At 38.0% G+C, this 1,078,802-nt stretch overlaps 5 protein-coding genes and 1 long non-coding RNA gene across 17 annotated transcripts; 2 read left to right on the forward strand and 4 right to left on the reverse strand.

Moving 5' to 3' along the window:
• Positions 1 to 14,935: 14,935 nt before the first annotated feature.
• LOC116502226 lies at positions 14,936 to 22,246 on the reverse strand. Of its 2 annotated transcripts, XR_004254549.1 has the most exons (4): positions 21,832 to 22,246; positions 20,456 to 21,228; positions 17,668 to 19,545; positions 14,936 to 15,689 (listed from the first exon to the last, which is right to left on the reverse strand). It is a non-coding gene; the product is annotated as an uncharacterized LOC116502226 (long non-coding RNA). The 2 variants fall into 2 exon arrangements; XR_004254548.1 differs by having other exon boundaries at positions 17,668 to 21,228.
• Positions 22,247 to 22,710: 464 nt separating this feature from the next.
• MAGI2 (membrane associated guanylate kinase, WW and PDZ domain containing 2) lies at positions 22,711 to 793,755 on the forward strand. Of its 6 annotated transcripts, XM_032182540.1 has the most exons (22): positions 22,711 to 23,308; positions 253,802 to 253,918; positions 479,833 to 479,952; positions 528,921 to 529,136; positions 539,572 to 539,785; positions 552,003 to 552,082; positions 626,455 to 626,512; positions 634,049 to 634,170; positions 635,637 to 635,819; positions 671,043 to 671,678; positions 700,729 to 700,760; positions 705,928 to 706,117; positions 716,999 to 717,040; positions 722,413 to 722,504; positions 727,609 to 727,801; positions 730,929 to 731,177; positions 743,375 to 743,560; positions 746,320 to 746,545; positions 749,747 to 749,987; positions 751,676 to 751,819; positions 771,017 to 771,155; positions 791,826 to 793,755. In XM_032182540.1, exons 1-22 carry the CDS (start codon positions 23,008 to 23,010, stop codon positions 792,623 to 792,625), a joined length of 4,581 nt encoding a protein of 1,526 aa, XP_032038431.1. In that variant the 5' UTR covers positions 22,711 to 23,007; the 3' UTR covers positions 792,626 to 793,755. The 6 variants fall into 6 exon arrangements, with proteins under 6 accessions (XP_032038431.1, XP_032038388.1, XP_032038396.1 ...); XM_032182497.1 differs by lacking the exon at positions 716,999 to 717,040; XM_032182505.1 differs by lacking the exon at positions 716,999 to 717,040 and having other exon boundaries at positions 705,928 to 706,111.
• Positions 793,756 to 816,347: 22,592 nt separating this feature from the next.
• PHTF2 (putative homeodomain transcription factor 2) lies at positions 816,348 to 885,823 on the reverse strand. Of its 5 annotated transcripts, none has more exons than XM_032180894.1 (18): positions 885,676 to 885,823; positions 873,961 to 874,037; positions 859,275 to 859,331; positions 852,958 to 853,027; positions 850,527 to 850,685; positions 845,851 to 846,016; positions 845,044 to 845,208; positions 840,385 to 840,586; positions 838,501 to 838,659; positions 834,824 to 835,042; positions 832,925 to 833,053; positions 831,648 to 831,920; positions 830,476 to 830,607; positions 828,231 to 828,317; positions 827,072 to 827,227; positions 823,071 to 823,166; positions 819,446 to 819,571; positions 816,348 to 818,681 (listed from the first exon to the last, which is right to left on the reverse strand). In XM_032180894.1, exons 2-18 carry the CDS (start codon positions 874,003 to 874,005, stop codon positions 818,661 to 818,663), a joined length of 2,262 nt encoding a protein of 753 aa, XP_032036785.1. In that variant the 5' UTR covers positions 874,006 to 874,037; positions 885,676 to 885,823; the 3' UTR covers positions 816,348 to 818,660. The 5 variants fall into 5 exon arrangements, with proteins under 5 accessions (XP_032036785.1, XP_032036815.1, XP_032036806.1 ...); XM_032180924.1 differs by lacking the exon at positions 885,676 to 885,823 and adding an exon at positions 883,724 to 883,741; XM_032180915.1 differs by lacking the exon at positions 885,676 to 885,823 and adding an exon at positions 879,924 to 879,986.
• Positions 885,824 to 886,231: 408 nt separating this feature from the next.
• TMEM60 (transmembrane protein 60) lies at positions 886,232 to 891,789 on the forward strand. Of its 2 annotated transcripts, XR_004253964.1 has the most exons (4): positions 886,232 to 886,290; positions 889,847 to 890,427; positions 890,566 to 890,677; positions 891,446 to 891,789. XR_004253964.1 is itself a non-coding variant. In XM_032198365.1 (2 exons), the coding sequence occupies exon 2, from the start codon at positions 889,890 to 889,892 to the stop codon at positions 890,292 to 890,294; it is 405 nt and encodes a 134-aa protein (XP_032054256.1). In that variant the 5' UTR covers positions 886,232 to 886,290; positions 889,847 to 889,889; the 3' UTR covers positions 890,295 to 890,434. The 2 variants fall into 2 exon arrangements, 1 of the variants encoding a protein (XP_032054256.1); XM_032198365.1 differs by lacking the exons at positions 890,566 to 890,677; positions 891,446 to 891,789 and having other exon boundaries at positions 889,847 to 890,434.
• A 4,454-nt stretch (positions 891,790 to 896,243) lies between these two features.
• On the reverse strand, positions 896,244 to 948,178 carry RSBN1L (round spermatid basic protein 1 like). The gene is made up of 8 exons (XM_032190990.1): positions 947,492 to 948,178; positions 935,507 to 935,620; positions 923,415 to 924,058; positions 910,788 to 910,925; positions 910,467 to 910,609; positions 906,994 to 907,161; positions 900,685 to 900,793; positions 896,244 to 900,601 (listed from the first exon to the last, which is right to left on the reverse strand). The coding sequence occupies exons 1-8, from the start codon at positions 948,153 to 948,155 to the stop codon at positions 899,945 to 899,947; spliced, it is 2,637 nt and encodes an 878-aa protein (XP_032046881.1). The 5' UTR covers positions 948,156 to 948,178; the 3' UTR covers positions 896,244 to 899,944.
• Positions 948,179 to 968,293: 20,115 nt separating this feature from the next.
• PTPN12 (protein tyrosine phosphatase non-receptor type 12) lies at positions 968,294 to 1,044,962 on the reverse strand. Its single transcript, XM_032199771.1, is given in 23 exon segments — positions 968,294 to 969,609; positions 970,219 to 970,335; positions 971,668 to 971,698; positions 972,684 to 972,772; positions 973,979 to 974,056; positions 975,811 to 976,778; positions 985,305 to 985,390; positions 994,619 to 994,717; positions 994,799 to 994,876; positions 995,536 to 995,602; positions 996,932 to 997,074; positions 1,000,774 to 1,000,833; positions 1,004,736 to 1,004,807; positions 1,005,557 to 1,005,595; positions 1,006,392 to 1,006,487; positions 1,007,486 to 1,007,562; positions 1,011,083 to 1,011,191; positions 1,043,196 to 1,043,590; positions 1,043,593 to 1,043,782; positions 1,043,784 to 1,043,824; positions 1,043,827 to 1,043,869; positions 1,043,871 to 1,043,914; positions 1,044,869 to 1,044,962. Coding segments are annotated over 23 exon segments (3,078 nt in total). The 3' UTR covers positions 968,294 to 969,547.
• Between the last annotated feature and the right edge of the window lie 33,840 nt (positions 1,044,963 to 1,078,802).

Below are 1,078,802 nucleotides of genomic sequence, written 5' to 3' on the forward strand. Positions count from 1 at the left end.
GTTTCAGGAGTACCCCCCAGCTAGGAAAATGAGCTAATTCAGCCTCCAAATATCTATGTGAGTTACAAATGTTGGGATAACACTTCCCAGGCATTCTTTGTTACTGAGTGTTTTTATGCTGAGTTTCAAAGCTGCCCAATGCAAACATCAACCTTGTCACGTCTCTCTACAGAAATATCTACAAAGAGGAAGTGAATAATACAGTAACTACTCTAGTGACAAAATAGCGGGGAAAAATAGAAAAGATACTCAATAAAACACATATTTCCACCCACAACATTTTTAATTTGGTTATACTACCACAACAACTATTTTACCCTCCAGCAATGGATTTGCCAGTATTCTTATGGTATAATTTAGCTGAAAATGTGAAATGATATATATTCCATATGCTTCAGACAATGTTTAAGTATTTTGTATTTATTTTCTGCTTTGGTTTATTCAGCATATAAAAAGTTTTTTCTTTGTTTTTGTGTGTGTATTATTAAAATATATATTTTTTCAGACAAAATATTATTAGCTACGGGTCAAGAACAGATTTTCCATAATACTACTCAGTTTTTAATCTGTTCTGATTGGTAGATTAAAAAATATATTTGCTACCATAAAATTAAAGCTGTGCACAGAAGAACTGGCCCAAGATGAGTTGATTCAATTCAGAGGAGAGAACAAGAATCAATAAGGACCTAAATGTCTACTTAACCCATCAGGGAGCTGTGCAAATGTGACTCCAAAATAATTTGCCTCATGGTGGTGAAATTCAAAGCCTGTCTCAGGTGTGTGCATTTTAGCTGTTTTCACTGCCACAACAAGAAGATGAGTGCTCCCAAGAACTAAACACATGCAGCCTTTCTAACAGCTGTTGCCAGCTCTAAAGTGAGCACAAGCCCTCTGAATCAAGAGAGCAGGAAATGCAAGATGTAGTGGTCACTCCAGTGACTGTTCCACAGCTGTAGCATCCTTCTACCTATTCTCTGAATGGCCAGAGAAATACAAAAGATCCCTTTGGGAAGTATTTCTTTTTGCCTAATTTTTCCCGTGAATTACCTCTTAGAAATATGAAAGACATTATCATAATACAGCCAGCCAGTTCTCCATGTGTCATTCGTGATTTCTCCAGGGGCCTCAACTTCCTGCAATGAGAAGCCAATCCATTTGACATCAGCCTTGTTTTAGCATCAAATGTAATAAAGATGGTAAGCCTCAAGAGAAACTACTGAATTTTTCTGAAGAAGGTACGTAGCATAAAATGAGTAAAATGAAATTCTCCCCCAGTCAGGTGTACATACCAATGAATTCTCATGCTTCTGTTCTAGGCCAGCACGTAAGAGGATGAACAATCACGAATAGTTTTTAATTCTGAAAAGCATAATATTATGTGTTTTAAAGCAAATATGAAAAACAAACAAACATATTTCTGATCCTGTATTTTGGAGCTTTTGGAAGAAAAGCAAATCTAACTCCATTTTCTTAATGAATAGAAAAAGATGATGTTTCGCAGTAGGCAAGTCAGTGTGAGACATATAATGGGAATTTGTGGCTGCTTCAGCTCTGGAGTTAAAACTGGGATTATTGAAATCAAGTGATGAATGGTAAGTGATGCTTTATAGTATTTGCTCTAACCCATTTTGCTTGTAAGTAACTTTCATTGCAATTTGCTGGGAGAACAGCAGATCTGAATACTCTCAATTATAATTGTCAGCTTCAAGTAACTCAGGTGGGATCAACAACGCAATACTGGCTTCAAAACAGCCCACATGAGAAGGGAATCAGGCCCAGAAGTTACAAAACAGCTATATTAGAAGAGGGTTAGCTGTTTCCATAGAAATGGAATGGGAATATAGATTCAATCCCTTCAAATCAGAGCTCTGAATGAAGGAGGAGAAACCAAACTGTTTGCAAATGTGTCATGTCAGACAAATTTCTGGTGAAAGTACAGACTTGTCCATAATGCAAATGTAGCACTTATAAGGTTATGCAAAATGCAGGCCCCAGTGTCTCTGGGCTACCTTGCTCACTCTCGCTGTAGTGGGAAGGAGGAGGACTGAAAGGCAATTAGGGAACATTGATTATCTTGGTAGCTCAGTCCCTACACTTGGGTAATGCAGTTTAGGCTGTACTGATAGTTTACGTGTACAGGTGTCAGCAAGGACAACCCCCATACATCTCCTATCCCAGGGGTATCATTCCTCATGTAAACAGCAGGAGGACAAAGTGCCAGCAGGTGGCACTCCAGAATCCGCAGCATCCCCCTGTTCTTACTGCTCTGCAGGCAATCAGAGAGTGCTGATGTCCAGGGGAAGAGGCAGGGACGGCTCAGGGGCCCAGGACCCCAGAAGAAGGTGATATCCATAGAACTAAATTATCAGAAATGCTCCCAAGCAGAAATGTTTGTAGGATTTGGGCAATGACATCCCTTTTACAAGCATAACGTGCTGCCAGTGATGCCTGCAGTCTAGAAAGTCCTCCCTGTGCACTGCAGCATTTGGTGCCAGCAGCACTGCTGAGTGCGGCCACATGCCCTGGGCTGGGTTTCAAGACCAAAGGGAGAGCTCCTGGGTGTGCAAGCTGCCTGAGCAGAAATGGAGAAGAGTTAAGAGAATAAGCTGCAAATATGTAAGGGCAGGAAACAGCAGAAGAGAAACTACAGCAAGGAAAAACAGAAACTGTTTCCCTGCATCTGGGGAATGGTAATAATGCCTTGACAGTCTCAGCAGCAGCAGTTATTCAGCCTTTCATAAGTATCCACAGCTCTAACCCTTCTTATTCCATGTGCAGTGAAAAGAAATAGCAGGCACTTCTTTTGCAGCTAATCCTGATCTTGGGTTTTTCATTAGCTTGGGAGCGTGTTGGTGACTCCCACATCGCCAAGAATTTCCGTTTGTTTTCAGAAACCCTGCTTGCAGCATTCCTCTGAGAGATGCCTCGCCATTTGCACAGAGTAAACAAGCACATGCATGTGCGGCATTTTCTGAAAACCCTTTGCAGCAGTGAAAAGCAGACACTCCTCCACAAGCCCTTTTTTCTAAACATGAACTTTGACTTCTCTGGTTCTATCAGTAGATTTTAAAGGGTTTTATTTTTTCAATAAAAAAAAAAAAAAAAAAAAAAAAAGGAAAGAGGAAAACAGCAGAACAAGTAAACCATAGCTAAAACAATTCATGATGCTTCCTGTGAAAGGCAATTTTACACTAGGATTTATTCTTAATTTCCACTATATCATCTTATCCACTGTGGTTTCATATGGTCTTTTAATTATCTTTTTATTTTTTTTATTTATTTATTTATTTTTTTTTTTTTCACAACAGCAGGGTCCAGATCTTTATTTCCCTTTTCCAGTATTTGTTCCTCTGTGTCAACCTACAACAGAGCTGTAGACATTGGTACTCTTGGTCAGGAATTTACAATGTGCCTTTGTTCTTTATTAGGAATGGCTGATTTGGCAAGTTTGAAACTACTGATGGCAACAACAACAACAAAAAGGGGAAAAGTCTGATGCATTGCAAATATTAATTTCATTATTTTAAGTATGAAAACCCGGTATTTCACAGTTTTGATTTTTTTTTTTTGTCGTCAGTTTTTGTTTGTTTGTTTGTTCTTCAGATAAGAATTGTGTACAAGCTCCATGTTGATGTTTAGATCACTCTTAACGGTCCTGTGTTTTCTTTTCAGCTCAGCCAGTCATTATAACAATGGCCTAAATCATTGTTAGATTTAGAGATGTAATTTTAATGAATCCTAGAATCATTCAAGTTGGAAAAGACCTCCAAGATCATCTAGTCCAACCTTTAACATTGTACTAAATTCCACCACTATAGCGTGTTACTAAGTTCTAAATCTACGTGTTTCTTGAAGACCTCCAGGGATGGTGACTCAACCACTTCCCTGAGCAGCCTGTTCCAATGTTTTGCAAACCTTTCAGTGAAGAAATTTTTCCTAATACTACTAATACTTAAACCTCCCCTAGTGCAACTTAAGGCCTTTTCCTATTGTTTTATCACTTGGTGCTTGGGAGAAGGGATTGACCCCTATCTAACTACTGCCTCTTTTGAGGTAGTTGTAGAGCTTGATAAGGTATTCCCTCAAGCCTCCTTTTCTCCAGACTAAACATCCTCAGCTTCCTCAGCTGCTCTGTATAAGACTTGTTCTCTAGCCACATCACCAGCTTTGCTGCCCTTCTCTGGACACGCTCCAGCACCTCACTGTCCTTCTGATAGTGAGGGGCACAAACCCAAACACAGTACTTGAGGTGTGGCCTCACCAGAGCTGAGTACAGGGGGACAATCACTGCCCTGGTCCTGCTGGCTGCACTTTTCCTGATACAAGCGAGGATGCTGTTGGCCTTCTTGGTCACCTGAGCACACTGCTGGCTCATATTCAGCCAGATATTGACCAATACCCCCAGATCCCTTTCCTCTGGGCAGCTTCCCAGCCAATCTTCCCCCAGTCTGTAGCACTGCTTGGGGTTGTTGTGCCCCAAGTGCAGGACCAAGTGGACCCTTGGCCTTGTTGAACTTTATACAGTTGGCCTCAGCCCATCGGTGCAGCCTACCCAGATCCTCCTGTATAGCCTTCCTACAGTCAGACAGATTAATACTCCTACCCAACTTGGTGTTGTCTGCAAACTTAATAAGGATGCACTTGATCCCCTAAGCCAGATCCTTGTTAAAGATATTGAAGAGAACTGTCTCCCGTATCGGGCCCTGGCAGACACCACTCGTGACCAGTCTCCAGCTGGATTTAACTCAGTTCACCAGAACTCTTTGGGCCTGGCCACCCAGCCAGTTTTTAACCCAGTGAAGTGTACATCTGTCCACTCCTTGAGAAGCCAACTTCTTCAGGAGAATGCTGTGGGAAATGGTGTCAAAAGCCTTACTGAAGTTTAGGTAGACCATATCCACAGATCCTCATCCACTGAGTGCATCACCTTGTCATAGAAGGAGATCAGATTCATCAAAGACCTGTCTCTGATAAACCCATGCTGACTGGACCTGATCACCTGGTTGTCCTATAAGTGCTGCATGATGGAACTCAAGGTAGTCTGCTCCATGAGGGCTCCAAGAAGGCATTAAGTACTTCAGCCTCTTCCTCATTTCTTATCACTATGTTTCCTTCCACATCCAATAAAAGATGGAGATTCTCCTTAGTCCTTCTTTTCTTGTTTATGTATTTATAGAAAATATTTTTTATTGTCTTTAACAGCAATAGCCTGATTGAGCTCAAACAACTTTGGCTTTTCTAACTTCATCCCTGCATAACCTCATGACATTTTTGTAGTCCTCCTGAGCGGTCTTCCTCTTCATCCAAAGGTCATAAACCGTCTTTTCTTTTCCTGAGCTCTAGCCACAGTTCTCTGTTCAGCCAGGCCAGTCTTCCATGCCAGCTCATCTTTTGGCATGTAGTGGAAGCCTGTACCTTTAGGATTTCTTTCTTGAAGAGTGTTGAGCCTTCCTAGACTCCTTCACCCTTCAGGGCTGCCTCCTAAGGGACTCTGCCAATCAGTCCCCTTAATTGGCTGAAGCCTGCCCTCTGGAAGTCCAGGGTGGCAGTTTTGCCACCCCCACTCCTTACTTTTCCAAGAAACAAAATCTATACATTTGTGATCACTGTGCCCAAGGCAGCCGCCAACCTTCACATCACACCAAGTCCTTCTCTATTTATCAGCAAAAGGTCTAGTGGAGCACTGTCCTTAGATGGCTCACTCATCAGCTGTGTCAGGAAGTTATCTTCCACACAGTCTACAAACCTCTTAGACTGTTTCCTGTCTGCTGTATTGTATTTCCAGTAGACATACGGTAAGATGAAGTCCCCGATGAGAACAAGGATAGTGATCATGAGACTTCTTCCAGATGTTTGTAGAATATTTCATCTGCCTCTCTGTCCCAGCAGTCTGCTCACCAGGACATCTGCCTCATTAGCCTTCCCCCTATATCTTGCCCATGAACATTCAACTCCATCACTCCATTATTAATCTCAAGACAATCCAAACACTTCCTAACATGGAGGCTAACATGGTGGTGGCTGTCCCACCACCTCTCCTTACTAGCCTATCTCTTCTGAAGAGTTTGTAGCCATACATTGCAGCACTCCATTCATGCAAGCTGTCACAAGTTTTGGTGATAACAACTGTCCATAGCCCTCCTGCTGCACAGTGGCTTCCAGCTCCTCCCATTTGTAGGCCATCCTTCATGCAGTGATGTGGATGCACTTCAGTTGGATTAGCAATCCTGCTACCTTTTTGGAAAGAGAAGCCCTAATTCCTGGATAGCCATTACTGGGCACTTTGGATACTTTGGTGACTTTTACATGACTTTCATGTAAAAATTTCTATATTAAAGCAGGTGAATAGACCTAGAGCTCTCAAAAAACTACTTGGATGAGCTCCATGCAAAGAACTATAGTAGGCCATGATGCAGCTAAACATTTTATATCTACTTTTTCAATGCAATGTTTCATAGTGCAAATATGTTGGTTACTGTGTCATAAATACCTTATGATTCCTACTGACTTTGACAGATAAAAAGCAGGGAAGCAAATCCTATTTCTGAATCATGAATAGATAAATATATAGCTACATCAACATTTTATTTTTTTTTTTAAATGAATTACTTGAAAAGCCCACAGCATTTTTGAAACTAAGTGATTAATTCCTGAAAATTCTCACACATGTAGATACATAGATACAAAAAAATTAATCTGCTTGATTGTGTTTCCTTTAAGCAATTGTTCATTAAAATGATGTGTCATCCTGCCATGAGCAAAAATGGACTGACTTAAAAAAAAAAGAAAAAAAAAAAGTATTCTGCTTCACTGCAAAGCAATGTTGGAAAACTGAATATAATTTTCCCTCCTCTCCCATATTCATCCACACAGTTTTTGTTCAGTGAGGATTTCTTTTTTTGAGTCCTATGGTTTTAGACTTCCTCCGAACTTCCTTTGAAGAGTGCTCTGATCCCTCTGTGGAAGGGTTAGTTTTGTGTATGTGACATATAAAACTATCTGGAAAATATTTGAGGCTATTACTGAATTTGTTAGAACTCAACTGCTAGTCTAGCCAATAAGTTTAGGCAGAATATATTCATTCTTTCCTGTAGTAGAGCTCTTTTGAGTTCTACATCTAGCCCTAGCTGAAAGCCACGTGTCAAATTTTTCATGACCTCTTTCCTTCAATCAGCTCTAATAGCAAAGCACATCTAGCATTTGGTCCCCAAAATTAAAATAAATAAATAAAATATAAAAATGTCTGCCTCTTACCTTGCAGCAAATATTGTTTTTGTGATGCAGGAGTAACAAAAGAATCAAACCTTTTTTGCTGTCCACAGAGCTTTGAACCTTTTTCCATGTTAATGTTTTAAACACAAGACTGTTGGAAGTTCAGTCCTTGAATCTGTTCCACTTTGCATAGCATACAGAAAAAGGCACTTGACAGAAACAAAGAGAGATGATGTATGATATGATACATGACATATAAATTACAAACATAAAGGTGATTAATTCCTGCTGAGAAGTTACATAAATTTTAATCTTTCCTTGCTCCAAGTACTACTTAATATATGTAGTACAATACTGAATGGGTGCTCTTTATTTCAACATAGTGCCCTAATGAGGGGGCAAACTGTCATGCCTTTGAATACAAAAATGTGTTTACTCTTTGTTAAAAACAAAACAAAACAAAACCTACATCATGAGAAATTGATAAATTTTTGTACAGTATCATCAGTCTGAAAAACAAATTGATCCCAGTTTCTCACTTATCGAAAAAAAGACAAACTATGAGGTGTTGAGAAAAAATAGATATAAAATGAGATAAATGTCCTTTCTAACAAATTTAACAGGACATGAGGCATAAGAATGTCATAACAATTTTAATAATCATTTTGAATACATTTGTAGATTTCCTTCGTGGGCACCTAATTCTTTCTATACATCACACAGACATCTAATTATCAACATATAATTCATCTAATTTCTACATCTCCAAGTATGTAGCTTGTTTTTCGCAACACTGTAATGCTGTAATAAGTGTAACATATAATTTAAAGATGCTTCTCCAGGACTAGTATCATTCAATTATCTTCTGCTGGATATTTTAGAAAACAAGCTGATTAATTATAAACTTAACTGTGGACTTTTTACCCCACCTGATTAATCCTGTTTGAAAATTTTCTCAACAGACATTTCATATGCTATCTGCAGGATCTGGATTTGCTATAATATTTTACAAAGTATCTGGAGTTTAATCTTTTTGTTTGTTTGTTTTGTTTTGTTTTTCAATGAAGTTTTCATATTTCCATGAAAACCTGGTGCCCAAAATACTTTAAATGATATGTAGCTGATTTAGTTAGCTGCTCTACAGAAATGTAGCACTTGGAGTTTTGCCCACAGTACAGCAGAGTTTTATAGGTATTAAAAAAAAGCAGAATTTATATTTGTAAAGAAATACGTATTTGCCTTTTGCAACTACTAATGTCAATTTCTCTGAACATAACCTGTTAAACATACCATTAATTTTAAGATTCAGAGTTTGCACACAAACAAGGAGGCATATATATCCCTACTTAAACCACATATACATAAATATGCAGGGAAATAACACAATAAGAAAGGAATAGCATCTAGTAAGTGTACTTTTCAAAGCATTAACAACTGTTAAAGAAACCTATCTAGACTGCTACTACTGGTAGGTAGGTTGCCAGTCCTGCATTTGCAAAGCAGGTACAGTGTACGATTTTGGAGCTCCATTTTCCCACCAGTTTCTTCCAGGTGGATACAGCGACCCAGGAAGCCTGGGATGCTATGTCATGCTGAGTAGCCAGATCTAGCACTAAATTGTCACTCCTACCTTAATGCAGCCCTCAGCTTCTAAGCTAAAACAATGTCATTCATACACCAAATAATAATAATAATAATAATCATCATCATCATCATCATCATCCAAGGTACCCAATATAAATATTTTAAAATTTATTATACCTTTGTGGCCTGCCTATTTAAAAATATATATATATATATAAATATATATATATTTATATCATAGTATATACTAAAACATAGTACATACAACAAAAGTAGCCTCCTAGTCTTTTGAGCAAAACAACACAGAAATCATCTTTAAGGTACCAGGTGTTTAAGAACAAACAACGCAGAATACCTGCTGCATTTCAATACAGCAGGTCTGATCCCAAAACCAACTGAACTGATGCTCCCTGTGGTTGTAAGTATCCTGGAGAGTAAGAGGCAAATATTTGAAAAACAGAGGTGAAAGAAAATACTTGTCCTGCAATAACCAAATTATTTTTTATAAGTCTGTGAGTATTAAGAAAGGTTCCGTAGACATAATACACCTGTGAGTCTTCTGGAGACTCCCTGATTGAGCCCTGCCTCCCCATCACTATTTCTGTATGGGTCCTGGGATAGCTCACAATGCTGCAATTGTTCCCCAGGCAGACACCTTTTCCTACTGCGGGTGGGAAACCTCCTGGAAACCAGAGGGTTTCTGCCTCTCTGCTAATGCTCCTGAGACAGTTTTGGCTAAGCCATATGATTGAGGCTGGTGGTGGGACCCTCCTGATGAAATCTTCTGAGCAGAGGGATATCTTGCCACTCTGTCCTAACACCAGATCTTGAGAAAGGACTTAAAAGCCCACAGCCAGGTTAACTCCAAAATCTCTTGTTTGTTGCCAGCTTTGTTATTAGAAATAACAGAGCCTTGCCAGGTTGTTTGAGAGGAGTCTGACAGGGTTGACTTTGCTGAGCAGACACACTTGTTTTAACTGGGTAGGCAAGAAAGCTTCAGACACCAAAATACACCTATCCATTTATCCAGTAACACCTATCCATTTGAGCAGGAAGAATGAGTGCTCAGACTCTTATAGAAATGCCTCTGAATCTTCTGTGATCCAACTGATACAACACTTTGGAGAAGGCAGGAGACACATAGAAAGGAAAGCAGATCCATTCTCTAATGGTATTCTCAAGTATAAATCTGCATCTCTTTCTGTGTTCCATTAAAATCATCGCACCATATGTCACAATATGTATTTGATCATGCTTGCACGTACACATTTGTTAACAGATCTAGGAAATCATTAGGTATTATACTAACTTGTATTTAGACACAAAGTTAATCACTATTTTAAAATATTAGCTACATTGCTGTTTTCTCACTTCTGTGTATGTAGGTACTTGAAGTGCTCCCCTTAAGAAATAGAATGATTTCTAATTCACTATCAGAAGCTTTTTAGTATGACAGGTATATTAATATTTCTAACTTGGAAAAAAGTCAACAAGACTGTCATTCAAAGACATTTTAAAAATAATTTATATAATAATTTAAATAAATAATTTAAATAAATTTATATAATAATTTAAAAATAATTATCAGGGCCTCTGTAGATTTACATTTATTTGTTCCAAGAGGGGATTGTAAAGTGGCAGGAATCCTATGGCTGATGTATCTGATGAAATACACTATTTATAGGGAGAAAAAAAAATAGCAAAGGAAAAAAAAATAGGGAAAATTATATTTTGTGTAACATTTCTCTCAGGTTTCTGACTAAATACTGCATACTGTAGAGAGCAGTGTGTTTTAACTTCTATCAACTATTCCACAAATTACTTTTCTTCTGTCCTTCTATATAATTACATCTTGTTTGAATACAATATTGCATTTTAAAGATAATAACTGAATAACATAATAGTGAATGGTATTCTGCAAAGGGCAGTACACGGCATTCTGTCTAATTAATTCCTTCCCAAGAGTGTTGCTCACAGATTCAGAAATGTTTAAGTTTAATGTTTGAGCATCAGACTTGAATTGCTGTTCAAATAAAATGGAATAACAGACTTACAAGTCATTGAAGCAGTTGAAACTTCATTCATATTTGTAAAAAATATGACGTTAAGTGAACATAACAATAACACTAGAGAATGTAAATACAGAATTATTTTAGAGCCTATGTGAAAAAAATGAAGGAGAACCTGAGAAGTGTTTGTGGACTCTGTAGATAAATCATCTTTTAATTCATGTTGCACACCTCAAATAAAATCTCAAATTCTCTCTCATCTTGCTACTTAAAGGCCATAACAATTCCATCTTCTATGTCAAAGTAAGTATTTAGGGCACTGATCTTAGAAACACCTGTAGGAACTAATTTCATGAGTTATCCTCCTGAAAGATAGAAACTACTTATTTGCTGAAGCTTCAATGCATATTAAAATATGTGTGCATTCAGAATCTAAATCCATTTGTATTGTTTTTAAAGTGTCGCAAACTACACTAAAGTGTCGCCTGTTTTACAACAGGCTACAGCAATTATTAATATTTCTGGGAAAAAATAAAATAAAATCCCCAAACCAAATGTTCAACAAGGAAACAGACTTGAAAGAATGCAGGCTATTTTTTTTTCTTAATATTAACTATATGTTGATTTTAACTGAAGATTACCTTATCAATTAGATTAGAAAAGAAATTTAAGTTACAGGTTCATAGTTTATGTTTTAACTAAAATGAGTTGATCGGATTAATCTACCAATGCAACGAAGCTGTGATGATAACTGTCTAAATTCCTTTATTAATTTAGTCCAGTGTATTAGATAAACTAATCCCAGACTTTTTATTTGTTGACCCAAATAAGAACACTTAAGGAGGTTTATTTCTATTACAAGAAAACTGAGCTGCTCACTCAGGGATGGTGCTGCAATGTGTTCCTGTAGTTCCCTAAGATATAACGGTCAAGACAAGACTGCAGAGTACAATATTTGCCCTTCAGTCTTACAAGCACAGATAATTGTTGTGCTGTCTGTGTTGTGATGTCTAGAAGCATGGAATATTAAAAAAAAAAAAATCCAAGTCCTCCAAAGAGGTTTCAAATCTGGATCACAGCCAGACACAACATTGAGTGAAGTAAGCAGATGGAAGAATCAGGGCTAGGATAAGGAGCAAGTTTTTTTCCTGGTAAGTAGTAGTCACAGTGTAACACCTGCCTACTAGCGTCCTCTGATCACAGCAAAAAACTAAGTGTTAGTAGTAACAAACTCTGTCAGGCATCATGGTTTTCCAAAAAGGAGTAAGCATATAGAGACTGAGCACTGCTTGGATCACAATTTCTAGATTATTTTTTTTTAAGTCCCTGGTTCATAATAAAAATACAATATATTCTTTGTCTGATGAAAGTCAAATATTTGTAAGTTGCCTTCTAGAACTTCAGCAATATCCTAGAAAATCACCCACTTTTCAAACTAGTCTTGTAACTACGCAAAGACAAGACAAAGTAAAGGTAAACTGAGGGATGTACATCTACTCGTACAACAAAAAAATGAAGTTCAAAATAAATAACTAAGAATATAAATTCTTAATTAATTGCTTTTCATCCCAGTATTACTGCAAGTCCCTTAATATAAACATTGAATTTGTTATGATAATTAATTTTAACAGGCAACAAATCAGTTCAACAGAGTTAAACACTATCATATTTGCACCAAGAAGAGGCAATGGAAATGATTTTAGTAATTCTTTTGGGGCAGAATAGACTTGTTATTTCAAATAACAACACTTACTGAATTCATTCTCCTGAAATGTATAAAAACCAAACCAACTTTGAAAAGGTGCAATTTTGACCCATTTCTTATCAGTTTGGTTACTGTTGTCAAAGAGACAAGGTGACTTCTTATTCTTTTGCAGTGACTGAAAATGTGTTCTTCAGAAAATCTTTCTGTAATAAAAACATAATGAAAAATCTATTCCAATTCTTAGTTTGCTGTGTATTTTACTTTTGTTCTTGTTGTTGTTAATAAAGTGGCTAATTTCAGAAGATACTAATTTTAAAATGAATGAGAATTAATGAGAATTTGCCACAGGACAATCTAAAAGCAATGTCTTTCAGTATTTTTTCATACACAAGAAGGATTTAAAAAAATAAATTAAAAAAAAAATAAAAAAAAAAGATTACTTTTCCTTTGAAGACAATGCCAATACTGAGATGGATAAACTTAAGTAGGAGCCAAGCTACAACAGTGTTCAGACCTGCTTTAGAAAAATCAATGCATACACAAAATGTGTAGGTGGAAACCTGCATATGAAGAGCACCCAAGGGTTACTGAATATCAAAACTGAAGGAGTGATATCAGGAAAACACTGAAGTACTTGAGAAAACAATATCACTAAATGAGTATGTCAAACTTCTCATACCAGTAGCGCAGGGAAGCAGCTGCCAGTGCATTTTTTGAGAGCAAGATGAGAGGGCAGAAGATTTTTCATTGACATGTAAAAATGCACACATTTAAGTCAGACATTAAATGTGGGGCCCACTGAAAATTTGGTTTTACCTGAGACCTACCTCCTGCAAAGAAGTATAAAAATAATTCATTATTAGCTTATCTATGTAGGATGATGAAACAATTTAGCCTATTTCCTTCACTCCTTTCTGAAGTGTATCACAAAAGAGAAAAAAATCCCCTCAAATGAATAATTTGCAATTTTCTCTCATCACTGGGAGAGATCAGTTCCAATCTGAGACAAGCTGAACTAATACCAGTTGCACCCATTTACTACTCTAGGACTGCCAATATATTAAACCAGTTAATAAATTATTAATTCATTCAAGGCTCCTAGGTCTGTAAATTATGAAGAATATTAATCAAAGTTTGGAAGAAGTGTCTTAATATTGGTGATTTATTTTTAAATTGAATTGTATATTAACAGCCTGACCTTCAGGTCAAGAGGTGCTCGCAAGTCAATTTAACATGGAAGTCAATGGGACAATTGGCACGAAGAAGTGCTACTCAATCTAATGATTGCAGAACTGATCTCCATCCATAATAATATTGGCTTTATACAGCTTTATGACAAGGATGATGTGATTCAATGAGCAGAGTTAGGTGGTAGAACCACAGAGACTTATGTTCTGTTGCCTCTGCTCACACAGGATCACTGAGCTGGTGAGGCTGCACAAGACCTCTGGAGATTACCTAGTCCACCCAACCCTGCTCATAGAAGGATGCTCAGGACTGGTTTTGTAAAAACAAGCTAGGTTTTGAGTATCTTCAAAGACGAAAACTCTGAAACCTCTGTAAACAACCACTTCCAATGTTCAACCACCGTCAAATTCTTATATGTGCTTAGAAAGTCATCTTGGAGTGATGTGATCCTGCCAGCTTTTACCCATATTACCTGATATCTCTTTGGACTAGTGCTCGGAGAACGACCAAGTACATCATGGATAAAAGAAGTCCTATGAGAAATGCAAGCAATTATCAACCTGGAAGATCATTCAAGTCAAAGGCTGAAGGGAAAACAAGGCACATCCCAAATCAATATATAATAAGATGGTGTTTTAGGAAGCCCTTTGATTCTTTTAGAAGTTTTTTTTTTTTCTGATGACAATACTTTTTTTTTTCTTTTCTTCTCCACCCTATAAGGAAAGGAAAGGAAAGGAAAGGAAAGGAAAGGAAAGGAAAGGAAAGGAAAGGAAAGGAAAGGAAAGGAAAGGAAAGGAAAGGAAAGGAAAGGAAAGGAAAGGAAAGGAAAGGAAAGGAAAGGAAAGGAAAGGAAAGGAAAGGAAAGGAAAGGAAAGGAAAGGAAAGGAAAGGAAAGGAAAGGAAAGGAAAGGAAAGGAAAGGAAAGGAAAGGAAAGGAAAGGAAAGGAAAGGAAAGGAAAAAATCATTTCAAAATCTTAATATATCTTTATTTATCTGGTGGTATGTTCGTATTTATTTCACTACCTCTTTAATAACTTTGGGGTGAAAAACAATGGAGTAAGCAACATCAAGTCTCAGCAGGAGAGCTATGAATCAGAGGCACTGATTTATAAAACACTAACTGATAAGGACAAAAGAATAGGTCTTCAGAGACAGCAATAGAGACCCTGGCTATGACAAGAAAGAAGACCTGCAAATAAAGAATATCTATGAGAACAAAATATGATCATGGCATGAAGGTTATGAGAATTCAAACATTTAAGTTGAACAAAAACAAAATGCCTGCCCTCAAAAGAAGTATCTCAGATTAATTAAATAATCTACAGGAAATTTCCAGCATAAGTTAATTGCATATGCAATCTGTTTCTTTTTTCTAATGTATGTTTATAGCTACACAATGAGTTAGTAAGAACCATTTTCACTTTGAATAGTGATAAAAAATTCAACGCCTCTGCCATTCTAGTGAACACAGTATTTCTTTCATTTCTAGCTATCACATAACAAGGCAATGATAAAATACAATATCTTTTCCTCCCAGCACATGCAAATACATTTCCAAAGACAACATCAGACTCATTTGACTTTTGAAACTTTTTTGTCTGTTTTAATTCTCTATATGGTAACATAGATCTCTCAACTGTGCAGTAGGAGGTAAATGGTGCCTGTCTTGTTTCAGGAGGGTGAGGCAGACTTCTTCATAGTGCAACTGCTCATCTGAGTTTTCCCCAGGATAAACCAAGGTTCTGTGGTATTGCACCAGATACTCTTAGATACCATGGACTTGACTTACAATTTACAAGACAAAAATCTTGATTGAATCTTCTATCTTCAAATTAGATTAGATTAGATTTAGGTCATTGTATCAGCTGAAGACAGCCCTCTTTTTTCTTTTTTTTTTCTTCTAAAAAGTCATTTGAGAATGGCCATTCAGCATCAGTGGCCTGGCAACATAATGCAGTCCCATTCTGTGAGTTATTATTGTTGCAAATACCTGTGAAGAAATGTTTTTATAGAGTTAAATGTACAATAGTAGCATGACTGAACATGAAGCCATATTCTGAGAACAATGCCAAAACTGCACAATAATGTAATTCAGCCTCTTTGAATGCACTTTTGTTTAACATATCCCAATTCCATAGCAGAGCCTATCACATGCTTGTAATCACACATGCACCAATTCTAAAACAATGTAGGCAAAACTGAAAAAAATCTCAGTGATTATTCCTTATGAGGATGCTTTGCAAAGGTATGGTGTTTTGAATGCTTTTTTTGCCACATCAGCTGGAGATCACACTGGGTGTAGGGCAGGTGTAGGGTTATCAGTCTTTACATTAACCCTGGTATTCAATTTTTGGGGTACTTATATAGCACTCCAGAATGAACCTCTGAATTTGTCACTCACCTCAGTGTGACAAGACTTCTACCTCAATATATATCCATGACTAGATAGCCTTTCAACACAACCAGCTTCTGGAAGCAATCTGAATGTTTTTTGCAGCTGTGAAAAGCATCCATGGTAGGGGGTATGGACTAGTGGGATCCTGATCCTCAGCACCCTCTAACTGCCCACTTGGCAGGGGACACACTGTCCTTCCAGATGGAATGGGGCAGCACAATTCAGCAAATCTAATGAACTTAAAAGTTTGGTAGCATGATGGGAATGAGACATAACCCTCACCCAACTAAGTTCTACAAAGCTTTAGGCTTGCTAAGGTAAAGAAAGTTGAGAATTTGGCCTGTTCAATGCTTCAGTACTACTCACATTGCTAAACTGACCAAAGTGTAAGTCTTTTCTGCAAAGTTTTGTTCATGCTCATCTGCTAAGCAGTTACAAGCACTGGATGAAATTGTGCATGTATTGTTAGAGTTATTTTCTCTAAAATGCTTACTGCATCATGCTTTTCTTTTATGAAAATGTATCTACAAAATATGTAACCTTCTATAAATTTCCATATTGATCTCTGTGTGTAAATATGATACTCCTAACTTCAGAAGTATTTATTAACTTTCATGACAAAAAGCCTTTGCAATCAAATTAAGCACATGAATTTTGACATGGAAAGATGACTTCTGTAAGAGATGAGAGAGATGTGAAAATAAGGTTCTGAATGGACATGCTGTCACGGTTTTATGGGGAACATGAACAAAACATTCCTAGAATAATAAGCTTTCATTTTATCTTTCATAAGTTCATACAATATTCATCTTCTTTCCCAGCTACGTTGTGAGATCAATCTCAGCAGTACTGTTAGTTCATATGAAATGTAAAATGAAACTGATTATAGACATGAAAGAGGAAAGCCTCATTTCAGTCTAATCCAAAGGAAATGAAAATGCAAATAACAAGGAAAAATGAATTCACAGATTAGGTCTTTTGTAGTTTGTTAATCTAAGATATCATCTCAGACAGTTAAGTAAATTTTTACAGATATTTTAATTGTAAGATAAATCATTTAATACTAAATATTATAAAGGAAAATGGAGATAATGGAAATTCAAATTCAGTGCAAGATACAGGCTAATCAACATTATTCAGTGCAGTAACGCTTAGTGCTTTCCAGTGAGGCTTACCAGTTGGTATGGGGTAATTTAAGGTAGCCAAGCACACAAACTAGTGCCACAGTGATGGAGAGAGAAGTACTCATTCCAAACACATGCAGTTATCAGGCCACTTAATTTCATATTCTTCAGAATCCCTGCCACCCAGGCGCTGTGTGCTGCGAGGGTTTCAGCAGCAGTAATTCACAGTGTGAGCTGTGCATTTCTCACATTCACAGTAACAGACATTTGTACTTTTGCTATCTTTCTAGTGTCAGGCCAAATTTAAGGGATTATTTTCTGATAGGGTATTCTGTGCAGTTTTGTTTCTGTCTTCCACTGTCTCCTTTTGTGGGCGTTTACTGGAATGCAATTTAAATTTGTATTTTTGTAGAAAGAGACCATTGTTTACTTACTTTAATGGAACTTACCAAATTCATTTTGATAGCTCCTCTCCCAGAACTTGGTACTTGGGGAAGTTTTTTACCTCCAACAAGTTTTCTTTGTCTCACCTTAATCGACTCTTGAGCATCTAGCAAGACCAGCACAGGAAGTATATAGTATCAAGGTTTTTCAAGGAAAAAAAAAAATCACATTTAAATACCAATGCAAAGAAAATCAGGAAAGAACAAAATGTCTCCTGCAATCTTTTAAACTCATTGTAAACTATACTATGCAGATGAAGCCCTCTCTTTCATCTCTCCTTCCCTTCTGAAGGTTGCACTTATTTTTCAGTAGAGTCAAAGAGATGATTTCCTTCACTTCCAAAACTGATCAGATTTGACCTCTGCAAGAGCTATTGCCACAACAGAAATCCTCTAAGAGGTTGAGAATGTTGAGTATTTCCCATGACTTTCTATTCTAACCAGCTATGTGTTTTACAAAATTTTGAAGTCTAGAATTAAATAAATAAAAGTCTATTTTGAAGCAAAAATGGCTAAAACTATGGATGGTTTTGGCCTAATTTGTTTTTAATTCTTCTTTGGTTATGTAGCAAAACAAATAGGTGGGTTTTCCATGAACACACTCAAAACTTGAAGGACTTGGGGAAAGAAAAATTTTCACATAAAGAGTCTGATGTTTTAGCCTTTCTGAAACAAAAGTTCTCAGAATCTGAAACCAGAATTTGGAAAGAATTGTATTAGTAATGATACTATTGCAAAACAAGGCTCATAAAAGACATGAGTGGCAGTATTTAATAACATAATAAACTTTTTGTGACTTTTTGTTGAAATTTGCAACTGCAAAGATTAGGAATTTTCATTCTGTTATCCAAAGAAATAAAGGACTGGGGATCCTAAGAAGAACATTTAAAGCTCCCAGAAAAAGGAAGCTAAAGCAGCTAAGAGACTCTGGAGCTCTACCAATGGCAACATTAGCTATTGCAACTTTTTTTAGGCAACTAAGGCATTTTTTTTTCCTTTGAATTTGGATTTAAATTTCTGAATTATACCCAGGACCTAGATTAACTTATGTCCTGTGGTGGAGGTTATTTTTAGTGTCTACAAGCTTCATGTACGAATAGGGCCGTTGGGCAGTTGACATACTAAACAGAAAACAGTGAAAGGAAAGACGTATTATGCTTACTTTAAAATTGAAAAAATAAGAGATGGAAAAGTTAGCATCCAGTCACACAAGAAGTACGTGCCATAGAATTAAATTTTATATATTTTGTGTTCAAGTCCAACATTGTAAACACAATCACAAGATAAGAGAACTCTATTGCTGCATAAATAATTATAGGTAACAGATATATATATATATATCTCCCTTTGGCACATGTAATAAATCATTTTTCACCTGAGGAAATTCACTTATCTGAAAACAGGGCATACTTAAAACACAGGTAGAATTCAGTTTCATTTTTCTTCTGTCACCATAGCATTCGTGTAAGGATTGCTTTCCAGCTACAACATACATGTATTTACCAACGTCTCACACTTCAGCTTACTTACGGGTTCAGCTTTACTCCCCAAAGTCTAGTGACTTACAGGCTTCTGTGTTTACAGGCTCAGATTTAAAAGAATAATAAAAGGCGTTTGTGTTGTATTTGGTGGACGTGTTTCATTATATGCCATTGTTACTATTACCCATAGGAAATCCCTTGTATTTGACACTATTACATTCACACTTGGGACTGGCTCATGCCCTTCTGGGTTGAAACCCAATGGAAAGGACTAACAAAAAGATCCTGGAGAGTCACACAGCTATTTTCAGGCTCCTTAGGGGCCAAGAAGAAAATCTGAAAACTTGCCCACTCAGCCACATACTGGGATACTTGCTCTGACGGTGCAGCTACTGGTCTATAACTGTAAGACAAAATAAAGTTATCTGAGTGTAGCTGCTACAAAAGAACCTTATATAAGGTTTCATTTCATCACAATATATTTTAAAATCAAGATGAAAACAAACCATGCATTTCCATTACTGTCTTTACTACCCTAAGCCCTGAGAACATGAACCAGTGAAGATCTGATGGCAATACTTTATCCATATATAATATGGTTTTACCAGTTAAAAAAAAATAAAATAAAAAAAAATAAAAATACAGCTATTACAAGTATCTTAGTAGTCACAAACATAGTTCATGCAGCTTGATTTGTCTACAATATATTTGAAGAAGGAAATGCTCTGACTTGTAGGCCCTTTAAAACAGGATTTTGTGCCAACCAGTTATTTAGCACAGCATCTACCTAATACCTACTGTTAATGTCATCTGACTTGTACTGGTAATGAGCACTTAATAAATTCTTACCAATTAATTATTGGAGACCCCCAAGAAATAGGAAAATAACCCCCCACAGGATTCCATTCCCTCATATCTCAGAAATACTGCATCTATCAATGACACACTTCCTGACATATTTTTTTTAAAGTTGTATTTTTGGCAGATGTCCTAGAGTTGTACATATATTGTGATAAGCATGGAGTTTCTTAGAAATTTAATTTTAATGACCAGAAGCTGACAAGTGCAATACTATGCTAACATAATGGCTAGAAACTCTAAGTCACGAATCAGTGACCTCTTTGGTAGAGTAGGCTTTATTAGGTCAGAGGACTTGGCAAAGAAAAGACTAGGGAAACGTTTAGGAAACTGAAAGATATGGAGTTATGTCTTGTTATTCCTATTTGTACCCATTTGCTTTCTTCCCCACTTTTGCACTAAATAGCAAGACAAAATGCAAAGGTAGGCCTACAGAGAGAAACAAGTCTACTTACTCTCTTACTTTCTTTCCAAGTACCTTAGTCTCAGTCCCATCTCTTCTGACTTTTGTAAAACCAGACAACTTGCTCCTAGCAGCAGCAGGGTTCTCCTCAGAGAAGAATTCAGAAGAAGATACCATTGCTGTAATCTCTGTCCCCCTGTGAAAACCTCTCCGCACCTTCCCATTCCAAGTGCCTTCAGTTTCCTTCTCATCTTCAGCTGTCTGTCCTAGTGGATCTTGTATTTCTATGCGTACGTTCTACTTTTTTTTTCCCCTTTTAATCTCAGTTTTGTGAAGCCCCTGTCATACTGAGCTTTATGGCCAGGCCCATACAACAAAGCAGATGAAATGACTTGCAGAATACAGACGTTTGTAATTTCTCATTTATCTCTTTCCCTCTTCATATACCCCTTCCACTTGCACCTACCTCTGACTGGAGGACATTAAACAAGTTATTCTGGGAGAACATGAACCCAAGAATTCTGGTTTCCCACAGATTTATACTGAGATCCATAATGAACTGTAATTGAAACTTTTGTCATTACTGAGACATTTATGCAGTCTCTCATCCACATGAATCACTGTTTAATAAAAGGTAAGTTTGTGTTGCAGCCTTTGGGACATTTACAGGATCTCTCAGCTCTACTGGCTGACTATTTTCATGAAATAACTTAATTATATTTGAGATAGATTTGGTGGAAACTACCCAACAGCTTCAGAAGTTATTGGAGAAGTACAGGAGACACAGCCAAGCATGATCACATAAAGGACTGTTTCCATAGGAACCTAGAGTGAAAACAGAGACACAATTTGTGAAAAATTTCATTGCAGTCACTTTAATTGAAATTTCAAAAATATCTGATCAGCTTTAAATCACATGCTGCAACACATGACATTTCTCCTACATTCCCCCATTCTGTACCCAGTCTGCAGACCCTTGCTTTCATACGTTCATCACTCCTGTATTCTGCAGAAGCACAAACTACACTTCTCAAAGTCAGGAGGTTGCTCAGCCTGTATTTTGTCAATCTTCCCTTCAGATGGAAATTATTTTTTTTTCGGCAGTGCAAACTTCTCAGTAATACATGCCAACTGCTACACTCCACTGCTTGCACACGTGTTAGGCATATGACAGAACAAATTAAACAGAGAGCGCACAGGAGCAGCAGGTTACAGTATCACCTGCCTCCGAGTGCTTAGGCAGAGTGAAGCACTTGGGGTTGGAAATATCACTTCGGCAGCACAGGTTATTTGGGGTTTAAGGCCAAGCAGATGGCACCCTGAATGAAGGTGACCAGAACCTGTCGGGTGACAATACGTAGATTTTATAGAAAGCACACCACCACCACCCCTCTCTTCATTACATCCTCTTCAGTATTCATTGCTCACCTCAGCTGTGATACTAGCTTCCGTCTCTTGTGACCACAGTAACCTGCATTAAAAAACACGCCCATGTACAATAGAACAACTCAATAATCTGAACTGCGAGACCTCAGCACGGGAAACCACTGAGCGCTCTGTGTACATTCCTAACATCGACATCTTGGAAGTAAACGGCTGTCTGTTGTTTTTCTCTCCACTACTTGAAGCCTGTTACTGGATCCTTCCTTGTCACAAGCCAAGCTTCTGACCCGTCCACCCGTTCCACGCCATCCTTCTTCCTCAGGATCCCAGGCAGATATTACCCCATTTCCTAAACACCACCGGCCCGTGGCAACCTCACGGTGCCCAGGCAAGCAGGGCTCCGATGTCCCTGAACCCGGCCACTGCTGAGGGATATGGGGGAACCTCAAGGGGTGGGCATCTCCCCACCCCTGTGCTGCCCCTCACGGCCCCACGCAAGCTGGAGCCCTGCGGTTGAAGCCAGGCCGGGATGGGACCGTGTTTGAGGGCTGGAGGGAGGCACTGAAGGGGGCAACGGGAGACCCAAACCCAACTGAGGGGTGCGGCGCAGCTGCTGCCGGGCGCGGCCCCCTCAGCGCAGCCCCCGCCATTTTGTCCCCGGGCGCCCCCTCTCGGCCGGGGCCATGCGGTGGGGGAGCGGGGCGGCTGCGGGGCTCTGCGAGCTGCCTGCCGGCTGCCCGCCCGCCCCCCGGCCCCGGCCGCTCTCCGCCTTCTGCCGGCCGTGCCAGGCAGCCTCTCTCTCGGCCTTCACTACCGGGTCAGGCGAGGAGGGAGCGCTGAGGCAGCGCCCGCCTCGCTCCGGCACCGACACCCCTGCTCCTCCTCCTCCTCCTCCTCCTCCCCGCGGCCGTCCCCTCCTTCTCTCCCTCCCTCCCTGCTGCCAGTTTCTCTACAACTAGTACATCCACACACAGGGTCCCGGCCGCCGCGGCTGCCATGGATATCAGCTAAAGCGCCGGCAGCCGGACGGACAGGGCAGAGAGGCGCTCCCCGTCCCCGCTCCGTCGCCCCCCCGGGGCCGCGGCGCCCTCCTTGCCGCCCTCCTGCCCTTCCTTCCCTGCCGCCCCGAGCCTGCCCCACAGGAGCCCGGCGCCCACGGGGGAGGGAGGGAAGAGAGAAAGAGCAAGCGGAGAGGGAGTCGGGCAGAGCATCCCCACGGCAATGTCCAAGGGCTTGAAGAAGAAAAGCCACTGGACGAGCCGAGTCCACGAGATCGTGATCGTGAGGAACCCGGAGGGACAGCTGGGCTTCGAGCTGAAGGGGGGCGCCGAGAACGGGCAGTTCCCGTACCTGGGGGAGGTGAAGCCCGGCAAGGTGGCCTATGAGGGCGGCAGCAAGTTAGTGCCGGAGGAGCTGCTGCTGGAGGTGAACGAGACCCCCGTGGCCGGGCTCACCATCAGGGATGTGCTGGCCGTGATCAAGCACTGCAAGGACCCCATCCGGCTCAAGTGCGTCAAGCAAGGTAAAGCAGCGGCTCCCCCAGCCCCCCTCCTCGGGGGAGGGTGGGGGGGGCGGGTCTGGGGGGGAGCTTTTTTTTTTGGAGGGGGAAGCTTTGGGAGAGGGGAGCAACTTTGTTGCTGCTGCAGTTTGACTTTCCCCTTCCCCACCGCCGGGAGGGGGAGATGGAGGGGGTGCGAGCGGCGCTCCGCCGTGCCCGCAGCCGGGCGAATTAAATGTGCGTCAGTGACAGCGCTTCGCCATGCCGCCCAGGGGCTGGGGGTGGCCGCTCCTCCGGCGGCTCCTGCAGCTGCCCGGGGCCGAGGGCACGGCTCCCGAGCCGGGTTTTGTTCCCCCCACGGGGTGCAGGAGCTGACTGCGGGGGTCCCAGGGGGCTTCGAGGGGGGGTTATGGCACCGTGCGTCCCGTCCCTGGTGGAAGCGACCGCCTGTCGGTGGCCCAACCGCGATGGAAGCGGTCCTGGGGACCGGGGAGCTGGGGGAAAGTGGGAGGGAGAGGCAGGAGGAAACTTTCGGGGAGAGAGCTCTCCCTCCTCTCCGATTTTCTTCTTATTTATTTCCGAAGTGCTTGGATAGGTCCGTCCGTTTCCAGGAAAGTCCACGGGGAAGAGACGCCGCAGATGCTGTTTACGTGTTTGTTTCTTGCCTCTTCAAACTAAGCCGAGTTGGGGTAACTGCAAGCCAGTGCTCCGAGTCAGCCTTCTGCTGCCACAGCAGCATCCCTGAGCTCCGCTGGGATCCGAGGCTCTGTGTAGGTGCCCCTCAGGCAGGGATGGTGCAGCAGCTGCGAGTATGCCTTTTAGCCCTTCGCTAAGCTCAGCCTTCCAAAACTTGGGGATTTCTGTAGTGGGAAGGTTTTTGATGCCATTCATCGGAGGCGTGCGTGCTCCACAGCGATAGCTAGCAGCCTTTGCTTAGAGGACATGCAGGAGTGTTGCCGTGGCATAATTTTGTAATTTAGCTTCCTCGCTTTAATTGACAGTAGATTGTTTAAAGGACATTTGTGGTATTTCTGAATTCTTGAAAAAATATGCCAGTTATTAGTTTATCCAAAGAAGGCAGAATTGATAGAAGTGTTTGACTTTCAGGCCTTCAGAGTGTACTTTGTGATATATTCAATTATCTACATAAGGTCAAATCTCTAAAGATATGATCTATGATTTTTTTGTCTGTCCTTTTAGGTAAGCAGTGCAATATGTTGTAGATCATAGTCATGATAGTCAGAAGATGCAAGGAGACAGTAGTTCATGTGATAAGTGGAGATTAGAGAGCAGTATAATGAATTCTGCCTTGCAGTACAATGTCATACTCGAACTCCAGGAAACCTTCTCTGTAGTTGCCTCCCTGTATCAGTTTGAGCATGAGTGGTTTTACTGTAACTGGATTAAAAAGTGGCAGCACTGAAAGTGTCAAGAAGACAACAGTACATTGTCTGCCAAGTTATTCAAGTGCTTACTTTTTTGGTCTGCAGATATATGCTATAGATACTTCTCTATACTAATGCCAATTTCAGGTAACCTTCATATAATAATCAGACAGCCTCTGTCCTACCTCTTCAGTATTTTTCAAGTATTTCATCTGAAGTAAAAGCAATCAGCAGTGATTCATTAATATGTGTATCCTTACTACAGATATCTGTCATACATAAATTAGGGACATTAGTCAGGCTTTTAGTCTGTGGATTACTGCAGTTTTCTTGAATGAGATGTGGAGGATGAATTCTAAATTTCACCTAGGTTATGTATGTTAGGAGTTTCACTTCAGTACGTTATCATACCACACTTTTGATGTGAGTCCTCAAAGCACAGGCCAGATGACAGCATGTTTAGAAATGACAGTTCTGCATAGATTCTTAGAGGGAGAGAGACTTCCTGGTTGGAATGATTTTTCTTGTGCTCCAGCATCCTTTACTTTGCCAAAGGGAGAGGCCTTCTGGATCCAACTTCCTATGTTTAAAAAAAAGTCAATATTTTGTGCATTTTATCACCTGACTCACTCCTTCCTACTTCAGTATTATTCAGTCTAATCTCTGTACCTCTTTGTTAAAAAGCACAGACAGCAGACATCCACGTTACTCACTGTAATAAATTCCCCAACAGTACTTTGCAGCAGTATGTAGGAGAGAAAAAGCTGGGCAGTAAAATCATTATATGTTTTTGTAACGTTGTTCTGCTTTTAATTATAAAACACCTTTACTATGCCAGAACAAGGTTAATGACTCCATTATCGTTGTTTCCACATAATTTATCAATGATATCTCTGTAAATTAAAATAGTATGACCTTGAATGCACCATGTGACTGTAGCTGCTTCTTCAGGGCTGCCTAGAAATGAAGTCACAGAGAGAAATGTGGAGGTAGAGCACTACTATTTATACTGGGATGCTTAAGAGACTATGAGTGTTTCTCTTGTTTGAAAGTTTTGGTAATTCAGCAGTGAAATTTCATATGTAGATGAAATCAGGAACTGGCTAATTTAGTATACAGATATTAGGTTAGCTGTTTGGAATTATATAAAATAAAGGTCCTTTCTTGATTTTTCATTGTATTGTGTTTGATTAAAGACCACCATTTCTGATTTAATGAAATACTTTGTCTTTTATTGTGTCATGAGGTGAAATACTTTTAAAACAACTTCAGGAGGATGTTGCTGTTCTATGTGAGCTGAATATCTTGAGCTAAAAATGTTATCTTAGAAAAAACAGTCTTATAAAGTAAGAGTTGCTCTATATTGTCAGGATGTTTTTCAAACATCTTGAAAAACTAATTAGCAGTTCCACAATATGATTTTACGTAGGACTCCAGTAAGTATGATACCCAGTAAATAAGGAGTTAATTCAGGAAATCATTGCCTGGCTTTGTGTGGGGAGAAGACATTGTAGAAACCATTATTATTATTATTATTATTATTATTATTATTATTATTATTATTATTATTATTATTATTATTATCATTTAAGCCTAAAGCCTAGGTGTGAGAGTTCACAGACAAACTTTCTTTGGTGACTATTCTCTGTTTGTTTGTTTGTTTATTAATTTATTTATTTGTTGCAAGCTAGTGATTGTGCTACTGTTATGATTGTGCTACCGTTAGCAGAATCACAGAGATTCTCTTAAAACACATTGGGGGAAATCTTGGCTTAGATGAAAGTCAATGGCAAATAGAGGAGACAGGATTTTCTCTGCAAAATCCTTTTAAGTCCTTTTTTTTTTTTTTTTTTTTTTTTTTTTTTTTTTTTTTTTAATATTCCAGGGACAGAATTTAGTATTGCAGTTGATTGCTCAGGTATATTTGCAAGCGCTATGTATAACGAACTATTACGCACTCTGGTGAAGAACAGATTCTTACAGTTTCTGAAATAAGTACTTCTTCATTTCAAATGTGGTTGTTTTTACATGTGGAACATTTTCGATTAAGTACTATCTTCCCACAGATGCACAGATGCTTAGTTGTAAAACTAGTAATGTGTTAAGGAAAGACATCCTAATTTGGATAAGTAATCACACTAAGTGTCATGTGAGGAGCAATGTTGTCTCGAGTTCTACTCCCTGTTCATCAGTGCTGTCTCAGATCCGCAGTATCTTTCTCCAGGAATTCCCATCAGTAGGCAGAACAGGTCTATGATGTGCACAGTCTCCAATACAGCTTGCATAAATCGGGTTCTTTTTGTTTGTTTGTTTGTTTTTTGTTTTTTGTTTTTGTTTTTTTTGCATAGAATTATAAACTGCTCATCAGAATGCCAACAAATTGTCTGAAAACATGAATTTCAGAGCTCAGATTTTGTCCTGTAGCTGTTGCCTGACACACCTCTTCCTGAAGGAGAATGGTTTGGACATGCTAAGTAGCCAGGTGTTCTGACTAACTGAAGAGTTTAATTTACTTTTTGAAGTAGCTAACTAGTTGTATGACCATATGGAGCTACATGTTGAATTCAGTAGCGCTTACTCTTCATGTTGACTCTCTCTACTGTCTCTGATTTGATTCTAAATCTCCAAACTTTAAGCATCAACCCATAATACTTTAGCTTCTTATGCAAAAAAGGATTTAGTGCACATAATGCAGGGAATTAAAACCAGTTTTATTTTCTCAGTCTAATCATTTACTTAACGGTAAGCATATGCTAAAGTGTTTTGCCAACTGTAAATGGACTTAGGCATATTTGCAAGTGCTTTCTCAGTCAGGAGAAGATTTGGACCCTCATTAGGATTAGAGTGGCTGTGCTTAGGCAGACCACAGGTCCACTTTCCCCCACAGCCTATTTCTGGTAGTGGTGGCATTGGTTTCCAAGGAAGAGTGTCCCAGCACCCAGTGGTTTATGGCTAAGGGATTTAGTGATTAGTGAAAAAGGCCTTGTATCCTTTAAATATATATATATATATTTATTTTTAATTACTTCATCTGTGAATTTCACAATTAAAACCTAGCTTACAGTTAGCTTTCATTTTCTTAAGTCCCTGACATGCTTTACAACAGAGAACTATAGTAATACGTTGTTGTTACAAAGTTTTGCTCTGCATGTGTAAATAGCATGTAAGCTAGTTAAAACGTTAGTATGTTCTTACAGACCTTTTCATACATATTTTCATATGTTTAGTTATATTTTTAAGAAACTTACTCGTTTATTTAAGTTCACCAATAATTCTCTCCTATATTTATTAAAATACTCTGTGCATACAGATTGTCTTTTTGTGTGTTTTCTCTCCCTGGGTATCCATATATACGATCTTCTAAGATGTGAATGTTGTATAAAATTTTCCTCCCTAATATAAATAAAAATATTTTACAATAGTGATCTGCATGATTTTCCTGAACAAAAAGAATTCGTAAGTGTCTTGCAGAGAGAACAAATCCAAAGAATTATGAAAAACTGCATGGTTGCATTTCTGGTACAAAATGTAAAGATATTCTTTGAAAAAAAAAAAAAAAAAAGAAATGGACCAACTTCTGACCTATTCTTTTTCTAACTTGTGATCCTTAGGATTTAACTAGCTCTAGAAACTAAATTCAGACTTCTCTTTTTACCATTACTTTATGTCATTCTTATGCTTGTCCATCTTAATTTAAAGACCATTCAAAGTGACTTCTGACTCATGTAGCTAGTGATTTATTCTTCAGCTCCTCCAGAGAGATGGTGATGTTTCATGTCAGGAACTCTGTGTGTACACTGGCAATAGAATTACATTCATCAGTCTTTTCCCTTCTTTGAGAATTAATTGCAACTGTGCCATTAAAGGATGGGGCCATGACTTTATTAGTGCATCATTTCCTTGAAGAAATGAAATAATTAGAGTACTCTGCTTAGTTTTGTTGAGTCACATATACTTAAGTTCATCTCATACTCACACCTGTGCATCTGCTGATACTGTTGACATCAAACAAACGCACTGGTATGAGTGGGCAGAACTGCGTCTGACTGCCTGCTGTAACCCCACCTGCATTAATTCAGCATTTAAAGAAAGGCACAGACTCTGAGCTTGTGCTTTCAGAGCTCATGATTTTCTCCTTGTGCCTAACAGATGAGGAGCTCCTTTCATGGCAAGTGTTGATTAATTATTCAACTAAATTTTTTTTGTATAAAAGAAGTGTATACATGGAAAAAGTGCTCCTTCAGAAGGGATTTATATGAGGAGGTGGTCATAACTCTGATTTAGAAAGGGCAATGGAAATGAAAGTGCTGCTGGAAGCAGATGTTTCTTGTTCTTCTCTTCATCATAGTGGTATAAACAAATAAAAAGGGATTATTATTTATTTGTATTTGTATTTTTTTTTTCTGGAGAGTGCAAAGGCAAGGGTCTGAGGACAGAGTGCTATTCCTTGACTGCTAACATCGTGGAAAAAAGTTTTTTTCTTCCATATATATAATACATGCTTATAAATATAAAATAAAATATTATGTATATAAGTAAATATAAATATATATAAAAATAAGTATAAATAAATATAATTTTAGAATATATCATGTATATAAATATAAATATATATAATAATAGTAATAATAAATAAACATTAAGTTATTTAATAAGTAATATAAATATAGAATATAATATTATGTATATAAATAAAGATGTATTCATATACATCTACTTTTGAGAGCTGTAGGTAGGACTTTATATCAGTAGGTTGAAAATTCATAAGGCTTTGTGCAGTGTTCCTTTTAGGAAGTAATATTCTAATTACTATTATGGGCTTCAGTACTAATGTAGTGTATTCTTCATACATGTTTTGATGCATCTGTGTAAAATACAGTGAACCCACTTACTCTGGTGTACAGTATTGTACAATGTTCTGCAATAGCAAATGAAATCATCATAAACGTTGAAATGTGATTGAATGCTGCCTACCTAAGCAGGTGCAGTCTATTGTGCAGAATTTGAAGGTATTGATTTTAGTAGCAATGTGGCTATCTCCAGTTTTCATTGCTGAATGTCATTGCAATGCTGTCCTTAACTGAATTTTCTGAAATTACAAGGGCTGTGAGCCCAAGTCATCTTCCCATTTCTGGAATGCACAAAATGGCTCTGTTGTTACAGGATCTCTTCAACATACCTAATTAGTTCAAATCAGCATTCTTTCAACCCCATGGAAATCTACCCAGTAAGAAGATGCAAGTCTTTCTTGCAGGCCATTTGCGTTGCTCAGTCTAAGCTGAAGCTACCACAGTGGAAAGTGAAATGGCAGAGAAGCAAAAGGAAAGGAAGACAGTGAAGGGTTTTTAATGAAAAGGAAGTTGATCTATCATTCCTAAACTGTACAAAAAATCTAATTTGTAATTGATAATCTCTAAACCAGATTTTTCTTATGGTTTTAATGTGCTTGTAATGTTACCCTAAAGTCCTATTTATTCACACATCCTATCCATAATTTGGACTCTTCACTAGAAGCTTACTTGACAGAAGGCTGTAGTTTGTATATGTCTGCCATGTGTTTACCCTTTTTACAACATGTAAATGAATGACAAATGCATTATTTCTGAATTCTCAGTCAGTACATGCAGATTGGTTGGATCCAGACAGTTTCATCAAAAGTATGTTGTGTTCAACATGGCTCTGCCAGGTGTCTTCTCTTTCATATATATTTTATGATTATTAATATATGAGTAATGCCTTTTCATTCTGCTTATCAACTTCAGATGTTTCTCCTGGAGGTCTTTGGTTAGTTCCACAATATGTGAACTCAGGAAGAAAGGAAATAAAACAAGGTACAAAATGGAGAATGTAAAAGGTGGGAGAGAAAATCCCATGAGAAAAAATAAAAATAAAGAGGTTATTAAACTAAAATATTACTGTTTTAGAAGTCACATTTTGTCATATTTGAGACTACACAGTCCCAGGGAGATTCCAGCATTAAGAAATGAGCACAGGGCATATGCATTTCATAGAGCTCCCTTAATGCCTCAAAATCCATTGAAATCTGAAGCTAGGCTAAAGCTAGCCCTCCAAGATCGCTACAATTGACTCGTTCCAATGAATAATTACTGTTCCTTCTTCTTTAGCTGAAATCATGAGTTGTTCTTAATCCATCCATGTTCCTGTCTGAAGTTTTCACCAAGGTTGGGTGAAACAATGGTGCACCCTGAGAAATGGGAAAGAGAAACCCATGGCTGAAAGGAATACCCAAGATGACTTTCGTATTTGTGTGTCAGTCGGAGTCATAGAACAACCCAGGTAGGAAGAGGCCTCAAAAGATCATCAGATCCAACCTCTCATGGGGAAAAAAAAAAAAAAGTCTGGATGAGATTATCTAGCATCCTGTCCAATTGCATACCAGTTGCATGCTACCTTGGTATACCAGGTAGTGTTTAGTCCCCATTATGGCAGAGCTCCATGCAGGGTCCCTTGCTCTGAGGTGGCACCTTGTCCTCTCTGGCTCACCTTCTGCATCCCCACTCTGATACTAGCAAGATAATGATGCCATTGGCCTTCAGAAGTAGTGCATACCACCAACACTATGTTACTTCTGTTACCTCTGATCTAGGGAAGCAACCAAACAACTGGAAAATAACAGTAGGAAAGTGATGAGCAAAATTTTTGACACTGAATGCTAGCAAGTAAATTCTGTAGTTGTAGTAATGTAACATGGGTGTTTCAGAGTGGAAATCCTTCCTGGAAACAGGCACAAGTCATCTTTTATTACTCACCTATTTAATCTTCATAACTTTGTATATCACGTTTTCCTTGCATTTGTCAAAATAAAATGCAGGCTATCACTTGTTCTGTCTCATATTTTGTTTTTGCTAAAAAACAACAACCTTCCAGCTTTGTTTTGTTCATGTCAATCATGAGTTAATCTACATATTTCCTTGCAACTGATAAAATATATACTTTTTATAAGCCATACCTAACACGTGCTAAAATCTTGAAAAGGAACAAAATTAGGGCATCAATTCCATTTCAGGACATGATTTTCACTTGTAAGCTCTTACAGCACACACATTTTTTTTCTGTTTTCTTGATTTTAAATTCAGATTGAAAACTAAGGAAAGGGCCTATTCATACCCTATTCATGAGTTACATTGAGTATTATCTAATTTGTTACATTCATGTGGATAGTTCTTTAAGTAGTACTAAATGAAATGGCTGTATTAGTTTCTAATGTTTTCTTACTAAGTCCTTCTTTGTACTAAATCAGCATTAATAAATGTCTTGTAAGACTCTCATGCTTCCAAAATGGTACATTAGTATAAACAAGGATTAGACCTGATAGATTTTAATTCTCTGTGCTTCTATTTTTCTAAGAGCAGCTTTTATTGTTTCAAAGTACTGCAGAGGCCTGTTGCAAACTTCACCTCCTAGGGCACCTGTACGCTCCCATCGTTTGAGTTCAATCCTGGTGGAGTGGTAAAGGCAGCAGCTGTTTAACCCTTCAGGCAGCTTGGGGCAGGAGGTGAACACCTTTACAATGTAAACTGCCGCGGGCTGTGGCTAGGTAAAGAGTAATTACTTGCAGAGCCGCTACACTATTTTTCTGCAAAAACTCACCTTAAAACTCAGTTGTGCTAGGATACCAACCATGTACTTGACAGTATTAGGTGGTGTGCTGTGACTGCTGTTTGTTACGTTGACAATTCGTGTTTTACTGGTATTTCTGATTTTTCTTTCACTGTGGGTTTGTTTTATCTGACTGTTGTCTCTTTGTGTAAAGTCTGAAACCTTTTGGTGAGTGGAACTGCCTTTTTGTTATAGCAACTAGCGTGACAATTTCAAGTTGGGAGTCTAGTTTCTATGGCAATATAAGTAAGTATTCACGTTAAATTCAGAGTTGGCCATAATGACTTTCTTAGCAATAGTTACTGGGCATATTCTGTATCATTTTAACATAGGATCTGTACCTCTAATTGACAATATTTGGTCTTAGTGATATAAGCTGTGAAGCAGATAGAAGTCAAGCAATAGGATTAAGAGAAAATATCCAGTTATAACTAACATGGAGCTTCTGCTACTGGCAGCACTGGTCTGTTGTCTCCTGGTCTTTCTGATACAGCCATTGGTAGTGAAGGCTGTTCAAAAACCCTTAGCTGTGCTATATGCAGAGAATATGTTTCCTGAACGATTTAGTTGTTCTTTTTATCTGCTCCGTTTACTTGTGCAAGAACATTTCCCTCCCCATAAACTTCTAGAAGAATTACTGGAATTTCTGATAAGCCAGTAAAAAGCGCCTTTTCAACACTCATTCTATTTGGTCATTTTCCAGTGAAAATACCATAAAAGACTTAAGGAAAAGAATGCAGTAGAGCACTAGAGGTTTTGTTGGGAAAAATAAAGTAAAATCAAGATACTGGGTTTTCTTAATTAAAATTAAAAGTCAGTAATTAAAATACCAATTAAAAGGTCTTCTGGATTTGTATTTATACTGAGTTTTTATGTTGTGCCTGTGGTACGTATGTACTGAAGTACTCTTCAGAACAGATGAACCCATAAAATTAAAAAAGTCTCCTTTAAATATGTGTGAAATATTGTAGAGTTTTGTGTACAGTTAATCTGACTTGCAGAAGTGTAACAGCTGCTTTGCCTTGATAGGGATTGATGTTTGTGTATGTGTTTGAAGGGTAATAAAATTAATGTTTCTGAATAAAAAGTTGGAGAAATTGATATTTTTTTTTATTATTATTTTTTTTTCTCTTGGGAAATGTAGCAGAGACACAGGTCTGCTACATTTCCCAAGAAAAATGCACAGGTCTGGTAGGGTTCTGCTGGGTTAATATTAGGTAAATTTCTACTAAGCAGTAAGCAACTTCCTCACCAGTTGCTGTAGGACCTGGTTTCAGTGAACAGCAGAATTCCTCCCTTTGTGTCTGCATGTTGTGAGGAGAGTGCTCCTGGGAAAGTGATTTGCAGCTGAGACATTAAAACAGAAGTCTTCACATATATCTCTCTAGACACTAATATTATCCTTGTTATTAAACTCTATGAATAGCTTCCAGATTCTAAAAATCTTTTGCAAAATGAACTTATTCACATGTCCGCAACAGGGAGTTATCCACCTTGTCCCAACCACCTCAGTGAATTTCAGCATAGGGAAAAAAAGTGCATAACGCTTTATGCTGCATAACAGGAAATTGATGATTTTTACAATAGTAGTGACTGTATTTTCATCATGTGTGCTCCATTTTCATGGGTCTTACCTTATTTAAAGTCTGTCTAGCTTTTCAGAAAGAAAGGATCTATTTGAATATGTGTGGTTTACCAGTAGAATTGTCTCTATTTTTCCAATGTAGTTGGAAATTTAAGGAATTTATCCTTAAACAAAACACAACAAAACAAAACTAATCATTCAGAACGTTAATGTTATTATTAGTCTACCAAGAGAAAATAAATTAGATCTAACAGAGACAGGTACTGCAAGCTGGGAGTGTGAAACGGTCACTGCCCTTATAGAAGCTGATTGGACACAGCAGGCAGATAGGAGGAGGCAGAACCACACAGTGGTGAAATGACTTGCCAAAAATCTCAGATCAATCAAGAACAGAATGGAGAGCCGTGCAATGTAAGTAAAAAATCTATGCAAGCAGTGCTGCATCCAAGTAAGGGCACACAAGTCCAAACTTTGTGTAAGGCATAGAACTGCAAAAAAAAAAAAAACAACCCTCGTATTCACTGAGGATTTCTAGTGATTGCTTGACTAAAAAATATTGTAGGTCTTTATTTTAAATTACATGACAAATCCTCTGTAAACCAGAAGCTTTGTCAACAGCAAAGAAGCACAACCATGCAAAGGTTTGTACACTAGGGCAGGAATGTTGTCTCCTAACATAAAATGCAGTTCAGAAATATATTGGAAGTGGTGAAGTGTAGGAGATGAAAGTAATATAAATTTCTGTATTTTAATGAGATACTTATGTTTACATTGTTGATTAGACAGTTAGGTACGTCAACCACACTGTACAAATACATCCATTCAAATTCTTCTGGCCTGTTAAAGCCACTACCTAATGAGGGCAAATTAATAAAGGCAACTTAAAAATAGATTAATAGATTTGTGGCTGTTTTGTTTGTTTGTTTGTTTTGTTTTATTCTAAAAACCTCCTAATTTGTTTTGGAAATATGAGGAGTCCTAAAAATTGTTACCGCAGGCAAAGTTTGGTTTGCCAATTGATATGAACAAAACAGTCTTAAAAAAATCCAGTGAGTACCTCTCATTTTTAACAATTCTGGGAAACATCAGATAACCCTAGATGGATAGTGGCTTCCTTAAGAGCTCCAGTGTTGCCATCTTTTAACCCAAATTGTGTGGGATAATTGATAGAATCCCAGGTTTCGCCCAGCCTGCAGAAAATTAGGGTTATGGTTTAGAGATGTCAGATGACATCCCTGCCAATTACTGAAGAACTGCTGAGAAGTGAGACCGTCCTGATTTTATGAGGACATCTAGTCCTAGGCAGGGCTCCATTAAGACAATTCCAGTTGTGGTTACAACAAAGGTTGTACCTTCGTGGCTCTGTTCTTCTGTCCCTCTGTGGAGAGCTGCTGGTCTCTCATGCTTTCACCCCCTTTGCTTTGGCATTGGTTTCTCCTTTCTCACAGGAAACATTCATCCCTCCTGCTACCCGGGGAGAAGATGGAGTGAAGCAAAGGGTGGAGGGACTCCCCAACACTTCTCTGGTATGTGCTGGTGGAGTGCTTTTCACTGTTAAGTCTTCCCAAGTATGAGGAACCTCTAGAAGATCTCCATATCCTCCTATTTCAGTGGTAGGGGCCTCTGCAGAGTTAAAGAGATGATCAGGGAGAGGGCTGAGAAGGATTTTACCTTGTACGGGAAACTAGACAGGTCTTGCTGAATCCACCTTACCTTTTCAGGAGAAAGGAGTTACATAACATTAACAATTACATCAGCTGAGGTTCTGCAATCTTTATTTCCCTTTTATGCACCACAGTACTTCTAGGTCCGTTAAACAAAAGTGGCACAATCCAGTGCAGCACGTTATGGACACCTGAACTGATGAACAGGCTCCTTTTGGCAACCACATAGTACTGCTCGTTGGACAGCACCCTTCAGTGGGGAATACATTATGTAGCCAGTCTGTACAGACTTTGATCCTGGAGTTGGTCATAGGCATGCTATTGCCCTGCATTTGCATTATTAATTCATTTGTGCAGTCATTTGTAGGACTAAGTAACAAAGAAAACCTTGAGAAGCTGATGTCTCTGGCCTGAAAAATAGCAGCTGCTTTGCAGTGCATGGCAATAATACACAGCAATTTGGTACTGAAGATATTTAATGTGCTCTGCAGTCAATATTACTAGGGAATAGGTGAGATGAGATGGACTTTGGCCCAGGTACCAAAGTTAATAATTCATACTCCTATAAAGAAAAAAGCATGGCATTATCCCAGGTCCAAACTGTACTTGAGAGAATAACACTGAGATCCTTCTTCTCCCAAGACCATCATCAGCTCTTCATCATCCTCAACTCACCCAGCCCTTGGGCTGTGCATGCAATCCAAGTGTCCCTGGGGCAGCGGGTGACAATACCTGTGTTTGAAGGGAGCCGGGGTCATCTTGCCCTGTATTTTTCTTGTGTGTGTGTATGTGTGTGTCTGTCCACATGCCATCAGAAGGACAGGACAGAGAAATGGGAGTGCTCTTAATCTGGTTTGGAGACCATCCTGTGGAACAAGTCTGTGTAGTAATTTCCAGTGACCTTTGGCGTGGGACTACACTTGGGCAGGAGTTCCTCAACAAATATTTAAAGATTTCCCTTTTTCCTTTTTTTTTTTTTTTTTTCCCTAGCACAAAATGGAAGAACAAAACTTCAGAGCTCTTATTTTCTGACCAGTCTTTCTCAGTCTAGTTACATCTGTCTAACTTGAGAGCAAGTGCTCTCTGCAACACTGCTGGCCATGGGGAGCAAATACACAGAAAGAAGAGTGCTATCTACTCAATCACCAACTAGTGGCAGCTTTTAAGTTCCTGTTTGGAAGCCTTCCCAGCAAGAACTGACCACATCTCATCATGTTTATCTTCTAAGATCTGATGGATCACAGAACTAGTGTGGCATTGCTCTGAGTCAAAAGTTTATGCACATGTTTATTCATGTTTTTCTTGAAAATAGTGTTGTGTGTCAATGCTGAGAGGCAATTTCTGATCAAATCCAGGAACAGCCTAGGCTGTTTCTCTATAGCTTTTTTCTCTTTCTCTCTCCTTTTTTTTTTTTTTTTTTCCCTAGTCTGGCAGCTACAGATACTGCTGTCTCCTGAAAACAGCCTGCAGTTAAGGAGGGTGAACTTGCAAGGAATGATTTATACAGAAGTTTTTCAGAACGGCAACTGAATCGAGAAGGGGAAAAACACACACACACCAAAAACAGTAGAAAACAAACAAACTACAAGATGTTTCACCCAAGTCAAGGATCCCTTTTTATATTTTAGACTGTTATTTTTATATTTATCTGTTATGAAGAGCATATCAGTTAAATCTGCAGTAATTAGTTTCTAAATCAAGTTGGTAAATTTTATTATAAGGTATAGATAAGGTTGCTAGAAGGCAAGGGTGCATGGTAAATGTAGCTGGGCTAAATTTAAACAGCGTTTCTTCCAAACTCATGATCGGTGCATCCCTAAGAGTAGGAAATCAGGGAAGGGGGGCAGGAAACCTGCGTGGATGAGCAAGGAGCTCATCAATAAGATCAAAAGGAAGAGGAAGGTCTATGAAATGTGGAAAAAGGGCCTGTCCTCTTGGGAGGAGTATAGGAGTGTTGTCAGGGCCTGCAGGGGCGCAACAAGGAAGGCTAAAGCCCACCTAGAGATGAGGCTTGCAAAAGAGATAAAAGATAATAAGAAAGGTGGTTTTTTTTTTGTTTTTTTTTTTTTGTTTTAATATGTAAAGAGAAAAAAGAAGACTAGGGATAATGTGGGTCCCTTGATGAACAAGGTGGGTGTCCTGGTAACGGGAGACGCTGAAAAGGCGGAGATACTGAATGCTTTCTTTGCTTTAGTCTTTGCTTCAAGGGGACTCCTCAAACCTGGAGGGAGGAGAAAAAGTCTGGGAAGTGGAGATCTCCCCCCTTGTTGACAAGGGAGTGGTTAGGGAGTGTCTGAGTGGGCTCAATGCACACAAATCCATGGGTCCTGATGGGATGCATCCACGTGTGCTAAGGGAGTTGGCAGAGGTGATTGCCGAACCGCTCTCTATCATCTTTGAAAGGTCCTGGAGAATGGGTGAGGTGCCTGAAGACTGGAGGATAGCCAATGTCACTCTGGTCTTCAAGAAGGGCAAGAAGGAGGATCCGAGAAAATACAGTCTCACCTCTGTCCCTGGAGAGGTGTTGGAACAGCTTGTTCTGGATGCTGTCTCCGAGCAATTGGAAGAGAAGAAGGTTATGAGGAGTAGCCAGCATGGATTCACCAAGGGGAAGTTGTGCTCGACCAACCTCATTGCCTTCTATGATGGCATCACCAGCTGGGTAGATGAGGGGAGAGTGCTGGATGTCATCTACCTTGACTTTAACAAGGCTTTCAATACTGTCTCCCATGACATCCTACTAGCAAAGCTGAGAAAGTGTGGGATAGGAATAGAGGACAGTAAGGTGGGTTGAGAACCAGCTGACTGGCTGAGCTCAGAGAGTGGTGACTGGCAGTGTAGAGTCTGGCTGGAGACCTGTAACTAGCGGTATTCCCCAGGGGTTGGTGCTGGGTCCGGTCTTGTTCAACATCTTCATTGACGACCTTGATGAGGTAATAGTGTCTGCCCTCAGCAAGTATGCCGATGACACAAATCTGGAAGGAGTGGCTGACACGCCAGAAGGTTGTGCTGCCATTCAGTGAGACCTGGACCAGCTGGAGAGATGGGCAGGAAGAAACCAAATGAGGTTTAACATGAGCAAGTGTAGAGTCCTGCACTAAGGAAGGAACAACCTGAAGTATCAGTACAGGCTGGGGGATGACCTGCTGGAGAGGAGCTCTGAGGAGAAGGACCTGGGGGTCGACAGGTTTGCCATGAGCCAGCACTGTGCCCTTGTGGCCAAGAGGGCTAATGGGATCCTGGTGTGCATTAAAACGAGTGTGGCCAGCAGGTTAAGGGAGGTGATCCTCCCCCCCTACTCTGCCCTGGTCAGGCCTCACCTGGAGTACTGTGTCCAGTTCTGGGCTCCCTGCTACAAGAAAGACAGGGATCTCCTGGAAAGAGTCCAGCGGACGGCCACAAAGATGATACGGGGCCTGGAACATCTTCCCTATGAAGAAAGGCTGAGAGACCTGGGTCTGTTCAGCCTGGAGAAAAGAAGACTGAGAGGGGATCTCATCAATGTGTATAAATACCTGAGGTGTGGGAGACGGAGGGATTTGGCCAACCTCTTTTCAGTGGTTTGCAGGGACAGGACAAGGAGTAATGGTCACGAGATAGAGCACAGGAAGTTCTGCACCAACATGCAAAAGAACTTCTTCATGGTGAGAGTGACGGAGCATTGGAACAGGCTGCCCAGGGAGGTTGTGGAGTCTCCTTCTCTGGAGATATTTAAGGCCCGTCTGGACACCGACCTGGGCAGCCTGCTCTAAGGAACCTCTTTTGGCAGGGGGGTTGGACCCGATGATCTTTCAAGATCCCTTCCAACCCCTACAGTTCTGTGATTCTGTGGTTTTCTTCTGACCCCTTCTTTTCCTCTGCTGCTCTAACCTGCAAAGGTTGTTTGACTGCCCTGAATGCTTTGCATTTTGTGTGAAACATATCTTCAAAAGTAAAAGGGACCTGCAGCAGGGGGGATCGATCCATCTTTAATTTCAGTAAGGTATTTTACACATTTGGGACTCTGTATAAATGATATAGAGACTTTTACCCCTACATTTGGAAAATTAAATAGTCAATTTGCTTAACAATACTATAGATCATATAATTTCAGAATTTGGCTTTAAGGGGCAAGGAACTCTGCAGTTTTCCTGGAGTATAAATTGCAGGTGTTCTGTGGCTTTCAGGATAAGATGCACATTTAGTAATTCCTTAAAATGTATGAGCCAAATGGAGCTGCCCATGCTGAGCTGCACAGTGCCTGGCCCAGCTGGAAGTGGCTGTCAGCATCAGAAATGCTTCACATGCCTGCTGGAGGCTGCTCCTAGCCCCAGTAAGAGCAGCCTGTTTCCAGTGCCATCCGAACATAATGCAATAGCTTCTGACTGCTCCATCCCAGGGATAGTCATAACTACTTCCACCTGGGTTTTTTGTTAGTCAGCTTGAAGATCTTCCTTTCACTCATTTGCCTTTGAAAAAAAGTTCATCTGTTAACAATCAGCTAGGTGTCATGTTTGCTTGCAAAGCACCTGCAACAACACATAATTTCTGCTTCGCTTATGTCAAACAAGACAGCCAAGAATTTCATGCCCATGCTGATTTATGCTATTCTGGTTGGAATTACATTGGAAGTGCATTAATTTCATGTGTTCTGCTGCAGTTTGCTTTATTTTCATGTGCCAATATCAACTACTTGGGACAATTTTATATTAGCATTATCAAGTTCACAATATAGTGTGGAATATTTTGTGTTTCCTTTGTAGGAGAATTGCCAATGACTGTAGATCTTACATGTCCAAGTGTTAGAGCTGTGTTCTAAATCTTTACCATGGGGTTTGGACTACTGTACATGTTCACTGCCTGTGATTTGCGTCTGTCTTAGAACTGTTTAAGAAACAAGAGAATTTAATATTGTCTTGTTTTTCAGAAAGGTTGTGAAGTATTTTTTTTTAATTGATTATTATTATTATAAAGAAAAAGTTGTCTCACAAAGGAATGTGAGGAAAGAGGCAAAAGGAGCTAGGAATAGAAGGCAGTGCTGTGTATTTCCATCCAGTTGCCTAACAGGCTGCAAAGCTTTGTTAGCCTGTAGTACTGGTGCTGCTGCATGACAATTTCAACTACTGTTACAGCTTTTGAGATTACATATCCTAGTATAGGACTCTTCGGTTGTTTTCAAAATAGATCTGTAGCCTGTAATGGGGGAGGTGGGAAGCTCTCCTGAGAGCTGGAGACATCCTGCCTTGGGAGCCCTGACTGATGCACAAGAGATCTGTTACTGGCCCCAGCTCCAGCCTAGGAAATGGAAGAGGACTGGAGCTGGTCTCTTGCCCTGACTAAAGGAGGGGAAGATATGTTCCTCTCAGCCTGTGGGAGAAAGAAGGGACACTGCCCTCCCCACAGAGACGATTCCAGCCCCTTGCGCTGGTAGAGGCTGTGGGAGAAGAAAGGGAGTTACGCTCTTAGCCTTGGGACAGCTGCCTCCGCTCTTGCTGCACAGCCTCCAGACAGGAACTTTACTTTCCTCACATCTCTTCTTTCCACTGACATCCCTTCCAGTTGGATTGGCACCTAAAGAGGGAGACTCTGCCAGGGGCTTCATGCAGAGTATTGCAAAGAAGTGCTGCCCTGAGCTGGCTCTGTCACACATACCCCCTGCTGCTGGAGCCCAGTGCTGTCTGTGACTTAGCACTGAGTCAGCAGGCTTGCTGATCCAAAGGGCTTATGCGCTAATTAGCTCTTTGCTGTGCCTCTTCCTTCCCCTGCAAGGCTGCATGTCCCTCAGGCATTGCGAGTGGGGCAGAGGCCAGTGCTCTTGGCAAGCTCCTCAGTGGTGCCTTGCAAGCCACAATTGACATGCAGATATTGGTTGAAAAGTCTCATCTTAACAGCTTGTTAAAGCTGTTTGTTATCCTTCGTCACGTGATACAGTTCAGCTCAGCAAAGAAAATAAATGTACTTGATCTAATAAAATTTTATGTATCTCCCAATTTTTTTGTGAATCTGTATAACAAAAAACTTTGGAGAAACTGTGCTTGATACATAATGTTACCTTAAAGTAACATTAAAGAATTTCTAAATAAAAAAGAAAATCTCTCTTTTCATTAAATTTTATTAAACATGTTATGGATATAAAATGTCATCTTTTCACGGTTATTTTCTGATTTAGGGCATGCTTTCTTTCTTATATTAGTATAGACAGTTCAGTTTTGCTGTACTGTGTCAAAACAGACTCAAAGCAACTCTCAGTTTCCATGGGTTGGGTCCTTACTGGTATGTTCTCTTTAATAGCTTCCCAGTTCTCTTGAATATCTTTATTTCCAGATCTCTTGAATATCTTTGTCAGTGATCTGGACAAGGGGATCAAGTGGACCCTCAGTAAGTTTGCAGATGACACCAAGTTGGGCAGGAGGGTAGGAGGGCTCTGCAGAGGGATCTGGATAGGCTGGATCAATGGGCTGAGGCCAACTGTATGAGGTTCAACAGGGCCAAGGGCCAGGTCCTGCACATGGGACACAACAACCCCAAGCAGAGCTACAGGCTGGGGGAAGAGGGGCCGGGAAGCTGCCCGGAGGAAAGGGACTTGGGGTATTGGTTGATAGCCAGCTGACCATGAGCCAGCAATGTGCTCAGGTGGCCAAGAAGGCCAACAGCATCCTGGCTGGTATCAGGAATAGTGTGGCCAGCAGGACTAGGGCAGTGATTGTCCCCCCGGCTTTGGCAAAGCCACGCCTTGAGTACTGTGTTCAGCTTTGGGCCCCTCACTACAAGAAGAACATAGAGGTGCTAGAGTGTGTCTAGAGAAGGGCAACAAAGAAGGGTAATGAGTCTAGAGAACAAGTCTTTGAGGAACGGTTGAGGGAACTGGAGTTGTTTAGCCTGGAGAAAAGGAGTCTCAGGGGAGACCTCATCCCACTCTACAACTACCTCAAAGGAGGCTGTAGCGAGGTGGGGGTCGGTCTCTTCTCCCAAGCACCAAGTGATAAAACAAGAGGAAATGGCCTTAAGATATACCAGAGGAGGCTTAGTTTGGATATTAAGAAAACTTTCTTCACTGAAAAGTTTAAAAAACATTGGAATGGTCTGCCCAGGGAAGTGGTTGAGTCACCATCCCTGGAGGTCTTCAGAAGATGTGTAGATGTGGTGCTGAGGGTCATGGTTCAGTGGTAGACTTGGCAGTGCTAGGTTAAAATGCTAGGTTAAACTAGATGATCTTAGAGGTCTTTTCCAACCTGAATGATTCTATGATTCTATTTCAGAATACATTCACCATCAATAAGGAAAACTCTTCTGTATCACAGCCTTCACTCTTGTGATTTGAAAGAATTTACGTTCATAATTTCACTGCATTTCAAAGACATTTCACTGCACTTAGCTATTTTCAAGCTTCTACCCTGTGTTTTAAATATCTGTTTTGTTCTATAGCTCAAACACCAGAACACTGAATATATCAAATATTTTGCTGTTCCTATACCTGACACTTAATGGATGTAGAAAGAAAACAAACAAACAAACAAACAAACAACAACTCTTCCAGTTCTGAGGAGCTCAATATTGATACAGTCTTGTGGTGGCTTTAGTGTTGCAATGCAAAGGGAGGAAGGGTTGGAAGTATGCTGCATAAGCACTCCTTACCCTATGAAGACAGACAAGTACAATGCTTTTAGAAAGCTCATTGGTATGGTTATTTATATGCAGCTGTACATATAAAGGGGTCTGTATATTATGACAATAGAACAGAGGTTCATGAAATATCTTGTTTGATACAGCTCTGAGATATGCCAATGGTGATGTCAATGTCTTTAGTTGTCACTTGTTTTTAACAGAAAAACCTACAGGTAGTTTCAGTATTTTCAATTAGGTGTTTGAAATGTGCAGTGATGTAGATTTTAAGATATTTGACTAGATAAAGCAATGGGCAAGCATTCAGGATATCTGGAGCCTGTCTGGTTCTCTAGAAACCTTAAATAAATCTCAGTCCTTCTGCTGTAGTTCCCCACTGATAATAAAATTCCCAATGATAATAAAATCATACAGAGTATTAAACTAATAACATGCCTGTTCCTCAGAAACATGATCTGCGGGTAACTCCATTAATAACAGTGGTCCATTTGTCTTCAGTAGTGATAAGGGTCATATACTAATATGACTTAGAGACATATAATTGCTAATTATTCAATATTGGCCTGATCCTTGAAAGCTGAACTCTGACAGCTGAATCAGATCCTGTGTAAATGAAAGAAATTATTATTTTTTTTTTTTACTTGAATAGTGTATTTGTCTTGTTCATTTTCTCTCTATGTAACTGATTGGACAAAGGGAAAAAGTGTAGAAAGGAGCACCTGGGGAACTACAGATCGGTGAGCCTCACCTCTGTGCCTGGGAAGATCATGGAACAGATCTCCTGGAAGCAATGTCAAGGCACATGCAGGACAAGGAGGTGATCTGAGACAGCCAGCATGCCTTCACCAAGGGCAAACTGTACCTGACCAGTCTGGTGGCCTGCGATGGAGTGTCTGTGTCCGTTGTCAAGGGAAGACTGACTGATGTCATCTACCTGGACATCTGTAAGGTCTTTGACACAGTCCCACACAACATTCTTGTCTCTAAATTGGAGGGAGATTATTTGAACTCTCCTTATTCAGTGGATAAGGAGATAGCTGGATGGGCTCAGCCAGACAATTGCAGTCAATGGCTCCATGTCCAGGTGGAGGCTGGTGATGAGTGGTGTCCCTCAGGGGTCTGTCTTGGGACCGGTGCTATTTAATATCTTTATCAATGACATAGACAGTGGGATCGAGTGCACCCTCAGCAAGTTTGCAGAAGACACCCAGCTGAGTGGTACAGTTTGTTTTTTAGTTGAAAAGTGTCTTCTCTGCCATTGTTAGCTTTCCAGAGGGGTAGTTTCTCTTTGCTGGTTGTGGGAGGTAAGGAAGAGTCTCACAGAACACTGGTCCTTTCAGTGTGTGCTGAAGGTTTTATTTAAGCATTTATTTAATACCTATGGCCTAATGTTTGGACTCCGGGGCTGTTCCAGACAGTTTAATTCCTCACTTTCCAAGCAAACTGTAGTTGTAGAAGTTAATGTTTTTTGTGATTATCATCTTTGCACTAGATTTTTCTCCTGAGGGTATGTGAACATTTTGGAAGATATCTGACCAAAAATACACTTCCGTGTTACTTCATTATTATTCTTCTGCATGTCTCCCATTCTGTGATTTTTTCTATTTTATTTCTTTAGAAGGGATATGCTGTCTCCATTGTAGTGGGTAGTCTTGAAAAATAGATATTTAGCATGCCTTGATCTGTATTTTACATTTAGCAATAGAAAAGATCACTTATCTGAACAAATATAAGACATAAACAGGCTGAAATAGATTGTTTATGTTTGGAGATTTCTGTATACAGTTTGGGGACAAAATCTGCTGTCAGTTAAGATGGTGTAAACCCTGATTGAATCTGCTGTGGATTGCTCTGCATTCATGAACAAAATTGAAAACATAACACACCTCACTTTTTTTTTCTTTCTGTTGTTTGTTTGTTTTCTTTTGTATTTTAAGGTACTAGAGGATCTCATTACTCTATTTACAAAGGTAACATCTGAATTTACCAAAGATAGCTTTTTTAAAAAAAAAACATATTTTTGTTTATTTATCTCTCAGAAGCTAGGTGGAAAATAAGGTTTCAGTACTTGGTTAGGACACTGTTAGTTTCCTCAATGGATTTTACAGTCTGGGGGATCCCAGAGAGAGCTGTGGGACTGCTGGGCACTGTTGATCAGTAGGGGGTTGAGGCCAAAGCTTGTAATGTATTGACAATAAAGGCAACCAGACCTCAGTCACCATCACAACTGTCTTTTGTTCTCTAGGGTTCCAGTGTGCACACTGAATCGGTGGGATGATCAGTGATTCTGTTTTCTGCTGTCCTGTAGTGCCTGGTTTAGTGCACTTAAAAGAGCCATTTGACTTTCTGACCAGTTCATTGCATTCGGTACTGCCTAATTCCACTCAATTATACATGTACCTTCAAGGGAGGAAACATTGCATATTATTTCTTTCCTGTATACACTTGTAACAGTGTTTACATAAGGGGAAAGGGAGGTGGCTGTATATCGCAGAGATGCTAAAGGATCATTTCTAATCTTTATGGAAGAAACAAATAACAAGGATGATATGGATAGGAAGTGAGGGCTTTATATTTTTTTTCTCTGTATAGGTCTGCCATACTTCCCTCATAAATAATTGAGTGTATTCAGGTCTTTTTACCTTTTTTAAGCAAGTTGATTATCCAAGGGTAAATACTCCTGAGTAGCGGGGGGCTGGCGGGTACCTGTAATCCTCCATTCCCAGAGCACCAGGGTGAAGCATAGCACAAAGCAGCTCAGCTCTGGCCCGAAAAGTCACCTGGTGGCTTTTGTGGTGTGTATTTGGAATGAAATAGGAAAATATTGGTCCTGATGGTTGCTACATAGTGGTGGATACATCAGATATGAGAGATGTGCTGTGCTTTCTATATGTTATGCTATATAATATTATTTTATTTTACTGCTCTGATCCAGTCGGTAATAGTGTTTCTTTTGTTTGGCCATAAATGACACCGTATAAGCTCTATTTGCATTAGTATTCAGTTGAACAATGTAAAAGCAATGGGGAACAGAAGTAAAATTACCCTGCTAACTGCAATAAATAAATGGTAAGATTTTAATGCATAAGAATAAAACAGGGAAATATTGTTAAAGGCCTGTCAGAGTGTAATTTATTAGAAATCCAGGGTGGAATTCTGCAAGAAATTCAAGTTTCATCTGCAGAACTGTTGCCCAGAAGAATTTTCATTAACTTTTACAATCTTAAGGCAAAAAAAAAAAAAAGTTAAAAAAATAAATCCAAATCAGTTTTGAAGGATACTTTCTAGAGATTACATTTCAAATGAATTTCAAGGTTGAGAAAACAAAACCAAAGACTTGTTTTTGATGTTTTATGTCTTGGTTTTGATGTTTTTTTCCACTGGATGGTAAAAGAATAAATTAATCTCCCTTCCTCTACACTTCTATCTGACCACTGAGGCTAAAACTTACGTCACTTACATGGTTTAGTGATTTGCATGTTGTGAAGATGTTCTGTACAGACGGACAGCAGATTTGATCTCTTATTTGTGATGTACATGTGACTTAATCACTTTGGGTAGTCACTGGAACAGATAATCCCTGTGGAGCTTAAGAAGTGCTACAAAATCAGGGTATGATCTTGCAATCCTTGATTACTTGACTAAGGACCATGAGCTCTACTTTTAATGATTGGTGCTGAAAGGTAATGAAATTTTCAGGTGGACACTTTAGAAAACTTTACTTGGCAGCTTCATCTTCATGCACTCACAGACTTTGCTGGATATTGCCCAGAATGTGTATTTTAATATGGGATTATGAATGTGAAGGCTTTATTTTATTCTAACCTAAATATGTTTGTGATTAAATGTAAGAGTGTGGATCAACTGGTTTTAATTCCTAAATAGCTTAAAGGACAGTGGAGTGCAGCTCCTCCTTTAAAAGCAGAGGAGGTGTCTTCAGTGGTTTGAGTGAATGTCCTCTGCTTTTTTAAGCTTGTTTGCTGAGGAGGTATGGATTCAGGAAAGAGAAAAAGTTGTTACCCTGCTGGCTTCCAGCTGTTTGCTGGGAAGGTTGGAACAGCAGTACCCCTTAATGATTGAAATGTGGGCTTTTTCTCTTTTCTCTCTCTTTTTTTTTTTTTTTTTTTCCCTATCTGAGAATCGCTTACTAAAGGGCAATGCCTATTTTCTGTTTTGCAAAGTATAGCATAGTTTGTAGTATCTGTGATATTCAGAGGTTCACCAGCCCCAGAAATCTGGCAGCCCTCTGCAATTCCTTCTTTGAAAATCGTATGAACAGCAGGAAGGGGGACAGGGATGGACTAGCTGGTTTCTCTGCCTGCACACACGTTGGTCTATCAGTTCCTCTCAGTTCTTTGGTTACCTACCTGTTTTTTTGTCCTGTTCTTCCCAGTGCTGTGTCCCACCACCTTAGGAAAAAACATATCTCTAGTGCTGTTTTTGAGACCTATATTTATGTTGTAAATATTCTCTTACATTTGCAGAAATGGGGAAATTGGTGGAAGAGCATGCTGAAGCTCTGGAACAGTTTATGGAAAATAGTTCTTACTAGGACTTCAGCTGAGAACAAAGCATAGGCTACAGGCAAGTGGAGTTTCATGGATGTTGAGCCTTGATGAGAAAGTGTCATTTATGGTAGCAGATAGACAGTGACAGTGGTTTTTTTTTTTTTTTTTTTCTTTCCTGGCAGCTGTAGGTAAACTACAGTTTAATCTTGTTTGTTTTCTTATCTTTTGTGGTAGCAGTATTCAGAACTGTTTGGAGATCCTTCCTAATCTAATTATTGCAGAAATTCAAGTATCTGAACACAAATAAAGCAAGCTATACAGAATTTTTCTTGTCTTAGACTACTTAACAGCTTACATTTGAGGAATGATTTCAGCATCTCAGGTCTAGAATGAAATACTAATAATCAGTTCAGAATAATGCTTTCACTGGTTTTCAGTGAATAGCATCAGCCCGAGAAAATCAAAGCATCTGTGCCCTCTTCCCCATAGGAGCATGTGCAACCACTGTGCAGTAGTTCACATGCTAAAATACATATTGCCCAAACTGGTTGAGCAATTTTTAAAGTTGCCTTCATACATATTTATAGAGTGAATGAATTATTAGAGTGTCTGGCTTCTCTTTACACTTCATTGTTGAAATTTATGCCTATATGATCAGGTATCCATTACACTCTGCCATTTCGCTGCTCAGCCACTTTCCCAGAGGATAATTTATTTATTCTTTTTATCTGCTTGTTTATAAAAACTAGTTTGGAAAGGAATTTTACATAAGAGAAAATGAGGTTTTGGCTGCAGGGAGGAAATACGGAGCATAAGAGAATAGCTAGAAACCCTGCAGGCTAAGAGGATGCTGTGTTTCAATGGTGTTGTTACATCCTTCAGTGGTACATCAATACTATATTATGTCGGAAGCAACCCCTGCAGTTTCTCAGCCAGAGTGTCTTGTGAAGTCTCTGAGTCAGCAGATAATGGGACAAATTCGGGATTTGCAAGGGTCCTTAAAAGAGACTTTCTTCCTTTTTTTTTTTTTTTTTCTCTTTTTCTTTTCAAGTTACATTAAAAAACAGAGCTTCCTAATAACACTTTCTTGGCCTTTCTATATTTAATTCCTTTTATTCTTGTTCAAGTGCTATTTTCATTTGAGTCTTGTCTGTTTAGGTTTTTATACTATTCTCATCACTATTGTTTCTGAGTGCATTTGAGTAATATATAAAACGACATGACAAACATCTGTCACATGTTGCTCTTTCATCCTCTCCGCAGGGAAGAATCATGCCTGCAGCGCTATATATTTGTAAGATTTTTGTTGCTGGTTTTGTTTTTTTTCAATCTATATACATGTTGCTCTAAGTTTATGTTAGAGAAGGATGGCTCAAAAGAGAACTCTTTGTACTTGGGGTAGAAAGAGGTGAAGGTTTTGATTTATCATCTGAATGCCTCCCACGTAAATATGGAAGAAGGAGGCAGTACTCAGCCACTTGCTCTCTGCTTTCTAAACCTGCTGATATTTTTGTGGGTTTTGCAAGGCATACTAAGAGGTTATTGAGGGAAAGCTAAACCAAAGGAATTACTTTTGCCTTTGGCTCAGAATGTGGTGGAGTCAGCAGTCATCCTGGTTTGTGTTTGTGATCTGCTTCCAGCTCCTGCAAAACCTCATCTCTGGGACAAACCTCGCTCACTGCAGTGCTTCCCCTCACAAGTGACAGGCAGGGGATGTTTACAGATGTGATCAGACATCCTGAGCCCTGTGTCAAAGTACAAGCACTCACTGTGGTGGTGGCATGTTTTACAGGAATATCCAGGCAAGGAAATGGAGCTAATTGTGGTCTTCTGTATACTGTACAGAGTGACGTGTAGTAATATGACAGGCAGGAGATTGAAACAAATATTCTGACAATCAGAATTGTCTGGACATTGCTGTTATACTGATCAATTCATCAGGAGCCTAAGGCTGCAAAGTGCCCTTAACTGCCTGAGAGAGAGCACTAAAAGTGACTTCCCAGGCTCATAAGGAAGCTGGCTGCAAAAACTGCTCATTCGGTTCTGGCCAACTGCTCTTGATTAAGTCTTGGAAGGTCTGAAAATGGTTGCTTGCATCTGGGGTAAAGAAGCTGCTGGAGTGGACAATTTTTTTTTCTCCCCCTTTAAAAACGTACAAAAAATGTATGGTCTGCCTTTGTCAGAAGCAACTTTTTTTTTTTTTTTTTTTTTTTTCTGACCAATTACATGACTTTAGAGCTACACTTAAATTACTTTCTCATTTCCTTTGCATGTTTTTCCAGGTATCTGTACAAGATATATTGTAACAAGATTCATTTTTATGTCCAGAGTTGCAGAAGCACTGATTCTGGAGGTTTGAATTTATCAGCGAAAGTTCAGCTGAATCTGGCCTTTGTCAGATGACATTTTGGGGTGTGTGGGACTATTATCATCATACAACTGACCCCATGTCATATTTACTGTATAATTTTAATACACAGGTTTCATTTTCATAAAGGCCATAAGTTTGTCTTTTTTTTTTTTTTTTCCAGTTTGAATTTGTCTTTTAGAAGTATGTTCCAGCTTGATTTAAAGTTGTTAAGGGACAAGAAATTCATGATAGGTGAAGCGTTCCAAAGTTAATTATTGAAACTCTTAAAAAAATAAAAACAGAACACCTTCTTCATTTGGAGTGTGTTTCTAGCTTCAGCTTCAGTTCAGCTGCTGTCAAACTTGGTTAGGCATTCAAAATTAAAGAACTCCCTAGTATCAAAAATCTCCTCATGCATATATTCTGAGAAGATTACTTCTTAACCTCTGTGCAAGCTACACACCTGAACTTTGTTCAGTGCTATTTGTTTTCCAGATCTCCAGATGTTTCCTTAGCTCCTTTTGAACACTTCCTAATTTATCAACATCTGCTTAAAGCATAGACTCCAAAACCGAGCTCAGTACTTGAGTAATGATCTTATCAAGTTGGAATGCAATGCTAATAACACTTTTGAGTGTTGCTTGAATATTCATCTTGTTATCCATGCAGTGATCATCTTCACACCAGATCACAGGAGGAAAATGCCCTCCATTTTTTATCCACCACTTAGGATAATAATTGTGTAGCGAATTATTCTAAAGTACAGAGAATGATAGGATTTATGCCCAATTAGTCAGTAAATCTGCATGAGAAATGGAGCTGTGAACTGTTAAACTCCGGACCTCGTCTCATTACTTAGTGCTCCAGAATGTTCATGTATCATGTAAAGTTACTTTTAAAATCATGTTGTAAGTATTGCATGTAAAAGTAACTATTCTGACAAGTGCTGTGGGAAAAAAGGCAGAGGTCAAATATCTGACATTTCTTTACAGTGAAAACAAAATTCTGTATTAACAGGAGTCTGTCCTCATCCAAAAACTTTGAAAACAGAATTATGTCATGGTGAGCAGTGCCCTTTATTAGTAACCCCATCATTAGCCGTGACTTAAAAGTTTAAGGCAAAGGCAATTTTGTGAGCTGCAGTAGGAAAGGAGGACAAAGTGATGTTAGATTAAACAATTAATGAGACAACAATCTAAGGGGGATTCATAATCAGTTTCCCTGTCACAATTTTGAGACAGAAGCGAAGCAGTTAGCTCCCATAGTCTGCTCAAACTCTACAATTAGAAAAGAAAAAAAAAAAAGAAAAAAACAAAAGTCGAAGTCCATACTCTTCCCAAAAGGACAGGGTTGGTCTGGTCACAACCACTCAAGTGAGGGGAATACAGCTGTCAGACCACTTAGGAAATCTGTACTGTCATTCTTTCATTCAGCTGGTCAATGCTGAGACTTTCAGCCTCAGCAGGGTAAGATCAGCTATAGATGGACAAGGCAGGGTGCTTTGAGCTGCCCTTTTCCCTAGAAGAAGGCAACATGTCATGCCTGATTGTCTAGGACAGCTTTGCACAACTTAGAAGCATTTGGCAGGGTTTTTAGGCACCAGCACCTGGGAGATGGTGTGTGATTTGATCTGATACCTCTTCTGGATGACCAGCTGGGTGGTCAACAATGCAAAAAGTGGGTCCAGACTACCTTCCAGTGGCCAAATGCATCAAGATCAGGTAATACAGAAGGGACGTGAGGGAAGACATAAGTTCAGGGGATGAGTAGGTGGATCTGTCATTCACAGGGAGCAAGAATGAGCAGCTGAGAGGCATAAAGATAAGACTGAAGGGATGCAGGGGACAAAATGAGGTCAAATGAGAGGAGTACTGGGAAGAATATACGGAGGGAGACAGGTGGTAGTGGGGAGAGGGAAGATGTGAGGAATAAGCGAGATTTGCCAGGGGCAAAGAAGATACGTGGACAGAGAGGTGCCCTAGAGGGATGGGAAGGGGTCAGGTCACAGGGTGTGCTGGCAGGCGCTGGGAGCGTAAACCTCAGTGTTAAAATCTTGAATAACCTGCTTGTTTGGCTGGTTTGCACGCTGCTGCCGTTGGCTTCATTTGCATGGTTTATATACCAAAAGGATGTGGAAAAGTTATTTAATCTGCAAAACGCAATTTAAGAAGCAGACTACCCTAGGTGCTTAGGGCATGAAGAATGATACGGCATACAGGAATAAAGTGACTTATAAATAAGAGGAGTTTAGCAATGTTATTTCCATTTGTAAAGTTTTTTCTAGAGATCACGTCAGTACTACAAGTAACAACAATTTTAATGTTGTCTTATCATGGTAGTACTCTGCACATTTATTCTACCGAGTGAAGAGTAAACACAAGCAATAAATAACAAGGGCTTCAGATAGTGTTCGTTTCCTCTGACTCTTGAGATAAAATGCAAAATTGCCTCAGCAGAGTCCTGCTAGAGAGTGGGTGTTTGTTTTTATTTCCCTGCTTTCATCTGAAAGTGTAGTTTGGCAGTACTCTGTCTTTTTGTCTTGGGTTTGCTGATCCTTGAAAATGAAGCTTGCAGCCCTAAATTTACCATCTGCATTGTGAGGGCAGAGAGTGAGGAACTTGAGTGTGTGTGGTATGGGGTGGGAGATGCTGCTGGCGTCCTCAGGACACCCTCAAGGTGCTGAAACCTGCCCGGCGACTGCATGTTTGATGCAAGCGTACGGCCAAGAGGCAGAAGGCACTTCTTTACATAGGTGTTTGGGATACAGATGGTATGCTCTGTCTTTTGCAAGACACCTAAAGAAGGGTGCCATTTACATATAGAAGCGTGTGTGTGCGTATGCACCAGCCTGTGTTTGTAGCCCGGTGACTACAGATCCCTCAGCTAGGAAGTGGGAGGCCCAGGCTGTAAATTCTCTTCTCGCTGGTGAGATCTAATAAATACCTCATTTATTGCCTTCTACTTGATGCCCTCACTCTAGATGCCAGGCTAGCTTATACAGTAATAAAGCACCCTGCACAGTACTTTTGAAATTATATCAAGAAGTGAATACAGGCTGGTCAGCTTTTGCATGGTTTTTTTTTTTTTTGTTTGTTTGTTTGTTTGTTCGTTTTTCCTTTAATTTTGCCTTTAAAGAGTGAAGTCTTTGGAACTGAAATTGTCTTCTCTAGCTGCTTATCACGTACAGTGGGGATGTCATCCCAGCTGAGAGCATTTATTTCTGAACTACTTTTTTTGGGGGGGTAGTTTGTTCAACAAAAACCTGAAGTTAAATACTTGAGACCATCCAACCCACTATTATATACATATAAATCAGCAGAAGAAGAGTGCTTTACTAAATTGTGCATGGTAGGTGGTTGCACTTTTGAGATTTTGGGATAGGTCAGAATGTGTTGAACCTAATTTGTCTCGGATTATGTGGATAGAATTAACACTGTTTATGGGAAAGCTATCAGTTCCTGTATTATTATTTTGCAGTATATCCCCAATAAAATATATGTTATAATATGTTTAAGAAAAAGCTTCTCTAAAAATGTTAGCAATGGTTGCATGATTTAACTCTAATTAGTAAATATTTTTTTCTTTGCACAGTGGAAGTTAAAAAATTCAACAAACATTATTCCTTTGAGAAATGTCAGAATTACAGTTGGCTGCATTTCCCTCGTTCTGTGCCTTCCATGTGAACTGAGGTCATGCCACCATTCACTGTGGTGACTTGCTCCCTGATTTTGAGGTCAGATGAAGAGCGACGCAGAACCTTGCTTACTGGTGACCAAATGCATTAGTAATATTTCACATTCTTCTGTTCTTACATGAAGAGTCATTACTAAATGAAGATAGGATGAATCATAAGTGGGTATTTCATGTGGTCTGGCAGGAATGCTAGGGAGCTGGCTGGAGCGTTGAATTAGTTTTGGTCTGTGAATGAAACTAGTTTATGTTTCTGAATCCAGTAAATAATCAGTCTAGGGCCAGCACCTGACTCCTATTAGCATTCCATACCTGGATTAAGACTTTTAGGGGGCACGCTGAGCATGTTGTACATTTGCTGCTGCTGGGTTTTTATATAAGCAAAGCTCTAGAAATGGCACAAAAGCCACTCTCCATAGGGGACAGCCTCTGGCATGGCTGCTTTGTGAGCTTTTGGGGTAGAGAGGTCACTGCCATATTTCAACACAGTTGCACAGTTTACCAGGCCTGTGTAAATGATAAGCCTATAGCTAGTAATTAACTTCTTACTCCAAAATTGTAAGTACCTTTTAAACAACACATTATTCCCATGCTGCACAAAAAAAAAAAAATGTATTTGAGTAAATAAATGACATAAATTTTCTTCATTTTCAGCAACTGTGAGCTCTTTTGTAAGTCTGCCCTGTACTGGTTAGTGACAATGTGATGTCAAACTTTGGAATATAGTATCTTTCACTGCAGAAAATAAGCATAGAAGGAATTTTACACTTACAATTTCAGGAAAATTGAGGCTTACAGGAAAAAAAGTAATGTTTTGCACTGAAAACTGAAAACTAGTACATCAGTAATAGACTGGACACTGTGATTTAGGTCCAGTTTCACGCCTGCCTCTTTTTGTGGGTACCATAGCTTTTATATAAACTGAAATAGCTTAAATGCTGTGTTACAGTGTAGACCAAATTTACACCATACTGATTATAGTCTGTCTGCTTAGACAGTAAGCTGCTTAAGATACAGACTTTTTCTTCATAGAGCATCTACCAGTATCAGGTCTTGATCTCAGGGGATTTGGTGCAAGCAATGTGGTATATTCCATAATGATATGTGAATAGCAGCACTACTTAGTAAAACTCATTCCTTCCATGACACCATAAAATACTTTTTGCTGAATGTCTTCTATATATAGAACAGTGAAGTGTTTAAAAATGAGCTCAGAAATTGCCCTGTGTGGGTGTGGAGTGTCTCCATTTATTTTCTTTTCAACTGGAATGTACCTGGTTGGGTTAGTTCTTTTTTTTTCTTTTTTTTTTTTTTCTTTTTTTTTCCCCTTCTTTTTGTTTTCTACTCCTGTGACTGAATCTTTTTTGTTTCATAGCACATACTCATTTTAGAAAGTTAATATAACCTTTCAAACTTCCAACTTGTAATTCAGTAGTTTATTCTTGACTATATATCAGAAGTTACATAAATGGTAACAGTGGTAGGATGCTAAAAGGAATGGGTAATTATCTACACTGTTTCTAAAATGCTTTTTTTTTTTTTTTTTTCTAAATGGCTAATTTATTAACAGCACTTCAAAGCATTCTTTTTGAAAGAAAAAATACATTTTCTCGTCAAGACTGTCTCTAGTCAAGAATGTCTATCAGATTTAAATCTGGACAGGTATATCACTGAATCCAAAAAGTACACTCCTGATCTGAACACCCAGCATTTTAGTAAAGTCATGGAGCTTAAGGGCATGTATAACAACTGAGAACTGGGCCTTAGTTAAATATATATATATATATCCAAAATTTCTTTCTTACATACACTGAATTTCTGTGAAAGTTAGCGGTTGTTGTTTAGTTTTTAACACAACAATTTACTCAGATGTATATTTAAAATATTTTAATATATTTAAAATAATTAAAATAAGAATGACTGCATGGTTTGTTTAAAATCTATGGATGTTGTTTTAGATGTAAAAGCAACGAGGCAGATTAAAATAATTTATTTATGTTTAGGTACCCTTTGTGTTTTCTCCTTCAATGAATGAGTTTTAAATTGCATAATGTGTGTTTAAACAATCACAGCTGCATCATTTAGCACTTACAGGGAGTAAAAACTTCTCTTAGTGTTCTGTCCTAAAGAATGTATCTCACCCCTGAGTCTCTGGCCAGTGGCATCTGGTGCTGAGGCAACACATGGGAGATGTGGTAGAATTAAAACTGTGTTCTCACTCTCGTTATCTGTAGTGATTCCTTCAGCTCCTGTCCAAATGAAGAGGAGTTGCTTGGTAAACCAAGCAAAGTGTGTTTGTCTGTTTCTAGATATAGTTCCTAATAGTACTTTTTATTGTTATTTTGGAGTGTTGCAAGCTAACTTTGGAAACAGTTATCACAAGAAAATATATTTTTAAATACTTCTGAGAATTAATTAGGTCTTTCCACCTGATAGATTAAAAAAAACAAACAAACAAACAAAAAAAAAAAACTCTTAAAAAAGAACAAAACACATTAAATAAAGAAAGACCTAATGAATAAGTTTGATATATCAAGGGAGAGTTCAGGTTAAAGAAAAAGTCACAGGTGGCCTCCATGCCATTGGGCTGGTGCCTCTGAGAGGGAAGAGGCACAAATGGTGAAAGAGTTGGCATATGCTTTTTGTAGTAACAGAAGTTTGTGATTAGATGAAGTTACACTAACAGCAGGATTTTTTAGCCATGTTGTGGACACGTTAATTCTTCCTCAGGTTTGTTTTGTGTTTTGTTGTTGGTTTGTTTGTTTATTTTCCTAGCATGGAAAGCCAAAATGTGAAGTCTTCCTGTATATTTCAGTTTCTTCTTCTTTTTTCTTCTTGGAAATGAGAACAGCCTGGTACTTGGTAAAAGGAAAGTAAGCCAGTTTGGGAAGAAAAATACTCATTGCCTGCCTCCTTCAGATTCACCTCCCAGAGGGTCCCAAGAGTTCTTAATTTCTCAAAGCTTTATAGGGCTTGACAGCTTTTAGTCCCCTGTAGTGAAAGTCGTTTCAGTACGAAGCCATCCAACGAGGCATTGTGCTTGGGATTCAAGAAACAGGGGTTTCAATTCTATGAAGTCTGTAAAATATGAAGAAAATATTTAGCAATTCAAAGTAATGAAGGAGCAGCCAATTAGTTACTGCGTAAGCTGACTACGTGAATGGTGTCTGGAGAGCATTCCCACTGCTCTCCCTGCACCTGCCTTGCAGTAGTACTTAGGCATATATTTCTTGATTGCTGTAAAAATCCTCTTTTGGGCTCTGCTGAAAGTAGGATTCCAGTTGACCCAGACAGTTGATATATTTGGTATGATGGGTATTTTACTCTTACATAAACATGAATAGTGGAAAAAAAAATATGAGAAAATGAATGATACAAACAAACAAACAAAAATGCTAAAAATACACGAACTAAATGTAGCATGTGACCAATAGAATCCAGTTAAGAAAGAGTCCAGCTGTACAAAACAGAAGTGTCCCTTGTGACGAGAAATGAGATGAGCAATGCGTATTGGGTGTGCTACTGATTCAGAGAACAATCATTCTATTTTGGGCCTGTTGTGACCAACTATCATACATTACCTCTTGGGGAAGGCTATTACAGTACTACCCATTATTTCAGCTACACTTAACATTCTCCCAGCATTTGCGTGATAAATCTATTTCTAAAGGCTACAACGAGGCGGTAAATGTTCATTCAGCAACAAAGACAGCTGCAATTAACAATTTAAAAAATGTTGAAATAGAAGCAGAAGTTCACAAAAAACACTTTTGGATTCTGGCATTTCTATACAGGAATTCAAAAAGTATATAAGTGCTGCAGGGATGGGACGTGCCTCTGGTTTGGGTTCGATGGCTCTGTCTGTCCTCTGTAGACAGAAAGCTGTGGACATGCCTTTGAGACCCAAAAGGTCAGATTGTCCAAGTTCTCTGAGCCATTAGAAATCCCAGCTGGAGTGCCATGAGAGATCTCTGAGGACGAGTCAGCACCCTCCAGCATGACAGGCAGGCAGATTGACTGACCAAATTTGCCTGGAAGAGCCTGATTTTTATAAGGCTGTACAGAAAGACTGGTGTCATCAGCCCCCCTGCACCCTTATTGGTCTTGCTGGTCTTCAAGACCTCATTTGGCACACGTAACCCAGTGTCAACTGGTTCCAGAGGACACCTGTGTCTCTTCTTCATAAAGGAACAGCACACATGGCGGTATAACTTTGCCAAAGCCTCACTTATGTGATGAACTCACTGCCTGGGAGTATTCCAGCAGATTGGTCACTAATACTATGTTAAGGCAGAAAAGCTGAATAAAGTTACAGCTGCCCTTGCTCATGGATGGAACTGCTTTTGCTTTGAGTAAAAGGTTTTATCGACTCTCACTGTTTTTTTCCATTCAGTTCATGCTTATATATCAGGCTGTTGTTGGGTGAAGGACAACCGTTAGCTCTCTGGAAGATCTCACTGGAGAGGACAGAAGTGAAACATCTGGTTTAGGCCTTCTCTCACCTCTAGTAAACTTGCAGTACACTGAAAATTTGCTAGTCAAGATCATGCCACCATTGTGAGAGACTGACCTCACTCCAAGTCATTGTCAGATATTTCTTGGCACGGTCCTGATCCTGCAACAGGCACCGCTTCTGCCTGAAAGGCACCAGCATGTACTCTTTGTACTGGGACAGCCAGTCCTCCTCTTCCTCCTTCTGCCAGCAGGCTCCAGCTCAAGACAGACAGGACTCAGCTATTCGTCTTCAGACCATCACCATTTGAGACTTGGCTATGAACCCTCTGACTGAATTGTACACATCTGCCAACTGATGTGGAGGAGGGCATGTTCCAGGCACCCCGCCCAGATCCCGTAGAAAAAGGTTCTTCCTTTCTCCAAGTGGACAGCAAGCAAGATTTGGACATTGGTGAGTCTGTTTTGGGGTCTGTGTTTGGGAGAGGGAGGATGTATTGGGGTACCTCTGGATAATTTTAAAGAGAATACCTCTGAGGCTGTAATCATGTAAAGGAAAGCAAGGACAAGGACAAGCTCAGCTCAGAGAGCTGGGTCTTTTGCATGACTGGGACCTAGCACCTTTCAAGTTTCTTTGCTAAGATTAAGAGCAGGCTTTTCAGACTGTCTAGAAAAAAAAAAATAAAAAAATGTATGCTCAGCTATTGCTTATGCAACAATCTGACCCATCACTGATCAGGACAGTCATGCTAGGGTGACAGCCTTATCCTTTTCTTTCTTCACAGAGCTATTAGGCAAAGTGGATGGATTTTCCTGTGTCCTACTACCTCTCCAACAGAAGACCAGGCTGCAGAGGGCATGCCAACTGTGTACAGATCTCCTGGCTCCTGCAGGCCTGTACGGGTGCCACCAGACCATAGCAAAGCTCACTAAGAAGGAGGAAGAGCTGGAAGTGTAGCTGCAGGAGGACTGTGTACAGCAGAGGTTTGATGCATCCGAGAGCCTCTGAAGTAGAAGAAACTTGTGGTGCATGAGGAGTTCCTGGCACTTCTTTCTCCAGATACGAACGCTCCTCTGACATTTTCCTGGGAAACTCCATAACCTCCTATCACATGGAAACAGACAGTCATCACGCACCACTTCTAAGTGTTAATAGCATCTGATGTGATGGCTGGGTTTGTGAGCTTTTGTGTTCTCAAGCCTAGGAAGTCCACTCAATTGAGTGCATCAATGGGCGATACAGCTTTGCAGGGGGCACCTACAAACCTGTTGATACTGGTAGCGGGATGGTCATGGCCTTTGGTGGGACTGAAAGTCACAGTATTCTCTCTTTTGTTAATGTTTTTATTTTTATTGTCTTTGGCCTTGACATTTGCAGGAGAGGGTGCCCTGTCACAGTCTGGTAATTCTAATTAAGCTTGAATACTTTCTAATGTAATGAGGAATTGGGCAGACTCATGGGCCATTATTAGAAGGCAGAGAAGACTAGCAATCTTCATATCTTGCTTACTGCATTTCAACAGATACATACTGATTCTACACATACACTCTTTAGCAGGTTGCCCTTGAGAATGTGGAATATTTTTGTTCTCTTTCTCTCTGTAATGAGAAGAATAAAGCCCAAGGAGGTCCCTTTGGTTCATATAATTTGCCTGAACTTAGGGCTTCACTCACTAGGAGTGTCCAGTTTCCCAGACTTTGTAGCAGAATTGTGCCTGATCTGATCTGGTCCCAATAAACAAGGGTACCCTGTGTGAAACTTTGTGTGTGTGGGGCAATTCTGCTTGTGGGAGTATCTGCTGGATTCAACAAGAACAGCTGTCCTGTATTTAAATGTCTTCTCTTTTAGCTTATTAGTGTCCCACTGTGGTAGGTAATCCATGGAGTTAGATGTTGGTTGGCTTTCAGGTCTGTGCCTTGCCAGCGACTTTTCTATATAAGGGTAATACAGTTGCCTTGCACTTGTCAAACCGGAAAACAAATGTGATAATAAAGTATTTTTTGCACTAGACAGTATGTGCCTGTTCTCTGTACTGCGTGTCCTTTGGGATAACTCTTAGCTTTATATCTTCTTCAGCCATCCTAAGGAGTTTAAATGCCACTTGTCCAAGGGTTGGGAGCCAATTTGGGAATGAATGTTAGTTTCTTATAGAAAGGATCTCTGGGAAGAGACAAATGGGGAATTTGGCGTGGGCTGGGGGGACCTGACTCTTCAGCAAATCTGCTGTACTGAAGAAAGGCAAATGTTAGCAAATGTGTGACTGGTATTTTCTGGGCAAACGTGTGGACTTGGCAGGCATGTGGGACATTTGCTGCTGCTCCTTATGTAAAGTGCTGAGCAATTCCATAGTTCCCCACAACCCTGAGGGTGGAGCTCAAACAAAAATAAGTTATTTTCCTACATTAAAAAAAAATGTTCTCGATGAGGAGACAGAACTTTAGGCATTGGATATTTCTTCTAACAAAGCTATTTGCTGTCCATTTTCATGGCAGTTTGAGTAAAAGCAGTCTGTTGTCTCCAGGTCTTGTTCAGATAGTGATAGTCTGTCTCTGACTATATCAGAAAGACAAATGTGGAGAAACAGGAAGAACTGTTTAAAAGAACAAAAACAGTTTGAAAAGATTGGAAAAAGAAGCGAGACTGAAGTTGCAAAATAAAGCTGATGCATAATGCTAGCATAGGGAGATCTTGGTAGCAGACAGATGACTTTGCAGATCACCCTTGCTTTCAGGTGCTGTGTTAGTGGGGCTATGTCTGGGGCTGCTGCTGGGCAAGGAGTGCAGTACCTCTCTGCTCTCGTGTACTGGGAGTTGCTGTGCTGTGGCAGGAACAAGGTACCAGTGCGCCTCAGGAACTTTGTGCTGGAGCTCTGAACACACGTGAAAAGCACGTGCTTTTCCTTACAGCATCCATACACTACCATGCCGATTTCTGAAGCCTGAGAGTATGACGGGATTATAAATCTTATCATCATGATCATGAATTTCATCCAATGGTGCTGAAGGGGAATATATATCACATTTGGACCCTTGCTCGCTACTGTGTCTCCTGGCTTCTGCACAACTTCAGTGGGGACTGCAATCAGTACAGCAACAGCCTTGCAGGCCTGCTGGATTTGCCGACAGTGCAAGAGTTTAGAAATTCCTGAAATAAAACCAGTACTTGTCTGCAGTTTTCTGCTGGCCTGGCCCTCCTTGGAGCCTTTAGTTCCCTCTTGCTTCTTCTGAACCTTGCAAGTATTCCTCTGCATACTAATGCAGCAAACGTAGTATGAAGGCAGGAGGGCACGGACAGACGGACCTCTTCTTAGTGGATAATGTGGCAGTCTGTGAAACAGGTACTAAGAGAGCTGTGTGGAGGATGCTGAATTGTGGAATATCTAGGCAGAGGTGTCCCACCTTTGATGTGGTCCTGAGATGCAGGGCATAAGATCAGTAATGGGCACAAATGGGCAATTGCAACCTGCAACTCTCCCCTAAGGGCTTTGGGAGGTAGTACTTAACTGCATGGTGCAGGTTCAGGCAATTAGCCCCTGATTTCTTCTTGGACTCTTTAATACTTCAAGATTAGTAATGGTGGTACAAATTTTAAAGGACTAGGTGGATAGTAGGTTTTGTTACCTTTTCTGTGGCAAATTCCTTAAGGCAAAGTGATTTAGGCAAGATTGCAGGACCCAGCCCCACCTGTGTTTTGTGTGCTGAACAAAACATTCACCCCTCCTATTGAAGTTGCGCATGGTTCATACATCAAGGGGAAATAAATGAAACCCTGTGCTGCCCTAGGAGTGAGAAGAGAGTAGTGGATTCTGCTTTAGGGATTCAGTATGTAGCTTATAATCATGAGTCTTTGGGTTTTAAGAATAATCATGAGGTGCACGGGGCCAAAATGCAGCTTAGAAGATCTTCAGCTGGGAGAGGAGGGGAGAGGAATTTAACATTCTTAAAATGATCTGTTAGACCTAGCTCTTCCAGTTTCTGCTTGAATGCCTTAAACATTACTTTGTGTTAAATATTTAATACTTGCCTATATATTAAAGATGGGTAGCAGCCAAGTCTCCTCTTTCTCTGAATTAAAGCAGCTCTTGGCCTTTTAGCTGGACTGAACTTGGTACCTTTGCAGTCCAGCAGGCATCCTTAGAGCAAGCTAACAGACTAGATGCCTATAGGGAGTCTATAGATGCCTATAGGGATGCATATGAGTTTGAAATATTGCCAGCAGAAGCACTAACTAATTATGCTGATGTGGCATGGTGGCAACTTTAGATGTATGCAATCTAGAGACCTTAGAAGTTGTTTTAGTTTCTTGGTGTAAGCTAAGATGCCTGTGAGATCTCAGAAGGCTGTGCAACCAAGTAGAGTTTCCGTGGCATGTTCACTTGGATTAATTAAATTGCCTGTCTGTGAAGAGTGGGATGTAGGACTCCTGTGCTTGACAAAGGGAGTTTGAGGACAGACCATTAATAACTGTAGAGACGTTTATGCAGAGTGTTCCTTATCAATATCTTCTTAAATGTAAGTGGCCAAATACTTACTTGTTTTTTTATAGATTATAATAAAAATGTACTTGCATATTGGTAGGGGGCCAACTCTTGAGATCTTTGGGTGATATTGCGGTAGTATCAGACCATTTTTTTTTTCAGAAGAGAAGGAAAAAATTCTGGCCAAGTTAATATAAGATAATTATCACAAAAATGGAAAAAAAAGTCTTGGGCCTAAATATAGGAATGGTGGTATTTTACAGAGCTAATGACTGTTCCTTACATCTATTTTTTCTAATCAAAATCCAGACTCAAAAAAAAAAAAAAAAGAAGGCACAAAAACCAGTCCCTGGCACTAGTAAGTGCAAAGCAAAAGCTAAGCTGTAGGCTAAAACCCCTCTAATCCCATTGTAGTTAGTGATACAATAGTCTGGATCTCCCACATTTCTGTCGGTTTGTAAGTACTTTGTAAGTACCCTTTGGATGATACCTAAGCATTTTTTTTCAGATAATTTACCTGATAATTTGCTGGATAAATACTCTATGTCTGGAAAATTCCATACATGTTATTGTAGCCGCAACCATGAGGTATTAAGGACAAAGGAATTTTTAGTAGTTTGTAAGGTTATAAACTACAATTTAGTTTACAGAAGCATCACCAGACTCCATAAATCTGAATACTTAAAAGTGAAAAAGGTTTCCCCCTGTTTTAAATGCTTGAAGTAAACTCACCCTAGGCACCCTCAAGGCACAGCATGCGATGGGTACTGCCTCAGGTACTCTGTTATATTTATTTTTAAAACACATCCATAAAGAGCAGCATAGAAGATCCTTCATTTGTGCTAAAAATTAAAAGCTGTCCAAAGTCAAGACTCTTAGGAAATTTTACCTAAGGTGCACTCAAAGACGTTCTTCTATCACTTTAACATCTCACTGCGCAATGACCCTGATCCTGTCAGGTGCTGAGTGCCTTCATGTTCCTTTGCTGTCAGCATGAGAGGACTTACACATCTCAAGATCAGGCCTTCAGTCTTCGGTGTTAGCACACTTGTTCTGTCCCTGTGTGTGCAGTGGGATGGATTCTTGTATTAGTGCCAGAAAACGAAAACTGCAGGTGTCCTGGAAATACTCTTGATAGAGGCAGAAGGAGCTTTTGCTTTGCTTATAGGGTACAAAAAGCTTTAGAGCTTCTCTGGTATTTCCTTTTGAGATATCATACTAAGAATTACGTCTTTCTGTGACTTTCTCTGCTTACATTTTCTAGTTTGCAGCTGAGTCACTGGTGCTAGCTATGTCTTGAGAATGGAGATTCCTCCTGGTCCTCTGTGCAGGGCCTCTGCAGGTCTCTGCCTGCTAGCATGGCTGGTCCTGGTCAGCAGAGCCTCTACTCTCCTCCAGCAGGCAGTTTTTGCAGGTTGCAGGCTATCCATGCTCAGAAAGGGATTAAAGGTCTCGGTCACTGTATTGAGTCAATGTTCTTCGTGCTCGCCCATTCCAGATTTTTGTTGTAATATATCTTCCTTTTTGAAAGGCTGCTTCATAAGTATGGCAATTCCTATTACTAATTTAGTGACTTTAAACAAATACCAGGCAGCTACTGAGGGTTTTCTCCAGGGAGAACATACCAGAACACTGAAGAAGATAAATGGCATATTTTTTTTTTCCTCATTGGTGTTTTATTTTCTGAGTATTCCTGTGATTTTATATAATCACAGAGCCTGCACTAAATGTATTTTTGTAAAGTTTTAAGTTTTGTTTTTGAACCCATGACAAATATTCTTACTGGAAACAAGCAGTGCATCTGGACTGTAACTAGTAGTGCTTTCATGTGCCTTGAACTTGAACAAGAATGTTACTTGCATTAGTACATGTGTTTCGTGGCCTTTCGGAATTAAACAGAGAAAATAGCCTTTCGGAAAACCTTAATGCCCTTCCATATGCAGGCCGTGGGTTGTTGTGCACATGAGGTTTGATTTCTTCTCAGCTATGAGACTTCTTAATTCCTGGTATGTGTTCCTTTCATCTTCTTCTTTTTATAAGGAACAGCATGAAGTTTATATAAAGGGCACAGTTCATTAACTCATATTTGTATAAAACTCCCTGCACAGAGATTTTTTTTTTTTTATCTGAGCAATGCACGATGTACTTATAAGTCTGGAGCTTCTCTTGTTCAGTGGGAGAAGTTATAAATGTAATTGTTTGGTAATAGGAGAAATGATTGGTATATGAAATTGGTAATATTTGCTGGAAGGTCTGCTTGTGTCCTTAGAATAATAATATAGAAGATCTATAGATAGATATAGTCTAAGAATTACAGAATGTAAAACAGAGTAGTACTATCAGAAATGCTTTTTTAAAAAAATTTATTTTCTTATGCTGGACATGATTAGCTATACCTTATCTGGTGTATAAATTAAATTACAAAATAATAAACATCACTGTAGTTGTCTGAACTGTAAGGTTAAGGTGAAAACCTCAACTCAGGTTTACTTAATTTTAATTTGATTTATATCACCCCCTTTCTGTGTTAAGAGATTTGATTTCCTTAACCTTAAAGAACTGGCTGGAGTTCAGATACTAGGATCCAAAGTAACATCCAGTGCACCTAAAATCCTTTGAGGCTAAAACCCAGTAACCCAGACAGAAATCCAGCAAATTTACTTTCCACAACTGCACAACACAGTAAGCATCTCCTTTCCTAGCCTGAAAGCTTCCTGGTTTTCTGTTATGAGGAGATAAGCACTTACATTCTGCCTGGACTGTATTTGCAATTGGATTTAGGCAGGGAATCATTTGTACCTCAGCTGGGTCCCCTGAGAAAGCCCAGGCAGTTAGGAATGTAAATGTCTATTTTAGGCTGGATGACTGTCCCTCCTTCCATGCTCTCTAAACAGCATCCAAACCACGCAGCTCCTGTGACTTATAAGGGTAAGGGCTGTACCAAGGGTGATGCCATGGTAGATAGACATTTCTTCTAGAACTTCCCTAAAGAAAATTCTTGGTGGAGTGATATTGGCTGTAAAGGGAATCTCTCTCTCCTCTTGCTGGAAATCTTTCTCTCTCCATGCTGCTATTCGCAGAGGTTTCACCAGACATGAAATGAGAACAGTGTTGCCAGAGTCAGGATGAACATTAAGGCACATGTATTTAACCTTTGGGTTTGAATTCTCCTATTGAGGGGGGGGACAATGTGAAACAGAATTATTTATGCCTTTTTCCCCATTTTTCAGCAGTATCCCTTAGAATCTGAGCAAAATCAGAGCATGAGCAAACAGTACTGTAGCTCTCAAACCCTGGTTCACCACACCTCTTGCCCGTAAGAGTCATTGTGTTATAAAGCTTAGAAGAGATACTCTATGCCAAACATCTTTTCTTTTTTGACGTTTCCAGTATTGTGATTAATGATTAATCTCTGTGTACAATATACCACAATACCACATAATTCAGCTGAATTTTGCTGAATTTCATCCCCTGCAATATAAGTATTCAATTATTGCTGTGATTGTAAGCATTGAATCAGTTGCTTAAGTGTAAAAAATAAGCTACGGTGCTGCAGCGCTTTGATATGAGGAGTTGTGCTTCATCCGTATGAATGTAGAAAAAATCCCATCTATTAGTTAGGAACATAAAGCCCTTTAATTTATATTCAACATCAGATTTGTTATCAAATACCTCTCTTTCACAAGTCATGGAGAAGAAGGGTTCCGTCAGTCTGCTTGCAAATTTTCTTAATAAAAGTCGGTAACTCCAGCTCAGACTCTGGTGGCACATGTATGTAGTGTTAACTAAAACAGTAGGGATCTGGACCATTATTCCTTTGTTCAGTAGAAAATTTTAAAGATTTGATCCAGCTGAGCAATGTTCTTAAGCTGAGCACCCTTAACTTCCACAAACTTTAATGAAATTGAAACAGTGAATTAACTAGATTGACCTGGCATGTGTTAATCAAGATACCCCATAAGGCACTTAGAGTAAAACTGAGCAATGTTTGCGTGGTTAGACAACACTGTATAAGATGCTGCTTTAACTTTCAGCAGGAAAGTTATATACCTGGGGTAGTGCATGATGACTTTTTGCTTGATAGATGAGTAACTTGCAGAATGATGAAATAAGTGGTAGAAAAGGCTTTGATTTAAATCAGTTTTAGAAAACCTTTTTTTTTTTGATGAGCAACATGCATTATTTAGTTAATTGCTACTTTCGTCCTTTTTATAGATACTAATTATGGTAGTTTGAAAAGTGTATTGTAGAGAAATATATATCTTGTTCATCACTGCCATGTGCACTTTAGTATGGGAAGATGGGGACAAGTACTCCTATTTCGGTCAGAAGTTAATGTGATAGTTCTGTAGCTGTTGAAACAAAGTGATTTCCTTCTGAGAAAACCATGATCTGTACCAAGTCAATGAGAGCTGTGTAAGAGCTTTGACTCATGATTATGTAGCAAATAACTGCAGCACTTTAAGGTACTATCAACCCTGTAATAGAGATGTCAAAGGAAATACATATGCGCACGTCTTCAGTCATGCCAGTAAAAAGCTGACGTTGTAGCTCAAACCGGCCTTTATCAATGTAAGGCAGGTACCTGGACAGAAGCAGTGTTATAATTGAGTTGAATCAGCCCAGATGAGGTATGAAGAGAGCTAGGACATCTTTAGATTTTGGGTTTTGAAACTCCATCCCAGAAGAGGTTACAAAGCCCATCTAAATTTAGGAAAAAGACACACTTTTTTAAACAGAATAACACTCCTGTATGTGTTTGACAGTAATATATGTCCTAATGTACAGTCCAAGGAATAGAAAAGTGGGTTTATTTTCTAGATATCATACTGCTTTATAATTTTGTTCATTATTTATGCACATGCTTCATCAGTGAAAATGTGAGTTAGCATTTGCGTCATACAAGCTTTTCACATAGGCATGAACAGACATGGGTAGAAGTCTGTGCAGGCTCTGCCTTGCAGACTATCTCAGACCTGGGACTGCTCCCCTCATATTTCTGAAACTTTCTGGGGATTTTGGGTTTAGGCAGCAGCTCTGGAAGCAATGCCCATGGCTCTGTGTATGCCCAGGACTTCTTTCCAGCCAACCAACCTGCCAGGCAGGTACACAATGTGTGAGCCAGATGTGCTTGGAGCATAACATCACTAATGACCCCAAGATGCTCCAGAGTTAACACACAAGAGCTGCTCTTCGTGACTGCTCATTCACACCTGTATAGGCATAGTCAGGGACTATAAGTGGTAATACTCAGTTTTTGGATTACTTCCCTGAATTTTCCATTGGTTCCTAAGGAGTTAGAGCTGTACCTGCAATTGGCAAAGCAATTTGTCTCGTCAGATGCTTTGCTGAACCAGACAGCAGAATAATCTCTGACATATTTTTGTTGAGTTATGGTTTTTATGGGCAAAGAGATTATAAATTCTTAATAAAAGACGAATCATGTAAAAATGGAGATTACATTGTAGATAGTATGTCCAAAATTCTGCATGCTCAACAGTGATAAATTATACCATTTAACATATCAGGAACTCAGTGAAACAGTATTTTCAGAGCATGCCTGGAACTGGAAAATTCCATAAGTTAACAAAAACCTGTAGACACTGAATCTCTCAAAGTATAAAAGAATTTAAAATGAACATATTTTAAAGAAGAATGAGAGGGTATAGTGTTTTATGTATTTAGTCCATGTTTTCCCCATGAAACAAGTATTTCTGTGACTGAACAAGAAAATTATCTGATTATGGTCACTTCCATAATCCGTTTGATTTTTTTCATCATATAATATGTCAAGAGGAGATGCATTGCACCCATTGCTTCTAATGTTGGCAGGACTAGAAAGAGGACTGAATTTCACATGCTGAAGAATGCCACTTTGAGACTAAAATCGAGTCTAATGCCTTTCCACACACTAGAAAAGAGAGCAGAAACTACTGGTGGTGTTTCCCACACACTTTCTGGTTTTGTTGAGATCCTCTAGTGAAAGTCATGCTAGCTATAAAAAAGTGGTGACGTGGACTTAGCTATTTGCATCACAAGCAGCAGAATTTCTTTACAGTTCTTGTCATCTGTGCTAGATGTGCACCAGGTATTAAAAATTAAGCTAATCCTGCAGCTTAGTCTCCTGGGACTTTATATGTCTTTTTGGGAGTTACACAAAGGCGAAGGAAAGAGAAAAAAAAATAAATTGAAAACAACAAAACCAAAAAAGTAGCCTTGGCTGAGCAATCAGTTCCTCTTGGTGGAAGACAAGAGAAAACTTTTCAGTTTTCATTACCAAGATTGGAAGCAAAATCTTTGCAATAGCAGCTGGCAGTGAAGCCCACTGCTCTCAAGACTGCACTTTATCTTCATCAAAATTCTTGCAGGGAACACAAAGCTCCACAATTCTGCCATGCCCTCAAGACTCTGGAAGTTGAGGCTCCTTGCCTTTCACACTTTTCTCCATAAGACCTCACTCTGACAGGAACTCTTTACTCATTTTCTGGTGTCTGGTCAGTATTATGATCATGAAGCTGACTTCTTGCCTCTGAAACTTTGTCTAAAGATAGAATTTTACTTTCACCCCTATGTCATCATCAGTTCTCAGCATGCCTGAGAACAAACCCATTGCCACAAAACAAGAAGCTCCAAAAATTCCAGTAGTTGCATGACTTTTCTTCTGACCAGATGTTGCTATTTTGTCATCCACTGTTGTCACAGCACTCATTGGCGTAATCACAGTGTCACTGCAGCAGCAGTGCTGAACAAAAGGGTACCATGCAGGCATAAAGTTACTGTGGATCTTCCCAACTGTCATTGATGGCTCATCACTAAAACAGCACCTGTGGTTATCTAGTCTGATCAGCAGAAGTCAGCTGTCTTGTTATGTGCCTAGCCTCAGCTCTCATTCTTCATTCATCAACACTCCTTCCTAGACTCAACAGAGAGACATAGAGAAAATTGTACCAAAAAATTAATCTGGAAAACTCAAAAAGGAGATCGCAGAGCCTACAGTGAACAAACATAGTACACTCCATGACCTTGCTCTTTTTATGAAATCCAGCTCTGCCTCTCTCCCACTTGTGAGGTCTAAAAACACAACACAGGTCTGAGATGAGAGGAGATGAGATAGACAGATGAGATAGACTCATTACTAGTATGCAAACAAAGAAAGCTGTCCCAGAGCTTTGCTCTTTTCCCCATTTTCAACTTTCTTTCTAACATAGTAAATACCCAAGGGAATAATGATTAGAGACAGCCCACCTGGGTTAGCATGAGCAGGCATACAGAGTGACATTCTCCTTTAGACCTTGGTTTCAGCAACCCCTTTCTGTAAATGACAGAAGAAACTGAAGAAATAAAGAAAGCAGTTAAGATAGAAAAGATAGTTAAATTGTAGGTAAAATATGATAAAAAAGAATGGAATTAATTTTCTCACCATCTTTTCCCCTATAACTACAGTGCATTAAACTCTGACACACACACACACACACACACAAAAAAAAAAAAAAAAAAAAAAAAAAAAAAAAAAAAAAAGCTTTCCAAGTACCAGGGCACTCACTTCTTCTTATGAGGTGAATTAGAGAAGCAAGAAAGCAAGTAGCCTGCAGCAATTGTTTTCTGTGTTGTATGGTCAAATAGTTCAACAATAACAGCAATTGAGTTACTGTGCCAGTGCATACACTGCTCCTCCTGTCTTGGGCTTAGGAACTGACAGTGTGGAATTTGCTTTCCAACCTTCACACAACAGGTTTTGTTTCAGGGACTTTTTTTGTCTTGTATTTTTATTTTTATTACTATTTTTAAGCCTGAAAGGCTTCTTTTTAAACATTAAGACTTCATGATCTTGAGGGTCTTTTACAACCTAAAAGATTCTATGATTCTATGAACTTTTAAATCTTATTTATTTAATTATTCAACAGAAAACCACCAACAATATCTAGTCATGTTTCAGTGTTGAGTTTTCAGAGTATGAAGGTACTAGGAAAGGTTTTGCTCATGTATAAATAAATCACCTGTTTTATACAAATATTCTAACAAATTAATTTCAAATTAATGACATTGTTTTAATAAAAGCTTATATATGTATTTCTGTCTTCCCCATCTGTAGTGCAGTTTCTCTCCTATTTTATTTCTTCTATTAGCTATTGCTTGAATCTCATTCACATTTTATAAGAACAGAATGGTTCAACAGGCCAGATCAGGCCAGAATTAAGCCAGATCTGGACTCAGGATGAAATACAGTCACCTCATCTCTTGTAGAATCTTTATGCTCCCTGATACTTAGATCGTTGTTCTTCTTACCTTCCTTTAACAGTTGCTGGGTGAGGGAGACTGGCAACCCGTTGCTCCCTTACTTGGTCTGTGGCCATGGATAAGCGTTTACAGAGATTGAGCCCATTCGATATGCGGAAACTTTCTTTTCATCTTCATTGTTCTTCTAAATACACATTTGATATGAGAGCTCACGTTTATCTGAATAAGGGCAAGAAAAGCAAAACAAGACAAACAAACAAAAAAAAGCAACAAACACAACAAGAACGGTCTTTCAATGAGTGGGAGAATTCATAAAAACTGGTGTACCATGCAGTTTTCTCTTGTAATTCAATGACAACACATTTATTACCAAAGTTTTAAATAAAGCTACTTTCTTTTTGGTAGTCCAGATGTTTAGAATGGCTTTCATTCATGTATTTTTTCCTTGTTGCCTGATTATGTAGTTGAGCAGACTTAAAAATGTGGCATTAATTTGGATTATGTTTTGTATCTTGTGACAAAACCTTTCTGAAATACAGTAGCACAGAGAAATTCCACCTCCTTTAAATTTCATTAAAATTAATCAGTAGGCTCAAAAGTCTTGATGGATAGTTGGACAAGAAACATGCTTGCTTAGGCTTCATCTCATCAGTCAGGTGTATCGCAGAAAGAAGAGTTCATTCCTCTAATGGTCAGTTGAATCTACTCTAAATTAAGAAAGCATTAAATTTTCAGTTTTTAATGAAAATTTTGAACAGGTTGAGGTTTCCTGGTCATTGCTGTGCTCCTTGAACACAAACACACCAGAAAGTGGAAGCTGATTAAGCCAGCTTTACAGTGGATTGGTAGAAACCACATCGTCCTACTTCACCTCACCACTTAGTGGAACTTGGTAATAGTGAAAGGCTTAGGTCCGTGGGCTTGTGGTTCTCCTGCTTTTGAGACTACAGAAAGGAAAGAGAACTTCTGTGAGCTTCAATGTCTTTAATAAAAAATAAATAAATAAAAATTAATAAATATAATAGTAATTAATACTAATAACAATAACAATAACAATAACAATAATAATAAAGCAGGGAAGAGCAGGAAGAAATTCTGTTACTAGAACCATGGGTATATTCAAAGCCTGCAACTTTCTATGCTGTGTATCCCAAGTCCAGGGGCTTGCTTGGGGTTTTCCAAGGGAAATGTTGAAGGAATCTTCCAAAGTGCATGTGGATGCTAGTGCCAGAGGAAGAGAGTTTGGTTTGTAAATACCCATGGTATGGGCACCGGTAGGACACCGGTAGCAGCTGAAATCTAACCAATGCAAAAAGATGTGGTATCTCTATGGTTGCTGAACTCAACCTGGCTGGCATACTGTATTAATCTAGGTAAAAAGAAGTACTCTGGGAATTTCCATCAAAGAATCATTAAATCATAGAATCATAGAATATCCTGAATTGAAAGGGATTCACAGGGATCATCAAGTCCATCTCTTGGCTCCACACATGACCACTGAAAAATCAGACTGTGTCTGAGAGCATTGTCCAAAAGCTTCTTTAAGCATTTGGTGCTGTGACCACTGCCCTGGGGAGCCTCTTTCCATGCCTGACCACCTCTCAGTGAAGAACCTTTTCCTAACACACAGCCTGACCCTCCCTTGTCCCAGTTCCATGCCGTTCCCTCGGGTCCTATCACTGTCCCCATAGAGCAGAGCTCAGCGCCTGCCCCTCCGCTCCCCTCGTGAGGGAGCTGCAGGCCGCCATGAGGCCTCCCCTCAGTCTCCCCTACTCTGGGCTGAACACACCAAGGGACCTCAGCCGCTCCTCACACATCCTCCCCTCTAGACCTTTCACCATCTTTGTAGCCTTCTTCTGGATGTTCTCTCATTATAGGATGATTGCATTAACATAACCCATTTCAGCCCAGGGCTCTTCACGAGACTCAGAGAAGCATAGAAATGTAGGCATCACTAGGATAAAGAAAATCTTATGGCTACATGACAACACTATGCATAGTAGTAGGAAGGATGCAGAATTCACTGGAAATTCATACAATTCAAAACAAAATCATATAGATAGGAGGTGTGCTTCAATTTCCTTTTGCCATTTTATCTCCTGCTTTCAGTTTGCTCCCATGCAAGACATCAAATTCCAAAAATACCATCTTCTAGATTTGCCCTCATTTACATGATATTGACTTTTTAAATTTAGCTTTAACAGTGGCTTTTTTCAACAATATAGAATTTACTGTTCTTGATTTTAAGTTACATGAGGTTGTGAGTTGCTAAACTGATGGTATGCGTTTACTCTAAATTAAATCTGGTCCTGTGTTCATAAAATATTTGAAATTATTATAATAGTTGTTTGACCCTTTGATCTTTCAGTTTAAAAGCTCCATGAAAAGCCTGACTGCACTTCTGACACTTTCCTACTATAATACTGAATAACTGCAGTATTGTTCTGAATTTTAGGTGTTTTTACTGTTCACACTTTGCTAGTCATGCTTGATGTACTTAAGAAATGAAGTGGTAAACTTCTGCCTTGAGTTTTGGGGATTTGTGTAGAGAAATACAAATTTGCTCTTAAATTTTACTGGTAGAGACTATTTGGAATATGTAGAAAATAGAACACATGGTGCAGAACATAATTGCAAACAGCTGTGGGTGACTTCATTCTTTTTTATTTCTGATACTTACCTTACATTATTGGTTTTAACATGACCTGATGTCGTATGTTGTTATATACATGATATGACATATAAAATTAAAACCAGTTCCATTTTACATCTTGAACAACTGATAACAGTTTATGTAGAAAATAAAATTTAAAAGCAATGTAGCATGGCCTGTTTTGTGAGCATGATGTAAATTGTTTATGAATAAAAATCTTTACATTCTGGTTTCTTTCATCTTTTATTTTATGAAACTGAAGAATGAAAATAACTTTCTGTACTAGAAAGGATTTTTAAAGGTTGTTTCAATATGTGAAACATTTTCTAATTTGATAATAGATATCTTGAATTGTAATCTAAAAGAGCTTCATTGACCCAAAGAAATTTCAGATTGGATGCTTTATGAAATAGTCTGCATTATAAATTTTACACATCATTTAGAGATATGTGAAGAAATACAGAATCATCAAAATTTATCAATGGAATCTGGCCAACTAGATTGTGTCTGTCTTATCATGCATTGTATTTCTCAGCCTCTTCAGCTTAGTGACTTTTATTCAAAGCAAAGAATTTTCACACTCCTCTTCGATTTAGTATTAAAGTAAGAACAAAATGCTGAAATATTAATGGTAATAAACTTATGCAATTTATTAGTGTGTCTGTGTTTTGAAAAGCTAATGCTTAATATTCAGCCTTGGGTAAAAGCTTTTGGGAATAAGCTTTTCTATTCTTCATATTGGATTTAAATATCTAGCACCTTGCAGCCTCTCTTAATTACATTCATGAACCCATAGAGACTCCAGAAAACCTCCAAAGTTCATGAATTCTGTAGCAACTGTCCAGTATTTGCACAAAACAATATGCCACATAGAAGTATTAATTGATGAGATCTACATCTTTGCAACAGTCTGCATAAAGGGATGAAGAAACTGCCGGAAAGCTAGGCTGGTATCCAAAAAGAAGTCAATAGATTGTTCAGAAGAATTGCATCTTAATAAGGATAACTCAGTGAAAAGCAAAACTCTCTGTTTTATGAACAGTTTTTGAAAAAAAAAAAACAAAAACAACAAAAACAACAAACAAACAAACAAAAAAATAAACTAAACACACAAAAACAACAAACTATTTTAAAAATTAAAACTCAAAAAAAAAAAAACAACAAAAAAAAAAAACACAATCCAGCAGTTTACAAAATGACTGGGAGAAATGTGAAATGCTAAATTTTACACAAATTTTGCCATAATGTAAAAGGCCAGTCTTAAGATTGGTTTGATTCTGAAAGCTGAACATGAGCTTCAGATCTGGTTTGGTCCTCCTAGAGTGATCACTACTTTGTGTGCTGAGTAGTACAGGCAGTAAATCTGCAAAGAATAATGATGTACAAAAGATAAATAATTAGTTGGGACAAAGCACTTTGAGCTGATATTACCAGAAAGCCTACTGTTGAGAATTCAAATAAAATAATGAAGATCTAGTGCAATATAGCCTTTGTATGATTAAATGTCTGTGGAGAGACAAGAAAGATGAGAAAGGGAGGAAATGGTGACCAAGCAAGACAGAGGAAGAAGAGGTTCTTGTCAGTGAGTATTCAACTTCTTCTTGCAAGACAGAATTGCTATTGCCTCTGTAGATGGGAAAATTATTCAAGATCCAGAGGTGTTTCCCCACATATTGTGCACCACACTTGCTTCTGTCTTATAGTCAGCACTGGGCTGCAGTTTATTTTTCCTGCTCATGCCATTCAAAATACAAGAGCTGAGGCTCCAAATCTGCAAAAGGATTTGCATGAATAACAGTTTTCAAATTGATTATGTTTTTCAGAGGAAGTTCTAGGTAAGGAAAAATAATCTTCAGTTCCATTCTTCCATCTTCTCTCACTTTCCTGTGACATTTATGCGGTCCCTCTATGGAAAAGAACCACAAAGACAACTGCCTTTTCTCTGTTAATTGACACTGTACATTAATAATCCTTTAAAACGGAGGTTGCTCCTTCTTCCTTTTAAGCATGCTCCTGTTATCTGTATAGATTGTGAAATACGCAGATTATTGATAAGCACACAGGTAAATTTCCATCACTAAATATTCAAACTTTCATTCAAATATGAATAATCAGAACAGATAAATATTTCCTTACCTGGTTGCAGTGCAAGACAAAGATAGCTGGAATTACCCAAAATGAGGACAAAAAGAAGGAACTTTGCAATTTTGTGTGTCTGCTCAAATTACTAAGATGCAAAAACTCTTTAAAGGAAAATTATTTTTTTCTAGTTTAGGGTCAATAAATATGATCAAAAGAGACACTTTTCAAGTGATAAATCTTTAGAACTCAGCATAAACCTCAAAAAATGCAATTTATAATATTGGCTTCAACCATAATTTTCTTTCTTTATGTGCAAATCAGTCTAAGTTAATACATAATTCATATATGTCAGTAAATTTATTTATTTTGATGGCATGGAAAGATATTGTCTAAACAGAAAAGGATGTGAAAGCACAGCTACTCTGCAAGATTATAAGATAGGATTCATTATCTTCAAATGTATTCTGGATGTTGTCAATAGATGATTTAATATAATGCAGCTCCATTGCCAGTGTCACACAAACTGTAAAAGGCATTACCTAGCTAAAAGGCAGAGATGGCCTTATTTAGATCTCTACAGATTATCTAACCTCTGAAATGAAGGGAGAAAAAGCCCACAGACTTTAAAGCCTTTTTGAAGGACACTGTTTAAAACCATTAGTTTAAAGGTGAGAAATTCTTCCTTGGTCATGGGATTTTGTGATGATATATAAAGAGAATATCTTTATAATTTAAATTGGTACCAATTGTTATTATTTTCCCAGCAACGTTTTCAGCCTTTGTCATATAAACTCTTGCCTTCCTTGGTTCATAGTAGACTAATATCTGGGCCAGAAACATCAGCAAATCAAAGACAGATATCTAGATAGAAAAAGGTGATGTTATACATACTAACCAAACACTTAAAAAATAAAAATAAATAAATAAATAAAAACAAAACAAAACAAACAGCCCAAGTCACTGTTCAATGTATGTCACAGTACAACCAGAGGACATAAAAGATCAGCAATTGAGTCCTCATCCATTCCTAGGGCTGCAACCCCTGTAGTTAAACCCACAAACCTCAGACCTCCCAGCACACACTGGGTGATGTGGTAGAGAGATATTTAGCAAAGCACCTCATGTTAGATAGAAAGGAAATCCTGATTTTTAGAGTGTTGCCAACCTCTCCTCATTACCAAAGTATTATACTGATAGTCCTGTCTACATAAGGTAGAAATTAACCACTTAAGTTGTTTTGTAAAAGTATATGCTGATAGTTCAAGTCAGTTGGCACAAGGCAGCAAACTCTTTGGATGCCAGCTGAGGAAGAGGAAGTTTGTAGAGTGCTGTTATTTACTGAAGCACAAGAAGGGGTTATATATAAAATATATTTATATATCTATATGAATAAATAAATATATGACATTATTATAAATAAATACTATATATTATATATAAATATATATATACAGAGTTTCTAGGGAGAATTATAAATGCAGACAAATGGTCAGGTAAGCCACATCTTATGATAAAACTTGGCGTTATTACATAAATTTTAATGCTCCCCTAAATTGATGTTAACTTCTCAGATTTGTTTCATTGTTCTGTATGAAATATCTTGTATGATGTAAGGAACATTCAACTAACAGATGATAAGATCACAGGCTTTTCATTTGTAAGGCTACGTTTTTTTGTTATGGTCTATGTTATAGCTATGGTTATGTTATAAAAATGGTTATAGTTTTGAGATATTTTAATGCAGAGCTTTCAGAAGTTGCGGTGAGTTTTTTTGTTTGTTTGTTTTTGTTTTTGTTTTTTATGGAATTGTTTGCCCACAAAAGATGCAGTATCCAGAAACAGGTCAATTTCTTGCAAAGTGACAACTCATTGTATCCAGAAGTTGGTGTCTGAGCTGAAAATACAGAAGTCAACGTTATTTAAGGCTGTTTTGATCTCCATGACATTGTTGGCTGTAACTTCTTATCCCAGTAGTATTGTCATTGAGAGTACAGGAATGACCTGCTGGAGAATTTCCAAATAGACTTGTACTTGTGATTCATTATTCATTAAAGACAATCTATACAGCATTTTTAGGGTAGCCTAGTAAGGTGTGCTGCTTCATCCCTTGTTCTCTTTTCTGTTGATTAGAGACAGGGACTGAGTTTTGAGGGATAGAAGGGCAGCTTGTCTAAAAATGAAGGCTAGAATATGACTTAAAAAATGAAAGGACCTGTGTTAGAAAGAAATCTTAGTGGTACACAGAATGAGATTAAGAAAGAGAACACAAGCCAAACAGCTGGAGTCCTGTCCCCAGCACTCAGATGCTCACTTATTCCTGATCACCCCAATTTGACATCCAGGCAATGGCCAGGCAGTAAATCACAGACCCACACTGTACTTAATAACAAAAATCTCACACTGTCATCCACCCACACCAGCATCAAACAAGAATTGGAATTTACTAGAACTATTCCCCCATTCGCCCCTTTTTGAGAATGATTACAATTAGAAACCACAAGCAATGAGGACTGTAGTGAGTAAGGTTGTAACTCTCTTTGGGTTGCAGTAGACAGAGGCCAAGAGGAGATACCAAAATAGCATTTCTCACTGCCCTTGGATGAAGGGCAGAGCCCAAAGGTTATGTTGGCTTCCCCAGGGGAAGAAACCTAGGTGACTGAATTGGCAAGGACAGAGGACATTTCTTTAGGACAAATCTGACAAAACAAGCTGGTTTATTCACAATGATGATGATTATTGTGATGTGAAAGGGTAGTGAAAAAAATATTAGCTAACAGGTTATTAAAGGCAGCTGAAATAATAAAGTGAAAGAGATTGAAATGTATTTTCTACAATTGTTCTGGTGTCTGTGTTTTGTGCTTAATTATTCCCATAATAGACATTTTAGAAGACAGCTAAAGGACATTCCATCTCAAATACTAAGCTTCTCTCAGGCAAACAGATGCAATGGGGGATGGGAGTCAGCACTTTCTTCATTGTCCAAATTTTGAGATATTGAGATACTCAGTTTAATTTTGATGAATCATATACTCCAGTCCAGAGTGAAAAGTGCATAATTTTCATAGAAATATTTAAGTTTTGTGCTATGTAAGTAGTGAATGATGGTGCTGAATGTTGAATTTTAAATAATACAGATCTCTCTTTCTGAAATACATGGCATCTGTGACTTTCAGCAATTTAGTTACGCATGTACATAGTTTTATGTGTGTGGATACTCATTTATTTTAGCTTAAACTTTTAAGCTTTAAAGTTTTAATTTGTTTAATTACATTACTGAACCAGAGTTGAAAAAAAAATCATGAATTGGGTTCTCAGAGATACAATAGTATTAAATTAAAATTTGTAAATCACTTATTATGGCATCAGTCAATATCCATTGTTAATTTGTATTCTATTTACTGACAAGCCCAGGATAAAAGCCTTTGTGCCAGAAGTAGAACATACTTCGCTTTTGCAAAGTATTTGATATTCAATATTCTTGGTTTTTATTATTTATTTAGGCAAAAAAGCTCTTTTGATGTTGTTTCATCTGTAACTTTTAATAAACCACATAGAGGAGGGAAATAACTCTCTAGGGTCAGGTCTATAGCTAGTCAGAGCTTATTTAAGTCAGGGGAGTTACAAGAGAGATAGCTTTGGCACATAGTGTTTTAGTTAGCCAGAAACATATCTGATGGAAAACAACAACAACAACAAAAACACAGAACAACCCACACTTGAACAATACTGTGCCCTTTGAGGGTCAGTGTAATCCTGTCAGTATTTAAAATGGATTTCAGTACTGGTAATGTGACTGCACTTGGTTCTGCACCAGCTTCCTGGTTCAGTGAACAAAACTCAGAGTCTATGTCACTTTGAAGATAAAATAGACTCTCTCAGGACGTACTGTCAAAAGTCTGATGAGATAAAGTGCTGAAGCTTTGACTGTTTCTTTAGTTATGCTTTGACTTCAGAGTCCTTTGGGTTATTCTTTATTAATCTAAAGAAATCACACCTTCTGGCTATTTCACACTGTTTGAATTGCTAAACAAGCCTGACTGCTAGATTTCAAGTTCCAAGGGAGTCCTCTAGATCATATGAATGACCTCAGGCAGTATCTCTAATACCTGGAAGTGTTTACCAGATTTGGGTACTAGATGCGTAGTCAGTATTACACAGATTTATTATGGGACTTTCTGCGGATGCGGAAAAGTCACAGTAGCAATACTTTACCTTTTCAGGCTCAATCCTCAGTGCTTGGCTTATTCCTCAGTTCTCCATGCTCTTGATCTTAAATAGCTAGGTACTGAAAGTAATGACTCTTTCAAGTTCGCTATGGTCGTCGGTTTTCTTGGTTATGCAGACAGCATAGTCTGCTTCAGCTTCTCACATGGATACTCAAAAACCTACAGGTATGCCACTTTGAAGAGTCCTTCTTACAAAGAACAAGAAAGCATGACTTTTTTATTAGTTTCTTACTTTATGCCTAGCTCAATGAGGCGTTGATCTCAGTTGGCGTCTCAAAATGCCAACTGAATAATAATAGTAAATGCTAATGGTTTATGGAGTCTGGAGAACGTCTTGGAATTATTAGGGGAGATTTTTATTTACTTTATATCATCCTTTTGACTAAAAGCTGACAGAGCCAAGCATGAGGATGATCTTCTTCCTACTGAGTAGCTGTTGGGCTTTTTCACTTTTATTAGTCACTGATGTGCTTATTGAATGTTGAAGTTACTTAATGCTTTAGGAGGCAATGTGTTTTGTCTAAATCTATTCATTCTGGAAGGCAGAAGTTTCAATTTCCTTCTTTTTATACTACTCAGTGCAGAGTAAAAGCAGACTGGGGAAGAATTCAAGAGACTAGCAGTACCTATTCTCTTGAGATTAATTGTTTTCTCAGGTTAGAGACATTTGGCTCTGATTCCTTTACTTTAATTTTCTGTTTTTGTTTTAATATTTAAATTATACTGACTAATTCTGCTCTGATAATAGCTTCTCTGAAGATAGATGTTATTTGTTCCCCCTTTATTAGCAGTGATTCCTGATGTAAAACACTGTGGAGCATGAGAGATTTGTAACACAGTAGGTTATTCATTAACTGTTCCAGTAGAAGAACTTGGCAGAACCATTCCAATCTACTGATTATTTTATATTTTGAGTAAAATGAGTTTCATACTTCAGATAAATTCCTACCTGATCTGAGTATTTTTATCCTGTTATAAAAGAATTCCTAGGAACATCTTATTTAAATGCAATATTTATTTATAAGACCTGGAAAGAGCCTTCAATTCCTTCCATACATGTTCTGTAGCTTTGTTTCCATAAAGCCATTTTTCCTAGTCTTAGGTCATCCTGGTCCTTGACTGTGCTGTAGTGGACTCTCATCTGCTGCCTTGTCCTTTTGCTGCTTCTTCTGATCTGCAGAATCTCACGCCTCAAATGTTTGTTGTTTTACTAGCACTCTTAGTCCTGTTGGTCCTTATGGCTCAAGTGCTCCTGAGGAAGCATGCTAAGAATGAGAGTAGATTAGTCAGGAGGATGCAGAGAAATGGTGCAATTTTTCAAGATGTTAGTTTGTGCTCTCACAATCTGGCGCAAGTCACTCAAGTCAAACTGCAAACCAAAATGTCACAGCATAGAGCCTGAGATGTGCTAGAGAAGACCTAATTTAGTATGGACAGAATGAGAAGGCATTTGTGACATTATAGACCTTGGTGCATGGAGCCATCATGACACTTACACGTGATTTCAGATAGGATTGACAGGCAGCCTGCACTGAATCACATAGCCCCACAGGTATTCCTGGTGCCTAGGCTGACTTACGGTATACATGTGTACATCTTTGTAAGCACGATAGTAGTATAGAGGTATCATGAGGCTGCCAACAGTGTTCCGTAGAAACTATCACAAAATTGTGGGAAAAAGGCTGTTTAAGGGACAGCTCAGTTTTCTATAACAAGAACTAAACATTTTCATTGAAAAAATAAAGTAAAGGAAATGAAACTTTTTATTTTGGAAAAAAAAAAATCCAATTTGCTGCCTGAATGTCGTTAAATATATTTGTTTTTCTTGCTTCTATCTCCCCTCATTTGTCTCCCATCTCTCCTCATGCCATCTGTACCACTTATGACCCTCACCATTCCCTTATCATATTCTTCCTTCCAGTTTGTTTGCTCCTGTGACTGTACCAAATGCTTATCTCACTTTTTTTTTTTTTTTTATATGCTGTCTCCAGTCACAAAATAAATTTCCCTACCTGTGAAAGATTTACACTATCTCCTTTTTTTTTTTAGTTGTTTCTGAATAATCATTTTTTGCTGAAGATCTTCAGACTTACATCTGTGGTAATAAACACTATTTATTCTTTCATTTATTAGATTCTTATTGTCCCCCAGGTAATCCTGCTCTTTACCTTTCTTTTGCATTGTAAATTCCTTTTGTATTGGTTCTCCAAGAATTTATAGTGCATCTGTTACTGTGACTCTGTGCCGGGCTTTCTGTTAATGATATTTGAGCTGATTTGTTTAAATCTATGGCAGTGAACAACTGTATGACCTTCAAACGTGCTTTGAAATTGTGGAGCAAACTTTTAGGCTGATCAACAGCTTTCATGGGAATCATCAGAACGTTATGATACTATGGGTCATGTAAGGGAGGAGGATCCTTGTGGTATTTTTTACATGAAGCCTATCTATGTATTTTTTACATGAAGCCTTGATCAAAAAGAAGTTAATGGGTATTGTTCTGGAGAAGAAAGACTGCTTATGTAGATTCATTTTTATACAAGCATGAAAGGCTGCAAATATTTCCATAATAATAATGACATATAACATTTTATTTATTATGTTGCATCATACACTGTGCTCTCATTTTTTCCCTTCTTCTATTTGCCACATTTTTTCCCAAAGCAATAGAAAATAAAAAATAATAAATGCTAAAGCTCGGATGTTTTTCTTGTCAGACTTGAACCAGAGCCAAGAACGAAGGAAGCAATCTCGTTTCTGAATGATGTTCTGTAACCGAGGTGTTGGGAGTGATTATTTCAAATCACACTAAAAGAAACAAACAGAAACCCTCTAAATTTCTTTTATACTTGCAGTATTTCATGAAGCATAGGTAACAGTATTTCATGAAGCAGGTAAAAAAGGAACTACCACTGAGGAAGACATGTCTGTGGCTTATTTCATTTATTTCATGGCACTTTGGTACCTTTTTGAGAGCTCCATTTCTTTTCCACTATGGAAGATTTACTACTCAAAGTAGTCCACAAAGATGGCTTTTATATTAAAATCATATATTTTCATTTGTTAATACCAGAATTTTCTACCTTCCATTATTATTATATGCTCTTGATTTTTCAGAATTTGGTGAGAAAAAAAAAAACAAATCAACACATTTTAAAAATGATTATGATCATTTGTAAAGGAATGTTGTGGTCCAAATACTCTATTGCCTTTATTTTAATGGAATTATACCACAAGCAGAGAACTTTCCCTGTTTTTACTCGTGCCATTTTGAATGCTGCAGAAATGAATGCAGCAATTAAAGACATCCTACTTAAACAAGTGGTAGCCTTATTAATGCAGACTGGCTCTGTGTTATATATTGTCATGATCAATTACACTAAATTTTTGGACTTACAGACTCTTGACAGCCCTCCTAACTTCTCCATATTTAATCAGCATTTTGGGAAATACAATTCCATGTCTCAGTCACAATCCAGATATGACAGAATTGAGGGCTGTTAGCGGCTGAGAGAACATCAATTAGAGGGCAGAATGTACAGTCCTAGGACCCTGCTGTTATGTTGCTTTTCAAAGTATTCTTTAATTCAAGCAACAGTTTGGATCCAGAAATACTACAATCATTTTATGGAAAACAGGAACAGGGCCTTGGTCATAATATAGGATGTATTTACCAGTACTCCAGTGCAATATACAGTCTCTTACAGACAAAAAAGTTATTTCACAGTGAGTGTATGCAATACTGAAATTGCAAAAATATGCTTCTGATGCTAACATCTGATAACACCAATTACCATGTTTTATTATTATTCATATTTTACAATTGGAACTTGAAAATTGAGGTCATTAAATAAAACTTACATCTTCATTTCTCTAGGGTTAGAAACAAAAGGAATGATCCATCTGCCTAACCATAAGGGCCTGATGTTATTAGACACATGCTGGGGCATGCACAACATTTGCTCAGGGCTGGCAGAAATTATCTAAGACTTTCACAAGACCTTTTAGGCTGAAAGATGGAGATAGGAGGACTGCCCAGAATGATTACATGAGATATTTGTATTTACATTGGGGTGGGTTTCAGTCTGGAGGTTAAGAAAGCTGAGGGGATATCTACATATGAACCTGTGCATAGCATCCCATTCTAGCACTTGGAGATCTGGTCAGGAAAGCTCAATTCAGATGTCTACATGTAAGTGCACAGTGGAGTTGGAGATGACAGAATATACTGCCTGGTTTCCAGTTGCTATCTAGGAGCATGCAAATATCCCATGGCTCCACTGTAACGCCTGCCAGTCCAGCTGGATATACATAGAAAGTCTTTAATAGCGTTCAGATCTAATGCTTAAGCAACGAAGTTCCATCCAGTGAAGCCACCAGACTACTCAGCTACCAGGAAGAGTCCATCTAGATCTCTACTGACTAATTTGATTACATCATTATTGACTGTAAAAGGATTTTAGAGGCATAGAACTTGATTCAGTTGACCACACATAGGTAGCCGGGGCTATTGAGTTGCCTTGAAATATCTGAGACATCTAGGGTACTTGTGTGGATTTACACCCAATGCCTTCTAGAGTGTTAACTGAAGACCAGGTGAACTTACTGTAGCATGTGACACCTACATGTAAAACTTGGTCTTAGTTCATTTTAGGTGTCTTAATTAGTGAGCTGAATTCAATCCTTACTGTGCATCTCATTTAAACAGAACTTTTATCATTTAATTTTTTTTTTTTTCATTTTTCCTTAAAAAATTGAATAACCTTGACTAATGCTAGTTGTGCTGGTAGAAATATCTTCCCTCACAGTAAGTGCAAAGCTAACAATGTCTATGTCTTCTCTTCTTCATCCAGTATGAGTGTCTTCTGTTCTATGAATGAAAGGGCAAAAAAGTACCAGCCTCTGGCTGTTATCATAGATAAGCAAGCCAGCATAAATTGCCTTGATTGCAAACAACAGCAGACTGAGAAGCTGAATAGCTATAGCTACAACTTATTTTTTCCTCGTATGGTGTGAGGAAAAAATTTACCAAGCATTTCCTCTGCACGTTTTGCTGAAGACTGTTTTTTTTTTTTTCCCCAGAAGTGGACAGACAGTCCCCATATATTTTGCTAGGAAATACAAGGTTTTCGTTTGACCTTTAGAACTGGTCTGATTCAAATAGTATCTGAGATCACAAGAGTGCTACAAACCTTAACAACTTTAGGATAGGATAGGATAGGATAGGATAGGATAGAATAGAATAGAATAGAATAGAATAGAATAGAATAGAATAGAATAGAATAGAATAGAATAGAATAGAATAGAATAGAATAGAATAGGTTTGTTTTGGAAGGGACCCTTAAAGATCACCTAGTTCCACACACCCCCACCATGGGTGCGGACAACTTCCACTAGACCAGGTTGCCCAAAGCCCCATCCAGCCTGGTCTACCAGGTACTACCAGGGATGGAGCATCCACAGCTTCTCTGGGCAACCTGGTCCAGTGCCTCACCACCCTCAGAGTAAATAATTTCTTCCTTATATCTAAACTAAATCTGCCTTCTTTTAGTTTAAAGCCATTCCCCCTTGTCGTATCACTTCACCCCTGACAGAGTCTCTCCCCAGCTTTACTGTAGGTCCTCTTTAGGCACTGGAAGACCACTATAAGGTCTCCCTGGAACTTCCTCTTCTCCAGGCTGAACAACCCCAACTTCCCTGAAGAAGTTTTGATGTTGTATCAAGTGTTTGTATGAAACTATAGATGCCAATATGAGAATGGAATCCTTGTCTTACATGTTTAAATTCTCTTTGTGTGTAGCTTCATAACCACCACTGTGGTTCTTTAGAGGATAATAATACATTTCAGTGACAGTTTCATTTTGTATTTGTACGTTCGAGCTGCCATTGGAAACTTATGTCTACAAGGATTTCTTGACCTCATTACTGTCTCTAAAATACGTATATATATAAAGAATGCTTTGTAATTCTTGTCTAGAAATGTCCATTCACAAAGTCTTCTTTGGATCATTCTTCACAGTTACTCACTGTCACTTTTATTATATTTCTGTATTCATCTTCAACTGTTGCATAGCATCCCTTCTCTCTAACATATCCCTTTTCTCCTGCCTTTCTCCCAAATTCCAAAATGTAGGTGAATGCCCCTTCTCACTTGTTATCTTCACACCTTTACTTCTTTTGTCTTCCACTAAACTTCCCAGAATTTCAGTGAATTTACACTAGTTTATTCCTAGCATTCCAATAGTTTATTTAATATTTATTTAATATTTATAAATAATATATATTTTTATAAAAATTCATAATACAAATATTTATTTAATATTTATAAATACTATTTTATTTATTTAATAAATTAATTTAATATTTAAAAATAGTTCCAATAGTTTATTCCAATAGTTTATTCCTAATTATTTCTTTCCCTACCATCTTCATAAGGGAAGAAAGCAAAGCAAAGCATTTATCTGGAGGTTGTGCTTTGCCCCATGATCCTTGGAGAGGCAGCCTCTGGCCATACCACCGAGAGGGCTGGCTAAGCTAGGTGTTTAAATTTAACCTAGTCCTTGCTCTTCCTTTGATTTCCTATGTGGCTGGAGAAAAACATTAAGACAATCCATATGGCTGAGTTTTCCAGCTCTGAAATGAACAGAGTAATGAGCTCCCTCAAAAAGGTATTGGAAGTATTAATTAGTTAGTGGAACTCATGAACAGCTATTGCAGCTCTTACTGATTCCTCATAAATAGTAGAACAGGATTGTCCTCAGTGACTTACTAAGGATTTTGGATACACTTCAGCCAGAGGATTTTCTTAACTGTAAAAATTTAATAATTTGGAGTCCATTTAGACACCTTATATAAAACTCTGCCTTCAGCAGAGCCAGTTGGAGTTCTGCTCTGAGCATCATTGATGCCAGGTTCTCATCAATTCCCCTGTGAGCCAGGTGCAAAGCTAATATCTTTCTGTATCAATCTGTTGAAGAGAACTGCAGAGAGACTGCAGTGGTGTTGATAACTCTGTGTTGGAGAGCGGAAAGTTAGTGAACTATAAGAAATAATCCAAAAATACTTTAAACAATTGAGAAGCACAGAAAGGTGTGAGTGAGGAACTCCTCCTTCATTGACATCTACTGGAGACTTATCCAGCATGAATAAAGATTTGCATTCATTTTGGCAGACGTAATATGTCATGTGATGGTGCTCTTTTGACTCACAGTCAGCTGAAATAAAAATCTATGGCAGCTTTAATTGCTCAACACTACAATTGATAATTTAAATTCTGAGGTTTGTTCTAACAGTTTTAAAGTATGTGCTACTCTATGAGGACTTTGGATTTTAGCTGTGTGCAGTGTAGACTAATTCTCTCATAAAAAAAATAATCAAAATTCTTATGCTTTTAAATATTGGCAACTCTCCAGTAACAGTAATCATGATGTTCATTTATGCAACACCACAAACCTGATTTGAGGTTTTAATCATTTTAATTAAGGGTATTATTTCATCCTAAACTCACAAATAAGGTTATAATCGGGAAGTACAGTGTTGTCTTTGACATTGATATCACTATTGGGTTTGCGTTCGTATACACAATTTATCAAGCAAAAATATTTGCTGTTGATGGAGTTCTCTTTGTCTATGTTGTGTTTAAAGCTATGAAAGTTGCAGTTTGACTCTGAAAGGTGTTCCCAGTGAGCGTGCTGGGTGGCAACAAGGACAGTATCTGTGTCTGCATGGCCAAACCATGTTTAGTTAAGAGATGCTGTTTACCAAGAGGCTGCAGTTTCTACAAGCATTGTTTTCATTTGCTGAGAGATTGGGACTTCATAGTGCCTTTTCAAAGCTCGTTAGGTTTCTTTGCCTGAGTTCCCTCTGCCAGCTTTCACACAGGTACTAATTCTTTCCTGTTAGCCCTCACTTTAGCTATTGTGCTATAATAAATTGATTGTGTGTGATCGCAGTAAATACCCTACCCTAGGAATGAAATCTTAATCTCCCATTTCAGGTTGGTGGCCTTAAACTCCTTTGTGGTTTCTCCTCTTTTAGTGTGTCCTGCATTTTGCTTCTGCCCCAGTGCATCTTTCATTTGGTTGAGTGGACACCCACTGATCCATCTGTACTGTTATTACACATACTCCTGACTCCACAGTGTCAGACCGGCTGACTGCTTTAGCTTATCTTACTTATTCCTCATCCTTTGACCTGTTTGGCAGACTGTTAGTCCTACTTAGTTTGTTCTCCATTCCAACTCCAGTACCATTCAACACCTGGAACACCTTTTTTGCCTGCCCCCATCAAAGTTCAGACTGTTGACTTTGTCTTTCACTCCCTACTTATTTGGTAGTTGGATATGAATGCATACTTCTTGCTCTATAAGGTCTCCTGCATCACTTATCAGTCCCTGAGTACTGATGTGTTGTCTCATCTCTGTGTGGGCCTACAGCAGTGTCCATCTTAAGAGGCAGTTTTGGTTCTCCAGCTCATCCACCTTGGTGTTTATGGGATGACCAGTGTCAAAAAGATCAGATTGTGCTTAAAAAGACACAGACAACTTCACTAGGAGATTTAAGGGGAGAAACATTGCCAAAATAAATGCCTTACATCTTAGGAAAAATGTTTAAGGTAGGTCATGAATGATATTTATATTAACAGAGATAAGAGGGTTAGACCTGATGTGGACCATTATGTTGTGTGACCTGCTATACGTCACAAGCCAACTGTATTTTATCTAGCTTTCCCTGTCTGAATCCTAGTTTAAAAAGTAGACTTCCAAATATAGTATGATTTCATATCTCTTTTTATTGCAATCTCTAGCTATACTGATTTCCAGTAATAGACACTGGGAAGGATATAAACCCCCTTAGTATTTATCGTAGTTCATCGCTGTACACCTCTCTGTTTTCTGGAGAACTGAGAGTAAACCAAGGTAAATCTTTCCAGTGCTGCTACACATGCTTCAAAATAAGATACTGTGGAAGATTTTATCCAACTGTTTCATAGCCTGCTGTAGCTGTCTTTCTGTAAATAGATATTGGTAATAACAGGAAGACTTTACTCTGCCCAACACTAGGATTCACTAAATTATTTTAAATTTTCTGTCTTCACAGTGGTGCTGGGTAGCTAGGTAGCTGCCTAGCACTTGAAACCCAACTTAAAACTATCTTGCTGTCGTTCATGACTGCATCATTTGGTATCCTGAGATTTGGAGGGGTCTTTTAACAGAAATTCTTCCTGCATGTTGCATCAATTCCCAGACTGTATAAAATCTTCTGTTATGTCATATCTGATTTCTCTGATATTCAAGCCTGCAATTTTAATACTTTTATTTTCCTGCCCTGTCAAAACACTTTTATCTTGAAATCTCATGATATCCTCAGTACCTGGTGACTACAGCATATTGCAAATAAATTTGCTGTATACTTATTGCTTATTTATGAAACATATGCCCAGTGTTCGTCCAATACTCTGGCACACTTCACAGAAGGCAACGTGCAGCACCTGCTTTAGTTAAAGAAAGTGCTGCTGATTCTATCAGAGACCTATTAAGGATCCCTTTGCTGCACCAAACTCCACTGCTGAAGGGAAGAAAATAAATAAATTGAATAACTTTTATTGACAGCTCTGTTTCATTGATGAATGTCTGCCTAGCCACTATATTGTCCTCATTGAAATCCTTCCTCAGGATTTCCCAGTATGTTACCATGCATTCACAGCAGAGCTGCTAGCAAGTATTAGCAGCTTATGAAGCTAATCAAAAACTTCTCCTGCTGCACTCTTTTCACAATTATTTGTGGTTTACATTACTTCTTTCCTGTCACATATTTAATAAGATTGCAAAATCTGTGGGTTTAATCTTTTTCTTCTGAGTCCACAGCCCTTAATGCATATAGGTGCATCCATAATATAAGTAAATATTTTTAAATAAATTTCCATCTTGCTGCAAGAAAGAGATCTATCAGAGGGATGCTAATTTCATCAGGAAATATTTACCTATCCATCTCTTTGGGAGAGCAGGCTCTGTGCAAACGGATTTAGAATTTTTCCTCTACCTTGAGATGACGCACAGATCATCATCTGTCTGACAAATTCCCGTGGACCGGTGGAACTGGGACTCACTGTCTCTCCAGTTCTATTTAGGATCTTTTGCTAGTTTTATGGCCTAATTATCTCTTCTGTATTGGTCAAAAATAAAACAATTTGGCCTTTGATTTTCAGCTAGCAGATCTATTTTTTTTATTTTTTTTGGTATGATTTCTCCTCAGTATTGGTGTCTTTACCAATAAATTGGTAGAGAAAGAGGGCATTATTTAGAAAGCAAAATATTTGCATGTAAAAAAAAAAAAAAAAAAAAAAAGACGTTAACTCCCTGTGGGACACTCATGGTACTATATATGAGGAGCATAGAGCACAATGAAACATAATCTACAAAATGTTTACTATAAACTGACTGAAACTTGTGTTCCATTTTCTACTGGGTTAGCCAACATTTTTGGGAATGTGGTTAGAGATTTTTAAAGTGTCTTTTGCTGTTATTGTGCATTCTCTTTTACATTTTAAGTATTTGTTTAGCTTGTGATTTCTTATCTAAATCCTTTCCTAGCAGTATTTTCCTTACCACAAGACTAAATAGCCAGCTGTTAACCTGATCCCACAACACCCATTGTCTCCATTTGAATTTTCCATAAAGAGCAATCCCAAGATAACTGTTAAATCCACAATAATATTTTTCATTATTGCTTTGAAGTGTGATTGAATTAGATGTAATGGCCAAAGCTGGGGAGGTATCAGGGAAAAAGCTGTTTGAAAAGTCAAAGATTCTAATGTACAAATATGAAGGACAGAGAGTCTGCATTAATCAAACCTGCAAGGAGGAAATCCTAAGAATTAATGAGTAGCCAATTAGAGCAGTTTGTAAGACTAAATGCTGTATTATACCATTGATCCACACCTTAAACACTCATTGATTTTTTTACAAGGTGTTTCATCTGTGAAAGGATGGTTAAAGATAAAGCTTTTAGTGAAAATTAATTTAAAGAGGATAAATGAAGGTATAACCATGCTATCTCAAAGCATTTAAGAAGTTCTGTTTTTTGGGAACAAGTATGTTACATTGACATATGCCATGTCCAGAGCTGGGCTCTCCAGTACAAGAAGGACACAGATTTACTACAGCAAGTCCAGGGAAGAAACACTGAATATGGACTTGGAGCATCTCATTTGAGGAGAGTCTGAAAAAGATGGGGCTAATCAGTGTGATAAAGGGAAGAAGGCTCAGACTCTTCTCAGCGGTGCCCAGTGACACCAAAAGAAGAAGAGGCAATGGACACAATCTGAAAAGCAAGAAATTACTTTTAAACATTATAAAGAACACTTCTACTCTGAGGGTGGATTGACATCAGGACAGATGGACCAGACAGGTTATGGAGTCCCCATCCTTTGAGACACACAAAGCCCACCTGAACACAGCCTGAGCAACCTGCTCTGGCTAACTCTGCTCTGAGTACAGAGTTGGATTGGTGGTCTCCAGAAGTGCCCGCCAACCTCATCCATGCTGTGGTCGTTCACAATGGGCAGGTTTCTCTCTAACTTCTTCAAGGAAAGATTAATTTTATTGATATTCAGATTTGCATATGCTGCTAGCAAGAAACACTTTTTCCATGGTTCAGATCGGTAGATATTGTGCAAAGAAAAATGTCCTTGTTTTTCCCTAGACTAAGTAGTTCTGAATGACCATACATATTAGCAAAGAATACTGTTCAAAGGGAGGAAAACACCAAGAGTTTATTTAGAAAAGGAGAGTTGTTCTTGAAAGGACATGTAACATTGTTTCAGGTTAAACATCTGCAGAGTGATACCTTCATTATTCTGCCTAGGATCTCAAAGTTTTGAGCAAATATATCCAAACATTTTGAAGAAAGTATTTTTTATAATAATATTTTTAATATTTATTTTACAGTTGAGTAAATAGAGCCACGGAAAATGTAAGCAGATAGTGCATCAAAGCAGTGCCTTACACAGAAATAGAAACCTATCTAGCAGGTCAAATTTCTGACTCTGACATAAGATTCCACTGCATCAATTGCATACTGCATTGTGTTATATGATAGTTTTTGTAATGGAGAAATACTATTATAGTTAAAATTAATACGTTGCAGATTAAGTGACTTTGTAAAGAACAGGTTTGCTCTTGTTCTGTAAAACAACTGTTTTAGAAAGACCTAAGAAGGTGATGCCACATCTACAATTGAAATTCGTTAAGAGCCAAGATCCTGACTCTCACTAGTGCTTTTAAAAAGTGCACATTCTATGTCTAACAACCCACATTTCTTCAGGCTCACAGAAGAGTAACTGGAAAATAGCATGAAGAAAATGTTTGTATAAATATGAAGTTAGGCACAGCTGTTCTAAGAAAGCATGAAGCTAAAATAGTATAGGAAATGGAAGCAAGGAATTCTTTTATGTTTAAAATATAAGCCTACATGAGAAGAGATTAATGAGATTAAAGAGATTAATGAATTCATCTGAATATGAGCTATTTCCTTTTTTGGACCCAGTAGGTTACGGTTTCATGAATATTTGTCAAAGTTAATGTTGTGAAACTGAGCTGTTGCTTTTTCTTGGAGAATAAAACTTGTTGTCTTCCTTTGTATTACACATTCTCTTTTAAAAAATGAAGAGAATGCAATGATTAATACATATTCTCCTAAATCCTCAAAAATTTGATTCAGCTGTGGAACAAGAACATTTTGCTTCTTGTGAAAAAGTAATGAACTGTATAAATATAGGTATCGAAGCTTAAAGATGTCTGCAAATGATGAACAGCTCATCTCTTTGGAAACTTAATCTTTCTTTAGTTTCTTGACCTTCTGAGAAGAACCATCAGACTTTTCCTTATTTGCTCATACAATGTCACATTCATTATGGTGCTTATGGTGAGGGTGAAAGAAAAATGTCTTGTCCGGTTATGAGGTGACATACTTGGACATAACATAGCTGCTACTGCTGATTTTAAAAATAAATAAATACAAAAAAAAAAAAAAAAACTGATGGTTTCCCACAGTGAAACAATGAAGCAAAGGCACTATCATGCCTTTATGAAGGGCACTTTGCATATATATAAAAAACAATTATGATGATAAGTTTCTAAGTTCTAATTGCACAGATATATCCTTAATCTTGATTTGTAAGAAGACAGTATAATCATACATTAATTAAACTTGCAATTCTATTTTCATCTGAAATGTGTTTTATTCTCAAACAGATATTATTTTAAATTAACATCCTCCTTTTGGTCAAACTAATAGCAGATTTCCTGGAAAGGATAATTTGCCTTTCCATAAAGAGTTTCCAAACATGAAAGTCTGACCTCATGTACATATTAAGATTGTTCTCAATTTTTCTTGTCATTTATTAAAATCTAACACAAGGCGCTGAAAATACAATTCATTAAAAAAAAAAAGTACAAAACTGAGAACTTGAGAAATGCACATGACTTCAGTCTTTTCATATGATGATCATAACTTGTGACCACTTTAGCTATATTTAATTTGTATGTTGTGAATAATTTTGACCAGAAATGATATTGCAATGGCATTATTCATTAGGCAAAAATAAATGATTTTGTAAAAGGACTTATAACCACATGGTTGAATTAAACAGAGCATTTTAGTAAAGAGGTTCTGTGTAAAGCAGTATGAACCTTAATGTGTACATACTTGTATTCTAGTTGAAATTGGTATGAATTGAATTGGTACACAATAAGCATAGCTCTGAATACTTGATATATACATGCAAGTTGCAGGAATTGCATATCTTAAAATTGTATGTAGAGAGGCAAAAAATGTGAATCTATGCTAGTGTAGTATTTGAAACAATACAATTTGAAACAATACATGGCTTTGTTTGATTTTGTTGATGTGTTAGTTGTTATAAACACAAGAAATAAAATGTTTTAGATAACCATATATGGCAAAAGTGCCCATAACTGTTTCAGACTACGTTCTGTGGGACTGGTGGAGTTACTTCACTGCAGTAACTGAAGGTAGCATTGATCTAAACACAGCAGTTTGCCTGAGCATACTGCTAAATGTTCAAACACTTAAAATTGCAATTGTATGTGCTAATGCCCTGCAACATTCAAACACAAAGAACTGCATTAAATTCAGTGTTAGGACTGCATAGTGATGTCTTCTGGGTAGTCTTGAGCCATTTTTATAGGACATATACTTCAGTTTGGCATAAAATCTTATAATGTGGGATTTTAAACACTGGAAAAAAAAATCTGTAGCTGTTTCACTCAAAGGAAATTTTTCATTTGGTTTTCGTGGATTTTTTTTTTCTATAGATTTGTTTCACTTTGAAAAAAATTTAGTTATTAGATTATTATTATATTAATTAAGTATTTATTTACTTTAAAGAGTTAGTGCTTTTTTTTTTTTTTTTTTTTTTCTGAGGCAGAAAGATTCCAGCCTATGGAGATGTGGTGAATAGTCTCATGTGGTGTATTGATTGTTCTTGGTATACACAAGTTCTTTTTAAGAGATACTCTCATATCTTGTGAGATCTCAAAATATCCTTTTAATCCTCCTAGACTATCTTCTGAGGTCTCTCTCATCTGTTGAGATATTCAAAAGCCATCTGGACATAGTCCTGGGCAACGTGCTCTAGGCAGCCCTCCTTCAGCAGAGGGTTTGGACCAGATGACCTCCAGACGTCTCTTCCAACCTAAACAATTCTGTGATTCTGTGAGAGACATTTGTTTTTAAGCAAATAATGAGCTAACAGGGAGAATGTCAATTAACCGTGCTCATGGATGTATAGCTTTGTTCTCACATCATTACATTTTTATTTTTATTTTTGGCTATTGAACATTACCAGGCTTCCAGTACATGCTTTTTATTTATTTATTTTTGTGTGTGTATGTGTATGGATCTTTTAACAGTTTCATAATTAAAGTTCAGCACACATGTAATTATTTGTAAGGTAAGAGCCTAATAAATGATGTCTTAAAAGGATGTAGATGAAACTGATAGTACACTAGGCCCTTTGCACAACCCCCTCATATGCCTTTATGTTAGCATGAATCTTCTAAACCCAAATTATTTCCACCCTATTTGAATTCCCCTCTACAGAATGACATTGCTCCTTGGCTGTGGAACTAGCCAGAATCAAAGAATTTTGAGCACATCAGGGAATTCTGAACATGAACTGCTGGCCTCAGCATTTTATCACTGCTAAATTAGGATAATAATATTTTCTGTTTTCTCAGGCTACAGGAACTGACCTCAGAACTGTATTGGACTTGACTCTGCTGAACAGATGTTGTAATGAGATGATAAAAAATCTAATTTGTTCCATAGAGGAAAGGAGCAGAAAACTATTTTATTTACATGAAGGGCATAACTACATTAAAACAATTCAATGAAAACTACATATTTGAGAAAGTTATTACTGAATAAAGTTAGGGTTAGGGCTTATAAAATACTTACCTACAAGCTGGTATGTCCCTGGCTGCTATAGACATAATATCCCACTCAAAATGCTGCACTGAGAACTTCGTGCCTGTGGTGGTTCTGCTCGAGTGGGCAGCCGAGCTCCACCACAACCGCTCTCTCACTCCCCCTCCTCGAAGAGGAATGGGGAGAAAATATGATGAAAAGGGCTCAAAGGTTGAGATAAGGACAAGGAGATCGTACAATAATTATTGTAACGGGCAAAACAAACTTGGCATAGGGAGACAGTAAGATTTATTGCTTATTACTAACAAGCTAGAGAAGTGAGAAGCAAAGGAAAGAAACCAAAAGCACCTTCCCACCCATCCACCCTCTTCCAGCTCCTCCCCCTGAGTGGCGCAAGGGAACGGGGGAATGGGGGTTATGGTCAGTCTACTGTGCTTCTTCTCTGTTGCTCCTTCTCGGTCACTCTCGTCCCCTGTGCTGTGGGGTCCCACCCACGGGATACAGTCCTTGATGAACTGATCCAGCGTGGGCTTCCCACAGGCAGCAGCTCTTCCAGAACTGCTCCAGGTATTGGTCCGTACCACGGGGTCCATCCCTCAGGAGCAAACTGCTCCAACCTGGGTCCCCCACGGGCAGCAGCTCCTGCCAGGTCACCTGCTCCTGCGTGGTCTCTTCTCCACAGGCTACAGGTCCGGCCCGGAATCTGCTCCGGCAGGGGTCTTCCACAGGTGGCAGCCTCCGTCAGTGCAGGTCCACCTGCTCCACCATGGTCTCCTCCACGGGCTGCAGCGTGGAACCCTGCTCCACCGTGGTACTCCATGGGCTGCAGGGGGACATCCTGCTTCACCATGGTCCTCACCACAGGCCGTAGGGGACTTCTCCTCTGGCGCCTGGAGCACCTCTCCCCCTCCTTCTTCACTGACCTTGGCGCCTGCAAGGCCGTTCCTCACTCCTCTCACTCTTCCAGCTGCTGTATAGCATAGCGTTTTTTTCCGTCTTAAATATGCTCTCACAGAGGCGCAAAACAACATCATTTATTGGCTCAGCTCTGGTCAGCAGTGGGGCCCTTACCAAACATGGGGCAGCTTCTAGATCCTTCTCACAGAAGCCACCCCTATGGCCCCCTGATACCCAAACCTTGCCATGTAAACCCACTACAGTGCCTGAGCTCTAGGAAACTGAATGGGGAAAACTGGAAGCTTAATGCAGCAAACTTGAAAACTTAAGGCTGAGTGAGAAATGCTAGAGAGCAGCACAGGAAGGGTATCTGAACATCTGCCCCATGACAGGAGCTAATCTTTGTCCTTTGATCCAGCAGCAGGATGTCTATGGAGAGAGCAAAGTTTGGAGTCCTCTCCCTGTACCAACCTCTTCCAGACTTTCATTCTGTTTTTTCTGGAATAGTTGAACAGAACCTACTGCTGTCATTGCAAAGAAATAAGAGTAATATGATAGTACCTACTGTTTGTAGTGTACCATATACTACAAACACATGCCAGGAGGTAAGAGAGCTGACTTCTGCAGTTCCACGTCTCCCACATGAGAACTTCAACCACCAAGTGTCATGCTGGTGTGGGTGGGCAACCCCTCACACGTATCCTCTGCTTCAGACCAACAAACAGCACTGCAGGAATGGGACTGAACCACCTGGTGCCCAGCAGTGAGCTGTAGACATGGGGAAATTGTCCTGAGAGTAGCCACTGCAGGTCAGGAACTACCTTTTCTAGGTGATTTCCCTAATTAGTCAAATAGACCCTGTTCCTTCATCTTTTATCTTGCTGTACCCCCATGACTCTTCCTTCCCTGCCTGCCAAATAGCTCTGTTTCAACAGCACAAGGATATTTGTCCACCTAGGCTGGCTAGCTTCTGTGAGTGGATTCATGCTATCAATGTTTTATTTATTTATTTTGTAAATTCTAGGCAGAAAAATGTACACTATTTTAGCTTATCATGTGGCAAAAGCTGAATGTTTATATTAATAGATTCATGTACTGTTTACTTTTTGTTTGTATTATTCTGTTGATCCTTAAATGCAAAAAAAAAAAAAAAAAAAAAAAAATCATTATAAATATTTTAGATGTTTTTTACTTGTAAGTTCTTTTCCCACAGCTGGTGGTCTATTTTGCCAATTTGGGTTAAAAGAACATGATCATTTGGAAATCTAATCCATATTAAAAGCAGAGTTAAAAGAATAAATTACTACACCTGCTAATAACCCCCCTGCCAGTTTTCCTATTTCTTTTTAAGATCTTTTTTTCCCCTATCCTCTCTCACTGTGCCGGGGTTTGATCGTTCACTCATTGCTGTGAAAGGCAGCATCACCATCGACTTTGCTACATGTGGGCTTTAAAGCTGCACAGGAGTGAATGCAAGGTTCAGCATCGCATGACAGACTGCCTGGGGCTGCTGTGGGGCCACCCCCCATGCATCTTCATTCATGTACCACCACCGCAGAGGCTGTTCTTGGTAGAGGTTTGGCATTATGTTTAAATCAGCTTGCTCAGTCCCTCTGTGGCAGAGGAAATCTCAGGGCGGCTGATTTGACATGTGTCTTGTGCCCTCGGAGACCCTGGAAAGCAACTGAAGGAACTGACTGTTCCCAAAGGGCCCAGATATGCACAAAGTCAGAGGAGGAACAGAACTACACATAAATAAAGTAATAGCTTTTTGTGTATGTGGTATAGATCCTGGGTGCAGACCCTGAGTGCATCATCTTCCATGAGATAACTAGGATATTTGTGAAGTGAAAGCATTACCAGCAGATGGAAGTCTGCTATGTTCAGCACTCACAAAGCTCCCCATCAGTCTGTGACTCACCCACCCACCTGAGCCACAATGCCAGCGAGGTCAGCGCTTTGCTGTCTATATCTCAGACTAATTCCCCTCCTCATACGAGCCCATGGCATGCCTGCTCCACCCAGACCTGCAGTACCACTTCAACAACCTCTGGTCAGGTCTCTTCTCAGCTGTGTCTCTTCTAGGAGGCCCGAAGGAAATAAGGCCATGGATGACAAACTAACCTGGCAATTGGGCATAATCTGGGTAGCTAATAAAATCAGCTGGTTGCTTTATCATCAGTATAATGGTTTTCAGTTGATCACGTGTCAAAGTACCATCTCTTTAAACCTCTATTCTCTTCACACGTATGTATACATAAACCAGAGGTAACCAGACCTCCACTTAGCATTTTGGTGGTGGGGCAGAGGCTAAAACTTCCTGGCACTTGTTCACAACCCCAAGATACACAGCCACAGTGCACTCATTCAGCTGGTCATCTGGTTCAACATCTTGCAACAACCATTTCCAAATGCTTCACCAAAATGTGTTCCTGTCACTCATTATGCAATCTAGGCAACTACAAGCCTTAAAGGAGAAACTTCTTTTTAACTCCAGACATCGCAGCATCTCACTTTTCCATCAGACATCTTTTTCCTAGGCCAGAAGGATATTTTCATTTGTCACAAGCATACATTTTCCCGTTTCAATAATATAAAGTTCTTAACAAAATGACTTTCATATTTCTTCTGGATTGTCTCAGGCAGGAAATGTTTTGTATCTTCTGACAGTTAATCAGTAAAGCCCTGTTCTTGTGATGCATTAAAAAAAAAATAAAAAAATCTTCAGCCCTAAAGTAATGATTAATTTATGCAATATTTGAATGATTTTCATCAGTTAGTAGATATGATGATTTAATTTTCCTGTATAATGATTTCATCTTAGATATCTCACTTGCCAAAAGAGCTTGACTGATCTGATGTGAATACTGCTTTTTATTACAGTAAATCACTGTACAATTTTGTTACAACATTTTGCTACTTCCTTACTTCAATAGATGATTCAAAATAATTGCACTTTATTTTCATTTTGAAGTTTGGTTGTTTTAAATGAGTCATTGATGAAATTGTTAATTCCCTAAAGTAATTCAGAATCCAGGCTGCTAATTTTAATAGCCATCTGCTTCACTCTGAGCATAAGTGCCCGCTTCCATAGCGAGCAGCTCTGTCTGCCCAACGTAATTTTGTCTTTTCCCGTATGCATTTAACAGATGCGCTTCTGAAGATCTACAGGATCCTGCCTGCCTCGTTTAAACACCCATTCCTCTCCTTTGATTGTACTGTGTTTTTTCAGCACCTTGGGAGATTTCTTCAATCAGATTAGGTGCGGGCCACCTTCAGAGAAAATACAGGAAGACAGTAGCAAATGTTAGAGAAATGCATTTGGCATCCAATCTGCCCAGCCTTTTCAGAAGGGGCTAGGAGTGTGCCAGCAACCACCTTATCCATGTTAATAAGGGTGCTGTTCAGAATGTAGTGAACTATGGACTATGAAGAAACCCATGAAAAGGAACAAGGAAAAGAAAGCTAATTGTCAGTAATCTTAAAATCACTATGCAGGGCCCTGCATTTATGTATGAATTAAAATTCCAGTTTCAGTTCCCTGGTATGTTTTTGTGTATACAGCAATGCATACATCAGTTTGAGTCTTTGAGTCTGAGTCTTGAATCAAACTGATTCAAGAAGCAAAGACTGAAAGTCTAGATTTGCCCTTTTTCACCAATGCTGTGTGTCCAGAGTAATAGGTGAAGCCAGACTTCTTCCCATGTGCTTTCTCTTATGGCTTCATGACTTGTGTATAGCTGCTTGTGGTAGCTGCCCTGCTTCAGGATGTGCTCAGGATATCCCAGGAGTGGCTATTCAGGGAATATCTGGCAGCATAAAATGCTGTCACAGGTGACAAATATAGGAATGCCAGTATCATCAAATCATCATGTTCAGGTATACTTAGGTGACTAAATTTAAACACACAAGGAATTTTCAGGTTACCTGGTGGAATATCTAATGAATTCAGATTTTTCTGGAAAACAGAGTAGATCATCATCTAGAACTTCAAGAGGGCTTTATTGGCTTACCTCCCAGTTCTGATTTTCTCTTTAACAGAAATAGATTTTTGCAAGCAGCAGGGGATGTTTTAAGCTGGCCTTCTGAACTTGGCATATAGGAAGGCCAGGGGATAGCTGAAAAGAAGCCTAGGGGGTAATAATACATTGTCAGAGTTTGCAAACTACCTGCTTTCATTAGCACCTTAATATTGGGGGTAAAGTAGACACCCTACCTGATGGTTGGCCTTTCTGGGATCATCAATCTTGGGCAGGAGGCTGGTCAGTACGCCAGCTGCAGTTCACAGGTAGTTTCCTCTCTCAGTCATTATGTACAAAAGTGTAGAAAGCTAATTACTCAAGTCTGAGTTAGTGGAGCTTTAGCACTGTCTGGTTCTTCTGACCTTCTGTCTCTCCAGTGCAGGTTGATGCTAGGAAAGAAAGTAAGGACCTCTTGAAACTTGCTTGAGATGCTGTGAAGAGCATCAATTAATGTAGATCAAGATAGATGGATGAAAATGTGTTTGTGGTTGTCTGTGATAGAGCAGAGGAGGTTGTAGGGTGTTTTGTTGTGGGGACAGTAGTGCTGGAGTTAATTTCTGCATAATGGGATTCTAGGAAGGACTTTTAGGTCTGGAGAGTGTGGAAGCAATTAATTTGTATTTGGGAGGGGTGGGGGAACAGAGAAGATACAAAACTTGTGCTAGGAGGCACAATGTTATGGAAGGGTGTCTAATTTCATGCAAATTGATTTTTTTTATTTTCATCATTTTTTATTATTGTAGTCTGCTTGCAAATGAGATTACTGGCACTCAGTGCAGTGGAATTATATATGTGTTGCTCCTGGGGTAGGATCAAATGCTCAAACAGCCATATATACTTGGTGAAACATATGCAAGAGTTTCTAAGTTTGCCAAGAGTTTCTAAGCATTGTTCTGTTTAGGGAACCATTCATTGGAATGGGTAAGGTAATAAAAGCTGTCTTTGCAGAGTTAAAAATAGAACTACTATTTTGTTTCAGAACTACTGAAACAAAAAATCAGAAACAGCTTGAAGCTTAGCCAAAAAAAGAATATTCTCTTCTATATTATTGTCTTCTGTGGAAGAGAAAAGTTTTTTCCGTAGTAGTAAGAAGACTACTTGTTTTGGAGATGTATGCAATCTTCATCAAGAATAAATTAATTCTTGTATAGCTTATAGGTCAGTTTTTCCTAATTGGATTATGAACACATGTAAATTTAACTATTTTAAATAAATATTTGCAAGTAAGTTCAACTTCTTGCAAAGTTTTCAATAGTCTACAAAGTCAATCCTGAGGTGTAAATGCTGTAATCACTTTTTTTTTTTCCTCTTCTAATATTGAAAGTTTTGATCTGTAGATGTATTAAGTGGAAGTTGAGCCCTGTGTGGAGAGGCAGTACATCAAATCCTCCACTCAATATCTCATTCTGAAAATTATGTTTATAGAGACAAGCCACAGAAGTAAGTGAAGGGTCCAATTGTAGTTGAAGGAACATAACTTTGATTTATACATTAAAAAACTTTAACATAAGTTTTAATCCTTTTTAGGAATGGTACACCTTGGTGGGGGGAGCACAGGTCTACATTTTTCTACTTCTGTTTCTCTCATTTCTACTTGCTGCAGACTGCTTCTTAATTATTCACCTGAGATCATAATGCATATCAGCTGGGAACTGTTTAGACTTTCCTTCACCTGATAACTCTCCACGAGTGGCCCTAATTCCACTCATGATTCCCCTGATGCTTCACAGCCCAGGTATTTTTCTCTCTTTGTTAAGTTGCAGTAGCTGTGATAGTTCAAAGTCTGCCACCTTTCCAGTAAGTAAATTTGATCCTTGATTATTTAGACTATGGTCATCTTGGAGGTCCTCTTGGTTTTGGAAAAACATTCAAAGAGGACTGATGTCTGTTCTGGTCTGTGATGGGAAAGTAGCAGAAGGTATAAATTCCTTTTGACACCTCATATAGAGGTGTCACATACTTAGGGGGAAGCGCGATCATGAGTTTCTAATATCTAAACCCTGTGCATAACTCATTTTTTGAGGAAGACATTATATAATTGTTAATAGTTTAAGGTTTTTTTTATTTTTAATTTTTTGGTATGTCCACCATACTACATCTATTTATAACTCAGGTCACATTTGAACCACTTGAAGATTTGAAATGTCTGTTTTATATAACTGATCAGGAAAAACCTATGAATTCCTAAATACAGATTTTGATGCTGCCTGTCAGATTGATTTACCCTATACAGACTCCTCTGCATGCATCTCTCCATGATAGAGATACAATTGGAAAGGGATTGATCTCACTGAAGTCAGTGTCAGGGGATTGAGCTCTGAGCATGATTTTGGGATGTAGTTACTTTTTGCTAATAGCAGATGTTAATTTCTATGATTTTTCTTCTTCTTTCTTCAAGGCATTGTATTCTTAACTATATGCATTTTTTGCTTATGGATTGAGAAGACAGTTCTGTTATTGTGTTACGTAGTTGAGATGTGAGGAAACCCATCTCCTTTTCATGTAATGTATGCCAAAACAAAATTGGTGTACTTAAAGAAAGGAGACTTCTTCCTTGTTTTCTCTGTCTTTAAATGCTCTTAACTATCTTTATCTATTTGAGTTGAAGGTTCTTCAGAGAACTAAACATTTTTTACTTTGTATATCTATAGTAAAAGTCTCCTGATTTTTCGGAGGCCTACTACCATTACTATGCAACAAATAAAAATAATAATACTGCTAATAAAATCTTAATTGCATTGGTCCTCCTGCAAAACCTGTTCAATAGAGTATCTGCTCACTCTTAAATCTGTTGTTGTATGACATCTCATAAAGAATGGAGTGTGTTCTTGGGTACATCCTATAAATTATTGCTGTCCTTGTTGAATGTATAATACTCCTTGGTTGAGAAACTTAAAGTATGAAATATTGTTTAAATTCTTCCCACAATACATCAGTATTTGAAGAGTAGCATAAACTCCAATATCCCTGAATAACATTCTCTTGCTTCAATACAGCTTACAAGGAACACAGTATGATTTAAAGTAAATAAATAGAAATCTAATGTTTGCAACTTTATTTTTCCATAGTTAGTGATTTTAGTGTTTCTTAAGCCATAATTGCATCTAGTGCTACTGCTTTGCTGCTTCTATATTCTCCAACTTTTGATATGCAATGTTTGGTAAGGTCTTTCAATGGCAAATAAAGTTGCGAATCAAAGATATGTACTACTTAAATATATATGCTGATTATGTTCAATATAAAGCAATACAGAATTTGAGTAACTTAAGAATATAAACATGATAAAATTCAACTACCCTTAGAAAAGCCTGTTGGGAAGAAAAAAAAAAAGTGCTAGGTTTTATTAATTTAATCTATTTAATAAGTGTGTGTATGAAAAGGTAGAACTTGTTAAGTATTAATAAGGCAAGAGTACTTTTGACTGACTCATACACAAATATCCTGTAAATGCATATTAAATAAATATTTTTCTCAAACCTTAAAAGTGAGCTAGTAGCTAACTTGGAGTTCCTTGTGTTGACTTCAGTGTTTTCTTCAAAGCCATTTTATGCTCTTTCAGAAACTTACTGGTGTTGCTTGTATGCACTTAATATTGTCAATTGCAGGTAGTTCTTGTGTTGGAGAACTTGATACAACTTCTGGAATGCCTGTCCAGTACTGCAATCTTGAAGTTTTAACGAGAATAATGTGGATGTTTTTTTTTGTTGTTGTTTGTTTGTTCATTTTTTCCAGAACTAGTTGAAGTGAAGAACGTGACTTGGGGCTGGAATTAAATTGAATGGCAGGATTCCTCAGTACTCCATGAAGGCAGCCTGCAGTAGGTCTTTGAGACTTTGAGTCTCAAAGTTTTGAGTACGTGTTCAGAGTAGGTGTTTTACATACATATGCATAACTGAAGGTACATGTTTATGCTATTATCTGCAAATAGGTATAGATTTACATCTATTTAGTATCTGTGCACCAGAATTGGACTAACACTCAGCACTGAGACTCCACACATTTTTCTGGCACTGCTACCAGCATCCTGGAATCAATGTCCCAGTTACAAGGAGGCCAGTACTGATTATTTTAGCTATTAAGTTAGCTGTGAGCTCTGATAGGTGGCATATACTTACAGTACAGAAAGCACTTATAGGAAGCTATCATTTTCAGTAGATGGCAGGAATGTTCTGGAATTGAGCCATTGCATGCTGTATAATATGGGCTCTGAGGAGACTTCATTTGAAAGCTGGTATGTTTATACTTAATCAACCAACAGAAAGGTGAAAGAAGGAAGCAAAGCTCAGCTAGTTCCCAGTTTTATTCCATTGAACACATCTCCTTCCCAAGCCGTGTCTGCAGTCCTTGAATCAAGTAAACTTATGACTATACATTCTTCTAAGCAAAAACCGTGGGTTTAAGTCACTCTGAGGAGTTTCTGTTGTATATAACGTGAAGTAGCATATACAGCTGACAGAGAAATTGAATGTTTGTTCACTGAGCATTCAGCTGGGATATTTCTGTTTTGAATAGTTTATAAACCAGAAAGCACCAATTTAAAATTTTCAAGGAAGTGAAAAATTTCCTTATGTCCCAGTGTTTGCGTGTATAACACCGGTCTAGTTGTTGACTCTGAAGTATTGATTTAAAATGAAGCTGTTCTACTCCACAAACATATTTACCCAGGAGACCAAAGCATTGTTAATTCTATGAACTGGAATAATCTCATGAACTTCATTGTATTGCAATTTTTAGGGATAACTGGAACGTTCCTGTGTTTCTGAGAACTTTGGCAACCAGGTCAAACTGACTTTCTATTTATAATTTATTTTCACTTTTATATGGAACATGCTAGTAAAGGATTACATATTTTAATTAATTTTTTCTTATCTCACCGTCATTCATCTTGTTGGTTGGTTTGCTTTTCTGTATTCTCTGAATGTATCGTATGTTATTATGATTATGAAAAGGTAAGTAATTGTGTACCTTAGAAGCAATATAACATCTTACTATTCTGTTTTAAGTTGTGCCAAAGATGACAAATTAAACAACAGTTGTGCAGTGCTCATAACCGTACAGCAAATAAAACTTTAAAGATAAATAAAAGGCTTCTGTGGAATACATCAAACTGAATTTATTCCAGTCCCTTAGGAATAACAAAACTTGTTTCTGATCCTTTTAAATAAAGAACTAGAAAAGGGAAATATAAACAATACATTAAATAAGGACTCAATTCATGCTATAGATGCAATTAAATTATTTTGCTCATGAATTAGTTCAAATGAATGCATTAAACTATTTTTCCCACAATGAAAATTTTATAATACATTTTAAGAAAATATATTTAATACATGTATGCAACAGAAAATGGCTGCAAGAGACATTGTGATCTTCGTAGCTTTTTGTTCTGAAGCAATGATCTAATAACTAGGAAATATCTACTGAGTCTTCTGCGCAAACATTGCTACATATCTAACAAATCATTCAACTTGAAAAAAAGGTCTTCTAAATGTATTTATCTTTTCCAGTACCATTAGTCTGGAACACATCTTATGTTGTTTATAAGGTACCATGTACATTTGCAGCACTAAGAGACTTTTATTAGTAATTAGGTCAATAAAATTCCCATTTAAAATCCCTTTATGATCTATGTAAGTGACAAATTAACCCTCTGAAGAAACCACAAAGACTCATCAGACCAGTAATGCACATTCAAAGGAAATCTCTAAAATTAATCAGTAATATACCCTAATAGATAACATAGAAAGCACGCACAAATTACATTATCAAATAAATCTCAATAGTGTGTCTTTACTCAAAATAATCTAGACATCCACATTTATACTTGCCATGTGCCGTCCCTAGTTTTAAATTGTCAATTGTCTTGGTTGAACTTATTTTCACACATGGAGTTGCACTGTGCCATGTAAAACAGTTCAGTTGTTTTCCATATATATGCTTTAACATAAATGATGCTTAGCTATGTTGGAGAATACTTTTTATTCATAATTGTCTAAAAAAATGTTGTTTTGGAGGGTATTTTGATTTATTTATTTGTTTCTTTATTTTCTGCAGTGGATTTCTTAAGAACCTGTTGTGAAATCAGTTTATTCTCATGCATCACCTAGAACTTTTCTTTGTATCTAAAGAAATATTGTCTTTGTAGCTTGGCCAAGCATTGCCTTCCTCAGTGCTGTCATTGCAGCTCTCAGTGTTAATTCAGTGCTGTATCCTATGTAAGCATCTCTCCTTAATATTTCTCTTGCAAATGTCTCTTGCATCTTATTCCAATTCTCATGCAGTCCTCACCATTGTGGAAAACACTTCCCTTGCCCATGTTCAGGGAGTGAAAAAAGCAAAGAGTATTATTATTTTTTTCTTCTTTAAGCTAGCCATAGTCTTGCCTGTGATATCATGAAGGTCACGACATCATGACAGTGCTCAAATTGTTGTTTTCCATAGTAAAAACTCTGGGCTGTGTTCCTTTGTCAGTAGTTTTGTAGTATAAGTTACAGTACCACTCAGCGTTATTATGCTGTGCCCATTTAGAGGCAATGAGATTGTTGCTAGCTATGCTTCTTGTTTGCTGAGCTTAGTTTGTTTTGCTAGTTTTTATTTTCCTTGCTATTCTCCGATGTAAAGTTTCTAAAATATGCATGCATAATCATGATTTTCCTCCTGAGGCTTTACTGTTCCTTTTAAAGGTCTTAATGCTTGGGTCTGGCAAATATTCCTTCCTTTTCCTAATTTCTGCTTTATCATCTTTGGCAACTGGTATAGAGTGTTATCTGTGCTTGTCTTTATCATATCTCCATACGTAGTGGCATCATGTCTTGATTTGCTTTCCTTGTTGCCTTTGTGTATTTTATAACAAGATCTGTGTTTATTAGAGGGGCCCCAAGAATGTGTCACCTGAATTTCAGTCACTTGTTTTACCTGGAGGGGGAAAAAAGAATAGTAAACCAACATTTGATTATTCTGTGAGAAGACTGATGATCCCACAGCTTTACCTTGGATATAAGTATTTCACAAATCTTTCTTTTTTGTTAAGGTTTTAAGAAATGCGTACATTTCTGAGCATAGAATGGTGTAATCAACTATATTATTTCCACGCACTTTCTGTATGAATTTCAGGCCTCATGGGAATAGTTGTTAATGTTGGTTTGTTTATATCTTTGTCTTTCTATACACTGGATTTTTTTTTCCCTTCTCTTTGAATTTAGCTTTATTCTCCATGCAGGAAGCCAAAATACTCTAAGATAGTAACCAACTTGTCTTTCATTTCATTCTGAAAACAATCCTCAGTTAACTGTAAACACTCAACTGCTACAATGAGGTGACTTACAACAGCTTGCAATTAATACTTTTGTTATAAACAGAATAAAGGATGATTAAAAATAATATTTTTTATGTAAATATGTGACTATTTTCCACTGAAAAGGAGTGGGGAGGCAGCTCTTCAAGGTGAAGAAGATACCTAGTTGGGGCTGTGCAGCTGGATAGTTTGGTTGTGATAGAAGTACCTGGTTGAGCAGGATGTGCTTGGACAATCTGGGAGCAGACCTACGAGCACTGGCTGTGGCTTTACAGTCAGTAAGAAAGTCTGTGGATCTTGAAGACATTGTAGTTTGTGCTGTCACAAAGCTTCATTTGGAAGTGTGGAGTGTCCCACTCTTCTGCCCGTTCCTTCTACTTACTTTGGGTGTACTTTAATAAATGACCCCTTTGTGCTTTGAACCATTGCATGCTTGTGATTCAAACTTAGTAATGTGAGTGCCTGCGCACAAAAGCACACATTTCTTTCCATCACAGCTGCTTTACATATGTGGCTTTATGCAGTGGACACAATTTTTGATTTTTTTATTTGTTAACATGGTATTTAAATGAGGTTCTAACATGGTAAGAGCATATTATTAAGATGTTGCATGCATGCTACAACAGCTTGATTCCAGCTGCTATATTTCATTGTCGTGATCAACTAAAATGTTAGGGGATTTTTCTCTTTTTAAGTGTTGCATGCTTTTGGTAATTAAATGGAAAGAGAAAGCACTGCTCATGAAATGGAAAAGGGAGGGTGAAGTTCTTTATGACTGACAATTTCAAATAATTTGTATGTCAGCCTCACAGAGGAGAAAACAACCATGGTCTCTTAGAAGCCCACCTTTCTGTGAGTGTCTGGGGGAAGCATTCTTTATGTCTTTGAAAAGTAAAATAAAATGATTGCTGGACGATTGAGAGTATAGGGTATATCCCTTGCCTTACTGCCTTACTCAACTATACCTCGGGACCTGCTAAGTTTTATTTTAAAGTCGCTTATCCTTGCTTGTAATATTTGCAGAGAGACTGTTGTGTCACAGTTGTCATTCTTAGCCTCTGTCAAGTCAAAACACAGAGCCGACAATCTGCTCTACAACCTGTCAGCTGTCCAGGGTTTTCTCTGCTCATGCTGGCTGAACAGATTTTTTTGAGCCACTGTTTTATTTATTTATTTTTGTTGTTCTTTTTATTTTGCTGTAGTATTCCTCTTGATTTCTGCTGTTGCTTTCACTGGATTTTTTTTTTTTTTTTTGTAACTCAATGCACAAGTCTGGAGTTTGTGAGTCAGAATTCTTGCTAGTCTAAATGTCTGCAAAGTCTGAGAGGATTTGCAGTCACTCTGCATTTCATGGAGGATTGGGATGTGTGTGTTTTTCGTTTTACAAGTATCATATCAAGTATCTTCATGATGTGAAGAGAATTTTCATGATCAAAAGTGTGATTCTTTGGGGAAAAAAATCAGTTTCATCAAGGCAAATACTGCTAGTGCACTTGGGCAGGATTCTCCTCAAAGCTGGCTCTAGATCAAGTCCTAAATTAAAATTGTAGTAAAGCTAGGACTGATGCTGAGGCTTTGAAAACCTTTATAGTCATTATTAATAATTGCTCTAAAGAAAATTAATGGAAAATGATGGAAACATATTAATTGAAATTATCTATCTCTTTCTATACGAGTGTTTGGTTTGCTTTGTTCTTTTGAAATTTATTTTCATAGCTGTTGCATGGACCTGCTGTTTAGTTTCCTGTCCTCTGGCATTAGTCAGTCATGATACAGACTTTCTCAAAGGCTTGTGACAGACTGTGCACCCATTACTGTTAATTTCAAAGAAAACTGGTGAACAAACTCTGATTTTTGTATTTGTTGACTATTGAGAAGGTACTGAAAGCTGTGTGTTTTTCAAGTATACCATTAAGCCTTGAATGCATGAAAACATAGGTTAGTTCAGATTATTTCTTCTGATGTAAATTTGAAGCCTTGCACTCACTATGTGTTTGATATCTGAGGTGCTGGGAAGTCCTGGGATGCTTATGATCTCAGTGTCTTCATGACCTCTGTCCTAAGCTTTATTATTTACCACGAATCTTGCAAGGCTGTACCTTGTTTGTTGGGATCTGATTCGGTGAGGAACAGTCTTCAGTGGAACAGACCTTTTTCTGAAGAAAATAATAAAGTTTTGTAACTTTTTTGTTTTGCAGAAATATTGTGAAACAGTGCTAATAACAGTTTAGATTTAATACCTGGCTGTTTTTTATATAACCTCACTTTGCAATACATGTTAATCTACGACAATATGCGCTTGTTTTTAAGCAGGAAATATTTTGTTGTCTCACTGTTTTATTTTTAGCAGTAGGAGAATGTATTTATATTGGAATGTAACATTTACAGAAATTAAACTACAAGGATCTCATTCCCTACCCTTTTTCCATCGCCTTTTCCATGTTGTTTCCATGCTATTTACATACAAGTATCTCCACTTTCCATTATGACTGGTCAAGGGAGTCCTGAGCAACTCATTGTCCAAATTCCATCAGTTCTGTATAAATGCAGCCTTGTCCTTGTGTGAGGCCCTTCGTTCAATATAGGCTCTTGGAGATCCTCAGTCAATTGGTTTCCAATGAAGGGGATGTGGAAAATACTGCTCTGTTTTAAAACAGCTGAAGGAATTGGTGATCCTTTTCTCTCCCCTTCTCATGTAGTGATTTAGGGAGTGCTTCTTCAGTACTATTATTGCCGGCAGAAGAGATTTAAATACCTGCTTGACTGCGAAGTAGAGAGTGGGTTAAGAAAGGGGGAGAGGTGAAAAGACACTCCTATATATTTTGTTTGATGGGTTTCATTTGCCATAGATTTGTGCAACAGATTGAAGTAAAATGGAAATAGAAGAAAAAAAGATGGTGGTTATGTTGTTCACCTATGACCGTGAAGTTTTTGAGTCTAGTAGTTCCAGTAACTACTTTCGAATTTAAGTTCAAAAGGAGATTGCAAACTTGACCTTCTCATTTTCACCTGGGCACTATGCAGATGGACACAGATCTGCTGCTTTTCTACCTGGCCCAGCAGTTCCCAAAGCATGCCCACTCTGGAGGAGCACTAGCAACTCCAATTGAGGGAGCTCCTGGTCCAGACTTCTCTGTACTGCACTACTCTATACTGTACTTAAGGAATGCACGTAAATGCATTTGGGATTTGTGCCCCTCCAAATGAGGAAATCATAACATTTGAAGTTAGCTGTGTTACTTGCATGGGTAACACTCTGAGAAACTGCTGGCTAAAATCAGGCCAACTATCTATAATTTAAAATAATGGCCCCTGGACTTCCTTGAAAGAAGGCTTGCATGTCTTGCAGAGCAGATGCTGATGTATAAAAGCCGGGTATAGAAAAGGATGCCTAAAATTTGCTGAACAATATTAAAGTTGTGCCTCTGTCCTCTTCATGTTTGTATTAATTAAATTGCTCCCTGTTCAACCTGTTTTGTCTTTCCTTCATCCACTTCAGCCCCTGAGCATGCTAATACAAGTAGTTAATATAGATCTCATAGATTCTCTCTGTTGATGATTAGTTGAACTCAGAGTGACCAACTTTGGTTTAGATACCTGAATTTTAACTTTCTAGAGTTGAAAAGATGAGTCTTATCTTTTGATGCTAAAAGGAATTGTAAGAACGTAGCCAAATGCTTAAGTGTCTTGCAATAAGCAAATGGACATTTCTTTTTTACTTAGCAATGTTATTAATGATATTTTTACCCTTCTCAAGGTGTGAGCCTTATGTTGTGCTAGTTTAAAAACACTTCAAATTAACTATTAAATTTTGCTTTTCCAGGGGCCACTCGGCCAGAATTACCAACTACTATCTAAGGTACTGTTAGATCCCATAACTCTGAGTATACTCTTTTCTTTTTCTTTCTTTTTTTTTTTTTCTCTTAATCTAGCTTTTTACTATTTCCTGATCTGACTACTCATTATATATCTTACCTTAAGCAGCTTAACTAGATAATAAGTAAGGGATAGCTAGGGAAAAGAAATAAGCTGAACAGTTTCTTTCTGATAGATGACCCAATATAATATAGCTAATAGTGACGAGTGGGTTTCTTGGAAGGGTTTGATCAATAAAATTCCCCTGGATTTATGATCTTATCGTCTTCATCTCCTTACAGATTAACAGTTGCTGTTCTTGTAGGCTTGACTGACATTCGATTTATCAGATGAAACTTTCTGCTTTGCCCAATTGAGACTGTCACTATAATGCAACTGAAACTTTTAAGACACCAAATTGTAAGATAAGAGTCCTTTTGTTATTGGCAATGGGTGTGGTAAAGAAGCTTTTACACGGTGAGGTATCTTGTGGGGTAATTATCAAGTGTTCAGAGAAGCTGAGTTGCAGAAAGGAGCAGGATCTGCTTTATAGCATTGGGACAGACTAATTGTATTTAAAAAGAGAAATTGCTTGCAGCGTGTCCATTTTTTTTTTCTTTTTTTTTTTTTTTTTTTTTAGGAGAAAATATAGCTGTTGCTGTAGTCTCTTCCTATGATAGCTCAGAATGAATGTCACTACAGAGGATGAAGTTGCAAACTGATAAGAAGCAAGCAAAGAATGAGGTGCTTCTATAGAAGAGGGAATTTGTCTGCAGCAGCTGCTTTGGGGGTCCCAGTAGCCATCTCTAGTGACACAGGCGGGGTAGGTAGGCAGTCAAGGAAAGCTCCAGGAGAAAACTGCTCTCAGTGAAAGTGTTATGGTGCCATAAAAGCTCCTGGAGACTGCAAAGTAACTGAGGAAGAAACTTGCTGTTAAATGCTTGCCTCACAAAATCACTGAATGGTTGAGGTTGGAGGGAACCTTTCATCTCATACTTCTCTACTCTGCCTCTGTTTCCAGTTGCAACAGAATGTTGCACGTTATTTTATCATTACTTTTACCATTGCCCCCGGAACAACAAATCAATGAAAGAAATTCTGCAAATTGATGTGCCTTCCACCTCTTTTGAGCTGTGCCCAGCCTCTGAAGAATCTCACACACTTGACCTCCTTGTTGCAAAACTTTGCTTGAGCACCAGTTGTCCTAAAAGCTGCGCTTTTAAACACTAGGCTTAATTTTGAAGGTGTAACCTGTCTTCCTTTGGGAAGCAGTAAGGAAAATACATTCTGTCTTTGCAGTGACCTAGTCACTTGTTTATGCCTGTCTGTCAACTGACCACATGGCACTTCATTCTGAATAAGATACACTCATTTCAACTTAAATACTAACTGGCATTTAATATATACATACATATGTATGTACGTACATATCTAATTTATTTGAGGTCATGCAAATGATTTACTTCAAATCTTAACTTGTGTAGGAGTGCTCTCAGAGGAAATCTAGCATACCAAAGAAAACTGTTAAAAGGAGAAAAGCTCTCCTTGTAGACAGGTGAAGGATAAGGTTTGCCTATTTTGTTATCTAGAAGGATAGATCCATAGGCTAAAATAACCACAGTTAACACCAGGAAATATACCTGCTCATCATGGTGATCTTTTAGTTCATGACTAAAAAATAATAATAACAGTTCACTGTAAATGAAATTAACTGGTTGTTCTGCCAGACAGCTGTTGTTTCTTATTTTTTTCTAGTCCAATATTATGCCTTTATAGAATATAGCCTAATTTCTCATATATGCTAGTCATAAATATATTAACATGCAAACAATCCATGAAGGGTTATTCTGTGAGAGTTAGAGAAGTTTAATATGTATTGATACAAGATAATTGGAATGTAAATATTGTATCATCAAAGCTCAAGAGAACCTTTCTAGTGGCTTACTGACAATTACTCTCACTGGTCTCTTTCCTTAAATGGTATATATTTAACTTAATATTAATCTGCTGAGACCTGCATGTATCCTGATTATCTTCATAAATCCATCGCATCCTTTTCCTATAAATATTTTGAATTTTTATTGCTTTTACCTGGGAAGTACTGAAGATCAGATAAAATATATTTCATAAATTTGAAATAAACTCTTATTTTCCGAAGGAAAAAAATAAATTGACCTAGAGGAGCCTTTGGAAATAAAGTAATGACTGAAATAACATCTATACTATCAACAGCTAGGAATAAAAAAAGGCAGTAAATGGCTTTTGGGCTGGTCTAATAGTCATAGGAACCTCATATATGAGAGAGTGTGTTTTGAGTCTTGGTTTTCCGTCCTTATAGGTAGGATCAGCTTCAGTGAAAGTGTTATGTTCAGAAAGGATCCTGTTGCTCATGAAGTTACAGGCTTGCTTTGCATCTCTGCAAGCAGTCTCCAAAGTAAAAATAGATTGAAAATAATAGGAAAATGCAACCATTTGGATTAGTTAATGAGTAAACATAAAAATCAGATAATCAGTCAATCTTATTTAATAATGTACCTATTTGACTTTTGGCATATTGTGTCCGTGTTGTTCTAACTTTTTGTGTTAATGTGTTTGACTTTTTTTTTTTTTTGATCCAGGGATTGTGCTACACCGTACCTTTTATGCTGGAGGGAGGAGTTTCATACAGGGAGGAGTCCCATATGGCAGACATTTATTTTATTAATATTAATACTTTTCTGTTTTTTCAATTTGTTACTTGATGTCTTGATTCTTTAAAGTGTCCCACCTCTCTTTTAGAGCCTTTTTTTTTTTTTTTTTTTTTTCTAAATGATGACCTCCAGTAGGATTCGTGAATACAGAGACAATTTACAGAAACATTAGCATGGCAGTTGTAGATGGGGTTATCCAGCCAAAGAAGGCACACAGCCTTTGGGGTCACTAATGTTGTTTGAGGGGGAGCTTGGAGGATTTGTGGAAAATCCATTTGTGCTTGCACTGTAGCACTTGTGGCTGCTTTGAAGTCTGAAAGGCTGAAGTTATAACTCAGTGTGACTACATCAGCTGTCTCATCAAGTGTCTGTGACTGTTATTTCTTCCTGTTTAGCTTGTCTTAGGCACTGTATATTTTTGCAAAGTTATTTGATGCCACAGTATCTATACCATACACTGTCTGCACTGTGTCTCAAATTTCCTTTGTGTTCCTCTGAACTAACATTCCTTGTATAATCCACAGCACATATAACTTTAAACACATTTCTTCAATGTCTAGAAAGGCACTTTAAAACATTAAACTATTGTAGTGTATCCTGAACACCTTGTTTTGATGCAATCACTTTCCCTCTAGAACTTTATTTGCTCTACTGTTTTCTTCCAGTCTCCAAATTTTAGCATTCACGATGGAGTAAGTGTCTTTAGCCTTTTGGCCCACTAGAGCATCCTCATAAAATAGGATGAAGCCAAATGCTTACTTTTTGTTTCAGGTGTCATGAGTATTTGTTACTTAATTAGAGCCCCAGTTCTGTGGAACAACATTTACAACAGAAGCTACAGGTTGAATGTAAAAGTAGTAAGACATAAGAATGTAAAAAGGGTAAGTCCCCGTGATGGTGGGAAGAAATTAATAATGTGACAATGAAGTGCACCAAAAGGGTGAAAAATAGAAGACAAAATCCCAAACCATTCTTAAAGCCAGGCATGCAATTTTCAGTGTACCAGATGGTGTGGTGGAGCTGATGAGGTTTGTGTTCATACCACAATGTGGTATGAAGCTAATTATCATTATTACACATAAAATGTATTGCAATCTTGAAAACATTCCCTGGTAAGCATCCTACTCCTCTAGTTTTTCATAGCACTTGCACAGTAATAATTGGTTACTTTTGACAGGGTTAATGTTATGCCACATTTAGGGAAAATATTTTACTGATGGATAACCATCATTGGCCAAGTATATAATACAAGCTTGATTAAAAAATTCTGGAGCTTTAGGAGCACAAAATCTAAAATGTATTTCTTTTTCTGTATAAACAATGCAACTTTTCAAATAGCACCATCAAAATACTATGTTATATCATTTCTTATAAATATAAAATTAAGATTTTAATAAAAAAAAAAAACACATTGTATTGCACTGAAATAAACCCTTATTAATTTAACGTGACTCTCAATTAAAAATTTTTTTTTTTTTTAAATTCTAAAAATTTTTTTTTTTTTTTTGAGCAACTAATACTCCTCTGAAGAATTTTCAGAACTATACCATTCAGTTGATTAACACTGCTGAAGTCTAGAAAGGTGCAATGTGGAAATGTTGAAAGATACCCTGATCACATACTTCATTTTTTCCCTCCTTTTTTTATCATAGACATGAATATCAAGGAAGCGCTTCAAGGTGATGCTTAATACTAAGGTTATGCTAAGGTTTTTGTTCTTTTTGTTCTTTTTTCAGGTTGATGGCTAAGAATCGCAGAAGTTTCTTAATCGTTTTTATTTTTTATTAGTACTTGAAGTTATGTCAGTTTACTCTTTCGATGGAACTGGCAAACTTTCAGTGAACATCTTTGCAACATTAGCTTGATTTGCTGACATTAAAAGACAGTACATTTCCTCTCTGAACATCTAGGTTTTCTGTGTAGTGGAGGGATTTGAAGTTTATAGCATGGATACGCTTTTTTACTGCGCCTGTAAAAATCCACCCACATTTGGCAAAGTTGTAAACATTTGAAAAATTGCATTTCACTCATTCTTGGTCAAGTCTTATTAGTTTCTTTAGCTGCTGCATTTCCAAAAGATTACGTATGCATTGGATGTATGCCTCTCTCAGGCAGGATAGGACTTTGAAATTGCTGCTCTGAGTTGGACGGGTCAACCCAGTCCAACTAGGAGAACCGAGATCAATGAACTTGCTTATTCTGTCTTCTGGTTAGCATCCTGTTGATCTGTTAGCATGTCAATATGAATTAAACATTAAGGATTAAACCTCAGAAGAGAAAGGAAGTGGGCAGATGGATGAGAGTGTTTGTTAGGTAAGTTAATATGTAGCAAGACTGGGATGTTGGTGCAGTATCTGCTTGTGCTTGTGTGGATGACCAACTGGGAGCAGGACTGAGATAAGGATCACAGAAGGGAGTTCTAGCTGAAAAAAAGATGCCCCACTCCCCCCAGATAAAACTGTGGATCTATTTTAGGTACAGTTTTGTTTGAACATTGTTGCTGAGTGCTTTCGTGGCCTGTAGTGTCCTCTATAAGACACAAATTACTTTCACATGAATTTAGCACTCCTTCCCTGGGCATCCAGCAAGTACAGGTAGTCATCTGTCTTTCTCCTCTCTCTCTAAATATATGGGTTATTCTTGTGATAGTCCCCCTTGCCTCCCAGCACCCCAATAAAATGCTTTGTTCTGTTACCTTTCATCATCATCTTAGTATCTTCTCTCTCCCTGCATGTAAACATTTTGTTTTTCTCTAGTTTAGAAGGATGTTCATATACCTTACTAAGTTTGTGACATTTTCTCTCTTTCTATCTAACCCAGAAAGGAGGAGATAATTTGATGTCCCTTCCCTCCTCCTCTTATTTCAAATATTCTATGCATATAGAAGAAACAAATGAAAAATAAATGGTGTGTCAGCAGAACCTGAACCTGCAGAAATAACTCTGCAGGCTGACCCACTGTTTTGAAGCTGATTGACACAGCCCAGCATGATTGTTTGAAGTCGAAGCATAAGGAAGCAAAGCAAGCATTTAACAAATAGCTCCTTTGTTAGCTTAGGAAAGAAAACCATGTTGTGCCTTCAGGAAGTATGTGTTGCCCATTATGCATCACCATTATTGTCCTTTTGGCTCATGCTCAGCTTAGTAGGTCACCAGCCACAGGTAGCTTCTCTAACTCAAGGCAAAAGTTAACCTCCTTTCATTGCTGTTCTGAACGTAAGATAGATGGCATCTACCCTTTGCACAGGAGTTCAAGGTCTGAAGCAAGAATGCCTAGTTTTTAACTCTATCTTTCTTCCGAATGTCAGTAACTTTTTGGAAGGCAAAATAACCAAAGCATAGCGATTCCTGATTTCTGCACTAAACAATGACTTCTAAAGAAAAATAAGATGACATTGCAGCACTCCAGCAAAAGCTTTGTTGAATTGTGTATTTTCCCCCATTTTGTGATATAATTCATTTGTTTCAAAGAAAAGGGGAAAGAAAGAGCTATAAATTGCTGAACTTGGGTACAGGTTTTGATTTACTTTTCTTGATTTGCTTGTCTTGGCCAGGAAAAAGGTTTCAAACTATATTGCTTTCTATAGTTGCTTGTTATTTTTTCTGATTATATGTTCTTTACTTTTCTTTAGAAAAGTGGTTTCTTATAACTACAGCTGAGTTCTTCTGAGATGAATAGACTGTAAAATCAGTAAATAGCTAACAGAAAGGAGACCCAAGACAAAATGACTAGGCTTTTCCTTGTTCAGCTCTCAGAGTATAGGATGGAAGTCTGACCTCATGTTTAAAAGGAGTAGTTTAGGCCCAATCTGAATTCCACTGAGTGGAAAGTGTCACTATACCTTTAATGCTAAAAGAGTTGGGCCCTTTATTAGTAACTTTAATATACTACTGTCTCAAGTGGTTGCATTCTACTTCATTTTATGTTTGAATATGACTGCTTTGCTGCAAATGATCTGGTTATTGTGATTGCAGCAGCAGCAGGCAATTTCATAGAATCACAGAATCATAGAAGTTGGAAGAGACCCACAAGGATCATCGAGTCCAACTCCTATTCTCTCCAATTTCTTGGACAGATTACTATCATGAGGTATGGTGTGCAGGGTGGAAGGAAAGTTTATTGCCCACTTGAATTTCTTCAAGGATGAAGAGCTAGAAGTACAGAAGTTCAAAGAAGAACTGCATTTCTTAGTTCTAATGCATACTGCCTTGTTCCAGAAAATGTTTTTCCATGAATGATATATTTAAATGCTACAGCACCAAGGAATTGTCTCCAAAACAGGAGACAAGACAATGGCATCAGTGCTGGGCTATGGCAGACTGTCGTGCTGTGTCTCAGCACTGGACTTGGCTTGTTTTGCAGTACATCTGCAAAACAGTACAGCCACAGCTAACAAGTTATCTATAAATGTAGTGGATTTTTTCCCCCCTTTTTGTTCTGCCTCTTTCCTCCCATCCCCCTCAACCCCTCATTCCTTCCAGCAGGAAAGAAGGAGAAAATTGTTAGAGTACGCCATCCTAGCTTTTCTCATGATGTGTTGTTAGAATAAAGTGGGAATAGTTCCCAGTTCTATATCATAGAATCATTTAGGTTGGAAAAGACCTCTAAGATCATCTCGTCCTACCTTTAACCTAGTACTGCCAAGTCTACTACTAAACCATGTTCCGTGCAGCGTGTAGCCCTTATCTAAGTCGCTTTTTCCTTTGAGCTCTAGAGCTGAATTGTTGGAGCCAGATTAATTGTATCTGGGCATATTTCACATAATAGATGATGCCTTTCAGGCTTACTTCTCTCTCTCTCTCTTTCTCATTGCCATGTACCTACCAAGAGAAATACAGTAATGATTAGAAAATCAGAAAAAGACTGGTTGCTTTGTTTTACAAAAAGAAAAAAAAATCTAACATCTACTTAAAGTTTACTTTTTCTGCCATTTATATTTCAGCATATACAGATGCAATATTGTGAAATACTAAAATTATACAAATTATAATGCATTTTTTTCTGATTTCAATGCTGACATAGGAGAAGTGACACAGAACACCACAGATTTCTTAGTGTCGCCTTCTAAACGTTTAAGAAAACAGGTAATTTCACAAAGATGTTAGCTTTAAATTTTGTCAATACAGTCTCATAAATGTACTTAAAAATTGCTTTTAAGATGAAAATGTAATAAACTGTCATTTTTTACAGAGTGTGTCATTAACTAACCATGAACAATTTCTAAAACAATAGTTTTGCTGCTGAAGTTTAAATCTCCTCCTAAGGCTAAGTTGGAATATAAATTCTAAAATGGTTCAGAATAAGGACTAGTAAGTCAGAATTTATTTGCTTGGGATCAGAAAAGCTTTTTTATCTGTTGGAGGAAACAACCGTGGTCTGCCAGTGCCCTAGGAAATTGTCCACATGGTGGCAGTTCAGTGTGCCCAGAAGTGAGTGCTGTGAGGGCTTCAAGTCTGAGGCTCCTGTGCATATTTGGTTTTGGGAAACAAATGTGGGCTTGTAGATGAGAAAAGGCCACTCTTCCATCAGCTGCCAGCATAGTTAGCCTGCATTCACTGTGAAAAGTCTTGGTGTCTTTCAGCATACAGGTGGAACAAAAAGAACATCAAGACTGAGAACTTAATTAACCTGCTCCCCCAGAGCTGCAGGTGAAGTATATAAAAGAGAATGAAGGCCTTGTCCTCTTGCTTGTGCAGTGCTCTGGTAGGTGCCCCATCATAGCCACCATTGCTAACAGTTCCCCCTCTGCTCACGAGGAGAATGAACCTCTGCTTTTCAGCTAATTTAGGCTAGTTTTGTAGTTGTATTTCTATTATGGCCTTGCTCTGACATCTTGTGATCCTTAGGTGAACTTGTTTTAGCATTTAAATAATCACTTCTGGCTTGATTTTGGAAGTGGAGGATTGTTGGGAGGGGCTGGTATGTGTAATTTTTTAAATATATATATATTTTTTATTTAAACGCTAGCACTTATGTGAATTTATCATCAAAGCAAAAGTGCTGGGAAGGGATCTCATAATGGGAAAGCTTCCTTTCCCTTCTGCAGCCTCTACAGGGTCACATAATAACTTGTTTAGTTGAATGCTATTTTATGTTGACAAATATAGATGTATATATAAAAAAAAAAAAAAAAAGGGAAAACTAGCATAAAAGAGTTTAATTGTCACTATGGATGTGCTTTAATCTAGACAAATAAATTAATGAGCAAGTGATAAAAATGTTTCAACCAATTACTACTGCTGCTACTACTAATAGAGAAATCTACTTTTAATTACTTGAAGCTTGTGTGCTTTCTTAGAGCATAAGAAATGTCTTCTCTGTTGGGAACCTGTGACAGTATCACCATATGACATTACAGCCAGATTTCTTGAAGAATGCAATTTGCATATTGACTTTTCTTCAAAGGAGTTGAACAATCTGTATATAAAATGAATTCCAATTTCTGAGATGAAGGTAGTTTGCAAATAAGGAAATGGAGGTGGGCTGTGTCACAACATGGTAACTGCTTTCCTCTCACAATCTTGAGGCAATGCTTGTGACTTAGTTGCTCTTTGTTGTTGTTGTTGCTGTTTTATTTTTTTTATTTTTTTCCCACTTTTACTATTCCCAACTCAGTTGCTACTTTTCTGCTTTTAGCAAGACCTTATTGCTATAGGAGCTTAGCCGTCTCTGTCCAAGACCAAAACTGGTACCACACGAGGTTCTTGTTTGATACCACAAAGAGCCTGGTGATTAGAAATAGAAGGATAAGACATGCAGATTGCAAAATTGCTAATTTAGCATCAGTCCAAACCAACAGAGGATCTGCCAGGGTGTTAGGCACAAGAGGAGACAGCTGCTGCCTTTTTTGTGTTGAGCATTTAGTGAGCATACATTGGCAGGGTGAAAAAGAGCATTTCCTGGCCCCATCACCAAATGCTTTGTTTCTCTCATTTTCTTAGCAGTTTGCATGGGCTTAAATACTTACACATATATGTATATTTATGAATTAGTCACTTGAGGGTTGTTTAACTCCAAACTCTGTTTACTTCAGAGACGTGTAATTTCTGATTTCATTTGCTTGCTCTAATGGTGTGCATTCATTAAAAATATCCTGCAAGTTCCTTTATAGAGCAATGCTAATGAACTTCCTTATCAACCAACTATTCTAATGCTTCATTTCTGATCAATTTATTATTTCAAGCCAAAATGTATGTTATGTTTGCTTCCAGATAATCATAGACCAGAGACTAGACTGAATTTATTCCTTTGTTTCACTTACATGGGCTTGAATCTAATGTTTCCGAAGAGGAGAGCTAATGTTTGTATGCAGTGACTTTGCTGCAGCATATAATATTAGAGGGACTATAATAGTTTAGTGTTGATGTTTCCATTGACAATAAAATATGAAAACTCTCTGTAGGAATCAACATTAAGTTAGTACAATCACATATCACACTAATCAAAGTAAACAACATTATTATTAGTAGTATTTCCGCTAACAGCAATGAACAGTGTCATTTCAGGAAAAAAAGAAAAGCAGAGATTTGTGCGCACATACTCACACCACTTCCTATCCTCCCCCCCCCCCCCCCCCCCCCCCCCCCAAAATGTACTAGTGATTTGGTTGTAAGTAAAAGTATAAAAATAGAAGGCATCTAAGAAAGAGGATTTTTCCTCTGATGCTTTCCTTCCAATGCCTGAAGACCTGTTTTCTTCCAGCCCCTGGTAATGCGAAAAGAACATTGTTTTTTTGCTTGTTGGTTTGGCTTTTATAGTAACTGAACCAATACTCATTAGAACAGCCTGATAGTTGTATGACAAAACAAGATGTGTAAGAGTCCAGGAGGAGATAATAAGCCTATCTTTCATCATTTTATTAGTTTCAACTGTCCAGGCTGGCACTTGTTGTGGTAATGTATGCCAAACATTCGCGTTTATTTGTATGGCCCAGTAGCAATGCTGCATGGCTTTGTAACAGGTTGGTCGGTTACCTTTAGTGCACCTCCTTTGATAGTCTTTTCTGGCCCAGTTCTGTGTTTTGCTCAGTGGTTTCCTTTCCTACTGCGTACATACAGACATACAAAAAAAAATCAATTTTCTTTCAATTAAAAATAACCCTTTTGCATCACTGAAATATTTCATTTGCAACTCTATTCCATGTAGCATAAAAAATTGTCACTCTTTTAAATATTTTTTTTCCTTGGGGACTAGATTTCAAAACAACACAAGGGGGAAAAAAAATCTTTCCATTGTATTGTTTCATTTATAGTAGTCTGAACTCAAAAAAAAAAAAAAAAAAAAAAAAAAAAAAAAAAAAAAAGACATAAACAGAATAAATTCTCCAGCATATTTAATGTTGAGAAAATGTACTTGATAAAGATAGAAATCTCTTGGGACATAATATCCAAAAATTCATGTAAAGTGAGCAATTAGGACTCTTGCTTGGAAGAACTCTTTAAGATCTTCTTCTATCAGAAGTATGATCAGAAGAACTATCCTTAAGAAAAATGGTAAATTAAATAGCTTTATACTAAAAAAAGTATTTTCATCCCTAGTTGTTCAAAAATAGTAATTATTCATTTACAGCTCTTTATTATTATTATAGATTTGGATGATGGTTTTCATTTAAAATAAAATATTTGTGTAAATGAAAAATATAAATTGGTGAACAAGTGCTCTCTAGTGCAGATTAAAGGTCTGGTATCTGTTACAGCTCATGGCTATAAAGGCACCTGTACTAAATTTTGTAGACATTCCTGTAATCCTCTCCCATTATTACATTAGTACTAATATTTTTTTTCCAAATCAAGTGCCTTTTTGCCTTTAGGCTTCTACATAAGAGAGTGATCAATAGCATATTAAATACCGTCAAACACTGGGAATAAAGCACGTCCTTCAGTCTTTCCAGAATCAGAGCCAATAATAATAGCTTTCCAAATAGATACGTAGCATACAAAATTCATGAATGACACTTGCATTGTTTATACTACCCATAGTCATCTGTTCAGGTGCTGATGGTGCGGGCAAATAAACACTAATTAGGATAAAAGGAAGAAGGAAACAAGGAAAAATCTAAGGTTTTGGGATATATATACTTTGGAAATTAGATTTTCTGTCTATCCTTCCATCAAAAGATAAATTATAACTTTTGCTTAGTGATGTGCGCAAGCACCTTGTTGATTTGGGATTTTCTTTTTCTATTTTTCATTTTGCCAATTGAAAAAATTGTGATGGAGGCGGCCTTTATGGGAAATCTGATATAGCTTTTTGAAGAATCTTACAATATTGATCTTCAGTAAATTTGTGTTCTAGAGTTTTTGTTTTAATGTAGACCTTTCTCAGGTTTCAAAATACACATACATAGATAAATGCTATGTAAACTACTGGACAGATGCTTTCTTAAACTCTGTTTAAAACATTGAGAAAAGGGACTCTAGTAATGTATTACTCAATCACTCACCTCTTTTTTGAACTATGGATCTTAAATATGTACATAGGCATCTTTTCATCATTGCACCAGATGGGAGTAGCTTTGTCACTTAACAGAATCCAAATTGACTTGAGCAGATATTTCTCATTTATTTTAATGTGTTTCATTTCATGTCTCCAAGTGTTTTCATTTTTACCCCATTCGTGGGTCAGTTCCAAAATTCACATACTATAACCCTTCCTCTCCCCACCTCTACCAGAATGAGCAATTGTATTTTAGTTCTTATTCTCTCTAAGGAGCTGCTTCTGCCAGACTTGTGTTTGTTTTGTTTGCCTGCCAAACTCCAGCAAATGTCTTATGTGTTAAGGATGATGGGCCAGTCTCCACATGAATTCAGATGGTTCTTGTGTTGCTTTTTTTTAAGTTGTAGATTTTTCAGTCTGTATGGCATAGCAGATGAAATGATCTTCAACTAAAGAGTGAATTTAGTTCTGTATGTCCAGAATGGTAAAAGTTGAAATTATCTTTAAAGCCATCAGGAGAGCTGAGTACAGCATGGCTAAGTCTTTTGCTCATTCACGAAACAAATATCAGCTGTCCAGGAATTTGTTGTTTAAACATGGTATTTACAGCTAGTACACTTCAACAGCTCTTCACTGTGTTTACATAACCCTTTAAGGGCAAAACTGATGTTCACTCATATTCTTCTACGATCAGTTTAATCCTGGAACATGCCATGAAAGTTTGATTTTGGTAGTTCACTGCTGACATTTTTATGAAACTCTTCTGAGATCCAGATATTTATTTTACCACTGTGGATAATTGTCTAGGAAAATAAAATTAATTACATGCAAGGATGAAATGTTTTGGTGTCCCCCACCAAATATTTATCAATTCTGTTCCATTCCACAAACTAATAATGATGTGGATATTCAGTTTGTGATCTGAATATTACAATGTGTGGGGGATATTTTTCACATGACTGTTACCTCAGTCAAAACTGGGTTTGGGAGCACAAGTAGTGTTCTCCTCTGTCCTCCTAGTTGGTGACTGGGATCCAAGAAGGAGATGAAGGGATGAAGTGAACGATTGGCTGTGAGGATGGTGCCATGCTCAAGGTTTTAGATTCTACAGTCTTGGACACATTTTTGAGAGACTGGGCACACCTGACCAGATGGGGAGAGGATGTTCTGGACAGCATACTGGCTGGGCTTCTTATCAGAGCTTTAAACTGGATTCAGCGGCAGAAGGGGAGGTACTTCTGATTGATGGAAATGAACCTGGGAACATTGTCACTTTAGGAGGCAACAGGGAAATACTTGTGAATGGCCTCCAGAGGTCCCTTCCAACCTAAAGCATTCTGTGATAGCCTCCTAAGCAAGAATCATCAAAGAAGCATAGAATCATTTAGGTTGGAAAAGACCTGTAAGGTTGTCTAATCCAACCTTTAACCTAGCACTGCCAAGGCTACCATTAAACCATGTCACTGAGCTCTACATCTATGCATTCTTTGAACACTTCCAGGGAAGGTGACTTAACCACTTCCATGGGCAGCCTGTTCCAATGCTTCACAAACCTTTCAGTAAAGAAATTTTTCCTAATATCCAACCTAAATCTCCCCTGGTGCAATTTAAGGCCATTTCCTTTTGTTTTATCACTTGGTGTTTGGGAGAAGAGACCTACACCCACCTCGCTATAGCCACCTTTAATGTAGTTGTAGAGCACAATGAGGTCTCACCTGAACCTCCTTTTCTCCAGGCTAAACAACCTCAGCTCCCTCAGCTGCTCCTCATAAAACTTTCTCTCTAGACCCTTCACCAGCTTTGTTGCCCTTCTTTGGACCTTGATGTCCTTCTTGTAGTAATGTGGATGACCAGAAGCTAATATGGAAAACATCTGTGTTTAGACATGATACAAGACTGAGGTGATATAAAGATAAGACAAATACAAGATAAGGTGCAGTTATAAAATAATTAATGTGGAAGGATTTTACTGGCAGTGTGAGGGAAAAGAGGAAGACGGGGGGAAATGAAATAAATGGGAAAAGTACAATTCCAGGTACAGAAGGCTGCAAGAGGCATGGGCAGAAATAGTAATTGGAGAAAATAAGATAAAATGATGCAGAAGAAACAATTAATTTGCATTTTTCTCTTGAAGCTCTTTGTAAAGCAAAGGACAGCAACAGAGAAAAGGTGACTTGCATGCTGAGGGATTTGATAATGCGGTCAAAACAGGATGAGGCAAGCCAACAGAATTCTTTACAAATCAACTGTCTCTTCCACATTGCTGAATCCCTTTTCATGGGGAACCTTTACTGAATTCAGGGCTGTCTTTACAGTCCCAGTTAAAGTCAGTGACATTATCATTAAAAGCAGTTTAGTTTATAGTTCTTGTAAATTCATGATGTCCCCTATACATGGACCTGTGTTGAACTCAGTAGAGAGAACATTGTTCATCTGATAGTGGAATGTATTAAAAGGGGTTTCCCAACTGCCTTTTGTCATAGTCCCTGGTTAGTCATACCCTTAGAGGTCCTTGTGGGATCTTTGTGTGCCTGGATCAGTTACAAGGATTGGGACATGGTGAATGTTGTGACAGACACTCTCTTAAGACTCTGCTTTCACTATTACTGTTTCAGAAATTGACTCTGTGTAGGCTCTGAAGGATAGCAGAACAATTCCAAGAACATGCACTGTTATGCACATTTGGTTTTCCTCATTAAAGCTCTCAATCAGTGGTTGATGGGCCAGCCAACAGGGTCTTAAGGAACTCAAAGCATGGAATATGTTAAAATCTGTGGCAAAAGTTCCTCTGTCAGAAGTGTCTGGGAAGGACCTTGGGGACGTGTCATGTCCACTGTTAAGCCCACTTAACAACTAATATATACTATTTTCCATAATTAAGATATTCTGGGCTAGCTCCTTCTTATACTACTCCCTTTCATCTTACACCTTGCCTACTTTTTCAACAGTAAATTTAAGGAGAAAACCCTTGTTGTTAATCCTAGGCAATAAATAAACTAATAGTATAAACTACTCACCATCCTAGCTTTTTTTCTACCTCTGACATGCAAAGTCTTGATGTTACAACCTAATTTAACTTGCAAAAATGGCAGAGGAAGGAGAAAACAAAAAGACATAAAAACATTTCCTTCCTACCTAGTTTGTAGCCTCATAATTGTGAAGTGAAAGGAGGGGGGTGGCATTTGCAAATTACATGTGGATTTAGTGCTTTTGGATCACCTTCATTTTGGAGCATTTATCTTGATTTGTGTCTGCTCTGGTTCAAGTGAAAACAACTAGGAGAAAAAAAAACTTTGTGGATGACCTACATGACCTTATAACCTCTGGATTTGTGAATCTTTTGATCCCAACGTAAACATAATTGCTGCTTTTCTACCTTGAACATTTATAGCCATGAAATGAGACCAGGTAGGTCGTAGTGTTACCATTTTACTCTCAGTCCATAAATGTATAAATCATCCATTAGACAGTAAGCAGTGGAACATTTCACCCACTCTGCATCTCCAGAGAGTGATGATGATGTGCTAATTTAGGGCAAGAAGTATTTGAAACAGCTAGTTAGTGTATGGTAAGTACATGACTGGAAGTTTGTGTGTGATGCACTTCAAAGAATGAATTAAAAGCCCCCTGTTCTTTCCAGAGTTTTATTTTTATTTTTAAATAGAATAAGGAACAGTATAATGCTATAAAAGGGATATGTAGCAATGATAAACAAAGAAGGGCAGTTACAATATAAGGGGACAATGAGATTTTCCCTCTCAACAAATCTTAGGTATCTTGAATTATAGTTTTTTGTCTAAGTATCCTATTTATTGTTTTGGTATTGGTATTAGTATTAGACTCCCTGACAGACCTTTTGAACTCTGTTTTTTGATTTTCTTTTCTTTTCTTCATTATTATTATTTTATTTTAAACAGTTTTTATTAATCATTGCCTCTGAGACTTCCTTTCCAAAGACTTAAGTTTTGGACTACAAGAGTCATTTTTGTTTATGTAGGAGTAGAAGTGTGTAGAAACTGCCTTGTGGAGCTGTAATGCTCAATGGTGAGTATTTCTCAAGTACTTGCACCAGGGACGAAGCCAAAAAGCTGCAGATCTCTGACTTCTCTGGCACAAACTGAGGCCAGCGTTTTAAGGCTATCCAGAGTAACACTACAATAAAAATGGTGGCCTTCTGTTACTACTAGTAGACAATTCAAGTTGAAGAGAGGAAAATACACAAGATAAACAATGAGGGGGAAAGAGAAATCATACATCTGTATACAGTAACTTGAATGGGAGATTCTGTAAGGTCATTGAGGAGAGGGCAAGTGATCATGTTTGAAGCTGCAAGATGTCTTCATTACCATTTCCTTCATTAGGTAGGTAACTGGGAGTTTGCAGGGATTTTACTACCCTCTGTTACCAAACAATAGATAAAAAAAGATAAAGCCATGATTCTTCACTGTGTTCTGATTGCCTGTGGCAGTGTTTGCTCAAGTCTAATGAGTTGTTTGAAGAAATGTTAGAGTACGTGCAACGTCAGACCAAGAGGTTGAATAGCATCTATCCCTTCCTAAGACACACTGGAGTGTAATGGAAATCCATGGATTTGAAGCACACTTAAAACAGATGAGGAGCAAGATTAGTTTAAAGAGTACCCTTGAGTGGGACTAGGATTTCTGTGAACTACCAGAGAAACAGAAATAAGTCATCTGCAATTCATTTTGGCCGCATGATGCACAAGAGAGATGCTACAAATGGTATTATTTAGTAAACATGGTAGTTAGGTGCAAAGATGATAATAAAGACTATTTTTAAGTGCATCCTCTGAGCATACTACACAAAATTTATGACAGGATAGTACTCCTTAGTGACTATAGGAGACTGTAAAATATTCTTGCACAGTTTTGATCTCAAATAAAAAATATTTTAGTAGTGAGAAAAGGGAAAGTGTGCTTCATATGTCCTCCTTTGCTATTTTATTCTAAGATAGACTTTGCCAGGATGAAGAGATTAAAACTTGGCCGTAAAATAAATTTTGATCCCACCAGCAAATAAATCATTACATGGAGAGAATGCATTTTTTTGATATATATATATATATATATATATATATATATATTTTTTTTTTTTCAAGAAAAGAAAAAAAATCCAATTCACTTCCAAACTTGTAAACAGATGACACCATATCCACACAGACAGGTTTCAGGACACAGGGAAAGCAATCAGAAGTCACTGAACTGCATGTTTGAGGTAGACTTTTGCAGATGTGTCATGTAGAGAAAACCTTCTTTTGACATGCATATGTGGCCACACATATATGCATATATACATATAGATACAATTCGTAGCTTAAAGGTGTCCCACTTGATGTTGCAATTATGGGGAACATTCAGAGATATTAAATGCATAAGAGAAGAGAAGAAATGGGAAAGCCAACAAACAAAACCAACTCTATAATAATGACTACTTTCTGGAGTAGTCATGGAGTTGATAGATTTGATTTTCAAACTCTAATTCTTAAAAATGTAGTTTTGTTGGTTAGTGTGTGTCTTCCTTTTCCAAAAGGGAAAGCAATTTCTTTGTTGTTGTTGTTGCTGTTGTTTTTCCCCCGTCAGCTGGCTTACTGCCTTATACATGTATGTCATGGTAGAGGATATGAGAATCACCGTGACTTCTCTCCACTGATGGTGGGTGTGATTTCCCCCTAATAACCATGGGGAAACATTATATTTCTAAGAAACTGTCCTTTCATTGCATCCTCATCTGTAAAGGCTGGATTTATTGTTTGGCCTATTTCTCTACTATTCTATAACTGGGTTGGAATTGTTGTCACTGAAGGTTTAAAAAACCTGTGTGTCAGACAAGCAGAAAGAAGAGGAGAGTGGCAAAAGCTTTTTAATACTTCATCAAAAATTTATTTATTTGCTCTTAATAAATTCTAGTCAGGGAAACCAACTCCTGGTTGATATAAGAAGGGGGGGGGGGAAAAAAGACTTATCCAAAATTTCACTCTGCGCTTGTGAGCTGAGCTGCTCCTTGTCTGGGGTTCGTGTTGGCTTTGCAGGGAGGTTTTTCCCCCAATCTACATTATTTGAGCACATCGGGGTGATGGTCGGTTTGTTCGGGTCTGTCCCAGTTGAGCCACTTCGTCCCTCTGTCATCCTCTCTCTTTGCTGGCATGGCCCCAGAAGTACTGGGTGTTGACTGAGGTCTCCATCTGATGTTTCCAGGTGACTCTGTTGGGCAAAGAGAGCTTTTGTTCTTCTGCTTCCCCTGCTTGTCTGATTGCTATCGCTGTCCCTAATGTGCTGACAGCATGTACAGCTGCTCCCAGTAAAACACAAACACAAAATGTATGTACATACATAAAGGACTGAACACCCTGGTATTGTGTTCAAGTTCATAATTCCGCACAACCGAGGCACCAGCACAGCCTTGTGTGTCAAAGCCCTGTGGAGGGGGGACAAGTGTGCTGCAGGAGCTGAAGCATTAACGTTCAGCAGGTTCTTTTCTTCCTCCCAGAGGTGTTTCTGATTAACTTAAAGCTGTAACTCTGCTGCTGAGCTGTTCTTTTTTGATGAGTTAAGACCTACCAATATATAACCCTAAGTTATTTTGAAGAACTTGGCACATAAATGTAGAATTAATTTATTCTAATAACATTTTTTTACAGAAAATTATAAAACAATATTCTAAACAAGGTATTACTTTGTACTAGCCATACATAACAAGAAGTGATGAAGAAAGAAACAATTTTGTGGGGATAAACAGTTGTGATATTAGTTAATACTTTCTATTTGGCTAAGTATAAATTAAGTATAAATAAAGAAGGTTGTGTTTTTTGTGTGTGTGTGTGGTTTTTTTTTGTTTTTGTTTTTTAACCTACTACCATTTATGTTAATGCTCTCATAAGTTAGCAAAATAGTTCATTATCTGACTGCCTAGTGCTTCAGGAAATTTCTGTCTTTCTAAGTGTTTACTTTCATTTAAATGTTGATTGTGGGTGATGTGCATTTTCTTATAATAAGTTTTAAAAGGTTCAAACTGCTTTCCAAAACTAAAATATGCACGTGAGTTTTGTAATCAAGTGGAAGTGTCAGTCTCAGAGCATCGCTCTGTTCTCTACAATTCTAATCTTGCCTCTTCCAGGGACATTGGCTTGGCTGATGTTGCTTTCTGTAGATATAAACTAAGGCAGGCTGGAGGAGCAGAGCTGCTTCCAGAAAGAATGTGGATTTTTTTTTTTTTTATTTTGTGTGTGTGTGTGTGTTTAAGTGCTTTGTAATGAAATATTCATGCTTAATTTTATTAGAATTGTCATTAGGTCACATGCTTCTGGAGGGGTAGACTGCCAGGCATGACCGAGCTGTTGGATCTTCCTCAGTGTTGGTCCATTTTTCTTGTACAGATTTAATTGATTCCAGATTCCCTTTGTGCACTGCATGCAAATGTATTGTTAGGTTATAATCCTGAAGTCCAAATCAGATGTGGCTCCCACTGACTTGATGGGAAATCATTCCCAGCTAAGAGTTTTGGGACCTAACCAGCTGAATTTGTGGTGCTTTAGGGAAGCAGCAGCAGTATTATCTGCTTTCATATCAGAACTACTTATAAAGCATTAACATTTTCAATCTCTCTGTTAAGCAATATCAGCTCTTCAAGTTTTGGCTCCAGTTTTACTTCCTTCATACTTGTACAAAAATCCCTATGGATGGGGGAGGAGTAAGGCTCTGTGCAAACTGCCTTTGAGCCTTTTTCAGTTTTGCTCCACATTTCCCAAATCCTTCACATAGACACCCCTTCTTTTCTTTTATCATTTTCTTTTGAATTGTCTCATCCCCAGGAAGCCAGGCTGGAGCCAGGGAAGTGCATCTGGCTTGCAAAACAATTTACACAGAAGAAGGCTGTCATGAGCACCGGTCCTAAAAGCACAGTGCGTGGGAGTCAGCATGCTATGGGCTGATTATGCGGAGGAAGATTTGTCCGCTGGAGGTAGTGGACTTAAGGTAGTCAAAATGTATAATACTTTTGAATGCAAGGATAAGCTTAGTCACAGCTGAGATACCTCATGTCTTGATCTGGAAATTAAGAAGTGGCTTATATGCAAGCAGAAAATTCATATTCTGGCTTATTCCTTTCCAGAAGCCTGCAGAAATGCTAGAGATGAGCGAAAGACTATTGAATTCAATGAGAAGTGCTGAGAATGATTGAATCAATTCTTTGACTGATGTCAAATACAGATATGGCTTCTCACTGGTTAGGTTTGCCAGAAATCTGGCAAAAATATGACAATACATTTAGGGTGCTTCAGGACTGCATTAACTATACAGGAACACTAAAGCCTATTTAAAATGCTTATGTAAATCTTTTTAAGTGCTCATAGCTTCTTGCTTAAGTAAGAGCACAAGCTTGTCATTTAGATGATCACTCAAAGAAATTTCATTTAAATGCTGTACACAGCAAGGGCCTGAAATGGATTACTGAGTCTGAGTAGCTTTGACTGAGGTACGCTCTTATCGCCTGGCAAGTGAAGGTGTTGCAGTGGATAAAGTAATTTCAGATTTTTTTTTCTTTAACTATGGTAATAAATGGGATGCATAATGGATTTTGTTATTGTAATTTGTGTGCTTTCAGATTTAGTAATTTCCATGAAGAATTAATTCAGTGTCAGGACTAATGATACATTTAGTATGCGTTACAAGAGGATGAGAAGAACTACTGCTGCTGCTGGTGCTGCCTCAGTTTCAGACAGTTCCTCTAGGTGATTTGTGTAAAGCAGACAAAGCTCTGGCCTGCCTGTATGAATTCAGTAGTGGTTGAGAGCAGGAAAGAGTTAAGTGGTGTCAGAAGGTAACAGCAAAACCTTTGCCTGAAGGGCCAGGTCTAGAAGGAGATCTCAGATCTTAGCGGAGGAAGCTGGAGGCAAAAATGTCTTTTCTAGCTCCAGGGTAACTTGCTGCTGCAAATCTTGAAACCTGATGTTTGCATAAGAGCCCAGCTTACTGCCCAAACTTACAACCATGTGTCATACTAAACTGATACAAGTATCTAGGTCCCCTGAGGTAAAAGGGATGTTAAAGGATAAATGGGTGATGAGATCCACCCAGCCCAATTAAATGAAAGATTTTGACTGTGGAATGGAAGCTTGACCCTATCTAAGCAATTCTAGTGATTGGCTGTTAATTGCACTTGGCTTAGACCTAAGAATTTAAGCAAATTTCTATGAAATTAAATTTTAAGAAGTCTCCAAATTCCTGTGTAATTTTTGCACAGCTGTTGCCTGATTTGCCCCTTTTTGGAGGAGAGGACTGGAAAGGAGAGTAAAGAAGAAAGATTTTAATGTTATCAAGTTTTATGGTATGGGAAATAAAGGGTGCAACTATGTTGGGAAGAAAAAAAAAAAAAGCTTGAAATCAGTGAGATGAGAGGGAAACAAAGCAAGGAATGTTGGGAAGAGACCAAGACCACAAGCTCCACAGATATTCCACATCAGCAAATGTACTTTTTGTTCTTGGGTGACATTCCTGATGATGCCCTGAATTATATATTGGGAATAGAAAAGAAGGATTTTTCACATAAATGCAGATGACAGCAGCGTGTTAAAAATGAATTTGTAAATAAAGTGATGTTCACTTCTGCAGAGAGATATGGTGATAAGTATCTGTGACAGTACCAGGTGACCAAAGAGAAATAGTTGAAATGTGTAAATAATTGCAGGATTTCACTTCTTAGGCTCATATTTTTGATGTAGACAGCAGTAAGAAGATACTGATGTGCTCTCAAACATAACTGAGAGAGGTTGTGATCCTTTAGGGCTCTTGTGCATACACCTAACTTTAAACACATATTGTGATTTCTTAACAGGATTTTTCACATACTTAAACTTGTTAACACACTGTAATGTTAGAAATGAGATGCTCTATTTCCACTCATGCTTATGATTAGGTAAAGAGCACCAGGAAGAAACCAGCAATGTGTGTACCATCCCAAAAATCAGTTCAAGGACTAACGTTTAGTAAAGAGCGGTATCTCAGTTAGGAGACATAGTCTATGCTATGTAGTTCTGTGAGTGAGTGCATGCGCATATGTATATGTAACTTGGCAAAGAATAGGAAAAACTATATTTTAATATATATTAGATAGACCAGAGCTTTTTAGCTTGAACTGTTATGTAAAACTAACTGTAAAAAGAGAGCTAATGAGAACTTTTGCTAGTTTCTTCATTTTAGATGACTGTTGTTTTAACATTAAAAAATAAAATTAATAAAATTTAATTTTAAATTTTTCTTAATTGTAGATTTTGGCATAGTAGTTACCTTCTAAGAATAATAGTGTGATTTAAAATACATTAACTAACAAAACATGTAGAAAAAATATTTTTAAAAGTTGATTGGATTCTGAACTTTCTTTTTTTCCTTTCTTGGAGGGGGGAATGGTTAGGGGGCAAAAAGCAAATTTAGTAACTTTTGAATTGTTCGGTGAAAGTAAGGCAGAAGCTTCTGCCAAAGTCATTTAGAAATGAGAATTACAGTTCTATTATCATTACATTTACTTAAGAATAGCATCAAATTGATATTTTTGTACTTAAAATAATGACAGGACTGTCTGGGAACTTAAAAGTTCTTCTAGTTTCTCTCTTATGTCAATGCAGGATCAACTATACCTACATGCTTCCTGATAGATGCTTATCTGACTCTTTCTTAAAGATTTTCAGTAATGGAAATTCCATAGCCCCTGTAGCCATTCCGGTGCCTTCCTTATAACAGACGTGTTTTTTCCTTCTCTCTAGCCTGAATCTGCATTACTGCAGTTCAAGGTCATTTTGTAGATGAGGAGAAGAAATTATTTTACTTGTAGCAGCAATTTCTCTGTATTTTAAAGACTTACTATGATCCACCAATGTCTTGTGTTGATCAAACTCTTCATTCTTCCCTTGAACATTTAACCTAGGATTATAACCTAGGATTTAAAATACATTTAACCTAGGATTGTACTAAAATTGAGGATTTTACTAAATTGTACTAAAATTGTACTAAAATTTAACCTAGGATTGTACTAAAATTGAGAAATTTTAGTGTAATGAATATGTCTACACTTATAATGGAATTGGAGTATTGTACCTCTTAATTATAGGTCTTTTTTCAGCAGATACTTGTGATGCCACCAATGCTTGTCATGCTAGAATGGGAAGAACATAAAGTGCATAGAGTATTAAGAGATTTCAATCATAGGAAGGTAATGGACATATGATACTGATGTGTTCTTATACTGCATAAATACAATACTGTAGTGCTGTACTAGCAAGCTGCTATCAGATTTTTGTTGCAAATTCTGTGTGGTTTAATACTGGGATAAAGTAAAGATTCTAAGTTTCCTTTTTTTATTAATTTGGGCAATTATGTTATTAAACCAGTGGGAGAGATATAAATTATGTTTTGTTTACCTGCAGAATTGTAAGAAACATCTTTGGTGGTTGAAGGCGTGTCAAATTTAAGATTTAAGATTTCAGCAAGCAGATTATAATTCATTTTACAGTGCTTATGTGTTAGACAGACCTCTTCAGCTTTTGCTGATTTTATTTTTACTTAATTTATTTTTAAAATGCTGGAATTCTAAAAGCCTGAAAAATTCATCTTCTCTTTAATTCAGAGGAAGTTGCAGTTTGAAGTCAGATATCCTGAATTATACTGAATGTATGGAATTTGCATTCGTGCCTGGCTTTTTTTATTATTTTGTTTTTTTTTGATTTTCATCTGGGAGTAAAAGCAGAATGATCACAAAATTTATACTGTTGAAATGAGGGACCACAAATAGAGTATAAGATAGAAGCAGAAAGATTTCCAACGATGCATGAGGGGTTGTAAAAATGGAGACTTTTATTAGTTTGAAAGTCCAATTATATCAAAAACAAAAACAAGACAACAACAACAAAAGAATCCAGCCTGTTCCAAATGGAAAACATAATAACAGCAACATATTTGCTATCTGCCAAATGCAGGGTTAGGTGTAGCCATGAGCATGCCATGAAGTGTGTGTGTGGTCTGTTCCTATTTTCCAGCTACTCTGCAGATCACTGGCAACCAAAGCCACCCCCCTGCTCAGTTAACACCTGAAACACTAATCGATTACAGACTTTACATCAATACCTCTGATTATTCTTCAGATTCACTGCAAGTCACTCAGTGTTTAAAACATTCTCTTTCTGGGTGCAAGATGGATTTCTGCTAATTTAGTTCTAAGACCAGTACAGCTACAAGCAACTTCAGTGTATTCTCCCGACTGTAAGGTCAGTGTGTTAGAGCAGGCAGAAACACAAGTTCAATCATTTGTTGCACGTGGTTCCCATGCTGTCTTCATTCTCGCTGTTTTAAAATAAAGCGTTACAAGATATTTATGTATGAATTTATTTATTTATTGGTACAACTTCTACTTACTTTCCCCAGAAGGCATAGGCCAGTAGTAAACAGAAAACACTTGCAGTAACTTCTGGTCTTTGCAAGCTTTGAAAATCTCTTGAGCTTCACCACTGGTGCTTCAATTTATCTGTCATACTTCATTTTATGGTATGCTAGTAGCACTGACTATTCATAAATATATTTTTCTCTTCTCTCTGGGAGTGTCACATTCTTCACATGGAGACCAGGACTTGGTCATTCTTCCACCAATATAAACTTGTGGTCATCAGTTTGGGGTGGGAATGGGGATGGACATTAATTCCGTGTGTATATCGGAAGTTGTGGAGAAGGGAAAGTCATTGATCTGAGTTCTGTAAGTGCTTGCTGAACATATTCCTGAGATACAGGAAGGCAATTGATCTCTGAACTCAATAGGTCAGCAACTCATGCGGAGTGTAGGTCATGAGTGATGGTCTTTCTTTTTAGATTAGTGATGCTTTAAGCTATGCACAGGATTGTTTTATCATAGTTATGAAATAATTACTCACAGATCAGGTTCTTTTAACTGTTTGTCTGTGGACATTATCTTGGGGTCACTTGCAATTTTTTCTGTAATAATATATGAATGTAGTAATTGCAATTTTGACCCCAGTAAAATGAAAGAATTTGCTAAAGCAATCATGCATTTGCTAAATTAATCATACCTTTCTTGTCAGCAGTATGGAATTAAAGGTGGGATTCCTGTGACTGAATGTAGTCAACTAGAATACATCCTAGAGTGTTTGCATATCCTCACACAACATGAAAGGAACTTGTAGTGATCAGGTAAATATACAATCATCCACTCACGGTGGAAATTTTGTTGTTGTTTGAGAAGTAAAGCAATTTATCTTATATCTGACAACTAGAACTGAATTCTTGGTGTAATTGTTTTTTTTTTTTTTTTGTGTTATGTGCATATATATATTTAAAAATCTAATGCAACTGTGTTCATATAATAAGTTTAGGACTAAATAGCATACACACACCATACACAAAATTATGAACCTGTAGGTGAACATAAGGGGAATATAAAGCACAGGCCTAAGCACCAGCAGAGGTGCTGCCATAGATGAGTAGGTTCTGTACTGTAAATGTATATTCTGAGCTGAAACAGCTGTGAAACTTTTAAAATTAAGCTATGTAGTAAAAATCTATTCCTTGAAAACAAGAATGTTACTAACAGAAATCGTAGCTGTAAACTCACGGATTTTTAATACTTTACTTAAATTGCATGTTGCAGCTATCGAATTAATACTACTTCAGTAAAGTAATTAAAGCAGAAAATAACTATTTTGGCATTATATCAAACTCTAGTTTTCGGAAGTATCCCAAATACTTAACAATACTTAAATGAAGCACATGCTGATAATGTAAGTAACTTCCATAAGCAGATTTTTGTCATGGTGATTTATTAAAGAAACACATAGAACTTGGTCAGGAAAATATAACCATGGTTATTAAAAAAAATAAAATAAAAAATCCAAATCCTGTATTATCATGAATATAGGAATTGCTGGTGCCATCTACTGGAGGGAGAGTAGAGAGAACAAAGATGCAAGCCTAGCAGTGCCAATGAGCACTAGGAAATTATTCAGCTTGTTTTCTTCCTTAATATAAAACTGAAGAAAATTGTGATGGGAAGATCAGATTATTTTATCATGCTTCTGAGTGCTTACCAGTGAAAAAGTCTGAAAGGATTGAGACAATATCTGGAACTTGTTAGGCTCTTATGATGCCTCAAACTCTGTTTGTTAGAAAGGAAAGCAGGACTGGATGTGTGTAATTCGGCTATTTTAAGATTGGAGTTTGTCTCAATAGCTTTATCCTGTTTTTCTTTAGCTTTTAAGTCTTAACCCAATCAGCTCTTCAGCTTGAATAAACAAGCATTATTCATTTAATGTTAGGGTTGAAATCCCCAGACTAACACATGGTTAAAGAATGCTCTTTTTTTCACTTTGCAGGAAGATTTTTTTTTCTTTGGCTTCTAAGAAAGCGGATAAATGTTAGAATAGCTTGAACCAAGTCAACAACAATAACACAGATCAAACAGGATGACAGCAATAGAAATCATCATTCAAGTTTTTAAGAAAAAAATCAAAATAAAGAACAAAATCTCTCACCATAAGAAAGCACTGCTGCAGTTTAGGAAATTGAACTGCTTGGGTTGTTCAAGTGAGCTTGAAGCAAGTACAAAATGTTTCTGTCGGCGTGCATACAGCTCTCCCACTGAAGATCTCTTTCTCATTCATTTCTGGTTCTGGGGCTCTTTTTTTTAAAAAAAAAAAATAAATTATTATTTTTATTATTTCTTTTTCACTTTTAAGGCTGTACCTTGGTTTCACCGTTTCACTGAAATCAATAGCAAAAGTCTTGATTACTTCAGCCAAGGTAGGATTTCACCCACAGGTTACCCTGAAATATGAAACTTGCTCCCAGGCCCATCTCCTAGGCAGAACTGTGCTCCAGAACATAAGCTTTCATTCCCTTAAGGACTGTAAGTTTGTAACCTCTTAGGTGATTTTTCTTAATATGACCAGGACTTAGTTTAAAGTTCAGGGTTGAGGAGGTGACCACTCTGTCAGCAGCCAGACTGAAATAAAAATTCAAAGGTCTATTTTGTTTCTTTACCCTTCTGGGAGCTTGCCTATGAAACGTAATGGGAATTTAAACATCACTAGTAAAATAAATGTATCGTACAGGAATGCAGTAATGCATCATCAGGTTTATTTTATGAGGACTTTAAAGACTTTTCTTGATTTAGGGAAAAAAAATAATAATCTTGGGCTCTTATCATTCATGCATGTTTTAAATTCAGGACATTTATGAGATGCCAAGTGTCCTTCAGTGTATAGAGCAGTTCTAAGATATTCGATATAAGACCAAAGCTTCCCATATAAAATGAGTCATACCAGCTTCAGGTTATCTTGCTAAGGTAAGGAGCACTACTCTCCTCTTCCTTTTCCTTTTCCTGCTGCCTGTTGGAATGGGGAAGGGAATGGCTGTCCTAAACTCCCTGGTCAGCTGTTACCAACTCCTTGCCCATGCTTTGGAGGAGGCAGCGAAGCCCCCTGCAGTGCTGCAGCCACCAGGTCACAGACAGGCTTCCTCACATTGTCTCCTAGGGGAGTGAATCTGGAGCGTCCCAGCATCACGATGCTGGCAGTGACACAGGTGCTGGGCTTGCCTGCGAGCAGAAGCCTAGCATAGACACTGGCACACTTGCAACAAAACCTTCACAATCTAAATCCCCTCCTTCTGCCTGATCTGAAATAGCAGACAGATGGGCTCGCCCCCTTGTGTATTCGCTGTGACAACACTAGACATATCAGTGGACAGGATGGAGGGGATTTAGGCAGAAAGGCTCCTGCATATCAGGAGAGGAAAACACTGGGGAAAGGAAAACAGCTGCAGAGAGAGAAATCTGAAATTGCTTGAAAAACTTTTTCTCCAAAGGGGGAAAAAACAAAAACAAAACAACAAAAAAATGAAATTTAGGGTTCCTGTGTTTCGCTATGGATGATTTTTATTACCGTGCTTCATTTATTGCAGAAACTGGAAGGTATCAAGTGAATCAAGCATGAAGGTAGGAAGAGGAAGTAGTGTCTTTTGTTTAAAGCCGTTCAAGTGTTATTCTGAAGGACTGGACTATAACAATGTCTGTGCCAGCTTTACTATGTTAATCAACTTGCTTAAATCTGACTTTTCACAGAAAGGAAAAGATGGCATCTCAGTAGCAGGCATGCTGAGCACTCAGAACTTACACACCTTCAGTTCTTTGGACATACAAAGCCCAAGCAATGTGAAAATTCCAGATTGTTTTCCTTGCTAAGTAGGCTCCAAAATCACTAAATATGTGCTATTTTAAGCTCTTTCTGTCTTACAATTCTTTATCTCAAAAGTGAGGATAACAGCATTCCCTTCCTATAAGTTTCATCGTGAAGATAAACTAGTATTTATGATGTTAGATCAAGGAACACAAGAACAATTCCGTAGAAAAATTAACCATCTTTTCTACAGAACATGTCTGAATGAAGTGCACTAAACTAAAGCATATAGTCATGCACACCGAACACTGAGGAGAAAGCCAATAATTTTTAAGTATCCTTCATTGAATGAGTGTTGCTATCCATCTTTTGCATTAAAATGGGCAAAGGTCTTGCAGAAGAGTTCATATATGACCATACAGTTAAGAACAACGTCATGGTGCATACACACAGAAGGGTATCCATTAATTATAGCATTCCGTGAGTTTTTTAGTACGTGTATTAAGATAAATAGCTGAAATTGCTGTCAACTATTGTTTTAACCATATTCTGCCTCTTGCTTTTATAGCCTTATATACATTTAGCTTGTATGTATTCCATGTTGCAGCTCCATTCTGCACACTGTCTGTTATTAGTACATTCTGTCTGTTATACTAATGATGCTAGAGTATACATCAACGTATATAGACTGTGAAATTGCGCCTTAAAGACTTGAGGTAAACTTAGAAAAAAGAAAAAAAAATCTTATTCTAAATATGTTTTCCTTATCCAGGTAATTGATGATCAGAGATTGTTTGAGTCTGTGCCAGCAGTACAAATCACTGCATAGATGGCTCTCAGCTGTGAAATTGGTCAGCCCATCCAAGGTCTATGCTGTTTAAAGTATTATTAAATACATTTTCGCATGTGTGTAAAATCTGAATAACAGCATTGTGTAATCCTCCTGTTACTTTTCAAGGCTTTTCACAGACTGATTAACTTCCATTTAGGACTTAGATAATGCAGATAAAACTAATGGATTTATCCTTCTATTGTGTATGCTTTTATTTTTTAGTATACATTGCAACAAAAGCTTTTCTGTGCTGTACTTTTTTATTGTTGTTATTAGAATGCTGTTAGCATTAGCTATTGTTCAAGTATTTTAGTATTTGATTTATTCACCAACACTGTTGTAATGTTGTAGTGGTGTAAAGGCACAGCACAACTCTGTGTGAATGTGGAAGAAAGCTTCTAGGGAAGGACTTCTGCTTTGGTTGCTTTTTTTTTTTTTTTTTTTTTCTAGTTCACGCTTTAGGATTAGTTTATCTGTTGTCTGTTGCTGACAGAATTTTGCAAAGTACTTGTATATAAATCTGAACACTAGTGATTTGTGCTAGTATCTTCCATTCAAAGTGGATGGCTCCCAGCCTTGATAGAAGTGAAAAGCAATTTCTAACATATAACTCAATGATTTTATAGCATCTCTAAACCTGGATGGTGCAGGAGAAAGAGAAGTCTTTATGAAGGTTAAAACTTTGGCACAAATCCAGATCAAGTGCAGAGCAGAACAGTGAGATGCTGTTAAATTAGCAGTACAATTGAAGATGCAACTCATCAGCTGCTAATCTAATAGCACTGCTTTGACTCTCAGTGAAGTTCAAGTTTACTCTTTTTATCTTTTTTTTTTTTTTCTTTATATTTTGAAGGTTTTAGTTGTTTAGGATTTAACCACTCTATGTTGGTAAGGAAGAGCCTCAAACAAAGTCTTGTGCTTTGTTTTCATAATGAAGTATAAGGTAGAATTGGAAACTTCGTCATTTTTACCCTAATTTCATTGACAGTATTTTGCCAACAGGTAAACTAACCAAGGAAATTGCAGTAATGCAAATGAGTTTGCATTTTTTTTTTTTTACTACATTTAAAATATAACTTAATTATATTGTAACACTGGTAGAAAATCTATTCCAGATCCAGCCCATGCAAGTGGCAATATTGTAAATTTACTTACCTTCTCTTCCCGTTCTCAGAAAGTTTTTTAGCAGTCCCAGTAACTGTTCCTGGCTACAATATCTCTATAGCAGGCATTTGTCTGAAGTGTGAGAAGCACCTGGAGACAGACAGGTTTAAGTTATTATAGTAAATATGCATTTTTTTTTTTTAATTAAAAAAAAAAAAAAAGGAATTAAGCTAGCTGTAGGCAAAGTCAAAGAATGTGTCTTTTAAATGTACCTCTCTCAGATTATTTCTATTCTAGTCTTATTTGGGTGAAATAATTTAAAAATCAAATTGCCTAGGTTTGGTGTTTCATTTTAGAATATACAGTGTTTATTTTTAAGGCTCTGTGAATGAGTTTTATATTCCATCAGGGGATAAAACTCAATAACATTTCTGGATGCTTGATTGTTAGAGTCTTGAGTAGTATAGTTGCTTGTTTCTTGTTAAACAATTTTTCTTGCTCAGTCAGTAGAAATTATTTGTGCTTGGTAGGGTGGGGGAAGAGATCAATCTAAGCTTTACGGTCTTGTGGTGTTTTTAGTTTAGAGCAAAGTGATTTTAGATTTACATTGTACCCAAAGCCTTCCTGGGTGAGCTGCTCACTGTGGTGACCACTTTCCTCTGACTTGGCTCCTAGTGTATTTTCTAACAGGTGACACTGCCACAAGAAGATTTGTCATGTTTGGTGATAATTAACATCACTGGGAGAGGCTTAGCACAAAGCTTAAGATCAAAACGTTTCCTTGAGCTGATTTCTTTTTTCCTTTCTTAGGGTGGTGATGCCTGCAAATATGGGCTGTGGCAACCCTGGAGTTGAATGGGGGGTAGATTTTTGTGCTTTTCTAGATAATTAGAGGCCTTTAGTCTCCAGCAACTTTCATCAGCATTGATTTTCATTGGAAAAAAATTTGAAGGGAGTGGGAAAGCAGAAGAGACTGCATTACACTTGAGCTGAAATCGCAAACATATCAGAACAAAATGTGTTTGGTAGACCTGGTGTTTTATGTTTGTTTTCCTTCAAAGACCAGTCCACTGCTAGGTGGTTTTAGCAACTTCCAGTAGCAGAGTTTTAGTGATGAAACAGCAATGGTCTTGCCAGCACAGGGATATTTCTTGGGCAGCGTTTGAGGGCTCCTGCATAGTGCTCAGGTTTGTTTCTCCTCCTTCAGAACTGCCAACCTGCATTTTTAAAATAGAAGATGTAAATGAAGAAAGTAGATGAAAGATATCTCCTTTGGAGACCTCATTTAAAATATATATATATATATATATATATATAACTTTGAATGCAGAAGATGAAATTGAGCGTGTTAATCTTTTCTTAGACTGAAGGTTTTCTCCCTCTTCTCTGTCTGAATAGCAGGGGAGCTGTTACCACTGTCACCATCTGTGCTGCGGGTAAGAGGAGGAGGTGACACTGCGAGTAATTGTGTAGGTCTGGAAAATATTTTATTCAAATTTAATTAAAATACCTTTAGGAGTAAAGAACTGATTAACACTTGTTATTCTTTGATATTAACTACCTTCTTCATTTTAAAACTTTCTTTTTGAGTATCTTTTCCTGGAGTGTTGGTCTGGGCATCTTCTGCATTGCTGGTGAGTAATCATGTAGTCCATGTTGCAAGAAACTTTTAATATATTTTTTTTTTTTTTTTAAGTATGGATTAAGAATAATCAGTTACTGGAACTTTTTTTTTTTTTTTTTGAGGAATTATACTACTATATTTGGGACTACATATCAGACAAGACGCGTGTTCAATTAATTACTTGTGAGCTGCAGGTGGGTGTCAGGATCATACCCAGTGAGGGGAGTGGGGCTCAGACCCAGACAAGGGCATTGGGCACCTCTCTGGGGATGGGGGTGGGACACTGGCAGCAGTGGGGCTGTGAATAGCATCCTGTGGCCTTGCTGGGCAGGCAACGATGGCCCCATGGACTGGAGTAGGGTTGTGGGCAGGGTGGGGGAGTCCTGGAAGTGGGCAGGGGCATCAGGGCCTGTGAGTACACTCAGGCACTGGCATTTCTAAAGGGACATTTTCATTATTTCCGTGTTATATTTTCATATATTCCGTGTTAATGGAAATGTAACACGATAGGCAATGGTAATGCCCAATTGCTAGAAACGAGGCATTAAGTATGATTGGAAGTCCATTTATTTAGAAGTAAAGCAGAACACTTTATGATGAATGGAAGGCAGTGAATTGGTTTGTTTTTACTTGCAGAAAACATTTAAAATATACAGGAAAAAGAAAACCACAAGCCATCAGCTGTCCTAACACTTAAACACCATGAATCACAAAGCTTTAGATAAGTTTTAGAAATGGAGAGCTACTCTATACTGTACTCTGTACAGTATCATTTTATCCATTATGGAAATTATTGACAGTAAACATGCCTGCTGGCTTATGACTAAGCTCAGTGTTGTGGCTGCAGGCTCTTTTATCTGAAGCAATTACGGACTCTCATAACATAGTACAGTAACGTTTCAGAGAAGAGCAGGCTTTAGAAGATATCTAGATGAGCCATCTCATGTAGATATAGGACTGGAGTCTCTTTGGTAGCTCTGGCAACAACTGCATTGTATTTAACTGGAGGGGCTTTTGCTGATTGAGTAGCAGAGCGCACAGCTGGCTTCCTGCCGTGCTGAATTTAGGGCCTTTCCCAGGTTCCAGCACGGAGGCTCATGGGGCAGAGGTGCGCAGCAAGCTCCAAAGCATCACAGTCTCACAGATCAGGCCCTTAACTCAGAGAAGGAACCCTTAATGGAAGAATAAGTCTTGAGATCTCATCTCAGTAGGAATTCAGGCAGCAGCTTGGATTTGATAGATGTGCTCTTGCTGTCTCAGAAGAGTTAAGTGTAAGCCTATTTCCCTTCAATTTATCTTGCAACTGGAAGAATTTGTTATGGTGCCTTTTCAGGTATGAATGTTTACTTGCAAAAGGTTTAATTGCAACCTTTTAATAATTTCTGCTTGCTCCTTATACTGCATATGTCTTAATAGTATCATTTGAAGCTGTATGTAAGCCCTAGTTATTTTTTCTTTAATATTGTTTTGCTGAAGTAAAATAAAATCTTGTCCAATGTTTATTACACAGAACATGATATCAGACACCCTACACTCCCTCCTGAGGATCAGGAAAACAAACTGTAGTAGTGTCTGAAATCCTGGCTTGGCTGCCATCATTGTACTGCAAGGTAAAAATTGGCTGGGGGAATTTGATCTGTGCGATCAAGTTCTGCGCTCTGAGGAGCAAAGGGATCCCAGGGCACTTAATGGAAGTCTGCTCTGTGTCTCTCAGGTTGTCTAACAAAAGAACCCCATTCATAAATTACATTATTGTGCGAAATGTAAAACCAAAGTAGTGAAAGTAAATTGAATGGATAAAGAAAAGAAGTAATCTAATAATTCCAATATAATAATATCAACTGCAGATTTTAAAAGATGTCAAAGCTGTCTTTGCCAGTTATAAGTGTATTCCATATATACTTTGTCACTAACTTGAGTTACAAAGAGGGTAACTTTGTTATTGTTACTCTCTTATTGAAATCCTTCTTATCACCAGAGGGGTCTTCAAGCTCATCACCTCTGCATCTTCATTCAGTGCTCTCCAGATTATTCTAGGTGTCACTCTATGATGTGTCCTTTTTCATCTGCTTAGTCCTTTATCCCATCTCACTCCACTGCACTCTGTTGTGGCCCTAACCTGTCTATGCTATACTAAAAGCTGGCTGTTGATTCATTTCATTCTTTGTTGCCTCTTGCTGGCACACTGCACTGATGGGTATGACTTCCTTTTGAGGCCCGCTGGGAGTGGAGTTTAGGAATTGCATTGTTTGGCTAAAATATAATTGCAAAATGGTCAGTGATCTAAGACTTCACTGTGTGCTGTCCTTTTGCATTGTTAGCTCTGATACAGGGCTGTCCTACTGGCTGTGAATTCCTTTGGTCTTGCATTTCCCAGTACTTCATGAGCTCTAGCCCCATTTCTCCCTCACAGGGAAAATCATCAGTCAAGGCTGAGTTTGTCTTGTGAAATTGTTTGAGCTCTGTGTTCTTTGCCTCCAAATGAAGACAGTGTCAGCGGCCTGTGTACATGAATGGGCAGCCCTACGCAGGACCCAACCTGCCCCTTCAGCTCATGGGCCCAGGGAGACAACATCACCAGTGGCTGCCAGCTTACCTGCCCTCCCGGAGCAGCGGTGCTCTTGCAGCTCTCTGACAGCTGGACTCCCAAATAACTTCCTCTTGTTTTGATGCAAATGCCCCAAATGGCCTTGGCTTGCTCCTAGAGCTCTCAGAACTCACTCTGTTTGTCCTAGGAGATTTTATACCTCAACAGGAACCATATCAGATTATAAAACCTTGAAGAGAGTAGATAGTGGGTTGGACAGAAGGTCACTTCCATCTGCCTTCTCTGCCTAGTCCACTCCTTCTTCAAGGCCTTCTGGCCCCAACAGAATCCTTCAAGACAGGGATGTTTTGCTGCAGAGACCTCAGTATTATTGCTTAGAGCAGACCTATCAAAAGCTACCTATCATGGCCAGTGTGGGACCTATGAGCAGTGGTAGTTTTTTGTTTTGTTTTGTTTTCCAGAGGAATGTGTATCATGAGCAGGATGACTGACTCATACCTCCAGCCTTTGGTACAGATAGAAGGGTGAGCATTTCCAGTGTGGCAGTGGAAGGATCTCAGTTTGTGCACACAATTCTTTTCTGTTTGTTCATAACTGTAGCTTGTCAGTGTTCATTGTTGTAACACAAAGCAATTCTTGGGAAAGAGATAAGTTACTTGTTACAAGTTTTGGTAAATTAATTTGTTAATATCTTGTTATTCTAATGTTCTTTTAATGAGTTGGCACATAATGTTACATCATTCCCCTTACCTTTTTTTTTTTTTTTTTTTTTGGAACTGGAAATGTGATATTCATGAGATACCTTTAAAAACTTAACATGTAGAAATAATTATGGTAGATAGTAATGTGCTGTTCCTGTCTTTCATCTTACAAAGTTTAAACACTGAGGAGCACACTGACAAAACATTGATTGTGCTCCAGAAAGTACTACTTGAATGCTCTGTGCATTGACTACTGCATCCACATCTTATTTGTCACAGACTTAATTATACTTTTTTAAGTGGCTGTTCATGGAGCTTGTTTGCTGAGAGATAGCACTCTTTCACAGGATATTTTAGGTTTGTAAAGGTTGAAAGGGATATGAGCTGTGGGTCAAGAATTCCCTCATCTGCAAACTGTTTTGAAGTTTAGAGTCTGCTAGACAAAAATAGTATTACACTTTTTTTTCATGCCTTATTTCTATATTCTGTCTTGGACCCTGCTGGAGACAGGATCTTGGGTTAGATGGATCTTTGTAAGAGCACCTATACTGAGCCAAAGCACTTTTATATTATGCTATTCAGTATTCAGGGTAGGGGTATATGAGAGGTAAAATGATGTTCCCAATTCTGAGTAAGTTAAAGTTTTGTGTAAAATCATCTCACAGTGAAGCAAGCATTCTTTTCTATGATACTTGAATTCATTAAAGGTTAATAGTGTAGGATTTGTGGAAGCTTAGAGAGAATTCAAGTAGTATAAAAGTAGGACACATTTTGGCCTCAGAAGCAATTGAGAGGTAACTGTGGCAGTTGAACCACGGAGGTTCCTTTAGCTGCAGCTTGATGCATACAGTGCATGCTTTGCTTAATATTTGTATAAAATCTGTAATCTTAAGTAATGTGCTGTTCTTTGGTGCACTAAGATTTACTATTTCTTTAAAAGAAACAATTCAGTGTCCTTCATGGTTAGATTGATGTAATGTAAGCAGGGCCAGTAGAAAGGAAGGTATATCAGAACCATCAATCGCTGCCATTAGGAAAATGTTAATAAAGACTCTCTTCATGCTTGATAAACACTCAATGGATCAGCTCCAAAAGCTTTTCACTTAACATTTTTGACTAATAATTTAGATTACTCATCCAAGCCCGGCTCTTGCTTTTTGGTGATTTTTTTTTTTCCCCCTAACTTAATGATGGTGTTACTGATTTCAGATGGATTGGGGGATGGTAGGAGGAACAGAGGAAAAAGCAAAGGTGTGTCTACAATAAGTCATTCTTATTTCTGTGTCTGAGTAGCTTTTCATAGCCTGCAGGGTTGCTTTGGCCAGGAGAGAAACTAGACAATACTGGAGCTGATGGTCCAGATTCCTCTGCTTCCTTTCCCTAAAGGGATCATTGCCAGGTGGACAGCAAAGAGATACCTGTGTCCTTAGAGCTGCCTTTGTTATCATTTATTTGGTTGAGAAACTCAACTTTCTCACTGAAGCTTGAGCATGCAGTCCCTGAGTTCAGTGCTGCCTTCCTGCTTTACAACATGCTTCTTGGAAGGTCTGTCTTGATGTCCCTGCCTCAAAGGCAGCACTGATCAGAGGGTTTGGGTGTCGATTTTGAACTGTTTCCTGACCTACAGGTGCAACAAAGCAAATACAGAAGAAAAAAGTTCAATTTTTTGGAAAGCTGGAACATCAGGAAATGTCTGAGTTAGGTTTTGCTCATCTTTCCCCAGGAGGATTATTGGGGCAGATTCCCCAAAGTATATAAAAGGACGTATTGTCTCTTGGCACTTAATTTTCTTACTTGTGCAGTTCAGTAGTGATGGATAATCTTTTGGCCTTTATCTTCCCTACTGCGCTCCCAGTGAATTATGGAAAATAAAACAGAAAGAACAGGGCACACATCTAAGCTGATTCCTCAAGAAGTGTGTACTCAAAAAAATATATATTTTTTTCTTCTTCAGGGAGGAAAGCCACCTACCTATCTGAATTGGAAGAATAAGTGAGAACATTTATATATGAATAGTTATTCCTCCAGGTGCAATTTCAAGTACTGTGAATGTATACTTAAGAGGGCTACAGCTATAGCTTCCCCAGACAAGCTATAGCCACTTTTATTTGCTTGGGAAGCTGGAAGTAAGAGGGGAAAAAAAAAAAAAAAATTCTTGCCATTTATGAAAAACTAAAACAGCATTTGACCACTTCCACAAAGTACCAGCACCACTGTGAATTTCTGTACCTTTATGTCTGCACCAGTAGCACAGCTGATGCTGCAGAAGGCTACATTTTTTTTATTCCTGCTCCTCTCTTCCCATGGCTAGAGAGAGAAGCCCTGATACAAGAAAAGCAAATGGCCTCTTGGCTTACAACATATTTTCTACTCTGCTGCATTTCCCACATGCATACAGTCTTCTCCATCTTTTGTGAGGGTACAAAATTTGTCAATCCTAATTAAGGCTAGTGTCTGTACTGATAATACACATGACTGTCTGAAGAGGTTTCTTTTGTATTTTTTAAGTTGGAGGTGTCAGCTTGTTTTTGTTGTTTCTGTTGTTATTTCTAACCCAAGTGGAGTATGTTAACCCTTCATAGACTGTAAACGAAGGATGCAACTTCAGGTTCTGTATCTATGCATTAAGGGGAAAAAAAAAAAAAAAAAAAAAAAAGAAAGAAAGAAGAAAAAAAAAAAAAAACAAACTGTCGGCACCTGAATAACACCAAAGAATATGAAAGTCTGAAATGTCTTGCAACACTGTACCCTTGTGATCTAACACAGGTGCTTAGTTTATGATTTCTGCTCTTTAGAAACAACCAAAACCAAAACAAAAACATAAAACTAACAAAATAAATAAATAAATAAAACAAATAACAGAAACACTTTTTGCAGGAGTGAGATACGGTTGTGTATCTCATGTTATCATAATCTTCCACCTCCCTTCTTCCATTGCAGAGGCATATCTTTAAAAAAATATTACAAACACTGAAATCAGATGCTCTGTCAGACCCCTGACTCTTACACCAGAGCAGGAAATTTTGCAGAAATCTCAAAGGCTAACCAGAATCAACTGTAGTGTTGGTGTCGTGTAAGCATTTTCATTTTTATTTTCTATCAGAATCTATAGAAAGAGATATATGCTGAATAGCAAGTCTGAAGCAGTTCCTAAAGCACACCAAGAGAGAGTATCACTTTGCAAGTGGTTTCTGGAATAGCACCAGACCTCAGAGCAAACCGCATGGCTCCTTACCCACCATTCCCGGAGCTGGTCCTTGCAATTTTCCAGGAGCTTTCAGTCTGGGAACAGAAAGCTAACTACAGCTTCAGACAAAAGGAGGGAAAATGGCATCATCTAGATGGGGAAAACTTGTGGAGGTGTGCTTGAATCTTGCTAGCAAAGATGCCAGCAGAGCAGAAGCCATGTAATATCTATCATAACAATATAAGATTATAACATTGGAGGATATTGTAGTGCCTTTTGAATAAAACCACGAAAAGCAAACCAGAGTTCCACCTATAAATATCTGTAGAGGAGGTGCTGTTGTTAAATCACCACTCACTTTCCACATCTCCAGCAGCACACAGATGATTTTCTTAATTTAGGGCATCAGCTTTTCCTTGCCCAATACAAATAATTTTCATTTGATCTGAAAAGCATTTCCAACTAGACAAAGTTTTTTTCTTCTCTCATAAAAATATTAAAATTAGTGTTTAAGAAAAGAAGATGGAAATGTGTTCTGCTGATCATCATTCTCTCTACCCAGAGACAGAAAAAAATAATTATATACTCTTTTATGCAATATCATGATTTTTGATAAAAGCAGACCTAAGTATAATAACTGCTAAACTAGGAAGCCTTGGTGGATGATATAGCCTATTTTAGTAGAAGCGGATCTTGGAAGGATGTTAGCTGAAGATAGTCATTAAAGATGTGTGTGTCAGAAACAAAACTATAGCTCCTAGGGAAAACCATCTGTGAATCATAATTTCATTTACAAAGATGTTTCAGTGAATTGGTCTTCACATTAATTCTCTCCAGTAGTTCCTTCATACTACATTGTATTACCCTACTGGCAGAAGTCAAGATCCTAAATCTCATCTGTTTTTAAGGGATTCACCTCTTTAGTTGACAAATGATCCTTAGATAGGATCCAGTATCAGGAACAGTGAAATGAAGTAATTCAGGAACTGAGTATCTAACAGACAAGTTGCAATATGCACTGAATCTCAAAAGAAAAAAGCCACCGTCATCTATCACAAATACCTGTTTTGTTCCTGTTGTGGTAGCCATTGTGTCTGCTAGGGATTGCACAAAGAAATCAGAAGGCATCCAAGCTGCAGCTGAAAAAGATCATCAGCTTTCATGGACTAGGTAGCACTTCCATGGAGAGAACTCACACCAAGGCTTACAGGACCAATAGCATAGAAAGAAACCTGGCCCCTGAACATCCTTATTCACTGTAAGCCAACTTGATGTCCCCCTCTTTTTTTTTTTAATTTATTTTTTTTAATTATTTTTTAAGATGCTGCCAGTTATAAAACATGTTGTGGTCTCTTCAGGTTGCCAGACTCATCTCAACAGGTGATAAATGCCATCTCACAGATTGGAAAGGTTGCTGCTATATATCTTCACATAGTTCTTCAGAGCTATAAAATACGGGAAGGAAGAAGCAGCAGTAATATTCATGCCTTTTTTGCTGAGAAGGCTCTGGCTCTCCATACTGATTGGTATGAAAGCAGGATTTTCAACATACTTCTTTCTTCATTGGGGAGATTTAAGTTATCAAATCTGGCTCTCAGGTCATAGTGACTCAACATAGATACCTCAGTGAAACAGAAGTTGCTTTCATGCACTTTATAGTGAAGCTAACAAACATGGCTTATTCCCTAGTTGGAGTGAAAGCAGTAGCGTGAATATATTGCGCAGTATCTTTGTACTTGTATGCCTTGGTTCTGTTGCTCTATATTTTTTCTTATGCATTACATTCTTATGCATTTTTTCTTGCATTCATTAAAATTGTTACTTTAAATAGGCCTACGTTTAAGCTATTTAGAGAAGATAATCTGCTTGAAAGGTTAGTACAACCCATTGGAAACCCTTCTGGCAGTGTTGCCCCCTTGGATTTATAGCTGATGCATACTTTCTGGTTGGTCCTAAAGTACAGCATTGATTATTGTAATCATTTGTTGAGTTGGAAGCCTTCTTGGATGAGACCCAGAATGATGCTTGTACTTTAGAAAAGTCCTAACAGCCACAGCCATGAATTTCCTCAGTAAGTTTTATAAATATTTATTTTTCTTTTCAAGCACAAACATTAAGATCATCAGTGCTCTTGCAAAATAAAAGCGGGGAAATAACATCCTGTAAGGAGATCTGCTTGTTAGAATGGCATGGTGTTCAGAAAACATTAACGTGTGCCTTTGCCAAATTATTTATAACGGTCACCTAGTGCCAAATTTGAGCAGGGGTCTTCTTCAATGGCCAGAGGTAAATAAGAACACATAATTCTTAATTTTGAGCTGTCCGTATGTAAAGAATAATTATGCTTCACATACTGGAGATGATAATGCCTTGAAAATCCACTTGTGATGATTATCCTTATATCATTGTAGTAAAAAATAAGAAAACCATACTTTCTTGCAATTAACTTTTTTATCTTTTTACCTTTGATCTATCAAGATATGTTTGTTTGGTCAACCTTGAGAATATTTCCTGGTTTATAAATGTAAACTATTTTTCTCAGAAGATGCCACTGTAATGAAGTGGAGAGTTGGTTGTGCCTGTAATCTGTAATAAGAGACACTAAGGAAAAAACACCAACTAGGGATAATTCCTCTGTAATTTAGGAAAGCAGAATGAAGTTCTGGTTATAAAAGATGTATCAGTGAATTAAATTCCAGAGATGCTTAATACTAGTAGAAAAATGTGATAGTTGTTGTGATGGAAAGCTGTCATGCATTTTAAGGGATCTATGCACATTATTAAAGGACATTGAAAAAAAAAAAAAAGTAAAATATATGTAGTTTATGGTTGTGGTAGGGTAGCAGTCTTAGCTTGTTATATTGTGAAGCTGCAATTGCTGACAAAGATTTCTAAGCATAAAGTGTGTAGTACTGTGGATTTGCCAATATTATTTGCATGAGAAAAAACATGTTTTTCCCCCAGGGCTTCAGAGGTTTTCTGAAAATTCGGCACTTTTTGTGCTAAAATGTTAATGAGCATTAGTAGCTCATTTCCATTCATCTTCCCTGGGGAAATGAGAGTTTTGCAGTCACTCACTCTCTGAATGTGGGTAGCGAGATGCAGATGATAACTTCAAAATCAGTTGTCCAACTGATTTTGCTGTCCAAAACTGCCAGGTTTTGCAGAAAGATGTGTTTCCAGTAATTGTGATACTTCAGGGTTTGGGAAAAGGGGGAGTCCAATGCAAAGGTTTGGTTTGAACAATAATATTAGACGCTGGAGAAGGAGCTGATGTAAATATCCTGTGCTGGACTGGTTACATTTACCAATGCTTTTCTTGTTCTGGCTTCTGTAAATAAAATGCTAGTGAATTCAGAACAGAACACTAAACAAACCCCTTCAGCTTCTTCAGTTTTGTTTCTGTGTCTCATCTGGTTCCAGAAAAGCTCATACTTGCACAGGGAGCCACTAATAGAGCTGCAATGGACATAATGAAAGGTGTTTGCTGTTTTTTATGGAACAGATCTTTCTTTCCAGAGTTACTCCTACTATCTGTAGAATTCTCTAGCAGAAATATAAAATCTTATTTTAAAAAACATTTCTTTGATTTATAGCTCAGGTGATAAATGCAAGCCAAAAAGACACTTTTTACCTTTAAATTGTCTTTCAAAGACAATTAATACTTAAAAAGGTGTATTCACAGCATATTGAGATTCTTGATCCAGAGTGTGGATTCATAGGCTTAATCAGTTTCATTCTGTAGATTCATTTATAGGCTCATTCCACCCATACATACAAGTCCCCACAGACCAGACTGCCCCATACTCCATGTTCCTTTTTTCCCTTTCAACAAGAAAGAAATTCATAGCTACACCCCCCCCCAGCAAGAACATTTCTGGACTTCCCAGCTCTGACAGCCTATGAATTCTGTCTCTTGAGCTGACCTTCATCATAAGAATGAAGATGATCTGTCTGCCAGTATTTGTCTTAGTTCAAATGTCTTTTGTAGTAGTTTATAAATGCATGAGCCATTTATTATTCTTTCAGCTACTACCATATTCACATCCGTACCTCCCTTAATTGCAATGGATGCAGAAATATCTCTAATAGAATGAGCACCGCATTTTTCAGTGTCACTGCATTCTCATCCATCAAGAACTTTATCCATGAGCTAATTGTATTAACCTTGAGTGATTTTCCTAGTTCAGCAAAACACAAAAGAAAAAAAGCCTTCACCAATTCTGTCTCTGTTCTTTAAATATAGGAACAGCTCAAATATATAGGTAAATAAGCACAAGCGAAGCATTCATATATTGCTACCTAGATTTAGTTATTTAGTTTATTGGATTTTGATACTGATTTCTATTTCGTTAGACTGTGGTTTACAGTGGGGGGGGAAGTAAAAAAAAAAAAAAAAAAAAAAAAAAAGTATATTCTTCTGGGACTACTGTTGACCTCAACCTGCAATATATTTACAGAATCCATCATTAAACTCTTGCTAACAATGTTAAAGATGTTAAACAAGGGAACTTTTGAGGCATACATTTCCCTGATAATATACAAGGCTGGAAGTCCATATAGAATCATAAGATCATAGAATCATGCAATCATTAAGGTTGGAAAAATAAAGCAGTACAGTCTCCACCAGCTTCTGTTTCCCATTGAGTGTGTTTCTCAGAACAGAATCAATTACACTTCCAGCTCCAGCATTATCTGTCTACTTCAAATCTGCAAGAAATTTAGGAAAAAAGGTCACAAAACCTGCTGAGCATGAGATGAGTCATTGACTCTTCCTTGCATAAAAGATAGAAATGCATAATCTAGGGCACAGATTTGGAGGAAAGGATCAAAATTTCATACATATTTTTGGATGTGGTGGTAACATCTTTCTTATGATCCCAGAAGTATGTTGCCTTATGACCCAGGTCAACTTAGTCTGCTTTTGAAATGAAACAATCATTTGAAAGTATTCAATTCTTTTGCTGAACACTTTGCATGTATTTTTAAAGAGTTTCCTTTTTTCTTTTTTTTTTCCTTTTCTTTTCTTTTTTCTTTTTTTTTTTTTTTTTAAAGGAAATAATCAAGTAATTAACAGGACTTTTAGAACATTCTAAGCTATATTTGAAAGTTTTAGTTATTAATTTTATGCATTTGTGATATGTTTATGCCTGCAAAAATATGAACATATTAAGTCCATATCTTCACTGAACATAAGCAATAGAGCTTTTTTTCCACTGTTCCCATAAAAACAAACTAATTCAGCTTTGGCCTGCAAATCCATCAAGAACAGTACCAGAAGTGATTATCACACAGTATTATAGCTTACAGAAAGTAGTAAATACAAAAATCTTTACTCATGTGCATAGACATAGTAACACTTGCGTCACAACTCAGGACCATTTAACACCTGTGTTTTAACAGGAAAATCTTTCGGTATCTCTGTCATGCTATCAATGCTGCTGCTCATTAGACACAATTTGCAGACAACAGTAAAAATTCAGGTCTGTTGTAAGTGCCCAGATTTTGTACAATATACTTTATATATTATGTAATAGTAGTTTCCTATATTTATAGAGACACTATAAACACTTCTAGTGTTTTTCTTTGCAATTTCCCCCTTACATATATTCTACCATTGGCTTGGCTGGAGAAGATAGGTTTTACTCAAAATGTTTTTGATTTATTATTTACAGCTAGTGTGAATAAAGTAATACCTGGTATTTGCCATTTAAATAAGGCATTGAACCAAATAAATAATTGAATTAAAAAAGGAGAGTTATCTAGGCATCCATATTTTTTCAGTAATTTGTCTTCACAGTGACACTGTATATGTATTTCTTTTCTGCATGACAGTTGGTTAATCTGTTCCAACAGCGGCTTAATTTTATAAGCTAAGATATAGGGCTGAGAATCTATTAGGAAGTATTTCTTGTGAGGCACTTGCCTCAGGATAGTTTCTTATTTAAATGAAGAGCCCCCTAAAGCACAGCATCTACATTTATGTACCTAGGTGTGTTTGAAATATTAGGCCTGACTCTGCTACTAATCTGAGAAAGGCATAGAAATGAGATTGAAAATTAGCATGTGTCAAAGTGGTAATATAAGATTCTTGTTTTTCCTTTTTTCTCCTTTAAGTATATATATATATACACTTAAATATATATTTATACTTATACTTTATAACTTATATATAGATATATAAGAGGAATTTTCGAGTCTTTATTCTTTCCTGCATTTATTATATCTTTTCTCCTTTTAGGATAATCTTACTTTAGTGTATGAATTAAAAGTATGTCAAGTATTTGTAATATGCTATGATTTTGAAAGTTTGCCCTGCTTATGCTATTCTGTCTGAAAATAATCCTGGTTGAACAATCCCAGTTGAGCACTTGAAAGGAAGGGAGCCAGCAACCTCCCCTCTCATCATCTTTATCCTGAGTAGAGAAGTGAAATGAAGAGGTTAAAATAATGTTCAACTGTGTAAATGTCACACGAGCAAAGGGCGCAACAGCTGACAGATAGCACCGTGACACACTTGGTCCAGCTCCCAGCTGCATCTTGCATCCAACCAGAGCACCCCCAGCTTTGTAGCTTTGTGCAGGTACAAACTCAAGACATTTGGATAGGAAGAGTTGATGCATGTGCCAGGGAGGGATGAAATTATTTTGTATTCTGCAGATTTTGTTCTAACCTCCCTCGGTTGCAAGCATTTTTAGTATCTTTTTAGTGTCCAAAATGAGCTAGAAATGTGTTCATCCCATTCTAGGGGAGAAAAAAACCCAACCAAACAAAAAAACCTTCCAAATAAACGGGCTATTTATATATATATAAAATAATATATATATATATATTATTTTTTTTTCGTGTCATCTCTGCTAAATTATCAGGTAGCTGTGAAGCCTGCAAGACAACCAAAGCTCTGGTGGGCTAAGAGACAATGGTAGAGTGGGGTTGAAAAATGTGCGACACCTCCAAATGCTTCCCTTATGACTAATGAGCAAATCGTTTAGAGAAAGAAACTACTTGTGAAACATGATTTTTTCTATCAAAATATTTCCAATCAAGATAAAAATAAAACGTGGGGGAAAGATGAAAATGGGTGAAGGGAAATGTCTTCTGTTCATAACTTACCTACTAGGACTAAAATGTCCTTTCTTTAAAAATATCCTTGGTAGATCACCTCTAAGCCTATTTTTAGCCTATTTTTATTCATTTTTATTTTATGACAGATGACAGTTAAAAACCTATCTTATTTCCTAGTGCAACATTTTATTCCCTTTAAATTTGCTTTCTGGAATCTTAAAATGACACTGTTATTCCTAGTTCTGTCCTGGTGACATTTAAATAAAATTGAACAAAAACTGTGTATTATCTGAACAGAATCTACAAGGAAGGGCAGCCATAAGGAGAAGAGTGTTTGTATAAAGTTGTTTGAGCTATGATATCGCTTTGCATAGCAAAATGCAAATATTGCATTTAAAGAAGCCACAAAGACAGTAGAAAATGAAGAGAGCAGATGGGGGAAAGAAACAGCAAAGAAACTGAAAGACGGATTGTGCTGGGGCAAATGTGCCAAAAAGGATGAAAATATACAAAATGGAACAGCACGTGCAAAATAGGACAAGAAAAGAGAAAAGTGAATTAGAGATTAAAAGAACAATGAGAAAAAAAAAAAAAAAAGGAGTAAAACAGCAACAGGAAGATGAATATAACAGCATAAGATTTGAAAGAAAATGAAAATGAGCTTTAAGATGCTAAATAGGGAACTAAAACAATAAGAAAATAAAATCTGGAGTTAGGATTAACTGGTGTCTGACAGGTGACTTTTAAGAAATGTTGAACCTTGTATGTTTGCTTTCTCGAAGTGTTAATCTGGTGGCACTAATGTCACTTAAACTTGCAAAAAAAATGTTGCTTTCATGGAGTGCACCTCAAAATGCAACTTCCTGGACAAAAACAGAAATTTTCAGGTTTAAGAAATAAAGGCTAAAAGCAATTAGTGGAAATGCTCTTCAAAGTACTTACTGGAAAAAAAATCCTGTTGAAATGTTTTTTCTAGGATTATGTCCACTTGACTTTTTGAAATAGCCCCAGACTGGTTGTGTTCCCACAGCTTCCCTCAAGCAATTATTTCACAGTTTAAGAAAAGTGCACATCCATATGCTAATATTAAGCAACTCTTTCAGAGCTGCTCTTTGTCCCTTAGACAACCTTTTCCAAGTCTCTTCAGGAATTTTTTGTTCAGCTGAATTGTGTATGTTTGTAAAACAATCTTTTCAGCTATTTCTTTCACTTCCCAGGTCACCTTGCAGTGCTCTCTCTCTCTTTCTTTCTTTTTTTTTTTCTTTTTTTTTTTTTCTGGCCTGCCTGAAGTTTTTTCTTTTTTTTTTTTCTTTTTTTTTTTTTTTTTTTTTTTTTTTTTTCCACTACACTGCAAAGTTGGAAGGCTTGAATTCTATGTAGATGCTGTGGTGTGTTACTGCAGCACAACCAGTCACCATGTGTCTTTATCTGCATGCTCTCTACCTTCTGATCTTCAATGGGAACTCGTAATCAAGCATAGTAATCAATCATACGTGTGATCTAAGGCAATTGTTTTTCTTTGTTTGCTTGCTTTTCTTTCTTGTTTTTTCATTCTCTGGCACAATGGAGACATTCTCCCCCCTCCAGAAATGCATGCTCAGACACTCCTTTTTTTTCAGCAGTGTTGCCGAAATGGAGGACTCAGCCCCCAGTTTTATCTGTGTGGGCTTCCAGTGCTTGCAGCCAGATGACCAAGATGGTGAGCCTTCATAGTGAGCCCAGTGCTGCTCCGGTGCCTCCTCTGCTAGCTGGATGTGAGCAACAACCATGTTGCAGTCTGCCAGTGCATGTCCTAAATGCCGACACAAGGTGTATGCAGATGCAGCGGTGTCGGCAAGCCCTGGTGCTGGCAGTGCCTCATGCCATGGCAGATGAAGGCCACAGTGCCCTGATCCCCCAGGGCCTTGCAGCTCTTCAGCCCCATGCTTCCAGGCCGGAGCATCTGGTCACAAAGGCATAGGCCAGATGAAGAGCCTAATTAGGTAAATGAGTCAGGTTTTTCATTTATCTTTAACTGCAGCCCATATTGTTGAAGGGGTGAGGTCCCCTCCATGCCCAAAACTAGATGCAATTTGTGATGCTGAACTGCCATTACCTAATGACAGTAGTGTCCAGCATGTGTATCCTAGTCAGATATTGAAGTCTTCATCCAAGGAAGAGAAGCTGGCAGGTAGTTGAAGTAATCTACCACAAGTAAACAGGGATTGCTGGAAAGCAAACTTAATTTGTTGATCTCTATCAAATATTCTACTGAGAGCAGTGGATTAACTAAACCTTAGTGTAGCTTTACAATCACTTTTGTTCAGTGGGATCTCTTTATCTTGTCAAGTCCTGCACTGGACAAAAATCTCTCATAGTGGTTTTGGGTTTGGTGTGTATTTTCTTGAAAATCTCTCCTAATTCCAGTTCCAGTTTTTCAAGTACAGTTGCAGAAACACTCCTGCTCTTTTCAATGCGAGTTCAGCTTCAACTTTGCTGTAGTCTAAAAAGAGCCTAAATTACCACATCTATTGAATGAGGAATGCAAGTAGGTCGTTCCTACCTAAATAACCTAATTCTGGCTGTACTAAGCCCAGACTTAAGATCCATTCCTGTCCTCGACATTGGCTGCTGCAGGTGTTGAAGAAGATGTCTGAGGACAGAACAATCAGGTAGTGATAATTCTCCAGAACACCTTGACAGGTTTCAGCACATCACAACTCATAAATTTCATAAATTACAGGAGATGGCATGAAATTCAATAGCTGTCAATGGATTTTTTTTCCATAAATTTGTCTAGTCATTTTGTAAACGTAGGTGAAGATTGAGAGAGTCCTGTGGGAAGGAATAACATAGCTGAACCGCAAGATGTGTGCAGAAATATCTTGTGGTCAAATCTGTTATGCAATAGCATCTTTTGATACCCCTTGATCCTTGTATAGGAGGACAGTGAACATGTTCCATAACATTCCATATTTCTTAAGTTTCTTTCCTGTCCAATTCTAGTTTTCTCTTTTCCAGCTTCAGGTGTCCTGCTGTATATAGTCTTATGTCATCTTTGTCCTCTTCTCTAGTTTTTCCTATTTTGATTTATTTGAGTTTGAGTTACTCTACCTAGTGGACTCTGTATTCATTCCCCCAATACTTTTTAACATTTGATGTGTTTTGTTGTTGTTGTTGTTTTTTTTTTTTTGTTTGTTTGTTTGTTTTTTTCCTGTTTTCTAACTTCAAGATCTCATTCCTCAGTGGTGTTAACTATTTCAGAACCAACTATAGCATGCAATTTTTTATTCTCATGTATATCACTTCACATTCATTTATACTTTTTGATCTGCTTTACCACGCAGTGTTTTGAAGTTCTACATTTCAAATTGGCCTTTGTTTATACTCTAAAGGGTAGTTCATATTCTCCACAACCATTGCTACTTCACTGTTCATTCCCTCATTAAAGCCTCATGCAAATGTTGCTCAAGACTGTAGCTAAAACTTGACAGCTGTACAGGTAGAAGCTTTACCTTTCCCTATCAGTGACAGGCTGTTCCACCTGCCCTCCAATGAGAATTTATCTGGCTAAATGAGGCACAACAAAGACAAGAGGAGATACTGCAAAGGTAATTAGCTGGAGAAGTATTAAGATCAGAAAGTACAAAAGGGGTAGATAATGCAAACATTTGCTCTCCTTTTTCTGCTTTCAGACTCTAGAAACAGTTAATCAAACACACCTGTGTTGATACAATCCCTAAATATTTGATAATTTGACATACATCTACCAGGTGTGAAATTATTGTTCACGTCATACAGGGTTTGTTGTCTCTATTAATGAAATAGCACAAATGTGCTTTTCAAAGAAATTTTACAAGGAACTCTGCTGTTTACAGTGCACTCACTAAATAAACATTGTGTACTGGGAGGAATGGTTTCAAAAAAGAAACTGTCCATTTCCTTGGAAGCAGAATTTTTCACATGGCCATTTCCCATTCACAAAGAGAAACTGAATATTTTTAGCCCAGATAAGCACATAGCAAACACAAATGACAAAAATTCATATAATATGAATTTCAGTAGAGAAGTTTTTTACATCTCTGCAAGAATAAATTATAGAATATCTAATAACAATCACAATAACTTCTAGATGCATTATAAAAAAATCATGTTAAATAAAAAATACTGTCTATTGGAAAGTTAAGTTAAGACTCTGATATAGTGATATTAGATATGCTAATATTTCTGCTAGTTAGGTAACTGGCAGCAAGCAAAATACTTGCCTTCAAGTGTTTGATTTGAAGTGATATAGGAAAAGCCATGCGAGCCAACTGTAAACTGAATTTTATCCAGGCTTTAGCATTGTCCAGTTTTGCAGGAGGTGATGCTTCTGAACAGAACAGAGTTTCTACTGAGGGTTTGTGTATTGTGGGATGTGGATACAGATGGCATTTAGAGACTCAGCAACCAGTTTCTGTGTTCCTGGACCTTTGGAATGAGGCACTAGATTTAGGCAAGTATGTAGACATTCAGAAATATTAACCAGCCAACAACAGGGCTTTCTAAACATTTGTTCATCTTTCTCAACTGAAATAAAGACACAGGCATTTCTGTAAATCCCGAATGGACCTTCAGTTGATTCAGGTAGGGTATGATATTTTTGGAAGAGATGTGTTGTATTAGTCTTGCTGGTTGCAACATCCAGTGTATTTCCTCGTAATGTAGCTAGTTTTGATATCAAAGCATTTGGAGTGTTGGGGGGAACTGTTTGGCTAATTAAAAATATTCAGAAGTAGTGGTGCTCACTTCCCTAAAGGACTGGTAGGAAGATTATTTCTACTAAAGTAAAATAATCGTTTAAATCAATATTTACTTTAACAGTTAACATAGGAATTAATTGTCGGACATTTAATTGTTCACTTTCAGGGTCAGATGAAGTCCTGCTGCTTTCAAAAATATTCAGTAATATGTAATCTGCTTTAGTGGTAATTGTGTAGTTTGTGCTTATTTTTACAGTTTTGAATAACCTAAGATATATTTGGCCAAAAAACAAAGTGGTTTATAAATCATCCAAATTACCTATCTCCCTATCCCAAAGGAAGCCAAACACTATGATAACTTCATATATGCAAAGTTTAATGACTTATCTGACAAGTGAAGAACAGCCCATCATCAAGTATAGCAACTGTACTTTATGTATAATTTAAAATATTGTTATAATGGGAAAACAATATAGAAAATATTACAGCTGCACTGACAGTCTACTATTTTCTGTAAGTTTCTTTTTTGTTGTTGTTTATAATTTGTTTTCCTTTTATTCTCCTGAGATACGCAAAGACAGTTTAATCTGTAAAAGAATTGCTGGTAAGTTTAGGTAAAATAAAACTACCCAGGTCTCATTTTGGTGAAGACTTCCCATACATATATGTCACAAAACCTCAGGATCTAGCGGGTCAGGATCTCTTCTTGGTTAAATTATTCCAATAATCTTTTTCTGTCAAATTCAGGTTTTTCTGTTTAACATTGTTGCTCTCTTCTGTTAGAATCTGGACAGTCCTAATTCCTAAACTGCTCCAGTTACATTTTTGCCATTAGCAATAGTCTTAGGAATAAGAAAACGCAAAATACTGTGACAAGATTGATTACACAGTTTAATAACCTAAGAAAACTTTAGCAGTGATTTTGAAATAAAATTTTACTAATCCTGTGTGCTTGAACAGATGTAACAGTATTTGAACTCCTTAACCAGAGCACTAGTTTAGCTTCCACAGTGCAGAATTTAATAGCATTTGCTTGATGTTATTGTAGATTTTCCAGTATTTACTCATTCTTCAAAATGGCGTGTATCTATCTTATTCAGAGATGTCTTTTAAAATAATATGATATCTTCAGTTTTTAAGGGCCCAAATCCTGCCCAGGTTACAGCTACACCTTTTAAAACCAGAAGAATACAAATACCCAGTTTTTCTACATAAAACATAATCACCAGCCCATTTGCTAGGAGTTGCTTGGCAGTGACCAAGCATATTAACAGAATGTGCTCTTAAAACATAGGCTTTGCTCTGGGTGATGTGCAGCAAATGTACCCAATTCTACAGGTAGCTTTTAGCTCCCAGCAGCCAATTCCCAACTGTGCTGCTTCATGTGTCGACCATAAAATGAGTGTTGTCTTTCTGAAGCTTGAGTAAGCAGATTTGGATATTACAAAGGCTCCACTGAGTGTTTTAATTTGCATAGATTAGTCTTTCTCCTTTTTATTACATTGACTAATCAGGAGAATTTCTTAACCCAGAGGTTTATAACCTTGTATGATCATATTTAGGTACACAAATAAAACATTCTCTCATTTGCCTGATTGTTGCATGAAAACAGTGCTCTTAGCTAAAACAAGCTAAAACAATTTAACAATCCCTCTCTGCCTATTTTGTCTTCCATTTTCTCTCAAAGAACCCACTTGTCTAAATTCCCACTTCCTTTTGCCACTTCGTTATTTCAGTGAAATTTTTGATGGAGTGGACAATACAGGCAAATTTAAGGACGTTGCATCTAAAATAATCTGGCATGTTAGGTTTGTAAGATTTTCATAAAACTTAGTGGATAAACTTCCAACAGTGACTATTAACATCCAAAGACGAAGAAATGCCACTTGAAATTGCACGATTTTTTAATCTTGTTTGGTGAATGGCATTTTTGTCCAAATGGGGTTTTGTGGTGATAGAAATCATCTGTGAGTTGAACCTGAGCTCAGCAAATAATTAAGATGTTGCAAAAGCATAAACCGGCATTGACTGCCTGCTCCCAGTGCTATCATACCAAATTCACATAGTTTTCTCGTAAGTCATCTAGCCATCATTCCAAGCAGAGAGAAGAGCGAGCTGTCTTCATAAATGGATGAATGTGCACTCTGATTTATTCTGTTGATTCTGCAAAACCAGCTGCTTGAACTAAACCAGGGACAATGAACTCCAGGCCAGGTGTCCATCAGAGAGCAAAGGAAAAGGAATAACTTCAGACAGCTGAAAGGACGGGTAGAATTGTCATTGTACTTACCCCATCACAGAACTGCCTGACAGTCAACGTGAATTTTTTTTTTTTTTTTTTTCCCCTCTCACATATGTTTTGAACACCACCTTTTATTAAATAAATAAACAAAAAGCTAGTTTCTGATTTTCATGAGGGCTTGCTACAGTTGTTTCTCTGCTTTATCAACAGTCCTTATCTACCTGTTCCTAATGCATTTGACACATTCATGCCTTCTGAATTAAACTGTAGGATTATAGTACCCTGATTTGTTTCAAATCATCATGTATTTGGAATAACTGGAGTACACCATGGAACAGTTAACAGCCAAATGATTGCATCCTTTTTTTTATCCTTTTTTTTTTTTTTTTTCTTTTTTGGAGGGTTGGGGGAGTGAGGGGAATGAGGAGTGGGGGAAGGTTGATTTGGAGCAAAATGTGCATTTTACCAGACTACCATTTTTCACTTTGTGCATGTATTACCAATCACAGTGGATTTTCAGTTCTAAGTAGGGCATCTTGGAACTGCTGAAGAACAAATGCATGCATACATATTCTAGATGAGTGTGAAAGTGTCTTGCTGCACCATGCAAGGACACTCTTTAATGGCATTGTTAAGAATATTTTTCTGAAAATGTTTCCTAATAGCTATAGAGATCTGTTCTCTACCCTTAACTTCACTTACATTCAAATTCTTCTTGCTAGGGCTTGCATGGTATAGTGTCTGGTATTATTATTAATACTTATTCAAAATCTGTCATTATGAAAAGGTAAATGTATAATTTCGTATTCATAGCATATAACAAAAAAACAGCCTGTTTTTCTGATCTTTCTTTCTTTCTTTTTTTGGTATTGTACAAACCATCTGAGTTTGTCTGGAAAATTAATTCTGTACCACTTCTTGTCAAAATAGCAAGTTCAAATTTTAGCTTGGTATATATGAATTGTACTTTTCATTAATTTATTTTACTTCCTTTTTAGGGAAGCGATGTAGTGGTTTGTGCCTGGATTTGTTTTCTTTTAATTTTTTTAGCTTCCTTAGAGCATTGTCGGTTGTAGAGAACTGTGTAATGGTTAGGACACAATAGCACTTTCCTTTTATTTTTCACTATATTTAAGTGGTAGAGATGAGTACAGCAGTGCAGGGTGGGCACTTAACGCTGCATACAAATTCAGACCAATATTGCTAAGACAGTAATCTTTTAGAAGTTTGTTGAAAATTAGTCAACTGACCATCATTTTTTTTTTTTGGGTGTATCATCATTACGGTGAGTAAAGTCATTACCAAGAGAGCTTGCCTAGACTTGGAAGCTTCTTCACATATGAATTCTTGCAAGTCAGCTCCTTTAAATCACATGAACAAGAGCTGCAGAATCAAGCTCACAGTTTTCCGTTTCCTTTTTTTTTGTTGTATATTATAATCTGTATTATTACACCGTGAGAGGCAAATCAAAAAATCTAAGCCAACACCTCTTGGGAATGTCTTGAGCTGCTTATTTCAATTGTTTTGCATAAACCTGGTTTGCTAATTCTTATTCAGCATAAAGTACAGTTTAAATTGCCATAAGAAAATTTAGAGAGGACTATGGGAGGTATTTAACAGTCGTTGAATAGTGAATGTCTTCACCATTTACTGGATTTAAATGGAAGTAGTTTGAAATTTCATTGTACTCCAGTCATTTAACCACTAGCAAAAACATGATAGCCATGGCTGCCAAAGACATAGCTACGCTCATTTTATAAAATATGCCATCAAGCACTCTCTGTGATAGCTTTCTTTACGTTCACATTGAAAATTAATTTACAGTTGTCAAAAGAAATGATACAATCATCCAAACAAATGGCACAACTAGTAAATTAAGAGTTTGACTATGTTTTTTCGGTTAGTGATTTGAAAAAGTCATTTACTTATGATTCACTCGTGCAATTATGGGATGGCCTGTCAAACCACCTGCCTTAGAAAATGGCTCATTAAAATGTGGAGTTATGTCAAATGTATCTCAGTGAAATACCTTCCCAAATGTTTTCATTTCAGTCTGTCAGTTTCCAGTGTGCAAGAGAGATGTTTGCTACCTTCTGCTAGAAGCAATGTCTGATGGGTCTGGTTTTGGCAGGAGTACTTTTAATAATTTCAGACTGAACTTTCAGACCCTTCGCACTTTTGTCTGGCTTCACACAGACTGTCGTGAGTGAAGTCTTACAGATGGTTTTTGGGGTTCACTTTTTTTTTTAATCATAAACTTTAATCATGACTGTGAATAATTAAGAGCAGGATGTCAGACTAATTTTCCACTTAAAAGGTATGCCCAGTAATCATGCTGATCTCAGATGATAAAGAAGATTAATTACTGTACTCCTCTCAGGCTTCTGTTGGGTACTGCTAGAAGGAACGGCAAAAATATGCAGTAATTAATTGCTCTGTATATATTCCATTGCTAGCTCTCTTCCTCCTTTTAATACTTTGGAGTGCTATTATCTTTTCTGAAGTCTTTATGAACTCTTGTGAGTATTTAAGCACTTTTGAAAAATTACTTAACAAATATAATCTGAGTCACTTAAATCCATTATAGTCTTGTCTCCCCCCAGATTGTCTGCAACTAATAAATGACACACGAAAGAGAAGGAAAAAAACAAAAAGGCAAAGGCTATCAAGGCTATCAGTCTCTTTCCTCCACAGAGGATGTGGTATTTTATATGTGGCTGTGGTTGGGTAAAATTTTACTTGGAAATTTACATCCATAAGTAAATGTTAATATTGAAAACATCTGTAGTGCTTTAGTCTGTCATATTTTGGATAGTAAAACAGTTGCAAAACATACTCATAATTTTACACATCTAATTTTATTTGACTAGTTTTTTCCTGTTTCACATTAAAAACAAAAACAGAAAAAAAAAAAAACACCACCACCACCACCATACAACACTCTTTTAACAACAACACTATACAACACCAACACCATTCTAACACCTACAAATTATCAGCACATTTGAAAACAATATTTAATATTTTTAAGTACATCTCTCAAGAAGGAATGTAACAGTTTCAGTTGAACCACATAGAAATGGTGTAGGAAATGGAGAAGATGCTAAGAAATGGTGCAGAGAGGCAGAAAATAGCTGATATTTCAAGGCTGTCTCATGCAGAAGTGCCCAGGTGAACGACGAATGGCCACCGCTACTCTGGCGGTGTTCATGGAGCTGTAGAGCTGCATGGAGATGTGCTCCTTATACTGTAGTCTCTCCTTGCTTACATGACAAAAGCCCTGCCCAGCAACAATAGTGGCAGCTAATACAGAAAGTGCACTGACCTGACTGTGGTTCTTGGGATTTGTGTTAGGTAATTCTCCCTTGTCCTTGGGGCATTGCCCATGCATTTTGCAATTCTTGGTATTGATGTGCCACACTTTTACCTTCATTTTGTTAATAATGCAGTGGACTCCTTTGGATTTCATTCAAATATTTTTATTCATGAAAGTATAGAGTACTATTATTTATTAATTATTATAGTGTGGCAGATAAGCCATAACCAAAATTACGGCCCCATTATGCTAGGCAGTGATTCAGCACAAAAACAGAATGTTGTTCTGCCAAATAGTTTTATAGTTCTTGCTTTTCTGTTTTATAGAGGGGAGTTAAAGGCACAGCGTGAAGATATATCTTTTCCAATGTCACATGGGAAGACTGTGGCAGAATCTGGAATTTAAGACCTTATTAATCCTAGTCAGCTGCCTTAACCAGACCAGCATTTTCCTTCCTTGCAGTAGTTAATAATATTTACTTAAAGTGTAGCTAAGCTTTCTCCCTCAGTTGGTAAGAAACTATTAAACTGTAGTTTAATAATGCCGTAAATCTAAAACAATTAACATATTCACTGGAGCAAAGACTTTGTGGTTTGAATATTTAGGGGATGGAAATACTATTTATTTTTGGTTTAAACCAAAAATAAGTGTGCATGTTATGTGCAAATATTGTATTTGTTTGTTTTTTTGCTCTTCCCCTAAAGGAATGAACCAATTACTTCTCTGAAACAGAGCATAACTTACTGGAAGAGTTATATATATTAAGGAAAAAAATATCCAAAGTTAAAATTTGTATTTACAGTAAAAAAAAAAAAAAAAAAAAAAAAAAAAAAAAAAAAAAAAGCCCTCTGTGAATTAAAGAAATCTGAAATTAAAGTATAATATGTCAGGAAGAAAATTACAATAGAAATTTTCTGTGCTATAAATGATGCTGAAGCAGGGGCTATATAGACCTTTTAATTCTGTTAGGTTTCATGCACTTCTGAGATTATGGGATTTCCTAAATCCAGGTGTGGACATACCCTCCTGTAGGTTTCTGAAAAACAATTCTGGGGCAGTGCAGGGTGAGAAGAAGAAATCTAAGCAAAATATTTATGATGATGATTATGTAGAGGAGCAGGAATCATAGAATGGTTTGTGTTGAGTTCCAACCCCCTTAGATGAGGTTTCCCAGGGCCTTGTCCAACCTAGCTTTGAACACCTCCAGGGATGGGGCATCCATAACCTCTCTGGGGAACCTTTTTCAGTGCCTCACCTGTTATTCTTTGCATCCCTTGCCAAGCTCAGTTCCAGCTGTGCCTTGGCTTTCCTGATCCCATCCCCACACATCTGGACAACATCTCTGTACTCTTCCCAGGCCACATGGCCCTGCTTCCACTGTCTGTGCATTTCTTTCCTGTGCCACAGTTAGACCTACAGGTCCTAGTTCAACCATCTCATTTTTCTGCCCTCCCTGCCTGCTTTCTTACACAGAGGGATGGAGAGTTGTGCTTTGTGGAAAACATCCTTAAGGAGTTGGCAGCTCTGTTCAGCTCCTTTGTTTCTAAAGACAGTGTTTGAGGGGATCTCATCCACTAGGTCTTTAAACAGCTTGAAGTTTGCTCTTTGGAAGTTCAGGGTCCTGACTTTTCTCTTTGTCAGGCCTGTATTCCTTGAGATCACAAAGTCAACCAAGGTGTGGTCACTGCAGCCCAGATTGCCTCCAATCTTGACCTCCTTAAAGAGTTCATCTACAATGGTGATGCATAGAGTTCTCTCAGCCTGTCCTCAAAGGAGAGGTGCTTCAACCCCTTGAACATCCATCCTCTGAACAGGCCCTTCTCCAGACTTGTTCTAATACATCCATGTCCTTCTTGTGCTGGGAGCCCCAGAGCTGAACGCAGGGCTTCAGGTGGGCTCTCTCGAGAGCAGAGCAGAGGGTCATCTCTCTCGCCCTGCTGGCTGCGCTTCTTTTGATGCAGCCCAGAATCCAGTTGGCTTTCTGGTCTGCAAGCACACATTGCCAGCTCATGCTGAAGTCATCAACCAACAACCCCAGGTCCTTCTCCTCAGAGCTGCTCTCAATCCAGTCTCTGTTCAGCCTGTGTTTGACTTGGGATTGCCCCAATCCAGGTGCAGGACATTGCACTTGATGTGTTAAACTTCATGAGGTTCACATAGGCCCACCTTTCAAGTCTGTCCAGGTCCCTCTGGAAGCCTTTCAAGGTAGCTCTGGTACCTCACTGATGAGTTTTTGAATTAGTTGAGTGTGTCAGGGGGCCTGGTGGGCCAGGGGGGTTGGATGGTCAAGGGAGAATTAAGGGATAACTGTAGGGAAGTGGCTGACCTCCATGCAAGAAACAAGAAGGTTTTATAACTACAACTAGCACCTTGTGGTGATGGAATGAGGCAGAAGCTGGGCTTAAGAAGTCATCTAAATGCTAGTGGAAGTGAAAATTTATCACAGGACAAGACAAATTTGTATAGTCTGAGAAAGTCTGTTATGAAGCTGTGTCTTTGTAAGACTGCTTTCTAGTTCGATCTTTTAATAAAATGCTTTCTGATTGTGTAGTATGGTTTTTCATTCTCTTTTCTGTATAACTCCTGTTTCTAGACTCTATTGACAGAAATATATATATATATAATTAAGGTAATTAAGTTATATTATTGAAAAATACAACAGAGGAAGACGTCTAAATTAATCTTTCTTAATTTTGTCAGAAGGCATGAGTTCTTGGCAATCTGGAAAGCTAAGTCACTCTTTGGACAGTCTGGATAACTGTTCATATTAAGAAGATGAGCATTTTTTTTCTTTTGGAAATTTCTGTTTTTCAGTGAAAGCATTGAAATGGAAGGAGACCTGTACAGATTGCAGATTTCTTCCATGAAACTTGCCAAAATAAACATTTAAAGCACTTTTGAAGTAGGTCACAACATGCCTGATAAATATATTTTCTGGCAGAATTAAATCGGTTTATTTGTAATTAGTCAATTAATATAATAATTGATTACAATGACTCTTTGGAATGAGACATCAAGACATATGGATATATATAAGCTTTACATGATTATTTGACAATGGCTTCTAGTAAAAATATTATTTTAGTGGAAGACCTTTAGCCTCAAATGCATATACTATGATGTTTATGATTTTTTTTTTTTTTTTTTTTTTTTTTTTTTTTACTGTGAAACATAAAGCTTTGGTGTTGAATTTAAGAAATGAGTTCAGTGCAAGCTTTAAGGACAATTATAGAAAGGTAACAACAAACAAAACCAGGTTCTCTGTCTAACTTCCCTACAGGTTTTTTTTTCATGTTATAAAGTTTGCCTCTCCCTTAAATATTATTTCTAAAAATCTTGAAACCAAATTCACCTTTTTTTTTAGCTCCTAAATACCAATAAATTTCTTTGACTATAGTATGAGGGAGAAAATGCAGAGAATGAGAACCAGAGTTTATACAATAAAATTTATAACCAAACAATTATTTAGAATGCTTCATTTTTTTTCTTTCCTTTTTTTTTTTTTTTCCAGTGAAGTAAGTAAGATCTAGATGTTTATAGTTCACTACAAAATACAGTTTTTGATAACATTATATTAAAACAAAGGAGGTCCAAGTCTACCTCATCTATACTAGTGTAAAATCAAACTTTAAGCTTTTAGTTGCTTTGTTTGTACCTTACCAGCTATAAAATGTCTTCAAATAACATTTCTTTACATTTTCTTTTAATATATATTTTTAAAACTAAGTTTACAAAGATCTATGCCTGGACAAGCTGTTCACATGTAGGTTTTACATTTTCATGTGGAAAAAATGTTCTACTGAAGCAATGCAATGTCACTGAAAGTGCGTTTATTTGAAGAAATATAAAACATAGGTCTGGACCCTTACAAAAAAAAAATATCCTGTACTTCAGTTTTCCAAATGAGGTTTGACTTCTGGTTTGGTCAGTAGATATACCTTCATGATGCAAAGTCACCTGGGAAGCTTAACGCAAATCTTTTAATCAAAATCCAGTAAATATTAGGTCACCTTTTATATAAATAACACTACAGATTAGTTCAATGATTATATACTTCTGTATTCAATTTCATCTGTGTAGCTGTCTGAAACATGCACTGGAATTGTTTACATCAATAACCAGTTTGTACAAGTAATAAAGTTTTTGAGAGGATACTGTGCCTCATAAGTAAGAAGCCAGGACTTCAATATTGTTTTCTTATTTATAAGACAATTGGATAAATAAAACACTTGGGGGGAAAAAAATAATCCAGTTTTTAAATTGTCATTTCCCTATCAATGATTTTATAAATTCTACAGCAGTGATGGATTTTGATGTCTTCTACTCTGCTGGCTACCAGGATATGTTATAAGTTCTTCTTCCCTATCACCACCACTACCAGCAAATGAAGTTATTCTCCGAATCTAAAAAAAAATGAGGTGTAATAAATAAAATAAAAGTGCTGGAGATAGAGAATGACTAACCAGTTCAAATTGAATGTTGTAATTGAATTTTGTTATTTTTAGCACTTATTTGAATTAATATAGCATAGGTCAAATGGTTATGGTACTCACTGCTGTAAGCACAGAGAAACAGGAGTTCTATTAATCAGCAAAGGATGCTTGTTTATGAAAATGATGAATGATTTTATGTACAGCCAAATCCTTTTGCAGATACACAATTTTAAAATGAAAAGTTTTGTTCCATTGTACCCAAACTTGCAGTCTTTGCTTAACTAAAACTACTAGTGAAAACCATCTCTGAAGTCAGCGCAAGTTTTTACCTGGGTGTGGGCTGCAGGTTTCAGTCCATAATTATTAATATATTCCAAAATGACTGTCATTATAGCTCCATTATAGAAAGACTGTACACCATGGCTCTGATTCTAGATTAAATTAGGCATGAGGTCAATGAAGTTGCAGGTATTTAAAATATCCTACTGTTTCTGAGCTGGGAAGAATCAACCTGGAAATGATCCTTCTTGTTACTCAGTCGTGGCAGTACGTTTTATGTAAAATGGAAGGAAAGCATTAATGATCAAGGCCGAATGTCACTTTGATCTTGATTCATTGTCCACTGTCAGGTCTGTAATTTACCTTTAGGCCACAAGCTGCAGAACTGTATTATTAGTGAATTAAATCCTTGGAGATGAGAGGAATGTGCACACAGCATGAAGATAATCTTTCCAACTATGTCTCTGCACTCTGAAAGTTAAAGAGAGAAATGTTTGAATTTCAAAGCCACCTAGAGCATGTGGATGGAAAATTAATGGAAGAAATTCCATTAATTCCCTTGGCCACTTTGGGAACATCAGCCATTGTTTCTGTGAAAGCTGTTTTTCATCAGGAGATCAGTGGGTGTAATGCAAGTAATGACATCAGCTGAAAACTGCAGAATTTCATTATTCTGAAGTTATATATAAGCTGATATATGAAAGAATAGATAAACTTGTTATTTTGAAAAGGAAACATCCATGTAAAAACCTCTTATAATGCCTCTTGGATCCTGCTTTTTAAATAAACATGCCCTGTTTTATTTCCTGAACATTAATAAGTACAGGGACCATGTATTTAATAAAATACGAAGCAATGCATTCATTTTGCTTCATTCTGTAGTCTTATCCAATCTCAAGTTAAAATATGTTCTGACTCATACAGTCAAATATCTGACTACTTCATTAATAAAATGATCAAATCTTGTTCTGTGACAGCAGGTGGCAAATTAGTTTTAAACAATCCTGTTTTCTGAAAAAAAGTAATTAATTCTGTGCCTTTTTAAAAGGTTTTGTTTTAGGCTGTTGACATTCATGCTGCCTTCGTTACTTTTCAAACTTAATACTCAGTTAGTTGTAATTCATGACTGCTGGACTGCATGTTGCCACTTGTTTGGACAACTAGAACATAATATTTCTCAAGTAGATAGTCATTAAAAGGGATTTATCTATCCAATTTTTTTTTCCATATAGGACATAATAGACGTTAGAGTTGAATTAAAGGAAAATGCTTGTCATTTATATGTTTTTCATTCTGTTATTCCTCAAAATTATTTAATAATAATAAAATCTCTGAACTTGTATTAATCAGACTTCAGGTATGTATCCAGACCTTATCTGTAGAAGTAACATGCCTGATGAAAATTCAGATAAAGAATATAGCTGTGCTAAATTTTAATTAAAAATTCTCATTTATCAAAACTATGGATAAATACATATATTTACTTAAAAAAAATCAATATTTTTATTTTTATTTATATAAATTTATATTTCTCTGATCAAAGAACATTGCTTGCTAAAGTGAAGATAAAAGTCTGCAGGGCCAGAGTTACTTCCGATTTATTCCAGTCTAAGCCATCTTGAAATGAAATTCTTGAGTATGTTACTAGGAATTTAATCATTGTATGACCAACATTCAAGGAATAGCATATTACAAGAGTTTAGCAAAGTACAATGAGCAAAATTACAAAGCTTTACTATGTGTATTGTAATTTAGAAAATACTGATTGCTTCTAAGTACAAAAATACTTTTCATTAGGAAGAAATACTCACATTTTTGCCTGGAAAATTTACACCAAATATCATTTAAGAATTTTTAATGTCTGTAGGTAAGTGTAGTTGACACTGTTGGTGTTACGAAGAATTTTATGTTATGTGCTGCTGACCTCTATTGGCTTATTTCCACTTTATACTGATATTTTGACACTGCTCTTTTCTTCCTCTGGAAATTATGCATGTATGTTTGTTTTAATTTAGGCAGTTTTGTAGCAGGATGACAGACTGGAGCATATATGTAACTTGTCATGCACAAGTACACCCATTAAGTGACTTTCCAGTCTTGGGTAGGTCAATGGAAAAACCATTAACTTGAGGTAATGATTTGGTAGGAGCTTCCCATGTGTATGAATTTACAAATAAGTGTAAATGGCTTGTGGGGCCTTGGATATACTAAACTATAAAAATTAAAATAAATGCTGTAGTTGCAATCTTCCCCTGCCTCTGTTAGTCAAAATCTACTTTTGTTTAAAAAAGAATAATGTGGCAAATCATCAGCCTGTAACGCAGCCTAATTGGTTTTGAAACTGCAACATAAAATTTAAATTAGAAAAGATATTTAACTGTGCAAAATATTCTATTGATTCCCTCTTAGAAGTCAATGCCATAAAGTTATGTTCAGACTGTTTGCTATAATCAATTTTATGTCCATTCTTAATATCTTACACCATTTTCCTGGTGTTTGTACAGAGGTACATAATTTTATTTGCATTTGTAATAACACTGGTGTTGTGGAGCAATTCTTAGCCTAAAGTCACCTGCACTGGCAAATTCAGATGTTATTGAGTCATGGTTCTAGGTCATGCTGACCCCAACCCAAGATTTTTAGTAAGAATACTCTGCTAATGCCATTTGGTCTTCAGAAGAGAAGAATGTAATGTAGACTTATTTTCCAAGATTGCATTCTCAGAGACAGAGCCTATGGTTAGCTCTGAAAATATTATTACTATACCCTATGCTATGGGTAAAGTGATGCTCAATGTGCACTTTTTCCATAAAGCCATTGTTTGGGGTTATTTTTGAGAAATAGTTGCTTTAAAAATGACTGTTTAAAAGCATCATTAGGATTTTGCTGGTTAAGGTACTGCACTGGAATTTCATATCTTAATGACTAAATTGGCCTGAGAGAAGAGTTCAAGGAAATAAATGTCTAAGAAGTAGGCTTTACATCATGGCAGCCTGCTTAGAGATTATAGGAGCAGCCTGCAAGGTCATAATGATTCTCCGTTTGAACCTTCTTAAATCATGTGCACCAATATGAGTAAATACAAGAAGCAGGTTTTGACGGATACTTTAGGCTCAAAATTTGGAGTCAGGTCCAAAATACTTCATGATTTCCTTTAATTTTCTCCAGAGAAACATATAAAAACTGAGAGGCTGAATAGTAAGGTTTAGAGAATGCTTGGGGAGCTCTATATCCCCCCGGTTAAGTTATATAACAAATGAACAAAAAACAAACACATTTTTCTTCTGTCTTTTCTCTTTCAGAGAATGACCAGAAATGTTCTAACCCTTTGGTTTTCCTTCAGATCTAATTCCGTCCCATTAACATGTAGTCCTAAAGCAAGTGGGGACCTCTTTTCAAAAAGCAGAGAGTAAACTGCTATTCTGGCTGTTCCCTACCAAAACTTCTGTTGGGGAAAGAACATTTCAAAGGGCAGTTCCTTCAAAGCCAGCTCTTCTTAGACGAAGTGTGTTTCTAGAAAAACATTTCATAGTTCTTTGCTCTCCTAGCAATCATAACTTTGCTAGTGCTTATTTTATTAGGTCAAAAATTGCCCATTGCTGGAGTTAGCTGTGCCAAAAGTTTTTTCGGACTGTGAGTGCTCTTGCTAGATACTGAAGAGTTTTCACAGAATTTTCTAGGTTGGAAGAGACCTCAAGGTCATCGAGTCCAACCTCCAACCTAATGCTAACAGCCCTCCACTAAACCATATCACAGAATCACAGAATCACAGAATTTCCTAGGTTGGAAGAGACCTCAAGGTCATCGAGTCCAACCTCCAACCTAACGCTAACAGCCCTCCACTAAACCATATCCCTAAGCTCTACATCTAAACGTCTTTTGAAGACTTCCAGGGATGGTGACTCCACCACTTCCCTGGGCAGCCTGTTCCAGTGAAGGTTTTCCAGCCTTACTCTTAATGAAACTATAATGATCAGGATACTTACAGTCAAACCTAAGTTTTAGTATTTTGGCACATACCCAGTATAGTGAGGCAGCACAGATCTTGCTGAAGATGAGGTTGGAAGGTGGTTAGAGGTAGAATTAAGGGTCAGGAAAGAATCATATCCATGCAGCAAGTAGAGCCAGGAAGGAGGAATAACAGGGAAATTACAGGGAAAGCTTAAAAAAAAAAAAAAAAAAAAAAAAGAGAGAGAGAGAGAAAAAACAATGCTGAAAGACAGGCAGAGCTTAGATCTAGATTGACAGGAAGCTTGGGAGTAAAAATTGAGCAGCTCTTTAGCTCTGTGCTGGGCTGGCTGGCTTTGCTTTGGAAAACCAAACCCACAGCAAAGCTAAATTCATGAATCTCCAGTAGTCACTATAGGCACTTTGCAGTGTCTGCCTTTCTGGAGCTTTCAGGAAATTAGTTTGGAAAAGAAAATGACACAAGATCAGGTTAGGCTGCATTGTAACAGCCTCAGTGAGCGCAGCCTGGCATGGCTCCATTAGTGTTGACGGAGTGGTGCCACTAGAGAGGTGAGTCTGGCCCTCTTCTTTAATGGGCTGCATCCTCGACTAACTGGTATCTGATGGTTGAAATTTCCAGGGATTTCAAGTGATCTATTAAACTTTGAACTAAAAGCTAGTAAATCCCTATTCACCACACAACAATGGATGCAGCTAATCATTTTTTATCACTGCAGTAAGAATTGCCCTGTTTAATCTTACTTTATAATGCATTCCATGGCTGTGCTAACCATATGCTAAACATCTAAATACCATCTTTTCCGATTTTTTTTTTTTTCCATTTTTTATTTCATTAAAAATTTCAGGAGAAATTGAGTATTTTCCCTTGGAAATATTATAAAGCAAGAAAAAAAAAACAAAACAAAACAAAACAAAAAAACATTCTATTTCCTTTCCTGGTTAGAGTAATCAGCCTAGAAAAGCTTGAAATTCATAGAAAATGAAAGCCTGAAAGATTGTATTTTCAGCTCAGACTGGTTTATCTGATTCCCACAAGAATTTAACAAATTAGATTTCTCTGTGTGTCTGTGCGAGTGTACAGTTTCAGAATGATGATATAAGTACTCCTGTGTTGGTTTCAAAGTAAGATCAAACCCTCTACTGAAGAGCACCTAATAGGCTGGTACAGCTAATGTTGCAAGTGGGGAGAAATCTTGTTCTAAAAGGTGTTAATCATTTTATTATTATTATTATTTTTTATAGTATTTTCTTTGTGGAAAGGCCATGAGCATTGTGTACTGTTGAGAAACGTTATGATGTTGTTAATACTGTGATCATAGTTTATAGTTTTAGTAAGTTTTGTAGTTTTTCTTCAAGCTTACTATGTTCCCAAGTTCAGTGGTATCCTAGATGTTTAGAAAAAAATATTGTGGATGTTAAGTCTTTGGCAGGAGAGTTTCATATTTTAATATTGTATACAGTAGTGAGTGAACTGTGTTAATCAGCATTATCTCTCTCCTGCCTCAGTAGTAGCACCCAGCAAGAACATTCCTTAAGAAAAATGTCTTTTATAATGAATCTTTTATACATCTAATGCATATATTTATCCATTAAAAATATTTATAAAGAGGAATATGTAACTACTCTGAGATAGGCTTATAAAAAGAGGGACCAGCCAGCCCTTTGGCATGTGCAGTGAGTAACTGGCCTACTAGTGCGAGGGGGCAGAAAGCTCTTTGTGTTCTCCAGTACAGCTGCCAGGAGCAATGCAGTTCAAAGTACAGGCAGTTTAAGGAAAAGTCTGCTGAACTCTGCAGGATTCTGTCTTGCGCACAGGATTAAGTCTTAATGTCACATACTCTAAAGATAGACTCATAAAACATTAAGAATTTAGAAATTCTGTCCGTTCAGAAACCAAAGAAAAATCCAAGTGTCAAATAATGTAACTCACTCTCCTAAGCAGATTGCCATCTTTCAGTATAGCACTAGACAATTCTGATGCCTGTATGGTAAGATAGCTACATAGTTGCATGTTTTCTTCTTCAGATGGACTTGTAATTGGGACAGTTTGCTGCCAGCATGCCCATTGCACTGAGGGTACACCATACTGAAAGTGTCAGTGCTCTGTGTTTGTGCTCTGTGGCTATTTTCATGGTACTATGATGAAGGCTACAGTAGTCTAAAGTTTCTTGAAAAAGTACTATAGTTCCAGATACAGCTTTAATAGCCATTTGTTCTCACCACCTTCTGAGCTCATATGCCAGATGTTCAAGTGGTTCCTCCTCCTTTCTACTTCATCTGGTCATGGGTTATTAAGTAATGACAGGGGAACAGTGAGTGACATGTATAGAAAGCAGTTATATGTCATGTAAAGTGCTGTTGTCAGAAAAACATCCAGGTGTCTGGGTAAGAGCACATCTGAATTACTTTGTACCCTGCATATTTGTTCTTTTATTTGTCAGTGCCACCGAACTGAATTTGTGCATGTAAAATAATTGATAACACTTAGTCTGGTGGTCTGTTCTATAGGAGCTTAACATTTCATGTGACTGAAATTTTTCTACATTAACAATATTGGGAACCTTAAAGGAGAGACCTTGGAGCCACATGCAGTTTTCAAGCCACGTGAATCGGATGACCTGAGAGCATCTGCTTATGTCCATTCATCTTTCTAATGTATATGGAATTAACCCATATGGGCAGGATAAATTTCAATGTCCAAGAGATAAAAAAAGACCAAAATATTTTTAACAGTTGTTGAGTTGTTGGAAAAGTAGGCCTTTGACTGGGGATTTTATTTGGCATCCCAGATCAGGAAATGTAGCCAGCCCTATAGCCAACAATGAAGAAATGTCCATCCTTATATCCCTAATGTGAGCAAGACTGAGATGTTCTCCCTGTCTCATCCTAAAGATAGAAAGAGATCTGATAATGAATGAATAAATAAAGATAATTGCCTATTACTGTCTTATTTACTTGTGTATTCCTACCACTATTTGGATTTTACTGAGGAGTGAATTCCTGCTTTACAAATTTAAACTTTGGGTACATAAATCTACTTCACTGTAATTTTTACAGTTGTCTGATTCACATTGTATGTAACATAATCCAAACCAGTCACTATCTTGACTGTTGGTGATTAGAGTTGACAATTACTTGGAAAAGCTGGAAATCCAGAAAAAATTCTTGTGTGAAATTATAGGCAAAATCTGTAACTGAACAAAAAGCCATTGGAAAATAGCATGTTTGGGGATCATCTTCCCTGTCTAGCTGGAAATTACTGGATGTGTTGAATTTTCTGCTTAAGTGTTTCTTATAGTTTTGTTTGTATTTTCCACATTGCCTTCTATTAAAAAATCCTTCAGCTTGAAGAGCATATTCTTTTACAGACCTGTTTAAAAACAGAGTGAGTGTGCAGTAAGCTCTGCATTGACAAAAGCAGATAAAGATAACCCATGGTCCTATGTAAAAGTGATGAACCTCTTGGATGAATTCTTCTGTAAAAAGTCTGCTTGTTTTAACACATATGCAGTTTTAGCTAGGTAATACTGCTTAAGAAGATGTGTTGAGATGATAATGGTGGACAACGCTTCTAGCGGAAGCTTATAAAATATTATAAGCAATTCTCTAATGTTTTTATTATGCTATGATTTCATTCCTATTATTTTTGTTATGGCTGGCCAGAAGCTTTGTTGGAGATATTCTGTACAGTAAATTTCTGTCCTGAGAAAATGAAATATTTTGTATGAGTATGTGTAATCTTTAGAGGGGAAAAACAAAACAAAACAAAACAAAACAAAAAAAAGACCATCCTTTTTTGTTAAGCTTGAAATATTTTGGTTTGAAAAAAAAAAAAAAAGTCTTTGAAGGTTGAAGAGTTTTGACATGGTAAAAATAATAATTGTATAATTTGGGCTATTTTATAGTAAAGATTTATTTTGCATTGTAGAACTAAAAAAGCCTTTGAGCCTTACTGAAAAATGCCACTTCAGAAAGACCTTTTTTGTATTTTCAAATCAATTTTTCGCTCCTGTGATGGTATTGGAACATTGTGGTAATGGAAAGTTACATTCCTTACCTCTCATATTCTCAGGGATTATTCTCAGGGTCCTCTACTAAATCAGTGTGTGACCAAGTCTATTCCCTAATTTTTCCCCCCAAAAAGGATGATATTTTGGAGAGTTTTAGGATTTTATTGCAATGGTTGCTGCCTATTAATACCTGTTAGATAAACAGGAAATTCACTCAGTCACAATGGCATTGGGGAGCTAGGTGGAGCTTTTGCTGGAAAGGCACTTGTCCTTACTTTACTCCTTAAAGATGAAAGAGCTTTATGTGACTTGGTTCTGTATTTCATTGTTGTCACATTATAACTACAGTATAATCACAAAGAAATAAATCTTGAGAAGTGCAATAGCATAGTGAGCTCTTGATTGTTTGTCCCACTAGTCTTCTTCTATAGCAGCAGGCTGCAGTGCTTAGGTTTCAGGTGCTGCCCTGCTTAAGCTTCAAGTGATCAGAAAGGAACAGTAATGAAACTATTTCTAGAAATACTGAAGTTCTTCTTCTGCCTCATAAACATGTAGAAAATACTTATTTGAGGAATTCTTGTGTAGAAGGCAGAGAGAAAAGACATCCAGTATATCTGGGAGTTCTGACTTGGAAAACTCTGGTATGCTGTAGGATATTCATGTTTATATTATGGAAGGGCTCCTATGCATTAAGTTAAAAATTACTGTTGGGAAAAGTGTTATTCTCGCCTACAGTGCAACTAGATAAAGTTGTTTGCACATTCTACAAAACCGAGCAAATTCAGCTGAGGAAGAAGATAAGCTATGAATTACATTGAAAAGAATCTACAAATAACAATAACATTTTACTTTTTAGCAGTTTTCAGGCTTTTCTGTCTGAAAACTTTTGGGGTTCCTACCCCTAAATGTTATAAAGAGTTATACAGTGTTCTGTTGAATACACTGTGTATCACTAGAAATATTCTGCTATTGCTGTCTCATTCGAGCTGTGGGACGTGGAACTGCAGATCCTGAGGTACTGTGGTCAAGGCTGCCAGGGATGATTGCACCCAAACTGGGAACAGAAATCAGATCATGTGCTATTCAGTATATAGTACCAGTGCTGGCCATACAGATGATTTAGTCTCACAAACAGTCCCACAGAAAGTTGCCATAGTGCTTCAGTGTCCACTTGGTTGGTATTTCTATATTTTAATAAATTATTAGTGATGCTGTTAAATATTCACTGATGCTTCCTGTGACTTAGTTCTTGCTATGGTAGGTGTTTCTTAGATGTATGGGAGATTTTTAGATTTTTATTTTTATTTTGTTTTTTATTTTTTAAATCCTATCCAGGAACTGTATGTGATTTAGGGAAAAAATGAAAATGTGTTTTTATCACCATTTGATCACTTCAACAGTTATTTGCATACAGTTGTAGAAAAGTGGTTTTCACAAAGACCAGAACAGTTACACTGAAAGGCCGTCTATAAAGTGCTTATTCCTACAGGATTTCAGAATTTTATGTTAAGTTTTAAGATAAGAGTAGTTTTGCATATTTCCTTCAACAGGCCTTTCATCTAAAATAATAATAATGCTTAGCACTTTCCAGCTTCAAAGTGCCTTACAAATGATAATTCCACTACACCCCAATGATACAGTGAGAATTTTATTTGCCCAAGGCAATGAAGGGAGTTGCTGTCAGCCCTAAGATTAAAGTAAAAAGGAGAAGTGTGTGTATGGAGTAGAAAATTTTCAGGAAAACTTTTCAATTGTCCTTTATTTCTTGCAAGTTCCTTTGCCTTTTCCAAAGTGCACATTTTAATATTTAATTCTGAGAGCATTAGGGAAAAAAAAAAAAAAAAAAAAAAAAAAAAAAAAGAAGACTGAGAGAGATCTCAGGTGTGGATTTGTTCATGGACTTCTCTTTTTACAGCTCATTACACCCAGAGATTTGATGCTCTTCTACCAGAAATCAGTATTATGTCTTAGACAACCAGACTTAGGTAAATGCCTCTGTTGGGGAGGGGAAGGTGGGATCTAGTTCTTGAGATTATTTAATGTAGTAAAAACAATGTAATAATGCATGCCCTTTAATGAATAAATCAGGGCATAAAAGTTAGAAATGAAATGCAGTTAAATTGTCAGTGTCCTGAATCTTCCATTTTTGTTTGTATCTCCAGAGGGCAGCAAAGAGCTTCAGTTTAAAACTTCTGCAGCAGGTAAACTGCAATGTCTACTTCGGTTTTGATAATAGCTTTAAAACAACAACATGAAAACATTTTCAGAGCATTCTTTATTTTTTTGAGTCCAAGTATAATGACAGTTCTGTATGGGATAGCTTTCAGTTACAAAGTAGGATGGTCAGAATTAACAACCTGACCACAGGCAAAGGATGTTGCCAAATCAAGACAGAGTCTCATAATCACAAACTAAGCTCAGTTTATCAGTCTCAGTGCCTCCAGGGGATTTAGGATATTAGAAAATGGATTTTTATTAAACTTTTGGAAACCTATTCATCATCAGATCCATTGCCCTGAAAGAGCAGTCTGGATATGTATCCCAGACAGACTTAGCAGACAAACTGAAATTCACTTAATTCATTATTCTTTGAAAGGAATCTTGCTCCCCCATACACAGATATTCCAGGAGACTGTAGATACTGGCAAGGGTGAGGAATCTTTTGCAAAGTTTAGGAAGGAAGGTGGCCTATAGGATTCTTGGAATGAATATCCATAAAACATCCTGACATTAAAGAAACAGGGAAAAGAATCACAGAACGGTTTGGATTGGACAGGACCTTAAAAATCATCCAGTTCCAACCCTGTGCCATAAGATGTCCCTAGACCAGGTTGTCCAAAGCTCCATCCAACCTGGTTTTGAAAGCTTTCAGGGATGGGGCATCCAAAACTTCTCTGGGCAACCTGGTCCAGTGCCTCACAACCCTCAGAGTAAAGAACTTCTTCCTAATATCTGATCTAAGCCTACCCTCTTTCAGTTTACAGCCATTCCTATTATTACCCCTTGTCCTACTACTGTACCCCCGACAAAGAGTCCCGCCCCAGTTTTCCTGTAGGCCCCCTTTAGGTACTGAAAGACCTCTTTAAGGTCTCTCTGGAGCCTTCTCTTCTCCAGGCTGAACAACCCCAATTCCCTCAACCTGTCTTCATAGGAGAGGTACTCCAGCCGTCTGAATTATCCTCGTGGCCCTCTTCTGAACTTATTCTAATATGTCCATGGAACACCCAGAGCTGAACGCAGGGCTCAAGGTGGGGTCTCACAAGAGACCCTGGAGCAGAGCAGAGGGGTGCAGTCACCTTCCTCACCCTGCTGGCCATGCTTCTGTTGATGCAGCCCAGAATCCGGTTGGCTTTCTGGGCTGCAAGCACACATTGCTGGCTCATGTGGAGATTCTTGTCAACCAGCACCTCCAGGTCCTTCTCCTCAGGGTTGCTGAGAAGATCCACCCAGCCTGTGTTTGTGCTTGAGATTGCCCCAGCCCAGATGCAGGACCTTGCACTTGGCCTTGTTGAACTTCATGAGGTTCACACAGGCTCACCTCTCAGGCCTGTCCAGGTCCCTCTGGATGGCATTGCTTCCCTCCAGAATGTTGACTGCACCACACAGCTTGGTGTCATCAGCAAACTTGACGAGGGTGTACTTGATCCCACTGTCCATGTGACAAGATGTAAACTAGTGACACTCTCAATACCAGCCCCCAAGGAGCACCACTTGTCATTGATCTCCACCTGGACCATGGAACCATTGGCCACAAGAAGACAGGTATTAGTCCACTTTCCAGTGGACTCATTGCAGCTGATTCCTTTGGAGCAGAGATGTAAGAACATGATGATGTTACTGTGAAGTCCAGGCTCTTGGATCTGAACTTTCCCTCCTATTCTTCACTATTCTTACCTGCCTGGCTTAAGTCCAAATTTTGGTCCCAGTGAAGTTTGTGGGTATTTTACCAGTAATTTCACTAAGAGTAGCTTTTGAGATGAGCAGAAGCATCCTTACTGAATTTCCTATGTTCTTCTGTGTTTGTCTACGGTATTGTTGCTATATAATGTTCATAACCACCACTGATTACCTGCGTATACATTGTGTGATGTGAAACTATACCTGCCAGCCTGAAGTGAACCATAAGGTTAAACCGGTTGTATTTTCCTAATATTCTGGGACCAAAAAAGTGCTTTATTTTTACTGCAGTATGCCACTTATGTACTTCGATTCTTTGGAATAGGTGGAACAGGCTAAGTGCTGGCCCTGACCTCATCCATTGACTAGAATTGATCTCCATAACATCCCTCTTGAAAGTAGGAATTTATATCCTCCTCTTAGAGCTAGAAATCCACAGAGAAGGAATCACAGGAATCATATGTGTATAAAAAAAAAATAATAAAATTACTGAGCAGTTTCTGCTCAGTAACACCTAGTGACAGGACAAGAAGCACCAGACACAAATAGGAAAATCAGGAAAATCCATTTATACATAAGAAATACTTGGGGGGGGAATTGTACTTCAAATGTTATTTAGAAGTCCTGACAACAAATAAAACATGAACCATGTATGACAAAGATGTAAACAAATTGGGCATGATTTTTCTTGATTTCTTTGTTTTATAAATGTTGTGCCATTTTCACCAAGAAATAAAATACAGGTGATATCAAAATGTGAAAAATTAATGGCAGATAATCTTAACTGTACATTTCTGAAAGTCAATACATCAAGTTCTTACTTTGCCTTTCAAGCCTCGGTGGTGTTGTGTGAGAGCTTTTCTGATCATGAAGCGATATCAAAAATAATATTAATAATTGAAAAAGAAAAGGACAAACACAATAAAAACGATGAAAATAAAACTTGCATCTGTGATGAATGTTCAGAGAAAGTCTGGGAGAGAGGACCAAAGTGAATTCAGAAACAGCTACACTGTGCTGCTTGGCTCACATCAGAGAAATTTCTCAAGTCATTTTTTTGTGATCTCACCTTGTTAATCATTCTTAGATGTTGGTTTGATCATTTGCTAACAATCTGTAGAAAACATCTCTTTCCTACTGTTGGTAGCAGTGTTTTGAGTACTTGAAGACTGTTTGCTTGTACAATGTCCTCATTACTCATCTTATTTTTAGAGTAAACTATCCTGATTGTGGTTTGTTTGTCTGTTTTCCCCTATCCTTTTCATTTGCCTTATTGCTGCTGTGTGGACTCCTCCAGTGGCTGACATCTCTCTTAATGGACATCCACTAGTCATGCTTTCTGCAAGCCAGCAAAAAGACTGCTACAAGAATATAGAGTTGCATTTTTGAAGTAGAGAGAAAATTTTCAAAAAAGGATTTTCCTAAGGGCAGCTCCCTATCTAAGCCTTTTTAACTTGGAAGCTTTTCAAGTCTCTGAGATGCAAGTCAGACCCTGACTCCTGAAGTGCGTGTATTTATTTGGCAGTGAGGAAAAGCTATTCTTTCGAGTCCCTAAGGAGTTAATGTGCTGTGTCAGAATCTGACTGAAGTTGATCACAGCAGTCCAATTGTGATGGTTTACCTGGGCTGAATGGACAGAAAAGAGGTATATCCGATGCTATTCTCCTTGTAGGATGTTTGCCCTTTCTACAACAGCCTGAAACCATTGACTTATATTCAGCTAGTGGATGGTGGTTCCATGGCTTCTTTTGAATTATCAAATCAGTTGTTCCTCATCCTTGGAAGAATATCTAAGGTACCCTGTTCTTCATTCCTGTTCATTTTCCTGCTTATAGAGTCTTCTCTAAGCGATCGTATTGTATAGCACATTTCAGCACATTTTCTCTCACTTTTCTCTCTCTCTCTTTTTTTTTTTTTTAATAACTGTATTTCCAATTTGTCAAGATATAATTTTGCTCATCAGGACACTGGTGGCTCCTCACAGCTTGGTGTTTTCTGAAAATTTACTCTTGGTTCAGCTACGCAAGTCCTTGCTGCTTCCGACAGTTGCTATTTTTAGATAAGGAAGAAGAACAATGTTGAATGAAGAACAAACACCCGTCTCTAACTTTATGTGTATGGAAGTAGTACAGTGATGGAAAACATTTGCTATCCGTGTAGTTTTCCTTTCTTCTTCATCCACATTTCTTTCCTAAATACCTATAAAGCACCGCCACGGACCTTTTGTTTACATTTAAATCTATCACTGGATGTGTAGATTTCTACTTTGAAAGGTGGTGGGTGGATTCACAGTCATATAATAATATTTTTTTCACATGTTGTCTTGATCTGTACAGCCATGGTGTTGCTTGCTGGGAGAAGAGAAGGCGGGAGAGAAAAACTTCCAGTGAAGAACCCTCTGTGGTACCTGCAGAGGTGTGTCAGGTTTCTGCAGGGGAAGGGCATGAGAGAGGGGGTAAATCTGCTGCCTCCCTGACCAGCGAGGTCAGCTGGGTCTCATTAGCTCCTTTCCTAAGAGTAAAGGAATGAATAGAGAGGGAGAACTAGGTGAAGGATAGTGAGTCTTAAAAGGAATGTTCTTTAAACACCAACCTGGGAATTTAGGCTATGTGTTGTGTTGTTACTTTGAAAAAAAAAAAAAAAAAGAAGAGTCAGGAAATGAGTGGGTTAGGTTTGCTTAGTATTTTTACTTAGTATTCAGTATTTTTGTTTGTGCTGAAAGTGATGTTGATAATTTAGCTGCTTACAGTTCCCTATGTTTGCTTTATTTTGTTTGAAAATAGCTTGGATTTAATGAATTAGAACACCTGAAATATGTTTAAAATAAATCACTACAGAAAATCTGTATTAAGAAAATCAGCCCAAACCTTCCTGTATGCTCATTCTCACCATGCAGAAGAAAAATGAATTAAAGATATGGGGTCCCAGAAGAAAGAGATGCAGAGGCCCTAGAGAAATATAACATCATGTGCTCTGTATTTTGAATGAGTGATATTTTTCATGTGACCTTTAGACTCCCTTCAAAAATTGCTTTGAACCTTGTAAGCAGAAGAAGGAAAGAGTATGGCCAAACAATGGCTAAGGAACCACAGGGGAACAGACATTAATGTAATAAGCATTGCCTCAATCTCAGATTCTTTTTTTTTTTTTTCTTTTCAAACTGCCTTGTTTAATGCTGCATAAAGTACCATTAGCTCTCCCTCTAGGTTTCAGGAGTCCTACTTTGTAGGTGATGGATCTCAGGCATTGGTAAGTCATCAGGGACTGGTGAAAATGTAGGAAAGTTCAGAGGAAAGAATATGCCCTGAGGACACCATCAGAAAAAGCTAGTCCTTGGCTCTAAGTTTAGTACCAACAGATTTGGAAGTACCTGTGTTTCCTTGGTATTCAAATACATCTATAGAACCACTAGCTTGCCAGTGGTTCTGGGTGGTTCTGCATGTGGGTGCTTCCCATGATGTCTTGGCTACGTATTTTCTCCCTTGACAAGATTCCACAGATGTAGCAAGCCTACATATTAAAGTGTAATATTAAAATGAAAGAAAGCAGTCACCATAGCTTTTTCAGTGACTAATACTGTGTAAATAGTGTCATGGTACTGTTGGATTTATTTTTAATTATTAGACAAGCCTACGGATGTGCTGTCAGAGAGCAGTGATGGCCTGTCCATTGCTCATTTAGGCATAACAAAGGCTTTGACTTGGAGTGAGTTGTAATGCAGATAAAGTATTGTCTGAGTTTTTTTTCTGCTTTTAGCAGAAATGTAATCTAGAGCTGCAACAGAATTTAATACTAGGGCAGATCCTTGTGGAGTAGTAACTTCACTATACATTTCTCAGATTAGCCATAATCTTTTGCTTACCTCCTTCTTTTATTGTTTTTGTATGTTCTTGACCGATTAGGAAAATTTAACACTGCTCTGTCAGAGATGTTGCTGTCATTGGTCTATTTCCTCTTCTACTTTTTTTTTTTTTTTTAATTAAACTTAATTTTCTTCTGAGAAGTGTCTCTCATTATATTCACATCAGCACTGAGCCCAAGAAAATTTTAGGATTTTTTCCTTTATGGACTTGTTCACATTTTGTTATTCTAGGTTTTCAGGGGGGTTACATGTATGAAAATACTCTTAAAACAGAACTGGAATAAACCAAGGGGGAACAAGTAACTTACACAAAGCTTATGTTATTGTATTTACTTGCATACAGCATATCATCTTTTCTTATGCTCTTTTATTGTTCTGTTTTGTTTTATAAGCTCACTGCTCAGTCTTCTTCAGTATTGCTGCTTTTCAGATGTGCAGTAAGATGCTGATTATTTTTGCTGTTGCAGAGTCACTGCAACTATAAAACCAGATTTTTATTTCAAACTATTTTTTTGAAGGAAAGGAAATGATGATGCAGGAGTAGCTTATATTGAGCCAGATTTATATTTGGGGAAAGGAGTTAAAAGACAACATGAATAATTTTGCAAATTAGGAGGTCAGTAAATAGCCAAGACATGACATCTGGAGCAGGACTGCATTGCCTGAATATGGACACCTAGTGCCATTTTAGATGCCCTCAGGTTCTGAGATATCTGCAGAGAATATGTTGATATGGCCAGGAGCTAACGGACTGGAGACCTGTGTTGTTCTGGATGGGCAGCTTGGAGGCCAGGTGTCCAAGAATCACCTAAAGTAGTTCCAATGCTCTTATATATAAGATATATATGTGTGGATATATATATGATTGATATATATAGAGAATGGGAGACAATAGAAATCTGCCCAGTGCTCTAAGTTAACACAACAGTCTTGTATTGTAGGAGGTGAAGGTGAATCTCAGATTGTTTCCTGTCTTGTGCCTGTATGTTATATATAATGTCTAGGTGGTAGAACCACTTTGGGTGGACAGGAAGAGGTTACAGAGGAGAGAGATATGCAGAAATCTTTTACCAGTACCTTCTGAATCAATGTTAGTATCAATTTAGATGGTCCTGGGAATTCTGGATGGGAATACAACAAATTTTGGCATTCACTCTTTTCAGAGTGCCAGAATTTTCTCACAGTGCAAAGGAGATCCCCATGCAGCTGTTAAAATATTAGAATTTAAAATGTTAATGTGTTTAATTGCAGGAAGTTCAAAGAAGGTTGGAAAAGTCATGTACAACTTATTTTTCATTATTCATAGGCAGAGCCATCTAGCTCGTTGTTGCAGCCATTTTAGTGCATGTCAGCTCTAACCCCCATGAGAGAAGGCAGTTCTCATTTTGTACAGGAAAGGAATGGCAGAAAGGCTAAAATTTTATTGCTTAGAGATCAGGTGAAAAGAAGGATCTATTATTGGAGACTGTATATATATAGTAAGGGTATGTTCATAAAATTACAAGTGATCAAGATAGCTTCTGCCTCAACTGAGAACCCTGTGTCTTGGAAACACCTGCCACACATACATTTCTTGTCATCTGGAAATAAGTAGCAAGGTGCATTAGCTAATCTGCTTTCATGGCTAAAGGAAGATAGAGTATGTTATTTTAAACCTAAATGAAACCTTCCATTCACAGCTGTTTATAAATATATGTGCAGTGGGAGGAACTAACAGTCAATAGCTCATTTAATCACAGCCACTAGACTGTGCACTTCCAGACCTGGGAGACAAACAGGGATGCTGCTCTGCTTGGGGAGCTGATGAAGCCTGAGCAAGAGCCTGAAGTGCAATCCCAGCCAAATTCCTGTGGTGGTTTTACTCAGGTGGGCCGCCAAGCTCCACCACAACCGCTCTCTCACTCCCCCTCTCCTCAAAGAGGAAGGGGGAGAAAATACAACACAGAGAACTCGAGGTTTGAGATAAGAAAGGTTTAATTAAAGGGAAAGGGAATGGGAGGAAAAAAAAACAGAGACAAAAGAAGCAATCAGTCTGCGCGGAAGCACAGAGAGAGAGAAAATTATTCTCTACTTCCCATCAGCGAGCGGTGTTCAGCCACGTCCTGGGAAGCAGGGCCCCAAACGCGTAGTGGTTGTTCAGGAGGAACAGCCCCCTCCCCCACGAGAGCCCCCCCTTTTATTGCTGAGTGTGACATCAGGTGTTATGGAATATCCCTTTGGTTGGTTTAGGTCAGCTGCCCCAGCAATGTCCCCTCCCCATCACTTGCCCACCCCCAGTCTGCTGGCTCTTGGGGGCTTGGAAGGAGTCCTGATGCTGTGCCAGCACTATGCAGCAATAGACACAACACTGGAGTGATATCAGTGCTGTTCCAGCTACGAGTGCAGAGTACAGCACTGTGTGGGCTGCTGCAGGGAAAAGGTGACTCCAGCTCAGACAGACCCAACACAATTCCCCAACTACCAAAGATCTTCCATAGTCTTCAAGATCTAAGAAATCGCCAAGAGCTTTAGTAAAGATTTAAATTTTCAGCATTAGCAATGCAAATACCATGATGTGTTTTCAAGGTAGCCTAGAATGCAAAGATTTTTCACTAAGCTCAAAAAAAAAAAATAATGGAAATCAAAATACATTATCTAATAAAATGAATAATATGGTCTAACTGTCCATGTATATTATCCTTTAATTTTTTTCCCTTCTAGTCTCAAATCCATTTCCTAAACTACCTGATTCTGCTTTATCAAGTACTGAGAACTGGGAATTATACTAGTAAATATTTTAATTACCTGTGAGTGAGTAGATGAGGGCATATGTACTGGAGTTTGTTCTTGTGATGCAGTTGTCTTTTGTGTGATGATATTTTTGCAGTCTTTCTTCTCAGAAGTTGAAGAGGATTATCACAGATTTTTAAATACTTATTCAAGGGGCAATTTTGCAATAACAGGTTAGAAATAGACAGTTTCATGTGAAAAGTATGTGTGTGCCCTAATACTGACAACTCTATCCTTTTTTTCCCACTTAGTTTTGCTTCATTCAGAACTTAAGTAAGTCAAACACTTTTTAAAAGTCCATCATTTCATGATTTCTATTTAGATGAGAAAGTACTATTACTTATTGGCAGTAGCTAGAATATTTTTTATTACTGACTGCAGTTGTAGTGGAAGAAACTTGGCATCTATCCACAGGTTTTTATCTACAGCTATCTACAAGTTCCCTTCAATTCATAAAAGTGCTGGGAAAAAAAAAAAAAAAAAAAAAAAACACACAAAGAAAATATTCACAGAAATTTGCTCAAATGAAAGTAAAGCATGTATTTTGACCTCAGCCATGCTTTTATTGTGATAATGCCACATCAATATTCTAGTGCAAAAATTAAACACGGAGATGTGCCTTCACTCAAGTTCTGGTCTTTAAACTTATTAATTCTGAGAGAGAAAAAGCATCAACCCTGCTTTCCCATTACTCATCCCATTACCTAATCTAATGCAGAAGGTATGACCCTCTCTAGTTAACCTGCAGTGAGTTACATGCCAGGAATTGCCTGTAATTCATCAACCTAGGAGCATGTTTCCAACATGTAAGTTAAACAGGGACCTCTACAGCTCTTCTTGTTTGCATTAAATTTTAGGTAACATGAAAATCATAGACATTGCGTGTACAGATACAAAAAGATTTCAAATAAATAATGAAAATATTGTATTCTTTATCTCTTGCTGAAAGTTTTGCTGTTTTCTGAATGCTTAGCATGTTCTGTAAGAATTTGAAAATGCATTAGTGGAGCCCATCAGATGTTGACACGGATAATGTGATATATTCAAATATCAAATAAGCAAGCTGATATATTTTGTAAATATAAAACAAATCTTTGCTATTCCTCATTAAATAGTCAAATACTGGTGCTTCTAGCTGTGGACAAAGGGCTGCAGAAAAGAGAGCAAAATTCTTGCCTGCTTACCTTGAAATTAATTACAAATTAATTATATGCAAAATTAAGTACAGAAAGTCTTGGTTTCTCCCTCTCTTTCTCTTTTCCTTTCATTATTTTTAACATTATATTACACCTCCCTTTGCCCTGTAATCCCCTGAAACATTTCACAGTCCTGATTTTCACATTCCAGCTCTACAGTTTTCCTGTGCCCAGTCAGCTCTGTGTTGTTCATAATCTTTCCTGCTTTCACGCACATCTTTATCTCTCTACATCCCCTTATCTATTCCCTCCAAAATCTCCTTATCCTAGATCCAGAATATACCCTAACCTTACTCATGCTCCAATCTCCTTTCCCTTGCTTTGATGATGTGCATGTCTTTCAGTTGCCCAGTCCAACTTGTAGGTCAGATGTTTATCCCTTCTGATTGCTTTTTCTATGCTGCAGATGTTTCTGCCCCACTTTGGTACAACATGGTCAGAAAAGCTCAGTTAGTGAATATCTATTAGTATAGATTAGGATGTGAAAATACCTTGTTTTGCCCCTTTCTACTTATTCATCAAATTAATATGGTGTAAGTCATTGCAGGAAGCTGAAGAAAACTTCAAACTTGGCTCTATAAAACCTATGAAAAATTCTCATTATCTTTGCAGTAGCAGTTGGATCACATCCATTATTATTGTTATACCTTCATTAACTATCTGTAGACTATGAAAGTTCATAAGGACTCTAAAAGAATCTTCTAAGCCTAATCCCTTTAATGGGGACTATTTAATAGTCTGAAATCTCTGTGTCAGTACTAGCAGTAATATTCTTTGTTATGTAAAACACACCGTAGTTCTGTGAAGTGCCCTCAGCAAGACCCAGGACCTCCTGACTTGCTTCCACAGCTTGGAGATGTAACTTTACCTGGTACTGCAATAGTCGTTGCCTTTTACACTACATTAGTTCACAGGCATAAGTGACTATCTAACATGCATTGATGTGTGTCCTAGTCTTTTGGCTGTTTTCTTGCTTTACTGTACTAAGTACGAAGAATATTTTTGGGGATAGTGCTAAAACTACATATCTTACCTGAAAGAAAGATGGTGTTGAGCTGAAACAGTCAATTGGCAGGGACAGAACTCTGCCTTAGGTGAGGAAAAGTGTGCTGAGTTTATCAAATTTGAGTTTATCTTGAAATTAATTAACATAACAGAGTTGCAGATCTTTCATGTGAGACTGGATCCTGGACCATGTCCTGGCAGTAAAGAGCAGTACAAAGGTGCAGATGGAGTTGAAAGGTGCTGAGGCTTTGCCTTTCAGCCTCACTCCTCCCATGCCAGCCTTCTCAACACAGAAGTGGCACTGCCTGAGTGATGCTTGGGAAAAATGTTTTTTTCAAGCTGGATAGTAGGAATCTGTTCTCTTGGAGATGAGCAATTTAGTGCATGCACACACACACAGCACTTCCGATAAAAATAATATTGTTTAGATACTGAGTAGAATGTCTAAAAAAATCAGAAACTTTACTGATGTAGACACACAAACATCTCATGTCCTGGGATGCCTTTGTAAGTGAATTTTACTTCTCTTTTCCATCCTCTCCTTAGCTGTTTATTTGTGTTATTCCACATCTATTGCATTTTATCACAGTGAATTTCAGCAATAGAGGAATGATTGCCTTCCATTTACATATTGGTTTTCAGTTCAGTTATGAATGGAGCAGGACTGAAATGTGAAAATACTGGAGGAATACTAAAAAAACAAAGAGCAACAACAGCACTACTCCTGTGTGTAACAATACATGAAATACGTTGAGTTTGTGTTTCTTATTTTGACTGTTTTGATCAGAGAGGTGATTATTATGAAAAATATTCTTATCAATCCTAATAAACAAAAAGCATTGCATTTAGTCAGTTTTAGAAAGAAGAGGAAAATTTTGCATAGAATAGACCAGACATAACATGAAGATGTCACAAGTCAAGCTGATGCTTTAGACTCTTTTCTCAAAAACTGAAATTGAAGAGATTTTTTTAGATCACTGAGATTCAGTGAGTGATTCAGTGAAAGCTTTACTCAACAGCCTCTGAAAAGATATCAACAGAAATATGATTGGATTCGGGTAAGCCAAAACTGAGTTTGTACTTTTATTGCAAAGTTAGAGTGCTATGGGACTTCCTTATGATTTATTTATAGAGGAAGTTTCCTTTTTTAACATTCAGGAGAACTGAAATTTTACATACAGTCTTAGAAGTCCCAAAAGGATCAAATCGTCAATAGTCTAGTACAAGTCAGTTTTTTTTCTTTAGTATAAAAATGCTTATGACTCATAGTATGCATGAGGAAGAAAAGTATACAGGGAAGAAGAGCAAAGGCTAAGCTTCTCTTTTGCAGATGGGACAGTATTTGGAATAGGTGCTGAAAAAAGAACTTGCAAAATGTCTAAAGTGCTCATGGAAGGTATGGATGTTCTATTACACAAAATAAAAGAAAAATTCAAGTATGATAAGACAGTGAAGGGAATAAAGTAGTTTTTTTTTTTTTTTTTTCAGCCTAATTGATTTGGAAGGAGACAAGGCTGTTGTTTTGGAGTTGTTCTGCACAGAAGCAAAGGATCTGCCTCAACTCAAGATGGCAATAGACAAGGTTGCAGAAGAATAAGATAAGAGAGAACATTGAAAAAAGCAGTCAGCAAACAGGATAGGAATAATGATTTTCATATGATAGGGTATTCATTGATACAGATAAAAAAAAAAAAAAAAAAAAGTTATTCAACCTGATTATGAATCATCTGAAAAATGATTGTAAAACTTGCTGATGATAGTAAATTATTTCGTATGGCAAAGACAAAGGCCAACTGGAAAAGCTGAAGAAGTCATTCACAACACTGAATACTGGGGAAATCCAATGGCAGAGGATAGGATGTTCAGTATTGAAAAATGCAAAGTGTTACAGATGAGAGAGAAAAGCATTCCCTACTTTTGGCTCAGCATTTAGCACTGGGATAGTCTCATTCTGGTTTCTATGGTTTATAAAACATCCAGGATGCTTGATGCTTTTTTTTTTTTTTTCTTAATAATTTGGGATCTGAAATTACCAGCTGGTGGTTTTCCCTAAAAATAGTTTTACTATGAGCATAGTGTGTGTATTTCCTCTCACTGATTTTGTAAAGGTACATTACTAGTGGTACAAAATAGCTGTAATTTACTCTTGGATACTAGAACTACAGAAACACACACAAAAAAAAAAAAAAGATGAATGGGGTGTATACATACTGTGTAGACAGCTTTCCTTTTGTTGCTTTGGGCAACCATATAGTTAAGTGATAATGTTCCTGGAGATTGAGTCTGTGAAGCAATAAATGGCTTTTATAGTTGATTAAATGCTGAAGTGCAGCTGGAGCTACAAAAGCCATCTCAAGCAGTAAGTATGTTATTGCCATTATGGAAAGATAAAAGGAGAACATCATGGGAGTAGGAATCTTTAAAATTTGGAGGTTGGGGAAAGAACAGAAAGGATGATATTTTCATAAAAAATATTTGTAGGGTAGATGTAAACCAATACTGTTAGTCTATAACCTTTGCATTTGCAAATAAATCGAGATCCATAATATGTAATTAGACACTGTTAACATAATCTGTAAAATGTTAAAGACAAGGATGTGATGACACTTAAATCTGAGTTGGTTTGTATCTGAATTAGGCTCTGTATTTCTTGAAATAAGCGTTAAGAATGAAGACTAGTAGATTTTGCAGCAAGAGTAGTTTTGCACAATTTTCTTAAATTTGTGCTAGTTCCAAATTATGTTGGGTTTGGAAGCTAGCATGTTAATTTGTCTTTACAAGCTCTGGCCTCCTAGGACATCTCCTTCCTCCTGGCAAATGTATTTTATATCTACCAGTTGTTTGGAAGAGAAGGAACTGTGGAAAGAAAAGAGTAGAAGTGGGCCAAGATTTGACTTCTGACTTGAGTTAAGGAGACACAAGTCCTTCACAACAGAATTTATTCATTTCTGGTTCAAACCCACAGCAGAAATGAGGTTCCAGCTCTTTTTCCAAGAGGACATATACCAAACCTGTTCACTGTAATGAACAGAGGCTTCTTGTGTTGGTTCTGTATCTGGTAACCTAGTGATGGGGTGGTCGTTCCTGCTCTGTAGTCTTAGGCTTGAAGGAAAGAACAATAATGCATTACGCTAGCAGTTGAATGTCACGAAACAGTGTCCTTTACCTCAGATATCTGAAGTGATTCATTTCTCACCCTCTGATTCAAGTGGTACTGCATCGTAAGTAGTGTTGGAAATGATCAAAAGTGCTCAAAGTGTCTGAAATAAATTCTCCTAAGTAATTATGTAAAAACTACCTTCACTTTTGAGCAAGCTCTTCAGGGCTGTGCAGGCAAATACATCAACATATGAACTAAAAGGTGAGCATGCTTCCTTTGTCCCAGACCAGTCCAGTCACTGGAATTATTTTATCAAGAAAAGGACTTGGGTGAACACTGGACTACTAGGAATTTAAATTGTGGGCATGGAGTGGTAGCACCTGCAGGACTGATTTTATATAAGATTTACTCAGCCATGGCCTGATCTCAAACTCCATTTTGAAGGCCAAGCTTTCAACAATTACTATCCAGTGTGTGTCCCTAAACTCAAGACCTAAAGGTGAGCCAATGAACAAACATTGTGCTGAGCAGAGCTGCTTGTTCTTGGCTTCTGCATTGCCTGACATGCAGGGAGGTCTCCAGGGCTACAGCTCCTGAATCATACATTTAGATTAACAGATGTGTCTCTTTTCCACTTATTTTAGGAGTCATGAAAAATAGTACAGTCATGAGGGCCCAGTCTGTTCCCATTAAGTCAACAAAAGTTTTTTTTAATGCTTAAATGGAAGCAGACATGAGTCCAATACAAAAACACCCTGACACCAGAAAAACAAACTGAAAAAGCTCAACGTAACCAGGCTTGCCTTGGGTATTGTCCTTGCTGGGACATCTACAAGCAAATGTTTCCTGTAGACACCACAGATTTAGCTTTAACTACATAATTAAATTTATTTATTTTGAATAACTTTGGAAAACGGTTATTTTAATTAGGCCTTGTATATATATATATACCTGTAATGCATACAGTGGAGATAGGAACGTGTCTGTTCATGACAGCTATCTTTCTGTAATGTGATCCTGATGAATGAAAACTCCCAGGGACCAAAATGCCAGTCTTTACTCTGAACTACAGCTTGCTGCCTCTCTCTTTTTTTTTTTTTTTTTTAGCCATTTGTCTAATTTTTTGCCTTATTTCATTAAAGAATTTTGAATGTCACTGGAAGGAAATAAGTCTTTATAGTGCATTATCTTTTTATATATAAATGACAGTATTTATGCGCATGTTATTTTATTTTTCTTTCCTTAAAGTCACAGAAGAAAAAAACGTACCTGCACTTTCCTCATGTAAGTTGACTTCAGTCAGCCCTTGAACAGGTTATAGTTGTTAACTGGAACCTTTAACTGCAACAAATTATTATAGCAATATGGATTCAGTCAGGTGGGAAAGGTCTCAGGAGGACATCTGCTCAAAGCAGAAGTGACACTGAATTCCAAGCAGGTTGCTCAGAGATTTGTCCAAATGGGTCTTGGAAACCTCCAAGGATCTGGGACACCTGTTCCAGTGCTTAATTATCTTCATAGCAACTTTATTTTTACTTATACTCACTAGGGTCCCCTGTTTGAAGTCATGCCTGTCATCTTTTTCTTCTGTACTTCAGTGGAGAGCCTGGGTCTTGGCGACCCTTTTGTTAGGTATTGACAAGCTGCAGTAGTTACTCCTGCAGTAACTTTTCTAGGGTCTAAAAAACCTAGTCCCTTAGACTGACCTCATTGGCATGTGCTTATACAATTATGTATATTATGTCACACCTACAGAATCAGGAGCTGTAAAGCACATAATTAATTAATTATTTTATCTTTTTTTATTTTTTTTTATTTTTTTTTTCTGAAGTCAGATAATTTCTAGTATATTTATTACAAATTTGAATTTATTTTCAAAGTGGTAACTAAGAAATGGCTTGTAGCTATAAAACATTAGTCATGAAGAGTGTCTATCTGAAATTACACGAACCCATAATTATACTTTCTGTCAATAGAGTCCATTATAATTGTGTGCTTATCTCAAGAAATGCTGATGCATACTTTTATATTCTGTGTGCTTTAATCCTTAAATATCAAATCATATCTCTGTCTCGGGAACTGATATGTTACTTCACACTGCTTTCACACAGATGTATTAACGTAGGGCACATAGACACACATACTTTATGGAACAAGGCAAGAGTGTTGCACATCTGCCTTCTGGTACACACACCAAGATCTTCTCTTGCTTCATTTATGTTATGCCAATCCTATGGTCAGCTTCAGAGGCAGCAAGCCACATGCAAAGGTAGCCCACATAAGAAATTTTGCTTTTATTACTGGATAATTACCTCTATCACCTAAACGAGGCACAAAAGGTCTTGCATTTATTACTACATCACTTACAGAAATCTCAGGAGAAAGCCTTGTGGATTTTCATTTTCAAATAAATTGAGTGTGATGTCAAGTCAGTGTTCCAACGTGCATGAGTAAGATAGATCAGAGATTTCTCAATGGGCCTCATTTCTGTTCCATTTTTATAAGCTGCTGGGAGTTGATGAAATAATCGAGCTCATTCTGTGGGACCCTCTTCTGAGATTAAATTATATCTTTTTTTTTTTTTTTTTAAGTTACCAATGTGCGCAGGTATATGACTTTGATAGCTATACATGATATTTTTGTAATTGGTAAATGAAAGTGTGAACAAAGTCATTTACCTCTTTTCTTTTTTTATGGCTACTGTCCTGGTTTCAGCTGGGATAGAGCTAATTTTCTTCCTATTAACTGGTATGGTGCTGTGTTTTGTATTTAGGATGAGAGCAGTGCTGATAACACACTGAAGTTTTAGTATTGCAGAGCAATGCTCAAAGAGAGTCAAGGACTTTTCAGCTTCTTGTGCTATCCTGCCAGTGAGGTACGTGGGCGTGCACAAGGGGCTGGGAGAGGATAGAAGCAGGACAGGTGACCCAGACTGGCCAAAGGGAGGCTTCATACCATGTGGTGGCATGCTGGACAATAAAACTGGTGAGGGGAGTTGTCCAGGGGAGGGCTGCCACTGCTCAGGGTCTGGCATCAGGCAGCTGGTTGTGAGCAATTAATTGCATTGTGCCATCACTTGCTTTGTATATTCTATTATTATTATTATTAATTATCTTTTCATTTTCTGCCCTATTAAGCTGTCTTTATCTCAACCCATGAGTTGCCTTTCTTCTAATTCTCTCCCCCATCCCTCTGGGAGAGGGAGTGTGGGGATGGCTGTGTGTGTGGTGCTAAGCTGCCTGCCGGGTTAACCCCCAACAGTTAGCACATGAAGCAAGGTAGTGTTTTCACTTTTCAACAAATAACATTAAATGTACCTATTGTAACCCGCATTTCACTAGAGTTACTGTGGCTTGCAGGACTTCAAAAAACTCAAAGTTACAAAGTTTTTACATTTTATGAGGAGCTAAATTAAAACAAACAAACAAACAAAAAATAAATACACACACACACAAAAACAAACACCACTGATGATCATGCATTTTTGCTCCACAAAGTTAACATCTGATTCCTAGCAAAACAGAATTATCTGACTTTGTGTTTATGCCATGGAAGCAACTGTTAGGTAGGAGAAGCTGCTAGAGATGAATGGAAAGTAGTGAAAGATAAATGTGATTTTAAAAACCATCTGAAGGAGTAGGATCTTCCAGGTTCCCAATCCATGGAAACTGAAGATGATTGATAGGCAAATGAATGAGATATCCATAGTTACATGAAGTAGATGCAGATGTATTATAGGTAGGATGTAGGACTGAGGTGATTCAGGCTCTGTATGGTTCTAAGATGAAGGTGCATGTTTCTAAATAAACATAATTTGCATTTATGTAAGGAAGGGAAAAGTCTATGAAGTGCAGGTATATAGCACTTGATAGTCATGCATTAGATACAGCAAATAATTTTCCAACTTGATGCCAAGCATGAATCCTTGTTCTCCTCTATTTTTTTCCAGTGGTACTATGGTAGGTCTTTCTGTCATTAGCTGGCATATTGCTGTTTTGTAAACACAGATGTGTGCAGCAAGGAGTTTAATGGCAGTGAAAAAGGAGCAATATCTCACCTACTTTTGTCAATATTGTTATTATTCATTATTTTTACAGCCCCCAAAAGTGTGCTAGGTACTTGGAGGAGCTATTAGAGCAATTTAACACTTCTTGTAATCCTCCAATAACCAGAGGTTTTTTTTTACACATATATTTAGCTTTATGTAGATAATTTTACAAGATATTCTGTAAGCAATTAGCTAACAGCTCTGTCTCATCACCGTGTGTAGAGCCCTGCAGATTTTTCCTCCTTTCTTGTTCTCGCCATGTCACAAGGGAGTCTGTGACAATGTTTTTTATTGTCTTGGTGCTTTATACCTAAATGCAATAGTTGGTTTGCACTAATTGCAATGTAATTATAGACCCTGCTCATCTTGAGTCATGATTGTATGTATGAAACCAATAGACATACGTAGACAGACCAGCAAATGTCCACACATGTTCCTATGAGTCCATGCTCGAGCTCTACCTTGAGGGAGAATTTGTTTTAAAAGAGAACGAGGGTGCTTAGTTCATTTTTCTCAGAGTTAGCTGTGGTTCTTTTATAGCCAAGTCTCTACAACTGCATTTACATTTGGAGCTATGGCCAGTTAATTGCAATGGTTTGCAACCTGAAAAGATCTGTTGCATCATGGCGGATCACCTCTGTTTCATGTGTATTGCTGGTCAATGCTTTAGACATGGTCTAGGCAAATACGTGCACTTGCTGGATGACTGTGTACATCCCCGTTAGCATGAATGCAGAATATTTCTTGTCTACAGCACAGTTCAGAACTAGTTCTCACATATGGTACAATTCCATTCCATTCGGCTTTACCACCCAGTTAAATTTGATTTAGAATATGTAATATTTTGTTATATGTAGCAAGTAATTTTTATTTTCTTTCTATGTTTTTATGCCTGGAACATTCTGTCTTTTTTTTCTTATTCATAATTTTTGATAGAGCTTCACCATTAAATCAAATGAGAATGCTTTTATGTATAATATTGAATCGTGCATGGTTAAGTCTGAAGCCATCAAGAATGTGCAAATCAAATGGGCTGTGACCCTCACTTGTCATTCTTAAGCAAACCAGAACCACTTCATAATTATAGTTTAACTTTTTCTTTCACTTGCATTGACTATGAATGAACTGGAATGAAGAGCAAATGTTACTAGTTTTATTAAGAATGGAAGTTATATTGAAAATCCAAGTGGAGTGCTGGAAGCCCAGTTTGTTAGTCAGATTGGGAGTATTATATCTGACATTGCAGTAGCAAAACAGCATTAACTTTAAGTGCTGTTTTGAATAGACATGTACTCTTCCTATTTGTATGAGTTTTTAGAAGCAAGTATGTACTAGGAGCAAATAAATTTAAACTCTAAAGAATGTGCTTCTGTACTTAAAGGGTAGACAGAATTCATAAGCTATTGAAACCAGCCTATTAATTGGAGACAGTTCCATTGTCTAAAAATAAAAATAAAAATGGGGGATGGGTGGAGGTTCAGTGCTGATTCCATTTATGTGCTAAAATAAAATCAGTTTGATAGAAAATTGTTCAGGCAGCAGCTAAAGGCAGATTGAAAGTTGTTCTAGAAACAAGTGTGTGGTTTTGATTTTTTATTATTTTTTTAAATGAAGGTTTTTAATGGCAGGGGTGTTATATTAGTATTTTTAATTTAAGTTAGAGAAAGACTGTGTGTTTGTGAGTGGATGCATCCTCTTGGCATTCAACAGTATTTCTCTGGAGCAGGAATTACAGCAGCTTGTTTAAAAGATATGTGAGATCCTTTAACACTGTATATTGTGAATGTCCGGAGAGTACAAAGTTTCAGTATCTGTTCCTAATGATAAAGATATTTTACAGTACCCTTCATCCTGACACATCCCAGAGAGCCCTGCAGGTTGAAGCTCAGATCTGCATACCTACAGGTATTTCTTACAGCCACCTACTGACTTGCAGGTGAAATAGAAACTGCATATTATTACTTTGCAACAGCAGGAAGCTGCATCAGAGAGGAAGAGGGAAATCACTTTTTAAATTATGTGCCTGTCTTAAGGTTTGCTGAAGTATTCCTCTGTATTTTAATTTCTAAGTTCTCCTCAGGTCTATCAGACTTGCCTAAAAAATCCTGGGGATTGTTTAATACCTCTGTGTTCTACATGGTAGCACCTGTTTTTCCATTTTCCTGTTTATAGGAAACAAAAAAAGTTTAAAGGAAACTTGTGTTCTGACAAAACATATGTAACCAAAAGCTCTTTCAGAGCCTTCAGCAGTGAGCTCACTTCAAACAGAGCAGATAAGCAGGGTGATTGAAGTTAGAAAATGACCTGAGAATAACTGAATGAACATCGTAAATTCAGAAACTTCTTCTGCCAGCAGATAATTAGTTGATTTGTCCATAAAACCTTACTATGGGAATGGCAAGAGCTTTCACAGTGGTGTTAAGCAGCTGTGTAGCAGTTGCAAAGGCCCAAGAGCTGCAGGCAGCAGGTGGGCACTAAACCCCAGCCCCACTCCAGCCAGCTCCACACCCCACTGTGGGTAGGAAGGGTCTTGTTTCCACAAATTAGCAACAGTTGTGGGAATTTACTTCTGCCTTTGGAGGGCAAAGGTCTTGCCATAACACAACATCAGTAGTCTTCAGAGCAAATGCCTAGATTTTTGCCATTTTGTTTCTGTCAGAAATAGAGAAAATAATACTGTTGAAATCCATTAAATTGAATCCTTGAATTTAAAAGGTCTTGAGATTCATTTCATTATTGAAGCTTGCAGAATATTTTTTTTTTTTTTTTTTTTTTTTTTTTTTTTTTTTTTTCTGTTTAAACTGCCTGGACTTAGGAATTGTTTGATTGTTTGCACTTTCAAGTGTAAAGGTTGCCCTGGGTGATTTGAAACTTCAGGCATAAATTGATACATATTTATTGCTATAAAGATAATCTTCCAAACATGAATTGATGCAGCTTCGACTTCCTGAGGGTTCAGCACTTCTACTGTAGAAAACTTTCCCAATCTACAAAAGAAGGAAACTGCCTATACTTTGGCAAGATTTGTTATTGCTACCTGGAAGCCTGAAGGACGAAGTTGATGTGATGTGTGAGCATAAGTATGCGAATGTTCCAGGGGAAAAAACAGCATGTGGATAGTTGGTAGCTAGGAAATGCTTCTGAGCCTCAAATAATGCTTTAGTGGGAAAAATGTGCCCGACATCTTGTTCAGTAACCCAGTCTCTGTATACCTTCATTGGACTGATTAGTTGGAATTCCTCAACTGAGATGTTATCTAGGCTCATACATTTATTTGTTAACTTCATAACATAAAACGAAACAAACCAGACCGCTTAACTGAGGAAAAAACAAAACAAAACAAAACAACAACAAAAAACAACCAACCAACCAAACAAACAAACAAAAAAAAACACAAACAAACAACTATGAATCTACCATTCTAGTTACAGTTTTTCTTTGTCCTTGTTCTCTTGGTGATTCTTTGTAAACAGAGAGAGCAAAAATGGTGGGAAGATAACATAATTCATCTTCATAAATATAATTCCTGCCTTCCTGTTGGCCCAAGTCTCTGGAAGAGCAGTCTGGATACGCCAACTGTTACATGTAACATATATTTTATATTTTTCTTGAAACAACAATGGCAACGCAGACTTAAATATTAGCAATTTTAAGCACTATGGACTAAAGACTAAAGGAACAAAATCAGTACTAGTCTATACTGATAGTTCCTTTCACCTCTCCTTCTGGAGCTGCAACACAGGGCATACAAGGGCAAAGGTAGAGATAATGAATATGTTTTGAAGAAAAATTTAGGAAAAGAGGATCAAAGCATTAACGAGCAATTTTGTATTAAAAAGCAGATCCATTTAAAAAATTTCTTTTCTTTTTTTTTAGTCAGAAAAATATAGCAGCATTAGTCTAGACTAAAACCCTTTAATGTTTTTTGTGGATGAATACATTATTTTTGAATGAGAAAATCGATGCATTGTTGATGTGCTAGATAAGGATTTATGCACATAAAAATTGTTCTTGATGGATTAATTTTCAAGATAAAGGTGCCACTGTTTGGAATAGTATATGACATATTTTTGTAATGATTTCAAATGACTGAAATCACTGCTTTTGGGAAAAAAAAAATATATTTCCTGTGAGTACAAGTGTACAATGTGTTCTTTTCCTTTTTAGGAGTTAACCGTTACCTTCTATTACAGCATATTCACAGAACTGTGAGATGGTAGTCACATTTGTCACATGTGTGACAAAACTTAAGTTATATTTCAAAAGGAGTTTCTTGGCTTTTTGCATCTAAATGCTTTGTGAGAAACCCAAGGTGTATATCTTCCAAGCCTGTTATTATGTGTTATTGTCTATTCAGTGTCTCTGTTAATCCTGAAAAAAAAAATATATTTGTATTTGGGTAAGGATGTGATACACTGTTACTGAAGTGAATGGTGAGAGTCCATTAGATTTTAATGGACTTGGGGTCATGTTGGTAGTGAGAAAGTATATTCTGGAATTGATAGCCTTGTTGCCTCTTGGTCATTTCAATTTAAACTTTGGAATTGGAAAAGATGAATCATGTAAAACCCATTTATAATCAGAGATTGTATTTCATTGCAGTTATTGAGTACAACAGAAGTACACGTCCTAATTTCATCTCTCCCATCAAGGTTTACAAGCTGTTCCAGTTCTGAATAACTTACAGAAGTGAAAAAGCAACCAATTTCTTTTCTGTTCTTTTCCGATTTCTGTAATCCACTCCAATCCATTTTAAAAATGTGATTCTGGTGATGTGTGCTCAGCCGAAGTCCATGGGATCAGTCAACCTTCCTGTTGCTAGTAGATATCTCTTTATCTAATAAATTCAGGAAATTAACATTAATTATTCATAGTTTTTTTTTGTTAGATCAGATAGTGTCATTGCTTCTAAGTGACACAGTGTGATGTTGCTTTACCATATCTTTGTGTGTGTTGTGCGCATGTGCTGTGCAGAATCTTGACAAAAAAAGCAATTCAGTGCAGTGTCAGAACAGCTTACTGCCAACACGAGGCTGAAGTAAAAGAATTAGAAGAACTAGATGATTTGATTTTACTGAGATTACATCTTTTTAATACTTGTACAGCTTTGTCAAGATCTGTTACTAACCATCAGCAAGGATAAAGAAGCAAAAGTCTAGTGTTAAAAATATATATATACATGTAGGACATCTACATACTAGCTAACTTAAGAGTAAATTATTATGTTTGTTTATTGTGATGATATCCCTAATTAAAAAAAAAATAATATTGGGCTAAAGCTGTAGAAGACTTTTCTGCTGTTAATCAACTTCTTTGGCAAAGCTGCCTTCCTAATGGCATTGAACCATGTTCTTCCCAATAGAAACAAAATAATTCTAGTCAATTAATTGATTACAGGTTGAAGAAGTCTCATGAGATATTCACAGAGAAATCACGGAAGCTCAAATACTATTTCTATTATAGGTAATAACATGAAGTTAAGGCTATTCCCAGATCCTTGGAGCAAGTGCAATAATATGGTTCACATCTCTATTGCTGTTCTCTTTCCCGTCAGGCAGTGACAGTAGCTGTACTGCTAAGAACGTGATTGTCCTATCCCTTACACTATATCCACTTAAAAATCTCTTAGGTTTTGAGACATATGAAATTAACTCCGTGCTTTTTGGCTTCCAAAGATTGTCAAGTCAGTCACAGAAAACTTTGGAAGTATTATGTTTGCAAGCAGTTTAAGAATGGTTTATACAATTCCCTTTGAGACTTTTCAGTTGAATTTCCATTCCAGTTTACTTTGTAATCTATGTTGTTCCCAAGATGTTAGCCTCTGTTTAAATATCAGTGCTATGCATGTTTATTTGAATGTCACCATCAGCTGCATCTAATAATTTTTATGAATACTCTAAGTCATCACTGAGTACTTTATGAGTATGAGTCTCTGTACAAGACCCCCAAATAGTTAAACCAAATGAGCTTGATGTGGAAACTACACTTGGGCATGCTCTGGTTTTTGTACGTATAAATCAATGGCAAAAGAAAGCAACACTTGGAACACATATGTAAAGAGCTACAGCAGTCAGTGAGGTCTTCAAGGTGAGAATGACAAGCTTGAATTTCATATTATGCTAGAGAATGTAATGTGTTTTATGACTTCGGCTTCATTCCAGCAAAGTACTTAAAGCCAGAGTATTGTCCCATTATGTAAATCTATGTATAGGGATAGATATATTCCCTCTTGAATAGATGTGTAACTCATTAGCATTAATAGAATTTATGAGTTAGCAGTAAGGAACAAAGACAGATATTAGCTTGAACATCTGTTATTATTATTATTTTAAATAAAATCTGACCTTTGTCCTCTGGGGGGAAAAAATAGTCTATGTCAGACTTATTCTCAGGATATCTCTGAAATTAGATTGTTTTGTCATGCAGAACAGAACATGATATCACATACACAATTCAAGCTGGAGGTTGATCTAATCGATCAACATCGATCTAATATTAAAACCAAACAAAACAAAATCAGAATTATGAATTAAATAATTATCAAATTAAATTAATGAGAATTTAGAACAGCAGCCACAAGTATGCCTGTTTTGCAAGAATGGAAACCCAGTGATATTTTCCCTTCCACAGTGTATTTTAAGAAAGTATTCTCCAAAATTCTAAGTCATTGTTATGTAATTTATTACAACACCTTACAATTATTGGTGAAAGTTCAGAAGACTAATATCTAGAGATCCAAATAAGCTTGAGGAATGTAAATTTTGTAAGAATTTCTGCAAGGGATAAAATGAAAGGTTCTGCAGAGGTGCAAGAGAAAAGCAGGAGCCAAAACAGAATAAAGTGCTGAAGAAGTGAAATTGGAATAAGGCTGGAAGACTCTCAAACCTGGGGAAAGGATGCAGTGGGGGATGGGCAAGAAAAGGCCAGGGATGACGTGGCAAAATTGCATGCTGCTGATACGACAGGCTTAGTGCCAGCCTTGAAACCTCGATATGTTATTTCTGGCCACTACTTCATAAAGTAAAATATTCATCATCAGATGCTTCTCAGTAGTTTGGGTAAAACAGTATTTTTGTCTTAAGGCAGAACAAAAATAATAGTTTGCTCTGGCCCTGTGTGGTGTCGGACAATAGTAGAAGCACCTACTTTCTCCTTTCCTCTGCAGCTGTTGGTGGCAGTAATAGCAGCAAGGCCATCTCCTCAAGACCATGCCATTAAGGAAAGTTGGCAGCATGGAAACCTCTTACCAGGACAGTCTGCCTCTGTGGACATCTACTTATTTTACCTCTGCCTGAAATTGGCCCCGTGTTCCTCTCAGGGTGATAAATCCATGTAGAATGATTGCAGTCTCACTGCCAGTCACTACTCTTTGGCATGAGAAAACTATCTTAGTCTGGATTACCAACCCCAGAAAGGTACCATAAGAATTTTTATTTCTTTCTATTTATTTATTTATTTATTTATTTAAATTTAGAAAATTGCTTACAGTTGCTATCTTGTTCTTTCTTCCTAAGTGCTCCCCAAGCTCTTTTTTTTTTTTTATTTCTTTTTTTTTTTTTTTTTTTTTCCCCTCACAATATTCCTGTCTCAGAACACAGGATAAGTGGTGATCACCGAACCAGTAACTACTCAATATTTCTTTTTAACATCAGCCATATGGTAAGTCTGTGATCATTGCCTAACTCGGTCAGGGGCTTAAAGATGTAAAGCTTCTTATGCTTTTCTTAGACCAGCTGTTTCTACTGGGAGACTGAAGATCAAGCATCCACACTGCTGAATTTATCTAAAAAATCTTACTATGAAAATCTTAAAAAGGGGGCATTTAAAAAATCTGACCTCAAATATGTGTTGAGAATTCTTACCTAAATAAGATATCCAAGGCCAGACAGCAAATAACATTCCCTCTTTTCCCATCCTTCTTGCTGGTTTTCTCAAGTTTCTTAATCAGAGTATCAACCATCCATTTATTTTATTGTTTAACAAATTTCAGCAATATGTCAGAAAGGAAAACAAAAATATTTCATTTCCAGTTTTATTTTAAGCACAGTTCAAATGTTTCTGTAACAGCTGGTAGTAATGCAAGAAACATTTTCTGTCATACTTTTTTAAAACATACTTTCCATCACTATCACAAAAGCAGTAGCATTACAACTGAAACAATTAATTGTATGTGACACTACAATTACATGACAGATTTCTAGTAGTTTATGACTTTTCTGCAGAATTATAATCAGATATGTTTTAAAAGCACCTTATCAAATAACACTGTCTTGAAAGCTGTTCAGGAGTTGAATAAACTTCCTAGTAAAATAGTTTCTGGGAGTGGGGAGGAAAAGGGTTGATACTCAGGAAAAAAATAATTAAAAAGAATGTGTTTTTCTAATGCTCAGGATGGATTTGCACTGTGAATAGCACTGGCCTCTGCCACAAGAGCCATCCATGTGTGCATGTTGTGCGTCCCCACCAGAGCTGACCAGAGCCAAGCCTTGCCTTTGGCTTGCTCCAAAGCCATCCTATTAGCCAAGGCACTGATAGTGCTGATCTCATTCTCATGGGTGTGCCTCCTGCTATTGTATGTTGAAGCAATCAGATAGGCAGAAATTATGTTTCTTTGTAAGCCTTACACTTGATAGGAGGAGAGGAATTGGCTGAGAGTCTCTGAAGACATCTTCTAGAAATAACCTATCATCAAATGGGTGAAGCACTTCCTCATCTGTAGGATGATGGTTGCTTCAGCCTCTCCTTTCTGGCTGAGGGGCTGTGGTGGAAATAGAAGAGCTTAATTGCAAATCAAAAAGTCCTATTCTCAAGTATAAAACCACAATTAGGAGTTGGCAAATGGATTCTTCAAGACAAATGTTTAAGAAGCCATTCCTGCTGCAGAACCTACACAGAAGGAAGGAGTTTTGTGCCTCCTGGAAAATTAGAAGTTGCAACTCAATAAATAGAATCACGGTATCTAGATGAATGCAGCTACTCCTTATTCTGACTTTCCACAGTATCTCACAACACATGTTTCAATAACTGCTTGGCAAGTAGTGACTTTGGGAGCACTAATCTCACTGCCGAGTTGTTCAGAGTACCAGTGAATTGCTATTATAGTGTGTCAATGATTGTAGTTACTGCCCTTTTCCTTTCTGCCTCTGGGTTAAGAGACAGTTTCCCATGCTTTGTAATTATCGGCCAAACACCAAAGAATTAACACTGTCCATCTGACAGATTCTGTGATACTGTGTGATTGCTCCTGTGGAAGCAATAACCATTTGCTGACCTACAAGTTCTTGCAGAAGGCTTATATTATAACTCTGTTCAAACGCATTTAAGAAAACAAGAATTTGAGGAGATACTCTATGGGAAGATATAAGTAATGCTAAGATAGCATAGCTTGCACACTGATGTTTCAGAGCTTTAATTTCAGACAACAAGTGGCACAGTCATTGAGGCAATCAATTGAGAACGACAGAGAACATTTAGATAAAAATTTAGTCTATTGCATAAATCTGGGTGCAAGGGAAAAAGAAAAGGTGAGTTGACTAAAGAAAGGAAAGATTGCCTGTAGAAGAAAACTGAAATACAAACTGAGTAGTAATAAGAATCTTAGCAAATATCTGTTTGTAATGTGTAGTCATTTCAGTTTAGCACCATGAAGTCTGCAGGAGCTGGGCCTTTTCCATACTGAGGGCTTCAGGCCAGATCTAGTCTGCTGATTGTCAGCAAATGGTGAAAATGCTGTCAATTAGCAAAAATCACTCTCTGTCCTCTCACACCAAAATGGTGATAATGTGCCCTTTCATTGCTTGGCAGAGCTAGCAGGGAGGGAAGGCAGTCCTACCAATCAGGAACACTGCTTCATAAGCACTGAAGTAAAATCTGATCTGGATTATATCACTGTATCCACCAACTTCACTAGTAAGCATAGCTGAGAGCAGAAATTGTTCTATAAAAGTCAATCATAAAACTCAAAATAGAGGGAGGTATTAGGAGTTTGTTAAAGAGGAAAAAAATGCAAACAATTATGCCAGAAGCAAGTGCTTTACCGTATGTGCCTCTGCTCATCATGAATCTGTCTTCCAGTAATAACAATAGCCTTATGAAATTAAACTGTTTTAAGTCCAAAGATAATCCAAAGACTTGAAAATTCTGTTCACCTTTTGCTTTAAATTGTGGTAAATGGGAAGCAATTTTTCACAATCTTTTTCTCTTAAGTTTTCGGTTTGTTGAGCTCAACAATAAAAACTGACATCAGCAGCATAAAGTTTAAAGTAGTGAATTGATTTTTAAGCTTGGACAGCCAAAGGCAAAGTTTTCAGTGACATAAAACTGTTAAGCCAACGGGTTCTGAGTCTGAACACTACCATAGATCATTTGCACTTGTAGTGCAATATGTATAGGACAAATGCAGATCTTGGTAAATGCTTTGCCTTAAATCCGTGTTGCACAATTACATTAAAATCTCTCATAGGTACTTAGAAAAGCAGTATCTGAGAAAAGGGCCTGAATGGGAATTAATTCTCTGCATCTCTATAGGTCATTGTCAGTGAAAATGCCGTATGACTAGCAGGGAAAGCAATTGCTCTCAGACATTCAGTAGAGTCCTACGTTATCGAACACTGTGAGAAAAGACCCATCTGATTAAGTCATTCTGCTGCCTGCAAATGCCAGAAGCAGTACTGTCCTGTGGTCACATCTCTGGACTGGTGCTGCTTTTAATCCTAAGGTTCTGTGTGGCTCATTTCACCTTCTTTGCTGTCCTTCTTACCATTTTGTGAAGGTTGTAAACTTTTAAGAAATCAGGCTTTTTCTTACACAGGCATCTTATACCACATAGGATAATGCTACACTGATCTCACTTTCCACAGCAGCTGGTATTGTAGTAGTAGAGAATAATTATGCAGGTTGCACCTGCCTGTTTAGTGCACTGAAACCTAATAAAAATGTCCAAATATTTTGTTATTTGGAAATTGGCAAGACAATGCTTATTAATTTAATTTAACAGCAAAACCTGAAAGCACTGCTGATATTAGGAACTGTCTGGGACCTGTTGGGTGTACTTTGTGTCTGTGACTGCAGTGGTAATTTTAGGTTGCTGAGCAATATTTATTAAATTGTTCTTAATATTCCTGGCTGCCAATTTGTGTGTGTGATTAGAATTGCAATCCTTTGCATGTTTTTGGACATTTATATAATATAAAAGACTTCAGAGGAATAGACCTGGCCTTGAACAGCTGTTTTGTAGCATGCCTCTAATTGTGCATCTCCTTGCTTTAGCTCCAGGATGTGTTCTTCCTGCTGTTGCCAAAAATCTTGAGATGAGTTAGGGTTTTCCTGAGAGTGTTGATGATGTTTGCACTTATTCCACATTTGTACTAAATGGTGAACAATTTATCAGAGAATCATAGAATGTCTTGAGCTAGAAGGGAGCCACAGTTGGAAGGGATCATTGATTCCAGCTCCTGGCTCCACTCAGGACCACCCAAAAATCAGACCATGCATCTGAGAGCATTGTTCAAATGCTCCTTGAACTCCAGAAAGCTTGGTGCCTTGAGTTTGGACTGCTCCGTTTCAGAATGCATGAACCCTCCCTGTTACCAGTATATCAGTATATCAGTCAGTGCTCAAGGGCAGCAGACTGTGGAAGTAGCGGTTTAAGAGGTTATTATTAGTTTGGATGTAATGTTTCTTTGAGGGTTGAAAAGTAAAACAATGAAGGAGGTGTCTACAATTCTCTTGACATATTATTGACAAAGGTGGTAGAATTATTTCCTTTCTATATCTGATGTTTTCTGCATTTTTAATGGGTGGTTTGGGTTAGTGTTGGCATTCAGCAGTTGGCATTCATATAGATAGGAATTTTCATAAAATTGAGCTTCTGCTCCTTATTGGGATGAGACAAGTGAATGTACTTCTTGCAACTCTCCTTCAGAGGCTTTCTACCCTGGACTTCCTTTTAACCCTGAAGTTACTCTCACTATGTAGGTAAACCTACAAGGCCTCTCTTGACATAATAAAGTGTGAGAAGTCTAGTATAAAAATATATAAATATTACAAGTATAAAACAAGCTAAAGAAATTTTAAGTAGTTGGGAAAAAAAAAAAAAAAAAGAAAGCACCCAAAATAAAACCTGTTCTAGGAGTGGATCAGTGAAATTATGACCTTCTGATTCATGCATTAATTCCCCATTGAATATGCACATAGAGTGCAGGTATATATATATAAAGGAAATTGTTGCCAAATTAACCTTTTCTCCCAATTTCAGTTCTTGCAATCTAACCACAGTGTCTGCATAGCAACATATATAGTTCCACAGAACAGTTATTCAGCTGGAAGAAACATTAATCTTTAAGTATAAGATTGTTCAGTTTGCATCCTGTTACGGATTATTTAGTGCTTTTCATGTACTATAGCTCAAAGTGTTTTACTAAGCAATGAATTATAGTAGAGATGTGCTGTGAATGCAGAACTCACCAGAGCTACAGCTACAAATGCATTAAAGAGTTATTTTTTGAGTCTGAATGTTGTCACTTGCACCTATACAGATGATGGATAGGGATGAGTCCTTTGCAAAATAGTTGTTTGCTTTTATAGACTAACCAGAAAATATGAATCCAAGAGTAATATTTGCCAGCAGGAAAGCTGTCTTAGAGATAAAGGCTTTTTGCCATCCCATAAAGAACACAGCAGAATATGTATGAAAACTGCAACCAGGAAAAATATTAGTAAATATGAAGCAGTATTCTACTGTTTTATTAGTTTATTTATTTTTTATTTCACCAGCAGCTGAAAGCTCAAAAAATAATCAGACACGCATTTTCTTAGGAACTGTAGAAGTCTGTGACCAAAGACAATTCACAGAAGTCAAGGTAGACCACATCCCAAGCCTTTCCCTCATCCACTAAGCATGTCACTTTGTCATAGAAGGAGATCAGGTTTGTCAAGCAGGACCTGCCTTTCATAAACCCATGCTGACTGGGCCTGATCATTCTTCCCAGAAGAGCTTGCGGTCTGGATAGATAAAACAGGAAAAGGTTGGTGGTAGCAACTGAAAGATGAGGATTTATGTTTGAAAGCCATTGAGTTGCAGTTGTATAAAAAAAAAATAAATAAATAAATACCCAGAAACTGAATGACAAATGTATTTTTAGCTTTTCAGTCATGGGGTTATATTAATTTGCTTCATCATCCTTCACTGGAAAGTCAGGAGAGTTCTTGCATCCAGTGATACTTTCTTGGCTGCTCTGAGGTGACTTTATTCACCACTGTGACTTGACCTTTTTTGATCATTTGCCCACATCCTCAGTCATTTACAGATTGGAGTAGTTTGCACAAGCTCTTTGATATTTGAATCTTGAAGTTTCTTGTTCCCGATGCAGTACCTTAAACCCTCCTACCTTTCATGCAAATCCCTTGTCTATTGCTATATTTAATGAGGCATATAAGAAGATGAAGAGTCAGAGTGCAATTTGAAAAGATCAGAGAATGTTATATCTACTGTGCTGGTTTTCAAGCTTGTTTGCTCTAGGTCTCATCCTTCTGTAGCACAACAGTATGAAAGCAGCAGTCTATAACAGCGGGAATGAAAAAAAAAAAGGTGTCTTGAAAATTAAGGATGACAATACACTGAGTATCTTCAATCACTTGTTAAAGTATTATAACATTTGTTAATAGATCCCTTGGGCAAAGTATCTTCACCACTTGCTACTTGTACCGGCTATCACAGAAAGAAAATGAATCTGAAAATTGATTTAAATAAGAGGAACTGAAGAATCTATTAACTTATTTTTTTTTTCCTCGGCTTTCTGTTCTTTCTATGTTCTCTTTATTCAGTTGAGTTAGGAGGATCACCAAGATCAAGTTTTAATAATTTCAAGCACCAATATTTTTCTTATTGTAGAAGAGCAGAACCCCTTTTTTTTCTTTGTATCTCATGCTGATGTATATGCTATTGTAAAACAAGTACAATTTGATAAATAGAATAGTTTGATGTGATGTCTACAGCAGAAAAGTATGAGGTCTTTCCCTTTTTGAAGAGATGGATTTTGGTCTGGTTCACCTACTTCGAAAGTATCAGTCTTTAAAGACTCACTACAGGATGGTCCAGTGCCTTGTCTTTTGGACTGCAATGCTCAGATTTATTGTTTAAAGATGGATCTTGTTTTGTTTTGTCTAATTTTTACATCTATGAATAAAGGTCAAAGGATACATCTCCTTCATGCACTGAGTAAAGTTAGATTTTTCTGTCATTATTAGACTGTATTTCAGTCTCTCTACACGTAACTCTTGAGTTTGAAGCCTCATTTAAACAGACATTAAACTCTTTATTTAAGCTAGCTTTTGTATTTTAAGAAGTGGATAATCTAAACGTTGTGCTTTGAAACGTTGTGCTTAGGTCAGAGGTTGGACTCGATGATCTTGAGGTCTCTTCCAACCTAGAAATTCTGTGATTCTGTGATTCTGTGAAACACAGGAATGAATACTTCCAATGGATGAAACAGGCCAGACATATTTCTTTCAAAATCTTTTCAGTGTTATTGTCTACCACCAATGGAAGTCAACTGCAATGTCCTACATAATCTTCATGTAAAGTCATTTATATTTTTTTTTTTTTCCTGTGATTTTGTTTCTTTTCCTTTTTGGGTTTAGTAGCCTCCCTGTTCTTTGTTGTGGATTGATTTGTTCTTACTACAAGCATAATAGTGCATTATTATTAAAAAAAAAAATAAAAATAAAAATCAATGGCCTGTTAACATGAGGTCTTGCTCCAGTGTAAGAGGACTATTTTTTATAAGAGAAGATTGACTATAAGTTAAAATAACAAGATCTGTGTTCTGCCTCTTGCTCAGTAACAGCTTCTTCACTGCCCCTGAGTCACTTAAACTCTTTCTTCTCTGAAAATTGTGGGTAATAATGAATCGAATACTTCAGTATCTCATAGGGTGCTGGAAAACCAAACTTCTGTTGGATAATCCACAATGAGAAGGCAGTATAGCAAAGCAAAGATACATTACATTACTAGTCATATTTTGAAAGCAAATGTTATAACAAGTAGCATAAAAATTGCATCTGTTTCAGGGAAACGTACCTTCCAATTAGCTAATAACAAATAACATCCATTATATGCTGTCAGGAGGGAAGAAGAAAATTGTCAAATATATCATGCTTTGTCATGAACTTTTGAGTTCTTGATACATACAGACAGTGCTCCAGCTCTCAGACTGCTTTCGTGTCCCTCACTGGACCTGGTCCAGTATGTGAATGTCTGTCACATACAGTGGAGCCCCAGCCAGTGCGTACACCTGCATTCCAGCTGCAGCCTCAAGAGTGCTGAAAAAGCTACTACCTCTTCCATGCATATTATCTCTCTTTAAAAACAGTGAAGAAGCCTTAAACAGTTTTGGAGTGGAGCTATTTTAGTTTATCATTTTTTTGCCCTAGAGATCCTACACTGTGGGCAGGAATCCTTAGAGTTTTCTGTGTAGAAAACTCAGGGCAGGATTTGTTGCCATTAACTGTTATGGACCAGACTCTCTGTGGAGCAATTTTATTCATATTATTGTGGTTAGTGTTCAGTGTGCTGATGTATTGGTTGCCACAGTAATGAAAATGTCTGAGTATTCTCTGTTGCATAACTTTTATTATTGTCAAGAAGATTAGAGAACCAGCTAACACAGACAAGTCCATAGTCTGGCATGGCAGGGGGGATGGAGTGCTATCTAGCTCCACCTAGCATTTTTATAGGAAAAGTAGTTTGAGGGAAGTCACCTATAAAATAAATTAAATTGCTTGGCACTGATAAATACTATGGCAATTATGTAGAAGTGATAACAAATGGGAAATTGTAAAAGTTCATTTACTGAAATGCGTAAGTATTCTAACCAACAAAGTGATTAAGACCCCGTGTGTCATTACTGTAACGCGTCTCAGTGGTACAAAGCAGCAGGGTGATATTCCAGCATTAGATGTGCCTACACACACATTGAGTACTGCCTAATGAAATAAAGTCTATTTCTTTGCAACTTGTCAAGCAGCTACATAAAATGTGAAACTAATCTAACAAGTTATGTTTTCTTTTTGATCAGCCAGCACAGACGATTTTAAAATCTTCACATTTGTATAGGTAAGGCTGTATTCACCTCAGCTGTATGGATAAAATTCTTATTTCTCTGGTTATTTTGTAGCTTAGTAGAAAAGCTGTTTTCATGGAAGGGGCAGCAATCTGTTCTTAAAGTACATAAGCAATCTCTTATACTTGACTAACATTTAAAGCTGTCTTATGGAATCTGTTTCTTGCCTTGCTCTTAGCCATTTGAACTTTCCTGTTGTCAGTAAAATCTATAAAAAATGACAAGGAGATGCTGGTTTGTACACAAGTGAACTTTGAGCTCTTCTAAGACAGTGGTCACAAGCAAAACCTGAACATCTCTGAATCATTATTATTATTATTATTTCAGAAAGCAACAATGTTTGACCATTAAGTACACTTGATGTTTAGCTAATCCTGTAAGATTCCTAAAATGAATAATCATTCCTGCAGTACTGAAAAATTGCCCTAGTACAGTGTGGAAGACAGGGTGCTTCTTAAGTTTCATAATTTTCTACCCATCAGTATATTTTGGAGAGCAGACTGTTCGAATAGATCAGTTGTAGCTGCTGTTTGGCAGTACCTTACATATAAACAATGTTCAATGCTTCATCCATGGTAAGCATCCAAACTGTGGTTTCCAGATATAGAGACTGCTAAAACAGTCCTGAAGGTAAAAGCATGCTGAGTCCTGGCTTCACCTTTGAACCATGGTAGAGTGTTTTTCGTTATTCAATAGAATACAGAAGTGTGAATAAAATATTTTTTTGTTGTTTATCTGCATTTGTCTGTAATGTATTAACTGCATTTTTATATCATTTAAATGTAAAGCACTTTTTTGGAGATGACCTAGAATGAATTTTTTAATTATCCCCATGTTTACTTGATTAGATAGAATAACTAAGACATCAATCCAGGGAACAGGTTCTCTTTGAATGCCTGAAAGAGCATTGTATTGATGTTTTAGGTCAAATTAAAGACTTTCTTATATATTTGTAAGAAATTGCTATCAAGCTGCATGACATGTCCTCTGATTCTCAATAGTTTAGAAGGTGATATCCAGTAGTAAATATATTCAGAGACCTCAGGAGCTAGATATATAGAGTCATAGAATGGTTTGTGTTGGAAGGGACCTTAAAGATCCTCTAGTTCCACCCCCCTGCCATGGGCAGGGATGTCTCTCACTAGATCAAGCTACCTGACCTTTAACATTTTCATGGGGTGGGACATCCACAACTTCTGTAGGCAGTTTGTTCCAGTGTCTCACCACCCTCATAGTGAAGAATTTCTTCCTTATGTTTAATCTAAATTTACTCTCATGTAAAAACCATTACCCCTTGTCCTTACCCATTGTACAAGGGCACTCCATGCCCTTGTAAACAAATCTCTCTCCACCTTTATCATAAGCCCCCTTTAAATATTTGAAAGTTGTAATAAGGTTTCTCAGAAACCTTTCAGCCTTTTCTTCTCCAGGCTGAACATCCCCAGCTCTCTCAGCCTTTCTTCATAGGAGAGGTGCTCCATCTCTCTGATCATTTCTGTGACCAGAATAATACTGCCTTCCTGACTCTGTGGCATGCTTCATAGAAGCAGATGTCAGACTTCCTATTCTTTCAAGACTTTGTTTGGTATTTGGAATCCCTTTTATCTAAATGATCACACAACACAATAGTTAGTAGATGGTTTCGTCTTTAGAAACTACATACTGTTTTTACAAATGCGCAATCATTTTTGATAGGTAGGCTGTAGATGACTAAGATAGTGTTTAAATAGATAAAATAGTTTCTTAGGTATATTGAGTTTTATTTTTAATTTTTCAACACGTATAAAGCAGCACGGTTATGTTTAGAACAACTTAATTTAAGACTGAAGTAATGTATTCATATATATTCATCACATATCTTAAATGATTTTTTCCCTTCAAATATACAGAAAATCTTAATGTAAAACTCACATGTCTATTCAGCTGGTGTTAAAATCCCTGTTTAGTCTGAAGTGCCAGGATTTCACAATGAGCCTTACTGAGCCTTCCTTTCTGGCAGTGTCATCTGAGGATGCGGTTAACCTAGTGTCACTTTGAGTGCTCCTTGAGTGTTGCTAACAGGCACTGGCAGCATGCTTGCAGGATTTGATGCCTTCTGCCTTCACACCTAGACAAATGCTGCTAGTGTTTTGTGTAAAATGTTGAGCATGTACTATGAAAGAAAACCCTACAAATAATGGATCTTTCAAAGTCTTTCCCCTGTGTAATATTGTTTGTCCTTCAAAACATACTGCATGTTGTTAGTGCTTCTCTGGGTCTCGTGTTGCTCTGCTGTGCAGAGGGCTTCACAGGTGTAAAAGCTGATAGATATCGGAAAGTAGGTTGGTATTTTTGAAACAGGAGATATGCCAGTAGCAGGTAGCCTCAGTGAAATTTGGAAGATCCAACTGTATTTTACTAGAAGGAAAAAAAAAGCAAATATTTTATTCTATTGGTTGTCAGTTACCAGGCACTTATTAAAAGGCCAGCAAGGGTAAAGACAAGAACCTCCCATTCAAACAGATAAAAAAAAATTCTCTTTTAATTTGTTTTATATTATTAATTATCCTTTTAATATTTTGTGTTCATGATGAAGAAATAAAATGAATGGAATATTGCCATTCATAGCTCCTATTTTTTTCAAAATCAGATATTTTTTTTTTTTCATGTGTCATGTTACTTGCGATGACACTTGCAATCCTTGTAACCTTTGTGCGTCTTTTTCATCTTCTATCTAAAAGACGGTTTCTTGTTTCAAAGAAAAATTAGGCAGTCAGTTCTGAAAAGCATAAGCAAACACCAAACAGAACAAAACTCTTTCAAAGACCTGTGTTGGCACCCATGGAAAGTTGTGCAGCACAGATGACTAAGACAGTAAGGCTAGGAGAGAGATAATACAAAAAATATATGCAGAAGTTAAACCAGAAGTGATGTAGGATGATGAAAAAAATATTTAAGAATATATTTTTTTTCCCCTTCCTTTAATTCCTTTAAGGAAATTGCTTTAAGTGTTAATCCCAGTGTAGATCTGTAAACAAAAACTGCTTGTTCAGGTATTGTTCTACCTTATTAATTGTATATATACATACATACATATATATAATCAAGATAACTGATATTATTTCTATTGTGTAAGTGTTGTATCTAGTTTAAAATATAATACTTTATCAGGACTGACTCCCACCCATAGTTTGGTGTGATGGCTACGTCAGGCTGTGCAATCTCTTGTTCAGGTGTGAATATGTTATTGTATATGGGAAATTGTTAGTCCTGAGCAAGAAATGCAACAGGTTTGCTGCTTGCATACTAGCATCTTTGAATTTGGAAATGGATATATAATTCTGCCAGTCTTCATTGTAGTACTGTTTGCCCAGTACTACAGACTTTCGGAGGGCTGACTTTGAACTGCTCAGGACACTGGTTGGTGGAGTCCCTTGGGAGGCGGTTCTGAAGGGCAGAGGGGTCCAGGAAGGCTGGGCGCTCTTCAAGAGGGAAGTCTTAATGGCGCAGGAACGGTCTGTCCCCACGTGCCCAAAGACGAGCTGGCGGGGAAGAAGACCGGCCTGGCTCAACAGAGAATTGTGGCTTGATCTTAGGAGGAAAAAGAGGGTTTATAAGCTTTGGAAAAGTGGGCAGGCCACTAAGGAGGACTTTAAAGAAGTAGCGAGGCTGTGCAGGGACAAAATTAGGAAGGCCAAAGCTCATCTGGAGCTCAATCTGGCTACTGCCGTTAAAGATAACAAAAAACGTTTCTATAAATACATCAACACAAAAAGGAGGACTAAGGAGAATCTCCATCCTTTACTGGATGCGGGGGGAAACTTAGTTACAAGAGATGAGGAAAAGGCGGAGGTGCTCAATGCCTTCTTTGCCTCAGTCTTTAGCGGCAATACCGGATGTTCTCTGGATACTCAGTACCCTGAGCTGGTGGAAGGGGATGGGGAGCAGGATGTGGCCCTCATTATCCATGAAGAACTGGTTGGTGACCTGCTACGGCACTTAGATGTGCACAAGTCGATGGGGCCAGATGGGATCCACCCAAGGGTACTGAGGGAACTGGCAGAGGAGCTGGCCAAGCCACTGTCCATCATTTATCAACAGTCCTGGCTATCGGGGGAGGTCCCAATCGACTGGCGGCTAGCAAACGTGACGCCTATCTACAAGAAGGGCCGGAGGGCAGACCCAGGAAACTACAGGCCTGTCAGTTTGACCTCAGTGCCAGGAAAGCTCATGGAGCAGATCCTCCTGAGAGTCATCATGCAGCACTTGAAGGGGAAGCAGGCGATCAGGCCCAGTCAGCATGGCTTTATGAAAGGCAGGTCATGCCTGACGAACCTGATCTCCTTCTATGACAGAGTGACGCGCTGGGTGGATGAGGGAAAGGCTGTGGATGTGGTCTACCTTGACTTCAGCAAGGCTTTTGACACCGTCTCCCACAGCATTCTCCTCAAGAAACTGGCTGCTCTTGGCTTGGACTGGCGCACGCTTCGTTGGGTTAGAAACTGGCTGGATAGCCGGGCCCAAAGAGTCGTGGTGAATGGAGCCAAGTCCAGTTGGAGGCCAGTCACTAGTGGCGTCCCCCAGGGCTCGGTGCTGGGGCCGGTCCTCTTTAATATCTTCATCGATGATCTGGACGAGGGCATCGAGTGCACCCTCAGTAAGTTCGCAGATGACACCAAGTTAGGTGCGTGTGTCGATCTGCTTGAGGGTAGGAAAGCTCTGCAGGAGGACCTGGATAGGCTGCACCGATGGGCTGAGGTCAACTGCATGAAGTTTAACAAGGCCAAGTGCCGGGTCCTGCACCTAGGGCGCAATAACCCCAAGCAGAGCTATAGGCTGGGAGAGGAATGGTTGGAAAGCTGCCAGGCAGAGAAGGACCTGGGAGTGATGGTGGACAGTCGGCTGAATATGAGCCAGCAGTGTGCTCAGGTGGCCAAGAAGGCCAACGGCATCCTGGCTTGTATTAGGAACAGCGTGACCAGCAGGGCTAGGGAGGTGATCGTCCCCCTGTACTCAGCTCTGGTGAGGCCGCACCTTGAGTACTGTGTTCAGTTTTGGGCCCCTCGCTACAAGAAGGACATCGAGGTGCTTGAGCGGGTGCAGAGAAGGGCGACGAAGCTGGTGAGGGGCCTGGAGAACAAGTCCTACGAGGAGCGGCTGAGGGAGCTGGGCTTGTTCAGCCTGGAGAAGAGGAGGCTCAGGGGCGACCTTATCGCTCTTTTTAGGTACCTCAAGGGAGGCTGTAGCGAGGTGGGGGTTGGCCTGTTCTCCCACGTGCCTGGTGACAGGACGAGGGGGAATGGGTTTAAGTTGAGCCAGGGGAGTTTTAGGCTAGATGTTAGGAAGAACTTCTTCACTGAAAGGGTTGTGTGGCACTGGAACAGGCTGCCCAGGGAAGTGGTGGAGTCACCATCCCTGGAAGTCTTCAAAAGACGTTTAGATGTAGAGCTTAGGGATATGGTTTAGTGGAGGGCTGTTAGCGTTAGGTTGGAGGTTGGACTCGATGACCTTGAGGTCTCTTCCAACCTAGAAAATTCTGTGATTCTGTGATTCATTGCAACAAGAGCCTTTGCACAAAAGCAGTGAGAGCTGGTTAGATTGGAACAACTGGAAAGCTTGTCAACCTGAATGGGTGGCAGGCTTTAACAGTGGTCAGCAAGGGCCTGGCTTATAGATCCATTTTGTTTATAGATGTTATCTGATAACCCTTGTTATCAACAGCAGCTCAAGAGGATGTGCTGGTTGTTACTGTCCAAATTGTCAAAGCCCTGAGAAAGGACAAAATACACTCACAATTATCCTGACAAAGCAGATTCAGTTCAGAACACCTCAGGCGGAAGCCAGTTTCTGTTATGGACAAATATTTCATCATCAGGTATGCAGGTAGTCTGTTGTACTGCCACCTCTGTATTGATTTTGTGGTATTCTTTAATATCGGGTATGTCAGATTTGCTTTTGCACAGCTGTGTTTCTACACACAGTCATCACAAGCCCCAGTTTAAATATATGTGGACAGGATAAAATATCAAAATAATGGAACTGAACTGAACTATAAGAACAGACAAATTTTTCTGTTAAAAACAAGCAAGCAAGCAAGCAAACAAACAAAAACAACCTTTATGTTGTGAATTTATTTCCATGTTTACATCATTAATAAAGCAGTTAAAATCCTCCAAACTGAATTATTAAAGGTTTTTTATGGCCATGCTTAGACAATTTAAGCAAAACTTAACTGATGAAAAGATTTATTGAGCAAGACAGAACACTGGAACTATGATACACATATCCTTGCTAATTAAGTGATTTGGCTAGAAAATATTTATTTTTCTGTAGTAATGATAAAAACTTTATTTTTTATTTTTTATTTTTTTAACAGAAAATATACATTTCAGGAATGTCAGCAATACAATCCTCTTTTTTTTTTTTTTTTTTTTACCTCTCAGAAATGCTTATATATATATAAGCATTTTGTTTTTGTTGTATATATATATATACATTATATATATATATTTATATAAGCATTTTGTTTTTGTTGTATATATATATATATATATATATATATATATATATATACAACAAAAACAAAAAACAAACAAACAAAAAAACCACAACCTGTTCCTTTTAAACAAAACCAAATTGTTAAACAAAATTATAATTATGGTTCCAAAATCCCAGTAAAAAAAATCTTTGGTATTTGTACATTTCTAATAAAATATTTATTGTACCTCTCTAAAAGGGGGAAAAGAAAAAGTGTCAATAATAAATATTCATAAGAAATGCATATCTAAAAATGCATTAGAAAAACTCAGGTTAAAGACAGTAAAAGTAGTACCAATTTCTTCTCTCTCTTTCTCTTTTATTTATTTATTTATTTATTTTTTCTTTAAGCAAATAATGAGTTATGGTATATTCTAGAAACTGATCTTTGACTACATCCACTTCTGAAGTACTTCAGCTGTAAATTGGCTACATCTACCCAAAAATAACATTTTTCATAGGCACATGAAGACCTTTGCTTGACGTGATAGGAAAACAAAACCAAAACAAACAAACAAACAAAAACAACAAAAAAAGAGAGAGAATGGTAAGTGTTGCAAAGAAAATTAACTCAGTACTTTTCACCACCTCACAAAGAGTGTAAATGATCAAGAGGGTGTTCACATAAAAGCAATATAAATGATCATGGAGTTTCAAGAAAAATGTCATATGAATGAAAGATGAAAAATTCTGAAATTTATTTTTTTAGAATACAATTAATAATAAATGTATGTTGGGATTGAATACATGTATGTGAATAATGTGAAAAAAATATTTATTGATCTTCAGAATGTTTAATTTTAATTAATTTCAACATTTTTCAAAGGCTGTGAAGTTGTACACCTCAAGGGTTATACTCATCTCTACTTTTAGAAATAGATATTGATCAAATGTAGAGAGTAGATTACCCCATGTAAGTGTGATATGGTATTCTTACACCTTTTTCTGAAGCATCTGCTACAGTTAGGAATACAACAGATCCAACCACAAATCTGTGTAGACACAGTGTTGAATTTCCTTTTGTTTTTAATAAGCTCAGATAAATCACTGGCTCAATGCTGTGTCCAAACCAAAACTATCAATCTGTGAACAGCTTTCAGCATCTACACTTTTGCATCCTCTGCCTGTAAAAATAAATCTGTTCAGATAGATAATTTTAGTTTCAGTCTTCCTGTTTCATCTCTAAGGAATTCATCTTGCTGTCTTGGAACCTTACAGTTCCAAAGGAACCCATTAGAAACTAGCTGTATATTTATTTATTTATTAACTTACTTAATGACTTACCATCCACTGCATTGACTACAGCAATGGTCATGAGTGTTTTGAAGACTTTATTACTCTTCATATTAAATTCCTCAGCAGTGAGATCAGTGGGTATTTTCAATTTAACTTGTGTTGTAAAATGTCTTGCATGCTTTGTAGGAAATTATATAGTTGTTCTTTAAAACAATTTAAAAAAAAAAAAGAAACTCTCAAGTTTTCTCATTTTCAAGTTGACATTTTACCCTTGGTCACATGCTGGGACTAGATTGGCAAAAGCAAGTGAACAGTTAAGGTCCATCTATCCCAAGGAAGGTCATGGAACTTCTGGTCATGGCCCAGTCTTCAAGGGCTGTTTCCTAGAAAAAGAAAAAAAAAAAAAAAAAAAAAGCTATTCATGGCTTGGATGGATGTACTGTTCTCTGGGTAAGAAACTGACTGAGTGACCAGGCCCCAGAAGTTGTGGTGAATGGAGTTATATCCAGTTGGCAGCTGATCACAAGTGGTGCCCCCCCAGGGCTCAGTATCAGGGCCACTTCTCTTTAGTATCTTTTATAATGATATCTTAAGAAGATCTAGCCCCAGTACTGAGATCTGGATGAGACTATTGAGTGCACTTTCAGTAAGGTTGCAGATGACAGCAAGTTGGGCAGGAGTCTTGATATGCTCAAGGGTAGGAGGGCTCTGTAGAGGGATCTAGATAGGCTACACTGATGGGTCAAGGCCAACTGTGTGAAGTTCAACCAGGACAAGGGCCAGGTCCTGCACTTGGGGCACAACAACCCCACACAGTGTGACAGGCTGGGGGAAAAGAGGCTGGGAAGCTGCCCAGTGGAAAGAGACCTGGGGGTGTTTGTCGATAACCAGCTGAACATGAGCCAACAGTGTGCTCAGCTGGCCAAGAAGGCCAACAGTATCCTGGCTTATATTAAAAGTACTGTGGCCAGCAGGACTAGGGCAGTGATGTCTCCCTGTACTCAGCTCTTGTGAGGCTGAACCTCGAGTACTGTGTTCAGTTTGGGGCCCCTATCTACAAAAAGGACATTGAGGTGCTGAAGCATGTCCAGAGAAGGGCAATGAAAAACCACATGATGAGTTTAGAGAACAAGTGGTTGTGGAGTGGCTGAGGGATCTGGGATTTTTTTGCCTGGAGAAAAGAAGGCTCAGGGGAGACCTCATTGCTCTCTACAACTACCTTAGAGGAGGCTAGAGTGAGCTGGATGCCAGTCTCTTCTCCCAAGCAACAAGCAATAGAACAAGAGAAATAACCTCAGGCTGCATTGAGGAGGTTTAGGTTGGATATTAGGAAAAAAATTCTTGAGGACCTTAGAGGTCTTTTCCAACCTAAATAATTCAATGCTTCTACTGGACAGAAAATTGACTTTTCAGGCTTCCTATCCTTAGACACTTATGATTCCTATGATCCCACTTACATACATCATTTCTAAAGCGTTTTAGCTCCTCTCTGTGTCAGTGGAAACAGAGAAGGGCAATTCCAGGTTGAAACTCAGATTTTACTGATTTGCCTGTTGAACTTACCTCTTGCTTCTGTTGACCGTAGAGACAGATTGCAATAATTATGGTGCGATTCAGTTCACCTAATTTTAGATGTATTTGTACATTTGTAGAGTGTGGTTTATGTGACATACACTAAACAGCTGCTTTAGGATGAGATGAATCATGTCTTAAAATGTTCATTTCTCCCCAGTTACTGTGAGGGAAGTCTGTATAACTACCTCATAAGTAAATGTCTCCATTTTTTATGTGGGAGAATAATTAGACCATCAGCAATTCTGTGATGAGGGATTTATTCTAAATTCCTTTTGTAAAGGCTGCTCCACTTGGCCTAAACAATTAAGATCCACTAGCTAAAAGAAAGTACATTAATGAATGTTAACATCAAAAAGAAGAAGAATGTGGCTGTTGCAGTTAATTAGCTGTACAGCTGAGGAACACATGAGTTGCATCTTTTTTTTTCCCAGTAAATGCTGAAGAAAAGGTACAACAAGGACTGGAAGCCAGAGCTACCACCACAGCTAAATGCCCTAAAACTAAGCATTGCACTGAATCTGTCTTCTACCCAGTAAATATTTATGCAAAATAGAAGATAGGAAGGATTGGAAGTTACATGCTGCCCCTTGTAGAATACCCTTCAGGCTTGTGTTTGGTGTAGTTGGGCTGAGTATGCTTGTTGGAAATATAATAATTTAAAACTTTTCATTTCATACAATGCAAATGTGCTCTGTATGGAAAAGATGAGTTCATTTTCCACCTGAGAACAAGCAGCTGATGAACAGTGATTGATGGTATACAGTACAGCAGGGAATAAGTAGGAATCCCCTAACCAAAAATAGAATTTGGCCAGACACTGGAAATAATTCCTTACTTATTACATCTTGCTGGTTTGTGACCTTTAGTTAATCTGAATGAATGGACTAATGAAGTTGCACATCAGCTTTAAATGTCGTCACTATTTATTTATGTATTTATTTTTCTTTAACAATTGCCCCAGTTTTGGCTGGAATAGAGTTATTTTTCTTCCTTGTAGCTGGTGTGTTGCCATGTTTTGGATTTAGGATGAGAACAGTGCTGATAACACACCGATGTTTTAGCTGTTGCAGAGCAGTGCTTATACGGAGCCAAGGACTTTTCAGCTTCTTGTGCTGCCCTACCAGCGAGGAGGCTAGGCATGCACAAGGAGCTGGGAAGGGACAGAACCAGGACAGCTGATCCAGGTTGGCCCAAGGGAGGTTCCACACCATGTGGTGTCAAGGTGGACAATAAAAATGAGGGAACTGGCCAGGGAGGGCTGCTGCTGCTGGCTAGGCATCAATCAGCTGGTGGTGAACATTGTGCATCACTTGTCTTGTGTATTGTTTGTTTTTGTTGTTGTTTTGTTTTATTTGTTTGTTTGTTTTTCCTTTTTTTTTTTTTCTTATTAAACTATCTTCATTCCAGCCCACTTTTTTTTTTTTTATTATTATTATTATTATTAATTTTCTTCTCAAGTCTCTCCTCCATCCCACTGTGGGGGGAGTGAGCAAGCAGCTGTGTGATGCTGAGCTGTCTGCCAGGTTAAACAAACTACAACCAGTACGCCACATGAATGAGAGAGCATTCATACAGAGACATTCCTGTTGAATTTTGAATGGGATTTTTTATTGTAATAAAAATGTTCATGCTATTGTCACACAGGTCTTAAAGTAGATCCTTCCATGGGTGGAACAAACCAAACAACAATAAGGGAACCTAGGGATCAAAGGTAGCACTGAAGATGAAGCTAGAACTTTCAGATTCTTTCACAACTGAAAATGCAAATTTAAAGAGATATATTTTTATTTTTATTTACTAGTTTTTTGTTGTTGTTAAAAATGCAGAATTATGCTAATAATCTAATTTATTAATCTAATCATTAATCTAATTTATTTTCAAAAGGAATTTCAATTTATTATGCTTCAGAGTATGAAGTATATTTAGTAGGCATCAGTGCAATTTAGACAGATATTATGCTCAAAGTCAGTAAATCTTTGCTGCACTTTTCTTTGAATCATCTAAATTAGCAAGAGCCAAGTATTCAATGGACTAAGTGGACCCCAAGAAAACCCCCATTTTATTATTTCTGAAAAGAATTCTTTATTTTTGTTTTATTTTTTGTTTTATTTTTATTAAATAAACATGCAGTAGTATAAACCCTCAAAAAGAAAAAAAAAAAAAAGAAAGATTGCTCTTTAGAGTGCCTTTGTAGAACTTCTATTTAGAGCTTCTATTTAGATTCTATATATCTTAATATCTTATATAAAAATAAAACATAAATAAAATAGATTTCATCTAGACATGTTTGTAACTATGCTAATTTTCTCTTTTTAGCAGGAATCATTGTGATTATGTACAGTAAACAATAAACTAAAGCAGTAGATGCAGAGGTGTGAGAGATATGTTTGTATTTCTTGTTTGGGAATGTATTTGCCCACAGTAGATGCCCTATAACTTCTGAATGTACAAACTGCTTTAATTCTTGTTAAATGACAGTCTTGAGATCATTATGCTTTGTCCCAAGAGCACATCTTTGTCATTGTCCTGTTCAAAGGTCAAGGGCTGAGTCAGACCCACAGATAGCTCTCAGTAGATGAGCTGAATGATGAGTTTTGAAGCTTCAAGCTGCTCACATGGGAATGCTGCATGTCTACATCTGCGTGCATTGGTGAGACTGCAAGGGCTTTTCTGTCCTTAGCATGAGGCTCTCTGGCCTGGACACACAACTGTCAGCACACAGCACATGCTGAGCTTTATTCTCCCGAAGCCTCTTGATCTCACTTTGCATGATAGAACACAGAAAAATGGGTCTTCACATGTTGGCAGTAACTGTAGATTTCATAGATCTTTGTAGCCATAGTTTATATAGTTTACATATGATAACCGTAGCCATCACTGAGGCATCATATCATGCTAGGGAGAGTTATGAGAGATATGAAATTGTAACAAAAAAAAATTAATAATTTTTGATTGCTTAAGGACCTATTAGGGCAAACATTTAAGTATTCATAACACAAACCATATAACTTACTGAGCCATACTGAAAGACACCATTGGCTGTCCAGTGGGTTTTAACTATGCTCAGTTTTACTACCTTGTGGAAAAGTACTTTGTAGGACTCCCTCTTCTGCACTGCAGAAAAATTAATCTTTTTCACACTAAACATACTTTATTCCAATGAAAATTTAGAAAATATGAAGCTGATTTAATTTAATTCAAGCTAAGTGCCTCTGAATAATACAACTATACATTATTTGGATTGATCTGAACATTTGGTGTGTGCATGTAGTAGAGTAGTTTTAATTTATTTTTTCTGTCTAAATGCAATGACAAATTAGAGGACACGTGAGTCAACAGTGTGCAACAAGAGTATCCAGTTGTCAAATCAAATTTATCATTTGTGTTAGCAGAGTTGTTAAAGTACAAATAATTGGCTAACATTGGACTTCAGAGAATTGCATCAAAATCGTATTTACAAAACAGAGCAAAAATAAGCTGCCATTCTATTTTATTATAACATTATTTCCTCCAGTAGTGTAGTCTTATGTGAATTTCTGTGTTGGTGAGAATCCTTGTACACACTATTACTTTCTAAATGAGTCTATGAGTAACAAACAAAATACTGTACATGTGTTCAATCGTTTTAAAGCGTGCTTTTTCCAAGAGAAATACGGCTCTCTAAAATGTCTCTTGGGACTTCACAATAGCTCAGATACATTCATTCAAGATTGTGCTGTTGTTCAGGTTCCTGATACCAAGGCAATAGATAACAATAAATAATTAGAATAATAACAACAAAAAACATTTTTGTTTTTTGTAAACATTTTTTTGTAAAGAGATATTAAAATAGACCGAACCCACTATTTTGCACTGGAACACCTGCCATTTCTGGTCTGTGCAATAATTGTTGCTTCACCGTTTAAAAGTGGTTGTTCCCAGTATAGATGCAGATGTAAATCCAATCTGCTTCTGAGAAGACAGCAAAGAGCTGTTCCTGTGGTTGAAACCTCTTCTTGGACAAATTTTCTGTCACAGGCACGGCATCCTTGTAGAATTGCATGGCCCTTGGCGGTGGCTGGTAAAGGAGGAAATGGGAGGGTCTTTGCAACATCTGAACTGATTTCAGTTTATTAGCTGTAATACTCAGTCTTCAGAGTTGGCTCTTATTTTCACCCTTGAAGTGGTTTTACTCAGAGATGCAGATAAAACTGAAACTATCTCTTGAGAAAAACTAAAAGACTGACATCCAGAACTGTGAATAAACTACTTAGCCAATATCAGCTTTTTAAATTTTCTGAGCAGCTGCTTAGATCTACAGTAATTACATACCTCTACAAAAGACTGCTGCTTCAATATGTTGTAAGGGGGAGTCTAAATTCAGTTCATTTACCATCAATGGCTATTCCACAGCTGAAATACTAAGCCATCCCTTGTCTTTGTGTCTCTGTTTAATGTATAATTATGGCTTTGTAATTGCATTTTAAAACCACCTGGTTTTTAATTCTACGTGCTCCCTCTAGGTACATTTTCTTCATGAACAAGATGAATGAGGATTTTTATTCTAACATTTTTGCAAATAGGTCATGTTATTTGCTTTTAAGCTACAAAATTTGTTTTAAAAGATAAAAAAAAAATAAAATAATCCAAGATCAAGCATTAAAAATATCCAATTCAGAGGAAAGATAAAAAAAAAAAAATAAAATAATCCAAGATCAAGCATTAAAAATATCCAATTCAGAGGAAAGAAATCACAAATTCCAACTTTCAGATGGCAGCCCACACAGTGATTAAAAATCATGACTAAAAATCTCAGCTTGAAAATTATCTCTTTCTACACAATTTACTGTCACCAAGAAAATTTGCATAAAGTTTCTTAAGTCTTATAAAAACACTAGAATCAATCCTGACTTGATTGTTTCTGAAAATATCAGGGAAGGAGTCCTTTTGAGGGCTTCATTCTGCATTGCACATCTACAGACCCATAGGCAGTACCTGTATTTGCAGATTCTTATCACCTGCATACGCAACATCTGTGCAGTTCTGCTGAATTTAGTGGAATTGTTTCTTATAAAGAGTGGACAAAGTTGTTGTCCTGGATGCAAATGGCCCATTGTGTGAGTTTATGGATCTTTGTGCTAGAATTCAAATGAACCCTTTCTATGTCTGCACTAGCTTTTGAAGACAAAATATTATCAGCAGAAGATGTCTGCTGACAGTGCCTCTGAGGAGTGATGAATCCTCTTGAGTGGACCTTTCTTCCAGGATTAGTGATTGGTTCAAATTTGAGCAGGCAGCAGGATTAGGAACTTTGCTGCTATTATCAGTGATAAAACAATGGTGAGGAAAGTCTGTTGCTATTTTGTTTTGAGGCATTTAGTTGTGGAAATGGAGCACTGGAATGCAATTAGCCTGTTGGTGATGTGCTGGGGACAGGAGAAGGAAGGGGAGTAGCTCATAAGCAGCTGGTTGAAGATGAAGGACTTACAGATGCAACATGATAAGCAACTGAAAAATCTCAATGAGCCTGTCTTCCTTTTGCAAGAGCAAGCTTGATTAGACATGTTTAGAATCAGATTCAATAAAGGTTTTAAGTACTTGCAGGTTAAGAACAGTCTTGACAATTACGGCCACTGTTTCCGAGAGGGGAATCTGAAGACCACCATTGAGCAACCAAATTCTCTCTGTGGAAGGAGAGCTATTTCAAGCAGCCGTTGTTTTAATCTCTGAAATGTGACAGATGAAGTCACACTGGGTACACCTAATCAAGAGATTTTTCATTCTCTACCTAATTTCTAGACCCAAATGTGTTTTAGTTCGGATCTCAGGTTTCTCCTGCTCAGCCATGGCCACATTGGGCATGAACCCAATGTGTACATCTAAGAAATTTTCAAAGCATAAATCAAATGATTCCAAGGTTTAGGGTGTTGCTTTGCTTTGGAAATCTCAGTTTTACTTTTTTTTTTTTTTTTTTTTTTTTTTTTTTTTTTTTTGTGCCTGAAGGGTACCACACTGAACCATATTTCAATGCTTTTCATTGGACTGGGTTCAAAGCGTGTAATGTAGTTACCAAGGGAATAAGAACCAGTGCATAGTTCACTGAAGTTCTTCTGTAGTGTGGAATACAGTGTGAGTACAGTGCACTACTTACAAAAACGGATGACAGGAGAAAGGTCAAGTGATGTTAGCATGAATCAGCTAGACGTGGATATGATGTCCATATATTTAGTTTCCTTTACAGGAGTCTGTGTTTTAAGCATTAATGTGTTGTTTTACATTTTTCTGGCTGGCTGGCTCAGAAATTCCTGTTTTGGCAACTTAAGAAAGATCTTTTATTTGTTATTGTTTTGTTATTTTGCTTCAGAAATAAAGATTCTTTTTAATAAGGCATTCAGTTTAAGATGTTTCACAAGTCAGGTATGCTGTGAACGAAAGGATTATAATGTATCTAAACCACTGGACAATGTTATGCTGTGTGACCATAAATGGTTCAAATCTGAGGATAGGGCTTTTGTGAGAGTTTGACTATTCATAAAGTAGAAAGCAACAAATCAGCCAACCATTTTAGTAATCTTTCAACAAGTTATTTTCTCTGTACTGATACGTACAGTAATCTTAATAGGTCTTCCTGGTGCAACAGACCATGAACTGAAGTTCATAATATTAACTTGTACTGTGTCATCTAAATCACCATACTCCTGCCAGAAGCATAGTGCAAAAATAGTTTCGCAGTAAAAGACAAAGAATAATGGTTGAGTCATACATGGGTCACTACAGAAACATTTGAAAAAAAAAAAAAAAAGTGTTTCCAACTAATGGTTGCTGTGCAGGACCTCGATTTAAAGTCATTCTTTCTGTCAGAAACTTCTGTAGAAAAATAACAGGGTATAAGTTTTGCACAAATGTTAGAAGTTAAGGAACTGGAAAGATGACTTACTAGAATTCATGCATATTTTATTTCTTTTTATAGCTCACTTTCTGCTCCTCCAAAACAGCTTCAAATAGATTCTCCAGTGATCCATGAGTCTTTACTCTAAAGATGATTTTTTACATTGTTTTTGATAGGATAAAGTGCATCCATGTGTCTGCTTTATTCAGTGTTCTTAATGCACTCAGGAAAATGGCACTTCTGTTGACAGACATACTTTTTTTTTTTTTTTCTTAAAATTTCTTCTGATAAAACATTTGCTAGACTAATCCAGACAGATTTATGATCAAATTCTGATTTCGGTCACTCTGCTATGTAATATGGCACAGAGAGATTTAACATTTCAGTAGATGCCTGAAAAGAATGACTTCAAAGATCTCAGTTTCTGTGTCACTTCATCTCTGTTGTGTCCCAAGTTCTGAATCCTGTATGGAGTCAAACTGATATCCCCAGGACAACACAAGAAAAAACAAACAAACAAAAAAAACCACACATTCAGAGTGCAACAGCTTATTCATTTTCTATCTCTTATTCTAAAACCAAATTTAAAATGAATTTTTATGATATTTTGGCAAATTCTGGTTGATAGGTTGGTTAGGCACCTGTCCCATCATGAAATCTAATTAGGAATTATGCCTTTATTTTTTTTTTTTTTAAGAGAAAAAATCGATGTCTTGGAAGGAGTGGTGAGGCTTTTGGTAAAAGTATTGAAATAAGAAAAAATAAATTCACTGCTGTCAGTCTTTTGAGACACTTTGGTTTCTGAATACTCGTGTCACATTTTCCTTTGTTAGCTTCACATAAAAATCTCTATTTCTATTCTTTATTATTGCTCTTTCAAATCCCACTTCCCTGTCTGGACTTTATCCTGTCCTAAGGCATGTCTACAGCCATGTAGTGCAAACTCACCCTGCAGAACTGCACCTGTTCTCAGGCAGCAGAAGTGATATTACTGCCACACCTTCTGTTGGGCACATCAGCCTGGCTGAAAAGCAGAACTTGCAACACAAACACATCTTTGTGCTGTTGCAGCTGCATCTAGCTCAGGTCTGTTTGTACTCCATGGTGCACTACGGAGGTTCTGAGTGGAATTCTCTCATTTTAAGCAGGTTAAAATTAGACATGTTAGTCTTAGCCCCTCTATTGGCATTGGAAAGAAACAGTCTGTCCAAGACAGTCATTCTCCCACCTCTGACATCTATTTTAGTACTGCATGATTGTACCCATCTCACTGTGTTAACTGCACAAGAAGACCAAATGAGTAGTTCAGGCTGGATGTCTGACTCTCAGCAGATAGCTGAAGATGAATCAGATTTGCTCTATATTACCATTTAATTTATCCCCAGTAAGTGAAGAATGGAAGACCAGTGGGGCTGCAAAAGTCATGAATCCCTCAGCTTCAGTAGTTTCAATTTTAATTTCCCTTTTTCAGTATCTGTAGCATTTATTCCCTGACAATTCAAAATGATATCAGGTAGGCTTTTAAAAGAATAAAAACTAGAATAAATTGAAAGGAAGTAGTAGTGTATGGCAGTGCAAAAAGGAAGGGCAATAAAGACCAGAACCAATGGCACAGGTTGCCCAGAGAGGCTGTGGATTTCTTGGAGTTCTTCAGGAGCCACCTGGACTTGGCCCTGGGCAAGCAGCTCTAGGTGGACCTGTATGACCAGGGGTTGGAGCAGCTGGCCTCCATAGGGCCCTGCCAACCTCAGCCATTCTGTGATTCTGTGACTCCCATAAGAATTCTGAATAGAGCAGGTGGTGCCCTGCCCTATGGCACACAGCCAGGAGTCACCACTCTGCTTCTGTGGCCTGTTTGGTGTTTGTAACTTCAGGAGATTAGGCATGGGTATCTTCTTTTGCATTAAGAAATACATGCCTCCAGTTTCATAAATGTCCTAAAAGAATTTTGAAGGGAACCTGAAATGTATACCCTCAGAGATAACAGTGCTGGTGGTTTTTCACTATTAATAGAGAAGTGGAAAATGAGAGGGAACAGAAGTGGGGACAAAACCAAATGGCTAAGAAGTAGAATAAAAACAAATTGATTTAGTGACATAATGAATCTTCTCTGCAATTCTCATTCCCCTGTATTATATTCAGAATTAGGAAGATTGTGAGTTATAATGCAGTTTTACTTTGGAGAAGAGAGTATGGGGAGAACCAAACCAACTGACTGGAATTGTGCTAACAACCTAACATCTCTACTTTTATATAGTTGAATATATGTGATTGCAAAATGATTGGCTTAAAGACAACCAGAGATTGTATGTCTACAGGTATCGTAAAACTCTTATTACAAAGAATACCCAAGACTTTTGTGAGACTCATCAAAACATTTTAAAAAGTCTTTCTTTAGCGGCGCAACAATTTTCTTTTGTTAAAGTATAGCATGCTGCGGCTGAAATTTAGTAATGTGAAAACACCACAGAGATATTTGGCTGCAAAGATATTCATGTGCAAATCACAGTTTATGAAGCAGAGTAGCAGATTATCTGTGAAATGTGATTTTATTCATTTTCTGTAGGTATGTGTAGAATTAGAATTTCCAAACAGAGTAAATTTAGCATTTGCATGGTCCAGAATGCAACTTCATAAACATGCTGTTTTTACAAATTGCTTTTAAATGGTGGTTTCAAATGCAGAGGCTGGTGAATGATCTACTCAGATAGCACCTCAGCAGGAACTTATTAGACAGCCCAGGAGGTGCATACTAAAACTGATTTCATTCTATGGAGGGGAGGACAGCATTATTTTAATTGACCTTCAGCACATAAAATACAAATACTTTTTTTGACCATCTAACATAGTTCCAGAAACAAGGGAAAGGGAACAAGATTTTATTTTAAAAGTGCAAAAATGTACTTCACTAGGTATATAGCTTTCTGGTGCTTCTAACATTTTCAAGGTAGCCTTAATATCAAAATAAAGAACTATATTGGTCTTTTTATAGGCTTTTATCACTTGTTAGATGTTCAGTCTTGCAGAGAAAAGTCATTCATACTACTGAGAGATAAGGGAAGTTCCATTGATTTTCATCACATCTCTTCAACTTCTAATGCACTCTCCTGCAGTGGACACAGCGCCCATAACCAGCTTGGCACTGTCCCTGGAAACCTGGTTTGGACGATGGTTTTCAAAGACCAACATCAGCTACAGCGCTGCAATATGCAGTCTTATTTTTAAGAAGCTTACTACACATTCCACTGATGCTCTGTGTCTTCTGAGGAAAGGAAGTTGGAAAGGAATGTTTTGTTTCAAGAAAAGGATCTTCCAAATTTTTGTCTGAAGTAATATATGGTATTGTAATAAATGGAAGACCATTACTGAATAATGATACAACTTACAATCCAAACTGAGATTCAAAAAAGTGTCAATTCAGTTGATCAGCTTAGCAGTGTTTCAGATGTGGGGAGACACATTCTGTAATTTAGAGCATAGCCTAGGAAAAGCAAAGAAACCTTATTGTTAGTGTGTGCTAAGTGGATTGAAAACTAAGAATTGTTATACTAGATAATAAAAGATCTTCTGTGAGCATTGACTGCTGTATCTTCCTTTTTAGAGAGACTTTTTGAGGATCTGCAGAAAAACAGATATAAAAATTAAATTATGCTCTTATTTAGAAAAATTGCATGTTAAGTAGAATGTCTAATATAATTTTGTTAACCAGAGCAGTCTCTGTCTTCTACAGTATGACAAAAGGAATTCAGAAATTTCAACAAGCATCTTGTGTTCATTAAAATAATTTTCTCATTGTTTTGTTCTGCTCATCAGCAATACATATTTTCCTCTATAAGCATAGTAACTTTTGAGCTATCTACAGTTAGTGCTTTAGGGGGAAAAAATACTAACTGCAATAACATTTGCCTTAGCAAAAAGTGTCGTAAAAAGTATATCCCTAGAGTGTAAGAAGAATGTTAATGTTAGACAATTAAGCCTTCAGAACCGATGAAATGCCAGTTAAGGTTGAATGAATAGCATTAACTCTGTCCCTTGTGCACATATACATTCTGATATTACTTAATGATGTGATTGCTTACAGTTTATCACTTAATATTTTATAAAGCCACATATTTGTATTGTGCAGCTTTAGCTCTGTCTCTGTTATTATGTATGGCTAATGCTTGCAGAAATTTTAAAAATGAAAAGGAGCTGATTTTTTGTTGGATTTCCCATTATGTATCTAATTTAAGGTGAATATGAAGTGGAGTTTATTTTGCATCAGATTTATAAAAAAAAACCACCTTCATTATTTGGGGATTTTAGTACCTATAAACTTTAGACACAGGTGAAAATTATAAAAATATTTAAGTAGGTGAAAATGAGAAATTTTAGAGATTTTTGTGTAGTTTTACTACGTGAAAATCCAGTTTTCATATAGGATATAATGCACTAGATGTAATTCTTACTTGATTTTATTAATCTTTTTGTGTGTGTGTGTGTGTGTGTGTGTATGTGTGTGTGATGCTGAATTTTCCTAGGCCCAAATCAGCAAGAGTATTTAGACATCCACAACCTATTTTTGTGCCTGACTTTGAAATCACAGTAAATTTTTCATATATTTCCTGAGAGCATATTTTATAGTGGTCACCTGTGACAATGACCAGCGTAACCAATGGTGTTATAAATTATTTCCTACTTTGCTTTGTAATTGTTCAACATTTTCCTTTTGCTGAATAGTTGTCTTCCATTTTGTCTTTTTTTTGTGTCCTGTGACTGCCAGTTGGAAGAACATTACCATTGAAAGCCTTCTTGTTCTGATACTGAAATACTCTTAAATACACAATATTCTATCGGCAGTGTAAAAAACTAGGGGACTTTTCTGAAGAGCTGAGTGTTGATTTTAAATGGTCCTTGTAAAGAGACTTTAAACTTCCCCATTTCAGCTGTGGTGCAGTCATGGATGTTCTGTGTTGGTGAGTGAGTGGGGAGACTGTGTGCAGCTTCACTCAGTTGTTAGGTGTCATGTAGACAAATTAGGAATGAGCTGAAGGGAGAAGCTTCCAGGAGTTAAAATCAGAGTAAGTCTGTCCCTTTGGTTTTTTAGATTAACAATAACAGGAAAAAAAAAAAGAGAGGAGAGGAGAGGAGAGGAGAGGAGAGGAGAGGAGAGGAGAGGAGAGGAGAGGAGAGGAGAGGAGAGGAGAGGAGAGGAGAGGAGAGGAGAGGAGAGGAGAGGAGAGGAGAGGAGAGGAGAGGAGAGGAGAGGCTTTTGTTTTGTTTTGTTTTGTTTTGTTTTTTCTTTTTTTCTCATGTATCTATTTCAGGTATTTCACTGCTATAGAGAAATATACTCTATCCAAAGGACTAGAAACTGAAGTCAGAGACATTCAAATTAAAATTAAATTATGATGTTTTAAGAGTAAGGCCAAATGAACTGCCAAAGAAAGAGGGGGTTCTCCATCGTTAAGCCTGTAGATCTTTATAGAAAGTGCTGTAGCAAACATAAATTAATGGGGTCACTGGCTGAAATAGTATGTCCTGCAGCATGTGGGAGTCCAGACCAAATGATCTAATATTTTTGTCTGACTTTGAACATAAAGTATTAATATATGTAATTTTAAAATAAAACTGCATGCATTTGGCCAGCTTTGAAGAGGTGTATGGTCTTTCCAAACCTGCAACCATCAAATTAAAAATCTAGCATCTCAGTGTGGTGCTTTGCAATTCCCCACGTTATTTGTCTCATGTGCTTGGTTACATGTTTACAGACATACAAATTGCTCAGTGACATTTTTCTAACCCAATCATTGTTTAGGTAGCCCTTGGCAGCCTGGCTGCTTTGAATCTGAAACTCTGAATAAATTCTTTATTATATCTAGTATTTTTCAGTAATGTTTTTCTTTTTCATGGTGTAGCAATTGGCTGCTATCCCTAAATACAGCATTTTCCCCCTTGTGGTATTCTATTTTGGGCACAAATTAACATATGGATGAATAATAACAATAAAAAACTGAAAGTAGCAGTAGTATTGATTATCTCTTTGGGTCCTTGTTAAGTCTAAAGATAACCTTTATGTGTTGCCTGTAGAAGAAAAGTGAAAAACAAGAGGCCTAGCATACATTAGTATAGCATGAAAAGAAAGATTTGATGACAACAGGATAGACCCAGTTGCAATGACAAATGCAGTTTATATTATTATCAAAACAACTTTAATTTATTAATGGTAGTGATTTATTCCCAGCACAAATTAATCAAATTTTGTATAATCATTATAAACCAAATTCCTCTGAACTGTTATTGAAAAAGTTGTAAATGAAATTGGAACATGATTTAGTCACTGCTTTTATCAAAACACTCAGTGAAATGTCTATATACATTATACATGACATATTCACAGCTGTTGGATGGGGAGATGTAATCTGTGGTCACTGCAAAGTTTGTTCTTCACAGTTCAGAAAGTAAATGTGGTTGCATATGCATTAGCATTCATTCTGATCAGGAGTGTTCTTTTGAAGTAAATATCCCAATGGTCCCCACTTGGTCACATTTTAATTCACTCCATGGGTCAGTCTCACAGGATCTGGACTTGGTTCATTCTGGATGAGGCTCAACCAGGAAATGGCCAACGGTGTGTGATCACTCCACCCATGGGACTAGGCTAGTACAAGTACAAAGTAACTCACCTAAAGTCTGGATGTTGGGTCCTTAATTGTTTTGTTCTACCACTTTGCAACCATCACACTGCACTATTTGCTAATGTAGTAGATTCTTTAGGCATTCCCAAAATCATGCAGTATTAATTGATATTTTTCAGAGGTACTAAGGCAGTATCCTCATATGTTAGTTTTCCCTTTGTTTTTCCTTGACATACAGCATTCCCTTTATTGTTGAGACATCTGCAACTAAAAAAGCCAATAACTCTACAATGACTGCTACCTTTCTGAATTAGGGTATCTGCCAGCTATTCCTCAAAAACTGAGGAATTAGTATGTCTTCTATGTGTTCCTTACGAACAGAGACAGATCGTTTTTTCCTGGCACCTTTGGTCTTTTGCTGATTAGGAAGATACCTGTAGACTGTAGTACAGTATACACTAGTTTACTCAATTTTATTTGAAATTTTCTCTCCTCCATTTGTTTTATTAAAATACTAAATATCAGAGGCCTTTGTGGAATACCTCTGAATTCACCTCATGAATAAGATCATAGCTACAGCTGAAGTCTGTCTTGAAACATCCATCTAGTCTTTCTGATGATTTGTTCTAAGCTTCAACCAGCATCATGCATTTAGAAATTTCTTGATTTGCACTTCCCTCACCTTCTCAGTTAAAACAGGAGAGTTCCTCAGCCCTAGGCACTCCCTGTCAGGAGCTCACTGTTTTGATGTAGACAGGTAGTACTGAGTCTGATTTAAATTACTCAGGCTAGCTTACTGAGGTCATTAATACAAGCGTGAATGCATATTTTTTTCTTCAGGATTCTTCATGTACCTATATGTCCAACATGTTTCAGCTGAAGCCTAACTCTTTGCCAAACTTCTAATATATAAAAGGTCAATAGGTAGGACATGCTGTCTATTAATATTGATCCCCAGACCACATCATCTTTTCAGATGCCCACACAGTTTTTGAAGACTTCAAAAAGTGTAAGTCCAATACAGTCTTTCAGTTCTTTTATCATACAAATTAGTCTACTTTTCTTGTGGTATCAATTGGCAACTCAAGGAGCTTTCAGAAAGCAATCTTAACATTCAAAGTAGAAGTTTAGCATGTTTCTCTATGCAGTCTGGAGGAATTCCTGAAACAACAACTCTTTCTTAAAGTACAGGAATTGGTATATTTTATTTACTGCATTCACTATGTGTAGAAAATAATTGTTTCTCCCTGTGTTATGATCCCTCCTTTTCTATACTCCTAAAGCAACACAGAGGTTTGCAGAGTCCTTTAATCTAACCCTCTGGGTTCATCTCCACTGTCTCTGCTCTGACTCCTAGTACTCCAAAAACTGACTGCAGACCCCCTTTGGTATAAGCTTTATTAGAGCTTAATAGCATAGGATTACAATCCAACTTGTACCCTAGAATTGTTCTGCGTACAAGACACAAGTCCACCACTGTGTATTCCAGAAGGCCTCACAGTAGCATTTTACAATGTATAAAGGCAAAACAATTTAATCTGACTGCTGAAGTTCTTCTGATTCCTATCAGTCTTTACATGTGTAGAAGAGAATCGTGAGATGAACAGAAGTTTTTCTTCACCATTGCTACATAAGGATCCAACAGTCTGGCACTTCATTGTTTTACACTTTTATACTCCTTCGTTGACTGTAATCCTATAGAAACAGAAAACAGTAACTTTTTGATTAAGAACAATAAATCCATTATCTCCATTATCTCTGCATGCTGGTTTAATTGCTGGTTTAATACTATTGAGCTTTTTTTTTTTTTTTTTTTTTTTTTTTTTTTTTCAGGGATTTTCAGCAAATTGCTGTCATTTCTTATATGGTATTTTATATGATGTAGAGCTTATTTTTGGTTTATTGGGTCTGTAGCACTAAAAGAAGGAAGTGGAACTAGGAAAGTACAGACCTGATATTTTATGAGGTGTGAATCAAAATCTCAACAGAGATAGGTGGGTGAAATTATAGGTACATCCTCTTTGACAATATTCACATTTGAAATACCTTTATGGCTTTGTACCATATGCACACTGATATTGACCTTAACATCCACAGATAAAGATGGAAATGTGTAGCTATTAATCCACATCTCAGTAGCTTGCCAAATTCTTTATTGTCCCATGATTTTAGCCCACTAGTTTTCTGTTTTAATTAAGTAACAACAACTGTGAAAATGTAATAAATTCTGTATGAACAGCTGAGCATACTTCTTAACTCTAGACTGTATTGATTTCAGTCTAGTAGATCATAGCCATGGGGACAATGTGCCTGAAGGGTAAATAAAGTAAACCTAGAACTCTGTCATCTCATTTTTGTTCTCTGTTGTGACACCCTCCTGCTTCTGGGGATGCAGAGTGAGCAATTTTAGTCCAGCTGTAAACCTGTGTTCTGTGGCTCGGCATACTGGGGTATCACAGAAGTGCAGCAGCGGTCTCTTCCCCAGAGGTTGAGGGCATCGTTTCTCTGCAGGCAAAGTGCGTGATCTTGCTGCAGTACCCACCATCTGCCTGCCTGGAGCTCCTGGGAACAGGAGCATTTTATTTCTTTGTTGAAACGTATTATGTAAACCCACATATTTTGCACAGTGTAATTTTACACAATGTGCAGTGTTTCTTTTGGTCATTTGTATTTCCCAGCAGTGCTAATTAGATCAGCACAAGGGGACTCAGCTAACCAACTGAGACTGTCCCAGAATAAGCAGCTCCTTCACGCACTATGCAGCTGGTCCAGTGCTCAAAAACCAAGTGCTGTCTTTTATGCTAAAGTACTGTACACAAAAGTACCCTTGATTGCCTAAAGACATTTCTATATTTTCTGAGCTTAGCAACATACAGTAATTTGAAAGTGCTTATTGTCCTTCTTTTTTTTTTTTTTTTTTTTTTTTTTTTTTTTTTAATTTGAAAAATCAAACCTGGTTTTGTAGCTTTTTGAGAACAAGGTAATTTGAAACTACTTTGTCTTTGTGCACTGTGATTCTGCTATTGTTGACTGATACAGAGACATTAGTTCGTGCTGTCCATTATTCCTGCATACATATGGAAGAGAAGAATGGCATTGCTGTTTCATAGAAAACAGTGAGCAGTAAGTACAAAGAAATAATTTGCTTGGTCATCCACAAATCTCTCTGTTGTATCTTTGGTGTTTATTCTTTCTGTGTGTGTATGTGTGTGTTTTTCCTTGTATTTTATCCTGCTATCTTTTTCTCTACATATGAAAACAGGAGGTATTGTAGGAATTGTATTCTAAGTGAGTGAGTCAGAGGCAGTTAGAGAGGATGTCAGCCCTGCCCTATTGCAGGAGCTAGAGCATCCAGGATCTGGTGTCAGGTGTTTTATTTCTTCTTTTATCTTGCCAAAATGTTTGCCAGAGACAGATTGCTAAGCATAAAAGCCCAGAGCTTGATGCAGAACAGTATTTACTCTTAGCTGAAATGCCCTGTAGGAGGAGGAGTTTGGGCAAGTCCAGAAGAGCCCACGAGGATGATCAGAGGGCTGGAGCATCTCTCTTATGATAACAGGCTGAGAGAACTGGGGATGTTCAGCCTGGAGAAGAGAAGGCTGTGGGGAGAGCCTTCTCTTGCAGCCTTTCAGCACTTAAAGGGGCCTTATGAAAAAGATGGAAACAACAAATTTTTATTTGGGCAGATATTTATAGGACAAAGGGAAATGGTTTTAAACTAAAAGGGGAAACAGATTAGATGTTAGGAGTAAATTCCTCACTGTAAGTGTGATGAAGCACTGGAAGAGGTTGCCCAGAGAAGCTGAGGATGCCCCATCCTTGGAAGTGCCCAAGGCCAGGTTGGATGGAGCTTTGGGCAACCTGGTCTGGTAGGAGGTGTCCCTGACCACGGTAGGGGGTTGGAACTGATCTTTAAAGTACCTTCCAACCCAAACCACTCTATGATTCTATGAATATTGTAGGATTTAATTAATTTGTAAGTAAGAAAAATGTCAAAGAAAGTTGTAGTGGCATTCTGTAGCAAACCCAGTGCACGGTGTTATACAATACTAGTAAGGGCTCAACAACTTCATTTTAATTTTTCATATTGCAGTGTGACTCAGTGTTTTACTAAAACTTACACTGCTTTGATTGTACTTTTCCTGCACGTCTTTGAAACTTGACTGGTGCAATGGATTATGTTAGAAAATACTTTGATTGGGCTTTATATTAAGGTAACAGCATCTGTCAAGGTCTTGTGCTACAATAGCTAATAAGTTTGTCACAATAAAAAGATGCTTAACTGACAAATTAGTGCTTTTTGAACCTTCCTTCAAAACCACACAACCCCCTTGGCTTATTTGGATCTTTTCTTTCTTTCTCAAACTCAGACTTATTCTTTATGTCATTCTTGTAATTACTAGTATTTTAATTGTTAATTAATCTTGAAAGATTATTAATTGCGTTATAAGACTGCACAATGAATGGTGAGGCTTTAGATGTCTTCAAGAAAGAAAATAAGACTACCTGTGACTTGTTCTCCAGCCATTTTTAAAAGTGGATGCTTAGTTTGTAATAGATTATTATGGCTATATCTAGCTTTTTTTATATATATATATTAGTTTTGTAGTGAAATTACATACTATTTCCCATACATATATATATATATATATATATTAATATATAAAATTATTTTTTCCTGACAGTCCTCTATGTAATATTTAAGCATCCTGGATGCCTTAGGGGATTGGACACTCCAGGCAGGGAAAGAAAACTGCATTTTGGTTAAAGGCTCTAATTCACAAGCCAGTGTGAAATTAAAATCCTGAATAATATATAGCCTTAGAAATATGTATGCTGTACTTTTAACGGGATTAAAACTGCAGCTCTAAATACTATGTCCAGTGTTCCACTGCTTGTCTAGTTATTTCAAGATGGTATCACTATGGATTTCAAGCTGAAAGGTGCATCAAACAGAAATTAAACAGTGGGAACCATGTCAGTCAATTGTTCTGAGCACTTCCATGTGTATAAAGCAGGAGGACACCTTCTCAGCCTTATGATTATTTACATGTTTTATGTTGTCTTTATTTCTCATTACTGAAAAAATAGCTATAAAGCACCTCCCATTATAATCTTTTTAGTGTATTACTCTTGATATGAACGCCATGAAACTTGATTCAGGAAACCAGATTTCTGGGTGAAGGATACACATCTTATAACATGTATATGTTATCAGATATATATATATATATATATGTGCAATTCAGTTTCAGTGATTAACAATAATTTTTTGAACCCTGCTTTCAAAGTTCAGTTAATCTATTGCAAATTGAGTTTGCACTTTGTAAGTATCATGAGTATAAAATCTGCAAAATGGTGTTCTGCTATTTATGCAACAAGCTATTAGAAAACCAGGAAATAATGCATTATGACAGTGATTTTTCTCAGTACATTATGGTTCAGACTGAGATGCTGTAAAGGCTAAAAATCTGGGCACCTATGACTCAGATACTAACTTAAATCACACTTTTAAACTATTATTAGAACTCACAATTGTAACCTCTGTGAGCTTGCTTTCCTCATAAATTGTGTGTTACTGGGATTTACCCAGAGTAATCTTTCTCTTTTAAAAATGTCAGCACACCATTCACAGCCTATTAATATGGCAATATTATTTCCAGAAATAAGGAAAATAAGTCTCTATCTCAAGCAATTAAAATTATATAGCTATAATTTAAGTAGAATGTCTTTCATATAATTCAGGTCTGGCAAAACTATGCCACTATTCCAATCCAGTTTTTCATATTTTGTTCAAATAATTGTCAAACCTCGAAGTTCTACCAGAGAACAGAAGAACATTTGTGTCCCTAGTAGATGAACTGCCATCTTACTGCTGTATTCATAGAAAAGAGGAGTATTAACCAGAACAGTAACTTTTCCATTAAAGATGAAGAGCTGTCTGCTGGTAAAAGGAGATGGTTTTACCTGTCACAAAGAAAGAACAGGAAAATATTTCTCCATAGTAAGACAATCCTGGAACACATTCTTGTTCTACTTTTGCTTGAATAATGAAACCTGTAAAATATGATTCTGTGACATTCTTGATGAAGTAAGACCGATGATGTATCTGTGTAGCTCTCAGTACAGTTTTTTAGGAGGAAGCAGCCCAGAAAGGATCCGAGAGAGGACTGTAGAGGCTCTGGATTTGTAGAACAGATGTGGCTTTGGGTAGACATAAGCGTAGGTTCCTGAGAACCGTCTGAACATGTCTGCAAGTATTCTGAGCATTAGAGTTGCTCCTCCACCAGATGACATCAAGAGAGGCATCAGGGTTTCTCTGTTAGCTTACTTGCCTTTACAGCACTGAGAATTAAGCTGACACAATAAGGCATAATTTGTACCCAGTCAGAATGAATGAGCACACATATCACCATTATTATATATCAGAGATTAATGCTGCCTTTGAGCTTTTCCAGAGAAGTCAATTTGTAACTGTATTTTTCTAACAAGCATGTCGGTAAGCAGCACACAGAGAGAAGCATTTTGTTTGTTTGTTTTCCAAATATATGCATGTTTTAAGTTAATATTCTGGTATTGTTTGATTAAAAAAATAAAATTCTTACATCTTTATGACTTCTTGTTCCTTTGATTAACTTGTCTATCGGGCATTTGTGGCTAATGTGGATTTTCCTAGAATTCAAAACAGCTTCCTGGCAATATATCCAGCCCAAATAACAATATAAATGTTTTTTTTTCTGAAGCTAAAAGAAACCTTATTAGTCCTATTCAAATAGTTTTTGTATGCTATAGTCAATCTCTGGTTAAGCTTATTCTGTGAGTTTTCAGCTTTATGCGCCATCAATTTTCAGAGAAGTTTTGTCTATAGAAGAGTATCAGTAAGATGCTTTATTTCCCTACTACAACTTTTCTTGTTGCAGTCAATTCAGAGCTTTCTATCACTTTCTTTGGGATCTGTATTTGGGAGTTAGGTTGCATAACAGTGGTTGTAAAATGATTCAAGTCGCTTTGAGGTACCCTTTGTCCAAATAAAAATATATGACTGAGAGCTTCTGACTACCAGGTAGAAAGTAGGCACTGTTTGAAGAATTTTGTATATGTGTTCAAATTTCAAGACGAGAAGTGTATCCTGGGCTCTGACAAGCTGACAGTGTCATTTTTGACATTCTCACTTTGTAAGTAAATGCATAATCCCTTACAATGTAGTGTTTGTCAAAAACATCTGTAGAGATAATTATTTTCCTTGTAGTAAATCTTGTAGGAACAATTACAGCCTTTTAAATATCTCAGTAGCAATTAATGTTTATGTGTAAGTTATCAGTCAAATCAACAATATACTGGAGGCACCTACAAACATCTCTGTTCCATAATTAGGAAGTGTTGCTTTAGAGAATTTCAAAAACAGAGTAAATGGCAGTTCATTTCCAGACAGCCTTTGCAGAGAAGCAGTAGCAGCATTCTAACATTTTTTTAAACTCTGTTTATATACCTACTGACTAGAAAATGGAAGAAAAATCATTAGTCTTACGAAAGTAAATGCCCAAATGCCCAAACTGTCCTCTCAGTATCATGAATTATAATTTTATTTTTTTATTTTATTTTATTTTATTTTTTTTGCCAGCCAGTTATATCATGGTGTTTCCCAGATACTCCAGTCAAGAACTGCAAAGTACCTCTACATAGCAGAGCTACAAAATGGTTTTACTTTTTAAATGGCAGTTCTCTGAGGTTAAAGTCAATGTTGTATGCAGACTCTGAAAGATGCTGCAACTGGTTTTTAAACAATGGAAGCCTGTTTCTGTAGCCATGACTGGAGAGCTACTATTTTAATAAGAGCTGAAGGTCACCAATCTGAGACAAGGTACAAAATGTTGATGCTTTTGGCTCAGCTGACATAGTCTCCCACTGACATAGTCTCCCAGCATTGTGGAAGCCACGTTTTTGCTTCTGGCATAGTGCAAACTTACAGTTCAAGTCTTATATTTCAAATATTGGCTTAAGGTTAGCCACAAAACAAAGAAAGTAATTCCACACAAGATATACTTTCACATTATTCCAAGGGTCACTCTACCCCTGGCCTTCACCTGTTGCTGCTGTGGGGTGTCCCACTGATGTAGTCCTTACTCAGACTGCCCCAGTAGCACCTGCCTGAGGATGGGTGTCAGAGGGCATTGGACCAAACCCAGGTTGTCCTTAGGCAGTGACAATACTTCCATCCTCAGCAAGGCAGAAAGTTAAGTTAGGTCAGAGGGTATTAAAACCTCAGCTCGTCTCTTAGTCCAGGAAGAGCAGGAGGAGCACATCTCCTGCAGACATTAGGGAATTGCATACTTGTATATAGACATACATCCATATCTAAGTGCTAAGGGACATGTTGTAGAGAAAATTATTCATTGCTTGGCTAGATTTTATTGTTTTGTTAATACACTCTATATTCTGTACCATCCCTATTCAATTTGTCCTAGAAGGATATCAAATCCTTAAATGTGAAATGCTAGGAGGGGCTATAAAAGGTGAAATCTAAGGATGGAAATGTCGGGGGGGGGAGTTGGGGCACAGAATATATGTAAGTGATATATAATACAAAAGATCAATAAGAAAAGAAAAAAGTAATATCAATACAATAAAGAGAAAATGAAAGGCTACAAAATAGTAGGCTATTAAAAGAGAAGGCCATTTCCCAATTAATAAACTAAATCTCATTGTCTTTCATCATATATGATACATAGAGAGCCCCATGATCTATTATTTTCCAAAGTCTTTACTCTTTAGATTTACATAGATCTCCAGTAAAGGATCATGAAATTGAATTTATTGGTGTAGTTCCAAGTATGAAAGAAAATAATTTTCTTCCTGAGAAGTCTAATTTTCCTTTTAAAATTTCCACTTGTTTATTTTTCCCACTTTATCTTACTACATGTTTCACAGTGATGATAGCTTACGCCGATGCTTTGAGACTTGCCAGATAAGATGTCTCATGGCAGACTTGGCTGAAGGTAGTAGTGGAAGACAGCCACAGAGTTTAATGTAGGGGTAGAAAAGCTTTAAAGATTAAAATGTACAATCTTTAGCTAATGACTAGAATGTAATACATACTAAAGTGTTGTACTGTTTTCAGAATAGTGTTATAGAGGTTATATACTTTACCTGGAAACCTGAAGTAACTAACAGGGTTGAATATACAATGAGAAGTGAAGTACCAAAATTCATATTTATACTCCTCTGAGTACTAGGTAGGTTTGTTGAGAATATTTTCCTTTAAATAATAGGCTTAGCTGCAGGCTGCATTTTAATAACCAATCCTTATAAAATCCAATCCAGAGTTTTTGTTATTACTTTGGAATATTCATAATGATTTTATTTCTTTTGTTACTGTTAAAAAAAAATAATAAAACAAATCGTTTCATACTAGTTCTGAAATGTTATATGCACGACATCTTTATTGATCATGTACTCAGTAGGACATTTGTTTAAAATGTTTGTAGTACAAACACCAGCAATTCATGTGAACAGTGTTAATCATCAGTTCTCCTTTAATTAATACTTTCTTATGGATATTCTTTTGATGTTTATTGCTACAAAATATCATTCAACTAATGAAAAAATGTCTAGTGAGCATGTTTTATCTCTTGTTCACACACTTAGTTATGGGTTAGGTGGAGCTCTCAGGAGAAGAGGACATTACTCTTCTCCTGAGAGGACCATCTGGGGAAAAAGCTTTGAGAGAAGAGGAGATGTGACAGTTGATGGTTTTTTAAATTAAAAATATTTTCAATTACTTTAACAGTGAGAAGGCAGTAATGTTTTGGAGCCCTGGCTGACATGGACTTTCTCTCTGCTATGTACTGCCAGTCCCCCACCACTGCTGAAGGTTGCTTTGCTGCATTTAATTACAAACAAAACAACTAATCTTTTACTAATTATTATTATTTTTTTTTTTCTTATACAAGCCTCAAGTGGTGGGGGTCTGGAGAAAAGGACTGGAGGAGGAACCATAGGTCACTTCAGGTTAGGCCTTACATGCCAGATTGAAAACACCATAGAATTTTTTGTAGGTACATGGGTAAGATGTCACTGAATTGATGGAGAAGACTGAAAGAAGTTGCTGAAAGATGATTTCAGGTATTCTGAATTCTCGCTGGACCATTTCCAAAAATATTCAGAAATGAGCAATTAAGCCATATACACAGCTTTTTTATTCATGATGGTCTTGATTTTCTTTATAGAGCCGTGACAGGGTCACAAAAAATACTTCTTGCAGCCACTGTCATGGACTTTTTTATCTCTTCAGTAGAGAAAAGAACAAATAAACTAGATATTCCTGTTTAAAGTCCTTTAGGCTAATAAATACAGAAATCATTTGGGCTAATGATAATTAGTAATTTGGGCCAACGATTGAAAGGTCAGTTGGATCATCTGTGAATGAAAGAGAAGTTAGTCTGGCATGCACCAAACTATGTCTTTTACTGAACAGGTATAGAAAAAAGTCATCAGATGTCCAGGGAGGCACATCACAGTAGTAATCTAAAGTTCCAGATTACACCTGAATATGAGGGTTATTCGAGTCAGTTAGTCCTGCTCAAACTGGTGAAAGGCTATTAAGCCAGAGCTTTTGACCTGGCCAAATATAGGTGTCCCATATTTACAGTCAGAATTGGGAGCTTGTTGAAAATAAGGGGAGACATGGATTCATGCAAGTAGGGCTAAAGAAGAAGGGAGGTAGTTTATACTAAAAAAATTATGTTTGTACATTTTTGCAAGGTACATACCCTAAATAATTTCCTTTATTTTTCTCAGACACAGGTCATGTACAGTTGCTAATCTAGATATGAGAGGTTTACTTACTCATAGATTTTTCAAACCAGAAGTATTTATAGAACCCAGGGAAGCTGAAATATTTTCAAGGCAAATTATTCTTGGTTGAGATGTAATGACTATACTGTTTAAAACAAACAAACAAACAAACTAACAAAAAACAATGTAGCAGACCAGGTTTGGGGAGTTCACTAAAATGTTATGAGAAGAGATGAGAAGATGAGAAAACAGTAATAGGTGAATATTGTTGTGGAGTTATAACCATAAAAATTGTGTTAAGTATAAGAAATAAAATATTGAGAGGTGACATTGTGGGAACAACAAGAGGGATGTTCATGTTTTGCAAGCAGTCCATCACTGAAAAATAAAATACGAGAGTATACTCCATCTGAAGCATCCATGGTACACCAAATGGAAAGTTACAAACAAAACTAAACAAAACAAACTTCCTGCAATATTTAGGGCTAGAGAAAATTATAGCCCTCCTTACATTTATCTCTGTCATTTTCTCAGAAATGGTAATTACCTTCTTCAGTTTTGAATCTTTTAATGAGCTGTGAACTGTTCAATATCCTTTTGTATGCATGTTCTTTATTGTATTTCTTTTTCGATTGGGCTTTGCTGCTAAATTTTGAGAAGGCAAGGAAACTTGACATTAATATATTAAAACTATAAAAAGATATACTTTACTCATTAAATTCATGAGTAAAATATGCAAACAGAGCATTTTTCAGTTCAACCAAGTGGTATCTACTTTTATAAACTGTGGAGTCAAATTCATTCTTGGTTATGAGTTTGCCGTCATGATTGGTATCTGCACCTAAAATATACATTATGAAAGAAATCATTACTGGAAGTGTTTAATTCACATCCTATATTTCCTAGCTAGCAAAGCAATGGGATTCATTGGAGTGAATGAAACTGAAGCCTCAAGCCAGGAAAAAGAAAAAAACCACCCTGCATAGCTGCAAGCTGGTGAATGCTTGTTGCATAGTTATCAGCCTCCTCCTGTGGCAGCAGCCAAAGAACATTTTTAATTATGGTCTCTGGACTGGGTTTTTAAAGCTTGTGCTGTGTAATACCGCTGACATACAATGGTGCTTCCTTTCACTGTCACACACAGCGAGCAGGATGCAGCCTTTGTAAACTCCTTGTTTCTGGGCTCTTTCTTGTGAGCTGTTGTTGAGCTGCCTTAGGGCTGGTGGTATGGCACTATGGGCACCGGCAGCCTCTGAGCACCTCTCTGAGGGCCCACTGTGGGCCTCAGGGAATAACAGAAAAACACAGGTTGAGGTTCATGCCTGGACTTTTTCAACATCTCAGTGGTTTTAAATGTACTGTGAAAAGAGAAAATTGAAAATTGAAAGTTGAATTTTCCAGAAACCATGTCAGTCCTGGGTATCTGACACTTGTCTAAATGGATTGCAAATGGATTGCCCCACTAAATAGTGGAGTGGTGTTACTTTCTGCAAAAACAGTGACCGCTGTTTTCTGACTGCTTCTCTTTGTTCAAACTTATTGATAATGTCACTAAATTTCATTTTTCCTGTGAAAGTGAACCAACTAATATGATTTTCAGTCTGTTGTTTCAACGTTTTGAAGGACATAGTTCTATTATTTTTCCTCCTCCTGACATGTTATTTTTGATTTCTCTATTCTGTAACATGAGATCTAGTTCACTGCTGTTAAATCAAGGCTGTTTGGCATTCTTGTGAATCACTATAGTTTCTTAGGGCCCCAAACTACAGACGTTACATTTTCTTCTGCTTGTACTTTAAAAGGATCAGGCTGCTCAAAAGTTCCTGTCCAGCATTATAAATACCTGGAAAGCACATCTGGAGTCAAATCAGGTATTCTTTTGACAAGCATCTGGTAAAGTAACAAAGATTTTTAGGGAAGAAAAGCGTAAGAGTGACAACTGGGGGAATGAATTAAAAATATTTCATCTGCTGTTCAGGACTCTGGAGCTATTTTGTTTTTCATATTTTCCAATATTTCGTATTTTTTTCCAATTTTTCATATTTTTTAAAATTCATTGTTATACCAGATTCAACAAAAGGGTAGCTTATGCGTAAAGAACTGAAAAATGTCAATTAGGTGAGAAAACAATGAGTTTTGAAGAAAGAAATTTGTCAATAGTACACGTGCTGTCCGTAGTTAATCTGCTCTTTAAAATAGACTCTGCTCCTGGTGGAGTATATACCCAGATTAAGAGAATGATTGCATACATTTCACTTCTGCTACGAAGCTGGCAAGGTTTTTGTTTGTTTGATTGTTTGTTTTTCCTCTCCTGCATGATGTTCAAGTCTTACTCTTGTTACAAACTTTTGCATTTTAATGTGCGTGTAACCAAAACAAGGCTATAGACACCTCCTCTTGTAAATATAAGCTTTTATAATCCAGTTTGGAATAAGCATTTAGGCAAAAATATCAGGTGACTCTTTATGAAGTGCTTAGGAGGTTTTAGTGCATTTGTGCATTACACGGTGAAGTAAATATCTGTGTCTGAAACAAAATAAGAAATCACTTAGAGGGTCAGAAATCTATGTAGACTCCTAAACTTACCTATGTCATAAGTGGAATGATTCAGGTTTATGTCAGCGGGCAGGCTACAGCTGTTGTTCTTGAGCTGGCATTTTCTCAGGCTGCCAGAAAGCATCTGCATCACTGGGCATGTTCTGTATATTAGAGCAAGAAGAGCAAGAGCTGCAGGACCTTTACTCTCTGCAGCCGATCAGAAAGGACAGCAAAATCCAATCAGGAGCAGAATGCTTTCTGCAGCCTCCTCTAGCCTTCACCTCCACTGAAATCTTGTTAAAAACAGAGCAGGAGTAAGGATAGTCTGGTCTGCAAAGACAGCTCATTGCGAGAAAAAGTGTTAGGGATACCAAAGTAGTGGACTAAGTGGCTCAGCCTGGATCCTGGAACAACAGAGATCTGTATGAGGGTTCTCAGCATCTGGGAACCAGGCACACAGGTATTTCTTTGTGTCTATTATGAGTGCAGGATTATTATTATTATTATTTTGTATTTCTCTTTTTTTTTTTTCTTTTCTTTTCTTTTCTTTTCTTTTCTTTTCTTTTCTTTTGTTTTCTTTTCTTTTGTTTTCTTTTCTTTTCTTTTCTTTTCTTTCTTTTCTTTTTTTATTTTTTTATTTTATTTTATTATGAAAGTCTGCTGCTTTTTGCCTTGAGCTAAGGATGATGGAAATTATTTATAAGCTTTTTATAAACCTGGCACAAAAGATTTTGAAGTTATTGACAAAGAGCAACAATAATAAGATTATGGACTTGTAATTGAGAGATAAATAGGAATAGCTGCAAGGAGAAATATATTTTAATTTATAATCATTTGTGCTCTTCAGTGACTTTCAAATAATTTGGTGGGAATATTATTTGTTCCTTTTTACAGGAAAATCTTTAGAGAGTCCAAGTCAATAAGACATTTGGCAGGTGTTTCAATAGCAAATGCCATTTTAAAAAGTACTTTAAGGTTGAATTTATGAAGCAACAAGTTAGAGAGCTATCTGATTGCAATTTCTCATCTTGGCAATACATGTCAGAACTCAGTGTTGTAATGATTTCCCATACTTTTCTTATGTCAATATTTCAGAGAAGGAAGAAATGCAATTATTTATAGAATTTTTCCCATAATTATAAATATCATCCATACTCCAGGTTAGAAGAAATGGAGAGGAAATATATCATGAAATATTTATTAATCTTAGATTATACAAATATATATGCCTTTAACAGTGGACTGAGACACACCAGTCATTAGCTAAACAATACTTTAAGTTGTTTTCTTCTGAATTTATTGTAAAAATGGTAAATACTGGGTTTTAAACTCAATTTTTTTTTCCACATTTGTTTGCAGTGCTATCCTAAGATGTTATATTACTACTGACTCTTTTCAGTGGTAGAAATAAAATATGTACCCTTGTTTGCTATGGTGTCTTTTTCATATGTGAGCACTATTAGAAATAAATAGCACAAAAGATTTTATCATAATTTGTATGGTTATTAATTACAGTTAATAACTAGTTTAATTGCATTTTATTCTGGTTAGAGTTGTATTGAAATCACTGAACACTGCAGAGATATTTTAAACAACATTTTTTGGTTTACTAAATGGGTAGAAAATTGGTCCATGGTCACAGGGAACATAATACCTAATAATGTATTATACAGATACATATGGATGTTGTTATATAGTAATAATGTTACCAGTTTGTGCAGGAAAAAAATGACACCTCATCATGTATTTTCTGAACTGTACAGATTTAGCCAATTATCATTAGCTGTTTTTAACCTTTACAACAATCAGTACTAAATAATATTATACCAACTACCTGTCTTGACTAGAGAACTTTGTGCGTCTGTCATCTACCTTGACAGAAACATGAAGGAAAATGAGAGACTGAGACTTTACAAGTGATTCATTATTTTTTCAACACAATATACTTTTAAATCATCTTTTCATTTTTCTTGTCCTTGACAGGAGGCATCGTTGATAAGGACCTTCGTCACTACCTCAATTTACGGTTCCAGAAAGGTTCGGTGGACCATGAGCTCCAGCAGATCATAAGAGACAATCTCTACCTCCGCACAGTGCCATGTGAGTATGGTTGAGATGAACAAGTGTATTGTCTTAGTGGCAACAGACTGTCTGAATTAATGCTGCTGAGGCCATTTGCAAAGTGCTGAGAGGTGGACTGTAGATGAAGCAGTCTCCCTGTAAATAGATTAATGGCTTGGTTCGTGTCTTCTATGCTATCGCTGTGGAACTGAACAGTCTAATTCTGAATTTATTTCTGAAACTGCATGGTGTTTTCAAAGTTGGAGGTCTCATAAACGGTGACTGTAGAAGAATAATATTTTTCTTCTGCAGTTTTAGAAAGCACAAATTTAAAGAAAAAAAAAAAAAAAAAAAGGACTTTTCTGGGCTGGTTAAATTGATGTCCAACAGAGAGAGTTTGATCTGCATCGTATTTGACCATAATACTTTACTGAATAGTACTATGGGGTTTAGAATGCAAAAAGGCAACAGGGAAAAAAAAAAGTAGGAAATGTTGTAGTTGAAGTGCAGCAGGCATGGCTATGAAAGTTCAGAATGTGCATACGTGTTAGTTCTGTTGTTGTGTGAGTGAATTGTATCTATAAAATATACTGAAACTTCTAGCATCATATAGCTATTGAAAGTTTTCACCTATATCTGCAGTAGACATGACATTAAAGCAGAGTAATATAAGCCATGTCAGACCATCAGAGCCATGCCTTTCAGAACAGATCTACTTGGTGGACATTTGATATATCATTTGTGATGGAATGAAGTTCTGGAATTCTTCCCTCATAAAACAGTTGCTTGGTAGACTAAAATAAAATAAAATAAAATAAAATAAAATAAAATAAAATAAAATAAAATAAAATAAAATAAAATAAAATGGTGCTTCTGTTTAAAGCAGACCTATTCTGGCAAAGTAAAGGAGCACCTTTGAATTTGTAGGCAACTTCACAACATACTTCTGAATGCTACATTCTTTCATTACAGCAAAGAATGGAGCTTTAAAGTACCAAAAGAGAGGCTCACTTCTGTTTTCTTTTGAAAGCTGAAGACAGATAAATGCAATGTCTTAATTTGAAGGGTTCCATTCATCCCTGATTAGAAAGGAACATGGGCAAAAAAATAAAGAATGATTACCTGTAGATTACTTGTACAAAGAAAATCAAAAACATTATATCTCTGTGACATTTGTGGTGAATTAGGTTTGTCTGAAGGTGTTAAGAAACATCAGACCTGAAATGCAGAGGCAAGTACAAAGACATTTTGAGATTAAATTCCTCTTCTTAAGATGCCTGGGTGTTCATTAGCATAAGAGTATACTTACTGTAGTCCTGCCACACACTTCTTAATGCTGGAGATTCAGATTTAAAAAAAGGAAAAACCAACAATATTGCAAGTTTTGCACATGAGTAACAGATGTATATGGGCAGTAGGGCATGACACCCTGTTTGTTTGTTTGTTTATCTTAATCAAGGCAATAATAAAATGTTCTCATTGGTCAAGTGAAATACAGTACCAGCAGGAACAAATTTATCATTCAAACAGGAGCACTGCAACCACAAAGACCACAATTTGAAACTTATGAATGCTCCAGACTACCACTCCTTTCTGCTGTGATTTATTCATCTTCCGTGTCATCATATATATGGTTAGATTCTTGAATCATTATCATATTATATTTTGAGCAGTTTTAAGAAAGAACCAGATTTTCAAAAATTTTAGAGTGACGTGGATGGCAGCTTCAGAATCTTGAGGTAACATCCAATGTTCTTGGATGGAGTGGAAAAATCTTTTCGATAGGGGTGAAAGAATAAATAGTGCTCAGGAACAAATGACATACTGTCTTTGAAATTTTCTTGAAAATCCTATAGAAATGGCTGCATTCTGAGAAAAAGAAATTAACAAAAGAAGACAGGGTGATTTATGGCTTGCTAAAGCAGCTTCCATAATCAAGTGGGTGAAAAGGACACCCTCACACAGATACACAGATTGTAACCCATATTTCCCTTCAATCATTATTGAGAAGAATCTTTTTTTTAATGCAATTTTATTCTGTCTCCAACATTCCTGTTTCAGAGGGAAAATAATCAAAACTTTTCATTTTTTTTTTCCATATAAATTAACTAATTTCTGAATTGTGAACTTACTTTTCAAAGGTGCTGGTATTCAAAATTTTGTCCTTTGGGCAGTCTTTGTTTTTTGTCAGTCCTTTGTTTTGGAAGCTCTCTACATTGGGTGAGAGTACTGGTTCTGAACACTGTACTTAACAACTGGTTATGCAGCAGTAGTATTTACGTGACTATAACATTGCCCACAAGTTCACTGAATAATGAGGAGACTAACCACATGCTCGTTACAAATCTTGCATCAAATGTTGACACAGCAAAAGCAGCATTCAGTTGGTCAATTTCTTGTGCAGAAAAATATATAGAGGGCCAACTGCAGATAATGCAGCCTTTTATTTCCAATGACGAGGTTGTAACATAAACAGAACAAATCTGAAAAATAGGTGACAACCTTTTCCCTTTAAAAACACACCTACAATCTTTTCTCAGTTATTGAGGTATAATTGCCAGTGAAACCAGAAGAATGTTTGTAAGAGAGTCCTTGACCTTAAGTTTTTATTGTTCTTTGCTTTTTGTTAAGATTGACAGCACTGGCCCTAGCAATACAGTGGGCATGACCACTGATTGCTCAGCCATAGGCTTTCCAGGTCAGACTAAGACATCTTTCACTTACATAGAATGAATGTTTTCTGTGAAACTAGGAAGCAGAGAACCAAATCCATAGCTGTTTTAAATCAAGATAAGCCAAATATACTTAGATCAGGTAAAATTTACTACATAAGAATTTAAATTTTAAATTATATTTTACCCTGTGTGCATCAAAGGGTAGATGGGCAAGGAATGGAAGATATGGGAATAATGGATCAGTTCTGCCCTCTGGAACTGGCCCCTACGGATGGAATGAACTGCTTGGTTTTGTGTTCCTTGCCTTTCTCTATTTTTAGTATTGTGGTACTGCTTTCTACAAAATTAGAAATGACCATGTAACCCTAAGAGTCAAATAGTGCCTTCCATAAGTGGCTGCAGTTCACAGTGCCATATGAAATTGATTTTCACCGCATTGTCAACAAGAATTACACACATATATTCCAGGGCAGAACGTGCGATTGCATTTGCAGCAGTTGAGATGCAGCTGTTAACTAGCTCTGTCCCCAGAGCTGTGTGAACTGATGAAACTGATACATAAACAAGAAAATGAAGAAAAAGTTCTGTTAATTTGAAGCTGAGTTAGAAAAGCAATAAAGAGGCAAGGTCAAGAAACTGAAACTTTTTTTAAAGACACAGTATGACAAATAATATACAAGGAAATATGTACGCTTTAGAGGACAGACAGTGGTCTTCTGTCAAGGTAGAGCACTTGTTTTAATTCATGCAGGAGTGGACTTCTGGTTGAGAAAACAAAAATAATACAGATGAGAAGTATGATGAAGATCTCAGAGGAAAGGAAAAAAGATCTCAGAGTAAAGGAAAATAAAAGGCAGTTCTAGGAGAAAGAAAAGCTCACAGCTCTCTATATCCAAAAAAACTGACTGAAGTTTGTCTCATGCATTTTCTTCTCCCCTTTCAGTTGTATGGGTTTTAAGCATAGGTTTCATACCCTAAATTTATTCATAAGTTTTTTAGGAGCACTGACTACTGAGATGTACTACAATACAGAAAAATATTAATGGTAAGATGTGGTAGGTGTTAAATACAAGCAAGAAATATTTGAATTTCTGTCAAAATTTCACCAAGAGAAAGGCCACAAAACACATCTGTGAGTGTTACAGGCAGACAAGAATTTTGTCGTGCTGAACCTTGTGCTTGGTAGTACTGTAATTAAACTGCAATTGTTATGTCGGCAAGCACCTTTCTAGTCTTACTGAAAGAAGAGGATTCAAACTTCATGTCATAACAAGAATGAAACTTTTAGGATAATATGTGACAGGTAGGAAGGGTTGGTAGTGACCGTCATGGTCATTCCTGTCTCCTTTGATATGTCCTTCCAAGAAATTGCAAATTTCACTTTCTTAAGAGCTTGCAAAATAGCAGAGCTGTGGTTGAAAATAGTCTGTATGCTTCCCTCCCAGACAGGAAATATGAAATGATAGTGGAAGACATTCTGATTAAACAGCACTGTAAAAAGTCAAACAATTAAAAGGTGATTCGTATAAGTAAAAAATCATCTATTAATTTGAAGAGATTACCACTGATATATCCTCTGGGATATAACGTCAGAACAGTAATAATTGGAGTTGCTCAAAGGAAATACTCTATCCCACTGCACTGATTCACACCAGTGGAGGTTGCAGCCCAGGAGCTGGGCCATGTTTCAGAAGTGATAATAAAAAAAAAAAGAAAAGGAGGGGAGGGAGAGGAAATGAAGACATTTCCTTTCTAGTATTTACATTTAGAAAAACAGTGATGAAAATTTGAAAAAACTTGGTGTGCAGTGCTGGCTTATTGCACTGGATAACAGTATTACTATTAGCACAGAAGTCTTGTAGGAAGGATGGATTATATATTATTTTAAAAATTTGTCAGCTGTGTAGGAAAAATGGTTCAGTTTGTGACTCAGCCACATTCTGTCTGTGAGTGACCATGGGCAAGAAATACAGTCATTATGTGCTGCAGTTGAAATATGATATATGAAATATGATAATAATTCTTCCCTTTGCTTAGTCTGCCTATTGGCATTATGATTGCTCTCTGTTAGGTGAATATGGGCAACTCACTGAACTGCAAATTTGGAACCTATGAGCACAATAATATCCATCCTTTCTCCTGTGATTTCTTATTTTTATCTATCTTCTTTATATAAGTAGATTCTTAGGTCATTATTATATTACATTGTGAATGACTTTAAATAAGAGCCACATTTTCAAGCATGATTTTGTTCTATTCTGTTCTAATGTAATCTAGTCTATGTATAAATACATTTAACCTACATGCTGAAGTATTGTCTATGTACTATTTAAATGTTATACATTACAAAGCTCTTCTGTTTATTGTCTAGTCAGCTTCCCAGAAGATAAAGTGTATGCAGTGAAATATTTTGTTTTGGTTGGACTTGCTTTTGTGTGTCATATTTGGGAAAGGTAGTGCCATTAGTGTTTTTTTTTTGTTTTGTTTTGTTTTTTAGAGAGGTACTGAAGACAATAAAATTTGTTTCTACTTGGAACAGAAAGTGCTACAGGGTGATAAGGACACAGCCTTGGGGGAATTCATTCCACACTTTCAACCTTTGATAAAGCTTCTTCTCCACAACAATCATTGTCTTCCACTCTGGCAGAGAGGTTCATTGCATTAGGAGACTGAAGTCATTCATAGTCATGGGTAGAAATCAGTAGAAATAAGGAACCTCTGGTTTTGTATCTACTACAGTATGCTGAAGCTTTCCTCCCCTGCCCCTCTTCACTGGCACTGGACCTCATACATGTTATCATAGAACATTACTTTGAATGACTTCTAATACTTTTTGATTTTATATTAGTTACTATAGAAAGGAGCTAACAGTAATGGGTAAATATTGAAGGAAATCCCAATTGCATACCAGGGTTTTCATCTAAAGTTTCTGACTTCAGAGCAGATGAAAGAGTGGCACTAGTGAAGTGGGCAACAAACATGTATTGTGTGAGGGAACACACAATTCAGGAGCTGTGTTTGTAGTTCTGCTGCTCTAAATAAGGATGTGAGCTATATTTGACTGATCTATATTGACCTTTCAAATTTCATTTTTAAAATACTTTGTCTTCTAAAAAGCATATAGCCAAGAACAAAGGGAAATGTGTTAAACAGACTTGCTGGTGGTTTTGTATATTTCCTTATAAGTTACTTCAGTGTCAAAAGTATCTTTCAAGAGTGGAAATTCAGTGTACAGATTTGTTCTAAAAATAAAAATAAAAATTAGGAAGTCCAGATATTATCTGTTAAAAGATCTGCTACTTTGACATCATGTGGATCTATTCTTAGGATAAAATAACCTGTGCTTAGCACACCAGACTGACAAGAAATGCCCACATGACTGGAAATAATAGTACCTAACTTTAATGACTACTTTATTCTTTCAGACAAGTGTTAGCTATTGCTTAGTCTTGACTTTGATGGCTCAGAATAGAACACTGCAGAGCTCTAGGGAAATGTTCTTGTTGTGTATCTACCAGAACACACTGCCAAGGTGTATTTTATGCAGAATCATTGGTATATTCAGCCTTTTTTGTTTCTCAAGCAAAATTAAACCAAATCAGGTAATTACATAAGATGAGGGCCTCACTGTGCTATATGAAGTACAGCCACGGGTACCAGATGACTATGAAGAGGTCACTGCTTCAAATAACTGACAGCCTAAATAGAGGAGGCAAAGAACAGTTGACAGATACACCCACAGCACAGAAAGTGCCTGAACTGACTTCCACAAGATGGGGTATTTGTTAAACCCCATGGACCTTCCTTTCTTTTCCACTACTACATGTAACATCTTTCCCAATTACCACCTAGAAATGCACACAGTACACTGACCTGTTTCTCTAAAGACACAGGCAATGTATGATTGACTTATGTGTCATGTTTTGACTTTTCTGTGTGAATTTATCGCTGGTTTTGTCTGTTTCAGATCAGATGTTGTACTATAACAGTACTGCACTGCCTTGCAGCCAGCAGGCGTGAAGCATTGCTCTGGCTCAGACTGTGTTCAGGCTGTGGGCACTGCATTGTCATCAGTAGGAAGCATTGTTAGAAAAGAGACCCCCTCCCAAAAAAAAAAAAAAAAAAAAAAAAAAAAGTGTATATATAAAAATATACTGAATTATGATTTTATCTTAATTAAGATCTAGTGTAAACAGATGCCCAAACTTTATCTACAAATTGCATGGTTGCAATTGCATGAAAACAATGAACTTTTTGTTAGTCATGAAAGATAAAACACACATTATTTTTGTCACCTTTGCTCAGGAATTTCACAGTTCCACTTATTGTAGCCAGCAACTCTCAGCTATTCAGTGACTCATTCATCTGTTTTAAATACTTGCCTCAAAACAAGAGGTATCCAAATATATATATATATATATATATATATATATATATATATATATATATATATGAGAAGGAGATGGAGTGTGTCAGATGTAAGTGTAGTATGAAGTGAAAATAGATAAAATTTATTGCGTACTGATTAAGATACTATAGTTTGAATGTCCCATCAAAGTTTCTATGAAGACATTAGGATATTTGCATTGGCTGTACAGTTACAACAGCTTATGTTTCTCAGAGTTATTTGCACCCACATCACATTTGTAGGAAAATGACTGCTAATTCTGCCCTTCACTCCCATTCTTCCCATCCTTTCCTCCTTTTTTTTTTTTTCTTTCTTAAACAGCTTACTTTTCTCTCCCATTTTAAAAATAAAACTATCTGAAATCAGTAACTTTTGTGTACCATAGTGCCAATACAAATTATTTGTATAACAGGTAATCTAATGCGCTGTCAACTAAGGAGTTGATAATAATACCACAGAAGTCACTAGAAGATTTCAAAGAAAACAAGAAAATAAGTTCTGAAACTGCAAAACCTGACCATTTTAAAGCAGTTTTCCTACAAAAGAAAAACTTTTGTAGTTCTATTATGTTATTAGTTCCATTTAATTAGTTCCATTCTATTATATTATATTAGTTTCGTATATCTTCCTCAAGTGACGTTAACCAGCATAGGATTTAAAGACTAATGTTTCTGGCAAGCAGCTCAGGTTGCTAATCATATCTGTATGTAATTATTTTTGTTATATAACAGATATGTTATATATGTTGACATGTTGAATACTAGATAAGAAGTTTATTTACAGTATTTGTGCTGATTGCCCCAAAGAATCCACTTTTATTTTCGAGAAGCCTTTCTAGTGTTGCAAAATGAATTGTCCAATTCACATGATACAAAGGGATGAAGAATAGTGACAGTTTTAAAGGAATTTTGATGATAACACTAATCTTATTTATTATTTCAGAACTAGAGGGAAACTAGAGAGGCTATAGCATAAATCTGATAAAGTACCTTGTCCCTACAGAACAAGAAAAATAAATAATAGAAGAGTTCGCAATTAACTTATTTTGTGAGTACAAGTCATAGCTCTTGAATCGTCTAAAGCAGCTTGAAGTTCGGGCAGTCTAGATAGAGACAATACCTAAGATAGTAGGCTTTGCCAGCCTGAAGATGTTCTGAAGAGCTACTAGTGAACATTTTCCTGAAATAATAAAACTATGTTTGAAATTATGAGAATTCCTATTAGGATTTTTAAAAATCATGGTATTATTGAACATTAGCTACCTTAGCATTTCTAAACTTTTTTTTTTTTTTTTTTTTTTTTTATCTATTTGTTATTAAAAGATTTTAAAATATATACTCTAAATACATCTGGTTTATATTTTCGTGCCTCCAACTGCAGTCAAAAAGGTCAAAATATAAATTTTATTTTCCAAGAGAAGTTGAAGTACTTTATATAAAGGCAGAAGCATGTACCAGCTTTTACAAGTTTTGTGGTGAAGCAAGGGTAATGCTGCTCATTGGAGAATATTAGAAATTTTTGGACTGAAGTTGCCTTGAAGAGGTTCTTCAGTTTGGAACTCACATCTACATTGCAATAATTAGATTATATAAATGAGACGATTTTAAAGGTTTTTTGAATCTGAGATTTTTGTCATGCCTTTATAGAACAATGTACCACTCATATTTTCTTGGTCTTATGAAAAAAAGAAATAATTGCAAGCATTCTGTGCACAGTAAGCCAAGGTCAATATACTAGTGTCTCTAGCAGCACCGTGTTTTAGGTACAAAAATATCGTGGCTAGAATAAAGCCTTTTGGGGAAGAAAGAAATAGTGAAGATTGAAGAGGTGCTTTTTAACATCTGAAGAGTAAATAAAGCTTTGGTTTCACCTGTGGGCATGAGATTAATTTGTGATTTACTAGTGGAAAATGGTCATGAGGAAAACTCTTCCCTGCAATTGTTTTTATTTTACTGTACCCTGAGGGTACCACTGTCTTGTTTTTGTCCCATGTTGGTTTGAAACAACTTCATCTTTTTCATGTATCTCCAGATTTTGATTCCATCCAATGCACTTTTCCTTTTCTAGTCTATTACTGTTATTAACACATCAACCTCTTGACTAGCTATCAATCTAATATGGATTATTCAAATCATTCTGTCAAGTTTATTTCAATGATACTGAATAGGGAAATGTTCGTACTGTGGAGATGGCAGAAATATATATTGGTAAAAAATAAAAAAAAATAATCAGAGATTCCAGATTGCATTTCAAAAGTATCCCTGAAAGCAATGATATGGGTTTAAATGAAAAACAGTCTTATAGTTTCAGCTTTAAAATTCTTCTCTTGCAATTTTAAAATGTTGGTATGAACATTTAAATATAAAAGACTGTTGAAAGCAATGTTTTCCAGTTATAGTGATCTCTATTATTAAATGTCATAAAAATAAATTATGTGAATATTTTTATGAATGTATTTCATTTTTATTTTGTGGAAAGTAGTCATTAATACCAGCAACATATTTATAAGATATTTCCAAATTGTTCACAAAAATAGTAGATCACTTTATATGTAGGAAAGACTGAAATTTACTCTAGGTGGCTGATGGAGTAATTTCTACTCGTGTTCTAGTGGCATTTTGCTAAGGACAAAATGCACTCCACCACTCATTTCAAGTCATCTGTATTTTCTGATTCCTATTTTTGCTTTTGATTAACTGACAAGCTTTCTTCTTCAACTCATCTTGGTACTGGTATGAGTTCTTCAACTCATCTTAGTACTTACTTGACTGGATTCTTGACCTGTCTTTTGGCATTTGTTAATCATAATTTGTTAATTATATTTGTTAAACATAAAACATCATTTCTCTTCAAGCTTTAATTATAAAAAAAAAAACAAACCACATCCCTTTTGCAAAAATAGAATTCATCTTTTTTATTATTTTTTTTCTCTGCAGAAGAAGTTGTAGAGCACTGTCTGGAAAATATGATCACAGGTGTGTCAGGAATCACACACAGAGCTCTGTCCCGTTATGGTTTACTTACTTCATTGGGTACTAGCCCATCAGTTAATGACCTTCAGTTCTTTGAAAATTTTTTAAAATTTTTAATTTTTAAGTGGCATTCAATATGGCAATCTGACAAAATTTTCTTTCAGAAGTTGTCTTTACATAAGATCTCCTGTTAGCAGTAGCAGCATCTGTAAAAATCTCTTGTTACTTTAGAGTTGGCGTATTCTGCATTGGACTCATGACTTTGAGAGGTCCTTCCAAACTCAACCATTCTTTGAGTTGTATAATAGTCATCATTAAAAGCCTCTACATCAAATCCTCACTGATTCTGAGCCTGTGCAAGTTCTATTTGCTTCCATAACTGTGGAAAGTTATCAGCACTGCATACAGTGGATACTGGTGCAGCAGCTGTCTTCCCTTCACTTTTTTGGAAAACATATGCATTGAATAGTGAGGGCTCTGTCTTTTTCCATGAGAATCCTCTGTAATTCTCTGTGTAGCTGTTCTGTTGTGTGTAGTCTTGCATAATAAAAAAGCTTTTTCTCTTTTGCCCTGACAGGGAGGGAAAAATAGGGTGTCCCTGTACAGTGCAGTTATAGAGTTCTTGACATTCTGAGTTAACAGTTGCAATATACACAAGTTAGCACAACTTTGTTTAAAGACCCTCAGTCTGCCGTCATCACACAGCTTCTCCTGGTTGCCCTGTGTTTTGCTCATTTCTAGCTAATGAGACCCATCTGGCTGCATACATTTTTCCTGTCTGAATAGAAACAATTTATTTGCAAAAGATGGTAAAATCATTTAATGTGTATGAATAGAAGACATTTAAATTGTTATCGGCAGACTGGGGCTTCTCCAGTTATTTTGTAGCTTTTGTCAAAGAATTAATCCTGAACTAACGCACTTGGTTATCCCACGTCTGTGGAGTGTACATGTTTCATGTACATGTGTACATAATAGTGTACATCAGTACTTAATCGTATGTGAGTTAGTACATCAAATTCCTGTAGTAGCCATCACTACCAAAATACCACTGTGAAGAAGCTAATAAACTTGCAGCTAAAACATCTTCACAGTATTTACAGCTTATGGAGCTATATGAGTTTTCCTGGGTCTGAACAGAATGAAATAGAATGTAGCTGCTTAAACATCTAAAACTGCCATTGGTGCCTAAGCCATCATTCTTATTCATACTACAGTTACTTTATATTTCATAGTAATAAAGGACCTCAAGGTTAGATCCACAGAGAGACATAGATAGGTTTAGGTAGAGTTTTCGTACTTGTCTAGATCTGTGATCATTAAAATCCGTGCTCATTTGTCATCTAGCTTTATGGAGAGAGAAAATTCATAGCTGCTTACATTTTTGTTGGTACAAGTTCTTGTGTACCTGAAACATTGGTCTGGGCAGTCACATGAATATCCTATCTCTTGTCAGGATTTATTCTGTGAAGACAAATGCTCAAGTCCACCAAGGGGTACATTTTATAGGTGTTCGTGTAAAATGAACCAGACACTGTACAAAACCACAGAAGTCATTGCTTTTGTTTGAAAACATACCTAATGGAGACAGGAGACAAACACTTCACGTTGTTGACTCTGTGTTACTAAGCTCTGGCAGACCCTCTGCTCCCTAAGCTGGTGTTTTGGTATCTGACTCCAAGCCTCCATCCACTGGGCAGAAAAAAAGAAGGAAAAGAAGCTTTTGACTTGTATGTTTTACACAGGTTAGAGAAGTTGACTTACACCAAAGCTAATGCTTAGGTGATAGAGCACTGTAGTTTTATTCTATATCATAGACATGGCTCCTCCCCTAATATATCTCAAATTATATGTCTTCTAGATAATCTGGTGCAGCTACATTCTCAAGTGTAGGATAAAAACAAAACAAAACACACACACAAACACACACACACAAACAAACAAACAAAAAACAAAACAAAACAAAAAAAAACACACAAACATTTGTCTCCCTCTTTCTTTCCAAGTCCTGTGAGAACATGGTGAAATGTACAGCTGAGTGAGTCATTCTACTCTTCAGGTTTTCATTCAAGGAGTATTTGAGATAATACAGTGTTTTCTATTGTTTACCAAGGGCTATGGGACAGGATTTTTCCTGTGCCTTGTGTAGAATGAGGTTGGCTATAATTTTAATCTATAATGGCTATATTATTTTAGACTTCATCTTTCAGTGTACTTCAAAAATAATTATAGTTTCCTATAATGATTCAAAACTTGCCCTGGGTTAATAAGTCACTTTTATCTACAAGGCAAGTGCATCTGTACTTGTTTTGTGATTTGGGCACAAACTCCACTATCTAAATACACAGTTAAAATTGTACTGACTCAGAAACATCATAATTAGAGCCAGAAACAATTTAGTAATCTGGGTTTTAAAGCTGTCACAAAATAGTTATCATTCTGGTTTTGTACTTTTTAATGCCATGTCCTGGAAGAGAACGATGAATTTCAGAGAAAATTCTTGCTTTCATCATCTTTACAAAAAGAGAGTTTTTAATTACTCCTGTTTTTTCCTGTCATTATCCTCAATTTGCATCTCCTGCTTCTGACATGTCTGGTAGGATTTTGTAGAGATTACTATTTTTCAGACTCTTCAGAATCAGATACAAGTTTATTTCTGGCCTGAAACAGAGCTGCTTTGTCCAAACTGGAGAAAAGACAAAGAAAAGCTAGGATATCTGAGAGACTCAGCAGTGACCATACTTCCACTAGTCTCCATGTGTTCCAGAAGATATTTGAAGTCTACCAGGGACTGTGTTTCCAAGAGCCTTTTTTTTTTTTTTTCTTAATATCCAAGCTCTATGCTTTAAATAATTTATTTCTGTTAAGTAGTTCCTATTTTATTAAAATTCTTTTAAAAGTTCTGAAAAAAAAATAAAAGAAAAGAGAAGGTTTCTGCAAGATGCAATTATGCTGTCTCTTTTTGTCCCTCTTTTATTAGGTGTGGAAGACTTAAGCAACAATAATAAACATAAGAAAATGTTAGTTCTTGTATAATCCTCCATTAGCATCATAAAAGACAATTCTGAATAAAGATTAAAGGTTTGTTTTTTAAAAGAAAAGGTTACAGATTTATGTTCTCTCTTCTACAAAAGAAGGAACCTCAAAAGAAGAGGAGTGTAAAGGAAAATGGAAAAGATAAAGTAGAAGGGTTTGTTATAAAAACAAATTTCTTTACTACTTGAGCCTCATGTTTTTTGTCCATAAAACAGTGGAATGACCTGAAAGGCAGACATGTCATGGGGGAAAATGAAGTGCAGCTTTGTCCTTTTCCTTTAGCACAATACAGACCTTGGAAGTGACATTGTAATTTTTCAGTAAGGGCTTCATGCAGTGAGCAGTGTGCACATAGACCAACTCTTCATAAACTACAGCAATGATATATCTTCTTTTGGTAACTTTAGGTCAAGTGAATATAATAATGACTTTATTTAAAGATTCTACCTGAAATTCTAGAAATAAGGTTAAGATATTTTGTTTTGAAGTAACAACCATTACAGTGCTGCCTTTCAAGGTCATGGATAAAGCTCTGTAAAAAAGGTGTTAAACATTCATGTATGGCATATCTCACTTTCATCTTTAAAAAGCAAACCTGCCCTTATAAATTCCTTACATCTCATTAGTCACTGAAACCTTCTAATGGTATTTTTCACTGAGTTTGAAAACATAGAGAGGTTGGTGAGGGCATGCATTTAAATACATTGCAGGCAAAGGCCAGATCCTGTTCTTGTAGAAAGGCAAAGTCTTCATGACTTGGGTGAGAACTACCTGAGGCTCACAGCATTCCTGTTGTTATTTAAGGCACGTTATGACATGGACTGTAATGTAAAGTACCATAACCGGTCTTTTATTCTGCTTTTGAAATGTCTGTGCTCATAAACAGTTACCAGAAACTAGACAAAAGCTCATTTTTAAGAGAGAATTTTTGAAGAGATAGTAAGCTCTATGCAAAAACTCTATGTTATCTTCCCACTGAGCAAGCTGGGGTATGGCCATATAACTGTTCTCTAGGTACACAGCACAAGCAGACCACAAGGCAGCTGTCTGTGAAGCCATTTGGATGATGGAGGGAATATGTAGGTTTATCGGAAGATAAATTTGTACATGATTGTGTGTTTTACTGAAAATCTTCTAAATTTTTTTAATACTCAGTCTGCCAAATTGACAAGTTTTAAACTGAGTCTGACAAGTTTTAAACTGAGGACCACCAGGATATACTGTGCATGTATTTTTTTTTCAAAACAACAACAACATCTAAAAAGGCAGAATATTTTGTGTTCCATTTCATGAAGCTTTTGCAGAAATAATTACTGTTTTGTTTCCTTCCTTCCCCCATGAATGATCTTAAAAGGAGGGTGAAATGCTACCACCATAATGTGTTATAGGCATCAGAAAAAAAAAAAAATAATTAAAATTACTCGTGTGGAGATTTTATCCTATCAGGTAAGAACCTAAGTGAAGTTACATAGGAAATGTACAGAGGAACAGTCATAACTTGGAATGCTTTTTACTGCTCAAGTAAAATATTGTCATGAACTTTCATTGAGTTGAAGTGGGAATTAATTTAGTTCTCTGTGTCCCTGGTTGAATTTTATTAAATTACTACAAGCCTTAACATTCTCTGTCTTGTAAAATAACGCACCACTTTCCCAGACAATATAGCAATGTTTATAGCAGCTTAATTTTCTTTCATGAAGAGATTCCATGTAGCACCTCTAAAGATATGATCTGCAGAATGCTAACAATCCTTCAAAGTTAAAGCTTGAACAGATGAATGCGGTGAGGTCTGTTATACTCAAAGCACAAAGCACTCCTTGCAGATGGCCAGAACTAATAAAGGTTTAACAGTTATATAGAAATAAGAAAATCATGAGTAGTTATGAAAACCAGATTCTCAATCTGATTTTTCCAGAAATCAAATAAAAGGTTTCCAGATTTTCCGAGGTACCTATCACCCCATTGAACACAATTGCAATAGCAGTTACACTTAGCTCATGCAAGTGACCTGAGGAGCAGTACAGGAGGATCTGCAGTGCTCTGGTGCTGCTGCATCATTCCAGTCCACATTCTTCTGTTTCAGCATCATGGCACAAGGCTGAAAATCTCTTTTTTTCTTTTCATAGTAGGTGTTAAATATGTGCTTGTAGAAAGGGCTTCTAATTCAGTGTTGTAACAACAGAGAAGGAGGAGAGAAAGAGAATTTGCTAGGGAGAGAAAGGAATATTTAAAATGGGTTGCTTTCAATTTTGTTTCGTACTATGTGTATGGCATTTTGCAGAGCTGTCCTGCTCCCTGTGAGTGGCATACTGTCCCCTTTCAGACAGTATTGTGCAGAAATGCAGCATTTGACAAGCAGAGAAATGTGTCTCCGTACAATACTCTATGCACTGCTGTAGTCCCTCCCTTAATATCCTGAATGTCCTTTAGTACTCTAAAGGAATGCTGCAGAAGATGCTCGTGTGGAGTTCCTGGAACCACTGACAGAACAATTTCCTTGGCCAAAACAGGCTGGCCAGAAGCAACAGTGCACAGTCCTACCCCTTTCAAGGCAATGTCTGTGTCTGTGCTAGAAAAGACACATAGAAATGAATAGGCAGTAGTGACCCTGAAGACTGATGGCAAGGGATTTCTTTCCCTTCAACTTCACTTATAAAAACATACAAGATAGTTAAGTGTTTGTTTCCACTGCTCTATGAATCTCTCACAGAAGTGTACTTCCAAGCCTATTTTCCAATGACACGTGCTGCCAAGTTTGAGATGAGAAAACTGATTCTGTATGATATAGCCCAATTTTCACTTCTGGGAGCTGAAGAATATTGCATCAACTTGGCAAATATTATTCAACAGCTGTTATATTAAGACAACCGTAGTACTTTTAAAATACATCTCTTGGCACATATGTAGGTTTTTTATTTTGTTTTGGACTGTGTGGGATTATTTAAAAGATTGGGAGTCAGGGTTTGGGTTATTTTCTCATTATCTATTGTTAGATTCATGATTCTGGCCAGCTGCTGTGTTAAATCTGGGCTATATACTGCTCATCTGTCTGTGTCCATAAGAAGCTTGAGAAGAGGACAACAGCTACAGTCCTATAACATGGGAGGCTCTAGCAGTGAAGAGTTCAGCCTCACCTCCAGCCTCACATATGAGTTCTGAAATAGAGAAGGGACAAGAAGAATAGACTTATCAGAGGATACTCTGAAGGTATGGCCTCACTCATCAGAGCCATAAATAAATGTACGTTCATTTCCTGAAAGCAGCAGGAGCATGCTAAAAATGTTTGCTAAAAATTTTGTCTTGTTTTCCTTCCACAGAGGCTAGGATTTGCTTCTCTATATTTCATTCTATCCATGAATATAGTAATGCCGCAGCATTGTTGTTTATTGGATATAATGCTGCTGTTGTGTATTGTTCATACAGAACACTTGAATATTGGCCTAGGATTCTGCAAGATATTTCAGATGAACAATGCCATAAAACTAAAAGTACTTATTGTTAGAGCTGTTTGGTGCTTTGAGCAATAAGCCTATTTTACATAAATGCATAGAAAAGGAGTTGGCAAGTAAAGAAGCCACTTTTTAACTTAATTTTCTTTTCAGTTTCATCTGTTTTTCTTTTTTTTTTTTTTTTCTTCTTTATTGTATTATGCAAATAAAAATTCAGTGCATGACAGCTAAAGCATAATGCACCACAATGCTATTTATTTAAAAAAAAAAAAAAAAAAAAAAAAGGCTAAATTTCTTATTTATCCACTGGTATTTAAATCTACATAAATATCACATTAGGCATAATATATGTTGTTGCATATTCGTGCTGCTTGCAGATATTGTATTCATACATGTAGAGAAAACACTATGCACTCATGGAATGCTCATATGAAGGGATCCATCCTTGGTGATCCACACATGCAGCCTGTGAGATGAGGGTCTAAAGTCTGGACTCACAAGGACTTTGGCAAAACAGGAGACTTGAGATATATCAAAAGCTGTAACATACTGATTTAGTTGCCAATTTAGATCTGCAGCTAGAACTATTTTCATCCTCTTTTTGAACTTACTCTGTACTCTGAATTCTAAGTTTGAACTCTTAAGTGTTTCCATTATTCTAAATATATACCAGCAACCAATTGTCAGCTGATGTCAATCAATATAATTTCATTACTGTTGGGGAGCAGTGGAGAATAACACTGTCTCAAGCTTTAACCTTGTTCTTATAGCCAGGAAACATTGAGTTTCATCTCCAAATGAATACAGAATGCTAACAGCTCCCTTGATTTCACTGATATGGATACACAAACAGCTTTAATCATTGCTGAGCTAAATATGTTCCTGAAATATCAAAATAATTAAATTGGTAGTTTTGCAGCATTTTTCTATAGAGAATTGTAAACTGCTTTGTTCTTCAGAATTACAAAAGAAATTAGGTAAAAATATAATCGTAGAGTTGTAAAAGGTTGCAAATATGAAAAGCAGTAGCTTTATTGTTTTCTTTAAATAATATACTGCTACCATCAGTGAAAAAAAAGTCACAAAAAAACACTCAAATTTAAATTAAGAGAACTGTATTTGTTTATTTATTTTTATGTTTTTGAAAAAAATTACTTTTGGAATTTATTTTTTGAACAGAAGCTTAGTGAAGTGCTGATTGTCATAATCACTGCCTTTTCCAAGGTCATTTCTGTCACTTTCCCTATTTTTTTTTTTCTTAAATCATTGTAGTTTATTATAACTATTATAAATAACATGCCTGGCTGAAGCTTTGACAGAGGATCTAGCTACTCTTCCTGTTACAAATTTAAAAAAAAAAAAAAAAAAGTATATGCTTCCTGGTGCAAGCATATACTTCAGAGCCAAGTTCAGATGAACCAATCTCAGTAAAAAAACAGGGTGAAAGGCTGCAAATTTGTATCTTCTCATTTTCATGAATGTGATTTTGATTGGGACTATTTTATGCTGGATATGCATCTGTGAACAGAGACAGAGTAATAGGACCATGTCTAGGACTGTTCGCATAGGCATAAGGTATTCATTTCCTTGAAGGAAAGAAGAAAACAGTAGATATGGAAAGGAGAGGGTACATTTTTATGACAAGAGAAGGAAGATTGTATTATAGCTTATGATTCTTCTGAAGAAATCAGTGTAAAACCAAGATGTTTTGAGGATCAAACTATTCAATTCAATTCCTTTCACTAATGATTTTTAGACTAAGTATGACTTTGATAGAGAAGGAATTCAAGCTCTTCCAGAGATTTCACAACAGCACAAGCAGGGCCGAAATAAACAGTTTTGAGTGAGCCAGGGCAACAGTTTGGTAAGGAAGAGCTAACTAGGGTCAGGGGCATGTTTAGAGTGAATGGAAAAAGATGGAAAAGTTTTCAGTGACGAATGATGAGATGATGGAAAGGATATCCACTACTGGGATTTGATCATTTTCTGAGAGCTATATAAACATCCTTTTGATCAGTGGAAACACTGAATTATAATTTTAAGAACAAAGAGGACAGGAGAGGTAGAAAATATATTACTGCATGGATGTTAGAGTAAGCACAATGAATGTGACAGATCATAAAGTGCAGGAGAGAAAAGTGGGATGAGCAGTCCAAGGAGGATGGCTAATGGAATTGGCATGCAACTTGGCTGTGGATGACAGCAACAAGCAAACGGGGGGAGGAGGGAAGATGACACTGAATCATAGAATCATAGAACCATTAAGGTTGGAAAAGACCTCCAAGATCATCTGGTCCAACCATCCCCTTACTACCAATGACACTTACTGAAGGATCAGAAGGAGTAGGATAGAAACAAGGACAAAAACTTCAAAATAGAAAGAGCAGAGAAGGCAGCTGCCCAGACATGTTTGGGTATGTGACATGAGTTTCCTCTGGAATGTTTGGCTGGATGTGAACTAATGTGGTAGTCTGGGAGGTTGCAGCGGTACTGTAGGAGTCAGCCAGACTAAGTTACCATCTTCATCTGGCATATGAGTGTGGTGCCATATGAACTTCAATAAGCAGATTCTTGTCCAGACTACAGACAGGTTAGGTTTGTGCACTCATTTATGTAAATTTTCTGCATGGGAGCTGAGATTTAGAGGAAGCTGAGACAAGGCTCTAGGGGCTTGTGATCATGGGTTAAGAGATGGCAGAAGAGTGAATGGAGGAGGTGAACATAAGGATCTGAATGATAAATGAGAAAAAGAGGTTGTAATTTTTACAAGACTGATTGAAGTGGAAATCCTGTGGGAAAAATAAAGGACAGGATCATTAAAAATTGCATTGTAATACAAATACAAGAGGACATGAATTAAAACAACTGCTAAACTAAGACGTTTTCTAATTAATGAAGTTCTTCTGTCATAACTTACGGAGTACTGATAATCTTTTTTTTTTTCTGAAAGAAACAATATTAAATATATATATATATATATATATATATATATATATATTCCTTTCTTCCTGTTTATGGTGCTAGCAACACTAAACAATAACCTTGGAAAAAAATCAAATTCATTTTAATATAAAGTATCTATGACAAACAGTAAATATGAACCCTGAAACAATTTTTTAGTAGAAAACCCACTATCACTTAAAATATTATTATTATTATTACTTTAAATATCCTATCAGGGAGGCTTTCTGGACATAGATTTACTTTTTTTTTTTTTTTTTTTAAATATCTGATCTAACTTTAGTGAACAAGAAACAGTTTAGTCTCTTTTCAGTAATCCATGTTGAAAAATAGTACTGTAGATAAAACCATCTCCAGCTGGGCTATGGCACAAAAAGCATTTTAACTCACATAGTTAGTGATTCAGATATTAAGATCCTTTTTAATAAACGTCTACACAGTAGACAGTTTTATTGGAGAAAGTAACTGCTAAGAAAAATATGAAGTATTATTTCAATGGTGTGACATATATATGTGCAAGTAAGCTTCAAACATCTATTGTCAGATGTCTCATAGCTTTTCACTCAGTAAACACCAAGTAAGCTCCGAGTAAACATTCACTATTTTTATATATAGGACAAGAAAAATGTCATTCACTTCCACAAAGAAAGTTTGCCTTTCATTTTTTTTCCAGTTTATTTTCTTCTTTGATAATAAAAGATAAGTAGTATATGACTGAGTTAAACAGGAATAAAGCAAAGTCAGGTTGATGTTAGAATACTTTGAGAAATAAGCATATATAAATGTGCATATCTATATTGTTTACAGATTGAACAAATATGTTCATTCTGGAAAAGTAAGGAGATAGCCTAAGTCAGTTAATTTGGGAAGTTTCATGGCCAGGGGATTGGAGCTTCTGTAAAATGCAAATGTAAAACATCCAGAATTTCCTTCCAGGTATAAGAAAAAGAAAATCAGAGAAATATTAAATTTTTTACTATGATAAAAAAAAAAATTACTATGATAAAAAAAAATAGGAGTAGGTGAGGAGTCAGCAAGGTACAGAGAAGATATTTATCATCCAAGAAAGCCAGCTCTGTTCTAGATGTTGGAAGGTAAGTTTGAGAAAAAAATTGACTTCAAGCTGCACTTGGTGATAGAAGGAATTTCCTTCTAGCTATTTGTTTCTATAACATATGTGATTCAGCAATTCATCTTCAACTTTGTGTTTGCTTGCAACAGCCCCATTAACAGGATTGTTCTTGATATGAGGTTTAGTCTTAGTGACGTAGACCTTTCACATTTTGGCATATAAATATAGGGAATAAGGAAATAAGAAGCGTGTTTCATTAGTCAAGGGGAGGTAAGGATTATATAATATATATCCTTATATATAATATAAGGATATTTCAGATTAAAAGAGCTTTCAGTAATGTTCATTCAAAAAACAGATGTGAAGGCAGGTTAACTAATGAGAAAGTGTGCAAATCTGAAAAAGAATAAAGTGAAAATTATTGTATCTGACATAGAAGCCAAACTAAGAAGTTGTCTTGGGATGTAGAAGAGCAGATTATCTCCATATCAATATACCTGAAGAATTGAAATATGAAATTGCCAGTTTGATATCAAAGATGTTTAGTACATTTATAACATCACAAGTGATACTTCAAATAGTAAATATAGCTCATCTAAGGAGAAAGACAAACTCTCAGGAAGCAACAGATTTATTTGTCCATTCTAGAAAAAGCAAAACTAAAAAGTAATTTTGGAGTGGTGACAAAGCAAAGTCACAGCTTTGAGTGGAAAAAGAGATAAAAAACATCCAGACTTTCCCAAGGGGTTAAAAATGTCACACCAATGTGATATTTCTTTGATGGCATAATTGATTTTAGCAGCAGAGGAAATGCACTAAATCTAATCTATCTGTAATTCATTGCCATGTTTGGTATGGAGCAATGAAAAAGAGTAAAGCTGCTGTATAAAAATTGGTGAGACCTCGTGAAATTCTTTATACTGTTTTGTAAGCTCATGTTCAAGAAAGATGACGTAAATTGGACAAAGTGCTCTGAAAATTTACGAAGCTGCTCAGCAGAGCAAAATGCATGTCTTACTGAAATAACTTAATTACATTAGCAAAGTAAGGATTGATACATAAGACGAGTTATATTCACCCTCTGTAGACAGATTCAGGGAAAGAATACAAAAGTATGTAAAAAAAAAAAAAAAGATAAAAGAGGTTAAAGAAGTGGGTAAAAACTGAGTATGAATACATTAACACTGGAAATGAATGTAACTTTTGAAAATCTGATGTCTGGTAATTTTAATGGAGCAAAATGTATATACATATATTTTAAATTTACGGAAATGTCTATTTGTATTTTCCCAGTGATGTCAAGCTGCGCTTGGTGATAGAAGGAATTTCCTTCTAGCTATTTGTTTCTATAACATATGTGATTCAGCAATTCATCTTCAATTTTGTGTTTGCTTGCAACAGCCCCATTAACAGGATGAGGATTGTTCTTGATATAAGGTTTAGTCTTAGTTAGACTTATGTTTAGACTCAAGATTTAGCTTGAGTCTCATTGTGAAGTGCTAGTCAAGAAGTTATTTTAAAAAAGTTTTTGATTTAAAAGTACCTCAAATAAAATAAATATATAACAAAACTAATGAATGTAGTGGAGGGCATGTTGCAGAATGAGGGACATTTCATAAGAACAAACACCCTGTTTTTTCCCACATCAACTGTTTCTAATGAAGAATGACCTTTAGAGATTAAGACAAAAATTCACTGATCTAAATCTGAAGGGTCATTTGTTTAGTACAGTTTAGTAACAAGAAAAAAATGGGTGGGAACTCATCACAACTAAACTTTACCTAACTTTTCCCTAGTACCAGAGAAGAAATATGGTTTAACTGTACAAGTTAATTAAATGCTTGCTTTATTGTTGTTGTTGTTGTTGTTTTATGAGAAATGAGCTCTACAAAGAAGATAAAACAGAATGCATCTACTGTTTAATGTAGTCTCATCAGTATAGAAGTGCAGATAGAAGACCTACCCAAAGTACCAAGTCTGGAGGAGAGAGGCATTTTGCAAAACAGATTCTGTTAAAACAAATTTTGTACAGTAAAAAGTATGTGATTGCAATCATCAGATAAATTGCATAAGTAAGTATGCTCAGATCTCCCAAAGCATCATTTGTACAGATTGTCATTGCCAAAAAGGGAAATATCTCAATGCAATGATCCAGAAGGAGATATGTGCATGGATAGTTAATAACATGAGGCTTTTGTTTTGAAGAGCAACCTATTTACAAAGGACTCAAGAAAAAAACTAAAAAAATATTTAATTGGAAATCTGATGTTTCAGATGCAAAATAAATTAATAAATAAAATTACCAGGATTTAAAGTATTGCTTTTCTTCAGGAGTTACTGATAGGATGATTTTTATTTTACTTTATTTATTTTATTTTTAATGAATTTGAGGTCATTAAGCAAGAGTCATCCATGCATTGTATACAATCTAACATAATTACTTTTTTGACTTCAGGGAATGGCCACTAGTAAAACTTATTCATTTTCATCTCTATAATTCTGTTTCTGGTTATTGAAAATTAAAAGCCTTGTTTATTATATTTGTAAAACAACCATTTCTATATTGGTTACAGTTTCAACCATATTTATATAAGCTTCTTCTAACAAAAACACTAATTTGTGTCATTAGTACTTTGGGGATGACTATCTTGGCATAAAGTGGTTGTTAATCTCCTCTCTAAATGAAGAAAAAAAAAAAACTAAAACAACAACAACAACAACCAAACAAAAAAAAACAGTAAGAAAAGGGCTTGATAACAGAATCTATTCAGAAGAAATTTTACATTTTCTCTAATGAAAGTGTCAGCATAGCTTGTACATTTTCAAATGTGAATGTTAAACTTTTCTTCTAAATTTCTCTATCTTTGAATGGTAAGTTTTCAAAGTGTTGTTGCACCATGGATTTTACTAAGAAGACTAATCTAGAAAATCAGGAATGCCATATCAATTTATGCTATTGTCCTCATTTGAACTTACATATTGACAGACTTTTTTGTGTTTGTCTGACTTGAGAATTGTTCAATGATTACAGGACATTCTTAATAATAAAAAATAATGTCTTGATTTATGACAATCTTTCAAAGGAAAACATTCAAAAATACTTAAAATGCTATCTGGGGAGTATTTTAATTGGCTTTAAACTGTGTGTGTCTTTTGAATCGGCTCAGAAAGCTACTCAATGAGTTAGGCAGGAATTTTTGGACTAATTGGCTCAGTTACCACCCAGCAATGGCAGTGACAGCTTCTGTCATTACAGACCTCCATTTATGCAAAAAGAGAAGCATCCTTTTCCTTTCTATTTGCCAAGCTGGAACCCACGTCCCATTATCTTCTTCCTTCCCTTGCGTTCTTTTCCGTCTTCCTCATAGACCTCTCCTCATTCCTCATTCTGAGGTCAGTGTCAAAGGCCTTACTGAAGTCCAGGTAGATAATATCCACTGTTCTACCCTTGTCAACCAGTCCAGTCATTTCATCACAAAAGTCTTTTTTTCAAGTTGATCAAGAGTGACATTCTCTTTTTGTATTCATGCTGACTACTCCTGTTGATTTTCTTGTCATTCATATACCTGGAAATTTGCTCTTTCAAAGATTTACTGCTTCATCATCTTCCCAGGGATTGAGATGAGTCTGACTGGCCTCTAGATCCCTGGATTCTCCTTCTTGCCCTTCCTAAAGATAGGAGTGGCAATTACTTTCTTCCAGTCTTCAGACACTTCTCCCAGTCACTGTGATCAATCAAAGATTATTGAGAGTGGCCTTGCAATGACAAGAGCTCCCTCAGCTTTTGTGGGTACATCCCATCAGAGCCCATGGACTTGCATATGTTCAGTTTGTTCCAAGTATTCCCTGACCTGATCCTTTTCCACCAAGATTACATCTTTGCTCCAGCCTTTCCCCCTGGTCTCTGGGACCTGGAATTCTTAAAGGTCAGTCTTGCTGGTAAGGACTGAGGCAAAAAAGGTGTTCAGTTTCTCAGCTTTTTCACTGTTCTGGGTAACCAAGTCTGCTATTTCACTCAGCAGTGTCTCACTGTCAGATGTCTTGGGCACGATGAGGAATTTTCCTAGTCTTCCTTTTGTCATCTATGTACTTACAGAAGCCCTTATTGTTGGCTTCAACATCCCTTGCCAAGTTCAATTCCCTCTGGGCTTTGACTTTCCTTACCTCATTCATGCCTGCATGCTTGGATGATGTCTCTGTGTCCCTTCCACATCCACCCTTGCTTCCAACCTCTGTGTGCTTCCTTTTGGTTTTGGTTTTAGAGTTTGGCCAGGATCTCCTTGTTTATCCATACAAGCCTCCTCTCATAGAGGTCTGACTCCTATTTGTCGGGATGGACTGCTCTTAAGCTTGGAAGAGATGATTATTGAATGTTAACTAGCTTTCTTGGCACCCTCTGCCCTTCAGGGCTTTATCCCACAGGACACTTCCAATCAGATCTTTGAAGATGCCAAAGTCAGCTCACCTAAAGTGCAGTGTACTTTTGCTTTTTGTCCTCCTCTATACTCTGAGAATCCATCCATCCATCCATGTTGTGATCACTGCAGCTGAGGCTGCCCTTGACCTTCACATTTTTAACAAGTCCCATATTTGTTTTTTCTTCACTGGCTACACAGGCTAAATGAGCATTGTAGGCACATGTCCAGGTGGGATTTGATGAATCCCACCAATTGTCACTATTCTATTAATTCATCTCCATGCATTCATGGTACTAATTTCACTTTTGATAGGTAAATGTTCATCTTTACCTTCAGCAAGTATTTTAAATTACTTGGCTGTCAAAAAGCCCTTTGACAAAGGCAGTTCTGTCAAACATTAAAATCTTTTATCTACCAAATTATCAAGAAAGCTTAATTTGCTTGGAAGTATATATGGAAAACAAACAAACAAACAAAGCATTACAATTGATTCTTCTTCTGAACACTCTCTAAGGTGGATTTTGACAGACAAAAGAATATTTTCAGAAATGGGATCCCAGCAGTGCCCTACTTGTAGTGATGTTTGCATCCAACATTGTATAGAAGATCTTTTGTATATGTTATATAAGTAATCTTCAACTGACTCTAAATTAAATCTGAAGGGGCTAAAGGAAAACCTTTTGAAAAGGAACAGAACTTATACATATATATATATTAAAACAAAACAAACAAACAAACAAAAAACAAACCTAGACTGCCTTCAGCTTTACCAAATGCAGCCAAAGAGCAGATGGAGATGGAGCTATTTTGTGGCTCCTCAGCAGATGAAAAACTCACCACCACTCCCCCACCCAACAAAAAGGTGTGAAAACTGGAATGTGCTGTCATTGATTTTCCTGTTGCCCATTGACTCTTATTCCATGGAAAGTGAAACTCTACCTACAGTAGGAATTTATGGATTTTGTGAAATTCTGCAATAACATCCATGCAAACTCAGTGGATCAGACCTATCCCCTTAACTTATTTTACATTTTTTCATAGCTCCCAACACATGTAAAAATTACAAAGCTATGTTACATGTAAAGTTACAAAACTATAAAACTCAAAGTAAACTTTTTTAAGTCTGGATTTTCTGATGTGTGCCCTTTGCAGACATCCATTATGGAGCTCAGAACCATCTTATAGCTAAATGGGCATTGGCAAATTCACATGTGAGTAAAAAGCAGTTATCATCCTTGTACCATGAGGTAGAAATAAAGCTGGGGTAAATGAAGTGTTCTGTGGTATGAAAATGAAAGCTTGAAATTGCAAATATTTTTTGTATCAGTTCTGGTACTTTTTTGCCTTTCCTACTGAAGAGCTTAAGGATCTATCAAATGACATCCACCCAGCTGAATCTTTTTTTGTGTTCATGCAGTATGCGTAATAAGACTGACACTTATTACCAACGTATAAATATCAACATTGTTTGCCCAAATATGTAATTAATATAATTCTAATTTAGATCATGTGCATTGGCTGACTTACTGCTGCCATTTGCTTTAAGTAAAACGGAAGAATACTTGATATAATTTAAATAATCTAGCGTCATGTACAGCTTGATTTTTTTTGTTTGTTTGTTTAAGTGTTTGCCAGCCTGAATAATGACATGCTTTCTTTGGCATGTCATAATAATGCTGTGGTAGAATATGTATGTTATGATTATATGAGTTAGTAACCAAGGAAACAAAATTGATATTGTACCAGTGTCCTCCAGGACATGTATAATTAAGGGCCTGCCAGGTTTTCTGAAAAAGATCTCCGGTGTCTTGGGACTTAACAACATCCCTGTAAAATTTTGATGTACAGACTGAAATGTAAGAGGTGAGAGAGCAGGTACTACATCGAATATAATGTACTTGTCTTTGTCTACAACTTTGCCTTTGAGGATGTTCATCAGCAAACTATACATGCAGTTTTTGATATGTATTGATGCCTCTTCTGATGTCTTCTCAGTTGCTTAAGGGAGTAAATGCCTCAGAAATAAAGCCTTCATTTCAAATCCAAGCCAACAATTGCACTGAAATCAGTAGCTATTGAAGATATTGGGCAACTTCCAGCTGGATAAAATGATAGGATTAGAGTTCCTTTAAATATTGTTGCTAACATTGATACCTTTGTTCATCTCACCTAATCTTATGTGTAAACCCAGACCAATTTCAGATGTACCTAACTTGAATCTCAGTCATACGGCCACCTAGTCAAGATGTAATACAAAGGTACCTCATGTAGATCATAAAATCATAACATCATAGAAAGATTTGGGTTGGTAAAGATCTTAAAGATCATCTAATTTATGCCCCTGCCATGGGCAGGTGTGTCTTCCACTAGATCAGGTTGCCAAAAGCCCTATACAACTTTCAAGACCTCTAGAGGAAGATCCACTTGAGTACATGTGGCTAAACTGGACAGGAAGACCTTTAAAGGCACCTACCTCTTTCAACTCACTACACATCTAATTAATGTATTCAGGAAAACTGTTTCACTGAGTGTTCAAAATGAGGCAAAGCTGAGATGGCTAAAATAGTAAGAGGATCCTATGTATGTCTGCTGCAGGAAAAACCTGGTCAGTTCATGTAGTTTAAACCAAGTCAGGATTGAAGTAGTGTATTCATTTGTTAACAGCATGCAATTTTCTGGCAATCAGTGAAATATATACTCACAATCAGCCAACAAGAATCCTTTATGAGGTCCCAGACACACCCAGGTGTGTGTCCCCTTGTTCTTTGTGCCATACTGACACTGCCCTTGCTGGGTGCAGGTTCCCCACTGTGTCCGATGGGGAGACAGGTTGGGATGCTGCAGGACTTGGCGGTGACATACCCAATTTTGGCTTCTTTTGTTCACACCCTCAGGCCTGTCCACAACGTTACAAATTTCTGTGTTTCTTTCAAAGCTGATGCCTTCTTTAATTTGAAAGTATCTTGGTAACTTCCCATCACTGTTTAATCCAGCTAACAATCGCTTTCTTTTCTAACATGGTATTTGACAAAAACCAAATCAGGTGCATTTAAAAGCTATGGTTACCTAGGCCGTTTTGCCAAGGGTGGGCCATGCAAGCACCCTACAGATGCCATCTTATTCTCCCACGTTAAATGGAGACAGGAGCTGTGACAGGATGGGTCAGACATTAGGTGGTCTGAATAAACTCAGAAATTGAGTCTTGGCGGACAACAGAACCTTTGCCAATTCAATATCTGGACTCTAATTTTGAAGAGGACTAGGGTTGATTTCTACTTAATTATCTGACCCTCTGGGATTGATATCTGTGGTTCATCTTTTTGATTTGGGTGCAAGCCAGGAATGTACATATAATTTGCACATTTTTCATAGAAAATCTTCAAAGTTGTATATGACACACTGGATGCTTCTATTTCTACAGCACACGCAGTTCTGAAGTTTCGCTGTCATAGTTTTTTGGACTCTTGCAGTCTGATTAACAGTTGTCGTTGGGTTGTGTTGTTGTTGTTGCTTAGTTTTGCTTTTTCCTATAATAAAAAGAGTTCTACACTGTCAGTGCAGTTAAAATAATGACTTAGCACTCCCCTCAAATCAAGCAGGCCAATGATCTCTAGCACTTGACAGTTTCCTAGTATTTGTGATAATTTTAAAGAGCTCATACTGTAACTCAGAATTAGTTTCCTGGGAGCCACAAATAAAATATTGATGAAATATGCTCATAATAAAAAAATCTTAGAACGTCATTTTTCCTTGACTGTCAAACATGGCGATATGGTGATGTCCCTTAATCTATGTCACTGGGTAGAGTCAGTTGTAAAATAAATAAACAAATAAATAAATAGATAAAAATAATAATAAAAAAAATCAAGTACAATGTGAAACTTTTTTGGACCAGGGAATAAATTACTTGACATCTCATCCATCCACCAAATATGAAGGTGCAGAATGCAGCTTCAGACCACTGAAAAAGAAAGCAAAAAGTATCTAAAGGTGCTTCGTTGCTACAATAGAATCAAACCCTCTTTACTTTTCCTAATTTTTTCAATGATTGATAAGAACTGGAACATACAGATACTAAACATACCAGAGATTAGGTCACTGAGTTATAGACAACTTCCTGATGTATACAAAACACCCTTTCCTCTTCTGCGAGTGTGAGACAGGACTTTGATGCAAGCAAGTTTGTGATTTCTTCAAGAATATGTTAAAGATACATTATCATAGAGGCACGAGACAAATACATGAAACATTTGTGCATAAAACAAATACAATGGTCAAATTTCTTCCGTGGTGACACACATGAAAATTTTTCATACATTTCACAAGTAAGAAGTTCTATCATTTGGGGACTTTTTTTTTTTTTTTTTTTTTTTTTTTTTCCCCAAAATGGAGATAAATACATCTTTATATTCTGTAAAATAACCCATTTGTTTTTAAGGGTGTTTCAACAATATGGACTTCTTTCTGTTGGCTAAAGAGCTATGATGTGTTACGCATCAGAAATCAAAGACTATAGAGCAGTATCAAGGTCACTTCTAGCATACATCAGAGAACAACACAAAAACAAATGACTGTTATTGCCACACACTATACCATAAAGATGCAGGCACTTTATTATTTTTCCTGCAGCACACTCCCCAGTTACATGAAAATGATGTGGCACAGCACAAAAATCATTCTGGAAAAAAAAAAAATCTTTCCCAAGCTGTTGTCATGGCAAAGGAATCTATTGAGAATGCTTTTAATGCAATGATATTTTAGTGGACTTAAAAAAAAAAAAAAAAGTGAGTTAGAGCCAGCTAAAAACTAAAAAGTGTTTAAAAAGTGTTTGTGAGTGAATTACAACCTGGTGTTGTATTGTCTCTGTCTTCTCTCTTGTTCTTACATATTTTAGATTTTGTTTTTCATAATAACCTAATGCAAGGAGTATGGAAAGGTCTGATCTTTCTGCTTTGTGTATTTGTCAGAGATAATTGCTCAACAAGTTGTCGTGTAATAACAGTGAGGAAGGAATCACTCTGTTGTTACCCCTAGTCCTCATATAATGTGTGGAAAATGTCACCACACTGGGAGGCCTATTCTTTAGATCTCTGAACCAAAAAAGATGTAAAATTACCCTTTCTTGGAGTCTTTTATAGCACAAGTAAAGCGATCTCAAATTGCATCTGCTTATGAATTCAATTTAGGAGTAATTTTAAAATAATCTCTTTGGAAAAACTTAACAACATTCACTTTTCTCAGTAATTTTCACTGTTTCCAAGGAAGAAAATAAAAAGATGATTGGTCATTCATCTGTTCTATGTGGTGGCTGGCATCTGTGTGCCAGTGAGCACAGTTAAAGAATGCATTTACTCTATGAGTGCTCAGAATCAGTAATAACACTAATTAGTTTTCTCTTTTCCTGAAGAGAAATTTGAATAACCCGTCTTTGTGTTGTGGAAGAAAACAGTTCAAGATACAAAAACTAGAAATAGAAATTTGAAATATTTAGATTGGAAGTAAAGTTCAACCTCCTAGCAATGAGGGCAGTTTGCCACTGAAAACTTGCTCTTAGAATAACTGTGCAGAGTTCAAACCTATCATAAGTGAAGGCTTGCAGTCATAGAGTCATAGAATGCTTGAGGTTGGAAGGGACCTCTGGAGGTCATCTGTTCTAACGCTCATTAAGTTCAGAGCAGAACAACAATGATCAAATCATTAGAAATTGCTATGGTTTAAGTGGTGGTTAAGTATTAATTATTTTATTGCTATAAGCAAAATATTTATAGAAAAAAAAGGCATTAAATAATGTAAAGAAGGTAGCATTTTTAATTTGAATTAGAATCAGAGAATAAATAAATATTCCTGTCATAGTCAACTCTTTTTCTATATGTAATATAAATACATAATTTCAGTTTTCATTAATATTTATCCATCAGGTGGGAAAAAAAAAATAAATATGCTGCTACTCTGTCATTTTCTTTTCAGGACACTAAAGGAATGAAATGCAGAAAGCAACAGCTTTCATTTTAAAACCAAAAGTATCAACTTCTAGTTTAGAAGTATTGGGTACTATTTTCCTGATTTTTAATATTTAAGAACATGTAGCCCACCCCAAAGCAGAATGACGTCAGATTTCCCTGTTTTAATAAAAGTAGGAACAGTCAGAAATGTTCTACTTGTTAATTACTGGTGACTCCATTATTGATCTCTAAAGTAATTGAAAAAAAAAAAAAAAGTATTCTACTTTCTGCTCTGAACCTTAGCTGAAGTAGAACAGAATTCTTGGCAGAGAGAATTGGCAAAGTTGTAGGGCTTATTTGAATGAGGTGCTGGATTTTGAAAACAACTATGGTTTTTCTGTGTCAGAGAAAAATGTCTATGATATTTGCAACAAAGATAATCACCACAGAAGTGAAAAATATATATAAACTAAACAGGCAGCAGAGCAGTTTGAAGTTGAGTGAATGTTCAGTAAAAACAGTGAGATGATTGGTAAATGCTAAAGGAAACAAACAAACAAACATACATACATGCAAAATTAACTTTGATTGAGAGAAGACAATTTATAAATGTGACTCAGGCTTTATCTGAGATAACTGCATGTCAAACAGTTGTCCTATTCCTTGTGGTAAAATGGTACATCTTCTCTTGGGGTTCCTTCAGTGTGTCAGCTAGACTTGAAAAAAAGCAGGTAAGCTAAAATGGCCAGCAGTGGAAGATCATGATGAAATGAGCATTCCAGCAATGGCTGTAGCAAACAAACTGTGTGTGTGACATAAAATGAACACCAGGGACAGATTACATTGTAAAAGAGCAGTACTAAGCTGAGAGTCTCTTTATTGAAAAATAAATAAATAATTTCTTAGTACAAATGCCTATGCAGCTGTGCCTATGTGCATAAAAATCCCAAGTTAGAAGGGTACATCCTTCCTAGTACCCCATCAGCATACTCACCAAAGGAAAGCTAGCTACCTCACGTGTGGTGTTGCAGACAAGCAGAGAAGTGAATGAGTTGAACCATGAGTAGTTTGAGTTGGCCATGTCAGAGCATTTCCAAAGTAAACAAGCAATTCTGTCATGCCTTAGGTGACTTAGAAAGTCTGATTTCTAAATTAATATTGACTGAAAATACAGGCCCTGATCCACTACATAAAAATAATTGAGTATGAGGAATAATATCCATAAAATAATTAGCTTCTCTTTCTATGAATCACAGGGAGTACTTCCTATCTGTCACCTCATTTTTAGAAATTGGAATATCAAGGACATAGGAAAAAATAAAATTTATGCTAAAAGAAGAACTCAACATGGACTTCAGTTAATCATAGTGATAGAATTGTCACAAGTGTAACAACGCTTGTGCAAATGTTCAGAAAGGCAAGAACAGAAATGCAACATTGCAGAAAGGAAGACATTGTTTTGGGTAAGGGCACTATTCACATTCTATCAATTTCAGAGAACTTGAAGAAGGTTTAAGAACAGCTATACAAAATCATTTATCATTTTTAGTAGCTGCCCTTAGAAAAAAAAGTTGAATAAATCACTTGAAAGTTTTAAGATGTCTCATTGTCTGGAATGTTGATATCATTTTTATTGTTGCACTTCTGCAAAGTTGTAGCCTACTTGAACAAAAATTTGCAATGAAGTCTTTTGTTCATACTTTCCCACATTTCCACTTTCAAGGCTTTCTGGTCTTTTTGTTCTCCTCAACTGGTTTACCAAAACATATACAAGTTAGAAAAGTAAATGTTCATCTTCATCAAAAATAGCATGAAGCTGCAGTTAAGGGTTGCAGAAGCAGTGATTTTATCAGCAGAGAATCAGGAGCAATAGATGTGGGCATTCTGTGGTACACTGGGCAAGACAGTATTTTTCCAAAAATACACAGATCAACCCTTCAGTCTGCTCTCAGTGCCACCTTTTAGATGCCTTTTCCACACAGAAAGACATGGTATCCCTCAGAGAATGCTTTGCCTTTTTTTTTTTTTTTTTTTTTTTTTTGTGTGTGTGTGTGTGCTTGTGACATTTCTAGAGAGCTTTTAACAGCTCAAATTCTCCTTTCAGCTATCTCTGAGAAATGAAGCCTTACTCAGAAGTTCAATTACTGGTGCAGCACCTCTGTCTTTTCTTTTCTTTTTTCCAGTAATTCTTAAATAGCCCACAGAATGAAGCCTAAAAGCAATGCATACAAACAAAATTTGCTCCAACACTCTTTTTAGGAAAAAATTGTATAAAGCAACTGATTTTTGAAATTTTCCTGGCACATGGCGTTGTAGACTGTAATGCTTTTTGTGTTTTCCATTAAAAAGGTCTCATAAACTAAAGTATTGGAATTGCAAAAGTGTTCCTTTGATTACCCTGGTCAGACTTGGATGTGAGATTAACAGTTTCTCCATAGTAAAAGTGAATTGCAGTGCCTTGCACTTTTCTTGATAAAACATGTAAGAACTCTGATGCCAGCAGAGAGTTTGCATGTCTCAGGAATTTGTATCCATAGAGTAAAATAAGTAAATAAGTTATGCAGGAATAATTTATGCAAGAATAAAATTTCTGAGCAAATAATAATAATAATAATAAAAGTCTTCTACCAACCATATTTTTATTAAAGCCAATTGAGTGACTACAAGAATAACAGAGCATTTTTGAAAAATCTTAGTGGAAAATCTTGATTCCTGAAGTGAACCCTTCAATAATGTCACTTTTATTTGTTTTTAAAATGAATGGCTCCACTAGAAGAAGAAATGAACTGTGTCATTAAAAATGTTTTTCTATTAAATGTTTATTTTGGAGTTATACTGCAATCTGTTAAAAAGAGCAACCCTTCCAGAACTGTCAGAGTAGATCAAGTACGAATTTTAAAGATGATGAATATTTACTTAAGAGAAAATGGCCTTAGGAATTATTGCTAATTTTTATTTTTATTTTCACACTGTTCTGCTATATCTGGATAACCTTACAGCTACTCATTTCCTGTAGAACACATTGCTTCATGACTCCGGCAGTACCTTCTTGTAATTCATTCACAAAAACAGTTTATCTTCATTAATGCAAAAGAGTAAAGAACAGTGTTATTTTTAGAACAGTTAAAAAAATCTATTTGGTTAAAAATATTTGTGAATATTATGTCTTCAGAAGATTTGTTACAATTTTAATTTCTCTCCTTTTTCCTTTCTCTCTGTGTTGAATTTAATATTCTTAAAATTTAAGAATATTTTTAGCATCGCATCATATGATGTCTATATGTTTTCATTTTCCTGTACAAAGTAATATTTTGGGCATTTGAGAGGCCAGCTGAGACTACTGAATCACAGAAATTTTAGTTGGAAGTGACCTGCATAACCCAAGTTGCAGCCAAAACCAACTTTTACTACCTAAATTATAAAGTTTATGGAAGCTGTGAACTTGCTTAACTTGTCATCTAGTAACGATTAATGGTCTAATCAAGGTAACTAAGGTTGTCTGCTCTTCTCTGTCTCTCCTCTTGAATCTGTTTTTGCACACAGGTGCTTTTTCAAATATTGCTAAGATCATTTTAGTATTCCTGTAAAAAGCTGGGAAGAAAATCACAAAAACAATTAAATTGGAAAGTTAAAGACTCCAGTTTCTTGTTTGTTCTGAATGTTCTGCTTTCACTGGTGTCCTAGTCATCTAAACTTGGTATACAGAATTTATTTTGATACCGGGGCTTTGAAAAAATGGGCCTAAAGATTAAAACAAATTGTTAAGAGAAATGAAACTTTATTCTATGTATTTATTTTAATATATATTCTCCTGGTAATACTGAACACAGATGAAGTGTAATTACAGCTATAAAATAGCCATATAACAGTTTTGTATATGGGATTTGTTAAGTCTCAAGTAAAGTGCTACTGTGTCAAGGAGATTATGCATGTGTTTCCAGTGGATCTGGAAGACAGTTGTAAGCTGTTTTTTTAACATGAGCTGATACACATAAATAATGAAGTATAGCACCATCCACAGCTCAGAGCAGGATTGGAAATAGCCCTTAAACTTGTTAGCTTTTAACTATGTATCTGTCTTGTGTCTGGATCTGAGCTAATATTTCTCCACGGCATTGTGATGCTGCCTGGGCACACACCAGCACAGGCTAGTCAATACACATGTACTTTGCCTTCAGGTGAAGATTATATGGCTGCCCTAAGATGTATCTGAAAATATTATTTATGAAGTATCACAAAACGAAAACAAAACCAACTTATATTAAATTAGTACCATGAATCAAAGCTGGGTTTTGTTTGTTTGTTTATGTGCTTCTGTATATAATCGTAGTCTGTAGAGTGAAAATGCTAAATCTAAAAAGCTGTGAAACAAAATGTGCAAGATGATGAGAAGTCTCTGGGTAATTACCCAAGGCTTTGTCTTTTTTTTATTATTATTATTTTTTATTTTTCCCTATTGTCTCCATTTCAATTGTAATAACAAGACTCCTTATTTTACAAGAAGCTTTTTAACAAGGTTCCCAGTCCATCTCACATAGCGGGTACCTAGTTTGTCTCAACACATTTCTAATTACCTTCACTGAATTGAAGGGAACTGACTCACTGAAACTACCACCTTTCTTGGTCCATGAAACCACTTCAATAACAAGAAGGCATTTAGTGATAAAGATCTTTAAAAGAGCCTTAAGACTTACCAGTTACAAGTGACTCTTCCTGCTGGAAAGGCACTGTTCCTGGAAGCCAATAAGTCACTAATTATCTTGTAGTTCTTCACTTATGGTAAACAGTTTATTGTCTTGGCAATTGCCTGTTCTTTATTCCAAGTGAGATGTTATTTTCTTATAGTTTCGTATCAGCAGGCAGTGAAGATCACTTCAGAGAAATGAAGGGGAGCTTCTTACATAGGTCTTTGGATATAACACCTTTGATATAATGTCTTCACTCAGATCTTTTCTCTTCCCTCATCTTCACAACCTTAAGTAGGAAAACTGAGATCCTTTCCAAGCGATAATTTTATCTATGTCTCTGGACTTTCCACTGGGTTATTTCTATTTAGAGAGAATGTCTGTTTGATTGATAAGAGTTAGCAGCACACAATGGGAAGACTTTGCATCAAAAGAATACCATGATTTTTATTTATTTTTTTAATATATAAAGTGTGATTCCACTGATACATTTGTTGTGCAATGTTAACTTTCACTGTGTCAGTGACAAAGTCTAGCTTCTTGTTTTTCTCTGTTTGAGAGACTTACAAAAAGCTTATCTCCACTTGAGACAATAACTGGATCTGCAAGTGCCAGTCTTTCACAGAAAGTGTTGGTTTGGGTAAAACAACTGCGGATTTTGGCAAACACAAACATGAGTCCAATCCAAATAAACAGAAGAATCACAGATGTCAACTTCATCAAAGCTGATGTATCAGCATTCCACCTCAGGAAAAATTCATTCCTGTAGTAATAACAACTCAAATAAGTTCCCTTACAAGGAAGGATTTTGGTATTGAGTCCCACAGCCATCCCAAACCCTCCACCAAGGTTGCTGTGGGCAAGGTTGTTTGTGATCAAACAGCTCGGCACCAAGAATGACAGTTTGGATGTTGATATTCAGAAACTGTTTTTGTGGATAGAGCTGCCTTTTCAGCAGCTTCTCTGCCTGTAAAAAAAAACTTAACATAGCAGGATACCTGGGGGTGGGGGGTGGGAGGGTGCATTTTCATTTGGAGAAACAGCAATTTCAGTAATGAACATTTTTTTATCCCAATGCAAATCTAGATGACATAAGTAATAACCTGATAACAGTGAAATACAACCCAATGTTTTAAAGGGGAAATAAATGAAGAACCAATACAATGAGAAGATGGAGCTGTCCATTGGTGATTTCCTCCCATCTATGGGTGATAGACTGCTTAAAAATGTGCTAATTTATAGAGTGCTTGCACATTGCTTATGTGTTTGATGACTCCTTAACCACTTGAAATATATTTTACAATTTCAATGAGTTGAAATGCCTGGAAGCAAATAGTTTAAAGATCCATCTCTCTCTCCACTTCCTCTCAACCAACTTTCTCCCCACTACTATCCTACCTAACACATGCTGTGCATCCAAGCATAATTTCAATCAGCATAACATGCAAAAATCATTAAAAATTAATAGGGGAATGTTGTCCACAAATCTTATTTTTACTTAGCGCACTTGTTAGATATTTTCCTTAAGGATGAATCCTGATTCATTTTTGTTTGGTAATATGAAATCATAGAGTCAGTATGAGATTAATCTAAACAAGGCAAGTAAAACCCCGGGAATAACTCTTCCTTTCCCTGTAGTGAAATTCCATGAGAAAGTTTGGATAATACCTTTTATTTGTCCCTTCTGGCTGTTACACACACATACACACAAACACAAGCACACATGGACATGCTCATTCCAGGATCTTAGCCACCTCTGCAAAGAAGATGAAGATTATTTCCATGGACCATTGATAATTTTGTCATTCCTAAATTTAGATATGCTCCTTGTCTTGTCAAAATACTGCAACCTTGTAAGGCCCAGGACACAAGCACATGTACCTACCCCAAAATTTTTTATTTATTTTTTTAATGAGAAGGAGGCCCAAGAACAAAGAACCAATACCAATCTCCAGACTGGGTCAATGAGACATGAGTGGCTCACCATGGCGTGCATCTGTCCTTCAGCCTGTGAATAGGCAACTTGTGCTGCTTGGACTGTCCTTAACTCTATGGAACATTTTAGATGGAAAGCCTGCCTCCAGCATACCCTCACAAAAGTGAGGGCTTCTTTCATCTTCTCATTCTTTGTAATGAGGGATTTGAAGTCTTTGAGTAAAACTGAAAGGTCAATGGAAAAGTCCTTTTTATGACAGTAATTCTAGATTGTACAGAATCTTAAATCGAGCATCACACTTGGCATAACAGCTCAGTGCCACTAAAATTAACATCTGAGAAATGTATTCATGTTTCCAAAACAGTTAAGGATGAAGTTGTAATTTCTTTCCGCCTAGATCTAGGTCAAAAATGTCAGTGCCTATTAAAGAGGTGCAGCCTGTAAAATAAAATAAAATAAAATAAAATAAAATAAAATAAAATAAAATAAAACAAAACAAAAATAAAAAATACAGAGTGTGTTAACACTTTCCAGCGAGTCCATCACTTAAGCAGGAGAGAGATGCTCCCATCCATCATATACAGGCTATGAGCACATGTCAGAGAATTTAAGAAAATCAGTAAAGAGAAAACGCATGGTGAATGTTGCTATCCAAACAGACTTTGGGTATAATTTAATATTTCACTCTTTTTTTTTTTTTTTTTTTTTTTTTTTTTTTTTTTTTTTTCTGGAGAGAAATCAGTTTGAGTTCTTCATTCCAGACAATAGAATAAAAACAACTTTTAGCCTAAGGTTATTACTCATTATCATAATCTCCACAAGAACCTCCTCAGACGGACATGAGTGTACCTGGGGATCTTCAATCAGATTGAATGGATATTTTCTTCTTGTTAATTAAAGCTAGGAAGTTTGGTGTGAAACAGATTAGCAAAACCTGGTTGTTCTATGAAATGATAATGCAGCTCTTTATTAACACATCTCTATCTAATTGAAACCCAGTATATCTCTCATTATAATGGTTTTCTAGAAATGCATACTGAAAAATAATAGCTTTTTGAGGATTGTAAAGTATTTAATTTAGGAGATGGAAAGTCACACTGATACTGCAAAAATCTCCACCTGTTTGAATGGATCTATAAAATATTTATGTTTCCTACAACACTAAAAATTTAATTTAAATATTTTTTTTTCTGTGTATATTCAACATAGATTTTCCAGGAGGGGGAGGAATTTCAAAGCTGATGTAATCCCTTGTCACATAGCCACTGGCATCAAAGGCAAGGCGCATATGGGATGCCAAAAGTTTCAAGACTGGCTCCACTGCAGATCAGGAGCAAGTGTAATGAAGTTAGATGTTTGATGCAGACATTTAATGTAATTCAAATGTTCCAATGCTTAAATGTCTAGACTAATAAATCTGAATGCATACATAAGAAAACTCAGTTTACATGTGCCTCTCTCTTTTTTTTTTTTTTTTTTTTTTTTTTTTTTTGTGGTCCTTTTCTACTACTATCATATAAAGAAAACTTTAGCTTTAGGCAAGCTTCATTTGAGAAACCTAAGCATCAAGATGAATTAAGCATAAGGTATTTTAGTTTTAATGTTAAAATGAGTGTTTCCTTAGAGGACTGGGTACATTTAAAGCCACCTGTAAGGATAATCATATTGAACAAAATTAATTCAGCAGATAAAATTAACATTGGGTTATTTAATTCATATCATGCTCATCATGCTATACTAATGTTAAGGTTAAAAAATAAAAATAAATAATCACAGAATCAAAGAATTTCTAGGTTGGAAGAGACCTCAAGATCATCGAGTCCAACCTCTGACCTAAAAAAGATGTCTTGTATTTTGTCAGTGCAACTATAAAACCTTTTATGCCCTTCATTCTGCATGCTTTGGTATCAGGAACTTCCTACCATTGTCTTTTATACTGCAAAGCATATAGCACCTTTGTTTTTACTAATGTGAAACATACATTTACTACTGTGCTTTTGGAGGCCCAGGTCAGCAGTTTTACAGCGAAGACAGTTGTTTGATACTGTCACCTGGCTGCTTTCTTTCCACTTTTTCTGCTTGTTTAGCTAAAACATTGCATTTCTTACATTTACAACTGACAAGAGCAGAAATCCAAGGGTGTAGAATTATATTGTGCAAGAGCATATTGACCTCTTAATCGACAAAAATGTTCTGTTATGTTTTAAACCCGTTTCAGGGACATTTTAAAAAACAAATGAGTTTAAGAGGGTTAAAAGAGATTATTTCTTGCATTTTATAATGTACAGAAAATCTCAATAACTTCCACTTTCTAGACAAAAAGAAAAGGTTTAGAAATGGGGTATTCATTTTCTTTACAAATCAACTGGATTATTTGGTGTCATCATCTCAACAGCAAGTGGTTTGTATGCAAAATGAGATGGGTTTGCTAAAGTGGGTCCTGGCCTGGTTTTATCTTTCCAACCTTACATTTTCTTTTTACTTTATTCTCTGTTATCTCTATTTCACAATGTGTTTTAAACATACCAGCTACCTCTATGGTCTGTCAGCTCAGCTCATAAAGGACTACATTCTCAGGCCAGTCAGCTTTATTTTAATGCACTGAATATTCTGTTTTAGCACCTATTTAAAAACAAATAGTACATGAAACTGATTACTTTTAAGTATAATTTAATTTTGTGCAGGTTTACTGAACTGATATCACCAAAATAAATGAATCCTTAACAAACTAGTTAGGGGTCTGATATAGCAGAAGCTCTTGAATGGAGATTTAACAGCTGGGGAAGTTAACTGACTGATTTAACAGTCTGGGGCAAAATCCAAATTCATGCAACTCTATTAATCTCTCCTTTCTTTATTGGGATAGTAGAAAACACAGCCTTTGTTACTGTTTCCTAGCTGATAGGTAGTTTGTATGCAGTTCCTTCTCACCCCAGTTCCTCCATATAGATTCTTCACATCCTGTGAAGGATTTGAACATGAAAGTACCTAAGAACCTAAAATTGATATTCAAGCTCCCAGAGAACACAATTCTCAACTAGTGTAAGAAATAAAAGTTGAGCCTAGTTTAGACTTTGTTGCAGATTTTGGTGTTGTATGATAAGTTAGCATCATAATGAAATTAGAAAGGACCTTATGACTGCTTGTCATTTTACAATTTTCTGATGCTTAATATTCAGAGGATGGTATTTCTTTTGTAACTGTTGAATAAATGTATTTTTCCTGTGGATGTGGCAGTAGTTACCATATGACTAAGAAAATCATAAGCATGTTCATATATTTCTGTCCTGTGAACATTAAGGCACCAGGTGAAATTCCAACAATTTTTGTAACTCATCCACCATCTTCAGGCAAAATCAACTTTGATTCAGGAACAGCTGATTACTGCAAAGTTTGTGAATGGCATCTGGCTCACTCTTTATTTTGAGTTCCAAAAAAAACGTTTGTCACAGTATGTTCTGAACATGTCAAATTGCTACTAGAGATGAAAGAGATGAGTGATAACAGAGGATCTGAAACTTTAAACAGTAGCTGCAAAGTACCATGGCCAAGAAATTACTTTATTATGAGAATGCAATAAAGGTTTTGAGTAAGACTAGTTAAACTTGTAGACTTGTTTTAGGAAGCTAGGTTTTGAAGCCTCTTTTACCTCAATGAATTCTTATGCAATGACTGAAAACAATATAATTTTCTAAATTGGTGGCTAAGTAATCTACTGTGCAATCTGTATATCTTCAACTTTAAAGATGCTATTTCCATTTCAAAGCCTCAAATCTTCATGAGTCTTTCAGATTATGGAATCTTCCTAAATTTCTATTGTGGAATAAGTGTTTTCCCTATTTGCATATTCTTGTATGGAACACTGTAGTGCTAGCAAAAGGAGCAATATGTTCCTTCTAGGGCAATTGACTGGGGAAGTCTGTTGCCTTATTTATGTGGGTTGGTCTTCTGGTTCAATATGTCACCAAGAGAAAACTCTCATTTTTCAGTGCAAGGACTTCAAGTCCTTAAACAGAGTGAGTAAAAGTAAAGTAAAAGTTTACTTTGCAATGTGAACTCAGCAACAGCTTCAGTAACTCAGCCAGTAGAGGGAACTCCAATACAGTACATTGAATGTGACCTAGGATGGTAGAATAGAATAGCATCACAAATACAAAGACAATACAGAATGTAAAAATACATTAAGGTCACATATTATGTATAAAACAAAGTACTTACCCTATATGTCCTATTTATCATTTTGTGAGTTTGTAGCTGTTGGCTTATTTCATTTTCCTATCTCCTTTTTATGTCATGTGGTAACAATTCTTATAAAATGTCTGTCTAATTTAAGGGATGGTTTGCCAATAACAATTTCACAGTTCTAATAGACTGTGTATATTACAGATCACATACCATTTGGTCAACTATGTAAAATGTGGCCAGATTAAAAAATTAGAATGTTGAATTTGTTGTGAGTTGTGCAAAATGACACAATAACAGATAGTACTCCCTCTTTGCATGACTGGCACATGTTCTTTGGAGGACAGAGGAAGAGATTACAACCCTAGCACTTTCTAGTTACTGAAACAAAAGTGGTATAAGGCTACCTTTTTTTCTTATTTTTTTTTTTTTTTGACCTTTAGTGACATGAATATACTTTTAGTTGAGGTGTCAGTGTTTTATTGTTTTTAAGGTTAGATGCACTCACCCAGTCATCCTGTCATACACTTCTTTTTCTTCTCCTTAACAGACAAAATCTCTCCATGTAGGTTGATCACTAAACAGGTTTCTTAGAAAAAAAGTGTTTCTTGTCTCTTCTGAACTGATAGAAGTCAGCAAGTGAATGAAATATATGTAACATCTCTCCCTTGCAATTTTAACTCAAAATCCTTCTTGGATCTCTCTTCATCAAATAACCTTAATTCTGTTCCTACATTGCATTGAGACATTTTGTCATATCTACACATTGATGTGTTCTCTAAAAAAGATTAAAAAATGCAAAACTTTCTGGCATCTGACACCACTGATACTTTCTGATATCACTGAAGATTTTTTTAAAGCTTTTCCAGAATAAGTGTGCATAGGTTGGAGCATTCAACATGAAGATCTCACATGAAATTGGATTGAACAATATGATTTAAAAGATTTTTTCTTTTTTCCCTCATAAAGGACAAACTTCCTTACAGATATTATGTCTTAGTATTTCCATTGGCAGCATTTGAGATCCCATACACAGCTGTGAAACTGAACAAAAGTCAAACCCAGCATCTGTTGGAGACTTGGTAATTGCCTCGGCCATGACTACTGAAGCATTGTTGCCTTTTCTCTGCTTATACACATTTCTAAAATTAAAATTGCAGAAGGATTGGCATATTAGCTAATCCTCATTTCTCATGGAGTGCCATAAATTACTTTTTTAGACTGAATTCAACTCAGCTTTCCAATATAATTAGGCAGTAACTGTTTTTTGTTGTTGTTGTTGTTTTAGGAAATTGTTATGGGTTATTCAGAATCGGCTATTAATAAAGTAAGTTTCAGGGAATTAGGTTTATTTAAGCCTGATCTTTAATGACATTAAGTCTATGTGAAGTTATTCTTTGCTGTTTGAAGAACTAAGTAATGGAGAACAGGTTCTGAAGAACATTTGAACCAAATCAAGCATAGATGTGAAATGAAGTCTTACTCTTTATTCATATTTTTAGTGAGTTTGCATGAAGTAGATCTCTAGGAATTACTTTGAAACTAAGAGTACTTCTAATATCATTTTAAAATGTAGCACAAAACCTAGCACAATATGAAGTCATGCATTCCACAGGTCAATTCAGGACTTCCTGAAGATGCCTTAACTAAACCTGCCATATTTTCTACATGGGGACTCGACCATATCTGTTGATTTCCAGATATAGGAGAGAGCTGCAGTTATGGTTAATAACAACCATGCTATTAATATCCTCTGCTAAGTACTCTGCTATGCTGAAATGTAGTCAGCATGTCTCTAAGGCTCCAGGGTGTGTTCTAGTTCATAAGTTCCTTGTGTTTAGTGTTTGTAATTATCTGCCATAGAGTATCCTCATATTCGATGTATAGGAGCATCTAAATCCTTCTTTAAATATGCCATTTAGGAAGAAATTAAGGGAAGAAATAGATGGCTGAGCAAGCCTGGAGTTCATCAGAGTTCTGTAGTGGTCTCAAACTCAAGAATATCACTTAGGCTCCCAGCTTGATTACACTAATGCTAGATATTTAATTTAATGTATTACATGTCAAAATCAGGCATAAAATGTACATGATATGACCCTTCTTCAGCAAGTTTATGCAATGGTATATTACTTTGAGGATGGGTTTTCTATCCTTTGGTCATTTGGGATAGGAAAGCAGCATGGATTGTTTTGTTTAGAAAAAGTTTCAAAATAGAAACCTGTAAGTGCCTATCTATGCACCTAAGTAATTTTTATCTCCAGCTGCTGAAATACAAATGCTAAATGATAGTAGTTGTATAGCCTTGACACACTGTGTCTTATGTGTATTTACTTTGGTTGCTTGATTCCATATACTTTTTTTTCTTTCTTTGTTTTCTAATCTGTGTGTGCAGACAATTAACAACTGCCAAACATTTGCATTGTATCTTTTTGATCAAATAACCTTTATGTTGCATCAGGTTTGTTTCACATGTAAAAGGGTTCATCTAGTATTGAATTCAGTGCTTCCTTCAAGATGCTATGCACTATCATTCTAATTGATATTGACAGAGGTAAAAAGTACTATCTAGTGATCAGGAGTACAGGGGAAAAACAGAGCAGAAAAAGTATAAGAGCTTATTTTCATGAGTTTTTCATAAATGGAATGTTCTTTGTAGGAAGAGTTCTGTAATGATGCAAGATTGCTTGCATGGCCGTTGAATTTTTTGGAGAATATTCCCCTTTTGTTGCCATTTTCACCAACTGCATAGGAGGCTTTTACATTTTTTGTGGTAAACAGTTTTCTGTATATACACTGCAAGGTGTGTCAGTACAGACAGATTGACAGTCTGTGTATTAGTATTAGCTCCTGCTATTGCTGACATCTAAAATAGTTCTCATTTAGCATGTTAGCAATTGATTTGTATTGTTACTGTGTTACTCTAAGTGATAGAATGGATAATAATTTCATAAAGAATATATGGGGCACGTCATACAATATTAAAGGAAATGTGTAGAGGACTACATGTACAAGACAGGAAGATAATTTGATCTCTGTTATTTAGAACACATTTCCATGTAAGTAGGAATTAATGGTAAGCAACCAGGATGGTAAGAAACCATATATTTGATTTATGGATTTCTATTAATGATTTCACATAGTTGCTTACAGTTCAGCAAGCTTGTAGGTTCTCTGCTGCATATGGAACAGTTTTGATTCTTTATGTTGAAATGAGGATTGTTTTTTTATGGTTCCAGTGCAGACATATGTAACAGGTTATACACAAAAGGACAGAGACTGAAATAATAGATTTCTTTCTTTTTTTTTTTTTTTAATTACTTTTGTTAGTCACTAAAGCACAGATTAAATCCAATGTCTCAATCAACATTATAGTTTTATATTAAATATATTATTACTAACTGTAAGTCTTTTTTGTTTTCCACATTCATATTTATGACATATTCATTGGATGTTCTGTATCAGAAGATAACTAACATGACGAACAAAGAAGAGGTCCAGAATTCTTGCATTTCTGAAGTCCAAAATGAGGCAGAAACCAAGTACTTTTCTAGTACGATGTAAAAATGCTGACTGTAGTGCATGAATGCACCTTTCCTCATTTCCTGATTAAGTAATAGTTCCCAGCCATGTTTAATCTTCACTTCCTTCTATGAATACTCCCTTACACAAGTTGAGCCAGCAAGATGCACTAAAACTGCATGATAATTTTGTAGTGCTGATGCATACCTGCTAGAGTGGAAAATCTGGAATGCATATCTGCTTCTTACAAATCCTTAAATAAACAAAATTGATAGAGCCACCACTGCCCCATAGATATGTGGTCTAGGACTTTCACAAGTATCACTAATGGGAAATGCATTAGCATGATGTCCCAGAAATTATAGCTAATGTTAAGTGTATGTCTTTAACCTTTAATGTAAGCATTAAATATTTACATATATATTTGCTATAATATATATACTATATAATATATATATATATTATATATATATATTTGTTTTGTGAAATGGGATTACTCTCTTTAATAACAGATAAGAAAAAGTAAGCAATCCCTAACCTGTGCTAATTAGTTCAACCCAGAAGCATAAAGAGATGTATAAACTTCCTATACATAAAATAGAAGAAGAAAATCGGTATTTGATCAATAAACCATCAAAATCAAAGTGATGATTGTAGAAGTAACTATTATTCCATTTGCATTATCTCCTTACCAATCTGCTGGTTCCCAAATGTTTGCTTGGTGAAAGAAGAAGATAAATACACTAGAAAATTGAAAATTTCTGGAAATATATATAGGCAACAGTCATGTCTTTCCAAAAAAAAAAAACAAAAAAAACATAAAGGATTTAAAATTTTCATTTCTGAACTTAAATATTGATTTTATTAAGTTAAATTAACATAATGTGGATTTTTTCATTCAATTTTGAGGCCACTAAGCATGAGATCATGTACAGATTATACTGTATCTAACATGTTTCCCGGATATTTATATGATCTTATTTTCATGTTATCTGGGTACTTCACAAATTTTATTATGCAAATTTACAGTACCTTTGCAAGCAAGAAAATGTAGTTGGCCCTATTATTCAATTAGGAATTTAAATACACCATTAGGAAATGGATAAGAACATAATGGTTTGTGGGCTTAGCATGTTTCAAAGTTTTTTTTTTTTTTTTTGTTTGTTTTTTTTGTTTTTTTTTTTTAGTTTTTAGTTTTCTAGTATGTTTTGAATCAACTTTTAAATTTTTCTTTCAAATTCAGATAAAATAGAAACTCTTTCATAGGCAGCGTGTTTAGTCTAGCCAGATCTCTGTCTCTGACAAAGAACACGATTCCTTTCACATACCATTGTAAATGTATAATGAAAATGTTACATTTGAACTAGTTGGTAGACTCCTGTTGTAGTTCTCAGAGAGGTGTGGAGGGCATGAGTCATCTTGTCCTATTAATCTCCTATGTCCTATCTTCTCCTATGCAGGGAGTCTGGATAACTGGCTGAGATGTCTATAAAACAGGTTATTAGGGATAGTTAAGCTGAATCTTGCTCAAAGTAATTGGATAACTTGGCCAAGACCACAAAAAGTCAAAACGGGAAGCTACAGTATCTCCCCATTTCCAGGTCTGTGTCCTAACCACTAAAGCAGCCTGTCTGTCCATGACTTCAATTGCATTCTTATCTCCTGATCTTAATACCTGTCATAGTGAGGCCTTCAAGTAGAGTGAAATTCATCTCACTGAACTTCAGAAACTTCTGATGTGGCTACCAACACAAGTGCCAGTAACTTTAAGCTCCACTTATTATTTTAGATGCCCACATCCTCTAGAATGTGGAAAAATTAAGAAGTACTTATTCTATTGACTATCTGTGGAGATTAGAGGAGTATTTCAAAAGTGAATGTTGGCATGGTCCCATAATCAAACCATGTGAGCTTTTGTAACCATGAGTTCATTTAAGACAGATCAAATGAAAGTAACTGGGAAACCAGATATTTGGGAATATATATATATATGTCTTTATATATCGACAAAATTCAGAAAATGATTAAAGAGGAAACTCTTTCCATGAATATCCTTAATACTTACTGGAGATGCTGCTGTTTATGATTTGATCACATTCTTTATTCCTGAGAACAGAGGTAGCTGTGAGGAAGCATTTGTGTATGGATGTTACACACATCATGATATACTTACAAACTGCCCTTTTTTATTATACATCTATTGAATGTCACAGGTTCAATTCTTTATATAAGAATATATTTATATATTTATATATTTATATAAAATAAATAAATAAATAAAACCAACTTTGTTGAAGTAATTGACAACAGGACCTACATTCATGATGTAATGTTAAAAGTAGTAGAACATTGTGAACTCTTGGTAAGATTATCCTAATTTGTTTACTAAGAGTGGAATCTGTAGCACACACAATGTTTTCTACTTGGTGGAGTAGAAGTTTTTGTTTCATTTTGTGCTGTGTTGTTTGAAAGCAGGAGCTATGTAACTCTGATTGACAGGTAGATTTTATATTTTTCATGTTCCTGTCTATTCAGAGAATCTGCTGAAGGTGATGCCAGCTTTTTTGTGGTTCTATATATGATATGTGAAGTCTTGAGACGGTAGATGTTGTTGTATTTCATGAGGGCACTTAAGTCACCCGAAGTGATGAATCATGTGACCATGTAAGGAGCTCCTCATATAAGGCTTCTCATGTAAGGAGCCTCTGGTTTGCCAAGATTTACAGCTTAGTCTGGGTAAGTCTTATACAGTGACTCAAAGAATATGTGAATCAACTAGGAGATTTGGGTTTGAGTATCCTGTTAGTTCACCTGAGTCCTATAACGAGGAGAATTCCTTCTTTGTGTCCTGTTTCTATCCGTGAGTCTCATTCTAAGGTCTGAGGCCTAGAGTCTTTGCAATGTGACCATGTTTTTAAACTTCAGACTATCCCTTTCCCACCCTCACCTCCCACCCCCATGTATAGAGTCTAATGAAGACAACTTATCAGGATCCTTTATTTAAGAGAGAAAGGGTACAAGGCAGAAAATAATGGTAAGTGGAGTGATTTTCTGCACCTGGTGTTTGTGCTGAGTACTTATTAATCACAAGTACTCTTTGCCCTCTGAAGTCAGTGAAACCACTCAGCTGAGTAATAGTATAAACTTTCAGAAAAGCAGATCTCAACAGTACAGACAATATAATATATTCAGAATAAATTATAGTACCTATGAATAGAAATTAACAAGTATTGATCACAAGGAAATATAAAAACTAAAGGGAGAATTATATTAAAAACAACAGAATACTTAACATGGAAAGCTTTGTGATCAGGAATTAAGGTACATTAGTGAATTTTGACGATAAGTTTTGTGATTATGAAAATGAAATAAAAATGTGGAATTTGCAAACTACCCTTTAGCCTTCCGTATTCAAATCATTAAGGACCTCCCATGCTTCTTTCACTTACACTTTTTCACAGGTCACTTGCTGATGAAAACACTGAGAATACATGTGTGTCTAATCAATGTAGCTATCAGATTACTGTGCAATTGTAAACCAGTTTTATGTCTATCTTTTGAATCAAGATGCATGCATGTTGAGTGTATGTGAGAAAGGGTAGGGCAAAATCCAGAGCACATAGAAGCTCAGAGTTAAGGAATTGATAATGTAAATATATGAACACACAATAAATAAATAAATAAATAAGTAAATAAATAAATATAAATACAGATTGGTAGTTGCTAAATATGGTAACTATTATGTACTTGAATTAAGAACTTCAGTCAGTCCTGTTGTCTTAGGAAATCACCATGTTGAACAAGTGCTGAATATTGAGGATTTGAAGGAGTTAGAGTACTCCGTTTGCTGTACTGCAACACTAGTGAAGCTGCAGCAAACAAAAATTAATTTTTCCTATGTAACGTATGGACAAAGGCAAAAAAATAAAAATAAAAAGACATCATGATGTAAAAATGATTGCTCTTTGTATTTAAATCACTTTTTATATAATATGGTAGCCTGGTTGCTTTGATACTTCTTATATTGCATATACAATTTCTTGTGATGAATTTTGTCATTATTGAATAATTTTATCATAAACAACAAGATTGGTTTATAATTTAAAAAAAAAAAAAAAAAAAAGTTAAGAGAATTAAACTTGATCTGGAAGAGTGGAAGGGAGTACCCTTGCATTCCCTCTATGGAGGGCATGGCATGGGATCCTTATGCTTTTCCTAAAGGAGAAAAATGGGGCCTCATAGTAGTGAAAACAGGAGCAGCTCCAGGTTTTTTGTTGTTTCTATGGAAACAGAATCCCACTCCGTTTATGAGGCAGAGGAAATGCCTTATAATGCATGAATTAAGGGGACAAAGCCTTGCCTTGGGCAGAACAGGTGAGACAAAAAAAAAAAAAAATCATCATAAAAATCAAGACCTGCAAACCCAGCCACTGCAAAACCAGGGCTTAACAGAAACTCATCTGATCACTTTGCTAGTTAAATGGTGGAGAAAAAGAAAACATCAACTCCTACTTTAGGGAGGATGGATCGCTGCTATTACTCCAACAAGTGTTTCAGAGTTCCTAAATTGTCTTCTGTCTCACACTCAAAACTGCCACATGTGAACACTGAAAAATATTGTTTCACTTCCAGCTAAATGTGCTTTAATGGTTTCTAGACAGCCGTAAAGCAGTGTAGCAGGCATAATTCTTCAAACAGGATACAACATCTAGTGTGTTTCTTGATTATCCACCTCAATCTGATTCTCTACAGATTTCCAGTGCCTCACACTTTTGTGTAAGATATATTTCTAATAGAATACATTCATTTACCAGCTTGGATATCTTTATGCTACACTATGAGGATTTATCAGTTCCTGTCAGTCTGTATTTTATCAACCTACCTTTTTACATTTCTTTAACAATAAATGATTTTATTTCACGTTGGCCATTAACTTGGAGGTCACGTTTTATTTTCCCTTTTTTTTTTTTTTTTTTTCAAAACAGCAACTTCAGAAAGTTTGGCTGCAAGTCAGTGATTTAGTTAAGTGTTAAGCCCGAGTAATAAGGTACATGATTAAAATTATGGGATGTATACACTTCTTACAGAAAGTATTTTGTTTCTTAGAATTACTAGGACAAAAAAAAAAAAGGTATTCTAGCCTATGTGTACACCACAGGCATCACAGTCACACTGTCTTCACTGATACGTCACTTATAAATGATTTTACCTCCAGTGGTCCCTAAAAATCTATACTGGTAAAGTCACTGTGGGTATTTGATATTATATTTTAGTAGCTACAACTTTGCCGTAAATTAATAGTTTCAGGTGATATTGGAATGAATGCTCTTAAATAGTGTCTTCCTCAAACACATTACACAAAAGCATTTGTGCACATATGCTTGCTTAGTACATATGCTATGTACTATTCTAGTTAGTAATTCTGAGACAACTGTGCAAACTACAGTCCCTTTGATTGGTTGTTTGGCTTTCATTTGTATAGTGTATTTCTGCATCATAAGTGACTTGCTAAATCAGTGATTTTAGAGGCTTTTATGAATGAAGTCTGATGGGTTTATTTTCTGCAATAACTCCAAACAACACTTGGTTGTAATGTTTGGAAAGACTCGTGCATCTGACAATGAGTAGTAAACACAGAAGATGGCGAAGTAGCCAAAAGAATGAGGTTAGGATTAACACCGAGTTTTGTTTGTTTGTTTGTTTGTTTTTAATTATTATTATTATTTATTTTATTTTTATTCATTCGATCAAAGATATTTGTAAGAATCTCTCATGACAGTCCTTTTTCAAAGTTACCCAGTAATCCCAGAGGCGATGGCATTTTTATTAGGTTCAAATACAGTTATATTCAGGCTTCATTCAGGCTTTCTGACATTTTGGTAGTTAAATAGAAGAAACCTATAATTTTAGTCATCATTTTAGGGTCATGCAATTTTGAGAAAACAAGATTGGATAAAGAATTAGGTAGTACCTCTACACATTTTTGTTTCTCTCAGCCTTCTTCTTCAACTGACAGGTCTTCCTGATGCATGGTGAATACTCATTCAAAACCAAAATGAGGATTCATTTACTGTGGTGACAGAGAAATGTATTAATACTGACTGGGATACAAAAGACAAAAGGTTTGACAATAAAACATGAAAAAGGAAAAAATAAAATGGAAAATGTGTACTATTTTATGTTTGCTCTGATATTTCATTATTCTATTTGGTTCTGCATATTATTCAGTGGCAATTAAATCTTATGATTTATTTTTTTCTTGTTTTGTTTTGGGTGCTTTTTTGAACACCCATCATGTAATGCTGTGAGAGCTGTGAGAACGTGGCAAGCTGGAAAATATATAGGCTATAATTTACTCTCATATATTGCTACAAGACTATTAATTTTAAGAACTATTAGTTTGAAGGTGGGGTTCACAAGTGGAAGTAAAACCAGAATTTATCCCTTTTGTTGCTTTGTTAAATTACACGCCCAACTACCATTGGAGTTTTCCTTCCTGATGATGCTGTCTTCATTTTGAACTGCTGTTTTGACATTTGTAAAGTTTTAGCAAATGCTTCAGGAAAAGGTCAGTTTATAGTGACATTTTCCATTTTCAAAAACCTGTGGAGAGGACACTGAATACAGGTTTACACGATAAGCCATTGTGAATTTAAAAACGAGGCTTTTCTTACTGTTTTTTAGAACACTTGTTTTTCACAACCTAGTTTTGTTTTTAAAGAACCAAAACTTACTAGAAAGTTTTTTTCATGTCTTTTTTTTTTGTCTTGTGTTAGCTATAATATTTCTTGTTTATTTGTTTACTTATTTATTTGTGATACAAGAATAAAGTAATGAGAAAACCATAGGACTGGGGTATAAATACCACTGACTTAAAACCAAACGCACTGAAATAGCTCCTGCAAAGCATCCTCATGTATTCACCCCAGATTAACTGTGGCTGTATGTGCAAACATTTTTCCTAATCCTACCACTCAGTCATTTCCACCTGCCACCGTTCTCTAATGCTTTGAAATACACAAAAGCAATTTGAAATTGTCCAGTAACATGCATGAATACTTTCTAACACAGTAAGAACTTCTGTCATTGATAACATAGAGTAATTTTACTGTGTTGTCAATAAAGGTGATTTATAAATGAGAATATGTCACCAACCACCTTTTTTTTATGTTTTTAAAATAAAATTCCAATACATTCTCTCTGGCGTATTTTGAAAGAAAATGATGGTTCTTTGAAGAAGTTCTTTAAATGCTAAAAAAGAAATATTGCCCTTTTTCAAAAGTATAGATTTATAGAATGAAAAAATATACTGGGATATAAATTTTTGTCTGGATACCATGGTCCTGAGAGTTCTGTGCCTTCAGGTCTCCAGGACTTACGTGTATGCTGGTGCATGTATGCTGAACATAAAACTTATTCTATCAAAGTGAGGCCTACTGACTTTAAAAAATAAGTCTTTAGAGGAAAATTATAAGAAATTGTTTGATGTTTCCATGGACAAGATGATTCTTACAAAAGATACCATAGAAAAATGTGCCTAAATATATATATTTTAACTGTGCAATACACCATAAATGCTGTATGCTTAATGACTGAAGGAACTGGCCTTTAGTCATTATGTACGATCCACCTCTTCTATGTCAGTGTGACAGAATATGTAAACTGACCTTTTATTTGAATAAATTAAAATAGAAGTTCTGTTGAATTTTCAGGACTGTGTGTATGAAACTCATTAGAGCTGTCAAATTACCTGTATTCACTGAAACACTTTATGGGGCCAGATGATAAAAGTCCCATGAGCAAAATGGCTCCATTGAATTTAGACAAAAATACTACTCAGGACATCTCAAAGACACATATTTAGTTAAACATTATATAGCCATTCTACCATCAGGAAGCAGAAAGATCTGATTAGACATACTTGGTGAATTTGATGGATGAGGGAGATGAAAATGCCTACAGTGATATTCTTCATTACTTGAGAGCTAGCAGACATTCATGTGAATGTTCAGGTTTTTCTCACCTTTCTAGTTTTGTACTTCTATTATTTTAGAGTGTTGTTGTTTTTTGTTTGTTTGTTTGTTTGTTTGTTTTTCTTCGGCATCTTTTTAACATGTCCATATCGGTACACTCATAGAAAATGGCTTTGGTTCCACTAAGAGCAAATATATTACAAATTGTTTATCTCTGTCTTGGTTGACCTACTTTGTATCCCAGAAGTGTCACCAAATAAAATCTATGTTCATGTGTAGTTATTCAATGTAGTTATTAAACAGATGTGTTATAACTAGGCTGGAGAGAATAGACATACCAAACCTCTTCTGAGCTGCTGTACTATTCCTTTTGAAGACTTCACTTATGAAGAGATCATATTCATGGCAGAACACATCACCCTAAGGAGAAATAGTATAGGTATTTATTTCATTAATTGATGTTTTGCATTAAAGGGAATATATATTTAAAAGTCATTTATAACTTTGTGCCTGTTAGCTTTCAATAACGAAGATGTGGATTGAAAATTGCAAGAAAAGAGAAATTCAATTGATTTGCAGCATAGTATTCAAGCATGAACAGTATTTCCAATCTTGGATTTTGCATTTCTTCTTCTAACAAAAAATATAGTCATCCAACCCACAAGAACTTAAAAGATCTTTTCTTGAAATGTTAGCTACATTTACAAAAAGCATGATTTATAAGATTTGTGCTATTTTGACCTAACTTGATTTAAGATTTTTTCATGGGTTTCTCTTAGTAACCTCTTACACTATTATAATTTATTACCTTTCATGTTTTTGTATTTGAGCCAAATGAACATATTGCATGAAATATTTCTTTTCCTTACTAACTAAATAATTCCATTATATACATAAGAGCTTTTTTCTTCATTCTTCAGCTCACAGTAGTGAAACTTCCTAAAATTTTCAGTTTAAGATCTATCAATTAAAATCACTTCTTTCTCCCTCTTTCCCTCCCTCCCTCCCTCCCTCCCTCCCTTCCTTCTTTTTATTCTGTGTTGTTTCTTTGTGAAAATTCAGTAGCAATAAGAAACCTGCCAGCAGACCAATCACCTGTCTGACCAGTTCACTCAATCTAAGCAACAATCCATATTGTTTGTAATTGACTGTTGGTTATGCGGAGAATTTAAGGAGAATTTAATTTTATGTCTTTTATGGAAGAAGCTAACTGGATTTTTTTTACCTAAATTTCCAGTGCCAGAAGGTTTTAGGGTAGACTCAACACTCCCAAAGATATATTTAAGTAATGAAATACCGAATAATGAGAATGCACTTAAGTGTTGATTTAATTTTGCTATAGTGATTTAAAACGGTATCCCTACATAAATTTGTGTACCTGCTGAGGTTAGTGCATGAGTGCATTAAATCATTTTGCTCATGCATCAGACTGCTCTGATATCACTGAAAGTAACTACATGCATAGTTATATGTGTATATGTGTACTTTTGCCATCTCAGTTTAAGCCTTTAATTTTGAAAAACATTTTAATGAAATTTGTAAGACATTGAAACAAGATAGAGAGTTAATTGCACTTGTATTTTTAGGCCACTACTCTATTTTTTTTTTGACACCTAAAGATAGGTGTCAACTAGAGTTACTTGGAAAACGTTTTGAGTTTTCAATCATCTAAGAGAAATGCAGTTCCAGGACTGCAAATGTGCTTTGTTTAGTAAAACCTACATATTTAGAAGGTATGCAAACATTAACAGTAAGACTGAATCAAGGTTTAGAAAACCTAACACAAAATCCAAATAATCTGAATGAATTTAGCATAACTAAGAGAATTGTTGAGCTGATATTGCAAGTAAGTATTAAGAGAAGATGTACTTACTAAAGTAGTTTCTGATAGTAGAAACTTTTTACTTTAAGAAACAAAGAAATAACAACAGCCATAGCTGGGGACTGGACCTAGACAGACCCAAAGGCTAATGAGTGAGAGCAGATAGCTCACTCTGGCTAGCAGATTTCTCGGTTGGGTGGATTCCCTTTAGAATCTCTTACTGTGTTGAATAAATCTCTGTTTACTGTAATGAAAGTTAAGACACCTAGCATAGGTGTATTTAGGTTTCGTAATCTCAGATGGATTTTTGTTTTTCGTGTTTTTCTAAGAAATATTCCCCATTTACTCTGTGAAATCCTGTATGGGCTATTCTATTAATTTATCATACATAGTATACCACCTAAACTTTTGGATTCTTTTGTGTATGTCTGAGTGTGGTGTTATTAAGAAACACACATTTTTGAAGTTATGTTAAAGAAAGAAAAATCATACTTTATCATGCGGATAAGTACTGGGCCGTGCACTTCACTCAGAATGAGTGTGGAAACAGGTGCACTCATCATGCACTACACAGGACTGAGGATGCACAGGGTATCATTCAGGATTAGCTGGAGCTCCTGCATGTTGAATCATCAGGTGAAATGACATAACAGCCATATACTGGTCAGATATACCATTTAAAGTCCTTAATGATTGGGACACAATAACAGACTCTATAAGGCAATTACAATTGTTCAAAGTTGCTTCCCTGTTAGATGTCAACATCTAGAATACTCTTGAGTTAAGACACAAAGAATTTGTAAGAGCCTTCAATGTAAAACTTGTATCCTTCTTTTAAAAGGTAAAGGAAAAAATAAAGATAATAAAAGAAACTAATGTATTTATATATATTTTTGACTACAAAAATAATAACATTTGGTGTGAGAAACTGCAGTGCATTGCTTGATTTCAATATGCCAAGTAGTCACTGAGTTACTTATCTAAACATTTCACAGTACTTTAGAAATAACACTGCGTGTTCCTGCATGTTAATACAGTGACATGTCATTTTGGCTGTATCTGGACTAAACAAAATTTTATTTTCATTTAACTGATTTGAAGTGAATCTCAACATTTTTGCTTTTTTCTTTCTCTTGTTGTGCACTTACATTCTTTGCTGTATTACAAAATTAATATGTCCTCCCTCACTGTCACTGAAATAAAACTTTTATTGTTCTGTATAAAGTATGGATTATTCTAAAAAGTGAAAATCAGGAAAAAATGCATTAAATATGCTGTCTCCAAGGATTTAAAATATCTCAGAGGTAAATGAGTGCCAGATTTTACGGTTTGTTAAGAAGTGAACTTCTCTTCTTAAATTTCTGAATCACCTCTGTCTCTGAGATTTGTGATCACTTCCAATGTGTCACTGAAAGTTGGTAGTCCACTGCGACAGTGGTGGATATTTTTCTGCAGACCGTTTTCTTGGTCATTTTGTCATCTGTCACTATGTAAAGTACTTTGAGAAAAGCTGGATCTGAAAGGAACAACAAAAACAGAATAAAAGTTTTAAAAAAATAAAATCAATTCTGATCTGTGTAATTCTGTGCACACATTTTGTAGGATGGAAAATCTGTTGAAAGCATTGTAGAGAAGGTCAGACTAGATGATCACAATGGTTCCCTTGGGCCATAAAGAAATCTATGTCTAAATAACTAGCAGCAGTTTCTGTGAAGAAGTGGAAATATAAGGACAATTTTAGTACTGCAGAAGTATTACATGGTTTTTTTATTTCTAATAAAGTTAGAGAAATTGCCGCTCTCTTTTCACTTATGACATGTCATATGTATTAATCTCTTCAGATTTTGTTTATCCTGTTTTAGGAGAATAAGTGAATCATTTCATCAGTTTTGTGTTACTTCAGTATTTTCCCTCTCATTTGTAAAGAAAATAGAACCATTGTAATGCACTCTAATCATTTACATAACGTGTTTTTACAGCGGGAAGAAAAACATCCTCAAGCAATAACCTCTGTTGTTTACTGTGAAATTACTAGTATTTATTTAGGGTACAAAGTCTAGAAAAATAGTCAAAATTCTTTTCACAAGTTATTATGAAGAATATCAGAGGAAGATGGAAATTTAAGTGGATTAAAAATTTAGAAGTGGCAGGCCTATTTCTTGGCTGAAAATATGTTGGGCTCTCAGATGAGCCGTACACACTCAACTGCCAGGAGTATGGCTTTGCAAAAAGGAAGATGGATATATATATATTTAAATATTATTTCACAGTGTAGGCTTTGTTGAATTATTTTGTTATCAGAAAGCTTCTAGTACTGTTGCCTTAAAATAGACAATCTGATTAAAATCAAAGAATTCAACACTTCTTTTTCCCATTACAGCAATACTGGGTCTATTTTGAAAAGGGTTAAGATGCATTAACTTTTTAAGCCATCCAAAATGCACAGAAAACTTGTCATTTCCATGTCATTCTTTGTGTTTTCTGCAAGGATAACACAGGAAACTGAACTGAAGCTAAGAGCTTGTAACAGTATTGTCAATACTACTGTTGTTCTTCTGAAGAACGGTAACATAACCTGGACCTTGTAAATCCTTTAACTGCAATAAAACAACATAGTGGTGAGTCTAGGCATTATCCTAATTCGATGACGTTTCTTTAGTTTTAGTTTTTTGAGAGCAAAGCCTCAGCAGTTCATAAATACAGGTTCTTGCAAGCCTAAAACAGGTAAATGTTCCTTCTCACAGGTTTCAGTCCAGACATTGTTCCCAACCCTCAGATTGAGTTTCTTCCTGATGAACTCACTGAAACTGAAAGTCCAGGGTAACAAGTGATCATCCTTGCTGTTTCCTACCTTTTGGTAGTTATATGCACAGTGAGGAAGATGCAGAGAGTTTTTTGTTGTTGTTGTTTTTGCTTTTTCCCCCAAAGCTGGACAGACTACTGAGTAACCAGGAAGAATAGCTAATAATATTAAATGCAGTAACTTCTATGACTTGTATGACAGGGACATGTGGTGACACTCATAATGCCATATGATTACAATATTGTGTCTTTTAACCCACAGCACATCCAGGAGTCACTTCATGTGCTCTCTCAGCATACCATACGGTGGTTTAATAGGGCATAATAATACTGAAAAGCCATTTGGAGCAGTCATAAAGATTACCACAATCCACAATCCAAAACATAATTTTGCTGTAGAGCAGAAACTTAGACAAAAGGACCAACACTTCATAATGACAAGAAATACAAACAAACAAATAAATAAATAAATGTAAACAAAAGAGGAAAATCATCGTCATTACAATAATTATTTAAGAATTCAATATATCAAGCAAAGTCAAACAGATTTCTATTATTTCAATGTTTATCTGGCCACCTCGTCTGTATTTCCTGTTTGGGAGAGTATTCCTCATAATCTGACAGGAACTAAAGAAAAAAAGATAACAGAACTATCTTGTCAGCTTTGCCCACAGTTAGCAAACCTGTCTTTTACTATCAGAAAAGGTGAGATATTTCCCTTTAACTCTATGAAGATATGAATCAAAATTTTGAAGACTCATTTTTGGAGGTTTTGTGCATATGAAAAACTATATAGCCAACAAAAAAGTTCTTTGTGCATGTAGATGCTCAATTGGTAAAAAACGTATTTGTGGTCTCTGACTCTAAAATGGCACATGTCTGGAAAGAGGATCAGGACTCAGCATAATTTTGAAAATACTTTAAACTAATTTTCAATGACCTAATGCCAAGCTTTGCCAGTATTAAGGAGTGATGAGAAGACACATTCATATACAGTACATGTTGTAAAAGTCTTATTCCAGACATAATCTTGTTCAGTTACTGACAGTGCCTATCAAACAGGAATAAAAACTCATCTCCAATATATGTTTTTTCCTGTACTTCTGATTGTTCCTCAGAGCAGTTTTGAAGACTCGTAAGCCCATCGTCCTTTAGCCAAACAATAAGATAGCTTGATTTAAAAACAACAATCTTTCATGCTATTTACCTTTCTCATGCTCTGCACCCAGAGTAGTCTTGCAGGCTAGATTTTACACTAATAAAACCCAGTGGAAGGTATGATGGGGCACCATTAACCTTTAGAACATGAAAAGCTAAAACTCAAGGAATATATCTGAGCTGCCTTGTAGAGCTTTGAAACCACTGCCTTCATCCTTCACTTAAATTGCCTGAATTCATTTTTCAAGGCTGATAAACTGTCAAGTGAATTATGAGACATAGGCCTAGGATTAATTTATAGAAATGCTTCTTCAACAACACCGAGTAAATCCACTTTTCTTTGTTGAACATACTTGCTTCAACTTCCAGAACTATCTCACTTTTCCCAATTTCGTTCTGAATTTCAAATTCTTTTTTATACTTTCATTAAAAAAATAAAGATTTAGTAAACATTAATATGAGGGAAATTTTTCTATCACGTTTCCACTTCTCAAGATGCAGCAATACAGTAAAGATGGTCAAGTTTGCTTATTTATTTTTTTAATAAGGTTTAAAAGTCTGCCTTGCAATACTGTCAGCACTTCACCTGTCAAAGATGAGTTCAAAGGAATAATTCATCTTTTATCTTCCCCTATTCAATGGCTAGACAGATTGCAATTTATGCTTATCTGGCTAGCTGAGTTCAGAGGGAATTACAAGGAAATTCTGTATGAGTCAGTTACCTTTCACTGTTAAGTTCTGTCTGTTTATTTCCATACAAATTTGGTATATGAAATACAGAACTGGAAATAACTTTTTCTTTTTAATTAATTATTCTATACATGTTATAAACAAGAGGGAGACAATATCTCAAGCTGAGATATTTAGATTGTATTCATTGAAAACTGCTAACATGCATAAAAGCAATCAATCACTCTTACATTATGTTTACCTTTGCATAGATCTCAAATTGACATTGCTTTCATATTTAATTATTTTTATGACTGGACATTCAAAGGGATAATGATAACTAGAGTATAAGTTGTCTTACTGAGCAAAAATGTGTGAACATTACACTTGTTTGGAAAGATGGAAATGAATAAAAAATATTATTTATTATTTTGCATATATCACTGTAGTTTCTTAGCACTTTAACTTGGGTAAAATCTACTTACATTTCAATATTTATAGTATGTGCATGATTAGTTCTCAAATCCTGTTTCAACAAGATCCTTTTCATGGTAATGTTTGTAAAGACCTTGCATATATAGCAATTATATTCTAATATGTCCCCAGAGCATGCTTCCATTTCTTAGTACTATGTAAGTGTTTAAAAATCTAAAAATCCTTGAGGATGAACAGAGTTTACCAAGCCATCATGGACTGTAAAATGGACTGAGAGATAATACTTCTTGTTCAGAGATGATGTACTATACCTATCACCACATAACTAATGTTTAGAGCCTGTATTTTGGTCACTTTAACAAGAAAATTTTTGAGGTTTTGTTTGCTCGTTTGTTTTTACTGGCCTGCATAATTAGAATGGTAATGTGTTCATATTTCCAAAGTGTATTCTGAAACTTAATTCACTCAGTACCATAGACAATTAGCACTGTGCCATGATGTACCTAGGTCCTGATCTTTCAGAGAAAAACGTGAGAAAAATTTGGAAAGAGCAAACTCACTGCACACAGAGGAAGGGTGTGGAAGAAGATGGAGATGGTGAAAAGAGATTGTGGTTGCTTGACACCATGTATATCCCTATCGTGGAAATGGCAGGACTCTTACACAGTTCCCACTCCCAGCCACTTACACAGGGGTTATTGGTAGTCCTGAATTTCTTTCCTTCCTAACTGTCAACAAAACCCCATTATGTCCAAATTCAGAAGCCTTCAGACCTTATTATTGGGCATTGATAGATGTTTTCCACAGTCATAATACAAAGTTCTTAGCAACTAAATTATCCAAGTAAGCCACACAGTTGAACAAATGTGCAGCAGATCCCTCCAGCACAAAGCATTCTTGCTTTGCATAGTCATAGTCACAGCTGCAGTGAAAGGACTGTTTCTTCTCTAGGACTTTTGTTGCTTTCACTATATTATACAAGCTTAAACAGAATATAATAAGAAAGATGACCAAATTTAAGAGAACTAGGGCTAATCAAACATCCTCATTGTAACAATGCACTTCTTTTCTTCTAGTTACCAATGGAAGGTATATTGGAGTTATAAAGAATAAATTGATTGTTTTCTAATTAAGAAGAAAATGAGGAAAGAGGCTGGATATTTATTCCAGAATTATGGTTTACAATATTTAAAATGCATGACAAGCTACAGTCTTGCTTCCTAATTACTTAGTCCCTGTCACTTCTCATTAACATGTAAATCATGTTATAAACATAGTAAGGATGGAGTAAAATATGTCCTGAGGGGAGGGGGCATGCTGTAAAATTGCTTTGGGCAGTGTGGTGATGAGAGTGTTTCATTTGCAGCTCATCTGTATTCCACTCCCATGGGAAGCTGCATGTATGAGATTTAAAGCAATCATATTTTCTTTGTCCAAGGCTGGAGTGGTTGTTGCACTTAAACAAATCAAAATGCAGGTTTTAAATTATCTACAAGGAAATTAGCATAGAAAATCTACATTTATCAAAAAGAATGAAATACATTTATGGAGTAATTAGATAGATATATATATTAAAAAAAAAGGGGGGGTGGGGAGGAGGGAATCTGTTTATGATCTTGAGTGCTTGTCCTGAAAATAAGAACGTTGTGGTTTAGATGACATCTTGATTCATAGCTATCCATTAGAAAAAGACTTTGAGCACCAAAACACATAAAAAATGGATTATATGAAAATAAGACAACATTCAGAGCATACATTATTAAAAATGTTAATTAGTGAAGTTATTTGAAAACTGGAGGTAGGACTTCCATAAACTCACCTTTCAGTATTTGATCTCTACTATCTTGAAGAATAGTTGTTCTTCACTTCTTCATTTCAAAAAACATCAGCACTTTTTACTTCAAGACCTCGTGTTGAAACAGCATCAATGTCTATAATTTTATTGAGAAAATTAACTTACAGATATGACTCTGCTCATAATTTACTTACCTGCCACTGACTGATGAGTAGAGCAGAACTATAAAATTTTGTTGAACACCACACTCACCACAGCTGAGGATAAATGTATATTTAAAAAATAATTGTGGTGCATTTTTATCTGTCAACAACTATTTTTGAGTCATTTCTCTGAACAATAAAACTGAATTTGAAAATGTCACGGTATTCTTATGGACAAATTTAATGATGCTTCATGAATACAAATATTTTGGACAAAATATTATATAGGAATGACTGACTTATATGTATTTCATTTAGCATTTAGTATAGTCAGTTATATTATTTAGCTTTAAAAAATAAAATACAACAACAAAGAAAGTAGAGGTGAGCACTTGGCCTATTATATAGCTATTATAATTAGCTTACAGCAGAAAATCATATATATTATGCATATAAGATATTATTCTGTACTTTTTAACACTTTTCATATGAGTATGACAGTGTATTTAAAAAAGTGATATTGGCAAGTGATTAGTGGACAGCTGGGACTTTTGGCATGAAGGATGTGTATTTCACACATCTAGAGGTTATTGAAGCATTTAATATTGAGGAAAGGATGAATTTTCTATCTCATCTTGAGAGAGGGGAAACTTTATTTTATTATTTTATTTTATTTTTTATTTTATTTTATTTATTTTGTTTTATTTTGTTTTATTTTATTTTATTTTATTTTATTTTATTTTATTTTATTTTATTTTATTTTATTATTTTAATTTATTCTGGGGTGAATGATCATATCATTCCCTAGCTTCTGATGATTTTGACAGAAGCGAGTTTTCCTAGGTCATGCCGCATTATCTGCCATTACATCTATATCAAGGGAATATATGATCAGTTGTATTGTTCTGCTAAAATGACGCAACTGCTATAGTTACTAATAGTGAAAGTAAAATTATAAGTTTTCAGCTGTTTTCATTGAAATGAGTAGGACAGTTTGCTTGTTTCTGAGACGTTTGGTTTCAAGAAATTGGTTCTTTTAGGAAGAAGTTGTGTTTACATGTTGATGTTACCTTTGCAGTCAAAAAATCTGGAGATACATATTTTAGCAAATTAAAGTTACAATTCTGGATGCCACTTGTACAGCATAATTTTTTATGTAGATGGCAATTACACTACACTAACCTTTTCCTCAGCATGCCACATGGTTTACTGAACATAAGGGTCTAATAAACATAATGTACCTAACGGTCACAGTGACCATTAAACAAACTATAAGCTTAGTAAGGACAGACTAAAGAGATTTTAACAGCTGAGAATTAGGAAAACTAGGGTGAGAGAGGACTTTCAGCAAATGGAGACGGGAAAGGAATGTATGCAGGGGTGTGTACAGAAGCCAACTGAGTTTTCATCACATTTTTTAGTAAAATTCAGTGTTTAAAAAAAATAATATTGCAATAATTAGTTAATTTGAATGTTAGAAAGGTAATTTATCTTCAGTTAAAAGCATTTGCATGCAGACTTGCCTCAGCATACCAGGAGGTGTGAATTAATGCGGGGTCAGTCATTGTATTCCCAAAGGGGACTGAAACGTAGTCCACACCTCAGTCAAGATTTTGGCTGAAGGTTTGGAGTCTATAATTTAGCAGCAAACTTCTGATAATTTGGCATGGGCTTGTGTTTGAAATGAAATGATTTAAAGACACTGGTAGGTGTGTGTGCTTGGGTCATGCAAGAGGAAAAGTCTTTGCTGGCAGTGATAAACAGAGGAAGGAGATGGGAAATGACAAGTTCATTTTTCTCAATGGTTCTGTAAGGCAGCATCAAGGCAGGAGAGATAAGACTGCTAGGTGTCAGGATCCTGGCTACCAGGCAGCTTGGTGGCACTCACAGACCAGGTAGATCAGCAACCCCTGCACACCCCCAGCCCCCTCTGTGAGACTGTCAGGGAAGGGTCAATTCCTCTTCCCATCTGCATGGGCAGTGGGGCAGCAAATGCTGAAAGAGCTGCACGTCAGCACCTTTCTAAGCTTCCTGGGGGATCTGAGTGACAAGGGGCAATGCCACATATAGAAAGTTTTATAGACACTTTTGAGCAAGTGTCTGCCTTGGACTTTTGGAAGGGGAGTCCTGGCTTGCTCCTGGCTTGCTGTCTGGTTTTACCACCCATGAGTCTCTCAACTGTGCTTCAGCCAGTAAGAGGTTCCCAGGTAGGTCAGGTAGGCTGATAAAACTAGGTTATTACTTATTTCCTTATCAAAGTATTTATCTGCCTACCATCTTAACAGCATTTCTTCCCACCTTCTTTTGTTGGGTCTTAAAAGAGCCTGGCTTCAGGAATAAGTGCATCCCACTTCTCCCTGACTTTCCCTCACCAGGTTCTGTGAAAGCACTTTTTCTCCACAGATTATTACTGAGCCACTTGCAGGGTTCATCCCCAAGCTTGTCTGAGCATTCACAATTACCTGGGAAGCCTAATTCACCGAGGTATCAAAAGTCTTTTCTCTGAGGACACACAGCCTAACCCTGTAACTCTGGATGCACCAACCTGAATCTGAAGTTTGTCCAGTGGCATGTTCCTTGCAACTATGCAGGCTTACTCATTAAGAGTTTTACACAGGGCATTACGCACCAGCAGGAGTCTAGAAGCTGCTGGGAAAATATCCGAAAGGTGTTGAAAGGGTGAAAGTTGCCTTCAAAATAGAAAGGAGGGTTTGCAGGAGTTAGCAGAGACGTAAGAGATCTCTGCCGTGTGTCATGCATCAGGCAGGAAAATGTAGAGGGGAGAAAAAGATTATCACCCAATGCAACCTTCAGGGAACTGCAGTAAAGCAAGGGTGGGAAAAGACATGATCACAGGGTGTGGGTGGGTGTTACAGTGAATAGATCTTCAGTGGTGTTTACAAACACTAATTATTTCTGCCTCTCTACTTGTCTTCTGTTATCCATGGGTTGTTATTTATTTATTTTAAGTGCCAAAAAAAAAGGACCAAATTGTATAAGAAATGTCAGCAAAGGCTCTTAGTTTCAGTTAATGAGAACAAGAAAGGAAGAATTAAAGAAACAGAAAAATGGGCAGTCAAGAATATGTTCCTGTTAACTGAAGATTATGTGAAGCACAAAGCAGAAAATGAAAATTGAAATAGAAGGTGGGGAGGAGTTAGGTACTTTGTTTAAAATTTGTATTTGAATTCTGACCTGTTATTAAATTTTCTGAACCAGACAGAAAATTGAAGGCAGCCTGGGAACAGTGCTCGATGACAGTGACATTTCCTGACAGAGCAATTCTTTGCATATCAGTTGTACTAATTGTATTCAAACTGACAGCAACAGTTTAACCCATTCACCAGAGGAATCATCTTTCTGCAAGACCAGTGATCTGTGGTTTCTTTTAGATGTCAGTCTAGCCTTGTACTGTACATTTTAAAGGTACAATTAGGTTTAAATGTTTAGACTGGTATGATAAATATATCTCCACCTGAAGTGTTTTACAGCAGAATCTTAAAAAAGAAACAAACAAACAAGAACAAAAACTAACTAGTTTTCTCCTGCAGAAAAACTTAGAAAATTAAGGGGGTTTGCCCTTTTCAAAGCCAGGTTGAATGAAATCAGTTCTTGCCTAAGGCAGTTTTCTTTATTTGACTGTAAATGAAAATAATTTTGAGCATCAGAAAGTGTTTTGCCTCCACAAATACCCAGAGTGTATTGTACCATTAGAACAACTGAAATCCAACTGCCAGTGCTATTTTCCTCCAGTCTAAATGGGTTTATATTTTTTATATTAGAGGCAGGAGACCCTATCAGGCTGGAAGACGGGAACATCAGATGAAAATCAGTTAAATACATCCATTCATTGTAGAAATTATTCTGCCCATACAAAGCTTAATCGTGGGTGGAAATTGGGAGAGATGAAAATCCTGTATGACTGGCCAAGCTCAGAGGGTTGTAAGCTGTTTTAGATGCATATTCGGTTGTCCTTTGGAAACTGCCAAGCCTTATAAATGCTTTCCAGGCCTTTTTCTCTGCTCCTACAACACCACTAGCTGCTGCAAAAAATATTACCAGAATAAATCTGTAGAAATGACACCCTGCCATTGGACTGGGTTGTACTGAAGATGATGGGTGCATGAATAGACCTTTAATATAGTAGTTACTTAATACAGCTGTTGTATGGAAAACTCTGAGATACAGGATAGTTAGTTTACTGTTAAAAGATATGGGTTAAATTGCAAAAGGAGGTGAGAAGAAAAGAAGAGGGGAAGGTGTTGTTGGCACCCTCCAGGGATATGAAAGCATGTGCATTTCAACTTACAACTGTCTTCTCTCTGGTGCTATTGACCTGGATACTTGGATTGTGGATAGGTTATACATTCTATTATTAGGGACTGAATTATTCTTAGAAAAGACTGGGTAAAGAGAATGAGCAGAAAGTCTAAAAAGAATTCCAGGGGGGAGGAAGGGGGGGGGGGGGGGAATAAAAAAAATGAGTGAATAAGTGTAAGCTAAAGAAGAAAATGTATCTAGAGAAATCATAGAAAGAAGGAAAATATAGATGGAGAAAAATAATTAACAGAGTTTGGGTTTTACAGAAAATCAAAATATAAATGTTAGCTTAAAATATATATATATTTTCAGCACAGTGCAGAAAACTATGGTACTTGACATTGTCTATGTATTCAGGTTTCATGACCACTCTTGCAGAGCCATGCTATGAAGCTAGTGTTCACCTGGTAGTTCAGATACTATTACTATGCCGTAGATTTTTCTTTAGAAGGGGTTTGATCTCTCTTCCTTGAGCCCTTGAGAAATAAAAGCTGTAGAGCACTCTCAAAGCTTTTAGTGGAGAGAAGTCAAAATTTTCCTTGCTGAGAGCTGAGAGAAAACTTAAGCTAGGTGAACAAACACCATGACAGAGAATGAAAGTTTAACTGAAAATAATGGACTTGATCCAGTAAAAATTTCTCTTAATGGACCTTGCTTGCAGGTTTAACACTAACTTAATCAATGTATTTAACCAATGCATAAGGAAACTAAGCATTACAATTCAGAGTGCAATGTGTCAACTGCTTAACTTCTGTCTAAAAAATCCTCACAGATGTAAAAACAAATATGGTATTAAATGCATATATTCCCAATGCAATCCTAAAATGAAAAGACAGATCATTTGAACAGGTTTAATTTTATGTAACTTCAGTCCTCTTAAAGCAAGTTGTCTAATTTCATGCTAGTCACACAGGCTTCCTTTCCAGTAAATGGAATAAATAGGCATATCTGAAAGATAAATAATCTGGCCTACTTTAGGAGCTATTTTAGTATTATCTTTTGGAGGTGCTTGTTTCTCTTTGACAACAATGAAGAGAACCTACAGTGACTGGCTCAGAGTAATAGATTTAACTTTCAGACCCCTTCATTATGGCAAATCAATTCCATCCTTTGTTACATGAAGGAAGGTCAAAGTGTAAAATAGTGTTCTGCCAAGAAGTAGTATTTCGATTTTTCAGAAAACATAAGTTATTGCTTGTTAGTAATTCAAACATGGAGTATTTCAGAAATCATTTACTTTGTTCTGTCTTCATGTTCTATTCTTGTGGGTCTGTGCTTCAAAAACTGATTAGCAGAAATTTATGAAGAGTCTTAATATGATGTATTATTTTGAAAGTATGGAAGTATTTTGTGGAGACTTTATATTTCTGTATTTTATATACTCCACTGAGCAGCATAGTAAAGTTAAAAATATCTTCCAGTATAAATTTTTTAACAAACAAAAAGTTTTTACTTGTTTTTGAAAATTATATAAAAATAGAACAAATAATTCAAATGTAGAACAGCACATATGAGGGTAGCTTACTTTGATAGATAACTACAGATTGCTTGTTCTTTTCTTTTACCTGATGATTAGCTTTGAGTGCAAATACTAATCCCTAACCAGCAGTTTCCTATTAACTATCCTGAGGTTTTGTATCTGTGTCTGAGTTGTGTACTTCAGAGTACCAAACTATAGATGGTGTTGTGTTCATCTTCTGACCTTTTCCCAGTTTTATGTGGGAGAATTCTAGTATCTGGATAAAAATATGGTATTTCCATGAATATATATATATATACACATGTATACACAATGATCTATTTTCCTTTGAATGCTTGGATCTCTCTGTTGTGAAATGCTTATTGTCATTGGCCCAGTTGTTTTAAGTAAATATTTGGGGTTCCAGATGAGCAGATCTCTTCAGTTGGAAATGGCCTTTTTACAGACTGCCAATGCAGTGAACGGCATATACAGTTATGCCTTGAATACACGACTGCATGTACTTCAGTGTGGACTTTGAAGACCTGTTTTTATCACTTTAATGATAATCATAATTTTGCATTAGGATATTTATCTCATTTTGTATCATTGTGAAACTAGACATTCCTGCTAAACACTCTGTTTACTTTTTTTTTTTTTCTTTTCAGAATTTTGTTTTACTGTTTACTGTATGGACTTTAAAAATAGCAGAGCTACTTTTAGCAGAGCTACTGTAGTGTATCACTGTGATGTTAAAGCTGTCATGGACACGAAATAGCATCATAACATTTTGACTGAGTACAAGTGACTGTGCTGCAGCTTTGAGATTATAGTTTGCAAGCCAAGTGTCAGTAGAGGCAACTCATTAGCTACATGGTAAAAGACCATATAGTGGATTGCCAGTCACATAATGTTTAGCTTTATCCTCACAAGTGTTGTTTTCTGAGGAACATAGCTTTTCAGAAGGTTTCTTTTTAGGTAAGCAGCCATGTTTATTTTGGGTCCTCAGACTCCAGTCTCTTTCTGATTAAGACAACAACAAAATAACACTCTTATCTTTTCCAAAGTAAGTTAAACTTTCTCAAAGCAGGCTAGACCATGAGATGAACAACCTTCTTGGACAAATCTTCTCATTGTCTAAATATCATATATATATATATGGGAGTTGGTGTTCTCTTGTATCAGAGCCAGTGTAAGCAGAGTACCACATTTTAATGAGAAATCTTTGAGGACCAGAGGGAAGGTAAAAATGTTATGCCATTTACATGGGGATCTCCAAAGGTAAATGAGGAATCATGAGTGGCTGGCATAGCAATCAAGGATTTCCAGCACTTGTATTGGTACAACCTAAAATGCAGTTAAGGTGACAGTAATAGGAAAGAGTGAGAACCTGTTTTCAAAGGATGGCATATGCTTGTGAATTTATCCAAGCCTGGTTCCTTATTTGTGTATTAGTTGAGGTTAGGAGATGATGAACAGAGCAGCTCTCTGCTCTGACATTAAAATAAATAAATGAATAAATAAGTAAAATAATTATTGAATTCTCTCTTACTTATCAGAGAACAATACTACAGTAATAATGGATATTTAACTCTGAAAATGGTCATGATTTGTGTAGAACACCTGCAATTTCAGCTGTTTTGAACTTGTATTTAACTCTTGTTTCAGATGTGCTTTCAGATAGTATTTTCATCTGAGACTGCAATATTTAAACTAGATGTGTATATGGAGCATCTCACATAAGAGATCTGTTCATAAAGAACACATGAAGAACTTCAGTTTTCTGCACTCATTTAGAGCACTGATTAAGTGTGTACTTCTCAGCCTCTAATTGGACTGTACATGTCAGTCATCTGAGGAAAAGTCAATTGGGTCCAAAAAGGTGGCAGTCAGGAAGTTTCTTGAGAAGTTCTGATGGCTAAAAAGTGAATCTTTTTCTGTAAATCAACATCAGTTTTATATAACATTTCTTCCAGTTTTTATACTCAACTCTGAAAGCTACTGTGATTTCTTTCTTGCTAAGTCTATATCAGATATTTTGGTGATATTTCAACAAAGAGAGGTAGAAAGGTGACGCTGTTGCTCATGAAGTGAAAAGATCTAGTTTGAACCACCACAAGTCTCCTCTAGATTCAATGGGAGTTTGAATCATCTTAAAGACTTTTTTAAGTGATTGAGGAAAGAATGGTGAACCAAAACAATCTCCAATTCAGGGAAGAGTGATCTTATGTGTATTGCATGAAGTAGATGTACAAATATTTCCAGAGCTATTTGAACAGGGAGAAGCTGTCGCAAGATTTTCTCAGTCATACAGGAAGGAGGCTGAGGGGCTGAGGATTCTTTTTCTGAAATAAATCTGTCTTTTTAAGGAGATTCCAATAAGTCCATGAGAGCTTTACATATAGATCAGTTTAAATCAAATTAAAATTTGTCACAGCATACTAAATTTTGTGGGTTTTTTTTGAAGTGTTCTTAAGAAATAAATAATTGTTTAAAAAATTGAGATACAAAAAAGATAGTAATATTTTTCCTTATTTAGTCAATGTCTGTTTTATTTTTTTTTTCCTAAAAAAATTCAGCAAAACAAAAGCATGTGATTTTAACTTACTTTGTGTAATGAGATGATATTTTTGTTCTTGAATAGATGCTATTGCAAATCAAATGTGGGTATGAAAGTCAGATATTACAGTAACAAAACTATTACTCTTGAACACCGTCAGCTATAGAGTCTCACAAAATTTTGGCATGATGTTACGTGTGATGTATGTCATGTGTCTGAAATCTTAGCACAAAACATGAAATGAGTGAAGGATTAAATATACCAAACATGAAAGGATGTGCAACTGTGAGTCATCCTTCATGCTGGTCTGCTAAGGGTGTGAGATTATGGGATGAAGAACTCCTCCAGTATTTATTTTTTTTCTCCATCACCACCACCAATAGCTTTGAACATGCATAGTAAAGAAATACTGCTTATTTGTGTGAGAGAACTTGTCATTCATAGTCAGGAAGAATCTAGTCATATTCAAAGCACAGATTGTCAGTTCAATTTAGTTGGTGTGGAGTTTGTAATGGACTGTAGTAAAGACATTTTGTCATTAAATGCTGTTGTAGTTTTACCCTGGCAGGCAGCTAAGTACTAATACATCCTCGTTAATCACCATCCTTCATGCCATTAATACACCACCTGTGTATTAATACACATATATTCCCTTAGTCTGTGGACCATCCCTGTGAAATATCCATAAAATACCCACTGCCACAATGTAGATTCTATCTGTTGTGGTGTTGCTCAGGACAGGAGAGGTGGTGTGTTGCCTGGAGTTACTGGACACCAAAGCCATCTCAGATCAGGTCACTGCTGTACTTGCACTGCTTCCTGTGAGCTTTGTCTTTTATTGGTTGGAGTGTTTCCTGCTATAGCAATTCCTGTAACATGCAATTCATATCATGAGTTACAACAGTTCTAAGGCACATCCATCACAATCACCACCAAGCTATAGGACTTAACATTGCAATAAATGGCCTGGGTTGTGGTAAGAGGTTCCTGCTATAGTACTTCCTATAACATGCAACTCAAATCATGAGTTACAATAGTTTAAATGCACATTCATTGCAATATCCACCTCTTGTTCTTTTGGACCAGGCCCTAGGGATTAACACTGCAATGAACTCCTGCTCCTGCCCTCTTCCAGCCTGGACTTGTCCATTGGCCACAGTCCCTTAGAGGGGTACCTATTCTGACATGGCCTTATCCATCTATGGCCAGAGACACTTTGGCCATATGAGTTCCCACGTGGACTCATTCATTAGTCAGAGTCCCTCTCATTCAAGTTCACTCTGGAGTTCCAGCCTTGCCAGTTCCATGTTCCAGCATGGGAACAGCAACGATGCCATGGCCATCAGCCAGCCCTGGTGGATGGCTGTAGCTGTTATCAAAATGTTCCCAGGCACAGCAGCCACTAACAAACACAGGACTCTATTTAGCTGCCAATTAGCAGCTAAAAAGCTATAACATCTATAAATGTGGTCTAGCACCATCCAGACTCAAATCAAATCTGTCATGATCTTGAACCCTTCTGCCTCATGTTGGGTGCCAGAAAACTGTTGTGTTTTAACCCCAGTGGGATGCTCAGCACCATACAGCTGCACATTCTTCCCAGGTGGTATGGGGGAGAAAATCTGAAAGGTAAAAGCATGAGAACTCATAGCTGAGATAAAGACAGTTTACTTGGTAAGGTAAAAGCCACATGTACAAGCAAAGCAAAACAAGGAATTCATTCTCTGCTCCCCTTTGGCAGGCAGGTGTTCAGCCACTTCCAAGAAGGCAGGGTTCGTCATACATAATGGTTTCTTGAGAAGACAAACGTCATCACTCCGAACACCTCTCGCTTCCTCCTTCTTTACCCCAGTTTTTATTGTTGAGTATGATGTCATACAGTATGGACTATCTCTTTGGTTCTGGGTCCTGGCTGTGTCCCTGCCCAGCATCTTGTGCATGTCCAGCCTCCATGCTGGCAGGGCAGCAGAAGTAAAAAAGTAATTGCTCTGCAATAACTAAAAATATCAGTGTGCTGTTATCACCACTATTTTCATTAAAAATCCAAACCACAACATCACACAAGCCTCTATAAAGAAAATTAACTCTATCCCAACCAAAACCATGACAAATGGCCATAAAAGATTTATCCTGTCTATCAGTCAAAAATGATAAAATGTCTTTGCAGTGTTATGATTAAGATACTTAATATTGCGCTTAGTAATAATATCTGATATCTGGTTCTCAGATCTATTCTTGTACTCAGAAATTATTTTTGGATGTTTTGATGTATTTGTAGAACTGAATATAAGAAGAAGGATACCATTATAGAAAAAGGTGCAAAGCAGTAGAAAGATTAAGATATTTGTAGTATATTGCTTTAATCAACATTTCTGAATACGAAATGAAAGATAATAAAAATCGCACTTTCAGAAGACCAAACTGGCAAATATAAGTTTTTTATGATGTCTCTTATTACTGGAATGTCAATGAATGTCAATGATAATATATTGTATATATATATAATATATATACAATACTCCATACAAGAAAAAAGTTGCAATGATATGTCAGCAGTATATCAAAAGTAATCACAACTCCAGCAAACTGTGTTTTGACATATTAGGTGTTTTTTTTTTTTCTTTTTTTGAAGTTGTTGTTAGCTTCTGTGTATGTGTGTGTGTGCGCACTATAAACATCGGCAAACCATTAGCTCTATGGGAAAGAGAAAAAGAAAAAAACTGTTTCTGAGATGCTTTAAATTACAATGTATCCAAGTCAAATTAAATATTAATGGTCTAGATGTCTACTGGTATAACACATTTGCACAAACATGCATCAAAGTGTTTCCTAAATTATGAAGAACTTATGAAATCCTTTCATAATTCCTTATGAAGGAATTATGAAATCCTTTGGATTGTAGAAACTGAGATTACATCTGAAAGAAGAGGCATTCTGAACTGATTCACAAAAAGATTAAATTCTCTGAAAATGCACTAATAGAGGAACTTCATACAAGTAACTGTAAAATCAGCAAGGATGTAAAATAGTTTCTTTAAAATAATTCACAAAATTAGTGTGAGATAATTAAACAAAGAATAGGGAATTTAATTGTTTGGGGCAATTAAAAATTAGAGTGGATGTGACACTAGGGGGCCTATTCAAAAATCTTTGAAACCTTTTGAAGTCATCAGAAGTCTGTCCACTGAATTTTGGCAGTTTTTGAGTCAGCCATAGATTGTTGTACTTGAATAATTATTTGACATTGTTTTAATATGCATGCATATCTCTTGAAATTGTTTTCCATCTTCTGATTGATATATTTCTGAAGATGGGAGAGCATGAGGAGAGCTTGCATTTTATATGTTCTGGATTAAAATTAGTTGCAATATGAATAGAAAATAAAGCATATTTCCTACTTTTATGGTACAATATTTCCATATTTCTTTATATTTCTTTGTTTTAATAAAAGATGAACCTTGCTCTTTGCTAAATTTCAAGATCTTTCACTAACCAATGTACAAAAAAAATAAATAAAATACATTTTCCAAGCAGAAAATTACATCTAAAGAAAATTTAGTAACTGAATTTGTAGTCAATAAAAATCTAATTTCTCATTACCATTACTAATTAATCAGGTTGTGAAGAAGTGATGACTCCAGTATCGAACCTAACAGGAAGGAGCCATCCATTTTCACCCAAGTTTTCCATTAGGTATTTCAACACTTAGGAATAAAATTTTTAAAACACCTTAAAATGGATGAGTACATTCCATCAGACTTGCATATTCATAACTCAGTTTTTCTTTCAGCAAAGATCAGAAAAGTGTATGTAAAGTATTACTTCTGTTCTCGTAAGTCTTGCAAAACTGTGTATAGAATGTTTTGGGGTAGAAGACAGAAGATACAAGGGACCTTAAAGATCACCCAGTTCCAACCCCTCTGCCCTGGGAAGGGACACCTCCCACTAGACCAGGTTGCCCAAAGATCAGCCTGGCCTTGAACACTTCCAGGGATGGACTATCCTTGGCTTCTCTGGGCAACTTGCTCCAGTGTCTCACCACCCTCAGAGTAAAAAAAATTCTTCCTTATCTGAATCTACCCTATTTCATTCTAGACCATTACATCTTGTCCTATCACTACACCCCCTGACAACCTCTGTTGGGGAGTAACCCCAACACCCTCAGCCTGTCTTCATAGGAGAGGTGCTGCAGGCATCTGAATTATCCTCGTGGCCCTCCTCTGGACTCTTTCTAATAAGTCCAAGTTCTTCTTGTGCTGGGGACCCCAGGGCTGAATGCAGCACTCCAGGTGGAGTCTCACAAGAGCAGAGTAGAGGGGGAGAATCACCTCCCTCAACCTGCTGGCCATGCAGCTTTTGATGCATCCCAGGATATGGTTGTCTTTCTGGGCTGCAAGTGCATTATGCCAGCTCTTCATGAGCTCCTCATCCATCAGTACCCCAGGTCCTTCTCCTTAATCCATTCTCCTCCCAGCCTGTGTTTTTGCTTGGGAATGCCCAGGCCCAGATGCAGGACCTTGCACTTGGCTTTGTTGAGCTTCAGGAGATTTGCACAGGCCCACCTCTCAAGACTGTCCAGGTCCCTCTGGATTGCATCCCTTCCCTCAACCAACTGTGCCACACAGCTTCATATCATCAGCAGACTTGCTGAAGTTGCACTCAGTCCCACTGTCTGCATGTATGTCACCAACAAAGATGTTAAACAGAGCCAGTCCCAATATTGACTCCTGAGGAACACCACTTGGTACTGATCTCTACGTGGACATTGAGCTGTTGACCATAACTCTTTGAATGTAACCATCCAGCCAATTCCTTACCCACTGAGTGGTCCATCCATGAAATCCATGCCTCTCCAATTTAGAGACAAGGATATCATGGGGAACAGTGTCAAATGCTTTACACAAGTACAGGCAGATGACATCAGTTTCTCTTCCCCTATCCACCAATGCTGTAACCCCATTGTAGAAGCCCTCAAATCTGCCAGGTATGATCTGCCCTTAGCGAAGCCGTGTTGGCTGTCACCAGTCACTTCCTTATTTTCTATGTGCCTTAAGACAGTTTCCAGGAGAGTGTGCTGAGAATAAGGGTGCTTGAAGTCCCACACGAGAACCATTGCTTCTATGTTTCTATAGAGGGCCTCATCTGCTTGGCCTTTCTGATCAGGTGGCCTGTAGTAGACCACCGCTATAATGTCACCTGTTCCTGCCCTCCCTTTAATCCTAACCCATCAGCCCTCTGTTACCTCCCCATCCATACCCAGGCAGAGTTCCATGCCATCCAGCTGCTCATTGGCACAGAATGCAATAGAACCCTGGGAAACTGCTCTTGAAGGCCTCGATGTCCACCAGTGCTGGTCACTCTTTAAGCGATGCCTCCTAGAAGCACAAGATAAGGCAATTCCAAAATATCGCAAGTCAGGCAGGCGGGGCAGGAGGCCGGTGTGGCTGACCAGGAATGTTCTAATGGAGATTAGGCGGAAACAGAGAGTGTTTCACTACTGGAAGGAGGGCCAGGCGTCATGGAAAGAATACAGGGATGCTGTTCGTGTTTGTAGGGAGAAAGTTCGTGTGGCCAAAGCACAGCTAGAGTTGAAGCTGGCTGTGTCTGTGAGAGAAAATAAAAAGGGGTTTTTTAGATATCTAAATGGAAAAAGGAGAGCTAAAGAATACATAGGGCCGCTCCTTGATAGGGAAGGTCTCCTCACAGACGATGACAAAGGCAAAGCAGAGACGCTTAATGCCTTCTTTGCCTCTGTCTTCAATGCCGATGATGGGCTTTGGGACCCAGGGTGCCCTGAGCTGGAGGGCCGGGACGGTGGGGATGACAAACTCCCAACTGACCCTGAACGTGTGCGGGATTTGCTACTCCACCTGGATCCCTACAAGTCCATGGGTCCGGATGGGATTCATCCCCGGGTGCTGAAAGAGCTGGCGGATGTCATCGCGGAACCTCTTTCAATTATTTTTCAACGATCCTGGGAATTTGGAGAGGTCCTGGTAGACTGGAAGCTGGCAAATGTTGTGCCAATTTTCAAGAAGGGTCAGAAAGAAGACCCTAGCAATTACAGGCCTGTCAGTCTCACGTCAGTGCCTGGTAAAATCATGGAGAAGTTGGTTCTCGGACTTATTGAGGCGCACCTGGGGGACAAAGCAGTCATTGGTCCCAGCCAGCATGGGTTTGTGAAGGGTAGGTCCTGCCTAACTAACCTGATTTCCTTTTATGATAAGATCACCCGTATGGTGGACCAAGGGAAACCAGCTGATGTGATTTTTTTGGACTTCAGCAAGGCTTTTGACATGGTTTCCCATAGGATCCTACTGGACAAAATGTCCGCCATACAGCTAAATAAAAACATCATACGATGGGTGAGCAATTGGCTAACGGGCAGGGCCCAAAGTGTTATGGTAAATGGGGCTGTGTCAGGCTGGCGGGCGGTCACCAGTGAGGTCCCTCAAGGCTCCATTTTAGGGCCGGTACTTTTCAATATTTTTATAAACGATCTGGATGTAGGAATAGAGGGTATTTTGAGCAAGTTTGCTGATGACACCAAACTTGGAGGAGTTGTGGACTCAAATGAGGGCGTAAAGGCCTTACAGAGGGATCTGGACAGGTTGGAGAGCTGGGCGATCACCAACCGCATGAAGTTCAATAAGAGCAAGTGCCGGGTCCTGCACCTGGGACGGGGAAACCCTGGCTGCACGTACAGACTGGGCGATGAGACGCTGGAGAGCAGCCTAGAAGAGAGGGATCTGGGGGTCGTGGTAGACAGCAAGTTGAATATGAGCCAGCAGTGTGCCCTTGCAGCCAGGAGGGCCAATCGTGCCCTGGGGTGCATCAAGCACGGCATCGCTAGTAGGTCAAGGGAGGTGATTGTCCCGCTCTACTCTGCGCTGGTGCGGCCTCACCTCGAGTACTGTGTGCAGTTCTGGGCACCACAGTATAAAAAGGACATGAAACTGTTGGAAAGTGTCCAGAGGAGGGCTACGAAGATGGTGAAAGGCCTGGAGGGGAAGACGTACGAGGAACGGCTGAGGTCACTGGGCCTGTTCAGCCTGGAGAAGAGGAGGCTGAGGGGAGACCTCATCACAGTCTACAACTTCCTCGTAAGGGGGTGTCGAGAGGCAGGAGACCTTTTCTCCATTAACACTAGTGACAGGACCCGCGGGAACGGGGTTAAGCTGAGGCAGGGGAAATTAGGCTGGACGTCAGGAGGGGGTTCTTCACAGAGAGGGTGGTTGCACACTGGAACAGGCTCCCCAGGGAAGTGGTCACTGCACCGAGCCTGTCTGAATTTAAGAAGAGATTGGACTGTGAACTTAGGCACATGGTCTGAACTTTTGGGTAGACCTGTGCGGTGTCAAGAGTTGGACTTGATGATCCTTAAGGGTCCCTTCCAACTCAGGATATTCTATGATTCTATGATTCTATGAACCCTCCTCAGCTCTTCCTTCCTAAAGAGCCTGTATCCTTCCATTCCAACACTCCAGTCATGGGTGCCATCCCACCATGTCTCCATGATGCCAATGAGGTCATACTCCTGCAGGTGTACATACATCTAGTACATCTAGAGACTAGTTTATCTATTTTTAAGATAATTAAAAAGTTGACAATTTGGGATGCCTTATGTGTAACTCCAAGATCAGAGCTAAATTTATAGCTTAGCTTTGCTTATGATTATCATTTTTTTTTACACTTAAAGCCTAATATAAATAGATTTTGCTCAGGTGAAAATACCATTGATTTAACACGATCTGTTTCTTCTTTAACTAAAGTAACTATTCATGTTTAAGAGAAATGCAGTGAACGAATATATATCAGTCACTTAGAAAATCACGTAAACTCGCCAGTACACATAGTCACTTGGTATAGGAGGCACAACTTTTAAAGACAGCTTTCAGGTTAAAATGGCATTCTGAAAATGTATCTGCAAGAAGAAAAAAATGTACTTTAAAGTCGTCCAAGATCTGTATTATACAGTCACACTTCCCCACCACACACACACACCGAGTTATAAGGAAAAGGATCTTTTAGTTACTGAAGCTTGAGTGCATATTTAAAAGTGCCTGCAAATTTTCACTTTAAAAAAAGTTTAAGTTGGTCCATTGAAATTTACAATTTCTATTGTAAATAGAAAAAAGTGGTGTATTTACATTTCTAATACTTGAATGATTCATTCAGTGTCTTTCACTAAAGCAAAAACAGATAAACAAAGTAGTGGAGCTGAAAAGACAAGACAATGATGTTTTAAAAATATCTGTATGCATCATTAATTGTAACAGCAGAGTGTCTTCTGTTTGCATTTTATTATATCTGTATTTCTCAATGGGAAGTAAACAATAGCTTTTTTTTTCAAAGACTAATGATGTTTTGCCCGATAGTTTGATCTGTTTAATTAGCATGTTCCACAGACAAGGTATGAAGACAGAAAATACCCCACAAAACCACTATATTGAGCCTCTCTTTCAATTTCATTTCAGAACTATTGTCCTGAAGGTAGCCAGGAAAAAAAAAAAAAAGGCAACAATTTTCTGGCTTACTATCAAGACTAAATACAGAAAAAAAAAAGAAAAAAGTATTACTACCTGTGTCATTTGAGATCAACTAATTCAAATAATATTTTGGTGATTCCATATCTGCTTATGTTTTTAATACAGAGAATGAAATTAAAATGCTGATGCTGTTCTTTCAAAGACAGCTTAAAAATAAATCTTTCAGTATGTTAACAATGTGAAAAAGCAGTAGTGAACCTAGCATAACTCTGTAAGGGAGGCCAAGCACACAGTCCTGACAAAACTGGTTGAAAGTCATTCTGATCTTTTGTCTATAAACAACCCCCAGTGAATAGAATTTGACATCAAATTTTGTCAGTGTCTTGGTTTCTGTAAGAAAACCATTACAGGCTAGACAAAAATGACATTCTTTATAAAGAAAAACTTTAGGTCTGGATTCATTAGAAAAAGATACTATAGATATTGAATAATTTCTCCGTGGATTGGTTACATGGAGGGTGGCATTCATATAATATATGAATTTTGCAGAAAACCTTAGGACCAGCAGTCTGTAGATTGGCAGAATCTAGGCAGATTTTAGACAAGCGCATAACTGAGTACTGACTTCAAGGAGGGCATGGGAAATATCATCTTCTCTTTGACCATAATAGAAAAGATGACATGTTGATCAAGCTGGGTTTAATAGAAGATCTGTATGTAAAAACAAACTAGTCACCAACATTTTTTTCTAGAGTGAAAATCATCACTGCAATGTTTTTGAGTATCAGAAAAGCTACATCACAGAGTACTACTTTGTGCTTTTCCTGAATACTGTTAAATTAATTTGCTCTTTTGCTATGTGTTTGTAAGAAGGTTTGAATGAATCTTCAGATAATGTTCTGTGCATGTTAATAATAATTTCTGAGACCACATTTTCTTCTAGTATGTTGCAGTTCTCTAAAACAGTTCTCTAAAACAGTTGCAACTGTTCTACTGGAGAAAAAACAACCAAACAACCAAACAAAACTTTTCAAAGAAAACAAAAACAAGGAAAAATAATAACTTGGTAGCTGTTCTTGATATTAGAAAGGGGGTTTTACTTTTACCCAAGAGCTTCTTCAGCTCTATAGATATGGCTTATATAAAAATTTCTAAATTTATAGGACATTTTCTTCTCAAAGTACTGTAAATCACGATGACATTGTGGAGATAAGAACCTGATAAAGTCCAGTATGTTTTCTAAGGTCACACAGAAAGCTAGTGGAAGACTTAGGACTTGATCAGGAATCTTTGCTTATCTTTACCCAACAAAATTGATTTTACATTAATAAAATATAAAATATAATCCTATGAATATAGGAAAAAAAAATCATGCAATTTATGATTCTTATCTTATGAGATCTAAGCCTTTAATGATGTCCCAAAAATCCTCATTTCTCATAAAAAATCATGGAACTTCTGCATTGCATAAGATCAAGGTTAAAATAGTTTTCATGTACCTCTACCAGCTATTTAAAAGAATGAAAATATTAGACAAAGCTTTTTTACTGTTCATGGAATAGCAAATTTAAGTGTTGATTTTTCATAGGAAAGTTAGCGGCAGCAGAAGTATTAATGACTGGACATTTGAAAACTGATAGCTATTATATACAAAATTATAATCAGATTTAACAATCTATTTTGCTGTTAGCTGTCCAGGAATAGAAAATCCCTAACCTGAAAAGCTAATTTCTAAGACATATAATAAAATAATAATAATAATAATTATTATTATTATTATTAATAATAAGAGAGAGAGAGAGAGAGAGACTTAGAATATGACATGCAAGCAAATAAATGTACAGATGAATTATATATCAAATTTCCTTCCGGGACCTGCATCACTGAACATGAAAACCTGCTAATGTAATCTGAATGATTAGGCTATGTAACTCCCTGTGTTATTTCAAAATGTATTTTCTATAAGGAGATGCTATTTATATATAAAACAAATTGGATAACAAAATGTTTATGAACAGAGGCAGAAGGTTATTGACAATGTGAAATATATTTAATTATGTTTCTCTTAATCCATTTTAAAATATCACTAACTGCAAATATAAACATTTGTTTATTGTAACAAAAGTTTAAAATCAATTTTCTCAAACAAGGTAAACTTAAATTCCAATTTAACTCTACAGAAATATGAAGTAGGAAAGCAGAGAAATGGAAAAGAGTGGCATATGCAATACATTTTTCAGTCTTCTAACATTACCTGATGATGCTACAAGTGGTTTTATAATTTGTTTTCATATGATATTTATGCATAGGTTAATAATAATTTCAAATTATATTAAGCATTTATTTTTGTAATCTTCATTTATGATGGTCCACTGCCATTCACACATGAATATATAATTACTTCAATGAAGGAACTTCTGTATTAACTGGGAGATAATGGAGTATTTTGTGAGGCTGCAAAAATCAATATTAGTTCCAGTTGACATTTAAATAAACAGTCTTAATAAATAAGGTGAGTGAAATTTAGACAATTAACTCTATCAGAGAAGACTATACTGGAGCACATGTAATTGGTCAGATGTTGCTAAAATTCTCTCTCAGCAATGTAATGTTATGTGCACAAAGATATTCTTCTAACATTAAACATTATCTCACTGAAAATTAGTTGCTGATAAATTAGGTGCTGATGGGGAGCCAACAGAGTGCAGTCAACTGTGAGTGTGAAGATAGCACTATTTGCATTCCTTATTATTCATAAAGAATTACAGGACGCCCACACATCTGACATGATTAGAACGCATGAACAGTAGATTAAAAATCATAGTGTATTAAACATACAAAATGAAGTGGAAATGAAAATACATTTTCTCCAATATAAGAAAGTAATGTTTGTTCAGAATTTTCTAAGTGCTCTTTAAATTTCTGTGCCAGCAGTCTTTTCAGGCAAAAGAAAGCTTTACTTTTCTAACAGAATTTCTCTGCCTTTAGATTTCAATTGATGTCATTACCTAGGAATTATATCAGAGAGCATTTTGCAAACCTTAAGTCTCACTGGAGTGATAATTCACAACTGACAACTCAGAGGTGCTATTTTTCCCTGGACTGTTTTTTTCTTTTCTGGGATTATAACTTTAACTAGTCTTAATGTGAATTTCTAATATTGAAAGGTGAGGTTAACACATTACTCTTAAAGAGTGGTAGTATAGATATGAATACGTAGATTTTGTGGATCAAATGTAAATATACCTGCCTTTAAATAACTGCTTAAAATAACTGTTTATAATATTTGTTTAATGTTACAAAAAATAGAAGAAAAGAAATATAAGGTGCCTAGAAAAATACATCTGGAAGTTAGTGCAAGACTCACAAGGGTTAAAATGAGGCTGTTCATAACATCAGTGAACTTTGGATCAGATCTGTATTCCCAAAATCATGAAAGAAGTGTACTACTGCATTCGTTTAATTTTCAAATTTTGTGACAGTCTTAAGTTTCTCCTTTCTTTCTTTCTCTCCTTTCTATCTTGGCTTTTAAGCTGAAAGAAGCTCACTAACATTTTCTGACATAAATTTGATCAGCATATATATATATATATTTTTTTTTTTTTTTCCCTGTAATAATAAACTAACACTGTAATAAGCTCTGCAACTGTTTGCTTACACTCTAGTGGCCTCTCACACTGATACTTTCATTGATATACCTGAAGTCAGGAATAATTCCACCAAAATCACACTGATTGCATTCTTGCCTGTGCATGAGTAGATGCAATCAATCATGTGCTCACTCTGCCTGTGATCCTGACCACTGGTCAGTCTTGGTCCAGGTGGCAAGAAGCTATGTTAGAGTGCAGAGCCTGAGGCTGTATACCTTTGTCACAATTACACAGTTTCTGGATCAGAAGGTTATAGAAACAGTGATTTTGTTTGATTTGACAATTCATTTGTTTGATTTGACAATGTCTGTCATAGTCTTTCAACAGAATTTTTCAAAAAGTCTCCAGGAAGGGGAAGAGCAGGAGAGTAGAGAGCTTTGCAAATTACATCACAAGTTAGGTGCTGGCTTCTTAGAAAAGAGAACTTAGCTTCTGAGATACTTAATGAAAATTCATTATATAATTAGCATGGTATCAGAAGAAATCTGAAATTGGCAAATTAAAAATAAATAATATTCAGATAAATACTTGGATTATCTGTATACCTCACTGGACCTAAAGATATTGGAATTGTTCCTTTGTATACCAAGTATACCATTAATAACTCTGCTCAGTGCACAGCAGCTATCAAATAGACAATGTTGTTAAAGAAATCAAAAACAAGTACAAAATAATGTGGATAGTATTCAGTATCATCCTATCAGTTTAAATATCATGCACTGAATTTTAATCTCTTAATTTAAGGAAAGAAATAGAATTGGAAGAGAAAAATAAGTAGAAATAGAAGAGACATTGAAAGGCGTGAAGAGAACCTAAAAAGTCTGAAACTACCTTGTATACCAGGCAGATGTAATAAATTAGAAGTACTGGTAATGTAATCACGACCCCCTCTGTATCCTTTATCTTTACACCAAACAAAGAGAATAGTCGCTAAAATTGAAAATAGTCAATAAAATTGAATGACAAAGTGTTTAATTATTTTTCCCTTTCCTTTGCATAATGTTTAATTCAGTCAGTGAAAAATCAAAACTCAAAGAGCTTGACAGTATTTTAAGAATAAACAAGAGATACATGTGAATATGAAGAACACCCACAGCCGTATCAGTTAAAGCATATTCTTTTAGAAGGGATAAAACCCATTAGGTTTCTGAGTTTAGGTCAAACCATTAACTAATGCTTTTTTTTGCCTATGGGTTGATTGTTTTACAATTGTCAAACGAAGTATTCCTTTCACCTTCATTTGAAGTGTGGGGTGGTGGCCTCTGTCAAAAATGTGATACTGGATTAGATGGGTAATTGGTCTGATTTCTTACGACAACTCAAATAAATCTGGATAAAATCAAAGTAAAGGGGAAGAAAATCAAGTTCATACAATTCACTGGAGATGAAAGTAGCTGCCTAGCATGCCGTTCTTTCGGGTGTTAGGGGTTAATCCTTGCAAGTATTTCTGCTACACCTAAATAAACCTGAAGTGAGGATTTCTGGAGATTGTGCCCACTTGCAATCCATTGTAGAAATGGCTGTGTAAATGCAAGTACTGGAAAAGGAATAAGGCTATATAAGCATGGCCTTTTGCCTATACTAATGCACTCTTCTGTGCTGCAGGCCTCATTCACCCAGGCAAAATGCACCAGTAGGTATAGTGATGCTCATTCTGATATTTGAGACAGCTTATATTTGTCCAGTTAGACATACCATATTCTGCTGTATGTACTTATTCTTCTGGAACAAACATTCAGCATTGAGTTTGTCAGCCACTTAGACATTTTGGGTTTTTTTGGTCCATTAGGTTGGCAAAGGAGATAAAAATAGATGGAGCTACCTTTCAACATCTACATGATTACCAGATCTGTATAATGAAGTCATCAGTTCATTAGAGAAATAGCAGGAGCAATTCTTTTTATTCTGAAGGGTGCTTGAAAGAAAGAAGAGTCCTTTCCTTCCTTCTTGGCTTGCTTTTGTCTTTCAAGGAGAGTATGCACAAACAGCCCTGGGTTATATTTAACGAATGCAACAATAAACTTTTCTTCTGTGAATCTCTACTGCTTAACAAGTACATCAGGACACAGAGAACATTCTGTTTTTCATCCATGTTCTGTTGCTTTTTTGTGTCTGTTTTTGCACTGTTTTGGACAGCTGTGATCACTGGAAGGACAAAATGCTGATCACAAGATGAAGGGAAGCTTAGAGACAGAAAAAGAGACAATGCTTCTGGAATGAAAAGACCATATAGATTAAAAAAAAAAAAAAAAAAAAAAAAGGAAAATGCCAACATTCATTATTCTCAGAACAATGTGTCTCATACTCATATCTTTCTGTAATGACTAATATTGTGTGGATCCAGCAACACAGAATTTAGCACTCCTCTAGTGTTAGCTTTTGATAGAAGTAGATCACATACTTCAGCCCATTTCAAAAAGTCCCAGCAGAAATATGAGGCCAAACGGTCGTGACTACCCTCGATCTATAGCAGCAGCATTTAGAGCTCCTAACAGGTAGCTCCTAATCTCCAATGCTGGACAAGAGATCTTGAGCAAGTCATAAATTTCTGGTATACTTTTCTTTAGATAGCTGTACACTGGCCCTTGCCAACAGTTTACTTCTGGGGGCCATGGAGACATATGGGGCATCTTTGCCCTGTGTGTCATCTAAGCCATACAAGTCTTCCAGGATGTCAGACAGGGTCCACCGAATCAGCTATTCATTGCTCAGGTGACCAGCAACAGTCCTGGCTGACAAGTGAAAGCAAGAAACACATTAGATGAATTATGTTTTATTGAACAAATAGCTAGCTCTGATACTCAAGAGTAAATTTACCCTGGTGTAAATTTCATGCACTAGGCTTTCCATCATTTTTATATAATTTTTACTATTTGTTTGTTATCCTAGCACTTTATTTAGCTGCTCGTTATGTTATCTTTAGATAGACAGCATACCTACAGAGTAGAAAATGGTAAAGAATCCTCCAAACAAGAAGATTGTGGTGTTCTGCTTCACCTGGAATAAGATGTATCTTCCCTGGAATTATTTTCCCATATCCAAAATACCACCTATTCTCAGGAGAAATACATGTACTGATAGATATGGAATATATATATATATATATATCTCCCTACACACAGGTATTTTGGAGAGGAAAGGGACATGCTTTAGCCAGGAATCAAGATAATTTTTAGAGGTATCATGGGATTGCTTAATGCATTCATGGGCCAATGCCTTTATTTTTAGTATTATCTGACACCAGAGGCCTAGCGATAGAAACAAATCCTCCGGCTGGCTCTTCCATGTGGTTTCTGGATTTTTCTGAGAATCTGTAACCAGGAATTTAAATGGTCCAGGAAGCTGCCAAGCTTGTACAGGTGAAAGTGGCATATTTAAATGTCAAACACTGTGTGAACAACTAATTTCCATAATATGGTCCTTTCTCTTGCATGTTTAGTTGAGCAGAGTAGCCTTTTTCTCATTTTGTGGTCCCAGGTGTGAGAAGCAGCTGTTTGGCTGATCTTGCATGGATGACCAGCTGCACTGAGCACATATTCATGGAGGAAAAAATTGCAATGCAAAGGTGCACTACTTAACAGACCATTCTGTGTCTACTTTAGTATCATAACCTTCCCCATATAACAACTATACAGCCTCTACTTCTCACATGAATGAATACATCAAATGTACTGGTTCCAGAGTCCTCTACATGTCCTATGGCAGAGATGTTGCAAATATCTTCAGGTATCTCAACATTACACATCATGCACAGATATAATTACATACCTGTTTTATATATAGGTATATACATATGTTTTATATCTGGTTTATGCAAATTGATTTCTGTATATAACTGATAAATATCTGATATTTATGAATAGAAATTGTTTGACATATAACAGGAAGCTGCACCAGAATGCACTGAGATAATAATGTCTTACTCTGACAAGACTTACGTTTATCCAAAGCAAGTGAATTGTATTCAAGTATTCAGGTTTTAATAAGAAACCAAAAGCAAAAATGTTTGTGCCAATGTGGCCAATAAATGTTTTAAGTACATTATTTCAATACTACTAGAAAAAAAATAATCTATATAAATTTGTGCTTCTGAGTAGAAATTTTACTTACAGGTTAACCATCCATTTTTAAACTTATGCTAACATATATTTCTTGCTCTTTTAGGAAAAGATGAAATTACAGCAAATGCCAGATTCTTTTCTTGGTCACAAATGCTAATATTAAAGTTGACCGATTCACATTGCACAAATATTTTACACACATAGTTTTACACTATGAACAAATGGCCAAACCATTATGTAAAAAGTTTTATGTCACAGACAAGATTGACTAGTCTAGGATCAGGCTTAACAGTCATACAAACTGTCATCCTATGCAGTTTTGTGTGCTTACTTTATTAGGTATTTTGCAAAACAGAGGGACCTTCTCAATGATTAAATGCCTCAGTCACACAAAAACTGCATAGATTAGATAAGGAGGCTGGAGAATATGCTTTCATTATTTCTCTCCATAATCTGAGGTTTTAGGCTTAATTGTAGTATATGTGTCCGTTGCATTCATTCATGTGAAATAAAAACAGCAATGTTATATTTGTTTTTGTTTGTTGTCTTGTTTCACAGGATTACAAGAGTTAACAATTAAGTTAAGGATTACAAGAAAAAATGGTGCAGATAGATGATTCTCAATGAGACAAAATGTATCCAATGAGACCAAAAAAAAAAAAAGAAAAAAAAGAAAAAAAAGAATGGTGATGACAAGGTGACAAGGTTGAGCAAATGGTAAATTCATGATCTTATCCATGACTGAAACCCAAGTCTGGGAAGTGGTGCTAAGGAATCAAAGGGAATGCCATAGAAGCTGCACCAGCTACTTTATATGAAAACAAGAGTTTTTGACTAGAGAATGATATCAGTCAGCATTAATTTTCCTTTATTTTGCTCAGCCTATTGAAACTTTGAAATTTTACATTTATCTTATCTGTATTAGAGTTCTTTTAGGGCCCTGAACTTTGGCCATGTTCATAACGCAGTCAGTTGGAAAAAATTTTTGATTCATAACTCTTTTCCTTTCTTTGGGTATTCACATACCTTAATTTGGATTTATATATCTATATATGTATTTAAGAAGACTGAAGCCAGTAAGGTAAGTTGGTAAACAGCCTGCAAGTTTCTTTGCTTACATTAAACGTGGATATACTGAAAGCTAAAACCATCATTAGCACACAACTGAGGTTGAGGCACCATTGTGGAACCCTAAGCTCTAAGGAGTTATTCTCTTCAACGCCTTAGAGAAATTATATTAATAATTCTATTAATAATTCTTACCCTAGAAGAGTGTACCTTCTTTGGATGGATGGGATTTATTCGTTGTAGGCAACCTTTGTTACTGGCTGCTCATGGCTTGGACTGGCGTACGCTTCCTTGGGTTAAAAACTGGCTGGATAGCTGGGCCCAAAGAGTTGTGGTGAATGAAGTCAAATCCAGTTGGAGGCCAGTCACTAGTGGCGTTCCCCAGGGCTCGGTACTGGGGCCAGTCCTTTTTAATATCTTTACTGATAATCTGGAAGAGGGGATTGAGTGCACCATCAGTAAGTTTGCAGATGACACCAAGTTAGGTGCGTGTGTTGATCTGCTTGAGGGTAGGAAGGCTCTGCAGGAGGATCTGGAAAGGCTGGACCGATGGGCTGAGGCCAACTGTATGAAGTTCAACAAGGCCAAGTGCCGGGTCCTGCACCTGTGGCGCAACAACCCCAAGCAGATCTACAGTCTGGGAGATGAGTGGTTGGAAAGCTGCCTGGTGAAGAAGGACCTGGGAATATTGGTTGATAGTCGGCTGAATATGAGCCAGCGGTGTGCTCAGGTGGCCAAGAAGGCCAACAGCATCCTGGCTTGTATAAGAAGCAGTGTGGCCAGCAGGGCTAGGGAAGTGATTGTCCCCCTGTACTCGGCTCTGGTGAGGCCGCACCTCGAGTACTGTGTTCAGTTTTGGGCCCCTCACTACAAGAAGGACATGGAGGTGCTTGAGTGAGTCCAGAGAAGGGCGACAAAGCTGGTGAAGGGTCTGGAGAACAAGTCTTACAAGGAGCGGCTGAGGGAGCTGGGTTTGTTCAGCCTGGAGAAGAGGAGGCTCAGGGGTGACCTTATTGCTCTCTACAGGTACCTTAAAGAAGGGTGTAGCAAGGTGGGGGTTGGTCTATTCTCCCATGTGCCTGGTGACAGGATGAGGGGGAATGGGCTAAAGTTGCACCAGGGGTGTTTTAGGTTGGATATTAGAAAGAACTTCTTTACCGAAAGGGTTGTTAGGCATTGGAATGGGCTGCCCAGGGAAGTTGTTGAATCACCATCCCTGGAGGTCTTTAAAAGACATTTAGATGTTTGACAGTGATATGGTTTAGTGGAGGACTGTTAGTGTTAGGTCAGAGGTTGGACTCAATGATCTTGAAATCTCTTCCAACCTAGACGATTCTGTGATTCTTCCCGAATCATGAACATAGAGGCAAGTTTGGTTTGCCTTCAGGTCTCACAGAAAATGTCCCTGTGTGAAACATGGAGGAAATTATGTTAACAAAATTTGTCCTACATTCATGTATCATCTGGTCACAGAAAAAGAAAAACTGACTTGAAATGGTCTCTGTCCTGGGACTCTATTTCACAGACTTTATTTGGAGGTGGCAGTAGAGGTGAATTGTCATCTTCTACAGAGTTTCCATAGTTCTTACTACTTTCATCTAGTATTTTTTCATCTTTTATCTTTTTCTACATCCCTTGATTATAGAAGGAGGATATAATTTGAACAATTTTATTTCCAGTGGGCAATTATTATACCAGTATAATTGGTCCTGTACTTTTTTTCCAAGGCAAAGACAGAAAGGAGCACTTTACTTAATATTTCTTCATGAGCTCCACAGTTAGTATCCTACAAATAGGGCTGAGGGAAGAGCTTGGTCTTGCCAAAACCCACTACTCTGAGACTGCTTCTGTCCCTACTCTCTAATGTTGCGCTGTGACTGACCTCCACAAAGTCTTGTCACAGCTTCATGCAATCTCTAACTACTTTTAATTTTATAAGTAGGAAAAAGAAAGAGATTTAATGAAGCAAGTCACTAAAGGCAAAATTTTAAAATGCACAGCGGTTTATCCTGCAATGAATGCCAGTGCCTGACAAATAAAATTACAGCAGCAATAAAAGAGAAGTGTCCCAGTCTACAAAGCTAATGATATCTCTGGTAATTAAGATACAAAACTAGTGTAAGTGCTGTGGTTTCTAATGTATAGAAGAGCTGGTGGAGTGCTTTTGTCTGTTCTATTTTCTTTCTGAGTGAACAGATAATAGGTTCATGGTTTAAGTTGAAAATAAACTGTATTATAACATTAAGTCTTTAATTATTTGACCATTTGAAGTACAATTAAATATCTCTAAAACGTGGTTGTTAGTTTAGTTAGCATTCCCAAGTTTTAAATGAAAAACTGAATGATATTTTAAATGTAATTTACTTAAAACAAATCTTGCCATGAGCATTTACCAAAGTTAATCTCCACTTGTGCTTTTTATAAATCGGGAGAAACAGCTGGTTATAATCTCTCTTTTAAACCTGGATTTCTTCTAGAGGTCGTGAATAGATATCTTGTTGAATAGGTATTGTCTTGAGCTACAGTAATTTTTATTCAAAAGCGTGCTTGCTGTCATATGATTAAAAACAAACAAACAAACAAACAAAAAAGTGTAAAAATCTTCCTAAAGCTTTGAGATCACAGAATATATGTCAGTAATCTTATATTTACGTTCTATTTTCTGCAGATAGTCGTGCAGACTTTTCATTTGGAACTTTGAATGATCAACAGTCACTTTTGGTTAATTAACTCTCACATTTAAACAGTGAGGCCATCATTTTTCATCCAGTTTCTATTTATTCTGCATTGTCCATCTGGAGTCATAAAAGAAAGAGTAACAAAATGTTCTGAAATGTGTTCATGGGTATGTTTTTGTGAATTTGTATATTTTTGGCATAATAACCCATTTAGTTGTTACCTGATTATGGAAGAGGTATTCATCAGCATCTATTTGTAATCTGATTTTTTGCTGATCCCATTTTCTAGAGGGTTATATTTCAAACTGTGTATACAGCAAAGCTGTCTGGCAACAAAGTCTATGGAGCCAAGTAAGGATGTACTACTAGATAACCTGAACCTTTACTTTCTGCAATTTTTAGAACTCTTCTTGTTCTACTCTGCTATCATTCACACCCCACAAGTCAGTATAAAAGTTATTAGTCATTTAGTAAGTTAGTAAATTAGTCAGTTAGTAAAAATAAAACTTGTCTGATGATTGCTTTCTCTAAATACTTATGAATGTTCTAATATGAATAGAGAAATATATATGCTTACAAGAACTTCAGAGTTTGAGGGGTATACTGAAGGTCTATAAATAAATGTTTTACTTTTGAAGAGCACTGAACTAAATAACTACTGAAAGCTGAGGACTTTTTTTTTTTTTTTTAATGTATGATGCTGACCAGTTTCATATTTGATGGTTGAATTTCTTTGAATTCAGAAGCAAGAGGATATGATAATATTTTTTTCATTTAGACTGAATTACCCTACCTGTAATATAACTCCACTAAAGATAACAGAAATATGCCAAGAATGAATTTGACCCTACTACATCCAAAATTTAGCATTTAAATAGCTTCTGAGTTTGCATACAGAGACCTTAGTCAATTTAGTCCCATGCCAAATCTACATAGGATGAAAGAAAAAATATAAAGAATTTGAACTTGAAATCAGAATGCATAGTCAAATAAATTAATGCAATGTTTATTAAAATCTCTCTTTCAGGCTGAAGAAACTGGTTAAAATTTTACCCCTCCCTCCTCCATAAATAAGGTCCAAATAAGTTTGTCCTATCACTGAATCTTGAGTGGACAAGCATGAATAATGGAAAGCTTTCCAAAATTTGTCAAAGAAAACCCACAGCAGAAAGAACAGAACATATTCTCAGTGTAAGTGGTTCTAACAGTCACAAACAGGCACTCTAATGTGGTACCCACAGTTGTAGTCAACTTCTACTGCAATCTGTTCCTCACAACCACCTCTCTTTATTTTCGATTATTTTACGGCTTGAGACACCATCAGGAAAGTTGCTTTCCTTCTCTGCAGGAGCTGCCACAGTCTGTTTTGCCAGTGCTGTGAAGTGTAGTGTGGCTCAGAATCGCTGTGAAATTGAGAGAGTTCTGGGCAAAGGGAAGAAAAATAAAAGCAGATAGTCAGGAGGGCAGAAGGGAAAATGGAAAAAAATCACATGCACGTCAGATAGTATTTTGTTGGTTCTCTGGTAAAAATCAAAAAAACCTTGTGGCTGTGCTTGTGTAGATGTCCTAATAATCAGAGCTCACTAGCAAAGGGCAGAGCTTATGGACCACAACTGACTCACTGACCTTTGCCAAAAGATTACTGGATTGCTCCAGGAATCTTAAGTCCTTCTTATGAAGACTCAAAACATTAAAAAAAAAAAAAAATTAAAATTAAATTAAATTAAAAGAGAGAGAGAGAAAGGGGAGAGAAAAGGAGAGGGACATGAGTTTATTTTATTCATTTTTTAGCCTCATTTCTGATATCATTCTTTCAGTGCACAGATTTCTAATATTTATTCTGGTTTGTAAGTGAAGATCCTAACAGCCCTTGGATTTCATGGTCTGTTCTTAATGCTGATACTCACCCAGAGGTTTGTTGCCTTCTCATGCCCTTTCTATCAAAATTCCATCTTGCCTATTAGTGTAACACTTTATGAGTTTGCTACAACTGAGATTGCAACTGAGATAGATCTATAGGCCCTAGTTATGACAATAAGATACAGACACAGTGGATACTGAGAAGCTTTCCCATACAGCTCAGTGGCCATCCATCACTTTCATATCAGCTACTCACACAATTCTACTTTGGGGATTTTTGTTGCCAGATATTACCTGTTATGTCTATTTGAAAAGGACACAGAATGATACCCCATGGATCACTGGTGATTGGTTTTAGTGCTCAGGCTAAGAAATGCTGAGAAAAGCTTTGTTCATTTAAGACCTGTGGGTGTAAGGTTTGCCATTGTCTTAAATGAGCAGAGGAGCAGGCTGTGGGGTTATGAGGTACACAGGAACCTCCGAGCTGGCTCTAGTATCTGAAAATGTCCTATGCAGGGAAGCTGAGTGAGGACCCTTTTCATGTACCCATATGCTGCAATGAAGCCCTCTTTAAAGATACTCCCACAAGAGTGGTTCTTGGAAAGGATTTGGACACCCTTGTATCAGCCACTTCTAAGATCATTTGAACTTGACATCTGCTTTCTTTGGTTTATATGGTCAAGAACAGTATTCCTGCAGAGGTAAGACAACAAATAAGAAATATATCATTCAAACTGCCTTTACACTTTGAAGAGTCTTTGCTGACTTAGTGTGTGAAGAAAAATGAAAAAATAAAAAAAAATTTCCCCAATGGAATATATATGTATATATAAGTACATATGCAAATATATATATATATATACCCATGTGTTTACTTTTATTTGGCTTCTGGTGAATTTCTTCTTTTACTGTTGGATATTTTGACATAACTGCTACAGAAAGAGGTAAATAATGTCATTATTTATAGGAGTCCCAGAACAGACCACTTCTGCAGGTGGTCACATTTTTGCTTTTACATTTCCATGTATATGCCCTGAAATATTCCTGGAGCTGTATTCTTTTCTATTTTAAACTTTACCTGTAGTATTCTTTTATGTTATAAACTTTACCTATAAAATGCAAAGAGAGGTGAAAAGACCTGTTTAAGATGTGTTTACTGCATGTTCATTGTTTTTAATTGTGGTCATCAGCATTAGGTTGAATGGCTCAAAGTCTGCAGGCTTAGCAGAGCTTTTTCTTTGTAGCATTGTTTTTGTGGGAGGCAAGGATCACAGAACCCCACTTCCTGTGCATGGCTGTGTCTTTGTGTTCCCTCTAAAAACTTTTGAACTTATTGGTCTATTTGAACTCAAAGTGACAGAAGTAGAGGACACTAATTAATTAAATAATTAGATTTCCACAGATTTATAAATGTTTCAGTTGGACATCAAGGTCAATCAGTCACAAGACACTTTTACAGGAAATCATGTTTTATTAGTTCCAGTGATGTCAGAACTTACGGCTGACTTTCATAAATCATTCAATTACTTTGGTGCTAGAAAATACATAAACACACAAAATAGACTTAGGTGTTGATGCAATACATGACTTGAACAGTCCAGATTTTCAAAAATCTTTAAAGTAAATTCTGATGGTACTTTAGCACCCAGTAAAATGTTCATATCTAACAGGATTTTATGACTGAATACCTTGGGTAGTAAGTGGCTAAACAATTTTAGAAATTCATGTGTCTTTTTTGTATCTTTACAAGCATGTGTATGATTTTGAACTGTTGTAAGAACATTATTGTGCTTCTGTAAATGTGAGCATCTAATATGCCTTTTCAGTCTTAGTGACATGCTCATTTTGAGAATACATGAAAGGTATCCCTGAATATACAGTTGGACCCATAAACATAATTATGGGTCCAAATAACATAATAATTTAAACATAATTACATAATAACATAAACATAATTATGGGTCCAGTAACAATGCTTCAGGTTTCTCCATCAAGTATCTGGAAATATTTTTCTTTACTAAAATGCATTAAAGTGCATTAAAAGTGCTTAACAAATATGGTGCAGCGATCAACTAAATCTATCAATCCAAGATAGTTGCCTGGCTTTCCTAATGTTCAGCAGAAAGAGATAGGTGCTTCCAGAGGGTAATTCATCAATCCTAAGATAAGTTTTAAAGTGGAATGCATTGCCCTATGGAGGTTCCTGTCTCTTTTCGTAAGGCAGTCTGGATGATCAGCTTAGACTTGACATCTAGCATTTCTGTGGCTAAAATTAGATGAAATGAATCGCTCATCTACTCTGCAAATTGACATATCAATTTCTCTTGGACTCCATGTGAAGTAAAGTGTTTCTCCATGTAAAACAGGAAAGACCTAGCCCTTAATAGTCTTTTAAATTTTCTGTTGTGGTTTTGTGTTTTTTCTTCCTTTTTTTTTTTTTTTTCCCAAAATTAATTTCATCAATACAGTTTTGTCCTCATATTTTAAACATAAAAAAAATGAGGGTCACTATTCAAGATGAGTATTTAAGTATAGGTTCTGAATTCTTATCCTTTCGGTGCCTAAAGCAATTTCATATCTTCCTTAATCTGATTTGAAGCCCAAAGATTGATCTTGATCTTGCAAGTATTTTCCCTGCAGATTTCGCACTGCTTACACTGGAACTTTCATTAATTGAGAACTATTTGCCTTGACCAGTCTAATGTCATATTCATCGCAACCCAGAGTCTCTGAAGTATTTATCTTTATTGTTGATAGATAAGTGGTAGCAATTCTGTGTGAAAGTTGAGCTCAAAAGTCTTTGCAATGTGCTAGCTCAGGAATGTTAAAGGTTGAAAATTTTCTATGATGTCCACTACAAATTGATTCTGAAATTCTGCTTGGCAGAATTTAGTCCTATATCTAATTAATCAGTTATATTTTTCCTGAGGAGTTTGCGTTGTTCTCCTCTAACCAGTAATCACAAAGTAATGTGTCCTCTACTGTGTGTTTCATTGTCTCCATTCATCAGGTGCAGTCAGGCTTAAGAATTTGGAAGAAATTTGTTTAAAATAAAAAATATTAACTTTTCTTTTAAGACTATAAAAGATCCCTGTACCAATAAGTCTGCATACCCCATATATGCTTCTTCTAAATAAAGCTTCTCTTTCAGACTTTTCTTCTCACCTTACACACAAAGGCACACAAAGGACTAACTCTTGGCAGTTTCTGCTACATCATCTCTAAAATCAGAGAATAACCTGTTGTCTTCATTGTAGGCTTTTGATGTCCTATTACACCAATAACAATTCAGGCAAAGAGAGCTTCCAAGCTTGGCAAAGGCTGCATACTTCCCTCCTTCTGCTTCATTCTCCAGAAGTCTGTTAGAAGCATGAGGAAGGAGGTATGCAGCTCATCTACAACTGTGACAAGTATTCACAGCTGCCACCATGCCACATGGCAGGAGACCTGCAGCACCACACTTTCCAATGGTCAGAGCTACCCTTTTCTTCCCTGTACCATTTATCTTCTGCTCAGTGTCAGGGAATTTCCAAGAGCTAACACAAACAGTTTACTCCTAAGGCTGATATTTATGGAAGGCAGGACAGGAAGGGCCAGCTTCAGGTTCTGAAAGACAAGATTTCTGCTAAACAGGAGATAGGGTTTATTTGGTCTCAGAGGTATTGGTCTCAGCAGTATTTTGCAAACAATCAAAGTAGAAATAGTTTCCATATGTGACTGGAAATCTACCTTTCTGAAGAAATTTAAAGATAAACAGTTTTCACCCAATATTATTATTTATTTTTTACTATTATTTACTATTTACTATTTACTATTATTTACTATTATTTATTTTTTATTATTATTTTATTTTTTATTATTTATGTTTAAGAACTGAAATAAGTATTTTCCATTCTTAAAGTGTAAAACTATTATGAAAGTATATTTGTAACTATTACTAAACCACATTGGCTGAATTTAGTACAGAAAACAATGTTCATTTTCAGCATTTGCTTTTCCTTTTCTAAAAACTCTTCCAAAACCTACAGAGACCTTGCAGCTTTGAGAAAGTGAGTTTGATCCTGTTTCTTTTTTGTGAAACACCTAGATGCCCTGATGCTTTGGTCAGTCCAGCAAAGAATGGGACACAAATAGGAGAGTATGGGTACAGTCATTTTCAACTGAGGTCAGTGGAATTTCTGAGCACATTTACTCTGAAAATCATGGAAAATTACTGTAGAGATTGATGTTCAAGGCGGTAAATTGGGCAGAGGGAAATGTACTGTGGTACACTTCTACCTGCAGAGTTGTAGGAGCTGCTGATGTATAACATTACTGCTTATCAATCCCCAACAATTTTCATTCTAATAGCTCACATCACATTCTAAAATGTGCTTAAAGAGGACTAGCAGTCTAGAAATATAGCACACAGTTGTTTTATGACCAGTTAAAGAAGTTGCATATACCAAGAGAGTTGCAATACTGTCTACCAACTCTGCATTCAGAGTAGCCATTTCATTCCTTTGTATGATGCAGTATTGTTGAGAAATCAGTTACAAATAAACATTACTTTTGAAAAGATGGAGAAGGAGGACATTAACACATTCATTTAAATAAATAAATAAAAAAGCAAGCACAACTGACAAGGTTATTTTTTTCTTCACTGCTCGATGTGGTATAATAAATCATCCTTGATGTTTCCCCCACTTTATTATCAGTATCTGTGAACAAGCTTGAAGTAAGTTGATTCTTTATGAGCTATGACATTCATCTCAAAAACAAAACTAAAAATTCAATCTCCAGATGAAAAAAAAATAAAATCATTAGGGAAATATAGAACAGAATGTCTAAACATATGATTATATTGGATGAAGGAAAACCATGATTTGGCAATGAGGCATTTACTTTGTAGTTAGAATTAACTTGGTAATTATAAAGAGTAATGAATTTTGCAATTATTATTAATTTTTTATTTTTTTTTTAGAAACACATAGCTGTCCAAGGGAGTGGATTTAAAAACAACTGTGTTTTCAACATAAGGAAATAAAAAGTGCTAAACTCCAAACTACTAGCACAGAATTAAAGTATGCATATATAAACATACACATAAAACATAACTGTACCTCTGCAAGTCAGCTTAGTACTGAAAGCATAGTATATACTGGTGAAAGCTGAGACAGATGACTTGGGAGAAATATACAGACACTGTCCAAGCATGCAGATGGGGTCTAATGGGGTTAGAAAATCAAAGCCCACCTAGAGTTGAATCTCATGATGGATATAAAGGACAGCAAAAAGGCTTCTACAGGTATATCAGCAGCAGAAGGGGAATGTGGACTTGCTGGTAAATGGTGCAAAGGACCTGGTGGGAATGAATATAATTCTGGAAGCTGTTACTAAACATATTAAGGACACAAGGCTGAATGAGAATATTCACCATGGATTTATAAAGGTAAAATCATGCTTGGTCAACCTGGTAGGCTTTCTACTATGAAATGACTAGCTCAGTGAACTAGAAGAGAGCAGGACATGATGTTTATCTCAACTTAGCAGGACTTTCAACACACTCATGAATATCTTCATGAACTAACATAACTGAGGAAGTATGGGTACAAAAATGGGCAGTGGGATGGACTGAAAATTGGCTGAACTGCTAGTCTCAGAAGGTTGTGATAAACAGCACATTGTTCAGTCTTAGAATTAAATCTTTAATGTGCAGGGTAATAATGAATCAACAAAAACATCTCTCTTAGCACACCTTTATAGACATGCTGTTGCAATACAGAATTGACTTATTTTTCACGTAGGTTAAGCAATTAAGTTTAAGTTTAGGGTAGTCATACCTTAAGGAGTGCATGATCCTTTGTGCTGGTGTGAGGAGTTCTGTGACTGAGCAGTGAGTGTGTTTAGAAATCAGATCTGTCCCAGAATTATTCCTCCAAGTGTACCTTATTCACCTTTGGGGCAGAGAAGCATCCTGAGTTGTCATAATTAATAAAGGAAGAGAGGAAACAAAACCATAGCAAAAGGCCATACATTGACATAAACTGCTGCACCTCTCCCAATGTAATACTGTAGATGTAAATCAAAGAATAAAATTTCAGGAATGAGTCAGATATGTAGGCATAAGTATACAGCTGCAAATTAAAAGATATATATTTTTTTCCTGCTGAAAATATATCCCCAATTACCTTTCATTTATTTATAGAGTGATTACCTTTCACTGTAAAAATTACTTGACACCGTAGGATAATGTTGAAAGGAACAGCAGTTTAGGCAAAGTTATACTTCTCACATGGAAACAGGACTGCTTGGAAATGTTCCCATTAGAATAAATTTATGCATATCTGTTGTCAGTTTTACTGAGATGTGAAATATTCTCTTTGAAGTAGAATAACTAGATCTATATGTTAGATCTAACTAGATCTATTGGCCTTACCTGTAGCAGTGTATGCATTTTGTATGCGGCGTAAGAAGGACATAAAACTCTTAGAGAGTGTCCAAAAGAGAGTAACAAAGATGGTGAAACGTCTAGAGGAAGATATATAAAGAGGGTCTGAGGTCCCTTGGTTTGTTCAACCCAGAGCAGAGCAGGCTGAGTGGAGGCCTCATGGCAGCCTGCAGCTTCCTTTCTCATGAGCGGAGTGGAGGGGCAGGTGCTGAGCTCTGCTCTCTGGGGACAGCGATAGGACCCAAGAGAACAGCATAGAGCTGGGACAGGGGAGGATCAGGCTGCGTGTTAGGGAAAGGTTCTGCATCCAGAGGGTGGTCAAGCACTGGGACAGGCTCCCCAGGGCAGTGGGCATGGCACCGAGCTGCTGGAGTTCAAGAAGCCTTTGGACAACACTCTCAGACATAGGGTCTGATTTTTGTGTGGTCCTGTGCAAAGTCAGGAGTTGGACTTGAGGATCCCCACATACATATGAGGGAATCTACAGGAAAGCTAGGGAGGGACTCTTTGTCAGGGAGTGTAGTGGCAGGACAAGGGATAACGGCTTTAGGTTTAGATTAGATATAAGGAAGAAATTCTTTACTCTGAGGGTGGTGAGGCACTGGACCAGGTTGCCCAGTGAAGCTATGGATGCCCCATCCCTGGAGGCGTTCAAGGCCTGGTTAGATGGGGCTTGGGGCCAGGTGGTATAGTAGGAGGTGTCCCTGCCCATGGCAGGGGGGTTGGAACTAAGATATCTTTAAAGTCCCTTCCAACCCAAGCCATTCTATGATTCTATGATCCTTGTGGGTCCCTTCCCACTCAGGATATTCTATGATTCTATATTGTGTTACAAACGAGGTCAAAATATCGATGAATCTATATTGTGTTATAAATGAGGTCAAAATATATTATTATTTACTGTGTGATTAATTAGAATGGTAGGTAGGAGGAAAACCTTTAGTTCAGGCGAAGTTGTTTTGGTTTTCTTTCATTGACCAAAGTAATAATAATATTAAGGGGAAATGCTTTGGAATGAATATCTGATGTATAAGAGTTAATAATGCTATTCTGGGAGAGCAAATCTATTTATTTCCTTATCTGTCTTGTACCAGAGAAAAGTAAGTCACATGGAAAATGTTTTATAACCATAGCTAAGCTGTTCATAAGAACACTTTTCAGGAACAATGAAGTTTGTGAACAAAGTGAAACAAATCTTTGATGGAGGAGAGTGTTTTAGAGAAGTTAGGTATTACTTTTGCCTACAGTTTTTCAAAGTTTGTATTTTAGGAATTTCGATTATCAGATTTTTTAGAGAAATACACAAATCTTGAAGTATTAGAGTAAAACTGTAACAGCACAAAATCCACCATTTTTTTCATTTAAATGTGAACCTACTTAGGACAAGGCAGTGGTAAGGCAGTATTAGTGGGCTTAGCTATTGGTGACTTTCTTATCACCAAGAAATGCCTCTGGAGATATTTGAAAAGTAAGAAAATTTGGCATTTCTCTTTATTCAGTAATAACACTATATTGCCTATTACAACAGTTCCAAAGCACCAAAACTTTCAGTAAATTGATGTCACTAAAGAAAAAGTGTTTATCCCTGATACACTGTTTTCACACTATTATTGATGGCACTTTCAGATCAACAGTAATTAAAATAGATACTGGGTTTTCCTTTTTGTGTCCATCAGTGTGCTCAACAAATTACAACTATAGACTGTGTCAGTCTAAATGGAATTTGCCTTAAACCGAGTTGAGCACAACCAGCTTTGTGCTGTGTCCTAACCAGTGTTCTTGATCTAAGTGAGAGTCAGCTATTTTTATTTTTTTGCTTCTGCCTCTTACTGTCCTATAGATGCAGTAAGACTGTGACTGCTTTTGCAGGAGGTGGTGGCAGGATGTGTGGCATTTTGCATCCCAGACAGGCAGGTGATTTTTAATATCCTGTCCCAAAAGTTGACAGAATTGTCTTTTCCTTCTTTATGGACACCGTAAACCCTCTAATGATTTGAAAATGTGATACATAATGTTGCTTTCACAATCTTAATTTCTATCAGATAAACTCTTAAGTGGGGGAATTTACTTTATGATAATTTTAATAATTTAGTCACCAAATTCCCATCAGTTAGTAATACTATACTGATATCATAGTTGAACTAGTGATTCACCTTATCTCCCAAAGTATGAGTAGTTGGCCATTCTTATCACTACTTGCATTTGTTAACATACTCTGTATAACCTGTCCAGCTCTGTGTTTACAGAATGAAACATAATGATTTCTGCATCTCCTTTAGTCAGCTGTCTTGGAACAAAAATGAAATGAAGTATTCCCATCCTTTTCCTGTCCTTTCTGACCTTTTCTCAGGTTTGGTGTGTTCACTTTTGCTGAAGTAGTTTTCTATGAATAAGCAAACTTTTTTTTTTTTTTTTTTCTTTTCCTAAAAAATGATTGCATCTTCCAATGTAAATGCTTTGTTTTGCTCTCCAGAAAGCTGATGCATTTGCATCAAGTTTTACAAGGTAGTGTGTCAGCACTTGAAATAAGAAATACTGTACAACAAATTGTCCATACCAAAGTAATGCAGTTACAGTGTAATTAATGCTTCTTTCAGGGCTCTCCTGCCTTCATTAGAGCATACGAATATTTTCCATTCATAATTCTCTCCATGACAACTCATAAAATGAACAGTTTGTGCTCATTTTGTGCTAGTACTCGTTTTGCTTCTCAGTCATCCAAGACCATCTGCACATTCTTTTTACTCTAAAGATATATATTTCCATTTCAAATCAGCTTTCAGTTTGCTGAATATAGTAACCCAAATACTGTGCTTGAAGACTTTTTTAGATAAACTCAAATACTTCAATTTCTTCTAAAGTTCCTGCAGACTAGGTATTTCTTCTAACAATAGGCATATCTCTTGAGTATGAATAGACTTACCTATATTTGTTTATAGTTAAGGAAGCCCGCAATGATTTGTAGTTCACTTAAGCTGAATGTGGTTTAAAGCCCAGGTAGTATGTTTCAATTTGGAGGATGTTATTCATTGTAAATAAACTTTCTAAAAAATCCAGCAGAAATTGAGGCAAAAATGAACTCAGAGCTGACCTAAAAAAACCTAACTCTTGGCAAGTTATTATGACAAAAACACTTTTCAAAATTGTCTGACTTTTTCTTAGAAAAACTATCTCATGAGTTTGCTACATGTCCTTTCATCTAATAACAGAAAGAGACAATAGCGAGAACGCATCTTTTGCTCTGTTCCCCCCAACATATTTTTCTGTAGTTTTTATCTCTTCTTTCAAGACTACAGTATTTCTGCACTGTCTTTAGGAAAAGCTTATAGGATGGAGCATTTGTAAATAACTTCCATAAAAATAAGAATAGTCTATTACTTAAGTTCTGTACATTTTGTTGATTTCTTTTAAAATTTGACCAGATTTCCTCATCCAACCTTTGTCTTTATTATGTCCAGTGAATTGTTATTACTACTATACACTACAATTAAAAAGATAACTTCAATAACTCAGGGGTGGATACAGAGGAAGAAGGTGTAAGTCATGTAAAATCCCCTAAAAATGGAGCAATACATTTCAATCATAAACATCTGGAAAAATAAAATAAAGTCAGGGAACATGTACTATGCTGCTCCATTAGATCCAGGCCAGATTGCAATCTAGCTAGAGTGAGTTCACCTCCATTTTCAGGAACTGAGCACATTCTTTCACAAAGAAACAGCAACTAAGCACACGCCTTTGTCATTCTGCTTCTGTCCTGATCACTAAGAAACCCCTGCAAAGAGCCTGAAGTTGGGAAACATTAGTGCTGTACTTATACTTCCACAGGTAAAGATCTCTGAAAAACCTGCCTTCTGTTTTTGTACTTACAGAATCACACAGAATCACAGAATTTCTAGGTTGGAAGAGACCTCAAGATCATTGAGTCCAACCTCTGACCTAACACTAACAGTCCTCCACTAAACCATATCCCTAAGCTCTACATCTAAATGTCTTTTAAAGACCTCCAGGGATGGTGACTCCACCACTTCCCTGGACAGCCCATTCCAATGCCTAACAACCCTTTCATAGAATCATAGAATCATAGAATATCCTGAGTTGGAAGGGACCCTTAAGGATCATCAAGTCCAACTCTTGACACCGCACAGGTCTACCCAAAAGTTCAGACCATGTGCCTAAGTTCACAGTCCAATCTCTTCTTAAATTCAGACAGGCTCGGTGCAGTGACCACTTCCCTGGGGAGCCTGTTCCAGTGTGCAACCACCCTCTCTGTGAAGAACCCCCTCCTGACGTCCAGCCTAAATTTCCCCTGCCTCAGCTTAACCCCGTTCCCGCGGGTCCTGTCACTGGTGTTAATGGAGAAAAGGTCTCCTGCCTCTTGACACCCCCTTACGAGGAAGTTGTAGACTGTGATGAGGTCCCCCCTCAGCCTCCTCTTCTCCAGGCTGAACAGGCCCAGTACTTTACCCTTTCGGTAAAGTTCTTCCTAATATCCAACCTAAAACTCCCCTGGTGCAACTTTAGCCCATTCCCCCTCGTCCTGTCACCAGGCACATGGGAGAATAGACCAACCCCCACCTCGCTACAGCCTCCTTTAAGGTACCTGTAGAGAGCAATAAGGTCGCCCCTGAGCCTCCTCCTCTTCTCCAGGTCTGAACAAGCCCAGCTCCCTCAGCTGCTCCTCATAGGACTTGTTCTCCAGGACCTCTCACCAGCTTTGTCGCCCTTCTCTGGACTCACTCAAGCACCTCCATGTCCTTCTTGTAGTGAGGGGCCCAAAACTGAACACAGTACTCGAGGTGCGGCCTCACCAGAGCTGAGTACAGGGGGACGATCACTTCCCTAGCCCTGCTGGCCACACTTAGAAGTAGTGCAACCCACACAGACTAAAACTATTTAGATTTGAGAAAAACTATCAATAATCCATCTCGGTCTCTTATTAACTGCAACATCCAATGATGGTAATGGTTGTTAGCCTTACACTGTAAAGTAGTCAGGAATGGGAATAAATACTTTCTTTTGGCTAACAAGAATTGACATCTCAGCTTTCAACTTTTTCTGTATCATAACCACCTAAATCAGCCTCAAGTCTTATATAAAAATGTTTTTGCTCTTACATTTTGGAACCCAGAAAATTTAGAGTCTTTAAAATAGTTGAAGTACATAACTTGGAAATCCACAAAATCCAACAAAAATGAAGTGAAAGTTAATGGGAAGTAGCCCAACAAATGAATTGAAATATATACAAGTTACCTACAGATCTGTAAATTTTCCTCTATAGCCTATTTCACAAGCTGGTGTTTTGACCTGTCAAACTCAAACTTTGGGAAATGAGGTAATACAAAACTAACCTTAGCTCTTTCCTTCCTTATCAGAGGCCTGCTATATATATTTGGCATTCTATTTTGCAGACAATATAAAAGAATAATGGAAAAGCATTTTCACTTACTCCAAAGAAACACAGTATTATTTTTTTGCCCTTTACTCACTATATCTTTTTACCACTCTGTCCTGTCATATGCTGCTTTTGGAGATGGGCTGTAATGGATATTCCCATTGGCTTTTGCAAGCTTCAGAAGCAGAACTGAAGTGAGTTAAACTGAGCTGTAATATACTGTAATTCTTTATATTATGCCTTAAAGAAAGTTTAATTTTTCTGAATTAGTGCTCTGTAAGTCACTAATCCCTGCTAGTCAGAGTCTTAAATGTGCATTAAAAAGTTTTTCTTGTTTGTTTTTCAGAGAATGTAATTACTTAATGTAGGAGGGTATAAATTTACATCTGATTTCTGCCATATAGAGATACTGTTTGTAATATTGAAAACCTAACTAAACCACAGAATCCACCAACCCCATCCTCATTAAATAAATAAATAAATACTTTAGAACTGAATCAAATGATCAGTGAATCAAATGAACAATGCTTGCATGTGTACAAATGTTTACTATGTGACAAAGCCAAGAAGGGCTTTTTAAAGGATGCTTAGAAGATGTTCCTACCTCTTCAGTATTAGCAGCTGCAGAGAATATATGTATGTTTTGAAATATATAAAAAATTTCATGTTAAATGGCAAAATAATTTGCTAAACTATTTTTTCCTGATGGTAGTGTAAATGTTATAATTACATCTATTGTTTGAAATAGAAACAAGGGGCCAATCATAGTTTGTGTCTGTGCCATATAGTGATAAGCAGTCTAGCCTGTAACAGTATGAACAATGGACTTTTAGGTTTTGGTACATGCCCTTGACTATCTTCCAGACAAAAATAAAAATAAAAATAAAAATAAAAATAAAAATAAAAATAAAAATAAAAATAAAAATAAAAATAAAAATAAAAATAAAAATTAATCATGTCCTAAAGCTACAGATTATTACATTTGGGATAGAGTTGGATTCTCAGCAAAATTACAGCATTGTCTCATTTTATGTTTCGCATTTTCTAATGATGTGTAATTTACTATACAATGAGGGAAAAAAGCCTTTTTCTTTACACCTGCAATCCTGCAGATTTCATGTCTTTTCTTATTATTCAAAGAACTGTTGATACAGATGTTATGCTCATAAAAACTCACATGCATATAATGTTTCGTACAATGATCCCATGTACTTTGAGAGTGTAATTAAGCCCTGCAGCACAGTTAAATTGCACTCTTGTTTTATAAATGGGTAAACTGAGGCATTGGTGTCCTGACTTGCTCAAAGTCACACCAATTTAATGGCAAGTTTAGCAGAGGAAGCCAGAGGCTCTGACTGCCAACTGTTTGATGAGAACAGTAAGAATGTACAGCCTCCATTAACCCAGACTGACTTCAACTACAGCCATTTCTTTACAACTTTGTATTACAAATGTTTCACTTGCATTAAACTATAATGTTTGTTGACATTTATATTTCATCAGCTACCTCAGTTCCAAGCGGCTCTTTCAGAGGGTTCAACTTTCCTAAGCAACCTCATAAATCCCTTTTTATACACTCACATTTTTCCCTTATTTTTTTTCATTGAGTTTCTAACCTGCTCTACAAAACCTCATCGCTATGACCCTGCAGTGCACTAAGGACACTTTAAAATTCTTTTTCCTTTCCTGATGATTTGTTTCATTAGTGACATTCTTCAAATCAAATGTACCTAATCCATGGTTCAGTCTACTAACGGGAAATCGGTTCAGTGAACAGGGATTTATATAACAAAAGAAGTGCTCACTTAGGGAGTACTTTTAATACTTTGTTCATTGAAAAAAATGCTAACCTCCAGATTTTTCTGACTTTAATGCTCTGGTGTTTCAGTTTAGACTTAACTGTAAATGAAAGCCTTCAAAAGCCATATAATCCATCGATCTCATACTTGCTGAAGCACAAGTTTCATGGTACATGAACATTTTTCATTTCTTTATTTTATTTTATTTTATTTTTCTTCTGTAATTATATCAGTTGTGCTACTTCCAGGCATGCTTAATTCTGTTGTCTGTTCTGCTGTGCAATTCTTAACAAACATTCTTTACACAAATTCTTAACACAAATTTTGTGTTAGAGACTGTAATCCTTGCATCTGATTTTATTTATTTATTTATTTGTTTATTTATTGGGGGGGGGGGGGGGGGAGGGGGGGGAAGAGTGAATCCATATTTCAGCTATTGAGGTGGTGAGGCTTAAGTGTTGTTCTACTGTGGTTATGTAGAGAAACCCTCTCCTTACTAGATAGATCTTGTTTTACTATACACAGATTTTTATCTGTTTTCTGAGACAAGAATTTCCTGTATTTCTATGACAAGAATCAGTTTTTATTTCTCAAAGCTTTCCAGAGTGGGTATTGATATGCGAAATTACACTTGACTGCAGATAATTAGATTATCGCATCACCTCTCAAATTAGTTTAACTAACTGAACAATTCAGTGTTCCAGGGAAAGACCCAAATCTACTGTCACCACCATGAGTGTTAGCTTGACTGGCTTTCAAAACTGTTAATCCATTCTGTTAATCCAGGAAGCTGAACTTTAGGGTCAGGGATGAAAACAAACATTATTTTTATTTTTATTTTTATTTTTATTTTTATTTTTATTTTTATTTTTATTTTTATTTTTATTTATTTTTATTTTTATTTTTATTTTTATTTTTTTTATTATTTTTTTTATTATTATTATTCTAAAAGAACTCTGGAAATTTTGACTGAGCCTCAGGAATGATTGTGCCAATTTTTTCCTCAGGAAAGAATGATTCCACAGTGTTGTTATAATATATAGATCCTTACTGAATAATGTCATGTTTCTTATATTCTTTTATTTTTAAATCTAGTAAAATAACCTCTGCCCCAAAATGTAAATGGCATTGTGCAGTTCAGCTGAGGTTAAATTATTGATATCAATACATTTTACAATAGAGGTAGGCACCCTTATAAATGGTGATCAGATTTGAATGAAAATAGGGTTCTAAAGAAAGGAAACACAAAGAACTCATCCAAAATGTGAACCAGAACTACATAGCATGATTTTATAGTCTTAGTAGAGAGTTGAAAAAACTTTTTCCTTTTGATTTGTCCCACAGATTTTCCATTACAATTCACTGTGATATGAGTAGTCTTTTGAAAACTGTATCCACAGCATCATGAGACAGGTGTATATCTTCTACACAAAGATTCATCATTTTCAGAAGTGTCGTTACACTGCTTTCAGTCACTTCTCACAGCAATGATCTAGCTCATCACTCATCTCTGATGATTCTCTTCTTTCCCTCTGGGACACCTATCTCATGAAATGAGCTGCATAGATGACAGTTTTAACCATGTCCTAAATAAGAAAAAAGTTTCTACCAATGTGTCCTGCTTAACCTTCTGAAACACAGGACCGAAACAACCCAGCCAATCATTATCAAGTTTTAAAGTCAGAATACATTTTATCCATCTGTAGCCTGGTTTGAAAGCAATGAATTATCTACATTTCAATCATCTGTTTTACCTGTTGTTATGAGAAGATTGTAGTGTCTGATACAAATACTACTACTACCATTTGTAATACTACAAACACTACTCTACTAGTGGTTCTTGATATTGATATTTACATTGGTTGAGCACCTCTTTGCTATCTAAGAATATCTATAAAATAGAAAGTTTTGCTAGGACATGAAAAAGTTGACTAGCAGAAAAGGAATGACAAAAATTCAATGTAGCACCTGCAGTATATCCTGGTACTGATTATTAACTACCTTATTCCCAGTTTATTCCCAGTTTTAAAAAATATATATATACATATATATATTCTATATAAGATAATTGCTGCCTGCACCACCTCTGGAATCAAATGAGACTCATTTGCAAGACAAGAATACATCTCTTTTCTTGTAAATCCTTCAGAGAGCACAGGACCAACGGTCAAGATCTATAAACCAACCAAAGTTTCGGTCCTCATTTAGGGGAAGTCATAGAAAAGTTACTTTTGCCTTACTCTCTTGTTAAAATGAATCCAGCCCTTCTGGATAATATATTGGTGGAGTAGAAAGCCTGAATGTTTTGCCATAAAATATCCCATTTGTATTTTGTACTTATTAGGCTATAAGGATTTTCTTTAGCTACAATACTCAAAAGTTAGTGCTTAAAAATTATTTTGGTCAAATTTCATATCAGAAGGTAAGATAACATTCAGTACTGGAAAGGTTGAATAAATAATGAGATTTTGGTAGATGTAACCTTTGTTCATGAGAATTTTGTCTTCTCAGTGAGAATGGGTGCAGTGAGGTAAACTGTGATATTAGAAATCTTGACATATATGTCAAAAGTGGCTTTCTCTTCATGTGAAGAGGTGATCTACAGAATAATGAAAAATGTAATAGAAGAAAAAGAAAGATTAAGTACTTGGTGTTGAGTCTGACAACTGGATAAAGACCTGATTCTCTGGAAAATCCGCAGGTGCTACTACCTTCACTCTGAGGAGACCATAAACTGTATGCTTTGGGTGTCAGCTTATAACTGTACATCAGATAAAATTTTGACTGAAGGTATCATTAAAGATTCAGCTATTAGCATTTTTTCTGAGTTTTACAAATAGAAACTGCAGCTGTTTACCTGTATTTTAACATTTTCTAATGTTCCTATTGCATAGAATATAAAACTTAGAAAATATTAACCTTCTGTAGTTCTAGAGTTGGTATTCTCTATCAATACTAATTACTAATCATAACTTTTAGTTTTGGTAAGCAGAAAAGCAGATAAATAGTTACTTTTGTAATATGAAAAAAAATACATAACATTTTTTACAGAAGATCTTAGTATCTTGCATTAGCTTCATTTGCAGATAAACATGATCATGTTTGAATTCACAGATTTCCTTTAAAATCTTTATTGGTCAAGCTTCTTCCGCAAAAAGTGGTGTTCCTTCACTGTAAAATCTGTTTGGAAATGAAATCCACCATTTCTGGTGGAATATGGATAAGCTGTAATCCCCAAGACACTAAACACATTTGAGATGTTTATAGAGAAAACATTTTTATTTTCTGCTTGTTAGGAAAAAAAAAAAAAAAAAAAAAAAAAAAAAAAAGAGAGAGAGAGAGGAAGATATCAAATATTATTATTTATTGTAGCATCCTGTAATAGATTTGGCTTCGATATGATATTCACTCTCGGAGCCTATAGAGTGTGTGGCATTATTTGTTCTGCTTCAGAACTTTGAAGGTATGGAATTTCTGCAATAATAATGACATAACCAAAGCTACTGACCTAGTAATGGATGTGGCTTGCCTTCCTATTTCACTGTATAGATAAATAGGACCTGTCATTTTGAACCATTCTGAAATCTCTCCAAGACAGAGATTCTTCTGCTGCTCAACTCAACATGCTTTGTACAGTCTTATATCAACTTCCAACCTATAAACTTTGTCAACAGGCATTAGCTGGAATGAGACTGTTCTTCATCCACAGTTGCCATGTAATTTAGTGGCCTATACATAAGTCCAAAATGTGTTCTTCATGATCCAGATTAAGGATCATTCATTGCTGATGTTTGAATATGATTACATTTGTATGTGACTTTAGTGTCCTCCCTCTTGTCTATGGGATATGTTTCTCTTTGAGACTTTATTTATTTATATATTTATTTAAGACTTACGTGTCTTGATTTGAGACTATGTAGGCTTTATGCTTCAGACCTCATATTTCATAATGCCTGAATTTCCTACTGTGTAAATGCTATGACTAGAAGGGATTTCTGGCAGAAGTTGCCTTGGAGCCAGTATAAGCAGCTCTTCACAACATTTCAACAGTTTGACTGTGTTTTTATTTGAGGCCATTTTTTTGTGTGTGTGTGTCTGAATCTTCTGAAGTACACTACATGGATGTTTTATTTGTTGTGAAGAAAGAGGGGCTACCTCTGATTCCTAGTCTGATGGGAGGCCGTTGCTGAAGATGCGCTTCAAAATCCTTGCATTAGAGTGAACATACAAAAGCCACAGAGTTAAAAGAGAGATGTGAAATACATTTTCAAACACTTCCATCTTTTAAAAGAAAGACTGCTTCAATACTGCCCAAATCCACAAAATTAGTCTCTTATGAATCTGGTAGTTGAGCTCAAGAATGAGTTCTTTATTCATTCCTTTTCCATATCTCCCTTACACATTTGTACCTTCCCTCAGTTGCATGATAAAATTGTTTTAAATCGGCCTTTGTGTTCAGGCTTAGTAGAGGAGATCGAAGGGCACGCATGACATATGCATACATATGTTGCATATCATATTGATACCCTCCTCTCCTCCCTTCTTCCTTCCCCTTCACAATGTCATCACAAAAACTAATTTTCCATAAGAAACCAGTCTAAAAATTACACTGAGTTACACCAATGATTCTCTACTGACTTTTGGAAATCATTCTTGATTTATATCAGTCTGAGAGTTAATTAAACTCTGAGCCTTAATGAGATATTTTAGGTACAGATCCTGCAAGGGCATAGCATGTGGCATTGTACAGGTGAGCAGTTCCATTGAACAGACTGGGATTATTCACCTTGTGAATGCAGAATCAGGTATTTAGTTACAGTTTTGAACTTAAACTGGTCTTTTGAGTTTTAAAGGGAATCTGTATCATTCAACTGTGTTTAATATGTGAAAGAAGATTAGTAACTGCAACTGTATTGTTATACCTGTACTGAAAATTTTATGTGGTGGCAGTCAAAATCATTTCAGATTCAGAGTTATTGCAAAGTAAGTTTTGTAAAAATGGACAGTGTACAAGAATGCAATATATCTGACTCGGATATATATATTAAAACAACAAAGCTATAATTCATGAAGTAATACTTTTAGTGCATGTTCCGTGGTGGTTTCAGCCTTATGGGCAGCTGAACTCTACCACAACTGCTCTCTCACTCCCTCTCCTCAGAACAAGAGGGAGAGAAAATACAATGAAAAAGGGTTCAAAGATTGAAATGAGGACGCGGAAATCACTCACCAGAAGTGTCAAGGGCAAACAGACTCAGTGTAGGGAGATAAGTATAATTTATTGCCTTTTACTAGCAGACTAAAACAGTGAGAAACCAAAAGTAAACCAAAACACCTTCCCCCCATTCACCTCCTTCTAACTCCTCCACCTGAGCAATGCAGGGGCATGGGGAATCAAGGTTGTAGTCAGTCTATAACACTTTGTCATCTGCCACTTCTTCACGGTCACTCACTTCCCCTTCTCCAGCATGGGGTCCATCCCAAACTGCAGTCCTTCCCAAATTGATCATGAGGGGGCTTCCCGCAGACTGCAGTTCTTCAGGAATTGCTCCAATATGGGTCCACAGCATGGGGCCCATCTTTCAGGAACACTAGCATGGGTCATCCATGGGTGGCAGCTCCCACCAGATCAGCTGCTTCTGTGTGGGCTACTCTCCATGGGTTGCAACTCCAGACTGGATTCTGCTTCACCTTGGGCTCCTCCATGGGCATGGAGATCTGCTCTGCCATGGAACCCATGGGCTGCAGGGGGACAGCCTGCTCCAACAGGGCCCTCTCCACAGGCCATAGGGGAACTTCAGCTCTGACACCTGGAGCACTTCCTGCCCTCCTGCACTAACCTGGATGTCTGCAGGGCTGGTTCTCTCAAGTTTTCTCACTTCTCTCTCCTGGATTCTGTGGCACAGCAACTTTTCATTTTTTAAATATCCCAGAGGCCCAACCAGTGTTGCTCACTGGCTCGTCTCTGGCCAGCAGTGGGTCCCTTTCAGAGATAGCTGGAGTTGGCTCTGATCTGACATGGGGCAGCTGTTGGGCTCTGCTCACAGAGTCCACCCTTGCAGCCCCCTCACCTCACTACCAAAACCTTGCCACATAAACCAATGTAACGTTGTCAATGTAAAATACAAGACAGCCTTAAATAAATTAATAAAAGTCTTGCAGTAAGTTTGAAGGAGGAAAGGAAGAACATTTTGTTTCTGACAAGTGGGAATGTTGCTGCAACAGTAAGTGTCACTGTAAAAGAAAAAAAAGGGGGGGGGGATGAGAAAAGGAAGGATGGAGCAGCAATAAGAGACATACAGAAGAACAAAGGAAGATAATTCATGCAAACTAAAAGCACAAAGTGATTTTTTTTTTTTCTCTGTAGTCTAAGGGCTGCTCATGGGGAGATCAGCAGCCCAGGTGCTCTCGAGGTCCTGAACAGAGAAGAGGCATGAGCCTGAATGGGGACAGGAGGAAGCTGAGCAGTAAGAGTTGAATAAATTGGAGACTTATTCCTGAGACTTATTAAGGACCAAAATTCCTGAAGAAATGTAAATATTAGATTATTTTTTTATAGGAAGTTAAATCATACAATTATTTTATGTTACCTAATTATTTATTGAACTTGGTATTGCGTTTAGTACTTCTTGTGCAATTTCACTAAGGTTCTGTTGTGATTTAACCCAGCAGGCAGTTAAGCACTGCATAGCTGTTTGCTCACTTTCTGTCAGTGTGATGGGGGAGAGAATAAAGAAAAAAAAAAAAAAAAAGAGGTAAAACTTATGGAGGTAAAACTTATGGGTTGAGATAAAGACAGTTTAATAGGAAGAAAAGGAAGGAATAATAACAACAATAATAATAATGATAATAATAATATATACAAAGCAAGTGATGTGCACTGCAGTTGCTCACCACCCACTGACTGATGCCCAGCCTAGATAGTCCCCAAGCAACAGCTGCCCGCCCTTCCCCCAGGCCAACTCCCCCCAGCTTTATTATCCATCCTGACACCACATAGTATGGAACATCTATTTGGCAAATCTTGGTCACCTTTCCTGGTTTCTCCCAGCTTCTTGTGTACCCCCAGCCTCCTTGCTGGCAGAGCAGTAGAAGCTGAAAGTCCTTGGCTTTATGTGAGCACTGCTCTGCAACAACTAAAACATTAGGGTGTTATCAACATTATTTTACTCCTAAATCCAAAACATGGCAACCTACCAGCCACTATGAAGAAAATTAATGCTATCTCAGCTGAAACTAGGACAGGTTTTTATTGGGAATATGTTTCTGTGTGTTTTCGCATACGCATGCACAATATTTAGAAAAGACTTTGTTGTGTTCTGCTAACACAAGCTTTCCATTGTTGCATTCCTTGTGCATTAGATCTAATCAGTGATGTGCTTCCATTCCACTGTTCATACTGAGTTAATTCCCTCTTCCACTGGGCAAGCACACTGCAGAGTGTTTCATTTACTTGTCATGGTGAGATCAAGAAATCTATTGTTAATTATTATGGTTTCAATTCCCAACTCAGCTGCCTGTGTCAGTTGCGCCATTGTATGTGTGTGTTTGACTATTAATGACTAGATGGAATATTACTATGTACTTTATGAATGTGAAGTTTCTTTTAAGCAAACTCTTCCAGAAAGAAACACTAAAACTGGTACAAAAAAAAAAAAAAAAAAAAAAAAAAAAGTCTGACAGTTTCTAGCACAACTATCTAATAATTGATTGAAGTACAAATTTGAAATTATCTTTTATGTGTTCACATAGGAAATAATGTATATAATTCTTCAGACTTCTAAAATTTACACAACACATAAGTATTTAAAGAAATATACATGAATACAAAAATGGATTGAATCAATATTAACACTTTATCAATAGTAACACTTGCATGTTTCTATTAACTGTAAAGTGTTACTACACAGTTAAAATTCTGAAAAAAATCAAGAAAAGTGAAGTAAAATAATTAAAATATCTCATATTTCAAGTATTTCTATCATACTTCATGCTTACAAATAGATACAATCTTCTTTATGTTTTTGAATAATTTAATTATGGCTTTTTGTTTGTTAGTAGGAATTGCTGACTTAAACAAAAAAAAAAATCAAAGCAAAACAAAACAAAACAAAAATCAGAAGAATTTCAGCTTAAACTCTAGCCCGCAGAGCTCCCAGTAAGTCCCCACTGGGACTTTTTGTTTGGGGGTATGTATGGAAAATGTTTTCATTTTCCTGTCATATGACATGGAACAACAAAAAAAGTAATAACTTACAATTACTAATAACTTACAATTGTTTTGGTCTCTCCAGAACAATTACATGTATGTTTGAAATTTAAAATCAGCCATTTCTCAATAAATTCCTTCTTGGCTCCAGAAGAATAAAAGTTAGAATCCTTGATAAGTAAATGTAGGATTTACAATAGTAAATGTGGTACCATTCTGTATGTATTGTACTGTGGAGTTCTTTTTTTGTGCAAATACTATAGAACTTCCATTTTCTTTTGCAAATGTACTGTTGCATCCCCATATAAAGTACGTTCATTTTAAACAAGGTACTTTAAAATGTATATGCAAGTAGAATACCCAAATTAGTTTTGAACTCTTTCAAATGTTATTTTATTTTCTTATGGCATTTATTATTATTATTTTTAAAAAACACAGTGAACAAAAACTATTATAAATTAATAGAGGTCATGCTTACCAATTTTATTTTTTGCTGTTGTTGTTATTAGTATTCTGTAATCTGAATTTTGTAAGTAAAAATGTGAGAAGTGTTTTAAATGAATTTTGTATCATTTAGAAACTAGTGAGTGCTGAGGAAATATTCAAATTGACAATGATAAAATAACGGGGAAATCACAGTGCAGTAATATTGATGTTAGAAGAATCAGTTAATAAATGTGTTTGATATTTTATAATATTACTAGCAAATTTAATTTTTTTTCCTTCTGATTCATTTCTGTTAGTGGTAAGATCAGTTCTCTGGAAAATATTAAAAATGTTTGTTAATTTGTAATTTAGTACTTCTTAAATCAGAGTGAAATAATAATGGAACAAAACCACAGTCACATAATTGTTAATGTTGATACAACCACAGTGATTTTTATTTTTTTTTTAATTTACACCTTATCTGTCATTTAAAGAGGCAGATCAGTAAATGATTTTTCTCTACAATTTTTTAGAAATCAAACACTAAGGAAAGAACAAATGTATAAAAATATTATATTATATTTAAAATTATATTTCTTCAAAATATATTTTATGTAAAATGAGACTTGGAGACCTCTTTGACCAGTTTTAATCAATTTAAATAACTTGTTTTATGATGTACTAAATACTTTTAGGAAAAGCATTTGATGTCTTTGTAATGTTTTTATGATCTTGAATCACAGAATCACAGAATCACAGAATCACAGAATTTTCTAGGTTGGAAGAGACCTCAAGGTCATCGAGTCCAACCTCCAACCTAACGCTAACAGCCCTCCACTAAACCATATCCCTAAGCTCTACATCTAAACGTCTTTTGAAGACTTCCAGGGATGGTGACTCCACCACTTCCCTGGGCAGCCTGTTCCAGTGCCTCACAACCCTTTCAGTGAAGAAGTTCTTCCTAACATCTAGCCTAAAACTCCCCTGGCTCAACTTAAACCCATTCCCCCTCGTCCTGTCACCAGGCACGTGGGAGAACAGGCCAACCCCCACCTCGCTACAGCCTCCCTTGAGGTACCTAAAAAGAGCGATAAGGTCGCCCCTGAGCCTCCTCTTCTCCAGGCTGAAATCAGATTAAAATGAACTAGAAAACAGTCAGGAAAATGGGTTATTTTATTTTTGTTATTTGTTTCACGTACCTTAAATGGTGGAAATTATATATATATATCCTTGGGCATAGAATAGTTTTGCATAATTCATGAAATGACACCTTTTTCCATTTATAGGGAGGGAGACAATCAAAACATGGGCAAAATAACAGGTGCAACAGGACATTCCAGGACTAGTTTTGAATAAAGTAGGTCACATGCTGTAAACTCAGAGCAGGTAGAGCTTTAATTTTTGAAGACAGTGCCACATGTGTTGTGTGATTATGCTATTGTTTAATAAAAAGTCTGGCATCTTTGTACAGTACTTATTATCTGGGAAGGAGGGGAAGAGGTCCTGTAATAAACCTGTGCAGAATGAGTCAACCTAATGCCACTGGAAGAAGAGGTCCACAGTGAGCATATACCAGTAATTGACATCTTGTGGATACCCCCATTGTAATCCAATTAAACTTTATTGAATTCCAACACGGGAAAGCAGTAGGGGTACAAATCCTCACTACTGTGCTACCACAGGCCATCCTCCTTACAGGCACTGGAAACCAATTAAAAACTTACTTATCCCAAATAACACTTAATGAACTCATGGTCTAGAGAGGACTGTAATTACCTTCTTCTCATCATGGGCCTGTACATGCATTAGTACAATCTTAAGGAGAGAGAAACAGTTGAACTATCCCAATAAATTTAAATTAATATCCTCCAAAAATAAACTAGACTTTTTAATGATTTTCCATTACTACCCACCTGTTTCTGTCAAAGTTATTGAGATCGCGGTGCTTAGCAGTTAGATGGTGGTATTTGGTTAACTCTGAAATACGTTCATCACAATCAAAGAACTGGTAAGAGTTTTTGCAAACTTTAGGCTGAACATAACATTTTCTGCCTCCTAAGTCCTCTACAAACTGAAGGGGCCTATATGCAATATTTGTATAATGCAAGTCTTTTGCCATTTCATGGATGGAATTTGATGCATATGTAAAGACTGACAACAGCACTGCAGTCAGCTTAGATGCATTAATTATTTAATGCCGTTTAAAAAAAATAATATATATATATATATTTAGAGATATATAAGATTAAGAAATATATCCTATTACCATTTTTGAGATGGAAGGGGTTTGTGCAGACAAATTGTCTTTAACATACATATATACACATGCATATATGACTTGGATGTATATGTATGTATACATATACATACATATACATCAGGAATAAAACATTTCTATCCTCAGTCTGCCTTCAACACTTGTATGACACTTGCTCTAGGTTCTAATAAGAATATTGGTATTGAATTCCTTCTTCACAAAAAGACCTATGAGATTTTTTAGTGGTTACATGTAGTCCAAAACCTCATTTTTCTATTCTTAAGAGGTTTTCTGTTGCACTCTCTTCTGAAGCAACAAATCAAGTTCTGCTGTTGACATCAGTGTTGAAAGATGTTTATCCATTTGATTTCCATTTTGGTCATGCAATTTCTTTAAAAGCGTTCAAGAGCTGGTGTGACTCCTCTATCACTTGTTACAGTCTTTGTAGATTATTTTTCATAGACATAACGAAAAAACAGTGTGGACTTTCTAGCAGGCTGGGTGGTAGTGTATTTCCTCCTCAACTTGATGATTTTTCTTTTTATTTTATTTTAATTTAATTTAATTTTAAATCTTTAATCTGGTCTTTGAAGAGCAGAAAGTTCCCATGATCTGTTCCCGTGCCTTCCCATAAATTGACAAGACAATGCTGGGAGATCCAAAGGCTATTTGTATTAACCTTGCTCATCATCTCTCACTTGTTTATGTCTGTTTTAAAGTCAAAGATAATGACTAATTCTACAGAGAGGCCTGCTTTAAATGTTATCTCTAGCATGGGTCACAGCCCACACATGTCAAATGGCTTATTTATGTCACGGGAATAGGACCACATCTGTACCTCAGCCTTCTTTCTTTCTCATTCCTCTTTTCAACGTTCCTCCTCTGAGCACAAAGTACATCCCAAAAACAAATCTAATCTATTCCAAAATTGTTGACCTTTTTGATTAAAACTTTTAGTCTTTCTGAAGGTGCAAGTTACTTATAATACTGTCAGTGCTATTTTTTTAATGGTTTCCCTCAACTGTGTAAATTCTGTGTGTAACGTATATGCATTTGGATATTTTTACTCATCACTAATATTGACATTAAAGATAGTTTTATCTGCATTCACATTACTTTTGAAACATGAACTTGCAAATTCCAAATCTGAAAAGTAATGGAAAAGCAAAACATTCATGCTTGCTTACTGCGCAAAATTCAAAAAGACTTCTTAAATCACATCCCTTTTCATACTGATTGGATATAGTTTTATTTTTAAGCATGAACCTTTTACTTGCATATAAATGAAATGAAAAATTGCAGCCTGGTTCTATGGTTTCTTTTAAGAATAAAACCAGCCTTAAGGCTGATAAGTATTACGAATAAAACAGATAGAGTTTTTTTTTTTTTTCTTTTCTTTCTTTCTTTCTTTTTTTTTTTTTATGTTGATATGTGCATAATTTTACTGTTTTGAAATTAACATTGCAAATACTGAGAGTATTTCTGTAACAAAGTAGACCATTAATTTATTTTTGTCATGCCTCAATAATTTGATTATGTATGTGTTGTTCAAATTAAAGCTCTAATTTTTAAAATAATATAATTTAAAAACACTGATTTTGCCAGGATATTTTCAAATTCCTCTCAAGGGATTACAGAAGATAAACTTAATGATTAAGAAAATAATGTATTTACTTCTTGAGGAGCAAAATATCACTTTGTGCACTTACACTTTGATAAGTATTACTGCACGCTATTTCCAAAACATAATTATTGTCTCCATGCTTGAGATAGATTTTCATCCATATTTATTATATGGTTTCAGTTATTTATTTATACATGTATACATGTATATGTATATATGTATACATATATATTGTATATATACATGTATATGTATATATATTGTACGTATATATATACATATACATGTATACATGTATATCTATAAATCAATGTGTATATACATATACCCTTTAAGTGGAAGATAATCTTCCCACCTCTTCCAGTGTATTAGGCCTGTACTTATTACTCCATCAATATAGAAATTCAGAATTTCTTGTTCCTATCAATTTTTCTTGTTCCTATCAATGTCAGCCTAGACTTTAAAAGAGGCTTTATGAAAAGTCTAAAACCATTATCTTATTTCTTAGAAATTAAATGACAGTTTTTTGATAGCAATAAACTAAAATGCACATTAGTTGGGTGAACATAACAATTCATTTTTGAAAATCTGTAGTGTACTATTCTTCCAACATTTTTGGTGGTCATCATATGCATACCTATGATGTGATCATATGATGTGATCATATGAAGTCATCATGTTCAATGAGGGTTCTGTGCACAGAGTGGCTCTACTGCATGCTAGTTGTTGTTCACTTTAGTCTTGGAATTTTGTCCAGCAGCCCAGATGATTTGCACAGTATTGTAACTACTGGATGGCAGGAAAATAGCGTCTATTTGCCTTTCCAGCAGTAATGCTTCAAGCTTATTTATCTCCTCAAAATAGGTTTTATGTTATGTTGTAGCAATAAAAGACTATTGCTAATCTCTAAGTTAGAAAACATTAATATCCATGCAACTTTGTGTTATGAGTTCCAAAGAAATTTGAATGAGAACACTTCGTACTAGCCTTAACAGATGATTTTCTCGACTCTCTTCTATTTGACCCAGTCTAGCCAATATAGAATCATAGACTGGCTTGGGTTGGAAAGGACCTCGTAGATCATCTAGGCCCAACCCCCCTGCCATAGGCAAGGATATCACCCACTAGATCAGGTTGCTCAGGGCAATCTAGCTGGTCTTGAACACTCCAGGGGTGGGGCATCCACAACCTCTCTAGGCAACCAGAGCCTAACCACCCTCTGAAGAATTTCCTCCTAACCTCTAATATAAATCACTCCTCTTTTAGTTTAAAATCATTCCCCCTCATCCCTTCTTTCACTACTGCTCCTTCAGGAGAGTGAAATTAAAAATTTATTAATAGAGTAAATTTGGAGGACTCTGTAGATTCCCAAAATACTGCAGAATTCTGCTTACATCTAGAAACTTAGATGATAGATGTGGAATTGTCTGGTTCTTCTGGCTTCAGAGGGTTCTTCTGGTCTTCATTTTTAGGATCGGTAAAAAGGTGTTCAAGTGGTAAGTGACAAAGGCATTAAATGTTTTTCTATAAGGACATGCCTACCTTAGCAGTACAAGAATCCTAGTTCTAAAAATTTTTCAACATGCAGTCCAATGAAATCTCCAGAGCATTTTTTTGCACCCACTAGAAAGGCTGGTTTGGAAGAAGTTGAATTTTCACTTATGATAGTGTTGTAGATAATCCATAATATTTTGTATAGCACTTTTCCCTCAGTATCAAAAAAAAAAAAAAAAAAGAGAGAGAGAGAGAGAGAGAGAATTACCTTATATCATAAGAGTGATTGTATGGAAAACAAAAGTGGAAGTTTGTGTTCTGTGTATAGTGCCATATGGACTGAAGTGTGTTATATATACAGATCAGTTAATATGAGATGGGTAAATGGTCCTTTATTATATTACTGGAAACACTGGGAAGCATAGGAGATGTCTGTATTGGAAGATGGATGGATGGATGGATGGATGGATGGATGGATGGATGGATGGATGGATGGATGGATGGATGGATGGATGAGTAGGGTTTCTGGCTTTGAGGCTTTAAGAATATGGTCATAGGAGGGTGAGATCAGTTTTGTTCTAGAATAGGTGATGTATAATTTCTACGTATTTAAATTTTCTCAGAAAGACTGATTAAATATGAATACCTACTTTTACCCTTTGTGCCTAGTTTTGCAAGTGACTCCTGTTTCCTAAACATTTTGCAATGAATACAAGGGAGATACATTAGGTGAAATTCTAGTCTTATTAAACCTGATAGGAAATTATTAATGAAGACTAGGGTGAAAAAAACCAACAACAACAAAAAAAACAAAACACTATTCTATCGAGACTTATAATCTTTGCTTCTTATAAGATTTACTCAAAACATATTGTTTGCAAGTAAACCTAACTTTTGCAAAAATCTTTGGGTATTTCTGAAAACTTGGCAGCAACTAGGACTCTCACAGAATCTGGGTCTACAGTTTTATTCTTTCAAAATTTGGAGTCTAATCTCAAAAGCCCTGCAGAGTATTAAAAAAAAAAGCCCAGCTTTAACCAGGGTAACCCAGGGAATGGGACCATTGGATACCCTACAATTCATAAAGTCAGGTTTACACATAATGGATCTTATGTCAAAGATATTTGGAATTACAATGCAATAATATGAATGGAGAGCTAATAATTGTTTTCTGTTGGGTATGGTCCATTTGCTGTTGAGATATTAAATATGGCTTCAGCATAAATATTTAAATATTGCATTGTGAGAAAAATGGAATTGGGAAGAAGCTGTAAAGGGTCTTACAGAACCAGCATAGCATCTATTTTCCAATATAAGAATAATTATGGCTATTTAGGAATAACCCCTTAGTTTTAAATATTTAGGAGTCTCATGGTATACAAATCATGTATGATTATTCCCACCAGAAAGTTTAATTACATATCATTCCAGTATGCATGCTTTTGCGGGCTGCTGGAGGAGACCTGGAAAGCAAAAGCATGCCAAATGATCTCAGAGAGCTGCATTTTTCTCCCTGCTTTATAATGTAAACGGCTAGTTTGAAAACCACCGCGGCTCCATGCGCTCCATCCCCGCGCATCCCTCCTGGTTTTAGCGGGGAGATCACCTGACTGACCGCCACCTAACGATGCCCCCTTCGCTGAGGACCATCGGGAAGCGGTGGGGAGGGCCGGGGTAAGGGGTGGCTGCCGGGGCTGGGGTCCGCGGTGGTGCCGCCGGGGGTGGGGACAGGAGCGCCGGGAGTGCCGCTGCCTCAGCCCTGGAGAGGAGGGAAAACAAAAGAGCTCAGCTGCAGTTTTGTGTTGCCGACTCTGGCTTAAGCAGAAGATTCTAGACATTCGTGCCGAAAAAATCAAAGCACGGCTGAGACTCCAGCTACCGGGAAGATATTTTCTGCCCCCAGGATGGGCTGGATCGGTACAGGTGGTTTGCAGATCATGCGAAGACAGACGGGCTGAGAGCCATGGAAAGGTGGGATAAGACTCTGCCTCTCTTCCTTGCTTTTTCTTTTTTCCCCTCTCTCTCGGTTTGTAAAGCAGTGTAGCTGGGACCTGAGATGGGGTCAGTTAAAGAGATTAGATGGGTTTTAATCCCAGAAAACAAAATCAAAATCAGAGGCACTACCGTGTTCAGCCAGATGTTCAATCCAAACTTGGGCTGAGTCGGACTTGCTTTGCACGATTCTTGTGTTGCTTTTGATGTTGTCTTTGTGTGGAATAGTTCCTGTTTGAAACACCATGCTTTAAGACGAATCGTACGTTTCTTTTTCAAATCGTCAGATGACTGTTTGGCTGCTGTTAGGTTTTTGTCAGGGAAACTGCAAATGCAGGCTTTGATTATGATGTTTATGGAAATAAAAACAGCTGTTGACTTGGAATTTCCAGTGATGCTGGCATGGTTAGAAGTTGAGCTGTGATTGTTGTTGTACATTGTCTGAATTGTAACAATGAGTAGTTTAAGGAGAGCAAGTTTGAATGGTGTTTCTTTAGCAATTCCAAATGCATTTCACTCTCATGCTCTTATGCTTTTCAGTGAAAGCAGGAATGTGATTTTTTTGTTTGTTTGAACAAAAAGCCAATAGAATTTTCAAAAAGGGTGAAAGACAGAAACAAATGAACATTCCCATATAATTTTTGTATTTGCAAGGTTGCTACACCAACATGCCTTAATATCTAAAAGAAACACCAGCAATTTCTCCTTTCTCTTGCTGGGCAGATGCATTTCTTTTGTTCTTGAATATTTTCCCTGCCTTTTTAGAACAAAAGGAATTTCCTTTTTTTTTTTTTTTTTTTTTTTTTTTCCCTTTCATCTTTATTATTATTATTATTAATGGCAGCAAGAGAGTTATATACAAATTAGCAATTTTGCACAGGTTAATGCTCTGCTTCATTCTGAAGTAAACTGCCTTAAGGTATTAGGAAGAAAAGGGGTGGGCAAGCAGGGGGGAGGCTTGACCGATGTCCAAGAAATATTGTATTCAGATGGATTTAAGTCATATAGAGAAGCATACATTCATCTGTAGCTGGATTTCAGCTTTATGTCATGCAAAATCTGCAGACCATAGCAGGTGGATTCTTAGCAACCAATAAATCAGATTTGTAATGGGCCTTTAAAATTTGTCTGTGAGGGGTGACTGCCTGGGTCCCCTTTGGCCAAATTAAGATGCAATCTGACAGTACAGTAGCATCTGTGTGCTGACATTTTCTCATGAACCTAGTGAAAAATGGCTCCATATCTCTTCTTCAGTCCCCCAAAGACGGTTTCTGAATAGCCATGCATTTTTCCCCTGTATTGTTGTTTGTTCTAATCACCATTCTCACTGATAATGTCTGACTGGCTTGTTTTGCTTTGCTTGCTTTTAAATCTCTGTTTGAAAAGCTGAGGCACTGTCGCAGGCAGTGATTCTTTTACCTGAAATCAGAGCCTCATGCCAATACTACTGCTCACAAAAAATAAAATAAAATAAATAAATAATAATAATATATGTTTGTTGGAAATAAGTTGTATAAATGTTGCTAATAAAGCAGCTTCTGCCTGTACTGCTGGAATTAGGTAAGTGGGTTGGAAAACATGTGTCTTAGATAACGTGCCACCCACTATACAGGTTAAAAAAAAAAAAAAAAAAAAAAAAAAAAAAAAAAGCTTGAGAATAAATTCCTTAAAGGGCAGGAGTATACCTGTCAGTGCTAGTATTTGTTTATCCAAGGGAGAAGTTCACATTCAGATACTACAAGACAGAGTAGGGGAGGGAGGGGGGAGGCAGGCACCACTTTAATTGTACTACAAGTGTGCTTATTGGCAAGCATCTCGTATCAAATAGCCACTCAGCCTGACAACCCAGCTCTGCCTCCATGGTTCTCAGGAGAAGTTCCAGCTCAGGAAACCAGGAGTGGGAGATGCCTCTGTCTGTGCATGTGTGAGCAGGGGTGCGAGGAAGGGGCCAGCATTTCTCTACAGTGATATGTGCTGTGTAATTCACAGGGTGGCAGTGGAGGTAGTTCCAGAGAAAACCACTTTAACCATTCACTGAGACAAGGTGGCTCCATAGTGCAAAAGTAGGGCACATATGAGAGAAGGATGTCTGTGAGAAGTTGTGAGTAGTATGGATCCTCTCCAGAAAATGTGGCCAGTGCTATTTTTGTGACTGCTAAATAATGCCTATGGATGTTTTTGAAAAACCAGTGAATTTACTAAACTCCATACTTTCTCTCTGACTTAAGGTAATAGTTTCTCTTTTTTCAGAAAGAAAAGAATATTTTTAAAAGTTTCCTTCCTAGAAAGCAAATAGTATAAATGTGCCATTTACCCATTGCAAGAAGTATTACATTTTGGTTGGTACTTAGAGAGCATGTTGTGTGGAGCACTTATAAAAACTACAAGTGTTACTTGCCAAACTTGTTACAGTCTTTGTAGATTATTTTTCATAGACATAAATGCTTGGAGTTACAGTAGAAAATTCCACTACTGCTGGAGAAGAATGAAAATGGAACTTTAACACCACATGCAGATCCTATTATTGCTTTTGTAAAGGTAGATAATTTGACAGTAGTAAACAGTTTGCTTCATGGAAAGTGACACAATTGCACTGTGGGAATGTGAAAAAGAAAACAAACATCTTGCTAACCATCAGACAAGCAAGAATGTCAATGAGAGATATTCCAGATAAATGGAGTTGAAATAGTTTGAGTGACAGGAAGATTCCAGATGCCTAATACACGATGACCATATTTATAACAGAAGAGAATGCAGCTGCAGTTTTAGAAGCTAAAACAAATCAGACTGATTTCCAGATGTGTGTGTACATAATCAGAAACCATGGAAGTCTGATACTGAACAGGACCAAATTACATTTCAGATCTTACTGAGCACATTTCAAGAAACTGGTCTGAAGATTCACCAAAGGCAGAAAAGTTTCTAGGAGAAGGAAAATGAGCAAATGTAATCCAAATGAAACACACACATTCAACTAGTAGTATTGTCTATTGATTATATGATAATAACGTACAACATTATCTAAAGTGGGTTTTAACAATGAAAATCTGATTTAAGAAATGAAGCAAGACTTTTAACATTTATTCTCATTACTAAATGGAAAATACTCAAGGACCTTGCTTGCAAATCCTTTTTTTTTTCTTTTCCTCAGGATGAAGCACTGACAAATTGAACCTCTGTAAAAGGGGATGGGAAAAAAAAAAGGTAGAAATAAAATGATGGTGCTTTGGGAATTTCTTGATATCATTTTCTACACGCTGTGTAAAGATATGCTCTGGTTAAACATCAAGGACAGAGTTTTCTACTCGTGATGTAAATCAAAAATAACAAGAATGAAGTAGATTCATATATGCTAACATGAAATGAGAATCAGACCCAGAGCATTGAAGTTGGAGAAAATTTTATTTATGTTGAAGCAGTCCAAGTAGCGATTGTCAGTGTTCCAGCTGACAGACTCAGCAAACAGCCCACCTATTTCCCATTTCAGCAGCAAATGCCTGTATAGAAACCATCACACTCTCACTGCAAAATACATGTAAGCCTAAGAACGTTAAAGACCATATTCCTGGTTGCCTTCTTGCAATCACTTTAAATCAAGTTTTTTATAAATGATAGCAGTACAACAGAACTGGTTATAGCCCATAGAGTCAAGAAAAGAGTATGGTAAGCAGAATTTACTGTATCTGATTTATTTTTTTTTCCTTTTAATAAGGATTTCTCAGCTACTCCTCTGTCATTGCTTCCACATGTATATAGCACATTCCATAGCCATGTGTCTTCACCATTTCTGGCACTAGATAAATATTTCAGAAACAGATTCATCTTGTCACTGTTCTGGACTAAGATACTTTTTTTTTTTTTTTTTTTTTTTTTTCTCCTGACTATATTATACTGAAGGATAAAGAGGAAGCTGATTCTTGTGGTTGCCTTTGGTGTTGATATACAGAACATGTCCAAGTATTAGGAAGTGTCCACTGTTTTGTAGAAAATAAAATACCAACAGTAGGGTTCACTCAGAACTATGCTGGTCAGGCTTGTTCTTTCTCTGAGCACAGAAGGTCAGTTTGACTTATTCAGCTGAAGACAGAAATCCACCCTTGCCTGGAAGGATGCAAGATATTTTTAACCCAACTTCTTTTTCCTGTCACTATCCTGATATCTTTTTTTCCTCCTACTTTTTTCCTTACCACTCACAACGTTCTTTATTAATATAAATATTCTTTGATTTAACCCTGCCAACCATCCATAACTTCCTCCTCCTGTCTTGGCCCCACGCTCTTGAGACAATGAGATACACTTTCTGCCGCTTGCCCTTTCTCTGGTCAGGATGAAACCAGAGGAATTAGATACTGGATATGTAGGATGTCAAAAAAAAGGCGTATCCAGATGCCTATGAAACAAAATACTCTTGATCTCATCAGTATCCCCATAACAAAAAGGAAATGATTTTTCACCCCAGTACTAATCAAATCTGTGGTAAAGAACTTAGCTAATATTCCCATGGTTAGAAGTGCCAAAGGAAGCAGTGAGAGCTGGCAGCTTTCTCAGGACACTTTTATCATCTGAATATGTATATTGAATACATATATCATTACATGAATAGTTCTAAAGGACAGTGTGATTGATAAGGTTTAGAGCTTGGTTCCAGTGCCATGTTTCACTCAGGAGTAGAGACCTTTAGTAAAGAAAAGAAAGCTGATCCTGCAGCGGGGCTCAGGTTAAATACATTTTAGGTCCTTCTAAACAAAGAAAACAAGCAAATAGGATTGGCAGTGGGTGGTCATTGAACGTGACCAAATAAATAAATAAATAAATAAAAGAGAGGAAAGTGCCTGGGAAATATTCTTTAATCTGAAGGTATTAGGAGTTAAGTCTTTACAGCCATGACAATTCCCATTGACAGAAATGCTCATAAACCAGAGGTGACGGAATACAAATGGGCATGGATGTGGGAAGCATTACAATAGAAAGCACATCACAATAAAAGTTCTCTTTCTCAGTTATCCTTTCCTTTCCAGTCAAACAAATAAATTGCAGTGATGTACAGTGTGAAAAAAAATTATTGCAGCTAGAATGCTCCTCTGATGACTGAGATGACGTAAGTTATAAAAGTCTGTCCTAGATAATAGAAAGTGAACATTGCTTGAACTTAGTAAAGATTTAGGAACTGTTGGGGGCTGGATTTATTGGAGCATACTAATTGAATATGTATTGCTTCACTCTGGACTTGGCCACGAAGCTGGACATCTGCTGAGAAGCCTGCACCAACAGGAGCACATAGTTATGGCACTCCTGTGCTGTGCCTGCTCTCTGTCATCACTTTCAAGGTGCTGCAATTATGTTCCCTGTCTGTGGAAGTTATTGCCTATTACTGTGTGAACTACATGCTCTGATCAGGATTCAAAACTAAACTCAAGAAGCACATTTTGTGCAGCTTTCACACCAACAAAATAATGGTAGTGTTAATTTACAGTAGTAAATGCTCTTTGCCCCTTATATGGGGGAGCCTAAATAAAACTACATTGTTGTTGATACATAAAGCAATCAGATTCCAAGATTCCACAGTATATACATATATATACATATGTGTGTATGTGTGTGTGTGTGTGCGCGGTGTGTGTAGTTTCTTTTACTAAATAGTCACAGAGATTTGCCATGGTTCCTGAGTGTTTTACAAATTATGAGGATGAGACAGAGAAAGTCCACGACCATTTTTTATAAAGAGGTTTCTAAGTCCCTTCTATAGAGATAGTCAAGATCTCACAGTCCTTCCTAACAAGTTTTCTTAATTGTTCATTGCTCCTGAATTTATGTACCTGGACCCAGTTCTCACAATGACTCAGGAGGAAACAAAAGCTGGAATTTTCTACATCTCCTGCTTTTGTGTCCTCATCTACTTGAGCATTGCCTTCTGTGAGATTCACCACTTTCTGACTAGGAAAATGTAGTTTGCCTTTATCTCATCCTGTCCTCCCCTGAAGTTACTTGGAGGAAGTAAGATATGGTGGGTACCTTGTGCACTGTTCTGTTAGGATAAAGAATTTATGCTGTCTCGTTTTGTTTAGAAGAATGCTCCAAATAAAATTCTGTATGGTATAGTTGTGATAACACACAGGCAAGAAATAAATAAAAGGAGAGACAGCACCAGAAAATTTGCTGCTTTGGTATAGTCTGCTAGTTCAGCATAATTGATGCTAGTGTTCTTCCTTTGCCAAGACTCTTCATGATAGCTGCAACAGCCTGCTGTCTCCCAGAGCTTCCCTAAAAGCCATGATAAATTCTTGTTGCTACGTATCTACAGAAGATACGTGCAGACCTCCTTGATAGGGGACTAGTACAAGGTGACCAACTCTTGAACGAGTTCTTCTCCCATTCATTTCATTTTCCCACTTCCATTTAAATGGGAAAGTCCCATGTGCCCCCATGCTCTCTTACGGGACTGACCAAGACTTTAGGAAATACTGAGGTTCTTAGTTTCTCACGATCCACATCAAGGGACTGTGGCTATAATGATAGCTAGACACATCAATGCATCAGACTCACTGGCTCAGGCACAGTAGTTCATGAAGCTGGAAGGCAGTTTCTTGCTCTCCTACCACACAATATTTTTTATTGTACTGTGTTTTTGTAAATCAGTTCTGTGTACAAAACTATTGTGTATAAAGCACTGCAATAATATGTGATCACCCAGCCCAATCTGAAACTGAACAACAGTTACAAGAATTAATGTCAAAATACCTTAAATGCTTGATATGAAATTTGCTTCCTTAAGAGGAGTAACAACAGAGTATTTGAAAAATATCCTGCTAGTCACACTGGCCAGTAGAGGATGCTCTGGGAAAAGTAGAAGAGCTGGGACAGTATAGAGTAACATTTCCCTTTTTTATCTTCCAATTTCCAACATAATTTGCCAAGATACTGTGGTGTTTTTACAAGTGATATGACATTCATCATTTAAAGCATGATGTTTACATGGCAAAACAAATAAATGTCATTTCCAACGTTGGTCCTATGGATACATGCTTACTGATGTGTATGTAACTAGACCTTTGCCCTTAGTACAGGGTGACCCGGTCATGGAGGAAAATTGGTTTGCTGTGCTTTCACCTAAACTTACTGCTGCCTTGGTGATGAGTGTCGTACCTTCACATCAAGTTTGCCTGCCGTTGTTACAAATACTTTAAAACTTTGAAAGTTAAAAACTTTGAAAGCTTTGAGTTTTCACTGCCTCAGCATATAAATCTGAAAATTTTCTTCATTTATGATGAACACATTTTTCTGCATATGAATCATGGTCAGTAAAATACTGAAATTACCCTCCCCCCAACCTCCAGGAAATAAAATAAATAAATAAATAAATAAATAAATGAAAAATATCAAAATAAACCTCTAAGGGGAAATTATTATATGTGTGTATGTGTGTGTATATATATATATACATACATACATACATACACATACATAAGGTATTAAAATATTTGATGTAGAATACACTTCGTCTATGTGTAGTAGTGCTCCTTCAAGTCCTCTCTTCTCTGTTACAGGAACATTTATCCCTCATTTTTATAGACATGCCTCTCAAACACCAGTTCTTTTATGAGTGTGCATGTGAGTTGTCTATTTCTTCATCCTTAGTCGGGTTCTCCCATTCTTCTCCCATAGTGTGAGGAGTCATTGATACGAAATAGATAGATGTTGATAAACAAGTGATTTTTTGTCTTTAGTATAGTACAGTTGTCTCTAAAAGACAGCTCTCGTTTTTCCTTACAATAGCTGACCCTCTTTGAAATGGCTATCTTTGAGTCTTAGCTTGAACCCTCTATGCTGAAAGAGAGAATTGTCCATTGTCTACACAGGGTTGTGACCAGTGATCACTGAACCTGAGAGGTCAATGTGAGAGTGAACATTAAGCAAGCTGTGCGGGAATAGCAGAGAGGAAGAAGAAGTACAGAGAGTCTGAAGTAAAGCTCCAAGAAGGCAAAGAAATCCAAGAGTTTATAGAGAAACAGGGAAGACAACAAAAACAAAAGAGAACCGAGAAAGAAAAATTAAAATGAATGAAAGCAGAAACAGGAATACTCTTGTGCATCCTCAGGCTGTCATGGTAAAGAATTACAGGTTTTCCTTCACTTCACCATGGAAATAAAACAATTATCATGAAACTGTTCTATTTTATTCTTCGGAGAAATGAAAACAGCAGTTCCCTATCATGGGAAGTCTTGATATGGAGAACAGTTACTGTCTCTTACAAGCCCTTCTTTATGGTTACTGTTTCACTGAAATGCAAGAAAGCTGGCACCCAGGTGCCACCATGCTACCTTAACAGAAATGGACAGTTTTTGCCTTATGGGAGCTGAGAAGTAGGGGGACAAATGTCTTCAAAAGAAAACAAAAAATAATAATAATTGTGAGCTAGATAGTGTGCTTCAATCAACACATAGAACATTAAACCAGAGTTAGTCATCTTCCCCAGGCAGGAGAAGCTTTCAGGGCATGGAGTTCCTTCCCTTTAACCCCAGGCACTGTTCTTTGCCTATTGTGCTCATGCTGTTTCCTCTCAAATGTCCATGGCCAACCCCTGTGATTTCCCCTTTCCCAGAGAGACCCCGGGTTTAGCAGGTTGTACTAGGTTCCTCTCCAGCAAGGTTGTTTTGGGAAGGTTCTATGCCAGAGCACTTGCTATGGCAGGAGGCTTTGTGAAGGTTTTCAGAATCCTCATGAACCATCAGCTGTTGAGGAAGGAGAGTTTGGAATCCATCTGCTAATTTTCCTGGAAGGTTGAAGGTGGGGAGATCCAGCCTTTGTGGCCTCTACCTGGCATCCCTACTTGTGAAAAGGGGCAGAGAAGAAAAGGTAATGCAAAATGGAGCAAATGGTGGAATGTTCTGAGCAAATGCTTGGTTACCCCTGCTGTTTTGTGTCACATTATTATTTGAAAGTAAGAGGTAACAGTATGTTTTTTAGTAGGAAGTCACTGTGTAACACTTTGTCATTCATGTTCTTTGAAACTCAACCTGAATGTAACCTGCTTGAATAAAGCTTTAAAACTTTATCTTAAAGTCCCTGAAGAAGTGTCTGCACTCCTGAAACACAATGAAGCTTTATTACAAGCCAGATTCTGATCTTATGCACAATGCTGTAAATCTGTTATTACCGCTCAAAATTAGTGTTACTGTCCTAGCAGCAGAAGAGAGCAGGTTCACCCTTGATTCCAAGTGGAGGGATGAATTTGTTCTACCTAACTGGCATTATAAACTTCTCTGACATAGTGCTGGCATTTACTTTCATCTGGATGATTAGAATTAAGCACTGTCTTCCTTTTGCAATTATACTTAATTAAGTTAAATCATTCTGTTTTCAGCCTTCTGTTACACTGCAGAAAACTTACTTTAGATAAAACTCACCTTTTTATCTTACTTAAAAATTCTGTCCTCAGCAGTGTCTCCCAAAACATTCAAATGCATATTTAAAACACACAGAGCTAGTCAACTCTGTAATGGAGCTAGCAATTTTTCTTAGTTTTCATGGAATAACCTTCAGGATGGTGCAAGTTTTCCTATGAGTCCAGATTGAAATAAAGAGTATATTGTTGGGTTTGCAGAGGAGAGGTGCAGATGGTGGTCAGTGCAGAGTCACTGTTGGAGTTTATACTGATGTGACTGTTTATGATAGCAACAAGTATGACTTTAGGATGAGAAGAGCCTGTGCATCAGAAGGCTTGTAGTGCAGCTCTGAGGAACAGTTTCAGCCACCATAATGCAGAGGTGCCAACCCAGCTACATCTCACAGACACAGACAGCTTTGCAAAAAGCAGGGTGAAGGTGCATGAGGGAGATGAATAATTTTATTTGCTTAGACACGATCCGTCTGCACCTGTGCTGGTGTCAAACCAAGAAGATATTCCAGGAATATTATAATTCACAGGAATTCACAAAAAGTTTGTTTCTATTAATCATAATCCTTTCATCACCCTCCTATTTATTTATTTATTTTTATAGTAATTTCATCCACTATTTATTATGGAAGGTGCTCCCATTTTATTAGTCATTCACATACCATTAATTTTCCTCCTTCATTAATATGAGTATTAACTTGTTATTTATTACCTAAAGTACAATAGACCCTACAGGTCTTGATCAGTACCATTTATACATATTTCTAAGGAGAACTTCAGTGTCTGCCTCAAAGGGATGCAAATATGCAGTTCCACATTTGTCTTGTTCTGTAGCTGGTTTCAACTCTTTCAGAAATTCAGGATTCTTAACATAAAAGCAGATTTTTCAAGGATTATTTTTTAGGAGTATAAATAATGTAATATTAAAGCATGTAAAAAAACAAAACCACCCATAACAGAGAGATACTAAGAGTTTCATATACAAAATTATAGTTTTCAGCTTTTTTTTTATAAGGACCGAACCTGAAGACTTGCTGTATAAAAGTGACAAAAAATTAGATGGTTTGATAATTTCCCATTAATTAGAAACAAAACAGTTACCATGCATTGAAATGATCAGACTCCTAACATTGTATTAAAGATCACAATTAAAGATCACATTAAAAACATCTTCTTTTTAATTAAAATACCTGTACCATTTTACTGAAGTGTAGAAGATCTCTGGATCATTAAATTCAGTCCCCTTAAAATCACAGGCAAGTGTATCATATAATCTCTTGAATAAGCACATCAGTTTTGCTACACTAAATATATAGAACAGCAACTACATTCTCATCTGTTATCAATGATTTCATTGATCTCAGTGCTGTGCTCTATTCACCAATTAACTAAGCATATCACCTTCACTGACCTGAATACAGACACTCTGCAGAATAATCTCTCATCCAGCAGTAAGATTTTCTGCTTTATACTCTTCCACCTGTCTAGCTGCATCGTGATCATTTTTCTCTGTACTGAATTCTTTTCCTTTTTATTTGTTTCTTTAAAGTCATAGTCATGATATATGAACAGGTAATTTTTTAGATGAGTCTGTCAATACAGGGGAGAATCCTTTCCAATTGATGTTTAAAAAGTAAATTTAATTTAGTAATTATTTTCACAATACAAATGATTTAACTTTGGTTGTGCAAATGTACACCCAGTTTGTGTCAAACAGATCTAATTTGGTAATGCAAACAAATGTTGTCCTTGGTGCTTGAATGGAGGCATATACCACAGAAGACAGTAGGTTATTATCCAGGTTATTATCCTGTTAAAAATGCTTGATGGTGAAACTGATGTTACACCAAGTACTCTTTTGAACTCTTGATCTTGCTTGTGTCTGTGGTGCTGATGGATCAGTAAAACAACCTTTATGTATAAACATAATTGCTGCATTTACTGCAATCACTTTTCTGGATATATGACACTTCATTAAGTTTAGCCCCTTTAACTGTGATGTTTGCTGTGTTATTCATCAAGACTCACATGATTTTACCTTAAAAACAGCTATGCCACAACCCTTTGATCACATTACATTTTTTTTCCCCCAGTTTTGTGCTTCCACATTTCAAGATTAGCTTAGAATAATCTTCATGTGATCTTGATTGATCAAGACTTTTGTGAAAGGATTTTCTAATAAAATTAATACAGGCCATTCCTTCTATGCTATTTTGTTGTAGGGATCTCAAAAATCAGTAGTCTACAACTGTATTGAATGTTTCATGGGACTATTAAAACAGTCTCTTGAATACTGGAAAGCAGGACTGCAGAAGGATTTTTTGTTTATAGAGCACCCAATTTGTCTTATTAACAACCATTATTTGAACTCTTCCTGGAATTTATAAGATGGGGATCTTATAGGTAGTTTTCACCCTCCTTTCCCTTTCTCCCTCCCTCTCTCTCTCTCTCTCTCTCTTCCTTCCTTCCTTCCTTCCTTCCTGTTATAAATTAATATTTCCTGTCCTTAGAACTGCTTCTTGTGTCATAAATACTTGCATTGCATACGTGGTGTAGTTTTTGTTTTTTGAATATTTATTTCACCTGGTTCTTTAAAACAGAGAATTTTGGGCCACTGAGAGCTGCTGTGGCTCTGGGCTGTTACATCTCTAGACCCTTCTGTCAAGGAGAATTCAAGCCACTTGTCGGTTTACAGACAGCATTGCCTGCAGAGAAATTAGAGACTGAACTCGGTAGTGAAGTGGTAACTTTTCACTATATTCACAAGTGTCTCTCAATTCTGAAATGTCACTTTAGAAAGAGCCACATTCCCAATGCTTTGAGATGCTGTTTTTGAAGTGACAAGGGGAGAGTAACGGAAGGGAGAGCACACTAAAATCAGGTACAAAAGAAGCAAGAAATGGCCACATATGGAACACTGGGTGCTCTAGCTTTTCATAAAAGAGGCGAGTGATTTAGAGTTTATATATAAAAGCTGCTGTCAAGCTTTTATGGACACAGCACTGAAGACAATCAAAGTGAAAATCCATTTATTCCACATTTGGTTAGAAAAAACATTTAGTCTCCTGAAACATTTTATTTTTTTTTTTTTCCCACTACAAGATTCTGTAGTAAGACCTATGAATTTTTGACTAAGGGATGTAAAACGTATCACACTGACCAGCAAATTCTTAATGAGAGATATGTTTTCACATGAAAATACCAAAAAGGGTGCAATAGGATAAGCTCTACAAAAATGTCATTTTGGAAAACAGATGGAAGATTTCTGTATCTGACCTTAGAAACTTAAAACAACAAAGAGGTTTTAATACTGTTCACACTTGTAATGGGAACAAATAGGAGTGTATAGCATGCTTTTCATCCCATTTAGTTTAATGTTCATCAGACCAACATTTTGGCTCCTCCAAGAGACATATACCTTTGCCCAAATAATGTAAAATTGGCTGTGCACAGCCCTGCACAAGAGTTGTTCTCACACTATCAGATTGTATCCTCCAGGTTCAGCCAAACACTTATACTAGGAAAGATCAATGTTAAGGGGTCTCTCTGTGTGTTAGTGTTCACAGCATTAATGTCCCAGTAATGAATTTTTTATTACTTTTGGTCCACAGTAAAGGAATTTGATGAAATGACAAGAAACCAAAAGGCAACCATCCAAGGATTGTACATTTACGTTTATGAGAGCTCATTCAAAATTAACAGAAATGAAAGAGGTAGCAAATCATCCTAAGGAAAACATTAGGACCAGGGACACTTTTTATGGTAAATGGAGAAATAATGAAGAAAAATGTTGTGTGTTTATTTAGAAAATAACAAAGGGATTGACATATTAGGAAGCTGTGTAATTGCTAAAGGAAGGATATTATTATATTTTCTCATTAAACTGATGATGGTGTTAGCACAGAATCCACATCTGAAAAGAAAATGTTATTGTAATAGCAGAATATGGAAAGGTCAATAAGCAACTGGAGTAATGAGTAGAAACTGTTCCTGCTGTTGACAGGCATTTATAAACAAGCTGAAATCACAAAAAAATATCCCTAAAGATTAACATAGTAATTTAGAAATTACAAGGGAGGAGTGCAGTGGCTAGTGCTTTACACTATGCTAACTTTGTGTAATTGCCAAGCCTTTAATGGAGCAGTGTATTTGGGTTGCTCGACTGTAAGAAGTTGTGAACTGAAACAAGGTTGAATCCAAAAATTAAAAGGGTGGGAAACAACAGAAGTCACTGGGATGGCTCAGCTCATTGCTATTGTTGTGTTAGTTGGTAATTCTGCTCTCATTAAGATTCATGTTGCTAATGAAAAAGGCATACATTGAGAAAGACACTTTTAACTGTAATCTACATTAATGTAAAGCTTTCTGTGTTTATAATTTGAGAATGCTGACACAAGCTGAGAGCCATTCATAAAGCAAGTTTATTCTCCAAATACATCAAGTACAGAGTGCACAAAGGAGCTTACAGAAGGATGAATTATTTCTCAGAAAGACAAAAAAAAGGATTTCAGAATACATTATATTAGCCTAAAAAGATTTTGGTTTTCATCTAAATCTTTTTTATTTTTTCCTTTTTTTTTTTTTTTTTTTTCTCTTCTTAAATACTTACCTAAACCTTGTGACAGAAATTGTATAACTCTAGAGATATCTTTTTTTTTAAAAAAAAATACACTGGGAAACGTCCAAGGCTCAAACCTTTCATATAACCTTAGCTAGAGGTTTTACTTAAGGCTAAAGCCTCTCATGAAGTATTAAGGCTGCCACAGCTTTTCCCATTTCATTTCTTCAACCATGCAGTTGAAGAAATGAAAGTACTAATCCTTCTCAGCATGGCTTTTAGTTCCAGGCAGAACAGGAGTTCACGGAGCAGTTGGGCTATCAGATTGCGTCATGCCTGGAAGCCGCATCCTGCGTTGCCATGGCAAAGACATACAACAGTTTTCCGAGCTGTACCACCCAGGCAGAGCAGCAGTTCCCAATAGGTGCTACACACAGGTCTAGCAGGGCATCCGCGTTTTGAGCTTTTATAACTATGTCTGGTAGAGTTGGCTTGAGGAGTCTGTGCAGATGTGTTGAGTCCATCAGTAGAATCTGAGGTAGTATGTATTTATTACTTAGGCTCTGTATAACAACAAAACTCATTCACTTCCCATGCAAATAAATTGTGCTATCCTAAGTATATCCACCTAAACCTTAGGGATATTATTCCCCATATATATAAGGGAATTATACTGTTCTTAAGTATACTGTAGTATACTTTAGATCAGTATACATGTAAGGATACACATTATGTTTGTCATAATGGTTGTTCTGGGGTTGGTTTTGTGTTTTTGTTTGTTTGTTGTTTTTTTGTTTGTTTGTTTGATTTGGTTTGGTTTTGTTTGGTTTTGAAGCTGTTTGTGCAGTCTCCCTCAAAGATGTCACTTGTCTGGGTGCTAGTATGGGCTGAGCAAGCTGTGGCTTGGCTTTTTGGAGGGAAAGACAGCACTGGAGATTGGACTGAGATTGAGCTACATTCCGGGTTCGTATTGGTTTCTTTCTGATAATGGTTCAATGTGTAAGCATACCTAAATCACTGATGTCTTTTGCCCATAAAATACAGAGGTTGATAACAATGGCAGTCCTCCTATGTAGCAAGCTTAAAAATTAGGGGTGAGATGTAATATATGAATATATATATATATATTTTATTTTCAAAGTGACCAGTTTTTTATTAACAGTTATAAGAATTATACCTTCTAATAGATAAGATTTGTAGATTGTCTTACATAGAAAATAATGATCTAATTTTTAGGACTTGTTGATGGATATTCTAGTCACATCTTATTTTTGCATACAGTTTTCATGAGAATGCTGCCACTTCTATCAAGTGCCTAGCAAGTTCCATAAATAGCCATCTTTGGGAATGCAAGGGCAGGGAGAAGAGAGCTCACATATAATGAGATTCCACATATCAGTTTTCACATATCTTAGGTGTTGTTTTTTGTTTGTTTGTTTGTTTGTTTCTGTATTGGAAGTTATTGGAAAAGATGTATCACTGAAGAAATTGATTGCACTTCCCAAATATGTGCAGATTTGCTCTCCATTCATTTTTACTCAGGGTCTCTTTGCTTCATGCTAATTTGATGACAGAAACCATTCCTCTATAGGGAAGAAAAACCTTAAGTGTTGCAACTCTAAACTTGATCAAAGGCTTTTTTAAACATTGTGAGAATAATCAGTTCAACTTACAATCATCTCTCTTGTTGAGATGAGCACAGTGTTTTCAATTTAGGAGAATAAATGGTGCTGTTGGGTCTAGTACTTTATATAACTGCAGATTCCATGTATTTAAAAAACAGCACATCAAAGTGATTTAATGCATTAATTGCATAAAAGAAGAAACAAGTCAGTCTCTAAATTAAGGAAAGTTAATCAAGCTGGTAGATCTTGGAAATACAGAAGTATTCTCTTTGTATTTTACAAGATTCTTCTGAAACAGATTTTTTTTTCTTTGATTTAGCCTTGATTAAGTGTTTCAGGGGTAAAAATGCAATTATGACTAAATTCAATGTGTTGAAAATACCCAGAAGAGAACTTAAATCTAATTGATGTATCTGAATTCATATTCAAAGCAAGGAATTACCTAACATATGTTTCTAAAGCATTGCACCAGTGTTCATTTCCTTGCAGCATTTTGCTTCTTTCAAGATATTGACCTCAAAAATTTGAATCAAAATAACTAAATCCAATAACTCAAGTGTAGTGAAGGTTTTTCAAACTGTCTAATGTGTTCATACTTTGTAATGGATTAATGAATCAGAATTTTCTAGCACTCTTTCCTTAAGTTCAATTAACTTGTTTTGTGACCTTGGGGAAAGTCACTGTATGCCTTTAAGTATACATCAGTAACTTTCTTGAAAATGATACTTGTTCAGAGGTTGTTGGATTTTTCATTTTTTTAATGCATTGATGCTTATAGATGATATAGGAATACAGGGCACTAATGTTGTTAGTTTTACAATCTCTTTAAAACCAAAATCTCCAACTTATTTTTTATTTTTAATGTAGCATACTAATGTGTTGTTTTCTCTGCAATTATTAGGGTGCTGTTAATGCAGATGAGCCTAAAGAAGGACAAAGGTATCATTTTACTTTTCAGTCACCCAGCAAACAGATACCAACAGTAAGAAACCAGTGAGATAGTAACAAGTTTGTGACTTTTCACTTTAAGGGAAGGACATACTTTAGTCCTCTCATATGAAAAAAAGAATTATTTTTCCTTTTATTTATGAGTTGGAAGATGAACTTCTCTTGAAGCTGAGGAAGATTTAGGACTACACCAGATAAGCTGGCTTGTTTTATTGGCAGTACTCATTTGGTTTCTTCATGCTGTGCAAGCTGACATGATTAGGTTGTAAAAAGAGATGACAATACAATGAGAGATAGTTACAAAGAAAATTGGGGAAAATGTAGCCATTTTATTTTCCTCTAAAATGTAATTTAATTTTTCCAAACAGTGATAAAATACATATCTTTAAGATGGTAACTGGAGGTATGTGTATGTCCCATCTGGACATTTAACTTGACTGAGTGTCTACCAACTGCAGTGACATCATAATTGTATTGATTTTTGTTGAAAAATTTCAGCAAAGATAAATTATGTCACATGCTAAAATAGTTGGAAAGTGATACTTCCTTGCAGTTTTTTAATTTGTACCTATGGTCAAAACTCAGGTAGGGCTGAATTTTCTGTCCTATGGATTAACTGTGCAACAGTGAAGGCGACACTGAAATACTTCTTTGTAGAGCCAAATTGTGCCTAACAAGGTTTACCTTAGTTACAGTGCAGCATGAACCCCGTTAACCTCTTTCCAGTGCTGAACAAGTGGAGTTACTTCTGACCAGCACAAGGCTCAGCTGCTAACTTGCTGGTTTCCCACCTTCCCCTGTACTACCTTGACACGACCAGGAATTTGGTGATTTCAGCAACGATATGCCTATGACTAGGTTCAGCACCGCAGTGGGGTTCTGTAGGGCTTACTGAAATGGCTATGCACTGAAAGCACCATGTGCTGATGCCCAGTTCCCAGCTAGGTCAGGCTCTGTACTGCACTGGGAGACTGCTGGTGCATTCACTTGGTGCAAAGCCAGTGTGGAGGGGTTTATAGCTCCCTTCCATCCTCAGGTACAACATATATTCACCAGACACAAATGTCATGTTACTCTGCGATCTCAACTGATGCTACCAGTACACTATATATTTACAGGGGTCTTGTAAATATAGGTAGTTCGAAGGCAGTATACAAAAGAGAGCAAAGGCTCTAGGCACTTCCTTTGACATTATGAGTTGTGGATGAAGCCTTCCTTGATAAAATATTTTTTTCTGGGAGGTCTGTTTCTGTTCTCAGTTTAGCACTGAAAAACTGAAAATATGCTATTTTTTGACTCAGTGTTGGTATCAGTTTTTACACAAAGCTGTAAAGTGGAAAAGTTTAAGAATAATTTGAACAGTTATTTCTAACGAGCTTAATTAGAATTAGGTTAACTGAGGACAAATGCAGACTGTTAGACTTTGGAGTGACTGTTCCATTTAACCTCAGATCACTAGTCCATGATCCTTATTTCTATTAATGCAACTTCTCTTGATCCTGGGGCCATACTGCTAGGATGTCAGATATGAAAGATGTACACTGGTGTTTACTCTGCTTATCTTTGGGTTTATCGATGCCCTAAAAACTCCGTAAAAGAGAATACATGTGCATATACAATGCATTAGCAACTCCTTATTTGTCTCATTGCTTCAAATTCTGAGGGCTGCATCCTCAATATCTCAGACAAGGGTCAAATAAACAAGCACAAGCAGACCTAAATATGACATAACTGAGTATATTTTGAGGGATTAGCTTTGTTTGCACCACTGTTAGCTTCAGTAATTCAGCTTTTATTCTGGAAATACTTAAGTGAACTTTTCAGATGTTAGAGAGCCTTTCATCAGCATTACCAGTGACATGCATACATTTCTCAAAGGAAACACATTTTAGTTTGGGGCTTACTCAACACTTGAGAGAATAAAAGGGAAGTGTAGAAACTGTGAAATGTATTATATAGAGTGGCTGTTAATTTCTTATCTGATATAGTTGGAATTTAGTCAATAGAAATGCTACATGGCTGAGAAAAGTCTTTGAAGTATGGCTGTGATGAAAAGTAACCAAAAAAAATGAGCAGTATTAGAATATCCATGAACCCCAACACAATTATACATATTCTATTGGTTTCAGATGATGTACTTATCTTCTCAGTACCTGTTAACTTTATTGGCGTCTTTTATCAATATTACAATGACAACAGATGGTTCATATAGAGCAGGTTATGTCTTCTTTTTACGTAGAAGGATGCAAACGTATTTCAGGAACTTTAAAACAACACCACAGAAGTCAGAGCATCCCCCCTTGTGAACATCTTTTCCAACTTATTGTACCAGAGTGAATAGATGAACTGTTGACATATGCTTTCCCTTTAATTGTCTTAGACAGAAGTACTGTTTTGTACTTCAGAAAACAGATTGCAACAGAGAAAATACCTTTCTGTCCTCCTGGAAATCAGTGGTAAAACTCCACCTGATTTCTGTAGTGTCAGGGCTCACATACACCTGTGTGTGCCAAACAAGAAGCAGGACCAACAGAAGCTGGACCATCAGTTAATTTTAGCAATAACCAGAATAAATCATGTTTTGCATGTACCTAACATCTGTCATCCAGAAAACTGCACTGGATTTACGAATCAGGTACCAGGCATGGTTTACCCTCTGTGAGATATTTGAGTAGTAGTATTCAGCTACCTGCGTGAGAATAAACCAAGGTGTACTAGTATACAGAAATGATGAGCAAGCGGGTCAGGGACACAGCTGTATTACAGTCCCAGGTTTCTGCCCTCCCCAGTAAACATAAACTATTTTTTTTAATTTTTGCACAAGTCAAGAAAAACAACACATGCCAGCAAAAATGCTGTCTGTTTCCACTGATTTTCAAGCCAGCTGCTAATTGAGACATAACGGTACTGCTGTAATGCTGGTGTATATGACAGCTCACACCCATTTACTGTCTATTAGTGTTATTCTTCTCTCTTTAGAAACTAAATCTGGCATCACATTTTACAGCTTAGGAAAAGATCCTATGAGGAACAAAACACTAGGATACAGTTAGAAGTGCCTGGTCATTAATACCAGCTACCATCTCAGTTCTCAAAAGTGCTAGTATTAGTGTTTGACAGAAGCCTATTTGTTAAGGGAAGGAAAAGGTCTGTTTTAACAGAGAATGTCTTGGTAGGATGCCTATTAAAATAACAATTACAGTCCATAGAAACAGCAGTTCTGGAGGAACCCTGCAAATATTTTGTTTGTCTTCTATCTATCCTGTGCAAAATCTTTTGTGGATAATGATGTTTGGAGTTTATTAAGGGGATTCTTTCAAGGCTGACAGACCAGAAATTTGAACTTTCCTAAAAACAAACAAGCCAGCCCTACAATTTTTTCCCATATAAAAATATTATGGTAGCCAGCACTTCAAAGACTAGGCATTTTAAGATTGCAGCAAGCAGGGAATAGCTTGAAGCATTGTTCATAAGCCAGAGCATCCCTTCATTTCTAGGGATGCTGCTTCAAGTTGGTTAGTAATTTAGAATACATCCGTACTGCAGAGATAAGTCAACATATCACTTCAGAGCTGCCACTAGCTGAACATACACAACAATGCCTAGTCTCAGTGTGCTGACATGTGAAGCCTGGCTTCACTGCCTCATCAGTAGAGCAATGACAATATGCTGAGATCAACTTTTGCTGATCACCGTGTTGTGCTTCTCAATGCTCCCCCAAACTCCCAGGCTCACTTTGGGGTCTCTGATTGCTTATTCCTGGTTTCTGGTGGGTAAATTATCTTTAACTTTTATAAATGGTCAATAGTTTTGGGCCCTGCTCTGTGCTTGTAACATTTATATACTACTGTAAAACATTTCCATCCTGCAGCAGGCTGTCTGCAAGGCAGATCCAGCCCAGAGAACTAGGCTGGTCTCAGTGATTAAGATGCTTTTCTGCCCTCTGTTTCCTCTGTGAAGTCAGATAGTCCCATGCATGGGGAGCCACGCGAGGCCCTGCCTCAGTTTGCTGTGATCTGGAATTAATGTTTACGCCTGAGAGCATGTTTGTGGAGCTGTGGTGTAGGATTAGGAATCTTTAGGCTCCAGAGCAAAACCAAAACTTCCTAGGTATTTTGTCTCCAAAACTAGCTTGGAGAGGGGGGAGAGAGATTCTATATTTAAAAATCAATTTTGGAGATGAAAATTCACAATCAGCACTTCCCCTGGAATACATGTTTTCTATAGGAAGCTGAAATTTTGCCTGAAGCTCCTGTGCCTGACTCCAAGACACATCTGGAACAGATGGTGGCACTCACCACCAACCCTACCTGAGGCACAGCTGGTGCTTACTGCACACCCAGGAAGAGCTGTGCTCAATGTTGCAAAAAGCTGCTCAGGGAGTAAGAAACCACTAAGATTAGGGCGGGGGGGGGGGGGGGGGGGGGGGGGGGGGGGGGGGGGGGGGAATGAATAGGAGAGGCACATTTCTTAAAGGCAGGAGGGTCTAAGAGCATGGAAAGGTCAGTTCTGATTGTTTAGGGCCATCCTCTTTTTAAGCAGTGAAGGATGCTTCATGCTGGAAGGGAGGCTTTTGATGCAGTGTCGGTTTACATTCAGCCCTGGGAAGAAGGATTACCATTTCCTTTTCAGAAATGTGGAAACTAGGCCACCATCCCACTCATCTGCAGGCATGTGGAAACAGTGGGGGAAATTAAACTCTCAAGCAGTTCAAGTATTGTGGCTTTCACTGCTTCATGTGTGCAAGTCAGAGATGATAATATCCAAAGCAAGTGTTACCTCCAAAGTATTGGCTGCATTGGCTCCAGCAGACTGCAGTGAGACTTAAATCAGCACTAAACGGTAGCATTTTTACAGGTATTCAAACATTTAAAAGGGTCAAATGGCTGAAGAAATAGTTCTGTAGCCCTAGCAAAACCTTCCAGTAAATTTCTGAAAATCTTTGGGAGTTCAGCTGCTGCAGGCTGGTTAGATACTGGCCAAGGCACACTGGGCCATCAGCACCCCTTGTTTGTATGCTTTCAGTCTAGTTTTCCCTTCTCGCATCAGCAGCTCCAAGCTCAGCACTGCCCACCCTTGCTGCTTACAGGTACAATCTGTCCACAGGGTCCATCCTTGGGCTTTGCACCATTTTCAGCCCATGTTCCAGTCTTCACCCTGTGCTTCACAGCCTCACACACAGAGCACTCCCACAGGTGATGTAGATATCTTATGGCTGCACAAAAGGCTTCACACTCCAGGTTGTCTATTGATCATCATTTGTGAGCCCTGCAATTCCCACTATTGCTCTCTTGTGAATTGTTCCAAGCTACTCTGAGAAATTTGCTGCTTTTACTGCTCTCCCCACAAGTCACCACCTCCTTCTCAGGAACTGGCAGATGATTGAAACTGATATGAAATTTTTAAAGCATTGAAATAATATTTAGCACTCTAATTATGTTGTTGTAGGTGCTAATAATAATAATATAATATTGATCCACCAGATTTCAAGCTGGAAAACTCAGCAAGTCAGCAAGATTGGGAAATGCAAAATGATCTGTTCTCCTAACCTGTAATGAAATACTGATTTAAAAATGGTGATTGTGGAGCAATAGTGAATATTTCCACACAATCTGCCCTAGAAGAGAACTTTAAATAGCAAAATATGGATTTATAATTTATATACGGCAGGACTATGTACCTGAAAGTTGGAAAAAAATAATAAAAATTAAAAAAAAAAAGAAAAAAGAAAAGAAAAAAAAAAAGATATATAGAGATTAAAAGGAGAGCTGAAAGCAGTCCCATCCATTCTGGTCTGATGAAGTGCATGTAGGATAGTGGGATGAACTCTGGGGTGAGCACACAATATTGGAGAAATGTCTGAGGTCTGAATTGCTGCCTCCTTTACTGTATTTCTTTCTCTGGAGCCCGAGCTAGTGTTTAAATTAATTTATTTTCCTGTGGCTGCTCCTGTGGAATACATTAGCTATTCATAGACATTGAGATCTATTGGGCAGGAAGGGCACTGGGCGAGAGGAAATTTGCATTAGCCAGTGTGGCTGAGGGTTGATGTAAGCTCTTCCGCTGAGAATATGATTTTAATTAGTGAGGGACAAATTATTGAGGTTGAAAAACAGTATTCTTGCCATCATAGGTGCATCTCTTCCCTCTTTGAGACAGTTTGGGTGCTGGAGATCTCAGGAAAGTCAACACAAAAGGTACTTTGCAGATATAATGGATAGCTTAGCTCTGGGTTTCAGACATAGTCGCGAGGAAGAGAAGCTGGGAGACAAGATTCCCAAGAGGTCACACAGAAGGAAAGGCCACTGCATCCATGTTGTAACAGCAACATGGACATGAGGAAGAGGTGCTGAATGTCTGTGGGTCTGTGAAGAGCAGTATGCAGGGCATGTTATGTGAGTGCTCCTCACGTGGGGCATCTCCGTGATTGCCACTATTGGTCTTGTGGCCAAGCAGGTCTGGCTGCTTGCAGGTGAGTGCTCCCAGGCTTGTGGGTTCACTGCTGTAATGCTCTTTAATGGGTAAATGCCAACACAGTGCAGTAGATAAACATGTGCTACCTGTACTATTGACACAGAAGATCAGGCATTCATGCTTAAAGGATTACTTTCCTTGTTTGCTTACTTGCCCGACTACAGAAGGAAAAAAAGAAAAAAAAAAAAGAAAAAAAAAAAAAGAAGAAGAAGAAAAAAAGTGTAAGAGGTAAAGTGCTCATTTTGGAGGAATAACAGCAGTAATCAAAACTCAGTGAAGATATTGAACTGTTCAAATCTGTCAGAAACTAATCATTTCCTGTTGTTTTGGGCAGCGATTTGGGGAGGCAATCTATTCCCCCTTCTGGTTTCTTGTTCTTGAGAAGACTTATCCTTTTAGCAGAGAATTTGAGTGATGAAGCTTTTATAGTCTTCAAAAAGATCAGATGCAGATGCTGATAGCATCATAGGGGTGGCATCCTGAAGCTGGAGCTTCAGGATGGGCAGCATGTCTATTTAACAGAAAATCACACAGCCATCTGATGAGCTATAAAGTGTTCCCTCCAATTTCCTTTTCCTAGAACAGGGACCACAGTATGTAAAATCAAAGGGCTGTTTAGTGAGTTCATCAGAGACAAGCAATCCGCAGAAAGAGCAAAAGGCTTGCAAGGCTGGTTTTTAAACAGATTTAGGGTTTATTTGTCTGTATTTTCAAGGTCTAGTTTCTTCATGCCAGAGACTACATGCACACAAGCAGTTTTCCTCCCTTGTTGCCCTCTGTGTTTTGTTACTTCTGGCAGAGAGTTAAGTGGGATATGCAAAAATTCTACTAACGTGTTCTGGGAAGTGCTCACAAAGGTAGGATCCTTATACATGTACATTTCTCTGCACTGCTATAATAGGAAAACAGAGAAGACAATATGGCTGGGAAAAGCATGATGTGTACATAAACCACAGTCTAAAACATAACTGCTTGGTCAGATCTTTTAAGAGCAATGACTTCACCTTGGTGTCTCTGATAACAACATCCATCTCTGCATACAGCTTTCCACCTGTAAAAGAGAATGGGGTTGGGTGAATAACCTTTTTCCTCTTTTATACTAGGCACACAAGAACAAGTTTGAATTGGATAACTATAGAGCAAGCTCTGCAGCCCTGTAGGCTAGCATTAAATAGCATCATTTCAAAAATCCTACATCTTGTTGGTAAACATTTCAGAATTTAGCTTATCTTATTAGACAAAATGTTGCAAATGTCAGCCTGTGTGTGAGGCAACACCAACAAAAGTTTGGAGTACTTAATCTCTGAATTTTATTTTGGGTTCATATTTAACTAAGAAACTTGCTGAAATTGTTGCCTGTTCAAAAGGGGAGGGGGACAGATGGCTTCTGAAAAGTTGGTTGTTCTCCAGAAGTTTTGTTTCTATGCTAACTTTACAAATGTAGATAGGATTTTATAAATAGGTATGGTATGAAATGCAACATGGCCTGCGAAATTTAAGCAGCTCTTGAGTTAACCTCTGAAAGACTGATTTGGTTTAGCTAAACCCTGCCAAGTCAAGAGTTGATTTAAAGTCAATTACCAAGCCATATGTTGTCCTCTTCTTAACAAAAGCAGAAAGCTTTTTTTTATAGCAGCGCTCCTACACTCTCATATGCTCCTTCCCAGGAACGCAGCCCAGTCTCACACCCATGGCTGCTTCCCCTTTGGCTGTGCCCACCTCTGCTGCAGACCCCAGCATACTGGCCTGCCCTGCTGCTCTGCTCCCAAATCCATTTTGATGCCTGGCAGGTACTGCAGCCTCACATGCCTTTGGTTCCCTGGGCAAGATGCCATATGGGCCATTGCCCATATCCCAGGGAAAGGGGAGGTGGGAAGACAGGATCAGCAAAACCTGTGACCACTATGTGTAGCCATACGTCACAAGGTTGCAGGGTGCAGTTCAGGTACTAAGTGTTAAAAAGTCATGGTGATAATTGTGGGGGAAGGCAAATGGGCACATAATCTGTGAGCCAACAGCTGGCATTGATAATGCTGTGAGCTGAGCTCTAGGAACCACATATTAGTAGCAACAGTTAACAAGAGAAATGTCATGATAGTTTTGTTGATACTTTGTGTAGGGAACTTAAACTGGAGAAGTCTCAGGAACTGACAGGAAGAGTGTCTCATGCAAAGAATTCTTTCTTTATTTTGTATTATTTATTTATTTATTTATTTATTAACAAGAAACTATTTTGACCAGCTACCTGTAACCCAGGAATCTTGGTTGGAGATTTATTTTTCAAAATTCTTTTGACAATTGTTTTCTCCACAGTGTTAAAATAAATAAATAAATAAATAAATAAATAAATAAATAAGAATAATGTGGCATATGTCATTTCTGCCTTTAGGGATTCATTACAACTCTGCTAACTCTTCCTTCCACATATTCCTTCAGTGGTAAGACAGTTGCTGAGAAAGACAGTAGTGGGAATTATCCTCTCCAATTCTATACTTTCCTATTCTACTTCATCTATTCCCAACTCACACTAGTTGCAAGTCCATCCTTCCATTTTAGATGGCTGAGTATGGCAGCGCTCAGGTCACTGTCAGTAAACATTGTGTGGTCTTTTGCCAATGCAAAAGGTACTGTTGGTTTAAACTTAGAGAATAAATCCTGTAGGAAGCCTGTGCCATGACTACCAAAATGGGATTTGCAGTGAAGGAGCTGTTCAGTTGTCCTTGCAGAGCATGGGATGTAGCTTCAAGCTTTCTGAACACCTTCCTTGTAAATGTGCTTCTGGTAGCAAAGGGAAATGAGCTAGAGGCATATCACTCCCTTGAAGTGCCTCCAATTTGCTCCTGCAAAACTTAAGTGAAATCTCGTATTATAGGACACATAAGAATACACATTGATACATATTAACATGTAAATAACTTATAATGTCAGCTAAATATTTTAATCTAGTTATTGTTCTACATAGCTATGGTGTATTTTTAAATTTCTTGTCTTCTTTGAGAACTTTAGACAATCTTCAATATTATTGGTCCTAGTAATTTCAAAATCTAGTGCTTTCCAAAATATTTATATTTTTCAAAAACCATAAATTTTTTCTGTTTAAGAAGGTTTTTCCAATGAATCTTAAGATAGAAAAATGCGTTAAGTTAGAAAAATGCATTGTCTGGTCTATATGCTCTGGACAGAACATGAGAGATAGCTACATAGATATTTAAAGCTAGGAAGGACCATTCTGATCGTGTAGTCCAACGTTATGCATATCTCTAAGCACAGAATTTCACCTGATAATCCCTAAAGCAGAGGGAATTATTCTTCCTTACTATATTAGCAAACATTATTAGGCCTAAGAACCTCTGGTAGAATTTCTGCATATCTTTATGAAAGACTTTGCATCTCAATTTAAAGAAGATTTAAAGATGAGCCTTGCTTTCCTGGTGCCAGCCCATCACCCTGCTTCAGGCAATCGGGCAGAAGCGCAGCGCACATGGTAGCATAATTAGAAGAAAACGCAATGGTCTTTTTTCTTATCCACCACATCTTCAAGTAGAGGAACCTTTTCTGGAAGCTCAGAACCAGACAGAAATATATCCTCTTTTCTTTGTTTCTCTTGGCTGTTTCCTTTCTCTAAAACATCACTGATATGAAAAATCAATTTTGCTTTGTTGGCTGCATTTGAAATGCCCATTGTGCCATATCCCTCTTGCCCCTCCCTGCATGTCACTGTAAAAGCCCCTCCTCTTTTTTTCTCCACTGCTTCTCACAGTCTCTTCACACCCCCACCAAGAAAGGAAATATATTCAGGTGATGACAGGGTCCTCTGCCACTCTGCAGCCTTGCTGCTGTGCAGAGGACCGGACACAGGAACATTTTTCTGCACCACTGAGCACTGTGTTCAGCCACAGCTGGAGTGCCAGTGGGACTATGCAGTCCCCAGGGCCAGGCTGGAGGCACCTCACGTGCAGAGGTTTGCTTAGTGGCAGATGACGAGTCAACTAAGCTTCAGTGATGCTACATTAGACTTTGGGGCATTTAAAGTAAGGAGGCAAGGTGACACATAGTCATTCTTGGGGGAGGGGAGGAAATAATCTTTAAGTGATTCAGATTCACCAAATGGGTGAATTAGAAGTGGGACTGTAAAATGTCACTTTGTATGCCGCATGCAGGAAGCTGCCTCCTGCACTCCCATCCATTTTATAGTACAGTAATCCCATTGACTTTGCTGTATTTTTTTCTGATTTACACGTATCTGAGATAAACACAAAGCCCAGTGTCTTTCCAAGCCATCCATCTTTGTTTGTGGGGAACTACTTTTGAAAGAAACAGCTCAGCCATGCATAAGAGGAAGTCATAATCGAACTGTAAGATCTGCAGTGGCACATTGTGTTATTAGCTCCTGAGTAGTCTGTTTTATAGCACAAATGAAGTGGAACATACCATTTTTTCCAGCTTTAGAGAAACCATTTTTTAAAGCAGACCAAACTATGTCAATAATCTATGCTATTTGTTCTATTTTGCTCATATTTTGTCTGTGTACAAAAAGTTGTGCTGTCTTGGTATATTTTCTGTAGTGTACTTGAGCTGTGCCTGTTAAAATTGGAAAATACATTCTAAAGATATGAAAGACTGTGTTTCCAGAGGCCTTGGTGTTATTCTGTTCCTGAGTTTCTGGGGTAGATTATAGCCTTCATAGCAAGGTCTAAGTAGAGAGCCTTTTATACAGAAATCTGGTCTGAGACAATCACAGTTTCCTCCTTGGTGTGTTTCTTTTGTTTTTGTCTGCAAACATAGGAGTAAAATAAAATTATATATCCCATGTATATGCTACCCTAAACTGATACTGTCATAGGATACACTCAAGAATAATTATTTTCGAACTTTACACAGCAAGTGTACAAAGCCACACAAAAAGGTTATAATTACAATCACTTACTGTTCTTTATTGTGCTAGTGTACTTTGGGTTGTGATGAAGTAACGAGCTGAAAAAGACGTTATATATTATTTGATTTTAATTAAATAATGTTTCATACATTCATCCTTAGAAAAGATGATTCATTAAAAAAAAAATAATAAAATAAAGAAATACTCCAGCATCAACAAAGTGGTCTATAAAAAGCTTGAGATTTTATTTTTCTTTTTTTCAAAATTTAATCTTAAAGGGGATGATCTGCATGCTGTACATCAAAATTTTACAGTAATTTCAGGTTGCCCAGGGAAGCTGTGGGTGTCCCATCCCTGGAAGTATTCAAGGCCAGGCTTGATGGGGCTTTGGGCAACCTGTTCTAGTGCGAGGTGTCCCTGCCCATGGCAGGGGGTTTGGAACTACATGTTCCTTAAGGCCCCTTCCAATACAAACCATCCTATGATTCTCTGAGTCTGAGACTCTGAAGGTAATTATTTCATTCTATTGCATTAGAAAGCTGTAGTAATAATAGTGGTATCCACCTTCTGACTAATTGGTCTGTGTTATGGATTTAAAGATTGCGATGCTATATTATCAACTCAGTTTTCACAAAGTTATTTATTTCATCAAGAACCTTTAGAAATATCTATCACTTCTGGATTCTGCTTTGTATCTGTATTCTATTTGAAAATATATACAAATCTATACCCCAGAGAAACTCAGCAAACTTAAGCTCCAGATTGATATATGCAGCAGTGGGGTACAGCTCATGGTTCTGGATTACTGAAGATGTAAATTTGCATTGTATCCCTTTTTTTTCCTTGGAAATGTCCTATCTTTAAAAAAAAAAAAAGGGGGGGGGGGGAAGGGAAGGGAAGGGAAGGGAAGGGAAGGGAAGGGAAGGGAAGGGAAGGGAAGGGAAGGGAAGGGAAGGGAAGGGAAGGGAAGGGAAGGGAAGGGAAGGGAAGGGAAGGGAAGGGAAGGGAAGGGAAGGGAAGGGAAGGGAAGGGAAGGGAAGGGAAGGGAAGGGAAGGGAAGGGAAGGGAAGGGAAGGGAAGGGAAGAAACAAGTCAAAGTTAGCGTAATATTCTACTTTACAAAGGGACTATTCAATGAAAGATATTTCAAACTAAATATCAGTAGCCCTTCCTAAATAACCCCCTGATTTTTTGGAGTACTAAATTTCTTTAGATTCTGGAAAATGATCAGAATTTTTGACAATAAAGCACCAGACTAAGATGGCTTCCTTTATGTGATTACTTTTGAAAAAAATAAATATGGACATCAAATACAAATATTGGTTAGAGATACAGTACAGAGAATGTATCACTATTACTCCATTTTCTTTAGATCACTGGCTTTAGATCGGACCCTACATTTCTCGTCTTGTACAGCCTGACAGTGAGTTGTAATGTAAGACATTACAACATGTAATGTAATGTATAATAATAGATGCAAGAGTGGGTTTTCAATACTGCATGGATTTTTCAGAAAGTTATTGAGGTCACTAATTCCTTTCATGCAGGCTATGAATAGAAGTGCTTTTCCAACACTAACATAGAAGAAACATAGTCTGTGATCTGTTATCAATTCATAAACCTTTGTCTTGCAAAGTGACTGATAGTCTATTTAAAAAATTAAAAAAGTATGTACTGCAAGCAGAATCAGTCAGAGAGATTATAGGTATACTTCATAACAGTATTTTCTGTAAACTAAAAGCAATACTAATGGTTTCCTTGTTATAATTTCCAGATACAGGAATTGCAAAGCTATATGTTTTATTTTAAACATTATGCACACAAGGAGATGCCAATCAGAGTGCCTTTTAAAAATCAAAATCAGTGTGACTAGCAGAATATTGAAATTGATTCCCCTGACCTCTGATGGTACAGTGTCAGCCTGTACTTTATTAGTTTTTTGGTGTATCTAGTGCTGACCATATGTATTTGAGTGAGGTGCTACCACTGGGAATGCTGGAGGACAGACGTACGAATATGTGATTGTAGTATGTGTATAAAAATCAGTTTGGGAAGCATTTGATTGCCTGAAGGGACCAGAAGCAGTCTGACATGAGGATTGTCTGTAAGAACAAATGCCTGTCCCTCGTGGCCACTGGGACTGTTCCTGGAAGCAGAACAGCAAGACTTAGGAGAAGCAACTGGCAGGGTGCCAGTTTGACTCCTGCGTCTTGCTATGCACTGGCCATATTTAATGCCCTCTGCAGTCTTCAAGGAGAAGATGCATGACAGAAGTATTTTGTGTGATTTGGAGGTGATGACTGAATGAGCAGGGCATTCCAAAATAGAGTTATAGTTATAGGGCTAAGAAAAAGGTAATTCTTGTAAACCTAGGCAATATCTTTTCTTATCTCCTTGATTTCAGAGATTTCACTGGAAACTATCTTAGATAGAACAGAAAAAAAGACTAAAAATAAAAACATTAGCAAACATACATGTAATCTTTCTTCACATGATTCTGTATAGTATATTAAAGGTATGCTTTCATGCACAGGAGAGGCAATTGTCTCTCCTGTGCTGTCTGGTAGCAAGTTCTTGAAAAGTTCTTGAAAGCCCAAATATTAAAGTCACAATATATATTCACTGTATGTCATTTTGAATACTATTTTTAAAAGGTAATTCACAAATTTATATTATAAAGAAACCAACTGCAATTTACTCTTAACAGGAAGCAAATCTAAAATTCAGGAGTAATCTCAGAGATGCACGTATTATTTTGCTGCTTGTGTTCTGAATGCAGTCAAACTTCCTTTTTAGTGAGACACTAAAAATAGTCACGCCTGTAATGTATGTCATGAGTCAGAAATCAATAAGAATGTTCTGCAGGACAGTCTATTGATTTAATGCAATTAAAGTAAGACATCTATTTTGGACTTCTTGAGTGTGTGAAACAGGTAGCACTTTTGTCAATTGATTGTGTTTTGGATGTAGGTTTTGTTCAGTGCTAGTATTTTAGTATATATAAGGAGGCTAGTATATACAAGAAGGGTATTTTTCTTTTTGCATGATTGCTTGACAAAAAATATCTGGGTAAGCACAAGAAGTTAAGCACAAAATAAACGTGTTTGCTCAATATATTTTTTAAAGAGGATAACTATTAAATTCTTAGTTTAGAGTGAAATTCTTTAAAGTGCAAGGCATCAGTGACAAAAGTAGTATCTGTGGTAGTTTACAGAAAGTGTAAAACTGAAATCTGGTTTAACATAGATGAGTTTAACTGCATATGTACTAATCTTACTTCTTGTTTTGAAAAAAAAAAAAAAAAAAAAAAAAAAAAGTGAGAGGAGCCACTGACACCATGTGGAAATCTTGGAAAATGCCTTGTATAAAAATCATTTCCTTTCCAACTTGATAGTTTGCTATATCTCTTACTTTCTCATTCATCCATTGTTAATAGAACAGGGTGAAGAGGGAATGGTACTTCATAAGAATGCAGTCTTTTAAAAGTGGAAGTGGGCCTTTACTAAGGGCACAAAAGACCATGGAGTAGGGATGGCTGGGTTGGATTAAAAGAATTCAAGTCAACAAATCCCTACCCTCTGGTCAGTGGACCTTGGAATCATGAGGAGCCATTAACAACAGAATAGACTATGCTTTGAGGAAAAAAAAATGGGCAGAGAGTGTATCTGCATATATTATTGTTCTGATCATAGTACTGAACCTGTCTCTTTGTGAGTGTGGTCCCCATCTGTATGGCCAAAAGTCTGTAAATGGAGACAAAATATGATCCTTATCTTCTGGGGAGTGGGAAAAAACACTGGTATTATCTTCCTTTTTCTCAATATCTTTTTTTCTGTGTGAGGTATAAGGTTTCTGAGAATAAATCATCCTCCTCACCTAATTTGATGGCAATGTTTAGACCATCACAGTTATTTAGAACAGAATTTAGTTTTACCTCCAGAAAGAGAATCTTATCAGATGGCAACTGAACTAAAGGCAAGCTACAGGAGAAAAGGACACTCCTTCAGAACTAAGCCTCTTTTCACTAAATATTCCTGGAGATAAAAATGTCCCCAGTAATATATAAGGTGAGGTAAGATACACAGATGCACAGAGAAAATTACTCAGAGACATTGTTGGCTCTCAATAAACAGGTTTTGAAAGCACAGTAGCATAGACAACATTCTAAGGGTGCAGTGTCTCAATAAAAATGTCCACCATTGTTGTCATGATTAAACTTTAGTTCTTTCTCTTTCTGAAGGATACATGTATGTTTAACAGATTTATGTTATAGTATTCCTTTTCACGACAAAAACATTTCAGTGCATTTTTGAAAGATTTGTTGGGACATTCAAATCAGCCCCAAAACTAATAATGGCATTAAGTCTGAATTATTTGGTACTTTTTGTGCAATTTTTATTATATTCTGACGCTCTCTGATATATATGTTAGATTAATTTTTCTTATTTTCCTTGAACAAACTATGTAATTAATGAAATACTAAACTACTGCGAAGCAGCAAGGATGCCCACATACATGTTTATCCATTCTCATCATTTCCAATTTAATTTTCAATAACTTTGGTTCTTAAAGGGAAATCTATTTTTTACAGTACAGAGTTGCTTAAAAGGAAATGCAACTTAATAAAGGAACCTGTTGACTTTTCTGAAGATAAAAATAAATAACTAACTAAATAAAGTCATTTTGGTCAGCATTTCACAAGTAGGCCAGCAGAAGCTGGTGATAAGTTGTTGTACATTTATAATACAGAATCGCACATTCAGTAGTGCCACGCTGATGATCGCTTATGTGAGATGAGTGAACAGTCTATGTGAAACCCTAAGGCCTAATCAATTCCAAGTGATTTCAGTGCTTATTTCTATGCCACATACCTGCTGTTTATTTAATACAAGTTCTATCATTTTGTTAGTGCTCAGATGCCCATCACATCAAATCAGCTGAAGTAATCTCAATAAGCCTATGAATGAAAGAGCTGTGGTTTAAAATAGTATCTTGTTTTTGAGAGTGTTTTTTGTATGTTTGTTTTGTGTGCGTGTGTGTGTGTAACAGCAATGAAAGTTCTTATAAACTAGTGTTACAGTATTGTGAAGCTCATTCTATTTTCAGTGATCTTGTTTTGTTCCCATTTGGGCTCCAGTCCTCCAAACAGTGGGCATTTGTAAGGACACTTGCACCTCATCAGGTCCCTATTTAAAGACTTGAGAACCCCTCAAAGATCCACAAGTGTCCCCATTTGTGGACAACTGCAGAACCATAACTTTGTTGAACAAACCAAGGACTTAAATGAACAAGGTCATTCCACTGAGTTCTTCTTTTACAAATATTTTTTTAAGAAAATTCAACAACATTAGAATTTAAAAACTACAGAAACTTGAGAAAGAATCAAAGACATTGAGGAAGAGGTTAACATTGTTTTATTTCTTAGATAATAGCTGAGGCTGAAATTTCTGATGCATACAATTCTTTATAATTGTTTTGGTAAATCACTTATTCTACGTTCTGTATTTTTGGCAAGCTGCTTTTTTTTTCTACATTACAACCTATTTTTTATCTGACCTTCAAAATATTATAAACTTTTCATTTTTCCAGTAGGTTTTAATTTACATATTGTATTTAGAGCTCAGTTAAAACAAAAATTCAAGGTGAGCTGGCAAACTACTGCAGAAATTATTGAGTTATTGTGGTATTAGAAGTATTTCCTCTGCAACCTTTCCGTTATAAATATTCTGAAGACCTATATAAACATTACAGCTATCATTAAAGGACTCAGGCTGTTGTTGGCTATTGTCTGGCCAAATTTCCCAGGCAAGATCTACTTAGAGACTTAGTGCTTACTGCTCCTTTTTACTCTAACCAGTAAGGAGATACTTATCATTTTCCCTGGGGTATTTAGGGAACCTGGAATTTTCTTTTAGAAAGCAACTAGACAGGCACATTGAATCCTATGACTACAATCCTATGACTTCAAAGATAATTTTTTTTTGTAAATTTGATATTCAGTATTATGAAAAAATATAGGTTGGATTACTTTAGGATCCTAATTCCTATGTTATAAACTAAAATTTAAGGTACCCAGACATATATATTCAAGAAAGTAATATAGCCTCACCTATTAAAAAGAAACAAAACAAGCAACAACAACAAAACACGTCTTTTTCCTTTTACTAATTTAGTTGAAACACTGTGTTGTGACATAGTAAGTGACTTTATAAAGCCTTAGACAAGCAGTATGAAGGAGGTTCCACTTAACAACAACATTATTTCCATCTAAAAATAACTGATTAGATGGTAGGAATTACATAGGGTTGGGAGGACACTGACACTATTTGTGTCAGTTGCATGGGTTACAGTTAAAGGAAGATTCATAAAAGTTTGTATAAAAGACTGGATTATACAAATCAAGACATGATATGAATGGGATGGGATGGGATGGGATGGGATGGGATGGGATGGGATGGGATGGGATGGGATGGGATGGGATGGGATGGAATAGAATAGAATAGAATAGAATAGAATAGAATAGAATAGAATAGAATAGAATAGAATAGAATAGAATAGAATAGAATAGTTCAGTTGGAAGAGCCATTCAAAGATCATCTGGTCCAACTTCAGGGCTAACCAAAAGTTAAAGCATACATGTATTACTGAGGGCATTATCTAAATACCCAAATGCCTCTTGAACACATACATGCAATAGGCATCAACCATCTCTGCAGCAAGCGTGTTCCAGTGTTTGACCACCCTCACAGTAAAAAAAAAAAAAATTCCTAATATCCAGGCTGATCCTGTCCTGGTGCAGTTTTATGCCATTCCCTAACATCCTGTCATCTGTTATCAGGGAGAAGAGACTGGCACCTCTCTCTCCACTTCCTCTCCTTAGGAAGTTGCAGAGAGCAATGAATTAACCTCTCGGCCTCTGTTCTCCAAAGTAGACAACCTTAGTGTCTTCAGCCTCTGCTCACATTATATGTCTCCCAGACTTTATGCTAGCTTTGTTGCACTCTGGATGCATTCAAGTATCTTTACATCCATTTTATATAGCCAAAAACTGCACACAATATTCAAGGTGAGGCCACTCCAATGGTAAATACAGTGGGAGAAATGGCTCTTTTGACTGGCTGTCTATGCTGTGCTTAATGTACCTCAAAACGCTGTTTCCCTCTTGGCTGCCAGGGTACACTGCTATTTCATGCTGAGCCAGCACCCCCAAGATCCCTTTCTACTGAACTGATCTTCAGCCACTCATCTCCCAGTCCGTACCTGTGTCTGGCATTGCTCCATTACAGGTACAGAATCTGTCATTTTTCTTTGTTGAAATTCATGCTCTTGATGATTGTCCAATACTACAATCCACCTAGATCCCTCTGAAAAGCCTCTCATCATTCCAGACAGTCAACAGCATCTCCCAGTTGAGTACCATCAGCAAACTTGCTGAGGATGCCACTACTGCATCCAGACCATTGATAAAAATGTTGAGCAGAACTGGCCCTAGCACTGAGTCCTGGGGAACACCACTGATGCTGCCAGCCAAATGTAGCCCCATTCACTACAATCCTTTGAGCTCTGCCATTGAGCTAAATCATCAATCAGCATAGCATGAGCCTGTTTATCTTACAGTTGGACAATTTGACCAGGTTGCCTTGAGGGACAGAATCAAAGGCCTTGCTAAAATTCTCTTTCTCTGTGCCCACTTTCTCTGTTTCTCAATGGCCTTTCACCTTTCCAGAAAAACAAAACAAAACAAAACCAAAACCAAAACCAAAAACAAAACAAAACAAAACAAAAAAAAAAAAAAAAAACAAAAACAAAAAAAACACTTCCCCACATTCTCATTTCATACTCCAAGATCTGCTGTTCCCTTTTTCAGGTGTCAGTAAAGTAACACTTTTGTGTTTTCTTCCTCACGTTAGCCACTTTCATTGGACTGAAAAGGAAGTTTAGCTCCTTTAATTCCTTTAAGCCCACAGTTGCTCCACCAGGCACAATTTGACTCAATTTAGCTAATCGTGCCTGTAGGAGGTTTTCCCCCTTGATTTCTGTTTGGTTTGGGCACATGAATTTCCCAGACATCTTCCCTGGCTTTAGAGGATTGTGGGTTTTAACACGTTGTTTATGTCAGCTCTGATAGACCCCTGAAATACCACTTTCAAAAATGAACAGATATTTACTGTAACCCATGTAAGTTGTTAGAAACATTATTTGTGGAAAACATTGAGGAAGGAGATAGGTATTTATCGTGCTATTACCAAAGTTGGTCCTTGGTAATAAGTTTCTTCTCTTCTTTAAAAAGACAAAAAATAATTGCAAATAAAAGTAGAAAAATTGCAGTAGGAAAATATGCTCAGAAGGTTTCTCTGCACATCTGCTTTTACTAGTGACTGATCCTAATAATTAGGAGCAAACATACAGATCTATCTTTGTGCCTTGAGATATCCGTGTTTAACCAAGTATTAATTAATTAAAAATGAATGTGATTATTCATATTGACTTTCGGCAATATGTTCCTTAATGCACTGGTATCAAATGAGTAAAATCTGAATGGAATAGAATCTTTTAAGACTATTTTATTCTAATGAACTTAATTTTATTATTTTGAAATCACTAGTACTAAATATTGAAACATTGGAAAAAATGAGTTTAAACAATGACAAACCTCTGAAATCACAGCCCAGTTTAGTATTCCTACATACAGGCTGAGGTGTCTGAAAATGTAGGCTTATGTTTAAATACAGCCAAATCTATTATAACCTGATAAAAGCTTGCAACTCCTTTTTGCCAATCAGGCAGAATTAGTAGCAGCTTTTGAAAACGGTGATTTAAAGTAATAACAACAGGGAAGTACCTTTTCTTCATGGAATTATTTTAAGGCAGGCCATTGAATATGCAGTGAGACCTGAGCCCACTGGCATTTCTTCACATCAGTAGCTCAGTGGAGCTCAGTGGGATTACTCAAGAGTATAGTTTAAGCTGATCCAAGAGGGGTTGCAAGGAAGGGTTGTTTGCACCCTCCTGCCAGATTAGTGCATTCCCAGGTCATCTGGCAGCTGTTGTTTGATCCATAGCAGATACACCACTACATTTCTACTCTTCAGCAAACACTGCCAAGACCATGCTGGTTTTAACACAAGTTAGAATTGCAGAAATATACCTGCACAGACAACACTTGGTCTAAGAAAAAAGCTTTTCATTCAAATTTAACCCATCAAACACATTTTATCATATTTGAAATGACACTGTGAATTAATACAGGATAAGCACTTATGCTCATAGTGTCTTATGCTTTTGGTTTGGTATGGGGAGTCCTAGAGTCGGACTTTATTGTTGAACCTGTTTGGTTAGTCAGCAGTACCATACACATGAGACTTTTCTAGTTTGAAAGCCCAGGCAAAGCCACTGGTATGTTTTGTTTGCTTGTTTGTTTGTTTTTGTTGTTGCTGTTGTTTGATTTTTGTTCGTGGTGGTGGTGGTGGTTGGTTGGTTTGGTATTTGTTTTCATTTCTTGTAATGTTACTGATGTTTTCTGATAGCTGATGTAAACAAATTTGCACAGTAAGTAAAGAAATCTATAGAAGCTGTATTTATCTTATATTAAATTGAACTCCTGCTTATCCAATAGACTAGAATAATTGTAAGTCATTCCAGTCCATTGGATAAGTACATAATTATATATTTAAGAAAGAGATAAACATATACTAGAGGTATTAGTGAGGAAGAACTTTGGTAGCTGCAAATTGTTACAGATTCCTTTGGAGTACATCTAAAGTAGCTCAAGTTTTAATCAGAATTATGCATGTATCTCTGGTGTAGAGTGCTCTAATATTTACATTAAATGAGCAATAATGCTATTAAGGTAAATACTATATAGGAAATTATATTTAATTTCATAGTATGAACATATAGTGTCTCTTTACTTGTACTTATTATTAATTTTAGTGAGAATATATATGAATTCAATTATTCTTTTCCTTAAATATTTGTCAGAACCAGGTTTGAGATGCAACCTAAGGAGAGTTTGCTTAGGAAGTATGAAAAACAATTTTTTATCTCAAATTTCATTGCAACTCTGACAATTTTGAATATCTACACTTGAAAATAAGCTCTCTGTCCTCCCAATGCATGTTTATTACATAAAATAATGGGATTCAACTAGTCATATTCATTCTCAGTAAAGTTAATAGGACTTAGTCAAGTTACTAATTCTTGAATATGACACCCATGAAACATGAAATATGACAAAGTTAAAACAGACATTTCTGACCATACACGAGATATACTCATGAGCCATAAACTTGCAAATTCTTGTTCTCCTTCTGGATTCTTTCTCTGAGCTCTTAAAGCCGTTTGTGTTACCTACCATGACATGAAGTTGCTAGAATCTGAAATGAGATGAGTTAATGGCATTGCATTATTTCCTGATGACAAATTCATTAGCATATGTCACTGCTCTCACTTATAATTCAAGTCTCTGCTTGTTTGGAGCTCATTGCAAGGGAAAATCTGCAAGGTTTTATATTTCCATTTCTTTACAAATGTTTTATATGGCTTTTATGAAGTTGAGCAATGCATTCAAATGAAGGGCTAATTTGTGTGTTCTAGGGGCTACACAAAAATATGTTGTCTTAAGTTATTTAAAATCTTTGTCAACTGGAATGACCTACAGTATATAATTTGTATTTATTATATTAATTATGAATTGCATGGTTTTTTTTTGTTGTTGTTGTTGTTTGTTTGTTTGTTTTTCTACTAAAATAAAAAATGTAGATAACCTTTCTACACTCCCTTTTTGAACAATTCACTTTATAGTTCATTTCATTAATTAGGTATATGGAGTTAGGCTTTCACTGTGTTTTACTCTGGGTAAAAGAGTTGCAAGTGCAGAAAGGAGTCTTAGTTGTCCCTAGTTTTGCCAACGGTCCCAGGACAGGAGCTGAGGCAAGTGAACAGCACAGTATTCCCCAAGATGGGATGAACTGGATTCAGTTGGCCCTTCAGGGTGGTGTCGTTTACAGAAATGGCTGCTTAAACCCAAGGTAGCACTGAGATGTGAAGTAACACAGTAGTTGACAGGCACCTTAACCTGCTGGGTTTTAATTCTGTTCTTTACTCCATTAAGTCAATACAGTAGACATGAAAGACCTGTATTGAAAATTAGGAAAGAGAGATGTATTTGACTTTGGAGAGGCAAGGCCTCAACAGAGAGGGAGGACAGGAAAGTTGCTCAATGCCTAGTAGTTGGAAGAAAACAAAAGGAAGATAAAGTGGAAGAGATGAAGACAGAAATGGATGGATAATTGTCCTGAATGGAGACAGTAATGTAACACTGATCTTTTGAAACGAAGATTGGGAATTTGTAAACTACAGGTGGGAAATAAGTTATTATGGACAGAGAGTCAAAGACACATAACTGTCACAACTTGAGAACAGGGAATAATTGCCTTGTCAGAATATCAGTCAGTGAAATGACTATATAAACTGAAATTAATTTATAAAATAAACAGGTTGAATAACAGACAATAAAAACCGTAAACACAACAGTCTCTTCGTAACAAAATGCATATATTTATCTTTTAACTTAATATGGTCTGGGGTTTGCGAATAAAATAATAGGATCTGCATTTACCATATCAAGGTTTAAACATTTAGCTGATGCATTAGGTTAGATTCAATACCAAATTTAGGTAAATAATTGGCATTAATTGGCATGGATGTATTAGAATGAGTCCAGAGGATGAGGCCATGAAGATGATTAAAGGGCTGGAGCACTTCTCATATGAACACAGGCTGAGAGAGTTTGGGTTGTTCATCTTAGAGAAGAGAGGTTCCAGGAGAACTTACAACAGCCTTCCAGTGCCTAAAGGGGGCCTACAGAAATGCTGGGAAGGTACTCTTCCATGAAGTACCTAAACTCCTTAAAAGTATCCAAAATAAATAAAAGCCTTAGCAGGAAGAATTTGCCCTCCCAGCATGTGTACTTAATTTTTCCAAATACATTTCATCTTTCATAGAATCACAGAATGGCTTCGGTTGGAAAGGGTCTTAAAGATCATCTAGTTTTAACCCCCCCACCATAGGCAGGGATGCCACCCACTAGATTGGGTTACCCAGGGCCTCATCCAACCTGGTCTTGAACAGCTCCAGGGCTGGGGTACCCACAACATCTCAGGGCAACATGTTCCAGTGCCTCACCACCTTCCAAGTGAAGAATTTCCTAACATCTACTTTATATTATTTCCATTACCTTAATAAGATACAGCTGTTTTCCTAGAAAGCACATGCTCACTCAGCACCACAACTTTCGGCAGAAATAAGTTTCTAGTCATACAGACTAGAATTTCAGGATTTCACCATTAGTCATGTTAATTTTCCCTCAGTGCTTAATGGAGAAGAACAACAAGAGCCAGGTTTGAGTTATCTCCTGTAAGAGTCCCTCTGACATCTGCTATAGACAGAGCTGAAAATAACTAAAGTTAGGTGGGGTGAATTCAGGCCTAAATGGGAAATATACAACTGAAGCAAGTAAATTATTGTCTTCTTATTTCTTCATAAATATTCTCATTGTATGAACTTGTGGTTTGTTATATGAATTATTACAGTGTTTCCTATATAGTAAGATGTATTGTTAAAGCTATCTCCCCATCTATGTTAAATATAGTATCATAGAATCATAAAATCATTTATGTTGGAAAAGGCTCTTTAGATCATCAGTGCTAACTATCCACCTAACTACCAAGTCCACCACCAAGCCATGTCCCTAAACACCACATCCACATCTCTTAAATACCTCCAGGGATGGTAACTTCAACACCTCTCTGGGCAGACTGTTTCAGTGCCTAACCATGCTTTCCATGAAGAAATTCTTCCTGATATACAATCTATACCTCCCTTGGTGCAACATAAGGCCATTTCCTTGTGTCATAGTACTTGACACCTGAGAAAAGAGACTTGACGCAGTCCTTGCTGAAACCTCCTGTCAGACAGTTATAGTAATTGATGTAGTCTCCTTTCAGCCTCCTTTTCTCCAGACTAAACAGCCCCGGTTCTGTCTGCTGTTCCTCATAAGTCTTATTTTCTAGTCCCTTCACTGGCTTCATTGCCCCTCTCTGAACATGTTCCAGCAACTCAATATCTTGTAGTGAGGGGCTCAAAACCGAACACAGTAGAAGAGGTGCAGTCTCACCAGTGCTGAACACAGAGAAACAATCACTTCCCCAGTCCTGTTGTCCAAATTATTTCTGATTCAGACCAGGATGCCATTGACCTTCTTGGCAACATAGGCACACTCCCAGCTCATGTTCAGCTGGCTTTTGACTGACACCCTGAGGGCCTTTTCTGACTGTCAATTTTCTAGCCATGGTTCCCAAGCCCTATAACCCTGCATGGAGTTGTTATGACCCAAGTGCAGAGCCCAGCATTTAGCCTTGTTGAATGTCATGTGGTTGGTCTCAGCCTGTTGATCCAGCCTATCCAGATCCCTCTGTTGAACCTTCCTACCCTCAAGCAGATCAACACTCCCACCCAACTTTGTGTCATCTGCAAACTTACTGGGGGTGCACTTAATGCCCTCATCAATATCATCGATAAAGATATTATACAAAACTGTCTGCACAAGTGAGCTCTGGGGAACATCGCTTGTGACAAATTCACCGATTATATTTAATTAGATATAACATTAGATTTAACTCCATTCACAAATGACCTTTTGGCCAGGCCATCCAGCAACTTTTTTCCCAGCAACCAGTACATCCGTCCAAGCCATGAGCAGACAGTTTCTTCAGAAGGCTTTGGGAAAAAGTATGGGAAAAAGTATCAAATGCTTGTCCAAGTAAACAACTTCCACATCTTTTCCCTTGTCCACTAAGTGGGATGCCTTGTCATAGAAGAAGATAAAGTTAGTCAAAAAGGACCTGCCTTACATAAACCCATGATGACAGGATCTGATCACCTGGTTGTCCTGTATGTGCCATGTGATGACCTTCCCTGGCACTAAGGTCAGACTGACAGGCCTGTAGTTCCCCAGATCTTCCTTCCTGCCCATCTTGTAGATGGGGGTCACATTTGCTAACCCCCAGCCACCTGGGACTTCTCCATTACTGAGGACTGCTGGCAAATTAGTAAAAGTGGTTTGGCGAGCACCTCCACCAGCTCCTTCAAAACCCTGGGATGGATCCCATCCAGCCCCACAGATTTGTTTGTATTCAAGTGGTGTAGTAGGTTGCTAATCATTTCCCCTTGAATTATAAGGGTTTCATTTTGCTCTCTGTCTCTGTCATATCTACCTGCATAGAAGATATTCAGCTAATTTGGCCATCATCAGCTGCCAAATTCCAATTTATAGAGCTTTGAAATTTAGTACATGCAATTCAGGTTCTTTCCCTCCCTAGTAATGGCCTTCAGAAGGACAGAATACAACAGTGGTGACATGTCAGTCATTATTATTCACCCAGTGTTCCTTGCATTATTCTTTTTTGCTTTTCTTTTTCCCTCTAGTTCTCTGTCTCATTTTACAATAGTAACTGATGAGTACTCTCCATTATAAGGAACTGTGCCAATTTTTTTCAGGGCTGACCATGCAGTTGTTCAAATTAATTGGCAATTGTTAATGATCTGCCTTTTCTCAGTTGGGTTAAAGCAATCTGCACTGCTCAGGGTTATTTTATAGGGCAAACACAGCATCATAATTACAAGAGAAAGTACAAGAAATGCAGAATGGCATTAGATTGCAGACATAAAGAAGGGCAATTTTCTATGTAACCATTCTTATATCCCAAAGTGTTTAAAGCTCTCACTGTTTTATTTTGACCTTTGGACCATAGCTGAGGGATTTTTGTTTGTTCTTTAACTTGTTCTTTGTAGGTTAACTTGCCATTAAATTTACTACTGTGGTTTTCTTTTCATAAGTTCAAGGTATAAGCTGTTTAGAAATTAACTTGTTATTTAATATTCTATAGGTAGCAAGTGAGTAGTTAGATCACCAAAAAAGTGCATAAGGAAGAAAACCTTTACTGCCACCATTTTGTGTATGGGGAGTCCAAGGCAGAATGGTGGGATGACTTCGCTGCTGACCCAGCAGGACAGTATTTGGCCCAGCAAAAAACACTGTATCCATGTTTTCAAGCTAGATCCTCATACAGAGGACCTAGATAACATTTAACTTTCTTATTTTTCAAGATTTTTTGAAGAAATCTGGCATTCTTTTAATTCCATGTAAAAAAGGTTTAGGTACCCTCAGCACTGCATGGTGCTGAGCTCACTCCTCATTCACTAACTTTTGTAGCTGAGTGTTCAGCTTTTATTACTCCACCTGAATCCCTACAAGTCCATGGGTCCAGATGGGATTCATCCCCGGGTGCTGAAAGAGCTGGCGGACGTCATCGCGGAACCTCTTTCAATTATTTTTCAACGATCCTGGGAATTTGGAGAGGTCCCGGTAGACTGGAAGCTGGCAAATGTTGTGCCAATTTTCAAGAAGGGTCAGAAAGAAGACCCTAGCAATTACAGGCCTGTCAGTCTCACGTCAGTGCCTGGTAAAATCATGGAGAAGTTGGTTCTCGGACTTATTGAGGCGCACCTGGGGGACAAAGCAGTCATTGGTCCCAGCCAGCATGGGTTTGTGAAGGGTAGGTCCTGCCTAACTAACCTGATTTCCTTTTATGATAAGATCACCCGTATGGTGGACCAAGGGAAACCAGCTGATGTGATTTTTTTGGACTTCAGCAAGGCTTTTGACACGGTTTCCCATAGGATCCTACTGGACAAAATGTCCGCCATACAGCTAAATAAAAACATCATACGATGGGTGAGCAATTGGCTAACGGGCAGGGCCCAAAGGGTTATGGTAAATGGGGCTGTGTCAGGCTGGCGAGCGGTCACCAGTGGGGTCCCTCAAGGCTCCATTTTAGGGCCGGTACTTTTCAATATTTTTATAAACGATCTGGATGTAGGAATAGAGGGTATTTTGAGCAAGTTTGCTGATGACACCAAACTTGGAGGAGTTGTGGACTCAAATGAGGGTGTAAAGGCCTTACAGAGGGATCTGGACAGGTTGGAGAGCTGGGCGATCACCAACCGCATGAAGTTCAATAAGAGCAAGTGCCGGGTCCTGCACCTGGGACGGGGAAACCCTGGCTGCACGTACAGACTGGGCGATGAGACGCTGGAGAGCAGCCTAGAAGAGAGGGATCTGGGGGTCGTGGTAGACAGCAAGTTGAATATGAGCCAGCAGTGTGCCCTTGCAGCCAGGAGGGCCAATCGTGCCCTGGGGTGCATCAAGCACGGCATCGCTAGTAGGTCAAGGGAGGTGATTGTCCCGCTCTACTCTGCGCTGGTGCGGCCTCACCTCGAGTACTGTGTGCAGTTCTGGGCACCACAGTATAAAAAGGACATGAAACTGTTGGAAAGTGTCCAGAGGAGGGCTACGAAGATGGTGAAAGGCCTGGAGGGGAAGACGTACGAGGAACGGCTGAGGTCACTGGGCCTGTTCAGCCTGGAGAAGAGGAGGCTGAGGGGAGACCTCATCACAGTCTACAACTTCCTCGTAAGGGGGTGTCGAGAGGCAGGAGACCTTTTCTCCATTAACACTAGTGACAGGACCCGCGGGAACGGGGTTAAGCTGAGGCAGGGGAAATTTAGGCTGGACGTCAGGAGGGGGTTCTTCACAGAGAGGGTGGTTGCACACTGGAACAGGCTCCCCAGGGAAGTGGTCACTGCACCGAGCCTGTCTGAATTTAAGAAAAGATTGGACTGTGAACTTAGGCACATGGTCTGAACTTTTGGGTAGACCTGTGCGGTGTCAAGAGTTGGACTTGATGATCCTTAAGGGTCCCTTCCAACTCAGGATATTCTATGATTCTATGATTCTATTAGATGAAATCCTTTCTAATTGTAAATGCGGAATGAGTCAGCCTGTTCCAGTCATGATAAATGAACCTGATTAAACATTTTGTGTCAAATATAGCACAGTGGAAAGGAAAGTCAAGAGTAAGTGGATTGAGGGGCTGCATAATTACAACAAATGGTGCTCATTCACTTCAGGGAGGTAAAGCTGTGCAGCAACGTCAGCTCACTGAGGTCAGGAGAATTACAAAAATGTTATGAGCTCTCTTCTCCACTGGAAATCTGTCAGACAGTATGTGTATTTAGCTTTCTAGCCTCCAGATACCCTCTGAGATTTGTGTGTTTTTGCTGTACATGCCTCAAACTTTAAAGGTGAACTGAATGACTCCCAGTGACCTGCCCAGACCTCGACTGGAGTTTTCTGCTGGAACTGTCAATGAGGTGCTAATGCAGACTTCTGAGCAAAAGTCAGCTCAGACAGATAAATAAAAATGGAAATGTTTAATAACTGAAAGAAATAGAATCTGTTCTCTATAACTCCTTATTTACACTAAGTTTTAATTTGATTCTGAAATCTTAAATGTCTGATTTTATCAGGCAATTCTCAAAATTGTTATTAAAGCAAGCTTTCTTTTGTTTTGTTTTGCTTTTAGCTGATGAAATCCTTCTTACATTTCTGTCTGTGAATGGCTGTTTTGCAACATTTCTCTTGATTAAGAAAAGCACATTGTTTGCTTTTCAGCTTTCTGTTGTGCTCTAATATATACTGGCAAATAAAAGGAAGAGGAAAAGAAAGAATGGAAGAGTGTGTTTTATGGATTCTTAGATATTTAATAAGATTTTTCTGTTGCATAGACTAAAATTTATGGGGCTGTTGGAAAATATTTGCTACACAAGACTGGAATTTTGATTCTTCGCTGAAAGACTTTCCGGAATAACTACAATGCAAGTTTCAATATGCAATATATTTTTAGTATGGCCACCAGGGAAAAACTGCAAAGCTGGCAATTAGCATTTCCCATGTTTCAGATAAAATATCAATAGCACAAAAATCTGCAGTCCCACAAGAGCTCATCTATGAGCTTGACTTTGCATACACCATTAAAGTATTGAGGCTATGTAAGAGCTGTAGAATTAAGCAATTGTGTCAGGATTGTGCATGGGAGAAAGCAATGAATATTTGACCACCTCAGCTGTTTAGCCAACCTTAAAAATTTTCTTGACCTGACTGTTTGAGAAAATTTATGAAAAAAATCATAAATTCATTTGCATGATGGAGGAGAAAATGCAGTACATGCTGTGCTCTGTGACAGCATGATTTTCAGCAGGGCTTGTTTTAGAGAGCAGGTCCTGCTGCAGGGCAACCTCTCTACTAGCAGTGTCATCCTCTGGCGTTTTCTGCCTCTACAGCTTCACATCCCTTGTGCAGCTCATTGGCAGGTTGGTAGGATGCAGAAGGTGGGATCTCCTAGTAGAAGAGGGTCCACACAACTGTATGGCAAGCTTAGGAGGTGCCAAATGATTAGATGTGTCATAAATACTGCCTGTGTTTTGAAAGAACTGGAATATGAGTACAGCAATCATGTTTTTCTTCACTGATCAGTTCTCACCTTCCAATATCTTGATGGCTTATCTGAATACATTTAACCATAGATGCTATATGTGTCCAGTAAAACATGCAGTCTTATTTCTAAGGAAGCCAGGGTGCTTGTGTCTCTCCATGGTCACTCCAGAAATCAGTGGCAAACTTCTATTCCAAAGCACATATGTATTTCTCAGGACAAATACAAACTTCCTGTCAACATTTTTTATGAAAAATAGGAAATGGAAAATATGTCTCTGGTTTGTAACAAAAAATGTCTATTTTTTTTTTTTTTTAGTTCCTTATGTTTTGCATGTGGAGCTCTTGTGTTCTGTAAAAATGTCTCTTGTGATTTATTAAAATCTCACAAACTCAGTAAGCTTAGAACAAATAAGACTGAAGATGTAAGTTTGTACTTCAGAACTAATTCAGTCTTAAACTCTGTGAGAAACAATGTGACACAAAGACATGGAAAATGATTACTTTTAGAAGTATTCTATTTCTGTCTCCTGGTCACATTTTAAGGACACTTTCTAACTCAAGTACTTTTCAGTTCCATTTGCTATGTTATCCTTTGCCTAGAACAATAAGAATTATCTTCTATCTGTTGCAGTCTACTGTAATTCAAGACCCTGATCACTTTTCACATATGTTTCTCCCATGAATGTGGCTAGGCACGTCCGAGCTTTTCATCCCTCACCCCTTTTTTGGTTTCATCTCAGGTTAATTCCTTGCTGGATTTACATTCTCCAACAGGTGTGTATTACTGACAGGTTTACTGGTCATCATCTTCAGAATTGCTTAGGCCATGCTGTTATATTATGGTGCCATCTGGGGGGAGGGAGGGGGAAGGAAGAAGTAAAAAGGAAAGAAAAGTATATGTTGTAAAAGTCAAGTAACCATCATTCAAAGACAGATAAACCTTCCAGTTTATTGACAGGGGCTATTAATAGAATAATGATTATAAAATTAACAATCTGTAAAGGAGAACACAGAATGAGTTACAGAGGACAGGATTTATAAGTGGCAGAGAATGCACCAAGGAGTTTGATGCATAGCATAGAACATTATTCTGTAAACACATATAAGAAAGATTATCCAAAATTGAAGAGTAAGTCCTTAAAGCAAATCAAATACTTTAGCTTTGCTCCCACCAAGATTTTATTTTTTAGTTAATTGTCTTAGAAGGAATCATGCTCCTTGAATTTACTGAACAGGAGTTGCTGCAGATACTTTTGAAGAATAAAATTTAGTCCAAGAATTAGAAGGATTAGGTAGATCATTGTAACTATCCATAGAATGAGGATCTGAAATTAACCTCCAATAGAAAGATCAAGAATTTACTAGTTTCCATCTGAAGGCTTGATCAGTTGATGATCAGGATTATTTGGCATGGTGAACTCCAGCAGAAGGGAAATGGATTCCTTGACCTAAACAATTCCTCCTAGCCTTCCTTCTCTTCTGGTGGGAGCTGGTTTGCCTGAAGGCCCCTTTCTCTTGAATAAACACTTTACTCCTTGCATCAGGGAAGATTCAGTAAAACAATGTCTTTCTGCCTGTGGCTGCCTAAGAAAGCCTCCTTAGAGGTAATCACATTGGTGACATAAACCTTCAAGCTATAGTCACATTTTGGTGTAAAAACCCTTCTTCCTTCCCATAATAATATCTGTATCACTAAATCAAGAAAAGTCCACATTCATGACTGTGTTTTATCTCTCACTCATATACCACAACAGATGTTGGAAATCTCAAAATCATTCCTGGGTCTTCATGATGCTCTTTTGGGATAGAAAATTCTCAGTATCTTACAGTGAAGGTAATGAAACAAAGAGATTTTTCTGTGTAATACAATGTGCTGCCATTTGTCCTGGAAGCAAACAATTTTTGCACAGGAAAATATGCTCTGTAACTAAGAGCAACAGATCAGCTCTGTGCTCTATGGTAGCTACTTCCACAATAGTTCAATTCAGAGTTTAGGTGGCTTTGCAGTTCAATGTATTTTTATTTTTTATTTATATTATTTTTTCTGATAGACATACCTGGCAAGTCCACCTGTCTACAAAAACTAATATAGCTTCCACTAGTTCTTTTGAGTCCTCAAGCTACTGCCTCTTTTCAGATTTATACCTGTGCTTTGACTATATTGAGGCCATTTGGCAAACATATGCTCTGAAAGCAATGGTGAAGCTGCCAGGAATTACATGGCTTCCTTGATTAGTAAAAAAAATAGTAAAAAATAACCGAGACTTCAATCAGCTGTGATTGTCAACACCTCTCTCAGTGTTGGCAATCTACAAGCAGTGCTAAAACAGTCTGTAATCTGGCCCTGACTCAAGAAAATATCACTCTGAACTAGTAATCTTGCCAACAGATATCCTGTTTCAAATCTTTTTTACTTAAGTAATTGCCTTACGTTTACCCCCAGAACCTAAGAACCTTTTGAATATGTTTTAATTTCAGAGTGATGCATGTTCATTGAACAGCTAAGGACAGATATGCACACTTTTAGATATATCAGCAGAATACAACCTAATGTATCAAGAAGTGTTGTTTTTATGCTCTAAGGATTTAGAAAACAAAACTATATTGAGCTGGCTCTGTTTTCTCTTCTCAAACACACTGCAAATGTTGAGATTAGTGGTCGTTTCCTCTTACTAGGTATCCCAATTTTGGTGTCTGTTGACTCAATCAAATTATTTTGAAAAATTTCTGATATTGTTATAAAAATTTTACTTCTCTAAAATCAAAACAAACAAACAAATAAATAAATGTTATTCTTAGAGAAGAGAAATATTTTATTTATTTCTTTTTTTCCTTAAGTAGTTCTCACCTGCCACTTTGGAACTGTGCTTGTTTAACATTTTAGATATAAATATTCATATGAATATGTGTGTATATGTGTTTGTGTGTACTATGTGTGTGTCTAAAGGATATTCTTCTGTATCTCTGTATCAGATGATGCACATACATTCTGATAATTTTCCTCTTTTCTCCTTAGTTTTTACTCCCATCTACCTTCTTATCCTAACTAATCACAATTTATTCCAGCTCCTAACACTGGAATGGGCTTCATAGCAAGGTGGTTTATGCCCCATGCCAGTCAGTGTTCAAGAGGCATTTCTTCCCTTCCCTTCCCTTCCCTTCCCTTCCCTTCCCTTCCCTTCCCTTCCCTTCCCTTCCCTTCCCTTCCCTTCCCTTCCCTTCCCTTCCCTTCCCTTCCCTTCCCTTCCCTTCCCTTCCCTTCCCTTCCCTTCCCTTCCCTTCCCTTCCCTTCCCTTCCCTTCCCTTCCCTTCCCTTCCCTTCCCTTCCCTTCCCTTCCCTTCCCTTCCCTCCTAAAAAAAAACATTAAATCCAGTTCTGTCATCGTAATTAATATAACTCCTCACTCTCAATAGCCTGGTTTTCACTTCACTGACTTAAATATGATTATTTCTGACTACTCTTTTCAAAAACTGTAACATTCCTTCCGTCCTGGAATCTCTCCTTTGGGAAAGCATGGGGAGGGATGGCTTCATCTACCTCCTCTGCTGCCATGCTCTGATCTGCTGTTCTAATTTGAACAAGAAGACACCATAAAGATCTCTACACATTCATGATCATACTATAGGAACAATGAGATTTAAGCACATAGATCGTGGATTTTTATTAGAAGACTTGCTATCTGCTAAGACATGCTGAGGAAGTGAGGAATCTGAGTTCTGACCTTTTTTTTTTTTTTTTTTTCTCATTTAGCAAACATAAATTAAGATATTGTTATCCTTGCTTTCTGCCCACACCTTTGTTAAAGGTCATAGTTCCACCAGTAATAGAAGTAACGCAATGTTAATGCGCTGGTTCCTCAGCCACTGCTATTCACAGTCTTTGTCCTAAAGCACCCTCGGCAGATATTTATGTTAATGCCACTCTGGTTGGCAGTACCAGAGAAACGGGTATATATTTTATTTCTGACATGCCTATTTTGGGACTGTTAACTTCCCTGAAAGCATGAAGTGCAATATTGGTATCACTATCACCCCATGTCTGCTGTGTCCAAGATAAGCTCTCACACTGTGCTCGTTAAAAGATAAACATGGGGATAATGGGAAATTAAGTAGTTTTCATTTTGGCTTGAATGTTTTCATCCAGTTTCATTAGTCCTAGCAGGTGCTGGAAGACTGTGTTTTCATATAAAGGGTGCTTTCAGCATGTGTGACCACGTTGCCTTCGTATCATCAAAAAGATAGCATTACATCTTCATGATGCACAGTATAAATTTCTCCCAGATTTTTACTGTGACTTTCTTTTTTAATATGACCACTAAGTGATTTTATATGTAGACTGGGTGTTTTATATTTCATAGAGTCCTAGAATCATAGAATGGCTTGGGTTGGAAGGAACCTTAAAGATCACCCAGTTGCAGCCACCCTGGCATGGGCAGGGACACCTCCCACCAGACCTGGTTGCTCAAAGCCCCATACACCCTGGCCTTGAACACTTCCAGGGATGGGGCATCAGTGCTTCACCGCCCTCAAAGTAAATTTCTTGCTAAAGTCTATTTTAAATCTACCCTACCTTTTTATTTTTTATTTATTTATTTATTTATTTATTTAGTTAGTTAGTTAGTTAGTTTAAAGCCATTCCCCCTTGTCTTAACTTTGTACTCCCTGACAAAGAGTCACTTTGTTTTGTTTTGTTTTGTTTCATTCTTTTTGTTTTTCTTTGTTCACATCCAAATTGTACCAGTTAATTTTAACAGCCTGGTGTGTCACTGGCAGTGCTCTCCTTCATTACCTTGCCTGGTAAACTTGAATCACATGCTGAAGGTCTGGTGCTTCTTTGTTGCGTATGTGGGAACAACTTTAAATAAACACAAGTGCTGAAAGATTTCATGTAGCTCCTGTTTCCAGAGAAACCAATTTCCTGTTGTCTGGGCATGTTCAAAAAGGGTAGGTCAATTGTAAACTAAGCATAAACTTTACTGCGGCTTTGTGCTGAGTAAACAAATAAGAAAAAAAAAAGTTATGATTTAAAAGCTAATTGTGATAACAATGTCTTAAAGCAAATTCTTTTAACAATGATATTGGTGAATGGGTGAGATGGTTTCTCCAGGGATAAAAGCAGAAACTTATGGGAATGTTCTCATTTTTCTGAGTTTTTCAGTTTCTCTGATTAATTTTCTCCCTTCCTTTTTTTTCTTCTTTTCTTTTCTTTTCTTTTCTTTTCTTTTCTTTTCTTTTCTTTTCTTTTCTTTTCTTTTCTTTTCTTTTCTTTTCTTTTCTTTTCTTTTCTTTTCTTTTCTTTTCTTTTCTTTTCTTTTCTTTTCTTTTCTTTTCTTTTTTCCTTCTTTTCTCCTCTATTTGAGTCTTTTTCCTTGGTTAGTTGTTTTTTGTTTGGTTAGTTTTTTTTTTGTTTGTTTGTTTGTTTGATTTTTTTTCCCCCTCCTTCTCTCTCTCTTTTGTTAGTAGTGGAGTTTTTGTTTGATTTTGAGATATGCCTTGGGAATTTTCATGTTCATATATTGCTCATTTTTCCTTTCAACTTGGGAAGCAAAACATCTGAAAAGACTTTCATAGAATCATAGAATATCCTGAGTTGGAAGGGACCCTTAAGGATCATCAAGTCCAACTCTTGACACCGCACAGGTCTACCCAAAAGTTCAGACCATGTGCCTAAGTTCACAGTCCAATCTTTTCTTAAATTCAGACAGGCTCGGTGCAGTGACCACTTCCCTGGGGAGCCTGTTCCAGTGTGCAACCACCCTCTCTGTGAAGAACCCCCTCCTGACGTCCAGCCTAAATTTCCCCTGCCTCAGCTTAACCCCGTTCCCGCGGGTCCTGTCACTAGTGTTAATGGAGAAAAGGTCTCCTGCCTCTCGACACCCCCTTACGAGGAAGTTGTAGACTGTGATGAGGTCCCCCCTCAGCCTCCTCTTCTCCAGGCTGAACAGGCCCAGTGACCTCAGCCATTCCTCGTATGTCTTCCCCTCCAGGCCTTTCACCATCTTCGTAGCCCTCCTCTGGACACTTTCCAACAGTTTCATGTCCTTTTTATACTGTGGTGCCCAGAACTGCACACAGTACTCGAGGTGAGGCCGCACCAGCGCAGAGTAGAGCGGGACAATCACCTCCCTTGACCTACTAGCGATGCCGTGCTTGATGCACCCCAGGGCACGATTGGCCCTTCTGGCTGCAAGGGCACACTGCTGGCTCATATTCAACTTGCTGTCTACCACGACCCCCAGATCCCTCTCTTCTAGGCTGCTCTCCAGCGTCTCATCGCCCAGTCTGTACGTGCAGCCAGGGTTTCCCCGTCCCAGGTGCAGGACCCGGCACTTGCTCTTATTGAACTTCATGCGGTTGGTGATCGCCCAGCTCTCCAACCTGTCCAGATCCCTCTGCAAGGCCTTTACACCCTCATTTGAGTCCACAACTCCTCCAAGTTTGGTGTCATCAGCAAACTTGCTCAAAATACCCTCTATTCCTACATCCAGATCGTTTATAAAAATATTGAAAAGTACCGGCCCTAAAATGGAGCCTTGAGGGACCCCACTGGTGACCGCCCGCCAGCCTGACACAGCCCCATTTACCATAACCCTTTGGGCCCTGCCCGTTAGCCAATTGCTCACCCATCGTATGATGTTTTTATTTAGCTGTATGGCGGACATTTTGTCCAGTAGGATCCTATGGGAAACCGTGTCAAAAGCCTTGCTGAAGTCCAAAAAAATCACATCAGCTGGTTTCCCTTGGTCCACCATACGGGTGATCTTATCATAAAAGGAAATCAGGTTAGTTAGGCAGGACCTACCCTTCACAAACCTTCACTAACTTTGTTAGTATGTGTCTTTTCCTTGGGATTTAGATTTAGATTTATTAGCTTTATCATGCTTTATGTACTTATGAACATATAATAATAAACTAAAATAATCTCACTTAAGGTAGATGGCCTTGGAAAGGAAAAGTGGTAAAAGACTGCTGAGACTCCTCAGAAGAGATATGGGCAGCAAAAGTTAAGACAAATTTGTTAGTATTGTTTTAGTTTTTTATTGTAAGCCTGTTGTGCATTCTGCACAACATGGGGACTGTAAGTCATGCTGACTCACTTCTGTCCTCTTTTGGCCATGTTTATCCACTTGCACATTCCCATTACTATCCTGTTGGTTATCCTTTGTGATTCTCTTTTTTTTTTTCTTGATGGTGCATCTTGTATCTTTGTTCACTTTTTCAGATTTTGTTGTTTCCCGACATTGCACATTTTCATCTGGAAAAGTGGTTCCTTCATGTTTTGGATGTATTTGAGAACCTAGTTCAAGATTCCTGTGAATTTCACTGATGGCTTTAACTATGAAAGCCGCACAATTGATTTTGTTTTTCGCCTGGCATAATGGCTCCCTCATCTGTGGCTCGTGATGCTTAGGGAGCATCTGGACCACACAGACTTCACTTGCTTGAGCGTTCTGAACTGACAGACCAGCTCCTTGGTGACGTGGCCTTCTTACAGCATCTTGGTGATTTTTGATGGCCTTTTTTATGGCCTTGATTTTGGAAGCAGCAAAAGGCATTGTGCTTTTTGGTTGGCGCAACACTTCTTTCATCTGCACCCCTTGAAATGGTTGGTCCGGATAGCCTTTTTCACACTTCTTTTCTCTTCTGAAGCAGACAGTTTCTGTGCATCTGGGAAACTGGTAAGAGAAAATACACATGTTTAGAGACCAAAAACAAGGAAAGCCTTCAGCAGTATAGACAGAGATGCTGGCTGGTTAGGCTTAGTGCTGAATCAGAGTCATTCTGCTTCCAGATTCATACCCTGACTGATGGGAATTTCTCTGGTTTAGTTTACAGTAAGAGAAAGGTGTGTGCTTCCTGTGCCCTGAAGTTCTAGCATAGACACCTTTGTCATTTGAGCATCATACCACGCCAGCATAATTCCTCTGTTTCCTGATATAAAATGGTTGAGCTACAACTTCTAGCTAGGATTTTCAGAGATGGTGAAAACATGCTTTGTGTCCTTTAGTATTTCTGTGTCTTCTCCCACTTTCCTGTTGGAAGACGTCAAGGGGATGCGAGTTAGAAGCTACTGGTGGGAGACGGATAAGGTTTTAAGGGGACAGAAAGGATATGACGAGGCAGCTCATTGGAAGGGGGTGCTGTTCTGGCAGTAGTGTTCTCCAGATGCTCTAGGGTAATTTTCTGTGGCACTGAAGGTTGTGAATTGCGAATTGTGCGCTGCTTAGCTGGTAGTTCAGCACACCATCATGCTTGGCAGTATATTGCACTTTCCATGTGCTCTTGTCTCCTTGCAAAACAAGGTTATTTGGCATAGTTGCACATGCTTTCCTCATGTTTCCAACATCACTAGAATCACAAGCGGGATATTGTAGGAATCATTTTCAACTGCAGAACCTTCCTGCACTCAACTTCCTGCCACCCAGGGTCTCAAAGCAGCTCTTCAGCTCCTTCACAGGGATGGAGAAAGGCTCAATCTGGCAAGCACCACCCAGGAGCTCCTCCTTGACCACATCTGCCTTCCCGTCATCTGCTGGATCTTTCTCCACAGTGCTGCCATGGCTGCTTTTCACTGGTGCCAGGGACCATGGGGCTGGTGGGAGTTGGAGCTCCAGGCTGGGTCTCAGAGCACTTCCAGACTCCCATCTCTCCTTGAAGAGCTTCACAGAGCCCTTTTGCAGGGTCAAGATGGACAGCTCCATCATGCCCTGTCAATGCAATAGGTAGATGATGACATACATGTAGCTTGTAATTGAATGAATTGGATGAGCTTCTGTCTCCATTGTTGGGTTGTTTAGAGTTTTTGTTTGTTTCTTTTTTTCTTTTCTGTTCTTTGTTTTGAGACAAATATTTAACCAGGATTTGAGTTGTCTGCAGTATTTTACTGGGGAGGGAGAAGCACAGGAGAAGAGCTAGGTTTCTGCAATCCAAGGATATTCATGAAGGAAATTCTGTTGTGACATCTACACTTGTCAGCAATGAATTTGAATTTAGACCTAAAGTTGGCTTTAAGCCATATCCCTACCTGCTCACAGTCACTTAAATCACTACAGCTCGCTTATGGCAATTCATTCTTAAATAAAATACTTGATGAAGATTGCATGTCTGAAACTTAGTAATTTGAATTGCTTCCTTTATTTTCTTTAAAAAAAAAAAAAAAAAAAAAGTAAGAAAGTTGGGGGAATATGAAAGACCAAAGAGACTTGGAGTTGGGCTTCAATGTCTTTTAACATTTCACACCGCCTTTGCTGACTGCACTTTTTAACCTTTGCTGGCCACTTGTAATGTTATCTTTTTAAAATGAAGGGGAGAAGAGACAAACTATGTACATTATGAGAGAAGGACCAACGTGTTGCCCAGGAACGCTGTGTAGTGGGTTTACGTGGCAAGGTTTTGATAGCAGGGGGCCACATGGGTGGTTTCTGTGAGAAGGATCTAGAAGCTGCCCCCATGTAAATCATTCAAGCCAATGTGTTTTCCAAACCACTGTAGCCCAGCCCCCAGGACCCAGAGGAAGGGACAGCACAAAAAAAACATCTGAGCCCTTAGTTTATGGCCAAGCTAGGAAGGGAAACAGGGGGATGCAAGAGAGAGGACTGGAAGCCACTTCAGTTCTTCCATCTATCTGGTGACTAATTTTGACCAGCCACATTAGTAGGGGATCTCTTCTCCACTGTAGACTCCCTGAATGTGCACGTGAGAGCTAGCTGCATGCTTCTGATATCATCACTTGAAGAGCTTTCAGTTTCTTCTGCAGGCAAACAGAGCCTCAAGTATCTGCAGCATCTAGTTATTTATTTATTTATTCATTTACTGCCCCCTTCATTCCTATATATCACATGAACAGTATCAGGCTTCATGCTAGGCAACCTATGTCCAAAAAAATGCATGAACTTGTGTATTTGTAAGGAGCTAATCTTACCACTGGGCTCTTCTTAGTTGAGTTTTCCTCTCGTGACACTGTTGCACTCATTACATGCCTGTTTAAAGGAAGGCAAATTTAAACATTCTCTTACTCACTGGTCTCATCTGATTAATGGACATGAAGCTTGATATACAATTCACAATATACATCTAAGAAAATCCTCATCCTACCTTGTCTGTCACAGTCGTGCTTCCAAGAAGTGAAGACCACAGGAAGATGCACCACCTTTTAACCTACCTGTCTGCATTATGGACACACAATCAGTCTACAGTTGCCACGTTACCATCTCCATCTGTGGGCATATGGAAACCAAGACAACCAAGTCAGCATCCTGGCTTTTCTTACCCAAAAAGATTGGCCAGAGACACCCCGGGGCAGAATTTGTTGTTGGTGCAACTCTCCTAGAAAAAACTTGGTGTCCTTAGGGGCAATTTCTTGGGTGGACCGTTGCAGTAAATAATAAAAGCCCCCAAACAGAGAGAGCACTTGTTTTTTATTTTCATTCTCCATTACTTAGCTAATTTCAAATTCTCTCTTAGAGCTAACTGGCAGAAGCATTTGACCAGCTCTAGAATGCCATTCTTGGTTTTCTTTCATTTACAAAAGTTGGTGTTTTTGTTTGGTTGGTTGCTTTTAATATTTATGAGAAGCATCAAAATGTTGGGTAATTTACCTTTGGGGACATTCTCTCTTCCTGTAGTATGACAGAGTCTTCTGACTTTCAGGCTACAGCTCTTTGGCCAACAAAACTTTTGAAGGACTCTCTAATAGGCCAACCCATTCTTTCTAAATGGGAAATTAAGGGATAAATCCAATATGGACTTCTTTGGACCTTGAGAGAGAGAATCAGCAGGCAAAGTCATAAGTTTGTAGTTGCAATGCCATAACTGGAATACATAAAGCAACTCAGAGCTCAGCATCAGGTTGAAAGGTGATCCAGAAGAATGTGCTAATGTACCGTCTGTTGTGCATTTGCATTCAGCTGACAATTAATAAACATCCTTGGGAACAGGAGAAGAGGGCAGAAAGAGTTTTCCATTTGTTTCAACCAAAGCCCTGTTGTTTGAATTTAAGTAATTATTTCTGAGTTAGGTGTTGGAGTTCTGTAGATGTGCTGAGTTAGATGTACTACATTAATAATTGCTCCTGATTTAGCTGATGGGTTTCGGAATGGATTTCTGAGCAAGTGAAATAGAGCCATGAGAATGCTTAGGGGACTGGAGCATCGGTCTTATGAGGAAAAACTCAGGACTCTTTAGCCTAGAGAAGAGGAGATTGAGAGGAGATCTTATCAACCACTACAAACACCTGAGAGGACAATGTAAAGAGGATGGGGCCAAACTTTTCTCAGTGATGACCAGTGATAGAACAAAGGGTAATAGGTATAAATTGAACCACGGGAGGTTTCATCACTATATGAGGAAGAACTTCTTTACAGTTCAGGTGACAGAGCACTAGAACAGGCTGCCCAGAGAGGCTGTGGAGTCTATTCTTTGGAGGTATTCGAGCCCTGTCTGGATGCAATCCTATTTAACATGTTCTGGGTGATGCTGCTTGACCAGAGTGTTGGACTAGGTGATCTCTGGAGATCCTTTCTAACCACAACCATTCTGTGATTCTGTGATTCTGTAAAACGTCTGCATTTACTAGAGAGAACACTGTAACACATTTTCTTCTTTTCAAGACAGGAAGGTTGCAGATCCCTGGTTCCTGTCATTTTACTCTGACATAGGTGGACATTTCATCCTGTATAATGATCCCATGATAGCTTATATTAACAAAAGGGATGGAGTGTTCAAGGCCACATTTGAGTTGTACACTAAAACAGGACTGTTCACGCTCAACCTTTTCCCACCACTTCAAATGTCTCATTTCATCATAATGCTTCAGTGGGCCTGGTCTGTAGCAAAGGCCTTCTGGACTGTGTTGAAGGGAGAAATATCCCTGAAATATAAAGATACAGAAAGGTAAAATTGTTTGCTTGCAAACTGTTTGCTTGGGTTTTCTGTCTTTGGAAGTCAAAACATTTTGGCAAAACATTTTGGCTTGTGGGTCAAAAGCAGAGCAGTGACTTAAGAGTTGACAAAGAGACTGACTCGTGGATGGTAGAAGTACAGGTTTGTTTCCTTTCCCAGCAATGGGAAACCAATATGAGGCTTTCCCTTTCCAGTGTTTCTGACATTATTTGAGCTTAGATGTGGAATCTGTCTGCAATTACAGGATAGCACTGACTGAAAGTCCACGAGCAGTCATTGCAGAATCAAAGGGTGGATGAGGTTGGAAGGGACATCTGGAGGTCGTCTGGTCCACACCCCCTGCTCAAGCAGGGCCACCCAGCACATGTCCATGTCCATGCAGCTTCAGTCTTTCTGGGCAATCCGTGCCAGTGCTCCAACCCATTCTCGGCTTACAGAAATGAGCACATCTGACTTACCATCCCAGCCCAAACCAGAAGTGTTTTCAGTCTGATTCCAGTCTCAGCTAACTGTAAATCTGCCATGGTCAAAAAAGTAATAGATCATTTATACTGGTGTTAGTAAGATCAAACATCTGCCTTGAAGCCCTTATTTTTGCACAGTTGCCTTGCAGGGAAAGACATTGTGTTCTTTAAACAGCCAAAATATGGAACTGGGGAATTTTGCCAGTGGGAGAGGTAGGAAGTTAGCAGGGGTAGGGGAAGTTATTATTATTCAGAATGCAGTACAACAGTAATGTACCATGGGGATGTTTCTGCTGTTTTATATTAACAGTATCTGAAAAAGCAAATATTTCCTTCGTGATATAAAAATGTAGCATTAGCAACAGGTTTCAGATGCAGTATGACAGTATCGCTGAAAAAGCAAATATTCCACTGAGAAGGACAACTCACGAAAGAAAAGATTTAAGTTACTTTACCTAAACAAGACCTTATAAACTGTTTTCAAGTCACCTTTTATTACTATTGATTTTATGGAGGAAAAAAAAAAAAAAGAAAAAAAAAAAAAAGTTACAGACTGACCAAAGTGGCTTTAATATCTGAGGGTTTTGTTGTTGTTACTGTTTTGTTTTAAAATGAAAAATAGAATAGCTCTATTCAGGGAATTATATTGATTGTTAATCTGTTTTGATTGCTGGAATACATGACCTACCAATTATGAAATTGTTAATCTGATAATCGGTTACTTATTAGTACAGTCTTTCTTGTTAGAGTAATCTGGTGTCCTTAGTGACATTTACAAAGTACAAGGGAATGCACTGAAGACAAGTGTAACATTTATTACAAATATGAAGATTATTATATGCTAAATAATACTGATGTTTTATTTTACTTCTTGTAAGTAGCATCTGAGTCCTTGATGTTTTAAATATTTAGTAAATTCTCATCATTTTTTGAATATGATTGTTCTGTATTCAACAGCTTTATCAACACTAACTTACACAAAGGTATATTGTATTAGATGCATGTGTGTGTTTTTAATAATAGAAATATACTTTTCAGAGATATTTTAATAGATCATTCTAAGATTTTGTAATCAGCTTGTAACATTTTAATCTGTGCTCCTAAAGTAGTACTTTACAGACATTTTTGGCTTTCTGAAGTCTGTTTAAAGTAGATGTTATCCATATTTTATAGGCATGGATCCTTGCCAGGTCCACACAGTTAATCAGTCTTGTGTCTGATGACAAATAACATTTGCAATTCACACTGCAATGTTGAATGATGTGAACACATAGATACATTTTCCCCCTTAGTTTATACTGCATGAAACAATGCAAGATTGTGATTGTATTTCCTGCCTGAAAGCCTCCTAAAATAAACCTTAGCTGTCCCTAGAAATGTTCCTGAAAACCTGTCATTGTTTGCACTTCCTTATCATCCCTTATATTTAGATTCTGTACTTTACTTATTTAGATTCAATATTAAACCACTTCATGGCAAACTGTGTAACTGTACCCAAGCCTCTTTCAAGAAGCTGAAATATTAAATACAGTGATCGACACTGGTGCAGTACACACAGGATCTTTTACTGAAAGTGGGAAAAATGTGAACAGGAATCTTAGTCTCTGATGATCCTTCTTACAGGACTGGGGACTAGAGTGATAAGTCTGTATAGGAGTGTTACCTAGAAAATTTGGAAGTGTTAGACTAAATGTTTTCTGGCACATTATTCTTCAGGACTCCTTACTTCCTTGGAAGTTCCCATTCATTTTTCTACATTGTGAATCAAAAAAAAAAAAAAAGATTTTTTTTTGTTTTGTTTTGTTTTTCCCCTATTGTCCTGGAATTATGGGCAGGAGAACAGGTCCTAGCAAGGTACAGATACAGAGTAGAGGGCAATAGGTCTCCTGTCAGAAACTGAACTTCTTCCTGAATGGGCTGTTGTGAAGTGTTTTGCAAAAAAGATATCCCAATGTCTGGCACAAAGGTACTAAAGTTCACCTCTACCCTTCCTTAGGAAGTTCTTCTTGATGCCCTGCAGACAGAGCTGGAGGACATTAGAAGCAATGGGACCTTCCTTGATCTGTAAGGCTTGTGCTGCCTTACAGAAAACAATCTGGACAAAGATAATGTTCGTACTCTTTAAGATATCAGAGTTGAAATAGGATGTCATGATTATTTTCAGGAAGACTAACTGTTGTTGATAGACTATTTAAACAGCCTGGTTTGGAGGCAAATGCACAAGCACCTTTACCTCCTCCATAAGCTTCTTTCTCTGAACGGAAATATTCAATATATTTGTTATTTTTTTATACACTAAATTTTCAGAAGCACTACAACTGAGATCTAATATTTATTTTTCACTCTACTCAATATTAAGTCCAGTCCAGTTCAGGAAAGTCCTTACTTGTTAAGAAACAACTTCTAAAATATTTTTGAAGGACATGTGCAAAGAGTCAGGACAGCTGCTTGTTGAAAACAAGGATGTCTGGAGTCATGTTGTCTGGATGGCTCCCTTTCACACTGCATTGTGGGTCAATGAGATTGCTGAAACTGTACGGTATAGAAGGCTTTCTGAGCATAATAAAAGTGGCTTATTTGCAGTAACTATTTTCTCAAAAATACATTCATTAAAATGAAGTGGCTGAGTAAGACTGTGATTAAAAACATTAATTTAATATGCATGGTTATCACAGCCTACACTGTAAAACATTTAGTATAAGAATCTAGTGAAATGACACTTGACTATCAATAAAAATAAGATCAAAGTCTGTGTCACATGCTCACTCCTTCAGTCCAAATTAAGTTATCAGCACTTTCCTTAACAAACAGCAACCTTCACTGACTTTAGTGATCAATTAATAAGAAATCAATTATTTTGAGAAAAGAAAGAATAAAGTCAAATTAAATGTGAAGCCTTTGTAGACTTCTGTTGCATGAGACTTTGTAGCTGGAGTCTGTACCATTAATTACAATTTTATTTCTTTATAATATTGTTTTAAAAATATAATAATTTCAAAAGTTTTCTGTTTCCTTCTATGTCCTTCTGGTTTTAAATGTCTAAGTATATCAGAGTATTGTTATATCCATAATAGTCACCTGAAATGTCCATATATTTTAAGAGGTAATTCCTACCTTGTTTTAGGAGACAAAATGAGCATAGTCAGATAGACATAAATCAAGAAAATACAAACTTAACGTCATCTTATTTAGAGGGTGAGAGGCATAACATATGACTTAAAAACCAAATACTGTGACATATATTTATCTATATTATTGATGGACAAGATCTGTTGTGGATATTAAAATTAGTAACACTAAATGAGATCAGTAGGCATAAAAGGGCAAGGATGTGCAATAGCATGGTAGGTCAGTGAAATGTTAGGAAAAAAAAAGAGCAGAAGAGGATATGGTTCTGTACAAAACTATTGCTGGAAGTATAAGGAGAGGTCCTGTCTGGATTACATTATAGCTCTTGAGTAGGCTTTTCTGGTCAGGCTGAGACATAGAAAAGATTTGTCATATGTCAATGAGAAACATGAAAACTACTGAGAATTTGGTCACTATGGAACACTGCAGACTCCCACTTGTCTGTCCGTGCTAATAACAGTAAGTTCCAGTTACTCTGCTTTTGTCACCCAATAGTTGACAGCGCAACAAGAGCTGATTGTCTTGAGCTTATTTCAGAATTGATTACAGAAATAAATACAGAAAACAGACTGAATGTTCATGAGTTTATTCAGTTTAAATTAAATGGAAGGATAAACAAAAATAGGTCTTTAACTAAAGACTTTAATTTTGAAAAGGGAAGACTTAGAAAGACTAAGAAAACTAATTAGTGAAGTCAACTGAAATGAAGAGCTAGAGGATTTGAATATAGACAAGACTTGGAATGTAGAGGAGGCTGACCTCAAATGCATACAAGACCTTTGAACAAATTTTGAAAGAAAGAATAATTAGTTAAATGAGAAACGCACCATGGGTTGACTAAGGTTTATCATGCTAAGGTTATTTCTTTCCTTATGAGATGACTATTTTTCTGAAAAATAATTAAATAAATAAATAAATAAAGCAAATAGCTTTCTAAAAACAAAGAAAATTTAATTTGCCAGGATTTCAGAAAAGCAGTTAATATGGTGTCACATAAGAAATTATTAAGTAAACCTTAGAAAATGAGGATTAATAAAAGAAATGTGGGCTAGTGGACCATAAAAGACTCTAGCTAACAATAGCAGGCTTTGTTAAAAGGACACTATTGGCCTAAAAGGGATGTTTTTAATATAGCTAACAAGTATCATTATTCAGACAAATTGTGTTCAATATTTTCTTTAATGATGTTAGTGTAAAATACAGAAGATAGATGAATTTTTAGTTCAAATAGTGAATAGAATATCATAAAAGTGTATGAGTGAGATGGAACATAATATTATCTAATAAAAAATATAACATTGCTTTTGACTAAATATTTCTGGTATAATTGAGAAGCTCATCAGCTTGAAACATTAGAGGACAGAAAACAGCATGGACTAACTAAATTGGTGAGACCATGTCTGGAATTTTATGCACAATGGTGGTCATGAATATTTAAGAAGATAAATTTGAACTGTGTTAGGAACAGAGAAGGATATCCTCCTACAGAATGTGTTAGGAAACTATTTTTATGGGAAAAGAAAAAAAAAAAAAAGAAAAAAAAAAAAAAAAGAAACATCCTGAAACAAATAAAAATTGAAGTGTTGATAAATGATCACTTTGTTTCAAGGTGCAAACTCAAAGGTGGTAAAAGAGATACTTTACTGAAAGAGCAATCTTGGCAAAAGAGCAAATGGGAATAAATTGGCCATGAACAGATGTTGGCTGGAAATTGGAAGATGTGCCTTATTACTCAGAGGTGCTAGACCAGTGTTTCAGAGGATAGGGTAAGGTTAAAACCTGAATTTTATATAAAGCTGGAAGCCTTATGAAAGTGAACAGGATCTCAGTATCTACAAGAAGAGTGGATTGTATTCAATAACTCTTTCAGTCATCTCCTGCATTACATATACAAACAGAAATGCAGATAATCATTTTGCATCTTCGTTGAATACCTAGCTTTTTTTTTTTTTTTTTAACCTATATTTCTATAAACTTTACAAAGCAGAAACATTAAATTATTCCTACCAATATTTCTGCATAGTAGCTATATAATGTTCAAAGTAGTCTGTTAACATATCTGGCATACTGACATCCCTAGAGACAGGAATATATTGTTTTTAGTTTCCCAAAGACACAAAGAGTCTCATATTATATTATAACCTTGTGGCAAAATTAAACAAGAGGTCCACAAATCTTGGATCATAATTTTTCATTTTTCATTGAAAACCCTGAACTTTTTTTTTTTTCTTTTTTTTTTTTATGAAAAGGGTGTGGATGGTTAAGAAAAATATTGGCATAACCATATTTTCCTAAATAGAGATTCTTTGAAACCAGATTATGTTACTTCTATTCATTTTGTATGTTCTGTGGCAACATTATCCAAACATTATTCATTGTTATGCTCAGAAAGTAAGAGTACAAAGTTTATGGATAGGTAAGCAGGTGATGCTAATTCCAAATAGTAATAAAATTATAGGTATGTAAACCCAAGATAATCTCATTAAAGTCATAAACTTAGAAGGATATTGAAGACCAGATGGAAATCCAAATAGGAAAATCTATAATAGGACATAAGGATGCAAATTACCCAGAGCAGAGTTTTTCCACATTTAAATGTAGTTCCTTATGTCATAAAAAGATATATACATAAAATACAATCTGTTAAAGTACTTGTATTGAAATCAGAATTTCTAAATAGATGTACTTTGAATGCTTCCAAATTAATGAATATGTATGGAATTGTTACCTTTCATGCAAAGTTTCAATGGAAAATGTCAGACATCATATGATGTGTAGAATCAGAATTTCACTTTTAATATGTCTTTAGCTTTTCAGAGGTTTTGTACCTATGTACATGCATGAACATAAAAGTATGTTCACTGAACAGTTAATTCAATACAGAATATTAAAAGAACTTTGATGTAATTACAGATCAATAGGAGACTTCCTGTTTATGTCAGTAACCAATATTGTCCTTCTATTATTCTCTCTTGAGAGTAGTAGGTAGTAGAAAACAAACTGGAAGGATTTGAATTTGATGGGGGCAAAATTTGGTCAATGAAGTGTAGAAAGAACTTTCATCCTGGCTTTAGAGATCCATCTGTTCTCCTCTTAATTGCAGTATTAGAAAAAAACAAAAAACAAAAAAAAAAAAAAAAAAAAAAACCAACACACATCTACCCTGAAGTCCCTTTATCACTATCATAAGTCTTCTTTGAGTAGAGTAGAACAAAGTAGAGTAGGAAAGGATAGGATAGGATAGGATAGGATAGGATAGGATAGGATAGGATAGGATAGGATAGGATAGGATAGGATAGGATAGGATAGGATAGGATAGCCCAGTTGGAAAGGATATTCAAACATCACCTAGTCCAACTGCTTGAACTCTTCAGAGCTAACCACAAGTTAAATTATTAAGGATATTATCCCAATGCTTTTTGAACACTGATTGACATTGGGCATCAGCCACCTCTAGCAAGCCTGTTCCAACTTTTGACCACCCTCACAGTAAAGACATTTTTTCTAATATCCAGTCTGATCCTGCCCTGGTGCAGTTTTGTGCCATTCTCCTATATCCTGTGATGTGGGAGAATTACTCCCTGATTACCAGGGAGAAGAAACCATCACTTCCATCTCTGCTTCCCCTTCTCAGGCAGTTGTGCAAAACCATGACGTTGTCTCTCAGCTTTCTCTTCTCCAAAGTAGACAAACTTAAGCCTCTCCTCATAAGAATTATATATCTTAATATCTTAGTATCGTAGATTAGTATATCGAGATGTAATTAGTATCTTAGATTTCAGACTTGTGCCCTATGGCTTTGTTCACAGCTCCACTCCAACAGGCATAGTGTGTTTTTCATCTTTGCTGTGGAAAACATGCTTGGAGAAAGAACAGTGAAGACTGACAAAGCCTACTAGGCTACAGAAGTGGATTAGGATGTCTGCTGTAGGAACAAGTGTTTCCTCTGAATCAGTGTCTACCTCTATGTTCCCAATCAGAAAAGCATGCTTGTATCATTTATAGACCATATGTAGCAGTAAGGCACAGCCAGGTGTTTGAATGTAACCCTATGTATCATAAAAGAAACAATAAAAGAGCATATGCATTACCTCTCTTAAAGGCAGAGAACAAGGTGAAAGCAGAAATAAGCACCACAATGTGTTATTCACACACTGAATAGTATGTACAATGTTATTCTGTGGAGTACTCCAGGGGAGAAAACAAACATTGTTTCTATGTACTTTTGTTTTGTTTTCAAGAAAATATTGGCATCCAGCAATGCAGAGACAGTCTTTAGCAGCTATATTCTGCTAAATGCTATATTTAGCATTACTGAAAACTTGAACATTTAATAGTGGCTCAAGTTTTGGTAGTATGGAAACACTTGCTCTGACTTCCTTTCCTAGGCACACTGGCTAGCTCTGTCCTGGTGAGCATCAGCTCACCCTCAATAGCATTTTGCATATAGCATTGCAGCAAAAAGAATCTATGATTTAGGATAAAAATGTCAAGTGTAAATCTTTAGCCAGTTTTATGCTTCCTTTCCTTCTGCTGCATCTAAGTTACCTATTTTAAAGAAGTCTCCTATGGCAGTCTGGCACAAGGCAAAAAAGAGCAGCTGGCAATCCCTAACCATCAGAAAAATCCCCGTGGTCCTTCCAAATTAATTAATCCCAAGATATCCTTTAAATATGCTGCTTTATGCTAAGGTCAGCTTGGTTTTCGGTCAGCCTGCAAACCATGATAGCAAATAGCTGTCTTGAAAGAGCTTGTCTTACTGTTGTAATCTGATCTTGTTCCAGTTTTAGGCAGGTAAAAGTGGAGAGATGCTTCCAAGTGAAAAATAACTAGATTTCTCATAAAGTGAGTTAAAAAAAAAAAAAAAAAAAAAAAAAGTTTTTAAAAGGAGAAATTTAAACATTTCTCATAAAGTGAGTTTCAAAGAAGCTTGGAAACTTATTCAGAAACGTATTTCTTAATTGTTTGGGGACTGGAGAGGGGAATGAAGATTGCAGTGAGTATTTGTGATTACTAGGCAAATTTTTAAAAATACTTTTAAGTCTCATTTCATATTTTAAGGATGAAATTACAAACTACCTCTATTGCAAAGCTGATTGATAGTAGAAAGTGTGTATTTTAGACTAAACATGGCTCTCCTTCTTACAGTAGGATTGCTTTTAGAAAACAGTCAGCATGGGGCATGGAGAGCATTCAAAAATGAGCTGCCAGATTCTGACCTCACTGTTTTTTCTCCAGCACAAGCTCCAGTGGAGTTACCAGAAGTCAGTGGGGCTACTTGAAATTTACACCAGAGGATATAACTTTGGAAGCTAGCCGTTGCTTGAGTAGTATCTTCTGAAGCAATGTTTCTATTCTAGTTGCTTTCTGAAGCTGATGTTCTTGTGGTTGTGGGGATTAGAAGGCTACCCTAACTTTGCTTCAACTAAAATTTGTTTTCAAGCAAAAGTGGAATGCTAAGTAGTAATAATTCTTTGTCTGTTTTGGGGTTTCACATCCTTTTGTTAAGTCCAAAGCGATGTTGGATTCTGTTCCAAGACCTAAATATAGAAAGGGCTATTTCCAAATCAAAGAACGATGTACAGCAAAGCAGTTAAAACCAGGTTGCACCCTGGTTCTTCTGAAAGGGTTGTCTGGACTAAGCCAGTAATCTTTGCAAGTTGTTCATTCTAAGAGCTTTGTAATATTAATTTAATGAAATACAGTGAATAATTATAGATATATATATTTTACCCAGTTATTTCAATTGAATCTTTCTAAATGCTCATATATATATTTCCTCCAAGTTTAAAGATAAAGAGGATGCCAAATAATATTTCCTTCACCTAAAATCCTGTGAGTCAAGGAAACATGAAATAATCTTATTGGTCATTAAGATCAATACTTACATAATATTAGTAAAGGTCACTGATTTCCCTTGCAGAACAAAAATGAAGATTTTCAAATTTTGAACAGTAAAGTAAAAGGATTGTGTTTTTTGGTTTTGTTTGTTTGTTTGTTACCATTTTCATAATTTGTGAACTCTATTTTGTTAGTTATGATTGGTGGAGCCTGAGGAGAAGTCGAGTATTGTTGTTATAGTGTGAGGTCCCAAGTTAAGCAAAGTTTTCTTCTCTATGAAAGTGCCTCACTGATTTGGGTGCTGGTTCTCAGGTAAGAGAGTAGTGGGCCTGAGAGTAAGCTGTGAAAATTAGTCACTCTGCAGAACTCACAAGTGCATCTTTAACACTTACCTGTATGAATTCACACTCACATATACTCCACACTTGAAAACTCAGAAAATTATAGAGGCAAAACTGCCTGCTATGTAAGTGTTAAATTTCCCATGAAGGATTTAAGGATGTAAGTGAATACTTTAGACCAAGTGTCATGTATTTACAGAGTTTATCTTCTCTGAAAGCCACTGGTGAACAGTTCAGAACAGACAAGTAACCTCAGTGTGGAGTTTTAAAATCAGTGCTTAAATTCAGTTTCTTTAATCTTTATTTCTTTCTCTCTTTACCTTAAGATTCCATTTATAGCACATGTAGACAAAAGTATTATTTTTTCTTTTTAAAAAAGAAAGAAATCTGGGATAATTTAAACATTTGCTCTAGTTACTTGTAAGAGTATTTTTATAATATTAGATTCATCTGAATATTTTAATAGGATTCATGTTTGTTACTGTGCTTACTTGCTTTGTCACATAGTACTTTTTAATAACTGGCTGCATGGAAAGACACATCTAAACAAAGTTGATATTAAAATACATACCTAATTTTACTCTTCTGTATCCAGTTTGATGTGGTTATTTTGACATCCAACATGACCGGCTCATTGAAGTTGATATATAGAATAGGTCTTTCCACTCCTCCTGTCAGTTCCTTCCCCAGCTGAACTGAATAGTAACAAGATAAACTGAGCTTCTCAGACTTACATTCAAACTTTCTGTATGGTGGGATGTAGCAGAGCTATGAGTTCCTCATTTCCCCAAAATTAAATGAAATCATATATTTCTGGAAACACATGTACATATTTTTCGTTATACAGGGACTGTAGTGGTTCAGAAAAGCCTCCTCTTCTTTTAATAAAGTTTTTGATATTTCTCCCTATACAAGCTCTTTTTTTACTGAGGTCAAACTGAGGATGAACATAGGAACAATGATTCTTAGAATGCATTCTTTTAGTTTTACTTTCTTAAATGGTACTATATGTGGATCAGTAATTCTGTCTTTCTCCCTTCTCCAAATCACAGTGAGGTCTAATAAATGTGCAGATATTAGACCATTTAGAATGGCTGACCTTTAGCAGAGATTGTACTTTTCTGTGGTAATTAAGAGAACTGGATATTAAACTTAGTTTAAACCATATTCATGGAAATAAAATGCATTAATGTTTGAATTCATTCATGATGCAAGAGTGTGGTTGAGAATTCTGGTTGAATTTACTAGGAAGAAATAGATGTTGCTCATCAGTATTGAGCACAATGATGGCTTAAGCTTTTTTTTTTTTTTTTTTTTTTTTTTACTTTGCAACAGGCTCAGAACATAGTTTGTTCAGTTAGTGCATGCTTATGCAAGCCCTGCCAGGTGCCAGCTGTTAATTTCTTAGGATGTGCTAACTCCCCTGCTTGAAATCATGGAAGTGTAACCTGTCTTTTAAACTGCACACAGGTGTGTGTTTCTAGCCTTGTTACTCAAGAATAAGTGATTGTATTTCAGAAATAAGTAATAGAGATGAGGCTGCACCATCAACTCAGTTTTGAAAGTAAGTAGCGCAGCCAGTGGATCTATCCTAAAGCTATTCCTTCACCTGGACAGAAATAGCAAAAATTCTTAATTTTGCCATGGAATAAGAAAAAGTCATGAGAAAGCATTAAAAAGAGGTTAAAAAGTGTTTTGGTTTGGTTTGTGTGTGTGTTTCTTTGTTTGTTTTTAATGATTTATTGTTATTATTTAATAATCTGAAGTATTCAACATATCTGATACCTAAGAAAATTAAGACAGGGAGTGGTGAGGCTTGTCAGACCTACTTGTTGGATGAGCTGCTGGATCTTTTTCTGTGAGCAAGTTTATTTGCTCCAAATGGCCATAGACCCACACATTCATGGATTTGCAGACTAGAGGTGGTCATTTCAAACGTCTTCTGAGGCAAACCACATGACACAAACCCCAGACTTTCACTTTCAAATGGTTCTTGCTTGAACCTTTTTAATTCTTGAAGAATTACACCCTACTTTCAATGTCTCAAAGGCTTCATATGTAAGAAAACCTGTAATATAAAGTTCTCTCTCTCTACTCACGATTCTTGGTTGTTCCCTCTAAAAGCTCATTTAAACCTGCTGCATTTAAACCTTTTTGCCTGTTTCAGTTATAATAAATATACTAAGCAAATTCATCACCGAAATGCCGTTAGGGAATCAATGTAAAAGAGTTGCATTCCTTGCAGGAAAAAATGTTGAGAACAGTGTTGAAAAGACAGAAATTAATTAGGTGAATTAGGTGAGGTCAGCTGACTCACTTCATGTACTACCAGACTCTTTAAAGTTTTATTCAAACATTCTGAAATCAATATAAAGGAGATAAATGTTTGAAGGAAGTTCTGAGTTATTAGATGAGATGCTGAAGCAAGTCCTCACAAAGTTGCCACTTTTGAGGGACATTTACACTTGTTGTTCCACACAGGTTGGACTGGTCCTGCCTTGCAGTTGCCTTGTATGAGCATTTGGTTGAGCTTTCTCTCTCCCACAATAAATCTTTAAGAGCATTGTCCTTGCCAAGAGCTTGCCATCTCCAAGGCCACTCGGTAGCCAGGGAAGGTACTGTTGGAATGACACTGCACCAGGTGGCAGTGGCACCCAAATGCATGAATGCTCAGAGAAAGCTATGGATAGATCCAACACAGAAAATTAAGTGAGACAGGGAACTGTAAGAAGGGAGTAGATTCAACAGAGGTTCTCTGAGTCCTCTGTGATTTTCCTTTTGCAAACAGTAAGTTTTGAGAGAAAGTTTCCAATCTGTGATTTTCATGGGTTGAAGGTTTTAGTCTATAATTCCTGTTTTTCTCAGCCTGGATGAGTCAGGCTAAAATAGTACTACAGCTAAGATAGATAGCTCAGCTAAACCAATTAGTCTCAGTAATACTTGTTGAAGCTTTATGTGTTGGCATGTTGACTAAGAATTATTCATACTTGTGGCACACATAAGAGCTGTGTAACTTTCAGTCAACTTGTATTTCAAACTTCTTTCAAATAGGACCCTATAAAACATAAAAATGCTTTTTCAAGTAAGTGGTTAGAAACAAGTATAGTAAAAGGAAAAATTGATTATTTATTTATTTATTTATTTTTATGCAGACACACAAAGAAAGTGAAATAACCTTGAAAGGAAGAGAATGCTGTCCTTAGACCTTCTGTTAGCATAAACATAGAAACAGGAAAACCACATGAAGCTACAAATGGTCTTGGTTTTTTTTTTTTTTTTTTTTTTGTTTTGTTTTGTTTTGTTTTGTTTTGTTTTTTGGCATTTCTCACAGGCAAGTGTAAGTCTGTGAATAAAGGTACAGTGAACATTGGTAAAAATGGGTGGAAAGTACTTCCTTATTTTTTTTCTCTTTTTTTCCCTTTCCTCCTTCTCTCCTACCTCCCTGACTTTCTTTCTTTCCTCCTGTCGTCCTCTCCTTTCCCTTTTTCCTTTTTTTCCGTTCATCCAATTTTTTTCCTTTTTTCTCTCTTTCTTTCTTTTTCACCTGTTTAGTTATGGAAATAAATATTAATTTTTAATTTGAAACCATAACAACTTTTTATGAAATCACAAGGAATAAGTAAAAGGAAAAAAAGTGCCAAAATATTAACTGAAATATTGAGAAGATACTATTTCAAAGTTATGTTTGTATTTAGGAAAAACAAACTAACATATTTTAAGCAGGTATTAAACTAGCTAACAAACAAACAAACAAAAACAGTTATATGCCTGGAAAACAAAAAACATTTCACTTTGGGTCACATGAAGTGTTTTAGCCACACTATGTAAACATTGATTTATACAATATGTACATTTATATACACATTTTTTTCCACTTCATTCATAAGAAGTCAGTTCTTTGCACAGTTCTAATCAAAATTCTAGCTCTGTGCTTTCTTGCTCTATTTCCCATCTTTTCTTTCCATCCTCACAGAGCAAATACTAAGAGTTTGCTATAGGTCCATTTATATTTACATATTTTCATTGCTGGTTCACTATACTCTGTTATTTCTAAATGTAAAAAATCATTTCTAATCCAAAATCTGAAGGTCACTAATGTAAAAATTAGTCACTAATAAAAAGCTTATTTGTGTTCCATAAGAGATGAAACATAGTTGACTTCCGTAGCAGATAAACTGAATATAAATGCCTCATTAATCTTAGACATATTGAAGTAAGTACCCAATAATAGCTGACAATATAGAAAAATAGCCCTGGAAAGGAAGGCACATAAAAATTAGACAATGCTTATTATCATAAAGTGATGTTATGTATTCTACCGACTAAGTGTTATATGAGCACAATTCCAATATTTTGCTTAAAAACAATGGTTTTTTTTACAAAAGAAAAAAAAAAAAAAGTTTTACTGAGCAAATAATTTCATGTAAACAGTGAGATTTATTACAGAAGCTATACCAAAAGTTCTCCCAGAACAATGCTCAGCGCCTTATTAATTTTCAAAGAAAGAGGTGTTAGGTTATATATTCAAACAGAAAGTGTCCTTCCAGGACATGGTGTTTCTGCATCGTTGCCTTGTATTTTATTGTTGGCATCCCCAGGTTCTTCAGCAATGCACTGAAAATGCTCCAGGAAGCCTGAGCAGTTCTCACAGTCAAGCTGGACTCTAAGTAATGGCCTGACACAAAATTTGTGCCACCATCAAATGTGCAGAAAGCAGCCCCCTGTCTGATGGTAGGAATCTGCAGATGATTTAGTGTCCATTTCAGTGAACTGAACAAATCAATTGATCATGGTTTTGCATAATTGCATATAAGTTGGAGATGAAAACTTATCCATTACAGTTGTTAGTGTTATCTAGTGCAAGATAAATGGAAGTTTTCACATGAAAACTTGAGGATTTTGATATTTTCATTCATTATGTTTGGAATGAGAAGTCAAAGTTTAAGTTTGAGTTTTATTTGTGAATATTTCAATAAAATACGAAATGCTCAGTATTAAATAAATGAAATAACACATGAAAGTCAAAATGAATAATACAGACGAAACAGTAAAATCATAATGCTTCATTTCCACATATTTGTTGCAAATTTTAAAATTGACTTGTTCTGACAATGCACTTTGATTTTAATGAAGCTGTCTTTCCAGTTGAAGGATCTTCCTCTGTAATAATTAAGATCCTCTTAGTTTTCCAGCTAAATTACACTAGAGAGTTGCTTATTCTATCAAAGTGTTTCTTTTGAATGAAAGGAAACAAAAACAAGAGAAAAGAGAAGAAAAGAAAAGAGAAAAAAAGAAAAGAGAAGAGAAGAGAAGAGAAGAGAAGAGAAGAGAAGAGAAGAGAAGAGAAGAGAAGAGAAGAGAAGAGAAGAGAAGAGAAGAGAAGAGAAGAAAAGAAAAAAGAAAAGAAAAGAAAAGAAAAGAAAAGAAAAGAAAAGAAAAGAAAAGAAAAGAAAAGAAAAGAAAAGAAAAGAAAAGAAAAGAAAAGAAAAGAAAAGAAAAGAAAAGAAAAGAAAAGAAAAGAAAAGAAAAGAAAAGAAAATCAGTTTCAAAAAATCAAAAAAAGCTTCAAAAAGCTTTGTCTCTAAACTGGGATAAAAAAATCTTGGATGAAATCAAGACCACTTCTTAATGTCTCTCGATCAAAAAGCCCAAACCCGACAAGCTATTCTTATCCTGAAATTGAGAAAATATATATTTAAAAAAAAAATACTTTGGCCTCCTAAGTAAACAATAGCCTCTGCCTATCGCATCATCACATTGTGATTAGATTTATTACAGCTGCATGCTCTTGGTTTGAGTGAGTGAAATATGTGCTGTCGTTTTAATTGGCTTATGTGTCATGCTGAGTTCACCAATGCATTAGAGCCTGCATTGTCCTGGTGCTGAAGTATATGTTTCCTTTAAAAAGATGAGCCAGTCCAATGCAATCTTTCAGATATATTCCACTGCAATGAGTGGCAACATTTTCTAAATTAGATTGGAGACTTAAGCCATCAACAAAGTAACTATTACCTCCTGCATTTCCCCTCCCTCTCATCATATCTGAGAAATCCCTGTTGAAGTATGTCCTTTCAGTTCTGGTGCAAAACCTGCCCATCAAGAAGCACAAATTCTCCTTTTATTTCTGCCACAGGCTTCAGACTATTTCTGGCTACTCAAATAATGAATAACACCAGGCAGCTCATTTCATCTGTCTGTGTCTTTATATAGCAATTCTGTGAATAGAAGGAATAGTTCTTAACCCATCTTCAAGATTTCTGAATGAGGTCAGAAATGACCACCATGAGCATAATTTGCAATGAATGTTATGGATACTCAGAAATCACATATATAGCAATGTAAAATCACGTTTGCTCATAGTATAGATGTTCTTTCATGTCCCTCACATCCACCATATCAAGGTGGTTATGGAATTTGAATTCACATCTGAATGATCTGATTTTTGTTGTCTTTTCCATCTGCATACAATATGAGGTCTTTTCTAAAGTTATTGTGAAAACTGATCAAGTCTAAATAGGAATAAAACAGTCAAAAACAGTTAAAAGTGCAAGATTTAATGGAGACTGAAACCAACTGATGAATTGGATTATCATTTTTGAGTTATTACAGCCAAGTGAGGGGAAGGACTAGCAGAGATGAGAGATGTTCTTATTAATACCAGATGTACTCTGCATGTCTGTAAAGAGCTTTACAAACTTCTATTTGTATTACATTATCTGTTGAATTTTCCAAGTGGATAGTGAGAAGTAAATCATAAAAATAAAAGTATACATTCATATATCTATTTTTTTAAATTGTTAGTAACAAACAAATTTTTAGACAAATTCCTAGAAGAGATAATTGATGATAGTGGAAGCCCTGATTAATATAACAGATGCATTTTATTGTCTTGTTATCTTAGGAGAAGGGGATGACCATGTATTTCAATCATGTGACAGTAAATAGGAATAAATAAATAAATAGGAATAAATAAATACGTAGAATTCAGATATTTGTCTGAATATAGACTGATCCATGGTCTGACATCCTGTCTGGTCAGATGAGATAATCTGAATTGTCTTTGTCTGTCCTGTTGAGTTTGAGTTTCCCTTTGTTTGAAATCAGTAGACTTGCATGGATAGGAAAGTCCTGTCTGCACCCTCAGGATATCTATTATATGGGGAACTTCAGAACAAAACAAAAGTTAAGTCTTTCTCTTTCTGTGTTACCTTCTAATTTCAGAGCATCTCTTTATTTCTTCTCTTTTCTTTTTTTTTTTTTTTTTAGGAAGAGAGTTCAGTTTTGATGTTGATGTGCTCTAGACATAGCTTTGGCTGTGCTGCTGATTGCAGGATTTATAAAAATATATACTTGTGTGGAGCAGATGGTTTTAAGAACTTTCTTTTATTAAATATCTTAAGTCAATGAAATAACATGGAGTGATATTTATTCTACAGGCTATGTATAATATGTCCATAAAGTGAGCACTGAAATTAAATACAATAATGGGTATAACCTGTCAAAAGGTTATAACAGTATAATATTTTGTGTAGAACTGTTTTGGGTACTTTTTCTTTTCTTTCTGATTATTAGTGGTAGGATTAATTTTAAAATATACTTTAAAAAAAGTCTTGGTTCCTGATGGTTTCTAATTCCACTGTCTCTTTTGCAGGTGGCATAGAATGAGATTGTTTTCTTCCAAAAATATAAAAATTATTAAAAAAAATGTCCTACTGTTTGCTTTAGACAGAAACTCAATTATCATGTACAAAATTTGAATTGCTGTTACATAGTTTTGGACAAAGGGTAAATTATGTCTTAAATTAAAGAGAAATTGCATGCATTAACAGGACACATTTGCATCGTTGAGCTTTCTAATGCCAAGGAAATATTAGAAATTGTGTATTATAATCAAGTTGCATATGATGCAATCTACAGTGGCAAATTTTATTTTTGGTTATGTTGCTGAGTACTGCAAATGGCTTGGTCCTGAACTGTGGAAGTTATGTGGAAATTATGAGTAAAGGAACCCAAATCTGGCTATAGATAACAGCCATGAAAGAGTCCCACAGACTCTAGTCCCACAGAGTGAGCTGCTTAATGATTTTCTCCTTTTGCTCAAGAGGAATAATAGTATTTTCTTTCTGCTTCCATTTAAGATTTTACACCTAGGCACAGTAAGATGTCCTAAAGAAGTTGAGGGAGGGAGGGAGGGAGGGAGGAAGGAAATGTAGATGAATAGGGAAGAAAAGTGTGCTTGTACATGTATGTGAGAGCCAAAAGATGCACATGCACCTGCTTGGGAAGAAGAAGCAGATTTGAAGGTTTCTGTTGTCTTCTTTCCCTGTGTGATCCAGAAACACAGTCTGTAATTAGTGTAACCTAATCTTATCAGATATTTATGATTGTACATTTCACTGTAAAAAATTCAGGCCTGCCCTGAATCACAGTGAAAAGCAAAAGTTTTTGAAAGCACTGAGCAGTACCAGAGGAGGACTTGTTGCAATTGTTTGAAATATGAAATATAATTTATTTTTTAAAGAAAGCAGGATTCATGGAGTAGATAGATTTTACTGTTTTAAGCCATCTGAATTTGCATTAGTACTGGATTTGGACCTTTATATGTTATCATTTAGAAGTTGTCATAGCTCTTGGATTCTACTTAAAGGCCAAGAAATCTGAACTAGTGTGAGTAATATTAATACCTTGTGGTGGCTCTGTCAAGGAAGAAGCAATGGCAAAAATGATGCAGCTGAATATGTGCCTACTCATTTAATATTGATTCAGTAAATTTTATAAATATTTCTTTTTGTAGTATCATAGTAACCTTTACTAAGTGTGGTTATTCCACCATAATCTGTCAATGTTTTGCAATTATTCATCCCCTGAAGGCTGTGTATGAAATGCTGTGTACAGCTGTGTGTTTTGAAATGGGTGTGCTCTTTCAGTACAAAGAACTGTACTCATAGAGGTATGAACAAGTCTTTCTTCCATGCTGTTTCCCCATATGCTTCACAACTTAAAAATATAAAGCCATAAGAATTAAATAATAATAATAATAATAATAATAATAATAATAATAATAATAATAATAATAATAAAGCAGTAGGGGGAATTGAATAGAAATGGGATAAGAGAGCTAAGGGTATTTTCAGCAGTGATATCCAATCAAGTAGAAAGTTGATGAAGCAGAGATGTAACAAGAACCTAACACAGATAATACAGTCTGGAAGAATTTATTTACAGCAGTACTTAGAGAGGAATTTTGTATTTTGCCATTGCTTTAGTGAGTATATTTGCATAAGTATATTAGATATATAACATGAATATTTACAGGCATTTGTAATAGTCTGTGGATATCTACAGACTTCTCTCTCTTAAACATTACTTTATGCCAGCAAGTAGGCTTAAAGTAGTATTAGTAAGGGTTTTGCCAAAGTTGCACCTTTGGAGCATTTTCCTAAGTAGAAGTCAGTCAATGATCTGAGTCATAATAGAGAATGATAACGCTGTAAATACATGTAGCTAGTCTTGATATTATAATTTTCACTATGTCATCCTCATCTACTATCTGTAGCTTGAAAAGGCTATTTTGGACTCATCACATTGTGAGCAGAAGTAGAGAAAGTCAGTCTTAAATTTCTCATTTCCATGGGATAGGGACATAGATATATGGGATATATAGGATAGGGAACATAATATGATCCCTTCAGCAGAAGGTTGTGTGTGTGTGTTTGTCACAGAAAAGAGGTGGAGCCTTAAAGGTGTTGCTTTAAATATTGGAGCAATGACAGTAAATGTGATAGAATCGCTCTGCAGGAGAGAAGACTTTTTCCTCCTTACACCGTGCTCAAGAGCTCCATCCTCAGGAGTGTGAGTTATTCATGTCTCTAACCTGGACTACATAAAAAGGACTACATTTAAAACTCCTCTGTAGACAGGGAATCTGAAATCAGTCCTTCTTTTCATGAGTAGGTGGATTTTCAGAAATTATTTTCAGAGCAGTCAAAGTCTTTTAAAGTCTCAGGAAATATTTCTACATGGCCAATGCAGAGTACTTAAATGGAATTACCTTCAGGGGCACTCACGTATGTTCCAATTGATTGCATATTTTAAATCCAATCTGATGAAAGCAGACAATCATGTACACAGTAGCAAAAGTTCAGGAAAGGACAGCAGGATGTATGTCTTAAATAAAATTGAAAATAAAGAAAGAGTATTTTGTGTTACATACATATTTTTATAATAACCATATTTATTATATATTCATGTTCGTGTGCAGCTATATTGCAGACAAATAGTTTTGTCATATAAAACTTAGCTATAATATGCAATTTACAAAAATAGCTCTTTCACCGGATCATGTGTGGTTCAGCCAGATGATAATGAGTCAAAAATCCTGTATAGATCCTTGGAAAGGGTGATAGCAGTGGCAGTATTGTTCCAAATATTCACCTTAAATTACCCATGATGAATTAATATGCAACTGCAGAGATATCTGAGTTATAAAACGTATAATCCAAGTACTGAGATTTACTAAAAATGGTGTGGTGCTTTGTTCTGGTTGGTCTGCAAAAATCTGCCTGAGATTTTCACTAGAGTGAAAATACTCTTGTAAAAGAGTATTTCACCTTTTCACCTCTTGGCGTGTCATGTAGGGAATTGTTAGCCTCTCTCTGGTAGACTCTCTCATATTTATCTCCAATATGCATCTTTTTCTCTGCTGTCAAATCTCATGGTTAACTGAGCTCATTTTCTCTCCATGCAGATATTCTCAGTGAAAATAATCTGAAGCAAAATGTGTTGAGCATTGTCAGCCCCAATTTATTTCCATAATTAGACAGTAGGTGTCTTGATCTGTAACACATAGCATGAGCAGAGGGACTAAGACTACTTAAAAAGATAAATTTCTTAAATGTTGTGTGCAGGCTGGGCATCAAAGTATATGTAATTATATGTAAAATGTTTCTGGGTGTTTAAAATGGTGTTTAAATGGTCTTACTCATGAAGCCACAGCTCCTGTATTCAATCCAATTGTTTCTCTAACACTTCAGCATAACATTCAGACATCAAGAATGGTCTGCACTTTTCTATTATTAATTTTTTGCCTGAATCATTTTTCCATCCATCCTAACATTTTCATTCTCAGAAAATAAGTGCTGACTGAGTTAATGACTTTGTCATTGTTACTGACATGGTATAAAAATGAATAAAACCAGCATAGCATAGCGCAGCGTAGCATAACATAGCAGAGTCTTTCATAGGAGTTTTTAGATGTGAGGGTGGTTATGTTTTTAAATTTAACTGAAAGACTAACTCATGTGTGTTTACAGACAATACGATGTTAATCCTGGCAAAATGCCAAGCAAAAATACAAAGCATTTGAAGTTATGCTATATTGACAGATTAGCTCCTGAATCAGTGACTGTGGCATAGTGGCATAGAATAGTGACATAGAATAATTTATTTTCAAAATGAAACTTTTTCAATACAAATTTTAGAACTCCTGAGAATTTTATTTCACTTTTTATCTTGTTTCTCAGACACAGCTGAAATCTCCAGTGTTGCCTGCACATGGCCCTTTCAGTGAAGCATTCTGAGACTGAGTGGAAATAAGGACTGAATTATGCTTTTACCCACTAAAGTGCCTCCAAGTCAGGTTTGGCAAGAGAGCAAAAAGATGTCTCTGTTGCCATTTCCCATAATGTGCAAGTGGTATGAATAAACAGAAAACATCATTAGGGTCATCACATTTGTAACTGATTTACTAATGTACCTTAGGACGTCATTTAGGTTAGCAGCTTAGGTTAATGAGTGAAATATTGAACATATACTGGACATTCATGGGAGAGCTCATTCTAGTATTTGTTGGATGGACACAGAACATTTTTGTAGAGACAAAGCAAAAAGTCAATGAGAAGAGACAATGATTTTTCTTCTTATGCGAACTGTTGTTCCTCTCAATATCACATGTAAACAGAAAACACAAGACAATTTTCTGCTACAGCTTTAACTTCATTGTTCTACTATAGTTAAGAAAACATTGTATTTGAAACTTTCAGAACAGATTTATCCACAGGTATTAAAGAAGATAGAATGTTATGAGAAAACAATTAAAATAGGCAATGATTTCATATCACTTGTGTTGTGTATACACACACACTGCTTTCATTCCAGACCAAATTTTTTGTGTCAAACTTCACGGTAGATTGACTTTTTATGGCCACTTTTATGAACTCCTAACTGAAGACATTTGTGCTAACCCAATAGTTTTGTATTACACTGCAGTACTGTAAAAAATAACAAAATAACAAAATGTAATGCATTACCTGAAGTGAAATTTGAATTTTCATTTTTCTGCTAAAAACAAACAAAAAAAAAAGTATTAACAAGGTGGTTTTATTTTTTTATCACTTCTGGTACATTACTAACCAGTCTGAAATACTTCTGATGACATGACATATAGTATAATAGTACATTTTATTGTATGAAGGTGAAATGATTTCCCTTCATGCTGTGAGACAAATATAGAAGATCATATTGCAAATGGTGTAGAAAATTTATACAACAAGTAGCTCAAGTAGCTTTATGTTTTCTGAAGGAATGTATGCCAGGGGAAAAACTACTCTTGATAAGAAAAAGTCCAGCATATCAAGAAAGGGCAATGGGTAGTCAATTGTACTTCTAAACTTCTAAACAGTAAAAGAAATGTTTGTACTTCAGGAATAAAGTGATGATTTCCTGTTTATCTTCAAAATAAAAATAAAAATAAAAATAAAAATAATAAAAAAAAAAGCTTGTATTTTAACTAACATTCTATGACTTCTAGAGTGTACATATTTTAGGCAACAAATTCAAAATAGTAACTTAATTCTTCCATCAAATTCTGTGTTGCTGAGAACACAGGTACATCAATTCTCTGTATTTTATGTGAACTGCTGTCTGCACTGGGAATTCTGTTGTCAACTTTATATCTTTTTTTACTTTCTGCCTTTTTTTTAGTGCTTTGCTTGTAGTTTTATGCTGTTTAGTTTTCATTGTTTCTCTTAGCTGTTTGATTTACACTTTTTTTACATTTTTTCAGTTAAAAAAAAAAGTTACAAATGGGATCTATATGAAATAATTAGGAATCATTTTTATTCTAAGCTTTGATCCTCAGCCTATTTAGATAAGTAATTACTGTTTGTTTCTTCTGTTTGTTATGTTCATGTGGCAAAACAGTATGAAGTTAAATCACTATACAGCACCATGAGGAATGCAGCTGAAAACTGTTCTAAGTGAAATGGAAAGAAGGGCAAAAGGACGAGATTTTTCTTTTTCCAAGTAGGACTTAATTTCTAAGCAAAAGGGAAATACTACTTTTTCCAGTAGCCAATATGTAGATAATATTCCCTAAATAAATATGATATGATATTAAGTTTTGCAGGATCAGCCAAGTTATATTTAGTTTACCTGAATATAAAATGTCAGCACAAATGTCTCCTCCCAAAATAGCAGTACATAAGCATTAAAAAAAAAAAAAAAAAAAAAAAAAGTGAATTAGTGTCATTGAAAAGTGAAAAGTATCACTTCATATACTGGTGAGGGTTTTGCACCAAAACTGTTTCTTTTTAGAAATTTGTTGCAATGGACATAATAGTGTACAGTTCATTCAAAACCTTTTTAACAGAAATGCAGAACGTGCAACGATTTTTTACCTTCTTAAGTTTATCATCAAAGCATCTTGTTAAATAAGCTGCAGAATCAAGATATCCATGGAGAATAAAATGTTAATTTCAAACCTGTTAATTAAAGAAAAGTAAAAATTTGTTGCCACTGGGAAAATGTATGTCTCCTTCACATCTGTATCATCATGGCTTTATAACACAGCTTAAAGGAAATGGAGAAATAACATATCCTCTCTAGGGTTTTTTCAAGCTTTTCATGTGCTGTAGAGTCATCTGAAGTAAATGTGAATCCAGTCATTAATGTTCTTTGACAGTATAATATGTATATATACACAAGAAAAAAAATATATAAATATATAAGAAAAAGAAATAATAACATTCCACTAAACACATTTTTGCTAGCTCTGTATTCCCTGATCAACAAAACGGAATCATTATATGAGAGAAAGGGAGCTGGTTTTACAGGATGAGACTTTAAGAGATTTGTCTATGTCCTATTCCTAATTATGAGTATTGTGTATCATACCCTTGCATAGGAAAGCATATCTATACTTCTATGTACAACCTATTGTTTGTACATAGGTACAAACAATATTTACTGTTAATACCAATTAAAATGGATGAGTTCCTGCAGAGCTCCTTCAGGGCTTTACAAGAATGAAATAGTAAAGATCTTGGTCTTCTTTGTTAAAATAAATAAATAAATAAAAATTACTATGGTTGCTTCCATGTAACATATTTCAGTTTTTACTACTGCACTATATTTGTGACCAGAGGGCAAATAAACATTGTTTATCATAATATAACGGATAATTCTTTAATGTAGACTCATTTTGCCTCCTATTTTTCACTTTCAGTGATTGGCTTATTGTAAACTAATTATAAGATATTTCTGAGCTCCATTTTTTACATCAGATAACATGTTTTTTAATGTCTTCATGTTTGCTAACCATCTGGGGACAGGGAGTATGATAGACGTAAATGAGCACTCAGGATGGTCTCAAATGCTCAAGGTGTAGATAGTGAAAAGTCTGCTACACATCTTAGAGTTCTGTTAGACACTCTCAAGTGCCTAATTGTAAGGCTATAGGTATTCTCCTTCCTAAAAGTTTTCATTCTGAATTCAAAATCATTAAAAAAAAAAAAAAAATCTGAAGCAAAGCCTGGTGCTGCTAATGCATTTAAACTTCACTTGATTTAAACTTTACCAGGCACTTGATATTGACTAGCTGCATCTATTTTTTTGCACTAATAGACTTTATTGTCACAGGATCATCAAATACATAGTCTAGAAGGGACCTTTAAAAATCATCTGTTACAACACCCTACTCACAGCAGCACCAACTTCAAAGTTATACCCAAATTCAAATGTAGATCCTGTTGCTCAAGACTTTATCAAGTTGACTTTGAGTGTATACAAAGATATAATATTTTCTTGGCAACTGGTTCCAATGTTTGATTATTCCTAATGTGATTTTTTTTTCCTCTTAATAAGTTTAATGTTAGTATTTGCTATTGTTTAATTCTGTATATTTGGCATTATTGAGAGAGCCAAGGCTGAGGAAATTAGTTCTACAGTCATTCTTGGACAACTCTGGCAAAACCACTGTCTTAGCAGATCTAGTTTCAGAGAACCAGAGAATGCCAGAACCAGAATACTAGAGTACCAGAGAATGCCATTGATAGCAGTCTACTTACTCAGAATATTAAGGATTGGTCTCAACGTCTTGAACAATGGAAAATGAAAGGTTTTAATTTCTGGGTCCTGGTAAACTAGGATTGTTGCTTATATTCAAGATAGTCTTTCACTGGGCCAAGGAACTTGAAAGTACAAACAATAAGTACTCAAGATAGAGGTCATACATCTTCCATAGACTATAATTTATACCTTGGTGGATGGAGGTATCTATTCATATGGTTGGAAGCTGCTGCCTTTGTGTCAGTGTCATCTTTTTACATGACTGCTGAGAGCCAACTTGAGAAAGAGTAAAGATGCACTCAATACAAATGAGAATGTTAATAATTCATAGCTAAGTACATCACTAACTACGTGCTGAATTCATAGAGTTGGAAGTTCTACAGCCAGAGGGTATCATTATGTTCACCTTGTCTGACCTTCTGTGTTACATAAAAGATAGATTTCTTTAACCATTTTTAATAATTAAGGCCTATTCCTACAAAACAACAACAAAATCCTCTAGATACAGAGAATCTACCACATGGTAGTAATTCAAGTTATTGATTAGCTTCTATAAGAGAAACATACAACTCATTTTAGTCTCTAGTCCATAAAGGTTCAGCTTCCAGCTATTATATAGATCACTGTGCTAGACGCTTTATGAGGCACATAATTACTCGTTAAACTCAATGTTTGTTTTAAAAATATTTTATGAGACATCAGCCACTTTTCCATAATGTAAAATTTGAAATATTAATTAAATCCTTCCACTGTGTGATCCTAGAACATCCATGTCCTGTACCTACATCTGATTTCACTCATATTTATTATTCTACTTCACATTCTCTTGTTATCTATTTCTACTCTACTACTTTCTGTAGCAGATTTAACATATGACACATTCAGTTACTTCACATGTGTTTAATATGTTCCTATAATAGCACAAAATCTTCAGGGACTCTGCTATCATTTGGAGAAAGAGCATCCATAATTTTTTTTTTTTTCCTTTTTTTTTCTGATGTGTATAATATAACTCTATCAGGTTTTCCTATACCTATGTTGTCATTACCATAATGGAGAGAGCTAGTGGACATAAGTAACATTGATTGATGTTACCACCTTTGTAATATTTTGACTCAACTTTTTCAAGAAGAGCAGAAATAGTGGGATATTTATGGAAATTTTCAGTTTTTCTTTGGTAGGAAGGAAACTTCTAATTAGAATTTAAATTTCTAATGGCATAAATGTGGGTGAGACTGTCATCAAAAATCAACAAGTCTACAAAATTAGTAACAGATTGGAGAGGTCAGAGAACCAAAGAATCGTGGAATTGTAGAAACATAGAATCATTAAGGTTGGAAAAGACCTCCAAGATCTCAATGGTCCAACCATCGCCCTACTGCCAATGTCACCCACTAAAGCATGCCCATAAGCACCATGCTCAACCTTTCATTAAAATCCTTAGGGACAGTGACTCCACCACTTCCCTGGGCAACCCATTCCAATGCCTGACTGCTCTTTCTGAGAAGAAATGTCTCCTAATTTCCAACCTAAACCTCCACTGGCACAACTTGAAGCTATTATCTCTAGTCTTATCATTAGTTATCAATGAGAAGAGACCAAACCCCAGCTCCCCATAGCTTCCTTTCAGGTAGTTGTAGATAGCAATAACGTGTCCCTTGAGCCTCCTCCAGACTAAATAACCCCAGTTCCCTCTGCCACTCCTCATAGGACTTGTGTTTCAGGCCCTTCACCAGCTTCTTAGACCTTCTCCAGATATGTTCCATGGACTTGATGTCCTTGTACTGAGGGGCCCAAAACTGAGCACGGTACTTAAGGTGCGGCCTAACTAGAGCAGAATACAAGGGGACTACTGAAGGCACAACCACACTGCCATAAAGCCAGGCCTTGTGGGATGGTGCCATGTGGTGTGTTCAATGTTGTTTTGAATATTTGTTCTATATTCTTGTTTCTTCCTAATAAGGATACTTTTAAAAGAGTTTAGAGATCATTATATTGCACCTTTGATATTTTCTTTTAACTTTATCTTTGGAGAAATGTGTTTCATTTCATTTAATAAAATGTATTTATTTTTTTGGTGGCTATAGTATAAAAACAATTCCTTGTGCAATATTAATTCCTGTACCTTCATAATATTATTTCTGTTAAGCTTGCTGCTTCTGCCAAACACGGAATTATCTACATTTTTGGTAGAGGGCAATTTTATATATCTCATATTGTTCACAGATTTTTTTCTAAAATCAAACACAGAAAAACTTTACAAAAGAATCCATGAAGCAGGTTATATAGTGGCTTTTTTTTTTTTTTTTGATATTACTGAACTAATTCATTTACTGTGAATTCCTTAGTTTTATTGGATTATGATCTAGATAAAGTCTCAGTAAGATAGAGAGCATTATTTATTGCATACTTTTAGTCTGAAATTAATAGTAAAGTCTGAGGAAAATGTACCGTGTGATTTATGAGCTTGATTTCAGTAACCTGAAAAAAATTAAAGCCTCAAATTAACTTCTTGGCTGGTGTGAATCAATAGCATTATTTAGATTTATTCTCACTGTGGATATGATTGCATGTATTTAATCTCTTCATAAGTATATTCTTTCCTCTAGATATTTCGTCTAGATATATCCTCTAGATATAAAACCCCCACAGCCACAGTCTGGAATGTCAGGAATTATGGAACTGATTCCAGTGGGAGATTTGCATCAGATGAACCAATTTAACTTAGTCCTTTTTTGACTGGTAGCTGATCAAAAATCCAACAGACTATATTGAGCCTTTACTTTCTGAAATAGTGGCAGTCTGGGACAGTTTTAAAGAGCTGGGAGATGGGTCTGCATTAATTTTGAAAAATGAATAAATCACATAAAAAAATGTGAAAATGATACACAATTCAGATCATTAATAGATCATTTCAAATAGGAATATATGATACTCCCTCTAGTGACGAAAAAATAATTTCTAATTTTTTCATTTGAAATGCAGCATTAAGTCCATAAGATGATTTATTCAAAATGTTGTTGACTAGTAAAATTTGGAAGCAATCTTTTATATTCTGATGCTATATGGTTTTATTGCTTACATATTTTGAATACTATCTGAACAAGAAACTCAAATGTTTCTTTAGATGTACTTGAATGCAAGATTTCTGGACATGTATCATTATCATTAGTTCCATTTTCTGTGAAGACTCTGTGAATCACAGAACTTATCAGTGATGAATTAATTTTCCCTACTCAGTTAAAAATAAATTCATAAAAAAAGAACAACTGTTAGTTCAATAATAAATAGGCCTATTTTGTACTCATGTTTCTTATATCCTTATTTTTTTCTAAAATGACATTAAGATTCCATGTTTCTTATAGAAGCTAATACATAAGCAATATATATAGTGCAAAAATTAGATTCAGTGGGTATGTAAGGCTTATGCCTTATAAGCATAATCTTATAAGATTACTTCATTTATAATTATTATCTTTATTAGATGTAATTCAGTCAACCAGTATAATTTATATACTTACAAGACTCTTCTGGTTTAATAAAAATAAGTTTGCTCCCCTTGACAGCTTCATTCCTTAAACAAACTCTGTGTATTGAAATCTGTACTCTGCAAGCTTTCTTCTTGTGGAGTTCAGCCAACACAAAGTTTTCTTGTTGTGGCTATTGTTTTATTTTACTTTCAGAAAAACATTTACTATAGCTAAGTCAGAAAATGCCTCATAATTTTTATTCTTCATGGTCAACTGATTCTGAGACTAATATTCTTGGCTAGGTTTTCAAGACCTAATGAATTATTAGATTTAATGTTTCTTTATTCCAGAATCTTTTTATACTGGAATTCGAATTGCATTACTTGAAGAAAAAAATATTAAACCATAAAAAATTAAATATTAAAATTATTAAATTATTAACTATTTATTATTAAAATTATTAAAATATTAAAAATAAAATATTAAACCATAAAAATAAGAAATATATTTAATAAATTAATGGTCTTAGTGCTATATTGTGCAGATTAAAAATTAAAGTCACAGTTTGATGTGTGGTCTAGTTATTTAGACAGTGAAGTCTAAAGCTATTTTAATCAAATGGATTAACAAAGACATTCCACCAGTGGTAGACCCATGTTGTCCATTGGTTGATAATTTTGTCTACAGGATTTATTGAGCTCCTTGCCTATGGTAAACTAGTATTATAAAATGAGAGTTACAGTTGAAAATCTGGTAACCTGGAATACAAGGTAAATTACTTGAATCATATTCTGTATGAGCTGGTTCAACAGTTGTATACAAGTCCAGTTGTGTAGGAAGTCTGAGGCTTTTTGGTAACTGAGGAGAGTGGAGTAGGTCATGTCAGTTGTAAACTGAGTTTGTAATTCTGGTATGCCTGTTCTGTATATTCAGTGACATCCAATCTGCAGCTAACCTTCACCAGGGTTAGAAGGAATCATAGAATCATAGAGCCAGCCCTCTTGGGCAAGCTCAGTCTCCTGAATGCCATGAGTAAGGGCTTAGCCACAATGAAACACATCTTGGTGGATAGAAATCAAGCAGTGGGCAGGCAATGGGAAACCTATGAATGACCTCTCAAAATTTGTGTGAGTGTTTTTAGTACGGTTCAAAATGCAAACTCATTAACTTAGTCTTCAGAAATGGTTTTTAAAAACTGAATTTTTGTTTTTCTACTAAAAGAGTAAGTTCTTTTCCACGGTCAGATGTACCTGATGTTCTCTTGGTCTTTTACACTTCTCAGATGCTAGTTGCCAATTTAACAGCCACCTTGTAATATCTGACCATGTATTGATGTATAGTTCTTGAAGTAAGCAATGGGCAATAAATAGAAAAAAGAATACATATCTCCCAAGGGCAAACACGCAGTGTACAACTCTTCATGTGGGTTAACTCAAAACGATATGTCTTCTGAAGACATTTTGGTTTATTACATCAATTCTTATCCTAGTTAGAATTTACATTCAGATTTTAGAAGATAATTTACATTCTGGTTACTGGTTATTCTGTCTTTATATGCATATATATATTCAGATTCACATTCTGTTTATAGACAAAGCTTTCAGAGAATGGTCTGCTTGTTGGATTGGACACTGGGTGGAAAATTGACGGGTTTGTCAGTAGTATGGTTTTCAGCTGAGAGTGAGAGGCTTTCTCACCCTTTGCAACTCCAAAGATCATTTGGAACAAGGAAAATTGATTCAAGTTGTCATTCCTAAACCAGTGAACTAGTTGCAGCAATGATGTGTTTGAATCCATCTCATCCACAGCTAAATTACTCAAAATTACGAACTGTCCCCTGTTAGCACCTGGGCCATATTTTAGATCACTTTCCAAAAAAAGTGATATTTGGATAATTTGAGAAATCTCTTGACAGGTTTATTGATTATCTTTTGGGAGGAAAGACGAAGCCTTGGCTGGATTTGTCTAGTTAAAGCACCTTAACAGGGACTTGGTGCAAAAACACTTCAGCTGAGATTCATCTCATCTAACTTTAAGCACATATTGAAGGCTAATAAGTCAGGAGGCTACTGGCACTAAATACCTTTGGAAGTCAATAGGGAAGATAAAAGTGTCAATCTGACTAAAATCACCCTCCACTGAATACACAGAAAGCCTTGGTTGTTTGGTCCTATAGCACAGACCTGAACTGAATTGTGAAATGCTTGTGAAACTATGAGTGTATATTACTCATTCCTTTAACAAGCTTTACATTAGCTTGAACAGCAAAAGATTATTGTGTTGGTAAATAATAGCATAACAAATCTGCTGAAAATAACATTTTCTTTCTTTCTTTTTATTCTCCTTTTTTTTTTTTCCTTCTTAATTGGACAAAAAATAATAAGAATAAAAAAAGAATAAAAAATGTATTTAAAAAAGGACTTTTTTTTTTTTTTTTTTTTTTTTTTTTTAGGAGCTAGAAGAATAGCTGGAAAATCTGAAGGGCATGTAACACAGGAAAGTTTTCCTAATATTACTGTCAGCATTTTGATAAAAGCACACCTAATGAAAGAAGCAGAAAAGCTTAAGTGGAAGCTATAGAAGCAGTTTACAAGGATAATGGAATAAGCATTTCTCACAGATTCTCCACTAGTCTCTTTGTGTTTCTAAATGAGGATTTTCACTCTCATATGTGGAATCTGTATATAATTCTAAAATATTACCATTGAAAATTAGTTGAGTTTGCTGTTCTAGACAATTTTGAAAGGAAAATCGAGGTGTTTGATCTAGAATCATTTGAATCATTCACATGACTTGGACCATGCATACACACATATATATTTTAACAGAGTTTTTCCCAAACTGTAGATGACAATATTCCCTGAAAGCCCATGACAGTATGTTAAAAAGTAACAGCACAGTTTGAATCAGACCACCAGAGTTTCAACTATCTTGTGAGCAGGGATAAAGACATATGGTTTTGTTACTGTTGTAGAAAACTCTATTTTGTTACAGTTGTAGAAACTCTATTTCACCAAAGGTGAATATGAACACCTACAACTAGTTATTATAACTGGTTCTTATTCCCCCACCCTGGGGAAACTGAGCAGCTGTCAACAGTCTCAAGGGATCACAAGAAAAGAGATGAGACTATAAGGCTCATACCTCAGAAATAGTGATTTAAGTCTGCTAGGGCTACTAGATATAATGGGAGGAACAATACATAGTAAAAAAAATGAATTTATTTTATGATGATATTTTATTTTCAAGAGATGATTAGTGTGAAAAAGCAATAGCTATACAGTACATAGATATACAGAACTCATGAACAGGACTTTGAAGTAGTAGAAATGCTAAGAGGCTTAAAAGGAATGCTAAAGCATATATAAATTATAATAGAAGGAATATTCACATTCTCTGCTAGCTGGGGAGCTGGAATCATTGACCCACTCTCTTCAGGGAATTCAGTTTTTTGATATGAATTATTAGAGCTACAAATTCTTTAATAGTAATTAATTACATCTGAAAAAAATAAAAGTAATATAATTAGAAATGTTTCAGGCTGATATAGGTACTTTTAATTTCCTCTGTTATCCTCAGTAGCAACAGATGCCGGATCTTGCTATCTGGAGTTAAAATAAGTGTAATTAAGTCATCTCTAGTGACTACTCAATTGAATGTTCCAAGGTTGATTGTTACAACTCATCATATCAGAAAATGAAACCTTACTGTACATGAAAGGCAGCAATTTTAATTAGCCAACTAGAGTTACACTCACCAACGTTTCTTTCAGAACTACCAAATACAAGAAGAATATCAAGATCAAATCTTTCCAGTTGTCCTAAGCCTATCCCTATTCAGACATAATCTTCCACTTAACACTTACATTCCACTGGAAGAGGGAAATTGTCATTTACTTGGAGCAAGTAGTCTTCATGAAATTATGTTCACCAGAGCTATAGTTGTACCTCAGAATTAATTCCTGTAGGAGACAATAATAGCAGGGGCTTCCCTGCATTCGGAATTATATGTGGTATTTATTTCCTCACTTTCACTGCATTTGACTCCTTTGAAGTTAAATCTAAGCTTATTTTTTATATCTTCAGAAGAATTTACAGGGTCTTTAAAATTTCTTTAAATACTTAAAGATGTCTAAATCTGCAACAGGCGCTTTTATGTTTGTGAATATGTAATAAAATAATGACTCATGCATAAATAATTTATTTAACTTGTTGCTGAGGAATGTTTATTTACTTATTTGTTTATTTATTAATATAAGTTTAGCTGAGAATACTTTTCTTCCTAAAAACAAATGGGAAGATATCTGTTTCAAATAGTTTTTTATTGTTTTTGTCATCTTTGTCTTTTTTTTTTTTTTTTTTTTTTTTAATGAGAAGGCATTTTTATTTGTGGAGGGTGGATAATTTAATATAAAAACTAAGATGGTTTCAAAAAAATACACTTCTTTTCTCAGTAGCAGAGTGGAAGTATTCCATGACATTTTCATTTATGTGACAGAAGGAGAATGGTTTTTCTATACCACTGTTTTAAACTGGATTTTTGAGAACAACAACAAAATCAAAAGTTGTGTTTCCCTGCATAACTACATAAATTCATAGTTCAGTCTAAACTTTATTGCCTTTGAGAAATAGTGGATGGAGAAGAACAACAGAAATTTTTTTTACCAAGGAATCCACAAATTATTGTGAATATCCTACTTTTGCTGTTTGTACTGGAATGTAAGAGGAGGAAAGAGGAAAGATGCTATCTATTGTTTTAGAAAGATGCAAGAAAACATGTGCTTGTTATGTGAAGGTGCAGGAGAGGTACAGCACTTCATAGCCTGTGACTTTCATGTGAGAAACATGCTTCTGCATGGACAGAGCAACACTGCTGTGGGAAGGAGCCTCACAACATGAATCCTTCTGCTCAAAGCATTCCTGCAGAATGTTGTGGCATTCTGTAATAAGACATCTTGTCTAGCATTGATGGGATCCCTACTGAGGGAATACAATTGCCTGTGTCTCTTCTCAGCTTCTGCTCTGATGTCTGGATAGCAGTTGGCCACCAGGGATTTCAGCTGTGAATCTGCTGGTGGTGTAGCACACAGTATTGCACAGCCAATCATTCACTTCTTTGAACTCTGTTCATTCAATGTGAGTGCAGCAGTATCTACTATTACATACAAGGGGGTTTTGTCACCAAACCAAGACTTAGGCCAGCTGCCTCGTGAATGGTGCATAGATTAAGCTGCATATATCAGCTCAGGGGCAAAAGGACTAAAACTGTTAAAACAAACTATGGACTGGAAGACAGAGAAAACAAAGGGAATGCAAGTCTCTTCTACCAGAGATCATCTTTGTAGTTTTCCAAAGTACTTCTTGATTCAGCATAAGACACAAACTCTAGATTGTCTTGTGCCATCATGCCTTGTTGGATAGATATTGTTCAGAGATACAACAGGAAACAGCAGTGAAAACTATGATGGGAGAATTTTAGACTGGTGTTGAAGACAGCTCCATTTTAAACACTGATTTTTACTTATTTTTTCAGAATAAATTCCTTTCAGATTTCTGTGTCATCTGCCTCAATCAGTAAATAACTCTTAAAATACTGTAACTGTTTCATACTATTGATTCATTAATTAACCATTATTACTGACATAAACTTCCAAAACAACTGAAGTGAGTTTGGGTTAGGAACATCTGTGGGTGGTTTCTAGGGAAGCCTTTTCCTCAATCCCAATTTTAATGCCTCTAAAAGCAAGACTGTAGATCTCTAAAATGCATTTATAAATATTTTGAGAGATTTAGCTAAACACTTCACAAATCCTTTTATAAATATCTATTTTATAAATATCTATTAAATAGATATTATACAGTATGACTAGCTCTGTAAAGTTTGAATAAAATATTTAGAATTAATATCACCTTTTTTTTTTAGTTCAGAAGTTATTGCTGGCTTTGAAGAACCTTTCAAGGGACACTGTAGTCTGTGTATGATTTACACAGGTACTTCAGTTCTCAGTAGCAACATGTATGAGCTGCCCAAGAAAAGTCATCTACAACAGTTTATTCATAATGTTAATAAAATCAAGTGGTATAAAAACAGGTTCTGTTGCCGATAATGGAAGTGTTGCCCCTTATTCCAGCTCTGGTATGTTTCCAGGATTTCTGAAAGTACAGCAGAATAATATGTGGTATGAACAGATATTTTGCTGTCGAAGTTCAACAAACTAACCCAAATCTCACTTAATAATATTTAAATTGGATGCTCCAATCACTTGGACCTTTAGTAGGTATGAAATAATTGCTAGCCCTGGGCAAAAATTCATCTATAATAGATGACTATTTAGCAGGCCCACTCATGTCTATTGTCTACTATGCAGGTAATTCTTTAAATACATCATCCTTTCTTAAAAGGTTATGAAAATATGACATTTCCCAAAAAAAAAAAAAAAAAAAAAAAAAAAAAGTTCTGTTCCTCCAAAGACCTCAAGAAACTATGTTCTAATTAAGCTTTCCTAGTAGTACAAAGTATTTTGCATGTAATTAAGTGTGTCTTCATTTTATTAGTAAGATCAAAAGTAAGATCTCATTATCCTAAGACTGTTATAAATCTGAAGGAGTATATGGAAACACAGATATGCATGCACACATGATTCTCTCATCAAAATGCCCTAATCCATGGCTTGATTTTTCAGATTGTTCTCTTTTGCACATATATTCACTTTCATGTAAAACCAGTTATTTATAGTTGGACTGAAGGTATGTGTGGGTGTAAATAAGTTTGTGCAACAGGAGTCAAAGCCTAAACTTCCAAAATCTTGAAGCTTTTTTGTCATGTTTTATTGTATAGCATTACCTGAAAGAGTGGAAATCCATAAAAGAGCAACAGTAAGTACATAAAAATATATATAAAAATAATGGTCAACTTTATTTTTTTCATTGTTGATAACTAATTATTGCTTTAAAACAAACAAACAAGCAAAAGAAAACAACAACATGCAACCAAATATGGGGCAATAATGTGTAATGCAGAATGTCTCATAACTGATTTTTCTTTTTTTCATCTTTTTCACTTTTTAAGCATCACATTCTTTCAGGAACCTATCTAACTTTTGTACTGTCCATAATTTGCCAGTTTTATATTTTCAAGGAATTATGCAGAAAATATTTTAAGTGTTTATGAAATCTGCATTACAACAACAGATTTTCTGATTGTTTTTACAAGTATCTTCTGTAATATTCCATGCTTAATTTTACAAGAATATGTTCTTGATACTGTAAAAGAGATGTTTTATTTGCTCAAAGTTGCTGCTATGTACCTTGTATAGGTGGGCTTAATACTGGGTCAGAGTACTTCTTGAAAGAATACCCTGCAGACTTAATGAGGAATTCACTCACAGCAGAAAAGTGACCCATTCAAATCATGATTACTAGGCAATGAGGTACATGCCTTTATAGAGGGAATGTATATAGACTGTCATATCAGCGTCTGATACAGGTTGATAACATCATGAAAATGCAATGGTCAGATCCTCACACAGTGTAATATGCAGCTCTGGATATGTCGCTATTTATTTCAAATAAAAGTCATCCTTTATCTGTCTCAGCCTATAGCTCTTCTGCTAAGATTCCTCCTTCTCCATGTGTCTTGCTGGTTCCAGTGACCCTCTTATAATTCTTTATTAGCTCTACAGATTCATAATTAAAAAAATAATAATTAACTTCCCTGCCACCAACAGCACTCATGATCAAGAACTACTGTCATTCACATATCCTGATTTTACTTGCTGGTCAACTCCAAAATGACTTAATAAATGATACTGGGGCTCTTCTTAAGTGCATTTTACAGTGTCAGTCATGTTGCACACAAAAGCAAACAACAACAACAAAAATACACCACCACCACCACCAACAACAAAAAAGTCAAAAGAATATAAAAAACATTGTTAATCCCAAGGTATGCTAGAAACTGTTAACAATTCGGGTAGTTTTTATTTTGTTTAAGAGCGTTTTGGTTTTGTTGTGTTTTTTGTTGTTTCTGTTGTTGTTCTTTTTGTTCTTGCTCTTGTTCTTTTTTGTTTGTTTGCTTTTGTGATCCAAATCCATTGCCAATGCACTAGAAGTTCTCCAACTAACTTCAGTAGACAAGGGACTGAGGCATCTATTTCTTATATTATTTCCACTATTATCATTGTTACTATCATTGTGTACTGATGATCCACATGGAAAGGAAAACCTCCTTTTTAAATCAAACATCTATTAATGAAAGTATTCTGTCCATAAGTGCTTATTCCCTTCTCCTTTAGCTTGGGTCAAAAAACCTTTGAAATGATAGTAAAAAAAAAAAAAAAAAAAAAAAAAAAAAAAATTCTTCCTAACAGTGGCTGATTTTTCTCTCCATGTACAGACATGTACATGTACATGTACATAATGCTACAGACTCACAACTCAGCAAGAGCTAAATGCCTGGTCTTGCTTCATTGTAGAACATTTAGCCCCTTCACTAACGTGTTTGAATTGATAAACCTGAAGATATTATTCACAATAAAAGGTGTCAATATCCTCTTTATTAATGCAATTTGAAACCATTACCCCTCAAAAATATTTTCAGGAATGTGGAATTCAGTTTCTGCAATTATTATCCTAGAGGTGCATTGGAAATTGCTGGTATACCACACTTAGAAGGATGAAAACCTTTTCTCTTTATGATCTGTATCAAGAAGGGGTTTATGGCATTGTGTTTTATGTTGTTAGGAGAAGTATCATAAGCACTTGGAAACACTTTCTGCCTTCTAAATCAGTTTACTTGAAAATGATGTTTGCTGTGCTCTTCAGCTGGGAATTCTGTAGATCAAGACAAATGTGGTGTTTTCTTTGCTTAATTCAGTTAGTAATTTGACAAGATAGGTATAATTTCCCATACATTTTAGTTCCTCACAATAATAGTATCCCTGAGTATTTTGGCAAATGAACAAAGATGCTAATTAAACATTGTTGAAATTTTCTAAGGCAAAGTGTATACAAGGTCATATCAAGGGCTCAGCTGAAGTTTATTAAAGATTAGCAGTCTGTTTCTGCAGGAGGGATCCCTCCAGCTATTGTAATGTATGACAGCCTGGCATAGCGATTTCTCTGGAAACAACAAGCTGTTGTACACACAACAGAACAGAATCTGTTTTACAGAACAAATTTTAAGTAGAATGTCTTAGAAAGTGCTTGATATATTAAAGATTTTCTTGTCTTTATATTTTGTTATATTTGTAGCAAATACACACAATAGCGTTTTATTTTTCACTATACATTTGGAAAATGAATTTAGGAGTTGGTCATGCAAAAAGGGCTAGTTTATTATTCTGTACCTCATTTACACTGTAAAGCCTTGTGGCAAAGACATACCTCTGCTTTTTTACTTACCCCTTTCAATAGGAACTAATCTGTAACTCCTAATGCAAATACAGCAAAATAACAGTGAAGGTGTCTGGATAGAAGTGTGACATATTTGCCCTTAACTTGCAATGAAAAAGGGTTAGTATAAATATTTATAATGTACGTAGAAGCCCACAGCATTGAAAACCTCATAAGATTTGTGAGTAGGTAAAGGACCTACTTTTATTTCTGGAACAACCAGAAGGAACTGGTAGGAACTAAAGGAACTACCTTTATTTCTGCTCTCTTGCCCATGATATAGACTATAAATGAACACTAGTGTGATATCGTCCTTGTAATGGTGTCAATGAGTATAAGATATGGATTATTTACTGTGGAAGGATGAAGGATACATCTTGATAATATGTCTCTGGTACTGAGGACAGAGACACCTTCTCATCTTTACTGTCATAGTTCTGGTGATTTTAACTTGTACATTTAATTTTTAATCTAGTCTGTACTCCTATACTGAAACATAAATAAATTTGGTTCTTTTCTTAATACACAAAAGTACATGGACTTAACGATAAAAGCATCATTGAGAGAGAACCTTTCCTGCTTTTGAAAGTAGCAGGGTTAGACAGAGACTGTGAAGACTCAATGATTTTAAAGAGCAGAAATATTTGGGGAAGTCAATCTGAACATCTTGTTCTTACATAAGATCTAAGAAATATCATACACTTGTAAGCATACACTTGGATACTGAGATTAAAAATAAAGAAAAGAGGCATATTGCTTAGTTGTTTTCCTGTCTGTGGAGTCTGGTGTGGAGCTTTCTAACACTGGAGTCCTTCCAGAGTTAGTAATTCTAAAATACTTTTACTAATAATGGAAATTTGGATTGAACACTATATGAATTGACCGTTTTTCCAATCTGCATTAGCAATCAACATTAAAATTCCATGTTAAATGTTCCCCAATTTATTGTTCCCCAAGCTCGTATAAGCAAGATTTCAATTGTTATTAAATTAACACACTCCCTTTCTTATTCATTATAAAGGTTTCTTATCTGTCTAAATTTATACCCTCAGCTGCCTAACATTCAGCTGAGGGTATACTCATGTATAAATGCACTTCCAATATAAAGTTACATATAAAAATGTACTTCCAAATGTTATTCATGTAACTGACACCTTATTCCTCTCTAGAAAGACAGCACCATCATATAACACTGATAACATACAACACTGAGCTCAGAATGCCTGCACTGAAGTGTGATCATTCACAATACTTGTCCTGTATCACAGAAGAACAAACTGATATCCATAACTCTACATATAACTTTGCCTGCAAAACTTTAGGCTTTTGGATTTTCTGTACCTTGCTGTGCCAGCTGAAGTGATTTGCTTTAGATCGTGTCTTATAATTCAGTTTAAGTCTTCCAAGCATAGGCAGATCTCTTTGCCATTGCATAAATTTTGTCTGTCAAGCTGTGAAAGTTTTTAAAAATTAGAAAGTTCGGAACTTTCTTTTTTTTTTCTTTTTTTTTGACTAAATTAATGAAATTATAAACTATCCTGGACTGGTTAGAGATAAACAGTTTAAAAATTAAAATAAGAAGTTTAAAGCTGCTTTTAATTGAACATTTTTATAGCCAAGGTCTCTCTTGGACTGTTCATCCTGATCTGACCCAGTCTTCTCTCACCACCAGTCTTAAGTGAAATTTATGTTTGAACAGTTGTAGGAGGAGTCAGTGTCAGAATAGTCTTTTCAGGCTTGCAGACAGACAAGCTCATAAAAGCTTGTCAAGGACAAAAACAAGTCAAGGGTAGTCAGAATCATTACAGATAGTGTAGAACAAGCTCCTGCAATTTCTAAGGTACCTCCACACCATCAGGCAACTCATACCAGTCATGGTTACTTGCAAGTTATTCTTTGTGTGTCTTCTGTTCAACAGCAATGACAGATTGCATTTGTCATAAATATGCACAGTGCAAATATGCCTTGCTGGTTTTGATCCTTAAAGATCTAAAACTATCACGTTCTTTCGTTTTGGAATTCAAAGATTATTTTTTTCCTATGTTACCATAGTAACAAAATGGTAACTGGGTTCCTATGTTCATTTTACATTAATAAAAAGCTAAACATTATAAGCAGTAGGAACTATGTCATGTTAAGCCTTGATTCTGTATAGTAAGAGCTGCTGTGATTCTGTAAAAATATAAGGTTTGGAATTCGTCTTCTTTTAATTCTTGAATTACTGTAGTTTTTAGGCCTGCTTATCTGTCCGTGTGACTGTAGTTAATGGCAAAATCTATTAAGAACAGAGACTCTAGTTTAAAAGAAAGGAAAAATATAAATTGCCTGTGATCTACAAGATTCTTATATGACTTCAATGTTTGGATCTTGATGGATATTTAAGATTCTCCAGTAACTGCCTCTAAATCTGTTAACTTGTGCATTGTAAAACCTATGGGGTTTACAGAAAGGTGTAAAGAAGGCAGAAGTATTAATAGCCGCAACTCAGTTCCTCCAGGGTAAAGGAGTAAAAGAAGTGATAACTATTGATTACTCCATTAGCCAGGGAGCTTTAACCATTTGCAAGATCTCAGGTCCTCCAGGCTGAGGGAATGAGAACTGCTACAGGAGGAAAATGGAATTCAGTAAGATTTTATCAAGGGCAATAAAGTTCTGTCAGGAATGGGAAGTGCTCTACCTGGGTTAAGAGTCACCCTGAACATGTGCAGCTAGTGAACATGGTTTGCTCTTGCCTCTGTTTTTCGGAGGTGATTGATATCTTGTAGGATATGACTCAGTTTACAACACCATACAGAGCTCTCCTAGAGCAGACTCCCTAAGGATTATAAGAAAAGAGGGTGGAACATTTCATGTTACCATCTGAGTGAGAATATTGTCTCCTGGCATTGTAGAATAGATATAGAAGGTACATGTAGAAATTGCAAGAATTTTTCTAGAAAATGTTCTTTTCCTTGCAAATATCCATTGTGTAATTTGCCCATTTCCATTCAACCTTCATGAGGAAGGATCCTCATTTCTGTGCTGGGATTCCTAGTGAAACTATGGGGCACAAGTGAAATGTAGAAAGGAAAACATCAGAATCACCATTAATTATTTAGTCTTCTATGAAAATCAGTGGGAAACTGAGATTTATGGAGACTGAATTAACAAGCTGCTGTGTATAGCACACTAATGATAGTAAAATGAAGTTCATTAGTTCTTTTTGTTTGTTTGTTTGTTTTTGTTTTACAACAAAATCTATTAGTTTCATCTTGAAATAGAATAGGAACTTCTTGAAATTTCAGTGTTATAGAACTAGATAATGATTGCATCAGATGTTCTAAATAGAAGGTGTCTTATGGCTACCTAACATGTGGGGATCAGTGGTGTATAATCAGAATGGAGAACAGAGTAGAGTTACGCCGTGTGTTAAGGATACAGAATTAACCTGTAATTGGAAAATGCATTTCAGCTGAAAGATAGCAGCTTAGACAGAACACTCAATTCATAATGCAGGGCACATGCAAACATTCTCATACATGTACCATATCTGAAAGACTATGACAAGTCACATGAGGGCAGAAAGGTCCACTCTCTAGATCTCAATTGAAGAGAGAGTTTCAGAATCTGAAAGCTACTCCATTACACTGTTCTGGAATAACTGAGACATATTGGTTACAATAAGAAAGTTAAGTCTACGTGAGTTGGCCAAAGGTAGAGACTGAAGTAGGGAACTGCAGGGATAACTGCATCTGTTGCTGGACCTGCTATGAGACTGCAGTCATCCTTATGGAATAAGGTTGTTGAATATATAGGTATATAAAAATAAATAAATAAATAAATAAATAAATAAATAAATAAATAAAATGCTGTGTATTAATATATTCTATCATAGAATCACTGAGAATTTGAATTGACAGGTAGCTCAGTAGGTCATCTGGTCTAACTTTCCACTCAGAACAGGAATTACCTCCTGTTGTGGTTTAGCCCCAGCAGGCAGCTCAGCACCATACAGCAGCTTGCTCACTCTCCCCAGGTGCGACAGAGGAGAGAACTGAAAAAGTAAAAGAGTGAGAGCTCGTGGGTTGGGACAAAGACAGTTCACTAGGTAAGGCAAAAGACAAGTACAAGCAAAGCAAACAAGGAATTGATTCATTCCTTCCCATTGGCAAACAGGCGTTCAACCAATTCCAGGAAAGCGGGGTTTACCACGTGTAATGGTTTCTTGGGAAGACAAATGCCATCACCCTGAACATCTCCCCCTTCCTCCTTCTTTTTCCCAGCTTTTATTGCTGATCATGACACCACATGGTATGGAATCTCTCTTTGGTCAGTCTGGGTCACCTGCCCTGCTGTGTCCCCTCCCAGCTCCTTGTGTACCCCCAGCCTCCTCACAGGCAGAGCAGCATGAAAAGCAGAGAAGTCCTTGTCTCTGTGTAAGCACTGTTCTGCAGCAACTAAAAATGCTGGTGTGTTATCAACACTATTTTCATCAAAAATCCAAAACACAGCCTTGTCTGTGAGCCTCTACAAAGAAAATTAACTCTGTCTCAGCCAAAACCATGACACGTGGAATATTGTGTCCAGTTCTGGGCTCCTCAGTTTGAGAAAGACAGGGAACTGCTTGAGAGAGTTCAGCACAGAGCCACGAAGATTATTAACAGAGTGGAGCATCTCCCTTACGAGGAAAGGCTGAGGGAGCTGGGTCTCATTAGCTTGGAGAAGAGGAGACTGAGGGGTGACATTATTAATGTTTATAAATATGTAAAGAGTGAGTATCAGGAGGACAGAGCTAGGCTCTTATCAGTTACATCTAATGACAGGACAAAGGGCAAGGGGTACATATAGTCAAAATCAGACTTAAATATGAGACAAAACTTTTTCACAGTGAGGGTGACGGAGAACTGGAACAGGCTGCCCAGGGGGTTGTGGAGTCTCCTCTGGAGACATTAAAAACCCACCTGGATGTGTTCCTCTGTGATCTGATTTAGGTGTTCCTGCTCTGGCAGGGGGATTGCACTAGATAATCTTTCAGGGTCCCTTCAAATCCCTAACATTCTGTGATTCTGTGACAACTCCATATTTTGTGTAATTTGTAATTTTGTCTGATTCCTCAATAATTGTTAAACTATTGGTAATCCTAAATTGGCCATTAAAACTATTGAAGAAACAGTGAGAGGTATTTGTCTAATATGCCAGCTTCTTCCCAGTGCCACATCTAGGAACAAAACAGCCTTCATTTGCTAAAGTTTGCATATCTCTTGTGTTTTATGACAAAGTTGTCTTTCCTGTCAATAGACATTGGGAGTGAAATATTTCTCGGGAGACAGAATGCAAATCAAACATCTGATGCCTGGGCTGTTATTAGAGCTCCTGGGATCTCAGGGGCTTGCCAGGATCCCTGTGCTTCTGCAAAGTTATCAGAAGAGGCTGGATATCTTTGAGGATGCTGCTGCATCCCCAGTGGTTAGATATTCCATATGGAGTAAATTCAGTATATGTATGGACACTGTGAGTGTTTCAGTGCTGTAATCATACCCTTCCAGAAATTCTATAGTAATTATCCTATCTAACCCATTTCTACAGATATGAATTTCCCAGAGATAAACTGACAAATAAGATTTTTACTTCAAATGTTATAATGAAAAGGAAATTGAAATCAGACTAATGAAGGAATGAGGGAAAATGTCTTATAGATTTATCAAAACATATTCCTGATATTGACTACTAAAATATTTTCTTCTTGGGTCTTTGATATAGACAATCTGGCTGCTTTTGGGGAGCAGTGCCTACAATGAGCAGTTCAGATAACACAACTAAAGCACCATCATGTCTTTATGTCTCCACTGACAACAAGGAGTTTAGACAACACTGCAGTGCTTCACCAAAGCGAAGCACCAGCCAGCATTAATCACCAGGAGCACAGGAGTCCTGTCACTGTCAGTGAGAAAAAATGGCACTTTTAATGTGCTGTTCATCGCACGGAAATCTCCATTAGATCTAGATGAAGAGTGGAATTCAGTATGAGATTGAGACCTACATCTTGGGGATTAATTCAGTTGCTTAAACACAGGATCCTAGTAGTAAGCGAAGTGCCCTAGAGTTCTTGGTTCCCGGTTTCCGTTCCAGAAGGATGTGGGTGTCATATATGTCTTTGTGTTTCTACAGCCTTAGTGTAGACATCTGAGATATCTCAGGCACAAAAAGAGACCTATGTATAGACAAATAAATTGAGCTCCTAGCAGATAGGCAGCTGAATAGCTCTCTTGCTTCTACCATTGATAAGATCTCTGTTGACTTCAATAGTTCATGCACATGAAACAACTGTAGACAACTACACTTTCTTACTCTTACAAATAATCTCACCAAAAAATGGCTCTTTGGGTTTAAATTCATGTGCCTGAATAATATGCATCAAAAAGTAGATGAAATACAAGAAGGACATCGAGGTGCTTGAGCTAGTCCAGAGAAGGGCGATGAAGCTGGTGAGGGGCCTGGAGAACAAATCCTACGAGGAGCAGCTGAGGGAGCTGGGGTTGTTCAGCCTGGAGAAAAGGAGGCTCAGGGGCGACCTTATTGCTCTCTACAGGTACCTTAAAGAAGGCTGTAGCGAGGTGGGGGTTGGTCTGTTCTCCCATGTGCCTGGTGACAGGACGAGGGGGAATGGGCTTAAGTTGTGCCAGGGGAGTTTTAGGTTGGATATTAGGAAGAACTTCTTTACCAAAAGGGTTGTTAGACATTGGAACAGGCTGCCCAGGGAAGTGGTGGAGTCACCATCCCTGGAAATCTTTAAAAGACGTTTAGATGTAGAGCTTAGGGATATGGTTTAGTGGAGGACTGTTAGTGTTAGGTCAGAGGTTGGACTCAATGATCTTGAGGTCTCTTCCAACCTAGAAATTCTGTGATTCTGTGAAATAGATTCTGACCGGAACAGACGCCTGAGTCACTAATGTATAATATGAGAGTCAGAATACAGTGTTTAATATTAACTGGATTAATAACTAACGAAGAGACACCGTCTTTTGCAAAACATTGTGATGTTATACTTCTGTTCAGGAAATGGAAGACTTAGTTCCTATCTGCTTCCCAGTGGCAACAATCCTGAAAACAAACCCTACAAGTGTGATGCAATCACTATAGTATAGGAAAGAATTGATTAATATGTTTCAAACACTATGAAGCTGAGGAGGACCTCAAAGTCTCCCATCTCCAAATGGAGTTTTGAGTTGTATTATTGGTTTCAGTCAAAATAAGGATAGGCTAGTCACAAAATAAATACATAAATAAATAAATAAATAAATGGGCAGTTAGGAAATCAGATGAAATTCATATTCTTTCTTGCTAACATCTCAACTTCTCCTAGCTAAGACTGAGTCACTTCTCACCATGTATGAAATATTTTCTGTCGGCATTTATAGAACTCTGTCATCCAGAGATGACAATAGAGGCAATAACTAAATTTAAGTACCTCTGTAAGTTGACAGCACAGTTAGCAGGTGATCTCAGTCTCTTAAGCCTATCCATTTATCAAGTCCACTTAAGGAACCAAAACAAGCAATATGAACATGACCCTTATACATTTACTTACAGATATATTACTTTGTGTACTAAATAAATCTTTAGAAGAGCATGGAATGGATTATTTGTAGACAACACTTTGAAACTACAGAAAATGCACATTAAAAATCCTGTTACCTTTGAATTCCTAGTCTTTGTAGCAATGCAAAAGGAATAGCAATATGATACATTTTCATTAGTAAGAATAAATGATCTGGGTTCAAAGAGTGTTTTGCTCAGCCTTTCGCATACATCTCATATACTTCTGTAGTCTTCAACGGATGTAACTCTATGGTTTTGAAAGACATTTTGAAGAAGAGGATGTGCTACATTTTGTGTTGTTTACAGAGTTTTCTTTATAAATTGTCCAAAACTTTCAAAAAGATCGATCTACATTCAGGTCATGTATTTGACAGTGTACCTTTCTTATTACTAATAGGCACCACAAGGCCACATAAGGAGGGGGAAGTCCCTGGTGTGGACTATATTTTCATCACTGTTGAAGATTTTATGGAATTGGAGAAAAGTGGTGCTCTCTTAGAAAGTGGAACATATGAAGGTAAGAAACTTCTACTGCTAAATCTCTCATCTTTCCATTATGTGTTTTTTTTTTTGTTTGTGTTTTTTTTTTTTTTTTTTTTTTTTTTTTTCTCATTTGATGGGGACATCCCATCATAAATGTGTCATTTCTACTGATACCAGAAATTTGTGAAAAGCCATATGGCAATTATGAAAATATTTTCATATGTGAAATTTAAATTTAGATGGGTGCATTATAATTTTAGTATATTATACAAGTTAAGAGAAACAAGATAATACATTGATTACAGTTATAGGAAAGAAATACTATTTCTTTATGGCAAATACCCAAGGAAATTTCCACAAATTTTAAGTTATCAACTCCATTTCTAACATAGGAAAAACAAATTCTTAAACAAATCAGCTATAAAGCTGACAATTCTTTGCATGTGTTACCTTGCAAATACCAATGTATATCAGAGTTTGAAACAGCACTATTTAAGTAAAACAGTAACAATTTTCTGTCATCTCTTATGAGCTTTGTATAGTTATTGGAAAGATAATTTTGATAATTTTGTAATATGACAGAGCTGTCCTAATGACAAAAAATACCTGCACGTGGAGCAAAGAACAAGAAACTTTGTGCAGGGAAAGATTCCCAGAAGAACTGTTTCACCTGATTCAAATCTTTCACAAAACATAGCTGTTCTGAAAGTGAAACTACCATGGCATGGCATTTTTTAAAAACCAGAACTGTTACAGTATTTAAACCTCATGCTTCTTAGAAATATATTAGTATTTAAGGTAACTGAATAGTGGATGTATCCTTTTACTGTACTCTCCAATTTTGAAAGCAAAATGGCAGTGAACACCCTTTTTATAAAAAAAGATGACCTATACATATGAGAATACCTATGTGAGTAGAACCACTTACAGGAAACAGACACATATTTTTACCTTGCAGCAGAAAAACAATGAAGACGTTTTGTCCTGACTTTGTCCCTGTCAAAGAAAGCATCTGAAGATAAATAAGCTATTCAGCCCAAAGAAAATCATTAGCTGTGTTATAAATAGCAGAAAAGAAGATAATCCTTTCTCACCTAATCAGCAGAAAGTACCCACTGGAAAGTAAATAAAATTTCATAAAGAGTTATATCAATACAGAAATTGTAACAAATATTTTCATTAATGAAGGTCAAACAAAGGAAAATATATTTTCTTTTCCTTTCCTACTTTTTTCCCACTGACTGACACCAAATAGTAGAAGTTATAAATATTAATAGAAGTACACCACCACAATTTTATGTTTTTCTGACGTGCATTAAGTAACGAACCTTTCTGGAAGAACCTTTTTGTTGAAGCTAACTTAAGCGTAGTCTGTCTTTGCTTGACCACGTAATTTCATTAGTTTGTAGCAAGTCTGTAGAGATTGAACTGCTAGGTTAAATTAATTCACAGTGCTCTTCTGTCCCTCGAGGGATACTGAGAGGTGTCTTTTAATACCAGCTATCAGAGCTGAGTGGACAGCAAGGTGAAATACTGGTTGAGGAAGTCTGTATACTTCCTTAGGCTGGCTGGGGACCTAGCTGAAGACAGGGCCAAAGTCATGGCTATACAATGTCTATCATATCATTCTCTGATCACTGATGACAAGTTCACTGAAGTCAGGGAGTCAGAAACTAAAGGAAAACCAAAATAAGCTCAACTGACAAATTTCTGCATAAATTCTTTCTTTGATTCCTATGTGTCAAAGTCAGAATATGTGCACTATGCCAAATAATATGTATTATATTAACTATGTATTACAATAATATATATATATATAACTTCTTAGAAAATATTCATAGTTCATAGATGCAATTTCTCCTTTTCCCATAGAGATGTCTGGCCAGGACCTTATTAAGTTACATCCCCCCATTTGCCTGATTAATTCCTCATGACTGTAGTACATTCCTCAGGGAAGTATTTTGCTGTTCGTTCAGTCACAAGTTTGCATTGTCTTCAGTGATTAAGTGTATTGTTGGCAGTCATACCAACCAGAGCAAAGAAAATTCCTCCCACCAAAAGAAGATGATTTTTGAGTCCTTCCATAGATTAGCAACTTATGTGAATGTGCCTGTTCTTGGAGCTTAGTTTCTTCTCGGAGGCTCAGGGGCGACCTTATCGCTCTTTATAAGTACATTAAAGGAGGCTGTAGTGAGGTGGGGGTTGGTCTGTTCTCTCACATGGCCTGGTTGACAGGACGAGGGGGAATGGGCTAAAGTTGGCACCAGGGGAGTTTTAGGTTGGATATTAGGAGAACTTCTTTACCAAAAGGGTTGTTAGACTTGGAATGTCCAGGGAAGTGGTGGAGTCACATCCCTGGAAATCTTTAAAAGACGTTTAGATGTAGAGCTTAGGGATATGGTTTAGTGGGGATTGTTAGCGTTAGGTAGAGGTTGGACTCGATGATCTTGAGGTCTCTTCCAACCTAGACAATTCTGTGATTCTGTGATTTCTCATTAAATTGAGATGAAATAAATAAATCAGACTGTGTGTAGTTTTTCACCAGTTAGCAACTACTACAGATGATTCAGTTCATTTACCTTCAACTGTATGAATTCTAAAGAGAATCAGAAATAACCATGTAACCTAGAGGAGAAAGCCAAGTGGTTTACCTGACACTGACTTTTTGTATGGTGACCTATGGTATTTAGTATTTTTAGGAGGCAGGATGTTTTCTCATACAAATGAAAAGACCAGTTACCAATCAAATTTTTTTTTTTTTTTTCCTAGTGCATGCTAATAACAGTTGCAATTGCAACCTGAACCTGGTATAATTCAAAGGCAAAAACAGTTTATATTCTCAGGGAAGAATATTTCTGTACTTCTGACTTCTCAAACACTTAAAAAAAAAAAATCTTCTGTTTACTTATTTACTTGTTTGTTTGTTTTTAAATAGATTTTAATTTATAAAAGTTTCAGATTTAAAAAATAGGATGCTCTATATCCTCTTCACTACATAGACTTTGAATATGCCTTTCTTTGTCACTTTTATGAGAAATGTAAATGACTTTACTGAAAGGGTTGTTCTTTACCGAAAGGGTTGTTAGACATTGGAACAGGCTGCCCAGAGAAGTGGTGGAGTCACCATCCCTGGAAGTCTTTAAAAGACGTTTAGACGTAGAGCTTAGGGATATGGTTTAGTGGGGACTGTTAGCGTTAGGTCAGAGGTTGGACTCGATGATCTTGAGGTCTCTTCCAACCTAGAAATTCTGTGATTCTGTGATTTCTCATTAAATTGAGATGAAATAAATAAATCAGACTGTGTGTAGTTTTTCACCAGTTAGCAACTACTACAGATGATTCAGTTCATTCTGTGATTCTGTGATTCTGTGACTGCAGGATTCCAAAGTGTTGTAGAAAAGCAGCAATAAGTTCATGATAAAGACTAAACAAAATTCAATTTTACCCATCTTGTAAATATTTTCATTTAATTTTAGTAGGGACAAACCCATGACTATTTCTGTCTTTTCTACATGTATTTATGGCTTTTTGAGCAACTGCTGGAAACACCAAGCCATCTTTATAGACATGAATTCTTTCAAGCATACTTAAAGTAATAGACAGTTGTTGCATGTTTTGCAGCTTGCCTGTGGTAAAGCTCCATGGCAATCTGAGTGATATTATTCAATGCAGAATGAGATAAAAAATAAATAATACAAGGTTCTCTTCCATTCTCAGTCAAATTAGCAGTCCAAGTCACATTAACTTTAGTGAGATTGCCATTAAGTTCTAATTTTGTATTTAAATTTCAGTGAATTTCACCAATACCTTGCTGTTGGGAGCAGCGAATGTTTGCCTGAAGAAATACAAAGTAAATTATTTGTAGTGTGTATATTTGTGTTTTACCATTGTCTTTTACCACTTCTCCAGTAGAAAGGTTGGCTCAGTATAATGTCATCTCTCTGATATGTCAAAACTTGTGTAGAGACTTATTTACTTCATGGATCACTGACTTCATAGGCTGTTCCCATTTCCTTATTGGATCAGCAAAATTTCTTAGTCAGTGCAGCATATCAGTAGACAGAAAATGTTCTTGAAATGTATACTGCATAAGAATGGCAGTGTTCATAAACAGAATGTAACAGATTCAATATTACTCTGAAACCTAGATATGCTAAGGCAAATGATTGAAGATTATTATGAAACATCATTACAAAGTATTTATAATGTAAGAGTTGAAGAGCTATGCATACTAGGGGTAGAATCGCCTTTTAAAAGGAACGTATAGAGTAGTGGTACCAGAAATAACAATAATTTTTTAGTGTATATACACTTTGAGAAAAAAGAAATTTGTTTGGTGATAACCTGTAAGGACATATATACATTGCAAAAACACAAATGTAAAAGAGATTTTAGTCATGTGGAACACTATAAGAAATGCATACCTAGAAAAGTTTGTTCATATCTGCTAAAGATGTGGAAAAAAATATGAAAATAAATGAATTTAACCAGTACATCAATGAATAATGTACCAAGAAGTTCTCTCTAATGAATTGTTATTTACTTCAGAAAACTTCCATAACAGTTGTTTTAGCAAAGTCACAATATTTACTCCTAATATAAGAATAGTCCTTAATTTTATCCAATGAAAAGCAATCATTTTAGCTATTGTACCATTAATTCCACCCCAAATTCACTTTTAATCATTACTTTGTGTTGGTTTTTTTTTTTTTTTTTTTTTTTTTTTTTTTGGAATTATATCAAATTCTTTCACTGGTTAAAATTCAAAGCTTGTTGAAGCTATTTACCTACTTACATGGTCATGGACTTCCCTTGGACCCATTGTAGTCTATGGTAATATTCCAACTGGTTCACATGAAGACAGAATTTTCCATATTTTTTGACTAATGGAGTATTATTTGGCAGAAGGCTGCGAAACGTTAGCTGCATTTTTCTTATTATCACAGGTATCTTTTTTTAATAAGTTCTTAAAGAAACAAATCAACAAAGGGTGAGTACATCTTGTTGGTAAAAACTTAATATTCTGTATTTCTTGTTTATTTGAGGTTTAAAAACTTTCAGTTGTTTTAGAAACATTTTCAGAGGGTCAGCTTCCTATTTTTAATTGTGTCACTATTATTGTGCTGTAATGGAAATTGACTGTGGGTCTTTCCAGTGACTGTCTTCCCACAAACTGGCACGTAATTGACACACCAAGGTGCTCTGATTCTGTCACCTGACAGGTGCAGAGTCCTCCTAAAAAAAGGAGACATGAAATTCTGGACAGACTTTCATTCACCAACATCTTCCAAGCCAAATTTAACCTGAGCAGAGACCAAGTCAGGTTTTAAACCTTCTGTTCAATAAATGCTTGTCAATAAACATCTAATTTATGATCTGCAAATTTAAAGTATGACTTAAGGACTGCTTCACATGGACATAGAGTTATTAATTACTGCATTGTGGTGACAATGGCTTTACCATTTGTATTTGATTCCAGTGGTTTTAATTCCATCTTCCATGTAAGAAATTATAGAAAATTCAAAATCCATCCCCCCCCCCCCAGCATGCACCTCATGAGCAGCACATCCTGAGCACTCTACAGCAAAGGGATACAAAGGAAATTAATGAAAATTAGGATAATAAATTACTACCCTCCTAAGACCTTAATATCTTGGTTAATGAGATGTTCTGATATAAAATGGTAAACAAAGGGATTGAGGGTAAAGATGTGTAAAGACAAAAATAGAAGCAGTTTTTCAAAAGACATGTATTTACCAGCAGAAAGTATTTTCAAGGGCATAGAGGAATACAATGAGATACTTTAGAGTAAAGATTACATTCCTGCTACAAGAGCCTCTCAGAGTGGTAGATCTGTTATCCATATGATGCCCTCTTCTCACTATCATATTCAGAGAACCTGTAAATCTGTTTATATCACCATTCACCATTCAGGTTACATGAGAGAGAGAAAAAAAAATAAAATCATAGAATCATAAAATCATAGAATCATAGAGTGGTTTCAGTTGAAAGGGACATTAAAGATCACCCAGTTCCACACACACACACACCATGGGCAGGGTCACCTCCCATGAGACCAGGTTGCTCAAAGCCCCATCCAGCCTGGCCTTGAACACTTCTAGGGATGAGGCATCCACAGCTGCTATGGACAACCTGCTCCAGTGCCTCACCACCCTCACAGTGAATAATTTCTTCTTTATATCTAATCTAAATCTAACCCCTTCTAGTTTTAAAAATCTTAAATATAGTCTGTAGCTTCATGATCTGATAGAATTCTTGTACCTGTTTTATGTAAGTAAGATTTTATGCACCTTGTTGTTTTTCCCCCTTACACTTGAAGCAGCAGAGGGAACTGAATCTCATTTAATCTTATCATTAAATATATAATGCAAAACACTATTGACTATTTTCATTTAAAAAATAGTTGGAAGCATAGCCCTCAAAAATATAAAATCTCAGAAGCCTGAAAATGTAATGCCAGTGAGTATATCAGCATTTATAAAGAATCTTTTCTAATTTTGTTAATATATTTTAAGGCATCAGATTTACTTCTTTTAATCAAACAAACAAAACACAAGAAAGATACACACAAAAAAGTTTCATGTAAGTATTTTGCCATTTTCCCAAATGAAGTAGCAAAGAAATAGAATTGGAATAAGTATATATTTTTTATTAAAAAAAAAAAAAGATTTTAAATATTATTCTATTACAATATAAAGGTCAACTTGCATAGCTTCTGCAGTGCCTTTTTAAACTTTCTGAAATGTAGGATTAGTGTGACAGCATGCATACTTCTATTCTGTTTGAAATTGGAAGCTGAATAAATGCTCATTATTTTAATAATTGGTATTCCCAGTGTGTGGTTACTTCTATTTTAGGAAATAAGGCTTCTGTCTTAGCTAACATCCACAGACAGGAACACCAGTGGCATTAAAATACTAACTGTTTAGCAAGCAATACTGCTTGCCTCCTGCTGCCCTGGCTGTCAGGTGAGGGCAGTGGTCCTGACATGGTATTCTCATTCCTGACACTTGGGTTCTTCTTCAGCAAGGCTTACAGTTAGAGGGTTCCTACCCCCATCTCTGTCTCACAGCAAGTCACCATCTCACCATAGCAGACTGGTGCACTGCAACTGAGCAGTGGGTAGGCTTACAGATTGTCAAGACTGTAAGCTATATCAGTACGCAAATATTCTTCCAGAAGCATGTGGTCAGTCTGGAACTACAACACAAGAACACACACAATAGGAAAAGATGACATCTAGATGCTCATCATAATTTAACATGAAAAAGTGGCACCTGGGCAATATGTGTCAGTATAGGTCAAACATATTCCCACAGGTATCTAGGAAATTGAAGTTTGACATGACTATTCTTATGCATGAAACTAGAAGAGTATCTTTCTGCTCACATGCCCTGTCCACTGGATGGTTTTACCAAGGATGACCATGGACAGACTTGATCTGTGCTCATATTAAGTAGGTTGTGATCGGGATGCACATGACTGGGCTATGATGAAGTCAGTCACTAGACTGAATTCCCTGGGTAGCCTTCCAGACATCTCTGCTGCCTGATTCAGGGCTTTAGATTGCCAGAGCAACATTTCTGACTATCCCAGGATTCAGGCTGGCGCTCTACCTGAGGCAGTGTTCATCGCTGCTTTCAATTAGTTGTATTAGGCACGAGGTTAGAGACTAGCCACTGTCACACATGGCTTGGTAGACCACATATTTCTGCTGGATAATTCTGCATAGCTCAGCAGAAGTGTGTGTGGATGTTCAATTCACCTAAATTATTTTGTGTGAAGATTCTACGTCCACCACAAAGAGCAACTTATTGTCAGCTCAGGGTCACTTTATGTCACATCAGTTGGTAATGTCCTAAGGAAATCAGTTGCCTGTAGGTTCCCTGGGCATACAACACTTTTCTTTGCTCATGTGTGTTTCCACGATATAGGGCAGGACCAGGTGCCAAAGAGCAGCTTTAGTATGCGTCAGTGAGCTTCAAAAAGCCTTTCTACACAAGCAGGTCCAGTGAAACCACTAGCAATGTACTTTATTTTATATCAAAACTATATCAGCACCAAGGGGATCTCAGCATCAGAGAAATCAATAAGTGACCTTAGCCTTCATCCTTTTTTTCTGAGCTGGGTAGACCGTAACTTAGCTCAGCCCAAGACATGCCCTATTTTTTAAAATTCTGTGCAGTCACTACCAGAAATGTATTAACAAACTGAAGTGTCCAGGAAAAAGTAATACAAATTACCAGGAAGACTATAGGGAATAAATTTAGAGAACTCATCAGATAGAGCTTTGTTGGGTAATGATTGAGAAGCTCAGAGAATTTAAAATGTGTGAGCCCCATGGATGTATAAAGATAATTCAAAGTTGGTCAAATAAGTAACCAGCACTAATGTAATGTATCTGGAAAAGATGAACATTTCAATTTAATATTTGGAACAAATTTTCTCATAATGATGTGATTTAAAAGTTAGAATAATCTCCAGAGGTGGAGATCCAAATTTCATCTCTTAGAAAAGTTAAAAGTAGCTAGGAGAAATATTTTTGCATTAGTTAGAGGGATTAATTAAAGCCTGTTCTATAGTATTGTCTGCTTTGGTACAGTATTTATTAATGCTGTGTGTGTGACACATCAGGTTTCAACTTTTTTTTTTTTCCCTTATGAAACAGGGCACAGCCAGTTAATGTGTGCATTTCCTATACCTTTCTGAATGTATCTGAACACTGAACAACTGAACTTTGCAGTATGTGTTGTGCTGCTATAGTTTAAATAAAGATTGTATTTAAAAAACAAAACAAAACAAAACAAAACAAAAAATAACTGTACAGTCTGAGCTATTAGACTATATAGCACATGCTCTCCCTCACTTGATCACCTACCACCTTGGTCAGGACACCTACATTATTCCCAGTCTCCCTTTCTCTGCTGCTGTACCTGTAGAACCCTTTCCTGTTATCTTTGATGTTCTTCATCAATTCTATCTCTAGCCATTTATTGGCATTCTTAATTCTGTCCTGTGTATTCAGGAAATTCTTCCCTATTTCTCCTTGGATGCCTGTCCATGTTTCTGCCTCCCTGACACAGATGTGATAAGGAGTTCCCTGGGAACAAAAGTGACTGTTAGACTCCTCCCTTGTTTATACAACGTTCTATAAATCCAACATAAGACTTTGTATGCTAGCAAGGATTGTGTTGTATCTTCTGTATTTCTATACTTTAACGAGAAACTACTTTGCAGCAGGAAAAATCCTGTTTATGATCCTGGGATGGGTAGTGTGTTTTTGAAATCTGTTTTTTATTACTCCATTTCAACTGCAAGGTGTTCTAGGACTTTGCAGTACTTCATGCAACCATGTTCATGGCTGCTATGGTGGATTCCACATAGGTGAACAAAAGTGTGCATCTTGTTGCCTGCCAGGACAAAACAAAGGAATAGGCTGTTTCTTATCAAGATATAAGTGGCTGAGGAAGGCCAGAATTTGTATGGTTAATTGAAAAGAAGGATTCAGCTACACAAAGTACAAACTGATACAACTTTTTCTGCAATACAGTTACATTACTTCCCAAGTGAGCTAATTAAAAAAAAGATAAAAGCCCAACAAAAAGCAAGCACTAAAAGCAGTGTTTGTGTTTCAAAGTGAAGCAGTTTCTGATTAAAAACAGAAACATAAAAATAAATATATTAAAAACAAACAAACAAAACATTTCCTGTATATGGAAATCCATATATTGTGTTTACATTGTTTTCAAATATAATTATTCTGTTTTACTTTATGTAAATAAAATAATCAAGAGGCTTTTGCATGTTTTTATGTTTATTTATTTATTTGTTTATTTATTTTGGCCACTGGAAGACTCCCCTTGTCTCCTTGTATTTCCAGTAAAAGCAGTGGAGACTGGGTCAAAAATCAAGTACAGATATGCTGGTAGGGAATAAAACATAACAGTCCAGTTGATGGTTGACATCTAAAGTTATTTCACATCATGCAGATAGAAAAAGTTAGTCTGATTATAGAATAATCTTTAAAAGATTCTACTGATGCAGAAAAGTCCTAGAATAGCCTAAGGAAAAAGCAATGTACATTGAAAATGGTGCATGAGAAAAGGTACCTCAGTGTCTGCAAACTGACAGGCTTTTCAGAATTTAGATTTCTCTCTCCAGACTCTTTTAACCATAAGTCTAATCTCCCTTAGTCATCATCAGGAAGAGATAGGGTGTGACTTAGCCATGACCTCAACGTGTTGGTGTCTGACCTAGTTTAGACCACTCTCAAGACTGCTGAAGATAGAGGAATGCAAAGACAAATATTTTGCTATGATCTTGGTTCACCCCCAAGTTACACGACATAGGTAGGATTCTACACAAATATTGAGGGTGACTGTAGCCTAATGACACAGTTCTTCTGTGTTCTGTGTTGTTGAATGTGGTCCCCTAAAAACACAAATGTTATAGGAGCTTTAAATGAAAAAATCAAACTGACCTTATTTCTTGTTGCTATGTATATTTACATGGTGTCAGGGAGCTCCAGGCATAAACCAGGAGCCACTGGCTAGGTGCTGTAAAAGCAAAGGGAAAAGGACAGCCTTTCCCTCAGGAATTTACATTTGCAGTGTAAGATGAAGGACAATAGATGAAAGTAGTTGGTAGGGGAAACACAAAAAGGAAAAACAAACAAACAAATAAAAATACTGTAACAGAATGTCAAGCAGTGGGTCTCCATGGACCAGCAATGCGATGTATGTGAAACAAGTATGAAATCATAAGATCGGTGATGTCATAGTGTGGATATTAGTTCTTCTTTAGGGCATGTTAGGAGCAGTGGGTAGGTACAAAGGGATTTTGTACCCTTGCTACCTGGTGCTAGCAAGAACAAGGAAAAAGGAAGTGATAACTTGAGCGAGGAGTCATGCAGGTGGGATGGCAAAGCCAGTGTAGAAAATTAGTATGGAAGGGAGGAGGAATGAAAAAAAAAAAAAAAAAAAAAAAAAAAAAAAAGGGTGCTGAATGTCTCTTAGTTTGTGTTGTGTGTTAGTATGTGAGTGCAGTGTCCCCTCATTCTAAGGAAGTGGAAAACACGTCACTGGTAAGATCTGGAAATGGTGTAGCTCACAGTTGCCTTCTTGCCCAGATTAACAGTGAATATATTATATTAGGGTACTGGTATACAAATGGAAAACTGAATGATTTTACAACTTAAAGATTTACTTGGACAGTGAGTTCCCACCTAAAAATCTTTAAAACACAGCTTCTGGTATGGAACAATGGTTGTCAGCATTTTTAACACACTCTTGTTGAAGAGAATTATATTCAGTCTGGTTTCTAAAAATCCCCAAAGAGTTATTCTAAAGCAAGCTAGTCGGCTATTTTATATTGTAGTAGGCTACGTAGGCTGCTTACTATCACAAATATCCTATTAATGGTTTTCTATGATAAGACTATGAAAGACTTTTATATAGAGGCAAGGTAGAAGGTGCAAGTACTTCCTCCTTCCTTAACCAGTATGTGCAAGGCCTATCAGAAACCCCATGGCACAGGACACAGGCTGTGAAGCAGATCCTGCACCACCATCACATCAATAAAGAAAAGTTATCCACTTGTTCCAGATGGACAAGGAGTGTGCCAAGGAGCTGACAAGGAACATCTTCCTCACTAAACTGACACTTGGGATATCTCAGACAGAAGTTTGCTTTTATGATTTAGACCTAACCAAAAGCTGCTGGCTGATCATACCTTGATAACCAAGACTGCTTTGAGAAAAAATCTGTCTAACTTCTCTCCACAAATTTTGATTGCAACTAGTTCTGTTGGTAATCCTTAGCACACGTTTTGTTAGCATATTTTCCCAGCCATATTGGAAAACTACTTTGTTTAGCACAGAAACTCCACATCTAAAATAGATAAATAAATAAATAAAACCTCCTGTAGACTGGTGAAATTTTTGTTATGTTTGGAAAACTTCAATCCTGCCTGAGACAGAATGAAAATCTCTTGATCAATGAAAATTCAAATTAAAACTCTGACTGATTCTACAGTAAAAATATGAAAGGGGACAGATGGTATGAAGACATGAGCATGATTATACATTCAGAGGTGAAATTTAGCTGGAAAGAGAAAAGACACAAATCAAAATTATGGAAATGAAGGAATTCCCTTTACAACGCTGTTTAACAAATCCCCTTCATAACCTCACCTGGCAATATTTGGGCTGAGACAATCCCAAGCACAAATACAGGCTGGGCAGAGAATGGATTTTTGAGCAGCCCTGAGGAGAAGGACTTGGGGGTGTTGGTTAATGAGAAGTTCAATATGAGCTGGCACTTTGTACTTGTAGTCCAGAAAGTCAACCGTGTCCTGGGCTGCATCAAAAACAGTGTGGCAAGCAGGGCAAGGGAGGTGATTGTCCCCCTCAGCTCTGCTCTCCTACCATGAGACCCCATCTGGAGCACTACATTCAGCTCTGGGTCCCCCAGCACAAGAAGGACAGGGATGATTAGAATGAGTCCAGAGGAGGGCAAAAAAGATGATCAAAGGTCTGGAGCACCTTTATGAAGAATGGCTTGAGAGAGTCAGGGTTGTTCAGCCTGGAGAAGAGAGGGCTTCAGGGAGACTGTATAGCAGCATTCCAGAAGGGCCCACATGAAAGCTGGGGAGGGACTCTTTGTCATGGAGTGCAGTGATAGGACAAGGAGTAATGAGTTATACTGAAAGAGGGTAGATTTATATTAGTTATAAGGAAGAAATTCCTTATTTTGAGGTGGTTAGGCACTGGAAGACATTGCCCAGAGAAGCTGTGGATACCCCATCCCTGTAGGTGTTCAAGGCCAGGTTGGATGGAGCTTTGAGCAACCTGAAGTAGTGGAATGTGTCCCTGCACATGACAGAAGATTGGAACTATATGATCTTTAAAGTCCTTTCCAAACCAAACCATTCTATGATTCTATGATTAATATCCTTGCAGTAGTAGTGCCCATCCTTTGCTACTTCGTGAATCCCTATATTGAGGGACTACCAGCAATATCAAAGAAGGATTTTCTAGATAACACAAGACCCTAGAGATAAGGACAGTACAGTTGGTTGATTAGGAGAAAGCAAAGGTATTGTTTTGCTATCCATAGGAGGGATGAGGTTGTTAACTTTTCCTTACTGGTACTGTTCTTAAGGGAGCATGAACTTCTAATAGGAATAGAGTCAACAGGAGGTGCTTTGTGTCACGAGAAAGCAAAGCTGACTAGTAACCTCAGTAACCCTCTTTCCTTACTCTTTTATACAAGCTTAGAGAACCAAGGAGTGGGATTTTTTAGAGGTTGTGATCTGAGGAGTTGATATTATCTTCTGAGTTGATGATTAGGCTGAATCAGCTGGAGTAGAGCTTGCATCTGCAGTCTTCTGGGTTAGGCAGTCTCTGCTTAAATTCCATATGCTTTTTAGTTTGGTTAATTATGAGTAATTTATTGCATCCTAAACTGATTTTGACTCTTGGCACTAGTGATTTTGCCTGTGAAAATCACATGGGGGAAAAGAGAAATCACTCCAGGCATAATAAAATTAAAGGGCAAGGTCTGAGGCAAATCATTCAGGTTTTTGAATGTTTCATCAGCTCCTCATCTTATGTTTCTAGAGTGAATGCTTGGAGTATTTACCTTAATGGTACAGGGCTTATGCAAAGCCTGTTTTTAATGTAGTGTCTTCTAACAGTGAAAGTGAGTATGAGCTCAAGACATCATTTTATTGAAGTGTGGCACTCTGATCAGATGGGCAAGATTCAGAAGAAACTGACATTACATAGACAGTAATATTTTTCAGAAAACAGGCTTTTGCACTCAGAAAATATATTGGTATTACAGAATGATATATAAAAACTGGATTTTTTGTTGTTTTAATTACAAGTTAGAGTTTCCACAGCTTTCATTGCTGCCAAAACTTGTCAGGTTGTCAGTAAGATCTTTATTTGTAAAAGAGTTTGGACAAAGTGTAGTGATATATTTTTATAGTGGTCTTTGTACAGTTGAACTGCAATTTAAAGAATAATTACTTTCCTTCACAGCTTTATCTCATTCTTGCAACCCTTCATATTGAGGGTGCTCAGTATTACATTGGTTTTTGAAGATAGAGTATTTCAGAGAGATTTATAGGTACCATTCCACATAAGTCATCAAGGAAAAGGAAGGTAAAACAAACCAACTATTTTTGATACTTTATTTGCATTCTTTGAATAGGAATAAAAAACCTTTTCTACAGCACATCTGCTCTGTCAACTGCAAAAGTTTGCATGATATGTGGCATGAAGACACAGCATTCAGATAAAATAAGCATTGAATAGCTATTTATCACTGAATGTTTTCAAAGTGTGCATTTTCATTGTGTGAATTAGTCAGAAATTAACCAGGAAAAACATTGTGTGACTGAGAGGTTATTCACACTATATAACATTAATTGCATAACTTCTTGCTTTTAATCAACCCCTAGAGGTGTTCAGTTTTCTCTATTCTCTATACTGAGGACTTCAATTCTTAACTGCAGGTTCTGTAAATTACAGGGCATAAGCTAAACGTGATGAGGTGATCCTCTCTTGCAGGTAAAGACATGTTTAATATTCCATAAGAGTTCTAGCACAACAGGGAATATATTCCAGGGTTGATGCCTCTTCAGAGGACAGTGAGATGTAACATTTTAGCCTACAGGGTATGGATACAGAGACAAGCTAACACTTTCATCAGTGGCCCTAATGAGCATAAATGTAAAGGAAGTCAGCTGTAAAATTTCCTAGGATTGCAAAAGAAGCCTGACAGGTATAGGTCAGATTTCAGGTCTACTTATATCAGTAAGCCTAATATTATTCAGTGGCATCCACCTTGACATTGCTGTGGCTATCTGTTATCTGACTGACAGCCAGTCTTTCTACTCTTGTTCTGTCTGGCACAAACTGTGGAGCGATCATCCTCAGATCACTGACTCACAGAATCACAGAATCATTTAGGTTGGAAGGAGTTTCTTCAGGTCATCTAGTCCAACTACTCCGCTCAAGCAGAGTCAGCTAATGCAGGTTATTCAGGACCATGACCAGCTGGGTTTTGAATATCTACACAGGTGGAGACCACACATCTAAGTAACCTGTTTCAGTATTTGACCACCCCTCATAATAAAAGCATTTTTTTACCGAGTTCAGATGAAATTTACCTTTTTGTTTGTTTGTTTGTTTTGTTTGTTTGTTTGTTTGTCCATTAACTCTTGTCCTTTCACTGGGCATCACTGAAAAAAGCCTTCCTCTGTCCCATAAGGTATTTATTATACATATTGATTCCCTCGAGTTTTCTCTTCTGCAGGCTGAACTGTTCGAGCTCTCTCATCCTCTCCTCAGCAGAAATATGTTCCTGTCCCTTCACCGCCTTCATGGCCCTTTGTTGGTCTTTCTCCACTATGACTATGTATCTTTTGTACTAGGGAACTCTGAAGTGGCCTCACCAGTGCTGAACACAGAGGAAGGATCACCCATCTTGACATGCTGGCAATGCTCTTCCTTGTGCAGCCCAGGATACTGCTGATATTTTTGCCATGAAGATGTATTACTTACTCAGTCAGCTTGTGGTCCACCAAATCCTTCTGTGCAGGGCTGCTGTCCAGCCAGTTAGCCCTAGCACATACTGGTTTCTGGGGTTATTCTTCTCCAGGAGCAGAATTTTGCATTTCTTCTGGTTGAAGTTCCTTAACTTCTTTCTCAGACTAAGCCTTCAGGTGGTCTGGGTCCACCTGAATGGCAGCACAACCATCTTGTGTATCAGGCACTCCTCCTAGTTTTTCATCTGCAAACTTGCTGAGGGGTCATTCTGTCCTATTGTCCAGATTATTAACATGGCCTTTCAAAGTATAAAATGGGGGTTTTAAGAAAGTTGGAGAAAGACCTTTTACTAATGCCTGTAGTGACAGGACAGCAGAAAATGGTTTTAAATGAAAGAGGGTAGATTTAGAGTGGATGTAAAGAGGATATTTATTACATTGAGTGCAGTGACACTGAATCAGCTTGTTCTGAAGGGAAGATGTGGATGCCCCATCACAGGAAGTGTTCAGAGTCAGGTTGGACAGGTCTTTGAGCAACTTGATTTAGTAAGAAATGTCCCTGCCCATGGTACTGAGATCTTTAAAATAGATGGTCTTTAAAAGACCCCTTTGAACCCATCCCATTCTATGACTCTTAAGATTCTATGTTTGATGAATAGTATCAGCTCAAGTATTTATACTGGGGTACACCACTGGTGGCCTCCAACTCCACTTTATACCATTGATAAAAACCCTCTTGGTCTTGCTGTAAAGCCATTTTTCTATCCAACTCCTTGTTTACTTATCTAACCCATACTTTATTAGCTTGTCTATCCACAAAGCCAGAAACCTCACTAGAAGGTAGAAGGCTATTAGGTTTGTCAAGCATGATTTCCACTTTGGAAATGGTTTCCAGGACTCATTGCTTGATCACCTTCCCAGAGAATGAGGTGAGGTTGTCAGTCCTGTAGATCCCCGTATGCCCTTCTTGAAAATGAGTGACATTTGTTCTCCAGTCTTCATAAACCTCTCCCAATCACTATAGCCTTTTCAAAGATAAGCCTCACAATTACATCATCCACCTCCGTCAGCACTTGTGGGTGCAACCAATCAGGCCCCATGGATATGTGCAGTTTGTTTAAACTCTCTCTTTGGTGGTCCTCTTCTACCAAGGGCAACTCTTTGCTTCAGATTTTCCATCTGGTCTCCTGGACAAGGGACTCCTGAGGGTTGGTATCACCAGTAAAGACTGAGGAAAAAAAAAAAAAAAGCATCAAGCATTTTAGCTTTTTTCATGTTCTTCATCACCAAGTCCCATGCCCAGCAGAAGGACCACACTCCTCCTAGTCTTACTTTTGCTGTTTATACGCATGTAGATTATTTGCTTATTGTCTTTCATATCCCTTTCCAGACACAACTCTAGATAGGCCTTGGCTTTCCTAACCTCAGCTGGCCCGTAACTTGTCCCCAGGCAGAGATCCAGGCATTCCAGCTGCAATCTCACAAAAAAAAAGTCACCAACCTTGCCTTCCCAGCATGTCCTTCCAAAAGCCTACATCTAACCATAATAGCTCTCTAATTATGTAACTTATCTCACTATGTCTCAATGAGCCCAAAGCTCTGTAACTGCACACAGACTTATAATTCTTCCTGTTGGTTCCCCATGCTGAAGCCATTACTGTCAAGGTATTTCAGAGCACCCATGTGTGCTCGTTCACCAGAAAAAGCTCAAGAGGTTTCCCCATAAGGTTTTTCCACAGGCATTTCTTTCTTTCCATATCTATGTTTAAAATGATTCCACTCAAGATTGTTTAGTTGAAGGTTGTGCCCCTTCAGTTCCCATTTTCCCTGTCCTTTGATTTGCCTACTGCATCCACAACTTCCTCACTTGTTTGTTGAGGAATCTCTCCCCTCCACATAATTCCTAAAGCTCTCTGCACCAAGCTGCTCAGACTTTTGGCACAGTTCACATGTTTATGGTTGCATGCTTTGGCTAAAAGGTCCTCCCTCATTCTGCATTTTTAAGGTCTTTCTGAGAAATGATCACAGTCTTCTGCTCTTGGAAACTTATCAAGATCAACCTCACAACTGTAGGTTGTCTTGCCCTTATTTCCTATGGAAATGCTGTTCTAGATCATTGCTCCTGTTCTACCTAGAAAATAGTCTCTGAATTCTGGCCTTTGTTCTTATAAGCCCATGCTATTAATTTTGTTTGTTTGTTTGTTTTGTCAATACTGTGTTTCCTTTACATAACTGCTTTGCGAGCAAATCAAGAGACTAAAACTAATGGTCTCTGCATTTTTGAGATATCTTTGGGTATAAATGATATCCAACATAGGTCACATGTGGGAGTGGAAGACAGGACACGTAGCCTATCAGATTTGCACTTTTCTGGAACAGCTACCGATGGATACACAGGAGAGCCTACAACGTATGAAATGGCATTAAACATAATGCTTAGATATCGATTCATTTTTCATTTCATTCTTACAACACCCCTTACAAATAAATATAGTGTCTATGTCTTCTTCTATTCTTGTTCTGCTAAGCTAAATGGACACTTATTTTAGTCTCTTCCTATACAAGGGTCCAAGTAAAACTTTCAACGTAAACAGACAACTAAACAACGTAAACTGTGTCTCTTCTTCAAAGTGTTCTTTAAAGCCCTGAACAGTTTTGAAATCAGTATAATGAGTCAGTATGTTCTTGGGTATTCAGATATTCCTCTCCCCACCCCCACACCCTTTCCTAAATATTGATGTTCTATTTGCTATAGACACATTTTATATAGACGTTTGCTTCAGACACATAATTTGATAAATGTATTAACTATCCTCACTCCTGGTTGTGGAAGTCTGCTAGTTTTCTGCAATGGATATTACCAGTTATCCCTGTTTTGTGAACACCAAACTCTTATTTGACATTCTACTTTTTTGCCTCTGCATTGGGTTTTATACAATTATAGATACGTTAACTCTTTTTCTGTCATGGAAAATACCTGTAAAGTATAGAAGTGGATGAAATATTATTTATTAACTTGTTCTCAATGGTCTTTCTCTCTCTCTCTCTCTCTCTCTTTTTTTTTTTTTTGTAAAACTCCCACAAAATTTCATGCTAACACTTCTCCTTTCTCTATTAAGCTTGCCATGTCTGTAATTGAAGGAAAACCAAATTATGTGTTCAGAACACTGAAATACATACTGAAAACCTCAGGAGAGCAGATTCATGATGTCTTGCTGTTAAGACATAAATGGTTTCTACCGGTATCTTCCCATCTGTTGCTACCATTTTTGTTTTGGCATTGCTCAAGGAGTGACTGCAAAGTTAGATATTTCAAGCAGCAGGAGTCCAAGAATAAATGATCTAACCATATAATAATTCCAGATGTAACTAAATCTTGTTTATGTATTTGATTACCACTGTATGTCTCACCTTCTGGCAAGGAACATTCATCATACAGGTAGGGAAGGAGGCAGGATGCTTTAAAACAACTTCCTAAATAACAATATAAAAGAGAGAATAGTTCACTTAATCATTAGCTTTACCCATCAGATGTCTGAATATTTATGATAATGTACCTATTTTTCATTTGTAATCAGGCACTTGAGGAAATAAATACAAGTGCTTCACAGAATGGTATTTTTCTCATTTTCCTTAATATGAACAGATGAAAATTAAATGAAATGTTAGAAATAAAAGCTGGTTAAGACTTGTCAGGTCACTGAGGTTGTCTGCCTGCCAATGAGGCTGTGTTGCCTGCGGTATATGCAGGTGCTTTGTTTCAGTCTAATTTTAAATGACTCATATAGTGAAGCTCCTTGCACCACCTCCCATGGGAGACAGCTCTGTAATCTAACATCCTACCAGTGAGAAAATGCTTTCTGATACTTGGCTGAAGGTTTCCTTTTGTAAAGCATCAATCTACAATTCTTATTTATATCCAATGAGTTCATATGAAAAAATTTTTCTTCTAAATCTGCATTTGACCCTCCCAAGAGAGGTAATAATCATATTCCTCCCTGACATCTCCCACTCTGCATTCTCACTTTTAATTTATTCAAACTATTTCTAAAATATTCCTAAATATTGCCTAAATATTTGTAGAATCAGTGCATGGGTTCTTTCCTGATTTCCCAACTTTATTGTCTTATTTGTCAACATATTATATTATTTATATAATATTATATATTATATATTATATATTATATTATATTATATTATATTATATTATATTATAATATTTGTCAACAAATATTATATTGTCAACATATCACTTCACTGTAGTTGTTCCAGTCAGTACTCACTGTCTTTTCTTCAACAGTTTCACTGCTTTAACACTCTTGTCCATAACATTTAGATAGGTTTGTCATACATAACCTGGGACCTCATCATATAGCATCACAGGAAGGGAGAAGTGAAACCAAGATGAAAAAAAAATAAATGGAAGGACTGAAAAAAATACATATATATAAATACATATATATGAAAATTGATAGGTGAAATTATAGGGAGTAAGGAGGTATTGAAATGGCTTTTGTGAGCGATGAAAAATTGCAGGATGCTTAGAAAGTAAAAGTTTGAAGTACTGCAAATTTATGTAGGATGGGCAGAAATTAAGTAGATAAGAGGAGGAAAAAAATAAGTCAGGACTGTTTTTGTTACAGCAGCAAATGTGATTTTGGGGAAATCTTACTTTCTCAGAAAACAAACACACAGGAAGCTATCCCATCCATGGTTTAGTTTACATTGGAATTGATTTTGAAATGCCCAGTGGCCTGTTGCACACAAGGAAGATCAAGCTGATAGTTTCTCTGTTTCTCCACTTACGCCAGCTGCTCAAAGAAATGTGTCTCTGTAGCAATAAAAACTGCAAACTGCTTGTCTTTCTTTGTGAAAGAGCCAGGGAGGAGACTCCATGTCCACAAAGGCAGTCTAAGAGCTTCATGCTTCACACTAGGTCATCCTTGTACCTCCTGCAGGGCTTGAATACCAGCTATCATTGCTTATTAATGACTTTATACCAGCATTTTTTTCCCTGATATTGTATTTGCAAGTCAAATAAAGTAAGGAGTATTTTCTTTCTCTCTCTTGCCTAGAATTACTTCATTTTGTGTTTTTCTGGCACTATCTCTTTCCTAAACACCTTCACTGACTTGTGGTGTCATTTGTGGTGACTTCACTTCTTTGATATGTTCTCGTTCTTGCTTCCCATGCAGCAAATATAAGACATTCCTGGAGGAGCTCTCTTACCTGTTTCTTTTATTATTTCCTCAGGGGTGACACTTGTTGGTACAAAGTACTCCTTTGTGACTTTCATGCTTCCCTAGCCTTCTTCCAAGTAATGCCAATAAGACACTAATGGTGTCTTATGAAGAACCATGAGGAATAAGTATTCTTTGGTTAGTTCCTAAAGAACTTTTCTTCTCAAATTTTAATGCTTTTGCATTCACAGAAAACCTCTTTTAGTAAATGTAATCAATATGGTGTCATCAAACATCCAATTTTTAACAACTCCTTGATTATTTCATAGTCATTAATGAAAAATATGTTTTGTTTTTGTTGTTATTTGTACTTTCTAGGCTCTGAATTTTTTTTCTCTCTGTTTGTACTTGTATGATATATTTTTCTATGAAATCTTTTTCTCTAGATAACTAATAAGTTTTTTTGAAGATCTGCGCTTAAGATATATTTTTACACCACAGATATATTTCTAAATGGTCCCACAAGAACCATGAGTGACTAACCAAAAATAAGTATCTTTCACCTATAACTGGAGAGCAAGGATTACAACTGTAATGAATTGAGACAGCAATAAGTTTACTAAAATAGACATCAATGAGTCTGAGACAATATTACTTCTGAGACACTGCAATAAAGAAAGATTTCGAACATATGCATGAAAAGGGAACTATATCTGAGCACTTTGTCTCCTGCTATCCAAAGCAATTCATTTAGGTTCCAGGCAAATCAAACTTTCCCTAGAAGGAAAATATACTTTTTCTCTTTTTCAAAATAGCAACAACAAAACCATGGTTTTAAAATAACTACAATGATAACAACAGAATGGAAGGAAAACAAAGCAATAAAGAAAAGAAAGACACAGAAGGGAGGATATCTGAGCATAACTTGAAAGGTTCCAAAAGGTCTAGAGAACACTGGCCTTTTATTAGTAGAAAAACTTTCTTAGAAAAGAGGCAAGATCAAAAAGACGTATATGGAGGACAAAAAATATTTAATTATGAGATACATATAATAGTTTCGGAAATGTAAGAAGTTTGATTCAAACTTTGGTTGAATATGAGGTAATATTCTGCTATCATAGATAATTATTACTGCATAAGTTTAATTTACAGTAAAGGCCTTAAAGCATTAATGGCATTAACTATTTTTTGATTTAAAGTCTTTTAATACTAAACCATATTTACTAACCCATTAAAATAACCAAAATCTTCTTGAGGACATGTAGATTATATTACCAAAATAGCTTTTTAAGGACCGGGCTACCCACATGTTCATTGAATAAGACAAAGTGTTCCAGCAAGACATCACCTTTGCTGGCATAAGTACATCCAGTCTATGGCTTTTCTGAGTGTTGCAGTGTTAGTCAAAGGGGCTATGAGGTGGGCAAGTGCTGGTCAAGAGGGCTTTTCACACACCCAATCACAGCTACTTTGACAAAAATTGTGATTATTCTTCAGTAATTTCACAACTAAGAAAAACACTAGGAAAGCTAGGTGATGTTTCTCTGTCTTGTCTGAGGAGGGTATAGGCATATCTACTATGTTTGGGATAATTAAGAAGAATAGAATTGCATATTTTATGATCTAGAGTACTACATCTAAAGGTAAAACTAAAATCATTCACATTTATTTGATGTTTAAAATATTAATTGTAAAATCAATACAATTTTCACAGTGTCTTACACTTCAGATGCATATTCCAAGTAGGGATATATGGAATGCTTTGAAATAGGGTCATAAACTATATATTTGGTGAATATATAATATTCATATATTATATATATATGAATAATATATAATAAATGTAAAATTTGCAACATATAAGATAAATTAGAGTTTTGAGAAATAAAGCTGAATGAAATCTTCATGAAGTAATTTGAAAAATACATGACTAGAAGCTTCTTATTGCCACTAGGAAATAGCAATCATAAGACTAAGAGGGAAGTTAAACCTTAAAATTACTGATGAGATGGATTTAGATGTTTGGGTTTTGGATATTTTCCCATCTTATAGTCACTAACAAAATGACCATGCTATCTAAATGGAAAGTTATGATGTACTCATCCAGATCAGCTTGGAAAAGCCTGAATTAAAAAGTGTTGATTTCTGTTTTGTTATGGCTTAGAATTATGTTTCACTAATAATTATCAAAAAATATCTTGATGCATGCAGTTTACAGAATCACAGAATCACAGAATTTCTAGGATGGAAGAGACCTCAAGATCATCGAGTCCAACCTCTGACCAGTCTATGAGTTTGAAATAAATGCTGTTAAGAAGTTAAAACACAATAAATTATATAATAATATATATTTCAGTGGTTATTACTTTGGGAATTGAAATATCCCTTCATTCTAGTATACTATTTGTTTGCACTCTCCTTTTATGGTTTATTCTGTGTTCTGTGTATTTGGATCTCCTTAGATACTATAATCAACAAGAATATTTGTTGCAGCATTTCCATAAACACATTGTTTTGTGATTGTCTTCCACTTAGAATTTTGTCTATTGCTACGCTTGTTATAACCCAGACTGTGTGATCTCTGTTCAAATCAAGTCACTAATCACAGCTCTGAATTTTAATAATCCTTGAAATGAACTCATCCACAAACTAGTTACCCACAAAAAGCACCAAAGTGATAAGAATGAGCAAATTTGAGAAACTGGAAAATTTAAAGAAAGACACATCTTTATAATAATGTATTTTTTTCTTTTTTACCTCACATTAGTATGCACTATTAGTATACTTGGAAAAAAAAAAAAAATTCAACAAGTATTTAAGAGAGTCTTCACTGTTTACAGCAGAAATTTTCTCATAGTTTTTCATACTCTCAGATTTATTTATTTATTTATTTATTTATTTACTACAGGAGATTGACAAACTCAGGATCCTGTACTGAGAGTCATGTATTTGCACATTATTTCATTACTAAGTAAAGAAATAATATAATTTCTAAAAATGTTTCCTAACTTTTGGATCCAGTTACTCTGGTTTAAAAATGACCAGCACTTACAACAACTGAAATTCTTGTGACAAAAATCTTAGTAGTGACCAAGATGAGCTGGAAGATTTTCTGTTTATTTTAACTTAAAGTTTGCATTCAAGTTAAGGTTTGCATTATTATTTAAGAAAAAATTCCTAAGAAAGAAATAAGCTGTCAGTACTGTGAATAAAGCAGATTAGGAATTTTACCTGATTACTTAGAATACTTATGTATTTATCCAATTTATTTTTTAACTGACTCTAGAGAGAACAGCATAATTAAAACATTAAATAATCTATATATCTGAAATTAAAAGTGATAGCAAAACACAATTTCAAATATTTGAAATGTGTAAATATCAGCAAGGAATAGAGGTTATTTAGTATTGTGTGAAGTATAAGAAGAATAGCCAGATGAAATTTTAAAAGGAAAGATTTCATCCAGGTCTCACTGTTAACTTCTGACACCAAAAGCTTTTGGAGTATAGGTTATTTTTTAAAGAAGCAGAAGAAAAAGTCTTATTTAGTAAAACTGAAGGTAAACTAACACAGTGACTAAGAAATTAATTTGGGGAATTATAATCTTAATTCTCTCCAGAACTCAGCTTTAAGAACAAAATAAATACTTTTTATGACAAAAGAAAAAAAAAAAAAAAAGTTTATTTTACAAGTCTCATCTTAGTGTCACATGGCAAATAAATATTTCTTATTTTTTATACCATTTTGGAACAGTTTTCATTTATAGTTATGAATTAAAATTCACATTTTAAACTAAAATTAAAAAAATCACAGCTCAAACTAACATCTGGCTACAAAAAAAAAAAAAAATGTTTTTCATAGACACTAACCTACCTATATGTCTCTTTTGTGTGTGTTAGCTGCAATTTGTTCTCTTTTTATTAAACATTTCAGTAGTACTTGATTTCTTTAGTTTTCTTTTGATATTGAACTTAGAGCTTCTGAAAGATGTTGGATATATAGCCAAGAATATCAAAGGGCTCTGTCTACCTACTGGACATACAAATTTACCTGCAACATTTCAGCTGATGCCAAAAAAGCAGAAAGACTATAATTTCTAGTTATCCTTGCTGAGGATGGTAACAGAAGTATTGCCTCTAAAAGATTTTGTGATGATGACACAAAAGAGAGAAGTTAGTTCAGTGTCAACTTGTGTCTAGGAGTTTGACATCCTACTGCTGTCAATTAATTAGATACAATTAATTAGTCAGAGAAGCCTGTGAAGGGATTCAGCTGATCAGCCACTAGATGTCAACTTTAGGCTGAACCAAATCATTCTTTTTGACTCCATTGATAGCGTCACACCAGGTGATTTTGGATGCTTAATCAAAGCATTTTGTTTAGCATTTAGCAAAATATAAACTATCTTTGCACTAGCAGGTAGTATGGTAATATAGGAGCAGATCTGTAAAGAGAAAAGCATGTGTGCTGTGATTGCAGAGCCTACACTGCATATACATGTATTCTGTGGGTTATACGCTATTCTCGTCCTGCAGACTGAATGTCCTTTTGTAGCTAAAGAATGTCTTCCGAGCTAGCTTCATCAGAAAATAATACAATTTGTGTGCTCTGAGATGGCTTTACATGCACTATGACATACAGTAAATGAGAGCAATAGGCTGTGCACCAAATGAGCACCTCTGATCAAAACTCAAATGCTAATGTGTACACAGGCCTTGTGTATCTCACTGGATTTTCACTTGTAGTTCCAGAAGGGCGCATCTCCTGTTACAAAATCTGTTTCAAAATCCTGTTTAAAATCTTTCAGTCCCTTGTGAATGTCCCAGGTATCTTACTGAGTCCAAAGCAGCACAAGGAACTTACACTTGGTAAACTGGATTGTAATCTTGATCCCCACTGAACATCTTGGGAGTTTATACATTAAAGATAGACACCTAAGTTTAGTTTTTGTTATTGATTGCCCAGTACCACACAGTGAAATGGACTGAAATTACAAAATACAGTGTCAACCTCTACTATTGTTAACTTTGAATTCTTTGTTGAAATGACTGAATCTTTTTTTCCCCATTTCTGGCATTCCCAATTGTTTGTAGGTTCACTTTGTGCTCTAGTTTTGCATACTTCATTTTTCATTCATATTCATGTTTGACTAATGTAATATTTATATGTTTGGTCTTGGCATCCTGTGAATGCTAATGATAGTTAGATGTTCTCTCAGTCCCAAAAGAACCAGCAAAGACTTTTGTTAATTACACATTGCTTATCACATAAAATCTCAGACAAGTGTTTGGCTGTGTCTCAAATGCCTAACTTGCAATTGTAGAATTCAACTATGAAGAACTTGGGAGTGCTCTGTTTTCTACTTTATTGTAGACTGGTGTTTCCAGTTTCAGACAGAGACGAATTTGATAGTTGGTCATGATTGAACTCTGAAATGGTTTCTTTTCTGCAAACCATAATATTATTTTGTTCTTTAGATAGATATTCCTAAAAGCAATGATAAACAGGTTGGTGTAAAGGTAGCAGTGAAGGACATATCCATCATTAGCATAGTATGGTAGTATTGGTAGTATGGTAGATGTTCCCACAGTAGTATGAGGAAGAGCTGTTTTAGGATGAGCTGAAGTGTTGAAAGAAGCCCAAAATAGTCAAAACTAGTGCCTGGGTATCAGGTCTGGGGAGAATTCAACTGGGGACCAACCAGACATAAACAGGTCTGAGCCTTCTTCAAATCATGGGGTCCAAATTGTCAATTCATTCTACAATTGGTTAATTCACTACTGCCTTTTTTCCATTTCTCAATGGCATTGAAGTTATAACCCATACTTCTCTAAACTCCTGTACATTATAGTTATGAGATCAAACTGCTGGTAAAAATGAACCATAAGAATGTTTTGCACACAGCATAACACAATAAAGTATCTCCTTAAATGACTCACTGAAAATAATATGAATAATTCCGAATGCTGGTGAATCTGAGTCATCTGATCCACTAGTTTATAAATAGCACAGATACCTTTGCTTGCTTTCATGCTGTCTTTAGCCATTACAGTTCATTAAGATCAGATGCATGTTGCCTTTCTCTGTTGTTTGGATTATTCAAGCTATTTAGAAGACACAGGAGTGAGAGAGAAAATCATGAAAGCTTTTTTGTCGATATTGTTGCTAAGGAAACTGCTTCCTTTTTATTTCAGTGCATGGGACACTACTGTCACTTTGAGTCTGTCTTGCAGACAGACAACTTCACAGGAAGCTATCAGGGATGAAAAACAGAATTAATGAAATCTTAGGCTTCCATTTTAGATAGAAGAAGGGTTATACAAGGTACTTGAAAAGCAGCTTGAATGACCTGTGAGACTAGAATTTTGAAGAGAATGTTGAAGACAACAACTATGAGAGACTTGTGGATATTTCCAGACATATCTTAAATAATCTCAGATGCTTTTTTGTGTACATGCATCATTGTGGTGTATCACCAGCTAAACTAAGCATAATGGAGAATATCTGTCTGGAACAACAAAGAGTATTTCATTCTTTCCATAATCATCATCCAGAGTCCTCCTTTGCTCACACTTGTGCAATGTTACGTGTACCCACTCATGCCTAGAAAGGTTTCCTGACTTATTTTAATCAGTCTTCAACCATTCTATCCTTCAAAGCCTTTTATAAACCACTTTTAAAAAAAAAAAAAAAAAAAAAAAAAAAAAAGAAATCCATTTTTATATATTAACAAAGAGTAGTAATCTTTAATTTAGAAATTATAAACAGTAAAAATATAAAGCCAGTCTAAAACTATTGAATGTATATAAAACATGAGAGATTTCAACACTCGAGAACATGTGAAAGACAGTTTTTTCATGAATAAGTATCAGAATCAGGTTATTATCTGAGACGTATTTACATGCTAGTGTTTTTTCAGACAATTTGTGAAAACCGTAGTTTTTCAGATACATTTATGAATGTGTCATTCACATGGTGAGTTCTCAGCAAAATATATGAAGGTACCTAAGGATAAATCTTGTAAGGAGATTTCATACGTAAGGAGAATCTCGAAGGGCCATAGCTTGTTCAGCCTGGAGAAGACATGGCTTCTAGAAGGCCTGACAGCAGCCCCCTGGTAGCCATTGGGAAGGCATCAAGAAGATGAAGCGGTGAATGGTAGAATGGAAGAGAGAATAAGCATAAATTAAATCAAGAGTTGGAGTAGACTGCCCAGGGAGACTGTGCAGTCTGTGTCCTTGGAGGTTTTCAAGACCTGAACAATCTGGTGTGACTCAGCAGCTCACCCTGCTTTGAGTAGTAGGTTGGACTTAGCAACTTTGTGAGGTCCATGTCCACCTGCATTACACTGTGATTCTTTGATTCGAAGTATAGCTTTGTGCTCTACTAATTATGTTTAGGTTAAATAAATCACAGATGATAACTAGGAGCCAAAATATCTAGGTTGTTTCTGTAGTGTGAATGTTGATAAGAATATAGCTCTTGCTTGAACATGTGAAAAGAAGCTATTAAAGTGAACGTAAAGAATTATGTTTACATTATTTAATGTCAGATAGTTGAAATTTGACTTTGCGCTTGGTCAAAACTATAGTATTTCAGTGGTCTGTGATGCATTAAATATATTATATATCATTTATTCTTCAGAAAAGTTACAAAACTGTAGACGTAGCAAACACCACTCATGTATCATTTTTGCTCCAGTAGTTTGTCTTGCAGTTGCTGTCAGTAACGGGGTGGAAATCATGCTCTTATTTATGTCTGTATTTCTTTGTTTTCACAGGTTTTGACATAGGCCTTCTTATTACATAAACTTTTGTACATCCAACCCTCTGAAGGTTTCTCACTAGCAATGACATTACAAAACAAAATATGCAAAAACTGTTTGTCTGTTTGTGTTAGCTTGTCACTGTTCAAATTAATTTGTTTTATTCTCACAGCTCCTTCTGTGCAACACAGCCCCACAGACATCTTCCTTATGCATCAGTAGGTACAAAATAGTATCTAAAAACTGTTTTCCTGTAGAAGCTGATAGACAAAGGCCATAACTTTCATTGTGATTTTAACATGTTCAACTGAATCATATACTATACTGTCTTAGAAACCAAAGTCCAAACATCTACAAACAGATGTTTTATTGAGCATAAGGGTGGGTAGTGAGGGACAGATAACTGATTCAGAGACACCTGGGTTAGACTATCTAAGCAAATGATAATAGGCAGTAAACAGAAAGTGTTTTGTTTGTTTGTTCATTTTAATGAAGGAACAATAAGTCTAGGGCACACTTATAAAGGTGATCTTTTCTTTTTTCTTTCTTTTTTTTTCCCCTCTCATAATTGGTGGTAGTTAAAAGATATAAAAGCATAACAATCCATTTCGACTGAAAGTGTGCTTCTGTTCTGGTGTCAGGGCAAAGAGATATTGTGACTGTAGAGCAAAGGATTAAGCCAACAGGCCCTGAAAGGTTAAATCACCTTTGTGTATGAAACCGCTTTAAGTTCTTATGGCTGTCTCTGTCCAGTTATGTTGCATGCAGTTCAAGCAAGAAGACAACAAATCAAAGAAAAGTTCACAAGGAATATTAAAGGACTAGGAAATACAATTTATCTGGGATACTAAGACCTGAATCTGTCTAGCTTAGCAAACTAAAGCCAAAGGGGTGACTTTGTCATGCTTTGCAAGTACTTCTGTGGTGTTTGCAGAACAGATATCAGGTAATAGATATTTCTTCAGTCTCACAGCCCACGTATATCAAGATCCACTGTCTGTAACTTGAACCTATTCAGGTTAGACATAAATCACATGTTTTAGCAATAGAGGCAATTAATGAGATACTTAGGGTTACTATGTTTTAATTTTTATGACTGAGACTAGATTTCTTTCCTAAAAGACAAGCAGCAATTCAAATAGCAATTAAATCAAGGAACTTCACAGGAGGATGTGTCCACAAAGGTACCATCTTATTCTACAGTCTGAGAACCTGGATATAATCTTTTACCAACTGATATGATTTCTAAAGGGAAAAAGAGAGGCAACTAATTTCAGATTGCAGCAACTTCTGCCAAATCCTTAGTTGAGGGTACTTCACTGGCTTGGACGAGGTCAGAGCTGGAGTCGACCCATAGTAGGAATTCTTTTTCTCTCCAAATGCAGGTCATAAGTTGTGACTTGCCTGGCACAGTGCTGTAGCATAGTCTCATGAGTGAAGCTATTTCTGGCATCCTCAGCATTTGCAGCAGATGGGGCTATCTAATAGCTTTGGCATTCCCAACATGCTGCTGCCAATGTGACATTATGGGTCGGGCCAGTTTTGTGCATGAAGAGCTCCTCAGTGTTGGGGCACTGTTGATGAGCTACCTCCCGGGAGTCAATGTGTGAGGCACTGGCATGTCCCACGGCACTGCAGCCAGCATCTGGGGGCACTGCTGTGTGCCAGGAGCTTGTGCGGGTGTGTGCACACCCAGTGCTGATGCAGGCACTTTGCTTGGGTATTGCACAGCACGTGGGCCACATGCACATGGGATTTTGGCTGCTTAGCAATTCTATAACCGGGCTGTCCCAGGAGGACACACCGTCTGTTTACTCTATAAATATAAAATATCCATTTAAAATCTTCATTCTGTGACACAAAGAACATTGGATCACTGTCTACTTTTATAATGCTGAAAAGCATTATCAGAGCAGTACCTATCCATCGCAACAGCAAGTGCCAGAGGCTTCTGGTGTACTGTAGCTGTGCAGTGCATTGGCCTCTTCATCTGTTAAAAAGTTCCCCCTGATTTTCTTCTTGTTCTGCCCAGTCCACTCTGCACAGAGCATCATTGGCCTGGAAATCACTCCATTTTCAGTTAGCTTAAATAACTATCACTTTTTAAAAAATAAGAATTCATGCTGTGTATAGGAAACAATTGTGAGTTGCTGTTATAGTTTTAACCTGGAGGCAGCTAAGCACCGCATAGCCATTCACTCCCTCCCTCCACCCTACAGTGGAATAGGAGAGAGAATTGAGGGGCGGGGGGGTGCAGATCAAACAAACAAACAAACAAACAACAACAAAAAAAAAAAAACTTGTGGAGTTGAGATAAAGACAGTTTAATAGGATGAAAAAGGAAGGGATAATTAATAATAATATTATGATAAAAAGAATGCACATAGCAAGTGATGTACAATGAAATTGCTCACCACCTGCTGACCAATGCCCAGCCAGTCTTTGAGCAGCACCCCGCCCCCCCCAACTCCAAAGCTGTTTTCAAACTGAGTAGGTAAATTCTTGTGACTGAGTTTGAAAGGACTAGAAAATGTTCTAGTAGATAGTAGAATAATGATTAAGTTTATGGGTACCAATAGACTCAGAAGTTTCTTCAATTTAATTAGAATTTTTTAATAATAAAACAGCTAAGAGGCTGTAATCTGCTTGAGTTAGAAAGAAAAAATATTGGGATGAGAACATATGGAATTTTAGGTGTAGTTTTAATAAAACTTAGGATCTCACTGTTTTTCCTTTCCCTGGGGAAAATAAATAAATAAATAAAGAAAGAAAGATAAAAAGTTTTCAGTTCAACAAATTTTTAATTAAATTAAAATTTAATCAGCTGAATGACAAATATGACAAAAATCTGCTGGCTTTCCTCTTCAAAAATAGTTATGCATGTTAACTTTTTAGTTTCATCTAATGTGGGTTATGTCCGGAGAGGTAAGAAAAAAGGGAAGGAAGATAGAAAGTGGCTATTAGTATGTGTAACCTGCTATTTGACGTTCTCCATTGGTAACTGACAACTACATAAGTAACAGATTAGATTTAGTTCAAAAGCTTCCATGAAGACATTTCTTCACCAAAATAATGTAAATAGAATCAAAAATATTTTTTAAAGGAAATAGACATTTTATTTTATTAAATATATTACAATCAGATGATTAATCAGAGTGGCAAGTTATAAAAATATATCTCTTGGGTGAAAGAAGCAAAAGAGATTTAAGAGGTAAAATATGAAAGACTTAAATGTTAAGGCAATGTTAGAACCATAATAACAATAATAATAATAATAAATAATGGGTTAAAAGGCACTTGCATCTTTTATTTTGCAGTTTGAGTTGAATTAATTATGTCAGTATGCTAGCTGGATTTCACTCCTTTGTTGGGTATTGACAACATGTGCTTTGTCTGGCACATGTGTGACTGCACTCAGGAATCAGGCCCAGCCAGCATGGGTTCGTGAAAGGCAAGTCCTGCCTGACCAATCTCATCTCTCTATAACTGGGTGACCTGCCTGGTGGATCAGCAAAAGGCTGTGTCACATAGTCTACCCAGACATAAGCAAAGCCTTTGACATGGTCTCCCACAGCATTCCTTTGGAGAAACTGGCAGCCCATGGGGGGTCAGTGTTGGGGCCCATCCTCTTTAATATTTTTACTGATGACTTGGATGAGGGAATTGAGTGCACCCTCAGTAAGTTTGCAGATGACACCAAGCTGGGGGGAAGTGTCGATCTGATGGAGGGTAGGAAGGCCCTGCAGAGGGACCTGGACAGGATAGGTTGATGAGCAGAGGCCAATAGGATGAGGTTTAACATGGCTAAGTGCTGGTTCCTACAGTTTGGTCACAACAACCCCATGCTACAGGCTTGGGGCAGAGTGGTTCAAAATATGTGCAGAGGAAAAGGATCCGGGTGTGTTGGTCAATGCTCACCTGAACATGAGCCAGCAGTGTGCCCAGGTGGCCAAGAAGGCCAACGGCATCCTGCTTTGTATCAAGAATAGTGTAGCCAGCAGGACCAAGGAAGTAATTGTCCCCCTGCACTCTGCTTTGGTGAGGCCGCACCTCAAGTTCTGTGTTCAGAACTCACTACAAGAAGGACTTCAAGGCTCTGGAGCATATCCAGAGAAGGGCTACAAAGCTGGTGAAGGGCCTGCAACACAAGTCCTGTGAGGAGCAGCTGAGGGAACTGAGATTGTTGTGTCTGGAGAAGAGGAGGCTTAGCAGAGACCTTATTGCTCTCTAAAACTCCCTGAAAGGAGATTGTGGGGAGCTGGGGGTCAGCCTCTTCTTACAGATAACTAGCAATGGGACAAGAGGGAATGGCCTCAAATTGCACCAGGGGAGGTTTAATTAGGAGACATTTCTTCTCAGAAAGAGTAGTCAGACATTGGAACTGGTTGCCCAGGGAGGTGGTGGAGTAACAATCCTTGGGTTGGATGTGATACTTAGGGACATGGTTTAGTGGGTAATATTGTTGGTGTGGAGACAGTTGGACCAGATGATCTTGGGGGTCTTTTCCAACCTTAATGATTCTATGAGTCTGTGACAGACATCTTCCCTGGCACCAGATGTTACCAGAGGAACCAGTCACCTTGGCAGCTCAGTTGCCTTCTCCTACTCCTCTCTTTCCCACAGTTCCCATTCATCTGCCAGCAGAGCAGTTTATACTTGACTTCCCTAAAGTCTGCTTCAGACAAAAATCAGCTAGGAGCATCTGCATGAATAAGATTGATGTTCCAGTAACGGGGCAATGATGAGGAATGGGATTCAGGTACAACTTCCACTAGCCTCAGATTTTTTGTTCCAAATTTGCAACACTGCTGCAGTCCTAAAGCTATTTCAGGAACTTTACACAGAAATAGGTCTGGCTGACCCAGGTTAGTGTGAATATAGTGTTAATGACATCTGTAAAAGCTGTAAATTTAGCTCTTCTGGACAGAAAATGTGCATAGAAATTCAGCATCTCCAAAGGAAATAAAAAAGCTTTGTTGTAGGGATCTACTACTGAAGTAGCTGCTAATATAGCACTTTAATGGCACATAGCAGAAACTTTTTGGATCATTCTGAATGTCACTTTTAATGTGGGACATGCAGCTTCAAAATCAAAACAGACAGTAGTAGCTCTGTTTTTCATTGCAGCTTGCTCAGTAACCATCTGATCTTGCTTTTCTTCTGAGGATCTCATTCCTGTGCATTCTCTATGCCCTTGTCACCTTTGATTTTCTGACACCATGAACTACTTAAAGCAAGGCTTACACCATTGAGTTATTTTATAGTAGTAAGTACATATTCCTTACCTTTACTATAAATATTGTCTAGAATGTACATAGTGCCCTTGCAGGCACAATGTCTGCATCACCTTGTCATTGTGCTGTCCCTTTGTAGTAGCTTCATCATGGCAAATCTGTAATTCAGTAAGCTTTGAAGTTTAGACATACTGGTTTCAAGTTAAGCTGTAATAACTGGCCACAATACCATCACAGCTCTTTAGAACTGAGCAGAATTTTGTCCCACTTCATACTAATGATTCATGTTCTACAAATCAGGGCTATCATTATTGTGTTTAGTACAACAAGTCGACCAAGTGTTAGCTGGCCATAAGTAAAAGCAAAGAATATATTGTTGTCATAAATATGCAGCTTTGTTGTCATACATAGGATTAAAAACATTGACTTCAGTAATTCTGTTCTGCGTCTATGTCAGGGTAAAACAGAATTTCTTGCTGTTTCATCTTAGGAAGAAACTAATTTGCGTTGTCCAAATAAATTGCTTATTGAGGGCCTCTGCATATTCCCACTGGCATAGTGACCAGGATAGGAACAAACTAAGAACTTCTTTCAAAACTCTCACTCATATGGGTGCATGAGACAACTCACCTGACCATGACATTGTTACCGTATGTGTATATACACATGCACACATCTGGTTGCATGAGTTGCTTTACTTTCCAATGTGTCTTCTAGTTTCTACTTTCTGTAAGAGACTATACATCATGCTTTTGCACACGTAAATTGGCCACAAGCTTGTGGACAAGCACTAGACTACAGACGGACTTTGTTGCTATCAGCCAGTTGATGACTGACTCCCATGTCTAGTTCCCAGTCCATGTCTAGTCCTTCTTCTTCATGCTGGGACAGGAGTGTGACAGGAGTGAGTCTCAGAACCTGCAGAAACATGGTGCTTCAAAACCTCTGGGATTATCAAGGTCAGCCTTTGCACCCTCCTGCTCTGGCAGGTGAAGTAACCATGTAACTGCAGCCTCTTCACTGCCCTCTGTCATGAAACACAGTCTCTTTGCCTTTTACTAGAGAATCACTGGTACCATGTTAAAGGTGGTTCCTTTATAGACAACTCTTGTTATGCCTTGGTGGGTTCATCTCTTCTTGTCCCATCATTGCTTGTTTGACACCTTTATCATAGTGATGACTCAAGACTCTGGCACTAATAGCTCTAATTGCGTATGCCCAGTGCGTACAGATGCTCAGCACCTAAAGGGGCAGAGTTAAGAAATATTGCTAGGAACTGAACTGATGAGAAACCAAACTCCTCTGTAATAATGTATCTTGCCTTTTGAGAGGGAAGTGGCAATTTATAAGCCTTTCTGGTCCAGGCAAGATTGCTGAGGAGAAAGGTTTCCTACCTTTCCAGTGCAGACGTGTCTACTCTTATCTTTTCTCACGCTGCATTTTTTTTCTATATCTCTCTGTTCCTGTGCTGATTTCTCCAGGTTTAAATCAGAACCCCCTTGCTTTGAAGCTCAAGTCAGCACTAGGCAAGACATCAAGGCATTGGGCATCACCGTTGCTAAGAGCAGCCTGTCCTCTCCCAGTTGCATGCTTGTGCATAAGCAGGGTCAGAGCATGATTGAAGGGTGAGAGATGTACAAAAGCAGAGCAGACTTGAAATTAAATACTCTTTGAAGCTTTTTCTTAACTAGTCTTACTCTGGCACAGACCCCTGCCTTAGGGGGATGATCCAGTTGAATAGCAATGACCTAAAGCTACTGCTCTGCCCACTCAAGCATGCAAGGAGGAAAATGTATCTCAGAAATGACTATATGAGTATATCCGGGCTGCAAATAAATGTTTGTAAAAGATGGACTTTAACATTAAAAGAACGAGGGAGGACTTTATTTTTTTTTCTTTTTTTTTTTTTTCTTTTTTTTTTTTTCTGAGTAAAACTGAGTTTTCTGTAATGGTGAATGCTACACAGAAACAAAAAAATGGAAAAATCCTGGTGGGTTAGACCTTTATCTCTTTCCTTGTTTATTACTAGTGCCAATGGAGTAGCTGTCCTAATTAAAAAGAACTTGCCCTTTCAAACAGAGGAGCCTGATTCTGATCCAAATGGCCCTGTAGAAAAGAAATTGCTGAATGAAGTCATTACTCTAATTAACATTTATGCTCCTAATGTTAACAACATACTTTAAAAAAAAAAACAGTAGCAATGATATTTCTCCTTAAATCATCTAATGGTCTGGTGTGGGCAAAGATTTTAGTTGCCCTTTGGTTATCAATTTAGACAGATCTACTAGGGGTGATTGCATTGTAAATCAGATATCTCAAGAAAGTCATTAATGAGCTAATGAGCGATAGATGTTTGTGGTGATGAAAGGCACAGCTAATAATGCTTATTTAGCCAAGTGGTGTACTTAAGTGTTCTCTGTTGCATACGGAAAGTGACCATACACCAGTAACTAGATAATAACATATTAGTTATTACTCAGTCTGTTCCATGATTTTATCTTCCTCTGCCTAGCCAGTCCCTTGTGCTCTGCATCCCTAAGCTCTTTCTGTGATTCACAGAACTGCAGTTTGGAGCCCTGCATCTGTTTGACTTTGTTTATATACTTCTTGTCTTCCTTAGCATAAATCATAAAGACAACTTAATTGGTTTATACTTCTGAAGCAGTTTGAAATGTGAAGTGTTGTGTAAGTGTTCAAGGTTGTTATTACTTTGTGACTCTTCCCAAGCCATTTTCTTTCCAGAATGAAAATTAAAGAGAAATTATTTGCCATTTACAAGAGTAAATGTGGTGAATTCTGTCATAAGCAATCACTCAAGTATCACCAAAAACAAACTTTGTTTCACAGAACTTACAGTTTCTTACTTCTTACAGAAAGTAAGAACTTTCACAGTTCTTAAACGCTTGAACTTTGCTTCTCTTTCATAACACTGTAAATCCATTAGCTTCACTGGAAATATTTGATTTTTGGTATTGTGGACAGAGAATCAGATCTTTGATATCTGTAGTTGTAAGGGAGTAGTTATATGGCATAATAAAGTTCCTGGAAAATACAGGTCTTCTACATAGGTTTTGCTATAATTGAAACAATAATCCATTTCATACACTTAAAATCTGAAATTATAATTTTTTTTTTTTTTTTCACAGCAGGAATATCTACAATTGTAGCAGCATTTAAAACATAGTATTGTTACAGAGTGAAAGATTTTTTCACTTGCAGATGCATATTTTAACTAAAGAATTTGCATATACTCAACTAACAGCAATTTCCTCGTAGTGCAGTGCAGACTAACCCTTTGGCTTTTCCTCAGGACCTGATTAGCACTTAGCATTACCTGGGAATTTTTCTCAGGTGCAGTGTTCAAAAACTAAAAACACACAGAGACAGATGTTCTTTGCATTTAATTCCCTTTGTTGCTTCACTGGCTCGTAGGGCAGAGTCGAGAGGTATCCATGACAAAGTAGAAAGGTCTTTTACTCCAGAACAGGATTTTAGGATCAGAAATGAAACAAGCAAGCAAACCAAGGACAGCCAACAAAAAGTAGCCTAGGGCAATGCAGTGTGTCAATGAGAAAGAGACAGATAAGAAATATTTGGACAGTTGTGCATGTTGGCTTCAATCTGTAATGACTGTGCAGACCACATATCAAAAACATTTGGCTGTCCTTGACAGAGAAAAAAAAAAGAGAGAAAAAAAAAAAAAAAAAAAAAAAAAAAGGCCAGATTTTTCAACCATTGCTACTTTTTTTTTTCTTTTTTTTTTTTTCTTTTTTTTTTTTTTCCAGTTGAAATTACTTAAACAGTCAACTTGGTGAATTTTTTCTCTCTAGTTCTATTTGTAACTATTTGTCTAACTGCCTTCAGGCAACTGTTAGGTGTTGTCTTAGAAAGACAAAGTGATTGATCTGGTACTGTTTTAACATTCCTTATTTCCACTACTGATAATTTGTATATACTGCTCTCACTGGTGTAAAATCTATTTGGTTGGCATATTTCTAGCATAAAGTAAGAGCAAAATTTGGACCATCAACACTTAACACTTAATATATTCTGTACTTACAGCTTTTGCATTTCCCCAGTTATTTGTGGGCAAATCTCCTTGGCCTTGGGAGTAAAGTGTCTATTTCTCCCTAAAGTCTAACATGGTTGAGAAATGAGTGGGAAGTACCTTTATGCCACACATTTCCACAGCAATCTTATCCATGCTCAGAGAACATGTAACATTAGCTTGTCACATGGCAAAGTAATCAGTCTCTCACTGTGATGGTACTTTCTCCATAGCCTTGTAGCCACTTTTCATTTGGCCTTGTGGCCAAATCAATAAGACAATAGAAGGCAAGGGGTTATTTAGTCTCTCACCATAAAGAGCTCCCTAGGTACCAGATGAAGGTGACCCTCCTTTCCTTCTATGGGAAGAATGACATTATGAGACCAACAGTTTGTGGTGCCTAAAGAAGAACAAGCCAGAAGAGGCTCAGTTATATAGTTTAGGAGTGAGAAGACTTAAGTGTGGTCAAGTTCAAGACTTAAGTGTGGCCAAGTTTGTTCATTAGAGAATCCTGGACTACTTCCTTACCTGCTTTGCTCTTCTGCAACCATATGATGAACTGACAGCAGGAAATACGTATCATGCCATTCCCCAATATCTATTTGCTTGTTTCTAATCTGTGTGTGCAAGACGTCTATCCAAGACAATCTGCAGATGCCTTCTTAGGCACATAACACAAAGATAGCATTCTCCAGCAGCAGCTTGAATAAAGAAATACAAAAACTGAGGATTTTTTTTTTCTCCTCAAAATACAACTTTAAAGAAAATATAGGACAAAATCAAGTCTAGAGTGTTTCCTTGAGATTGTCAAAAGGAGGTTGGAGACAACAAAAATGCTACTGTGAAGTTGTAAATGCAGCCTTTTAAGATAAACCTAAATTCCTATAAAAAGTGAAACATAGGACTAGTCAAACCTGGAGAGGATTAATCTAGCATCTTGTCTCATGCAAAAGACAGATATGGTAGTTTTCAGGACTGTAAGACCTCTACAGTACACATTTTAAAGTAAGTTTTCATGAGTCCCTGTTCAGGAATCCTACACAGAGAATTCTCAGATAGCTTTTTAGGAACCATAGATTAATACATGTATAACATGGGGGTAATTTCTCAAAAATATATGATATAGTAACTGCATTTTCTTGAAACTCATTCCCATTTTTGACTCAAAACTTGATCAAGAAATCTTCAGAAGTTGTACAGTGTAATTATATTTTGCATGAAAGTGTTACGTTCCTCTGAGCTTCAGTTTCTTACCTTGACTTTTATATATTTTTTTGTATTGTTTACTTTTAGCATATCCTTTCCTGTTTGTCACTTTATTGCATAAACAACTGAAATAAATTTTGCTTTTATCATAGGGAGTTTATAACTTCCTTTGCTTTTCTCAGAACGTCTTTTATTTTTGTTGTTGTTGTTGTTGTTTGTTTGTTGTTTCCTGTTTCTTTTTTTGGTTGGTTGGTTGTTTTTTCCTTAAAAGTACCACTACCACACTGTATGCAGTAATGTTCTTAAACACATTATTGAGTGTTTGCATTACACATTGTTCCATTCCTTCCACAAGCTGCTACTAGTTTACAGTTCTGGCTTTGGTTTTTATTTAGGAGGAGAAAACTGCCTCTGTGTAGCAAGCTGTCTGTAGTAATGCCAGTATCTTTCTAGAATGGATAGTCATGTTTCAAGCCCATGGTTTCCTGATTTGTATTTACCAAGAATAAGTGATGATTTCCCATACACTTTCAAACTCTTTCTTCCTTTTTAGTCTTTTTGAAGCAACAGAAATATCCAGTTCTGTGGCACAAAGTTAAACAAAACTGTCAAGAAATGCTCTTAGTCTTTTCCTCACGTTTCTTCTCCAGATCATTTGTAAGGATGTCAAACCATGCAGGCTCTATTGTCAAAGAGGAGGCTCTCTGCTGCAAGCTGTTCCCTAATATGTCAAAGGACTATTACAAGAACCTTAGAAATAATGTATGAATTCTACAAAATCAGAATTCAAGGGGAGTAGACAATCTCATAGATTGATAAAGCTAAGTTTTTAAATGGTGACAGAAAGCAATAAGATGATTGGGTACATTGGGATCTTTGGTTATTAAAGGCCTTAATCCTTGGCCTTATCATTATCATTATCCTTATCCATATCCTTATCCATTATCATTATCCATAATCCTTATCACTAGCCATCTAAAAGGTGTCTGGACCTTTTTGTAAGGCCAGCAATCAAAACTGTGTGCACTTCCAGAGGTCAATTCATCCCCCTTAAGGTCACAACCTAGGGCAGGTGGGTTGAGATAGTTGGTTACTTTAGAATAGATACCTAACTTTTAAGCAGCAAAAGTAAAATGAACCCACCCGCTCTTTTCACTTGGTGATCAGACACAACAGCAAGTGACTACTAGAGGGCTGAATCCAGATAACAAATAGCTTATAACAAAAAGATATGTTTTGTATGAAGTATATTGATACTTCTGCTCAACTGCTTCAGCAAGTATACTGTTTATAAATTGAACCATGTATCTTCATGGGAAAATGGAGGTTTTAGGTTAGCACTAGGATCACCTTTTAGAAGATGAAGTCAGACGACAAGATTGCTTTAAAATGTACAAAATACAGGAAAAAAAGAATTATGCTACTAATATATGAATCGAGCTAAACTGTTGCACCATCTTGTTCCAGTATCCTGCATTCATACCTCTGTGATTCTTGCTTTTAAAATCCAAACATACTTCTGTATTAATTATTAATTCCTTTTCCTTTGTCCATTATTTTCCTTAAATAAATGAGAGTAGCCCTTTAAGGAGTTTTGTCTAGATCTTTCACTTCTGTTATGCTGTGCTAAGTATAAAATCAAAACAAGGGAGTTAAAGGTCACTTTATACTTGCTGGTTATTGGGAGATCTGTGATGTGCAGTGCACACAGCACACTACAGCATCTTATAAACAGTCACCTCTCTTCTAGGCCATTATTTAAAATTGATTTGTTCTGCTTCTCAGAGGAAAATACAAACTTGAAGAATATTTGAGAGAATGAAGGTCAGGACCTTAATTTTTGAGGAATCTTAAAACAAGCCTGTTCCTCTTCCATAGCCAACTCCACCTGAACTTAACACAAGATGTTTGTGGTTACTTTATCTGAAATATATTTACACCTTTAACCCACGGGATTACCAGGTCTGATGGGAGAAGTATTATTTCCCAATTGTGAGAGATTTTGTGCTCAAGAGAGTTGTTTTTGTTCACATGTTTTGTTCTTGGAAGAAATTAAAGAAATAATGAAAAAAACTCCAAGCAGTATCTTATAAAGCAGTATCTGTAAAGGTGAGATTGTTCTTTCTACTTCCTTCTTGAACTTTTAGACAGAATGTTACGTTCCTACATTTGTAGATGAGCTGCTGTTGACATCTAAGAGATTCAGGAACAAATTTGAGGAATGCAAAATATGTATAGGAAAAATTTTTCTAATAAGTCTAAATAAATAAATAAATACTTTAGTCAAAAGAAGAAGAAGCTACATAAAATGAAACTATGGAAACAAAGATGGAGAAAAATTAGGAGTTCAAGCTCTCTGAGAGGCATTAAGTGGTTTCCCCAAGGAAAATATTTACTAAAAAAATAAAAATAAAAATGCATATTCACTTTGTATGTCTTAATTTTATGTCCCCTACAGAGGTCTGATATACTCTATCAGTATCTTAAGGAAACAAGAATTGATTTGCTACTAACATTTATTATGAAAAATGCTAATTAAGAAATTCTAACAGATTCACAGATTCTTACTTTTACAGTCTGTCTGGAAAAAAAAATGGGTTCTTACAGGGGGCAGCTAGGGTCCTGTAGCAAGAGAAGATGAGGAGCCAGTCTTGGAAGTTTTGACAGCCTGGCTGTCTCTGCTCCTGTATTTAGAATTTAGAAACTTCCTCTGCTATTGCATTCCTTGGGGGCCAGAACACTCTTGGGCAAAAATCTGCAGCTATAATTAGTGATTTAATTTTAATGTAGATGAATAGACAATCCTGAAGCCAGTTATTAAAATGTCATTAGTTGACACAGAAGTTAGCATATCTGGCTAATCCCTAGCAGAAGCTGAAGAGACCAACCTAAATGAGAACTCTGCCTGGGGAAGAGTCACAGCAATACAAGTCATCCAAAATCTCCCTGTCTCAGAAACAGCTGGCCAGCCTTTGCCTGAAAATATTAATGTGTTCATAAAGAATGAAGGGGGTGATACAGACACCCCATTTCCTTTATACTGACCTTTTTTTTTTTTTTCTGAAAGAACCCTGAGTTCTCCGGAAAATATTCCTTTTGAGTAGCTTTGGTGCTAGCAAAAGCCCAATACAGTTAGAAAACAGCAAGGATGAAAAACAGATTTTATAAAATGTAGCCCTGGGGGGTTATACATCCAACAAGTATGGAATTAGTTCTGTATATCATGTATAACTCATTCTGACAGTACTCCCAAAGTAAATAAATTTTAATTTGTATTTTTAATTCAGACGTTAATGTAACAGTAAGGCTTAGAGAACTGATCTAAAGCAATCTGGATTCAAAGGCTTAGTTGAAAAAACTAGTGAAAAGACTTCTTAGGACTCTTCAGTCTCTGGCTGAAAGTAAAGAAACTGAAGGTTAACTGCAAAGTTTAACTTTGCAGTTTAGAAATTAAGAGATTGTTTTGAAAAATAAAACCTTATACCTATATTTAACAATAATTTTTGTTTTCTTAAAACCTGAGAGGTCTGGACTAATACCTTTTCTTGCCTCTTTAACATCTTAATGTCACAAACATCATGAGCAAAAATAATACAAATGAGAATCTAAAATGAAAAGGTTTTATAAGGTTTTATTTTTGAATTCCACTTTAGCATCAACACTAGGAGTTATGCAACTCTTTGAGCCATCAACCAGCATTGCAAAACCATCATGAAAATGTATGAGCCCACGAACAAAATCTACTCACCCAACCTTAGAACTGTGATTAAAAAAGCCCTAATTATAGTATAGTCAGCAGTCAAAATAAATTACTCACTCAAGGTGAGTGGGTGAAAAGAAGTTTGCAAGGCTTCCTTAAGGAGGTGGTAATTGTCTTGAATTTTGTTAAAATACATCACTAATTATATTTTAACAATGTCTATGTACTGTTTTCCTCTTTGGGAATCTTATAAGGTGGTTGTAAGAATTTTGAGAGAGAGCTTTTTTTTTTTTTTTAGTTTTAAAATATTCTGTATTTGTACTGCAGAGCATGTTTTATACCATGTCTAAATGGCATGCACAGATGACTTTAAACATTAGAATAAAATAATTTCATATGAATAATATGCAGATTGATTGGACCTAAAGTAGTTTTCAAAAGTAGAATAAACCTGTCTACTTCCATATTAAAGTAATGTGTAGATCTGACAGTGCAGTGAAGTGAGAGCATGGTGATGCCACATTGTTGGCCCCTGGAGGTCTGCACACAGAGCTCAGGAGGTCCATAGGGCCTGCATTTAAGGAATCTTTCTTGTCTTCAAGATGTGTTTTACAGAGATACTAAACCCTTCAAGGCAGGTTTCTGCAACTCATTCACCTTGGCTGTGAAAATTTACTACAAAGTTGAAGAGACTACCAACCATGCATAATCTTACCCTGCTGGTTATACTGCCAGTATGTTGGGCCTACCCTAAGCAGTACCAAAAACACAGGCTTTCATTCCTTCTGTCTTCTAGAGATTGCAAGACCCATATGCTTAAACTTGCATCCAAAGAAAGCTCAATGCCTGGGCTTCAGACTAGAGAAGACTCAAGCTTGACTTCCCAGGGCTTGCAGACTATGGGCTACTACAGATGGAGAAATTGTTATTAAATCTCTTTTCATTGTTAATGTTGCACATTTGCTTCCACAAGCAGATTGTTTTGTTAGTTTTACTAGTGCTTAGGTGGTGTTCAGACACCTTCATTATAGGTTACAATTAAAAAGATGCTTGTTGATATATGTGACAGGCCTCTAGTCATTAACATACGCAGCTGTCATCTTTGAATCCAGTAATATTTGCATTTATTATTTTTTAATTAAAAATCAGGCTAATTTCACCTATTCAAACTCTGTGTACCATTGCAATTGGTTGTTTTTCATGTGTATTTGTTAGTGAGTTGTTAAATACCAAATGTAGAGTACTTTCCCCTAAGTTTAGTATCACTAGTCAATGACCACAAAAGCAATATGAAGAGAGTTCATCAGATTTGCAGTTACTGTTCTAATAACTGAAAAATAAGGTTTGTCTTTCATATTATTGTGGCTGACTCACACCATTTTGACTGATACTCCAGCAACTGAAATTTGTATAAACAGTACAGAAATATCAATCTAAATGAAGATGCTGAATAAGCAGAAGTTGGGGTGTATTTGTAGCTGGGTATCGTTTCAGCCCACTCTTAAAATGAGTGTGAAAATAAACGTGTATCTCATTCTGGGCTAGGAATCTGAGTCACACCAGAGTTGGAAATATTCATATTAAAAGCTTTTTGATCTCCCACAACTCTCATTCTCTGTCTGATCATTCATTCCTGCTATAATATCCTAGCTCCCTGGCAACATCTTTAGCTTTTCACCACACTTAGTTTTTATACTAAAATTTTTCATTTATTAAATGAGACTAGTGAAGCTTCAGGAGACAAGAGCTCTCCTAGTAATATTGCCAGTCCTACAAAGCCTGATGACTCAGGCTGGCCAGTACCTGGACAGAAATGCAGACCTGGCAAAAAGACCTCCTTCCCCTCCTTTCCCCAGAGACACACCATGCAGGAGGAAGAAAAGTGGAATGTCCCACTCGGTGCTGCAGTATAGCGAACATCATTAGAACTGAGTCTTGGTATCATATCAGCATGATGATTCTTCTGCTTCTGTACTATCATCCCAAAGCATTTCTTCTTTCCAAAAGGACTTACCATTTCTCAGGAAACAAGTCCAAACCTATTGCTCCATCATCAAACACTTTTTCAATAAAACAAAAGTTTTACTACTCCCTGACATAGGTGTGCTCAGGTTAAGAAAAAATATAGTTGTGTTGACCTCTTAATTTACTCCTTTTTGTGCTGCTCTTGACTTTCTGATCTGATCTCTGTCATCAGGGCTAACCTCCCCATTTTAATGTAATTTTACCTGACTTCTTCTTTGCAGAATCAAGGAGATCTTTTCATACAGCTTAGGGGTAGCAAGCAGTACTTGGTAACTGTAACTGTGCTATGGCTTCCAAGCCATTTCAGCAGCAAAGTCAAACAGGTTAGGTTAGATCGCCTTTAGTATTCAGCTGCACTTGGAAATAGGCTGAGAGCATTGAGACAATCAGGCACAGCAGCAAGATAGATTAAGCAGTGGTGGCTTTTCTGCAATTAAATACTCATTCTGCACTGCCTGTCTGCATGAAGGCTTTTAGTCAGGTCCAGCGCAAAGAGCTTAGCTTAAGCTCTGCTGGCTTCAGTTTGACCTCATGACTTTCTGCTGTGGTAGCAGGAGAATATGTGCACGTATTTAAGTACAGCAAGGAGACACCTGAGTAAGAGGGCAGCTGTACTGAGTCAAACCAAAGGAAACTGTAGCTCCATACCTGTCAACCCCTTTAGATGTTAAGGCCTATAATATAAGAACAGGAAAGGCATGCAGAGATACACCCCCACTCCAGTGATCCATATGGCATGGAACTCCTGATTCAGAGTTTCTACCTTTATTTAATAGAGTTTCATTTTATTTTATTTTATTTTATTTTATTATTTTATTTTATTTTATTTTATTTTATTTTATTTTATTTTATTTTATTTTATTTTATTTTATTTTATTATTGTATTTTATTTATTATTTTAATTAATTTATTTATTTTATTTTATTATTTTCTTCTGATTCTATGTCTGTATAGTTGCTTCTTGGCCATATCTATGATACTGGAAACATCTGTCAGCGAATGCCAATGTTTTCTTATGCTGTGTAGGAAAAAACAAAACAAAAACAAACAAAAACAAAACAAAACAAAAAACTTCTTTTACTTGTTTTAAATCTGCTGATTTCATTGGGCATCCTTTTGTTCTCATGTAGTGAGAAACCAGGCATGTGTTTTCTAGGCACTTTCCCAGGTTTCTCCTGATTTTATATATATATGCCATATCCCCCTTCAGTTGTCCCTTTTCCAAACGGAAAACTCCAAATCAATTTAAGCAGTTCCAAGCTTTAATTGCCCCTCTTTAGTTCCCCCCATGTAATTTTTGAAAGTCAAGGACAAGAACAACAGGCAACATTCAGAAGGGAGGGTACTATGTGGTTTTGTGTAGTTCTGTAAACGTGTTTTTTTGTTTTGTTCTCTGTTCCTTTCCTTAAAGCTCCTGTGTTTTTTTTTTTGTTTGTTTTTTGTTTTGTTTTGTTTTGTGTTTTTTTCTGACTAGTAATAAGCACAAGATTTATGTTTTCTTTTAGTAAGCTTTATTTTTTATTAATTTTTAAAAATAAAAAATAAACACAATTTAAATTATTTATTTGGTGTGCTTTTTGCATGTACAGGAAGCTGATTTTCCATGCCTTATTATCAGAAGCTCAACAGTAACATTTTGAACCTTTGCTCAAGCAACATGAAAAAGAATGGTTTTTATCATAGATTTTCCAAACATCATTGCAACAACAGTTACAGTATTTAAAAATTTAATCTCTGCATTACTCCCAGATTTACTGAAGCTGTATGAGAGTGTCTCCCCTCATTATAACATTCTGTCTTCAATGACTTGCCCAGCGTGTTACCATCAAGGTTGGGGTGTCCATAGCTCCAATGCTAAGCTCTAAGGTTTAGATGAGGAATTTCAAGGCACAAAGAAACGCTTTTTGATACAAAATACAGTTGACATCAATTCTAATTTTTATTTAATGGAGGACTGCTCTTTCATTGAACTGCCTGGGTCTCTAATTCTGTGTATATTTTCCTTTGGAACTGTACAGATTCTTTTCATCATTTTTTTTTGATATACCGATTATGTTGATATATGTGGTCCAGTTTCTTATTTTCATTTGCATTGCTTATGAAAACATTTGAATTAAGACAAATAGATAAATCAACTAATAAAGCAAAAGTCACTTTTAAATCAATGGTTGCTTGATCATAGAGCATACGACATTATGATACAGTGCAAAATTTGGAAATTACATTGCATTTTCTGTTTGAAACTGAAAGAATGAAATGCTCTTTAGCTCCTACTCTTAAATGTACATTGTTGTATCTTATATTTTGATATATGTCATATTCATGGAAATTTTTTGTCATGACTTTTGTCTCTGTCTCCCACTAATGCATACTGTCAGTCAGTTAAAATGAAAAAGTGTTAAATAACCAAAAATAGAACAAGCATGCCCTTCATTTAAAACATCATTTATTGTCAATCCTCTTATCTACTATTCAGAATATTAGCATTACTGCTAATTACTGCTGATCTAGATTTTGTATCACAATGGGAAACTAAGAATAAGTGAAAAAAGGCAAGGTACTGCAATTTTAATTCCACAGTTTGTATTACATCAGACCTTTAACCTTTAGATTTTTGTGCTGATATTTACGAAATCAGTGGACAGGTTTTGTGAAGCTTGTGACAGCTGTGGGACTGATGCAATTTCACTTTCAGACTAGTAAAATAGTTTAGGTCAGGGATGAATTTTTTAGATTTGACAACCTCCATTTTTTTCGAAATATGTTTCATTACAGATATGCCTCTCACCAACAAAGATAACATTGCTCTTAAGGAAGTATGAAAGTAGACTTTCATTTTAGCAGTGCCCTCAAGACCATCAGTTTTCAGGTACTCTTAAAATACCTCAAATAAAAAACTAATTTCACTGTCAGAGCTCAGAATTTTGACTGTGACCAGATCTGATTTTGACGTTTTTTAGAGGTACATTTTTACAAGTTGATCAATGTAGATTTCCCTCCCCATTTAAACACCAAACCCTGCTCCCCTGTTTTAGCCCCCTTAGCCTGAAGAACCTCTTGAAGACTGTGGGAGGACAGGTCATGGACAGCCACGCAAAGGCACAAAAAAATGACCATATGGTCTACAAACACCTTCAATATGTTTCCTTTTTTCTTTGAAAAAGTGTCTTAGAGCTAGACAGAATTTCTCATATTAACTGCTGAAAATCTACTGTTAAGTAGATTATGCACTGCCATTCAATGCAATTTTCAGATGACAAAATATAGCTTTGTATTAACACTATGTATTCATATTTATGTCTTTTATTATTCTTTATGCTTACTTCTTCAAAGGACTCACAAGTATTTTCAATACTCTTTTATTTAATTATGCTAATATTTAATTTTTCAACCATATTTTCAAAGAGAAAAAAATGAGGTGTCTATAAGAAACAAGTTTTGAGACCAGATGTGCTAGAAATTCAAGCATAAATATATTGATAGATAAGATCAGACCATGGTCCATCCAAATAATAATCATTCTGGCATAAAGTAGATGATTCAGAAGAAGTTACCAGAAATTTCATGAGAGAAATAGAGGATAATAAGTCAGCCACCTTAAATCTTCTAAGAATTCCTTAGTTCTCAGAAAGTTTTAAGGTCTAAAAAGTAAGATCTCATCTTTCTTTGAAAATATATTAGCATTAACCATTACAAATCTGGAGGTTTGCTCATGAAGAGCAAAAATTTGACAAAAATGAAAAATACGATAGTGCATGCATTACTGAAAACTGCAAATGTCTGCCATTGAACAATTATTTGCTTTCCAACTGGGTAAGATAATATGGGGGGTATGAAAATTGTATATTATGGTGAACAGTCAATACATTTATGGTTCTTTTGGTCCTTCAGAAATTCTTGTATTTGGCACAAACATTATAAAAGTAATTTGTCCTAACTAGCAGTTTGAAATGAGAAAATAGCTCCAATATGCTACCTATTTTGGGGGTATTTGGGTGAGAGGAATGATAATTTACCCTGTTAAACTTTCAGAGAGTGTCAATATGGTATATATTTTAAGCATAATATGTTCACTACTGTTGGCATTAAAAATAATAATAATAATAATAACTTCACAGTAAATTTTTAACTTCACAGAAAGTTGAACTCATCTTTATATTAGCTGATGAACCGGATCCTATATCACAAAATCCCATTAATCTAAACCAAGAGAAAAAGAAGCATTAGATGAATTTCAGTGAATTTAAGTATTATTCTTTTCTTTTCAGACAACTATTACGGCACTCCAAAACCTCCAGCAGAACCAGCTCCATTACTGTTAAATGTAACAGATCAGATCCTTCCAGGTGCCACTCCTGGGGCCGAAGGTAAACGTAAAAGGAATAAGTCTGTGAGCAATATGGAGAAGACAGGTATTGAACCACCGGAGGAAGAAGAGGAAGAAAGACCTGTGGTCAATGGAAATGATGTGACAGTAACACCAGGTCTGTTCTTCCTTCTTACTTTGCAATGTATTTCTGTTATTCACAGAGACAACAGTTACCTCCTTCAGCAGTGAGAATGAGTGTACTCAGGTAAGGATGCTCTTGCATGACTGGCAGCCAGCAATCCTAAGTGATAAGACTCCTGTCAAACATAAAACAAATCATTTGACCTCCATTCGGTAGGAGTCAACACAGCTACAGTAAAGGTGTCTGCCTCTGAGCTAGTCACCCTGAACCCTTGTTATAGCCTGAAGAGAAAAGTATCTACTTTCTGAATGCATTTCCTGTGATCTATTTCAGATTTCTGGGTTAGGAAATCAAACCAAAGTGCCTATTTCTTTTCACTGACCACAGAAAGGAGTCTAGAGAACTGCAGTTTGATCAAATGAATCCTGTCTCTGTATTTCAGGTCTCCTTGTGCTAAAAAGGTGAACTCTCACAAGAGAGTTCAGTAGATTATAAAGTGAACTATTATATACCATTATGAAATCTTACAAATGCTATGTTAGAGTAAAGCTGTCATCACATTACTGAATTTGTGGCAGTGACAATGAAACATAGTTGGCAATACTCTCTGAAAGTACCCTTTTCACCAGTATTTCAGATCCTGCATGAAGCAGATAATGTTTTCATATGTCTTGTCCTAAAAGACAGCTGCTGTTTTACTGCTTGAATCATAATTCTTCAAGGAAAAAAAAAAAATAATAATAAAAATAAAAAAAAAGGGAAGGGTCTGAAAATACTGATGATATTGACTGATATCAAATGAGTCAATAGTCCAAACTTTTCCCAAGCAGTAACCAGCTTCACCCTCAAACCCTCAATATTTTAGTAAGAGTCATCATTTTGCAGTACTTTATTTTTTTACTGTAAAATAACATTTAAGAAATGATTTTTTTTCTTCAAGTAGGAAATCAAAGAATTCAGACATTTGTATCTATTTGAGAAATAACTCTGAGTTCTTTTTACTGAACTTAGAAATTCAGGAACAATTGATTGAAGTAGAAGTCTGTAGTGACAATCACACAGATAAGAAGATAAGGAGTTTCATAAATGTACAGGCTAATAAAGGCACTACCTAATCTCCTAAGCCCTATAAAAAGGGTTTTTTCATACTGCAGTTTCTATAGTTTTGTTTTTTTCTCCTGTTGCATTAGAAAACATATTGAATTGGAAATCTTCTCACCATGGATGTATTTGCCACTTGCTTTTCTGTTGTAGTTGCCTAAAATTACATCTAAAGGCAAATCCCCAGTGCAGAACCTGTCCCCATGGCCAAGGCAGTGACAGGGCACTTGGGGGGAGGGGAGGGCAGTGGATCTCCTTCTGCCCCCTTGTCTGACTAAAGGGCTGAAGCGTGACTCCCTGGCCATCACTGTCACATGCTGTCTGAGCCTTGCTCATCCCTTCTGCACAAGATTGCATCTGCCGGCAATGCTCTGGCACTTAGTGCCTTTCCTACACAGCTAAGCAGAAAAGGATGAAACCCAGAAATCCTTGCATAAAACATCAGCACTGGCTCTGTTGCCAGGATACTTCCACAGTGAAAGAGGCAAAGGCAGGATTTGGTAACTGATGTGTATTGCAAAAATCATTAGAAGAATCATTCTTTGCAGTTACTCGAAATGTGCTACATAACCGACCATTGCTCAGGAGCAATTTCCAGAGCAGTATACTTCAGTTCAAAATGGATCAAGGAGAAATGTTTATCTGTTTTTCTCCTTGCATTGTCCGCCCACAACTTGCATCTCCCAGGCAAATTCTGTGTGAACAATGACTAGGCAGCACCCAAGAAAGAGCCACTGGCATGGGCTGTGTTAAAAAATGAAATACATGAGCATCAGAGTAAGACAGCCCCCTTTTCCTCCCCCTCCTCACCCCCCACAAAGTAATTCCTGTAGGTGTGGCCAGTAGAACAAGCAGTGCCTGTGTTGGCTCTCATGGTTTCATAAGCAGGGTTTTGTTGTACATTTACACTGATTGAGGACTTTAGGGATTGTAGCAAAGCAGCTCTGTACGTACATGCTGCGTTGCCTTTGTTGGAGAGGGTAGCTCCCACGGACCCTGTTACTGCAGTCATTTTCTCTGTCAGCTGACAAAGTCTAAAATGTATGTGCATTTATAGTTTGTATCTTTGAAAAAACAGAAAAATCAGAATGTGTTAAATTTGTGTCATTTTTTTTATTATTAATAATAATTATAGTAATTATTATTATTATAAAATTAATAATAATAATAATAATTGTTTGTTGTTTCGCTTGCTTGTTTTTTATACTCCTGGTGGAGGGAGCAATATGGTTCTTACCGAAAAAGAAACTATAGCATGATATCTGTTACTTCCATTTTTTTTAGAAAGTGTGTTCTATTTGAAATGCATCACTTTTATGTTAAATACAGGGCTATTAGGACATTTGAAACATCGATACGTTTTTTACAGGTGCTCAGCGATTTAACATCTTATTAACTGCCAAAGGTATCAGAGTGCGGTCAAGGCAGAGGACTGCTGTAACACCTAGGACTGCAAGGCTGAAGCAGTAGCAGGTCTATGATGAATCCAAAGACAATAAACCCGATTTTATCAGACCAATAGACAACATCTTTAGTTGCAGAGATCTTTATGCTTTGGATCTGATTTTTCAGACCACCTTTCAGTGTCTCTTGAGATGATCTGTGCCTCTGTTGAGCTTTATTAGCAGGAATCATTTTTTCATTAAAACCTTACTTCACAGACCATCAGATTTCCCTCGGACAGCTGTATATATGACTTTACCATGCACGGTCCCACCTGTATATGGGACTGTCCCATCTGTATATGGGACTGGGGATCTTCAAGCATGATATGTAATTGTCTTTTTGTTAACTTGTGCTGTCCAATGTGTTTTTTCTTTCTGATTTTTGTTACTTGTCCTCAGCCCAGAACAGAACAGAAAGCCTTCTCACTTTAGGATGAGGTTTTTGGCCATTTTACGATGGAGCACATTCAGTCCTTCATCCTGAATCAAGCACTCTTATCACAGTATTTACAGGGAGATGGAATGCACAGTCAATTATATTCCTATATGCCTTATACTTTGTTAGAGCTATTTGTCCATGCTATCTTAATATGAAGGTGCAAGAGGCACTTCGGAAGAGTAAGAGAATATAGCTGTTTCAGATACTCATTTTACGGTACTCTCTCTGCAAACTAGAATGCCTAATTCATCAGACAGCTAGACAGGAGCCTAGATGGTTAAATTTAAATGAGAAATCCTAATACCTGTGAAGCAGCCTCGGATAAACACAATTTATAAATTAGCTGGCCAAGTCTAGAGTTGGCGTTAGGTTTCTCACACTTAAGGCGATTGCCCACATTACTGTACTTCTGGCTGTTCTAGTTTGGGTATCTGCCATTCACTGGTTTAGATGAGACATCTTGCACCTGAGAAACCATTCATGATGGACACTGCAATGAAATCAAAGGTTTTTGTAAAACTGATGGCTTGACAAAAGTGGTAAAAAGATACTTTGGTCAAAATGCAACATGCTTGTCAGACATTCAGATTTCACTGTTTTTGCTATTTGTGTCTGCAGAGAATTAAGTCAGTCTCCTTCACAAGCAGCATCATGATCTGACACTGTGTTGGTCACGTCACATTTGCTTCACACTTCTGACTGATTAAGTGTTTATCATTCAAACTCCAAAAGAACCACTTTAATGTTGAAAGAATGTTTATGTATGTCTATTATTCTGACATTACTTGAGCAATGATAAATTGCACCCAGAGAATGAAAGTTCTGGCAGGCTCAAATTAATTGAGGTATAAGATATGACATAGAGTTTCAAAATGATCATTCCATGCCTTAGGTTGATAATGAAGCAAAAGGCTAGAGTCCCAGTGCCGTCAATCACCACAAAAGGTGCATCAGTCCTGGGGAACAGTCTGAGCTTGCTCTTTTATTATTGCACAACAAAGGCAGCCAGAGGCAAGAACATAAAATACACAGCATCCAAGAGCCATAAGAGTTTTTAAAAATAAGTTGGTATCCATTGATATTTTTGAGGAAAGCTAGAGAAGGATTCTTTATCAGGGAGTGTAGTGATAGGAGAGGTGCTCCACCTCTCTGATTATCCTCATGGTCCTCCTCTGTACTCTCTCTAACAGCTCCATGTCCTTCTTTTGTTGGGAGCTCCAGAACTGAATGCAGGGCTCCAGGTGGAGACTCACAAGTGCAGAGCAGAAAGGGACAATCACTTCTCTCGCCCTGCTGGCCACACTTCAGTTGATGGAGACCAGGATGTGGTTGGCTTCCTGGGCAGACCAATACTGACTCCTGAGGAAATCTACTCATCACTGGTCTCCACCTGAACATCAAGCTGTTGACCACAATTCTTTGAGTGCAATCATCTAGCTAATTTCTTATCCACCTGTCGTGGTTTAACCCGGCTGGCAGCTAAACACCACGCAGCCGTTCGCTCACCCTCCCCCCTCCCTCTCTGGGACGGGGGAGAGAAATGGAAAGTGAAGCCCGTGAGTTGAGATAAAGACAGTTTAATAAGACAGGAAAATAATAATAATAATAATAATAATGATGATACAATGGTGATAATACGAAAGTAATAATAGTATGTACAAACAAGTGATGCACAATGCAATTGCTCACCACCCGCTGACCGATGCCCAGCCTAACCCCGAGCAGTCCGGCCCCCTCCCCCCGGCTAGCCACCCCTATATATTGTTTAGCATGACGTCAGATGGTATGGAATACCCCTTTGGCTAGTTTGGGTCACCTGTCCTGGGTCTGTCCCCTCCCAGCTCTTACTGCACCCCCAGCCTGCCCGTTGGCAGGACAGAGCAAAGGCTGAGATGTCCTTGGCTTAGTATAAGCACTGCTCTGCAACAATTAAAGCATCGGGGTGTTATCAGCACTCTTCTCATTCTAAGCCAAAACACAGCATTCCACCAGCTACTAGGAAGAAAATTAATTCTGTGCTAACTGAAACCAGGACACCACCCAGTGGTCCATCCATCAAATCCCCATCTCTCCAGCTTAGAGACAAGGATATCATGGCTGACGGTGTCAAATGCTTTGCACAAATACAGGTTAATGACATCAGTTGCTCTTCCCCTATCCACCAATGCTGTAATTCTGCCACAGAAAGCCACCAGATTTGTCAGGCATGATCAAGTAGTGAAGCCATGTTGGTTGTCCTTGTTTTCCATGTGCCTTAGGATAGTTTCCAGGATGGTCTGCTCCATGATCTTGCCAGTCACAGAGATGAGACTGACTGGTCCGTAGTTCCCCAGGTCTTCTTTCTTCCCCTTTTTAAAAGCAGGCTTATGTTTCACCTCTTCCAGTCAGTGGGAACTTCTCCAGTCTGCCATGATTTCTCAAATATGGTGAATACTAGCTTAGCAACTTCATCTGCCATTTCCCTCAGGACCTTTGGATGCATCTTATCAGGCCCTATGGACTTATGCACTTTGAGGTTCAATATACAGTCAATGTATTGTGTAAGAGCTGTAGAGAGAATAAATCATCTCAACCAATAAAATTTGTAATTGCTGATATTTGGAGTCAGAGTACTAAGTGATGGACTTACAATATTCAAAGATATGTAGTTATTTTTAACATACACATTGCCTTTTCCCCAAAGTTTGTTGTATTCCACATATGCAATAACTTGCTGGTGCTTTGCTGGAGCCTATTCTGTCACTTCACAGGACACTCACCTTTGAGATATTGTACTAAATTCCTTTTGAAAATTAGGCCATGTAATCTGTTTTGTAATAAGACAGTAGGTTATTTCATTTGATGAAAACTCAATTGTTTTTTTTTTATCAGTGACAGAAAATATTTCTGGACATATATTATGGTACATTTTTAGGATCTGTTTTTATATCTGATGCTATCTGAAGATAAATATTTGTGCTTGTAGCATGTTACCATAGTATTTCAAGCTTTATTTATACATTTAAAGCACTTTTTTTTTTTTTTAACAGATCAAACAGTTTGTATGAATATATATTAAAAGGTAAATAAACAAACAACGAAACAACTTCAAGGTGAATATGTACCCTTCCTGGAATATGTGAAGAACAGACACATGTAGCAAAAGATTAAATTACACCATAGTGCTGCATTCCAGATAACCAGTGACTAGAATGTCCGTTGTGTAAAACTAAATGGCATTAGGCAATTCTTCCTTAATTGCTTCTGTTGTATTCATCAGGATGCTTTCTCCTTTATTACCAAAGCACACTATTAAAAAATAATGCTCCAGGAATTACTAAGTCAGGAGATTGGCTTTAAAATAATTATATTTTTAAGTTGTTAAATAAGCATCTGTTTCCTCTCTTTCACTATGTTTGGATAGCAATATCTATCTAAGGCAAGCTCAAAATATTTCTTTTAATTCTCAAGATTTAATTTTCACCTTTTTTTGTTTTGTTTTCTTTTTTATTTCTGTTGGTTTGTTAATATAGATATCAAAAGCCAAGAATATTACCTCACTGAACTTATAGAAAATAAGATCCTGAGAAAGAGCACCTATTACAGATATCATGCTAAAATCCTAAGACACAGCAATGTCAACTTGCCTTTGCAGTATTAGACCAATGGGCTTATCATTAGCATTGTGTGTGGTGCAACTATGATCCAAATTTATTTGATCTACTGTGGTCATATGTGCCATGTAGCCTCATACCTTGTCCTCAATTTAATCTGTACAGCAGCATTCCTGTGATAGAAATGTGGTCAAGACTGTGGGTAGCCTCAAGAATACAACTCACAAACCTGTCAAAGATGCCTGAAACACAAGACTCTTTTTTACTTTGAGAAGATGAAAACCAAACCCAACAAATGTATTCAATTCAATGTTGCAATTACATCATCCTTTTCTCAGGGGATGTGGAGACCTCAGTATCATCTCTGTTTTACATATTTAAAAATGCTTTCCCTATCCATCAGTCTTTTCCCCTCAAAAAACAAAAACAAAAACAAAAACACCACTTTTTTTTTTACATATTTCTGATCATTTTTGTTGCTTTGTTGCTGCCCTCTGGACTGGTTCCCACCTTCCTTGCCATAGAATTATTGAAACTGGGTACAGTACTTCTGCTGAAACCCTACTGTAGCTGAAGGTGGAAGGACCTGTATTGCATATGCTTACATTTTCTACCTATTATGATTTCCTTTTCAAATAGTATTATTATTGACTGAGGATAATGCTTAACTTTCTTCATGCATCCCAATATCTACATAGTATTTTTGCTAGGAATTTCTGCCTAAACATTTGCTCCTCGTCTTGCAATTTTATTGATGATTGTGGCATTTTGCAGCTGGCAGATACAACACACTTTGAAAAGCCAAAGGAAGGGAAATTTGGGAGTGGTAGATAAGGAGGTGACTTCAGCTCCCCACGGGTCCTATTGCTCTGTTGTGGGATACAGCTAAGCAAAACTTGTATTTATGTCTCTTGCAAATTCATTTCCTCCCACAAACAGATTCACATTTCAAATAAATATATATATTTATATTGTTGATGTTGGTGATTTGACTGTTGGTTCCAACATCCTTCTAGGAATTAAAAATAGATAGCCATGAAATTACAGTTTCATTGATCTTCTTTTTGCAAAACAGCATAATTAAGGAAATTATTCTGGAAGGACAGTAGGTGCTTAGAAATTATGAATATAAAACTAAATACCTAAATCATAGGTACTTTGTTGAAACCAAGACAGTCTGTCCTTCCTAACTTTCTTTTCTTTTTAAAGTCTCAAAGGTTTAGTCATTACTAGCCATGAGTCTGCTTCATTGGTTCATGCAGTAGCCTAGGTTTCGTTTCATCAGTCTCTGCCAATTGAAAATGGCTGCTTCATCTAAATTGTACCTGACCTGTTCTCTGCCCACTCTAATCTGAGTTCTTTAGCCCTATTGCTGGCGTTAATTATGTTAGTCATTTAATCATAGGTAATCTTTTTGCAGTAGTGACTGAGGCAAAATGAGCACTAACTGCTTTGTGTTTTTATATGTGTCATGTATTATTAGCTTTCCTTCCTTCCCACATAGTGGAATTAATATGTTTTTGGTCTTCTTATTATTAATGTACTTATAGAAAGTTTTCTTGTTACTTTTAATGCTCCTAACTGTATCCCATTTTCTGGACTAGCTGTTCTACTTTGCTGTTATATGCCTGTATTATTTTTCTGTGTTCATGCTTAACAATTTAATCAACTTTTTACATATTGTACAACTATTTATCAAGTACCAGACCATTGAAAAATTAGGGCTTAAACAAAATGATCTCTGATTATACTTAATATTTTTCTTTTTTTTGTTAGGACAATTTGCACTTGTGCTTTTAGTATTGTTTACTTAATCTTTACCAGTTCTTCTGAAGTCCTTTAACCCCTTCCTTATGATTGCCATGATGTCAAACTTTCTAATTCTCTATTAAAATCACAATTTTTATAGACCGTTACTGTGTTGTTTTTTTTTTCTTGCTGTCTTAAGCATTACAAATTAGATCTTTTCATACAAGTTGTTTTCTATGTGCTACATGTTCCACACAAGTCTGCATAGTTCTGTGCTCTGGATACATACATTAGTTTATTTTAAAAATTGCCATCTTCAACGTTAAGGTAGACTACATTGCTGAGATCTATTTCAAAAGTTTTTGGCTGCAGTAGCTGCAGCCTGTGGGGGACCAGTTTGGGAAAGACAACATCCGCCGGGAGGGACCCCACACTGGAGCAGGTGCAGTGAGTGAGTAACCGTGAAGGAGCAGCAGAGACAAAGTGTTAGGGACTAACTGTAGACGTCATTCCCTGTTGCCCTGCATCACTTGTAGGAAGGAGGTAGAAAGACTGAAAGTGAAGATGAGCCTGCTAAGAAGAGAGGGTCTGGGGAAGGTGTTTTTAGTTTTGTTTTTGTTTCTTACTATCCTAATCTGTTGTTAATTTGTAATAAATTAATTTAGTTTTCCCAAGTCAGGTCTATTTTGCCTGTGAGAGTAGTTGGTGAGCAATATTCCTGTCCTTCATCATGACCCATGAGTTCTTCCATTGTATTTCATTGTATTTTCTTCCCCCTGACTTGCTGAGGGGGAATGAGAGAGCAGCTCATTTGGCACCTGGCAGCCAGACCAGGTAAATCCAACACAATTTCACTGGAGATTTCAACTGGTGTTGAATAGGATCCCATCATAGTAGAGATTCAGTCAATATGTTCAAACTGTGAATTTTAGTTGCATATTGATCAAATATAGGGGTCTCTCTACTTCAGTGAGATCAAAGTGTAGCAGAGAACAAGCATCCGGGGACTAAGGATGTGATCTCTTGTCCATTGAGGCAATAGGTTCCCAACATATTCCTGACCCATTTTTTTTCAATAAATAATACCTAGATAGGCCATATGATAAAATGCAGTTTATAAGCACATGCCTAGTAGACCAGCCAGCCAAGTGTATTCACCTCCAAGGATTTAGCAGGACAAGTTCTCTCAATCATCCTTCATTTGAACTAGTAGTAGTAAAGACATTGTTCAACAATGTGGATAAGGCATATTCAGACTCTTAATATTGCACATCCTCTCCTTGTTTAGCTGAGATTTTTGAGGTAGCTTTGTTGTTTTGTCTTATTTTTACATTAAGCAGACATTTTAACAAATATTGCTGTGTTCTACCACTCTCACATAGCTAAAAGTACATGGACTGGACTGTGGGAACTCGCAATGGTAGTTGGATGCCACTTTTTTGGATTTCTGACTTTATGGGAAGTAAAATATATAAAGAACGAAAGATCAAACCCTGAAAACAGACTTAGGAAAGGAAAGCTCCCTCCTGCATGTGTTCTGGGTCACAATGAGACAGAATCCCATTGGATATAGGAAGCATTTGGAATTGTGGAAAATTAAGCTTCCCACAGAATATATGGGTAATGAAATCACAAAATATGTTCATATATGTCTAATAGACTACTATGAGTTAATGAATGTCATATTGATTTCTTTACCTATGGATTTATTTGAAGCAATGAATGCATTTACTGTTTTAATTGAAAATGATATTTTTCCGTAACAAAACAGGGTATTTGCTTTGTGAGTCTCTATTTTGAAAAGTTATGAAACACAAGTCAGTAACATTGCTGTATATGAGGCTGCCTTCTGCCTCCTGATCTGAAAGGACTCCTGGGATAGAACAGGCTACAACTCTTTGGCTTATTTCTTAACTTTTTATTAATTTATTGTTTCCATTTGTTTTTATTGCTTTATTTTCTTTTATCGTGTTCCAGATAAAACGCATCATCAGGGTCATTGTAATAACCTAACATACTTTTTTTCTTTATTTCAAGACTTACAATTCATAAAATATTTTTTGAAGACTTGCATCCAGTAAACATCCACCATTAGCCAAAGCCATAGATAGCCAAAACCTGTAATTCTTATTCTCTTGTAGAATCAAGTGAACATGAAGAGAAGAGTACAGGTGTCTCAGGTGAAGTATCTTCTACCCAACCTTGCCCTGCACCAGGATATACTCAGCCTGAAGAAGCAAAGGAGGATATGGATGTAACAAAGCAGACAAAACCGGAGGAGAATGATGACTTGGGCCCATTACCTGATAACTGGGAAATGGCTTATACAGAAAAAGGGGAAGTCTACTTTATTGAGTGAGTGTTATTAATTTTTCTTCAAATAGGTAATAGATGTATTGTATTTGACTGGGTGGTGACATGGCTTGTATGGTTGAGTGGAACATTGCATTCCTCATTAAAATACTAGGAATGTGCTGGCTGTCAAGGCTCCTGAGAGCTGGTAGTAATCCCTACATTACCAACTATCATTGAAGCATATTGTTTTTTTAAAATAGGAAACTAGACTTTAGTACTTTGATATCAGCAAGTAAAGCTGTTGTGTCTGCTGTCCAAAGCAAGGCTTTTTTGCTGTGTTGATGCCAATGGGAGAGTTGTTCAGTCACTGGGTTCTTCCTCACTTCTACGGACAGAGGGGAGAGGCTTGAACTTTTGTGAATTTAAGGAAAGAAAGATAGGAAGGCTAAAAACTACCCAACAAGCAATAGAGGAAGGCTGTTTTGTATTTAAAAATGATAAAAGAGATAAGTGGACAATGAGTAGGATTAATTACATGTAGAACTTTTCCCCATCGGTAGGCTGTAAGTACCTGTTGTTACTTTGTTACTGTTGTTAATTAGACAACTCACTGAATGAATGTATATGAAAGTTCTTTCTTTCCTAAGTGCAGTTATTAATACATGTTACCAGAGTAAGAACAGAGCAAATAAGTGAGTTTATATTGGCTCCTGTTAAAAAAAAAAAAAAAGAGAGAGAGAGAGAGAAAAAGGAAAAGCCAACATATGCATCAGTACAAAACTACTAAAAGAGGAAGCAATAGCATTTATGTTTACTTTAAAGAACTGCCTCAAACAGTTTGGAGCATTAGCCATTATTCTGTTTATTACCTGCTAATAGGTAAAAATAACATTTGGCGCTATTTCACTTCTGTTTTAAGTCCCTTATTTCATGTCAAATTTTATTGCAATAACGTGAAGCACAAACAGATGATAAGAATAAAGTTTTTGTACATTATTTTTTCATAAACACTGACATGACCAACTATAGCTTCTGGCATATGTAAAGCTGAAAAGAGTGGTAACTGTTAATACATTAGTCTGATGAAAAGGGCAAAAATATGCTTATTATAGAAAACAAATAATTATAGTAACTTTGCCCAAGCAAGCAGAGAAGAAATCCGATGAATTCAGGCTTAGCTCAAACCTTTGTTTTTTTCTTACCTCACTACCATATTTAATTTTTCTGTTCATACTGAATGTTCTGACAGAGAGCAGACTGAATTATGTGGTACTTTTGTGTTATATGATGTAACAAAAACCTGTGATATGTGTTTGGGGTGGAGGGAGGAGCAAATCACTAGCACACCAAGCTGTGAGAGTGGCAAACACTGAGGCAGGCAATTTAATAGGAAATAAATATATATTTTGAAAAAAAATACTGTGAAGAAAAATAACCCAGACACTCTACAAGAGTACCCATTCCAATCTCTCAAATTCCTTTGATGTTACAGTTTACTTCATTTCCTGGACAAGCTCTGGTTTACACTACCATTCTGACAATGCACATCATTCACTTCCACTAAATGGATGTTATGTAAAGCAGAGAAATCAGTCAGAGGTACAAACAGGATACTAAGACTGTTGTAAGGGCTCCTTGCCTTTGGAATTATATTCTTGAATAATGTAAATTGCAAATAAGCATAATCTCACATCTGTAAAAATACCAAATTATTTACTAGAATCCCAGTAAAGTAACAATTCCTTGATCATTTCAGTTTTCACATTGCTCAGTCTTCACAGGGTTAAGTTGGAATGTAATGCCATGGGGATGCTGTTAAATTGCCTCTTTGTTTACAAGTCACTTTGGTTAATGGCATAAAGAGACTCCATTTGCTTTCGCAAAAAAAAAAAAAAAAAAAAAAAAAAAAAGGAAAGATAAAAATACAACAAAAACCTATTTGTCTAACAACATTTCCCTGAACAGTATTAAAGATTATACTAGATTATTAAATAATACATGAAAAACAATCAGTTTTTAAGTGTAGATCATAATGGGTGGGGGGAAAAAAAAAAAAAAGTCATACTAGAATACTAGACAGCATATTTTTATTACATTTTATTACTTTATTTGAGGCTCTTTTGAACTGTGCCTTTGAACCCTAAGGACTTCAAGCCATAAGCTGTCTCAAGTTCCAGGTTGTCACAGGTATACCTAATAGTCTTAGATTAAATGGGAGCATTTTCATTCGTTTCAAACTGATCTCTAAAATTTCTATGTGAGTTCATTTATCAACACTGCCATCAGAAGTAATGTGGCAGATTTACAGTGAGAGGGAGTGTCTTCAGAAGAAAGATAACTGTCTCTAGATGGTATTTATTTGTTAATCATTAATGGCCCAGTTAGCATTTTGTAAAGCACACTGTAAGGAATTTCCTCTGCCTCAAGCTCTAACAAGAAAAATCAGTCACCAGATTCACTGGATAATTCAGAGGATGGTTGTATTTCAGAGCATGACTAGGTTTGTTTCTTCATTTCTTTCCGTTTTTTGACATAAGTGCATGACCCTATGTTTACCTATATTAGCATTCAAAGACAGAACAGGAAGAGCATCCCTTCTTACTGCATAATACTTAGCACTGTTTTTCAGGAAGATCTACTTAAGTACATTTCTTTGGCTGTGTCCAGCCTCCCTTACATATGGATCTGAATTTTTAAATACAGGCACACACAACACAAATAGGAGTCCATCTACAACATTTGCTTTCATTTACAACATATGCTAATGAGAACATGCAATAATTAAAACACTGTATATAAATTGGAACACCTCCAAAAAGACTTCAGTTCTGCTTCTTCTTCCCTAATTTAAATGGGTCTGGTGAGTGAGATCTACTTTGGTGTGTTTAAATAAATTGTAGTTGTCACTGATTTTTAGTTTCTCCTTCTCACAGGGTTAAGGAAAGTCTGAAATTCCCCATAGTCTTCAGACTTGACCTTGCCAATTACTCTTAAACCATGTGCTAAAGAGACTTTGGCTCTTTTAGATTTTGGGCACTTCATGCTTGCCGTGTTGTCCCAGTGCAAGGGTGTACAAAAGAATCAAGTCTCAGTGCATCTGCCATCATGTGCGGTCACCCTTAAATACAGTATTCACCAGCTCTCAAAATCCATCAATTCCATCATTACGTCACAGTCCATCCCATAGAGATGGTCTATTATGATTATTATGATATTTGTTTCCAAAATATAGAATTGATTTTGCCTCTTTCTCCAGCCCTCTATCCACTTATGGAGTAGAGGTCTCTGGAAGGGGTGCAGGGAGAGTAAGACATTAAACTGTGAAGAGCTACAGGTCATCAAACTGAGTTACAACTAAGTGCTAATGAATATTATCAAGGAGATTACATAACCCATAACAAAATCTATTTACCTTATTTACCTTGCCGTTCAAAGTAAATTCTTCATAATTCTGTATTACTGATTGTTTTCTTAGTGGAGGAAAGTCTAAAATAAACTTAAATCTTTGTAATGCATCTATAAAGGATCATCTTCTTTGACTCCTGATGATAATTTTTAGGAGAATTTGGCCATATGAGGTTTACCAAACCACTTTCCAGTACATCTCACAGATACGAAGTTTCTTCTTCCATTAACAACTACTTCCCTGATCTTATAGTCAGCATTGCTTTTTGGACCTGTTGTAGTATCTCTTTAGTTGTTAAAGCTGTTTTTTTTTATGAGAGCACCATAAAAGACTACAAAACAGCTATAATATAGGTCTCTGCCAAGGACTCTCCTCTTCACAGTAAGAAACAGCCATTAAGGTTTTGAATATAGCTGATACTATTTCAGGTGTTACCTGAAAAGAAGTACAGCTACAAATTGGAAAAGTAAAAAAACCTAACTCAGTTTGTTTCTAAGAATATTGCTACTGACTTCAGTGGGATCAGTATTTCTTCTTAATAATTTTTAAGGTAAGAAGGTTTTTTGATTGGAAGAATAGCATGTTTATCCTAACATCGTGCTTATTTTGATTCCGGTTTGCTTCATCATTTCACCATCAAATAGGAGGGCATATTAGTTAACACTAACCGGTTACACGATTACATTTGATACCTTTATCTTTCATACTAGAAGACGCTAAAAGTACTGCTAAAAGTGCAGTATACTTCTGCTTAAGATTACTTCCATATCCTGCAACAACTGCCCAATCTTTTATGAGCTAGCTTGGCTCTTTTGCAACTCTGTTATGAAACAATGTATCATCACCGTGTTTTATTTTCATGTTTATTTCTGATAGTTTAATTCACTAGCAATTTAGATAAACCTTCTAAGGACTTTTTTTCACTTTCTGTTTAAATATTGACTTCTGGAAGGACTCCTCATCCTTGAGAAACATTTTGTATCAGTGTGACTTTATTGTCTGGACAGTTCTGAATCATCAGAGCTCATGTGAATTTGATTGTAAAAGTCCATGATTCCTTTTCCATCTTTGTACAGTGTGTTGAATTGGTTAGTTTTGGCATAGCAACTATCACATCCAGTCTTTCATTTTCAGTATGACTTTCAGTGAGACAAGCACCAGAAAAGATCACTCTCAATTTCTTCAACTACTTTTTTGCGTTGTGACAAATTACTTTGGAATGAGGGAATGGTGGAACTGGAAAGAACTTGAAAGAACTTGGGGAATGCTGCTTTTTTTTTCTTCTCTTGTATTTTTATGTTCTAAATACATTCTCAATCTGTACTAGTGATATATTTCCTTTGCTCTCAATTGATTTTTTTTTAATCTATGTTGACATCCAGGCCAAACTGCCAGCTCAACTCTGGTTGTCTTTCTTTGCTTTCTGATTTCTTGTCTTTCCCCCAAATGTCTCTGCTGCTCTGCAGAACTCCTCTTTCAACACCTTTCCTCTGACATCTGTAGTGGTATTATATTTTTTCACCTCATTTGCATTTAATGAACTAGAAGATTCAGTTCACCTGGCTTGCCACATAGCATTAGGTATCTAGTATAAACCAGTTTCCAAGACTTTTTCTGCAGTCAATAGAGAGAGATAATTACCTCCAGAAGCTGATTTGTCCTGTTCTAAGATAAGGGCAAAATTTGTCTGCCTAAATGTAGGTGCTTTTACCAGTAAAGACACCTTAGGATATTCAAGGATGCATCTGCAGTAGCATGTAAATTTTTGTCAGGAGTACTCTTCCGAAGAAAATCTGCTTGTCTTCACTCACTGTGGTTTGGTTCACATCTTAGAGTACATGAATTGGATTCCTTTCAGACAAAACTAAAAAGAAAGTTGACCTCTAGGAGTGCACTTAATTGACTTTAACCCCTGGCAGGGATTCAGTTCATCACCATGATTTGAGTTAAAACTAGTGTGAATTCCTTTGAATCTAAATCCTGTCCATATCTACATTAGAAATATCAGCAGACTGAGGAGTGTCTGCTGCTGATGGTGTTGAAACGCTTGGTGCTGTGACCCAGCTGATGATCCAGCATCCACATCCACTGGCTCTTTGCAGTGAGCTCTTGAGGTGTGTCATCTGGTTTAAATTCAAGTGAAAGAAGATTAACAGTTGGGAGGATGCTCAGTGTGAAAATGAAGATATCTGGGAGACTCACTTGAATCCTGATCTGAGCCAAAGCATTACTGTAGATGTATAGTAATAGCGCAAGCCATCTGCATGCACTTGGCAGATTGGACACAAACCCAATGCCCTTACTGTGTGGTAGCTGGAAGCCATTTGAGAGACAGCATAGAGACACATATGATACTAACAGCATATGTTTAAGTCCCTAGTCCCACCCTAAGACAGGTAAGGTAAATTATTCTGTATAGGTGCCTCTCCCTTGAGCAGACATGAATCCTACACAATTAGTTGCATAATTTCCAAATGGCTAAAGTCACATGAAATAAAGTCCATTCTTTGTCAGAATCTAGCTGTCTAAGTCAAAGAGTGTCTTAGCAGAAATCACCATAGAAGACTTTAGGCATTTATATATTCCTTCAGAAATCTTACATATGCATCTTCTGCTCCTACAAATGCCTAGAGGCACCACCACTGTGTTTGAGACAAGTACATAAGTGCTTATCAAGGCCCAAGGCCATCTGGAATTCACAGGATGGGCATCCTCAGACTTGCATCTCTTAAGGACCTCATACTCCCTGCACACCTAACAAACACCGACAGTGTGAAGTGCAACACAAATTAGCAGTCATAGCTGCTCTCATTCAAATCATAGCCAGAGGAGGATTCCCTTCTGTATCTGTCCCTACATATGTGCAAGAATTTGGGGAAACAACCCACAAAGGATGAATTGCAAAACTGCCATTTTATTGCTCTGCTCTCCTGGCACTGTCCCCCTACATATAAATTATTTGAAAATTGTTGTTGTTCTGTATGAAAAGCTCTGCAGATGTACAAATCCTGGGCATAAAAAAAAAAAAAAAAAAAAAAAAAAAAAAAAAAAGGAGGAAAAGAGTAAGAATTTTAATTTGGAAGTCAGGTGGCCTACAGTGCACTTTGTTTTCCTCTGTCTCATATACTCTCCTTTGCTCAAGCTGCTATATTGAGGACCATCTTGAATGTAATGTATTTACAATAAAAACCCAAACAAATTCATATGTGCTGTCCCCAAATACACTTCAGCAGCACTTTGGTAAATACCCATTTTGAAATGCCTCTCACAATAACGTGCAAATTACATACCTTGCAAGAGTCACAATCTAGAATAGGTTGCAGTGCTTTCAAAAGACATTAAAGCTGTTACTGTCAGTAAGTGCTTTCTATATTCCCTTCAAATATGTTTCAAGAGATTTTCTGAAGGCTTTGTTAGTACAGGAAACTTTATCTATAACAGTGCTTTAAGCTGACAGATTGCTAACACAAATCCATCATATTAAAAACGTTAAGTAAGTTAATATACCATGTAACAAATAATTATGATACTGAGATAATATATTGTTATATTATTATATATCTTATTATATAGAAGAGCCACACTCCCACTGTTGGTTTTCTTGTTTGATTAGTTAGGTTTTTTAGTTTTCTTTTTTTAATTCCTAGTGGTATGGGTGAATATCCAGTGAGATTTCTGGACAAGCTCTGGTGCTAGTACCTAGCTATTGTATCTTGGACATAAAGAGTCTGCAAAATTTTAAAAGCAGACTTACAAAGAGAAGCTGTAGAAGAGCAAGAGGTTGAGTCAGTGTTTCTGGAAAGTATTCTGAGAGTTCTTTTACTCTGTTTAAATCAGCTGAAAAATCTTTTTTTACATAAGTTTAGAATTGTCTGTAATTGATACTAGAGGAAACTGATTGCAATAAGATACTACTGTTAGGTGATAGAGCACTCAGCAATGAAGATTTAAATTAATGTTATGATAATTATTGTATTTACTTTTGGCTACAATGTTAATCATTTATGGGTTTGATTTGTTGGGTTTTGTTTGTTTTTGTTTTTGTTTTTGTTTTTATGTTGTTCTTCAGAGTTACAATACACCTCAGGCCTAAAATTGTTTCTATTTTGTACAGCAGGTAATAAATTAAGATGAATTTTAAAATGTTATGCTACTCCCATGCTTCACATGCATGAAGCAAAAACAGCGAGATCCTTCATTCACTGCTTTGAAGGTTCCAAAATTAGGAATTTGTTGATTTTAAGGTAGATTCTCCAGCATCCGCCTCTCAGTTCAGTCATCCTAACCATTAATCAAGATGATGGAAATTGTGTAAGCATGGCCTTTCTAAACCTGTCTTTTAATAATGAGGTATGGTTATTGCTGAGTAATGGAACAGTGGCCAGTGGAAAACACTGGTGAAGCCACAGCTGTATTTCTCACAGGATGCTTTTGCTGCATCACTTCATTCTCACTCAGCCAGTGACAACTGCTTCAACTGCTTTTTTGTGCGTTTATTCCACAACTGCTTACTGTTATTCATCTGCAACTCATTCATAACTAATCTGCAAATCCCCAGTCCCTTTTTCTTCTGGTCTGTCTATAAGACTCCCCAGAAGGACACACATGATTAGATCTAGTGATAAGGCAAACAGGAAAAAACCCACTGTGCATTTCACAGGATTTTTAGTGCTTAAGAAATATTAAAGTGTGTACATCTTATGCATCAAATATGTGTTAAAGTTACTTTTGCCATTGATATTGATTTGGCCATTTTACTGTTCCTTCTGTCTTCTTGTCCATTGTTAAAGCTTTCACGTCAAGGCTTTTTTTAATTGGATTAAGAACTCTTTAGAAGCTAAATATTGTCTCCCTTTAGCTTCTACAAATTCTAGTCCATTGCAGAGCTGAAAAGGGAAGAGGCAGAGCCCTAGAACTCAGGGGAGGTGGCATCTTTCCTGAGGTGTCCCTGCAGCCTGGGACATTCAGCAAGCCAATGCCATGAAGCTTTTGCTCTTCCTCTTATTCGTAGCGTATCCTATCCATGTGGGGAAGAAGCTGCCTCTTTTGTGTCTGTGTAGCTGGCTAACCCCAATTCTAGTCCTTGCTAGAGGACAGATAACAGGAGGTTGTTCTGAACAACACCGGATGTGCTAGCACAGCACAGCCTATGGGAAGAGTGGTATCCTTCCAAAACCTGCAACTTGAAAGCTAGCACAAAGGAGGTTGGAAGAGGACCCTGCCAAATATATCTCCTTTGTAGAACAGAAGTAGAAATGCACACCAAACCACTACACTGTAATATGGGACTACTTATTGGGCCCCTCACTTCAAGAAGGACATGGAGGCCCTGGAGCATGCCCAGAGCAGGGCTATGAAGCTGGTGAGGGGCCTGGAACACAAGTCCTATGGGGAGTGGCTGAGGGAACTGGGGTTGTTGTGTCTGGGGAAGGGGAGGCTAACAGGAGACCTTATTGCTCTCTACAACTACCTGAAAGGCAGGTATTGGGAGCTGGGGGTCAGCCTCTTCTCACAGGTAACTAGGGATAGGACTTGAGGGAATGGCCTCAAGTTGTTGGAGGTTTAGGTTGGCAATGAGGAGACATTTCTTCTCAGAAAGAGTAGTCAGGCATTGGAATGGATTGCCCAGGGAGGTGGTGGAGCAACCATCCCTGGGGGTGTTCAAGGAAAGGCTGGACATGGTGCTTAGGGACGTGGTTTAGTAGGTGACATTGGTGGTAGGGGGAGGGTTGGACCAGATGGTCTTGAAGGTCTCTTCCAACCTTAATGATTCTATGATTCTGTGATTTCCCTCTTTTACTGAGAGCAGAACAATTGAAATCAAGTCTGTGCTCTTTGTAGGAGTGTTTGTTTGTTGCATACCTGGCTGATAAACAGACACAAACAATTAACTCTAAGGACAACACCAATGGGGTGGTAGAGTTGCTGGAAGACAGGCTGGGTGGATTATGCATTCTTTCAGATAGGGACAGTCTTCAGAGATTTTCACCCTGCATTGGAACATCTGTCTTTTAAAGAACATCTGTATATAAAGTCCTATTACAAGAGATACCGTAGATGTTCTGTATGAATGATAAAGTGGAGAGGCAGAGCAAGGGAGCAGGCATGGAGATGTGTAAAGAGGATACAGATAATTTTTGAAAGGTACTTTGCTCCTTTGCATGTTACAGATAAAAGTTCCAGTGGACAAATTTTCCTTTTTCTAAGTGGCTGAATGGGTTTGAGAGACAGGAAGGAGAGGAGATTAAGTGCTGTTTGAGCTGATCTAGATGATATGCCATCTTCATTCTCTGAAATGTTGCTGCAGACTGAAGGATCATTCCCCTGTTGGAAAAAAAAAAATAAAATAAAATAAAAAAATACTTGGTTTTGGTTTTGTTTGGAATGGCCTCAATGCACAAAGCTGTAAGGCATTGGTCCTACTGGCTTTATGAAAGCCACTTTTATGCTGAAAGGAAGCATAACTCTTTGCTTGTTGTTGCTCTTGGATTCAACAAAAACATGGAAGGATATAATTCAAATAATTAACTTTTAAACAATAATGCTGAATTGGGCTTATTTTCAGCTTGCCACCTGTCTTTACAGAAGCCTGAAAACTCATTTTAGGCCTATTCATGAAATGTAAAGGGGATTTTCAGGGCTGGTGAGATGGTTTGTTCTGCTGCTGTGTGGTCTTGTAAGGAAAACACCATGCAGCTAGCTTGCAGCAGTCAGCTGTTAACACTGCCTCTGCCACTGTCTTACTTAATCGTGGTGGACAGTCCCTTGATGTCTCTGTGCCTACATTTTCCCACCTATAAAACAAGGGAGATGGTTTTTATTTACTTTGTGAAATGCTTTGAGATCCATTTTATATCACAGCAAAAATTACTAAGAGTAGTCATATATTTTGCTCTTTTAAAACCATAGGGAACAATCTGTGAATCATCTTAGTCTCTGCAGCCAGTGGGGGTCCCTACAATCATTCAGAATTAGTAGCTGGGAGAGAGTGGCTATTGCACAGACATGCCCATGCTCCAGAGTTGTGACTGCAGCTTGCACAGGTACACCAAGCCAGCGCTAAGTGATGGCACTGCTAATGGGGCACTCGTGTTAGTGCAGAGCTTGGTGTGTGCTGCTGGCTGCACCCAAGTAGCTGAGAACATGCCCGGCTGATCAGCCCACACTGAGCTCCATACTGCTGCAATGACATTCCTGCCAGTATCTCCGTTAGTTAATTTAAAGCTAGCTCAAGTATGTCTGCGCAAGCTGCAGTTAGGCTGTGACTGCAGTATAAAAATACACCCTCCAGGAGACCACAGGCAGACAAATCTTCAGAGAAAGTGTCTTACATTTGCAATCAAGCACAGGCTGATGGCAACATTTCAAATTTGCCTTACCTTTAGTTTATTGTTCTTCTGTAAATGCAGCCATTCTGCCAAAGTAGATGAGGGTTTCATTTATCCTATTCTTCTATCATGAATGGTGTTTTAGACTAGGACATGCTTAAAACAGGAACTTTCGTTTTAGTTACTACTTTATCCATGCATGGCTCTCATCTACTTTTTTTTTTCCCATCCAAAATGTGTAGGAAGATTTAATATTGTCATAATAACGTTGAGAGGTAGTTACTGTCACTCTGTTTTCAGAGACAGAGAAATCAAGGCAGAGGAAAAGTTACCTGCCAATGATTAAATAGCAAGTCAAGGGAGAGAAAGAACTGGTGATAAACTTTTTTTTTTTTCTTTTTCCTGGGGGAACCAGTGATGTTTCAGTCACATGGACTTTATCAGTGAGTTACTCACCAATTCCCAATTGCATCCTAATCCACTTTTTTTTCCAGTTCCCCTGTTTTTATACACCTTATGCTAATGTTTGTAAGGGAGTGTCTTAAGTACACTTTAAAATGACATGGCAAATTAATAATAATCTAAATAATTCAGTACCGTATAAATTGTATAGAACTAGTATCCTCCCAGGATGTATCAGATAAATAAAACATGGGTTAGAATGGACTCTGAATAATGGTATTATAAGAAAGACATCTTAAAAAATAAAAGAGGAATGATAATATCCTTTTCTGTTTTACAGTCTCCCTTTCTTAATATTTTTTTTTAAATTGCTCCAAATTCAAACATTTATGGTAAATGTATACATTGAAAAAATCCTGTTTTTAAGTCTCATTAGCTGTGTTAAGTGTCAATTCATTTGGCAAAATACTCTCCTAGAAAACAGTTTGTACCAGTTCAGTGCTATTTCGTGTCTGATTCCTCAAAGATCTATTCTGAGTATAGAAAGGAGCCACATGATTCATTCAGCTTGTGCATATCTATTTTATCATGATAGAAGGATTATCTATGGAGACATAAAGGTTTGTTAAACAAAGTATCATTAATCACTCTGTCCGGAAATGTAGACTTTGCATGAACATGCTGTAATTTGCATTAGTTTTGCTATGCCTTGCCAGTGCTGCTAGCAAGAAATAACAAACCTGTATTTATGAAAAGGACAGGTTAAAGATAAAAATAATTCTATCTGAAAACTGTGAGAATGGTACAGAATCCTGTCGCCTGCACTCGTTCAATGGGAGAACACTGTATTTGTAATAAATTCCTTTTGCTCTGGATGAGTTCTGCATTTTCAATGAGGTTAACTTGGCAACATTCTAGTTGATTTTAATAAAAATAGCTGCTTTGAGGACAGGGAGCTGAGGTTGCCAAATTTACAGCTGCCTTGCACAATTACTCTTACACCTCCTTCAGGGCTACTTAGAACCAGTAAGCAAATTAAGTGTATCGATTGCAATTTTGTTGGACTAACCCTTTTTTCTTAAGGAATAAACTTGATTCCTTTCAGTATGTGTCTGCTCAGAGTGATCTCTTTTCTTTTCAGCCATAACACAAAGACAACATCATGGCTGGATCCACGACTTGCGAAAAAGGCTAAACCTCCAGAAGAGTGCAAAGAAAATGGTAGGTTATTAAGTTTTCCTTGCTGCTCAGAGGGGATTTGCCTTTGTGTGTGTGTGCCTCTCTCAGTTCTTAGAAAAATCAGGCATTTGGGAGAATGATGAAAGGTGTTTAATTGCTGCTTTGGTTAGAAGCCATAAGTGATACCAGTTCTTAGTGTGCCATGTGTTTCTGCTTTTTATTATCCTTTCTGATGCTATCCAAAGCTGAGGATCACAAGTGTGTTTTCTGCCTGTTGTGTGTGTGACTCTGGGACTGACCTTCTCCCTCATCTCCTACGGAGAACTTTGGTCTGCAGAACAGAATCCCTTTTCGGATTCTGATCTTTTAATCTACAAGCGATTCAATGCATAAGGGAAGCTAGCAGCACCGTGGGAATATGAATATTGTTTGATTTGTATTTAAAGGTACAGTGCTATGCTGTTTAGTAGCCAATTTAAACAAAATAGTGTCTGATAAAGCAGGGTGTGGGAGGGAGAAAATAGATTTTTAAATAGTCTGTCTGAGTTCATGACTGGATTTTGGGGGTACTGCATCGTTAATGGTTTAACATTTATTAGTGTAAATAATACCGATGATGCTTAAAGGAGCTGTAGCTGTTATACAGGAGAGGGTAGTATATCAACAAACTCAAAGAGAGATATGAAATAATACAGATCTCATCAAACTCACATGCACTCAGTATAATTTTAATTTTTTCTCTAGTAAAGTTTCAGGAATCAAAATCATTTAATAAAGCCAAAGTAAAGATGTATTGTTATGCATTTTTTTCTAGGGAGTTCTTTTTTTGTTGTTTCATAGTTCACTGTTAGTTAAATCAGACAGTTAAGAAGCAATGATTTCTAAAGACTGCTACTTGTTTTATTTTTGTGAAATATAGGGAAATAAATGCATGCATGTGAAGTTCATTAATTCAAAGCATTTTAAAATATTTTAAATTAACTAATTGTATTTCATATACTGCATCTGATTTATTTTAAATTTTCCAAAATACATTAATTTGATTAATGTTAATATTATTAACAGGGAAAAAAACAAAAACCCTCAGTGCCATTTTTGGTTGATAAAGGGGTCACCTAGGAGTTGCTGGCTGTGTGAAATGTAGGGTCAGCGCTTTGGTATAGACTGTTCCTGGTTTTTGCAAACAGCTTCATTTTGAAAGCCTGCTGTATTCCAAAAATCCTTTCCTTATTTCAGCAGCAATTCTGACGTTCTCTTCTGACATCAGAAATTACATGTCTGAATGATTTTGTGATGCTTATTCCAGCACTTACAACACTATCTCCTGGACTAAATTTTACAGTGAACTGAAACATAACAAGGGCACAGGAGTTTTGTTATAAATCTCTCACATTATTTATATGAAGCTATATCTTTGCCTGCTCCTTAAGGAATACTAGTGTAAAAAACAAAACAAAACAAAACAAAAAAAAATCCAGTAATATCTATAGAGTAACATATCACATAGTTACTTGGAGTCAATGTTTTTGTTTTTGTTTTCTCATAGCTGTTGTATACTGAGATCACAACAAATATTGAATTATTATTTTTTTTAATGAATCTAAAACAATTTTAAATGAAGATCAATTCATTAAAGAAACTGAATTATTTTACAGTAATTTGAGTACTAGATTATTGAATGACTATAATGTGCTGGGTCATGCTGTTCTTTTAAGAGTTGCTTAGCTCATTAATGCAAAGTACATGAAGGGAACCATAAAAGACTTCAGGGAGACTCTTATGTTGTTATAGAGGCTGTTCTTGCAACATCTCTTTTTTCTAAGGTTCTTCAGTTGCTCAAAAATTGATGTTGTGGGTTTATATATATATATATATATTATTTCCAATACCTACAGAAGAAAAAGAAAAGGCTCTTAAAATGGCTAATATCCCTTAAAATGACTAATATCCCTTAAAATGACCGTACCTTGCCACTGAGGTCCAACAACAGGGCGTTATAGCACATGGGGATTTGAAATTTTTATCTAGTTTTAATGTCAGATCAAGGAGTAATTTCACAAGTTTCAGCTATGGCTTGGTACATGTTTTTTATGCCAAATGTCTTTTCTGTTACACTTCATGATTTATTATGGCACATTTTTACTCATACAAAATTTTAGAAAGACATTGGTGCTTAAATAGGAAATTATACTTACCATGCTTCTATATTATTACCTACATAAGCTTAAGTTTTTCACTGACGTTCATTTTGCCACATTTGAAACTTGTATTGATTCACTGAGATACATTATGACGTACTTATCACCTATCAGATTCTGCCATCAGGTTTTGATCAGAACAACCCAACTTACATGTGCTTCTTTCAGTGCACATCCTGCCAAGTTCTCCTTCTTCATTCCACCACCAGCACACCATTTTGACCTCAGACAACATCCAACCAATATCCAATATTTGAGTCCTGGACTAGCAATATTGAGGGGCCCATCTCCACTCTTCCACTTTCAGCTCTTTGATGTTCTTTTGCCAGATACTAATTCTCCATTTCTCCATGTTCCCAAGTTTCTTTATCTGCAAATCCCAGTGCTTTTCTCTTCTCTCTGAACCAACCTTCCAGCACATCTTGGAATAATTTTTCACGTGCTTTTTCTAAAAGATTGACAAGCTGTACCAAGCTTTCTTTGCCTTCGTTCTGTGGACTCCTTCTGTTTTCCTTTAATGATGCTCACTGCTCTTGCCCCCTTCGCAGGTCAGGCGGTTTTAAGGGCTGATTTTTCTTTCTGTCACTGTCATGACCTTCTGTGTGAGTTTCAGAAAATTACTTTTACTTCTGTTCTGTCAGTTCTACTTAGGTGGTAGTTCTTTGAAGCAAGAACTGCTTCTTGCTCTCTGTTTATATGGTGCTTATTTGAGTTTCATAACTGTTTTTCAATAAACAGAATTACCAATATATATTGCTGGCAATACAAACTACACTATTTTACACATTTCCAATTTCCTGCAGAAAGTCTTGACTTTTAAAAAATACTATTTTTTTTCTCATGAAAATATGAATAAAATAATTGGATTTGTTTAGTTTTGAAAACTTATTTTAAGTGATTCTTTTTTTTTTTTTCACATGAAAAATTGTTAACTAATTTTTATTTGTAAATAAACATTATAGTTCTGCCCACTGTGAGCCTGATTCCCTGGTTGCTACATTTTCTGTAAGGTGATATTACATAGCAAACTTGGATTTGCATGATTACAGGTATATTTTGCGAGTGGTCTGCTAACAGATTCTGTTCATTGAGAGAGAACATGGAAAAGAATTACAAGTCCCTTAAGGCAATAGAAACATAGTTTAATACTGAAAGATAACTCATCCTAAATGACAGAACAGGTTTTTTAGAAAGTTCAATTTTGACTAAGAATTGCAGTAATTTAATTTTTAAAATTCTTCAGTCCATTTTAGGAAAAATTCCATTCTGGAGAAAAGTGAACACTTACTTCTTTATCTAATTTGGGGGTTAAACAGCTATTAAAATTTCCTGGGATCTATAAAGTAGAATTTAATTTAGTAGATTACTAATCCACCCCAATCAGTATTCTCCATTCATCTTAACCTTTTTTTTTTATGTCAAACTCTTTTCTTCTATTTCTTCATTTTCAAATTCAAGTAAATTCAAAAGTATAAATAATTTTTGATTTAACCTGTCAGTCATCTGTCATCTGCCTATCCATCTCTATACCTACCAACTTGACTGAAAAGTACAGATTTTTATTTAGGGTGAGCGGAGTTTCCTTTGTACTTCATTGACTGTGCATATGAAGCTCATATGTAAACACCTGTGCATAGACAAACTACTATGTTTTGGTGTCTCTACCTTGAACTGAACCCCGACCTCACTATCTCATTTTATTGGATTATCCTTTCCTCCATTCCAATTGTTACAGCCAATATCTTTGTGCGAACTCACGGCCATGCACTGCCTCAACTCTCACTGTCATGCCAGCAATACACACATTTATCATTGTCCTCTTCATCTTCTCTTCTAGTTGAGTCAATTAGCTCATGCTAGATCTGACATCTCACATTGGACATTTGCTATCTGGAGTCCTCCCACTGATTTTCCCTACTCTCTTTAATAGCAGTACTTTCAGGGCATGTTTTCCTTTTCCTTGTCACCCAAGCAGCAAAGTATCCTCTCACTGCTCTGTATGGTACATGCAGTACCATGCAGACAGACGAATTCAGGAATTCAGTTCCCCATCCTTCTTTGAGACAATGTCATCACCACAATCATCTCTAAAAATCTCAGATCTCTCTGATTAAATTCAAAGTTATAAGGGTGATCACTGATTAGGCTATCTGTAATCTCAAAACTATAACTAACTTGTGAAAGCAAGACTCTTTTACATGAGTAAATAGGATGGGTTTTCCTTATTTTTTTCTGAAAATTTATGAAGTATATTTTTAGCTGGAAGCATCACTTGTGTGACACAGGAGTACCTTTGTTCACTGCGTATTCAGTTTGTAAACCTCTTTAAAAGGCACTGAGATTTAGGGGAAAAATATTTTAAAATCATTCTATGTTATGAGTGCTTTAACACTGAAGGTGTTAAATGGTCAGGTTCTTTCTCAAAACCTGACCATTTAACATAGCTCGTCTAAGATACTGCCTAACCATTTTTCACATACTCCTATCCTAATACTAGAAATAGCTGAAGTCCAACAATTAGACTGTAGCTGACTGTTTTGCTTGTTTTGAACAAGTGTTCCTTCTCCATAAACCATGTATCTCTGGTAGAAAGACTCAGACTTTCAGTGATGGAGGAAAATTTATACAGGCAACTCTATTGTTATGTTTCTACAAATGTAATCAAGAATATAAACCAACTATTTTCTCAAACATCTCCAAACTTTGCTAAAATTAATAGGCCTTCATATCATTAAGTTCTTTGACTGTTGGCCCAAAAGAAACAAAATCTAAGGCTCTCTTTCTCATCTTACATTTAATACATTCTGAATTTCTTGTTGATCTTTCACCCATCAGAACCTCCAAGTCCTTCTCCACAGTGTTGCTCTCAGTAAGTTCTTCCAGACTGTATTTCTGTCTGAGATTGCCATGACCCAAGTGCAGAACCTTGCACTTGGACTTGTTGAACTTCATGAAGTTCACATGGGCTCACTTCTCCAGCCTGTCCAGGTTTCTTTGAATGGCATCTCTTCCTTCTTTGAACTGCACCACTCAACTTGATGTCATCTGCAAACTTGCTGACGGTGCACTCAATCCCACTGTGTATGTCATTGATGAAGATACTGAAAAGCACCAGTCCCAAGACAGACCCCTGAGGGACCCCTGAGAGAGACTGGCTCAGCACCAGTCTCCACCTGCACATAGAACAATTGACCACTGACCACTGCTCTCTGGGTGCGGCCACCAGGCAAATTCCTTATCCACACTTCAAAGGTCCTTTGAAGGACCGTTCCTTTGAAGCCAATTCCTTATCCACTCGTCAAAGGTCCACCCTTCAAATCTGTATTTTTCCAATTTAGAGATTAGGATGTCCCATAGGACCATGTCAAAGGCCTTACAGAAGTCCAAGTAGATGACGTCAGTCAGTTTTCCCTTGTCAACTGATGCAGTTACTCCATCATAGAAGATGACCAGATTGGTAAGGCAAGGCCACCAGATTGGTCAGGCAAAAAAAAAAAAAAGAAAATTAATCAAAAACTCACCCTACTCCAGTACTTAAAAAAAACAATTTGCTGTTCTTTTTTGAATTTGCTATCCGATACTTTTCTTCTTCCAATGAGATTATTTATATGGAATAAAAATAATTAATGAAATGAAAGAATAAATAATTGGCTTATCGGTATTCTGCATAATTTCTGTCTTGTGTTGAGCATTTTGAAAACCTGTTTGCATTTGAAATTGTTTTATTTATAAATAATTTTCCTTTTCACTTCTAAAGAGTTTGCAATGGAATATATAAAACAAGAGTAAGAGATAGTCCTAATGCTGAAGCATTTGGTTTTCTGTTTTGATTCATACTGAATACTTATCAATATATTTTACTTCATCAAAAAATGGATGTGACTCAGACTGCTTTATGACACATTTTTTTCAGTTCTTTTAACCGCATTTTTTCTTATTTCCACAGATTTTTTGAGCATTTCAGTCATGATCAAACTCTAGAATATCTGTGTTCTTATACACCTCCTTCTTTTTAGCAAGTACAAGTGTCTCTATAGTTGCGTATATCCATAACTTTATCCAAAATTGCCACTTAAATCACAAACTTATTAAGAAATGATTTGTCATTGTTTAGCTGATTCTTCACTATCATGTTCTAAAACATCATCTCTTTACATTTTCACTTTGTAGATGCACTTGAGTATAGGCATGCTAGTTTAATGAGTAAAACATTATTTGACTCTTATGTATGTTTTCACTGGAAATCAAGTTGTGAGCTTTTGTCTTGTGTAGATACTGTTTATAGGTGCCAATGTCCACTAGTGGCTATTTGTAGTAAATATTCATATGCAAATAGGTTTTCATTTGTCTGAAGCAGTAGCAGCTTTGGATTTGAAACCAAGTCTTCCAGTTCTTCGTGGTACAAAGGAGTGGGGGCTTGTTTGGTGGATTGGGCTACATCTATATCAAAGATTTACAGGAGACACTTGTAGAACAGTACAGGTAGAGAAAGAAATGAATGCAGTAGGAAATGCCCTACCATGTTGAGTGGGCAAAGCATCAGCAGGATATCTTGCAACTCCAAATTAAGCCCTTGTTTCTGTTGAATAAATGGAGCCCAATATGAACTAGGAGAGAAGAAAGCTTCTGGGCTTTCTTTAAAGTGTGACCCTGAACACTGTGTCTCTCAAGATGATATTCTGCTCATTGCTACTGTCTATTTTTTTTTCCTCTGTGAAATGTAGAGTTTTGTTTTGTTATTATTTGTTTTTAATTATCATTTTTGTAAGCTGAATTTTGTAAGCTGAGAGAACCTACAGACTCTCAGGTACTTTTTATCAGAAAGCCCAAGCAGTAGCCAAAGCAGGGGACAAGGTTGTAATCCCACATATTTAACAGCACATTGTAGTCTCTTCATTTTATGTATAAACTTTCATTTCAAAGTATCTTTTCAGGTTCCTATCTCTTTCTCTAGGTGAACATGATAAAAATTCTACAGAAAATGTAATCATCATATGGTATCAAAAAACAAACAAAAAAACAACAGTCATTTACTAGATGAGTAAATCAAAACATAGAAATATCAATAACCAAAATACGTTGTTCTGACAAAATTATTTACTACCTGAGAAGAAGTAGCTTCAGTTTTTCTTAGATTACCCTATATTATTACATCTACCACAAACTGCCAGTTCTTCCCATGCTCCCAGGTTCTCACCAGCCTTTGCAGGTTCCCCAAGTACCAGCAGGGCAGCATGTGAGCTTGGGGCAGGTCAGGCTGGGCCACTCGTGCTGATCAGTTTGTGAAAGCCAGACAGGTACCTGCTGAGCTCATGGTGTAACCTTCTCAAATGCAGGGCGCCTAAAGGGCATCTTCCCCTTCACAGTTGCTGATTTTCACAAATCATTTAAGAATGTATTTATCTTTGAGGCATCTGTTCCTCAGCTAAATTTAGTTGAAAACCAGCAATAGATTCAGACCTTAACAAAGGGAAATGGTGAACAGACAGATAATATGAACCCGTAAAATTCATTTCCCTGGGAAATCGAAGTAGAAAATCAGCTTCAGAAAAGTAGTGTTTGCTTAATCAAAATAAGAATTCCTGAAATTATGCAAGTTATGATTGATTCCTAATGCTAAGTGTTAGTTACATTATGTGTTAAATGGTACCATTTATTCCACTGTAGTCAAGGGTCTACCAGCATTACTATTTTAAACCTTGTTTCCAGGGAATTATGTTTGATGTTGGAAATATGTTGAGGAGAGTCTCTTTTTTAGACTTTGTACCAGCATAGCTTAATTGCTTTCTTCAAATGCTGGAATGTTGTTATTTATTAAATAGGTCATTATATAAAATAATGCCTTTATGTGCAATGAGACATCACTGTGCACATAAAAAGACCTCTGTCTATTTCATTATTAGTTCATATGTGTATGTTTCCAGGAAAGCTACCTTGCAGAATTTTAGTTTGATGTTAATTTAAAATATGACTAAGCCACAGATATGAGTATTACTAAATAAAGGCCGCATTGCCCGTCTCTAGCACAGTTTTCAGTCCATGGTACATGACAGCCTTGCAATACACAAAAAGTTAGTTATCATCTGCTGTCTTTTATTGTTCCTGTTGGCCTCAGTTAATAACCATCTACCACACTGAAAATACTTTCTGTCTATCCATCTGTCCATCTCATAAGAAACTGCAGAAATATTCAAATTCAGTTTAACTCTTCTTCTGAAGCTATTTGGAGGCTGGAGTCTAAATATTAACCGATATTCTCCATAGCAAAATACAGGATTTACGTCTCAATATGTAGACATTAAGTGATTACAAATGGCAGATAAAGTGCAGTACTGTCATAATGAATGAGAGATGGCCAAAGAAGTACTTCCTTTGAAAGGATAAAGCAAGGGATTCCCCATCATAAGTGGTATGGGCAGGTACTGGCTATATCTGGTATTTGGTGACCTGGTGCAAAAGGGAGTCCAGATCCCTTTTGTTGGGAATTTATTTTTGGGTAGGGAATTGAATGCAAAATGATGAGTCAGAAAGTCTGCACCATGAAGAAGGAGACCATTAAAGACAGAGCAGCAGAGAGATTGATCACATGCTTGCATCTCAAATCTTGATCCTTTCCAGAGCCTTATATTCAAGGCTCTGAAATGTCTCCTCTGCCTGAGCCAGAGCCTGACCTCTTCTGAGGATGCTGCTTATACATGAAAATAAAAATAAAATTAAAAAAAAAAATAATAGTAATAAAAAAGCAGGGACCTATTTATTTTATTTTAAAACACACAAACTTTCACTGTTGCAGTCTAGAAAAAAATACTATTCTGTAAGCGTAAAAAAAAAAAAAAAAGCTCCTCTGCTCCTCTGTCAGATGGGTTGCAGAATATAGTGCCAGATTCATCAATCCAGAGAGAAAATATAAGAGCAATGCAGAGCACAACATTGTCCATAGACCTTGTAAACCTTCTCCTCTGGGATATTTTGAATTGCTGTGCCAAGGACTGTTGCTTTTTTCCCAAGGGCAAGTAAGCAATGCTTGCAGACTTCAGCTGAGAGTGCCACGCACAGATGAGTAATTTTGCTGCAAACTTATAAAACTGTTCTGCAGATGCTTTTCAATTCAGTCATCAAAACCCTTCGTACTACAGGCCTGAGTCACTTCTGAGTAGGGACTGCCCATCATGCACTCCCACCTGGTGACTTTGTGATACGAACAAATGACTAGGAATTAGGAAATGGATTGACAGCCTACCAAATTTTCATTTTCAGTTATGACTTAAATGCAGGTGTTTCCAGATGATAAGGATATTGCACCTTTATACTACAGAGTTCTTGCTTAGAACTCTATTTTGCAGTTTACTAACCCCTTTTAAATAGCATTTGATGCCATCAATTTTGTAATGGAGCTGGCATTACTTGTAATAGTATTGATCACAATGAATTTTTCCTGCCATTTAAGTACATATTGTACATGCTTTTTTTCAGCTTCGATTTACAATTTTGGATTTATTAAACAATAACCGGAAATCCTGTGAACAGTTGTGACCATTTGGAGGGTATTTTATGCTGACAATGCCAGATGGACATTAACTGACTAAAAAAAACCCTTTGATAATAAAGTCACAATAATGATAAAAAAATAAGAAGGGATGGAAGTTCATTAGTGGTTTTTGTTTTTTGGGAGTTCAGAAAATACTTTTCTGGACACTCTGGCACTGGTTGCAGGGACACAGCTTACAAGAGTACGTCTTCTTCACCTTAGGGTAACACTGAAGACAATAAAAGACAAGCTGTTCACATGTACGTACCCTGGTTGTCTATGCTTCTGGGCGAGCCCTAGGCAACTGGGTGGTATCTCCTGGGGGAAACCTGGGGTGCAGGAGTACTTCCCTGGAGCATGCTGGTCATTCTGACATATAAGTCCTTTAAGCTGTAATGGACTATTAAGTACTAGGTTGCTTTCAGAGCCATTAAAGTTTCTCACTATTGCAGATATACAAATCCCTGTAGAGTACTAACCTTGATCTTAAATAGACCTGATAATTGTAAGGACAAGAATGAATATAAGTGAGGAAAGAATGCCTATTTTCCTTGATTGTTTAGCACTTGGCTGTCATGCACTCACTGCTCCTGCTACTCATCTGGATTGTGTGTTTAACTGGGGAGATCCCCAGGATCTATAGTCAGCCTGACAGTAACTCTTCTAGCAACCTGAGGATTTTAAATGTTGCTAAATTCAGGCTGAGGAAGCTGCTAGCTTATCTTGTGGTCTTTGATGTGGAAAATCACAAGCTTTAATTCATGACGTTACTAAAACTGGTTCTATGAACCAGTGTCTTGCAAGCACACCCTTTGTGTGGTTGGAAACATATTTGCTTGTACGATGTTCTGAGATTCTGAGCTGAGATATACAGTGTTTATACAGTGTTTATAATAAATATCCAGCGTATGGAGTGCAGCATGCTCATTGGTGATATAAAATATAACCAACAATGATTTTTAAATGTCAATAGATATGGCTTATTTTGTAAAACCTTGGCAAATTATTATTTAATTTTTGAATAAAAAAGTGACTGACTCCAAAACAGAGCCAGCAAATTCAAGCTAATATGTGAGCATAGTTTAAATTACACTGCAACTGCAATAAGATCCAAGGCTACATGACCACCAAATGGCTATGGTAGCTTGAGTTTCTGCTGGCACTGCTAGAGCTCCACACATCCAGTATCCTTTTTCCACTTTGCTTCCAAGTTAACTAGCTAATCTTAAGTAGTTTTCAGCTGGAATATGTAACGAAATTTAGAGAGGGAGGGAGAGGGATTTATACACTCATCAGGAGAAATGGGGACAGAGGTTTAACAATTCACATTTTTAGTGAGCTATAAATTGGATTCCACTCAGCACTGAAGTGAATAGCAAAATTCTTACTGACTGCATGAGGTTGATTTTTGCCACTGAAATACAAGCATTGTGTGGTGGATGCTCCAATGTGGAAAATTCTGAAAGTCGTTTCAGTTAGAAATGAATTCACAATATCATATTTAGCAAAGATACCTAAGGCCTTAATGCAAATAAAGAACAAAAGGTTAAAATTATTACTGAAATATTATTTAATCATAAGTAGAAATCAGACTACATGATTTTTGATCTTATTCTCTCTATAGCCTTAATCCTTCAGTCCTTGACTTTTAAATGGCAAAGAAGCATGATAGCTTTAACAAAGAGGTCTTGTGAGATTATATTCATTACAATTTGGCGAGCTACCCTCATTTTTATTTTTTCTTTTCCCTCTGTTCTTTTGTGTGTGTGTTTTGTTTTTGTTTTTGTTTTGTTGTTGTTGTTTGTTTTGTTTTGGTGGTGGTGGTGTTTTGTTGTTTTGTGTTTTGAAAGCTCTTGTTTTCAACAGAGATCATTAATGAAAAAGGAATGGCAATCTTCTTTTTAAAAAATAATTTTCATAATGGCCTTATTTTAAATTTCATCTAGAAGGTCAGCAATCTCATTGAATCTAGAAGTTAAAAAAATGATTTGATGTTCTTGACTGGAAAGTTTGCCTTGTTGTACAGACCTGTTGGGTATTTCCTGGCAACCAGTTCAAAGCACATTGCTCCCACATGAGAAATGTAATGGCTCACTAATATCCGTAGTATCACTCACTATTTTTCAGATACTTTGAAAGGCAGATTATTTGTCATTTTTTTCAACAGTCTTTGATTGTTTTTTCTTATAATACAATATATTATATATTTTATATATATATATACACTATATATATTAGTATATATATTCATTCACTGAGGAAGAATCCAAATTTCTGGATCCAAACTGTCCATTTGAATTTCACAAAACAAACAAATACCACATGGTTTCTACTTAGTATTAACTGAATTCATTATATTTATGACTCTCATTTTCTTTTTATTTTTCTAATATGCTTTAAAATGGTTTCAGCAGTTTTGCTTTTGTGAGACCTCTGCTTTGATTCTAGCCCAAGCTCCTCAAAGTGAGAGCTGGAGTCTTTGTTAAATGGAACTGGAAAAAGGCTTTCTGAGCATATGTCCTGTATCTAACTTCAGACTCCAAAGCAGCACTTTAGAAAGCCACTATCTTTCATGCAGACACAGTTGCAGATAAGCGTTCTTTGTAAGAGACAGAAAAATATTGTGGTAAAATTTCAAACTTTTTAGAAGGGCACCTGCCCAAGTGGGACGTATGCATAGGTTTTTAGTATGTGGGTCATGGCTGACACAGAACAGTTGGGAAGGGAAAAACTGCATTTTCAGTATTCATACTGGAAAGCTTTGGAATAGAATGAGTGGCAATAAAAGGTGGAAAGAATAAACCAGAGATATGGAGAAAGTGATGCAGGCTATGTAAAAAGAGATTTGGATTTACGATCTCTTAAAACACTAGAACTATTTCAGCATAGAAAGATAGAGAGGAAAAAAAATCCCTCTGGACATGATAAAACCCTGAGCCTAGTAAAGGTGGAAGTAAAGGAATGGTGAGGCAAATGGGCAGCATCCTGGAATCCAGATGGGAAATGTTAGCCCCAATGATACAATTACATTTTAGGATTCTGATTGAGAAAATTGGTTTCTTTTAAGTGTTTTTTGTTGTTGTTTGTTTGTTCGTTTGTTTGTTTTAAGTCTAATTAAATTCTACAGAATGCAGCTTAATGTTTAATCAAAATAATAATTTCTGATTACACATTATGGTGAAGTGTTACGCCTTTGTTGTCTATGTACTGTAAAATGAAAAGACCATAGAAATGCAGAGGGCTCCCAGATAAATGTAGTTACTCACTATGAGCAAATACATATGAGCCACACCTACATATCTGTATACATGCATATTTCTCTGTAGACATTCAGGCTGGATCCTGGTCACTCTTGTGGCAGCAGACTGGGATGCTGTGGGGTTTCCATTTACAAAGCAGTAAAACACAGTTCTTACATTGGATCATCTTCCTTGTGGTACATGAAAGAAGAGGGAAAAGGTCGTATGTTTTACTATCAAAACTATTAACAATGATGCAAATCTACACTAACAATTTTGTCTGAGAAATGATTTATTCTAGACAACATACCACTTTTGATAACCTGCATGTTTCCTGTGTTAGCACTGTAGTGACAGTGTTTGTTCTGCTTGACCATGGAGGTAACTCAGAGATTCTGCAGCTTCTTTTATCAGTATAGTTAAATGTATTGCATATTGGACATTGTTTCAGTGTACTTTTGCTCAAATGGATTTTGAAAAATGTGTGATTTTTTCCAATTTTATAAACTGTGATTACATATTTCAGTTCTGACAGCATCATGAAATACATGAGTTGGCCTGTCCAGACATTGTGCTAGTTTGTCAGAAAGAAAAGGGGAAGGGAGGGGTAGAATTTTTTGTTAAAAAAGCAGATACCTTTTTATTTTTTCAGTCCCAGGTGGATATCTCTCATCTATTTTCTCTAAAGTAGTCCCTGATTTCCCCATTTTACAAAACATTTTTTTGCATATGCAATTCATAATTATAGCATATCTTCTCTATGATAGCGCTTGCACTTCTGAGAGGAAGGTTTTCCCTTACAGAAGCCCACAATTCTGCATTTTTTTGCTCCTTTAAAAAAAAATTCAGTGATTCCAGCTATCCTGTTACAGAAACAGAAATATTCTATCCATTTGGGCCTACAGGAAAGATGGAGAGGGACTCTATCAGGGAGTGTAAAGATAGGACTTCAAACTAAAAGAGAGTAGGTTTAGATTAGATACTAGGAAGAGATTTTTTACTCTTAGTGTTGTAAGGCACTAGAACATATTGCCCAGAGAAGCTGTGGGTACCCCATCCCTGAAAGTGTTCAAGGCCAGGCAGGATGGGGCTTTGGGCAACCTGACCTAGTGGGAGGTGTCCTTGCCCATGGCAGGGGAGTTGGAGCTAGGTGATCTTTAAAGTCCCTTCCAACACAAACCATTCTATGATTATGTTTCTCTTTGTGAACTTTTTGGAGTTTCTGTCCAAAAACCACCAAAAGTAATTGTGTAAAACTTTCAAAATTAAGCAGTTGTAGAGATACTACAGCAATACTTCTAAGACTGCTGTATCATAGCCACATGCAGCTACTGAACATGAGTGTCTGACACTGCTCTCACAAGATGGAGCTTGTACTTTTCATACTATGCCTTTTGCATAGCTGTCAATTTAGAAATTTTTATCATCATAAACATGGCAAATAACATCAGCTTTAGCTATTTCTGGACTGATATATTTTGAATACTTAGACACTCATGTTTTAAATGTTCTAATTTCCTTCATCTGGCTAGAAGAATTACTTCATTTCTTTCTGGTTCAGCTACAGAGCTGGGAAAGCTCTGCCTTCATTATTTTTTTGAGGCATGGAAAGGCTGTTTTGTAGAATTTTCAGTCTCATTATATTTTCAGTGGGTATAATGGGGGTCCTTAGGCTATTGCAGGTTGTAGCTTCCATTGGCATTCATTAAAATTGCCATTTTTTTTCTGGTGGTCCACTTTGTTCAAAGAGATGTTTCAATGTCTTTTCTACTCCTCAGTTGTCTATGGTCAGTTTCTGTCATATTTCTACTTGGACATTCTGTCCCCACCTCTGCTTGACCTATTTTGCCTCTTCACAACTCATATAATATGACTGTGTTTTGAAGGTATGCATTAATATAAAAGACAGTACACTGTTGCTCTGATGAATACTGAAAAAGATACAGAAAGACCTTAAATTGTATGGCTCCCCACTATTAAAATATCTAATACCAGTTTAAATATCAAATACCAGTTTACTACAGAGGGGACTTTCAAAATTGTTTAAACTTTCTGTGGTTTATCCCCTTCATGTTTTTGTTTTTCAAATGCGTGAAGAATTTTGTCATCTTAAGTGTCTTCTCTCCATACGTCTGTTCACATGTTTCCTATGACATCTGGTTAGCGTATATTCTCATAGTGCCATATTTGACACTACACAAAGTAGTTCAAATTACTCATTAAATGTGGGTGTTATTTTTTGAGAAGTTAAATTTTATTTTTGGACTTCTGTGGGTCTAATGTTCTCTTTTGTTTTACTGGATGAAAGTAAATCAAATACCTACTTATAAAAGAGTAGACTGATCTACTAAGGAGTAAAAGCAAACATTTTTTTCCCCTTAATTTTAATCCTGTCAGGTATAAAGTTGCTAGTTTAAGGAACATTTCCTTTAGTAAGGAACTGAAGTATCTATTCAGTCTGTGCTACCACTGGGTAGGCAAATGAAGAATTGCAATGAACTGGTGTGAGTCTAGGAAGGTAATAAACATACTTTCATCTCTTTAAGATTATGAGTGGTACTAGTACAAGAGAAAAAGACATCTGGGAAAGCTGGCTGGCAAATCTTGTTGCTAAATTTTTAGGTTAATATTGAAAGAACCATACAGATTATATTTTTAAAGAAGCCCAAATAGACTCTCCATCAGTGAAAGGACACGGGGGACTGCTCCAAAACCTACTGAATGGCTTCTGTTGAAATCCACTGAGGAGTTTTGGATTAGGTGTAAAGATATGTCATCTGTAAGAAGGAGGTTTACCTTTTTCTCAAGTGTCCCATTATTGATTGACTTGAAGGGTTTCCTATTCAGATGAGGAGTGTGTTTTTGCCGAAATTGTTTACGCAACAATAAATATTGCAATTATGTCTTCATTCTTCATGAATATTCATTCCAGAGAGAACATTGTGCAATCCACATTTAAAACTTGAGTGCAAAAAATGTTTATTCCAGATAGTGTATGCCTTTATGAAATTTTCTGTCTGTAACTTCTAATGGATTTTCAAAGACCATGTCTGGTGGCCCAATTGCATGTATGCTGGCTTTCTTCTGGTGATTACTGGGACACTGAAAAATAAAAATAAATCAAACCCTTTTTCTCCTCTTGGAATATTGTTTTTAATGACCAGGTTGATAGAAAGGCCAGCTAGGATATTTCGTGTGGTCAGGATATTTTGTTATTTAACTCTTAATCTGAGAAAAATAAGTAATGGCAGATTCTTATACCTTTCCTGGGACAGCAAATATTCCCCATTTTGCCACTTTAATTGTTAGGCATCGTTATTACAAATACAGCAGGCTGTGTTTCCATTTGAAAAAGTCAGTAAGAAAAAATTTAAAAGGTTTGCTGGGGGGAAAGGTAAAGCAGATATTTAAGTAATACCCAAATTTGCAAAAGAAATACCTGTGTTCTTGTGGTGGTTTCACACTGATAAGTAGCTAAGCACCACCATGCTACTTCCAAACTTCCCTTCATCAAAAGGACAGAGAGAGAAAATACAATAGGAAAAAAAATATATATATAGGGCTGAAATAAAGACAGGGAGATCATTCACCAGTTACCGTTAAAAGCAAAACAGTCTCAGTGTAAGAGAGATTAAATTTATTGCCTATTGATAACAAACTAGAGCAGTGAGAACTAAAAGAAACTAAAAAGCACCTTCACACCACCCACCCGCTTCTACCTCCTCCCCCTGAGCAGCACACAGGAATGGGAAGTGGGGGCTGCAGACAGTCCATAATGCTCTGTCTCTGCCATTCCTTCTTCACTCTCTGCCCCTGCTCCGCATGGGGTCCCTTCCATGGGATGCCATCCTTCCTGAACTGATCCTGCATCAGGTTCTCACAGGCAGCAGCTCTTCAAGAACTGCTCCAACATGGGTCCATATCAGAGGGTCCATGCATCAGGAGCAAGGACCCTCACAGGCAGCAGCTCCCCCCCACAGATCACCTGCTCCTGCGTAGGCTCCTCTCCACAGGCAGCAGAGGGTTGTTTCTCACTCTCCTCTCCCAGCTGCTGTTGCACAGCAGTTTTTTTCCCTTTCTTAAATCTGGTCTCCTAGAGGCACAACCGGCGTCACTTACTGGCTCAGATCTGGCCAGCAGTGGATCCCTTTGGAGGCCACTGAACTGGCTCCTATCTGACATGGGGCAGTTTCTGGGCTCTTTTACAGAGGCCACCCCTGCAGCCTTCTACTAAAACCTTGCCACTTAAGCCCCAGTAGTTCCCCAAAAGAAGACTTGCCTTATAGTTACTTATACTCCATATTCCTATTGCATGTGCAATGTTGTTGAAATAAAGAATTTGCACATATTTCGGAGTGTATTCACAGTTGCTAGTATGGTCAATGCTTATACTTCAGAAAAATGTGAGGACATGCTAATCTCATGTCCTATTGATCTAATCTACCTGTTCTTTCCATTCTAATCACCATAATTTCTGAGCCGCTGATTCTCTGTTTTGCTATCCTTCTCTCCTTATGTATGCAGATATCCCACTGATGTTGCTGTAGGGAGCTATATAAGGAGAGCAGAATACTGAAATTCATTATAATTATGTGCAACTGAGAGGAGATGTTTGAAATGGGAATATTGCCCTTTCATCTTGTGCATTGCCTTTCATATTACTCAGTTACTGAAATTTTGTATAGACTTCTGCTGAATTTAAGGTTGAAATAATGCCACCATGGACTTGATCCTTCTGAGAACTGAGTCTCAGCTCATTTTTTAATCATTATGTGTGGCCAAATACTAGTTTATCTTTGCATACATTCATGCACGTAGAATGCTGTAACAGCAAGAAAAGCAAGATACACTTTTAAACTGGTTGAAAGAATGGTAGATTTCTTCTTGCAGTTTCTTCTTCTATGCAATGTATTCCCGTCATTGTAAATCATTGAGTTTAATGCCAGAGATACATTTTCTTCACAAACTTAAAGCATTGCCTTTGGGAATTTCTCATCAAAGGAGTTGAACTATAAGGATAACTGTGATCAGTTGTTCCTAAACTGCATAGCTTGTACAATGTGGACTGTTGTCATGCTGTGATGAGAGTCCCTGATGAGAGATGACAAATTCCTTACTACTGTTAAAATTAAAATAATATATGGCTAACACTGAATTGAAATAAATGTAGAATACCTAACTTAGCTTGCATTTTACAGAATGGTGCTAGTGTCATGGGCTTTATCCTAGTTTTAAGTTGTGTTCATCTTTGTAAAGTGCTTTGACATAAAAAATAAAATAGATAAAAATAAAAATCTTGGAAGATAAACAAAGCCTACTCAAACTTTCTGTACGAGAATAATACACTAGGCTTCTATAAAAACAAGTCTCTACACATGCCTTCAGGCATGTTCAATCTTTATAGTTTTTGTGGACTTCAGTCAAAACTAGGAAAGTATAGTCCTACAAAAGGTATTATTACATGTCTGGATGGCTAGCTGTAGCTTCTTGGTCTAAACATATGCTTGGTAGTGACCAGAAAAACTAGAAATATAGAATCATAGAATGATTGGGTTGGAAGAGACCGTTCAGGATTATCTAGTTCCACCCCTCCGCCATGAGTTGGGACACCTTCCACTAGATCAGTTCTTCTAAAGCTCCATCCAGCCTGGCCTTAAACACTTATAGGGATGGGGCATCCTCAGCTTCTCTGGACAACTTGTTCCAGCATCTCACCACCCTCATAGTTAAGTATTTCTTCCTTACATCTAATCCAAATCTAACCTCTTTTAGTTTAAAGCCATTACCCCTTGTCCTATCATTGCAGCCCCTGACAAAGAGTCCCTCCCCAGCTTTTTGTAGGCCCCCTTCAGATTTTAGAAGGTTGTTATAAAGTCTCCCTGGAGCCTTCTCTTCTCCAGGCTGAACAACCCCAACTCCCTCAGCCTCTTTTCGCAGGAGAGGTGCTCCAGCCCTCTGACCATCCTCATGGACCTCCTCTGAACTCACTCCAACAGGTCCATGTCCTTCTTACATTGGGAGCCCCAGAGCTGAATGTAGTGCTCCAGGAGGGGTCTCACAAGAGCAGAATAGAGGGGAAGAATCACCTCCTTTGACCTGCTGCTCTTGCTTCTTTTGATGCAGCCCAAGACACAGCTTGCTTTCCCCATTGAGGAAAATGATATGTGTAGTTTTAAAGCTGCTTTTATTCCTGATCAAATGAAACCTGTTTTTCATTCTATATTACCTACCATTCAAATTGTTTTAAAAATAATAAATACATTATTAAGTAAATTAAAGTTATTTCTCTATAATAGAATCCTAGACTTGGAATTGAAATAGAATAAGAATTGAATTAGAATGAAGTTGAAGTAGGATTCTGGAGATTTTTTATTGTAAGTCCGGAGCTGAAAGTAAGTTGAGAACTGTACTAAACAAAGATGAGTTTATAGTTTACACATAGTGAAGAAAACAAAGCAAGAACATAAGGTTCTTCTACTGGCTGGGAATAGCTCTCTGCCTAACCTGTGTCCTGTGTCTGAGTACTGCTTGGAGCAGATGGTTGGTAAAAGGCTACAAGAAACCAAGCAGGCATAATCTTCTCCCTCTCACACCTTCCTACTTACTATTTCTCAGCATCTTAAAGTAATCGTGAGCTGGAAGATGCCTAAGGATCAATGTGTTTAACTATCCTTTATGAATGTGTTTAATTCCTTTCTAGGTCCATTTCAGCTCTCCTCTTTCACAGACTCCTAAGTTAATGAGATCCACAGTTCAGTTATGTGTTCTATGGAAAAAAATAATAAATTCTTTGTTAGATACCCGCTTGCTGATAATTTCACTAAGTATTAGGTGTTATTAATTGTGCTTATTTTATCATGAAAAATACTAAATAATAATTACCTTTACACTTCATCCATACCATTACTAATTATATATACTGTTATCAAATCTGTTTATGTGATTCTCTAGAAGGAGAATCCCAGTTCATTAGATCTCCCTTTGCAATCACAACCTCTTACAAGCCTCTGATGACGGAGACTGTCCTCCTCTGCACCTCTGCTAGCTCTACTATGTGCTTTTCAGGTGGGATGGCCAGAACTATGGGCAATATTCAAGATGGGAGTGCACTGTTGATGGCATAATGATGCTTTCTGTTTTAGTCTCAGTCCCTTTCCTGAAATTGCTAATGTTTTGTAGTGTTCTGTTTGTTTTTTTTTACACTGCTGGGCTTAAGCAGGTGCCTTGAAGATCTTTTCCCTGGGTGGTAATAACTACTTTAGAGCCTGTCATTACAAATGTATGTGTATGCACAGTTAGGTTTATTTTTCCCAATGTGCATTTCTTTGCATTTATGGAGATTAAAATTCATCTGCCATTTTATCAGTCAGTATTATGAGATTGTTCTTCAGCTTCTCACAGGCTGCTTTAATTTGATTATCCTGAATAAGCTTTCAAAGCTTGAATCAATTTCTCAGAATCAGGAAGGTGACCTCAGAATCAAAAGATCTTAAAAAGGAATGTGTGGCAATTTTTATTTACCTTTGATTTACTTGATCCTTTGAGATAACTATTTGCATACTTTTATCCACCAGTGAAATTGACTAAAACTATGCTAAAAAGAAATCCAGAAAGGCAGTTAATATAGTCATCTTATTTCTGAAATGGCAGCATGGTAACAGCAGCTCAGTTTAATTAGCTGAATTGAATTACTATGCAGAAATGAAACCAGCTGGCTCAACTTAGCAACATCAAAGTGGGGTGTTGAAATCCAAGGCTGGACACCATGGGCTCTTCGTAGCTGTGGGCACCTCCAAAGGGTATTTTATCTCACCTTAGCTTTTATGCTCAGTCAGACAGATTTATCTTCTGACACTCATGTCCCCCCAGGTGGTTGAGAAGGGGTCGGTGGGGATTGACCATGAGTGGGCATAACACCAAGACCTTTGAAGTATGTGAGATGCTTCACACTTTGTTTTTGGCAAGCACCAGGGAAGGTCTGCCCATTCATAGGTCCTGAGGCATCTAACCAGGGCGGAAGAAATTAGCTTAGTGTGGGGGCAAATTGGCCTGACACATCAACCATGACAGCCACTGTCTTCCTTTTCTTCATGAGACACGAGCTTTTCACACTTGTCCTTTATCTCTACTCTGCTGCAACCTCCTGTTGATGTCATGCTACTAAAGAGCTCTGTAGGGGGTGGACAACAGGTAAATTAGTTAGGGAAAAGCCTGCTGGCTTCCCTTCCATGCCTTAAGATTATTTTCAAGACTCTGTTGGGTGTCTTGTTCCTAAAGGCAGTTATTCTGGTATAGAGCTCTAGATTCAATACCATGTTTGATGCCTTCAAGCCACTGCAGATAAGGGGAAATTTTGGAAGATGTATAAATATAATTTTAATATATATAAATATATAAATATAATTCTTAATGTTTCAGGAAATATTTTGTTCATCTCAGAACTTTTGAAGAACTTTTCAGGAAAAGTTGAAACTCTGGGTCTAAATTTAAGCTAACTTAAGCTTAAATTTAAGCTAACTAATAAGTTCTTAAATATGAAGAATAAATGCTGTACTAACATTGAAAATGTTAAACTATTCTTCAAGATTAAAAAATAAATAATAATAATTACAGGAAATAAAGGTTGTAGCTTTAGAAATTTAGCTACTGTGTGATATCTCTAGAGTAAACTTCAGAAAGAAGTGAGAAAAAGAACAAAAGAAAACTTTGTGTTAAAGGAACTTTTTTAAGCAGAAATGGTAATGTGTAATTGCAACTTGCTGCCCAGTACATGATTTCTTTTGGCTTATTAGGAGTATAGACACAAATTCAGATTTGTTTGTGATAGAAAAGCATCACACTTGAGAAAAACTCTCCTATAGCTTAGCAAACTGCAGGACACTGCATCTGGGAGTTTCTGAATAATTTATCTGAAGTAATGAGTATTATCATGTGATGCTGTATCAAAGCAACTGCTCGAGTGAAAGCCAGCTGGATACAGCCGTTGTATATCAAATAGTTGCTTCAGTTGTCTCTCTGGAAAAATTAGAGAACATAATGAGCAAAATTAGAAAACCTGGGGAGCGGCCTCCATGGATACCCATTTGCAAGAAGTAATTTGATTAGTGTGAAATCTGAAAAAGTTCATTGTTTACAAGGCTTGCTAGCATTTTAAGAGAAATGCATGTACACACCTACTTATACAACATAGACATGAAATATACAAAGTGTGCGATGAGTACTAGGTGTATTTATTTTCTATATCAGCTTTCTGAAACACTAGTAGAGTATTTGCACAGAATCTAAAAGGCACTCATTTAATGACCAACAGAAGCTTTTGGTTTGAGTTTGCCAAAAGGCTATACATGTATTTAGTCTCAATAAAAGTAGCTGCTTCAATACCAAGATCCATGGGAGGCTGACAAAACACATTTGCTAAGGGAAAAAAGCACAGATCTGTTAAGTATTAGATTGATGCTTTTATGAGGCATGTATATTTAAAGTGCCATTTTTGCCCACTTTGCACAATATTGATGAAGAATAGACAGTCACGAAGTGCAGAACTGAGAGAGAAATACAGAGCTTCTGAATTTTTAGTGGAGTCTGCGGAGGCTGAAGCTCATCTGCATCTCTCAAGATCAAGTCCTGCTCTCAACATGATGACTGGTTTTACTACCCTGCCTCCTATTAAATCTACTATCTGAATGGTTTAACAATCAGGTTACTTATGACAACTTTTGGATCCCCGGTTTAATATAACAGAAACCATTTGATGACATATTTATATCAGTGGCTTTTGTAGCTATGGTTAATTGTTTTTTTCTTACAGACATGAGAGAAATACTGCTTCATCAGGTTGTCATTAGCTTGGCAAAAATGAAGCCATTGATTAGAGGCATGAACTGAATAGCTTGTAAGCTAAATTACCAATTGGGGATTCCCGAATGGCCAAGAGCACAGCATGTCTGATTTTAGCAAAACTCTGCATTGCACTGGGGAACTCCCAAAAGGATGCATTATCTTCTAAAGTTGACCTTAAATAAAGACATGGGCATCCTTGTTGTTTGAAGGAAATAAGTCAGAAGGCTTTTGTTTTCAATAACAGATTCAAAGTGTACTAATGCAAATAAGATCTCAAATCAAAGAAGTCTATAGCAGTTTAGAGTGACAGACCTATTTCTTTGACATATTTAGGTACATTTCTGTAGTGTATGAAAGCAAGAAAATTATTCTACTAAAGTACATGGAACGTAAATATTACAGCATTATTCTATAACATAGGAATTTGAAAGTTAAAACGATCAAAAAATTATGATGTATATCCCACTAATGCTTTTGTTTCTTTTTATGCAGTGATGTTTTATAAAAATATGCTTTTCAAACTGGTAGTGTGCTTTGGCAAACATTAAGAATGACAAAGTGGAATCTTTAGTTATCCAAATTCAAAGACCTATTGTTATTCCATTTAAATTCACTCTGCTAAGAATGTAATGTAAACATCAAATGTGTACTGGAATGTTCTTATCATATATTGAATTTCTGTAACTAGGTGATGTTTTTTCTAATGGAATAAATACTAGTCCTGAGCTTAAATGTGAAATGGTCCCTGCACATATATGTACAGAGATGTACATCATCAGTACATCAGCTCGTTTACCAGTTAGTGGAGAAAGGTAAAATTAAAATTAATAATAATAATAAACACTACAATTCATAGAAGCAATTTACTATATTTGCAGACTGAAGGAAGTATTTTATTCTGTTCTTTCTCTTTACTTTGTACATTATGAAGGTCAATCGAGACAAAATGAAAAGAACAAAACTGATCTCTATTACAAAATTTAATCTGTGCTACAGATTTTGGATGGCTACAGGAACATATATTTATGTATCAAGGCCCAGAGCACTGTGATGCCATAGAAGGTCAGATTATTAATTATTATTATAGTTACATTGCTAAATCTGTGATGAAAAAAACAGAGCTTTCATTTAGCATCCTGAATCTCATCCATTTTACCCTTTAAAAGAGCTTACACCTGCTAGCCACGATTAGCATTCTGGTACCAAAACTTTCTCTGAAACGCTGAAGTTTATTTCTTGAATTGCTAGCCAATGTACCTGGATATGGTTCAATGAGGCCATCTGAGAAAATGCTTCAACAAGAGTTTCAAACATATTGCCCCAACAAACACAAAACACTCTTCTAACTTCATATTTACAGAAGGAGAGATTGTTGTTCTGCATCACTTCTTTTACCAAATACCACTTAATTTGCAGAGAACCGCTGCAGTGGTTGCCTCTCAAGGAGCTTTTCCATGTTTCATTTTACTCTCTGCCCAGTTTATCCCACAAGTATTGTCTGGTACCACCCTTCTGCCCTTAAAACTGAATTCTGAATATAAGTACTCTCTGCTTCCCACTCCCTCACGTGGCAAGGCAAGGCAAAACAAAGATAAAATTTAGTCCCCGCTGACTACTGGAATTATTAGTGTTAAATACTTTATCACCATTGGGCTGAAAATTGAGTTATTTATTATCAATTGGAATGCCATTCTGGAGTTCCACTACAGTTAGCACTGAGCTACTTTCATTATAAAATCAATTTCCTGGAGATGCCTATCTCCACTGGTTTAATATATACCAGACTGAAAGTTGGCATAGAAGTGCTGGTGCTCTTCCAGGGTAGAAGTACTGACTACTGAAGAGGAGGTGTAGTTAAAATATGAAAAAGCAATAGATTTTTCACGTGTCAGACTGGCTAGCATTCTCTAAGCTTAAAAGACAAGGCTCAGCTATTTCTGTACTTAGAAGTGAGTCCCCATTTCCACTTTTTCTGTACAGGACACAGCTCCCATTCCATCCTGTCTGTCTTTCAATAAGTACTTCCTGTACTTTCAAGTAGTTCCAACCACCCTTTCTCTCATCTCTCAGTTAACCTTCAATGGATGTTTTCACAAGGATCTACTCTAGGCACCAGCTTCAGTAACCTCCACTACACCAATGCTGAGGAGATGGAGGAGGAAAGCTCAAACTTACCTAGTGGTGGTACAACCAGGATGGTGGATGTGGGCTTCTTGGCTCAAGAGGGATTCATTTGCCTGGAGAGATCTATGACTTCAGGCACTCACGGTGGCACAGGAGGGAGGTGCTGTGCCCAGCTCCATGTTGCAGGGTTTGTGGGCTGACAGCATGGCCGTGCAGAGCTCAGCAGGCTGAACCGCTCTGCAGTAATGACTGGGTCACCTGCATCCTTCAGATTTCAGACCAGGAAATTCCCGCAGTAACTGAGAACATAAAACTTATTAAATGTGGAAAAGTTTACGGCTGCCCTTGCTTACACTCTGGCAATGTCACTGCAATCGTAAGGTTACAGGAACAACGAGGGCACTACATCATGCTATTAATATGTCTGGGTTGGGGCCGTTCTAAGAAGATTTCGCAGCTTTCACAGTTTTAGGTGCCTACAGATACTCTTAGTCATGGATTTATTATATTTTTTTCTCTTTAAGTCTTATTGGATAAATCTTCAGAAATGGGGTTTAAACTTGTCTTTCTTGAGGTAAGTTAGCATGTATAAAACAAAAGAAGAACAACAACAGCATCCCTCCTTCTTGAGTAGAGGGCTACTTCAAATTAATTGTTTATCAGCCTTACAACCTTCTTTTACCTCTATTTTATTCATCCTCTTTTCCTTTCCTTGTGTCACTCCATCCCTGCCCCTTAAGTGATCTTAACACCTGCTAAAAATGTCAAACCGATAACTCCGCAGATGCTGGCTCTCTCTTTGTCAGACTTCAAAGATGTTGTTAATTCAGGAGCAAGCAATGTCAGTCCTAGATCACATTATCTGTCACAGACTTCTCCAAGGACCCTGTTTAGAGAAGGAAAATCTATACAACATGTTCTTTATCTTCCTCAATGGTGGCTGCCGAAATATTTGTAGATTGACCACTGATGATGAATTAGCAGGTAACAGGTATATGTTAATGTGCATAATGTCAGTGTGTTAGAGGCTCTGTGTTTGCTGGCATATGGGCTATTAGCCAGTTACAATCATGCTTACTTAGTATTTGGACAGATAAGCCCAACATAAATGCATCACTGAAAATACAATCCTGAAGGCCTCAAATGCAGAGCTAATCAGAAAAAAAAAAAATCCAGACAGATTGAGAAAGGAAGGAAACAGTATAAGTCTTGTGCATAATATATTAAATTCCACACTATCTATCTATCTATCAAGGTCTCTTTTTCTGACCATATTTATTTTATCTAGGCATTTGCCTACTGTTACTTTTATGAGTTATCCCAAACTCAAGGCCTCTAGTTCTTCTGTCTACCTTTGGGTCTTTGCAAGCAGGTGCCTGAACCCGTACAAGCACAACCATGTTTTCATTACTCTGTCTGCATGCTTCACTGGCAGGGATGGAGCTGGTTGTCAATCCTTTTCAATGTGTTTAAAGTGAGGATAAATGGCAAGGGACTGGGTGTCAAATCAGACCTTCACAGCGTCACTTGGTTTTACATGGCAAAGCCTCCCTCAACACCTCCCTTTCGAAGTCATCCCTTTAACTTTCTTTCCCCTTTAGGAAAGGATATTATCTAGCACAGATGAGAAGGATGACTCCCAGAAAAATACTTTCTGCATTTTTAATACCCTGGTCCCCCTTGGTGGCTGTAGGATTTCCTCTGAGTGCTCTACTGGTGGGGTTCCACATCTAACACTCAATGCATCTCCACATGACAGGAGTGCTACCACGTGAGGAAAAGCCCAAGGCTTATACTGCCTTTTGCTAGGACTTTCATACTTCTGCCTGTATATAAATTGTACTGTTCTCTGAACAGTTACTTTTTCCCCTAGATCCTGTTGTTTTTCATATTGGGTTCCTTGGAAGCAGGCTGTCTTCACCAGAAAGACAGTTATAAAGCACGTCTATCTAGGAGAAGGCTGCATGCTCACAGTGTTGCGCTTGTACAGAGGTCTTCCACTTAATGGAGCAGAGAAAAACCTAGAGAATGAACTTAGCTCTGCTTGCTCCCAATTCTATAGTTTCAAGAAAATTGTTTGGGTTTAGGTTTTCTAAAATTAACAAAAATGTTATAGTTTATCAGGCTAACTGCTCTAATTTCAATATTTTCCCCTTCCAAGAAAATAAAACCTACTGCTCTACATGAGGATAATCCTTCCCAGCTCCTTTTATTTATTGAAATGCCTATTCAAGATGATCTCTGTATAAAAGGCAAATATCAGCTTAGAAGTTTTAAACACCAGTTCAGGAATCCACCATCTTTTTGAGTCCACTGTTCAGATGCTGAAAGCTAGCAGCTGCAGAGCAGATATAAGTACATATTTTTAAACTTATAGCTTGGCAATTGATATAAGAGAGTCATCTGTTTGGCTATTACATAATGGCGCATTCAAGCTATTAAACTTTCAGTCATTTAGACATTTTCATTTATATGTTTTCAGTTATGATGTTGATAATGAATACAGAAATCTTTGCAGAAGTTTGCTGGGTGATTTAAGGAAAAAAAAAAAAAAATCTATGCCTGTATCCTAAGTTTGTTTCTAAACTTTTTATTTTGCATCACTTTAATTCTGCTCATCTTTCATTGGGCAGGTCTGCTCTGTTGTGTACATATACCTACTCTTAAACATCCAGTCCTACCAGCACTCGCAAGTGCTCACAACCCAAGGAATGGCCCACACATTCTTGTATGACCGTAAATACCAAGTGAATCTTGCTGACATTGTTAGACGTTGACTTTGGGGTGATTTAGCTGTAGAATCTCCAAAATGTTTGTGATACTGCAAATTCCACTAATCAGCAATTTCAGCTTCATAATTGTCACTTACACTTGGGTTACTCACTAAATGATCAGCTTTTAGTAACCTTCTCTCAGCTGAAGGAGGACACCAACCTCAAATTTAGCTGAAGATAAGAACAGGTTAGTTTTATATTTTGGCATTGAAAATTTAAGTAATGCACAGCCATTTTGTAGGTTTCTACTACATTAACTTACTTAGGTGGATGAAACATAAAGATAAGCAGATTTCTAAACTGTAATTCACTTATTCCAGGTGGTGCAATCAATCCTATTCCCTGCTGAAGATTATCACAGATAACTTGTTTAACTTTGCACATGTATTGGGGAAATTAGCAACCAGCAGAGTCACATCTGAAACGGGTGCACAAGCAAACATCTGACCATACCTTGTGCATAGATCATCAGAAATACCCGGTGATTTATTTTTCACAGAGTAAAAATACAACTAAACACAGCTGAGGCCCCACAGTTGGCCAGGGTTTCACTTTCCAGAGAGAAAGAAATTCAACAGATTGCTGAAAAAGGCATGCTGGCATAAGCAAAGGATTATACTAAGTGGACAGTCAGTGGATGATTTGACTCCTCTGACCTAGACTGGCAGCATAGACCTGTCCTTAAACACTGTGGTGAGGAAGTATGAAGACTTTTGAAGGCCTAGTCTTTTATCCTAGCTTTCTTATTGTAATGAACATTAACTCAGTAGCTTAATGTTCATTTGAATGCATATTACAATGCATACTCAAGCATTTTTTATTTAATTAGTTAACATTTTTCCAGTTTTCCACTTGCAGCTAACACTTTTGCAATACCTCTTATTTTTCAGACATCTTTTAGTGAATCACCAGATAAAGCAGCTGCGACAGTTTTCTATTAATTATATCTCTACTAAAGTCTAATGAAAATATGACTTTCTAGGGAAAGTCTCCAACACTGTCCAAGTAGTGGCAGTTAAACCACAACTACCTGGTAGTTGAATTGGTAGGTGATTAAATATTTGTATAGATATTCACATAGTTGTAGTAACCTCTAATATTACTTATGAATAATTCACTACTGGGATTAGAATGGAGAAAAGCAATGGAGTTTTAAATTAGTATCTCTTTGATGCACGTTTACACTGTGCCAATCACAATCAAAGTCATCAACATGTGTGTCATGGCCTTTCACTTGGTTTAAGCCATGTAGGACTACTGCATTTCAAATACAGGAAATAGAAGCCACACCACGTATTCTACCTACTGCCATTTATTTTAAAAAAAAAAAAAAAAAAAAAAAAAAAAAAAAAAAAAAAGTGAAAATACCCAGTGAGAGTCTAGATGTCTTTTAAGATAACAAAAAGTGAGTGGCATGAAAGTTGAAACCAGCTATTTTATTTGATCTAGAACCAGAAATTGAAATCAGAATGCAATACATAAATGCATTCATAATTTCATAACACAATTCTTCATAGTCTCATGACTCTCCTAAATCCCTGATTAAAGGAGACACATAAAGGTCAGATACAAGCAATTTGAGGATACATTGTTAATCCAAACACTAGACTCTCCCTGTTGTCTGAGGCCAGAGGTGCCTTGATTAGGCAAATGCTTGCCCAAGACACTGCTGGGTGTCAGGGTGAATTCCCATGACTGAATGCAGAAGTCGGTAGGTTTCTATTACAGACTCATTCAGGGGTAAATAGACAAAAACTTATGTTGGGGACGAAGGCCTGTTTCATTGATTAGTAGAACTTTTTCATCATCTGTTTATATTAACTTTTTTTTTTTTTTTTTTTTTTAACAAAATGGAAACTTTTCATTTTTCTCATTGAAAAGAGCAACAAGTGCTGTCTGCAGGAAGCATAGACATACCATTTCTGTCAGCTTTGTGATTCTTCTGTCAGTTTCTTCATCTTACTGCTGGTGTGCCACAATGCTGACAGCTTTTATTCTTTGAACAAAGCCTAGCAAGGAAGTTTCTGTTGAGATGTGATTATTCCTATCAGTAACACAGATGGGCATTGTTCCCACTTACTTCTGATTCTGTAGCAGTACTCCCAAAACTGTCACCCTTCACCCTGTTGAGTCTTTTTCAGACACCAAATATTTTCTGGGGGCTGGCAGAATTCCAGAGAAAGAGCTATGCTCCTGCTGAGATCCTCAACAGAAGTCCCATGTAATTCAGCTGTATTGCATTTGGACATAGATTTTTGGTTGCCACAAATGCAAAGTACTCCCTTACTTTATATCCACTTCCTTCCCCCCCCCCCCCAACCCTCCCAAGAACTACAAAAATGAGCTTCACTATGGTTACATTTAGAACCCCTTTCTCTTTAAACGTTATCGTTACTAAGTGCTTCAAAATCCACATCTATGAATTTCCTTGACTTTGCTACTTTTTCTAGAGTGAAAAAGAGGGAATGCAGATTTACAGCCACCAAATGTAATATTTCCCAAGAAATAATATGTCTGCTACTTCTTTTCTTAGATGAACAGATGCTTAATGATGGCTTTTAGTATGCTGAGATGGTCTAAAACATTCATTGTTTTCCTTTCCTCACCTAGCCTAACTGGGCATACAAGCCCATCTCTGCACTCTTCTGTGAACTTGAATCTGGCATGGACTGACATGTTGCTCTTGCATGTGAAATAGAGTTTTTGGCAATCTAAGTAGGTCCTGCCTGCTTTCTATAAGTGTACTGCAAAGAAATTTCTACGACCAATAATATAGTGGATTTTTCTCCTTGTCCTTTACCTCAGTAAATAGCAAGGGATCCTTATTGCCAATCATTTCAGATGTATTGTAATGAATAAAGCTAAGGTATATTTCCTCATACACATGACACCTACTGCTGAGTAAGATGGAATGAAGGAAATTGGGAGGGTGGAAAATGGGATGGAAGGATAGATAAACAAAGATAGAGGGAACTGTCCAAAGAAAATAAGGGAATGCAGTTAAGCAGAAAACAATAGTAAAAGACTTGGTTTGGGAAATAGCCACATCTTGTTTATACATGGAGACACAAAACTTTCCCTTAAAGAGTTGGTGACAAAGAACTTTGTTGTTGTTGTTATTGTCATGACTACGAGAATACTGGATGTTTAGTGGCAATGAAGGAAAACCAGGAAGGGAAAGCGTGTTCAAAGCAGGTTGTTTCAAAATTGACTATGCTGTACCTGGAAACAAGGCAAGACCTATCAGTCTTCCTGTGAATGATTACAGTTAGCAAAATCATGAGGTTAACTAAGCAGAGTTTGGGACATAGGTCAAAAACATAAATCCTTACTCCACCTCAGCTAATCTTTTTACCACTTACTACTGCTATCACAGTAAATGCAATGAGAAGTTTATCACACATGTCCCTCTAACTGTTGCCATTGCTGGATTGCAAACTCTAATTAAAAAATGGGAGCACCACAAAACATGACCATGCTCCTCCCAGTGAAATAACAAAGAAAAGGGGATAAAAGATTTATACTGATAGTTTGGCTTTGACCCCATCACAGTAGTGTCTCGAGAACAAACTAAGACAATAACTGTTGCCTAAAGAATTGCTGCAACAGAATGCTTTTCCAAAAATTTCCAAAATTACTTTTCCAGAATGCTAGGGAATTCAGTGACAACAAATAAGCTTATAACTCAGCTGAGGTACCCCTCACCCCAAATCTCCAGGCACCTAAGAAAAGAAATCATGGCTATACATTTTATCTCCTTCCTTTTTAAGCTGTGCCTCAGTACACAATTTCTGCTCACTTTGTGTATGAAATGTCATGAGACTGTCCTATAAAGAAATAAAATCTGTCCCCAACCCTACTGATAGCACCCTATGAGGAGTTAACCTCCATCTTCTGCGACTTACCAATATGAGCAATTCAAAATTGACTTTTGCATATGTACCCTCTTCCTTTGACCCTTTAAAGTTAATTGAAGAGACTCGATCCAGCAAGATTGCATCAATATATGATAACTTGTTCTAAATAAACTTTTGACCAGTTAGTTCCCTGTACTTCATAGTCACCCAATACTTAGCATGTCTATAAGTGGCTTACGGTAGCTATTGTCACTGTATGAAACAAATTTCACTGAAACACGAGCTCCTTCCAGATAGGATCACGGGCACTGGATATGTTGTGTGTGTGTTTTTTTTTTTTTTTTTTTTTTTTGTTTGTTTTTTTTAATATAAATAAACAGTAATTCATACCAAAATTAGAACTAATAATAATCAAGACAATCACCATAATGACTGCACATGGTACTTATTGCTACTAGATTCAGGACAAAATTATGCTCATGCATAAGCTATTTCTATTCCTTCAGTTGATTTCCTAGAACTAAGTAATCCTTAGGCATCTTTAAAAATTTCTAATATTTAAAATCATAACTTCTTATATTTTCCCTTTCAGGCTGCATCTTCAAGTAGGAAGCCATTATAAGGACCCCTTCCTAGTTTCCTCTATATTCTTTCACTTAGGTGAAATAAAAAGCAGTCCATAATAAAAGATGATAGTAAAGAATTACAAAAAGCATTTCTAGATGTTGGTACTATGATGCTTTTAAAATAAGAAATACAGCATTACTGCTAAAATTAGTTTTCTATTTTACCACTCTTCATGTTCTTTTCTATCTATCTTTCTATCTTTCTTATCCAATCCTCTGTGTAGCTGCTATTAAGCATAACATATGGATACCATTTCCACATTCAGCTCTGTTAACATTATAATATGTCCTACATAGGCTGACTGGAGATGATGTATGTCCTTCTCCTCTAAAGTCTCAGAACCCCAAATCTAATCAAGTCACTAGAGTACTAAGGGAAAGGCCAGGATCCATAATGCTAGGGCAAGGTGATGGCAGGAATTGTAAAAATGTCAGTGTATTACTTAAAAAGACTTTTTTTAAAAATAAAATAAAATCAACTGTTAATACTTTCTAAAATAAAATTTAGAGCACAGAAATCAAAGGACTTTCTCCAGTTCAAAAAATTTAAAGTAGACTTTCTGTTATGATTCATTAAGGGCTAATGTTAGATTTTTGATGTCTGCACAGAGCCTGCAAAGTAGAAGAAATCACCTCAGCTTTATGGTTTGTCAGTCACTGAATAGGAACATAGGAACACTCTTGTTTACTTTTCTATAGGTCAATATAGAGATTCCAATTCTTAAAGGACTTTGAGCATTAATGTCTGAACAAGGAATACTCAGGATTTATTTTTTTTAGCAGCTTGAAGTATTCATCTTACCTTTTCTTCTACAGAGTTGGCTTGATTTGGAGGGAGTAAAGATATCTATCTACCAAAAATAAACTGCTAATAATTAAACGGCCAATTTTATTGTGTCTTTTCAATCAATTATTGATTTCTTATTTTTTACTACTTAGCAATGCAAACAGGAACTTTAAATTAGTAAAAGAAAAAAAAAATACTTGAATAACAATGTTAAAACAGATGCAAACATTAGTTTATGTATACCAAACAGAAGATAAACCTGATTCTCCATTTGTGCAGGAAAGATTTTGGTTTTGATAAAACAACAACAACAGAGATTTCTTGTTTTTCTCAGGATGCTTTAAAGATCAAATTACAGATATTTTAGGTTTGCATAACCAAGGTAATACATTGATAAGCTTGACAAAATTTAAGCTTATCCCACTGAAAATGATGATTTCATTCAAAATGTATTATCATTCTTATCTCTACCACCTTTTGCTGAGGTGGTTGGGAAGTAATAGTTTGAACATTTTGATAGTCAATTGAAAGTGACAGAATAAATTCTTTTTGTTTGGTTGTTTTTTTGTTTCTATATGGCAGTTCAGATGCTCTTAGAGTTTTACTGTCCTCAGCAGTATAGGGAAAGCAGATAGCGGGTTAGCTATAGCCTGTAGTTCTTCCTTGTTGAATTTCCACTCTGGAGTAGAGAAACTTGAAACTCACACTGAACACTGAGTAAGGAGATACTGATAACGCCAGGTGTTTTAAGTCACATTGTGTATTCAGCTCCAAGCACTCTGCACACAATGTTAGATACTGTAGCCCTGAACTGCTTTTTTTTTTTTTTTTTTTAATTCTGCTTTTTGAATCTACTTTTCCATGCCTAGACATGTGAGACATTTAATAACCAACAATTCTAGGTTATTTAGCCATCACCACAAAGCAAAATTCATTTGGTATTTCTGTCCAGCATTTGTAACAACTCTTTTGCATATGAACATCAAAACCAGAAATTTTTTCATCTGAACTTTTGACTTGGGTAAACCTAAGTTAATAGATTTTAAAGTGCACACAGTGGACTTATAAAAGAATTCACCATAGGAGCAGAATAGATATTTAAGAAAACTGTGTAAGTATTTGTTAAAAACATTGGAAGTCTGATCTTCTTTGGGAAATACGTAAGTGGAAATAATGCAGCAACAGAGAACATCTTTTCTTATAATGATCTAAAATCCAGGTGAATATTTATAGCTATGGAAGCACAGCTACCTCTTACATGTACCTTTGAATAAATAGTTCTGATTAGCCATTCCAAACTGTGCAAATTAAACTATGAAAAAACGGATCGCCCTCTGTGGCAATTTTGGGTAAATCTGAGTTTAAATGGTGGTGTAAATCTATCTGGCTGAGCAATCATAGGGATTTGTAGTATGTCAGGCTGTGGTCTCCAGTCTTGCCATATAAATAAGGTCAATGGGAAATCTCTAACCTTGCTGCAGAAAGTGATTCTCATGATTTGTTAGAGGACACATATATTTCAGGCATGTCTGACCCAGCTGCTCAGCTCAATGGTGATACTTTGTCCTAAAAATGTTGAAGAGATATGAGACTGGCCTTCACATGGCCCATAGCACTTATTGTGAGGGTAAGGGCATACCAGAGTGCTCAGATCCTGTCCAGAACACAGGCTGAATAAATATTTAAAAAATGCTCTGCCTCTTAAGTCTTCAGTACTCCAGTCCTTCACTGAAAATAGGGGTTTCTTCAGGTCTGTCTCCAAAGGGAGTGCATGGGATAACTGCTCAAGGGATGTCACTGGCTCCTAGTGTGTGTTTGCTTCTCATTCCTCCAAACACCAAGGAGTAAATTTGAAATACCCAAAGAAAGCAATGTTCTGCTGTAAGGATGCACATTTGCCTTTCTGAGCCTCTTCTCACCCTCTCTTCACCCTCTCCTATATGCCTTTCCCACTCCAAACTGAAATACTGTTAGCTCAATTATAGGCCTGTGAGAAAGCTACTTGTGTATCAGGGGAAAACTGAATTCACTCAAAGTATATAAGACTTTTTTAATGTTGTTTAGTGTTTTAGCAGTCTCCGTGACTTAGCCACAGCAGGAGACTCTGTCAATGTACAGTAAACAGGAGCTGATTGATTTTATAATCTCGTGAGAGAGCTCTGCCTAAACATTTGACTAAAGCTTTCATTTCTTTTGTTCTGCTAAATCTACAAGCTATAGAACAAATGACATTCTAGTACTTCATATGTTTAAAAAAATTAATCTATTTCCATCTTCCAAAAGACAGAATCACAAGTGCAGAAGGTCAGTACAAGTTCCCTGGTGCTTGGTGGCACCATGGTCTTGAAAAAAATTACTTATTTTTCTGAGGCAGTTGAAGACAGTTTTAGTGTAAGCTTACCTGCGATATGAACTGCATTTTCATTAGAGCAGGAACTTTCCTTTTACCTAATTGTATTTGTATGAACAGCAATAAATACTTTTTTTAAAAGAAGAAAAAAATAAAAGAAAGAAAACATTCAAGAGGTGTTAGAGGTTAATATAAATTTTATGCCTTTACAACAAAGTCAAGACATAATGTATTTTCAGTATGTCTAGAGCCTTCTCATACGCCCCTTGAGGTCAGTGAAATTCTCTCCTATGGCATATGTCCAGGGCATAGAAAGGGAGTTCAGTTAAAGGCTGAGGCTTATGGACATTCAGTATTTTACAATTCACTCCTTTCAGTACTGTGCACCTTTGTAATGCTTTGTAATTAGCAGATGGTTGGGGACTTTTTGCAGTGCTCTACTTTCCTATAACCTAGAATGTTTTGTTTTGTTTTCCATTATTTATAGTGAGTTTAATGCAAACAAGGCATCTTCAGAAAACCTACTAAGAATACCTTTCTAAAAATTGTCATTCTAGAAAACTGTTTTAGTTTCACGTTTCACATTGAGGGAGCACTTACTTTATTCATCAGGAGCTGAAAGCAGTCCCAGCAGTCTCAGTGTTGGAGCAAGGAACGTCCATCCTGGTCCTGAGTGTGCAGGCACCCAAGCATGCCAGGCAGCCAGGTATGTGCTCCAACCTGCACATTCCTCAGGAAACACTGCTGCAGTGAAAAGCCAGTTTTCTTCAAATTAAATGGACTTTATCCCTTGGCAAAATTAAAAGTGATCCTAAGTCTTTTTTTTTCTTTTTTTTTTTTTCCTCCAGATTGCTTTCTGATCCCCATGCTGTCTATTGCAGTAAAGTCCCAGTGTGAATTCTGCACACAACCAATATTAATTTCAGTACATTTTAGAATTCATGCAGAATGTGTCTCTGAAAACTCTTATTAAATATATACAGCTCTTAAATTCACACTAGAGTGTTTTTCAAAAGTAAACACCAAAACTTAGGCTATGTTACCAATCCTAGACCAATCTTTTTGTGTATTAATTGAGATATTGAGAAATGCATTAATTCAAGCTTTCACTAAAAAAAAAAAGTGAAAAAAAAAATTACTGATCTCATTTTGTATGCTAGACCCTCAGAACATAAAATTTTAAGTTAAATGGTTTAAGATATATCAAATCTTTAATTAACTAAGGATGATTATAAATGGGATGTATTAGCCATCTTAAGCCATCAATAGCAGTGCTTTTTATTGTGCTCTTATCTATTTATCCCACTTCTTTATCTTGTCTTCCTTCAAAATTAAGTCCTGTTAGCTCAACCTGATCACTTAAGTTAGTTGTATTATCTTAAATGCCTGTAAAATAATCATATTTTACTTTCTTATATATGTCCAAGTTCTTTGAAGGAAAATGAAGCTTCTAACAGTTTTAGCATTTTCTCTTAAGTTCTAGCATGTTTCAGTCATTTTACTGACAACAGAAAATGCTTGTCATGAAGAGCAGAAACTTAACATTGCAAGGTACTTTAAATGAAAGATCATAGACCTTGAGCTAATTGACAGCTAAGTTATGGTCCAAAGATAGTATGTTTTTCTTTAACATTTAACAAAGATTTCACAGCTGTAACTGTGCTGAAAGCTAACATTAAATTCTTTAAAGTTCTAGTCAGCCTGTCAAGGGTTCAAAGCACTCACTAAAATGAAGTTTTAGCAACTGGGGTGCAGCTTCTAAGTTAACATGTGTCCCATCTCTTTCTGTTGCAATTTGTGAGGCACAATGCTTTTGAAACCACTTTTATGCAGTTTGTCATAGAACTGAGGTATTTGAATTAGTATTTCTCTTCATATGTCAATTGTTTCCCTTTTCAGTCTTACATAAGAAGAAATGGAAACATAAGGAAGAAAATGAAATATCCTAGTTTAGGCTGTGTTCTGCAAAGTAAAATAAAATCTTGTAAATGGGTAATTGCAAAATAAAATCAGTTTTGTTTTACCCCCCTTTTTTTCAGTGTCAGCTTAATTACTGTAAGAGAAAAATGTGTGTATATATATATACATATATGTGTATGTATATATATATACAATCAGGCAGTTTTATGTCCTTAATCTTCAGGTTTTACTCCTCCAGGCTGTCATTACTCACCAATAGACTGATGTGTTCTGGACAAGTTGCATGATGTTCTGAGGTTCTGATTTTGATAAGGCAAAATTGGTCTCATTTGCTCCATACTTGGTAAATCTCTGGTGTATTGGAAAGGCAGCATTCATTTCTTCAGAATTATTTTTCTGAGCTCTAGAATCAACAATGCAGGATCCCAAGAGAGGATAATTCCCTTCAGAGCTAAGTTCATGTCAGCTTTCCCTTCAGAGAGGTGGATGAATTTTAATTGGGTGCACCTGGGACTGCCCCCAGCCCACCAGTTAGTTGCTGCTAACACAGGCAGGGTCAAGTCTCCACAGCTGTTGAGTTGCACTGGATCCTTTGAGAAAGTGTCAGTTGAGATTTCATAAGTATAGCTTGAGAAAGAGTGCCTCCATCTCCACATTTACAGGTTTATCAAAACTCCATCTGAAGTACTAATGTAAAACACTGCAGATACTGAAATGGAGAATGGGAAATAGTTATGTAACCTTTTATCTATTGAAGTTAGGATACCAAAAAAAAAAAAAAAAAAAAAAAAAAAACAACTTTAAAAACTTCCAAGATGATCCTTTGTGTGTGTGTGTTTGTGTGTGGATACATATCCAAAAAGAGTTGCCAAAAGAGTTATGAACATTGGATCCACTGTGCCACTCTCCCAGTCCCCTGCATATCCCCTGCCCCATGCTATCCTGTTGGGCTCATCAATCAGATTATTCCTTCTTAGAGATATCTGCACACATGCCAGTAAACCCAGAGTAACCAGAAGCTGTTTTTCCAATCCCTATTTTGTATTCCAGATTTGCAAACAGGTGGATTAATTATGGTTCTTAATCCTTCTCATAGAACTGTTAGATTTTAAGGGAAAGATACATTACTTAGATACAAAATCTAAAATTTTTAGATTTGCCTTAGTTTACAAAAAAAAAAAAAAAAAAAGAAGGGACTGGTTTTCTTTGAAAGCAATACTATTGAATGTATGATTCTGGATACCCTTCAGAATTGCTGCGAAGTCTGTGATCATGTACAGCAATAAAGTTTGATGTCATCTCTTTGTCCTTCAGACAGTCTTGGGACCTCACATCACTCCTCTAATACATTAGTAACCTTCTCCACCCAAACATCAATAATTATCTGCCATCTAGAAATCCAGTACCCTGCAGGAGGCTTGTGTCACTTTTGAGAGCATGTCTGAGTGAGAAAGGAAAACCGAATCATGTCAGACTGTTTGCCAAGAAAGCAGAGGAAAGTGATATTGCTGGTTGCTTGGTGGAGTGAGGCTGGAGGGCATGGAACATCACAGGAGGTTAGCTACGGTGCCCTGAACTCAAGGTCAAACAGAAAGCAAGATCACAATTAGTTCTTCTGCCAAGTGTTTTTTTTTTCCTCTTTCAGTTCATAATATTTTAAGAGAAAGATGTCATCAGATGTGAAAAGCTGAGTCACAGAACAATGTCAGGTACTAGAGTAAAATTTATCATCCACCAGCATCCCTCTTACATGATGTCTTTGTCGATGACTAGCTGGAAAGGGCATTTTGGGGAAAATCACCATGCCTTGAAAGGTAGGGATGGTATCAATTAAATAGGAATGCAATTCTGATGTTTAGCCTAAATAAGGCTGCAGAAATGCTCAAGCTTTATCAAGGACGTGTAATTAATATTTGTTGTACTTGATGTTAATAATATCTATCTTGGCACTGGATGCTTATAATATCTCTCTGTCTAGCTTCATCAGATCTCTGTCTCTCATCAGATCTCTATTGAGACAGCCTTTGACAGAAACCCACTAAAGTTATGTTATTCCATAACATGAAAGTCTGCATCTTAGTGATACACATTTTTAATTGGCCAGGGTTTCTGTTTGTGCTGCATCAGACAGTTCCTTTACAGTCTTCTGTTCATCATTTACTAGCCTATCAGGAAGTAATTATCATTTTTGTCTCATTTTTTGCCAGATTTTCTGCAATATACTTTCATTAAGGATTCAAATAAAATTTGAGTGTTAATTGCATATACTGTCCAACTTTCAACTGATAAAAGTACACACAAATATAGCATACAGAAAAGGAGTATCTGTTTACTAAGAGTGCCAACTAGCTTCATTCTTAGGTGATAACTTACTTACTTTCTCTTAATAAATGTACATAACGTATACTTGCAGCATGTCATTAATTCTATGCAGAAGCTGTAAGTACTGTTCCATTCAAAGCTATAATTTAAGTGAGGCTTTGCACTCAGTCTATATGAACACAGGAGACAGAGTACCCTAACAGCTTGCAATAATTGACCTGGTGGAGCCATTTTGGAATCAAATGAGAGTAATGAGAGTAATATACTTGATCCTGCAACCTTCCCTCCCACAGGCAATCTGATTTCAATTTTACAATTGCAATAGAGGCTATTAGCATGGCATCATCTGTGATTCATGGCAATATGAAGAATAAAAGCATTACATATTGCAAGTAACAATGTGGACTGCCAGCCATAGTACGTTGTTGGAATGAAGAGGGATCAAAACACACTGTCTGAATTTGCTAGTTGAGATAATGAAGAGTGATCAACACAGTGCATGGGAGGATGAATGCCAACAGGTTTCCTTTTTGCAAGCTGGGAAATGTAAATATCTTGCCAGTAAGTTGGGCTGTCTGAACAGGAATATTTTTAGTACTGCTTGAAAGGAGAAAATTCCTCACTGATTGACAGGTATTAATCCTTTCTTCCTACTTGCTGACTTGAGAGAAGTAGTTTAAAGTAAGGCCCCTGTTCCCAGAGGAGTCCAAGATGGTGATTTTGTTGTTTCATCTGTCTTCTTCAACAAGAATTTTAGGAGTAGCAGGAGAAGCAAAGCTGGTGTCAGAGACAAGAATAAGCACAGTATAGATCTGGTGGGGCACCTAAAGAATGCAGTTCATTTGGTGACAGAATTAACTGCTTGGGCAGGGAAAAGGGAAGCTGTGAAGTAATGATTTGTCACACCACTAGTACCCAGCCAGAGCAGGGCTCTCATTACTCCTCATGCAGTTCTCAGCTGAACTCAGCTGATGAAGGGGCGCATGGTGTTAGTGTCTGTGCATGCATGGGCATGTGCTGAGACAACGTGAAAATGAGACAAGAGCTTCTATATGAAACTGTGTGTTATGGGCAAAAATAGCAGAGTTTATGAACAAATGGATGAGTAAAAACATGCTTGTGGGCTGCTCCCTTCCTTGAAGAGCTACCAAGAAATAAGTCGCTTAGGGTAGACCACCCTCTGGCCTTCAGATTCCTCTTACTGAGGGCAAACTGAATTGGGAAGGTATAGCAACATGTTAATAGCTGCTCAGGCCTTTTCTCTTCAGGGCCACCAGCAGTTGCCAGGAAGGGCAATAGTCTGATGAAGTAGCTGGACGTCATAAGGAGCTCAAGTTACGTAGACTCACAGCCATTTGCTTGCTCTCCCCCAGTTCCCAGTTCCTCAGCGGAACTGGGGAGAGAATCAGAAAAAAAAAAAAAAAAAAAAAAAAGGTAATACTCATGTTGAGATAAAGACAGTAAGACAGTTTAACTGAAAAGGAAAGGGAAATAATGATAATAGTTTTGATAAAGGATGCACAATGATGCAATTACTCAACACCAACTGACCAATGTCCAGACAGACCCCAAGCAGCAGCACCACCCCCAAGCTCCCAAGCCAACCCCCTAAGTTTATTGTCCAGCATGATGCTATATGCTGTGGAACTTACCTTTGGCCCATCTGTGTCAGCTGGCCTGGTCCTGTGCCCTCCCAGCTCCTTGTACACCGCAACGTCCTCGCTGGCAGGGCAGCATGAGAAGCTGCAACGTCCTTTGCTCTGCATGAGCACTGCTCTGCAACAACTAAAACATCAGCATCTTACCTGTGTTATTCCCATCCTAAATCCAACACACAGTGCCATACCGGCTACTAGGAAGAAAATTGACTCTGTCCTAGCTGAAACCATGACAGTTAAGGAAAAACAAGCTGAAAATGAGGAGTGATGTTACCATTGAAGCTCCAGACACTGCATGCCATCAACATGTGAAAGGCAAGGCCTGCAGTAGGTCCTGTGCCTACAGTATAGCTGGTGTGGCATTTCTAAGGCTTGGTAGGTGAAATAAAATTCACTTCCTGTGGAAGCCAAAGGCTGTCTTATTTTGGACTTAGAGACATCATAATTCTGTTCTTTGTCAACAAAATACCCTAAACTGACTCTAGGAAAATAGCTGGAAAGGTGAGGGAGTGAATGGAGATGCTTTTGATCTCTCAGCCTCTGGTTAAGCAATGCTTCCCTTAACAACATGAGGGGGGAGGTGGGGAATTAGCCCTCTCTGGTAGTAACTGAAGCTTCAAATTGTCTCCTTTTTGTCGTAAGAGAAAAAAATAAATAAATCGTAGCTCCTGCAGAAAGGATATGAGTATCTCCATCCCATGGGGGCACGGCAGGGCAGGTACTTCTGAAAGTACTCTTGTGCTTTTAAGTGGCTCCAATTATTTTTGAACAACTAAGTAGAGTGCTCATTAAGCATTTCCCTTAAATGAAAATGATGACCTACAAAGTCATGTTAATTAAGAAGCACAGTAAGTCAGCGTGAAGAGGTTCTGTTAGCACAAACAGTGAGTTCAATCCTGCATACCACTGTGCTCATATTTAGTCCTTGTTTGTGTTCATACTTGTAGTGTTAAGAATTTGTAGGATAGGATCATTGCACAAACAAAAATTGCTGCAGGTCAGCTCAATCCAGGAGAAGCCACAGGCTCATTACGGGATTGTGAGCTGTATATGCTTTTAGATAACACTGACCAGAGTGCCCTTCCTTGCTGTGATCAGGAGCAGTGCCAATTTAGCCTGTTGAGAAGAGAAGTTGACTTATTCTAGGACTTTTACTGGCTTTCCAGAGTTTGTCATTTCATCTGTTATGGTGCAAGATTATGCACCACAATGATGCAATTTTACAGTTGAATCATCACATTTCAGCCACAAGTCCCATTACTTGTAGGAGGCTCTTCCTGTCAGACACCCTCTGACTCCAATTAGTACTGCACAGCTTGTGCTGGAGCATGAATTTCTCATTTTTGAACCAGTTTAGACATGCTGAGTCTCACATGTTCTTCATACAGTATATTTCCTAGCTTTCACTTCATTGCCCCACAGCTTCCCACTCAGCCTTTCTTAGTACAGGCCCACCACATCCAGATGGGAAACCTGTCTGGCTGCTAGATCTGTGCTATGTGAGATCCCAGCACAAGGAGAGGCTGCAGATGCACTGCAGCCTGGGGTTCGTAATCTTACTTAGCCCTGTGCCACAGTGAGCCTTCCTGGGCAGCATCTTGCTGACCAGTGACAATTGCACCCATATCCATTTACATGACATGCCTCTCATATGACCAATACTTGTGCAGCCCTGTTATCTGATATCAGGAGCCTGGACACAGGATTTAGTACTTGGCATACCAAAGCCTTTGGACTTTGGGAAGATGAGAAGTGTTTGTGCTACCTGGATGACAAAAGCTTAAAATCAATAGTCTTCTCTGAGGTTATATAAGATTGTTCTAGCTAATGTAATTCTATGAAAATGCAGGAACGCCCCTCTGAAATAAGGATTTGGACCTAAAACTGCAGAAAATATCCTTCTAGATTTAAGCCTTGCTTTTGTAAAGAGGTTGAAAGGATCATTTTGTAATTGCCTGTACACAGCTGTACACCCTACTGAAAAATAGTACAGCCTGGAGCATTATTCCTCATACTTGCTTAGAAAATACCACGGTTTTCTTATAATTATTAATAAACCTATATTAATATTGGAGCAGTTATTTTGCTTTTGACAAGTATCTACCCTAGACTCTACTATTTTCAAACAAGAATGAAGAGTTATTAATTAAAAATGCACACACACAGGAAAAAAAAAAAAAAAAAAAACTGGAGTATGACTCAACAATTTTCTTCATGAAATATTAAGATTTTACAGTGGAATTTTGTGTCTAATGTTACAACACCCTCTCTCTTACCGTTGTTTCTAAGTCACATACATGGCCACTTGCTTTTTTGTATCCAGTATTCAAGGGCATATCTCTGCTGATGTAAATTGTGACAGCTCTGTTGAAGCCAGCAGGGCTGGGACAATATAAGCCAGCTAAGATCTGCCCCTTAGTATTCACCCCCATCTGCTGTGTGACTCAGTCATACCAAAACTGCCGAGCACCTGCTTGCCTGATGTTTCTTTAATGAGTTGAATTCTTTGTGTTGGTTTTGTGTCTCTGCCAGGTTCCAGTTTAATCACATATAATTTTTAGCATCAAGTTTCACCTTAGGCTTTGAACTTGTAGGCACAGAACAAAATATCCTGTTTCTAGAGGAACTTACATAATAACAATAATCATAAAATTAATAGTTATAACACTAGGCAAAAAAAAAAAAATAATTCGTAGGTCATGACGTTCAGCTTTTACGATCAGGAAGAAGTAATTATCCTAGGTAGAAAGGAAATAATGAGGATGACCCACATTCCATAACAATAATGAAAATTAAGTAAAGATTTCTGTAACTAAGATAATGAACATTTATATTCAAATGTATAGCCTGGCCTAATTGTGTAGAAGTTTGTGGGAAAAGGTGTGTGGGTACACTAAACTGTTTTGTGTCTGTCTCTAGAGTTTCCAGTCAAATAATGCAAAGCAGTTAAGTAGGTAATAAATCAAACTCAGAGTATTTGCTAGTAAAATGTTTGGTTAAAAGTATCTTAAGATGCATGAGACCTGCTTTTCCAAGAACTTAATATTCTTATTTAATTTCCAGCTTAGTCATTATGTGATGTATTTTTTTCAAATACACTAAAACATATTTGCTTGAGTCATAAAATGTATTTATTTATCAGCAAGTAAAACTGTCAGTAGGAAAAAGCAGCTATAACATCCTGGAATCTGTCACATAAGTGCCTGGTGAGCAAAAACATGAATATCCACTTACATTAATCTCACTAAGTGTGATTTTTAAAATAATACTTTGTCATTAGGGGAAAAAAAAAATCAGGTTTTGGAGAAGTGTTATACAGGAGAAATTAAATGGGCACATACAAGCTTCTTGCCTTAATGTAAATGATTTGTGAATATGTTAGTGATAAGTCTCAAGTGACTTTGGAAGCATCTCATGATGCTAATAATATTACTTCTGTATTTTTATTCCACCATGTGTCCAAGAATCCAAGTGTTTTATGCATTCTTCCAGTCATTACCAAACATAATAGGCTGTCAGTCAGGGATAATATTAAGAAATTCCCCTGGAGGTGCATTTAAACATTTAATTGGAGTACATTGTTAATAAAGGAACATTTTAAAATGGGAAGTGAAAATAATATTGTTAATTTACTGAAAAAGCAGGTGAAACTTGGAGTGAAACTTCATTATTCCTCTACCAAAGTAGGAATTTCAGTGAATAACCCCATCCACAAGAACACAAATAGCCAAGATCAATTTGGTGAAATACTATATATAAATTTTGTTTGAAGAAAAAGATTCTGGATTATCATTTCTGTAACTCACAAAGGACAGCCACAAGAGAGCAACTTCAATATGATTATTTAAAAATTGAATACTCAGATACAGATCCCTTTAACTATGTGTCCTGGTTTGTATATAATTTATTCTAAAAAATGAAAGGATGTTTTCCATTGCCTTGTTGTTGTTAAAGACAATCATTTGGGACAGCCTGACAGCAGTGCATCTCTGCATCCCACATCGTCCCATACTGCCTTGTCTGGGTTTCTTTTCACATTTTGCTGTGACTGGTGGAGTGTTACTGGTGAGTTTTCTTTCTGCAGCTTGGGGAAGAGAGAGCCCATCAATGAAAAAATGACATGGACAATCCACAATGCACTGAGAAATCACAGAATTAACAAACAAACAAACAAAGAGATTAATGTTTTGGTTTGGTTTGTTTTGGTTTTGGCAGCTATTTCTATATAGATAGAAGTTACAGTGCTTTTATAGAAATCTGTTTCTTTTTTTTTGTTAATGGTCTCGTTTTGCAGAATGTTATGCTGTGAATGTGCATATTCCTGTTGTTGATCAACACTGGGCAATATCAGACGCTTCAGAGAAAAACGTGAGAAATGCAGGAGTGGCAATTAAAGATTAACTTGAATCGAAGGAAGTTTTCTCTTAACCTTCATTAATTTGTCATATGACCTAAATCTAAAATGTGTTTTTCCTTCAGTTATTATCACAAATATTCATTATAATTAGAGATTGCTAAAGCTGTTTTAAATCCTGTTAAGACTCAGTAATACTGTGTGGTGGTGAGTTCCTTAGGTCTTATAAAAAGAATTTATTTCTGTCACTTTTAAATTTACTGCCTTTAAATTTTCTATTTAAATGGGCAGGAGGAAGATAACTGTTCAATTTATTTTCTGCATATCCATTTGTAAAACAACCCCCATTTAAAATGGTTCCAATCTTTTCAACCTCCCTTTGAACAGAATTAATTTGCCTCTACCTTTTATATTTAATACTAATTAAATTCCCCAGTGTGATGCTGAGGATTGCCTTGTCCACATCTGTCATGCATTACAGATAGCCCTGGGCCACAGGCACTCTTCCAAGCTATTTCTACACCCATTGTATTGTGTAGGTAGCACACACACAAGCTGGAAGAGACAACTATTAAAGCTTTTTGCTCTACTACCTGCCAGTTGGGATGCAAGGGACCTCATCCTCAATGACAAGCTTGAATTTCTTAGGGGTGGCTGTCCAAAAGTGGCTCCCAGTCCTGACTCTTAGAATATTCCCAAAAATGTTTCCAAAGGAGGATATAGGAGATCATTGTGCTGATGAAAGGTAGACTGGAAGACTGTACCTGCAGCAGTGATGTTACCCTCCAGGGTATTGCGTTTGTAATAGCTGATGAGCCTCAGCCACACAGTGGCCTCACAGTGGTCAACTTACAGTGAATGGTTCCCAGGAGAACTTATTCCGAGATGAATCTTCATGGTAGTTGACATATTATTGGGCTCCCAGTGCCAAGTATGTGCAGAAGAAGGGCCAGAGTAGTGGAATGAAAGGCTTAAATGCATGCATCCCTGTGGCAGGTGCCACAGTCTTCCTAAGTAGGGTATGCAGTCTATCCTAGCCAAATAAGTAAATATTCCTTCACAGAGAAATGGTTTAGCTGGAGTCTTCTGAAACAGTCACAGACCTCCTGGACATGTCCTTTCAGATGTGATCATAAGTATGACATTAATACTCAAAAGCACAAAAAATGCATCCAAAGCTTCCACTTAGAATAGTAATACCTGAGCTGCCTGAGAGCAAACATTTAGAGCATTCCTCAAGGCAAAAAAGATGGATGGCTTGTGAACTTGATCTCAAATGTTGCCCCAGGCATGACTTCACACTGTGTAGTAAGTACAACTTGGTGTGGGTTTGGAAATATTATATTTTGCATAAGACAGAGAACCTTGTAATTTTTGTTATAGAAAATTCTTATGATGCTTTCACTGAAATCCTGACCAACTTCCAAAGCAAGTAAATCATAAAATCATAGAACGGCTGGGAGGGCCCTTAAAGATCACCCAGTTTCAACCCCCTTCCAATAGGCAGGGACACCTCCCACCAGACCAGGTTGCCCAAAGCCCAATCAAGCCTGGCCTTGAACACCTCCAGGGATGGGACATCCACAGCTTCTCTGGGCAACCTGTTTCAGCACCTCAACACCCTCACAGTGAATTTCTTCCTTATATCTAATCTAAATCTAACCTCTTCCAGTTTAAAACCATTACCCCTTTCTGATGACCACAAATTCTTTTGTACTGGGGGGCAGTACATTTCCATGTGCCTAGATAGCATGATGGGAAGAAGCATTCCGTTGTCCAAAGTATTCAGTATGGAAAATCATGTATTTTACAGAGATTTTTTTTCTAATTTTTGTGAAGACATAAACTAAAACTATTGCTACAGAGTTCTAAAACTGAATTAACTGATAATATCATTGTAGGAGCTCAAGGGAAAGTGTCTCATTAGTGATGTTGGAACTACTGTAACAACTGTGTACCTTTGCACCTATTAAACTTGGAAGTAAATATCCAATATTGCAAAGACTATTTCATTAGCTAACTGTAGTGTGAAATCACTATTTCAGTTTATACATATTTCTTAAGTATCAGAAAAGAAGCTAGAATTATATGAGGTGTTAAAATAATTAAGGCCTGGGGATATTTAAATAATAAATGTGCTAACTATATTAATATTGCTGGTGGCTTGGTGCTACTTACCTGCTAAACATGTTGCCAAAAGAGATTAATTAACGGTATTTCCAATCAGAGGTCACATCACCTTATGTGGATCTCAGGTAATAGAATCAGTAAAACCTTATTATTTAACTGTCAGATTTAATTATCAGATGGAATCTCTGAAGTGTTATAACCCCACTAACTGCTTTTACTTTTCCTTACCTATTCATATACTCCATAGTACTGTGCTGTTTTAAATAGGTTGAAAAGACTTTAAAACCCAACAGGTAATTTTCATATCTATATACAAGTGATCGAGTTGTCCAGTTTCCTTTTCTGTCACTGTGCATGTAAACGTACAGCTATTTCTTCCCTCTGCTGGCTCAGTGACTGTTCTCGTCTCTTCAGAGGCATGCGCTCTGTCTTCCTTCTGAGCAACCTATTGGTACTACTGAAGATCTCTGAAGACTTTCATTATTTAAATGTCATTTTTCAAATACTTAAGATATCTGCAAACCTGCAGGTTTGACTCTCAGCAGGTTTCACGTCTGGTCTACTATGTGTTCTCACGTGTGGCCAGATTAACTTCACTTAGATTTTATTATAACACTACAGATTTTTGGACTTGTATCAACCCATAACAACCTGATTTGTCATCTTGCACTGCTCTTTGCAGCAGTAACTAGTAGCAGTAACTTTAGATTGTCCTTCTCCTGTCCTGCTTAAATTTCAGTGTGCTTTTTATTTGACTTGTGACTCTAGAAGTTCAGGTATAAAAATACTATTATTCATTAAACAAATAAGCATTTTTAATGTAGCTATAGCAACAAGAAGGAATGAAGGCATTCCAGTAGTCATCACCTGTATCTTTACACAGTATTTAAACTGGTTTCCATTTTCTGTTGGGGATTCTTTTCCAGAAATGTCATCCTGGATTTAAGTAAGAATACAGATGTTCCATAGGGTTAAGGTAGGGTTTGTTTGTTTCTTTGTTTCTTTGTTTTGTTTTGTTAATGTTTGTATGTGTGTTTTCTCCTAAGATATAATTTTCCTAAATATCTGGCATAACAGGTGTGTTTTTTTCCACGATACTGTCATGTACACTATCCATCATATCTCAAAGTCATTCTAAACAATATTTTAGCAGGATTTAGCAAATACTTTTATTAAGCAGGCTGACCATGCATGGTATGTCATTTTCTTCCCCTTTGACTATCAAAGCAACCAGTTATCCACTGATAACTGGGAAATTCTCAAATCTTTCTTATGATAAAATAAGAGTGAATTGGAAAAAGAAGAAAAACAGCTTTCACCTGTAGACCCTTTAGCAATTGCCAGATAAATTAGTCATTTGGAAGGGAATTTTAGGTACCTTAAAAAGTTTTGTCCTTGTTCAGAGGAGCATTGTTAGCTGCTGTATGCTAACTCATTTGTTGTACTGCCTTACTGCTTCCAAGAAAGCAAAAACAGAAATAATGATGTTAATCTTGTTCTCTGCATTCCATTTGATCTTTGAGGACAAATGGTGTTTTTATAAGTAGACTGGCTTTTCTGTGAGCATCTGAAACATGTATTGGAAGAAATTTCAGGTATGAAAACATTGCCATCTCATAATTGTCTTTCTGGAGCTTATTATACACATAGAGACAGAAAAATCTTGGTCTAGATGATAAATTTGAACAAAATAATAATAATAATGCCATTAAAATGACAGAAGCAAACATCTGAAAAAATTCAGATTCCTTGCGCAAACTCAGTTCTAGTCTTTTGTTCATGCAGATTTTGTTACTGTCTTTTTGTTACATGTATATGAGTATTTTTCACTTAAGAGTCTTATTTCATTGAGTACACAGGATGACCTTTATGTACTCAGGCAAGAGTCAAAGCTCTGCAGAAAATGACGTTTGTGGCAATTGGATGATTTTGCCTCTTCTGCAAAGTGCATGTCGCAAGAAATTGCATGAAGAAAGGGAAGAGTATAGCAGGCCAATCGATCCTTGATTTATCTTACTCTACTTAAATGTAGCCCTAGAGAATCGCATTCCTACCTGGAACACAGTGTCATTCTTTGTTTGGGTAGTGAACTCAAGGGTATGGAACTCAGATGAAATCTGTACTTTCAATAGTAAAAATTTAATATAACTCTCCATATGAATTTGAATTTAAGAGAGTGAGAGAGCAAGGAAAAAGAAACCAAAGTATTTCTGTCCACAAGGTTCATCTTCAGCTTTGCAAACATTAGCTTCAACAACAGACTTCTGTAATGTACAACAAACAGTACAACAGATCAGTTGGGACTGTAGGTTGTAGGCTACTTTATAGGGTCTTCTGCCAGTAGGCACAGGATAGTTTATAGCACACATGCTCCCAGTAGCTAATGATGAAATCCAGGTTTCATGGATTCCAGTATCTTGGAATCAACAAGTACTTACAAAGTCTGATTTTGTTACTTGTCCCTCTGTTATCCAATGCTAAGGAAGGGTGTGTGGATTTGTGCATGCACAGAAAGGATGGAATCTGCAGAAATTTTACCTGGCCAGAACCACAGTCATGTGCAAACTGCTGGTTTTGAAAAGTTTGGTGAAATTTTTGAGGCAATGAAGAGCTCTATTTGGCATGAAAATGTTCTCTTCATAGATTCTATTCTAAATTCTGTTCCTAAGTAGATATTTTCTTCGAGCAGTTCAAAGTCAAGATATACTGGTTTTATTTAATTTTTTTATCATTATCCAAAATATTTTTCTCTGACTTTATTCTATGAAAAAGCTAGACAATTTTGTCTTCAATTTTCTATCAGGAGTTCTAAGCAAGTGAAAATAATGTTATTATGGGAGTTGCCTGGAAGCCAGGTGACAGGCAGTTATTGTGAGCGGCACAGTCTGTGACGTGGTACTGCTCCTAAACCACTCCATATAAAGCAGTTCCATGGACAGCTCATCATCCAAGCTGACGGCTTACCCAGGAAACTGTTCATATTTGCCATCAGAACCACCTAGGTCTAGGCCTGTGTTTTGATCACTGCAATTGTCACAGAATATTGGGCTACTTACTTTACAATACATTTGCCATCTGTTTGAGGGTGAATATCATCCCAGTGGTATGGGTTTATCTCAAGTGATTAGTTTCCAGGGCAGAGCTTCTTTTTTTCTGTTCCTTGATCTAAGCATGATGCAATGAGAATTTATTAGATCTGTTTAGATCTACCTGACTGGGCTGTAAGCAGGAAGAACCATCCCTGCTCTCCATGTAATGAGAGCTCCGTCATGTAATATCCAAACTCCGCACCAGGATATCATTGTCTGAAATTCCCATTTTATTACTGGTGATTTTCTGCATTGCAGTTCCTCTTTCCTATGCAGATCATTTTCTTTGCAAGATCAATTATTTCTTCTTTCTCTCTAGATCCCTTAAGTATATTTGAGTAAATCCTACTGAATTTAGTTTAAAGAGACAAGCCAGGTAGATTTCTTTCTTCTAAGAAATCTTATTATGGAGATGTTAACATCAGATACCATGGCAGGATTTTTACTTTTGTTGACTTATTCTGTACTATTTCATCAAAGATGAATAGTTTTAACTCAGTAGTTTTTAAGTGAGGTTGTTTTCCAACGTGTCTTTCCATAAAAATAAATTACTGCAAAAATTGAAGTGCTATTTCTAGTTGAGGTTTAGTATTTTAAAGATAAAAATGCCATGCTGTAACTTAAAATTTAATATATTCTACATTAAGATGATACAGACTTAGGCACTGCCTTACTGAAGTTAATTTTTTCATTTGGATTTGTTTTTTTATTTCTTTATAACAGTTCTTTGCTAAATTGATATTTGTGCAAGAAACAGGAGAAAATGATGTAATTGCTAAAAAGACAATATTATGAAAAGATCCATTGAATTATGAAATCAGGCCTCATATAGAGGCCTGAGGCTCATATAGAGGTATAGAGGCTCAAGAGTGAGAGCTGCAAAGCATTGCATGCCTTTAGATCCACAAAATCAGATGCACATATATTTGGGTGCCTGCTCTACTCCAACTCAAGTCTGGCAGCTCTTCCGTCAGATCTGCTCCCAGAGCTGAGTAACAGCATTACTGGGGCATTGAGCCCAGCCTAATACACCATAATTTTGGTTTGAAAATGTTTATAATTTTCTCTGTATTTTATATTCTACACTAACAAATCAAATGCCCTTACAAATTGTTTCTGAAGCCTTTAAAGATAAGAATTAAGTACAATACTGTTGTCATAGATTCATCAGTCATCTGCCATTCTTCAGAATCACCCATGTCATTTAGCTGTTGCTTTATTATTTCACTCTGATACTGAAAAGAGGTGAAATACCAGTTTTATACTATGCTATGAAAGCATCCACTCTGGATTGCTACTTTTAAGCATTCTTTGACACAGTGTGCTGGCGCTTGTGCACCAGGAATAAAACAACATTTTAGAAGTTAAGGATTCCAGATGTATTTAAAAAATTGGCCACAAAGACATTGCTGGCTGTTGCCTCAGTCAGTAATTTTAGATATTAATGTGCAACAGTTTATTAAACATGCTGGGTTCCTGTGTACAAATTTTAATATCAAGCACGCACATTGTTTTTTATTTCCACCAAATGCTCTAGTATAGCTGTAGTAAACATGTAAGAATATCAGTTAAATTTTTTTTTGCAAGTCAATATATCATTGTAAGTGATCAAAAGCAAATCATATTATATTTTACAGGGAATTTAGAATGTAATTTAATTGCCAAAATAGTCTTGTGAAAGGATGAAGAGAAAAAGCCAAAGAAACATGAATGAGTGTAAAGCTTGGTTGGAATATTTCCACAGTAATGATTTTATCTACAATTTCATGCTTCAGAATGGGAGAATGAAAAATACAGATCAGAATTTCTCTTTCTGAGGTGTCTGTTCATACACATGGAAGGTTTTCAACTCTTTTGATGACAGAATCAGCACAGTATATTCCTTGCTGTTTGGAAGGTCTGATTTGAAAAATATTATGGTAACTTCTTTTTTCATTCTCTGCTTTTAATTTTTATTTGGACAAACAGACTCCAGTGTAAGAATCATAGATATTATGTAGTAACTGGGGATGAGGAAATATTACTTTATAGTCACCAGATGTTTAATGTCACTAAAGTTTGGGAAAAAATTGAACACCTAATTTAGTATAATGAGTCTGGCCAGGAAGGAGTTGACTTTCCCCACATAAGCCCATGTTGTGCTGTGTTCTGCACTTGTAGCTAGAGCAGCACTGACATCATACCAGTGTTTTGGCTAGTGCTGGCACAGCATCATGGCTGTCTCTCCAACTCCCCGGCAAAGGCCAGTAGGCTGGGGGTGGGCAAGAGGTGTGGAGGAGACACAGCCAGGGCAGCTGACCTAAACTGATCAAACAGATACTCCATACTGTATGACATCATGTTTGTCAATAAAGCTGGGGGAGGAAAAGGAGAAAGAGGAGCTCATTATAAAATCATATATCTTCCAGGGCAAGGGCTATGCATATTGAGCCCCTGCTTCCCATGAAGTGGCTAACCATCACTTGCTGATGGGAAGTATGGAAGTTAGGGATGTGCCTGACAGCCAACTCTTACATTTGAAAAGCAAAGAGCTGAAGTGAACATGCAAATGACTCTTATTTACATATCCAGTTGTTTCAATAAATAGTGTATTCTAAGACACTAAAAATAAAACTGAAATTTCTGTTAATCATGACTATCACAATCATCAAAGTCTTGCTGTAGGCAGAGGTTTATGCAGTTACAGGTTTAAACACCAGACCCTTGTATATCATTGCTTTCTTATTCCCTCCTGTTCATAATCCCTGCCACTTTGTATGTAGTCAACCAGTAAAAATGCAGAGCAAGGGTAATTATTAGACTAGTGAGAAAGACACTCCCAATTTAGGAAAATAACTGAACTCTAGGTTCTACCTTATTACATAAATAACCATGAAAAGCAAGAGAGCAAAAGCAAATGAAAAATTTTGCCTTTTAACTCAGTACACTTCTTACACTATGCATATGGAAAGCAACAAATCTTGGTTTAAATCTCCTCTGAACATGACGACCTCACTGTGATGAGGACCACTTTTGCAATTAAATTAAGCAAACGTTATCCATTATGAATCTCACCCACAAAAAAATATCAGCAGCCTAATTCTCAATTTCTGAATAGATATGGAGTGACCAATTTATGATCTTCAGACAAATTTACTTTTCATCCAGCTCCACTCAAAACAAATATTGTTAAGTTTAGCTCCTAGCTTTTTCCTATTTTGGTGCCTGGTTATGGATTTTGTGTTCTAATAGAATCAAAGAATTACAGTCATCTTGGTTGTGAAATACCTTAAAGGTCATCAAGTCCAACCACCAACCTGACCTGAAGAGTCTAATCACTTAACTTTGTCCCTAAGTGCTACGTCCATACCTCTCTTGAATACCTCCAGGGATGGGGACTCCGCCACTTCCCTGGGCGGCCCATCCCAATGCCTTACCATCACTCCATCTTTCAGTGACAATGAACTCCCCGGTAAATTCTCAGTTTACAGTAGTTATTTTCCACATTATTAATTTTAATTAATGTTATCTGATCCATAATCTGTGTTTGGCTGAAACTCAAGGTTCTTAAGAGCTAATCCCAAAGAATGACCCTAAATGAAAACCCTGGGAAAAAGGACGAATAGGAAAACTTGGAATTACAACTACTGTAACTGAAACCCTACTGATAATCTTTTGCAAAATTATATTTTACAAAGCTATCTTCCGAGGGTGACTCTTTAAAGTAGGCTGTTGGAAGATAGTGTAGTCCATTGGTTCAGAGAAAGTCAAGAGTCTTGTCCCTTGTATTGTCAATGATTTAATGTGTGACTGTGAGAAATTTCATCTTTTAGTGTTTCAGCATCCCTGTCTCCAAAAGTAAGCATAATGATATTTGCTTACTTTGTTTGAGATTTAAAAACATTAATGTACTCTAAAGAAAAAATAAACAAATCTGCTGTTTTTTGCATTCAATGAAAGAGGAAAAATCCATTTTTTCAGCTGAGCATGGCTGCCCTCTGTATGAGCAAAACATGTCTTCAAGGGGAATATATAGAGAGAATTTCAATAGGAGCAGTGCACCTGATTGCCATTTGTGCCTTTGAAAGTATCCCTACTTTTGTGTTCCAGCACTTACTATGATAATCATGGCCTCTGTAGGTAAAGCATCTATGCTTTTAGAAAACTAAGTAGCCAATACATACAATTTTGCCAGCTCTAAATGTCATGAGTTCATTTCTGATGAATTTCCAAGCAGGCAAATCTCCCTTCCGCTGACTTTAATGTGAGTTGGCCCAGGTCCAAGGGATCCGATACAAGCTGTAGCTATCAATCTCAAAGCAACTTTAATGATGGTACCAGTAATAACAGCTCCTCATTCAAAACCAGGTGCAGTTATTTTTTTCAGATTTAACCAGTTAATCTCTTGGCTTTAATACCGTGAATCAAAAGCACAGTTTGGGTTACTGTGTCTAAATACTTCTTAACATAATGTTATGGTATTTTGTAGATATTTTGAAGTAATCTGTAAACACGTATCAGTAGCCGTGTGGAAAGGGAAAGCTGAGCACAGTGGCCAGATTTAGCACTTCATACGGAAAATACTCTGCAAAGCTGTTGGAGAAATTAGTTATTCAACTATGCATTTGAAAAACAAGCATTGCTTTGAGCAAGCAATTTAAAGAACAAACATAAAATACCTCAGCAGTAGGGTTGATGCTAGAACTATGATTTACCTGAAGTCAGCACATAAACTCTTGAATATCAGGATCCTTGCAATTCAATAAATGCTGAGTTGTAACTAGAGGCAAATTCAGCCTTAATTGAATAGAAACATATCTGCATGTCATGGAAATCTCAGGAAAGCAAAAATGTTCAGCAGTATGGCTCAGAAGCTAAAATGCCATCCATCTTGCTTTTTATCATTTTCTCCATCTGCTTCCATCCCAGCCTGCTGCTAAGAATATAGAATTGTTTTCTGGTTTGCTCTTTACTGTAGCTAAAGCTCTTTTCCTTATATATCTCAGATAAAAACTTTTATGACATCCTTCCTTAGTTTCTTTGTATCCAGAATGTATCTTGCTATCCAGAATAAATCTTTTTCTATTATTACTGTGGATTTTTTTGTTTTGTTTTTGAAATAGTATGTTTTGCCCCTGCTTGACCTGTTACTACTGTAGCTTTATAACTAATAATTTGCACTGTCATAGAACATAAGACAGCTCTTTTTTGTAGTTGCCAAACAAACATAAGTATTAGCTGATCTCTGCCCTGAAGAATTTACAATCTAAGTAAGTTCTAATCTCTTGACAACTTCAGTGCAGAATGGAATAAAATCAGCTTTCAAGACATGTTAAGGGGATGCCTGACTAGCTCTTAAAGATCTTCTGCATCAGAAGTAGCAGGACAGATTCAGCATTTATGCAGGTTTGTGCTGCCAATTCCATTGCTAAATTTCATCTGGGACTTATGTTATTTGCACTGATAGTATAGATATATTAGGGGCTACACACTATACAGTATACTGTTCAGTGGAAGTTCTGCATGTACACCTCAGTTCCCAGTGTAAAAAAAAAAAAAAAATAAATAAATAAATATAAAAAGATAGATAGAGAATGAAAGAAAGAAAGAGAGAAAAAGAACTGAGGGCTTGCATGGACCTGAGAGCAGAATTTAGATAAAAGAGTTTAAATTAGCCATTCTGTTTGGCTTAATTTTGTTTAATACTATGGGTTTTTATTTTTTCACATTCTGCTCTCTTCTTAATCATTAGAACAGCTGTGTTTAATGAGCTGCAATCGAAATAGGTCAATAAAATGTTACCTGCATGATTAGAGAGAACCTACTGGGTACATGTGATTAAAAGTGCTATAGCCCAGATTTTTATGAGATGGCATGTACAATTATGAATTAAGAGAACATTTTTGTGAAACAGAAAAGCAAATTTCTCTCTCATATGCAACCAGTTGCAATGAAAAAAATGTTTAGAAAAGAAAAAAAAAAGAAGAAGAAAAAAAAAGATCTAAACAGGACAAGCAGGCAGGAGGCAGTAACACAAGTGTTTTCAGGTGTGTGCACCCTGAATAGACTGTGCCTTGAAATACATCTTGTAACCAGAATCAAAGGCTGAAGCTGAAAAGGGCAAAAGAAGGAATAACTATTGAGGAAAAATATATTTCACTCGTTACATTTTTTGTGCGTTTTACCTTTTGTACATTTGCAATGTCTTGTGTCAGTGTTACTGTGCAATTCTCTAAGCATTTTTTGCAAACGTTTGGCAAATCTTCATCCAAGTATCTAGACTACTTAAAACCTCATCATCAGACCAGATGCTGCCAATATGTTCTGCCCTCTCACAGTCACAGAATCACAGAATGGCTGAGGTTGGAAGGGATCTCTGGAGTTCATCTGGTCCAACCTCCATGCTCAGAGGGCCACGTGCAGCTGGTTGCCCAAGACTGTGGCTTTTTTTTCCAGGTGGCTTTTGAAGATCTCCATGAAGGGAGACTCCACAACCTCTCTGGGCAACCTGTGCTAGTGCTAGGTCATTCTCACAGGAAGCAAATGTTTCCTGATATTCTGAAGGACCCTCTCACATGTCAGTTTGTGCCCAGTCTTGCCACTGAACACCCCTGAAAAGATCCTGGCTTCATCCTCATTGTACCCTCTGTTCAGGTATTCATACACATTGATGAGATTCCCTCACCTCCACCCCCAAGTCTTCTTTTCTCAAGGCTGACGAGTCACAGACCTTTCCTCATAGGAGAGATGCTCCTTCATTATCTTAGTGGCCCTTCCCATTCATTTAATTTTGCAGTGGGCCCACATTTTCCGTAGCTTTCCTTTCCTCACCTCTGTACTTGCAGAAGCCCTTCTTGCTGTCTTTGACATCCCTTGACAAGTTCAATTCCAGTTGGCCTTTGCCTTTTCCAATCTCATCCTTGCATACTTGGATAATGTTTCTGTATCCCTTCCAGCTTACCCATCCTTGTTTTCACCCTCCGTATGCTTTCTTTGTTTTTTGGAGTATGACCAGGATCTTCTTGTTAATCCACAGTGGCCTCCTGCCATTTTTTTCCTGATTTCTTATACACCAGTGTGGATCATTCTTGAAATTGAAGGAGGTGGCCCTTGAACATTAAAAATATTTCTTGGGTGCCTCTTTCCTCTACAGCCTTGTCCCATAGGACTTTTACAGTCATATGTTTGAGGAGGCCAAAGCCTGCTCTCCTGACATCCAGGGTTGTGAGCTTGATTTTTACCCTCCTCCTTCCCCTCAGGATCTTGAGCTCCACCATTTCATGGTCACTGCAGCCATGGATGACTTTGACCTTCGCAACCCCAGTATGCCTCTCCTTTTTTGATAAGTATGAGGCCTCATACAAGAGGCCTCTACTTGGGTAAAGAAGTTGTCGATGCACTCCAGGAACCTCATGGACTGCTTATGCCCTGCAGTGTTGTCCTTCCAGCATGGCAGAAGTCCTCCATGAGAACCAGTGCCTGTGAATGTGAGGCTGCTCCTAAACATCTGTGAGGAGCCTCTGAAACGTGGATTGCAAAAAGTGTCTCTTAACAGTGACTCACTGGAAACTGCAGAGAGAAGGGAGAGAGAGGAAGAGGGAGAGGGAGGAGCATAAAAGAAGAAAAGTAACTCACTGTAGAAAAACTGCAATTCTTAGAGACAGGTTGATTTTTTTTTTATTTTTTTATTTTTCTCACTGATGATTGCAGTACCAATGCAGTTTGCATTGAACTTAGCATATAGGTAATATCCCTTCTTTTTCTGAATATTGAAGGGAAGCTAAGGAATCTGGTACACCTATATATTTTAGAAGCACAACATTGAATACAGGGACTTTTCATCCTTTTCTTATATCTATCTCATGTTTAACATTCCATCACTGTGTATATATAAAGTGTTGAGTGTTCAACTGAAGGTTAACCTGGTAAAAGACACTCTTATTCCAGAATAATACCCACAGATAGCAAGAACTACAGAGAAGCAAAGTACAGCCGACCTTAACCAAAGATATCTTTCAAGTAGAAATAAATCCTGATATGAAAAAGGAATAGGTTTGCAATGAGAAAAGCAATATTTTTATTAAAATACTAAATTAGATAAGTTGCATGTTTCATATTGACAAAAAAAAAAAAAAAAAAGTAATTTTGACAAATCCATACATACAACACTATAATTTGAAATTCTGAGCATTTCTAATGTGTGGGCTGGTATTTTTTGATATATCAGATGTAAGAAGTTTACATATTATTGAGCTATTCAGATTAAATTGTGGAAGATCTAATTGTACGAAAAATATACTTGAAGCTATTGGTCAAAGACAGCGTCAAGTTCTCTAACAATGGTAAAAGGAAGTAACTGGAGAACCTGTACCAATAGTAATAATAAGAAGAAAAAGTGAAGACAGAAAGAAACAAAGGCAAAATGTAATATTTTGTACCATTGTCTTAATTCTTTAGTAGATATATTTTAGGGAACATTTATGTTTTCAGCCTTTTTGTGTGCTAGTGATTGGGTGTTAATGTACTATAATTTGCTTCTGTACTGGAACATATGGTCACCCTGTCTGTTTTTCTTATTTTGATCATTTTTGTCTTGCATCAAGTGCATATAAATAGAGATAATAGGTATTTTCTTTGGCAAACATGAAAAATGTTCTGTAGATGTCAGCTTAAGGTATGCTTTGGAAAGGACAACAGAATGGACACTATCCTGATTCTAAATTTCTAAATTTTGTTGTTTTCATAGTCTGCTTATTCACATTTATTTTAATTCTATTGTTTATTAGATTAAATTATAGCTCTTTGAAAGAATCTTAAGTGGCGATTCCCATTTTCTGGCCTACAGATAACTCAGAGGGAATCATAAATGTCCATTAAAATATTTAAAGCAACAACAACAAAAAAAAAAGGATCTAGGAAAAATATTAAGGGCATTTCTGTGCCATCCTTAATAGATCAAGATCTTATTTGGGGGTAGAAGGAGCAGGTTACACATTCTATTCTGTTCTCTTTTCATCCTTCCAAATGTTTGCCTCTACTTAATGTGATTTGCATTTGACATGAGTCTAAATCAAAGACTGCAGACCTACACTTTTAGATAGATTGAAAATTGAATTTTATATTCATATTTGGCATCTGAGGACCATTCATATTGTAGTAATTGAATGATTTTCCTTTCTTCAATGCAATATTTTATTCTTACAAGACCGATTGCTGATGTCCTTGATTTTGTTCTTTATTATTTTTTCCCCTTTATTGTCACAGTCTTTAATTGGCCTTAACAGCAGAAGTGTTTATCAATTTATCAAAAAATAAAACGATAGGTAGGCAAGCCTACTTATGAAGCAATAGCAGTAGTTTCTTGTAAGGATTTATCTCCTTCTGACTATTGCTTTAGCCAAAATAAGACAGAAAAACATCTTCATCAAATGTTCTTTTTTTTTCTAAGATAATATAGAGGACAATGAACAATAATTATGGGTTAAGTCCTGCTTTTTCCCCATGGCAGTGAAGCTGATGCAGGATTTTGTGAGAAACAAACCACGAGGTAGGGCAGAGGATGAATCCCACAAGGATTGTATGTGCAGAGCTGAATCCCACAAGGATGGGGCAGCATGTCCCATAAAAGACTGCACAGAGCAAGAAAGCTATTGCAAACGGGAGATGTTAATTCCTGTGTTCATGCACAGAGTCTTTTCTACTGTGGGGATTTCCATGTGGTATGAAATGCTCTGACTTATTAGTATAGCCTTGACTTGCAGAAAACCTAACAATATATTTACCAAAGTCACTAATGTACGCTCTGCATCACAGCTTGAGCCCTTTATTGAGTGTTTCTCTTCATGAGGAACCAGTGTGATTACACAGAACAGCACAGTCATCAATATAGCCATAGAAAAATTTCCAGTCTTTTAAAGATTTGTTTGATGTTTCCTTTTGGGACAAAAATGAATCATTCTCGCACTATGGACAGTTAAAACAAAGATGTCAAAAGGAGATGGCATAACTTTCATAGTAATAATAGTTAAAGAGAACAGAACAGAAACATGAACATGGATGAATATAAGTTCCCATCTTTCAAGGATAGTTGGAACTGTAAAATGGTGTTAACTGTTGTCTGATTGTAGTGAATTACCTTTGCTACTGCAAAGAAGATACTGTTGCCTGATATTTATAGGACAAAAACAGCCTTCAGAATCTTCAGAATTGAGTGAACAGGCAGGATTGAGAATTGTTTTTCAAGATTACTGGGGCTTGATAATAATACAGTACTTTAATTAAGTATTATTCTTTATTTTCCTTGGTTTTCATATGTTTTTCCATTCACTGTCCTAACTAACTGTGGATGAGGTTACTGCTACTGTCCTATTTCACTTTATGAAATGATTTCAGAACCTTAGAAACATGTGAGTGGCAGAAGTCTGACCTGTAAAACAAACAGTGGGCAAGGTTTAGCTCAGAGATACTATATGACACAAACTCCTTTTAACAGCCTTGTTCTGAAGGGATGTAAGAATGACTTTGATGATTGTAGGACTAAAGTTGTTGTAGAGGTCCCCATATTTTGGAGGTTAAGCTGATATTGTTGTATTTATTGTAAGAGCACAGGATGCCAGCAATCTGAGCAAATGACAATTACGCATTGTGAACTTCGGCCTCTTTAGGACAGTCTGCAACTGACAGCCCTGATACAGACCATACTTTCATGTTTAAAGTTGTGGTCCTAAAACAACTGAGTGACAATAATTGCCTTTATTAACAGAAGACAGGGAAATGCCATAAAAACCATAGACTGACACTTGTATAAAACTGAGTTTTAATCTTATAAACTCCTTGTCATGCCAAGCACTCACTAATGAGTTACATGTTCATATCACAGGTTACAAGTGTTTTAAAGGAATGGCAAAATCATAATCTTAAAACCATATTATACAATCCCAGTTCTATTTTAGTCTTGGTGCACATATCCAGGCTCAGCTTCTGCAAACACAGAATTTATAAACACAAAGATTTTCCCTTTTTTAGGTCACACGTAACAACTTGCATGAGCGCTTGTTCCCATTTTAACTCACAGGAAGCACCATTGTCTTCTATCAGTAGTAGGAAGTGAAATCTATTTGTAACTGGCACCCCAAAATTAAAAATAAAAATAAAAAAGAAGGGAAGGGAAATAGAAATGGTGAACAGCATGAGAAACAGAACTGACAAAAAGAACCAGTTGGTAGAAAAAGGAGCAGGGAAGTAAGATACAGAGGGAAATGAGCAGTTCAAGGTCAGTTCAGGCAAGGTCTGCCCAGCCATTGTGCCTGCCATTTGTAGCAATGCATCTTCCTCCCCTCACTGTCACATTGACGCTTTCTGTCTCCCATTGCCACCTGTCTTTTCTACCCTCCTTGTCCCTATGCCCTTTCTCATCATCGACTCTTGAAACAGTAGGAGGAAAAAAAAAGAAAAAAGAAAAAAGAAAAAAAAAAAAAAAGAGAGAGGTTACAGAGAAAAAAGAGACAGTTTCAAAGCAAAATCATCTTTACTCCTTCCACTTAAATTTCTTTGCTGTTAAACAGCATGGATTTTCCTGCAGCACCAGCTGCATTGTGTAATTAGGACTGCAACTGCAAAGTGGAAAACTAATACATTTTTATCATTTTACTGTGCACTAAAAGGCTGGCAGAGGCCGCCTCTGCCACAGGTGCTGCAATTGCTCAGTGCCAGCTGTTTTACAAACATGGCAGTTTCACAACCGACTTTGTCAGTGGAGCAGAGAAAAATATGCACCTAAAATGCATGTAGCATGCAATTCCCTGCATTTGTAGGACTTTTTACAAAAGATTGGAGGCTTATTTTTTCCCATGGTACAGAAATAATCTTTTTCTCTGAGAACAGACCAGTGAACCAGATGTGAACCAAGTCTGTGAAATGCAAACACCTAATTACATCTCAAAGAATAAAATAGACTAGTTTAAATCCACAAATCCTGACTGTAGCTCAGCACAAAAGGCAAACCTAGGAAGTGGGCATACATATTCTATAGGCATATAACATTTTCTTCAAAATAATTAAAATTCACTGAGGAAAAACATAACTAATTATTGATTAATGGAAAGAGTGAACATATGATAAATTAATAACTGAAATTAGCCCATGCTGCTACATACGAAAGTTATGGATCAGGACCCTAACATTACCTTTTACTGAAGTGCATAGCGAGCATTATAGTTTCAGTGTCAGAGGATCCTATCCACAGAGACATAAGATCAAGTCTCTTCCAGCTCTTTAAGATAATAACTGTAGTCTCTACACCTGTCCAGAAAAGTCCCAAAAATCTCATCCTCTGAGTTCTGCTTGTAGATGGTCAGGAAGATCATGCAGCTGCCCTTCTTAGTGAACCTTCCAAACAAGGTGTGCTGGTGTTGAGGTAACCCAGCGTAAGCACTCAGACTGAATTGTTCTCAGGTGCCCAAAGGAGAAATTCTCAAAAAAAAAAGAAAAAAAAAAATCAGCTAGGTCAGTCTGTAAAAAGGCAAGGTTTTGTATGGCTGCATCTGATTACTTCTAAGCTGGCTCACAAATGAATTAGAAAGTATAAAGTAGACTCAGGCAAAGCTGGGCTAAAACATAATACTGAGACCTGTTCAGTCTTCATATTTGGTGGTCCTGTTGGGTCCTCTAGGGTCTATTCTGTTCCAGTTTTGTGGTAGACTGCACATCATTTGTGTAGGTGTAGGTGATGCAGTGCTGAAGGTCTCTTTTTTGAGAACTTGGAGGCACCCTGATATTTGAACAGACCAGAGAACAGTAAAGAGCAGAAATTAGAAGACTAAAGAGGTGAAATTGAAGATTTGTTTATTATGCCACTGAGCTGAGACAGATTCAACTTGGAAACGTGTTTTCAACCATTAAGTACAAAATCAGTTAAAAATAAATAATGTAATTAAATAAAATAATACCTCCATGGAAATCAAAACTACCAGATGGGATAAAGCAAGGGCATACACTGAGAAAAAGGTTATTCTCCATTGGAATAAATCAGTTAGATCAGCTGTTGATCCCAAAATTATGTATGGCACACTGGTGAAAATAAGATGTATCATTTCCCTCACTTGTGCAAATAGGCTACTGCTCCACATGAATGACAAAGTGAGCAAGCAGGCACATCTTCAATTAACGGTTGTAGAGATGTTTCTCCTGAAATAGGCACAGCAGTCTTTTGGTTGAGTTTATAAATTTATTGCCCTCAGACATCCTCAGAATAGGAAAGATTTGGGTTTCAATGCAGTGGAGCTACTCCTGCACAGCAGAATTCATGGGGGTTGTGTCGTCGGTGTGGGATAGAAGGAAGGATGCTCAAGAACAAGGTAGAGAGAGGAACAAATTATTTACTAAACAAACTGCAAGGTTTAGGGAGAATCAGAAAAAGACCACAGCTTGTTTTTGAAAGAGTCTTGGGTTTTCTCGAGAAAAACAAGACGCTCTTTTCTTTGGGAAAAGAATCTGAAGAGTTTTGGAGATGCTTAATGATAAACTAGACACACCAAAGAACCACAGTCGCCTTTGTGTTTTAATCCATCTCTCTGTCCTATGTCCATCTCCAGCCAATGTTTGGGTTACTACTCTTCCCTTATGCAGGTTTTACATGAGAAGTGAAAGGAGAGAGGGTGTGGAGAATGTAAGTGTTGCCGCTTTTCATGACACTGCAGAACATAAAAGTAAAAAATAATGAATTAAACTGTGAACATGGAAGTACTACTTTGCCTGCTTTTTTTTTTTCTTTTTTTTTCTTTCTTTTTACATGTTAGCTACATGCCAACAATACTGAACATTACAGCATGAAGAAAACTTGGGTAGATTTTAACTGTCTTATTAATTATCCCACACGCTTAAAATTCCTAAAGAAAAAGTGACTTAGAGATTTGATTGTTTTGTCATTGTCACAAATTAGTATATTAATTGGACACTACATTTGCAAAGTGCCCCTATGAATGCAAACAAAATGTGTCTCTGCTAGATTAACAAAAGAGCACATGCTGGTTTTTCAAGCAAAGTTTCTTTCTGATGCTGTCACAGAAGCATTCTGAGAGAGAGTTTTGGCAGATGGTATTACAATTCAAACAAAGAAAAATAGCTTCTGAATTCATACATATTTCCTTGTCATTCAAATGCCAAAGGATTTTTTAACATAATGTTTAAAGTACAGAGTGACTCAATATGAGTGTCCTCATAAATATAACTAATGCATAGTGATGAATAAGTTATGACAAGAACATATGCAACTAAAGCAGATTTTTATCTATTGTGCAACAAAGCAAAAAGTAATAATAGGTGGGACTTTTAAAGTTCTCACCCTAGACAAGGCAATGAAACCAATGAGGAGACAAAACAGATTCTAATCTTATTTCACTAGTATAAGTCACAAATTGCTGCATCAGCTTCTCCGGTGTTAACCTGGATTTTCCATGATATCTCTCATCAATTGTATTGATTTATCTGTTTAATCAAATCCTATTTAAACAACTAAGAAATCTGTATTACATCCATCAGCTACTGTTCAAAACTCTGAAAATATATTATTAAAATCATGGTAGTCATGGAAACAGATCATGTAGGAAGTACCTTGCAGAGGACTATTGATGCTATTTGATCGTATGCAACTTCATTGGCCACTTGGACATAAAATATAAAAATGTAAGATGTCTTGTACTCAATCAGAGTGCTGGTTTATTTAATTTCCATCCAAGGCCAGTATAGGATACTTCCAAGGCTGTTGTGGCTCATCACAAATGATACACCTATGAGATTTTACAGTCTGAGCAGAAGAACTTGCTATTCGTGGACCACTGATAGATAATCAGTTTATTGTAAGCATACAGAGTAGTACTCAGTTGTGTTGTGTGGTTTTTTTTATTATCACTATAGATGTCATATTTTCCCATCTCTTTTTATAATATGTCTATCTATTTGCTTCTCTTACCTCATATAAAATCAGATAATAACCACTTGGCATAATAACAAGCCAAGAAAAAAAGGAAAGATAGAAAAATAGAAAGCGGAAGGAAGGAAGGAAGGAAGGAAGGAAGGAAGGAAGGAAGGAAGGAAGGAAGGAAGGAAGGAAGGAAGGAAGGAAGGAAGGAAGGAAGGAAGGAAGGAAGGAAGGAAAGAAGGAAGGAAGGAAGGAAGGAAGGAGGGAGGGAGAAAACATTAAGTTGTGTGCTTTATTTTGAAACATTTACTTGAGAATTTCAAGACCCAGTGAGACAAATGAAGTCATGAATCAAATGTTTTCTAAATTGATTGAATTTTAATTAGCGTCACTGTTTTAAATATCAATCAGGAACAAGGTAAAATTGCCTGTTTCTAGATCAAGTAGTTATTAGGCAGAAGACACTATTTTGTAATAAGACTGAATTGATACAGTCAGTAATGAAGTACAAGTGCTGAAAGATTTGAACATCCAAGAGATCAAAAAGAATGTTTATTTTCAGCCTGCTTTCCTCAAAGTCTAAAGAATATAGCATAAAGAAGCTGTGTTAATCAAATCAGTTTCAAAGGTAGAATCTTTCACTTTGCAGTTGTGTATGGAGTAGAGCCAATATGCTGAACTTCACGAATACAAATTGATAACATGGTGTGAAGTTGATTGCACTTGGGGCTCCTTTTCTCTTGGTGAAATGAGTGTGCCTGTGACAGTCTCTTTTATGTACATGTCTGAACTTTGAACCAACTGGCAATGCCATTGCAGCTTGTCAGCATACATGTGAGTAGCCACTGAGGCATGTGCTGAGCATCTGTGACAGGTTTCCTTTCTGCACCAAGATTCATGCTGAAGTGACTTTATGCCTAGTAGTGCCTGAATTAGCTAGTTTAGAGCTAGGAGCTGTGAGGCTAAGGGTGGCAATGACTCCATTTAGATCTACTTCATTTGTTATATTAAAAACAAGATAATGTAACATAACATTGAGAAAATGATTCCCAACTGTTCTTGGAAGCTAAGGAATATACTGTTTAATTATGCTGTGGAATACCGCGTCCAGTTTCTTGGTCAAGGACTTGTAGATAAAACATGAGATTTTTCCATGTTCCTAGTGGTCTTATACTCCCTAGCAAGACACAAGTCACTTCATTGGCAACTTTGAGACCAACAAGGAATTGTTTTAAGCTCTCCCCCTAAAAAGCCCATGATGCAAACCAAATATTCAGCACAGAGGAGTAAAGACAGAGAGCAAAGGAAAAATAAATAAATAAATAAAAGATTTGATGGAAGTTTTAATAATAAATACCTTTCGGTAAGTGTTTCTGCTTTCATTAAATTATTATTTCTAAATATACTGAAAACAGCATTTTGCAGTATGGAATCTTTTATTAGAAACTCTAAGCTTTCTCTTGAAAAGATCCATGGAAAGTACTTGTGGTGGATTGACCTTAACTGGGCACAAGGTGCCTCCAAGTCCTCTCTCTCTCCCCCTCCTCAGGAGGACAGGCAGAGAAAATACAATGCAATAATTCGTGGGTTGAGGTAAGGACAGGGAGATTGCTTACCAATTACTGTTATGAGGAAAACAGGCTCAGTTTGTGGAAGATTCATTTAATTTATGACCAGTCAACAACAGAGAAGAGCAATGAGAAGAGCAAACTCAAAGAACAAACTAAAACACTTTCCCCTAACCACCTCTTCTTCTTGGGCTCAACTTTAATCTACCTTCTCCCCTCTCAAGCAGCTCAGGGGAATGCACCTGACAGATCACCATCTCTGCTGTGGGCTCCTCTCTCATGGCAAGGATGGGCCACAGGTCCTGCCATGAGCCTGCTCCTGCATGGCGTCTCCAGAGCATGCAGCATTCTTCAGGCCACATCCACTTGCTCTTCCATGGTCTTCCATGGGCCATGGCATAAGTATCTGCTTCACCATTGGCCTCTCTACCAGCTGCAGGGTACCTTCTGCTCCAGTGCCTGCAGCACCTCCTGCCCTCCTTCTTCACTGACTTTGGTGTCACCTTGTTTCTCTCTATGTTTTCTCACTCCTCTCTCCCAACACAGCAGCTTTTTCTTTCTCAATCTGCTCTCACAGGGGCCCAACCAACATTACTTTTTGCCTTACCTCTGGCCAGCATCAGGTCCTTTTGGGACCTACCTAACTTGGGGATGCTCCTGGGCTCTGCTCACAGAGGCCATCCCTGAAGCACCCCCACTGCCAAAACCTCGCTGTGTAAACCCAATACAGTACTCTGACCAGCTTCAGCTATTGCCCGATAAACTTTTGAGAATGGGGTTTTATATTCATACTTTGCCATCTCAGGGACTGCTTACAATAATCATAATAATAACCTAGCTGAATTCTCAACATATAATTATTAATAATTATTTTAATTATTAATTATTTTTAAGTTGCTTTTCAATTATTATTTTTATAAAATTCATAACTAACAAACCCTTTATGAAGTCTTTTTTGATTGTACAACTCAGTAATTCAGTTGTTATTTTTTTTCTGTATTAATGCAAATCTTAATCATTGTGCAAGTCTGCATGTCAGAGGGATCAGTTACAGCTAATGTTAAAAATATCCCCACTGTTGGCAATATTTCACATGGTAACAATGCTGGGAGGAAATATTGTTGAATTGAGAGTAATATTTAGTAGTCTGCATTCTGCATAATTAGGGATGTAGCATGTCACAATAAGCTGCACAGAAGGGAGAAGATGCGTTTATCAGATGTGAATGTTACTTAGACATTTGTTTCCATTGTGCAAGAAGAATTTATGCATAACGTCATTTTACTCATGAGAACAAATTGCACATGAATGGTTTGTGATTACAGGCTGAACATAAACAGTGATGACATTGTGAAATTTGCTGGTATGAGAATGGCAGTTGGCGAACACAAGTTTAATTGCAATTGAGCTTACATTGCAGGGCTTGGAGTTGGTACATTTCCCTCAGTTTTTCAGGTCTTTCATTATATAAAGAGTGAATTTGTTCTTGCTATTCAGTTGAGCATCCTGTCTGTTGTTATTCTCACTGAGACACAGAGTTCTGACTTTTTTATCTAATTTATTTTCCTTCATATATTTTTCTTTGTGTACTAGCATAGAGAAGTCCATCTTAGCAATTGCATTTTCCAGTGACACTTGAAACACGGCTAAGTGGAGGAACCTGTTGAAGCAGTATGAAAGATTTTACTATAGCATCTAGCATATAAATGTTTTTTGTTGGTGATTGGTTGGTTTTTGGAGTTCCCGTATGTTATGCACCTAGGTGGCCTACCAGGATTCACATGGGTTTGTGAATAGTAGGTTAAGTACCAACTTTCAGTGAGCGATTTATCTTCTGTTTTCTTATGGCAAACTCAACAGAAGTGTTCAGGGACAACAGCACTACTGTGACTATTTCACATATCAGCTGGGTATGTAGACAGGTGCTAATCCAGCCCTGTGCTCGTGAGGCAGCAGCACAGCATGTCCTGGGCAGATTCTGCTCCCTGGTAATCTGTGTGCTGTGCTTTAGGGTGTTGCAGATAACATTATTTTGTGTAATCCAAGCAGTGAGGACCTCTGGTTTAGACTTGCAGATACATATTTGGAAAGATTTTCTCTCTTCAGGAAACTGGAACACTGTGCAACTGCAGTGGGTGCAGAGCTGCACCGTGTTTTGTAATTTCTAACCCAAAATATTTGATGCTCTCTGCAAGAGATAACTGACTTGAAAAGGAAAAAAAAAAAAAAAAAAAAAAAAAAAAAAAAAAAAAAGAGGTAGAAAGAACAAAGAAGAAAGAAAACAAAAGAAAGGGGAAAAAGGGGCTGTTGAGTGGAAAGATACAGTATTTTTTCTGAAAAGTCTCAAATTCAGGCTAGAAAAGGATTCCTGACCTGTGCATGGGTGCTAAAAAGGCAGATGACCCAACCTCATGCTGACTGTGACAGTTTCCATATCCTTAATGACAAGATTTTCAATAACAGTAAGTTTTTTTGTTTGTTTGTTTGTTTGTTTTACCTCTCATGCTAAACTCATTTTACTGTACAAATATTTTGATTGTAGCTGATTCAAGAAATATACTCTCATCTTTCTTTCCAGCCTGTCAGTAGGGTAGTGACATAATGCTGGTTGTTGTTCTGAAACCTTGAGAGGTTTTTATGACTCTCTAATGTGGTTAATAACACATAAACTTCAGAAAAATTAATCTTGGTTAATATGTTTGGTGGTTTTTTTCATCTTGGCACATGAAGATCCAAAATGTATTCCTTCCTCCATCCCCAGAGAAGATTAAGTGGCACCATCAAAAATCATAGTGAAACACAACAGCTTTCAGAAGGCAGAATAAGAGCATCTGGACAATTAGCATAAGCAGGCTGTGATGAGGAGGCACTGCCGTTGATTATTAAAATGACCTGCTTGAGTTTACATTAGTTTTCCTCTCTTTTTTTCCTTCTTACTTTCCTTCCTTCTTTCATTCTTGCAAGGACCTTTGTTATCACTGGGCATTTAACTTTTAGAAATGTGGCTCACTCTGCATTTAAAAGCCTGCCCAGATGCATACTGAGCAAAGTATCTGAGTGTCAGCTGTGCCTTTTTGATCTTTTTTTGGATGACTGATGCAGTGCTAGCTAGATTCTTCTTCTCTGGTAAAGGATGAACTATGAAATGTGAAATCTGGAGCATACATACATGCCTTTTCATCCACTTGTAGTATCAGCATTGCCAAATGCAGCACAACCTATTACTGATTTTTAAATGATGATTTTACAAATGTGCCTGAACCAGACCTCCACCAGATAATATGAGGAGATATTTGTGAATGCAATATCAGATACTGAAGATTTTAAGAAAAAAAAAAAATCATAGGATCACAGAATTGTCTAGGTTGGAAGAGAGCTCAAGATCATCGACTCCAACCTTTGCTATACAAAGAAATTCTGGAATCAATAGAACTGAAAAACATGAATGACAGAAGTGTTAAGCTCATGAAAATGAAGACTTCATACATAACATAGTAACCATGAAACCGTTGGCTGCAGAAATTATACATGAACACTCTGTGCTAGTGCTATCAAATGAATATCAGAGAAAGCTATAATTTACATCCTCCTTCCCAATTCAAATCATGATGGCCAACAGTAATCTCCTTCGCAAGTGTTTTATAACAATTCTCTTTTATAAATGTTTACTGTTCACTCTCATTCCTAATGGTCATCGTTGGGCACAGTGATCTGAAAAATAGAAACTGCAATGCCCTCACCCCCAATTTGGCAAACACTTAGCTTCCTATTTGATGAAGCATTAAAGTATTCCTGTCCTGTAATCTTTCAACAGTGAAAAATGGAACTATTTAATCTCATGAAAAATTATCACACTGCTTCTGAAAGCAAATGTAGCAGAAGATTCTTTCAGCAGAAGCCCTGTAGTAAACCAAACTCCACTAACCTTATCTGCAATATTTCAGGAGAAGGCTTGGGGTTTGTGTTCTAGCTATTTCATTTTACTGGTCTACACAGAATTTTAATTAAACATAGCTTACAAGATACATCTCAAAAGGAAAAAAAAAAATTGAGCATAGCCTTACATGGAGTTTATCATGGTACACCAAGGTATTTTTATTTCCTTTTTTTTCTGAACCCATGACTGTTTTATGATGTTAGATAATCAGTGGTTCCACCCATGCATTTAAAAGTGGGTTCTCCGTAATATCACCAATTCAATACATTTTTACAGGCTTTTACACTAGAAAATGGGATTTGCCATTTGCATTCTTAATAGTTCTTTCAGTCCATACTGACTGTTATGATGTTATGTATCATTACTTTTGGGAAAAATAGACCAATAGACCATTTGAGGATAGTAAATTCTCAAATTATTTCATATTTTCATGAATATGTAAAACAAAGTATATCCTCTGCATCTGTGTACTTTAAAGTATATATTTACAGAAATGTAATATCTACAAGGATGTTTTTGCAAAACATCTTTATATTTTTAGTTTCATTGTTGAAAAAAGCTCACATCAATTAACTCACTTTGGGAAAGAGATGTATGCATACGTTTGTATGAGTGTGTCAGTGTACATGCTTGTGTATTTTTGAGTATGTATGGAATTTATTGGTGCCTGCTGCACTTTTCTCTAAAGGAAAGTAATTTTTGATTGCCAGATATGAAAGCAACATTAAGTTAATTAGATGAAGAAAGCCTTGCAATATTACATTAAAATAAAATGTGCCTATAGTATTTAAACAAATACTTTGTATTTATTCCATGTCATAGGATTTGGTAAAAACATCATTTTTTTCATATTAAATTGTGAAGAGGAATGTACTAGGAACAGAACCTACTACAAGGGCAGTACAGATTTGTGCATCAGCAGCTTTCTTTTTGAATATTTCCAAATTACATCTCACAGATTAGTCCCAGGATGTACAGGACTCTATGGGAACCAGTGTAGAGGCAGTTTCCTACAGATTTTACTGAAGTTCTGTGCAGGTCTGGAAACAGGAACACCAAGACTTTCTAATGCTCAGTGACTTGACCACTAGCCAGCTAATGTGTCCTTGCAGAAAAGCAGTCCACCAGCCTCCTGGGCAGCAGTCAGCAGAACATCACCAGCAGGTCTAGAGAGGTGATCCCTCCTTTCTGCTCAGCACTGATGAGACTGCAGAGGGAGTACTGTGTCCAGTTCTGAGCTCCCCGACACGAGACATGGACGTACTAGAGAGAGTCCAACAAAGGGCCATGAAAATGATGAAGAGACTGGAGCACATCTCCTGTGAGGAAAGGTTGAGAGAGCTCTGAGTATTCAGCCTGGAGAAGAGAAAGCTCAGGGGAATCTCAACAATATCTATGAGCACCTGAAAGGAGGGTGCAAAGAGGACAGAGCCAGAGTTCTCAGTGGTGTCCAGTGACATGATAAAATTCAAAGGGCACAAACTGAAATGCAGTAAATCATGCTTAAATGTAAGAAAAGACTTACTCTGTGAGTAATCAAACAATTGAAGATGTTGCTCAGAGAGGTTGGTGAGGGTCCATCCTTGGATGTATTCAAAAACCGACTGGACACTGACCTGGGCAACCTGCTTTAGCTGACCCATCCTTCAGCAGAGGGGTTGGACCAGACGACCCCCAGAGGTCCTTTCCTACCTCAACCGTTCTGTTACTGTTGCCTGTTTAAATAACTTATGCAGCATTTATTCCTATGAAGTGACTATAACAAAGCAACCCCAATGAAATCAGTTCAGAGTGCAGGTTTGTGAAGATTTCAGTGCTAACAATATTCTGAACATAATAGAAAAAAATGAGTATCAATGTTAAGGAAGTCCTTGAGCTTTATGTTCCAAATTTGTGGAGTTCCTTACTTTCTTATTTAGCTTTTTACAGCACATCAGTAATTGTCAATTCACATTGTCACTGGAAAAAAAAAAAAAAATATATATATATATATATGTCATCCAGAAGCACTTCTTTATGGCCAGTTTTATGACCATGCTCAGTATGAGTTACATCAGGTCTGGTCTGTCTTGTTTCATACTCTTACAGTCTCCAAAAAGTGACTTTAAAAGTATAACTGAGATATAATTCAAAGGAAGAAATACTGACATAAGGAATTACAGAATCAAATTTATTTATAGAATCTCAGTACCATTCCATGTATATTGTGCCAGTCCTTAACTGCATAGATATCAATACCTGTGCTTGATGGTAATGTCTATCCTTTTGCATGTTTCCTCCATCTGGCACTGAGGTTTTTATTCTGTTCATGTTGAGTGAGATATTTGTCACATGCGTCTTTTTAAATCCTATGTGAAATTCTGTTGGCATTGTAATAATTTTAAGTACTCATTGTGAGTGATAATAAAATATGTTTATGGATGTACATTCACTTATGCATGTTTGCTTGTACATTAATACAGATTTACTTTCAAGCTCATTAAATCAACATATTTAATATTTTAATTGTTAATATCTGAGTGTTTTAGATGTCTTCTCTATTTCTGTAAAAATCAATTACTTCTAAAGCTGAAAGTTGCTGAAAATATCTTATTTCAGTTTGTGTTTCTGCATACTTCTATGTGCAGTGAGGTCCTAGATATAGAACTAAGCTTTGCAGCAGCATGCCTTTGGAGGCCATGGAATTGCCATGACAGTAAGATAAATATGACAAATCTCTCAGGAACATTTAGACATACTTACTATAATTAAGAGACAGGAGGCAAACTCTTTTCATTTGTTTGAGACCAATTTTTCTAGGATTCATAGCAGTGGAAAAAAAAAAAAAAAAAAAAAAAAAGAGAGCTCAAAAAGCAAAGCAGTGTTTTTGTGTGTACACCTATTTGAAAAAACAGAATACCCCCTCTTTCTCCAGCAGTGATGTCATACAAGATATGCTACTGTTGTTGGCTGGCACAGCTGTTGGAACAGTGAAGTTGTTCAATCAAATGTGGTGTTCTCAAGACTGAGATATTTGTTTGCATGCCAGTTTTCAAGTTAATACTAATTGTGGCCACCATGGAGTGTGTTCAATATTTTGCATTTGCTTTGGTGATTTTATCTGAATTCACTATCCAGTTATTTCCCTCAACATCTAGCAAAGATCCACTGTTTCACTATCAGAAATCTTAGCATTCTGTAATTCATTTACTGAGACAGATAACTCTTTGTTTTTCAGAGCTTCCATATGGCTGGGAGAAAATTGATGATCCCATTTATGGCACTTATTATGTTGAGTAAGTTCCCAAGTTCAATATTAAGTTGCTGTTAATATGTCATAACCTAATACTAGCATCCTCTGCTGTGCTTAGTTGGCAAGACATGGGTACAATTACTTGACATGTTAAAATGAAGGTATACCAGGAATTCTCAGTCATCAATACAGTTAATGTGGCCAAATGTATTCAGTGTGTCTCAAATCAGACATTCAATCATTTTGTTTCTCGAGGGTGTGATTTCATGGTAACAATCCAGTTGATACTTGTACAAAAGATTGTATTCATTTAAGAAATATTGCTGTATAGTCTGTGTAAGGTTTGGATATCCAGTAAGGTACAGATCTTGTTAGTCAATGAATAAAAGCAAAGCATAATCATTTTAGCTAAGATCCCTTTCTGGGTTGTCCTTCTCTTCTGCAAATCAGATTTCACTGTTTGTACCAGAAGACAGGTTATTTATATTCTGCATTGTAAAATTCTGTGTATATTGTGTTTTATTCCATACTTAAAAGTGCACCTGAAAATAAGAGAATATATTTTTTTTTTTTCACAGCACAATCATTGCTTTCATTTCTCATATTTTATTTTAGTTGTGGAACAGGAAAGAAAGCCATCCTTACTGCTCTGTGCAAAGGGCAGTAGAAAGCTTTTTTTTGACTGATAGGTAAGGTAGAACCTGTTCCAGCTAGTTACTGCATAAAATAGGTAAATCAGAGAGATGATTTTCTATGCTTTTTAGTTTAACACAATCAATCAGATTTATGTAAAGTGAATGTAGATTCAAATTGTGATACCCTCTCAGAGTGGTCAGTTTTACTCCCACTCTTCTCTCCTATCAAAGGCCACTCAAAGTATATAGCAGAGGATTGAAAAAGGCACTCCCCATCTCTGTGCAGACAGCACGTTTAAAGACTATTTGAATTGAGAAAGATCTATCTATTACTTCCTTTTATTAAAGAAGAGAGATCTTTACAGAGGATGGTACCTGACCTAAAATCTCAGTTTCAGATCCTAACACAAAGCAGTACATTTACTCCAGAGATTTCATACAAAATGGAAAATATTAGTTTGTGTGTCACATTGTTCTCTTGGTCTCTTGAATCTATACCAACACGTTGCAAGACCACTCTGGTCAGATAATGGAGCTGCAGATTTTCCAGACCTCAGAATATGTAGCAATTAATAGCACAGGGTAGAGCTGGATAGAGAGATCACCAAAGCAACAACAAAAAATCTTATTTCAGGAGGGTTAGAAGATGTAGCTCTAAGATACACTTTCTTCACTGTTATAACAGTAGCAGCTTGTAAGTGCCCAATCACTTTCCCTAGCCCTCATTCAAAGCAAACAAACAAACGGAAACTGTGTCTGGCCACTGCCCCACTGAGTCCTTCTGTCACATTCTCCAAATGCAATAGCATCCGCTCTGCTGCTTTTTCCCCCTGGATGGTTCCGTGCCCTCAGGTGAAAAAGCCAGCAGCCCAATCTGTTTTCCTGCTCAGCCCAAGCCAGCTTAGTCAATTCAGATTCCTATTTCTCTCAACCAAAAGGTAAGTTTTTGAACTCCCTAAGTAACGCCATCAAATTATTCTCTTTATGCCTGAGATCTTTTATGATGCCCCAGAGTAGTTAGGGGTTGGAGTTCACGTATCTCTTTGTACTTAATCCCCCCCGAAGATTTCTGCAAATACAATTATGCAGCTGCTGGGTGTGAGTAAGTGTCTTCTGTCCCGGTGGTTTTCAGTATATTTTGGTGAGTAACAGGTGTTGTGCAACTTCTGTGCATTAATCTCTTACTGAGCCCCACTTTGGTGTTAGTGCAGCCCAAGGCATTTTGGCTTTGGTGAGATTCACACTTCCCCTGCATAGTCAAGAAAAGGAGCAAATGTTCATCTCTATTTCATGTCCATCCACAGGTAAACAGACGCAAGGCACCTGGCCCAGATGTTATTATGGGATTATATATTTCAAGGCTGTTACTGCCAAGTTTGTTCATCCTACTACTGACAAGATTTGTGAAAAAATATATCAAACTTACTGTAGTCTCAGAGGTTTTTAGGAGTGGAATGGATGTTCACAGGATGGCATTAAAACTGCAGCAGTTCTAAGTTCATAAGGAGTTTTATAGACAGTAAAATGTAGTTGTACTTTAATTTGCTGTTTGAGCTCAGTAAGTTTGAAACAAAAATTGCTTCCCATTTTTCATTCTAAAAAGTGGCAGTTACACCTTTTTTATTACCAGTATTCAACAGATGAGTTCATTTTTAGCTAGATAAAATCAGATAACAATAAACTCTCTTAATTATATCATAAAAGTGGGTAAATCATGGAAAGCTAGGTTATGAACTTTCACACATTCAAGTCCAGTCCAACTTCATACGCAGGTTTTCAAAACTGTGAGCAAAAGAACGGCTCGTATTCTGCTCACTGAAAAAATTGTATCACATGGGAAATTTGTAAGGAAGAACAATGCAGTAAAGAGATTAAGTTTCACCTTACAAGGGTCAGACATGTTTATCTCCAGTATCCTGTGACCAAAGAAGAAGCTAAAATCAAGCAAATAAACAAATCTTGAAGGCTATCAAAGTTAAAAAAAAGACTTATTGCACCACATTTGCAAATTCTGTTATAAAATAAGGTCCCTGGTATAACTTCCTCTCATAAATCAAGCATGAATGTAAGTTCAAGACATTATTAAACTTTTCATTTGCCTTGTTATGCGAATCCAAGCTTGATTTGCAAGGTGTAGACATTTGACACAAATGAGAAGTGTTTGCTATATGTGGGTTAACTTTCATGCAATTTTCTCTTAATTTATAAACTAAAAACTAGCAGCACTTAGCTGTGCAAGGCTACAGAGAGATTGTGGTTATTAGAGTGCATTGGGTCTTTTGGCATTCTAATTGGCAAAAGATTATTTCCCCCTTTAAGGATGATTAACTACAATGCAAAGTTCAATTTCCTGACATGGCCTCCTTAATAGAACAGCTAAATTGTCCATACATGTATTTATTCTGGAAAAATATACCTCCTTCACTTATGATTTCTGACAACACCTGTTACTGCTCAAATAGAAAAACTTCTTTCAGGAGGTTTTTTTGTTATAAAATATTCATAACTGAAAAACTGTGAATGTAAAGAGGACTGAGTAACAAATTATGCATCAGAATGTCTGTCTTTTAGGCATTCTGATCCTCAGAATTACTTTGGTGCGTTTTAGGCCACAAACTACTAATAAACAACTGTACATTAAACTAGCTGAGAAAATGAATAGGTTAGAATCCTCCTCCTGGTGCATACGCTTAGATGGGCTACTATTGTGGCAGGGCTGAGAATATCATGGCCATCAACTAAAATCTGCATACTTAAATCTACATTAAAGCATGTAAATTTCTACAGAAAGTGTATCAATTGTCTTAAGCACATCTAATGTGAAACACCATCATTAAAAACAACAACAACAACAACAACAACAACAACAAAAAAACTAATCTGGTCACATTCAGTGATGAGCTGGCATAATGGTGCCTATATCTTACGTGATATTTTGTGGTGACCATAGCTCCTTGTCACTATTTCACCCTTGCAGCTAAATGCAGCCCCAAACCAAATCCTACCACCTAGGCGTTGTCCCCAGCTAGCATACTGTGGGCTAACAAGGGTCAGTAGCATTGACTGCCCCTTCTTCTCTGCAGAGAGATATTCAAGTATTTGGGGGCCAGAAAGCAAACAAAAGGCAGCACGATTCTTCTATATGGTCGCTACAGCACTAAAAGAAGTGAGTTGCATTTTTATCTTTGGATTAGTCTTTTATTTTTAATATTTATTTTATTTAAAAAAAAAGAAGAAAAGTGGAATCAAGAGTAAAAATAAATAAATAAATAAATAAATGGTAATGGTAGGGGAAAAAAAAAAAAAAAAAAAAAAATTTAGATAGCAACATCTTTCTCGGTTTTCTCCAGATCTGTCTTATTAAAAAAAAATAAAAATCCGCAATTTCCTGAGAGGTCTTATCCCACTGGTATGTATTAGATATGCTCCAGGAGTGCCTACCTCTGGGATCACATACAGCCCTGTGTTTTTGTTATGGACCTCAGTTAGGAGAAGATGGGAGATGGAATGTTTAGGTAAGAAGAGCACTAGACAACATCAGAAGAGAAACTTTAGGTATTTAGAAAATTTTCAAGTGAAGAAAGAAATGCTCACTGAATTACATACCGTGGGTAATGAGTTATACATCTTTTGGATCACATCTAAAATCTATTTCAAACACCAAAGCACTTATTTGTAACCATCTCTAAAACTGACATTTAGATTGTCTTATTAAGGCCTAGGTTAGTAATACTTATTTTGTATGCAGCTGAAGTAGCTAGATGAAAGGCTAGAATGTCCTTTCAAGGGAACTACTTAGCTTAATAACTTCATTCTCAGCTAAACTCATCAGTAGCAATTTTTCTGTTTTAGCCATGGAGCTGTAGAGCGCTTAAAATTGCATGATAGGGAGGTGCTTCTTGTCTCATTGGTCTAGGAGCATAAATCCAGCGTAACTGACTGATAAAAAGGACCAATTTTCTATATAATTTTCTTTTCTCTAACTCCTTTTGGACTTAATATTTAATGTAGTTGTATGAATTTGTTAGAATATTCACATTGTGCTTTTGAACTGGCACTACTACAGAAGAGTCAAAATAGAGGAATCAATTGGAACTAAGAATTATTAAGATTGCATCAACACCCTGAGGTGCCTCATATCTCTGTTCATCTTCCTGTCTGATATGTTAGGACAAAAAGGTCACTTTCAAGATAGCCATTAGTGAAGATATTTCTGTCTAAATAAACTATACTGCAACTTAAACTGCAACTAGAAACTGCTGAGAAGGAGCTGATAAGAGATTCTAGCTGTCATGTCAGTACCACAGGATGTTCCATGAGCCATGGCCACATCCTATATTGGCTAAAATCCCTCTTTTTTTAATCACAGAACTGCATGTAAGTTGTAATGTAGGGCAGTGAGATGTGCCCTGCAGTTACAGCAAGGCACTAAGAATATTCCAAGGTCCTAAATGCATGTGTATAGTGTGATCTGAAATAGCCATTATGTCTGCATTATATTCGACAAAAGCTATGGGATACCCATGCTCTTCTGGAAGCACAGCAGATACCCATGCCCAGAAGAGCAGGGATACCCATGCTGTTGGGGAAGGACGGCTGAGAACTGGGGTAGAAAACTTTAGATCCTCTAAAGTAGTGCTTGATCCCTTTGTTTTGGCAACTAACTCAACATACTATGTAGCAAGCCTGTTTTCAATGTTATCAAATGCCATCATAAAACAAGCTAGACATTTTACCCCATATCTTCTGTTGGAAGCTGTTTCATAATTTCACACTTCTGCTTGTAAGAAGCCTACAGATTTCAAGACTGAAATCCTGACACATTTAATATATTCCACTATTTACTTCCAAATATTTTCATAGAATGCAATAATATATCAGCATTCATTCCACTTGAATAAAAAATCAAAAATCCTTTGGTGCTTTATCATGGGATACTCTCATTCACTGGTCTTCATGTAAAACCTTTGCTGTGGATTCATTTCATTTTATTGGGTGATCAGAACTTTATCTAGTATTTCGTATGACATTTCACATGTTCCTTTTTAATGGCAAAAAAAAAAAAAAAAAAAAAGTACTTCCTTTACAGTACAGGAATACATCACATGATAGGTAGTACCACGATTACTACCTTTTTCAGGCTTGTATCAGTAGTTCATAATTACCCTATGATCGTTTAATGCATGAAAGTCTTGTCTTCCTCCATTTCCAACTGATGAAGTTTCTCTCCCTTCCAACATACATTTCTAGGTTTGCAATAGACAAAAGCAATGAAGACCCTGACAATTACAGCATGGTTTAAAGCCTAGGAAAGCAAAACCTGCGATATTAAACAGCCAGTCTGAAGAAGAAAAGAAACAAAAGGAATCTTCTCTTTCTGCAGCATAGAATAAAATTTATAAAGCTATTAATCAAAACTTTAGAGTAAAAGAGAGTGAGTTAGCAACCCCTTAAATGAGAGATAGCCATGTTAACAAAATAGCAACTCCAGATTTTATCACATATCTTTCCTGTCATTAAATCAAATATACTTTTACATGACTGAAAATCTTTTCATTGCAGGAATCCTTGTTTTCCAAGTGTATTACATTGTCGTAGGACTTACTGCTTTCCCTCAACTCCTTCTTAATGGCAATTCTACTTATTTTGTTTGAAGCAGTGTTAGGATCTGAATCCTGAGGGAAAAGTGCTTAATGTTTGGGCATAAAAGGTTGTTTCAATATAAATAGAAGGAATTCAACCCCTTTTAGAATCTTAGAGTTTCAAAAGTTCCCAGGTCACCTCTCCAATGCTTAAAGCCCAGGATCAGGATTGAATTTTCAAAAAACTCAATACAGAGTAACTCAGTAAGAACAAATAAGGAGAGATATGTTTGAGAACTTACCTTTTTTATGTAATTTATATGTATTTATATGTATATATTTCTAATATATAAATAAATACATATATCTATATGTATTTATTTCCCTGGGACAACATTTGCAGCATAAAACCCTTTTTCTCAACTGATACTGTCATGAACACATCTGGTGGAGTTGTTCAGTGCCACCTACTAAATAGTTTTGCCTTCTTCAAAAAAAGTGAGAAAAATGTCAAGGGATTGTAGGATTACTTGTTGATTGGTAAAATGTATGGTTTAAATTAAATAATTGAAATCTAAGGTATGATATGGGTAAGTAGTTAGGATAGTATTTCTAAACAAAATGCAGAAAATTAGTGGTGTAATGACAGATATGTACTAATTGACCAGCTATAGGAAACGTAATATATCAAGAAAAAAAGTCTACAGCATTAACTTCTCTTATAGTTCATTATTTATATGTATAGTTTTAATCTACCATCTGACTTAGTTTCTACAACATCCCATTTTTCTGTACAGCTTAGCAGATATATAACATCGAATTAAACAGAATTCATTTTCAGTCACTTTCCTGTGCTACATACATTTCCTTTTTAAGCAGTGATCATTAAAACACTCATTAAAAGCCTGTGTCAGGCTTTACATTTTCTGTAAGTGATTAAGTAATTTCATTTGCAGCTAATCAATAATGCTGAAAAAAAAAAATGGTTCAGTCCCTTTGAATCATGCACAGAACAATGTTTGTACTGAAGACATGAAAAACTGTTGTTGTAGCATGCTTCAGCGGTACTGCAATTTAATATGCAGTCTATATATCAAAACCATTTGCCTGTAGCAGAGTTCAACATATTGAAATGATAGGGCTTTCTCCAGTGCTGTTCATTATGTGATGCTCATAGATGGTACATTTCTTATCCCCACCAAAATTATATGGAGTATAAGGGACATGCTCAGGCCCATTGGGGTTTCATGACTGTTTTGCTATCTAACCACACGCACCTAAGTCACATACAACATCCTACTGTGAAAATAGTAATTTTCCCCAACTGAACCCAATTTTTAATCAAAACCAAATTTTTTCCAGCCACATAAATAGAAGAACACAATTTGAAAACCCTGTCCTAGAAGCAAAAAGGAAGCTACAGCAGCATAACATGCCCAACGCAGAACTTGGAACAAAGCCTATGCAGGCCCAAGGTTTCCGAGGTACAGTACCATGTCAGCCTATCTTAGTTAAGATGAAAAATCCTGCTCTCCTGCTTATATGACAATAATTTGGTCCTAGTCTGATGGACATAATAGTGTTGCCAATCCTCACAATGTTATCACCTACCTCCTAGCTTTTTTCTCCTCTAAAAGTTCAATCTCCTGGAGTTGTGGGACTCAGGAGCCACATAAAAAATCTCTAACCTCCAGAGTTGCAGAGAAAAGTGACAAGTGGACCCTAGTGTTTCCTAAAGGCTGAGAAACAGAAAGCACAATAAGAACCCCAAAGTAATTTTCTAAATAAACTCATAACTTCTATTCTCAGGAATGTGTGACTCTCTCTTGAGCACCCAAGGTTGGCAACACTGAAATAATTAATTGTACTTTCTTTAAATTATCGCTAATTGATGTTTGGTATGTTTCTAAGCTAGCTCATCTAGAAAGCATCAATTAAGTTAAAAGCCTCAGGCACTGTGTTATAGGAGTTTACAAGAATACAGCCTCTTGGTAATGTGAAAATTAATGTGCTTACAATGAGCTGTGTAAGCAGCAGACAGTACTGGTAGAGACGAATAAACTTAAACATAAGGCTACAGCCAGAGAATGAGGCTTCTTCTTCTTTGTGACAGTAGACAGCTCTTCATCAACCCTACCTAGGCCCAAACTCGCCCACCCGCACCCTGCTCTGCAGCGGTCCCGCAGTGTGAACGATCTGTCCCAGTGCCAGCGCGGCCCCACCGGGACGTGCAGGCTGTACGGTACGTCCCACCGTCCCCACGGACCACTGCCAACCTAGCAAGATAAGTGGAAGACACTACCTTTGCACCTTCCTCCTACCCTTCCTCACAAAGTGAAGCATGGGAACGAGGCACTGGGAGCCCCTGGCAACCCACACTATACACCGGGGCACTCAGCAAGGGGACGCGAAGGTAGCACCACCAACACAGCAGCCAGATGAGGCATGGAATCCCACATGCTTGGAGAGGAAAGATATCTAATACTTAGCACCGGCTTTTTAACACATGGCACGGCATATACAGGGGATATTTCTCTTATTGTGGGTGGGAGGGAAGTTGTGCAGAATGTGTTACTTTGTAGACAAAGCTGAATTTATGTGTTAGGAAAGAGGTTTTAAGATTACCTCACATATCATTTTTATTGTTGTAATTATTTTAGCTACACAATATCCACTTCTAAATGTATTTCCAATATGAAAGAATATTTATAACTCCTTACTTATGGCAGCTCTGCCATAGATAAAAACCCTTTTTAAGCTTTGTATTAAAATAAAAACTCACTAATATATATATATATTTTCCTGGAATGCCTGCACTCTTTATTTCCTCTGTTTTCATACACTGTCACCTACAGCCAGCTGATACTGTTATCAGCTGATACTGTTATGTCCCTGCTGTGTTGTACTAGATCAGAACTTTTGTCTTTCTTGTTTGTGTTGACTGATGTAGAAAAACCACTCTTCACCCGTGATGCATCACAGCTGAAGGGGACTTTCCTCAGCACAACTCTTAAGAAAAGCAACATGGGTTTTGGATTTACCATCATTGGTGGGGATGAGCCAGATGAGTTTCTTCAGGTGAAGAGTGTAATTCCTGATGGGCCTGCAGCACAAGATGGGAAAATGGAAACAGGTAATTAAAATGATTCCTCTGTTCTTTCATATAAGTAGAATGAGCCATAGATTTCCGAACTCTCTCCATAAATGTATATATTTTTCCATATCAATTTCTACTTAAATGCCTTATCTTACAACAAAGAAAGATAAACCTCTTAGATAGGAATTCCTCATACCTGTCTAACATCATCAAGTAGCTGATTTTTCTAATTCTTCAGTATTTTAAGGAAAAAATATATATATCAATTTTTTCTACATGAAAATGGACTGAGAAAAGGTCTCATTCTAATATGTAGAAATTATCTGTGATGTTCATTAGTTTATAGGCTGTTTATTCAAGGGGAAATTGTGAATGGAGAGAAAAAGAGACAGGCAGAAAGAGCACAGACTACTAAGGGAAAATTTCTACCTTTAGAAAAGATAGTTTTGCAAAACAAGTCAAGTCTGATCAAACTTTGTTTTCTTTAGAACAACAAAACAAGGGTTTTCAGTGTGACATATGGAGACATAGGCATCTGTGGACTACTAATAAGGAATCTGTGAAAATGAACAAAATAAACGAAACTGCTTGTGAAGAGATCTAAAGATACAGGATCACTGCTGAAAGTTTAGAAAATGATGTAGGATTTACAGCCTATGTGACCTCTTGTCCTGATACTTAACCACTTCTATGGTGAAGATTTTTCATGTTCATATCTGACTTGGATTTCACTGCTACAAATGATTACAGGTGACTGACATCCTGTGTCCATACAGCCCCATCACTGCGCACCACCTCTGCCCAGCAGTCCTTGTTCCCCAGATTGCTCATTGGTCCCAGGGCATATACCTAATTTTCCTTCCATTTCTCACCAAGTCAATATAGAAGAAATATTGGTTTGGTATTTATGTTATCTCTGCAGAAAACCCAGTTCATGGTGGCTAGAGTCACTGTGAAGATGCAGAGCATTTCCTAGTCCAAGACAGATCACTGTGGATGGAGCAAAGCAGCAGAGAAGGATTCTTTTCTCATGTGCAGGGAGCAAATATGTAAACACAAACAAACATAAATGATATTGGTGGAAAAGTCTCCAGTGATTCTTCTGGAAATTTCCTTTTATTCTTTCTTCTGTTGCTGCAGAGGAATGATCCAGACTGTCGTATGTTGAAATAAAACCTTAACGTTAGCTCATTCTGTAGGAATCTCCAGGACTTTGCAAGTAGGAAGTGTGAAGGTTGTGAAAAGTATTATTTTTAAAACTCTATAATTTGTCCAAAGTCTTATATTACAGTTGGCATGATGTTTCTAATGCCAAATAGATTAATAAATAATTTATATTTTAAAAAGTCAAAAAGAATTAGAACATAGATTTTTTTTTTTAGAAAAAAAAAAAGGAAATAAAATAAAAGGCTATCAGCTATTTAATTCTCAATGTTTCTTGCTATTTTAACTTTAAAATGCAACTTGGTTGCTTAGGGCAAAATTACGGTAGCTGACAAATGAATAAATAATATAACAGACTTCCTGAAGTTCAGGAGATTTTAGTAACATGAACTTCATATTTCCCAATATTTTCATATTACCTAATATGATGCATGAGAGAATTTTTCCGTTTTTGATGGTTTAGCATTCTCAAATCCAGCACTCAAATACAACTATTTCTAAAACTATCTGAAGTGTGGGCTAGTTATGGGGGAACTTGTTCATATGGATTTCTTTACTCTAGAAAAGAGAGTGCCCTTACAACTTATTTAAATGTTGATGTTGAAATTCATCATGGGTGTCACTGATGTTGATTACTGCAATTACAGATTGTGATGGAGACATATAGAAAAAAAGAAAGTCCTTTAAAATACATAGATATAAAACTGATATTTTTTTTCTGAGACAATTAATTCAACTAAATTAAGAATCCATGACAGAAATATACATTCAAATATATAACTATAATTGAGCCTGATATCTTAGAAGAAATTCTGGACTCAAATGTCTTAATTTTTGTGAAGATTAACAGAGTTCTGATGTAAAGTAATTGGAGAATCTTGGGCTAATTATTGTGGCATCTAACATGGTTTCTATGAATATTTGAAGTGATTTCTAAAAATGATAATAGTAAACGGAAAAAAGATATTTGAGGTCAGAATATTTATAAAAGTGCTGTTCAGCAATGTGATTGCATTTCCTGATACCCAATCTTTTTCACACTTTCTAAAGTACGGTTTCTAATCAGCTGGAGATTTCAAAATGCAGGTGTTTTGTTGATAAAGGTCTTAAAATCATACATTTCACAACTATTTGAGCTTACATATGTACATTTTGTTTGTTAGGTAGACATCATTAGACAATGAACAGAGCTTTTAAAATAGTTTTCATTTATTCTTTTGACGTGAACTGCATGTTGTTGTGCAATTTATGTGCACTGCAGCTATGATCACAGTCACTGGAGGCTTTAATAAGCAATCAAAATATCATATTATATCAGTAGGGTATCATAGTGGAAAGCTTGAGCACAATGACAATGACACTATGAACTGTGAAGTAACATGAGTGTAAGGGTGCTGGTGTTCCCATCTGTGATATAACTCTGAAGTTTTTCCCCTGTGAGATTGCTGCTTTTTTTTTTTTTTTTTTTTTTTTTTTTTTTTTTTTTTGCCAACTGGTAGACGAAATGCTAGGGTTTGAGATATGCATTGGACATGGGGAAAAAAAAGGGAAGGGTGAATCTATGTAAGACTCATGGTTGCCATTTTAACCTGATCACAACACAGTGGTTTTACCAGCAGCCAGGTTTCAAAACAAAACAATTTTGGATTTCATTTCTTGGAACATGGAAGCTGCTGCCTGACAGAGACTTGGAATCACTGTGCTGCTGTGTTGGTGGATTTTTATCAGAAATGTCAGGAAACTTGCTATCTGCTAAGAAATGCTGAGGAAGTGAGGAATCTGAGTTCTGACTCTTTTTCTTTTTCTTTTCTCTCTCTCTCTCTCTCTCTTTTTTTTTTTTTTTTTTTTTTTTTTTTTTTTTACATTCAGCAAACATAAATAAAGATATTGCTGTCCTTGCTTTCTGCCCTCACCTTTGTTAAAAGTTATTCAATGCCACCAGCAACGGAAGTAAAAGCAATGTTAATGTGCTGGTTCCTCAGCCACTGTTATTCACAGTCTTTGTCCTAAAGCACCCTCAGCAGATATTTATATTAATGCCACTCTGTGGTTGGCAGTACCAGAGAAACTGGTATATTATTTTATTTCTGACATGCTTATCTTGAGACTGTTAACTTCCCTAAAAGCATGAAGTGCAATATTGGTATCACTTTCACCCCATGTCTACTGCATCCAAGTTAGGCACTCACACTGTTCTCGTTAAAAGATAAACAGGGGGATAATGGGAAATAAGGAAGTCTTCAGTTCGGCTTGAACATTTTCATCCAGTTTGATTAGTCCTAGGGGTGCTGAAAGACTGTGTTGTCCTATAAAGGGGCTTTCAGCATGTGTGACCATGCTGCCTCCATATTGTCAAAAAGATAGCATTGCATCTTCATGATGCACAGTATAAATGTCTCCCAGATTTTTACTCTGACTTTCTTTGTTAGTATGACCACTAAGTGATTTTATACATAGACTGGGTGTTTTAAATTTCACAGAGTCCTAGAATCATAGAATGGTTTGGGTTGGAAGGAACCTTAAAGATCACCCAGTTGCAGCCAACCTGCCATGGGCAGGGACACCTCCCACCAGACCAGGTTGCCCAAAGACCCATCCAGCCTGGCCTTGAACACCTCCAGGGATAGGGCATCCACAGCTTCTCTGGGCAACCAGTTCCAGTGTTTCACCACCCTCAATGTAAAGAATTTCTTCCTAAAGTCTATTTCAAATCTACCTTTTTTTTTTTCTCTCTTTTTTTTTGTTTGTTTGTTTCTTTTTGGTTTAAAGTCATTCCCCCTTGTCTTAACTTTGTACTCCCTGACAAAGAGTCACTTTGTTTTGTTTTATTTCATTCTTTTTGTTTTTCTTTGTTCACATCCAAATTGTACTAGTTAATTTTACCAGCCTGGTGTGTCACTGGCAGGGCTCTCCTTCATTACCTTGCCTGGGAAAGTTGAATCATGTGTTTCTTTGTTGCGTATGTGGGAACAACTTTAAATAAACACAAGTGCTTTAAGATTTCATGTAGCTCCTGTTTCCAGAGAAACCAATTTCCTGTTGTCTGGGTATGTTCAAAAAGGGTAGGTCAATTGTAAACTAAGCATAAACCTCACTGAGGCTTTGTGCTGAGTAAACAAATAAGAAAAAAAAAAAAAGTTATGATGGAAAAGCTAATTGTGATAACAAAGTCTTAAAGCAAATTCTTTAAACAATGAGACTGGTGAATGGGTGAGATGGTTTCTCCAGGAGTAAAGGCAGAAGCTTATGGGAACGTTCTCACTTTTCTGAGTTTTTCAGTTTCTCTGATTAATTTTCTCCCTTCATCTCTTCTCTCTTCTCTTCTCTTCTCTTCTCTTCTCTTCTCTTCTCTTCTCTTCTCTTCTCTTCTCTTCTCTTCTCTTCTCTTCTCTTCTCTTCTCTTCTCTTCTCTTCTCTTCTCTTCTCTTCTCTTCTCTTCTCTTCTCTTCTCTTCTCTTCTCTTCTCTTCTTTCTCCTCTATTTGAATCTTTTTCCTTGTTTAGCTGTTTTTTGTTTGGTTAGTTGTTTTTTTTTTCCCTCCTTCTCTGTCTCTTTTGTTAGTAGTGGAGTTTTTGTTTGATTTTGAGATATGCCTTGGGAATTTTCATGTTCATATATTGCTCATTTTTCCTTTCAACTTGGGAAACAAAACATCTGAAAAGACTTTATTAGTATGTGTCTTTTCCTTGGGAATTAGATTTATATTTATAAGCTTTATCATGCTTTATGTACTTATGAATATATAATAATCAACTAAAATCATCTCACTTAAGGTAGATGCCCTTGGAAAGGAAAAATGGTAAAAGACTGTTGAGACTCATTGGAAGAAAGACGGGCAGCAAAAGTTAAGACAAATCTGTTAGTATTGTTTTAGTTTTTTATTGTAAGCCTGTTGTGCATTCTGCACAACATGGGGACTGTAAGTCATGCTGACTCACCTCCATCCTCTTTTGGCCATATTTATCCACTTGCACATTCCCATTACTATCCTGTTGGTTATCCTTTGTGATTCTCTTTTTTTTCTTGATGGTGCATCTTGTATCTTTGTTCACTTCTTCAGATTTTGTTGTTTCCAGACATTGCACATTTTCATCTGGAAAAGTGTTTCCTTTATGTTTTGGATATATTTGAGAATCTAATTTAAGATTCCTGTGAATTTCACTGATGGCTTTAACTATGAAAGCCTCACAATTGATTTTGTTTTTTGCCTGGCACAATGGCTCCCTCATCTGCGGGTTGTGATGCTTAGGGAGCATCTGGACCACACAGACTTCACTTGCTTGAACATTCTGAATTGGCAGACCAGCTCCTTGGTGACATGGCCTTCTTACAGCATCTAGGTGATTTTTGATGATCGCATTTATGGCCTTGATTTTGGAAGTAGCACAAGGCATTGTGCTTTTCAATTGGTGCAATGCTTCCTTCATCTGCACCCCTTGAAATCACTGGTCCGGATAGCTTTTTTCACACTTCTTTTCTCTTTTGAAGCAGACCGTTTCTGTGCATCTGGGAAACTGGTAAGAGAAAATACACATGTTTAGAGACCAAAAACAAGGAAAGCCTTCAGCAGTATAGACAGAGATGCTGGCTGGTTAGGCTTAGTGCTGAATCAGAGTCATTCTGCTTCCAGATTCATACCCTGACTGATGGGAATTTCTCTGGCTTAGTTTACAGTAAGAGAAAGGTGTGTGCTTCCTGTGCCCTGAAGTTCTAGCATAGACACCTTTGTCATTTGAGCATCGTACCACGCCAGCATAATTCCTCTGTTTCCTGATATAAAATGGTTGAGCTACAACGTCTAGCTAGGATTTTCAGAGATGGTGAAAATATTTGTGTCCTTTAGTATTTCTGTGTCTTCTCTCACTTTCCTGTTGGAAGACATCAAGGGGATGTGAGTTAGAAGCTACTGGTGGGAGACAGATAAGGTTTTAAGGGGGCAGAAAGGATATGAAGAGGCAGCTCATTTGAAGGGGTGCTGTTCTGGCAGTAGTGTTCTCCAGAATGTTCTCAGGTAAATTTCTGTGGCACTGAAGGTTGTGAATTGTGAATTTGTGTTCTGCTTAGCTGGTAGTTCAGCACACCATCATGCTTGGCAGTATCTTGCACTTTCCATGTGCTGTTGTCTCCTTGCAAAACAAGGTTATTTGGCATATTTGCACATGCTTTCCTCATGTTTCTAACATCAGTAGAACCACAAGTGGAATGTTGTGGGAATCATTTTCAACTGCAGAACCTTTCTGCACTCAACTTTCTGCCACCCAGGGTCTCAAAGCGGCTCCTCAGCTCCTTCATGGTGATGGAGAAGGGCTCAATCTGGCAAGTGCCACCCAGGAGCTTCTCCTTGACCACATCTGCCCTCCTGCCATCTACTGGATCTTTCTCCACAGTGCTGCCATGATTGCTTTCCACGGGTGCCAGGGACCATGGGGCTGGTGGGCGTCAGACCTCCAGGCTGGTCTCAGGGTGCTTGCAGACTCCCACCTCTCCTTGAGGAGTTTCACAGAGCCCTTTTGCAGGGTCGAGTCTGACAACTCCATCATGCCCTGCCAATGCAGTAGGTACATGATGACATAGCTTGTACTTCAGACTGAGTTTCTGTCTGCAGTGTTGGCTTGTTCAAACTTTTTCTTTGTTTGCTTGCTTTGTTTTAAGACAAATATTTAACCAGGATTTGAGTTGTCTGCAGTATTTTACTGGAGAGGACAGGAGAAGAGCTAGGTTTCTGCAATCCAAGGGTACTCATGAAGGAAATTCTGTTGTGACACTTGCTGTCTATACTTGTCAGCAATGAATTTGAATTTAGGCCTAAAGCTGACTTTAAGCCACGTCCCTACCTGCTCATGGTCACTTAAATCACTACAGCTCGCTTATAGCAATTCATTCTTAAATAAAATACTTGATGAGGACTGCATGTCTGAAACTCAGTAACTTGAATTTTTTCCTGGGCTTTACAAAAAAATGGAAAGAAAATTGGGGGAATAAGAAAAACTGAAGAGACTTGGAGTTGGGCTACAATGGTCTTTAGCATTTCACACCACCTTTGCTGCACTTTTTAACTTTTGCTGGCCACTTGTAAAGTTGTCTCATTTCAATGAAGGGGTGACCAGACAAAGTATGTACATTATGAGAGAAGGACCAACATGTTGCCCAGGAGGGCTGTGACTCATTCAAGCCAATGTGTTTTCCAAACCACTGCAGCCCAGCCCCCAGGACCCAGAGGAAGGGACAGAACAAAAAGCATCTGAGTCCTTAGTTTATGGCCATGCTGGGAAGGGAGGCAGGGGGATGCAAGAGAGAGGACTGGAAGCTGCTTCAGTTCTTCCATCTATCTGGTGACTAATATTAACTGGCCACATTATTAGGGGAGCTTTTCTCCACTAAAGACTCCCTGAATGTGCACGAGAGCTAGCTGCCTCCTGCTTATTTATCACATGAACAGTATCAGGCTTCAAGCTACACAATCTATGTCCAAAAAAATGCATGAACTTGTGTATTTGTAAGGAGCTAATCTTACTGCTGGGCTCTTCTCAGCTGAGTTTTCTTCTCGTGACACTGCTGCACTCATTACATGCCTGTTTAAAGGAAGACAAATTTAAACATTCTCTTATTCACTGGTCTCATTTGACTAAAGAACATGAAGCTTGATCGACAGTTCACAGTATACCTCTGAGAAAATCCTCATCCTACCTCGTCTGTCACAGTCGCACTTCCAAGAAGTGAAGACCGCAGCAAGAGGCGCTGCCTTTTAACCTGCCTGTCTGCATTATGGACACACAGTCAGTCCACATTTCTGGGTTACTGTCTCCATCTGTGGGCATACAGAAACCAAGACAACCAAGTCAGCATCCTGGCTTTTCTTACCCAAAAACATCGGCCAGAGACACCCCAGGGCAGAATCTGTTGTTAGTGCATAACCTCTCCCAGAAAAACTTGTTGTGGTTAGGGAAATGTTCTTGGGCGGACTGCTGTGGTAGATAATAAAGGCTTCCAAACAGAGAGAGAATTGCTTTTTCATTTTCATTCTCTGCTACTTAGCTAACTTCAAGTTCTCTCTTAAAGCTAACTGGCAGAAATGTTTGACCAGCTCTGGCATGCCATGCTTGTTTTTTTTTCATTTATGAATGTTGATGTTTTTGTGTATGTTTGGTTGGTTTTGATATATCAGAAAAACATCAAAATATTGGGTAATTTACCCTTGGGGGTGTTCTCTCTTCCTGTGGTATGACAGAGAGTTCTGACTTTCAGGCTACAGCTCTTTGGCCAACAAAACTTTTGAAGGCCAACCCGTTCTTTCTGAAATGGGGAATTAAGGGAGAAATCCGATGTGAACTTCTTTGGATCTTGAGAGAGAGAATCAGCAGGCGAAGTCATAAGTTTGTAGTTGCAATGCCATAACTGGAATACATAAAGCAACTCAGTGCTCAGAGTCAGGTTGAAAGGTGATCCAGAAGAATGTGCTGCCCATCTGCATTAGGGTACCATCCGTTTTGTATTTGTGTTCAGCTGACAGCTAATAAATGTCCTTGGGAAGACACTGCAGGGGAAGAGGGCAGAAAGAGATTTCCATTTTGTTTCAACCAAAGCCCTGTTGTTTGAATTTAAATAATTATTTCTGAGTTAGGCGTTGGAGTTCTGTAGATGCTCTGAGTTAGATGTATTACATTAATAATTGTTCCTGATTTAGCTGGTGGGTTTCAGAATGGATTTCTGAGCAAGTGAAATAGAGCCATGAGAATGCTTAGGGGACTGGAGCATCTGTCTTCTGAGGAAAGATTCAGGACTGTTTAGCCTAGAGAAGAGGAGATTGAGAAGGGATCTTATCAACCACTACAAATACCTGAGAGGACAATGTAAAGAGGATGGGGCCAAACTTTTCTCAGTGGTGACCAGTGATAGAACAGGGGGTAATGGGTATAAAATGAACCACAGGAGGTTTCATCGCTATATGAGGAAGAACTTTATGGGTCAGGTGACAGAGCACTAGAACAGGCTGCCCAGAGAGGCTGTGGAGTCTCCTTCTTTGGAGGTATTCAAAACCCATCTGGATGTGATCCTGTGTAACATGCTCTGGGTGACCCTGCTTGAGCAAGGGTGTTGGACTAGGTGATCTCTGGAGATCTTTCCAACCACAACCACATTCTGTAAAATGTCTGCATTTATTAGGGAGAACACTGTAACACATTTTCTTCTTTTCAAGACAGGAGGGTTGCAGATCCCTGTTTCCTGCCATTTTACTTTGCAATAGGTGGACATTTCATCCTGTATAATGATCCCATGATAGCTTATGTTAACAAAAAGGCCAGAGTGATCAAGACCACATTTGAGTTGTACACTAAAATAGGACTGCTCAAGCTCAACCTTTTCCCACCTCTTCAAATGTCTCATCGTAATGCTTCAGTGGGCCTGGTCTGTAGCGAAGGTCTTCTGAACTGTGTGGCAGGGGGAAGTATCTCTGAAATATAAGGACACAGAAAGGTAAAATTATTTGCTTGTGGATTTTTTTTCTGTCTTTGGAAGTCAAAACCACTTTGGCTTGTGGGTCAAAAGCACTGCCTGGAACAGTGACTTAAGAATAACTTGACAAAGATAATTGATACTGACTTGTGGATGATAGAGGTACAGATTTGTTTCCTTTCCCAGCAATGGGAAACCAATATGAGGCTTTCCCTTTCCAGTGTTTCTGTCATTATTTGAGCTTAGATGTGGAATCTGTCTGTAATTACAGGATAGCACTGACTGAAAGATCATGAGCAGTCATTGCAGAATCAAAGGGTGCATGAGGTTGGAAGGCACCTCTGGAGGTCATCTGGTCCACACCCCCTACTCAAGCAGGGCCACCCAGCGCACGTCCATGTCCAGGCAGCTTCAGCCTCTCTGGGCAATCTGTGCCAGTGCTCCAACCCATTCTTGACTTAGAGAAATGAGCACATCTGACTGACCATCCCAGCCCAAACCAGAAGTGTTTTCAGTCTGATTCCAGTCTCAGCTAACTGTAAATCTGCCATGGTCAAGAAAGTAACAGATCATTTATACTGGTGTTAGTAAGATTTATTATTCAGAATGCAGTACAACAGTAATAACGTACCAGTAATGTTTCTGCTGTTTTACATTAAGAGTATCTGAAAAAGCAAATATTTCTGATATAAAAAAGTAGCATTAGCAATGGGTTTCAAATGCAGAATGACTGTATCCCTGAAAAAACAAATATTCCACTGAGAAGGACAAGGACTTCTCATGAAAGAAAAGATTTAAGTTACTTTACCTAAACAAGACCTTATAAATAGTTTTCAAGTCACCATGTATTTTTATTTTTTTTGGGGGGGTGGGGGGAAGAGGAGAGAGGGGAAGATACAGACTGACCAAAGTAACTTTAATATATGAGGGTTTTGTTGTTGTTATTGTTCTGTTTTGTTTTGGTTTAAAGTGAAGAATAGAATAGCTCTATTCAGGGAATTATATTGTTTACTAATCTGTTTTGATTGCTTGAATAGATGGCCTAGCAATTATGAAATTGTTATTCTGGTAATCAGTTACTTATTAGTACGGGCCTTTCTTGTTAGAATAATCTAGTGTTCTTGGTGACATTTACAAAGTACAAGGGAATGCACTAAGTAAAAGTGTAGCATTTGTTAGCAATATGAAGATTATTATATAACAAATAATACTGATTGTTTATTTTACTTCTTGTAAGTAGTATCTGAATCCTTGATGCTTTAAACATTTAGTAAATTCTCGTCATTTTTTGAGCATGATTGTTCTGTATTCAACAGCTTTATCAACACTAACTTACACTTTAAATAATTAGATAACTTTAAAAAATAGAGTATCGTGGTAGATACATGAAGGTTTATCTCATCCATCTCATCTTTCATGCTATACTCTGCACACTTCTTCTCTCTCTCTGTTATTCTTTTGCATATTTTTCTCCCATTTTTTTAACATTCAGCTCTTCACCAAGATTTGGCTTTTATTAATGTTCTAAATGGTTGCTCCAAGACAAGCTATTTTCATAAGTAGGCATCTTCCAAAGAAACATTTGGGCACTTCCATGTTATATATCCCAATGAAAAGAATTTTTTTTCAGATTTATAAGTTATATTGTATTGGGTGCATGTGTGTGTTTTTAATAATATAAATGTACTTTTCAGAGCTATTTTAATAGATCACTATAAGAATTTGTTATCAGTTTGTAACAGTTTTTAAATTGTGCTTCTAAAGCAGTACTTTACAAATATGTTTGGCTTTCTGAAGTCTGTTTAAAGTATATGTTATCCATTTATCCATATTTTATAGGTATGGATCCTTGCCAGGTCCACACAGTTAATCAGTCCTGTGTCTGGTGACAAATAACATTTGCAATTCACATTGCAATGTTGAATGATGTGAACACATAGATCCCCTTTTCCCTTTAGTTTATACTGCATGAAACAATGCAAGATTGTGATTGTATTTGCTGCCTGGAAGCCCCCTAAAATAAGCCTTAACTGTCCCTAGAAATGTTCCTGAAAACCTGTCAGTTTATGGAAGTGGTATGACACATTGGTTTTTCTTTCTTCATATGTTGTTATTAATCCCATGGACTGAAGAGAAGGAAAATATGAAAAGTGCTTGGAAAGTAACTAATAGTGACAACAAAAAATATTACAGGGTATCACAGAGTATGAGAATTTCTCCCACCCAAATTAGGATTTCTTGTTTGTGTTCCTGCACTCTTCAGCACAGGCAGATTAAAAAATGCAAAACACAACAGAAAAAGTATATTTGTATCAGGTACAGTCAAAATCATTAGATTCTCTGTTCAGTCAAGACACCTACAGTTCCTTTCACCAATAAGAGGTGTATTTTCATTTTTGTGACCTAGGCCTTTCCTTTTACGATTTTTTTTTTCAAGAAGAGGAGATAGGAAGGGCATTGAAGTGGAACTGCAATGTGAATTCTGTTGTCTTTAAATAATGACCCTAAATGAGGATGGATCCCATGGAAGCCCTGTTAGTCCATAGCTGAGTTCAATGGTTTAATGTTTTAATGGTGCACTTCGCTTTTTTTAATTTGAGCAGGACACAGAATCCCACTTTACTCAAGCTGCATTATATTTCTAACCAGGAAAGCTTGCAAATATCATGTGACTAATGCCAAAACCATTCAAAATGTGTATGAGTAAAATTAATTCTGACTTTTAAGAATCTTCCCAAGGCAGACTGATGCAGTGTTGCTAATCCTCAAAATTTTAGCTTGAATCTCAGTGTATTCAGATTTTTTTAAAGCACAACTCCTAACGTTAACAACAACAACAACGAAGTGTGGCTAAATGTGAATTTAGTCTTAAATTTTACATCATAAAAGTTTCTTCTAGTTGCAGAGGAAAGCTCTGAAGTATGACACCGTTGTACTTAAAAGATTTTAATGAGAAAGCAAACAAAATGCCAAGTGAATTGTCTATTTCATTTCACCTACTGATTCTATCACTTTATCTGTGGAAAGGGATGTGACTTGTGGTTTTGAATTCTCGATGGTGACAATAAAAATAATAGTTGCATTTTGGAATATTAATAACAATGAGGAACTATATAGCAGAAAGTTATTCTTTGCAACCCATCTCTTACATTTTAAAATAAGCAATTCATTGAAATCCATGCGCAAATAAAGAGAACTTAAGTTGCTGGAAAAATTTAGTCTTTGCACTTTTTTTTTTCTAACATTTTTCCAGTATATTTTTATGTTACTTCTGCTTTCATATAAAATTAACTTTCTACAGTGGTCACAATAATACGCATAAATTTATATTTACACTAACTAAAGACGTTGAATAAAGTGCCCACTTCCATCAAAAAGTACTGAATTCTAATCTCCATGAGGTTCCTATTATAGTGTTTTCTTCACATTTTTATTATTTTGGTACACAATACTTTTGTTACGTAGTCATTGAACTACAAGCAGGACAGAGGTGATCTTAGACTGAACAATTTCTATCCATATTTCATATACAACACTCTCTAACTGTCTAGGTCTAACGGTTTTGTGGAAATCTTGTCAGATTTCTTTGGTTGGCTGGTATGATTTTCAATAGCCTTGTGTTCTCCCTGAGGTGCAGAAAATCCATATGTCACTATCTGTTCTGCCTGATACAGAGTTAGAGCTTGAGTCCATGTTGCCTATCTGTCAAGCTACTGAGCATTCATTAAGCACTGCATACAAATCTTTCCTATTACAATCATACCACTTTGCATAAATATTCCTCGAGGTATGAAGAGAACTATTGATTCTTTTTAGCCCTGTCATTTGGCTATTTCCCTTGAAGTTTTTGATTAAAATTATTTATACAAACTGGAATAGCAATTATAGCAAAGCATCTAACTTGGATTTCAAAATTTCAGAATGGACTGTATATTTTTTAAGTCACAAGAAAAAATTGGAAAAAAAAATCATAGGATTTTGTCTTCACTTTACATGTTGTCTCACTTCATGGGATGAATCTCTTTTTACATTATTAGTACAAATGGGACTCAGTGTTATCTGACTTCGTATCTTGGTTTTTGGCCCTAGAGTTTGCCATAAATTATAAATTTCAGGAATCTTCTATACTGTTCTTCTATGTTCTACAGCATTTAAGATTGTACATTATTTCAAGGTGATTCAAAGCATCACATAAAGGAACATAGACCCTTAAGTAAGGTGTCAAAAGGGAGGAACAGGTTGTCTCCGGTGAACTGAGACTAACAGTATTCAGTATTCAGTATGGAATTTGGTTGCTTAGCATAGGTGTGCAGTGCTGTTAAAAGTGCCAGAGAACCCACCTAGCCTCTTGTTGGCATTTGAAAAAGTTAGAAGTCTCTTCTAAGTCCTGTGTCATATCTGCAAGTTTATCTTACCTTGGGCAAGATAAACATGCTCAAGGCTGTTTTAAAAGGCATTAGACTTAAACAACCAAATTATTCCTCTAACACCTTAATAGGAGTGTATTAAAAGACTCCTTTGTCTTTCATTGTCATCTACCACAGCAAACAGTTGTTGATTCATTACTGTACTATTGACCCTTTTCTGTCAATTTTAAGGAAATTTGTTTTCATTTACAGTAATTCAAAGCTTATACATATGGTATTATGAATAAAAAATAAATAAATAACATAAAAATAAAAATAAATAAATAATAAAAAACCTACAATTCAATAGGTTTAATTTTCTCTTATTTAGCTATTCAAATACCAAGTGTGATTTTTTGAGTTCAGGCATATACTGGTGCTTATAAATTAATTTTCTTCTCCAGCACTTACAATATTTTTGGTCAGATATTCTTGGTACTCATAAAATATGTCCTATTAGGATTAAAGAATATATTCCTTCCTTCCTTTCATTTCCTTTCCTATAGTGAATCTTGTTCAAAAGATTCATTTTTTCAAGTCCAGATGATATGTAGAAATGCATTAGGAATCTGGAAAGAATAGCAATATTTCCATTTTCTTTGATAAAATCCATACTTATACACAGAATAAAAGTTATACTATGCATGGCTTATGGCACTTAATTCAGTCAAAAAAATAAAAAATAAATAAAAGGTCATGCATGTTGAAATGACATTTTGATTTATATTTACCAATCCTAAGAATAATAATCTGTGCATGCTACTTAAACCAGTGAAATATCTGACACATAAATAAGTGAAGTTCCAAGTTATTTAAGTGTCTGCAGGACAGAGTATATAAGCTGATCTGCTTATAAGTAGGAAGTCAATTCTAGTGCCTAGACATTAGACAACTCTTCCAAATCCAGCTACAGAAAGTTAAACGTTTGATTAGAGGTAGCTGAGGTTTGAACATATTCAACCATGCCAGAGTCCACACACACAGCACTTATCTTTCTATCTGACTGCTTCACCTTTGTCCAGGTTTTCACTGCAGTTATGTTTTTATTTAACCCAGAAAACAAAGCTGAAGCAATTTAATGGGAAGAGAGAGCACAGTGCAGATATGATTTATGACAATATAAACAATTCTGTCTCTTATGGGCAAATGGAACACAAGCTGTATACACAAGATGTACATAATCTGTACATAATGCCAGTCTAGGTCTTTGTAGCACAAATAAATGAAGAGCTGGTGCTCAGAAGTGTCATATCTTTAGCAGAGAATGAGATTATACAGAAATCAAGAAACATAGTAAAGTAAAATAAAAAATAGTAAAGGTGACAAAGCAAAGAGTGTGTTTGGAATGTGAACATTTGTGCAGTATACGCAAGTTGTGTCATGCACAAAACCAGTGTGTATGGTAGGTCTCAGAAGCCCATAAATTTGTTCTGTGAACCACCATACAAAATCTGTAGATTCTGCAATTAGGATATTTAACATTAGGCTAGTAGGTGCTAAATATATTGTCATAAGCCTCACATTCATTAGAACAGGTTTTGTAATTTTGGGAACCTTTTTTTTGGAAGTTGCCAGCTGAGTAAGCAGAGTGCAATGAGCTCAGTTCCTGAAAAAAATGCTGCAGTTGCAAAAATAACTTTTCTCTTATCAAATATAATTAACATCTCACGTGATTTGGCTATTTGTATGAACAGACAAAAATATACATTGAAAATAATAATAATCATCATCTCATGTACCATTTCATTCGATAAATAATGACATCTTATTGCTTAACAAGAACAATCTGGGAGGGGGAAAAGAACTTCTTTCTTTATAAAGAGATGACAGCAAAAGTGAAAAAATATTCACTAGGTTAATAGCATAGAACTGTACTTCTCAGTATCAACAACCATTCTACCTTTTATTTTCTTCTAATTTTGTTGTTTTGTTATACAGGATTTTGTTATACCATTCAATTACTGAAACAAAATGTAAATATTTAGCTCAGTTTCATTTTTTTTCCATTTTTACTAAAAATTAAGTACATTAAGAGTATATTATTAGCTCTCTGCATCCACATTTGTGCAAGTAAACCCACTCAATCTAAATTAAAGCCAGAGCGTTCACAAATTTAGCTCTTCATTTGCCTTTAACAGTTCTTAAGTACAAATTTGAAAGCTAAAATTTAAAGCAAATGTTAAACCCTTTGAAAACTTGGGAATCAATGAATTACTTTTAAGATAGAGTTTCTGCTCTGTGTTTAGAATGGGAAATATCTATTTTACCATTTATCAAATGTTTTACTTGAACAAATTAACATCCCTGTACTTTAATTTCCTCATCCAAAAGGAAAAATAGTTAATATAGAATTTTGTAGCAGTTAGCAGTTCCCATTATAACTAGTGCAAATAATAGAGAAGAGAAACCAAATGAAGTTCAATTTAGCAACATATTTAAGCTGACTGTTGTATGAATCCAATTGTGTGGGATACATAAAAACTGAAATCTGTGCTTCATGTGCATCAATTTTTTGTCACTGTTCTGAGTTTCTTATTTGATGCATGGCATAAAATAAAAACATCCAGAGTTGCATTAGAGAAGAAAAAACATTTTCAGGCATATAAATTATATTCCAGAAGCTTCATGAATCTTTAACTAATGGAAGTTACAGGGACATTTCAGGCACTTCTGTTAAAAGTTCAGTTCTAAAGCATGTTTCACTATCTATTGCCAGAATCAAGATATTAGAGTAGATGCACTTCTCATCTGACCCTGTTTCACTTCTTAGTAAGAAGTGCAAAGTTTATTCCAGCACTTATACAACTACTTTCTTTATAATTGATGATTCTGACGTTCAACAATTAAAAAAAAAAAAAAAAAAAAAAAAAAAAAAGATTTGTTTGTTTAAAAACCTGTAATGAAAATTTCCCAATAACATAAGCAGCACTTTGCAAACTGGTATGTGGGTGGAAAATCCTGAGGAAGAGAGAGAGGCCCCTGGAAAATTTCATCCAGTCTTTCCCTCTTCTCCCCACAAAAGTCTGTTCCCATCCAGCAGTCAAATGTGTAAGCAATAAAGAGGGACTGTGTCAAGGAGCTAAACCTGCTTCTGGTGACTGGAGCTTAGAAGGTTTGCCAGTTTGCCAGGTCTCCCCTACTGGCCTTGTGGACAGTATGGGGAGAAGAGGGGCCTTTCCGTAGAGTCTGGGAGAAAACTGGATGGACCATGTTTTGCTGGAGCTGAAGAAGTGACAATTTCTATTTATCTGCAGGGAAGCATGGAGAAAAGATTGTCATTTTATCCTTAGAGATGGCTGGAGAGTGGGTGTGTACCTGCGTGTGTGTGTTTGTAGAAGGAGGTGGGAGAGGGAAGGACAAGACACTAAAGAAAAGAAGAAAAGGAGCTCTGTGAGAAAGGTCTGAGACCAGTCATGTGACCACAGGCCTTTTAAACACTGACACATTCACTCCTTTTGATGTATTTCTTTCTTGTTCAGCTCCTAATGGAAGTAAATTAAATATCTTTGTATTTCACTAATTTTTAATTCCTTAAAACCAGCATCATTGTATGCAACATTTACTGAGACTTTCTTTGCCATACTGAGCATCACGTGTGGTAACTGCTGAGGAAAAGACAGATAATACTGGACACCTTTGTTTTTCTTGATAGCACAGTTCTTTGAAAATGTATTCATAGGCTAAAAGTGAGTCATGAACCATGCTGAGTTGTGCTGTTACTCTGTTATTCGTATTTTTTCTGTTCCACCTGTATGGACACAAAATAACTAGTCTCAATGAGGAAAGGCTATCAGCAGTTGATGATGATTAGCCTGAAATCACACCTTTGAAGCCTGCAAATCCATCAGCTCTGCATAGGTTGGCAGGACTGAACTAAAGGGGGGAGGAGGGGAGAGAGTTCCTATAACATGGTGAATGTCAGAAAACAGGCATCAGAAGGAGCTAGAAAACTGGGAGGGAGAGAAAATTAAGGTAGTGATGTGAACTAGCTCACAATGTCAACCTGACAGTGCATTCACGTCTTGTAAGGCAAAGGAGGCGAGTTATAGTTCAACAGAAACATCATTGTTTGCATATGGCAATGAGATACACACTATATGTCCAGGACAGCATTAATCATGCCATTGCCACTGGCATGTTATAACAATTATGTCCCCCAGTATTGTCCAGATCCTCATCCATGGCTCTCGATCCCTGTCTTGTTGGATGGAGCCTGACATTCCTCCACTGAACTCTCTGGACAAAAATCATAGGATCATCATAGAATGGCTTGGATTGGAAGGGACCTTAAAACTCATCTAGTTACAACCTATGGGTGTCCCAGGTGATCTCATCCACTAGGTCAAAGTGCTTAAAGTTCAGTGTCCTGACTTTGCTCTTTGCCAGAACAAAATTCCTCAAGATCACAAACAACCAGGGTGTGGTCACTGCAGCCCAGACAGCCACCAATCTTAAATTCTTTAATTAGTTCATCTGCATTGGTGAGCACCAGGTCCAGTGAGGCTTCTCTGGTTTGTCTGTCCAATACCTAGACCAGGAGGTTATCCTCAATGCATTCCAGGAGTCTCCTGGATTGCTTACAGCCTGCTGTGTAGTTTTTCAAGTAGATATCTGATATGTGAGGCTGAAGTCCCCAAACAGGATGAAAGCATGCAAGCATGATGCTTCTTGGAGCTGAAGCAAGAAGGCCTCATCAACAGGCTCCCCTTGATACGGCGGCCTGTAGTAGACTCCAACAACAAGGTGTCCTTTATTGGTCTGGTCCTTAATTTTTACCCACATGCTCTCAACCTGTTTGTGACTGTTTCTGAGAAGCCCTGTTTGTGACTGTTTCTGAGAGGCAGCTCTTCTCAATCTATCCATTTCTTAACATAGAGGGCAACACCCCCACCCCTTCTTCCCTGCCTTTCTCTTCTGAAAAGCTTCTAGCCTTTGATGACAGTATTCCAGATGGGTGGTTTGTCCTGTCACATTTCCATGATAGCAAGTAGGTCATAGTTTTCTAATTGCACCACAACAATTGATGAGTCCATACCATGGCCCCAAGGTTGCCCGTGGGCTCAGGTGAGCGAAGTGGAAGGTGGTCGGCCACAGCACAGGCACTGCCTCTTACCAGACTCATGCAACACTGCAGTGTTAGTCATTGCACCAAAACACTTACCCCATTTATTTGTTCATACTTTTTTTGCCATCATTTTAGAATGTAACTTTATTTTGAGTTTGTTTTTGTTGTTGTTCTAACATAGACAAGAGAAGTTAAAAATACTATAGTTTTACCTGTGGTCATTTTCCAGGCAGGTTAGAGTGGCAGCTGTATTTTTCAGAGTTCAAAGCTTTCTGTCCTTTGGTAGACTGTTTTCAGCAATCTGTTTAGTCTGTTTTATTCCAATTATTTTCTGTATATCAGACAGAGTATATTTTTTAGGCCATACTTGACTGCATCATTGCTTTCATCAGAAGAAAACAGTTGACTATTATATAAGAGTTTCAACTGTATCTAGTGAAGTTCCTGCTTATCGAAAAATCTGTTGTGAATTGCTTTGAGAAATAGGGATAATAATAAAAATCGTACCCAAACTATTGTTTTTGTTAAAAGTGTTACTCCATCCAAGGTGAGCTGATGGATTTTTATTTTAAAATGTACAGTGTTTTAAATACTGTCTTTTGATAGACTGTTCAGTTCTGAATGCAGGATAGTGATATTTTAAACATTACATTTGCTATAAGAAGAATTCTGCTTTTTTAGATTGTAGTATTTGTAATTCCAAGTCAACCAAAAATAATACCTTTATAAAAATGTTGGCATGCATTTTATTTCTTTTTTTTTTTTTTTTTTTTTTTAACGGTTAGAACTGAAAGTAATGCTAACTTAAGAAACTTGTAAGAAAAGAAAAACAAAATATTTCTCATTTTTAGTTTTTTAATTGATCATAGGCTGGCAATGTCTTGGCTAATTCTAAACTAGAAATTCATCTCAGAAAATATGTAGTTCTTTGTATAATCTCTTTTTGCCAGCTATATCTTAATTTTCTCTTTACCAAAACTCTTAATGATGATAGTTTTCGTAAAACTTGGAAAGCAACATTTATGTCTGTAGGGTATGTATAGGTATAAATACAGTCTGTTAGAGATAATCCATTATAAACTAGTAGCATGCATAAAATATATAATGCAAGTATCTGATGTATCTAAAAAAGATTCAGTAAGATCTATACATCTATGAATGTTGAATTTTCATGGTGAACTGCTTTTATGTGTGTATGTACTAGGTTGTATATCCTTACATAGTAACCAATGTGTATGTGAATACAATAAACATGAATATAGATAAACAGCATATATTATATATTATTTAGTCAATTTCAAGGGAAAAAGTTTTTTTAAGAACTAGTGGAAGGGTAGAAGAATAATATTGTTCCATCATTATGAACTATTCTTAAAATATATCACTGAGAGCTTCTAGTCTAGGGATCAATCACTTTTGCAGAAGGTCAAGGCTGGTCGCAAGAGATATGAATTTTGCCTCTCCAATGTGAAAATACATCCACATGTAAATTTAGCCTCATTTTTGAGGTGTACATAGAACTAGAATTAATTCTCTCCACCATGGCTTCAGTGTTGAACACCCTTGCGCTCTACATTATAAAAAAGAAAAGCTGGCTTTCCCTAAATTGGGCCTTCTACTTTTAAGTGCAGGTGTGTCACTGGACACAGCATTCAAATCTAGACATTCCACTGTCTATCGATCTGTCTTATACATATATCTGGAATGCAACTGGAGGGGAAGAGCCAGGCCAAATGCGGAAAAATGGACTGCAACAGAGATCCCTAAAGAGAAGGATAAAATATGAAATGCTATTTGATAATTACTATAACAAAATCTCTTTTTACATGTAAATGCGTCAAATGCATGTAGGCAACTTTAATTTATTATTCTTCAAATGTAAAGTTTTCTTCTGTGCTTTATTATACATATAAAAAAGACTTGAAACAATCTCTCTCTTGGTCAAGACTGTAAGGAGAAAGTCAATATTTGAAGCCATTGCTATCCTGAAAGCAGCCCTATCCATTGCTGCAGTATACTTATACCTTGGTTTAGTATACCTTGTACAGCATAGCTGTATCTGCTTCAGCAGATTCAGCAAGAATTTTTACTTTTTTCTCACAGCATCAGCAAGTTCTTCTCCCAGATCTTAGATCTGAACATAGGCTACCATGACTTTTTATGACCTCTGCTTGCACCTTGCAATAGCAGTTCTTAGGCATGGGTTGTATATCAAGCCTAATCCTTCCAATTAATTTAAATGTCTCATGCCTTACTCTCATATTGCTATCAGTGATGGAATTAGATATTCTTTTAAATCCTAATTTAGTTGGAAAAGAGAGAAATCACATTAAACTTGAACAATTTTTGTTCATTTTTCTTTGACTTTGCATTTCAGTCAATTTGATGCAACAGTATTCATTTGCCATTAGATGAATGCACACCTAAATTTTTTGCGTTTGAATTACGCAGCATGTCTGTTTTTTAATTTGGGAGAGTGAGGGATTTGAGGAAATTGCAGAATGCTCACATAACTAATTTCTCTTTAATGGTGACAGCTTTTAATCTCTGTCACGTCTTGTTGGTATCTGAGCACATCTGGGTCTTACTTAGGTATTCAAGATCTTTGGTATGCCTCTAGAGCATCCTTCCCAAATGGATTCTATTTGTGCAAGTGGAAAAGAAGAATAAATTATCAGTCATCTTAAACAGTTTTTCTTTTGCACTCTCCCTGTAGCTACAAGGAGATAACCATGCAGACAAGTACATTTGTTCTACTTCTTTTTAGAGTTGGTGGAGGGGAAAAGAATCCTTCCATCAGGAGATAATTTAGAGATTGTGTAAGAACCAGGTTGGGAAAATATTTAATTAGGAATCCAAAGTAAAAGCTGACAACATTCTAGTTAAAGGAAAAGCACATCTGCTATACCCAGAGAGCTCTTCCATCACTGTAGAAAACTTGCAATCTGACTTAACCTTATATTTGACATTGTTAATTGTAATGATGGTAACATTTTTTTGATGCAAGAATGCATTAATAAGTTTGGGGTACATGGTCCTTTGGAAGACTGTCTAGTGACATACCAGGACTATGCAAATACAGAAATGCCTTTTCAGCTTCCTTGGCCCAGAAATGGGAGAGTAGTCATTGATACTGGGGAGATTTATCCAAAAGTTCCTCTGCACCACGTTTTTCCCTCCAGTGCTGCCAGGTCTTTTTGTTTTCTGTATTTCTCTTTCAAGTGACATCATCAGTTACCCTGTTCCCAAACCTCTTCTGCTAGAGTAGCTCGGAGGGCTCCCTGGTGCTAAGGAGCCCTTTCTGAGAGCAACAGTCTAAAGCTGGATGAAGAGTCAGATGGTCTCAGCCACATCAGAACATAAGATGTGCTGTGCCTTCAAGTCCAAGCAAATGGCTGTAAGAAAATGTGCCACCTATGGTCGTCAGCAGCACAGTATCAGAGAAACATCTATGCTTGCTATATATTCAGGAGTACCTCAGAATCAAAAGCACACTTGCCAGTTTTTAGCCTAGGCAGATCTTCAATTGTCCTTCTAAATCATGACTCTTTTTGAAGCAGCTGAAGACATTTGAATAAATGTGAAAATCTGCATACCTCAGTTTTCCAAAGGTGCCTTTTAGATTAGTTCTACTAGGAGTGCTTTATGATACTCAGCATTTAATCTGCAGGTCGTTGTAATAAATCCTGGAAACTGGTAAAGTCTGAGAAGGAAAATGGATAAGGCCACCACAAATATCAGAGTTAGTGTCCTCTCTTTTTATGATCTTCATCATATAACATATGGAGGCTGAGAAGCATTTGATGTTAATTATCCCTAGCATAGTAAATCATTCATAGAAATAGTAACTGTGTTATAGTGACATTAACAGCATAGTACCAGACTTTTTCATTGCATAAACCACCTCCACTGTCACCAGTCAACCAGAATATGACTTGCCATAAGAATGCTAGAAGTGCTTTTACTATAATTCTCTCATGTAGGATAATAATATAGAGATTTTTGGTATGATATGAAAAGACCAAATAGTTTCAACCTCAATGGAAATAAAATGTTAGAACTTTTCAGAAACTGTTTCTTCCCAGTGGTTAGCTATAATTTTGGTTATTTATTAACTCTAGAGATTCACTCTTAACAATATTTCAGTAGTAGTTTACAGTATTCCAGAATCACTGTAGACATTAAATACACATTTGTTTATCTTTTACGTATGTAAGATTTATTGAGGCTAAAAAAAATTGTGTTTCCTTGCTGAGAAAAGCTAAAGGCTGCCAGACTGGAAATGTTGTGATTTGTTCTTCTAAATATTAGCTGCGAGGTAATATACATTTTTTCACTAGTATGAAATTAGGAAAAATAGTATAATTGTGATATTTTGTAATTACAATGTTTTGTGCATTGTTTTAAATTGTTGTAAAAACTTGCTATATTTTACAAATTAGTTTGGTGTCCTATGACTGGGATATATTCTCTCCACTATATAAATATCCATTGTAAATCCCATGAAATCAAAGCATGCTAAGTTGAACAAACACAGAATTCATTCACTCAGCCATGCTTAACTTTGCTGGTAGGACATTATTATTTATAGAGATGTCTCCCCTGCAATTGTCAGCAGACCTGGATTTGATTTAAGTGATTCATAAAGACAATTTTGGATTTATTTTCATGAACCTGCAACTTCTTGATATCCTAAATGCAGAAAGAATTAAAATAGACAAGGAACCCTGCTTTCATTTTTGTACCTATGGGGTTTTTGAGTATTTTAGTTTAATCTTGGATGAGTTTCTTGGGATTATAATCCACATCAAAATTAATGACTGTGTCATTTCACTGTATTTCTAAAAATGACTCATATACACACTTGTCACCTAACTGTGGATTTTGTCTGGAAATTGCTTTCTGGCAGGGCATGTATGTGAGTATTGTGAGCAAATTAACAATTTCATACTTGAACTGTCATAAGAAGGAAAAAGAACAAAAGCAGCTTTAATACACATTACTATCCATTTTTAAAACATTCATTTTTGGAGCAAGGTTCACCTGTATACTCTAGGCATTTTGTGCCTGCCTGCCAGCCTCTTAGACATGCAGCCAATTAAGTGGTTTACCCTTTTTTTTTTTTAAGGTGGTTGTTGTGGTTTAACCTGGTTGGCAGCTAAGGACCACACAGACATCCACTCACCCTCCCCCTGCAGTGGGATGGGGGACAGAATTGGAAAAAAGTGAGTTAAGATAAAGACAGCTTATTAGGACAGAAAAGAAATAATAATAATAATATAAAAATTATTATAATAATATTACTAATAATAAAGTGTATAAAACAGGTGATGCACAATGCAGTTGCTCACCACCGATGCCCATCCCATCCCTGAGCAGCGGTCCACTCCCACCCTGGCCAGCCACCCTATGTTAATTGCTCAGCATGACACCATGTGGTATGGGACATTCCTTTGGCCAGTCTGGGTCACCTATCCCGGTACTGTCCCATCCTTGTGCACCCCCAGCCTCCTCACCGGCTGTGAGAAGTGTGAAGAGCTGAAAAGTCCTTGGCTTAGTGTAAGCACTGCTCTGCAACAATTAAATCAGCGTGTTATCAACACTATTCTCATTCTAAAACCAAGACACAGCACCATCCCAGTTACCAGGAGGAAAATTAACAGTTTACATGGATGTCCATGTAAATGTACACATGGACATCCATCACTTGTCCTTAGTTATCTCCCATCTCTATCGTGCTGCATCCCTGCACTCATATTTCTTTTACCCTTCTTTGTACACTTCAGAGAAGTTTATGAAATAGTTGCCCCTTTTCCCACTATTTTAACAGGTAACCAGACCAGGGTAAGTTGTGCAAAAAATATGCTTAAGGTAAATTTTCCATGAGTTAGCTACTGTCACTATGGCTACTATTTCCAATCAGGTGGGAGGCCACATGCAAGCAATATACTGTCAGGAGTGGTGGTGCCATCTGCTCTGTCAGGAGCATGGTACAAATACAGTATGGAAGGAAATAAAAATAAGTGGTAGCCTTTTGAAGAAAAAATAGATATAATGGCCATTTTGAGAAAGGCTTTTTAACTAAAGCGATGCCCTTTATTTAAAAGAAATGATTCTTACTCAGAACATTAGGAGATGGCACACATATTGAGAGACTGCTTTTTCAGTCTGGACAAAGAAGTCAGGTATGAGATTCTTAATACCCCATATCAATTTACTTTTACTGATTAGCTAATTAACAAATTCATAAATTTAAACATCCAGAAAATTAATTCTTTTCTAAAGAGGAAAGATATGGTGTGTTGTTATACACAACAGAAGATTAATCCCCCTTTGTACATAAAGTCTGAGATTTGACTATTGAGCTGTAATTGATATATCCATAATGCAGCTTAGTTTGCTGCAAGGGCTAGAATCCAAACATTAAGCTAAATACCTACATTGCAATGGAAAATTGGAGAATATTTGCCCTGAAGTGGTATTATGAAACTGTTCAGAAGTTTACTGTAGCAGAAAGGAAGACCAAAAAAAAAAAAAAAAAAAAAAAACAGACAAAAAAAATAAAAAACATTGTGACTCCACAGTGCTATAAACTGTACGGGAATACTTCAAGTTCTAGTCTCTCTCTCAGAAAGCTTATAAGCCAAATCAGAACATAGAGAAGGCAAAATGAGAAATACAAGGAGGAAGAACTAGCTGGTGGGAGATTGGATATCCTCATAAAAGGAGAATGTGATTATCTTAGGCCTGCAGCTATAGTGATGAAATTGACCTTTGCTTAACCAATATAAAGCTGGAATTTCCTGTGTATTGATTATAAAGCAGGTGAGTTTAAAGGATGTGGTTAGTGGAACTTTTGCTTCCTCAATCTCACCAACAATTATTATTTAAGCTAGATTTGTAGCTTAGACTCAGTCTAGGATTCAGGAATAGGCCTGAAACAGGATTCAGAGGGGAAGGTGTTAAATTGTTTTGCAAAGACTAAAAACATATTGTCCTTGAAAATGATGCTTGGCAGTGAAAGAGGCTCTAGAGATATTAAGATACATTTGCTTGGAAGGAAGGTCAGTTTGATGATAGATTACCCTCTTATTAACCTGGAAAAATACAGTAAAACCTGAGAGAACCAAAAGAAACTCTACTATTTCTGTTTGCTATACAATTTTAAAGCAAATAATATGTTTATACAATCCTAATAAAAACTATTGAGTATCTCTCTGGGTATAGCAAAAATGAAAGTGAATTCATAGTGTTAATAGCAGTGCCTGGGACAACACTAACAGTAAATATTTCTCATGGGAAGCACTTGGACACATTATAATAGATTTGCTTTGTTAAAGAGTACAGCAAGGCAACACTTTCAGACTTGGTGCCTAGCCTTTGTCTCCGCAGCCACAATTTGGCTCTGCTATAAGCACCCTGATTTTCAGAGGTGCCGAGTGCTAGCAGGTCCCACTGAGTGTGGTCAGCAGAATGTGGACCTGAGAGATCAATACATAAAAATTTCACAAATCAAAGCTTTTAATCTTAGCTTTAAACTAAATTAGTGACCTGATAGCAAAATCAGAAGATCTGCACTGGCCTGAGTTACCTGCTGAAGTTAAGCAGCTGGATGAGCACTGTGAGTGGATCAAGCAAAACAGAGTATTGAGCAAACATGGTAGAAAATCACAATCTTAATAAGAAGATAACAGAATTATAGTTCTGCCAGTTCTGGAAGTAATATCAACTTCAGGGAGTGTCTTCAGAAACCATAATATATCTAAAATCAAAATGAACTTTCAGGTTGTACCTCTATAGATTTAAAATGAAAGCTAATACCACTCATGTCTTTGCATATTTTTTTCATTGTCCAACTAACTGTTGTTACTTTCACTAATTACTAGTTCAGTATGTGACTGGTTATTGCTTTTCTTTATGGTGCTGGCATCACTCAAAGAAAGAAAAAAAAAGAAGAAAAATAAAAAGACTCTATAACCATTTAAACTCACAATGAAAACTTCACTGCCTATTCCTAAAAAATCCCAGTTTAATGTATATATTTCATCACATAAAGACATTTGTCTGCATGCTACAGCCTCTTTGTGAATGCTCCATCTAGTTCCTCACCTCATTCATCTCCCTCTTTCCTTCCCAGCAGTTTATGTCAAGAATTAGCAGCCGCAGCGGTGTGCAGTCAGCAGTGCTGCTGCAAATGCCCTCCACCAGGGACAGGAGGCACACTGCCAGGCTTTCCAGGCAGGGAGAGGAGCTGCTTGGTATTTACACCATGCTCTGCCATACCCTTATGCCTTTAGGCTGCTGGGAGGCTGGCTGGGCTACTTTCCCCCTCCCGGGAGCCATTACCTAGATAAATGTGGTGCTCTTAGCACAGAAATAAAATGTTGTGCGTACAAAAGCAAATGTGTTGTAAATTTCGACCTCCTTTTTCTAAAGAAAGAAGGATTCATTTTCTCCATGAGCCTCTCTGCAAGCAGTGACACCTTTCACAGTGATCCAAATAGCTATGCAAACAGAGCATACATTTTTTATCTTGCTCTTCAGATCCACATGATGTTTTGTCATGCAGTTCATTCACACCAGGCATTTCAGGATGAGAAACTGGTTCCTGCAAGCAAAAGCTAGACAGAGTAGGCTTACATAATGTGTAAAGAAAAGGCTGCCTTGAAAATAGGACCTTTTTCTTTTGATTGGCCTTGTGTCCAATTTACTTATCATTTTTTGAATATTAGTTTTTTGTAAAGTGGCAGTTTTAACATCCATGCTAGGCTTTCAAATGCCTAAAGAAGTGAACACCTGTCTAGCTCAGAAGAAGATCTGCCTCCTCTTTGCCACTTATGAGCAACACTCATTTAAGTATTCAAAAGTTTGCTATTGCTTTACTTACATTTTAATCTGCAGTGTTTCATGTTTACTAGATCAGCAAATAATCAAGGTCTTTAGATATATTTTTGTTTGGAATGTATCTTATTCCTCTTAAAAAAAAAAAAAAAAAAAAAAAAAAAAAAGTTAAATGCCTCTATTTAAATAGCTTTTACCACTGTATGCAAAGTACAAACAAAATGTAAATAGTTTCTTCTACTAATCCACATCTGCCTGGGTGTAATTACATGATACATGCTGGTTAAGCACAAAAATTTTGAATAGACAGCTTTTTAATTAGGCATGTGCATTGGGTCAGAGTAGAATTAAAATGGGTTCTAAAAAATTGATTTTATAAAAATGGCACCTGCTTACTCAACAGATCTAGTTCTCGGGTAAAGTTCCAGTCACATGCCCATATTAAATCCTCCTCTTTGTAGAGGAAGGAAAGTTCTGAGCTGGGGTAATAAACGTTTTTCTGCTTCATACATCAGTCCTGCCAAAGATAGGGGTAAATTTGAGTCTGAGTTAACCACTTTTGTAATGATCCTTTGTAGAATTACTGACTTGAAAATGTGATAAACAGCTGGTTTACCTCTATTTTGCTCAAGTGTAATTAAGGGGAAAATTTGGGCCTATCTAACCCAAGTCTGACTGCCTGGATTCCCAGAAATACATTTTGATTTCACCTTTGTCAGATATAGTAACCAATCATTTTTATTGTACGCAGATTTCTCCACAAAACTCAGTTTCCCACAGTTCAGTGCATTGAATGACAAATCTGTAGATAGCAGCATCCTGTTAGCTTTGCAGTTTGTCAGCACATGGATAAACCTTTCTGTAGAAGGTTAAGACTGGGAAATTGTTCTGCTGTGCTGAATGGACGGTTCAGCTTATTCACATAGCTCACATAGCAAGTGGTCCTGAAATTATTTCTGAGTACAAAGGCAGCTGAGCATTATGTTTTCCAGCAGCTTTTTTCATTTTGTTATGGCTGCAGCAATACCATCTATGAGATAAAATTGTTATAGAGCTAACAATGAAGTGGTTAATTTTAAATGTATAGCTCTCTTCCAGTCTGTACCTGTGGCTATTATGAGGCATAATATAATGTAGGCACATCTCCCAGGTTACACACCTGGTAAATTTTAGCAGTTAATTTAATAGTCCTTTTTAAAAGAAATAAGAGTTTTTGTTCTGGCAGGTATTTTATTATTAATAAGCAATAGCCATTTTATTCTGTAATCTCCTTTAAGAAGTGATTATAATTTAGTAAATTTTGTTTTCAAACCAGGCATAATTGTGTTATTAATATTAGCAAAATTAGGTCCAACTTTTAAAAAAAAAAAAAAAGAAAGAAAGAAAAGAAAAAAGATAAATCGGGCTACCATGGATCAGGTTCCTAGGTTTTATCTTCCATTTCTAGAAGTTACACCATTAAAGTGTTAGTATGTAGAGCCAAAATGGTGTTTTAAGGTTCTGTGACAGGTCAGAATACAAGAAAACAGAGAATTTTTGTTTATACAGAGTCTTTTGAATCTTACGCATTTCGAACAAATGATTGTATCCACTGATTACAAAATACTATCTATTCACACATTGGATTAATATCTAGAGCAAGTGAAAGGAAGTTGAGATTCAAAGTTTCTGAATAAATTTTGTTTCTACTGTTTAACCATGTGATCCCTTATGCACTACTTCTGTCTCTGTGCTGCCACTAGTAAATATATTTGCACATATAAAAATTTCTGATTTCTAACAAATCTCCTCCTCTTTTTTGACCATGAGTCACATGTACCCTTGTTATTGAAATTACCCTTCCAGTTCACATCTCAGTACTGGAAACATGTTAACTCCTCAAAATTTATTATTAACAGGCTACAGTGCTGACAACATTGTAGTACTTTGCAAAAAGAGAAGACAAGGTCACTGCTAGGAAGTGCCAGAAACAGTTAAGTAATGACAGTAGATGGTGTGAGTGGGCAGGTGAAGGAAAAGCTTCAGCAATAAAGTAAACACATAGTTCAGCTTGCATTTTGTGAGTTATGAAGTTCATGAGATGTATGCATATGCAGAATTTGAAATGTATGGTTAAGAAATCCAGGCGGGAATGAGTAATACAAATGTTAGTAGCTGTTAACTGGACTATAAATACAGAAAAAAAAAAAAAATCCAGCCCCAGTCTTGCAGAGCTGGTGCTTCATGTGCTGACATGTCGAACTGTGGGCTGTTTTTAGCTCCATTGCTGTTGACTTGTGCTGGCTGCATGGCAGGAGCAGAGCTGTCTCTGCCTCCCACCAAATCACAATATTCTTTACCAGTGTTTTAAGCACATGGACAGGAATGCTAAGAGCTTGATCCAAAACCCTACAGAAGGAATGCAGAAGTTTTTACTAGACTTTGAATGTGGTCCTAAATTAAAAACAAAGACTTAATGTGCATTTTTTTCTCTGTGTTCAGACTTCAAAGTGGAAAGAAGTCTGAATAATAATGAGAATGGAAGTCTAGCAGGCAATTCAGTTCACTGAGGTACCCTAAAAAAATACAGTTAGGGAACTGAGTGCATGAGAAACAATAATGGAAAGTAATATGCAGATGGCTAGAACATGGCTAAGAAAATGGAAGAACTTTACCTAGTGGGCAAGATGTGTATATGGACATTTTAGGGGTAATGAAAACACAGATTGACTGGAGTTGCTGAATAACATCAGTTCTTCAGAAGGGAGGGAAATAGAGCTGGTAGCATTATATGAAACATTAGATTGTAATAGTTTGTAAAGAAATTAGGATTTATGTCAAAAAAAAAAAATGCATTCGGATCAAGCACTTGAGGTCTGAAAATAGTATTTTTGCAGACTTAATGCTACTAATAGATCCCCAGAGTCAGATTCAACTCTGTAACATTGTAGTAGACATGAATGCAAGTAATAAAATGTCATTAGAGGGTATTAAAGCTCACAAATTTCTTCACTAGTCACTAGACCAGCATAAGACAATGATAGCTTAGATCTGTTTTTGTTGTTGTTGCTTTTTGCTTTAAAATACATAGATAACAAAACATAGCCTTTAACCAATCAATTGTGGTTTGATATCATTTATATTACATAAAATAGGAAAAAAAGAAAAAAAAAAGAATAATCAGAAAAACTTTTTAAGCAGAACAAGCTGGTCAAAGTAAACTTTCTAGGGTTTTATGGATATTACTGTAAAGAAGGCATGGAATTTCTTCAGATTTAATACACTGTGTGGTATCAGAGATCAGAGGACAAGGTTCAGACCTATGTTCCTAAGTTTATCAGTCAAATGCAAAAGCCTTAGCTAAAGCAGAGGGAATTGTAAAACATTTTGACAAATTTAGTTGCTGTTAGCATTCTCTAACATTGTTTGACTCAATCCTGAATTGGGTCATTGGCTGCCAGACAGCAGAATCGATTCTTGTGATGGTGCAGGTGTTTGAGATGTGGGACAGGGTATGTAATGTCCACTCTACTGGGTAACAAACCTGCCAGTTCATCTAGAGTCACATTCAAATGCCTGCTTTGTAAAGCAGCCTTGTCTCCTTCATTCACAAAGAATCCCAAGTGATATAGGGTTGGTAGGGCATGTGCAGAGTTCTTAAATGTTAGTGAAATGTGGGAGAAGACCTGGTAGTGGGGTATTGACATGCAGAGAAGTTTAACCTAGAGAAGAGAAGGCACAGGAGGATCTCATCAATGTCTACAAATACCTGAAGGGAAGGTGCAAGAGGACAGAGACAGGCTCTTTGGGGCACAAAGTGCAACAGGAGGTTCCCTCTGAACATCAGAAAGCACTTCATTACTCTGTGGTTAATGTAGCACTAGCACGGGTTGCCCAGAGAGATAGTGGAGTCTCCCATTTTGGAGGTCTTCTAAAGCCACCTGGACTTTTTTCTGGGCAAACTGCTATAGGTCTCCCTATGGCATGGGGAGGTGGACCAGATAACCTGCAGAGGTTCCTTCCAGTTTCAACCATTCAGTGATTCTGTAAACAAGCTCTGGTCACTTTAGTAGATTTAATTCAAAAAGCCAGACAAAGTTTGATGCTTAATATAAATATTCCGCATAAGTTCAAAGAGACCCACTCACTGTGAAACTGTGATTTCTGGAGGCAGACTATGTCTTGCTTAAAAAGTCAGTCAAAAATTATAAAGGGGATAGCTATTATGCTTGTCCATATGCACCCATTATTATTAGAAGCAGCAGAAGGTAACAGGCAGAAAAAATGCTACAGAAACCTTTGAGGAAGCTTTCCAAAAGTAGAGAAGTTTTGAACTTCACATTATCATGGCGCTGGCTCTGTAATGCTCTTAACTTATCTCTCTCTTCCTACCAAATTCTGGGTACTTCTCTCTCTGTCAGTAATAAGAAATTCTCAGCCTGAAAACAGAGTTAGACATGGAAAAACTCCTACAGTCCAGAGATATATTTGAACAATTTCTGAAATTAACCCCTTTTATTCCTTCTTGTCTCATGATCTGAAACTCAGCTTCTCCCCCATTTAACACCATTGCTACTTCTTCATTGACTTGAACTTAGTAACTTATGCCTTTCTCTTCATCCCTCTTAACCTTCAGCCATATGTTCTCTATATGACACTGTAGTATTATGGGTCTCATACAGTTCAACTATGAGTTACAGCTTCAGAGTGTGCCGAGGTATCCTATTCACATTAAACCTCAGCAAGCAAAAAATGTCTTTTAAAATGTTGATATAGAAAATGCTGAAGTATTTTCTGCTGTCTCATGAAGGATAATACTGGTTCATTATTCGAAGTAGTTCTTACCCAAGACCTTCTAATGCTTATTTTTGCCTGTTCAGTGATGGGGAAAGGGCTACTTGGCCTATATATTTTCTGAATATGCTGTTTGTGTACTAGCTCATTTTTTTTTCTCTATTACAGCTGTTGTAATCATAGAATCATAGAATCATTAAGGTTAGAAGGAACCTTCAGGATCATTATGTCACAATGATTGTAACATCAATTAGTTTGTCTGTTTTTCTGATTTATTAAAAACATACTAGTTTAAGTTTTAGAACACAAATAATGCTGTACCAAGGCATAAAGTGAAGGGGTGAAAGCCAACAATGTTATCCTTGCCCTACACAATAAATGCATTAATCCTTTCACACTCTGCTTAACTATTGCAAGAGAGGATGAACAAACAGATTGCTCTCCTCCCACCACATATCTGCATTGCCAGCACTCAGGGAAATAAAGACAGCATGGATTAGAAAGTTGCAAGGGTACTGTTAAGGCATAAGCTACTGAAATAGGAGCATGTATTGAAGAGGTCTCAGTTCAGCCATATCTGTCCTATTATGAGCAATGTCAGCCCCACTGCTAATGCGGAACCCAGGGATGAGAATGCAGGTAAGATCTTTCTATAGCAGGGCATGATCACATCATAATGAATTGCAGTTGTTACCATTATAATTTAGTACAGTGAATTTCTTCTCTCTTTTAATTCTCAACTTTCAAAAATTGTTTTTATAGCATCAGTTGCTTGAGACAGAAGCATTGGAGCACTACCTATGAAATGAACTTATTGCTTTTGCTTATAGTTTGACATATATTTATGACACATTTAAAACGGTATTTGCAGCTCCTAATGTTTTTGTGAATAATATTCATAAACATTTAAACAAATTCTGTTAGCATTTTTCCCTAGACACCCTCTGAAGAAATCTTTCTATGAATCACAATTTGTGTATGTGCAATTAATTACTGTCAGGCTGTTAGATTGTCTGATCGTGTGGGAATTGACCATTTCATTTTCACATAGAAACAGCCTTTGCCTTTTCCTGCACTGGCATCTTGATGACGCTCTTTTTTTTCCTCAGTTTGCTTGATTAGATCTTTTGATTGAAGCACTTGAAAGACATAATTTCATAAATACACTTGAAGCAATTCCACACAAAACCACCTCCTCCCTAAATCATTCTCATTTTATTACTGAATTTTGAAATACCGTTAAAAAACATTATGTTGTGATAAGTCAATTATTGAACAGTGTACCTTGTAGACACCTCACTGTGTTGTCTCTATAAATTATTTTTTCTTCCTAATTAATGGTAGGATAAGGAGATTATCCTCACTTAGAAAAATAGTTTAACTTGCAGACTTCTCTAACCAAACTTCCCTCTTTTTTTGTTAGAAAAATGTAAATATTTTATTAAAGTGAAAACAAACTGTGGGGTCATAAAGCTATTTTGAAAATAATTTGCATCGATTACTCATTTTTATTTTAATATGCATTTTAACATTACCCTAAAAATTATTTATGTCTATGAATATAAAGGTCCATCTAATAACAAGAAGGAACTTGATTTTTTTTCTGTTCTTTTCAGTAACAGAATATGTTTAGTGCATGAGTAACATGGAGACTCACAAGCAGTCTGTTGATTTGAAGTATTTTGCTTTCATGCATGCTCTGTCTGGTAGTTCTGTACAATATCAGCAACAAGATTTGGAAGCAGAGGTAGCATCTTTATTTTTATTTGACCAACTGGTTTAGTTGGAGACATTAAGCTGTCTTTCAGGCACTTGTAATAGATTACTCCAACTATAACAATTTGTCTAATAAAAAGGTATTATACATACCTACAAAATTTGTCCTGTCACTGTTCTTAAACCATCATGGCTACAACAAAATACCACCAAACATCTCTAAAATATGGAAGATGAGGTTCAGTTCATGTCTAGAATAGAAAATTACTGTAGTAGTCATGAATGTCTGATGGCAAGTAAGAACATTTAATAGGAAACTGTCAATATCATGTTCAGTGCAAAAAGTATCATGTTAGAACAATCTTTCATCCCTGTTCATTGATACTTAAGTCTATAAGAACTTACTATTTTCTTCCTGTTTTGTTTTTCTTTTTTTATTTTATTTTATTTTTCACCAAACAGTGACATTTTTTTGGTAACAAGCCCTCCAAATAAACGTTCATTTTATCTTATGAAAAGATAACATGTACTATACAAAAATGTGGACTGCACTGCAAGGATCTGAAAAAATAGGGAAGATATGTTCAGAAAAGGTATATTGCTGGATCTGACTTAATTCTCCATGTGAACTTCCACAGAAAAGAAATAGAACTGTCATTGTTTACCTGTATTACATTGTTTGGCAGACAAATTTTAATTTTGTTGTCTTCTCTATTTAAGTCAGCATGGTGATCTAATTTATTTTATTTTTAGTAGAGTTCTATCTCATTAAAAAAAAATGCACTGCATACAGTGACTGAAGTTGTCTCATGTTGTCACTATGTTTTCTTCTCTTTCTAGGTGATGTCATTGTCTATATTAATGAAGTTTGTGTCCTTGGACATACTCACGCAGATGTAGTCAAACTCTTCCAGTCTGTTCCTATTGGTCAGAGTGTCAACTTGGTGCTATGTCGTGGATACCCTTTGCCCTTTGATCCTGAAGATCCTGCCAACAGCATGGTGCCACCCCTTGCAGTAATGGAGAGGCCTCCGGTAGTGGTAAATGGAAGACATAACTATGAAACTTATTTGGAATACATTTCTAGGACTTCTCAGTCTGTTCCAGACGTAACAGATCGACCACCACACTCCTTGCACTCCATTCCAGCAGATAGTCAGCTTGATAGCACATTCCCACCACCTGCCCATGATGATAATGTATCAATGGCTTCTTCTGGGGCCACCCAAGCTGAACTCATGACCTTAACCATTGTGAAAGGGGCCCAGGGCTTTGGCTTCACTATAGCAGACAGTCCTACAGGACAGAGGGTGAAGCAAATTCTAGACATTCAGGGATGTCCTGGTTTGTGTGAAGGTGACCTCATTGTTGAGATCAACCAGCAGAATGTACAGAACCTGAGCCATGCAGAAGTAGTGGATATACTTAAAGAATGTCCTGTTGGAAGTGAAACTTCTTTGATTATCCATAGAGGAGGTAAGTTTGGAAAGTCTGTACAATTGCAAAAATGTTTGTAAAAGGTTCTAAACCATAAGACATCCATATATTCACTACATCCTTGTGTGCTAGATTGGAAATTAATTTCCATGTTGTTGGAGGTAACACCATTGGTTCTGGAAAAGCATGTCTGCAATTAAGTATTCTAGGCAAAATGTAATGGTTGTGTACATGCCTGTTTGTGTTTTGAGTGTCAACATTCCCTTCTCTGTATAAGGGTAAAACTAGAGCATTTCAGGGTCTTTCACCCCTTAATATTTTGTATGATGCCTGCAGCAAGCTCTTATTGTCCCAAACCAGTGGTGCAAGCTTTAGATGTAATTTTATATATTGCATAATTAAGGTAGACCAAATCAGAGCAATCTTTTAGCCCTTTACAAGATTACTGGTCTCAATAAGCTATTTTGTGTCTTTTTCCTTCATTGTAAAAGTATTGTACCGTAGTTGTTTTGTTTCTTTCTGGACAACAAAGATTGTGGTATATTTTTCTCTGCTTTAAAAACAAAATATCTTCTAGCAACTTTTTTTTTTTTTTTTTTTTTTTTTTTTTTTTTTTTTTTTGAATAACCTGGTGCAGTAAGCATTAATACACATTTCTGGAGGGGCAAAGTCAAGACTTATCTGTAAGAAAGCAATAGTGTCAGAAGTCTTAACACCTTGACAGTGATAAGTAATTTCATAGCTTTCAACATTCAAGGCAAACAAATTTTCTTTGTGATGAGCATCTATCACAATTTGCAATTATATGAAATGATAAGATGAAATTTCTTTGATTAAAGAACTTTATTCTTCTAAAGGCATTCATGTCACTGAATGTATGTTACTTCGTGCTTCAAAAGAAAAAAAAAAAAAAAAGAATGTTTCTATACAGAAATACTTATTACTTTCCTTCTGAAGAATACCTTTTGGAAAGTGAACCTTTAGTGTCTGCATATGCCAAATGTTTGTCATTAAAAAAACATATAACAATCTGGTAATATAAACATAAAGTGACAAAATATCTGTAGCTTCACATAGTTAATAAAGTATTTTTATAGCTATATGTAAAAGAATGATTTACAGGAGACAGTATCTGATATTTCTTTGTAATTAAACCAATTGGTGTCATATTAGTATATAAACTAGGAGAAAGTTAATTATTGTAGAGGTGTTATAATAGTTGATATTAAATCTGGTTTTATTTTACATATATTAAGAATCTAGAAAAATGGAGTAAGCTGCATTTTTTTTTTCTGATGGTGTTGACAAATTAGGGAGAATCATTTAGCAATAAAGTGAATAAAGGGTTAATGTTACCTCAAAAGATGGGATTTTATTTTGAAAAATGCTAAGAGGAAAACAATTCAGAACACCAATCTTCAGAGAGAAGTGGAGTGTGAAATCGAGTATGCTGAACAAGCCTGGGTGATAATAGACAGCAAAATAGATATTTCAGCAAACAGTGCTGGACAGTAGCAATAAATAAATAAATAAATAAATAAATAAATAAAATAAACTGAAGCAGCAACATATGCCCGTGATTGTAATTCCTCTTTTTCAAGAGAATTTCTTAATTTCTTCTTAAAGCACAAACTTGTAATCAAAATAAGTGGATGAGCACGCTGGTTTAACAATTTCTGGTACAATAACTAAGCTGTGGTGATTTTCTAAACATCACTTGCAGATAAGAGATACTGCTCTGAGCTCAACTGTCATAAATAAATAAATGAGTAAATTTACACAATCTTGCCTTTCACCATCAGGCGAAAAACAGAGGTACAGATAGTTACAGTATCTCAGCTGACACAAAATACAAGGCCCAAATGAAGTAACGTGTTCCTGAGTCCTAACCCTCTGTTGTTGGACTGGACATTGCTTAGTTCGTTGTTTTTTAAAGAATGTGGTGAAAACATCATATGTTTTGTTCACTACGACTAGAGGAACTGATTGAAAGCATTACAGAATAATGAAACTTAATGGGATAACACAGAACAAATTAAAGTTTAAATTTACCATACTAAATTACTGTACATCAGAAATAAGGAATATCTCTTATATATTTCAGATTGTTAGACTCAGAAATAGTCTCCTTAACGAAAAAGCAGAGGCTTGTTAGTTTGAGTGATTCAAAAGAAAACTGAAAATGTACAGAGTGATCTACAAAGATCACTGAGTCATAGGAGAACTGTTTTAGGATAACAGTTTGTCACAAATACTTAAGAAAAGGGGATGAATTAATGTGACCAAATATCACAGAATCACAGAATCAAAATATACATCTACATGTATAATGTAGGTAATTGTGTCTATGCTAGTCATCACATCTCCTTTTATAGTCACTGGATAGAAATAGGCCTTTTAGGGTAATTCATGTTGTTTCAATATAGAAATTTCACATAAGTCAGCTGTATCCTCAAAGCAGATATTCTGTTTAACTGACTATAAGGGAAACTGAGGATGACTAGATCACATGTCAATGTCTACCCCACATAAATTGAATAAGAAACAGATTATATGGTTTGGTCATGTGAGATAATCTGAATACAAAATAAAAAATAAAAAATAAAAATCTAGTACTTGGAGAAACCTGCTATGATTCTAAAATACTTAATAGATGACACTGGTGAAGCAAGGTATACATCCTCATTACTCATGTGTCCATTTTTTTTTCCCTTTAATGTGTAACGACAATTGAATAATACTATCCCTTTCTATCATTATCCTATGCATCATGTCTTTAGCATCTCATTTTTAAAATTAATGCCAAAGAAGTGTTCCTGCTTGTGGAAGAGGGAGACCGTGTTTTGCATAACATTGTTCATTGCCTTGTAATGTGTTCTGTCTCTGATATGAATACGACCTGACTGTATAGTTTACTGTGGCAAATCCATTTTTGTAAATGACTTAATTTCTCTGTCATCCAGCCATCTTATCTACATTGCAGACACAAAACAGATCAACACTGGCTGAGTTATATTCTTGCTACTGGAAAAAAATAAATCTTATACAGTAAAGAATGTTGACCCATATGCATAATACAAAATTTAAAAAGCCTTTTTCCCTCAAGCTTAGGAGGTCTGCACATACAAGAAAAGAAAGGTCTGCATGTTTAAAAAAGATGGAGGGATGGCTGTACTCAAAAGTGAAGAGGTCACAAAAGTGACTATCTGAACTATCTTGACTATCTGAAGCAGAGAGCTGTCATGTGATACAGTCTAGTGTTTGACCCACTGCAGAAAGTCCCACCAAATTGTTATTGTACTCATTTTACAATTTCTAAGGCAGAACTAGTAATATAACTGTTCATTAAAAATAAATAAATAAATAGGTAGGTAGATAAATAAGGGAAATGATACATAGTATGTCTAAGAACAATATTTGTTTAAGTGAAGGCTATGATACTCTATGGCTAGAGAGCTTACATTCTTTCCGTTTGTTAGTTAGATTCTATGTTAAATACATGTGCTGTTTGCTTCAGTTTCTTTGCATCTGTTTTTGCTGATCAGCCATATAGTTTTCATTGATTACTATAAGCTGAAATAAGTGTTCATACTAGGAAAAAAGATAAGGAAGGACAGGAAAAGATGTTGGGGAAAAAATGCTTAATTAAAAAATGAAAAGTAGAGAAGAATGGGAAGAAAAAGAGAAAAAGATATGAAAGCATTTTGCTACCCAAACAGATTTGCCACTTTCCAGCTTTGTTTCAGACTTCACAGTTAATACACAGTTTCTGCAGCAGTCTGCATTAAGAATAGGCTGCTGAAATAGTGTGGAAGAGCTTTCGAATAGAATAGAATTAGAATAGAATAGAATAGAATAGAATAGAATAGAATAGAATAGAATAGAATAGAATAGAATAGAATAGAATAGAATAGAATAGAATAGAATAGCTCGGTTGGAAGGGACCTGAGAAGATAATCAAATCCAACCATCTGACCACTTCAGAGCTAACCCCAAGTTAAAGCATATTATTGAGGGCATTATCCCAATGCCTCTTGAATACTGACAGGCATGGGGCCTCTACCTCTCTAGGAAGCGTGTTCCGTTGCTTGACCATTGAAGTACTTCAAGACTGAAATATTAGTCTTTCTATATAGAACAGAAACTCTGCATTACTTCAGAACTACTCAAGAAAAAGAAAAAAAAAAAAAAAGAAAGAAAAAAAAACTAGGCAGAATGATTGTTGAAGCAATATGTAACAAATTTATAGAGTGCATACTATTCACTAGTTAGGATATAAAAAATTGTTTTTTGCATGTTGAACAAAATGAGCTATCCAAATATCTGACATATACTATCTCGTTTGAAGATAGCTTTGAAATATATGAATCTATAGATAGCAGACAAAAAATTGTTTGTATCTAAAAACAAACTGACACAATCAAAAGGAGAACTATCAAGACTGTGTCTGAGATGCTGTTGTTAAGGAAATTGGAAGACAACCCAGGACTAATGCCTGAAGCTATGGCAACTCCTGAACAAGCACTGGGAGTGAAATATTAGAACAAAATGCACCAAGTACAAGCCTGGCAAAGTTCCTACATCAGACAGCTACTTTTTAATGGGTGAATCCAAATAGGCTCTGAGAAATTGAGGTGATTAATATGAAATGCAGCCAGAGTACTGATGTACTGTCCTGCTTCGTAGTTAGTCCAGTCCTGGCACAGGACTGGAATAAACCAGCAGCCAGTTTCACCTTGACAGGATAAGGGAGATAGCATAGGCCACACATGATGTACAAACAATCAAAATGAGGAGGCAAGGTTTTCTTATGCAGATGTAAACTGTGAGAATGAAAGAATGACCAGGTATCTTTCTCAGATTTTGTACAAATCCTTGTAGAAGCTTATAATTCCTCCAGATTGATAGCAGATACCAGTACATCACATGCAGCATCAGCAATTCTCAAAACAACCAGAAATTTGAGACTTCAATGGAAGAAATATTAAATCCTGAATGCCCTTTCTCTGGATCAATCCTCAAATTTACCTCTCTATCATAAAAATTAAAGTTGTTTGGTTTTAGTTTTGGTTTTGGTTTTGGTTTTGGTTTTGTCTGCTTGTTTGTTTGTTTGTTTGTTTGTTTTTGTTTGGTTGGTTTTTGTTCATGCTTTCTATAAGATGACTGGTCAGGAAAGCTCATGATTCTTCTCTCTCTTGGAAGTGCTTCACAAGATAAAGCTGCACAGACATCACTATCTCCCTGCTAACACTAGTCTGTCCAGATATTTCTCCTCATTCCAAGATCTCAATCGACCACTGAGGTCTGTAGAGCTTTGACTCTGTTCTTGCAATTCTTCATTCAAAATGTTAGGAGAGTGCCTGGTGCAAACATGAGACCTGTATCTCATGGCTTGCTCATCCCCAGATAAAGACATTCTATTGAACAGTACTGAGGGCTTGAAGATATTAAATTATTAGGGTAATGGTGTAGATGTTTGTTTGGGGACTTACAGATATTTTCTATTATCCTATTAGTTCTTCTCTTTTAGATTCCTGAGTCATTGGTTGCATTTTTCCCTGCAGTTTCTCCCTAAAGCAACCCAGTCTTGGTTTTGTTGCTTTGCAGGAATACTACATTTGCATTAATAGCAGTCTGTTCATACTTGGTTTGTTCATGAAGTTATGGTTCTTTCCATTGCCTCTAACCAGAGATATTGTGAGATACAATGTCTTACAGCACTCCTGCTTCTTCCCTCTCCAGACTGTTACTCCAACTGTACATTTGCTCTTGATCCCTATTCTCCTGTTTTTTAAGAGAGTTTTGAAGTTTAGAGAGACTGAGATCCATTTGATAATAACTGCATTTTTGGTCGTGCTGTGTTCTAAAATGGCACATGTATCTCTTGTTTGTGAGTTTAAGGGAAGTTTGATCCTGCAGAGGGAATGTGCATGTGAACCCAGAAGTAAACATCTTAACCATTCAAACTGACGCATGTGAATCTAGAAGTTAACTGCGTGCATCACTGGCAACTAGAAGCCAGTGACGTAAACTTCTATACAACATGTTGCTAAAATATCCTATTTTAATTTTCTGCTTTTAATTCATCACCCCATTTTGCCTTGCAATCCCTCTGCAAGATGCTCTGCTGATCCTGGATACTTTGTCTTTAAAACTGATGGAAAACAAAGGTTCATGGCTGATGTTTTTTCTTTCCATCTCGCAATTATATTCTTTCATATGACATCATAAATTCAACAGTTTCCTCAGCATGATCACTCTGTAAAAGTATCCTTCTCTTGTTGGGTTTGGAGTTGATTCATTTCTTTGCTCATTTTTGTTGCTGTTCTTAGCTAGCAATGTCAAATACTTTATGATCAAAACCATGATGAGTCATGTTACATTGTCCACTTCATTGACTTTGCTATTAGATGTCATATTGCTCTTCTTTCTGCCCAGCTTTGGCCACTTGTCCCTTCCAACCTTCCCTACATAGAAATTGAAATTTTGTGCAAAGTAATTTCATTACAGCCCTGTGAGAGGAGCATTTTTCTTTTCTATGTTAATTTCAGAACTAACGTTTTTGAAAGACCTTTAGAAAATACTGTTACCATTCAAGAAATACTGCTGTTATATTAACATAACATGACATGGGAAACATTGCTTTCACTTCCAGCTTTGTTTTTACAAGGCATGTCTCATCTTACAGAGTATCATATTTTTATCTGTAAGAACATGTACTCTCTTAATAACCAACAGATTTTTTACATACTTTTTGTCCTACACATCAAGATTGTTTTATACTTTTGAATAGCTTGAAATATTTTTAAGCATCTTGATGCAATTATCTAGTATTCAATCTGGTTTAATAAATATTTTACATGTTATAGCAGGTAAACTAAAAATAGTTACATATAGCCTAGTTTATGAAGGAAATCAAACTAAATCTTGTTAGTGAGAGAAGTGGTAACATCTCAGTAGCACAGAGAAAGATAAATCTGAACAGAGGGAGTCATGGATAGAGAACAGCTACCGTAAAATTTGCTCTAATGAGACTTCAACATATTTTCTTGTATAGTTTTGATTAGCAGTGAAACAGTGTGCATTTGTTTACATATTTCTGGGAGAAAAAAAAAAAAGTATCAATAACAGTTAGTAACACACTGTATTAATGGAAATAGTATTAATTGCATTGAAATTGCATTTCAAAGTCATAGTGTTATAGTTTTGCTGCTTCTTTCTTATTAATGTGCGTGCACTGTGTGGTACATTTGTGGATAATTTTGCAAACCATTAGATAAATCTTTCTGGCATATATTGCACAGGAGGTTTTTAATGACTATTAGTAAGCATTTTGTTTCAGAAGTACTTTTATTATCAGTTGTACTGTTTTCTAATGTAGGCTTATATGGTCTGTACTAAATCTGAACAGTGCTTCCATTAAAACTTATGGGGACAGTTATCCTAGGGATGTGTGTGCCTAACTCTTGTTGACATTAACAGAGGTTAGTTTGCACACTTGAGAGGAGTAATAGGTCCCTTAAGAGAATCTCATAGCAAAAAGAATACTTTATAGACATAGATTCTCATCATGGCATTTCATAAACAGCTAACTGCCATTGCTCCAATGGCTATTTTGCCATGAAGTCCTTATGCACAAGATGCCCACGGCTACAATACACATCACCATCATTAGGTCACACATCATCATTAGGTCTACACGGAGACTTGCCATGCATCTTGGCTTTGAGCAGAGCTTCAGGAACTCTGCCTTCAGAACAGGCAACTACTTCTGTCTGCTGGGGACCACAGAGTACATTTGTGTCTGGTAGCTGCAGCCTACTTTACTGGTAGAACACAAGAGCTCTATTGGCAGCATTGCAAACTGATTTCAGTCTTACTGATATTAGTGAATAAATAAATATGAATTGAAAAACAAATTGTTTGAGAGAAAAAGAGGTTTTGGCTTGACTACACTGGAATCTGGCCATGCCAGAGAAGATTTTCTTCTGTTCTTGCAAGCAGTAGTATAAGAAAACTAACCAGTTTGTATGTGTCTTGTTGAAAAATGGCATCTTTTGTAGTTAGGTACCTCCTAAGCATGGTACATGGGAGAATCAACTGAAATTCTGGTGCATGAAGAAACTTGTTTTTCCTAATTGCCCATAGTCTAGGCTCTGAGTGATCCTAGACTTCTTCAGAGGAGATCTGGGAGATCTCAGTCTAAGGAGGAAAAACTACAGAGCTTGACTCTAAATACTACCATACAACATATGCTTGTGTACTGAGGCATGTCTAAAATTTAGTCTAAATGTGTTGAACAATGTTTCTGTCGGTTCAGTATAATGTAATGTCCTATTAAATGACATTTGTTGGGTTTCCAAATCTGTTGTCAAAGTACATTGTGTAGACATTGTATTTTATAGTAATAAAGTAAGCTAATACACTATGAAACAAGTGAGTACATTATCTATTGTGCTACAGACATGAGACACAGCACTGGGAAGATGGGAAGGTGTGATTTTCAGGCACTACCTAAACAATTTACATAAGCCACAAAACTCTCTTGGCTTCTACAATTTGCCTGTCATCAAGTGAAACTGCAGAAACAAATTAGTCTTCTAGATGAGATGGTTTTTTTCCCTGTGCAATTCTTTAAGCTATTTTTTTTTTATGTTATTGAAAGGCTTTAATATGGTTACACTTGCCCTCTATGAGTACTGCTCAACTTCTTTATTTTTTACAAGTCAAGAGCATACATTTATTAAATACAACACTGCCCTTCTCAGAAAGCCTTTGGGTGACTCATAATTCAACCACAATCAAAAACAACACCAGGATACATACCCCTTTGCTGTGTCACCTTCAGATTACAATATAAGAATGACATGGAAGCCAAAGCTGTCAGACACAAACTCTCAAAGTTGACTCCCAAGTGTGTCAAAACATATTTCTAAAGAAAACAAATTACTTTCCAAAGCCATATTTGTCATAACTCGGAACAGTATTTCAGTGTATAAGAAACATGCTGTGTAGTTTTCCCATTTGGTAAATGAGAAAAATCTTGACTTTTATTTATTTTGTACCTTTTATTACCATGAGCTAAAAGAAGATAATCTTTCTTCGTGCACATTCATAAGATCACCTTATTTTTAATGTTTCAGTTATATGTAAATTATATTTAATAGTCATTTTAGATTTTTTTATCTAATGTAAGTAATTTTTATTGCATTTCATATGTTCTAGGCAGTGAAGAATTCTAAAGATCGAGTCATAATTAGAAAAATATGCTATATGTAAGAAAAAAGCATAAATTCAAAACCTTTTTATGAGAAAATATTTTAATGGTCTATAAATTAATTTTATCAATTAATTTCCATTTCCACAATGAGTTGTTTTGTTCCGCAACAGAAAGTTGGTAATATATCAAAAATAGAAATAATGAATACAATAGTAATAATAATAATAATACTTTTTTTTCTGAAAGAGTAAAAACAATATAATATAATAATGATGTAATAATATATTAACCCCTTCAGGGTTCTGTAAACATCATAGGGAAGGTTTACTGCGTATGAGAAATTTCACAGTAGTATATGCATATAATTTAATACCTTAAATAAATATATTTGTCAATATCAAGTCAACATTTTTTTCTTTCTATCCATGTGAAATTATTTCTGTATTTTAAATTATTTGTTCTCAGTAAATTTAATTATTTTAGGTATCAAGGGCCAAGTAGTACCTCTCTAGCCCAGTAAAATACTACTGTATCTCTGAAGTAGCGTAGGAGATATCTTAATGTTCTCTAATGAAAAAAAAAAAATAAAATAAAAAATGAATGACCAGTGGAAAAAAAAAGTAGAAAGAAAAAAATTTGTAAATGTGATCCTAGTTGCATAGTGTGCGGTCAGCTGCTCTTTTACATAGCTCTTAAGCCTGTAATGTTAGCATGTAATGTTCTCGATAATAAATATCAGGAATCACTAAAAGAAGATAGTCAGATACTGGCAGATAAATTCTACTGTGTATCCAAGATGAAGGACAGTTACACAAATGGTAGGCCCTAGAACGATCCAGGCAGAGTCTGGGGAAAAGTCCGTGGGCTTTGATCTGTGACCAGTGAGAACCAACAGATGTGGCAGTGTAGAAAATGGTCATCTCTTCAATTTCAGCCCTTCTTTCCATGTTTTACCTTATTCTTCATTTATTTGAACCTCTGCTTGTCATTCTGGTTACATTTTCCTTCATTTCAGTAATTTTGAGAAGCTGTCATTCTTGAATGTCAGCCCACTGTTTGAACTTAGCTTTGCTTTGAGCATGAAGTTGGACTTGATGAACTCCGTCTTGTCTTGTCCCTTGTCATCTATACATTTCTATTATTTTATGATTGTCCATATTTTTTAAGACTGGGGGCACAAACTGCTGAAGGAGAGGGTCTCTGATTAAACATAGTCACTATCTTGATAATTTTTAACTTCTTCCACAGTACTTCTCAGAAAGAGAAATAATCTTGTCTTATGCCGTACATGTATTAAATGTTTACACCATACAAATATGTGTGTGTGTGTGTACATATATATATGTGGAAGTTCCAAAAAAATCTATGCAGACAGAAAGAATAAGGACATAAGGCCAGATGTCAAACTTCACTGAGATTATAGACATGGCAAATTATTCTCACAATGTCATTATTCATCCTTCCGAAGAAATTACAGTGGTTTGTGGGGATGGTTGTAAAATTGGAACAGCTAGGTAATCTGATCCAGCTAACATTCACTTCTTGACCATCAGTTATAAAAATTATTTCCATTAAAGTCAATCTTAATTAAGCAAGAGGTTGATCTTGTAACTTGTTCACTGTACACCACAGTCTCACATTTATTAAGCTCTTTACTGTTTTAAAAGAAAAAACAGCAATATGCAGTTCCAGTCAGAATGGCCCTTTTTAAACAGTCATAATAAGTTGTTGTGAAATGTACATTTTCATATGTTCTTAAAGCCAAATGAGCTGAAATTGTTTTACATTCTACATGCTTCAGACTTTCTTCCCAGACTTGTCTTACAACATATATGGCCACAGCCATTGTTATCAGGGACCCTGTGTAGATGGCTACAGAGTATTCTTCTGCATCTGAGCCAGGCAGCCAGCAGGACACCCTGTATGAGGAAGAGAACAAACACCTCTATAAGGCCATTTAGATAGTACAAGAATCTGAAAATAGCTGAAATGAATATCCTAAAAGTGCCTATCCATTCCTGTTGAGTATTAAAGTTTTTTAAAACGCACATACCAAAGTTTTGTATTTATATTTCTACTTACCTTTGATCAGATGAATTGCACCTTAACTGCAGAAAGGTTAGTTCTAGCCTACATTTGTCAAAATAATTTCCCCTGTTGTAAGCGATGGAAAATAAGTACCTGAAGAGGATCACTTATATAATTTTATTTAGTCATTGCTTAAGATGCTTGTTCTCTGAAGATGCCCATCATATTCCACTAATTACAGAGGAATCTGGCTGACGAGCTGACCAGCCGTCCAGCCAAAGATACATGATTTGTGTCTGCCTATTCACAAGAGGTATGCAGAGAAATACTGAGGGTATTTCAAATAGATATATACATATAATCACAAATTTGGAATTTGTCTCATGCACTGTAGTTGAACCTGGAATCCCTTTTATGCTGCCATAAAAAGTAATCTGAGTTGCTTTATAAAAGGGTAGTTATTAACATGATCTTGCAGAAAATAGATCATTTCCAATTAATTATATGTTCAATTCTTTAATGACATTAAAGTTTGATTATAATATGTATTTGTTTTTATATAAATGGAGTTTTGTAAGGCTTTACATGTAACACACCATTCCTTATTTAAAAATTGAAAGAAGTAAAATTATTATGGCTTACAGTGAATTGAAAAATTGGTTAACTGTTTCATATTTTAATGTAATTCTATATAGGAAATCAGTAATGGGAATATATTTTTAATGAGATTCCTCCAGGAGAAGTTCTTAGCTTTTGTCCATGTAACATTTTTTATGATGATCCTGTAGAAAACATAAAATCAGTGCTAGTAAAGCTTGCAGATAGCAGAGAGATTGGTCATTGTCATTAGACAGATGACATTACTGATATAAAAAACAATGTGGAATACTTACTTAATAAAACATAAGCAAACAGAAAGCATTTTTATGCAGCTAATGTAAATTCCTGAAACAGAGCAAAGAATGCAGTCAAAATTTGCCAGTGTTTTTGAATCATTACAGATAATCAGTAGAGCACAACATTACAGTGAAAAGGTCAAATGCAATGCAATTTCTTAAAATCTAACTTGCTTATTTATTTTTCTCAGTAAGATGCCATCGGTAATAAAATATAAATTGATCAACTGTAAAAAAAAAAAAAAAAAAAAAAAAAAATCAATGAGACTCTATGCCAGGTCATTTTTTCCTGCTTTTTAAATCCGTATTTATTTCTCTTTTTCCATCAGCCACATTTACTTCAAAGTTATGTGATACTTCCACATGCCATGTGAAGGTTAAGCCTCTTGTAGGAGCCACGTACTTAACTAGAGTTTCTAATATTGTTAGTAATGACCTGAATTTCATGATTTCTTTAGGATTTTCTATACAATTATTTATTAGCAAAAGTACTGGATAATTCAATTGTCCACGGGCAAAGTAGACGGGAAGGTGTTTCCTTAATACCCAGGTCCTATAATATGTTTCATTTCCAGTGCCAACAACTAAGCTTGTCATTTCAGAATGTATTTTCCTTGAGTTCTCCTGGAAGTATTTGTTCATTTGTAGAAATGGGAGAAAAACACCTAGCTTAAAATAAATAAATAAATAAATAAATAAATTTTTAAAAAAAAGTTCTAAAATAGAGCTGAAAGTATAGAAACCAGATAATGAAGAATTAGGAATTCAGAAAAGATTTTTTAGGTCGTGTAAATTGTTCTCTAAGGAGTCATGTTCTAAGATGATCGTTTTTTTAACTTGAATTGAAGCACAACCCTGACCTAAAACACTTTAGGTACCAGAGCATGTGAGCTATGAAAGGGCTTAAAAGACATTTACAGTTAACATCATATATTTGGACATGGTGATCTTTAAAGGTCTCTTCCAACAGAACTATTCTATTCTATTCTATTCTATTCTATTCTATTCTATTCTATTCTATTCTATTCTATTCTATTCTATTCTATTCTAATCATTTATTTAATTCAGCTACATCTGTATTTTCCATGTAGTAGAGTAGCAGTGTAATGGACAGTAACTGTTAGATTTCTTCCAAATGTGTACATTACCTTCCTTCTTCTGAGGAATACCTGGGTAATGCCCAGTACCCCATCCACGTTAGTTCTCCTGCTGTGAAGGAAGATCACTCCTCCCTGAGGTCCTCCTAATGGAGAGACATTTCCAATTACTGTGAGATCTAACCAAATGGAAGACGGATCTTGTCAAAGAGATGGAGATCTGCAGCCTAAATCCAGGAACCTGCTGAAAGGAGCAGGGAGCCTAACATGAAAATTGGGGGGGGGGGAGCAGTAGGGAATGTACAAAGCTTGCTGTAGCTCAGGAAGTCATTGATTTGACTGGAAACAAGGATCTTTAACTTAAGGACACATGTAATATGCCCTATCCACAAAGAAGTTTAACAGCGTCTTGGGTTGCATTGTACTGAGTGTAGCCAACAGGTCAAGGGAGTTGATCCTTCCCTTCTTCTTAGCACTGGTGAGGTCATACCAGGAGCACTGTATCCAGTTCTGGGCTCCCCAGAAATAGAAACATGGACATACAAGAGAAACATGGACATACTAGAAAGAGTCCAACAAATGGCCATGAAGGTGATGAAGGGACTGGAGTACCTCCCCTATGAGGAAAGGCTGAGAGAGTTTGGACTGTTCAGCGTGGAGAAGAAGAGACTTGGGGGGGGGGGGGGGGGGGGGAGGATGGAGGAGTGGGGGAAGATCTCTTCTATTTGTAGAAATAACTGACAGGAGGGGACAAAAAGGATGGCACCAGGGCCTTTCACTGGTGACCAGTGACAGGAAGCAATGGGCACAAACAGAAATACAAACTGTGCTGCCTGAACATCAGGAAACACTGTTTTCCTGTGATGGTGACTAAGCTCTTGCGCAGGTTGTCCAGAGAGCCTTTGGACTCTCCCTCCCCAGAGATCTTCAAAAGCCAACAGGACATGGTCCTTCGTAACCCACTCAAGGTGTTCCTGCTGGAGCACGGGGTTTGCGCTGGATGACACGCAGAGGTCCCTTCCAACATCAGCCACTCTCTGATTCTGTAATAATTTTACATTTTCTCTATTTGAAAAGTTAAATATTTAAATTATATTATAATAAAGATTGTTTTTTTTGGTTGGTTAAGGGCAGTTGGTTTGTTTTGTTGTGGTTTAGTTTGGTTTGGTTTTAGTATAGCATGTATACTACATGTATATGCCATATACTATATTCTATATACTAGTATTAGTGTGTATATATATGTGAAAGCCTTTGGAGCTGCCTGTAAGAGGAAATCTAGACAGATGATGTAGCTTGACTCTTTGGCCATCCTGGTATTCCATGTTGGGTGGGAAGTAAGAACTAAATCAAAACAAGCTACATTGCCACAAAATAAAAACTAATTTCTTCAACAACATCCCAAGGTGGCACATTCTGTGTGTTGCAAACCAAAGGCTTTGCATACTGGACCAAAGTGCTGATGATGCTTCTCACCCTGAGCATTAACTCTAACATAATTTCTGTGGCTGTTTGTGTTAGTAATGAAGAAACTATACTATTTCTGTATAATGAATTATACAGAAATTCTAGGAAGTTCAGAGATTTTTTACAAAAACTGAAAGTATTAATACATAAGTTTTACAGTTTAGGGTTATGAAGTACATAGAAAATATTCATCATTGTAATTATGAAGTCATAAAAAGAACCCCAAATGGAAATATCCTGATACCCATTCTCCAAAACTTTCTTTTTGCTATTTTAATCTGCAAAGGTTATATATGGAAATGTATACTGATGTCAAAGACTAGTAGAAATAAAAAACAGGCAATGGTGTTTTAGAATGCAATATAATACCTAAGAAAACATTCAGTTATAGAATTTTGCATTGAAAATAATCTTTTTATCTAAATCCAATAAATTTAGGAAAGAAAAATAATGCCTCTGGAACTTTGCAAGTGGAGGATTAAATCTAGCCTCTAGATAGCATTCACCAATTCTGAAGTATTTACAGGCTTTTTTCTGAGCTCCTAGATTGTCAGTAAGGAAACAAATAACTGTGGTGTAACAAGATATATAGTTTTGTGACTAGATCAAAATACTTCTATTGCAGAGTGCTGGTGTAGAACTTGCAGTTCAGTTCCCTTTCTAACTCACTCATACTAGCAAAAGGATGAATATACATTCAGTAACTATGTTTGTAAACACACTTCAATTCATTAATATGTGATAGCTACTTGCATACTGTTTTTTTTTGTTTTGCTGTTGGTTGGCTGTTTTTGTTGTTTTGTTTTAAGTTCTCCTCAATAGTAAATAATCTTTACTGGTCTAAAGGGAATTATTGATGTTCCTCATATCTCATATCTCCCATGTAGGGTCCTTTGTCATGCAGAAGATTACTCACACAACTTTCAAAATAATCTTCATGGGAAAAAACATTCAATGGAGAATCTGATTTTGATTCTGTGTGTATTTTGTATTTTTTAATATTTTGGTATTGCAGCAAATTTACTTTTATTAAATCCAAGTATATAAATATAAGTACAAATATAGTTGCATATATGCTTTCATTGAAAGTGGAATGGGATTAGAACAGGTTTCCCCTAGCCTATGAAATATAATTAACACATCTCCTACAATGACTGGTTGTGAAACCTTCTAGAAATTTTCACCAAAATGAGCACCCAGTGAGAAAGAGATTAAGTTTGCAATTTCCAATTGCCTGATAGATCAAAAATCTACTCAGGTTATGAGATAAAATAAAATTTGTCTTACTGCTTATAGTAAGACAAATTAATTAAGACTTCAGATTATCAGGACTATCTAATATTAAGTTCAAACTCATTACATTTTCTCTACAATTTTGCACTCCTTGTCCAAAGGTGACTCAGTAGAAATCAGAGTTTAAGCCACATTGGCCTTTTTGTGGTAGTCTCTTAAATTATCTTGTTGGAGCCATTTTGTCTATCATAAGCAATATTAAGCAGGTCAGGAACACAATCTCTTCTGCAATACAAATATATGTTATGTTCAGCAGCTATGAACCTCCGTGTCCTTCATCCCACAGAAGTGACACAATCACTTTCTTGGATGCATCTATGGATTTAATGTAGAATTTAACTAGAAATTTAATCTCAGATCTGTGGTTTGTTGTTTGTTTGTTTGTTTGTTTTTTAAATTCCAATCAAATGTTTCAAATATTCTACAAATGCAGGTGCTTTTCACAAAAACAGCTTTAGTAAATTCACCAATTAAAACTCCCTTTGTCAGAGGAGCACTAACAAGCTCTAATTTAAAACAACCTTTTCTTTGAAGAAAAGAGTCTTCCTCTTCCCCTGAAGTAGACCATTTGCTATTGATTTCCATGACATGAATTATTCTTTAGGAATTAACTTATAAGACTTTTTAAAAAGAGTTAAAAAAAAAAAATAATATTTAAAAAAAAAAAAAAAAAAAGCCAGGGATGTAATCACCCACAAATTATGCCTGTTCTGGCTGATTGGACTCATACACCAGCAAAATAGTAATGTGACTCGGTGAAGTGCATACAGATTAGCTTTAGTGTCTTTTTAATTACCTGTTATTTGGGAAACCTCAGAGAAAAAGTAGATAACATCCTATCTGATGACCAGCATTTATTAATTGTGCTATTCATCCAGATTCTTTCAGTTAATTATGGTCTTCAAGCATACGCTCAAAGTTTTTGCTAAGTGATCATATAGGCAAAATGTGAGTATACTGGGAAAGAACGAGATGTAGTACAGATCCAAAGAATCCAAGTTTGCTTTCTTATACAGTAAGTTATGATGCTAAGAAAGGAAGGACATACATGCTAGGTACCATAAGTCTTTCTAAAAATTGTAATTTTTAAGACTAGGCCAGCTGCAAGGTCCACAAGGTGCTTCACGGTTGTCAGCACCATAATCTTCTCTATTTAACTTGTCATGTTTATGCACTGTTCCAATTTTCTTAGTATTGGAGGGTTATTTCCATTATGTTAGACATGTTGTCTAAATCCCAACTGTCTAAAATCAATTTAGTGTCCTCTGAGGGACAGAGCACTGTCACAGTGAAAAAAAAAAAAAAATTACCTGCTCACAATTTTTCTTGCTTTTCCTTGTGATGCACTCATTTATTACTTAGCACTTCCCAACTGTCTTGTCAGGATCCTTTATCAGCAGCATTTTTTAATGTTCTGTTCATTAGCTTTTTTAAGTACTGCACAGGACTACATGTGACCAACACACGATCTAAAGATCATAAAGTTCACATCAGTACAGGTCCACTCATTAGATTTAAGGACACAGCCCTTCTTTATGTTAATTGCTTGTCTCTGAACCTTCAGAAATTCAGAAAAATGTGACATTTCTCATCTTTTTTTTTTTCACACTATGTTATCTTGATCAATTTATCATGCTTTATACTGTTTAGTGTTCTGTACTGCAGTAGTAGCATGGCCATCAATCATAATTTCTGTCTCTTCAATTTTTCTTTCAAACTCCTATGGTCTTACACGAAAGCTTCTGAACTTGATGCCATTTCACCATTATAATTTCCATCACTGCAAAACTTTTACAAAATTCAGCTTTGTTCCTCTTCATAAGTAAATCAAATACTGAGAATTACCTCCTGACTGTGTGGACATGAAAAGAAAGAGGTTTATCTTAAGTAGAAACATATCGAAGTGGAAAATACCAATATTCAGGAGCTCTAAGCCAAGTGAATTACCTAGAGGTTCAATCAGGGAAGCAAGAGTTTAGAAATTAAGTTTTCCCTTTGCAGTTTTCTTACTCATTTAGACAAATACTTGCACACTGTGTTTCTGCTAACAACCCTAGCTAAATATTCCACCTTCCTACACTAAATAATATTCCTTCATAACTAACACTCAACCATGTAAAAGCTTGTTTTGTGATTAGTTTTCTTTCTACTGTTATTCTTGTCTTTCACAGTCTCCCACTGTCTGCCAACCTTTCTGTTGTACCTGAATCCTTGTAACCATGAATGAACTGGTCTATCAAGCTGGTGTGAAGGAGCAGGAAAGTGTAAAGGAATTATTACTTTGAATCAAGTCTGGATATGAAGAATCAAATAAGCATGCTATTGCTTATTCCAGTTTCCACCACTGTGGCCAAGTAGCATGATTACTTTTTCGTTATGTTGCTATCAAGTGTTTATCATTCTGCCATGTGGTCTGAAAATGAGTCAATTACAGTCAACACACCTGAGCTCCTGACACTTTTCTTTGTCACACAAAAGATTTCAAAGGCAAGCCAATAAAATTCAGAATCACGCTGACAGCTTAATCCATATTAAACACAAAATTCTGAAGTTACTACAGTGTAATTTAATAATGATAGAAAAGCAGTCAGGTGAAAGTAACAGGCTCTCTCAGAGGCTGCAATTTAACTTATCTGTTTCTTTGTGATGAACTCTTTTCCAGTGCTTCCAAACCTCAAAGAATTCAGGACTGAAACTGGGCTCAGTTCTGAGCTCACTAGAAGACATCCAGGACCAGCTGGGATGCACTGTGCTATCAAAAGATCTCCACTGGAATGGCAGAGTGGGTGAGAGACTTAAGATTGTCAAAGATGACAACCAAAGTTTTGATGTCTCTCACAGATTCTGTTATATCAGCAGTTCCAGCACAGATTTCTGAGTAAGATAAGGTAGTTGGTACCCTTGGCATTAGGATGCAGTAGCACCTATGCTACTAAACCTGTAGTTGTACATCTAAGTTCCTGTTCTTAGACTGTATTCACAGACAACAATATCAAAATTTAGGTGTCTTCATATCAGTGTCTAAACACAAGAGAATAGCACAAAGCTGCACCGTAAGTTCAGACTGATGTCTAGACATCAGGAAAAAACATTTTTTTACAAGGGTAGTCAAACACTCAAACAGACTTTTTAGAGAAGCGGTTGATGCCCCATGCCTGTCAGTGCTCAGGAGGCATTCGGATAATGCCCTCAATAATATACTTTAACTTTTGGTTAGCCCTGAAGAGGTCAGGCAGTTGGACTATATGATCTTTGAACATCCCTTCCAACTGAACTATTCTATTCTATTCTATTCTATTCTATTCTATTCTATTCTATTCTATTCTATTCTATTCTATTCTATTCTATTCTATTCTATTCTACTCTACTCTACTCTACTCTACTCTACTCTACTCTACTCTATCCTATCCTATCCTATCCTATCCTATCCTATCCTATCCTATCCTATCCTATCCTATCCTATCCTATCCTCCTCCTATTCTATTCTAATTTGGTGCAGGCACATGCCTATGTCCACTGATGGTTAACAGGGGGTTCAGTAGACTGCATAAATATGGGCATCCAATAAAATTTGAGATGCCCTAGGGTATTCCATCTAACCTTCCACCTATAGGTCCTCTGTCACAGCTGGCAATGCCACACGGTTACATACTGCAAACCAAAAGACATGATGGTGGTGAAGTAACTGAGATGATATTTGGATAACTCTTCAGTACAATCACCAGAATCTAGACAGTTTTTCAGTTCCATGTGAGGTTGCCACCTCTGTTTGGTTAGGTGAAAACTTTCTAGGCTGGGTTCTTTGCCATCCAACCTCAGCTGAACAGTTCATCACTAATTCCTTTGTGCTTGTCTTCCGTTAGAGTGGAGTATCACACTGCAAGGTCTCTCATTTAGAAATAGTCATGGAGACCAAGAACATTTCCCTATATTTAGTGTTACTCTCTCCCTTTTTTTTTCTTCTTTTTTTTTTTACGGATTTTTCTGATCATTATTTAAGAATCCGTTGTGTTTTTTTTTTAATCAGGATCAGGACATGGAGACAGAAGTTCTAGGAGCAAAGAACAAAGTGTGGAAGTTTGGTAACAGACTTCCAAGGATCAGGGTAGTTGGGAGAAAAAATGGATTCAATGAAGGAATTGAGAAGAGTATAGTATATATACTATATATATATACATATATATACTATAGTATAGATGTCAACACTAAATAACTTGTTAATCCTTTTCATGCAAGTCTTAACGTGAAGCTCACATACAAGCAAATGAATGCCTTTAATATTTAATTGCTTTACCTTTGTCTCCCACAATTGCCAAAGACTGTGCATGCATTTTCATGAAAAGAACTTTAGGACAACGTGTACAAACACCTCATGCTCCATCTGCATTTTAATAGAAAATATTGGGAACATGCCTTGATACTCATCAAAGTGACATGCCATAATGTAAACTGAGGTTTCTCTAATGTAAAAGCTTAAATTGGTGAAGATTTTAAACACACAAAAGAGCAGAAGTGCTGGCATAGTTAGGCAGGGTTTCTGACTGTCAGAGAGCTCTGTGAAAATGCAGTGCAGTGTTCCTGAAAAGTTAGTTTTATAGCTTAAATTAGCTTTCAGTAAAGTCAGGCTGAGATGTCAGTCATGTTCTTAGCAAGTGTAGAGTCTTTAGGGGAATGACAAAACTCACAGGCCAATCTAGAAGCAACAGTCGTGAGCTGTCAGAACTCAGAAGATGCAATTTATGTTCTAAATTATCTTGCTGATTGAGTGTGTGTGACATATACCAATCATTTCACCTTCATGTGTCTGATCTGCTCAGGGATAGTCGCTTGCCACAATGTGTTTGCCCAAGAAGGGGCACTACTTGCATCATTAGCTCATGCAATGTTAGAACAGTACAGCAGAGACTGTAATGCCTAGCCTGGCTGGACACATGAACTAGCAACAAAGATTTTGGTAGCAGTCACTGGAGTACACACCTTAGCAAAACTAGAGATTCTTCAGAGAAAATTTCCTTATGCCAAGCAAAAGGTTCTTTTTCTTGTATGTACAGAAGAATGCCCTTGACCTTTTCAAGATGTCAGTAGAGTTTACAACCTGTGAGCAAACTGCTAAGATCTTTCTCCAGTCTTCAAGTGTTAGTATCAAGGAATGCAGACTTCAGCTAATTGGGTTAGTATTTACATAAAGCACGTTATTATACACTTCAGTCAGGAAATTAACAGTTCTTCCAATTCTATTTGCAGTTGCAAACCACAAACCAGCATATGGACTGAACATTTTGAACTTTTAGTAGGATATTCTCTAATAAAAGGCAAGAGACAGGTTTTCCTCTGTTCTTGTTATCTTTTTCCATTCCAAGTCAAGTTGTCCCAGTAAAATATGTTTCAAATTTTACTGTACCTGCATTTTCTTTATTTTGAGACATGGCTGTCCTTAGATAATATTGTATGTTATCAACATGGAAACAAAATTGTAATTGTGTAACACTGTTCTGATAAAAGCTGCCAAAAAAAGAAAAAAAAATACTTAAAAATATTTAATACTTAAAAGTAATACTTAAAAGATATTCTGTAAGTGCTTAGTACCAAACTTTGACTGTGGAAACTGATCAGTTCTTGTTGACCACATAAAAAGATGTTTGTTCCAAAAACATACTTCTTATTTCAAGAAATTGTTGTAAATTTTTACTAGTTTTCATCCGGTACTCTTAAGCATCAAAAGTTGTCACTGACAGTGTTGCATTTGTTTCTACACTACTTTAACTATGATCCAGAAATTCACTGCTTCATATCCAGATTAATCTGAAGGAGACGATATGTAGTCTGTGGTTTTTTGTTGTTGTTGTTGTTGTTGTTGTTCTTTTTTTTTTAGTTTCAGAAATTATTTTAAATCTCTGACTGATAAGCAATTCACAGAGCAGCAGAAGCCAAGCAAAATAAATAGCTGTATGTCCATTAGAATGTAAATTAACTCATTACTATGCCAGCTTCTGACCTTTTCTGATAGCTGTATTCTCGCTAACAAAAACACTTTGCTATTCATGAAAGCAAAAATGTAAAGATAGCCTGAGATTCTCTAGTGTATTTTAGAGGAAACTCTCATAGATGCAGGTGATCACTGAGGGCCAGAGCTTGAACAGCAAGTACTTCTACTATTCATGACTTTGAATAGCTCTCCTTTTTCTAATTATTTATGAAGAACTGAATATTATTGAAAAATTGTTGCTTGAGAAGTGTAGGTCAGTGAAACTTCATGAACTGCATAAAAAGTGTTCCGTATGTATAAAAAAAATTAATATTGATTTAGTATCTGATCTCACAGTCAATTAAGTTTTCATATCAGTTCTATAGACTTCAGTGAGGTGAGATCACGTTTAATTTCCCAAAGGTGGAAGTTTGAAAGGATGAAATACAGAATTAGATTCACGATGCCTACAAGTTATGTGGAGAAGAGACGAGCCACTGAAGGTGCTACCGTGATGGGGTCAAAAGACCCAGCTAACCTTCCTTGGACTATGCTTGCTCTTTTCCTACAACCTTGATAGATTTTCTGTGGGTAGAAAATGTATTCATTCTTCTGAGTCTTTTTCACAGGTGTAATAGGTTGAAGAAAATGAAAAACAATGCTGATTTGGACAGGAGCGCTATTTCTGTTAGTGCTGTCTCACTTGGGTTGAGAACAGGAGCAATGGATTAGCACAATGCAACCAAAAGCAAATGTTGAGGAGCAGTTTCTATCACTGTGAATCTCTTTCAGGCAAAGCTAATTAATAACTTCTGAGCATCTGTAAATAGGTCTAAAGAAGACAAGCATATTCTCATGCTTTTATTAATCTGAACCTGCATGCAGTATAACTAATGGCTGTGACCAGCCTTTGTCTCAGTGCAGCACAGTGCTGCATCAGTTTCTTGCCATGCTGCCACTGCAGAGGAAGCTAGCTGTAGTCAAAAGACACTTTTAGCCATATATAGCACTGTGGGTCCAATGAAGCCTCATTGATATCACCCTGATGTGGGCTGTATTGGTTTTTGATCCATTGCATCGGGGGTCTTCCCAACCAAAGACCAAATGGATCCTCCTCAGCACGGCACCATCAAGCTGAAGTATGGCTGACAACAGGACTAGCTAACTGTGCTTGAAGCTCCCAGTCTTCTAACACCTACTCTTTATTTCAAGGTAAATCATTTTTCTGTTGTTGCCCAAGTAAGAGACTGATACTTAAACCTGTTTGAAAAAGACAAGTCTTTGAAAAATATGAAGTGGTAACAATTTAGTTTATCAGAAACTGAATTACCAATTGACATTCCCTACGCATCATATGATATTTTAAATATGACATAACCATTTCAAACTTTTTATTACCTGTTTGTGTTCAAAAGTGTTATTTTCATTTATTTCAAATCATTGTTTCCTTTTAGGCTTTGATTACTATAGTGTATAAATTAATTGAATGTAGTTGTTCTCCTTGATCAGGTCTGTTTTCCTGAACAGGGGGAAATATTTGAGAATAATTGCATTAATGTTATGTCTTTGTTTTATGTTCATAAGAAATACATTTTCTCTACCATTAGTATTTTTTGGAATTTTAGCTGGAGAATATTTTGTGTCTTAATGAGTTAGCCCAACTGTAGCCTGAGTTCTGTGCGCCTAATTCACACATATCAAGCACAATACATAATGTAAACATGCAGAAGGAAGATTCAAATGTCATATGAATGATAAGAAGTGGTTCCTTGTGTCCTGCTAACAGTGTATACCATGAGTCTGAACTCACAGAAATTGTACGCTCCCACAGCCATTTGAAATAAATGAGTACTTGACACCTCTGGAATTAAGGCCCGGTGTAGCCAACTGATAGGCCTCTCAGAGGTCGCAGTAAAAGAAAGGAAAAGCATGGAAAAGAATCTACTGTGACAGTTAATTTATACATTAACTTTTCTAGAATGGAAATTTTTGGCTAAAGTGTTGCCACATGGACTTTGATAAGATGGCTATGGAGTCAGTTAATGCTCTGGGAGTGCATATCAGCCATCTGTTCATTGACTTCATAACATCTATGTGAGAAAGGTCTGTGCAATGCTTGGAACAGCTTGGCTCAGGAATCCATATGCAGCAAGGTTTTTATAATACACACGCAAAAGAAAAAAGAAAAAGAAAAAGAAAAAGAAAAAGAAAAAGAAAAAGAAAAAGAAAAAGAAAAAGAAAAAAAAAAAAAAAAAAAAAAAAAAAAAAAAAAAACAACAATAAGCCCAATGAGATCTAATGGGCAAAACTCTTGCTGTATCATCAGTGAGACTAGTGATGTGGAGGGAAGATGACGTGCCCTGAATATTGTTTTAGATGAAAAGGTCTTATTTTTGACTCTGTTGAATTCCTCTCAGCAGCACTGCCACATACTGTCACTGCAGAAATCAAGGTGTTCCCAGGTTTTAGTTTAATTGTACATACATGTACATGTCTGCCACAGATACGAACACTGTTAAAGGTCCTGTGGTTATGTAATGCACACGTTGTTTATCTGTGACTTTATAAGAGCATAAGACTTCCATTAATTAATACAAAATAGTGAGGAAACTTAGGCTGGAAAAGAATGGAGATGAATATTTAGGGGAAAAAAAATCTAATAACTAATAGACTAATAACCATAGGCTGGTTTAGTTTTGTTGACATTAAGGAATATGCCAAATCTAGTATTTTTACTATGGGGAGAGAGAGAGGGGGAGAGAGAGTTATGATTCTATCTTGAAATGTTCTAAATCCTGTTTGATAAGCTGCTTTTGGCAAACCAAACTTTATAAAAAAAAATGCTGGCTGAAATGTAAGGCATGTGAAATCTGTAATCATCTTTCCTGTCAAAAGCATACGTAAATTTGTATATAAGAAACAGAAGCAATGAGTGTGGAATTATTTGTTTTTTTTTATAGGACAGCTTGCTTCATCAGAAAGAAATACAAAACACAATAGATTGAAATCGGAATTTGTCTTGATCTGGGAAAAAATATAGTGTTTTTTTCCAAAATGCTTTATAATCCAATTTATGTTTTCTGTTAGCGGTGTTTCTTAGTAAAGTTAAAACATAGACAATGTCACAGCTCTGATTCCCAGGAAAGCTCATTTTGAAAGGTGGTAAATATAATAAAAAACAATGTCAAAATATTTTTACACACTGTTTTACAAGAAAATATGGTTCTGATTTTTAAAAATTGCATGATTTTTACTGTACCTTATTTATTTAAAATTAAACCATTATAATTTCTATTAACATGCTGGCCACCAGCTGCTGTACCATAGTATAGTTTAGTGGCCAACATTTAAAAATAAATCATTACTTTCTGAAAATTACTTTTTAACTTTGGAGAAGTATCTGAAATTACATATTTTATCCTCACATTACATTATATTATACTAAGTGGTGACCGTAGTATTTTCCTGCTAGCATCTGCCTGAGTGAGTGGTGCTGGTTGCTCTTTGACAGAAGCCAGTAACCCAGCTCTTCATTCTGAAACTAATTCAGACCTGTGCTGCTGCCTTTAACAGGGGTGTAAATAAAGATTTATTTCAAACGAATAGACAGAAATTGGGACTTTTCAGAAAGTGAGCCACTGTTTATAAAAGGAAGATTTTATGAGAAGGGATGGCACATGATGGCACATGAGTAAGCTAACTACTGAGTGAGAAAACTACTAATGGAAAGAATCAACTGCATGAAGTATTTTCCAGTGGATCTAAGTTGGCTTTTATTATTTGAAATTTTAAAGTATATGTGAGTATGTATATGTGTGTTTATATGTATATATATAATATTCTCAGCTATTCAGGATTTTATAGAAGGCATCACAAGAAGCTGGACAGTAGAGGGTTGGGAGTTTGGGAGAGGAGTAGAAATTTTTTAATGGGGTAAGGAGGTTGTAAGAGGTTATCCAGTAGGCATGTGTATTTAGATACAAGTTGATGAGAATGTCAAGCAGTATGAGTACCGTATTAATACTCAACAGAAATTGAAAGCTGTACTCTCTGGAGAACAAATTTCAGTCCTGCCTTTAAATCAATAATAGCATTGCTACCCATCTGCCAGGTGTTGTCCCACTGCTTTTTGTAGACAAGCAGGGTTCCACTGTCTTTTGTGGACATATCTCACAGCAAGAAATGAGCCAAGGGAAAAAGCAATATTGAGGTCAAATTAAGTGAAAGCCCACTGCTTCTCTCTGACAGTTGTAATGTAGCTGGAGAAGACTTGAGTATAGACTAAATACACATAATTAAGATATGTTCTTCAGATAAACTTCTAAGCCTTATTTTTCTACATGTATAGGACTCAGTCCAGTAGTTCTGTAGAACAATATTAAAATGTGAAAGGTTGAAGGGAGCATCCAAATAAAAGTGCATTTTTGTTTTTATTCTTTTCCACAAGAAGTTTCTGTTACAATGTACTACACATGCATTATACTCGAGTTGTTGAATTTGCAGCAATGCCTACATATATTTAAACAATTATAATTCAGGACATGTATGGTTCACATGAATGATCCATAATCAGTATCATGTTGAATAACTGATAAAGTCATACTTTGTCTATATTAGGAAAAAGATATGCAGTTCATCTGAGGAGACATGCAAATGAGGCAAAACTGAAAATATCATGAAATACATGTAAGACAAAAATAGCATTCACTTTATGGAACTAAATCTTGGTCCATTTAGTCTAGCACCTAGTCTTTGGCATAAATGAAGAGACTGTCTCATCTTACATGGGTCCTTGGTCTAATATCTGAATTTGTATCTGAAGAATGAGTTTTAATATAATTTCCAAGGTATGTTATCTTTAGAGATTTTAGCCTTCCAATGTGCATTTATACATAAATGGACATCCAATGCCTTTTAAAATTTTTTCTTTGAATCTTCTGCCTCTGTGGCATCCTATACCCATTTGTTTTGTTAATATAATTTCATGCTGTGTGAATAAATACTGGTTTTTATTTGTTTTGAGTGTAGATGTTGTCAATTGTATGTTGCAGTCTGTGTTCCTAGTCTTCAGGCTAACATGCTGGAGTTGTCCTTGTTTGAGTGAATACTGGATTATTTGATTCATAAATAATTATTATCTTTTTATTTCACAGTAAATGTTTCTGATAAGTCCAGAAAAATATATTTTTAGGTAGAGACAGTAAATAAACAGGAAAAAGAAAATGTATTTCAATTTGACCTGGAGTAACATTTGCTGACAATAAGTTATGGAAGGTTCACCAATACCAGTGGGAAGGGAGTGTTGCCTCTACCAATATTTCTCAAACACCAAATCAGTGTAGTAAACTAATTTGAGATATCTTTTGGGGAAACATCCATGCAAGTTTCAAGTCTTATTTTTAGTTTTCAGAGGAAAAATATTTTTTTAACTTTCAGTATAATTAGCCATACAGAACAATAACAAGAAAAGGTAAGAAAAAGGTAACTGATTTTCTACCATCCAAGATGATATTAAGCGAGTTTCTACTACAGAATCTGGATGGAATACACAAGCTAGATCTATATCAGGTACTTGTTATCTCAGCTTGAATTTGCAGATAGAAAGAAATCTTAGTCTTTAATAGAGCAGTTTTTATCCAGACATGGCAGTCAGTAAACATATTTTTTTCCAGAATTACTTTTCATAATATATTTTTTATTTAAAAGCATTATCAGTTGTTATAAAACAGCCAGTGTTTGTCTGCAAAATACTCAAGTGCTTTTTTGCTATAAGATTTTTTACAGCCTAAATGAACTGGATATCATGGCAGAAAAAAAAATAAAAAATAAAAAATAAAACTCATTATCACAGAATTCTAGGAACCTTAAATACTGTGTAAAAATAAAATTCCCATTGTGATTTATCTGTGGAGAGATACTTTCCCTAGTGTCCTTGTGCTTTTAATTATTTTCCTAGACTCACCTTGGAAAAAGAAATAATGAAATCAACTTCATTACTTTTATATTACTCTTACAGCTTAATTCATTTTTTGAATGAAAGAGCAGCTTTCCTCTTAGAAGCATCTATTCAAGTTCTGTTTCTGACAAAAGGGAAATCTTTGTCGTTAGCTTTTAATCTTAGAAAGGTTCACAATATTTTATCTACTAATAAAGAAAAAATGAGAATGTTTTTTTTTTAAGAAAGTTATGCTGAAAACATGATTTTTTGAACATGAGCCAACATTCTTTTTATGTTTGCTTTTATTTAATATTTTGTATGTTTAACTTTTTGAACTTTGTGCTGCATAAGATATGAATAGTGTTTACAATGAGTGCTTCATATTATATTCTTTTTAAAAAATGACATATCTAAAGCTTGAAATATCTGAAAGTTGCAATAGTTGAAAGTAATGAAATTCACTAAGGCAGTGATTAAAGTTATCAGTCAGTCCTATTTCCCAGTGGAGTAAACTAAACTAGTTGTTAAGAATAGATGGACCACTTGCTAGCTATAACAAAAGAGAACTATCAAAAACAAGCAACCCTCCCAAGACTTTGCTACCTTGTCTAGACTGATAAAACAATTTTTTTTCTCCAGGCATTTCTTAACAATAATAATAATAATAATAATAATAATAATAATAATAATAATAATAATAATAATAATAATAATAATAATAATAATAAACAAATAAATAATAATAATAATAATAAATCTCTTTTTATTATTAGGTTTTGTTAAGAGGATGTTCTGAATTGCTTTTCCTTAAAGGTGTGATTGCATTTGACACATCAGAATCAGGTCATTTGGTGTCTTATCCAATGTTCACCAAGGCAATTGGAAGTCCTTCTGTTTCATTCTTTTAATTTCAGCCTAATTCCATGCTGTTTGTAAATTATGGCAACGATCTCAATGGTTCCATATGCATACATATATATATGCATACATATATATGCTTGCATATATTTTTCTTAGCACTTATCCCCTGTGGATTGTGATTTCATCCCTTGTGTGTACAGAATTTTCTAATATGTCAATATTATTGGCACACCTGAATGAGAATGGGAGCATAGACACCACTGAGCCTCCTCCACCGTTTATGCACCAGAAAAATCTGCTAACGTTATTTTTTGTTTATTTCAGGTTTCTTTTCTCCATGGAAAACTCCAAAGCCTGTAAGTTCCCTTTCAAAATTATACACTTTGCATTCATAAGATGACTATCATTCAAAGCAAATTTCTGTAGACTTTCATCTAACCCGCCTGTTCCCAGCTCACAAGACACCTCTCAGCAGTACACCAGCTCTAGGTGAGACACAGCATCAGGGGTGGCCTTGTTAATAAGCTCTGAAGGTCTATTCACTTGGAGACTGCCAACAGCTGTTTGGAGAAAGGAACTTAAAGATGGGTGGCAAGAAGTTAAAAAGGCAGTGACTCAAAAATGAGGAGCCTGCAGAAGAAGGAAGCACTGAGACCAGTTTAGTTAGCAATCTCTTTGCAAGAGATAACAGGCAATTTTTCTGTTTTAAAAGTGCGTTGATCCAAGTATCTTGAGAGCAATTGTGTTTGTTTTTTTTTTGTTTGTTTGTTTTTTGTTTTTTTTTTCTACATTAGTAGATCTAGAAACAATAGTCCCATTTCAAGTAAGAGGGTGGATTAGACCTATGATTTTGACATTTAACCCCCAAAGTATTAAGATTTATTGTATTCTATGACTATAAACAATTACTGTATTTATTTTGTTGACACCAAATTATATCCTATTTTAAAATTGTGACATCATTCTCAGCATGAAAAGAAATCATAGACTACTATTTTTGGCTTTCTGTTTTCTGGCTTTGGGGATTTTTTGTTTGTTTATTTTATTTTGTGTTTGTTTTTTGTTTTGTTTTGTTTTTTTCTCTTTCTTTCTTTCTTAGCTTGTAAAGACCTTACAGTATTCCTTATCTCTCATCAGGGGCGTTTTGCTGGAAAAGAGGGCCCTGACTTTGCCTGTAGGTATCTAAAAGCAGTAGGAATAACAATAGCACTATTTCTTAACTTTTTTTTTATATATATATATAAGCTAATTTTTTAAGATTTCTTCTTTTTGTATTAGGGTGTTTTAATCTGGACAACTTCACATCCTCTCATACTGGATAATGGCACACTTATTGCAACCCAAATTGATTTTTGTATCCTGTCAAACACTAGTGGAAATTAATTAATCAGTTGATGCAATTTCATCAAACTGCTTTTAGCTTGTGGTGTTTTTGAGTAAAATGCCAGAGGATGGATGCAATATATTAGCAGTATAGTAGCATAAGTTTGTTTATTTTTCAAAGTAGCAGGATGTTTATAGACCCCATGAAAATAAATCTATCTATTAAGGGTTAGCCTATTCTCACCAGATTAAGGTTCCTACCTGGCTGGAACATTCCACTTCTCATCTCATGCAAATAGTGATGAAATAAGGAACTTGGAACTTACTTGTCATAGATTGAAAGCCAAAGATCTCCACGGGCAGTGCTGCCCCTCTTGAGATATATATCAAATACATAAAGTTAAGCATAATGTTGATGATTATCTACACTGTTTTGATATATAAACAGTTGTATAGTTGTTCATGTTCAGGTAGCACTTGCCAATAATCAGAATCTAGAGAAACAACCAGAGTGATATAATTTTTCATGCAACAGTCTGAGCAGAGTAGGGACCACAAAATAAGGTAGCATCACTTTGTGCAGATACTGTACCTGCATGTGGGTTAACTGTACATAACTAGTCTAATTTAGTGTAGTCTCAGTATGAGAGCTCACAGTGATAAACCAGTTTAAGGTAGTATGCATTCCTCTGTCTTCACCCCTTTAACTAGAGAAATAATCAGACATGAATTTCTAACAGTCACGGTGTGAAGATAAGATTGAAGCCAAGTGTCACTGAAGCACTGTCTGCAGGCAGTCTGAAGCAGTAAAGACAGCACCAGGAGGTCTATGAAGCCTTGCTGATGCCACATCACAGCCCTGTAGCAGGCAAGAAAAAACAGATGGCCCCAAACTGAGCTGCTTCTCTGCTTGGGTGACTATTGCTTCCCTCTCATGTCTCTGGCTGGAGAGGTGAGAAGTATCCACTGCTCTCCTTTAGAGCAAAAAGTGGACCATGGACCATTGGCTGGAAGAGAAGAGATAAGCCCCTCTCCCCAGGGCAGAGGCTCACAGGTGGTAGGTACACCCTGTGTCTGTGTGCTCAGCATCCCAGACTAATCTGGGTTGACAGAAATCCTATGATTTCTATGTATATCGTGTTCTATTATTACTGTTCAACAGTAATGTAATATTAACACAAATTGAATTTGAGCAACGTCACCAAACTATTACCTAATTTAGATTTTATACACTGCACACAATACCATGCTTATTCATTTCCAAGAGTGCCTTATAGGCGAGTAAGCATTGTGATAATTCACATTGCAAAACACTTCTTGACTATTTAACTAACCAAAATGGGTTTGGGAGGCATAATCCCTTTGTCTTTATCTGCTTATGTAACTCCTTGTGTTAGCAGTGCTACCCACAGGTAAGAACACTTTGCTCAGTTTTTAATTTCACACATAGAGATTTAGAGGTGACCAGTAAACAAGAATTAGATGTATGGGACCCAGTAGAGCTTTGCTAATTGATCTCCATATTCTCATCCTTCCTTTAGCGAGGAAGTTTGTTCATCAAAGATAATTACTTTTTCCTTTTTCTTTTTAAAATCTTCTTTAAATATTTCATTTTTACTCAGTTTCACATTTTGAAAGAGGTAAGTGTTCTATTTCTCTGCTACAGTCCAAGAAATTACGAAATATTTAGTTCTAGATAGACAGGGCCCCAGATGTCTTTCTGCTCCATAGCAGCAAGATAAATAGTTTGGTTCGTCAACTTGTTATTCTTTTTAGATTCCTTACTGAAGGCAAAACATAAATATTTTTCTCCATTATTTTTCCTGGTCATAAGGAGCTTGTATTGATCCCAGTTCTCCTTTCCCACTTAGACATAGGGAGTCATAATCAGGTTTGTTTCTGGAGACCTTTGAATTTATGCTTCCATAATACAATTATATGCTGTATATATGTTTATATGTACTTGAGCTAATTCCTTCAGAGCTAGAAGCACTATTGGAAGTATTATTGTGATTTTCATGTGGCTTGCCACATAAACTAATACAGAATAAATTTATTGCACTGCAAAGGGGAACCTGAATGCACATTAAGTATCTTTCTGTACCTAAGCTATTTCAATGACAACTCAGGTATCTCCATATGGCACTTCACTGTGCAGGATATACACACCCTTAATGTCCTTTTATATCACATCCTAGTCACCGTCTTCTATATCTGACCCACTATAAATGTGTCTTTCTTGAATAACATTGGTGAGGATTGAATACAATATTCCATATCTTCATCATAATATTAATACTTCCCTTTGTTAACTTCAATACCATACCCAATACATACTAGCACATGAGAGTCATCCTGTGACTGACTGAGACATCTAGATCTTTTCTTCAGTTTCCAATGAATCAGCCCTACTTACTGAAAAAATAAAAAAAATAAAAAGAAAAAATAAAAAGAAAAATCTGACAAAAGTGTAGCTTGAGGTATAAAGAATAAGGTCCTTAACAACAGAAGACGGATAAAATCTATTTTGAAGTATGATATGCAGTGCACCTGGGATGTGCAGTTATAGTTGCTCAACATATTTTCCACAAGGACTCTAAAGCATCTGTAGTCCACACAATACTTGGTGAAAAAGCCTGATGCTGTTAATCATCAGAACAGAGAGCAAAGCTCACCTGATGTGCCAAGTACCTTCTGAAACCAAGGAACTGAATGTGAAGGATAATCAGAATTTGTAGAGCAAATTTTCTGTAGACTTGCAAACAACTTTGATTAGATACTGCTGATACAACACTAGAAGCTAGTGATATTGAATTGCAGTGCAGTTTGGTTCTGAGAGTAATTTTTTGTGGAATTAACTGATTGATGGGCTATGTGAGAGAGCACACTTCTGGAGGCTTTACTAGCTTTTGCTTCAGCAGGGATCACAGGCAAGGTCAAATATTCATTTCCTGGGATAAACATCTGTGTTTTGTTTAACTTAATCAACTCTCTCAAAAAGAAAAATCCCCAATATCTCCACGTCTTATTTTACGCAATGCGTATTCCCTTCTAAATTGATGTGCTTCAGAGAGCACTAAAGGGAGTCTTGGAGAAAATTTGGATTAAAGCAGCTTTCATGAACAGTCAATACACTTCTCTCTAAATTGTCTGGAAGAGTAGAAAACTTATCCTGTGCTTGGGAGCTTGACTGGATGACAGCGATATAATTTTTGATGTGGGAAGAAACTGCAAGAAATGAAGAAGTCTACATGAGATTAATGCTCACCTTCTTCTGAATTTTATCATTCAATATTCAACTATCGCTAGTTGCTCAAATAGGTACTTTAATAATTTTGCTTTTGTTGGTTCTTTTTCTTCAAGTAAATTCTGTTTGCAATTAGAGTAATCTACCTGTTTCTCCCTTTGCAGCCAGGTATTTACATGCATTCTGAAAAAATACAACATTAAGATCATTCAGTTGTAACCCTGTCTGGGCACTTTGTTAAACACTATGTTAAGTTATATATTTTGATGAATCTGATAACTATAGCTTCACAGTCGCACAGATTTTGCCTTTAGCAGAATGCTTTCCAATACCTTAGGGTATTCTGTAAGAGACACTCAACATGCTGCAGGGTAATGTTGGGTCCTAATCCACACAGAGTGGTATTATCTGAGAATCACAGAATCACAGAATTACACAGAATTTCTAGGTTGGAAGAGACCTCAAGATCATCGAGCCCAACCTCTGACCTAACACTAACAGTCCCCACTAAACCATATCCCTAAGCTCTACATCTAAATGTCTTTTAAAGACTTCCAGGGATGGTGACTCAACCACTTCCCTGGGCAGCCTGTTCCAATGCCTAACAACCCTAAGTAAAGAACTTCTAAGTAAAGAAGTTCTTCCTAACATCTAACCTAAAACTCCCCTGGCGCAACTTTAGCCCATTCCCCCTCGTCCTGTCACCAGGCATGTGGGAGAATAGACCAAAATGACCAGAAAGATCACACCTTCCCATGAGCAAAAAATTAACAAGTTTGAACAAATAATTTTATAAACAGCACAATACTCATCATTTATCTCAAAAGACAGCAAAGAGATTTGCTAATTTTACAAAATACTTTACCTTTTACTGAAATCACTGTCTTTAGCCTGATTGTAGCAGTCACCATTTTTGAAAAACACCTTTCTTGTCTGTATGTTTTTTATTCCAGATGATGGAACGATGGGAGAATCAAGGCAGCCCTCAAACAAGCCTATCTGCTCCAGCTCTACCACAGAATATTCCCTATCCACCCACTCTTCACAGGAGTTCATTTCCCGATTCAACAGAGGCCTTTGATCCACGGAAACCTGACCCATATGAGCTGTATGAGAAATCAAGAGCTATTTATGAAAGTAGGCGTAAGTGAAAATCCTGTTCATCCTGCTGGCCATTTAATATTTTAAGCTTTTGCCTATGAATGTGGTGGTGTTAACACAGTTTTCTTTAATTAGCTTTTATAATTTAAAGAAAGCAACTATAATCCCTGTTAACATAAGCCATTAAAATTATTCAAAAAATCAACACTTGCATATATTCCTAGATCTTTCTATATTTTAAAGTTTGACTTTCACAGGTTTGTTTCCTGATGTTTCTGCTCTCCTCATTTTGACCCAAATCCTTAGTGAAGAACAGTATGCATGCTACTATATTTTGATGTTACTTCTCTTAATAGTTAACCAATTTGAGGGTGTGAAATTATCAATACAAAATAGTTCCACTTACTTTTACTTTGAAGTGAAGTTTATAAAATATATTTCCATATCATTTGTTTTTATAAAAATTATTTTGACAAGTTATGATGTTGTCCTTGGTAGTTAGAAAGAAACCTATAATCCTAACAGGCACTATTTGAGGATCTATTCAAAACAGTACTGAGCTAACAAGATGTCCATTTTGATTTCATGCGTTTTTAATCATAGAAGCATAGAATGGTTTGGGTTAGAAGGGACCTTAAAGATCATTTAATTACAACCCCCAATGAATATACCACATATCTTCCACAATAAGAATAAAAGTTTAATTAATTAATTTCTTACTGTAAAGAACATTTTAGCTAAAAACTGTTATTCTAAAATGTCCAGAGTTTTAATGCTTATTAAGATCAAAGCTTCAAAATAGTGTGTTGTTTTTTCTTTATCTGAGATTTTTTCATAGCTGTTTTCACTTGTAAGTATCAGTTTCAATTCATTTTAGAAATTCCTTATTCTCTAATCCAAATTATTTTATCAATTACACATAAAATATTGCACTGCAACTAGTCCAGATAAACCATTTTATATTAATTGAGCCCTGTGACATAGAGATAAACCTAAACTATCCCAATCCATGATATGGGAGGTACAAATGGGAGGTTAGTCTATGATAAATCATAGAATCATGGAATTATGCTAAAACCTGTGTTTAAAAGACCTAATTGCATTTGAGTTTTGTTCAAGAGGCAACTGAAAGTTGTACACAAGCCTTCTTCAGACATATACCTAGTGAAAATCAGAATTAACAGCATGAAGCTCTTATGCCCAAAACAAGAAAGTGAGGGATGTAAAGCAAAACTGCAGTAATCACTCCTCGGATTTCCAAGTATCCTGATTTTACAGATAATCCTGAAAGCTTTAATCTGTTCTCTTCTGACTCTTACATCCTACAGACATTTCTTCTAAGTCTTTACTCAACATTTCCCAACGAGATCTCTTCTGCATTCGTTCATGTCCCTTGGTCATAAATAACCACTTCCAAATGTCTTTGATGTCACTGTCATTTTTTTTCATACATGCCATCAGCACACATTTTAACAAATTCAGTTCCTCATGTCTTTGATTGCTTTTTGTTTGTTTGTTCATTTTTCCTCTACATAGTACTAGCATTTCCTGAAGTGAGAGAAACAACAGGCAGGAAGTCCATTACTGAGACAAAAAATTGTCATCTAAATTGAGTGCATGGGAGAAGGTTTCAAGATAATGCACACTTAGTTTCCTGCCATATGGCTGTGTCAGGCTGGTTGTCTTTGGTGAAGACATACTCTTTAAGGGTACAGGAAAAGTTCAGCTACTTTTGGGTTTAAGTAGTTCTTATCTCAAAGCAAGTTTGCCTTATATTCTGGCAAGACCTGAAAAGAAAGAGGTTCATCTTCTAAAAATAGTGCAAAGAAGTGAACAATCATGACCTGGAAAACTCTAAACGAAAGAGGTAGTGTTAGCTTTTTGTTTCTCTCACAGTGAAAGTGTTATTAAGCAGTTCTTTTTCATACTGCTGTAGTTCTGAATTTCTACAGAACCTTTTATCAGAAGATCTCACCGCAGTCGGCACTCACCAGGACCTTTTCAAAGCCTCCTGCTTCCCCATCAAGGGAATGAGTATGTTAAGCATCACAGCATAGTTGTGTGAGAAGCACAATTGACATGACTCAGAGCTGAGAGCAAGAGCTAGATCCAAGGAGCCTGATTCACAGGCTTTTTTGCTAGATATACTCATCCCTACCTAATGATAGCAAGACAGGGTCTCCAAGCATGAAAGCACCACAAAAGAGGATCATTTTCATTCTACAGAAATGTTTTTCTGCCCTAGGCATGTGAAGGGCCTACATGACCTTGTGTAATAGGGAGATTTCAATTTTTAATAATCACATATGAATTGCAAAAGACTACTGCTACTGCACTGAAAATGGTTTTGTAGAAGCAGTTCTACCAATACAGGTTTGAGATGAATCAAATGATGCATTAGTACACAAGTGGAGTACCACTGTATTTTGTAAATCATAGCTCCTCGGAAAATTGTTTGTCACCCATTACCTGTTCTCTGTCAGCTCTCACCTCTTAGCTGCCACCTGCATCTCCTGTCACCTGCCATCAGCTGCACACAGTAGCTCAAAGTAGCCAAACAGGAGCATAAAGTGTTTCCCAAGATTGATGATGTCACATCCTCCAAAATTGCTGCCTAAAAGAAGGGAAATTATTTTCTTCTTTCTCATTCCTTTCTGCAGCTAAATCTCTTATTTGTTTGTATCCCTTCTTTTTTGTTTGTTTTAATTTATTTCTTCTCCCCATTAAAGAGAACCTATGCAGCTTTCTGCTGTAAACATTTCTTTGCCAAACTCAGAAATTGAGGAGGAGACCTGCTCAAATAACTGGATTATTTTGCGTTTTTCCATCCAACTGCACATTTTAGATGTCTTAAAGGCAAATCCTTTGACTTCTTTCTCATGAGAGAAATATGTCCTTGTATGTGACAGCATTGTGACTCTGCTGATAACCATGGAAGTCAGGCACAGAAGCTCTAACATGAAACATCAGAGCAGGAATTCCCTGTTAAAGAACATATTATGAGTCCTTATGCACCAGTTGTTACAGGTGTAACTGGAGCTCCACAGAACTCATTCTCCTGAATTTAACATTTTTGCCTTTATACATTCTCCTTATATTTTCTTTTGAACAGTATTTGTTTTAAACACACAGTTTAAAACCAACTTTTTTCAGAGGTCTGTATAGGCAGACATCACTTAAACAGGGGACACAGAGCTGTTGAGAATCATAATGCTATAGTATTTCTCCTTTTATAAAATGTGTAATAGAATTTTGGTTTTATGGTCCTCTAAAGAAAACAACAAAATGAAACCTTTCTTTACAGCAGTAAGGTTATGTTTCTCCTTCAATAAGTATTGTAGTCCAGGACTGCTGCTGTGATACAGATATGCCAGTAGGAAGAATGAGATAAGCTAGTGATAAGCTCTCATTAAAAGTGAAATCTGAACAATTACAGATCCACCTTTTACTGGAAGGACAGAGGTTCCTTCTTCAAAATCTTGCATGTTAATTTCTCTCCTGACCACAGTGAATTCCCCAAGTTCATTTCAAATCCATCATCTATCTGTCTTATGCATTGTAATTTTTTTTCTTCTGCCAGACAAACTGAAAAAGAACCAAAAGGCAAAGTCCACCAACAGCTGTGAAACATGTAAATAGTTAATGTATTAGCATCATGCATTATTAGCCTTCATGAAATAAGGATGAAATTCTCACGCAGAATCAGGGTACCAGGCAGGCATTTTAATACGTATTCACAGGATGCCTTTACTCTAAAATATCGCTGCAGGTATTCAGAACATATACAATAGAAAGCATCAGCAACAAGCAAGATTTGTTAAACATTATTCTGATCAATACTGTGTAACTTTGAAAATGCTATTTTTACAGAAAAACACTAAGGCCATCAGGGCTTCCTAAATATGATATTCACAGGACATTAAAGAAACAAACAAAAAAACAATCAGGTGTATAGAACTGAATGTGTTATCACCTGATGGGTCTTTGGCATAGCCTACAGCAAACCACAATTTTCTAGTCATTGTTTGTTGGCTGAAGGCCTACATAATTGAACTCAAATATTTAGGGAGCCTTATCTTCAGTCTAAGAGGTTTCACATTTTTTAAGGTGTATGAAAACATATATATATGTGTGTGTGTGTGTATTTAACTGCAAACTATGAAGTGTAATATTTGGTACTATGGTAGTGTTAAATACATAGCAATCTGAAGTATTACAGAAATATGAAGTAGGTTTTTTTCTATGGGTAGAGGGTTTGGGACAGAGTCCATAAAAGAAGATTCTAGTTGCAAATCTTCCTTATGCTTAGTTTTGCATATATTTAAAACTTTCTGTTCACCAGTTCATGTCTCTTATATCAGTGAGACATGCCTGCCTTCACTTAGTAAATAAGAGGTTATTAGGAAACTACTAATTATTATGTTTTATCATCAAACTAGTCCTTGACCTAGAGTATGAGCAAGGCAATTTCTCCAAGTAATTTCTAAATAGTACAGGTTGTTTTTTTCCCTGCATGTTTTTCTACCTCAAGCAACAGCATACAGAAAAAGGCTAAGAACTTATATGCCATGACAAAATGGATTTTCTGCTTATAAGAACTGACAGTGAAACCTAAAACATTTTCAAATGGAATTATAAGAAGATCATCATCGTGGTACTGTGGATGTAAAGTGATTTTGATTGCTGGATTGTAAAGCAGGTCCCAAATGACCTATGCTAATATGAAGTGTCAGTTTTACAACCGATTGTAGTATTAAAGATGCAGTATTCCTTTCTCTCAAGCAATTTACATTTTACTAAGAGGTATACAAATAGATTTTCATCTGCAAAGTGACAGGGTGTACTTAAGATGTCAAAGTAATAATCTAAGTAAGAAAACTGACTTGAAAGCATTGGAGAATTGGTCACAGGTTATCATCTCCTGCTGAGCATGGCATGAGACCAACAGGAACAGCATTGCCTGTGGACACTTTCAAACAGCTCCTTGCCATGTTTGTTGAGGACATTGTTACATGATCATATTCATCCTGTTAATGTGTAAAACTCTCTCATGGGTAGGACTGAGATGCTGAAACATCATTTTCATTTCCGTTCAGACAGGATTGTGTCCCAGCTCTTGTTTATTGTTTATTTACTTTCATAAACATTTTGCAGATTTTTTTTTTCAAAACTATGACTTCTTAAAATGTTTTTATAGAGTGTAATTTATTTTAAACTAATCATAAAGCCAGATCTGCAGGTTTTTTACTATCCTATCTTCTGACAGTAACCCTACCTTTTGATTTACCTGATATGGAAATTTTGATATATAGTAAGAGCCTTTGAGCTCCCATAGTAGTCCCCATAGTTCAAATTTATTTCTGTTATATGTCAGTCTATGATTCCCAAGCCAGAATCATACACCTTCAGCAGACTGAGCTAATGAAGTTCTTCCTGGGAGGAGGAGTACAAAGATGATGAACATAGCAAATGTGGTTTCATATTCTGATATAACTCCACTATCAAGCTTGAGGAGGAAATGATCCGACAGAAGAGACAGGCAGTCTGTGCCCATGCATCGGCTCTGTTCATAGGTGATAGGAGCTTGACAGGTGACTCAGTCAAATCAACAGGAAAACCTTTTGCCTTTCTCCCCAGCTGTTAAAGATCAGAGCTTCACATTCCTCAGCTCTTGAAGACATCGTTAAATCCAGTTTAGATTTAGGTCTACACAGTTGTATTCACAATGCAGTAATCACGAAACTATTTAGTCCCTATCCATCAGAATTCTCCCATTCACTTTTTCTTCCCAAACTTTTTTTCACCAGCAAACACAATAACAGGAGTCAGCTAGGTTATTTAAAGAAGCATAGTGTAGGTATTTTTCATTTCTTTTCAAACACTAGGATGTCACTTACACCCCCGTGGATTTTTCAGGGTGCTTTCCCCATAAGGAACGATTCCTCTTCTATTTCATATTTCAGTTGTTTAATACAGTTACTATCGAAAAAGGGGGTTTTATTATTATTATTATTTATTTTATTTTATTGGCACTTTGAACTGATTACTGGTTAGAAAGATGAGAAGTGACTTCCCTAAACTGTACTGTCAAATGTTCTTATTTAGATGCCTATCTTTACTGAAACAGACTTGTTTAAACTCTGCCCTTATTTTCATAGTTTGCAACTTCAGGAGTCTTTCAGCTGCATCCACTAAGTAAAAGAGCCATTCCCCAGTTCTTGTTCTTTCATTTTGTTAATGATCAGAACACAGGTAACGATCTGACTGACATGCTTGATCAGATTACAGCCAGCAAATGCTAACACACATCACATGTTGCATCTGACTTCATTCTTTAAAAAATAAATACTTACAAATAAAATAAGTGTTTTAACTGATTCCCAGAAAGTAGGCTGGTAAATGTGAGTTTTCTCTGAGATCAGATAGAAATATGGATATCTACACTTTTTATGTGTGTGAAAATCTTTGCAAAGAAGCAGTGTGTAATCTGTGTTCCCCCAAAGAAATGTAAGAATTCATGATATAACTGTATTCATGACTTGGAGTTAGTTGTAAGGAAAGCTCATATTATGGTTGTTTTGTTCCTTGCTTCTGAGTGTCTAGAAATTCCTAGAAATTTCTCTTTATATTACAATGTTTAAAAATAAGATCCAAGAAGCCCTGAAAAGACTTCTGACAGAGGGAACCCTGAGTCGAATACCACGTTGTTTTTTTCCCTGTGTAACAGCTGGTCCAATAAAAGGCACTACAAATCTTCCTTCCTAGCCAAGACCTTATCAAGTTAGCAACCTTGTTTTCTCATCCTGCAAACAGATGGATAACAAGAATATGGGATATTTGGTTCAGGAGAGGTAACCAACAATAAAGAGGATGGAAACAGCTATTAAGCGCTTTACTTAAAGAAAGGAAACTGGAATTGAAGAAACCAAGAAGCCAGCCTCTCATCCTATTTATTATGAATTCTCTCCTTATTTAACAGTTACAGAGAGGGTATCTCACGGGTGATTGGCATAGTAGCCACTGTTTGAGCTCAGATAAGATCTTCATTTTATTTTATCCAATTTATTGAGAGAACTGAATTTGTGCACCACCACCACCCCACCCCCCCACCCCCCCAAAAAAATGTTCTGCTTGTCTACACGGTCAAGAAGTAATGGGATAAAACTGCAGCAAGGTAGATTTGATAAAGATTAGATAAAAATCTCTAGATGTAAGGGTATTTTATAAATACTGACTGAGATTTCCTAGAGAGCCATAGTAAACAGAAATTTTCAAGAACAGGTTAAAGCATGTGGATCCAACAGGGAGCAGATGGGCTGGATCTGGTCTTTGACCAGATAGAGCAGGAGATAATTGTATGAGCAGCAAATAGCTTCACAATCCAGAGCTTCCTCTTGCACTGTCATCTAACCCAACATGGGAAGTATCACCAGTGAAATAGCATTTGGAGGAACTGCTGCTGGTGCTGAAACAGTTGCTCCCAAATGAACCATCTCCACTTTTGCCCTTCCAAATACAACCTTTTCCATGCAACAGCATGAAGGTCTCTGCAGCCCACATCTATTCAGTTGCCATTGTGAAAGACAGAAGAAAAGAAAATACCTACCTGTACTGGGAAAGATGTCGTCTGTGTGTAGGATGCTACCAGAGGTTTCTGCTAGCCACAGGAATAACAGAAGTTACCAAAACTGGATCACCTAGAGATAGGAGACTCCTTACAGCAATGTTCTGATTTCTGTTTCAGCCTGCACAGATGCTGGGTAAATGGATGATTATCTAGAGTTTTGTGATTTTTTTATTCTATTGAGATAACATCTATGAAAACCAAAAAAAAAAAAAAAAAAAAAAAAAAAAATCAGGCAGTACAGATGCCTTGATGACTTATTATCAAAAAATAATTAATTCTTCTCTTTACTGCTTTAATTTTAGAGAAGTCAAAGATATAGGATACGGAGAGGGAGGACACTTTGGATGCTCTTTTCATACTAGTGAATCCTCTACACTCTTCCTCTGTCTGCACTTTGAAGGTCTGTTCATGGCGGAAGTGGTAGTGGGCAGTCTGATCTCTTTATCCTGGCCTCTCCAAATATGCCTTCTGCTGCCACATTTCCTGAGAGGTGGATACAGGGAGATTAATGCAGTCAAACTTTAGAAAATGCCAACATGAATTTAATAGTAGGGAAATTCAAAGTTTCAAATTGCCATACATAACGGGTAGCTTCCTATAAAAAGTACTTCAGAGCTTTTTATAAAAATGATCTTGCTAGAGTCTGTCAGCGTTTGGTAAAATTATCAGTTCAGTTTGTTCTAGGCAGATACAAGGTGCCAGGACATGCACAGATGATGTGCATTCTGCCTAGCTGAGGACTAGATGCAACTTCATCTTCCCTTGGAAGCCACTGCTCTGCAGAGCCTTTGAGCCTGGTGCTATGAGAGCTTTGGAAAGAGCTACCTATATCCCTGCATTTGCCATAGGCAGATGTTGCTATAAGAAAACTCTTTCTTATATGTTAAATGTTATACAAATATCATCCCTCTTTAAAGTTGTTTACTGCTTGCTAACAGTTTGCCTATCTCACGAGCCCAGTCATTAGATGATACTCTATTTTTCAAAGTGCCAGGGAAATAATTACAAATATCCTGCTCTACACACAGACACAAACTGCTGGTGGCAAATTCCACCCAAATGGAAAATAGTTTTGCTCTATTTCCAAAAAAAAAAATAAAGGTCTACATTTTGGTTTATCTTTCTGTAAATCGTATGTTTAAGAACTTTTAGGCTTGATTCAACATCTTCAGCATAGCAAAATAACAAGTTTCAGAGGTGTGAATTTCTAAACTTCAACAACAACAACAACAAAAGCTAGATGTTGAATGGTAGGTTATGAGTAGAACTTATAAATAAAGCCATGAGACTTTATATGAGGTTCTCCAGAGGCAGAGCAAAGACACCCATACAGGAACAAAAGCCAGATGAGATTTAATGAGACAAGCTTTGAAAGAAATTAGACCATTGATGGTCACTTTTGTTTGGCCATAACAAAAATTTACCAAACTGTACTGCTAACTTAAAAATAAAATAAATAAATAAATAAATAATCTTAACATAGCAAGTTGTTCCCCGATTTGTCACTGAGCACAGCCTCTTTCACTTTACTCACTTTGCTGCTTTAGGCCTAATCTAAGGGATATTGGGGTTACTGGAAGCAGAACTGGAAAAAGAATTAACCAATCTTACAGCAGCTCAAAGGAGTAATTCTAGCTGAATGACCAACAGAAAGGGCTTGGGTCCTTTCAAACATAAAAGCTTATCAAGACTATCAAGATGAAATTGCTTTCTGTACATTAAAATCATTCTGCCTCTTTTAAGAATTCCATTAAAATCCTGAAAAGCTGTGGGTAAAAAGAATCATTTCTCCAAGTTTGCAATGGAGCAGCATCAGTTTCAAAGGTGCTGGTTTTTGGAAGTTGTGCTGATGGGATAATTTACATTTAGATAACACCTCTCATCTCAAAGGATCCCAAATCCCGTTAAAAAATCTAAAGCATGTGAAAGAATTCCTATCACCTCCAAAGTAAAGGCATGCAGCCACCCAGAAACTAGAACACTATAGCCCACATGACATCTTCCAACACAACAGGTGAACATGCAAAACACTGTATTCAAAGGGCTGTTCCCATCCACTTGAGTACCCAGACCGTATTTAGACCATATTTTAGACTTCAGGTAGGCTGGATATCAGTCTTGTGATTTTGAGCAGATCATGGCATGGTAGAAACTCTAACTAAAAATAATAATAATAATAATAATAATAATAATAATAATAATAATAATAATAATAATAATAATAATAATAATAATAATAATAATATCATAAGACATTCAGTAGCCTCCATCTTCATTTTTGGGGAAATGTCTTTTCATTTATTCAGTATTGACTCAAGTGAGCTATGAATTACTCAGCTGCTATCACTGCAGTCCATGCTACCTTTATGAAGCAATGCACCGGGCAGGTATCGTTAGTCCAAATTCTTCCAAGGTGATAAAGAGTTGTTCATAAAAGACATAGTGTCTTCTCATCTCCCTGTCTACATCCAAAGGCTCAGCTAAAAGTGCTGCCCTCCAATGCATGCTGTGGTCTCTTTCTACCTGGAATGATCGACTTAGTCCTATCTTCTGTCTCAGGAAGATAAAATTCACTCAGCTGTTGAATCCTTGTCCTACAGATGCTGATGTTACAGATCTTACCTTATTCATTACCTTATACATGAAATATGACTGGAAATTATATTTTGGTTTAGATTCATGTGAACATACTAGTGCTTTATTTACCTATTTACTGTCAGTAGGCCAATGCCTACTTTTTGTCTGGGATGTTTTGCAACTCTGGATGCTGTAGGGATCATAAAACAAGCTCTTAGTTACAGCACTTAAAAATCAGCAAAAGAAGTGTAACGGAATTCAGCTATAGATTTGTTTCTGACACCTCTAATACCAGTAAAGTATCTGTATATGTTTGCAGTTTAATTAAATAAAAGCAGTGGTCAAGTCTTCTAAACACAATCATTAAACTTTTCCTTTTATTGCTGTGCTTGAATAAGCACAAATATTGTCACTATTGTCCATAATTTAGAATGCACTAATAATTTTTCTTCATCATAAGCAATGTTCTGTTAAAGGAACATTACCATCTTTTTATCCCTTTCACTCTGCATAGAAATGGACAGGGAGGTCTACATCTAGCAGGAATATGTACATACACTGCTTAGGAAGTCAGGAAGGGGGGGAAGAGAAAAAAATATGTGCAACAGGAAGTGGAAATTACCCTTTGGTAATTCAAAACACAGCAGAGAAAGTGATGCTGCATCTTTAAATAAATTGAGAAATTTATTTCAACTTTGATTCCCCATTTTCCTATTCAGAACAAGTGCTGCCCAGGACTGGTTTTCGAATGGATTCCTCTGGCAAGTATTCTTCAGCCTTCATTGTCCTGTAAACTAATTGTCCTTCATTTTCTGTTTTAGTAATTCTTCTTTCTTTAATCACTTCTCTAGAATACGGGCAGTCATGGCTGCCAAGTCACCATTTTTTTTTTTGTATGAGCTTTGCAGGGTTATAAAATGTTAACTCTAAATCTTTTTTTTTCTTTTTTTTTTTTTCTCTCTCTTTTTTTTTTTTTTTTTTTTTTTTTTTTTTTTTTTACAATAGGTTTATATTTCAAGCAAGGAAAAGTATTTTTCTTTTTCTTCCACCAGTCTTTGTGTATGTTTTAAAATGTTTTACATCTGCTTTCGTATGTCAGTGTACACTTTATAACATAAGAATATTTCTCCATTGTTCGTGAAAAAAAAATCCATCTTCATTTGCAAAAGAACAGAACTGATGCATTATGCAGACCCAGCCATTCCTTGCTCCCATACATATATCTTGTTCTGAAATAAAAACTAAAAGCAAATGCTTTCAAAAATAAAAGCTTTTAGTGGTATGTGAATCAACATCTGTCCTGTAAAGTGGCAATGAATCTGTTTAAAAAATAGTAATATGTCATTTCCTGATCTGATCTTAAGTGAACAGTTAAAACAAGGCATCCCATACAAAGGTTGCTTTGACAATCCCATTAAAATCTTTTCTAGTCTTACACAGCTTGAATAAGGCTCCTAAATTAAATATGATTTTGTGCTGTTTTTTTAAATCCTTCAGAGTTTATAGGTTGAGTAGGTTAGAACAATTTTTTATTTTTTACTTGAAAGATTTTTATAGTGGAGTCTTTATTTACTAGCTTTTTCTCTTTATAAATACGAAGATGAAATATATGACATTTAAAATGAAAGTTGAGTACACCCAGAAAGACTGTAAAATTATTACAGTAAAGCTCTTCATGTTTCTTTTAATTGCAATATGGATGAGATTTAATAAAAAATAAAAATAAATAAATAAATAAAAAGTCATTCTCAACACTAAAAGCATCACTCCAAATACCAGTTTTATAACTATAAAAATCACTTGGAACTTGTGTGACTTGACTCATACAGAAAATGAATTAATCATCTTCAAGAATATATTTTCTCTACATACCTTTAAGAAACAATTGTATGTAACTCACCTTGGAATTCAGATGAATATAGTATAGAAATGTAGCTGAGTGTTGATAATCACATCTGCACCTTTGAGAACTCACTATTGTTCAGAAGCAATCTATTCTAGTGCCTTTACATTTTAAGCAAATTCCCTGTCTTCCAGGAACCAAAAAGCAGAATTTCCCAATGCTTTTTAACATCCTGACTGTGCAGCAATGATCATATCACAGCTTGCCCAATGTCACTCTTGAATTCATGGGGAGCCAGCTGCTTTTATAACCTAGCAAAGTGATTTGGTTTTGTCTTTTATAGACTAAATGACTCTAAGAAAATTTTCTTTTACACACACACACACACACACACACACACACACACACACAAAGTAAACAAAATGCTATAACTATAAAAAAAGCAATGAAGTTACTAACAAGGAAACAAAAAGTTCTTTTTCCAATATTGACATGCAGAAAAGTAAGGGATGACAGGGAGCATTGTCATTCTTGCACAAGATACCTGTATTATGAAATCAGAAATACTGACTTTAAGTTGAAACTCTGTTTTCAGTGAAACTGATAGGAGATGGGACATTCAGGTGAATTACATTGGCTAGAATTGGCTAGCTGTGTAAAAGACTATACTAATTCAGCCTTGGTTTGACTCCTGTCCCTGCAGACCTGCTCATTGCTTCTTACTTGGTATGATCCACAAGGTTCCAATCTAGCTTACCAAGGGGAAAAAAAAAAAAGGCCTATTTTCCATAATGAATTCATATTAACCAACAGTTTGCTGTATATTACAAGGCACAGGAGTGTCATTTTACTGTAAGTATAGGTAATTTTCTTTGTGAGTATGATCAATTGAAAATCTGCTCCAGCAAGAACAGATAAAATTTAGTTTATCTAACAATCCTTTGCGACGAGAAAAAGAACCAGAATCATAGAAAAGTAAGCACTGAAGAAATATCAGAGGAAATGCAATCACTTACCTGGGTAAGAGTACTTGATCAATGTACACTTAGGAATATTGAAACTGCTGGCACATTATAGTAGGGATTTTTAGTAAATCTAACAAGCATGGGCTCCTGTAATAAGAATGTGTAGTAGCAAATGACTTACCTAGCTTAGAAAAAATGAAAAAGGGGATCTCATCATCAAGTCGTTAGAGTATATTTTCAATTAAACAATACCTAGCTACCAGTATGGAGATAAATTGAGACTTAATGAAAAGGATTTGGCAAAAGGCTGGTTGTGTCAGAATAAGCTGGTAAATGATTTTTTGCCCAAACAAGTGATGCGTGTTTAATAAATTTAGAATTCAACAAAAATTTATTTTACTAGATGTCAGTTATAATTGATGTACTCCACATTAGCCTGGAGAAGACAGTACTTAAGATGTAGAATATAAAAAGGAATGGCTAGAAAGCCATTGTTCTATTAATTATACTAGAAGAATATTTTCTAGATTAAAGGGATAATATTAGTGGTGAGCCTTGGAATAAGTCTTCTGTGTTTCATTAATGACCTAAGCACAAAAACGAAGGGTGGGAATCAGGTCCCCACTCAGACACATAACCTCAGGTATCTATTGTGTAGCTGTCTCCAGACCAGTGGAGAGCTGGTCAGTGCAGCCAAGAGAGTCATGTCATCACACCAAGCATGAGAGTTCAAACAACCAGCAGTAGCAGTGGAGGAAATGTTCTTGAGTACATTAGTCAGTTTATGGAGATAATAATATTATGTGAAAAAGCTAGTAAAATCCATCAGTAAAAATGCTGGATGAGGCAGGTGACCTAGCAACAAAACCCATAAGCTGGCATAGGTGTGCAGTGTCTTCTTTGCTTATGTCCTCCCTGGTAAGGTCTGTGTGTTGTTTGCTTCAGAAGTCTGCATAACAGGGAATCTAGCTGGACTAGATGGCCCAGGGATCCTTCCTAGTCCCATGTTTCAATTGCGTGGTGGTACAGAAAACATCATTTTTAAAGGCAGCTATCAGTGGACTGGGAACTGTTGGCAGAGAAGGTGTTCTATAGACTTTCCACCTTTTTGGGAGCAACGGCTCTTCTGAGAAAGGGTGATGGCCATAGTCAGTCACAAACTGCGTTAGAGCTCATAGAAAAGAAATGTATGCCCACATGCCTCTTTAGGGTCAGCCTAGCACTTAGTCCATTCTAAACAGGTAGAAAAACAGCATCATTTTAAAAACTTTATACCTCCTATTTTGGAATCTGGTGCTAGCATTGGTTTGGATCAGCTTTGTAAATGTATGTGTTTGAATGGATTCTTCATTTCAGCATGGCAAAGTGTATATTCTTCACAATCAGACATTCTTATACTTTCTTAATGTTTCTTAATATATTCCCAACTGCATATCCATTCAGGTGTGGGGGAAAAAAAAAAAAAAAAAAAAAGTACTGCTTGATTTGTGTTAAACCGCTGGAAACAGTGTCTTTGACTGTTAGATTTAGCCATAAAAGTTGTTCCTACTGTGTCTATCTGCAAGATCCTCTCCCTAGTACTAAGCCGCAGCCTTGTAACACTTCAGCACAGCAAATCAAGTAAGGGCAGACTATTACTTTAATCCTAAAATTCCTTTGCCTCTCATGACTTTTAAACAAAATTTGCATTAGTTTAACATACTGTACTTGTACAAACTTCACGTGTTCTTTTATTCACTGTTTAGACACATCAAATGAATTGGAAAAAAAAAAATCAGAATAATAAGCTGTTAGAATCTTTTTGGTATTCTCTTCTAAGTATGTGAAAAGCAAGTTTGTAGGGAAAGGTAATGCATTCATTTTACCAACCAAATCATTTGGGACAGATTGTCTCACTCATACCAATATACCTTGCCGCAACAATGCACCATGCTGCTGTCTAGAGAGGATTTTTATGGCATGATCATAGTATAGAGCCACTGCATGTAGTTCTGCATCTCTGCTTTTGCATGACCTGACAAGACTAAAACAGTTCTAATTCCAGACTGGATCTGGGTTCTGCCCAACTCAGCAGTTTGTGAGATGTTCACTGATGCTGTGGGGGGATTTATAAATGAGAGTGGCCAAAGCATGGTATTTCAACCATCTGTAGTCTCTCTCCTCCTGAGGAAACAAGACATGACTGGAGACTTTAGAAACAGTTAACAGAAATACACCTCCCGTTCCTTTTTGTCTTTTGGGGTTGGCAACAATGTCTAAATGTGCACCTAAATGTGTGACAACTTACAGACTGGATTGCAATTTGTACAAAAGACCACTCTTGTTCATAACTGTCCTACTTTAGCTGATGAGCCCAAAGTATTTCAAACAAAGCAATACTCAAAACAATTTCCCACTACTTTAACTGCTTACTATTCCACTTTATACTATTCAAAATTTTACTTTAAATTTCTCTTTTGCTCTTTGAGTGCATCAAAACCCAAAACAAGGAGCTCTTTCAAATGAAGCAAAAGATTCTTTTATAAGAAACAAAGGTTTAAAAAATGCTACTTTCCTGAACTCAGATGTTCCAGGACAGAATATATGTTTATAGGCACATTATGCAGTCATATGGAAGCACAATTTTAATGATTCATAAAGCTGCTGAGACCTTAATTGAGTAGCATTAAGGAGTTCAAGTTAATGATGTTAGCTTTCAGTTTAAACCTTAAGACTCAGAGGCTTATAATGATACCTTTTGTGAAAACTCTTTATTGAGGGTATTACCTGAAAGTGGAATACTTAAAAGCTACATTACATAAAAAAGACATACTGTTTTATATGTGCGTGGAACTAAAATGTCCTGTAATGATTATTCATCTTTTGTAAGTTGGACTGATACTTTTTCTATGTATCTTTATCTCCCATTTCAGTTTATTTTCTTTAGGTTTTAACAAACTGCAAGGAAAACACAGATTAAATGCCAGAGGTGGCTGAACAGAAAAATATTATGCAGTCAGTCTTAGGAAGAAGGCACCTCTATAACCTCTATTTTGGAAAGACTTTTCCAGTACTGTTCGCCTGTGAATGTGTTGTAGATTGGGTTTAGTTTATTTTACTGAACATAATCATCCTCCAAGACACCTGCATTTTCAAGTGTCTCCTCCTTGTCTGTGTAAAACGCATTGTGTCCCATTTGTTTCCACCAGCTCTAACCAGGCTGCCATTAGTCATGTGCAATGAACACAAGGAGGGGGGGGGACAGGAGGGTGGAGAGGGGAAGATCGTGCAAATTCTCAAGGCAAAACCAAAATGCTTGGCTCAGTGGGATTTCCCTTTACACCAGGTCCCGATTACAAGGAGTTGGATGTTCACCTTCGGAGAATGGAGTCTGGTTTTGGCTTCAGGATCCTTGGAGGAGATGAGCCTGGACAGCCTGTGAGTAATTTTTTCATGACTTGTTAGAACTCTAAAATCTGTGTAAAGGTCAGAAAAATATTACTATATAGCTGAACCCAAATGAACACCATGTTAAAGTTATAAGTAAAATGGCTTTTTTGTTCATCCATAGAAAGACAGGGTTCTCAGGCTGTTGACATCTGAAAGATGCACAGTCAATGAAGCTAGAATCACCAGGAATTAAGTTTGATATGGTGTATCACTCAACCCTTTACAGCGGTGTGGCCCAGCATCTTTTCATCCTGACTTTCCAATACTGTTTTAACTTTAAGCAGTAGATTTTAAAAATCAAATTACATAAGGCTATGCATAACGATGTACAGTGTAGGCAGTCTATGTATATGCATACATTTCAAAGATACTATTGATGATGCAGTTTATTTCAAGAAATGTAGGAGGCTCCACCAGGGAGCAGTAAGGCATGTTCCAAGGTTAGATGACAACATCATGTGGTGCATCCAACATAACAATGGTAGCTGTATACCTACCAGGAAGGAGACATCCTAGTGCTAAAATATCAGACTGTAAAACCATCAAAGATTCATTACAGGCAAAAATATAAAATAAAAATAAAATAAAATAAAATAAAATAAAATAAAATAAAATAAAATAAAATAAAATAAAATAAAATAAAATAAAATAAAATAAAATAATAATAAAAATACAATTTTTAAAAGAAATATGTGTTTTGGCAAAATAGTGAAATATATGTATATAAATACAAAAATTATGGGAGGGAAGGGAGAATTAATACTCCTTCAGAATAACTTTGATGATGTTACTGTGTTTTTTTTAGGGAGAAGTAATGCCAAATTGATACTGATAACATTTTATTCCCAAAAACTTATATGTTCTGAGTCCTGTGTTGCTTCAGTGAACTACTTCCAAGGAAATATATAAGTAGTTGATAGATGTATATATTCTGTGTTCAGATTCATACAGAATAACACAGTTGTCATTCAAGCATTAACATTAACCAATACATGGTTCTGAGAAACAAAGAAGTTTCTCTATGTTAAAATTGTCAACATCTGTCAAAGTACCTATAAATATTAATAGCTTGCTGATGCCTCCTGTAATAATTAACAAACACACTGTATTCTAAAAAAAGATATTTCACAAGTGCACATTAAAACACAGAGACCTTATGCTAGACTAAATATTTTGGAATGGATTTGCAAAGCTAAATAAGGTGCAGCTGCACAGAAGGACTTCAGTATCAAAGCACTTTCATCATCTACACCTGCGGCATGCCTGAAGTCCCTCTGGCATCTTGCTTCTGGCATGGATCTTGTCCCACTGCAAGGCCACTGAGCTGCCATCCTCACACTCTCCAACAAAGCATTTTTCCTGTCTTTTTTGGATGACCCAGTCAATATGCATTCCCAAAACTTGTCTACTTGATGAAACCAAAAAGGAAATCTATTAAGAGTTAGAGGAAACAGTCCATTTTATCCTGCAAATAACTGACACCAATGGAAGATGTGGAAATCTCTACCTGTTTTAGACTGTAGCATCTAGTGGAAATTCCCACCTCCCAGGAAAGTGCCCATGGCTACCAGGATGCTCAGTAGTCTGTGAAAGAGTCTCTCTTGGTCTCTCCTTCAGTGCTTTTTTCATTACAAATGGATAATTAGGTAGCAACTGGGAGTGAGGGTTTGATTGGCTCTGCAGTTTGGAGGTTTATAACATTCTCAAGGGGAAAAGTGCAGCTCAAATGCCTCATCTAGAAGATGATTATTTATATAGAATGGAATTATTTCAACCTAAAGGAGGGAGAGAAAACTGGTTTAGAATATCTAATACTCTGATGGTTAGGAATATTTGCTTGAGATGCAAGAGACCTGAATCTATTTCTCTGCTCAAAAACACAGTAAAGTGGGAATTTGGAAATTAGTCCTTTGCCTCCCATTCATATGCATTATGCACTGAACTTTTACAGAGGAAGCAACTCTTTCTAGTGTTGTTTTTTTTTTCACCAAAGGACTGACCTGGCTTTACTGTCTAAAGTCCAAAAAAGAATCATAGCTGGATACCATACGGAGAGATAAGCACCTTGCTGTTTTTGAAGAGCAGGACTGAAATGCTGCCTTCTGTGAACCACCTCCTAAAATGCTTCACTGTCCTACTGAACAATTGTTCTCAGCCTGCACTTAGCCTCAAGGTCACTGTCCCTATTTCAGGTCTTGTGAATACAAAAGTACTTTTCCCCTAGACATATCAGTCTAACAGGATTTAAGTCTCCCCACAGACCATGTCTCAAAGCCCCCAGGAATGAAGGAGAATCTAGCATAAGACTGAGGAGCCTACAAAGCAAAAAGGTGCCTCAGCATTAGATAGTGCAGTGCTGACCTTCTCAACTCTCACTCCCTCTTTGTTGCCCACCTATTTGATCCTCTGCTCACTTTCATCCCTAGTAAAGAAGACAGACATACTCTACTTTTAAAAATAAATAAATATATATATATTAAAAAAAAAAAAAAAACTATTTTGTATTCAAAATACAAGAGCTTTTACCTCTGTTTTCTCTCCTCCACTGCTTCCCAGCTCCCCCATGGACAGCCCACCCACAGACTCCTATTCCTTTCACCTCCAGAAAAGGAGAGGCAGTTTCTGCCTGTCCTCCAAATCCCTGCATTTCCTATGAAAAAAGAACTGAGACACTTTGAAATTTTTGTTTCAGCTCTCCTGCTGTGCAGTCAGGTAACACAGAACAAAAAGAAGCTTTTGCTGGCTTTTGTCTTTGTGGTTTGGTTCCTAAAAAGGAGTATAGATTATTCAGTGTAAGGCAATAAGTTTCTCAAAGAAGCAGAATCCACACAAAGTTTTTCAAATCAATTATACTGACACTATATGGGGCTGTAACATATTTTCCTTCTAGTTATATCAGCTACCTGGACCTTACAAGGAGAAAGTGATGTTGGAGTAATCTATTTTTCCATATTTCTAGGCATAAAGTTGCTTTTCCAAAGGAGTGACTTGTGTTTATCAAGGTATTTCAAATTGCTGTCCCAAAATGTGGAAGTATTATCTAGATTCTTTTTATGCTCAATGCCAAGAAGCAGACATTTTTAAGACATAATAGAAATCCATAGAGCAAAGAGTTAAAATAATGCAGACCATACATTAGGAGCTCCTATTTTTTAGCAATGATCAAAGAAAGAGTTCAGATGATTAGCTTGGATTTAGACAATGCAGACATTTAAAACTAGGTGAGATGAATTACACCTCTTACGTCTATTTCTTAAATTTTACTAAGTCCCTGTGAAGCTACTGTGTTATAATGAAACCAAAACACAAATTCAAATAATTAGCAAGAGTCACAAATAAATTAAATATCAAAACAGAGATTAACAAAGATGAGTTAATAAAATCCAGACTTTGATTTCAGATTATGCTCTGTTACTGTCTTCCTAGATTGTGCCAGTTTTGTTCAAGAGTCAATTCCATCAATGAGATGAGTATCACAATCACATTCCACTGTGGACATTGGAAAGACCATCAATAATTATTTAATTTGACAAAACTAGAAGGAGTTTTTGCACTTTGCAGTAGATACTGATGATCTACCTTGCCGCGAGCAGCCTTTGTGTTTCTTTAAAGTTTAAAGATGCACAAATTGTTCAATACTTTGGCAGCCTAGAATAAATTATAAAGAAACTGCAAATGCCCAAAAGAGGAAGTTAGCCCCTACAGTGTCAGAAGCTAAAGAAGGCTACCACACATCTCTTTCCAAGACAACTAGAAAAAATCTTACTCATATGAGATGCAAAAATATAAATACTTTGTGGAGGTCTGGCTAAACTTGGCTTTGGATAGCTCTTTTACTCTCCAGTGAAGGAGCATAAATACATATTTCGTAGCTGGATTTTGTACAAAGAATTTTCCAAAGCTTTGAGGCATATTCTTTCAGTGTTTGAAGAACAGAATGGCGAATCTGAAAGAACATCTCTGGGAACTCAGTCTGGTACTGCTTAACAGGAACCCAGAAACACCAGGAAGCAGGAAAATGCTGCATCTTTCTCTCTCTTTGCTACATTTTCTAAGCAAAAGTGAGCCAAAAGGAGGAGAGAAAATGGGGAAAATTCTTCAGACTCCTTGTGGGGAGTTTCATTTAAACACTCTGCTGGGGGGCTTCCAACTCTGCAGCTGAGACCACAAAAAAACAAGACCACCTGCATGGCTACAACATCTAGCCTTTCAGTTCTTCATGAAAAGCAGTATGTGATGGCTTTTATCTTTTATTATTTAAAGCGGATTGTCACACGGCGTGTCATATCCATCATTCTGTGCTCACTCTAACACTGAATGGGAGAAAAGAAAATTTGGAACGCGCTCCGTGAATGCTTTAATATTCTTTCAAAGAAAGCAGGTTTTGTTTGAATCAATCTTGACTGTTCTACCAGTTATTCCACAGGGAAAATATATATGTCTTTTTCTAATAAATTATGTGAATTTATGTGCATAGAAATTGAAGAAAGTCATTAAAAGATTCTGAACAGATTTTTTACTAGTTTATATATCCCATACAAATTACATTTAAATATCGATTTGGGAAAACAACATCTGCGCCGTGTAAGCTGACATTTTTGTACTTTTTTCCATTTTGCTAATCAATTACTACCTGTGCAATTATTCATTATGAGTAATAACATTTGATATAGCACCTTTTTTTCCCCACTAAAGAGTCACAAAGCAAACTTTATGTAGAGAGGTCATTGTAGAGGGGTCCATTGACCTCAGGTGTATTACTCCAGGTGCTTACATTGTACACCAGTGAGTAATCTATGAATAATTAATTTTAAGTCAAGAGGACCTTTACATGGAATTAATCTGTATAGGTTTTCTGCAAAATGTAGGCTGTCTAAAGTCATTGCCCCTTACAGATAAATGCCTTGATTAGAATATATCAGGTAGATAATCCTTAGATTGGGATTTTACCTCCTCACCAGGTAAAAAAAAAAAGGTAAGAGAATATCTTCAATCACACCCACAGAGCAGGAACACAGCTTTCAGATGCACACAGATCTCGTCTGTGTGTTCAGAGTATGTATGTCAGGGTTTTGTTCCTTTGCCACCCTAGATCCTCATAGGAGCAGTAATTGCGATGGGCTCAGCAGACAGAGACGGTCGTCTCCATCCTGGTGATGAACTGGTGTATGTAGATGGGATTCCAGTGGCCGGCAAAACCCACCGATATGTGATTGACCTTATGCATAACGCTGCCCGAAATGGGCAGGTGAATCTTACTGTGAGGAGAAAGGTGCTACCCACAGGTGAGTGAAGAAGACTGGGAAAAACAGAGCTCAGTGCTGTCAGCACAAACAGGTGCTGACAAATTGAATGTTGTTGTTGTTGTTGTTGTTGTTTGTTTGTTTTTGGTTTTGTAATTCGAAGAAGATTATCTGTAAATATGTGTCTCTTGTTTTTGTGATAAAAGTGCTACAGCCGAGTGTTGCTTCCTTCAGACGTGGGTATCACATTGGCAGCCCTGGTGTGGTGACCATGAGTGTTCTGGGTTTGTTCCATGCTGTCCTGCTCTGTGCTGTCTCCTCTTGTCTTCTTTTGGGACAAAATGTTTACATTAGGTTAAAACTGTTAAAGCTGAAATGTTTACATTAAAACTGTTAAAGTTGACTGTGAATAAGCATTTGGAGAAATTCTCAAAGACTGTTAACTGTTTAGGGCAAGGATTCATTTCACTCTTGTATGTGTTAAAAGCCCATTTCTGGTCTCACTGATGTCATTTGGAGATTCCCACACACACACACACTGCAAGGCCAGCTGGATGAAAAGTCTCTGTACAGCAGAAACGGCTGCTAGGAACAGGGCCAGTTCCTCCTTTCATGCAGACACATTCAGAAAATAAACCTAAAATAATATGAAGGATCTAAAGTAAATAAAACCTTTAGACTAGCCTGGTGCAATTACTGGAAAACACACAAACTTGGAAAAATGCATGGCATTATCTATTGAAGTTTTAATGGGAGAAGCTGCTGCTGTTCCCTTGAAATTTTTGCATACACAAGGAAAGAGGTATTTTAATAAGCTTTTAAAGATTGGTGTGGTTAGTGCACTTTGCTGAGACACCAGAAATGAGCAAATCCCTGTTTCCAGCCTGTCCTCTCGTTAGCCTCCCCATGCCTTAGATCCGCTGTCGCTGCCTGAGCTGCTCCCCTTTGCTCCCCTGCCAAAAAGCCACCCCAAAACCACCCCCTGTGTCTGCAGTGCCCCCTTCCCCATTGCAGCCCCCCCCCCCATTCCACTCCTGCGGGACTGACTTTCTTCTATTACCGACTCCAGAGCCCTCCAGCCAGAAAGGGCCCCCTCCACCCGGCGCGACGCCCCCTCGCAGCTCCCCCAGCGCTAGGAAAATGGCCAATAACCAAGGTAATATGCCGAGCGCTTCGAGTTAGGGCCTTGCCCAGCTCTGCCAGCGGTAGGCACAATTAATAACAGCGAGGGGCAGCACCGAAGGGATGTCAGCCCTCACTGCTGCTTGTTACATGTTAAGTACGACGGTCTATGAGACACGCTGGTCCCCCGGCACACAAAATCGAGCAAGCTGGTAAATCACCTGGAGTTATTCTTAGTCCCTGAGAGTGCCACACTGGGGAGTATCGCGTGTAACTCATTAATGTTTAAGCATTTCTGGAGCTGAACAGGATTTTAATTTTGTGTCTTACAACACGAGCTTTGTGGGAGAATTTTAAAATGAGTGATGTGGGGCATAACTGCAAAATGCTGTACTAGCATGTCAGGCCAGATCAATTCAGCATGAATGTGAGCAGCAGAGGGAAACGAGGCTGCCCTCATGCTCCTGGCAGCTGGTGTCTATGTTTTACCCAGCCCTGGCCTGGGACCACCGCTCCGCAGACACTCACCCCAGCCTGGGACCGATAGCCACCTCTAGCAAGCTCTGGAAAACAATTTGTTTAGAAAAATGTGGTATTCGGAACAATGAGAATTAAAATGCCATTTCTCCACAGGCAGAAGCAAAATGTAATTTTTCTGATGAATATCTACTGCAAAATTGGCAATCGAATAGCTGTTTAAGCTTTTTTTCCTTTATCTTTCTTTTACTATACTTAACGGCATTCAGTTGCATTCATTTATGGTCAAGCCAGCTCTTGGTCATTCTGCAGGGTAAGATAATTTCCTTTCTGTTGCAGCCATACTGGCACAAACAGTATCCAGCTTTCTGAAACATGACAGCCAGAAAATGAGATCTCTCTTGTCACTGACTATGGCATTTAGTTGCAGATTTGGTTCAATAACTCGTGGAGATTTTCAATTCTAACACAGGAGTATAATAATTGTTTGTTTTTCTTCCTCTTTATTCTCTCTAATCGCTTTATTTCATAGTTGCACAAGGACTCCTAAAGGACACACCTGACTGAGAAAGCAACAGCCTGGACTTGGATGTTGTTTATTTTATTAACATATACACACTGAAGGTCTAATTTGCAAGCTCCCTTCCTAGGATGCATGTGTGCATGCGTAAACTCTTCACATGTTCAGCAGAGCCACTCTCGTCATTGTGAAGAGAAAAATTGCTTACATTTATCCGAAAGTTCTGTATTAAAAATGTCAATAAATAATGATTTGTGTAAACTTAGATCTGCAAGGAATACTTTTTTTTTTTCTTTTTTTTTTTTCTTTTTTTTTTTTTCCATCTGGAAGTGTAACTTTACTGTTTCCAATTGCCCAAATGCTTGTACTAAAAAAGTGTTTATTCCCACAAGATTTAAGTTTCTCCCTATTCTTGCTATTACAAAGCAGCAGTAAAGTGTGGATGGCCCCCATTGTTACTTCTGCCCTTTCCAACTCGTCACATAAGAGCATCTTCAAAACCTTTAAATGAGCACTGCTCCTGTGATGGCATCCATGGAAAAACTGTTTGTGATTACTTTTCCTTGTATAACTGCTCTGTTCCATAAATGTCTTTTGAGCATGCTAATCAATTTGTAAGAAAGACATTATGCAGCTAATGCTAATTACTCTATGTTAGCTGCCTGCTTAAATTCTTTTAATCCAAACACAAATAATTTTATATTGGATTAGATGGTCACATTTTCCTCTTGATGACAGATCAACCAGGAGACAAGGGAATAGTGCTTGCTAACATTTTTGCAATCCAGATAGTCACTGTTTCTTAGTTTCCTTTCTGTTAGACAGCTTAGCACCAAGTGTTCATGCTTGCTTTATCTGATTGCCCTTGAAAGCTTTGCATAATCGTGTAGATTCCTGTCTCTCTGCATCTATTACAGCTCCTAGCTTAATACTTGCAGTAGTCTGGGCCATAGACAGTCAAGTGTATTCATGTTGCATTAGCAAATGTACTGTAAGTCAGAGATCCACTGAGAAAGCCAGTCTGTAATACTGGTATGATTTATATTTTAGGAGAACCGTGCCCAGAGAATGGCAGAAGCCCAGGCTCGGTGTCCACGCACCACAGTTCTCCAAGAAGTGACTACACAACTTATGCCAACAGCAATCACGCTGTCTCTAGCAGCAATGCTACACCCCCTGAGGGCTTTACTTCTCACAGCTTGCAAACCAGCGATGTCGTGATCCACCGCAAGGAGAATGAAGGTTTCGGCTTTGTTATCATCAGCTCCCTGAACAGGCCTGAGTCTGGGTCCACAATAAGTAAGTAAATCATGGTTTTCAGCTTTTATTTTTCCACATTTACCCCAAGTAAAATAAATAAATAAATAATAAAAATAAAAGGTAATTAAAACCTGACAACTGCCAATTAATCACTGCACTGATTAAAGCTGAAGGGGCTCTCAAGGTTGTTTCCAGGAGCACTGTTTGTCTGCTGTGTGTTGGACAAACCCAAAGGTTATCCAGCCTCTAAGGCACTGTTTCACCCATGCACAACAGAATTCACCTACAAAGTAGGTTTTCTCTGCTCCTCTATACCAAAGAGATACTAAGAGGCAACCACCAGAGATATGTGAACAAATCATTCACTCGCATGCAGTTGAATTACACTTTTTTTTTTTTTTTTTGTCAAGGTGAAGTTCAAGAAATTGAAATAAAAGCTGAGATCACAGCAAACCCCACAACTACACCTGTCCAGTTAGGGCACCACAGAATCAACTGGAAAGCAAGGAAGCTGGTTAGACAGAGGTGCAGGAAGGTTGATTTCTTTAACTGGCTGGATGGCAGATAGTATTGAAGTTACCACTGAGTACAGGGCATGATAAGTACCGTGGTAGAATCAGATATTGAGGATTATAGCTCACTTTCATGTTTGCTGGGGCTCTACTTTGCTTTGATATCTGCAGTTAGTGCCATTTGAGATGTCCAGGTACATCCAGGGAGAGGGCAGGAAGATGTGACAGAGGACCTGCAATCCTACCTAGTGCCACCTGCAGGTACAGGGGCACCATTGTGTGTTTTAAATGGCATTGGAAAACCTATAACTTAATCGAGTGGAGCCCTGTGCGAGTGGGATGCATAAAAAGTTTTGAAAAGATACACATCTCCTACCAAATCAATCTGAAACTGTGTGTACTAGCCAGTTCTGAAAAATCAAGACAAGCAAGAACATTTGTCATTTTGCATATTACAGCCTAATGCAGTATTTTCTTGCATTTAAAATGTTTTGAAGAAACTGTTCTTTAGCCCAAAACTGTTTATTGAGGGAATAAAATAAAATAAAATAAAATAAAATAAAATAAAATAAAATAAAATAAAATAAAATAAAATAAAATAATAAAATAAAATAATCTACTTTCAGGGCCACACTTCGCTCCTCTGCATTCATAAGAGAAAAGCAAAGAAGGGAGCACTGGAAAGCCATACCTCACAGTCGCAAATTATCTCAGAAAGATTTTCAATACTTCATGACCATGCAGATATTTAGAGTTCTTTTCACATTACCTCAGCTGAATTTCAAAATTCTATGATTGTTAGAATTAATATTGTAATAAAGCCATGGATAATTAGACACTTGGGACTCTAAGTTTTCACTTTCTTGAATATAATAGCCAATGGGAAGTTCTCTGCAAAATATCAGATGGAAAAAATAAATAATAGAAAACACTGAGATACAAACATTAATCAGTTAAGCTAGCTATAAATTTTTTGAGAAAATTATTTCACAGGATTTGAGGCTGGGGAAGATGGAGAGGGAAAGAGCAGAGGAAGAGAATATGCCCAAACAACAAAAAGTTCTGTGACCAGAATGCTCTGCAGGATATAACAGACCCAAGTTCAAGATCCTGCTTTCCTCCTACCCACCAACATATTCTTTTCTTTCCCACTACTACATAGGTAGTCATTGTTGAACCTTAGCTGAGTAACTGAAAATGGCAGTCTGCTGTGGAAGTGACAAGCAAATTTATTCAAATAATAACTGCACTGAATTTCAGTGATCCCAAGAACTACCCAAATCCTAAATTTAAAACAACAGCAATGAACTAAAAAAGGACATTTGTTGTAGACAGTGACAGAATAGAGAATAAAATAACCATTTTTGTGTGAATTCTGTTCCAAAAATATTAGAGAAAAAATAAGCTGAAAATTACATAATCTGTCAGCAGGAATAAAAATAGGCTAAAAATCATCAGCCTTTTCAATGTTAAGGGAGGTTCAATTTTTTTCCCTAATATTTATTTGGGTTAAGTAATTTGAGATGTAATAAAAAAAGCATAGCCAGTAGATTGAGGGGAAATGGTTATCTCCCTTTACACAACACTCATTAGATTCCATCTAGATCATGGCATCCAAGTTTCAAGCCCTTTGGTACTAGATAACATAAATGAGTAAGTTCAGCAGCAGCTACTGAGACTTCCTGAGGTCCTTCCAGCTGGAATTAATGTAAAATCCTTTGATTAAAATGCACAGTCAGATATAGAAAGCATATTAACAGCAGGTAAGTATCAACTGGGCATAGGATGTATAATATCAAAAATACAGCTTACATCAATACCAGAATATGGATCTGCATGGCACTATGTCAAGTACCTTGTTAGTCACTTGCTTCTTGTAACATTCGAGTATTAATGTGGTGAAATATTGTGCTGTAGTTCCAGTGTTTCTGGTTTCAGAGGCACTTGACAGCTTACGTATCCCCATGTGCGATGTGTAGATATACCCTAACACAGTTAACATGACATTAACATAACATAAACATCAATATAGAAATTGCAAAGCAACTCTGAAAGAATCAAAATGGGCAAAAAAAGGTCAGAAAAGGGAATATCTTGTAGTGCAAGATACTGATAGGCGCAGCATAGCCTGAAAAGTCATTTCACTGGGAACATCTTCAGGGCAAAGAGAAGAAGCATTCATTTGATTTAAGAATGATTATTTTGATATCTTTATTCCCTCCTCTACTGTCTTGTCAAAGTAAATGACTTGAGGACTTAGAAGCGCTAAGTATCAGCTTTGCTTTTACTCAAGAAGGTAATTAATCATGCACTGAAAATATTTTCCTCATTCTCACATACTTTTATAATCAACTAATTGCAACAGCTCTTGCTCAGTACAGAAGTGTGAACCTTGTGTCACTAGGAACTTGAGCTGCAAGCACTGGTAAAACTGATGCAGTCAGTCTGAGCTCCTACCAGCATCAGACCCACAGGCTCATGGGTTTGCTGCCTTGCAGTTGGCCCAGAGCTCAAGAGGACACACAAAAGCTCAGCCTCCGGGTGTCTGCCTGGTGTGTTATAATCAGGATGTCATTCTTCCTCCAAGACCTACAGTCTTGGTCATCTTTACTCTTGACAAGCTATGCAAGGGGTTTGAGTTGTCACTGTTGATTTACAGGCTTGCCTTTGCTTTGCAGAAATTTTCAAAATACTAAAAGCATATTTTTACCCTTGATGCAGATAAGTAATAAGGATGTTATTAGGTAATGGATTATTTTCTCACATTTTGTGATAGGCAGTGCTGTAGCTGTCATTTTAATAAATTATAATTACTTAGCTGGGAGCCAGCCTTTACATCTGGACATAATTTTGACTCACTGGTACTTGCTTCAGCATCCAGTTCTTGTGTCTCTTTTCTCTTCCTTTGTTCTATAGTGACAGAAATTTTGTATCCCCCTTGTCAGAGCATTACTTGGGATGTTCTTTAATTCAGCACAGGGGATTATCTTGTGCCAAACTAGAATTCTGATGTGGGGCAGATCAGGAGTGGAGAATGAGTGACAAGGATTGAATGAAGAGATTTCGCGGGGCAAAGCAAGGGTATAGACAAGGTCATCCATGCTTTTAAATTATATCAGCAAAAGAAGATGAAGTGTATAAATAAAGAACTGTGTTTGAATGGTACATCTAGGAGCAAGTCATCTCGCCTAGTGCAGAGCCCAGAGGATCTTAGAACCGTAAAAGATTAAAAACGGAAATTCACCTAGCCAGGCTCTTGGCCTGTTCCTAATGAAAGGATTAACTTCCACTTCCCCTAAAACAGTTATCACACTTTCCCCTATACCCTGTCCCAAGATTAAAGGGTGCCTTGTCTCCCATTCCTTCACCAGATGGGCCACCTAAATTTGACCTTGCTTCTTGCTTTCTATTGCTAGGCAAGCTACACATAGTTTGTCAAAAATTTGTCAGCTCCAGTGGTATTCCTGTAAAGAATTCAGTTTCACATGCCCAGCTGAATGCCTAGAACCTATAAACTCCAGTTTTTCACTTTCAGTTTGGCATGGATCCCAATGGCTGTGGCCTTAGGGCTCTGTGGAAATCTTCACAGGCTCTGTGGCTGGGCTGGAGGCCTCAGTGGATAAACTGAACAAACTGAACTATTACTGAAGTCCCAACCTGAGGAATACTTTCATTCTTCTCCCACTAAAAATATGTGTGGTTCTTGTGTGTTCAACTTGTGTGGTTCTGCAAGGCAGGGCTCCCCAATATCCTGCCACAAACATCATGGGAGACTGTGGAGGTGCAGCTGTGTCTAAGGTTGCATTGTCTCACATGACAGTATTGTCATATTGCAGCAAAAATTACGGAAGCTCAATTAATGAATCTACATGTTGAATTACATTTAGAATAATACTTAATAGTGTGTGTCCTCTGTGGTAAAACTACATATTTGTGGAGCTTTCTAGGGTATCATGATAAGTTCACTATCTGTATCCCACAAAAAAGCACTTGGAGTCAGCTGGAAATTGCCAAAAGATCTCCCTTTTAATTTGTCCTTGAGCTTTATGGAATACACTTGTCCCTACCAATTTCATATCATCCAACTGCTTTTACTTTGTTTGGGATGCAGATCCTTGTAGGAAGAGAACTTGTGATCCACTGTAAATCTCTGAACACCCTAATTTCTGTAGAAAAGAATCATGTGCTCTAAACTAATGTTGTTAACTGGAAACTGCCAGTGAAATGGGAAAACTGGCAATAATCTATGGATCTTACCACAACAGGTATTGGCAATTAGCACAATTATAAATTGAATATATATATGTGTGTGTATATATCTATATATAATTAAATTAAATTAATTTAAATTAATCAATAATAAATGATCAAAAATAAAATAATAATGAATAAACATTAAAAAAGGCAGAAGGCAGTGCATACTTTTTATGGTCTTTGTCCAGTTTTACAAAAGAGGTGGTGCAGCTTTAATTTGCCCCTACTTGCATATGCCAGTGACTGCTGGATTTAAAAATAAATAAATAAATAAATAAATAAATAAATAAATGAAAAGCCTAATGAAATAAGTTTCTTTCATTTCTCAAAATATTCAGTCTTAACTAAAAACCTTAAATCCAAGATAAGCTCCTGTTGACTACAGAAAACAGAGTTCTGAAATAAGTCCCATTCAGCTGTAGAGTTTCTTTGAACTCCTTGCAGTTTAAAGATAAAAAACAGCTTCTTGATCAATGATAACTGTGTGATCTGAGACAGTTATTTGTGCTTCAATTTAACCCATGCTTCTTCCTGAGTAAGAAAGTGCCTGGGGACACAATTTTCTGTGATCAACCTGCACATTCTAAAGAAAACAGAGCTTTGGAAATTAGGATATCTATCTACTCCAGCTTGGAGTTCTTTGGAACAGAGCAGTGAAAAAACACCTGCAACATGAGTCTTCTGTGGAACACAGTTGTGACTTGGGGAAAAGGATCTGGTTTCTCATTTCTAGTTGGCTTTGATATTCAGGCTTGAGCTGTCCTGTCTCTTCAGCTTCAAAAAGGCACATTCTGATGTTGGTTTGGTCTTTGGTTGGTTTTCATTTTGTTTTTGTGGTGTTTTTGTTGTTTGTTTGTTTGTTTAAACTGATATTAAAATTTGGAGCTGAAAGACATTGCTTCACAAGTCAGTTTTTCAAAACAATATATACAATTTAGGATGTGAGAGCATGGCATAAAGCTGCACCAGGGGAGGCTAATTCTGGATATTAGGAAAAAGTTGTTTCCTGTGAGGGTGGTCAAACACTGGAACAGGCTTCCTAGCAAGGGGGTTGATGCCCCATGCCTGTCATTGCTCAAGAGTCATGGATAATGCCCTCAAAAATATGCTTTAACTTGTGGTTAGCTCTGAAGTGGTCAGGCAGTGGGACTTGATGATCTTTGGAGGTCTGAACTATTCCAGTTTTAATTCATAATAATAAAATAATCTTAAGAGATAAAAGAGATCTTTTTTTATATCACTGAAAGCACATTGCTGCATGAATTGTGGCATGAATTACTCAACTGTCTATTTGATCCTTTTGGAGAATAAAGCATGGAGGATCTTAGCCACACCAGTTCTCTCTCTAGGTGAATGATGTCCTCCAGTTTATTCATGAGTAGGTTATTCGGACCTAGGGGGGCTGCTCATGTGTTTTCAAAGATCAAACTGTGAAAGCTTTGTTAGCAGAAACCTAGTGAATCAAGGTAATCAAGGTTTTGCTAATGATTTCATGGAGGTAGGGCTCCATTTTGCTTTGATGACAAGCCTGAATTATGTACCTAATATCCATCAATTTTTTTTTGCTGCCTAAATGTTATTAGATCTCCAGATTTCTAAGTTATATGCACTCTTTCACACCTAGCTTCTTACGCCTGTGACAAAACCATGCTATGTGAGTAAATATGGTCCATATCAGCACACAATAGGATGTTTCAGTTCATAGGTTCATTCAACTTATAATCAAAAGGGTGTATAATCATTTGCCAGTAGGCAGCATGCCACAGGTGTTTTGGTTTTGTTTTTCTCCAAATGAGTATGACATACAAAAAATCATAAATTTCAGGAACATATTTTATTTTGATTCTAAGATTAGCTTTGACAGAAACTCTACTGTATACAAGCTTCCTACATTTCATATTCTTCAGGAGCAATGAAACTACTGATGTTTACATTTAATATATTCTTCCAATTAAAACTTGATATGCTGGAGCCTGCTGGTTGAATGAAAACTCTTGCACCTTTTGAGAATTGAGGACATAATAAATATTCATGGGTTCAGCTGTATAACATTGAAAAGGACAGCTGGCTCAGGAAGGTTCACTTGCTTGGTTTACTACCTATATCTGCTAACATTAAAAAAGATCACAAGAATTTATCTGCCAGAGGGTTTAATAGATAAAGTACAGGTTTGATTTTTTCCCCCCTTAACTGATCATTTTTGACATTTTGTTACTACATAGTGCAAAAACAGGAAAATTACTCTTTTCTAAATACAGTCTCAACAGTTATAACTAAAATAACCAAATAAAGAAAATTCTAGATGTCAAACAGAAAAGCATTTTTTCATGGTAACATCTTGTTAGAACCAACTATTTCTAGCTTATGTGTCTCACAAGTGAGGAGAAATCATTTTTATTTCAAAAAAAATAAAAAAATAGAAAGCAACTGGCTTGACAGAAATACACAGTGTTAGAAACAGCATTTGTATTCAGCAGCTGCTCTGGCTTCGTGTAGAGGTGACCCAAGCATATGGACCCTCAGGTGTAAAGCCACAGAATTCACTCTTTCTTTTCTAAGATGTAAAGGTGTGGAAAGGATGTTAATTTGGATGAGTGAAAGTGGACAATTTTATAAAATAAAAATATTAATATACGTACAAATCAGCTAGTTAATGAAAGCAGACCTTACCCACTTCCTAAATGCAGATTTTTTTTAAATCATTTTGTATCGTCATTATTTGATTTAATCTCTCTTTTGATTATGAGCTTAGAGCTGATCATTGCACAATTAACCACCTTCTGGGAAAGCATCAGCTGCTAGGTGCAAGTGTTGGGTCAGACTGCAGTCCTGACAAAAATGCTTTAAACATCTGAGGGAGATTTAGGGAGCGAGGTTGATGGCTTCAAAAATCTTAGAAGTTGAGGTGCTCTCAAGATTCTAACTTCCCTGAAGTGACATTTTTTTATAAAATGCACTGCAGAAAAAAATAGATTCCATCATGAGATCCATTGTTAGGAACTTCTCCTGCAGTTTTGCTGTTCTGTACTAGGTTCTTTATGTCTAGGATTATGGCTATGACCTTGGAAGAATTATTTTCTCTTATGTTAGATATTCATATCCATCATTCAAAAATATCACATTTTGGATCACTTGATGGTATTAGGAAAAAAATCTATATGTAATTTGAAGATCTGAATGTTTAATATACATATAAATAGCATCTGATTAATATCCCATATTTTCAACAATAAAAGTCTGTATAAATCACTGTTTGCCACAATATTTTCCCTTCCAGTCTCATTCACTGTGTAATCTGAGAGAACTAAGAAATTAATTGTCCTATAAAGGGCCATCTTATCTTCTGTGCTCTCTCTTAGCTTGAATAATAGGATTCCTGAAAGAAAAAAAAAAAAAATCTAAATGTTTCTGTATACCCTGCCCATCTTAAATGCTGCTCAGGTACCCCTGTTTTGGAATAAGTGGATCAAATTCTCTGCAGAGTCTAATCCAGGTACATGCTGCCATTGTTCAAATTGTATATGCTTGGAGAACAGCTTGTGGTGAAATCTGAAGGTCTGAATAAATTCGTAAGACTTTTTAAAGCCCAGTGAAATCATTTATCACCAGTCAAGTGATGGGGGACTTCCGTTAAAACGTTATATTATTTATTGCTCTGCTCATATAAAAATAAGCCACTGGAGATGCAATATAAGAGAAGATCTGATATGTTAATAAAGCCCTAATGAAATGCCAAACTTGGGAAGAGGCTTCCCAGGAACCAATCTGCGATGCTGTAAGGGACCGATGGGCCATGCAGCTCCACGCTGTCCTCAGCTTTCCAAGCCACAGGTTTCTGATTTAATCTGCAATTGAGTTAGCTCCTATGAATTTGTCTAATCCCTTTTAATCTATTCATGCTCCTGGCCATCCAGATGATTGTTCCATGTTCTCTTATCCAAGTTCATTGACAAAACAGTCCAAGTTCAATGAACAGAGGCTGATTTCTGCTTTTGACTGCCACGCTGTCTTTCAATCTTTGCCTGTTCAGTGCTATGTTTTTGAGATGAGAATACTGGGTCTATAAGCAATATTCAGACTTCAAGTGTGCAATAATAAACAAGCAATACTTTGTTTCATTTGCTATTCTTTTCCTAACTCTTAAAATTTTGTTTACTATTCTATTGAGTTTATGTATTTAGAGAAGTAGACACACCTTACAAGATCTCCTGGGTAGTAATAATTAATTTAGGATCCATCCCTGCTTAAGCTTAGCCAGGGTTATTTTTTCTCCATGTGCATCATTTTACATTTCTACCCATGAGATCCTGTCTGTCACTTCACTCAGCCCACTCGGTACTGCCACTTTTGCAGCATTTCCATGCCAGTTTTAGATGTAACTGTTCTGAATGATAAAAAATCTCCACTGTGGAAATTCACAGCTCTTTTCTACCTTTGTTCCTTAGCTTTTACCTTATTAATCCCCTGTGAGTAGATCTATCTTATCCCTTCACAGTAAGTATTCCACCACCAAAGACTCTTAAAAATTAAGCCTTCTAACATAATAATATTCATATTTTCATAAACAACCTGCACATCAGATAACCTTAGAATTCCATTAGAAGCATACATGCCTGTAAATAAATCCTTAAATAAAGGCTCCCCTTCCAAGGCAGGAGGGAGCGTGCTGGCCAGGGTAATGTAGCTTAAGAGGAGACTCAGGCAGAGCTCTGCTGGAGAGAGCAAGTAGTGACAAGAAGATCCCTGGGATGTTAATGCAAGGAAAGGAGTCAGAAAGCAAACTTTTCATATTATCTAGAAATGCACAGAAACCCACTTCTGCTGGATTTCTGTGGGTTTCAATAGTAATTCACCACATTTGTCCATGAAACCATGATATAACTTTCCAATGGACTCCTTGCCAACCTGATAGAGTTGTTGACTCCTTCAGCAAAAGCTTTCCACGCCTTACAACAAGCAGTAAGATCGTATGGCAACACATTGAACCAATACAGCTTCAAACGAGGAGCATTAAATACTCGAAAAACAAAGTGCAGTAGAAAAAGCTGTTTGACAGACATGAGCTTTGTTCTGAAAGCCACCTACTGTTGATCCTTTCATAGCACTGCAGGACAAAGTGCACTAACACCAAAACATTTATTTACCTTTATCAGTCAGGCAAAGTCTTAAGAGGCAGAAAAAGTGGGGAAAAGTTCCTTCTCTTTCCTCCATTTCAGTTTCTCAGGATATGGAGCTGAATCAGACTCTCATGGCTCTCCTACCTCCAGCTTTGATTTTAGCAGACATCACAAATGTGGACATCTGCTCTGTTCACTCATCAGGTGCAAGAATGCCAACAAAAACTGTGCTGGTGTATTAATAGTATTTCCTGCCCTCCCTTCCCTCACTTAAGGGACACAACTGAAGTTGTGTCCCTTAAAGAACTTGAGTTACTTATGCTATCAAAAACATCTCCTGTAGAGTTTGCAATGGCAAGCATAGGAATTTTAGCTATAGCATCTCAGCCAAGCATATGAATGGCAAGCATAGGAATTTTAGCTATAGCATCTCAGCCATAATGCTTCCCCTTCTTTCTTCCTACAAAATTACTTGCTCTTTCATATAAGGCAGCCTTATTTTCTGATCTCTACTGATGTGTTGTACAGTCACAGAAATTTTAGACAGATCTCATTTTGCATACCAGCAACAGCCACGGTTTAGTGTTAGCTGATGTGATTTGATGTCGTGCTTTAAGAACTGATTTTGTGAAGGGCTCTGTGCAAATGTGAACTGTTTCGCTGTCAAGTTACTCTTTTACTTATTTGGGGAATCTAATCTGATGTGTGTGTGTGGCAGTTATAGGTCTACATCAAAGGCAAAATAAAATCAAATTTTGTACAAAGTCATCTAGTCATATTTAGTGTATTTTAATGTATAGAATGGCTTCAGGCACCGCAACGTAAACTGGGTGCTTATTCCTAAGCAGCATTTCTGAAGTAAACTAGCTATGTATATATTACTAAAGGCATAATTAAATTTATAGTCTTACCTGAACTACAAGATTAAAGCATGCAATTTATGGTTTGCATTTCAGAGCACTAATATTTTTAGTTCTCAGAAAAAATATTTTTAACACTGTAAGCAATGCTTTCATCCATATTAGAAGCAAAAGTCACTTTGAGTTGTGCATATTGTGACTTTGCATGAGATGTGCAATCTGTGTTTGTCACCATCACCTTCAGGAAACGTTTATCAAGGAACTGAGAAATTTGTTTTGTGGTGATAGAGTGTTCTGAACATATCTCTTGTTAGTGCTTTGCTTGATAATAGCTTAGATAGCCTAGATATTTCCAGGAAATGTATGATTTATCTTTTGTTTTACTTTTTTGAAGTTGTCCTTAGATGTTAGTATTTTTAGGATACATTATTTTAAAGGAAAAAAAAAATGCACTGCTGTAACACCAGTTTGAGGTGGACAGTGAGGCTGAGCATCTTTGAGACAAACGTGCCAAGACTAAAGTGTGGAATTTATTACACTCTATGACACTATTATGATATTAATAGAATAAATAGTCAAATTGAATTGTGATAAGCATGTTTATGACTAGTAGATGGAGAGAAAATAGCATTTTCTTTGGAGAGTCTTGATGGAAAGATAAGAATTGTCAGCTATAGCATATCTACTAAGTTACAAATGATTGAATAATAGGGGGAAAAAAACTCTAGAAGAAATATTTAGAGTAAAATTTAGAAAATTCAATGGGAAATATGGGAAAAGACAGAATAAGGGAACAGATGGAGCACACAGGAAAATGGAGAACCACAAAGAGCAAAGAAGTGAACTAGATCTGTAAAGTTTTGAGAATGCGTGTGTTTATTTGATGTAGTAAATGTGACTATACACTCATAATTAACTGCAAATTCATGCTGGCATGTATCTAATTAGAAAACCGCACATCCCTATAAATCTTCTGTATGATTTCTGTTTATCAGTTAACATATTTGTGTGGAGGAGGAGAAAAATTTAGTAAACCCTGGGCACTTTCAGTAATAAAATCAGTTTGTATATAAAATAAATCATGTCTGTAGTGTCTCTTCTGCAGTATACAAATAAAGGGATTCTGTAAATTCAGAGGTGCGAGACGACTTATGACTACTACTTATTGTGCGAGTTTATACCCTTCACTGTTCTAATGCCTTATTTTTCTCCTGAATTGTTTATTATCTTGTCACATATCAGGTTTGTAAACTAGCTGAACCATAAAACTGATTTTGGGCTTTGTATGTATGTGCCTTGTATGCACATCTGAATTCTGAATTTTTAGCAAAATCTGTTCTGAGTTCATGCAAATGACATTTCATAAGAATAACTGTTTTATGAACAAAGTATCTTTAAGATTGAATTTTCTTCTAAATGAGCTCATTTTCTTCTGTTTGTGAACATCATCACTTACTGCTGCATAAGCTAACTAAATATTATTCCTTGTCTAGCTGTACCCCATAAAATAGGGAGAATAATTGATGGAAGTCCTGCGGATCGCTGCGCAAAACTTAAAGTTGGAGACCGGATCTTAGCTGTGAATGGCCAGTCTATTATTAACATGCCTCATGCAGATATTGTGAAGCTAATTAAAGACGCAGGTCTCAGTGTAACACTTCGCATCATTCCTCAGGAGGGTAAGTCAATGGCCCTTAAAAACAGGAAGAAAATTTTAAGTAGCCTCCAATTAGCTTGAATTATGTCACTGCTTGAAAGAACATCTTTTGTTTCACATTTTCAGCTGTAACATACAGTACACCAAAATTACAGCCTTAGAACCAGCTGGAATACTATCTGAATTCTTGAAAAGGTTTCTTGCTATGAAAAAGGTATTTAAAGCAAACTTTGAGAAACAGAGAGAGCAGAGTTATGGAGAGTTGGTTTTCATGTCATTTGGAAAAGTTGCCTTCTACATGGAAAAACATCCTACCAAAGAGCCCCCTTCCTCCCCTTGTACTCTGTTATTAACCAAACCTTTATGTAAGCAAAGTGACTGACGAAGAACCACAATGGCTGTCAGCAGGCATGCTCACATACCAGCTAGCTGTGACAAAACAATGTGAAGGAAGAGTTCAGATTTGGTAGTTTCCTCTATATGTGCTAGGATAAGTGCACAAGACAGGAAAGAGGTGAATCCTAAATTATTTCATCAGTAAGGTGAGGATAAGGGGACAGACTCGTTAGTCTGTTCATTACTGCAGAGCTTATCAGTGGAGATCCTTTGATGTCAGCTTAATGGGTTTTGAGGTTGGTTTCAGGGCTTTTTTTAGCTTAGTGACCTGCTGTACCGATATATGAATTGTGCTGTATTAATAAGACCATGGCTTTACATCTCACTAACAAATACCATCAGAGCTAGGAATGTCACGTACAGCAAGTAATGTAATTACTTAATGATCCATGCTGGAGTTAGGTGACCCTCACTTTGTACTGTTGCATCCAGCAATGAGACAAGGAAATAGCGTGACACTGGCCACGGATTGCCACTAAGGGCACATATCTACTTTTTTTAATGAATTAAGTAAAGGGATGAACATATAAACACACACAGGCTCAAAAAACATCCCAAAGAGCTAGAAAGACAGTGGCATACAATTACTGGAGTTCAGTTTTGCAAGCAGCTACAAACAAGAGTTTTGCTACATGTAGTCTATGCAGTTTATTTAGGCCTCCCTTGTACACAGAACTATGCATATTAACAAATTGCTAGTATTTCTGTGTTAGAAATGGGGTCCTGAAACTATAAGGGAAGCAGAGGTACATCTTGGATGCCATGATACAAGATGTACTCAGGTACTGGTGGTGAGGAACAGTTTGTGTCCGAGTCATGGCTTCCCCATGTGGCTATATGACACTGGACACCTCATTTGCCTTCTGCTATTAGCTTCCCAGTTTATAAAATTAGGAAAAAAAAAAAAAATCTAATACCTCTGTAATGTACTTTCAGGTGAAAAATACCATATAAATGCAAAGCAGCTTTAGAAGCAGTTTATGATCTGACTTGTTCATCCATAGTTATGAGAGTAATGTAGAAATGAGGGACAATATTCCCAATCTTTGCCTCTGAAACTCTGCAATACAGAAGAGGCTCACAGATGCAAAATGGGCAATTAAAGCCTTAAGCATAGTAATTACACAGACAAGTATTGCTTATGCCTGCATGAGGCATGTTTTAAGTGAGAGTGTACAAGCTTTTTTGACAATTAAGCCTAAATTGAAAAGATTTTTAATAAAGTAACCAAAATTTTTAGAACAATTATGAGCATAAATTAAAGAAGCAGAGAGCCATTAAAAACACACAGTCACAGGGGACAAACTCACTCACTAAAAATAAAAAAAATAAAAATAAAAAAATCAGAATTCAAACTGGATTCAAATGCCAAACTAGGCGAGAGCAGAATCATGCATACCTGTTGCTTTTTGGGGTACTAAGCCATGCACATGTCTTTTCTAGCCATGTTGTACCATGCCATGCTGGCCTCACTCATTCTGTTGCAAGCAGAAACAAAAAAAGTACAACGTGTACCTTTGCTGTTGATAATGCATATGTGATTATTTGTGCAGTACTCTGCCCTCTTGCAATGGGAATCTCTCTCATTTATGCTTATTAACAGGCAGATGCTGAGCAATGCTGAGCCAGTGTGTTGGGAGAAATACATTTGATATAAGCTCAGTGCCGAATGTGTTTTCCCTGGTGCAGGGGAAAACCTGAAGGCACCGTGGCATCCCCTGTTTGTAAAGACCATGAGGCCACATTTCCTAGCCCAGCCTCTCTGTTGTTGTGCATTTTATATTGTTTGGAAAAAGGGTTGCTGGTTTTCTGCAGTGGCCCTATGTGAAGCCATGGTCGTTTGGCACCAATACAGTGAATACGTCAGCTTAGCTGGTTAGTCAGAATTTATTGAGACTGGTTTTACTGCTCACAGTCCCCAAAGATGTTAAATTATAGGGAACTCTTGTTGAGCTCAAACAGCAGGAGCTAACACAAGTACACCAGTGGTTCAGCTTTTGTGTCAAGTCTGTCATCCCATAATAGCGCTGAAAGCACTAAAATCGTTCATTCTCTCAAAATAAAAAGTTTTCAAATATCAGTATTTCTAGGCTTTCACAGAAACCATGACACATGGAAGCTGTTTGCCCTCTTCATTTGGGTTTTAAATTATGAAGGTGTCAACCAGAGTGGAGAGTTGGCCAAGATTTCAGATCCCAGAGAAATTCAAGAGATGCCCATTAGCCTCAGATGTCTTAAAATCTAATTATAACCCAAGAGAGCAAAAGCAACAAAACATACCTTTCCAGGGGTGGAGAGTGACCGACGATGACCATTGTCTACCTTTGCCCGTTATTAAATGCTGCCCCATGACAGCTCTTTAATCTCCAGCTTCCCATTATGCAGAGCTGAACAGCCCGGCCTCAGCCCCCAGCTCGGAGAAGCAGAGCCCCCTGGCGCAGCAGCACAGCCCCCTGGCCCAGCAGCAGCAGCAACAGAGCCCCCTGGCCCAGCAGCAGCAGCAGCAGCAGCAGAGCCCCCTGGCCCAGCAGCAGAGCCCCGTCGCCCAGCACAGCCCCGTGGCACAGCCCACGCCCCCGCAGCCCCTGCAGCTGCAGGGACATGAGAACAGGTAAGACTATGGCTGTGCCAAGACCTTGCTGCTCCACAGAGCCCATGAAGCCTGGTGGGCCCTGACACCCAGTACTGCTGGGGTTGCACTCGCTGGTGGTGAATTGTGAGTGTCGGGCATCAAAAGCAGTATGGACAGCAGGGCGAGGGAGGTGATTCTGCCCCTCTACTCTGCTCTTGTGAAACCCCACATGGAGATCCCACTCTGCGGCCCCCAGCACAAGAAGGACATGGATGTATTGGAACAAGTCCAGAGAGCCATGAGGATGACCAGAGGGCTGGAGCACCTCTCCTGTGAAAACAGGCTGGGGGAGTTGGGGTTGTTCAGCCTGGAGAAGAGAAGGCTCCAGGGAGACCTTACAGCAGCCTTCCAGTACCTAAAGGGGGCCTGCAGGAAAGCTGGGGAGGGACTCATTGTTGGGGGTATAGTGACAGGGCAAAGGAGGAATGGCTTTAAACTAAAAAAGGGCAGACGTAGATTAGGTATTTGGAAGAAATTCTTCACTCATAGGGTGGTGAGGCACTGGCACTAGTTGCCCAGAGAAGCTGTGGATGCCCCATCCCTGGAGGCATTCAAGGCCAGGCTGGATGGGGCTTTGGTCAACCTGGTCTGGTGGGAGGTGTCCCTGCCCATAGCAGGGGGTTAGAACTGGGTAATTTTTAAGGTCCCTTCCAACACAAACCATCCTATGATGATTCAGTGATTCTACGATTCTTATGACTAACATTATTCTGAACAAGGAGCTGTCCAGACTTCAAGGGTCCCCTGGGATTGTATTTTTGCCAGGCAACTAAATATGGAACTATTCTTTGCTAATAATATCATCAGCACTTACAAAACATAGGTCTATCAACATGTGATCATGAGGTGGTCTTTTTTCATTATCTTACATGTCATTTTCTTTTGCTGGTCAGAGTTCTCCAGTCCTTTATAACAGGTTTTCTCTAGGGTGTATCATTTTCCAGCCAATTTCTTGTGTTATTTATGTATATTCATTGACAAAGTTTATCTGTGATGGAAATGAAATAGCAGGGGGATAGAAAATTGGTGACCAGCTGTATTAACAGCTGTATATATAAAAAGCACACTCAGACTGTGCAGTGATACAACTTTATGTGATCTCCAATCAACACTTTAGATTAATTTTTGGCATGTGAAATGAGGCTGATTACACAGACTGTCTATATGCTAATCTTGAGCAACTAACATACCTCGTCAAGACCCTTGTCCCCAAACAGTAGGTGCTGGTAGCAGAATTTTAACTTCTTGCTTCAGGAGGTACTTGAGTTCAGTTTTGAGTTAGGCATTGTGCCCTCTGGTTCTCCTTGTTTAACAGATGTAGCACTTCCACTTGCCCAAAAGGGTTTTCTCTCAATTAGTCACAGTTGGCAAATTTCTTTCCCTTATATTTCATTGAATGCTTCCCTAAAAATTATCACCCCCTAGCAGACATATGCTTCTAACAAAATGCAGGACAAAGCTTTCACAAAAGTCTCCCTGTGCAGTTGTAAGTCAATATTAAATGTCTATTGAATTGGGAATTTTCAGAAGGGACCTGTAAACCTTAGTAATTAAAGTTCCAAAAAGAACTTTTGCAATAGTTTAACTGAAAAGTGTAAATTGTAGTTAATCATGTCTCTGTTTATTTATTCCAAAAAAATCACAATGCCTACAACTGTAAATAAAACCATCATCTTCTGAGAAACAGCTGTGGTAGTATATTGGGAACCTGCCTAATGAGAGCTCTTATTCCAGATGAAGGTCTATTATTGCTAGTTCATACACTGTCACTATACACCAGATTTTATAAATCAGACTACATCTGGTTTATATAGCTGCATACAAGCTTCTGTATCAAAATTAAAATACTAAAAGATGGAATCTTAGGAATAGTAATCAGTATTTTTCTTTCACTTTTAATAAGGCTGAGTTATCACAGGAAGACTGCTTGTACACCTTCTTTTTACTCATGATCGTGAAATAGATCATGAAACTGGGTAGAGAAAATAAGAGGAATCTATGTATACATGCAGGTCATATTATAGTTGCCACATACAGGCAAAGAACATGTGGCAGCGGGTTATTTCCATCTTCTCAGAAAAGTCCAGAAAAGGGAAATAGTTGTGGTATTCTCATGTGTGGTTGGACACCAAGCTAATTCAAGCTGGTGTGTAGGAAGACCTGTCAGAATGGTACTGTAACTGCACTAAATAATGACATTTTGAAATGTATCTAAAAGCATTTTAAAATGTTTAGATTATTTAGATTATCTTTTCAGGGATATATTAACATGAGCAAAAACAATGCACTCATTCATTCAGACTGCCATTTATTTTAATCAGTAAGTGCTTTTCAAAATCACTTTCACAGTTGATGTGTCCGTGTATTTATTGCATGTGTACATATACATATATAGTCACTTGGTTAACTGCTGTGCTACAAAAGCTCCATTTACTTTGAAATGTCATTTTCCTTTATTCAGTTAACAATGAGAGCAATAGATTATTTGCTATTAATTCCTCATTAAGCAGATTCACTTTCTTTTCACCCTGAGTTACTTCTGTGCATGAATACTGATACGGCCTGCAGGCTTGTAGCCAGGCACTATTATAGGGAGCATGTAGTAAGAATACACACTATATTAACTTGTCATATATCAAAGAATACCCTCCATTAAAAAGATAACAGCTAATAGAAAGAATGCATCCATTTTTAACCTTTAGAAGCTCACAATAATAATCATTTACATCAATGAAACAGAAGGGCTATGAATGTCTGCACTGATGTTTTGTTTACTCTATAGAAAGCTTTATACTAGAGAAGGCACTTGATAAACTCAGTGGACTGTTTTGCAGTGAGTATTGTGGGGTGTTTTAAGTGCAGTTTCATTTTCCAGGCAGGAAAAGTGGAAATCAGGATGCTTTTCTTGTTCTTGTCCCTCGGAGCCTAATCCTGATCTCACTGATGGCAGCTGGAAAATTGCATGGTGTGACCTGAGGGAAAACTGCTTACACTCATGTTTCAGAAGTGCTCACTGATTTTGGATGCCTCAACTATTTACCCTCAAAAGTTTTGCTTATCTATGAAAATTTGCTTTATGGAATTTTGCAGTCAGGCAATTTGCTTTCACTCCTGGATACGCCTTAACTTTTTTTTTTTTTTTTGCTGCTTTCTGAAACTAAGCCATTTTGCCTTTCTCAGTTACAGGTCAGAAGTAAAAGCTAGACAGGATGTGAAACCTGATATCCGGCAACCTCCATTTACAGACTACAGGCAGTCTTCAACTGACTACCGCCAGCCTCCCCTGGACTACAGGCATCCTCCTGTGATGGATTACCAGCAGCCACCACCTCTCGACTACAGGCAGCCACCCTTGATGGATTACAGGCAACACTCACCTGACACCCGGCAGTACCCCCTGTCAGACTACAGACAGCCCCAGGTACAACCTGAAATGCTGACAGCACCCCTCAACAGAAATTATTACAGTTTGTAGAGAAAGATCATATATATTATTAAGGCAGCTGATGTTACAGAAGAAAAAGCACCTTTATTGCTTTTACACAGAGTAAATCTTTCTCTGTAGAGGACATGAATCCAGAACCATTAACATTCATTAAGTACTTTGTGATCTGTCAAATAACACTGCATTTATAATCGTGTGACTACAATGTTAAATAAATGCTATTTTTGAGGTACTGGAGAGTTAAAATCGAAGTTCTAAAATAAGCTTCCTTTGCATCAGCAGAAGTACTTAGGTGCGATGGGATTTCTACAGCATTGTTGAAAATAAATGTTTTATCAAATCTAGATAAATAAGTAAATACAAGTGAATCCTGCCTGATAACATTTAGTTTTGTGTAGGTAATAGTTTGGATGAGGATAAACTACCTTTTTTTAACCATTTTTTTTGACATCGGGCATGATCTCACAAATTCAGAGAAATAAACCTTGGATGAATGGTTATGTTACCTTGGAAAAGATGTTGCTGATGACAAATATTTACTGACAGTTGAGAATGTTTGAGGATCTTGTTGAAAGTTCAGACTTTGAAAAGAAAAAGTTCACTTTTTTCTTACATAACTGCAGAGGAAAAAAGTCAGAAATATATTAAATAACAGCATAAATGTCTGGTCACTGTATACTGAAACCGTATATAAATGCTATTTTTGTGTCCATATTTTCAAGGAAAATACATAAACTCTTTTGATGAAAATATCCAAATTCTTAAACATGATACAGAGAAACTTCTGACAAGTTTATTCATTTCAATGTCTAAAAAGCAAGTACCTGTCCCCATATCTTACAGGATTATAAGACACTTCTTAGTGTCTAGAGATGCCTTAGCTGCCCATTTCTCACAATCCCATTTAATTTTTTAACCACTGATGTCTACAACTCAAGCTTGCTCTTGTTTTCATCCTTTTCCCCATGGCTTCTGCACTTTTGGTTGCTGATGGATCAGAAGTAAAAAAGCAAGTTCCTTCCTGGACCCCTCTGAGGTGCCGGTAGTTAGGGTCCACCAAGCAAAACCTGGAAAAATGAATCTCAGTCCCCATAGGATGTGGAAAGAGTGAAGTTCAAACATCCCACTCCCCACCTCCTCCTCAAAGCACATGTTTTAGCTGAAGTGAGGAGAGCTGCTGCACTTTGGGCCTCCATGCAGTCTGGCTTGCTGACCAGGTTGAGTTCTGCTGGGAATTTAGGAGGTGTGTCCTGCTAATTTTTAGGTTATGATGGTGTTTGTATAGGAACTGTCTGCTGCCCCATTTGCCAAATCAACATTCTGCGTAGATATAAACCTTACACTTGGATACCATGAATGTATTGAGGTGAAATATGGAAGCCATCCAGAGAACTTTTGGTACCAGGCAACCGCTGGATGATGTCCTTCAGGATAGTTTAGACTTTAAGCATTTTAAGCATTTACATGTTGCTTAAGTCTGCTTTTAATGGCCAGAATAGGTGCTCTTATTCTCATCTATTCTGACAGTGCATAATTTGAAAGTGAATTTGCTTATATTAATTGGATAGATGCACATTTGAAGAGATGTATTTTAAAGTTTTCTTGAATGCATATTATGCCATTTATACAGTTAATTGGCTTTCATTTTGTATTTTTCTATTTAGGACTTTGATTATTTCACTGTTGATTTGGAGAAGGGAGCCAAAGGTTTTGGGTTTAGTATTCGAGGAGGAAGGGAGTACAAAATGGATTTGTTTGTGCTGAGATTAGCAGAAGATGGACCAGCAATAAGAAATGGAAGGATGAGGGTAAGTAAAATACATTGTAACAATTTTTGTCAACTTTAACTGATATATTTGGTGATGGCATCAAAGAGAAAACAGTTGTTGTTGTTGTTGTTTTCTGATTGTGTTTTAAAGAACCAATACCAAACACCTCCAATAATAAAAATTGGTCCTGGAAGAGTTTAAGAAATGGCTTGAAACAAATAGTAGGTCTGTGTAGTTCTTTTTGGAACAAAATGCATTACTTTTTGTTGAAAATAGCTTTTATTTTGTTATATTTTTCTCTTTATTCTAGCACTCATATCTAAGCATCTTCAAAATCTCTGACAAAACATTTAGCATTTCTTTGATAATAGTATTGGCATAATTAACAGTTACTTCTCTAGTCACAAAAGCAGTGATAACTGTGTGACATTTAGCTGACAGTTATGATACCGAAGCATTGGTCTGTGTTATTTTACTACTTTAATTGCCTTCCTATTGTTTGCTAACTTTGTTAATTGATATAATTCAACCTTCTTTGTAGGAATCAATTTTCACTCTTTGGCTGTATAAGTTTTAGTGCATTTGAGTTCTGTAGTGGTAGAAATAATAATACCATGTCTAAATATGAAATTTGATAAGAGCACACAAGAAAGAAATTCAATTATTAATATATATATACGTAAATGTTCTATTTGGAAAAATCTCCTAAAAATAACTAATTAAGGGTTGTTGATACCCTGCAGAGTAGCGAATACATGAAAACAACAGTAGGAAACCACAGGTGAAAAAGACTACCAAAAAACAAGACAAAAATATATTTCTTTATATATCTAACTAGTGTGACATTCTTGAATCAATATTTAGGTATAAAGAAGGGCAAAGGAAATTGTGTTCTTTACAGTAATAACAGGTTTTGCAAATGTTGTGGTTATTAAATGGATTCTGTTTCTCAGTTCTAACAATCTCGTCAAATTTGACTTCATACTGAAAGAACATTGACATCAGTCTAAATACACAGTTAGTCTTTCTGTTTATAACTCAGTGGGTTTTTGTTGATTTATTTTTCTTTAATCATTCTTAAATTGCCCACTTTGTAGAATTTTAGAATTCAGTTAGTGCTCAGTCATACCACGGAGTTCAAATCTGTGAGCGTCCAACTGGAAGCTTGCGTGGGGGATCAGTGGCATAAGCAGTCCCTGTGAGGAGGAAGCCAAGCAGGCAACTGGAAGCTGAGAACTACTCCCACAGTATTTTTTGTGTGAAACATAGGTAAATGCTGCAACTAGAACTTTAGCTCAAGAATATCTTCTCTGGTGGGTGTTATAATTATTTCCTTTACTTTAGTACCATCATAATCGATTGCTCCTAATAAACAGCTTTAACCAGATGTATATTATCAACCACAATGTGATTAAAGATGAGGAAAAAGTTGAGGATTTAATAAGCTCTGGAATCATGTATTTGGAAACATATGGCTAAGACAACAGACCTTAAAAAGCAATGCTTTTATCAATGCTTGTTCATGTCAAGTAATAACCTCTATCAGGAAAAAAAAAAAAAAAATATATATATATATATATATATAACATTAAAATTTCTGCATCATTTGCATAAACTAGTATCACAGAACAAAGATTATCCACCCTGTGAGTAGCCTAAATATGCAAATTTACATGCATATGTTTATATGTTCTATATATTTTTATATTTTATCTGTAGGGAAAGTACAGTTTCATTAGGAAATGTCCTGTAACTTTCCATGAAAAAATATTATTTTGTTCTCTAAAATAATGTTTAAAGCTTGTTGGTATAGCCACAGTGCACGGCCAAGTGTAATTTTGCCTAAGTAGCTGTAACTTGGAGTTTTATCTCCCCTTTAAAAGTATTCTTTGAAAACAGTTTTACCCTCCAGCTCTGTCATTGAATCTTGAGTTTTATTCTCCTGTTTAATAGCCATTTTAACCTGACAGTCACAAATGGGTTTGGAACTTGCAAGACTTTTATCTCCAGTGACCTGTAACTGATGGATGGACAGAACTATCTCTAAAACAGCTTCTTCAGAACAAAAATAGAAAAACAAAAAGAATGATTTAATTGCCGAAAGGAACAGAGGACATAGGAAGAAGAGTAAATGAAGCAGATTTCAGTACTTGTATCTCCTTTCCTAAGTTTACATCTTCTGTCAATAATGCAGGTTTATTCCCATTTCTTGGCTGGGACAACCAGCCTGCTTGCTGCAGTTCTATTCCATTCTGTTTCACAGATGCATCTCTATAGGAAAATATGCAAAAATCTGTTCAGTCCTTATCACTTCATATACCATCATCTTTAAAGATCACATTCTCTGATCCCAGACTTTCAGCACTGGAATAGTAAATGGTGCTTATGTGGTCAGATCTTATCAGGAATGCTTCCCAGTTACTAGTTCTTCTTATGGTCTACTTATCTCCATTAGTGTTTTGCTTCCTGTTTCCTGCTCCTTGAAAAGCCTTTCTTGATTTAGCTGAAGCCTTCCAGAAAAAACATTAAGCAGATAACACAAGGTGCAGATCATACTTACAGAAAAAAAATAATAATAATTTTAAAATAATTCACAAAACTCCATGATTATTTCTATTCACCAATACAAGAACATTAAAAATAAACCAGTTATCTTGTTGGGGAAAAAAATAGAAGAGGATATAATGAAAGATGTTAAATTAAAATATGTATGTGTAATTAGTAAACGTATTTGATGAATAACATTTTGTTGTCTGTCTAGTTATAATTCATTAAAAACCCCAATAAAGGCACATTCATATTGACATAAATCTCCTTCCTTACAGAAATAAATAAAAGAATATAAAGTACTTCATATTAATAAAGCAACATCTATAGTCATGGGTCTATAATTTTGTATTATTGTAGCAATGCAATGTCTAACTGAAGACAGCTCCAGATAGCCAAGTCAGAATCTGTAGTTTGTACTCAGTGGGCACTGCAAAACCTTGGTGACGGGATGAGCCCCACAACTGTATTCTGCTTGGACACATTCTAAAAAATGTGAAAGTCTCTCAGGACACATTTAAAAGATTCTGAGGTCTAAATACATCTAACAGTGTTATGCATTACAGACACGGAGAATAAATTTAAACTAAAATCTAAGATTATAGGAAATCAGATGTAAATAAAGAACTGGTATGGAAATATGTCTTGTAAAAAGAAATAGAATAGACACATTACTGAGGAAAGTAAGCATGAAAGTAATACAATATATCTACACTAGGAGTGAACAGAAAGTGAACCAAATGGCAATGATAAAGATTAGAAAGAAGCGAAACCAAAATTGAAGCGTAGATGAAAGAACAGACATAGAATGAGTAGAGCAAGCATTGTAAGTGATGGGCTTCCACTGGCCCTGCCAGAACTCTGGCTCTGAAAATATTAATGGAAGGGGGGAAAGGTTTCATAAAGTTTGTTATCCCTTCACTTTTTCATTTCAGAAGTCCTGATCTTCCTTCCCCCTGAGAATGGCATGCCAGGCAGTTTGTGCTTTTAGTGGAAACAAATCCACTGAGGAACTCCCCGTTTTAGTAATGCAAGATCTAAAGTAGTGCTTAATTGCCCTTCGTAACTGATGTAGCTTTCTGTTTCAATTTTCTGCTGATTTGTTCTGGGATCCTGAAAGGTGGAAGACTACTGAGTTGGTGTCATACAAAGTTCATCAGTCTTGCCTGCATACTGCTTTTCTACCCAAGGACCCCTTTCTGCCAGCCAAAATAGACACTGCAGTATGTCTTAAGGTTTAATAAATTCTTCCCTTAAAAAGAATTTTTAAACTTTTACAGTCTTACTACCCTGTTCTTATTCCTGGTACTTTTACATGCACTGAGTCTTTTATTTGAACTCAAAGACTCTGGTTCTGCAGAAAGCCCAGGCATACATCCTCACTTAACTTGGATTCATCTGTCACAAGACATGGGAGGGAAGCATCTATCAAAGGATCTAGAAGTCTATGGCAAGAGTATCTTCACAAGAGTATCTTTTGCCGCCGGTGTACTGTTGTAGTTGCAATAGGCACTTGCTGTTCTTCAATCCTCAGCAATCCCACAGCACAAGGGTCTTGTGAGAGACCAGGCAGGGTAGACAGCTGCTTAATCTTCTCTTTGCTCAAGGCAGCTATGCCAAAAGCCCACCGGTACCCTTTTGTATCCTTGAAGTACCTTTTCTTGAGGTAGTCTATGCCAAGGATGTACGGAGCCTCTGGGCCAGTCACGATGGGGTGCTTTTGCCACTCATTCCCAGTTAGACTCACTTCAGCTTCAAATACAGTTAGCTCTTGGGATTCCCCCGTCACTCCAGAGATAGAGATGAGTTCCCTCTGTATGCATTGTGGGTGAACTGTTCCCAGCCAGTGCTGGCAAGTCACAGCTATAACTGCATAGCTGCATATAAACCCATATGTCAGGTCAAATACCATGCTTAACTTTGGCAGGATTTCACTGCAATTCATGGGTAAGATTAATGAAAATTCCTTACAAATGACCTCTTTAGGGGGAAACCTGATCACTAACCTGGAAGCTAATACAGATCCCTCATAATTGTCAGCTGGGCAGACATCAGGTTACGATGGTTAATTCTGAAGCTTGCTACAGCAACAGTTTACAGAACTTGAAAAATGTGGTTCAAAATAATTCCAGTAAACTAAATGAATGTTCACAAACAGCAAGATATCTTACAGCTTATAAGCACTGAAGAAAAGTTTCATTAGATATAAGGAAAAGAACATACAAGGAAAAGTAATTGTCCAGAACTTTAAGTGGCAGATAGACTCTCTTGGGACCTCTGAGTTCTACAGATTTATTTCCCTCCACTTTTCTTCTTTAGGATGAGGGAACAGCAGAAATACAATACTCTGTCCATACAATGGCTAAAAGGAGAGAACAGGATGATATCTGTGTTCCATAATCCAAGAATGTATTAAAAGAACCAGGAGAAAAGTTTGGAGAATTATTAGTATCTTTGATATCTTATATCCAGAAATGGCAGAGGCCTGTTGGGAAAAAAAAAAAAAACATCTGAAACTAGTTCGTGATGAGATCAATAATGGCAATATTGGAAAATCAAACTGCAAATCTAGTCTCAGAGCAGGACAAAAATATGGCACACACACTCAGTAATTGTAATATCAAGATGAATCAGTTACCAGAGATGAGAGACATAACACAGACAATGTGGAGCACAGTCCCTCCAGCCTTTGAAGATTCAGACTCTACTGGCAACAATTTTATAGGTCTATTTAGATGAGGCTCATGATAACTCATATTTTTCTTCGTATCTCACATTGAGGACAACGATCAGCTGAGCCCTGCCTGCAGATCTCTATCCCTTCCTGCCTTAGAGGTGGGGGACTACTAACATCTCTCAGGAGAATTGTTAAGGATGGTCGTAGTGTTTCCAAGACGTGTGAGATATGATCAACAGATCTCTTATTGCCTTGAATGGTATCTCTTGCAGCCAGCATGCTTATTGAAAACAGCTTCAAACAAAGAACATGTGGCTGAGGACTGCAAAGATACAGAATGTCTTGCACGATTGGGCTTATTGAATGTGAAATTCATGAAGAATGAGAGCACAATGTGCTTTTTTATACACAACGTACATCTGTGTCATTTTTTCACTTTGTGAGTTACATCTTTTTTTTCACTTCTTCCATGAAAGTCATACTTTTCATCTCTGACATTTCTGGTATCATTGTCTTGTCAACTCATTTTTCTCAGTCCACGTACACCAGTTATCCCTATCACTAGCTTTCTCATATCTCCTACTATATTATTTTTCTCGTTCTTTTGTAGATTTTTTTGAATATATTTGCAGAACCAACTTCTGAAACACAGACACTGCAGAATTTTGTATCTGTCGTGCTTTGAATTCCTTCTCTGAGTCTTCATTCCTTTTTCCTATTTGTTGCTTTTCTGCTGCCTGTGCTCCTCTCTTTGTTTCATTTGTACAGACTTGGAGCTAAAAATAGGCACAAGGGAAAGGCTATTCCTACAGTGTCAATTATGAGCTTCTGTGCTATTGTTGCATAGGAATTTGTGTGGCTTTGGTCTGGTCTAGCTTGCCAAGAGAGCACTGCAGTAAGAACCACCCCATAATAGTAACCAACCCATGCTGTAGACTGGTTCATGGCATTCTGCAGATTAGCACAGTCTGTGTATTTCATCCTTTCCCATGATAACAAAATTCACACCAACCTTATTCAAGAAACTTCATCCACCTACATTAAGAAATATTTCTAGCAAAAAGGAGAATTCAATATTCAAGAGCCAAGGACCCAAATAGGCAAGTAGCCAAGACAAAGCCTATGTCTTATTTGTAAGGAAACAGAACTGAGGTTTCACATCATGGAAGGCATAAGCATTTCATTTGAAACTGCTATCAAAATCCATGTACAAATATTCAACAGTATTCAAAACTGTCTTTTCCCTCTCTGTAAGCATCCCAAGTACAAGGTCAGGCAATTGCTTCTATTATTTTTCTTCTGATGACATAGCTTGCAACATAGCTTGCTTGCAACAAGAAGGACAGGGCACCTGTGAAACTCATAGCCTGACATTAAAGCCCTCTCTTAAGCCATGCTAGATGTTAGCTTAAGTCTCCTTTGAAAAGCCTCAGTACCATGCTTCTGAACAGTAGAGTGTCAAATAAAAGTTAGCTATTGCTAACCACATTCCCCAGAAGACATTTATTAGGACTGAGACCAGCTCTTCAGACTTCTCAAGGCAATATGAAATATGCAAGCAGCTATCTATCCGGACTCTGAAAACTCTGTACAACAGTGGAGTTTAATAAGGGAGTATAAGCCCATCTCCTCAGAACAGGACACTCCCGAACGTCTCAAGTCAGGCACTCAGAAATTACTTGAGCTATTCTGGGTTTGCTGGGTAGACAGGCAGAACTGAAATGCAGGCAAAGTTTAAAGCAGCTTCAGGTAATTATGTCCTAACAGTGTCTGGGAAGTCTTTTATACTGTGCACAGCAGTTTTTTTCTTACATGCTCATCATAGGATTTTTCCATTTTGGCTTTTTTGTCTGCTTGTTGTTACACACACTTAGCTTGGTGTTTGTCTAGTCACTTTATCACTATATCTATTTTTAGCAGACCTTGATTTATAGGTTTTTAATGATAAAAGTAATCTGTTTCCAACAATTAAGCTAGCATTCCCTATGAATATAACACAGCTTCCACAGACACTTTTCAGCCTGTGTCATAATGTAATATATCATCATTCTGTTTAAAAACTATCTTTAGTAGCTGGTGTCTTGCATCTTAGAGAAGACAAAATCCAAGCTGAAATGGAAGGACTACTACCAATTTGTGAGATTCCCATTCCACAGACAAACTTTTTACTAGCTACCACAGGCAGTACCTGCAGCTTCACACACAGGTATTGTCTCCTAACCTTTGTGATTCCACACTCCACATATTACTGCTTTGTTTCTTTTGTTTCTTCAGACCCTCCAGAAAAAAAAAAAAAAAGAAAAAAAAAAAAAGGTTTCTGTAGGGGGTAGGGTTATCTCATCTTTTTGTAGGGCCATTGTCAAAGGGAAGAAGTAAATGTGAAAAAGCGCAGACCATCTACAGAACTGTTTGTTTCCTGTCATAAATGGAGCTTTAAAAGTTCAGAAGGAAGAATGAATGATTCCTTACTCTACAATAAATGTAAATCTTTAAGAGGATGTTGCTGTGCAGACCCCACAACTTGCATTGGCTCCTGGTGGGAGCCTCACCTGGACTTCTCATTAACAGAGAGCTCAGTGTCTGTTTTAGATGCTCCATCTGATTACCCCACACTGCAGGGTTATTTGATGCAGTCTCCAGTGGAATGCACCGGCAGTTGCAGCCTGTAAGTATGGTGAGCAAGAAGTAGTTTAGCTCAGCCTGACAGTGATTAGAACAAAAAGCATTAAAAACAGGAGCCAAATAATTGTCACACAGTAGATGTGACAACCAAGAAAGCTACAGGAAGGAAATTGGAAGAAGGCAAAAATGGCTTGTTCAGTCATTGCTTTCTTACAAACATATAGGGCAATCACAGTAACCAAAAATTAAACCAACAATTGGCCAGTGTGACGCTTAATTTTTGCTGTAACAAAGTTTGGAGTCTTATTTGGGATCAGAAAGAAAACTGAAGCCTTGGAGATAAAGTGCCGAGTGACTTCTGTGAATCTCCAGTTCTTACAAGGCAATAAGGTCCTATGTTCAGACTATTGGAGAAAAGTGGATATTGCTATTGGAACACCTCTTGCAGGCCTATGGTAGTTACAGCAAGCATAAAGGTGAAAGAAGCCTAATAAACAGAAAGGTCTTCTCCAGGTGGTGCACTGAGAGCAGCAGGAAGTCAACTGCTGAGCACTTAGAATGAGTGAGGGCTTGAGAAGACTGTCAGAAACCATGCTGAAAAGTCACTAATATTTAGATGTTAAAAAATGGATGTTATGCACACACATAAGGGACACAAGAATGCTTCTGGAAGATACAGTGCTCCACCAGCCTCTATTTTATTATAGTTTTATGCACATATCTGAAAGACAAATGCCTACAATGTGATTCATGTCAGTTAAGTAGCCAATCTTTCCTACGTAAGTAGCACTTACCCTTAAATCCTGCGGCATACCTGGCTTCCTTTAAGCTGTAATATAAATCTTACCTTCATAGTAAGCATTCAGTGAATGTCAACACTGTCATTACAGTGGAACATAAAGACAAAGATATTCTTTGTCCCATCCATTTATTCTGTGATTTGTGATCCATCTGAACAGTACGGTAAAATGTTTAGCTATGCTTTACCACCGAATTGCATGTCCCTTTGGGGTAATCTCATTCATGTGCCAATTCCCTACTACATACATCACTGTCCAACCTCACTTGTAGAGAGAGTGGGTGTGATTGATCTGATCTCTGGGAATTCAACTGGAATACTCGAGCATATGAGCTGTGTGTCAGCCTGTGGTAAGAGGAGCTGCATGCCGGGTTAGTATAGTTGGCAGAACTCAAGGAAGAATATATTGACACACAGACATAAAGCTGATCAACATTCTTGTGTCTACAACAAATAAATGCAAAATGAGGTCCTGAGGGATGCTGAATATATTCTGACAGCATAAAAGCATAATAAATCAAGGCTGGATTAACTGTAGGTGAGCTATTATTCAGCATTTCTCTAAAAAGCTGTGTTGTTGTTTGTTTTTTTTTTTTTGTTAGAATTTGTTTGCAGAAAGATAAGGAGAAAGAGTACACCTCTCATACATGTAATTAACATCATACTCTCAAAAATGTTCTCAATCTGACGCATTCAAAGCATCTTTGTAAATCCATGCCTAATAGAAAAGTCCTTCAAGCCACCTATGAAAAAGAACAAGTTAATAATCTTGCTTAAAATAGTTTAGTATGAAGTTTTATGAATAAAATACTTAATTGGCAGACAGGCACCATATTTAAATCTATATTTTATGGAATATTTATAAGGGTTTCCAGGTCAAAAAAGATAATTAGCTGTAAATTCAAAAATTAAGAGTCCAGAGCAATAGGAAAAAAAATGGAGAAATCAAATTATGTGCTCTGACACCTGAAACATTTTGTCCAGCCACAGGCATAACAGAGGCAGCCTCTCTTCTGTGTTTTCCCAAACTCCCACAAGTCAGAACTGGAAGAGGTCACCTGTGAAGGTAAAAGGATGCAAATATTAGATCCATTCCTACAGCCCACCACCCAGCCTAATATCTTCACTCCAAGTACAAGTAGATGATGCTTAGGGAAGGACTGTAGAACATGTATGAAATGATTCTTCACCTGCTATAACAACATCCAAACCTCCAGCAGGCAACACTTTACAGATTTTTTTCATGCTGGAATTTTCATATTTAGGATCCAGAATTACTTTTAGCGATTTATTTGAATGTGCTTATGCTTTTGAAATTCCTGATATGCTATATCAATGGGTTTCAAAAATGAATGTTTACATTATTTCAAAACAAAAATCTTTTTTAATCATAGCTACAGCATAGTAATATTATGATTACTTCCTCATTTTCCATATTATCCCTTATTCTGTTGACCAACATCATATACACCTTTTTCTGCCGATGTTTAGCAGTCTATTTCATCTTGCCCTATAAGGGAGCTTTCCTTCACCCTTGACCATCCTCACTGGCCTCCTCTGAACCATTTATCAGTCTATCACATTCTGGAGGTAAAAGCACTAGAAAAACCTGAAGTTTTTAAAGATATTGGTGCTCCTTAATGACTTAATGATGGTACCTCCTTTATTCCCTATTCTTTCTCTAATGGTTAACATTCTGTTTGCTTTCTTGACTGGGCTGACATTTCAGAGAACTAACCATAAAGAATGTAAGATCTTTCTCTTCAGGGGTAACGGTTAATTTAGAGTGATTGTGTGTGTAATTTTCCACATGTACTGCACTTAGCACTTAGCACTACTGAATTTCACCTGCTGCTTTAACACACAGTATTGTGCTATCTTTCCACAGCTTTTAACATTACATTTAGATTTGACAATCCTGCATGGTATTATGTTGCCTGCAAATCTTATCACACAATCTTCAAGCTCTTCACCAGGCCACTTACAAATATGCTGAACAGAGTAATCACTATGGTAAGGTCTTTTGATTGTGAAAATTGACCACTTATTTCCAGCTTTTTTTTTTCCCCTTGAATTTAATCTCTTACCTAGAAGACCCTATTCTTTCTCCCATCACAGCAGAGCCTTTACTGAAGAGTTTACTGTTAGAAGCTTTCTGAAAATGTCAGTATACTAACCATATCTCATTTATCTACATAGTCATTGACAGCTTCAGTGGCCAGCAACAGGTCTGTGAGGAATGGCTTCCCTCTACAAAAGCCACACTGATCCTTCCCCCATATATCATAATTATCCATGTGCCAGCTAACCTTCACGTTCCTTATTGCTTCCATCCGTCTGCTGGAATGAACATAAGACTCAGTTGGTCACTTTCCAGGACTGTCTTTTAGGACTGGTGTCACACTTGCCACTTCCTATTCCTCTGCTACTAAGCCATTTACCGAAGTAGGCAGCAGATTACATCCTGTAGCTACTAGTTCAGCAGCTTCATATCCAAATTCCTTCAATCATGGATGAGTGCCATGATGAGTACTTCTGGTGGTTTCTTCCTATTCATTTCATCAATTTGTTCTACAATCTTTCCCACTGGCACTGCTGGTGGAGCCAGTTCCTCAATCTTGCCCCTCCACTGAGCAGGCCCTTTGCAGGGTTTTGGCTGCCCTCCTCTTCAGTGAACATCAATGCAAAGAATTCACCTAATCTTTTTCTTGTGGTCTTTTCTATCTTGCTATTTTTTGAGATCTTGGTTCTCTGACAGGCTCCACACTTCTGGTATGTTTGAAAGTACATTCTTAGCTCTGTTTTATCAGTCTCCTCCTCAAAATGTTTCCATGGCTTATGTTCAGAGTTTATGTTCTTTTCTGTTTTCCTGTCTGGATACAACTTTGGATGGAGCATTCTCCATGAAAACTTATGCCTAGGCTTATGTATAGGATCTTTAAAATCTGCTTGTAAATCTTGAGTTCACTTTGCATTTGCTTAATGGGACTGGCTGAGTCCATCAAGAATATATCAGAAACTTTTATTTTTCCTTTTTTACAGTCTCTACTGATTCCCATCCATGATTGCAGTGGTGAAATAGCTATTAACATTACATTATTCTACACTGAGTCATCCTAGCACTATTTAAAAATGTACTGGTATACACTTTTCTCTAGTAAGTTAATGAATGTTCCTTTTATCTTTGACATCTTTAATTCACATATACATGGATTATTTTGCAGCAGTGCTGACGAAGACTTCAGGTGTTCTAGAGTACCATAAGTCCCCTTAGTTGCCAACCACTGCAAACCCTATTTTCGTTCATACACTCCCCATTCTGCACAGACATGAGGTTATGCATTTTCCAGTTTCCAAGTTCTCTTTCAGTAATAGAATTCTAAATTTCTCCCTATTCTCAGCAAAAGGTGAAAAGGTGGCTTCCCTGCTCAAACAGCTGGATGGCCATCAAACAGAAGAGTTTGTGACTTAATACCTTCATGGGTGGTTGCTTCAAATAGTGCAAGGCACACAGCCTTGTAATTCCTCCAAAGAGAAATATTTTTTCTCTTACCAAGATATCCAAGCTACATGTACCTACAATACACTTGAGGAAGTCCAAGACTAGAAATACACCAAGCTATACATTACAAGTGGCAGTACAAATTCTCTGCTGTGAGGAAATTTGCACAGCAGATACCCAGCCTGTGCCTAACACCAGGCAATGATATCAGGGCTTGACATCACTTGGAAATTCACCAAAATAGATGTTCTGGAGCTGCTATTTTGTTCAGTTTCCAAGTACAGACAATCTCTCAGCCTTTTGGACTCATTAACAATAACAACAGCAACAAATATATATGAAAAAAAAGTTCCGTTATAAAAATAGAATGCCCATATAAAAAGTAATTAAGAGTAATTAGTCTCTTTCCCGAGGTTTAATTAGAAAATGCATTAATAAAATGACAGATAGCAATGCCCTCTGCACAAATCATTTGAGGCTGCTTTTATCATTAGATTTCCTCATTTAACATAGAATGAAAATGTGCATATGCAATTAATTTCATTTTGTGCAACAGGGAACTATACACCTGCTTAGAGACGGTTTCTTACAAGCTAGCAGAAGCAAATATACACAAGGCTATCGCAAGTGGTTTAGAAGTATGTTTGAACAAGGAAAAACTTTTATTATAGTAAAGCTATATATATTTCCTTCTGATTTTGCCTACTTCTGAAATTTTGTTTGTATGTGCTGATTGGCTTTTTTTTAAACAAGACAGGTAATAATTACTATAAAATATGGCCAGAACAAAGACTCTGCAGCAAAACTCACATGTAATAGCAGCTCTTTATTCTAATGATTCAGAGAAGCTTTACAATTTTCTTTCTAATTAACCTATCAATAGTGATGTCACTTAAACACTCCTTAGGAATATTATCTTCTCATTATTACCAGAAAACATGCTGCCCAATTTTATAGCTCAGTTGTTCTTATGCATGGATGGAGAGTCTGAATTAACTTGAACTGAAACAGATTTTGTTAAGAGACATTTCCCATACACACAAACTACTTTCATAAATACATTTAAATTGTTAATATTCAACTTTAAAAGCATTAAGTGGAGGGAAGCATTCAGTGTTTACTTTGTGCTTGGACACTGTAAGAGTGTAAGAGAAGAATTCTTCTTGTTGAATGCCATCAGGTCAGGAGAAGCACCGGTAGATGTGGGTAGGCATTTATATCAAAGTGAATGAAAATTCAGCCAGGGCCTCATTTGATAGGAAGAAAGAAGCATAACGAGAAATTGACGTGTGCAAAAGTTGCCAGATTCATAGCTGGAGTGTTTCTTCAGAATAAACACATCTCAGGCAACAGACATGCACACTTACCCAGCCAACTTGCCAGCCTTCAGCTGGTGGGAATGTCTGATCGCTCAGGCTTTGTCATCTCTGCTGAAGACTGCCAGGAAGGTCACAAATCAGAATTGGTGCCATTTTCTTGGGGGGTGCCACAGTGCAAGGCCTGCCTGTTGGGAGCAGAAAGGGATCCATTGGCTGGTTCACGACTGGCAACCAAACTGCCACAGACCCCATGCAACAGCACCTTCAGGTTAACATTTATTCTACAGAGCCAAAGGCAGTCTGTGGCTTTGTGAGATTAAAATACTGTGTTTCAAGTGCTGCACTCTCAAACCTTTCCTGTGCTGTTTGTGCACATAAAACTTGGTGATTAGGATGCACGCATCCTCTCAGGCTGTCGTGAAAAAATTGCACCTGAATGGTGTGGAAGTTGAAGGTGTAATTTTAGGGATGGCTAACTCCACAGACTTTGGGAACTATTTTTTATGTTAATTTCTTGACAAAAAAAATGAAATCTGTAAGTGCAAAGTGACAGAGAAACCAAACACCGTGCAAAATAATGATGTTGCGACATTGAAGCTTATCTTTTGGAATATTCTGGTGTCTCATGCGAAAAGCTTTATATCTCCACAAAAGGCAGCTTGCTGAAATGACTCTTATAAATAAGAAACTGATATTCAAATGTGTCACTTTCCATGAAAGGAGCTAATGCCACAGGGTCATACCCAATAAAGGATTCAGACAGTCAAAGCTTGATGCTACAACACCTGTTAGGTGGCTGGTGTCCCATTAGATGCATAAGGAAGATTAAATGTGTCAGAATGATATACAGGCAGTCTGCAAGAAAAGTATAAAAGGTAACAAGGTAACATAAATATATTAAAATAAATATGAAGAGAAGGAAAGTATAGGTCCATCACTCACTGAGAATGTGGAGGAGGCTGAAATATTCAGTGCTTTCTTTCTATCAATCTTCATTGAGATATTCAGAAGGACCATTTTCTGAACAGTACACCAATTTCAACAAAAAGAAATGAGTTGAGATAAGATTAAGGAGAAAACTGCTTAAAGAATTTTAAGATTCAAGTCAGCTGAAGTTGTTGATTTTCACGTATGCTCAGTGATTTAGAGAAGGTAATTTCTAGACTATTAGTAACAATCTCCAAGAACTCATGGAGGACAAGAAAGTTGGTAGAAGACTAGAGAAAAGCAAACATATCCCTTACTTTTAAAATACATTAACAGACTAAAATTCCTTTAACTTTCATTCCCAGAAATAATCTGTGGCAAGTTATCAAAAAGTTGAAAAAAATAACACATAAGTTGTGAAAAACAAACCTTGTCATATTAGTCTAGTTTTCTTTTTTATTTTCATTTTTATTTCTTTGTGCAAAAATGGGATAGAGAAGGTATGAGGCATCTTCTTTTCACCTTTCAAAAGCACCTTGTAGGAAATTCACAGTCAGGATGGGGAAATAATGACTCTCAAAGGATGTTCTGAATGTTTTGTTCCTGAAGGAGGATTACAAGTGTGAAATTACAAGTGTGGTTCTGAAGGGTCTGTGATGACACCAGCTCAATTCAATAATTTCATCAATAACTAGAGACTTATTGGTAAATAGTAACATTTCTTAATGCCAAGAGGTTTTTAGAAGTCTTAGAAGGCTTTGAGGAACTGACTTCGATTTCAAAATGAACTTTTCATACTGAAGCACTCAATATGATAAAATTCACTGAAGTGCACTGTGTTTCTTTAAGGGTAGCAAAATTATATGCACAGTTTAAAATAGGGGGTAACTGTCTAGATAAGACTGCAGGGGATAGTCTTGGAATCATAGAATCACAGAATCACAGAATGGTTTGGGTTGGAGGGGACCTTAAAGATCACCCAGTTCCAACCCCCTGCCATGGGCAAGGACTCATCCCACCAGACCAGGTTTCCCAAAGCCCCATCCAGCCTGGCCTTGAACACCTCCAAGGATGCAGCATCCATAGCTTCTCTCAGCAACCTGTTCCAGTGCCTCACCACCCTCAGAGTAAAGAGTCCAGGCTAATCATGAGTCACAAATTTGATGTACTACAAACATGCAAAAATCTTATTCTGGGAGCATTATTAACAAGAGTGTTTCTCCCACATGGGAAGATTTTTATCATTTTGATCAGTTTTGCTTACCCCCTAGCTTAATATTATCTCCAGTTTGGAGACTGTGTACAGACTTGGAAGTACCCAGAAGAGAATTACCAAGAAAATGTCATGTGTGGCATAAAACTGCAGGAAACAACCTCTGTTCCTAAAAAGAGAGTAACTTCAATATGCGGGTATACCTGAGCTCCTCTTCAACAATTACTGGGTTTTAAACAGGAAGAAATAGCCTCAGCAAAATTCCATGTCTTTCCCTCTCTCCAGTGAATGATCTACACTAGCAGTATCTGTCAAGAGTCACACAAGAAGCTTTTGCTTTAAGACAAGGTTTTGCTTTCTGAAAATAGCCACCTAAGTAGAGAGAGAGACAGCCTCCTGTGTCAAACATCACAGGGCTGGGGGAAGGCAAGCAGGTTTTAAATGTTAACTGGAAAAAAAAAAAAATAAATAAAAAATAAAGAATAAGAACCCATACTTTATTAGACACAGGGGAAACCAGTTCTCAGTCAAGGTTTTCTCTTTTGTATGAATTCCCTAGATAGGGGGGAGTCTAATTGAAGCTTTTCTAAGGGCAAGAGCATTCATAACGTTTCTCTTCTGTGTTGTTTTCCATATCTAATCAGACCTGGGTTTGTGCTGCACAGGTGGCATGTTTCAGTTATACATCAGTCAGCCACAAGACACAAATGCATGGAAAACAATTAACCCACGGCTCCTGCCACTATTTATTTTCACTCTGGTCTCAAATCTTGTAATGGAAATTTCAGAGTACCTAATTTTTACATACTTGTTTCTCTCCCCTCCTTCAGTCACATAACCAGAATGCTAGGCTTTAATATATATTTTTTTTTAAGTTTTCCAAGGTTATTTGCACATATGATTTTATATTAAAAAGAGGGAATTATCAAATCAGCTACTTGCTGACTATAGAGAAAAAAAAATACTGAAATACAGAAAAGGTTACACTAATACAAGATAGTTCCTGTATATTGACCAATGAGAACAGAATAAAGGCAAACAGCAAGGGAAAATATGGCATTAACTTAACCTTTTTACATATTAAACTGTATTAAAATCTCCGCCTGTCTTTCTGCTCAGGAGTGTAGAAGATTTTATTTGAAGGACTGTGCGTGCACTGAACAGCTTTCATCATTACTCATTTTAAAGGCTATATATCAAGGAGTGTTAAAAACACCTCCTTCATTTGATCTAATCTGGCACTTCTTCTCTCAAAACATGTTAACAAGATCATTTTAAATACCTTCTGCAAAACTTGGTATATCCAGGCAACATGGCACAAAAAGGAGCTATATTTAAGCCTTTGCAAAATCTGACTTGACTTTTACAGGATTTCTATGAGGATTTAATTGTTTCACGACATTTAGAAGCAGGTTTTCCCAAACTGGTGGAATTTTGTCTGTGTTTGGCCTTACTAACATCCTTGTAGGGAGAGTACAATAAATCCATCTTTCATGTTTGTGCTGCAGAAGTGGCAAGACGGATTTTCTGGTTTTGTTTTGTGTGTGTGCAGCTACATCCTACCAGTACTGCAAAAGTCAGGGTGACACAAACAGACCTGCATGGCCAAACCCAGTGGAGATCACTGCATGAGCACCTCTGCTGCATGTCACGTTGGCCTGGATGTCATCAGAAGTGTCTAAAAATCTGTACTGCATGCTACATCCATGTCCATTCCTCCTAAAGGAGACAATCCTCTAAGAAAGAAATTTGCGCTGCAAAAATAAGGCCTTTTGACACTAAATAATCCTGATTTTTTTCCTCCACTGCTCAGCCTACAGAAAATAAAGAGCACGATAGCAAGGCTCAGAGGTTTTATTCGGATCAATGACTTTTTAGTTAAATAAAGTACTGAAAGAGATTGCGTACAGTATCCTGGGAGAGTTCTTAAAACAGGCTGCAACTCCTATTGACAAGTATGAATTCTTATAGAGAAACTGCCATAGTGCTTTTAGTAACATCTTTTCTGAACAAAAGTAGGGACTAGATGACTTCTTGACATCCCTTCCAGTTTTCTTTGATGCTAGGAGTCTTGTTGACATCTCATATTATGCACATTTATTTGGTAAATACTATATTTCAGACTCAGGAAGGAAGGAAAGCCTCTGGAGGATTATGCTTTCAGTTGACAGAAATACAATAGTAGCAAAGAAAGCATATAAAACAGAAAACATTTCAATGTCCAAGGCCAGCAAAGAGCTGGTTTTGTTAGGAGAGGCTTGTAAGAGGAAAGGGAAGTACCCATCATCTTGAAAACTGTATAGCCTCTTTAAAACCCTCTCTCAGATGCATGCAGCATCGCTATTTTAGTGAGTTGGATCTGCTCAGCTCTCCACAGTGAGGAGGCTGTAGATGCAGACCAAGGCAGGTGTGATCCCACCGAGCAGATATGCTCTCATGACACTGATAAATGAGTTTGCTGAGCCCACCCAGCTGAGACCCTCAAGCAGCTCTTGGATGCACGTCACCTGGACACTTTTGCCACCACTGGGATCTTCACGCAAGTCAACAGGGCTTGGAGGCATCTGCAGTGCAGCTGCAAAACCTTCATTCCAAAGGCTGTGGTGCTGCGAATGCTGGGCTGGCGTGTCACCTCGCCGTGCTGCTCACTGAACTGTCTCACAAAACAAGTGTGTGGCCATGGTGCTGCAGTACCAAGCAAGCTGTACAACTGCTGCTTGCTCCATGTGCTGGTGCCTACTGTGCATGACCATGGAAAGCAAGTGCTCCGCTATTCAGTGAGGGGTTTCTAGCATCCAAAGCCAGTTCTTCTCACTGAGCAGAGCAGAGGCAGAACATCCCAGCAGGACAAGGCAGGGAAGGAGATTGGGGTGAAAGGTAGACACAGGCATCAGTGCCCTGCTTCGCAGCCAGAGAAATAGAGGCAGAGAAGTACCAATGAGGCTAACTGGCCGCAAAGGCAGTGGAGAAATCAGTGGCAGAAATCTGTAATCAGAGCTGTGAGGACTGCTGCTCTGAATGGACATCCCAGCAAAAACCACCTGTAGATAAAAAGTTCAAAACATGTTCCTGAGAATCCAGAAGATGTGCATGGGCTGTGCAGTGGCAGCCACAGCAGCTTACCTTGCCTTCTTTCCTAGCTTGCTTCATGATAATTCTAAATCTGGTGTGAAACTTTGCTACCAAGATTTGGATAGTCCAATGGCAGATCTCAGTATTTGCACCCTGACCCTCTCTTTTCTCTATGAAAGCAGCCAGTTACATGCAGCAACAGTCTTCTCAGGCCAGCACAACACTGCAAGCTGAAGTGTAGCATGGGTAGTGTGTTTCCAGCGATTCCAACATATCAAGTGGTTCAAAAAAACTCTTATGTATACAAGGCACAATAGAGGCTATAAGTACGTTACACTGATTTCTGCAGAAGATGAGCAGCATTTGATACACCCCATTCAGAATCCATCTCGGAGGTTATTTAATCTGCCAGTGATATCCCTCAGACAGACAGGAACAAATTTGCCTTGATTTGTCTGTCTGTCATTCAAGTAATCTGTGATCCATTGAATATGTCTCTTTCTGAAATGCTCATTTTCCTGCAATTCTGTCTGACTCGATGTTCTTCTTACCTGACAGGTAGGAGATCAAATAATTGAAATCAATGGAGAAAGCACAAGGGACATGACACATGCCAGAGCAATAGAGCTAATCAAGTCTGGTGGCAGGAGAGTGCGACTGTTGTTGAAACGCGGAACAGGCCAGGTCCCTGAATATGGTGGGTTTTCATCTTTACATTTTTCTATTTGCATGCACCTATATAAATTTGCTTTGGTATTAAGTAGCAGATTGATATATTGTCATGTGCTGGGGCACATTAAGTATGGACTTAAGTACTTACCCAAGTACAGGTGGACTTATTCACATTTAAGTGCTTTCTTGGCTCAAGACCCTATATGTGTACTTCACTGTCCTCAGCTGCCCTCCTGACACAGGCAATGGCTTAGAAGATGTGCATTGGAGGAAGCACTTTGAACTTTTTAGGGGACATCTCTGAGTGTTCTGGGAGTTGCTGATTTGCCTGTAAGCTGTCTTTTCTTTCCTCTATTGGTACTTCTCTGAACATTTTGAATCACAGCAGCTCAGATCTAAACTCAAAGCATTAAAAATAATGTGCTTCTTTGATAACCCCACCCACAGTATTATCTCTGACAGTATACACAGTTGATCATGTAGAAGTTAACTCTGAAATGAAAAGGAGACTTCTCAACATGGTCAGAAAGTAAGATCCATTCTTCTCACATTTTGTTTCTGGGACTTTTTCAAATATTTCAAACTGTGAGTAACTTAGATAATATTAGATCTTATTTCACTACTGAAATGACAAGAAATAAAAATAAATTACCCAAAGATCATTCAAAGACCAAAAAAAAATCTTTTTGAATGGAAATCAAGTCTTACAGGTCTTACTCTAAAATACAGCGTGACAGTCATATATTTACATAAGTTCTATGATGTCCAAAACTGAGCCTTAAATATCTCAGCAAAAGGCTTGTTTTTTGTTTTTGTAAATGATCATTCCTTAACTTCCTTATGCTAGAACATCCAATTTCCAATGTTCTGTTTGAAGTTCCAACATAATTCCTATTAAAATCAGTAATTGCAGTACGTATGAAAATGCAAAGTAATACTTAGGCTTAAATGTAGGTTCAAGTCAGCCTTTGCTATCAACATAAATTCAATACCTCTACTGAAGACGTTAGTCAGTTCCACTGAAAGCCAGTGCTTTGCCAGCTGTCAGTCTATTTAGTAATTGTACCATTTTCCCCTCTGAACTAGAGACAATCCTGTGGCTGAGGCAATACTTGGCAAAGTGTTTGTTGCATTTTTACCAGCTTTCAGGAGTTTCTCAGCTCATCTGATGATAAAGTCAGTCAGTTGTATTTTTTACGAGTGGGAACAAAGCCAGAATACCTAACAGTGATTATGATAAATTGGTACAAAGATATTTAATATCAATTTTAGCCAATATATAACCCCTCCAGGGAGAACTCCAGCAGAGATTCAGATAACCTCCAAACTTGATTTATAGAGAGAGGTGCAACATTTTTAATGAAAGAGCAAACAAAAGTCCATGACTGACTTAGCAATAGTAATCCTTCTCAAATAGCAAAGGCATGTACCAGCCGTTCCCTCATCCCTCAGAAAATGATTTAATATAATGGGGGTCACAGGAGACTGTTGAGAGCAAAGAATCCATACCAGATCTGATTACAGTTCAGAGTCTTTCCAAATCTGACTTTCTTAAGATCCCAATTCCGGATGACTCTTAAACCTAGGCTTATGGCAGATCTTAAAATTAATGTATATGTTTATGCAATCTTATAGATCTGTACCTTATTCCAGAGTCATAAGACATTGTAAATAGATGGAAAAAAATGTGTTTATAGCATTGTTCTGGGAAAACAAATCCCCCAACAGGTATAATAGAGCACAAGCTTTCCCTTTCCCAAAAGTACCCAAGTAGGAAATACAAATAAACCACTACAAATATAGGCACAGCTTGTAGTGATAACAGAAAAAAATGTGACTTCACAGGACTGTTTAAAGCTTGGCTCACCATTTGAAAAGTCATTTGGAAGGCTTAGAGGAAAGGCTGTGTCAAAATGCAGATGACTGTGATATAAGCACTAAGGCACTCTTGGCACTAAGGTACTTGATTTGGTGTTGGGAGTCAGTAGGTCAGGTTGACAGTTCGACTTGATGATCTTGAAAGTTTTTTCCAACCTAGATTGTTTTATTCTATGATTCTGGTTCTATGATTCTGATTCTATGATTCCGTAATATTTGCTACCAGGAAAGAGTTAAACGTTTTCCTAGCTGCACCCCCAGCTTACTGCTCCTTATGAGAGAAGAACTAAGCAACGGTGCTTAAAATCCATGTTTGCCTACTGCACTGAAAAGCAGAAGTGTTCAGAAATTCCTTTGTAGCGTTAACACAACCCACAGAAAGCATAACAGCAGAGGATAACATCCACATGTCTGCAGTTCTTAATGTGAACATGACACAGGCAGAGAAATGTTAGGACTGTGTCCAGTCTGCAGATAGAATGGAAACAAAATAAGAAGATGAAATTATCTGAGATATTCAAATCCTCCCTATTTAATTTCCAACGCAATGAGAAGTGTTAATAGAACAAAAAGAAGGTGCACATAAAAATCAACAGCACCCTCTTAGGAAGTTGAAAACAGAAAATAACAAATAGAAATGATTAAAACCAAAGGGCATTCCTCAAGAAAGCCAGAACCTCAAAGATAAGTCAGTGCACTGCAAAGAGCATCTGTCAGCTTATTGTTGACAGAATTTTTTTTTTCCAAATAGTGGCAAATTGAACACAAAGAAGATTGTGACAATAACTCAAGGACAAAGTGGTCCTGAGGACATCAGACAAATTAGTCCAAACTTAGTAGTTCCCTTTTCTTCCTACCATAACCACACAGCTGAGCTGTAACAAGACTAATTGCAGATTTTACTGAAAGAATCAGCCTTTTTTATTTTTAGCAAGCACATCAGAAATATTCTTATTATCATCAGCATCCAGTTCTATACCCCTTCAGTGGGAAATAAGATTTCATTGAGTATCAAAATGCAAGGCTGCAGGACTGAGCTAGCATCTGGATTGCAATGGTGGTATGGTGCAGAAGAGTAGGGAGGAATGCAAACACAGAGGAGGGGTATCAGGATCCTTTCCCGGTGAAAAATCAGGGCTTCCCAAGTCAGCTGTAGTAATGCTGTATTTTGAGTCCTTTCCAACAGCAATGACATTCAGACTCACAGCATTAAGAAGGAAGCTTACCTAGAATAGCTGAAACCAAATGGCCAAAAAATGCCACATTATTGTCTTTCAGTCTTCTACTTTTTATTTGTGTGATATAATTAATTCTTTTTAAATTCCGGAACCATTGTTCTGTTAGTGCAAAATATGACAGTATGTACTTAAGTACAAGAAATACCACTGTAGGAATGATGATATGATTGGCGTCAGTAAAAGCAGTGTTAAGGAAAAGACATCAGTGATAAGAAAGTGATCAATGAAACAGAAGAATGTGTATTGAAACGTAGAGAGCATTCAGCAAAGAAACTGAAAACACCCCTGAGAGGGTGTAAATCTCCTGAATGAGTTATGTTTGTTTATAACACCTGGAAATCTGTCCCTATAAGTACATCCCAGGAAAACCTGGATGAGCTGAGGCATTGCTTAAACCTGGGGGAAGGAATAGAGTGTTGCAAATGCACCATTTACCTCAAGTCTGGCTGCTGATTGTGCTTGGAAACAAATTCCAGAGATCCTAGAGTCCTTCAGAGAGAGAGAAGTCCCCACATAGCCAGAAATCCTATGCTAGCATGCCCTGCTCTATCAGAATATATGTGAAGGAGCAGGGATATGATTAATGTTCTGAAACGGAAGCTGATTTCACAGCAGAGTGCAGCAAAAGAAGCTTAGAAAACAGATGTTTTATCAGCCAGAATCTCAGAACATGTTTGCTGAGGATAAGGGTAGCCAGAGAAACTGGGCTTCCACAGAAGGTGAATTACTGCAGCTCATCCAACCCCAAAGAACAGCAGCATCATGTTTCATAGGAAATAGCCTGCCAGATATGTTCTGCAAAGAAGCAAGATCACTGTGAGAAATTGGATTACTGTGGAAGAAATAGTAGAGGTGCTGCCGGGGATCCCAACCATGTAGCGCGCTTAGTGCCCAGAGAGTCCTGCTGCAGGGAACACGAGGTCCCGCACACACCACGAGACAAAATTCACAGCCAAAACTTTACCTCTGAGCACTTCTCGGCCCAGCATTAAATACGACTTGATTAAAACAGCAGACCAAGATTTTTTCTCAAAATGGCTGCTTAATTCCCTGTTTATGCATCTGTCTGAGAGGTTATTGACTTCAGCAGGAGATACTGGGTGCTCAGTCTGTGGGAGCCTAATTACAGGCACTGTATTTTACAGGCCTTAGCCACTGCTGTACAAACACCATCAGAAACACATCTATATTGCGCAGCCAAGCATTAGGATGAAGAGGCATCCCTAAAGGCAAAATGTGGGAAAAAAGCGTTCACAAAATCCAAAGATAGTAACATTCAAGTTTAAATAAAACTAACAAATCGCAGCCTCCCCATCCAGCAATGAGCTCTGCAAGAGGCAAGTTAACTCTAATGACAGATCAGCCCCAGGAAGCTACAGTTTTCTCTGAGAACAACCACTATTTTTCTCTAAATATCAATGGAAGAAGGTCCCTAGGAAAACCTGTGATAATTCACTCTTAGTCTCAGCAGTCCTGGCAACTTGCTTCTTCTGGCTTGCTGCTCCTAGCATTTCCTTTTATTACACAAAACTACATTAAAATATGTAAGTCATTAGAAGGATCTCAAAGTAATAAATTTTACAGCCAAATAATTGCAAACAAGGAAAAAAGGTGAAGGACTCTGAGGCATGGTTAGACCTTGAATGGTGACTTGTGGGTGGGCTCCATCTCTCTGGCAAGGCACAACCTCCATCCCCAGCCTGCTTCCCTTCTGGTGCTGAAGAAGGAGGAAAAACACTGAACCTTTAAGGAACATCTAGACAAAAGTTGGTTTGGTTCCCTTCCTGCTTTCACAGCAGGACTTTAAAACCATACTTTCTATCAAGTTTGGTAGTTTCCCACCTAGTCTTAAGTTGCCCAACACCTCCTGCAGAAAGCTAGAAGTTTTAGAGACTCCAGCCTATTCACAGCAAGGTTTTTGAAAACCTTTCCATTGCCCTGCCCTGGAAATCTGGGTCTGGCCTTGTACCTGCTGTGCCTGGAGGACCAGAGTCAGCAAGGTCTGGTGAACAAGATGTCTGTGTCACATGGCTGGTTGGCACTTCATGGCTCTGCATAGTGGTTGCTCTTCACCTCTCTCTTTCCCCTTGTTTGACATTGTTAAAAGACAAGTCCTGTTAAAAAGACATGTATCATTGTGTGTTTTCAAGATGTGTTGAGGCTAAATCATGTAGAAAACTCGCCCTGTTGGTTTAAAACGTTATTTTGCAGAGCTAGAGTTTAGATTCATTTTTGATTATTTAAGGGAGGACAAGCTGTGTACATAACAAGTAAAGTTTCAGTATACACAAAGTCATTGCTGGTTAACAAACAAAAAGTACAAGTTATTTAGCAGCAAGCCATTTTTGCAGGGTCTTGAAGAAACTCAGTTCATGTTTGAGCACTATGCCACTGACTAAACCAAAAAAATGTCAGAGTTGTTACCAATGTAAGGATTTTTCATACAAATTGGCACAGTTCTGAAATTTTTAAACCCTTTGCTTTTCATTTAACTCCTTCAAAAAGCACCTCAAGATGTACTCCATATCCACAGTCCAAGTGACTCTACCTCCTGAATATATATGCATAGTAGTTGAAATTATTCACTAATATTTAGACTTACAGCATGCTTATTTGTCTTCGCTTTACAGAAATGCTTCTTTCCTGTTACTTTTAAGCTTTTTACTCGGTTGTTCTAAGCATACTAAGAATTCTCTGCTCTAACAATAGTGAAATATCTTTATGTCACTGGTTCTGTTAATTCTAATGATTGGTCCTAGGCTGTTCCTCCCCTTCCTTTAGGAATGGTACCTTCCAGTCTCTCCATGTGCATGAAAAGTGACAAGCATGGGTCCCCATATTTCTACTTATTGGGCCACCCTAAAGACACGGTTTGTAAACTCTGCATGTATATTATCTTTCTCTAATATGCTTTTGTTTCTCACAATTGTTAAATGAGTCTTTTCCAGCTTTTTCTTACACACTAGTTCTCTAAGTAGTTTCTAAGCATTCAGCTCTCCTCTCATAATAGATTATCTTAGATATCGAAGCACCCATGCATTTTACAAAAGTCTTTTAATATACTACATCATTTATAGATGGTTCTTTAAGTTCCAATACTGCTAGTGCAAGAAACACATCAATACGTCTGCCATATATCTGCTTGTTCTCATTACAAAAATTAATGGTATGAATATGACATTTCAGGTAGCAAACCTTAAACTATGGAGAGCCAAAGCCATAATTATCCTCTTCCTTATGGTACTTGGCTTCCAAAAATATTAGTGATTTGAAGGTGGAAGTTAGATAATGATCTCAAACCATATTTATATGCAGCCTCTTGAAGAAATAACTAATGTAAAATTGAAGACTATTTGGAACACTCTGTAATGCAATACACATTTTTTAAACCTGGTGGCTATGCGGAATTTACACATAGCACTTTGCACTTGATTTCAAGCAATTTTCTTCATAAATCAGATCCTACTGCACAGGTTGTTCAGATACATCAAATTTGTAATACATGGCCATAGACCAGAAATGATACCTGGAAAGTAAAGGAAAATAAAAATGTATTTTTCATATCTTTTATTGATTGCTGTCATCACAGAAAACTCAGAAGTGTTCAGATGAATTCAGTCTCCCTTCTGTTATTGACTTTGCACACTGTAGTGTATTTGCTATAATTATAAGGCAAGTCTCACGCTATTGAAGCAGACAGATTGGAAATAGAAAGGAAGCTATTCCCAAAGGTATTCTCCAGCCTCTGTGCTTTGAGCAGTTCCTCCAGTATAACCCCCATCAGCAAGCTGTGTTTAAGTGACCAATTTTGGGCATGCAAATCAGGATAATCTAATCAATTGCTTGCAGGTGTTTCCAGTTACAGGTTATTTCCAGCTTGTGTCTACAAGGAAGAATTTTTGGAAAGCAGACATGCCCCCGTATTTTGCTAGTGCAGAACTAGATGCATCTTCTAGAGGCCATTTGAAAAATTGCACCAATGTAGTTCAAGAGTTTGTACTGTACACCAGTGTCTTTCCCCACCACAAACTAGTCTGAGGAACTTCTTCATTACTGTGAGGCCTGTGTAGTGTAAAACTCTGAATTGCACCAGTCCTTGTAGTCATCCTTACCTTACTTCTGCTTTGCCATCTTAGGCACATGAAGAAAAGTAGGTCAAAGGATCATGAGGATAGAAGTCCAGCCTGGTGGTAGGGCCAGTTCGCAAGTCTCAGTTGTCACACATAGGATGCTCAGTGAGTTGTATTTCCACCACAAGTGTTAGACATTAATAACCATTACTTTCTATGCATTACTTTTATTTATTTTTTTCTCCTATAAAATAACAGACACAGGAAATAAGTCTTCCTGAAATAAGTAGAAATGTAGATCCTCTATAAATATATCTCAAGTCAGTTTTGCAGTCACTCAGATTATTTATTGGGCAGAAAGTGTTGGGACAGAACTTTTCCCAGCAAAATATATCCATAAATCAAATGTTATTTATTTTGGGTCAACACCAAAACCAAAACACCTGACTGATTAAAAAAAAAAAAAAAAAAGTAATGTCAAGACAAATAAAAACATCTGTGTTATAAAGTGTATAGCTTTCAGGTGTTTTTAATGGAACAGTTTGATGAGTCAGGGAGGGATTTTCCTAAAGAGACAGTTTGGAAGGGAGGCTGCAACCAAAATGGTGGCTGTGCTACCTTCATAATCAAAGGCACATCTATTAGAGCATGGACTGAGGATGTGAATCAAATTTCCTGTTTCAGAACAGATATAACCTTTCTGGCATGTCTTAGGAGAGGTCCCTACCTGGTCCCTACACCTACCTGGGCAGCCTGCTCTGAGGAACCTGCTTTGTCAGGGGGGTTGGACCCGATGATCTATCGAGGTCCCTTCCAACCTCTACAGTTCTGTGATTCTGTGATTCTACCATAGCATTATAGGGCAACCTGTTATGAGTCTGCATTTCTCTCACAGAAATTGTTCCATTTTGTATAAATCATTAGTTATTGAAGATCAGTGGGCTTTCCTGAAGTTAGATATAACACAGGAAAGATGCAGATGCTGGAAGGTAGTTTAGAAAGTACACCCAGATCAAGTGACATCTGGCTAAATTCTGTGCTTTCTTGCACTACGGGTTTGGTATCCCTAACCAATGGCAATTGCATTTATATTTGCAAAAATTCATAAACAATTTGGGAGTTTATATTGTGTTTTATTGTTTAGATATAGAAAATCTCCAGCCTTCAGAAATCTCTAGTCATCTGCAAACCAAAATCTTCAAGTTCTTTAGCCCTGATAGTATGTCAGAAGCTTTTATCTTTGTATAATACAAGGCTAAAGCATCTTGGTCTGTGCATTTAAGACAGATAGTCCTACCTGTTCAGAGTACTGATTAGATAATCCAATTCATCCTACTTTTAATACTAACTTTACAAATCTCCAGAGCTGAGGTTAGCTGTTATTTGAAACTTGAACTAGCCCATGTATCATTCATCTGATGTGAGTGTAAAAATCAATAGTCATTTTGGAAAAGTGCCCTTTCCTTCTGCAACCACCTTGATGGAACTGCAAACATTCATTCATATTCATGTTGCATTTCCAATACCACCTTGTTATTTCTAGCAACACCAACTTAATTTCAGGAACCTGTGGTGTTTAAAAAAAAAAAAAAAAAAAAAAAAAAAGTATCAAAATACTGGTTAATAAAATTGGCCTAAAACCATCAGGCAATTTGAATATGAGCTCCCAAAGGTTCTAGCTGTTTTATTGCTATGGGTAAAAACTATTCAAGGACAAAATTGAATATTAAAATTTGTTTTGCAAACACGTCCTTAGTTTTTAATAAATATGTAGCAGCTGGCAGGAAAGTAGAACATCCTTCTGTTAAATAACAGTATATGTGTATATATATGTACAGCAACTTTCTATTTTAAAAGATATATAAACCTTTTTCACAGGTATCCCTTGATACAGAAATAGAAAACAGTTTTGAAAGGAGGAAAGACAGATGGGAAGACTTTCTGAGTTTTGTGGCTATGTTTTTTGAGCTTCTAGTGAAACGATGCCATTTCCTGACATTTAAATGCAGAACTACCAAGTCCATTCTATAGTCCTAAATGTTGCTTTTGCAATTACACCTCCAGTGATTTTTGGCCAGTCCAGCTGAGTTCTCTAACTCACACTTCCCCCATCTGTATAATGGGAATAGTAATATTTACTTACCTATCTCATGAGAGTGTTATGGGGATTAATTATTTAATGCTTGAAAACCACTTTAAAGATTAAAATTCCTAGTTGACTACTCAGTATTATTATTAAAGCAAAACCTCACTAATCCACATGCATTATAATCCACACCAAAATTGGCAGTGTTCCCCCACATCTGAGCAAAGATTTAATAATAAGGGTGTTGAGCAAGTTCTCTTATTACTAAGGCTTAATTATTATAACACAATATACTGGAGTAGCTTTACTAATGTGGTGTAAAGTGTAGCTAATTACAGCTAAACTACAGTAGCTAAAACAGATGAACAAACATTATCCTTGGCTTTGTTCATGTAAACTGGCAGTCAGACTTACCAGCCAAAGAAGGGGAAAGTCCTACTCACAAATCCTTTTCTAAGAATTATTTTTGTTCTTTCCTATATTTCTGTTCAGTTTATTATACTGGATAAAAGCACACAAAATAAAAGGCCTAAAAGAATACAACCATCTCACCCAGTCTCCACTGCATCAGTTTTTCCTTTCGTCTTGTAACTAGAGAAATAGGAAAAACTGGAATTCAGTGATACTTACTGTGTCTTTGTAATTTGCCGTAAGACTAAGTCCAGTCTTCTGCAGTTGCAGCATATCAAGAGACAAAATCCCTTTCCTGTTGTGTATGTCTCAGTCCCTCTCATTTCCAAGTTCACATTGGGAACAGCACTCCATGGTGCTGTTAAGCAGTTAGCTTCCTGATGTCTCTGTGATAGTATCTTTACAATACAGAGCTCCATATGGACAGGAAAAGTGTGAAGACACAAGTAGTTATTCCTGTTGCATGGCCCGATGGTTCTTATAGCAAAGGTCATGCAGTAAAACCCATTCCACATTTCTTCCACGCAGCCAGTTTTCTGTAATGGCATGTATTTCCCCATAAGAGCAGAGCTGCTGATCTGTATTTTGACATGAAGAGTGATTTGGAGGGGTCAAACTTCACACTCAACTGGAAGGATGCCAAAAATGTTGTGCACCCACCTCTGGCTTAAAATACACATGAAGGTTTTTTCTTTGCATATCCCAATAGTCTCTGTCTCTAAAAATATCAACTGTATTTGGGATACAATGACTTTGAATTCATTTAAGTGACATTTTAAATGATCTGTGGTTATCCAGGTGTAAAAGGTCTTGCTTTTTAGCTCACTTAAAAGAAGCCATAAAAAGCAGTCAGCTCTTTTAGAGACATCGACACACCTATGAAAGTATAAGGAGTTATATAAAATACAACAAGCAGACAAGGTGTTTTGCAAAATCCTTGCCAGAGGCCTGATGCTATGATACTTAAGTCTAGATGAAACTAGCAGATCTTCTTTTGGCTCTAGTCATTAGCACCTAAAATTTGATGAGTCTAAATAGTCATATAGAGCGTGACATAAAAAATATCATTCCAACCATTAGAGAGTAGAAGGCAAGCTTCTGTAGAGGGCATTGGTTGCACTTGGCTCTGCCTCTGCCTTCCGTGACATGTCTCACTCCACTATCCTGTGGTGCAGTTCCCAGCTGGTGATTTGTGGCCCTACATCAGGGAGAGGCTAGGGGAGCTCATGGAGGTTGCCAGATTTCTTTTAGCTTGTTACTCTTTGCCTGGAAACAACCCCTCAGAAGCTGAAATGCATTTTTTTTTTACTTTGATAGTATGTGGTAACTTACTTTCCAACCCATGTTTAACAAACGTGACCATAGAGCATGTTATATTTCGTTTAGCTACAGAAACGCGTATGCAACCCAGAATTTTAAACATCTGGGTTCATTCTAACAATGTGTACTTTGTGTTTGCTCATTAGGAGCTGAACATTACAATATTGCATTCACTTACTCATGCACTTCCATCTCATTAGACAGTTTTTAGAGTAAATTGTCTCAGCGTCCAAAAGATGTCAGATACAACGATAGCCCCAACAGCAAGACTGGTTCCAAGGGCTGCCCTTTCAGTGCCCAGTAGCCTCAAGTCTGAAAAGGGGTTGCTAAAGATAGAATAAACTAATTCAACAGCTTCTAACCTTAGCAGGATGGGAATATTTATTCATGAACCTTGTAAATAAGGATGCAGTTGAACCAAGTTATGTGTTTTGCTTAAGATCCTGCTGAGATCTTAAGTGAGAACTGCCAACACAGCACCTGCCAGGAACAGCTTTCTAGGGGGTATTTGATAAACAGTCAAAAAGCTCTGAATTCCTTACTTACGAACTAAATTTTATGTATTATATAGATACCTTTAATAATGACAGCTATTTATTGACCACACAAGATGTGATGCCAACTGATAACTCCCATTTTAGCTCTGATAATTAATAATTTTAATATTTAAGTTTAATTAAGTGTGTAATATCGAGCTCTTAAATTATTCAGACTTTACGGAATGTTTTTCATTAATACCACACATTCTATTAACATATTTATGAACACCTTTTATGACTTAATGTGGCTTAATTCTATTAATAAAAACTAATTTAAAAGTCATTATCTTTTTTAATTATACAGTAACTTGTAATGCAGATTCTTCCTGCTCCACTGTGGCTCTGGAAGAAAACTGCCGAGGTTTCTGCAGCTTCTGTACTGCTGCCTGACTATGCAGAAAATGTAAAATCTTCTTTACTGAAGGGATGAGTGCCTATTGCCAGAGTAGCTTTGTTCTGATAGATAAGTGAGATGCTCAGCACTTCAAAAAGTGGACCAAACAGACTGAAGGACCTAGTGAATGATAATATGTGTTTAGAGTAACATCATTCAAGAGTAGTGTTTAGGTTGTTCATAGACTTAGCACCAACGCAGCAGTGAAGATCTTGCTGCATAGGATACAAGCACAGACTGTAGCTTTTCATCTCAGCTGTTGACAATATTAGTGAGTAATTCTGAAACACTTACACAGATACATTAACTTAATTCAAGGAAAAAGACAAATTTACCAAGTTCTCTCAGATTAGTGATCATGCTCATTTGTTTAAATATTTAATGGATAGGACTATCTACTAGATTCATATCTATTGAATCGACTAAAAAGGGTCTTGGAATGACTGATAAACTGTGTACTCATAATCATCTGACCTTAAGGTTCACAGACAGAAGACTTTTACAGTAAATTAGTAAATCGATTTACTAAATTAATTTACCTGTTCCAGGTCTGAAATATAAACAGATTGTATACCATGCCTTTTCTTTTTTTCCATCTCTCATTCCATGGTAGGTTTAGATAGTTGTTTTCTGCATAGAAAATTTACTTTTTTATATGCTTGCTATTGTAAGAACAGTATTAAAATAATCTTTGTTCTATTTTGTCCCAAGTTCTGACTGATGTTGTAGACAGCCAAATGAGGCAGAGCTTAGGCACGTCACAGTGAATTGCTTGTGGATGTGATTTATATTTAAAAGGTGAGCAATAGCAGGGCAGTCAAGTTAGCTGCAACACCATGGGTTCATCCAAGCCCAAGATACAACACAGTCCACTTGCTCCCCAGGATTCTCATACCCTGACTGCTTCTGAATTCTTTGGTTATCTCCTGTATTAGCCTGAAAATTCTCAGGCCACTCACACTTGCTAAAATTGGCCTGATATGGGGAGATGGGTCTAAATCTCTGAGGCACTCCACTCAGCTTTGATCAGCAGCCCCAAAAAGGTTTCCCAGAAGGAGCTCCTCAGCACTGGTTATGTACATGTTCAACAGAAGAGCAGACATCCACTTCCAGAGGTCTTCAGAGACACCTCTCTTTGTCTCTGACTCTGTAAGGCAATTAAATGATTATCTCAAGTGATTAGGCTGGTAAAATACTGCTGAAGCAGTGTCATAATTAAACAGCTAACTCAGGGAAAGGTATTTACTGAGGATGCACTGGTTATAGACTAGGGTCTGAAGAGTAAGAGTAGGAACTCTTCTAGCCAGATAAATCACTTCCCATGTTTCTTTGTTAACCACCTTTAAAGTAAACATGTTACCTAAAAAACTGAAAACAGCTTTCATCCATAGCGCTTCATTGGGTTCATGAAATACAAATCAATGCATATGCTGACTTTCATGTTTCAAGAAAACATTCAGTATTTTTCTAAAGGATTTGTTCAAACTCTCCCTTGCAATGTGCAGTTTTGCCCTCCCTGCACTATGTCTAAGTTTTCCTTTTCTCTCTGTTCCCTTAGTTCCAAAACAAGCAATATCATCTCTTGAACTTCTGTAGGTTTGGTCTTCCAAGTGTAACTAACAATCTGTTCTTTCTGAAGTGTGTTTCGATAATTCTCAAATTAGATTTCTGAACATGAAAGCACTTATCTGAAAATACTCGGTGCACAGTAAAAAAATGGTGATTAAAGAGAATTTTACCTGAGCTGAGACCGTTCAAAGTCTCATCAGATGGCCCTTACAAGGACTCTGTGAACACCATCTCTGCTGTAAAAATATTTGAGGCATCTTCCATTTAATATCTAGATAAAGGATAAAATGAAAAACGGATACAATGAACCCAAAGGAACTGAATTATTGCTCATCAGTAATAATTAGCAACATGAAAAGAAGTAGGGCAACAGAGGAGGATTACACTAGAAAGGGAATAAAGCAAGAAGCAGAGCTCTGCTTCCTGGTGTTGGAATAGGTCAATGGCTGATTTTTCTGAATTTTCTGCATATAAAATTAAATGTTTGAAGTTTGTAGAGGAGATAAAAGTATCCCTCACTTACCTCACATTTACAGCCACAGCTCCTCAGTTTCTGGGGACATCTGCAGAAGCCATGCTACCAGTAACTCCCATGAGTAGTAGTGCCCTATCTTCCAGTATTATTAGATCAGCGATGAAGAGAAAAATGCACATCTTTGATAAAAGAGAGACTAGATTTGGCACTGTTTCTTGTTCCAACATTAGCCTTTTCCTGATGAATCATCCTACTTTTGAGAAAAGCTGAAGCACAGAATTCAGAAATAAAACATGCAGGGACTCAGATGCATGTTCATTTTTGTGTGATCTTTAATGCCTTTATATAATTCACTCTAGTTACCCCGTCCATCCATCCTCAACCTTTGCAAAATACAATGTGTGAAGTCAAAATAACAAATTACTAGAAAGCAGGAAAAGTCCACTCACATTTATAAGCTACTACAAAGAGTCACCAGGATATCACTGAGCACAAACAAGAGAGCAGTATAAAGAGTATGGTTAGACCAAGATTTCAAGAAATTAGATTAGGTTTTCATTGCATCAGAAACAAGACCCCAAGATATCAAACAGATCAATTAACTGCATTTGCAGGAAAGGAGAAGTAGTTTGTACGCCAAAATAACTAAGTACATTCTAGATTTATTTTTGTAAAGGTAAATGGTATGTCATTTTCAGACAGAATCAAGACATAGCATCCACAGCAAGCTGCTAAAAAAGCATAAGGGCAACGCTAAGGACGAAAGGGCTAGCCCACCTGGACACAGTGACTAGACAGTGCACAGCAGAACGTGCATAAATCATGGTGATGTTTATTTCCAGACCTGTAGGTTTGGGTGTGGATAACAGCAGTGGAAGAAGCGTGGATTTCTCTCTTTTAAGCCAAGCAAAGGGTAATTAGTGAGAAAACATTGGCATAACACTAGTGAATAATTAACAAGAAGTGAGAGTTTATAGTAGGAAGTAAGGAGGATGCAGTGCCCACTGCCACACACTCTCCAAGAGAGTTTGGGGCACAGGGAGGGGAACGCATGACGTACTGTACCAGGGCAGCTGGACAGAGGTACCAAGAACATTTCTGACAATCCAAACCTCAGCGAATCATTCATTTCTGGAGACAAAGGATGCACTATGTCTGGGCTGTGGAAGCTCTGGGATGAAAGATTAAAGAATCTTTAAATATTCTGAAATATCCCTCCTTAGAGAGTGTTGAGGGAAAGCTGCAGGAGGCCAGTGTAATCAGGAACATCACAAGCACATTAAGCTATAATGAGAAAGAGCCAAATTCATTCCTGGTGTAACACTGCCAGCATTAGTGGATACTCACCAGGGGACAATTTGTCCCATTTTTGTTATTAGCAGCATCTGTAAGAACTGTTTGCCACCTTCTGGCAGTACATAATTTCAGACAAAAAGTAGGAAAAAAAATGCACCATATTTTTTATGTAATCAAAAACTCTTTGATTCCCTAGGAACATAATTCTGGAACGAGGTGAAAACAGCTGCTTAGACATTTCAGGAAACGTTTCATAATAAAGAAAGTGTTCATAGCTTTAAAATATTGTTCATTACTCACATACTTCCGAAATAAAAATGGCATTGAAATTTTATTGTAGTTAAGTAACAATGTGATGTTATTTCCATTCTTAACATTATTATTAAATATTGAAGAAATTAATACTTCTATCTTATACTTAATTTTATGTGATAAAAAACCCCACATTCTTGATAAACTCCCAAGCAATTATTTAAAATATTTTGATACAAAAGGAGAACCCAGCAGCAAATCTGAAGTCTTGTCTCTCTTGACCTGAGATTTAAGTAGAGCAGCTAAGCAGAGCATGAACAGATTTGACACAATCTTAGAAGGGCAACCTGTAACGAAAACACAGGTATTACAGAAAATTAAATAAACTTATTAGTAGGCTGAGCTCTTTCCTCTGACTAGGTACCTAGGCAAAGCTCAGAATACAGGCATAAATCTCTTCTCAATTAGCAATAAGGCTAGGCTTTTGCTGGTGGTTCAGATGCATTCATCAGCAAGCACTGGATCCAGAGAAAGAACAAAGTCTTATTTAAGAGAGGAGCATGTAGATATGTGAGTAATATCTTCATTTCCAGTCCTCTGAAAGCACATAAGCTGACGCAGCAAAGCAAACAACTCGTGTGTGTGTCAGGTCTACCTCAAATAACAACAAAAGAACATCTTTAGACAGAAAACTTCTGGTTGTGATGCTTTCCCCTTGTCACTGTTCATCCCAAATGGCTCTGATCATCTCTCATCCTCCGACACACTGAAGGGTGTCTGTGTGTCTGTGCTGTCTCTTACTCAGTTAGCAATTTGCTCCTTGCCTGGGAGTTATGTGAAAGAGGTCGTAGGTGAGTCATTCTAGCACATTCCATAGAAGTGCTGCCAACCTGCATGCCAGTCGCTCGTGGAAACTAAAAGCCACCCAGAAAGCACCTACTAAATTACTCCAAATCAAATGCCGTCACAATGACAGATGATAGCACTGCCCCCAGGTCATTTATCTTGTCTAAACTGGTAGGTCAAGGGAGATTTTTCTCCCTTCAGAGAAGGGAGGAAAGCATCTATTAGCCTTCAGTGAGATGTGTAACTTCAGAAAATCATTTCTCCCACAGTAAGTATGATATCCATAGTGACAAAGTAAAATACAAATTTAATACTACATCAACCCTAAATCTCTCCTGTAGGTTCAGATGAATGTGATATCCTTCACTTCTGCTTATAAGCTGTTTGGGCATTAGTAGTTCAAGCTCTATTAAACAAATGCAATCTTCAATTCCTCCCAGAACTGAAGAGGGAAAAAAAATTAAAATTATCGCTCTGTCTCTGGTTGAGTATGTTTGCAAAATATTTTGAGATACATTGGGATAACAGAAACTGAAAGTAGGTTATGTTTGCACTTAACACCACAGGTTTTATGTAAAGCTTAAAAAATAGGACAAAACATTATCTTTTCCGATGTATTAAGAATTTTTTCTAAAGTGTAGTTATGCCCTCAGAATAAGCCTAAAAAGAAATCATTAGTTCAGTTGCTCAAAGGATAAAATTTGGTGTTTTTCACATGTTCATGCTTGTTATGGAAAAGCAATCGTTTCAGTGCAGGTTGAACAAGTCCAAATGAACCTTTATGGCTCAAACAAAGATCTTAAAAATGTTTTTTCTTTTGAGCAACAAATTACTTGTATTACTGTGCTTTGCTCCACCATAATAGTTTTGCTGTTTTCCTATAATTTTCAAATATTAGAGAACAGTCAATTACAATACCCTATCATCAGCATTGTACTCACTAGCCAGGGACATCTTGCAACCATAACTTGTTGACATGAACATCTACCAAAGCTGAGGATGACTTTTAGCCTAATTTCCTGTTATTTAAAACAAAAAGTGGATTAGATTGTGTTTTTGCTGTCTTGGGCTGACAGCACTTGAAGCTTAGAGAAAGTCACTTCAAGTTCTTGCTTGCAAGTACCGTATTGCTGGAGAATAAGAGTGGCAGTTTTATTTCATGGCAGATGTTCCCTCAGCCACTGGAAATAGAGCTTATATGGGTGCCTGCCCAAGGATGATGCCAAACTCGGTATATCAAAAAAACTGCAGCCAGTGTCTCACCTGGGACCAGGACAGCCAAATTTCCCTTTAAGCTATGGCTGCAGGACTTCTTGCTTAGTTGGTTATGTTTTCGATTTTGTTAGGGTTTTCTAGGAGACAGCCAAAAATCTGATAATGCCTATAATATGGCAAGTTCTAGCTTATAGATAACTACATACACATATTGTTACATGTAACAAATATGTACCTGTTGACTCACTGTTGCTGAGGTAGGTTCTAACTCACTATAGTTTCTCACTGCAACAGCTGATGATTCTTCCGTCCCCTCCAAAAATGAATACTGAAAACAATAAATAAATGCAATTGTGTTGAAGTACAGTCCATTAATGAGTCAGGGTAGGATTTCCCACAGCTATCCCATCTCCAGGGAATAAAACAGCAGGCTGCTTACCCCCAACTCGCTTTCCTCTGAGTGTCCATAAGTAATAGGCACAACATTGTCCTTTGTGCCCCAAAGGAGCAGCAAGCAGTGTTTGCAGCCCTGCTGTTGAAGTGCCCTCCTCCTGCCTGAGTGAGAACCAGATGATTTCCGCACAGTGGCACATTTTGTGCAGAAGTACACTCCTTAGCCAAGAGCATCTTGCTGCTCCAGACCATTTGATGTCTCTACTTATGTGCAGCTGATGTTTCCCAAAGTAACGAGATATTTCTGTAACTTCAGATGCTCTCAGGGCCTTGCACGAGATCCGATAATGGCCCTCTGCTCTTCACCACCCCTCAGTGAAAAATATCATCTTTGCGACTAGCAGGAAAGAAAGACTGTACTTAAGTCAAAAATGTTGGCCAGACCAATGCTCATTCCCACCTGTACCCTGGGGAGGTGTGCGATGGAGTGTGGCACTGCCGTAAAAAGCACAGACTGAGCTGAGTTTGTTTCCTTTTTCTTCATTCATGCTGCTCACGTACCGATGACTTAACGGGAGAAAAATCACCCGGGGCAGTTTGCGGTACGGCAGAGTGCGGGGTCTCTGCACGCCCGTCTCTCTCTGAAGTAGAGGTTAACACAGGCTAACGTAATCTGCAGGGAAGCAGTGTAAATTAGCTTGTCCTGAGCTCCACGCTGCTGCAGATGGATTAATTTGCTAAGAGCCAAGGTGGTTTGTTCAGCGCCGGCTCAGGCACCTCGCTGGTGCACAGTGGCAGCTTCCCACTGCATTGCCTAGTCCCACGCTACCTGTAAAGAAATTGGGCAAAGGGACTTGGGCCCCATGAAGGATCACTGTTTTGAGGGATAACCAAAGCAGAATCTCCTGGATTTCAGATCTAAGAAAAGCCCAGGTGGGTCTGCTCCTCTCGCCACCGCAGCCTGCAGAATTACAGAATTAAAGAACCAGCCTGGAGATGCAAATGCTTTTTGTAGGCAAGCTCATAAGAGCTGATAACTCTACATGCATGAGCCTCCCTTTTATTTTTTCTTGCTCAGTGCCAAGCAGAGAGCAGATGGTACATTAGTCAGCCTTAACTGGAGGGTAAGAAAGTGTGATTTAAAAAAAAAAAAAAAATCATTTGAGACCCTCAGCCCATTTAGATTCCAAGCTCAAAGTTTATTTGTCTTACACAGAACTTGTACTTTTTCCCCTCTCAAATGCTAATCCTCTCCACGCATATGCTCATTATGCAAAAGCATATGACAAACACCATCTGGGAAAATAAATAGCTCCTCAGCTAACTGCACTGCTCCCTCCCCTTACGTCACCCACCTCACTATTGTCTCTCCTATTTTTATCCGCAAAACAGCAATCACTCAATCAAGCTATTAACTTAAATGTGCTGTCTCAGTCAAACAAGCTGCAGAGCCCAGATTGGGCAGTAAATCCCATTCCATTTTTCAAGATGATGTGCATCTTTATGATAATTTGAAAGTAGCCGTAGCACTGAGAAAAGTAAACGCGGCATTTAAAGGACAGTTGGCATCACTGAGAGATGCTAGTCCTGACCCACAGAAGCCCAGACTTGTTTTCCAGCTAGAAGGTTACATTTTCTCCCCCAAGAAATATGCAGCTCTTGCCACGGGTTCCACCTCGTTTCCATGGATCCCTGAGACAGTCCTTCATCTCTGACAGATTATTGCTCATACTGTTCAGAGCCAGGCAATGGTGCTAAATAGGGAATGACATTAGCCAAGTTCAGTGATTTCTCTAACCTCAGTGTAGACGGGTAAGAATAGGAGCTGTGCTGTCATTAGTCATGATGGATTTGTAGTCTGCCTGAATGTTAATCAAAAGCAATGAGGATCAGATATGCAAAAGAAAGACATTTGGGGACACCATCTCAGAATATTGTGTTTTGTACCAGTGTGTTAGGAAAATCATCATGATTCAGCAAAGGAGATGTCTCTTTGGCTAAATTAAATGGAATGTGCACAGCCTGACCATATTGTGTTGAGGCTAAGTAACCAGGAGAAATTCAAAATGCACAGCCAAGGGACTTAGCAGCTGACGCTGTGATATAAAGGCAGAGCTCTGTAAGTACCCTGTAAGAATTGTGGGGCCATAAACACTGCAATATTATATCTGTTTAGAAAAAATATGAGACAGAATTCAATGATGACCTTATCTGGGCTACAAATTCTTGTCAATTATTATATGCTTGTAGGGACATGTTTAATAGATGGCAGAAAGTCCTTCTCATTTGTCCTCAGAGACAGCGCTGATATTGCCCAGCTAAGAAATCCATTATATAGCTACAAAAGAGGCAATTTGATTTCATGAGCATGTGTCTTTATTATTTTAAGAATAATTTAACATAGGAGGAGAAAAAGAGAACCTGTATGAAAAAAGACTGAGGTTTCCAGCATGTGCAGTTACCAGCCCTGAGGTTCTTTCTTCTACCGACTTTTTTATTTTTATTTATTTGGCTGGGGGTGGATTGTGTTTTGTTGTTTTTTTTTCCTCCCCACTGACTTCACCGGGAGTTTCACTTCGCCTAAAAGACCGAGGAATTTAATTCGCGTGCGTGGTTCGGGTGTTGATGTTGCTAAAAATGTGTATGTGTATGAAATACGTGCTCTGCCTTGCTGCACAGACCCTTAACTCCCTTCTCTTTGCTGTCACAACAGACGAACCAAACTCCTGGAGTGCTCCCTCTGCCACCTCCCCAGGTCTGCCGGAAGTAGCTCTTTCCCTCGACGACATAATCTCACCATTATCTTCATCACACATAGCCCCACCCTCTGACCCTTCTCACCAGATAAGCCCAGAACCAACATGGGATATCAAGAGGGAACACGACATAAGGAAACCAAAGGAGCTTTCGGTGAACGGTCACAAAAAGAAAAGGTTAGGAGAACAAAGAGAAAGGTCAGCAAGTCCTAAAAAGGTAGACAGGTCAAAGCACGAAGAGGCTTCTTGGAAAGGATATTCGGAAGGCAAAAATAAGACCACTGATGGTGGCAGGCACACCTCAGAAAGCAAAGTGGTGGGACACAGTGTTATGATCGAGGCTGGCACAAGAGAGCACGTGTGTGCTGGAACCAGTGATGAACAGTTTGGGAGGCTGAAGAAGCCGGAAAGCAAGAGGGGAGGATCTCTTAGCAAAAAAGAAGATCACAAATCCACAAATACCAGTGAGAAGAAGTCAGCTGCAGCACCCGACCACATCAGGCTTGATACAGGTGCTACCAAGACGTACAGCAGCAATCGCTGCAGCTCGCCTGGAAGCGATATGGACCACAGCCAGAGGGACCCTGATGGGAAACCCAGCGAGTTCCCCAGGAAGGGACATCTCCACTCCATTAGCACTCGCAGCACCAACACCACAGTTCGAAAGGCAACGGTCTCCCCGGGGCCATGGAAAATCCCTGGCTCGGATAAGCTACCTAGTGTCCTGAAGTCTGGTACTTCTGCCATGAGCAGATAAGCACGGGACTGTTGCCCTCTAACTGTCTCAAATCGACGCAGAACATTCTTCTTAGTTTTTGTCTCACATTGATTTATTTTAATTTATTTTAACTATCACGCATTATACACAAAGCATTGAGGAATGAAAACATTAGTGTGTAATTCCATGACAATGTGCACAGTATCTAATAAGTTCAAAAGCATATAGTCAACACGGAGATTTAAAACCGACCCTAAAGTCCCAGTTCCATTTTAGGGACTTTGGCAGCTATGGAAGAAACCAAAACAATATGAAGGACAGTACATCAGAGAAAGGGTAGTGCAGTGTAGCTTTAGCATTTTTTTCCACTGCATGAAGGACTTGGATTTCATTCAAACTTTATATCAAGAAACTGGAACAAGTTAGAGCAATCGCAAACTGGAACATCGCCTTAAATAAAACTGCACGGAGCAAGCTGAAACTGAGAGAGGATCTTTTCATGGAGCTAAAATGTTGTAAATAAATCGTTCTCGACATATCTAGACAGGGGTTAAAGGGTTTCTTTGAAGCATTCAGAACTGTATGCCCATGACACATCTCCACTGTTACCACTTTGGGATAGTCCACATGATACCCTGTAGCATAGTTCACTGGGCGCTACGGGAGGAGTTGGGAATCTAGTGGATTAGTTTCTGTGATACCATTTCTACTGCCATTTTTGTGAACAAAGCATATTTCTGTACATTGGAAAGGAGTTAGGGTGGAGTTGTATTTGCAAAAATTATTCTCCAAAGCAATTTACTACAGGTTCCCCAAATCCTGCAAGGTAACACTCAAGCCAATTGGCCAGGCTCAGAACTTCAGACATCCACAAGGCCCTTGCAATGAAAGGAAGATTGCTACAGAGAAAAAGCTGCAGTTTCCTTAAGGAAAGGCCTTTCCCTCCTTCAGAAAATGATAGCTTCTCTTATCAACAGTGCTATGTTTCATACCCACTTGCATTTAGTTAGGATGCTCTCACCTTCCATCCCCTAAGTTTGGCAGAGCAGGTGCCTTTAAGGCACACGTTAACAATAGTTAGACTGAAATTCCGTCTTTGGTATCTTCGTTCAGTAAATTCAATATATTTCCATTTTTAAAAATGGTTTCCATATTATCATTTCTTCCCTACCTCCATTTTTTTTTTTTTTTTTTTTTTTAGCATTTTTTGCTTATCTGTTTTGAATTTCAAGCCTTAAGTGCCAGGTAAACATTCCAGTCTGCCTTCACAGGAAATAAGTCCAAGTTCAGTCAATCGGTCACTATCTTGTTTAAAAAACAGATGTTGTGTGTATATATAAATGTGCACATGCTTATTTGTCTGTCAAAATTAAAACAAAATCCTGGGCAATAATACATTGGTAATCCTAAAAATAAAAAATAAAAAAATACTGTCAAAAATCATATTTTAAAACTATTATTCTCTAGCAATCTTAGTTCCTTACATGCTCTGCTGAAAAATTAGATTGACATTGGCTTTGTTCCAATAAATTAGCACATTACTGTACATCCCAAACATTGCACTGGACTGAGAAATTTACAGGCATGTTTCCTCCTGTCCAATTATTTGAAAAGCCTCAAGTAAAGGATTTTGCAGCTTTCAAACAACTTTTTTTTTTTTTTAATATATATAGAAAAAAGAAAGTCCATCTATAGTTTCTAAAAAAGCACAAGTCCATGTAGCTGTTTATAAAACTCTTATTTAATGGAAAAAAAAAATAAAAGAAATAAAAAAATCTTTATCCCCTGAACTAGAATCCAATATAATTTGCCATTAATTTATTGAATCTGATTTTGGACAATGCTTCTGTAGTGTAGATGCACGTCCCAGTATCTTATTTTTATGTATAAAGAAAGCAAACAATGAAATCTGAAAAACAGTTGAGATTATGCTTGCATAAACTCTAATTTGCACAGTTCACAGCTACTCCTTGTGCAGTAATTGCTTTATGCGGCTGTAATCGATAACCTGTGAAGACAGCACATCATCTAAACCCCATTCCAAATAATATTTCTGTGTAGTGTTAGCTGTGAATTTACCCTGTACAGCTCTATCTCTATAAATATAATTCCATGTATTAATAGTCACAGAAAGGCTGTAAGTGAGCAACTATTTTTATGAAACGCACCACTATGGATAAATTAACTTTTACAGAAATCTTGTTTACTGTATGATATTCTAAACCACTGTCAAATAAAATATATATCCAAAAATCTTTTTTTTTTTCAATTGTACATAGTCTGTGTGAATTTTGAGTGACATGCTTCAGTGTTACACCAAGAAACAATCATTTGCATGCATATGAGTAGAATTAATGAACTACTGCATTACAGATATGGGAACACTCTGTTTTTATTTAATGAATTTATTTCATTAATGAATTTGCATGTAGGCAATCAAACAAGTTCTGTATAGACACTTTAAGGTGTAGGAGGGTACACAAGTGCAGGAAAATGTCTCCTTTTTTTGAGAACTAAACTCTTATTTTCCTTCCAGCCCCAGGAAGCACAGGAACAGGGTGGTCAGGCTCCCAGCATCCACAGAGACACATCGTGGGTATATACAATGCATGCAAAAGGAATCTGGCAGCTCTAACTAGCCCTAGAAACTGCAAGCTGGGCGAAGGGGGCATAATTTGATTCCCAGTTTACTTCACAGAAACAATGTCTCAGAAAGCATCATAAGGATGTCAAAAGAATGGTAACGAGACAGCCTGTTCCGGGGCCTAATCCATCTCTGGCTGAGCAGAACAGAAAAATGCTCCTTACCTTCAGTTAGGCAAAATAAATCATCAGCTTATGGACTATAGGCACAGTAAGCTGTGCTCTGAGAAAATACCAATATTTTTCACACAAATATAGCGTTTTTTTAAATAAGTATTTCCATTTTCCTTAAACTAAATTTTTGTTTAAAAAATAGTAATTTGCCTTCATCTACAGAGTCCTTTTCTGAAGAGCCTCATTTTTCAGAAGATTAATGTTTCACATAAAGAAATTCAACCAGCTGAACTAATAACGTCATTTTTCATTACAATAAACACTTAACAAATTTGAAGCACCTTTTAATACTCCAAAAATTGTTGCTGCTCCTTAGATAACTACCATTTCCATGGCCAGAACTGTGAGTATGGGCCTGCATCAGACCCAGCGGTGTCACGGGGAAGCATGCTGAAGTCATGTAGGCTCATCAGTGTGTTCCCCTGCCCAGTCTAGGGGCAGTTAATTTTCCTGTTCATTTAATCTCCTTTAAACAACACTGGCATAGTAGCATAGTATTCACATGGTATTGCTATTCTCGTGACCGCTTTTTATTTAATTTTTCATATCTATGCAGTAACACGGGAAAGTGGGTATTTGTTTTGATGCTGCTTTGCTGCCCCAGGCCCTGTTGCATCCTCGCTGGCTGGCATGCGATCAGCAGCACACAACTGGGGAGGAGTTCAGGTGAAACCTCACAGGCAGGCGTTGGTGCAGCCCTTCTCTCAAACAGCAGCAAAGGTTGTCCATGGAACTAGTCAGACCATCACTGACTAGACACATTTTTTCCTGACTGTTGCATTTCTCACCAGACAAATACCGTGTGTGTCTTTTCCAGGATAAATGTCAGTGGCTCCTAGAGCCTCCTCTAATCCCAGTTTCTAATTTTGCCTGTCCTTTCACTCATTCCAAGTCTAGGGAGGAAGGGAGGAAAGTAGAACCTGGTTTCTCATTATTCAAAATTTAACTTTTTCATCCATATCAACCACCTCTGGCAAGCTGATAGTGTTTTATTACTCTTTATTGAAGAATCAAAGTATATATGAGCTTTGGGCCAGGCCCACGCTTGGTGCTGAGCAGCAGAGCACACAGAAAAGCCCCTTACTCCAGAAAGATCTTCACTGAGTGCTACCAGAATCAAATGAAGGTGACATTGGGGAATGCAATGAGACAAAAGTGGTCATTGCGATGTCAGTATGGTCTGCCAGGAGCCGGCTCCCCAGCCTTGGGATATGCTGCATCCTTCCCTGTCAACACAAGCCCACCAGGAAGAATGGGATCTGGGGCTTTGTCCTTCTCAGGGTATTTCTCTGCTTAGTACCTTTGAAAAGTCCACATAAACCATGGGGTCTGGAAGAGTGCATTTTCAAACAAGTTTCATTAAATAAATAAATAAACAGAAAAGTGTAAAACTCCCCTAAGTTCTTGCCAGAGATGCCCTTTTTTTCTAGAAAGCTGATGGATTCATCAGTTAGTTACAACAGAGCTCAGTCTGCTCTGGTTTCTCTGACACCATCGTCCCCTAAACAGGAGGGACATTTGTAGTCCATAGTCCACCTACGTACTAGCTCCATGGCCTCAGTGACAAGGCTGCCAACAATTCAGCACCATTGCAGCTAGTTGTCTTCCAGGAATTGACGCAGAAGTTCAAGCACAGCCCCATTTCTCCCCCGATAATTTTCATCTCCCCTCTGAAGTGTCTCCAGCCACCATTGCCAGGAATGTCTCATCTCCACCAAAGACCAGCTGCAGCCTGATTTGCACCATCTCTTCTGAATATTATCTCATGCTTAGCCTCCTGTATCAGGTGCCCTCAGTACCACCAGATGTATCCTCTTCCTTAACAGCTCCCCACCATTTTTGTTCTTAATCCTATCTCTGAGATCAGCTCTGCTGCATTCCAATGGATTAATTCTTCCATTCCATTTTCTGTTTGTATCCTACAGAACTTCGTCTTTCTCCTTCTTCTTTTTCTGTCAGTCCCTTTCCCACCATCCGACATCATTTACCACTCACCCAATCCCTACTTTACATATCTCTACAGCTCCATGTTAAACACTTCTGCTAAGTCACTCACACTGGCCGATTAATTAACATACTCCTGGGTGTCATATGAACATATGGGTGTCATATAAATGCACCCAGCACCATATATTGAAGCCCAACCCAAATCATCTGCAGTGGTTATTGATTAAGACATGCTACATCCATCCAGTAACTCCCTTTGCAAGTACAGATAATGTTTTATTTTCAATGCTATTACAGCTAAATGTCTACACTGATAATGATCCAAGCATTCAGGCTGGGTTTTGTGGCTGCAGCGTGCTATGATCTCTACTGGAAGTTTCCAAACTCATTTTACAAAGGCAAGGACAGGCAGAGCCACAGGCACATTTCTGTCTTGGCTGCTCTGCGCTTTTTGTACACCACAGTTGCAGCAGAAACCTGGGGCCAGAACTGCAGAGGCGTAAGCAGAAAAGCACACCTCAGCTAATAAGGATGTCACCTTCCACATTTCTCCTTGCTTGGAGGGAAGCTTTGGTGTGAAGGGGAAAAGTTTCTTGGTTCATTGCCATGGAGCTCAAAGTTAGTGAAAGCTTTGGACTTGCCCGGGGATGATTGATCTCATTAGGGATTTACTTCACAGTTCACTTCTGTAAGATTCCAGAAGGCTCCTTTCCTTCTTTTGTCCCCTTGATTCCTAGGATATTTCCTGTAATTGTTGCTAAAAAGGCCACAGAGACAAGGCAGGCTGCCTGCTCTTATGACTAACAGAGGGCTTGGAGAGAGCTTCCATAGCTATGTGATGCCGAGCTCCCACCTCCATGTCTTTCAGACTCCAGGACTCCCAAAGCTGTTTCTTTATCTGTCACGTCAGAGCAAACATCACCTTTACCTTCACAGCTGTCATAGAAACAGCAAGCCTTTTTAATTAGCCTTTCCTCCCAAAGGGGAACCCAGGGCACCATCTGGGCAGAAACAGCTGTGCTTTGGAAAGGGCCAAGCTTATCAGCCATATCCCAAGTCCTTTACTGGACAGCCTGCAGGGCACCTGCTCAGCACCCAGGACTGTCCTGGCTTTTGGTGTAACAGCAGCATCCCGCTGTCCAAGTGTTCAGGCTCTACACAGAGCTTCACCTTCCTGGAGCCAGCACAGGTGCGCTCAGTCTGTCCTTTCAGGGTCCCAGAATATTTGTCTTGGTATTTCTAACAGCAATGACATGATCTCACATTATCTCCATAGTTGGTACCTCAGCTTCAGGCAATTTTTCTTAAATATATGAAGACAGTGTAACATCGGACACAAGCAATTCATCTGAATTATAGCCAATCTAAAAATGGTGCTGTCCTTTCCTGCCTTTAGTGCCTCTATGACAGTAAGTCACTCTGACAGTTTAGTTAATCGATAAGGAAATCTTTGCTTACACAGTACAAACATTTTGCTTTTAAAGAGTTGGAGGAACATCAATGCACACATATCTACTCATGTTCACTCACGCAGAGGCCCGGAGCTCCATCTTTTCCTCCTACTCAAGAATTTCCCAAGTGTCCATGTCTGAGGTGAGTGGTTGTCCCTCTCAGAAAATAAAAGCATATAAGGGTGTAGACTAATACAGGAAGCTATCATTTTTCCAACGATGAATGGCTGTATATGTTTTAAAGTTGGATTATATTTAAAATGAAAAAAAAAAAAAAAAAGAGGAAGAAAAGGATAGGAGCAGAAAGAGAAGAGGCAACAAACAGAGCTTTCTGCCATGTGAGCCTTGCTGACCTGCTCAATTCTCATCCTCTTCAAGCTTTTAAGTTTGAATGAAAGGGAAATGAAAACAAAAATAAAGATGACCTTTCAAACACAACAAATGCTGCAACAAAGCTTTGCAAGATTAGGGAATGCAAGAGAAGCTATTCAGTGCTTTTGCTTCTAAAAACTGTCATTTGGGAATGGGTGACTCCAGGTGCTGATGGGCTCTCCCAACACAGAGCAGCTCCCCACCTCCTCCAGAGGCTTTTGCCATGCCGAGCTGCCCCAGCAGCATGCTAGCACTGCAGTGACAGCCCGGCGACAGCAATTGCACCCAATCAAGCAGCAATGTGCCCAACCAAAGGCCACCCTGTAATACTGTACCCTACCTTTGTGCCCCAGGATTGCTGCTTACTGCCAAGGGACAGTCCTGTTGCTCATCCAAGCATGCTGCAGATGTGGAAGCAGTGGAAGGAGAAGCCAAAACGTGAAAGTTAGAAGTACTGTGAGAGCCCTGCTGCAGCTGAAATTGGGAGAAAGGAGCTGAGCACCCCCAGAGCTCCACCAGGAGACTCTGCAAGATTGAGGCCAGTGCACATGCATCCATCAGTCCCTCCCCTCCTGGTAAATTTGGGCCAATGCTATCACTGAAGCCACCTGTTTTTTTATATACTGCTTTTCTAACACACTACAAAAAAAAAAAAAAAATGTAGCTTTTGTTTTATGGATTTGCTAAAAGGTAGTGAAAAACAACATGCAACCCAACCAATCTAAACACTCCCCTGCCATCAGCAGGCAGCAGGTCCACACACGGCTCTGAAGTCTCTGTTCATACATATGTATGAAATTAATGAATTTTGGTGTCTGTACTTTCACAAAGTGATTAAAAACTATGCCGAGAGCTTTAACTAAAGTGTTTAAAAAATTGTGGTCCATAAACCAGAAAATTGTTCAGCCTGTCTCTAAACCACCAAGTACAAAGAGCTACATTTAGGTAGCTCTTTGGGTATTTAATTCAGCACGAAAATCAAACCTTTCCCAGCATAGTCCACAAAGCTCTGTATGTATGAAACACATATTCCAATTAGCACTTCACTCACACCAAAAGTTTTTGAAAAATAAGCCCAGCAGGCAATGTGGAGCACTGTAGTGCGTTAGTACAAAATATTTCAGAGTGCCTCCCAAACCTCAATACACCATGAACAATATCGACTGATTACTCTGTTAAATCACCCTGTGCAAGATGAATACAAGCATATGTCTCCTCCTGAATGGCTCCTGCATTCTGTATTCCTGGCATTGCACAGTTTTGGGGATGTTTTTTGGTAGACACATGCCTTGAGTGCCACCGTGCCATGCCAGCTGCAGCAGGTCACAAAGTATCCTGGGGACACCGCCACACCAGAGTGCAGCATCTCCCCTGCACTGAGGAGCATGGAGAGCCATTCTGTGTGGCATCCAGCTGAGGGGGGTCACTCCCCATCTCCTTTAACAAACCCAAAAGAGCCTTGCTACAGGCTCTGTTGATAAAGCCTCTCTTGAGCATCAGTATCCTCATTCCTGATGGGCAGACTCCTCCAGCAGCCTCTGTCCAATTCCCCACTCTCTTCTCTCATCTTGCTCTCTTCATATCAAGCTGTTTTTCATTCTGGTATACAAAGGCAAATGCAGCCTGAATTGATCTCCTCCACACCTTCAGTACCACGAGGTTAACAAGTAGGTCTCCACTTCTCAATTTTATAGGTCCATTATGTTCCTTGATTAGCAGCTCCTTTCCAGACTAAATGGTTTTGAAATAAATTCAGAAGATTTGATAGCATTTTTAAGACTGATTGTTAAAGTGTTTCACATGTTACAGAGACATTATACATATTTCATCCCCCCTTGTAAACTCTAGCATCCAAGAGCTTCATTAGGTACAGCAAAACGCCAGCAAGCACCCCAGTGGTAGGCCTGGAGGAAACAAGGTACCAAGTGCTTTGGTCCTGGATGCCACCAGAGCTCTCTGGTTAGCCAGAGCTTCCCACTCAGATGTCCCTGCTCTGGTCTGCAGATCCCATATCCATCCCCCTTGGTTATGTAGCTGCTGAAGTCCAAAGGGAGCTAATGATGGGCCAGCACAGTGGTAAATCCTCCAGGTTTCCCCATGTTATCCAGACATCCCTGGAAGTCTTTAAAAGACGTTTAGATGTAGAGCTTAGGGATATGGTTTAGTGGGGACTGTTAGTGTTAGGTCAGAGGTTGGACTCGATGATCTTGAGGTCTCTTCCAACCTAGAAATTCTGTGATTCTGTGATTCTGTGATTTTCCTGACACCAGCAGGACCTGTAAAGAACATACACATCAACACAGAGTCCCGCCACCATCAACCCCAGAGCAGAATGGCCTGTCACAAACTTCTTACACCCCTGGAGATGCTGATTGTCACTATCAGGGTCCAGATTGCCTCCTGGTGACACAACACAGAAGTGTTTGGGGCCCTCTCAGCCAGGACTGGCCATGTAAACATGGAAGGCTCAGATGGAACAACTGCAGCCTGCAAGGTGCAGGGGGTGGCACGCGCTGTCGCTGTACAGCAGCAGCAGTTCTGCTCACCCTAAAATACTGAGTACAGGAAGGTGGCCTGCATGGCCTGAGGGTCAGAACAGCACTAACATATTTTTTTTGTAAAAGATTGCATTGAAGTCTTTTATAGGACAGAGGAATGGTGGGAGTTGCTTTATGGAAAAGGGGGGGAAAGTTAGGGGGAGTAAACTGCCACTGATGATGCTATGTGCCCTTGAACAGAGCACACACACACACCCAAAGCAGAGAGCACAACAGCTCCGTGCCTGGTGCTGGCTCTTCCCTCAGCCGCACTGCTGGTGAGGGACATGTCTGATGGGTGGCCTTAGTGGCAGCTCCAGAGCATGGCAGACATGCTGCTGGACCTCTTGGGACCATGCCCACAAGGCCTCCTCAGCAGCTGCCTCTCAGCAGGTGTGGTTTTGGAGAGCTGAAATCAGCCTTTTCCAAACCACAACATAGAGCTAAAGTGAATAAAAGGATGGGAAAGAAACAGGGATAGACAAGGCAACAATGGGAATACAAGCCTCAGAGCACAGGGATTGGGGGCTTCAGAGGGGAGCTGGGATTGTATCCTGGGCAGTTGAGAAGTCTTAGACTTCTAAATGTTTTTTCTGCATGATAGCATGGCAGTAGCACCTCCTGCCCCTCCTGTGGCTCTTCATACAGATCTCATAGGGTCACCCTTGCTTGGGACCCATCACAGAGGCTGGACAGGGAGCACCACCATGGGCCAGAGCCCCTCTCCCCATGGCCCCAGGTCTCTGCGCACACCAAGGCCTCAGATGCAGGTGGGCATTGCATCCCCTCCTCACCACAGATACCAGGGCCCCCAGGGCATGGCTCAACATTCATGACCTCAAAGAAGAAATTCAAAGGCCAGAGGAGCATGAAGGAGGTTGGCAGAGCTTAGGCAAGGAATTTGCATCCTTCTGAGCCAGGCTGATATTCAGCTGTGAATAACCCTGCAATCTGGGACCTAACCTTGGCTTTCTTACCCAAGCAAAATATTTAGACTGAGGTCTTTGGCTTCCCAGTAGTTTGAGGCACATGTCCGAAGTGTATGAAATCAGACATGAGATCTGAATTCAGATCATCCCTGAATAAAAGGATAAACTTGAACTCTCAGTTTCCATCCCAGGCTACAGGATATATGTTGGCATGGCTCTGCTAAAGCTCTTCTATTCTGTATGCAGAAGTATTTATAGGCAAAAGAAAACTGACTCTATAACCCTGTGTTGATCTGAGCTTTAGCATTATAGAAAAAGCAAACACCATGTTATCTACTAAGGTCTTTGAGTGGAAAAGTGATTCACCATCATAATAAATGCCATAATGCTTTAAGAGGAAACATTTTTGTCCTTTAAGTCATAAATATTGTATGTAGTCAAAGAATTCTTATAATTAGCTAATATCACACCATTTTGAGAAATTATTGCAAATTACTTTGTAAGTATGTCACCTTGGGGAACTAACAGATATTTTATGATTTCAGATGGAATCAAGGCTTGAAAATGCAGAATAAAACTGGCAAAGAAAAAGCACCAAGTCAGAAGAACTCTTATCACAGCAACATAGTTGCATAGACTGACCTACCGCTTAAGTAGCCCAATGGATATAATCCATAAGCAGTAAAGGAAACTAACACCACGTACATTTATAAAGCTGTGATGAAAAAAAATAAAATAAAATAATAAATTTATATAAGAAAAAAAATCAACATCTGTGTCTTTGGCAGAGAAAAACTATCCTCCCCCAGGCTTATATCCGTGTGGTATCTGGTCAGCCCAACACCAGCTGAGGTCAGATTCACAAGAATAAGGCATTTCAACCAAGGTCTGTAATCCATACTTTGTATGTTCATTATGCAACGTCTTTTTAATTTGTTTTCCACTTTAAAACTTTTTTTTTTTTTTTTTGAGTTTAAGGTCATGGCGGTTAACTCTTTCATCATGGGTCCCTGACAAGAACCCAGAGGACATATAGCCTTAATCAGTACTAGGAATCAGTAATGGATCAGTCTATACTATGTAGCAGGGCCCCCTGCTGAGAGCACAAATTTAGGACGACAGCAGAGGAACTCCCTGAAGGATGCATTACAGGGACAGGATGACACTGGGGTCCCAAGATCACAAACACAAAGCACAGCATACCAATTAATGGTCCCAAAAGCAATGCAACCTCAGAAGCTAGCAAGAACATATTTTAGGGCACAGTGAAAAATACAACATGAAATATTCCGCATAGGATGGCAGCACAAAGAAGGAAGCAAGCAGGTACAAAAGACAGTCATAGACCCTGCAAGAACAAGATCAAAGGAAGAAAAGAGAGAAAGGCTCCAGCCCCATCTCCTTTGGTTAAGGACTCTGCCATTTATCTGCAGTGGTTTCTCCATCACCTCTGGCAGAGGAAGCGTGCTGCTCTTTGATTTGCCACATTCTGACTTTGCAACTCAGTGGTCATGTCTAAAGGGTTATCTTCCACTGTCAGTGGATGTTAAAAGAAATGTGTGTGTGTGTGCATGTGTGTCTGTACATGCTTTCTGCTCCAGCTTTTCTCCCTGACCCAGTGATACTGAAGCACTCAGATCCAACAACTAGCTATTATGGATTCAAAGCAAGTCCTCACTCCCTGTAAACATTTACACGGTGTAGAACAAGTGAGACTGAGAATACTCAGCAGCCCAGTGGTTAGGAAGATGAATGTTACTGTCCCAAATTCAGTCCCTCCTCCAGATTCTAGCAGGATACAAGTACACAGCAAGATTCATCTCATCCAAATTTAGATGGCTACATTGGCACCAACAGGCTTTTTACACTCAGGGGAGAGCAATGGGCACCTCCAGAAGGAGATTCATCTTATCCTCTTAAGATGACACTAATTGTCCTCCAGAAGCATCAGTTTCTTTCCATTGCCTGGACAGGGTGTGCAGAGTCGCTAGCTATGAGTCATGTCTAACTTCTTAGTTCCTGAAGTCAGAATAGATATATCCCTACTAAAATGTTCCCAGATGTCTTCAGTTTCAGATATGCCTTGAGCATATCTGTAGGATCAAACTAAAAGAGATAAGCAGGGAAGCCCCAAGGGTTCAGCTGGAACTATTAGCTATATTATGCGTGCAACATCTCCACCCAGATGCCCGCATCTGATGCAGGGACTCAGCCCTACAGCAGCTATGAGGCAGCTGAGCTGCCGATCTGAGAGCTGCCACTGGCACTGAAGAGGCAGGAAGGGGACCAGGTTTTCCTGAGGGTCAGGACCTTCCTACCTGGAGAGTCCTGCTGAAACTAAAACTGCCTGCACAGCCACTACTGGCTCCTGACCCTGAATCCTTTGAAGCAGAGCACATGTGCAATGCTAAGGAAGTAAAAATAAATAATAATAATTATAAAAAAAAAAAAGTAAGTGCAGGTGTCACAGGTTCATAAGAACAAATATTTCGCAGTGCATCTAAGTAGCAGGTAATTGCTAATGTGTTTGTAAAAGTGGCATGCTGATAGCTCTCTCTTTCTGAAGTTCACATCCATTTTGCAGAATCTCTGTCCTCTTCCCAATGACACAATGCTGCTTTTCAGCAGGATGTGTGTTCAGGTGCATAGTGACAGCAATTCAGAGTTTGGCATAAACTGCCAGAGAAAAATATTTGACCGTGAGACAAACATGATTTGCCTCAGAGTGCAATCCCCACATGGATAATCACAGCTCCTTTCTTCCAGGTGCTTGTGCCTACAACACATCAACGCATCTCACCCTGGTACATGGTCCATGATCCCAAGTTTAACTACATTTAACCATTTTCCTTTGCTTTTTGCAAACCATTGAATGATTCCATTTTTTTGGTCCACTTTTTTTTTCTCCCTAGATTTCTTTTATGGATTTTTTGTTTGTTTATTTCAAAAGGATTTGGGGTACTTTAAAAATCTAAGCCTGGGTCTCTCAAGGAACAAGGAGTAAGTCCTTACGGGCTATAGTGGAAATCCATGCCTGGGTACTCCCTTCTCCCTTTGAGGACACAGACAGAAGCAGAAAGCTTTTCTGCATGATTACGTGTGTATTATGATTGATGAGGAAGAGAAAATGAAACAGAACTTTGCTGCCAAACAGGGCATGCATGTGCACACACACACACACATGGCCAGCCACACAAGCAGCCCTGCTCAGCCAGAATTTTGCCAGTAACACCTGTAGGGGCCTGAAACTCTCTCATACTGGGATCATCTTGGCTTTCTATCATGCAAACTGACATTTGACATTATGCTTCTTAGGTTAACCCTATATTTTCAGTTTTATATATCAAATTATTGTCCTATTCTCAAGGAATTAAAAGGCAGCCCATATGAAAACAATGAAGTGAGGGTGCTTAGCCAGCACAATCTACATCATGCCTGAATGCCAAAATACCCTCTACATTCCTGAGTTTTCTGAAGGATGGGTAAGAAACAAAGCAATTAAAACTGATCCCACTACACTACAAAGTGGCACTGGCAGAAGAGTACGGTCATGATACTTTGAGCATCTTAGCTGAACTGTTTGCCCATTCTAGAATTAATCCATCTGTGATTTTTGTCACACAAGAAAGAGGAAGATTACAGCACTACCAAGCAAAGTCTGTGGTTACAACATATTTGTACTGTTCACAGGTTGACATTCAGTTGCTGCTGAATAGGTGGCATAAGGGATAATGAGCAAGTCAGGACACATCAGTGACAATTTTCAATTTCTTACCTAGGTGATACCTTAACTCGCTGTGTTTGTAGCATAGGGGTTTTGAGAATTGGAATTCATAAATGATTTTTTTTCATAATTCCTTTTACCAAGAACACAATTTTTATTTCCTTTTAATTTCTCCCCCAGAAGGGGAAAAAAAAAAGAAAAAAAGAAAAAAAAAAAAAAAGAAAAGAAAGAAAACTTTTGTGTTAAACTAACACCAGTTGTCTATTACCAGATAGCACAAAGACAGACAGAAATTAAGGGGTAACAATATTCTGAAACTAGCATGACCTTAAATTACAGGAGGTTAATAAATCACTTCAAATGTAAATCTCTGTCTGCTCTCACCTTGAGTTCTGAATACCTTTAATCAAGTAGCATAATAGAAATTGTGACGATCAAAGGCTGTAACTGCTGGAGAAGTGAGCCTACAAGTTGGAGAGACAGCTGGGACTGAAAGTTTGAGATGTTCAAAAAAAAAATCAGTCCCTCAGGAAGCTGTAAAACCTAACAAACTGATGGAATAGGTTTCAGTATTTAACAAAGACGAAATTTCCAGCAGGGGCAGGAGCCCTGGTGTTTCTGGGCAGGAACTCAGAGACTCCAAGGAGATAGGGAAGGGAAGGGAAGGGAAGGGAAGGGAAGGGAAGGGAAGGGAAGGGAAGGGAAGGGAAGGGAAGGGAAGGGAAGGGAAGGGAAGGGAAGGGAAGGGAAGGGAAGGGAAGGGAAGGGAAGGGAAGGGAAGGGAAGGGAAGGGAAGGGAAGGGAAGGGAAGGGAAGGGAAGGGAAGGGAAGGGAAGGGAAGGGAAGGGAAGGGAAGGGAAGGGAAGGGAAGGGAAGGGAAGGGAAGGGAAGGGAAGGAGGAGACTTTGGGGCACATTCCAAATCACTGCCCAAGAGCACCATGGTGTGGAGCGGCTGTGGCAGGCTGTGTCCCAGCAGGGCTGTTCTGCAATGCCCTTGCCCTGAGAGGACACTCTTGAGAGGAGCCTTGCCAAGGACACTGTGGGAAGCTGCAGCACCAGCATCCTAATGCTTTGGCCTGCACCAGCCAGCAGCACCCTATCAGGAATAGGGTGGCCAACAGGCCCATGGAGGTGATCATCCCCCTGTACTCTGCTCTGGTGAGGCCGCACCTCGAGTCCTGTGTTCAGTTTTGGGCTCCTCAGTACCAGAATGACATCGAGGTGCTGGAGCGTGTCCAGAGAAGGGCTATGAAGCTGGCAAAGGGTCTAGAGAACAAGTCTTTGAGGAGAGGCTGAGGGACCCGGGGTTGTTTAGTCTGGAGAAAAGGAGGCTCAGGAGAGACGTCGTCGTGCTGTACTTGAAAGGAGGCTGTAGCGAGGTGGGGGTTGCTCTGTTCTCCTGAACAACAAGTGATAAGACAAGAGGAAATGACCTCCAGCTGTGCCAGGGGAGGTTTAAGTTGGGTATTAGGAAAAATTTCTTCACTAAAATGGTTGTCCTAGTTTCACCTAGGATAGAGTTAATTTTCCTCACGGTAGCTGGTATAGCGCTGTGCTTCGGATTTAGGATGAGAATAATGCTGATGGGGAGGGGGGAGCAAATGGCTGTGTGGTGCTGAGCTGCCGGCTAGGTTAAACCACAACAGGAGCATTGAGCAGGCTGCCCAGGGACGTGGTTGAATCACTGCCCCGGGAGGTATTCAAAAGACTTGTAATGTGGTGCTGAGGGACATGGCTTAGGGGAAGTGAGTGGTTGGACTTGGTGATTTTCGGGGTCTTTTCCAACCCAAATGATTCTGTGCTTCTTGAAAGCTGAGGCAAAGCTATGAAGTCACTGATTGTGTAGTCTTCTTTAGCATGAACGCAAAAAAAAGACTTTAAATATACATGTATGTATATATGCCAGAGCTCTGACAGTATAAACAAGCAGTGTTTGTAAGCTTTTGATCTGAATATCTGGGAGGAGGAAGAGCTAAGGGCCAATTCTCAAGCAAAGGAACTGGAGAGCAGCAGTGCCTGCTATGCGCACCTCCTGTCCCACATGGAAGCTGCACTGCTGAACTGGTGCTCATGTAAACCCAAGCGTGTTCTCATTCAGGCAGCTGCTCTCTAGGCTCTTCCTACTGGGGTGCAAGGCAGCAGAAGTGGTCATGGGTTTCTCCCATAGCAATATGGTTGCTTGCAAAATACCCTCATTTTAGACACATAATTTGGAGGTACCCTTGTCCCTCCATGCTCAGGAAGCTTCTAAAAGGACAAGGATACTTTGTTTGAATGTACCTTTACAAGAATAATAAGTTTTATACAACTCTAAATTGTATAAAGTAGAGCAAATTCCCCATGAAATAAAGAAATAAAGCTTGGCTCCATTGAAATCAAACATGAACTTCTGAGTTGGGGCTCTGAGCCTGGGTTCATAGGGGTGACACTTGGCAGCCATCCCTGTCCCTACGCCCAGTGAAGCCCTGCCAGTCTGCAGCCCAGACACCCTGTGCACACAGAGCCAGGAGCAGGGCTGCCGATCTGGTTCCCTGATGCTTGTTGCCCCAGCTTAGGCAACACAAAAACCCATATTTATTTTTTTTTATTTTATTAAAACAGAGCATCCTAAATGCATATAGGTATGTACGTATAGCTGTATGCATACAATTCTTCCAGTTTCTTGCAGAGGTATTTATCAGCTGCAGCACTTTGGCAGAGCTGTGCCTTCAAAACGCAGCTTTCAGTCCCCATCTGCAGGCAGGATGGAGCAGAGCACCCAGCACCCAGCAGGGGCATGGTGCTGAGCCGGGGTGCAGATGGAAGCTCATCCCAGTCCTCACTTAACGACTCACCAGCCACTGCTTTTAGGGCCTGGACCCCTGCTGCTGCAATTTGCCTGTTGTTCTGCAGCTCTGCGAGACAGTCAGGCTGGGGTTAAAAGCACAGGTTGGTTATGCGTATGCATACATGCTTGGGTAAAATGACAAAAAGCAATCATTTTTAAATTGAGGAAAAAATTATATATGCAGAGCACCCTGCAAAACACAGCACCTGCTGCAGTTTCCCGGGTCTCATACCAGGCGGTGGAATTTCATGACAGCTGAAAGAATGCAAACTGCCCAGACAGCAGCAGATTTATCCATCGCATGAGCAAAACCAGACCAATTCCTATATTTCTAGTGCAAGACAGGGATATACACACAATGAATGTGGGGAGGGTGTGCACACGGTTTGTCTGTGAGTTCTGTGCCACCCTCTGTTCCCTCAAACACAAGCATTCACCAAGCTCCTGCCTATGCCAGATGTTTTGGCTGCTTGACAAATTGGTACACAAACCCTAAGGCGGTGAAATCACAAAGGCAAATTTTCCTTGCTCCCTACTTCCACAAGCGGTGACTGAGAGCAGCATTTTTAGCTTCCTCCAAAGCAGAAGGAAAGTACAGCTCCACCAACCTTCTCAGGTAAAAGGATATTCCTGTTAGCAGAGGAAACTCAAGGAAATTGAAGTTTTGATTAAAGTCCACCTCTCAGCCCTCCCTCATGTGAGGAGGTTTCAACAATATCCAAGCATCCTCCCTTGCCCGCTGACAGACAGCTTGCTAATAGATGCATTATTACTCAAATTTGTCAAAAGCCATTTAAAATCCCATCAGCAGACTGGAAAGGAGAGCATTAACCCTCAGTTCCAGCTAGTTGGGAACTGAAGTTCCACCAGTTTTAATGAAAATTACTCTGTAATAAGTTTGTCTTCATTTTTTTGTTGTGACACAGACCTTTTATTAATACATTTTCACAGCCAAAGTAATGAGTTTTCCCTATCATATCTGCCTGATAATATATCTTCCAAGAAAAATGAGATTAATCATTATTTTAAAACATTGTCTTCATGATTTCTTTTTTCATTTCATTTGCGATATCTGCATAGATAAATCAAAAAAATAAAAAATAAAAGTTTTCATCACCCAAGCAGAATGGGATTAATTTACTATAACAAAAATGGATGGGAGCATCAGAAGTACTCACTCAAAATATGCTTGCGGTGACTAATATCATGAATATGAAAAGCTATCTTAGCTGATTCCAAGTTGCAGATGGATCTTGGCAGAAAGGAAGCCGAAGGAAATGAATGTAATAGCTGCAAAATATGTAAAAATGACACGGAGAGGGAAGTCTAGACAATGCGAGATGATTGCCATGTTTTCCAGTTTGGGATGCAAAACTCGTCGTTTGATTGTTCGGAGCCTGCTCTGCCGAACACATATCGCTCTTCCAACCCATATGGGCAAGTGCTTTGCCATATGTTTCAGGATACGACACAAGTACCCGGAGACGTATTACTGCTGAAAATAGAAAAGAAAAAAAAAAAAAAAAGAATGAGAAGAAATGCTGCCTATGTATCAGAGGTGCACTGACTAAAGGGTGGAGCTTTCTGGTGTCCAACACCATGCCTTTACAATGCATGGTTTTCCTCTCCATGGTCAGAGCCTGAGGGCCTGAGGAGCATCTCCTGCCTTTCAGGTCTAGGTATGCACCACCACCACATCACCACCTTGCATGGAGAAGATAGACATCCCACAGACAGACCTCTCTTTCCACCCCTTGGGTAACATGGGAGGAAAACCTGGGAATGAGGACCCATGATTCACCTCTTTCCTCTCCCCCTCTGCAACCACCACACACTGCTCTCCCTCACCATGTCTCCGTGAGCCATTCTCTGCTTCTAAAAGCCATGTCCCAATTCCTTTCTCACAGCCACGTCCCAGTTCCCTTCTCCCAACCATGTCCTAATTCCCTTCTGTCCCCTGCTCATTCCCCCAGGAATGGGAACACAGCTCTGTCACAAACCAACATCTACTGCAAGTCATGAACGGAGCTGTCAGAAGATAATGGCTAACGAAGGAGGGTGAGGGCTCTCAAAACTTCTAAATCCATTGAAAAAACCCTCACGTTATTGAGCAGAGTATCTAAATAACTCGTGCAACCTCATGTACTTACTGCTGCTATTTTTGTCCAATGCACCATTCACTTGAATGGTCATCAAACCTCAGGGCATCCTGGTTAAATCAGGCAGTGGACACCTGAATGCAGCTTATCTCTGGTCTTTTGGGCTTTATTATATTGATGCTGGTTATTACTAGCTGCAGAACCATTGCCACTAAAGTTTTAGGACATTAAGAGCATTTGCCTGTAGACAAACATTCAGCAGTTTACTGCTGCTTAAATCTAATGGATGTCTTAAGCCAAAAAAGCAGAACTTCAATGCACATTCAAGTGACAGTTTTGTATAAACACTCCAGCCTGACTGTAACATGACGATTTTCCCCTTGTCAACTGAAAATAGCAGCATCACAGGCACATTAACCAGATAATCCTGCCAGTTTTATCAAACAAAGTGCATGTAGTACAGCACAGGACAATACCTAAATACCACGCATGGTCTTTTATATCTCCACTTCCTTTTTTGTGACAAAAAAAAAATAACATTTAACTAGGCCAGAATTGGTTGTAAAGAATAAATGGTGCCCCAGGATCATAACTCTGTGCGTGCTGCACATAACTGCATCCAGCTGCAGCTGCGAGGGAGCACGCTGCCTGTGCTTACACTGCCACTGAATCCTAAAGTGTCTGGAAATGATTTCTCCAGTAATAATTGAATTAGATAAGGAGCATTGCAGGGAATTAGCAGTCCTGCTTGTTGATCTTTGTTGTTTTCCATCTCTTGGTTTACTTTGCATTCTGAGATGAAACTCTCGGCGTTGTTAAAACAGGGCTGTGTATGCAAGGACACCTGTGGCTGAAACAGGTAGGCATGGGGCCCCGAATTTTGGATACCCTGAAGACAAAAGAAACAGGTTTTTGAATGGGGGAATGTTCAGTTTTTATTTACATGAAATATTCATGTTACTGCAAAATAAAAACCCATGAAGCACATCCTTATCTTCGTTGAAGTATATTACAGTATAGATATTCTGTGTTTATAGAAACTCAGCTTTGGCACTGACTACTCGAGGCTTCCAGGATGGGGCTCACAAATCCAACATCCCCATCAGAGCACAGCTTTCCTTTCTTTCCTTTCTTTCCTTGCAAACCAGTGCCCAAGACAGTTATTGCTACCAGGCTTTGGCTGTAGAAACTTTCAAACACCTTCGATGTAGAACATCAAACACCTTCCCACTGCTTCTTTCATGCAACCTATTTTTCCATAAACGCCACAGAATTCAGAATTCCCGTCCTGTGAACTCTTCCATGATCTAGTCTTCAGCTCTGGAAGAAATTGCACATAAAAACAATCCCTGCACAGCCACAGCTGTGCAGAGCCTTTCACCAGTACTGGTTAACACCGCTGCAATGCTGCCCAACAGCTTCACCTTGCCAGGCATGGAAGCTTTTGAGGTGACACTATGGAAATCCCATAAGGGACTTCTTCCTCACTAAGGTCACAGGCATTTTTTTAATGTCCCCAGTGATACCGCAATCACGTCTGAGCTGTCAAATCTACATCATTTTCTTGTGCTGCTGTGACAGCTGTTGGGTTTGCGGAGCTGGGCTGGGATCTTGATGAGCTGAAGCCACAGCTGCTGCTAGGAGGAGCTGGTTCAAACCATCAGATGTGGAGAAGAGAGGTTGGCAGCTCTCGGTGTTCCCGATCTGCGAGCCCCAGGTGTTAAATCTTTATTAGCAGCAGTCACTTCAACAAGGAATCAACCTTACATTTAGTGAAACTAGATATAGTAAACTCCTAGGGAGTTAAATGTTATTTTCAAGCATCAATAATCTGTTCTGCATTTTGTTTCAAGAGAGATCACTGGTCCTGTTAAAATAATTTAAAAGAAACAATATAAAAGTGGTGGCAAAATCTATTTTGCCAGTCCCAACAAAGCATCCTCTGGCTTTGCGTTACCAGGCAAGAACAAAGAAGGTTTTCGAGGGATTCCATCATGCTGCTGCACAAAGAAATGTTACTAATTAGCACATACTCGTTATGCTTGGGCAATTATGACTCCTTCAAAGAGTCACAGCAACAAGTGAAGCATCTGTTGCTTCCTCCGAGTTACAATGATTATTTCACAATTATCCTTTTGCATGCTCCGAATTTCTGATTTTTTATTTTTATTTAGGAAGGCAGGATTTGTGGCACCACCGACATGCACAACGAGCAGATGTGCATGGGAAAGAATAGGAAATAGCGATGGTCTCTGACTGCTGTGTTATGACACCTCAGGGCCAAAATCATTGCCTGTCTGTATTATTTGCATTCACTATATGAATTCCACTTTATACACAGCAAGAATTGGTCCCATTTCAATAGCTTGGCTCCTGTTTATTCCAGGGGGGATGCCAGTGGCCACTGTTGCATGCAGCTACACAACACACCGCCGGCAGCCAAAAACCAGCTCCAAGCTACAGCCCCTGCTCGTGCAGCTGGATCGGCACAGATGCTCGTGGTATGAACACCACTGAAAGGAGCCCTGCTGAAAGAAAAACCACACCTGGGTTGGAGAAGCAGGCTGAGCATGGCAGCAACCATGCAGCTGCGCTTGGGGAAGGAAGAAGGTGCTGAAGTCAGTTCCACGAGCAGCAAGAACAAGGCACAGCCGAGGCCACAGCCTGCTCCCAACACAGAACTCCAGTGCCAGCCCCTGGTTGTCTCCGTGGGGTTATTTCTCCCAGCCATATAGGTCAGCTGAATAAACAGCTCCCCAAATACACTCAGAAGAAGCGAGAAGGAACTTACACCGTACAGGTTTACAAAAGATGGAAATGATAAGGCCAGGCTGGATGGGGCTTTGGGCAACCTGGTCTGGTGGGAGGTGTCCCTGCCTGTGGCAGGGGATTGGGACTGGGTGATTTTAGGGTCCCTTCCAACCCACAGCATTCCATGATCCTGTGATTCTATGACAATGCTTTGCTGGAGGACAGGGGTAAAACATCGCTGGTTCTCCCTCTGCAAGTTGGATTTTTCTGCATTATCTCTACCTGCCCTGCACATGCCGCTTGGCCAGCCAGCGCTAGGCCTGCTAAGAGCACTTGTGACCCAGCTGCAAAATTGCAGTCTGACAATAACGTGGGAATAAAATGTACAGGTAGGTTTGGCCTGCCCTCATTTAGGTGTCTGAAAGTTTCACATCTGCATCTACATGATCCACACTATTTCCCTTTCACACTCAAGAGAGAAACACCCCAGAGGATGACTGGAATTGGTGCCAGATCAGCTGGGTGAGCCCCCCTCTGAAAGGAAATGTTTTTCTATGGAGTGTAAAGGCAGCCTTGGGTCAATTCAACATCCAGCTTTCAGACACCTGCGACCCAGGTCAGTGACTCCTACACAGCTTAGGACCATGGCCATGGGCACGCGGAGCTGTTGGAGAGTGGCCTTTCTTTACGGGCAAGCTCTTATCCCCATGACCTTTCTTCATGGGCAAGCTCTTGCCCCAAGACTGCTTGACTTAGCCTCGCTCCCCTTGAGGGTCAAGCAGTGCTCGGCCCTGCTGCCAAAGGCTTGAAGGAAGATAAACACGCCCCTTGCTATGCCTGAGGACAGCAGCTACGCTCCCCACAAACCCACACCCCCCCCATTTCAGTGCCAAGCTGCTGCTCAGGCTCCATTTGGCCCAGCGAATGCCGCAATTAAACAAAGCAATTCGCCTCCCAGCCGTTCACGGGCATGGAACAGAGCGAAAGCAAAAGATTTCCTTGTATTTATACCCGCGTGTCTGGAGACCTGGGTTTGGATTGCGATACTGTCAGGAGACAGCCACCTAATCCCTGGTAAATTTCATTACCAAGAAGATTACACTCAGCTGGCAGGAGCTGCTTGGAAATAACTGCTGTGGGTTAGAGGCACAAAGAGAAGGGGGCGGTGTTTAGGTGTTTAATAGTGCAAGCGTGTGCACACACATAAAGGACTGTCATATTTATACCTAAAGACTGACACAAGCGAAATGAGTTGCATCATTTTGGGAGTTCGTCCCTAAACTGACGGTGCTTTCTTTCACTTGAATTGATTAAACAAATGTAGGGAACGAAGGGAGCCAAATGGACAAATCTGTCTGCGGCACGACCTTATTTCTCACACCAGCTAATACACTTACACAAACTCACACTGGGAAAATTGAATCTGAGCAGCACTGGGTGCTGTTCAATCTGGCACAGGTGCCTGCGTGCATGCTAACTATTGTGCTGCTTCCTCTCTCAAGGGCTGGAAAGGAAAAGAGAAACTCTTCATTTCCCTCTGAGCAATCCTCAGTCTCTGATAGCAGGAGACATGGCATTATTTGCAGCCCAGACAATCCACTTTTTATCAAGAAACCCAATCTGAGGCAATTTCTGACTTCTGAAGTTTGGTTTAAAGAAGGCAAGTCATCAAGCTCAAGGGTAAAATGATCAGAGACAATAATAGGGAAAGAAAGGGTAAAAAAAAAATGATTTCCTCATACCAATTTGGGGGGATAATTTTTAATGTGTTGCAGTTACTTGTTAACTCTGCAACACAATCTAAGCTAAGTCTTTACACCTGTGTAATTAAGGCATTAAATGAGGAAGTGTACTGGAGGTACCTGCGGTAAGTTCTCAAAGGACTAACTCCTAGCAGCAACCTGACTGCTAACGCAAGTCACAAAATCTGAATGTTTTACTTGCCTTTTCCTGCTTATTTCTATTGTCACCTTGTGAATTTTCCCTGGTGCAACCAAGATCACACTTGGATTCCGCCCTGAGCGTTTATGTTAATACATGACAACGAAACCCCACGGCCCTCCACGTGTGCTCAGCTAAAATGCTGTTGTGTGGTTGGGGTACCAGCACCAAAGCAAGGCCTCCTGCCATGTGTGGTTGGTGTACCAGTGAGACCTCCTGACACCCTGGTGCCAGAAGCCCTGCCCGCTGGTGTAACACCAGCTCACGTGCAGAACTGTGCATTCACAGGCATGAATTAAATCCGACTCAGAAATATGCTGAAGATCACTAGAAGATAAAGCTCACTGCACTTTTTTTTTTCTTCTTTTTCACCATCAACCATAGAAAGCTTTATTCCACGCCGGATCACACTTTCAGTTACAAAACATGTGGCGAAAATAACAGTTAACACGCAAGATCTGCCATATTTCTACTTGCCTCTAGTTTCATACCAGGTTTCCCAGATCAAGGGATACAATAAACCCATTTTTAACATAATGAATATATCTAATGGTAGCAAATAAAAGGTTTTTATTTTATTTTTTTTTAATTTCATTTCACACTTATTTTACTCCTCCCAAGTCACCATTGTTAGTGCAACAATCCAGCACAGTGCTAGTTGCTGAGGTATATGTGGTTAAACTAATTTCCCATTCAACCGAAACTGCAATGTTTTCCCACCCTTTTTTTATTATTATTATTTTAAAGGTACTGAAAGCAGTATATTCACCATTACAGATTGTTTTTTTAAAGAATTCCATCCTAAAGAGTGGTTGTGTACTAGTAACAGGCTATAGAAAGCCACAGCCTTATTTTTTTATCCCCCATAGAACTCCTGCTGTACTTTTTTTTTTTTCTTAAAATATATTTTGTGCAAAATTAAGTTCTATGCAGGTCTGTACCATAATTTGGAAAAAACTGTGTATAAAATGTATGCAATTTTTAAAAACAATCCCAACATCGGACAACAGAGAAAGAAGAAACAGATCAGAAGCAGCCGAAGTTTTCACATGAGAAACTAAAGAGAGGATGTTCTTAAAGCTCCAGGAATACATTCTTTCAAAAACCAGAATGCACTTTGGTCATTATTAAACATTAGTACAGAGGCAAATAAAATACAAAACGCTTGTTTGTGTTGCTTTATATATAAAAATATTTTTATACCACAGAAGTTTAAGATACATTACTCCAAATCTTTAAAGGTAATCAAGATCAAATCTAGCATAATGTGCAGACTCCTGTAACATAATTACTGTCATTTTTCACCAAGAAGCCATTACTTTAGAAACATAAAATGTGAGAATACTTGAGCCAGGTGATATTAATTCTCCTAATGGAAGTGGAAATTCCGCTCCAAGAAACTTAATTCTGCAGGGGTGATCATTTCTTTTTGTCACAATGAAGACCCACAAGTCAGTATAACTGGTCCATGTGTGAGGCAGGGGGAGAGGACAGGTAGGAAACCAAAGGCTCAAGCTCACTGGAAAAGCGCTAGGGAGGAATGGGGGGAAAAGGAGGTTAGCTGAAGACACAAATCTGATAATACGTGGCTTCATTAGTTCTGCTGCCCGCCAGAAGAACTCGTTTTCCATGCTTAACTGTTCTTAAACTTCAGTGTGGTATGAATGGCATATACTATAGTGGACGAGAGGAGAGCATGTATCTTACGCTCAGTTACTCGTAGCATTCCGTTCACCAGTATGTCTTTTGCCTGTTTAAATACTCGGTTTCACCATATAATATATACTGCTCCATAGTTCACCATAATATATTCCAATTAATATACATTTATATGTATATATATAAAGTTTCTCATTAAAAGTAACAATAAAAAGTGCAGATATGAGCATGCACAGTCAGAGCTGCGCAGAACAGCCCAGTATTTCAAATAAATACAATATTTAATTTTTATCAAAATATCATACAGCATGGTAACCATTTACAATTATTGCTCTAATAAAAGTGTTAACAAAGAGCACTTGTTGACCTGTTATATAATACCTTATTAATATCCCAGGGTACTTAAACTGCAGTCTCCTCAGTTTAGATCCTGGAATTACTCAAAATATTAAAAATTCCCACTTGCTTCTAATACTAATATAAAATATTTCTGCTACCTGTCATACTGTATTGTCAGTACCTTGTTTTTTTTATGTCTTATCTATTGCAACAGAACATCTAGTGATGTTCTGTTGTCCTTGTAAATGATTGGTGCAAACGAAATATTCTAAGCCGTTTTACCACACTTAATCAAATATCAAATGACTTTCAGATGCAACTAAAAATGTTCAACGTTGGCCTCAGCTGTAACAGCAAATACGGTAATTTAGTGTGTTCAATTGCAAGGATTTCAAGTTGTCAGATGGTTGGTTTTTGACCCTTCTGAAATCTGATCTTTTCCAAAACTAAACAAATAGTTTGAAAATAAAATGTCAACTAAAATGAAAATAAAACAGTGAGAAGATGAAATAAATACAAAGATTGCACAAGACAGTCAGATGTAAACTCTTCAGTTTTTCAAACAACATCCTTGAAGAGGTTGTAGCTTCTGAAGTACAGATTCAGTGGCTGCTTTGAGGCAGTTTTGTCAATCAGTGAGTTTTTCTATAACACTGTTATCTCATCTTCTTTTATATTGTCAAGATTTGATCTTCCACAGCTGAAAAAGTTAAAGCAGTAAATCAATGTTATTTCCCATCTCAGTTTTACCAAAGCAACAACAACACATCTTTTTTCTTTTTGCATTTGCTACGTATTTAGTAATACAGAAGTGAAATTTTATATTTGTTTACTTGTAATAGAAAAAAACAGGTATATGTAAGCAAATTCAATGTCTAATTAATGGCTTTAGCCTACAAGCTTGCACTAAGGCGTCCCATAACCTGAATCTTGGAACAGTTTCCAGAGTTCAGAGAGGTTCAGGAAGTAGGACCTGATGAGACAGTCCTTAAACCATGAAAAAAACAACACTGTGTAACGTTAGTCATGATAATACTGTATCTACTGTAATACTTTACTGCAGTGCAAGACAAAAGGATAGCTTGCATCTCTTTGCATCCAAAGATGCAAAGTCAAGAGTGAGGAACTCAAGAGAGAAATCAGATCTGGAATATATACATAAGTTAAATAAGGTCTTGCACTTGTGTGTATAAATGTTTCTGTATTTATGTCTATGAATTCTTCATGATCATGCCCTAAATAAAGTTAGAGCACCACAAAAATGCAATAAATTTTAAAAGGGCTGCAGTGACAAATACATCACTGTTTTTCTGATATAGCTTAAATTTCACAACCATTTTCAAACAATAAATCTGTTAGTTAACACAGTTAAGAATTCACTAATTTATAATACACAATTCAAATACCATAAATCCAAACACCATGGTTAAAAAAAAAAAAAAAAAAAAAAAAGGAAGTACTTACCTTTAGATTAAATCCAAGCAAGTCACTGATGACACCAGAAACAGCAGACAGGATGACAACTTGGGTGATATTATAAAGCAGTGGATTCATTGTAAGCCCATATAGCCTAAAGGGACTGTCCAGTTCCTAGCAATGTAAAACAATGACATTGTTAAAAAGCAGAAATGACACAATGGTTTGTTCATTTAAGTATCAGAAGGAGCATTTCTCCATTAAAAACTACTTATTTTCTTGCCTTAAGTTGCTTTAAAACATTAAAACAAATTGGAATCTGAGAAAATAGAAATAATGTTTCAGATGTCTAAATAATCCTTCAAAAAATTGGAGACTACCCATCTGGAGCTTCTATTAATTTGCTCGTGGAGACAGGAAAGCAGAGAGCTAGTTCTGCTGGTACCAAGGTGTCAACTTTTTAGAATTCCTCAAAATTTTCCCAAAATCATCATCAGCATTAAAAAAAGCTAACAGAGGAATACCTCACTACTAGAAAAAAAATAACAAAAACATCTTTCATAATCCCTTCCTTTTCCATTAATTTTGAGAATAACAATGAATATAGACAGAAAAGGAAGATAAAGGATTGAAAAGAACACTAATAAGCATTTAGCTGCAAATATTTTACATCTTTATTAGAAAAATCAAAATATTAGCCAAAATTAATCTGCAACAAATTTGAACAAAGCAACTTTTTCTTGTTCTTGGTGAGTGAATAAATAACCAAAACACTTCTGACCTAGAAATATATGAAAAAAAAAAAAAAAGAATTTTTAAATACAATAAGGTATTATATGAAGTATAACAGCTATCACCACTTTGGTCATCTACATTTTCTAGCTTTAAATTCATCTTCATTCTCCTCCTGCCTTACACATCCTGGGTCTTGAACAAGATTTTATAAAATAAATTTTAATAAAGAAGAATTTCAGAGCTCTGACTCTTCTTTGAGAAGAGATGAAATCAGAGTAAACTACCTTTCTGTTTAGATGTAACATGGCGTTAAATTCTGCTGCAAATACAAAAGATACAAAAGACATGCTATTGAAGAGGAAAGCAGAGAATTTCTTTAAGGAAAAGGCTTTCAGCTTGCAGATTCATCTTATCAACTTTGGGAGTAAGAAAATAGTGAGCATATTCATTGTAGCAATCTTCAGTAAAAGCCTGAGGACCAAAATGATCCAAAGACAAAATTAGAAAAAAAGTCCATTTAGCTGCTGGGCATGAGATAAGTAATTTATTTGACCACTAACTACCAGGAATTTATTTAAAGCTTGTATCAGGTGGTTTAGAAATCCCACTCACTTTTAGGCATGTTCTAATAGTAACTAGGTGATGGTGTGGGATTTGTGTCACGGATCCCCTGCAGCTACTTCTGACCCCACCTACATTATCACATCTAAATCATTTTGTCTAGTCTACTTGTCCAGTCTCTTCCTGAATCTAGATAATCTTCCTGCATCCACAGGATCCATTGACCACTTCCACCAGTCTGCTTCCTTCTGTCTGTTCCAAATCTGGCTCCTGAAAGCTTTGTGGTCCCTCTTTGCTATATCAAGAGATGCTGCCAGTAATTGTCAGGCTCTCCATGTCTCTACCAATAGCTCTCAAATTAGACTCTTGCTTTGTCAGTCTTCATCTCTCACACGGGAAGAGCTGCACACCTTCCTGAGATGATGGGAGCAGACACACTACTGAAGTTGTAGTGGTGGGGAATTACTCAGCTGTCTAGAGGGAACAGTCCATCATCTCAGCTACTAGCTGACCATACTAAACACGGTTTAGGCTTCACTTTAAGAACAGCATCTTGATGTACAGGAATCAAAGAAATAAGTGACCAGAATTTGATGTCTGGTAGAATGAGGCAGCAAGGCCTTAAAGTTCCCGTATATGCTCCCATTCTCTCCCCAGAAAATAAAACTGTTTTTCTTAATATGTTTGAATTTTCTTGACTGCAGAGGAAAGTTACAAGGGCATTTAAAGAATTGCTATAGGTTTACTGCATGATGATCCAGTCATTCTCTACTTGTGGGCATCTCCACATGTGGAATAAGCAGCAATTGTGCTATACTCAAACCAGATGTTCTTGTGCTGCAGCTTTTTAAAAAAAATGGAAGGGAAGGAAAATACTTTTATAGGTGCCTAATAAGCCCTGGAAAACTGTTCCACATGAGCACTCTATCTTGGACTAACTGAAAAAGTTGATTCCCTGAAGGAAAAATCAAAATGCTGTTACTAAATTCCCTCTTAACCCCAGAATAACAAGTCGGCCGCAGCTTTTAAGAACTCTACCATAAATGCAGAATGTACAACAAGATCTGAGTAATGAAAGTTGAAGCTAGACAAATTTAATTTTAAAATAAAGTTTGCACTTAACAGCAGAAGTGTGACTGAACACTGGGACACCTTGCCATGAGAGGTGGGGAGGCAAGTCATGAATTTTTCTGTAGTATCAAGACTTGCTTCCTTTCTGGGGAAGCGCACTTCAAGGGACTGTAAGTTATTTACTCTTAAATTTACTGCAAATAGCACACAACTAGATTTAATTGGTCTTGTTTGTTCCCCCCCCCCAAAAAAATGAAATAATTTCTTGAAAGTTTTTCAAGTGTTAAATTATTCACTCTTATTTTGCATCCAGGTAACCATCAGGTAAGTTTTGGATTAGGGAAATGTTTGCTCTGAAGGAGAATGAGATAGTTACAGAGCAAGAATTAAGCTCCAAGACAATTGGAAGAACAAAACAGCCTGCTTCCCTGATCTACGACAAACTGGTGAGTTTGAAACAACAGAAGAACTTATAAAAAGAACTTATAAAAGGCAATTTAGGATTCAAACGTGTCTTCCTGAGAACCTCAACCACTGGTTTGTTCCTATGAATAACAACAATAAAGCAAGCCCAAAGCATGCCCATGTTCTAGATCCAGATGTAAGGTGAATTTTCTTCAGCACAATTACAGAAATTGCAAGTAATTAAAAAAAAAAAAAAATACATTTCCTCTCACCATGACGAAATACCTCCTACCCTCCAAAGACAGTTAGCTGGCAAACAGGTTAATATTCTATTAGCTAAATCTTTTCCACTGATCACTGAAATTCTATGCAAACATGGCCCTATAGTTCAAAAACACAGCTGACATGGAATATATTAAATGAAACCCATATCTGTAATTCATATATAAATGGACCTATGTAACAATTCCTGGAAGTAAAGAAGACATCAAGCATAATCAAGTTTTAGTTTGAAATGCTGACCACTAACAGTTTTTACGAGGAATTATTTTTGCGGAAGAATGTAAGTCATCTAGTAGCTTATTTATATATATTAGAAACAGATATCAAAACAAAAGTGCATCATTTCCTGAGGGTTCATCATCCTGTCCACCCTAAAGTTCCTCCTCTCACTCTACTCATATAGAGAATAAAACTTATTGTATGTAAAAATTGTTTGTAGCACACACTGACAGCAACATAACAGACTGAAGTGGTATGAACAAGTAGAGTCACTGTGACAGAGTTACAGAGGAGATTTATACCCAAGTATGCTGTACCGCCTGCAGAAGTAACACGTGATTCATTAAGCAATCTACTCTCCATCTTACATACAATACAGTAATACTGCTTTACATCTTACCTTCAGTAACTTAGTAGCAAGTTTTAAAACGTTGTTCACTAGTGTCAGTTCCTCCTTCTTATTAGGCTTTTTCTCCATTTTCAAGTACAAGTTTATCTGATTTGAACAAAGTATGAGTATCACCATTACTCAGAATTCAAAGGAACTCATTTGGAAACATAATAAAATGAAGTAATTATTCACAGCATGTATATGATAGAACAGCAATGACATTTCTGCAAGCAAGAAACTTTCTTTGCTTTCTTTTTTAGTTTTTAAGAACAAGTACTGGGCTCAGTACTTTAGGAAAATACAATGTTTTATGATACAATATTTGACACTATTACAGGAACAATTTTAAAGTTTAATTTCATCTAGAAATTGGGCAAAGCAATTTTTAGACATAGAATGTCTGCACATTTTTCCTTCTTTGACTGAGGTTTGTTGATTCATTTCCAGAAATTATTATACTACTATGCAGACGTTATAGGATTAACATCCCCAAAGGTCACTGAATTGACCAAAAAGATAATACATAGTTCTGCTACAATATCATTCCTTTTAAACTATTTTAGTATCCTTGAATAGTTCATGAACACCTTGATTGCAGAAAGTCTTCCCAGTGCCTTGAAAAACGTGAAAAATAATTGAATTAAACTCATTATTGCTATAGAAGAACAGCATATCAATCATTTTAATATTTCTGCGATGCAGACTTCTTTAGATCATTGTTTCCAAAGAAAGTTTAGCTAAGAGTACAAATGAGCTGTCGTCTGGCAACTCTGAAACATCAGCTTTCATTCCCAATTGGCCTATCTGATATACTACACCAGACCAAGTTAGCTTGGTGGGGTTTGTTTTTTATTGCATAAGAAAATAAAGGTATCTTGATAAATACTATTTATTTCAGGATGATAATGATCAAAAATGTACAAAAAGAAATTAGAGATATGTTCAAGTAGTCCTTCAGATGAGAGACTCTAACCATGCTACAGCAGCAAAGTTGCCGAAGTGTCTCTACAGGAGTCCTGTTGTAAAGCAGTTACTGAAGTAAAAACAATGTCACGCAAACAAGAGTAACTGAATTTTCTTATCTCTCTCTGAAAAGGCCACTGGAAGTTGCTTTTATAATTAAGTTAAAATCAAAAAGGATTCCTAATATATTCCAAGGCAAATTAAGCTCCCCAACCATCAATTTCATTTCAAAGTAAATTATGCTTTTAGAGGCAAAGTGATTCCAGACATTAAATAAAAGATTTCTGATACCACCAATTCAAATTTTTTAGAAACAGGAATAAACCAATAATAAAGTCTAAGTTTGGCAAATCTAGGAAAAAAATGTAGGTAACAAATCCTGGGAAGGTTCAAATTTGTTTCAACAAATTTGAACGGATTTCACTAATTTACCCAAAAAATTACCATTCAGTAATATCCTTTGAAACACAAGGGGAGTTTGAATATGCACATCCCCCAGCCATCCACCATACCCATTTCTGAGGCTTGAAATTGGTAAGACGACAACTTGGATCAGAACATACCTTGTATTTTTCTCAACAGGGAATGCCACAGGCGTACTTACTTTACAAGAGCAAATAAAAACACTTTCAGGACTTGGAAAAATTAGAGACAAACAGCATACAGTCAAAAATGCCTTAATCAAAAACGACGGATCTTTTAGTTTCCCATCATGACTCCTAACCATTAAATTAATAGGCTGGATATAAAGCATACAGAAGAGCTTGGAAATTTGCTGATGCAAAGTAGAATTTGCAACTTCATCTCATCTGTTTGAATCTGAGGATTAAAGGATTAATGTTTTTTTGTTTGTGTTTTTGTGTGTGTTTTTGTGTGTGTGTGTGTGTGTGTTTGTGTGTGTGTGTGTGGTTGTTTTAAAGCTTCGTTCTCTTTTTACAGCAAGCCTAATGCCATTAGTGTCTGATTTTCAAAGATACGAGTTCAGAAATACTTTTTTTTTTCAGATAATCAAGTGAGCGTAAGCCAATAGTGTGGGTTTGGTTTCTCACAACAGGCCGAAACATCAGACTTATATGCATATAACTCAAGAACAAATGTGGCATGGTATCCAACTAATACATGTAACCACTCCAAAATGAGTTCTGTCTAGGGTGACGTGCATCCTTTTTATTTTCTCAGAAACAATTGTGAATTATATTTTGTTTTTAATAAAGCACTCTCTCAGGGCCTTTATGAAGGAAATGAATTATAATAGGATAAGCTGGATTCAATACAACATGTCTGATGACATAACACTTCCTGAATTTTTGTTTATTTATTTACTTACAGTTCTGCGGACCAAATAGAGAGACTGCTTCTTTCAACCTAAACTTTTCAACTTATCTGGTTTTAAATGTTTAAGGACTGATTCTCATGAAAAGTATAGTTTAGAAACCCCCTAAAGTAAAATAAAAGCTGGACTTCCTCAATCTCTCGCCTTCGTCTTCGCATTCTTTTACTTTCCAGTACCTGTCTCCAACATTTGCCCCCGTTTTCATTCCAGAAACAGGACACAAACTTCACTGGGACATTAGGCTACTCATATTCTGTGAACCATCAGACAAATGCAAAGACCTCTCAGGACCTGTGTCTATTGTACTAGAGGATCACATCAAACTCCACATCACACTTAGTGACTGATTCGACTTCAGTCTTTTCTTTGCAGGTCTGTTCACGTGCTTGTACATTTACTCCTAGATTAAGAATCTATTTTTTTTTTAGTGTAACTGAGCTGAGGTACTTTTCAAGAATAATTTAAACTGAGATTTTAAAAGAAAATCCAAAAAGTACTAAGTAGTGCTAGCACACCACATTACTTACATTAGAAAAATTGAACAGTTGTGACAGTCATCAGCTCAGAGTTCATTCAGAAAGAAAAATACTTTTTTTTTTTTTTTTTTTTTTTTTGCTATTTAGTGCAAAGCATCAAGTGATTTAAATAAATGGTTTGTGTATTTATTAAAGGTAATGTTTAAAATTCTAATGAAGGATGAGGCTGCAACCATAGGAAAATCACTTCACCTTTCAAGTGTTAAAGCCCACACATAAGATATTTATGCTGATCACTGCTTACAACCAACTTCCTGTAATTGTCAATATGAAAAAGAATGTTTCTTGTTCCTACACTACCATATCTTGGATGTCTTCCTCTGGCACTCCAACCCCAAACTCAGGAGATGGAAAATCTTGCAGAGCAAAAAGTTATGTCATGTATGTATTTAAAAGCTTCATATGAGTGAGACTTATTATTAAAGACTTATTTTTAAAATGGTTTTTATAAACATTGGAAGTTAGTTCTTTCTAACTAAGTTAGAAGTTATTAGCCTTCTCGCTGCCCAGCCTCATCATGTCCTGAATGATGTTTTGCACTGGTGTGAAACCTCTCAGACCAAGTAGAGAAGCTTCTTACCTGACAGTAACTGAACATGTTAAGCCTGGAAAACTATCAGCAGTACCAGACAGAGCAGGGAGGGAGTTTGCAATACAAATGCTGAATAGAACATTCCTGAGGGTAAAAGTAAGTAGAACTAAAGCCGAGCTTAAGAGATGACTGAAAGAAGAAATTTCCATGGAGCCTAGAGGACACTATATGTAATCCTTGTAACCTAGAAGTCAGAATTACTGGACTGCAGAGTGACTCAATGCAGAAAGTAAATTTGTTTTCAAATCTTTTACTCTTAATACAATACTTTGAGAGGTCAGACATTTTTGCTTGTGTTCTGTTAAATCTTTAACCATATCAATTGACACATATTCATATGTCTAAGCATGCTTGCTTGAAGAGATGGCTTTTGGCCGTCTCAATGTTCCACACAACTTTTAAACAAAGACACACACTGCCTAGAGAAACTTAACTTTAGGTTGTAGGGATCTTGAATAACTTGTCTCACTATACCACAATTAATTCTCCGATTCAGCCTGTGTTAATGCATCTACAATGCATGCCTAAGACGTACTAGAAGAATGTTTGTTTAGATAGAAAAATGTACAATTACACAAATTCTCACCTGCTCAGTAAGTAATATTGAGGTATTGCTGTATTTTTTACTGGTTTCAGATCCAAGAGTAACAAATCGTAACAGAAAAAGTGTTAGTGAAATGCACCAAATTACTAGTTCCCAATTGTAGTGACAATCAAGGAAGATCTCGTGCATGTGAAGCAGCTGAAAGCAAATGAGAAAAATTGAGTTCAGATTAATATTTCTGTTGCAACATAAAGAAAGAATTACATATCTCCCCAACTCCAAGAAAAAATTCCCAGTAGTAAGTACATGGGCTGTTTTCAGGAATAAAAGATTTTTGAATCATAATTTAAAAATCAAAATTTTGTTAAAGATATTGGATCCATGAAAAGGCTGAATCAGAAAGTGAAATAAAGGACTCAGAATTTAAACATTTTTTTTTTATATTCTAAAACAATGTAAAAAAGTATTACATTCTAATAATTTAAACACAAGTTTGAACTTGCAAAGACACCAAGCGTGATGAAAAACAAACATACCTTCAAATGTACTGAATTACATAGAAAATTTAATTCAAATAGTGTTATTGTTCAATTATAATCATTTTAAATATTTATAGTTTGCTACCAGGAAAACACATTAGCATTAACTAGGGAAGGAAGTGGAAAAAATGCAACTAGAAGTAATTCAGAAGCTTCCCTGTATGCTGAAAGCGAAGTTCAAGCAGAAAGCTTCATTACTGGTAAAAATCTTATTTAAACTTAGATTTGCTTACTAAAAAATATTCCACTAGAGGGCAGGCTATCACAACCAACAAATTCATCATCTAAGGGCAATCTCAAATAATATATTTTTTTATATATCTTTGCAAAGTCTGTTTTGATATAATATGCTAGAATAAACAGTCTTCCAAAACCAACAATGCAATGAAAAAGGGCACATTAATAGTAATAATAATGCCACCATGCCAGTAATTACACTAACATGTACAGTAATTACACTGTAACTTTAGCTATTAGAGCATGGCTAGGGGATAACACTCTAAAGTAAATAAAATGAACAATATAAATGGAGCTCAATCTTCTGAAAAGCTGTAACAGCTGTTACTGATTTTTCACTGTGGTCTTTTACCTTAATAGGAATAATCACACAAAAGGCAGTCTATTATTTTAAAAACTATTTAAGTCATGTGGCATTTCCTCACCTGTGCACAACAGATAAATACAACGGAGATAGTCAGTAGGAAGGCAGATGAAACTATGACATCAACTGAGCGCTGAGGACCTCGACGCTGAAAATAAGGGAGATGTTTAAGATGAGTGAGAAGGTACCTAACCAGCAGTCGTATTTAGTGCATCCAGTTAGATTCACACCTAGAACAGAGTTTCCTCATAGCTTGTAGTTTGGTAATTTAAGTTCAATACAATATTAGAACCTATAAATATAACTACATGTAGATACCTCCAAAGGCATATAAGATTTAATTCAGTTGCATACATGTAAAGATAACTATGAAAAAAGAACATATACCACTTTTTCAGTCTTTCATAATGTGAAGTAGCAAATTCAGTACAACACCTATGTGGAAAACGTAGGTACAGTTGTGAGGAAAGAAGGAAAGACACTCTCTGCAACAATGCCAGCATGTGCAGTTTTTAAAGCACAAGAATGACATTTTGTTGTTTAAATGCTGCTATCCTTCTTTCCTCCCACCCAGCAACGCAGTACAGACTACAAAGAAAAAGTGTAAAGTTTAAAGGGCACATCTTTGCCACAGTCTATCCATACTTCCATAACACAAGGGGTGTTGTAAACAAACCACTTCAATTCCCCTTAAAGTAATGTATCTTTCAAATTCAAGATCACATTCTACATTAAAAACTTTGCCTGCTTATACTCCTGCCTTCCAGACTCCTCAGTCTCCACACCACAGCTTCTTTGTGTTTACATAATCCTTTACATATCTAGAAAGTACTGATAGCAGATTTTACCTACACTTTCTTGACTGCTGTTGGAAGGGAGCAAAGATGTAAGCAAAGTTATTGCCACCACTAAAAAAAGATTATCAGTTGCTGTTCACCAAAAAAAGTGTTTCTAGAGAAACCAAACAGCTTCATCTGTGTTTAGAAAACTTATTTTTCCTCTTCAAGATGAGCATTTTGAAAAATAGCTAACTTGGAAGTCAAGCTGTGGTGCTTTTACCGTTCTAGGCAGCTAACTCCACAACAACTGCTCTCTCACTCCCCCTCCTTAGAAGAGGAGGTAAAGGTGTTTTGAAGCCTGAATGAATTGATCCATGCAAGTAGGTAATTGAAAGCCATTTAACATCTAAGATGAAGAAACAGCCTACACAGAGAGAAAATATTTGGGCAAAATATAGGAAAGAGTATTCAATTGAGGGAATTCTTGGACACAGCTTTGGGTAAAACGCTGTAATGGAACCTGAGAGAGATTAGACAACTAAACAATGCTAATCCCTGAGCCTTTACTAACAATGAAACCTGAGTGATACTCATTATAGAGGACTCCTCCAGAAAACTTAAAATATGAGATGGCTGTAGAGCTTCAATTAGTTATCCCATCAATGCCATGAGTAGATGGTTCAGATCCCACTGAAGGGCAGCTGCTTCAGTAGGGTGAAGTTTCAAAGAAAAAAAAAAAAATCTAACGATGTGGAGAGTTTATAGATACCCAAGGGAGAAAAGGTAGCAAGTGTTATCAACAGTTGTCATGACATACCAGTTACAATGTACAACAAGCCTGATAAGGAAAAGTATTTATTTTAAAAAAAGATGACAGTGAAACCAAAGGTTTAATGACTAAATGCCATGCTATATACACCTAATGCAGAGAGAAAAATGAAAAAACCTTGGAAACAAAAAGCTGAGATCGTAAGACCCTTTTCGCAAAGAATCATCAGAATGCTATGGCTTGAAAAGAACATTAGAGGGATATAAGGAGATGCTCAAGCGATATGAGTTGTCTTACGGATTCTACTTGGGCATAACTTCTAGCTTCACGTGGTGCATATGCACTCACAGTATTGAATACACATGCAAATTGTCTTGCTTCATAAACTCCTTGTGTGTTAATGACACCAACTAGTGGAGCTCTTTAACCTACTCTCTGTATTATACCACAAGTGCTGATTTACCCAACATATTCACCTGAGACACTTTTCTGATAGCATTAGTTAACACAAAACTCCTACTCTGAACACACTCATATTTTATACCAAGTTAAAAAAAAAACAGACATTTACTTCCTCACAATCTGGTTGCTTACAGATGGTGGTGGCCACAAGTCACCAAAATGAAGTGTACAGAAAACATGTACACCAACAGGAATAAATTCATACAGGGAAAATTCAGACCAGAATACCAACTTTTCATCAAGAGCATATGGGATATTTGACATTAAAGCAGTGGGAAAAATGTACATTATTTCACCTTTAGATACGACCTGAGAGAAAGCCACATTTTTATATTCTGTACTTTCTTCAAACGGAAATGAGGAACCTCTGATTTTCTTGCTCTTCTGGCAGATGTTAGATGACCAAAAAGTTTGGCAAAAAGTAGCCTCTGCAAAGAAGAAAAATATTAATGTAACTATCAGTTCATTTTTGAGGGCACTAAAAATAAAATGGAGAAAAAGCTTCACTTAATATATCAAAGTAATGTACAATGTATCAATGTAAAGTAAAATATGTTAATTACAGTGTAGAAATAAGAGAAGCATATTACTAAAAGAGGGGATACACTAAAAAGTTATAAAAGTCCTCTTATTCTAATGAAAACCAAGATGTAGCCATACTTTCTTTCTTCAAATTTCAGATGACAGGTATGAAATACTACTGAAATCTGGGAGAGAATCAAACCAGCGCATAACTCACATTAGAGTGCTCATCCTAGAACTTTCTTTCAACAGAAATGATAAGTAAAGCAGATTAATGCTGTTCTACTGCATTAAGTCCCATGTTTTAACCATAATTTGAGAAAAGAAAGTATAATCTTTTCCTTTTGTAGACTAATAAGTACCCACACTCTGAAGCTATTAAGCTAAAAGGGATATTCTTTTTAAAAAGTTTAATTGCAAAAAGCAAGCAATAAATTAACAGGTGGATTTGTTCAGATAGCAATGCTCTCAGTCTCTGGCCCTGGTCAGATCTGCCAGCAAAGCAGACAGGACTCTCAGCTAGTGCCTGGACTGAACTATTTTGACTTGTACTGAAATGTTTTGAATGAAACACACCGGTGGAACAAACTCAAAATTTTGGGAGCTTTTACTCAAGTTCCTTCTCCTTGAGGAAAACTAAGACAAACTGGGACATGTCTAAGAACGGGCCAATGAGTTGAGCCAGAAATCTGAAATAAAAGATAAAATGTTTGCCCTCAGAAATGCTTTTCTGGGTAAAAGACTTAGCTACAGAGCTCAAAGGAAACTTCACTCATTTGCATCTGGATCATCTCCTAAACTGTAATCCCACCGAAGTGTTTGTCATCATTGATATATGAATCTCCATGCAACGAAGAACCCAAGTTTCAAATATCCACAAAATCAAAGATGAAAAGAAAACTAACACTTTTGTTTCAGTTGAATCCTCTTGGTTTATTTTATGTACCTGTTTGTATGTTCTCTCTGCTACACACAGCAGGAAAAAGAAAATCCACACTAGAGACGCACGGACCACGAAACTTATAACAACCATTGAGAGAACCAGTATGTCTCCGTTTGATCCGAATGCAGTAATACAAAGTTCAGTGGCGGAATGCGTAGCTAGCTGTTCCAAGTCTTTAGCTTGGGAAAGCCGAAACACAAATGGCATTAAGCCCAAGATTAAAGATATGACGTTTCCAAAAATCTGATAACCGATTCCTGGTATATAACTGTTCACCTAAAAAGAAAACAAGTTTTATATTTAATTTTGAAATTAATCTTGTCCTTATTAATGATACTGTCTTATTATCACGCAGAATACTTATACATTATATGAAACCTTCAACCAAGCAATCAAATATGACAGTTAAAAAACACAGGCAACGTAACATGGCAGTGCAAACAGTTCAGTGTATATTCTTGCATTAAAAATTAATTCAGCGCTGAATTAGCAAAGTGCACCAGTCCAACTGTGTTGCTTACATCCTGCATATTACTCCTGTTTGTGTTTTGCTTTTCGGTTGAAAGTCTTTAATGGAATCCATGCGTTTACAGTGCATGTAGAATTGGAATCCTGTAGTGCTGGCTATGGCTTTATTAAGGTTTACCTCTATGATTGCACAGAAAACTGTATCAATTCTGAATCATGTACAGAGATCTGAACCATGTTTGTGAATACAGTGCTTTTAATGGGTTGAAGATGGTAAGTACCAACTTATCAGAATAACTGATTGTTGTCTTAAACTATGCTAAGATTTTATGTTCAACCCTACAAAAAATCTAAATTGTCTACTCTGAAAAAGAGTACAACGTCAATAAAATGTTCTTCCATTTGCTTCCTGAAGAAGATTACTAGGAAAGGCAGAAGTGAATGGAAGACATTCTACCTTCTTTTCTTATCTTAGAAAATACTCAGATCTGCATAGTCCTAACCCAACAGATTAGTTTTTCATAAGAATCAAGGACATAAATAATCTTCATGGCATATACCACCCTGGAGACTAAAACAGAGGTTGGCAATGTCACTAAGCACTTAACAATGCAAGAAGTATTTTATTGTCCCAATACTTAAGATTCCATACACGTATGTCTTATAACTATTAGCAGTGAGTAATCCATGCTATAAGCCATGCAGCCATAATGCCAATAAGAGATACTTTTATAAAAACATGTAATTAACTTATTTTTGGTTGTGCTTAGAGTCCTAAATATAGTATTTGTATAAAGCAAAAGAATACTCACTCTGTTCATTATCATACCACTGATTTCAAGCACAGACATATCTGCTTTCTTGCACTCATTACCCTCCCATACAATTGCACTTATTTTTTCTAGTCCTGGATTCAAACTATGGATCCAAGGCAAGTGACTCTGGGAAAGACAAGGAAATTATTTAATTAGTGATATCAAGCTATCATTATGCCAACTTGTATTTGTTAGCAATATGCTGATTAAAAAAAAAGTCATTAGACAGACAAATATTTTTAAAAGATACTTTTATAAAAACAGGTAATGAACTTATTTTTGGTTGTGCTCAGAGTCCTAAATATAGTATTTGTATGAAGTAAAAAGAGCACTCCTCTCTGTTACAGGTGATTAAAACTGCTCTCATCCCTGCCTGGTCAGCTCTCACTGTGTTCAACAAAGTAGTAGAAAGGTTAGGTTAGTGTTGGGGGCATATTTTTAACAGTTTAATTTGTCACTGATTAAAAGTGAGGTTTTGTTGTTTATTTTTACATGTATAACTTACTTTATCAGTATTTATTTGAAATCTTTCTATATTGCCAAGTACTCAGTTCTTTTTCTTTTTTTTTTTTTCTCCATTAGAGGGGAAAATAACACAAACATTAATTAGTTGTAGATGGAGCTTTTTAATCACATATTCCCAATATCTCCCTCTAGAGGGAGTATCAACACCAGGAGCTGAAACTCAAAAAATCGCAAACTACAATAAAAGAAAGAAATGTGCAGAAAAACAATGTCAATTCATATACTACAATTCAATTATTTACGGTAAGGGCTTCCACTTTAGTGTTTATATGGAATATAAGCAAAAAGATATAAAACAAATTTAAACAGCAAAGCGTGCATGAAATCCAAATTGCTATCTCTGCTGGGTTTTGGGCGTTTTGTTTTATTTGCTTGTGTTTTATTTTTTTTTTAGAGGGGAGAAAGAGGATTATAAATATATCATTTTCAGTTCTAGTTATGAATGAAAAGCCTGTCTTTTGAGATTTTTTCTTAGCTAGCATTAATACCATCTCTTGCATAACATTCCTTAGCACTGATGTATACAATGCCTACACACATTACATGCTTAACTAGAAAAATATTTCACATTCTCCACAACTCTTTACTTAAATGGTTCAAATTAACAAGCAGCATGCAATTTAGAGATAAACCTAGTACTACAAACATAACTACCACTGTCTGACATCCTTTTTTTTTTTTTTTTTAATCAAATTAAAACTAATACTTGATTGTAAATTATTAACTATTGACTGTGGATTCTGTCCAACATTATCCGAGGGCAGACTGCTACTGAGCCGTTACTCAACAAACCCTAGAATTTTCAGCAATGACTGCCAATCTGTTGCTGCAGAACAGCATTAAAAAAGAGAAATAAAATGACTTAGTTTTAAGGTAAAAATAAATATTTTATCTAAAAAATTTATAATTATATGTAATATCATATGTCTATACATATAGATAATGTTAGCCAAACAGGTAACATATGTATATAATACATACATAAAGATTTTACATATTTCCTTCTGTTTCTTGATTTCCCTCATATACATAATGCCTGATACATGCTCACAAAAAGTAATTCCATTAGAGACAAAAAAAAGGACAGAAACATCTACCATAGGAAACAATCCACTGAGTACTTGTCCTAAGGTTCCAATATTCAAATACTCTGCAGGCTCTTTCAGTACATTGTCATATCCTCTTCCTTTGACAAATTAATGACTGTGTAGTAGAAGTTCAATTTTCCTTGTTTTAATTCTACCAAATCACTTTGGCTTTGTTACTTTCAATTAATATGGAGTTCATCCTCCCAGGCCTCCTGAACATACGATAAAGGTGGTAAGACTGAACATGTGTGTGCTGTAAAGGTCAAAAATAGTGGACACCAACCTGATGAAATGGGTCATCTCTGTATTCTTTCTTCACACATGGATTCACTTGAGGGCTTTCTACATCTGTTTCACTGGAACAAGAGGAGTGGCACTCTGCACAGTGTAGAAGGTCCTCCCACAGCACATCTTCAGTTTCTGATTCTGGCCTTGCACTCTCAGAATCTTGCCTGGAGCTTGAACACCGGGAACTGCAGCTAGTACCTGATTTAGGTGTATCCTGAAAATATTCATTGCAATTAATGCAGCTTTTGTATTCAACTTTGTCTCCAGATAATAGAACAATTATAAAGCTCAAACGCAGTGAGTTCACGTTTATCTGTTGATGTTCCAATCCATTACCTTTCAAATCAGAAAGAATTATATGTTTATTGAAGGAGTGCTTATTGAAGACGCTGCACATTGTTAGCCACCATACAAACAAATAGCAGCGGTCCCTGATTTGTTGTGGGAAGGGTCATGTAATGAAGGATCAAATCATATGCACTATTAAAAGGAAATAACAATTTTACAGTTTTTAAAAACTCATTAATTTAGACGTCAGGAGCAATTATCAAGCCACAGACTCCAACTCTATCTCAAACTTCTGATTTATTAAGTCTCTTTCAAAAAACATTACAGCTTCATTATTTTAGTGAAAATGGAAAAGACACTAATGAGGCTTAGGGATATAGAGACTAACCTGCAATTAATACAGAAATGTGACAGTGAGTAAAACCTCATTCACAAAGTATTTTTAAATTATTTTGCCATTTTGACTTTTATCTCTTGTTGTTTGAGCTGAACTACTTCAGCTACTTAAAAACATACTTTTTTTTTTTTTTTCCTTAGAGCAGCTTTTATATAAATTCACAGAGAACCTAGCTGAAAGCAAGATTAAGGGATTTAGGGGACAGTTTCCCTCAAACTCCACACAGAAATTGGGAATATATGGAACAAAACACTAAGCTTTAAGTATAGCGACACTGCACACAGGCATTTGCAGACTGTGCCTACTTCAGTTGTAGATTGGCAGATTCAGAACTGTATTGCCACGCTCACTGCTCACCATACTGTAAGGGACTCTTTCTCTAGAAAGGGCAAGAAGGAAGAAGGTCCTGGAGGAAGAAGGAACAGATATTTCCAGCCATTCAAGACCTGAGGCACTCAAATAGACTTCCAAACAAGCAGTGTGGACACAATTTTAAAAGAAAGACTGCTATGTTCCAGAAATAAATTTCTAAATGTAACAGCCTATAATAACAAGGGAGTTGACTCTCCATGTCCAAATTACATAGCACTGTTCTTACTACTCACATACCTTCTCAAAGAAAGAATGTGAACTTGTTTGAAGATAGGTATGCATCAGGTGTAGAGAGAAAAGATATATACCATACCCCAAACTAGGTATATGTGTGTTCTGCAGTCATACATAAAATTTTAATTATTTTAAACAAAGTGTACTTGAGGAAAAAGCGTGCCTGATTATATTCAAATTTTACCCACACCTTAGATAATCCTATAGAAAAAATAGTAAGTTTGGGAAATTTAAATACCCCAACACAAATATATAAGACAACTTAATGTTTTTTTCTAAACGAAAATGCAGACCTTTAAACTGCTCTCAAGAGTTAGCAGAATTGGTTTCCTGTAAGACAGGTAGGAAGTCTTACAAGCAGTACCATCCTACTCATCGCCATCATCTGGCATTTTCAATTCCCTTTTAGGGCAAAAATTTTTTCTTACAGTTTATCTCAAGAACGTACCCAATTTTCTTCACTGAAAAAATAATCAAATAATATTACAGCAGGCCTACTAATTTAATGTGACTTGTAACGCTTTACCATCAGAAGAGTTACTTGTTCTTCCCAAAAATTTTGCTTAATATGCTTTATATGGCCATTTTATAAAAAAAGACTTCAAAAAATACTCTTAACTCTTTCCCATACTTTTATAAAGTGAGAGATAACACCAATAAAAAAGATAGTATATGATTTTTTTTCTTTAAAAAAATTCTTTATAGAATACAGTCACTATAAGGTATCATTGAGTGAATAAAGTAAGGACATTAAAAAGTATCTGAATAAAGAACATTAAAAAACTGACAAGTAAATACAAAAATAAAGGAAATGCAGGACAGAAGTTGAGAGCATATCCACTGACTTCACTATTTTATTTTTATTTTTTAAATACAAAGAAAGCTTTCACAGATTCGAAAACTATTGTTTCATTTCCTTTGAAATCATGTGGGGGGGGGAGGAGAGATGGTAACAAAAACTAAAAGCTTCCTCTTTCATGGCATCAAAGAAGTAAATGGGGAACAAGTATAAAGCACTACTGCCAAAGCTACTCAGAGCAAATGTGGTCTGTTCAGTTTCTGAAGATATTGACGCAGTCTTCCCTAGCCAACATTTTTAAGTTTTAAAGCTCTGAAGCAGCCTATGGAAAACATACATTTAAGATAAATTTGATTATAATCACATCTTTCTGGCTGCAGTAGTACATAGTCAAGAGACATCTTCTATAATACGAAACTGAAATATTTCCAAGTACCTGCTTGTTCAGTTAGCTTGTACCTGTTCAGTTAGCCTGAACCAAATATGCATAAGACATTAAACCGTTAAATGAATTAGCGTTCTGTGTTTTTCTAACCTAAGTTTGTGAGAAATAAATGAAAGAAGAGAAAATTAGATAGTTTGCTAATGTGCAAAGCTTAAACTTCATGGCAATCATTATCAGAGAAAGTAATTATTTGAACCCTTCGTAGACAACGTTGGTTATATCAGGTAGAAGCCTTTCTTATGATGCTCTGCCTATTAAACCCACCTATAAGTGGACTCTTGCCAGAGCCAAAATTACTCTTTACACTCTTTTCTCATAGTCCTAGGGGAAAAAAAAATAACCTTAAAACAAAAAACCAATAACACACCAGAAAGTTTCATAAATCCGTTAAGTTGCACACCATCAGTAAAAAGAGCGTAAACTCTTTAAAACTCAAAGTGAGCAAGAGAGCACAACTGTATGCATGGGAGAGAGAAAGAAAGCACCTTCCCTACACACACCTTCGTCTTTCAGTCTGAATCCTTACTACTAAGGATTCCACTAACACAGAATCAGTGGATTCGTCCTCTTTTCTCTGATGACATCAAGTCTCTTAAAATTTCAGCATTTTGTGTGTTTGTTGCAATACAATGATCACAATTTTGTTGAGATTTCAAGACAATATTTTTAATGACTTTCAATAAACATGAAGGAAAGAAAATTCAGAGGTAGAGTCTGCTGGGTTTGCTCACAAGAAGGCTAGTGAATCTAAAATGTGAAGTAAATGGAGAGATGAAGCAGCAGTAGCATGATGAAAATTTGAATTTTGCCGATTACTACTGGTTTTGTAACAAATCAAGTTTCTATAGAATTTAATTATTAAGGAGTTAGCTAAAATTTGATGCAAGAGCTACAGAAAATATTTTAGGATCTTAATGACAAATTGAAAAATAGGATGAAGCTCTAATCAACTAAATAAAAAACTCTTAAATACAAAATTCTGACATTTGAAAATGTCCCTCTCCCCTAGTACCACGGCCTCCAATTATTATATTCCTAAAATTCAGTATAGGAGAAAAAAGGTTGAAAAATATATACTCAACGAGAAACCAAGAGGTTTTAACAATTCACAAAGAAATGCAACAAAAAAGACTATACCTCCAGAGGATAGTGTTTCTTATAATGATGAGATTTCCTGTTTCGAAGTGTGCAGTCACTCGACGTGCGCTCTACATTGCGACGTAACGAATATCCAGTTTCAGGCCCTTCCTCACTAGAAACTTCATCTGATAAATTTGTCACAGTTCTGTGAGCATCCTAGTGCAAGAAATATAGCATTAGTAAGACATACACTCATACTTTCCTAGTCTTGTTCTAAACTATTGAAAGCAATTTATTTCTACAACAGTATATATACACCTGGTTAAATTAGATATTAAAGTATTTCCAATTCTAAAAAATAAGTGGTACAGCAGCCATTATAAAATAAAATCATAGTATCAAATAAACATTTCCCAATGAACAGCTAGTTCGTTGTTCCTAAAGAACATTTCTGGCATTCATATTTTAAAGGCTTAAATTCAAAACATCCAAAAGATTTGAAAATATGAAATTGTGATAGCAGACACCATCACACTTAATAATCAATATACATGGTACAAAGAAAGAAGAGGCAAATGCTAACAACCATAACATGCACCAAGATTTGTTTTAGAACTCTGGGATTGTAAATTTATCCCACTTTATATTTCCCTGATTTTAAACTGAAGCGAAAGCAGACCTTTCAGAAACAGGAAGATTCAGAAACAGGAAGAGAGGTTAATAAAAATTTGTTCAGGTGCCCAAAACTTTATGTATATTTTCATTTATTATGAGATCACCAGATACGTAAAGGTTTTTTTTGTAAAGACTTTATAAAAAAAATCTTGATTTGTTGAATTTCATCAAGAATACAAAATGCTTGGAATTCACAGAATCACAGAATTTCTAGGTTGCAAGAGACCTCAAGATCATCTAGTCCAACCTCTGACCTAACACTAACAAGTCCGCCACTAAACCATATCACTAAGCCAATTGACAAAGACAACTGAATCTCAGTTTCTGTTGCTGATGAGGAAACATTTCCTGCAGACCAACAGACTGAAATTACTGCCCTGAGATGAACCTTCTTCACATTCATCCAGACTTAATTATACTAAAGCTTGACTATGAATTTCCCCACAGAATGCCTTTCCTTTATAGAAAAAAAGGTAAACTTCCAGTAACTTTTCCATTTGATATTACCTGTTCTGATCGAAAGAACCCTGCTCTGATTGATCAATGACAGCAAATACTACTGAGACAAAGTCAAGTAAAAGTGCTGTAATGGCAGTCAATATATGCTCAAGACAGTAATAGGAAAAATATTTTGGAAAATCGTTTTCATAGAACAGTAGGATGAAAACAGTATGTCCAAGAGATAATTAGATCCAGACTTAAAAGTTCCCCTTTCTTTCACAACCATTTACTAAGCTTCCATCACATTCCTATTTCTCACTTCAGGGCAGCCATGCCTATTTCACTGAGAGGAAAATTTTGCTTTCCTCCTCTTCTACAGAGATGAACCAAAAGAAAAGGATGACAATTCATAGGTAAACACTCAGAACAACCTCAAAATTACCAGTAATGTGAAAATTGTTCCATTTTAGCATAAAGACAGACCTATTTATGCCAATAGTATCAAAGAGGCGGGAAAAGATACAGTGTATTCAGCTGGTCTGAAAAAAAAATCATATATAAGTGACAGCACAAAGTTGTGTATTGAAACACAGAACGACAAAAAATGTTTAGGTGGCAGTCAGTAAGGATCCTCGGACAAGAAAAAGGCAGGGAATACAAGGAATGAGTTAAGAAGACATAATATCATTTTGGCCCCAGCATCCTGTTTAAAATACTTTTAAGGATAAAGTAAAAGAGAATACATCAAAAGCATCACAAAAACACAGCTTATTTATCATCTGACAATTTAGTAACCCAGTTTTGACAGCCATGAGGCATACTTACTTTGTGATGACTGGGATTGCTGAAGGTATCTCTCACCGTTGCAGTGCTCCACCCTAATTCTTCTGGCTTAACCACTTCACAGAGACGTTCATGGGCCTGCACACATTCTTCATTGCTTTTACCTGTCTTTTTCCCATCAAGGGACACATAGCCGTTATCAGTCTCAGTGGATTTATCTATTGAGTTTTTTGCTTTCTTAGATCTAGATTTGAAACAAATGAAAGCATTAAATTAATGATTCTCTGACTTTTTTTCCAGACTAATCCCATTTACCCTTTTCAGCCCATGTTTTAGTTCTACAAACTACAAAACATAAACTAATACATAATAAAAATTAGCATTTGATGCAATATTTGTAATTATTTTTTTTTATAATCTTCTCATTAATACTCATTACTCTTAGCCATTACTAAGCAAACATTGTCTGAAAGAAAATTCTACAATAAGCTATGGAGAAAAAAGAAAAGGAAACCCGTGTTTTACAGCTAAAACTTCACAGCAATTTTGGCAACAGAAGAACCACAAGCCCCAAATGTAAATGAGCTTTTTTTTTTATTCTGTCATAAAAAAAAAAAGTTAAAAGTTTCTTTGTGTTACTAATTCAAAGCAAATGTGCCACTTCTTGAAGCTGCAAACAGACATGCTCCATTTAGTACTTTCTCCACAGATTTCTTGTTTTAAATTCACTCTGCTTATTAATGAGTCTGCTAAACACAACGGGATTTACTCTTTCCCACATTATCCTGTAACACCTCAGTAACATATTTCAATATATCTTACAAACACAATAATTAAGCTCGTTTCAAATCACAAGTATATGCTTAAGTATTATTATTCTTAAGAGAAGCCTACTAATATCACTAAATAGCCTTCCATAGCATTTTCTAAAAGTCGAGGCCATTATCTAGTCAATAAATGTAGAAGCAGCATCATCTAATGGCATGAAAAGTCTCTTAAAGCAAAAGTTTGTAGGATCACATTTCCAAATTAGAAAGCATAGTAAATGAAGGAATGAAAAAGGAATAGCAGCTTGCTGCCTTATCAACAGAGATTACTTCAAAGCTGAGTTTCACTTAAGATTCTCTATCTCAAAGGAAATAACATGAGAAGTCTTTACCCAGAAAGCAATGAAAATCTTCTATTTGTTTGATTTCCAGAACACTTGTAAAAAAGTTTAAAAAAAATCTGGAAATTTGATTTATATCCTTATTAAAAGAACATTAAACACAGAGTTGGAAAAATTATAAAGAATCTGCCTGATTATTAATTTGCTCCTATAGGGATGCATTGCCCTTCTCTTTAAAGAGTGAAGCGTTCTGTGAGAGCTTGGATTACAGGGCAGAAGATTCAATTCCTCTTTAATATGTACGTCATACAAACTGGGATAGTTGCCTCAAATGCCTCCCAAGAGAAGGTATTCCTTCTCTTCAGTATTCAGTGGCAACCTGAACACACACATGGCTAGGGAGAGCTGCGCTATGGGAAAAGTCCTAAAAGGAACAATCCATTTTTTTTTTTTTTTTTTTTTTTTTTTAAGAACATGAACAAAATAACGAACAGAAGAGGCAATGTTACTGAGGCTTTTCATCTTCCTTTACCTTCTTTAGTCTCGTTCCACCTTCCTTTACACTTTATTAATAAAAAAAACTAACAGCATTTTTATTATTATTACTCCTTAAAAACCTGCTGCCCTACTTCCCTTATAGGAAGCTCTTGTAGGAAGTTAAAGAACTTACCTACTATTCCCTTACCTATTCCCAAAATTCTCTGTTGATGTTATTTAGAAATGAGTACAAAATCAGCAGAAAAAGAACTTTTTATAGTTTTTATATATTTGCATGGATTAAGTTTTATTATAAGCTTACAGAGATAAAGAGACAGCAAGATGCTTGATTGTATGCTTTGTGCTGGTGCAGTTAGTAAGCCTCTTCCTATTTGCAGATTACCACTGTGCTAGTTCACATACAAACATAGTTCTTATTTTCGAAAGCCACTAGGAAGACCATTTAAGACATTACTGAGGCTTTAGACAAACGTGTCAAACCATCAACAGTAAACATGCTAGAACTTTATGTCTGTGCTATTCCATAATGCCTTTGTTTAGCTAAGTTAATGAAAATAAGACAGACAGAAAGCATAGCTTATTACTTAATGGGAAAAAATGCTGTTCAACTTCTCAAATAAAGCAAGTAGCAGTCTTTCAGTAACAACTTATTGTGAAATTATAAGCTTCAGCAAGTTCAGCTGGGAGCACTAAGGAAAGATATTAAGTAGCACTGAGATTAAATTCTTTGCAGGAACCAAGAACCCAAGGAGGCCAATTTTTAACACATTAAATATTTTTTATTTTTTTTAAACGGTATGAAAGGAAGTGTGACTTGGGGAGAATATCATGCCTTCATTTCACATTTTCTGGAAAAAAAAATAGCCAATTTTTCACATTTGAAAACTACTAGGAAGAAGTAGCCTCAAACAATTGAGTAAAAACGGATAAAAAGTGAAATACATGTATATACTTATGCATACTTTTTTCAGATAGGACTTAAAAAAGCAAGTGAGAGAAATACTAATCAGCTGAGGCTCATTTTGAAAAACGGGTACTCAAGTAAAATTTCATTCGTTTCTAATGCAGAAATCAATTATATTTTTGGTAAGAATCCCTAAATTTAAGTCTCCACACAATAAATGCATAAATGTGGGCTTCAGCTTAAACTACCAAATTAAACTAAACACACTACAGTGAGTTAAAAAAAAACAAAACAAAAAAAAAAGAATTATGAACGATTTACTTCCTTAACTGATAAAAGCGCGTACTTTCCTATCATTAACCAACTTCTAAAGATTTAATGTTAGAACTAAAGGTATTGAAGAGCAAAACTGGACAACACCTTGAATAAATCCAAAAAGGTCTTACAAATGTTGAATATCTGCAAATGCTAAGTGAGGAAGAACTTTTAGTCTTATTTATGAATTAGCTGGAGGAAGCATTAGGCTTCTATTCCCATCTATTTCATTGGAATTGATCAAAAAAACTCTCTTTCCTATTAAAGCTGCAGAACATTTTAGAAGTTAAAGATTTCCATAATTCAAACAAGGACAGCTTCCTGGCACTGGGATTTCACGAGAACTTCCTCAGCAATATCAGTCTCCACACTGTGCTCCTGTCTCCTCATTCCCAGTCCCACTCTGCTGACAAAACTGTTGTATGACCATGGAAAAAAAAATATATATATATATTTATTTTTATTTATATATATGAAGAAACTGATCTGCATGAACTCCTGGGGAAAAAATGGTTATTTTTCAGATAGACAAGTTCCTGATATGGTTCATTCTCAGACATACAAACTGTGCCTCTACAGTGAAGAGGCAACAAGTGACTAAAGGCTACTTACAGCATCCTCAGTCATTCTATGCTCTGTATGCTTTGGAGATGCTGTATACACTAAGTATACATCTTAACATCTTAACATCTACAAATAGTACCTTTCTTTAAATGGTTTGAGCAAGTACCACATATCTCTTCTCAACTGAAAACACTCTTTGTGAGCCCAAGACACAGAAGGCAAGGAAGAAAATGAGTCTATCAACAATCTTTCTTCTACTGAAAATCAGTGTCTTCATAGAATTGAAAACATTCAAAGAGCTTACAAGATTATAATCCAAACATACCAGAAATTAATGTGTTTAGACCAATCTATTTAGATGTGGGTTTACACAAAAGAACAGCAGTGGTGTCGACTCCTATTACTCATAGTTTGTTAAAGATAGCTTAATCTACACAGAGAAAAGTCAAATGCATTCTTGCAATATTTTAAAACATTTTTAAAACTTCAGAGTTTCAACAAGATATTCCCAGAATGTAAAATAATACAAAATAAACTTTACCAGAGGTTACGAGCACATATCACAGGTATGACAGACATGTTAGTGTTGCAATATTTAAGATGCACCATGCACAACAAAACATCAATTAAATCACTTGCAGTATCCCTTTTCTTAACTTTGTGCCATTTTGAATATATTCTTTCTTGCTAATAAATACTGACATACAGCACTCACAATGCTGTATGTATATTGCATCTTGAACACTGGCTGCTACTGAATTACTATTTTTTTTTTAAAGCCCTACTTTTTTTTTTAGAGCATTGAATTAGCAGATCAATCATTTGCAAAATCTCACTGAAAAGTAACAAGGTTTCAGTCATTAGAAAATGCATCTTTTATATTTATTTGTAAACTAAGTAATTGTGCTTATTTGAATCCTGAAGGCTTTTCCTTCAGAAAAAGTATGTGATTTCATGACAGTCATGGAGCTCCACACACATTCTCTCAGAGCAGCTGATGTAACAAAGCAAAATGAAAAAGTCTGATTTTTTCATTGGATTAAATTTGAGAAACTGCGTTGTCTACACAGAGTAGTCCTACAAATATCAGGGGACTAACAAAAGTTAATCTGTATCTCTTCAAAGTTATTGCATCAGCATTTGCAGAAGTGAAAGAAATAGATCAACACATGACATGTTCAAACACTGAGCTGAGTACTATTAACAAAAACTGGATCAACAAAAGCTTATCTAATCATTAGATCAATGTTTACTTCTTTAGAAAAGGGATAGTGCATATCTAACACATATGTAGCCTTGAATAAATACAAACCCTGATAAAAAGAAAGCGGCATGCCAGATATCTCTGAAGACAGCGCCAATACTGTAAGAGGTGCTTGTACCGTAGCTCTGCACTGTTCCCTCCTGTGTGTTATCTGTGGTACTAGAGCCATCTCCTTCCCTATGTACTTCCAAATGTGCTGCTTTCCTTAATTTCCTTCATCAGAAGAGATTAAAATTGGAAGGTAGCTTTATAAGTGCAATCTAGTAGGTCTATAATGCATTCAGCAGTTTTAAGCATGCAGAAACAAGCAAGATTTCAAAATATTTTGCTAAAGGCTTATCATGTCAATTTAACAAACTCCATTTAATAAAACCAGGCAAAACAGTTATGCATTATCATAACACTTAAAACTCAAGATATATTTCATCTCAGAAGCTAACAACTGCAAAATTCACTATTGCAGGTTTCCCCATCATAATGGGACAATTCATTGTACCAAACCATAACGAAGTGCTGGAAGACTTAAGGTCTATGTTTCAAATATCTCTTTTAATGTACATTTCTGTCAGGTCACTGGTCAGTATCACACAGATACTGGCACTCCACCAGTTGCAAGCTGCTTTGAGGCAAAATATCAGATTCAGTGCATTAGAAGTCAAATAAAGCAATGCACAAATTAGTAAATGCATAAAAGTTAGAGCACCAATTAAGCACCCATTTTTAAGTTTCTGATAAAAACAGAGCCTCATTTTCTCATCTCTTGCAAAGCAGAGACTGTAAACCCTTACAATTTTTCACGTACGTTCTTTAGAATAGTTTAACAATCCTAAATAAGTACTTTAATATAGACTATACCTTCTTCTTTTAACCCCTGTGCTGGGGGGTGGCTTAGGAGTTCGTGTTGAAACAATCTGACAATGCACAGTTCCAAGTAGCAACATGAGCCATATTGGCCCAATTACTTCAGTCAGAGGTATATTATGTGGGCTCTGGGCTGTATAAAATAACACTACAGCAGCAACTGGAAAAGAAGGAAGATGAAGTTGAGTTTAATATTTGAAATATCTGAAACAGCCAACTTGCTATATGGCTTTTCTCAAAATCAGAACGGTCACATGTAGTCTGTTATCTGCGTTTTAAACCCACCCATGCAATTCAGCGAATGGAATGACAACTACAATGAAATAGACAGTAATGGGGATTTAAACAAGTTGCCTACTTATCTTAACACTCATCTTTTCTTTTACACTTGTGATATTACACATATTGTTCAAAAAACATAGCAGAATTAAGTAAGGAGAGAGGGAGGGAGGGGGAGGCATTCACAAAGCTAGGTCTGACAGGAATTTAAACCTTTAAGGTGAAACTTCAGTAGGAGGTAAAAAGCAAATGCTACCCTTACAGCAACCCAGATACCCGTAATTCTGTATAGCTAAAAATGACCCAGCACAGTCCAACAAGTTCAGTGAGTGCAGGAGCCACCAAACCAAGAGCAGGTTGCCCTGACCAGTTGTGGCCCCTCCATTTTGGAAGCACTCAGTACCCAGCTGGCCACGGCCCTCAGAAGCTTGTTCTGGTCGATGCTGCTTTGAGGGGGGTGGACTGGACAATCTCTGGAGGTGCCTGCCAAGCTCAGCTAACACCCAGCTCTGTGAAACCACACATCTATTTTGAGACGGGAAGGATCAACAGATTAGTGACTAGAAGTTCTTCGCAGCCTCAAGCAGAAACCACTTCAAGCTCCATGCTCCAGGCAAAGGAGAAAAGTTCCCATGCCAACGGGCAGATATGCATAAGTGCAACTACAAATACATTTCATATATACTTGTGTGTATCTTTTCTAGTAACAAGAAAAGATCAAAGACAAACCATGTAAATTGCGAGGTAGTCCGGCTGAAGTGACCTGGACTCCAACTAGCTTTTGTGGTTGGAAAAGGGGCACTTCCAATTCCATAGCTGTTAATTGTGTAGCCCTATAACCAGCTCCTCATGTGCAGCCAACACCCACAGAACTCTTTTGCTCCTGTATGTGCAGACCAAACACTTCTACAGCTTAGAAATCCTTTTTACAGGCTTCCTATCAGTCAATAGCATGTGGCAGACAGAGACAGCAACCCTTTCTTTTTCTCAGCTGACTGTATATTTTTTGTCACCCTCTGCCTGTAGGGTCTGAAGTGCCGTGTTCTGAAAAAAGAGGATGTGCAACATTCAAACACCCCAACTGTATCACCCAAAGCCACACCTAACACAACCTGGATGTGATGTTTTCCATTAAAAAGAGATTAAACTTGTTTTTCACAAAGTTCTCTCTTGTAAGCTAACCAACATTAGAAACAAGATGAAAGTACAAAACAATGGAATTATTTTTTATCATGGTAATCTATTTCCCAATTTTCCAGTCTTCTTCCTAAATAAAAAACTGATGGAGACATAAGTTCTATCTTGTTTTTGTTGTTGTTTTTAAGGTTTCTCTTCCCTTAGTTATATTTTATGTAGTAGATAAAAAAAAAATACCCTGAAGTGTTTATTACTCTACATGGACTGAGTTTTTGTTGTGTACTCAGATATCATTACCTCTTTCTAAATGAGTTTATCTGAGTTTCTCACATTTAAAGATAGATCTGTATGGTACAAGGTGTAAATAAATAGTCAACTCTGATTCCTACCATACAATTAGAATAAGTATATATTTCCAAATATACCAAGGTCTATAGATCCATTTGAAATGATTTACAGGAGTCGGCCTCTACAAAATAATTTTAAACTTCACCATGCAATTTCTTCTGCTACGTAAAAACCATTTATCATAGCAGAGTTATCTAAAAGAAATAAGATTCCTCCAGAAGATTAAAATCTATAGATCGCAGGCTCCCACCATGAAGTTTCACATCAATTTAAGAAAATGGTTACCAACCTCCCAGTCAGTAGGATGGGAAGGAAACTGAAGAACTTCTGCATAGCGTGCCAATACACTGTGGTTAGGATTACCCTAGGATATCCAAGGCATCCAACCACAATTTATTCTACCACTTTTAATTATTCCTCCACTTATTTATAGTGGATTGGTATTTTTCTAAATGACACTGCTTTATTTTGTGAAACAGAAAAAAATATTTCATGTAGAGCAAAAAGCTGTATCAAAGCAAACAACTGTACATTTCAAAGACCAAAATGCATTTATTTCTTAGTATTGAAAACTTTGAAATATTTGTACTACCAAGAAGCTTAAAAACTCTTACATTCATATATACCTTACCACCATTAATATTAATAATTGTTATAAATATTCAAGTTTTTTGTTTCATACTTCAAAAATACACAGAAGAGATGCACACTATAATTTCACACAATGTTGGTCTTCCTATTAGGATACAGAAACATTTTAAAATTAAAAACGAGGTAGTGGTATGATCTAAATAGATAAGGAGTCAGAAGGAAAAGATTTTACTTCTACCTTAGTTCACTGGCCTGTTCCATGACCTTGAACAAAAGCATTTCTCTGTAGTTCTCTTATCACTCATTCTGCTAATCATACTTTATACTAAACAAATGCAAATGTAATCTGCAGTTTAAATCTACAGTCCATGAAAGAATTCTTTTCTACAGACTTACATAAACACCAGCAAGTATTCTGCTAAAGGTTTCAAAACAATAATTCCAATTAATGGCAGTTCATAAATCTATAGAAAATACTTCATAATTAAATAATTAAACTTAATATATATATATATATATTTAATATATGACCATAATGAAGTCATTCCAGTTTATAGCAGTGTCAATGAGAATCTCATGACAACAGAAATTCTGTGCTACAAAAGAAAATGCAGATTCAGGGCAGAAGTATGGCCACCAGAATTTGAAGTATTTTGTTGTTAAGTTTTCGTGATAGATTATGGCTGTTTCAGCACTGACTTAGTAATTTTATATGAAATAAATAACTGAGCATACTTTCCAAGTAAACTATACCATTATTAAATTATAGATCCCCAAGAAATTTGAGGGACAAAGCATTAATTGCAACATAGCTCTGTAATGAATGTTCTAAAGAATTTGCATTTAGTCTTATTTTACTGCTTCTAGAGTCTTAAAAAGGCTTCACAATTTGAGTGTGTGTACATTTTCAAAAAAAATAAATGTGAGGTTGGGAACACAAAAAATGACTATAATGGTGCTTCCCAGAATAAGCAACCTATGAACATGGTGATGAACCAATTACAACTTATGCATCTCACTATCTATATTACCATGAATAAAGTAAAAATAACACTATGGAATACTTACCATAGTATACACAAAGGTTAATGCATGCAGTAATAATTCTTAAGGACCTATCTCATAAATTGGGATAGAGTGAAGTTTTGATAGGTCACATAAGTGTGTGTCAATGCATTTCAAGTTTCCGGGCACCGGCACTGTGAAATTAATTTTATAGCCACTAACCTCTTCACACAAGAAGTGCTTTTTTTTTTTTTCCATTCCTAATTTTAGATACAATTTTCAAAAGACGCAGTGATTCATAACTACAAGGACTGATGGCAAAATTGGAAACTAATATCATATTTTAATTGGATTTCAGTGGAAAACTTACCACTTTCCACTTATCAGTGGAAAACTTCTCAGCTTTTCAGAGTACTTAAATTGCTCCCAACTTTCATTAAGCTTGTTCCATTTTTGTTGTACACATTTCTGGTACACTTATTCTCTCACTGCTTTTCATGCTGTTAGATACTGACTCACTGTATTACATTCTTCCTTTTCTCATTTTCCTCTTAGATATCACATATAATTAAGAGGAGCACAAAGTCTAATTACTAGAACTTGAGATTCATCATCATATTTAAAAGCTGAGATTTTCCTTCTGTTTGTTATAAAATGACTTTTGGGCAACTGCTAATCTAGGAAGCGTAAAAAATAAGATACATACTCCCGCCTTGTGAAATGGAAAAATTAGCAGAAGCATAGAGGACAAGAAGTACCTACATTTGCTAGTCATCAGAAGCATAGCTGAGGTCTGACTAAAGTATAAACTAGAAGTTCATTGCCTCTGATGTGACAAGATAACTCACAGAAGAACTGGAAACTGATCACACAAATCATCCTACTAGGTTGCATAAGCAACCTAGGCAGATTCAGCATTCCCTGTTTCTTCAGAAGAGCGGCTGATCTGCACAGTACCAGAAAGACTGCACGCCTCCAAAGCATACACTGTCCAAGCCAAATGTTTCTTTGTCATCTCTCAGCCCTAAATTGGATAGTCCTGGAAACCTAAGTTATATATGGAGATGACAAACATACACGTGTGCTAAATGCTGAAGAAAGCCTTTGAGGAAATACTCAAATTTTCAACTTTATATACATATATACTCTTTATATACATGTAAAAGAAAAGTAGGAAAAAGACACATTCTTGCAATCTAATCTATTGGAAGGAACCTTAGCAGCACAAAGTGAACAAAGTAACATACAGTAATTTCTATATGGTTAAACTAAGGCATTCAGTCAAAGCTGATCCTGTAATCCAACTCTACCTTGAAGAAGGTAAAGAACAAGCAGCCAAAAAAAGATGACTCTTGATGTCACTTGTAGCCACCACCTGTAGAAGAATGGAAAGAAAACAACTCTCACAATTCCTTTGCGGGTCAGAGAGGTCCAAGGACTTTCAGGTTTTGCTTTAGCAAAAGCAGATCCTTTAAAAAAAAGGGAAAAAAAGAAATTTGTACGTATCTCAATGTTACAGCTAATAACTTTAGATGCTAAGTAGCACAGTAGTTAAGAGCTATTTAGTGGAGCAGTAGTTAAACAACTATTTGGATAAATATCATACTTCCATCCTTTCACTATCTCCTCAATCCACAGCTTGTATAAATTGTTGGTAGCCTCTTGATTGTTATTATCAGGAGCTTGTACCAATACTTAGACTTTGGAATGTGTGAATAACAGAATGTTGCCACTTCCTACTATATCAAAACAGTTTTAAAATAAATTATTAAAATGATTCTGTTTCATCAAAGTATCAGAAACCTGACAGGAGGCAACGGGAAGTCTCAGGAAAACTCCACACACCTGTGCAGGCACAGCAGAGTCCTTTTCTGCCACAGCAAATAGATCTATGTCATCAACATCTGTACACTGCCCTAGCCACATCATTCAGGAAAGTGGAATAAGGTTGAGAAGTACAGAACAGTATTTGTCAAACTGAAGGCTAGCTCTAGGAGAAAGAAAGTTACCCAAAGATCAATTCATCTTTGACTCTTCTACACCAATTATCATCTCACTCATTCAAATGTTCTCTCTCCTCCTCATATCCTTCCATTTCTTTGGAAGTTCCATTTCTTCCTGACAATTCCCACTTCTGACAGCCAGAAAACTGTGTAATATTTGTTCAGAGCTAACAGGTATGTGACAAACTATGCTGGAGGCTAGTGCTTAAAAAAGGCAACTACTGCATGCTGCTGTGCATTCCCACCTTGTTCACAAGTTGAATTGGCATTAGTAAGCTTTGTACTAGCAAATGTAAAATAGTGCCGATATAGGAGCTACTGTAATGCCAACTTAAGCATCTATGCAGAGCAGTCATTTATTTAAATGTTATTCAAGTATATTCCTGTATTGAGGTGGTCTACTGCTGCTCCTTAAATCTTACTAATATTTAGTTTTCAGTTCTGCTTCTTTAAAGTTCAAATTTTATTCCACTTTGCTTCTTTATCTTATAACCCCACATTAAAAAATAAAGTTATATTGTTAGGTTATGTGATAAAAGCTCATCTGCACACCCATACATATCGACTCAAAGAGAAAATGGCAGGAAGGGAAGCCCAAATAATGCCCTGCCAGGTTAGCCCTATAATCACAGAATCGTAGAATATCCTGAGTTAGAAGGAACAAGTATGGGAAAACTGAGGGTTAAAGGGATAAAAAAACAAAAAAACAAAAAGGCTGGTCATGTGTAAATAGCTTCTGGTCAGTACACTTGTTGCCTGGCCATGACATATGTCTGATCAACAAAATCCATCCTATGGTCTTATCAGCCCCCTTTCTAACTCTTTACTGGTTGAGGGGCTCCATTCTGTGTGCATACATGTGGTTGGGGGGGTCTGAGTGCTAGCAACTGCGTGGAGGTGTGAGAATGGCTACACGATTGCTAGTGAAGATCAAGCCAGACCAGCTGCTGAACAGGTAAAGTGGCCTGGGAGCAGTGGGCCAGCTCTGGGTGCGAGCACAGCAGTTTGCTTCAGTTAATTCTAGAGCTGAATTCAAAGAGCACTACCAGAATGGATTCAAGAGAACGTGTTGGCTGCTGGGCTCGTGGAAGAAGGAAAAAAAAAAAAAAATCTAAGTGACACTTTCCTCTGCCTTTGTGAGGCATAAGGAAAATTAAATAAAGATAAAAAGAAAGATTAAATAAAGACTTTCTGAAAAGTCATATTATCTGACCTTCAGTTGCAGTTTCGTTATTGAAAACAGGAAAGAAATATTCGATTATATACAATTGTGACAATTATATTACATTTTTGTAACACTTGTAACAATTATAATTAACAATTATAATGTATATTATATTATATACAATAGTAACTCTCCTGAAATTTCAACATAATCTTTCCTCTAGGCGTCAGAAGATGTGAAAGAAGTCTGGATGCGTTGGAAATTGTAGATTTCTGAACTAATAACTCCACAACTATGATCCATGGTAATCCACATACTTCCTTTATTCAAAAATTTTTACTTGACAATATTTAAATCAAGTTTTTAAGCCTTTGATTTACTTCTAGAGCTCATCTTTTAACTACATTTCCTATTTATCTTCTTTTAAAGGAGTTACGTAGGGCTGTTGGTTTTTTTGTTTGATTGATTTTGTATTGGGGACAGGTAAATACTTAGCAATTCATTCTTGTTACAAGACACGGGACAGCAGTTATTTATTTTGAGAAATTCGTCTTTTTCTAGCTCAAGACCTACCTCTTACAAGATCAACATCTATGAGGTCTGGTTTCACATGTCCTGTTTTCTTTGGTTTGTTTCTCAAACCCTGCAATATGCAAATATGAAATTTCAGGATACATTCATGCAGAAGACATATTACAAAAGAACAATATTGATGTGGTCAGTAATTGTGTTTAACCTGTACTGTTCTTCAATTTAGACAAATATGTCAAACTTCATAGATTTAAAGTACTTTAAAACATTCTGAGGAACAAGGCACAATAAATGCCTTTTTCACACTTTAACACCCACACAAGACCTAAACAATTACTGAACCACTAGGTAAATTTAAAATGGGGTTAAGCATTGAGCACACACCTCCCATGTCTTGGGGTTATGCAGACAACATACACACACACTTGCAAGAATTAGTAATACACTCTAATATTAGGTTTTCACAGAATCACAGAATCACAGAATCACAGAATTTTCTAGGTTGGAAGAGACCTCAAGGTCATCGAGTCCAACCTCCAACCTAACTCTAACAGCCCTCCACTAAACCATATCCCTAAGCTCTACATCTAAACGTCTTTTGAAGACTTCCAAGGATGGTGACTCCACCACTTCCCTGGGCAGCCTGTTCCAATGCCTCACAACCCTTTCAGTGAAGAAGTTCTTCCTAACATCTAGCCTAAAACTCCCCTGGCTCAACTTAAACCCATTCCCCCTCGTCCTGTCACCAGGCACGTGGGAGAACAGATCAACCCCCACCTCGCTACAGCATCCCTTGAGGTACCTATAGAGAGCGATAAGGTCGCCCCTGAGCCTCCTCTTCTCCAGGCTGAACAAGCCCAGCTCCCTCAGCCGCTCCTCGTAGGACTTGTTCTCCAGGCCCCTCACCAGCTTCGTCGCCCTTCTCTGCACCCGCTCAAGCACCTCGATGTCCTTCTTGTAGCGAGGGGCCCAAAACTGAACACAGTACTCGAGGTGCGGCCTCACCAGAGCTGAGTACAGGGGGACGATCACCTCCCTAGCCCTGCTGGCCACACTGTTCCTAATACAAGCCAGGATGCCGTTGGCCTTCTTGGCCACCTGAGCACACTGCTGGCTCATATTCAGCCGACTGTCCACCATCACTCCCAGGTCCTTCTCTGCCTGGCAGCTTTCCAACCATTCCTCTCCCAGCCTGTAGCTCTGCTTGGGGTTATTGCGCCCCAGGTGCAGGACCCGGCACTTGGCCTTGTTAAACTTCATGCAGTTGACCTCAGCCCATCGGTGCAGCCTATCCAGATCCTCCTGCAGAGCTTTCCTACCCTCAAGCAGATCGACACACGCACCTAACTTGGTGTCATCTGCGAACTTACTGAGGGTGCACTCGATGCCCTCGTCCAGATCATCGATGAAGATATTAAAGAGGACCGGCCCCAGCACCGAGCCCTGGGGGACGCCACTAGTGACTGGCCTCCAACTGGACTTGGCTCCATTCACCACGACTCTTTGGGCCCGGCTATCCAGCCAGTTTCTAACCCAACGAAGCGTGCGCCAGTCCAAGCCAAGAGCAGCCAGTTTCTTGAGGAGAATGCTGTGGGAGACGGTGTCAAAAGCCTTGCTGAAGTCAAGGTAGACCACATCCACAGCCTTTCCCTCATCCACCCAGCGCGTCACTCTGTCATAGAAGGAGATCAGGTTCGTCAGGCATGACCTGCCTTTCATAAAGCCATGCTGACTGGGCCTGATCGCCTGCTTCCCCTTCAAGTGCTGCATGATGACTCTCAGGAGGATCTGCTCCATGAGCTTTCCTGGCACTGAGGTCAAACTGACAGGCCTGTAGTTTCCCGGGTCAGCCCTCCGGCCCTTCTTGTAGATGGGCGTCACGTTTGCTAGCCGCCAGTCGATTGGGACCTCCCCCGATAGCCAGGACTGTTGATAAATGATGGACAGTGGCTTGGCCAGCTCCTCTGCCAGTTCCCTCAGTACCCTTGGGTGGATCCCATCTGGCCCCATCGACTTGTGCACATCTAAGTGCCGTAGCAGGTCACCAACCAGTTCTTCATGGATAATGAGGGCCACATCCTGCTCCCCATCCCCTTCCACCAGCTCAGGGTACTGGGTATCCAGAGAACATCCGGTATTGCCGCTAAAGACTGAGGCAAAGAAGGCATTGAGCACCTCCGCCTTTTCCTCATCTCTTGTAACTAAGTTTCCCCCCGCATCCAGTAAAGGATGGAGATTCTCCTTAGTCCTCCTTTTTGTGTTGATGTATTTATAGAAACGTTTTTTGTTATCTTTAACGGCAGTAGCCAGATTGAGCTCCAGATGAGCTTTGGCCTTCCTAATTTTGTCCCTGCACAGCCTCGCTACTTCTTTAAAGTCCTCCTTAGTGGCCTGCCCACTTTTCCAAAGCTTATAAACCCTCTTTTTCCTCCTAAGATCAAGCCACAATTCTCTGTTGAGCCAGGCCGGTCTTCTTCCCCGCCAGCTCGTCTTTGGGCACGTGGGAACAGACCGTTCCTGCGCCATTAAGACTTCCCTCTTGAAGAGCGCCCAGCCTTCCTGGACCCCTCTGCCCTTCAGAACCGCCTCCCAAGGGACTCCACCAACTAGTGTCCTGAGCAGCTCAAAGTCAGCCCTCCGAAAGTCCAATACAGCGGTTTTACTGGTCCCCTTCCTGGCCTCGCCAAGAATAGTGAACTCCACCATTGCGTGGTCACTCTGCCCTAGACAGCTCCCGACGATCACGTCCTCCACCAGTCCTTCTCTGTTTGTGAAGAGAAGGTCTAGCGGGGCACCTCCCCTGGTAGGCTCACTAACCAGCTGCGTCAGGAAGCTATCTTCCACGCTCTCAAGAAACCTCCTAGACTGCTTTCTCAGGGCTGTGTTGTGCTTCCAGGATATGTCAGGGAAGTTGAAGTCCCCCACGAGTACAAGAGCTGATGATTTTGCAACCTCTGTCAGCTGCCTTTTCAGAGCTTTTGACACAAATTACTTTCCTGCATCTCTTTTTTCCTTAAATATCTAATTAAATTTTACAAATTGCTTATATTACAACATCCTCATTCCAAAACTAGACAGTAAATCGTGTAGTAATACAAGAGCCACTAATCAACAGCAAGCTCCACTGTCAGAAGTCCACATTGTAGAGAAGTATTGATTTTTTTCTTAATTGTGAATATAGGTCAGCCTATTGGAAATATGAGAAAAACCACACAAAACAGGAAAGCAGCAGGAAAAAAAAATGCAAGTTTCTGCTTATTTTTTCATTTAGAAGCAGTATTTTCCCTCATGGAAAAGCCAAACACCAAACTGTCTTTCAAAACTTTCAAGTTCGTTTTTAATGCTAAAATGTGATGCTGTATTATCACGCCTTGTGAGTTTATTTTGCTGCCTTTAGATCAGGCTCTTGGTCACTTTACCCAGTAATGATTCCATGTACAATTCCTACAGAGTAAAATATAATATTTCAAAGAAAATATTTAGGATACAAATAGAATTATAATGGAAGTGATTTAACTGTGTTCATTCAAAGAGCCATTAAGTTTGCAGTGGAACTATGGATTTCCAACACAGTCGTATATCACCCACATGTAAAAGCATTTATTACTTAAATATAAGCACTCAATTCAGAAGAAATCATAAAAATTAAATGAATATAAATGAGAAAAAGATCAATGAAATCTAGTTGTGTTAATCTTCATGGCAACTATATCAAGCAATCTCTTCAAATAGTGCACCTCAAAATACTTCTTGCACCTAAATTCAACTGGATTTATCTTTCACACTGAAATTAAAAAAAAAAAATGTTCACAATGAACCAGATATATAGTCATCACCTGGTATGTCCATTCGAAAAAAGAGTTTGCTTGTAACGAAACAAAATTAATATACAGAATTGAAACAGGGTTGGAACAAAATGTGTTCTTAGGATGGTAAGTACAGAAAATCAGTTGTAGTGTAGACTTAAGCACTGCACAAAGCTTAATGTACAAGATTTTTATAGATCAGCAATCTTAAAACTGCACTAATTTTATGCAGGAGGAGAAAACAAGCCTATGGTTAGAAATAGGAATTATTATAATTCCAGAACTAACTATAGATTCTTGTGAAATCTTGCATAATCAAGCCACTTGATTTCAGGAAGGGATCCTCCAGCTCAAAAACTTAGGAGAAATAATGCCGTGGAAGTGTACGCAGTCCTGTGAACAATTTCATAGCTACGCTAGAGCTAAAATCATTTTCATTTTAAAGAAAAACTCTACAAAAAATTAAGTCAAGTGTAACTCGATGCACTTTCTTTAGGGAAAGCAATGGTGACACATTCTTTAAAAATTCCATTGGTCAAATATCAAATGTTTTCAGTGTCCAAGAATGAAACTGGTTTTACATTTTGCCACATGCAGTGAAAGAAGTCCATTTATTAAGATGCAATTTCTCCACTCTATTGATATGCTACAAAATTTCTGTAATGTATGTGGAAAACAGCAGTGTTTCAAACTAAGGTTAATTAAAGTATATATACACACACATTTCATACTACTCAGGCCCATTCAATTCACTTACACAATTTTTATGCAGCACTGAACACATTTCTGCTACCTGATATAATAAAAAATGCTTTAAAATAGTTATTGTAAAAATTCTTTTGCACAAAGATTAAATTTAATCTTAATATGGTAGTTCTAACTAAACTATAAATTTATACTATTAGAAACAAATTTTCTGCTCAAGAATAATATACTAAGATTTTTAATGAAGTCGATTTAGAAACACTACTGTGGTAGTTCTGAGATTGCAGTCTGTTTCACTGTTACCTTTATGATACTAAATTCATCGACATTAACTCATATTGACAGCATCGTTTCTCCCACTGTGTTTAATTTGTTAATTACTGGACAATGACCCAGTGCTTTCTAATAGGCACAAGACATTATTCGCAATCAATTACACGAATTTATTACACAGTAGTTACAGGAATTATCGTTATGGCAATTGGTTTTCATGGTCATTGCGAGGACACTGAAAAAAAGCAATATGCTAACGCCTGAGCTTGAAATTAGTTGCACCAACATCAAGAACATTTGTGCAACACATCTCTACGCACGCTTCAGACACCGGGTACCACAAGATGCAATTTTCGTGCAATAGTCTTCTAATTACATAAGCACACACCAGAGCTCATCAAAGCTCCACCTCATGCTGCACTCTGCAGGACGGTCCCAGTAAGGAATGCTCAGCAGCTCCCCATATCCCAAGTGGCCTGGCACAAGCCCAGCCAGCTGGGGCTTCTCCAAGGTGCCAAATCCATCAGGGGCTGCACACCCTGCACAGGCAGCACTGGGGGCCTCCTGGGTGCCTTTGGCCAGGCTCAGCACAGCCACTCCGCACCCTCCCTGGCTTCCCGTGTCACCCCATGGGGCACGCTGCAGAGCCAGGGAGGTGCAGATGTACGGCATCACCAAGACTCAAACGCCAGGGTTAGAAGCACTTCTTCCAGAAATATCATCACCTCCCGTTTAATAGTTAATTTGTAGAATTTGTACAGAAATCAGGAAACTTCAGGTCGGTGGCAGCTTCCATATGATAAAAACAAATCCCCATTTATCTATTTAAGCAATGGGAGGAAAAAAAAAAGCACAGGAAAACTGGAGTGGTGCCTATTTTACTAATGTTAAGAATCAACAATGCCTTTAAACTCATGCAATAATTTCATACTTCTTGTGCGCAGTAATCAAAGAAAAAAGGTTAATTGCAAGAATACGTTAATGAAACTAACTTTAACATCACAGAATATGGCATAATACACAATCCATAAAACTATTACACGTATGACTGATTTTTTTCCCCAGAACAATTTAGCAATGCAGCGGGCATCGATGGCACTGTTAGTTAAACCAAAATGCAAAAGAAAAAAAAAAAGCTATTCATGGAAACAAAGCCTGAAGTACTTACCAGTCTAATAAACTGTACAAAACAATGACAGCATCATAAAGGAGGAAAAGTAAACTGGAGGGATAAGGTAACTAACTGAAAGTAAGGAGAGCTCAGATAACTGACATTAGAATTCATCATAAAGAAGAGTGAAAGAGAGGTACTAAGAAAATAAGCCATGATTTAACATAATTGAACCTCTGTACTGAGGTACAGAAGGTTATAGAACTTTAAGTGCTTCAGATTTATTAGTTATATTAAATAAATAGGGCATACTCTGCCAGTTTGATTTGATTACACTCCAGAAGTCTGTTTTGACTTCAGTAGCATTAAAGAATACCACATACATTGTAAATTACATCAGCATACACAATTACAGCATTGCTGATAACAAGCAAAAAAAAGTTGAAATACTGTAAGAGTATTACCTTTATTTCTCTTTGCTCTACTGACTTTTCCCATATTTGTTGATCATATGCTCCAATCTAGAAAGAACACAAAAAAAATCTAGATTAGGTTTTAAAAGACATTGATCAAACAAAATCAATCTGCCTTCAGTAAGATAAGCATGAAGACAACAGGTTATTTCATCGGGGAGACTTACTTAGGGAGAAATCTCGATCTTCTCCACCCCATCCTCAGAGGAGGGGATCTAGGTGGCGTATAACTCCTTTGGGACAGAGGCCTCGTGCGAGGTGGCAGGAGGAGGCCACGCTGCCACACAACTGACCCACAGCACTGGCAGTGCAACAGCTCTGTCAGATAACTTGAAGCAAAACACAGCATGTGTATTGTGGAAGCCAAACCTACAATTCATTTTTTATTATTATTTTTTTAAGCTTCCTCCCTCTGTGTTTTCTGTTCCACTCCACCCACTTTTACAGCCACATTATCTTCAGCTTCATCTCTTCAGACCACAAAGCAACAAAAATAGGGGCAGGCTGGTAGGCAACCAGATTACAGGCCAGGGAATACTCAAAGCGTGCAAAGAATATCAGGAAACAGCATTTTCCCCACTGAATCACTGATGAAATAAATAATGCTCTAAGTAGACCTATTCCAAAACTCAACCAACCTTTCCCTTGTATCCTGAGCTATTTTTTTTCCGAGGCCAGGCATTACTTAAAAGTTGTCTAAGGTTTAAAGACTCAATAGGCTGCCAGTCTATTTACTTGTGAAACTTTTCTGTAAAACTTAGTTTTGTCTAAATGTGGACAAGATTTTAGTCAAAAATTTGTAGTACAAAGGAATTGGTTTTCTCCTAGACTCTAACCTCCTCACATCAGTGTAGAAAACTGTGTATTTGTAAGACTGAAGGTAGGATACAGTGACAACCACAAGTCAGTGTGTGAGACAATATATTCAAGTTTTGTAAGAACTTACCAAAGACAATCTGCTTGTTTTGACGTCTAGTGCTCCTAGGTAATTCTCAGCCATGATCTGTTTTACTATGTAGGTTTTAGTTTTAAAGCTTTCCATCCCAGCAGTTCTCCATACGTATACATACACACGCATATGAACTGCTAGACACCTGAAGCTTGGTTCCCATCAGTTCCCATCACCAAACTCTGATCAGGTAAGTGCAACATCACTTTTGGGTTGTGTGAGCAAGGCAGATGCACGTTCAGAGGGAAACTCATTCAAAGTTTCTTTATTGACTATAAAGAGAGTTGATACAACCAGTATGGTCCCTGGTCCAAGCACCTGACGAGAACCACCCACAGTATTTGGGTGAACCTGCCTAAATCCAACCCCATTTCGAGAAGACAACTTCGCTTTTCAATTCCCAAACTGCAACAGGCACAAAAGAGCTGAGCACAAGTGCATACACATTATGCCAAAATGCTGTTCTGATTTGTCTTCTCCTATTTTAGTCTTTAGCAATGAAGACTAAAATCTTGTATCCAGCAATAAACACAAAAAGATATCCAGGCAAGTCAGAGCACGCCAAGACAATCATTAGGACAGTCTGGAGGCATGTTCTCTGCCTCCAAATCTGACCCATTGAAAAAAATAATTCATAGATTCTTTTCAATGTCTTTTTAAATCTGATTTATAGATTTATAAATTCTAATTTATATAAAGTCCAAGGCATGTCTAAAACTGGAAGTGAGAATAGTAAACCAAATTGCCCATTTTCATATTTGCTTAGTATTTCTCATTCACAAGATCTAAGCAGGTAAACAATTTTCAGTTCACTGCCTTAAAATGTTAAAAAAAAAAAATAATCTACTGATGTTTTGGTAATCTTAAGAAATACTTAGCACCTGGCATTTAGAAAAAAACAGACTGTGGAAAATAAGGGGAAGTCAGGCACTGTACTGGACAGATTAAGCACTTGCTATAATTAAACTAATTAAAATAAAGGAAGTTTAAGAGCTGACTCCATCTGGAAATCTGCCAGCAATTAAAAAGTCAATATCTTGAATAACCACTCCACCCAGGCGTTTATATCAAATTGCTCTGGCTTCTTCTCAAAATACATTTTAAATGAAATTTCTGATCTTCCTGTTTTTCATGAGCTTTACTGAGAAGAGCAACTCCTGAGCGAGTTTTCTGTACTGGATAATATTGGGTCTTTCCCCCTCGCTTCCAAAAAAGCTTTCTTTCTACAAAGACAGAAAAGTCTGTCTCCCACTCGATTATGCAAGAAACAAATGGGGGTGCCTTTGTGCCAATAAAATTGAAAAGCAAACTCTGTATTTCTCATTCCATTCATAGCTGGTACTGGTTTTTAGAGTTGAAAGGGTCTTTAAAAGAGCGTTCTTCTTGCAAACAAATAATAGGTCATTTGTTAAAGGAATTCCGGGAGATAGATTTCAGAAGACATCTGAGGCAAGCAAGTCGACCAATTTGAAATTTGGCTTACTTATATTTTCCTGCAAACATTTCTTCTCCCTCAAGACTAGGCAGCAGCTTCTGTCTCCAAAAAAAAAAAAAAAAAAAAAAAGACAAGAAGTAGGGATTTTTCCATTTTTCCATTCATGTTTTTCTGTTAACATTACTCCATAAAGTAATTATTTCAGCAGGAGTCAAAATCAGAGAAAAAAAAAATCACAAAGATGCTCTTTTTCAGCTTTTAGTGGATCTGGCCAGTCTCTTCTGATCTACTTTAATTATTAAAATCTGAACATGGGGCTGTTAGATAAAGCATAGTGCTGCAACCTGAAAAGAGTTAAAGGGATAATTACAGAGAGCAAGTGTCATTATAATCCCTCATAAATTATTTTATCTACATAATTTCACCTTTTTGTGCTGTAACGAAGTTTTAGAGCCACTTTAGGGAGTGCACACATGTGCTCAGCACATCACATTTGTACCTGACATTCATTTTCCTTTCTCTCCACCTGCATAAGTACCCATCGATACTTCTGTTGCAAACGTATCAGAAGGAATACATGCAAACAAAGCTGCTCTTACAAAGTATCATACTGGCACCCTTCATTTCCCACATTAAACAAAAATTAGTAGAACCAGTGTTACTGACAGAAAAGGCAAGTGAAAAACAAACATTCATTTTCTGCTAGCTTACATCAGGAAAACGTGTCTAATTTTGGTAGGACACATCTTGCACGATTCACTGGAAAGAGCTTTTCAGTGACAAGCCAAGTTATAACATATAATAATTACCAGACATGAGAAAAAAAAAAATGAATGACTACAAATTAAATGGAACGAATGAATTCAAATATGTAAACTAATCCTAGCAAACCTTCCCAGTTTAAAATTATCAAGAACACCAGTCAATTCCATCTTCAAAGAGTTTTGATTTACAAGTATTTCCATCTAAATTATGTTTCCTGTTAAATCTAAATATAAAGTTGTCAGATGCTTACACGCAGGCTCTGGCTCTTTGTTATTCAAGCAGTTGTTTGAAACCGTGCGTATCTGCAGGACACCTAAAAGACAAACATCTAGCAACGCCAAAGAAGTTAACTTCTAAAGGCAAATGAAATGAAGGAAGAAGCTTCTAGAGATAAGACTGTTCACACTTCCAGCATGAAAAATTTAAATATACAGAAAACTTGATCAAAGCAAGCTTTCTGTCTATATGCAGCTCTCCCCAGGGTTTTGTAGGTGTTGAAGTTTCCTGTGCCCGTACCCGTTAAGCTGATGGGAAGGCCCAAATTCACTCAAATACCTGTGTATGCCTGAAGCTACCAACCCTGCCCAGACTTCCTTGTCCATTATACCCACAGGTTCTGCAGTATCACTCAAAGAAGTATAAGAGTCTACAAACTGTCCAATTTAACTTCCAATCCAATTTAACTGTACAACAACTAATGCTTTTATAATCTGTTCAAGATTTTGTGCAAGACTATTTGTACAATAGTCTGTCACTGGTATTTTCAGTCCATTGGTCCGGTCTACAACTGGGCTTCTCTTTTTCTTAAGCAAAATATAAAACATTATCCTAATTTTAATCAGCTTTATCACAGAAACTTATTCTAATTTACAAAATATCTAAATAATCAAAAGGGATCACAAAGTGAAGTTTGTATTCTATAGCTTTTTGTTTGGTTGTTAAGGATTTGGCAGAAAGCAAATTAACCTTAAAAAAAAAAAAAAAAAGTCTTCCTGGATTTCTTTTTTAATAACCTGTTAATTCAAGTTATCTTTCATCACCAAGGATCAGCAGCAGTACCCTCCCTGTTGCAGGAACCTGTTGATAATATGCTATGAGTAGAATAAACTATGGTACAGCCTACCTGTAGCAGAAGTGGATCAACTAGCAGATGTTCTTTTATACAAATTTCGTTTTAATCATGCATCACAGGCTTCCTCAGTGCCAAGATCCTATCCAGATCAGTTACCTCTAAAATGTTCAGTCACCAAGACACCTTGCCTCACTGAAGGCCCAGCTGAGAAGATGAAAGGAATTCTGCTCCTTTGTGTACTCGCAGAGTTAACAGCAATTCTCCACGCAGCTGCTGCAAGTTGCAGCACATAAGGGATTACATGCAAAGACTGAAAATCCTGCCAGTGTTCTTTCACAATGGAAAAGCATTGCTTCAGGTGTAGCCAGAGAGACATTAAGAAAAAAAAAATAAAGTGTGGGTGGCCTGTTAGAAGTTCCACCTAGAAGGGACTGACGCATTTTTAATGCTTTTAGATTCTTTTAGAAATACTTTAGCTCATTTTTTTAAATTATTTAAATGGGAAAATGATCCATAACCCACTATTCCAGTTTCCCAAAAAAAATGTTTCTTATGGTGAAAACTTATTGAAAACATCAAAATCCATTGGACTCGCTAAACCACATTTATACGTATGTGTTCATATATTTCAAACCTTTCTCAGCAACAGGAGAGATGACAAAATGAGCTAAACTTTGAAGTACTATAGGTAATTACTGCTTCTAAATTGCACTATCTCATGTGAGCACAGCTAGGTTGTGTAATTTGAAAAGCAACAATAAACTTGTGGGGTAGCATCCTTAATTAACAGAGTCATACATTTTAAAACAGATTTGCTCTAAAAAAAAATGTTTTTTCCCACCTCATAATTGTCAAGAAATTATATACATACACTGGTACGTGACTTGACAGGGGATATTAAACTATGCAAGTAAACAAGTTCCTTCCCCCTTTTTGAGGAAAATAAACTAAACTCACCTGACAAAGCTAGCTCTTTCCTGAAAGTATAAATAATTTTGAGAACCTTTAAGTGCAGTCCCCTCCTAACATTTGCTGGGGATGTGTCCACCTTGAAATTATCTAAAACAATTGCACTTCCTCCTTCCCAATCAAATACCTCAGAAAGCATTTGATCATGTTTCCTTACCTATCTAAAATTTGACATCTTTATGGTTTGTTTTCATAACAAATAACAGCAATTAGCTTAAAAATAAGAAGGTAAGCTACCAAAAACAGCTAATTCTGATTTCAAATAAAGCCCACTACTCAGAAGGTCTGCACTGCGTATTATTTCTTCCCGGTGTCTGTCTCATAAGAAGCTGATCGATAGGCCACGCTTGCATTGAGACTGAATTTGAGCTTTGCGAAGGACACTGATATTCACTTTAAGCTAATGTAGTGATGGTATCAACATGTAGCCCAATACTCACAAAGCCTTCTGATTCTAATGGAATTGATCAATATTTCAGGAGACATTTATAATTTATGACAAAGCAGGCTAGCAAAGATTATAATCCGAAGAATACACAGCATTCCCTGCTGGATCTTAAAACTTTAATATTTACCCAGAATGAAACCTGCATGCTAAAGCTTTGTCCTTTAAAACCTCTACACTTTTTGATAAACAACATTATAATACTATTACAAATCCAAAAGATAAGAGATAGAGAAATTGGAGAATAAAAGAACAAAGTTGCTTTGGTCTGTCTACCAAGGAAATTAAGTCTTTAACACCTTAGTAAAATATTTAGGATTAACTTATTGGCTAATGCACTTTTATTACTTTTTACAGTCACCATTCTTCAAAAATTGTATTAACTTCTGTATCAGAATGTTTTTAATATTAACTGATGTATACATTTCTATGCACATAATATTCATATTAAAAAACTAAAATGCCTCATATTTAGTTCATGTTGAAGTATATACTTATGAATATCATATTTTTTATTATTTTCTCAAAGCACAGAACAAATTTATTAAAAGTTATTTTAAACCCCATTTTTTTATTATATGAACTGATCCACATTGCAGCAAAGGCAATAATCCTGTAGTTCAGCAGTGTAATTATTTCTCTTGGAGAGAACATTGATCAGGTATGTACCAATGCTTTTTCTGCATCTGTCAATATAAATTAATTCTTGTTAACATCAGCCAGCCTTACTTATTGTCCTCAGTAGAGGTTTACTGATTTTGGCTTATCTACTAAGAGCATGAAACCTTCTTTTTTCATCTCACAATTAAATAAAATTATATGTGTAAGAATATTTGGAAACAGCTGGCAGCTGGAACTGCAGTGAAGGGCTGACCAACAGCTAGCCTAAGCCATTTCCTCGTGACATACGCTGGATGCCAGAGGTAGCTTTAGATCCCATTTCTGTGGCTTAAATGCCTACTGAGCACAAACAAAACAGCAGCACAAACGGAACGGGATTCCATCTGCTGCTAAAGCACAGTGTAACCCCTCATCGTCACGTTACTCATCTTCAGCTGTCTGACTGAAGGCATTGCAGAACCACAGAGGCTGGAACCTCTGGAGGACATCGCGCAGAACAGCTCCAGTTACATCAGGTTGCTCAGGAGCTCACCCAAGGAAGATGTGAAGACCTCCCAAGTTCCAGCCTCTCTGGGATTCCATCTTGGCAACCCTCGTGGTAAACATTTTTCTTTCTTTACACCTAATGAGAATTTCCCCCAATTCAACTTGTGTTTATTACCCCTCATACAGTCCCAGCACACCTCTGAGAAGAGCCTGGCTCCGTCCTCTCCACATCCACCCAAGGTGGCAGTTGCAATAGCACTGTGCTCTCCCCTTTGCCCTCTCTTCTGAAGACAAGAAGCCCCATGACAATCTTGGTGGCCCTCCACCAAGCTTCCCAAAGTGTATAGATGCCTTTCTTGCACTGGGCAGCCCAAAACTGGACATAGCATCCTAAGTGCTGTGTCTCACTTGAGCTGGACAGAGGTCGATATTTTTTCTTACAATTATGTACTTGCACAAAACAAAACAGCCTTGAGAAATAACTGGGAAAAGAAAACCACTCTGACAGCCTCGTTGCTCAGTTTCATTCCCTGAAGACCACTGAAAATCCAGCAGCTTCACCAGCACTGCCACTCTGATTTTGTAACAGCACTGCCCTTACGCCCCTGATTATTTCCACTTCCCACAGCGCCCCTGCCTTGTGCCAGCACATTCTTGTATGTGGTTGAAAGATAATTCAGTTCTCTCAGGAAGAGAAAAGAAAATGCTAGATTATAGATTCACGAGGCATAGCGGAACAATTTGAGAATTGCTGTTACAAACAGAGGGGTTTGCAGCTCGCTCTCTCACAGACAGGTTCAGCTCCTTCAGTCTGAGTTTTAACTGGTTTAGGTCCCTGACCAAACTCGCCAGAGAAGTGCACGGATGTCTGTGGGAAAGCAAAGCAGGCATGGGAGCCAGCAGCCAGGCAAGATGTGAGACTGCTTTGTACAACCACATTGTAGTTTTGGGTGATTCTGAATCCCCTGCACGAGACTCCCAAACAAGATTTGCCTCACTAAAACAAGGGGCTGAAGAAACCCCCACTTTTTGGTCAGCTGACAACTTCAGTACCCAATTTCAGTGCTGCATAGAAGACAACTTTGCTAAATATGTATTTTTCCTCTCAGTGCTTTCATAATCACATAGTCCTTTAGGTTGGAAAAGACCCTTAAGATCACCAAGGCCAACCATCACCTAACAGCACCAAGTCTGCCACTAAACCATGTCCCTTCATGCCACATCCACACACCTCCAACACCTCCAGGGAAGGTGTACTGGGTCTGGCTGGAACTTTCCCGGCAGCAGCCCATACAGTGCCGTACTCTGTACTTGTAGCTGGAACAGCAGTGTTATCACACCAGTGTTGTGCCTACTGCTGAGCAGCAGTGGCACAGCATTGGGCCTTTCTCTAACCCTCCTAGGGGGTGGGCAAAAAGTGAGGAGAGAAACATCACTAGGGCAGCTGACCTAAACCAATCAAAGGGATATTCCATACCATGTGGTGTCACACTCAGCAATAAAAGGTGGAAACAGGAAGAAGAGGGGAGGGGTGGGCTCTCGTTGAGGAAACGTTGGTCCTCCTCTCGAACACCGGCTGCGTGCGTTGAGGCCTTGCTTCAAGGACGTGGTCAATCATCGCTCATTTGTGGGAAGTAGAGAGTAATTTCTTTCCTCTGCACTTCCACATAGCCTTCATTTTGTTTGTTTGTTTGTTTGTTTGTTTTCCTCCCTTCTTTTTATTTTTCCCTTTTCCCCTCCCTTCTCCCCTTTCCCTTTTTATTTCCCCTTAGTTAAATTGTTTAGTTCATGGTAGTCTTTATTTAATTGTTATTATTATTTCCCTTTAATTAAATTATCCTTATCTCAACCCATCAGTTGTTCTTTGCTTTACTTCTCCCCCTCCTCATCTAAAGGAGGGGGAGTGAGAGAGCGGTTGTGGGGTTTAGCTGCCCAGCACGGTAAAACCACCACAGAAAGTGACTGCGCTTCCCTGGGCAGCCTGCTCAATGCCTACCCCCCCCCCCCTCTGTGAAGAAATTCTTCCTCAGCCTCAGTCTAAACCTCCTCTGAGACAACTTCAGGCTGTTGCCTCACGTCCTATCACTTGTCACCTAAGAAAAGAGACCAACACCCTCACTGCAGCCTCCTTTCAGGTGGTTGTAGAGAGCAATGAGGTCTCCCTTCAGCCTCCTTTTCTCCAGACTCAATGGCCCCAGCCCCCTCAGCTGCTCCCCAGATGTCTGGTTTTCTTGGCCCTTCACCAACTTCATTGCTCACCTCTGCACACCCTTGAGCATTATATTCGTGTAGTGAAGGGCCCAAAGCTGAGCACGGTACATGAGGTGTGATCTCACCACTGCCACGTACAAGGGGACAATCACCCCTCTGGTCCTGCTGGCTACACTATTCCTGACACAAGCCAGGATGCTGGTGGCCTTCTTGGCCACCTGAGCACACTGCTGGATCATGTTCAGCTGGCTGTCAACCAACACCCCCAGGTCCTTTTCTGACAGGCAACTTCCCAGCCACTCTTCCACAACCCTATAATCCTATATGGGGTCGTTGTGCTCCAAGGGCAGCACCCAGTATTTAGCTAGCTTGTGTTTGGACATAGCCCATCAGCCCAGCCTAGCCAGATCCCTCTGCAGAGCCCTCCCACCCTCAAGCAGACCAACACTCCTGCCCAACTTGGTGTCCTCTGCAAACTCACCGAGGGTTTGGCGTCATCTGCAAACTCACCAACTTCCCCTCATCAAGGCCCTCGATAAAGATATTAAATAAAACTGGCCCCAACACTGAGCCCAGGGGATATCACTTTCAAAAACAGTCAGCTCCAGTACTTGTCAAGTTTTGGCACTCCAAGGCTGACCTTTTCGAGCTGATGTAATTTCAACATCCAAAGTCCTCAGAAGTACAGCCATATACCTACACCATCTGGCGAAAATTGTTTTCAGCTCTAGGGTCACTAATGCATCACAGGGATTCAGTGCCAAGAAGGAAATCAGGTGGTTCAGGGTATGATATAATTTGTTTGTTTCTTTATTAAGCTGTCAAACATAATCTTAAACTAATGAGCTGTAAAACACTAAATATTACAGGTCCTAATGCAATTAGAACTCTAATTTTGCCCTTTAAAACCATGACAGAGAAAACATCTAATTTGTTTTATTGTGCCCTTTAACAGCATTACCCGAAGGACACCTAGGGCAGCACAAAGCTCCATTGGCAAAGTTAAGCGAGATGCAATCAGATGCAGGATTCAGCCTCATTAAGTTCTACTCTGCCTTCACCAACAAAGAGCCCCCAGAGAAGAAACATCTTAATTTTCTCCAGCAGCATGATTAACAAATTTGTGTACAGCTCCCCATTTTAGTGGCGAGTCTTCTGTGAGCACTGAGAATCAAAGAGCTGTTAAGGGTAGATTTCTGGTTTTACCCTACATATACTCACCAAATTTGAAACCAGACCAGAAATTGCACGTCTACAATTATCTGTAAGCCTTAAAAGTATTATAATAAATGAATGTAAAGAGTTTAAGTTTCAAGTGGTATTTTAGATTATTATTGATTTTATTACTTTTAACATGAGGTTCTGTTACTGAGGCAGTACTTCAAATACTTATTTAACGAAAGGAACTGAACGACCAGAGAGGTACAGCATCAGCTACTGACAATCTTTTAAAATACTTGGGGGCCAGACTTTTTTCCTGAGGAATCACAGAAGCACAGAACTGTAGGGGTTGGAAGGGACCTCAAAAGATCATTGGGTCCAACCCCCCTGCCCAAGCAGGTTCCTTAGAGCAGGTCACGAGGAAACATCATGACCATTTTCTCCATAACATTCAATCACAAACCTGAAGCAAGGTCAGTATCCTGATAGGCACGCAGTATCCTAGGGATATTTATTACCGAAGTACACATATGTGAATACTTGCTTGGAACAGCCAGGGATCAAAGCAAGGATCCTTTCCAGACACCCTCACCACACCCATTTTGTTGCAGGAACCCGTGCAGCAGACACGTACTCAAAAGGAGCTGGCAAACCCTGTCTGACCTCACCAAGACGCACGAACATCTCAGCGCTGCGCTCCTCGGTACGTACAGGAACACAGCAGAGGTTTAATTTATATCGCTTTCTTCCCAGTCAGCCTGCATCCAGCAGGATTTATCTGTCCAGATTTCAAAGTACTTGTACCAGCTGGGAAACGTGAGCTGTCGCTGGAAGCAGTAAAGCTACGTCCATGTGGTCCTACGTCTCAAATAACAAACTGGTGTCATACACGATCTCAAATCCTACAGCCCAATTAAAAATAACCAAGTATTTTTACAAGGCAGTAATCAAGAGCTCCCACGCACTGTAAAACTGCAGACTACAGTCTGCAAGACTGTTGTAAGACCATTGCAGACTCCGTCTATTGCAACAGCAATAAACAAGTTTATGTAATAAAAAGTCTGACCTTTCAAACCATTAAAGAACTAAATCATCCTCGTGTGAGAAGCTCAATTTCAGACAATAGAATGACTCACATGAGTAAAGTTACTTCTGTGCTTGCTGTCTGGAAAACTTGCGTGCAAGTAGGGTTGGAAGAGTGCAGCTGCTTTTACTCTTTCCTCTACAGAAATATAAAACCGCCTTACTTTTGCGAAGACAACAGACCTTTGTAATTTAGTATGGGAAAAATAGAAAGTGTGAAATAAAAAAAGAAGTGTAAAATACAGTGTGAAGTAGTATCCAAACTGAAAACAAAACAAGGAGTAAACGATCTGTTCAATATTTCATCTAAGTCTCATTAAGTCTCTACCTACTCAAATACATTTTTACTTCTTTATGTTTGACTACAAATATTCTAAATTCTTCATATTCTTTATTAGGATTTTTGCATTACTCATTTATCTGAAAAAAAAATAATACTTTATTTTCCACTTTTTATCATATAGGCAAGACATACTAATTTGATCAATAGTACTGCAACCCTGGCTCTCCCTTGGCCCAGAAGCAACGTTTTACAGCTAGCATGAGCTAAGTATTGATTCCTCCCTTCTTTCAATTTCAGTTACAGTAATGGGGAATCAGCAAATTTAAAAAGTAAGCTAAGTGGAAAATCTTCGACGAATATGAAGTAAAATTTTAAAACTGAGAGAGCTCAGAGTTCACCAAGTTCAGGATTTTGTCATCATAAGCAATCACCTAACAGGAACATATCAGAAGGGACAAAAACATGCCTGGGACCCACTTGCCACTAGCACAGCTCTTCCTATTCCCTATTTTGAAATCTTAAGTGCAAACAGTGGATCCATAGGGGTGAAAAAAAAAACACTATGACATGTAAATGATGGGAAAAAAATATATATGGGCAAAAATTCCTTGATTCTCCCAGGAAAGGATCACACACAGCAAAGTTAAATAGTTCTGGGAGTTATCAGCCTGACCCAGGGGAGCTTTCACTGAACTGGGCCCAGAAATAACAAGCTAATTAGTACAAACATTTGCATGAGATGCAACATTTCTGAAGCAAGGACATTTGTCTGAAAATAAGACCCCGCTCCCTCATTCTGAAAGCAGCAAAGCAGGGACCTGCTCATTTAGCAGACTCCTGACTGCATGCAGGTTGCAATTAAATTTTGATCACACCGTGGAAAACACTGACATCTGGTCTATGCAAGACCTTCTCTCACCCGGAGACAGCCCAGTCTTTCACGAAGTAACAGTAGTCACCTCATCACAACTCCTTGCCATAAAGGCACTTCGCAATTTCTGGCTGAGCAAACCTCTGAAAAAACCTGCAGAGACTTGTAGAGGAAATATTGACGTTGGTATGAATGCAGTAAGTGGAACCACGTGTGTGAAATCAATGGATAAAAAAACAAGAGAACAAGGGTTAAAAGAATGACCTGTGCTGATAATGAGGTATCCTGTCAGAGGCAGTCTCCTGGGAACAGCAAGAATGAGGACTGGGTTGTTTATATCAAGACCAGAAGGCCTGCTCTGCTCTCTGTAAGCTCGCAGCTCAGTGACTCATCAGCAGAAGCTCCTGCGTTCCTAAAATCAGGACGGTGGAAAGCTGCAGCATATCACATATGGCATTCCTTCTCCTGTGTGTCCAACAGGACCACAGACGTGCATTTCAAACAAACCACAAAAAACAGACACCACGCAGGAACTTCACCTAAGATTTACAGAGACTTCAGACTCTTGCTCGCATCAAATGACCACTTTATATATCAAGCTGAGTCACATAAACGATCTGTCTGAAGACTAGTTTGTCACCACCAACCCAAAAACCTCAGAGACATGACGGGGATCTGATAGCCAGCATCTCTAGCATTGCACACGAGATCCTGGCCATTCAGGCACACAACTCGGTGCTTTTGCATGCAACAGTTTGATTGAATGAAATTTATGAGAGAACATAGAAGCAGGTAAAATCAGCTTACTGCTTACTTAAAGATTTTTGTAATAAGCATCACCTGTCCCTTTCATGAGAACCTGCACTGAATTTTGTTAGATTAAATATTCCTAAAAATCATCCTACAAGTCTTTGTAAAAAACAAAACAAAACAAAACCCACAGCATATTATAAAGGATTTCCAACTACCTCTGTACATATTGAAAAGGGTAAGTGAATCTGAGAAGGAAAGCCACACAACAGCACTTCCCAAACTTTGCCAAGTTTCGAAGTTCAGCGATACACTTTTTGACTTCTTTAACGTAAGAATTAAAAAGTTCATAGCTACAAGTCTACATCAGACCATTAAAGAGATGCTAGCTACTGGTGAGAAGCCAGAGGGGCTGGCTGTACTTTAACCTTCCTACATAGTCTTCATTATATAGGCAAAAATACTTTTTCTGAAGCCTGAATGAGGAAAGTAGAGAGTACACTGTACAAAAACAGAACAATCCTCATTAAATTCTAATGATTCTCAAATTTTTAATATTTAGTTAAGCATTCTGTACAAATTAAGCAACCAGAATTCATTTTTCTGCTTTTCCAATTGCACCTTTAATTCACAGCTGAAAAGACCTCAGGAAAGCACATCTGTACTGTTAGATTTCTAGAAGTTATAGTTGTTTGAAATAGAAGTCAACCAAAATTTTTATTTCGAAGACCAGTGCCGTTATTCTAAGGATATGATGCATACTGTCAAAAAGAGAGCTAGCGGTCCAAGGAAATAGCTTAATAAAGCACAGAGAGCCAAGGCAAAATGCTGTAAAATCATCACACCTTAAATTTCTATCTTAATACAGAAGCATAACTCAAAACTTGGAAAAAATTCAGCTTTTTTAAAAAGACTTAACTGGCATATGAATGTCAAGAGAATATGGTAACTTGAAATCATCAAAATGATAAATCTGGAAGAGACATCAACATTCTATGTACAAACATGAGCCAAAAAAATACACCATTAGAGTTTCTCATGATTATGTATCTCCAAATGAGACCTTTTTTTTTTTTTTTTTTTTTTTTTTTCCTCTTTCCTGCTCCCTCACTTGTTTTTGTTTTTTAATTGACTTCTAAAGAGCTCTAACCCACCTCACTTGGCTTTGGATTACACAGATCCTTGATACTAGCAGAAAATGTTGTAATTCTTTCTCTCTACTTTAATACAGTGATTCTTTTACATGCTACAGAGGCAGCTTTCTCCTCACGAGTACCTCAACTAACGTCATACCAAGAAAGAAAAATTTCTTTCCTTTTTTCCACAGTTTAAGTATCCAAGGAGGTGAGGGGTTTTCAAAATGGACCAAAAACTCTTCCACTCCGTAAGGTATGGTCACTAGGTATTTATTAACTTCTGGAAGAAAAGCTTCAACCTAGTCACTGTCACACATACAACGCCGACCAACAACGCAGTAGGATTTTGTATTTATTATACGTGTACTTCACACACAAAATGCAATAAGCCAACTTTTAGGGGGTTATTAAGCCACCATAAAAACAAATAGAAAGCTTACCTTTTTCTGGTACCAAACTATAGCATCAGTTACTTTGGACGCCATTTATTCCACTGACTTCACACAGTCATTTTAGGCTGTTAACAGAAAAAGACAAAACTTTACTTCCACCTTCCAGAAGGAGGCCAACATACACGACGTAAAGATACTCCCATTACACGGAGAACATGCTGAACAGCTACAATTACTTTACACGTTGCCTCATTTCTATTTTAGTAAGAGTTAGTTGTTTTTTCTTCCCTCTAAGAAAACACAGCTGTGAATCTGCTGCTACAGGATAAGAGAAGCCTCAGTTTTGTCGTTCGTCTCCAGTATGGCACAAGTGGCACACAGACTGAGCTTCCTTATCACTGGACAATCTCAGAGTTTTATTAAAAGCAGCACTTCCCCTCTTCTTTTCTGATCAGTTAAGCAATCCGTAGTTATTACCACAACAAAAAATCTGAAGTCAAGAAATAAACATGTTACAAAATGCCAGAAAATTTCATGCACACCATTAGGTATTTTTCGGAGAAAAAGGCAGGGCTGATCATAAAAATAACCCTGCTGGTTGCAAAATAAACACGGTACCCTAAAGCAAAGTCAAAAGAAGAAAACAAGAGTGGTATTTTTGTTTATTGGTAACGAGCAGAAGGGTTTTTTTAAAACATTGAAACTAATGCCAGTGCTATCAAACAGCATTTCGGTTTGATACAGAACAGGGGGATGAGGAAGAGGAGGAGGAGGAGTGGTAGTGTAGCCCCCAAACTACGCAACAAGAATTCTTGTAAGATCTCACCCTCTCAACAAAAAACATAAAGATGCTTCTGATCGCATCATACAACGTCAACAGTAGTATTGCACTTTGCATTTCTTCAGGAAAAGGAAACAGCAATTGTTAAATTTGTAGGCAATTTTTACAGGGAGAGATTAAAGTTATGGGGAAAGAAAGAAAAAGGAGCAATGAGACTACCTATACAGCTGTCTGCATGAACACCACAGGTAATGCTCCATCTACAAAAGCCCCATCAATGCTCCCAGCCTTCCAAGCATGTCTTGGAAAGGGGTGGAGACCCTTGGGAAGACTCGGTTCTGCACTGAAGCCAGTTTATTCAGTCCTCCCTGACTCGTGTGGATGTTCTCTTACTTTACAGTGTGTTACTTTAAGAGAGACTGTATTTTGAGTTGGAATACGTACTATAAACACTGCAGAACGGACCTGCAACAAATAGATTGATTTTATACTTGCTCCTGGCAACCTCTAAGAAACATAACGCAGTACGTTTCTGTCTTTCACAAAGCTTTTTTTAAAGAAACCAAATACCCCAAAGGTACCATCGTTAAGATTCTTAACAGCAGAACTCCAAAATCCTTCATAAATTTTTGAAGATTACACCCCAATAAAAAGAAACATCTCTGACAGAGCTTAGAGAGCCTCTTATTTATTTCAGAATTCTCAGCACAGTGACTCGTGGTGCAAATGAGCAAAGAGAAGCGTGTGATTTTCCCCGAGGTCATACCACCATGCAAGCCGCAGCAAGTCAGCTAAAGCTGGACACCACGACTTGTGTCAAGACCTGCAAGCGGGTTTCTGAGCCACCTGCTTCTGACAATAGTAGCAGGTTAACTAAGAGCAACCATCAGGGATTAAGAATTTATTGGCACTATGAAGATAAAAATATTTCTGTCACTAAAACCAGAGCCTAACCTGGCATACTGCAGACCGCTTACCCTTCTATCTCACCCATACAAAGGTTAAAATAGGATTCCTTTCCTCGTTTGCAAGCATTCAGGTGAACTTCAATATAAAAATAATTGACTACACTGGACTACAGATTCAAAGCAAAGCCCTCAGACACCTGTAACTGCTGCACATAACGTGACCAACCTGTGCACAGCTCCCACAAAGGCCACCCCACTGCTCGTGGAAGAACCTACAGATGAAGAATCCCATACAGATTTTGATCTCACCTGCTGCCCTCGCCTTCCCCTCCCTTGTGAACTCAGTGACTTGGAGGATCTTTAATTCCTTCTCGTTTCTCCTACAGCAACCTGCCCTCCCACATCCAACATAACCTGCTTCCTACCACTGTAATTACAGGCGAAGAAAACGGTTGTAGAATCTCATTATCAGCAGCAATTGAAAGAACCGTTTAGCTTGCACAGGAAGCTTTACCTCAAGAGATACATTAACTTCATCTTCCCCTCTACAAGTCAGTGAGTGCTCAGGAAACCAGCACTGCCTGCTGCATCCCACACTTCCAGCTGCAGCAAATATGGCTGAGAGCAGCCAAGGCATTTTCAAGGCAGCAACCCTTTTTTTGCAGCAGCTCTCCAGCTCCCCCAAAACCCCTTTGCCTCAAGAAACAGTTACATCACAAAACCGTAATAAAACTACTTTATTATACTTGTTTTATTTGATTCCTTTCAACAAACCTGTTACTTAGATTACACGGTTTTCATATTTTTAAAGAACTCTCCATTAAGCCCCTCACGCAGCCCAGTGTAGCATTATTTAACGCACTATTGAACTCCACAGCACACAGTTGCCAAGAAGATATCACAAGATCATAGGACTGATGTCTCTCACGAGCCTCACAGCGACTGGCGTGCTAAGTAAAAAAGCCTCTACCAGGAAATATCACATCCTTCCTCAGGAGATACACGACGCTTTCTGATGCAGCGCTGAAACAAAAGATGACAAAATGCATTCAATTATTTCCAGACGCTGTTTCTGCTTGACGAGGCTGGGATTTGTCTCTTTTTTCGTATTTTCAAGACAACATAATGAGTTTGATCCGTTTGGCCTGAAGGTAACTTATCTGGATGAGAAACTGATGGCAACAATTGAAGGCGTTTAAGCTGCTGCCCCAGCTCTGACTCTGCGCATCTGCCCACAGCTCACCGCACACACAGGAGACGGAGACCATTTCAGGACTCCGCACATTCCTTGTGAATTGCTATTTTATTCAGCTGACAGTCTGTATGGCATCAATCCTGAAGGCAGACCCTGCAGGCTGGGCTCTGAGGCTCATCCATACCAAATGGGCAGAATGAGCAAAGCCAAGCAGCTGATACACATCTGCAGCCCCACCAGAGCACTGCTATTCTTCTGCCTCGCTCTCCACCCAACCTCCCAACACCTACCCCGTTTGTTTCACATTGTATGGCAAATGCACGCCCTGGGGCAAGGAACAGCTTTTGCACATCTTGTGCAGAGCCACTGCAGCAAGATTAGCTTCATCTTAACTGGTTGGAGACTTCAGAGCAGCATTAAGGATACTGCCAACTTCAGAGATAAGAGGGAACACACAGGTATCACAGCTTGATCCCAACATCTCTGCAACATTTAACCCAGCCATTCCTTACAATTCCATTAAACTCACTGTTAATATTATGAATAACAAGCAATAGCCTTTGATGAAATTCCTACTTGCTTAAAACTAAAAACAGGTGACTACCTTGCTTTGTTGATCCTTATTCAGATGTTTCTTAGCTGTTTCTTTTCCATTTCACAGCATAATTACATTCCACTTTAAATAAGTACACGCTACACCTTGCAATCAAGTGAGCAATTTCTTCAAAAGCTACTAAAACGCATATTTAGATGTCTTCAGCTATTTAAATGCTCAGCCAAGCAGCACACAATATTTAAGACGGGATTAGATACTACACTATACACTTAAATAAATTCAAAATAAGTATATTTTAAAACTTTACTCATATCCAAAATGTTCTGGAGTCCAAGGCCAGACATAAATGCAAACCTTTCTAAATGACAGCCTACAGCAAACAAAATCTATCTGAAGTCTGAGGGAAGTTCAGAATAAAGCTGTGGTCCTCAGACTAACAAAGGCCAAAACAATGACTTACAAATTCTGGAAGACTACACAAGATTAAGCAGTGTCAACGAGCAAAAGAACATCATTAAAAATACAACATGGGCAAGGCATCACTGGCAAATAGTTGTTTTTCCTGCATGTAACACTGTGAACCACCAAGTGTTTCAAGGAGCCTCCTTCCTTTACAACAGTGCTAACCTGAACAGTCAGGACACCATCCAACCGTTGAGTCAAAACGTGCAGGTCCCTCTCAGCTCATGCTGAGAAGCTAACATTATCATCAGGCTGTTGTCATTTTGTGATATTTGAAGTTAAGAAGCCCAGTGAACAGCAGCCCTAGTGACATTATTCATCCACTACTGACTGAAAACTTAAGTCATGAGAGAAGAACCCAGCAGACACCAGCATACAGCAGACACACCGCTGCCACTCGCCAGGAGTCGTCCTTCCTGCACTCAGATCCTGGGGGCTGTGCTGCTATCAAGAGGCTTAAATCCCTGAAGCAGTGTTTCAAATGACACTTTCTTTTCATGTGCATTACAAATAAATCATTAAACCCACACTTCCCTTTCTAAAAGGAACATCAAACGCCATATAATGCTCTCAGTGTTCTGTTCAAGCACTTCATCTACGTGGCGCTCTCCTCAAAACAGCATTTCAGAATTGCAAATGGCACGGAAGCAAATGAGAAACTTGTCACACCTTTTGGAGGAAGTGTTACCACGTTGCTTTCAACTAACCTTAACAAAACCTGGATCAGACAAAGGGACGAGGAAGAAGGAAAAAAAAAAAATAAAAAAAAAAAATCAGATACTGCTAACCTAAGGACTTTATCTAGCGGCCAGCAGGAAAATACTCTTGCTGCTGTGCCAGCCGAGGCCCCCCAAGTCGCTGCCTTGCAGGATAGTTTACAAACAGAAAGGAATTAACATACTTGGGTTCCCAAAGGAACAGCGTGGTAGCTTGTAAATAAAAAGGAATTAACATACTTGCTTTCCAGAAAGAACACCAAGCCTGCTAAATTTGGATACTGGCATTCTTCAGAGATTGTTCACGGGCTGAATTCTCAAGCCCTGTTCTTCACTCTGTCTAAATTTAAAATGGAAAAAAAAGGGAAAAGAAAAAAATAAAAGCATCGAACATCCTGAGATATTCATTTGGGAAGCTTCGTTTCTGGAGGATTTTATCAGGCCAGCAACAACAACAAATCTGGATAGAAAGGAGGCTGGACGTAGCCATCACCACTTCCACAACTAACAGCTCCGACATCTGAAGGGCAAACTAACAAGAGAACAGCGCAGGGAATGACCGTCTCCCTGGGAAAAACTGTGTTGCCAGTGAATTACACAACTGTCTGGGAAATAGTAGCAAAGTGTTGAGCATCGGGGTTCCTGAGATTTATTTCAGGTTGTGGGAAAAGAACATCGTGTGCAGTTGCAGCGGCTCCTGCAGCCATTTCTGGGATCTCTGCCTCAGCGTCAAGGTCTGTGCAAGTTTCCTCATTCTGTTACATAACTGCTTTCTTTTCAGGGCTCCCTTTGAAATGCCATGGCATGATTTCATAGCTACCTCATTCACAAAAGTGCTGGAGAAGGGCTCTGCACTGAGCAGTCAGGACCTACACCTCCCAGAACTTGCTTCTGAGCCTGGCACAGTGCATATTCAATAGCAAAATGTTCCCAATATTCAATCACGCTCTGCTGTTTAATAAGGGGAGAAAATTCAGGCCTGTAAAGGGGATTAAAATCAAGGTAATTTTGCCTCTTATAAGAGATGCTAGTTACAGAATTGCTGTCAATCCAAACGCAGTAATTGCTGTCAGCATCCTAGATCTACAAGGCACTTCTAAAAATGTCACATCTTTAAAAAAGTAATTAAACAGCATACAGCTGATGGCAAGTTCTGCTCTTTTTAATTCCTGGGTTTGTAGTGAATACTGCATACAGACATAGGATATACATGTATATACCCTGTTATCCTGTTATACCCTACATTTGCAGTCTTACAAGGAGAAATCCCCAAAAGAAATGCTGAAAAAAAATCCAATATACAGCGGCCACCTTGAAATCAAATGCAGTGCTGCCGCTCTCCTCCTCGTGGTTCCAAGTATCCCGGTGATTTCCTGCGAGAAACCTTACTCACTGGAAATATCTGCTGCTCTTCAGCGAGCTGTGTTTAGCTGTCACCAGGCAATGCAAGGCAGAGCTGCGGCTTCTCGAGGAGCACAGTCAGGAAGTCAGAAACCGCTCCTGAATGGGCGATTTGACATCATGCTCTCCAAATAGCAAGCTGGCAAGTTTCTGAAGCAGCTCAGGCACCCAGTGGCTGAGCTGTCAGACGCAGCAGTCCCTCAGAGCAGCCACCCTTCTAGAGCAATACAGTAGCAAACGCTGAGACTCTATTTTTTAAGAAGTATCTGAGTGCTCGAAGCAAGGGACTTCTGAATAACAAGCCCTACACGTGTATCTGGCACACTCCTCAGAACCATCATTAAAAATGGAACAGCAGCCTGCCTGAAAGCCTATCTGATAGGGGTAATCAGGGCCCTTTCTGCAAAGGAAGCTCACGTCTTTGTCTATCAGCATTTTTGAACATGTCAAACTTGCTGATAAACCACAGCAGGCGATAAAGCAGACGCAGGCTTTCAAAGAGCCTTTGGAAGGGCGGCCAGGACTTGTGAATAGCCTGCTGTGTGTGAAAAGCGACCGCTGCCGCGGCTTAAAAAGCAGCCAGGAAACTGAACACGATTTTGAGGTCAACGTTCTTCACTGCCATGGGCTGCTTGGATAATGAGGATTAACAGCAGCACCCAGGCCGAGTAAAACCACACTCACACCGAGTCCTCCTAGTCTCAATGCTCCCCTAACTCACTCGTGTCAGACTGTGCAGCAGCAACAGAAGCAAGGAGGCAGCGTCCTGCCCTGCATGCCCCAGCAGCTCGCTCCTTGAGGTTTCCAGGTAAAGCAGCAGGACGAGAGCACCGCAGGACCTCCAGCTTCACACAAAATCCAACCACGAGACCTCTGTGGGACCGGCACGCCAAGACATCCATCACGCTGCTGCAGCAGGTGCTGACGGCTGACGTTAGCTGGGGATGCCCCACGTTCCTCTGGCTGCCCGAGCTCTGGCAGGGGAGCCTCCAGCAGGAGGAAGCGCTTGTTGAAGACGCTCAGGGTGCTCCTGGAGCCAACAGAGGAGGTCAGCGGGGCCCAGGGGGTGTTGAAGCCATTCAAAATACCCCGAGACAGGTCTCCACCCACACCCTTCCCATGTAGGGATCACCTTTTCTGAGCAAAGTTAACCGGGACAAACTCAGGCTGTCGCCCTACACTCCTGCCCCTACCTAGACCTTTAATGAAGCACTTTAATGAAGCACCAGGTCCTTAAATTGAGGGAGCTTGGCCTATGATTGCTAACCTCGAGCTGCTGTAAACAGGCCCAGCAATGCTCACAAATCTCTCATGCATTGGAGAAGAAAAGGAGAACCGAAGAAGTAACATTTCCAAATGCCAATTCATCTTACGTTAGCAAAGCTTAAGAGAGATCAACTTTACCAATGAATAGGCAGTATCAGAACAGAATTTCATATCAACAGTGCACATTTGATCTGTAAGACAGGTGAGAAGTGGACTACCTGCACCACACAAGACCCTAAAATCAGGAATCTCAGATCTGGGAAGGAGATGAGGTGGCTCTGCGAGCTCTTCCATTCAACACACTGCAGTCCGAAGAGCACAAACACCTGAAGAGATGAGGAAAGGCAAGGACAATACTGGGGTGCTGCTGGCAACCAGCTGAGCAACCTGACCAGAAATGCACGTATTTTATTTGAGGTGCACGTATTTTATTTGAGGAAGAATACTAAAATACTGGGGGGAGGGAAGGGGAGACTCTGAGAAGGGCTACGAGTTACTGAACACTTTTAAAAGTCCCCTGTTGAGACAGGCACATATGAACGGAAAAATAAGGACTTACAGATTAAGTAAGACCTTGATAAATACAAAGGAAAATAGAGTAAAGAAAATAACAGCTTCTGATAATTCAGGGAACTTGAGTCTGAGCTGGAAGTAAAGCAAAGCCAAACTTTTAACAGAGAAATTTTATGTTGCAACACAATCAGGCTGTCAAATCCGCTGCCACAGGAAGTCACTGAAGCCAAGGGTTTTACTCAGATTCAAGCAGAAAGCAGTTATTTAAGCACAAAACAACGCTGAGGAAAAAATAACACACACGGCTGAAGGAACCTTGAGTTTCACAGCCTGGGACACAACACCCTGAGAGATCACCAAGGTCAACTTGGCCATACAAGTGTTGGTCCCAACACGACCCCACAGCAGCCAGCTGCAAATGCCAAGGGAAGAGCACGAGCAACAACCAAACCAAACCAAGCTGTGCCTTAAGACAGCTGACTGCCAAGCACTGTTCATCTGTCTTAGGGCTGGCATCTGCCAAGCACCTAACCCCAAAAAGCATCCGGCGCCGGCCAGCTCCCAAAGCACAAGGCACGCCTGACTTCGTCTCTGATGCTGTACGGTTTTCATTTCTTCTCCCACCTGGCAATTTTATTGTTAAGAACAACAAATTTATTTGCAGAAACAGAAGTTCAGCCCAACGCTTGGAGTCAGTCCAGGCAGCGTGTCATCCCGACCCACGGGAACGTGTCTACCACGACCACGCCAAGTGAGACGAGAATAAAGCTGCAACAGCACATCTCTCGCTTAAACAGCGGTCCCAGTGACAGTGAATTTCAGGAAACCCCCGTGGCACACTTAAATTAAGAAATGAGAGAACAGTTCTATGAACTCTCTGACACCCTTCCCTCGACTAAAAATAAATGAATCTACATTTCCAGATTTCTTGAAAACATCATGGCTGTCTGTATATATGCACACCTGGTTGCTCCAACTTTGCAGCTGGCCCTGCTTCCAAGTTTGGACACAGTACGTGACTTCCAGAGACCCCTTTCAACCTAAATTATTCTGTTTACATGTAAAACATTCCCCAGCACGACATAGCAATGCATTATAACCTTCATTATAACTAGGGATTGCAACTAGGATTCCCTTATAGGCAATTTATTATGCTTTTTGTGTTGCTTTCACAAATCTGAGGTTAATTTCTTCACGTAGTTAACTGTTTCCCCTGCACCCGCTTCCACAGACCTTTACAAGCAGCAGCACAACAAACTGAAAGAAGGAAACGTGACACTGAACACTTCCAAAGCCTCTCCTTTTTGACCACTATTGCAGAGTTAGTGGTGGTCAGCTGTCTTTGGACAGGCAGGACGAGCAGCACTGCAGCACAGGTATCCCAAGAGCTTTGCTTCCTTCATAAAACAGAAAATAACATTTAAAAAATAATAATAAGAAGAAATAAGCAGGCCTGCACTGTTCTGTGGGCAGAAGCAGTGACCGATCTGTGGCTGTTGCTGCTAAGAAGCATCCCAGCAGCCCCACCCCACCTGCTGCCCAGCTCGGCATGCAACCAGGAGCCACTTAGGTCCTGAAGCACCACATAACCTCTGTCTCCTGGTGAGAATGTTACTTTGGGTCAACACTTGCCAAGAGTTTCATAAAAACTTGTCACTCTGCAGGCACTTAATGTCTTTCAGTTGCCCTGAAATTTGGTGGTGCCATCTGACGGACTAAAGGAGTCATTCAAACAGCAGAAGACCAACAAGGAAAGTAGTTGTGGGGGTCTTGTGCCCTTAGAAAAGCCCAGCCAAAAATGCACGTAAACTGTTGGGTCATGAATCTGCAGAGCATGCTGTTTGTTACAGACACAACTCCCTCAAAGACCCCAAACCACCTGTGAACGTCATCACGCTCACTCATGAGAAACCTGAGAAAAGGAAAATAGATGATACTGCTAGTTCTTTCACATTTCTACTACAAGGAGTAAGACACAATCTTAGAAAAGGCACAGGAAGAGAGCATACACACCTGGGGAGACCTGGGACAGAACCGATGTCCACTGCTTTCCAGTGACCCCTGCCAGCTACAACGGGAACAGCACTGCTCAGCTCCAGGAGCCACTGCGGCCACCAACCTGCTCCCACACAGCCACCAAAGCCTCTTCACCTCATCCACACGCTCCTCAAAGCACAGCAAGAGCCTGTGTCCCGCTCCGAAGCTCTCCCAGAACCCACACGGCTATTTGGGCAGCCGTGGGGGCAGCTGGGCCGACCGCCAGGGCGAGATGAGCCAACTGCTCCGGGAGAACTGACCGACTGGCGGCTTACTCGCCTGTCTCCTTCCACGTAATGAGAGAGGAAAAACATCCTATTGCAAACACTGGATTCAACCAAGCAGGTTTCCAAATTCTGTTTCAGATGACTCAGAGTCTATTTTGCCCTTTCTAATATTTATACCCAGAACACAAACATACGTTGGCACCAAAACATAGCAACAGAAAATCCAACTGCATAAATGTTCCTCTTTAAAAGGGGATCAGGACCTTAAACGCACCGCTCCCAAGCGCTGCTCTCAACCTTCGCTGGCAGAAATGAAAATTGTTTGCGAATACTGTGCAGGAGAGCTCTGGGGGAAGAAAAAAACATCAGAAGTGACAGAAGTGTGATGTGTGTACGTACATCAGCTCGTAAACACCTTACTAGAACAAAAATAAGGCTTCTCAGAAAAGGATTATTCTTCCCAGGGAGTCACAAAGGAAGAGGCAAATCAAAGGAGATGGCTAAAACCTTCCAAGCTCCAGAAATAGACAAATCCACAGAGCTATTTATAACCCAGAGCTTTACTCGCTAAACGCTTTTAGCCTTCAACCCCAGCAAAACAAAATAAACCTCGCACCGAGCCGCACACGACAGGAACGTGTCCTCCTGCCACCGAGCGACCGTCCTAACCACGGCCCGAGACACCGGGGCTGCCTGGCGAGGATTAACAGGTTATTTCAAGCACTGCACTTCTCCCTGATAAAACAGATACTGCCAGCTGTTTATCAGCATCAACAGGAAGATGTAAGTGGGCAAATTACCGATGACACACACCATTCCTATTAGAGACGTGGTGCACCCAAACCCCGGCACGAGCTGCGTTTGCTGTGGGGCCGTTTCATCGGGAAGAATGTCAGAACTTTAATTAACGCCCTTGCAACAAGTCGGGTTTTCCAATTAATTACTTTCTTCGGTTAATTATGTCGCAGATGGGCAAGACGCTGGCGGATTTGGAACGAAACGAGGTGGTGGCGTGGCTTCTCGAGCGACCAGCGGTGTGTAAAGGCTGTAAAGGATGGAGGGACGAGCACAGGGCTTAAGGCTGAGGGCTCTGAGTGTCGCTACACCTGATGCACCCGAGCTGTGTGCAGGGCAAAAGCAGCCAACACCTGGAGGGCTCTGCTACCTGTAACCATCCCCCCCAGCGTTCTCGCCTTTGTTTCTCACAGGAAAAAAAAATAAAAATAATAAATAAATAAATAGCAAGTGAAGAACTTAGGAAACAACACGACGGAGGGAAACGTTGAGGCACAGCCCGGGCGTTGGGCTTCCAGGGAAAGGCGGGCACGGCGTGAGGGGCGAGGAGTGGGGGGGGGAATAAAAGGGTAATAAAAAGGGCGGGGGGGGAGAGGGAAGGAGCCGAAGGGCAGCCGAGGGGAGGGGTGCTGGGATGGAGGGGCCAGAATTGAGGGGCTGAGGGGGGCGAGGGGCTGAGGGGGCTGAGCCCGCCCTCCCCTCACGGCCGGGCCGGGCCGGGGGAGGCCGCGGGCCTCAACCCACCGCCGCCGTGCGGGCCCCCACTGAGGGGCCGCGGGGCCGGGCCCTTCACCAGCCCCTTTCCCCATCCCATCCCGGTCCCGTCACGGTCCCCCCGGGGGAAGGAGGCGGCCGCGGCTCCCCCCTGAGGCTGAGGGGATTTGGGGAGGGGGGTCCCGAGCTTACCGCCTGCCCGGCGCCGCGCCTCGGCACCGCTCGGCTCCACTCGGGTCCGCTCGGCTCCGTTCGGCTCCGTCCGGCACCGCTCGGGTCCGGTTCGGGTCCGCTCGGCTCCGCCAACGGCAGCGCGGGGAGCGCGAGACTGAGAGGAGGCAACAACTGTGAGGGGCGGGGGGGGGAGCGAGGCGCGCGCCGCGGAGGGGGCGGGGCCGCGGTACCTCAGCCGTGCAGTCCCCGCCCACTCCGGGGGGGAGTGAGTGGCGGCGGTGCTGTCCAATCAGAAAAGGGGGTGGGTGGGGTTGTGGTTGATGGGCGGTTCGTGATGCTGTGGGGTGATAGGCAGGCGAAAGGACGAATGGGAGGTGAGGAGGAGGGAGGGAGGCGGGATGAAAGGAGAGGTGCAGCCAACCGCGAGAGGGCAGCGCCGCCGTGACGGGCCTGTCCGCAAACAGAGCGGCGTAAGGAGGGCTCTATGTCGAGCGGTCCAATGACAGCGCGGGGAGGCGTGATGAGCGTGCGCGCTGCCCAATGGCGGGGCGGGACGCTGCGCGGAGCTGCGTGCGGCCTGCGGGGCCCGGCCGGGACGGGACGGGTCGGGCTGTGACGGGCCCTGCCCCTGCGGTAGGTGCCGGGGGGACCCCGGGGCGGGGGGGGAGCTCTGTGAGGGGCCTGAGGGGAGAGGCGGGAAACGGGGGAAATAGGGGAAAATAGTGAAAAATAGGGGGGAAATGGGGGAAGTACGGGGGAACTGAGGGAAAATAGAGGGTTATATGGGGGAAGAAGAGGGGAAAAGGGGAAAAGAGGAGGGAAGTAGGGGGGAAATAGGGGGAAGAATGAGGGAAATTGGGGGAAATAAGGGCAGAGATGAGGGAGAAGAGAGGGAACGTGGGGAAAATAGGAGAGGAAGTGGGGGAAAATAGAGGGAAAAGGGGAAAATAGATGGATAAAGTGGAGAAGTAGGGAAAAATAGGGGGAAAAGGAGGGAAATTGGGGATAATAGAGGGGAAAAAGGGGAAAGTAAAGGGAAAGTAGGGGGGGAAAGAGGGAGATGGGAGAAAATAGGGTGGAAAACAAAAGATAAATTGGGAAATAAGAGGGAAAATGGGGGCCAGCCGAGCAGCAGAAGGGCTGTGAGGGACCCTGGGGCCGTTCCCGGGTTCGGTTCCCCTGAGACTACTCAGCGCGTCCCGTAATTAACCTGCAGCGCTGTGTAATTGGGCTCCCCCCTCCTGAAGTTAGTCAAGCAGCAGTCCAGGCTTACATTTAAGCTCATCGATCAGCAGTTACGGTAGGGCTGAGCACTAGGTTGGCTCCTCTGCTTTGTTTTTCCCTTCTGAAGGGGCTCTAATTAGCTCCTGGGGCATTCTGGTTATCTGGAGCATCCCGCCGAGGTCGGTAACGGTGCTGAGGCCGTGCTCCTCATTACTGATAAAACTCCACTTGCTGCTAATTACAGGAGGCCTGTAAGGAGCTGACAGCTTTTTTAGTTCTGCACCCTGCCTTTGACATTGCTTCTTCACAGAAGAACTGGTTCAGGCTTGTACCAAATTTGCATCCTTCTCCCAACGCGAACATCTTCTTGGGATGGCTGCCTCCAGCTGGTAGCCTGCACATCCCCTTCTGCTTGGCCAGCAAAACATGGTCAAGTGCTCTGTGTGATCAGACCTTCATCACTACGCCAGCTGCATCCCCAGCTGTCAGTTTGTAGTTTTCTAGCTTCCTGTACTTGGGGTACAGCGCTATAAGACCTCAAAAGTACCCTTGGATTTTTTGAGTTTGCATCCTCAAAATGTAAAATCAAATGGAGCCTTGCAGTTCCTGTCCCATTGCGCAGGTACGTCTCCTGATTAGGTCAGTGAAAGGCAGTATAACATCCCCTGCTGAGGTTTTTGTCTGTGCTTTTTAAAGTTGTGTTTAAAAGTTGTGCTTTTTATAGTTGTGTTAAAGCGTTCTGAACAACTAAGAAAATTGAAAATCCTCTCATGATGTGAGCAACCTTCAAATTGAGTAGCCCCATCTAATACATTGTCAGCAGCTTTCATTTTTCCCCAGAGACAGCTGATAGCCCCTTCTTTGAGTGTCGATCACCTGATACTTCTGAGAGTGTTGAATTCCTTCCAGGCACAAGTTTCCAGCCTGTTTCTTTGGTTTCTCCTTTCTCCAGTCTGCTAATGAGAGATTCTCCTTCATGTACTATCTGTAGCAATGATTGCTAGAACTTTTTTCTGGAACATTTTGATGAAAGGATTGCTGAAACAGATTCAGGTCACCTCTGTCTTTACTGTAGCCACAAACTTTTACTCCAGGATACTGGAAATGTTATCAAAGTGCAGGAAATGCTTAAAGCGGGTCATAGTAATTGTTCTGTAATCCTCTCTGCCAGCTGGTTTAGGTGTGTTCCTACGGCGAGAAAAGAGCAATGCTATCTAAACTTCCTTCTAATCTTTCAGCTTAATAGCAGTTAACTCCTGTGCAGAGGTCACTGCTCAGCCCCACCCCTCCCCTAAGGATGGGGTCTCGGTTCCACCTCTCCAGTAACTGCCTTTCCTCAGACCTTGTGGCAATCCAAGCGGGACAGAGACACTGAAAAGTAAACTACAAAAATACCAAACTTCTTTTTTATTCTAGTTCAGTTCAAGGAACTGGCCTGGGTTGGGGTCACCTAGGTGCCAGAGGGAGATGCGCTTACAGCAACCCCAGCTTTGGTTAGTTTAGGCTTGGCTGGATCTCTACAATAAGAGAAATCCCACTGCTTTGCTTGAAATCTAATCTGGTCACACTTCAGACCCAGCCTGAATAAAACAGTCAGGATGTTGAGCTGTGTATCAAGAGGCAGGTTGCAGCTATGGGGTGGTGTTAGAGGTGCACAGATCTGTTATCCCCCAGCGGCACCTCCTAACCAGCTGAGCCAGCAGCAGCCGCTTCCCGGCATCTGGTTCTGATGTTTGAGTACAAGCCAGGTTCAATGTGCTAATCTGGGGAAAAAAATCCTAATCAAGTTAAAAAGAAAACACTGCTCACAGTTTTCTGCCTGTTCAGGAAGTTGAATAGGCATCATCATATGGGGTTGCTGATGCTCACAACCCCATGGAGAAGGCAGGAGGCAGGGCTGGTCCGGCCCTTCTGGCAGCCCGTGACAGTCGGGCACTGCAAGCAAGCTGCTCTTCTGAAGTGACCTAAATATTTTGTCCTCTGGAACCAGTCAAAGTTCAGGTTCTTACTGAAGTGGAACTATAGCAGTGGTGTTCTAGAATTAATTTTTATCAAACTTGTAAAAAAAAAAAAAAAAAACTCAAATGTTTAAAATAGTTGTTGAAGGCACCTGTTTTAGCGCTGTGTCACTGCCATGCAATTGCCCATCTTTGTAGCAGCGATTAATAAGATCATAATTCTTCCTGTGTTAAAGTTGGTACTTAAAGCTTGTAGCAAAATCCTTCTGGCAGACGCGATCGTCAGTGTCTTTCATTTAGGCATATAAAAACTTTTATGACTGTAATGGCAGATAGATACTTGTGTCTGTTTTTCTTCTGTCATGACTACATTGAAATTTAAATGTGCTACCAAGCCACTAAGTTGATTGGGCTGAAGCAGAATCAGTTGGTGTCTGTGTGCTTGAGATACTTGCCCAAAAAGCAAATGTTACCTTGAATTTTTAGTATTTTAAGGCTGCTGTTGAATAGTAGGTAGTAGTTAGTAGTGCTTTCTGGCTCAATTTCAGACCGGGTCACTTCAGCTGTAGACATTAGGGTCTTTCAGATAGTTTGTTTCTTGTGCTTGTTAGCTGGCTTGTACATTAATGTGATTGTTTATTATGGACAGGGAAGTGCTAGCTTTGCTTTCAAGTATTAACTATGAGTAATGGAGGAAAATAGATCTGCACAAATTCTCAGAACACAAAAATCCCTAAACGAGTTTGACAGCTAGTTTGGGTTCCAAGCATCACGTGTTCTAAACGGAGTGGGGGGGTTCTGCAGCTTCCTGGGGGCACTCGACATCGATGGTGGGTGGAACCAGCACAGGGGAATGGGAGTTAAGAAAGAAATGCTAGGACACAGAGCATGTAGCTAATGTGGAAGGGGTGAGAAGGCAAGAAATTGGCCAGCTTTACAGATTATGCCTCATGGTTGATCCTGTGACGTCTTCTGATGCCTGCCCCCCTGTTTTCTGGTGTTCTTAGGTTGTTGCTGAGCACGGGAAGACTTCCTCTCAAAGCTGTTTAAATGAGAATGTCCCTGGCGCAAAGAGTACTACTGACATGGCTTTTTACATTGCTCTTCCTGATCATGCTGGTGCTGAAGTTGGATGAGAAAGCACCGTGGAACTGGTTCCTCATTTTCATTCCAGTCTGGATATTTGATACTATCCTCCTGGTTATGTTAATTGTAAAAATGGCCGGCCGGTGCAAGTCTGGCTTTGACCCTCGCAACGGCTCGCAGAACATCAAGAAAAAAGCCTGGTACCTCATCGCAATGCTGCTCAAGTTAGCCTTCTGCCTTGCCCTCTGCGCTAAACTGCAGCAATTCACCACGATGAAACTAGCCTATGTATTTATCCCCTTGTGGGCCTTGCTTATCGGGGGGATGGTCGAACTTGGATATAATATCTTCTATGTACGAAGAGACTAAGCTGTATGGGGTGCTCAACCCTGAGACTGGTACCGAACTGCTGGATTATTAGCTCTGCCACATATGTGATCTCTAGAACAGCACATAAGGAAATGCTCTGGAGACTTCATCTAAACGAGGCTGGAGACCAAAAGTAGACTTGTTCCTTTTTTTTTATTTTATTTTAAAATGGTCATACATGCTCTTGTAAATAAAAGTATTTGTTCAACATTAGGTGTTCTAATAAGGTGGTTTTGTTACACAGAATAAAACTTAACCTCTTCACATGCAGGTGGATCTCAAAAGGAACCGCAGCTGTTCCAGCCCAGAGCAGGCAGCACGTAGCGCTTCCTTACACGGATTACCCTGTTTTCTTACTTGTGCTGTCATCAGGAAATAACCAGGTAAGGCTGCTTTCTATGATGTGCTAAATTTGCTGTAAGAATCAGTAACAACTGAAAGCTACCACCAAGAGCAAAAAATGTATAAAGTGACACAGCATCTTCTTTTTGATGGTGAAAATCCTCTTCCAGTGCAGAAGGTTGTTTGTTGTTTTTTTTTTTAAACTGCTGCCACATAGACAAACAGTACTTTTACCTAGGGAAAATATAATTGAACCTTGCCAGCAATTTTATATTCAGAGGGAAAAAAGGGGACCACAGTGATTATGATTGACTTTCCAAGTGAAAAGTTGTCACTTCTCTAAGAGACTGAAGCTGCTGGGTGGGTCCTGTAACGTGTTCGTGCCAGCAGAAGTGGTGCTGTAACAAGAAAGATGGGCTTTAGTGCTGTAGTGTATTAAAGCCCTGGAGGTAAAGCCTTGGCTTTTTGGAGCATATGTACTTGATCAAGTAACAAGTGCAACAAAGGGAATTTTTGGGAAGAGCTGGAACAAAAAGCCTGTTTGGGGGCTGCAAGTGCTCTCCTGGGAGCCAGGATAACAACTTCTAACATCTAGGGCATAATGAACACGCCTGCTGAAAATAGGGATTCATTTACATTTCCTGTGTGTAACGCAAAGAGCCAGGGAAAAACTGCCGATGGTAACAGGAACTGACTAGATCAAGGCGTCTCATTCATAAAATTTTAATTAGCTGCACTCAGCTGGAGCTGTCCTTTAAAAAGGAAAGGTTCTTGACTATAGATTTTTTGCTTACTCTTTAATCATGCAGACAGACATAAAAACATAGGAAGCAGCTGTCAGAGACCACTGAAGCGACTTTAAGGAAAGCCTGTTCCAGACTAAGGTAAGGGATCTTCATTAAGGTACCAAAGGGTTTTTAGAAAGGACCTAACTTGAGGCTGCTGCAGTGTGATTGTCTGTCCTGCCTCGCTAATAGGGAAACCAAGGGATGACAAAAAAAACAAAAAACCTCTAATCCTTAGCTGTTAAAAGAGCTGTAAAAAGTCGCAAAGTACCTACAATAAAATCAACACCAACTTCTGCTAAGCAAATCTGTGTGCTCAGCTCCAGTTTACAAGCATCACAATTTACAGGGAGATAAAATGAATTCTTCCCTTCAAATAGAAGAATAGAAAAAAAAATCACTTTCAGTCTTTAGTAGCAACGTTTCTTTGTGGGAGGCAGATCTGGGCACTGCTTAGCTCTGAGAAACCTTCAGTAGTTGCTATGTGTTTGGGATCGATGCTCGCCCACTGAAGAACAGGCTTCCTGTGTCATCTTTGTTAACTTCAAGCTAAAACAGCACCTGGGAGTAGGATCAGCTGGGGGTACTGGGGAGGAGGAAGGGCATTCACCCCGGTGCAAGGTCTTGGGCCTGGTAGCTATAGGAAATGAGAGAAAAGCATATGTAAACACACAGCTGTGCACTTACATTAGATGTGGGGCATAGAGAATATCCTTGGTCTGTACACCAAACCCAGCCCTCCTCCACAGTACGTCCTGCGGCTGGCAAGCTGCACTTGTGAAGTGTTCACTGGGTGCCTGAACAGATGATGGAGAAGTGAAAGGGGTGTGAAGACCCCCTCTGCTCAAGACTAACTCCTCTCTACCACTTCCCAAACGCTGCTGCAAACACGAAACAAGCATCTTGGCTAATGTGAGGTGGGCTCAGGCCTGAGTAAGGCTTCATCGGAGAAGGGGATAGAATGACAAGGGCCCACTTATGGTGATTCGTCATGGCACAGCACCAAGCATGAAACAGCACCCAAAGTCTTTCCACAACTGAGGAATATCACAGAATACGCAAAAAAAAAAAAAAAAAAAAAAAAAAAAAAAAAAAGCCTTGTTGACATGATGCCAAAAAAAACCATGCTGCTCAGAAGAGTAGGGCAGCCTTCCTCACTCAAAGCTGTACTGGGTCTGGCGAGGAAGGAATTCCACAAAGCGAGGAATTCCACAAAGCGAGGAAGGAATTAACAAATTGTGGTAACTTTGCTGATAGGAGAGTAAGAACTAGCCTCTTTAGGACTTCACTGCATATTAGCAAGGTGAGCAGCAAATAGCAACTGTGCCCCTTTTAATAGATCGCCTATTTCACAGATGCAACTCTTATCTGGAAGTTTAGCAGCTCCAGTTCACTAGAACTGAACATGGTTGTTCTAATTTAAGTAGTTAGTTGTTCCTTATCATTGCTGCCTCTCATTCAACAGAAAAGGATTAACAATTCCAGTGTTGGTTTTGTATGATGGTTTTGTTTTTGGTGGGGAGGTGGCTTTAGGGTTTGGGTTTTTTTTGGAAAAAAAAAGTTTTACTTAAAGACCTTGAAATAAACTACTGTGATTCTGAAAGCTGAAGCAGCGGTTTCTTTCCGGTGTCCTACACAAAATAATGTCACTTATCAGAAGCTGTTCTTAAGATGCAGCCACTTGGAAGCACTGAACTTGCCCAGTTCCTACAGAGATACTTCGGTAAGAGGAATATCCCTTTTGATTTGGTGTGTACCATCAGTTTTAACCTTGACTTAAAACTGCTGCTGTGACACCTTGTTACAATCACTTGTGCTTTTTTGTGATATCAGAACCCCATTCAGAAAGATTTGACAGACTTTGCTGTAGTCCACTGTGATCTTTTCAGAAACTGTTGCAGAAGTTGCAGCTACTCACAATTACCACATTCTCCAAGGCACTGTTCACAGCTGTGAAGCAGAATGAGTACTTCTCATGCTTTTTCTTAAATTTACAGACTCACCTACCCATCATTAAACGAAACAAAAAAAAAAAAAAAAAAAAGGTTTGATAGTGTCAGGAAAAGGGAAAGCTGATGCTGAGATGGCTCGCACCGATTTGCCAGAAGCAGTCTCCAGGAGGAAGTCACTACCCACTGACCTTGTGCACGTGAGAACACCTTTTTTCTCAGTTATCCACGTCACACTTGACATGGGGGGTGGAGGAGAGAGCTTTGCCATCTACCAATTTGTTTTAAGACAAGTGAAAAGCTTGTTCTTACAAAATGAAACAAAGTATTTATCGTATGCTGATGATAAATATATATTATCTGTATAATATATATATTGATGGCATATATATGGTGATACACATTCTACATCATTTATTTCTGTTCAAATCATTCATACAAGCTTGAACACTTTGGCATGCACTGTAGATGAGCATCTACTTTTGTCTGATCCAGGAAAATAAATACTCAATGCACATGGGTAAGAGGTCATGAAACTAAGTTTTTCAATTATTTATATTGCTTTTCTTGACTCGTCACCATCTCAGGAGTATGAAGTCTTCTGTTCTTGTACTTGAAAGATACAGCTGTGTGACATACACCCCAAACTAACTAAAAATGCCTTAAGAATCTGCATACATGCATTTAGTGTGCTGGTAGGCATGGACAACAATATTCAGAAATAAGATAGCACAGGACTGTTACAGAATCACTCAAGAGATGAAAACAGTACTATTGCTGACAAATATGCAGAGTAATACAGAAGCAGAACTTAAGAGTAACTTCATGGAAATTTTCACATTTGCCCGATATAAAAGTTGGGGTAAAGATTTCTGTTAAAAACTGGGGGTACAAATGGATTTATCAACATGAGATTTTAATACTCCCACCAACTTAGAATTCTAACAACGTTAGGTAGTATCTATTTTAACACCACTACAGTTTGAGAACAAGTAACATTGCTTTTCAGTAGTAAAGCTCCCAAATAACTTCATCTCCAGAACTATATCCTTTATATTTATTGGCATGGAAAGCTGAGACACTTTATTTTGTTTTAAACTAAGGTAGAGATCAAAATAACCACACAATTTCTGCACTGAGTTAGAAAAAAACAAGTTTGTACCATTTATTGTACCTGTATCATCTGAAGTTTTGGATGGAGTTAGTCTCACACAGGAGCCCTGTACACCTAGAAGGGGCCAGGCTATCACCCAGTGATGAAAAGCATCAATCTTGGTGGATTAAGGCAACTTAAGGAACCACTGCAATTGGACACTGCAATATTATTCAATATTAATATATTATCCTTGTACTGAAGTTGGATAAAGAGCAGACAAAAACAGAACACAGCAATGCTGTTTCCTTCAGCCTGCCTTTCCCAACAAACCAACATCACAACCGAATGGCAAATGTAAGAAAACCCTTTTCCTTTAGAGTGGAATGACAGCGTAAGAGCCAGAGACAATCATAAATGAGATGTTCTAGTCCTTTGGTACATGGAAACTTCTGATGGCTGACTGAAGGTGACTATGTCAAAATAGGCTATAGCTTTAGCAATGCTGCTTCATGTGGCATTAATTTTCCACACCTGTCTAATTTGCAAGGTTTTCTTCTTCTTGAGATGCTCACTCTGGGATACCTTTCTCAGCTAACTGCCCCATTTTGTCCAAACGCAACCAGATTCAAACAAACTGCCACAAAAAGCAGTCTTTATAACGCCAGTCTAAACTCTACGAAACGTCACGTTTTCATTCAGGTGGACTGGAAGTTAATTGGTAAAAGTAAACATATCAAAATAGCTACTGAAAAATAAAACTTGATAAAAATAGAAGTTTTATCTGCTGTTTTAATCGATGTTTGTATCAGGATATCATAACTGTACACCAAATATTAAAGGACTACTTAGGACTAACAACCTCAGCGGCAGGCTAATCTATCAGCATGACCAGAACACAAGACAACCAGTGTTTACCTGGCACTTCAATACAGCACAGCGCTAAAGCAGGAGAAATATTAGCATCATATTACAGAGCAAAAACAGTGGCCAGAAACTAATACACGAGGTTTGCAGAGTCCATATCCCTGATGATTCTAATAGGAACAGCAACCTAGATACTGTGAAGTCAATCACGGCTTCTGGGTGAGAAGCTGCACACACAACACAGAGCTGTTTGTATTTCTAAGGAAAATGAAATTAGTGAGTCAAAGTTGCCCAGATTTTCTCACATACGCTGCAAAATCAGTGGGATCTGCACAAAATATCAGTATCACCTATTACAGAGCTTTTAAAGTGCTTTTTGTCCACCTAAATTAGCATTAGTTTAACAAACAAGTAGTAACAGGGACTCACAATCGACTTCAACAGTGCCATTCACAGCAAACTACAAATAAATGAAAATTTGTCCTTCCCATTTCCAGCTTGGACACATTCACAGTTAGCAAAAAGGCGCTGGTTTGCCTAAAGACAAGGTTCTCTAAGGATGTGAGCACAAGAGAATGAATGAAATTACACTGGAGAGCCTGCTTGTATCATTTGGTCACAATGAATACAGCTTTCATCCTGCTAGGGTCAGATGGTAATCTACCCCACAACAGTTTATTTTGCCAATGAGCATAAAGAAAACATGGATCTTTCAGTCAATTCAGCACCCTTATTCACATGCAGATATTAGAAAATAGTCACTTTTCAACAAAGAATGTTTTTCCTGTATTTCTTGGAAGACCCATTCAGTTTTCCAAGTTTGTACTGTTCTGCTGATCCGTTTCACAGCATTCTTTTTTTTCCCCATTTCCTACATTATTTGCAACACCAACTTATTTACTGTGCACATGTATTTGCTTAAAAATCAATTTTATTTATCACCAAGAAATTCTTTCACAGATGAATACTTAAATCACCCTCGGAAATAATACTTTATTTCTAATACTAGATAGAATTAATATTTCCATTAAAGATGTATTGAAATATTCACTATAGTAACAAGGAAGGGCAAAATCTGCATGCCAGCAGTACCTGTAATGAAAATGCTGTTTCAGAGTCAATTTGCAGGCATTTGGAGGGCTGGAGGATGACAACACCAAGTAACACTTGTATGTAACACATGAAGTCAGTTGCCAGAGAAATGCAAAAGCTCCAGTAATTAAAAGAGGAAAATAAAGTAGCTACCACCTTGAAAGCTATTGGTAGTAACAATGCAGTTCTTTGCTGCCCACAGGTATGGTACCAGCATCTAGGAAAGCATTTCTGGAGTTGTGCACATCGTGTCATGAGCTGGAACACCACTGCAGCACAGGCAATAAGCTTTCAGCAGATTTCTCCAATCTGCAGAAGAACAAGGGCCGAAAGAGGTAAGTGAACCACTGGAGATTTCAGCCGAAGTACCAGCTAACGGGAAGATTTATACACAGCTGAAATCCAGGAGGGGGAAAAAAGCAACAAGCAAAGACTAGTTTCAGTACATCAGAAGGCATGAAAGATTTATTGCTGAAGCCCAAGTCTGAATATAAAGCTGTGTGCAGCAGGGAGGGAGGTTATCGCACGGGAGCACTTGAGAGCAAAGACTTTTGGCAGACTAATGAACAACTTGGGAGCTGAACATCTCTGAAGAGGTGCTCCCTCCTAAAGAGGGACCGCGTCAAAATGAATACACCATGGGTAGAGGACAAAAATTGTGTTGTTTTTTAAAGCAAACCAAGAAGCACATGCTCATATTGCCAGTCAGCCCAGACTATCTGCAGCCTGGAATACAAAGGGAGTTTTGACAGCCATTGGTGATGTTGGAATTATTCATATCATGCCTACAAGGAATTGTGTCTAGAAATCAGAATCTAGTTTGTCTCAAAAATAAAGCATAAAAATTGTAAGAGCTGCCCCTTGTCTCTCTTAAAATTCTGAAAGTGATGCAAAAAAAAAGAAAAAAAGGGTTGAAGATGCAACGCAGGCAGCTGAAGCAAGTTTTCAGAACCAAGACATACCTGGGCAGAAGTTCAAGGCCGTATCAGCCAAGACCACTGAGCAGGTTGTCAAATGGAAATTAAATTTTATGTGAAAAGTCGTATTTGCTAAGCCATTTTCAAAGGCATTTCTTCAGTCTAGACAGCACCTATGATACAGAAAATGGTCTGCCATCGAGTGGGATGTACACATTTTACTAAAACCTGACAAAAAATACTTGGACCAGAATGAATAATGAACAGATGGATCACCAGCATACTTTTTTTCCCCCTTTAAGTCCATTTGTGTGTAAAAGTTTAAACGAAAAAAAAAATCAGGATCTATGAAGGCTGGTTTTCAAAAAGCTGCAGCTTCCTACTAACAGACTGAAAAAGCTGCATGCTTGCTGAGAACGGCAGCCTGCAGCTCTTCCCTGCTCTCACCAGCAGGCACAACAAAAGGGAACAGAAGGCTACGTAACCGTACGTGTGCTCACAAAGCCAAGGGGATTGTGGTGGCAATTCCCTGATAGTCCAGGGAACACGGTGGGAGCTGAGACCATGTTTCTATCAGGAAGGTTTCTATCAGGAAGGCTCAAACCCTTCCGTGAACCAATTAGTTTTTCACATCTGCACAGGTTGGAGCAGGAACTTACCATGTCACACATGAACCATTTTGCTTGCTCATGGAGCGAGGGGAAAGCAAGATCCCTGAGGCTGCAGAACTGGCAGTAACCTCTTCACCAGCATTACTGACAATAGCAGTAGGATTTAGCCACATTCAAGAGATTTGTTTCTATTGCTTCTCTAATACATAATTATGGCTATGTAGGAGTCATGTTTAGCAATTCAAAAGTTGATTTAATTAATAATTCCTCAACAGACCTATCTTCCATTTAAACACAACAGGGCACACATCAGTTCAATGGCTGATTTTAGGCAGAAGTACAAAGTAACAATCTGAATTTTTAACAACCTAGGAACAAGAAACATTTGCAACAAAAAGGGCCTCGAAGTTGAACTAGACATCACCTGGGGAAAAAAATCACATTGTTCTATTGCTACAATGGAAGCCAGAGTGATCACCAAGTGTATCAAATATTGACAATTAGGATGTAAGGATGTACAACTTTGAGAAAGGTGTAGGGAAAAAATCCCCCCCAAAATGGAGACAGAGGGCTTTAGAAACACCAGGCTTATGCTTTTAAGTTTAAATACTATGTTGAAGGACAGGCTGCAGGGCAGTTTGCTGCTGTTTGTAGCTACCTGAAAAAGAAATATCGTTCAGATGTCTTTGAACTATACAGTAATATGTTACACACAATTAAATAAGTTAAATTACAGAGTGTTTGCCATTACCACATCAGATGCTAGCTAGCCTTGAAATCCTCTTCCCTCAGAATACGGCCTAGGAGAACTGTGGAGGTCCACAGGAACAGAGAGAGGTGAACACTTAACTCCATCACCACTATCATTCCCTTGATGAAACAACTCTTCCTAACTGGGACTCACAAGGGATCTTCCTACCAGACCACTGCCTTGCACTATCAGCACACGGAGCAGTTTGAATCCAAATTTGCCTCCGTGAATTTCAGGTCACTGCTCGAGTTGAGGCTGTTGTAACCATCTAAAAACATTCTTTGACCTAATTTAGTCAGGTAACTCACCAGCAGGTAGAAACTGCTAGACTTGTTTTTTTAAAAATGTGAAATGGAACTTCCTTAATCATGGCTTGTGCAGGGGGAGGAGGTAAGCATGAAAAGGAGTTTGCCACCTCACCCCAGCTCAGAGAGATGCCAGCAGTTGCAGGCAGCACTCCTGGAACCCCCGGTACCCAACCGTACTCCCCAACATGTGGGAAGGCTGCAGGTAGCACTTGCCTCTGTTCCACATTAGCATCTGGTGACAGTAGTCTGGGGAGTGCCTTCAATGGTCAGCTGTAAGAAACCCTGTAAAGGGAGGACTGATTCTGCATCCTGACTAATCTTGGTTTACAAAGAATGCCTCAACTCTACCTCTGGCTGCTACAGCTCCTCACACCACAACAGGGTAAGGGCATCCTATGCTTCAGTGCAGGTAGAAGCAAAACCATTTAGAGAGGCAGTTTAACTGAATTATTTTTTGCAGATCCAAAAATAAAACCAATCTGTTATTATGAACCTTTATTAAGCGGCTCACATTTCAGTATAAATCACACTAAAAAGATCTTTAAAAAAGATATTTACACTACAGTGCTGACACATTTAAAATGAAAAAATTGGTATAAATAAGCTCTATGGAAAAGCCTGGAATTGTCAAAAACAACTCTGGCTCATCTTACAAAAAATATATATGTTAAATGTCAGCTCTACTCTAAAACCTACAACTCAAAATTATTTAAAGACTTCTTTATGTTAAACCTGCAGTGTTTACAGTGCATCTGGCCCTAAGTGCTTTGATACTTCACAGTTATGGACAGGCACTGAGGAATGTTACAAAGCTACATAACTATTTTCTGTAACAGATGCGAAGGCAAGTCACAAACTTGCCCCACAGAATTTATGAATCTTTACATTATTACATCATTAAGTTTAAAAAGGAATTTAAAACAATATATACAAATTTAGCACAAAAAATCATCTTCTCTTTGTCCGTGCAGTTTTGGATATGATGAACTATGCTGTCTCGTATCATCCGGGTGTATGTGGCTTCCAGGGCATAACTTGCCTTGTAAGTCCTTGTTGGCAGGCTCAAATTTGGAATCCATTTCAAACTTAAACGTCGCCAATTCAATCCGATCCAATCCAGTCTGCACAGCCTGGCCCCTGATGTCATTAGGTGCCACCGTCTTTTCAACAAGATCGACATTCATGGATTCTTCTTTTATTCGGTGAGATGCAATAGGTTCGTGTTTTATCGGCATAAATTCCTGCTGCAGACACTTGGTCTGCAGAGCATCTGAGAGTTTGGTGTCTTCGGAGGTATTTTTGCTGATCATACAAATTCTGCTGTCAGTCTGAAGTCCGATAACCGAAGACTTGGGGTCTGCAGAGGTCCCTGCTTCAAGAGTACTTGAATTTTGAGAGAGTTCTTCCTCCGAATGGTACAGCTTGAGCCGGATGTGCCAAGCCAAACTGCACACAGCCGAAACTGTTTTGAACTGGTGCACAACATTCCTTGGGATAAAATAAATGTCATTGTCAAATAACTGAATTCTGGCATATCGAATGCCTTCCCTTCGCAGCTGATTAAGTTTTGCGTCATCAACCCACTGGACACACTGGAGGAAAAAGGAAAAAAGGATGAAAACTTTGTTTTATAACTTACAAAGGAGACCCACTTAGCTGTTCACAGCATGCTTACCTGTGAGAGCGGAGGCTCATGCAAGTCTAATTGCATTCGCTGAACTACCTCTAAGAAGTCCTCAGCATGAAAACAAATTACATCTTTGGTTATACGAGGCTGCTCAGACCTACATAAAAGTAAGAGTTGCACAGTCAGAGGCTGAAACTAACATGCTTGCAGATTTTCTTTATTCCCTGTAGCAGGGATAAAGCAAATGAACTAAAAATAAACTCAGCAATTCTACCATAACATATACTTTGGAGAAGAAAGGCTGACTAAAATAGCTAGTTCTCAATCACGAGCTTGTTATACTGATTAAATAAGTTAACAACAATTTCACGTTTATATTTCATTTTTTAAAGAAGTGGCAGTAAACGGAGCCACGAACAGTCAGAGCTCAATACTCTGAGCTGACCTCAGCCTGCCTTGCTGCTGACAGATGCTGGACTTACTATCAGCACTCATCAATGGGGAATACACATCTGCTGCCTCCAAGGACACCATCATACTTGTCAGAGTGCTGCTAACATGGCTTAGTATCTTAGTCTCAGACATAATAGAGCCGATTCTACATTAATCTGCCATGATGTTAATAAGCAGCAAAGGCTGGGCTGGCATCTGCCACAATATCTCCTAAAAAACAACACTAGTACTTGTGTTCACCAGAGAGCTTAAAAGAACAAAACCTAAACTATGGTTTGTCTCAGTATTCAAACTGAGATAGGAATTCACTTGTTGTTCCACAATATCCCCCTGAAATATTCACCATTTTTATCAGAGTGTTTCTAGAGGAATTATCCTGAATCAGTCAGTTAACAAAATGCAAAGGTAGCCAAAACCCCTACCACCTTCTGATCTAAATGCCATACTCCGTTCTTCCACAGGCACACAGAAGATGAAGCTTTGCATGTGTTTGAGGGATGGGGGGGGGTTATTTTGTTGGTTTGTTTCCATTTAAAAATCCACGGATAAGACTCCATTTACACAGGACAAAGCTCGTGTTGGAGTTTATAGGTGCATGCTGAAAAGCCAAGTGTTTCTGCAAGGACGGCTTAGCAGCCAGTAAGAGCCTGGGTTACAGCTTTCTCCCTTCCTCCTCCCCAGGGAGGACAGGCACACCAGGACCTGTGTGGCTGCTGCGCAGGGACACGCAGGGGCTGTGCCAACATCCCCAGTGACAACATCCCCAGAGAGCTGGGCACCCTCCTGCCTCCCCATGGGCACCCAGGACAAGCCCCAAGCGTGGGTTCACCCAGTAAAGCAAAACCCTTTGGTACGTGTCAGAGTATTTCACGGATATTGGAGCAGTCTTCTCAAAACACACAAGGATCACCACACTCTGTACACACGGTACTATTTATGTCCTAGGAAGCAGGCACTGATGTACGGTTTATGGGGCTTTTTAAACTGAGGAGACATGTTTGTTTAATTTAGGCCTTGACCTCAAAGCAAAAAATAGCTAGCTTGAGGCTATTTTCATGAGAAAAAAAAAAGCCTGGAAGTATGCTAGGGATATCTTTCAAATTGTGTATTTTATTTTCAGTTTTGCAAAGATGAAAGCGTTTCTCTCCATTTGGTTCTAAGTACTCCTGAGCAAGTTTTAAGTATTGAAGGCAAAAACCTTAAAGAACCATCTCTCATCAATGACATCAAAATATTAGCTGCATTAACCTCCTTTTTACAATGCAGCTATATACAGTTATGTTTCGTAGTAAATGTTTTTAAAAGATGATTTACGTTAGGCAAGAATATGTACCTATGTCTGGAGTCAGCATCACTTGAAAATGAGGTGAAGAACCAACACTGATGTATGTACAAAGAGCATTCACATGCTAAAAGACTTCAACCCAAAGCAAAGCTTTCACTGCTTCATTTACACCATGTTCTACACTGTATCCTCTATAATGCAAAATCAACGATTTTTGTTTAAACACTACTTTCCTCAGTCTCTGTATACACGTGCAATTTAATGCATTACTGAAATCCTGCCACAAAACATGGCAATTTCCTCTGTTTACAAAAGGGATGCCAGGAAATTTTTAATTCTAAAATTGGAGATTTGTTATTTAGCACAGCAACTTGGAGATTGCATTTTGTACGATCTAAATCAAGTGAAATCATAGCAAAATAATTCATTTAGATGTCCAAAAAGACATTTAATCCAAACTATAAAGTGACCTAGGAAAAAAGTGACCTCGGAAAAACCCATTTAACTCCCTACTAGAGCACTGACAGAACTATTTATGGCAAGAACCTTTTTTCTTTAACCTCATTCTTCAAAACTGCTAGACTTTGTGCTCTAACTTTTCAAAACAGATTCAAGATTACTGACCTCCAGTGCTACATCAGAAATATTCATGGTAAGGTCTGGCAACATTAAACAAGTTCATATGAGCTTAGACAGAAGCACTAACAGCTCCCTAGTCTAGAACACAGACTCAGAAGCTGCCTGCTGAAGCCCACCCAGTTCCAACCCCCTGCTATGGGCAGGGACACCTCCCACCAGCCCAGGTTGCCCAAAGCCCCATCCAGCCTGGCCATGGACACCTCCAGGGATGGGGCAGCCACAGCTTCTCTGGGCAGCCTGGCCCAGTGCCTCACCACCCTCACAGCGAAGAACTTCTTTATATCTCATCTAAATCTCCCCCTTTTTTAGTTTAAAGCCATTCCCCCTTGTCCTATCCCTACACCCTGACAAAGAGTCCCTCCCCAACTTTCCTGTAGCCTCCCCTTTATGGAAGGAAGAGTGGAAGGCCCTTCTCCAGGCTGATCAACCCCAACTCCCTCAGCCTGCCTTCATAGGAGAGGTGCTCCAACCCCTTCATCATCCTCACAGCCCTCCTCTGGACCATCTCTAACAAGTCCGTGTCTTATGCTGGGGCCCCAGAACTGAACACAGGCTGCAGGTGGGGTCTCATGAGGACAGAGCAGAGGGGCACAATCACCTCCCTCACCCTGCTGGCCACACTGCTGTTGACGCAGCCCAGGACACGGTTGGCTTTCTGAGCTGCAAGCACACGTTGCCAGCTCATGTTGAGCTTCTCATCCACCAATACCCCCAGGGCCTTCTCCTCAGAGCTGCTCTGTCTACTCATCACTCAGACTTTCAGTTCCCACAACTGCAAACCTGACAGGCATTTGCTAAGTTCTAAAGCACGCCTGGTGTCACACATGAGAACACCGCTAAGTAATCGGCACAATGACAACACCAGCATTTGTCAGACTTGAAGGACGAGTAGAGTCCTTAAAACGTCTGCTAGTAAGAGCCACAGCTCTTCTACAATTTATGATCTTGTAAATTAAACAAGGCCATAATCCAATAATTCTAGAAATTCTCAAGTAAAGAGCTTGTCATATTTGGGAAAAGAGAAAATTAGTTCTTCCAAGTACTAACACTTCTGTTTGCAGTTACGTTCTCCATCCCCAAAAGCTTTTCCTTTGACAATTCTGTTCCTGTGTGCCCTAAAAGACGCATCATTCTACCTAATATTCACACCTAAATAAATCCCACTTTCAGTCATCAGCAGCTTCTGGATTGCACCATTTACCACTTTATGCTGATCAACTCCATTAACCCAAAAATTTGGTGTTGAACACCTGAATTACCCGGTCCTCAAAGAGCAACCGTGCTACTCCTTCCACAGTTACACAAGGAATAGCACAGCTTTCTACTTCAGTCCTTTAACTTTCTACTTTGGTCCTTTAAAAACCTCACATGGGCCAGAGATTTAATTGCCTCACCGTTCTCTTACTCCATGAGCAGTACTCATAGTTCCACGATCCCAATGAAGTTTGTTTTCTGAAAATCGACATCTTCCCCTGTGGTCCACCAACTATCTCACAACACAGCACTATCTTTTCATAAAGCTGACAGAGATATATTACGGGGTTTTTCCTTGATGAAACAGATCAAACAAACTGACAAAGGCAAATACAATTCCTCAAGATAAACTGTCCACATAAGCATTCCAGGCAGCTGCAGAAGCGTCCCTTAAACACTATCATGGAGGCTTTCTGCCCAAGTAGTCTACCCAAATTATGGATATGTATTACCCTTAATAGCACTCTGCGCCCAGCTCATAAAGCAAGGCATATTTCCTCTTCTTCAGTTTCCTCTGACCACAAAACCCCCAGAGTAAACTCATTTACAAAAGTAAACTATGAGAACGATTCACATCGCGAACACGGCCAGCACTTCTCAAAGGATTCAGCAGCTGTGGGAAGCAATTCCCTGACCTCCAAGTACTTTTCTACACGTATATTCCCTTATAAGCACCACAAAGCTATTTTTTTTCCCCTCGAGCTCAATTCACTCTTACACTAACTAAATACAAACTGATCACACAGTTCAATGAGCTTTGTTTTCTCCTCATAGAAAATATGATTTTTATATATGGCATCTCATCATTAAAACAGGTGTTTTTCCTTTCCTTTTCCTAATCACCCCTAGAATACATTCAACAAAAGTTTAAATCTGTTGAACTATTCAAATGGATTAAAAATTGTCCTTAAGATCAGTTTAAGATTTCCATGCATGTTGCTTCCTTTAGTACATATCTCACAGCTTAAGAATTATGGTAAAGATGATAGAACACCTGAAAATAATTTCAGATATTAAGTAATGGTGTTACATTATCCTAAGCCTTGCTTAGTTCCCTTTAAGTACAAGGAAGTGCCTTTTCAAAACCATACAAATAGCGGGACAGGGGAAGAAGTTACCACGGAGGTCAAATCAAGATTGAAATATTTTCATTTTATGCTGCATTCAGCATTTTCCTCCCATACATATGTCAGTTCCACATTTTTCCTGCATTAAAAAATGCCTTTTCAGTCCTTATACTGAAGGGAAACGCTGATTGCTACTTCCCCTCCCCAAACTGAAGTACTTTCAAGTTTGTTGGATAATTTTGCCTTGTTTTAACTATCTTCAGATCACTTATCTATAGTGATTTTTTCTTCTAATTCCAGTAATTTTTCCGGTTTAAGTGTAGGTTGGATAGATTCTCTTTTCCACAAGTTCCAACCTATGAGAGAAGATGGCTTTAAATCTGAGAAGCATAAAAGGCAGGGAAACATTTTTAGAACGTAAATGAACATGTAATTATGTAATGATTTTGAGGGGAGGAGAATCTTGTTATGGAGAGATAGGGTGAGGATGGGAAGATCCCGCAGACATTTATTTACTGTTGAATTCTTACTAATTTCCATGGGCACTCAAGTTAAATTTTTTCTTGATAAAGCTTCGAGCATCTCCTTCTCTTCCCCCCATCCGATTTACACAGTATCCCAACTATAGTTCTACCACTCCTCAGTCTTAATTCACTCCAGCTTCTCACAATCAGAGCAAGCAGGAAGTTTAAGGCTCCAGCTATCATCAGCCTGATGAGGAAGTGAACAGAAAGATCTCAGAGCCCAAAATAAAACCACAGTCTTCAGAGCAATCCAGTTCTTCCCCGATGGCAATTATTGTATTTTCTATTGCAATGAATCCAATCACTGTAACACAAATTTGCATCATCTCATCCAGAGGGAATTCAAGTCCTTTAAATTCTAGACAGGAAGGTAAGAAGAGCAAAAGATGTTCTTTGTGTTTTACATATGTAAAAGTAACCTCCAAAACTAAAGGTTATTCTCCTAAAAAAAAAAAAAAAAAAGGTCAGAAGTTCCTGAAAAACGACTCCGTTCTGAGCCAGGGAAGCCACATGACTAGGGTTTGGGGGTTGTTGTTTTTTTTTTTGACCACAATGTAAACAACTTCTAACAAGATAGATTCATTTCCTGAGTCACATACGGGAATTTCAGAGAGACACCAAGGAATATCACACAGCCTCCAGAAGGATCCTTCTTATGTGACCTACCATACATAAATCAGGGCTGTAGCAGCCACAACCTTGAAGCAGAAGCATAAAGATTCACAACAGACAACCCAAAAAATTGCCAAAAGGTTTGTCTGCACCTCCAATGCAGCAATCCCAGTCCATCTACATGTGCTGTTTACAGCAATACAGAGTGCAAAATGTTTTTACATCCAGTGGCAATTTAGTTACAGCAACTCAGTTATAGCTATTACGCTGTCATTGCAAGGCACCTTTCTAGCTTCAACCACACAGCAAAGCTGTAGCCCATCTGGCAGAGGGCAGACAAGCACACCTAGCACACACAGATAAAGGGGAAAAAAAGTCCAGTACCTACTAAGTCTTATCTAAGTCTTATTTAAGTATCTGTAACACTAGGTCAGCTTATTCAGTGCTTTGACTACTGATAATAAAGAGAAATTCAGGTAAATGTGTCTCAGAGGCCTAGCTGAGGAAGTCAAACACCACGTACCACTCTCCACAGTGCACAGCCTTCAACACTCCCACAGCAGCGGTGGTCTGGCGTTCAAAACCTTGTCCTATGTGATCTGCATGGGCGCGCGTCCGGTCTTCAAATAGCATTTCACGGGGTTCACTGGTTCGAGGTAGGTACTGCAAGTTTTTTATTTCATTGGTAGTTCTGTATAAGAAAAAAAAAAAACAATACTAGTGACATGGAAGTTTCCCTTAATTACTTCATTTCTACCCAAGGCTGCGGGAACATACAGTCAAATGAGACAGCAACGCTTAAGACAAATAAAATATGCAATAAGCTAAGCAAAAAAAAAAAATCTGAATGCTGATGCAATATTAAAAAAATAGTCAAGCTCTAAGTGCACTGAAAGACCCTAATGACTGTCTCTCTCAGTTACATGCCCTAACAAAGGGTCCTGGAGCTTCATTGCCTGAGCCATGCTGTAAGCGCTCTGGTTCCAGCTCAGCTGACAATACAAGTAACAGTGATAGACACCTCAGCTGTCCCTCAAGTAGTTTGATTGTTCAGTTTTCACCAAACAGCTGGAAAACGTGCATGTGTTTTTAGTTTCATGTTGTAGAGCTGGGAACGAGAAGCAGAAATAGATCATCTCTCCAGGGCTTAACGAACGTGGATGACACAATGCAGGGGGAAGCAGAGCCACAAGAGCGTTTCCTGTCCAGCTCCAGCCCACACTGCGTGCTGCAACACATTTCCCAAGAAATGCTCTGCTTAAAACCACAGGACAGCCAAGGTTAGAAGGGACATCTGGAAAGCGTGCGGTCTGCCTTCCCCTGCTCCGCCAGTGGGTTGCTCACAACTGCGTCCAGCCACGTTCTGAGCATCTCCAAGGTCACAAACCACACAGGCTCCGGGCAGCCTGCTCCAGGGTTCAAGTGCCCACACTGTAAAGGTGGTTTTGTGTATGCTTGCTTTTGTTTCTTATTTTAAATAGAAAATCTTTTATTTCAGCTGATGTCCGTTGCCTCTTGTCATGCCACAGGGCACTGATGAAAATAGTCTGACTTATTTTCTTAAACAGCCCTCCGTCAGGTGCTCATACACATTGATGGGTTCCCAACTGAGCTTCCCTTTCCCAAGGCTGCACCCCAGTTCTCCCAGCCACCCCCTTGCGTGTCACCAGACCTGCTCCAGTACGGCCGTGTCTTCAACTAGTGAGCCCCAAATTGGGCATGACATCCCAGATGTGGCTCAGCAGAGGGCAAGAATTGCCTCCATCCCTGCTGGCAGTGCTCTTCCTAACCCCGTCCAAAAGGCTGTTGCTCTGCTTCAAAGGCACGCTGACAGCTCACGGCCAACTTGGCATTCACAAGGACCCTCAACTCTTTTCCTGTCAGGCTGCTTTCCAGTTGGGCTCCAGCCTGCAGAGCACAGGGTTATTCCTCACAGCTGCAGGACTCTGCACTTCCCTGAGTTAACCTTGTGAGACTTCTGCTGGCCTGATGTTCTCCAGCCTGTCAAGGGCCCTCTGGCTTGGCAGCACAACCCTTTTGTGCATCAACTGCTCCTTCCAGCTTTTGTTGTCCACAAACTTGCTGAGGGTGTTCTCTGTCCCATCATTAATTAATGAAGGTGTTGACACCTTTGGCCAATGCTCTTCAACACCTGGAGTGCTGCCCACCAGCTGGACCCTGTGCTGCTGATCACAATCCTTCGAGCACAGCAATTAAGCTGGTTCTCAGTTCACTTCATTGTCTATCGATCTGGTTTGTTCCTCATTAATTTGAATTTGAGAAATTTATGAAAAATAGGTGCCCAGTGTAGAAAGCCTTTCTAAAGTCAAGATTAACACCATCCCAGCACCCCCCTCATCCACTGAGCCAGTCATTTAGTTGTGTAATAGAACTGAGTCACGGATTCACAGAACACCCTGACGTTGAAGGGAGCCACAGAGATCTTCAAGTCCTGGCTCCACACAGGACCACCCAAAAATCAGACCCTGTGTCTGAGAGCGTTGTCCAAATGCTCCTTGAACTCCAGCAGCTCGGTGCTGTGCCCACTGCCCTGGGGAGCCTGTCCCAGTGCCCGACCACCCCCTGGATGCAGAACCTTTCCCTAACCCCCAGCCTGACCCTCCCCTGTCCCAGCTCCATGCCGTTCCCTCGGGTCCTGTCGCTGTCCCCAGAGAGCAGAGCTCAGCGCCTGCCCCTCCGCTCCCCTCATGAGGAAGACCATCAGGTTGGTAACGCATGATTTCCTCTCTGTAAACCAAGGCTAGCTACTCCCAATACCTTTTTTGTCCCTTATGTTTCAAAATGGCATCCTTCCAAGGGTCAAGTTGATGTTGACCAGCACACACTTTCCCCAGGTCCTGGCTTCTGCTTCTCACCCCTCTAAAGGATCAGTGATATTTGCTTTCTCCCAGTGCTCGGGAACCTTTGCCAACTGCCATGACCTTTCAAAGGTAATTGAGAGTCGCCTTGCAACGACACTGGCCAGCTCCCACAGCACCTCTAGGTGCATCCTGTCAAGCCCCAGGGCTTATGCCTTAATCTGTTCAGCTCTCCTCCCTTGAAGGCAAGCAGTCCTTGCTCCAGACCTTCCCACTGTCTCTAGGACCTGGGAGCCCTGAAGGCCAATCTGGCCAGTAAAGAGCAGGGCAAAGAAAGCTCCCAGAACCTTGGTCTTTTCTATGTCCTTTGTCTCTCAGACCTTTGCCCCATTCAGCAGACAGCCTAAGTTTTCCCTACAACTTCTTTTGCTGCCCATATACCTGTAGAAGTCCTTATTGCCCCTTCACATCTTGCCAAATTCAACCCCAAATGGACTTCGGCTTGAAACTTCATCTCCTCCATGGTCGCTGTCTGTATACTCCTTCTAAGGCATTTGACCTTGCTTCCAGTTCTTGTCCCCTTCATTTTTATACTCGAATTTTAAGCAAGAGAGCTCCGAAGACATCACGTAGCTTTCAAGTTCTGCAGAGGCATCCTCACTCTTAAGCTAGTACTTATACCAGTAACACAGCGAAGTGTGAAGATGGCATTTAATGTTGCACGTGTCACCCTCCTGATGAGAGAGAAGCTCTTGTCCCTTGAGATCCTTAAAGATTCTGATCATGTTTAAGAGCAGGGGTGTTAATACCCATCTCCTAGCATACATCAGCAGTTCGCCTACTTACATTTCTCTGCATTTTTCACCTCGCTACATCAGAAGTTTGTTGCATGGACGAAGTGAGGAACATTTAGACTGCTCTGTAACCTTAAGTTTTTAAGTTACAGAGAGAACGAGCACCTTACTTGTCCAGACAGCAAACAATTAAAAAGCAAAACAAAAACATCACCACCAATAACAAAAACAACTCTCACAAAGCAAAGCAACATAAAAGTATGTATTTTAAGAAGACTTACAGAAGTTTAGGATAAGATAAAATATTAACCAGCAAAAGGTTTGGAATAAAGTGAATTTGCAAACCAACCAAACACTCATCAAGCAAAAATATTTCAACGTACCTCTTCCTTTTGAAAGGTGACTTTGGCATGTCAGCCACGGGGATCATCTGTTCTCCCGGACGTACCCACATAATGGGACCATCATCACTGTCTTTACGACTCTCTAACTTTAAGCTAGAAAGCGTTCCCCATGGCAGTGTACACTAATGGGAAATACAAGGCACAGTTTTTAAGTGAGTTACCTTTTTTTTTAAAGCAGCCTCTGTCACAATGCAAACATTTATTAAGCAACTCAGTTATCTAAGTGAATATCTCACTTTATTACAAGAGTACTAGAGAGCGTTGTCCCCCTTCTCCCACCCTATTCCCTTCTGTCCTTACTTTTAAGAAGGGTGATTCTTCCAACATATCAAGGAATTCAGGAAAGTAATCCCCCACTTCCTCATCAACTGCTCCAACCAGGCTGATCTGTCTCATTGGGCCAGCTCTATACGTACCATGAGAGTATGTTCTTTTTACCTACAAGTAGAATATGACAATAAAAGTTACATCAAGGTCACTACCACCCAGTCTGCATTCAATAAATACCTTTAATCTCTGTGCTTACATTTTCTGATTGATATCAAGTCCTACACAGTCCTCATTGTACTCAAGATTATTGAGCTCAGTTACTATGAAGTCATCACCAAAGACAGAAGTTCTCATTAAAGATGCATGACAACTATCTTCTATATTTTAAAGTCTGAAAGTAAGACGGAGTAAATATTGTCTTTCAAGAAAATAATATTCCAGAAGTAGCAACTGTGAAAGACTGTTCAAGTATGTTCTACTCAGTGATAAATCATCATTCTTACCTGCATTACCTATCTACCTGATCTGCACATTTAACTCACGTCCGAGTTTTCACTTTTTCCTCTAAGACTTCCGCAGCACCCTGATTTGCAACTAATTAAACAATTCTGCTCATCACCCTCTCCAGTACGGCCACTGTGTGAGCCCATTAACTGCAACCGATTATCACGGTGAAGACAATGCCCAAGTAGAGTTGGTACAGGAAGAGAAAGAAGGACAACTAATCCTTCATTTTCCTGTCTTCTGCTCTCCTCCCACTTGAAGGGCTGTAACATTCAACACCTGTTTAACAAAAATCTCATTTCAACCTTGAATAGGAAAAGTACTGTATTTAAAATAAACAAAGCAACAGAACTTAAACTGATCTGTCTTAAGTGATCAGGACCACTCTCTCTTAAGCATCTGATTCCCTATTTAACAGGCTGAACACAGCAGCATTATCAAACGAAATATGATCAGAACAGAGGGGAGAGCAGATGGATTACAGCACAAACCAACAAGGCATTTCCCTTGCACTGCATCTCTAGGCATTCTGCACACAAAGCAAGAAGAAAAAGATGCAGGGAAAACAGGTAATGAAGTACAACAGAACTCTGGTCCTCAGCCAAAAGACTGCTCACGTTTCCAGAGCTCTGTTAACTATGACAATGAGGAAGGTAATTCACAGCAGTTCCAGAAAAGACAAAACCATACAATATGGATCAACATCGTGCCCTTCTTAGAAGCTACAAGGATGTATCAAGCTGCCTTCCAGAAACTGAGAACCAAACCCTCTCCTTCAGATCCCCCTGTCACACATGCCCATGCCATGGAGGAGGAACTAAAAGGAGGCCTGTAGTGGGTTTACGTGGCAAGGTTTTGGTAGCAGGGGGTGGCATAGGGGTGGCTTCTGTGAGAAGGATCTAGAAGCTGCCCTGTGTTTGGTAAGGGTCAAACTGCTGACCAGAGCTGAGCCAGTAAGTGATGTTTTAAGCCTCTGTGAGAGCACATTTAACACAGGGGGAAAAAAAAATAAATACTGCACCACAGAGAAGCTGGGAGAGTGAGAGGAGTGAGGAACAGCCTTGCAGACACCAAGGTGAGTGCAGCAGGAGGGCAGGAGGTGCTCCAGGCAGGCAGCAGAAGTTCCCCTGCGGCCTGTGCAGAGGCCCCTGGTGGAGCAGGCTGTCCCCCTGCAGCCCATGGGTCCCACATGGAGCAGATCTCCACGCTGCAGCCCCCCCAGGGGTGGAGGAGCCCCCGGTGGAGCAGGTGGATGTGGCCTGGAGGAGGCTGCGGCCCATGGAGAGCCCCCACAGGAGCAGGCCCCGGGCCGGAGCTGCAGCTCGTGGAGAGGAGCCCACGCAGGAGTAGGGGGTCTGGGGGGAGCTGCCACCCACCCATGGGGGACCCGTGCTGGAGCAGTTTGCTCCTGGGGGATGGACCCCGTGGTACAGAGCCGTATCTGGAGTTCTTGAAGAGCTGCTGCCTGTGGGCAGCCCACACAGGATCAGTTCGTCAAGGACTGCATCCCGTGGGAGGGACCCCATGGCACAGGGGACGAGAGTGACCGAGAAGCAGCACTACAGACTGACCACAACCCCCATTTCCCCATTCCCCTGCACTGCTTTGGGGGGAGGAGGTGGAAGAGGATGGATAGGGGATAGGTGCTTTTGGTTTCTTTCCTTTGTTTCACTTCTCTAGCTTGTTAGTAGGATTTATTGCCTGTTATTATCTCCCTATGCCAAGTCTGTTTTGCCCGTCACGATAATTACTGTGCGATCTCCCTGTCCTTATCTCAACCCTTGAGCCCTCTGCATTGTATTTTCTCCCCGTTCCTCTTTGAGGAGGGGGAGTGAGAAAGCGGCTGTGGTGGAGCTCGGCTGCCCACCCCAATAAAACCACCACAAGGCCTTCACAGGGTACCTGAGCTGATTAACGGCAAGCCAGAGCCACACTGAAAAAAAGCAGTACTGCTAGAAAGCAGCATTCCCCTACCCCCCAAATCCATAGTCATACATTCCTGCAGCTCTTTTGCGCTGACACCTGCTGATTTGGTGGCAAGTCCTCAGCAAATACCCAGTTCTGCTGAATTTCCACCAACTCAGCCCGCAGGGGTGTCTGCTCCTGCACCAAGTGGCAGGGGCTCACAGGACTGAAGCAATGGGATAAGAAAGGGACAGCCCTTTCCTTAGTGGCTTACTGCACATCAATTCCACAGTAGCCAGAAAAACACCTTCTAAAGGTGCAGCTAGCCACAGATTTGTCAGTTTACTGACAAACCAAAGATGTAAATGGGTTGTTCTCCTCCTAGCATAAGTAGCTGAGCGTGCTTAGCATTCCACCACTCCTGGCCAGGACGTGAAGCTGCCATGTACACCTACATGCCTTAACTTTTTCCTTAGGAAAGAAATGTAAGAGCGAGACCATGAAAATGAACGCCTAGCTGGAAAGAACAAGAGGCAGCCTGGCAGAGGAGGCAGCTGGTGGCAGTGAGCATCATCTTCTGCAGCAGCCATCTCCAACTGCTCACCCTCTTCCACTGCATTTTCCTGCAGCAGCAGACGTGGTTGGTCTCTGCTTCAGAGCTGCCAGCAAGCACAAGATGACTTCCAGCTGCCCTTGAGAAATTGCTCTCCCATCTCTCCCATGGGCTGGGCACAAATAGAATAGCTCAGCTGGAAAGGACCATTTAAAGATCATCCAGTCCATGGCAGCATTACAGCATCCCAACTCTAGACTCGTGCCATTGCAGCCCATGCCCTTAAATGGCACATGTGATTAAGGTAAAGCATTAGAAAAACATATAAAAAGAGGTGAGGTCACTAGTAGAAAGGAGAACTCACTAACAAAATAATTATTTTTTTCTCCACAATTAGACTGCTACTAAGTAATAGTGTGAAAAAGAAAAAAAAAAAAGACTTCTACTCATGTTTAAGCAATAACAAAAGTAAAATGAAACCTCTTAAAGTAAGGATAATCTACATCTAAGCATAGCAGCATAAGATATAAAATAGCATAGAAGATAGCAGCAATGTTTTCTTACTCTTACCCCTACCAGCACCATCTTTTTGCTGATTTGTTCATAGGAAGAGGAAGATTACCCTATGTAATTCTAAACTCTCCAAAACAATGCTGATACACTAAAAGCAGAATAATACATCAAGTTCCATACATTAAGTTGTACACCAACCACAGAATCTGATTTACCAATTCTAATGTCACTAGAACAGGGTAAACACTGACATGTATGTTACAAGTTTGCTCAAACAGTTGGATCGATCTAAATCCAGAATAAAAGAAGTGATCACTGACATGTAGCTTTTCTATCATATGGTCAACATGAGTGGAATCACACACTCAGGAGAACCAATTAAAAATAACAAAAACATTAAATAACCATAGAAATAAGCTGAGACGTAAGAATAGCGGGTTTTCATTTCAACCCAAGTGCACAAGCAATGCACTTACAAATTTGCACCTTAGAGCAAGGAACAATCCAGCTTCGTGTTCGCTGTTATTGCACTTATTCTGCTAACTCAGCAGCAATAGCCAGGGATGCCCAGGACTCAATGCAGTGTTTCTTACTTGGTACACTTGGAAAAAGGTGCCCAAAAGGCTTTCTGTTTTGCTTGCTACCTCTTTTCAAATCCTTGAAAGCTTACATCTGTTTCAGTTCCATCATTTGTTGAAAATAATACTCAGAATTACTCAGCTTAAGAATACTTATAAATCTGCTTGCTCTTAAAGCTTATGTATTCCTTAAGGGTCTTTTAGTCAGTTTGGGGGATCAGATTAAAACACCTTGACAGTTTTATGGTTTTTCAAAGGTGATTCATTATCACCAAAGCTTGAATTTCAAACATACCATTTCCTAAACAGAATTTTTAGGAGATGCATCTCAAGGCTTTTTATTGCAAGAGCAGTTCTACCAGAGCCCTTCTACCACTTACTATCGCTTCACATACTTCACATTGCAGCTGAAATCCTCAAATAACACAGGATGGATAAGCCAACTACTTAAAAGCAAGATGACCTATTGTTATGTACTCCACTGACACACAAACAGTGAAGCAGTTGATAAAGAATCCCAAAAATGAATTAATGAATTAATAGCATCAATGAGAAACCTTCATGGAAAACAACCTTGCAAAGCAAAGTAGCAATTACACTCTTGTAACTTAGGAAGGCCTCTGGCAAGGCTCAGTCTCAGATTCTCTCCAAGCTGCCAGTACAAAGCTCTAGGGCTCTGTTTAATTTGTTTGTGTTTTTTCTTTTTTTCCCGTCAGTACAGAATATCCCAATCTGAAAGAGTAACACGTGACTAGCCAACATATATCAATGACAAAGCCATCAGAAAAGTTACCTTTGAGTACTGCTTTAAGTGTAGAACAAACAAGCATGTGTGCAGATTAAGTCATTCCATATGAACTGATGCTGTTCGACGCTACTAAATAAGGGAAAACATTTTTGCTTTGAATACAGGCTGCCATCGACCATCAAAAAAGTCTTTGTTTTTTTCAAGCAATCTCTATGGTGCAACATTTAGCTTGTTAAAGCATATAAGTCAGTATTTTCATCGTCCAAAAGAAGAAAAAAAGATGTACTTTGGAAACTTGTGTAGCAGCAAACAGGTACTATCAACCTCTACAACTTCATTAACTAACCAGACATCCAAAGAGCTTTCGACTAAAAGCAAAATTTAAATTGAAAGCTACTGAAACAACTTGAGACATGCTCCAACATAAAAGATTCCTGTGATCGCAGAATACATGAAAATAACACAATGTGAAGATGAGTCTTTAAGGATAAGAAAATGAAATAGTATCCTACTAGTTCAGATTTCTGTTAGAAAGAAGTGTTTTCAGCAAGTCCCCTCAAAGATTAGAGGAGCCAAGGTATTTTCAAGCAAATAGGATTCCAGAAATCAGAGAGTGAACAGCAAAAATATCTCCCCAAAAATAAACTTGCAAGAGCTAAACATGGAGGACAGCAAAGGGAAGATAATACTACAATTGCTTGAAGGAGACCTGGAATGGGGAAAAGAAAAATAAAAGTTCAAGATGTTCAGAACTGTCAGGAAAAAAGGAGAGCCACTGATCTGGAGACTACACAATCATGAACCATCAGAATCATGCCCCTTACATACTTTCCTTTAAAATACTTACACTGTTCTCTGCACTACCTGAATATCCAGTGTCTAACCACAGTTAACGTAGGCAACATGGAATAAAGGACTTCAGAAAAGGGTGGACAAGGAGAACTCAAGTTACTTCCCTGAAGCAGCAAAGTGCCTGCTGTCATGGAACAGGCTGACAGCATAGTCCTGCACTCACCCTTGAGCTACCTCTGGCTCTGTATACTAATATAATTTGCTGACTTAGCAATAAACTCAATCACTCAGGAGTTGGCTAATTTTTCTGCTGCCTTAACAAGACAAATTGGCTCACTGTGAGGTCCGAGAAGCACCCCAGCTTGGCACAAGAGCACACAAGTGGAAGCAGAAAGCAAGGACGTTCTCCTTCAGCAGCAGGTGCTAGATGGACTCTGATGATTCGTAACCGCACACTGGGGAGCGTAAAACATGGGCTACTTCCCCCGAATCAAGCAGGCTTCGCGATGAGGATCCTTGCTTACCCTTGAGTACCAAGGCAGTTCACTAAAAGAGAAGCAAAACTGTAATAAATCAGTGAGAACCTGAAACGCATTCTCCAAATCTGTAAGAGGATAAACATGACACCTTGAAGAAACAGGTGGAAAGGAAAGCAAGACAAAAACTACAGACCACGTAGCCCAGATTCAGTTTCCACAGTGTAAGAGAAGAACATTAGCACATCGGCTAAGTGGCCAGAAAACAGGATAAAAGATGAGCATGTAATAAATACGGACATGTCAAAGAACAATCAAGCCAAACAAACCTTTCTTCCCACAACAGGACAGGCTCTCTTCAAAGACAGAAACATGGTCTAGTAACAGCTAACAGTGGACAGCTTGGACAGCTTTCCCTTTTCTGTATTCAAATAAGTACCAACATGAGAGGCCCTGTGCTGTGGTATTCGGGAAGGATCCCTCCTCTGAACACAACTGTGGTTTCACCCAGCAGGCAGCTCAGTGCCACACAGCTCCTCACTCATCCCCTGCCTAGGGTAGGTGGACAGGGGAGAGAATCAGAAGGAGATAAAACTCATGATATGAGATAAAGACAGTTTAATAGGGTAGAAATGGAAGGAATGATGGCAACAGTAACAGTAAAGGAATGAACAAGGCAAGTGATGCACAATGCAATGTGAGCTCCATCTGTTATAACAGTCCTTCATGGCAGGAGAGATGGTGTTTGGTACAGGATTGTCACACGCTGAAGCCAGGTTCCATCAAAATCCATTCTTTCTTTAACCTGTGATCCTTACTGTAATCCCACTGATGTGGCATATAACAGCCATAGCAGCGATGACATGCATAACTGCACAGCAATTAACATCGTACAAATCAAATCATTTGCTGCTCCTGCCCAACATCAAATCCCCCCAAGGCACACATCTGCCTTCCCCATTCTTGCACTTTATCCACCAAGCGCACCCAGATCCCTGAGCGAAAGCAAGCCCACAGATGGGTCTGCTTTAGCCCAAGGCAGGAGTAGCCCAGACTGCCTTCCCCAGCACACCCTTTATGTGCACTGCAGGGACTTGCACATACTTCTACAGTATGTAACAGGCTTGATTGTGCATGGCCAGTTCAATTGGCAGATCCCCTAATGCTGACTAGTGTGCATCCCCGTGTTTGAGTGCCCCAGCACCCATCACCTTCAGTGTAGTCTTCAACAACCCCTCGTATCATTCGATTTTCCCAGAGGCTGGTTTGTGCCAGGGGATGTGATACACCCACTCAGTGCCGTGCTTCTTGGCCCAGGTGGCTGTGAGATTGTTCTGGACACAAGTCCCACTGTCTGACTCAATTATTTCTGGGGTGCCACGTTGCTCCAAGACTTGTTTTTCAAGGCCCAGGGTGGTGGCATGGGGCATGGGTACATTTCGTTTCCAGCCAGCGGTTGTTTCTACCATCCTGAATATATGGTGCTAGCTGTGGTGGGTTTTGGGGCTGTGATATAACCCACCTGCCAGGCCTCCCATATCGATATTCCAGCCACCATCCTTCACACCACAGGCTTTAGCTGCTCAGCTCACGTCATCGCAGCGCATTTCACAATCATGGATCACCTGTGCAATGGCATCCATGGTCAGGTCCACCTGACCACGAGCCCATCTGTATGTTCCATCTCTGCCTTGCCTTGATGGCCCGAGGTGTCACAGGCCCACTGAGCTGTAAACAACTCACCTGCATGTTGTCAGTCCACATCCACCTCAGCCACTTCAATCTTAGCAGCCTGATCCACCTGCTGGCTGTTTTTTGCGGGCAGCCCAACTCTTGGGCACATGAGCATCTACATGGTGTACATTTACAGCCAGGTTCCCCACCCGGGCAGCAATATCTTTCCACAATGCAGCAGCCCAGATGGGTTTGCCCCTGCACTGCCAGTTTTTCTGCTGCCATTGCCACAACCACCCCCACAGGGCATTTGCCACCACCCACGTGTCAGTGGAGAGATGGAGCACTGCCCACTCGTGCCCTTCAGCAGTACCCAAAGCCAGCTGGCTGGCTCTCCCTTCTGTAAATTGGCTCCATTCACCTTCTTCAGCAGTCTGTGACATGTCCTGTAGGTCTCCATACAGCAGCCTTCTACCTCTGATGCTTCCCTGCAACACAACAGCGGTGAGCAGGGCACATGGCTTCTCATTGTCTGGTAGCTTGCGCAGTGGGGCTTCTTCAGCATGGGTCACCTCCTCCTCTGGTGATATTCCAAAATCCTTGCCTTCTGGCCAGTCCATGATCACTTACAAAAAAGATTCCTGAGCAACTGGGGTTTCCTAACTGAACCCATTGTGTGATCAGTGGGACACTGACTAAAAGCAGAGAGCTGTATTAGATATATCTATACATTTGAAAAAAATATGAAAAGGAGTGAAACACTGAGCAGGAGTTGCTGCTACCGCAGATCTTAAACTGCCCGGAAAAAGGCAAGAGTAGACAACCAAGAGCAATCACTTCAAGCAGTCCTCTCAAGCTCCTTGACAAAGATAACTCACCAGACAGACGCATGATGTGCCAGACAGCCACTGGCCATTTTCAGTACCCTATTTTACAAAACGAAGGCTGAATGAATAGAGTGTAAAGGGAGAGCAGTAAGACTGGTAAGGGTAGGACACATCGTGGTAGGCTAAAATAGCTAACATGACTTGACCTAGACAGGAGATAAGGGAGCTGGTGAGCAAGCTTCAGACACTGAGAACACTAGAAGAAAAGCTTATGCTGTCTGCCTTGTTCACTGCTGACCAGAATAAAAAGCCTAGCAGGAGGATTGAGATAAGAGAACAAGAAAAGACTGTTCAACAGATTCCCCTGGGAAACATGAGATCGCCCAGAGACCTCCAGCGAGCACATCAGACAAGCATTAATCAGATAAGGTTTAAAATACTCAAGTCTTGGCTTGAAATGCTGGAATTGTTTTGTATCGCTCAGTTTCTTCTAGTCCACACGTACCAGTGAGTTGTCTGATTTTCAATGTGTTTCTGCCTTGTCCCACTCTGCTAAGCATTGTTACTGTCACATCTTGTGGAGCTGTGGGGTTTTAGCAAGGCACTGAAAATGTACACTTAGCCAGCATGAAGACACAATAATAGTTTCAAAATGTGCCTCAAGAGCACATAAAAAGCTTATCTGAAGTGATGTAAGCTGCAAGCAGGTGGCACAAGCTGATTTTTTGTTCTCTGAAATGCTTGTAAGAACTTGACAAGTAAGATTCACAGCTACGCGGTAACTGATGCAGCTCTACAACCTACGAAGATAAATGAAGCCAGGGATGTTCCTACAGCTCAGCCTCAAAGAGCGACTTATAGGATACAAGGACACCCATAATAATTGCGTTTTACCTAGCTGTAGAAACAGCCTGACTCTCTCAGAGACTGTTCATAGCAACAGAACTGTTACATCAACCTAAAAAAATTGTAATTTATTCAGGAGCCCAAGGCCTGTGATTGGTAACACCCTAGTTCCCCTCTCCCCAGATTTAAAAGCTAATGCTGATGAGACACTCAATTCCAGCTGAAGCTTCGCTCTCCTGTACCTATTCCAGCTTCTCTCACACCTTTTTCCCCATTTCTCATCTCCTACCAAGTGAGAATGTGTTACACATTTATAAGCAGTAGAGAAAAAAGCTGAGAGGACTTCATTTTCAAACGTGTACCTGTGAGGCCAGTATTTCAGCTAGAGTTAGCAGGACCCCAGCGATTCCAGTCCCATTATCAGAACTCACTGTGCAATCTGCCTGAGAAACAACTACCGAGACTCATCTGCCACAAAGCAGGAGGTTGAAGCTTACTGAAAAGTACTGAAATAGTCAAGTAGAAAAAAAACACAGACCTCTGATACAATACTCTGGTACCTTCTGCTTCACTCCTTTCCACTGACTTTTTCAAAATACACATTTTTAGATCTTTTCAAATACATTAGGTTTGTCAGACTGGTTACATATGCTGCAAGTAGATATCAAAAACGATCAAGAACCTCATCTACTGAAGTGAGCCTTGTTTCAGTGTTTTAGCTAAAATTAGCAAAGCAACAGCCAAGTTTAAGGCTAAAGAAGGCTGTGACAGATCAAGGCAAACCAGAAAAACTGAAGTGTCAGCATCAGCAATCAACTCACCTCTCAACTGAGAGCATACAACTGCTAGGCACTGGACACGCAGCTTAGAACAACGTGGAGCACAGCAGTACGGAGCTTTTCCAATGGAAGAACAGTAAACTACATTTAAAGTGTCATGGAAACACTGCTACAATGTGTAAGAATCCCTTCAAGATCCACAGAGAACTCAGTAAAAACAGAAAGTATCATCAATCTGCATAATTAAGTAATGAATTACATAAGCATTTAGTACTTTTAATAAAGTTAAGGAAGAAAACCAAAGAACAGGTAATTGATACCAATGAATCAAAATTCACACAAGGAAAAAATACAAATGAAGGTTAAACACACAAAACTCTCAATCCTCAGATTTCAAGAGGTCCTGCTATAACCATGGAGGGCGATCTCCCTGACACAGCATCACTAAGAGCACGAGATTCTTACAATCCTTCCTGCACATCTTTCATACCAGCTCCAGTCAAAAAGGAGAACACTAAACTAAGCAAACCTTTCAGCTGCAGCAGCCCACCAGGTCACACACAGACAGAATAAGATTAAAAATAAGGAAAAATAAAAGCAAGAGCTAGTAAATCAAGATAGTGACTAAAATGTTCCAGGAAACAGTGATGCTGTGCAAAAGATGACGTGAAAACATCTGGTGTATGCTATATAAATATGCACTACGCCCCTTATGTTAGCAAAAATGTGTAAGGAGCCAAGCATTTTCTGACAGCCAAATTCATACAGGTGATCAAACACTACAAAAGCTTGCTGGAAAATGGAAAGAAAGAAAAGGGAAAGTGTCTGAAGGCTTTGTTCTGGTAAACATACATTCAAAGTAGCTGATTTGAATGCTGTATTACAAAGTTCAGCTTCTTTCACCTGCTACATTTTCTCTTTCTGCTCCTCTTTCACATGATAGGAAATGTGAATCTCAAAACCCAATGACCACAGGATTGATTTAACTATGAACACCCATGTCAAGTTAACCCATCCTTTCAGTATAATTCACAAAATCAAGTTTGGGCTTTTCTTAAAGATGTCTTTAGGACAGATAACAGCACAGTCCTGCCCCCATTAATGCTGTCCAAGACACCAGGTTAGACTTAGAGAACACACACACACACGGACAGATCCGGCTTCCTCATGAGCAATGACCTAAGATGGAACTGCTCTGGACAGCTCCCCAGAACACAGTCTGTGACTTTCGCCATTAATTAACAACTCAGCTTGCAGGCTGAAAAACTTTGGTAGACTTATTTTATAGAACATTCTTATTCCATGGCAGTAGACTTCTTCAAACCAGGCTTTAAACCAGGGCCACAAGTGTTCTCTTGCAGCAACAATTCAGTTCTGCATATGCTTGCAAGGCAAGGTAACCCATGAAGTTTATCAATAAATGCAGTAGTTGTCTATGCAAATATTTACATAAAGAAAAAAAAGCATACTTTTCATCAAAAAGATGACAGTATAACTTGAACTCTTGGTAATTGTCTAAAAAAATGAAGGCTAAAATAGTTTATAACCATTCCAAATGCTCACAAATAGAGATCTATTTCTACTCAAGTTAAACAGGTGATTGTGATCTAAAAGTGATATAGACAGAAAACCAGGATTGAGTTTCTTCATAACGGTATCAGATTATCTATAAAGGCTTTCCATAATATCCTCCTCACCAAGGCTGCAGTCTAGGAAAGTTAGAATTTTTCCTCTAAACTTACAGAACCTGAAATACATTACTGTTGTAAATATTTATATCTTTTACAGCACATTGATAAATACCAGAGGTGACATTTAACCAGTAGTTACGATTACAGGATTATACAATCATTTCTCCATAGAAAATAAAATAAGAAATAGATTCAGAAAGATGCCTGCCATATTGCCACATAACTGCTCTGAAGAGAATACAACTAACCAAGGGCAAATGCAAATAGAGAAGGATTAAATTAGTATTTATGTTAACCACTGTAAAGTTCTCCTTTAAGAATGAATTTAGAAGCCTCAGGTTACAAGTTACATTACTTAACTATGCCCTACACAGGTTTTTATGTATACCTTTGCTCTAATGCATTAAAGTACTTCAGTTTCATGAAGATCCTCATACAGATAAGCTACGGTTTAGACACCCAGATAGCCACAGCTAAATCATTTTGGCCCTCAAACACAGTTAAGTTTTAGCTCCAGAAACAAATCCAAAGAGAACTACGTACACATGCATGCAAACATTTTCCCTCCCCCATAAAAAGCAAATTCTTCTCAGGTAATATGTTCCTTGTCTTTAATAAGGCAGAACCAATTTATTAGTTAAACCATGGTGCTTCTAGTCTTCTGCTTCACCTACACAGCACTGCTAATAGTAACTGTATTCTAGAAAAAACCATTCACAGTTGTTTGAAACCATAATATGACTTTAGAAAGTAAAATGTATAACCTCTTACCTGAGCATGAAAATTTGACATAGTCGTTGTCTCTATATCTTTCTTTCCCAAAATCTCCATTTTCACTGGCGAATTGGGAAAATTAAATGAAAAGTAGTCTAAAAAGTCAGGTAAATAAGTAGCTGCCCCATGAACAATACCCATTACATAGTAAGCTGCACAGTTTTCATTTTCACTAAAAACCAGACCCACAAACTCTTCTGCAAATCTCTCCATCTCCACAGGAGATAAGTGGGAGAGTTCATTACTGTAGGCATGGATAACTGATGCACCTCCGTTAGGCTGGTGCTCAATATGAATCAGCTGTTTGAACTCCAATGTGTCCAACCTTTTGAGTTTATTTTGAACCCGTGGCTCCTTTAACGAGACAAATGGAAACTCACTGTTCTCTGGTATCATGGACTCACAGTCCTTCTTGGGATCCATATTTTTCCCATTGAAATCCTTAAGATGATCATCTATGATGCCTTTGGCTTCCTGATCCTCAACATCAGAAACCAGTCCTGAGCAGATGGTCTGAATGGATTTGCTGTACATTTTTGGGCGCTTCCTCTTCTCATTCTCTTTATGTTTCTTTTTCTTTTTCTTCTTCACCTTTTTAATCTGTAGCTCTTCCGCATTGGTTTTTGGTTTTTCCTTCCCAGCTGTTAAAATTAAAAAAAAAAAAAAAAAAAAAAAAAAGATCTCAAACACCTTAGCATACAAAAGACTTGTTTAGAGATCAGGATTAAGGATACCAAAGCACTCATCAAAAGGCACATACAGAGACCAACAACGAGATTCAGTGAGCAGGTATCTCACTGAAAATGAGTAGACACCTGCCATAATCACACTACAGCTAACAATTAATCTACAGGGAAAAAAATAAACACAGAGAACGAGTTTGCTGAGGCTGCTTTTATAATCAGTCACGGTCCATAACAACACTGTCTAACTGGTCATCAGCAACTACTAAACCGGAAAGTTCAGGCGTTATCTGACAGCTGTCAACAAACACTGCCACACAAGGGGTTTATAAACAGTCAGTGAGTGTAAACCATCAGCAAGCTGTTGCTAAACGCTGCTGCCAGGACCTACCTCATCACACGGCTTCACGCAGTCATTCTTCCAGAAACAAAGCAGATTTTGTTGAAACGCATGTGGAAACACCTAAAACCTGACCACTGTTTGTTTTCTTTAAAAAAATAAAAAAAAACTCTCCACACAGTAACTAGCTTAAAGGTGACTTTCAGTGTAGCTTGCATATTCATGTAAGATGTAAAGGGCTAAAGCTAAGAGTACTCATTTGTGGATGCTGCGTTCAAGTGATTCCCGAGATAAACATCCTCCTTTCTTTTCAAGTGTTTTTCTTCTAGTGCTCGGGAGGAGATGGGTGGAAGAGTGGATGGCAAGTAATAAGTGGGGTAACTGATGTGTCAGTGTCACGACACTGCCCTGAGGTCTAGCAGTTGATATGATCTCATTTCACAATTTGATAAAACCCAATTACTTACCGCATTAGAGCACAAAATTACAGTCACAACCAGCAAGTCAAGATCAGCAGGTTTAGACACCAAAGTTTATTTAGTGGAGCATTGCAATTAAATACACAGCTTGTAAGTAATCTCAAATCACAAGAGTTAGACAGCATGCTCATTTTCAAGCCAGACTGACTTCAGCTTGCAATCTTCAGACCAGGTAATTCACAAAAAGAGTCTTTTACAAGAAAAAAAAAGGAAAAAACACGAAAGATCACAACTGCTGGTATACAGATTCACACATCCTTGGTAATTAAGAGGTTTAGATCTGGAATATGCATAAATACTGGGAAGGACAGCAAGCAAGCAAGAGGCTTGCCTCCAAGCCTCCTGAGGTTCACAACAGCAGCCACACACCTCTGGGGTTTCTCAAGCATAGGCAGGCGAGCAAGTTGTCTCCCTGGCTTCTATTTGTTCATCTTGTGGGGGAAGAAGTGCCCTGAGGTCACTCGTTCCTTATTTAGCCTAAACAAGGAAGTGGGCGCTGGGATTTCCTAACCTAATCCACTCAGTTAAGAGCTACAAAGACTCCCCTCTAAATCAGATTTAACGTAGCACTCCCTGTGAGCACAACGTCAGTTTTAGCTAACCAAGTTCAACTGCCAACAGGCACAGCATGCTCAAGAAAATGTCTTTTCAGCAGGCTCAATGCAATGTAAAGCCAGCACGGACCTCTGCAGCAGTACTACTTCACCTGGTAGATGCAACAGTCACCACTTTGTGGTTGTCTTCCTTCTGCCACAGTCCACTGGGCATGGAAAGACCAGAAAGAGCAGCAAAACACATACGGCCAGCTACCTAATCCTTATAGAAAGTCCCCCAAAAATAAGTCATCATGATGCCAACATACCAGGGGAAAATGTCATTACCTGACATATCAGCTACCATGCACATTTGGTGGTATTGCAGTGGTGTCACGATGGCACCGGCTTCAGGTGAGGAAAACAAAACCAGAAAATGCTTAGGACAATTCCACACCACGTACTACCAAATCTGGCAGCCTTTTTTCCACTCCTCCCCTCTGCAATAGGACAGAACCAGAAAGGATCCCAAAGCCAACAGGTATCACAAACTATTAAAAATGCTTTACCTTACTATTTTCAAATTTTTACTCTAAACATGAAAATTCATCGCTATACTGAAGGCTACAGAAAGAAGTCACACATTTCCCAACATTACACTACTTTGGAAGTAGAAAACGAAGTCCCAGCACTGAATGCAAGGTGGGGCTGGAGGAAGCAGGTATTGTCTGCCCACCTACCCCACTTGTTCTCATCTGGAGCCCAAATCTTTCACCAGTAACTCAGATCCAGGACTTAATGCAGATAGAAATGTGCATTATCAGGGTTACAATCAGCAGTTATATAATTTCCAACCAAATTCATCAACTTCTGAGGATAAAGCAAAAAGCCATTTGCTATGTGCTCTGTCATTCTCGAGCATTTCTATTATCACCAAAAACACCTTAAAACCAAAAAGATTATCACCTATCTGTCCTTGCTGAACACCCAGCTACTAAATTACCTCTCAATTAGTAATAATGGAAAGCAAAGTATTTGTATAGAAGATGCGTATGAACCTCTATCTCTGCAAAACTACCTCAAAAGTCGTGGACTTTTATTTCTACAGTACAAGGACAGAAGAAAAATCATCTCCCCTTTCAACCTCTCCCATTCCCTGCCTTTGATTATAGCTTCTGAGAAGTCTTTCAGAGTAACAATCAATTTCATTCAACTCCTCCTGTAAAGTGCCACGTTTCTTTAATCCACCACTCAACCTACTTCAGAGGCAGCCATGCAAAGAAGGACTGGTCGGGTTACAAAACTGATCACCAGGAAACAGCACTGCAACAAGCAAAGCTGAGTCTCAGCAGCAGAGGTACCTACAGAACATACAAAACCAGAAGATCACTAATATACACCATCAAGGTCGGGTACACTGGATGTAAATCCACACATTAGATCAAGCTCTTATAATTTGGTATCTCACTAAACACATCCAAAAAGGTTTGCGCTCACACCAGCTGTAAGAACAAGCTGTAGTTATCCTGGTACACACCTACAGAAGTACTCAAAACCTTCTTAAGAGGGATTACACTAAAGCGTTTTTGAAGCAAAGAACATTTATCATTCTGTGTTTGTTTTCACACCACCACCTCCATGAAGCTTTCAGAAGGAAAAAAAATGCTCTTAGCCCCAGGATAAAAATAATTCTTCTCCTGGTCTCCAACACAGTTTTTCTTCCAGCTTTTAGGGAGATTTTCCGTTCAGCTCTCAGCACAAATACACACACACCACGCACCAAAAGAAGTTGAATTTTTAAGTGGAAAAAAATCCACACAAACACAAGGGAAGACCAAACTCCCTGCAAACCTAACCCAAAGCTTCAACTCTTTAATATAACATTAAAGTTATACAATTTCTCATTTTAGTGCACTTAATTGTAATGTCATGGATCAAGCCACAATTTCTTCCCTCTGCCCTTTCCTATAGCACCCACATACTCACTGCATTGTGCCTGTTCCTATTATTGTTTTGCCATCAACTTATGTCCAGCTTTTCAGTATTTGTATTCAACTACTTTAGCATGCAGTTAAAGTTTTGCTGAAGAATACAAACACCAAACAGAAAACAACCATTTCTTGAACAGAATTTCAAAGAAGAACAAGGCATTTTTTTAGCCTCAGGCTTCTCCTCTGCTGAATTTCAAAGATCCAAAAGCAGGTGTTTAAAGTAGATGGTTAAAGCTGCTCAGAAGTTGCAGAGACCTCTATAGCAAGAGGAATTTGCTTGCTGGAATACTGTGATTGCTATCAGCAATGCCCAGTGCAGGACTTTCAGCTTATTCTTCTTTTCCATTAGCAGTGGAGAGCAGCAGGACCATGCTCAGTGACTCCTGTGCTGCATATATAAAAGTGCTTTAAAGCAAAACGCGTTGCTTCTTCCAAAAGCAACAGTGCTTCTCTGACACCTGGCTAAAGGAGAGCCGAAAAAGAACAGCTGCATGCAATGCCTCCCTAGCATATTAATTGAGATGTTTCACAGAAGACAGTATCAAATTTGGTAAAGACACAGCAATCCAAAAGGCAAAATAAAGATCCAGGCACTAACACCAAGATATCCAAACTACCTGTGGCTCAAGCAAGGTCTGGCAGCAGCAGTGCAGCCCTTGATGTAAGCTATCTTACTTCACCTCTCAAGAAGTCACTACCAAGGCAATCTCTCCCAACCCAAAGCCTTCAGGACAGGTGTTTGAGTCTGCACCAGCAATCAAAAGGAACATGCAGGCACAGACGGACCAAACTGCACAGTCCACTAGTGTCAACCAAGACAGTAGATATTTTGAAGTTCATGGCATCTTCTCTGTATATTCTGAGATGCATCTGAACAAGCACAGCTACTGAAGCACCTATAAACAAAACAAAAAACTATTTCCACTGTGTGATTCAGAAGTAAGAGTCTTCATTTGTGCTTCAGAGAAGTCTTTTACTTAAGACTTTCACTTAAGAATGAGCAATAAGGGGGGATATGGAGGAATGGGACAGGGGAGGACAATTCAGCACTTTTTTTCCCCACAACTTTTCCCCTTATCCGGTGTTAAAAACTGCAATGAGCTCACACTTTATATTGGGGTGCAAAAGACTGAAGAACAGCAAAAATTTGAATTTCACTTCTGCTTATATTTGGCTAGCAATATCAGCATGAGGACGGATCTTGAACTGTATTTGTAACAACATGAGAAGAGTGGAAATCCATTCACGTATTCGTTCTGTTCATGCTCTCACCCAGCAACAACAGAACTCCCTCTGGGAATGTTTTTAGCCACCTCCTATGCAAATCAGGCCTTACATTACACAAACACAGGACAACCAAAATAACCCACACAACTAACCCACTGCAAGCACCCGCATGGGAGGGTAGATTTTGCAAGGTAGCTCGGTGAACGTACTGAGAACAGTGCCACAGCATCCCTGACCCACAGCAGAGGGCATATGGACTGGATCAAGATTCAGAGCAGTTGGAATTGTCCACTAATAATCCCATGCACCATTATAATTACACGATACTCGTTTGTAATTTAAAACTACCCTGAAAGCCTGAATTTTGTGAACTGCAAGTTGACTCCTTCTATGTTCCACATGTGAGCTTCTATTATAGAACCTGAAGATACCTAAATGATCTCATGGACAAAGCAGGATGCTTTATCTGCAGTTTCACATTAGCAGAAGACATCAAGCTCTTATTTCATTTGACTGTCTCAGCCAGAGCAGCATTTCAACTTTGAGGTCACAGTCCCCATAGGTAGCAGCCAGGGGCAGGAGGTGCTGCAGGACCTTCAGAAAACATTCCCAACAAGGTTAGGATGTTCCCCCTGCAGCTTTCTGGCTGACTGCTAGCAGCAGCGAGGAACAGCCATTTATAACTGCAGGCAGTCATTCAAGTCAGTTTGCACTTCCCCGTTTGGGAGAACTCAATCAGCAGCACTGAATAGAGCTGCAGAGCAGGACACAGAGGAAGGGCCGTCAGTGCAGAGGAGCCAGAGCAGGGACCATTTTCCACATTTATTTCAATTACACTGAAGGACTGAAGCGCAGCATCTCACTGCTTGTTCTGTGGCACACAAGAAGTCACAGAAGCATCAAGCAGCCACTGGCATGCTGCTTGTTCTGCAGTGAAACATCAGCCTGGCTACTGCTGCCAGCAGCTGCAAAGCGTTATTTAAGTCTTTGGCTCCATCCTGTACCAACCATCTCCTACAGCAGTGCTCCTGAGACGCAGTCCCACCTTGCCAACCAAATCTGGGGCTCCAGCACCTTCTGTCATCCTCACTGCAACTCAGACTACAGCTACTAGCTTTAGGAATTTATTAAGATTCAGCTCTGCTTGATCTCTCCAGGCTGTCTTCAAAGAGTAAACACAGAAACCCCACTTCAAACCACAGAAACAGAGATGAAGCATCCCCCTCTGTCTTTCAGAGTTCATAGCCACAAGCTACTGAAAGTAGCTTAGAACTGGAGCAGCCAAGAGCCCATTCACTGACCAGTAAATAAATAAAACATGCAGCCAGAGAGCACTAGCACGAGGGTTATTAGAGGCACAGCCACTTACAGTAGCAAAAAAGAGACAAAGAAAACCCCACAGCACCCAGCACAAGAATATGAGAAACCTTTCAGCTCTTAGAAACACTCGCTCGTTCCAGCCAGATAGTTAAATAGATGACAGAACTTCATATTTCTGTTTTAATATTATATATTACCATTTTCTTACGTGTCACATAATGAATGTGGTTTAATACAGTAATGCAGCGAGTTAATGAAAACCATTACTGAATAATTCAGAAGGCTTAAAACAACTGAAGGAATTGGAGCAGAGCACACACAGGCACTCCACGGTTGAGGAGAATGATCACCCCCGCCTGCTGACAGGCGGAAAGCCAAGAGGCTGTGTGCTGAACACACACAGCTTCCAGGTGTCTCAGCATCCAGGTGTCTTCCAGGTATCTCAGCATCCAGCCCAGGCACCACAGAAAGCAGCAGGAGCAAACAGAGAACTGACAGCTATCGTGTTCTGGTCATAGGCTTCAAAGCTTGAATATTAAGCATGGGCAAAGTCTAAAAGCATAAAATAATTCTGTTTCAAGTTGTCTCAGCCCTCCCAGCAACAGTCACAACCACCTTGAGAACAACTGCTCAAGATTTTTAGAAAATGCAGCTTACAAGCATGAAAACAGGATGCAAAGTAAGTGGCTACACTGATATACCCCAAGCTGTACCATGCCCAGCTCTGTAAGGAAACCCTTACCCAGCAGTGCCTCACAGGAAGATCCTAACACGCTTCCTCCTGTGCTCTAACCAACAACTGCATTTTATCATGGAAGCTTCGATTGGATGTTATAGATCTGTGCTCATCTCATAAAGAGATAAAAATATAAAACTATTTAATTTCTTCTAGAACATCCTGAAGAGACAGTCTGCAAACAGGCTCTGGACTCTGGTCACCTGAGTTACTGCATTAAAAACACACTTAACAGTAACTTAACAGTTACTGTTCTATGTATTTTACAAAAGTATGAAGAACTCAGCAAGCTATTCTTCTTCCCACCTCTGGAGGCCATCAGGTCCAAGGCCCTGCTCAAGCAGGGACACCCAGAGCCACTTGACCAGGACATCATCCAGGTGGCCTTGGAAGAACTCCAAGATGGGAGCCTCCACAACCCCCAGGAGCAACCCACAGAGTAAAGCAACACTTTCTGACGTTCAGAGGGAACCTCCTGTTTCAGTTGGTGCCCATCACCTCTTGTCCTGGCACTGGGCACCACTAAAGAACCTGGTTCCATCCTCTGTCCCCTTATCTTCAGATATTTAGAGTCACTCAGGAGATCCCGAGCCTCCCCTGCTGCAGGCAGAGCAGCCCCAGCTCCCTCAGCCTCTCCTCACAGACCCTCTCCAGTCCCTTCATCATCCTCACAGTCCTGTTGGATTCTCTCCAGTCTCCAGAACAGAAACCCACTTCAAATATACAGCACAATCACAGGGTGAAAGAAATACTGTCTGTGTACCCAGCCTGCTGGGACTCAACTAGCAACATAGCCAAAAACAGTGACTAGCAAGAGCCTGGGGGCAGAAACACCCTTCCCAAAGGAACAGCTCCTGCAGATGGGACAGCATGGTAATTCTCACGGAAGTCTTATATATTTGTATTTGAAACACAAGCACTAAAACCCTGGAACTATTTTAGTGATACATGTGCACATGCTACCCACATACTATCCTTATTTTGCTTAATTTGTACCCACAGCCTTCATGCCAGTCCTCTGACCTTTTCCAGCCCAAGAAGCCATATGAAAACCTTTCCAGCCCGCAGAGGACTCACAGGCAGCAGCATGGGCTGGTCCCACCCCACGTCCCCTACAATGCTAGGGCAGCTCTGCTCTTCCTTGAGCTCCCATCCTAAGGCAGCACACCCTGACAGCCCCGTGGTTCCTCTCAGGTCCTCATCATAGCCAGCAGAAGGCATCAGCTAAACAGGAGGAGCAATGCAGACAGCCACAACTGCAGCGGCAGAAATGAGGCAGTTGGGGAAGGGAAGGAAGCAAGGTCACGCAGCAAAGATGCCTCTGCTGAACTCGGAAAGCAGTGACCCACTAGCAGCACGAGGTAAACGGATGACTGCCTGCATTCTTTCTGAAAAATGGCTGAGGCCCACTGGAATTTAAGAGCTCTGCTCTCAGATCATCTCATCACACAAGCCTTACCTGTATTTTACATCTGTGGTTTACCCTGTCCTATCTATTTCACAGGTAGAAGTTGGCAACTTGGTGCACAAGGATGGTAAAGTCATTAGTGCATGCAAATCAGTACGGTGGGAATAAGCAATTTAAGGAAGTATAAGGCAGTTTTGTTTCCAAAAACCAGCCTTCACTTCCAAATAAAAGATTACAGAGGAAAAGGAACAACTGTATGGATTTATTCTGCGTAAAATATCTCCTAGTGAAAAAAGATGACAAAAACATTTAGCTCTAGATGCTTAAAAGCCACCAGGCTCACTGAAAGAACTAAATATTCCTTTTATCAGGTCAGGAAGTGATACAATACCCCTTTTTAAAGTTGCCGTTCTCCATCTAGGGCACATTTATTGCTGCTTTCAACAGAAAGGTAACACCAATTTAGGCAGATTAATTGTTTGCATCCCTAGGCTTCTCTAATTGAGGTGAACTCTTCCAGCATTAAGCTCAAAGCACCAACACCAGGCTTATACAGTGGTTCTCCCCAAAAAGGCATCAAGTTCCCAATGCTGACCCATGTAACTAGCCACCCTTACCTTGGGCACCTGGTTTTACTGTCTGGAGTTACGCAGGCTACTGACACCACTCCCTCAAAGAACGTCACAAATAGAGGACAAAAAACTAATAATATTCTCAGCATAATAAAATCATTCAGCAGATGGTCAGTGACATTTTTAAAACAAAATGTGGTTGTAATGCCTAGAAGGAGACATAACCAGTCCCTGCAGACTGGCACTGAGTTCTCAGATGTTCCAAGCCGTTGCTCCTAGTCCATGCAGTGAATTGTGGGTGCAGAATAAGAGGGCATAGAGCTTGATTTTTGTTCCAGGAAGAAGTTCTCCTCAGCTGAAGGGTTACCAGCATTCCAGAAGGTCAAAAAGACATGCAAGTTACATCTTGTAGGGCCTTTGCCCTCTAGCCCTCAGCTGTCAGGACATGGAGCTACAGCAGCAAAGCAGTCAGGAAGTGCTGTACCATCACCACAGAACATAAAAGCACATCCAGACACACTTGGGGAGGTCCACAGAAGACATCCCGAGCTGCTGTTCTGAACATGATATAAACCCCATGGAGGTTTATGTCTTGCCTGCTTTCTGCTCTCCTGACACTCTTTTCTTTCCCTCAAACAAGAGTAATTTTACAGGACACTGGCAAAACCAGGCACAGCCTCTACAGGACACTGCTGCCCCACAGAACCTTGCTGCTTTTGCAACTTCCTACCCCATGGCCTCTTTCTGCTGCCATTCATCACGAGGTAGGAAGCGCTGGTGCAGAAACAAGGCCTGAAGATCGTCACTGCCCAGGCAGTTAAGCGTTGCTCAGTATCTCAGCCACCAACTTCCTTCCACGTTGGAGGAGACAAGTCACATCTTTCACAGGAAGCCACCAGCTCAAACATCCTGCGTGCTGCAGGCTGATACCTAGAGATCTGCTCGGCACGGGTTTTAAGCTGTCGTAGTTTCTACTGCAGTTCCTTGGATCCGTATTTGCACTGTAAACCATGATGCAGTAATTACAGAGTTGCATGCCTGCTACCTCACATGAATGTGCTGTAGATAACATTTTGTTTTGGGAGGTTCAGTTTTTTGTTGTGAATTAAACCCTAGAGTAGGCATAAGAGAAAAAATTATCAGGAGTTTACGCCTAACTTCAAAAGCAGAGCCTGAAAATAACAGATAAAAAACACTGGGTCTACTTAAACAAGCCAACATCCTCAGAGGAAAAACTGGCAAAGCACGATACAGATAAATGGAGAGTGAGGTGGACCAAGGACTGGCTTAATTCAGTGCTCAAAGGGTTGTGATCAGCAGCACGATGTCCAGCTAGAGGACAGCGATACTGGGGCACTCCAGTGCTGATACCGTGGGCCAACACTGCTCGATATTCTTCAGTATTGGCAGGGATGACGGAACAGAGAGCACCCTCAGCAAGTCCGCAGAGGAGACAGAACTGGAAGGAGTGGTTGATGCACAAGAGGGTTGTGCTGCCAAGCCAGAGGGCCCTTGACAGGCTGGAGAACATCAGGCCAGCAGAAGTCTCACAAGGTTAACTCGGGGAAGTGCAGAGTCCTGCAGCTGTGAGGAATAACCCTGTGCTCTGCAGGCTGGAGCCCAACTGGAAAGCAGCCTGACAGGAAAGGACTTCAGAGTCCTCGTGAATGCCAAGCTGACCATAAGCCATCAGGCTAAGCCTCCTGGACAGGATTAGGAATAACATTAACTGCTCTACCAGCAGGCTGATGGAGTGATTCTTCCCCTCTGCTCAGCACTGGTGACACACATCTGCAAGTACCGTGCCCAGTTCTGGGCTCACCAGTCCAAGGCAGACGTGCACACTGGAGGAAGTCCAGCAAAGGGCCAGGAAGGTGACTGAAGGAACAGAGTACTACTCACAAAAGGAGATGCTGAGAAAAGCAGGATTTTTCAGCCTGAAAAGGCTTTATGAGGTTAATTAGTTTTCCAGTGTGTGTAAACATCTAGTGGGAAGGAATAAAAATGCAGATATCTCACAAAAATCAATGAGGCTGGTAAAGGCCCCTTGAAATCACCTAGTCCAATCCAACGTAAAACAACAATTGGTCAAATGCAGGTACTGGCTGTGCAAATTCTGGAGTCTGCATCCTTGCAGACACACAGAGTCTGATGGGACACAGCCCTCAGCAACCTGCTTTACTCAGTTCTACTTTGAGCAGTGGAATTAGACTAAATTATCTGCAGAGGGCCCCCCCCCACCCTCAACTCCTGTACGATTCTACGAGTCAGTGCGTGCACAAGCAAGTGCAGGAACATTTTCATTACATTCCACTCCAGTAATGGAGTTGGATAAATTAGCCAAAATTACGACTTCCTGTTGCACACACTTAATTTCTCATTATGCAACAGAGTTCCTGAACTAGAACTCCTTGGTTCTTTAGTTTTGTGCATTTACTGTTAGATATTTAATGACATGGATTCATTTTTCCTCTCTATGATATAGAAATCTTCTTCAACAACTGTTGAGATGGTGTAGATATCAGCAATGTCATTCCTTAAAGCGTCGGTCTTTACTGCTACTGCATAAGAACACTGGCATTGTGGCAATAATTACATGTATATTTTTAAGCTGCAGTATCTGCAGTTGAAGAAAGTTAGCATTTATAATTAAGTTTTAAATTCCAAGCCTTATACCAGCTATTCCTGGAAAAGGGCATTTAAGTTAAATGAAAGACATAATATTAAAATTCAGCACTCAATCCAATTACAAAGGTTTTAAAGCACTACAATGAAAAAACACTAAGCAGCTTGAACGTACCTTTCTGCAATAATTTGATCTCTCCATTCTCTTTCTTGATTTCATTCATTATTTTGTGCTTCTTCTTCTCTTTCTGTTTCTTTTCCCTTTCTTTCATTTTCTCTTTGATTTGAGCTGAAATGCAAATATTTTACAATTAAACGACAGCAACAAACTTTGTCACATGCATGTTTCATATTGCTATTATGCAAGCCCTATTAAGAGGATGAAAAGAGTTACAAGGAAATTCCGGGACTTGTGATATGAAAAGCTAATATTTAGCTGTTGCATAATCCAACATAAACTTACTGAACCTAGACCAGCTTCATTTCTATTACGCTAGAACTGTACCAACAACTCAGCACGTTAACTGCACACAGTTAACAACAATTTTTACTTACTCATAGTACCCTCTGCTCTTATTTTCCATCTGTATGCAGATCTTATTTCTTGAAATTCAAATTACATGCATTAGAAATGAAGGCAGAAGTACAGTGTATTTTGCTGGATGCTCGTATCCACTAGAAATTTCACATAACAAGCTCCATGTAGTCTAAACTTAAAGGCTTTCACAGGTAGCTTGGAATGAAGATTTAAATTGTCAGCTGCAAAATCTTTTACATTTAAGTCCACAGGCCGCACTAATGTGTTAACAGCAGCAATATGTAATTAAAAGACAATACAAAAAGGTATGCCAGTTCATTATTCGTTGAAAATTCTGTATTTGCAAAGAAGCTACAATGCATTCGTGTTTCCCTTGCTTATCTGCCATCAGCAACAGCTTATTTGAGCAGTCATTCATTTATTTTATTGACAAGCCACTCCAGGTTTTAAGTCTGTCAGTAAAAAGCAGACCCTTTAAGCACACTTTCTACATGAAAAATACTAGACCCAGGAAATTCCTGAGTTCTAGGATTTATCTCTTCAAGCTGAGTTCAGAATTACCTTTGAGGGCAAGCACTGAAGCCTAGTTAAATCCAGCTTCTCTGGGGTCACTGTAACCAGCTCCACGTCTGGTTTCCTGGCCTGAAGCCTAGTACCCACTCTGTTTGTTGGGCTTCTGAACCTTCACAGGGAAGAGTAAACCTCATTCTTAGCTTCTACCTAACTGTATGCTTCAAAATGATTTCTCAGTAATATAGCTGAGAGAATCCCGAAGTGTCATTTCTGGTGGCTGCAATATAGACCCCACGTGGATGGATGTAAGGAGAAATCATTTACTTTTACTCGAGCGCTCACAGAAAACAGAAGCAGGTATCTTCACTAACAAATGTTCAAAGCCGAACAAAGGAAGCCTTCAATTTTGGAATGGAATAGAGAGCATCAATAAATATTAACATGCTTTGTAAATACTTTGCTTAAGTAAGAAGTACAAGGGCTTGACATAAGGGTAAGGAAAGCACCAGGGTTAATCCACCTAAATGGATAGTGTAACAACAGCTCCACAGCGCTCCTATCTTTCCTTTTAGGAGTTTTCTAATAAGGCTATGGAATTTGAATCTTCATCAGCTAGGATGAAGAATGCATTTTGGAAAGAGGATGGACAAGCCTGAAGAATGAAAATAAGGCACAATAGAGATGACAACTGAGTTATGTCTGTTGCCTATACACAGATCAGGACAGGCAGAGAGAAAAAAACTATGCTGGCACAAAAAAAAAAAAAAATAGTAGTAAGGCAGTCATGGTTAAAACTGCCTGGAAATGGTAGTTCTCAGCCACTGGAACAGTCATGCCCAGGAAAAGCCCTCTGATGACTCAAGGAGCAGGGATGACAAAGCAAATTTATCCGCAGGGCAGAGCGCAGAGCCCAGCCAAGCTGCTCTCTGCAGCACAAGTCCTAGGAATAGGCTGAACGGACAGGATCCTTCCTCTGCAGCCAGCTCCCCACAAGCAGAACCCCCAAACTGCAAATCCCATGCACCTCAGAAGCACAAGGTGGGAAGTAAATTACACAACAGCATTAGCAGCAGCGCTCTGAAAGCAGATACTCACTCACTCAGCACGGAGGCAGCAACACCGGGCTTGGTTTGTAACCTGGGCTGGCTGCTCAGCCCAGCCAGGATCACGCAATCACCGAGGACAGACCTGGGTTTTATGTCGACATTTGCATGGTGTTAAGAGGTACACTTGACTTCTGCTATCACTTAGAAATCAAAGTGAGACTGAAGAGTGTATACAGACGTTGAGACTGGCTGAACGAGGATGAATGAAGGACTGAAAGAAGCTTTTATTACTGGCTGGTGAATGGCATCACAGCCCCGTGAATCCTGCAGCTCTGACAGCCGCAGAGCCTGAGTAGGGACAGAGAGCAAGCTGAGACCTTTTGAAGGGCCTCTGGTTTACTTTCACTTCTAGAAAGCTGAGACAATGGTAAGAGATCCGAGAGAAAAGAAACAATGCAAGTGTCCTATGGCCCCCTCCAGCAGCATCCACAAGCAGCTCATACCTGAAGTGACTGTAAATGTAAGGTAAAGGCAGCTGAGGGAGGTTTGAAATAAATTACTCCCAACCATTTCCCCTTGTAGAAATCACAGTGCTAAAAGAGGACCTGTGTACAGCCTGAGGATCCCAGCTTCAGCGTACAAATTCACAGGTCTCCTCCCTCTGAACTAAGTTTTCAGTTCAAATGGTTTCGGTTCATGAGGAAAAGTACGTGTTTTGGCTGGCAGAACTGACACAGCTCCTGAACAGTTCTGCAGACGGATCTCAGTGATCAATGGCCCATTTCACAGCTTGCAGGGGGATGCAGAGAGAAAACTCAACCAGTCTTCTGAGTTCACCACAAAAACTATCACAACGTAGCCACACTGGCTCTACAACAGTAAGCTTAGAAGTATCCAAGAGCCATTACAGCCCGTACACAGAATTAAGACACCTTTCCGTGTTAAATGCCATAGGCTAAGTGCAGTTCCTCAGTCTCCATGTTAACCACCCAGGTAGCAGCAACACAAAGCTGGTGTAGGTTGACTAGGTTGACGCAGGCTCTAGAGTGCCTTGTGAGTTTCCAAACCACCGCAGAACATCTTGCAGTGGCTTCTCCGAGATAAAGTTTCACTGCCCTCTAGCCACGCACCATTTCAGTCCAAATCTCACTTTCTCAAACAAGAAAATCCTGTCTGAAAACAAACCTTGGGCAATTTACAACCTAGGTGTTGTACAATAAGTGACCAATAAAAGACAAAGCCTGTGCTGCTGAACAAGTTAACAAAACCTGCAGGCTCCAGCATGGCTTTTTGGAGGTTTACTGGTAGCAACCAGTGCCAACACCAAACCTCGGGTACCCCACTTCATTTGCAGGGCAGCTGCGTCTCCAAACAGTGAAGAGGCAGAGATGCTTACAGCAATTTCTCCATGTCCATGGGATATTCTGCAATTATCTCCAAACAACATTACTGGGAACTGGGGAGAGAAAAAAAAAAAAAAAAAAAAGCTTGAGCTGCAATAGGTAAGGGATGAAATGAGTCTCCAGGGCACTGCAACACAGATGGAGATGAATGGACAAGAGAACACGGGGTACCAGCAAGCAGCACTCCTGGTATGTCAGAGCCCTGCATACGCAGCTGGAACAGTCTGTGTGCACCACAAACTACCAAGCGCTTAGAAAACCAATTAACAAATTCAAGTTGCACGTGCTAACGAGGATGTCATTTGAGTTCAAAGTACGGTAAGGGGGTAATTTGACTCAAAGAGGGGTGTCAAGTTTTACACAGAAAGGCCTTGTGTTCAATATGTTCAAATAAAATGAAGGCATGAGTTGGAGATGTGACCCCTTACTGGAACTTTTTCCGCAAGTATGTGTTTTGGGGGTGGCAGTACAAAAAAGTAGGCATAAGAGATAATAAAAAGATGTTCCAGTCCAAATAAAAGATTAATTCAAATTAAGTACTAGGTACAGCATATGTTCTGCAGCAAATCATGTAAAGGTTTATAATAAACCCTTCAAAATTCTATGCTACTTTTATGGGAAGCCACCTGAGCCTATCTACACGTTAATAACTACCTCCCCATCTCAGTGGATAACCCAGCAATATAAACTTCAGTTTTACTTAAGCCGATTTAGGTGCTCCCGCTTCTACCAAGGTTGTTCTGGTGAGGGATAATCGAAAGATTAGTCGTGAATATCAGGATTTGTCTAACTTTCTGAGCCACTTATTAAGAAAAAAGTAAAGTCTGCTCTGTCTATTTTGAAGAGGAAGAAAATAGCAAATCTTACAAGTTGTTATTCCAATGCCTTGAGGGGAAAAGTCAATCCTGATGCCATCTATCACCTCGGAAGTGACAGCAAAGAATAATTATTTTGGTATTACGATGCCAACAACGCAATGAAGCAAGCCTCTCTGGGAAAATACCAGCTCCTCGCCTGGAGACTGCAGCTAACACTTGCTGCTTTATCAGCACATCAGTTGCACCAAACCCTTGATGTGAAGCCATCCAGAAGCCTACGCAATGCTCCAGATCCCTACTTGCCCACGCTTACACGGCTGCAGGAAGGTTCTTGTGACACCCCCCGCTCGGTGCTCGCTGACTTCCCTGTCTTGCTGCTCGTCTGCAGACTTCCAGGAACTGACTCTGAAGCTGATGAAATATTCAGGTCCCGCTTCGCATTAAGCCACACTGGCATCTTTTTCACTTTTGTCTTTTAACAGCTACAGTAGGGAAAAAAAAAGCTTAACCAAGCAATTGCAGCTTACCCAAGCAATTATATACAAACTTGTCTTCTCATTACTGCAGCACACAAACCCATACCAGCCTTCTCACGTGGCTACTAATTTTACTACTTGCTCTTCCTGCACACACACACACTTCCTATTCCTGTACAGAGCCCTTGATACACTAAAAGCTGAAAGCTTGTAGTAACGTACATCTCAGGGTACAGAGATGGACCCTTCACCATTTTGCAAAGATCTCCCCTATCAAAACGTGCTTTTGCTTTATGCATCTTTGACAAAGAAATACTCTGCTCAGGAAACAACTGCTCACAGCCTAAACAGATTGAAAATATCTTCTGCAGTTAAAAAAAAAAAAAAAAAAAAAAAGAATGCCAAGCACAGCAGGACGCAGCTATGGAAGGCCCAAGCAACAGTTAAGATTGTTCCTTCATTTTCAAGCTCTACTGTCTGAAGAAAAAGCCTCTGGTACACAGTTATTTTTAACTACTAAATAAACCAGTGGCATGCATAAAGTTTTTAAAATACAGAGTTCTGGGGGAGTACGTAACCTTGTTTATGGTAATCACAGCACCCAGGGAATTGAAAGATTTCTGGGTGTCTCACGTTCCCAATACAAGTGTCACTTTAAGTGCCATTTTCTTTGGACTTTGGGTCCTACAAAAACAGCATACCCACACAAAAAAAAAAAAAAGCAGCCCCAGCAGCACATTTCAGGAAGTGCTGCATATGGATGGAAGAGTCCATTAGAGGCATCTCCCATCTCACCTTCCTAAATGGCATCTGAAGAATGTTCTCACTCAATTAACTCCCCCCATTAGCTGCATTAACTCAGCACAACACGCATACTTCCTCCTCCAGCCCAAAAGCTCCTACTTGCTCTGGGTGCTGGGCCAAGGGGGTAAACAAAAGAAATGAAGGAGGAACTGTATTTATAAGGTACACAGCCACGTGCACCTAAGGTTATAGAAAGCTATTTCCTAACTGGGTACCTTCTCCTAACGACTGCAACGATTTAGGAATCGTAAACAGAGTAAGATTTTAGAAATGCAGCCAGACCTTCACCTCTGCTGCAAGCTTCCTGGAAGAGAAAGGTAGATCAAGTGCATCTAGAATAGGGCGAGCAGGAAATGCTTTGAGTTGCCTTATGTGCAAAGCAGCTGCCGCTCTGTGCAAACCTTGAAGCCTGCGCAGGGGCTCGAGCGAGGCGGCTTTTGCCCCGAGCCAAGCTTCAGAGCCTCGTCAGAGAGATGCCAGAAGCTGCAGCTGCTTTGCATCGGTTTTCCAGATGGTAACCCACATCAGTAGTCAGCCATAGATTATGCTCAAAGTGCTCTGCCTCCCTCCCCGCCCTTTGATTTAAGGGCTGTCACTGCACATCGGGCAAAATATTTACACGCCACTGCTAACGGCCGTCAATACTGCCAGAAGGGCGAGGAGGAGGGGAGCACATCAGGCACCAGTCCTTCCATCGCCCTTTCCTCCTTTAACACAAACACCCACAAAGCGAAGCCTCAAGAAGCCGTGTTTATCTGGCTGTGCAGACACGTTCAGTACGTTTCACACCACTGTGGTAACGGCCCTGACACCTGCACATCCATCCATCCCTCCCTCCCTCCTGAATTCATGTACACGAGGAAACCCAGACAGTACTTCTAAGAAAACACAACACAACAGTTCTCTCATTCCAATAAATACAAAGAAATACTTGGCAGACTTCCCTTTCAGCAATTAAAGCTTCAAACCCCAGACAGGACTGAAGACGACCCCTCAACAGCTGCAAACATTTCCCCAATCCCTCCAGTGAGCAGGAAGGAAGGAAAACCCCTTTTCCAGAAGCAAAATGCTTGGGAGAAATGCAAGCCTTATCTCTCTGATTTCTCTAATCTCTGCAGTTTCTTTTCCTACGTGCAGAGCTGTACAAGCCAAGTGTAAGCCCAAGCACTGGGGAGTTGCATCAGAAATCAGCAGTGGAGAACGTGGCAGCTGCAAACAAGGCATCCAGAAGAGGTTTCAGATCTGATGTTTCCAACTGCTGTGCTGATCTCGTTTCAGCTCAGCAAAGCTATCCGTGACCCGCTATGTGCGACTCGACAACCAGAGTTTCTGTGTGTAAGTGGCATGCCGAGCTGGATTTTGGGCTACATGAGGGGCTTCCTTTGCTCCCCAGCTTACAAAACACAAGATTTTGATCTGTCCAGCAAAGCTTCATGGTGCCTTCATAGAAACAATAGGGGACAGGATCCCTCAGGACGGAGATGCACTGCCTCAAACTCACCTCAGCATCGGATGCTTCGTTCGGAGAGCTGGAAGTGACACTGATGCAAGCTGCAAATATATCTCTCAAGAAATTGGAGCAGTCCTTCTTCCTCTTGTGTCTCACACCTAAAGCCCTCAACGCTTTGAGTACTGTTGATTACTACAGGATATCTGCTTAGAAATATAGTGCAGAATTCAGAGGAGTGATCAGTGGCCTTGTGAGCACAAAAACAGCCTCTGGATTTAGAGGAGTCAGGAGCAGGGAGAGGGGTGGTTGGGTTAGGCAGGACAGTTAAAAAAAAAAAAAAAAAAAAAGAAAAAAAAGGAAAATAAATAGAAATGAACAGAAGAAAATGTTTGACAGAAGGAAAAAGGCAACCTACCTACCAAGACAATGGTCCCAGATCTAAAGAAGGGAAACAAGAATGCCTAACCCTAATTTGCTAAGTTAGACTGTGAAATGAGCTTCCCAATGATGTAAACTGAACTTCAGCAGCAGCCTGAAATGTGAAATCTCTTAAAAGTTCAAAATCCCGAAGTGGCGCGCAAGTCAAAGCGCCAAAGTTACCGGAGGAATCAAAGGTAAATGTCTTCCTGAAATGTCATCTAGCCTATCTTTCAATGACATCAGGAGGGGGAGGGAGAAAAGAGACTGGAAGTAAAAGCAAAAGGGCTACAGACCACACTCAGCTTTGCGTTCTTGCTCATAGGGAAACTCCCAGCAGCAAGTTAAAAATACCAACCTGATTTTCTAATTGCTTGCACACTGAGGCAGTGTTATCAGCAAACCCATCACTGAAGATAAAATACAAAGGAGGAAGGGAGGGAAACAGGAAAATTGTACACAGAGATGGCAATAAAACAGAGCAGAGGGCTGAGGAGCCTGGCTCCCGCCCTGCAGCACGCCTGTGGCACAGAACAAGCTGCTGAGGCGGGGAGGGGCTGACCTGAGCTCTGCACTGCTAGGGAAACCATTGTGACTGGGAACTGCGAAGTGGAGTACCAGTTAAATAACTAACTGCGTCGGTGTAGTCACAACCCGGAACAGCAGGTGTTCCTGTCAGATCCGCACCATGTCTGAAAGCAATGCGAGCTACACAGCCTGCAGGGCCAGAGCCATCCGGCCGAGTAAGAGGCAAGCTCCTTTTGAATTGTCCAAACCTCACATCTCCAGGATAAGCCACACAGATGGCACCGTGGCCTTCCAGGTTCTCTGCCATCATCTCAAGGCTCCCTTGACTCACGTACACAATCCTCAAGCTGCAAGGCCTGGCTCCAACCCCGCAAGCTCGAGGTCCTGCCCATGCAACGACCACAAACGTCTCCCAGCAAGCGATGGTTCAAGGAAGGAAATACAAACATTTTAATGGGAATAAAGACATCATGATTTGTGTTAACACTGTGTAACATCTTCCTGTCACTCAGGACAGAAAGTTGCCTCAAAACCGGGCGTTCTGGCCCAGTAGTCATTGGGACAAGCACAGGACAGTCGGCAGCCCCCATGCTCAGCTCTCAGACTGGGCCAAGATGGCAGGCGGAAAAACTTCTCACGATTTCCTGCTGTGTGTCAATACCCCATGCTACCAGCACTAGAATTAACAAAATGCTGTTGGTACCACCCAATTTGCAAGCCCAGACCTCACGTTCATCCACCCCACATCACCGCGTGCCCGCGTTGCCTTGGGGCACCACAGCCCCGCAACCTCCCAGCACGGATCCTGCCGTCCCTCCCCAGCTGCACTCCTCATTTTCTCATGTACCAAGGCTCGTGCAGGCCCTCCCTCTCTCACCAGAGCAATGATTTTCCCCCAGCACCGTAGCTGCTGCACGCAGAAGAGCATCCACACAGCTCACCGACTGGACCATCCATCCTCCTAATTCACCAGCACCCTGCTGAGTGCCAAGTTCGTTTGGAAACCCCTTCCACCTCTCGTGCCTACGTGCAGTCCATCTCCACTCTGGCTGTGAAGGGGGCAGCGGAGCTTTTCCACCTTCAGATTTTTATAAACAAGGAAGTCCCACCTGTCCCACCCGTTTATCTTTCGATAATTTTATTTCCCTGTACAGGGCTCTGCACCTGCAGCCTTCTAACCTGCCCCATCTCATCTTCCTTCTGGGGTGAGACGCCGCCACGTGCACCAGCTCTGAATGCAGAGCACAAAATCAATACTGTCAGTTCTGCACTGCTGCTCGTTCTCCAAAGCACTGAAAGCGAAACAGGCTGCCTAAAGGCAGGCTGCAGAAGAGGCACGCTGCGCCTGCCCGCATTTGGTTGATTTTTAGCGAGTATTACCAGCTGCACACGACAGCTTCTGCAAACTTACCTCATCACAGAGGGCCGTGTGTTATTCCTGCATTCCCCCTACGTATTGTTCACGCAAGCAGCTCAGACTTCTTTTTGATTATATGAAATCCTTTAAGTTTGCCCTGATGTCATATCTGCAGGCTGCCTACATTTTTCACTCTCCTCCTGTGTACCCCACCTCTATCGTTCCTTGCTTTTCCGCAGCACTTACCTACGACGGCTGCCCCATACCAAGACCAGCACCACCTCCCTGTCTCACCATTTTGCATGCTGTTTCCACCCTCTTTCAGGTCAGGATCTCAAATCCACTCATTCCAAAAACACTGCAGCACCCAGCTTCAGTATCTTCTGGTCCCTCCTGCCCTAACCCATTGCTCTTTGTCTGCCTCCATCACAAGGATTCAGGATGCCCTCCCTCCCTCCCCAGGGTCATTCTTTTCTCCCTCCATAACCACATTTCTCCTTCCTTCTCTGGAAAGTAAATTATTCACAGGATTAACAGCACAAACCTGTTCTTTAATCTCCAGCCAAACACAGAACCACTTCTCAAAGGCCGGCTGCTCTTGGCAGATGACTCGGGGCATCCCTCACCTTCTCGCAGCCTCCTGTGCTGGAACGCACAGCTCAGTGATGGGAAGCTCCTCGATCAGGTACAGACCTACGGCAGCAGCTGCGGCGATAGAAATCACTTCCTCTAAACAACCCTAAAGGCCTCGATGCCATAAAGGGATCATTTGCCTTGGAAAAACGTTCCGGCCTGTTCTCAGGCTTTCAAAGCTAAATTAAATGTACAAACACCCGTTCTGAGCAAACAGCAGCTCAAATCTCAAGTACCTGTACCTGCCAGCACACCGGTGGTATTTGAGAAAATGCCCTTCCTGAGAAGAGTGGAAGGACAGAAGGCCCCTACAAGGCCAACCCCTGCTTCCAGGAGGGCTCAATTCCCAGTTACTCAGCTGACACCATCACTGTCATCGTTTCTTTTACCAGCATGCAAAAACACTTCATCTTGTTATTACAATATTGTTCCCGGAGATTTATTGCCACGGTTGGGTAACACTGGTAGGACACCACGGCAATGGGAGCGAATATGGTTGTGATTTTCATAACTTTGCAAGGAAGATACTGTCAGCTTCTTGGTAGCTACCACTGACAACAGAAAGACTTTACCATCATTAAATGCTTACTGAAAGCAACTTCCGAAGATTTTTCCCAAGTCATCTTTTGGACAAGGGCAAGAAAATAAACGTACCTAAACTGAAATGCCTGAAAGTGCCGAAATGATGTACTTAAAGCCCATTTGTATGGCAGCAATCAAGATCCCAACAAGAAGATGCACGGGACAAGTTGAATCAAGAGAACACAAGCCAAAAATTAAAAAAATAAAACTCAAAGGTAAGCGAATCTGAACACCTAACGCTACAGCATAGATTAAGACACCAGTGGGAACTAGCAGAAAATGCAGCAAGGCAGCTGGACGATGTAATCAATAGACAGAAAATGGTATATTGATATTAATAATTGGTCTTCACATGCTTGGCTCATCCTGTGAGCGCAAGGAATAGGCCATAATCAAAGCAACCTAAGCCTACATAAACGCTGCAATTTATCTTTCCTTTGAAAGAAAGGAAAGGAACTTGCTTAAACTAGGTAATGGAGTAAGTGTTTGAAGTTCTTTGTATTTTAATATAAATGCTAAGGCATCAACACCTGGTTTAAGGTCAATGGAGACTCAGGAAGCATATGCTGGTTTAAAAAAAAATACCACTGTATTGTCTTCTATTTCCTACGCGTCTATTGTCAGTGCCTGTCAGCAACAAGCTAGCCTAATATCTTATCTCACCTGGAGGGGCCATTTTTGGCCAGATCCATTAATAAACCAACCTAGCACTCCTGACTTTCTTCCCGAAGGCCTAATGCATTTCTTGGAAGCTTATATAGCCCAGTGATTTTCAGAAAATAAAGGAAAACTGAAAAAGCACCTAAATGAGACACTGACAGCCTGCTTATCTAGATTTCAAGTGCATGGTCTCTGACACTCGGTGACTTAGCCTGTAAAAACCAACAGCCTGATCACGAGCTCACTGAGGGCTCCTTTTAATTTCTAACAAACACGTATTCTCGTAACGCGCTGTCTTTGTCACAGCAGCGACAGAAACTCAATTTCTTTGGCAGACCCCTAGGAAGCCCCCCGCCACCCTTATTTCCCTAATAGGTAAGAAAACCTAAGGCCTCTGGCAGCTTCTGGCTGACGCCATAGCCAATTCCACACCCCCTTTTTTTTGACAGGATTGACGGCAGGCCTGCCGCTGCCTTCCCCAGGCACTTGCAGAGGGGCAGGGGTCTCCCGGAGCATGGGGGTCCCCCACACGAACAGCGGGGCTCCCCCCCATAAAAAGAGGGGCTCCCCCACACCATCAAGGGGTTTCCCCAAAAGCAGGGGGCTCCCACACACCAACAGGGGGGCTCCCCAAAAGCAAGGGTCTCCTGAAAAGCAGGGGGCTGCCCCACACAAACAGGGGTTCTCCTCAAAATCAGGGGGGTCTCCCCAAAATCAGGGGGCTCCCACACACAAACAGGGGGGCTCCCCAAAAGCAGGGGGCTGCCCCCCACCACCAAGGGGGCTCCCACCAAACAGGAGCCCCCCCCACACACTATAACAAGGGGTCTCCCCCGAAGCAGGGGGCTCCCCCCCACAACCAAAGGCTCTCCCCCGAAGCAGGGAGACCCCAGCAACGACCCCACCCCCCAATTTCGGCGCCCCCCCTCCCTCACCTTTCTGCAGCAGCAGCTTCACCTCCCCGTTCTCCTCACGGGCCGCCGCGCTCAGCGCCCCGCCGCCATCTCCCCCCACAGCAGCGGCGGCAGCGGCAGCGACGATCCCGGCCCCGGGCATGGCTCCGTGCTTCCTCCTCTCCTTATCCCGCTTCTCCTTCGGCCTCTTCGCCTTGGCGCTGCCCACCACGGCCACCCCTCCGCCAGCACAGCCGCCGGCACCCCCCTCGGCGGGCAGAGCCAGGCGGTGCCGGTGGTGGCGGTGCTGGTGCTGCCGGTAGGAAGAGGAGGGCGAGGCGGGCGGCGGCGGCAGCAGCACGACGGGCGGCGACGGCGACGGCAGCAGCTTCTTGGGCAGCGGCGAGGGGAAGGCGAAGCCCCCCGAGCTCCCCGAGGGCAGCGCGGCGAAGCCCCACGCCGCGGGGCCGCCGAAGCTCGGCACCACCGGCTGCTTGCTGCCGCCTCCTCCTCCTCCTCCTCCTCCTCCACCGCCGCCCCCTTCGCCGTTGACACGCTTGGAGCCCTTCAGGCTCCTCTCGTCGGTCCCTTTCATTTTCTTAGCGGCCGGCTGCGACCCGCGGGGAGGCTTCGCGTCCGGGCCCGGCCTGGAGCCCAAGGGCTCCGGCGACGCGGCGCCACGGCCAGGGCTCGGCGGCGCCGCCATTTTGCGCTCCTGCCTCTATTTACTCGCCGCTCGCCTCGACCGACGGCGGCGGGAGGGGCGGGAGGCAGGGGGGGAGCCTCCGCCTCGTCCAATGAGCGCCGAGAGGAAGCGGAGTGACGGCGCGATGCACCAATCGGATGGAGGGGAGGGGGCGGGTGCTCGGGGGATTGGGGGCGGCGGGCTCGGCTGAGTGCGCAGTTGGGGAGGAGGAGGGGGGCTGGAAGGGAGGGCGCTCGGCTCGGGGCGCTTCGTCGGGGGTCGGGGTGGGGGATAGAAAGTGCACTGACGGGGAAGCCGGAGCCGTTTTGCGTTAATTTCTCAGGGTTTTGGCTTCCCCAGCAGCCTAAGCGGGTGGAGGGCTCGGGAGGGCTGGCACGGGGTGGTGAGGGTGGGATCTCACGCGCTGGGCGTCGAAGGATGAGATGGCGGCGGCGTTGGGGGCTGAAGCGGAGCACCGTCCACGCTCCCAGATCATCGTCAGAGGTCGGCTGGAGGCCTGATGGGGGGACGGCAAGAACCTGTGGCTGTGAGGATGGCAGCCCACCCGAATTGCCAGCCATCAGGAGCAGCAACACCACACGGAGCTCTACTGCGGGTTCAGCAAAGGGCTGGCCTCGCTGCATGAGGCAGCACGGCACTAACTGGGCTTGTCCCGAGTGGGAGCACTCCCAGCCCTGCCTGTGGCAGACTGACATGATCCTGAGAGCTGTTGTAAGCAGAAGTCACAGAAATAAACACAAGATGAGTCCTTGGTGCCTGGAGTTGCTGCACTGCCAGTGTCCTACTCACGTTGATCTCACTCGTCCTCGGAAACTTTCGTTCTTTCCTCAGTGGAAAGAGCAGGTTAGCTACTGAATCAGGCTGTATCTGTCAGACCGCTACAAATCACATTGCTTTGCGAAGTTTTGTATATGTTGTATTAGTGGACAAATAAGGCCTGGAGATTACCTTTGGTTTTGTTTTTTTTTGCGTTACTATTTTTGTGTGAGCTACAACTGATCAGCCTCAGAATAAGCTCGCTTCTAGTAGTCCTGCTGTCTTCCCCTTTATTTCAATTTTTGGAAATTATAATCCAAGGTGAGTAGGGTTCAACATTCATCTCAAAACAGTGAAGAACAAGATCTCTGTATCCAGCTAGCTCTACTAAACAGACTTTTCCTTCCACAATTCAAGATTTCCTACTGTATGGAGTATCTTCAAGTGGGATTTCTGGGCATGATGCGGAAAAATGGCATCTATATCAAAGAACAGGAAAAAAAAATTGCAGCGTGTACTTTAGCCATAGTCAACTACCATCCAATCCCAGACCAAAATCCAGGTATAAATGCACCTATGAGAGGCTGGCATAAGTAGAACCAGCCTGTGATTACAAAGGTCAGCTTCGGCTTCCTGAGAAAGAAGTTTATTACCTGCATAAGTCAGTCAGAACAACCTGTGCATTTTAATACTGCTACAATGAGAAAAATGTAGGCACTCTGTGGCACTGTAGTAACTTTGCAAACTTTAAAACACAGTTCATTTTTCTTCTGCACTGGTATTGACACCAAATCAGTGGTTTGTCAAGTGATTGCATGATTTGTCATGTCACTGAATGAACTTTCACTACGCATGAGACGCAACTATATTTTCACACCCAGCTTTGGAAACTTCAGAAAAGCAGAACAGCGCTTCCCAAGGGCTTTGATCTTTAGCAAGAGGAAATGCTAAGTTGTGCTGTTGGCCAAAGAAAATTGGCAGGGTACCCAGAGTCTTTTCACAGAGTGTACCTGGGCCTGCAGCAGCGATGTAGTCGCCACGTACAACTGTCAAATTCCCCCACAGCCCAGAGCAAACACGAGTTGTCAGCGCAGCACCATGACTGCCAGAGGCCATCGCCAGCCCGCCAAGCTTTGCGGGGCCTTCACAACTGCGTTGACCACAGCCCCTGTTAAATGCTGAAGTCACCTAGCAGCACAACGCCGCTTTTCTCCGTGCTGCAAACTTATCAAGATTTATTGGACTAATTAGGCTAGGTAGCTATGCCAGTAGCAGAATACCTCTTAATGTGCCCTTCCATTAATGATGCTGATAATTAAGACAAATCGTCATGCTTCTGAACTTTATACGCATGGTGGATATCTAAAAAACAATGCACTGAATCATAATGCAACGTATTAATCTGAAAACGTATATGAAGATAAAATTGTTGTGTGGGGGGAGTCATAGCCCAAAATTGTATTTAAACAGCGACACCTAAACTAGTAAATGTATGGCAGACTTTGACAGTTAACATGCTACTAAACTTAAGTTGAGCTATTGTTTCCTTTGCTTTTCCAGGTCGTATACTATGCTTATAAATGTAAGCCAAGTTTTTATTAGTTCATTCTTTAGGAAAGTCAAGAGTAGAGCGAGGTGACATAGTATACAATTATGTGTAATTGTTGCGTGCTGGAGAGAAGCGTGACTAATGTTTGGAGGTTTGCTGCTGCTATCTCCAAGCCATTTGTCAGCAAGGAAAATTACATGACGCTGGAAATTCCGATGCCGGTCCTGTGTTTAAGTTCCCACAGTCCTACCTCCGTGTGGCTGCTAACCTGGTGCTCACATGAGAAATAGGTGTTGGCCCCGTCACTTAGGCTGTCAGTGATCACAAGGATGCATCAAATTGCTAGGCTGTATTTAAGGCAATCCTAAAATACTTAAACCAAATGTCAGTGCGTCTTGATTTGTAAATACAAGCCATCTTCTATGGGGAAAAGGCCACATAAAGGTGTTGTCTTCAACATGACATGAAAAAGACAGACCTGAATTCAGTATTACACATAATGTTTTAGTACACCCTGAAAATACTGGGAGTGCAGAAGCTGTACAAAGCAATGAAAGAGCCCTACTTAAAGCACACACTGCATAAATGCCAGGCTAGAGCCACAAATTCATTCCAACATTAAGAGGAAACAGCAGAATATAAATGCTTATAGTAAAATGATAAACTTTGTCAAAAACGCTGCCCCTAAACCCGAACTGTTATAGGGTAATGGAACAGTGCCTAGTGCCGTAGCTCCGGCCCTCCATCGTGGCTGCAGAGGGATTTATGAACTCCGAGAGCCTTTGTGGAAATCAGGCATTTGTGGAACGGCTGCAGCAGGACACAGACCCATAAGCACAGGGACAATAGCAGCTTGTTAGTTTTAGCAGAAGTCTTTCAATGGCTTGTGGAAACCGTATCAATGTGCTTTTCTCTATATGCGCTTAGGGACATCTTTGAGCATTTTCTAGACTATAAAAACCCTGAAATACCATAACAGTAAAAATGTCAGTTTGTGAGTTGTCATTTTCATTAGAATTATGAAGTATTAAGAGCTGATATAATTGATTATTAATCAAAACGTGTTTAAATATGTGTCTTACAGCAACTAAGGAAGTTAGTACATATGCAAATACATAAGTTTTGTTAAATTTCAGACATACTCCGTAAAAGAAAGGGTTATGTGTAAGTGCTGTACACAGGATCAAGTTAAAATTGTTGTGGCTTTGTGCTCTTAGCTGCCCACCAAAGTGGTGCACCAGAACCTTGCTAAGGTCTCCAAATGAAAATACCGTTTTGAGAAACATTATTTAATCTCCTTACAGTTTCAACAGTTTGCTTTCCATGTGCTTATTTCCTTGGTTTGGCATCTGTTCAGTTTCTAATTCAAGCATGCAAATAATTGTGCCAAGAGTAAATTGAAAACATTTGATAACACTTAGACATCTTTATGCTGGTTTTTGTCTGCAAAATAAGCTAAATGTAATTATTACTGCTATTAATTTTTCTTACAATTCATTAAAAGTAAACGTATTCACCTTGGGAAATGGAGGGGAAAATTAGCCTTCTTAGGGGTGCAAAATTTGCTTACAAGGTCAGTTTCATCATGTAGAAGTGTGATGTATTTTTTTTAAAAAAAAAAAAGACTAGAAAAGCATATTTTTCCATAGTCAAAGTTTTCAGAACAACCAGTGGCAAATCCAAATTCTTTTGTAATTACCACCCGAACAATTGAGCTCAATGAGACAATCGGGACTGACTTGGGTTTGGACTGGGAGCTGTTGACAGTGTAATAAGTCTTGCTGCAGTGGCTTAAGAATTTCCATCCACCATTGTGCTCTCAAATCCTTCACAGCAGACTGGAAAAAATTGGAAGTTCCTCCCCGCCAAAGCAGTGTGCACACACAGCCCAGCATCTTCAGTGAAACAGGTGACAAAGCTGGGTTTATGCTAAAAAGCGGTTCTTTTTTGTTGTTTTTTTGTTTTTTTCACAGGATGAGCTGAAGAACGTGTCTCCTTTCTGGCTGCTCAGGGGATAGAGGGTTAGGCGCTGGGAAGAGGGGCAGACAAGACAGCTGGGGCCAGTAATGCTTTTTATTGCAGTGTTCATCTGCCAACACTTTTTAGAATCCATAAAAACCACAGAAGGGATTTTACACTTCAGAGAGGACCTACAATAATCAGATCATTTAATATTTTTTTTCCAAATACCTACATCTTACTGCCCAACACCTCTTAAATCTTTATGATGGCTTTTTTTTTTTTTTCCCCTCACTTGTATTTAACGTGAAATGCCTAAGCTCCTGTATTTCTTTTTCTGATATATAACAATTGCAGCAATGGAGCAGACTTGGAAGGTATCGATATAGACTATTCCCATTTATATTTTCTCTTACATTTGAAAAGATAATTTGCTTTGCTGTTGTCTTCGTAGCATCCAAAAATGTAGACTATTTGAAACATCCTTAAGATTTTTTCATAAGGAAAAAAATGATTAAAATATCAGTATGGAAGCAAAAACTAAATAAACTAGCAAGTCAAGCAAACCTCAGTTTCCTTACATTTAGGGAAAAATAGTGGAACAAAAGCTTTACTCAATTTATTGTTTCAGTAAATACTTAGTTAGAAGCCTCTGGTTTGTGACTGGAGTTTTTGCAGGTTCCCACCCTCCTCACTGACATTTGGGTGCTCTGCTGTCTCTCCTGGTCCAGCCAGGCCTGTACAGGTAGTTACACTACCAGTCATGTTCTCATTTCCCTTAGGGACCACTATCATTATAGCTACCTCCACTTAAATTCCTTCAGGGTCTGACCACAGTAAGATTTATTCACCATACCCTATTGGCGTTTTTAAAGAACATACCTCAGAGTCTAAACCTGCCTGTGTTATATGTACCGCGGCTGCTAGGGAAAGATTACCTGGCCCTATCCTTAGTCAAAAGGAGGTGGCAGGAAAGTGCCCATCCTGCAGGCTGTGCCACCAGGGCTTTGCCTCACTGTGCCTGGAAGTCACCAGCCTTCCCTCTGCTGCAGGCTGCTTCGAAAGTAGCAGAGAGAAGGAGCTGCGGGTCATCTCCTTCCCTCCAGCAGGCACAAGAGTCAGCACCTATTGCCTGGGACAGGCACTGCAGTGGCCACATTTCCAGGAACAAGGGAACAAATAAGCTGAACTGTGTCTGCCTGGGCTTAAAATAGCCTCATATCTCATCCTTTCTTTAATATCAGCTTGTAAATTCTACGTGAGACTTGCAACAGGAGTCTTGCATCAGCTGTGGGCTTCACAACTGATTTTGGCTCTAGTTTGGTTTTAACTATTGTGTTTTATCAATCTCTGTTATAACAATGATGAACAATTTTGTAAATCCTGGTTTTATCAAACAACCTTGTATCAACGTGTCCTTCAATCTAATCATTTGCTGGTTTACTGGCAGTGAAAATACCAAAATATTTTCAAAAATATGATGTATTCCCAAGATCTTTCTAAAAAGCTGAGCATTACTTAGATTTTAGTCAAGTGCTCCCCTGTCAGTCCACAATCAATTACAGCCCCTATTATCAACCGTCAGTTGTGTGTGCCTGCAAAATCTACAACCTCTTTACAACGTCTTCCTTATATGCTTTTTTTTTTTTTTTTTTTTTTTTTTTTTTCAATCTCTGAGTGTAGATTTCCAAGCCTTCCCCTGTAAGGGGTAAAATTCTTGCATGGTAGAGGCCACAAAGCCCAGCTCTGCAGTCAGCACTCTCTCGTGTCATATGTTCCAACCAGCACTTTCGTCTTTTGTTCCTAAAGTGCAGTCTCTTCACAAAGAGTGGGGTGATAGAGTTACAAGTTCACGAAGTTCAGCATTTTCCTGCCCCTTCTTACTATTTCTAACTGTGCCTCAGCTACTGCTCAGCTGAATTCAAGCTGTAGTGGTAAAAGCAACAAGGAGAATACCTACCCCTGAGGGAAATGGATGCTTCAGCTGAGTTTATCTGCAAGAAATTAATGCAATGGAGAGCTGAGAAGAAAAATGATCAACAAGGCTGAAGACAGATGGGTAGTCCTCTTAGGGGTAACCAGCAGGGTTAGGACTGAGACTGAAGGGTGAAAGAATGTTGTCTTATGGGCCTGTGTTTTCAAAGCCTGTTGGAGATGCAATAAAGATATAAAAATTTCTTAGCAGACACCACCTTTTTTGTATGTAAATGAAGTTCTTTGTAGCTATAATGCTGACATTACAAAACATGCATATACACACATATATATACATGTACATATATACATACATATCTTCAGGAGTAGTCAACATGAATTCAACCAAGCTGGTAAGGTTGTGGAGATATCTGGACCTCTTCAGAGACCTTCAAAAGTCACCTGGATGTGGTCCTGGTCAGCCTGCTCTGGCTGTCCCTGCTTGGGCAGGGCTTGGAGCTGCTGGCCTCCAGAGGGCCCTGCCAGCCTCAGCTCTCTGTGTTTCTGTGACATATGCATAGGTAGGGTTTGATAAGCAAAAGAGCAATTCTCCCTCTGAACCATGAGAGGTACAGTGATGTGAGCTCTTCCAAAATGCATTATCCATTCTCAGTAAGTACTTGGGTTATACCCCATGTCAAAACCTAAATCAGAATCTTTGCAGAGTTCATTGGGACTGCGCATAACCTCCAGCCCTGTCATGCGCTGTGTCACGAACAGAAGAGTGGCTCCAGCTACCGCCCAGTTATAAACGGTTCCCAACAAACCTGCTTAAATGACAGCGTGATCAAGGCATACTGTATCTTCATCTGGAGAGGTGGCTTATTCGGCCTCTGATGGTGTTCAGGAAAAGCAGCTGACATCTGAAAGGTTTTATCATGAAGCTGGAGAACATATTTTCTTTTCATATGTTCCATGTGCCCCAGAGGGAATAAAGCACAATCCAGTGGCTGTCAGCAAGTAAAAGGAAACTGAAGCTTTTATACTAAAGATGTCTAGACCATAAGAAATTTTATCTTTTGTTTGATTGTTTGTTTTTAAGTTACAAAGATTTTGCAGAGAAGCCCAGATTTCTGGCATTCAGATGCCAGATTCTTTATCACCCACACCCAGAACTCCCTGGAGAGCTCTTACTGTCAGTATCCACTCTCTCAAAACCTTTGAACTCTTTTCTAGGGCTGAGTTGAAATTACCAAGCTTTCCTAGTTCAGACTGTCAATACTTTATCTCAGGCTTTTGCTGCTGTTCTGAAGAAAGGAGCTACAGGCAGTTTTATCTAAATAAATCAAGACACTTTGTCTTTTTTTTTTTTTTTTTTTTTTTTCCCAGCTGTTGTAATAACTTTTTTCCTATATGCAGAAGCAATACTCAGCAGTTTCAGCACCAGATGTGCTAGAATGTGCTAAAAGATTTGTTGAATGTTTTGTCTTATAGAGGCTGTAGCACACGCTTGCTCGTGTATATCTTTAAAAATGATCACAGTAGGGTGTTACAGAGTTGAAAAGCAGGAGGAAAAAACAATGTTAAATCTAGACAATGACTTTCCTGAGCAAAATCCTTGAAAATCCATTGCTGTCCACTGCAGATTTTAGAAAAGTTAAAGTCCCTTGAACAAAGTGCTGCTTCACATGATGACAACAGCTGATTCATTTTCACATTGTGTTTGACTCAGAGTGAACAAGCCAAAGAAGCAGGAAAGGGTGACTGCAGCCTCGACCAGGTAACACCAAGAGACGTGACCCCAGTAATGCAGCAGGTTCACAGCTGCAATGTGAAGGCCACGGAGAGAGCTACCAGAGTATTAATATCCTGAGTATTAATATCTTACCTTCATCCAAATTGAATCTGGTTCCTTTCACCCATACCACCCAGAGGAAGAGCCCTTTGGTGAGTGTCCAGTGCATGTTGCTGTGGCTCTGGGAACAAGAAAAGCCAAAATGCTAATGGACATGCTGTCCAAGCTGGCATGTCCCCTCCAACGACAGACAGAGCTTGGCTGATTCGGAGCCAGACGTTCTCAAGCCCAGATGGCTCCTCTGGGGCTGGAGTGCATGAGGGTATTTTCCTGAGAGAAAGGACAGCAGCTAATTGTGCAAGAATTGCATCTAAATATGCTTCACAAATTTCCTTACAGAGAAAAAAATAATAAATAAATAAATACAGCTACTCAGCTGCAGCAACAAGGAGCTGCCAGTGGTTGTTTGGAGTCCTTGTGCCTGTACAAGGGGCACGAAGGTGTGGAGCAAGTAGCCACAGCTGGTCTGGCCACCCCATGCATGTGCAACTAGGATGGAATAAAGGTAAGCCTCTGAAACCACCCCTTTAAAAGCACTCCTTTCTTCCCTCCGTTATGAGCACTTTCTGTGATGGAAGCGGTGATTTATTTCTCAGTAGGTTGCCATTGTTTCTTTTAAAAACTGTGGCCCAGGTGGATTTGTTCATGGTTTTTGTCCCTCCATCCCTAGAGGCAAAACAGCTCTGCTGTTTCAGAGACAATTTTTGCAGTCCCTTTAGTTCTATGAAATGCAGGTCTTGTGTCTTTGAGACCAACACGTAATTGAAGAGTAGCAGTTTGTATTTCTTAGCTTATATATAAAAGTGGCTATTACAAGTAGCAGTTAACCTTTCACTGCTCACCTCAGCTTCTCACTCAGATAAGCAACAAATATCTACAAGGCAAACCCCCGATAAAGAGCTTTCTCTTTACATACAAATTTTATTCCACATTAGAAGCAGCAGCTCTTCGGGCCCATGGCCTTGGTGGTTCTGGGAAATGATTAATCCAAGACAAACACAAGTAGAAACACATCTGCCATAACTTCCTTGTTGATGTCATTTGCCATAACATCAACATAGCTGGATCCTTCTGCCCCGAGTTTCTAGACTGTAGCATTAGAAAAGCACCTCACAAGGACTGCAGGCTGGGTTTAAGTAGAAGACACCACACTTACATCTCATTGGGACGTATTTACATTGAATAAGGTCACCCAAAATGTTTAAATGTATGTACTGGATGGCATTTGAGGGCTCAGGACTCCAGTCCTGGTGGAACGAGTAACATTAATGCACGTCTCACAAAGCACCATCGGACTCAGGTCGCTGTCTGGAAGGCGGGTGTTGATCTGGCTCCTCCCAGCCTGCTGAGGTAAAGGAGTGCTTGTAGGGTACGGCGGTGCTTGCACAGTCTTGCCCTGGCTTGGGGGCAGGAATGCCAGCAGCTCTGGGACAGGGAGCCCCAGGTTGCAGCCATGCTTCAGGCAGGATCTGCCACCTCCCACAGACAGGCCCGGGGGCTGCTCCCTGCGGGCTCCGGGCTCCTGCAGGCCTCTGTGGAGGCTGAGCGGGGAGAAACAGAGGGAAATGGATGGGAACGGCTTCACGCAGACACAGACCTGTGTCACCCAACGAAGAGGTGCTGTACGTGCTTGCTCGGCACATCTGCACAAACCCCACGGAGACAGGAACTGCCCCCAGCTGAGTAACACACCCAAAGTGTGTGTGTATGGGAAGTCCTGGACACTGGTGTGCTCTCTGGGCTTACTGCTACGTGAATCTGGGGCTCTGGCAGAGAAAATGCAAGGGGGAAATGAGGGAGAGTTAAATTCAGGAGAAGCTTAGGCACCACACAGCATCCACAACATGAAAAACTAATTTACCCTTAGAGAGTAGTTTCGTAGGGTCTGAAAAATTGTTTCCAAATGGGTGGAGTCAAAAAACAAACAAACAACAACAACAAAAAACCAACAATGCCCAAACAACACAATCCAGTGCTCTTTCCAGCATCACTAACCTTGTATTTATTTGCTGTCTGAAGATAGAAGGGGACAGAGCTGGTCAGCAACACTTTTGGGAGCTGTCAGTTGTTCCCCTAGTCAAAGTACAATAAGGGCTGATTTACCTCACAGGAATTACTTGTATTGCTTCCTTCTTATCAGTGGATGGCATGTTAGCAGACATTTAGAAAAAATATATCTTCATTGCAGAGTAATGATATCAAATTGCCACTGTTCAGGTGTCACACTAAGGTCCCAAAACCTACATGTGACAGCATCCTGAAATCATCATTCTTCCTTTCTCCACCTCCCCCAGGATGTTTCATGAATCAGCTTATCCTTACTTACTTATCCCCACCACCGTTTTTTCTCCCACCCTGGGGAGTAATCTTTCCCAGGGCCTGTTCAGGCAAAAAAAAAAAAAAAAGACAAAAAAAAAAAAAAAGACAAAAAAAGGCAAGCGTATAAGTGCATGTTGTGTAGAAATTCAACCCCCAGCCACTCGTTTAATAGCAGCGTCTTCCTTGTGCTGCATTCCTGTTACCTAACCACACCTCTCCTGCCCCTCGAGGATCTTACAAAACTGGGAACCTGCTGAACGGGTTCACTTCAGCCTTTCCTTGCCCACAGGCACTGAGGCACTGACGCTGCCCTCCTGTACTTGCCCCGATTCAGCGATTCAGTTTTCCCACTTCTCCCCAGACTCCTCATTCTTCCTGACCCTGACATTTATTTCTCACCGTGCACCAAGCAGAGACCACGACAATTTGTGAACATGTTTTGGATGAGGTTCTCCTTCCAGGCAACTTGTTTTGCTTCTGGAGCACTCACAACTCACCCCGCAGCAGCCCCGTGACCCCGGTTATGAGTCACTTGATAATGAACCTGTACAAACCACTGCACACGTGCTGCCCCAAGAGCACCCTAGTGGCACGGACTGTTCACAACCATTGCAAATGCAACGCTGGATTCCTTATGAAGTTCACAGTGATGGTTGCTTCATTTTTTAGACTGTATCTTATGAAACATAGAATAGATGCTTTTTATTATTTTTTTTTTTTTAATTGCCAACCTTCAACTGTTGGCTTCGGTTGTGTTCAGCTATCACAGGAACAGGTGGAATTAGGCTCCAGCAGACCCGGCCTTCCCTTACTTAAAACAAAACAATTGCATTCAGTGTATGGGAGGTAGATTTAATAGAATTGAAATCCTGAAACAGAGAAGTATATTGGGCAGTGCTGAGAACACAATGTGCAAGTAATATTGCATGGTTATGTTCAGCATAGAGTATGCACAGTGAATTGTGAGCCTACTTCAGAGATGCAGCAAGTCGGAGATGTTCAGCAACTACCACGGGACAGCAGAGAGCTGGCAGGCTTCCTCTTGAGATTTGTCCTCCTTCTGCCAGCTTCGCCAGGCTCACTCCAACAATAAATCACTCGAGAAAACCCCAAAACCAACAAAAAACAGTGAGAGAAAAAGGGTTAATAAAAATTTAAACAAGTCATCTTCTGCTGATGAGTGAGCACAGCCATCAACAGAGCCACTCAGCACAGACTTCGGTGCTTCGTGTTTTAGCAGTGGGATGCTCTTGGAACAAAGTCTTCATTTGCCTTGACAGTCAAGTTCTCCATGTGAATTTGGCCCTACCATCTTGAAAGACTGCATTCTAATTGCACTGAGGACTGTAACTCTGTTGATCAAAGCAGGAAGCATGGATATGAAGGAATTTCCACTTCACTGGCTGAAACTCAGTGCTCCATCGCACTGCCCACAGCCCTAACCGCTTGCCCTGTTAGAGCCCCAACCTGCAAACCTGGACACGCATGCCTAGCTGCAGATGAATAGGCTCATTGAGCTCCCCATGGCTGCCTACAGGCAAAAGTCACTCACAAAACTGTTTGCAGGATTTAAGCCAAAATGCAAAACTCGTTTCTTGGCTTGGCATCACCACAGTGAGTTCTTCATGCAGACACATCACATTTCCAGTGAGCTACGGAGGAAAGAGTCAAGTGGGTAAAGCAAACTGTTACGGTAACGACAACTTGGAGCAAAACAAAAGATGTTTTCAGCTAAACCTCTTCCAGAGAAGCCAGCTTACCCCAGAAGTTTGGGCTGTGAGCTGTGGGCACACAGGCAAATGAGATTTCCTTCGCTCATTGACTGCACAGGGAGCGAGAGCGCTGAGCTTGTGCCACGCGTGGTGTGGGAAGGGATAGATCCAGATCCGGTACAGGTCTGGAGGCTGGATGGGGACAGTACAGGATTGCAGAAGGGAACTGAAACGGTCAGAAAGTCACACCAGAGAGAGCCTGGCTTCCACTGAGTGTTGCTTGGAGGCGCCTACTAACTGCAGCACACCCTGTAACCAGCTGCACAGGCTCAGAGCACGCCGAGGAGCCGGGCCGGGCATTGCTCTGGCTTGCCCCAGCCGTACGCGTCCTCATTTCATGCATTCCTTGCATTTAGCCCTGCTTTTTAGCCCACACAGCAAAACCTTCCAGGAAGCCACTTCAGCTCCTCAGGTAACACTGGGAAGAACGTTTCAGGACCACGTGAAAGGCCCTCCTTTGGCAGAGGGCTGCAGCAACTGCAGCTTGTGTACACTGCTGGAATGGCACCCCTCTCTTAAGCATATTTATTAAGACCAAAAAATCCCTGAATGACAGTTGTGTATAATTGCATATGCTTGCATACTTGGTTACATGAATACTGAATTGTGCACAGCCCTTAGCCCCCAGCTCCTCCTCCTCCAGCTCCCTTTTCTTCAGAGCTGCTTGTCATGCCCGGGGGCAGAGTAACTCAGAAAGCAAGCAAAGCCTCTGATCAACCCAAACACCGTGCCCTGGAATCAAGAATCAAGTAAGAAAGAAGCAGGCTTCTAAAAAGCTGGGCATGTACCTGTACGTTTTCAAATGGAGTTTCAACAGCAGCAGGAGTGGCAGTGGTTTTATTGTGTGTTATTGTATAGCCATGTTTATTGTATTCACGTTTTATTGTGTAGCCATGCACCGACCTCACGTTCATGCCAGGTGTAGCTTGTAAGACTTGCAGACCGAATTACAACACCACTAACAAAGTGGAGCCCTGACAATGCACAACGTGTGACTTCCAGAAGTTCTGCAGGAGTTCTGTAGGTTTTATGTGCATCAGGAGAGCTAATGGCTGCAATGAATATGTACACAAATTCACACAGTGGTAGCATGTTGTGGACACCAAAGATCATGATAAACCTTATGATAAAGCCAGAACGACCATATGCATATCTCAATGGCTACATCCCCAACAAAGCACAGATGTCAGCCATTGAGGTTCAGCTGGGGGTCAGGTTGGAAGAGGTTTGGACCTTGAGCATTTTTCTGTTATTTAGGTTTTCCACAGCTTTTCACTCTGGGTCTCTATGTATGCCACAAAGTTCATCCTTACAGAAAGAGAGGTAAAACATTTCCTAAGTGTCTTAAACCTTCACATGCACAGGTTTAAGGGAAAACGTGGCAGGGATCTTTACTCAGAAGCCATGATGACAGGTGAGGGTGGGGGCCTGTAGAAGCTGAAATAACTCTGATTCAACTCCTCAAATTCTCTGCTTCTGCCCTCAGATGATTATAAGGAACTGCGAAATGCACCATTTCCTCCCACTCATTTACCTCTTCTAAATGTCACCCATCTCGCAGCAGATGTATTTCTCCTTTCCTCCTCCATTTTTGTTTGCCCTCAATTCCATCCTAACCCCATCTCGCTGTCTTTTTTCCCCTTAAAGCTCTGTCTTTCCCTTAACGCTCTCCTTTCCCCTCATAGCACACTCCTTAATGTCTGTGTGGGTGCGTGCACATATATGTAATGCTTGAGCTTTTTGCCTCTCTAAACTTATGGCATATTTTATTTTCACCTCTATGCTCACTTCCTCAGCCCATCTCCTGACACATCCCTTAGGACTATGCCCAAACCAGCTTATTTCTCATACTCTTTGGAATCATTTCTGAAGTCTGATTTCAGATGCACCAAACGCTGGATCCTTTTCCTCCTCACTGTCCTGAAAATCATTATTCCCAGGGAATAAGGATTTTCCCTGTTCCTGAATTCCCTCTTTTTAACCCTCTCGGTGCCCTTCAGATGCCTCCCCCCCCTCAGGCCTTTTAGGTGTGGGTACCCCGAGCAGTCTCTAACAAACTCGTGTCACAAAGGTGTGCTCCCATCATCCAGATTTGTCTCCTCCTGCACAAAGGTGTTACACATCTTCTTTTCTCTCTCCTTACCTAGCCATCGGATGAATCTCCATTTGGCTTAATTGGATGTTTCCTCCTCCATTTTCCTTATTCTGCTCATTTTTCCCTCCTTTGTGCTTGCTGCCACCACCCCAACCATCCCTGATGCCCATTCCCTTCCACCCAGACTTCTCTCCAGGCCCTGATTTAGGCTAGTCAGATCTTGCACGTCTTTTCTGCTGAACATACAAGATTTAATCTTCTTAGAGCTCCTGCCCATCTTCCATCTCATTGCACCTGCACAAAGAAAATTGTCTTGTTGACACCATGAGAGCAGCTGCCCTCCGGACTTGCCAAGCATATCACATCCTCATTCTTCTGACTCTCGTCTTCCCCCCTGCTCTGCTGGTGTCATCATACTTAACACAGTGTTGTTTTCAGCTCCAACATACTCCACAAGCTTAATTTTGCCCTTTTTGTAGTTCTAAGAGATCAGCTTTGGTGTAGCTGACCTGCTAGGCCTTCATGATCCTCTCCGAGTTTTAATACCAACTCTATGTCTTCCATGCTGCCCCTCAAGTTTGCAAGTTTCCTTCATCGCCCTCCCAAAGCCATTTCACTGTTTAAGAACTTTCCTTTACTGAGATACTTACAGCATAATCCTGTGCAGATTGCACACATTGTCTTTATTTCTTATCACAGAGTGCTACTGTGCCTTGAATTTAGAAGCATCAAGTTTGGCCTGAAGGTGTATTTTCCACCCAAATGTCAAATAATCACAGAATCACAGCATGGCTGAGGCTGGCAGGGCCCTCTGGAGGCCAGCTGCTCCAACCCCTGCCCAAGCAGGGACACTCATAGCAGGCTGCCCAGGAAAGTCCAGGTGACTTCTGAAGGTCTCCAAGGAGGAGACCCCACAGCCTCTGTGGGCAGCCTGTGCCAGTGCTCAGTCACCCACACAGCGCAGAAGTGCTCTGGTGTTCAGGCTGAGCCTCCTGTGTTCCTGTTTGTGCCCATTGCCTCTTGTCCTGGCACTGGGCACCACTGAAAAGAGCCTGGCTCCATCCTCTTTGTCCCCTCCCTTCATGTCATATGGAAGCTGAGGAAGAGCAGACCAACACCACACTGAAGTTAAATCAGCCCACACTTACAGCCTAGCCAAAAGAGAAACAAAATCAAACCAAAAGGAATTGCTTTGGGAAAAGTATGCAGCTTTTGATCAGCTGCCTTCCTACCTAGGATTCATGTGTGACTCCTCAGCCCACAAGCTCCTATAAGGCTTAATAAATTCATTTTTAGGTAATCTGATGTCATGGAAAAAGAAAAAAAAAAATCAAAGCACCATGAAGCACCAGGACGATTGTGTCCAGTATTTACACTTTGCATTTAAACTGTGTTAAGGACTAGGTTCTCTCTGCCCTCTCCAGTTTAGAGAAATAACATTTGGAAATAATAATACAAAAAATAAATGCTGTTAGGACAGTGTCAGTTTTTTATTTGGCTTCTTTCATTTGTCTGTTGATTTGATGTTATATTGGTGCAAATATAGAGCACTTTGTGCACATGACCGAAACATAAAACCCCCAAAAAGTCTGAATCCTGCTCCCTAAGCAGCTCTGTCCCAGTGACCCCATGGCAGAACCGATCCCATGTGGGATTGTTTCCTTATAGCAAAGTCAGCAAAGTAAGATTGGAGCAGAAGAAAGCTCTTGTACTTTTGGGTTTGCTTCGTTATCACCCTTCACATCAGGTATCACACCTGCCCAAACAAGAGCTCCTAACCTGGCCAGCACGTACCAGGAGCCACAAGCAACCCACCAGATGGCTGAAAAGGAAACACAGATGCAGGTGCCAGATTCAGGCAAAATGAAAACCAGAACAGCAAATTCTCAAGTAACTAAAATCCAGACAACAAGGCTACTGGAAAGAAACGCACTCCCCTCAAGCGGATTAGAAGAAAAAGCTGAGTGGGGAGCAGGTTGGGAGCATCCCTGCAACCAGCAGCGCTGGGGCAGGGGCACCTCCTGGTGGAGGCGGGGTGCAGGCCTAAAATCCACGGGTTGCCTCTGCACGTTATTCTCAAGGGAAATATTCTGTGGTACAATTTCATCAGTTTCAAATAATTTGCTGCATATAAAGCCAGCTTACATTCATAATTGCTTAATGTTACTTGTTCAAACTATTCTGAGAAGCTAAAAGTGGAAAAAAAAACCCTTCAGCTAACACTGAAAATTACCTCTGAAGTTATTCTCTGGCCAATTCACCCACTTCCCCGTCAGCTACCGCCCAACACAGGCACACTTCTCTGCAACCTGTGCTTGCTCACTGTCAGTCGTGTCAGAACATTTTCAAAAGGCCAAGTATGAAATTGGGATACTGAGTAGTGGCAACACAGATTTTAATTTTAAAGCAAATTCTTTTAAGAGGTACTTATATATATGACCATATTTTGATTCAACTACTTCTGTACTGAAATCCGGAGTTCTTTATTCTATTCCCCCTCTAAGTACAAGTCAACAGAAAAATAACAAAAAGCCTTTCTGTCTGGGCTGTTATACCTTGGGATAACTCTGACAGGTTTGTAAGCTTTTCCCAACCCAGCTGAGCTGCCAAACTAGGCTGGGAGGCACACGGCCGTGTCCACAGCATGCTGTATGAGCCAGGGCTTACCTCTGCTTAGCCCTCATTTCTCTTGAAGGTCAGCAACAGAAATACCTGCAGACTGCAAACACTAAAAGCCAACTTTAAATTGCTTTGTCCCAGATACCAGTGTCACAGCCGTCTTTTCACATGGCTATTCCCTTGCTGCAATGACCGGAACTGCTGTGTCACTGGACTGTCCCACTGCCTCGCATGAAGCAGGCACACACCAGCCAGGAGACGAGTAACTTTTGATTCCTTGATTCCAAGATTCCTTGGCCTGCCCAGAACTGGCCAAGGAATCCCAAGGGTGCCCACAGAGCTTCAATAACCTTAACGCTGCCATCTCCCTTTCCTCACCATTATCTTCTCAGTCCTCAGGTTGACTGAAGAGCAGATGCTCTGAGACATTGCCCAGCTCCTCCTTCACAACCCAAAACCCTGCTAGACTTTGATTAAAGTAGCTCTGCTTGCTCCACAGCCCTCCAAACAACACAGGGGGAGCCACTTGTCACCAGCACCACAATCTGACCAGGAACGTGAACAGCACAGTGAAACAGATAAAACACATTGATGTGTTAAGTGACCTAGAAGTAAACCATCAGTGATAACGTTACTCTTAAAAACAGGGAATTTGCACTAATTATATAGCACATCACCACTTCATACCAAGTGCTATGTGGCACAGTAGGGATCACAGCTTCAAACAGATGTTTTAATGTTCAGATCCAAGTATACAGGCATTCAGGCATCAGAACACCGCGTGAAGGCAGTACGACCTCCAGCTAAAAGCAACTACTCCAGCAGCATGCAGTTACCATTGCCTGGACATTATGTCCCACTTCATCTGCACCAGTTCTTTTAGAAATTCGCCCCCAGAGAAACCCAATCCAAGATTTCAACACACAAAACCCAGAGGTAAACCTTTCAGGTTTTTCATTGTTTTGCACAGTTGCCAAGTCAGAAACTTGTTTAAGAAAAATTGCATGCAAATGCAGACTCTCCTAGCAAACAAAAAGAAATAAAAATGGTTTTAAGACTTAAACTGAAGAGTGCTTTTGGGGTGGGTGGGGCGTGGGGGAACAAAGACTATTCCGTGACTGATTTCAATACTTATGGAGAAATTTTTTGGTCTAGAACTGGATGTCAGTGATAATTTGCAAAGTCCAGTGTAACATTCTAAGCCTCTCTGGTTCAATTTCAATTAAACCACAGCAAAGAAAGGGCTTTTTTTTTTTTTTTTTTTTTTTTTTTTTTTTTTTTTTGAAGTTGTTAGCCTGGATAACTTTTCAAAGTTACACGGTAGAACTATCCAGCATGCAGCACCCAACCCTAAGCCTATCTCTACCACCCACAATTGTTAGGACACTGGGCAGGCCCTGCCTTACACTTAGAACTGTCAGTTTAAGCGTAATAAAATAGGTAAAAATATAAAATTCAGATGAATGTGAGCGCACAACAGTGAGTTGCAAAATAGACCTGTCAAAGGATAGAAAAAACAACAGAGGACAATTTCCATTTCATATTGCTAAAGCAAAGCTGAGGAGTTCCTGCGATGGACTCAATCTGGAATATGATACAGAATCACAGAATCATTTATGTTGGAAAAGACATTTCAGATCATCAAGCCCAACTTGATGTTAACTTAGTACTAAAGCACTTCCCTAAGCACCACATCTACATAGCTTTTAAATGCCTCCAGGGATGGTGACTCAACCACTTCCCTGGGCAGCCTGCTCTAATGCCTCACAACCTTCTCAGTCAAGAAATTTTTCCTAAAACCCACCCTAAACCTCCCCTGGTGCAACTGGAGGTCATATCCTCTTGTCTTACAGCTTCCTGCTCAGGAGAACAGACTGATCCCCACCTCACTACAGCCTCCTCTGAAGTAACTGCAGAGCGCGATAACGTCTCCCGTGATCCTCCTCATCTCCAGCCCAAACACCCCCAGCTCCCCCAGCTGCTCCTCACAGGACTCGTGCTCCAGGCCCTTCACCAGCTTTGTTGCCCTTCTCTGGACATGCACCAGCACCTCAATGTCCTTCTTGCAGTGAGGGGCCCAAAGCTGAGCACAGGACTCGAGGTGTGCCCTCACCAGAGGGACAGGGGGACAATCACTGCCCTGGTCCTGCTGCCCACACTATTCCTGATACCAGCCAGGATGCCGTTGGCCTTCTTGGCCACCTGAGCACACTGCTGGCTCATGTTATTGACAAACACCCCCAGGTCCTTTTCTGCCAGGCAGCTTCCCAGCCACTCTTCCCAATAATATAAATCTCTTCCTCCTAATATAAATCCATGCAAATTTACAGAATATGAACCTAGTTGTACAAATATGAACATAGATGTACCATAATTAAACATGACCAAGATGGCCTGTACACACTACACACAGATTTTTGTCAACCATTGCTCTAAGTGAAATTCTAATATGAAAAGTATATTATCTACAATCTATAGTTTTACATTTTCCTGAGATAGAAAAAGGCGTAAACGTTCCTTAAAAAGTATACATTTAAATTTGGAAGTCTTACTTAACAGCTATTTCAAAAAAGTTAGTGATTTGGACTGTCCAGTGGTAATGACAGCCTGTCATGCAAAACTGTAAAAGATCTGAGACAGCCAAAGCTGAAGCTTCACTGCACGTGAAGGGGAACAAAGTTCAGGCTGACTTTACTCTTCCAGCTGCAAGACACTCCATTTTTCTCAACTGTTTATACAGAAGGCAGCCAGTTGACAGAGGTTAGCTCAAATGGCATATAAGATTGATTTTTTTTAAATGGACAATTGTAGAACGATATCCAGGGGAAGCTAAATATTTATAGCACGCTCAATTCTTCAAAAAAGCTCCTGAGCTAGGCAGGCTGTACCAAATGCACAGTGATTATTCCATAATCAAAAACAGTACCTGCAAGTTACACACCTTTCGGGAAGTGGTAACGGGGTAGCTATCTGGGGCCTCTCTGCTAAAGGCGAGTTAATGCCTGAAGTTACAAGTAGCAAATCAGACCTAATGTTTCCATGGCTAAAGTTTAGATTAATAGATAGTTTCACTAGCTAAAATAACCATTTTTCCTCTGAAGATGCTTCTTCACTTATCTGGCATTACTGCCAGCCAGAGCTTTGAGTAGTTACTTAAAATAAAGTCCTGAGGGTCACTATATGTGCTCAAGTACAAAAGTTACAAGCTAAGCCAGACCTCCATCCTTCTTAGGCTTCACTTAGGCTTCCTTCTGAGTAGTCTTTTTTTTTTTTCCCCCCTAAGAGTAAAAACATCCATACTGAGATTTTGACTTTCTTTAATTTAAAGATTCTATTACAGAAAAGTTTAAGTAAGGAATCCTTATAAGGATTAACTCTTGACATAATATATTGCCAAGATACAGTGTAGCTGCAAGGGCTCTACGTGAACCTTCATATAAGTTGCTTTTTACATACACAGTCGCTGAACAACAAAAATGGTATTCACCATTGTGAGAGAAGACAGTGGTATTTAAACAGTCCTTTTACCAGTGTGTTCTGGTTTTCCCCAAATTAGAAATACGCTGCACTGAAGTTGTAAAACTACTATACAGAAAGTTGACAGAGATGAATCTTCTATTGATTGCAACTGATCAAATGTTAAAATGAAAACTAAGGAGTGTTGAATATGTAGAATGGTTTCTCTTTTACTGGCAGGTCAAATATACTAGAAACTTACAAATATTTTTGATAATCTAATTCCAGATGAATTCAAAACACTGAAGTAACATACACAGGCTAAGAGAATTCAATATTGTTCCAAGGCACTTACTGAATCTCCATGACTAGATGAAAACCAGAACAAATTAGGTCTGACAATTAAACAGTATATAATATAAAAATAACCTTTTGCTTACAATTTACAAAATGTATTACAATCTTTATCTCTGCTAACCTGCAACTCTGGATGTGTGTGTCCAGCAATTTTTGTAAAAAACAAACAAAACCAAAAAAACTATTTTCTAAAACTTCAGGGCAAATAATTTACAAATAAGGTACACAAAAATTTAGATCATGCAGAGATTTCTTACATCTTCTGTTAATATTTTATGATTGAAACTTTATCAAATTATATACTTACTTGCCCTGTACATATACAAAATAATGCATACATGGTAATCAAACGTTAGCAAAAAGTAGTCCATAAACACAATCTGTCAAAAGTATTACTATATTAACATATGTCTACAAGCAGCGTGTAACAGGGTTAAAAGACATTAAGGCAATAATACTTGAAGTTACAAAATAAATCATATGTAATACTTTCTCCTAAGTGTAATAAGGCAGGTAGATGGCCCCAGCAAAAAGTTAAGTTGTAATACTGGAATCCACTGTTGTGAACGATGTTTAAGGTTTTGCGTGGGATGTACTGTAAAAGTGTACCATTTGGTAGTTAGATCTACACTGCTCTGTGTTAGTTGCCCCTCAAAGAAGTGGAATACTGTTTTTCTAGTTCTCAGTGGCACTTGAGTTTTCCAGTATAATTTATTGATAGTATGTCCATTGGTTCTTGGATCATGTCCATTCTGAAGGTGGCTCTCTTGGTCCTCTAGGCTTTCCACAACGGTTTCCAAAACCTAAAGAAACACATATATTAAATATTTCTGTCCACCCAGACAACAAAACCTCACAAATACTGACGGGGCATGTCACTGTAAGACATGCTCCAGCTCTTACATAAAAGGTTTACCCTCAAGGCTAAAAACTTAGCTTGTGGGTATTAAGAGTTCTAAAGGCACTATGGCCATAAGAAATAAAAACACAAAAAGATGTATATAATTATATTTCACTAGTTAAACCTCACTTGGGAGGTACATTTCAGAAGATACAGTATTACAGCCTTTGTTATTTTTTCCCCTCCTGTGTACTTAAGTAGTTTTTCCCAGATATTATTTCTGAAAGTTTTGAATGCTCTACAGAAGTTCTATCCTAGTTGACTAATTCTCTAGGTCCTAAAAATCTTTTTTTTTTTTTTTTTTTTTTTTTTTTTTTAAATAAAAGCCTAAATTCCTCATTCTGAGTAAAACAGTCAATGATGCTGAAGAAACAAGGCAGGCTTATTTGTCTGGGTTTTTCTGGTCAGTAAGTTGAAAGGAAGGTACTAGTAGCAGCTATCCAAACTAATATTGTTAGTGAATCTTGTGTTTAAAATATCAGGTGATTAGTTTTGAATGAATTGTAATTACCCATATCTGTTATTTCTGTAGGAAATTCTGAGATTTGACCTCTTGTATCAGCGGAACCAGAAAAAGAAATCTGAGGTAAAGTATCAGTTGGTGTTTTGTTGCTTATTTCAGGACGACCTGGAAAACACACACACAAATATATACACTTCTTAATGTATCATTCTTCTAGTCAGCACTTCATGAAAGCTATTTTTAATAACATCTTAGTCTAAAATACAACTTACATCAAATACTGTTTATAAAAATCAAGATTAAGCAGCACATTTTTCTCATTTCTTAAAAATGCACTTCAAAATTGTTTGATGCAGATGTTCAGCAATTCCAGTGACACACTGCTGTTTACCAAACATAGAACTTCTTTCTAAACAAGTTTGAAAGCATATTTTAAATTACAAGACTTCACAGTACCATTTAATGCATCAATATAAATGTATTTGTCCATATTCCTTCTAAACTAAAGGTGCTTAAGAGTACAGGTTAAGTGACTATACACTACGTTACTTGCATAACCTCCAATGAGCAAATCTGTAATACTTTTGAAAGTGATTTCATTAAAAAATAACTATCTAATAACTAAGTTAAAATAACTAAGCATTTAACACGTGGGTTGAAGTGGAGTCTTCTAGCCCATTCAAGTATATACATACATAAGATACATGGCAGATAAAGTAAGATTACAGCTGAAGCAGTTTGCTTAATCAGGTTGCTGCAAAATTAAACATGAATTGATAGACTGCCCCCTTACCAAAGCCTTTTCAAAAGATATATTTAATGTTTTGGTAAATATGCACAACACATACATACTCCCCCACAAATCCTCACCACTGAACTTTGTTTTGTAATGACAGGAATAAACACAGAATAAATTAATGAACATAACACAGGAAGGATTTAATTAGGGCAAAAAATATTTTTATTGTAATGTAGATGAAAATTCAGCGATTTTGGTATGCTAGAATAAGTTTTACATTTGACTTACAACTTGCTTCCTCAGAAAACATTAAAAACTTTAGAAATAGCCCTTTCAGAAACAACCGTGTTCTGAAAATATGTCTAAAATATTTTGAGCTGAAGCCAAGTTCAGAAAAAAAATAGTTCAGTAGAATATAGGTATTTTGAAATAAGAGCTTGGTTTATTGCAAGACTGCTATCATTTTTAGAAGTTTGAACATTAAATTATAGCATCCTGGTTTGGAAATAGTTTTTTGAAGTAATCCTATTTTTTTCCCCAAAGTTAGATCACGAAATACTTGAATTTCCAGAAGAAAAAGGTCCTCTGTTATTTTCCAATCTTCTAATAGAAATACTCCCAGCACACTATCAGTTCAAGTACCTAGGTTACTCAAACTTTTACTCTTATGGGATTACTTGACAAACTGATAAGTGGAAAAAACATTATTTTTCATATTAAAACAACAACAACAAAAAAAACTCTTTTCCATCACTTACCAGGTAGTACAGGTGAAGTAGTTTTCAAACCCTGTTAATGAGAAATATTTAAAATAGTAAAATATTTTCAAACTACTGAAAGAACATCAGAAATTTAAGATGATGGAATTAAGTCTTCAAGAAATAGAAAATGTGGGAATACCTACTTCCTCCTACATTTATGACTTACTATAGCGCTGAAAATGTTATGCTAGTTTATATATACTTCACTATCAGAGTTTTACATAATTTCATAAGAAGTTGAAATTGTCACATTACGGACTTTTTGCAGAATCAGGTAGTTTACTTCTTGTACGAAATGTACAGTTCCCAAAAATTCACATCTACCATTTTTGACAACATTTTAGTGTGTAAAGGTGGCTGTGAAGTGTTTGGGCATGCATGAAAAAATGCATGAATGTGAAGAGAATATACACGTTTTTGAAATTTTACCAGGTGTTTAAGCTGGATGACTTGGAGCAACTAGTAGACTGAGGTGAAAAGTGACATTTAATGTGCAGGAAAAGCATTATTTAAAAATAAATGTAAATATAGTGAAAAACATTTTTCAGACAGTGGAACATGTTGTCCACAGAGGATACGAGATCTCTGTCTTTGGATGTTTTCAAGGCCCAACTGCATAAAGCCCTCGGCAGCCTGGTCTGACACCCTGCTTTGTGCAGGAAGTTGAACAAGAGACTGCAACTCCCTTGAACATTCATGTATCCTATGTTCCATTAGGGACAGGAGCAAGCTCTGTATAAATAGCAATACTTACATTACTAACATTGTAATTTAAGTTATATTAAGGATGACTTCTTAAAATATTCTTGGACATCAAAAAAAATATAGTTTTCTTGGAAAGTGAACATGCTCTTCACGCGTTGGTTCACCAGCTATCGCAGGACAACAATTAGGTAGGTAGCTGCAGATACTCAACAGCTCTAATTTTTCACAGCTGTATATTTTGTTTTCTATTGTGGCTCCCAACACAACTAGAAATGAATGATCAGTACAGACTTGTCTCCTTTACGTACCGTAGAGATTGTTTGTTCAGGGAGATGCTGATCACGCAATATGCTCCACTCAGACTGTGCAATCATAACTGGCTTCGGCAAGGGTGTGCCTAGGAAAAATTAAATCAAACTTATCATACTTGAGTTCTCTGCATGATGGGGCATCAGAACGCAGCCAGTAGAAGTGTGATATAAAAGCAACTTATTCTAATTAGAAGTTTGGACAAGCAGAAAAGAGTTTAAGATAAGAGAAGGCTCTACAATTTAAGTGCAAACAATGCAGTCCTGTGCTTTCACAGTGGGCTTCTACTTTCTACATTTGGGAGTTCCTAACTGAGAGAAGAATTAGCTACTTTTTCAATAATGTTTTCAGAATTTTGCTCTGCAACAATAGTAGATCTAAAAAAAAAAAAAAAAAAACGTATGCAAAGAAAACACACAAAACAGAACAGTCACACTCTGCTTTTGCTGAGTCAGCCTGTCAGACGCTGACATCAAGACAAAACACAACCATAACTGATGAGTTTCTAGTGATTCCAGCCCCATAGATTTTTTTAATGTGTTCTTACAGAAAAGAAGCAAATCCAAGAATTACGTATTTCCCTAACATAATATAATAACCAAAGAAAGAATCAATGACTCAGAACTATCTATGCTTGACAACACTGCTGAAAGTACCTGTATTACCCTCTTTAGCTAGAACTTCCTGAAAGTTTGAGAAAGCCAGTGACATTAAACAAAAACCTCGGTAAGTAACTACTTCACACCAGGGCTTTGTTGTTTTGTTTTCGGAAGATACCAAGCATCATCCTAATTTTTGACTTTACTGTTAATAAAGTATGTAAAACTTAAAGTAACTGGACTTGTTCACCAAATGCAGTACAGCATGACCTGTCATCATCTTTCCTTCCTCCCTCATCCCAAGATGAGCCCCATGTTTTCCTGTTCCCTATCCAGGAGTAGTAGGAATGTTGCTTAACATAGCTAGGGAATCCTCTAAATGGAAATACTACCTTATTCAGTATTTCAGATTGAAAGACAGGTACACTAAAATCAATATTGAAGTCTCCAATATACTTAACTATCACGTAACAGCATGCTTAGTCAGAAATGGAGAAATTATTTGTTTGTGTTCAAGCACTTGTGAAAGTTATCCATCAAGCTCAAATATGCCATTAAATATGCTAGGTTTCATTCAATTTTTTCTTAAAATTCAAATTTAACACCTCAAAATTAGCCAAAAGCCAGGGGCATTCAAATACCGAAATGCATTTTACATCTTATATCCACAACTATCACACAACATAAAAACTCACTCGGTTCACTTGCCAATATAAACGATTCTGGTGTTCTTTCTGGGAGCGGGGGAGAGGAATCTTCACTAGTATCGGCATCTAAATCAAATACAACATTTAGATAAGTTAAAAAAACACATTTTGAAGTTGGTTTTTTGATATATCAAAATCTCATATTGATATCATATGATATCACTCTAAACTGTGAAGCATTCAATAATACAGATCAACTTAGTGCAAGAAGAAATAGGTTCGAACTGAACACAAAAAGAAACAATAACAATTTAAGAAAAGTTAAGCTGTTCCTGTGAAATCAACAACATACCAGCAGCACAAAGGCTGTCCTGTTATTTCAGAATGTTTCTGATGTGCAGTTACATGAAAAATTATTGAGTGACATTTTTCCCCATTCTTTATCATATTTATGCACTATCACTTAAAAAATACACGTTTGCATGTTCTTGCAGCATCTACATAAAGAGATGTGTAGGGAAGAAGCACTTTCCTAACAGTGATAAATAATGATTGCCTGGGGAAAGAAGGAAAACAACAAGTATAGAAAGATACCTTATCATGCAGATCTTCCATGATCTATCTGAGGATGACTGCTTGGTATAAATGTTAAAGTAACTATGACAGCAACAGCAAAGCCCTTTACATATAGAACATTTTTAATGTGTCTCAGATTTGAAAACTGCAACTGCTTGTGCTCGTATTGTTTTGTGTGTATAAATAACATCACAATCTGTAGAAACAGATTGTTTTTCAAGTTGGAAATAGTTGACATTTCTGAGTACCTGACCTTTGACAAAAACTTAGTTCACAAAATATTTTCAGATCAGCCAACCGCATCTTGCATCATAGACTAGACCCAATTCCACCACAGAAAAAGTCACGTAGTTCTACACAGGTTCCTGAAGCAAGGCCATCACTGTAAGGAGTTTCTAGTGCAAGAGTCTGATCTAGTTAGAGGAGCACATGTGAACCTTTCAGAGCTCCACAGCCTTACCATGTGCTTTGTTGGACTTTGCATAGCCAGCTGCTGAGGCCTAATTTGTCTTTCCAGTTACAGCCTCCATCTGATTTAAGCATGCCAGCCCGACTGAAAACCAAAGCTGCACATCTTAGGACCCTTTTACCTTCAATATTGACATTATTTGCAGAAACAGTCATGCCCTATTTTGAGCAAACCTTCCTTGCTCAAAAATTCCCCCAAAAGAGTAAGATTTTTCAAAGCATTGCACAAGTCAGCAGTTTAAATAGTCACTAAAGCAGAACTTGGATTTTTACATGAACAACAATATTACTGTGTGTCCTCCTGGCCACATACAGGAAAAGAGGGCTAAATACGTACAATGGTATGAAAATGCAGGAGGCAAATAACAAGCAACTTCAAAGACTGATGCAGTTAAAAAAGTTACATCCACATTGCTAGGATCAGTGCATCAACCAGTCAGCATGAATTTCACATATACTGTACTTTGGCTACCTGAAACTGCCACTACTATAGACACTTCCATGAAATCATAGCAGTGAAGAATTAAAAAGTAAAATCCTAGCATGAGGGAAAAATACATGGCCACCAATAACACAGAAACCTGCAATTAACGATACAATCACACCTCATAATAGTGCTTTTGAAATGTTATCAAGGTCCCTAGTTGCAGTAACGTAACAGACATAGCTCACACACAAAATAAAAACTGAAGAGTTATGTCCCTTCTAAAGCTGCCATACTATACTGTTTAAATTTACATATAAAAAAAATCACACAGTATAGAAACTTACATTGTCCAGTCCTAGAGATGTAACCAGGTTAACAAATAGCACTTCCGAAACACAGTAAAACCTACCTTTGCCATCTTCAGAACATGTTAGAGCTGTTAAGTCTTGCCTAGCAATAGACATTGGCAACACTTTTCTGGCAGAAATGTTTTCAGTGTGAGTGGCAGCAGAAACTGTGGCACTTGCGGTTGAAACGTTAGATGCGCTTCTGCTCATGGCTCCTTCAAAGTTCATTTCATCTGTGTCAGAATCATCTGAATGAAGAGGATTAGTAAAACAGAGGGGTGCTCGAACAGAAAGAGCAGTGTGATCAATTTTATCACTGGAAGGAAGTTCAACTGCGGTGTTTGATACTAGAGAGAGAGTTTTAGCTCCATGACACAAGACGTCCGAAGACGTGTCTTCGGACACTGAAGAAGTACGCAGTGCATTTTCAGCCCCATGCAGCGACCACCTGGCGTGTCCCTTTTCTGTTAGAGGCAGGCGATCTGGTCGTGGTGGAGTATCAGAAACCTGCTGACTCCGCGGACTTTCCGGTGAAGGTATTAAGGCTGTGTTAGACTGGGGCACGCTGCATTCCACGCATGAGTTTTTAGAAGCATCCACAAACGTATCCCCTGAAAACTGCTCCTGTGACTTAAAGCTCTTATCAGTTATGGAGGATGACACAGGCTTCACTTTAATCGCATGTCCCCTGTTCAAGAGGGAGTTCCCATCAAAGCTCCGGGGCCCCTCCTGCAGAGGTACCTTCTTGATTTCAAAACTTAAGTTGCGCTCCAGCCTTTTCTCCACGCGTTCACTGGGTTCGTTCTTCCCTGAATGCTCTGTTGCCTTGTTGTAATTCTCATTGAGGTCTGTTGAATGCTCTGATGAAACCATGTGCAAAACTGGCTTTGGATGGTATCTGTCATTGTCCTGCCACACGGTAGTGACTGTTGGATAGGCTGACGGAGGAGATGGCGTTAAGATCGGTGGGACTGGCTGAGGCTCTGGAGGCTGCAAGATTTCTTCTTTAGCGTCTCCTTCTACAAGGCAACTGCAAAAAACAATGGTGTGAGTTTTCTGCATTTTGACAACGTTTTAGGTATCTATGTCTGCAGCAGTAATGCGTTGATACCAATACCAAACGCCAAGACGCACTTGCACTACACCAAGACAACAGTTATACAATATGACTAATGTGGCAGGCAAGAATTAAGCCAAGACACTTTAAGAAGTCTTTCAGAGTAACAGAAGCATGCATTCAGGACACAGATAATCCTCACTGATACTTTAAAGATTGCTCACATCCTTTCCCAGAAGCATTCTTTCAGAGAATGTCAGACAGGCCCTCTTGTGGCAGGATTCCAGTGTTCCTTGCTTTATTCTGAAGCAGCAGCTCAAAGGAATTCAACATACGGAATTCCATTTTCAAAAAAAAAGCCGTGAAAAAATTCTTTGAAAGACCTTACGTGAACCAGAACATACAGCCTGTCCAATACCAAACATCTTCCTTTATTTTTATCCACATGTCCAGGAGGTTTTGATGTTTGTGTATTTAGTAGTTTCTCCACAGATGTTAGGCTAATGATCCAGACCAAACTTAGTTGGCATGAGATACACACTTTATGCAAATGTTCACAGTATGATCCAAATTATAGTGCATATTAGCAAGATTATTAGCACTTATTGCAGCTCATCTTCAGCTTGTTAAAAGGAGAAGCTCCACAGGCACACAGACAATTTACTTTCAGCTTAGATACAGAATATTTGACTACAAACATTTTGCACAACTAAGGTCTAGTCCACAAACCAGAATTAAGCATTTTCCATTCAGAACCTTTAAAGTGTTTCATTTCATTATGCAGACTAGTAACTGCAGTGCAAAAGAAATGTCTGAGAAAAACAGAAATACAATGAAGTACTGTAACAAAATGACAGTTTCAACCCAGGCAGACAAATCAAAGCAGGATGGACTACTGTTTGCAGAGGGCTTCAGTGTGGCCTGAGAAACCAGCCCAGTGTTGGCAGAGACACCCTTCAGGAGGGAGTAATAAACCCCTGCATGGGCCAGCACATAATGCCCACGGTGGTGGCATGTAGCAGACAGATGCTCCCAGCCCCCCATGTAGTTCCCAAGGATGTAGGGTCTTCACTGAGAGGTTCAGGTGGTCCCGGCAACAGAAAAACCTTGAATAAGCAAGAGTCATCTAAATCCCGTATACCTTTAGTTTGTGGGGGTAATCTATGTCAGAGACACTACAAAGCACCCAGATCCAGCTCTCCAGCAGGAGACTTGGAAGCTCCTCTTGGAGATTCGGTTATTGCAGAACATTCTTTTCCCTTGAAAATCAGGTCAACTGTAAACCTTGGGCTGTACCTTCCGTTTGTAAGCCAACACCTTGAAGAACTGAATCAATTCAGAAGAGTGTTCACAGTACTCCCATGAAATATGGTTTTATCTACAAGGCTACAAACCAAAAGCCAGAAAGCAGAGGCTTTCAAAAATTGAAAAACTCTTACTACCTGCTACTATTGTCCCACTGCATTTGTGCCAAACCCAGGAGATCATATCTAGCAGACCTGGAAGGTGTGCCAATAATAAATCTCACATCGTACGGACCAGCAGAATGCCAGGCAGATTATACTCCCCAGACCCTATGCATTTAGGCTATTTAAATCAAAGTGCTATCCCATCAGTAGCAGTCAATCATACGTTGCTATCTCCAATGAAGAATGAGACTTGAAAGATCTTATGGAAGAGAAAAAATTCACGATGTGCCATCAACTAACATAATGAAACAAAGCCTTTGGAGTTTGTAGGTGTATCCAAATACAGTTTGCCATTCAACTATCAGAAAGTGTCCAGCTCTACCAGTAGCTCTCTTGCTCCCAAATATCTTGTATGGAGGGAGCCCTGACCAAAATCAGAAGCCTAATGTAAATACTTTTCAGCAACTGCAGGAGAGGTTCCAAGAAATCTTGGCTGGATCATCACAGTCAGTCACTCACGTACAATGATCAGAAATAAGATGAATGTCTTTCAAGTCCTTCTTAATCAGACAACTACCTGTACAGACAGACTGTCACTGCTACCAAAACATTTTAAGGGTGTTTAGAGCCATTGACAGACAAAATGCAAAAAAGGCTTGTTATTTATATCACATTTTGGCTGTCAACAAAAATACTTTAAAGTAGACATTCTGAAATTTCATAAATCAATCACTTCAAAGACTGATAAAGTCTAGTATCAGTCTCCCGCACTTGTCTTGGAAACCTGAATGCCTCAATCAACAAGTCTTCATTTTCCTTGTGTTGTGATCAGAAGAATAAAAAAGCCTTTTTGAGAGAACATGGAGTAGCAGCACAGGCTCCAAAGGCCAAAGAATATTCTACCTCCTGAGCCAAGATTAAGGAAGTATTAATTAAAAAAAAAAAAAAGCATGAAAATAAAAACATAATTAAAAAGTCTTACAAGGCAAATGCAAAGTACCAAACTGTTTTCAGTATCCTTCCAGTGTTGTATTACCCAGCAATCTATAGTGAGGTTTATTCTGACACTGCTCACGTGTGTCACACGTTGGGCACATACACCTATCTTTGTTGGAGAGCAAAAGAGGAAGCAAAAAGACTCAGAAATCTTGATCATGGTTTCAGAAAGGTTACTGGAGAGTGCAGAGGACAAAATAGAAAACCCCAACAGCTACAAAATTGAAAAACCGCTTCCTTAAGGACATGTTTTTTCATGTTTCACTTCATAAGGAAACATGCTACTACACTGGAATGAAGAATACATTGGGCTTGGGTTTAAGTACCTCACACAAGGGATTCCAGACTGAAGAAAACTGTTGATAAGTTTCCAATTTACCAACATCCCCACCCACTGAAAGCACTGCAAGCTCTCCAGTTTCCAGTTATCTCCCACAGGTTACTACCTTTTAAGATAGGAGGAATACAAAGAACATCAAAACATTTTAATCAAAAAAGCATTTAGAAACTGTTTTGCCTCTAGATGTTCTTGAAAAATGGGCAAGCTTGGGAATAAAGTTATTTGCTTGAATTTAGCAAAATAAAAGTCTTGCTCCAACTTAACACACACTAAGACAAAAGGAGAATTTCACTTCAATTTCTCTCTATGCCAGAAGAGGGGGAGTTCACTTGCTTTAATGGTTACATGCTCTCTTTTACCAGCAGTGATGCTTGGGAGTAATCACCACTAATTCCTGCTACTGAAAACAAGGTTTTCCCTTATTGACCTCATGTTCCTGACCCCTCACATTATACTCACAATCAACAAAACTAACTTGTTATCTGGTACACACATATCATTAATTGTTACGATTAGCTATAAAATAAAAAAATAGTATTGAACTGAATACGACAAGATCACAGGCCCATAATACAGGTCAAAATTCATTAAGTTCTTCACTGATTATTTAATGAACTCTTTCCAATTTGATTCCCTAATAAAAAGAATCACATGTATAAAAACTGCCCTCTCAAAGTCATGCACAGAACAGATGATAGAGACAATACTACACAGTCAGTAACACAAAATTCACACCCTTGTTTAATCATCTTCGTTATATACAGCGTAACAGAGTTGTTACATGCATTTTCCACTTTCAATTTCTTTCACTCCTAATATACATTTCCTTCACTCCTAAATGAGAGCGTAGAGTGATCAAATGAGAAATGCTCCATATAAAAATAATTCTTTGCCTTATTAATATTAAGAATATCCACCCATTCTAAAAAAAAAAAAAAAAAAAAAAAGACAACCAAATAGCATTTGATTTTTTTTCTTCTTCTTAAAGGAAATAGATGCCACCCAGGATTTCCTGGTTTTCGCTGGGCACGTAACAGATTGTTTCTGTTTTAACAATATCATATTATTATCACCACACGTATTCTGCACTGCAAATAATGTTTTTGCTTCTTTTTAGATAGCAGAAACATTGGGATATGTATACCTTTAAAAGGTCTTTGCTTGGCAGTAGCTATTTCTGGAAGTCTTGCCAGAAAATTTTGGGCATTATGGTCTGATGCATAATGCTTTCTTTGGGCCCTTTCTTCAACAGCTGTGCTCTATAGACACTTCTCTCCCCAAAGGCAGAAAATTATCTGAAGATGAACTACTAATATTATTCCAAAGAACGGGAAACATGAGACCGTAGAGTAAAAATAGCTTGACTGAAAGCACCGGGAAACTAATGGAAAGCTCATGAAAGAGGATATTGGGATAGAAAAGATTCAGTGAACTGAAGAATGTCAGACCATTTGAAAAAGAAAATAAGCTTTCCTCTATTAAATTCTTCAAATTAACCCTGCACTGCATTTACATACTGCAAAAGCAAGCATTTCTCAAGTATATTTGTACAATCACACTGTGCGACAAAAAACAGAAAGCCTTCTCATAACTTGACCTTGACCATGTCTCTGCACACGCAACTGTTACTGATTATCTTGTAATTCCACTACCACTCCACATATGTAACTGTCTATGGGTTCTTCTTAGGTGATCAAGACAGCTTTTTAGGTGTTTTTATTGCACAGTCTGAATAGCAAATCCATCACGTCCCACTATCTCAAAATGAGTGGCTTCTCAGCTTATAGGTCAACCATGCATTGGGTGTCATCTCTGAGCTTTGATCAGGCCAAAAAAATGAATGGTGGGAAGTTGTGTGTGGAAATTGTGAACATATTTCTGGAAAACCATTTAGAGACTTATTGAAGAAACAGAATTTGAACAGCTGTGATAAAAGCTTAGGAGCATAGGACATTTAGCTATTTGCTAAGTGACAGCACGGAACGGGGGTAGGAAGAGCAGTTGAATGTATTTCCTGTTTCAGGAAAAGTTTGGCACTCAGACAGTTTGGCACCCACCCCCAAAATCTTGAACAAACATCTTAGAGCAAACTGTTAGAAGAATGTAAAAAATTCGAAGGCACATATTTATTCCTTCTGGAAGTCACAAAAATGGTTATATCGGTAACAAAATAAGAGCTCATAGCAAAACAACAACAAAAAGAGTTCCTATGGGGAAAATACTTTCTGATATTAGCCACTGTGATTTTAAACAACCCAACTGAAAGATTTAGGACCTTTTCAACTTCATTAAATATCCTTCATTATAAATATAATCTTGAGATGAGTGCTGTTTATTTACATAATAGCTGAAAGTACATCATTTGTGAACCCTGACTTATTCACAGGTTACTTTCACAGTCTGTGAAAGTGAGATACTGTCTCCAGGCTTGATGTGGTCTGGAGGAGGACAGAAAACCAGTGGGGAAAAAAAAAAAGAGGAACACGCAAACCAAATAAGGTTGCAATTTGCTGAAAATTTCCCAAACGTTTGTGTCTTGGATCATGCTGAATGCTTCAAAGAATATTTTGACAAATAAACAAGCAAAAGAAATAAAAGAGCCCCCACAACTCTACTCCAAAAATGTACACAGAAAAAAACAAAACCCATAGAAATAACAGAGACAGTCTTGATTTCTACTTTTCCTGTAATATATTCTAAACCTTTAGAATATTTTAAAGGCCCTTCTAGCCTTAATGCAAAAGGGCTATAAAGTAGCTGCCCTAAAGTAGAGCACCATAGGGTTCAAGTATAAATGAAGGTTGGCCTGTGTTCAAAAGAAAAAAACAACTTTGTAATCCACCATTATTATGTGCAGCATATTATAGGGTTTTATTATCAAATAAAAGAGCAATGCCAAGGTCATTGAATGTGGCTGCTATGATCAACCAAAAATAGATACCAAGCTCTACATCCTTCCTCACAATAGGAAAATTCAACTCTGCACAAGCAGGTTAAAGCTAGACAAACACATTATTCTACTTAAGCAGTGCATTTTATATATATAGATATAGATAGATATAGATAGATATAGATAGATATAGATAGATATAGATAGATATAGATAGATATAGATAATGTAGAATGAATGAATAAGAACTGGTGAATTTTTCTTGTAAAATTTAGTTATAAGGCTCTTTTTGTAGCTTTTTTTAAATGTATTTATGACATAAAAATTAAAAACTGCTAACTAATAAGGAATATCCATGTTTTTTTATCTTGGATTTTAGGAAACGCAAGGAGGGTTCCATAGGGCTTGAGGTGAAGTGGAATTACACAGCACTTGTACTGCATTTTAATGTCATCAGACAGAAGGATAAACATAATTGAAAGCCAAGTCAGACTGCTGAAGTATTTCGTCTCTTATCCTTCAGAGTATGACATTGGTCTTCACTACACTGCAGTAGTACAAGAAGCTGTTACCTCATTTTTATTTTAGAGTTTATGCCTCAGCTTCTCCAGTTCTTTCAAGTTGCCTTATCTTTTGTGGGCATTTGAGAATTTTCCATAACCAACTTGATTAAAATTAATCCTTTTTCCAAATGGAATGAACTAATGATCACACAAATGTTTCAAGGACTGTTCACTAAATGTATTAAGATACTCCCTCCAAACTCTGAAGTACCAATTATCTCTTGTGGACTTGAAATAAAAGAAACTCCAACTTTCCATGTACAGTTCTAAATAGCGAATTCAAAAGAACTTGGGTTATTTATGGACTTCTATCTAACAATAAAGACAAAAATTACTTATGCGCTCTTCCTGCCTTAACCTGAAAATAGTCAAACATGTCTAACAAAGAACAAAAGAATGTTTTTCCATCCGCCCAGTCCTCCAAAGCAATTTAACATAGACTTAAGTTTCAAGGTGATTTTCACAAGTAATCAAACTGCAAAGCCAGTCTCCAGAATATGGTACTGATGCATGCACTCAAAGCATGAGTTGTTCTTGTTCACTTTAGTAATAATCTTATAAAATCTTATAATCTTAGTAATTTATAAATTATTATAAATATATATAATGTTGACATCAAATGCAAATACATGTCAATCTAAGTGACTATGTTCACAAGTGTTACAGCAAACATGAATTACATAGAGCATTACAAGTTGATAAAATTAAAGGGGAGGCAATAAGATTCCATAAGCTCTGTAAAAAGTGAAGCTAGATGCTTCATGCTGACACGATAACAGTAAAAAAATTTCCAATTAAATACTGATCTAGTATCAATAGCCTGAAAATACTTGTAACCTCCAAAAAGAGGATTTGAGGCATAAAAAGCTTAAAAAGCAAAGTTTTAAGTTATACTTTATCATACTCCTTCCTCCAGACACCTCCAAGTCAAGATAAACACTACAAGAATAAGTTATCCCTCCCTGAGCAGGTTGCCTATCTTATAGGACAAAAGCCTTTAGTACTTTGTAGATATGCTCAGTAAACAGGCAGTAGAATTGCATGCAGTATTCTAGATCTGGTCTGAAGTGGAATACTTACATACCCAGTTTTAAACTGTTTATTCTTTAAACAAAGATGTTGCAATATTGGACATGCACACTGCTTCCCATTTTGAGTCACCAATTTTCAAATGTTTATGTCCAATTATATTTTTAAATACATAAACACATACATAGACCTTTATCAAACCTTAAAAACTTCAGAATTTAATATTTATTTTATTATTATTATTTATTTATTAATCACTGCTCTTGTCAGCCCCTCAAAGAGAGTCATCTTCTGACATCACTCGTGCCCTGTTAAATGCAAAACTTGAAAGCAAGAATTCCCACTACTGAGATGACCTTGCACTGCTGCAGTTAGATTATATGTTTAAACTCTTAAACTGCTTTCCTTATATGACTAAATGCTATGCACGAGTATTAACGTGTTGGTTGTATCTTGTGCCATTCTACAACTTCACGAACCCCCAGTGCTTAGCTTACATGGTAAGCACTGAAGGAACTCCAAAGGAAAATCTCATCTATTTGACTATAGATAATTTAGCACAGGCAAGATCAGGATGTGGGCATCCTTCCAGATACTAGCAAAGCAACTCAGGATATTTCCAGACACTAGCAAGGATACTCAGGATAGCAAAGCAAACTCAGGATTGCTTCTGCAGCTGCCTAATGCTCAGGTTGGGTACCCATTTCAGGTAGACAAAGTCTGTCCATTCACTTTTACCTTTAACTTCTTTAAAGGCAAGTCTATGTATTTCATGAACTAGAGAGAATTTTCTTTTTCCCCTTTTGAATGAACGGACTGCTGAGACTATTTTTTCCTCTAAAAAGCAAGAAAGAACGTTTTGATGACATACCCTAGTCACTAAAAGTCCTTTTGTGAGGTAATATTTTCTTGAACAAAGAGATATTTTTTCATTGTCTTTATTACTCCAGAAATTAACGTTGAGTCATTATTTGAGCTTATTTTGAAGTATGTAGTAAATCTAACAGATCTGTCTAATAAAAGGGTGTCTGTCTACTTGTCTTCCTTTATTGCAAGATTAGTAAATTCAGACTTTGATCTGCAAAGATATTAAGATTATATATTTACAAAGCCAATTACAAGACATCTATTTGTATTATACATATCTCTGTTCATAAATAGCAAAAAATCCATCTTAAAAGTCTTCACAGTATCAGTAGTTTAATTCTACTTTTTGTTTACAAAGCAGGTCAATCTGCCAGCTTGAAATAGTGTGTCCTCATAATTAAGTACCTGCGGGTCCGTGGAGGCTTTGGTGGTGGAGAATCCTGTTTCTGAGCATCTGAAGAACTGACAGCATTCTCGGTGTTATTCTCATCCTGATTAAAAGAAAAAAAACATTAATTCATAGCTGTAAAGCTGATATGCACAATACTTGACTCTAGGGTCTGAGGATCCATAACAGTACATGAAAACAGCGTATTGCAATACTTTTTTTTTTTTTGACTATCATATAGAAAAGACTTCAAATTACATATAGATTAATTTCAATTCTAATTTTGCAGCATTGTTACATGTTTTCAAATTTTTATGACCAAATATCACATTTCACATGTAATAGTGTAATCCACCACAGAAAATTCTCAAAAATTAATCTTTCAGGTTACTAATGAGCAAGGTTCTCTATATCCTTCAAATTATTCCTATTAAGAACGCTTATTTTCTAGTCAGTCTAATAATTTTCACCTGTATAATCAGTTAACATAACATAAAATTAATCTACTATGCAGTAACAAAATTAAATTTTTGACTAACCATAAATTTACAAGTCAGGTTTAACATATACTTCTAAAACACTTTCAAATCATCTATTTGTCTACAATAAGTTTAACTTATTTGGCAAAGCACATTTCAGGAGTACCACAAGTATATAAGATATATACATACATATTTGTACATATTTATACATCTCCAGTTATGTAGAATGTATATATATTCTATATAAACAGAGCATGCAAGACTAAGGCTGATAAACCATTTCCATACACATGCCATGGCAAAAGATCAAACAAAACCAAGGAGGACCTTAGTGTTATCTTGAGTTCAATACACATTTCACTTTCTTTCCCCTGAAGGAGCTTTTTTTGAGAAGTGCTTTAAAATAAATTTAAAAAAATCTTTTATCGGTGTATTATTTTTCAAAGCACAAAATCAAGTTCATACAGTGGGGCTTCTGCCTTCTTTCAGACTACCTGCTTGTATTGGGTGACAGACAGACCTTCTCCAGTCTTATAAAACAATCAAAAAGAACCCCGAGTTAATTGCTGCTCCAAATCCAATAGTTGCACTTGCATTTGATAAATATTTTCAACTTTGGAAGACAAATCATAACTAAGTGATCTCACCTTCACACAAATTTAGATTCAACATGTCACGTATTTTTCCTTCCTATTATTAGCCTTTTAAAATGACTGCCCTATCACTGGCTGCTAGTGTGAAGTCCATCATCAAATTCTATTTTGCAGTACACTAACCCAAGTGAAACTTTTCCCATAAAGAAAAAAAAAAGTCTCCTAATCATCCTTATTGCTCTTCACTGAAATTTCCCCTGCCCACTCCTATTAATTAGTTGCCAAATGCAATATTCCAGAAGTACTCCAGAATAGATGTCCCATTGTGCTTTGGTGGATTGTGCTAGCCCTTTCAGACAAATTACACAGGGACTTCATTGTCCCGCTGACCACTGCTGGAACTATCGAGTTCTTTTGGAGTGAGTAGCTAAAAGCCACTTACATGTAGATGGCCAGAACTGAAGCTCCCATTATAGCCAACCAAGCTGGACTGGTGCTGAGCCAGGAGACCTCATAGAACTATTCTAGCAACCAGCCAGTAATGCTGGGAAGAAGGGAACAGATCAGTTGGCTCTACTGACTACATCTGGAGTTTAGACACCTACATCACAAGCAAATTCTGAGTTCCAAACCAAGTTTTGCCCTTTTTGGTTTCCAGATTATTATTATTATTTATTTATTTATTTATTTATTTTCAACATTAAAGTATAGTCTTGGAATCATAAAATGTTCCAAGTCGGAAGGGACCCACAAGAATCATTGAGTCCAGCTCCTGGCTCCTCACAGGTCTACCCAAAAATTCAGCCCATATGACGAAGAGCACAGTCCAAACCTTCTTAAACTCCGACAGGCTCAGTGCTGTGCCTATGTCCCTGGGGAGCCTGTTCCAGTATGCGACCAACTTGCTCCACTCTTGCTCAACTTGCCCAATAGTCCAGATCTTTTTGAGTGTGTATCACAATGAATTGTTCCTCTTTAAACCTCCATCACTTGAATACTCTAAGTAACAATTTTTGGCAATGCATAAACTAAAAGCTGTAACTGATCAGTTAATCATGTTGTACCTTACTACACAAGGATTATTATCAATTGGATGGCTCTCAAAGTGAAATGCATAACAAATTAGGTTTAAATAGATTTAATGCACTGCTTTTTGTATCAATCTAGCTTCTCAGTGGATTACGTTGGTATCAAGTCACCTTCAGAGATTTATCACATCAGCACCATCCTAACAATCACTATTCTTAGCTAAAAGTGCTGACAATACAACACACTGCCCAAAAAGCCACTGTTCAAGAAAATACAGCAACTGAAATGGCTGATGAGATATTAAGAAAAAAGTACCATTAATGCCATGCTTGATCTGTAAATTTAAAGCAGAACCTCATTTAGTTTGAAAGGGTATCTTTGTGCCTGCATGTCTTTTGTCAGCATTCCACAACATGAAAAAACATTAAGCGCCCAGAGGACTTCTGAAATTTAGCTGCAAACTACTCCAGACATGCTAATTAAAAAAAAAAAAAAAAGTCTACTATCACTTTCTAGTCATTGATGGAAGGGGATGCTACCAGGGACCTCTGATCCTTCTACTACCTTCCTGTCAAATATGAAAAAAAAAAACAATTCCACATTTTTGGCTTCAAGTAGTGAGCAATTATGCAGACTGATTTTGTCCTTAACCTACATAAAAACTAACTTGATTGCCCACATTCAGGCGCAGCAGCACTCAGAAGGGTGGTGCCAAAGATGGGGACACTCACAGTATCCCAAAACTGCGATTCTGTTTCCAGCTCACTGGTTGTGTCCCCTTCACCTCAAGATGTGCAAATTTATCTCTGATCTTCTCCCATATGTAGTCATTACTACGGATAGCCCTAAATGCATCAAGATTGCAATAATAAGACCCTGTATCAGCAAGCAGAGTTATAACCAACTAATGCAACTGCATCCTGGAGAAGGGCATGATGTTCTGCCTTGCTTCTCCACAGCACTTTAAAGCTTCATCAGGCACAGAGAATGTAGAGTGAGACACCACAGAGAATGTTTCCCACCCTTGCCACTAACTTCTCCACCCTACAACAAACCAGAAAAGTATTCTGGTCCAGTTCCACACCAGCAGAAAAGTTCTAAGGAACGCAAATAGCATGCTTAAGCACTAGATTTTTAAGAGTTACTGACAAGGGAGAGGGTGTGCCTGCTGCAATGTAGACCAACTTGTCCAGAATACAAACCAGCAGCTGCATCCCTGCTCTCTTTGCAAAGTGAAACATTTGTCAAACAGAATTTTGCCTGAGACACACTTTTCTCCCAGGCAGAAGGAAGAGCTTATTAAAGAAACTAACATATGCCAGTTGGATTTTTTTTAGGCTCTGTATCTATACAGTGAGAAGCTCAGTTTCTGCTTGCAACAGGCAAAAGTAATCCAAGGGACAAGGCAGCGCTCCACCATTTTTGCTACTAGCAGTAAAACACACTTTGATATACTTAGAAACATGTCCAACCTCAAATGTCAGGAGCAAGAACGTTACAGGAATTGTCACCAAAAAAGAGGAACTTCACTACATTGCTTAATTAGCTCCACTGACTGATGATTCTGTGAAGGCTTCACTTACTTTAACACAACTTGTATCCTAGTAAGGAGAGGATTTTTACTTAAAAGGCTGAAGATGACAAAAAGGAAGGCAGTAGACAGATATGCTAACCCACATAGGAATGAAAACAGTCATCACATTAACGTTATGCTACTGCAGCATTTAAGTGATTGTGCTCAGTTACTACTGGACCTCTTCTCCTTGCTTTTATCTTAAGAAATCCAGCTTACTGAACCCAGAGCCACTCTGCCACTTGTTCCCAGTTCTGTGTCAGGAGCGGTAGCAAACAACCAGCATTTTAAGCATACTTGAGCAATACCTACTCTCAGATTTCTCCTTCAGTCACATGTCTAAATAAGGGTATTGGTAAGCATGGCGAACAACTAGCACAGAGAGAAGTACAACTCGAAAAGCGAATGTAGGGTATCTCAGGGATGACCTCAGCCACTAAGAAGAGCAGATGGCAGTATTAAGGAAAAGCCTTCCAGCCTTCCTAATCACAGCTTATTGGCATCAGTCAGCACTCTGTTGGTTCTCTAAACAGATGTTATATTTTAGGGCAGAATACAATTTTGAAAAAGAAAAGCATCAGCTTAGAAAAAAAGTAAAACGTATGTATTTTGCAGGGGTCACTGTGCAGAATTATTAGTATTTTTAAATGGATTAGCAAATATGCAATTTATTCAATTAAGTAAGTGTTTGGCAAAATGTCCTGCTTTCTTACCTGTCCTATTGTGGCAGGCTTCTCATTTAAAGAAAATGGAAGCATCAACAGTACGTGGGGAAACAAAAGAATAGAAGCTTTTTGCATGTTTACCTCTACAAGGATCAGATGCTGAACAGTTCAGGAGGTCCCATGATATGAGTGAATCCCATGATATGAGCGAATCCCATGATATGAGCGATATCAAGTGAAAAATGCTCACAGTAGCTAGGAATTTCTAGATATAGTGTTAAGTCCTATACACATACGGTCTTTTTATTTGTCACTGCAATATTTCATAAAGCCAAATACTTGGATGGGAAGTGTAGGTTATTTTGTCTGCAAGAATGCATACTAAATAACTCACGTTCCTGTGTCCGTGCAAATAAATAAGGAATTCTCATGGCAAATGCAGTTTCTGAATGCAGCTTGCTCAGATGACCTAAATTTTGCTATTATCTCCTCCCGAGGGTGGGTCCCTTTCTCCATCTGCCTCCTCCAGTGGCTGAATTACAAAACTGAGTTGTCACTAACTTTGAGTAAATAGAAGATCAGTTTTAAACTGAGATTTCACAGGCATTGCCTACAATTCAAGAACTCTTTGTCCAGGAAATGCAATACATAGTTTTCTTTTGAAACTCACCATAGAAACCTTTACTGTCACTCAGAAGGTTTTTGTACTGGCGAAATACTATAAAATTTAATACAAAGACTCTTCCAGAAGTCATCTCATGGTTTCCCTTAAAAGGAATCTAGATTTTCCTTTTTCCCTTATCATAAAGCAGCATGGGAACCACAGAGCATCACCAGATAAAAGAAGTATTTGAGACTGAAGTAATACACTCAAATAACTCAGATTAAATACAACTTTCTGAGCATAGGCAGCAAGTTGAAGGTCTCTGAAGACACACAAGATTTTTTACAATGCTATAACAGCTAAAAATCTCTTTCCAAGATGCAAAACAGCAAAGAGAATTTCAATAGTGAAGTCTTTTCACTTAGTTTCCAAACCACTAATATTTGGACATCCACATTCTTCTTACAGCAGCTGCTTTTTCCACAGCTTCTAAAAGCACAAACCACTACAGTAATATAATTGTGCCACTTTTACAGGAAAAAGTGCAAGAGATACTTTAAGTACTAGAAATGTCATATTTTAAGGAAAATGTTTATTAATAAAGTTTCTTTTAGTGGATGAGGGTACAGCACAAAGACTTTAAGTACTGTAACATGTTTCTTACTGTCAAGTGACAAAATTCAACAAGAAGCATTTCTCAACAGACAGCAGAATTTTTGTTGTTTGCTTCTCCTTTAATCTATTTTCCTTTTCCTACACACAGGACATCCAACTCGATGGAAATCCATCTGATTCACATTTTGCAAGACAACCTTGGTTCACTTCAGGTCATGGAGATGCCCCTCAAGAAGCACATACGATATTGATTGAGATCTTATCAGATGATCAACACTAATCAGCTCACATCTGTTTCAGCTTCCAAACACAAAACCAAGTGTAATATTTTTACAGCAGTACTGGAAAAAAAAAGAGATGGACTGACTTCCAAATACATGGCAATATGATCAAGAGTTTCAATGGAGGGAGGGCCACGTTCCAGACTCTGCTCCATTTTAATCACTTGAGAAATTAAGAGTCCTACTATTTGAGGGAGGGAGAGAGAGAAGGAATAGTTGTGAATATCAAGTTTAGCACTTGAGTCTTTTCTTATTTGGTCAGGGATTCCCTGCTTCTGAGAAGCAAAGAAATCTTTGCCCTGAAATTTGTCTAGTGCTGGGACAGTCCAAAGTGCTTCCTGGCATCTGAAGAAGGCTTTTCCTCATATAATTTGTGCTTTCCATACTCTTATTTTAAGAACACTTAAATCATGTAAGCAATTCACAGTAAGTGCTACTGTACTTAATGTAATAGTATACAATTATTACACTATTTCACAAGTACATTTTCTACAAGGTTTTGAATTCATCAAATTGCATTTATAAGATAGAATTCTAGCGGAATTCTAACCACTAAGTGTGGCTTTTGTTTTGCTCATTTGTTTTTGTTTGACTTTTTACGGTATTGTTTCCAGCAGGGCAGAGTTGGCAAGTTCACCGGAACACACGTTCGGCATTGTGTCTAAGCTACTTCCCCGTGAATGCCACTACCCATTGCCAATCAGATTAACTTTTTACTGTGATGTTACTGGCAAACTCTGCTTACAAAGCTTAAGTAACTCAATTTGTTTCAAGCAATGCTAGAAGCAGGAAAGACAATTGGACTATAAAACCATGGAACAAACCTTACAGAGTAGGCCAGCCCTTCAGAGTACTATCAGAAATCTATCGGATGAAAAAGAGGAAATCGTCTTTCACCTTTCCGTACTGCCTCCTATAGCAGCACTATATCAGAAGTAGGCATGTTCTTTTATTTGGATTCATTTTCACAGAATACAATTAAAACCCTTCACATGTACAAGATTCCACAGTCACTATAGCATCTTTGAGAAAGTATGGATTTTGATTCGTACCAAAGAAGTTTCTTAATTACACAAATAGTTTTTGTCCATCTTTAAGAGATACCTAAGGACCTCACTCTGAACATGATCCTATTAATCGCTCTTAATGTGATACTCTTAATGACCATGTACATGTAAATGGTTACTTGTTTTCCTGACTGACCTTTGAGAAGCAGAACAATCCAGACATCCCATCGCTTCTACTGGCAGTGTAGCACAAACTGCTACACTATTTTGAAGTAACAAATAAAGGAGCTTAGATTATAAATGATGAAACACTGCAATATATTAGTTAGTCATAGCTACTATTTCTAATACACACACGCTGCACAAGGATTAGGACAACTACAGTGGGGGGAAAGAAGTAACTGGAGCTTCCCTACACACTAAAACTGTACTTTGTAGACAGAAAACTACCATAACATTGCAGCCAGCATGCTGTCATGACAATTTCCACTAAAACAGCTTAATTTATATAGTTAGGCTATGTGACCACTATAAACTGTGATCCAGATTTTTAACTGTTACTAATATAAACCACCACTCAGATACTGTTATATGCTCCAAAACTAAGTAGTTCCAAAGCCAGAAGACAACAAAGACATCCACAAACTCATTGCTGGGTTATGGATTTCCTACCACCAAAACATGCTCAGGATGAATTGTCCTAAGATAATCCGATTATTCCTATATATGAATTCGAATGTTTCTCACCCAACCTACTAACAGGAAAATGGCTTCCTGTACATTTGGCGCAAAAGAGTAAAGGCTCACTTCTGCTAGGCAGAATAAGATCTGGGAAGGAACCTTCTGTACAAAGCCAATATATCTGCACTTTCCAAAGGTTATCATACTCATTCATCAGAAATAAAATGAGAATTTACAATCCAGCTAGGCTGAATATCAAACTCCACTCATTTAAATTAAAACAGCCTATCCTATCCATATTGTATTTAGCCCACAAAGTTTCTTTTCATGACTCCAGACCTGAGAACTATTGCATGAATTGATACAGATTCTAAAGAGAGTTAATAAAATGATGCATGCCTTTCTTTCCAGGAAGGAAAAAAGTTTCAGGCTTTCTAGAAAGAACAATATAGAAAAGCTAAACCCCTAAAATAAAACTTTTTTTTCTCAATATGATGAAATAATAAAGGCGGTACGTCCAGCCTTTGAGAAAGCTGTAGAAAATACTGTATTTGAGTGTTAAAGGCAATCTCTTATTTCGTGATTTACTGTAAGGGCCAAAAAAAAGTCCTCACCACTTCAGATTTAAAATTGCTTTCATGATTCCAGATATTTCAAAGGGTCTTCAAGACACTACTAATAGTCCCTTTAAAGGGCTACAGAAGCTACAACAATTCCTGAATAAAAACAAAGGTAAAGGGCAGTATGCATTTTTGGACCACGGGAAGAAAGAAAAGACAGACTATACAAGCCATTTTTCATGTAGTGCCCAGCAGTAAACTGGAAAATATATCAAACATTAAAAAAATAAAAACAAATAAATCAGGGACTATGAAGTTTAAAAAGGAAAGATGTAAAGAAAAATCCTCAAATGCCATGATCATTAATTAGTATATATTTTTGAGTTTCTTTTCCACTTTTATTAAATGGGTAGAGCAAGAAACTTCCTGACAAAGGCGTTTAAGTTATTTTTCCTTTCCCCAACATGTTCCAGTGCAAACACTACCTCAACGCCATGTGACAGCTTAGTATGATCACTCATTACCAGTTCTGCTCAGCTACACCAAGGCTGTGTTGGGACAGGACCAATGTAGCACACAATACCATGCAATACCCAGCTCTCAGCTGAAGAATCAGATTAATGCTTGGCTACTAGTTTAAAATTGGGTTCCTATGAAAAGGGAGCAGAAGAAAACCTGGATGAAGATTTTGCCTTTTGAGTTTAAGATAAAGATTGAACAAGTAGAGTTCATACACACATGTAGATTGTTTAATTTCAATTTGCTCTTCATTATATTATTTAACAGATAAATTCCAAAAGGTCATGCTTAGACAAAATTTAATGTGTTATCAAGATACCAGTTCTGCAGTAACTAATGCTAGTCAATGCAAAAGAACAAAGAGCAGCTGTCAACTAGCATCACCTTTTCAAGGTACGAGCACATTTCTCAATTTAGATATTGCACTGAAGTCCTGTGTTTCATTCATGCTAGAATTCTTTCTAGCTTTCCCCAATGCAGTTACATTCGGTATATATGGTAACTATTCTTTCAATTACCTGACATAACTTTTACAATCAAGTCTTCAGCATAAGCTAAGTATAGTGTAACTCCATAGTCAGGTAAAAAACACTTGTAGTCCAAGTTCTGCATCTTCCCTAGTGCAATTGAACACAATCTTAAAAATTCAACTTTACAGCAAAAACTGTTATCAGAATCTAACAGCCACAACTAATTGAAACGCATATGGGAAAGATACATACCACTCCATCTGCAATCTTCCAGTCTGCACAACTTTCGTATTTTTGCAGCTGCTTTTCAAACAGTTGTGCTATGGCTCGATGGACAAGTTCATACTGCTCCTAGAGTAGGTCATGAGATAAAAATTAGTGCATGAGATCTTTAAAAGAACAATGGTATGAAAGATCCATTTCAAACTGTACCTTTGTCTGCACTGCAGAATGCCTTTGCGTCCTCATTTCCTGTATTAAATTAAATACATTGAATTCTTCAGGTATTTTCTGAAATACAGAAGGAAGTCAATGATATTGACAATTATTTGTAAGAACAGCAACACTTTAGGCTGTCTATCAGCTTTTGCATGTCTGAGTTATGTAGGTGTGGACAATCTGTTCTCTGGACTTCGAAGCTATTTAGAATTCTTTTTGAAGAACAATTCTTCTCCAGAATTGGTTTTAAACATTTGTTTTAGACCAGATAAGAACACTTAAAGAATTTTGAGAATGAGACATCCAATTTATATTGATGGCAAGTGGGATTCATAAGGCACTTGAACAATAACGATGTTGCATAACCTAGAAATCCCAGTATTTTTGTTTATCCCTATACATTTGAAATCTTGAGACTTCAGAAGCTACAAGATTAACCAGAGACGTTGAAAAGGTTCAATTCAGAGTCACTTTATATTGAAATATATTCAAACAGTATGATTCTACAACTACTTTTCTGTAAGATAAAAACTTACTGTCAAAACAAAGTAAGTTCACGCAAAAGCAAAAATGATGAAAGATGAAACTAAATATCCAATCTGTTGTAAGATTTTTGGAATGTTTTGAAACATTGCACAATTTTAGTACGTTTGGGAGCTCATCACTGTTATGAAATGATAGAATGTCACAAAATTTTTTTTTTTTTTTTTTTTTTTTTAAAGATTCCTTACCCCAGCTTTAAGCAAATTCCATGTATAATCTATGGCACAGATGGCTCCTGTTCTTCCACACCCTGCACTACGAACACAAACAGTTTGTTATGTTAGAAGTTGCTCTAAACGGTTGAAAAGACACTACAATTTTTATGTTTCCAGAGTCCACATGGAAAAGAAAATTAAATCTCTTGACTATTATTTTAAGCTTGCTCAGTGTATCACAATAACACTAAAATCAAACATGTAGCACTGCAAAATAGAACATTCGTTTTTAATGTAAGTTTTTCACAGCAATCAGAACCACAATCATGGAAGATGTTTCCATGTTGACATTTTTATTGCTCACATTATTCCTAGTTACCACTACATCAAAAGTAGGGATTCTGTAAAAGTATAAGAACAACACATTCACAGAGTCCCCACATTTTTCTGATTCAGAATCGTATCTAGTTTTAGATAAAAAGCAGAAAATAAGCAAGTTACAAAAAATGACAGTTAACAATCACATTTATTCTTTATAATGGAATGAATGCATCTATATTACAGATAAAGTTGTAATGATGTATTTTTGTTGGATTAGAATTATATGGTTGTAAAGTTTTACTAACATTCAAGAAAAACAGGACGAAGTGAAATGTATCTCAGTATTAAAGAAGTTCCTTTTGGGTTTAGACTCCAGTTACTTATAATGTCAAATTAAAACAGCATGCAGTAGATTTCTACATTTGTAGAGAACAACCAAGTTATAAAGAATAAATAAGCCTCCAACAATTGATTATTATCTGGCTTACTAATTTAAATTCAGTTTTTCCCACATATCATACATTAACTTTTGCTGTTTAAAAAAAAAAAAAGAAAAGGTTCAAATATCACAATCAAAAACTTCCCAGAGAACTTATCATCACCTTGCCAAAACATTTTTATGGCAGGTTAGTTTCAGCAGTATTTCTGCTAGCCAAATTTCAAGTCAAGGATGAAATTGCTGCTTGGAAGCAAAGGCTTGCCATTCAGAAGCTAAAGTGTGGTGATTAGTCTGCACCTGCTCTGTAGCCTACCATATTGCAAAAGGAGCCTTTGATAAATGTTTCCATGTTGAAATATATATGTTCCTCCATATATGACCTGCAATGATCTTCATAGTTTGTCCTAATGATGATTTAAATGTCTTAAGAACCACAAAACTACTTCCTTTTCAAAGAGTAATTCTCTCATGACAGGTATTGTGTCTTCAGCTGAAACAATCAAATTTTATTGTGGCATGAATTTTTCAGGCCATGAGGACTATATAGTTTTGAGCTACGTTTTGACATGAGCAAACATTCCTTCTTAGAAAACGAAAACTAGTGCAACTCATACCAGAATTCTAAATTTAAAGAAGTATATAAGCTTTAAAAATAAATGTACTTGATACCTGCAGTGTATACAAATTGGTACATCTTCATGTTCCTGGTATTCTCTCATCAAGCTGATCATGTCCAGAATAGAATCAAAAGATGATGGGACATCATGGTCAGGCCAGTTAACATAATGAAACTGATAGACACTACGAGTCTCCTAAGGGAGATAGAGGGAAAAATGTGTAAATAATAAATATTTGAGAGGCTTTTACGAAATAAGTACTTCTGTGAGGCTCCTTACTTTGTTTGGTTAGCTTGGACAATCAAAGCTGTTTATTGTATGAAAATACTGTATGCAGTTGGCCTTCTGGGCTGAAAGCACACACTGCTGCCTCATGTCGAGCCTTTTGTCCACCAGAACCCCAAACTCTCTCTCTGCAGGGCTGCTCTCAGTGAGTTCATCTCCCAGTTTGTACTCATGTCTGGGATTGCTCCAACCCAGGTGCAGCACCCTGCACTTGGCCTTGTTGAACATCACGAGATTCACACTGGCCCACTTCAAGCTTATCCAAGTCCCTTTGGATGGCATCTCGCCATCCCATTGTATCAACTGCACCACTCAGCTTGTTGTCACCTGCAAACATGCCGAGGGTGCACTTGATCCCATGGATTTTAGACAACACTGGTCTTAAGATGGACCTTTTAGGGACAGCACTCATCACCAGCCTCCACCTGGATATGGATTCTGGTCTTGCAGAAGCCCAGGTAGATGACATTGGTTGCTCTTCCCTTGACAACTGATGCAACCGTTCCATCACAGAAGGCCACCAGATTGGTCAGGCAGGATTTGCCCTTGGTGAAGCCGTGCTGTCTGGCTCCCATCACCTCCTTGTCCTGCACGTGCCGTATCATCTCTTCCAGGTGGATCAGTTCCATTGCTTTCCCAGGCACAGAGGCAAGTGACGTTCACTGGGCTGTAAGTTTCCCAGGTCCTCCTTTCTACTCTTTTTAAAAATAGGAGTGATGTTTCCCTTTTTCCAGTCACTGGGGACGTGGCCTGACTGGCAGGACTTTTCAAACATGATAGAGAGAGTCTTGGCAACTCCATCAGCCAGTTCCTGCAAGACCTTGGGATGCATGGCATCAGGCCCCATAGACTTGTACCTGTTTAATTCCTTCAGGTGGTCTCAAACCTGCTTTTCACTTACAGTGGGAGGGACTTTGCTCGCCCAGCCACTGCCCAGAGGCTCAGGAAGCCTGAATGGCAGGGAAGACTGAGAGAAAGAAGTTGTTGAGTACCTCAGCCTTTGTGTCTGTTGATACTGTTTGTCCCCTCTCGCCTATCGGGGGGGCATACATTCCATGGCTTTTCTTTTCTGTCACTCAGAAGAAAATCCCCTTCCTCTACTGCACTTATTTTAAAGTAAACTTGTGGGTCTGTGAGCACATAAACTTATCTTACACCTGAAACAGCTACTTTGGACACTATCAAACCAGTGAAAACACCATAGCTAGTAAAATCAAAAGAAAACCCAGTCTAAGAAAATAAATTTATATAGAAATGCAACTGATTATGCAAAGCCAATGACATCAGCAGGGAAGAAGAAAAATTACAGCTTCCTACTATGGTCCACCAAGAACTTCCAGTTAATTACATTTAAAGAGACTGATTTTTCACATCTGCAGAACTGTCAGAAACAACTCTGAAGAACCTTCATAGTCCTTTTTTATTGTAACTTTAAGAAAGAACCTGGTGTTTTAATTTAAAATAATCTTTAGGTTTCAAGCTGTTTTTCCTCATAGGAATTGGAATAACTTATATGCTAACTTACGTAGTTATAACCTTTTCTATTTTTTACCCTCCATGTAGCGTTTTGAATGCTACTCCATTGAAAAGTTTACAGAAGGGACTTGTCTTGTCTCTTATTCTAGAAAACTGGAAAGTGATCTTAAGAGGATATTTGTACCACAAACACATATTTTCCTCCCTAGTTCAAACCTATATTTAGAATTCTTCAAGATAAGATGAAAAGTCGACAATTCACTGCCCATCTATGCAGCATAGATCTGTTTCTAACAGGAAGATAAAACCTCACAGAAATACGGAAACAAATTTACTAGGTAAGTTTGAAGAAAGATCATTTTATCAGCTGCTGAGGTTGAACATCAATGTATCTCATTAAGCCCTACATTACTCCTTAAAAGAAAGTAAACTCTGGGCTCTGGGCTAAGACCAAAAACATGTTAAAACTAAGTAAAAGCTGCAGTTTTCATGTAACACAGGCATCCCATGAAATTGTAGGAGTCAAATTGTAGGAGAATATGTTTTGCATTTACAGTATATGCAAGCAAACTATAAGAAAAGCTACAGTTTCTGAAGTAGCCAGTTCTCACAAAGTTCAAGTATTAAAAATAACTTAGGTTCTGCTTTGGGGTTTTTAAAAACAGAACTGAAAAGAAATTAAGTGCACCATTTCAGTAAATGTTACAAAAACCACAGTTGTTACGCAGACAATTGCTGCTATAAAAGGTTTCATAGCATGGTCAGTTTTGAGCATTCAGGAAACACTACAAGATGAACTGCTTAAATTCATGTCTTGCTACAAACACCTAGGAAGCTGCAGTTAACACAAATTCGTGCTAAACACCACTTAATAATGAAGTGGTTTTCACAACTGTTGTGATCTGTCATTGACACGGAACAAAGTACTGCTAAAGAAAATAAGCCCAACTGAAACTAACTTGTAATAAGCAATTTCTTATTACAGGATGCCAATCAAGATGACAGGTATCCTTTAAAGCAGACTGTCAACCTTTGTGGTTTTGCAGGAGAGCTCTTCATTTATTTTTTACTGGCTTACTTTTCAGAAAAATGAACTGCCACCCCAAATTTGGCAGTTAAGTTCATTCGCTCTTAACCCTTATAGGAGAATGCAAGTGCTCTTATTTCACTGAACAGATAAATCCTATATACAATCAACACACTTGATACTTAGCTTTATCCAGTCAGTTTCATGATTTACAGCAGTTCTTTGAGACACAAGATTTTAACCAAGATGAATGAACTATTTTTTTCTATAAAGAGACTAATTATAACTATGCTCAACTGCCAGCAAATACTGTATGTGAATTGGCTTACCAAACATGCATTCTTGAAGATAAAACTCTTCAGAAGTCCTGAGCTCTCTTTTAAAAGTACATTTCTATCTTAACCCTTGGATATAACTACACGCCACTCTCCTGTTTCCCTTGCAGAAGTTTACCAAGCAGAAAGATAACGTAACTTAACTTGCAAGAACATATTGTATGTTCAGAAATATTTGAACTCCATAGAGCAGAGTACTTTTTTTTTTTTTTTTTTTTTTTTTTTAAAGAGAAAGAAAACTTGAAAAGATCATGACATTGTCCTTCTTGCTTTATTTTTATTTGTCAGTACAAACATATTAATGGGCATCAGAAATATCCTTTAACATTGTAAAACCCTCTGGACAATAAATACAAGTTTATGGGATGAATTCTAACAAATACTTACACTTTACCCAAGAAGTTGACTAAAAGGAAACAGTTTCTTTTGACAAGTCTGATTTAGTTTGTAGTCATGTTTTCAGCTTGTGTAACGAGTAAAATTCTGCAAGGTTCACAGCAGCTTTCTAGTTAACACACGCTATTAAAGATTATATTACTTTGACTAACCAAGAACATACATCAGAGGAAAAAAAACAGTTTCACTATGCTTTTCTTATATACTAGACTTTCAACATCACCTCTACGCTGATGATTTACATACACAACCAGCACCTAAAAAAGTAAGGAGATTTGATCAGTTCCCTCCATTGTATGATTTTTAAGAACTTTTGACCAATCATTAAATCAAAGTTGAAAAATGAGAAAGATGAAATTTTTTTCACATACTTACATTTTGAAATTCAAGTAATAATGTCCTAATGAAGTAATCTGTTCTTGCTTGCTCAGCTTCCTAAATAAGAGAAAACAATAATGAATGGATAAAGAGATGGATATGAAGCATGCAGTAAAATAACTAAGATTCAAATTCAGTTTTTGTTTTTTTTTTTTTTCTTTATTTATTTACTGTTTGCATATCTATGATTTTCCCAGAAAGGGATGATCAATGTTAACTCTAAAACAGCAACAGCATAGCTTGCTGTACACAAGACACTTGTGAAAGATTTTGCTTTTATTTAAAATAAAAAGGGGTGTTTTCTAAGTGAATACGCTGCACCTGAAACAAAGTCCTTGTAATAGTATTTCAAAGCACTACTTCTGCTTTATTTCTCCATGCATTAATTCATTAACAGTTTTCCTCCCACAGCCATCCTTTTCCAACACTTCTGTTGTATCAGCTTCAGCCTTTTATCACTCTGTCCTTTCACATCCACTTTCACTCCACCCCACCTTGATTATTTTCAACTAGGGGTGCATGTTAATGGATCATTATAATTATCTTGATTGTGACCAAAAAACATAACTTCTAGGCTCCTAGGATTTTCAAATCCACCTTTGGAACACCAAAGAAGGTCTATACTGCACCTGTCAAGCAATATTATTGTACTTGAAATATCAGTAAGAGCGCTAACCGAAGGTGCCTTAGAAAACTTACATGCTCCAGCTTTCCACAGTGAATTTAAGAGACTGCATGTGTGTCTTAAGTTCTTTTCTCATAGTGGGAATTTTCCATGTTCCATCAAGAAAATAGTTGCACTACCTTGTAGGAGATACTGCATAGCTAGCAGCAATGGAGCCCACGTACACCACCACTGCACCAAATGGTAACACATCCTCAGCTACAACTCAGAAGTCCGTTATGATGTACACTTGATCCTTTTCACAAATACTTGTCAGGTATGTGACTATCACCCACTAGATCCAGGAAAGGAACCCTCCTCCCCCCCAATGGTTTTAAAATCAATTTAGGTAGAAAAATCAATTTTAAATCAATTTGAGGTAGAAAAAAGCTACTCAGAAGCTTTATGGACTAAAATTTTTAGATACATGCTTTCCCAAGAAGATCAACTTGAAGTATACTTAGTTCTTGGTAGACTACTTCAAGGCAGAATTAATAACAACTTGATAAGGTGGCATGTTAGCTCTAACTGAGCTTTTTAAAGTATATCAACTAGAAAATAGCAGCAACTCTGTTCCAAACAGATAACTTGAAGCTATGGAGAATTAAGAACAGTCTGGCAATCCATGTAGGGGTTTTCAGTTCCACTGTTTCAGAAGCTCCAGGGAATACTGAATCACTAGCTCCTGAGTAAATCCTCCAGCTTTAAAGAGAGCTTTTATAACAGTTAAGGCCATTTTTAAGGTGTAGTTTCACAACTGTTCAGAGATCCAGATCACCAAGTTGTTCTCTCCTTCCCTGTACTCACAGTGGTACATATCTGATCCCATAATTTTTCCAGTACTGGGAACTACCTTAGCAGAAAGGTGATCCAGGAACTTTTGACCTGCGTATTTTTACTGCTGTAAACTGGTGTAGCTAAAAAAGCTAACCAGAGTGTCAGAGAAATACCAATTTAATAGAAGGGACACCAGTGTCATACAGAAGAAACAGAGAATAATGTGAAGTGCTGCCTGTGGAGATTAATGAAAGCAAATGAGCTGACATAACAGCTTTAAAATACACTACTGAATCTCAATGGATTTAAGTGCCACAAAGTATTTAAATTGCTAAGAAGGGTATTATGTTGCTCTAGTAACATTAGACTAGTATTATGTTCAGGCTGTTCTACTGATCTGTAAGGATAGCAATAACAACAGAAGATGTCAAAGACTTGTTGTCTAAGTCAGCCTCAGGTTAAGAAGATAACTATACACTTATACGTTCTGAAGATTCTGTAGCAATCCTGGAAATTACAAGCAGCAAGCACCTTCAGACTTGTTAACTTACCAGTAAGATCAAAATTATCCATATGACATCAGTAGGATACAATGAAAGGGAACCACAACAGCATTTTGAGACAAAAATCCTGTCCTGCCTATTTCTTACAGTTCTTCTTTGAAGCAATAAATGAAATAAAAATCATTCCATCATCAAAAGAACTATCAGTACTCAGCTTTACCTTTAGGTTGTGATCAAGTTGCTGTGTGTTGTTGTGTGACCAGAGCTGTTAGAAAACTAAACCCTTATGGTATAAAATGGGAAACTCATCTTCCAGACTAGATAAGCATAGGAATAGGTTAAGTGCTGGAATGTGAGAGAATCTACACATTTGAAATTAGTAATCAGAAAACTGGGAAATGTGATATAAAGAAGCTAAATAGGTGTCATTCACTATTTGTCATAACTTAAACTATGAAGGACCTGATTAAACTACCAGATGGGAAAATTAAAAATAAGGACACCAGAAAGCGTGTCCACAATGATGTGAATATCAGAAAGAACAGGTGACAAAAAAAAATCCCATATGAAAAAGTTCGTCAAATTCATGGTCCACTATATTATAAAAATAATGATAACCCAGATAATCCCAATTAAAAAGTCCTTGCTAGAAAGCTGGCAACAAGTACAAGGAGAAGAATCATCCTACACACAGTTTATTTTCTCCTCTACTGTTAAAGACGTTGTGAAAGACTGGATGGACCCTGGCATCATATGGAAGCAAAATCTTGATGTGATCACAACTCCAAGAGCCAGAATTGGGACAAAATTGGCTGCAAACATATTTAAAGCAAGAAAGACCATACATAAACGGGCATGTATGAAGTCAAACCGATACTATTCCACATCCAAGGAACACTGATCTTAAACTCCCAAATTTATTTTTTGTGACTAGGCTCCCATATACCTTATTTACACTCATGTTCTGAATATCTCACAAGCAACAAAGTGAACGTCTGCTATGTAAGTGGTCCCCTTTTGTGAAGTGATAATTACATCTTGATTTCTTTTACTATACAACTTCTTCTAGATATGATAGGTAATTGCAAAGATGCACTGGGGTTTCAGAAATTGTACTCTTGTGCAATCTGAGATGACAAGGTGCCAAAAGAATGATTGCTTTCAATTCCCTGTTGTGCATAGTGTAGGAGTTATCCACAGGCCCTCTTTCTGCATATTTAATCTCTCAGAAATCCTTAAGTTATCATTTATAAGCTAGTATCAAAATTAGGTGTTCTAGCAGTTATGCTTAGAGATCAGAACTGTTGAAAACACCGATGCAACATGCAATGGAAACATGCATACTTCTTTCATCTTTCTGGATTTATAGCTTAAGTAGTTCACCTTGGGAATTCTCCAGGAAAAGCTTCAGACCTCCTTAACGATACTCATTTTTGTTTTGCTTCGAAGAGCAACAACGGCAGCAAAGGAAATATTTTCAGATATATCCATTACCAACAGAAGTAAAAAAAACAAAAAAAACAAAAACAACAACAAAAAAAAACACAAACATAACAACTATAGTTTCCATTTTCTCTATTCATGCTACTTAACTTCATGTACCTTAAACAAAATAAACTATTCCAGTATTGCTTTCATTTCTCATGCACATCCAGAATGCACAAGTGCTAATGGAGAGAAACACCTGCATGACTATTATCTAAATTCTTGAGCATGGTACAGACTTTCAAAACTACGCGATTTAAATCTAAAGAAATGACACAAGAAACAAAACCAGTGCACGTACGTTACCCGCTTTTTATTTTAAATTATGGAGCATCCAAAAAAAACCACAAAGCTTACAGGGACACATCACTTTCCATGGATTTCTTTTGAGATTCTTGGTTTAAAGTTTGGTACTGAATAACTAAAGAAGTATTTGTTTGTAATACAAGGTCTGATACAAGTTGAATAGCTATTTTAAGCTATGGAAGCATTAAATCCTTCAAAGTTATTTTACAAAGCTTTATACTTACACATGAAACACGAAATGGTCCAAAAGTTACTGCTGCTTCTCCATACAACGGCCAGTAGCGTTCACATTTTTTCTGTAAAAACAAAAAATTCTAATTTAGTTAACGTGTAATATTGAAAGATGATTAACAGCAGAAAAAGCAGATGATGATAATCTCTAATGCTTTATTCTCTTGCCTATTCGGTGCTTCCTAATATGTGGCTACCGGTGCCTGGTGATTAAGTGGTAGCTAAACTTCTTTTAAGATATTAACATGTCCTTTCTTTTGGTATCCAAAACAAACAAAACTGCACAAAAAAAACAAAGCAGGACATGAACTTCATGACTACCTACATATGTGCAAGTATGCGTCATACAGTGGGAAGCTACAAAAGCAAATCTAGGGTTTCTGTAAGTTCAGAGTTAACAATTCTGGACCACATTTTTTTCCTTCTCAGTCTTAAGAAGATAGATTGTTTTTGCAGCTGTATCAATTGACAGGAAATTCTGAAGGACTCAGGATTTTGATAGTTGGCCTACATTCCAGTAAGGGCAGGACTTTTATCCTAAGTAACATGTCCACAGACCGACAACTAGTTCAGTTCTTTATACAAAAATGTAATGTATATTGCACTGATAGAACTTCCAGATAATAATATAACACTACGAACAGAACAAGGAAGACCAGTCATATTATTTGTTTTGCACAGAAATATAAGGGCATATATTCTAATTCAGTCTGGCAGATGACTTTTATAGCTATGGATTTCACATGGTTTCATGGATATTGGCATATTGCCCTACATGGGCAACGCTCACTTATGTTCATATTAGCATACTTACCCTTCCCATTTCAAATTCTCGACAGGCCATTACAATTATCTGAAAAGAAAAAAAACATTTGACATTATCTAGCTTTGGATCAAGTAAATTCACAAACACTTTACTGCTTGCTTCTAACTGAGAAGACACAGGTACACTTCAAACTATTGAAGAGACTAATTAATAGTATCTTCTTACATGCAGATGTATATTCTTTTAATTCTAAAATAGTATCCAAGTTCTATCCCATACAAAATAATCCACACCACTAGTACTATACAATACAATAAATAATACGATAAAAAGCACCAAAAGATATGCTATTTGTTACAGTAATAAGTAACTACATCTTACATGTCAGGTAAAACAAAAAAAAATAATTGCAGAAATTAGGCAAGTCCATATTGAATAATACTTGGAAGTTAACTCCTGACAGTAACTATTTGAAGAGATGTAGAAAACATAAACCAACAAGTAACCCAAAATTAACAGAACTAGAAAGGCAGGCTTTTGTTTCAAATGCTGCTTCTACATCTGATATTGATAGTCCACCCTAAGTCAGAGCTGTAAGGTCTTGTAAAGGACAAACATAATCAAGTACTGACCTATTAATAAAAATGCATAATTTCACATACACTTAAATTATTACACTTTATTTACATTTTTAAATTCAATAATGACATACAGAATGCTATTTAAGCTACAAAATTCAGATCTGGGATGAACTACTGCTAAAAAATTGACTAAATCACCATCAGTATTCTTGATAATAGCTAGCTCAGACAAAAAGAAATACACAATCCCTGTACCATGAAATAGAGTAATACACAATTTTTGTTTTTAATTAGGTACTTACGGCAACATTATATTCCCATATCATCCTCCAAAAGTCTATTACTGTATTTGCTAATGGTCCCTGGGTAGCAACATATGCTTTCGGCCCATGTACTCCCTAAAATTGCACAAAGGAACAATAAATGTTTAAAAGAAAACTTATCAACACTAAATGAGAAGTTTTCATTTACAATTATATAAAATTAGATCTTGTTGGATCCAACAGGAAGGGTGAATATGAAATATGAATCCCATTTACATTAGCAGGTATTTTGCTGGTGATTTCAAGTGGGTCTAAGATAACAGATACTGTGCTGGGAGAGATTGCAGCAGAAACCATTAAGCTAATAATTTCTCTGTGTTTCAATTCTGAACATTCTCTTTAAGTTCTCATTACTTATTACACATTTAATGATCAAAATTTGATTATTTCTGTCAAAGCAAACTCCATGAAAAAATAAGAAATACCATATTTAAAAAAAAATAAAGATTTTTGTATATAAAACTTGAACTGAAGACATTTATGTTTAACTTTGCAAGCTAAATATTCAAGAAACAAGATTTACAAGAACACCTGTTTCTGAATTAGCATTACTGTTACAAACAGCATCAGAATAAGTCTACATAGAAAGGCCAGGAAATTCACCATGTAAAACTGAAGTCTAAAAGTTTTTTAGCCAAATTCTGGCTTGGTTTTAAGAATGTTAGGTACAATTCCATTGCCACACTTCTGCAATAAATAGCAAGAAGTACATACTAGCAAACAAATTGTAAAATGCCTCATTTAGGATCTCTTAAAACAGCTTCCCAAAATCTGGAATTTTTAATGATATCAACTGTTAAAACAATCATATTTAACTTTGCTGAGGTAAAATGTTCCAATTTGGTTGACTGTGACTTTAAAGTATTTCATATTATATTTAAACTTAGAGCAATATTAGAACCTAAATTGCTTTATAAAATGGCATTAGGTTTGTAAATTTATTCAAGCCATAGTGAAAGAAAATTTTTCCTCGTGGCTTTGAATTCTCATCTCAGACTATAACATTAAAACTACACTGATCTGAAATAAAAGCTTAGAACAACTTTTAAAGCTGTTAAGATAATAATACATACCTTAATAAAGTTTGCATTAATGTAGTCTGAATCTTGGGGAGGAGTTTTTAAAGTCAGTTTAACCCGGCTATGATCGACTAAAAGAAAAATATAGATGTTAATTAAAAATGTGAACATTTAAAGCAGTATGTAACAGCAAATATACAGTGTATATATGAAGTGTATAGGACAAATTAAGCATTAAAAATATTTCCCAAGGTCATATAAGCAAGTAATGTTCCTCAAAAAGTAAGTCATAGAAGCAAGTCAGTCAGTTACTGAAATGAACTATTACCCAGCTCAGGTAGGGATAACCAGAATGTTCCTACTACTACGTGCTTCTATTGCTCAAATTTACAGAGTACCAATTACTGGAATCCAAGTGTGATTCATTACAAAGAGGCAAAATTCAATTTATCCAAAGCAGGCAAAATGACAGTTACACAATATTACCGCAGGCTACGATAGTCAGAATTAAAGGAAAGCTTACACTGCATTCAGAAAGCAGAAAGAGTCAAACCGCTGCATAGCTTAAGCAGTGGGCAAGTCTCAGTGTCTCCGCCAAGGAGGAGCCCATCAACTATTGCAACACGAAACGTGCACTGTGGTTTATTCCTTTGGCACTAGTCTGGGCACTTTGCTGAAGCACAGAACATGCCCCTGTTAAACAAGCAGCAGTTGATTCCTTCATTTAGAGGGCTTGGACTTAAATTTCTACCCTGATCTCAAAAAAAAAAAAAAAAAAGTTTCCTATAAGAACAACAGATCTTCGGAGATCCTCAGCAATCTTTAAGAAATAGTTGGTATTTGTTGACAGAACACACTGAGCCTCTTGGAATTCTTTTCAGCGATGAAAGAATCAGTGCATCTTCATACAGAAACAACTCAATGCTTCTTACTAAGGGGGAAGGAGAGTAGGTGGTCGGCTGGTTTGCCAGCCTTTCCAGCTCTTCTTGATACCAATATTTCCTGGCTAGCACAGAGGCTTCTTATATAATTTATTATTACATTAAACCGGAAATCAAGACTGACAAAAATTACCCTATAGATTTGAACCGGGGAACAGGAGCGTCTGCAGAACCAGCATCTGCTCAAGCAATTTGTTCCTTTCTGTTCCCATGATCAATTCCCTCAGCCACAGAGCAGCTGCTGAAACTTTTATGTTTCTTCTTTACTTGAAGCTCTAATAAAGAAGTCTATCTATTCCTAAAGAGGAAATATGGTTTGTGGGTTTTTTTTTCCTCTCTCAAAAACATCACTGGTAACAAGTATAGAAGTATATGCTAAGACTAAGAAGTATATGGTAACAAGTAAGAAGTATATGCTAAGAGTTACTGCTATACAGAAAGCTCTTACAAAAAGCTTCCAAGATGATTTTTTTTTTGCTAGAGTCCTGACAATATGCAAAGAAAAGTTGATTTCAATGTAATGCTTTCTAAAAACAACAAGCCTAGATTAACATAAAGACAACACTCTTAAATAACAGCCCAGAGAAATCCCTAAAGCATATTACACTGTAATACATTATCACACTCCGTGTAAAAGTGCAAACTCTATGAACATGAACTGATGTTACAAACTTAATACTAAAAAGTATTTTCACATGACAGATCAGAATAATTAAAGCAATGGGCTAAAGCGAGCTTCTATCTTCTCAGCACAGTAGATCCAAAATTCTATAGCAGTTTCCAAATGTCAACATTTATTTATTACTTCCTTCTCCTGCCACAGCTCAAGCTCTTCCACAGTTTTAGCTCCAAAATAGAATTCCCCAAGAAAAACTCAATCTTCTTAGAACCTGCAATGAAGTGCTTGCTATTTATTTTTTATCTTTGTATGTAGATACAAATTGGTGTCTTCAGCTAGTCAGTGCACACCATGGCTGATTGAATTATCACTTAGAAGGGCTTCATAAATTGTAACGTGACCACGCACACGTTTACTCTGAAGCCTGTGTTGATTTAGTATTAAGGTACTGATCTCTCTGGTAGTAGCAAGAACTTCTGATAAGTAGTGTTAATCTCTGATTAAGTTACATTTGTAATCTTCTAGATTTACAGAAAATAAGTAAAAAAAAAAAAAAAAAAATCATTCCCCTCCCTCCTCGGAAACATCTCCTAGCTTTCATTTCTCTGTCAAGCTGGTCTCCCATCACGTTTACTGGAACTTTTAAGTATTTGAAGATATTATTTGTTTTAACTGAAGGTGTACCTTCAGTTTTCCTCATTGTCAGCTTTGAGGTTTGTTTTCCTGACTGTGCATCCTTTCGGTTCCCAATGCCTCTTTTTTAGATAGATAGATAGATGAAAGCAAAGCTCATCCCCTACTCTAGTTGCAGTCATTTACTGCCACAGTGGCTATTGTATCCCATGGAATCAGCTTAGGTGCTGCTGATACTTTCCCGTATTTTTTATTATCTATCCAAACACTGGCATGGAAGATGGGAGAGTATAAATACATGGTAATAACTTTATATTTCTTTCACAGAATTAAACGTGTTTCCTCACAATTAAAAACACAGTGGCATTCAACTATTTTTCTGCATTTGAGCTTAATACCATCTCAATGCAGCAGTGAGAAGGAGATGCCCATTCCCATGCCCACCTTGTTAAACAGTCTAGAGCCTGTGGCTCCAGGGCAAAGTTTACTGCTCTAAGTGTGGCTCCAAGCTCTGATAGATGGTAAAAAGATTCTATCAGCAGAGAAACAGAACCAACAAGTACACAACAGTCTGAAATACAATCATTCTCTGAAGTTTATTACCAGAACACATCTTGAAAATGAAAGCTAATGATGCTTGAGACCATTTTTAACTTCAAATAGCCTATAAGCCTCTAAACACTTCTGAGAAAGCTAAGCAGAGTAAAAAGTATCTGTTGTTAATTTTCTGGGATATGAGAAATGGCATTTGTCAAAAGATTAGCCTTTAATCTTGTTGTCAGCTGTCCATTTTAAGAAGCATAGTAAAAGCTGCTGAGATACATGGTCTCATGATGTAAACAAAGCAAACCTGCAACAGGCAATCTTATCATTGTAAGATCTGTTATACCCATACATTGGTGGTTTTAAAATTTAAATTCTGCTCTGACTCACATTTTATGTTTGTACATGAAACAACTTCATTTGGGCTCTAGCAAAATACAAACAGAAGATAATCCAGCACGGAATGCTCTCAGACATGGTTTGCAGGATATGAACCCGCAAAAGATAGATCTATTGTACTTCAAACCACAAACCCAGGCTCCTTCAGGCTTCGTAAAATTTCATCTAGATCTTATGCTGACATGTGTTTATCTTCTACCATTAACAACATACTCTGAAGAAAAAAAATACAGCTAAGCACATCGCAAAGTTCTGGACTACTCTGAGTTGAAATGAAAGCATCATCTCTACGTGTCTTGGCACCTAGCTAACATTTTCTTTAGGTGATAGATCTTCTAAGAAAATATATTACCCTTTACTTTGCCTTTTCAGTTAAAAACAAAAACTTTATATAAGTTTTATTTCAAAGTACCTCCAATTTTGCCTTTCAGTAATAACTAAGTAGTAAAATTTATAATACCTTACGAGTAACAAACATTTCCCTTTATCCCCTATTAATACACAAATCAGACTTACATGGCAATATATCCTTGTATCTATTCTTTTTAACATTTTCTTCCTTTTCACCGGTGGCTGTTGGGTAGATCTTCTCTGTTCTATATTTTGTGGATAATCTTCTTAACCTCTGAAATAAGACACATACATTATGTTTTCAAGTCTTAAGGCAACAGAAACATCACTAGGCATCAGCTTCAATTATGAAGTGTAAGCAGATCATTTAAGAAAACTTCTATCCTTTTACAATATTCACTACGATATACATACATATATTAAAAAAAACTAATTATCTAGTACTTTTAGGTCATCAGCAGTTTACAGTGAAGTCGAAACCAGCTCATGATACATGGAACTTTTGATAAGCCACTACAATGTGGTCATACAGCTATACTTCAATTAGAACATCGTCTGCCTTGTTAGGGAGCAATGACTGCATTAAGAATACCTGAGAGGAACAGGAAAATCTGTTACTGCCCACAATATCCATAGGAACACAACAGAGCAGGTTGGCTTAAGAACAGCTGTTATTTTGCTTCGAAGCTCATGGCTTCCCACACACAATTGGTCAGGAAGCAAAACCTAGGTTTTAGCAGGTATTGATTCCTAGCACTGAACTCCTGTTGAGTTTCAAGCTCATCTAGGAAAAAAGAGGGTTCCTGCCACTCAGGTACAAGCTATTCCCAATTAAGATGAGTGACAGGAGGTCTGCTGAATTCACAGCAGTACGGTTTTTCTTTTTAAAATCCCCTTGATCTATTTCAAATCCTGGAAATTTGGAACAGGCATAACCTCTAATAATAAGAGCCCGCCCATCCCTTCTGGCAACGTAGGAAATAACAAAAGCAACACAGCTTTCTTTCATCCCACTCAAGTTACGCATTTACAGCCTTCAACTGAGGAGGAAGAGTACTTCTGTTAGATTGCGTAGACCTTCAGATTTAAAAAGGAACTTGAAAGACCTCAAAAACTAAATGCTCTCTTCCAGCTAGAACAACTTAGTTGTAAAACCAGCCACTCCACTGACACGCTGACATGAAGGTGGCATACAAAATGATCAAGATGAAGACAGAAGTCATTTTTCCATTGAGAGGTTCTGTGCACAGGTAGATGGACAGAGGTTGCTCACGCTTCCCATCCCACCAACTTTGATGTCTGGTGATCACCCCTGAACACCCAAAATGTTTGTAGCTTTCTTTTTTTTTTTTCTGGTGTATGTGTGGGTAGGCTGCAATTGGGAGAGGCTGGTTGTTAATTAGAAATGTACATCTTGTTTATTACAGTATGCACAACAGCATACAGGCAGGACATCATCAGTAAAATTTGAGCTGGTTGGAAAGTCACTTCTCTTCCTGAATTCTTCTTAGATTACCAACACCTGGGAGACTCGCTATACTCAATTTAACAAAGAAGTAAAACTGAGTTGGTAATTCAAGTTCTCCAATAATTCTTCCAGAAAAAAAAAAAAAGTTTAACATTTATGCTACTACTTAGAGAAAAATGCTTTCATTAAATTTGTCTGGATGTAGAGAAAAAACAGAGTAGACAAAATTCTGCGTGGACTTTGTTGACTACTAAATGTCTAAATCCTTAACAGTAGTATTTACAGAGCAACAAAGATGGCAAAGAAAAATAAAGCAAATCAAGAAGCACACATTTTCAAGGTAATTCCCAGAGGACTTTTTTTTTTTTTTTTTTTCAGATGAAACCACTGAATGCTAAAAAAAGCAACTGAATTAGCACACAGGGTTTTTTTCTTAAAAAGCACTGCTCTTGAAAAACTGGCAGTGTCAGTCAACGCAGAAAAAAAAACAGTAAACATTTGGAGGTGGGATAGCAAGTCTGACCAAATGCTGATCCAAGTGCTAGATACTTTATCTGAAAACATTACCACAATGAACAGAAAGATTCAGTTTTTGAACAGACATCTTAACAGCCCCAGGGAAGAAGCTTCCACGAAGACTACACTGATCTTTGCACCACTAAAACCAAATCTGCAACCTATCTTCCTGTGGTGGTTTTACCCAGCTGGGCAGCTCGACTGTGCCACAACCGCTCTCTCACTCCCCCTCCTCAAAAGAAAAGGAAGCCAAGGCCACATGGAAGCACAGAGGGAAGAAAATTACTCTCTACTTCCCATCAGTGAGCAATGTTCAGCCACATCCCGGGAAGCAGGGCCTCAAAATGCGTAGCAGTTGTTTGGGTGGGCAGACATCTTCATCACAAGAGCCTCCCCCTCCTTCCCCTTTCCCAGCTTTTACTGCTGAGTGTGGCACCACACGGTATGGAATATCCCCGCGGTTTGAGTCAGCTGCCCTGGGGATGTCCCCTCCCCACCTCCTGCCAGTTGTGGGGTTTGGAGGAGCCATGAGGCGGTGCCAACAGTGCTCAGCAGCAGACACAACACGGGCTGGATATCAGGGCTGCTGCTGCCAGTGCACAGCACAGCGCTATGTGGGCCGCTGCCGGGAGAGTTAACTCCATCCCCGCCACAGCCAGCACGCTTCCACACAGCAGGCAGTTGGAAAAGCTCCCCTGGCACAACTCAAGGCCATTCCCTCTGGTCCTGTCACCAGTTCCCTGTGAGAAGAGGCCAACCCCCAGCTCCCCACACCTTCCTTTCAGGTAGCTGCAGAGAGCAATACGGTCTGCCCTGAGCCTCCTCTGCTCCAGACCAAACACCCCCAGTGCCCTCAGCCGCTCCTCACAGGACTTGTGCTCCAGCCCCTTCACCAGCCTCACAGCCCTGCTCTGTACACACTCCATGGCCTCGATGTCCTTCTTGTAGTGAGGGGCCCAAAACTGAACACAGCACTTGAGGTGCAGCCTCACCAGAGCTGCGTAGAGGGGACAATCACCTCCCCGGTCCTGCTGGCCACACTAACGCTACGTAACGCTGCCCTCACATGCATCAAAGGAAAACATGCTGCCAGTGCTACCAAGGCTGGACACTGAACCACGAGTCTAAAAATAGCAAAATAAGTACACATAATTCAGCAATATCAGCTAACAACCACAAGACTGAAGTAGTTCAAAACAGGCTCTAAGCCTCCAATCCAAGAAAAAAAAAGAAAAAAAAAGAAAAAAAAAGAAAAAAGAAAAAAAAACACCAAGCCCCACAAAGAGAAACAGTGATACTTCCCCAGCACAGCCACAAATATGAGTTTGTATATTGTTCCCCATCTCAACCTGGTTGTGGGTTTTTGTTTTTCATATTATTCATCTTATTTTTATTGGGCTAAGTACTCTGGCTGTGCTTAGAAAGAAGTAGCAGAAAAGTTTAGAGAAAAAACAGCCTCTGAAAACCACGAGTAGAAGCAGAAGTTTTTTTTGCACGAGAAGAGATACTTGAGGAAGTGATACAGGAGAAACAGTAGGTAACAAAAAGCACCCTAGGAAGACGACCTTTTGTGCTTTGCCTATTTTAAAGGCACACAAAAAACCACCAGCGTCAAGGGTACAGCATGGTTCTGCTGTAAAGCCAGAACACCAAGAAGTGCCTAATACCAGCTTCCATTTCTAGCAACTGATGCTATTAGAATTCAGCATATCCTCTCCTCTGCATGGCCCACTTGTTGTAACTCTGCAAAACAGAGTGGAAAGGAAGATTAACACAGGCCAGCTCCGAGGCAAAGACCAGAAATGAAACACAGTATGATTCTAACAGACATCTCTGCTCCTACAATACTTCAAGACCCATGCTTTTAATGCTTATTTGTCAGCTGTTCTCTGGCTTGGGTAATAGAAGATAGGTACAGTCATGAAAGCAACCAAAAAAGAATAAGCATTTTTATGGTTTGTAGCAGTGTCTGCTACATAGAATAGTATCTACTTCATGCTTTGGAAGGGAAGGATTTGACCAGAGCAATGGAAGAACCCTGAAAACAATGCCTTGAATGAACCAGCCCAGCAGAAATGCAGGCTACAGCAGCAGAACTGTCACTGCACACAACAGAGGACTTCTGCAGAAAGCAAAGGACACACGTTGCTGGTGTAAGATGTAAGAGAGATCTGGTGCTTCCCAGGCTACAGCCTGGAGTGACCAGAAAAAGGCAAATGCGTGCAACGGAGCGGGGTAATGACAGGGCAGAGGAAGAAAGAGTTTTGTTCAGACTACATTAAGCTGTTGACAAGATATCCAGCAAGATCCGTCACAGTCCACTTCCATGCTAATTCATAACAAACAACTGTGGGCAACAGAAAGCAGCCCTCACATTTGGGCTGAATCAGTAAAACTGCCAGGCTGCTCCCCAGCAGCTCCCTGGGCGCAGAGAGCCGGGACAGGAACGAGCCCAGTGCCTCCACAGGCCCTGCCCTCATGCTTCTACATCCACAAGGCAGCTGTGCAGCACCTCAAATCTTCTCCTGGGTGCCTTTTAAGACTGAAACGGTCAAAAAGGAGCTGAATATTCATGGTATACTTTAAGAACTATGTTCACAAGGCCTTAACTACCAGTCTCATTTCATTAGAAGCGCTGAGTTTAGTTTCACCGTGCTACAAAGCGGGCTGTGGGACAGGGACAGACCCCACAGGATGCTGGGGCAAGCCTTGGAAGTAGCCTGAATTTCAGAAATGTGCTTCCAGCCTCTACAGCAGCTTATTATGACAAATTAGTACAGTGTTTTTGAGAAAAAAAAAAAAAGAGACTTGACATGAAGCAAGTGGAACCACACTATATCAAAGAAAACATAGTCCAGGCAGCTCAGGAAACTCATCTGACTTCCAGTCAAGCCTTTTTGTCTATTTTACCCTTTAGAAAGCCTGTCAAGATGCACGGCTTAATGCCAGAGAAATGCTGTTTGTGGATTAAAGAAAATATTTATACTGCTTATTGAGATTTGAAGAACTCGCTTTAAAAGCCTGAGCATTATTTAAGATATAAAAGCTCTTCTGCCTCCTCTCAGGCTTCTTCGCAAGGGAAGCGTGACAAATAATGTCACTTATTTAAAGCCCTCAAATAATCTCCTAAGACTTATCCGACGTTTCCAACCGTCAGCAGCTCTGTTAACAAGAGGCAGAGCCGAGCACACACTGCTGTTTTGCCTGCCCTGGAGGCTGCCTTGGCACCCACTCCAAGGCTCCCACGGCGCGGTCGCTGCGTGGCAGCGGGCACCAGCCCTCGGAAGTTCTCCACGGACAGCTACGGCAGCGGAGGCGTGAGATAACACCAATCACACTGAAACATATTTTGCTTCGCGAAATTCACTTCAATTTTGCATATTAAATATGCAAAAAAAGAACCCTGAAAATTAAAGAAAACCTTCCATAAAAATTCGCTTAGTAGTCGAAGCATAAAAAGATACTGGCAAACACTCGAAAAAATGTTGCATCAATGAACCCATTTCTTAAGACATTTATTTCTAGCATAGATTGAACCTTTCATTATGCTTACTAGAAGCAGGAAAAAAAATAAAATAGTTATGATACCAATACTTAACATACACATGAAATCACAGATAAACTTAATTTTTGAGAGTATCCCTTCTACCACTCTGCCTTAGGAGTATTTAAAAAACTGTTTATATTTGTCTGACTGTAAATGGCAGTCTTTCCCCAGATATTCCTGTCAGCTTTCAAACAGCTATTTCTGAGTGTTCCTAACCCTCGTGCTGTAAGGTAAAAGCCTTCCCAAACACCAATCAAGCATAAACAATGAAAGGAAAATGATTCAGGTCCATAGAAGAAAAGCTTCGCTGTATCTTAACATTTACAGATGGCTTTGGCTACCAGGAATAGCCCGGATCTAACTTATTTATCTGAAATGAAGCCCTAGCAGGACATTGCAAGCTGAAGTGATAGAAAGAACCGAAGTGAAGAGGGAGAAGTGTGTTACCTTTGTCCTCCCTTCTAGCAACACCTACCAGCTCCCGAGCTCTACGCTCTCCTACAAGGGAATCTCCTGAAGTGACTAACATATGAGGCTGATAACTAAGGTCTCTTGGGCACTCCATCTTCTGTTTCATAGCAGGTCAACAACTAGTCTAGAAAACACCACTGTGCTCAAAGAAGCTGGTGTGAACTCCATGAAAGTCCCCCCAGAATTTCCCAGGGAACCGGGAACGTCAGTATTTCAGTATTAGATGGCATATTTTGTTCTACGTCATCTTAACTCAGGTTGGTATTTTCCCAAGAAAAAGGGGAATTCGTGTTGTTTCATTAGAGATTTAGATTCAACAACGAGCATTAGTCACAGCCGACAACACTGGCAGGTCCACATGCAGGGAAACCAAATGCCAGTACTGAGAGGAGCCAGGGAAGGTAAACATCCTACCTTCTTCAGTAGCACACTGACACTGGAAACAGGTAAAAAACAACACACGAACAGCATGCTCTTAAGAATTAGGTAATGCCAGAGTGAGACCTTTGCTTTCCATCTATCCAAACCAATAAAACATTTTGCTTGACAGAAATATTAGGACCAGAACTTACACTATATTAGAATAATATAAGTATTATCCCATACCACTAACGACTAAGGATGCCTTCACGTAGACCTATTGTTAAAACTTGGGCTGACTGCTTCAAAAGCCTTCCTTTTCCTCTCTCATTTCTGAAACTATTTTTATACTATCTGTATATTAATCCCTGCTTAAATTAACAGTGGTATCAATTATAGTTGACATGTTCAGCCTAATAGCAGAACACCCTACCTACTGTCAGTGATGCGCTAGCTTCACAGGGATGGAGCAGACTAAAGAGGTTTGTGGCCTGTTGATGAGCAAGTAACCAAGCAGAAAAAGCAAAACATTAAATTACTACAGCATAATCAAATTTTAGTTAATAAGTTATTAACATCTTCTTTATGATATTTTAGAAAGCTCTGGTGCATATTCCTTCACAAGCTCCTATTTTCTATCCCTGAACCACACTGATCCCTTCGCACAACCAATTTATTGCAAGGACTGCTATAAACACACCACTTCAAGTGAAAATATGCAGGACAACACAGCTGACAGAACACCAGCAGCCAAGGTTACAGGCTATGAATGACAAATGTGAAGGTTTCTATTAATCTGAGAACATCTGATTAGGAAACAGCCTGACTGCTTTGGTTTGAAGTCTGGGATGCACATCTCAGTGTGAAACCAGAAAATGCGTTTCACGTTCATGCACACCATAACGTGCTTCTTAGCAGTGCTGAAGGAATTCAGGAGTCATTCTTAACAGAAATAAGCCTCTGATTTTTGCAACAGACCACAATGATTTTCAGCAGCAAAAGGAAACAAAACACTTGAATAAACAAGGAAACAAAGCTCACAGAGAACAAACTCCCCTGCTTAAGAGCATAATTTCCAAGTTACTGGATTTGCTATTTCCCTCTTATTCCTGGAGTCCTAGGTTACGGTATTTTTCACATGCTGACAGCACTGGTATATTAAGAACTGCACATTTAATCTTGAATTCCCCTTCAAGTCTCTTTGAACACACAGAGCTTTGATTCATCTTGCCTTGCTATGGGATGCTCCTACAGAAAGTTGTGGGGAATAATTTTTAAGAGAATGGTTTTGCCCCACTCCAGGCGATGAAGCGTTTCAATCAACATGCCCACAAAAAGATCCAAGAGCTTGTTGGTAAACAAACAGCTATGAAATACAATACAAAACTAGGTTAATTGTAGCATATAAGATATGCCATCTTCATATGTAAGCCTTCTATACCAGATCTCCTCACCGACTCATTTTTCACAAGCAGTTGAACTTACAAATTAAGACAGCAAGTAAAGGCTTGAGTTGTCCTTCGTACAGCCTTCTGCAGGTCTTCAGAACTAAAACCATTCATTTCTGGATGAATGAGTGAATGACTGCCTCTAATGTGAAAACTCTTACAGTTTGCTGAATACTTATGCATGCCAACCTACTAAATGCAATGTATATCTTGAAATAAGGAAGCACAAGAGTTTTCCCACCTCTACACCTTTTTGCAGCCTTTTCTTCACAACTCCGTAATGTCAGCTCTATCAGTACCATACAACTTCACTGCCAGCATTTCAACAGTTTAGCTGACTCGTTCAAGAAACTGACAGATGCATATTTTAAGTCTCGTTTAGGTTGAATCCACATTCAGCTCAGAGCCAGGAATGTAAGGTCTTATCACATGGTGCCTATAAATAACTTGCAAGAAGAATTGGCAAACTCAGTCCAGTTTCATTACATGCGTATTTCCTTTGCAGCAGGAAAACCCTGTACCACCGCACAAGGGTACAGCGATGAATAACCCATCCACCTCCCATGGCTTCCTACGGAATTGGGCTTAGGCACACTAGGGGGACAACAGGAAAGGTTATTTCTTGTGGCTGTTATGCAAGATGCCATCTATATGTGCACTCCGTGGAGCGTTACGGTGCCTTCTGAATCTCTGGGGGATTCAGCAACAACACAACAAGAGGTCAGCTGGGGGCGTACACAAATACCTTGAATCAAGACACAAACATCTTGCTGCCAGACATCCAAAACCAGGAGGAAGATTGCTCAGTCTTGTTGTAGCCCCAGTGATCTGAGCTGCTCAGTAAGAACTGGTTTCACTAATATTAAGCAGAGATTTACCAAAAATGCAAGGATGTAGACTGCAGTTTGACAGATCCCCTCATCTCAGTCAGCAAAAGCAAGGAGAAGCAAACCTGCAGCACCAACGCCGGCAAAGCAGAGGGCTGCTGAAAAGCCTTGCCAGGAGCACGTCGCAGAGCAAGTGTGAGAAAGATGGGATGAACTTTCCACTCCGATGCCAGAGGGGGCATTTTGTTTGTTTTAAAGCCATGAACTGATTACAGGTCCAGGTAAAAATTCCACAGAAGCCTCCCTTTCTCTTCTTCATAGCTCCAGGAGAGGTGACCACGGTACAGCCTGCTATTGAGACAGAGCTAGCTCTCACGTCCAACTTAAATTTTGATGGTCCTGGATGTGATGCTGACACTGTCAGCATAATATCTGAGTTGAGTGAAGGCTCCTAAGGCATGTGCCCTTCACCAGAAATAGAGATCAAAGCAGAGGCTCATCCTCCCTCCCTTGTGAAGCATTTCAGCTTTGGTGGGAAAGTCAAAACCCGATAGCTATGATGTGACAGAGACGTATGCCGGAGTACCAGCATTACCAGGAAGGAGTCACAGAAGCGTAGAAGGAAGTGTCTAATGACAGCTTGAGGCTTTCTCCACTGAAAACGCCCCAAAGGCGAGAGGTTTCACTCCAGCTTGATCGGGCAGCCAGAAGGAACTCAAGCAAGGCTTTTTCCCAAGCCCTAGGGCCACTCACCGCTGGCAGTGACTCCCCAGCTCCTTCATTTCAGCACTTCTACCCTAACCCACACCACATCCTTAAAGCACAAAACCCACGGTGACAGACATCCAACAGAGAAGCTATACAGCCAATACAGATCACGTACGGCTCAAACAAGAAGCATTAGGAACTGAACAGCTATCATCTAAACCTCTTCTGCTGAAGAATATTTAGCTTAACCATGTTATTGCTCCCTGAGAAATTTCACAACCTATTAGCACCAAAGTTTTCTTCCTGACACTCTTTACCATTCCCTTGCTGTTGATTTCACAGTATGTGGAATGAGGCATCAGATGCCACAAATGATATATCTTGCTTCTGGTTTCACTCAGTTGTCTGTTCTACTTCAGGAGTTAACACTTGAAAAGTTTTTCTCCCTCTTCCTTCATAAGGCCAAAGACTCTTCCTCTTTTCCCACGCCTTGGAACACATTTCCATGAGTTCAGTGATTGTTTTCAGTTCAATTCATATTAGGCAAAAGAAAAGCATCACAACTGAAACAGGAAACTGCGAGCTTTCACTCCAACAAAAGTAAACTAGGATTTCCTACCTGTTGGCCCCCAATACCAAAGCTGCCATAAATAAAGGCACATGAGAACAGCCATAAAGCTTTTATTAAACCTATACCTCTAGCAATACAACTAACAACACTTAATAAATACTTAGTCCAGCTTCATGATGTTCAGTCTCAAGCTGCATTATTGCTTTTACCACGCTGTTGAGCTGTATTACATCCTGTCCTTGCTTGCCCCCACAAGAAGTCTGCTACAGCCGCACGTCCTGCCATGCGCCTTCCAAAAAGGCAGTCGGGCTCTTTATCAGCTGTGCTTTGTCTGTTTTTCTGAAACAGAGGTACTGCCCCATAAGCCTTTCACTGAGAAAGGATCTATTCTGAAAAGCTGGAGCCTTACACACGCTCTGGCAAAAAGCACAGCTGTTTGTGCTATTGAGAAGCACTGCAACCAGCATCTGGTTTGGGGTTAATTACCTCACTGAAATTACCTTTCTGAAACACCAGGGGAACTCAGAGGTGCTACTCCTTTCTGTTAGGTGATGTCCTTTAGCATACAGCTGAATTGCTATGCAATGACATGAGCTCAGGGTGAAATACACTCATGTTAGACAGGCAATTCCAATAAAAATGTGCTGGTTTCATCTTCTGCCAGGTCTTTTTTTTTTTTTTTTTTTTTTCCCCAGAAGCAGGCTTGACCCTTACATAGAAATACAGTGTCTGTAAAGACTCAGTAATTTAGAGCCCATAGCATTCAGCAGGCAAGATTAGGATGCTGTAATATAGTTTTGTTAGTTTATAATCGGCAAGCAGAACACTCACGGGGTTTTAAAGATTGCTCCCCCCTCAAAAACAAAACAAAAATGGGAAAAAGAATGTTTCCAGACAAACACAAACAAGAAAGCTTTTGACAGGCACCAAATCAGTACATCCGTGCAGGAACATGTACAATTACAGTTGAGTTGATGTAAATATGCAGTTGATACGAAAAATTAAAAAAAAAGAAAAAGGAGGGGGGAGAAGGTATCAAAGGAAAAACATGTTTACTATCTGGAGAAAACATGCTTAAAACTATTTTCACCCCTTCTTTGAGGCTGTGTCTGGACGCCAAGGAATGTGCTAGTTATAAAGAGGTCATTTATGATGGAGCTCAATAGAGTTTTAAGAGCCAGGAAGTGGCCTTATTAAAGATACAAACTTCTACTAAGACTTCTGTTGTAGGAACCCTAGCTAATAGCCATCACAATATTTATGGATAGGCACGCAATTTTGTATCCTAGTTGTTCATATTAGTAGCATCTCTCAAATTTTGGCTAACTAATATATCCCTGGGAGTTCAAAAGAATACACCTTTAACCAGATGATGCCAATTCTGGTTTCAAGACGAGATAGAACAGAGAATGCAATGGCCAACAAAATTCTCATACTTAGAGCACAAAGCCATAAAGCAACTACTCAGATGAAACCAAAGCAGCAATTGCTAGTACAGAAACAACAAACATAGACAGTAAATTACTCACTAGAATAATTTTCACTATTTCTCTCCATCAAAGTTTTTATTTTAATGGTTGAACATTCAAGAGCTGGAAATATCACAGTTAAATGCTTCAATAATACAAACTCTGATTTAGACTGGTTTGCCAAATTAAAAAAAAAAAAGCTTAACCCCCTTAATCTGCACACACACCTTACTGTACACAATTCTCTTCTGTCAAAGTAACGTGGGTGTACACGAAGCACCTTCTACCAGCTTAGAGCACTATCGCTCGTTCAGGAAATACTCGTCTCATTTGCTTTCATGAGCTGCTTCTAAAAGAGGAAGAGGCTATAGTTTTTTCCTCTAATATAAGGATTTCAGATATATTTTTGGCATGCCATCTATGTTTAAAGTTCCAGCGGTAACCTTAATCACGGGTATTCTCAGGTTTTATATTTACCCATGTAAACCCAGAAGTGAGTAGCAAAAGAAACACTTGCCTATTCTGCAGCCTCATATCAGGAACACCCAGAGGCTAGAACCTTACAGTGAAGTTACTAAAACCAATTGAAAATACTGCTTTAGTCTGGTAGTTTAACTGTTAGAAACCACAAATGTTCTGGAGGAAATTTTCAATTCTGAAGATGCGTACAAGCTTGCATCAAACTAAAGGGTCAAGCAACAAACATTTTCTATGTATCCTCTTAAAAATAACTCCCAACCTAAATCCCTGATACATCTAAAATGAAGTCTTTATATATATATATATACACAAACATACACACACACATATATATACGCATATATATATACATATTCTTGCCTTCTGTACATCAAAGCTGCAAGTCAAACTTGAAATTAATTTCCAGCCCTTTTGTAGGTTGCCTTTATTGCGTTTATAATTATCTCCGAAACCCTTCTATTCTGAAGACCAGAGAAATGTCTCCTTCATACCAACTCAACTATACACTCCATCACTGAAAGAATTCTCAAGTAGCCTCTCAGTGTTTGTACCCTGCAGGATACGTCTGTCACACACACAGTGTGTCAAATAGAGCCCTTCTACAGTGCCAAGTTTCAACAAATTAAAAGGTACTAAAGTCATCAAGTAAAGTGAGTCTGGTTCAGGCAAGTGCCTTGTCAATCAAGGCACTGATTTTTTTTTTTTTTTTTCCAAATAAACCTCAATTGTTGCCGCTTTTAAAAGCTGCATATTTACAATTCAGGATGCAGAACTAGACTGTTTGTTTGGTAAACAATAGCCAAACCCTCATTAGTTCTTATGTATTCTATTTGAAACACAAACAGCTTTATTCACCACCCCCAGGTTCTGGATGATAGATTTACTTCCAGGTATTTCAGAAATGCACAGGAATACCTTCAGATCTAACCTCAAGATGCTTATCTACAATCCTCATCTATGGAGTAAGTGACAAAGCAATAAGACTCCATTTCCTTTCTTGGGAAAGGAAGCTGTTCTAATCCGAGCCTCAAGTCAGGATTTGATACGGTGCCAATTCAAAAGAAGAGCATGTGAATTTTTACAAGAACTCAGGCAAGACCCAAGTCTCTTCAGTCTGCTTTTACTAAGAAATACATTGAAAGAAAAAAATCATTTGACTGGAAGGATTTATACAGTGGGGCTTCTCGAAAAGACAGAAAAACACAAAAAATACCTTCTTGGGCATTTTCTTGGAATTTTCATTCATGACTTCTCACTAAAAGCAGATCATACTAACAGACTTTTGGATGACGAAGCCAGAAAGCCATCAATAAAGAGGAAGATGACAGCGTTACAAAAAGCGAGGAAGTAGACTTTTGGGACAATAGAAAGACTGAGCTTTAAAAAAATGCTAAAAAAGTGGCATACCAGAAGCTAACAATGAAGGTGACATATGTATACAATTAAATTAACTAAGTGGCAATTCCTAAGCGTTTACAGCAGTCACCCAAAGAAATAAAACAGGATATTTAGTGACAAACAGGCTACATTCACAAGTAGGTCCAGCATGCTGGAACGTTTCTAGAGACAAGACAATGTAAGTTTCCAATAGCCAAAAGGAGGCAGAAGCTATTTTCTTCTTCCATCTCAATTTCCATAACTGACTAGCTGAGGCTGTGATTCTTCTTTTTTGATGGACCATATGCTATTTTTCTTCAGAGTCCAAAATAAATAAATTTGGTTCAACTTCAAACTACTGAAATCTTGCTTGCAGCAAAGAAACATGCAAATTTTAACTTATCTATTGCCTGCATTTCCTAATGCCCTTTAGCATGTAAGTATTAGTATTGTTTAAGTTTCATTTTCCTGGTATTTCATATAAAACATGACTTTTTTCCCCACATAGATGCTTTTGGTTGTCAGTGCCTGGTTTTACTTGAAGATATTTTTACTGTAACCAATGAATGCCAGCCTAGCAATTCATAAAATAATCTTAGCATCCTTCAGCATAAAAATCAATGCTTTCTCTTGATGAGGAAGCAATATTTTCTCTTTTAAACCCTGGCACCAAACATTTAAGTCTAACACCTTCATTCTATGCATTGTCAGCCTACTCTTTCTCTGACAACTCTTCCACCCATTGAACACGGATGGCCCAGGAGGTTTCATTTTTGATTTTAAGTGCCTTGAAACTAGTTTTTAACCTCTTTTAGAAAGTTACTGTATGGTCAGCAAACCCCCAGAAGGTGTATTACTGTAAATCCTTAAATCCTTTGAGATCAAACAGGGACCCGCAGCAGGCGTGTTAGCTGCTCACTCAGCCCACGTCAGCTGTCTGATAGCCAGCAGAAGGTACCACATGGAAGTACTAAACTATTAGGTTTAACAAAGAAAATAAACATCACATTTTGAGGACTGAGCAAAATATCCCCAACAAGCAACAAGTCTGACAACGTAACCCTTACATCTTAAAAGAAGTTACACATAAACTGCTAGTTTTTTTTTCTTCTGTATTTTACTTTTCCTTCACAAAAACACCTAGAAACCTTAATAAAAGCACATTTTCGGCTTAGAAAGATGGGCTTAAGCAGCAGTTGGCTCGCACAGTGCCTGGGGAGCCCATCCACTAGGTGTCAGTGTCCTCTCGGCAGGGGAAGGCCTCAGGTGGCACCGAGAAGGCAGCCCACACTTCTTGGTTTTGGGGTCAAGTGTAAAGGAGGAAATCCTTCCAAAGCATCCCTATGGCCACCTGGGCCACGACAGAAGCAGCAGTAAGAGTACACAGGACATAAATATAGCCCTCGTCCTCAGGTTTAGCCAGTAAGGTGAGAGGGTGAAGCTCAAGAGCTGTTTCTCAGACGATTCCTGAGGAGCTGTACAGCACAGCTGTCAATATGAAGGCACTCAAAATCGGCAATAAAGAAGCTGAAAGATAAAGAAACTTCTGCTTCTCAGTTCCCAAATTACCCACCCCCCAAAAAACAAACAAACAAACCACAAAACCAGAGTGCTTTTGTACAAAAAATAATACAAGAATAGGATCTACCTATACCAAACCGAAACAAGGCCTGAAGAGGCCAGAAGCAATAGGTTACGTGATCATAGCACAGTGTGAAATCCTCCGTGATAGGCATAAAGCCACCACACCCTGCGAGGCAGAGAGCAGAAGTCAAAGTTCAGGCCCACATGTGTGTGGTGGAGGAAGAAATGGGTGTTTCTATTCACATGCGCTAAAACTAGATATTCAGACCAAGTCTAAGTTTGGGTCTGGAAGGAGAACAGAGATATAAAAGGAACATGAAATTTCATGGACAGACTGCTCACTGGGAAGCTAATGCCAACCTACAAGCTACACAGGACTGCCAGGGCAGCGGGGAAGCAGCACTAACACCTCACAAAGGCAGAGACTCAACCAAGGTGTGGAAGCAAGGCAGGCCGAGCTGCTGTAATACAGACACTTACATACCTGGCACTGGGCAAGACCTATGCTATCAAGGAAGCAGGTACAAGAAACCTGGCAGGTCATGTGAAGGTGATAGGGAAGGCTATGAAGCTGAGAAAACAAATTTGAGAACCACAGCACATACTGAGTTGGAAGGGACCCAGTGGGTTGCAAGGTACAGGCTTCTCTTTTTGAGGGTATCACATCAGTTTCCCAGAGACATCTCTCACTCCATCCCACAGCAAGAAAACCCCTTTGGTATATAATAAAAATGGTACACTTGAGCAGGCACAGGACCTGGCTAGCTCCAGCAGAACCACCCCCAGTGGTATTTGGTATCCTTGCCAGACAGGAAAAAAAAAAAAGAAAAAAGTTTACCACAACTTTTCCCTTTAGAAATGGGAACTTCAAAAAAAAAAAAAAAAAAAAGGAGGAAGTTGAATGAAAGGAAATTATACAGAGCTAAAAAAGTAAAGCATTTGCAAGCAGCACAGGGCCTGTCTCATGCTCTGGGCAGTGCTACCTCCCACTGCCCCGGGAGCCCTCTCAGTGGCAGACTGACTGAACTGAGGATGCCTTCTTTTCTCTCTCTCTCTCAGTATTCACTAGCCAGAATAAAGTGTTAGGCTAGGAGCATGTTTGATATTTAATATTCTGATATTTAATATTCTGAAAGAAACCATATAATACCCTATGATTCAAAAATTCATCTATTCCTCTTCCTTCTCAGTGCAATACACATATTGCTGACTACGTGCAACAGATTTCTTTTTTAAAATCCCTTCCAGGCAGCATAATATAGTCTCCTTGATGCTGCTGCTTTGTCCCAAATACCACAGGTGTACTTATGACAGTTTCCATACCACTTTCACTGTCCATGTTCTGTAAGGCAGTTACTTTCAAGGGAGTGTTCCCTCTACCCAGCTCCTATTTGTCTGACCCATCTTGTACCATTTTGCCTCTTTGTTTGTATGCTGTCAACCCAAAGAAATCCCCAAACTGCCCTCAGTATGGAAATGATTTCAGGGTTTTCTTCCCTGGTGCACACACACACCACAGGAACGCTGTGCGAGCTGCTCTGTCTTTTTCAGAGCCAATTGCTTTGACAATTTAAATGAACAAGTGGCCCTTCAAAACAAAGGCAATACTGGAAACATCCTGACCAAACACCAACTCAGATAACACTTCCTAGAAGTCTTATTTACACCCTGCCTTCACCCACCGTGCCACCAGTGGTTGGTCAAAGGCAGCAGAGGCACGGCTGAGCAGCACAGTCACCCACTCACCTTTCTCCCCGGTTAATCACACTTATTGCAACGCCCAAAAGATTCTTATTTACATGCCACTAAACAAGCCAGAACTACAAATATTTATAACATTTTAAGATCCTTTCCAAGCAGCCTAAGATAACGTCATTCATATTATTCCTTTGTCCCAAACACCACAATTAGAGTTATTAATATTCAACTCATTTACTTTGTTCAAATAATAGGCCTATCACCTCAGCCTTCACAAAGCAAGAAGTAACTTTCACAAAGCAATACTTCCTTCTAAGCTGATTATTATGTTATATAATAACATAATATATATAATATTACTAATTATTCTGTATTTAAATATTTAGATGCCATCAAAACCCTGTAAGTTACAAATGCGAATGGATTCATGACATTTGGTGGAACTCTTCAGTTTCCTATTTTAAGGTATTGCAAAATAGGATAAAACAGCAGAAGTAGATTCTTGGCCTTTACATTTTAAAGGCCAATCACAGAGGTAATCTAAAGGAAAGTAACCACTTCAGATACAATTCCTATGGCTGACTTCAGGTTTTAACAAAGTTGTATCGTCTGTGATTAGAGCAGTAAGTGCACAAACTGCATTCACCCACTTCTCTCCTTCCTATGTTAAGAGAGCTAAGAAATGGAATACAGGGGAGAAGAGTTTTTGATGATCTACATGATTATAAGATATGCACAGAGGTATGTCCTACTTTTACAGTTGGTTTTTTTTGTTTGTTTTTAAAGTTTTGTGTTAGCCATGTTGCTGCTTCAATTCAAGACTGTTCAGCTCATGGTACAATGAACCACTGGTAGGACACAGTTTTATACCCACAATCAGGCAAAGGTTTTAGCTGGACTCTTTTTACTATGTTTTTTACAGCTGCTATTTATACAATAATTTTAAGATTTTACATATCAGTCACTTACTAGTTGCCCCAGACACTTTTAACATTTTCCTCCTCAGCCTTTTATTTCACTTCTCTTTATTTTTTTCCCCTAAGACTTTAATCTCCTTTATTGCAATTCCTTCCCCATATCAGCCCAAATACTGCTTTTATTCTAACTTGCTACTGACGTTGGCTGCAGCCCACGCTGGCCCATCTAGGAACAGGAAAGTTGCTCAATACCAAATGCCTCCTTTCTCTGTTTATAGATACATTTCAAAAAAATTCTCAGAAAATACTACAGCTGTGGTCAAATTCACATTCTGACTCTGGAAAAACGGAAGCCAAAGACAGAATTAACAAGGTGACAGGGTGAGAAACTACAGCCGCCAACAAATCAGGAGAGACACCGGGCAGATTAGCATCACAAAGCTCACTGTCTGCAGAAACTGGAGTTCTGCCTTGTTTGATTGCAAATACTGGTGACAATTCCTGGCACAAACAGAACTGCTACCCTTTTGCTGCCTCTTTCAGCTCGGTGTATTGCTCAACATGCATTGCAGAACGAGCAGCAGGCTGCTAACCTGCTAACGCAAAGAAGCTGCAAATACCTTGTGGAGTTGACGCTGCATTTTAGCGAGCTGAAATAGGAAGGCATCTCCTGCCTTTGACTGTCTTCCTCCTAAAGCTTTTGCTCTTCACTGCTTTTTTTTCCTCCAACAACAAAGTTTTGATCTCCTGCAAGAACAACTGAAGTTTACAGCATCTTACAGAGCACTGAACTTACAGCTGTCAAAATCAGAGGACCAACACTTAATTACACTTTTAGCCAACGGAAAAGTTTGTGAAACCACCAGTCACGGCTCCTCAGGGTGACAAAATAAGTAGATGAAATAGAGCAAATGAGGAAAGTTGCATTACAAAGTTACTTCCTCAGAACAGATCACAGCTGCGCTTGGGAAAGGCTAGACAAGAAAGAATGGAATCTAGAATTTCAGACTAAGATAGGAAAAAGTAAAAGCAAGCAAAGCATGGGTTTCTTTTTTGTTAAAAAAAAAAAATGGAAAGTGATGCTACATAGTACTGAATAACTTCTATGGAAGAGGTTGCATTGCTATTTATACTCATTAAATAACTACTTGACTTGCTTTTTGGTTTGAAAACAGGTAAATCTTCAGTCAGCAAAAAATAAAACCTCTAAAATCCTAACGAGGTTACTGCCTACTACAGTATTTCTGGCAAGGAAATGAGCTAGATAATGCGTGCAGTTTGGATTGGGGTGAAAAAATTGTTTCCAAATACCAGAACACCCCACACTTAGTAAAATGTTTTAAGTAAGTAGGACACAATTTTCTCAACCTTATTTTCCCTCGATGCAAGAGGCAGCATTCCAAACAAAAATCAATAGTTTTAAAATACCTCGATTTCATTTCAACAGCCAGTTAAGCATCTGCTGCAGCCTGACTTTAAAGAACAGCAGCATTTTTCTAAAGCTCTCGCCTCCTTAATCCTTGTGTGCTGCCTTCCCTTAAAGGCCACCTTCTTCTCATTCCCAGTTTCTAGCATCACGCATCAGTATTCCAGGGGGTAAGGAGAATGGCAATTAATGCTAATGAGCCCAGACAGGAATACACATTTGTCCTTAAGAGACAGTAAGTGCATGACAAGTAATAGGATGAGACATGCAGCATTACTACCTCCTGGCTTTAAAATGCAAACTACAGGAAGGCTTACAGGGAGGCCAAAATGAATCCAGTCACAGCAGCAGTGATTTATCAGTGTCTCACCAGGACACAGCATGCCTTGTGGCGAGCAGCACCTCGTGTCTGAACGCCGATGCACACGCTGCTTGAGAGAAGGTTGCACCACGACCCCAGTGCTGACTGCACTGCTGTTCTCTATGTGTTGACTGCACCCTTGTAGCTGCCAGGATTTAACGTTTATTTCAAGATAGTCAAACGAGTTCTTTGGGAACCTTGGTGAAAACCAAGCTTGGACAATATGGTTCAATATTAGGGCTCCTCTTGGTGAGGAGACAGATCCATAAGCAGCTGACTGGTCCAATGCTAACACTAGAAAGTTAATCCTGGTGAAATGAACAGGCCATAACATGAAAACTGATAGGGAAGAGCATGCATGATGATTCTTACCAAGGCCATTTCCAATGCAAATAAAGAAAGCCCAACTGAGACAGAAAAAACAGACTTACATTCACAATAACTCTGGAGAAGCTATTTGATCCCTGAAGCTGCTTTTAACCAGTCTGGTTAAGCTTCGCTGTCCTGCTTCCCAGGCTTCTTGCCTCACTGTCCAGAGCTCACACACTAAGATTTTTACTTATTAAACACGTTGATCAGAGCTAAACAACATTTGCAAGCTAACTTTCTGTTGAAAAGGATAATAAAACCAACAAAATGCATGGCTAAGCTGTTCTGTACTGAGTTTAAAACCACCCTCAAACAGAGCAGCCAGCTGTACATGGGCCATTTAGTTCAGTAAAACAAACAGGACAAAAAAAAAAAAAGACTCATTACCTTCCCTCTTATTATAACCCAACAACTGATCAAGCAATTAATGCTTGCGCAGCTGAAAAGGGTACCAAACTACACTACAATTACTTGCCTTCAGTTCCTTAAATCCATAACCTGTATAAGCTAATGCTTGTTCTGAAGAATTTCCCGGCTAAAGGAAGACAAAGATGAGGATGGACAAAGACATTAAACTCATTCACACTGTCCTCCACTCTCTTCTTCCACTCACCCCACAATGGCATCAGTATTCCCAAAACAGTAACAACCGATGGCTTAAAAATGAGGCAACCATCCCGGCACTACAGTGGTAAGGAGAACGGGAGTGAAGTGGAAAAGGAAAGAGAAGCCTTCAAAAGCAGAATGAAACCAAAATATCCAAGACAGCTCTGAGCTGAGATGTGCTGAATCAAATACGCACGCTGTAATTTGCGTATGATCTGACACACGTACTAAGCCCAGTGGAAAACGATGCACTTCGCAGGGGTGATCCAACTACTGGCTGACAGAAACGTACAATTCCCAAAGGGCATCTTGTTTATACAGTGCTCAGAAGCCAGATCCAACAACCTCAAGACAAATCAAGAGACAGCCGTAGAGGAAGGCAAAAGGAAGCCCACAAGCACCAACATTTCCACCATGCCGTGGAAGAAAATTTTTTGCAGGAGATGCCCTTCAGCAGACACACTTCGCATAAGCTAAGTTCCCCAACAAACTGTTTCTTCTGGAGGCATTCTCAAGCCCCGTTTATAAGCTACATTATTTTTATATACTTTCCACTCCATGTGACACCGACATGCCCACTACGCTGACCTAACACAGGAAGCACAGAAAATCGCAAGCTCTATCCAAACGAATCTTCACTTCAAGCACGTCGAGCTGGTGGGCTACATTTCTCTCAACAGAGCATTTCATGTTTTCAGTTGTTGCCAGTCAACAATAAATTCCGCCAGCACACTAGCAGGAATCTGGTATGTTAACAGAAAAAGGAAAAAATAATCATACGAATCTTGTAAGTAAATATTGACTCTTCTGTGACTCTCACTTCTCTTGGAAGAAGTTTGCAAGGAACAGCAGCTGGAAAATCTACACGAGTACGACCCAAGGAAATCATGACTTCAGGTTTTATAGTGCCATTACTACAGCCCCATCACACCTAAAGGACACAGCACTGAAATGCAAGGACAGAAGGAACTCACTGTTGTATTCATTTACTGGAACTAACTCCGGTGACCCCCTGACGAGCCCTATGAGACCCTTTCACCTGACCAAAACCACGATTGCATTTAATTCAAGGTACTGTCTCTCTCAAAATAAGTCAGTTCACTACTTAATTATATCCCTGACTGAGTTCTCTTTTTACTTTGCTACTGCTTTTCTCAACCTAAATGCATCCTGGCCTGATGCACATTTAATACATTTGGAAGTTATCTTCATCTGTACGAGCTAGAAGTACAACAAGGTAATAATCACTGAGGTTTTAGACACGCACGCAGTTTTTTCACGGGATGATCATTCTGCCTTGCTTTAGCAGCCATGGAGCATTTTTTCTACGAATACAGGAAGGGAAGCCTATTATGTATGCTATACGGCTGTACAAACAGGATGCTGCCTTCGTTTTCACACAATCACCAACTTAAACAGCGTGATGCTTTTTTAAATGCTCGAAGGATGCGTTGCTATAGCTCTGCACCCAAAATGCTGTCATGTGTACTAATGTATAAACGGGTAACCTGAGCTCTCCTTCAGGATCTTCTGTATTAGAATTAGACACAGAATTAGCCAGCATTTTAACGGTAAATATTTCCCCTTAGGAAATGGCAGTTTGTAAATGGATTTATTGCAACAGCCTGTTGACATTAGGATATGAACCTTTATTTAAGTTTCACTGGTCCCTCAGATGAAATCATTCACTTACAAGCTGCAGATTCATGTAATTTGTAAAAACACAGCTAGGCTTCTTCCCTCTGCCATGGTTTCATGTATTCAGGTTTCTACCTTTTTTTTTTTTTCCAGAACAACAGAAATAGTCAGTTGAAGTCCTAAACAACTTGCAGGCAGCATTTTCACTATAATTAAAAAAAGAATTGAAAGGTCAAATTTCATCATGTTCATTAAAATATTAAGAAAATATCTGGCACCAGTTTAAAGCACATCCGGTGCAATGTTTCTACAGAATATTACAACAATTTCATGGTAATTCCCACAACAATTCTATGGAACAGCCTTTGAAAAACTTCCACTTACAGAGGAAAATATAAAAAGGCTGTGATTATTGTTTTGTGAGTGACTGCAAGGTGGAGTGTCCAGCAGAACAACAACTTAAGGCAGAACATTCAGCTTGAAGAACTGACTTGTGCCCAGAGCTTTGGTGTATTTTATGGCAAAAAGCTGTTAAAGAAAGCAGAATAGGTCACACGTCCCCCTTCTGGGCCTACTCTGCTAAGAGTGGAAAGAACAGAAAAATAAAGCTTTTTATAAAAATAAAGCATTTCTTTACTACAACTCAATTGCAGTGAGAGGCTCGAGTATTTTACCTGCCTAAAATCATTGTCATTTTTCTCCATTCACATTCACACGCAGCTATATTTATACTACCTCACAGGAAACAAGTTAGTGTTCGTTTTACTTGTTTGTTTGGTCATAATAAAAACGCATCTTTGGGTAGCCACCTATGCTGCTAAAAATGGAAGTCTCAAAAAAAAAAAAAAAAAAAAAACTGTGAAAGAAAAGATACTTACAGCGATCTGGGGAGACTCGCAATATCTACGAGATTATTTCCTTCCTTTAACAGTTTGTGCAACAGGGCTACTGCCCGAGAGGCAATTTATTCTAAATTTGTTTCTACAGGAATTCCCAGTTCTTGAAGCAGTTAAACTAACCTACATATACCCTTCCCTCTAGAACAGGGCTTCATTTTCCAGTTTTATTTTGAGCTAAATTGTTCCCTTGAGTGCTCCTACAGGACACCTGTATTCATTTCAATTAACAATTACCTGCTTGCTCAAATTATCAGAATATGTAAGAGGCAGTAACTAATAACGAAAGCAGAGCTTTGCCTTGCAATCCTGTTTTTTATATAAGAGGGCAAAGATTGAAGTACAAAATAAACAAAGATTTAAGACTGCCTTTCCACGTGTAGAAAATCAGTAAAAAAAAAAAAAAAAGAAAAAAGAAGCAGTACATTGCAAAAACACAAAACCCAATGCATTTACCACCAAGTCACCACCTTATGAATCCAAGGTGGCCATGATCTAAGTGCAGTGCCCTATTCATATCACTTGTGCTGTTTGTTGAGCTTTTTATGGCAATTATTCAGTTCTGTGCAAAGACTGAACAAATACTGGGCAACAAACCTAATAAAAGCTGTGCAAGGAGGAAGCTACACGCAGGCACCACGCATGTTACCAGGACACCGAGTGCCTTGGGGGAAAAAGACACTGCTCCACCACAGGGTTATGCATTAGAGAGTCAAATACAGTCAAATGAGAAGTGAACCACTTAGGAGCAGAGTGGAACAAAGTGCTTTTAGAAGCTGTGGGGAACACCACTTGTGCTTCTCAAGAGCTGTGCAGCTCCCACAGCAGGGGGCATTTCAGCATGATGCATTATGTACGTGGCAAGTCCCTTGAACGCTCACAGAAAGGACACCCACATAACATCATCTGAACTGGGAACCAGTCGTTCACAGAGAGCTGTGTCCTCCAAGTACCACCAGAGGAAGTATCAGATAAGACTAACACCGTACTAACAGAGTGAAAGCCAACATCTATCCGGGAAACCAAACAATGGAGCAGAAGTTAAAAATTCTGGACAAAGCATCCCCTGAAACTCTCGAAGGTGGTGAGTAGCTTGGAGGCATGCCTACTGGTCTCTGAAGTCCAGCCAAACCTTCATGGACTGGAGTCTTGTCTCCACAGCTGCAGACATCCAGCTCAGCACAGAAATGGAGTTCTCATCCCCAGTATTGACCTGACAGCAGATATATACAGTACAGCTCCGCTACCAAAGCTACCAGCCCATTCCCAACAAAAGCATGAAGACCAGACCATACCAATCACGTGCCATGGTCTTTAGAGCCTCCCATTGAGATTCCTTTGTTAGCTTTGTCTTGAATAAGAAGTCTTGGCCCCTCATTTCCATTGTAGCCCTGCTGCACAGCTGAGAGATGGTCATCTGCCTTTCCAGAACCAAAATAAGAACTGCTCTTAATCTCACTGATCCATGCAGAGGCTGCGTTTCCTGCGATCACAAAGGGTACAAGACATCTGTGTGTTTTTAGATAAAAACAAAAAGCAGATGTCATCCACATGTGCCAATAAGAATGACAAGACAAGACAGATCCACTAGACAAATGCAACAAGATGCAAAATTGTTCAAGACGACACCACCAAAACAGACCTTAGAAAAATAAACACCGCCAGCTAGAACTTAAAAGACTACTTAAGAAGGAAGTTAATGTAAGACCAGTTTGTTTAAAATTTGCAAGTTCAGTATTTTAACGAAGTAAGAGATTAAAGTCGTGCATATGTTCTTTAAAGCAATATGGCTTTAACTAAGTTAATTACCCCATAGGAGACTGACGCTTTCCAGCCCATTAGTTTAGACACAAAACTAGTAGCACGACACACTTAAACGTTACTGAGATACATTAGTTTCAAGAATCAAGGCTTGCTCTCCAACATATGCAAAGCTAAGGCTATAACTCTTCCTCCAAATAGAAAGGAACCCAAATTACATGGAGAAGCTTATGACCACTGAACTGTGTTGGATGTCTCTGCCAGTGAACTAAAAACTGAACACGACAACCAATTCATACAGCACTTACTAATTTCAGTCCCCTGATTTAGTTGCCCATGGCACATTAATAAATCCGGCCAATTCAATTGTTTTACTACATTAAGGGAGCTCAGAAGTAAAATAAATAACACAATTAACTGTCAGAAGTATCGTGGCAGAACTTCCTTCCAAACTGCTGATGCTTCCTTCTAGCAATCCAAATGAATGAAACTTATCTTTAGTTGCTTTTGTTCCTTTGTTCTCATGGACCTCTCAGTTCATGAGACAACATCATTCATAGCTTCAGTCCTCTTATAATAGCTACTTATTTTTCCTTCTTGAAGTCACTGGCTACATCAGCTTGCTACTTTTTACAGCTGCTAATTCTAAGCCTTTCTTTCAAAAGGTACTTCCATTAAAGCCAGGATGGCTGTAAGCTTTCCCACAAAGTGGTTACCACCAACAAAATTACCTTTTAAAGGAATTAAAATCTCAGTCTGTAGCAAGATAGCAGGAAAAATCAGGTCAAACAAACTAGGTCATCCACTTATACCTCTATTTATCCAGTACCTTTGGGGAATTTTTCTACCTTCTCTTTTTAGAATGAACGAAATTCTTACACAGCTAAAGTGGATGGCAAGAGAGTAGCTAGCAGAGGCCCTCTGAGATAAAAGCTGTAACTTTCCAATGCAAATCTCACAGCGCCTCAATCATCCTGACATGCTCTTGAAAGATACTATGAAACAGTGGTTCCCAGCCTAGAAGGATGGTCCTAAACTCTGATGGGCTTCACCACGCTTTTCTCCTCCTAATCTTTTGCTTAACTCGCTGTTGTGCTCTCAGCCTTCCTAGTCAGGCTTCTAGCTTAATTCTTGTACTGTCCTGGTGGCGCTGGATCAGAACACAGCATCACTCTGGGGAGGTGCAGGAGGATTTGAGACAGATTCACCAAAGCAGCCGCACCCAGTGACTCCTACTTCTGGATCAAGAACTCCACAGCGGGATCAGAGCGTCCTCCTTCACGGATGCATTCTGACCAGATCTCTCTGAAACAAATTAATGAGTTAAGTTTCTACTGGTAAGTTTTATTGTCTGATGAAGCAGGAAAACAAGGAGCTCAGCCCCTTTCCAACTTTCATTTGCTACTTAATAGAAATGGAAATGCATATTCATGCCTTGCTTACAGCAAATATACACAGCTGAGTTATCCCAGATGGCATGGACATGACCATAGCAGTGGTGGAGTGCCACCAGCCCAGGGAAAACACCAGGATACAAGTGCTGTACTTCCTAGCAGCACAAAGAGCTTCTCCTCTACCCATTAACTTATGCTCTGCTCAATTCCACACCTGACCTTTAACACTGATGCCTCTCTCTAAGTAAAGAGGATTTTTAAGAAACCAAGAAAATCATCATCTGGGCTCTGACTTCAGTTCTAAGACTGTGTACTCAAGGCACCACCACAGTTTTGTCTTCCCCCAGCACTAACAAATGCGTTACTATTCTCCCTGTGCTGAAGTGCCCTACATACTGAACATATTACAGCACTACTGGAGCAGTGCAAGTCCCTTTAGCACAAAATCCATCAATCTTACATACTGACAAGCAAGAAAATCAAACGCTTTTCTGTTTATGACAAATTAAGGCCTTTAAGATGAATTTGAAAAGCTTTGGCCCTAACTATTAAAAACTTCCTATGGGCAAATGTATGCACATGAGATAAGCAGGTATTCAGATTAACCTCTCCTGGGCTGCAGAGCCGGTGAGTTACGTTTGGCAGTAACACTACACAGCAGAAACACCCCACACATATCAGTTTTAACGTTAGTTATGTACACCTCAAAACAAGAAACTGTTTCTGTGTAATATAAATTGTTTCTGCAGAAATTATATAGATATAAGCACAATAATGTGTATATATACACATGTATCTGCGTGCATGTAGAGCTCCAGACCCATGGAGCCTAGCATAGATGAACTGTGGTCACCTGAGACATGTACCTACAGATTTCTCTCTCTGCATCTATCTACATATAGCTATATATATGTGTTTGTACATATATGCATGTATATATACACACACCAAAGTTATGGTAGGACTGCAATCTTAATAAAAGCTAAGTATTTGACGCACCATTTAAATTATTTAGGATGTGTGCTGTATGCCACAAGGTGCAAGGTCAAGATTATCACTTGCTCCTCCTGAATAATCTAATAATACCCCAAATCAGTACACAAACCTTTGATACATAAGACCAGGAGACTTGCATGCTGCTGTCTTCAGAGGCTGAGCAAACAGAGCTTGTTACCATGCGAGTTATTTGACAAAACCCAGAGCGTTGCCCAACCACGTTGTTTTAGTTTCATCTGCCTGAAAGAACAACGGCAACTTTAGGCCAAGTTTGCAAGTTCTTACACCCCAGGGTGACGACAGGAGTTCTGTGGTTGTATTCAGCCACCCCTAGGAAAATTCAGAGTGGCATCTTGGAAACAGCAGCAGCAGCACTCATTTCCTCAGGAGACGACAAAAAAAAAAAAGTTTAAATATATTGATGTTCATAGAAAGTTGCATTTTGTGCAACACTTCAAGAACAGCATTTCACCAAATTCCAGAAGCTTCTTAAGTTAAGGGTTACTGAAAATATTATTCAGTCGTATTGCTCCAGCCAGAAGTAGCCTACATAAATGGAGCTTTATGGCCGGCCTGTATGACTTAGCATTGCTCACAATGAAGTAATTTTTCCCCCCACACCCCCGACCAAACCAACGGCAGTCAATGAAACGCAGCTAGCAGGAATACACTTCAAAAACACATTAACGCTCAAAGTAATGCCTAATATGGAAGACGAACAAGACCAGAGACAACTTCGACTCTGAAATTTTAAGGCTGCAAACCCTTCAAAGGGCTGCCCCAGCTGCCTGTGACCCATTGCACAGCTGTAAAAGCAGAGCTCTTCGCAACGTGCCGCTGCACCGCATGCTCACCGTCCTTCTCCCCAAGGCCATCAACCCTGGGAGCATGCTCGCAGGAAGACAAGTGCTCAGAACTGGTGACGGTTGCTCAAAATCCCCCCAGGTTACGTGAATTTCCCCCAGAACTTGTTTTTACACCAATCACTTTTTAAATCTTAAATATATATATAGGTATATATATATACATATATAACAATTAACCTGTTTGTGAAAGTCTAGCTGACGCTACCCGAGTGTTTTTCCTACTTTAGCCTTAGCAGATAGAAATTATTTCTCTTCAAAAGGCACCGTGTGTTTTATGATGCAGAGGATGAAGACTAAGCAGAGAATTCATGTTTCAGATTATGTTACAAGCAAGAGACTCATTCAGTAAGTAAATACTAGAAAACAACACAAAAAATACATGTATAGACATTGATTTTTTTTTTTTATTATTTTTTAAGAGAAGTAATTGGTAATGTAATTCTGGAGGCATAGCAGTCTTACCCTTCTCTGCTAATTTTCCTGATTATATACTTGCTCTATAAAATTGAAAAGTACATTCACAGATACACCTGAGATACATCAGTGGTATTTAAATTGAGAAAGTTTACACAAATGCACATTAATATACAGACAAGCTTTTAAGAAGGTTGTCTGAGTGCTATGGTTGCAATTGAATGTATTATTTGTGATCTCTTTAATGCTGTATTAGACAGTACAGGAATTAGAACAAAATCCATGGTGTGTTTATCATTATTACATGGACTTTTACTACATATCTCAGTCACCTTGATTGGTAATTTAGAGCAGCCTAGATTGTTATTTCATTTTTAGTAGTCTCATCTCAGGTATTTTAGACGTGATCCTTGGAAGTAAAGCACATCCCACCTCCCCTTTTTTCACCAAAAAAAAAAAAAAAAGAGGCAGAAGTATTTAAAAATAAAAACTTAAAAAATTAATAAATAAAACAACCAAGAGATTAAGAGTGGCATCTATCATAAAGTCTACCTTTCATCCACTTCAAATGAATGGCCCATTCAAAATCCCTTTCATACTGTAGAACACAGCGCAAGTTCTTCGGTATCTCAAAACCTATGAGTTAGCTTAGATGGATTAAACAGAAGACAGCCAGGGGTCTCCTACAGAATACCCAAAAGAGAAGCCAGAAACACCTTCAGCCATTCTCTGTGCTCCATTAAAACTGATTAGCCAGGGGTATAACTCCAAATATTAGGTCAAACTGTCATACTCTGCAAAACATTTGAAAAAAATGATTTTTTTTTTTTTTTTTAACAAAATGCTTTTCACTATTCATATTTCAGTTGTCCTGTAAAGATATCAATCTACCTCAGAGAACTGATAGCAATGACAGTAGCAGAACACTGTTGCTGGATTACTGCATAAATGTGTTAGCTGTGAACACATTAAATGTAAACCAGCAACAGTATTTATAGAAGTCTACCTAAAATCTGGAAGCTAGAACTGTTTGCTCCACATGGACCTTGGAATTGCAATCCTGGTTTGAGATGAGTCCTGTTCATTAGAGGAATTCAGAATCCAGACCAGACTGCTTGTGAACACACAACAATACAATGCACGACACAACACAAGGAAGCAATCTGTACTCCACCTTGCCCTAATACCGGTGTCAGCTTTGATGTACTTTAACCATACATTGGCCAGACCCAACCTGCATTATTTGAGGAAATGCCCACTTGCCCCTAGAGCCACAGAGCAGAGCTCATTGGCAAGACCCACTGGCAAATGAGCGATATGCTGCTGCCAAACGACACACTTCATTTCCACCTCATTGTGTGCACCCATAATGCTCAAGTGATCTACTAATAAAGTCCTGCTTACTTTCCAGTGCAAACTAATTAAAATTAAATACATTTGACTGCCAGTAAAAGGCTCGTTATTGGTGCCTACGCTGTGTAATTTATCTTGCAAGAGGGAAAATAAATAATTAAGTCACCTCTCCACCTTCCGAGTGGAACATGTCTTCAGGGATGTCAACAGCACTATGAAGTAGCAGTCAGATTTATCTGTGCTATGGCCTTTCAGTAACATTCAGCCAGGCTAACCAGAAGCCTTCAGTCACCCACAGCCTACCCGCACACAGATGTAGCTCTCCTACCACCTCTTCCAGAGCTCCATGGCACCTGTCTGTCAAGCACCTTTAGTTCATTCACTCGGTCCCAAATATAATTCTCTAAGTCAGCTACTCAACGCAGTCAAAGGCGATAAAGACATGAAAATAAAGAACTGTTTTCAATTGCATTCACTCAGTATTCCTCTCCTATTTTTAGATTCCATTTTGACTTGGAAATGAAGCGATGAGTAACAGCAATTCCTTTTCTACACACTTGCCGTTGCGGTGCAGCAACAATACATCCTGCACTTAAATGAGAACATAATTCCTCCCCAGAAAATCACTACTGGAACCTACAGAAAAGATAATACAGAAGCTTTTTACCCCCTTCATCTCCCCTCCTCTCTCCAATCATTATAATGAGTATCTAAGCATTGGTCTGTAAAAAAAGAACAAAACAAAAACCAACAAACACAACAGCAAATGACATGCCCTCAGTGAAAAATAATTGGTAATTACGATTCTCATTGCTACACTAATCTGTATCTGCTTTGGTACGTGCAGGTGAATACTGAGACTGACGGGAACACTTCTGTCAGCGAGCAGCATCCCGGTTTCCTGGTTTCCGTATCACTTCCTATGCAGAAGCAGCATGCCGGTTGGAAACAGAAAGCGTTAAGAGCACAAAAGAAATCTTGAACGTGATCCTTTCCAAAGCATTTAACACTTCTGCAGGCAGTACACCTTTTCCCTGAAACGCCTCGCTAGTTGGTCTCCGTGACCCTATTTTCCCATTTTTAGCAGCATTCTTTCCTTACTGCTCTGAGAGCAAAGGGAAAGCTCAGGGCTCCACATCCGAAAGCTACACAAACAATGTGCTGTCAGGAACAGAACAGAAACCAAACTGACTTTTCCATACAGAGCGGGGACTATTTAGGAGAAAGGATGGCAAAACTATTGTTTAGGCTTTGTTACAGTCCAACTGCATGCGTTAGGCTGCTTATCAGACCTGAAATGGTAGCAGCTGATTACTGGATCTAATTCATACAGCATTTAACAGAGGAGATATTAGAAGCCCTGCATTTTCTAGGCCACCCTTTCTGGTCCACTTGAACCAGACTCCCCAGTACTAGATGTCAGCGTGCGTTTAATAGCAATTATATCACGAAACCCATCCCTTAACAAGGGCTCTGCCCTATCCCTTAACCTCCCCGTTACCCAGGGATGCTGCTGCCCCAGAGCTGTGCCCCAACTCGGGGGCAGCCCCTCGGCTCCCCCCATTCCCCCTGCCTTTCCCACAGGCCGGCTGCTTGCCCTGAGCTTGCCCTGGGCTTGCCCCAGCCCCTGGCAGCTCGGTGGCCCGGGGCTGCCCTTCCCCGGCCCCGTTTCCTCCCGCAGCCCTCTCCCAGCCCTTGCGCAACATCCGCAGCCCCGATGCGACATTTCCATCCCGTTTTTTTTTTTTTTTTTTTTTTGTTCTTCCCGGACCATTAGGGAAGGCTGACAGCTCCGAAGGCTGGCAGAGGGGTTTGATCCCAAACAGCGCCAGAGGATAACAATAATAGTAATAATAAGGCGAACCGGGGGGGGGGGGGGGATGCTCGCTTTTCCCTCTCCTTCGGGTCCAGCCGGGTTTTTCTGTGCTTTTTAGGGACTTCGCCGGGGCTGCTCGATCCCAATCATTGTGCGATTCAGGAGGCAGATGGCCTCCAGCGGGTTCGCAGCCCGATCAAAAAGGGGGAAACGGAGCCGGCATAAGGGAGAAATCCTCTGCTGAACGCCCCCCTTCTCCCCAGCACACCGCCGCGCTGGGCAGGGGCTGGCGGGGAGCTGGGCTGGGCTGGGAGGAAGAAAGGCCGAGGGATGCAGGCAGGGCTGCCATGGGGGATGGGGAGCTGGTGGGAAGGGAAGGGAAAGGGAATATCCCTCCCAGGGAGGTTCAGGGCATTTAACCCGTCTCCTGGCAGGGAGCAGGGGTGCTCACCGGGCAGATGAAGGGGTAGGCATGGCCGGCAAGGAGAGGGGCTCCCCCTCAGCCCCTCCCCAGCCTCCTCTGCCCCCTTCATCTGCTGGGGGGGCTCCTGGTCAATTGGGTTTAATTCTGCCTCTCAGCGTGAGCAACCCCTCGGGAGGGGTTTGAGCAGGGAATGGGGGCTCATCACTCCCAGGGGGGCGGTTATAGGGATACACCCCGGTTACGGGGCCAACCCCGGTTATAGGGTTATCCCCCGGTTATGGGGCCAGCCCCATTTACAGGGATAACCCCGTTATGGGCCCATACCCCTGTTATCAGGGTACCCCCCGGTTATGGGGCTAGCCCCCCGGTTCTGGGGGTGTCCCCCCCGGTTCTGGGGTACCCCCAACCAACCCCTACGAGTGTGGGGGACCACGGGGGGCCCCTGCCCAGCTCGGGGGCCACCCGACGGCACCTCACGGTGCTCCCCCCCCTCAGAGACCCCCCCTCGGCCCCTCACCATGAAGTCGGAGGCGAAGTTGTCTTCCCCATTGTGGTCCGTGTCCTTCATGGACTGCACCCGCCGGATGAATCTCCTCAGGATCTCCTCCTGGCTCATCCTGCCCCGCCGGGCGGGAGCCCCCCCAGCCCCGGCCGTTCGCTCGCTCGTTCGTTCGCTCGTTCTCCGCCTCGAGCCCCCTTCCGCCGCCCTCCCTCGCCTCTCCTCGCCCTGCCGGCCCGGCTCCCGGCTCCCCACCCCGCTCAGAGCTGCCCGGCCGCCCCCTCCATCTCCCCTCCCTCCGCCCGACCCTCCCCGGGCGCCGCCGCCACAGGGACACGACGAAATCCCCTCCTCCTCCTGCCCCCCCCACCCTCCCTACGCAGGCGCGGCACCCGCCGCCCCGGCCTGAGGAAGAGGCCCGCCCCCTCTTCTCTCCCATTGGCTATTCCCCCACGGTTCCCTCATCCTATTGGCCGTCCGTCACGCTCATCAGCGCCTAGCCCGGCCTCGGGGGAGAACTCCGTTCCGCTCTTCGCCTCGCCCAGCCGCGCCGGCCCCTCCCGTTTCCCACGGATGGGACCTTCCGCCGGGCGCCGAGCGGAGCTGTGGACGGGACCACTTGGAAGGCGGAGGGGGAGGGAGCGAGCCCGAGCGGAGCGCGGCGCCGTTCGCTCCGGCTGGAGCACAATGGGGGCGCCGCTGGGTGCCGGCGGCCCCGGGGCCGGCATGCCCGGGACCTGTAGGCGCAGCCGGCTCCTTATCCCCGCTGAAGGGCCGGCTCCCGGCGGTGCCCGCCGTCCCCCCTGTCCCGTAGCGGCCCGCCGGGGAAGGGCCGTGCCGGGTGGGGAGCCCGGAGCCGGGGAGAAGTGACCGAGGCGGGGCGAAGGGCGCCCCGCGGGGCCGGGCAGGGCGGTGGGCGAGCTGTGGGGAGCGGCGGGAAGATGGCGGCCGGGGGCTGAGGGGAGCGCTCCCCGGCGCCGTTTCGGCACGGTTTTTAATAAAAATCGCCTTACGAAACGCCGCCCGGGGGCATGGGGGGTCATGTGGCAGCGGCTGCTCCAACCGCTGGGCACGCAGCTGAGGGGCACGGGCTGTGCCCCATGCTGGGGGTGCCCCCCGGGCCGTCAGTCCTTACCAGAAAATACCTTAAATTTCCTCCTTCCACGTTACGGGATGTTTTGGCAGGGTCGAAGCATTAAGAGCCATGATGAAAGGGTGCTATTTCTGCCTTTTTCTCCACGTTAAGAAGTGAATTCATTGTCACCTGGTATTAATGTTAATTATGTTTAAAATATTTGTGCTGCGTTTGTATTTGGCTTCAATAAAATCAAAAACGAAAAATTAAACTTCCACGTCTATTATTTTTTTTTAAAAAAAGTGCTTCCCAACAGAGAGATTTTAAAGTTAATTCTTCTGAAATTGTCTTAGCATGTTTTTTTTTTTTGTTTTTTTGTTTTTTTTTTGTTTTTTTTTTTTAAAAAAAAGCCACTAGAAATCTTCAGTACACCTTCTGTGTACAGAAATACATGCCTATTCTTTATAAGGAAAGATTAATTAGCCTCATTAAGCATTGTCTTCATGTTTGGTGCCTTGATTACATGTATAACTTCTGCTTCATCACAACTTCTGCTTCAGCAAAGCAAAATAATTTGAGGTATGTTGTATAAAGCCTCACAGCATGATAAATATACCACATAAAGTCTCTTTAAGTACAGTTTTATCAATGAAGAGGTGTGTGGCCTTTATGGGCGTAGCTGGTCCTATAAAACCTTGTAACAGACTCATGATGAAGTTCCACACAGAAGCATTACCTGGTTAAAGCACCCTGCCACGTCACCCCTTTCTATCCCCTCAAAGCATCGCTCCTACCTGCTGCAGTGCCATGCCATTGTGGGACGGTGCAATAAACCAGGCCATGGAACTGAGCTGTGATACAATCCCCCAGGAAAGCTACTTTTTCTTCTTAGGTGATTCAATTAAGCTGGCTTTGCTACAGAAGCAAGCCTACGTATTAGCTTGGTCTTCCTGTGGTGGTTGAAGGTGTTACTGGTTTAGAACGACTGCCAAAGATCACCGCCTTTACAGCAGAATTAGCAAAATGGCATGTTTTGGCCAATTCAGTGCCCGTTAATATCAGCTTCCCCATGAAAGAAGGTTTGAGCTATGTAAGATGTCGGATTCTGAACTGCAGCTGTTAGAAGGACACGTTTCCTTCTGTTACATCTGCTGCAGAAGCAGTCATCTCTGGCAGAGGGGCAGGCTGGAAAATTCAGAGGGTTAGCGTTTTCGCATGGTTTGCCAGAGACGGCAGCCTCCTGTAAAAGGGTTGGGTTTTAGCAGTTGATGTTCATGGAGGCTAACGTGTGGCAGACTTAAGGACACGTCAAGGAACTGCTGCCAGGGAGACAGTTCTGTGCTGAGGCAGTGAGGCTTGAAGAGCTCCCCGCTGCACTGGAACCTCCTTTCCACTGCACGTGGATGTTGAGGTCTGAGCATCCCACGCAAGCACATCAGCAGTCAGTGCCCAGGCTCCTCTTCATGTCCTTCGCACCCTCTCCCTAAGTATCAGCCCCAAAGAGCCCCAAAGATGCCTGCTTTTCTTGCTTTAATCCCTCTCTTCGTTCTCCTTTTCCTCCAAGCCTCCTCTTTCCCCTCCATCAACAAGCAGCGTTAAAGGCACATACAGAAGAAAAGAAAAGGGCATAGCTGTGACTGGTATCGTCAGATAACCTTTTCGTGGCACCTTGCTTGACTTCCTTCTGCTTCAGGGAAGGTCGCTTCATTTGCTCAGCAGTCACCCTGGCAAACCTGATCACAGTGCCAGATGGCATGTAATTTTAGAAAAGTGATAGCTGAGACTAAGCAACCAGCTGAAGAAAAGTCTTGAATGTGGTATGGTCTTCTTTACTCATTTATCCACACAACAGAATTACAGAAGACTTGATAGGAGGGAAGGAAAGGTCACAATTTATTGCGCTTGGATCTCACATCATTATTGCCTTCCATTAAAGGACCCAAGTTTTCAATCTGTCTGATAATCGATCGTTGCGTCGTAATAAACTGTTTTACATTAGCAAGTGTAACAGTGACCTTTCCTCTGGGTTAACTGATAAGAAGAGTATATATAGTCTCAGGGGAAAAAAAATAAAATAAAAAAAAAAAGCCCCCCTATCCAGGCCTGTGCTACTAGCCAAAACAGAGGTATATACAAAACACAGCAATTAGAAATACCTGGGTGGAGACCTTTGCCTAGCACTGTTTGCATATGCATGTGCACTTGTTAGGGTTGCCAGATATTCCTGAGCACAAACCCCTTTTTATCACCAGTTTTATCTCCCTCAGCCCTGCAAATGTTGCACTTGGCCGTCTCATCTCTTTGCTCTGAACACAGAAACTTGAACTTTCAACAGCAGAAGTAGTGCTTTAACAGAGACTTTTGATCTGAAACTCTTACCGCCTGGGTTAAACCCAGACACCTGACCAATGCAGCATGTGTGCATGAGTGTGTATTTGTGTAACTGTGGGAGAGCAGCGGAAAAAGAGTGTGATGCAGGCCAAATTACTCACACTATAGATAGAACAGGAAGCTGAAATCAAAATCTGTAGAAGTAAATTGTGGTCATCTTAACAATCTATGTGAGTACGGTCCTTGGAAAAAGTCAAGCAGATCACCTACAGCTTGTCTGCCATCAATCCCATTTTGCTGTGTCATGTACTACATCAGCTGCCACAAGGAAGGAGGTCTAGTTTTTCTGTTCAAAGGTAGCTCCAGTTCCCACGGGGTAAGCATGTGCGGACTGGAAAATGCATTTCCTGGCATGCAGGCTGTGCTTGTGCCCAGGCAATGGATGGGAGCAGCAATCTTCCCAGCTCATCCAGATGCAGAGGTTTCCCAAGGACAGCGGTGGACCACGGGCAATCCTCAAAGCTGTGTCCTCAAGCATGAGCTTGGAGCCATGTGCAAAAACCATTTCTCCCTAAAACTGAGCTCCAGAAAGACATCAAAGAACTGCTGGGGAGGGAGCTAAGAGAACCCTACAACTCCAAGCAACATCATCTCCTATGTTTTCGTTCCTCTGCACAGCAAAACAAGACTTTGTGTTTTCCTTGTAAATTGGCATGACTGCATTACAGTCACAGCTGACTTCATCACCATTTTCTCCTCCCCCTTGCAATAATCACTCTCCGATTTGGGCTACCAGCTTGGATTAACATTAGTAATACTGGTGTGCAATTACTAATGCATTGCTGTACTTGCAACTAAATTCTGGTCAATATATCTTGTACATGGAAGTACTTTTGTAGTCAAGATTATTTAGAATAAAAAATAGAGGCTAACAGTCATAAGTGTTAAAAAGACACTCCTGGAATATACACGTAAGAACAGTTGGTAGGATACTTTCTAAAAAAGTGGCATTTTCAGGGATAAATGTTATTTCTATAAAAGTTAAATGTTCAACAGGAAACAATTTTGCCAAAGTTTCTCTGCTTTCTGACAAAGACAAAGCATTCTTATATTTACTGATGCAGAAATGTCTTTACCATTGAAGACAGTACAATTTGGGATAGGGACCCAGGACATGAAAGAACTGGAACATAGAATAAAAAAGCCAGGAAGCTGTTCAACAGCTCAAGGGTACACATAAAATGTTAAACTAAGTCCAAATGAAACATTTGTCTTTGATCTGACAAACAGAAAAGCAATATGTCTCTCCACAAATGTCCAAATGTTTCATGCTCCTTGAAAATACTTAGCTGAAACATTTGGGAATATCAGCATCAAGTACTTTTTGTATACACTGACCCTCAGAACATTTTTGTGTTTAGTCATTTATGTGTCTGAGGAGGTTAAAAATAATCCTATCGGGTTTCCTTTTGATCGCAAGTTACATTTTGGCCACTTAGATTACAAGCAACAAACTAACCAAGAGGAATCCCTACGGATTCTCAAAACACCCATTTTGAACACAAAGGACGTTAGGAACATTAAATCTGAGGAAGATACATTGTAACCTTTGTCTACAACAAATAAATTGAATTTCAGATTTAAGGCCGAAACTAATCTCATTTTAAATGAGTCATAAAGACCTGATCAGTGTCTTTATAATATGTTCCATTCATACTAATTAAGTGCCATGTGACCCTTGAATTTCTTGACATTTGCCTCTATTACTCTCAGTTAGGCAATGACAGACTCCTCTTCTATAATTACCGCTGAAAATATTTCTACTACAGTTGAATGTTATGTGGCTTGCTCAGCTTTTAATTATTTGCTTACCACCTTTACAAAGGGTCTTCTGGGATTCGTTGCACAATGCTACTAAACCACTTGAAATGTGACATTTCTTTTATAGGTGAGAAATACTTTAGATCATAATTACTGACATTCATAATCAGTGCATAATTTGGATTCCCCTCTCACTGTAACATGCCCCTTTTCCCCATTTGCATGCAGTTTGTATAACTTGGATTCCCCTCGAACTGTAATGTACCCCTTGTACCCCTTCCCCCCATGTGTGTGCAGTTTCCATAAACAGAAGAAACTTTGCTGTTGCGATGGGACTTAATGTAACAGCATTCAGGTCTGAAGTGGTTTTTAACATGCAACTGAAAGTAAAATAAGCATGTGCACTGTGCTCATCAGCCCAGTCCTCTACCAAGATCAGTTATAAAAAGAAAGCAGCTGTGAGATAGTGTCCAGACATACAATTTTTCAGTTTATCATTTAAAAGTTCCCATTTAATTAAAAAAATATAATTGGTCGGCAGAGGTATTTTGTTTGAATCTTGTGATTAATAAATAAATATTTTTTTGTGTGTTGTATTGTTTCATAATACAATTAATATTTTCTGCAAGGTTTTAACTGTATTAGAATAAATAGAATATGGGCCCCAGATTAATTGCTGTGTGCCCTTTTGATGGCTACTTTCTGATGGTTGCATTGTGTATCAGATAGGCGTGATGGTTATTTATATGTTTCACTCTAATGTAGGAACACTAGTATCGGGAGGAGACCTGATTCTCTCTATTGAACGTAGGAGAAGAAAAATCAGGAGCTGTTTTCCATCTGTATCTTTTGACCTTATTCAGATTGGACATAACATTTCTAAAAGAGGAATATTGCTGTCTCCTGACGACACTGTACATTTGACGCAGGTCAGTTCTGCTCCAGCAGCCAGCTGTAGCCCTGTTGTGGGCTGCTCTGGGGGAACCTCATTTGCCTGCTTTTGACAAAGCTTTCATAAAGGGTATTCCCCAGGCACAGCAGCAGCAAATCTGAAATGGAAATAACCAGCAGCAGAAGGTAAGCCTGTGCACAGGGCGTGTGAGGTGTTTGCGCTCTCAAAGCTTTGCCTACAAGTATTAGAAAAAAAAAATAAAAAGAAAAAAAGAAAAAAAAAAAAACATTAAAAAAATGGCATATTTAAAAGACACAAGGAAAGAATCTGGATGTACCAATGGGAGCCACTTATTCAGAAGCTGGCTTTGATAACAGCTATGTAAACAAAAATTAAGTTGCAAGTGCCTCGTTAAAAATAAGCCCAAAATCTCAGTACTTAAACCTTGCATCAATGAATCTGAAAGATGTATAAAAACTGAATGTGATTTGCATCATTTATTGTGCTTAGTTTTTGTGTACCAGGTTCAGCAACAAAAGAATTAACCGGTTCATTACCAGTTCTACTCAAGGTTTGTATCCGTTGGTGTAGCAATATCTATATTAGCCTTAAACGAAGCTCAGGGTAATGTTTGTCTCTATTTTTATATTAATTTATACAAGTTAAAGTATTTCTACTTATTTAAAAATTGACTTTACTAAAAATAAAAGTAAAAATGATTAGACAATATCTGAGCCATAATGAGTAATCACTGTTCTTTTACCTGGCACTGACATTCTCTGGACAGACATACTGTAACATTTTATTCTGAAAATCCTTATAAAATAATAATAACAAGGACTGAGACTGCTGCTATTAATGCATTAGATATACTGGTGAACTTAAGCTCCCTAAGAGATTCTTGTTATATTTATATAACAAGAGTTATATTGCCTCTTGTTATAACCATTAGCAGTCATGATGGCCAGTTCAGATTCTCAACTGTTTTGTAGATTTTTAAAAAATTTGTTATAACAGTCTCTTAAGGGAAACAATGAGCTCTATAGTTTGAGAAACAGAACAGATGGAGGGGAAGGGAAGGGAAGGGAAGGGAAGGGAAGGGAAGGGAAGGGAAGGGAAGGGAAGGGAAGGGAAGGGAAGGGAAGGGAAGGGAAGGGAAGGGAAGGGAAGGGAAGGGAAGGGAAGGGAAGGGAAGGGAAGGGAAGGGAAGGGAAGGGAAGGGAAGGGAAGGGAAGGGAAGGGAAGGGAAGGGAAGGGAAGGGAAGGGAAGGGAAGGGAAGGGAAGGGAAGGGAAGGGAAGGGAAGGGAAGGGAAGGGAAGGGAAGGAAAGGAAAGGAAAGGAAAGGAAAGGAAAGGAAAGGAAAGGAAAGGAAAGGAAAGGAAAGGAAAGGAAAGGAAAGGAAAGGAAAGGAAAGGAAAGGAAAGGAAAGGAAAGGAAAGGAAAGGAGAGGAAAGGAAAGGAGAGGAGAGGAAAGGAAAGGAGAGGAGAGGAAAGGAGAGGAGAGGAAAGGAAAGGAAAGGAGAGGAAAGGAAAGGAGAGGAAAGGAAAGGAGAGGAAAGGAAAGGAGAGGAAAGGAAAGGAGAGGAAAGGAAAGGAGAGGAAAGGAAAGGAGAGGAAAGGAAAGGAAAGGAAAGGAAAGGAAAGGAAAGGAAAGGAAAGGAAAGGAAAGGAAAGGAAAGGAAAGGAAAGGAAAGGAAAGGAAAGGAAAGGAAAGGAAAGGAAAGGAAAGGAAAGAAAAGAAAAGAAAAGAAAAGAAAAGAAAAGAAAAGAAAAGAAAAGAAAAGAAAAGAAAAGAAAAGAAAAGAAAAGAAAAGAAAAGAAAAGAAAAGAAAAGAAAAGAAAAGAAAAGAAAAGAAAAGAAAAGACAAGACACACATCCCTCTGCCATTCCCAATAAAAATGCGCTATAGGGAGACACCCTACATGCAATCAAATCTATTTTTACAACAACTTCAAACAAATATGGGTACAATTCTGTCTTTGTAATGCAAGTTTTCCCATAGATTTCAATGAGAGGTTTATAGTTATATTTTCTAAACCAAAATGACACAAACCCAACACAGACCACGTTGAACGATATTCATATTTCTTTATCTGAGAGCACAACAATAGCTCTATTGTGTAAGGCAGCACTGCTCAGACATGGAAGGAAGGCTGAACGCAGGCTTCCAGAGTGGTCCAGAAATACGGTGGTGACACCAGGCTGGCTCATGTAAACAGGAAATAGGGCCAGGATGTAAACTGGACTGCTTCCATATTCAGTAATACTCGGCTAAAAATAAACAGGTTGAATAGAGGTAAGGAAGCCAATCCGCTGTGTAAACTCATTTTAAAACTTAAAAATTTCAAGACCTGATAGAAAATTTCAAATAATAATAATAATAAAAGAAGTTTTATTGTTGATTTATCAATGTTTCTGTAATGAGATCGTATTCACATCCAGATGGGCCAATAGGATGAAAAGGAGAATGGAAAGTTTCTCGTTTCAGAGAATAATAAGGACCTGGAGAAGGTTGAAAAGGGAATTGACTACTCCATAAATATATTGAGGTTTAAAAATAAATAAATAAATAAAGGAGAAAGAGGTTCTACTTAAGATGAAAGATAACATCATCACAAGAATAAATAAATCCATTGATGGTGAAATCTAGAAATGATTGGGCATCTTATTCCGAGAGGGATGAGAAGTTAGAAAGCAGCCTTTGCAGAGTGGCAAGGAGGAGCTGTTTCTTCAATACCATTGTGTGGAGTTCAGCGGCAGCATCCCCCAAAGTCCCCAGTTCCATATGAATGCTCTGATTTCTAACCATGCCTATCTCAGAAGGAAAGTCAGGAAAGGAGTAATTCTGCAGAATGTGTTTGGGTGACAAGAGAAAAACACATTACACACAAGCCATTAATGAAGTTTCCCTTCTGCAGAAATCTATTTGCAGTACTGTTCTAAATATCCTGGTTTGATGCATGTAATGTTGTTAATGAAAACACTGAGAAGACGTGGCAATTCATTTAGCCTTTGTTACTTCCCTGTCTCCATCAGATATGCCAGATGCCATAGTACAGGCTTGGAGCACAGCAAGCTAATAATGATAGAGCAAAAAAAGGCAAAATAGACTCAAGTATAGCTGTAATCTGTGGGATTTAAATTTTGAGGCACAATTATCCCTCAGATTTAGGAAGAGATGAACATAGGATATGAACTGGAAATGAGTAGGAAAAGTCATCAAGTCCAGACTCCTGCCATCGCATTAAACCTGGACATAATCTGGTTAATAACACTGTCAAGTTTCATCTCAAAATAAATCATATTGTTGCCTCTGCTGGCCACACAGGAAGACCGATCCAAAACCTCACTGCCATAATGACAGCAGGATTTTCTTCCTTCTGACCTCAAGCTTTCAAGCACACTTTTTCCTGTGCCAAATGTCCCTTCATCACAATCATCTTTGTCGTATTATATAGGGAAGCTATACTTGTACTCTCCTCTTATGCCATAAACCTCTAATCACTTCTAAAAGGCCTTCTTGGCCTTCTTGAAGTAATTCTTTAAGTTGAATCATCTTTCTTGAACAAGGGTAATTAAATATGTGCCAAGTTCTAGATTACATTTTATTGAAAAATTTCCCTGAGATCTGGGTGTGCTTGCCAGGGATGAAGGTTAAAAGCCACGATGAATAGGTGCAATTCTGAGGGAACAGAAGAAAACACAGGAGGAAGGTTAGGGCCTGTCTGCTTAGCAGTAGGATAAAGAGACCAGTGTGGCACCTATTGATGCAGGCATCAATTAACCATACACATTAATGGCTCCTTCCATTAACAGCTCATCAAGGCAGTGGCACTGCACAGTTTTTGTGACACTGTTAAGGACCTACCAGCCAAAAAAGCTGACTGACCCAGCATTCAAGGAACAGTCATTTATTTTTTCAGAAACTGGTCTGTGTGATTCAGTCCTGGCACCCCAGGCCCACTGGGCTTGCTGGGCATGTAAATAAAGAAGTTGCTCTGTATTTTCTCCCCCTTCCAAGTGCAAGAGAACTTCCTTAGAAAGCCAGAGCCCGTGGACTGAGGACCACTAAGACAGATTTGGCCACGAGCTGAAAATCTGGGGCCAGGAGTCACAGGCCTGAAGCTGCCTTAGGGGATCGGCTGCAGGCCTGCCTCACTCAGGAATCACTACCAATGTCCTGGATGGCATGGGCATAGCTTAGCTGCCATGAGAAAGAGGAATCACAACCTAATTGACATAGTGCATGTGCTTATTCTTGTGCAGGCTTGGAAGAGTAAATGTTTTTACACCATTCAGATGATGGCAAGATGATTGCAAGATGTAATTGAAGACTGTGACCATGGAGTTCATGGGAACCTCCACCTCGTTCTTATTCCCCATGTCCTCAAGGATGGTTTTTCTTCCTTCTTGATACATCAGCTATTGATCTGAGCATGCCTTTAATTTCTGCCATCAAAAACATCATTAGTGTATTCTTACTTTTGTTCATCAATGAATAGAAATATTGAATGGTACTGTGCCCGAGACTGAATTTTGAGAAATTCCACTTGTAAGCAGCATCCCAGGAGATCATCTTGTAAGGCCAGCCCACTGTGTTCTTCTTTGCTTTAGACAGTTTCATATTTACCTTACAATCCTTGAAGTAATCTCCTGTTTGTTAAGTAAGGTTGTCTTTTTTTTTTTTTCTTGAAAAAAACCACCCACAAACCACCATTGAAGTGTGTAATAACATATGTGACCATTTAAAAAATTGACACAAAATTTGGGATTCTCTAATTGAACTATTGTGATGGAAACTTCTTTCAAAAAAAGGATTATTTTTTTTCCCTGCTGGCGTTTATATTGACACTTGAATTAAATTTAATAGAACAAAGGAATTCAGAGGATCAAAAATATTAGCATGACCTACACAATGTTCAGCAGTTAAATATCATTCTGTTTTCTGAATACAGAGACTTTGGGCTTCTTTGTTTCATAGCAAAATAAATGGATGGTAAAATCTATGAATTTAGGAGCTAAAGGAGAGAGAGGAAGAAAAATGTTTCAGCTGTGATAAAAGGATATTTGCACAAAGAATGAGAGTAGAATACAATGCAGCTGTTACATTTCAGCATCACTCATTGAAGGAAATTATCATGAGGGTCTTTTAAAATGATCTCCTTTCTTCCTTTTATTTAGCTATTCTGTATGAAAATGCAATAATTGCTCAAGCAAGTCAGTCACAAAATTGCTTTAGCACATGCATTTTGTTATAATTTTTTGAGGATGCATTTTTGAAAGTGTTAAGATTTCAGCATTAACATAACCTGGTGTGGTATTGATTATATATTACATTTTCTGCTTAAATTATTTAATTTTAAATCAACTCACTGCTTTTTCCTGACTGGTCGTCAGCAATTTCCACAAGTAGGGAACACCTCTATTTCTATTCATCACCAAAGAAAATCTACTTGGTTGGAGTCAGAAACCATTCTACTTGGCTGTTTTCTCAGTGCAACATGTTCTCTGTGCTTGTGGAATAAATGACGTACCTGCCACATTGCCAGACGCATAGGCAGTAGTGACTTTCTGCCAACATGTTTTTGGTGGTGGTGGTTGTTTTCACATCAATATTAACCGTCTCAATCGAAATGCAAAATTCACGCTCACTGCCATCTGGATGGTGATACTGTCCTGGGACTTCGTGTTTACAAATTGAGAACGGCTTCCTCTCCTCTCTCAATATAATTTCACTAAATAAATAAGCAAGATATAAATCATCATGGAGTGTTACAGCATATACTAAGCTCTTTCAAAGCACTGCTTGTGAAAGAATGTAACTGTATGGAAACTATTAGTATCAAGAAAAAGACAGCATACGTATGTGGGCAGAGCAGCAAACATGAAGTTATGCCTTTCATTACAGTCAGCATCTTGTCATATGTCAAAGAAACAACAAAGACAGTTTGAAAGTGTGCATGATGGAGAACACACTTGAGCACTTCTTAATGACAGCAATAGTCACAAGCAACATGCAAAAATAAGAGGAAATCTGTTTGATTTTTTTTTTTTTTTTTAAGTTACAGCACACTGCATGGACTATTGATGTTTTTTTTTGCAAACTGTGATGTCTGTCTGTTAGAGGGATGTATCTACAGAAGAAGTGGCCAGGAAGTCCCCTGGAATAAGCTATGTAATTGACAAACATTTCACAGACCAGATCAGTTACATATGCATATCGAAAGTCCTATCGGAAATACCCGCAGGATCTGTTAGCATCTCTTTGGAGAACATTATTTTCCTCCCAAACAACTAAGAACCCAAGAGCCCGTAGCATAATAAGCCAATTACTTTTTTCCTCTACCTGGCAGAGGCAATGAATAGGTAATATCAAGGCTGAATGCTCTGAATACTAAATACAAAACTGCATACAACCAAACTACTCTCAGGTCCACAAACAACTTCTAAAACAGAGCACTAAAGAAGTTAGCTCTACTGCCTCAAACTGCTTTTAATTGTATCCTTTACTTCTGTTATAGAAACACGGTTAATACAACAGAATCACAGTATTGGAAAACTAGTAGAACCACATATAACATCTTTTAATATACCCTGTGAAATTCACAGATCCTGTAAAGCCTGATCATACCTAGATGGAAGGCAGAACCTGAACCTTTATTTTATTTTATTTTTATTTTATTTTTATTTTCATTTTTAAAATTTATTTTATTTTATTTTTATGTTACTTTTATTTATTTATTTTTATTTTTTATTCCTTTATTTCATTCTAAACAAAACGTGAATGGTCTTCACCTAGAACACTGACAGCAGTGGATATCCGCACTGGAGGCTGTGCATGCGGCAGGATTTTGTTGAGATGCTTCTCAGCCGCGGTGCTCCGGCAGTGCTGCTCGACCATGCGATGGCATGAGCATGGCACGTTTCCTGCGCACGCTGCAACGGGGCAGAGCACCAGCTGCCTGGCCGTGCATCAATTTAATGCAGCTCCCATAAAGGACAGCTGGGAGAAGCCACTGACAAGCTTATTATCCTGAGGCTAGTTTTTAAGGAGGACTCCAGGGCAGATATTCAATACCCCAGAGTAATAACCTGTACTGGCTAAGCCAGAGGAAACCATGATAAAGAATAGCATTAGCAGGCAGCAGGATAAGTACGTTACAGCGAAGAAGTCACCACGGTTTTGTGAAGGGAAGTCATGCTTCACAAATCTACCCGAGGCCTCTGACAGAGTCAGTAAAACATGTTGGCAGCAGAGATCTGCTTGATACCATCTGCCTGGATTTTCAGAAGGCATCCAAGCAGTTGCCTCCCTAACGGCTATTGAGGGAGATAATCAGACATGAAGAAATGTTCAGAGGGTAGGCAGAAGGGACAGGAACAAATAATTGCCTTTCACAGTAGGGAGAAATCACATGTGGTGTCCCACATGGCTCTGTGCTGAAGTCTGCATTGCTCAACACAGGTCACAAGTGATCAGAAAACAGGGTAGAAAAGGGATGAAAATGCTGATAACACTGAATTAGTCAGGGTGATACAGACTGGAGATGATGGCAGACTTACAGAAGAACTTCTGACCACTTTATGATGAGGCGGCAAAAACTCCCGGTCAAGAAATGTAAAGGGAATGCAAACAGAATGCCAGAAATCAGTGGAAAAGGAATCAATGTAGGAGAAAACATCAGTTTGCTTTTGTACCAATACATGACACACCCACATCTTCAATAGCATTTGTAGTTATGCTTTCATCTGATGACAGTTAAGAAGAAAGAATAATTGAATAAAAGAAGGCTTTTGTCATGAAAAACACTAAAAAGATATATGCTAGAGATTAATAAAATCAGGACTGGCCTGGACAAGGTGAATAGGAAATAACTATTTTTATTTTTATTTTTATTTTTATTTTTATTTTTATTTTTATTTTTATTTTTATTTTTATTTTTATTTTTATTTTTATTTTTAAATACAAAATCTGGAAAACACCAAATGAAATAAGATGATGCCAGCCTCTCAGCAAACAAAAGGAGCCATGTCTTCATTCATATAATCATCCTGTAGAATTTGTGACAGAGAATTGTGGATGCTGAAAATATACCTCAATTCAAAAAAAAAAAAAAAAAAATGATAAGTTTACAGAGGAAACAAACACCAAGTGCTACTTAGTACAAAAACTCAAATCTGATTTAGGAAAACCTAGAATGATTGATCACTAGATGCTCAGAAAATATTTTGGGAAGCTTCTGTATATTATCCCTATAACATTTTTGGGACGCTAACTTGATGGTCACTATTGGTAACAAGGTGCAGGACTAGGCAAACCTCTGATGTTGTATATATTGCTATTCAGGCTTGAATTAGGATTATAAGGCGTATTGAGCTCCCCTCCTGCCCACTGTTGAAGTACTTAGTGTTGGGCCTGCAGAGTGAGCCTGGGATTTTTGGGCAGTGTTATTACTCCTGTACACGTACTGTAGCCCAACTGTGCAGGCATAGCTACACTTCTTGGAGACACATCAAACCTACTGCTCACATGGGCCCACAATTTCCAACGTCCTGTGAATGTCCAGGGTTCAGAAACCACATAAAGCCTACAAGCACAGCTGGGCATGCTCTTCGTCATTTCAAAGCCATCAGATGTACCAGAAAAAGGTCTGCTGTGCTCCCCCAAATCCTAGATAAACATAGAATTCCTCTATATCTTGCCAGACAAGATTTCTAAGTGAGAAAGAGACGTATTCATGAGGAAACAGAAGGATGGTAGTTCTGCCTGGAAAATCCTCTTTTATCTGGAGTGAATCTGGCTTCTCTGACTTGAAAGACAGGTTTAATATCGTTTAGTGGTTGCTTCCATTGTCTGCAAATGAGTTGCCTCTTTTCTCTACTTGGTGGTAGGTCCTCAAGGTTTGTTAGACAACTTCTTTTCTTTTACCTTTGCCATTTTTAAGGTAATCCTGTTCATGAGAACACCCTCAGACAGCTACATTTCTGCCAAACTGATCTTTCTGGTCTGTATTATGCATGTGAAAGAGGTTCTTGAAACGTAGAGGTGTGGCTTTCTAGTGAAGTAAACCAAGATAGATAGGGTCTTAATCATCTTCATTTGCCTTAGTTAGTGTTTGCTTTGCTGTTTCAACATAGTTTTCAAAGTCCACTGACCTCTGAATAATACAGACTATGAAACCTCCATACCTTTCAAATATTTGAAATTCCTGAGGTATTTAATGTGTTCTGTTATCTGAAGTAAGTGTATCGTGGATGTCATTCGCTAATGCTGTCCTGTTGTGATTCATTTCCTTACTGACTAACTAATTACTTGGCTGAATTTCTTCAATAAAACTAGTGCAATAGTCCACTGCGAGCAGTTCCTGGTCACATGTGTGTTCAAATAACTCAATTTCCAAACACTCCCAGGCTCTGCCAGCTGCTTCACAAGTCAGCACAGGCTTATCGTAATTTTCTCCTTACTATTGTCTATATAGTGAGGAAATAATTTATTTTTATTTCTGCCCTGTATTGTACATTTTTTAAATTCTTGTAAGTTCTCTGGTCAGCATAACACCAACGTGAGTGTTTTTTTTTTTTTTTTTTTTTTTTTTTTTTCCCAAATCTGTGCAATTTCCTCAGAAATACTTTCTAACCATCCTCCAGAATATCTTGTAGATATTTATTTCACACTTCACCTACTCAGAGCTTGTCCTGACTGTCATCTTTGCTGTCCTTATCACTATGTCTGACTCCAAAGTTCTTCTAGATGCACTATGATTTTCGTGCACCTCACAACAAAACATGGAAACTTTCCTTGCTGTTACTAGTATGACTTCCTACTTTTATCGTGAGGTTGATGGTTTTGACTGCTGCTGAATGACCACAGATAAACTTTCTGACATCTGGGGACAACGTGAACTAATTCTTTTTGTGCTTGAGAGTAATTCTGCTGCATCAGCACCATTGTTCTCCATTTGCTCCATTCCTGCCACAAGGCTGCTCCAAGTGCTGCTTATGAAGCAGCTTAGAAACCAGTAGCATTTCCCCTTGTTCCACATGTGCTCAGGAATTATCAGGCTTTCCAGCACACCCTCTGCTTTCAGCAGTCAGCTCAGTATAAGCAAACACCAAAAAGCTGGAGCCTGCACTGATTTCAATGGGGTGGCTTCTCTAGAAGGAAGCATTACACCAGGCTATACACTTTTATTAGATTTTTCTCATTGCATTCCTAAAGGTTGAAGCAAATGCAATTCAGCAACAAAGAAGAGCCTAGTTTGTATCTATAAGAAGTCATATTTTAAGCTTACAAATGCCCCAGATTCCGCCACTTGTTGATAACAAGCACTCCCAACAGCAACTGCAGCCCAGTTCCTGCCGGTGGTCAAAACCAAAAGCCTACCAGGGCAATGTGGGCACAGATGTTGGTGGCCTTTTGTACTTTACAGTAGTTCTGCCAGTGGAGATAAGTCTCCTTTAGAAATCTTGTTCCATACACTCTGCGAAGAGGAAGGTAGGTAACCAGTTTCATGTTCGTTCAGATCAGCCACAGGAAAGGGGGCATAGGGAATCAGTGATAGTGCTGCTGGAGTCCAGGCATCATCAGCTCTGCAGTTGTTTCCTTTGAGTATATCAGTGGCTGCTGAATTCTGCATCTCTTCTTTGTGGCGTGGCCACAAGAAAATGAGGACCGAATAGGTTTACACACATAAACTCTAAGAGAATCTGATGTGCACTCCTAATCCATCATTAGCAATTATTTGCAAAGGCAGAAACAAAATCTCATGAATATCATACTCCCTTTTTGCAAAAAAAGAATAAGCATAGAATCTTTAACACCTTAAAATACTCCCTGCTTCTGTGTGAAGAACTGTAAAGCATCTGTCTCAAAAACCTGGGGTTTTTAAAATGATTTCTGAAGGAAAGGTAGGGGTTTTCGAATACTGTTATTATGTCCTCTTTTTATTGGGTATAGATTAAGGCCTAAGGATGCTAAGTATTTCATCTTCTCACTCCTTTTGTTATCGTTTTTGTGCTCATTGCTCACCACATACTCGTCTAATGCACACTTCTTCATTTCGACCTACCAGTGATGTCAGATGTTTTTCCCAGAAAAAAAAACAACTACCTTTCAGCAATGTTTATGGTAATACACTTTCAGTTATTATCTTCTTGCTACCCTTTGAGTTTATCACTTGCAATGCATTGTGGTAGATGGTTACTAAATGTAGACTTCCACTCATTAAGAGATTTCACATCTACAAGTTGAATAGGAAAGATTCATGACCCAAGCTTTAAAAAGCCTGTACATCTTACTTTATACATTTTTAAACAACTGTTTGTGAGACAGGTAGAGAGGATGTCTTCAGGTTATTTTTTGTACCAGGAGAAATAGTTGAACAGAAAAGAAGTTTTTCCAAAGATGTCAGTTGTAATAGGATAAAACTCTAAGGATTAGGGATCCAGTTTAAGTGCAGAAAGTGTAGGTCTGCTGAATGCACCTGATATATATGCATGTGTGCATGCAACTACTAGCATTGTACACTAAAATCCTTCTCCATTTCCCTCTCCCCTCAAATTCAGCAGGTGGGCAGTGCTATAATTAATGGTCTCCCAGCACAAGGATCAGTTAGTGAGACTCACTAAAAGCCCTAACATTAACAATTTGCCTATTTTTATGCCTCTTTATATTTTGTACTGGTATTTTGTGTACAAAGAAATCAAAGACTGAATTTCAGCAAATATATTTAATTTCATTGTGTTTATTCCTAGAATTTCAATTAATAAAATATTGCATTTTTTTTTGTAGGAACAGCCGCAGTTGGTCAGATCACAGTCTATTTGTGTCCATATCCCCTGTAACCTCTCTGTAGAAGTGTCCAAAAGTGGATACTACAGGAATGAATGCAGGAGGTGACACATCCATTGTGTGGTCCTCCACAGGCACTGGCACTTAGCAGCTGAAGGAGATCCTGCACTAGTCCATATACTGTGCTATACACTCCTGTGCTACAGTTATGAAACAATACCTGTGAATTTGCCAGCTTCTGTTCTTGACACTATAAATGTTATGTCCAAAACATCCTGTTCTATTGAGTACCACAATATAATTATGTTATGTGGAAAAGTACATCCTTTTGTTCATTTAAAATCTGTAGCCTGTTTGGATTTCATTTGATTTCATTCCCTGTATCACAGAAAATGATGATGAGCCTCCACTGCATTCACAAGCTTAGAGCTCTTTCTTAAACCCCTTAAATTTTCTTTTGTAAGCTGGTGAGTCCAAACCTGTTTTGCCTTTCCTCATATAGAAGCTATCCTAGCTGCTCAATATTTCCAATTTCAGCTGTCATCTTTAGATTTGAGTATCTTGAATAATTCTTCACCATTTTCAGTCTTCAGCACCATCATCTCTGTCTATCTCAGAGTCTTGATGACTGGTTTATCAAGCAGTATCCATTTCAGTAGAGATACTTTCAAAGACTGCTCATAACATCCTTCATTGAAAAGTCAAGAACCCCAATGAGAACATTCTCTCTTAATTTACAGTACCTCTGTTTCTTTCAAAGGCTTGGTGAGGAGTCTCAGCTTTAAAATCTTGAAAACACAGATATAATATGACAACACTGGACAACTATTGCTTGTCTGACAAGCAATGTCTCTAATAGCCTTGTGAAACACCCTATCACATACAGAGCTTTTGTTGATTTTTCTCCAACATATCTTAACTATGTGTTGATTTTTTTTTTGTATTATATTTTATAGTTTCTACCAATCTATTCATATGGGCTTTCTACTCAATGGCCTTTCTGTGTTTCCAAACCACACCTGCAAGACTTCATTATTCCAGCTCCTATCGATTACAAAAGTAGGCAAGATTATTAATATTTGATTATCATCCAGACATCTGTTTATTAAACATCTTTTCATCTTTTGTATTGTATGCACAATGACACAAGAGAATTTTAATAAAAAATTAATACAATGCATTTGCAGAGCTCCAAAGAAAAGTTTAACTGTAGAGATAGGCTTGGAGGCTGCTTGGAACTAATTCAAAGCCCACATTTGAGTTTTTTTTCCAACTTCAAAGAGCTCTAATTCATTTAGATTGTTTGGTGACCATGTGTTTGATGGAAAAAAATATTTACAATCAAGATTGTGCTGCAGAAAATGCTTATTACTGGTTATAACACTCACTACACAGTTGATTCTGGTCTGCTAATGTCAGATTTCCTACTTACTGCAGTAGGCACAGAATAAAGCTATACCATCCTATAGTTTGTTTGTTTTGAGAAGCAAAGCTCATTCCAAGCAGTGAGAATTTTTTCCATGAATCCTATGTCATGTTTTGGGAGAAACAAATCTTGAAGTCTTTACTCTGGAAAGCTTTCATTGAAAGTAACAGTTTAAAGGTAGGACTACAGATGACCCATTTTTTCACTGCATAGTAAATGTCTAAGCTTAACTACTAAAAATGTTGCTTAAGTATTAAAAATGCTGCTTCAGAGTAAGGAAAAGAAAAGCTGACCTGGCATTTTATTGAACTTCATTTCATGTTTGAAAAATGTAAATGAGCAATGACAAAAATGTCAAAGCTGACATTTTATCTACCCTTACATATTTTTGCCTATTCCGCATAACTCCCTATCAGTTCATTCAAAAAATGCATCTTAGGTGTTTATTTTCCCAATGTTTAGACTGTAAACGTTTATGTATGCACTATAATTTGTACATTAAAAGACAATTTACAATACAAAATTTCATTCTAATTTTTGTATGTAGTTCAAATTGCAGAAACAATGACACATAAAGCAAAAAAAGAAAGTCTCCATTTTGGAAATGTAATCTTATGTATGGAATAGTTTGTTATTGCACCTACAAAAGAGCATTGTAAAACAGTAGAACATGTCTCACAGGTCATAGCAAAAGACACATTAGTACTTTAAGCAGTAATTTATTTGCAGGAAAATTAGCACTGAGAAATTTTACTGGGAAACAGAGGACCTGGGTTTTCCATTAGAGTACTGACTGCAAGATGTGGAGTTATTTACATTTTTGTTTTGTTTCTGTTCTTCCAACCCACATGGAAATACATGCTTACTTTGAATTTTCTGGAAAAATCCCACTGAATTATAAACAGAATACTTCGATTTGTACAAAACTGTATGAAAGCGATGAATAAGATTGTTTGCCTAGTTGCCTTCAGGGAAGGTACCATCATCAGTTCATGTCCAGGAATACAATGTCACATCTCATCAGGGAGGTCTGGAGCTGCAGATTTTGCAAGTCTGCCCTTTGTGCCTGCTTTAGTCACATCTCAGGTAATACCGGGGAAGGGTGTATGTGGTGGTCAAGGCCACCATTTAAACACGTATAAGGTACTGCTGCTGAAGTGGTGTAAAGGTGTTATTGTCAGGCGACAGAAAGGAAGGCAGAAATATACAAACTTTGCTTCTGCTGAGCTGCTCTTAAGCTTTTCCTCTTCCGAACACCTGTACCAGATCCCCATGACAAAGAGCATCATGACTATGGCCATGGGGCAGAGCCACTGTTTGTAACTTGCGTTGAGACAAGATCTTGGGTGCTGGAGTAAAACTTTTTGCCACCACCAGAAAATATCCACATCACGTAGAGGAATCAATATACCATTAATACCTACCATTTAGACAGCATTTCATATTTCTGGTCAAAATCGTTTTTGCAGGCAGTGGTGTTCCTTAGGATTAGCTCAGCAGAGCTCAGTTTCTCCAGCTTGGCATGATAACACAACACAGCTTTCAGTCCTTACAAATATTTTAAAGAGGTTAAAACCTTGAATCAAATTCTGTCCTGATCTGCAAAGCCATTGCTGTGGTCTTACAGGATTCCATAGTTTCAACCAGTGGCAGGCTCTCATTTCGAGGTTAGTCAAGATGTCAGGCTCTCATTTTGAGGTTAGTCTTGTGTAAGGGGCTACCGTGTGGGATAAAACTGACACATGCAACAAACTCATACATTTTGAGCCTACAGAGCACTAGCTGGGTCCAGTACAGCAACTCCTCATCCTACCACTATTATTGCATTTTATCATATAAAATATATATTTAAATAACTGCAAATATATGTATATTTTTAATGAAACAACCTCTCCTTAAATGAAAAACAGATGGTTAATTCTTATTCATGGCTACAAAAGGAAAAACAAGAAATAACTGGCTTAATTTATAGGATGGGAGATTTAGTATAGACATTAGCAAAATAATTCTAGCCTAAAGGATTGTTAAGCACCAAAACAGGATAGGTCAGACAGTTATAGATGAGAAAGTTTTTAAGAACCTGCAAATTTTAAGAACAGTTGGGCTTACTTTTATTGAAGGTCGTCTAGGACAGCTTAGCATGGGGCGGGGGGGTGGGGAGGAACAGGTTGGGGACCACTGATCCTTGAAGTCCCACCCAGCTTTTCTGTGCTGTGAATCCTCAGGAGCAGGACAGTCTGTAGACTGGTGCAGTGCAAATGATCCTGGAAATAAATGACTAACTTGAAACAATTATACAAGTGAATAAACTTAAGGGAAAGGAAATGCCCCTACAGTTTTATTCCTAACCTTTATCTCCAAGTTGCATATTATATTGGGTCAACCAAAAAAACAAATGCCATATTCTGATGCAATCCAGTCCTGTCTGTTTTACCCACATCACTGTTTCTTTTTCCCCTATCTTGATTACAGATCTGAGCAGCAGAGGCTTAAAATTGCAGTTGTCAGAACAAGAGGTCATTTGAGTCATTGCAATTTTCAGAAATGTGGCTTATGCCCTCAGAATTTTCTCTGGGAACATTTTATTGTAAATTCAACATATTTCACACCAGCCTGTCTTTACAGGACTTATGGGCAGTTTTACAAAGTGGGACAGAACAGCTGAAGGGTTTCTGCTTGTTTTGTTTGATTGTATAAACATTTGAACAATACATTCCTGTTTTGTCCACCCTTATGGCTAACTGCCTACAGTTCCGGTAAATAAATGGTCTAAATGAACAAAACTGAGAACAGCTGCCTCTTTGCAGCCATTTTGTCTTATCACCCCTTTAGACAGGTCAAAGCCTTTTGACTAGCCACAGCTCAGCCCCAGTGGTGCTACTCCTTTGATGTGTATAAACCCAACTTTAGCTTTCTTCAGCTTTTGCAAATTTGCAACTATAGCTTTCACATGTATTTTTCATGGCACAAATTACGACCACCTGTAAAACTCCAGACTCTGGAGCTGAATACAGTATTGACCACTTCATGTTGTAAAATTAGAAACTGAAAGCTGGAATGACACATTTGAAAATACTCAGCTATTCTAGTTTAGAGGAAATGACAACAACAAAAAGCAGCAGATAAACTTCATGAAAGTTCCCCTAAAATCCTGATTTTATTCCCACACGTAAAATTGCCTGTCCAGCTAGACTCTGGAGAGCTAACAGCAGATTTTTAAATGTGCATCCAGACTTTCCACATAAGTATAGTCTGAAAATATGCAAATAGGATGCAAAAAATTACAAACATTACGTAAAATTCTGGTCCACACCAAAACCAAATTACATTCCAGTTTCACACCAGTAGATCCCCAGCACAGGTCAAAGGCACAAACAGTAGCCAAGAGCATGAAAGTCTATAGCTGAGCTCTCAGCAAAAGTGCTGCACTAACCACACTGAAGCAAGGATAAAAAACACTAGCATAAAAAAAAAAAAAAAAAAAGCAGAAAGTAAGCTACATTTATTCTCTAAGTAGTAGACAAAATAAGTGTCTACTTATTTAAATAAATAAGTAAATAAGTATTTGTGGTTCTCAAATGCTTCAGAGGATTGCAGACTATTTAGTGGAAATCTTTCAAAATTGCCAACTAAATTGATGGACATCTTGTTTATACATGTTACATTACCGAAATTGGACATTACTATATTTAAATGAGGTTTTGTTGAAGTTTTTCACGTCTTACCAGTTTTAGACTAAACCAAACAGTGGTTTATTGAAGTTGAAACATTTTCCAGTCAGCCTGGCCTGAAGACAAGCCTTAAGTGACTTTAATTCTTGCATTGTTTCAATTAAAACAGTTTAAAGATGCTACACTAATCATGTTAATTTATTTTTGTTGCACATCATCTTTTTTCTCAGCTTTTATATTTATTAGTTTTATTTCACAGAATCACAGGATGGTTGAGGTTGGAAGGGACCTCTGGAGATCATCTAGTCCAACCCCCCTGCCAAGCAGGGTCACCAAGAGCATGTTGCACAGAATGACATCAAGGTGGGTTTTGAATATCTCCAGAGAAGGAGACTCCACAACCCCTCTGGACAGCCTGTGCCAGTGCTCTGTCACCCTCACAATAAAGTGTTTTCTCATACTTAGCTGGAACCTCCTGTGTTTGTGCCCATTGCCTCTTGTCTTGTCACTGGGCACCACTGAAAAGTCTGGCCCCATCCTCTCAACACCCTCCCTTCAGCTATTTATACACATTAATTAGATCTCCCCTCAGTCTTCTCTTTGAGTTACACAGGCCCACCACTCTCAGCCTCTCCTCATCTGCCCTCCTGACAGGTGCTCCAGTCCCTGATCATTTCGTAGCCCTCCTCTGGACTCACTCCTACAGCTCCATGTCCTTTTTGTCCCTTTTGAGCCCATAACTGGACACAATACTCCAGGTGTGGCCTCACCAGGGCTGAGCAGAGCGGGAGGATCACCTCCCTTGGCCTGCTGGCAATGCTCTTCCGAATGCACCCCAGGACACCGCTGGCCTTCATGGCCACAAGGGCACATTGCTGACTTGTTCATTGACTATTTCCAAGTCTTTAACACTTGCCTCTAATTCACTTTGCATTTCTCTTGTATTCTAGATGGGTTGGGAGAGATGAAAATCTACCCAAAGATCTGATTATGGTATTTAAAATGTATGCTGTAAAATGTAACTCCTTGTAAGTTCAACTACATGTATTTGTGGGGTAATAACATCTGAGACAGCCTGAGATCAATAAGATAAGTTGCTATCACTTTGTCTACACCGTTAGACAAACAAGAATAGAAGATACTGTGGTATTTGTGGATCCTAATATATCTACCTCTTACTGTTCAAAACCACCCTGTTTTAAGCAAAAATGATACATGCCTTACACATGCATGTCGGTGCTAAAATTTGCAGTTATATCTCTTGGGCCCAGTAGTAAAACCACCACACACTGTTCCCCCAGCAGCCTACTGAGCCCAATTTAGTTCAGCAGCAGGCCCCACATGTGGTTGTAATTGTATTGCTAGTTCATTATTCACTCACATTGCCTGCATGGCCTTGTGTTACAGGACAAGTGGTTTAAAAAGCCCCTGTGAAAGAACAAATCTTTCCTTTCCCCCTCCATTGACTTAATGGTTTCAGAAGTTTAGTTTCTTAGGTAATTCTCAACTGACTGGATGTTTTCAACCAAGTTGGCTTTGTTTTTAAAATTTCCTTTGTAGTCTCCACTGGAGAAGATAAAGCCTTCCTCCTCACACTCATCCCCGTAAATCTCAGGGATGCTTCTGGAGAAGGGCGGGTGTTCCAGACATCCCATCTAGAACAAAGCACTGGAAGGATCTCTGTGGCCTGGGGAACGTGATGCCCTGGGGATCCCTTCTCTAGATATAATGACACAGAATAAAAGGCTGAAATGCAATACCCATGATTATTAGCTTCTTGCTCATTTGAAAGCTACAAACTCTGCTCCTCAGATCACCTCTTGGCTGCATGAGCCCAGCCCGATCTGTGGGCTGGTGGCGTGGCTCTGCAGGATGCTGCCCGCCCTCTGTAGTGGCTTCATCAGGTTGTTCTGTGCAGAAAACAACAAATTTTCTAGCTCCAGCTAGATTTTGAGAACGGTTACTCCTTTGCAAACTTTCCATTCATCAAACAACTTCAAACCTTTCCAGAAATGACAAAGAGTAGAGCAGCAGCAGGCTGTATTACTTTTCACTGACTTCACTGGTTTTAGTTCAGGCAAACTGAGAGGTACTGATATTTAAAATGACCTATGAAGCTGACCTTAACACTGAGAGCCAAAAATATAAAAGATTTTTAGAAAAGGAGAATAATATTGGTAGGTGGGTTTTGAAAAAATATAATTTTTCTTTTTTAAACTATCATTGCATGCTTTTTTTGGAAAAAGGAATGCCAGTGAAGTCACTGATATCTAAACTGAAAACATAGAGTTAATGTTGAAAGCAAGAACCAGTAATTAAAGTATACAATAAATAAAAATATCAGATAATTACAAAACACTAGTTTTTTGAAACCCAGAATGTTCAGATTTCAGGTTAGATACAGCAGAAATAATATTAATAATAATAAAATTAAGATAGCAATATGTCTTTATGATACCCTAACAACTGTAATCTTACTTCAGAGTGAAGACACCCAACAATCAACTAACTAGAATTAAGGCACCCTTTGATGCTTTTAGCTCCTAAATAATTCAAACTGCTTTTTAAAAAGGTGTATTTACTTTTTTTTTTTTGTTGTAATTTTTTTTCCACCCTGGGAACATCCCTTGAGGCTATTATTCATGGAGTCCTTAAAGTAAAATTGTGCAGAAGCATTTGCTCTGCACGATATGGGAGGCAAAACTCAGCAGCTCATCTCTTTAGGCTCAATGCAGGAAGCAGACCAGAGCATCTCAGCTGAGGTCCTTGAAGAGTTGAGAGCACAAAAGCTAAGCAAGCTTCTTGCTCCCAACACCAGGATCCTACTTCTTGTGTGCTCAGCACCAGGGATGGCAGGTTTGTGTGGCCACTCATTCTCCTGTGCAACAAACAGGTAGGAAAATGGGCTTGGCAACTACTGAAGCTATGGACCTACTTATTGGGGCCGAATAAATCAGTTCTCTCAATATTCTAAAGCCTTTAGTGTGGAGGGCACCAAGTGCAGTCTGCTTCTCTAGTGATGTTGCTGTCCCCACCAGTTTGCTGTCCTAGACAAGCGCTACCTTTCAGTTCCTGTCAGTTCCTGACAAACACAGGAACTGCAGCACAAAAGCAACATGTGATCTGCAATTGATAATTAACCTTAGGTGGGTTTTGTGCCTATGAAAAGCAAGCCACTCGTTTACATGCCTTCATAAGAGATACTTATGAAAAGTAAAGTAGAAAATGAAAATTAGAAAAGCAAAGGAATTTGACAAGCAAATAAGTAGTGCCATAAGACAAATTACAGGGAATCTTATTACAATATTAAAGAAACAAATTATGAATCCATGACCCTCCCAGCAAAATAAAAAACAATTACAAAGAATAAAGAGTCTGTATAATATGCAGTCAGAGAAAAGCATAGAAAGGCAAAATAAGGATGATATGAGGTAGAGGATAGGTTTCCTATGGAGACATTAAACAGACTCCTTGCTTTAAAAGAAAGATGGTAGGGAAGGTAAACATGATAAATACGTATAAAATCCTGATTAGAGTGTGACTATGCTCTGTTTTTCTTAAAGTAAAAACTAGAGTACAGCAAGCAGAATTATGGGGCAGGAGAATTGAAAACACAGATGTACTTTTTCACATTTACCCCACTGTGAAACTAATTGTCACAGGATTTTCTGGGTGCTAAAAGAATCAGTAACTTTCAGATTGTTTTGTTCCCCATTTTTTCTAATCTGAGAGTTACAACAGAAGAAAAAAAAAACCTTTTATGTTGTTATATATGCTTTCTCTTAGCATCTCAGACTGGCTACTGTCAAGAGGCAAGATGCTGGTTAGATGGACCTTTGATCACACAGTCACGGTTAATCTGAAGTTTCAAATAATCACCCCCATTTAGCCTTTTTTTCCCAGTAGAGAACATTGGATAGAAACACTTTTACTTGAAATAAAAATAAGGCAACACTGGGAGGAATACAGAATAAATAACATAGATGTTATTATAAGCTGATAAATTTTAAATTGGAAACCAGCAGGATATATCCAAATGCACTTTAAGAATGAAAAAGTTCACGAGTTAACATACAATCTTTCTCATTTAAATTGTCTAATTATCTAATAGTTTTACCAGCCTGTAGTGCAGCATGTGTATGTATTTACAATATTAACACTAACAAAGATTTCTAGGATACAATGAGAGTCTTTATGACAAGGTCAGGTGGTAGACACTGTCTAATGACAGACTTATAAAAGGCCTACCCGTGGCATGATAGGACAAACAGCTCTGGCGATCTGAAGGAAAACCATGCTCCTTATCATCTGAGAGTGATGATGAAATGGAAAAACACATGCATATACCTTATTTCTGTTTTTTACAGAAAATTTTTCGAAGTCTTTCTTCAGAAGTTATCCAGGAAAGGCTATAAGAATGATCCAGAGCATGAAAGCATCTTGTCAGAAGACAAATTGAAAAGATTGATTGTGTTTAACTTAGAAAAGAAAAGAACACAGAAGACTAAAAAGTACCATAGGAAAGATAGGGCAGGAGTTTGAATTTAATTCAAAGAAATTAAATGATGGTAGTTTCTTAAATAATTCTCTTTCTTACTTCTCCCTTACTTCACATGTACTTACTAATTAGACTGTGGATAAAAAAGATCACTGAGGCCAAAATTTAAAAAGGAATTAAACATTTTTATGGATTATATGAAGATACTGAGTTCTAATTAATCCGAATACTTTGCAATATTAAATGTTCAACTTTGAGCCATAAATCTGTCTCTGACTATTTTGAGATCAGGATGAAACCGAACTTCTAAAGCAAGTGCAGAATATCTTTAGTTGACAACCGCAGGGCTTCTTGCACCTTTCCCTGACACTGTTGGAGCTGACTGCTTCTGAAAGAACAAGGAACGGAGTGCAGGAGAATAGATGAGAGAGGAGGCTGGCCAGTTTGTGCTTGTAGGGAACTTGGCACAGACATCTATGGAAGCAGTGTCCTGGAATGAAGGGAGAGAAACTAAAAATAGATAAATAAATAAGTAAGTAAGTAAATAAATAAGTAAGTAAATAAATAAAAAAGAAAGGAAATGACAAGGCAAGAAGACTACTACTTCTAGGATGTTGGATTCAATGGTGTTTGCTATTGTACCTGAGGACTACATAAGGGAGCTGGAATGAGTAGAAGAGCTAATCCAGTTCTAAAATTAGTGTTTATTGACATGGAGCCTTCATACTACTGGTAAGATAGCAAGTCCCTTTGTAGATACTGCTTGGGAGTATAAAACTTGCTAAATATTGGCTGACAAGAACTGTCTTGGGGTACAGTAAGGGAGCCTTCTCCTCTGATCCCAGTAATGGGGGCAGACATGGGCTGCTTTCCATCATGGCCATGGCCTGCTCTCGGAAGAAAAAAAAGCTGAAGCTCAGCTTCCAAAATATCTGACGTGGTCCTTTCTGACCATGTCCTTACTGTTAGTGGGCCTTCAAAATAAAGGAAACATGTATACCCAGAAAAACAAGCATGTTCTAAATTGGCAACATTTGCAGATGACCTGTTTTTCAAAACAGGTTGATTAGAACTATAGAAAAAGAGAAAAAGATGGTGAAACTACCACAACAGGCAATATTAACAGGCAAAGTCAAATGCTGATAAATGCATGACTGTGGTGATTGGAAGGAAGTCCTTCCACTCCTCATAAACATAAGGGATTCTACCTTTACCATAACCACTCAAGAAAAAGGTCTTGGCACTATAATAGACAGCTAGCTGAAGACACCCATTTATGGTCCACTCATATTCAAAAGAACAAATACAACACAGGAGCTACAAAAGACCATCATATAATATACTGATGATTCAAGTAGATAATAATTGCACATTTGCCATGAGTATAATAAAATATAGGAAAATAGAAATAAATATTTCAGATGTGAGTGAAAAAAAAGTACCTTAGACTTACAAAAGCACCTGAAAAGTTGGAGTCTTCTACTTTAAAAGGAGAAAATAAGGAAATGAAAGAGATATGTAACATAATATATTTTGGAAAGAGGACGCATCGACTTTATCTATTTAGCATCTTTATAAATGGAAGAGTCATTCAAACAAACTGAAAGATAGTAGACTGATGAAAGTGTTTTTGATACAGACCCACCTTGCTACCCAGCTCCACTAATGACAAAAAAATTGCTTCCAAAAAGGTATTGATCTGTATCAGAAAGAAAAAAAAAATGTTAGGGACAACAATACTAGTTATAGATCAAGAGTTTTTATTTCTGTATTTTAAGGATTTTTTGCATCTTTTCCTTTAACATCTAACAATACCAGGTCTATGATACCGATATAGCTAGATAACTGAGCTAACGCAGTATGACAGAAATGTTCCAACAATGTTGTTTGTGATTGACTGGTTATTTCATGACTGCACAGCACTTTAAAAGAGTTATAATCGTATGCTATTATGAATGTTCATAATTTAAATTAATTTTCCAGAAGATTTGGCTCTTCCCAATGGGTAGCAATACTGACATAACTATGACATCAAATAACACAGTTTGCTATTGTCATATTGAGCTAGAGTAGTCACCTAACTGGGCATCAGTATTCAACTTAAAAATGATTATGTCTTGTTGAGAAAAAACAATTACTTTCTTTAGTAATAATTCTTATGATTCAGAAACTTGGTGACTGCTTTCTTCCAAAAACAAACGAACTTTCTCCCAAAATAAGGAGAATTCAGTGGTTGCACTTGTAGATGTAAAAACCTAATATAAGTGCACTCAGTTTATTGTGGCACCAGAAGCAGAACTAAGCTGCATGTTTTTTCTCTTGTCTTTGCATTTATAACATTGTAAAAACAATACATGCATCCTCAGGACTTGATTCTGTGACATTTATACCAAGTCCAACTGAGCTGGCGTAAAGCCTGCACCATCATACTGATGAGAATACACTCCCCAAGTCAGGTCAGTGAATAAAAGCTCCTCACATGAGCAAGGCTATAAGAATAGACTGCGGGAGGTCAAGGTCAGTGGTGAGTTTTGGCTGAGTCAGGGCTGGAGGATAAGGCCCTTATAGATCCTATATATAGTTCATTGTCGAAAGGAGTCAGATTGAATTCTGAAAGTATTTTGGAAAAACAAAACAAAACAAAACAAAACTACTGGGTGACTAACGAAGTACACCTCCCTAACTCTCTCTATTTATTAATGTGACATTTGTTTGGAACTAATGTGTACAATAAATAAAATATATTTTTAGGACGTACCAGGGAAATGTATTCAGATTTTGAGAGAACAATTTGAATGTATTTAGAGTACTTGTACTTTATCAAAGGAAAGGTTGTTGCAACATACAAATAAGGTATTAAAAACTAGTGGTTTCTGTGGATTCCAGCGGAAACAGGAAATCAGGCAAATGACTCTAAGAATGGGATTTTCACACCTGACTTATATCAGCTCAGAGCTGATATAAGACTCCTCTTACTGTAAGTGAAGAGAAGCAGGTACCTCTGCAGATAACCCCACAATCAGGCCGGCAGAAGCTGAAGCAGGCCTGACTGTGCCCCAACACTGGGAAGAGCAGGGTCTCCCAGGGCCTTTGCCCACCATGTGTGGTTTGTTGCCACCTCTGTATGGTATCCTCATTTTTGTGGGTGTAAGGGTTCAGTATACTTGGTGGGTAGGTGATTTTACTGAAACCAGTCCCTCCTAACGCCTGCTTTCTCTCCTCAGGGTTGTTTTTCAGTGGGATCACCTCTCTGGTCTGGAAACTATGCCTGTGGTGGATGGGCAATGGAGAAGAGCAGTGCTGCGGAAAAATGACTGTTTTGTTCAACCAGAGAGCTAGAGGAAAATGTTTGTCAGACTAGAGCAAAGGCTCTGAATGAGCTGTGCAGGTCTAACACCTCACAAGCTGCCAGTACAGGGAAGTCTTCAGTTCTGTTTCCCTTCCTGTTGCCAGCACCACGTTACCGCTACTTCCTTTTGCAATGGCTCTAGCACTTGTAAAAACCTTCTGTGACCTGAGACGTCTGAGGTCAACTGCATGAAGTTTAACAAGGCCAAGTGCCGGGTCCTCCACCTGGGGTGCAATAACCCCAAGCAGAGCTACAGGCTGGGAGATGAGTGGTTGGAGAGCTGCCAGGCGGAGAAGGACCTGGGAGTGATGGTGGATAGTCGGCTGAATATGAGCCAGCAGTGTGCTCAGGTGGCCAAGAAGGCCAACGGCATCCTGGCTTGCATAAGAAACAGTGTGACCAGCAGGGCTAGGGAGGTGATCGTCCCCCTGTACTCGGCTCTGGTGAGGCCGCACCTCGAGTACTGTGTTCAGTTTTGGGCCCCTCGCTACAAGAAGGACATCGAGGTGCTTGAGCGGGTGCAGAGAAGGGCGACGAAGCTGGTGAGGGGCCTGGAGAACAAGTCCTACGAGGAGAGGCTGAGGGAGCTGGGCTTGTTCAGCCTGGAGAAAAGGAAGCTCAGGGGTGACCTTATTGCTCTTCACAGATACCTTAAAGGAGGCTGTAGCGAGGTGGGGGTTGGCCTGTTCTCCCACGTGCCTGGTGACAGGACAAGGGGGAATGGGCTTAAGTTGCGCCAGGGGAGTTTTAGGTTGGATGTTAGGAAGAACTTCTTTACCGAAAGGGTTGTTAGGCATTGGAACAGGCTGCCCAGGGAAGTGGTGGAGTCACCATCCCTGGAAGTCTTGAAAAGACGTTTAGATGTAGAGCTTAGGGATATGGTTTAGTGGGGACTGTTAGCGTTAGGTCAGAGGTTGGACTCGATGATCTTGAGGTCTCTTCCAACCTAGAAATTCTGTGATTCTGTGATTCTGTGATTCTGTCTTAATCACCTGACAGAAAATAAAATCATTTTTTAAAAAGTCAGTAGATTTTATGTGGGCTCATGAGTAGAGCTGGATCACAGGTGTCAGATGTGCAGCAGAGCTGGCAAACATGGAGATGGGATGACCTGGGGATGAGGAGAGGAGAAAAAAAATCAAACTAGGGAAGGTCTGACATCATCCTCTCAATGGTCAGGAGTTGTTAGATCAGCTGCTCATCAAATCACACCGTCAGGGCCCCTTCTCATAGCACGCTATATGAGATCTAATTGCAGGCAGACACTGGAAGGGACGGTCCCACTTTCCTCCAGGCCTCCAGCTGCACATCTGCATGACTGCAGATGGGAGGGGAGGCAAGGCCCAGCAACCGCAATTGGGTTGGATTTGTAAAATGAGCCTTAAAATAAGTGCCAAACTTAGGCTGTATCATGGAATCATTAAGGTTGGAAAAGACCTCCAAGATCATCTGGTCCAACCATCACCCTACCACCAATGTCACCCACTAAACTATGTCCCTAAGCACCACGTCCAACCTTTCCATTGCCCTCTGGGGTTCTTATATTTTTTCATTAACTAGCAGGAGCCTAGACAAAGAAGTCATACTAGAACCCTGTTTTCAAGACTGTTGAAGCTCAATAAGATGAAATTCAACCAATGCATTCATCCTGTGCTGTCTCTGGCTGTAGTCTCCACTATACCACTCTGTAGCCTTGCATTTTGAAAGAATGCATTTGTGTTAAATATATCTTTAATTTTTTTAAATAAACACAACACTGAAAATGAAAATGAAAACAGCACATCTAAAAATGAATTGGAATTATCTGCTGATAAACACATTATTATATCTGTTCCTTTTAAACAGTAGTGAATCTGTTAAAGAGTATTGACAGCGTCCATTTACAATGCAAAATGAAGTCAAAACTGAAAGATCATAAAGGAAAAAAGAGCAAGTTTCAAAACACTACTGACTAGTCCTAATGAGGCTGTAGCTGGAAGAATAAACACAGAGCAAAGAGTTCCTTCAACAGCTGTTGAGACCATGTGTGTTCGCAGAGCTTTCATCAGAGCTAGTAGGGGTTATTCTGTGAAAAGAACAAAGGAGCCTTAGAGCCCGGGCCATGAAGACAGAACTGGCGGAAACAAAAAGGCCACTTGGGATACGGCCACAGATTGCGTTTGGCCCTGGTCTGTTTCCCTCCCTCACTTTGAGGAATACCTTAATTGTTTTTGAAGTCTCCTCAACTTGAAAGGTGTTACTGGCTTGAGAGTGTTATTGACTTCAATGAAACTATTTAAAGAATAAGGTACAGTTCAGTATGAGCATGAACAGCAAGACAGATCTTTTTTTCATTAGTAGTTAAAAGACTATATCCTATGATTAATTATTAAACAAAGCATAGAAAAGACATGTCCATGAAGCGTTGGGTCTGTACTGGATGCTGATTGACTTCAGAGAAACTACTCCGATTTATGTTGATATTCTTTGATTAAAGATACTGAATAAGATGTGATTCTTACACTGAAATAAAGATATTTTACTATACCACCATTGAATTATGGCCTTTATTTTTACTGTAAAAATTCTGTTTTCTAATTGCATCTTATTTGTGTTTAATAAACATATTGACCACCTCCATCAGGAAAGGAACTTATTTATATTTTCTGTGTTCAACTGGTTGAAAACATTCTTCAAGGAAACAACTGTCTAGACAAGATCACAATAAATCCTCTGTTGCTAGAGTGGTGGGAAAAGAGGTTGTCCTTGGTAAGCAACGCTTTCAAAAGCAGTTATGAGCTGTTTGCCAGGCTGTCACGAGTTTAAATAATTATTTGAGATATACGTTCTGGTGGTTCCCACTAAGATAAGAAGTCTTAAGCATAATTTTCTGATGCGGAACACATCGATGATTTATGGCTCTTTATATAGCTTTTTCCTTCTCTTCTCACCATGAACGAACCTTTATTCTGTCGAGAGCTGAAAAGTATGTTGCATGGGTTAATGCCAAGTTGGCAGTCAATGCCACAGTAGCCTCATGCTTGCTTAAAGTTATGATTTTGTAATTCCTGCCAGATTAACTTTTTGTAAAATAAAGATAGGTACATATGCAATTAACACAACAACTTTTGTCTGTGGCAGAATATCCCGATGTTGGTTACAATATGATCAGTAGGGCCACTATCCCTTGCTGGGGGTATGCTTATTAATCCTGACTCTGTTCAAGATCCACTTCAGCTAAAAATTCCATGGAGATCCTCCTGTTAATAAGATAGGAACAGATTCCTGATTTAAAATAAAAAGTTAGAAAAATTTAATGAGTCTTTTTTTTTTCTAAGAGCTTTATTTTCACATCCCTATACCGCAAGTTGCTGCATCAGGATTGGCTCCTGTGCCTACACACAGCTTTAGTCTCAAACCTAAACTATGATCATCAGAAAGGGAAAAAAATATAAATAGAAAGTGAAATTCATGATTTGCTTTCATGATGTAGGCAAAAAGGAAGCAAAAATCAGAAATGGCTTATAACACTGATTTCACTCGGCACAGATGAGTATTGGTGTTTTTTGTTTGTTTGTTTGTTTGTTTGTTTGTTTTTACAAACCAAGATCTTTCTCCATCTAGCAAAGCTGACAGATATTATCAAGACTACATCAGGACCTATGTCTTAATTCAAAACCTGCTGAGGGTTTTTGTTTGTTTGTTTGTTTGTTTTTAAGATGTTTAAGAATTTTCATCAAGCTTTTAATTTTCTGTATGTAGATCGAGGTGATATTTTAAACTGCACTATTACATGAAGTATGCCGAATGAGTCAGTTTTGTGGTTTCTGAGGAATGTGTTGTGCTTCTAGGAATTCAGTCTGGATATTTGGTTCTGCAGACACGGCCTATAACATGTAGAGCCAGACTGACAGTTCAGGGAATCATGAGCTTTATCGAATGAGATCTAAATCTGTGAATTATTTTTTTTGCAGTTGTGAAGGAAATGGGTATTTGCATTGAACATTAAAGGTGGAAGTGCGAAAATAAAAACAGCAGGTAACAATGGGAACACAGGAAGAGAAAGAAGAAACACCGTCCCAGTTAGAAGTATTTGGCACTATTCAGGTGACAGCTGCTGTAGCAAACACTTAGTGAATATCTTGAGGAGAAAGAGCAGGAGCAGATTAAGTTTCCTTTGTGTCATTGCAAATTCTCACGCAGGACAGTTTGTTTGCTCTGCCGCACCTTAAGTGTTAGACTGTGAAACCCCAAATCTGCTATTATCTGTTGTTTTTTAAAAGATGGGGTGACTTGTACATGTCAATAAAATAGGCACTCTGAGTTTCACTTTAAGATTAATGCTGACACCAGTTTTCAACATTTTATAATCTTTCCTATGATAATTAAAAATAAAAATTACTGTAAAATTAAATTCAGAAATTGCATCACTTTCTGCATTTACTGTAAAGCTCATTTATTTGATTGGAAGTATTTCTGTATTAGACAAACACACAGGCAGGCAAAACATTTGTTATTTATTAAATATATTTTCAGGAGCTGAATGCAGATGTAGGTATTCCTAACTTACATCATGACTGTAAATTATAATGACAAAGTTAAGCTCTCAGAAATTAGAAATTGCCTAATACACTGTTCATCCTAGATAGCTGTCTTTGAAATATCATTCATCTTGTAGTATGCAACTCTTGTTCCTTAATATTTCACTTTTATTTGGTTCATAGGGTGGATCATGTTTTAGAACTGAAAGGAGATATAACAAATGAGACTGTTATTTGAACCAAAAGTGG

Source organism: Aythya fuligula, chromosome 1 (genome assembly GCF_009819795.1).
Source record: "Aythya fuligula isolate bAytFul2 chromosome 1, bAytFul2.pri, whole genome shotgun sequence".
In the NCBI taxonomy this organism is placed as follows: domain Eukaryota; kingdom Metazoa; phylum Chordata; class Aves; order Anseriformes; family Anatidae; genus Aythya; species Aythya fuligula.

What these genes read in the sequence shown, in the direction of transcription:
- TMEM60 (XM_032198365.1), top strand. Translation starts at nt 889,890, where the DNA reads ATGAGAATGTCCCTGGCGCAAAGAGTACTACTGACATGGCTTTTTACA.
- MAGI2 (XM_032182540.1), top strand. Translation starts at nt 23,008, where the DNA reads ATGTCCAAGGGCTTGAAGAAGAAAAGCCACTGGACGAGCCGAGTCCAC. An exon ending in CTACCTCCGCACAGTGCCAT is followed by an intron (nt 253,919 to 479,832) that starts GTGAGTATGGTT and finishes TATTACTAATAG; the next exon opens with GCACCACAAGGCCACATAAG. An exon ending in AGCTATTTATGAAAGTAGGC is followed by an intron (nt 706,118 to 716,998) that starts GTAAGTGAAAAT and finishes TTTCCTATTCAG; the next exon opens with AACAAGTGCTGCCCAGGACT.
- PHTF2 (XM_032180894.1), bottom strand. Translation starts at nt 874,005, where the DNA reads ATGGCGTCCAAAGTAACTGATGCTATAGTTTGGTACCAGAAAAAG. An exon ending in GTGGTATGATAATGAACAGA is followed by an intron (nt 831,921 to 832,924) that starts GTGAGTATTCTT and finishes TTTTCTTTTTAG; the next exon opens with GTGAACAGTTATATACCAGG. An exon ending in CAATATTACTTACTGAGCAG is followed by an intron (nt 823,167 to 827,071) that starts GTGAGAATTTGT and finishes TGTTCAAATCAG; the next exon opens with ATAAACTTGTACTTGAAAAT.
- RSBN1L (XM_032190990.1), bottom strand. Translation starts at nt 948,155, where the DNA reads ATGGCGGCGCCGCCGAGCCCTGGCCGTGGCGCCGCGTCGCCGGAGCCC. An exon ending in AAGAATCACCCTTCTTAAAA is followed by an intron (nt 910,610 to 910,787) that starts GTAAGGACAGAA and finishes ATTTCCCATTAG; the next exon opens with TGTACACTGCCATGGGGAAC. An exon ending in TCACCTTTCAAAAGGAAGAG is followed by an intron (nt 907,162 to 910,466) that starts GTACGTTGAAAT and finishes TTTCTTATACAG; the next exon opens with AACTACCAATGAAATAAAAA.